General features: G+C 40.7%; 2 protein-coding genes across 14 annotated transcripts; one reads left to right on the forward strand and one right to left on the reverse strand.

Annotated features, from left to right (window-relative positions):
* Positions 1 to 40,430: 40,430 nt before the first annotated feature.
* Positions 40,431 to 956,967, reverse strand: DLG2 (discs large MAGUK scaffold protein 2; the record flags this gene model as incomplete). Of its 8 annotated transcripts, none has more annotated exons than XM_082494340.1 (24): positions 40,431 to 40,537; positions 41,592 to 41,683; positions 47,928 to 48,037; positions 48,750 to 48,922; positions 49,879 to 49,980; positions 50,774 to 50,824; positions 60,396 to 60,437; positions 64,425 to 64,524; positions 83,720 to 83,795; positions 96,528 to 96,704; positions 141,560 to 141,674; positions 262,673 to 262,775; positions 281,049 to 281,205; positions 291,727 to 291,795; positions 321,725 to 321,880; positions 337,127 to 337,268; positions 340,223 to 340,367; positions 351,557 to 351,693; positions 379,484 to 379,653; positions 403,610 to 403,734; positions 456,439 to 456,489; positions 482,278 to 482,331; positions 633,614 to 633,775; positions 956,938 to 956,967. In XM_082494340.1, the coding sequence occupies 24 exons, from the start codon at positions 956,965 to 956,967 to the stop codon at positions 40,431 to 40,433; spliced, it is 2,646 nt and encodes an 881-aa protein (XP_082350466.1). The 8 variants fall into 8 exon arrangements, with proteins under 8 accessions (XP_082350466.1, XP_082350469.1, XP_082350470.1 ...); XM_082494343.1 differs by lacking the exons at positions 64,425 to 64,524; positions 956,938 to 956,967 and adding exons at positions 63,479 to 63,524; positions 845,484 to 845,525; XM_082494344.1 differs by lacking the exons at positions 60,396 to 60,437; positions 64,425 to 64,524; positions 956,938 to 956,967 and adding exons at positions 63,479 to 63,524; positions 845,484 to 845,525.
* A 105,337-nt stretch (positions 956,968 to 1,062,304) lies between these two features.
* Positions 1,062,305 to 1,132,308, forward strand: LOC309680714 (transmembrane protein 126A-like). 6 transcript variants are annotated; one of them, XM_082494412.1, is made up of 6 exons: positions 1,062,305 to 1,062,308; positions 1,125,903 to 1,125,982; positions 1,126,270 to 1,126,394; positions 1,129,498 to 1,129,691; positions 1,130,253 to 1,130,367; positions 1,130,991 to 1,132,308. In XM_082494412.1, the coding sequence occupies exons 3-6, from the start codon at positions 1,126,279 to 1,126,281 to the stop codon at positions 1,131,193 to 1,131,195; spliced, it is 630 nt and encodes a 209-aa protein (XP_082350538.1). In that variant the 5' UTR covers positions 1,062,305 to 1,062,308; positions 1,125,903 to 1,125,982; positions 1,126,270 to 1,126,278; the 3' UTR covers positions 1,131,196 to 1,132,308. The 6 variants fall into 6 exon arrangements, with proteins under 6 accessions (XP_082350538.1, XP_082350533.1, XP_082350537.1 ...); XM_082494407.1 differs by lacking the exons at positions 1,062,305 to 1,062,308; positions 1,125,903 to 1,125,982 and adding exons at positions 1,124,060 to 1,124,173; positions 1,124,450 to 1,124,589; XM_082494411.1 differs by lacking the exons at positions 1,062,305 to 1,062,308; positions 1,125,903 to 1,125,982 and adding exons at positions 1,124,060 to 1,124,173; positions 1,124,450 to 1,124,552.
* The last annotated feature ends 4,692 nt before the right edge of the window (positions 1,132,309 to 1,137,000 follow it).

Genomic DNA, 1,137,000 nt, shown 5'->3' on the forward strand with positions numbered 1-1,137,000 from the left:
GCCAGCAGGTCAAAGGAGGTGATTCTGCCCCTCTGCTCCACTGTTGTGATACCTCAGCTGGAGTACTGCATCCAGCTGTGGAGTCCCCAACATAAGAAGGACATGGACCTGCTGGAGCGTGTCCAGAGGAGAGCCACGAGGATGATCGGAGGGCTGGATCACCTCTCCTGTGAGGAGAGGCTGAGAGAGTTGGGGCTGTTCAGCCTGGAAAAGAGAAGGCTCCGGGGAGATCTTATTGCGGCCTTCCAGTCCCTAAAGGGGGCCTGCAGGAGAGCTGGGGAAGGACTTTTTACTCGGGCATGTAGTGATAGGACGAGGGGGAATGGCTTCAAATTGGAAGAGTTCAGATTGAACATTCGGAAGAAGTTTTTCACTGTGAGGGTGGTGAGGCACTGGCACAGGTTGCCCAGAGAGGTTGTTGAGACCCCATCCCTGGAGGTGTTCAAGGCCAGGCTGGACATGGCCTTGGGCCACCTGGTCTGGTGGGAGGTGTCCCTGCCTATGGCAAGGGTGTTGGAACTCGATTATCTTCAAGGTCCTTTCCAACCTAAACCCATTTATGATTCTATGGTTCTATGATTATAGGAACAGCTATAGGGTGTAAGGAGAACAGTTCGTGGGTTAATGGCTGGTCAGCTGAATGCAGCACCCAGCTCGGGTACGGTGAGGGCTTAGGGCTGCTCTCCAGCTCACTTCCCTGTAGGTAAATTGGAAAGAAAATTGTTCTCTGCTTCCCAGGTGTGTTGTGAGATGCCCGAAGACTGCAGAAATAGTGCTATATAAGATCGGTTGATGTGCTGTTGGGTAACTTAGTGCAGAAAAAACAGCAAATAAAGACAAGCATTGTATTTTCTTTGTGCATCCTAGAGCCCTTTAGAGGCTCTAAGGTCTGATTTATACAAGAAACACCAATGAACCTAATAAAGGCATGTTTTTAATAGGAATGAACTCATTAGACAGAAGAGCAACTCACATTGATTTCAGTAAAATCCTTAGTAACTCAAATTAAAACAATAAATCCCACTGCTTAGGAAAAAATAAGAACACTAAATTCTTTTTAAATGGCTTTAATGTAAACCATTGCACTTCTCATGGGGAGATAAGCCTCAAGACCAGGATTTTCAGAGGAGTTGATCTCTAAGCAAGCTGATTTTGGGGTGGCAGCAGGAGATATTCAGTGCCTCTGAAAATGGGTTCCTAATTAGCCTCGTCTCACAAAATCACAGCAAAACAGGTCTGGAAAAGATCTTCAGGACTGCTCTGGTTCTACCACCAACAAATATGTATATGTAGAGGATGGTCGTATACATAGATATGCGTGCATCCATGTATAAATCATTGCCGTGTCTTTTGAGGACCATTTAACTGTAAAAAAATGCTTCCTCAGAGAGGTAAATGATTCAAGTGGATACACACTCAAGGGGAAATGTTTGCATTAAAGCCAATGAGAGGTTCAGATTTCTAACCAGGAGCTATTTATTTACTCAGTCTTTTACCTTTTTTTATATAATCCCTTTGCTATTACCAGAGTTATTTGTGCATGGACTGTACATAATCTGGGGTTTCAGAAACTACTTATCAACGCTGTGAAAACTGAAAATTGAAGTCATGCCTTGTAAGAATACTGACAACTAGAAAATGGGCATGAAGAAAGTTAAATCTGTTGAAAGGCAAAGCATTGGGATCTGACCTGTCTATCCTGCAAGATGTCTTGGGCTCTATTCAACACTTTTTGTCACATTATTGTGTGGTGGGGGAAGAGACTTACAATATCAAGACTGTTCATCAGCTGTGGGCACTTTCTAGGCTTGGTCTAGAGTAGGGATCAAGATTTGGAGATGCCTGGGGAGATTAAGAGGTGGGGCAATGGCTGAGAAGTGTAAGGTCCCAGAAAGAAAGATGCGCGGCTGAGTATCATTATCAAAGTACCTTGTTTGTCTCCATCTTCATGTTCCTTTCTCAGATCCCACAGTCCTATCTGGTGAAGTTCACCTGTTCATTCTTCTGTTCCGAAGGGGTATGAGCAGTTTTCCCTAAGGGAAAAAAACCCACAACTGACTCCCTTTGAAACACTGTAGCTTTGCTTTGATTATTTATCAGTCTACTATTCCATGTGCCAGTTGGCCAGAGTGTTTCATGTTTGAATGTCGGTGGCAGTCAGGAATGGGTTCTTCATTCAGCTCCTTAAGACGTGTCCCTACTGCTGTGGGGACAGCAGAAGCATTGCAGCAAGTCAGTTGTGTTCAGCCAGCCCTTCTCATATAATTCCCAGGGCAGTCCCTCCAGTTACCCTGACATGAAAAAGGGGTGTGATGGCTTCAGGGATACTGGTCATCACCTGTGGTAATTTTGGCTGAGTAAAAACAACTGGCAGTGCTTTTCTTGTTAGGAAACAAAGGTACCTATAGCAAATCTGTCACTGCTGTGTGCAGCTCTGCATCGCTCAGTTCTGATCCATTGCTGGTTTAAAATAGATTTTCACCTTTTAAAATCAGGGTCTTCATGCAGATATATCCTGCAAATGTATTTTCTTGAGGTGAACAAGACTCTGTAGTCCTCCATGCCAGTGGTTTGCAATTAACATTGCTGTAATCCTCTCTCTGTGCCCACCAATACCAGTCCCAACACATAGGAAGACTGTTGTCCCCTATTGCAAAGGAGTGGGGAAAGGGAAAGGAAGGAGACTCCATGAAAAGGCAAAGTCAGGCCACCAAAGGGGCTTTCACTTTCTCCAAGAGCGCTTTTAGGAGAGGACAGGCCTGTCCCGGAGCAAAGGCTGGAAGTTGGGAAAGCTTCATGAATGCTGTCTCTTGGTGTTTGGATGCAAACAGCTTGTGTTTTGCAGGTAGGAAGGTGGCTCAGCTGTTTCCCTGGGAGAGATTTAAGTAGCGCAGGTGTGGAGGACAGACAAGAAGGTTTGGGAGGTGATTCCAAGCCGCTGATGTAGCAGATAGGTAGGTGTAGCAATGACGGTGAGAGGAGGCAATGAACCACTGGGGAGGATAATGTCACTGCCAGGGCTGAGGGGAAGGGAAGGTGGTAGAAGGCTTAACAAATTAGAGAATTTACTCCTTCCTTGCAGGTCTGGGCAACTTGAAGGCATTTGGTGCAGGAAATCTGCCTGTCACTCAAGAACTGTATTTGTGACACTTAATAAAGGTGGAAGTGAGGCTAGCTGAGATTATTTTGAATTTCCATACTGTTCATAATTCAGGCGGGCATCAGGGATTTCAGAATGATCATGCCTCTGCTCTTGCCTGTCCATGTGGTAATTGCATATGCAAAAATGTGCATTCCCCAGAGAATTCACAAATCAGATAAAAGAGAGAAAAACTGTGATTTTTATTTTTTTTTTTTTTTCACAGTGCTGATCACCATGGTATCCAAGTGCCTATTTGTTAGGCTTGCATAAATCATCATTGCTTTTGTAACAGCCTCCTGGGGGAAGTTGTGTCTAATATTTATTGGGACTCTCATTTATTGGGAGTAACACTGGGCGGGCAGGAGCGGGCTGGCAGGCAGGAGCCATCGGTGCTGTGCTCGGGTAATCCCTGCTGCCCCCAGAAGCCCCCCAGCCCAGGGTAGGGCTGTGGAGGGGGAGCCATGGGTGCGGATGGGGTGGGCGAAGGGTGCGTGCCTCGGCACGTGTTGTCCTCCCCTTTGGTGGGAGAGCTGAGAAACGCTGCCCGCTGTGTCCTCCCTCCTGGGCTGCGGCACTGTGTGGCCCGATGGTTTTAGGGAAATGCGGTGTGACGGGACCAGCGTAGTGCCCGGCTCCTGCACAAAGCTCCCTGGACCTACGCATGGATGAAGAGCAGAAAAGGGAGAGTGGCAGTACGAGAAGGATGCAAAGAGGAGACAGAGCGAGATGGGGAATGGTCCCTGTGAATGCACGGCATGAGCCTTTAATCCTACCTGAATGAAACATGGGGCTGGCTAGCGGCAAGCATAGCTAGAAACAGCATTCCTTATCCTCATATGAAACCAGTAGATTAACTTTCTTTTGCTTTACTTTAGCCAGACTCTTTTGGGTAGCTACGACTTGTTTTTCTTCCTGTGTCTTCGTCTCTATGCCTCTTGTAACCTCTCTGCCAAATGAACTGATATAAATGCCTTGTGCTGTTCATGCCTGCTCTACTTTTAAATGATTTTCTGAAGTCTAGGAGCAAAGTTATGGTATATTCAGAGCTACATACAAAGTGTCCAGGTGTCAAGGGATTTAAGGATTTGAAAATATATGTGCTACCTCAAAGGTAATCCTTTGAATATTAAAAGCCAATACCCTGCCAGGCCACTTTGCATAACACGCTATATAATCTGTGAAGTAATTCCAAGGTGCCTGTTACCATGGCACCTCTTGGAAAAGCTTAGCGATATTAACAGAAAAACCAGTGGTAGTGGGTTAAAGTAAGAATTGCAGCTCCGGGTTCAGGCACACATTTGCTGTACCTCAGCTGACCATGTACTGAAGTGCACATGGCTGTGATTATTACTCCATCACAAATGCATGTTAAACTCATTGTCTTAAACCTCTTGCACTGAGGTTTTAATTTGATTTTGCCTCATAACTAAAACCCAGCCACCAACAGTTGTGCTACTTAACTGGGGCTCACCGTGAGAGGTGGGAATCAACTGACCGAGTGTAGATGTCTGCTTCTGATCTGATCCTCCTTCCATTAATTAAGAATGGAGAGAAATTGGCTCCTTTGGGTATAGTATACTTCAATCTAAAGTAAAACTTTAATATAAACCAACTGAAATGTATCCTAAACCCAGTTTTTCCTCCACCGGCAATAGAGAAACCCTTGAATCATCAGCTCTGTTAGTGTAGGCAACCATATTACAGACATTTGAGGGTGGCAGAGCATTGACACAGGCTGCCCAGAGAGGTTGTGGAGTCTCCCACACTGGAGACATTCAAAACCTGCCTGGATGCCATCCAGCAGCCAACCTGCTGTAGGGGACCCTGCTCTGGCAGGGGGGTTGGACTAGATGATCTCCAAAGGTCCCCTCCAACCCTGACCACTCTGTGATTCTGTGATTTCCACAACTCAGTTAACCAGATGGAGGCTTTTAGTGAAATTTGAGATACTCTAGGGACCTGAGACAGCTGCACGGGGTTGGCAGGGATAACATAAGGCTGGTAGGAGACACATGTCTTTCAGGAGTGGCAGCTGGAGGCCAGGTTGCAGAGAGTCTCAAATGGCACTAAATGCTGATTGCTGGAAACTAAGTAGGGTACTTTGGGTGGGGTACAGCTCTAGACTAAGACATTTAAAGTTAGGTATCTTCAGGTAAGTGTCTGCATGTGAACTCAGTCTCTAAGCACTCAGGATGAATCATAAGAGCTCATCTCAGCTGCTCAGACATAGGTATACAGTACCATTTTGAGACGTCCCACTGTTCCCACCTGGCTTCCAGCTGCTGTTCCAGAAATATGTAAAAGCTGCATCATATCTGTGCATATCTCAGACACCCTAGGGCGTGTCAAGTAGGAGAGTACATACTGATGATCTGAACCCTGGACCTAGCCGATACAGTCAGTGGATCTGAGAGAGTAAATTATTTCACCTCAAAGCAGACACCCAGTAGCTGGCCAGCTGAATCACTCTTCAGGGGCCAATGAGTATGGAATCACCCTCCATCGATGTCAGGGGAATTTAAACATCTAGGGCTCAATTCAATGGCCCACCCATAAACATCTATGTTCTCTGAGGGGGCTGTAAGGTATCTGAGACAACTGCGTGGGGTCAGCAAATGTATTGCATACCCTATGGGAAACCTGTCCCCTTCTGCATGAGTAGCTGAAGGTAACCAGCAGGCAAGGTACCTTAAGGTGTTTCAAATGATTCTAGACATGTATCTTTGAGCAACTGCATAAGTATAGCCACCTAAATGGAGATGTCTGAGTGTCTAATTGAATCCTCTTCTTAAAGATGCAACAAATCTCACTCTACACTTTCCTTTCCTTATATATACTGGGCTTCCTTTATATGATGCTCACCCTGTCCTGGTTCCGGCAAGGATGGGGTTAATTTCCAAGGAGCCGGCAGGGGAGGCACGTATTCCATACCACGTGACCCATGCCCGCTATAAAAGGAGCTAGCCGGGTCGGGGGAGTCAGTCGCCACTCGGGGGCGGGTCACGGCGGTGCGGGTCCGGTCGGTGCGCTTCGCGGCGGTACTGTAATCGCGTTCTTGTATTCCTTTACCGGTGTTATTGTTTTTCTTTCTTTCTTTTTCCCTTTGTCTGTTCTGCTAAATTATAATATTTCAACCCACGAGTTTTGCCCTTTTTTTGCTGATTTTTCCCACGGCTGTGGGAGTCGTGCGAGCGGCTGCGTGGTTCTCTGTTGCTGGCTGAGGCCAAACCACGACACACCCTAATGAGGAACTTTCAGTACTGCAATGATGACAAGAGAAAAATAATAACGTAGTGGAGGCAGTCTGCTCCAATGGATATCCCCCAGAATCTATGCCATATTCCTCAGTGTGGAGAATGCCTTTCTAATAGGGCCTGAGCCTGTTGGGACTCCTCAGCCACCACTAAGAAAGACTCAGTTAATGTGAGATCTCAGTGCAGTTACACTCGGAGATGTGTAGCATTTTTATCTGAGCAATGAGAGAGCACGAATTAATTAGGTATAGGATCTTTCAGACACCCAGTTGTTTGTGCAGCTCTAAAAAGAAAGAAGTACTGTTGCTTGTAAACTCCTTAGATATACGGAGAAACAGTGCCTCAGCCGCTAGAGCCCAAACTTTTTCATGCACTTGTCTTTCATCCCAAGAGAGAGTACATTCTGCATATCCCTGGGGTTGCAGTAAAAGCACTACTGTTTCCGTGGAGTGAGATTTATCTTAGCTAACTTCTGCTGTCTAAAACCCACCCAGAGCTTATCCAAATTCTTTTACAACCACTGTAGCTGGAAAACATTGATCATCCCGCTCTCAGCCCTAGTTACTCCCTTGTGGAATGGAAGCAGAAACATTTACTGTTGTCTCTGTGGTTATTTCTGTGGCATAAACCAATAAAGTTTGTAAAAGTATATATGACCAATATATTGCTATGGTAGTTCGTGAGAGAAGTTGGAAAGATTCAGTTCTTGCCAACTCATTTATACTTTTTTGACATAGCTAGTGACACAAGTTTTGCCAAAATGTACAAAGAACAACATCCTTGGGTCTGTCAGAGGCGGAGGCAATAGATCAAATATCTGCTCAGATGTGGCTACAGCTCACTGTCTGTGCAATTATCTCCTGTGGCCATTTGTGGTTATTGCCCAGTCTTGATTTGCTGCCAACATGCCAATTCTCTCCTTTCTCTCAGACTCATTCTGTTTTTTTTCATCACCTTCCAAAGAAAAGGCTTTGATCACAGTTTGGATACTGAAGAAGAAAGCGGCTGCATCAGTCTCCCCTCTGCCCCATTAGCTTCATAATACTCCCCTCACCCATGGCATCTCGTCCTTCGTCAGTCGCCGAGGGGAGCTGCTCTGGAGCCGGCCTGACCTGTAGTGGAGCAGCAGAGCTCGGCACACAGGGGGTTTTCCAGAGGTGGGGAAACACCGGAGCAGTGGAGAGACCCACCATGAGCCAGCAGCTCTGGCGGTAGATGCTAACGAGGCCTGGGCATTGCTAGAACTACCACAACACCCCACATGCTGATAAAAACCAGCCTGTGGACTGTGAGCAACCAGGAGCGTGGGGACCAGAGTGGGCAAACAGGGTGTGGGGTGACAACCAGGGCCTTGGAGCAGCAGTTTGTGTGGCAGTTGGCATTGAAGGACCTGCAGGAAGGGCATTGTCACCCTACCAGCTTAAGAGGTGAGTTCAATTGGTGGTCATCACCCTCTCAGAAGGACCTTAGCTATGGTATCCACCCAGCGGAAAGCCACGTCCTCTGCACTCAGCAGAATGGAGGTGGCAACCCAGATGGAGCTCCCATGAAAACATACAGCCATCCTGGTCTGGGGCTGCAGGGAGTGCCAGAACCTTTCGCTGGTAATGGATGGCAGGAGTGAGAACCATGGTGTGAGGCATGATCACGTGGATGATCTGATCAGCCTGGTGGCATAGCTACAAGAGGAAGTATAAAGGTTAAGTCTGAGAAAGAGATAGACTGGTGGAACCATGCTCTGACCTCCCTGAGACAGAAACAGCCACCAGAAAAAAAACTAAGATCAAGGCGATCCTGCATCCTCCCCCAGCCAGGCTGAAGGCAGTAGCTTAAAGGAAAAGAGCAAACAGCAGCAAGTCCACACTCGGAGTGGCAGGTGAACCCCCTCCTTGCTGACCTCTCCTTCCCAGATGCGTCTGTACAACAGGGATGAGGCTCTGGATGTGGAAGGCCAGTCAATGGATGTGTATGATGGTCCATCTTCACTGGAGGTGCTGCCAAGGTCAGAAAGGCCTACCCCTTGTATCACAACCACCTCCACGAGGAAGAAAACATGGGTTATAGTTGTAGGCAACTCCCTTCTGAGGGGAACAGAGGGTCCAATATGCCGGACAGACCTTCCTCTTAGGGAAGTCTGCTGCCTCCCTGGGGCCTAGGTTAAGGACATCACTAGGCCACTGGGTATGGCCCTCGGAATAGTACCCATTACTGCTATTCCACACGGGTGGTGATGAAGCTGCAACAAATAGTCCAAGGGTAATCAAAAGAGACTTCAGAGCCTTGGGACAGTTTGTAAGGGAATCTGAAGCACAGGTTATCTTTTCATCTCTCCTTCCAGATGTGGGCAGCAGCACTGGAAGAAACAGATGGGCCCAGTCTATTAATACATGGCTCCGTGGGTGTGAGGCTCAGCAAAGCCAAGTGCCGGGTCCTGCACTTGAGTCACAACAACCTCATGCAGTGCTACAGGTTTGGGGAGGAGTGGATGGAAAGCTGCCTGGCAGAAAAGGACCTGGGGGTGTTGGTGGACAGTTGGATGAATATGAACCAGCAGTGTGCCCAGGTGGCCAAGAAGGCCAGCAGCATCCTGGCCTGTACCAGGAATAGTGTGGTAAGCAGGAGTATGGCAGTGATCGTCCCCACGTACTCAGCACTGGTGAGGCCCCACCTTGAATACTATGTTCAGTTTTGGGCCCCTCACTACAAGAGGGACCACTGAGGTGCTGGTGTCCAGAGAAGAGCAACAAAGCTGGTGAGGGTTTTGGAAAACAAGTCTTCTGAGGAGCAGCTGAGGGAGAACTGGGGTTGTTTAGCCTTGAGAAAAGGAGGCTGAGGGGAGACCTTATCGCTCTCTACATCTCCCTGAAAGGAGGGTGTTAGTGAGGTGGGGGTTGGTCTGTTCTCCCAAGAAACAAGTGATAGGACAAGAGGAAATGGCCTCAAGTTGCACCAGGGAAAGTTTACGTTGGGTATTAGTAAAAATTTCTTCACTGAAAGGGTTATCAAGCATTGGAACAGGCTGCCCAGGGGAGTGGTGGACTCACCATCCCTGGAGGTATTTAAAAGACATGTAGATGTGGTGCTGAGGGACATGGTTTAGTGGTGGACTTGGCAGTGCTAGGTTAATGGTTGGACTCAATAATCTTAAAGGTCTTTTCCAAACTAAATGATTCAGTGATTCTATGGTACAATAACTTTGGGAAAAAAACTACACTTGGTTATAATGCACATTTACCTTCCAAAGCTCACTGTAGTGGAATAGTTTGTTAATGAGTTGTGTTTGAATATTTGTAGCATTTTGCCTTGATTTTGTTTTGTTCCCTCAGAAAATCCCAGTTTTGTTTTTATGGTTTCAGTTGATTGACCTCATTATGAATTCCACTGGAAATGCAAATAATTTGATATTTTTTATTTGAAATTTTATTATTGATATCATTATTTAATTATTTGACATTTGTTTTCACTGATTTTCAACAGATGGACACATTCCAAGGGAAAAAAGCTGATGGTAGAGAGTTTTATTCCTGATAGATCCATGTCCTGGGATGTGCCATCATGCTCCAGCATGAGCTGAGGCATTACTAAATTATGAATGCTATAATCCAGCCTGCCGGGTAAATCAGCTGCACTGCGTCTTTCAAGAGATACTGCAGCAGCTCAGGCAGCCAAAGATCTCAAAACATGTTCAACATCAGCGGTCCCAGTGAGAATGAAAATCTTCTCACCAAAAACTTAGATTATGCAGAAACTTATTTTTTCTTCACCAAAAATATTTTGATAGAAATTTCCTGTTGCTCTCCTGAGAAGGAGAGTTATTGTGGGGCTGGAAGCTGCAAACGATGTTAACATATCCATGATATGATTCAGGGCTAGTGTAGATTTCCTTGTAGGTTTCCTGATTCTTCATGATGATGCATCCAGGTGTGCCAGGGTGGGCAACAGAAGTGGAATGTTATTCTCTGCTGAGGAGCACCATACCATTGCCCTGCTAGAGCATTTTTGCTACAGTCCCTGAGGCATGGAATTTTTTGTGACATTTTGTTGTTTTCTATTAACGAGGAGTCCTAGATTTTGCTCTAAGTAGTCCATTTAAATTTCACCTTTGTTTTTCTGGACATTTTAACACTTCCTGCCTCGCTTGCCCCAACCTCCTTTAGGCAATCGAGGTTCAGCTGAAAGTCTTGTGCAGCCCAGATTGCCTAAAGGCAAAAACGCAATGATAGTGTGTGTGGAAATCTTTGTGTTCCCAGAGGAGGTTAAGGACAGATTCTAACTCTGCTACCCAAGTTGCTGAGACATTAAATTTCAGATTTTGTTCAAGTTCGGTATAAGTGCATTTTAGAACACAGAAAAGCAGAGGGTTTATAAATCATTAGGTATCACTGGGGAATATCTGATGGCTTGAGCGCTCACAACATGTGGAATCTGGAAAGAAATGCTGAATGAAAAGCTATTTTTATACAGAATAGAAAGGCACTGCAATATGCAATAATTCCTCATGAATCATGTAATTGGCAGTTTGTAAGCAAAATACAAGGCACGCTATTTTGTTAACAATGTGTAGGAATTAATTTTTACTTTGATAATAGAGCATCCTACTGCAAATGTCATGGCAGAATGTTTTGCTAGTAGACAAAGGAAACTTCCTTTGCTGCCAGTCAGATTTCTTTGCTTCTGAATGGCACAGGAGATTGCAATACTTTGCTGTGTGCTGCCAGCAAGAATCTGTGCAATCTTGGTTTGCAAGAGATAAGATGAATTTTTGCAATATCAGGGCAAAATGAGGGGCTCTCCCATAGAAGGAGACATCAGGGCTGTCTTTCCTTATAGCACTGTCTTGTTTTCTTATTTTTTCTTAACTACCAGTACAAAAAAATTCTTGCTCCACTTACAGCAGTATAAGTTGATGAATTGGAGAATAGGTTTTGGCATCCTTTAGTAGTTCATCAAACCTAGTAGTACATGATGCCTCTAAATGCTGAAAAATATCCTTAATGTGCCAGCTGTGTAGTGATGAGTGAGAAGAATTTTTTACTGATTCCAGGACAAATAGCCTGAAGGAAGACTTGACTGTCCTTATCTTTACACATAGCAAACGTTACTGCTCAGAAAGTTCCCCAGCCCTTTCAAAAATCTGTTTGCGGGATCAAGCATAAGATAGAGCTGGGAAGTTTCCCAGAATTTATTCCTGACCATTATGAATTGAATCATCTCTTTGTTGGAAGCTGGTAAGCAGTTGGGTTTTCTAGGGTTATCAAGAAGGAGACTTAGCATGTGATAGTATTCTGAACCTGCTGCTGTACCCTGGAAAGGTAGAGGCAAAATTTTTGACTAATTTCAGAAAGAACCACGGTAGGTTGTCTGCATCAATAAATTTGCTGTTGCCCAGCCCGCTCCTATATCCCCAATGTGCTGTTAAAGGTCTTCTAATGATTTAATTTATTAATCAATATGATTTACTTATTAACCAGAAATGTTCTGTAGTAAAATTTTACAGCAGCTAGCTGAGTTATTAGTGCCGTTATCATTAAGTTATATGATTCTGTGCCTCCATGGGGCTGTGTTCTTGCTGGAACAAACACTGGAGCATACCCTGACCTGTCCTAAGGACTCCCTGAAGTAAGCTAAGCTGGCAATAACAGTGTCCTCCTTATCTAGCTGAACTTTTTGTAACAGGACAGTAAAGGAAATAAGTGTTTTCATAAACACCTTTCACAGATAATAGGTACAAATTTCGTTCTCATTCTTTTCATTTAGTATTGTGATTGATAATGAACAAGTGCATTTGTGTTAATAAAAAGACTTCTTCAGAATGTCTTTGATTTGTAGTAGGTTCAAACCCCATCAGCGATTCTTGTCCTTCAACTACTATGTGAGAGGTGACCTCACCTTCTAAAGTACATCGCTTTGGCCAATGCTGTTCAAGTGCACCAAGAGTTCTTTGGATGTACTGAATGGATGGAGGTCCTCAGGGGCTCACTTCTTTCTCTGAGATGTTACAGAGTTTGGGTGGGAGGTTCCCACTTAGCTCATTAGATGAGTTTAGGTGCTTAATGAGTACTGCAGTTAACGCCAGGGTGCCATTAGATTTTTATGTGCTGACAAATTTAGGGGGCCCTGGACAGCCATAGGTCTGACTAGTGCTCTTGGATGTAGGCAGTAAATTCCACCTAAATCTTGGAAACCAGTGTAGATAGTCTGAATACCATTCAGTGCTCCCAATCTTTATTGGGATGCCAAAGGGCCTGCAGTCGAGCTGTTACAGCAAAATAAAAGCAGTATAATGGCTGGGGATCCAGGGCCATCACTGTAGCTAATTCTAGTCTACATTGCTCAGGAATCAGTCTTCCTAAAGTCTCATTCTGGAGCTGCTGGCCTAGTTCTGGGCAACCTGAGGCTTTAAAAGTCACAACAGGCAGCTGTGTGGGCTCCTTGAGGTGGGCTGGATGATTCAGGTTCTTTTCTGCTGCCAGGCAGAGGTGACTGGATCTTGTCTGGCAGACATTGAACATTGAGATAGTAGCCCTGTTCGCACGCTGCATGTTGTGGAGAATTTACTTTGGTTCTTCCTTGTTACCTTCTTTTATATAAAATAGGAGTAATTTGGGGTGGAAATGTATTTCCACAGACTGCACAGCAATACAGACTATATCTATACTACAGTGATGCACATGAAAGAATTAATAGTGCTCCGATACAGATTAAGGAGGGGCTTGCACAGCTCCTTGTAAAAAATAACTACAAAATTTCAATTTTAAGTTGCAAAACAAGAAACTGAACCTCATGTTACATTGCTGTAAGAAAAAAAATGAGAAATTGAAGTAATAGCTTCAAGGTATGCCACTCTTAGAATCATGGGATCATAGAATAATTAGGAAAGGGGCTCTGGAGGTCATGTAGTTTGACTTCCCACTCAGAATATGTCCACGTAGAGCAGGTAGCTCAGTAAAGTCCAGTCTTATTTGCGTCCCAGTTCCAGTGTTTGACCACTTTTGTGGTAAAAAACAATTTCATATATCTAATTGGAGATTCCCATGATGTAACTTGTGTCCATCGCCTTTTGTCATATCATTGTGCATCTCTTACAAGAGTCTGTCTCCATCTTGTCTATGCTCTTCTACTACATAGCTTTAGACAGCAGTAAGACCTATAAGAACAGGAATTACTTCTGCTTGCTAAATTGAAAAATATTGGACTGTGCTGCCCTCAAGGCAGTTTTCCTTACAGTTTTACTGATATTGAAGAGTATCTTTGGACAGAACCTTTCTGCTTTCTGAGGAACCTTTTATTTCTGAAGAGAAATCCTATTTAAAGAAATGTCCTTGTACAAGGGGCTGACAGGCAATTCTGCTTATTGTCACCTACTTTTCACTTCTCATCTGCAAAACGAAGGTCAAGAACTGTAGTTGTCATTCTGAGCTCATGAGAAGCTGATAGGAGCAGGAGATGGCTTTACCGCCCACACGTGAGAAGCATTACAGAGCTGCCTGGGTGAAATCTTTGCCACACTGAAGTTAAAAGGAGACTTCTGCCTGTGCAGGTCTTGTGGAAGAGTAGGAAGCAGATAGCTGCTTTGCCTAACTGTGCCTTGTAGGATCTCATCCATGATGCTGGTGGGAGACCCATACCATGCATGCCTGGAAACAGAGCCCTGGGCTTGCAGATGACACAAAAAGTAAAGAAACCTGATACATTTGCAGAAGTGACAACACTTCATTGACTCCTGCACCAGGATTGCACACTGCTATTCCTTTGGTGAGCCCTCCTCATCTCCAACAACTCATTCCTCCTTGTGCCTCTGTTCCAGCCAGATGTCAGCACTTATGCAACTGGTATGTTATGCTCTTAAACAGAACTTTTTCCTACTTAAAAAAAAAAAAAAAAAAGAAGAAAATATTTGGGAGATTCTGACAGATCTGAGGGACCAAATTAAAACTAGATGTCAGTTATATGTTTCCCAGCAGATCTTGGCGGAACCTTTGAAACAGCGAGCATGGGCCCTATAACTGCAAGAGGACAAACACTAATTTACAGGATTTCTTTTCAGGGAAAAGTAAAAACTTAAGGCCTGCCAAACTGAAAAAAAACAAACCCTTGTAACCTCCCCCTTCTCTGCTATTTAAAGGGAAGCAAGGCTTGCTTTGGATTTGGTGCCTCCTTCACTTCAATTCTCCTTGGCACCAGATGCAATCCCTTTGATTCCATTACTGCAAACCTCCTACACATATGTTTACAGTTGAACACATGCCTCAGCATTAGTTAGGTGCATGAGCTGAGCATCCAACCTGCCCTCTCCTCCCAGAGGGGCACTATAGGATACACTGGGGAACAGAGAGCTTGCTTGGCTCTTGTGCTTCTCTGGAGCTACTAATTTCTCTGGAGTGGGGATGCCACCATACATGCAAAGTCACTAAAGTGACATTGGTCTTCTTCTGGCTGGACGGTCGCACTCAAAGAGTCAACGGCTTGATGTCCAAGTGGAGAGCAGTGACGAAAGGCTGAGAGAGTTGGGGCTGTTCAGCCTGGAGAAGGGAAGGCTCCGGGGAGATCTTATTGCGGCCTTCCAGTCCCTAAAGGGGGCCTGCAGGAGAGCTGGGGAAGGACTTTTTCCTAGGGCATGTAGCGATAGGCCGAGGGGGAATGGCTTTTGGGCAACCTGGTCTAGTGGGAGGTGTCCCTGCCTATGGCAGGGGTGTTGGAACTTGATGATCTTCAAGGTCTTTTCCAACCTAAACCATTCTATGATTCTATGGTTCAGTTTAGGATCAGCGTAGCTCAATTTGCACAGTATTAGGTCTGAGGCCAGATTTCCTTTGGATGAGGCAAGCTTTCTTCTTCCTGCTCATGTTGTACAGCTCATCCTTGAACTCCTGAAAAGTGATTTGATTCATATTACCAAACAAAGATATCGGGGTAGGGATACAACTATTTTTGTTTAAAATAGGATCCAGTCTGTAATCCCCTCGTTGGTTTTATGGATGTTGTGAGGTATGAGCAATGAGATAAAAAAATGTTTTATGGATCCTAAGCAGGTAAAAAAAGTGTTCCAGATATATAACCTTTATTGCTGAGCCTTTTTAATTACACTGGAGATAAATCAGGAATAACTCCATGGCAGCCAGTGGAATCATGACAAAGTAAATGTGCTAGGTGAGGCCAGTGGATACAGTCTTAGCATATTATCGTTCATGTCACTTTCAGAAACCCTCCTTTTTTTCCCAGTTGCTCACTAGGCAGCTTTTTCTTGTTGTAGTAAAAAGAGATTTCAGTGATTCTTACACATTTTTCATTCTTAGTCTTCCTCTGAAGAAGCGTAGCAATAGTGCCCTATTTTCAGATAGGAAGATAAGAAAATGATCGGCAAGAGTCAGAGTTCAAGCAAACCTCATTGTTTCCCTAGTCTATCCTCCAGGAACAGAATTCTTCTCTGATGCATTTTCCATGACTTTATCCAGTCCACTTTTTAGGTAAATCAAACAATTGATGTACATTAATCTGGAAACTGATTGACAGTTCAAAGAAACTCACTGCACAGTTGAAATTCCCTCTTGTGGCTCCCCCACTATCACCAATTTCCCTGCTTCATAGGAGCAGACCAGCATGGATTCAATTGGTGATGGACTGGTAGCAAGTGCTTTGAGGTGAGCAGGTCCCCTGCGAAACCTTGAGGATTGATGAGTGTCAAGGAGAAATGCATAGGTGCAGATCTGAGGTTAACATGTCAGCAGAATTTACCAGTTATTTCTGCCTGGGGATATTACATTGCGACTGCATTTATACAGTGTGGAGAGGTAGTGCCGCAACATGCGACAAAGAAAGCGACAATAATTCAGCCAGTTTTCATAAGTCTTTTCCCTCTTGGTGAGAAATGACACCCCCATAGGCAGTGCATTAACATTATAATTTCTATAACAGTGGTGCCTCCTGGCCCCAGTAAAGATCACGACTGCATCTGCTTGGAGCTCTGGAAACGTGCTTGAGGTCTATCTCTGTTTCACAGTGTTTGTGCACTTAAAGAAAACTAAAGACATAAGGAAGTTAAGTATTGCTGTCATAATTTTATGGGGGAGAGCTGAAAGAAACAAAGCACAGTAAATGTTAACAAGTGTCCTAAACCCCCCTAATGTCCATCTTGGAACTAAAATACAACCAGACTGATGGCCATACATCACTAGGTAGTGATGAAGAACGGGGGTCAAAGGGAGATGGGTGAGTCATTAATAGCTTCAAAAATAAGATCAATGCCATGACATTAATTGAACAAAGTTTTACCTATGTGAGAAAGGCTTTAGAAATCAGAAAGTGCACTATGAAATAGCAGAAATCACATTTAAAAAGAAAAATGTCACATCGCCTTACTCATGGCATTTTGAGTCAAAATGAAAGCTGTTTTTTCAGCTCTCACAAGTGTAATCAACTAGATGTTGAAATGAGAGGTACAAATATTTAAAGGATTTCTGCAAAGGATCAATGTCTCCTGAACGTGGAGCGGAATTACAGATAGAGAAACCAGCTTACAGAACCGCCCTTTTCCAGTTATGGCTCTTTTGCTCATCTCCTGGTTTGCCTTCCACTAATGAGGTAGCAGTCAATAGAAATTACAGCACCTGCTGACATGGAAGATTAATATTGGAAAATAGTTGTAACCTTTCTATTGAATACTTCTGGCAGTATGAAACATGAGCATTGATTGCTACTGGTTATACCCGTGTACCAAAGCAATAGTCCTGGAAGCTTCACGTCAATACCTGAGAAAGCAAATTGTACCATATAGGTGCTCAGCAATATTAATAGATCAGCAGTGAGACTGTCACTGGTATCCCAGGATATTGTGGGATAAAATCTTAACCCCATCCTTCTCCCGTGGCTGTAAATGGCTTCTGGGATAGCAAGGAGATATCCTCCTGCCTTGACATTCCTGACTGTGTCTGCTGGGTTCGAGGTGTTGGTGATGCTTAAGGGGTCCATCTCATTCTCAGAGAGACAGTGGCAGTTTGTGGACACTTCCCAGCCTAGGCCATTAGAACTGGAGCCCAGTTATGACCAGGTAACTCCTGTTCCACCACTCGTTCCAGTTCAGTCTCTGCAGTGCTTTGGACAAGGGAAATGGATTTGATTCCTAATGACAGGGTGGTGGCATTTTGAGAGGGAGTCTGTCCCTCTTCCTTACCCTATTTCATTGTCCCATGACCCATCACTCCAGTGATGCAGCCTGCGGCACACCACACAGGCTGGACACGCTTCTCCAGCACATTTGTTCCATGCATAAATATGTGGTCTTATGGGCTGTCTCCAACGTGATCTGAGAACTGAATGAAAAATAGGCCTTGGCCTCAAAGGGACCCCAGGAGAGGCTACTGGGAAGCTGCAGAAACCTCTGCATTGCTCACCCTGCTCACCAGGCAGCAGGAACAGCAACATCCATTGCTCTCCCAAAGCTGGAAGCATTGGACTTGCGTACATAATGTACTCTTGGCTTCCCTTCATTCAATGCAGTGATTGAGAATGAACATGAGAGCCAACGTGTACAACTGACATGAGCCAGTGTGTCTCTGGGCATCCAACTAGTTAAGTAGAGTAAGTGATCCACATCATCTGTCAATCTAAATGTGCATAGCTCTCATGAAGTTTTCCATAAGGATATTTGCAGATGAAGAAAAAAGTCTCAGCGGCTCTTAAGTGGCAGGGCTATATTACACCCTCCCAACATTTTTTCTATTTTTCCCCTTTGTGTATTTTCCTTGGGGAAAAAAATATTTTTAAGAGAAAGCAGCAGGAAATTTCCAGCTGACTCAGCTCTAGAGAGATTCCCCCAAGATGTCATTTCTTTTTGTTCTGCTCTGCATCCCAAAGTATACAGACTGTGTTTGCTCAGTGCCTGTGTCCCTGCAAGTTCACTGTTATGTGTGTTAATCTGTTTAATAATTCATCCCCCAATGCGGTGACTATTTTTATTTTCTAAAGCTACTCCACATATTTGATGAGGTGATCCCTTCTGCTCATGTTGATCAGAAGAGTTTACCATTGACTGGATCAGCTTGCGTATGCTGTTGCTCAGATTTGTTGATATTTCAAGGGCAGAATATTTCAAGGCCAGAATTTTCTCATCTTTTTGGATGGTGCTGAAATGAAAAAAAAAATGTTACATCTGGTGAGAGTTAATTATATTTCAAATCTGTTGCAACTGATTTGGCTTGGCCTACAGAAAAATAAGTAGAACGTGCCTTGTATTTGAAGACTGAGACTGTGCTTCTGTGGAAGTTGTTTTTGTCAGTTAATGGCTCCATGGAGGGACAGCAAGTGAGCTTTTGACAGCCAGAAACCCCTGCTGTGCTCTGGCTAAAAACCTGGATAGAACTGAGGCTGAAAGCAGCTTAGGTTTAGATGCATTGAAGGGTATAGTGCTGGAATGTGTGGTCCTGCACACAGAGCAAGGGAAGGTAAGAAGTCACTGTCTCTCCTCGTTCAGTATTATCTTACACAGCTGAGAATTTTAAGCTCAGGCTTCCTTCTGAATAAGCCCTGAAATAATTTTGGTTTTGCTTTTGTCTATATCACATATAAATTTAGCATCATCTCTCAAGCACGGATTTCCTGTTACAGGGAGGGTAGTTCCAGTTGAGGAACCTGAGACATAGAAAGAAGCCAGAATGGAATCAAGACTTTCCAAGTTTCAGTCCATCATCTGCCTAAGAAGATCAAAGTTTATGTGTCCTCTAAGCCTTCAGCAGCACAGAGAGGAGGCAGGTGAGTCAGGCAGCAGGCTTGTTCTATAGCAAGAGCACTCCATGGTGGAAACAACATTAGTTCACTGATGTCCAAAGGTAAGAGACAAGAAGTGGTTGACAAAACAGCTAATAAAGAGATAAGACATCATTCTCTGGGTGCCAGGTAAAAAAAAAAAAAAGGAAAAAAAACCCAGCAACCTGAATGTCTTCTGAATGTCTTGTATATTATTCTTCAGCAGAGGAAACATTGTGTTTACTAACATCAAAATTAACTCATTAAACGTAAGAAATCATGTGCTTCCTGACCATGCTGCTCAGCAGTAGACTAATAAAATCTTGACACATTCTCGGCCACAGTCGTGGGTTAGGGTCACCGATAACAGGATCTGTCCCACACGATATCCTGGTCTCTAAAAGAGACATGGATTCCACAAATGGACCACTCGGTGGATAAAGAACTGGCTGGACGGTTGCACTCAAAGAGTTGCGGTCAACGGCTCGATGTCCAAGTGGAGAGCAGTGACGACTTGGCGTTCCTCAGAGGTTGGGACTGGGGCCTGTACTGTTCAACATCTTTGTCGGCGACATGGACAGTGGGGTCGAGTGCACCCTCAGCAAGTTTGCTGATGATACCAAGCTGTTTGGCGAGGTAGACACGGTGGAGAGGAGGAATGCCATCCAGAGGGACCTGGACAGGCTGGAGAAGTGGGCCCAAGCCAACCTCATGCAGTGCAACAAGGCCAAGTGCAAGGTCTTACATCTGGGTCGGGGCAACCCCAAGCACAAATACAGGCTGGGCAGGGAATGGCTGGAGAGCAGCCCTAAGGAGAAGGACCTGGGTGTGCTGATTGACGAGAAGCTCAACATGAGGCAGCAGTGTGCGATCGCAGCCCAGAAGGCCAACCGTATCCTGGGCTGCATCAGACGAAGTGTGGCCAGCAGGTCAAAGGAGGTGATTCTGCCCCTCTGCTCCACTGTTGTGATACCTCAGCTGGAGTACTGCATCCAGCTGTGGAGTCCCCAACATAAGAAGGATATGGACCTGCTGGAGCGTGTCCAGAGGAGAGCCACGAGGATGATTGGAGGGCTGGAGCACCTCCCCTATGACGAAAGGCTGAGAGAGTTGGGGCTGTTCAGCCTGGAGAAGAGAAGGCTCCGGGGAGATCTTATTGCAGCCTTCCAGTCCCTAAAGGGGGCCTGCAGGAGAGCTGGGGAAGGACTTTTTCCTAGGGCATGTAGCGATAGGAGGAGGGGGAATGGCTTTAAAGTGGAAGAGGGCAGGTTCAGATTGAACATTCGGAAGAAGTTTTTCACTGTGAGGGTGGTGAGGCACTGGAACAGGTTGCCCAGAGAGGTTGTTGAGGCCCCATCCCTGGAGGTGTTCAAGGCCAGGCTGGACATGGCCTTGGGCAACGTGGTCTAGTGGGAGGTGTCCCTGCCTATGGCAGGGGGGTTGGAACTTGATGATTTTCAAGGTCCTTTCCAACCTAAACCATTCTATGATTCTATGATTCTATGATCTCTTCCATCCTCAGGCTGCTCATTAGTGCCATGATTTTCATAACAGTGGTGACAGATGAATGCACAGCCAGGGTTGGGCAGGTCAGACCAGTGCTCACCTCCTCCTTGACCTTAGGCATCTCTGTTGATTTAATAATTAAATGTAGTGTGGTCATTGGATGGTCTTTCTGAAGATCAAGTCTGCCTCCAGAGGTGTCAATGACAAGATGCCCATGGGTTTTTAATGCCCAGGCCCTGTGTGAATTAAGAAATAGCAATCACAATGGCTGAGAAAGTTTGTATGTGAATGTCTTTATCCAGTGAAGATATTTCTGAAACAGTGTTACTCATAAAGACTCATAAAGCCCTTTCACAATCCTGTTTGTTTTACTGAATGTCTATGTTTTGCATTTTGGATCATCCCTACCAAGGTGGTACCCGCTATATCTCCTGCAGGACATAATTACATTTTTGCTCCAAACATGGGCTGAAACAGAGTTGGACTGCAAAGACAATTAATCCTTGAGATGCTGTAAGCTGTTGAGGTCACTGGGAAATGAAGCTACTGAACACATGGTATTTATCTTGTGAAAACACCCAGTGAGAGATACCCTGTCACATGAAGAATCCCACTGGTACTAGGAAAACAAGAGACTAGGGATGTTTGTTGGCTTGGATGAATTTAAGAATCTAAAGTTACAAGAGCACTCAGTGTAAAAGCTGCATGAAAATGTCTTTCAGGATCAGGTTATAGACGTATATTGTGACCTATTGTTTAATATTTAATTATTTTTCTTCTTATGGAGATATTAGGTTTCTAGAGACTTTACAAAGCAGGCAGCCTTTGCAAGTATAATGTCATTCAATGAGATTTGCCAAGTTACAAGGAATATTGAAAAGTCACACAAATACAAACCAAGAAGATTCTTTGTGTGAGTTGACTTATGATTGCTGTCTGTTAGCATATAGGTATAATGTTTTTTTCTCCTTCTGACTAGATGTTTCCTCTTCTCCCATAATCCAACTTCCAAAACTTGCAGATGACAGAGATTTCATTTAGCTCTAAAATCTTGCACAGGCAGGAAAACACAGGCCTGATGGGTGCTCTTAATCTTCTGAAGGACGTGGCAGGAAAAGAATATTTGCTAGAGGTCAGTTCCAGTTCCTTCATCATTTAATTTCATAAGGAAGGGTGTCTTTTTTGGCCAAACTACAAGAACAGGCACAGTAGAAGGGAATCAGTTCTGAGCTCAGCCCCAAAGAGGATCTTTTGTTAGTCGTCGAAGATGATCTGGTATTCCCCGGGTTTCAAGCACAGATGGGCATCTAGCGGTATTTTGTGAGTCCTTATACTTTTTGAATGCAACAGATGATTAGGTGCTTTTGGTGAATCACAGAATCACAGAATCACAGAATTATCAGAGTTGGAAGGGACCTCTAGAGATCATCTAGTCCAACTCTCCTGCTAAAGCAGGATCGCCTGGAGCACATTACTCAGGACTGCATCCAGGCGGGTCTTGAAAATCTCCAGGGAAGAGGACTCCACAACCTCCCTGGGCAGCCTGTTCCAGTGCTCTGTCACCCTCACCGTAAAGAAGTGTTTCCGTGTATTTGAACGGAACTTCCTGTGTTCTAACTTGTGCCCATTGCCCCTCGTCCTGTCACTTGGAACCAATGAAAAGAGCCTGGCTCCATCCTCCTTCAACCCACCCTTTAGATACTTGTATGCCATGATAAGGTCTCCCCTCAGCCTTCTCTTCTCCAGGCTAAAGAGTCCCAGCTCTCTCAGCCTTTCCTCATAAGGGAGGTGCTCCAAGCCCTTAATCATCTTAGTTGCCCTTCGCTGGACTCGCTCCAGCAGTTCCCTGTCCTTCTTGAACTGGGGAGCCCAAAACTGGACACAGTATTCCAGTTGTGGCCTCACCAGTGCCGAGTAGAGGGGGAGAATGACCTCCCTCGACCTACTGGCCACACTCTTCCCTATGCAGCCCAGGATTCCATTGGCCTTTTTGGCGACAAGGCACATTGCTGGGCCATGGATAATTTACTGTCTACCACAACCCCCAGATCCTTCTCCTCCAAGCTATCTCCCAGCAGGTCAGCCCCTAACCTGTACTGGTGCCTAGCATTCTTCCTCCCCAGGTGCAGGACCTTGCACTTGGTTTTGTTGAACCTCATTAGGTTCTTCTCTGCCCAGCTCTCCAGCCTGTCCAGGTCACGCTGGATGGCAGCACAGCCCTCTGGGGTGTCAGCCACCCCACCCAGTTTGGTATCATCAGCAAACTTGCTGAGGATACACTCTGTCCCCTCATCCAGGTCATTAATGAATATATTAAACAAAATAGGACCAAGTATTGACCCCTGGGGGACACCACTGGTTACAGGCCTCCAACTAGACTCTGTGCCGCTGATCACAACCCTCTGAGTCCTGTCCCGCAGCCAACTCTCAATCCACCTCACTGTCACCTCATCTAGCCCATACTTCCTCAGCTTCCTAATGAGGATGTCATGGGAGACAGTGTCAAAAGCCTTGCTAAAGTCAAGGTAAATGACATCCACAACTTTCCCCTCATCCAGCCAACCAGTTATAACATCATAGAAAGCTATCAGATTGGTCAAGCACGATTTACCCTTGGTAAATCCATGTTGACCACTTCCAATAACTTCCTGTTCCTCAACGTGTTTGGAGATGACATCCAGAATGAGTCGCTCCATTACCTTCCCAGGGACAGAGGTGAGACTAACCGGTCTGTAGTTCCCTGGGTCCTCCTTCTTGCCTTTTTTGAAGATTGGAGTGATGTCGGCCTTCCTCCAGTCCTCAGGCACCTCTCCTGTTCTCCATGACCGTTCAAAGACGATGGAGAGTGGTCTAGCAATAACATCCGCCAGCTCTCTCAGCACTCGCGGATGCATGCCATCAGGGCCCATGGACTTGTGAATGTCCAGCTTGGCCAAGTGGTCTCTGACCCGGTCCTCCTCAACTGAGGGAAAATCTTCCACTCTCCAGACCTCCCCCTTTGCCTTCAGAGGGTGGGATTCATGAGGGACAGCTTTAGCAGTGAAGACCGAAGAAAAGAAGGCATTCAGTAACTCTGCCTTCTCTGCGTCCTCCACCACTAGGGCACCTGTCTCATTCACCAGTGGGCCTACATTTTCTTTCTAGTCTTCCTTTTTCTATTGATATATTCAAAGAACCTTTTCTTATTGTCTTTAACTGCAGTGGCCAAGCTGAGTTCTGATTGAGCTTTGGCCCTTCTCATTTTCCCCCTACATAGCTTTGTTATATCTTGATAATCCTCATAAGTTGCCAACCCCCTTTTCCAGAGAATGTAAACTTTTCTTTTTTTCCTGAGGTCCAGCTAAAGTTCTCTATTTAGCCAGGCTGGTCGTCTTCCCCGTCTGCTCGTTTTTCGAGACAAGGGGATGGCCTTCTCCTGAGCTTTTAAGAGCACCTGCTTGAAGTATGCCCAGCCTTCCTGGGCACCTTTGCTCTTCAAAACTGCCTCCCAAGGGACACTCTCGACCATGCTCCTAAACAGGCTAAAGTCTGCCCTTCGGAAATCCAAGGTGGCAGTTCTGCTGGCTCCCCGCCTTACGTGATCAAGAATTGAAAATTCTATCATTTCGTGATCACTCTGCCCAAGGCGACCTCCAACCTTTACACCCTCCACAAGACCTTCTCTGTTAACAAACAGTAGGTCCAGTAGGGCACTTCCCCTAGTTGGTTCCTTCACCAGCTGTGTTAGGAAGTTGTCTTCCACACACTCCAGGAACCTCCATGACTGTTCCCTCTCTGCTGCATTGTATTTCCAGCAGACGTCTGGGAAGTTGAAGTCCCCCACAAGAACAAGGGCAGATGATTGTGAGACCTCTGCCAGCTGCTTGTAGAATACTTCATCGGCTTCTACATCCTGATTAGGAGATCCACAAAGTTCTGGGCAGATGTTTTGTTTCTGAAAAGACTTGGTTTGAGTGTGAGGCTGGGCACCAGGGAAGGGAAGAAGTCATAAATATTGGATGCTCAAGTTCACCAGGGTATCCAACTCTAGAGATGGATCTCCTCATCACTTGTAGGTGTTTGAAGAGCGTAAGAAGTCTGCCCCAGCTTCTTCTCACGAGCTGAGCCACTCCAGAGAGCTCATTCATGTTAAAAAAAGCCTTGCAGAAAATGGAGTGGCTGAGAGAGGCAACTGCTTAAGCTGACGCTGTCACTGAAAGAAGTGAAAATGGAAGGACAGCCCCAGGAGTTTGGTCATCTTCATTGTTAGGTATGAGTTTTGGGGAGACAGAGATTGCAACTTGTATTTCTTAGGAACAATCCATTTTGTAGTCAACAGAATCAAGCTGTCATTAGTAAGAGCAGATCGTAAATTCACACAAAGTACTCACCCCTGCGGTTAACAGACACCCTCACGCGTAGTTACGTGGTTGCAGCAGCGGCTGGGAGACCGAGCCCAGCTGTGTACTCAGAAGCGCAGGGTCGAACTGACGTTCGTGACTGCTTGGTGGGCCTCTGGGGAATCCCTCTGAGAATACTCTGGTTTGTCAGGGGTGTGTATGTTCCTGCGTATAGCAGCCATCACGCTCCTGGATGAGGTCTGAACCATGCAGCCCCTCGTTGCTGCTACTGGGTGCTACTGCAGTTGCAGCAGGCTCCGGTACACTAAGTTTATCGATTCGTCTGGACTACACGGCACTGCCAGCGCCTAGAGCAACTAAGTCCCTGGGAGACTTTCAGGCACTGCCTTCTCATCACACACCTTCCCTTTTTTCTTGCTTTCTGGTGATGGCATCAACTGACCAGTGTTTCATGAATTTTCATGAATTCTGGATGTTTTAAAGAACAAGCAAGAGAGAAACATCAACAATGGCGTACAAGTATCTAAAGGGTGGGTTGAAGGAGGATGGAGCCAGGCTCTTTTCAGTGGTTCCCAGTGACAGGATGAGGGGTAATGGGCACAAGTTGGAACACAGGAAGTTCCATTCAAATACACGGAAACACTTCTTTACGGTGAGGGTGACAGAGCACTGGCACAGGCTGCCCAGGGAGGGTGTGGAGTCCCCTTCTCTGGAGATTTTCAAGACCCGCCTGGATGCAGTCCTGAGTAATGTGCTCCAGGCGATCCTGCTTTGGCAGGGGAGTTGGACTAGATGATCTCTAGAGGCCCCTTCCAACTCTGAAAATTCTGTGATTCTGTGAACAAAATTACCTTGAATCACCCAGCCAGGAGCAGTCCACGAGGTAGAGCTAGAAAGGTCCTTTCCTTCTGCCTGCTGGGCTTAGACATCACATATCAGACTGGAGCATTTGGATTTTTTGACTAATAAGTATAAATGGTGTTGCCTTTAAAATAATAAGTTCTTAAAAAAAAAAATATCAATTTCATGAGTTGTTAGCCTGCAACTAGAATTCTAACCACTTTTAGCCTTAAGTTTCACTGGTGAACTTAAATGAACTTGAAATCTGCCCGCAGCTCTGGCACTAATGTGTCACTGACGGGGAGCAGTAACTGACAAAAGAGATAACCTGAATGCAGTCAGGACCTTGTTTCCTCAGCTAAAAATATGATTGACACTTTTTGTTATTAGTTGAAAAACTCAACAGCTTAAAAATGTGTGATAGGTAAACAGCAGTTTTTTACTGCATTCCCAAGCTGAAAAAGCAGCTTGCTGGGCAATTTTTGGCAGACAACGACATAAACTTGCTATTTTACAATTGCAAACCAAGTAAGAAACAGTAAAAGTGTACTGTTGTAAGAAAAACATGTGTAGACTAAGCTTCAGTTGATCTCTGATGAAAAATGGCACTATATATTTCAACAGATCTTTATATTGCTAGATTTTTATGCCTGTCATCTTCAATTTCTTCTTTTTCAAAACGTCTTGCTGACATTTTTTGAGACTTTTTTCAAGCTTCTGAAATCTCATCAGCATCTCTCACACTCTCATAGTCTACGGGGCTTGGCTGACAGTAGTGCTATAATGTTGTCTTTTACATTCTTGTACCAGTCTTAATGTCTGGAAAATGCTGAAGTGAAAATTTATGATATTGTCCTGTGATGACCTCAGATGACAAATTTGAAATAAGATTTTTAGGAAGCCTTCACAATTATTTTTTGTTATTCATTATGAATATAATACAAAGAAAAACCAGCCAAGAAAACACGCCTGGATTCAGTGTGGGAAGGCAGATTTGCTTGCGTTGGAGCTATTATGCAAGTGTGAACCATTTTGCAGTATAGCCTTTAAGTTATGGGATTTTAAGTCAGAGAGGGGGAATCCCATGGGTAATCTTTGCTGAGTAGGGAGAACCATCTCTCATATGTAAGAAGTAATGCTTATTGCTAAATTCAGAGGCAGTGATGGGTGTGGGGGTGTGCGCTGGGTTCCCTTCCTCAACAAAGGGAATTTGGATTAAAGAAAACACTCTTGAGAAGAGAAGTTGTTAGGGCAGAGTCCTTCATAGGACCACCATTGCTCTGTGGTGGCTACCTGGGGTTGTGCCATGGGACAGGCCAGAGACTGGGTTTGTACCACTTGCTTAGACTATGCACAAAATATATCTATATCTATATCTATCTATCTATCTATCTATCTATCTATCTATCTATCTATCTATCTATCTATATCTCCTTTGATTTAGCTATCTGTGATTAATGCTTAGTACTAGTGGCCGTTGTAAATGATTGAATTGGTAGAGATGAGTATTTCAAATACAGGTTGCCATCTACTGCAAAGCTCCTTTACCTGTTTTGGAAGAAACCTTTTAGCTGATGAATGCTTTAGGCTGGTTATGCAAAAAGTGCCTGTTAAATAGAAAGATTAGCAAGAGGCCAGTCTCAGCTGGAGAGAAAAAGAGGCAAAACAGTGAGATTTGGCTGCTATCTCCAAGTGGGTCAGTTTGTGTATTCGTAGTGTGGTATGAGACGTTTTGCCTGTTGAACAAGGGTTGTGGGAAGGTCTGTTGGATTCCTGGATGAAAAAAAAAAAAAAAAAAGGGAAAGTGAAGATTATTAGTTCCAAAACCATTTTGGAGCTGTTTAATAGACAGCAAGGCATTCACGTGTGGTGTCCTCTGAAGGTTTTGTAGGTTAACAGCACATTGTAGATGACGAGGGTTAGTCCTCTCAGCACACCAAGTTTTGTTGAGTCATTTCCTAGGGCTTATACTTAAATAGACCCGTTTCTGGGCAGCCTTATTCTCGACTGCCATCCCTTCCTCTTCTGACCATCCTGGTTTCTACCAAATTGATTTCCAGTCCCATCTTACAGATGTTGTTTTACTGCTAATCTCCCCTTAACCTGGCTGCTGTTTTCCATATCATAATTCATTCTGCACCTCTTGCAGTCTCCCTGGGCCATCACCATGAATAGCTGGTTTCTATCAGTCCCTCTCTTTCATCACCTTAAATCTGATTTTCCTACAACTTGAAACATATCCAAGCATTTTTATTTGAGCTATCTTCTTTTCCTTCATTTCTAGTTCTGCAGCACTTATTGTTTTCTGGTCTAAACACAGATTCTTTGAAAATATACAATTAAAATGACTCTTTCATGGGCATTAATTAGTAGAAAGAGCCTTCAATAAGTGTTTGAGAAGGAGAAAGATTTTGGGATACTTGGTATTTCTCATATATACTTACTTCCAGATCACTTTTCAAATACACATTACCATTTGGGCGGTCAAAGTCTCTAGTCCCTGCTCTATAGCACATTTGTCATTTATCTCCTACTTCCACTGTTGGATGGGAATTGATCTGTGTAAGTGTACGATATGGTCTTTTACTAATGGCTCACAAATCTCTCTCTGTGTCAAGTGAATGCCCATATCACATAATAAAATTCATATTCCACTGCAGAAACTTCTCAAGGGTTTGGGCAAAGCTGGTCATGCTGTCTGGAACAAACATTCCCGCCCCCCGCCCCCTCCATTAGATGCTGGGTTTATCTAAGGCAAACTTAGCTGGACCAAAAAAAAAAAAAAAGAGATATTTTCAGGTGTTTTTATACTAAAAAAAAAGGAACCACCAGCTAATATGGGTTTGCTGTGGTCTGTCAGTCTGAAATGATCTATTCTGAGTCCTGAATGTCAAAATACACGGCATTTTTGAGCTGACATTTTGGGGACATTATTTCTTCATGAAGAGTTCAAGCACATTCAACTTTCCGTCTCTTTTTGACATACAGCCAAAACCCCGAAATTTCAAACTGGGCAGAAAGTCTTTATTTTTGTTGTTATTGTTATTATTATTATTGTTACCCTCCTCATCCTCCTATTTAATTCTGGCTGTGTAATTTAATTCTGACACGTCCCAAGACCAGCAGGGTCAGTAGCCGGTAAAGATACAATGCTGTGAGTGACTGGGAAAGTGTGGATTTGGGATAACTCTCATTGCAGCCCTCACACTGTCATTGTGTCAGCTTGTCATGGCCACAGCAACCCTTCAGCTTTTTGTCCTGCTTTTTCCCTTTTGGTCTCATCCCTACTGATCTTTAGGATGTCTTTAGGGTAGCAAGTTGTTTACTATAACAGTGACCCACGGTGCTGCTGTAACCTGTACACCTACGGAAATAGCACGAAGTGCTGAGAAGTGTGTATTAGTGAAGGAGGTAGGTCTCCTGACACAGTTTGGAAGAGCAGAGGTGCTTGGCACATTGTCTTGGCCAAATTCCAGCATGGCTGTAATTTAGTGTGTTAATGTAGTGCCTGTAAAGCTTTACTCAAGTGAAATGGAGGCTGAATTATTTTCAAAGACCTTGCAGCCTCCCCACTCGATCGTGCTAGGACAGGGCAACATCAGGCAAGATGTGGTGGCCCTCTTTCTCTTCTCCTTTCCTCCAGTTTCCATAACATTGCCCGGTGTCTGGATTCATAACGTATTTTGGACTTGATGCTGTGCAGCTATTTCTTATCACCCCTCCATTCCCGGTGGCGAATGGTGCTGTCACCATGGCTGGGTCACTGCTTGTGGGGCCAGCACGCATCGCTTGCAAGTGCTGTGAACTATATGTCCAGCAGCTTCTGAGAGCAAGTCAAGCCAAAGAGACAAGCAGACCCATTGTGTAGAGAAGCCCACAAGCCAGTCACAAGCATCCCAGCTGCTGTTCAGAAGGAGCCTGGATGCGGTAGGTTCATAAGGGAGGTTTTATTCCTACCTGGAGGGGGTTTCTGGTTGCCATGCCTGCCCACCCTGGGTAATTAGCTAGCTCCACCCTGAGGTTTAAGCAAAATACAGAGGAATATTTATTCTTCTTTGAAAGAGGCTGGAGAAGAAGAGTAGCCAACGTACCTTAATTTATTTTTTATTCTAGTTATCAATGCTTTGCTTTGTTTTTCTTGAAGCAAAAGGAAATACTGTCCTGAGAGACTAATGCTCCTTGTGAGCAGTTTTAGCTCTTCATATCACTTTGGACAATATCCTCAGGCTCTGCGACTGTTGGCTTCACAGCCCCCTTCCTCCCTCTTTGCGTATGGCTGAGCCCTTCCTCTGCCACCGGCTTCTTCTGTTTGCCTCACTTCCACGTTCTCTCTTTACACCTTTTCTACCCTTGCTCAAACAAAGGCATTTATCATGGCCTTTGCAATGAAACATCACTCTCCTATCTTTTTTTTTTTTTTTTGTCCCCTGTCTGCACTTCTTGAACCTCCGGCTAAGAAATAGCAATAAAGGTGCTGTGGTTTAAATTATTGCTCGCCTACACTGTCCTAGTACAGCAGAGAGCGTGCAGATGGTGGGATAGTGCGAGGTACCATTATTACTCCCTCACACCGTGGGCATACATCACACGGAGACGAATTCCCTAATCAAACACCAAATGGGCAGCAAGTGTCACCGAGGGCAAATACAAATCTTTGGCTGTATTTCTACGGGAAGCTTGGGAAGACTTAGCTCTAGCTGCTCTCAAGAGAATTAATTCCTAACCAACCTGTACCTCCAGCATGCCGATGACTCTACTCCAGCCAGGGTGGCAAACCTTCTGTGAGATACTACTGTCTGTGTGTGCATCCTCCCCTTTCCTCCCAAAACCTTTCCAGCCAGGCTGGGCGATCCAGCGGGACACTAGCTCCATTGCACTGAATCTCAAGACAGCTATATAGAAAATGTATTATGTGCATTCCTTGCCTGGGCTGGGCTGTACGTACTGCCTGGGTACCCACGTGAGGGACCTTGAAGAGCTGCCCTGTAAAAGTTTACCTGTTGAGAGTGTGGGTGCCCAAATGTTGCAGAGTTCCTGGGTGCTGCACTGGAGATTTGTAGGTGGGAACGTGGTGCCTGCAGTCCAGGGAGGGACATACGGCACCGCTGCCCTCAGTGTTTGCAGCTGGATATGTGCCACAGCGGCTCCTCTGATGCTGAGACACTTGGGCTGCTCAGGTCGGCGATTTGTGACCCTGGATGCTCTGTATGTGCCTGTGTGTGTGTGCTTGTGTGTGCACGTGGGGAAGAACAAGACTGCGGCTATTCTGCAGAGCCACTGAAGCTGGCTTAGGGTGGTGGCTTGGGACACGGGTATGGATGTGCCCTTCAGGAAGTGTTTGTGAGCAGTGAGATCGTGCCTGGGCTGTGTGGGTCACTCTCAGGCACACGCTGTGGTGCCTCCAGTCCTGCTTAAGGGAAGGCAGTTGCTATATTTAGGGCAGAAATTTGTGGTCACTGGGCATTTGTTTCTGTAAGCAAAGGCTCCGTTAACAACTGCTTCTTCCATAGGACTTTGAATTACCACTTGCCTCGTCCCTAGTGTTTTATTTCAGGTTCTGTAATGCATTGCTGTTGGTATTTGCCCTATCTAAGGTTGTGATCAGAGACCCTTTAGCCTCCGTCTGTAACTCTGCAGGTTAATGGAGTGAAGCAGGCACTGAATAATGTGAGACCTTTCTCCTCCCACACCTCACCATCAACTCTGGGCCTATGGCCTTAATTACCTACCTGCTACAGTTGATGAGATTGCCACCCCTTTCCCACCCCAAATCCAGCCAGCTGCATAAGGCACTGTCCACTTACCTCACCTCCGTACACTGCACCCGTTCCCCAAATCCAGTTGCACTGGGGATTAAGGTCAGGTGAACACCTAAGCTCGTGTAGTTGGAAATGCTGCTTCTGGCAAGTGCCGCGGTCAGGGATCTGCAGGGCTTTTCCCTGTTTAGCACACACAGCCTCAGAATAGCGTTTTTCTTCTCATTTGGTATCTCTAAAATTGGACGATGTGGTGTCTATTGAAAAAAGAGGCTCTGGATACGCTGCCCGTGAGATTATATTATAAGCTGATAAGCATACTTACCCACGGCAAATGCCAGCCCTATTAAAGAAGGATTATATCCAGATGAGGAGTTAAAAGCTCAGAAAATATTTGTCTAATATTTTACTGGAGGTGGATTGCCATTAGTCAGCAAGTGCCTCCCGGCAAATCACATGCAGGCAGGCAGAATACGGTCACTAAATACACCCCCAGAGGAGGAAAAAGGGTGCTTTGGTGGCTCCTGTCCTGCGAAGCCTGTCCAAACCCCCTATTGAGCAGAAACTATGACAGCACCACGGGACGAGCATTTACCCTCAGACCCTTTAGATTCGTTCTGTGAGTCATTGGGTTGACAGCAATTGAAACGTTTTCTGTTAAAAAAGAGAGAAAGAAATGGGTGTTTCACATAGGTTTGACACTTCGTACTTAAACATGGTGATGACTGCGGCAATTTAGCCCCTGCTTTGCCTTTGAAGACAATGAACAGCCCCTTGATCAGCTATTACTGCAGATGGCACAGCGGCAACACCCTTTCTTGGGAAAAAGGGAGAAGGCGGCAAGAAGACCTTAAAGAAAATGTTTCCTTGGAGTCTGGTATGATTTTTGTTCAGAGCACTGTGCCGGGGCAGGTAGGTCAGGCAGAGGTCAGACAGAGTTTGCTGGTGCCACTGGTGAATTTCTGCCTCAGACTGGGACTTCCTGTGAGCTGTTGCTAGGGGTGGATTTAACTCCAGGTTCCCAGCACCTTGGTAATTTTCTGACATGTTTAAAGCCTGTCCCAGAGTTTTGCATCTTAAAAACATCTGCAAATTGCAATTTATAGCTGATGCCGTATTGCATTTCTAGACTACTGCAAGGCAAAGCCTTCGGCAATGTCAGGGAGTCGCTGTGTGGAGGGGAAGTTGTGAGAAGCTTAAGTGAAAGCTTTTTACCTTCCATACATACCAGAGCAATCCCTCAAATTCAGGCGAGCTGTTTAGCCTGAGACATTAGCTAATCAGTTGGTGTAGTGTAGGGGCCAGCTGTGTATTGCTTTTCTACTGATGTTGTAACAGCCCTATTACTATTACACTAATAATATATTAGACCTAATTCATTTTCCCTGGTTGCCACCACCTGCTTCTGCTTAGATCAAGGGCTAATGAGCAGTTGACAGTAGTTAATGAGCTTCTGCAGCAAGCATTTCAATTTCTTCGCTGACTAAAATTGGTTATCTCTTCTGAGCACCACGCTCTGCTTCCCTGGGATATTTGGCACCATCAGCTTCCCGCTGTGTCGGGGAGGAACCATCAGCAGGAGACTGCAGCGGTGGGTGCTAACCAGAACAACCCTCCTCCACTGAGCAAGGGAGCTGTGCTTTTGACCAAAGCTTTCTAAACTGGTCTACAGACCAGTTCAGCTGTGGCTGTTTTACTGGTGACCTGTCCAACCAACCCGCCCAAGCAGCCCTTGCTCTGCAGCTGTGGTGCCACCTTCCTTGCAGCAATGGGCATTGTAATGGTGCTGTTGGTGAGTCCTGCTCTGGTAGGGCTATTATGGTACATATTTCTGTGTCGTCCAAGATTTTTGACAATAAAGATTGCGGTGTGGATTGCTGGTAGGGAAAGGGATCTGGTATGTGCCCATAGGTTTAGGAACTGAAGCTCCATTTTCCTGCTCTGCCACAGGTGACATAAACCCAGGTGTCACTACCTTGCTATGTGCCAGCTGTAAAGTTCTCCAATTATAGTGAAATTAATAACTGCTGATGCCAGATAGGCACCTAAATTCCTTTGAAAATCAGTGTGAAATAACTTTCCTAAGATGGATTAGTCACTTGGTGGGGTCTGTACATAGAAGTACTGCCCACCTATCTTGCAGTGTTGGTCCCAAATAATTTTTCAAACTCGGACACAGTGTCTTTCAAGCCACAGGAGTCTGATTGGACAACTGAGTCCAGATATTTGGCTAGCTGTGTGAAGGGACCATTAAAAGGCAGTGGGACAAATGAGAGAATGTGGCCGTTCAGGGCATACCCCATGCCTGGACGAGGTGACAGGCTGGCAAGGTTTGCCACCACTGCCTGAATCGATAGTCACAGCGTGTCTAGTTTCCTGCAATTTTAAGTATTTCCTGCTTCCCAGGCATTTTATAAAGATTATTTTCCAAGTTTCTCTTGTTTTTGCAGAATATAGTCTGGGGAATTAGCTCAGGTTTGCCTGAAGAAGAAAACACTTTAATAAGAGATGCTGCTCTGTAACGAAGAGCCCACCTACAGCCTGCTTTGTACAGTGCTGCTCAGGAAAGCAACTTCGCTTTGTTGCTAAGATTATTGGAGCAATAACTTACTGCTGTGAAAAATCTTTCAGTAAAGCAGGCTGGCATCTCAAAAATATCTTGCTAACTTCTTTTTCCCCTAAGTTGTGCTCATCTGCATATCAATGTGAACAGTTGTTTGGATTCTCTCCCTCTTTGGAATCTAATAGAGAAGTCTAAAGCTTCACAATGAATGTTTAGATGATTAACCATCCTTGTGATTATGCATGTAAAACTCTGTGGACAGTTTTTCTCCCTATGGTGTCAGTTGCGGCTCCCAGAGCCATATGGAGGCCCAGTGGTCCTCTGCAGACTGAATCTTGCAACGTCTGTGTGTCGAAAGCAGTGTCCCTGTCATGTTTCTGCCTCTGCCGGAGACTGATAATGTTCGCTGGCCTCCCTGGAGCCCACAAGCCATCTGCAAAGACGTTCCTGGGATGGCCAAAACCCAAGGTTCTTGGGCTGTTGGGACTCTATAGCACAACTGAAGTTTATGCTCCACCAAGCTGCTTACAAGCGTGTAATTATTACAGTCCTTATCCCAATGGATGTGCTGTGATGTCAGAAACATGGAACAATAATTAAAAAAAAAAATTCTGATAATTATTCATCAAGATGCTGATGATACCCAATACAGAGCAGAAGGGTGCTAAGGAGAAAGTGGTGGTACTTTGCCAGAGTGAATCTTCTCGGTGGTAACTTCCATGTCAATGTGAAGTCAAAAAGAAAAAAAAGAAGTGCAATAAAGAACACAGTTTCTGTATCCTCAGTCATTTTTCAAAGCACCATCCCATTTCCAGACTTGTGTCTGTCTTGTGTGATAGATGTGATAGTGTCTCAAGACCTATTAAGAGCATATTCATTCTCTTTAACTATTCTACTTTAAGGAAAAAAGACAAATTATGCCTTGTGAAGAAGCCATTTGCTATAAAGTGTAAAAATGCTTTAATATTAATATTTTATAATAAAATTCATGACATATTTATAAACACTCTATCAAGCATTTACAACTGAACCACAGCTGAGAGCTTGGACCGGAATAAATAAGCAAGGACACAGCTAGTATGAAATATACATCTTAATTTTTATAATTGTGTGTGCTTTATTCTTTACACAAATGGAATGGATGCGCAGAGTATTTACACATAACAGGAGTGTAAGCTGGACAGGGTATTTTGTAAACTCCAGTTCAGATTCTGAGTACCCCACACTACAGCTGGACTGAGAAACATCCCGCTGAAGAGACGCGCGCTGGCCAGCGTGCCGGATGGAGCCGCCTGCTGAGTACAGGCTGCTGCACTCGGAAATTCGAACTGGCCGATTCAAATTTAGGAACACAAATTAAAAGGTTGCTATCCCACTAAGAGCCAACAGTGTTGCCTTTTTTTTTATCCCCCCCCCTTTTTTTTTTTGCCTCCCCCCCACCCCCCAGAAGATCTTGCCTAGGATGCTGGCGACCGCCCATCCACAGAAATATTGTTATACACGAAGGCAAATTGCCTGCGCTGTAGCTCAGGGCCAGACGGCGTAAGCTGCTAATGTGGTGTGAGGGATGATGGATGGCATCTCACGCTCCTCACCTTAAAGACAGAGTCTCAAAAGGGCCAAGGGGGTAGTGGTTCCTATTGCTTTTGGTGAGATGTCAGTGGGGCTGAAGCCTTCTGAAAATCTGGCCGCAGCATTTGGCCCATGGGGTGTCTTTTTGTTCAGCAATTTCACAGCATCTACCTCAAAAGGATCTTGGTCCATGACTTGGCCCTCTGGGTGCTACAGTAATATAAACAGTAAATAATGATGGAAAGTGCTGAGCTGCTGTTTAATCATGTGGCCTTGGTGTTTTACAGTAATGCTAAAAAACCAGTGTAATGGGGAGAACAGATGTGTAACTTCAGGTGGTGTAAATGGGACGGACTCCACTGATGTCCCTGCTCATCGCAAGGGGGGGTGGACTGGATGACCATTAAAGGTCCTTTCCAACCCAATCTATGCTATGATTCTGTGAAATCAGTGGAGTGACAGTGATTTACACCAGCTAAGGATTTAGGCCGGCTATACGCTGAATAGATTTTAGATGTTATTTGCTGTTACCTTTGATGCTGATTTGTGCCCTAAAATGGGAACCTTCTTTCTAAACATAGTGACAATCTCATTCTTACTTCTAAACTAATTGACAAGATGTCTGATTTTTAATGGAATAGGAAAATACATTTATTCCACCAAGGCATGAGCTTGAGCACATGAATGCAGTTGAACAGTGAACCGCATGCGTAACATGGCAGACAAAATGTTCAAGAGAAAAAAATGTTGAGATTAAAAGCTGTGAAGGATAAAAGACCACTTTCTGTGAACACAGCAGATATTATGGCTTTAAATCTGCAGCTTAAAAAGATTGAGACTTTTTTCGTTAACACTCTTTTTCCTCCAAATATCCTCATGTGTTGTCACTCACTGAATCCTCCGGTCAGGGATACAATTTAAAAAACACAAACTAAAATATAAGAAGACCGAAACAAAAATACAATTTGTATGAGTGCTGATGAGCAAGTAACAGTGAAGGTGTAACACCAACAATTTCTTCATAGAAAACTACTGTAAATAGGTAGGTGGACGTTGTATAACTAGGACACTGTCGCTGGCTCGTAGTGGTTATTAGCTCAGGTTCCACACTGCTCTCCAGGATGAGGGTTTGAAATTTCAGTGCAACGGAGAGATTTCTTATCCTTGACTTTCACAGGGTGGTTCCTAGGACCCTATCCACACCGGAGCATCAAACCATGCTAGCTACAAACACAATTACATCACAGAATAGTTATCTAGAAACAGCCTTTACTACCAAAGAAATTACAAAGCGCTAGCATGGACAGGGTACCTCTGTAGGAAGGGGGAATTAAGCAAGAAAGAGGCTCTTTCACTGGTTAGTGGTCAGACCGTAAGACCAGTAAAGAGTGCCGTTTCACTGAGCCCTGTTAGCAAGCTCTCAATGAGTCAGTGCATGGAAGATGCTTTGTGGCAAGGAGAAATAAATAGGTTGTAATATTGCACATCTGCACAAAGCTAGCAAGATGTCATTGTGATCATTCATGGGTGGACAAAAAGCTGTGATAATTTTGGTTCTGCTTAGACCCTACGGTGCTACACACTGTGCCAGAACATGAGAAATAGCACCAGGGGTGTGATCTGGCACTTTTCCTAAAGGGTCCAGCGTTTGCATTTGTCTCATGTTTAGACGCTTGAAGGTCTTTTCCATGGACAGAAGAGGAATCTGATTATGCTAAGCTGTGTTAGCACCAATATGGTCTCAGGCGCCAATCGCTGCGGGTTGTGAGTTTGGACTTTTTTTTTTTTTTGCACCAGATGTAATTTTGCATGAATCTTATGTTTCTCTTCCTCCTCCCACTACCACCCAGTATGATCTGAACAGCTGCAACGCAAAAATGAACTGCAGCTCTGAGGATGCTGAAACATGAAACGCAAAACCTCAACGCACAAAACAAATGGGAGTACAAGTCCTAAGGGAAATAAGACCTCTCACTGCTTCTCTTGGTGATTTGTTTTTAAATATGTTTTATTTTAAAAAAAAAAAAAGTGCAATGGCAACTCTAAACTGGAAGCACAAACAACAGACAGGGAAAAATAAATAATGTTACTACAGTAACCAAGGACTGATGGAAAAATTGATTGTACTCAGCCATAGTGTTACTGTTCACCGTAAAGCACAGCACATGACAAAGCAAAACAGTTACTAATAGGATAGTACTGTAAAAGGCTGCATGCTGAACTAAGAAACAAAGAAGCAGATGTGATTGATTGCTTAAAAACGGAGCTGAAAATTAGAATGAAGTTCCTGCTTTAGGATACTTGTTTTTTTTTTTTTTTTTTTTTCAGGTCTGGTGGGCTATTTCCCAACCTGGGGCAATAGTACTTTGCCAGCATGGAAAAATCCATGGCTTCCAAAGATCTGGGGTCACTCTGTGGATTTCTGCAGAAATATCCAAATTCTAAGCTTTCATTCATTTACATTTTGTAAAAAAAAAAAAAAAAGTTTCTAGCCCTTCTGGTTACAAAGCTCTTTTGGAGACTTAACTGACACCCTTGTTTACAAATCTGCGCTGGCCAGGCAAGAAAAAGAGTAGTTAAAGAAGTGTGAACTTCTCAAAGTTACCATAGTAGGGCAGTAAGTGAGAGGCCACCTCAGGGCCACTAAGATGCCCGCCTTTTTAACCCTGTCACTGCTGGTGGCTGTATTGCAAACATCCAGCTCGTCGCGCTGCCCGCGGAGGTTTGGCTGGAGATACCCGTCAGCTTGACGGGGTGCAGAAATGTAAGCTTCAGATAGACGAGTGACTGAGGAGTCTATTTAGCATTTGTCCTTGAAACGTCCTTAAGCATTAGTGTTACTGTAGCCACCAGCTAAGAAGCACTGGGCTCCTGCGGCGCAGCAGGCAGGAGAGCGTGGGTTTTCTAGAAAACTTGGTCCAGCAGCAGCAAAGGCAATTCAGTTTACTATCACAAATATCTCTTGTAGTTGTCCCTTTGTGTGTCAGAGTGAAGAACGGCATCAGTACGCAAAGGAAGGGCAGTGTGAAACGAGAAAAAAATACCTCCCGCTCCCCTTCCATGCACCCCAAACTGCAGGTCCACAGACTTTCCCCAAATCCCTCACAAATGTCCATTGCCTCAGTTTTTGCTTTAAAGACCCTTGTTGACTGTGAAATGAATGAAGATAGAAGTTAGTTGATGACCTGCCTGCCTGCAAAGAGAGGAAAGATCAAATGCTTTTGGTATTTCCTTTAAAGAAACAGGAAGAATCATAAAACATTTGGGGGTGAAGTGTGACTCCCTCCAAGAGAGAAATTATTAACTGCATTTAAGCACTGACATTTTGCTTCTGAGAAGTCGTCCGTTTCAATTTAAAGAGGCATTATCCTTTTGTGTTCAGAAAAGGTCCTACAGGGCAGTCAGTTCAAGAGATCTTTCCACAGGAGTTCATCATGATTAAATAGAGGCAAGGGAGAGGATTAAACCGAGAGAAAAACAAGATGACGGCTACAATTTAAGGAATCGTCTTGCTTGTCGTTAAGAATAGAGAATCTGTTATGGAAAAGGGATAATGCAACTTGATGGTCCTCTTTACATTTTACAGTCGCACAAGGGTGTAAATATTTAATCTTTCAATTAATTAATCTTTACAAAATATCTCACAAAAACATTTTTACCTATAGAAATTAGTTTCTATACATCAATATACCTTTATTTTTATAAATTATTCCATCTTTAAGTGCCTTCTATCAATATAAATGATAAAATAGACAATCAAAAATTTTAAAGCTTTTCCCAGTTGTATCCCTCCTTGTCAACATAGGTGCTGTGAATCCTCATACATGTGTGTGTCCGCATGGGAATGTGTTCGTGTGCACTTATGTGTGATGTGAAATGCGTCCATCCTCTCCCACCCCCAAACTCCAATAAAATAAACTATATTGTTATTAGTTCCTGATGCAATAGTGTTTCCAAAGGGGAAAAAAGAAATGCTTGACTTGGTTTCAGAAATCAAAAGATGTGCATAGTTACCAAAGTCGAGGTGTACCAACTACAAATGTGCAATGACAAGCTTAGAAGAGGACCCACCTCCCAGTCAAGTCAAAGAGCGTCCTACCAGTGACTTCAGTAGGAAGTGGACCAAGTACTCTGAGCTTGATTTTGCAAGGTGCATGTGGCCCTGATCTAGCAAAACGCTTAAGCCTGTGCTTAGCTTTGAGCACATGAATAGTCCTACTGGAATTGACAGGACTGAACGGCATAGGGAAAGATCACAAGTGACTCCAAGTCAACGGGCTACTCATGTGTAGGAATTGGGGTCGAGTGCTGAGCGCCTTGCAGGATCAAGCCCTATATGAGGTTCAAGAGCTGGGAACTTCTCTTTAAAGCAATCAACACACTGAGCTCAGCCATTAAAATCTATCAAAATGTCCGCATGGGCACAGGAGGTGGCTAGCTCCCCTTGACAGAGGGTCTCCATGTCAAAAGTTTATACCTACAACTGGTGCTCTGAGCACACAACAGATTTGCTTTATATGGTAGAAGTCTTTTTGTTCCTACCCTTTGACCCATCAGTGTCCTTCATGGCTTCAAACACTTTGTGTTGTACATTCATCAAAATTCACATTGACTGCAAAGAACATAAATGCAACAAAAACAGGAAAGCCTCCAAATAGTATATTATAGTTTTCTTCTAAATATTCTCCCGTCGTAATCAGAGGTGCAGTGGCTAATTTATAATTTTTCCTTTGAAGGAATCCAGATGAAAGGCCCGGATTGTTCTTCAATTACAAGTTTGCATTGATTATATATATCTTCTAAGCTATCTCCTTGGACAATAGCTGCAGCAAGAAAACATATCAATACTTCTTTTAATGGATATATTCTACAGAATCCAGTGTCAGCAGATTTTCAGTGTACTCATAGATACTGATGGAGTGAGAAGGAATACTAGCAGACTGTGATGCTGGTTATGGAAAAGTCATACCCCTGCAGATGGCAACTAAGTTCAAACCAACGGCACTGTCCCATGACAGACACCCATCCCACTGTTTGTGGTGAGAAGACCGAGCTAGGTTAGGTTAGAGAACTAGCAGTTCTGTCCTAGGGGCGGGCAGCATGGTAGGTTCCCACTGTTGCGAGTCAAGCTTTACATTTCATTTGATTTAGGAGGTACTTCAGCAGTGAGTAGCAGCTGATTTATAGCCTATTCTTTTCCTGACCTACCTGGTTATAATAAACTAAGTCTCAGCTGCAAAAGTTAACAAGATCAGGCCCAAGTTGACAGAAGAAAAAAAATCTGCAACACAAAGCACAGTGTCTATGCTCTTAAATTCCTTGTCCCTCCAGTAGGAATCTGGAACTGCAGTTCAGGTTATGCGCATTGTCAACATGTGGAGGGATAATTAGGGACTTCCGAGTGTTACCCAAAAATACCAGTCCCCTCAGTAAGGAACTGCCTAAACCTGCCCTAAGGAAATGCTGAGACCCAGAGCAGGTCTTAAATCTTGCTCTTTTCCAGGTCAGGAAGAATGATGCCCTTCTCTTTCCCTCCCATGATCCATAGCTTGAGCTCTTGCCTTGAGCTAGTGAGGAATTCTTTGGTCTATAGAAATACAATGATGCAGCGTTTTAACTGACTTCATTAAAAGAAGTTTCGGGTCAGGGAGGGGATCAAATTCATGCATAGCTATTTCTTCAGGGCATCAAACTTTTGAGGAGTCGAATACCTCAACTGCTTGAATTTCAGGGAAACAGCAGTCTCAAGCCAGGGGTCCCCGCTGTGGGCACACTATACTGATATGCGCTGTAGGCCAGAGACAGAGCTGATCCAGTTGTTTTGCAATAAAAGACTATATCTTGGGGGGAAAAAAATTGCTTTTAATAAAATCATACCTGTAAAATATTCTCCAAATTCTTGTTCTAATTTAATTGCTCGATCGTAGGTTTTCTTCGCTTGCTCCTCTGTAAGACGTTTATTCATTTCCCTAGAAACACAGAGGAATTCATCAAAAGGTTTAGATTCTTACTGGAACAGCTTTCTAAAAGATACATTGAACTGAGTCACGGACAGATTGAGATCGGTACGAGAATCAAATGGTGAAATTCTTCCCTCAGTTAATGGACAGTTTCAGTATTTTAAATTTGATTTCATTCTTATGTAGTATAAACCTACATTTCCAGACTATTTCCCATTTCTCCACTAATTGTTTATTTTGTGTTCACTACTCTATACATTCCCAAATGAAATACGAGGCCCAAATCTGGTAACTGCTAACTGAGATGGACTTGTGGCACCAGAGACCCACGGGTAAATCTGGGAGCCAGGAGGTCTCAAGGACTGGGCACTCAGAGCACTCCTGCCTCTAGAGCTGAAGCTCCTTCTCTATCTCCCAGGCCCACAGCTGGCTGTCTCAGCTGAATAAGGGTGTCCAAACTGCTGAAGTGGAAGCCGGGTTTTGTCTGAGGCTGGGGCTATGAAAGTGAAATGAAGATTAAAGGCAGGATTCAGCACACTGAGACTCCTGACCCTGTAGAAGGAATCCCACAGTCATTGTAAACCCCGTAGGGAAGCCCCAGAAGGACCCAGAGTCTTCCAGGGAGACTTCTTGGTTCAGGTGGGGGCATGAGTTCCAGATATCATGAGAAACCAAACTGAATCTTTCCAGCAGGAAAAGTTGAGTTATTTATTTATGTTCTCTGTTCCAGTCCTTTCTGATTAACTAGAGACATTCCCAGTCAAAGGTGTCTTGTAGATTCTAAAACGTACAGGGTACCAATAGATGTAAAAACATGGACAGTGTCAGTTACATTCTGTTATTGCCAATGTTTTGTTATTTGATGGAGCATTTCTGTTTCAACAGAGACATTGTTTAATAACTTTAAGAAATGACTTGTCTTGCCCATGCATGCTCAACTTTTAATACCACCATATACTCGCAAAGAATCAAGCTCATACTCATTCACTGCCTTACACATATATGCCTGCAAATATCCAAATCAATTAGCGATAATAAATAGAGTTTGCTTGTTCTAGCATTTTTTTCACAGCATGGATTCATTTTTCATAAAATATGATGGAGATTTTCTGCAGCAACTAGGAAAGCAAGAGGAGGGAGCATCTTGTGTTCTACATAAATCTGATTTAATGCCATGGGTGATGCATGTAGGAAATTATGTGCATGATGGTGCATAAAAAAATGATCTATGAAGTGCCCAACAGTGTGAACTTGCTCCAGCTAACTCCTACCTGGCTTCTGAAAAACATCCTGTAAGCTGTCCAGGATGCAAAAAAATATTTTTAGAAAAGACTAAAAGCTGTCTATCTATATAACTAACCATATAGCTGCTTAGAAGAATCTCTCTGGAAGTGCCAATGGAATGCAGAAAGCAGGTTTATAAAATGAAGGATAAGAAAGATTTCTTTAAAAATTTATGACAGTTATTTGTGGATTATATAAATAGGTTTAATTTGTGTCACGCTGCTAAGATTATACCACTACTAATTCTATTTATTGGAAAGATTGCTACCTAATTGGGTTCAGGTGGGCTGCTCGTCAGCTACGCTTACTTGAACATATCTTTATGTGTCTGAAACAAAACTCTGTCTTGAAGTGGGGCACACCATTGCAAACTCTTATGCAAACTTAACATTTTCATCTCAAGGACACTCAACAGATATTCTAGTGTTAACAACATCCTCCTCCTTCCAGATCTATTTCTGAGAAGTCCTCCTCAAGATCTTTGAATATCAGAGGAGAAAATACAAATAAAAATACAAAAAACCACTTAAAATAGTAAGTACTTTGAAATAAGTAGAAATTCACATTACATTTTCAGGCTGTAGATATGCCTGGGGTGTAAAAGTATGCTAGTTGTATTCATGCCTCTGCCCATCCTGTGCCTTCAGGAGAGAGGATGGAGAAGCGGGAGGACCATGATGTCCATTTTTCATGGTGAATTAAAACTGCTGCCAAACTGTAGTCCCTTCTACTTTTTTATTTCCTAGCCAGGGACCTGCACAGCTGGTGAATTCAAAATGCTTGCAAAGACCTGTCCCTCAAGGCACATTTTCCAGCATTTTCCTTCTCTCTCAGTGAAGAGATCACCCAGGCCGGCTCTTCATTATGTCCATCTCTCATCCCCATGATCCCACCACGGTCCTCTTTCTTCTAGAGAGAGGGGCAAATTGAGAGGTACCAACAGGGAGGCTTCTGGGATTAAACCTGTGAGGTGGGATCATGTAGAGATGGAGAAGGAAGGAAGGAAGGAAGGAAGGAAGGAAGGAAGGAAGGAAGGAAAGAAGGAAGGAAGGAAGGAAGGAAGGAAGGAAGGAAGGAAGGAAGGAAGGAAGGAAGGAAGGAAGGAAGGAAGGAAGGAAGGAAGGAAGGAAGGAAGGAAGGGAGGAAGGAAGGAAGGAAGGGAGGAAGGAAGGAAGGAAGGAAGGAAGGAAGGAAGGAAGGAAGGAAGGAAGGGATGATGGAGCAGTTTGTTTACAGCAATTTGATTGCCAGGACTGAATTTAATTGAAGAAAGCAAGATCAGGAGAGATCCAGCTCAGGCCACGGGTTCTGGTTGCTTTTACATCCAATAGCACCTTATGGTTTTCCTTTGCTGCGGTCATTAGTGTTAGTAGTGTATTTCCAGAGAACTGGTGATAACCAAGTTTCAAATGCAGGTGCAAGCCAGATTTATGCTCCCTTCCCTCTTCTTACCTTCACTGTCAGATGGGTGCAAAAGAGCAGATGCGTAAATGAGAATCAGACTTCAATTTTAAGTGCTAATTTTGCTGCAAGTTAAATCTTTTGACTTTGTTTCTCTCCATCTTCTGATTAGCAATTTTTAGTCTTTTATGGATTTACTTTGCTATTACACTAACTTTCAACTCATTTGTATAAACAGAAGTAATAGTTATGGCAGATAAACCTGTTTAAGGGCCCTACAGGAGAGCTGGGGAAGGGCTTTTTACTCGGGCATGTAGCGACAGGACAAGGGGGAATGGCTTTAAACTGGAAGAGGGCAGGTTCAGATTGAACATTCGGAAGAAGTTTTTCACTGTGAGGGTGGTGAGGCACTGGCACAGGTTGCCCAGAGAGGTTGTTGAGGCCCCATGCCTGGAGGTGTTCAAGGCCAGGTTGGATGTGGCCTTGGGCAACCTGGTCTAGTGGGAGGTGTCCCCGCTTATGGCAGGGGGGTTGGAACTCAGTGATCTTCAAGGTCCTTTCCAACCTAAACCATTCTATGATTCTATGAATTTTTGTGTTGTAGTAGTTACATACATAAAAAAGACTCAGTGAACACAGTTACACTGTCATAAAAATGTCTTCTTTCTGTTCCCACGGAGCATTGGTTTACCATGTTAAGCTTCTCCATACTAAAATAATAGTATCTATTGGAAAGGTGTTATATCTATTAATCTATGCACACCCTACAACTCAGTACTGCTTGTGTCAGAGTATTTGTTTAGCCAGACTCTTAGTGATTTAGTTTCATTACTAAACAAAATAAATGATTTCCACAAGCAAGGGGCTCAGAATTATGTCATTATTCTCAAGACAATTCTTTAAAAAGAATGATACTTTTTATATTAAGAGAGTTCTAATTTCTGTTAGAAACTAATTTTGGGTACTGTTTGATAAGATAAAGACACATTAGATAGATTAACAGGATAAAAAGATTACTTGTGGAGAGCAGGCTGCGGGGGATAAACTAATTTAGAATGCCTGAATTAATTACATTTTTCTCTTTTTTTGTCAGGAGTTGTATTGTGTTTACATAATTTATTTATATAAGCCATATTACTGCAAAAAGTCCCAGACTAGTACTGATATATAAGGATTTTTGTTGTCTTGCAAAAGTTTGGATTTCTAACTAATGGTGTCTTCCACAGGGTATTTGCAGAACAAGGAATTCAAAGTCATGTGATGGATTTCACTTTGTCACTACCGTTCTGTCAACACGGAGGCAGTTTTAGATTTAGAGAGTGAAGAATAGCTTACTTTAGATTTATATCACTAAGGAAAATTCTGCTAACTCTGCAGAAGTTGGTTTGTCCTAAATGAAATATTAGCATTGCTTTGGTTTAATAACAGGATGATTGCCGTAATATTTTGTATCTTCATAACACTTTTCAGTCAATCTGTTCAAGGATTTGCTGTTCTTACGTCAAATCAATGAAGCCTTTACGTTATTGCCACATTTCTAGTTCTGCCTAATATATTTTTCAGAGTAAGGTCCACTTTTATTTACTTTTTTTTTCATCACTCCAGATGCAATATCAGCATTAAACAAATGATGGAAATATTTTATGGTTAAGATCTACCTTAAAACAATCAATGCAGAAGGGAAGCTGTCAGACTACTCTTCCCCTTCTACAAGAAACTTAATCAGAATATAATTGAATTGTGGGGCTGGAAGAAATGTCAAGAAGTCACCCAACCCACGATGGCTTTGATCAGGATGGGGCTGTGCAGGTACCGCATACTGTGCCTCATTCCCCGTAACGTGGCTGGACGTACGACAACCTTATCACCAAAAGGCAGGGCCAGGGAGGGCGCACATTCATGGGATGGGGCACATTAGAGTTCTCCAGCTCTGTCACCCAATGGTTGTGGGCACACCATCACCGTAACCAGATACGTGACTGTCGCAGGAGGGGGGTGCCTACATTTTAGCTGTGTCACAGATGCCTATGGCATCACCTGGCATTTGCAGAACCTTTGGTGAGGGGAAGGCACAGAGTTCAAAATTTCATCCCTATCACAGCAAATTAAGCTGATAACTCTTGAATTACTGTAAGTGTACATGGCAAACAATTGATCACAATGCATTTTATCCTGAGCTTTAACCAGTATGAAGACCACTTCCATATTTCCTCCTCAGCCTTCTCTCCTTGACACTAGACAACCCCCGCTCCTCCTCCACTTCTAGGGTGGAACCCAGAACCAGGCCAGCCCTCCAGCTGAGTCTTCATCCATACCCGGTAAAACAAAATAACTATCTATTGTGTCCTTACACAAACTGATGTTAATACAGCCCACAGTGGCAGTTTCCTTTTTTGCAACTGCATTATCCACCCATTCATATTCCCATGTGATGCATCCCAACCGCCAGATGCTTTTCTGCAGTGCTATAGCTTAATTATTCCCTGCTTGTACTTGTGCATTTCATTTTCTCTCCTTTGTCTGTGCTGAATTTCATCTTACTGATTTTGCATTGAGTTTTAATCTTATCCTCCAAAGTGCTTGCCACCTCGCTCAGCCTTGAGTTATTCACAAATTTTACAAGAGTATTGCCCAGTTCATCATTCAAATACTTCATGAAAACAACAAGTACTCCCAAATAGGGACACAGCTCAGGAAATATACTTGCAGGATTTCTGTTACTCTCCCAGTTTAACGGTGCCATTTTCAATGACTGAATATGGTTGTGCACATGCTCTCTAGTGATTCCCTCTGGACTGTATTTCCCTCAGCTGCTACTGAGAATGGCCCATGGAGCCAGAATAAAAATTAAGATGCAATGCAATTATTGATATCCATCTCATGAAAGAAAGAAATAAGATTGGTTTGATTTGCTTTTGATGAACATACATTGGCTGCCTCTTAGAACCTCTTTATCCTCTCAGTTATTATTCTTGAGTTGCTTAACTCTTCCCTGGAGCCCAGTGTTTTTCTGAGGATTGAAATTAGGTTGCCTGGTGACAGCATGAAGTTGGTGCCTTCTCTTTCCGTCTTTAAGTGTTGTGTTTGCCCTTCTCCAGTCCCATGAGTCCTTTCCTATTGTCTTACAGACCTTCAAGTAAACAAAGGGCTGACGAAGAGGCACACACTGCATGTCTGACACAGGTTTGCCCTCAGGTTCACTCCTGTGACCAGGCTCTACACCCCAAGAGCACCCAAGGCTGGATGGGACAAGCCATACTGCGTGAGTTTTTGGTGATCTCGCTGCACAGGTTGGAACATGTACACCAAGCACTGGCAGGGAGTCCTTCATGGTCCAGCACATAAGCTCACATGTCCCAGTGTGAAATGTTCAAAGGCAGCTTTGGTTTATTCCTTGAGATGCCGGGATACAGGGGACGGCAGGCAGGGAGAGCAAGTCTCCGCTGTTCCCACTTCCTCTCCTTATTACTGGTTTTAAGAGGACAGGCAAAATGTAGACTCAAGACCCGTGTTGTGTCGCTTGAGACTGTGCCCTGAAAGTAAAATGCTTGAAGGAGTTTATACTCACATCAGAGGCTCCCATGATTTAGGCTTAATGAAGATAGCGATGGGATAGAGTTGTGCAACTTGTAGTCGTTTGATAGCATTTCCTGACACATCGAGTATACAGTGCTTGCCCTGTTGGAAACAGATGAGGATGTGTTTATTTTTGCAGAGTTTGCTGCAGATCAGCCAAAAGAAGGGAAGCAATTCTGTGACGCAGCGCCCTGGAACGGGGCCGTGACTGGCACAGCAGGGAAGGGGGAGCCCAGGGCATGCGCTCCACTCCTCTGTGCTCTTTCCTTTGCTTTGGTGCTAAAATAAAATACACGATGGAGATATGGGAACAAACTTGTTTTTTATTTTTACTGGGATGAACTTTGCAGGAGGGAGAGGATTTTCTTTAGAGATGAGGAAAATTAGTTGATAAAAGTAATAGGATGTCTACGTTCTTACTGGTTAATTCAGTTCTTGTTTGTGTTAAAGACTCCCTGTGTCACCTGAGGCAAGTCATTTAATCTTTCTGTGCTTCGTTCTTTCACCTCTGTGAAAGTGAGATAAGTTTATTTGCCTGTCTTACATAGGGAAGAGAGAAGGCTGTTTTGGGGCACACTTGAGGCGCTGTGGTAGATCCCTCAGTTGATGGCACTACATCCAGGTACAGAAAGCACCACAGATATTGTCATTCAAAGTCAGAGACTCCACTTGTGGAGTCATTATAAAGCCTATAAATATTAGGAAGCCCTTTTGCACGATACTTTATATTTTGGGCGGAAGAATCATGTCTGAGGTACAATGTGGAAACAAACCAGATCATGTTGCATGGTCAATAATACTAGTGTCAACCTACCCTTTCTGCCACGAATCTCACAGACTGGACACTAGTTCCATATAGATTATCATTGTACTGCCCAGCTTCTATAAATTTGTGCTCTTGGATATCTTTTTCCATTTGTTCTCTTGAAATGACAAAATGATAATCTCTCCCATCCACTTCATAGTCACGCTTTGGCCGTGTGGTATCTGCATGAAACAAAAGACGGAAGACCAAGAAGGCTGTAAAAACATTTCATGCAAAAAATGCTGCCGTTAAGGTTTGCTCAGTGGACAATGCTGGGTCTGCTGTAAATGGAGGTGCCTTACATCTGGGAGCAGATCTTTGGCTACTACATATTGTTTTCAATGGAGTTATGATGATAAAGCTGTCTTTTAAAGTACTATTTTCTGATGTTTACCTCCAATCAATACTTATATGCTAATATAAAATTAGAATTTACCAGAATTCCACTTTTTTTCAGCAGGATCGCACACAAACCCCAAATACAAAATGCATTCCAAATTGTAAACCTAATCCTATCACAATGATAAAATGAACCCCAATCTCATCAATTTAGTTTAGCCTTAATTATCAGGCTGATTCTGATCTCATCTCTAGCAGTATTAAGCTGGTGTATTTGCAGAGACAACAGTTTAAAACAAAGTAAGACTGCAATCAGGGTCTGCAATAAACACTCAGCAAGTTCTAACGATCCAAGATATAAACACTCTGCTTAACTCAGGGTCCAATATTGCTTTCTGATTAGACACTCTAGATCTCATACAGATCAGAGATTGCTCCATATTTGTACTGATGGATGCTGTGCAATGGAGTTAAAACATTTTACATTCGGCTAGTATTTCAAACTGTTATCTTATTTAAGAAACCACAGATTAATTGATGAGCAAATTGAGTTAGTGGCTAGAAGGCTCCTTTAAAAAAATGCTACAGCTTTTGAGACAATCCTTTTGAGAAATTCTTTCCAGACCTTCACAATGTTTTTCAGTTTTATTTCCCCTTCTTTGTCCAATGGAAAAAGGGCTTTTGGGAAACTCAGCTACATATAGTTCATGGATGCTGCATTCACAGCAATTCACTTAATGTGCTGCACTAAGGGGTACAGCTCCCTCAGCTGCAGAACAAGGAGTAAAATCATACTTACGTGGTACACACGACCCAAACTTATCGGGGAATTCAGATATCAAATCATCGTTGATCCGATCTTTCATAGGACCCAGGATAATAACCGGCCTGGTGTAATTAACTGAACAACAAAAAGAAAGGCACGTTTCGATGTTCATACTGGCAATAACAGTAAATCTTCCCAAAGATGCACTAAGCAGAGTTGTTGTGAAGTGCAAACTTAGGTGCACGATTCATTGATGAATCATTTATTTATTGACATGGATAAGGTAAAAGGAATGAGCAGCACTCATTTTGCAGAGCTCTGGGGTGGTGCAGGCACGTGTAGTCAAATGACTATGTGGAAGTGTATGCATTTGCTATCGCAAATAAGGTTGCTCCCAAGTGCTTGCAGATGGACTCTCTCATGAGGTGTGGAAAGGATATTGTAGGATTTTTTTCTCCTCAATTATATGAATGCATCCCCCATTAAATCAGTTGGGTTCACTCCCATTTTCAGATGCTTTCCTGTAGGTTCACCTACCCTGGTTAGAGGCACACATCACATGAGAAGGGAAATAATAAAGGCTTCCCATGTGGTCTGGTTTGTCCTGGCCTAAACCACAACACCATGGAACAGTATTGCAGTAAATACAGAAAATCTGCTTTAATATTTTAAATATGTAGACTGATTAACATACTTATTAGTGAAGGACATGAGAGGATACTGGGGAGAGTCCTGAGAACTTTAGGTAGCAGGGGCTAGCGAGGGAGACCCTTACATCGTTTCTTTTGTATGTGATAGACCGAGTGGCCAATAAAAAGGAGCCACAGAGAATCTGGGGCTGGCATAGCAAGGCTTACCGCTCTGCTGGCCCCCAAAACGTGAAACGAAAAATATAAGGAACAGTGACAGAAAAGCAGATGAAACTTACTTTCCTGTCTGGTGACAGGTTCATAAGAAAGGATGCAGTCTTCTTGGCCTCCTGATGAAAGAAGAAAGAGAAGACATTGAAGCTGAAATGCAACACGTCAAGTACGAAAGCTTGATAAAATGCTTCACATAGAGACAGATCGAGTTCAGCACTTCTCTCTGGTAATGCTTTCACCTGAACCATTCCAAAGTCCCTCATAACTTTAAAGTGTGGAGACCACTTCCCCCACCCCCACCCCCCACTACATGTTTCAATTTTCTTTGCTGAAATTGGGCTTTTTCCATGATGAGCTATAGGGCTTCATTTATTGATTTGATAGCAAGGCTGTTTACAAGGAGAGTGCAGAAATTTAAGATGCAATTCTTTTGCTTGTCCTATTGTTAAGACCCTAATACGCTGCTGCAGGCGAAATCCACAGGCTGCCTAAATTGAACAATTTTTATCCTCAGGAAATACACATTTTGGTCGATCGCCCTTCTGGGCATAACCCCCTTAGTTTAGTTTATTCACAGCCTGACATCTAGCTATGAGCGATTTTCTGTCCTTATCCTTTCCCTAAACACAAATGTCACAGCATCGTGTTTTACACACTTATCCTCCCTCCGCTCCTGTTAGGATGGTGCTGTGTCCTCATGGTGACGTTTAAAAGCAGAGAAATTTGCCATGAGAAACAAGTGGCACTATACGGACCACGACTTGGGTGCAGGTGTACAGCCCCAATGCGTCACCCTCCTCTCCTCTACGAGAGTGCAAAAGGAGAGGGGGGAGGATTCTTCAACCTACTGCATGAATAATTCCTGGACATTTCTTTTTCTAGGTCACTGTCACATAGCTGGTACCGCATAAGGGCTCTGGCAGGTTCTAAATATGGCTTAGGCTTAGCAAGGTTTAAAATGACGATTTTATTTTTACTCGGTTCAGAGCTCGTCTGCGAGAAGACCCACAGATGGGATTTTGCAACTAATTTAGATACTACAGAAGAAAGAGTGCCATAAGGGGTACCAGGGCTTTATAAAATAGGCAGGATTGCCTTCATTTCATCTGCTTGCGAGCACATGAGTCTGTGTTACGTTATACTGGTGAGCTCCTGCCAAACCAAAGCGTGCACATACAGGGGAACAGTGCTGCCTGACACCTGATGGCCGATATAGGTAGGATTTAGAGGTTTAGAGGGCTACAACTCACCCTGAAGTAGTCTGACTGCTATCGGAGTCGCCCTTGAGGCTCCATTAACTGTATTAACAAGGTTTGTATGCCTAGCGGCCAAGTAAGTACAAAACTTTTTGTGGTTTAGTCCTAAGATGACTCCCACCTCATGTATCTAATATGTTGATAGATATTTTTTGTGATATATTCTCTAGACAGCTGTGAGAAATGTGTAAGAAATCTTTTCAAGTAAAAAGAAAGTAGTAATTAAGGACAGTGACAGAAAAAGCAAATAAAAAAAAATAGTACTGATGTGGTAGGAGAGAGGGAGAACAGACAGGGCCAACTCCAACCTGGCAACGGTGCTGAAGCAGCAAAGGAGAAAATATAATTTTTATAAAAGGAGGGAATTAGGCAGCTTTTGAGAACGAGGCAACATAACCTATGAGGAGTGTGGATAATGGATTTTCTTCTCTATTTGCAAATGTTTGATACTGTAATCACTTGCTTAACTGTGTCTTTTTGCAAAGTTAAAAACCTGGAATTATTGTTACTCTAGGTTTCATACATCAGATGTACTATTTTCCCTTAAGTTTCTCTGGGAATTTTGGGGGTGATATAAAACCCAGGATGTGCCATTTCCCTGGTGATGAAACGATTCCCTCCCCAGGCCGGATGAGCGTGCTCCTGCACTGCCTGCCCGCCCTCCGGCCCGCCAAGGCCGTGCTTTTCAACAGCCCAAGAAAGTCAATGCTGGGGTGGGCGATGCGGCCATCGTGCACTGAAACTGAGCCTGTTTGTACGAATACAGTCTTAAAATTGAAAATACTTGTTTCAATGGCATACAGATCTGCAGAAGGGGATTCATTTCAGCTAATTTCAGGAACCTGTATCGTGAGCGCTTATGTCTGAGCTAGTCCCCAGGCACCCTTTAGAGTCAGTGGGTGCCTACAAATAGGCAAGCGCTTATTCTAAAAGACATGAGTCATCTGACCTATTTTAGATGTCTACTTCGGGATGAGAGAAAAAGCTGGAAGGGTGCGTTTGTCTCCATTGTCCCATAACGGCATTTAAACAGCAAGGTCAGATGCAGATATCTGCATTTAAACAGTAGAATCCCATGGGAGTGACAGTGACGAGAGCAAGTGAAGGAAAAATAACTGACACAATTGTTTAAAAATTTATCTGTGGGCTAATATTTGGCTTTGGCACAGAATTATAACCAGCACAAATAAGCCAGCGCAGATTTTACCTTCTGTTTTGCCCAGTCTCTGGCAGATGTGTCCACACGCTAAAGCTATGGTTACGTCCACGCCATCAGTAGGGCAGGAGCTATGGGGACAAACAAGCCTGCCATTTCACAGAAGTCTTGTGAAACTGTGGCCTGACTGAAGGCAAAGAAAAAACTCCAGCCCACCCAAATTGTGCTGAAGCTTAAGCCATCGGAAAGGGTTGCAGCAAGTAAGGAGAAGCTTTGAGGCTGACCATGATACACAGGGACTTAAAGATATCTTCCTGAGTGAAGGCTCTCCAGTGCTGAGTTTCAGACTCCGCATGGAGTGTGAGCGTGGGGGAAAGCTTCACCATTTCCGCTACTTTCCTCTTCTGGAGAAAGGGCTCAGGAAGCCTGTTTCTATGTGAATAAAATCCTTCCCAGTACTGTCCAGACGAAATCCTGTAAGCCCGCAGAGGCTAATATGCATGTTAACGGTACCAGATGGTATTCTTTTATGATCTCTGCTCAGTCAGTACTGCACGGTTTTGAAGTAGTCCATAAAGTATTAAGTATAATGAAGAGCTCTAGAGTCAATCAATAATCGGATCGCTACAACCTTGTGATGGCTTTGAGGTGTGAGACATAGTGTGAAATTCAGCAGGACACAGGCTTTTACTTTTACGTTTCACTAAGCCTCATTTACCATCCACATTAACGGCTTAATTAGCACAGGTTAGCTATCTTGATCTGGAAAACCTTTGTGAAATTTAACAGACAAAACAAAAAAGAGAAAAAAGAAAAAGCCCTTTTAGTAGGATTTTGGCATGATCCCTTGTTCTTCAGTAAAATTCCATGAAGTCAAAAAGAGAAGAAAAGAAAATAAGGAAAGAAAAGAAACCAAAAGGAAACTTTCCTGAATGTAATATACTTCTGAGTAAAATTATTGGAGGGCTTTCACTTTCCCAGGATAGCTATGGCTCTGCTGCCTTTTGTTTGGTTTGCCTTTTGGTGGTTTCTTATGTTTGGAAAGAGAAGAATGACCTGGAGTTTGTTATAACTCGTAGCCTCTATAAACTGCGGGTCCTGCGTGGTCAGATGGGTTTCATAAAGACTACTAATTTAATCTTTTTAAAGGATTTTATAGCGTTTCAGAGTGGCAGTCCTCAAATGGATATAAGGTGTTGCCTCTGTTTTGCCTTTCTGATTAGATGGCAGAGAGTCTGTGAAAGACTCAAAACCAGTTTCAGTGTCGAGCTGGCAGATATCAGGCATTTTTCATGTAACCTATAAAAAGGCCCCATTTCCTATTGTCTTGCCAGAGCATCCAGAGCTTCCACAGTGCTGGTGTGACTGCACCCAGCACGTGAGTAACGGGGCAGGAGAGCTGCTGTCAGCTGCCGTGGTGCAGCCACCACGTAACCCAACGCCCACCCTCAGCCAGCACCTTACGTGGTGGGAATCCATGGATTTTGGCATCCCATTAATGGCTGTGAATGAAAAAAATCTGTAAGGGGATCTAAGGAAGTGAATAACAAAAAAGTAGTACTTATGAAGACAGCTAAAAATGTATGATTTTAGAAAAATCAAAGAGAATTTTTCAAAATTTCTGGACTAATGGTGGTTGTTACCATCAATACACATGTGAAATACATGCAGATGAGCCAAAGTAATTTTATTTTTGAGCTCTTGCCTGATTTGTTTTTTGCTCAGCTGTGTCTAAAATCAAAGAAGGCTTATTTTTTCTGTCATCATTGGTTTAGGTTTTGGACTAACGTATGGATTACTTGAGTTGCACTTGCAAGATCTTGGAGAAATCAATTTCTTGTTCTGTTTCATCTGCACAGACTGCACTGGTCAGTCAATATCCTGGCCCCCATATGGCCCAAAATCCCTTTCCTGGATCTCTATTTATGTAAGTAAACGCACAATTTTTTGACATATGTTGATTGCTGTGAAAGGCCAGAAATCCAAAACATAAAATACACAAAATACATCAGTATTCTGAGAATGAACTTATGACTGAAAAGTGGTCTGTTGGCACTATACATTTAAGATCGATATAGCTTGTGAGGGCATGGAATGAGACTTCAATACTTGTGCCAATTTGAGTGTGCCTGAATAATATAGTAATCCTTGGGGACCGTAAGAGCCAACATAAGTGTCCTAATTAATCAGTGGCCTAACATAATAATCAGGAGTCCTTTAACCTTGTTTGAGTCTTCAAATCTCATTACAAGAGTGACTTGCTGACTTGCTGACAGTGGGTAAAAATTTTTGTTTCTACCACTTTTCCTTATTTTTAACTTTTAGTCATGTATTGCCTCTCTAGGTAATTGGTGTAATCACAACCAGTTATGCAATTAGGCTAAATAGATGTGGTAATGTGTGTGTAATTTTGATGACAGCTGTAAAAACCTTTACTGAACTATGTGTAAGAGCGTTACAACACATACACAGTAGAGAGACTTGAGATTCATGGCCATTATGAAAATCATGTCTCGCAAAATAAAAACTGATGAGTCCATGGTAAAAAATATGTTCTTACAAGCTTGGTTTGAAAAAGAAATCAGATCATTTTAAGTTACAGAGCTCAAAATAAACTTTCAATCACGGTTTGATTAGCTGGTTCAGGGTTATCTCAAGGCTGGTTTATGTAACCTCATCACAGAAAGAACAACTTAACGGTAGTCCAGGACTTTATATACCACTCTGCAAACTTGTTTTTACTGCTGAGAACAGGTACAAATAAACTAACATAGTTATAGCCTTCATATTAGTATGGCCAGTGCGATGCCGCAACAGCTGTGTGGCAGCTCAGCCCCTTTCAGATCAGGCCAGCATTTGTTCCTGGCTCAAAGATACTTTTAAATTTTTTTTAGAAAGGGACAGATTCTGCTGTCAAATGTGTTTGTGGTTCCCCCTGATGCTGGGATGAAGAAAATCCCACCTTTGGCTCCAGCTCTTTTGCTCATTACAAACCCGGTGTTGAGAGCACTGGCAGAAGAAATCAGGTTGACTATGTGTAACAGCTTTGTTGCTAAGATGTCGTCAAAGAATTTTCTCTTGAGACCACATAGGAGGACTTTAAATTATATTATTATTTTGAAATAAAAACTATCACACTTCTGTCAAGAAGCTGATTTTTTAACCCCCAAGACGTAAGCAATATTTCAGCCAAATACTTACATTTTTAAGCAATATATTTTTCTAAATAAAGATGAATGCATCAGAATATCTCTCAGAAAAAGCCCAGTCAGTCTGTAACCCCTCTATTAATCACTGTCCAGGGCAGGGCCTGGACAGCTCTCACTTTGTGCAGTTGTACCCCTGGTTTGGAATGGTTCTAGGAATGATCAAGTAGTGCAGGTTTTGACACTAGCTACTTTTCACTAAAAGCTCATCATGAGAAGCAAAAGTTAGAGAATCATGTTAAAACAATTGCCAGAGACCCACTAGAAAAAATTCAGAATTCCACCTTACTCTGGACTCCAACTGGCCTGTTTTTACAGGGACAAATATGAACGTCTGCAGGAGAACACATGGCGCTTGCCTGTTATTTCTTACCCACACACTTTTCTTTGTGCTGGCCAAGGTGTGAATTGCTGATTTCACAGAATCATAGAAGCAGAGAGTTATTTAGTTTGGAAAAGACCCTTAAGATCCTTGAGTCCAACTGTAAACCTAACGCTGCCAAGTCCACCACTAAACCATGTCCCTAAGTGCCACTACGTACCCAGCTTTTAAATACCTCAAGGGATGGCGACAACACCACTCCCCTGGGCAGCCTGTTCCAATGCTTGACAACCCTTTCAGTGAAGAAATATTTCCTAATACCCAATCTAAACCTTCCCTGGTGCAACTTGAGGCCATTTTCTCTTATCCTATCGCTTGTTACTTGGGAGAAGAGACCGACCCCCACCTCGCCACAACCTCCTTTCAGGGAGCTGTAGAGAGCGATAAGGTCTCCCTTCAACCTCCTTTTCTCCGGGCTAAACAACCCCAGTTCCCTCAGCTGCTCCTTGTGACTTGCGCTCCAGACCCCTCACCAGCTTCATTGTCCTTCTCTGGACACGCTCCAACACCTCAATGTCCTTCTTGTAGTGAGGGACCCAAAACTGAACGCAGTATTCGAGGTAGGGTCTCACCAGTGCTGAGTACAGGGGGACGATCACTGCCCTGGTCCTGCTGGCCACACTATTCCTGATACAGGCCAGGATGCTGTTGGCCTTCTTGGCCACCTGGGCACACTGCTGGCTCATATTCAGCTGGCTGTCCACCAACACCCCCAGGTCCTTTTCCACCAGGCAGCTTTCCAGCCATTCTTACCCAATTTCCCACAATTCAGAAAGCAGTGGGGCAGGCAACCCCTTTATTTCTGCTCATTTGCTGGAGAAACAGAAGAGAAAAGAGGCACTGGGAAAGGGTGTCAACCCTGTGCAAAACCCTATTTGCTCCCTGTGAATTTTTCAGCTGCTTTTTTTTTTTTTTTTTTCTCCTCTTATTATGCCCCATTTCACCGGTGCACAGACTGAGGGCTAGATGAGTTTGCAAGTCAGCACACATGGTGTCCTGGTGAAATAACTTGTAGTGCCTCAACTTGAACACACAAATTGTCCTCAAAGTAGCACTGCATCACACTGAAGAACAGCTCCGCAACAGGGCTGGCTCCAAAGGGAGTTAGAACAAACTTGTTTTTGTGGCAGTGACTGACGCTGGGCCCTGTTCACAGCTATCCAGATGCAAACGAGAAGAGCAGAAATAATAACTGCACGCTGTCTTATCCTATCAGGAATACCCCGAGCACCTATTATTTTTTTCCTTTCATTAGGAATAAGTAAATTAGAATGTTGAGGAAGATGTCTTTAGGAAGTGTTCACAGACTGGGTCTGATAATTACTCTTCCCACATGAGGCATATTGATAGGCTTCTACTGTGCAGTGTCCTCTCTCAACAAGCCCACAAGGTCAGAAATGCAGTGAAATAAGACAAGGTCTTCATGACAGGACTCATTTTTATCTCCACGCCCTCACAATTTGTTGACTGCTCTCTCTGACCACCGGCCTCTTGCTCTCCTCTGTCTGATTCTTCTCTGTACCTGAGTTGTAACTTCTCTAGGGGAGATTTGCTGCAAAGAGCTGTGTGGTGGGACATACTGTAGACATAGAGTAGCCTGGAGATCCAGAGAGTAACCAGCTGGACTCAGGAGGGCTTTATGTCCCCACAGGAGATACGCTGATATACCATGGCCATGTAGAGATTGAACATGCAGTCAGGTTACAGTTGATATGCCATTGTGGCTATCCGAAACAGTAACTTCCAGCTGATAACCAAAGTTGCTAGTTTTCCAAGGTCATGCCTTCAAATGTCATGTCTCCATGAGTCCTTAGCAAATGGAATTAGGCCCTTCGGGTACCAGGTCCTGGATTTTAAAGCGACTTTCATTTGGCATAACCTAAGATGGGCTTCCTCTGCTGCTAAATGGCATAGCTCTCCCACAGGCAGAGAAGGAAGCCCTGCCTGCACCTTCTCCACCAGGCAGCAGGTTGGGCACACCAGTAATGTGTGGGGAGCTCCGGCCAACAGGATGTAGGCTAGATGCTGCTGGGGTGAGACAGGAGCTTTGCCTAGATGGAAACCACTCTGGAAGGAGAGTGCCTGCCATGGGAAGTTGATACCCCAACAGTACTTTTCCTTCCAAATATCTACATGCCAACTGACTTCCCCAAACCGTTTCTATCCCCTTTCTTCCACTTCCAAACATACACTTTGTTTCAAGCTATCGCACAGCCAACGAGGAACTGGCTACCTGGCTTGTCTTATGATGAAATTTGAGAACTAGCTTTTGTGGACCTGCCCCAAATGTTTGGCTGCAACTGGGCGCCCCTGTTAAGTCTCCTGGTGGGAGCAGTTCATCAGACGTGGGATGTGCTCAGCCACCAGCCTAGATTCTCCTCTGCGCTTTTACCCTGAGCTCACCCTGAAATAAACACACCTGGAGGAGGTTTGAAAACTTTTGAAAATTTAACCTATTGGCTCATTCCTGATCGCAAAGTCAGTCTGAGGAAAGAGTATCTTACATTTCAAATGTAAAATCCACCTCTCCTCCTCAGTAGAGGACACGTTAAAAATAAAGCACTTCAGAATTGGATCTTGGCAGTTCAAGAGCGCCTACTGTTTTCTTGTGACTCTGGCAATTGCTTTCCAAGGAAACCTTTGCAATACAAGAGAATACAAACTAATTTACCATTTCTGAATTGCATAAGATTAGCTGTTTTACTGAGACAAACCAGTGCTTATTAACAGAGCTCAATTGCTATGCACTATATCAAGACTAGTAAATATGAGGTATGATACCAATGATTACCTGAATGTATGCGGGTGCTTAGCACAAGTGCTGTGACTGGTGGAAAACTTGATTTGCTAAGCAAATGGCTTGAAAAAATTAAACAACTGGGTGATTTAGTAAGCAATCTATCATTTTAATTATCTTTTATTACATTTCCAGTCATTTATTTAATGCTTTTTTTTTTTTTTGCTCTTCAACACTTCCAGAAAAAAAGTTATATTGGTAAAAATTTGGGGTATTACTAACTATTACCCAGAATGTACAATCTGCCTCTTGGCTATATGACCATATGGAGTCTGTAATTCCAGATCAGGCTGCAGGGTTGGGACCTCTGCTTATAGGAAATCAGTGACATTCAGTGGCAGTGCCTAAAGGGTGAAGGTCTATCTTACCTTTTTTTGAAGACTTCAATATGCATTACGAAATCTGTACTGCCAAAATTAAGGGCCCAACAAAATTCTGGGGACGATTTCTTCGTCCTTCATACAGGCATGCAGGAATGCAAGTAAAAATTGTGACCTTGTAAAGAGGATGCCTTTTGCAGATTTGACTACAGCTATGGAGCAATTTTACTCTTAAAACATCATCAAGAAACTGCCCCCTCCCTGCTGAAATAAACTTATTGTCACTAAACTGAATAATCGTGAATTTCACAGGCTACCCAAAGCCAGGTTTGGGTTTATGTCCCAGAATACATCCCAAATAACAACCTTCCTCTCTTGGCTTGTAAAGGTTGCCAGTTTTCTTTTATAGCTTTGTACTCAAGATGTGGTCGTAAATTTGAATTCCAAGCCATTTGCTCCAACCGTCTTTTTAACATTAACAAAAGAGCAGCAAGGAGAGAAACAAAATAAAAGAAACAAACAGAACAAGCAATGCAAATTAAAAGGACTCTAATGAAAGCAGTAACTTACTGTAGCTACTTTCACTATCGCTGGCATTAGAAGAAACATGTTCTGCAAGAACAGTACAGCAAATTAAAGAACATAACCAAGCACCACAGAGCTGCAGAAACTTAAAAGAACTGCCACAGTCATGCAAAGGTAGTTGTGCAGAGAGGAAATAAAAACTGTGCAGTGACATCACCTGAAAACTCCCAGATAATTTACACAGGTAAAATGAAAGCTTTCTCTCTTGTGGCATTTCAGAAAGAGAATACATGTCTTAGCTAGTGACGTGCATCGTGGCAAAGCTGTGTCTTTTCTTGATGACAGATAATGAAATCTCAGACTACTTAATTTCAAAGTATATTATGGTTCGCTTGCATCTCACTGGACGTCTTGAGTAACTTCATGAAACCTGAGTGTCTGCTCATATTATTCTGCACTATCAGTAACGTGCATCATTAATGCATTGGAACTATTCCTGCTAAACTTCTAACCTGTGTCCATCTTTAATCACTGTGCACTTTCCCAAAGGGTTAACCAATTAACATGAAAATGGTTTTGATATTAAATACTGTAACTGTATCTATTTTACCCTGTCTGAAAAAAGAAGACAGAGCCAATGACAAAACTAAGAAAAAAAATGGAAGAATACTTTTTTCCAGACATTGGCTAACCTCAGGATTTGAGCTCTAGTATGAAAACTTTTTCCAGACCAGTATGACTGGGTGAACAGGGACATGAGAACTATCATGATGGGTCAGACTTGTGGTTTGGCAAGTGTGGTGTCCCGTTACTATTAGTTTATTTAAAAGCAGGTGTGATCTATATCATGTGAAGTTGCTGTTCCCAAACTGTAGTCAGCAGACTGTTTATGGTCAGTCAGACCATGCTATGTGATCTCCAGAAGGTCTGCAGAACCACATTAAACAGTGGTTTTAATAGTATCTCTGGTAGAAATGCTGATTACTTTGCACTGGAAAGATGACTTGGCAGCTGAAACTTTTCAGCTGGTCCAGGACATTTAAGAAGCTAATGGGATATGGCTATGCAGTGGGGACCCACCCTGGGTTCATAAGAATGAGACCCAGCGGTTAAATAGACAATGGGTACAAATAAGTCACCTCCTGACAAACGCTAGGAGCCAAAACTGGTCCAATATTTGTCATTAAACCAGTGGGCAGATTAGGCTGTGGGTGACCCACAACTCTCGCCTGCAACTGCCTCTAAAGGTTCCCAGTGAAAGAAGGAACTCATAAAAGCCAAGAACCCCCTGGGATGAACCCAGAGCAGACCGTGCATGGATGTCATGAAGGAGGACTAGGGGAACAGTGCCAAGACTACCTCTTCTCTGCAAGGTGCTGCGTTTCTCCCCAGGTACCAGTCTGAGGGCTTAGGGTTCACAGAGTGGGACTGATGGGGTTACTGGAGCGGGATAAATGAGAGGGGGTGATACCTGATAAAAATAATAATGAAAAACTTTGATCTTAGTAAGCTTAGTAAGAAGCTTAAAAAAAATTAAACTTACATTTTGAAGACAACAGTATATTGACTTTTGGATATTTCATAGCAAGTTAACAAGGGTTGTCTCAAACTAATACGCTATACAGGACCCTGAAGAACTCTATTAAAAAAGAACAAATATCCTTCATAGTAAGAACTGTCATTAAAAAGCATCTCTGAAGTGAAATTTGGATGGGTGGGAGTGTCTAGAGGTATGTCAGTAACTGGAAGCTAGGTGCAATATTAACAGAGAAACTAGAGCCTCTCTAATACCTCTGTGCTACTTTTCCCTTAGCAATTTGCAGAATTCAGTTATCTCCTTGCAAATGGTTGGATGTTATGGAGATTTGTCTTTGTAAGGACACAGATATTCATGAGGGTTATCCGATCAGAAGTATTCTACTTTTCTTTAGCAGGGAAGGAGCTGCATTTGTTGCTAATGAGCTGCCGTGACCCTTTAAGTAAAGTAGTAGAATGGTTAAAATTCAGGTGGCAGCGACATTTGCTGTCTATCACTGACAAAACCAGTTTTGCAGAACTGCTCCTCTTTGTACAAGAGATGAAGCTTTCATCTTTAAATTGCGAGCTACCGTATGGCTTAAAGTCAAACCATTAAAATGTGCCTTCAACAAATCAGTCAGAAACAGAGTAATCTCTAAAATTGTGTGCATGGATGTGCATTCCTGCAATTAAAAAGCACATACAAAACAGTAGGCGATGCAGTGTTAACATTCACACACGTCTTGCTCCAACTACTTGGCACTCAAGAAAAAGAATAAGAACTGAGGAAGAAGCAGCCAAACACATGCAGGTGGCATTTTGTTTAAATTATTTAGCTCTGGGTACAGAATATAATGTAGCTATTTATATAGAAATCAGCTGCAAATATTTCACGCTATACGATTTTTCTGGTCTAACTTTCGAGGAAGCAAAATTGTTTCTGAACAATTATCTGAGACATTAGACATTCTGCAATGCCAACTCTCGAGACAGGATTGCTGCGTCAGAAAAAGAAATTGATTAAGGTTGTACGACAAAGAATAGGTTGCTAATGGTGAAATGGGTCCAAAATTAGCTTTGGAGAAGGCATGGTCTTCTCTAGCCTGCAAATGACTTCTTCCATTCATAACAAACACTAATCTAAAATCCAGCAAAGTAACAAACACTCCCATGCAAAAAGCTGAAAATGCAGAAGCAACGGCATAAAATAATTTGCTATTGATCTCCTCAGGATGTAATCAAGGTAAAATGTTTAACTTTCCCTTTAGATGGAGAGAGGGGGATTGTTGCTGACAAGAACAGTCTGGGCAGCAAAAGGAGTTCTAGGTATGCTACTCTACAGAACTGCCATGATGGGGACAATAACATACTGTCAGAAACAAAAGGTGTTATTACAAAAGGAGTGAAAGTGTCTGCTTGATACACTGTATGTAATTTAATATCGTCATGCAGAACAAAACGATTGAAACATTTTTAATGCATTCACAGCTGGGTAACAAATAAAACTCTGTCTTGTGCATGCTAGGAGTGGAGGGTCCTCAGAGAAGGAACAGAAGCCAAAACAAAACAAAACAAAAAAAGATTTACAGTGACCATTCCTGGGAACTTACTCAGAGTCTTTGTTCCATAACCGTCGTCACCTAATCCGGGGATGTCCTGCACGGAAGTCCCCAGAGAGAGCAATGAGAAAGGAAGAACAGCCGCAGAAGAGGAAGGAAGAAGTCAGTGGAGTTGAAATGGATACTACCATGACTGACCATGTTGATTGAGCAATCTGGATCCCTGCTTTTTCTTTCTGAAACAACTTTAAACCCATATTCTATGGGAATGAAGCCAACGAAAGAGGCAGTGACCACGATACATGGCTTTTGGAGCTGTGAGGAAGAAGGAACAATCAGATAAATAAAGCCCCAGAAGGGATCCTCACCGGATAAATTTTGGAGAGAATTATTAAGAAAAAAAAAACCAGAATATTTGGGCTTGGATCCAGCATATATTTTTAATAATGCTGGTTCTCTACACATTTTAAGCAAGCAGTAAATGCCTGGGGAGGTACGCATTCCAAGATCTGATTTACTTCTTTAAGCTGTTAGCAACAATGCTTCATTTAATTGTTAAAATTTCAGTGAGGTTGCCCACGGCAATCAATTTGGAGAATATCAAAGGCAAAAAAAGAGATTAAAGCAGACCTTTTTAAAAGTAACAATTTAGTTTAATATTGTGAAAATCACGTTTGCTTTATTTTGAGCCAGTTCTGATCTGGCACTATTTAATCAGAGACGAGCTTGGGTTTGCGACAGGTGCCACAACAACTTTGAGGAGCCACATTTGCTCTTCCAAAAGTTAAGGTCACTGTCTTATTCTTCTGAAAATGATGTTTCCAGGGAAGGAAGGACCAGCTGGATCCAAACTGCAGTCACACATTGGTCACAGTAGTAATACCTCTCCTGCCTGCCTACGACAGATATTTGCCTGGATGTGTGGGATACTGGTATCATGCGTGTCACCCATTTTTTGTGCTGCTGCATGTGACATCGTCTCCAAGAGGTTACTTACGTTCTGGATCACTTGTTTCCTGCTCACTCTGCTCCTTGCTCTTGTAGAATGGGAATTTTCGTGAAAAGATGAAGTTCTTTTTACGCTTGTCATTGAATGACTGTGAAGGAGAAAAGGCATGGGGCAAAAACAGGGACGTCTAATTGTTGTCACACTCATGCTGACAAAACAACTAGTTTGTAAAAGTGGAGAGAACTGTAGTGACTCAAATCAGTCCAAACCAAGTGGCTGCAAAGAATCGGAGGTGGTTGCGGTGAGGTCTGCATGTTGAAGGCAAAGCCCCTGGAGACCGGATCGATGTGATTACAGAGGTCTCAAATCACAACCTTCAGCTCCTTATTTGGGAACGATCGTGTTTGGCTCGTTCAGATAAAGGGCTACAGATGGCTCAGCATGCTTTGAGATCAAGCCACTCATCTTTAATCATAGCAGACTGTGCACAGAATTAATTAACTGGCTGAAAAAGTATAGGCTGTAAAGAGGAAAGCGGAAGCCTTTGATTTACTCGTAGGTATGTGAATTCAGCCCTGTGCCAATTAAAATATTTTTTTTTTCTGGTAACTGCTGCTGATTGCGTAGTGTTTTATTTGGCCTCTTAATCAATAAGTTTTTAAGTGTGTTTCAATGCTTTTTTGGGGCATAATTAAAAAAATACTTTGTTTTATTTCATACATGTATATTTAGTCATTAGGTTCCTCTGGATATGCTTTTAGTTTTATGTGAATTAGAAATGGAATTCTGCTGATAGGCAGTATTTCATTGCAAGTTGGGCAACATGTATTGCTTTAATTCTTCAAATGGTGAATTAATATGGTAGAAATTGTTTCTTTTTACATGACAAAACCTTTGACTTTATAGCCAGTCACAAGGGCTCATGGCACTGTACTATGGAAAAGCAGGATATGCCTACTTGGGACATCTATTTCAGATCCTAACTGAGGAATTAGGGTCCCTATACAGCCAGTTGAGGGAAGCTGGCATTTCCAGAGGGCGCCTATGCGGAGCTGCAGATGATAGTGTTTATGTGAAGTGATCTGTGCTGTCCATCAGGCAATGCCCTACACTGTTTCCTATACGGAACGGATGCAATGCCGACACACGACTTTGCAAGTAATCACCTCCAAGAGAGCAGAGACCTTCTTAGCTCATTTAAAGGACCAATCATCTCATGTGTTTGTCATTGCTTGAATGAAATATAACCAGTATTTGGCTCCAATTCTGAAATGGAATAGATTTAGAGTTTCAGAATGTAATTCATTTTCTTGCATTTTGGAAGCACAGCATAAAATGTGGTTTAGAATATGTATTTCTGAAAGATGTGAAGTTAGGTACTGAAAATCTCTACTAAAGTTGTTGTCTACCTGTGTCACGAAAGTTTCATGCCACTTTTACATTTCAAGCATATTTAAAGTTCAGTAACTGAAAACAAAGGAAAAAAAATGCACATGTAGAATAGATGATTCATGAAAATATCTGAGTATGTAAACAGTCAATGTGAAATTAATGTGGAGGTCATGCACAAATAATCCAGACAGCATGCAATTTCAAAACAAAGCAAATATGAAAGAAAGCTAGAGGGAAAAAAAATGCACATGAAGGATTAAAGTAATCTGTGGATGAAAAGAGGACTGACATGCACATTACATCACTTTAATGACCTAAAGGATATAATTAAATTAAAATGTGTTTTCTGTGACCATTTCTTTTATTTTTTTCCAAAGAAAGGAATGTAGCATGTTAACATTTCCCATTGTGAAAATGTTGTTTGTCATGATTCATCTGAATTTGACATAGTAATAGTATAGGCATTACACTTTAAAAGGGAAAAATATATATACACAATAGCACCTCAAAAACCAAAGGGGTTTTAAAATTACAATCACTTCATTACCAAATGCCATTTCACTTTGGAATTAAAAAGAATGCTTTCAAATTCATAAATAAATATGCTGTGTTTCACAGAGGTTATACGATAAATAACACTTATGAGTATTCTTTTCCAATTATTTCCCAAACAGTCTAGAGCAAAAACTTCAGAAAGTCCATTTTCACCAGAGAAACATATATTTTTTTCAAGCTTATGCATGACCTAACAGTATGTTCCAAATTAGACGGATTAACTGTAGTGTTATATAAACTCTTTCTCCTCTTGTGATTTCAAGTACTGGGTTGCCTTTTTAATATTGTTCCACTTCAATTTGGCCAATGAAAATCTGGCAATTCATAGCAGGTGACTATTGTGCCCAACTGTGTCACTGCATTTACACCAGTAAAAAGCCTTGTTCCTAAAATAAAGCTGACTCTTAGTTTATTAATAGCCATAAGCAAATATGTTTATGCACGTGTTAATATTTCTATAGATTAATCAACGTGTATATTCATGTTAATGACCATATATACTATCACAGTATAGTCATAGGGTTTATATTTGAAATAACAAAAAACTGTAAAATATTATAAAACACTGAAATGGGTCTGATCCTGCAAACTTATAGAAATAATTAGTCCTTGGTATTAACTGAAAAGGCTTACAAAGTATTTATTTTCTTGTACACTAAGTGCATGCTGCTTCACAAGAAACCAAAGACAGGAGCCTTGATTTTGGTTTTGTATCCAATATAAATGTGATTAAAATCAGGCTGATGATCTCCACCTTAAGGATATGAAATCCTGCAGACACCCAGCAAAATGCTTCTTAGAGATGCCAAAATATATATCTCTAATACATAGAGATAAGGAGCTTGGCAAAGAGAGGAGAGGGAGACGCATACGGAATAAAATCACAGTTTTATTGGACACACTGTGTTCATTCCATATTTTTTTCTCTTGGTGGTGGAGGAGTAGAGACCAACACGGAATACATATTTTCTTTTTTAAGAAAGGATCATGTCTGTGAAGAATGGCGGTGGGGTTAAACTGCAAAATTCGGATGTGTGTTTTTGAGAGATTTTAGTTCTATACAATGGGAACTTTGAGACCTGTCAAATATTCTGGAGCCAGTTTCCCCAGGGGCTCCCTATGCTGCTAGAGAGCTGTGAAAGAGCCGTGGGATAAATGGAAGAGAGGTATTTGCCTACATCTCTCAGCCCGATGCAAAAGTTGCACACAACTGGAATTGAAATTGTGATAGCAACCTTAGGCTTGATTCAACAGTATTTACGCAGGCAAAGTTTCTGAAAGTCAGTGAAAAAGTGCCTGAAAATGGATTTCGGTACAAGTCGCAACTTCTTTGCCATGATCATTGTAAAGCCCTGTAATGGAAAATAACTGGGGCATCTGTTGCCGTGAAAAACCTGCAAGAGATTACTTTTGTACCTCACTGCCATCAGTTCACAGAGACTACCACTAACCTAGGAACTGGCATTACTAGGCACTTTATATAGCCAAGTGCCTAAGACTAAAAAACAAATAGAATTTTCAAGTACTGTTAGACAACTGAACAGTGAAGTCATTCTTCACAACATTTTACTGGGATGGAAAAATGAGTCCTTTCTCAGAAAATCTTTCACCGATGTCCTGGCTTGAATTCTTGTTTGATACTACTTAGGCACAGATTGTGTTTTGGAGAAGCCAAGAAAAAATTGTGATGTGCACTCTTGCTTGGCCAAATATCCCTTGATGTCCCCAGTTACGCAGGTCTGACTTAAACGTATCAACCTCCCCTGGTTGTGACAGACATTAAGACACCGTGTGTTTCTCGTTCCTAAGAACTCCAGTACTTTTTTTGTGTCAGCATCACTTTTGTATTCTAAATGCTTTTCCCTAGGTGCAGCAGCTCTATGTATGTTACTCATCAGCTAATAGGATAGTGGTTTTTTAAAGGAAATTTTCATGTAACACTGAATAAACAATTCAATTTCAAAATTTGCTTTACAGTGGTAAACATCACAAAGAATAGTAATTTGATAGTTGTACCATACTGCAATAGGCAACTATATCATTGTTTACTTTGAGCTTCTTCCCAAGTTCTTTTTCAGTGTAGCTGATCCAGCTCGTAGTGTTTAGTGCAGATGTGCTCTTGATAGAGGCTGTCCTCTTTATGCTTTGCAGAAGAGCCTAATATGTTGGGGAAAGATTTCTTTTGATGCTCTAAAAGCTCAAAAGCAACTATATCTTCTAAAAGCCATTGAACTCCCAAATCCATTGGGAATCCTTTATTTTGCTATTTCATTCAACCAATGCTAATCCTCAGTCGTGAGGGGATCACCTGTGAAAAAGCTGTTCCAGAGCACTGGCTGTGAAATTCTTTTAGACAGGGTGTAGCTGAATTTCATTTACCACCTATTTTTAGGCAGGTTTGAGCTAAACTTTAGCCTAGTTTTTATGTTACGTGATTATCTGTATCAGTCGTGATTTGAGATTGGTTTAGGAGTGTATATGAGTTCATTCAGTTTGCTGCTTCTCATCTGCCATGTTTGTTTTGATTCTTCTCCTTTAATACCTGGTTTTGGCCTAACTTAAATGAAAGGCCCTCACTTACCCAGCATTATAAAAAAATGTACAAAATTTATCAGCAACGTTACGTCCCTGCAATCCTTTTCTCTAATTTAATTCACACTTTTTGTATTAGGGCTGTTCTTTTACTCTCTTTGGCTACGGACTTTAATAGAGGTTTGGGCACTCAAACGCATTGGATCCCTACGTGTTAATTCTCTCCCACCATACCGAAAAGTCACACTGATACCAGAAATAAAAGTTTGGGACTGTAACAGATACTCAGTGTCACTTCTCCTTTCAAACATATATATCACCTCTCTGCTTTTAGAGTGGGCTTTTTCACTTAGCAATTCAAAACACATGCTGAATATGAAGTCTCCAAAACAAACTTTTGAAGACAATCCTGTTTTAGCATATTTGCTTTTTCTGAAAAGTGGTTTTGCAGTTAGGATGGCAGCATGCTCTGGGGAACGTGGGTCAAACCGCACTTTGGGATCTTCTGCCTCGTTGTTCCATCTGCAGTACTGGAACCATAGCAGTGCCCTCCTTACGGGCACTTTGTGGGGACTAGGTCAACACTATGACCTGGTGGATGCTATCACTGAGGCCATGGGAGTTTCTTTCATTGAGATAATGCAGTTTACTGAGGTTAAGTGACTTGACCAAGTCTAGAAGAAAGCCAATGTTACTGAGCCATTCTTGCTTTCCTGGTGTAACCAACAAACTTGGCCATGGGCTTGGTTCACACACACAGAAAACTCTTAGTAATGTCTGTGCAGACATGCAGCAGATAAACTAAGAATTTGTTATTGGCAGCTGTAAGCCTGGTTGTATAGCGACCACGCAGTATATTCCTTAAGACGTGTATCTTTCATTTGCAGTCTGACCACACAGTTATATGCTGGCAAGCAACACTTGCCAACTGCTCTATGTCTTTTTATGACATGCAGGGGGAAGGATGCCCCTATTCTGTTAAGTTCAACCTTAAATTTTCTTAGATACTGCAAGTATTTGGAAATAACAATGCAAAAAAAGAGCCTGGGCTACAGTGATTCCTTATTAAATTTTTGCACCATGATCTGTTGTGATAAGTGAGAACAAACTTTGGGTGAGAGGAAGCTCAGATGACGATAACTCTGCTTCCTTAGTTTTCCCATGAAGCTGCAGGGAGATTTGGATCTTGGAAATCCAAAATGAAAAAGTACAAACCTGATTAAAAACTCCATGCTGTCTAGCTCCTACAGACAAGGGTAGTGTTCTTTAGTATTCATAAATCTCAAATTTTACTCATTTTTTTCAGACTGACTTAATGCCACTTGTCAGCCAGCAACTCTATTTTAATTCCTAACAAAACAACAGTTAAAACACAACACAAACTACCATGGGAACAGAAAGACTAGTAGGCTTTCAAAAAAACATGTAAAAGCAGTATTTCCAATTCTGCAAACATGTATTTAATGTGGTGCTAGGTACGAATCACATTAAAAAGGGAGTACTCATCTGTGCTAATTTACATCGCATCACTGTCGGCAGGATCGAAACGCCAACGTAAAAACCTTGCATACGTGACAGCCAAGGTCATTTACAAGTACCTGAAGGTTGTACCCAAAGAGGGTGGGAAGGATTTGTTCAAGCAGCAACACTGAAATTAATAGTGTGAAAATAAGAAAGGGCAAAGCTCCTTGACAGTGAAATCAATTTGGATGTAGAATAATCTGCCCCAAGGGAAGTGGAAAAGCCTAGATCATTTTTCACATTCAAAACAAATCTGCTAATCTTAAGTACTACGGGGAATAACACCGCAGTGCTGGGAGAGAAGGGGGCGGTGAAAGGAAAAGAGCTAAACAACAAGCCTCTCCCAGCTGTAACGCCGGTGTTTCTGCGATGAGATGCCCACAGATACAGCATCGCAGGGTTGTGCTGGGGTTCGGCGCGAGCTTTGACCTAGGCGGGCTCGCTCCAGTCATATGGGCAGTGGGAAGGTCTTCCTCTCCTTTCTCAAGGCTGTCTCCGGAGCTAGAAAGTGTATTTGATGTTTGGCAATGTTGTCCCAAATCTTCTTCTACTCTTTTTAAATATTTTTTTTTTTATTCCAAAAAGTAACTTTCCCTATTAGAGCTGATGAGTGCCATCAGCTACTGGTCCCACTAAGAAATCTTTGCACACATGAACCTGTCACAGTGTCCTCTGTGCAACATCGATGATGAAAGACCCTCAGAGATCAACAGTAATGTTGGTGTGTGCTTGGCAAAGTTTTGGGACTGTCTGATCACCGGCCCAAACCCACAGATTTTCCTACAGTGCACACTGCGGGACCTTTACTACCTTATCTTCATTCTTCAGTTTGGATCAGATATTTTCACATATCTTTTTCTTAACTCTGACGCTCAGTTGACTGCTGGTGCTTCTTTAGATTTGGAAATGAAATTGAGGGGTTTGGTCTCCCCTGTGCAACCTTTTGAATTAATCTCACTAATAAATACAGCTGGAGAAGTTGATACTTATATGTGCTGTTAAAAAAAAAAAAAAAAACAACTTGCTCCTTTATCACTATTTTTTTGTGGAATCATTTATTTGTGCAATCAAGTGCTGTGCACTTCAGTTGTGCAAGTGTAAACTACTGCATAAATTGGACTGTTGCACAAAAAGAGTAAGTTGCAGAAAGACCTTTATTACTTTTTATTTTGTGAAGCAGTAGTGGAGAAAGATTTACCATACCTACATGCCTTCAAACTATTCACTGAAAGATAATTGGAGCAGACTTGTCTTTTGAACTGCCCTTTGAGTTAGAGGAAGAGTGTTGTGCTCACAGGTGACCGGTGTAGGAGGCTGAATTACGGCAAAGATCTGGCTCGGGAGACAGTGAATCATGCCAGGCTCATGGTTTTCATTTAAAACATTGATTTATTTAGGCCCTAGAGCTAAAATTATAAAAAATAAAGGCATAGGCAAACAAAACCAAGGTCAATCTCTAAGAGACTGGTGTGAAGTTTGTGCAGGAGGTGAAGTTCCTACATCTTCCAGTGATGCACCTCACACTACCAGTCTCCCAGATGGGGATATCAAATTCAATGGACTTTGGCTTTGACCCAGGTTGGCAGTTCCTGTGTCCCTACAACCTCCCAAACACGGGCTGTGAGTCACTAAGTCAATCAACTGAACTGCTGGAATTTGAGTGAGCCAGAAATCAAGATGTGAAATACAGAGACTGTATCATCTTGATGAATGTTAACGCTTAACTCTACTCGTCTGGAGCTTTGTGTGAAATCTTACTAGAAGAAAACTTTGTTCTGGTCCTCATTCTTTGACACTATCTATTGCCGATACTATACATTTTTCTTTTCAACCACTGTTTTAGAAGAAAAGCCAAGTAACTATGGCATTATCTATACATACATGCAAACTTCCTACCGTTTAATTCAGGGCATTCAACAACAAGCTATAAAAATAGCACACACATGAAGTTAAACTCAGCACAAATTTCTGCTGGAACAGCTTAGAAGAAAAGCAATTAACTATCAGCTGGAAACTTTGGTATTCCACCTGTGCTAGCAAATTTTCACTGTGTTATATTTAATCTGTGACTAATTTAAACATTATACTACATATCTTTATGTCAGTGAATCTCTTAAACATTTCTGTTACCTAAGCAGGGAAGGCACACGCTTGTGGGACAGAAAACACTGATACTTTAGTCCCTAACGTTATGGCCACCTAAGAAAATGACCACCTAAGAAACAATATTATCTTATAAATAAACTCCACACAGACTGAAGAAACTGGAAAATCTATGAAATACATGTATTTAAATTGCTCATTAATTGAAGAAGTGACTCCATCAGTATTTTCTTTGACTGACAAGCTGCTAATAGGCAGAAAGATTTTTCGCCTTCTGGATCAAGTTGACCCCCAAAGCATTTATTTCTCACATTTGCTACTCTATTCCATTATGCTTACAAGTTGCGGATATTTAGAATTTTTACTTATCAATAAAATTCAAAATGGCTTTTCTTTTCAAACTGGAAAACACACCCAAAGATTTTTTTATTTAGTATTTATTTAATTTGAAAACAAAAAAAAACTTCTACTGGATTTTTAAAAGAAGGCTACGAAAACATATTTCTTCGCTTCAGCTGAGTAAAAGCCTCAAATTTGACTTGACAGTATTTTTCACAATTTCTAGAACTGTTTCACCACTTTAAAAGAACAGGTTCCTTAAGGCATGCCAGTTGCCTGCTGAAGTCAACACTGCTACCGTGGCACAAATTAAAACTGAACACTCACTTGTTTTCCTTTACCTTTGAGTGGGACCTGGGCCCAACAGGCATTATTATTAAATTAGTGCCTTTGTGGAGTGCCTCAAGATATCCTGGAGCAACGAGACACTGTACAGTTAAATTTTCCTGGCTAAGTGCTGTTTTACCAACTGAATTTCATTTGATTGCTTCAGCACATGAGTGAACTAGATGATGATGACAGCAGTATTTCTAACATGGACACACCGAGCAAAATGTGTTCAGCCCAAGGGGAACGGTCAGGGCAGCCCCATAATATGGGCTCAGGTCAAAACAGGCGTTCAGCCAGCGTCCACTGCCTGGCACCGGCTCCAGCCACCATGAAATGTGAAGACAGGACTGGGGAGGACGTGAAAATGCATGAAAGAGCAAGGGCAGCCGGACAAATGAAACTCAGCTTTTCCTCTGGCGTGGGGAGAAGACATCCCCTCCAAGATACTGGCTGCACTGGCAGGGGTGATGCAGACACCTGATACTTCCATGACATCCAATGCTACCCCCATTTCTGAGGTCTTGCAGCCTTTGCCAGAACTTGAATCCAACAGAGAATACGAGATACAAGACAGCAACAAATCCAGGTGGAGAAGAGCAGTTTATGCCTCCTCCCTGCATTGGGCAGTTTCACACCAAAGCTCTGGAGAGTACCTTCAGAGCTACTCATGCCCCGTGCCAATAAAAAGTTCTTGTGCAGTAAATACCTCTGCTTAGCAATTTGCTTTTAATAATTATAGAGACCTATCTATAAGAATGAGTTGGTGAGGGATTTGTGCAGGGGGGTTGGAACTCGATGATCTTCAAGGTCCTTTCCAATCCAAACCATTCTATGATTCTATGATTATTTCACATTACTTTTTTATCCTTGTCATTAATTTCCATTTTAGCACAGAGGAGCATCCTTGAATGATTGCTAAAGATGAGTAACAACTAAATTGCAATATTGCAGAAAAAATGGTTTTGTAAAAGATTTAATGTCAATCACTAATGGAGATTTAAAACCAGAAACTTTATGACATGAGAGATTTCCAAATCTTATTTTAAGTTGCACACATGAAAAAATGCTCTTATTCTCTGGTTACAGCAAAGCAAATTTCAATCATTCTGAGACGGGGGAGTATACAGTAAAATACTGATTCACAACTCTTGCAAATAAATGACACGCAGAATGATTTTCTATAAAAAGCTCAGTTCTGAGTAGAAGGGGTTTTTCTTGTCTGTAATTTTCCCACCTGTAGGTATACAAGCAAAGAAGTTCGGGAGCCTGCACTGTCTCCACAGCGACAGCGTAATTCATATTGACACCTCGGGAGCTATATGCTGGGCTGAGCAGAGGGCTTACCCGTATGCATTTCTAGATAGCTTTGCCTAACCTGACCTAACCTGACCTAACCTAACCTATCCAAGCATTTCTGTTTTGCACTTGGCAAGGAGGTAATGCAAGAGTATATTCAGAATACTTGGTTTAATCACTGCAACTACTAGCACAAAGATTAGTCCAAAAGTGGCTGAGATATCTACATTAGGCTTTTAAACTGCACAGTTTGAATAAGGCTTTGTGGTTCTTAACGTATAGATTATCATGTCTGATCAAGATAAAGCAGGTAAGGACCGCAAACCCTTGTCACGCCATAGCCTTGTGAAGCACTGAAGGGCCGTAACCCTGTCTCACCTTGTCTTGAAATGGCTGCTGTGTTTTTTAGAAGGTGGACCCAGTTAAGGCTCACAGAAATGGGATCCACTGCATCTAGCTTTAAACTTTTACCCCGTAGGTGGCTGGGGCAGAGGTAGTGACCCCAGGTTCCCTTTACAGTCAGCGCATGGTTCATCACATCTCTTTTAGACAACGGTGGCAGGTTGGTGCTCTTGACCATGAAGAAAGGAAGAGCAGTTCACTTTGGGGTTTTTGAGGTGAAGAAATATTAATTTAGGAGCCAGAAAATTCATACTAAAAACAATCCGCTAATGTTTTACAACATTTACAGAATTGTCCCACCATCATGCGTAAATAATATTTCTGCAGGAAACCATATTTTGTGCTTTCCCATTGCGCAAGTAAAATATTTTTCTGACAGGTAAAAGCCAACCTAGAACATTACAATTCATCTCTGCATGTGCTCCTTAGGCATTTTCCAGAAGCTTATAAATAAATGACTAATGGAAGCATATTTTAGCTAGGAATTATTATTAATTATTTTTAATCAGCGGGTGTCCAATAATTGTCTGGTGCTGAGACAATAAAACATTTTTGTTTTGGGCAAATTGCAATGTGTTTGTTGGAGTGTTACTGAAGAGTCATTTTGTTTATACAGCCAAGGCCACACTGTGAAACATTCTGGATGCTAAATGTTCTAGGAATGCTAAAATGTTATTAGGAATCAGATCTGAGTGGAAATGCTCTTTTTTTTTTTTTTTTTTAGGGCCTGCCTAAACCAAAATTTCACTTCAACTGTCTCTAAGGTGGGGGATTGAATTCATATTCTAACTTTTTACTCTAGTTCATGTCTACTATTTTTAATGTGGCTAAACCAATATAACGATCCTTAGCAAAAAACACATACTAGATCTCAGGTCAACTTCTACTGCATTTAATAGGCAGGCTATTTGTCTTCAACACATTAGAAACACAGTGAAATGGAAGTAGAAAAGAATACTCAATTCAGTTGATATTGCAAGTGAAAGTAGCACCAAGGAATGGAAAAAGAGTTTTAAACTAAAATTTAATTACACAACAAAGACTGACATTTTATTTCTACTGATCAAAATTGATCAGAATTGGTAGTATAAGCCTTATGTTAAGCTGTATAAACCATTTAGGACGAGAGGAAATAGGTTCAAGTTATGTCAGGGGAGGTTTAGATTAGATATTAGGAAACACTTTTTCACTGAAAGGGTTATTAAACATTGGAATAGGCTGCCCAGGGAGGTGGTGGATTCGCCATCCCTGGAGGTGTTTAAAAAAAGTGTAGATGTGGCACTTGGGGACATGGTTTAGAAGTGGTTTTGTCAGGGGAGGTTAATGGTTGGACTTGATGATCTTAAAGGTCCCTTCCAACCTCAGCAATTCTATGATTCTATGATTAATATAAGCCTAACATTATCTTTTGCAGCCTAATGGTAGTAAATGCTGTTCAAATAGTCATAAGAAAGGCAGGCTTGAAAATTTTGGGCCAAACTAAAGTGCTTTGATAGTCACAGAACAAAGCAAACAGCAACTCGGTCCCGGTTGTTCATGATCTCTTCTGGGATCACATTGATGGGATGTGTGTCTGCAGGACAAGTAGGTCCAATAAACTCCCAGAGCCCGTGGTCCTGGCCAGGGCTATGCCTGTGCCCTGCCTTGAGTCTGGCCTGACCCACCTCACCTTAGTGACGGGAATTCCTGGCTTCATTTTGGACCTGACTCATCACTATGGACTTTCTGGGAGCCACAAGGCTGTGGACCAACCTTGGTTGCTGCCACCAGACTGGCTGTTTGTGCCCTGGGACTGCCCTGGGCTGTGCCTCTCCTTGTGAGGGCGCCATCACCCGTGGGTGCCAGTGGAGCAGCCCTCTCCTGCTGCTCCCTGGCACCATCAGTCTTACATCCAGGTTATTGTCCTCCGGCTGCTGTCCTGGGCAACTGAGAGCTGACTGCGGTTCGCTCTACCCTCTTTGACCCAGCGTCTTCAAAAATAGCAATAAGTATAGAAATAGAACAGCAGCATTGCAGCTGCATTATTCACTGGCTGCTCCTTAAAAAATGCAGCAGTGGCAGGCTAGAAAAAACAGAAAAGGGCTGCATTATGCAGCCAAGTACACACAGGCAGATTGCTTCCAGGCACGTTGCTCCCAGGCATACGTACCTCCAGTTCCCGAAGATTACAGCTACACGAGTTATCATTTTTCTAAGCAATGGTCGGAATCCCAGTTGGAGGCCAATTTATAGCTGAGCTGAGCACTTACTCCAATACGAGTGCTCAGATTTCTTCGGAGAATACCCCACAGGAAGCCATTGCCGTTAAATAGCAATAAGAAATTAAAAAGACTGGGAGGACAGAGAAAAGTCAGGCTAGATCAGTAAGGAGGGATAAATCTGGCTGAGACCAAGAATAAAGAATATTTAATTGTGTGCCAGCACCTACGCCACCTTCACTAACCCTCCTCCATATCATCCTTGCTGGTAGGTGTATGCTGCCTAATTTATGTTCAACCTCTCTTCTCCTTCGTAAATCACTTCACCTGTGATCCCACACATTCTGGTGTTTGACACTTCCATTATCTTTTACTCAGTGTCTGTTGCTATTTTCTAATCACCAAATTTAGAGGCGGGGAAAAAAAAGACAGAGGCCCCTCCTTTCCTCTTTTCATACACGAACACATGGACAAATACACACCAACGTGGACAGAAACGCTATTCCCAGTCCGGTATCTCTCCTTTCACTGCCATTTTGCTACTGACTGGAGGGAATTCAGAAACCCAACACGATTAAGCAATTGAGGGGATTATTTTATAAGGAAAACTTAGGGGTCCGTAAGTGCAATTTTTGGGGTGTGTCAGGGAATCATTTTTTATCTGACGGTGCAATGTAACCCACTGAAGAGCGCGTGTTACCAGGCTCTCCAAATCAGCAGCTAGCTCCCCAACAGAGATGCAGGTTTTTGAACATGCTCAGATTGTGGATTTTCTTCTGTTTCTGTTATTGTCCCAGTACCAGTCACTTTAGGAAATCCATTCATTGTGTCAAATATCTTTAGGTAAGAAGTGCAAAGAAAAGTTGGTCAAAATATCAAAATACACTGAATATGTGGAAAACTTTCTGATTATGGGCTACAGAAAAATTTCTCCCTAAAAGTGGAGAAACCTTATACTTAGGGAACTTAAGCCTAGTGAAACACTGACGTCAGAAACGGTCTTCTATAGGCAGAGAGGGAGGATAGATGGGCTAATACATCTTTATACTTTCTAATTTGTGAGAAGCAGGGATTCAAGTGAGATTGCTGAATATGAAGACAAATAGTCCAGTCTCCATATACACGGATAGAAGAAGAAATAACAACAGGCTTAAACTGCAGCAGTTTAGCCATTCCTAATGATGAGGAGAGTGAAGAATATGGAATTTCTATTGTGGCAGGTCTTTAAGTAGTGATTAGACAAATTTCCCAGACAGGAAGAAGGTACAGAAGACACCCTCAGGGCTGGGGTTGGAATCAGTGACCACCTGAGGTTCCTTACAGATCAGTTTTTCTCTGATTTGATGGCTAGGGCTGAAAATGCCATGCTTTTCTAGAGCATAAATTGTCTGGAAATAGGTGAGGGTTTTTTTTTTGTTTGGTTTTGTTGTGTTTTTTTTTTTGTTTGTTTGTTTTCCAAATACTTAATAAGCTGTCAAAATGTGCCCTATGTATCAAGTCCTGTCACTCACTGGATTTTGACATTTGAAGGAGACATTCATTGAGAATGCAGAGGGTTTTAGTTACACCACAATACAGAATTTGCTATCTCAGTCAAGTTTAGCTTTTTCCTTTCATGCCTCAGTGCAGTGTTGCTAAAATGACAATAAAGCAAGTGGATGACCTTACATTGCAGGCAGGGCTGTGGGGTCCATAAACAGAATCTGCTCATAAGAAATATTATTAAATGCTATCAAGCTTCTGTCTGTCATAATAAATACATTCAGAGGCATTGGAAAGGGCAGGCTGAGTGCAATGTAGGTGATCTGACTGGAATATGAAAAGAACTGTGGATGACAAGCTAACCGAATAGAAAAAGCCCTAATGGAGAGCGATGGAGCAATATGGTGTGGGTCACAGCCCAGGACCTGCACTGCTGATGAGCAGCGGAGCTGCTGGGAGAGATTTTGGAGGGATGGGACAGTCCTCTTTCTCAGCAGGCACCTCGTCTCTGTTTCGCACCCACTGAGCAGCCTCACTAGGGCAGGCACCCATCTGGCAACGCTTCCCAGTAAGCATGGATTGAAGACCCCCCCCTGCACCCTGACACACGCATTACAAATTGGGAGGCATGACATTTATTTCACTGGGGATGGAAATTGGGTATTTGTCCAAGAGAGGATGTTCTGGAGTCACTGGCCAAATAAGGTGGGAAATGAAAAGGCATATGCTGTAAAAAACTATAAAATTAATTTTTACTTAAACATTATGCTTCATGATTGTGCAACACTTCTCCGGCAACAGGCAACACCCATAACTATTAGAAAAAAAGGTGAGATGTTGATAAAGGTGTTTGCAAGAGCTACAGTTTCCACTATAAAAATATTTTCAGGAGACAGTCAAGAAAGAGTATATGATCTGACAGGGAGAAAAGCAAAAGAGATGCTATTTTTGTCTCCCGCAAGACTGGCTGTAATTACAACGGTTGAGAAAAAAGCAGATTACCGGCTTGTCTCTTTTCCCTCTGTAATATTCCCATCATGGTTTGACATTCTTTTTGATTCAGTAAAAAAAACTGGAAAGCCTTCAACCACTGTGGGCTTTAGGACTGGAAAAGTAAAAGGCTACTCTTGTTCAGCCTGAAGCCTACGGTAGGGTGAATTACCAAGGGTTCAATATGCCGCTTTGGGAGATATATCACCCCGCTCACAGACACCAACATGTTCTGCTCTTTTTGGTGCAAAGGTGAGCATCGGAAGATAATCACAGAATCACACAATGGTCGGGTTGGAAGGGACCTCTGGAGATCATCTAGTCCGCCCCCCCTGCCCGAGCAGGGTCACCTACAGCAGGTGAATATAATTGGGATATGATCTTGAGTTCAACATAGCATAAAACATACTTTTTAACTGAGTTTGTGCTCACATAACTCCTGTAGGTTCCTCCCGCATAAATATGAGACATAAAACTTTGGGCTGTTCTATTTTCCATTGATTATCCATAGACCAGTGGGTCCCATAGACTGAGACAGCAAATGCTTAGGAAATAGCAACTGTGTTATCTTATCTTCATTTCTTTTTTATGTTTGAATCTTTAAGGTACCCAATGTCCTGGAAAACCTGCCCTTTGCTGCAGAAGCATAGAGCAGCCGTAAGGAACCAGAGGGCTGGACTGGTTGCTGTGATACTCCAGCCACCTTCAGTAACAATTAGAAAAGCTGGTGAAGATCATTTCTACAATTATATGAATGAACTTGGTCAACTCAAGTGAAGCACAAGCTTTGCTTGGTGAAATTAAGCTGTTTCTACCAGTATTTGTATTCTTTTCCTTACTACACGGGTGTCAGCATCTCTAACTTGTTTGATACATTTAAAAATGTTAATAGCTCCTAGGATCATGATGATGTCTCTGAACCTGAACAAATAAGTTTCTTTTGGTCAAAACAAACAGAACATGAAAGAAAAGTAGCCCTATTGGGTTAAACCAGAGATCCAGTTAGCCCAGTGGATTTTTCTGAAGTGGACCAATAACAGACGTTTAAAAGAAAAAGTAGAAGAAACATCATCCTTCTCCTTTTATAACCGCTCTGCTTCTTGAAATCAAATTAGTATGTCCCGAGCTATGTGATCAGAGTGTTAAAAGGTGTTGTCAGATCCATTGCTTGTTAATTTATCTAATTAATTTTTAACTTATTTATTTTTAATACAATATCCTTTAACTATGGGCATCAGAATTTAATTATACATTGTGCGGAAAGTTACTAGCCGTTGCCTGATTTAAACTTGAGACCAGAAAGAAGATTTCACTGGAGCTCCCTAATTGTCTTTCACATTCCCTGTTTTTGTACCCACCCTGATTTTGTAGACTTTTATTTCACAAGCCATGGACTGGAGGAGTCCAATGAAATGAATTAAAAGTGATTTAAATATTCTAAATCACATTTTAAAAAAGTGCTGAACTCATTTTCTAGGTGAGGTAACGCACCCAAGTTTGGCTTGAAAAAGGGGAACTTCTGGTCCTTTGAAAAGATTATCCTTTAGCTATCCCTGCTAACTGGTTTGTCAACTCTATCGCTGAGTGTTCTCAAACACCTTTTTAGTGAGACACCAGAAGGTGATCAGTTACAAATGTCACACCATCTGTAGCACTTTCTTTGTATTTTATCTCCGGATTTGGGATTAAAAATGAGGCATAAAAAGGTGAAAATGCATAAGACTCTTAAAACTTGTAGAATAACTAGACAGTTCATATTTTAAAATGGCAAAGTTATGGCAAAGTTATGGCAAAGAAATTTTGGCACTATCTCACAAAACATTTACTGTGGCTTATTAGCTCTTAAAATTTGCTTCTACAGGGGATAGGATAAATCTTTTACCTGTGCAACCCCCCCCAAGCCTTCTCTGTATTCAGTTAAATTTTGTTAAAAAATGTTTCCATGCACATCTCCTGGCCAAATTTAGAAGTATCACATGAAAAGACATTACCACTTGCCCCCACAGTCATGAATGTACAAGCACGAAGGTGCAGCAGACACACATAAGCCCATTCCTATCTGAATTTTAGCTTTATTTCCCACAGAAGAGTTCTCCTGGGCTTACTGCAGCCCTCTTTATCTGGACTCAATTTCTTCTAGATAAAAAAAAGTAAAGCCTGCACTGTTAGACAGCTTACACCACTTCTTCTTCGACACTGAAAGACTAAATGGAAATACTGATCCCTAAAATGTATATACATACATGTGTACCCAAACACCTCATTTTACGTGTTGACGCTTAATTTAACAGCGAACCCTTCTTCTCTTTGTGCTCTTTCAAACACAAGCCTACATCAGCTTTTCCCCCAAAGCCTTGAAATTGTGTGATTTTTTTTTTTTTTACAGACAAAAGCAAATTTTAGCAAATACTAACAATAGAAAGTGTGCTCCCAAAAGGGTACAATGGTTTTGGTCTGTAATTATGCAATTTCCTAAACACTGAAACAAACATTGATATGAGTGGCTGGAAGATTAATGTTACACTGATGACAAAAATGGAAAAACAATTTGGGGAATCAAAAGGTAATTAAATTCTTGACAGACTCACTTGAATAAGGACCATTAGTTATACGAATGAATTATTCCTCTGAGGCTTTGCTATATACAGGAAATAGACATTTAACAAGTGATTTCATTGGCAGCGTAAAGCTTATTATCTCCCCAAATAAATGGCAACATTAATTTACAGAGTTGCAGAGACTGGTCATTTCGAACTAAAAAACAGAGTTCAGACTCCTGAAGAAATGCAATGGGATGGAGAAGTCCTTTCACAATGTGGGTTGTTATATGTTTCATACCAAGTTATCTGCTGGTACAAATGATGTGCAGAGGCTGAACTCTGATTCCACGCACCTTATGAATCTGGAAAACCGGTTTCAGTCAGTGCAATTATTCTGCCTTTGCACTGAACTCAGGAACTGTTCTGTAGAGCACTAACAGGGAAGTGTTTGCAAGTCTGAAATATTATTTTGCTGCCATGTAGAGGCTCGGGACCCACTGCGCGAGGGACTGCCTGTTCGTAGCAAGAGGAATTTCTTACCCTGCCAACCTGTCTAAGTGAAAAGACAGAATAAACTGGGATAAAGGTAGAATCATTATTCCCATTACAAAGGGAAATGAAGGAAGAAAAGATTAAGAATGAGAATTTCAAACTAGGCAGATGACCACAGGAACTGCAGGTCCGGAAGGGACCTGCTGAACCACTTGGTTTTGTCCCTTGCTAGCACCTACCTACGACTGTGTCCTCTCATCACCCGGTTTCGGCCCTGCCCCGTGTTTTCTGCAGCCAAACAGGAATTTTTGCTGATGGTTTCTGAAGCTCTGCCTCTCAATTTGCTCACAGAAACCCTCAGTTGTAAATCCCGCGTACGCCAACTGGACTGTTTTCAAAAATACTGTAATGCGAATGTAATGGCAAGCATTTACTACTGCTACAAATGCAAGCTACGCTTCAGCAGAAAAATATACCTCAACAGCCAGGACGGTGGGCATTTCTCATGCTATAACTCTTGCCAGCCAGACGGCAATGTATGGGGTATTAGACATCAGGCCCGTGAGAACTGTTGAGTGTTGGGCACAATAAAGCGACGCTGCAGAGCTGTGTAACAGCAGGAAGGCTGCTGGGTCCAGATCGCGCTGGTGGAGAGGACCTTGCATGTTTTGTGGTGGCTGGCCCGCCGTGCCTGCCATGAAACACGCCTGTGTTCAATGTCTGTCACAACTGTCAAAGCAGAACATCCGAAACCTGAATTTTGCATCCGTGACTCTTTAATATTCAACCTTTTGCTTGAGATTTAACAGCTTTTGAAGCCAGGGAATTTTCACTTCTTGCCCTATTTCATGAAACAATTATTTGTCTGCATTGGTTTCTAACATTTTTTCTTCTCTATCCATCATTTAACTGCAATGGCAGCTATCACAGAATCCGCTTTATATTCTTTGTATCTTCCAATTAGGATGCACTGTCGGTCAGTATTACTATAAAAAGAATATTTCATTATTTAGAAGATTATATCATACTATACTCCAGTCTGTTTTTCACTATACTCCAGGTCTTGGTTGCAACAATCTAAATATTCTTTATGTTGCCAAAATTTTCTCTACTCTGAAACACATAAAACAATCCCAAAGTGCAATTTCAAAAGGTTTCACTATTTACCTACCCCTTTTGCATCGATTACACCAGGTTTCGCGTTGAATTTCACCGTCTTCAAACGTGCACGCTCCTTTCTTTCAACTCTGGGGAAAACACAAAGAATCACAAGTTGATTATAGCAGCGTTTTGTACGATACGTTTGATATCTGATCTCCCAAGACAATTGGCGGCTTACTAAGCATAAAGTGAGCATTTAAAGCAAATTTTATAAATCGGAAAGAGAGAGATGTCAGGTGACTTCCTCAGCCAAGCAGCAGTTTTCTGGCAAACACGGGACTGGATCTGAGGAGCCTTGGCTGTCCTACACCGGCAGAACAGCACTCCCTGTTGCAATATGTCACAATAGTCAAGTGCAGAGAAACTTTCTTGAGGCTTCGATTACTTAAAACTACACAGTTTTGCCAAAAAGAGCATTTCCGAGGAGATGTACAAATGATCAGTGGCAGAAGAGGTATTTTCAGCCACACTAAACCATTGTGAATTGAGTGGGTGGTCTTATTTAAACCATGCCCTCCACAAGCATCTGCAAGCAGATAGAAGGCAAAGAATTTGTTTTTCTGACTCATTTCAATGAAGACCTCATTGCTAGTGGCTGAATTCTGCAAACAAAGATGGGCAGGTTCATATTACCAAATAGCTTGGCCAAATAGAAGACATGAATTATAAATTTCAGGGAGTTTTCTTTGGCTGGTTCTACCCTGGCCCCGTGAACTGACCACCCAAAAGTGGATGGATGCTTTGGGTGAACTTGTCTTCAAGATCAGTTTAATACATTGAATATAGTAAGCATTCATCAAGCCTGCCCCACAAGATGAACAAAAGTGCAGAAAATGAGGCCAGAAAGGACATTTGCTTTGAAAGCTCAATCCTGACCTGATCTGAAAATCCAGAGCACATGGCCCCCATAAGCCCACCTCCTGGGACCTGAGAGCCCAAACTGCAGCGTCGTATGACCCAAACCATGGCTTAGTCTGTACAGTTCTGGTATTCGTATATTTAAATAAAGTTGAAATGCTCCAATGAAAAGCCTCAAAAGTTATTTGCTCCCGATATCCATAGCTTCAACAAACACAGAATGAGAGAGGAGTTGTTATATTGTATATGCGATGCCTTCAGAGTGAGAAAATACTGAGATCCAAAAAAAACAGTTTCAGAGAGAAACGTATGTCAAAATCATTGTCAACTAGCTGATGCCAAGCAAATTAATTTTAAAGAAAACTCAGACAGTTTTACTTTTTAATATTTAATATGTTTAGCCACCAAAATAATGTAGAAGAGGAATGTGTGGCATTTCGATCCATTTGTATCTTAGAATCAAGACCAGACAAACACAAATTACAGTCCTCAGTACAGAGGAAAAAAAGAGATATGCAAGGCATTTACAATGGACATCAGACTAGATAGTTCAGTGTTCCTTTTCGGTCCCTAAGCGTTATAGATCAATATCCTGATTTTCCATTATTCAATGAACAAGCATCATTTTAAAAACAAATTAGTAAAAGTTAAAATCCATTATCACACTGAAATATTTTACCTGTGGGAAAACAATATACCCTTAGTATATTTGAAAAGTTCACCATTGCTACAAGCTTTACATATGCTGCATATTTAAACTTTTAACACAGTATACTTAGATAGTAATGCTGGGAACTCAAGAAAAAAAAAATGCACGAAGGGGTGAGGTCTCCCCTAAACTAAATTGATACCCAAGAAAACAGGTGCGGGGAGAGAAATCTAAAGAAAGGAAGAAGCTACGTCCTTACCTTGACTAATATGGTCATTACTGTAAAAGTGACATTTACTACCTTTGCAAAATCATCTACAGAATCTATCATCTACAAGAAAACCTGTCATCAGCAAAAAAACCCGATCATCTGCCCATAATTGAAACAGTAATTCGATTTGTCTAAGATTAGGTATTGCTCTAGGAAATCTAACTTGAATCCTGCAAAGCTAGCTTATAAGAGATTGATATTGTATTTTTATTAGACAATAAATAGCTGGGAAAAAAGAGAGATTTATTATATCCTTTAAATTGGACCAGGTATGACCCTTTTTCGAACTTTCACAGTTTCCCACTAATGACGTTAGAGTACATTCCCGCAAATCTCTTGGTTTTAAGTCTGGATAGTAAGAATACCTAGTTTCTGATAACTATTTTTTTTAAAATAATAAATCTAGTCTTTTGATAGAATGATAATTAACACAACATGTTTCCTTCTGTCTGAGTGGGCTTACATATTTCCTACTGAAACACAGTGAATGCTGGTTACTATAGTTACAGTTTAAATTTAGAATAAATGCATTTCTCTGTAAGTGTGGAATATTCACATGGAAACAGCTCAAATGCAGCTTTCAAATTAAATCTATGTTATTAAAAACACATGAACAGTCTTAAATTTAAACTAGCAGATGAAGTCCCTTGATAGTACCGGTAAGAAATGAAGACTTGAGGCTGTGTAATTGCCTAAATAGGATGGATGCCTTCTGAGAAAATAATTAGCTCAAATGAACACAGTATTCTACTTATTAATCTGTGTTACCATTTAAACTCATTCCAGTCCTGCCTAACTTCCTAAAGCATCTGCTTTTAACTTCATCTCTTATTCGCTGCGTAAAGAAATTTGGAAATTAACCCTGAGGAGTGGACCTTATTTACGAAATTCATCATAATTGCATTAGCAGCCATGGAGGCATCGCTGCTTTCCGCAGGCATAGCAGACGAGGAGCTGCAGAAACATTTTGCATTGCTTTGAGAAGTATATAAATAATGTCATTAAGTGCCGTTAATCCTCCAGGCAAACATACCAACAAAGTTCATACGTTCTCAGCATGCCTGCTGAATACTACAAACATTTCAAATCTGGGGCTGTTTTAAGGACAGCACGCAGTGTTGCCTCCCATTACAATTTTCCTGACACCTTCCACAATGAAACTGTTCTCGGTTACTTTTAATTTAGCTGAACTGTAAACTTCCAAGCTGAAATTTCATGTGTCTCAGGGTGATTACATTACTCTTGCTGCCCAAAGTGTCAATGGAATGGCTTAGCTGTTGGAGAAAGGCTAGGATAAAATAAATGGTTTTGCCCAATTTATAACATACTTTTGCTCAGGTGCTCTACTGCCTCTGTGTCTTGGGTCTGGGACTTGAAATGTGGCAGTGGGTTGCTCTGGTGTCAGGAATATACCTCTCTTTTTCCTGAAGGAACCGACCCGATAGCTGAATGTCTGGAAAACTTTGGGTTTTACATGCTGTGGAGAAATCTGTTTGAATTTCGCTTGGTTCTCCAAAGATTTAGTCTTTGTTGAGGTGGCCAGGGTGCAGGACCGCCGTGAAATAAGATGTTGCCGTAATTTTTCATTTGAGCTACCAGGACACTTTTGTCATAGGCAGAGCTAAAAAGGGAACTAAAGTGATGAAGATAAAAAGTATTGAATCTCAGATCTTTTAGCATCGTTGATTCAGGTCTTAGAGAATACATTTTTAAAGGAACACTAATTGAAGCACTTTTAGCACATTTTTTGAGTCTTCGGGTTTGTGATTGCTATATTTAAGGAAAAATAAACTTGACTCCTTTTTTTCCCCAAGAAAAAGGGAGTTTAGGCACAAAGGATTTTTTTGCAGCAGCTGACATTGCGGATGCCTAAATAGCACATGAGTGTAAATTCCTTACATGGCTTTAGCTGACAGCAAACCTACCGTCCCTTGGACAATATTTTGATCAATCAGCTGAGGAAATTGCTTATAAAGAAAGAAATATTTCACTTCAAACTGTGTCCATTTTTCATTCACCACTGCTGCACAAAGCAGGATTATGGGGGGCTGTGCAAAAAGAAAATAAAGTGAAGGGGGATGATTCCTCTGCCAAATTTGCAGAGGCCCAAATTTGCCACCCTGGCTTGCCTGATGTACGCATTGCTGTTGTGCCCATTTCTAATGATCTGCTTGACAGAGCTACGCCTAAGGGATGAGGAAAGCACAGATACAATTTCCAAAACTACTTGGTGTCTCAAGTCCCATTTTCAAAAGTGCCTGGGGGTCGCTGAAACTCAATGAGACTTCAGGAAATGTTCAAAGCCACCTACAGCCAGCATTCAAACATGACTTGGGAGCTCAAAAGCTCTGAGCCCCACATGAGACAGCATCACCTACCACAGCTGATGGGGATTTCACTTTCAGCTTTCACAGAATCACAGAATCTGCTAGATGGGAAAAGACCTGTAAGATCATCTAGTCCAATCATTAACCCAACACTGATAAGCCCACCACTAAACCGTGTCTCTAAGCACTATATCTACACGACCTTAAATACCTCCAGGGATGGGGACTCCACCACTGCCCTGGGTAACGCGTTCCAATGCCCGATGACCCTTTCAGTAACAAAATTCTTCCTAATATCCAATCTAAACTTTCCCTGGCACAACTTGAGGCCATTTCCTCTTGTTCTATCTCCTGTTACTTGACAGAACAGGTCAACTCTCACCTCTCTGCAACCTCCTTTCAGATAGTTGTAGAGAGAGATAAGGTCTCCCCTGAGCCTCCTTTCCACCCACTCTCCAAGTGTAGCTGCCTGCAGAAGCGCTGCTATGTACAGGAAAATGGTCTAAGACCATCTGAGATCTGGGAGAGCTGGATTATACCCTGCATACTCGTTGTCTCTTGAAATGATTTTTGGTACTGGCTCTTTTTTTTTTTTTTTTTCAAAAATGGTCAGGATTCGTTCTCTTCTTCCTGTGTAAAGCTAAAGAAGAGGAGAGTTACACTGAAAATATACCTCGGCCTTCAATGTTTCCTCACTAGCAAGTTCAAGACTTCAGTTCTTTGGCTTGCTGTTCTCTTCCTACTCCTCTTCTGAGGAACTTGCTGCTGGGATGCAACACTCACTGCACTACAATGTCTGTCTGCTTTTGTGTTTCTGGGCACACGTAGCTGTTGAAAAGGGGCCCCTGGGGTTTTTCAGAATGAGACTTTCAGTTCTTTGTGTGCACCGCAAACAAGAAGAAATCAAGCATAACTCAACCAGACATGAACTGTGCTCCTCCATTGTTGGGGGTCAATGGACCACTGGGAATTTTGTCAGGGTCTTTCTAAAAGCACTGATAAGTCTTCACAGTGGAGATGTAAAATATCAAGTAAGACATGCTTTAATCTTCAATAACAGTGTTCATCACTGATTTGGAATACAGATGCAAATTGCAATCTGGCATTGAGAATCAAATAAAATGGTTACAGTAGCCTAATTTGCACAGGTTTGGCACTGACATGTTCTGCAGAATGAAGGTTATTTTCAAATCCAGCATGGCAATTGTAGTAGGGAGAGTATATTATCAAATAGAAGAATGCAACGTAAAATGGACACTTGAAAGACCTTGCTATATTTTACATTTTTGTCAATGTGTTTCTTCTTGTCTTGCTTCACCATTTCCAGGTCATCTGCATTATATTTGTTTTGCCTGCCCATCAGGTGAAAGAGAAGTGAAAATATGTATTACTATTTATAGACTAAATATATGGACTCAGTCCATGTTTTTTTATTGCTTCCATCCCCTGCACTGCTTAGGCTTGTTTATGTGAGATCTGAGCTTACCAACAGATTCCCATTCTCAAAATTATTTTTGAGCATTCCCGAAGTGGTATTTTTGCAAAAGAACATGTATTTTTCAGTAGTAGAGAACATGTTCTTGTTCAGGTCTCCACCTTCAGAGCAACTCAGCACCTGGTCTGTATTTTATGGAAAGAGTAGACATAATGCTGTTAGGAAGTGCATTCTCACAGAATTATATTATAGAACAAACTTATTCTTTTTAAAAGCTAAGGGCTTTTATCCTTCAGCATTAAAGTTTCCCATCACTGCAAGAGGGCAGGAAGAGGTTTATACATATGCATACGTATCAATTTAATTCCATATTTATTTTTTCCAATTAGATTAGTAATTATAGTCAGGTAACTTATTTTAGACAAAGTTTACGTGATTATGGCATGTTAAAAAGTTTTATCATCTAAGGATTAAAGTCTTAAGGGATGTTTAGAAAGGCAGACAATTTATAGGCGACCATTAAAAAGAAAACTCACTTGAGTGGATAAACATGCCCTTCTGCCAAGTTGAGCAGAATAACAAATTTAAGTTGGCTTTTCGCCCACAGGGACTTCTGTGCTGGGAAAAAACTCTTGTTCCTTGTCCTTAAATATTTGTGAAACATTGGTTTTTATGTACTTTTCCCCCCATTTTGTTCTGAAAAGACAGCGTGGTTACGTGTGTGTTTGTGGGGAGAATGTTGTCTGTCAGGCTGGTACGCCTTCAGCCGGTAACAACAGAGATACAAGCTGAATAACATTTTGCAGTCAGATGTACTTAAACTCCCTGAAAATGGAAATCTTAGAAGGATGTCCAGTCTGAGACCAGTTTTGTGGCTGCACATCTTGAAGACAACAGAAAGACTGGTGTAAATATTTTAGTGTTTTAGGACCAAATCCTCACTGGCTACAGTGGGAGAGAAATTTACGCTCAGCCCTTCTGGGGTGGTCTGTGCGAAATCGCAAACTAAATTACTTTCAGACCCACAGACCCAAGTCAAGCAGATAGTGAAAACAGAAAATACCAAAACTTGACATTCAGGAGGTGGAGGCTGCTGTTGTGTGGGGTTTGCCATGTAGGAGTGCTTCTGTGTGCAGAGACTCAGCAAAGAAAAAGTGAAAAGAACTGGAAGTGTAAAATAAATGCTACAGCAAATTAAAATCTCTTTACTACTGAATTAGAGCATCTGTCTAGGAATTTCATACTTTCTAACTTATCACAGAATCACAGAATTATCGGAGTTGGAAGGGACCTCTAGAGATCATCTAGTCCAACTCCCCTGCCAAAGCAGGAGTGCCCGGAGCACATTACTCAGGACTGCATCCAGGCGGGTCTTGAAAATCTCCAGAGAAGGGGACTCCACAACCTCCCTGGGCAGCCTGTGCCAGTGCTCTGTCACCTGAACCGTAAAGAAGTGTTTCCGTGTATTTGAACGGAACTTCCTGTGTTCCAACTTGTGCCCGTTACCCCTCGTCCTGTCACTGGGAACCATTGAAAAGAGCCTGGCTCCATCCTCCTTCAACCCACCCTTTAGATACTTGTACGCCATAATAAGGTCTCCCCTCAGCCTTCTCTTCTCCAGGCTAAAGAGTCCCAGCTCTCTCAGCCTTTCCTCATAAGGCAGATGCTCCAAGCCCTTCATCATCTTAGTTGCCCTTCGCTGGACTCGCTCCAGCACTTCCCTGTCCGTCTTGAACTGGGGAGCCCAAAACTGGACACAGTATTCCAGTTGTGGCCTCACCAGTGCAGAGTAGAGGGGGAGAATGACCTCCCTCGACCTACTGGCCACACTCTTCCCTATGCAGCCCAGGATTCCATTGGCCTTTTTGGCAACAAGGGCACATTGCTGGGTCATGGATAATTTACTGTCTACCACAACCCCCAGATCCTTCTCCTCCGAGCTACTTCCCAGCAGGTCCGCCCCTAACCTACACTGGTGCCTAGCATTCTTCCTCCCCAGGTGCAGGACTTTGCCCTTGCCCTTGTTGAACCTCATTAGGTTCTTCTCTGCCCAGCTCTCCAGCCTGTCCAGGTCACGCTGGATGGCAGCACGGCCCTCTGGGGTGTCAGCCACCCCACCCAGTTTGGTATCATCAGGAAACTTGCTGAGGATACACTCCGTCCCCTCATCCAGGTCATTAATGAATATATTAAACAAAATTGGACCGAGTATTGACCCCTGGGGGACACCACTGGTTACAGGCCTCCAACTAGACTCTGTGCCGCTGATCACAACCCTCTGAGTTCTGTCCCGCAGCCAACTCTCAATCCACCTCACTGTCACCTCATCTAGCCCATACTTCCTCAGCTTCCTAATGAGGATGTTATGGGAGACAGTGTCAAAAGCCTTGCTAAAGTCAAGGTAGATGACATCCACGACTTTCCCCTCATCCAGCCAACCAGTTATAACATCATAGAAAGCTATCAGATTGGTCAAGCTTGATTTACCCTTGGTAAATCCATGTTGACCACTTCCAATAACTTCCTGTTCCTCAACGTGTTTGGAGATGACATCCAGAATGAGTCGCTCCATTACCTTCCCAGGGACAGAGGTTAGACTAACTGGTCTGTAGTTCCCTGGGTTCTCCTTCTTGCCTTTTTTGAAGATTGGAGTGATGTCAGCCTTCCTCCAGTCCTCAGGCACCTCTCCTGTTCTCCATGACCGTTCAAAGACGATGGAGAGTGGTCTAGCAATAACATCCGCCAGCTCTCTCAGCACTCGCAGGTGCATGCCATCAGGGCCCATGGACTTGTGAATGTCCAGCTTGGCCAAGTGGTCTCTGACACGGTCCTCCTCAACTGAGGGAAAATCTTCCTCTCTCCAGACCTTCCCCTTTGCCTTCAGAGTATGGGATTCATGAGGGACAGCTTTAGCAGTGAAGACCGAAGAAAAGAAGGCATTCAGTAACTCTGCCTTCTCTGTGTCCTCCACCACTAGGGCACCTGTCTCATTCACCAAATGCACATTGGTTTTATGCTTTTTGTTGAATCGCTTTAACTGATATGATTGTTTCCATGGGGAGGGGACCTTAGACATGGGCTGCTCAGCTTGCTGCTGCCCTTATGGGAAACTGAATTTGTTTTCTTTATCCGGACAGTAGGAAGGACCGTGAGGCAAATAAAAATTCTTGTGATCGGAAGCCCAGCACATGTAGAAATTCTAATCTATACATCTAAATGTAACAAGAATCTATATAAATCTAATTCTGTTGGTCATTCTAGTATAAAATAGTAATTTTTGATGACAGGGGAGCAATTCATATGCATAAACATATTACATAGGTTATACCACCGGCTGCTTGAGATGTTGGTACAGGACTGGTAGTTATATGCCCTCACCTTGGATACCCTTTGCAGCATAATAACTGTGCCCTTCTCTCACCTTAGGCAGAGCTTGGATAAATCTTTTTGGTGCATATGGAACCATATAATACATAATAACAACAGTTTATAATAGCAACTATTTGGTGACTGTTAAACCACAACTGAAGTAGTTTGCAGTCTCTTATGCTGAAGTCCTACTGTTCCCAACATCAATATGATACACTATCACAACACCTTTATAGCATTATATTTGGTTTCTACCCAACTGGCTGCTCAGTGCCACGGTTGAGAACAACAGCGGTAATCAGACAATAAATACATACTGACAAACAGACAAGACGTTTCTTTCAGATGTAGAAAGGATTGCAATGATATTTTAGAGCTGCAGGATGCCGAGCATCCAGTTTTTGTTAATCCCCACTGAGGTCATCGGCTCAACAGTTCTTGAGATTTGGTCCTTGCACGGATCAGTGGACCACCCTCATTTCTTTGTGCTGCCTCTGCCAGTAACCCTCCTCTAGCTGCAGCGCTACCCTCCAAAACTCCCTCTTAAAGCCTGACTTTACAATTTAACAATCAACAAGGCAACAAGTCCACACTTTGGCAGCAGCTCTGATCTAATGACAAATAGCTTTCAAACTCTATTTAATTTCTAAGAGGTAAAGTGTGTCACTGTATCCAATAACCTGGAGTGAATAATGAGTGGCAGCTCCCCTATAATTATAAATTATGATTTCTTCTGGTATATCATATATATTATAGAGGAGAAAAAGAGTATGGAGCCTTGATTTATCATTCAAAATTTCTCTTATCAGCTCATGCAAAAATGTCACTGTGTGAAGGGCTCTCCTGTAAAAAGACATTAAAAAAAAAAAGCAAAACTACTTGGAAAGCAATTACCATTACACAGCTCCTTAAAGAAGTAATATAATGTACTTGTTATGGCTTTTTGTGTATATATACATATATTTGTATACATATATATGTACACCAAAATAAGATTGAAGCAGTCATGGGCTTTCAGAACTATTCCGTAATGATTCCACTTATGAAAAATGCAGGAATTGTATATTAGCTGTTGCTGGACAGGAGCTAAGGTAGTAAAGCAGATAGCTAAAAGACTCACCCTGGCACTAATAATCCCTGGATCTGTAAAGCCTGACCTTGACCCAAAGTGCAAAAAAATATTACGGTCCCACAGGGTGGTGTTCCTGCATTGTATGCATAGGCAGGAGTCCAAGCACAACACCAAAACCAAACCCCACCAAACCAACCCCCTCAAAAACCCCCAAACCCTAAAGAAAAGGAATGAATGCGGGATTGAAAAGTACAGGACAAGTATAAAATCTCTTCAACCTACAACATCAAGGGAAGCTGAGCTTGCAGGACAAGTCACAGTCCAACAAATGGCTACAGATGCTCTTTTCCTCCTGTTCTATCACAGGGCATATTTTACTGCTAGATATTACATATGCCATATTACATACAATGTAACGCCTGTAGAAATAGTCCCATATAAACTATAAGAGATATAGCATCCTGTGTCAAACAGCGTGAATGAAGATTTCCATGCCATAGTTGCCTACATCTGGTCAAATGAATCCCAGGACTACTCTTAGATCAAGCCTCTCCTGGTCAATAACCCACACCTGCAGAGGAAATTCAACTCCGAATTAGTACATTCTATCAAGTATGATGAGCTTTATTCTGTGTAGCTCAGCCCTGTATGCACTGGTTGCTCATCCTCCCCTTGGGTGGTATAAATGACCACAGAAGATGCTCCCAAGAGCACATCAGTCTCACTGACTCTGAGGGATCATCTAGAATCGGCAGAAAGGAAATAATACTCACTTTTCAGTGCACTGGAAAAATAACCCTGTACAAGTGAAACCTTTTGGGAAATAATAGCAACCTCCCTCCACCCCAGCTCAGGTGTGCCACATCAGTACATTAATGCGGAAGGACAACCAGATGCCATTGATTTTTCCAGGCCTCTCAGATTCACTAGTGAAGAATCACGATGACAAGTGGAGAGCGTGGTAACTCTACCTGTATCTTTTCAAATTCAAGACTCTTATTTTTAGACTCTAACCAACCTATTTTAATCTTGCCTGTTTACTTCCCCCCCCCCCCCCCCTTTTTTCTCCCAGTGTTGCCAAAGCCAAATCTTTTTCCTCGGCTGTAGCATATGTCTGACCTTGACTAGAGAGTCTCTTTTTTTTGTCCTTCTTGAAAACATCGCTGTGCGGGTCACCCAATGAGCTTTAGGCGATCAGATACTCCTCAACTTACAGAAGATACAACTCCACATCTTAATCAGTTGCTTTACCCTTCTTTCCCCTATAGATATTTTGTTACGTATGACAGCTTTTTGTAGCTTTTCATAGCAGGTACCGCACCGCGGGTGAGCTTTGCGCACATACTTCCCTCAGTAATGACTGGGTAGACTGTCCTCTTTTCCCACGTGTGATCCAATCATGTCCTTACAACAGTATTTACTGTAGCAATTACTAGGAGGCAATAGTAGGCAGGGGGGTTGGACTAGATGATCTCCAGAGGTCCCTTCCAACCCTGACCATTCTCTGATTTTGTGATTCCTTTTTCAGCATCTAGAGACTAAATCTGTTTAATGGGAACATTTTTCCCATTGTAAAAATTATAATTTAGTTTTTATTTCTATGTATTATACAAATCCAAAATTGTTTTTCTCTGAAAATTCTGGTGTGGTTGCTATTCAAACATGGTCATGATTAGAGAAAATGAGGTCCTTGCAGGGCCCATGTCAACAAGGTATTTGATGGCCTTTCTGTTTACTTTTACATGATTTAGAACAAGGAGTACCATGAGCTCTATTAGCACCTGGGCCAACTCTCTTGAAACAGCAACAGGGGCTCTATAGAGCATCAGACATCCCATTTCCCCACTCTAAAAAATAGGTATGATCATTTTTATATTAATGCTAAAGCTGAAATTGCTGGGAATAGAGAGCTTATATGCAGTATGGGAGCATTGCCGCAAAAGAGAAATGTGATGTGGTTTGACAGATTTCATTTTCCTCCCACCCTTTCAGTTCTTGACCTTTCTACAGCAACTATCAACAGAGGCAGAAAGTAATACTGATTTGGGGGGTAGTTCTGATACTGTCAGAGACTTGTGGCCAATTTTACAGAAGCACCCAGGCAGAGTAAACAATACAAACAATGAGAGAGATTCAGATGTCTGTTCTGTCTCTGTCAGTCAGCATGAATCCACCACAGCTAAACAAAGGCTCAGATTCAGCTTGGAGAGCTGATCAAAGGTCCTTCATTTACATTATATGAAAGATTTACTGTGATATTGATTATCCATCAGTTTCCAGCCAGGCTGGAAAGATTAAATTACCAGATTTTGAAGCCAAAGAGGACCATTATATAATTTAGCATCATTTTTTACATCACACAGGCTGAGAAGTTTAATTCTATTACTCTCGCGAAAGAAAGACATACAGTCTTGATTTGAAAATGTCAAGACATTCATTACATCCCTCAGCAGTATGATGCAATGGCTAATCACCCTGACATTAAAACATGTGCTCTACTTCAAATTCAGAGCTAATTCCCAGACTTGGGTTCTGGTTCTTCCTTTTCCTGCCGAAGCTCTTTAGTACATGGTTCTCATTCCCCCTTCCGCCCTTTCTTTGTGAAGATACTAATCCACTACAATCGAGTCACCTTTTGAGTTTCTTTTCAGTGCAGTTAAACAGCCTGAGCTCTCACAGCAAAAATCGTATCTTCCAACTCTTGAAATAATAACTATGAGACTTTCCTCTGCTTTCCTTGTTTTTTTTTCAGTAGATTGATGCACCCTGTCTTTGGAATAAAATGGAACATTTTAACATCATGGCCAAGGAGGTAGGAAGGAGGAAGCAGCACTCACCTCCTCTTGCTGGGTATAACTCCCATCTCCTCACTGTCTCCCTCCAGGGTGACCCTCCTCGCCTGCCACCACTCATCGTCCGAGGCGTTGATGACGTGTAGGATGTCTCCGTACTTAAAACTGAGTCCTTGGCTTGGGAGGCCACTGTCTTTGCTCTTGTCATAGTCAAACATGGCTCTGTGAAAGGAAGTAAAAATATGAAGAAGCGGTAATTATTTCAGTCTTGGGAACATTTCTTTCTGAACAATTTGTCGTATTTTATGTTACAGCTAACCCTTGCTCCTTTCCAAAGGGAAAGGTCTTGTTCAGAGAAAGACTTTCCACTGGGAAGTTAATCTTTACAGAATCCTCCTTTTTTTTTTTTTTATAATAAGAGAAACTGAACAGTAAAGTATGGTATTTACTGTTTCACTTAATAAAGAACAATCGCCACATCAGAATATGTAGTAAATAAACCTGGTAGCCAGAAGCCCCCCTTGTCACCTGGCCAACAGCAGTTTGTGGCTGTTGAGCTTGTCCTTTTCTCACGCCCCCCTGTGCTCAGACAGGGGCTGTCTGGCAGACGGGGGTGCATTGGGAGGACTAAATGCAAAGCACCAAAACCGTGCTCAGGGTAACGCACTTTTAGGTGAATGGGCGCACCTATCTTAGCACCTAGTTCAGACCAGAAGTGAGCTTTCAAAAGGAATCTCTTGATTATGCCCACTCACAGTGCTTTGGTTCATGTCCCGGAGCTGTGTTAGGTTGCACAGATTGGATTCCTGCAATTTGAAACTAAACTGAAAGATGCCCTGACCAGAGTAGTGCTAGTCTGACACACACCCCTCCAGATGCACTCAGGGTGCACGCGGCACCGTGGCTTTCACTGCCCACGTCCAGTCCCCCTTGGGCTGCAGCACCGGCTCAAGCAGCCCTAGCTATTTCCTTTGATGTTGAAGGTGTTTTCCACCAGTTTGAAGTGGATCTCTACCTTGGGTATACGTATACAAAAATGTCCCATGTATAGGATGTGTATATTAATATAGGACATGTATATAAGTCTAGGGACTCCATAAGCACAAATTGAGAGCTACCTTGAAGGTACCTGGCTATCAAACTGTGGCTGGGCATAGTTCAGCATGAACTTACTGCCGAAGTATTCAGCCCAGATCCTGGGAAAGAACTTCAGCCTGCCCTGAGCTCTGTATTACCAAGCTACAGTGATACCAACTCTCAGCCTCGTCCAGTCCTATGCCTGGCACCCACACCAGCAGTCTTCAGGGTAGACACACTCCAGTTTCTCAGGGGAAGACCCTGCACATGGATCCCAGCAAGGCTGGACATGAGTGCGGGTCACTCATTGAAGTTACCTAGCTAAAAATCCAGATCTTGGTTTCTTACATGAAAAAATACATGGGAATATTTTTCCCATGTAAAATATTGTTTAAAGATCATGCCTGTCAAGAACTGATGTTTATTTCCTATAGGGACAATAATATTGTTATAATCCTGACTACAGAAATGTTAGATCAGTAAAATCCCAAGAGGTGTATAATAATTCCTACTCTTTTATTGTCAGAAATAAAGCCATGGCAATCTCTTCACTGGTAAACACTTCTGTGAGAAGGATTTGATGTAATTAATTGTTGTGCATTGTAGTGTAATTGCAAAGAATGATTATAGCAGCTTTATGAGTAGATTTAAAACACTCAAGGTTACTTCTCCTAATGAGGAGAACTTAAAAAAAAAGTTGTCAGAGTCGTAACTATGCAACAAAAATAATTTAAAAGCTCTCATAAGCACTCATTCTGCATGAAAGGTCTGGTTCAGGAGGAGGAAAAATGCTATTTGGAATATGTCTTCTCTTAAAGAGTTTACAGTCATGTACTAACATCTTTAGAAAAGCCCAGATAATTCCCGTCTTTGAGGATGAAGACAATAATTAATCCTGCTGAATTATACATAATCCGTGATTTTAGATATGCTTGTGCCTTTCTTGGTAAATGTTCTCAGACTGCATGTAACCTTTGGAAAATTTTAATGGATTAGCAGTGGAAATCCTTTAAAAACTTGGCTCTATCTTAGTAAAAATTTACGTTCATAAAGTATTCTTATCAGTAGCAGGTCATCTGCTGCCTGTGCTTTCTGTGAAGACATCTGATGAAGAAGCATATACATCCAAAAGCAGCTAAGTATCATCAGTCACCTCTTCTTAACCAATTAATGACACCCGATCTCTGGAGAAATGGCAACGCACACACAAACAGGCATACAACATACCATCCTGTTGGTATTGCCCTTATCAGCATGCAGTGGTCTGAGTTTTATTGTATTGAGCATCCGTTGTCTTAAAAATTCACCAAATAATTGTGTACCTTGCTCTGGAAGCCTATCAACATCTCGAAACCCTGACCATGCAGTTGGCAACCATGCTAAATACTGGGCAGATGCGATACAATCCTGAATCCACGCATAATTAAATTACTCAAAGCAAATGACAGTATCCCCTGTTGCAGAGAATGTGCAAGACTATCACACCCCAGATGTAAAACACATGCGAAACTGGAAATGCTCCGTATTTGGCAAGTTCTAAGATGAAATGTGCATTTCAAAAGTGAAGTAGTATGAAGAAAGTAGGGCAGTGTTCTTCGTCCTTGAACAGACATTCGTACCTCAGAGCCCATGTATTAACTTAAAATCACTGACTGCCATCGTTCTAGCTGATGTTAACGATGAACGCAGATGGCAGTGTTTGCCACTGACTTTCTTTGATTGGAGTAATCATGTGCAATGCTAATTAAAATGAGATTACAGATCTCAGACAAGAGAATTTTTGAGCACACTTTTCATTGAGTGAAAGATTTTGTGGCTGCATGCTCTACAGCTGTTGATTACTCCATTAGTAAACGAAAATGATACAAGAGCTGACTTCACTGCTCTTTCCTAAACATTTCAAATTAAGAGCCAGGTTTCAATTGAGAACGTAGCTGTATTTAAGCTTACAACTTCTATAACATTGCTGGCTCTTTAACACATACTTGTACAAGTTGTCATTTGGCCCAGCTGGAAGCAAATCTTCACTCTAGGCACCTTTGTAGAAGTTAACATCACTACCTTGGGCAACAGAGACCTAGGCACACTCATCCTCACCGCCTCCTTTCAGTTCTCAGGCTGCAAGTACAATTTGGATCTCTCCGTGTCCAATTGCAAACTCCAGTTTTACTTATTTAAGGGGCTGCTATGTCATTCCTAATTTTCTACCTGATGAACAGTGCTCATTTCTGTTTGTGCTCAGTCTTGCAGATGTATATAAAAATAACACATCTGACCCTGTTGAGCGCCAACCGGAGTGATACAAAATGAATGCAGTCAGACCTCTCATTCGGTAAAGGAACTGGGCAGGGCAGACAGAAAAAGACGCATTTTTTTTTGCTTTGCTCTTTCATGCTTTTGGGCAGTGGCAGCCCAGTCTCACAGGATGCCACACTAAATCCTGCAAGCACTGAAACTTTCATCAGAGAGGAAAGTTCAGCTCTCAGCAAAGTGTATTTGATCTATGCAAGCTTCTTTACCTGGGTAACATACTAAGGTATGTTAGATATGTTAGATAAGTTCTACCATGCCATGCAGAGCATCAGAGGAAAAGCTAAAATGTAGTAGAATCTTTGCAGAATATTATGCAGAATATTGAAAGGCTGAGAGAGCTGGGACTCTTTAGCCTGGAGAAGAGAAGGCAGAGGGGAGACCTTATTATGGCGTACAAGTATCTAAAGGGTGGGTTGAAGGAGGATGGAGCCAGGCTCTTTTCAATGGTTCCAAGTGACAGGACGAGGGGTAACGGGCACAAGTTGGAACACAGGAAGTTCCGTTCAAATACACGGAAACACTTCTTTACGGTTCAGGTGACAGAGCACTGGCACAGGCTGCCCAGGGAGGGTGTGGAGTGCCCTTCTCTGGAGATTTTCAAGACGCGCCTGGATGCAGTCCTGAGTAATGTGCTCCAGGCAATCCTGCTTTGGCAGGGGAGTTAGACTAGATGATCTCTAGAGGTCCCTTCCAACTCTGAAACTCCGTGATTCCATGATTCCATGATTATGTGTTGAGGAGAGGACATAAGCAACCGAGTTCAGCAAGAGACCCATCCTCCCACAGAGCACCCATCACCCCTCTCTGAGAGATGAGCACCATGTTTTCCTTTCCGATAGAGAAGGACCGGCATGATCAGGACCTGACTGCCCCAACTCCCCCAGAGAAATACTCTTCCAAAATGAGATGTCTAAAAGAAACAGCAGAGAAGTGTTATTCAAACCAGCCAGAGGATTTAACCCGTGAAGCCATGCCACAGTGCCTCTCTCTGTGACGAGTTAGAGGTGTCTCCACACAAAACAAGCACACGTAGTGCAGGTACCGGGGAGCCTGCTCAGCAGAGCTAACGAGCTTTCTGAACTTGCTAACATGACTATATGTTTTCATATGGCCGAGTCTGCTTATTCACGGGTTACTCAGGCAGTTCTTCAAGGCACTGAGCCATAACTCATTTTAAGTGTCTTTTACTGAAGTTTTAAAGAATAATAATCTCAATAACCTCACAGCTTTCTAATGGCACTTATCTGACAGGCTTGGATACTAACAGCTTCTCCTTTTTTTCTCTGCAACTGACAAAAGTGCATTTTAAAGAGCAGTTCTTCTTCTTTCAGGTGCTTTATCTCCTCAGTTAGCTGCTTGCATCCACTGTTCAGCCCTTTTTGGATCACTTAGTACAGAACCAAGAGCTCAACAAGGCTTTCTCTATGGCACTGAGGGCTCTTTTTCCAGTCAGATGATTAAGTCTACTTTTGAACTGGGATAGTCAATTTTTAATAACAAAGGAATCAGTTTAAATTATTTAACTTTCATTTTAGAGCTGTCACCAGTGTTGCGATCACACCAGCATCAGAAAAATTCCTGTTCAGTGTCTTCACGACAGTCCATTTCACAAACAGGACCCCGGGTTACACAGGGTAGAGAACACGTTTTGAGGTTACATATATAGTGAGCCCAGTGATTACTCTGACATGTGGATAAAACACTGAAATAGGGAACGGAGCTTGCTACGAACTAATTAAACAGATGTGATGAAATCATGATTTGGCCATCTTAGTTCCCTCATAAGAAAAATAGCAATAGGAGTGGTTGTGATTATCAAAGGCCTAAAGGATACGCAGCAAATTTCCATTAGCACCTTTACATTTTTTTCCTCAATTCCTGGTTTTTCCATGGGTTTGGGAAAAATGTTTAGTATCTGCACAACGTTTTGACTGTGAAAAGTGCTATTCAAGTGTTAAGTATTGCTGCTGTCTTCTCGGTGAAAGCCTGCTGCTTGTAGAAAATTACGAAACACTGTTCTGAGAAGTGAAGCAGAAGGTGCAAACATTTAGAACAAGCTCAATATCAGAAATATTTAAGATGATGTGAGTCTTGTTTCCTTGACGTTATTCCAAACTTCAGGAGTGATCATTACACCAGGCTAATCCCAGCGGTGATTTGGACAGAACCTAACAGATTTTATTTTTGTGCTTGGGTGCTTCTTAATCATTTTTGGGAACCCACATCAGCGTAAAACATGAGACGAGCATTTCACAACAGCATCAAAATTCATTGCTCAAGAATTGTTTGAAATGAAAATACTGCCAAGTCCCAAGCTGTAATATACTGCCAAACATGCAGAGATGTCCGCATGGAAGTGAAGACCACTAAAACAGGGGCATTTTTTTCCCTCCACTTAGTGTAATACTTCAGCACTTGAGGTATATCCAAAAGCTAAGTTGCATTGCGCAGTAAATTGCTATTTCCAATGACACCTCTTCTTGCAGCTGGAGTAAGAAATGTTTGACGTAGGAGAAAATACATTAGCTTTAAGGAAATAGCAAATCAGTTCTTTGTGCAATCCCATATATTGCAGCCTACTGGCACCCACCATGCCTATATTGTTACAAGCATTTTAAGAAGGATAAATAGGGTACAGGAAGACTAAGTCATCTTGCTAAGCCTGTGGCAGAAAAGGGAATTTAACAGAGAAACCCAGCTTCCTCGACTAATGCTGTAAACACCATTTGTAAGTTAGTAGCATTCACGACCTTCCTGGCAAGGCAAGGGATATTGATGCATTTACAGCACAGCAGTATATTTTGCTGAATGCTCCTGGATGTTCAGGGCAAAACCCCGAAATCTTCAACTCCCATATCACTGCACTGTGGCCAGTAATCTCAATTTGATACAGTTCAGGTACGGCGTGGCAGCTTTATTTGCATCTCTGAAATTACTTTCTTCTGGCACAGATGGGATTTTGCACATAAATTTACAGACTGCTCTATGCCATTTACTTGATTATGAGATGACAACAACATTTAGCAAGAGAGATCTTCATCTTCTGTAAACAGTCCTAACTCTTCTGCAATCTGCCAGCATATCTGCATTTACACCACTTAAGAATAGTACTCTTTTCTCTGAAAATTTCCTTAGCAGAAATTCTCCGGCATCAGGCTTTATAGCATCACCATAAGGGAGAGATACTTCATTCTCCTTCTTCTCCACATCTATCCCACCTCCTGCCCTACTTGTTTTTTTTTTTTTGGTTTGTTTTTTTTTTTTTTTTACAGATGGTGAAATCCAGTGCACAGAGGTGTAAACATTAGCTGGGGTTTAGACAGTAATTCAGCATCAGAGTCAGAATAAGACCCCAAGTTTCATAGCTGTCTTTTCTGCACTCTCAGTAATAGATATATTTCCACCCACTTACAGGCTCAGCTTGAAGAAAACATGAGCAGAAAATGAAAGAGACCCCAGCGTAATTCATTGCTATAGCTACAACAGAGAGCACAGCAGCGCTGTGAGAGAAGCAGCCATTGCAAAACAATTAAGATGCTATTAAAAGGGTTAATTTTTTGCATAGTGGCATGTAAATAAACACTTTCACCTTCTCCTCCCAGCTTTGTCTCCATCTGGAGAAGCTGAACACGTAAATCCTATGCGTAGAGCATAGAAAAAAGTTGGTTTTCTTTGCGAGGCATGGGAAGCTCTGAGGTGCTGTTGTAACGACTGGAGGTTGCCAGAATAGCCCCTGTGCTATTGATGGGGATGGTCCAGTCCTACATTGGATGATCCAGTCCTACATTGTCACCTCCTCTGAAAGAGTGGGAGGGGACTGTTTTATTAGCTATTAATAGGAATATACCACAACAATGTGGTTTCAACAAAAAACATCTGAATGTTTGACTTGTTACCTACAACTCAAAGATACTGTGATTCCTTCACTCTCCTCTCCTCTCCTCTCCTCTCCTCTCCTCTCCTCTCCTCTCCTCTCCTCTCCTCTCCTCTCCTCTCCTCTCCTCTCCTCTCCTCTCCTCTCCTCTCCTCTCCTCTCCTCTCCTCTCCTCTCCTCTCCTCTCCTCTCCTCTCCTCTCCTCTCCTCTCCTCTCCTCTCCTCTCCTCTCCTCTCCTCTCCTCTCCTCTCCTCCTTTCCATAGTTTCTGTCTTAATGGTGTTGCACCTCTTTGGGAAGCTGACCCCCTCAACTTTAATTACTGCAGTTGGGCTGAGAGGGACAGTGTTAGCAGCATCTGTGTTATCAAATTCAGCCACGCCAGGTCATGGTTGCCATGTTCCCTTTGGAAGTTATCACAGGTCAGGGACCGTTCCCAGCAACAGTTTGGATGCACCTCCCTTTTATGGTGGAGAGAAGGATGTAAAAGAAGGGGTACGGGCTGTTGCGGTGGGCCATGGAGGATGCTCCCAGGCATGTGTAGTTTAGGGTGTTAGCACAGCTGACAGCACTTGCAGCGACCCCGAGGGAGTGGACCTGCCCCTAAGGCACCTTCACTATACCAAATTCCATCGCACATTTGAATCTGAGCCTTTTCCATTTGCTACCGCATTGCTTCTGTACTTCATTCAGCAATTTCTCCATTCAGTCCAAGTCATTCTTTATCATTTTGCTCCTAGTGGGAATTTGGCAGAGAGTTATGTCATGGGCTTCAATGAAAAAAGGATTGGAGACAGCAGTATTAGTTCCAGAAAAAATTCACTAAGAGGAAGGAGATATTTTCTTTATGATGTTTACATCAGGAAAGAGGACTGCCGTCTGTCCTCGGGGAATATTTTGTTCATTTTGCAGATCCAATCATGATTCTTAATGTCAGCTCCTATGAGCCAATGTTTATGTTGTTGATGGGCTTTTTCGGATCTTCAGCAAGTGCTCATGTTCTCTGCAGGAAATGGGTTCTTCTGTAGTGAAAAGATTTACATCAATATTTTCAGATTTAAGAGGGTAGATTTAGAATAGATATTAGGAAAAATTTTTTCACTCTGAGGGTGGTGAGGCACTGGGAGAAATTGCCCAGGGAAGCTGTGGCTGCCCCGTCCCTGGAGGCGTTCAAGGCCAGGCTGGATGGGGCTTTGAGCAACCTGGGCTGGTGGGAGGTGTCCCTGCCCATGGCAGGGGGTTGGAACTAGATGATCTTCAAGGTCCCTTCCAACCTAAACCATTCTATGATTCTATGATTCTATTGATCAATGAATGTACGTTGCACTTCCGTGGTCCTGCTATGCAGCAGCATACAAGGTCCTATGTTAAAGCCACAGACTCTCACAGCCTACAGTGAGGGAGGACTGACCACTTTAGTCTTTCAGCTGTGGACATGAACAGAACTCATATTACTCCCAGGTTTGCCTGGCTTTAAGCTCTTCCAGTAGGAATGGAAAGGTGGCTTGAGAATGTGAAGCTCTTTCATGTCTTCTCTTGTGTTGGCACATGGGAAATTCATTTCAGGGTACACCCACTTTTTGTTTCTTCGGTATTCTACAGGGCATAAAAGGGCCAAACAGAATTCCCCTTCTGCTTGCAAACAGCTGAAACCAGTATTGAGCTGTGAGCATGTGCTTCCACCCTTTCCATAATTTATTGACTAGGAAAAACTGGCTGCCAGTTTCATCTGTGAAAAACACAGAAGCTTTGAAATACATCTGCGTTGGACTCAACGTATTCCAGATTTGCAGCTTGGAGGTTTGCTTTAAAAAAAACGGGAGACTGCATTGGGTCAGAACACTAATTAGATTTAGCCTTAGGTATTTTCATGAACTCCAGAGAAGATCTGCAGTAGCATCTTGATTCTGCAGTGCTTCTTCAGTGTTCCTGAATTTGTGCGTGAAATTTCACAACAAAACCCTAAAATTGTGAGTGAGATTTGAATTTCACAGCAAACTGGAAAACTCAGACCAGGTTTCTTTTAAGTATTTTTTTTTTTAAAGAAATGGGATAATTTTTGACTGACGTTAAAATCATAGAATCGTTTAGGTTAGAGAAGACCTTTAAGATCATTGAGTCCAACCATCAACCTTGGTCCATCAAGGTCCAACCTTGACCTGGCCTGAGGATTATGCATCAAAATTATGTGAAATTTGCAAGTTCTGGGTTTTTTTTTTTTCTCCCCACACAGATGAAGTGAAGCTGCTGCTTGACAGCATTTCTGGTTTCTCTCTGAGGAATCTGTGCAGTTTCTCAGCACGGGTTCCTGTGTTGTGACATTTAAGATTATCCATATCCAGAAAGGAAAAGAAAAGTGACTGGCTGTCAAATCAGGGATACTTTAAACTACTGGGTAATTCACCTGAAATTGCAACCAGTGGGTTGCACAGTTTGACACAAGAGCCAAAGAGTCATTCTGCGATTCTTAGTTTTAAAGAAATAGTAATTTATTTACTGTCTGAGAATATTTATTTACACAGAATCACAGAATTTTCAGAGTTGGAAGGGACTCTAGAGATCATCTAGTCCAACTCCCCTGCCAAAGCAGGATTGCCTGGAGCACATTACTCAGGACTGCATCCAGGCGGGTCTTGAAAATCTCCAGAGAAGGGGATTCCACACCCTCCCTGGGCAGCCTGTGCCAGTGCTCTGTCACCTGAACCGTAAAGAAGTGTTTCCGTGTATTTGAACGGAACTTCCTGTGTTCTAACTTGTGCCCATTACCCCTCATCCTGTCACTGGGAACCACTGAAAAGAGCCTGGCTCCATCCTCCTTCAACCCACCCTTTAGATACTTGTACGCCATAATAAGGTCTCCCCTCAGCCTTCTCTTCTCCAGGCTAAAGAGTCCCAGCTCTCTCAGCCTTTCCTCATAAGGGAGATGCTCCAAGCCCTTCATCATCTTAGTTGCCCTTCGCTGGACTCGCTCCAGCAGTTCCCTGTCCCTCTTGAACTGGGGAGCCCAAAACTGGACACAGTATTCCAGTTGTGGCCTCACCAGTGCTTCACCAGTGCAGAGTAGAGGGGGAGAATGACCTCCCTCGACCTACTGGCCACACTCTTCCCTATGCAGCCCAGGATTCCATTGGCCTTTTTGGTGACAAGGGCACATTGCTGGGCCATGGATAATTTACTGTCTACTAGGACCCCCAGATCCTTCTCCTCCAAGCTACTTCCCAGCAGGTCCGCCCCTAACCTGTACTGGTGCCTAGCATTCTTCCTCCCCAGGTGCAGGACCTTGCCCTTGCCCTTGTTGAACCTCATTAGGTTCTTCTCTGCCCAGCTCTCCAGCCTGTCCAGGTCACGCTGGATGGCAGCACGGCCCTCTGGGGTGTCAGCCACCCCACCCAGTTTGGTATCATCAGCAATCTTGCTGAGGATACACTCTGTCCCCTCATCCAGGTCATTAATGAATATATTAAACAAAATTGGACCAAATATTGACCCCTGGGGGACACCACTGGTTACAAGCCTCCAACTAGACTCTGTGCCACTGATCACAACCCTCTGAGTTCTGTCCCGCAGCCAACTCTCAATCCACCTCACTGTCACCTCATCTAGCCCATACTTCCTCAGCTTCCTAAAGAGGATGTCATGGGAGACAGTGTCAAAAGCCTTGCTAAAGTCAAGGTAGATGACATCCACGACTTTCCCCTCATCCAGCCAACCAGTTATAACATCATAGAAAGCTATCAGATTGGTCAAGCATGATTTACCCTTGGTAAATCCATGTTGACCACTTCCAATAACTTCCTGTTCCTCAACGTGTTTGGAGATGACATCCAGGATCTTTTTCCCCCAGGGAAAATGAAATAGTAATAATAATAATAATAATAATAATAATAATAATAATAATAATAATAATAATAATAATAATAATAATAACAACAACAACAACAACAACAACAACAACCGCAACAATAATGATAATAAAATAAATCTTTTCTTTCAAAGATAATGAGACTTAAAGGGAATATTGTGACTGTGTAGCACAGCTTGTAACATGTATCTTCCTTCTAATATAGAATACACTGTAAAAAAGCACTGATTTTTTTTTTTTTCTTTAATAATTGGTCTATGATAGTTCTAAATATGACAACAGCTCCCAAGGATCTGCTTTGGGTAATTGGGTTTTTTAGGTCTCAGATACCCTGTAGCTTGCAATTGCTTTCTCTTAGACCTAATTATGACCTGTATCCGTTGGCAGCTTTTAAAATGACATTGTGGCCAGGCTGCCCACAGAATTCATTGTGCTTCCACTGGGTTATAATCAAAAGGAAATTTTCAGCACAGGAAAGAACCCCACTGATAACATAATTATTACTACCAGCCAGTTATATGATGGCTTCTTTGTTTTTTTTGGACAAGGATATTAGACATCTGGAGAACTGAAGTAAGAGAAAGCCTTCCTATGGAAAATGATCCACATTTATGATTTGTATAATTTGCACATAATGGTGACAAAAAGAGCGGTACGAGATGGACTAAACACAATGACTCTGGTACTGAAAAATACCCCACCAGCCAAAATTCAGAGAATTATGGCAGCAAAATGGAATACCACATATTTTTTTTTTTTTTTTCAGAAATCAACATGTAATACCAGAGCATTGTCAGCCAGAATATTCTTACTTCTGTGGAAGAAATGTAAGATGTGGGGAAGCCTACAGACTTTCCTAGCATGGAAGTGCTCTTTTGCTCATGTCATAATAAATCTGTTTATTCATTCCAACCTTTAGAGATTATTTTTGAAAAAGAATTGTTCTCCAGCTACTGAAAAAGTGTAGCTTTCTCCTAGCAAAACTAGGAGAAAGTATTAACGAGACAGAACCTCCGCTGCTCTTCCTTTAATGAGAGAGGGCAATTTGGAGAAGTCAAGATGTTTGTTTGCAACAGGTCTTTTTTAGTAATGGTTTCTGCTTGGTCTCAAATGTTTTTCTTTGACAATGAAAGAGTCAGAATTCGGATTTGCATTGTTATTGCTTCGACTGACTAGGTTCCTCTGATATAATGAGGTGTCACATGAATACAGGAACTACATCACGGAAAACCACGGAAAATTATTATGGAAATCAATTCTTCTGCCTAATGTGGAGAAATGTACTAAATCCATAAACTCTGCTGGATGCAAGTATTTGAGAAATCATAAAATCCTTTTGTCTGTAGGCCAAAATTTGAAGAGCTCATTAAGAGTTTACTCAATCAGTGGGAGGTTGCTGATAGAGTGAGTCCTTTGTGTTTTAGTGCAGACTTCAACAGAAAGCAATGCAATTAATTTTTGGTTTTGACTTTGTCTCTTTTAAAGCAGAAGGGTGATTTTGCAAAGATCCAAATGCTATCAAAGTCTAAAACTGTATTTTTATGGCACAAAGGTCAAGTGACTCTACAGAAGCTTTGGCGCATGAGGCCAAACATGAAATCTCTAAAGGCTTCAGAATTAAAAAGTGTAACTCTGTAGCAATCAATAGATACGGAACAATGCCGAAAGCCTGAGCTGAACTCAGATGAAATCTTCTAAACTGTAATGGAAATAATGCAGAAAGTTGTCTGAAAGAGCAGCATCTATGAGAAGAGATGTACTATTTGGTCAACCAGTTCTGTGGATTCCTTGATCTGTCAACCCTTACCTACCATAAAGAGGTTTATCCCACTAAGTTTTATTCCGTGATTGAGTTGAACCAAACCACCCTGGTAGATGATGTTTTCTATAAACCTCCATCTTCTGGAATCAAATGAATACTTCAACAGCTCAGTTTTCATTTGTGTCCCCTTCTCATGGAGAAAATCTTGAAAATAGGATAATAGAATATGCAAAAGCAGAAACAAATAAACAAAAAATGAAAATAAAAATAATAGTCTTTGATGTCAACTCCTCAAAACACTGTGATTGTTTCTTATTTTTAGTGGTTAACTTTGGTGATTTCACTGTGTCTGTGGTTGTCAATCCTTTTTAGAAATGGCATTTGAAGAAAAAAGTGCTGATCAACCACTATCACCAAAAATATTTAACAGCAGGAATATGTGTTTTAATATTTGTTAAGCAAAGTTGCAAGAGGATGATCCTAAACTTCTTAGCTTCTGTCGTTTAAACGCAAAATTAAGCCCATGCCGCTCTGAGCTCCTTGCGGCTCATCATTCGTTCCATTGCGCTATGCGCACCCTCCTTCCCTGGGGAGCCCCAGCTCTCACGCGCTCAAAAGCAGGATTAAAGGTAACATCAGAAGTTCCTGCATCCCATTTTTAAAGGTAAATTAAGCATATCTGAGCCCAGGTTTTGTTGACTTTCAATGAAGATCAGACTTTGAATTGCTAAGTCACTTTGAAATCGTTATTCTAAGCAGCTTTAAGATTGACAGAATTTGCCTTAAGCTGCTCTGAGGCTGACAAGATGAAGGTCGGGTATAGTAACAGAAGCGCTTTGATTCCTTGCTCTTGGATGGTGCTAGGACTGAGGATAAGCCATTTTTTTCCCTGTACCATGAACGAAGCTCAGAGTTTGGATGGATGGTTTTGTCCACAGTGACACTTCTTCGTTCTGTGTGTAATTCCTGATTTAAGCAAGGACGCTAAGCAACCGAACTGGGACCTTTCCGTTAATATCTTCATTTAAAATGAGTCTTGTGGCAATGAAAGGCCTAAAAATAAATCTTCCAGGAAGACTAGTTACGTACTTCTCTCTCCCCCACCATGAAAATTTTCTACCTATACTAGCTTAAGCTTATCTTGATTTTAAAATATTCCTGTGTCCTGCAGAAAAAAAAATCTGCCATGAACCCTTGCTTCTACTTAGCAATTAATTTTAGGTGGGAAATATTTATCAAAAGCCATGTCCTTAAGGTTAGGCAAAGTAATGATAGCAGTCTCTTGAGTCAGGCTCCTAAAAATAATTTTCTTTAGCATTTGAGTAATCTGACCAATTTCAAGCAGATTACATGTACTTAAAGTTATTCATTAAGACTTATCTGTGCCATAAGATATTGTATGTAGTAGAAAATAATTAATGGATGAAGTTGCTTTTCTAATATTGCTCATAGGTAAATATTTTCTATCAAATTTATTTTAAAAAAATTGACTGCACATTTCAGGATGTAAAACTCAGTTTGAAACCTCACATACTACTACCATTTCCTAAGCCTGAATCAAAAGATTGTGTCATGCTGGAAGCTGGAATGTGATAGACCTTAATGTTAGATTTGTGAGTGCAGGAAATACCAGGCTGAGGCAACAATGATAAAAATCTAGTTTATGTCTTCGGCACCTATAAATGAACAGTAAGTCCCTCCCTGGCTTAGAGGTTACACTGGAATCTTTCCTCTGTTTTTTAAAAACATTGAAGAATGTCCTTTGCAAAAATGTTTTGCAGCTGGGAAAGTTGTAGAAGAGATCAGTTTAACAAGTATGTTTTGTTCATCGTGGGCTGATCCAAAAAATTCCTCATTTTATGTTGGTGCTGACCTTGATGAGGTACTTGATGAGGCTGTCAAGAGAAGTGGTCGGTGCCCCAAGCGTGCCAGTGTTTCAGAGGCGTTTGGACAATGCCCTTAACAACATGCTTTAACTTTTGGTCAGCCCTGAATTGGTCAGGCAGTTGGACTAGGTGATTGTTGTAGGCCCCTTCCAACTGAAATTATTATAGTCTAGTCTAGTCTAGTCTATCCTATCCAGCTAAACTCTACTCTACTTTACTCTACTCTACTCTACTCTGAGGGAGGAAAAGCTTCTATAAGAACAACAAACCTTGTCAATAACAAGGAAGATGCATGAGGTCAACTCTCTTGCTTCCACTGTAGGAAGGAGGAGCAAATCCCACTCCCCCAGTAGAGAAACTCATAGAACATGTGACAAGAACTTTTCTGAAAATCCAGTCCTTGATATAACAGGCCATATAGGACTAAGGAACAGTGTTGGACCACATTCACATTTGAATTACTCAGTGATCACTTCATCATTAGTGGAGCTGCACTGAATGTGTGGGAGAGGGCAGAATCTCCCCAAGAGGATGGTGAGCATTGGGGCAGGTGGTGCAGAGAGGTTCTGCAGTCCTGGGGGATATTAAAAACTCAGCTGGACAAGGCCCGGAGCAACTTAATGTAATTTTGAAGTTGACTCTGCTTTGAGAGGGGTGTTGGACAAACAACCTCAGGATGGTCTCCTCCAAACTAAATTACCTATGATCGTATCTATTCAGAAGGACTGAGGTGTAAAATATGTTGAGACACAGGAGTTTCTCACAGACCGTATTTATCACTTTTGGGCATATTAAGAATTTTTGATATACATTCTGTATAAAATGAGAGTTGGACTTTGGTGTCAAGAGAGACGGCATTTTCTGCAGTGGGTTAAAATAATTCACTTTGCTTAAAAGTTCCTTGATGTGTGCAACTGAGGATGGTACAAAGATGCTCGAGCTACGTACAAGTTCAGATGATGTTCTCCAGAACTGTGCACCTGTACTAACTCAATCCTGAAAGCACTATAGTCAAGTTAAAGCTGTACCTCATCGCGGCTGATACAGCTGTACTGCAGCGATTTGGGAACCACAGTGTGTCTGGTAGCTCAGCCATCTTCAGGCAGTGTAGACACCCCTGCTGTGACTGTGGGCTTAGAGTAGAGAGGGCTTTCTTCTGTTCATATTTTGGGAAAAAAAATTAGGTGCGATGCAGAGATTATTAGAGGAATCTAAACTCCCTAGACAGTAAAGGAGAGTGCTAGGGACCGATGGGAAAGGAAAAATTCAGAGCATTTGCGCTAAATGAGAAAAATAGGCTGATTTAGGTGGTGTGAACGTTTCTGTTTCGATGTCCTGTTTCCCTACTTGTAAAATAAGACTACTTAAGGAAAGCACTGTGAAGTACTCAGAGAGTACGGTAAAGTGGCCATGTCAATGTCTGTGATGGGTAAATTAAACATAAAGGGTGAAATGTCTTTGATTTCAATAGAAGAAAACATCTATTGAAGCTACACATTTTGTCAGAAAAGCCTGCAGTGTAAATTACACTGTCATTTAGCTTCTGCTTATACAAAACCCGTGCCATTAAAATGAATCGAGTCTTACAGAATAGCAGAATAGAGACCCAAAAGCAAGTTCTTTTTTTTCAATTCTGACATCCCAGGGAGTCATGGAAAAACAAACAAGCAAAAAAGCGAACAAACAAATGTCTCTGACTGAAGAGATGTTTTTCTCTCACTTCTGTGGACAAGATTGTTTGAAATATTCATCAATGATATTTTTTTGCCTGGACCAATTCTTAGACTTTTTTAGTATTTCATAGCCTTATTTGCAAGCTGTAGGAACTTCATATTTGTTCACTTCCAACATGGAAACAGCAATGAAATTTGTTGGGTGATTTAAGGGCTGAGCAAGGATGCTCTCTTTGGAGAAGGCTGTGGTGTACAGCGGGGAGAGGATCAGACCATATGTGCCCTGTTCCTATATGTTCCTAAACATCTGCTACTAACCACTGTCACACTTGGCTAGATGCACCTTTCTTCTGAGCCAGTCACTTTTGTAGAGCAAAACAGATACAGAAGGTGAGAAACTCAGCTTGGCTGCACAACTTGCATTAGTGCCGACAGGAAAAAGGACATGGAAAATTTTCACTGTTTAAAAAACCGAACAAAGCAATCCAGATAAAAAAAAAAAAATCAAACACTTGAAATACCTGCAGGTGACAAATTATGAAAACTTGCAGCTTAAAGAAAATCAAATTGAACTCTTCAGTTTGCTGACAGTTTTTCCTGCCTGCATGTAGGTGATGACTCTCACCAGTCAGTCAGTGGGAGAAGAGGAATTCCCAGTGCCTGGGATCCTGCACAGGCAGCCCATGGCCAGCCAGACATCTCCGGGAGCTGATAAAACCCATAGGAGCTAGGGAGGGACAATTACTGTGGAGTTTCTATGTACTTGTCAATCCCAATGTTATATCAGAAAATTTTTGACCAGGGCTACTCTGTGTCTCTTTGATTGAGGGCTGCGTTTGATGATTAGAATTACTTCAGCAACCCGAAAGCTGCTATAGCACATGAAGTGCTGTGTTGCATTAAACAGCAATAAGTAGTGTAAATAGGAGTTTCAAATCACCTTTGCACACATGCCTTAACTTTGTAGATTGACCATACCACAGCACCTGCTTCCCAGATGTGGTGTCTTTAAATCATTTTACTACACCAATATCAAAACATTTCTCTTATGTTCAGCTCTACCATTCCTACCTCTGGTTTTATAAGACCAAACTCATTTAGGTTGTTTAACACAACTTGTGACTAGCAGTGAAAATGCCATCTTTTTAATAGTTTTCCTTCTGTCTCTGTCTCATTAACTTAGCATTTCCCATCAAACATCAGCCAAAGAAATATCTGTTTCTCTAACAAAGTCTGAAATATTTCTTTTCCATAGCTGTGATTTATCACTGCAGTTCTGTCATTAAGCTCTGTAAAGTGAACCAAGTTAATGGAAAGACTCTAAACAGAGCAAGCTTTTATTCCGATGAAAAACTTTCAGCTTTTCTACATAAACAAGCAAGTCAGTACAAGATACTATGTGATGAAATAAATATAAATGAAGAAAAACACCCTTAAAAATAGACTGTATAAAACAATTTATCTTCAAAGATTCCTTGGCCTTATGATCTCAAAATCTCTATGTTAAAATCCTTATCTGAAGTTAAGAGCAAGAGCTTCTCTTCCTTTAAATGACAGATATTTAAAGGAATATCTTCTTTACCAGAAAGCCATTCATTAAGCAAACCCTCATTGCAGCAGCATGCGACTGCCTCTGAGGGATAATTTCATAAAATCTTCCCAAGTATCCCGCATAGCAAGGCCACATTTGAAAGTCTCTGTATCTCCTGCAGCTGTAGCAATAATTTACTGCCACTAATTTATCAGTCCCATTGCATTACTGGTCTTTAGTGAGGTGGGTTGAGATTTTTCATTTTCTTACTTTGTTTTAAAGAGTTTGCATTAATGTTCATCCCTTTACACGACGCTGAGGGATCTGCATGTAACAATGGAGATTTCTATGCTTTCAGATAATTTCCAAGTGAGCCTATGCTCAAGTCCAGACTCATTCACTGTTCAGAGACCAGGAGATGCTTGGGGCAGGCATGGCTCTGCATTCTCAGACTCTACAGGGACACGGAGGAGAAGAGGATGTGCCCCTTCAAATCCCTTCACAACCAAAGTGCAAAACAGGACAAAGAGTCTGTCCTGGCCTTAAGATGTTATTTTCAGCACCTTTGATATACTCTTCTGCCTCCTCAAATCCTTGTTGGCAGCTCATGTAAGACCAGCCCGAAGGAACTGGAATAGCTAACTCCTGTTAGAGCAGGTGGTGGGCACCAAAATAAGGCTGGCAGCAAGGAGTCACTTCCAGCTCTGACTCACAGAGACCAACGGGAGTCAGAGCTTCAGACACATCTCTATCTTCTTAGCTGTTCTGGTTGGCTACTGTAGGTATCCCAACTCTCAATGTACTCGCTGCCATGAATCCGGTCCTTGGCACCCAATTCATCTCCTGCCTCCAAGCTGATACCATTTAGGCACTGAGATCAGTCCTTGGGAGTTTTCTGCTCAAAGCTGGAGACAATTTTTAGGAACTGCAAACCTGAACATTTCACGATGCCCATCACTGGGATCCTGCCTCTGTCTTTATGAAACAGGGATGGATGGCATTTCCCTCCGTGAGGAGGGGATAGTGAGGATAACTACAGTAATGATTGTGCAGCATTCAGACACTGAATACCAATTACACAGGGCATTAGGGTGTAATAAGGAAGCTCAGGAAAGAAAAGGCTATAGCAATAAAGCTAAACGAATTATTTACAATCAACTCCAGGGTGCGTTTAAGGAGGAACCCACAGAAAAGCCTTTCAGACCTGTCAAGTCAATGGAACCATCTGCACTTGATGTGTCAGTAGACAAAGATTAATAAAAAAATCAGTAAAATTAATTGTAATAAAATACCATGATGATATGAATGCCTCAAACATGTGGAAGTGGAAAATATGAAGCCAGTTTTTTCAAGGGAGACCACAAATAAATTCAATCTGACTTGAGTAACAGGTAGATCTGCTTAACCTCTTTAGAGGAACAGGGAACTTGTGGACCAGGAATATCACTTGGATTTCCAGAAAGCTTATGACAGACTTTCTCACAAAAAAAATAATGAAAAATAAAAGATATAGCGGTCTAAGAGTGCAAGATTAGTAAACATTTAAAGGATAGGAAACAAGCGTTAACAAACAAGGTTTCATTTCCACCATGGAGGAATTGCCATAAGTGATCTAGGAAAGGTGGTGAAAAATGAGGCAATAATATTTACTGAAGATACCGAAGTATCAAGGGTAGCAAACCCAAAAACTGACTGAGAAGACTTGCAAAAGGATTTCAAAATGCCAGGTGACTGGATGATAAAATACTTGATGAAATTCAATGTCTATAAATGCAAAGTGAGGCACAGGGAATATCAGTCCTCGGTAAATGTACAGACTGATATAGACTAGCTACGTAATTACTCCCCAGGGAAGAAATTATGGAGATTTTGTGTATTGTTCTGGGAAAATGAATTCAATGCCTGGCAGTAGTGAAAAAGGCAAGTTTGTCCCTATAATTTGAGGAAATGATTAAAGAACCAAACAGAACTCATTGCTATTATACCATGATACAGACAGCTACACACTTCTACTACAGACAGTCCCGATGCTCTTATCCCGAATAGGACCTGGGAAAGGCAGAGAAGGAGAAGAGAGAGCAATAAGGGCAATTTTCTCACAGGCGCAGATTATACAGACTAAGCCTTCTCAGCTTTAAAAAAGATGACCAAGAAAAGAGTAAAATAAAAATTAATGAAATTACAAATTTCAGGGAAGACGGAACAGGGGACACTTGTTCACTGTTCTCACAAGACAAGAAATGGAGGGAATCGTAATGTAATCACTAACAGATAATATACAGCATGCAATTAACCAGTGGATGTTTTAGACTCTGAAAATTTAAATAGGCCTAAAAAATTCTTCCAAAGAAGAGAAAAATCCATCAAGGGCTACTGTTATAGTCTCAGAGGATCTGCTATCAGATTCTATTTGAGACAGAATAATGGGTGGGATTGACATTTGGTCCAACAGAGTTCGGTGGTCGTGTTCACCTTCACACGTTCACCCTACACCACTGGAGATTGGGTTTGACCTGTATAACTTGAAACAGTGGTCATTTGGCTTGTGACGACCTGCTTGAAAGACAACTTTTATGTTTATGTCCGGCCATAAACACATCACAGATTTAAGGGCACTGATTTAAGTCTTCCTGCAACAAAAAATTTTACTGATTCATTGTTTTCATGAAAAACTAGAAAGTTTTTTTTTTACCCAATTTCACTGGTACAAGACTTAGCACATATGATAATTAAAAAAGTGTAGGTTTATAAGATAGTGGATGCATGCTCATCTTCCTAACCTAGCATGGTAATATTAGGTTTTTAAACAAACTGTTGAACATGTATAATGTCTTCACACAGCACCGTATTTCTTTTTGCAGTTAGCCTGATATTGATCATTTTTAGAGAAAATCTCCCACTACAAATCAAGGTCCTTTTGCCTTCGGATAAAGATAGAAGTAGAAGGGTAATTTCCTGGAAACTATTTCTCAAACCTCATTAGTAAAAATGAGAATTTTTTAGGGAAAATAAACTATTAATTTGGATTTTAAATAAATGGTGAAGCAGCACCATCTAAAGAAATGTTTTAAAAATATTTTTATATGCTTACACCTCATAATACACTAAATAATAGAAATATCATCATAATGCTCATGCAAAAAATGCCTTGGAGAAAAAAGATGCCATATATTCCCTAAAGATATCTTTGTTCCTGTGTCTTGCTAAATGATTGACAGGGTAAAAAATGAAGTGATTAACTTGTAGCTGACAGAAAACAGTAACATGGGTCTGTAATGATGGCACCCGCGAGTGGCACAGTGTCCTACTTATCTGCATTTTAAAGCAACAGCTGCTGGGTCTTTTGCAATGTCTGCAGAATTTTAAAGAGAAACAAGATTAGAAACAACAGTACATCTTTGCTACAAATGCCATGAAACTGGCCCTCACAAGACAGAAATTGAACAGAAAGTGTTGGGCATATGTGAAACAATCATATTGGGCGGGGAGGGGAGCAGTCCTTATAACTCTTGACATCTATGTAAAAACACCCTGACGTTTCTGAATCAACACAACCCAGGTGTGTGGTTTCACTCTGTACCAAATTACTTCCATACTGAGACATCTGTCTTGAAGAATTTTTTGAATCTGGACACTTTTCCTAAAAGAAGTTAATTATAAAAGGATGCAGACGATTTATTATTAGGCTCTATTTATGCAGTTAGACATATCTCTGCCCATGCCAGAGGATTTAGAACTAGACAATCTTTAAGGTCCCTTCCAACTCTAACCATTCTATGATTCTGTGATCTACACCAGAGAGTGCTCGGTCCTGCCAACTGGTTTGCAGGCTCACTGGCCAAGGATAATCCCTTTTAGCAGATACGATCCACGCTGCTTAGCACTGGGCTCAGGGCTGCTCTGAGCACGTCACATCCTATGGCCCTGAGAAATATTTTATGAATGGGGTATTCTTCCTCTTCAAAGTGGCTGAAGTAGTGTGAACAGTATGTCGTACCATCACTGACCGTGTTTTATAGCATGACACCACAATAGTGTTGCATGTCTGAAACAAGTAGCATGAGGGTGTATGGGGGTCTCTTAGAGTGAAAGACTGCCAGACTGTGTGATGCAAAGGGAACCAGACCCAGTGGTGAGTGAGCCGCAGTGATTTGTGATCCATGCTGCCCAAAGAAATCTCTGAACTGTCCTAAAAATAACCTATCCGCATTTGCTCTTGAAGGGTACTAGTTAGTTGTCTCCGAAAGGGAGCTTGGAAGTAAACGAGCAGTACAGTGCGAGCAATCAAGACCCTGGGTGCAAACTGGGCTGCTAGATTATCTGGATTACATAGTCATACCCAAACAATTGTGTCACGGCAACATATTTTTAGAAATAATATCATTTTGTTGTTGAGATAAAGTCGTATCTAAGACATCACATTTCAGCAGCTAGAATTCCTATTATGGAGCGAAATGAATTCATTAATGTAAATGCGGCTCACAAATTAACTATGATATTTTCTTTGCTAATCATTGATATTGTCTTTAAAATGGCCTGCTAGTTTAAGGGTTTCTTTGGGAGAAAACGGTAGCTCTGAGGGCTCTACAGCAGCATAAAATTCCAGGTTGGCATGTGATTTGTTTGAGATATAGCTATGACTGTGATTGTAATTACCTTGGACTTTCTTGATGATCACTATTCAGAAAGCTTCAGATGGTCCTGAAAATCAGAACTATTTCTAGTCTTACTTCTTTGATAGTTGCTTGAAGTACAGTAAGGTAAAAGGGTGTTGAATACAGACGAAACTTTCTGGAGACTGATAGGTTACTCAAAGCTGAGAACAAGATTCAGACTGACTATTTTTAATGCCTAAAATGGGCTTAGATGGATTTTAAGCACCAAGGCTTTACTGCAAAATTCAGAGTTCCTACTCCCTTCAGTAGACCAAGTATTTTAGACTACATTTGCTCTCACATATTTATGAGAAGCTGGATCTCTCTCTCTCTCTCATTTAAACATTTATGGAATTCACATTTAAAGCAGCAAAATATCCAGACTGCATTTAAGCCCTATAGGGGTCAATCTTATTATGCTTCGAATATGCCCAACAAACATATACAAAAGTGAATGCAGAAAAACCACAATAGGAAAGGCTATTCCCATTCAAAAATACAGCTAGGATATTTACCTTTTTCTGGTAGTCTGGTGGTTAGAGACTTAGCTGAGTATGGGAAATTCAAGATTTTGCCACACCATTGACTGAGGAAGTGGGAGACCGAAATGCAGTTCCCTCAACAGACTGAAGGGATTCAAAACCAGAACTCTCTCATCTCCATAAAGTGCCCTAACCAGCTGGTTTGCAGAAAGGACATTTTTCACCCCTTTCCTTGAACGGGCAGTGTGACCGAGGGGTCAGGAAGGTTAAAGTTTGGGAGAAAGAAGTTGGTGGGGACCCCTCAGCTGGAGGCTGAGGAATACAGTAGGGAATGATCTGTCCTGACTGTCGTCAGTGATTCCAGGTTGGCTTTGACTGAAACAGCAATAATGCAGGGAAAAGGGATACGCACCTGCCAGGGTGTTTTGGAAAATGTGAGGAACACCATCATCACCGCCATCTCTTCCTCTTACATTTTAAACAGACATTACTGCTCAGTATAGTGCCTACCCTCACTTGTACAGCTTTGGTCTTTAATTCCCAGGAGAGTTGGGACCTAATACAGAGACTGAAGCCAGGCTGAAAGCAAGAGGGAGAATTCAGACATATTCCAGCACTGAATTTTTCCTCTAAGCTAAATCCAGGGCAGAGTGGTTGAACCTAACCCATCCCTAAGGTGTTGCCGTGCTCTGTAAGGGAGCTCCATTAAGGATGCATTTGGCCAAATTCCCTGCTTAGCACAGCAAAACTGAATTCCCTACTCAACACTTCAATTTACTGTACGCGGAATTTATGTAACTAAGTCAGGCACCTTGGGTTACCCTCTATAGACCATGAGATGTTGCGATGCCAAAGCTGGGCTCCTGTAGCTCATACTGTGGCCTGAAAGTTGTGTGTACTTCTACCAGTTCTGCAGGTGATACTTGAGTCAGCTGTGCTCACTGCTGCTGCATCCTCACCCGACTTCCTGAGGATTGCTTACTCCTTCAAGTCACCTTGGAAAAATGCTTTTAACAAAGTCAGTTCTAAGTTTCTGCCCCTGTCAATCAGCAATCACGGTTTTTATACAGGCTGCTAAATCCTCTACTTTGACCAAGAAGCCTATTCTCCTTGAGTGACGCTGAAAACTCTTCAGTATGGAGAGTGGTGGTTCAAGGTCTGACCCATTCTGTATTGACTTGAGGGAGAACAAAAGTGTGCCATGTTGCTGAATGGCAACATCAATTCCTTAAACACTGTGCAGTGAGATCAATGAAAATAAATCAATACATCACTTTCAAAATGGTGTCATGGAAAGAAGTCTCATAGGCTTTCCCCTAAGAAATGAAAGAGGTAAAGAACAGTATTTGCTGCAAACACAATAAACCAAATACTGGGAAAGTCCTACAAAAATGCATTAACCTCCTTCACAAACTGTCACCAAATGGGATTATCTCAAAGCTCACTTACTTTGCTCTTTGTCATTAGGAGGAACAGCTCACCCCTGAGTTTTACTAAACAAAACCTAGAGGTTTACCAAATAAAATGAGATTATCTTCTGCCCAAATAGCATAGGGATGAGAATAGGATTTAAAATAAAGTAGGAGTGATGTGATAGCAATGAAAAGATTTATGTTGTTACAAAGGTCCCAGACAGCCTGAGAAAATCAGAGCATTAAAACATGGGGCCTGGCACATTACCGTGCCTTGCTACAATTTAAGCATTTCTTCGTTTCCAACTGGAAACGTGAATCTGAAAGGAATGCTGTTGAAACAGCATTATTTGTGTGTTTGTATTAGGTGTAGAAACATGTTTTTGAGTAGTTAAAATTCTTCTGTTTCCCTCATCCCACTTCATTAATTACGAGGGGTGATTTGTTTGAGAAGAAGACAGACTGGAAGCAGAAGGCATTTGTGATGTTTTAATTATGGTTTAACTGACACCTTATGAAATTTGAGAAAATGGCCACATTATTGAACAGATGAAAATTTATTGTGATGCTCTTGTTATATGAAAGTAAATTGTGATGTTATTATTCAACTAAGCAGAATTCTTACAACACTAAAATACATCACAGATAAAGGTATAATTTTTCAATTAGCATTTTATTTGCGTGTTGATGCAAGAACCTGAATGGAGGAGTGTAATCCTCCATAGAATAGAGGAGTGTAATCCCATTCTTTCTGAAACCCAGCAAGGACTGAATCCAAATTAAGCTAGAAAAATTCATTTGAAACACACAACTGGACTGCAAGAGTGGAAATGGGATATATCAATGGGTATATCAAGGGGTGGACTGGAATTTCAAAACACTGCCCTGGGGAACAAGTACTGAACACTGGAGTCTCACTAATTTGCTTCTCACTCAACGCCCCAAAATAATAGATGTCTGTGACTATAATCACAGTGAACATCCTCTCGATTTGTGCATTACAGCCTAAATCCTAGACAGCCAAAATCCTGTCCACTTCACTCTGAGCTCCAGACAAACACAAAAGCACGGCTGGGAAAGGTTGAAAGAAGGGAAACATAATGACTGTGGCTGTGCTACTGAAGTAATGAAGACCTGAAAAGTGTGACTCATGAAGTCTTTGATAATGGATTAATGAGCAAGATGCCTGTAGTTCATTAAAGGACTAACAGAAATCTGCACAAGGTACCTGTGGTATACTATGGAGAAGGATGTGGAGACTGGGAACCATCCAAATATAGCATTAAAGAGATGGATAGAGCAAGAACAGAACAGAGTTATGTTAATCACTTCAGCTCCTATGTATATTTCAGGTATTATAACCAATTAGAGCATAAAAAAGGCATGATGGAAAATAACTTGCAGAAGACCATGATTTAATGTATAGAGAACAGATAAAACACGAGTAAAAAAAAGATGCGACTTGAACTCGTGTTAAAATTTGAGCTATTAGGCAGACAATGCTGTGTGATGCTTGCTCATTGGGCACCCGGTATTATATGCAAAAATGCAGTGTACAGGAGTGGAGGCAGCGATAGGCTACAAAGGAGGAACTTAGAAATGTTGCCCAGGCATGTAAGGGATGGTTTCAGGAAAGCCAAAGCTGTGCTTGAGTTGAGGCTTGCCAGGGGTGTCAAGCTCAACAAGAGCTTTTACATCTACATTGGCAGTAAAAAGCTGAACAAAGGAAATGTGAGTCCACTGCAGAACGGAGTGATGACTTAGTGATTGCAGACGCAGATCAGGCTGAGCAACCTGGTTTCCCAGGGTTCTGTGCCTGGAGATGAGGTTCAGCCATACAGATGACTAGCAGTGGCTGAGGACTGAACTTGACCCATGCAAGTCCATGGGACCTGATGAGCTGTGTCCAAGGGGGTAGAGAGAAATCGCCAAGGTCACAGCCAGGCCTCTGTCATCTTTGAAAGATTGTGAAGATCAGGTGAAGTCCCTGATGACTGGAAATGTCAAACCCATCTTCAAAAAAACGCCAAATGATTTGAGGTTGATCAGTCTGAGCAGCTATCCTTTTGTGCCTAAGAAAATCAAGGAGCAAGTCCATTTGGATCACGTTTCTGAGCACGTGAAGGAGAAAAAAGACTGGGAACAGTGAGCATGGACTGACCATGGGCAAATCATGGCTGGGCAACCTGATGGTCATCTAGGATAAAATGACTGTGTTTCTAGATGAGCAGCAGATGTCATTTATCTCAACCTTAACAAGGCTTTTGTTTCTTGTATCCAGAAATATTCTTGTATCCAAGCTATGGCATTATGGTCTGGATGGGTGGACAACTAGTTGGGTAAAAGACTGGGTCGATCGCAGCCCAGAGTTTTGTGGCTAATGAGTTGTGCTCTACCTGGAGAACAGTATGAAGTATGGTATCACAGAGTTCTATCCTGGAATGTCTATCCTGGAGTCTATACCCATCATATATAACATCTTTATCAATAACCTGGAGGAGGTGAGACATGCACTCTCATCATAGAATCATAGAACGGTTTAGGTTGAAAAGGACCTTGAAGATCATCGAGTTCCAACCCCTCTGCCATGGGCAGGGACACCTCCCACTAGACCAGGTTCCCGAGACCACGTCCAGCCTGGCCTTGAACACCTCCAGGGATGGGGCCTCAACAACCTCTCTGTGCAACCTGTTCATGTGCCTTACACACCCTCACAGTGAAAAACTTCTTCCTTATGTTCAATCTGAACCTGCCCTCTTCCAGTTTAAAGCCATTCCCCCTCGGCCTATCGCTACATACCTGAGTAAAAAGTCCTTCCCCAGCTCTCCTGTAGGCCCCCTGGAAGGCCTCAATAAGATCTCCCTGGAGCCTTCTCTTCTCCAGGCTGAACAGCCCCAACTCTTTCAGCCTCTCCTCATAGGAGAGGTGCTTTAGGTCTCGGATCATCCTCGTGGCTCTCCTCTGGACACGCTCCAGCAGGTCCATGTCCTTCTTATGTTGGGGACTCCACAGCTGGATGCAGTGCTCCAGGTGGGATCTCACGAGAGTGGAGTAGAGGGGCAGAATCACCTCCTTTGACCTGCTGGCCACACTTCTGATGCAGCCCAGGATACGGTTGGCCTTCTGGGCTTCAATTGCACACTGCTGGCTCATGTTGAGCTTCTCGTCAATCAGCACACCCAGGTCCTTCTCCTCACTACACTGAGTCCAGCTGATATACTTAAGAGCAGGGCTGACATCCAGAGCGACCATGGCAGGCTGGTGGACGTGGCTAAAAGGAACCTTGTGAAGTTCAAGAAGGACAAGTGCAAAGTCCTACACCTGGAGCACACTAACCTTATTTTCGTGGATCAGGGACTGACACTCTGGGGAACAGCTCTGCCAGACTGGGGAGTCTTGGAGGATGGCAAACCAGGCACAAGCCAGCCACGTGCCCTGGCAGCAAAGTTGCAGGAGGGTTAATGCTTGTGCCTGACCTACTGAAATACCCTAGGGCATCATGGGAACAGTCTGGTAGAGAAGGATAACAAACTCCAGCTTTCTAAATCTATGACTATTGATCTAACCATAAGACTATCCATCATTAGATGTCGATAGTGGTGACACACAGGCGGGTTTAGCAGTTTGTCATCCTTTAATATACAGGGACTATGCACAAGAATGTTCATTCCTCACTGTGGGATGCAACCTCCTTGTTCCATGTGCATTTCAGGGATTGTGCTCCAGAAGGCATTTAACTCTTGTGTAATGGGAATAGGAGCCATTTCCACCCCAGGAGACAAGGTATTCCCATCAGGGGCCTGGAAGGGAATAGAAACAGGAAATCCATCCTTCTAACGTTACTTTCTCTTGCTCATAGAAGAAGCAGGATGACTGAGGTCATCATAATTATTCAGGTACCGTAATTTTAAGCTGCAAAGGCACTGGAGTCAAACTGTAAGTGCTTTTGCTCCATTAAAGTATGAGGTACAATTTCACAGGCCTTCAGGAAATGTAAAGAACAGCTCCCTCTACAAAGCATGGTTGCTCAGCAACCCCAAACTATAAACATCTAATATTTTTATTTTACCAAGCACAATTATCAATTAATCAGCCGTTAGGGAAATCTATGTCAAACAAAATATTGGCAGAGGAAACTTTAGCCTGCCTAGAGATGGCAGCTTTTATCAGTGAAAAATGCTAAGAAATCAGAAAATAAATTCTAAAATTAGTTAATCAGCTCAAACAAAGTTTCAATTATTCTTGTAATTGGGGGTGATTAGAATATTCTGTACACACACAGGGAATAAAATAATTCACAGAAATACAGAATCTTTAAGTCCCAGCCTATCATGATTATTTATAAAGTATTTATATTTTCATACAAACATTTCCCATCAGGTCTAATTAGGCTAAGCTGCTTCTGTTGGTACTTCATTCTTCCAAGAACAGCCTGCATAGCTGATTTTTGAAATGATCTTTACCCCATAAAGTCCTATTATCATGTACATAGCGTAAGCAGAGGTAAAGCACATCAAGAAAAGCATATCCGTTGTTTGACTTCAAGAGATCGTAATGCTTCTGGTATAAATATCACTCAGAGAGAATCTTACTGAAGTGTTTGACCTAAATGTCAGCAAGTCTACTTTCTAGCAATACTCTAAGAGAGCACAAGAGTTGGTTTTGCCCACATCTCAGGGCTCCTGAGCCTCACTTGTAGGTGTAGCCTTTTTGGGATGTAATAAAGACACAATTACAATACATATTCCCTTTTTTTTTTTGCTGACTGAAAAGACAAAGTCCTTAACTTAGCGGGCTATACCTCTAGATTAAGGGTGAAGACAGATCTGATTCCAATAAGCTTGGACTGCTATCAGCTCATTTCCAGAACAGCTCTGCAGAGAAATAACAGTACTGAAGACTCCATAGAGTTTTACTTTTCTTTGTTCTGCCTCTCATAACAGAAATGGATGAAAGGGCAGAGATGTGATACCCTTTCAAAGGAAAGGATATGGTGATGTGCTTTCAGTGGAGTTTATTCGAGTCAACGTAGTTTCTTCATGATTTGCAGTTCCAGTACCTTAATGATATTACAGAAGTAAGGGAGCGAGAGACTGGATTATCCTTTTCTTAAACCTGTTGGGGTTTTCTTGCTTTTGACACATCATAACTACAACCAGAGCCTAGGTCATAGCGACCTGAAGCTTAAGCATTAGAAGTACTTTTCTGATCCCATTAGAAAAACTGTCTCTGGAGAGTCTCCTTTTCCATTTTGGCTGCAATAAAAAAACACCAAACTCTTTTCACACATCTAATTCAGAGATTTCAGATAAAGTTTGACTTCAAACTCTTTGGAGTTCTATGACTTAAAGAGTGTCAGATGTTTTATTCAAAACCTATTTTATCTCCAATAACTGTAAGCAGGTGTCCTACAATGAACAAACAGCTCATCGTAGTGCTTCAGCATCACTCCATACCTCTCTAACAATATAATTGTGTATTTTTAGGTCCTAAATCAATGCAGAATCAGAGCTCCTTAATTCCACAATGATACCACTTATCTTCCTCCAGGCAGAGCTCAGATAGAATGGAAAGTCTTTCTGTTCTTTAAACAGGCATAGCACTTCTAAACAGTAACTTGGAGTAAAATTCTCGTTAGTACTAAGGTTTTTTGTCTGAGTTATGATGGCAAATGACACCTTGATTCCCACCACATTAATCATTAGTTATATTGACTGCAGATGGGGTTTACTGCTGTTTGTAGAAGACATAATTATTATTGAATGTTTAATAAACACATTTAGAATATTTCCTTTATTCCACAGACTTGTCTATCTGCTCTTCTCAAATATATCAAAATCTCATTTCAAATTGGTGTCTCCTGCAGGTCTGGAATATATTTAGAACGCAAGGTAACTGGTAGAAAAAAGAACGCAAGTCTTTCTTGTAATGTGCTGGGGTATGTAGTTCATTTCCATAGATGGAACAGGAAAAGTGCAACTGCAGCGACTTAATACTTTTATAAAATTTCCTAAAAAAGCAGCATTGAGACCTGAATATAATTGAAGTGTCCTTATGTCCTAAAAATTCATACCCCAACAAACCAAGTAGGATTTTCCTTTCACTCACCTTAATGCAAACTAAGAGCGGCTGCACTGAACCAAGGAAACAATAGCAATTAAAAAGTTTAGGGAAAGGAAATTTTGACCCTTATGCACACTGTCCACATTAAAAAGGAATATATTCTTATGTCTGCCCAGTGCCTGATGGCTTTGGGATGGCAATACAGAAAAAATAAAAGTAAAGTAGCTTAAGAAGCACCTACCATACAACTCTTTCACACTCTATTAAGAGGAAAACAACTTCATCTTCTACAGGCTCTAAATTCAGCAATGGTCCTTGCATTCAGCTGGATAATTTTCAAGCCATTAATTCAGTCAAATTCACTATTATTTCATACCTTCAGTGAGAAAAATATCCTGTTTACTGATTGTTATTTCTTTTATGTTTTTTTTTTTCTCCAGATTTCTTGCAGCCAAAGCTGCTGCAATCCTCCCTAACGACAAACTATCTGGGGAATTTTACCCAAACTTTTAAAATTGCTTTGATATTCTTAAAGGGAACTTTTTTCACCTTTCATTTTTTTCACCTTTCATTTTAGTCACCTATAGGTGACTACTGCTAACTGAATCACTGTCTACTCTTGTGCAACAGACAAAGGGAGATAAATTGATTACCGAGGACAAGGAATTGAAAAGAAATCCCTGTATTTCTAATTATGCTCCATTTAACCATTTTCTGAATTTTAGAAGCAAACAATTTCAATGAAAATAAATAAAAAAAAAACTTTGAACATGTGCAATCCTGAAAGCATTGAGGAAATAAAAGATGATTACATTAACACAGTACCTATAATAAAATCATACTTATCGGGCTGTTTATAAAGGCAACATATCATTCAGACATTGAAATAAATTCTCAACCATTTGCTGAACGAGATCAGATTTATGCGAAAGAACAGTCATTTGCCACAAAACCAGCAGAACTCGCCTGGCTGCCAGGCTTCATTTCTGTTGTGCGTGGAAGTTTATAACCTGTGCTGAATGCCTGTGGTTCCTGCACTTGCAACAGGAGATGTTGTGAGCTGTGGACTTCAAACTGATGCATCGTCTTCTCGCAGTAACCGCTAGGTCTGGCTGGATAGTAAGCCCAACACAGAAATTGATATGAAGTGTTCGCATTTTATTTTTCTTACTGATATTCTAATTAATTATTAAAGTATAAGTAGACGATTAGATTTCCAGAGACTTAACAAGAAAATTCAGACCCAGTTCAGCTTTGCTGAAAGATCTGCTGAAGTTCACGAGCCTTTCAAGACGAATCCACATGCAAATATCAGTGACGAAGGAAGATTTCTGATTTTCACTCCTGGAACGTCTCATGATTCTGATTTGAAACCAGGGTAAAGAGTGATGGCTTTAAATTGCTCTTTAGTTGGGGTTAAATTCAGCCGGGATAAAACTGATGTGAATTAAACCTGAAGAGCCGTGCACTGAAATCATGCTGTTCCTTATAACCCAACAGAGGTTTTAGGAACCCAGTTCTGACCATGCTAATGCCAGTGTAGCTCATCCTTTTTTTCTGTAAAGACGGGCAGGTGTGAAATCAGGACGAGACACTAGAGTACTAAACAACAATAATATATAGCATTAAAATCTAAATTATTTAATAATGTGATAAATTTGCTATTAAATTAATAATAAGTGGATGCCATAAAAATCTGCCTATAATGTCATGTCTGGATGAGACACCACAGCAGAATAACCGGGAGAGCAAACGTACTTTCCAGGGTGTCTCACAGGACATTACACTCACAGCTTCTCCCTGCAGTAGAGCCTTCTTGTCGCAATAGCTCTCCATGGATGCGGCAATACTTTGACTGCCGTATAGAAAGGACGACATCTCTTTCAATGCTTATACTGAAAGGGTGATCACATTTTGAACCTGCAAAACATGTTAGAAACATTGCTTCTACCATGTTTCCTGCAGTGCTACTGAAAATGGTTTTGATTCTGTTTAGTCTCAGTTAATCTGCTTTCAAGAGGAATTCACATAGATATCTGTTTCCTTGTACAGAAATACTTAAACACAGACGTTTTTCAAATCTAAACTTTGCTTCTTGTACAAGAATAGATCCTGAAGTATTCTCAGCAACACGGATCTTGACAGACAAACAAAATCTGACTGGGTACAGAGGGGAACAGCCGAAAGGACTGAACTGTGGCTTTGTATCTTGAGCCACCTGCAAGAAAGTGGCAAAATACTGCTTGATGGCCATTAGGCTGTGCTTCCCTTTCGCAATTGATAACCTGTGATCCTTATCTGTATAAATTGTCTTACGGTCTCTGCAGAAAGGAGTAATTACACCAGTCAGTCACTGCAACCTCTACCTGGATTTTAAAATGTCTCAAGGACATCAAGAAGAGAAAGTGTGTCTGCAGAGATAGTGCTTTTTAAAAGGGAAAATTACAGACCTTTTTGGCTCCCAGAAAGAAAGGAATATTGATACTTCTTGGAAATGGAGACGACATGTATCATTAGCAGCATGCCAAGGTAAAAACTCTTCTAACCTGAAATAACTAAAATCTGAGTGGTTAGAATTGTGACCTTACAAAAAAAAAATCCTTGTATTCTGTCAAGCAACTGCTTCTGTCCTAATTTTTCACAAAGCTTTCAGCTGCTGCCCACTATGCCAGGACCCTTTTGAACAGCTAGGAGGAAGATGTGGGAGCAGAAATAGCAACATTCTGTTGCCTTCTCTGTAAGCAGTGGTTTGTATAGCAGTAGGTATTATATGGCGCGAGCAGGTGTGTTGATAATTACAGCAGCACAATATATTGGGTGAAGGAATGGGGTTGCCTGCAAGGTCAATTGAAAAGCATAATAAAAAGAAATAGAATTTGTGGAAAGTGGGTGAAAGTTTCATTATTATAATCTCTATTTAGTGAGGAACATCTGGCAAACCCTCTGCCAGACAGCTCTGTTTGTTAGTCTTCTTTTATTTGCTATGTTTTTAGATAAAGCAATTAGAGTAAGTACTTGTAAGAGAAGCGTGACCCACAATCAGAGTCTTCACAAGAGTTGAAGTTGGAGACGTGGCAGAATGTAGATGTACACGCACACACATATGTAGACACACGCAGATACGCTAATCTTTGAAATCTTTTTTTACTTCATTTGCTCTGACCATGAGGCACATTCAGGGATGATCAAATCCCACCTGCCGAGACTGGTGCGCGAGAGGGACAGAGACTTGCCCAGCAGCCTGCTGGGGTCGGTACCGCTTGCCGAGCTGGGTTCCCTTGGACATCGTCTTCCCCCATCGACCAGCGCTACACAACCACCACTCACAGCTAACTTAGCAAACTAGCTGCACCTAACCCAGGGTGTATTCCACATGATGCCAGCGAGGCCTGGGAGAACCTGGTCTTTCTGTTTCAGGACTTTGCTCCCTGTTACAAGAGTGGGGAGGCAGGAAATGACCAAATGGAGTTGCTGAGAAGCTCCCCATGATCCCCCACTCTGGTAGGCAATTCCCCACATGCTTCCCAGGATCACTGTAGAGTTAGTACAGTCATTTCTATTTCCAATGAGAAATAAAAGGGTCAGCACAGTCATTTCTATTTCCAATGAGAAATAAAAGGGTCAGCAAAGCCTACTGGTCCCACTCAGCCTCATCGATTAGCGTGGTTGGGCTCCCTTCTCAGAGACAGACTTGCAGTGAGACAAAAGATCCTCCTCGTTTATCTTTATTGGAAGGCACTTCAAATGGGAATTCCCACTGCCCTTTTCAGCAGGGTTATGTCCTGTTTCAACACTGTTCTCAGCTTTGTTCCCACACAGCTAATTTGGAGAGTCTGTTCTACAGTGTCTTTATTACTTTTCCATATAAGATTTCAGGTAGAAAACCCTCTAATAGGGGCCCAGCAGTCTTATCTCTTTCTCTCACATTGGCTGCTGTGCTGAGCCTCTGCTAGCTTGCGCTGTGCCAGTGCACATATTTAGATTTCCAACTTTTGACTGTATTCCCACAAGTATTTATTTCAATGGGTTTTCTTCTCTACGTTCATGGTCTAACTTAGTGTCTTGTACTTTTCCAGTTGAGAACTGCACAAACTGACGGTGTCCTATTATAGCTGTTGACATGGAAACATCATAAGAAACTGTTTGTTGGATAAGACTGCTTTTTCACACAGAAAGACACAGCTTAAACGCATGTTTTGCTGACTCACTTTCAGCCATTTTAAGCCACAGACAGATTATCTTCATTGTCACTTTCCCCCGCCCTGTGCCGACGGATCATGTTCTGAGTCTCTGCTTAGACATGATGCTGTCTGAAGCTGCGACTGTCTTGGTTATAGAAATTTCAAACAAATCCTATTCCCACACGTGGCCAAGTTCTTCATCATCCTCTTCTGGCTTGGAAATGATTCTAGCTGACACTTTCCTGCTGGATGAGTCTCCGAACCAGAAAGCAGGCAGTCCCACTAGGGAACTGGAAAGCAGCATATATGTGCAATGAAAAGTTATTAAAACAACCCTTAAGAAAAGAAAAAGGTGCGCTGCTTCTTTAGAGCGGACATCGCATGTCAAGCACATTACCTGTTCTGGGACATCATTTCAATAACTTATGAAACAGAGCAATAAGGAAAATGGCCAGAGGTATGTACCACTTACTCCGAGTGAAGCTGCTAATAGAACAGCTGTTTCAGCAGGCATTAATAATTCAGCACTGAGGACATGATTTCAGGTCTTAGACAGTTATTTCATATCTAACAAGTTTTACTGATAATGCAAAGATCAGATGAATTAGGCAGGAACGGCTTTGATAAGGAGCTGCTTTATATTCTGTTTTATATTCTGAACTTTAGGCAGCGCTTGTTATCTGAGATTACTCTAGGCTGCGGTTTATTCGTGCAGGGCTCAGTCCTTGGAGGTGCTCAGTACCACGTGCATTAGCTCTTAATCTTGAACACAAAGTATTCAGTGATTTGCAAAGCTACAACCAGATAGAAATAAACCTGCTTTTTGTCCCTTTTCGGCACAACCGGAGACACATGCCTTGCTAAAGGGCTTGCCGGGCTGTTGGTTCGCGCTGCAGCTAACGACGCATCAGACCGCGCCTCAGGAAGGAGTCACTTGGGCTCATTTCATACTGGGTACCTAAGACTAGCAGATCTGATAAACATGAAGATGTGAAGGAGAGAGCTGGTGTCAGAAGCAGAGCTGAGACTGTTTTGACTGATGTGTTTACATGTTCAGTTTTCACTCTCCATTAACTACTGCTTCTTTGTCTGTGAAATGTTATTAAAAATTGCAAGCGAACCTCATTTTTCCTTAACTGTTTGTTAGCATCAACACTGCAAAAAATATCAGATGAATAAGAAACGTAGCAAGTCTTAGGAAAAAACTGTAGCAGCCTGTGAGGTGGCTAATAGTTTCAACTGACTATATATCCAACGTATCGATTTTCACAGTCCTAGGGTATAGGTGAGGCATATCGCTATATGTACAGCATCACATTTCCGGGCGGGTTTTTTTAGCATCAAAATGCCATCAAACTATAAGCCTGAAGGCCTTTGAATTGTGAACACCCCAAGATTAATAATTCTTACATCTGTCTTTCAGCTGAGAGCGGGAATACTGTTGTGTGTCTTAGTTAAGGCAATTCAGTTAAGGACCTCTGAAAATTTCACAGGCATAATACAAAGAAGTGCGAAATGTTCACAGATCCCACTGACACCAGCAAAAGGCCACCTCAAAAAAACAAAACCACAACAGCCTCTCTCCAGATATTCCCTGTTCTTCAATTTTTAGTTGATTTTAAAAATTTCTTATTTAGTCTGTACTTAGCAGCAGGATGAGGAACATGGTACTTTTTGTAAATGTCAAAAAATGATCCTTTAAGCAAATAAACAGTCTGAGTTTCATAAGAAAATGTTGTATTTGCATTGCCAAAGACAAGACTTGGTGTCATTTTCCTTCTTCATTTTACAGATAATCACAGGTTCTGTGAGCCAGATACTTTTGCTCTAAATATGAATTTCAAAGAAATAAATAACAACTACTGGATTTATTGCCCATTGTATCAGGTGATTCTTGTATCCCAGTATAACCCTCATCCTTCTTTGTTCCTCAGTGTCTCTGATAATTAATAAAGACCCGAGTGAATAGTTACTCAATTATACCGCTCAGCTCCTGAATGTTCATGCAGGGAAAGGTTCTCTCAGGCACACAGTCGCCCTCCTTGCTTTGAGAGATATAGATTTACACTATTTCCTCGGTTCTGAATCCGAGCAGCTCTCGCTGAAGCCAGTGAGAATACTGGTGCCAGCAGGATGTGGAGAAGACTCTATTCAGAGAAAGAACAGCTAAAAAGTAGTAATGGAATATTCAGAAACTTACACTTAACCAGGACATGTGGAATGAGTAACGTTCCAAGGAGGTTTCAATTTTCCAATCTGAAATGGTATTTCAAGTGCGACAGCCCATTTCACAAGTATAGGTTATGTGTGTGCCTATCTGACCATTTCCAAACATGTCTGCTAAATCCTATCATAAAGCCCAGTTTTCCATATTATGTTATTTAGCAGATATTTTCCGAATGCGTGTTTCCATTCTGTGCTATAATTTGGACCGTTCAATTGCCTAGGAATAATCCAAGGTAAGTGAAAAAATGTACTAAAATTCCACTTTCCTCCACTTACTGTTCAGTAAAGAGAGTTCTAATAGTTTCTATCGTGCCATTAAAGTACAGGCACAGCTATGTAAGCTCTAGCTATTTTCCCATCAAACCAAACAATAATGCTTGGGTGCCAAATGCACTTGCATTCACTCTCCAGAAATCCAGATTGACCTACAGTGCTCTGAAGCATGAAAGAAATGTACAGTGTGATGCCATAGCTGGAATCGTAAACTTGTCCAGTACATGATGACCATGCACTGAACATTTGTGTATCCTTAATAGTGCTAACAAAAGTGGCAAATGAATTTAGAATGAATCCTGGGGAATAAGAATATGGGGAACAATCCAGCCTATTTAAAGAGGACTATCAGTGTTTCAAAGCTGCGTTGTGGTGTCTTACTGAAACACAGAGAACACAGAGCAGAAGCATCCACGGACAACAGCCAGGGAGCCTGATGTTACAGCTTCCTCAAGATATGTATATGCACACTCTGTGTGTGTGCGTGAGAGAGAGAGAGAGAGAGAGAGAGAGAGAGAGAGAGAGAAAGACATCCAGTGTGGGTGGGATTCAGGTCACACAACTTTAAGTGTCTCTAATATAGATGTTTACATCTCAGCTAATCACCTGAGGCTCCTTCCACTCAACTGTGAGAAACAGACACTTTTAGGGCACGATTCGCCTGAGCAATTTTAGATGTCTACTTCTGGATGAGATGAATTGTACTCTGAAAGCGCCAAGTGCACTCCACTGACTCAAGAGAGATACCAGGCAACTAGCTTAAGTGAAGATGTTTGCAATGTATATGTGTATATTGCATATGTTTAACACTAACGTATACCTATTTGGATTTTCTTTATATATATACACACATTTATAAATATATATATATATTCTTTCTCCTTGCAATGAGTATTTAGGTACGACCTTTTCGTACCTCTCTCTGGTTCCCTCAGTACTTCCCTCCAAAAAGCCCTGATGAAATTATATCTTGGGCACATTTCTCCTTCCAGATCTACATAGCAGAGCTTTCCACCACCCAGTCTGATATTATCACGTGCTCAGATTTCACTGCCAGGGTATCTCCAAGAACTACATTTCTCACGTGGATTTCAGACTGCATCACAACCTGCTGTGAAGCTCTCCCAGGAGAGTTTTGCCCATGGAGCCTTGACCTGATGCTCAGTGGCCTATGGAGGTTCGGTGACTGTGACATGAGACCAGCCCCAGATGCCAGAATCTGTCTTCACAAACTGCCTCAGCCAAACTTCAACTGTAACTCGGCAAAGTGCCCAAGTGAGAATTTCTGTGATTTGTTGAAAATCAAAGTCTCTCTGAGTGATATGGCATCATGCTGATTTCTAAGAAGTTCAGGCAGTGGGTATAAAGGTGTCTAACGCCTAACGGAGAATTCATTGTACTGGAAATCAGAGTAAACAACCTAAAGTACCTCAACCTTGACTTCCTCTCAGCTGCTGCTAAATTGCTATGGCAAATCTTCAGATTCTGTTCCTCATGGCTCAATAAAAAAATGAACCAGAACACACTCATTTTTAACACATAATGCTTTGTGTTTGTACAGCACATACCTATCACAGCTATGAAATGCTTAGCACTAAGTAAAGCTAGAAGAAGACAAACATGTAGTGGACTAAGAGGCACCTGTTTGCACTGTGCACAGCTTTTATAATTAGTGCAGCATAGGCCGGAACAAAAAGATTGATCATAAACTTCCTCATCTTATTGGGAAGAGGCTCTGCCCTCGGTTACGCTTCCCACTGTAGTGTTCTCCCCTGGACAGTCGGTGGAGCGGCAGCTGCAGAACCACGTCTTCTTCTGAAATTACAGCTGGATCCAGCCCTGTCCCAGCTCTGATTGCCATACCCACCTTTACAGCCAACTCTACAGGTTGCATTGTGCTGATATACTTGAAAGTAGTGCTGAAGTTGAAATATCTGTGCTTCAGTAAGCTCAACCAGCCCCTTTATATAGGGCAACAAGTATCACAGTATCACAGTATGCTAGGGATTGGAAGGGACCTCAAAAGATCATCTAGTCCAATCCCCCTGTCGGAGCAGGAACACCTAGATGAGGTTGCACAGGAAGGCGTCCAGGCGAGTTTTGAATGTCTCCAGAGAAGGAGACTCCACAACCTCCCTGGGCAGCCTGTTCCAGTGCTCTGTCACCCTCACTGAGAAGAAGTTTCTTCTCAAATTTAAGTGGAACCTCTTGTGTTCCAGCTTGAATCCATTACCCCTTGTCCTATCATTGGTTGCTACTGAGAAGAGCCTGGCTCCATCCTCATGACATTCCCCCTTTATATATTTATAAACGCTAATAAGATCACCCCTCAGTCTCCTCTTCTCCAAACTAAAGAGACCCAGCTCCCTCAGTCTTTCCTCATAAGGGAGATGCTCCACTCCCTTAATCATCTTAGTTGCCCTACGCTGGACTCTCTCCAGCAGCTCTCTGTCCCTCTTGAACTGAGGGGCCCAGAACTGGACACAATATTCCAGATGCGGTCTCACCAGGGCAGAGTAGAGGGGAAGGAGGACCTCTCTCGATCTGCTAACCACCCCCCTTCTAATACAGCCCAGGATGCCATTGGCCTTCTTGGCCACAAGGGCACAGTGCTGGCTCATGGTCATCCTGCTGTCCACCAGGACCCCCAGGTCCCTTTCCTCTACACTGCTCTCTAACAGGTAGCTCCCCATCCTATACTGGAACCTGGGGTTGTTTCTGCCCAGATGTAGGACCCTACACTTTCCCTTGTTGTATTTCATTAAGTTATTCCCTGCCCAAATCTCCAGCCTGTCCAAGTCTCTCTGGATGGCAGCACAGCCCTCTGGCGTGTCAGCCACTCCTCCTAGCTTAGTGTCATCAGCAAACTTGCTGATAGTACACTCAATTCCCTCATCTAAATCATTAATGAATATATTGAATAATATGGGCCCCAGTACCAACCCTTGAGGCACTCCGCTGGTTACCGGCCTCCAACTGGACTCTGCCCCATTGACTACGACTCTCTGGCTTCTCTCCTTCAGCCAGTTGGCAGTCCACCTAATTATCCGGTCATCCAGTCCACACTTCCTCAGTTTAGCCATGAGGATGCTGTGGGAGACCGTGTCAAATGCTTTACTGAAGTCAAGGTAGACCACATCTACCGCTCTGCCATCAGAGTAGCATAATAGATATAAGTACCTATAAGTATAAGCTATAAGTATAGGTATAAGTAGCCATAATTAGGGGGACTTGTGTTTGGTCACTGATGATATTGAACAGATTTTAAACAGTAAAGCAGCAATGAAAAGGCCGGGGGGGTTGTGGAGCTTTTGAGCTGTTTCTACACCTCCACAGTGCCTGTTTGTGGCTTTGGACAACTGTAATTTTTAATTATAGACATTATTTCAGAAGCTGTCTGGTTTGAATAAAGACTAAAACGTGCCATGACTGTATATTCTAGGCTTATCTAATTATTTTTCATCTGCAAATCAATAACAGACTGTAAGAGGGCAGTTCTTGGATGCCTGATGATTCCTGAAAACCTTTTCTTTGTACATCTGGTAGCAAATACTGAAGTATCTTCAGTTTTGAGTGCACCCTCAGCAAGTTTGCTGATGACACCAAGCTGTTTGGTGAGGTGGACACGCTGGAGGGGAGAGATGCCATCCAGAGGGACCTGGACAGGCTGGAGAAGTGGGCCCAAGCCAACCTCATGCAGTTCAACAAGGCAAAGTGCAAAGTCCTACATCTGGGTCATGGCAATCCCAAGCACAAATACAGGCTTGGCGGGGAATGGCTGGAGGGCAGCCCTGAGGAGAAGGACCTGGGGGTGCTGATTGACGAGAAGCTCAACATGAGCCAGCAATGTGCCATTGAAGCCCAGAAGGCCAACCGTATCCTGGGCTGCATCAGACAAAGTGTGGCCAGCAGGTCAAAGGAAGTGATTCTGCCCCTCTACTCCACCTCACCTGGAGTACTGCATCCAGCTCTGGAGTCCCCAACATAAGAAGGACATGGACCTGCTGGAGCGTGTCCAGAGGAGAGCCACAAGGATGATCCGAGGGCTGGAGCACCTCTCCTATGAGGAGAGGCTGAGAGAGTTGGGGCTGTTCAGCCTGGAGAAGAGAAGGCTCTGGGGAGACTTTATTGCGGCCTTCAAGTACCTAAAGGGGGCCTACAGGAGAGCTGGGGAAGGGCTTTTTACTCGGGCATGTAGCGACAGGATGAGGGGGAATGGCTTTAAAGTGGAAGAGGGCAGGTTCAGATTGAACATTCGGAAGAAGTTTTTCACTGTGAGGGTGGTGAGGCACTGGCACAGGTTGCGCAGAGAGGTTGTTGAGGCCCCATCCCTGGAGGTGTTCAAGGCCAGGCTGGACGGGGCCTTGGGCAACCTGGTCTAGTGGGAGGTGTCCCTGCCTATGGCAGGGGTGTTGAAAAACTCAGGGGTGTGAGAAACACTCAAACCCCCATGATGTATGTACATAGCACACCATTTAGCTGGTGATGGGTTTGTTTACTTTCCTCATTAACCTTGAGCTGATGGCTGAATTCCAATGAATTAAAAAGCATAATAGCAGATTTTTTTTTTGCCTCTTATTTCAGTTATTGAATTGAAATTAAGTTTAATCACCTTCACAAACAAATAAATTACAAATAATAAAAATTGCTATGTTTCACATCTGTTCTTTCACTTTCTGCTTTTCTTTCTGTGTTTTCTTTTCCTCAACAGAAAGATTTAGTAACAAAGAGGCTGTGGGCTCCCAAAAGAGTTAACAGCTTTCATACAACTTGGTCCTCTCCTGAAGACATATAATACTTTGCCTTTAGAGTCACGGACTTTCTGATAACATCCCAAAGAGAGATATGGGGTCTGTGATACAAAAGGAACAGGTATAACTGAAAAAAATATTCAGGAAATTCCTGAGGGATATTCCAGGAGGCATCAGAAATTTTTAAGACAGAGTGGGATAAAGAAAGAAAAAAATAACAAAAATCAGAAACACCAGGTTATGCGCAGATAAAAGATCATGTCAAAGAGCTACACAATTTCTTCTTTTGATCACTTTCCTTGGTATATACACTGCTTAACTGTGACTTTTAATTGCTTTCAGCCAACTACTTCTAGTCCTATATTCAAAATATTATCCCCATATTAAATTTTAATTCACTTCATTTAATGTAGCTTCTTTTATACATCTCATTTAAAAATTCTATGCTATTTTAGTAGGGGTTGGATGGGGAAATCACAGGCTGCAAGGTAAAGAAGAAAACCCTGCATCCAATGAACCCCACACCTCCTGGCAAATCTGCTTTTTATCTCATTCTTTTCTGCTGGCATTTCTATGAGCAGATAATGACACTTATTTTTAATTATTACAACCTATATGGTCCTTAATTTTATTTCCTTGCGCTGCCTAGAACACAGTTATTCGCTTTGATTAAGCTCCTTGGCTAAAAAATAACTGCTTGTATTCAGTGGAGAACAGCAAAATCTCTACATTCCAAAGAAAGGAAAACAGCAAACTTGAATCATAAACTTGGCATTACAGCTACAGATTTGCAACATATGGTAATCTCTTGCACATGCTGACCAAAATAATCCATTGAAACAGGAATGCCCCGAGTTGTAAGAATACAAAAAAAAAAAAAAAAAGCTGAATCCCAGACATTTTACATGGGTCCCCAGCTGTAAGGAGTTTATCCATAAAGCGAAAATTTCAGCCTCTGAAAACAAGCACATTTTCAAACCCACATTTATTTTTTCCTTAGTGCCTAATGTAGACATAAGCTACCTTTGTAATTAGCGTATATGATTTGAACTAACAGCGCGTAGCACAATACTGCAGGTGCTGCTGCACTACAAACACATTATAATAATATAAAAACCCTCTCAGATTTCTCAGAGTTGGACACAGCCAATTGTGTGGGCTTGACCGCAAAAAAAGTTATGCTAACAAAAGCGACTGAGGTTTTTGAGGTTTTCTGCTTGAGAGGTTTGAGGCATTTTTGGGAACGACTCCAGAATAAAAGAACAGTTTTTGCAGTCATGGTTTGGGAAGTGATATTTAGATATGCAGCTAATACATCAAAGATTCCTGCAGTGAAGCACCAGGGCATATCAGCTTAGTGAGACGGACCGCATCCAGAATTCATGAACGAGCAGAAACCCAGGCTCATCGGTGCACGCAGAGCGATACCGTATGGAACCAGGCTAGTCCAGATGCAGCACAGATATATTAGCCTGGCGGAGCGTGCAAGCTAATAAGCCTCAGTTCTCAGCAGGGCTTACCAGGTCGATGCTGGTCCGAGGGTAATTGAGCTTTGCTGCAGCTCAAACCGGTAAGTTGTTCAGGACCCTGTGTCAGCCCTTCCCGTGTACACCTGAATTGACTTAGGGTTGCTGGCTTGGACTTCTTGCACCATTGTTCATCTGATTTTGGGTTCCTGGCTTACCTCAAGCCAAATAAGCTTGGACCTGTCCCTTTGTGTCCAATGACTGTAGCTTTTCATAAAATGCAAATTCAGGGAGCTGACCAAAGCTCTTGACAGTAAAGTCACTCTGGTTTTGGTCTGGAAAAAAACCTACTGCGGGTGGAACAGCTCCAGAAGTAAACTCAGAGCTGGAGAGGTCAGAGAAGGTTAGAGATGCATCGAAAACTGTGACAGTTCCAACCTGACCTTGCCCAATAGCAAGGTCACTGGTAAGAGGGGTCCACATCCTTCCAGCCCTTGTTCTTTCTGGCAGCAGTACCAATTAGTGTGTCATGTGGTTGCTGCCCACCAGAATAAGACCATCCGTGCTAACATTTAAGTTTTTCTTTCCTTGTCTCCTACCTTATCCCCTCACGCTGAGGGCATAATGACAAAATGTAGAATTTAGCCTTAATTGGATCTCTGCAATGTTATCACCTGAATTAGCTCCCCCATGAATAATTATCAGTGCCTGGAGGCTGACAAATTGCTTCCCTCTACTTCATGATTGTCAGGAATTTCAAATTATCTGCTGAGCATGGGGGGAAAAATGAAAATGAAAAGTCTAGAGAAGCATAATTATTAAGATTATTAAGATATTTGGCACTGGGTCCCAGGGTCTCCCCGAGTCCCAACAAGGTGAGTGACAGCAAGAACCTTGCTAGGGGCAACTGGGCAACTCCCAGTCTTTCAGCCAGCAGTGGCTACGGCGATAGACTTGCACAGTCAAAGCAAAAGTATAACGACTGCGACCACACGGCTCACAGTCAGGCAGTTCCTGCGTTATTCACGACTCCATTTAAGATATGTACATCAGCTTGTTTAGCATCTCATCTGCATATTTGATCTTGCTAGGTGGACGGTAAATTCTTTGTAGATAGAAGCGTAAACATATGCAAGAGGATAGCAGCAGATTGCCGTGCATTTAGAACAGCATCTAATTTTCCTTGCTTTGTAAGAACAAGGTCTTGGGGAAAAAGTGCTCTTTGTGGGAATAATTATTCCATGTCTGGGCAAGACCTCACACAGGAATGCAATGCGTCACTACACCACCATATCCATCTCAGATATCAAAAGAGCTGACAACTGGTAAGAAATCTTCATCTCATAAAACCAAATCACTATAAAAGTCTAATGCCCTTTGAAAATGGCTTGAAATGATCAGATTAAGCAATAGGGCTTTATCCAATTCTCACATTAGTGATGCTGTGCTTGTAAGATTGATGCATTTCCCAGTTCAGTTCAATTCGGTTCCTCAAACTTCATGCCCACTTTGCCAAACCCACACCGCACAAGTCAGGCATGGACAAGGTAGCTGCTGACATATTCCCAGGAGAAAGCTCTCCCTGCTCACCTGACATACAGTGACCTCTTCTGATTAGTCCTCAGGGAGCCGGACCCAGAACTCATGCTGTGATTCATCATCTGCTCACGCAGGTCATGGATTTTTGCCTCAAACCGAGCGTACTCTAAGGAGATAAAAAAAAAAAACAACAGAGAATAAAGATATTTTAGTTTTCTTGACCTATATAATCATTAGGGCTGCTAAATGCAAATGAATGTTAAATTAGTGAGTGTAAGGCATGTCCTGAAAATTGAGGTCTAACAGAACCTCGCATTAATATATTATCTTAGGTAAATATATGACCTCTTTATTGTGGTACGTGAACATTTCAGCACTGACTGTGTGAAAACGTACATAGCTAGACCCTCTCTCCTGCAGTTTCAGGAAAGGAAAGGAGGTTTAAAAGTGTGTTTTGGCCTGCAAAAAGGATGTTGAAAGCAGTTTTCCACTATATCCTTCCTCCTTCCAAAGAATAAGGTACCTTTTCAGGGGTAGTGGGATGATGCACTGAAGTCACTAATGAGTCAAGCATTTAGTGTAAAATCCCACTGAACGGAAGGAGATACATCAAAGCCTAATTATCCCTGAAGCAGCTGTGAAATTGTTGTATGAGCAATAAGGCACCTTATTTACCCAGCCCACTGAGGACTGGGCTCTCTTTCTTTTAAATCGGTGGAGCCATAGCTGGGTCTTAGGGTGGGTGATCCCAGAAACTCCAGACCTGTTTGAACTGCACAAGAATGGCACAAAACCAGTTTCCAGACCTTGTTCTCCTCCATAGCTCTGCTGGTAGCTTTGTAAAACCCATAGCTCTGCTGGTTTGCAGACCAGCAACATGGGACCAGCACTAGGACAAGGATTCAGCTAGAGGTGCCTCATTTAGTGAGGCTCTTCTCTGAAAGGACGCATCCCTTGTATGGTCTGGTCAATGGTCCCTCCTGCAGGCGTGTTCCCCCCCTCGTTGTGTGACCTAATGGGTTGACTTTTGGGTTTCAAGAGGAAAAGTTGAAGTTTTGGAGACAAGCTCTAATTCCTTGAAACCAACAACCTACAGGCAATGCTCCAGCAACAGAGAGAGTCATAATTCAACCTAAACCTGGGAAATCTACCAATGCGAGCTAGCAGACTAACTTGAGGGGGCGTACAAAATCCATTTCAGTGAGTCAGTGACACTTTGAAGAGTAAGAAGTTGCAGACTGATGCCAGCAAAGAGAAGAAGATGTTCCCTGTGCCTCAATGTTTTATTTCGCTGCCTGCTTCAAAAGGAGGGTCTACATTTCCCCACAGCAAGTCTGGAGCAGAAGTGAAACCAGCACGCAAGGTTTCCTCCCTTAAAGGATGGAGGTGCATCCCACCAGATCACACCACCTCTCAGTTTAAGCAAATAAATCTTTACTATGCATTTATAACCTCCTGGTCTGCTCCCTGTGCGTTACTGTTTGAGCTATGCGAGAATGCCGTAAGGCAGTAATATTCTCGTTTTCTCCTCGCAGAAATCTCAGCATTATTTTCGTTTGATCATTTGCTGTTCACACTGGCTCAGCTCCCAGAATATCTAGATGCTTTGCAACAACAACTATTTCATTTTATTCAGTGCCCTTTAACTTTTCATTGGATAATAACATCTGACCTTTCCAAGATCCCACATTTTGCATAGACACTAGCTACCTTCAAGCTGGCTTAGCAGGGTGGTTTGATTTGGACTTTCGTGTTTGGGCTTTTTCCCTTCTTTGTCTTCTTCCTTGATGCATTTTAGCTCCTTTACCATTGAGCTTCTTTGGCATTACCTACTGAGTTTTTTAAGTGACAGTGGCTACTTTGCCAATCAGCTGGGAACCACTGCTGGAGTATAAGACTCTTCAGTCCTCCTACATACATATGACTTCACTGACTGCAGCTGAAATTCTGCGTATCAGGAGAAGAGACACTCCTACGTGCAGCCTGTATTTCAGATTTATTCTGTAGCTTGTTTCCTTCACCTGGAGTACATCTTCAGACTTCTCAGTGATTTAAAATCCCAAATCCTCAGCAGAACTAAGGCTCCTACAAACCTGTATTGTTTTTAAAAGTGGAGTTTAGTTTTGAAGAGTTTATCCCAGTGTAGGATTTGTTTGCTCTAGGTGAGTCATATTTGTTTTATTCCCCCACTCTAGAATTTATTTAGTAAATAATAATATTCTGAGCAGGGCTTTGTTCAACTTATATTTCATTATAACAGATTTAACATTTCTTCTTGGCAAATAGGAAAGGTGTTCTTAAAAACAAAAACTTGTGTTTCTCTTCACACAATGTCAGTCCTCTGCCTACAGACCAAATACTACAATTTTAAGGGTTGTTACTAGGTTTCTTTCATGTGTGGTGGATACACTGAAGAAGACAGTAAACACAGTGTAATTTAGCTTCTTTGATGTTTTACATCTGGATGAGGCCAAAGATATGAATGATTTACACCAGAGCAGCTGTAATGGCAGCTTTCCCTTTAATAAGCAACCATATCCCAGGCAGACTCTGTATGTGAGGTGTGGGAGTAACTCCCAGATTTAGACACCCATCTGGAAAGTGAGAAGCGAAGACTGAAAATCTGACTCTCTCCAGCACAGCATCCAGCGATTTGCAACTTGAACACCAGCTCAGGAGATACTCGGATGACTACAGCTTGGTCAGATGATGGTATTATAGCTCGTGTTCTGACTTCAAAGAGCACTTGTAACTTAACTGATTTTAATTGACCGTAAATTTATTCTGAATTTGATAATCTCTTTTTTTTTTTTTTCTGGAAGACATTTGAAACCACAACATATCTTAAAAATTGTCTAATAAGTGTGTGATGGAAGTTCAGCGTTCAAGTTACTGCTCCCTGCTTGATATAAAAATGTACTGAAGTACTAATGATAGTTCTGTTACTTTGTGTTCTTGAGATGTTTTTTCCTTTGGACTGAAATACACAGATAATTTGAAAATAACCAATTCTATGGGCCTATATTTCTCTACAGCACCTTCTTTATTTTTATGCATCAAAAAATACTAAAAAGTACACCCGTCCCTTTCTCCAGACGAATGCCCGGAAAAAAAAGGCCATCAATGCAGGTAGTATTTAACCCATCTCAGATGAAGCTTCTTTAATCTCAGCCCTCCTAGTTCTCCTTCTGATGCCTAGATACTACAGCGATGGCTGCGTTTGAAATGCGAGCAGAAAAAGAATGAGTGATGCTCCATTTCTGCCATCCGAACCGCAACGGTAGTCCTGCCCACTGGGAGAAAGTTCTGTTTTCTTAACACTTCTTTATGTATGGGGTCATTCCAGAGGAGCTGTTTCCTAATAGCTTTGCATTTGCTAGGTGCAAATAAGTGTCAGTGCTAAAGTCCAGAAAAAAAAAAAAAAAATCATGCTTCCTTCAAATTCATCACTGAATCTAAATAACACACTTTCAAGGCTCCTACACAATTAAAAGGACACTGAGGTTGTGACATGCCGACAAGAAATACAGTTAAAGCTGATTCACTAATTTCATGACCTTTAAAGAAAGGGAGAACAAAGAACGTATTGCTGCTGGAGTGCATCATTAGCGAAATTTGCCAATTTGACTTACCAAAATCCATCTGCAAAGGTCCTACCCGTTGCCTGATTCACTAATGATCTAACTAACTTTGGTAGCTTAAGAAACTGATAAAGTTATGCGTTAGACTAAAAGGGCAAATGGGTGTCCAAACTGTAACCTATATTATTGCTGGGGTCAGACCAGACGATATAATGGGTTGTGCTGGTCCGTAGCTCTGGAAATGCCGTAAGAAACAGGGCGGAGGAGATGGAGGGAGGTGTTTGTTCATACTCTGCTTTAGAGCTGGCTCAGGGCTCACAGCAGTGTAGGTAGACCTGAAATTTAAGCATCCCAAAGGTACCGATACACCTCGCTACCCTTGGAGATGTGGAGCTAGAGCCATTGGGTGCGAGAGGAGATGGCTGCCATGAGGAAAGGCCCGGCGTCAGGGACAGCAAGGCCGTTTTCAGGGCTCTGGCATTGACGCGTTGGGCTCCGGTGGGCTGCCAGCCCCAGCAGTGCTGTCCCAAGCAAGTGCCCACTTTTCCAGGGATTTTTTTATAAAGTTGGCTCTGCTTAACTCTCTGGGAATCAGGAAAGAGAGTCAGCTTGAACTGCTACAGTGTGAATTGTCCCCTCCCCGAGCCCAATCAAGGCCAAAACTGAGTGCATTCATTAAACAGACACCAGTTTTAATAACTGACATTTGTCTGCTTCACACAGGACTCATTAGGTGTTTTTCCTTCTACCTCATTCCAACCGCTTCCCAAGTGCTGTATCCGGACTCACACATACTCTAACCTTCAAATATCAATGCAATCGTTTGCCTTTCCAAAGCACTTGCCTTTGGGAATAATCTTCAAACACCTTGCACCTTCTTCGTTCACATACTGAGAAATCAAAGCAAGGTAAATCATAGAATCACAGAATGGTTTAGGTTGGAAAGGACCTTGAAGATGATCGAGTTCCAACCCCCCTGCCATGGGCAGGGACACCTCCCACTACACCAGGTTGCCCAAGGCCACGTCCAGCCTGGCCTTGAATACCTCCAGGGATGGGGCTTCAACAACTTCTCTGGGCAACCTGTGCCAGTGCCTCACCACCCTCACAGTGAAAAACTTCTTCCTAATGTTCAATCTGAACCTGCCCTCTTCCAGTTTAAAGCCATTCCCCCTCGTCCTATCACTACATGCCCGAGTAAAAAGTCCTTCCCCAGCTCTCCTGTAGGCCCCCTTTAGGGACTGGAAGGTCCCATTAAAAAACATCTAAACCCCCAAACCCTAACAGTAATGTGCTTCAACTGAAACTTCAACTTTAGCTGGCCAAGATCAAAACTACGATCTACAAAATCCTGCCTAATCCAGTTTGGCATCGAGGGTATGCAGACATCGACATTTTTACTGCTGAAGTGACTTAGATACCTAAAATCCTGCTACCCCTTCTACAGCTGTGCAGGTGGGTACCTACACATGGGGAGGAGTTGTTTTAACACACACACACATATCTCCCTTTTGAATTTCCCATTGTCTAGCTCTGATGACCCACGATCTGACTCAGTATGAGAGCTGTTCTGAGTCTGATTATTCAACACTTAAGTCTCTGACACGTTGTGCAGGAAAATGCTGTGAGTTTGTGAGATCCGTGGTGGGTGCCTAGATTTTAGGGATGGTTGGGATGAGTGTTGTTGTGACTTAAGTCCTTTAATATCTATGGGGCAAGGACTTTTTCCCCATTAAAATAAGCAGTACATTGAAATGTACAAATTCTCCAAGTCCCTTCAGAAGTGGCCTAAAGGCATACAAAAAAGCTTTTGGAAACCTTAGATATATTTGAAAGACCAAAAATAAATGCAAGAAACCAAACCTTGAGAAATATTTAGAAAATCGTAGTGAAAATAAAATACTTTCTAAATCTAAAAATAGCAAAGACAGAGGTTTTATATCTGATGGTTTGATGCTACCTTTTGGTCATATAAATAAAGGATAGCTATGATAAGTGAATAAATATGCTGCAGCTCTTCTATGAGAAAGAGTCGCAGAATTTTATAAAGCTACATTACTGTCATTTTTCACTTTTAAGTTTATTATAAAGACTACAGCTTTGATTGGACTTAGAGAACATCAAAACAAAAAAGCCCTGATCCTACAAGTAAAGTATAGTTAAGCAACTGAAATGCTGACATGTTATACAACAGTGAAAATAATAGTTCAACATCACAGGCCAAGTCTTTGTTAGTTTGAACTCTTTTAATGCTGGCACATTTAGAGAGAGAGCAAGTCTTTGTCAGCAGGTATCAAAATTTGCTTTCCTGTGTAATTCAGGATCATCACTGTTTTCTTCTAGATGATAATAGATTTCCTAATTGCTGCTTTTGTGCTTCTAAAATAATGCATCTCTAACCCACTTCAGCAAATGGTGAAGCAGGGATGGCTCTAACACAAAGGGGAGGTTGGAAAAGGCAGCGTACATCTCTCTGACTCTGTCGGGGGGTGGAAGGACAGTAAGACTCGAACTCCAATTTTAACAGACTACACTGCTTAAAAAAAAAAACCAAACCAAAACACTAGGAAGGCATTAGAGACAGAATTTTGTCATCTCAAAAAGGGTATGTTGAATAACTCTAGATGCTATAATAGAGGAGTAGCTGCCAGACCAGCTTGTCCATCAGTATCAATTTGGCATAATTTCAGTGGATCCGGGCCAGTTTAAACCTTCTGAGATTTTCTTCTGTTCTGTTTATGGGAATACAAATCGTATGCCGCTATTTATGTAAATACTGTTTTCCCCCTCTACCTCCTCTTAGCTGATGTCTTGGCTGAATCGTTTAAGATTTAAAATAATAAAAGAATGCATTTCTTCCCACAGTGAGTGTTTGCCATTTCTGCCTTTTGCCCACAGTGCTGTCCAGTCACCGCTGTTCTACACATGGAGGTGAGGGGAAGGTGAACAGAGCAGCATCAAGACTTGAGAGGACAGGGCCTGATTCTTGCTTTTCCACAGATTTACAGCGTGCACCTTGGTGAATCGCAAAGACTCAGTCCTGGCACCTAAGGCAGAGATGTGGATGCTGGATTAACATTGTGTCTTTGGCTATGCCTGCTGGATGCCTCGCATCCCACAGCTCTGGAAGCCTTTGAAACTACCATAACACACATAAAAAGTGAAAGAGTATGCAAAAAGAAGTGAACTGCTAATAATTTTAGTTAGTATTTTATGTCTTCTGTTTATATTTTTTTTTTGTTTGTTTCTATTTTTGCTTAAAGTAGAATCATAAAATCATAGAATGGTTTAGGTTGGAAGGGACCTTACCCCCGCCATGGGCAGGGACACCTCCCACCAGCCCAGGTTGCTCAAAGCCCCGTCCAGCCTGGCCTTGAACACTTCCAGGGATGGGGTATCCATGACTTCCCTGGGCAACCTGTGCCAGTGCCTCACCACCCTCAGAGTGAAAAATTTCTCCCTGATATCTATTCTGAATCTCCTCTCTTCCAGTTTGAAGCCATTCCCCCTCATCCTATCACTACATGCCTTTGTACCAACTGCTGGTTTGAGATGATTAGGAGGTCAATTCTATACCTGTCTGAAGTTACAAGCAATTACACAGCAGGTTAATGATGGTGAAACATCTTGGTATTTCTGAAGAAATAAAGCATACTATCGTTAGGTACAGTTCACTGTACCTTTGCCATTTCTGGTGTCGGCCACCAACAGGGACAAAGTTCTGGACAAAGCTGGCTTTGGATCTCATATTGTATAGCAAATGCTATGCTTTTAATAAGTCCAAAAGATCTATTAGATTTAACATGAGCTAAATTCATCACTTGACAGGAAAAAATGCACACAATTCTGATGCCAACAACAGGCAATGTAATAGCGTATATTAGTTATTGGAGAAAGTGTTGCTGAAAAGGCATCGCTCCATTCAGGATGCACTGAGCAGCAGAACAAGTTATGCTGCTACTTCTTATCAGTCATATAATGCCCCTGAGCTCACTCAAAGGAAATGAAAAACAGAGTTCAATACTGGGGAAGGGAAGATACATTTACATTTTATTAGTTTTTAGTAGTTTGAATATATCTGCTTTTTTTTAATCGGAATGTTTTCAACACACTTTTTCAGGAACCTTACAAAAATAATGACACAGGCATCCTTACTGATTTTACTCATTGCTTTGGCCTTTAAAACTTCAACACAGTAGGGCCATTAATGTATTTGTTCTTTGATATCGGTTGGCTGTCTTCCTTTACCAATATACAGGTATTTAAACTTCAGCCTGTCTTCTAATTAAAATTTCACCCTGTATATTTGTTCTGTAGTTGGCCTCACTGCCTGAACATCACTACTAACCTTATTTTCATTTGTTTTTTTACTGAAGACAATGCTTCTTCCATCTGTTGCACCATTAGATACAGCCCTCATATTGTGTTAGCTGTGAATATAAATACACCTGAAAAGATATCTTCCTCCTACAAAATGTTCAGGAGACTAATATCGTGCTCTATTCTTAGTCACGGGGAATATAATTCCAATCCAAATTAGTCTCTGGAAGCTTTAGTTTCAGAGACTTCATGCCTCGTAATGAAAGAGATGTACTAAAATAAATCAAGTTATTAGTGAGTGACAAGGACTTTGTATCCCACTGAGGTGTTATTCTGCCTGTTCCCTTAAAGCCTATCCTTGGCTTACGAAGTGTCAGCCTGGGCTTTCTCAGCTGGGAATTTCTTGTAGCTTCTTCCAACCATTGAAGAAAACTGCAAGCACCAAAATAGCCTTTAAAAACAACCTTTCCTTCCCTCCCAAGATTTCAGGAACCTTTTTCCTGCACAGAATTTTAATGTATTCCTAAAAATATATTCCACCACCACCACCCCCCTCCCCCCTTTATTTGAGTTGATGCACCCCTGAACTAATCAAGACTGTTGGTGGCACTTTTTCAAATTCCCAGAGGCTCACACTGAGCTAACATCTTGGACAATGTTGTGTGTCCCCAAGCCCCCCCTTGAAGGAGCAAGGCAAATAAAGAGCAGAGAGTCAGATCTGAAACAACCGTATCACAACACATGGTCTGACTCGGCAGCACAGTGTGAAATTTTGGAAAAATTGGGCACATCACCCCAGGCATCCAACTTGCAGAGCCACGCTTGCCCAGCAGAGCAGCATATGTCTCATTAACCTTGATAGCTTTGTAGGAGTTACTGTTTTGTACAGCGCAGAAACATTTCAAGATATCTGCTGGTTTAGGCACAAAATGACTCTGTCAAGGTAAAAAAAAAAAAAAAAGCTTCCCTGCATTGGAATCCTTTCTCTTCAACAAATATTTATGTGGGACCTCATTGCAAAGAAACAAAACCTACTTTCTATTAATAGCTAAGCTAATTCATTTAGCTATTTTGTCGCTTCAGGCTAGTGGTGGAGGATCTTATTTTCAGACATTTATTCAATTTCCACAATTCCCCATCCAAAATCATTGTCCTAGGGCAACTGTTACTTATTATTTTTGCTTCGTTGCTTTTTCTTGCTTCTGCTTTTTACCAAGTGTAGTTCTAATTCTTGGGAGTTGAGCATATGATACTGATTAGCCATATCTTCTTAATGACAATGCTGGCTTAGCCCGCTTCCAGCTCTTAAGGACATGAAGTGACATGAGGAAACAAAATAGAGCGCTGACCACTTCTAGAGTATCTTAGTGTCATTTGTTTAGTGGCCAGCCCAGCCTAAACCACAACAGATGACAGTACCACCAAGCCGTTTGGGTGGTCTTGACTAACCTGGTATCTACAGACACTCCTCTTTTACAGACTGATGGTAAATGATTCCTACCTGCCTCCAGCTGTTTATAAATTTTCTCCTTCCAAAAGTCTCCTGAGCGCCCCACATGGCTTATATGAGTTTTCCTAAAACTGGTTGAATAAGGATGAACTGGGTTAGCCTGTTTAATGTATTTATGCCAACCTGGCTGAGTCTGATTGATGCAGATTGGAAAGCACTCGGACACAAAACTACCTGCAAATGTGAAGAGGGCAAAATACAGTGATACAGAGATTGGGGCAGGTGGTATCTTCCCCAGCAGTGCTGTATGCAGGAGATGCCACTTTGTATTAATTGTGTTGGGGAAAGAAAAAGGGTACAATCCTACTTCATCATCTCCAGAATCAATAACAACTTAATGTGACTAAGGAGGGACATGACCTGCCTAGGAATTGTGCAAGAATCTTTTTGAAATAAAACTGGAAATGTAGACCAGTCTGACCTGCCTGATTTTCAGATAAAAATGGAAAAAAAAAAAAAAAAAAAAAGACACTGCTAAATCAGGGCTCAAGACTCCCAAGTGAAAGTCAAGACTCCCAAGTGAAAGTGAACTTCTATAAAACTTTACACGAAAACTTTCCCAGCTAAGACATCATATACCAGTTTTGTACTTATACTCCATGAAATTCTGATATACTCAGAGTGGGAAGAGATAAAAAAGGGGTTCCTAAAAGAGACTTGGGAAAAAAAAGTTTCTTTCTGAAAATAGTGGTAGGGAAGCTAATGTGATTTTATTAATACCATAAACCAGCATGCAAGCTGTAGCCTACAGAAAAAAAGCTCTCAAAACCACAACCCACAAATCATTTAAAAATTATAAGCTTAACCAGAAAATTAAATAGTAGCAAGAATACCAATACTACTTCATGTAATTATTCATATAACAGAATAGCCTTACAGACTGGCAAAAGCACGGAGATCAGGAGGACCATCAGCAATACAACCAGGATCTTGGCAAAAGTGTTATGAGAATAAATGTGGATATACCTCACTGGGCTGAACTGTTTTGCTGTTATGATTAATACAATTTGCTATCTTTGAATAATGCCATTAATAAATTATTCACTTCCTGACTTCAAAAGCTGCTAGGTAAATCTACCTCCCCCTGTAATCTTCGCTTTTCTATACCAACTCTACTCTTCTTCCAGATGAGGACATCTTCAGCCATCTCCTAAGGCTGTCTGGGACACTATTGAATCAAAAAGAAGAGCTGAGCAAAGATTGGAAACAAAACTATCAATTTTTACTATTAGCAAAATTAAAAAAAAAAAATCCCCAATGTCCTGAACAAAAAATAAAAGTATGCAGAAAGGAATGATACCCACATGTGTATTGATCTTTTCTAAGAGGCAATATTGAGAGCAGCTGCAGAATTGTAGTAGTTTGCCAGAGCTTCCTGATTAAGGGGGATTACTGTTTCTAATACAAACAAGTAATAAGGAATGGTTGAGCACATTACAAGCCTGAATGAATTTAAACAAGACAAATACATATATTACCTCAGGATAAGTCATGCTCCCTGTGTGCCTCTTACATCTCATTGCACTGTACTCAAAATATTCCTTATAATAAGGTATGTTGTGCAATTGGCCATTAATTAGACACGGAGGCTATATTTGATGGTCTGGGTGCTCTGAAATGTGGATTAACTTGAGCATCAGATCATGTAAAATTGGAATAATGTCTGAAAAAGATCAATGTAATACCAACAAATGCCTTGCAATTACTGCTGATACTCTTGACCTCATCGTTCACAGAACCACAGCAACCCACCTCTATGGCATAAAAGACCTGGCTGGAAAAGGTCTTCTTCATCAAGTCCAATTTCCGCTTTTGCAGAAAATCAAAACCTAAAATCCTGCGCATAAACTGCTCAAAGACTGTCTCAGAATTAGTTCAGTTTGGCATTTCATAACTGTTGGAAGACCACACACAGAATCCAGTCCTCAAATAGTTAGACTCATTCTTCTAACTTAATGCCTCTGAAGCCTATGTATTGGCTTTTGCACCAACACAGTTCCTCTCTCTAAATTGCTCTTTTCCTTTGTGTATTGATTCTCATGGCACATTTACAGAGAGAACACAACTTCACCCACCAATCTCTGTTTTGTTAAATAAACAATCCAATCTTTCTTTCAGTCCTTTTCGGGGTGCTTGCCTCCCCTTTAGTTGGCTTTTTTATCCTAGTTGCAATCTCTTTGCTGGTTTAAATAGCATTGTCCTATATCACGCAATATTGAACGACATCCTAAAAAATCAGACATGTTGCATCAATCACATCCCTCTTTCGAAAAATTAAATGTATTATCAAAGACTGATATTAAGAAAATTTGCCAGACTATAATATATTACTTTATTTATCTCATTTTGGATTTACGTCCCTGTTTTGTTTCTAAATCTGTTTTAAAGTATACTTCTACGTACTACCAAGGAGAGACTTATGTATCTCCAGACCTGTTGAATACATAGCTTTCATTTTTCTCCTTCCCTGATGGACACTGTAGGTATCATTTTCCAGATAAAGGACTATCTGTAGTTGAACAGGCATTTGAGAGGCCCTTCCTACTCCCTCTGCCAACTCTCCAGTATTCTGGGATGGCGTAACCAAGTCTGCTGAACCTCAGCACAGCAACGTCTTCCAGCTTTGCTCTCCTGTCAGTGGTGATAATTCCCATGCTCGTATAATTGTTGCTATTATCTACCCCGTAATTGCTCCTACGTACTACATAAACAATTTTATTGTATTACATCCCTTCCATTGAGTGAAAACTGAAAATGCAAAGTTAATTTGACAATGTGTACCACATGTCAATGAATATTACAAACCACCAAGCCCTTCGAGGTTTCTGTCTAGAGTGTGTTCATCAAATCAATAACTTCAGTGATTTTATTCAGCTCAGCTCTGCCAGACACATAGACTTAGGTAAAAACAAAAAGATCAGGGTCAATCCTCCAGGAAGCAGAAGACCTCTGCTGTCTCCCTGTTGTGCTGATGAGCCACATTACGGACAAGGTTTACAGATTAGTAGAAAATGGAAGTGCTGAAGACTTCCCACCTCATATCCAGGCTTCTTATATTCTTTCATGATTCTGACAATCATCCTAGAATAAGAATGACAACCTTGACAGCTTTCCCAAGGACCAGCTGTTTGTTCTCTGGAGTAAGTGAATGCTTTAGTACCCTAACGTGGTGGCTATTAGTGGTTTATCAGTGTTTTACACTACCTTAGAGAAAGTCAATTCAGTGCATATATATATAATTTATCTTGCATTGAATGCATATAGGATGTATGTGTATATATATATAAAATTCATATATATATATAGAAGGATATATAGAGAAAAAAGGTGCTGTGTCGAATGTTAGCTATTTCCCGGTGCATACTTTCCCGCAGTTGCCGGCCTACAGCTAGTGACAGCAGTTGGAATGCAGTGCCATACACTCCCTTGAAAGGCAAATTCTTAGACCCGTATTCATCGGGAAATGACAATTTTTAATACAGTGAGAGTTTTTCATGACTGCAGTCTATGGCTTTACCCTAAGATTTATTTGATATCCGCAGACTGACTTTCCCTTTCCTGAAGACGTCGTTGACAAAAATGGTGATAGTCTCTAATGTTTTGTTGACACTCTACTTTGACTCAGCCCTGGTAGGCTGGTTTCTCCAAGGCTTTCTGATTTTCTGCTTCGTCACTTGTGACTGTCCAGGGTGATCCAGGTAGGAAAAAGCAGTGGATCAAGATGATCCTTTCACTTATGTGATTAAACAGCATTTAGCACGGATAAACATGACATCCATACAGCTTTCAGAGACAGTTTGGACAGGAATGGTCAAAAGCCATAAACACTTAAGAAATTTCTTGGAGAATAAAAAATAACTTAAGTTTCCTATACACACTTGTCTAAGAAAGAGATATACTCAGATCAAATGAGAGACTCGGGTGAGATCACCTGGGACTGCATTATCGCCTGGGATTTGTGATCAAGTTCCCAAATTTCGTCTGCACTGGGGCAACAGACCGCACTTTCCGAAGCGAATGGAGATGGTTTAGCTTAGACTGCAATAATAAAGGATTGCATCAAATTGCACTGCCTGGCATTTTCCAAGGGCAAAGAGCACACACTTGCGTGGGCACGAGAAACTTGCAACTGGAGCAGGAGCCTGAGCTCTCAGAGCGAAGAGGGGGCAGGGAGGCTGCCAGCCTCGAAGCCATGTGGGAGCAGAGAGGTCTCAGAGGGTGTAAGTCACAACTATAACTTTTTACAGATGTCTAATTTGTTCTTAAAGATCCCCAGAGATGGTGGCACTTCGACCCTTCCAAACAGTCTGCTCTGGTGCTTCCCTCTCCCTTCTGCAGCTGCATTTTTTCCCAATGTCTCATCTGAAGCTTTTTTTTTTTTGCTCCTAGTTCACAATGAACATGAGAAAACAATATGGAAAAAGGAAATATTTCAACACTAACACTACAGTAAGATTACAAAAACTCATGAAGAAGGGGCACACAGCTGAGCAGGCGAGCAGGGGTGGTTTTGCAAGTGAAAACCTTTTCGAAAAAGTCTGCAAGTGTCAGAAATGAGACCTTAAAGAAAATTACTGTACACCAATTGGGACAGATGAAGCTTATTGCTGCCAGTGGCCTACATGCTATAAAATGGGTTAGTATTGCTACAGAAACCTTTCTGGTGTGTCCCTGTAATTAGCACAAAAGTATTATTATTGTAATTAACTGAATCCCCTAGTACCTAGTGCAGCGTTCATGGCTGTAAGCAGGTTAATGTGAAAATTAATTTGTGCTAATTCACACAAGATCAGTGATGCCCAAACCAATCTGGCTGCAGTGGCATTTTGTGGAATAACAGCATTTTCCTGTTGACTTACACAGGGCACTGAAGCGTCAAGAATGTCACGTAAACCCATCTTAACTTTCACTTGTGATAAAACTCTTGTGATAGCTCTCCGTCTTCTTTGGATAAATTTGTTGTGAAACTCACTCCTAAGTGAATCAGCCGCGTATTAGCTCCAGACATAGAAATTAATGGGATAAAAGATTTGGGCAGCTTCTTTGGCCTGTTCAAGGGGCTGGTCGGTCTCAGAACAGACTCTTCTCCCGATGAGTTACCTTTTCATTTTGAGAGGGTTATGTTTGACTTCTAGGGCAAAGCATGGTGCCACATACACACAAGAAAAGATAAAACTCTTTCATGCACAAAACCTTGAGTGCGAGACCGCAGGAAAATTCAGAGACTTGCACTCTCCCCTTCTTAGTCATAGACAAGATTGGAAAATAATAAAAACCCACTACCTGGAGGACAGAGAGAGAACGTGGTTGATGTCAACCCAAATCAGGGGATGGCTCAGCATTAAGGGACAGGAAGAGAGAAGATAACTCGTTTCTGTGCTTGCTGCTTTTTATTCTTCCACTAAAAAATAATGTCTTGCAGTGGACAGACAATTTCTGTTCCCTGTTAACGTTAGGCTGAAGAAACACTGTCATCACCTGCCAGCTTAATAGGGCAATTAAGCTTCGCAGCTTGAACTAAGCTGTCTTGTAGCTGTGACTATTCTTGCACTGTTTGGACAGTGACTAGCTACGCTAGGAATGGCAAATTGAGCTTTTTTTGCTCTCTCTTCTCTAGGCTGTATTAAACTAAACTTTTGCAACTTGCTTATTGCGCCTTCCTTCAAAGGACTACAGTCCCACATGAGTGTTTTTTACGAATGTCTAGAACCGTCACTCCTTAAGTTTAAAGCTGCAGTCTTTAGTCATCCTTAGAATGTAACTTCACAAAACACTGCAATTTACGGTAAAACTAGCCTACGTGTCTCTGTCCCCACTGCCCCGTCAGCTCTCTTCTGGGGCTACACCATCAACTGGGACAAGAGTCAAAGATTAGCCCTGTTTTTAATGAGCATAACAGTGGGCTCTGTGAGCTGTGATAAGGATCTTGGTACAAGTGGGTAGAGGAGAGGTCTTCTTAGCGGCTTTACCAGTGCAGCCCCTGCAGAGCAAGGAAAGCCACAAAGCCTCAGGCTTGCCAGCTCCTCCATCCACTTTGCAGGTCCCTGGGCCCAGCCATAACCCCACCAGAGGCTCGGCGAAAACCAGGTGTCCTCCCCACACCTCCCATAGCCCCCAGTGTGCCATGGGCCGGGGAGCAACAACTCTGTTTCTTCACTTGCAAACTGCCTGGCATGCGTTGATGTGCCATGTGCCCATTCTTTTCCCATCTGGAATGGTTAATCTCTGCATTTCTTTCCTTCTTTCCATTATCTGCCTCACCTCTCCATTATCACTCTTAAATTACCTGTTAAAATAATTTCTAAAGAATACATAAGCATACTTTCTCTTCCCTTTCTTCAGCCTAACTGCTCTTTTGTCTTTTTCCCAAAGCCTTTAGTGTCCTACCTATTCCAGATTTGGCAGGGTCATGACTATTTTTTGAAAAACAGGTAAATGTGATTTTCCTTTCTATATACGCATCTCATTTTTTCCCCCATTTCCCTAATTTCTGCCAGGTATTGAGCTTGTTGTGTTTGACTTGTCTCCATTCTCATGGCAGATATCCATCTGAAGAGTGGCCCATGATGATTTCAGGTGCAATTTGCTATTAAAGCTATTTGCTTCAAGTTTCTTTTTCATAAGGCCATTTAGTTGAAAGACAATCAAGCTGAGAGGGTCTGAGTACGGAGTGGAAAAAATAAAGTGAATAAAGGGCAGTGAAACAAACTTTCTTTTCTATAAAGTGTAACGTGAATCTTGCTGAAAGTAGGCAGGTCACATTGGTTTAGCTACTTGAATTTGTTAATGCCATTAAATATGTATTGTAAATACGCAGGACTGCAAAGGACAATAAATAAAGCTTTGTTATTTTATTAAAGGTAAACAGAAAGCTGAGAATGTCTTTCTAGTCCAGGCTTACAAGATACATAAGAGGATGTCCTAATGACACTACAAAGACTGTTTTAAAATCTTTTATAGTCAAGCTTTCAACAGGGCATAATAGTTCAGTTCACTACCAAAAAAAATATGTCTTTGAAATTACGAGCCTCGTTTGACTTTCATGTGTTATTAGCTCTCAGTGGAACTGAAGCATTTAAATTGATTGTAATGAGACATTAGCAGACACTATTACTGCAGCAAACCGTTGCTGTTTTGAGATGGCTGGCTCAGGAGGCCTCTAAAAGCATCCCAACAGGCAGCGAGCATCGTGCACTGACAAAGGGAAACAAAAAATCAGCTTTGCCGAGGTTTGCCCCGCAGCTGGCGTCGCTGTGCGGAGCATGCCAAGCGGCTGTTCTGGAGGGCACCAGTAAAGGAGGGCAGAACCCCTCCAAAGGCGGGAAAGGATGCCAAGGGGATTGCTGGTTAAATGTCTGTATGGGTGTTTTGAAACATACACAAATGAATTTCTGCCAGATGTTCAAACAAAAAGAATGAAAACTCTAGGGGAAAAAAAAACAACACCAGACCAAATCAAAGCGGACTTCTCAAAGCGATAATAATAATAATAATTACTCACATCTCTCTCTGACACCAGGATGCTGAAGGTGAATCTATTCTGAGAACTATAAAAGTTCTTATCATGTGACTTCCACCTCAGCTCCTTCATTTTCAAAAGCCTCTCTCACCCTTGTCAACCTTTTCTAGTTTCTGCTACAGTTTAAATACAATTCAATGGATGACCTATGTCAGTGACTCTCTCTCTTTTCTCCTCTCATCTTTCTCAATTTCTTTCCTATCTAATTATGCCAAAAGCCTGGAATAGCCTCTCACAATTAGCCTGTTTTCATGAAGCTTGTAAGAATTTCACAGCTTTAGGACCGTCGTGGATGCGTGTGCGTGTATATACACATCGTTTTGTTTATGCATTTATAGTGATTGTGTAAAACCTAAATTTCTAAGGCAAGTACACCGAAAAAAAAGGATTATGAAATACTCTGAAGAGCAACCATTGCAAATGTGACAGCTGCTAAGAATCACTATGACTTTCATATTCCTCCTTCCCCCAGAGGTTGCCATTGTTGCTGGCGGAGGAAACAGCTGTGGCGTGCTCGTGAAGGGCAGAAAAGGCCTGGAGAAGGCAGAACTGCCCTTTGGCAGTTTGATATCTTGCTGGAAAGCTTGTCAACCGTATTTACATTTTAATTTGCATGCCAGCCTCTACAAGACTTTATACTTGGGTTCTGCTTTAAAGTATATCTCCTTCGCTATATTCACAACGACCTTTACATGTCTCCCCCCGTTACCCTCTGGGGGCTGCAGCCCCGGCTCGCTGAGCGATCCGCAGGGCCAGCAGCAAGAAATGCCAGGCTGAGCGTGACATTTATCCAAACGGCTGGCTGCTTGTAAGGTAGCCTTTTCTTAATGTTGGTGTTTTGTTGTTGTTGTTTTTTTTTTTTTTTTTTAATATATTATTTCCTGTGGGAGATTAAAGAGCGGTGTGGGCAATGGTCACATCCCACTAAAGGAGAGCACTTAGGGAAAATCCCTTCTCTATAAGACAGGAGCAAAACTGGCAGGGTGCATCACCTGGCAGTGGCTACCCCTGAGAGCAAAGAAGGCAGGAGGGATGAAAGCGGGCATGACTGATGACTATTGACATTATTTTCACTGACAGACTGACAACAGAACTTGGCAGGTTTATACCCACTGGCTAGTTAAGAGGAGCACTGCCATAAACATGCCCTGCTCCAAATAAATCACAGCCCTTGCACAGAAGTACAACGCACGCCTTAGCCCCCAGCCTGTCAAGCTGCTACAAAAATACGCGGTCTTTCTTACACCCTAAATAATGCCAGTTGAAAACATACACAGATTATTCAAGGTTTTATGAGAATTACCTCTGTTGCACCTTTTGGTCATTACAGAAAAGACTCTAGTGAATATATTTTGGTCAAGTAAAGCTTTCAAAGCCTCTGAAGCATCCCTGGCATACAGAGTGGTGTTTTTATTATTACTGGCTAATCCCAACTTTCTAATGAATTCATCGCCTTGGGATTTCCAAATACAGAAGCATTCTCTTCTCAAAGTTACAGAGAACACCTCTGGGGATATGGATATCCTAAACAATTTCTAACTCATAACTCCTGCGTTTCTGATTAATTTTGATATATAAAAGAAAATCTTTGCACCCTGTGACTATGAACAGCCATTGCACGAATGAGGCCAAGGTAGTCTGTACTGTTTAGAGTTATATAAAGTGCCATATTTGGAGGGAAGGAGGATTTTTTCTTAGGTCAGATTGCAGGGACAGTAAGACCTGAGTTTCTGCACATATCTGTTTTCTGGGACCATCTCAGAGTTTTACAAATACATTCCACAGTATTATAGAGAACCTGATTTTTCCCTTTCCCTTGAGTATCCACTTTAATACATCATCAAAGAATCCCACATTAAATAAAGAGCATCACACCCCAGTCAGTGTTTGCCAGTCTTTCCAAAGAAATAAATGGGAATGTCATGACGACAACATCTGAACTTTTACATTTCAAGAGTTAATTTCAAGTGTTTAGATAGCAGTGGCGTGGCCTTATCAACACAGTGGACAGAGAAGATTAATGCATTACAAGTCTGTGTGGACATAGCAACATTTCTTCACTTTAAGGCACGAGAAAGTCTTGTGTTGGCTTCAGGTTTGAGGAAAACCAAGATGCAGGATAATTATTCTGAATTCTGCATCTCCTCAAACCTGTAGATGCAAAATGACTATATTGGCACCAGTCCTTTCTGTTCCATAAGACAGTATGTGTCCATGATAAGAGAAAGAAACTATTTAGTTTTCATTTGGTTTTGACTGCTTTGAGGTTTTGACTGGTCCATTTACCACAGGTCAGACACCCTTTATCATAGTGATCTGTCATGGCAAGCACCAGGATACACGGATCTGACATGCCACGATTTCTGGTGGATGACACCACGCCGTCAGTCTGTAATGTCAGTGCTGGAGGTTTCTGTCAACCTCTCTTATTCTTGATCTGCCGTGGATTCTCAACTCAGAGTGCTGACCTAAGAGCAGAATCTGGCCTGGCTACACGATGGCTGAGCTGAGGACCTGGGAAAGGAAGGGATGCATGACACACTGGGGTGATGTCCCTATTTTAAGCCTTGTCATTCTTCATCACAATTTCACTACAAAGTTTTGAAGGCATCAACATGGACAGTGACAGAAGAAATAAAAAATTCTGGAAGGGGTATGACATGCTGCCTACAGCTGAAAAGAAACTAAACTTCTGAAGAGATCCAGGATCAAAGGACCTGGGAAATGCCAGTTGGATGGTACTTCTATCGCGTTACAAGGCTCGATGCAGCAAGTATGTGAGAACAAGCTCTGCAACAGATCAGAGCCAATTATCAAAGTAATCCCATTTGGCCATAAAAATATCTAGTCATTTAATACTGCTAAGCCTTGTTTGTAATCACAGGGCTTAATGAGAACAACTTACACTGAAAGGAAAGAAGGGAAATCTCTGGAGTAGAAAGGCTGCTAAAGAGGACGTTAACAAATGCAAGTAAATTTGAGGTTTTAACTTCTTTTATGTAGGCCATCCTCTATTCATAGAGTTGTTTTTTTTTAATCAGCCAACCCAATGCCGAGGCTGGCTTCAAGATTATGAAAGCGCACTTCTGTTTTCACACTCTGTGCCATGTAGGCAAGTCCCTCAATTAAGGAAAGGTTTCTTTTGTTTGAATGAGATTCTGTTTAATTTCTGGCAGGCAGATTTCAGAAATAATTACCATCTATAGAAGGATGAATAGCAGACGAATCTATAATTCTCATTACCCACCAGAATTTCAAAGTGAACTTAAATTCTAAGCAAGCATTTGGCAGATCTGAACAAAGGGGAAAAGATAGTGGAAAAAAGTAGTGTTGTTTAATTCAAATCTTGAACAACAAGATTGATGTTTAGCAATGAGTGGGACCTAACATCTGGGAAGAGCCTGGAATTATTCTCAGAATACTGAGAAGGATTCACATGTTTTTTAGAAGTCTGTCTCCTCCTTGCTATGTTTAACACATATTGGATGTCACATCCCAAACACTGGGGAATGGTTCAGTCAACAGGGGACATTAGTGCTACATATTAAAGACTTCAGCCAGCTCACATCGTAAATTCCTGACGGAGGGCAGTGAAAAAGACAGCTTTCAGTGGTTCCCAGTGAAAGGACAAGAGGCAATGGGCACAAATTGAAATACAGAAAATTCCATTTAAACACTAGAAAAACCTTTTTTATGCTGAGGATGATCGGATACAGGAACAGGTTGCCCAGAGAGGTTGTGGAGATACTCAAAATCTGACTGTACATGACCCTGAGCATCCTGCTTGTGCTGATGCTGCTAGAGCCGGGAGGGTTGGGCTAGAAGATCCAGCTGCCTTCCAGCCCTGACTGTTCTGTGATTTTGTGAAACAACGGGTCTAATTCTCTGTGGTTATATTCAAATGTAATACACAAGCGAACCTCTTTCTCCTCTTCTACTTAGAAATACAGAGCTGGTAAACCCCACTGGCAAAATAACGTATGCTTCACACCGTCAGTCTTTTAGAATGCAAAGATCATTAGAATAAATAAAGTATTACACTTAGATGTACTAGTGTCCCCTGGCTCACATTATCCTCCCTGGTGACAGTGCTGTTGAACAACTGGGTACAGCAATATAAAAGGTTTAATATCCAGCTATATTTAATATCAAACACCCCGGTATTGGCAGCGCCCACGATGGCTACAGGTCTGTCAGCATTTTCAAAGCTTTATAACAGCCATAAAAACTCATGGAGTACAGAAATGAGTCAACCAGTACTTATAATTGCTGGCATTTAGCACCAGAGATGATGACTAAGAATCTATATTTGAAATACCTGGAGTTGGTGGAGCCCAAGTCCAAATCCTGGGGAAGATCAACTAAGCACTTCTTTTTTGTGAATTAAATACACCGAACTGCGTGCAGCTTACTGGTTGTAGAACTTTTAAGGGCGCACTTAAAACCACATTGATTCTGCACGTGCACTACAAAGGTATTCGGTTATCTTGCAAAATGAGTATTGTTTTGACTTGGTTTTCCCCGAATGCGGAATATTGCCATGTTTGGCATCCAGCTTCCTGCCCTTTCATCAGCAAAGGTGGCTGCATTTCACATTTTCAGAAATAATGTTCAGGAAATTCCCCGGGGCATCGTTTTCAATGGCAGACATCATGTGTCTCGTGCTCAAACACAGTTTGACAGCATTTCAAATGCTCTTTCCATTCTGTATTAAACTACTCTACAAAAACTTAAGCTGAAACAAAAATTTAGGGTATTAATACCAAGAGGTCTCAGAGGTTTCTCTGTCAGAGAAAGACCTTCATTAAAAAAGGTGTCTCAAGATTAAAGATTAAATTTATTTATATATGACAGTTTATGCTACGCATCCATATGGCAGTTTATACAATTTATCTAAAAAATGCTGATATTACTAACCACACGCTAACATAATTTACAATTACATTGCTTTTTATCCAAAAGAATCCTGATGTATTCCACAAACTCAATGCAGTACAAACACTATATATCAGTGGTATCCACCTCCACGGTGTCAGTCACAATTACAGAAGCGCTGCAAGTAAATCAAAGAACAGAACAGTGGCTAAATTAAAATTGCGCTTGATCTGCAGATTGAGTAGATTAATTTAACGACAACTCTATCTGAAAGACCTGCGGATTGTTTCAGAGTCACACTCAGCAGGAGGCGTATCCACCAGAAGGTGAAAGGCTGAATCAGCCCTCACAGATGTTAACCAGAGGTTAAGGCAGACGTTGACCACGTTTGTGTTCTCCGGCTGGTTTGCATGTTTTTAGGTGTATGTAAACAGTGCGAGTAAGATCAGAATCGGGTTCTGTATGTTTGCAGAGCAGTGCTTAAGCCTTTACAATTTCCATTACTTAATTGAGTAAGTGCCTTTAATAATGGAATTCAAGATATTTACTTGCATGTTAAACTCAAATGTCTATATTTTCGCAGGAAAACTAGTATATTAAATATGTTTCTTCACTGAAAAATCAAACTTTTAACCTAAATTCAATTTGCTAGTCGGGATAACGTTTTTCAGCACAGATATTTAAACATTACCCCTTCTGCCCCTCTTTTCTCCCTGCCTCAAATGACAGTTTGGGGCAATTGAAAATTGAGGAGGAGAAAAGGGAGGAGCAGCGTTGTAAATAATTTGGCAACCAACAATTAAAAGGTTTTCATCAAATGTTCGCAGGTGTTGTTATTGAAACTTTCACTTTTAAGCTGCTGCCATAAATCCAAAAGCTTTACAGTGATATAGAAGGATACATTTTTTCAGCAGTATCTACTTATGGTTTTATTCTCTGATTTTTATTTTTTATAATGTTCTCTCCCTTCTACAAATGTTTCTATTTATAGTCTAAAAATGACAATGGAATAAAAAAAAAAAAGTTTATATACATAGGCCTGAACAAATTTGACTTATTTCTGGTATTCTGGACCTCCCATTGACATGAAATATCAGGTATATTTTGCCTTCATTGTATACTTTTAAAATAAATCCTAACTCTACCAAAATACAGGAAAGTCTGGGATCTCAGGTAAGACAATGTAACCCTGGGGTTAAAAGAAGAGGTAAAAGAAAGAGAGAAGACAAAAGTGCTATTATTGTATAGATTCAAAAGAAAACATGCAGGTAGCTGATTAATTTTAGGTAAAAGAAGTCTTAATCATTTTTCTTCCCATGTTTCAAATCTTAAAAATACCTCCCATGATAAATACAAATCATTAATTCTTGATCAAACATTTTTGTTAGAGTTAGTTGACAGGCCTGCAGATGACGTCTACAGCCCAAGCTTGTTTCTTCCTCTGTTAACCAAGTGTACCAAAAATAAACCGAAACAAAAAATGTCAGTGTTTCAATCTCGGTAAGTTTAGGTGCTTCTTTGGCCAGCCACCGACTCACAGTTCATATTTAATATCTCAAATAATGGAGGTAAAATGTTGGATTTTAAGGCTTATGAATAGTGCAGGGCAAAAGCCAGACTAATTTAGATGAACCTGAACTAAAATTTACGCATGCGCTTCACAGTAATTCCACTAGAAAATGCATAGAAATATGCAGTCCTACCTACTCTCTGCCCTCCGGCCCTTCTCCTTCTGCTATTTCCTATCACTACCATTCAATACCTACGCACCGAAATGAATTTAATAAAAACAAAGTCGAATTTATTTACATCTCTGAAAAAAACAGGAGAAAGCTGACTATGAGCGTTGTCATTTCAGCAGTCAGGTGAGAGTTGCACGAAATGAAAGAGTAAAAACAAAGGAAGATATCTGCAAAATATTTGCACCACATAAACTTACGAAAGCCAATGTGTAATTGCTACCATAAACATATCCGAGATGCTCCACAAAGTTGTTTCAAGAATCTTGTAAAACTAGATCAGTCTGCCACTATAACTCAAACATGATAAAATTTGAACTGGAGTAGAAGAAACCAAACACGAACAGGAAACATTTAAATTACATTTAGTATTCCTGAACAATTTCTTTAATTCAAACAAGAACGTTTTAGAACATCTACAGAAAATTTTAGGGATTTTAACTGACAAATTGCAAAATATTGTGAAATGAAGGTAATTCCATGCCTGGAAATCCTGTTTTGTATGTAGGAGTGCTATTTTCTTTCTCCGCTGGAACTTGGTTCTGTGTTGGATGGGTACGTTTCACTGAAGTATTTAACTCTTGTGGTTGCACCTCAAAGAGGAGAAACACAGACAGCTGAGGTAACAGCTGACTTGTACCTAATGCCACCTACTAACAATTTTACTTTGCATTTCTGACCTACAGCCCAACCTGAGGGCAGCAGCAGCCATTCCACACTGGCATTTCTCTATGCAACGTGTACAGAAACACCCGCCCGAGAAAGGCAAGGATAGTCCACAGGTCACTAAGCAGATAAGAATTTTGCTCGTTATCAGTTTTCCATCTGGGATAACCGATTCCTTTCTCAAGGAATATTTTGGTAGTGGAAGATAAAGATCTACTATAGACCAACTGAGATTAACAGTACTATAAATTAATGTAGAGAGAGCAAAATGCCATTTACACGAGAAGGTAGTGTATACTGCGGTTGATGGTACTTATGTTTATACTTTCTTAAAACCACTACAAGTAGGTTTTTTGAAAGAATGTAGAGATTTTCTTTAGTGAGTAATACTTTCATTACTTTTCTTAGACACTGCTAGGTAGAAATGTTTGCTCCTTAGTATTACTAGGTGCTCTGAATGTTTTTTCTACTCATTGTACACGTTACTGAACATAGCGAAAATGCTTCTGAGAGTACAATTTACTTAAAATATAGAAATAAATAGCTATAAAAGGCAAAAAAACCCCACAACAAAGTGAACTGATTACAGTCTGCCTGGCTAGTTCACTTGCTCAGTTTCAGCATGTGGCTGCACACAACACAGTTCAATCAGTTCTTTGTTATTTCATAATGTTAAAGGTTATTACCACAACACAAATAGGGATAATAGCGGGTTCTTAAATTAGCATTTGCTTAGCTCAAATGCCAGTGCACTAACCTCTTTCTTGAAAACCTAGCAGAAATACTATCATAAATCATGCTTACAGAGTGGTGGGCTTCTCTTGTCTTCCAAACAAGAAACATCTCATTGGAGTACAGTCATGAATTAGAAGGGACATAACTCTGTCATGTTCAACTCTGTCACTTTGTGAGTTCTTCAAACACAACACACTGACCAGCGTGATGTAAAGATGACATTAACTCTCAGGATTTAAAAACTGTTGTCCATCCAGATTACACTCTCGCCTGGCTAAAATAATGGGAGATTTCTGCTAACACTAAGACAGTATTCTGAGAATGAGAATATGCACTTTTAACAGGCTTTTGAGTGAGTGCATTGGTAATTCCCAAGTAGAAATATAGTGATACCATAAGAATTTCCCTATAGTACAAAATAAAAACTGTATATTAATATTGAGCATTAGGCCACCAACTAATAACTTGAAGCTTGCACAGGACAGAAGATAGTACACCATTGTTTTTCAGACAATGAACGAAACTGCCGCAGATGAGCATCACTCCTGTTTTCATACTGGTAAGTGGAATGACAAATGTTCTCCATCTTTGATGATTCCAGGCAGGACAGAAGACTGAGGACCAGCGGAGCAGCCCGTATTTAGGAGTGCTTTCACCCTGCAGTCTGATGGGATTACAGCCACATTCATGTAGGGCTATATAAGAGGGTCCCCACAGAATATTTTTTTTCTACACATGCTCATAATACGGAAAAGATGAAAAGCGTTCATCTAGAGCAATGCACAGTGACTTCCAGTGCAGCTCATTCTTGGGGCATGTCTTTAATACTTGCCTGGAGAATTCGAAATTGTAGGGCCTTTACTAGAGCTGATCCTAGATATGAGGTGAATCCTACACCTCTCTTTACGGGCAGCTTCTCCATAGGTTGTAACTATTCTGTGGTGGACACACAGCCATAGCAACCAGCACCCTTCTGACCATACATGTCCCCTGAAAACAGGGAAAAACTCCATGGAAAGCTGACATAAGCAGCTTGTCTCTTGAAAAGGACCCTTGACCATTACTGTTCGTGTTGCTGATCATCTAGACTACATCAAACACCACACAGAAAGCAGAACATTTGTATCACTTTATTTCATTGACATCTGGCTCCTACTGATTTCTGGGGCCGAATTCTCCAGAAGCAGCTCTATTACCCCGGAGCACACCTTCCTCACCTGGGAGGTTTCAAGGACAAACAGATCTGCTCGTTGTTTTAACCACCTGGCAGAAAGGAAGGTGCAGTGGTTATGCCCCTTGCTTTTATTTTTATTTTTTTTCCACAGAAAAGGCTACCTACATTAAAAGCTTTTTTATTCTTTTTTTTATCATTAGCGTAATGCATCCAGATGCCAAGACACTGAGAGCCGCATAACAAACCAAGCAATTGCATCCACAAACAAATTAAAACTAGCATTTATGAGATGTATTTTGCTTACAAATGAATCTTTCATTGCTTTTGTAACTGGAATATCCTCTCCTGCTTGTACAATCATACAAGATCTAAAAATATCTCTTCTGTAGGATTAGGCCTTTGCACGTATTTCACTCCCAACACAAAGAGCAGACCAACATCAAAAGCACGTTGTGTTTATGAACATGCTCTCTGTCTGCTCCAGTTGCCAAATTTGTTCCTTTCATGCACTGAGTGTTTGATAATCCTTTAAAATGGTGTTTCTCTGCCTATCTATCTGGACATACAAAACCCCTACTCTTTTTCATTGACAGATTGTCATCTTTTACTATGTTCTGCCTCTTCCCTGCCATAAGTTACGTTGGCTGTTCCCAACACTGAGGATACTACACATCTAACATACCATTCCAACCCATTTTTCCACTGAAGAACTTCTTTCTGAAAGCACATCGCTGTGATTGCTGATGTCTGTACGGCTTTGTTTCGTACCCATCATGACTACTGAATTCAAATCTGAGAATGCTGCAAAACAGCATATAATGTCACTTCATCAGGCTCTTCAATAAAAAGTAAGAAGAGATTTAATATACAGCTAATAGTTTTCAATTCTATGCACTAGAGCTTGCTGTACTCGAGACTCAGTATTATAATATATTCCTTTATTTAAAAGTATGGTTCATTTGCATACGTATGTGCTTGAAAGAAGAAAATAGAGGTGCTGCTGGCTCACAAATGTGAGTTTGCGAACCGCTGCTGCAATATCCAGTCACTTTTGACACAGACAAAAAGCACCTTCGCACAACTACACAGTCACACATTAGCTTTTTTTACTGCAAACTGAAAAATAACTCTCCAAAGGGTAATGCTGGGTTATCCAATACCCTATTCCACTAAAAAAATTTGACCATCAGCTGGTCGCATAGGACTTCACAGCAAACACGAAGATCAGCAGACCTGAGGTATTTCAGACCAAAGAAACAAGAAAAAAAATATTAATTCCAAAGCGAAGGATTTATCCAAGAAGTTTTCCCACAGGGCATCTATATTTTATAGGAAAGATAATCTGAACATAGCTGGTTTCAGCTGTAACCAAAAGGCAAAAGCTGGCAAAAATTCCTCTTGGAGAGCAGATTTCTGCTACTTGAGAGTGCTACGCATCAACCCTAAAGTATTATCTCTACTCAGAAATCAATAGGAAGCCAACATACTTCTTGGAGTTGCGGTGTAGTGCGTTTCCAGCAGGATGTACCACTAACCACACGGACGGCTGTTGCCTGGACCAGCCCTGGCAGCTAAGAGCAATTAAGGCACGGCGCTCCACGGAGAGCACTGCCGCTGCTTACTGCGAGGTGGGAGGCACGGATCACAGCAGCAAACTCATATCCAGATAAAACAACTATGCACTCCAGACCAGAGAGGATTTAAAATACAGTTCTTAAGTCACTTCTGTTTTTCCTTCAGTGACACTCCCGGGCTATGACCACAAAGGAGCAGTCAGCACGCACCCGGGATAAAAAGTGATTTTTGCCACATGCTCTGGCTATTTCCCATTCGGTTGGCCTCGCTCTTATCTGGACCGAACTTCAGGAAGTTGGTCTCATCTGTGCCCAAGCCTCCATCCCACTGCCTGCAGTCTGAACTAGCTGGTAGCTTAATTTATTGTGTTATAACAAATAGTGGGTCTGGAGCTCTGGTGCTCACAAGAGCCATATGCCCGTATAATAACTTTCTCCTTTTAGGGTTGCTTTCCCTGTCCTAATTTATACTTCCTCAGTTACAGTACATACATTTACATGGTTAATGTTCAGCTTGCTGAGATTACACCATAGTGATGCATGCAATATATATGCCTAGACAGATGGATGTGAAATCACAGATTTCTGAAAGGAGGAGAACTTGCAAAGCCAGAAGCTCACACTTCAAGAAATCTCATTTGCTAGCACAGGGGTCACTGAAAATAGATCTGCATGCTTAAAAAGCAGCGAAATACTCTTAAATAAAGCACTGTTGACAAAGGTATACACTCTTTCCTAGAAATAGGCTCCAGTCTGTTAGGCTGCCAGGAAATGATCTTCTTAAGAAATTCTGATTTTTTCGAATTTATGATTTATAAAGAGTAAGTGCAAATCTGTTCTGCAAAGGAAGTCTGTGGCAAAGGCCACTTTGCCAACAGCATTCCTCTTTAAATAAAAAATGATGCTAAACTGAGACACCTTATTAATTAAAACAGTATCTGTCCTGCAGCTTTGATGCTCCACATGTAACGCACGGAATAGGTTATTTCTGAATGAGAAATCACAGTACAAGTTTAAGTCACTACAGAGTAAGCAGTTTGGGCTGATACCAGATGAGAGGTCTCTGGCAGAGAGCGTCTCTCTGCGATTATTAATAATACAGCAATAAGACAACAGGTGCTGTTCTGCCAAGCCCTCTTGATATTTTGATAAAACAAACTTGCCTCTCCAACCCACAGAGGAGAAAAAAAAAAAAGGAACAGGCACAGAGAGACAGGAGCAACGACTGCCTCTGATAAGACTGCTACTGATAAAAGGAAAAGTAAAATTGGCACTCATAACCACCTGCCCCTCCTGAGGAGGGATACGGGTATCGTACGGCAATGCTAACATTTCTGTTTCATAAACTCTGCTTTTCAATTCCTTTCTGATTAAAACAGCAACAACAGATCGCTGGCTTACTGATCTTTAAAGGTTACTGGCAAGATAACACGGACAGATATTAAAGGAGCTTCCTTGAAAAGATACAGAGGTCTTAAAGAAGCAAGTGATAATTAGAGCAAAGAATCTAAAGCCGGAGAAATTTTAAAAGTAATGCATACGTTATAGGAAATATACCTTTACCTGCCTAGCTGTGCTCTATCATGTTCCTTACAGTTTGTTTCAAAGTCTCCCTTTGCCTTTCATCTTACACATATTTCAGCACTGTTGTTATGCAAGATGGGGAATCATTCATTTTAATGTGATACTAAGCATATTACCACAAAAACAGAGAGAGGCTACCATTTTACTGATTATCTAATTAAAAAGCTCTACAATATAAATAATTTGCCGCCCCTCGCTGCACACAAAAGATTTAGTGCTGCGTCTGAAAAGCCACATGTACATAAAGGCAAAGAATTTGTAAATGCTTCTGATTTTAGCTTTTTCTTCTTCTTCCTCCTGTTACAAACACCACAGCTATCACTCTCTTTAACCGCTAATAAAAGCCGTTTAACGACAGGTAGATTTGCTGGTTTGTAGCTTCTTTCAACCCCCAACACACTCACTAAAGGAAAGTAACTTTAGCTAGAAAAGAGATCCTCGCAGCACTATGGTGAATAATTCATCATTGCATTTTTCTTTTCATCTCATTTTGTGCCAGTAACGTACACAACTGAAAATATTGCAAAATCTAAAACCAACCACAGACAAGGATTTCCAGCAGCAAAATACACATAAAACTAGCAGGCAGGTTTCCCCCAGCTTATATAATAACAGCTTTAGCTCAACAGAACCCCCATCACTCACCGAGGACTGAATTCACTTGAACAAAAGCAGAGCCCAGTCACCAAAGGCAGCTTCGCAGGACTCTTAACGCGAGATGCTCCTGTCTGCTGTTCGGTTCACACTTGCCTTTATAACTAAGCCAACCAACAACATTCGGTTGCTGAACCTGATGAATTATAAAACGGTAGCTCCCAGACTCGCATATTTTACATCACAGGGGGTGGTCATCCAGCATACACACTGCCTGTGTACATATATTCTGCTATAACTCATCCTGATAAACACATCAGTGCTGGCAGCAGTGACAGTAATTGGTGCTCAGGATGTACAAGCACAAACCAATAGAGCACACTCCCACCTTCTGCTCTGTGCCACATCTCTACCTGTCAATCACTGCACCTTGTTAAGGTGGAATGATCAACTGCGCTTCAGGGGAGAAGCAAAACTCGGAGGAGAAACCATCTACCGATGTGAATTCTTCACTTAAACATTTCTTAATTCAGTGGCAATCGTAGCTTCAATCTCCTCTAAATACAGTTTTCGTGATTATTTTTTTTTAAATCTTCGTAAAATCTTCCCTTCTTAAAGACACAGTTCTTGTTTAGTGACTAGCACACAGTTCGCAACTTCCACTATCATGAATGGAAATTATTCAGGCAAATACCACGGACGTTAGCAAGAATAACCTCAAAGCATTACTCCAGGCAGAATCACTGTTAAAAGCAGTATACTTGTTAGCTGAAATCACGTATACATTTTAAAAGCCTATTAAAAAATGCTGATAGGTTTTAAGAACGTCCTAAGTTACAAATTTGTATTTGTAATGCTCTTCACTTCTGTAATGCTTTCTTTTTTCTCCATATACTCACATTGTTTTTAAAGTAAAAGTACAGATACAAAATAACAGAACCAAACTGCTAAAACTTAGACCCATTAATGCAATCAATTAAACTCAACATTTGCAAATGGGATTAATTACAGCAACAGCAATCACAATTGTTGCACATGCCACAAATTAACACTCACAATTAGCCCCTAATAAGCAAAACTGGTTATGGTAATGGTGAACCACCGCCTGGGATCAGTCACTGGAAAGGGTTTTGTGGATGGAGCAGAAGTTGCTTGTTCAGAGTTGAGCTCCAGGAATTTTGCATGTGTTTTACACAAACTCAAGGCTATTTGTACGAGCACAGAGTGTGAATGAACGCTTTATTCAGGATGATTTTCTATTTCTACATCGCTGGTAGCATATCTCAGAGGGCTCCATTTGGAGCCTGAACTTGATCCAGCTCCTTTCATTCCCCATGCCTGTAAAACTCTCCCCAACATTTGGTACCACGATGAAAGGTTGTGCTTGGGAAGGTGAGCACAGTTGTGTGAGTGGTTGTGCATCACCCGGATGCTTTTCCACGAACAACTGGGCTGAGGAATGCAAATGAAGCCTGCGCCGGCAGCCCCAGGCAGAAACCCAACCCTTCTCACCATCTGGACCGACTGATGTGCGTCATGATGTGGGAACAGGGTGTTGCATTTCATGCATAGCAAAGGCAAGTCCTATATATATCCCTTTCCTCCCATCCTCAGCTGCTTGTTCCCCCCCCCATTCCTCATTTTTCTCTTTGTGTTCTGCACCTTCACTATGCGAGAAAAAATTCACGGAAGGCCAGAGGCACGAGCAGCGTTTCTGCATGTGCTACTGGCTCCTGCTGCGGTGGCTTGTATGAAAGAAAAGCTGCGTGTAGTTGGGTGGCAGAATGTAGGGGAGACGTATCGGGACTTAATCAGAGTAATGGTTTTGATGTCTCTGTCTTCCTCAGAGGAAAGGGCAGCTGAGATCCAATAATTGGATTCTCCAGCGATGCTGACTGGGAATAATCCAATAAGGGCAGAAAATATTCCAAATGACAGACCCCGGCTCATTCAGAAGCAACAACAAAATCTTTGCTGCTGGATTTTGCCTTATAGAGCCAAATTCTATTCCCACGGGTTTACACATTTCACTTGCAAATTATGGAGGCTCTCTACACTGGCCCAAGCACAAATTTGTTTCCTTCTGCACTAATTAGGGGTTTCTGACCTATTTTTCATAAAAGACAGGTTTCAAACCATATGTGCCAGAATGCCCTAAATGGCGTCTATTTTCCTTTTTGTTTTGCCTTAACCATTCAGGTTTGAAGAGGCTTCCCCATGGTCTATGTAAACATGACGCTGCTTTGTAATAATTTGATGCAGTGTGATTTAAGACGTAAGCAATGCTTGATTGAATCTCCTTGACCAACACGACTTCCACCCTAAAATTCAGCTCATGTGTACTGAAGCGCAGGTTCGTAAAACTGACCGGTATCACAATAATGTAAGACACTGCAATATTTCACAGCGGTGTGTAGGTGGCATGCATAAACCGCAGCCTGCGGTATTACACAAGAGCCACGATTCCGAGAAAAATTGCTACCCCATTTCACACTTACTTGCAATTTTTATTTAGCTAGCTTGGCTTCCATGTTACCTCTCCTTGGGAAATATTTCAGAGCTGATGCTGCCATAATATTCAGCGGCTCAGTGCTCTGTAAAACTGCTGCTTTCTCGGTGAACGGATACGCTCATCGCACAACCCGTGGCCTCGGGGCTCTGTTCGTACGTTCTGGTGCAGAATGTGAGATTTCACATTTGAACTTTCTCACTTCATTGACAGGTATGTGAAAATCCCATATGGCTGCCAAATTTCTGTATACCTACCTATATATATAGTACGTATTTTTAAGGCATTTGTAGCAAACAATTTTGGCTCTGACTTTGAGGTTCTTTGCTTCAAGCTGCAAACTAGAAATGATCTAAAAAATGAAACAAAAGGCAAAAGTGTTCCCATTTGCTGCCAAAACATGACTTCTTTCTTCCATAGTCACGTGGATTATATTGACCACACATCATAGACATCCGATTTGCTATCTAAAGTGAGCACACAGATCACTGGGGAAAAATCAGGGCATTCAGCTGGAATAACAAGAGTAGTTACCTTTTCCGCTCAAGAAGAAGCCAAGGAAACTTCAAATTAAGAGTAACTACAGGCAGATTTGATTCTATCAAGATCAGGAATTAGCTAGTACAGTTAACTCGCATCCCAGTGAAGCAAAACTAGATATCCAGGGTCTCCACAGTGTGGACTGAGTTCCACGTGAATAAGTGTGCACCAAGAGAGACAATTTCCAGGCTACGCCAGATGGTACGGATGATCAACACACTGGCCAGTAATTCTTGCCATGTTGCCTAAGAAGCCATCAACCAAACTGAAGAGGTGTTTATTCAGTACCTTGCATACAGCAATGATGCTGTTCAATTCCTTCAGTGATTTTTTGTCAGATTTACGCTGGCTAAAGGAAATGCTCTTTCATCTGATAGCCTGTTGATGGCCCTGTCAGAGAGTCTCTCTAAAGCAAAGAGCCCAAGCAGGATTTAAAAAAGGACTGGGCATTTATCAGACAATAACACCCAGAAGAACAGTAATAACAAGAAACCTAAGCTTTCCAATGATCAGGGGATCTTAAAAACTTTGTTCCTTATGGATGTTTCTCTTTTGATCTCAGGCTCAAACCATTGCTCTGCCTCAGTCTGCAACACTTCACAACAGCCCAGCTTCTCCTGGGGCCCTTACAAGACAAAACCCAGAACCTCAGGGGTTGCAGGTCACTACCCAGGTCATCGCCCACCTTCTTCCCAGCCAAGGCACTAATTTAGCTCTCCCTCCCTAATCCAGCTAAGAGTAACCGTGAAATTTGTATGAGCTTAGTTAATTCTGAGACCTACCTTTTTTCAAATTAAGATCAGCTGCACATACTTGTAAAGGTCTTTGATGGCATTCACAGAATCACAGAATCACAGATAAAGGTACCTTCGATAAAGGTAACCACCAGTTACAGGGAATTTCAACACCTACGCTCTCTGAAGGGTAGTAGGGTGAGATAGGGTCATTGTTGTACCTTTCGAGTACAGAAATCTATCAAAGTCCACTGAGGATTTATGAATTTCACAAGCTACTCCGCTGTCTGTGGTCTGAATCCAATGAGAATTTGTCCTTTTATAAATATACGGTAAAGCCGTACCACACATTGAGCCAGACAGAAGATTTCATTGCTGTAACCTACATACATCATGCACTGCAAAATAAACAGCAGTGACAATGAAAATGAATTTAATTGCCATAGCAAGGCAATGGAGAAATTAATTTCCTCTCAATGTAGTGCACTTGCAAGTCCATTTTAAAAGTTTTTAAATAGAGTTTCAGTTTCTAAGATTAATCCTCATAAGTACAAATGAATAAAACTGTATATTTAAATTAATTAATAAATTAGCTGGCACAGGGCTTTGAAGATGTAAAGGACCGTACAAGTGCTATTACTATAATAATATTTTTCTGAATTACAATGCTTTTCTTCCTCAAGTGACATCTTTTTTGCTGCAAGTGCAGAGTGCAAGCTCAAGTCCTCTTTCTGAATGAGGACCGTGTTTGAAAAAAAATACAGAAAAGAAGGAATTAAAGAGGATATTCAGCTAGGTCTGAACGAACAGACACCCAAGAGAGCAATTCCAGTTGATCAAGGGCAATGAGAAGAACTGGCTCTGCTGGTTAGGAGGGCTGAACTCTCTTAATGGTGGCTTCATGGTCTCAAGAATATGAATGATCTTATCAGTAATAAAGAAGAGCTGCTAAAAGGAAGGAAGGCCAGATGGCACTTTCCCTAGAGCCTCTGGAGAGGCTGCCCAGATTTGATTTGAAAAGCCTTTTATAGCACCCCATGAACCTGGAATGCTACAGCGGCCCCTTTGAAAGCCAGTGGATATCTCAGGCGCAGTCTGAGGCTTCACACAAATGTTGATTTTCTGTGTGGCTTAGATTGGGTCAGCTGCTTAAAAGAACTGAGAACCTTGGATGATATAGTGCAGCATCCAGAATTGGGGTATTTTTTGTTGCCTGGACTTCAATTTTCCTATTGATTTCTTTCTGCTGTTTCCTTTTAAATGAGTTCAAGTTGTCTGAAGCTCGATATTCAAATCCAAAACAAAGCGTACGAACTCCAAGAGCTGGAAAAGTAGCTCAAGATCCGCTTTCTGTTAGGTAAAAGAATAGATTCGGTAGCGAACCAGACAAGCATCTTTTACACAAACAGAAGGTCCCACAGTCAACTCCTTATAAGCCTGGTGCGGGGAGAAAATGAGTTAACAGCTTTGTATGGCAAAGAATGGCAGAGCGACATGAAGATCCTCCTGCGATTCGCAGCTTAACTCTGCGTGCACTCTGTGGTGGGAGGAGTAGGTGGCTGATTTGGGGAAGAAGTACAGCGCAGGAATGATACACTTGACTCCTCTGAGGATGGTGATGAAAATCTGTCAGCTTGGCATAGTCCTTCCCGTTACCTACAGCAATTACTGACGCATGGAGAAAGCAACAGCTCCACAGACATCACGGTAAGCGGCACGGTAGGTGCGGTGGAGAGGGCAGATCTGCTTCACTGAAGAAGCCCACGGCATTGCTGCAAGGGACTATCCACGGAAAGGGACACAAGAAGACCACACAGAACAGTCTTCATGAGAAAACCGTGAAATTCAGGCCCGCATTTGGGGTAGACAGCAAAAGAATAAGCAGCATTGCCTGAGGATGCCTTCCGCACTGCTTGTGACAATGAGCTAGCACAGGAATCAGTGCGCACACACTTTTAGATTAAGTTTTCCCCTCCTACAGTTTTCTTTCAGGAAAGAAAATTTGAAGCCTGGATGACTAACTACAATGCAGATGGCAGAGCAGTGTAGAGATAGCCATGCTAGCTCCAAACGAACCAGCTTAGACGACACCGTGAGGGAATTTAACCTACTCAAATTGAACTCCACGGTTATGCTGTTCCTGGAGCCTGAACGTTTAAAGCAGTTTGTGGTCCAGACAAGCCAGGGAATGACAGCAGGTGATACTCAAGCTGGGTCTGTGCCAGCCACTCTTGCAAAATTTACTTCTGCAGGTTTTTTTTGCCATTACTTGCGAATGAGCCAAGAAAGTCCCTCCCGGAGAGGAAGAATATTGCGGTTGCAGGAGCGTCAGAGCGAAGTATTGCTCTGAAAAGAAAGGAAGAAATAACTGCTCTGCTGGGATATGGCAAACCCTCCTTTGGCTCAGCAGGAATCATCTGTAGCCTTGCATGGTTCACAAGACTGCTGAAACTGGAGGTTTACTGCCTTGGTGTAATGTCAGACCAATTAATTCAGCTCTCACCAGAAACCCTTTTGGTTAGCTAAGAGTGATGGCACCCTGGTGAACCTGCTTTGAGGGGACCTTCATGGCCAGTCATTCCTGAAATTTCTGGGCACTCTGAAGGCACGAATGGTGATGAGACTCCATCTACAGGTCAGCAGTGACCATGAACACGGAGATATCTGACATCCCATCACATTTGTACCTGGCAACTTACTTCCACAGGGTCTGAGCTGAGTTGGGCACTTAAGGACAAGCCACCATTTTAAAAGGATTGTGTCTGCTGGGACCCAGGAACCAGGACACTGATTAGATGCTCTGTTCTTGAACTACTTATAGCTTGAGGATTAATTAGGATTGGGAAAGTGCTCTAAAACCTTTAACTGAAGAACCGGAGAATTAAAGGAGGTGAAATAGAAATACTTATTCTCACTACAGCATCAGAATCTCTGAGTGAAACCCTACTGAAATAACTCACTATGTAGATAAAACAAGAACATTTGGTAAGTATTTCTTAAATTATATAATGGGATTTATTGGGAAATAACGAAGAACTGAACAGGGACACCGTACACGTTAAAGCTGAGGATGTGCAGCCCTCAGCATTCAAATTTGTAGCTGTCTACTGCTTTGCTCTCACCAGCTTTCTGCTAGATGCCGGAACTGGAAAGAAATCGTATGGAAAACACAGGCCAAAGATGTGGGGAAGACAAAACTGATTGCCTTTTCTCCCTTGTGCTTACAACTCCACGGCTTTTTTAGCAGGGTGCCTTGGAAAAGGAAAGAAGGAGCAAACGGCAGTAGGTGAGAACCTGGGACATTTGCTGCAGGAATTTCATTCCTGGGGCGGACGCTGCTTCTGCAACTCAGTTTCTCAGCTCAGCACTGCTCCATGCAAGTACTGTGAAGGTAAACTAAAAATAACGATGTATTTAAACATTAATGCTGCAGGCCACCTAAGGATCTTCAAAGCAAAGAGTTTTGCAAGAGTTGGAGAGTCCAAGCAGTGATTTTCTCCAGTCTTTTTGTCCAATTTTAGCCACAATTAGGGGAAAAAACGCAAATCCTGTTTGTATGTTTACACTACACTACCTATATCCTAATAAAAAGAAGAGACAAGTAAATAAAGCTCTCCTGAGTATGACCGACCAGCAGAGCTGAGCAAATAATTTGCAGTAAATATATGGTTTCTTTTCTATTTCTTTTTTTTTTTTCCCTGTCTTTTTTTTTTAATGAGGTTTTCTGTTGCTTTCACAAATTAATGATCACATGGGAGTTAGTAGATGCCCTCTGCCTATAGATGATTTATGAACACTATGCTGTTAGTATTTACAATATGAGTTTTGCATAATTATCTACTATTTCTTCATTTCCTGCCTGGTGAGGTGTAAATATTAACACTACATTTCTTGAGCAAATATTAATATGAAATATGTTAACTATAAAAATATTACTAACAATAAGTTCATCCAGACATTGGATGGAAATTAAATGCAAATGATCACAAAAACAGACGAATCATTTCATTATATATGCATGTTTCTTGTGAAGTTTTTGAGGTATGTGTTTGGCTTTTCTCAGAACCCTAAAAAACATAATTTTGAAAGTCAAATCGTAATTAACATTTTCCTTCCTGAAACATAATTCCTATACCAATACTATATAGGATGAAAAACATACTTTTATACCCTGCTCGGTTTGCAGTTAATTGATTTTCAAATAAGCATTTCATTTTAAACTACAAACTCGTTGACTTAAGAAGACTTGGAGAAAGTTAGGAAAAATCAATTGAAAGTATGAAATCAATGTATGTAAAATTTAAAGCCTGTTAATATTCATGGAGTCACTTCAGGGTCTTTCTTTGTATGAAACTAACAGAAATTAAGGCCTCTTTTTTCTGGAAGAATTAAATCCATTTGGGATCTTAATATGCATTAATTTAACACAAATAATTGATTTTCTTTAACTTCCCTTTTACACCTGGTCAACAAAGTTAACAGCTTCCTGTGGGAAAGAGCCTCAACTGGCATTAGATTGGATGCTGTAGCCAGAAATTGCTTCTGGCCTTTCCAGCCAACACAAAATCCTCTTATTTCTTCCCGTGTAGTAGTAATAAAAGAGACACAGCCTATGTTCAGTTCGTTAAAATTTAGGTGTATATGTTATAAAGAAAAATGACAGAGGGACAACTCAGTTTAGTCCTTAATATTGTAGTGAGGAGGAAAAATGCCATCACACAGTATGCAATCACTGATGACAGCATTGACAGACAAGAAAATATCATTTTGAAAAGCTAATCTTTTTCTTTGAAGTCATGTTACTGTGTGAGTGTCCCACATTAATTTAACCTAATGATTCGTTTGATCTATGTGATAAATATTATGACTGCTGAAACCTAAAGAATGTTTCACATTATTTTCTACATTTGAGGACTGTGTAATTACTGTTGAGAGGCAACCTGCTATGCGAAGGCATGTCCTGTATGTATTGAACATTATTCAGACTAGGACAATTTTACAGTCCACTTGGCAAGTCCAGGTGAAACTCGATGAAAGACTCACGGATCTAATCTTGCCAAAAGGTACTTCATCTCCGCAACTTCATGCTAACATATAAGTGGAGAAAAATGACATGATTATCCTGCTTACAGTTTCTCCAGTTCTCTATTTCCAGAGATCTTTCATTCTAACCATAACGTATTAATGCCTATTTTGCATTCTGGTATTTCTTTCTTTCTTTCTTTCTTTCTTTCTTTCTTTCTTTCTTTCTTTCTTTCTTTCTTTCTTTCTTTTAATTTTTCAGGGCGGTTTTCAATGCAGAACTAGGAAATGGAGCCAGACAGAGGAAGCTAATTTCCCACAATTTTGATATTTTGGCAATTTGCTTAAAAAATCAAATATGTAGATTTGAAAAATCCCTGCTAAACACCAGGTGGTACGTGGTGTGGACATCCAGCCTGGGCAAAGTCCCTGAGCACTGCTCAGCGTGGAGGATGAGGCTGCTCAGCAGCCTGGGAGGGAGCTCACTGGGAGAACGGAGCTGCTAGGAACCAGGAACCACCTAGGCTATGCTGGCACTTCGGCAAAATCATAATATCCTACCAAAATGTATCCTACCAAAACACTTTTCCCTTTAGTCATAATATGAAGGACAAGTAAATAGAGCAGACAGTTTACTGGAGGTGCTTTATCTACTGATACAGAGTGGTGTCATCAACTAAATAATGATTATTAGAGAAAATAATTGTTTTCTCAGCACAGGAAGCTACGCCCTCAATGACTACATCAGCAGTTAAATGTCCAGACGCACTAATGTATATGGGCCCAAGGTATTATGTTGTTGGTGGTTCCTAAATCAGTGTTGTATGTAATAAGGTTTTCACTTCTTTGGTCATTTTTTTCCCTGGGCAACACACAAACAGTGCCTGTTGATAACACCCAGATGCAGCATTCTCAGTGAACAGTTTCTCCTATTACATGACATGTATCCTTTCCAAAAACAATAAATATTTTGTTAATGGACTGCGTGACAGACAAAGTCCTATAGTTGATCTTTCATCATTTCCGTTTTGCTCATTTTGTCGTGATTTTACTCGTTAGCATAAAAATGCTACCGTAAGAGAGAAAACCAAAATAAATACCTCATGGATAGCTTCTCAGCCAAGAAGCATTTGGGGCTTTAGAATGGGAAGGGGAAGACTCAGTATGGTTCCTCAGCTATTTCAGTCCAGATACCTATACAAATCCTAACCGTCCTGGCAAACACAAAGCAACCTCAGTTGCATACATATCAGAGAGAAAGAGAATTAATCTCTCAATATATTTTATGAAAGTTTTCTAACTCCCTCTCTCACTTTATGGTCTCCTTTGCCAGCAGCATTAAAAAGGAACTCTTCTTACAGAAAACACGGGGGTTATCTGGATGCTCTGCTGCTCAAAGCAACTCCATAACCAAGACCACCTATCTTCTGCCCCCAGTAATAACCAACTTTTCAGGGATCCTCAGTTCAGAGCAAGAAATATTGTGTATCTGCCTTTAAAAATGTATTTTTAGATGAAAGTCTCATCCTTTTTTTTCTAGGACAACTTTGATTTAAACATTTTCTAGAGAACTTTATTACCGGGCTCTATGTGATAAAAAATATGAACCAATAATTCAACATTGGTTTTGCTAGAGTAGTTTTCTTCCGTAAGAAGATTTCTAAGTACTTATCTAGCTATCCTGAAAGGCAATTTCCATGCAGAGGATTCTTCTACAGCTTACACTTATTTAAGTGTACTTCCTATACACTTAAATAAAGACACACTACCTTATACACATGCAAATCTTATCATTCAGTGAAACAGGACAGAACCTGAGCTCTGCTACACCACAAACATACGAATACACCTCATGCAAAATAAGCCAGCCTTTGAAGGGTAATTTTGTAGTGCCTTCATTAAGATATGACTATTTAACAGGGAACTAAGAGAAAAAAAATCCCGTGTCACCCTTCTGTATATTTGTCCTTGTTTGAGTGACATAGGACTAATTTCTTTTCTAATGCTTGGGAAAACTGCACTTTTAGAAGACTAGTGTCTGAATTCGTGAAAACTTACTTTACAGCCAGCTATGGTGTGTGGGTTTCAAGGTCTCAGTGTTTCTGAGCTCGCCGGGTGCGGGGATGAGGAGGAACGAGACCCGGGCACTTGACCCACTTGGCCAACGGGGTTATTTCATACCACACAGGTCACATTCAATATAAATTAGAAACTTTGCTGTGAAGAGCTCTCTCTCTCCCTCGATGGCTGCTATCCCGAGAACTTCCTGCCCCAGTGCCAGACTCCTGAGCCCTTCCCCCTGAAGCCGTAGAGCTCTCAGTGTCCGTCATTTGCTGTCCCCTCCTGGGAGTGCACAGCTTCCGACGGATAGAATGGGTTTGATGCAATCCTTGTGTATTTTGTACTGGTATCGGGATCAATACTGGTTCTTTAGTGTTATTAATGTAAATTATTTAGTCTTATTCTATTAAATCTGTTTATATTTCAATGCCCGAGTTTCCTTGTTTTTTTTCCTGATTCCCCTTCCCAGGTGGCGAGGGGTCGTCGGGTGATAGAATAACTGTCTAAACGACAATAAATTGTTGTGGTTTTCTCAAACCATAACAATATTATCCACATGAAATGTGCTTCAAAAGGCGGGTAACTGAAGTCTCTCAAACTAATTTCAGCACAGTACTCAAGCATTATTCAAACAGCTACAGACTTTCACTGTGAACTACACTGTGATATGCACTGTTAAATTATCAGTTATATTTATCTAGTTGAAGTAGAAGTGTATCTTGTAAAAGAGCTGTTCTAATTCTCATAGATCTACTTGATTCTCACAGAATCATAAAATAATTCAAGTTGGAAAGACTTTCTAGAGTTCATCTCGTCCAGCCCCATGCTTAAACCAAGTCCACTTGCTCCGAGCCTTGTCCAGTTGAGTTCTGAACATACCCAAGGACTGACATTGCACAACCTCTCTGAGCAACTTCTTCCAACATCTGACTGCTGTCATAGTGAAGATTTTGTTCTTAATAATGAGTTGGAATTTCCTTTGTTGTAATTTGTGTCCATCGCCTCCCAGCCCATCACCGTGCATCCCTGAGAAGACTCTAGCTCTTCTCTATACCCTCCTTTCTGGCGGATGAGCACAAAGTCTCAAGATTTATTTGTTTACTTGAAAAAAGATCTTAGAGACATTTAAAAGAAAAAAAATGTGGGTTTTTTCATATTTTATGGCTATGAAACATTGTGAAGAGGTAAAATATTTGATGGCCAGTTTGTAAGCATCATTTTCCCCGTTAATTTTATCCTTCTGTTTCGTATCTTTTTTTTCTTACTCTTCTCTAGCCCAGCAAAGGGATACTGCAGTTCAGGAGAGGGACCACACACAGCGGTGCTGATCAGAGCGCTCTGTAAGGGGAGAAGAGCAAGTCACAGCAGTTAAATGGACTTGTACCTGTCTGCATGAGCAGCCATAGGGGTATTCATGGAAGGTCTGTGCTAAGTAGCAGCACGGGAACAATTAAAAAATGTGGCTCATTTCCTAAGAACTGCTTTCAAAAGCACAGCAGCACTGGGAAGAAAAGTGGATTTTCATTCAAAAAAGTGCTATTTGTTCCTTTGGCTTTGTTCACCTGGTTTTATCTCCCCATAGTTCATGAAACTGATTGATAGCATATATTAAAAATTGTAAAACGATATGCATTAATTAAAAATTGAAAAGCTATGTAGATTTATGCAAAACAGCACATTGTGAGGCGTTCAATATCAATAATAAATAGGCAAATGAGGGGTGACCCTCAAGTTCCTGGCAGGCTGCCACTTCAAGAGCTGCAAAGGCTGTACGGTGCCAACAGGTTGTGTAGCACGCAGCAGCAGCAGCAGCAGCAGCATCTAGACGCCTGGACATCTCCACCTGAGCATTTGTTCCTGGTGCTCTGACATTCTGACTGCAAGGGCAAAATGGACTTTAAGAAAAAAAAGAAAAAAACAACCAAATAATCTTTATAGCACATGTTCACATTCTGCGCTTCTTGAAGCTCTAACGCTATAATGATGGTCTTTGGCTTCCAGTCAACTCTGCTTTTGCACTCATGTGCTGGTTGGAAGCTGCAGACGCTGCCGGGGATGGCGTAACCCCAGTGCCACAGGACCCTGGGCTGGCTAGAGCTGCGAGATACGTACCAAAGACTTTTGGACTCAAAATATGGAGGTTTTATTAGAATCCTGATTTTTTTAATTAGAGAGATCTCAAAGGCTATGTTTATAATTAGTAACTTCGATGTTTCCAAGATGATTCCCAGGCCCTGAGGCAGCTTGGAGCAGCTCACGGCTGTGCCACCAAACTCTCCTACTGTCCCAAAGTTCAACGTGGCCCCGGGGGCTGGTGCTGCACCCAGGCTGGCTCCCACATCATGGACTACTGGCCCAGGCCAAAACATGCCAGGGACTCTGCTAACAATTTAACAGCACGGGCAACCACATTCCACTTTGGGAATATTGCCAAACATTGTTTACTAGCATATATGCTACCAAAGTGATTATTTTCAATCAAACCAATTATGGAGAGTTTATACACAGTTTTCTGCTGGCCCATCATGGCCCCATGGGAGGAAAGGCACCACACTTTAAGCCATTGCTTCTTCTAACTCAGGGACCCTCTGAGAAGCAGCAGACCCCACACCAGCACTCCTGTTCCCTCCTCCCTGCTCCTCTCTGAAACTCTCTCAGCCTGCACACAAGCTGCAGGATCCCATCTTCCTCCTGTGATCCTTTCGCCTGTCAGGCCTTGAAGTTTCTCCTAGCTTTTAGCACCTTCCATTCTTCCATCATGCAGGAGCTCCCTCCATCTCACCCCAGGGGCTCCATCTGGCCCAGTCTTCTAAAGGAACTGAAGATAATGGTGAACAACTAAGTAAAAACCCAAATACTGTATGTCACACCCAGAACTAATTTTAGATCTTTTTAAATGTCAGAATTAAACCAGAATAAACTGATTTTCTATGATCTTATTTTCAGAAAGCTCTAATTTTGGATCTTTATCAAGGTGACATTTGTTTCTTCAAAATTGTCCTCTCCCTGTACCCAAAATAGGACAGTCATTGACCTCTTAGTCCTCTTGCAAATGTGAAAAACATTTTAGCACTTCCACAAACATATTCTCGTCAAGGATAATAATTGCAACACGCACTTTACACCCACAGATTAAGGAATCAGCCACATGTCAGGCAGGTAGCTAACGGCCCTACAAGCGCTATCCCGAAACAGGACCCACGAACCTGGCTATTTAATTTCTCCCTTGTTAGTCAGTCTTGATCCAGCTCTGCTTTTGTTGATCCACCTACATTTTCTCCTGAGTTGCACGGGCTCAACGTAGGGCACAATCTCCTCGCTGGACCCCTCAGCTTGTCAGGATGAATTTATTACATCATTCCATATAATTGATCAGCATGTCAAGCACTTTGGTGTATGCTGAGAGAGTACTTAGAAGATAAAAAACTATTATTATTGTGTTCCCTCAAAGCGGTGGTGAAAATTCAGTTACCTTCTGCTTTTAAGTAAAAACGACAATTTTTTTTCTCCACACTTGTGGAGCCTCTGTACTTGTGAGCCTCTGGGCAGAATTTGCCACTCAGACATCCCAGGACAGAGAAACAAGAGTCTGTTGTCAAGGTTTGCTGGGTTCAGCTGAGGAGATAATTTTGCCTCTGTCCTTACATATGGTTTGTTATTTTTATTTTTTCATGCAACCATTCAAGTGAAAACTACATCAGAACTTGCCTCCAGAGGAAGGAAACAAACAACCGTCAGGCACCTTCACAGTATGAAAAAACCCTACCAAAAAAAAAAGGTAGTTTCAACGCCATAGATGCAAGCCACTTTCCTCAGGGACTTCCCTTAACACTGGGGCCACAGCCACAGAGTTGGAGCCTGTCATTTGCACCTACAGCTTTTATGCGCGTGGCTGAAAAGTTGGCCAAGCCTTCAGATAGCATCATAGCAGGCTGTGCCAATGGATCCTCCAATGCACTGCTCCGCCATCGCAGATCCTAATGACCAACCTTTAGCAGCCACAGATACGGACCTAGAACGGGCAGAAAAGGCTCAAAAATTCTTCCTGGCTCCATGGTGAAATACAGGCAGCCATCAGAAATAAAAAGAAGAAAGCTTATCACCTGGCGTAAATCAAAAGGTAACAGGTATAGAAAATTATAATAGGTTCTAAAAATATCAAAGCTGGCAGGACTAACAACAACAAAAAGGACTGTTTCAGTCTATTTGGATGAAAAAAGCTCTGAGCAACAGTGTAGATCCATCATTAGGTGAAGATATTGAAATTCTTAATAGTAACGCAGAACATAGGGAACTATTTGCTAAATATTTCTATTTAAGTTTTGGAAAGAAATAGGATGATGCACTTTTTGTATGTGAAAGAGATGAAATACCTGTCTGTAATTAGTAGAATGCTTATTAAAATCAAAGTAAAAACTTAAACATTATTAACTGGGAATAGAAGATTATGGATAAATAGGCATGATTAATTCATGCCTAAGAGCTTGTGAAGCGACAGATGAGGATACATCTGGTTTATAGATTTTCCTCCTTAGTGCACCTTGGACTACTGAGGAAACTCCAGCAGCCTGAAAGAACCGTGATCCAGATGGACAGGAAAGATGCCGGGGTAAGCACAGAGTAATCAGCCGAGTATCAGTGCAATTACAGTAACGACAAAAATTTAAAGATGGGAACATCATACCATTCACACAATTTTCTTGAAAATAGGTGTCCTCAAAAAAAAGCCTCATTCCTGACTTTAAAAAGATGATGGATTTAAAAAACTCTTTAAACATAATACTGTTCCGTGAAGTGTTCGAACGAATACTACAGGCTGTGTGTCATACAGCATCAGTAAAGCCCATATTAAGTTATAACGAATTGGTTTGTGTCTCAAAATGTTATTTAAAAGCACAAAATGATTCCCGAGTGAAGATATTTTCAGTGGGGTCTCAGAGGGATAAATACAGGAACACACATTTTTCAGCATTTTCATCAACGGTTTTGAAAGCTACGTCTCTTTTGGCTAAATTTGAGGCTAGAACAAAAACTGGTAGAAAAGGTAATAACAATTAGAGAACATAAGCCCGGTTTTATGATCTGCTTCATTTGTTAAGCCTGTCCCAGTGGAATGTAGTCTCTCTGAATATAACCAACTAATATGAAAACTAATGGAAAGAAATATAACTGGTATAAAGAAACAAAGAGGAGCCACTGCTATGAATGCTTGAAAAGAGTGACTCTAAAAGGGATGTACAGAAAAAATAGCCGGGCAATTCACATGGGTTAGGTGTGCAGAAAAAGGAGGAAAATGCAGATTAGAAATGTGTGTTTCGTTACCGAGGACACTGGTACTAAAACACTGAAAGAAATTCTGTTGTCCAAAAATGACAGTGAAACACTGGGGCAGAAGCCAAAACGGTCGCAAAGACTCAAGAGCTGAAGAAATTATTATAAAGGTTTTTAGCTGGGCAAGGAGAAAATAGAAAAGTTGTAACATAGAGCCACTTTCATGGGACAAAATATTAGATACTGAATGACTTTCATTTAGAAAGGCGTGAAAAGAAGAGATTAGGAATTGGAAGACAGAAAAATCCACATGGGAAATAATGCACACATTTTAATATCTATTAAGATGAATAACCACTGGAAGAAATTAGCACATGAATTGCTGAATTCTCCATTTCTCTGTGTCATCAAATCAAAACAGGATGAACAAATTTCTCAAAGACAGTTTTCATCTTTGACTTTACCTTCATGGAAAATACAGTTTTGCTCTACCCTATTTTTGTCCTCAGCAGAGCAGTACCTGTTTGAAAATTAAGAGCACATGACAGACAGGTACGACAGAGTAGATGATCCAAGCCCAAATCGTGGCCTTGAAGACTATTAAGTGAATCCTAGGAAAATTACAACACTGCATTCCTTTAAAAAGCACTGAAGGGTGAGTTTTGCCTGCTTTTTCCTTGAATAGTTTCAAAGAAGCTTTAATTCTATAGTAGTAGAATTTTACCGTATAGCAACATCTTATACCGTAATTTCAATACTTTCATAGATTCTCCTTTTTCTTTCTCTCACGATAGAAGCTAGGATATTTTTGCAGCTCCTTTTCATCCTTTTGCATGTGTCTGCTATCCTGTGGGTGCAGGTGAGCACATTTATATGTCCAAACACCTGATCTTGTGGATCCTTGGCCCTGGCGGTTTGCATTACAGCTCCCCAAACTGCGGAACAAAATTTCCTCTGTGAAAAACAGAGGAAATGGGAAGAAACGAAAAGTTAAATAATATTGCCAATTCAGCTATCATGTGTTAAACTCATTCCTAAATGAAAAAAAAAAAACCAAAACACAACCCAAACACATAGGGGGAAAGAAGAGATTAGGAAATTAGCTCCAATTTATGATTCAAAGAATGCCCACAATGGTAAATTTATTAATATAAACCAGTAAAATACAAACATATTCTTAACACAATTTGTACGATTTGAAAAGCTTTGTGGCCTATTCCTGCCCTAGATTTTTACATCTGTGGAAATATAATTGATTCAGGCCTCTTCTGACATTATAAGAGTTCACCAAAGATGGCTTTTATTTAAATGTTTGTTTTTTTTCCCACATTTTAACAGTTCTAGTGTCTCAAAAGCAGTGTTTTGATTAAAAAAACCCAGAGACTCCCTCAAAATTTGCTTAAAATTGCTTGCATTAAATGAAACTAATCTAAATTGAAGGCAATTTTAGGGAAAAATGTACAAAAAAAATAAAAAAAAGGTATATGAGAATCTCTGGGATACATGAAGTATAATTAACCAGCCAGAGTGCTTCCTCCCAGCTTTGCCTCCTTGAAGTCACCAGCACCACCATAAAGGTGCTCTGGGTGAGCTCTTCATCTTCCCCATGCACAAGCTCTGTTCTCTTTTCTGTATCGTTCCGAGTCCCCTTTGCATGTCTGTACCTTAGTGCGTATAACGTAATCCTTAATCCTCCGAAGCACTTTGCGATCATGAAATGGAATGCATTGGAGAGGTGTGGCTACTATTATGAACTAATTAATGACACTTGAAGGAAGAGAAAAGCAGGCAGAAGCAATGTGGTTTGTTCTTTGCTCCAGTAAGGTTTGCAATAAAAGGAGCAGTCACACGGAACAAAGATGTTCTCTTGTAACCAAGCAATGCACATCTCTTCTGTCATCTACAATCGGCAATAATTCATGTCAGAGCTCCACAGGGCTTCAGGATAAAAGTAGACTGGCAGAGTTGCCCCTCTGCTCAAAAAGTGAGTTGGACGCTCAGTGCGGCAGGAGATCTGCCTTCTCATATGTAGTTTGCTTCGAATAAGCCCGTTGTAGGCATTCACGTAGAAGGAGAGGCTGAGACACTTGGGTTTGCTCAGCTTTAAGAGGCAAAGGCAAAGAAGGGATCTTGTTGCTGTCTGCAGCTAGCTAATGGGAAGGTCTGGAGAAGATGGAGAGAGACCATTCTTAGAGGTGCATAGTGAAAGGACGAGAGGCAAAAACTGCAAGTAGCAGCAAGGGCAAATTCTGGAAAAATCTAGGGAAAAAGTGTCACTGTGAGCATGGTGAAACACTGAAATAAGTTACCTGGAGAGGCTGTGGATCTCTATCCTTGGAGATACTCAGAACTTGAGTAAGGAAGGCCCTGAGCAGCCTGGTTGAGTTGGCCCAGCGTTGAGCAGGGTGTTGGAATAGATGATCCACAGAGACAACTTCCATCCTGAATTATTCTGTGATTCCGTGCAATTCCTGGATAGTTTTCATAGCATTCCCTATTGGTCTAACTCCGCTCCTGTTAACATCAGATTATTGAGTGTTTATTGAAAACTTCATTCCCCAGAATTAGTGATATATGGCCGTAAAGGAAGCAACTTCATCACACTCTTTTTTCTTTCTTTGTGCTCCAGAAAAGTATTTATATGTATTTTTCCTTCTGTTTAAGTCATGATTTTCGGCTAGAGACATAATTCTTTCCACAGTATTTTATTGTGATATCAAGTAAAGAGGTTGGCATTGAGCCTTTCAAAAGAGGCCCAACCTCTCACTGACATCCCTTCATTTCACATAGGTCCGCTTCCCTTTCTATGTGTTTTTAACAGATTGTTGTGGGTTTTTTGCTCTTCAACCACAACTTCACTCAGATTCTGGTCACCTGGGACTCTGTCACACAGCTCTGAAGAGCCAGTGTCACATTTGTTGCTTTTAAGAGAAGGCACTCCCTGTTTTCTCTTTCCTTTCCCTTCTGACAGGTCTGATGTTAAACTGACAAGCCACTAACACACCAGAATTTGTTTTTTATTTTGTTTTTTTAGTTTGCTTCATTTTCTGGTCATGCACAAAGCTGAATCAGGCAGTGCAGAGAGAGAAGAACACCAGAGGGCTGAAAGGGAGCGAAGAAGAGCAAGAACCTCTTCAGTATCGGTGAGCCCATTACATTGGCTTGCACTGCTTAGCATAATTTCACCTTTTGGCTGAGATTTGATGATGCAATGACTTCTACAATGTCTGCAATGAAGACACGTATGTCTGGCCAGGTCATTTACACCACCCTAATAGTCAATGGATATGAATTAGTAGATGCTTAATACAGATCACATGGATCTTGGTCTGCAGCTGCTGGTTCTTGACCATAAAGGAATTCTAGGGATAAGTTTTGGTTGCCTAAACATAATCACAGAATCACAGAATGGTTGGGGTTGGAAGGGACCTTCGGAGATCATCTTGTCCAACATCCCCCCGCCAGAGCAGGGTCACCTAGAGCAGGTTGGACAGAAGAGGCTGGTACCACATGTGATGCCCCAGCTATCTCTCTTGGCCTCAGCTGCCATGAGTTCCTCGCCGTATCTGCCAGCCCCGTGCTGGTGCCTCAGACATGGTGGTCCATCACCCACACACGGTGTCACTCCCTGGGAGCTGGATCACTACAGGTGTCCACATGGGGGAACTTAAATTTAAGAATCTTAATCTTAAATTGATGCCCACACCTGACATTGTGAACTGAATTTCATCTTGCGTGTAAACAAAGCATCTCCAGGCAAGGGAAATGGCTCGAAGAATTTCCCTCTCCCCTTCTCTATAATTTTGAGAATCAAAAAAAAATGGTTATTCATGTGTGGTTTGAGCCGTGCAACTAGGGAGATTCCTTTCTATGGGAAGGGAAGGGAAGGGAAGGGAAGGGAAGGGAAGGGAAGGGAAGGGAAGGGAAGGGAAGGGAAGGGAAGGGAAGGGAAGGGAAGGGAAGGGAAGGGAAGGGAAGGGAAGGGAAGGGAAGGGAAGGGAAGGGAAGGGAAGGGAAGGGAAGGGAAGGGAAGGGAAGGGAAGGGAAGGGAAGGGAAGGGAAGGGAAGGGAAGGGAAGGGAAGGGAAGGGAAGGGAAGGGAAGGGAAGGGAAGGGAAGGGAAGGGAAGGGAAGGGAAGGGAAGGGAAGGGAAGGGAAGGGAAGGGAAGGGAAGGGAAGGGAAGGGAAGGGAAGGGAAGGGAAGGGAAGGGAAGGGAAGGGAAGGGAAGGGAAGGGAAGGAAAGGAAAGGAAAGGAAAGGAAAGGAAAGGAAAGGAAAGGAAAGGAAAGGAAAGGAAAGGAAAGGAAAGGAAAGGAAAGGAAAGGAAAGGAAAGGAAAGGAAAGGAAAGGAAAGGAAAGGAAAGGAAAGGAAAGGCAGAGAATTGAGTAAATTACCATGTTTTCATTGCTGTAATCAAATCTTATATTAAAACTGTTCCAGAAACTTTCAGAAAAAAAAAAAAAACAAGATAGAAGTAGAATTCAAATGCTTAAATTTTTTTGCAGGAAGCATTTTCATTAAGCTGGCTTAAGACAACATATGCAAGCTGTAAAAAATAAGTATGTCCCTCATGTAAAAATTAGCTTATAGTTATAGTTACATGTGGGAATATCTCCAGATTTGCACATTTTCTGAACCACCTAATCCTGAAGAAAAGAGATGAAATTTTTCTTCACTTTACACCTCCACATTTTGAAAATCATGATACAAGCTGCTAAGTGTGTACAATCAGTTCTGAAGAGTTTCACACGTGATACCAACCTCTACTTCTCATTTACTGATCACAGCCGCCACCACTAATTTCTGGGGAATCATAGGGTGCCGAACATTGCTTGCTTAAGTCTTTAAACATTCACCGGTCAAGTGTCTCTCCAAAAAAGCTCATTATGCCTCTAAAGTGTAGTAGTCTGGAAAGATTATGACCAGCTCTTTTAAACATGCCCAGTGAGGTAAGAGCTTAAATTACCCACTCTGGGTCTGATTTGCATAAGTATGAACATTTGCAGTTACCGGACCTGCACATACCCACCGAACATTAGTTGAGAATACGAAAGTTAATTGGGCTGGAATTACACCGACATGACTCATGCTGAGCACCCAAGGGCTGAACCACAATTTGGCAGGGCAGCCAGTGGCTAAGGAATGAATTCCCAGCACAAGTGAGGGTACCCACAGACCTCACCAGATTTGCTTCTGAACACAGTTTTTCATCTTGCTTTAAATAATATGAGTATATAGTAATATGCATGTAGAGATAACTTCAAAAACCCAACCGAAACACTTCTCTGCCCACACTGTTTTCCTTCAAAAGGTGAGATGAGAAGAACCGTTGCTGGCATATGTTAGTTACACTAATTAATGCAGACCTGGAAAGCGTTTTGGAATTGCAGCGATGACACAAAAATCACCAGTTTATAGCTATGTAAAATCAATAGCCCCTTTTCAAAAGCTTTCTGCTTTGTCTTCTCTTTGGATACGTGCTATGACACAATCCATGTCTGGTAAAGGAGACTGATGCCAACCACAGACGAGATCTCATGATGGTCTGTAAGTTTTATGCAGCTCTTATTGAGCCTCAACCAGCACGCGCAAGAATGAGTAATTTATTTTCTAAATAGGATGCTAAAAGACAACACTTCCTACAACTATTGTCTTATAAACATCTGACTTCTGGACATAGTGGTTTTATTGCATAGTCTATTGCACACTTCTGCTAAAGCTTGGGAAAAAATATTTTCAGGATTGCTGCTGCCACAATAGCATTTTTGATAGAATAGATCAAACAGATGAAAGTCACGAGTCAGTTCACATCACAGGCAGAGCAATTTCTCATCTGCCTAAACACACCATGCAGACACACTTTAAATTATGACCATTTTGTGTTTTGTTGCTTTTTTTTTATAATTCTCTAGCAAGTCAATTAACCACCACAAAGATGGAGAAATGAGCATTTGATGGGAACTGCAGGGAGAAGACAGCAGCTGCTTCATAAAATAAGAACAGAAAACAGCTTATGAATCCAGATTTGCAAAACAGTTAAGCAGCTCTATGGCCCAGACACAACACGGGACAAGTCCAGCATAAAACCTTAGGTAAAAACTAAAATAAAAACTTGAACGGTCTCCACTCCACAAGTTCGAAAAGTAGTCAGAGTGTCAAAATGCAGATTTGTAAAAGCATTTAGGTAGATGTCTAACCTGAAATCAATAGTTGTTACTCGACACACCTATTTGGTGGATTCTTGAGCATCTTTTTAAGTATCTAAGAAGAAATATTTGTAACCTGGTCCTTAAAATCCTGTATTTTTACTGAAAGCCAAAGACATACGCACTGCTAAAAGCTTCAGTCATTTTTAGAAAGGGAAAGCATTCTCCTATGGATGCTGTGGTCTCATGGATGCTTTTGAAAATTTTAGCCAAAGTCTTCTAATGACATATAATTAAAATTATTTTTCCTGACCTAGGTAGGATTATTAATGCTTAGCAGAGTAAATTCTATTCCACACAACTAAGTCTTCTGCTCAAGCTTTCATATTACATTTCAATTACTGCAATTCCTTTTTCTCTGTCACTGGCAAATAAAATCTTGTTGCACTGAAATCTATGCAAAATTAATTTTGCTAGATATTTGCTTTGATCAGCTTTTCCGTGAGACCTACAAAACTGTAACAGTGTTTAATTTGACAGTATTATTAGGCTGCAGTCCATCTTACTGATCGTTATTGTCTTACTGTTTTCCTTGCACTCTGTCTTCTGCTCGTCTGCAAGTATCTCTAATCACATCTTGTACATAAAATATATCTGGTTTGGGCAGGAATGACATGTAGGTTCTATATTTCTAAAAAAACATGTAGCAAAAAAGGAACATGTGATTAAAAGTCACTGGGATAATACAAATAAATAGTAACACTCAACAGCCTCTGGTCTTTGGAAAGAGTGAGTTCTTTTTGGAAAACTGATTTGATACAGCTTCATGGGTGTGTGCACACATACACCTACATGAATAATGGGATATATTTTATACCATCTTTCTCATGTTCAGCCAAATGGACATAGTCAAATATTATTGTGCAAATATTTAAAGATTGTTTCATGCTAAGAAAAACATCACATTGGAGAGCACCGTGTTGAAACGCTCACAACGCAACCCAGCTCTGCAACGCCTGATGGGTCTGTAACAGACTGTGTCATTACAATCCAAAAGCTGCGAACAGGAACATCTTGTTGATTTTGTTTGTGATAGACTTGTTGATGGTTTGTGAGGGCTGATGAAGGACATGATTGTTATTTCGTGAGCACAATTTGTACCTGTGTGTGGAGTAGCAACGACCATCTTACTCGGCTGAAGCCCAGCGAGTCTGAACTAGGATGTTGCAGCCCCTTGCGTGCTGCAGAGCGATGCCAACCTGGAAGTGCCCGGTGGCCTCTGGAAGATGCTGTTTTCTGCAGCATCCTTTCATAACAGGAATACTAGTTTTGAAGATTAATGATAAATCCCACCAGCCCATCTAGACTGCTGAAGATGACTGCAGAAAGATCGTGCCTGTTAAATATTTCAGTGGTTAGGACATGTGGGAACTGTTCAAAGCTGCGCCAGGGGCGGTTAGACTGGACATTAGGAGCATTTCTTTACCGAGAGGGTGGTCAAACACAGCAACGGTCTCCCTAGAGAGGTGGTTGGTGCCCCAAGCCTGTCAGTGTTTCAGAGGCATTGGGACAATGCCCTTAATAATTTGTTTTAACTTTTGGTCAGCCCTGAATTGGTCAGGCGGTTGGACTAGATGATCCTTGTAGGTCACTTCCGATATTCTGTTCTATTCTATTCTATTCTATTCTATTCTATTCTATTCTATTCTATTCTATTCTATTCTGTTCTACAGGTTTTTAATTGCAAAACACGTCTACATGTCAAAAAATCCACATTCCCCCCCAACAAACAGGTTTGGTCCAAACCCCGGAGTGAGTCAGGCAGTATCAGATGGGGGGTGGGGTGTACCTCAGCCTTCATTAAATAGAAGAGAGACTGATACAATGTTTTTTATGCTGAAACACAACCTAAAGTGTATATGGAAAGTGTGTTGCCATAGGAACTACTTCGCTGAAATGAGTAGGAGAAGTGAAGTGCAGGGAGGGAGAGAAGCGTTTGATGAAAGGGGGAAGTACTGAATACAACTGTGTATGAGAAGCTGTTGAATTTGTAAGATATTAACCAGATGTTAAAAAGGTGATTAAATTCAAAAAAGCAGAGCAGAAAAGGTAAACATAACCCCAGTGGGTTGGAGGAAATTGGGAGGAAAAGAGCTAATTGTAACAGAACAAAACAAAACAACAGCACAGTACAGTCAGCTTTGTGCACGTACCACTACCCGAGTACCAACAAAAAAGTGGAACATCAGCTTCATGAAATGGGAGGTGTCCCTGCCCAGGGCAGGGAGGCTGGAAATCAAAGATCTTCAAGGTCCCTTCCAACCTAAACCATTCTATGATGCTACGAAATTGGCTCCAAACCAAGACGACATGTAAACTTTATAACACAAGAAAAAAAAAAAAATTACTATTAGTTTTGATTTTCTTGCAACAACAATTTCAAAAAGCAATTCAGAAAACATTTATAAATGAGGTAATTTCTAGAATTCAGCCACTTAGTCTGCATAGCGGGTAGTACAGTTGGATAATAAAGAGATGCTGGAGAACGTGAACCCGGGGATATATTCCCTGGCTATATATCCCTTTAGACTCCGAAAGATGAAGAGTGTCGCCCTCTACTTTAGTTGTAGTACTAAGGAAAAAAGCACCTCTAAAACACTGTTATCATCGATAACCACGTTACTGGTGGTAAATAGCTCTAGGCTGCCTAAAAGTAGAGACCTGCTGTGCTACGAATTATATACCTAGAGAACGGCTGCCTCCTCCTTGAAGACAAATAGATGAAAGAGGCACAGGCTGTGGAGAGAGTATAACATGCAGAAACAAATATCAATTATCTTGGCATCTCTTGTGCAGAGAGTTAACTAATGGGGAGAGGAGTACATGGGGCCTTTCAAGGGATAATGGGGGATGAAGTGGGGATTAAAGAGGAAGGTGAACAGTCCTGGAGCAAAGCTGAAGCACAATGACCAGGCGGGGGGAGAGGGTAGGAGATGAGAAGATACACTCAGAACCCCGAGATCTGTAAGGGACTGGAGATGCCCATGTGGTCCTCAGGGACGCCGGTGAGATGGAGTCCCCGCCTCACTCCTCTGGGAGGATAATCCTTTATTCCTTGCTTGCAGTAAAAGGAGCACCCAGAGGCAGAATACTGGGTGACCTGTTTGTAATACTATAAGGGTGGGTTACATAGTTTTTATTTATTCCTTGCATCATAAAGGAAATGATAGAACAATGGCTACAAAATGCACTGCAATAATATAAATTTTAGGTTGGTTTTGTTTTTTTTTTTTTTTTTTTTCTTTGGTGGCAATAGTTATACCAATAAAACTGTTAAGATTAAATCAGATTTTATTAGTTCATTGAAAAATGAACCCTCTCCTTAAATTGTAATCTACAGACTCAATATGGAATTCTTTATCTAATTCTCTGGCAAAACTTTTATTTTAGGTCACAATTTACTAAATAAGTGCTAAATGAAACCTTAAGTTATACTATCTATTTCTACTATAATTTTATGTTCACTGTAGAATATACGTTGTCTGAATCACAGATCTTGAATATACTGATTAAAATAATATCAAATATGTTCATATATTTGAAAATCTAAAAAATGTATAATTATTTAAATATATGTGTAAAGTGAAGAATCTAAATAATTTCTTAAACTGTACATTATCATTAAATTATGTGAGACGTAAAAAAAAAAAAAAAAATCTATAGTTTAAGCCCGTAGAGGAGATTCAATCTTCATTTCATACCGGGAAGTAAGGGAGGAGAAAAGAAAAGGATTGTGCAGGCCTTAAATAGCTATGTTAGCTGCTCAAATTTTCAAGGCAACTAACCATTTGAAGTCACGAGGCTTTGGCAATTTACAAACACTCACCATCTGCTCTTCAGTTTTCAGCAACCAACTGCATTGAAAAGACACCCAAACCCCATATGAAACAGTACGAAACAAAATGCGGGAGTCACAGCGGGGAACACCAGTAAGGAGAGAAGGTCACAGCAAGGACCAATGGCAGTTTCTTACATTTCAAAGGACCCTTTTGGTTTCCTACAGTGACACGAGAAGCTTTATTGTCGTGGAGCATGTGCTCTTTCTCATTAATTTCCACGCTTTTAAAGGTCTGGAACTGAATCTCAGCAGCAAAACTTTGTCAGTGCATCTGCATCTTACAGTGGGGATGTTTCCCCACCTGATTAATTTTTCTTTTTAATTGTACATTTCAAAGTATTGTTAGCATTCCCTTTCCAAAACCTGGGATAGCATTTAAAATAGCAATGAAATAGCCCAGTCTTGGTAAACTATAGTTCCCAGAGCCCTATTGAATTGGCATTATCAGCTGATGTTTCCAAAAAGACCTGAAAGTAGAAAGAAGTATGGTACGAGCCCTTTGTTTCAGAAAGATACTCCATTATGAAGATTTCTTCTGGACAAGTGTCTGAAACTGGTCAGAATAAATTGCCTTAGTGTACCTCCAAACTATACCTATTACAGACTACCCATCCATCCTAACTAGGGATCATTATTTTTACCCTGTAGTTTTATATGAAGAATTTACATTTGCATGTTTGCTGTGATTGCAGTAAAAGCTCACTGACCCGCATGTGAAAGAAACAGCCCCTGCAGGGCAGAAAAAACAGCTGTAGAAAAATGACTGCCACACAGATACCCAAATAATTCGTCATGATTAATGTCATTATCATAAATCCCATGGAAGGGAATAATGCTTTGCCACTTACGAAGTGTTGCCCTCAGCAGAATTTTTAACATTGAGGTTAATACGGGGCACAACACTGTACTCCACGGGTCCCTTATCTAAATCCATTCCCCACTGGAAAATACAAATTACAAACAAGACCCCAGGGGTCTCAGGAAGAAGGAAGTCCCTCAACCAAAATCAACAGCGGGAGGATTTTGCAATAAAATTCAAGTATTAAGTAAGACTACAGCAGTTAATTGAGATTACGGTGTGGTATAAGTGGAACTGGTTTCCTACTGCAACTAAATGTCTGTACTAATAGAAGGCAGTAGCCACAGGTCAAATTTCCCTCCTCATCCCCCGTAAGCAGAGATTGGCGTACCTCCAGTAGAGCAGACCCATGTAACACCCTTGCTGTGCCAGCACTGCCACTAAAATAGCCAAAAGCTTCCCTAACGGAGGTTTAGCACAGCAGCCCATCACATGGAAACATTCCCGGTCAAGAGGAAATCACAGAAATATCATCTCTTGGGCTCCTCTGCCTCCAGTCAGAGAACTCATCCCAGTGGGAAGTTCATATAAAAGTCCTGTCTTTAAACAACCTTTCACATGCAGAAAGTTGCATCACAACCCACAACTGGACAGATAACAAACTGCGCTGACCTTTCCCATCCGCTTCATCTGTCTAGATACGATTTCTGCTCCTTAGGGCAGGGCTTGTCTAGACAGATGCTTTTATTCAATTTATTTTAGTGCATTTTAAAAAACGAAAAGCACAACCTAACAATAGCCATGCTTCTCTATCCCGGCCCTTTTAGTCACTGCCCTTCTTCCCCCTGTATTTCTTAATTGTGGGTTCAGCCATCACCTGTGTTTCATAGGTCCATAAAGCATCATGAATGCTCATGGCACGGCTCGAGCATGCAAAACCAATTCTGCTATTAGTATCTTCTGCCACCATAGCTTGATTTCATTAGCTGCTAACTTGGAAACTGCTAAGAGCCACAAACAAAGCCGAATGCCCTCAGGAAAATCACAGCAGTCACTTTCCAGTGGCACAGAGCATAGCAAACACAGAGCTTTCTACCCTGAGTGCTGCTTGCAAAGTCACTGTGAAAAGGAAAGCCGAAGACAGTATTTGGACTTATTTTTATTAAAGCCAAGGAGAAAGCAGGGAGAAGACTACCAGATAAATCTTTGCGAATCCTAATATCTTCCTCGAGCGTACATGCACAAATCAAGAACTTTGGACGCAGAGAGCAACAAACCATTTCAGGCATATCTCACCAGCCTCTCGGACCACCGAGCTATTTTTCCTTTTGCAGACAGACCCCTATGGCTCTGAAGCTCTGTGAGCCAGCTAGATGGGAACCAGCTCTGGACTAACAGCTACTGGCAGTCCTACTGCACCTGAGCATCTATTAGTGCTTCTAAGAGGAAGGATTATTTGTCTGTCCACAGTGCTCTGTTAATCACGGAATCACGGAGTTTCAGAGTTGGAAGGGACCTCTAGAGATCATCTAGTCCAACTCTCCTGCCAAAGCAGGAGTGCCCGGAGCACATTACTCAGGACTGCATCCAGGCGGGTCTTGAAAATCTCCAGGGAAGGGGACTCCACACCCTCCCTGGGCAGCCTGTGCCAGTGCTCTGTCACCTGAACCGTAAAGAAGTGTTTCCGTGTATTTGAACGGAACTTCCTGTGTTCTAACTTGTGCCCATTGCCCCTCGTCCTGTCACTGGGAACCACTGAAAAGAGCCTGGCTCCATCCTCCTTCAACCCACCCTTTAGATACTTGTACGCCATAATAAGGTCTCCCCTCAGCCTTCTCTTCTCCAGGCTAACGAGTCCCAGCTCTCTCAGCCTTTCCTCATAAGGGAGATGCTCCAAGCCCTTCATCATCTTAGTTGCCCTTTGCTGGACTCGCTCCAGCACTTCCCTGTCCCTCTTGAAATGGGGAGCCCAAAACTGGACACAGTATTCCAGTTGTGGCCTCACCAGTGCAGAGAAGAGGGGGAGAAAATGCTCCTGAGCAGCTTTTGCATCAGAGCTTGCTGCCATTCCCTGGCTTTGGGGTGGCCAGTGCGGCCAGTATGACCTTGGCCTCTCTCCTGGCTTGTTCTCACACCCCAAGATACACTGGAACCGCTCCTCCACTGTACCAGGCCAGCTCCAAGAGATCATCCATGGAAAACAACGAAACAATTCTTTCTTTTCTTTTTTTTTATCTTTTCTTTTTCTGAATAATTTTAGTTTTCTGTTGGATTTGCTCCTTGGGCTGGTTCCACAACGGTATCATTCAGTCCTAAACTAGTTCTGGCATCGTTGGGGCAATTCATCAAATAAGCCTTGGATATTATTCAGAATGCACTATGTAAGTGCTTATCGCTCTTTTGTCTGCAAAAGAAAATTAGATAACTAAGTTACCTATATTTAATACAGCTAACATTAGGTGAGATTAATATTATCGTCTGAGTTCCTTTTTTCCTGCCACTCTTGGTATTCCTTCCTGTAACAGGGAAACTTCTGGAAGTATTCATGTTGAAAGCAGCACATTTGCTCAGAAAGATTCAGTTTCAGTTCATTAGGATAATCTCATTTTTAAAATCCTTAAAAATCCTGATCTGTTTTACTTGGGAATTGTCTGTTATGTTTTTTTCAATATTTTGATCTTCAGTTGTAATTATCAGTGGCTTCTCATTAGCTTTGCTTCCCAGTTTTTTTGATCTCAACAGCACGGAGAGAAAAAAACTTATTTCCCAGAAGGATCTAGTAACCAGCACGGTTGATATAATCAGCAGAGTTTCTAAGGAAAAGGCAATCCTGTTTATGCAATTAATAACAATTTGGCAAATTTGAAAACATTGTTTCTGAGGGCTGGTTTTCCTCCAGGAAAGAAAATTAATGAGAAACGCAGCAATTAGCAGTCATGAAAGGATTAATTTCATGAAATGACAAAATATGAACGTAGGTGAACAATAAGGGACGCCTTGCAGTGCCATATATTGGCACAGCATAAAGTGGGGGGGAGGACTCCCATTGTCTGCCGTTTCTCTTTCATCTTCGTAGGTCCCCATTAAGACTGAACATCCTATAACTCTGATTCATTTAAGGGTTTTGTTGGAAGGTACCAGGCTCATGGTAAGCTTAGTGGAGAGGAAAGAAAGAGGAAAATTACCATCACTGATGAACAAAACAGGGAGTCAGAAATCGATTATAGCGATTATAACAGTGGATTATATCCTCCACCGGCGACGCAGGACCGGCCCTCAGCTGGCCTCTGCCTGCTCCTTCCCTTTGCTTCCCACGGGCTCGTAGGAAGGAGTTTTGAAGCAAAGACTTCAGGTTACTTGCAGGGGTGGGAAGGGCCGGGACCCATTGGGATTTGTGTGTCCGGTAGAGATGCACAGAAGGGTTCAGGATCTGCATCTCTGACATTTGCTTGGAGATGAGCTGCATCCCCCATACGCCTTTTCTCCTCTGCCTTTCGCTCCTCTCTATCTGCTTTGCGGCATCATGACTTAAAATTCAGATTATTTCCTTCTTTCTGCATTTTGTTCCTGCTCGTATTCTTTCCTTAGGACTTAGTATTGCTTCTTTTCCCTTTCCTACAAAGAAGCACACAGAACTTTTCTCACATAATGCTCAACTGCAACAAACTCCCTGATTTCACATGACATCCAAATGTTTTTAATCTCAAATCGTCCCCTAAAATAACTCTTTTCCTCATAGCATGCACAAGTATGTCTGCTTAGCCTGTATCTCACTCAAAACAAGGGCTAACTAAATTTTAAAGGAAAGTATTCAAAGAAAGAAGTAATTAAATCAATTATACCCTCATTAAAGTTTATACCATTTCCTCATTTTCTTAAGGTTAGAGGCAATGTCTTTTTTACATTATTGAGTTGACAAACAATTTTAGTTTGCTAAACCTTCACAGCTAGACTTTCCTGTCATCTGTAAACTAGTTAAAGCTGATACAGAAACACAACAGATGCATGGAAACCAGATCTTGAATCAGAAACTTATACCTTCTTGACTGAATCATACACTAACAGAAAGAACAGTGTGCACTTTCTGATTTACCAAAAATAAATATTTCTATCCTTTCTTTTTTTCCCCTAGACTTTATTCATAACTCATAATCATCGCCTAATTGCAGTAAACAAACAAACCCCAAACTCACTGAGACTAAGAGCACAGAACCAGTAGCAGGGATACTTCAAAAGGACTTGCTAGTGATACAAAAATAAGATTTAGAAATGGAATAGATAGTGATGATTCAGTGCCTTTCAGAGAGTCAGTCTGCAATTACAATCTCTGTGCTTGAAATGAATGGGGGCAAAAAAAAAAATATAAAAAGACTGGCAACAGTCCAGACCGTCAGTCTAATTCTGTGTCAGCCCTGTTCAGTTGGGCTCGATGGCCATGTTAGGTGATGGAAAATACAACACTTTCTCCCACAAGTGCACTTGACAACATCTCCCTGTCTCTTAGAAGATAGTCACTAATGTCTCTGCCAAAAAAATATGACCGAGCCTTAAGTGAAGTTAGGCTCCGAGAATCTCTCCGTTGATAATCATACAGACATCATTTTAATGCTACAATAATATATGATAGGGATTATACAAAATGGGATTCTATGAGTTTGCAAAATCTTCCGTTTTCCCAAGTTTCCTGTGCAACATTATGTTGTCTTTAGCTGATGCTCTGATTAGTCACCCCATTCTCTCAGACCGTAGCTGTGAGTCTCTCTGCTCGTTACTAGAGCCTCTGTAAGATTTGCGAGCAGAATCAACAGGAAACTTTAAATTAGTCATTATAAACAGAATGGCAGCTAATTTGAGATCTTGAGATCAAACAAATTAAATCTTGTTTTCAGAGTCAGTCGAAGTCTGATGTGTAGCAAAATTTTAGCTACAGATTTAGGAGCTGCACTAGCTACATATTTAGGAGAAAATTATTTTAAAGGTGACTGAACAGACTTTCTATAGTAACAGACAAAAAAGCTTAAATCTGTTCTGTTGAAGAGCAGGGAGTCTGCCTTTTCTTAGTTCTCTGCTTCTGAATCTAGCCAGGCAAATCTAGAGGACGGGGAGTAAAAGGAGACAAATAGATGACTTCTCGCCTTGGTTGTCCATGACTTTCTGTGGCAAGCTGCCTTAGCCAAAGAACCCATTGCTGCACACTTTGTCTTTCCTAAGCTGTAGAAGAGGAATCCTGTACCTAGAGCCATGCAGCAGAGGGGAAGCCACGTACTGGCAGATCTCTGCTTGGTTACCATCTCTGCACAGTTTTCAGATTTCGGTTTTCTCTCTCTTTGTAGTCCCTGCCAATTCATTAGGGGACAACAAAACAAAAAACCTGTTTTGAGTGTGAAGTCACTCATACATCAAAGACAGACATCAAATTGCACCAACTATCAATGTATTGACAGTCAATGAGGCAAGGCTTCTAGGAATTTGGACTTTTGGTCACAATAAATGCCATCTTTGTATTCTGGTTCATGGTTGCTTTATGGAGCAGTGTTATTTGCACTTATCAAATGTTGTGATCACCATGGCAACTCCCCACTCACTTTTTCTACTATTTTGCTTGTCAATCTGTTAGAGGTACAGAGTTTTAAGGTACAATCCTGCAAAAGGCTGAGCAATTTTGACATCCCTGTTGTGTTCAGAAAGGAAACGTTCTCAGCACCTCAACAGAGCAGCTCAGCCCCTTACAGCGGAAGTCATCCTGCACTACTTCGTATTCAGAGTCTGCCTCAAGTTCAGCCGGGGTGAGATACAAGAAGTAGTCATTTATACACATAGGTAATTTCATTATCTATGTTACAGCAGCCCCAGATGCTCCAACCAGCATGGCATTGAGGCATCACTTAGAGATGGTAATTAATTAATTTAATGTATTTTTAAAAACGAGGCTGCTAGATTATTTTGCACTTCGGCCATTTGTTCCTATGGCATGAAGGATGTCATCCTTCCTTCTGCCCATCACTGACACAGGAAGAGCAGTGGAGAAGGTGGAGGAATATTTTGCTCTGACTGCATACTACTTTCTCATTTGCAGCTATTCACAGTCTAAACCTCGATTGACCTGTCACAATTTATCTTCTTTGATTTCCTACCTGTGGTAGGAAGAGGGAAAAAGAGAACATAATGAATGAAATGAAACGCGATGAAGCCCTCCGTCCAAACCTGTCCAGCCCAACTATCACTTCTTCCAGGGAGATAAGCTTCACAAAAGGCTGCCCTGAACTCCGCATCTATGCCAACACTCCTCCAGGATCTGTCTACAGGGCAATCAGAGATGTGAGTGCTACCCACACAGCCTCGTGCAAGCTGTTCACACACCGCTAAGAGAGGTAGCCATGTGCTTTAGTGCAGGCTGGGCAAGCTGACCTGAAAAATCACAGGAACACATGAGAAACTCAAGTGAACAGTCAGTAGCAGAGCTTATAGCTAGACTGAATGTCTGCACGCAGGCTTCCGACTACCTCTGGATCAGGTGTTACCTGAGTGGTTATTGTTGATTGTACCCATCCATGTTATATTACTGGGAAGTAAGAAGCAGGAACTTTTACATGGGAGATTTGTCCACCCAACACTAGGTAGGATAGGAACTCCACTATCTAAATGTAAATGTAAATGCAAGTCAACCGGTATGTAATTACTTTCTACCTATTTGTTTCACACAACGGTGATGTTGAACTCTCTTCTACCTTATGGATGGTTCTAAACCTACAGGAGCATCCAAAATGAGGTAATGTGCAAGACTATTTTGTTTTAATGTAACTAACCACAAATAGCTCCAAAATGCTGAGCAAGTCTTCTTCAAAACTCAAGTTTAGATGTTGTCAGATTAAGTCACCCAGCCACGGCTGAAGATTATAACACCGGGAATTTAATGAAATGCAATGTTTGGAGCCCGAACGAATATGAGAGAAAGATGTGGTTTTCAAACTTGAAAAAGTGATGAGAAATTGCTGGATTTAACTTTTTCACCAATCTTTCTGAAAAACATGATCTTATGTATCTAACACAAATATGGTATATTTTGGTCCAGAAGGATTTTGTTTAGGAAAAGTTATACAAGTTAAAACAGATGCTAGAATTCAACAGCAACCAGAACATTCAATGTGTTGACATGGCAGAATAAAGAGTTGATGTATTATAATTGCATGATGAATATCATATAATTATATGATGAATAATTAAGAAGACAGATTTTGTGGTATCCAGCTAGAATACTGATTCAGGTTTAACAGTATAGCTTTGAAAATACCAGGTGGGACATTCATACCATAAACTGTACTTGTCCAGTTCCTAGCAAACAACCATCAAAATGCTGCTTGCAACTCAGTAATGCTATATATCAGGAGAAAAGCTCTGAATACCTTGCCAAGCATCTAAATGTTTGAAACAGGAAATTTCCACTCTGTGTTACAAGCTGATCAGTAACCTTACTGCAAAATCGTACTTGAAACATCTGAAAAGCAGCAATCTGCATTATCCTCTAGAAAACTCAACAATCTCATTGCCATCACCTGTATTTCATCAATCTATTAAAACTGACCAGCATCGTTCTTAGCTTCTGGTAATGGAAAGCACAATAGCCAATTAAAGGGTGCTGTCAGGGCTCAAGTTTGAGCCCTTCCAGTGATGAAGGCTAACTATGTACTGGGATGTACTATTGTGAGCAAAGCAAGTGGGTTAAGGAACGGGAATAGTCCCTGCTGTGAAGTTCCACGAGGCATCTGGAGTATTGTCCAGTGCAGAAGGACATTAATAAACTGGAGAGCAGCTGGCTGAAGGCAGGAGAACATGATATACAAGGAGAGGTTGAGGGAGCTGGGTTAGTTTCTCCTGGAGGAGAGATCTAATTGCTTTCTTCTGCGACCTAATAAGTGGGTACAGAGAAGTCAGTGTCAAACTCCTCTTGGAGGTACTCAGTGATAGGACAAGAGGCAATGGGCACAAGCTGCAGCAAGGACAATTCTAGTTAAGTATAAGGAAAATATGCAGTTAGTGTAGTTAAAAAATGGAACAGTTTGTATAATTGCTGCCCTTGGAGATCTCTGAAACCACCTGGCCAAGGCCCTGAGCAAACTCGTCTAATTTTGAAGGTAAGGGCTTTGAGCAGGAAGATGACTAGATGATTTTCAGAGGTCCTTTCCAATGTAAATTATTCTCTGATCCTACAAAAGCAATGTTTCAACTGAAATGAATTAATCAGCTATTACCAAAATGTCTCTGAACAGAATTATTTTTAAAGTTTAAAAATAACTGAATCACCCATTAGAATAGGACTAGATACAGAATGTGACATATGTACCTCACATACTGAGGTAACAGCTGTGATCCTGTCAAACACAGACCAAAACAGTTAAGGGTCCAGGACAGCGCTGGAGTCCCTCCGAGGCAGCGCACATTCGGTACAAGCGGTACCTGTACTGCAGTAACCGGTCACCGGGAATTCCCGTTCTAGACTTTATGTTTAGCTTTTGAACGTGCCTTTATTGATGACAACTAAGCTCTTATTCTATGTATATAGAGAAGACAGTAAAAAGCGAGGAGAGGCAGAAAAGAAGCTGAAAATGTGAAATCATTTTACCTAGTTAGGGGAATCGGAGACGGAAATAAGAGAGGTACTTCACCCCCCAAAAAAGCAATAACATTTTTTATTTTACAAGAAAGTTATGCTTTTCCTTCTCAGGAACACAGGGAGAGTGAGGATTAATGCAGGAACTGAAAGAAGGATAAGGAATTGGTTACAAGGAAGGTGACAGTGCATTGGGCTGCAAAGAAAATCATCAGGCTGGACTCTCCTAGGGCCAGGCTGGGGCCTGTCTTTGAGCACAGAGAGAGAGGAGCATCTTCATGAAGCTTACTCAGGATGCTTCACTGCAGGAAAGCTGAGCAGTGCAGCACAGAGATGGGTGGGAACATCATACAGGAGAAGCCGGTGCACCCTACTGACTTCACTAATGGACTCCCAGAAGTTCAGAGGATCTTAGAATCATAGAATTGTCTAGTTTGGAAGAGACCCTTGGGATCATCGAGTCCAACCATCTACCCTACTCTACAAAGTTCTCCCCTACACCATATCCCCAACACCACATCTAAACGTCTCTTAAACACATCCAGGGATGGTGACTCAACCACCTCCCTGGGCAGTCTATTCCAAGGTCTATCTTGAAGGAGATATGACATCTCGAGCTGTTGGACGTGATATCACCTGCTTTCAAAATCATGTTCTAAATATTGTCCCCAACTCGGAGAATGTTTCATCCTAAAGGGGCTAGTTTTATGATCAGATGTACAGATTGGTATTTCAGACTTTTAAGTTTTTCTATGCCTAGTAACCTCAGTTTTGAACAACTATGACAGATAACACGAGCTGTTATTCTCGTCTTTCTTGGCAGAAGTCTGGCAAACTCGTACCACAGTTGGCTGCCTACTGCACTCTTCCCCACAACGAGTTTCACCTTTTGTTAACTGAGCTGATTTTTTTACCCCTCTGTTCTGTTGGAGAAAGATAGCCTGTGTGCGTATGACTGGGCAAAGACAGTACCAAGTGTGAGCAACCTTATAAAGAACACAGTCTGACGTGGATGTTTTCCTGGACGATAAATGCAGTGCATGCTGGTTTGATGGGGATCAGGCAGATATTAGAATTTGCGGGTTGCGTTAAGAGAAAAGTGTATTTTTGCCAACAATCAAATGCCAGTTTTGATTATGCCTTCAGTATGGTTCCAGCAGAGGCACAAATTTACAGGATTTTTAAAAATATATATCTATTTGTTCAGGGAATAAGAACAAGAAAAATGATAACGAAAAATGTCAAGATTATTATGTTTAGAAAAACACTACTTTATTATGGCACGCTGCACCTAAGCTAATAAGCAACTACAGTAAGAGTTTCTTGTGAAGATTTTTTTGAAAACAGCATTTACTATGTTTTCTCTTATGAGTGTTATTTGAGGGGCTAAAATAATGTTGTGGAACACGGTGCTTGAATTTTCTTTCTATTGCTTTTGCTGAGTTTGGGCAAATCACAGTCCTTTTGTCCCCTGTCTTGCTAAAATAACAATTCTGCAGGCTTCTTACAGAATTTCCTTGCTCAGTGGTTGTTAGAAGCCTTTGAAATGTTCAGATAAAAATTGTTACTGAAAATTTAAGAATTATGGTTATTATGGCAAACAGCTACCCATTTACTTTCTAGAAATATATTTATCAGATATTGACTGTACTTGCATCATTTTCAAATGCTTATTCCATGTGGAAAAAGGACACAGCCATTACACATGCATATGAATATATTAAGTCTTTGAAGAATTACTGGATGCTTAAGAGGTCTGGGCACTGCAGTTCTTGCTACTTAAATTGGGATCAATTTCTCTCTCAGCTTAAACTGAGAAATATTTTCAACTTAAGAGCAGACTATATTAAATGGCAGAATCCCCACCCCCATAATTCGGAGGAATGAAAACAGTTTCAAACTGAATCAGAATACAATACATTAAATCCAAATTCAAACCTTCTTCCAGCTAATTATATTGCCACAGATGGAGGTATGCAATTTACTGAGCATCTGTGCATAGCAAAATTTTGGGCAACGTGGGTGGTGCAACTTTTAAATCATACACATGCTGTGACTGAAGCAAAGCAAAAAGACTCATTGATGAGAGTTATTTTATGATTTCAAACAAACCCAAAGTATTGAATTTCATAGTGCAATTAAATGCATAAAAGCACAGCGGAAAGTCAAGTGCAAACCTGGTTTCACATTGGGAATTAGAAAAACAAATGTGTCCTTTAGGCATAATTCCGCTCCTGTTGTCTAAGTCAAAGACAGACTAAAAAAGAAACATGTAGATAGAAACCGGGTGAGAAGCAGAGCTGGTCAAAGATCAGAAAATCCTGTTCAGAGACAGCATGCCTTCATTAGGAACTGGACTGTTCTTGGCACCTCTGCTCTCTTGTAGGATTTACTGCTTGCAGATTTCTTACAGCTTCAGCTTTGTCAGCTTAACTCTTCGGCTGGGGAGCTGCTACCAAAAGATTATGATCAGATACGTAGGCAATACGTCCTCCAGTTAACCCCCTCTGTTTGGACCTGCTGTGACTCAGGCATCCCCATAAAACTTGAGAGGCGAGGAAAGAAAGAAATACGTGATCAAATATGCCCAAGCACAGTTATTTGGTATTTAAATCTCTGACTTCTATTAACCGACTACGTGCTGCTAAAGCTAGGTCTATGCACCTGATACAATGTGCTCAGAGGATGTTCTGTATCAGTGGTATTTTGAGTAATATTTAATGCAGGTCTATATATAGCCCCCCCTTTAAATTTACTTCAATGATCTAATATACCTGATAGGGGCATCAAGCATACATTGTGCGATGAAAACTAAATCCAAGAGGGGGAAAAAAAAAAAAAAAAAGCCAGGAAAGATACAATCCCATGATGTCTGCACTACCACCATCAAGTGAATTTGATTATGGAGCAAGAGAGGGTAAACACTTACCCTTCCAACCAACCAGCTAGTGCTTGTGCTACAGACCTGCTGCTGCTGCTACGCGTTGCTGCTGGCTTTATGCCCGCCGTGGGAGGACAGACGATATTTGATCTGGCACCCAGTTAGGACTCGGGCACAGAGGGAGCCATACCAACACAAAACCAGTCAAATTTTCTCAACATGACTGGACCAGCAGCCTGGGCTTATAGGGCATCAGCATTTTACACCATCTTGCAGCAGAGGGGGTTGGTCCAGTACTCAGAGCCCTACGGAGGGATTCCCTGTCACATCACGCCGCAGCCTGTGAGGCTGCACGGTGCCACGAGCACAGCACCCTCTTTGCCCAGGGTAGACCCTGAACCTTTCCAAATCCCCACATGAATTACTACGTTCCTCGAGTACTCGTAGGAAATAAGACTTTTGCAAATATTATGTCTGTGCAGAAAATGAGGACAACTTAGCTGAAAGGGGGAAGGGTTACGTCATTCATTTGCTTGTAACAACAGTAGGAGAGTAACAATATATTTATGCACAATAAGTCATGATGAGCCTGTTTCCCATCTGCTCCCATGACAAACATGCTTCCACATGCCATTTCTGCCCGGCTTCATTTGTGCAGCCCTCACTGAAAGCTTCGGTAAAAGGTTAGTGGGCCCCAGAGCAAGGAGCCTGTACCGACAAGCACATCTCTCGTCCCTAGTACCGAGTGTTTCCTGATTTTCATGGAGAGATGAGTTCTCATTGTCCCTACTCTTGAGGCTCACTTTTGCTACAGTGTCCTGTTTTTGCCTCTTCATCTGCTTCATCCCACACCACAGTTCAGTCTCCATAGCTGTGGATCTCACCCTACGCGGAGCAGAATCAAGATCTGAAGCACAGGAATTACAGATGCAAGGAGTAATACTTAGAATCATAGAATCATAGAATTGCTGAGGTTGGAAGGGACCTTTAAGATCACCAAGTCCAACCATTAACCTACCCTGACAAACCACTTCTAAACTGTGTCCCCAAGTGCCACTTTTTTAAAACACCTCCAGGGATGGCAAATCTACCACCTCCCTGGGCAGCCTGTTCCATAACACTTTCAGTGAAAAAATGTTTCCTAATATCCAATCTAAACCTCCCCTGACATAACTTGAACCCACTTCCTCTCGTCCTATCACTTTTCACCAGGGAGAAGAGGTCAGCCCCCACCTCTCTACAAACTCCTTTCAGGTACTTGTAGAGGGTGATAAGGTCTCCCCTCAGCCTCCTCTTCTCCAGGCTGAACAACCCCAGATCCCTCAGTCGTTCCTCATAAGGTTTGTCCTCCAGACCCTTCACCAGCTTCATTGCCCTTCTCTGAACACACTCCAGCACTTCAATGTCTTTCTTGGAGTGAGGGGCCCAAAACTGAACACAGTACTCGAGGTGGGGCCTCACCAGTGCTGAGTACAGGGGGATGATCACTGCCCTGGTCCTACTAGCCACACTATTCCTGATACTTGTGGTCCTTCTTCCTCGCACAGACACTATTTACCTCCCTTACCAGCAGCCAGAACAGCAAATGCAGTTTTGCAGGGTTTTTCTCACTGGCTTTTTATCCCGGTCCCTTTTGTATCAATAGTCTTTTCCCATCCAACAGCTGGAGCCGCTTGGATGGTGCCCAGTCCCACCCCCTTCTCTGTGGGGCAGCAGAACTGAATCTTGCTGTCCTTCTGGGAAGCCCTTAGATGCCTCTGGAGATGGATGCAAGCTAAACAAAGATTAAGCTAGTTACTTAATGAGCTTAGTGAGGAAAAAGCAACAATACCAGTGTACGCAGCCGACCTGCCATGAAAAACAAACAGTGAATTTCATATAATTGCCTGAACACCTCCTGTCATTAGCTGGCAAACAATACAGAGCTACACAGTGATCACAAAATCTGTTCACCGAACCATATCGAGTATGAACAAATTCATAAACACTGTCATCTGACTGCAAACATTTCAAGAAGAGAAGCAAGCCGTATTTTTTCCCAATAAATTGTTTACACGCAGAAATCTGTGTGCAACAGAATACACAATATCATCTTTTATGTGAAGAAAACGATCTGAGTCCATCCAAGATTATTGTATTAATCCAATGAAATCAATAATTTAAAGGTTTATCCAAGAGTACCAGCCTCAGTGCAAAGATCAATGAAGGTACAAGGCTTCAAGTGCTGTGTGTACATCTATGGTTACAAGCAGAAAAGATGGAACTACTCCATATCTGGCCAGGGCACAGCCTTTGTGAAAGAAAATTTTGCTGTGAATAGCTCTGAATATATATTTTCATGGTAGTTGGTTTTCTCTGTGTAATATTCAATTAACAGCACCTATTTTTTCTCCTTCCTTAGAGTCCACAAATTAAAGCAGCATGATGATAATCCACATGAAATGGAGACTGTGCAGCACCGCAATCATCTTTAAATATTACAATACTTTCAAGAACTTTCGAGTAGTTTTATAAATTCTAAAGAGGAGAAAAGTAGGTTTGCATTTTGGATCATTATACTAGCTAACTGTGATGCCGATACTGAGCATTTTCTTGAAGGGGTATGTAAGCCCCAAATTTCACAGGATCTCAGCACCCAAATTTAGAAGAAAGTATTTTTGAAGACCTCATTCTACTGAGGTAAGATATTGCTAGGTATATCGCTACACATCCTGGCATTTGAAATCTGGCCCTGATATGGGTGCTTCTACAAATGGTGTGTGCCTTTGAAAAATTTAGACTTTCTCATGGTAGTGGCTAATCCATTATATTTAGTTTTCAAAATGCCACTTCTGTTGTTTTAATGTGTTAATTAAAAAAAAAAACAACACAAAAAACCAAACAACAACAAAACAACCCAAGACCTAATGTGTAACGTACAAGCCTTGGAAATGTTCTGTAACCTACCTGGGAAGAAGCCACGAAATGGCTTGAAATAGCCATGATTTTGTTCTACTATACTTACAGATGCTTAGGGGTTTGCAACACCTTGCATTGAGTGGGAACATCTGGGCTATCAAGAGTGTTTAGGACTTCATGGCCCCATATCTTTTATGTGTGACTTTGGTTCCTTTTAGCACCTTGCAGAGGCTAAAGTGGTCTCACCATGTCATGGGATGGTCTGCATGTCATGGGATGGTCTGTAAGCTCCACCTTGCCCAGCTGCTCAGGGCTGTCTCATGGGGCAGAGACAGCCTGGCAGCAGGAAATCTGGAAGACACTGAAGGAGGTGGGAGAGAAAGCAGAAGGGCATGGAAGAGGTTGGAAAGTTGGGAAGGGTGAGCAGAGGTTGATGTTCCCTCCTTGACTGCACTACTCCCAGTCTGACCACTCTGCCCACAAGGGCTTCACTCCAGGGTGGTGTTGAGTCCTGCACTGCAGAGTGGACCCAGAACCAACATGAGAGGACAGGCTACATGAAGGAAGTATAGAGAAGGCTGTAAGGAGAGCTGCGGAAGGACTTTTTACTAAGGTATGTAGTGATAGGACGAGGGGGAATGGCTTCAAACTGGAAGAGGGCAGGTTCAGATTAAACATTAGGAAGAAGTTTTTCACTGTGAGGGTGGTGAGGCACTGGCACAGGTTGCCCTGAGAGGTTGTTGAGGCCCCATCCCTGGAGGTGTTCAAGGCCAGGCTGGACGTGGCCTTGGGCAACCTGGTCTAGTGGGAGGTGTCCCTGCCTATGGCAGAGGGGTTGGAACTGGATGATCTTCAAGGTCCTTTCCAGCCTAAATCATTCTATGATTCTGTGAATTGTGTTGTCCCTCAGGGCACTGTGTATCTAGGAAGAGATCAGATAAATCAGATTAAATGCTAGAACTATTCCTCTTTTCATTCCAAATCATACTCTCCCACTACTTCAGCTTTCTCACTTGTGACACAAGTTATTGCCCATCTTGTGTGCACGGATGAGAAATTGCTTGTTGGGGTTTTGTAAAATGCCTTAAGACCCCTGGCTGAAAGCTTGTGCAGAAATGCAAATGGTTTTTACCTTTCTCTGAAACATTGCCATGTAATCAGTGGACAAATGCAGACAAGCCCCAAAGCCTTGTATCAACCAATAAATCTCATCTTATAAAAACCCTACATCAGCATCTGAAATGTAAGTAAAAAGATAAAAATGTTGGTCAAGGAACACTGGTCGTAGCAAGTGATAAACAACAGGATGAGTGCATCTGAATGACTCTATCAATTACACTGAAAATAAAACCAATGAAACCCAGCCACAGACAAAAATATAGTAGTTCTAGCCATATATCTGCTTTAAAATCAAAGGAAAAACATTCAATCTAATAAATTTTAGCAGGAAACCAGCTTCTAGCATTAGTTTTCTGAAAGACTTGCTTCTGCTGAACTGGTTTGCATCAGTATGCAATAATACCCCCACTACTAGGACAAGAGGTAATGGGCACAAACTCGAATATACGAAGTTCCATCTGAACATGAGGAGGAACTTCTTTACTTTGAGGGCGGCAGAGCACTGGCACAGGCTGCCCAGAGAGGTTGTGGAGTCTCCCACTCTGGAGACATTCCAAACCCATCTGGATGCTGCCCTATGCAACTGCTGTAAGTGATCCTGCTCTGGTGGGGGGGTTGGACTAGATGATCTCCAGAGGTCCCTTCCAACCCTGACCATTCTGTGATGCTGTGATACTCTGCACTTTATAGGCCACACCTGGAATATCGTGTCCAGATATAACCCTGCTTCAAGTCAAAAGAAACATTAAAAAATGGGAGAGAGTCCAGAGGAAGGCCTTGAAAATGATTAGAGGCTGGAGAATCTGATGAAGAAATGTTGAAGGAATCGACTTTGTTCAGCTTAGAGAAAGGAAGGCTTAAGGGCATCCAATTACTGTCTTCCAGTACATGAAATTTTGTTACAAAGAAGATGGAGGTGCTCTCTTCAAGACATGGACTGTGACAGGACAAGAGGTAAGGGACATCACTTGCTTTGGGGGAAACTCCATCTGGATATAAGAAAAAAAATTCGTCACCATGAGAACAATTAAACATTGGAAGAGGTCACCCTGAGAAGTGGTGGAATTGCCCTTGCTGGAAATATTCAAGACTTGACCTGACAGGTCATTGGATAACCTAATCTAAGGCCCTCCTTTGGCCACAGAGTTGGACCGGATGATGTCCCTTCCAGCATGACCTTTTCTGTGATTCTGTGATTTATAGCTATGTAAAGATTGATAAACAGGGGAATCATATGATGGTGTATTAAGGGAAAATCATTCTTTAATGATTTGGGGCACACTTTCTGAAGGCTGTGCTCCGGACATTTCAAAAGCAGTCTGTTAGTTATCAAATATTTGATGATATTTCAATAGAAGACCCAGCCTGAATAATTTAAAAGGGATTTCAGGAAAAAATTGTTAACAAAATGCTCATTCATTTATCACCAAAAACCAACCTTTTTTTTTTTTTCTCATGAGAGCCACTGTAATTCAGACTCTATTCCTCTAACTTTCTCTATGCATTGTACAACTTAAGAGGATCAGCAGTTTTATTGCCATTGTCACTGTAAGTAAAAAGAAATACCCAAGACTGATCTTTGGAGAATACCAAACCAGATGCTAATACATTAAAATAAAGATTTTCAGGGCATAATGACACAACAAACGGCACCAGAAGTCTTCTATACTGTTGGTAATTCTGTGTGCTTTTAATTTTGCAACTAATGATTTTAGACAATCTAGTCAAATACCTTTGAGAGGTATGAAGAAACAACATTAACTTATTTAAATTCATCAAGGGTAAAAGAAAAAAACATGATTCATGGGAGTATTCCCAGACCTAATGTGTAGATAATGAACAAATTACTCTCCTCACTATATGTGAGTTTTTATAGAGGGAAAATATGTTCACAGCGTGTTAAACCACAACTATATCACCAGAATCAGCCTACAGTGATACAATAATCATCTTTATACAGGGTAAATGTTCTCATTTTCTCTGTAAGTCAGTGAAAAAGGTAAAGGGAGACTCAGCATCATCCCCAGCAGAAGTCTGCGGGAAAAGGACAGTTCCTGCAGGTTTCCTTTTCCAAGCCTGAATCAGTGACAATTCCTGTTCCGAGGACGCATATAGGAATCCTCTTTTTACACCTGTCAGCACTGTTGATGCTGTCAAGTTATATCAGACGGCAGAACGTGGGAAAGATATAATGCCACCCCTGGGAGCTGCCAGTTATCAAGCCATTTTCCTCAAGCCCTTCGCTTCGCCGAAAGCTGTGGCCTACGGAAGCAAAACTGAAATCACAAGTCCCAAATTTCACTTCCACTAACATCACTTATACAGCTTTGGCAGTGCAGGGAGGCTTCAAGCTGCTCTCTTGTGAGTGTAAGAATAAACTTCTTTCATATATTTGAGAAGATGGCACAGAAATAATTTAAGATGTTATGAGTTGTGCCCATTTTCTACTTATTATTAATATGCAGGCAGGCTGGTTTTTGTGAATTATTCAATTGTCTTCTATTCAGTAGGCAAATATCCCATTAAATTTAAATGATAAACTGAGTAACAGATCAGAGATTGGGATTTAAATTTAAAATGCTGCAAAGACCCTTTCCACCGTCACCTGTCAAAACACACCATGAAAGAGTGTTACCCATGGCAAGGATCCATCTAAATTAAGTTTTACACATGAAGATTCACATAAATCCTAAACCGACATAAATCTCAAGTCAGCAGTGATGCTGTTTTACTTTCTGGGACTACCCAGCCATATAAACACCTAAACTCATTAAACACTTCCCCATTTGGCCAGAAGGTCCTCTGTGGTCATCTACACCTGCTCCGGCACACCAATTAAACAGGACCCTGAACGGATAAAGTGTTTCACCTGTCCTGTCGATTCCTTGTGTTTTCAATTGCCAAACGCATACTTAACTGGAGCAGACTGGAAAAGACTGTGCTCCCTCTGCACCCAGTGGGGTGTATAAGGCACATAAAGAACATTCCAGATTTATGTACCCAAAGGCTCATGCCTTAATCTGGATTCCACCCTAGTATAGTAGCATTTCCCAGTTGTCATTGTTATCTAAATATTTCACCTTGTCTATTCTATCATGTTCTTACTATAGTTCCAAAGTTTTTAGAGCAAACTGGTTAGTAATAACAAACATTACTGAACAAAAGCTGGTGTGGAAAAACTTAGTAACTTGTTATGCAGTATAACAGAACATAGAAACCTTTTTAAAATTCTTATTTCCAAGTTATTTAATGATGACTAAGTCTCCATTTAGACAATTTCCTTTTGTTTAACCTAAGTATTAAAGAGTCACTAATAGAACCTGGCTATGCATTAAAAATAAAAAGTCTTGTATTTGCCAAAAATTCTGAAATCATCTAACCCCGATGTCAGACACTCTTAGACACTCAGCATTTCCAAATATAAAACTTTTGTATTGTCAGTGATTCACAAACACCCGCATCAAAGCAGCAGATAGTTTCGTATTAAGTAATATGAACGCAGGAACCGCTGTGCTGAATAAGAGACGTAGTCCTTCATGTAATTGCTTTAACATAGCGAGAGACATCCCAAAGGGACCGCAGTTGCTGTCTCTCCCAAATCTCTCCTGAGTTTTGCAGTATTTGAACTGTTCTTTAAGCTTCAGCACCGTATTCTCTGATTACATGAAAATGTCAATTCTAATAAAATCTTTGTACGACTTTAGCCTCATCACAATGAGCTTCCTGGCTGGTTCATAAATGGGAGCTGCATTTCTGTCTCTCCACATATCATCTTTCACTGCTGCTACCTGATGAGCCTGGTACCGCTTTCTCTGCAGATCCACGTGGGGTCTCGCACCACAGAACCTCCCACTTTCTTCTCCCCTTTCAGACACCCACTAAGTCCTCCAACAGCCCCTGGTCCGCCTTCAGACACACACACAATGTGGACAGGCACCAACACCACCCTACGACAGAAATGTAAAAGTTCTTGGTTTTTTAAACAAAACTCTGAATTTTGGCACCTTGGCTAGTGTTTTTATTGCTGTAAATAAGTGAAAAGATGCACAAATACAGCATGAAATTATATTGAAAGGTGCAGCCTAAATTTTCCCACTCTAGGGTGGTACACTTGCTGTACCATTATTGTCAATGTCATGGAGTATCTAATGGAAGCACAGGATACATCTTCCAATACAGTGGATGATATAGGCAATTTAAAATTCAAACTCATCAACTTTAATTCTATTCTATATGGATTAATTTGTGCTAACTGACAATCATGTGTCAGTCTCTGAAGACAAACTCGCAGCATTGGAAAAATCCAAACTAAAATTGCAAATAATTTGGAAGTCATGCAAGCAGCGTGGGAAGCAGATCCAGCCATAAGGGCACGGGTTCTCCAAACGCATCACCATTTGTCCTTGATCCTGAGTCTCTGTCCTCTGACACAACCTCAACTTCAGAGGTCTGAAGCATTCTCAAAACAAGGAGTTAATCTGCATTACAATTACTTTGCACTGCTAAAAGAGAAGTCTGCTAAACTCAGAACATCTAAGACTGAACATTATTTTTTTTTTCTAAACATGGCTCATATTATCTCCTTGGGATATAGGTAGGTCCTGAAAAATTAACTTTCTGGACACATTACTCTTAACAGCATTTACTGGGAACCTTAGCCATGTTGGCTTTACAGCAGTTGGATTTGACTGAATTTAAGGGTATTGCAGGGGAGGAAACGGAGCTGGAAAGACAGCACACAGTCCTTCTACTATGGAGGAACAACTGCCATTTGCAGACTCTTACAGATCTGTAAGCATGCTTGAGTTGGGTTACAGGCATCAAGAGAAAATCTCTCACAGCAGCACTGTATCTCCCCTATAGGTTCTGAGATGGAAGAAAAAAAAAAGAAAAAAGAAAGTGACCATGGAAAACTCTTCCCAACACCACTAAGAAATACCACTGGGCTCCTTGGACTTAACTGCCATGGAGAATCACTTTTGTAGTCCAATAGACCCTTTCTCCTTTACCTTATTTAAGCAATAGAACAGAGAAACAACAAGCAGGATGAATAAATAAAAGTTTTAAGACCAGATGTCTCCTTTAAAGTTTTTCGCTGGCTGAAGGGTTGTTGGCATCCCTAGAGACTGAATCTCATGAAGATGGAGAAAGTCATATCCTACCCTCTGGGGAATAAGCACACGCAAAAGATCACTTAATGGCAGAGCAGACATTGCCCCGTCACTCCCCGACACCGGGACCAAAGGCAGGCGTTGCAGTCACACACCTTAGGAGTTCAACAGAGCTTCTGCAGGACAGCAGAATGCTGCTTTCTGCTTCACAGGGTCCCTATGTATCTACCCTGAGCTTCTACAGAGGGGTAGAATAATGTCAAAAATATTATCAATCCCATGCCTGACTATTCTGTATCCATTTTAGGAATATGCTGACGTTTTGCATTTTCCAAAGAAGCATACCTTCTTCTTCAAAGTTCAGCTCTCATCCTCCATGTGGTTCATGACTGTGTAAAGATGAAGCTTAACAGAGTACAAAGAAGTCAGATTCACTCATCTTTCAAAGCTGTGTTACTGTGGTTAAAAAACAACGCTCCTGAGAGGTACTAACTGCAGTCACCTCCTTATGTGTCACCTCTCGATATTTATGTATGAAACTAGACTCCTTATGTGGATAGATTTCAGTCTCATTTCTCATTATTCTATAAGCTGTAGGGTATAATAAGACATCTCGATAAGGAAAAATATCTAACAGCAAAATCTGTAGTAGAAATACTTCTCATTTTAGTATACTTGTATTTTATTTTCTTCCCTTTTTTTTTATTTTTAGTGTTTCATGGCACAATAAAGCCCACATTTCTGAGTGGAAATAATCAAGAGAGTTGCAACCTGGAAAGTAGGTGTCTGGTACTTAATTCTTAACTTTTTTTTTTAGACTTTGCTACCTGTGTCGTTGTTTCTTTTAGTGGGTTTTCATTTAGCAGCTTAACTTCTATCTGCTTTTTTAACATGAGGCACAGATCCATGCAACATGATGATGATGACAACAGTGAAAACAATTGAATAAAATCCACCATTTGTAATATTGATCAACACTTTCCTGCTTGCTACAAGCAGAATTAGAAACCAGCAATGTATTTCATTGGAATTCAATGCTTGTGAAAACTGAAAAAAAAGAGTTGCTATGGTCAGCATGAAACAGGAAAAAAACACCTATTATCGCTCACTTTGCCCATTCCCCCAAAACTTTTTGGTACTAATACATCAAGACACTAATTCACAGAAAGACTTATTGCCCCTTGTTCGAAATTCACAAGTACGGCTCCTTCCTGACTCACTCTCCTTTTTCTTCATGCTCTTTATGTCCTTTATGTCCTTTCAAACTTGCCTGTTGTTCCACAGGAACAATGCACAGATTTAATCTGCAGCCTAACATTTATAGTAGAAAAGACACCTCTGGGTAAACTTCACTTGAACAAAACCCCAGAAAACAAAGTCCCCAATATCTGATAAGCCAGCCTCATTTCTGCCTTCACTTGATATTTCCTCACCGTGCAAAGAAAAGGAAGACAGAAAAAAAGAGAGAACAAAAGAAATTCTTCCATGTTTTCCCTTTTAAAAACAACTGTCTTTCACACCAAAAAATAACTCGCCTTCTTATCTGTAATTCACCCTTTCTGGCAGGTGTATTACAAGTTAATGAAACAGAGGAAAATTGAAGTTACATTACATTATTTATTACTGTAAAGGTGCTAGAAAAAGTTCTAGTGGCCTTGAATATAGCATATTTTTTTTTTTTCAGAACATAAAAACTAACATATTCTGGTTTCCTTCTTCTCATTTACTCTCCAAGTATATTTATCTACACACACCAATTCACAAATAGGTAATCTGATATAAAGCATACTAGAAGGAACTCCTGCTCCAGGAAAACTCTTACCAATAGACAGAAATCCTCATCATGTTACTTGAAGATCATCTCAGTTATTAATAGATTACACAACCGATGGATAACTCCTGACTGTTGCCACCTCCACTGGAGGTGGAGAAGTAAGTAATTTTACCTAGTGCTTTCTAGAATATGTTACTATATATTTTTTATTTTATGTAGCTCACGGCTAAAATATTTACCATGAAAATTAAGGATCTTTTTAACAATAAGCTATTTCATAGCTAAGCTGCACCAGCAAAACTTTAAGATAACAAAGCATAGTTCATAGTTTTATTACCTACAAATGTATTTCCTTGCTAGGGGTCACAGCATGACCAAGTATTACAATATTTGCCATCTGGTGAAAGTAAGTTCCATTCTCAGTGGATCCTAACTGTTGGCTAAAAGCTGACTTGAGCTTCCAAACATAATCCGAGAATGTAATATTCGATAGTAGCAACTCTGAGGTGAATGGATATTACTGTCCCACCTGCCATGTCTGTGAGACACAAGTTTTAATGCCCTTTAATGCCCAACCATATCCTGGGCTGCATCAGAAGAAGTGCGGCCAGCAGGTCAAAGGAGGTGATTCTACCCCTCTACTCCACTCTCGTGAGACCCCACCTGGAGTACTGCATCCAGCTCTGGAGTCCCCAACAGAAGAAGGACATGGACCTGCTGGAGCGTGTCCAGAGGAGGGCCACGAGGATGATCCGAGGGCTGGAGCACCTCTCCTGTGAGGAGAGGCTGAAAGAGTTTGGGCTGTTCAGCCTGGAGAAGAGAAGACTCTGAGGAGATCTTATTGCAGCCTTCCAGTACCTAAAGGGGGACTACAGGAGAGCTGGGGAAGGACTTTTTACTCGGGCATGTAGCGATAGGCCGAGGGGAAATGGCTTTAAACTGGAAGAGGGCAGGTTCAGATTAAACATTCGGAAGAAGTTTTTCACTGTGAGGGTGGTGAGGCACTGGCACAGGTTGCCCAGAGAGGTTGTTGAGGCCCCATCCCTGGAGGTGTTCAAGGCCAGGCTGGACGTGGCCTTGGGCAACGTGGTCTAGTGGGAGGTGTCCCTGCCTATGGCAGGGGGGTTGGAACTGGATGATCTTCAAGGTCCTTTCCAACCTAAACCATTCTATGATTCTATGATTCTTGTATTTTGCAGCACACAAGTGTGAAAGCTGCCATTTTTACTTATAGCTGTAGGAGCAGGAACTAACTGAAGGTCATATGGCAAATCTGGTAGAGCCAGGAAGAACTTAGAGCTCCTGGTTTTAAGACTTGCCTACAGATCGCACCATCAAACTGAGGGCAGTTAAATATCAGCACAGCAAACATTCACCCATATGGCATCGGCAGTATTTTATAAAATGAGATGTGAACTGCAAATACATTATTGTAGAGAGTACGAAGGCTTGCTTATAATCATTCTTCAGAATGGGATAAAATAATATTGAAGAACAAATGCATAATTTGAAATACCAAAGAACTGCTGGCATTCCTACAGGACTCTTCTTCCTAAAAGTACAAACTCGTGTACTGCCGCCAAGCGAACTTTCAAAACCACTCACAGTTAACCTAATCCTACTATCACGAGTGAGAGCAAGAGTAAGCAATGCAGAAATCTTTAAGAATCCCACCAGGAATGCTGAAAACCACTCTTACTCATTGTGTTTATAAATTGTTCAGAAATGCACAGAAACTATAGCCAGGAGATATATATGGGCACAGGACCGCAGAATACAAAGTGACGCACTCCTGCGAGAAGGGAACACACGGATTAAGAAACCCACTTAACACTGCAGACACAATGTACGAGGCTTTTCTTGAGAAAGCAAATTTTAGATTGCTTCTCTAATGATGAGTGTTACATAAAGACCGTCTTCGGCGGCCTGACGGGCCTTTCTTGGGGAAGGCGCGCTGCGTGTTGACTCACACGGCTGGGACTACCCCAGAGCTTTAGCGAGTCCCGGCGGGATGCATATAGCACAACTGTTTACAGCGAGGGAGGGGATGGATGGGCACATTAGCAAGGAAGGTAGGAGGGAAGATAACTAGAGGCGCAGTATGCTGAGAGATAAACTTCATCCTAAAGCACTTTCTCAGTCAAGCTCATCGTTCCTCTTTAATAGTTGCATTGCGATATTGGGGCAACACAGGAATTTGTTGACAAAATGAAGACTTAAAAGCCTGCCCCAGCATCGGGCTGGGGGTGCACTGCTGCATCCTGGGGCTGGTCCCTAAACATGTCCAGAGGAGGGCAACACAGCTGGTGACAGGGCTGGAAGGCATGTCCTGTGAGGAGTGGCTGAGGACTTTGGGCTTATCCAGTTTGGAGAAAAGAAGGCTGAGGGGCAACCTCATTGCTCTGCAGCTCCCTGAGAAGGTGACGTGGAGAGGGAGGTGCTGAGCTCCCTGGGATCCAGTGCCAGGATGTGTGAGAATGGTTCAAAGCTGTGCCAGGGGAGGTTTAGACTCAACATTAGGAAGCATTTCTTTATGGAGAGGGTGCTCAAACACTGGAAGAGGCTTCCTGGAGAGGTGGTCAATGCCCCAAGCCTGTCAGTGTTTCAGAGCCATTTGGGCAATGCCCTTAATGACATGCTTTAACTTTTGGTGGGCCCTGAATTGGTCAGGCAGTTGGACTAGATCCTTGTAGGGCCCTTCCAACTGAAAATATCCTATGCCATCCCATCCCATCCCATCCCATCCCATCCCTCCTATCCCATCCTATCCTATCCTATCCTATCCTATCCTATCCTATCCTATCCTATCCTATCCTATCCTATCCTATCCTATCCTATCCTTTCCTATCCTATCCTATCCTTTCCTATCCTATCCTATCCTATCCTATCCTATCCTATCCTATCCTATCCTATCCTATCCTATCCTATCCTATCCTAAATAGGCTCTTGCTGCAACAGCGGGGAACAGCGTTGTACGGCGAGTACTTGCGGGTATGGGTGAGACGGCTCAAGGCGAAAAGCACTTTTCAAAACAAGAACAGAATCCAGTCTAGCTGCTGTTTGTAACGAGATGAAGTGGGAGCGAGCTATGTTTTCTAGCTAGCGTGGCTCTTCTCTAAAGCAAATTTTGCAAAGTGTCAATGAATACAAAGCTCTCCCAAAGCACAGGTTTTCAAAGGAAAAATGTACTGAAGATGCTCTGCAAGAATTAAGGGGCAGCAATCTTCCAAGGGGTAGATATGTAGATATCTTTATATTTCATATCATACTGAATAGATGCCATCCCTCTTTGTAATGTAGCTATTTTTGAATCTTAATGAATTATTTGAGCGATAACCAGCAGCTATGTTTGTTGAGAAACGAATGCATTTAAGTGATATGATTCTATTTTAATATTCATGAATTTTAAGCTTCACAGAAACATTGAAATATGATAAATATCAGCAAAAGCTTTTTCCGGTTGCTGAAACTGAGATTAGAATAATGTTTTGGACTGTGGTTTATTCATTACATTTCAAAGGAAAAGACAACAAAAAGTCTAAGCCGCTCTCCCTCCTCTCAGGCCTGCAGCAGTAATGAATGATTTACAAGAAACTTTCCAAAGTTGAGAAGTCTTATTTTTTAAAACATTTGCCCTTTTTCTGTTTTCCTCTAGTCACCTATGCAAGAGAATTAAAAGCAGAATTTAAGGGCTGGGTAAACTCTGGAGGCAACAGGCTGTGATGTACCTATAGCCAAGTTTTCGCAATACTTACTGTCTTATATTAACTGGAACAATAAAATGTTGATATTAATCCATAAGATTTTAAAAAAGATTTTGAGGGGATCCACTGAAAATGGCCATAACCTTCATTATGATACAATTCAAGAAAGCTCAAAAGATACTTTAGCTGCCCTAGCTAGCCTTGTGCCCATACCATGATCCCTCCGGCAGCATATCCAACTGTCTGACTCCCAGGCTCTCCAACCAGGATTAGTAAATGAACTAGTTAAAATAATAATAATAATAAAAAAAAATCCGGTTTTAATTGCATTCTCATTTTGCCTTTTTTTAGAAATGGCTCATGAGCAACAGTGTGCAAATATATCACCGCACACAGGGCTTGTGGGTGTCCCACCTCTCACAGCAGCAGAATACTAATGCTTCCCAAAAGTGGTTATTATATATTTATGGAAAAGACAGATAATGGAATGAATTAATTTATTCGACTGCATTGTCTTCAAAACAGCCAGCTTAAGCCTGAATTTTGCAATTCTTCTGATCAGGCCAGTCTGATCGGTGCCTCCAGAGAGAGGCAGAGGCTGTAAGTTGGAGGGTGTCTCCCCCAGCACGGGCAGTGCTTGAAAACACAAAACCGCCCAACCAGCCTGGCCGTGAACTGCCTGTAGGTGGTCTGGAAGCTGCCGTGGTGTGAATAACCATCTTCCCCTTACAATAAGAACTCCCGCCAGCTTAGATTTACCAACAGAAATTTGAGGTCTATAATATGCAACAAAAGATGACGGTTGCAGTGATGGAAATAATCTTTGACCAAATGAAGCTGTATTTTTTCCACTGCTGCTGAGGACACATTTAGCTGACTCAAGAAAACAGGACCAGACTTAAGGTCTCATGCATTCATTGAAGTAAATGATAAGACCATCTACTCTTGCCTTGCAAGAATTGATTTTTAAACATTTTATAAATATTTGTAGAAATATGCCTTTATAAAAGGAATATTTCATAGACACAACATAGGTTCATGAGGACTTGCCGTAATATTCTGTTTATCAATTTTTATACTGAAGCTAACTGGTGTAACCTTAACCCAAGGAATATGAGGGCAATAATTTATACTTCTATGAGATTTTTTCCCAATTTTTTATTTAAAGTTCAATTTCCTAAATAAATCTACATGTGGTGGTGATGAAATTTTTTAAATCCAACAAGGCAGCGTCAGCATTCTCTTACAAGAATTCACTATACGCAAACTATTAATGCTAATAACAGTGCCTATAGAACTGTCATTGCTGGAAGTATTGTGGTTTTGTTACATCAAGGCTTTTTATTTCTTTAAAAAAAAGCACTTGCCTTTAATACTTTAATATTTTATTTTAGACAGCTTATTATATAGCTCTTATCTTAAACTTCTGGCATCTGAGCAGCCATTATACAGTCCCAGCCCATCCTGCTAAGTAGAGCTGACTAATTTTGACAGCAAAATTAATAAAAATTAATAAAAGTGCTAGGCCTTCTCATTCATTTAAAACCATAATCAGGACCAAACCAACATATCAATTTAACAGCACCCACAAATGACTACGTTTTGAATATTGTCCTTTCCAAATATTCTTTTCTTTATACTAAACATTAAGTCACAAGGAAAAAAATACAGTAGCAAATAAACACAGTGAAAAGCCTTTCAGAACAAAAAAATAGTATTTACCCAATGAATAACCTTTACTTGGGCAAGAGAAGCACAGTATGACTGAGGAAAGGAGGAGAAAAAAGGGGAATGGTTAAATGATTTCGATCACAGTAATCTATAATCTGGTTTCCATTCAGTTCCACTTGCACAGGCTACAATCTTTCTTATAGCCATATCTCAAGAAAGGCTATTCTTTGAAAACTAAATGTAATTATGCTTCTAAAATTTTTTTTTTCATGCAGAAATATACTGGGTTACTCATTGCTGAGTGCATTTTCACAGTTGTTATATGGTACAGTAAGACTGCCAGTTAAAGCCTATTAATTGGTAGGTTATAATACAATTGAATTTATTTTTTTCAGTATTATGGAATGCATAAATACTTCTATTTAACCGCTACATCTAAAAATGAAAACTAGTCCTTCAGCCAATGTATATTACAGTACTGAGTAGCTAGTCCAATTCCGTTTCATTTCCAAAAAAGCTTACTGTTAAGAATAGTAGGTATGTTAGTGCTGTAGCATCCCTACAAATTAGAGGAAATTAGACAAATCTAATATTATGCCATTTTTTCATGTGAACAGAGATAATTTCCCAACACCTCAGAAAATCCTGAAGGAATCTCTCCCAGCTTTCCACACACTTCACTCTCTCCTCCACCTCTCCCAAGCACACAGTTACAGTTTGCTCTGAAGAAGGGAAGGTTTCCCTTGGTAGTAGTGACCTTAGAGCAAATACGCCTGGATAGCTGGTTTGAAAAGACAAATTTTAGCCAAAGGGACATTCTGAAGCAAAGGTCCCAGGTGGAAGAAGAAACTTGGTTGAACTTCAGAAATACATTATTAGAAGAGCAAGTCTGGTGCTTTCAACTGTTGGCCAATGAATCCCCCCCATCTCCTCCCAGTCCCAAATCTGGCTTTCAGATTTGGATTTTTGTCTGGCTCCCAGTGAATAAAAGCCAGTGCATTTGGTTTCTTTAATTCCTGTTTGCTTCCATGGTCAAGCACAAATTTCGCTGTCCCACGAGCTGCTGGAGCATGTAAGTTGAGCTTCAACCAGCTGGAGTCCCCTGCTTCAGCTGATGTTTCAGTGAAGTGCAGCTGAGGCAGGTTTCTCATGCCCATATGGAGGGAAACAACATCTACATATGGGATATAGTATACGGGGAAAATTGTTGATGCAAGATATAATTTATGATGACATTTAACTCTCTTTAGTATCGATTTGTGAAGGCTGGAGGCCGGGCATTTTTAGAAAATGATCCCCAGTCAGGGAATGCATTTCTTCTTTTTGTTTACAAAAGCCAAAATTTGACAATTCTGTGTCACTCCATCAGACTTTACTTGCCCATCTCCGTGATAGGTAGGTGCAGGTGAAGACAGATGTCTCGGTCTTGCAAGTTTAGTTTTCTAAATGGCCTTTTTTTCGCACTTATCGAATGGCTTTTTCTCCAAGAACTCTATTGTCTCCCAGTTTATGGCACTTTGAAAGGTAATACTGAAGCAGCCTGTCAGAGAAGAGACGTGCCGCCATACTACCAGCAGCTTTATTCTTGCCTGGTTTTCTTGCTTTACTGTATGGCTAAAACAGAGCTCTCTAATTCGCTTTCTTCAGGCTGAATTTATTTGGTGATACCCAATTATTCTGAGGATGTCTGGGTGACACCGTACGCCGGCTCGCTCAGTCCCACAAACCCCAATATCTCCACTACAAGGCAGCCATGCAGCTGGCACACCACTGCACCCCTACTCATGACCTCTGAAGGACTGGGCAGCTACAGAGGACGCTTACTGAAACCAGTGGGACTCATTGTGCTAATGTCAATATATTCTGGATCATGCCAATACATTCTGGATCATTTAGACTGAACATCAGGAAAGAATTTTTCACAGAAAGAGTGGTCGGGCATTGGAATAGACTGCCCAGGGAGGTGGTTGAGTCACCATCCCTGGATGTGTTTAAGAGACGTTTGGATGTGGTGTTGGGGGATATGGTGTAGGGGAGAACTTTGTAGAGTAGGGTAGATGGTTGGACTCTGATCCCAAGGGTCTCTCCCAACCAATTCTATGATTCTATGCCATGTTTTTGATCAAAGGACTCCTGTCATAACAAAAGGGCTGTAGAAGTGGGATAGAAAGGTTCCAACTTTTTTTTTTTTTTTTAAAAACCAATTTAAATAACACAAAGTATTCCACATATCATAACACTGGGAAAGAGTTCTTATAATGGATATCTCGCACCGCTTGCAAGCACCTTCCTAATTCCCCAGGAAAGATAGCTTATTAAAGTTAACCAGGGCAAGCTGTGATTTACCACCACGCCTCCAGCCTGGATCAAGGCACCGACGCGTAACCAGCTGAGAAATCACTGCTGAGCAGCTCAGAATTCCCGCTCCCTACCTCAGGATGCACCGCAGGGGAGCAGGATCTTTTCTGCAGTCCTGTTACTGTTATGAGCACAGGGATAGAAACACAGAGAATCAAATACAAGGTGCATTGAACTCACTTGCTCAGTACAAGGACTATAGTGTTTGGTGTTTTAAACTCACCACCAATCTTGGTGAACAGCGTGTTGAACAGCAATATTGAATTTCCAGCTCCGCTCCGGCAGGACAGATGAGAAATATAATGCAGTCTGGGGCACGAAGGTGTTATGACATTGGAGATGGGCAATGCGAGCAACAAGAGTGAATTGGAAGGGTTCACTGCCTTTTTGTGGGAAAATTACAGATGCTGGATATTGTAGATTGTTTACATATGTGAAATCCAAGAACGGTCATAATAACTGTCATTGCAGCCTGATTTGAAAATGGACAACAAGAGAGGATAAAACTGGAATAAGGGAATAATATCCCTGGAATACTATCAAGGGAACACAGGGTAAATCCTCTTGTGGGACCTTTCATACAGTTAAATTTCTAATGGGAACTAGATGGGAACCCTATGTCTGGGACATTGCTATCCTCAGAGTAGAAATACACAGCAAATAAAACATTCTTGACCAGATTTGAGTGGTAGGAGGATGAGTTACATGGGATGCCCTTTCTGTTTTTCAAGTCCCTGAGCTTTTCCAGTTCCTGCCCATGCACCACAGCATCTCAGGAGAGTGTTTCAAGGCTTTACAGAGACAGTGTAACCCTCCTGGCTCCCACAGCTCTTTCCCCCGGCAACGTGACAGAGTACAATTCCACCTCAGAGTTTCCATACAGCATCACAGGAGCCTTCTGCCTTTTCCTTCTCCATCCTCTCACATGTTATTGCTCCTTCAGTGATGCTGACTCAACTGTTTTTGCACTAAACTAATTTTGTGAAATCTTTTGGGTTACATAAACCCTCCCCCACCCACTCCTCCCCCCCTTTTTTTTTTCTTTTTTTTTTTTAAACCATGATCTTTTCACTGGTCTGACAAATTGGTAATGGGACAGGGTAATGAACTGTGGTGTACATTGGGGAAAGAAGGGATAGTAGTGGCTGCTGAGGACAGTAAAGAATGGGAAACTCCAACTTTCTTTACCGTCACGTTGCCCTTGTGAAATCATGTTTTCTTGCTGAAGCGCATCCTCCTCTGAGTAAAACAGATGAGCAGAATGTATTCATTTTGGTTTTGAGCAGCCTCAGCACGCAGATGGCACAGGAGAAGCTGCGGGCACCTGCCAGATGAAACACTGGGTGGGACTGAAACAGCCCCTGAGCTCTTCTACGCTGCAGAGATATTTCTGCCTGCTTTAGCGAACTTGCTCCAGCTACGTCATTAACAAAGAAAAATCATTAAAATAAAGGAGTTTTAAGTACAGTCAGTCCATTAGTTTCAGTTTCAGAACATACAGCTCCTACTCCATCAAAATTTGGCATGGTGAGAAGGTGGAGGCACAGCTGCTATGCTACAGGTGAATCCCAGGAACGATCCTGCTATTTAGAGACATATCTACTCTAGAGAGTGACAGAAGTGAGTAAGGTGGGATAATTAACTGGTAAAGCACAATGCTATAAATGAAATCAGTCAGGTGCAAACCATCTCATGCAATATTTGCATCACCTACAGCGGGCATGTGTATTGTGAGAGACATGGCGTTATGTTAGGAGAGGTGACTGGATAGGGTTATGTGTTGTATGACCGCTGAAAAGAAAACCAGTCCTGAGCTTACGGAAGGAGCATAAAACAATAGCTGGATATAGGTAGCTGTGGGGAACCAAAGGAAACAGGACCTCTACTCAGCTGGACGGGCTGCAGGCTTTGCCCACCTAATACATTTATCTTCTGGTTTGTTCTTTTTACAACAAAAGGGTTTTTTTCAACTTGTGACTTAAGGAAGATTAATACGATATCCCAATAATGGGTACAGCGGAATCAGCAGAACACAACCACATCTAACTCAATTAGGTCAATTGGACCTGCTCTATAAAATGTTGTTTCAAAGTGCAGAAGTTGCTCTGCCTTTTCACTCCTGTATATGTGGTTGATCAACACCAAAGACAGGATTTTAGTCTAGAGAGATCTTTGGTCTTTCCTGTTACGGGCATTCTTTTGCTTGTGTGGTCTCAGAAATGCATGAATAAAGGAAACTAAAACATTCTTTTTTTCATACTGAAGCTAAACTACAGCATTTTTATAACAGTTTTTATCTACTACCTTCAAATTAGCCTGGAAAGAAAAGCATTCGTTTTCTTTGCTCGTAGGGCTTTGCTGTCAGTACAATATTCCCTAAGGAAAGCCCCAAGGCCCTTCCACACCCAGTGCCCAACATCCTTCCTTCATAAAGTCCATTGACCAGGCTGCAAAGTGAGCAGAGAGAGAAGATAAATCTCCACATTTTCTAAATAAGCTGCTGGCAAAAACAATTGTTAGCTTCAGAACCGGTTATCATAAATAATTATCTCAGTGAACTATTACCGGGTTGAGAGGAACTATTTTCAACAGGTAACTTCTGCATCCCATGCTGGTACTCACTGAGATGGGAATACAGGTCCCATCTGAGATGACAATTTCTGTTGCTGTTTTGTGTGTCGCTGAGACTTTAAATTAGAACTCCCCCTCCTTCATTCTGCCACATTTGAAAAGAAATCAAATAAATATACAGAGAAAATGATTAAGCCACTTTCTCTTTCAAAGCGTTTGTCAAATGACTGCCACTCATTCCATATCCCCCTTCTTGCAAATGGCATCTTCCCTGTTTTGAAGTATTCCTCAGTTGTTTTCTGCTCCTGTTCCATATTTGAATGCTTCCCTGTATTTGCTTTTAATCTTTTCACTAACGCACCAAAAGTTTTGCTTGTTGGGGTGAATATTGTATAACTTAAAATCCCCTCACTGTTTACTTGCTTCTATCTCTTCTGTCCAGGCACTTCATCCTTCCCCCTGGATGTGTATATAATGTGTTGATTTTCTACATGATCCAGAGATTATCATATTCCCAATGTGACCGTCCAGTCATACTGCTACAACTTACACAAAATTGTTCCATTCAGCAAAATCTCCATTTTGTGAATAATTCTTTTCAATTAAACAGAATGTAGTCTCTAATTAGCATTTTACTTATGGAGTTACTTTGCTTTTTGTACCAGAGTTTTTTTCTCTTTCCCTTTTTACTTATTATCCAGGTGATTGTAAGCTGAAGATTTTACATGTTTCCCAAAATTTGGTATCCAAGATTTTAGGTGGGGCATTGGGAAATCTCTCCATCTTTCCAAGATGGATGTTTCTGATTAAAAAAAAATGTACCAAATGGGTCTCTTTTCTTAGATTTGTAAGGACAAACTTTGCTTCATTTTCGAGTTGAACAACCTTTTACCACTCTCTTATTTCTTATTGATTCTGCTTGGACGTTAATTTCCTTCTGTCTTTTCACACATGGAAGATGAACATTGGGTTCCACTGTTCACGCTTTTTATTAAGTATTATAGGAAAAAACAGTTTAATGGAGTGTTACTCCCTATTTTTAAACAAATTGTCATTACCATCTCTAGAAGCTTTTCTAGGTTGGTTGTTTTTTTTTTTTTTTATAATACACTATTTTAGTTTTTAACCAACTTAACTTTCATTTTTCAGATTTATTTTTCTCTTCCATGTTGTTAAATTTATTCTGTCACACTTCCAGACTCAGTCTCCATCTACTTTTCTCCAAATTATTTTATCTGCGTTTAGCTCTTTACTCTTTCTACAAAGGCAACATGCTGTATTGCTGCTGTAGATGAGTTGCATAATTCGGGAGTGTTTGTTTAATCATGAAACAACTATTTATACGACTTTTTCCCCCTGCTACTTTCAAATATTCATCAAATAGTACCTTTTTCTAAAACATGCCCTGCTGAACTATATGGAAAGGAACAAAAAAGCTCATTGATTGGTATCTGAGGGTCATGATCTTCTGTCATAACTGTGCATTACATTCCTGAAAATATTTTGGATTTTTTGTTATGAATATTTGTTATGAAATTTCAGCTGCCTTTTGTCTAGTTATGATGAATCTCCCTTTCCTTTCCTAACATAAGTGTTTTTTGTTGACAGATTCCTCTTCTGTTGGTAGTGGAGATGTTGAGGGGGAGTTGTATTATGGCCCAGACCACATACTGAAACACAAACGACAAATATGGGGATAACATCTCCTTTGCTCTTATCTCTGTCTTTGGAGATGTGCCCACTTGATACAGCCACAAACTTGAGAATTTCTATTATGGGTGTAAGTGCACATCGGAGTGAAGGTTTTTCTCTAGTAATGCAGCTGTTATTTACTAATTTATGATGCCATTTGTTTTTACCACGATACATACGATATTAAAGGTATGATAAGAATTACTTCAATAGATTTAGGAGGGTTATTTTTTTTCTTCTGAAAATGTCTACAGAGGATTGCTTACACTCCCAAATATTACTTAGAATAAGAAATTGCCTCTTAAACTCCTCTTTTGAGTTGCCACCCAAAATTCCAAGAGCATACACAACCAATACTAGCATTCACAATAGAGGAGAGGCCAAATATAAACAACATGACTATGACAAAAAATATTTACTTGCTCATCTAAATAAGGATTTCGGCCACACACTTCCCTCATACTGTACAGCATCATTTCCAGTCAGGTTTGACAGAGAGCACAGGAACAATGAGAAAAAACAACTGAAGACAAAGATGTCAAGCACAAGTCAATCAAGTCATAGTTCTCCAAATAAAATAAAAATAAATTAGGAAAATATAGCACAGAAAGTAATTTTATAGATAAGGAACAGTTCATGCTCTATTGAAAGCCCGGGTTTATCAAGATGTTTGAAAGCCAATATGGAAAAATATTTTCTATTATAAAGTGCAATATGGTAAGAAAATAATTTCTGAGTCTACTTATTTTATGTCAGGACATTACTTTAAATTATTGATGGAATTATGCAAGCCCATTTCTGATCTCATGTGTTTCATAATTTTAATTCCTTTAGTTCATCGGCACGTCAAGAAAGGCAAAGAAATGTACAGTGATACAGAAGAAAATCAAGGCTTGTTTTGAGACTCCGATCAGAGTATCATCTAATGCCTTCATTGCCCAGATAATCTTCTGAATTCACATGGACTGGATAAGTGGCATGAAAAAAACTTTCATAATCTAGGAATTGAGGTAAAAATAATATAATGTTGCTAAGATTAGGTCTTGAGATATGTCTTGCAAGCATTGTGTATGATTAGCAAAATAGTAAATAATTAAGTTTAATGGCAACTTCTATTAAAAGACTTAAAAATACCTTCATGAAGCTTAGCAAAAATTTTATCTGGCTGTTTCGTTGCTAAAATAAAGGGAAACACTGCTTGTGTACAGAAAATGGCTGCGAGACCATTATTGCTTCTTCTTTACTGAAATGGAACAACTATAAAAGAATTGACCTCAATGGTCCAATCTTAAAGTTCTCTTTCAACCTTCTTATCTTCTGGACTCTGACTAAACATAATTCATGTGCAATCCTCCACAACGTCTTCAGAATTTCACAACCTTATTGCCTTTGTATCTCACATCCTAACCTTACCTCACACACAGACACTCCCCCACAGACACCCAACAGCCGGCGTTTGCCTTGCAAGGGGCCATGCAAGTTCCAGGAACAATACATGTGTCAGGAGAGGATCGGAAAGAGCGTTCTTGCAGAAAAGCTACTAACAGACCCAGTGGCCACCACCTATTAACCAAAACCCAAACAAAACGCCACCAAACAAGCATGCAGGTATGGACTGGTCTTACACGTATCACAGGTCCCCGTGCTGCTCTCTTTTTGTCTGTCTGCCCCACACTGAAGACAAGGACTACAAACCTACAAATCCCGTACACAGCTGCAGCAGAAGTGGAGAGAGATGGATCCATGTCCCACTCCTGCAATAAAACTCACACATAAGGTGAATGCTACTTGCATTAAGGTGATTTTCTCATGCTCCCTACACTGACAAGTGCTTCCTGGATTTTAAAAACAGCAACGAAAATCTCACAACTTTTCCTCAAAAATCTCTTCCACACTTGTCTCCGATTTTTTGGCTCCTTGTCTTGACTGGTGCATGGTATCAGCACCCTGGGGTCCTTTTCTGTCAAGAAGAGTCTTTATTCCATTCCACTAAATAAAAATTATGTACACATGCACAGAAAATGTATGACATAACATCTGCCAGCCATGACCTTGTGCAACCTACATAAGATGTTTCTTCTGCGTTGTTATCTGTTTGTATTATTTTTAACTTCACTCCTCTTGATAGAAGACACCTATATTATAAACTATATTCATTATTCACAACACAATACTGTTCAAACATTCCATAGGTAGTTATGTATGTTCCTTGCGGGTAAACAAGATTAAAGTGCTGGATTGCAACTAAGTGTTTTTCAGTACGCTGTTGCTGTGCTTTTTTACTCTGTATGGACAACTGTATTGTGTGCAGTTCTGGGCTCCCCAGTTCAGGAAGGACAGGGAACTGCTGGAGAGGGTCCAGCAAAGGGCTACTGAGATGATCACGGAATCACGGAATTTTCAGAGTTGGAAGGGACCTCTAGAGATCATCTAGTCCAACTCCCCTGCCAAAGCAGCAGATGAGGGGATTGGAACATCTCTCTTATGAGGAAAGGCTGAGGCACTTGGGGCTTTTTAGTCTGGAGAAAAGAAGACTGAGGGGGGATCTTATCAATGCTTATAGATACTTAAAGGGTGGGTGCCAGGGAGATGGGAACAGCTGTTTTTCAGTGGTGCCCAGTGATAGGACAAGAGGTAACGGGCACAAACTTGAACATAGGAAGTTCCATCTTAACATGAGAAGGAACCTCTTTACTTTGAGGGTGGCAGAGCACTGGCACAGGCTGCCCAGAGAGGTGGGGGAGTCTCCCACTCTGGAGACATTCCAAACCTGCCTGGACGCCGTTCTGTGCCACTGCTGTAGGTGCCCCTGCTCTGGCAGGGGGGTTGGACTAGATGATCTCCAGAGGTCTCTTCCAACCCCGACCGTTCTGTGATTCTGTGATTCTGTGAACAGTACTTAATGCGGGGTGATTTTGCCTCAGTTTGAAACGTCAGCTATGATTGTGACCAAAAGGCAGTTATATATTCAAGCCATCACACTCTCTCCTTTGGATTTCCTTAGTTCCTAATTCTAACAGAGCTACCACACTATAATATCAACTGACATTAAGTTTCATCTAGACAGAAAGGTATTCTGTAAATCCCTCAACCCACCGATGCAGGTTTCCATAATGCCAGAAGAGAGCTGTGTACGAGCAGCTCTTGCCAGCCCAAGTGCAAAACCACAATGAAAATCTTTTGTATGTCCATGGGAAAACAATAAAACTTCCTGACGGCATCTTGCACTGTTTTCCAGTTATCACTGCTGTTCATACGGCTCTGTAAGTTTTCAGAGGAGACAGCAGGATTGGGAGCTGGACTCCTTGGGGAGTTAGTAATGAGCTCTAATGCCTTCTGCTTCTAAATGGCTTCTGCTGACTTAGTCGAAGTTTTATTATCATCCTGACAGTGGAGTTAAGAGGCCCACCTCCAGCCCACCAGCATCGCTCGACTCTGTTTCTGCAGTGTCACGGAGATGGGTGAGTCAGTGCAACATCCCCGTCTCGAGGCTCCTTTACCTTGAGAATCGCTCTGGCTGCCAAAATAGCGGGTACCTCCATCCCATCCCTACACCTTGCTGCTGCTTGCAGTAGGTGAGCCGTCTTTTGGACTTGGACTAGTCAGCCGCTCCCTGCGGGTTGGGGTGACCCCCCTCTGCTGCTATGAGCTGAGGGCTCATATAGATCAGTTAGACGAACTGCAGGCTGATTGCATAAATCACAGGCAGACTTTTACAAGCAGAATCACGATGTTAACGTTCAGAGTTGGTTAAAGACAAATCACTTGGTGTTGATAAAAACTCCCCATTGCAGAATAAAAAACCCCTCCCTGCTCATACCAATTTCTTTGTTCCTTCCTGATAAACAAACACATCCCAAGACAACAGCCTAACAGAACATCTATGTGGACAGCCAGCGCAGCCCCCCTGAGAATGGCTTATTTCCCCAAAAAGTCACTTCATGAATGATGCGATTTACCACTTTTCTGGGTGTAACTGCTGTGCTGGCTTCCTGGGGCTGGACAACACTTGAAAACCTGATCTCAGGTGAGTAAGGGGGTGAATCGACCCTGTTGCAGAGGGAAGGAGTGGTACCATGCTCCTGGGAGTGTTGAAGGAGAGGGGGGCAGGAGGACAGGCACCTCTGCTCCCTCTGGTCCACAGCCACACCACAGCTGAAAAGATAAATGCTCTCATCATGCAGTTCCTGCTCCAAAATTTGATTTGGTTATAACATCGTGTCTTGCCAGGAGAGGCGACCCACCCAACGTTAATCCACAGAAAGAAAAACTCTGAAGTTCTGAAAAAACACAAGAAAATTCAGAGGTTTTAGGTAGCTGAGCAGAAATGAAGTCTTGGTTGTTGATGATAAAAACCTGGCTCCTGTCAGAAAGAGAATCAAACCATATATCCCCTCTCCAAAATAGTTCCTGCATTTGTGAGAGCCTCAGAAGAATGAAATAAGCATCAGTTGGGGCTGCGAAATGAGATGCAGCTCTGCTGCACGACAGAGCAACAGCCACAGAAAAGAGAGTGACCTGAATGGGGTCCAGAAGAAGCAGGGAGCGCAGTCATTAAAAACTACCATGAAGCCTGATTGGAATCCTGATTCATTTGCTGCCTTCTTCTCCTTATGATCTGTTATGTTCTCCGTGCTGTAAAAGGCAAAAAATAAGCAGCACGGAGTTTCTGTGCTGAAGCCAGACTTGTGGCCCACAGCAGAAGAAAGTCCATGACGGAAAAACAATGACTAATAACACTTGTGAGACATGTTGTGTCAACACGTTCGACAGACGCCAATCAGTAGGACTCCAGCTGAGCCTCAGCTACAAATTTAAGACCAGAAAAGTGCTGGAGGAGGGCTGAAGACAATAACATCTTTTCACAGAGATCAGTTTGCGCTGTTTGCACCTGCTAAGCTCACGGGAGTAAATCCGCTCCCAAGCACGTGCCATGGGGATCATACAATTTGAGCGCAGGGCATACGCTCAGCTGCTACGCAATTTCAACTCAAGTCATCTGTATCTTAATTATTTACTTATTTTTTTAGCAGCTATTCATTTTTTAATGCTTAGCGGGTGCAACAACCTGTGACTCACCAAAGCCAGCCCATGCTGCTGCCTGTTCCCTGTCTCCTCTCCTCCTTCCTTTTGTCACCGGCAGCGTGTGAAGTTGTGAGATCGCAGCGGCTGCGAATGGCCCTACATCATTTGTTTACGCAGCGCTAAGCCAAATTTGGGTTCAACAGGCAATGCAGCGTTTAAACCCTGCCATTAAACAGCTCCAGTGGTCTGCAGGCAAAGCACTCAGGAAATTTGGTCGGTATTGGAGAGGTATTATTTTAAAAAAGGAGCAAGCTCCACACGGAGGAGGTGTCGAGAATATCTGCTACACTGTCTGTTAAGTTCAAACTCCACTTGAATTATATTAGCTTTCAGTAGACCTTTGCGGTGGTACCTTCAGAAACAAAACAAGGGTCATTTTTTTTTGCGTCAGGGAGAAAAGCCAGACACACGCTGGGACCACAGACCTTGGGCACAAAGAGACGAGAGCTGGAACGGAAAGTTCAGCTGGTCCATCCTCCTGCCAGAGCAGCACTGTTCTGAATGACTGGCTCCCGAGTTGATGCGTTCAGAAGAGATTCAGGTTTGCATGGCATTAGGAAGCCCTTCGGTAACAGATGCGGTCTGTTGGGATACATCTTAAGAGAAGAATCAATAGACAGAGCAGGGGAAAGAAGTTAAACTAGAAGACAGCTGGTGAATCACAAACATATGGCAAAGGGCTGCGCCAAGGCAGGAAAAGCGAAAAGAAGCCGAAGCAGAGATTTTTGAACAGGAGGCAGAGAGAACAGAGCAGAAGAGAGGGGAGGGAAGCCTGTGGGTGAGCGGGCACCAAGGCACAGAGACTACATACCCCAGACCCCCTGAGGACCAGGTGTGCAGGGATAACATAGGGTACAAATTACAGTGCCTCGGTCGGAAGGGCTCTCCACCGGTGCAACGCACGCTCTTTCTCAGCGGATTGGAGAGAGCAGGGACGGCTGCGCTCTGCCCCATCCATATTACAGCTGTGTGCAGAGCCAGGATGGAGAGGTTCGCAGAGCCAGAAACGTACTCTCCATCTTAAGAAAAAAATTGAATTTTTGGAGGCAAAATTATATCAAATCAGAACTGAAACTAAACTCTCAAAAAAACCCCCCTTTCTTTTTCCACTGTCAGGCTTGATCCTGAAACCGCTCGTGCCACTTGAATCAGATGGTCTGCAGGAACAGATTACTCTGAGTAGAGAGAGATAATATGGGAATAAAGGGATTGGGAGCCGTAAACTCTGATTCCCACATGTAAAAGCAATATTCCTAATTTCAGCTGCCATATAGAGTTTTCAAAAAGCCAATTCTGCGCAACTGACATTTTCTAATAAAACCTACTCCACTGAAAAATTATCAACCAGTTTCTACTTTCTCATTAGAAGTAATAATAAAAAGGCAAAACAGAACTCTCTTACAGGACTGTGGGGAAAACAAATAAATTAAGAGTAATGGAGAATTTGAACATACGGATAGAGACAATAAACAGGAGCAATACATCAAGATATTTGAAAGCATAGCACAAGACTGCTTATTTGCACAGGAAATTGTATAGGATCGCTAGAGATAAACCAGTTCTTGCTTAGACTATAGCATGGAACAAAGATCGTGATTTGAAATCAAGAAGGAAAATTATGCATGGATAAAGCACCTTGCATAAAAGTTTTGGTCAGGTAGTCACCAATGGGTTTACATGACTAAAATGAGTCCTAACGCAAGACGAAAAGAATACAATATTTCAGAAGTAATGACAGGAAGTGTGAAATGGAACCCGAACACATTTGAAACAAACAAGACGCAGCAGTACAGGCCACAGGACAAGTAAACGAATGTTGAACCCAAGCTTCGAATGCCCGGAGTGCGGTTACACCTCAGCAAGACTCGTAAGGGCCACTGCAGTTCTCTGATGTGTCTCTTATCTGGGCGGCGCTCAGAACCGGACCAAAGATGTTGCAGATCAGTGCTGTCAAATCCTTGGCATTTCTGCCATTTTCTTTGGATTCCACTCTCAATTAAACCGAGGAGAATCAAGGCTAATTTAAAAATACTGAAGTAACAGCAGCTTTATCTCAAGCAGAGAAAAGCTGTAGTATTTCTAGAAGGTCCATTAAAGAACTCAGGTGATTTATTCCTGAGGGCAAAATCCTCCAGATTTAAATAGCAAAAGATAGGCTTAACCCAATACAATAAGCACTATACTACAGACATACTATAAATCCATCCTTTTACAAATCAGTATAAAATCAGGATACAATAGAAAAGAGAAGGAAATGAAAACTGGAGAGGGAAGAGGAAAGAAATAAAGACAAGACCAGCCACACGGCATCTAGAAGCAAAGTTCTTATAACATGTGATCTTGATCTCATCTTGATAAGCAGTAATAAATTCCTTTTCAAAGTAATCTGCAAGCTAATACTGATAGAAAAAAAAAATTGAGTTTATATATAGAATGTCAGTTCAAGTATGCTCTGACATTTAAATTGTTTCATAAAATTATGGCACCAAAGCTGCTAGAAATATTCACTTACAAGCAAGTAAACATCCGCTGTAACATCCACAACCCAAACATTAGCAAATGTTGGTAAAAGCATGAGAAACAGACAGTGAATTAGTCAGCTTCTGGTCAATAAGTAAAGCAATTATTCTGTACCCTTCGCTTACTTCGGCTAAAAGGAATCACACAGGGAAAATTAATTGGAATTTGTAAAGCACCACGGTTTGAAAAAGATCAAAGTGTTCTTTAGAATAAAGTTATTTTTTAGGTCATGATTTTTGATTGCTTCTTAAATGTGAGGCACTCTAAGAAGCAATTGTTTTAAAAGAACAATAGGTCAGCGATTGAACAGAAACTCGAAAATAGCAAAAACGAATTAGTGACAGAGTGGGACATAAAGAAAACAGAGACCAAAAGAAATGGATGTGAGATAAAAATAACCATAGAAGACAGCTTTTTGTCCAAGCCTGGGGTTTTTGTTGATTTTTTTTTTTCCCTCATGAGGTAAATATTGATTTAAAACTCAAGTTCAGAACTGGAACCATAAACAATTCTATTATTCCGTTATTAGGAAGAGATTATAGCCAGAACAGATCATAAAACTCAACTAAAGAGCCCAACTGCCGCCACTAAGATGACTCGTGCAAGTCCGTGTCTATAGGAGAGGGTTCTATGGCTATATACCCTAGATTCTGGGACAGGAACTATTTTCTGGCTTTTAGACCAGCTAATGCATGTCCACAAGGCTAAAATAGTTTGGCAATGCTTAAAATGCTGAACGGCAATGGCATGTGGTTTGAGCTAATGCCTACACCATGGCCAACATTTGTTTGCAAAGGTATCTCCTTGTCCAAGCCAAAAATTGTACCAGGGACCATGATATCAGTTTAAGACTTGATATAGCCCTATGAACTTTATTAGTACAGATGTAGTTAGGACTATAGTCATACGGAACTACATCTATACGGTGTTAATGACAAAAAATATTTAAAATTTATCCAGATATTCTAAAAACTGCCCCAGAGAAAATGTGGTTTTATTGCGTAAGGCATATGAGGACCTGACTTTTTATTACAGGCTTCACTCTCAGATTTACAATTGTGTCTTACTGCAACACGACAAGAAAGCGCTTTGCTTGCCACAACTGCATTGAAGCAATCAAGGTTTTACAGCAACCAAGTGCTGGAGCTCCTGCCCATGGTCATGTAGAGCTCGGTCTTGCAAGGCGCTGGGAGCCGGTTGGCACATGGCCTCACAGCCTGAGCGCTTAAATTCAGGACTTAAACTCATGGCTGATCCTGTCTAGGAAATCGCTCTGGCCACCGATGGGTCAAAGCTTTGCTTAAGAAGTGTAGTTCTGGGTAGGGGTCTAGAAGCAGCCGTTGCCATAATTAAGTGCAGATCTGCAGCTAACAAAAGCCACTCCATTTACACTGTCTTCCCTAGGAGGCAGATTAATTAGAATCAAAAAATACTCTTTTCTGGAGTGCTAAAAACAGTAAGAAAGATCCTCATTTAATGCTAATTATATTAATTGACAAAATTACATACATGTTGTCTTGCTCTGTCTCTACTTTGTCGTAACTAATGCTCATTTCAAAACAACTTGCTTTTTCTTTGATAATGTATGTTGGTTTAAAAAGTCACACAGGCACACACCTATTACGTAGTGATGTGTACCCACACGCAGAGTTATTGGAAGTTCTGCAAGAGCAAAGACCACGACTACAGATTACATTCACTGCCTTAGAAATTCCTTGCAACAAAGAGAGAAAAAATGTACTTTTAAGGTTATCTAACAAATTCCTCTAAGTTCCTCTCTAAAGCCTAACGTGATGTCTGTCAGATTCACCAGGCCATTCGGAGACACAAGCTATGGATGGCTTTGCAAAGGCTGACCATCATCACACTCCTCCTAGGTGGGCTTCTATGCGGTTCGGAGAAACTTATTCAGAAATCTGAGTAATACTAAGAAAACCCATACTTTGGTTGACACGTACGCCCATCATTATGGATGAAGTTACACAATCTCCCAGTGTGTCAGATTGAATTATATCTTTTCAGCAGCATTTTTCAGTTGTCAAAACAACCTGTAGAAAAGGTTTTCCTTTTGCTAAGCTTCTAAATCAATTTCTCTGGAGTCACTGAAAATTTCTGTCCATCTCTTCTGAGTTTCATGTCAGTTAGGTGTCTCGGCTAGTCAAATTAAAATTTTAAAGGAAGAATACAAAAGGCTGTAATCTGAAACATGCTTAAACTGAAAATCTTTGTGCTTTGGAATAGTAAAACCAAGAAGATCCTCAAGGAAATGAGCCTGCTGTTGAAACGGAAGGATTCAGAATAAAATCATTTACTTCATTATTTTCAAACAAAACCTAAACGGAATAATCTTTATCTCTATATTTTTCTTTTTCTTGTTCTTGTATTCATGAACACATCATATTTTTTCATTTGCTTTTCATTACCACCCTATTGTTAGAAGCTGCATTTTAATTATTTGGACAAATTAATTGAAATATAGTACAAATAATAAATAAAGCAGTTTTCTACACAGCTTTTGTATAAATAATTTAAGATATGGGAAGTCATAGTTTGGTATTTTCTTATCTGGCTCCCGTTGGTTGCTAATTCTGTAGGCTTAATATGATAAGGAAAAATACCAGTTTTGAACTTTACTCTGTATTGATTATTGTGCATTAAAAATTCACAGTCAGGAGAGAAATAACTGAGAATGCATTTAACATGCTATAAATAATTTTAGATAATTTAATACGAAAAGCTAGATTTATTTTCACTTATTAAAAGCCTAAACAATAATTGCATATTATGTATTAATACTGTTTATTTATTTATTGAAATTTTATATTCATGTTTTAAAGAACCTTCCTGTGACCAAAAGCATGACAAGCCATCAATCACAACAGCGCCATCAAGAGGTCCTTGCAGTCTCACAGTATATCTCCAAGCTGCGGCTTGCAGAAGTGATCTGTACGTCAGCGCTCTGCAGCGATGAGATGTAAGGTTGGAGTTAATGCCAGCAGTGACACTGGAAGGGGGTTATGTCAGGTTAACGTAACTCATGTTCACATTTGTTGACTCATTTTAAATTTGTTCTTTTCGCTGTTATTATGGAATTCAAATATGAGCCGTGACTGTAAAATGTTTATAGGCTGCAATGAAAACCTTTACAAATTTGATTTGAAAGATCCAACGTTTTCATAGCATAAAACAAAATTGCATCAAAGAGTTTATAGGAAAAAGCCAGTAAAAAGCAGAGAGAGAGAGAGACAGGAGATCAGAACTGGGAAGGAGCTACGTGTGTGTGTGCCCACATTTAGTCACGTAACCCTTCTCGTGAGCCCATGGGCACTGTGAAGGACTGTCATTGACTCGGAGAAGTTTACGTGGCGATATTTTTCATCCACACTTTCACCATGTCACACTTTGTCACATTTGTCACCGTATGACATTCCTGCGGCCTTGAAATCCTCTGCCGCCCTACGGCCTTGACAAAAGCGATTGCATCCCTCTGGAGCACGGCACAAGAACAGCTCCGGCGTGCGGGTGGTCAGCCCGAGCTCCCCTCTGCACCCTTCTCCCGGGAGCACCGCACCTCTACCCCAACACTAATAAGAACTCCAATTTGGGCGCTAGATAGTCCTCTGGATACTTCATGCGGTACCTGGAGGACCTCCCTACCTCGGCCTGGCCCATGACGTTGGGTGTCGGATATTGACCTGTCAGACAGGTCACTCGTACTTTCTTTCGGGGATTCCCTAAAGCTTAGAAGGAACAATTTGGGACTATCCATACACTACTTCCACTGTTCTTCAAATCTTTATCCTTTAACTATTCTACTTGCAGAAAAACCTGATGTAGCTGGGCTCCCACCCTGCCACGTTGGCCAAATTTACCTCACTGCTTCCTTTGGATCCTTGGCTGTCTTTACCTATTTAGTGCTTTTTGTCAGCTGTCAGAGACACACAGACTGTTTATACTCTGCGTTTTTACAATGCTTTACGGCTGTCTTTAAGTGGGCCTTCTAGGGATTGTAGCAGTACAAATACTACCTGCTAAATTCAATAAAATGCTGCCCCATAAATGAATGCTACACAAGCCCCAGCAACCTTTAGCACAGACATGAAGAAGCGAATCTCCCCAGTCAGTAAGAATACAAAGAATACTCTAGAAATTTATCTCACTATTTAATATCTAAATTTCTTACACAAAACGCAATTGAGGACTTCTTGAATAGCATTATATAATAATTCCCAGACAAAAACTGCATTAAGATAGAGTTACAATTGAACATACACATCAATAATTTAAGGTAAAATACATTACAGGGATATATATTTAGCCCCAAGCAAGATTTACAAACCTAGGAAGTTTACAGATCTGGTTATAGTGAAAAGAAAACCGAGGGTGTTTAAGAATCGGAAATGTGAAAACAGCTGCCTCGGAACAGTGAAATACGCTGGCCGCTATGGAAAAGGAGGCAGCATGCCTCTGGCATCGGACCTATCGAAAACATTGCTTCCATTTTCTAAAGAAGAAAATTCTTTGTGGAATTCTTTGAAGGAAAATATTATATGGCAACCTCTATTGAAGAAGGCACTCAAAAAATCTGATTTCAAGTATTGAATAATTTAAGATACCTATTAATAAAACTGTTTTATAAGTACGTTTACTTACGAATTCTCGAAAAAATGTTTATAAAGTAAGTTATGTCACTTTGAATAATACATTGCAGTCTTGATATACAAATGAAGTGAAAGCCCAGCTTTTGGTATTAAAACTCAACTCACTATAGAACCATTAGTTGTGTTTCCAGACTTTGTTCGTTTTTGCCTGGAAAACACATGGACTATACTATCGAGTAAGTGAAGGGACTTAGGACCCCAAGCCACATCAAGTAAAAAGACTTGCTCAGGGGTCCTGTATCTTCCAGAAGTCACAGAGGGATTTTTGAAAATTGCACACAATTAACTGAATGCATGAACATAATTAAAATCCTTAAAATAACGAATTATTTTTACACTTAATGCAGGACTCCCGTCCCAAAAATACATTGCTAATCGTGGTGCTCACAACCATTACTTATGCCCAAACACAAAATCAGCTCACTCATGGCAGTACATACTAAAGCTTGAATAATAGCCTAGTTCTCCAGCAGATCTCAAAGTACTTTACAAATGAAAATGGACTGATATGACAATTGTTGGACATGCACAGCTTCCACCGAAATCACAAAATGCATCTCAGAATTAAGCCACAGTCAAAGAGCCTGTTTTTGCACATTACTCACTAAAACTCCCCCTGGCTCCAAGAGCCAGTGAACTCAGCAGGGATGCTTTGGTGAATGGGAAGTGCTGAACAGGGCTCTCATGAAATTTCACAACGTTCTTATTATCATGCTCCATTACTCCTTGCTATGTCACACCTCATTTTACAAACAACACCATAAAAAGGACCAAAGCGGTCTGCAATACCGTAACAGTAGAAGAACCTAGAGGAAAAAGGCAAAAAAAACCCAAAACCAAAAACCAAAAAAAAACCTTGATAAGCAATGCAAATGTAAGTGGTAGAGTTAAGAAGAACCCACGATGCCTGGTTGTCAATCTTATGCTTTAACCTCGAGGTCAAGAAGCCCTCTTCTGCTGGCATTGCCACAACAGACCATGAACTGAGAGTGAAAATCTGTGGGGAAACAAGGAAAATATGAGAAAGCACTTCTTTGGGCTTGAAAAAAAACCCTCATAGAACTCTTCTTTCTGATAATCACATTGCAAGACCGGGGACGAGTGTCTTACACACAAAGCCAGTCCAAGACTCCTTTGAAGTACAGGAAAAAGTGACCTTTTCTGCCCCAGGAATGAAAGGCTGGGCCACTTCTGCGATGAAAAGGAGGGGGACGGAGAGAAGGGGCAGAGCTGGGATGGAGAGGAAAGGGAGAGCCTCAGAGAGCCAGGCTCGCCCCTCCGACCAACAAGGCCAGGGACGTCCCGATCCCTCCTGCAAAGCCGGAGGCAGCTGCCCGCATGGCTTTCCAGGGCTCTGGCGCAGGCAGAGGGGTTATTTCGCAACCCTTTCCTTCTGCAGCCCGAGCCTACTGCCTGCTCTTCCTGTGCTCTAACCCTGCCTCGTTTACACGGCCTGGAGTGAAATTTGTTATTTGCGTTAGTATTTAGCTGGGGCTAACTTTACAAGTGGTTATGCTATTATTTTCCCTGGAAATAGGAACAGAAAATTGAACACTGCATTCTTTCCTATGCAGAGTCTGAAATCTAGACTATTAAACAGCCTACATCTTATTTTCTTTCTGAATAAATTTACCTGCCTTTTTATTTTTTAACACTATCCACCACTTTCTTGGTGCTAGCCATTAATTATTTGGAAGTTTTATAGCTTCCTTTGAGCTTATATTTGGTTTTCCAGCCATTATATTCTTAATTTCACAGACAGAATTCTAGTACATTGCCTACTGCAGCCATAAATCACTTAATGTGTTAGAAAGCAGATTGCTCAGTAATTGCTATTTTATTTACTATACCGATCCAAGCAATTTAAATATGATTGAGTTTTCAAACTTAGAAACAGCGTAAAGAGATTTAGGAGAGAATGCAGTATAAACGTAAACAGCAATCAGCAGTCATTGTTTTCACTTGCATTAGAATTAATGTTTTAAAAAGAAGGTACTAGGACAACTTTATGAACCACTTGTGACTCAATGGCTGCTGTTAAGGTCTCAGTATGAACTGCTCAGCTCACCTCATTGTTTTCCAGATCTAGAAATGCTACAGCAGAGGATATGCCCTCCCTTGGATGCGGTAAGAGGCGCTGAGAGACATCTTGTACTATTTTTCAGTCGCTCTTGGCTAAGCCAGAAATAATTGAGAGATTTCAAAGGCAAAATCCCTCCTTAGTAGAAGACCAGAGATTCCTGGTAGACCGTCACAGGGAATCTCCCTGAGTGACAATGCAACACTCTTTTAAATTCTTCACAAAAGTTAAAACTCTATTTTAAGAGCCAGAGCAATTACACCAGTGGTAAATATTGACTTATCTGGTAGATGCTTTTTATCAGTTTCTTTCCATAAGACCCATCTTAAAAGACAGCACAGTATCGCATCTGGAAGTTTATTCACCCAGAAGAGAAGTATCAACCATTCTGCTACTGCTATTGGACCCAGATTTGGACAGCCTAAAGCTTCCCTGTGCCTAACCTTTCCTACTGTGTGGCTTGGCATCTTCAAAGAGATTATATGAAACGTAATAATAATATTTGGCGTATTGGTAGGCACATTGGCAGGCACATTGGCTTTAAGCCACCTGAATCTGGGCTTCTGGCACAACATCCCAGTGCAGTGAACGTTATGCGACTCTCAGGGCAGAAAGGCGCTCCCAGCAGTTTTCACTCTGAGAAGGACTTAGTAACATCAGCAAAGCCACTATTATTTCCTCTTGTTCACATATAAGGGAGTATATATATATAAAAACATATTAATCGTTTATTTTATCTATAAGTGACACTTTTTTTTTACCTTAACAAGCCAACACTTCTAATATAGTTTACCTTCTCAGCACCCTCAGATTTTCCCATGCCTCTTTAGACAACTAGACACTTATTTTGAAACACCACAGAAAGATCTCCAGCAGGAGCATGTCAGGAAATGAAATGTAACTTAAATAGCATAAACTCAATTTGTTCCATGATGGCAGTAATCTGTACCCCTTTTTCAGAAGAGCAAATTTACCAGAATTTACTCCTCCTAAATTGTTTACATTTTTGGCCCTCGACCAAAAATATTCTTATTTGGAAAACAGTTCTGTTGCACTCCTACACTTCTATTCTATTCTCAAGGCCAAGAAATGAGGCATCTTATGAGTTCTTGTCTAGGGAATATCCTGGGAGAAGTGACTGCAATCCAAGGAGCAGAAAGTGTGGAGATGAGGTACCCAAACTGTATAAATCATAAGATGCCACAAAAGCACTTTCAAATGGAAATAATTCGGACTTTTTCTGAATTTTTGCGATTTTAAATTTAGATGTTTCATTTGGCAGACGAAAATTTCCATGGAAACCAGCCGGATTTGTTAAAAAGTCCATTTAGTAAAACTCCATAAATTTCCATTATGAAAGGATTTAAACAGAAAACAGATGACAGCACTTCTAATTGCTTTGCAAACAGCTTGGAGGTGAAGCCCAGGTTCCAGCCAGGGCTGCCCCCGTCCACGCGCTGGACTGCAGTTCCTTTAGCCCAGAGCTGATGGTGCAGTCACTTCGCTTCATCCCCAGTACTTTAAACTCACTTCATATAGTCGCTTATCCGACATAATTGATGCAATTTTATCTCTTCTAATTGAAATAAAATTTTTATGGGGAACACACAAACAAGACAGACTAAGGCAGTTGCTGTGCTCAAGAGACAGCATTTTCCTTTGCAGCAGTTATTTTCATCATGCTGCAAATACTTCTGCTCTATTTGGGCTATTATATGACAATGCTAAATGTATAAAGTTTATGAGTAATGACTTCAATTTATGAATTCTTTATTCCAGCACACGTTGACTCCTAATATTGAAACTTACAGTTTCTGTACAATAATTAGCACTTATATTGCCCTCTATACTTTCAAAACACAATTATTGGCTAATCCATAATACATTTTTCTGATCCTTAAGGGTGGCTGTGCTGGTTAACAAAAAAAAATCAGAAGAGAGTTATGCAAAGTCAAGGAGAGAGACAGTATCCACTGACCATCGGAACTCCAGTGTTCTCTTTCCCAACACCATCACCTCTTCGTTACACTTCGGTTTTGAATTTTTGTAACCAGGACTGCACAGTTTTACATTTTTTGCTGAAATCAACCCCAGAGTGATAAAAATGTGAACTCTCTTCTCGTAGTAAATACTGAGATAGGCTTACAAACAGCTGAGAAGCATTACTAGCAACCCATCATAAAGATACTTACCTGACACTGAGTTGTCTTCCCTTATAAAGGGGCTGAATTTCTAAGATAGATGCAAATTTCAGAGCATGTAGCGGAGATGCAGGGCATGTAATTGGAGGGAAAACTAATGGAGCTACATTACTCTTGGGACATGAGCTAGACTATCTGTGTGTCACCCTCCAAGACAGGTAGGCAGATCACCCTTATTCAGACCTAACTTCGATAATTTATACCAGAAGCTGTTCGAATGCTTTAGGTGGTGGAGATCTCCACACAAAATTTTGCACAAACACATGTGGAGCACAACGGAGGTTTAAAAGTACAATGTTGAGAAGTATGGACACGCACACATGCAACCTTACAGCCACCACTGAAGCACACAACTGTACAACAAACTTTCAGCACTCACTTCACAAAAAGAAATCACAGGAAAGCCAAAGTATCAGCTTCTTGCAGCCTCTGTCCCCCCCTCACACTCACGGATTTCACGGATTTCACAGAGTTTTCAGAGTTGGAAGGGACCTCTAGAGATCATCTAGTCCAACTCCCCTGCCAAAGCAGGATTGCCTGGAGCACATTACTCAGGACTGCATCCAGGCGGGTCTTGCAAATCTCCAGGGAAGGGGACTCCACACCCTCCCTGGGCAGCCTGTGCCAGTGCTCTGTCACCTGAACCGTAAAGAAGTGTTTCCGTCTATTTGAACGGAACTTCCTGTGTTCCAACTTGTGCCCATTGCCCCTCGTCCTGTCACTGGGAACCACTGAAAAGAGCCTGGCTCCATCCTCCTTCAACCCACCCTTTAGATATTTGTATGCCATAATAAGGTCTCCCCTCAGCCTTCTCTTCTCCAGGCTAAAGAGTCCCAGCTCTCTCAGCCTTTCCTCATAAGGGAGATGCTCCAAGCCCTTCATCATCTTAGTTGCCCTCAGTTGCCCTGCACTCAGTCCCCATTGCCACGTGCCTCTCTCTGCACGTCAGGGGACAGCCAGAAAAATTCTCACCAAGGGCTGCTTTGCAAACCCATTTTCCCATAATTTTTGTTTGTGTTGGCACCCAGACTGGTGCTAAAGCAAACCAAAAAAATCGGTTCTTGGCAATCAGCCTCAGCCATCCGCTCTGCACACTCCCACATGTGCTGTCCACGCTCGGCACAAGAGGGAAGGAAGACTTGGGCATGGCACCACAAATGCATGAGGATGCGCTTAAATGCTATATACATATACAGGGAAACTTGTTACATGTCACTATTAACACAAAACGACAAAGAAAGATTTTAGCAAAGTTTATAAAGTTCTGGTGGGGGTGAACCCCAGTATCGACAAGGCAAGAGCTGCCCTGACCTGGATTGTGCCGTTGATCACCACATAAAGATACTCTGAAACGCTGAGTAATGAGATTTGCAAAAGCAGCTGATGAGTTTGACATCAGTTTGGGGGGCCCAATGTAGACAAACATAAAGATCCAGATTTACTGGGGGAAAAAACTCAAATGGAAAAACAGCACCCAAAACCCCTACTCTGTCTCTCCAAGGAAAAGAAGAATTCTTGTCTAGGAGGCACGTGCATCACACTGAAGCTAAAGTAAACGGACTGACTCTTAATGGGTTTGTTACATGTTTCTTTGTGTATTTAGGCACCAAACAGCACTGAAGCAACAGTTAAACTCAACATTTGCAAATGTTGTTCAAAGTTTGTAAAATCTGAATTTTCTGCATAATTCTGAGCTATTCTGTGTAAACCATTTAAAAGCAAATATGTTAACTGCTAAAAATGGTAATTATTACTTGGGTTAGTCTCACGGTTTCCTTTGCAAACTGCAAAGGAAATTAGAAAGTCATTGGAAAGTACTTCAAGACTTCAAATAACAAACTTTCCAGAACAGGTGACTAACGCTAGACTTCTAAATCCATGTTTAAGCTACAAAATATGATTGAACTGAATTTTAAGAGAAGTGATCATTCATATAATTCAGCAGTGCGGCAGATCAGGATATTTCTATTTCAGCATTTAACTTTGAGCGCCTGGTTTAGAAAATATTAACTACAATATCTTTGAAACCATCTTCAACCCTGAAACCGGGGGAAAAAATTACTGATGTTCAACAGATACTAAAAGAAGATGGATTCTCAGGTTAAAATATATAGACATTTTTACTTTATAGATAAATGATGTTATATCTTTAAAGGCTTCTTCACACTGAACTATGCTTAATATTTAATTTAAAAAAAATATTCCATTTACTTCAGCTTTCACTTAAGTTTCTAATGTAGCCATTACACAGTAACCCATACAGTTGAGAGAGGCAAAATCAAAGATACTGTGGATGTTCAGCGCATTCACCTATCATGTAAAAGGTTTTCTTACTCTAAATTAGTATTGAGCAGAGGGGTATTTTTGAAGCTGACGTGAAATATGATGTTGTTTCAGTGATTCTGCAGTTAATTAAGTTTTTCAATGAGTCTATAGTTAAGTATTGAGATTGGCAAGGAAGTCTAAATCTGATTCTTATTTCTCTTGTCAACTGCCAGGTTAACGGCCATGAAAAAGAAAGTAATGTAAGAAAGAATGATGTCAATCAAGATCATGGAAAAGGGGGGATTTATTGTAGAAGTAGCTCAGTCGTAAAGATTTTCAGAGGCATTGAATTGACTTGCTGAAAAACAGTCTTATCTCAGGCACAGCTTAGCGTGTGATCTGATACTCTATGGCTTCTTACTTATCCTTCACACGCACTTACAGTCTAAGAATGTGTGGCATATGACAGCTGTGAAGAAATGTATTGCAGGCATCCCATGCAGCTCTTAAAATCTGGCCCTGTGGATCCCAAATTCCAGTTTCCAATGGCTCTGTGTGTGTGTTTGTGAGCATGCATAAAAGTCTACTCAATGGCATTTCTGTTTTTCCTAATAATGACATGATCGCCTATCATTAAGTGCACCCCAAATCAGTATTTATACTTTCACTAAATATTCCTTATGTTGCCACTCTCAGCAAGCAGAGATTAGACTTAGCAAGTCACACAGACTTGGTAACTATTTACTATTGTACACGAAAACCTTTAAAAAGCTGTGCATGCAAGCGCAGTGCTCGGGAACAGCTGAGACTAGGTCTTCTCTTTGCCTCTTTGCCCCCCTCTGTTTGAATAGTGCATGTTTTATTTTTTATTTCTCACGCTCTGCTATCATTCTCACCCACAGGTAATAAATTCAAATCAACCGATCAATTTACCTAAAATTGAAGTCACAAGTAAACAATTATCTTTAAATCTCCTGTCTTACCTTCATAGTATCATAGAGGTTTGGGTTGGAAGGGACCTTAAAGATCATGGGCAGGGACACCTCCCACCAGCCCAGGTTGCTCAAAGCCCCATCCAACCCGGCCTTGAATTTTGTTGTTTTTCTACTGGAATCATAACTTTTAAGTTGTCTGTGATTTTTCCCATTTTTAATCCCTCCATCAAAATAATGATTGTACTAACTTCCTTCAAGACTTATTCCTGAAAGCATTGTCTAGTGACTAAACCAAAGGCAATGGGCTCAAAATTTATTTCTGGCTTCATTAGCAGTTGACCGGGTGAGCTGGGGAAAGCCATGTCATCTGTCTGCGTAGCATTTTACCAGTAGCTACTCCCCAGGGAGACCAGAAGAAGTTAATTCATCCGGCCTTAGCTTTGCTCATCCAGTCTAAGTTAGTCATCGCAGTTCCTTCTATAGGTCATGAGAAGAGATTCATCTCACCCCAAAAGGTTGAACAAGCTCCGAGAGGCTGACATCTCTCCACTGAGAGATCTTGGGCAACCAGCTTAGCAATGGCCTCATTTAATTAAAAAAGAATTACTTTTTAGTTTGTATTTGCCTAGCTCTGTAATATAATTAAAGGAAATCCCTGTATGTGTCAAGAACTATAAACTTGAAAAGTAATAATCACAAACGACTGTCCCTAACACGTGCATTGACCTCACTGTGAATTTTGTGCTGACAGCAGCTGCAGCACTGGGCCAAGAAAATCCACTATATGCCATCGTCTTCTGTGATATTTACCAATGCTACTGTCACTTTATGTCAGATAATCCCTAGCTCCGTTGGGAAACCATCCTTTCATATCATGAATCTCGATTCTCTTTTGCCCTTTCTGATGTTTTGCAAGCACAGAAAACGGCACCAGACATTCTCGCTACAATTTGTCTCCTTCTAATGAAACACTGAAGCAAACGCACCCTGAATTTACAGGACAGATTTGAAAGCCATACATCATTCTTTTTTTTTGCTTTTTAATAGATTCAAGAGGAGTTCTCTAGAAAAACCCCAGGAGAACATTTAATTTCAAACCAAAAATATTTTGCTTGCTCAGCATTTTTTACATAAATTACTGCAGAGAGAACTTAACTTCTTAGTGTTCATATTCTCTGGGGAAATAAGCTGAACACGCAGGGATCGCACAGAAGCCTGCAGGTCAGTACTACTTTAAGCACATGAGCATCAGTAACATTGACTACATCGTGAAATCTCATCCATTTCATGGATTGTTTTGTATTTTCAGTCATGTCTCTACAGGAAGTAATTCACCCGAAGGCCAGGTTTCTACTGAGCTTCTGAACTCTATTAAAATCATACATGGTAAACTCTTTGGATAAAAAAAAAAATAAATAAAATTTGAAGAGTCTTCAGTGTCTTTAATAGCCCAATCCCCCAGGACTGGTTTCAAGTTACCATAATGGCCTCTAAACTTGAAGTTGTATGTTATCATGAAGACTAGAAAAAGCAGTAGCAATTAATTAGGACTGACTTACACTAACTGTAAGTGAAGAAAGAAAGAAATCTGACACCGAAGGTAACGAAAAGGCAACACAACAAAGAAACAAACTATATTTTTGGAAAGTGCAAAAATCAATAAGAAAGAAAAGAGAACACCTTTCAAAGTGAATAGATGGAAATAAAGACGAGCTTCTGAAGTCGTATGATGTATGAACTGATGTCACCGTGAAAGACTTAACACAGCAAAATGTTGGGGGAATTTGCTGCTTGAAAAGTAAAAAAGAAAATAAGTACAAAACACCTTTAGCGTGGAATGTATTTTTTTTCCAGATGAAAAGCACAATTAGAAATTGAAAAAAAAAAGAAAAAGAGAGAGAGAAGAACGAAACACTGAAACAGGTTCAGAAACAATTTCAACATTTTCCTTCAATCTGGTTCTAAAGGAAATTATCCCTGGGCTCCCCTCTGCTATCTCAGCAGCATATTCCCAACTGCAGCTCCCCGTTCCTTCCACTATGGCGAGACTCGAACACACGGTTGTGAATGGTCCTCTATTGCCAGGGATAGAACCCCAGGGTATTAATTAAAAAGAGAAACTATTCCCACAGTATTACTGTAGTTAGAAAATTGTTATTCCTATCACTGCCAAGAAACTACTCAAAGGCCAGTACACAAACCCATCCGCATCTTCTCCGTTGCTAGGAGGTCTTCTTTTCTGAAAAAGCTGTCATGTAAGGGCAAAACCACAGGTGAAATGGGTTTCAGTTTAGTTAACTCTAAAAGAGGGAAGAAAAGCGGGAAGAATCTGTAGCCCATACTTAACAGTTAAATTAGCAGCTGCAAACAACAGCTGTTGCAAAAAGAAAATCAACTCTTGATTTGTATTCCCAGTGAGACTTATTAATGATTACCTTACCAAAACAGTAAAAAGAGGAAAGTACTAAACTTTAATTAATAAATTGCCAAATAAAAGCAATTCATAATCTCCAGCACGAGGATTTAACAGATACACTGTTTTTCTGTATATATATAAATACAATTAAGGAGAGAAGGCTGTATATGAGCAACAAAAAACTAAACAGAACCTTCACTATAACTGAAGCTCGAAGAAAGAATTACAGATAAAAACCCAACATAACTTCACGTTATCACATTTAAAATGAAAACAAGAAAAGACAGGTTTTAAAAGGAAATCTTGTTTTTTTTCTGAACAATTTCCTACAGTTGACATTGACAATTTTACGGAAGAATATACTATTTAAGGAAGTTTAAAGCCTGTTGATAGAAACAAGAGCTAAATATGACTGAATTACAAGATAAGTACTTAAACTGAAATATTTATGAAAATGGGAACTGAGAAAGTTCAGGAGTCTGTAAGCAAATACAGTCTAGCAGACTGGAATGACTACAGTAAACACAAATGAATATGCACAAAAACATTAAGAAAACATATCAAAGCCATAACTTGTTTCATGCACAGTGAGTGCTGGCTATTTTACACAAAGAAAAAAAAAATAGAATTCTGCTTTTTATAAAATATTCAATGTTGGATGAGTTACACTGTGCAACTCTATTGGGAATGTGATCTTTAAATTTATCAGAGGAATTAAAATATAACATTTTGTGTCTTAGGAGCATCCTACAAAGACTTGTCTTTAAAATAACATTTGTAATCCCTGGTGCTTCTTCAGTTGTGGCATCTGAAGAGCCTCAGAAATATCTGTCCGTGCCGGAGCGATGCCCATGTACACACACAGAGTCCCTTAGGGACTAGAGTTAATCTGTGGTAGAGTGGAAGCCGTGGTGAGGACGGCTCAGCAAACAAAAAGGAAATGTTGTGATAAGAGAAAATAATTTGAAAGTGGATCAGGAGATTTTGAAACCGTCCTTTCCATTTTAAACCCAGTTTGTTGTGGGTTTTTTTGTTGTTTTTTTTTTTTTTAACTTGGGGTAAAGATAGCATGAAGCTTGCAATGAAATTATGAAGTTGAAGACTGCACTCCAACAACGTAAAAATAAAAGCAGTATATTCTAAATAGTATGCAGCAACTAGAGGCACAAAAGCCTCTAAGGATAAGGATCTGATCTAAAATGTAAGGACCTTACGTGACCCGACAAGTGGGGTACTATCTTGGCAACTGCTGCATCTGTCCTAAGGGTACCAGAGTCGTATTCACTAGATCAAAAGAAAGAAACCCAGCAAATGCCAATCACAACACGTAGCCATGTACATTATCCACTGACGTAACCTGGGGCACTCAAGGATGAGTTTAAGTGCCAGAGTTTTAGTTTTGAACGCACAAATATTCTTTGGTATGATTTGGTACATTATATGAAGCTGCGTATTGCAGCGACGTAACACTGGTAAACATCTTAATTTATACAGAAATCTCAAAAATGAAGAAGCAATTTGTTCCTTAATGAACTTCTGCACTTCTGTTGAAGTGAAACGTGCTAAAATTATGAGAGGGAGAACTAGTTATGACAGCATCATCTGCAATCTGTCTAACCTCCTTCCGTGGGCACTTCGTGGACAAGCAAGGGAGGCTCAGGCCTGACATTTAATCAGCTTGAGAAAACAGACTGCTGTTCTGTAACTTGGTAAAAAAAAAAAAAGGTGTCAGTAAATAAGGGAACAGCAGAGTTGGAGATGCCACTGTAAACAGAGGGGTAAAAAGGAAAAACCCAACCACAGCCTTTGATATTGCTACGTGAATGAGACCGCAGTCCTTGTCTCTCCTTCATAGGAGAACTTGAGAACTTTGGAGCATCATCAATAATATCTTATGTTACATAATATAATATCAATATGTTATCAATAAATCAGGATCTGAAATAAAAATTCTGGAGCGTGATTAGCATCTTCTCTGACGCTGTTAAGTAAAAAAAAAAAAAGCTCTAAGACAGGAAAAAAAATTGTGTCTGCTACCATAATATCCAGCTTTCTCCTTTGTATTATTCCTTCCTTGCAAATTGTCCTAACTGAAAAAAATGCTCCGAATTTCTCAATGAAATTCATTCACTGAACTTCAGCAGGACAATGTAGGAAACGTACCTCTGAACTGTTTTTTTTTCTTTTTTTAATCTATACAGTGGTGACATTTTCCAGCTGAGGACACTGGAGAAGATTTTCTACCCCCCTCTGGTCAGTAGGACAGTATTTGGTGCAAGGATCGCTTTGCGCTTGCCCTGGTCTTCCTGCTCTCCTGAAGCTGTTGGAAACATCATCCTCAGCAAATGGGCCTTTGGTCAGATCCAGTTTGGCCACTCCAAGATTATGTTATATTCGTTAATACACATGCACGAAACATAACCGTAACATCTTGCATTCTTTGGCAATTGGATGCAGTGGCTTCCAGATGAAAGCCAACTGCTGTAATGTAACTTTATCCAAGTAATTAAGCTGCATTGATTTTCAACAGCTGGGAAAAGGGGCCTTTAACACGAGCATTCATGTTTCAAAGTATAGAAGCGACCTAGACAAAGACGAATAAATAAAATTATTTATTCTTCCCGTATATTTTGTATCTACGTTATTCCCGCAGCATCTGGAAAGGTTAAACATCTGAATCAGGAATATATGTGACCGTTGTACCAAAACAGGAGACAAGTGTTTGTGTTTTGAGGCAGGAACTGGGAATGAAATGGGGGAAAGAGCTAAAAAGTATGCCTGACTGCTCAGGGAGAGACCTGTGAAAGTGATCTCCGGGTTTTTACCCTGATATTATAAAAAAAAAAAAAGAGGCGGATCTCATGCATCAGTGGGTCAGACGAATGTGTAAGATGAGGAGTCTGCTTCCGTACAAGCTGATGCTGCGTGTGAAAGTTGGGTCTGTTACGCCACCGCACCGCGTGAGCCTCCCAGATCCCGCCACAAAAGAACTTCAGAAGTGCATTTAGCACCACGGCCGCCTCGAGGCGCTTATAACTGTAGGTGCAGCTCTCCGATAACTTCCTTAGCTACTGTCTGCAAAGAAAGACACGGCAAAGGAAGACGCTGCCTATCACAGCATCTCTCCGTCTGATACTCCTTCTCTGACCGGAGCTCAGGCACTCCCCGCTCCGCAGGCGCAGAGCACAGCGTCGCCCAGCGAGCAGCTATCAGCTAATCCAAAGGGTGATAAAGCAGAAATCCTCTCGCTCTAACAACTTTTTGACCTCTTCATTGTCGGCTGGTCTCATCAAACTGCAATCAAGGCATGTTTGCCCTGTATGTAAGCTGTTAAGGAAGCCAGTTAAGTGGCTCGCTTGAAAGATTTAAAGCCCGGGAAACTTCGGAGTGGTTTAACAGTTTTCCAGGGAGTGCGGGGAGGGAATAGCTGCAGAGGCACTGCAATGCAGCACAGCGCAGCTCGCACACCACGGACACCGGATGTTTTGCAAAAATCTTAGGGCTAAGTTCTACCCTTTCCCACTGCCGCAGGGGGAAGGAACAGGAGCACTTGAGACTAAAATGCGCAATAAAGCTTTTTACAGCCTCATCAGGAGTCCGGTCCTCTGTCTACCCGCACTCCCAAGCTGTGCCTTTCAGGAAAAATTGTCACTATTTCAACCAAAGTTCACCTTCCTTTGAACATATATTTCAGTTTCACTGACTAAATATTGTTTTCTTAACTCCTTCCGTACTGGGCTGTAATTCACAACTGTTGCCATTAAAATCAAAGCGTGTCCTGCATAAAAAACCTGGAAGGGTAAAAAGTGTTTCCCTATGTGGCATATATTGCCATTTTATTTTCTAATTAATTGTTTAATAAGGATACGCTGTTCCACGTTAAGATTGTTTTCCAGGCTCAGGTTTTTCTTTTGCAGAAGAGAAGGGCCCACTCACCAGCTCCATGTTTGTACAAAGTTTTAAAAGAGATGTGAGAGCGGCTAAGCTGAGAGGAGAGCTAAAATGCTTCCAAGAATATTAAAAATTGGAGAGCAAAGCTAAATATAAGTGATCAGTTCCTCTTCTAATTTTGTTCTGAGGAGCTTTTGGTCCTTAAATCCTCTTTTATTTCATTTTAGCCGTGTGCAGAAGATGTGAGCAGCACGTGAATACAGAAAGTCATCTTTCTAGCCTGCAGGATGGCTACTGTACTTTGAATACATGCATAAACCTCCAGATGAACTACACCCACAATGATTGTTAGAGATCATGATGCTCAACACTACTTGACCTCCATTTACACAATCCATGTGTGCGTAAGATGCATTACACAGGTTATTTTCATTTTTTAAAATAAAAGTAACGAATGACTCAAAAAGCCCAGAATTATGGCCCCTGTTCCTCCAGCTATAACCGTACTCTCACTGTTGAGCTCTAATTTTTTAATCTCCGTGATTTTTTTTCCTCTTGCTCTTAATAATCTTTCCATATTTTTGTTCACAGAATTTGCATTTCTGTTTGGACTTTCACACCTCTTCTTTCCCTTCTGTTTCTAAGGGAGATGAGGGAAATAATAAAGGTGAGTGGACATGAGGAAAACAGGGACTGAGGAGCAGAAAAGCTGAGGAGTTGTTCTCCATTCTTCATACTATCCCTTCTATTTCCATGCAGCTCCTTCTCATGAAATCACTGTTTGTATCTTCCATTCTCCCTTTGTTCACTGTATCTGTGCTCTTTTACAGAATTTACTCTTATTTCCAAGACCACTTTCATCTGAGGGACAGGCAGCGTGGGTCAGATAAGCACCATCGCCAACCACAAGCCTGACAGCGTCCAAAACATTTTGTGATGCTGTTCTATTTTAACCGAGTTGGTCTCTGCATTTGTTTATTCCAGACCAGATGAGAAAACAAAGTGCCATAATATCAAGAGGAAAAGATATCCAAGTTGATGGCAAGCACTAGATTTTTTTGCAGGAGTTGCCATTCTCATGAGATTTGCTGCCAAGGCTACGCACGGAAACGTGAGGGGAGTTCATACGAGGCTTAGGTGAACTTTTGACTGTTTGAAACAAGGAAAGGGAAATTTAAACTTTGAAAGCTGTTTTTTTTCTAGTATTCACCTCATTTTCTTCCCACAGAAAAGTATATTATTTGTTTTTGGAGACTTTGCCGAGGTGAGTGATCTGTAAGCTTTTCTCTATTGCACACATATGCTTTTTCTACTACCAATTTTAATTGCTAACCATCAGATGGCTTATCATGTTGACTGGTACTTATATCATCATCGCTTAATACTTGAAATATCAATAGCTAAAGGTTTCATTGAATGTTTTTGTTCGCAACAACATCTAAAAGCTTAATAAGCTGGAAGGATAAAAAAAGGTGTTGGTTAACATTTGCGGTGGCTATTCTTGGATCTTCCCCCCAAAAATGAAGTTGTATTAACAACTCAGAGCTGCCACTATGAAAATGGAAGAAACAAGCTCCAAGCCTACTTTGCTTTTGTGCTTTACTAGTTTTGGAAGCATTTTAAAGTGAATATGCATCAAGAAAAAAATATGGTAAATAAGAGATCAGGTGTAAATCACATAGGACAAAAAGAGTGGTGCGGGATCTTCAGAATAAAATAAATATTTATGCTGATACAGAGTGTGTTTGTCCTTCTGTGTGACCTGTAAATCCTCAAATAAGTCTCTCTGAAGGTTATTTAAACAACTATTTTAAAACTGCTTCATCTTTCTTTGCTGTTAGGGATTTTTTTAAGAAAGAAATGTTTAATTTCACATCTGTATTTACGCAGTTTGCATTAACCAGCATCTCAGATTAAAATGAAATGCTTCAGCAGTAAGACGACACACACTGGACAACTACTGAGTGCTCTCACAACCTTAAAAGAATTCAATAATTTCCTGCAAAAAGGCTTTTCAATAATTTCCTATAAAAAGAACTTTTGGGCCCTGTTCTTCAGCTCCATTCTCTTCAGCGTGTTTTGAATGATTTGGGTGAAACAGAAAACTGGCTGTGCTTCACTGACAACAATGCAGTCGGGATTAGTCTGCCCTCAACAGGGTTTTTGGTGAATGGAGCAGCCTTACAGAAAAAACGGAATAAATATGCAATGTAATACTTGATGGATTTTATCAGCATCATTCGAATTGCGTGTTCACCAAAACTGAACTTGACGTATTTCAGAGCTGGCGAAATATATGGGAAAAGCATGTCAACTAAGAATTCAAATATGATAGGAAAAATCTGTCAAGTGATGTATTTTTCTGTGCATTAACAATGGCACAGAACAACTCTGACCTGCTACGAGTGCTCAGACACCACGGTGATCATTGCAGTATAAAATCGCGAGACAGCAAACAAGACTGCCGGAACTAACGGGAACGTGGTTTTATCCAGAACCCAGTGTGGATAGCTACTGGTAATAGAATTGCTTTCCAGTACTTTTTCTTTGAAACAACTCTGATTATTGCTTATGCATTTTCATATTAATATGTTCAATTTATTTAGCTGAAAATAGACACTTGGAAATTCATTTGCTCTCAGCTGCCGGTTTCTCAGTATGGCCAAGTTTATTCTGTGTGGTGACTCAAGTGCAGATAAACCAGTAAATGGATGCACGATACCGCATCCGAAGCCCAGTTGTCAGTTTGACTAAAATACCAGCTGTTTTTCCCTTCGTGTGTTATCACCAGGATCCAGAGGAACAAAAGAAAATATCACGCTGGAGAAACTCTGGCAGTACTAATTCATCTCCCCGGTATCTCCAGTGAAAAAACCTGTTATTAGAGCTGTACTGTTTCACCCGAGACCTACGTGTGTCCCAGGCTGGGCACAGTCAGGCAGAATCAACAACTGGGGCTGACAGGTCATAGCAAGACTTGTGAATTGAGCTGGAACTGTTTACTGAAAACTGATAAAACGGTGCCAGCAAGACTTCACAGGCACCTGTCGCTGCTGAATTCACCGGGAAAGATGGAAAATCATCTCTAGTTTCTATCAGAAAGTGATATTCCTTTCACGAATTCCTGGAGATCCTCAGGTAGTCATTTGGGTCATAGCTCGTGGGCAATGAGAAGGAGTTCTGCCACTTAACTCGGGACTTACAAAATCAATCAATGTCTGCTTCTTCCCACTGAAACTCGCTTAAAGTCTAGAAAGCTAAACATTGGACACCAAAAGCTGGATGAGATACATCCCACCCTAAATGTCTTAATATTTTGCTGACGATGCTGTCGATGCTTTTATTCAGAAAGCTGTCATTTTCTCTAGTAAGTACTTGTTATTTGGGGCTAATTGTCCTGGAGGTACAAGGGCGCTGTCATACAAAAGTCATAAGGAGAGGCTCTCTGCATTTGGCAGGAAGCGTTTATCTTTGTTTACTTCTGATCTGACTATCTGAAGCAACTTCAGATCTTCCTGGCACTTCTGTTCATTCTTAACTTGTATTTTGCACTATCTGTCTCCAGAAGCAGAATAGAAAAGAACATAAAATAAGCAATAAAGAAAATAAAATGATTAACTGTTATCACTGTCTTATTATATGCACATTTAAAGACAGTTCTTATAGTTGCATAAAATACTTCTAAAAGCAAAGTCTGTGACAAAATACAGCCACTTCCTTGGGATAGAATTGCCATTTTGAATTTTCATTCCAGATGACTTCTGACGATAGCTGGGAAAAGCGCTATCTGCAGCAGCCTCATCCTATGAAATGGTCGGCTTTAAGGCACTTATCTTTTACCATATGTCTTTTAAGTTTATTATTTCGCTTACCCTCCGGCTGGTATTGTGCTATGATTGTTACCGTCTGCCCTGCTCCTTTCAGCGCAGCTGCAGCCTGCTCGTGGGTAGCACCTCGAAGATCAATACCGTTCACCTACAGAAGGAATGCAAACGACAGATCTGAGTAGTTTAACATTAGACAGAAAGACAGAGGCGTTGGGGTTTTTTGGTTTTTGGTTGTTTCTTTTTGTTTTTTGTTTTTTTTTTTTAAATAGCTGATGGCTGTAAAGGTCAGGTTGCCCAGATGCAAAGTGAAAGTTCAAAATTAAAAAGGCCGAGAGGATGCTACCTATGAGACCAGCCGTGAAGATCTCCACCAGTACTGCACACCACAGTTTATGTACACTTATCCATGCGTGTTCTCCGACCACTGTTTTTCGGGGGGTTTCCTGCTCTACAGAGTTTAAATTTTTGGTAATCTCTTCATCAAACGATTTCATTAAATATATATAAGGCTTAAAAGATAAATCTTCTGTGCTGCTTGAAGGTCACTGCAGAACACTGCAGGCAGGGAAACTGCTCCTTCAGCCAGATTCTGCAAGCCCGGTCGGTAGCATCAGGGGAACCTGGAGATATATAGAGCATCTCTAACAAAAAGCACTGGTTGGAGAACTTCCAGAGGAGAAATCCCATCTACCATTTTCTTTTTGTGCAATCCCTCCTCCTATTGCCTAGAAATATCCCCATATCTTGCACATGACAACAACGGAGTCACTACTAGGTACATTTTTCCCCCCTCTGGCTGTTTGACACCGATAGACCTCTCCATGGGGTTCCTCTGACTCAATGATCTTTTTTCGGTTTTGTTTTTGGTTTTTTTTTTTTTTTTTTCTGTATAAGCACTGGAAGTGGAAGAAAGCAGAACAAAGTAGGAAAACCAGCCCTAAAATTTGTGGGCAGTTTCAGAACTCTTTTGATGTGTAGTTGCCATGTTAAAGGTTTTGTGAGTAGCAGCCCAAGTAAAAAACAGAATTCATATCTAGAATTATTAACTGCTCCAGTAATTTGAATCTTGCTTTTCAGCGGGAGTGTTGCTGTCTGGCTATACTGAAGTGTGTGAGATTTCTTTTATTTATTTATTTACTTGACTTTCCTCCTCTGAAGGTTTCCACTTCATAACGTTTCAGTGAAGAACATGAAGCTTTTGACATGTAAACAACCTCAGCAGGACAGAAACCCATTTTTGATCCCTCAAGAAAAGAAAAGAAAAAAGAAAGGAAAAGAGGAGAGAGAGCGATGCCAGTGATTTCCCAGGCAAACAGCCCAAAACACAAGCCCCAAATTCTCAGCAATTGCAACCTTTTTGTATTTATTTTTATCAAGTACTACCACAAGATGGGTAAGCACATATTGAAAATATGGATTTTATTTTCTTTAAATTTTAACTACTTTTTCAGATTTACAAAAATAAATTTGATTCCATAGAACTTTACAAATAATAGCTATTGAATCTGTTACGAATACATTTATTTTGATCAATTAAGTTTAGAAACTGTCCTGTCTTAACTTGCTGCCTTTCACCACTTAGAGTGATGTTTTGGAACATCTTTAATTATTATCTGCATGAAAAAATCTAGTCTTTAGTAATATATGAACAGCATTTAGACTATTACTCTTAGAAAATCTAATTTGTGATAGCAATAACATAAACCCCAGGAGATCCCGCACTTTCTGATCCAAAAGACTGCATTATGCTGTAGAACTGTTGACTGTACACAGAAACATCATTGTCCAGCTGAGGTTTCAGGTTTCTGAAAATATGATTCTGTAAGAACCAAATTTTCCCAGTTAAACCTGTCTAAAAAAACACCTTTCCTCAATTAGTTCTTTTTTTCTTTATAACAGGGAATGAAAAAACACAGTTTTTCCTAAACAACTCATATTTTCTTCCACCAAAAACTTTTTAAGGTACTCAATGATGATCATTAAAGAATCCTCCCCATCTTATTCACAAAAATCAGCTCTCCCTATTTCTGAAAAAGAAATTAGTCTGAATTCCAACTGTCTGTATAATTTTAATATCATTCAAAACTGTAGAAGATCTAGAATTTTTGAGAACCATGATTTTTTGTGATCTTTCCATGTTACACAAAATTAGTTACACACTGGCTTATCTTCAGATTGAGGAAACCAACAAGTAAATATGGAACCAGCATACCAGAAGAATATAACCTATTCAATTCTTACCTCGCTCATACCCCCATGCACACCTATTATATAATCACAATAATGACGTGAAAGAAGATATTAATTATAAGTTGCCTTACAGAAAAAGAACTGATTTTTTTTTTTTTGAGTTAATCTGTCCATATGTGCATTCTGCAGTGGAGAGTATGAATACCATGACCATGTTGGTAGTACCTGCTTGATACATGCATGTATCTTACACCCTTTGGGGCAGCACACGAAGGGCATAAGAGGCAGCATAGCACCATCCCACCATCACATTGTGCGACTTCTTTGCAAGGAGAGGAATCTCAGCAGACAGGAGGGAGCATTACTGGTAGAGTATACCTGAGTGTACCCGCTCTGGCAGGGGGGTTGGACTAGATGACCTCCAGAGGTACCTTCCTTTCAAATCATAGAATCATAGAATTGTCTAGGTTGGAAGAGACCCTTGGGATCATCGAGTCCAACCATCTACCCTACTCTACAAAGTTCTCCCCTACACCATATGCCCCAACACCACATCTAAACGTCTCTTAAACACATCCAGGGATGGTGACTCAACCACCTCCCTGAGCTGTCTATTCCAATGTCTATTCCAATGCCTGACCACTCTTTCTGTGAAAAATTCTGTCTCTCTGTAGAGCTTCCCTATCCTCCTGGGAATCAACACTCCTGCTTAACTTGGTGTCATCTGCGAACTCGCTGATGATACACCCTATGTTCAATAAAGACGTTAAACAGAAATGGTCCCAACACTGAGCCCTGAGGCACACCACTTGTGACGGGCCGCCAGCTGGATTTAAATCCATTGAGCACCACTCTTTGGGACCTTCCAACCCCTATCATTCTGTGATTCTGTGATTCTGGGGCAAAACATTTTTAGGAGTACTAAAATAGCTTCTACAAGGTACAGACCTCGTAGTAGAATTGCAGGGAGACTACCTTACCTAAAGAAACATTCAAAGCAAGTGCCTGTGCCAGAACATAATGCTTTATGAAAATAGGTGTGTATGGATCCCCATGTTGTCACAGTCATACAGACAATCTGAGGGTAAGCTGTGGCAATAACACAGTGTTCTGTTACCTCCATACATTAGTGTCTTTGGCTCATATATTTCAAAACATTATACGCTGATAGATACGCTCTGATACCTTCTACAACATTTTTGTCATCTGCTGTGCGCAAAATTAATGTTTTTTTTTACAGTTTCTATCGAGATTGTGTAAAGGAAAGTGAATATCTTTATTCACAAGTAATGTTCTAATGCTCCTGAAAAGAAATTCTGAGCATAAGGCAAATGTAAGATAATAAACTTCATCATAACTTCTCTAACACAAGAGCTCTCACTTGTCCCAAATTCCTGTTTAAAGCAATGGCTGTACAAATGGCTGGTGGAAGGTTTCCAAAAAAAAAAAAGAACCAAAGGTTCAAACACTCTCATCAAAATTGTGTACATAATTGTGTTTGATGGATGGCAAGACTAACACAGACCCCAGGAAAAAAATTGCTGATAATCAGTCTGGGAATATAGCATCGCAGAAGGTGATAATTAAGTACATTCTAAAAAAGTAAAGGACAGATTCAGAGTTTTCAGTGCCATAAAACCTCATATATTTTAATGCACGATACTGAAGATAACTGAAGAGAAATATGGTGTCAACTCGGACTTAGTTTGCAACCTGGAAAATACAAACGTCCTGAAAGGAGCTCAATTTAGGCTACTGCTCTGGAAGAAAGAGGTGTTGTGCCCTACTTTTACTCACTGATGGTGTTATGACACTTGATGCTGCATTGCCATGGGCAAGATGGACCCGCACTACAACTACTCCTTAACTGTAACTACTGTTAGTAGTAGTTTGGTACTGTGGAAGCCCGAGCAGAATCTTTACGTTTGGGCAGCACAGTGCCCATATCATGCCATAAAGGAAACTTCAGCCTTGATTCAGTGTCTCTGAAGAAGACAATTTTGAAGTCACCTTTCCTTTAACAGAGAGCTTGGCTTTCATCTAGGTGTTCTTCCCTTTCAATATCTGTAGCCCTTGAGAGAGTCCTGAGAAAGAAGCAACAGGACGAACTGAAGAAAAGCTTAAGTGAACATTCCTGAATTCCTGAGCTCTTGTGTTGGGGAGATGGATATGGATGATGTCACCTGGTCAGTATCAGAAAAAAGAAAAAAAGTAATTTTGTTTAGGCTTAAGGTTGAAGACTTCAGACCTCAGGAGAACACAAGCCTCTTAAGCAATATAGGAAAACATTGTGGTGGTCTGTAAGAGCTATGTTAACAGAACAAGAAGCCTTCAAAATCATTAATAAATCATAGTAATCTCTCTATAGACATAAGGAGAGGATGTATGAAAGAATAAAGAAACCACGTGCTTATTCTCCTTCTCTGAAAAACAGTAGTTTTATCCATACGTGATCTAATAACTAAGATCCTAATAATCCATCAAGAATATAAGACAGGCATTCCACCAAAGTTGTTACACAAACATTTGTCGCTTTTACATAGACCAACAAGAAACCACTGAAATGGCAGTTGACTACTTTCTGCCCTTTGCACGCTCATTCTGGAAGAATCTAAGATGCAAAAAGAACACATTTGCGTGAGTGAATTTATCTGAAATTAAGTTCACTTTTCTGCTGGGATATAGGCTGGGATGGACACTTGAGGAGGACTTAAAGGTCTGAATAGCTGAAATCAAAATAGCAAGGAAAAGAAATGTCAGAGAGAAAATAACACATCAATTCTATCATCTTCTGCATTTTTTATCCAGCTGATAAAAAAGCTAGCCAAAAGAGCTTAAGTAATGCTGAACAGGCAAATGACCTGACTACACTAGGTTGCCAAAATAGTGATCTCCCTCTTGAAGGTGAACAGCTGCAGAATAAAATCAAAAAATCATTGCCAAATAGGTAGGTAGAAGTCTGCTCGCATGCTATTTTGCTCACCAATAGCCAACGGGATCTCACTGCAAAATAATAGCTGTTAAATTTAGAAAGGACTTTTAACTTAGTCTGACTTTCTAAAGAACGAGAAGACTAGATGCTAACTTGACTTCTGGGTATTATCTCCCAACATTTAAAACCAAACACAATCCAGTCCTAAGCCTTCTAGTCAAAAAACAGCATATTCATGTATCGACATTAAATCTTGATGAAAGGCACCGTTAATTTGCACATTTGAGTCAAATTCTTACCCTCAGGCCAAAATGAAGAAGAGTGTCTGAAGGGGTAAACCAAATAATACTCTGTCTTGCCTCTTCCTCCAAAACAATGTCTTAATTGTAACAATTGTGTATGGTGACATTTTTCCCCGATGTGATTATATTGCAAATTGTTAAATCTGATTTCAGTTACTGCTTTCAATTAATTTAATGTTGTTTATGTTGAGAATAATCAGTAAAATAAACAAAAATACCAGAAAAAGTTGCAAGCGTGTGCAGGAAAGTTTAATACATATCAAAGGTGTTTTGTTTTGTTTTGTTTTTCTATTAAATGGGCTGATTTCCTCTCAGAAGCATTATACAATAAGCAAAGTAGCACTGCTGTTCTGAGCTTGACTGCACAATCCTGATGTCCTGGCCCAGAATGAACTTGACTGCACAATTTCTGATGCCTGACTCCAAAAATGGATTTGACATAATGAAAATAAGAAGAGCCTCCAGCTTATACAGATGTCTGTCTCTTCTGCATGCTGTGGTAAAAAGCAGTACGAAAGCTTACAAACAAAGGGAAGTGCGGCAGTAGAAGATTATAGTTTAATACTACAGACTAAACTGAAATGGAGAAAAAGATGCAACTATAGTTCACAGTAATTATAGTAATTGCCTTTGCATTCATTGACTCAAATTAAAGCACGATCTACCTCATTAAATATTGAATCATAATCCAAATGAAAGATAAGATTTATATTTTGCATAGATCGAACTCTTCTAATATTGGAAGAGTTATACTCCCTTTAAAATATTTGAATAGCCCATATTAGCGCAAATCGGTTCAATTCTGAATAGTGCCATTTAAAGACTTACTACAGTCTGGGTGTCTTCTGTTAGAATGGTCGAGCATGACTCATATGTAGGTCATTCAAGTAGAGGCTAGCAGAATAATCTGTTTTATTTAGCAATTTATTATTTAAGCCACCTTATTTTGTGTTCATACCGTGATTAAATCAACACTTTTAATATCTTCTTGAATTGGAAGGGAAAGCAAAAACATATCCCTTCTCTGGGGAGGAAGCATAAAGGATTTATTTTCATTTCTTCTTTGAACCATCACTGACATAGTACAGTTCTTTTATACAGTAAATTGAATGGTGAAGAATGGGCACCTTTTTACCACGGAACAAACAGCACAGCAGATTATTCAAGTTGTGGCTGAGTTCTTTTATTTGTTGTACTCATAAAATAAGAGCTTTTGGTGTCTGAAAAAGCAAACAGAAGTCTGAATACAGACAACTCTTACAGCCAGAATTGCCGTTGTGTGCATTAAGAGAAAAAGAACCCTATTTATCTGCCTTAACTTTGCATGTCGACTTAAGTATTCTCAAGCACAGTAACAAGAGATGAAAGGAAAGCTGAGCCGTGTTCCCCAGCAGTCCTGCTTAGTCATTGGAAACAGAATGCCGAGCATCAACCCTGAGGTGATGGAAGCACAGTCTTCCAGCAAAACGTCGGAAAAACAGACATGAGGGATGATGTGCCCTGAACATATCTGGGGAAAACTTTCCTTACAAGCAAGTGGCATAACCATTCTACACAATGGCCCACACAACTCCGATAACAGATACAGTCCAGCAAAAAAGTACAAGAATTCGAAGAAACTCCTGCATGTCGCCAAAGTACAGCCCTTGAGCAGCGCTCTTTTTTGGCTTAGAGTGGCCACCTTTTTGCGAAGCGAAGCCCACACATCCCGCTGGGCGCTGGGGCTCCGCAGAGCAGTGCAGGAGGGAGCGGGCAGGGAGCAGAGTGCGCTCGGCACCCCGACACCTCCGGGGGCACGGCCACGGGAAGCGGCACCCCAGGGGAAAAAATGCCGATACTGGAGAGTTTTTGCCTTGCAAGCGAAGAAAAAGTTTAGGAATAGAAAGAGAGGAGAAATGCACAGGGGCAAAAGAGTCTTCACTCTCCAGCTCAGCTTCTTTTAAATTTTCAGGCTCACTTTATTGCTTTTCTCTCACTTTTCTCACTTCTCCTAATCTTTTCTGTGCCTACACTTTCTTCTGATCAGTTTAAACTGTAGTTCAGCGCATATAGGCACAGCGGTTGCCTCATCCTGAACTCCACTGAAAACATAATATCGTGTCATGTCTGCTGCTCTCCATGCCCAGCATCCTCCTTCTCTCTCTTTATGGGCCAGCGATTTCAATGACCTTTTCAATTTTCCTTATCTTGCTACCTTAGAGTTATGACTTTTGCCTCTAGTAAGCTGGTCTTTATGGTCTGATGAGCTGGGCATTCTGGAGGCAAATTCTTCCCTCTCGGGAAAACAAGAACCACTGCGGGGTACGAGCTCTATCGTTTAGTACTCCTTTTTCTGCCAGGAAGTTTAAGGAGGCAGCTAAACCAGCTGAAAGAGGTATCAAACGCTACATCTTTGAAGCAGGAGGAAAATTAATGTTATGTTATTGAAGAGGTGTCTTGCACGCACTGCCTTTTACAGTAGGAACCAACAAGCTTTATGACTCACCGGACCACATGAATCATTCCAAATGGTACCTGTTAAGCCTATAACCATAGTCCAACACTCATTTTTTAATCCAAACCGTACAGAAATTCTTCTGATAGAAGACCTCCTTCCCATGTCATTGTAGCTTCTGTGAATGATGCCAGATTGGCAACCTTTGAGATTGAAATAATTTCACTGAAGAGTTCACTGCAGTGACAGCTTAAGGGCCATTTTCCCTCAGTTCCATCAGAATTCCTCAAAACTTGCTTAAACTGGGTTTGAAATAAATGATAGCTTTTGAAAAGGACACATAGTCTCACTGGAGCCTGAATGGACATGAAACTTATTTCACTCAGGTCACTAAATAGCTACCAGTTACCTATTACCAGCCTGGACTGGATGTGACCTAGCAACTATGAGGTGATCAGTGGCATTTTGTCTCATTGCTAAATGGCGAAGTCTAGACAGAGGTGCTAATGTATTTTTTTCATATTAAGACAACTGGTATTACCAATGAAAAATATCAGATATAAGTACAATGCTAACTAATAAAACAAGCCGATATTTATTAACTAATTTTCAAATAAATATATATATAATTTTTCATTAATTCTAGACGTGAAAAATTCATCCATCAAACACAATACTTAGTAAGAATATCCATTTATGTTAAAATCAGCTCTGAAATTGAAATCTAGTCGTTGCTTTTTTACCTCCCCTCCTCCTGCATGGTCACTCAAACACCCTTTTATCTCTGGCACCAACTAATCTCGTGGGTCTCACTACAGTGTCACCTTTTCAGTCCAGGTGTGCCTTCACACATTCCCTCTCCTTTGCCGTTCCTGCTATCTTCCTACTCCAAATTGATAAAATACCAAAAACTGTCCCTCCTCCCTCCCACAGCTTTTACTTTACACATGACTGTCACTCCCATTCACTTTCCTGCCTTTCTGAAATAATTCTCTCTCCCTAACTCTATTTTCAGCATTTGGATTTCCCTGTCTCCTGCCCTCACCCTGGGTCACTTTGGCATTCCCCTATTAGTAGCAGTTATTCCATATTCCTTGGTTTCCGTGCAGTTCTAAAAGGCATTTTCCCGTCCGGTATACAAATGTAGCTAAACTACCATTGATCAGTTTTGCTCATAATGCTGCAGGGTTCTTGTTTCACGTTTGAATTTCAAAGAATGGTATAAGCAGAAATAATTATATTGCAATTCTGCTTCTGAAATGAAGTAAAGGTTTCCATTTTAACAAGTGCCTTATAACTCAAAGATGATAAGAACTTAATTCCAGCTGAAGCCAATAAGCAAGAGGTACTCAGGAACTGAAAGAAAAATGTAAAACAATTTTAGAGTCTGCGTAGAGACAGAAGGATATCGGTGATTTGTCTGACCACAAGCAGTGAGTTAGTCGCAAATTCAAAACCCGAAATCCTTGCCTTGATCTCTACCTGAGAGGTTTCTCCATTTTTCCACATCCACAGAGTATGGCAATGTGGCCCGTGAGAGGCGAGATGGCCGTTGGCTTGTGTCATGGCACAGCTCTGCTGAATTCAAGCCAGTGGCCAGGAGGCAATGTACGGATGGTGGAATGGCAGCTGACTGGAATCTTCAGCTCTAGATGAAGGAAGTGTTCAGTGCTCACATTTTTATATTAAAACTGCCGAAATCACAACATTCATAGTTTATTTGTGGCTCTACAGATTAGGATTATGTGACACACGCACTCCAAATAGATGGTGCTTCATACTCTCAAATAAAGCATGTTTTTTAAAACCAATGGAACGGATACAGCTCTTGCATTCTGCAAGTGGTTTTGCTTTTGTTATTGTTCCAGTAGCTTGCTTGTTCAGATAAAGGGCATGTCTATCTCGTTTTTTCTTTCAAAAGTATCTCCAAAATCTCCTCCAACAAATTATTGCAGATATCCCTCCAATGCCCTATTTAATGGATGGCCAATTTCTATTATTTTGCAGCTTGTGGCATATGATAATTTTTTTAATCACTCAGGAACCCAAAACTTACTGGGCAGTAGAGCAGAACGGTGCCTGCAGTCTAGTCTCTTTAAGCACAAGGCAGAAGTCCAGCCCGGGGCAAATCTCTGACCGAATAAAGCTCAGGGATGTAGCCATTTAGTCGAGCGATAGAAGTTTGGCTTTCAAGTTTGTTTTTTTTTTTTTTTTTTTTTAGTTTTCCTTCACTGTGCGGCTGACAGTAAGGCTACACCAAGGGGTGTAAAGCTCGCTCCCAATCTTCAGTGTATCTGTTGTGAGATAATTGTGTTTGACAGCCTTAAAATAAAATTTGCTAAGTCAGAATGTTTGAACGGAATGTGAGCTCCTCCTTCAAATATTAGGAGCTGAAGAGCAAGCAATCCGGCATCGGATCATTTCTACTCGTTAAGGCAATTGTAAAATGAATGTTTCAGAGGCAACTGATGATTTCGTCACAGCAAAAACCACACAGCCTCTAGCCCAGGGCAAGTTGCTAGCTCTGCCTGACACATAACTGACAGGTCTGGTAGCTAACGCTGCGTGGCAAAGAGACACATACCTTATTCATGAGAATTGTTACTATAACCTATTAGGTTCTGATCATGTGCTTGGAAATGTCAGAGTTAATTTAGGGAACACTAACTGCATCAAGGCAATCGCAATATATGTTATAGATTGCAGAAAGATGAGGGAGGGAGGGGGGGAGAGAGAGAGAAATCCAGCTGGAAGACAGATTCCCAGATCAATAAAAGACAAAAGGGCGCTCTATACTCACCAACGTAGACAGTATTCCACCATACGCAGGTGGTAAATCTGTCCCTAGAAGCTCCATTAAACTTGTATTTTAGAAAGTCATCTGTTTTATTTTGAAGTCCCAAAGTGACAAGCCTACAAGCTTATATGGCAATATAACCCAGTTACCCTGACTACACAACGAGTGCATCACGTTTCGAGGCTGAATATGTCTAAGTTCAACTTCCAGCCATCAGATCATGTATATTTATCAACAACATTGAAAAACATTAGCTACCGGCTCTCTTCTCCAAGGGTATTTCCAGATGGTAGTGTTTACATTGACACAGTTCGTACTTCACGTAAAGTGATTTTTTACAGTCAGGGAGGATGTTAGGGTTTTCCTGACATAGGCTCTAACCTCCAAGACTTCATGGGGGAAAAAAAGAGATTTTTTTTTTTTTTTAAAAATAAGCCATTTCTTTAAATATATAAAAGAGGATTTTCAAAAGCATAAATTTGCATTTGCACCCAGCTGCTGTTCATTGGGTGTCTAGGTGCCTTCTCTGCCTCTAAAAATCTCTTGTTGTACAGGGAAGTTGCATGGATCATTCAGTTTTGTCATGTGAAATATTTTTGGTTCATCATGATGGCAGCAAGTACTGAACATAAGTCTGCATGCATTGTAAAAGGTGAAACTAAATTTACCTGGAAAGGTGGAGCACTGTGCACCCAGACGATCCCATATAAACGTTAATACGTTGACAACTCTTAGACATCTACTGCTGTTTCTAACTCATCCTCAAATCCCAGAACAATGGTTGTCGGCAACATCTGACCTTGCGTTAACCCACTGTTTGCCCCAGATCTTCCCATTAGATCCTGCCATGACAGCATGGCACGCTGTTCTCTGTTTTTCTCTAGTTTTTTGGGGGCTTATGATCTGCCATTGTAACAAGTTGCTTATAGGCAGCATACAGGGGCAGCAAGTTTATGGTAAAATGATCTCTATTGCTTCTTCTCCAGCCCTGTGGCTGTTGTCCTTTCAAGAATAAAATGACACTTGGCAATTTATTATTGAAAACTTCATAGGGACTATTACTCCTCCTTCTGTTGTATTCTAAGTATCTGCAAATATATAACATACAATGCTCTATACATTTCTACAAAGAGAGTTTACATAGCTGTATTTTTCCTTTTGGCTAAGTAGGATTAATGTTAAAAACATGAAGGGAGTCTTTATGGACCAGTGCAGCTAAAGGCCACAGAATCTGATGGACTCTCCTGTGCCAGAGGACAGAGTCATATATCGTCCAGACCACCACAGGGGAGTAAGCATCCAAGGATATGGTCAGTGCCTCTGCAAATTAGTCTTATAAGGCAAAGGGAGTATCTTTTATAATCCTAATACTATCACACAAGAGCGACAAACTGATGCTCCACGGAGAAGAGGCTCCAGGCCCTACAGAGACGATTCAAACATTTTCCAAGCAATTTGGTAAAAAAAAAAAAAAAAAAAAAAAAAAATCTGAGAAGGAAAACCAAATGGTATTTGCCATTTTTCTTAGTTTTGTAACTAGGTAACAAAATGCACTCTTTCCCCTAAGTAGTTTTACTGCTTTTACCATGAGCAAAAACCTCTTTTAAATTAGGAAGCTGAAAGTTTCTCTGCACCAAAGTAAGTGAAGTCAATCTGAAGGGTAATTCTAACTGTAGCAAATATAAAGCATAAATATTTGCTACAAATAAGCACAGAGTCCTTACACTCTATCCTGCTCTACATATCCTACGAACGCATTTTGGAGTTTAAATTGGGGAACATTATATTTTTTCAAATGCGTATCGTATTTTTGCTACAGATGTGAGTGAGAAGGTGGGTAGGAGTTGCGCGGGAGGAACCAAGCAGAAAGAAGTGTTTGAACTATTCATAAGGGAAAGCAAACATCTCACGAAAAACGAGGGCAGGACAGCCCGCAGACACAAGACAAAATCTGCTCACTTTAAGAAGTCACCTTCCCTCTACAAGGGAGAAGCTTGTGTAAAAGACCAGAGACAGTACTGAAGTGAGCTGCTGAAATACCAGTGTTGCAAACTAACCATATATAATGTCATGAACCAGTGACAGAAAAGCCCACAGAATATCTCTGATAGCCCTTTCCCAATGCATAGTTATTTCATTCTCAGAAAGGAGCAGGGGAAAAAAATACTCTCTTTCCCCATATAAGAATACACCCTGGTACTATGCCAGATCAAGAGGAAAACCATAGAGAATTTAGTTGACTCCATGCATCTGATTTGGGTAAGACAGTAGGGAAAATGGAAGCATTACAAGAGTACCACCTGCACCTTCACAGTGCAGTCTGTTCTTTTTCTACTCTTTTTCCTATTGCTGTTGAGCAATTACCCTTCAGGAAACCTGTTTTATTTCCTTAAGGTAACCTGTGGGATGTATTGCTTGAGAGCAGCAATTTTGCTCCAGAGCAAGCAATGTCCTTTTTGTCTTGATTCTGCTTTCAGGCTACCAGCCATGCTTCATCCTGCGGTTGTGAACTCCAAGGTACTAAAGGATTTCTACAGGAGAATGAAATAAAACTGATATGGCTTTTATGGCCCACAGTTTTATTTTACTTTTCTCTGCGATGAAGCAAGCACGATGTTAGGTGAGAAACCAAATATCTATTATAAGGGCAAACACACATGAAATATGTGATTCAGTTTAGAGACATCTAAATATAGACACGCACACATGTGGTGTTTAAGCTTAAAGTCAATGGTTACCCAAGTAATACAGGCAGTAAAGCAATTCAACTTGCTCTACACAACTCGTAGTGGGCCAGCTGAATCATTCTCTAGCCTCCTTTGGCTTTAACAGCAACCAGACACCCCGCAAGTATGTATAGAATCATAGAATCACAGAATCATTTTGGTTGGAAGAGACCTTTGAGGTCGAATCGTTAACCTAGCACTGCCAAGTTACCACTAAAACATGACCCTCAGCGCTACATCTGCACGTAGGGATGGTGACTCCACCACTGCCCTGGGCAGCCGGTTCCAATGTTTAATAACCCTTTCAGTGAAGACATTTTTCCTAATATCCAATCTAAACCTTCCCTGGTACAGCTTGAGGCTATTTCCTCTTGTCCTATCACTTGTTACTTGGGAGAAGAGGTCAGTCCCCATCTCTCTGCAACCTCCTTTCATGGAGCTGTAGAGAGCGATAAGGTCTCCCCCTCAGCCTCCTCTTCTCCAGGCTGAACAACCCCAGTTCCCTCAGCCGCTCCTCAGAAGACTTGTGCTCCAGACCCCTCACCAGCTCCATTGTCCTTCTCTGGACACGCTCCAATGCCTCAATGTCTTTCTTGTAGTGAGGGGCCCAAAACTGAGCACAGTACTCGAGGTGGGGCCTCACCAGTGCCGCGTACAGGGGGACGATCACTGCCCCAGTCCTGCTCACCACACTATTCCTGATACAGGCCAGGATGCCGCTGGCCTTCTTGGCCACCTGGGCACACTGCTGGCTCACGTTCAGGCAGCTATCCACCAACACCCCCAGGTTGTTTTCCGCCAGGCAGTGGGTGTAGATCTCTAAAATTAAGTATCTTAATCTGAGCTTTAGTCTAGACACAAAATTCAATAATGTCAAAAGTTAAGATTCAAAGGCCAGTACTTGCTGTTACATCCTTATGGCTATTAATTCACCTTAAATCTCTGTTTTATATACATTTTTAACTTGATGCAGCCTTATGAAAAATTACGAAACTGTTTCAAAAACAATGTCAGCACAGGAATTCAGGGAGCAATATGCACTAATTTTTGGTGTGTAAATTGTAAATCTGAATTTTGCTGCTGAATTTACATATGTAAACTAACTCTGTGCTTTAGGCACTGTACCTATCAAGTTCCCCTCTTGGCACTGAAAGTGCTTTGAAGCATGTAGGATAAAACACCTAAAATAAGTAGGTATGTTTTGTCATCATTTTGATTTGAGATTGTAAGGCAAAAAATGATGTGGCAATTTTCGTTTGAATAGGGCCATATTCCTCCTCCTGCTTCCCCAGGGATTTCCCCTAAAATAACAATGTATTCACTATGTACCTCTTTCTCAAAATTCTAAGATTTGGGCTGTTTTTTGTCAGCAAAGGGGTATGCACAACGTGTGGCCACTTTATGCAGATGGCTCTTGGAAATCATCTGTTCTCAGGGAGGTGATTTTCACTCAACAACACTGGGTTCCCATTGCTGTTTTAATAGGCGATATACCCTTTAGCATTGGAAGTGGAATTTTAAACTGCAAGGATGGCAGCAAGGAACATTATTACATTTTATTCGTACTAGAGCCTGTATTTTCCTAACAGATGGAGAACTTGGGGTTAGATCAGAGTTCAAGCAGTCTCTAAGTCTAGACTTGGCCCAGACGTCTCACGTGATTTTAAACAAATCAATTAACACAATGACACCTCATTTCACTGCTCTAAAATGGAAATAATACTTCCCTTGATGTTCTGAGCTGTTTCGTCTGGGTTATACACCTCTGAGACGAAAGTTAATCTGTGTGTACACAGTGCTTAGCAAATCAAATCTCGGTGTCAATCAGTATTCAAAATGCTACTTGATAATATTTACATTATACTTAATAAGAGGACAATACTACGGGGAGGGATATATTCTGTTATAGTGATGAACATACACCGGCGATGGATGCATTGCTACATTTTAGAGACATTCAGAAGTGAGAAGGAAAATGTTCAGTTTGGCGACAATTTATAAGAGCATAATGACTTATAGCAAGAAGAAATCAGCATTAAAAAAATCCTACCTTTCAGGGGAAAAAAACAGCTTATCATGAATGTAACACTATAATTCATTTTTTTGCTATTTGAAATGTTTTACCATTTGAAACAGAACATTTTCCATTATTCTTCAATTTGCCTTCAAGGTTCAGCTATGATTCATTTTATGTCTCTGCACAGCAGCTCTGGGAATATCAGCCTGCTTTCTGAGATAAGTTTTAAACATTTCCAGTCGATTAACTGGAAACAGAAAACTACCACGGCTTTTATAAAGGTCTGCCAAAGGCCGATCTACATCATTACTGATCCTGCGATGCCATCTGGTGGTATTTGAGAAAAAGAAAGTGAAATTTCAGTCCATGGGGCCAAAGCTGCAGCACTATCTCTCCCAGAGCCCCTGGAGGGCTGGAGCCTGGGACCCCCTCCTTACCACCCAACAGCCAGCAGGCAGAAGGAGAGGCAGGGAAATGATGGGATTTGTTCAAGCCTTGTCCCACAAGGCTTGGACTAAGTTTAGGGACTGTCTAGGGACTTGGACATAGTCAGGGACTATGTCTACATCCAGTGTGTCATCCAAAGGGGATGCATCTTCTTAGCTTTGTTGGGTCTATCTCATAGATTTGCAGTCTATTTAAGGTATTTTTATAGGTACATTCCCGGAGATGAGTATAGTCATCTCTCAACCGGTCAGCACTTCGCCATATTGACAGCACAGGCACGAATTTGGAAATTGCTGTGCTCCTCCTCTTTCACATGTGAGACCGAGGCTTAGAAAAATAAAGTATCTCACCCAAGGTTACACAGAAGGACAATGGCTAAATCGGAGAATTAAATCCAGATCAGATCTCCAAAGTTTAAATCACTTACTATGCTTTCTGTCTGAAAGAAATTTAACCAAGCTTGAGCTAATTAGAAATACTTCGCTTTGAGGGGTAGAAGTTGTTCTTGCTAAACCAGATTTGTCATGTTTTGAAAAACAAATGGTGAAACTATTTCAGTAGGGAAATAAGGGTTTCTGAGGGATGAGGCAAGAAAGAATAAACAGAGAGAAACAGACCTACTTTGTGCAGCCCTTATAAACCCAAGGTGTCTGGGACCCTTCACCAGACAATGGTCTAAGATTAATCAGGTCTAAAAGTAGCCTGTGCAGGAAATTTGTTTCATTTGAATATGGAAAAATGGATTCATAATAGTTATTTGTACCTAAATAATTCAGCAGTGCCTGACTTGGTGATTGCCTGGGGATATGCATGCAGTCTAATTTAGTAATAATTTCCATCCCTCTCTGCTCAATGAACAAATAAACTACTCTTGCACAACAACTAAAAGCTGCAGCAACACTGGTAACTTTAATTAGAACTTATGGAAAACATTGCTACAAAACAGACAAAAATCAGAGTTAAAAAGTCAACTGTGGCAGTTTCCTACAGTGCTAAATATACCTTTGCTTAAAAATTAAGGAAAATAGAAAATTTGTATCTGAGCTGTTGGATTTCTGAATACTATGTACTGTGAAAGCCTTTGATCTCATAGTTCTCCTTCAGTCAGCCCCATTTTGTTGCATCTAGTCAAAGAAAAAGAAATCGCATGATTGTCCTGAAGATATTTCCATTTCTATTGTTCAGGTTTTTTGTGCGTGTTCTTCTTGGCACAGGCATTTGCCTTCCTTATCTCTTCATGTAGGAGTCTATTTTGGTTTTCTTGCAGTTTCCTGTATACTTTCTTCGCAAGGATCTCTTATGGCACCTAAACATCTTTTACTTGTCCTTTCTTAATTTTTCCTAAAGCATTTTCAAGGAACAGGTCTAGATAGAGGACACTATAACTCCAGGTGACTGCATCCCTTTGGTGTTAAAAAGCCAGATTTTTCCAAAGCAGCCCCAGCCACCCTTTCACACTGAAACTTTGACAGGTGGAAGGTAAATTCCCTTTTCAAGGAATAAGCCAGTGGCCAAGAAACTCCTAAGTAATATAGGAAAACCACTTCCAGCTTCCTCATGAAGGGATTTAAACATTGCCCAGGAAAGTGCCACATAACCGTGCCACAAACCGCAGGATACAGCCCCTGCTGCTCAGCCCAATGCAGCCCGGGATGCAAGAAGGGTCATGGGGATGGACAACACGACAGTGGGAGTGAGTGGGACACTGCAGCCTGGGGGGTGCATCGCTCATCTCATCTGGGATGAACAATTCCTGTGTTTCAGTTCTTTGCCTTAAGGCGATTTATGTACTTTGCAGGAAACAGCCACAACTGTATCAACGCGGGATAGTTTCTTTTTTCTGTAAGGCGGCATAATGGATATTTAACTACGTGTTCAAGGCTTTCATTGTCATTCAAAATCCTTTACGTTCATATTGTTCAACTACTTGACAGAGCCTAAAACATAAATGCCTTGTTTTTAAAACGCGTGCTATCAACATATGCATGAAAGAAAAATTAAAAAGATGTTTTGGAGACTAAGCATGCAAAATATAACCTCAGGCTACAAAGCCTTTTATCCTCTAAAGTTTCAAAATGAATTTCAGAGCCATCATCAAATTCATTAGAGGCACAGAGATAATTAACATAACCTACTTAATCTCCTTCTTGTATCGGGCCATTTGCTAAGCAGTGTCGCGCACACTAGATGGCACCCCAGCCTCGAGTGTGTCGTCCTACCGCTCTTCTCAAAGGAAACCTGAATCTTTGGACTCAGTAGTATATTTTGGGCAAAATGGAGCTGGATAATGGACTAAACTGGGAGATGATGAGGTCTGCATTGTGTTTAGGTCTTCTCTGCCGTGTTACCGTACTGCGGATCGGGTTAAGCAGGGAGAAGTCTCCCTCTGAACTAAGCGCAGGTAACACCGTTAACAAACACAATAAAACCCAAGAGCAAGTAAAATATTCAATGATAAACTGTTTCCAGCTTGGATTTCACAACGTGGAAACAAAAAAGCCTTCCTTCTGTGTCCCTTGCAGTACAGGCAAACACCAAGATGCAGTTGGCCGGCAAAGCCCAACACAAATACTTACAGACAAAATCTGGTCTCCCCGCTGCAGCTCCCCGCTGAGGTCGGCAGGCCCGCCTGCGAGGATGAAAGACACGAAAATGCCTTCCCCATCTTCTCCTCCCACAATGTTAAAACCAAGTCCTGTGGAGCCCTTGTGCAGGATGATTTTTCGAGGCTCTCTGCATAGAAACAAAATGGTAATGTTTATCCATTCAAAACTCTTAGCGTGTACGCCTTTCTCAAGGCATCCTAAGCATACTATATCTTGCTTAACACACAATGGTCTGTTATTGCGTAAAGAAACCATATCACAACTGAGATAAATACATTAATTGGAGAACAGATAAGGTAGGAATTAACCAGCATTATTTATTTTTGTTTCTTCGTGGTTTAATCCAAACATCTCTATTAATTTCATCCCACCGGAGTCATCTTCACTAAGTTAAGTGATGGCTTTATTAAAAGAAAAACCAAAACACTGAGGATACTTTATAATCTAATTTATAGCAACACTATACATACAAGTAGAATCAATCTTTACATGGTACCTTTTTAAGTTCTAGTCTTGCTTTGTAAACAGATGAACAAAGTAAAAAATTAAAACTCTAGGCAAAGCAATGGCGTGTTTCATCCTAACAGCTTTGGAGCAAATAACAGTTGTATGATAAAGCTAATGGAGCAGAATCTCATGAAAAACTCGGGTTTGACATTAGCAGGAGCTTGCAGTTGCAAAGTCACACGGCAGCTTTGTCACTGAACCAGACTGAGGGATATCTGCTTTTGTCGCACTGGTTTAAAGAGTTGTTCGTTATGATGGAAATCAGTAACTAATAACAGCTACACCTCCTACAGCGCTTTCCATCTGTAAATTGATAATACGCCCCAACGGATGTAAACATCATAACGTGCATTTTACTGATGGGAAAACTTATGTCCAGAAAGAGATGATTTTCCTAAGCAATCAAGAGAAATCCTCAGTCCTTGAGAAAGTGTCCCAGATATTCCGATTCCCAACCTCCACTTTAATTATGAGGCCTCAGATCTGTCTCTTCCCTGGATACACGAGCACACACAACTATGTGTACATACACACCCACCATATTTATGGGTACTTACCCCATTTCAAATCCCTCTAACAATGTACTTTTTAGACAAAGTATAAATACTGTTGTATTAGTGTGTGTAAATCTTAAGGCCAGCCCTGCAAATACTCACAAACACATACATTTATGTGTCTGTGACACCTCGCAGAGTAATAGGATGTTCTTCTAATTCTCAGTTTTTACAAATAAAAGTTACCAGCAAAGTGACAATTGTGAACGCACACACCCCCCATCTACAGAAACATGCTCCAGAATGCTTCCCGTAAAAAACATCCAGGATTTCCTGTGTACTATAGAACATTTCTACATCATATGAATGGCTTTTTCCTTTCCATTTTGTTCTTAAAGAAAAGAAAAAAAAAGTGTTGCATTGAGGGATGCCTCATTTGACGCAAGTTAAGTCTTCTGGCTGTGTACGTGGAGACTTAACCTTTACGTGATAATTCCAAAATCAGTAGACGTTTGTTCTCCTTTGCCCACTGCTAATGTTCAAACAGCATCCCCAGCTTCATCATGATCTTTAAATTACATCTCAACTGTCTGAAAGTGAAGCTTAACATTTTTGAAAGAAAAAACTAAAGCAAATTTTTGATAATATTTTAAAGGCAACTGTAACCTTTAGTGAAAGCATTAGTCCTACTCCATATGGTCCTTTTTCTTACAACTTTTTCTTAACATTGTATAGTCAGAAAGCAACCTTTTAAAAATACAGCCGTGACAAAAAGACATATTGTCTTGAGTTTGTATATTCTTGAAGTATTTTTAACGAATCAGAAAACAAAGGGGTTTTTCTTTTCTTTTGGACCATTACTGTTGCTTTGCCGTGTAGCAACACTGTAAGCACCTTCTTAAATATGTGCAGATTAGACATAATGTGGTCCAGGTCGACGAAGTCTAACCAGGTTTTTAATTAGGAAGGGTGGCCTGGGGGCTGGAGCAGAACTAGGACAGTGAGCTGGAAGTGTGGATTCCTTCTCCCCCTTAGCCCCTGCGCCGCTGAGCGATCATGGCGAGTCATTTGTGCTTCCAGCTTCAATTTCCTCATCCACAAAACGCTACGGTGACACGTGTCGTCTTCGAGTCCTACAGATCAAAAATACTTTGCGAGAGCTGAGCTCCTGCCGTTTTTATTTACCTGAGTATGGATGAAAAAGAGGGCAGTGAAGTCAAACAAATACATTTGCGTGCTCTGCTGGTGAGAAATCAGAAGAGCTGTTGTTGAAGATGACACCGAGTATTTCCGCGTATGACAGGCAGCTTGGATCATAAAGTTGAAAGCCAGTGCTATGGGCGAAACTAGGTCGATACAACTGGGTATCCACGGAACAGAAAGCTGCGCAGCTCAACAGAAAGTTGGCCCAGTTATTAATCCCCGTCTCTGATCGAGTCAGCAGATTTATGCCTCAAATGCTGTCAGTGCTGTTTTGTAATTTTGGCCTTTTGACAGCAAAATTCCCATTCTGCTCTTGGATGATTATGTTCAGAGGAAGCTCAAACACTACGGGGCAATGTCAGAAGCTGTGATTGGAACACAATGGGGTTTGGCTCCTGCTCTTTAGCCTAATCAGGTCATTTCGGTCATGACTCAAATTTGGCTGTAGAGAGACTGACCAACCGTAACAAGTCTTCGTATTTCTTTCATACCAGACTATCCTGCAGAATCTGAAAGGTGGATCTAAGAATACACAAGTTTTGTTGTCATCATCATAGAAATAACCTTTAGCCACAACTATACTGCAAAAACTGCAGAAAGCAGAAGGTATATGTCAATTCACCACAGCATAAAAAATGACCAGGATTTTTTAAAGATATCACGGTTCACACTTGCATAGTGTACTTAGTGTGAAAATGAAAAGAATCCTTTATGATGATAATACAGCTTTGTAGCGTGCTATGAAGTCAAAGTAGCAAAAAAGTTTCTCGAGCAAACTGCTATGCCAGCCACTGACGAGGTCCTCTCTTAAGAGCAATGCAGAAATGAGTCAACGCTTTAGCCACACTCAAAGAGAAGGTTAGTTTTGCTAAAGATAAGATGAGGATGTTACATATTTTTTCATCTGGAATGAAAGTTTGTAGTCGACTCTTTTAATATGATCAAGGAGATCTAAGAAAAGGTGCTCCAATTTTTCTTTAATACCTGGGAAGCAACATTAGGAGGAACTCCTTTGCCTCTATTAAAATTCTTTATGAACGTAATTCTCATACACGCAAAGGGACTATGGACAGAATGCAGATAAGCGCTGTAAAGGGAGTAATGGAATCAAAGACTTTTAAAGATGACATGGGGATGGGAGAGTAAGAAGTGAGAGAAAAGTAACTCAAATGTGAATGGTGTTTTCTTGCAGTAAATGCACTCCGTAAAAACGTGTAGTTCTCTATAGGAAACAGCAACTGAGGCAAAGGTAATTTCAGGGTAACTTATTTTAAAAGCTCAGTTGGGTTTGGAGACAATAGGTGGCAGTCTGTAGCTACCTAGTGAAAAGGAACAGTCGTAACAGCCAGTGTTTCCGAAATGCATGTTTCTGCATCCAGCTTCACCCACTTATCCCATTTACAATTTCTTCTGTGATAAATGGGGCTGAAGGTAAGTTTCCCGGTGCTAACAAAGCGCACTAGCACTTTAATTCTGTGTGTGCATGTTTTGTGCCCTCCTGCAGCTTTGTACCAAATACAAACAGAGAGGAGCAGCAGGGGAAATCAAGCAGAAATTAGAAAGGAGTGTGAGATGAAAACATTCCTGGACTGACAGAAGGCAGCAGAAGGGGGAAAAACAAAAAAAAAAACAAAAAAAGAAAAGAAAAGAGCAAAGAAAAGAGAGAACAGGAGGATAAAGGGAGACAGTGCATCTGTAAATGAGAACAAGGAAGGAATTTAAAAGGTAGAGAAAGAAGAAAGGAAGATTCACTATAATAGAGCCAGGAGCAAAGGAGCAAATGAAGTGCCGCAATCCACACAAATTTACAGGCTCAGAAATCAATGGGAGAATCAATTTGGATGGACTTGGTTACTTGCTTCAGGGAATGCATCAGATCAGATTCTGTAAAGCACATTATAAATTGCAGGCCTGATGTAACAGCAAAGTATTATTAAATTAATATTTGAAACCAATAGGTAGGAACAAATCAGAGTGGGTAAAGCTTTGACATTGAAGAAAATGTCTCCTGACATAAAAATGCGATCAACAAAAATAAATCACAAAAGTGAAGCATTTTTCCTCCTGAACAGTTGGGGTTTTTTGTTCATTTGGTTTATTTGTTCATTATCTCGACAATACCTAAGTGTTCCGTATTTGCTACATTTGTACTGAATATTTGTTTTGATCAGTTTACTCTTTTACAATAAGCAAATGAGAAGACAAAAAAAAAAATTGAGTATCCTTATCATGCTTCTATAGATTGTGAATCCATAGTAATTACAGATTTCATTTAAGAGATTAAAAACTGGACTGATAAATGAAGGGGAAGAGCTTTCTGAAAACAAGTAATTTTTATAGTAACTAACTGAAAGAAAATCCATTTTTAATTTGCTTATTTTGTGCTGCTGGCCACGTTAAAGAATATGGTCAGTTTTAGTATTCATCTCACACTGACACAGCTCTCGGTTTCTTTTGCACCATCGATAAAATTGGGGCATTTAAATGATTTTGCGCTTTCTGGAACGTCTACAGAAATATTAAGCACACCGGGTGCTTTCAAATACCAGACCCTAGAGAGTTCTTCAGTTACAGACAACCAATGAGGTATCCAAAATCCGCACGGATATAGAAATATGGCTTTGATCTTGCTTTGACTGCAGGTTTTTCGTTGTTTCGGTTTTTTTTTTTTTTTTTTTCAAAAATGCTGTTTGCTTCACAAAGGGTGTTGCAATCGTACATCCATTCATGCACATGCTGATGTGATGTTACAGTAAAGCACATCATAGAATGCCCCGAAGAATCTTTATTTATATGACTGCGTGGACTGGGGTAGCACCCAGGCTCCGGGTAAGGCCCCGCAGCCTCTGTGCAACACCCCAACGCAACAAAACCCAGCCAAGCTGGGGAGGGACTTTTTACTTGGGCATGTAGCGACAGGACGAGGGGGAATGGCTTCAAACTGGAAGAGGGCAGGTTCAGATTGAACATTCGGAAGAAGTTTTTCACTGTGAGGGTGGTGAGGCACTGGAACAGGCTGCCCAGAGAGGTTGTTGAGGCCCCATCCCTGGAGGTGTTCAAGGCCAGGCTGGACGTGGCCTTGGGCAACCTGGTCCAGTGGGAGATGTCCCTGCCCATGGCAGGGGGGTTGGAACTCGATGATCTTCAAGGTCCTTTCCAACCTAAACCATTCTATGAGTCTGTGATTCTATGAAGCTGCTTAAAGTAGCAAAGAGCAGGAGGGGAAATTGAAGCAGAGATGAATTCTATTAGTTGGTTAAGGTCACACATTAATGTGTGGGGGAAAAAAACCCCAAATCTTAAGGGATCAAAGTACCCTTCCCCTGTGCCGCATTGAGGCTTCTGCTGATTCACTGTGTAAGCACCAAGCCATGCCTGCTTAATCAGTCGGCTAATCAAGCCATTTCTTTTTCAGTACAATACTTCTAGTTTTCATCTTATGCTTCAAAAAATTCTGATAAATAACTGCATGTTTATTGCAGACAGCCAAAGGGCATTCGTACTGGAAGGACCTCAAAAAGGTAATTCAAATAGATTAAGCGTTCTTCTTCGCAGCCTTAAATGCAGAAAGCTAGGGTGGACAGAGAATGTGCCAGTGTGTATGATATTTTAAAATCCAATTAATCACACAAGAGAGAATCTGAAATCATAAGTGGCTGAAGGCCTGGAATACTCATACACACCTTTTTGGAAGACTTCAAAGTTCAGGCAAAACCAAACTTACTAAGCTTATTTAAATTTTCTTTAATACCTTCTACAACTCTGCTTCACAACAATTTAGAGAAAAACATATATCTGCAGTGCTCTCATCTGTTCTTCTATTGCAATATCACTTCTGTGGCATCTTGGCTTTTACTTTTCCCTTTGTCATTCCCCTCTTAGGCTTGCCAGAACCTTTCCACCATGACGGGAAGCAGCGCTGGCCCTCGCCTCCTTCCCCAGCCCCCCTCTCATCTACCTTCCCTGGGCAGGTTCCACCACACCACGTCCGGGCAGCAGCAGGGAGCTGGCAGACCCCCCTTTCTCCATCCCCTCCATCCTTTACCACCTCGGAGCCTGGGAGAGGCTCAACACGTCGGTGTTACCCATCAGTGTTGCACCTGACCCAGCGGGGCCTGATCCCCAATTTGTGACTTTAATTCTTATTAGCCTGATTACAATTATGATTGAAAAGAATAAAAATAAGGAAACCTTCCTCTTATCTGTTGCTCTCACATTGAGCATCACAGTCCGGAGGGGTAACTTTGCCTTCTTAAACTGAGCCAATGTTTTGGTCATGTGCAGAGCATTCATTTTCATTACCTGTAATTGATTAGTGACGACTTATTTTGCTTTCCTAAATGTTGATACACTAGCAACTAAGCATTCAGCCTTTAATTAGAAGTTCATTTATTATATCACATAGCAAAATGCGATTTTGCTCACTACAGTTACCCATTTTGCTTGAAACAAGTATTTTATCTGTTTATTTGACTATGGTTTCCTTGGCATTTCTTGTTGATTGACTGTTGGCATTGACTGAAGAAGCACTACTTTATCCTAACTTTAATACTGACTACGCTTTTTATGCATTTATTCTGCAAACATCACGTCTAACTTGTCACAAACTTTGAAGTATAGTTAATATGAGGGAACCTACTGGGAGCCAGGCTTCAACCTGACTGATGCATGCATGAGTGCACTGCCTTATACATGTGCAACTTTATTGGTTTTGTGGGAACCCCTCTGGACTTTAGCAGTCTTTCATTTTGTCTTTTGTAGAGAAATTAAAGCCTGCACACCGGGCAATGTTTTCTGCTTACAGCTAGCAAGACGGAATTGGCATACAGGAATAATCTCTTATTGGAAAAGTGAAACTGCTCTGTATTTTTACCATGATGCATGACATTTACTTTAAATGCGCAGGAGTACTCCTTCTAGATTTGATAAATCTAGTTCATTTCTAGAGCGACAATGTAGGACAGCTAATATCCTCTTTCACTTTGAAAGGGAGGTGATTAGTCCAGTATGCTTATTCATTTACACTTTGTCTCCCATACGCACTTATCTCTCTTTCCTGATCAAAGTGGTGCATTATTTACATGCTAATAATCAAAATAAATCCTGAAAACTGCATCTCTGTTCCACCTGCTGCACCCAGCACAGGCGACTCCTCACTAGAAAGGTCGCTTTGCAGCCTGCTTTTAAAAACTATTGGTTCCATCTTGGAGCCGCTTTTCTATAAATTATTACTTACAGCATTCGATGGCTCTATTTACCATGAATGCCCCAGCTTTTAAGTTTGTAAATAAAGCTAGATGAGATGGAAACGGTGATAGGAAACCGCATTGCACTGTCAGGGGACAGGAACTATGGGCTATGAGAGGCTATGAGAATACCTAAAAATAGCGGTGCCTCTAAGCCATGTTTTGAAATATCAATACACCGTCCGTTAGTAGTTAGTGGCAAACACTCTGAATTACTGTAGATAAGACTTTTGAAACACAAAGCAGTCTGTTATATCTGTCCTGCTCAGAATAAAAATTCTTACCCTTAGTAATGGTTCAAATGCTGTTTATTTATGTATAAATACTGATATATATTTGAGATACTCAGTCACGTTGATAAATTCATTTAAAATTTCCATCAAAACGCTCTTGATCAAATAAGTTGAAATCCCAGTTTCTAAGCAGTTCAGCAGAAGAGACAACTGGTAGCATATAAAATACAATTTAGTCTGAATGTCAACTGCAGAGAGAATAGCTATCATACACTACTAACATTAGAGCTTCATGCGATAGTACAGCAGGATTCCCAAATCACAGCTTTTAATTTTCATCCAATATTTTTCCTATTTCGAATACTCACAGTTAAAATTGTTCATCAAAACTATTTCAAAAAACTCAGACTAACAATATTTTCAAATCCAAGCATTATAATTTTCTTGGTTTTAAACCATGCAAATAAACCATCAGGGAAGTTACTAATTAGATCGCACTAACAATGACATCAAACACCTGTGAAGTTCATGCTTTTATACACATAATACATCTGTTCACCTCATGTACATTTATTAAACTGTGAAGAATATATGGCTTGAATATAAAGAAAATATAATCTTTAAAGACATCTTTATTTTTTTCACCTTGCTAATCACTTCTTTTGCGGTACATGAAGACCACAAAAAAATAAAACACAAACAAACTGGTTTTAGTTATGAAGCCATCACCTAGATGAAAAAAACTATTAAAGTTTTTTAAAAAAATCTGTTCTCGCCAGCTCAATTATCACATATTCAACAAGGTGGAAAGGAATAAATGCCAGCGAGTGCAATTCTCCCTGTATTTCTTTAACCCTCCCATATTTCATTTCTCCTTCACAGGACCCGGTAATTATATTACCTCAGTGCCTACCCAGTCGGTCACACCGAGCCGGCACGCAGGACGGCAATCTAAGTGTGTGCTGGCGATGCCTTGCAGGTAAAGCGGCTATTCACAAAGCGCATCTCAAAAGCAATAGCGTGAGTCACCTAAATACAGGACTCTACTGAGAAAACCCGGTTCCTAAATGAGAAAAATAACTTTGTTTTCACCTCAAATTGCATTAGCTATAAACATACTTAGCAGCGTGGACTTCACAAAAACATTAGAATAAATTGAGCTTTAGCATAATGAAATATTTAGGGCTGAGCTGATTACTTATTTCTGCTCAGCGGTGTAATAGGCTAACAGCCCCGCTTTCCTATGTGAAATGAAATATGACTCAGTGTAAGTTGATTAGTAATAATTACAAGCCAGATATTCTTCTACCTCCTGAACAGCAGGAGACCTGTAATATCAATTGCAGATTTCCTGCGCTCTAATGATTCATACAAAATATATGCAAGTTGTCTGCATGGCCAGTACAGATGCCACAATTTATCTAAAAATTCATGTAGACTGATTGATTTCCAAATTTCAATAGGAGTTTAAACCTGTAGGATACGTCCTGAATTAGGGAAGCCAGTAGACCAAGTCAGAGACTTCATAACAGAATTTCTTTCCTTAAATCTCAATTTAGCAAATTCTTCCCCTCTCCTTTTTTATTTAATTCAATCACCATTTTAATTGAGAAACTTCTTCTTGAAGCTTAGTTTTATTTCAAACATCAATTTATTCATGGGTTGATTTGAGGAAAAATACAGGGGAATTTATTATGACTCTCTGTTAGAGAGAAAGAGAGCGATAACGAGAAGAAATCCCAAATGAAGGTGTTTAAGCACTGAGACAGGTTGCCCAGAGCTCCTGCAGTCTCCACATTTGGTGATAGTCACAGTTTTACTGGACAAGACCCTGAGCAACCTGTTATATCTTGAAAGTAGCCCTGTTTTGAGCAAGAAGGTTGGATGATGAGGGCTTCATTTATAGAAGTACCTTCCAGATGACAGCCCTTAAGCCATATGCACCTTTCCTGCAGCAATTTCATCATTCAGTCTTGTTTTCAGCGAATAATTACTGTAGCTGTCCTACATATTTTAGATAAAAACCTTAAAATCTTAGAACTGAGATCTAGATAAGAAAGAAAAAAATTGAGACTTAGGAGAAAAACATTTCAGGCTTCACCTAGCAGTGGATTATTTCACATATCTGCCATTGTATTTTCTGACTGCATCACAGTAAGGTTGTAACATAAAGCAAAATACAACAAGATAACGTCTTTCTTCTGTGGAAACTTTGGATTCTCACTTTTACCACAAGAAAGAAAAGCTTTGCAATAGGATCTGAGAGCAGCCAATGACAAGTTACTACCCGTGCCTACAAATGATTTCACACAGTTCCACATTTCTATGGGAGGGGAGAAACTTTTTTTTTTTAACTCCGCCAGTCAATGCAACCGAAAACTGTTTGTTAAATATCAGTTTTTCTAATATCATAAAGACGCAAAAATATTAACTGTCGTGAATTATTCATATCTTACCCAATTATTTCTGTTAAAATGGAGTCAGCTAAGAACTCAGATCTACACCTCTACAATTAACACAGAAATATACATAGATCTACACCAGCACAGGATTATTATTCTCTATCAGTACTTCATCCTTAGTTCAGGACACTGCTTTGTCAAAAAGAACTCATGCATACATTAAGAAAATAGAGTAAGACTTCACTGGGTATTTCCATGAGTAGGAAGCATTTTACAGCTAACACACGTAAGTATCAACACTAGTCAAGTGAGATGAAGAGACTGTAGTTAACATATCTCCACGACAGACAGTCTCATCTCCGTGAAAACCAAACCTTTCAGTGTAAGCGGCTAGAAAGGATCAGCACTAATCTGAAAGTATGTATTTCTTCATCTCACAGACTTAAACACCGTGGTATGCAAACCCACACCTAGTTAACAGCTACGCGTATGTGGGCAGTACAGCGCCTGCCTTAGTGGTATCTGAGAGCTCTACAGGCAGCTTCAACAGAGAATCATCTTACCCTTCCACAGAAATGGTCCGCTGCAAGCTCACTGTGGGTGGACGCGTTGCAGTGCTGTGCTGGGAATGACTGTGTGACCAAGGAAGAATAAAGAAAAGCATTTGTTAAAGAAATACAAATTCCTCTTCTTATTATTGTCTCTAGCAGTTTAGCTAACGCCAAAACAGAAATAACAATCAGATTGTTTTACCCGTGTCTAAAGCATTTTGACTTCAGTGATGCTTATCTTTTCAAAAATGGGCTCAACCCTACAATCTCTCGTGTTTAAAATCAGGTTTCATTCCTCATTAAGAGCAGATAATGAAGAGAGTAACTCCCCTTTATCTTTCTTTTTCTTTTAAAAAAATATACCTGTACACACAGTTCAGTGACTGAAAATAACTTAAATGCTTATTGTTTTGCTAAATATACTAAGCATAAAACACAAAAGTTAATTTCAGAGCATAAGGCAAAACAGTAAATGATAATGTTATCAACCTAATTCTCAGTGTTTCTCAGGCAGAATGCTCAGTAAAAGAAGACATGCACTGCTTATAATTGCACCATAATGTAACTTTGAATTTTACAAATTTCAACCAACATTCACTATTTCTATCAGATTTTAAGTAGCTTGAGTTTTTTCCACATGAAATTATATCAATTTAAGACACAATATTTAGAAAAAAACATTATATTTTCTCAGCAAAACACAGACTGTGAAAGAAAAATATTTTTGATTGAAAATCCTGAGATCTAATGGCTTCTCTCATATGTGTTGTCATGGTTGAGGAACCTAGATACTATATTACATAAACCCAATAAATTACACAGTATGTTTTAACTTCAGTATTGTACTGTTGTATAATATTATTTTACCATTACTATTCATGTAAATATGAATGGATAACAACACGGAATCAGTCAATGGCAGTGCTGTGATAATAAATTGCATTCCTTAACCAAGACGATGTGTTTAAAAAATAAAAATAAAAAGCAGAAGCATCTGCATGTGTCTTCTGATTAGTTTAAATGTCTACATCACATAGCGAGGCTCAGTATTAATAATGGAAAGTACACACTAAAAATAAACCTTATAGTCAGTTTTATATAAGTGATTCTACTAACTGCAGAATTTGTCTTGCTTTCAAGCTTTGTATACAATCCGAGCTGTTTGTTCAGAGGAATCGCACCTTATTTTCATTAAAAGCTGAGACATTCAACATTAGTGAGCAACACAACTATTTTACATGCCTTTATCCTGTAGCATAGCCAATACTCTCTGCCTGACAGAAGAGATACGATTTTTCTGTGTAGCACGTAGAGTTGTGACACACGATCTCCTGCCGCGGGACAAACAAAAGCCCTGCTACCTGGTATTCCCTGTTGCAACCGTTGTGCTCTTGTGTGGTACTCATCCTCTTTCTGAGTATTTCAGAACGTTTGTGGAAAGTATACTCCCCTTATAAGAACTACAAAGGTTTTTCTCTGTTTTATAGCAAAACATAGGATGTACAGGAGTATCATGAGTCTCTGGTGTCATGGTGTGAACAGAATAGCTGAGTTGGACAAACACTGCAGAATAATATTTTATGAATACTGGTTAAAATGCCACATTAAGTTTGTACCTCGCAAATGGCTTAGGATGCGTATTTTTAAACGACCCTTTTTTAGTGTTTATGCATTTTTAAAGAATTTAAGTTTAGGTTGCGGCTTGTCTTCTCTCCCTTTCCCTCTACAGAGCTGGAAGGGAACATACGACCTTACGTTCCTGTGCTGGCTCCCCAAGCAAAACTAATAAGGAAGGGAACAGCCTCTCCCCTGAATTTCCCCCCTGTACACAAGTGGCCAAAACGCCTCCATCTTTTCCTTGTGCAGCTTGACTTGCAGAAATTTTATTCCCTGACGTTGCATCAAAAGATGCAGAAATATGGCTGGTACAAGGAACAAGAACCAAAAAGGCCAATGGAATCCTGGGCTGCATAGAGAAGAGTGTGGCCAGTAGGTCGAAGGAGGTCATTCTCCCCCTCTACTCTGCACTGGTGAGGCCACAACTGGAATACTGTGTCCAGTTTTGGGCTCCCCAGTTCAAGAGGGACAGGGAACTGCTGGAGCGAGTCCAGCGAAGGGCAACTAAGATGATGAAGGGCTTGGAGCATCTGCCTTATGAGGAAAGGCTGAGAGAGCTGGGACTCTTTAGCCTGGAGAAGAGAAGGCTGAGGGGAGACCTTATTATGGCGTACAAGTATCTAAAGGGTGGGTTGAAGGAGGATGGAGCCAGGCTCTTTTCAATGGTTCCCAGTGACAGGACGAGGGGCAATGGGCACAAGTTAGAACACAGGAAGTTCCGTTCAAATACACGGAAAAACTTCTTTACGGTGAGGGTGACAGAGCACTGGCACAGGCTGCCCAGGGAGGGTGTGGAGTCCCCTTCTCTGGAGATTTTCAAGACCCGCCTGGATGCAGTCCTGAGTAATGTGCTCCGGGCAATCCTGCTTTGGCAGGGGAGTTGGACTAGATGATCTCTAGAGGTCCCTTCCAACTCTGAAACTCCGTGATTCCGTGATTCCGTGAACCAAGAAACGGGAGGGATGATGATGTATGTCACAGCCCTCTAAGTTACACTGTATGTCAAAGGCTGTTTCTAAGAGAAGGATGGCAAAGCTGTGCCTGAGCGATACTGCTGGTGCCAGACCCACCATGGAGACGTTAAACAAGCAGCTCATATTTTGGGCGGGGGGGGGTGGGGAATCTATTAACAAGGCACGGCAAGTTAGTAACTGAAGGTTTCGTGCAGGAATCGGGTTTATTTCACTAATGGTGTGTAGCGTTCTGTTTTTCACAGGAATGTTGTCATAGGAAAGGGAAGCTGAGGAATGACAGCTGATATGGCACTTTGCCTTAAAACATTTAAGCCACCTCTCCCTCTTTCAAGGTCTCCTCCTTACTAGAGCCACCGCATACTGTTACAACCAGAGCCCCGATATCTACATCTAACCACAACTAGCCAACTGGCTTGAATTCTGACAGCTTTGTTTCTTTTTCCAAAAAACAAAAAGATTTCAGCATTGCCCTATTTTTACTACAGCAAACTTATTTATTTCACTCTGATCAGCTTCAAAATGAGCAAAATTACGAGAGCATTAAAGGTAGGACTTGCAGCTGCTAAGTGCTAAACCCAAATAATTTCCCATTTATCTACAGAATTAGTAACCGAAGTAACACAAAACCACTGAATAGTAAGCACTTGGGATGTGGCTATGTTTGGATGTTGCAAATAAAAAAACGGGCCATGTTCAAGAAAGTAATTTACAGAACTGTGAAGTATTGCTCCTGCAATGGAAGACTGAAATTGAGGAAAGGGACCTGTCTGATTGCTGTAATAGACTCTCAGTCCCCACAGTGATGCCGCATTTTACTGATGAATTCAATTACCTTTGAGGATTGATACTTAACCCAGGCTACTTCGTGCAAAGGTTACAAACTCTCTGTTTCGAAATATTTTATATAATGGATGAATAAAGACTAAGAATTTTGTCACCATACTATTCACAATGGCCTTTACAGAACGAGCAAAACCTCTTAGTCTTTATAAAAGATCTTTGTTTGGCATCATACACTTTTCTTTAATGTGGAATGAATTACCTTCTGAACACAGAGCTAGCTGGATCTAAAGCAGCTATCAGCTGCACTCTCTTAAATTTATTACTGCATTTCACTGTTCATGTATGTTAAAAAACTTGGACATATTTTTATAAATGCAAATTGCTATTGTTTAAACATATGATTAATATTTAGAAAGGTTGGTGAAAATGTTATTTATGAATTTTTTTAAGAAAAATCATTGTTCAAACACAAAATCGAAATGAGAGTGAACAGCATCTCCAGAAGTCGTTAGGAGCACAAGGTTCCTTGATTTTGGGTGTCTGGTCTAAAACACTTCCAAAACCCTGCTTTGTCAAAAGAGGATATTCATCCCTTTCAGAAAATCAGATGTGTAACGTGTCAGCGGGAGGGCAAGGTACCCAGAACTCACTGATCACTCTCCTCAGCCACTTGAGAATTTGTGCCGTGCAACCACGTCTGCTTGGTAGTTACCCTCACATGGTGATGTTACGGCTCGGGCAAGAAGAAGCAGCAAATCAACCAAAGGATTATCCAGACAGGTTGGCAAAAGAAGAATATTCAGAGGGAAGAGCAGATTCTTGGGAAAACAAAACACATTTCAATGATGGAGTGAAAAAGAAAAAAGACTAGGATGGCAATATAGTTTCTATTATGTCAGATGCTCTATTAAGTAATGTAATCCCATAACAAGTATGAATTAAAGCAATGATTTTAATTCAGTATTCTCCTGAAATTATCAAAACCACTCAAGCACTAGATGTCATCAGTACCCCTCACTGGAATGACTATCTCGTTATGCAAAGCTGTGCAAGAAACCTTATACTTCACTCTTTCCAATCGAGGGGCTCAGCTATCCGCAATATTCCACTCATTAGAAATCCTTTTCCATTTCTACATATTTGTGACATAGAGTTCAAATGAGTCCTTGGCTTCTTTCATGACAATAATTTGTAACCGGTGATACGAAAACTCATTTTTTGTACCTGATTATAAAAATCAAGTTTGGTGCTCAATACAAGCATATGTGTTTTAAGGTATCGTCACGAATACAATGGCACCTAAAAATCAAAAACACAGTTTAGTCACTGCTTGACACAAATGGCTATCCAGCTGGAGACAGAAATAACAGTCTGATATCATTCCTAACTGGCTTATTTAAAAGATAAAGCTCCTGGTGGCTTCTGTCAAATTGGTGGAACCAGCAGAAAGCAGCTGTTTCCATCACATGCTTAATACACTGGTGTATGTGTCATGTCTTTTGTAGCACAAAATAAAATAAAAATTCTGAGTTACTGCCACTAACATTTTCTATGATGAATGCCTAAACACAGACACATCCCTATTGAGATACGTAGGTAAGTAGCATATTTTTACACTTGCAGATCTAACTATTCAAAGTTCGACATTTAGGCTTAGAAAAATGTTACCCCTTCTCTGAAATGATACAGAATGAACAATCTCAATGGTTTTAATAATATAAAGTAACAATATTTCAATATACTACTCAGTACTACAGCCACACAAGATGGATTTTCCCTGAAGAAATGAATCTCATATCCTGTAAAATACAAGTTTTAACTTAATTCTATTTAATTTTAGTTCATTGAGACAAGGGGAATATACTATTCTTGTAAGACAATTGGTGTGAGTGAAGGAACAAAGAATGAGATTATAAATTAATAATAAGGGGCAAATCAGGGAACAAAGAATCCAACCTCTCTTTTTTAATGCGTTTAAGTTGTTTTTTTGTTTTAAACCTACATCTTAGGCAAGGCCTGCCATTTCATGACCTTGTTAAAGACAAAAAATAGAGCAGCCTGGTGTCAACATATTTTTTGAAATGTTTGTTAAGAAAATAATAATATCAACAAGTATTATAGTAACAAGCCCCAGCCTCCTTAGCTTTAATCCTGTTCTAGCCCAAGGCACTTCTGAAGGCACTTCTGCTGTGTGGGTGATGCTGAAACTGGAGGCAGCATCATAAACCCTTCTTTCCCTGGAGGGACCACATGAACTACCACCTTCCCTTCACTTTCACCAATACACAATATCCCGGTGAGTCCCCTACCTGGGACGACACAGTCACGTTAGGAAAATATTTACTGTGTTTTAAACTTCTATAACGCAATTTGGCAACTAAAAATCTGGAAAAACCACCATTAGGGGATCAGACCGCACAGCACTCAAATCAGAGTTCATCCCAAAGCCTGACTGTTGCATTAAGGGTGGAAGAGAGAAGGTTGTTACAATATAAAATTTTTCCTCGTCTCTTTTGCTGGTATAAAACCAATACCCATTCCCTTTACACACGGAGTGCTAGAAAAGTCATCAGCTTTCCTCTCCGAACCCACTTCTTATCAACAAAGAACAGTTGTCCTCTATTTGCTACAGCCCCGATTTAGGAAACCTTTTGTTTTCATGAATCTTTGTTTTCACAAGTCAAAACTGAGAAGGCAGAAGTCATTATTTGCTTCCTAAATCAACAGGCCTGCATCTTCTCGTAAAGAAGCAGTGATGCTGCCAGTGACACAGGCTGGACAGACACCTCCCTGGACACTGGCTTCAGAGCAGCGTTCTTGAGGTCCCAATTCTGAAACTGCCACGCAGAAGAAAAGTACACAAACTCCATTTGTCTATCTATACATTCAGTTCAGAAACAAACAAACCATCAACACCCCCAAAACCACAGCTCCGAGTTATTCTTTATTATTCACAATACTAAAAGGAAAAAGATTGATAAATACAATATTGAAGAAGTTCCACCGGAGAACAGTGACGGGAACCCTAACACTGGGTTTAGGATGTATTCTCAGCATGTTGTTTCTTACGTCAAGGATTGGAGGTAGCAGTGCAGTTGTTCATAAAGCTTCTAAGCCTTTGCTTTGATGGATGCAAGAGTTTAAGAAAGCAACATGCTTTAATTCCATTAATGTGGAGTTTTAATTCAGCTCAGCGAAGTGAAACCAGCTTTTCCTGATGCTGCCGACAGCTAAACTTCTAACTTAAATGAGTTTTTGCTCTCCTGTGGGATTAATTAGAAGACCAGAGAGTGCTTTTTTAGTATTAATTTTATCTCTGCTGCAAACAGCTTGATAATATTCAGTACTGACAGTTGCTGACCCATATTAGAAGTGTCAAACTAACCAGACAGTCTCCCATCAGAGGTAAATGGGAAACTTCAGCAACAAACATTCAACCCTGCTTCTTTCAGATCACCCTTAGGCAACAAAGCCAAACATGAGACGTAACACTGCTTTCATGCACAGGCACGTGCAGCAAGGATTTTTGGAGTGACTTAGCAACCATAACTCATTTTTTAAAATGGCATCTGTACATATATTCTACAAAGAGTATTGCTAGGCTAAATACCCGCCCAGTGGAAAACAGAAAAGAAACAAAGTGAAGCATTAGGCTGTCACTTTGCCTACAAATATGGAGAATAAGGACCACACTACACCTATCTTCAGGTTCTCTGGAGTAATTTCACTTGCACAAGTCAAAAAGCTTCCTGACCTCTTCCTCCCTGCTTTCCTCCCTGCTTTCCTGCCTTCCTCCCTTCTTCCCTTCTCCCTTTCTACCCCTCTCCCTTTCTCCCCCTCTCCCTTCCTTCCCTAAAGAGTATCCACAAAGAAGTGGTTAGCCACGTTCCGCAACCTAAAATATTAGAGTTATTACAGCCCTAAATTAGCATCATATAGCAACAAGGAAGAATGCAAGGTGAAACTGTGACTCAGAGGGATGCTTCAGCTCCTGGAATAAAGCTAATTATCCACCTTTGTTAGCAGTGTGCCTAAGTCAGCGCCTATCTTCAAAGTGGTGAAACATCCACTGACTTCAAATCTGCTTCCTTACAGCTGAAGTAATTGCAGGAGATAATGCTAAGCTTTAAAATACCAAAAGTATGCTTATCTGAGAAGGAATTGTTATTTTAGTTTGAAATGGAATACCTAAAACAACTGAAGAAGTTTGGAATGATGTGGGGAGAACAGAAAACTATTAGGAATGCTGTTTAAAGGAGTAGAGTGGAGAGGATATACTGTTGATGAAGTTTCACATGTGGTCTAACGTTCCCGTGTAGGGTAAATACAGACTTACACAGTCCTGTGAAGAACACAACATTGAGCAAATTAGGCATACGGAGTGAAAACCGTAAGAAAAAAATATTGTGATAAATCAACAGAAAATTAAGTGGAACAAATTTTGGGAAACTTGAGACCTGTTTTAATGAGTCAGACATGATACCTTGCTCTTTTGGGAGGTTATTCTCTTCTAGGTGTCATTGTTAGGTACTGATTTCTGTTATAACACACATTTTTTTATTTTGCTTAAATTCCCCCCTTTCATCCCATCCTTATTCTAATTCACTATGTTCCTTGTTCATACCTTCTCCCCATACTTTGGACGGACTTGGGTTGTTAGAAGTGGGACACCTAAATCTCCATGGCATTCCAAGATATTCTGTTACTGTTAAAAAAATAAATTTCAAGACTTCCTACAAGCGTCTCAGTTGTTTTTATTATTATCATTATTACTGTAATGAATAAGAGGAATGATAAAGCTCCACTTGGGAATTGAAATACTCCCTGATGAAATTAGTTTGAAAATTATACCAGCTGAGGATTGAAATTTACATGTCAAAATATTTGCAACAAGTGAAAAACATATGTAGGTATGTAGAAAAAGAAAAGGGAGTAATGGAAAGCAAATCTCACTTTCTTCGTTGCTTAAGCAATACCAGATGGAAACAGTCCATGAACATAACAACTGACTTTGTCTCTAATTACAGATGTGGAAGAAGATGCAATGCTGCTTTCATGAATTTAAATAGGGAGCGTTTGTTTAGGAATGACAGAAAACTTCCTGACGCACTCTGCGTGGCCGCCCAGTTCCCTGCCTCTCCTGGCACCCTGGTCCCAGTGCCTAATGCAACACTGAGTTTTCGGTTCCTCGCGGAGGAAGCGGCTGTCACCCTCCTCCCTGCTCTTTGACGTGATGCTTTTGTAATTCAGCATCACTAAGGGTTTTTTGCATGCTGCTACACTCGAATGCCATATCTCATTTACTGTTTGCTGTCACTCCTAATTCTCTTCTGGCATTAGTGCTTTCCAAGCACTACCATTCCAACGGATTGCGCCGTGTGTAAGAGAATCGGAGACGGTTTGAATTCTATGTGACAACAACAAGTGTTCTTGCTGGGTGAAAAGAAATCAGCTTCATCAAAGGAAAACACATGCTATAGTACAGAAAAATGTCTTAATCAGTCAGGTCTTCGGTAACGTAACAGAAAAAAAGATGTCCTTTAGAAAAAAACCCTTCTATTAAGGCTGGAGACACTAAATGATTAGAACATGTTGAAACAATTCAAAGGCAGAGTACCAACGCTTGTGGCATTACATGGCCGGAAGGAGTCATTCAGCTTCTCACTTATTTTATGTGTATGTATTGGGTTTTCATGGCAAGGTTTTGGTAGTGGGAGGCTACTGTGAGAAGCCGTGAGAAGCTTCCCTCATGTCCAAGAGAGCCAATGCCAGCCGGCTCCAAGACTGACCCGCAGCTGGCCAAGGCTGAGCCCATCATCGACGGTGGTAGCACCTCTGGGATAACACAGTTAAGAAGGGGAAAAAACTTCTGCAGAACAGCATCCGGAAAGAGGAGTGAGAATATGTGAGAGCAACAGCTCTGCAGACACCAAGGTCAGTGAAGAAAGAGGGGAGGAGGTGCTCCCGGCACTGGAGCAGAGATTCCCCTGCAGCCCATGATGAAGACCATGGTGAGGCAGGCTGTCCCCTGCAGCCCATGGAGGTCCACAGTGGAGCAGAAATCCACCTGCAGCCCATGGACAACCCCATGTGGGAGAAAGTGGATGCCCAAAGGAGGCTGTGAACCTATGGAAACCCTGTGCTGGAGCACGGCCCTGGCAGGACCTGTGGCCCCGTGGAAAGAGGAGCACACGCTGGAGCAGGTTGGGTGGCAGGACTTGTGACCCTGTGGGACACCCACACTGGAGCAGTCCATTCCTGAAGGACTGCACCCCGTGGAAGGGACCCACGCTGGAGCAGTTTGTGAAGAACTGCAGCTTGTGGGGAAGGACCCATGTCAGAGAAGTTTGTGGAGGACTGTCTCCCGTGGGAGGGACCCCATGCTGGAGCAGGGGAAGAGTGTGAGGAGTTCTCCCCCTGAGGAGGAAGGAGTGGCAGAGACAACGTGTGATGAACTGACCACAATCCCCATTCCCTGTCCCCTTGCATCGCTGGGGGAAGGAGGTGGAGAAATCAGGAGAGAAGTTGAGCCCAGGAAAAAGGGAGGGGTGGGGGGAAGGTGTTTTAAGATTTGTTCTTATTTCTTATTATCCTACCCTGATTTGATTGGTAATAAATTAATTTCCCCCAGATGAGTCTGTTTTGCCCATGATGGTAATTGCTGAGTGGTCTCTCCCTGCCCTTATCTTGACTCATGAGCTCTCTTATTTCTCTCCCCAGTCCAGCTGAGGAAGAGAGTCATAGAGCGGCTTTAGTGGGCACCTGACGTCCAGCCAGGGTCAACCCGCCACAGTCTTTATTTGCCATCCTTGATTGCAAATGTCAGTATTTTTCCTGTTAAAAATGGAAAGCAATATTACGTGTGTATATATGTATGGTCTTTCTTTGATATTTATGGTCTTTCTTCGGGTATTGATGCAAGTGATAAGAGTAGGAAACATATATTTTCAAGCAGAAACTGAGATGCCCTGATTTTCAGCCACTCTGCTGGCCCGCCCTCCTTCCCATTGCACACAGCCAGTGGTACTGCATTTACCCCCAGCATCAAGAGATGCCCACGGTGGCCTGGGGCCACCGCAGCCGAGCCATGGCTGCAGGGCACTCGTTGAGTTGAGCGCGCAGGGAGCGCGTGGCAGTTTCCATCAGTAACTGTTCTGTGGCAGCTGCAATACACAGCACTCACCGCTGTCCCATAACACCACTTTTGATGTATTTCTAGAGCTGTGCATTGCTTCCATAATGAAACATATTTATTGCACACAAAGCTTATTAGGCTTCTGTGCAAGCAACAACAAATTATCCGCGCCAAAATCCCTTTCCAGTTTCAGCAGATGTCGAAAGATATTAGCAAGGACTTGAAAAATGGGTCCACTTTTAAGAAACTTTGAATGGCAAAACTTAGACATCGAGGGATATCTCAGAAGTTTTAGGAAAACTCATATAGGCACAATAAAAAGAATTATGTAAGATTTGCAGTCCAAAAATACCAAATTGCACATCATACATATATTTACCAGTTGCATTGTTGGGAGGAAAAAGAAAAGAAATTAATATGTTTTCTAGTAAAGAAATTGCTCCTATTGTCTAAAGAAAAAGGTCCTCTAATTTATAGTCTGTGATTACAGCCTAAATTCTGAAATACTGTAAACTAGTAAATTGTTCTTAACGATGCTAACGGCCAGTAAGACCTTCAATTTCAGAAAGTGGTAAGACCAGAATTTTTAGATGAACTGGTTTATTACTGGCAATAGAACTGGATGAACCGGATTATTTTTGTTGAAATTCAATCTCATAGGACATATGTACTCAATAGGAGGATAAGAAAATAAATGGTTAAGCAGACACCAGAAAATTCTGGAAAGACCTCACATTTTCATGTACATTTCCACCACAGTCCGTAGAAGTTCATTTAAAGTTATGAATACCACTTATAAGACTGTTTAGAGTTCCCTTCAGGAATCAGAGACCTAATTCCAATTCAGGACCCCGAAAAATGAAGCATAACGTGATTTTTAACACAGAACTCTGTCAGAGCAATCTTGCCATTAACAAAATGGGCAGACATTATGTCTTAATGGTCACGCTAATCTTGCAACACTGCATTTAGAGCCTAGAACAGCTTAGCTTTGCTTTCTCTTCTCAAGGGAGGGTTGACTTTCTTTGCACTGAAGATGACACTGCAAAAATAATTTGTAGGACTTTTATACTGCATCTGCTTCTTTTTTAAATAGTAGGGAAATCATAGAGCTCAAATAACTGCAACCCATTAAACTAATTTGCAAAGTTTCTATCCATCTCCATCCAAAGAAAAACAAGCACATGAAATTCTTTTCATGCTAGAGTCATTGCACAGAATTTTACTCGTTCAAGATAAAGCATCTGGATAATAAAAATTAATTAAAGTGATTTAAAACAGCAATGAAAAACTGTCTGAAGCTGAGCCACACCACGCCATTAACCAACATGTCTATAGCCCATGAGATCTGGTATTATTGTATTTGCACAATAAAAACATTCCTACAGAAATTTAAGTTTTAATATTGTTTCTGCATAAGACCAAGTTCATTTCCGCTGTGCTTATTAAGTCTCGTGTGTGCACTGCAATGAATTACAGTAACTGCCAAGGTGAAATAGCCAGAAAAGGAATGTATTCAGCTTCCATCGAAGTGGTTCATTAAAACAAAAAGAACGATCCCAACAGAAAGAACATTAATTTACAATTACAATCAAAAACCTGTCAGAACAGCACACTTTATATTGCAGTTACTCCTGATACAATGTTTACTGCACCTGTGTGATACCTTCTGATAATGTTATCCCTCCTGTTTGGATATACATTATCTCTGGGCGAGCTGGGAACATGGGTTGAATATCTGTCGTCTTTAACAGAGCAGAGGTGAGAATGTAATCCTACGTCAGCTGCTATTTAGTCTCACTTTCTCTGTCATACAAATCAGCCCAGCATGCATGTGTGCATGTGCAGCTATACCGAACGCAAAACCAAAAATCCTGGAGAAATACTCACAGAGAAAAGCAAAAGTAGAAATAACATAATGCACATGAACAAACGACATCCCAACAGAGTACGTACAAACAGCAGTGAATGGTAATTTGAAAATGCAGACGTATAAAGAATGCATTGTCAAAATGAAAGATGAATAGTGAAGAACTTAACAGCTTAAGCTCTTCTGTTTCTAATCTAATCTATACGAACCACGATTCTTGGATCGTTTTAATTTGATAGAAGTTGGAGATACTCGGCATTTCATGGGAAACATTCAGCGTTTTACACTATGAGGTCTAAGAACGAAGTCCACTAGAACTAGATTAAAAAAAAAAATATAATCTATTAATTTTTCTCATTCTGGGGTTACTCACAGTGGGAGTGTCAGGCATAAGCATCTCCCATAGCAGATCACTGTAATATCGTCCAAGCACATTAGTAATTAATTTTGCCTGTCTTTGATTATAGGCCGTGGATTGGATTAGATGAATGATGGGGTAGAGAAGTTATCTATATATTCCATTACGTCAATCCTTATATCCTTAAATCGACATATAAAACACCATTTATTTAAAGATGCTTTTTAAATTCAATCTTTGAAGAGAAATTTAACTATTTAGGAAAGAAATGTGAAGGGAATTTATGAAGAATTTTACTCTAGGCCTGTGACAGTCATTAACATGAATTGTTTAGTTACAAACTTAACAGATAAATCATTTCAGTAAAACGTTGGAAACTGGTTTGAAAAGATTTGCAAAATTAGCAAGCACGCGCACATGACTGAGCTGATAAACAGTCAATTTGTGATCCTTCTGGGAACTGATTTAATGTCATTAAGATACTTAATAGTATAAGTCCTGGACAACAGCCTGAGTTCCCTTCACTAAACTTTTCAAACATTTCTTGTAGGTTAGGGATGATTTCTTATAATTACTGTCTTCAGTCAGGCAGCAAAGCCAAACTTCTTGGCTTATTTCAAGGTTACTTGAGAGTGAGGGGTGAAGGCGTTGCCATGTTTCTTCTACTTTCAGCTTTCATTTATTATCTAGAACTAAATCTCTCTTTGCTGCTTCCAACTAATCATTTCTCTCTGCAAGTACCTTTGTACTTTGGTTCCCAAATGTTTTGGCCAGAACCAATTGCACTGGGTGCCCTGAGAGAAAACACACTGCTGTTTAACAGAAAACATATGAGCAACAGACAGACAGGGAAGCACGAAGGAAGCGTGAATCAATCAAGACGATCACAGTTGGATTTATACCAACAACTCATCTGATCTTAACTAGGACTAAAACCAGAATTCCACTGTCATTTAGCACTGTAAAAAGAAATAGCCACACAAAGAAGCTACTTTTGGCGATGGGCATCTTGTGTCCATATTTATCCTGTGCACATGAACTGAGCTAGCGTCGCAGCATTTGGCTTCAGTTCTCCATGAGTTATTTTTGAGGACAAAGCAGTTCTGCTGAAAACCTATGAATACCCTGCAACCAATGAAACACTTCACATATGAAGTATGGATTACTCGGATGATACAAAAAAAACTGATGGAGGATAAGCCCATGCATTGGATGGTCATCCACATTGTCAAAACTCGCATTTGCAAGATTGGCAGGAAATTCCATGGCAATAGGCTCTTGTGTTCAGAATTCCTTTGATATACTTTTTAATTCCAAGTTATGCCTCTTTTCCAACTTATCGGGGATGTCTGCTATTATAGAAAATATCTCTTTAAATAATCATATATTTAACCAGTGGAATTCTCCAAATACAGTTGGGTAAACATACATCAAGAAACCCAAAGAAGGTTCTTTCACTCATCAGTTACTTCTGGATATAAAGTGCTCTTTTTCGTACTCGAGTAGAACAGTTTGGTTGCTGTTTTTCCTCCTGGCCCAAAGATAGGCCTGGAAACATTCTACACCTTTGAGACATCTAAATTCATTTAAATTTGCATCTTATTATTAAACCTATGATAGCTACAGTAGCTGCAGAATCCTTTTATATACCAATCAGAGACTGCTACACATCACTCCCAAACTCCACCTCTTCCCTTTCAATGCGAATGCAAAATGTATAAATTAGTGTTGGAAAAGATTAATGATTTCAATCTGTGTATTTCACAGATGGCAATCCAGACCCATTGAATGTTCTTACAGTAAATCTCACACTATGCACACCTCTGAGTGAGAACAGAGGGAAAACAGCCAACATTTTGCAGAACAAAATATAATTTCTTCTCACATCACAGCTCATCTTGTTCTCTACTTAGAGACTGGTTTAAGCCTTGAGACATGAAATGCTAATTCCCTTTAAAAATTTTTATTAGGACCTATTTCAATTCACTTTGCTTTTCCTTGTTGGAAATATAAAGTCCCTTTAGTATACTACGAAATTCCTGCAGATTGATTAATCAACCTGTGAATCAACATTTCCAAATCAAATGGTGGCTTCCACTTTTTTCCAACAATGTATTTTACAAGTCAATTGAAGCTATCTCAAATCTTCAAAAAGATAATTACATGGATTTAAATTCATATGTATGCTACTAAAATTTGAATTTGCACAATGTATTCTTGATTCGTGTGCTTTGTTTGTTGCTCCTTTAAGCAACCGAGTCTGAAACTTCCCAGCTTCACTTTGGGTTTCCTTTAGGACCTTAGTAAAGCCATTTAGTCTCTCCATTTATCAGCTCCCTGTCTCTAAAAAAACAAAGATAAATGAGATGTCCAGGCTCTTACAATGATGGGAGCAATATTAATACATTTAGGTAGACAAGACTAAAATTAATTTGTGCTATTCACCATTTCTGTGGGCAAGCTGAAGAAAACCTGTCATTTCCCAAGTTCCATCAATGTTACATTTCTGTTATTTGACACTAACTAACTAAGCTGATTTTTTTCATGGTAAAGTGGTAAGGAAAGAATAGCAGAATTGGAAAATTTAAAAATGAAAACATGAAAGGTTGACATGGACAAAGTTATATAAATCTGATGTGAAAAAAACCCACCATATTCTATTCTACTAAAGAGCTAATTAATGTTAACTTTTACAAAAAATCTCTCTCTTATCATAGTGTTTCTTACTAAGAACTATAATTTTATATGGCAGCATTGTTTTTTAAGGTTTACTTCTCAGCAATGGTCCATGCTGCTTGACGTATTTAAGTCAACAGCAAATAGATTTACCACTCCAATCATTTAAGAATTAATTTTCCATGTGAAGCCATTCTTTATAAAGGATACCCAGTGGTATATTCAAATAGATTATGGGTTTCTGAGAAACAATCTTTGAGATGCTACAAAACATGATGTCATGTGATTTGGAAGTTAGTCTTGATATGAAAGTATAAACCTGCCTACATTATTATGTTGCCACGTTTATTCTTGGATTATCCAAGCTCCAACAAAGTCAATGTAATTCTCCTTCTGACTTCACTGACATATGATTTGGTTTTGGTATTTTACTGATCTATCTTTGTGGACACCTGCTGCCTAATCCCACTATGGTATTGTACAAATTGTATCAGAAAAAAAAAAAAGGAAAGACAAGGAGAAATAGACTGAATGTGTTTCCAGTGTTCTGATCATTGCCAATATAGTTTGGATCTTGAATTTTTGTTTCCAAAGTGCAACCTTGCAGTGCCCTAGCTGAAAGACCCAGTTCTGTAATCCATGGCATACCAACACGGATCCATGGCATACCAACATGGCATAACAACACAATTGTTAAGTGATGACTACAAGAGGTGACTGGGAAACCAGGCAAAATTCACTAGGAAAAATATACTAAAATTTCCATCAGGAGTAAATTTCCCTCTCTGCATAGTTCCCTTTCTAATTGCTGTGCACATACCAACCAGGAGAAGTTTCAGTCATTTAAGCCTCAAGATTCTAGACAGCACCTGTGATTTCAGTGACACTCATGAATTCATTACCTACTTTAGATGTCTGTGTAAATCAGGATTTTTTATACAATTTCACTGAAGCAGTATAATATATAAAATCGTTGTAAAGGCTTGATATGAAAAATTAATAACCTTCGCTCATACTGCTCAATCTGAAATGTCAAAAGCAAATTCTCTTCTGCATGGTGTGATGACAGGATTATGTGAGTTTGTATCCTAACCAAACCTGTATGACTTCTTCTGCCAACCGAGCCTGTATAGCCACACTCTTGCCACACACTCTACATAAGTCCTCCTCCTGCAGCTCTTAGTCACTGTATCCTGAATATGCTGAGAGTTCTGATTACAGCTTATGCAACCTTCACCAGATCAGCAACTGAACTGTCTACGCATATTGCTGATTACATCCAAGTCATCCATTAATCAATGTGAGCATTTATTGGAAACAGGTTAGACTGCTTCATCAGCTAACCTAACTCATCTAGAACCAGCTCAGGAGTATCTGAATGGTCTTGTGTTGGTTGGGCTGTGCCGATGCACCCTACTCCCAGTGAGTAGTAGCAAGTGACCTTTGGTTCCTGTACTGTGTAGTCCCCCCATGTGGGCTTCAGTGCATTTCACAGAATCACAGAATCATAGAATAACAGAACGGTCAGGGTTGGAAGAGACCTCTGCAGATCATATAGTTCAACCCCCCCCGCCAGAGCAGGGTCACCTACAGCAGTTGCACAGGACGGTGTCCAGGCGGGTTTGGAATGTCTCCAGAGTGGGAGACTCCACCACCTCTCTGGGCAGCCTGTGCCAGTGCTCTGCCACCCTCAAAGGGAAGAAGTCCCTCTTTAAGTTTAGATGGAACTTCCTATGTTCAAGTTTGTGCCCGTTACCTCTTGTCCTATCACTGGGCACCACTGAAAAAAGACTGTTCCCATCCCCCTGGCACCCTCCCTTTAAGGATTTATAAGCATTGATAAGATCCCCCCTCAGTCTTCTTTTCTCTAGACTAAAAAGCCCCAAGTCCTTCAACCTTTCCTCATAAGGAAGATGTTCCAATCCCCTCATCATCTTCATAGCCCTTTGCTGGGCCCTCTCCAGCAGTTCCCTGTCTTTCTTGAACTGGGGAGCCCAGAACTGGACACAATACTCCAGATGTGGCCTCACCAGTGCAGAGTAGAGGGGGAGGATGACCTCCCTTGACCTGCTGGCCACACTCTTCTTGATGCACCCTTGGAGACCATTGGCCTTCTTGGCCACCAGGGCACATTGCTGGCTCATGGCCATGCTGTTGTCCACCAGGACTCCCAGGTCCTTTTCCACAGAGCTGCTCTCCAGGAGGTCAGCCCCCAACCTGTACTGGTGTATGGGGTTAGTCTTTCCCAGACGCAGCACCCTACACTTGCCCTTGTTGAATTTCACAAGGTTTCTCTCTGCCCAACTCTCCAGCCTGTCCAGGTCACGCTGTAAGGCGGCACAGCAGGTGTGCATGCTGACATGTTTTCTCTTTACATAGTGTAACACATTACAATGGTGTCAGGCTGCTTTTTAGGAAAGCATGTCTTAAGGATACAGTCATTGCTATTCAGAATTCAGATGTTAGAAATCAGTGTAATCAGACCAAAAGCAACTTGTGATGTGCAGTATATAAGTGTACTCTCACACTGTAGAGTTATAAATTCTTTTCCCTGCTCCCCACTTCATCAGTGTAGTGATTTCAAAAGCATAAAAGCAAGAACTATAATGATCCTCAAAAGACACAGAAAGCAACTCCAAATATCTGTGGAATGATTCATTTTCTGCATAGAGTATGGAAATACTTTGGAAAAAGAAATTGTCTATGCATCTCCCTGGGGAGTGTAATGTTTCTGTTCCAGTATTTCCTTAACAATATTGAAATTTTAATTTTGAAAGTCAAACTAAATCTTCCTCTCCTTCTCTTTGTCAGCTAAAAAAATGTGTTTTAATATCTTGTCACTTCCATTGACCTTGCTTTTCATGCAGTAACAGTAGTGGTTTTATGCACTATAAGCAGTATTTTAAAAAAATCAGATAAGCTAGCTGCTTCTAGTGCTATTCTTTAAAAATGAAATAATAACCTTTCAAAGAATAAATTTTAAGATCCCAAAACATTAACAAATTCTACATGCAAATTTACAATGACAACTTAACTAAATTTAGGTTCAACCCAAAAAGGTCAGTTGCATAACTAGACTTTCATAAGATTCAGGGAAGTTTAGAGCTTGTAACCCTTTATGCACACCTTATGTGTGGTTTCTTTTCTTTCTTTTTTAGCAAAACCAAAAAAACTTTTCCCAGTGACTTCATATTGGTACAGCAGCTTATAATGACTATGGTTTACGATGAACTCCTATGTCAAGTTGTCCTGCTATTGCAAATTGGCACTGAACATCTCTGCATAACTACATATGGTTTATCAATAGCAGTTTTTCCTTGTCCTTTTCAACATTGGCTACCAAAACCTCAGGTTCAGGATTTTGCAATTCCCCTGTGTTTGTGAGTAATAAATAAGCATCCCTCTTTCTGCCTTCCCCCCCGCCCAGGTACTACTTCTCAAATTAATACAGTATAAATACTCTGATGCTTAAGAAACTACGGTGAAGCGCAGTAACTGCATAACTTACATTGTCAACATTTTAACTCTAAATCTTCCCCTTTCACTTTTTCAGTTACAAACCAAAGTTTCAGTATTTTCAGACTCCCAGGGACTTCGGTTCAGTTCCCGAGGTCCTCCATAGGTGGGAGTAGTAGGAAAGGCACTTTCTCATGTGGGGATATTGATAATCAGTACATCCTGAATAGCTGCCATTTTTTGTGTTTTTTTTTTTTTTTTTTTTTTTTAAATTGTATTTTGGGAAAATTTTGGATGCAAATATTGAGACAGTATAGCGATAGGTGAACTCTACAACCTTAAAGCTGCACACCAGAACATGTGTGAACAGCTTCCGGTATGTTGTTAAACCAATGTTGTTAAATAATTCTCTCTTTCTGTATAGTAAGGCTTTATTATTTCCTACACATAACATACATTGTTAAAGCATTGAACAGACATATGAAAAGATTATAGTGCTTATGCAAATTCACCGCAGAAACTATGGAGTTGGAAGAGAAACTGACTGCAAATAGGCACAACACTGTCCACCGGGATAACGTCAATTATCCTTCCAAATCCTAATGTGTATTCTGAACTGAAGTGGAATCTTTAAGAGAAATTTTAAAGATGTGAAGTCACATTTAGATTTCACTGCAGGTTACATCAGTAGCAATTAAGTCTAAAAGGGAAAAAAGCCACCAAACAAAGCATTTTAAGTAATCACCAGATAATTTTGGTGGCCAAACACATAACACCTCCAACCACTCAAGAAATGCAATAATAGCTTTAAAATATTCTCCGTGAAGGACTGAGCTACTATTTCTCACACCAAATAGGGAAGTGAGAAAATACATGGATGAGTATTCCTTTTAGGAATTAAAAGAGGGCTGGTAAAGAGCTCTAGCAAGTGTACACTCAGACTACTCTCTGCTTGAAAGGTGAAGAGATGGAAAATTCAATATCCAAACTGGGATACAGAGCAAAAGAGTCATGGTTTGCAGAGCAACTACGTGCAAAACTATGGAATTTAAGCAGAGATTCTTTCCTATATATCTCTGGCCTATATTTCTTTAATAGCTCACATTTAACTTTCAAATGTAATTTAGGTACTTTCAAAACTGTATTTTATTGGAAATCAGTTGGACTTTGACTCATGAGATTATCTGAAAGCTCATCTTGCATTTTACAACAGCCAATTTTCTCACTAGGCTACTGAATCACTTTTAGTAATTTTTTAAAATGTTATTCAGTATCTTCTGTGTTTCTTAAATATTGCAAACATTTATGGCTATATTTACATGAAAATGAATTTATATCAATAAGAAAAAAAGTTCAGCAGTCCTCCAGCAGTCCTCTCCACACCAAAATGAAAGCTTAACCTAAAATAAGGATGGTATTTATTGAAAGCCCAAATGGTATTTAAAAATGTCTCCCTCACTCTAACACATGTACGTAAATGTACTATGTAGGCAAAGGGGCGTTTAGTTTCCCATAATTTTTTTTCTTTTCTCTGCTATTTTCCCCATTTTCATAAAACACTCTGTAGTATTTGTGTTGCCATACTGAATCATGGAACATTGTACAACAGGGCCATGAAGTTATGTTGAGACTTTCAGTCCAACTCAAATTTTGATAAGCATCTTAAAGTTTTGCGGGTTATCATTACTTGTAACACACTGAAGTCTCTGCAAACAGATGGTTCCAATTACATAGTCAATATTTTCAGAGCAATAAATGTGTTTTTTTTTGAAATAGGAAATGTAATGAGCACTGATCAATAAATATTTCTGCAGTAACATGAGAAATATAAACCCATGTGGTTATGTTTTTCCTAATGATGATTGTATGTCCTTTAAAAAAAAAGAAATAGCAGAAGAATCTGATCTCACTGTTTTAGCCTTTGGCTACTGAAATCAGTTTTCCCTTTACTGTGGGAAATAGTTATTATCGTCATAGACCCATAAAGGTACAGGTACATTCGGACAGTGGGCAAAAAAATCTGAAAAGGAAAACAAAAATATGTAGAAATTTTCGAGTAGACCCAGGAGGCGGATCCCATGAGGTCAGGAAGCATTTTTTAATCTTAGTATTTTTATGTTCCTGACTATTCCATTAATTAGTATTTTATACTTTTTGGACAGAAGTAGTAAAGTGCTGTGAAATGGGTGACTACAACTGATGAAGGCCCGGTTTAAACAGCTCATTAAATCTTGCAACACCTTCCACAACAACGGTGTCCTCGCATAGGCTTGCAGGGACGTCGGCCTGGCACAGCCTCGGCACTGCTGCCTCCCGATTTCTATATCACACGCATATTTTTAGACATATTCTGTTCAAAGTCAGACCTTACTTGACTTTGCAAAACTAACAGAAATGGGCATATTTGCAAGTATCTACATATAGGGCTTATGTCAACACTAATAAATAGCGATAATTAAATACAAAATAATCTGGGGGCCTGAGTCAGCACTCCGTTACTCCAGTGGGATAACTGTAGTGTAAAACAAGACCAGCACAGGGCTGAGGGAAGGTTCATTATTACTGTTATAATTCTCTCGCATTTCCGTGACAAATCACACCGCTATAATTAGAGGTCCCTCCTGCTTTCCATGATGCCTCCTATCACTCCACTTGGTACTAATGAACACTCTTTTTTATGCAGCGCAGAAAAACACGTATATCTGCGCCCCTTGGAAATACCTTTTAACTCCAAGGGCTGCTCGTGGTGTCTCTGGATGCGTGTCACGTATTTCACAATTGGACAAAATTGAAGGAAAGCCTTAATTTGCCAAGGTCATACAAGCTGTCAGTGGTACAGGCAAATTTCTCAGTTCCCCGCTCTTTGCTCTAACTAGTAAGCGTTCTTGCTCCTTTGTGTGCAGCTACAACCCTGGAAATTATTCTTCCCCCAACAGGTAGAGCATGGGTAGTCACAGGGTGGCTTTATTTACCTGGTCTCCACAGTGATAGTTCATTTCGAAGCTCAAAGAATTCTCTCTTGGCGTAAAAAGAGTAATTTGTTCTCCAGGTTAAATCTATTCTTGGTTTTTCTGATGAGCCGAGAGTCTGGCAATTACTGTGACAGATGGAGTGATGATTTTTATGATGTGGAAACTTGTCCACGGGAATGAAACTGAAATCTCCAAACCCATTTCTCATATCAGCCTTTAGACAGTTGTCAGGTAATAATTGTCATTAACTTTAGTCACTGCGGACGAGATTTGAATCATTGAATGGCTCTATTAGCTTGTTACTGTAGCACTCCTGTGCAGAGTGACACTTTCTGTCAATTTTTTGCCATTTATTCTGAATACACTTGAACCAGATATGGAACCAATACTAAAAATGTGGGTTTAAATTTCTTCCAGCACTCTGAAGCATTTGAACATTCTGTCTGGAGTTTTAGTGCTCTGTCATTTTGGAAGAACTGTTTCACAGGGATTTTCAGAGACCAGAACACGATGTTTGAGAGGGTGCTTATGTATACTGAAAATAAGCAATAACATGTCTCACAGAAATGACCACTTCAAACAACAAACTTATTGTGTGGACTTAGTTACAAACTGACTGGATTTTCATGAGGTAATCTGAAGCATCACTCCTGCCTTGGACCTAGCCAGGAACTGCTGTAGCCAACGTTAGGTGGTGAATGGTATCCTCTGAAGCAGGCACCAGGCAAAACTTTGGCTTTTTGAGGGTCGTGGTCCACCTCAGCCACTCCATACTGGATGAGTGATTGTCCTGGCCAAAATCCACAGGCAGGATTTTTCTAGTCTCCTGGTTCCAGTCTTCACCATTAATCCAAAAAAGACATAGGAACGGGTATTTGATACTTTGGGAGCATTTCCTGTGACTTAGAGACTGAATTTCAGAGCTTGCTTATAGGCATGGAAAGGAAGAAGATATCTTTCCTTTGCTCCCAAACGTCTCTCTGTAGCTCTGTTTGTAATCTTAACAGCAGGAAAATTTTAATACTAGTGATTTACTGATGTTTTCTTACCGAGAACTGATATTTTTTCTTCTCTAAAGACATAGTAAAGAAAATACTGCTACTTAGCGAAACTGAGTTAGTATTTCTGTCCATTTTATGAGCTCAGAATATACAGTTTAATTTCCACGGGTGTAGAATGTGAACAAAAGAGGATCTGTACCACAAGAAAGCACAGTATCTCTGAAAATCAAACCATATATTCCAAAAATATGAAGTGTTTCCCAAATGATGGAACAGAACCAACACCTTAATTTTTCTCTTTTAAAAAAATTATTCTATTCTGTTTAATGAGATTAGTTATCCTTCTCAATGTAACTGAGTAAGAAGATTATTTTACAGATAGATAAAGAAAAGCAAATGGAATTAAGTGATTTGCTCAACTAAAGAGAATTAGTCGGCAGCACAACTGGAAATAAAGCCCAGCAGCTCTAACCTGAAGCATCCCATGTTAACCTTTACATAATTAAACACTTGAACTATAGAGATTTTATGCCTTTACGGGTTAACATTCTGCTGCAATCATCCCTCTGAGTTTTTAAAAGGTGCATCTTCCTAATAATTTTAATTAATAGTGTCCAAAATAGAAGACTCCTCATTAAAAACGGAAAGAGGATGAGAGAGTCTGAGAATGTTTGTGCTTATTAGGGTCAGAGATTCATCCACTCAACATGAAAGCTGCAGCTGAAAGGCAGCATCGTTTCTCTTTCATTAACTGTAACAGTTATATGACTCGATCATTTACTTGAAGAGAACACTTGAGTCAGGATTAAAAAGAAATTATAGGAAACTCTTCCAGTTGAGACTTTTTAATTTGTTAATTGAAAGCGATAAGGAAAATCCACAATTAATTTGTATCATTTCCAAAAGATCCTAAATAATGTAAAGGCCTCGGGAATCTGATTCACAAGCAGGGACAATCTACACTGAGACGTTGCATCTGAGTTGTAGACAGTTAATCAACACAGCTTATGCTGATTTTGTTTTGCCTTATAATATATAACCACAAAATATTGCAGTTTCTGGAGCTGCTTTCAGAAGCAGTACGACCCAGTTGAGCATAATGGGTACGTAGTTATATGCACCTGGGCTGCATCTTGTCAGCCACTGCAACGTGTGTTCTTCCGCGTGAGTCAACGTCTCCAAGCTTATTTTTAGAAAGGTCTGGGAGCCAGAGTTAAAGAAGTACTTGAATTTCTAAAGATGTTTAGGGAGTGAAGGCCATAGAACTTTCGTACCTAATTCTCACCGAAATCACCAATAATGAGATGTTTCAATTCCCTTCGATATGAACGTGAGTACCTGAGCCAGATTCTGCGATGAACAGTTTAATCTCCTAAATTGCTTTGGGGTTGCTATATGATCTGTGCCTCTGAATGCCTGAATTTGTGTGTAGATATGCCTTAAAGTCACGTCTCGAAACAAGAAGTCACAGTGTTCATTTTTTAAAATGCCACCTTATGGTTTTAGGGAGTTACTTTATCAAGAGTTATTTTGAACAGGTATCTTTTCTTTTCTAAAGATGTTTTTTCTTTGTGGCTATAGGATTAATTTGTTTCCATTGACACTGAATAAGATGAACCTCAGTGTTGTCTATTTTGCTATTCAAAAATCCATAGAAAGAATTGTGTACTTATTCCCTTTGACCACCTTTAAGCAGTGCTATTTAGCAGTGCTAGTTCACCTTATATAGGCTTGGTCGTGGTTGGATTGTGTAAAGTGCACATCAGTCCAGAAGTTGATTCCAAGGTGTTAAAATAGGAAAAAGTATAAATGTCTTCCAATTCTGATTTTAAATATTTAAGTATTTAAACGCATTTGCCCAAAACAGACAAATTTCCAATTTTGTAAGTATTGTTTGAAATTTTCACCAAAAAAAAAAGAGTAAATGAATACAACTAAACACTAGAAGTTCATTTTAAATTCAAGAAAGGTGGTTGTGTTTATGTGGGGCAAGTTGAAGACTCAATTTCATATCATTGTTTTTTACTGCTTGTTTGATCGGTCCCGTTTTCAGGTTGCCAGGCATTGCAAAATATGGCTAGATGTGTTTTGGGAGGTATAATTCCTATATTAAACACATGGGATTGAAAGGGGATGATGAGTACTCCTGTACAATGTGAATTTCAATAAAGATGACAAGAGCCTCCCTGGAAGGCAGCCACACACAAGTACAGTTATATGCATCATTTTGACAATAAGCTTGCTCCCTGCAGGTTATTGTGAAGAAAAAGGCTGCACAGATATTAACAAATGAGAAAGGGCGCTATAGGAACGAGTACCAGAGAGACCCACCATTCCCATCTTTCTCAAGTGCGGTAACCTTAACTCCCTGCTAGGATGGGTGAAAAGTTATCAGCACCTTCTCAGCTGTGCCCTCGTGGGCCGTGGAGGGATGCCAGGGATCCCTGGCGTTAGTGAGGGGACCACCAGCAGAAGTGCTCAGCGGTGCAGACCTACACTGGTCTGACGGCAGAGACTACCGGGGTGTAGTGACCCTCGTGTGCTTACACAGAGGCTGCGGGAATTCCGCCACGCTTTGGAAGTAGCATCAATCATTAAGATTCTGGACATTATAGTCTCCTTACCCGTATGTTCTGCATACATTTCAGCACACTTTTATTTGTGTAACTCTTTAGAGTTATACAATGTTCAGTTCCCCTTCTATATCTATGCAAATGGCACACTGTTTTCTGCAAAAGACTTTGCTCTCGAGCCTTGTGCCAATAATATTCTCTTCTCTCCCTAATCCCCATCGGTGAGAAAGTAGTGGTGGTCCCAAGAACTGATGTCATTAATCTAATTCATCAAATGTCTTAAAATCATTTTTAAGTTATTAAATAATAACACAAATTGCCATTAGTAATAGGCTGCTATTGCCTCTGACAGAATTAGTTTTCAAAGAAGCTCTGAGATCATTGTTAAACCTCTTTTAGAGACCAGGAAACAAAGCACAAATTCATTAACTACCTTGCCTAAGACTGCAGATGACAGTGTCAGCCAGAACTGGGGCTGGCTTCAAGAAACTAACCTTGATTTTAAAAGCAAGCCAAATACTTTCAATCCAGGCATCCAAGCACCATAAGGAGGATCTGCAAGTTTACAAAAGCTAGACTAAACATGAAGGAAACTTTCACTTATTTTTATTTTCTTGGGAGGAGTCCTGTTCCCAAGCTTTTCTCCCACGACTACAAAGTCTGAAACCCTACCCTTAGTTCCTTCTTCTACATGTATTCAAAAATATTGATGCAATCACATGATCAAAGGCTTAAGAGAGAAGCAAATACCTACGGGGGAAAAAAAAATAAATCACACAAAGCAACAATATCAGGGCTGCCCTTTGGCAAAAACTATGTTGGCAACTAGAGTGCCAAAAAGATTTCAGTGAAGTTAGTTCTGGACAAAACTGAAGCATTTTTAAAGTGTGTCTATGTCGTGGTGAATGTAATGAAGTTTTCAGTGCAAAGGCTGAGAGCACAACGTTCTGTGTTACAGAATGCAGAAACAAAGTCTCGTGTTTGCAGAAAGTGTTACGTCTATGAGCTGTGATTTCCTTTTGCTGCCAATAATCTTCTAATTGTATGCACAATTGTCAATAATGACAGAGGGCAGAACATGAATGCTCTGCATCCGTTCCCACGTGGTGTTCTCAAAGGAAAACTTACTAGTCCAAAATTCTCTCTCTACTCCTGCCTTCAATGGGACAGATTTTCAGTTGTTGCACATTGATATAACCCTGTTAATATCAATTCACATGAACTGATAATTCAATCAAAGAACAAACTACTTTTACCCTAAACTGGGAGTATATTGTTCTAGACCTCCAAATCTCCCAGGAGCTAGGACAGGCCACCAGAAAAGCAAGGGTTATAAACCTGAATTTATTATAGACAAATAAGGCTTTGGCCTCTGAATTCTCTTTGCCTATTACGTTAATGAGCCTTGACAAAACAATCATCTGAGGAGTAGCTGACAAATTATGTGGAGCAGCGACTTGAAAGGCGTTGGCTGGTTTACAAACATTTCAATTGGGAGAACATGGTATCATGTTCCTCTCACTCTGGAAGAGCTATTTGTCAAACCAAATTTCTTGCTGTTCAGCAGCAGATTCTCAATATTGGAGGACTGAGATACTACAATGACTACAGATAGCAAAACGAGTAAATAATCCTTGTCCTTTCCTCCCCAAACCTGAGGCTAACAAATTCTGATGAAAAAATATTTCTAGGAAGCCTGCAGGTAGACAGGGAGATATCTTTTTATCATAGAATCATAGAACGGTTTAGGTTGGAAAAGACCTTGAAGATCATCGAGCTCCAACCCCCCTGCCATATGCAGGGACACCTCCCACCAGACCAGGTTGCCCAAGGCCACGTCCAGCCTGGCCTTGAACACCTCCAGGGATGGGGCCTCAACAACCTCTCTGGGCAACCTGTGCCAGTGCCTCACCACCCTCAAAGTTTGTATTTGACTGGAGACCATGGAAGTGTATAATGTGGAGGAAGAGGGCTTTGAGAAATTCGGGTGAGTAAAGGGAGACCTTTCAAAATACCTGGTCAATATTTGGAAGATTTTTTTTTGTAGTACAACTTCCAATAGAGATGGTGGTATCACGGATACAGATTTAAAACAAGGTCTTTTTATGGATTAATTCTTCCAAATATTCAACACAATACAGGCCTGAGACACATCACCTTTGTGAAATTTAGGGCTGCGTAAAATGAGCACTTCTGCAAAAATAGCCACTTGGATTAGGGTTAAAATGGTATTAATACTTTTCTAAAATCTGTTCTCCAACTGTGACTACTGAGTCCATTTGGAAATTGGATCATGGTATATGTTTCAAAACTGTCACTTTCCTCACTAAAGGCATTTGGTGAAATATTATTTCAAATGTCTTCCTCCACCGTCAACTATTCAAAAGAATCCTGTGGAAAAGATGACAGTAATCGAGAACATCAAAAACTCTCATATTTTCCATCTGAATGTTATTTCACAGTGGGAAGGAAGTATAAATTGTAGCAATCAGCTGCCTCTACCACAGCATGTAGCAGAGCATAGTGCAGAGCATTTAACCGTGAGTTGTGTCTTTTCTCATCTTTTGTGTTCTTTTTGCAGTTTTTGTTGGACCGTTGAAATAAACAATCTAATTAAATATATGTGGATTAGAGCTTAATTTTACATCAAAATAGAATGAAGAGAAATGAAACCTTGTTCTTAAAGAGAATTATTAACTGACGCTCGAGAGAACAAACCCCAGCTTTTGAAGTCCTGATGTCAGGTCATCAAATATCTGATGACTGGGTATTCAATCAATCGCACAATAAAGCAAAAGGCTGTAGAGAATTACATGTTCAGGTGGCAAAATGGCTTAGTTGTATGAGCTCTCCGGGGCTTCGCTGATTATTGGCATCCAATTATCTGGTCTGCGGGAAGTAGCCTTAACAGATTCACCCTTTCCCCCCAGCCTGTCTCCATAGTCCTGACAGTTGTGTCTACAGAGATTGACCATTTAGCAATGAATTGTATCTCTCTATGGTTAGCAAGCCACAATCTAATCCTCAGTGTTCCCAATACGCAACTCTGTGGCCCCAAAATCCCCTAGAACCCACTTGTTCAACGTTCTAGTTCAAGCCAGTCCCTGCTTTTCTAAAAGGACCATTTAAAAAGTTAAGAGTCTTTTTATAATGATCTCTTCTGCTGCCCGGCTCTAAATACACAGAAGCACCGTGATGCTTACAGATACATTACTCATACGTACACTGTACCTAAAAACCTGAAGTCATTTTACTACTTTTTGGCTAGTTATTTCCTTTAAGATAATATTTGCAGAGAAATGAAAATTTTGTCAATAGATCTGTTACAGCCTGGCACCCTTCTGGAGTTATTTATACCTTTATAAAACATTGCCATTATCAGTGTTTTTCACCTCAACTTGCACTGGCCCGAACAGCTTGACTAATGACTTTGGTGATTAAGGATCTTTTTAGAAATTCTAGAAGCCACAGAGTTTTCATTCTAATAAAGTGACAGCTTCTGCACGGTCTTACCACATCTGTTGCATTCTTCACTAGTATTTGTCTTATTGCTTTTTTAATTTAGCTCTCTGTTTCATAGCACTGCAATGCCTTTCACAGCTGTTTCTCTAATCCCTGGGGTTTCTTTCCTGTTATTGTATCTTACATTAATTTACCATTTTACTTTCCACTTACACACTTCTGCTCTTCTTTCTTCACATCACTCTTTTCTTTGAAAAGTGTTTTCTGTAGAAAATGTCTCTGATCAAAGCTCCAAATGCAATTATTTTTCTTCTACTCCAGAATATAAAAGACAAGTTTTTTTCCTAAGGAAGCACTGAACGTCTTCTTGAAAACTTGTGCCTAGCTCTTTCTCTATCATCTCCCAAATCTTGTTTGCAAATAGTTTACTACTATCCTAGTAGACTATAGAAGAATAGCTGATTTATACTAGCATACAGTTTTGGGTAGTACGTTTTTCTTTATTAAATATTTCTCAGGAGGCAATCACTGACAATATTTTATAGAAATGTCTTCCATTACTTCAATTATGGAAATGTTCGTCATTTTAGGTTTCACTAACTGTCCTCTCAGAGCACAGCTACCCTAGGCAATGCTAAAATTTAGATGTATTCTCAACCATGACTTGGTGAAGGAGGTGATTATTTTCTGCTCAATTTCTTCTGAATGGCTTAGGCAGCCACCCTATAAACCCAAAGATGCTCAGTGAACAAAATATGGACAACGCAGAAATAAAATGACTGAATCAAACCACATTGCTACAGCTTTCAGTGAAGTCTTAATCACGTTTCGTACTAACAGAGAAACAAATGCTGAATTCAGTTGTAAAATGTGGCCCATATTACATGACCTATTTTAGAGCACCATTCCAATGGATCAAAACATTGCCTGTTGTTCATCACTGGATTTTGGATGACCAAAATTATATATCGAGGTAGCATATATCTTCCAGTGGTGCAGATGTGAAAGCATGGTTATAAACAAGCACAAGCTGTAGAAAAAGAAGATCTACAGTGCAGATGCAAACTATGAGCTAAATCCAGTGATGCTCATGCACCCTAACGAAGGAGGTGAGGAAGAAGCGCATGCAGTACCTGGTGATCTCAGAGTCAGGGAGCAGGCCTACGTGGTAGTGGGGATAGGGAGCTGTAAGAAGGAAGCTTTTGTCACACTCGACAGGGGAATAGTGCCTAGGAGAAGGTGGTTTATCACACAGTTTGTTCACAGTGCTGTAAACAGGTTCAGGAGGCCTGGTGATACAGAGACAAGAGTAAAAGATCAGGCGCGTATTAGTGGCTGAGGATACAGAGAAAACACAGCAATCATTTTAAAAGCATGCAGAGCAAATCTGTCAACGCCTTTTCAGAAGGGCTTTTCTGACCAGTAAAGTGTGCTGTTAACCGGAAACGTTAGAATTTGCTAACACAGTATTACAGCATACGAGCAACTGCATGTAAAGGTGTTCACAATATAAGTGGGCCATAAAACTGCCTTATGGGAAGTGCGTCACCGAAAGGGAATATCTCATCTCTGAAGTTCAGTGAGGAATTTGCCCACATACTCTGCGTTCTTTTCTTTAAAATTTAACATTACTTCTGCACAGCTTTCTGTGATCTTAATTTTGAGCACTGCATAGGAGAAAATATGATGTTTATTACCTGAAAGGAGTTTTTTTTTAACCCATTAATTTAAGATAAAGATGAAGTACATATTATGTGGTAACACGACATGCTCACTCCTGCCCCGGTGAGCTGGGGCTTTGCAAGTAGAGCTGTGGTCAAAGTGAGCCGTATGCTATAACAACACTGATGGTAACAAACTGGGTAAGCAATTCATCTCATTGGCAGGCACTTCGCTTCGTTTCAAGAGTTCTTTGCTCTCTTTTCAGATTCAACCTTCAAAATCTGATTACGCAGACCACAACTCAAACAGTTAACCTCGTTGACACGGCTACTGCAATTGCGCTTGCACTGCTGCTCCGAATACCAGACAGCAGCCTGCAAAGCTAGATACGGAGAATAAGATCCTAAACCTGACAGTGACAGGTCACCTAGCGTTCCTCTCCTGCTGCCTGAAGGCCAACTGCTTGGGAGAGGCAATACTCACCAGGAACCTCCCAGGGAGCCTCCCGGGCAGAGGGGAGGAGGGGATGAAGCCTTTAGTACCAACCAGCCAGGCATCCACAGGAGACAACCAGCAAACGGTTTTCAAAAAAATATACCACATAGTACATTTCCCGTCATGCAACTTCTCCAGCTCCTGCGTTGGCCCCAGCAGATACCTCTGGGCCTGCTGGCAGAGTGAAACTTGACTCACAATTTCCTGAAGTTTCTGTTCTAAAGAGTGCCAAGACGCAACTGCTGTCATATCCTCGCTTCTGCCAGAAGATGCAGGGTATGCCGCTGTCTTTAATCACAGCAGTACAGTATTAGCTAGATGAAAATCTTATTACAGAAGCCTGAAAATATCAAGAGGCCAAGCAGTTAATGAATGCTTTTTGTTCTTCTGGCTGCGCTGTGCCTCACATGGGTGTGGGTTTTGCTGTGACTTTCAGAGGTACCAGTATTTATTACGGTCGCGGATGCACTGGCAGATACAGAGAACATATTTTCCTTTGTTGTTAGCTTCTGGGTTTGTCCTTTGGGGGAAAAGGAGTAGCTGCTTTACTTAAAATTTGGTCTCATTCAATGCTAATAACATTCTTCATAGCTATCCCACATACGATTTGAGAACTCTCTGTGCCTGACTTTCCCAGGGAAAAATTTACAGTTAAAAAAATGGCAATTTAAGATCACTAAATATCAAAATAGCAAAGCTGTCACTCATTTGGTTATAAAGCATTCTGTCAAGCATTTAGTAAAATCCCTTTAAAAATGTTTAAGGTAGCAATTCTTTTTTATCAGCATATTTCACACATTTCAGAAGGTTGGACTTAATAATTTATTTAGTAAATCAATTGCTGCTTTCAATACAAAAAATCCAGAGAAAAAAAAACCCCTTGTATTATTTTCCTTTAAACAAATACTGCCTTTTATTCCCTCAGAAATCACTTTTCCTTTTAGGCAGTATATTAAAGAACAAATACGAATATCAAATATAAAGGATACCTACTATGAAAATTGAAGAAATATTGCCCCGGTGCAGGAAGATGAATAAAAACTGTAGATTTCTCCATGGCTTAAAATGCTAACCAGTCCATAAACAACTTGCTTGCTTCCTATACTCAAGTTACTTGTCTTCTCTGAGTGGTAGATGAAGTGTGAGTGTCGCTACCCCTTGGATATATTGTGAATGCTCAAACTACACTGAGTCATCAGTGAGTGACCATCCAACCTTGTGCTGAGACACGAATCATGCCACAGAGATGGACAGATATGAGGGATTGCTCTGTTAATTGACAGTTACAAACTGCTTCCGAAAGCAAAATGAAGGTAAACATTCAACATCTACCTAGATATTGAGACCAAATTAGTCCTTCAAAGATAAACACGGAGCCCTAAAAAAATGTCTCAGGAAGCCCAATTTTAAAACAATTAGTACTTTTCACTCTGTTCAGTTTTGCTGCGTGGTAAGATAACAGAAAATTGGAACAAGTCACCGTGCAGATGTGTAAAGTCCTCTACTCATTGGTATTATATAGGTGACATGGTGACCTAACTAACAACATATCCTCTGTAACTGAGCTGAAGAGAGAGGTCTTAACCTTAAGAAAAGGAACTGAAATTTCTTCTTTTAGAGCTTGGACACTGCTTGGAATAGGATTCAGGGTATCAGCTAATTCCAGTGATAAGTGCACTTCTTGTAAGGCCTATTAACAGGTCTGAGATCCAACCCAAACTATTCTATGACTTTATGATCCTATGATTCTATGATTTATGAAAATGTAAGTAGTAGCAGAGCTTGGCTTGAGCATGCCTCAGTAGATAATTCAATCACAAGAGAGAGAATCAAGTCACTCAGTGCCACAAGATAAGCTTTTAAATGGTAGTATGAACAGCAGATAGTCATAAACTACTTTTCCAGTCAAAATAAAAATTGAAAGCTGGAATTTTCAATCAGTATAGACCTAACTGCAATGAGGCACAATTTCCACAGAAAGGTATAACTAATTAGTGGAAAAGCTAACAGTGACAGTGAGGGGTAAAAGATTGATCTGACACTGCTTTTATTTATTTATTTCATAACAGATTGTGTAAAGAAAGCAACTCTTGCTAGTTGTTTGCAGTCCTTATTATTCCTTGTTTGGCTCATCATTGTGTTATTGTTTCAGTCTGGCTTTATTGCACAACAGAAGTTATAAGAAGATGGCATTATTAAAACTGTTCTTGCAGCATCATGCAGGATCCTCAATTTAATTTTAACTTTTTTATTGCAGGATCCTGTTTGGTAGGGTTCAGTTGCCAACACATAGCACATTAAATGTTAACGGTTTCATTTTTTGGATTTTAAAACCTTTTATGATATGGAAAGAAACCAGCTAAGCTCTCACAGCATATTGAGTATGCGGGGCTATGGCCAAGAAACGCTAAATTCAATCTGAGAGAAAATAAATCTCACAATGCTACAAGTTTCCAACATTTTTTTTCAAGTAGTCATTTATAATTGTACTCAAGTTCAGTAAAGACAACTAATACATTAGTATGGTTAATATAACGTTGCTGGGAAGTGTGCAAAGAGGCATCTTTAAAAGTATATCACTATTAAAAGAAAAATCAATGGCAATTTAATACAAATGACCTTTTCCACTTCTAATGGCCAGTGATTTTTATATGTATGTCTTTTGACTTCTTTTAGTTTCTTGTTCATATAACCTTCTAGGAGAACCGCATACCTTATAGTTCCATAGGCTTATTTAGAATTGAAAGGTGATTTTATTTCATAGGTTGTGTCCTGGCAATTCAAATAAGACCCAATCATTCATATGACATGTTTATTTCAACTAAATGAAAGACAGAGAAAGCGTGTGAAGAGCTGAAAGAAAATACCAGAAGTACATTACCTTAGTTCTTTCTGGAAATCATTCTATAATTAATGATTTCTCAGCTTTTCCATTATTACCTGATACTTGCATGAGCCTTAAAGTTTCCCGTAACTGCACAACAACTGCTTAAGATCACGGCCATTTTTTTAGCACAGTAATCAAGAGTAAGGCTTGCCTTGTTCCTCTTAACAATACTATCTAAACATTTTAATCGGGTTTTCAAATGAAGCGGCCTACAAGAAGGCATAAGCATAATTTAGAACTTTTAATATTCTACACCTAATTCTACACTCACTATTTTTAGCCATTAGGAATTAGGAAATGAAACGACCGCTTAATTTGAAAAAAATCGGTAATGATTTTCTGTTGCAGTAATGTAAAAGATGACTGTTGCACACAGGAACGGTGAGACTGGCAGGCCAAAGGCCTCAGTCCCTTGCAGCGACTGTTTAGGAAACATGGCCAGTAAAGAAGGCCTCTTCCCTGCTCAGCTGCTAAAACTCAGCAGGTGAGGGGCCAGGTAGGCCAGAAACCAAATCCAAGTAAATTGTGGTTAGTGGGCCTATCAACCATGAATTTGAGCGCTTATCCTCATCTGTATTTGAACATTTTTATATTCTTGGGCTTCACAACACCCTGTGGCAATGAGTCCCACAAATTAATCATGTGACATACCCCCAAACCTCTACCTTTTTGTATTGTAAGCCTGTTACTTGGTTGCAATTTGATAACATATGGTAACATTTCAAAAACTTCTATTTTTCTGTCTTTCAGAGTCACCTGGCAATGTATTGTAAACTCCCTTTATCTGAGTTGTCAGAAAGTGTTAATAGTCATTGCCTGTTGCCTTCTCTATGTCACAAGTACTTTTGCAGATCTCTGTTCTCTCTCTCTCTGACAACTTTTTTCTACTCCACAATTATTGGTTATTTAGGTCCGCTTGGAAACCATGCTATACCCCTGCTCATCTCTGTCACCCTCTTCTGGGGCTTTTTCCAGTTGCCTCCACCTAGTAGACTTGGATGCATTATAGATTCATACAGAAAAACATTATATTTTGCCCTCTTCTCCTTTCCTATCAGATCTTATTTCCATTCTTAATTACATTTTTGACTGCTCTTGAGTACTGAGCTGACAATGTCACAGAACTAACCACAATCACCTCAAGGTGTCTTTCTTAAGTGGTAATAGCTGCTTTAAGAGTCCATGTCCATGACACATGCAGTATGTACTTAGGGTTATCTTCTTCCTCTGTGCTCTGTTAAATGTTACTTATCATTTCTGTGTGTATTATCACTGCCAATCCTACTATATAATTTCAAAAAATCTCCATGCAAGCTCTAAAGAATATTCTGGAATTTGGTGGGGTTTTTTAAGTGTTATGTAATAAGTAGTTTCCACTGACTGTATTAGAAATCGTCAAATACTATTACTTGGGGATCTCTGACAGACCTGATTAAATATGTGTGGATTACTCAGGACATAACAAATTGTCTGGTGACTTGACAATAACTAAATATTTACTTTAACATGTACCATTCTCTGAAGATAAGACTTACTATTTAAAATAAATTTGGGTTAGCAAAATGAAATCTTATGATAGGCTATGTACTATGTACTATGTAATACTATGTATTTTTAAAGTTCAACAATTAATTTGGCAAAAATTGTGTATTAAATACATGAAATAAAAAATAGTTGCTTTGTAATTTATCATAGAATCATAGAATCATAGGTTTAGGTTGGAAGGGACCTTGAAGATCATCTAGTTCCAACCCCCTGCCATGGGCAGGGACACCTCCCACCAGACCAGGTTGCTCCAAGCCCCATCCAGCCTGGCCTTGAACACCTCCAGGGATGGGGCAGCCACGGCTTCCCTGGGCAACCTGGGCCAGTGCCTCACCACCCTCACAGTAAAGAATTTCTTCCTAATATCTAACCTAAATCTCCCCTGTTACAATTTGAAGCCACAACCCCTCATCCTATCACTACATGCCCTTGTAAAAAGTCCCTCTCCAGCTTTCTTGTAGGCGCCCTTCAGATACTGGGAAGCTGCTGTAAGGTCTCCCTGGATCCTTCTCTTCTCCAGACTGAACAATACCAACTGTCTCAGCCTGTCCTCATAGGAGAGGTGCTCCAGCCCTCTGATCATCTTTGTGGCCCTCCTCTGGACCCGCTCCAGATTTAGCAATCTCATGCTTCATTGAAGGGAACGAATAATAACATAGAGCTAAGAAATACAACTGTGATTTTTGTTTTCTAAAAAGCTGTTGACAGGTGTTCTATAAGTAGACATTTTTAGTTGATAGCATAACTAAATACTGTACCACTGTATTTCACCAAGGATCCAATTTAAGGTTATACAGATAAACAATTTTTTTTTCTTTTCTTAAGTGAACATTTAATGTGTTACTTGAGTAGCATTCTTTTAACTATTTTTTTTTTTTTTTTAAATAAATCCTGAGATTGATCAAAGGCTAAACCAAGCAAGAAATTCTACTATGGGACACCGTATTGAATTCAATATAATCATCAGCAGGGTCAACTTATGAGCTAGAGCATGAGAACTCTACCTCGTGAGAGACGGGCAGGAACCAGTGGCAGCAGCAGGCTGCCATCCTCCAAATGAACAGGCAACGCAGATGAACTATCATGACGGACTGCCTGGTGGGATCACGCACACATCATGCAAACCCCAGTGACCTGGGTTCCTTTCCGTTTTTCTAGAGAGAGATGGCCCTATCCTGATCCTGCCAGCATCTTATCAGTGAATTTTCCTATCTGCTCTCTGTCTCTGTTCCTTACTCCAGTCTTGTTGTACAACTATTGATTATCCCAACCCCACGTCTCACTGTCTGAGGGAGCTGCTGGTTCAGCAGCCCTGAAATTCATTGCTGCTCTTCTCCAGGCTATTTTTCTCCACTGCTACTTCATGCCTCTTCACCCATTTCTCACTTCTCATCTTCTTCATCTTAAATTCCTCTTCCAAATCCAAGTTTTCCTACCCAATATATACCAGTCTTCCTTTCTTGTGATTTCCATTCTCACACAACCAGTGACAAGTTCTCCCTCATTTTCACACCCAATCTCACCATAATTCCTTGCCAAACACACTCCCCCTATTCCTCCATTCTCGTCGATGCTAAAATCTGACAGGACTGGGCATTCAGAACACAGAACAGAATCACTCCTGATTATGTTTCTATTTCAGAAAGGACTGGAAAAAGTAAGTAGAGAGAAAAACTAGCTTTGGCCAGAGAACGCTGTTTTCAATCATGCTGGCTTCTTTTAACAATCTAGTCAGTATTACAGAATTGTGAGAAGCTTTGATACACTGCAGTGTGAGGACGGAATATTAAAGAATTCTACTTCAAAAAATATTAAAGAATTCTACTTCAAAAAAATATTAAATAGATTTTGGAGGATAAATGAATTTCAGTTTTTCCAGACTTATATTTGTTGGCATTTAGATAGATTTTCACAAATGCAGTAAAAATACCATGTGGATTAAGTTTCATCAGCTCCCATATTTCAACACCCTGAAGCTATGTACGGAATATTACAGTATTTAAAATATCACCACAATTTTTAACATAGAATAGAACAGAACAGAACATGACCTACGCCACATAATTCTCCCTCCATCCCTTAAATGACCAAGCTGCTATGGCTAAAAATAAATGCAATTTAATTTGATAGTAATAGTGGTTAATTAAAATTTCTTTAAAAGCAATAGATATAATTTACACTAGATTTTAAAACAAAACAAGCATGCAACCTTTGCTGTCCGTAGATAAACAAATCCAGCCCAAGGCAAAAACTGAGCATGAAAATATTTACTTGAACAATTAATCTGCCAAAGTCATAAGTGATTTAATAGGAAGAATGAATAGAAGGCATTCTCAGTCTCCCCATACTACTATATATAGTTAATTTTCTTCAGGGCATGGATAACATGCTGATTTGGGGTTAGGCATGTTGATGTGATTGTTGAGAGCTCACAATTACCTGTCACATTCACATAATTGCACCAGCTTACTTCTACATATCTTTTACTTATTACTCATACAGTAACATCAGGTCAAAAACATTGTAAAATTCACTATTTGAAAGTTCTCCTTACAGTACCTGATTATCTTCTTCATCTGGGAAACATGAGTTTCAATTCTGTTCCCCCACAAAAAACAACAGGAAATGCAGCTAACTCCTTTCAGCAAATACAGACTTTTAAAACATGCAGAATATTTTGTCGATGGATGATCTAATTCGAGTCATTAAAGATCCCAAAGGAAGAGTTTTCAGGACTCATTACTAAAAACTGTAGTTCTTTTTTCCTATTGTGCTTCATAAAACCATTGTCAGAAAACTGCTATTGAAAGTTTTAAAACACACAAACCGTAACATTAGTTGTAACGGTTTAATACTGAAAAGTCAAATCTGTGTATCAATGCAAATTCAAAGGTGTTCCCATGAAACATCCTCAACTCAACCAGCAAGTTCATGTAAGTAAACAAGAAACAGTTGAGGAATGCTACTTTTAATACAGGGAACAAACCCCCTGAGACTTCAACTTAATGGTTCTCCTTTTTCTCCCTTCCAATCCCCAGCACCTCCTCCTCGTCCAGAAAATGTTATTTTGCAAAGATGCATGTAAAAGAAATCAAACATGCTTTTCACAGCAAAAGAGATAACTCAGACAGCTTTTCCATCCATGAATCTTTAATATCTAGCCAAAGTTAAATGTTAAAGTGAATTTTTTATCAGCTGAAGCACAGAATTTTGATGTTACCATTTTCTGAAGTTAAAAAGGAAGTAAAAACTCAAGATGGTAGGTCTTTATTTTTACAGAACTTTTGCCTATGTTGATCGTTAAAGACAGAAGGGATAAACATCTAAAAGCTACAGGATTTTTAGACTATAAATTCAATATTTCTGGAAATAGGAAGGTAGACATCTGCTAAAAAGTATATTGCAACTTCTCTCTCAGCTGTATTAGTAATGAATATTCCACAAAAACACTAAACCAAAAAATCACTATTTTCTTCCAACTATCATAGCAAATTTGGTTGGAATGCATCTCTGTAGGTCATCTCATCCAATCGCATGCTTGAAGCAGGATTATTGCCAACAGACCACATCAGCCATGATTTTATCTAGCTAAATCTTAACAGTCTCAAAGGGTGGATATTTCACAACCCTTCTAAGCAACGTGCTCCAGCACAACTCCGCCCACCTGCTGTCTTTTTTTCTTCTCAAATTGAAATCAGAACTTCCAAAGCCAATGGTTGCAGCCATCGGTCCTTCTCTTCTGAGAAGAGTTTTGTTTCATCACCTTTGCTACTGAATACTTATAAGGTGCTCTTAGATTACCCCTTAATCTCTTCTTCACAACATCAAACAAGCCTCATTCCCCTCAACATCCCTCTAACTTCCATGTGATTTAGGATTCTGAGAAGCTGATGGAATGTCTCATGTTTTTCCGCATCCCTCTTGAAGTCAAAGATGGGAATTGATCACAGCCTTCTAGAAAATATCTTGTCTTTTTCTGCTGGCTGTGCTTCTCCCAGTATAGTCTAGTATGCTGATTACCTGACTGGCAAAGAGAGTGCCCTCCCGGGTCCATGTTCAGCCTGGCATCCACTGTAACCTCCAGGTCATTTTCTACGAAGCTGCAATTGAGATGTTTGTTTCACGGCCCATACAAGTGCGCGCAGCTGTTCCACCTGAGCTGCAGACTTGTTCTTACTGAACTTTATGAGGTGTCTCCTGCCTGAGTCCTCAAGTATATCAAGATCTGCCTGGAATAAAGCTGTGCCATTTGTCATGTTAACCACTCCCCCTTAATTTATTAGCCTCTGTAAATTTGCTGAGGGTGCACTCTGTGTCATGATCTAGGTCATTGATGAAGATATTCACTGACGCCCAAGGTATCCTGAGCTACCGTGCTCGTCACTGACCACCTGACAGATGTCAAGTGATGATCGTTACCCTTTGAGCCTACTGGTTCGGTCAGTTCCCAACTCTGTCTCTTCTTTTAGTCCACTCTTCCTCAGCTTTCAAACAAAAGTGCTGTAGAAGACTTTGTCAAAAGCCTTACCAAAGTCTGCCGTTGCATGCAAATGAGCACAGCCATGCTGGGAGAAGACTAATGAGTAAGGTGACAGCAGATAATCCAGGAGATACCCAAAAGGCTATCCTGAAGGTTCCCAAAACTTTACCAATCATATCTTCTTTCCAGCTATGGATTATTTGTACGTGTTTATCCAACGTTTCTTCATGTTTGGATGAGAGGCTGCTGGAGGAGTTTTAAAGGCTGCTTCCCGTGTTACAGCTTCTTTTGCCCACAGAAGATGTATGAGAAATACCTTTGCAGCCACTCCCCAGGGCAACAAGTGGAGAAGAGGAATCACCATGTGCCCCACAGCAGATCGCAGACGCATATCTGTGGGAGTTGTGGCATGGGTCAGGTATGCCTTTGGAGTCAGCTATGTTTTCACCCAGCAAAGAGGCATTCCTGCTAAAGGCAGCAGCTGCGCTGCGGCGCTGGTTGGTAACCACTGCTCTCCCCTTACCCACGCAGCCAGTCATTTCAGCAGGAAAGGCGACCGGGCTGCACAAGCACACTGTTTGCTTTTGGTAAATCTATGCTGACTATTCCATTTATCTTCTGGTCCCTGGCAAAGATGATGTTGAGTACTTCAGGTTTTTCTATATTTCAATCATTACATTGTCTCCCCCCCCATTCATCAGTTTTTCCCTTCATCAAATTCTACCTTCATTTTTGAAACTAGTACACCTACAGAATCACGTTTTGTTAACCTTTATGACTCTTGTAAGTCTTAGCTCAGATCAATCAGCTTTCTGATTCTGTCATTAAGCAGTCAAACAATGCTTATCTACACCTTGCGTTTTAGGTCATCAGAAAGCTCTTTGCTCAGCCAAGAAGGCCTTTGACTGAATCTCCCTCCTTCCTGCTCAACAGGATGGTTCTCAATAAGTTTTATTTAGAAATCTTCCATCTTTCACTGCCACTATGTCTCTGTGGGAGCATCCCAAGAGGTTTTGCTTAGCAATTCTCTGAAAAGGCTGAAGTCTGCTCTTCTGAAGTCTACAGTCAAAACTTGCTGACTGTCTTTCCAGACTTCCTTTGAATCATGAACTGAACCAATTCGTGGTCACTCTGATCCCAGCTGTTATTTATCATCATGTTTGCCACTTGTTCTTCCCTTTTCGTAAGCCGCAGGTCAAGCAGAGAATTACTCCTGTTTCTCCCTCTAGCAGCATTAGGAAATTGTCAGCAACACAAACAAGGAATCTCCTGTATCACCTGCACAGCACTTTAATCTTCCTAGAAACTCAAACAGATAAGGACGTGCTTGCAGAATGATTATGTTTCTATTGATAGTTACTTGGCATATAGCTTTTATCCACTCTTGATCCCGCATTCTACTAACCTGAAACTGTATTTTATTTAAATTTTAAAAGGTGACAATCTGTATAACAAAAAAGGCAAAGCTTCAATCCCAAGTGAATTTAAAATGAATCCATCAAAACAAAAAGTAAATTATGCGCATCACTGACAGCATTTTGGATTAATAATATACTCAATGTACAAAACTCGGTAATTTAAAGACAACATCCAGCTTCACTAAAACTTGTGGCTGAAGATGATTTATTACTTTTCTATCCCTTGTGTTCAGATTAAATTATTTTTTCTCCATAGTTTTATTAAGTAAAATTTGTATTGAATTTTTTTCATATTCATATTCAGATTCAGATTGTGGTCATATCAGGCCAAAAAATACAATTTTTTTGTCAACAGAAATACTTATTTTTATTGGGCAAAATACAAGTATTTAGGTAAAAAAATAGAACTGGAGCAAAAATAAGAAAAACAAAAAAGAAAAGCAAGAGAAAGTGGACCAATTGACTGTTCAAGCATTTAAACTTTACTGATAGATTCATTATAGCAAGTAAGTTAAAAGAAAGCTCGTCATCAGCCTCACTCAGAGAACGTGTACAAAGAATTACGAAATTGCAAAAGCCTCTTATAATGGAGATGTTACTCTTCCAAATATTTTTAGCTGGCACGAATTAAAATCTACCAGAAGCGTTGCCACATTATGACTGCATGGGTGATGAATTTCCTTATGTGATCACCATGTAAATTAGCCCTGAAAACCTATTATAGCAAGAACCAGGTATTTTTAATGGCTAGCACTGCAGTAGTTGGCAATCATCTTAATTATAAAAAGTTATGTGAGGAAACCTAATTATAAATGCTGCAATCAAGGGATCTATAGGTTTCACTAAAATTATCACCATGATAATTAACCTCCCAAAAGATTTTAAGTCTTTCTAAACTGGTCAGCAACAAAGACTTTCCAAATGTGTTCTTATTTTAATGGCAGATTCATCAGCAAACCCTATGGCATTGCACAGAAAGAGTGTGTTCCCTCTTATTCAGTCAGTTCATAGGTGTGAAAATCCCTGTGAGAATTAACTGAGGCATTTTCAATAGTCCCACTTGAATCAACAGGCAATTATTAGCTACATGGACATCTTATTAAAAAAAAAGGCTCAGAATTGTTGAAGGGTTAAATGGTTTGGTTTTGAGGATCAGAGGTTCTTAGTCGTTGTAGTCAGAGAAGAAACCTGGTCTCCTGGCTCTTGTTTGGGTGTCTCTTGGATAGCGCTGTATGATGTATGTCCAGTGAGGAAACGCAATGGCAAGAAGTAGCATTTTTCTTATGACTACATTCATTTTACCTTGGTGCTTTTGTACCCTGTGGATCAGTGCCGCATATAAGCTATTATCACTAATATAATTAAGTCCATAATAGCCTTCTCCTTTTCAATAGGACAAAGTAAATACTTGTATAGAACTATGAGATTTTAGTCTAATCTGCTCTGTTGCATTCAGTCTGCTCCTGTTACTTGACACCTTCATTTCTGCCACTGCCACACACCGTCCACAGAAGGTCATGCTTGTGGAGTCAGCCTCTCCTGTCTGTAGTGCCAATGCCCCAGAAGATTTCTGATATCAGACTTTCATTAGACGACACCAGTTTGCCTCACCAGTGCCGAGTACAGGGGGATGATCACTGCCCCAGTCCTGCTGGCCACACTATACCTGATACAGGCCAGGATGCCGTTGGCCTTCTTGGCCACCTGGGGGACTCCCAGGTCCCTCTCTGCTGAGCAGCTTTCCAGCCACTCCTCCCCAATCCTGTAGCATTGGCGGGGGTTCTTGTGGCCAAAGTGTAAGAACCGGCACTTGGCCTTATTGAAACTCCTAGAGTTTGCCTTGGCCCATCGACCTAGTCTGTCTAAATCCCTCTGCAGGGCCTCCCTACCCTCAGGCAGATCAACACTTCCACCCAGAAGCTCTCAGAAGCTAAACCAGCAAAATTAACTTGTTTAAAAACAAATTAAACATATCAGGGTATGAATACATCTTTCTTCCTAAAAAGATCAAAAAGACTATACTAATTAATTACAATATATAACCTGCATGGTTCTTTGAGCAGGTATGCTTTCTACTGGATACCTGCTGAACTAATGGGTTACAACTGTCATTGCCTTCTCTTCTATGACTATTTTTTCTTGTTTCTCTTTTTTCTTCTTTTTTTTTTTTTGTAGAAGTAATTAGAAAGTTAAAATCAGCTGCATGGAACACAAAGAAACACAGGAATATATAAAGATACTTCTTCACTGCCTTACAGGTCTTCTAACTGTTTAAACAGTGTTTTAATTCTCAGCGCAGCTTTTCTCTTTTTTTAGAATTACTCACTTCGCTTTCTGTGACTTCTTGCTCTCCTTTGCTGTTATCTACTTTTAAGGTTGCGTTTTTTTGCTCTTTTTAAACTTTGCCAACTCTTTCTCAGTAACTATGGTGGCGACATCTCAATACAGAAGGAGAGAATTCAGCACTACAAGCTTATTGACAAAGCCTTCATCATTGTAACCCAGATACTGTATTGGTATTCTTCCCATACATAGGTATTTTAGAAATTTTGAGGTCAGTACTAGCCCAGGTGAAGCCTTGATGCACAACTTAATCAAATCAATGTTTTAACTATTAATTAAAAAAAATAATTTATTGGAACCCTTTGGAGAATATTCATCGTAATTGAGTGTCTCGTAAGTTGAAGGAAAGCAATGTCAGCTTTGCATCCTCAATCAAAACAAAGGAGGAACTCTTTTAGCCAAGACAGGGAAGCAAGGTGTAGTTTCCACACATTTATATCCTGATTAACCACTGTATCATGATTTAGTTACTCTCAATCTGTCTGATCCAACAAGTTAAGCAGCTTGAGATCGTAATCATATGCAACAGGAAACACGAAATGCAAATTAGCAAGTTATGAAGCCCATGAATACATAAGTGGATGAGATTCTCTGGCTTGAGATACACAGCAGGTCAGGTTCGATGATTGGAACAGCCCCCTCCGAGCTTTAAACACAAGGAATTTATAAATACTGAAGCACAGAAAAAAAATTAATTACTCATTTTCTGTAGCACTAGACATTATAATGAGGGCTCATTTTACAAACTTAACAACTGTTGTCCTCTAAGTGGATGGTAGTGCTCTTCAAACAAAAAATAAATACACACTGTCTCATCGGTGACATTCAGTGGTGACCTAACACAAGACATAAAAGAACCCTCCCAGCATTTTCCTATGTGCCTTTTCTACCTGAAAATCAACTACATAGATAAAATTCTGCTGCTGTACTTCCATATAGTAGTCTCAATCCTTTTGGGATTATTAAAATAAAAAGGATTAGAAGCAATTTCCAGGGTCATTTTGCTGCTAATCACACCAAAGAAGTCCTTTTATAAAGGTATTAAGTGCCACTGCATAAACAGTTTCCTTTTAACCTCCACGCCTGCACAGAAAGCTGTTTCGTAGTACGATTGCTCTAATGGTTAAGAAACTTTTTTCCAGTTTCCCTCCTATATTTATTCGCAGCCAGTTTATACATTTTTTTTCTTTTCCCATAGCGTTTACTTTCTGTGGCATTTATCTTTCAACGGGTGTACAGAGAGAAATTACAGGCTATTTCAGCCTGAACTAAACAAGCTGGACCTTCCAGAGCATACGGTCATGGACAGGTGCAAATGCACATCCAGTCACTCCACCCACACACGCAGTGAGCCAGGGGAATCACTGACCCTGGGATCTCTTGCCTGTGCTAGTAAGGAGCTATCCTGGCTAATACAACTCTTAAGAAGCAGAAAATTGTGCTTAGTGCCAGCATTGCTCTAATGCAGCCACGTTGTTCAGGAAAGAGGGCAGGATTGCACCCAGACAACACGGACCTCAGGGCAGCGTTCTTTCACGGGGTCTTTCTCGTGGTTGTCTTCACATCTGTAACAGTTTCAATTCATCTTCCCTCGAACATGGGGGAAAAGAACTATATGCTGTATTCTGTTGGAGGTGCACTGAATGCTTTATCTACACCCTCTGCAATCGTCATGAAAGGTAACAACTATAGAGAAGCATCTGACCTGGTGTAGTCGTCCTCCACAAGCATGTGCTTTGGAATGGGTGAGTATCTTCCCGGTGAGATAGGGGCCAGGGATGCCTTGTACTCTAAAGTGCCATTGTTTCCAGAAGAGAGTATATGATTTTCCATCGGTGGAGAATAAGCTGATGGTAAGAATAAGCATTTCTAGTTAGCCACTTTCACCTTTGATTAGATGTCACAAGAGCACCATTTTTTAGTTAAGTACCAAGAACGTGCTCATTGCTGTAAATAACACCAAAACAGACAGTCCTTGCCTAAAAGAGCTTAAAACACAACAAGAAAGAGTGAACAGCTGGAGTTTCCCTGAAATAATAAAAAAATAATAATAATAATGGCTTATTTGCAGGGATGGACTCTTTAGAGGGGATCTGAATAAGAAAGGATAGTTTGGGAAATAGGAAACATTTTCTTCAATTAGAATTGACTTGAAGAAGGACATGTAAATGGGAGAGAATGAGATTAAAAACACACTCTTTTTTGTTCCAATATACAGTAATAGCAGTAATAAAGTGAGAGCTCAATGCAGGATAAGAGCGGGAATTTTATGTGTGGCAAGAATTATGTATGGTGAAGATTTAAAGCTGTGATCTACTAAAGGTGCCAAAATTCCCAATGTAATTGAAATTCCAGTACCAACATAGATGGTATTTAGATCACAGTAAATCTGTATATTTAAAATATGAAGTGGATACAAATCTCTTACATATTAATGATTAATAATGAAAATTACAGGACTATGCTGTCTGATTCTATATTGGGTCTGTGGGTTTTGTTGTTTGCTTGCTTTTTGCTATTCTGAACTTACTGGGGATATTTATAACCGGAGAGACATAATAATAGTTGCATTCAAATCTCTAGTTAATGTAATTAGAAAAGGCAACGATAAATAGGAAAAACAATGAAACTTCTGCAATGACTTATGATTAATTTTCTCATGAGAAGACGACAGCTAAACTTCCCAGTATTAGTTTCAGTCTTTCTTTCAGATGCTGGGGTACAGAGTGTTTCAAAGGAAAATATCTCTACGGGGAAAGGCCATTACCCATTCTGAAATACTCCGAACGTGTAGGCATAATGAGAGGTTCCCTGAGGATAAATGAATCTGTATGCAGCGACAGCCTGGGATGGGCTACTGCAAATCTTTTCAACCTTTATTCTCCCTACGGAATTACTTCTGTCTTCTCATACGCTGCTGATCTATAATCCGGCATAATAAAACACACTGTTTTAGAATTCCCAAATTATTATTTTGGAAAGAATTATAAAGCAGGAGATTGGACAGGGACAGTTAGCATTTTTACTTCTTGGGCTTTGCTAAGATTCAGACCAGACTGCTACTGAACAACGTGATCGCCATCTGTTGTAACATTTGCTGAGTAAATAGGTATCCTCAGCACAGGCGAGTATACCTCCTGACGGGCATGTTACAAACCCTTCCCTTCTGTTTCTGTGGAGCAGTCTGAATAAGGAGGATTATGGATACTGTGATACTGTGATACTGTGATTATGGATATTTAGCTTTTCCCTCAACTTTGTCAGTCCACAGTAGCAAAACTGTGCAAAAGTGCAGAAAAATTTACATCTCAAGCATTTACTGGCAAAATCTGCCTTACGTGCCCCTAGGATTATTGGCGGGAGATCAAGATGGGTATGGATCTGTTGATGAAGCTCTTGTCAAATCTTAAACTACCGTCCAGTTGTTAGATGGTGCAGCTGGTCCTTGTTGGTAGTTGAACCCAAGGCAGACAGTCTTTAACGAACAACCAAACGAAGAAAGGGAGTTTCAGTAATGAACTGTTTAGACCAACAGGCACCGCTGACAGAGAGAGCTGCAACTGAAATGTTAAGATTGCTGCGAATGAAAAGGGAATGGGAGTGCCTGGGTACGGACACCAGGAGGACTGGCAGGAGGGGTAGGAAACTGGCATGTATTGACAGCCCCTAGATTCATCAGTAGGTCATCAATACTCAACATAACCACATGTAACTTGTCAGGACAGCCTTCACCCAAACTAAAACAAAGACTGAAGCCATTAAAAGATGATGGCAGGAGATAAAGACTAGATGTGAGCCAAGGACAATCATATAAGGAGACGAAAGAGAAGTGAGTAAATCCTGAAGACATGCATAGTTGGGACAGATGGGAGAGACAGAAGATCCTAATTGCTGTCATCTCCTTAAGGGTGCAAAAAGCACATCAGCAAGGATTTTTTCAACCTAAGAAGGAGGTATATGTGTATGATAAAGACTCCACAGCCACCCACCCTTGTACTTGATCATCTCAGGGAGTCCTGGTGATGCACCCGGGTGCACGTCTTTCTACGTGAATGCTGGACGTGAACCTAGGTGGTTTTGAGTGTGTGGATGTGACAGCCTTTTTGAAATCAGTTTGGTGATCCTGCACTGAGCTTTACTATACTGTCTTTACTATACTGTCTCATCAAATTTTCCTACAACAGAGTGTACGTTGAACCCAAGAACAAAGAAGGCCTTGGTCCTAAAAGAAAATAGCAGATGAACTTATGTAAAATTAATGGACAGATGGAGAATAAAGCAAAGTGGAACAATAATTTAGGAAATGGACATATACAGAAAATAGTTAAATTCGTGTAAGTAGAGCAGTGATTTTTACATTCCAAGTAGATAGTTTATTCAAATATCATATATATTATTTTCAGGCTTTTCACTAAGTTTGTAAAAGACGTTTTGCTGCTTGTTCAGAGGACTCCAGTCTACAAATGTAATCATATTTCAATATATATTTACATATAGTTATCACTGTAATTGTAACAAGAGTTACAGTTCAGTCTAATCACCTGGACAGTGGCTAATTGGAATCAGCACGACAGTATGTCAGCTACATTGTTACTTTGGCTACAAAATACTTTAGCAGAGTTACATTATTTGTAATACTTCCTGAGTGTAGCATGCTTAAGTGGCACTAAACATTTCATTTCTGTAGCCTTCCAAGCTGTTTCAAAATTTTAATGGGGTACTTTGGACAAGCTATGAAAAAAAGCACAATCATCTGACAAACTGATATCTCCAACAAAATGAGTTGCAAAAAATCACTTACAGTGAGTAATATCTGGTGGGCCATAAGGATCGGTCATGTAAATGGTGGTGGGTTTTCCAACTTTCAGATAGACTACATCTGATGTGTTCTTCAGTATCGCTACTGCCTCTTCGTGGGTAACTTCTTCTAAACTGTAATTATTTACCTTAAAGGAGAAACCAGACAGGTGAATTGGGATGCAGAAATAGAAACAAGAAAATGACACAGTCTTGCAGTTATCACAATGTTGGGAAAAATGCTGTAGAGAAGGAGCACTAAAGATTACAGAAGCAGTATTGCAGTAAGGTAGAAAATATGGTTTTCTTAGCACATGCATATTCAAAGACTGATGTAGCAGTATTGATAATATCACAGAATCATAATGGGACGTGGTGGCACTTGGTCTTGTCAGTAGAAAAGTCCTTTGTGATATTCTGCTACTAGTATCATCATTAACATAAAACTATACTTAATAATAATTTAATAACTTAACACCACATCACTTCCAGAAACTGCCTATGTTATTTGACCTGTCGAGATGAACTGTCCAAGTTCACCTCTCAGCACCTATGGGTGGGACCTCAGAAATACTTAACACCCTTAAATCTTTCCATCCCTGCTATAACATTGACCATTAAAATAAAAAGAGGTACAGAGTGGAATACGGAACAAGGGGCTGCCTATGAGGTGCGGAAAAAGAAAAAGGGCAGTTCTGGATGTGGGGAAAGGGATTTTCAGTGTGAAAGTTTCTCAGTTATCTGGAAGCACAGGAAAGAGACAATGAAAAAGTAAGAGAATGTAGTACTAGTTCTGTGCTTTATCAGAAAAGAAAAATGCTCAACCAGAGCACGAATATGAGGACAGTACTACAGACTAAATAAGGAAGGAAACAGTGGCAATAAACCTCGGCTATTCATGCTTTACTCCCAGAAAAAGAAAATCAAATGAAAAGTGTCAGAAATGGTTTATTGTAGAGGCGTAGAAAGTTTATTCACACGTAAATCCACTATATCGACAGAATGCCAATAATAGGTTGTTCTCCTATAAACACAATACTGAACGGTCCCTGCCCCAAAAAGCATACATGCTGAACAGAGAAATTATAGGACAGAGGAAAGAAGTAAAGAAGGATGTAGATACAGGTTTTAGACATGCGGCATAAGCCAACAGAAATCACAGAATCACGGAATATCTTGAATTGGAAGGGACCCATAAGGATCTCTGAGTCCAACTCCCTGTTCCTTGCAGGACTCCCTAAAACTAAACCACATGATTAAAAGCATTGCCCAGACGCTCCGTGAAGTCTGACAGGCTTGGTGCCATGACTTCTTCCCTGGGGAGCCTGTGCCAGTGACCTACACGTCACAGTGAACATTGTATATGAAATATTTCACTGTGATTTAAAGTGCCGTCCTCTAACTTCCACAGTTATTGCCAGGATTCCCTGTGAAACTTACGCAAGATGGAAGAAAAAGAAGGTCCTCAACTATACTATAACTCAGTACAGCTGTAAATCACTGAAAAAAATACATACTTTCTAGGGAATTTAGTATCAGCAAATTATTAGAAGCTTGACTGGGACAATAAGCTACTGCCAAAGGGTTTGGTAAATGGAAAGAAATCCAGGTATTAGGAATCACTAGAGGACTCTTCATGCCCAGATGATTTCACCAACACCAAGAGAGAGAGAATGATTATTATTGGACGGAATTGTTAAATGTAAGGATTCTCTTTAAACTTCATTCCTTGTATATTTCTCAGACTTGGTTTTAAGGTTAATTGAAAGACGCGATGACAGGCATGTTATGAGAATTTGACATGAAGAGCAATGATACAACCTAACACTCAGAAGAGAGTTGCTGACACTGTATGCTGAATTTTGACAGGTCTTCTATTTAAATAAAAAACCTGATCCCTATCTTCTATAAATCTCCCTTTTTTTTCTTTGTTATGAAAAGCAGTAACATACAAATGCACTTTTAATAAATAAATGTCTTTTAAATTACTAGGCTGAGAGCAAGAAGTGGTGACTGAAATTAAGCCTTTCTTGTTTACATATTTCAAAACTGTCAAATACTGAAGATTCACGCTTTTGGAAATGTGACAGCACAGTTATCCTTTACCTTTTCCCTTCCCACACTGTCTGTACATTGTATCCATCTTGTTGCGTTTCATCCTTACCGCAAACTTTTTGAAGTAAAGAAAATCTCACATAATAACCTCCCACTGCACTGCTGCTGCAAATAAATGTTCTCAGTCAAAAAAAAAAGATACAAAAGAAATATAATAGCACCGTCTGACTTTTGACTTTTGGTCTTTTCAGGAATGTATAAAAACAATTAAGACACAAATTGACTTGTTGAAATTTGTTTGCAAAGCTTTTTTCCCTGGAAATCTAGCTAATAAAAACCACAGTTAGGACTGCTGTACTTCCATCACAACACATTTGGATATCACAGTTGTGCAGTTGGAGGATAAACAGCGATTTTAGAAAAAGAAAATATAGTGTTATACATGTAAAACTTGTATTTGCTATGACAGGTCCTCCTTCTTATCTCTCTGAAAATAACTTTACAGCACAGGTATTTTACCAGCGCTGTGTGCAAGTTGTACAAATCTTAAAGTTAAGAATTAAAGAGCAAGCAAATCTAAACTAAGAATTAATGTCTGAACAGTTATGTATTATGTTTATCTTTATACACTGTAAGATCCTAGAGATCATTGCAAATTTTATGTGCAGAATAATGTGGAAAACTGAAATATGTAGAGCTGGAACATGATAACTTGAATGAAGGTAACGCATGAGTGAAATCAAGATACAAATGAGAACTTTAGAGAAAAGATAGTGAAGGAAAATCGAGGAGAAAAAAGGAAGCTTCAAAGTAAACAAAATTCTGCTATAAAAAGTATAAAAAGTATTCCAGCAACACATACCAAAATTGCTATTCAAGCTCATCCCAAACATGTAGAAAATTAGAGGTTTCTCGTCTCTAGAGAGAACACTCCTAGGAAGGAAGTTTGCTACTAATTAATTTTGTCCTGGACTGCTCAGTTCTCAGTAAACAAAGAAATAGACAGACTCAGTGTACATCAAGAGCAAATAAATAAATAAATAAACATAACACATGGAATATTTCATTAAGACCAAGATTCTCAGTGGTGCCATAAGGTCTTTTTTAAATGGGAGCTTTTTGAGAAGGAGATAAAACCACCTTCCTTTAGTCACTGCCAACTCAATTTAGAATTACAGTATACCAAATATAGTATGCATTTCCCAGTTTCTTTCAGAAGGCATTCCTTTATTTGGACCTGCAATTCCCATTAATGCTTATATGTGCATGTATGACTATCTTTTCTACTTTTTGATCACAAAACAATGACTACAAATAAAGACATCTGTATGTATTCTAATATACAAAAATGAAAACCTAAATACATTGCAGAATTGTATTGTTCAGCTCCCTTGAAATTATTGCAAGATGACTGCAATATGTATTTTTTTTTCATAAAGAAATGTCTGTATATCATTCTTCAAAACATCATACTAGACATGATGCAAATTAGGAAATAAATATGATGTTGTAGTTGTTTTTATCATAAGATTTATGAATTGAGGAGAATTGCTCAGAATCTCCAGGACAGACTATTTCTTGAGCTTTTTCTTTTTTTCCATAAAAGATGCCAATTTTAATGGAATTTTAAGTACTAAATCTGGCTTCTTCAGTGGTTGTGGCACAGTCAATGCATGATACCAAAGCTCCACTTCCTGCTGTTGGGTTGACCTTAGTAGAGCATGTGGCTTGCCAAAAAAAATGTTGAGTTAGAGGTAAAGAAGACAAAGAGTGGGAGATGCGCAGAAAATAAAAAAATCAAAGTGTATGTGGCATACAAGGCTCTGACATGCCAAAACTTCCATACAGAAGGGCTGACGTCAGAGCTGAGTGGGTGGAACAGGTACTGCATGCGAATTTTCTGCCTCCAAGAAGCCAACTTAAGTAGCAATGAATTAAGGGGGAAAAAAACCCTAAGGCAAACGCTAAAAAATAAATTTATTGGAGTGATCAGTTTAGTTACAAGAGTCAGATGTTTGAGCCACAAAATGCTGTGACAGGAGCCAAAGCTGAGGAGTCAGAAGGAAAACAGACATGGGGCGGGACTTTTCTAGTGGGAAAAGTCAGAAATGCAAACAGCACCTGAAGTGAAAAAAAGAAATAAGGAATGCTGTTTCTTTGAATAGAAAGTATGGGATACAAAGACATACTAATATTACAGGAAAAGAATAAGAGGAAGAAATAATATAGCAATAGAGAAGGAAATTAAAGAAACGAGTCCAATCAAAGAAGCTATTTGAGTGATGGGGAAATCAGTAAGAAATGGTGCCAAAGAGATATTAAAAGCCTGGGGTGTTTTTTTCCTAAATAGCATAATCAAAGCAATGAAGTGTAAGCTTAAGCAAGAATTATTTGGAAGTTCTCCTAGATTCATCTTGGAAAGCAAAGGCACTGAGAAGTAGCTAGCGTGAAAAGCTTAGAATCCCCAAAATGACTGTACAAGTGCTCCAAAGAATAACTTCATTCACAACAGCATAAGCTTGTAACAGAATAAGAACTCCAGAGGAATAAGTCTGTCTCATTTAATTTTCTTTGTTTAAAGGGAATTCATTCCTTTCCTCTATTGTTTTAGGGTAAGAAAAATTTGATTCACTCAGTGAATGAGACAAAGAGGTGATCTTTACCTTGCCAGTGGTAATGTTTGATTTTGTGTAATATTCTACTTTTCATTCAGAAAGTGGACTTTCCGGAGTGAATCCTGAGCGAACATTCACCAGTAAACACCTGTGATGTGCCAGCTGTAAATCTAGAATGCCGACGGCTTTTTAAAAAACTCACCATGATTTAAAAGGCTGTGAAAACTGAAAGGTTTTTCAGGTTTGAAGACCAATCATTTGTTTTAAGGATGTAAATCTATTTGGATTAACTACCTATTTATAATCCCATGGACTCCTGAGTTAGTTGTACAAGTTCTGGACTCTGAATAGAAAGAGACTGGCTATCTTCAGATGGCACAGCCTGTTAATCCCTCTGAAATTAGCCTGCTTAGATTATTAATAGTTATGGGCTAAGTGTCCTAAACCAGATCTGCTCGTTGCAGAGAAATGCAGGAGTTTGTGCTTCACAGACAAATATGAGACTGAGCAGTGGGCTTCAGGCGGTACAGTGTGTACACAGTGCAAGTGGCACGGTATGCTATATTGGACCGTCATTTTTCAATCCCAGTTTATGCCAATTTTGGTAAAAAAAAAATGTTTTTAAGGCTAATGAAGTGGCATGAGGATGACGCAATTGTGTAGGAACAACCAGATGAGAGTATCATGAGAAGGAATAAACTGGGAAGCGTATTGCTAGGGTACCGTCCAAGGCCGCTCCTAGCAAATCCATGGTTGAGCGCTAGATAAAGCATTGCGAGGCCAGAGACAACGGCGGGGTAAACCTGGCTCCAAGCCCAGCGCTGCATCGGAAGGGATGCAGCCACCGAACCCTCTGAGTTAGTTCAGTACTAGTTCGATCTCCACCTCTGAGTACTGTATTTTTTCTCGTGTGTTTGCTCTGTGCCAGTCAGCCAGTGCAACCTCCAGATCCGGTACTGCCTCTTCACACTGTCTTCTTCCTTTACGTCTAACTGGGTAACGCCTGTACTCCACCAACCGGCACAGCAGCGTAACTCCGGCTCTGTGGGTGCTCCGACCTGAGCGATGAATGTGGGCACCGGGAGCGGTTCACAGCAACGGAGGGTCTGGATGATACGACATCCATGCTGTCCATGTTTTAAGTGGGTTAGTTTGCATCACACCAAGTCTGCTGACTACAGTGCCTGTTGGCAGCTGCAGTGCAATGCTAATGAGGAATGCTCCTGGACCACATTTCCTGTTACGGTTTCATTGGAAAAAATCCAATTGCTTTTCTAAAAGGCTATCCCACGAGACAGCCAAAATCACTTTAAAAAAGCAATTCTGATCAGAACCAAATGCTAACCTAGATGTATCTCAAATGATATCATAGAATACCAGGTTGGAAGGGACCTCAAGAATCATCTGGTCCAACCTTTCTTGGCAAAAGCACTATCTAGACAAGATGGCCCAGCACCCTGTCCAGCTGAACCTTAACAGTGTCCAAGGTTGGGGAATCCACCCCTTCCTTGAGGGATTACTCCAAGGGCTGATTGTTCTTATTGTGAAAAATTTTCCTCCTGTGTCCAGCTGAATTGGAATCTCCCCTGGAGTACCTTGTACCCATTACCCCTCGTCTTTTCCATGCGACAATCAAGTACAACAGCACACTTAATTCAAGCCTAAGTTAGCTCTTAAATATAGCAAGCAGAGCTTCCCTGACCCTACTGGAAGCGAAGGTAAAGTCTATGTAAGGCAGATACCGTTTGCCTGATTGGGCTCCTGCTAGCCCAGTTTTTCTCAAGCTAATTGCCTCCTGCTTTGAAGCTAGTTTCAGGGAATCCTATTAAGTAGTGGATCAGTACGCATTCACAGCAAGTGAATGAGCAAATGCAATTGTCAGGGAGCGGCAAGGGAAAAAAAACCCCATCAACCCAACTGAGTGAAAAAAAGGAAGAGTGAGAGGTTAGTAACTACAGAGATGAGCTGAGGGTCTGTACAATGCAAGGTACCTAGGAGCAAGCTGGGATTAAAGTGCTGCTTCTGCTCAGGGATCAAGTGGTAGATGATAGCTCAGGTGCTGGGTGGGATGGTGGGGAACATAAACTATCACTAATCTCCCTGCACTGAAAGCAGCAGCAGTGAATGGAAACATCCAGTGAAACTTAAAACTTTGCCCTTTTCTTGCACAGAAAAACGTCCATCCGACCAGCGTCACCGATGGTCCTCTCTCTTCTCCCTCTCCCCCACCTTATGCTTTGATTACTTTAACACAAACATGATCCTGCATCCATATACAATCTGAAAGAAACAGATGCTGGTAGGGGATCCTGTAAGGAACATATCAACAATTGTGCAATCACAACCCCATCTCTGCCCTGTGAAACCATCAACCAAGAATGTGCTTTTTCCAGCATGGAATTGGGTAGAAAGCAAGCCTAAATTTTTGAAAAGAAAGATGACTCCTGTTTCTTCCTTCTGTTTTTAGCAATAAAACAGAATCAAATTAAATCTCTGGGTATGTGAGTAACATCACTTTTCCTATAAACATAAATAATCTCACAAAACTCTGATCTCTCTGACCACGTGGGTGAAGAAGCTAATGGATGTGGCCCAAACATGCAAAATTATTTTGGCATAGGAGACAGAATTTTGAAAAGCTAATACTTATAAGAGATAAATATTAGCTTAAATTTTCTTTTAAAGCCTAATGTTTTTAGAGTTTTCCTCTGAAGAATACCTTGCTTCTAGCTATTAGTATTGTTTTGTACTAATAAAACCACACGGTTTTATGCTGATTTCTCATTTATCCATTCTGTTGAGAAAGTCTTCCAAAGTGAGATGAAGGTATCAGATAAAAGAAAGTAATTGTTATCTGAGAGATAATAACTTCTTAAGCCATTTTTCAGCTCTTCCTCATCATCATTATCAATAAACTGGAGGAGGTGAGGAGTGTGTTCTCCTCACTTTTGCAGATGACACTTCACTGTGGGGGCGAGTCCATATACTCGAGGGCAGGGCCGCCATCGTGGACAGGCTGGAGGAAGGGCCTGACAAGAACGTTGTGATGTTCAACAGGGAGACACAATCAGTCCTGCCTCTGGCACAAAATAACACCCTTCAACAGCACAGGCTGGGGCACTGACAGCCTGGCAGCAGCTCTGGAAAAATTCTTGGGGCTCCTGCTGGACAGCAAGCTGGGCAGGAGCCAGTTGTGTGTCCTGGCAGCAAAGAGGTCAACAGCATCCCGGGCTGCAGGAGCGGGAGCAGAAACAGGAGATCCAGGGAAGGATTACTGCACAAGAGTCGGCACTCATTAGACTGCAGCTACATACTGCGCTCAGTTTTGGTCCCCCACTGTAGCAAAGACAACAAAGTGGAGGAAGTTCAGAGGAGTGCTACCAGGATGGTTGGAGTTGGAGCACTTGGCTAGTAAGAGGAAGGTGGGGGAGCTTGCCTTGTTCAGACTGGAGAAGAGATGCCTCTGGGGACAATGCCCACCCCCCAGGTGCTTACAGGAAGGTCATCAAGACAGAGACAAGCTTTTCAGAGTGGTAATAGGAGTGACAACAGGCATGTGTTGAAACAAGAGAGGATCAAACAGGTTATAAGGAAAAGTATTTTCCTCATGGGGACAGTCAAGCAGTAGAAGAGGTTTCCCAGAGAGGCTGTGCAAGCTCCATCCTTGGATGTTTTCAAGATTCAATTGGATAAATTCCTGAGCAACCTGGTCTGACCCTATAGCTGACCCGGAATTATTGTGTTAGCCTATGATGCTCCGTATGTGATTTCCCTTTGCTGCCTTCCAGTGCAAAGAGAAGCAACCTAGCCGAGACACCCAGTGCGGTCGTATTCTCACCACAGGCATTACCACCAGCAGGAGCAGACGTTATCGTAGGCATTACCACCAGCACACAGTAAGGGAGTATTTTCCTCCTAGCTGTAAGCCTCCAGAGCAGACCTCTGGTCTTTCACATATACCTAGAAAAAACACTGAGTTCAGTTTTCAGCTTGAGCACTCTTGTGCTTCCTCCAGTAATTTTCCTAATGGGCACCTCAGGATTATCCTACAATGGAGCTTTTTCCTGTGGAAGTGCTGAGGATAATAAGCCTTAAGCGCAGGCTCAGTGCCACAGAACGTAACAGCACAGACATGCCCTTGTATTGATTTCACAATAATCACAATGCTCAGTGTTTACATAATATATCCTCTGAATGCTTAACACACTATTAACAATCTGCATTTAATAATGGCAGGGTCATCAAACTGCAAAACACTCAGATAGCATCTAATTGTATTACATTTCAATATTAATTTTGATTTTGCAGCACATCTTTTATTACATCTTAAATTTTAATGCATTTGATTTGTGTGTTCTTTGGCATCTGAAAGCATTTCACACAAACTTATCAGAACGTGGATATAAAAATGAAACAAGCCCCCCAAGCAGCTGCTGAGAATTCCAGAAGGATGACAAATTCTGGTAAATTTTATAGAGAAATGATGGAAAAAACAGAGATCAAGAAAGGATGCACTACTGACAAGAAAAAAACCAAAGTGTTCTAATACATAATCAATAAGGAATCAGTGAAGCAGAAGTAGGACTGTATAGATGACAAGGGTAATATTGTGTTGATACACTGCCAAAAGTAAGTAATGAATTCTTTGACTCACTTTTCACAAAGGAACATGAAGTAAATGCCATGAACTCAAAGATACTTCACAAAGCAGAAGGGAAAAAATATTGAAGGTATGCAAGTTATAAAGAGATCAGGGTGTCTTGTTGGAGAGAACCAGAAAACATGGCTGTAATCTGCACAAATTTTAGTAATAGATTTTGATCTCGTAAACTTATCTCCACTTTAATGGTTAAGGTAGACAAAGAGCCAGTTGATGAGGATTTTCTTATGCAACAGTGAAAAGCCTGGTCTGGAAGTACATGACAAGTGGAGAACAATATTATGATTGATTTTTTTTTCTTATTTTACATGCAGTGATAAAAGGACACGATGTGAAGTACAGAACTGGACCAGACTGAAGGAAAAGCAGAATGTGACATCAAATACACTGAGAATGACCTCTGCTCATTTTCAGAGGTCAGATTCAGGAGTACAAATTTGTCACAATGAAGAAACATCTATATCTGACTGCAGGGAATCGCAAGTTCAAGACTGAGAAGAGATGCTTAATATACAAATCCTATAAAAATCTGCAAAGAATGAATTTATACATAGTGGTGTATAAAATAATTGTTTTTCTGTTCAAATTCATCCTGATTAAATTACACTGGAGATGATGAATGCAGGGGTTTTTCATCTTTTTTTTTTTTATATATATTTATGTATTACTTATTACCTCAAGTGATTTGGAAGAAATTAAGAGTAATGTAACAAAAATTTACAGGTGACACAAAAAACTGTGAGGAATTCTCATCATGAAAAAAATCAACAGCTGAATACAAACAGATTTGCTACAAGATGCAAAATAACAAAACAAGCTGCAACTTTGGCAAATACAAATATACATTTCTATAGTAAAACGAGCCAAACTTGTGACTTGAATTTCACTGTGCTGAGAACCTGAAAAGAAGAAATGCCAAAGAAATTGTAACCTTGTTTTGCTTTGATTTTGAGAAGACCATTTTATCTTTAAGCTGTTTTATCTATCAAGTTGGGTTAATTAAAAAAAGTCAAACAGTCACCAACCCAGCAACCAAGTGGCTCTCCTACTCTCCTATTCTATTTAATACCCTGTACAAAATAGACGGTCATCTTCATACGTGACTGGAACACAGTGTCCCTAGCCAAATAAAGAAAACTTCTAATAGACACAGTTTTGCAGGCAGCAAAAAAAAGGTCATGGCAATTTTTTACTGCTTAGATGTCACGTCACAAAACAGATACCGCAGTACATTTTTTTATGGCACTCATTCAAAACACATTTCTCTACCTGCTGAAATCTATGCAAACGCATTGACACGAATACAACTTGACAAAGATTAACTTCTGCTGATTCACTGGGGTCAGGATTTCCCCCTTAACAAAGAATTAAACAAACTCTGTGAGTGGGAAAGAATTATCTACAGGGAGCAATGCGCTAGCACTGCAGATATCGGGACGAATTTCCTGAAGTGAGGTGCATCAGAAGAATAAGCACACTTCCTCAAGGACAAAGATGCAAATCATATTTTTGGAACATCTATATGGAACATGTACATAAAACATTCCTACATGTACTGAAATGTAGGGAATATTCCACTGACAGTGGCTACACATGAGAGTTTAGTGGCATGTTTTCACAACTTTCCATTTTCTTAAAATGATCAGTAGAATCAGTACTGCTGAAATGAACAATTTGTCTAAAACCCTCCTTTAAAGCCTTGAGGTGCATTTTGACTTGTCACCAATATGCATAATATGTTTATTCTCTACTCAGCTGAAGGATTGTCAAAGTAATACAACCCATTGACTTCTTTTCGTAAAATGTTTGTTTTCTAGTGTATGGCTTTTTTAACTGCAGTCTCAGAAATACATATAAACAATGGGAAAAATTAAGGTGACGGTAATATAACTCCTAATTATTATAGAAGTTGTAATGGTTACCTCCAGTAAAATGTATGGTGAATGAAAGTTTCTGCACGAAACAATTTTCAGCCAAATAAAATGTGATTTAAATTTGTCATACTTACCATAAGAAGTCTATCTCCAACCTGCAACCTCCCATCTTTTTGTGCAGCTCCTCCATCAATAATCTTGGTGACATAAATGCTGTTGTCCCCAGGGATGTGTTGGTTTCCCACCCCTCCTGCAATACTGAAACCCAGACCTGGAGAATATATGGAAAACAAAACATTAGCAATACAATATATAACATTAACGAGGAGTGCAAGAGTAGCATGTATTTAATCTACTGTGCAATTACAGTATTTTTGAATTTTTTTACAGAAATACAAATAACATAAGAGATATTTGTGGGGTCAATGCTCGTTCACTTTTCCTGGAAGGTCAGGGACAGAAATAAATCAAGGAAATTCTTTGCCATGTGCAATTATAGGAAGGTAGAGACTGAAAGAATTGAACCAGTGGTGATTCTATACCCATGGTTTGTCCTCGCCATGGGCCAGTGCAGCCTACATCAAGAGGTTATGGCACATCTTGTCATGACTAGTAACAAAACTCTGAAGCTTGGAGTTTCTTTTGTTAAAAAATGATATAAAATACATCACAGCCTATCAGAAGAAAATTAAAGGTATTCTGATTGTCCACACAATTTGAAAAACACTTGGAGAGGCGTACTGCAGATTTTGCAAGTTGCTGTAGTACCACCGTGAAGGGTCTGTCAAAGTCAAACGGTGTAGATATTTGGATTTTATTCTGCTTCGCATATTTTTCTAGGACGCAAATATCTTTGGCTATGGATGCATAAAATAAGAAAGCAATAGTCCTTTGTACGTATATAACTTCTGCTCAGTGATATGTGAAATTCCTAGATAAACACCCAAAAAGCCAAACTGTGGAACAATGCCAATAATACATGCTCATATGATTCAGGAAAAGGAAGGCAAAACAAATAGATGTTGGGGGAAGAAAAAAAAAAGACGGTTTCACCCTTTTTGTACTTTTCCTGTCCTCTGACACATTACATAAACAGACAATTCATTGCTTTCATTTATAATAACATTTTTATCTCTCAATCAGGCAAATGACAGAAAAGATTATGCTTTATTTCCATAAAAATCTACTTCACACAGCTAATTTTTCGTAGATGATATAGCTAATAGGAGCTTCCAGCTGAACAAATAAGCTGTTACTGACAGTAACATGCTTGCTTCAATTCAATAATTGCTTCAGCTAGGCATTTCTCTTTTAGCTGTACAGAAAACCCAGTTATATCTATTTAGAGAATAATCACTGCTTTTATCTATGAAATCTATGCTGTTCAGTCATTTTTAAAACAAACATGTCAGTAATAGCTTCAGCCTGAGCAGTAAAATGCACAGTAAAAAATGAGGGGAATTTGGTATTTTATCACAACCTTACCAGCCTGACTGCTTGAGGTAGGGTATATTTAATACATGCATTTTAGCAGCTGTATGAGTACAGAGAGAAGCTTTTTTGAGTGAATTAAATATTTATTTTTTTTTTCTCACGTTATTGTCATTTGATCGTTATTTAAGTTAACAAATAGGTGAGGTCAGATAACATAATGGACTACCTATTGGATAGTGCCACAACAGTAAATTACAAAAAGAAACCTGCGAATTTATATCTCAAATTGAAATATTACTTCCTTAATTAAGATGACTATTAACAATACACATGAAGTTAATTTAGAAGTATGGGGTAATTAAAATAAAGCTTTATTTAATTTCCAACTAAAGCTGGTGATCACTGTTACTATTTATGCATTACCGCCAGGACAACTACAAAGATAAAAAGATTATGATTTCTTCAGCATTGAAGAATTTGTTCATTACTCTGGGACTACTAACAAAGAAACAAAAAGATATGCTAAGAAAACATCAACAATGGAATTTTTCCTTAAAACATTGGTTGTGGACAAGGAGCAATGATTGAATAATGTTCCTTGGTGGTATAATTATCATCCTTTTGACCCAAACCACATCTGCATACGCTTCTACTCGTAATGTGAAGATATGAGATCATTACAGAACAACAATGAGAGCAAAAGAGTGGGCTAGACCACAACCTGAGAGCTTCCTTCAGCTCCATTGCTCACCTAGGGCATGACCTTGGGAAGATTAGGTTATGGTATGCTTCGATCCTCTCCTCTCCCCTTTATTAAGGCTTGTAAAGGGCAAGGTCATTTCTGGCCACGTAGCTGTTATGTATTTTGTGCAAAGGGGTTCCTAATGCAGCCTGGCTCTGCTTCAATACGGCAAATAGTAGCCAAGATCATCCCCTCCATGTTCTGCGGTGCTGACTGGGGTGCTGGGGTTTGCTCTTTGCTGGTGTGGTTATATCACAATTGGCATATGAAACCGCAAAATCAGAGGACTAAAACAGGCTACCCCCACTACGCCAGTGAAGTTTACAGTAACGAAAGGAGTTCCTTCTTCTACTTCTCTAGTCTACATAAAATGAAGCTGCATTACAATTCATGGGTCTACGTTGCGTTTGTAAGCAGGCTCTGCCTTTAGGATCCAATCAAGCTGAGTACAGAGTATAAAAAAGTGTAAAAGAGCAAAACAAGACAGGGAGCAATACTGTGGGGAGAAAAGAGGGAGTGGGTGGGAGAGACAACTGAAGAGAAAGTTTCCATGGCTTTCCTATTGCTAATTATTTTGTTCCATTGCCTAATCATACTTGCCTGCTTTAAAAGACTTATTCTTGGGAAGAATGGGGAATGGAACAATGGACCATTTAATTTTACTGAAATGACTTTTTCTAATTGCTAGGGCACTAGCAAAGTACACTAGAATAAAACCTTTCTGTAGTATTCGTATGGCCAAATGACATCAGACAACTATGCCAATCATTTATGCTACCTTTATAATCAATGAAAATTCATTAAGGCCTTTTAAAGCATGATTCATCTCATCTCAAAGAGACATCTGAAAGCGATGAGATGAATCACACTCTTGGTTTCTGAAAGGCTGGGGGCTGGATGTGGGAAGAGGTGGGTGGGAGGATCAGTGCTATAAAAGTTCACAACCTGAGTTAGAGTCTCACCTCCATTTAGACTGAAGGTTTCTGTTTTCTCTTAAGACCTCATCCATGGTGTGGATCCCTTTTGTCACTAGCTACATCAGGTTAGTCTTATATCATATTCTTACTCTATTTTAAAAAAAGACAATCATTCAAACATTTGGGAACACAGGGAGAAAGATACGTTTTCTAAACTTGATCCTTTTTGTTGCTCCATTAAGTTAAAAAAAAAGGAAAATAAAATAACTTTAATCGAAGAACCTTTTTCTTACTGACTCCTGTGGTTAGGAAGGCTTTGCCATCAGAACACAGAACATCAGGAGTCACTTTGAGGAATGCCCTCCACCTCATTTCTTATTTTCCTCATTTGCAATCTTCTTCAAAGCAACACCTCAGCTTGGACAGAGATCCCAATTTCCTCATAACAGGAATTTGATGGAGGGTAGATTTAGAATGGATACAAGGAAAAATTTTTCTGTGATGAGGATGTGAGACACTAGAACAGGTTGCCCAGAGAAGTTGTGGATGCCTCATTATTGGAAGTGTTCAAGGCCAGGTTGGACGGGGCTTTGAACAAGCTGGTCTACTGGAAGATGTCCCTGCCCACGGCAGGGGGGTTGGAACTAGATGATCTTTAAAGGTTCCTTCCAACCCAAACCATTCTATAATTCAGTGGTTGTATGAAGAAGAGAAGACTACTCCAAGAGGAAAAAGGAAAGAGAACTGGGTTTAATACTGGTGTACATCCAAGTCACATTCATCTTACTCAAAACCACTGAAGAGCATAGGCACATATAAGATTGGGTCAATGGTAAACTAGGGGAGATTAATCAAACTCCATTTCCTCCCATTTCCACTGGAGAGGTGTTTGTAAAACTCATCTGTCTTTGGGATCCACAATGCAGGAGCCGGTCCTGTGGATAATAACACGTGTAATAACGGAATGAGACAGGAAAGATTACTGTTATCACAAAGAGGAAAGAGCCAGGGGAAAGAGCTATTTCACTAGAACTGGAAATTGTCGAAGAAGTGCTGATATCAACAATAGTCAAGGATATTTATTCATATATTTTCCCTGCATTATCAGTAAACAAAACATTAAAATATTTGAAAGGGTAATGAAGCCACAAAAATAAAAAGTAGCAGACAAAACAATCCAAAAACCTCCCAAGTCTCAAGCATAGCTCAATCACAGAAAAAAGGTTACCAGTAACTATTTACATCTACTTTGCATTATTTGCTGCACCAGATGTGTGTTTTAAATATTTCAGTATATTAGTAAAAGCATATGATCTAACTACTTTTCTGGTAAAAAGTAGGCCTGAAGGCACTTCCTATGGTTATTCCAGCACCAGGTGCCTCTACGTGATAATAATAAAATCACTGTCTAAGACACAGGGGGTGAATCACACTGTGGGCATATCACTTTCCAGTGAGGGAAACCAAAAGGGAACTTAAAAGATCAACTGCAGGTAGAGGATGTCAGCTTTCTAATAAGAAGAGTGAAGTTAAATGAAACTCTCACTCATAACCCAAGTGGAATGTTGCATTTTGCTACTATCCTACACAGAGAACGAGGTTTATTTTAAGCCAGAATGCAGAATGGGGATTTTAGAGGGTAATTCCAACATGAGTTTCACAGTCCTAACTGGGAACCTCCAAATAATGGGGAAGCCAAAGAAAGTAGCGTTTAAGTCATAACCTTAGAATGTAATTAAGAAGCGTGTGATTTGCAGGTAGTTAACCAAAACAGTGTGCTCTAGAGACATAAAACTTATAACTTCTAATTGCTGGATTCCTGGCTTTGCCACAGTATGCCTTACGCTGACAAAGTTACTGGTCGAATGTAGAGTAACTTGGTGAAGCCACAAAATGCATAGGACTCGTAATAGAATCGTAGAATCATAGAATCAGTGAGGTTGGAAGGGACCTTTAAGATCATCAAGTCCAACCATTAACCTACCCTGATAAAAACACCACCACTCCTAAACCATGTCCCTAAGCACCTCATCTACCCTTTTCTTAAACACCTCCAGGGATGGTGAATCCACCACCTCTCTGGGCAGCCTATTCCAATGTTTAATAACCCTTTCAGTGAAAAAATGCTTCCTAATATCCAATCTAAACCTCCTCTGACATAACTTGAACCCATTTCCTCTTGTCCTATCACTTGTCGCCAGGGAGAAGAGGTCAGCTCCCATCTCTCTAAAACCTCCTTTCAGGTAGTTGTAGAGGGTGATAAGGTCTCCCCTCAGCTTCCTCTTCTCCAGGCTAAACAACCCCAGATCCCTCAGTCGTTCCTCATAAGGTTTGTCCTCCAGACCCTTCACCAGCTTTGTAGCCCTTCTCTGGACACGCTCCAACACCTCAATGTCCCTCTTGTAGTGAGGGGCTCAAAACTGAACACAGTACTCGAGGTGAGGCCTCACCAGTGCCGAGTACAGGGGGATGATTACTTCCCTAGTCCGGCTCACCACACTATTCCTGATGCAGGCCAGGATGGTGTTGGCCTTAGAAACAAATAGAAACAAATGAAATGAATCGAAATGGGCATGTAAGTGCTGGAAGAACAAAGGTTAGAAAAATCATGTGCATTGACAATACAGAATGTTTCTAGCAATAAAACTAAAACTTAGTGATTTCTGTTAAAGCCTGGACAGAATGTCTGGACTGTGTTAAGACAACAGCACAGGTGTCGTGAGCAGAAGACCCTGTATCGTAACAGTGGGACGTTGACAGGAAAGTTACAGCATGTGACATTTGCCATTCTCTGGCCTGTAAGCCCAGCAGGAAAGCAGATCATAAGGAAAAAGATGTGTTTCCTAAAGGAAGAAAAACAGGCAACGAGCAGCTGCCTTGTCTAAGACCTGGAGACTGAAGAAAGAAATATTCAAAGGACAGCCCCATAACAACAGTGGACTCCTAGAGGGTATAAAAGATCTGTCCAAAAAGTTAGCCCGTGGTTGCCAACGAGGAAAATGCCAAGAGATGCGTTAAGGGTTCAACGTCCCATGTCCTTTGTGTCACACGAGTGAGCCAGACCACCTCGACACATGGATCCTGGGGCTTATGAGGATGTGAGTGAAATAAAGAGTGAATGAAATGTATGAGAGAATGACTGTAAGTGGGTAAGTCATTTGTAGATGTCATGAATAAATATCCTGTTCCTTTCCCGTATGATCTCTCATTGCGTTTTGCCGCAATCATTTTCTACAGGTGGGAAACAAACCGATTTGCCCCAGAACAGTGTATGAACTCATATTTTATTAAACTGTTTCAGGCAACAAACAAGATAATACAACCAGAAAGTACCCATGCAACAACTTGACCAACTGAGGACCTTCCCATGCACTGCGAGCCTGGCTATGCTGGGGGACATGACACCTTGACCATGCTCCTAGGAGCAACTGGACAAGGCAATGAGGAACCCAAACTGAGGTAGCTCCTGCGTTTCCACAGACCAGCCACCTCCACAACACCCAATTACAAAGTGTTATTTTACTGTTGAGATTACTTAAGCTTATGGAGTCAGTATTTATAGAGCCAGTTTTTTCCTCTGAAATGGAGAAGAATATCATATTGATGCACCTACCAAGGAAATTGTCAAACCTGCAGCAATGAAGTCCAATCCAGGCTTCTAATTAATGAAATTCCACTTGGAAGGAGGAAAGGAACACGGGTAATATAAAATGCATTGACTAATATAATTTGATTGACTTGTTTTGACAGGTACCACGGTTATATCTAGTGCTATATGAATAAACAAGCTGAAACAAGGTTAATTATAAACAGAGGAGCAGCAGGGAATATCTCCCCCTGCCCCTTTGCTCAAGCCCCTCGTTGCCAATTTTAATTTTTCCTGGAGGAGAGCTATAGCACATATTTAAAAGTAGCACCCCATAACTGTGGAAGTTTAATATACTTATAATTGCTGTGACTTACGATTACTGTTCATTATTGACAGCAGAGTCCTTTATTATTTTTTACACACAAAAATGAAATACATTACAAACCAAAAATTAAAATAGATTTCACAATAATTGTATAATGCTACAAGAAGGAACTGACTTTCCTTTACAGAGCTTTCTCCTTCTGTCTTTTTTTTTTTCACCCCATTGTAGTGGTTTAAGCCCAGCTGGCAAATAGGACCATGCAGCTGCTTGCTCACTTCTCCCTACCCCAGTGGGATGGGGTGAAGAACCGTAAAAATGAGGAAAACTCGTGGGTTGAGATAAAGACAGCTCAGTAAGTAAAGCAGAAGTCATGCATGCAAGCAAAGCAAAACAAGGAATTCATTCACCACTTCGCACCAGCAGGCAGGAGCTGCCAAATGCAGCTGGGTTGGGGCAATCCCTGGTATCAATACAGGCTGGGGGATGAAGGGATTGAGAGCAGACCTGCTGAAAAGGACTTGGGTGTAGTGGTAGATGAAAAGCTGGGTATGAGCTGACAATGTGTGCTCGCAGCCCAGAGGCCAACCGTATCCTGGGCTGCATCAAAAGCATCACGGCCAGCCGGGCGAGGGAGGGGATTCTGCCCCTCTGCTCCACTCTCATGAGACCCCACCTGGAGAACTGTGTCCAGCTCTGGGGCCCTCAGCACAGGAAATACATGGACCTGTTGGAGTGGGTCCAGAGGAGGCCACGGAGATGATCAGAGGGCTGGAGCACCTCTGCTGTGAGGACAGGCTGAGAGAGTTGGGGCTGTTCTGCCTGGAGAAGGGAAGGCTCCAGGGAGACCTAATTGTGGCCTTTCAGTACTTAAAGAGGACTTATAAGAAAGATGGGGACAAACTTTTTAGCAGGGCCTGTTGTGATACGACAAGGGGTAATGGCTTTAAACTAAAAGAGAGTAGATTTAGACTAAATATAAGGAAGAAATTCTTTATTGTGAGGGTAGTGAAACCCTGGCCTAGGTTGCCCAGAGAGGTGGGAGATGCCCCATGCCTGGAAAGATTCAAGTTCAGGTTGGACGGGGCTCTGAGCAACCTGATCTAGTTGAAGATGTCCCTGCTCATTGCAGGTGGGTTGGACTAGATGATTTTTAAAGGTCACTTCCAACCCAAAGTATTCTACAATTCTATGATTCCCTGATTCTGTGATTCTATGATAATAACCTTGACTGGGAAAAAGGCCCAAGCCCCTACAAATCTAAGTGAGCCTATTGTTATGTAGTGTCATGGTCTTGGGTTAAAAACTTCAAGCACTTTCCTTATTGTTTTGACTTTTTTTTTTTTTTTTCAGAAATATCTAGTGTTTTCAGTTATTTCCCAATTGATGTCAGATAGAATAAAAATTATATTCCAGGTAAGAAGAATATTGTCTGAAGCCACCTCGCACAAGGAGAAAATTATTGTCCCCTTTACACCCTGTGTCATTATATACTCGTGCCTTCAGCTATTTATCCAGCAGTTGTTACACAGTTCTGTTGTTCTTGCCCATAGCCATTTTTATTGTTATTATTTTCATTAATCCCTACATTCTGGCTGCCAGTGCATCACTGCCAGATTTCAGGATAGCCTCTACTGAGGATCAAACTGGAGAGCACATACAATACTTCTGCAGAGTATGGCCAGCACGCTCATGAGAGATGCTATGACTGGATACAGTCTGGTAGTTGTGATTATACAGCAGGCAAAGAAAATCCTTTCCTTGCAAATGAGCACTGATTGCACAGCAACACCGACTGAGAGACTGGACTCTTCCATAACCTCAGCAAAGAGAGGACTTAGAACTTTCCCATATGGAGGCAGATGTTGGTCAGAGCTTTGTAGTGGAAAGTAAAAAGTAAAATTTGTCATCTTATACCTTTTATCTGCATAAATTTTAAACAGTGATAATTGAAATTTTCAAAATAAATGTTAATAAATTAGTTACCTCTAATTTTAACTATTCTTAATTTAATATAAGGAAAAATTTAGTTGAAATTTAAATCACTATAGTAACGCAGTCTTGCTGCACAGCCCAGGGCAGGAATCTGCAGAGTTCTGTTCTTGCTGCTCGCTTGCTGAGAGAGCAGGGATAATGATCTCGCAGAGATTAAAATGTCTTTAAAGCACCGGTGCATACGTACGTTCATACTACCCCAAACAGTGCTCTGAAGGACTCAAGGCTTGCAAGAACGGCAGCCAGCTACAACTACAGCAGAGGAGAGACTGCGATGGCAGCTGCTGGCTGGAGATCCAGGAGGCAGTGACGGACGGCTGATTTCTGTACCTTCAATTGAGAATGCCTAAGCAGGTTTGCGGTCTCCATTTCAAATTTTACAAACTGCTATCCACACCATCAGGAAGCATATGAAATTTTAAAATTTGGCTACCACGCTGCTACCTGCAGCTCCTTATACCTGTTCCAAAACAGCTACGTGCTGGGGTGTCCCAGGAAGCTCCCTGCCTAACCTGCTTTCTCTGAGCCTGCTTTTCTGCTGGACATAGGGCAATGCAGCGCCTTACATCTTTGGACACGAGGGGTTCATCAAATCACCTGAGACCTACAAAAGTCAGAAACGCTGAAGAGTCTAGAATATGGAAAAACAGTCTTCTGGATATTTCAGGGATATTTTTTTGCTGAGTTACTCTGTCCTGACCTCAGAAGCAAATTTACACAACTACAACTCTTTTCCGACTGCCTTTTTATTCTTTTGGGTATCAAAATCGAACATTGCAGTTGAATCTGTTGTGTTACAACGAGAAAGAAAGGAATTTGTCTCAGGACATTGGGTTACGTTCCTTGGCTTAAAATAATTGTCTACATTTACAGCCAGAGAGGGGACAATGGGAAAGTGAGATTGTGATGCAAATGTTACTATCCCAGCAAGGCAGCGCGTGCATGTTTCAAACCAATCATGCTGTAGGTACAGTAGATAAAGCATCGGTTTTACATTATCGTAACAGCAAAGCCAATCTTTCTGTAATCTTTAATAAAGTCTTGAAAACACATCTTGTTAAATTACATTGCTATTTGTAGAAATTTGTAAAAAAATCTAACACACAAATGAAAACAATCCCTTCTTTTCCATTCAGTTTTGCCGTTAAATGTTTTTCCCATTACGATTTTTTTGCCTGCATATATTTATCCCTAAAGATACATTCCCTTCAGATGTAGTTGAAAAGAAAGGAAACAGCAAGCTAGGAAAATACACTCAGAGCCTCATTAGAAGTTGTGTTTATTCTATATTTTTATATTTATTCAAATTAACTAGGAGTAAATTTCCCAGAAAGCACAGATAATGAGCAGTGGCCTAATTGCACAACAGGAATTCTCAAGAATACTTCAAAATTTGTCTTGAAAAGAGAAGGCAGTATTCTTAATTATTCACAATAAGCTGATTTTTAAGCATTAATGAGGATTCATCTTCACTGAAAATCATAGTAAATCACACTGTCACAATTTTGCTAGGATAAGTGCAAGGAACAGAAAATTATTTTATTTTTGATGTATACTGCCACTCCAAGAATTATAGCAAGCAGTTCAGCTCTTTTAGGAAAAGACCCATGATACACTGAGTCTAAACATTTCATGTTTAAACCAGTCAAATTGTGATTTTAAAAAAGTGAAAATTAGTGACGTAAACCAGATAAATCCAAGATCTGCCACTTAGGAAAAGTACTAACTGCTTATAATTTGATTTTTTAAAAATGCCTTTTCTCACATTTCCATGCCGGGTTTGCATAAGCTTACACTGAAGCTGTGTATGTGCGTTGACTTCTTGTTCACGCAGGAGGTTTTTTGCATATGTTTGGTGTACCCACAAGGACAAATAGCCCTCAGATCCAGAGTCACTAAAAATCAGAATTTCCAATGAGGAGAGACATCATCTGGCTGTCTGCCTGTGCGATAGGATCATTTACATCTTGCAGGGAGTAATGTTAAACACAGCATAAGTGACTGTATGGCTGAATGTGATATGAATGGACTGTTAAAGACTACCCTTTTTTTCTCATTCTATTTTTTTCTGCATTAGCAGCATTTTTCTTAGCAAGAGATTTTGGGGGCTTTGGGTCTTTTTTATGCCATCCTCACCCCTGCCCTTTCATTCACTTGGGCAAAAATCAACTGGACTATGCATGACTACAGATGAAGAAGACATCCCTGGCAGCGTTCAAGGTCAGGTTGGATGGGGCTTTGAGCAACTTAATCCAGTGAAAGATGTTCCTGCCCATTGCAGGGGGGTAGATGATTTTTAAAGGTCCCTTCCAACTCAAACCATTCCACAATTCCATCATTCTAAGCACCCAGTTGTCCTAATTAGCAGCAAAAAGCCAGGTGGGGGGTTGCAGGGTACGTTTTTAAGACTGTTGCATGCTGATCTAAAGTGTCATTACAGCCAGAAGAGATAACTCTGCTGTCCTCCATGCCTTTGGCCACACTTTCCCACTGCCTGCCTTCTCTTAGCCATGAAGATCTTCTAGCCAAATGGATTGGCAAGCCGAAAATGGCATGAAAACCAAAACAAATTAGTGTGAATCACAGACAAGGTTCATATTCGCTAACATCTACAGAGATGGCAGCAGTAAGAGACGGCAGCTGAGGATGGTGTTGGGTCCACGCGTCCCCTTTGCTGGCAGCACAGTGTTGTCAAGGTGCTTTGTTATAGAGTTGTGACTCCTATGGAGAGCAGTGCAATGTTATCACTGCTGCTCAGCAAACTCAGCTTGGGGGATGCGGCGTGAAGGAAAGCTGCAGAGACAGGAGTAAGTAGCCGGAGTGAGCAGGACAGAAACAGTTATTTAGGCTAGCAATGCACCTGAAAAAAAATCAATAAAAATATGCCTTTAGAGCATGAGTCCTACTAGGAGGAAAGGGAACAATAAAACTGCTCTCCTAAGCTTAAGAGAGAGAAAGAGGAGTTACCAATCATAGGTTTGTCATGCTCCTGAGAGCTAAGACAAATCTGATATTGCTATAGTAGAAGGAAACAGTGGAACAATGATGCCCATTCAATATTTTTTGAGTTTTTGCTGTGGCAAAAAAACCCTTTCCTGATTAGAGAATGAAATATCAAACCTTTAACTCACCGTTTCAAGAGAAGCACTGGGCTTGAGAAAGTTGGCTTTAACCACCTTTGGCAGCCCTGTGAGAATGTTTTATTCAGAGATCAGTTATGCACAAGGGTTGAAAGCAGTGGGAAACCAAACTATCTCTACTGCCTTGGTTTTTTAACCGAAGACAAGTTTTTAAGGCAATTAGCTTCATTACTGTAAATATGCTCTTGTAGCTGTATTTCTTTTAACTGCATCCCCTGTTAAAAATACCATTTTCCCTTAATATGTAGCTGATAATCAACTCCCTACAGTTTTCATTTTGAGAAGTATCTGGAAATGGGATCAACCTGACAGATCTTGATCTCACTGGTGCAAAACCAAGAGACGTCCCCTTTCCTTGACTGTCTCCTCTCTTCACCAGACGATTCAGACAGAATCTTGAAGGTTTTTTTTCTTTTTCACCCACTGCTCATGCTCTTAAATTTCACTCGGCCCTATTTAATTCCTGGTGCATTTCACATCAATTCAGATGCCTAACTTTTGGATGAAAAAACCAAAAATGACATGCCATGGCTCCTCTGCAGTGCCGAGAGACAAACAGGCAGTTACAGAAACCTGGAGTGACTGCACGGAGAAGATCCAAAGAATCTGCTATTGTTTTTACATCATATATCAACTCTGGTTCAAATGCTGAAATATGGTTCACCTTCCATGCACAAAGTACACCAGTTGTTTCAGGCATAGGAACCAAATTTCTGCTGACAGTCAATCATAGTTTGTCTGTCATTAACCAATAGTACCTACATAATTTTCTGCACAAATTACTATAATTACTGACAGCAGCACAAGTTATTCCCCCCCCCCCTAACATAAATGAAAAGCATTTGATCCTGTAGACATGCACACTGAGATCTGTTTTAAAGTAATTATTACTTTTGATGAGTTCTTAATTTTTTTAAGTCCTGGTACTATGTAAAGCTGTGCTATTCCTGCCATTTTTCCAGATCAAGATTAATTCTTGAAACGTATGCGCTTGACACAGGAGATAACTATTCTAATTCACGAACAAATGTTATTTGCTTTGTATAACATTAGGTGATATATCCTTAACCGAGTACAACTGGGTCACTGCTTTCTAAGTCGGATAGATCTTCTAGACAAATATTTAATAATTTATCACCAATAAAATGGAGACAGAAGGAGCAGTCTGTCAGCTTGGGATCTGTTTAACAACTATAAATGTCAGGGAGGGACTCATCAGTTTCTTTTGTTCGTCCTCCATCTGATGAGGGAAATTTAGCATTTATCTTCTTATCACTGTTGCAAAGCTGAACAGAAATACTTTCTCAAAAAGCTCTCTGCCAATTACGTTGAAGCTTGAAAATACAAAATGAAATCAAAGTTCATCTTGTAGCCTCTTATCTATTTGCAATCAACCCATAAATAATCTGTCATCCATTCAGTTACTTCCTTCTTAAAAAATACAGGGAGAAATCAAGACACAAATTTACAAGTAATTTTGTATTTTTATGTAAGGAGATTTACAGAGCCGTGATGTTAAAAGTTTGTAAGTATATAAATGATACAGAGAAAAAAAAAAGAGATGGTGCTTACTGAACTGTAGTAATAAGGTGAAGACACTCTGAAAATGGATTCATGAGTTATTGCACTTTGCTTTGACTCTTTTTATCTCCCTGAAATATTACTTTGGTGCCTTAGTTCAGGTTACTGATGATGCTTTCTTGCAATACTCTAAGAAACAAAAAGTGAAACAAAAATGTTTTATATGCCAGTGAGAAGCACCTTATACTCTCACAGAGTAAAATGAGTAAAATCAGACACTTGTGACTTCTCAGAAATTATGCTAAATATTTGTAAGGGAATTGTACTCCACTGTACGTAACTAGAAAGATAATGTGAACCCGTAATTCAAATCTGCGTTCACAAATACAGACTTTTTCAGACTGGTCCCAAAGCATGAAAGATTTTCCAAGAGCTTGTGCTTAACAGTGTTGAGACCCAGACTATAACACTTAAATGTGATTGTTTCAAGCCAGGTTACGCTACAGATTTTCTCTGAGTAAGGGTTTCCTCAATATTTCATCAGGACTCTTCATGAGACATAGTAGAACACAAGACCCTGCTATCAGTCCCTTGAGGGATTCTATCTGGGAGGGGTATTACCATGGCCTTTCCATCAGCTGTTTCAATTAATAACCACCCCTGAACTTCCCTGCAACACCAGAGGTAGGGTGTAGGTCTCAGTTTTTGGGAACAATGTACACAGCATTCCTAGTGACCAGTGAAACCTTGGGGAAAGAATAAATGTACTAACGTGCTGATTTATTCCCAGACCACTTCCAGGTCACCCCTTGGAAATTTCAGGCAGCAGTTTGGATGAAAAGATTCAACCCAGTGAGACCCACAAATGTAGAACCCAAAGCCTACAAGACTGATTTAAGTGTAGCGATACCCAGCTCCATCTAGAGCTGGACAAAAGTGTTTTATATGAAGTCAAGACTTAGCATTAAAAGCCGTAGTGCAGTCCAAGGCAAAGGAGTCTTCACCAGCCTCCAAATACTGAAACTCTCTCTGACAACAGCCTTTGGTGAAGAACAGTCACCCATCTGACCAAAGTTTTCCTAAGGAATACAAACCTGGCTTGAGCAAAGAAAAGTTGAAAAGCCATTAAATCCTAGCTGGATGTGAATAAACAAATGAAGAGTAGGATTGCAATTTATCTCTTCTACTATTCATTAGTATTTTCACATGTGGAGAAGTTTCTTTTCTAAAAATATTTTATCCTTCCTAGCCACAACTAAAAAAAAAAGATGGAAATCAAAAATACTAAATTACCATTGAGGACAAGCAGAGGAAATGTCTGTGTTTTGTCTGGAGGACACCTTCTTTATTTCTGAAGGTGCAGGATTTCAATAGCCTTATGCCTACTGTTTGTCTTCTGCAGTGAAATGAGAAAATTTTGTTACAATCACTGAATCTTGGGGCTGGAAGAAACTCAGTGGATCATTTATCTTCACAACCTGAGGCAGAACCAACTATAGTTGCATCGTGGCTAACAAATGGGTGTCTGGCACACCTGGATACTTCCTATGCTACAGACCTGGTGACCTGCCTGGTAATCTATCACATCACAATCCTCACTTGTCCTAAATCCAGTCCAAATCTTGTTTACCATAATTTGTCTATTAAATTTTGTTCCACACCCTCCCTAGGGGACACAGAGAGCAAACTCACTCTTCAAAAATGTGCTGCAAGGCAAGAAGATTGTTATCAGGCACCAATAACCCCCCTCTAAGTCTTTGGTATTTCAGATAAATGACTTCAGATCACTCATTCTTTCCTTGTAGGACAGGCTTTCTAAATCTCTGATCGTTTTTACTGCTTTCCCCTGGAGTCCCTCCAACTGGCCTATGCCCTTCTTCCAGTGGAAAACTCAAAGCTTTACCTGTGAAGGATGAAAGGATTGCTCGTATGTCTTATGAACTATACCTCAATGTATAAATCCTAATATAGTATTTGAACGGTTCATCACAGCAAGATGTGTAAAAGACAAGATGCTACAGCTAACAAAGTTCTATATACCCTTCTACGGGATTCTTTTCCCTACGGTTTTCTGTTAAGCACTATCTAGTAGATTATTCGATTATTTCTGCTGAAAGCACCTTTCAGTTGTCCCTGCTGAATTACACCTTCGTTTTTTTCAGACCATTTTCAGTGTAAAACCTTCCCATGGTATCATCTGAGAAAAAGGTGAAAAAGAGTTGCAAAAGAGGAGTATGGCATCCTCTAGTTATCATTACTCTTCGAATTTTTTCTAAGTGCATATAAAGATATTTCTTACTTGTTTCAGTATTTTTCTGGTGTTCTGAAAGTAAACTGATGGCTTTATAGACCCTTGGCTACTCTTGTTCACTTCAGTGAAGATGAGTTTTCTGCTTGCTCTTTCTATTTTTTCGCTTTACCTTCTCCACACAGGCGTTCAAAGCCAACCATTGTCAGCACGCAGATTTCACCAGCTAAGTTTTGGTGGTCTGGGATCAAGAGCATCAGGACCTGCAAGTGTGAAAATATCTAACTTCTTTAAGTGCTGCCAGGCCCGTTCCTTCTTCATTTGAGGTTGAGGTCTTGTCCCTCTGTTGCTGGTTTTAATCACGATAGCAACCTTATCACAGGTGACCTTTCTGTGAAAACTGGTGCCAGCAAAGTGGTAGGCACTTCTTATACCTTGCCTTGAAAGCACCTTTTATCTCAACATCTCTCTATAACTACAAAGTACATCTCTACACTACAATTATTTTCACTGCATTACAGAGGAGATGTGATTTGCTATAACAGAATTTAAAAGTATAACTTAATAATATCTTTCAGAAATTTTGGCTATGGCATTTGATAACATTAGAATTTAGAATTTAGAAATTATATGGATAAGATCTACAGACTATGGATAAGATCTACCTCTGGCCTACCTACACCAAACAACTTTACTAAATTATTTGCTGTAATTTTATGTTTCCTCATTTCAGGTCTCTTTGTTGGAGTCGCTAGTATGTCTTTCTATTAATTTCATAAAACATCCTATACATTGTTTTGCATGAGGAACAAAACAAACAAAAAAAACCAAAACACAGTTCAGGGAAAAAAAGTCTGTTATGTCCTTATTTGCAAATATCACTTTCCAAAATAAAAACGTCAAGCATGCCTTGAGGATATTGTTCTTCCAGCTTATGCAACATATCTTTTATCATATCCTAAAGACTTTTTGTGTCATTGTATCCCTTTTTGCATTTCATTCAGCTCTAAGATCTTGTTTTGCAACTGTTTCTTCCTATCAGAGATAACGATTGGACAAAATTCTTTCTAAAGAATTCAAGAGAAGGCTTCTTATTTGTTCGTATGAATCACTACTCAAAATTCAGAAGCCAACATCCCGGGTAATGAACACAGGGCTTTGTGCTCTTGGAATACTTTGGATATACTAGCTAGTGTTTCTGGTTTCACAGGACGTTCCCTCCACAGCTATAATTTCCTTTTTTAAGCTTTCAGAGTTGCATTTGTCTCAAAAATGAGGCACTAAAGACATAAGCATTAAGCGGTCTCTGCCTTTCTCATAAAAAGTCAGCTAAAATGTACCCTGGAAGAGGTCACAGCAATTTTTTTCATCTGCCAAGCACACCAAATGCTTCATGTTGAGAAAATATATCCCCTTGCCGTTGTCCCAAGTGGCAGAATTTCTGAATGAAAAAATCTAAAATGAGTCTTTGCAAGCAAAGAAAAAGAAGGGATATTCTCACAAATCACATGGCTTTACTGCTCACTCGAAAGAAGAGTTGAAGAGCAGCTGTCTGTGTGTCAGGGACCACAAGTCTGGCACAGCAAGAGTATACTTTGCCTCCGCAAGAAGCTTGATCTCACTGCAGCCGCAGTATAGGAATCTCTGCTGAATGTCGAAATCAGCTGCCCATTGTACATGTCACTGTTGTGACACACGCAGTACCAGAACGTTTGTGCACTGGAGTCTCAGTGCCTGGACTTCTTGGTCTCAGATCTTAAGATGACACAATTGCAAAGTATGGTCATCTGCACAGACCATTTGTTTCCTGGCAAATAGCAAAGGATCTTCTTGATCTAAACTCCAAAAGAAAGGCTGCCATTTATAGGAATGCAAAAATAATATTTAAAGAAAAAAAAAACCAAAACTCAAACAGAAAAAAAGAACCCTCAAAGCAACCTAACTGATGAAGAAACAGCAGTTTTCCAAAGGTGTTGGACAAATTGTCTAAAATAACAAATGGTAATTTAAGGCTACAATACTATAGGGAAATTTCTTTTTGCTGAGTGTTCAGATCCGGTTACCACGTTTTACCTAAGTCACCTAAAAAGAAGCCAAGTTGCATTCTTTTGTTTTCATTAAGGTTAACCACAATTTTAGCTAAACTTCAAAATGCTGAAAACAAAATGAGGATGACAGACCTGCAGAAAGTACTAGGATATAGTATTGGAAAGAGTCAGATGAATGACTATTTGCAATTAATCATTTTGCTGTCTGGCTTCTAACTAAACCAGTTATTCCCTTCAGATGTTCAGAGATGCTTTAATACAATTTTTTTTTACAACTAGTGGAAACAAAAGAATAATATTGACAATCTAGAATATTTTTTTTTAATAGGCTGCAAAGTGATATTTTATTTACCATATCGCTTGAATCTTTAAAGCTTCTCCCAGCTTTGTCACTCCACCATGATCAGAATCTCTAATGCATTTCTCAGAAGCCTTAAAATACTGCCTGTCTGTGCGTAGGATTACAGAAAAAAATGAGACAAGAACACAAGAAAAATGAATAGCTACAGATCCCCAAGCTATAAAAATTTAATTAAATACAATTTATTCTTTTAAAGGTGTTTTTCATGGCACTACAATATTTTGCTGATGCATGTTGTCTTCCAGGCAGCACATTTCTTAAGAAAGATCCGGACACCTAAAAAACTATCAAGAAGGCAGAACTTGCTATGTAGATAATTAACTGAACAATAAAGGATGAAATCATTGCTCTGTAATTTCACCTGGTTAACTTGCATATTTGGCTTTACAAAGCTCTGCAAAGAAGCCAATAGAAGGATTTTTAGACTTCTCAGTTGCAAGTGACAGATGTTGTGTCAGTGAATGTATTCCGCACAGGACACTAAAGCCTTAATATATCTTCTGTTGCACCAGGGTGTCACACGAGGCTCAAAGCAATTGCTGTCATACAATTGTTTGTTTATTAAAGGGGTGAAAGATCAAGCATAATCATTGCCTAAAACTAACCTGAGGAATTTAAACCAAAGAACATGTAGGTAGTGAAAAAAAGCAAGAAAACTGCCACTCCCTAGACAATTCTCACTCCTTCCCTAAGAAAACAGAAGACATTGGCCTCCTGCCTACAGAAGCACTTCTTTCCACACCCAACCCAGTAGTTTAGCAAATGACGCCATTCTCCTTCCTCATCTTTTGATTTATTGTGTATCTGGAAATACTAATGAGCCAATTAACAGTCTTGCTACACTGTCTGCTGCATCTCCTCCCTTTCTTATGCTGGCCTGATGAAAACAGCAATGGCAAACATAATGAAAGGGAACTTCTGTAACTCCCTTTTTAACTCTTACAGGGCTCCCTAGGATGGGGAGGGAAATGATGAAACTATTCCCTGACCCAGAAATTTAGAATCTAAAGGAAAAAAAAGGAGTACAAAGGCATGCTATAATTACAAAATTATGAGACCTACTGCAATTACATTCCATTTGATCAGGAGAAAAATTTAGAATTGGAAAAGAAGTTGGCCAAGATTCACGGGAAATTTGTGCAACACTTGTCATAGACCAAAGGAAAAAAAAAAAAAAAAAAGCACTTAGTAGTGGAGACAAGTCCTTGGGATTTTTAAAAATGACACAGAGAAAAAGGTAGCAGTGTCAAATAGCATCCCAAAGCACAGACACCACAGTTTTCCATACAAGAAACTTTTCAGCAGAGCCCCAGAGATCGGTACGTAGCTGGGAAATCCATTTAGTAAGTCACTTCCTTTGAAGCTTTTCCACAAGGACAGGATAAAGCAAACACAGAATTTTTAAAATGGTCTGCTTTATTCTCACCCAGAAGTAAGCCATATGAGCCAAACCCGGAGAAGAATCTCTTACCCAACAGCTGAGCACGGAAATTAAAAGCCCTTTTCCTCTGTGTGGGTAGGGGAAGTGGACAAAGAAAAGAAAATGCAACATCCTCCTCCCCTCAAATTTCCAGTGTGAGGTTACGGAGCTAAACCTGCCAAGGTGACAAGAACAGTATCAAGGGGAATCCAGTAAGTCACGCTAACGGCTCTTGATTCGCAGCAAAAGCCACAGAAGTAACTTTGACCACAGCAAAAGGGTTGACATCTTATGACAGAGAATGATAAAAAACAAGGTCACACTGGTACAACATCCTACTTGCCGTCTCCAGTCAGAGCTGACGGAACTGTCCAGGCAACTGGATAATAACACAAAATGCCTACCTAATTTAGAAAGGACAAGCACAGAAGATTTCGTCAATTCAAATGTCAATTGTCTACTTAGCTCCAAAGATGGCTGAATTTGGTCTGACGTGCCAACAATTTCATACCGCCATTTTCTGCCACTTAACTGCAATTGTAACAAACAGGATGACAGATTTACTTTCTTTCTCCACCGAAGACAAAAAGAAGGTAGCCAAAGCTTATTTTTTGAGAAGCAAAATGTTAAGCTTTTTGGCATCCAAGCCTACCCGCACATCCTTCTTTCCCTGTGCTGCTGCTTTTGCTCTGTCGCAGCCACAGTTCATTAAGAGGAATCGTGTTCTGCTGAAGCTGCCTCATCAGTAAGTGTTGCTGAAGCAATTTAGTAATGATCTTAATGCGCAGTGCTGGATTTTTATAGCCATCTCAACTGGCTATTAAAATACAGCACTGCGTTTTGAAATTGCGACTGCACCACTTCAGAAATAGTTAGCATGATGGAGTTGCAGAATGTACTGTTCATTTCAGTAGAAACCTCACTCTTTGTGAATGATTTCTGGAAACTGATACTTTAAATCTATTATGAGATTAGATGTTCGTTTTGCATATTAACCCAGGATTCTTAGAGCTGCTTGGAGAGTTCTTAAGAACTGAATGGTTTCGAGGGAAAACCAAACCAAACCAAATAAAATATACGTATATAAAATTGTTGCACAGTCTTCCAAATAATTTTATTTCTTTACTGCTATTGGAAAATGACAGTGAAATACAAAAGGGGGAAGTCAGAATTATCATGAAAATATAAAACTTCAAACAAGCGATATCCTGCAGCTCACAGGACAGCTCTAGTTTTAGGTGAGACAACCAACCAGATGGATGGCTTTTGAATTCCATTTGAAATTATCCTTGTCGATCTGGAAAATCATTACTTTATCGATTGGTTACTTAGATCCAGAGATGGTTGAATCTGCTCTGATGTGACAACAATTTGATACCACCACCTCCTGCCACTGAACAACAATTGTAACAAAAAACATGGCAGATTGATGGACTTTCTCTGCAGAAGACAAAAAGATGGTAGCCAAAGCCTGAAATAAAAGAACTGAAGTGCCACTCTAATAACAATAACTATTATTATGTGTGATTATAATAAATAAGCACTACTTTTCTTCAGGAATGGAAGGAAACACTCTACAGAATGAATGGGTTTTAAATAATATTTCATATGTGGTAATTTATACAAGATGGCAAGTCTGTAGTGACCGAAGGAAGTTTATACATTTAATATTTTATTTGTGCCATGAAGCAGAATATGATAATAGCATCTGTACGTAGATATCATCACTTAAATGAAAGAACGAGACCCTCAGTCTGCGAAATATGAAGGTGCAAATATAACCTACCGCTTTTTCTCCATCAGGCATTGGCAATGCTAATATGTCAAAATAGTTTTGAAAAACAGCAAATGCTTTTATAGCACTATCACAGAGCTTTCTAATTTTATGTGTTTCAAGAGAGTAAAATTTTCATGCGATAGACTGTGCAGATACTCACATATTCTTACATTAGACAATCCTAGCCTGTGGGGAAGTCATGCCTTTTAGTGATGTTAACTTGTAAATGATGGTTTTGAATCACTATCTTAAAATTGGAAAATTATGTATTAGTGCTTGACAGAGCACTTTCTGCTAATTGGATGAAATGCGAGTCCCTTCAAGCAAAGACATTTCACAAAAAACAGTATATTAGCTGTGGTGGTTTTCCATTTATACCTGTAGCACGTGATAGTGTGTTACAGTAATATGAAGTGAAGCAATGAAATTAGAGTTAAGAACCTAAATAGTTCATTACATTTAAGTTTGGGAAAGTTTGCCTGCTTCCTCATTTTCCTACAGCTCTCTTTTTTAAGTTGCCCCATTTTGCTCTGTTTTAGATCAGGATTCACAGAAAAGCTCACAGTACAGAAGGAGGAGAACACTGAAAAACAGAAATAAATTCACAGCTGATGAGATCATAAGACTGAAATTCTTAAAAGACCATAAGAAAAGGTTTAAGGTTCTGTTCAAACTGTGAAAAAACAGTTTTGTTGAAAACACTTTGGAACTATAACAACATTACTTAGCATGAAATAAAAAACGTTTTGAAGGTTTCAAGTGATCATAAATAAACAAAACATCTGCCTGACTTGCCATAAAAGCCCCTCTCCCCAAATGCTGAAGTTTGCTATGCAGTATTTCGTGCCCCTTAAATCAGAGAAAATAGGCTAGCATAGTAGTAGAAGTGATAGCTATATTAATACAAAAATATGTATTTCATCAGTCTGAAGCAAGCATTTGCAATCAGTTCTCAAACAGCTAGATCTGAAAGCCCTCAGTGTTCTCTGAGAGTGGGAAAGAAATAATTGGGGTTCTTTTTTGCAAAAGCTTCTTCTTTCATTTTAACTGCTGTAGGTGTTACCTGAGATAAAAAGGTAACGTCTGGCTTTGCTTTAGTAGATAAAAATGATAAGATTCCTTCTTTCCTTACTGGGAGCAGCAATTGTAAAAGTATAGAAAAAAAAGCCAAACCTCTGTTGTGCTGTTCGGAATTTTTTAGCAGGCATTTTAAAATACACATAATTCTACTGCACTTTTCTGACTATTTCAGTTGACACTTCAGGCTGCGATGCTATCTATGCAACAAAACACAAGATTTTTCCAATACAGCCATCAAACCAAACCAAAATACGTCAACTTCTATGAAACAGAAGTATGAACTTATATGAAATTATACACAGTAATGGAGTAGAGAACATTTCAGTAACCATTCAAGGTAAATCTACAGTGAAATCATACCTTATATTGATGGTAAAAATCTCGGCATCTTCTCAAGAAACCTTCATAACTAATCACTGAGTTAAAAAATATACTACTTAAAACATACTGATTCTTTTCTTAGTATAGTAAGAAAGATTCATTACTACACAGTGACTTTATTCAGTGTCTTCAAGAATAAAACAAATAGTTATGTGAAAATGAAATCTACCACGTGGCTGCATAGTCGCTTCAGGCCAGCAGAGAAAACAATGAAATGGAAACTCTGGAACTGGTTATGACCAATGACTTCATCTAACTTTTAAATGGATATACATAATTCAAAGAATAAATGCGTATTACACCCTTTGTATTCATCCCATCTTATTTTTGAGTATTTTGTTGAGATGCCCAGTTTAGGAGCTTACTCTTTGCTGATTTAGAAGAAAATTAAGGTAAGGAGGACAGCCATCCAGAGAGAGATATAGAATTGGGCTTAACAGTGCTTAACAGATGCATTAATTTCTAATTTAGAGCCCCAAAACATAGTAACACTCCTAATGGATTAAATGAGAAGTCCTGGTATGACCCCAGTTCTGAGAGCAGGAAAGAGCAGAGGAATAACTGCCCTCAACTATCTTTTGTTAAGTGCCCAAAGCTGGGTGAGGTGAACCTGATCAAAATGTATCATTGGCTGAAATCACCAGGAATGAGAAAAAAGCGTGCTTACAGACTACAGAAAAGAGACATAGCTGCTGATCTGTGCAGAGCCTTTCTGTCTAAAATACAGCGAAGAAAAGGGCAGCTCTCACCATCACTGCGAGATTCCGATGCAGTTCAAACACTGTAAGGATAGTTACTACTGAATTGTCATGGAGGGTGTGGGAAATAAATCCTGTTTCTCTATGGTTTTATACTCACGCCACCAGAATATCCAGATGGCAGAATCGGCTATCCTTTACATTGTTCCTTTTTTGGGTGTTTTTTAAGTCTGCTCTTTCTCCTCTCAGGTTTCCTGGTACTCAGCTATTCTGCTTCACATACACTAAACTTCATTCCTGCAGCTGTGTTGTCTTTTAAGATGTCATATTTCCTATAGAATTGAGGTCAGAAGTTTGTTACATGATCTAACACTGCTGTAGTCACTGGAATCATTGTTTTCTGCATTATTTTTTTTTTTTTCTTCTGGTATATAATATCAGAGACTAAATTACCAGTTCGGTATCGGTAGGTAAAACATTACACAACCTCTGTGTTTAACTAAGTTTCTAACTGACAGAAATTTTCTACAATGGTAGAAATCCATTTTTTCTGGCTGAATCTTTAGAAAATTAAATTTAAAAAATCAATTTTAATTTGTATAACTAATCCTACATCAAGCATACTGCTCAATACTTCTGCTTTTAGTAAAAAGTAGATTTGCAGGGTGATAGGAGAGCATGAAAATCCCAGAGGCCGGTGGAATTCCTTTGGTTTAAAAACCTCCAGTCAAATGCAATTGAATGGGTTTGAGCACTGTAATCTCTGAGTAGTGCCTGAAGTTTGTAATTCACTGCTCATACACAACTCTTTGCAGGGTCCTATAGGAAGCTAATACACAAGCTATATTACAAAGCCAAACACCACCATTAAATTGCTTTGTTTTGAATGTCCACATGTTTTTTCCCCGGGAACAAACACGGCAGTGTATGCGATCCATTCTCATTACTGCTCCTCTTGTTATGTTTCAAAACAGAGCCAGAAAAGCATATTACTTAAGGACAGGATTTTCAGAAGTGTCTAACTCCTATTGATTTTCAATATGAAAGCTCCATTGTATATCCTTCCTCTGTTACAGCCCTCAGCTACTGCAAAGGCGCTGCCTGCGACAACCTGCAGTGCCCTGAGAGTGACTGAAAGAAAACACCTACTGTTCACTACTAAATGCTGCGCAAAGCCAAACAGTGAATCACTGAAACCGTACGTCTGACTGGAGAGACATACAAGAGGTGTACAAAAGACAATCTCCCAGGCACGTGAAAGAGAGGAAGATCCTGCAATGGTCACGGTTAGCGATTACCTTCAAGGCACAGACTATAGACATCGGCCAATATTATCAATCAGGCGTGGGGAACTGAGGAACGCACGGCTTTAAGTAGCTACACACCTGCAGTTCTGTTTGAAACCTTGATTTTCTATTATGCAACTCATTTGTGTCTTTGTTTACCTTTTCTCCCCAAAAGTTAAGTTGAAGAGTTATACGGCCTTTTGCATATATGAAGCTAGGACAGCTTTTTTGTGAAGGGGATCTGCATTCAAAAGGGACCACTGCAGCAACTACCATGCCCCTTCCTCTGCCGTATGCCCAAGCCGTTGCTACACGGTGCATATTTAACTTCTTATGTTCAAAATACATTTGCAAAATTAACCTATGTCTTTTATATGGTGGTCGCTACCTAGAAAAATTAACAACCACTCGCAAAAAAATCTAACCTTTATGGACTCACCGCTTATAAAAGCCTTCATCCTGAATACCTCAGATGAAATTAAAAGAATATTATATAAAAAGCCTTGCAAATTTCATTCCTTATCACCTTCAAGTGCTGAAAGATATGATCTACTACACATACAGAGGCAAGCCAGTGATCTCTGAGTTTACGCGGTATTATGGAAGCCAAGAATTGTTTTCATGTGGTAAGTTCTCACCACAGTGAGGAATGAACTGAGTGTACAGTGAGTTATATACTGACAGAGACAGACTGGAAAAGCAGCAACTGAAAAGATATTTGCTACTCCAAGTTTAGTATCAGACAGACTTCTCTTCTAAAAAACAGATTCCCTTTCTTTATTCGCTTTGCTGCTAGGAAGGAAGGAATGGTGTGGGAACTACCACGCTGGCTTTCAGGTCCTGCTCTGGACAGCAAAACTTCCCAATTTCATTCTGAGAAGTAAGAAACACGGTGTACATAAATGCTAAGTTGTTCTTGCGCTGTATAGTAATGGTGTGAAAGAGCAGTTCACAGATAAATCACCTGAAATGTGAGTAGATGAGCATCACATGAGTGACCAGCGCTGAAACCTACAGCCAAGATTCACAGGTTTTATTCTCAGCTTCTGCCATGAGTTTGATACATCTCAACAGATAGTTCGTTTTTCATGGAAGATTTGAAAAAATTCAAAGGAAAACTGCTACGGATATTATAATTAGTATTGACAAGATTTCCAACCAATCTATAACCTATTTTCTTCATTCTGCTTTTTTTCACCTGTGGAATACAGAAGGCATACAAGTGTATGCTTCCTTACTGCCTAAACAGGAAAGATAAAAACTTGGGATTTTGCAAAGCACTAGCCCATCAACTTTTTTTTTCAGCCAAGTTTCCAGTTAACTTATTTCTGTAATATTGAAGTGAAAATTTAAAAAGGACATTCAGCTTAACAATAAATTTCACTATTTATAGCACATATCTGTAGTAAACTTCATATAAGGATATAGCTACAGAATTGATGTTTGTAGCACTAAGCAGCGAAGCTTCTTTAGCTTGTCATAAAAGGCACCTTTTTGGTATCCACTCTCTTTTATGAAAATAAATGTAAAAATAAATAGTTTCAGGCACACAATCAAAACAAACCCGATGCAAAAACGTTATTAGATAATGATTGCCTCTCTTGTCCATTTCCACAATGTAGCAAAAATTTGGTCACGGCAAATAATTTTTACTGTTTCATCACAACCTGAAAGGATATGTTAATTTTAGTTTCTTTAGCCTTAGGTTACTCAAAATGACTAACATACAGCACACTTAGTTTAATTCCAAAGCTTTAAAAACACTGCTGCCTGCACTACTATTCTGAGTTCATACACGTACAAAATCTCATTAGAGATGCTTTTCTATTAGAAAGTCAATTTAGCATTGTAATTGACCACAAGAATCCAGACTTTTGAGGTTTTACCCTTAGATGCATGTTTAAATATATCTTACTGTTAGCCAAGAGTAGAGGATGATGACTACACTGCTGTGACGATATGCACAAAAGAGGTATAGTGCAATATGTAAAACAGTGCACTATCTTTGCTTACTATGAATGGATATTCTCAACAATTTCACATGAACTAGAAACAAATATACTCAATTACTGGTATAAAAAACTCTGTAGAAGCATACTGTAATACATGAGATTAAATGTAAGGGAAATAACTTCAAAAAGATACAGGTTATTCACTGTAGATAAAACAGACAATAATCTCATGTGCATGGCATATATTGAGACATGCAAATGTCTTCATTTCAAGTATGTACCATTAATTAAAGACTTGCTTATGAAATATTTATTATGGATCCAAAAATCTACGGCTGTTCATTCTATTTGCATGTACTGTGAAAATATCCATTTTCCTTGCCCAGAAATTAGCTATGAAGAAAAATATGGTAGTCAAAGGGAAATTTCAGACAGGAAAAACAATATTTTTTTTTTTAAAAACACTTCTGCAAATAAAATTTTTTGCAAAAGGAAAGGTGAAAATGTAATATTCATAATTTATACTAAGGCTTCTAGAAAGGAATTTGGGTTTTGTTTATGTAACCAGAAGGTTCTGCTGGAAGTGATAAAGCTGATTTAGACTAGTGAAGGTTTCATGCTAGACTTCCATGTTACGTTGTTGAAGGACAAAATAAAATTCTCCTACGTATCTGGGCAAGCTAATATTCTTGTCTTCTTGTTCCAAAGATAACTTTAGAAGAAACCATCAAGATCAAAGTAGAAAGGATAAGTTGGATAACCATAAAACCTTCTGAACAAAGGTAGAATTCAGAAACTGTATTCAACAGCATCTTAAATGAAAGTCAAAGGTCTCAGTACAGGAACTTTAGAGGAAGCATATGTGCTGCCAATGTAAAGCATAATATCTCTGCATCTTGAATTTCTTCAGGAGGTAATGAGCCATCTCTGCCATAAACATCAAATGAAACAAACCGCAACTCCTTGAATTCCTTTATATTTCAGAAAAAGACATGCAACCATGAGTTCAAGTTCTACCAGCCTAAATTAACCACATTTCAGTATTTGACAGGTCAACCAGTTAAAAAATCAACAAAGTCAGATACCATTTGAGCTACATGAGAGGTTAAGCATCAAGTTTAAAATGGATGTCTTTTCATTTTCATATTACCTTTAGGTCCTTTGAACAACTTGATCTCTACCACGGTCTCCAGAATAGGTCTCCTGCGACGAACATACAATCGTACTATGGAGCCAGCCTCTTTTAGGGCCTCCACGGCTTTGCTGTGTGAGACTTCTGACACGTCGACCTCATTCACTCGCAAGATGCAATCATTGACCCTACAAGAAAAACAAGGAACCATAGGTACTAAACGCTTCAGCTGTTATCTTGGACCAAACAGAGTTTTGTCAGTAGTGCTGTAAAATGAAGAACACTTCATCAGGAAATCCACCAGATGACAGACTTAATGTGATACGCTTCATCAGCAATGAGACAGAAACAGAACACTTAGTCCCTCCAGAAGACATACCTGATTCAAACTAAAGTCTACCTAATCTCCCACACCTACCATCCTCCTTCGTAAATTGAGGTTGGATCCACTGGAGTGATAGAAATGCATAACAAAAAACTTGTCTTTACAGACTTCATTAAAACACTTTTTATTAAATCAAGTTACAACATGCATGCTGCATGCTGTTACTATTATAGTTGTTCTTAAGGAAATCAGTTGATTTAATTTGATACAGAGAGACCAATAACTGTTCAAATATCTCCTTAAATCACTCATATTTCTTCATAGAATCATAGAATGGTTTAAGTTGGAAGGGACCTTGAAGATCATCGAGTTCCAACCCCCCTCTGCCATAGGCAGAGACATCTCTCACCAGCCCAGGTTGCTCCAAGCCCCATCCAGCCTGGCCTTGAACACCTCCAGGGATGGGGCAGCCACAGCTTCTCTGGGCAACCTGGGCCAGTGCCTCACCACCCTCACAGTAAAGAATTTCTTCCTAATACCTAATCTAAATCTACCCTCTTTGAGTTTGAAGCCATTACCCCTCATCAGAGCCATTCGAAGTTTTCAAAGTAAAAATGCTGTCCTACAAAAAGCAGACAATTCAAAAGAGAATGTTTCACATTAAATAATTTGAGTAAATTTCATTCTTTATGTTTTCACCACTCACTGTAGGCTCCAAGACCTGCTGTGTGGTAATAGCATCTATTTTTCATAGAATACTAATAAAATTCCTTCATATTCTTACTTTGGGCATTTACTACGTTACCTGAGGATGAACTAATATATTCACCCACAATGTCCTGGTTAGATGGAGTAGTAGTCTCCTTATCTGACAGATTTGTCCAAGCTGGAAAGGAAATCTACACCTTAAGAGCACTAAAATCCACCTCCAAAGCAGCAGGTGAGTGACTTAACTACTGGGCAATCCATTCTTTGCAAATGAGGGTAAGTGAAAAGAGTAAATTCCAAAGAATTAGATGAATTGAGACTCTATTGTTCTTGTGAAGTACATTTATTATGAGATGCCTCTAAGTATTTTGGGTACAGAAAAAAAAAGGCATATGTAAATTGATGTGTTCTGCACATCTGAATGGACAATCAGCCAAGAAAATATGGGTTGCTAAAAATATTCCCACTTCCGCTATGTTTCTATACATAAAGATCAATTATCGAGTGTTACTCTCTATAGCAAAAGAATTCTTGACATGGGTATTGCTCAGGACTCTCAGCTCATGAAGGGAGAATGAAGCTTTACCAAAAGTTTATCTGAACTCTGAGAATTTAGGATGGATTTTTGTTATGTTCTTGTGCTGCTGTTTTTGTTTAAAAACAAAATGAGAAAAAGACCGAAACTATTTGAAACCAAAGACTTTCTGTGTTACCAGTCTTTTGGAAGAAGATTTACAGGGGAAAATGTTGATAGCAGCCTTTATCTAACAATTGGTTGAACATGGAAAGGACACAAAATTGATATTTCCCTACTGATAAAAACTGCTGTATTGCAAATTTTCCAGTTTTCATTCAATGGTTGGGTTTGCTGCTTTCCTTCAATGCCAGAAGTATTAATTTTCCAAAGGTTTAATTGTGGGGTTTGGCTGTCAAATTAATAAGTGCTCTAATATAAATCACTTTATTCTTTTAAATAAATCATGAATATATCCTGCTAGTGCTTCCCACTCAGAAAGATAGTAATTATGTCAAAGCTGCTATTCTTTCTATTAATATAACTATATATCTGATTCTTGTCAAATTTATGACTCCTATTGCTGTCGTATCTGAAATACAATTGGCTATACCACGCTTAATGAACGAACTATAGGATCCTAGCCATTGGATGGTTATGAAGATGAAAAGGTAGGAAAAGATTATAAAAACACTAAAAAGAAGGATTACATTTATTTTGTTTTCATATACGCCGTGCCCTGCATTGATAAATATTGATATTACCAGACAAACCTATGTACCTAAACCCTCTCATAACGGCTCTAGTGATGCCTCCTGCTAAGGGAAAAGGCACGTCTTTTGGAAAAAGTCAATAAGCAACATGGAATTAACTTGCCAAAATCAGTAAGCCACACACCACCATTTACTGAAAAAGCAAGACCCTGTGGAAAAGGACACTTACACTCCAACAGAGATCTCAACTTAGCGTCTGAAATCCGGCCTTTTAGAGTTACCTGCTTTAAAACAGTAAGACTATCTTTAATAAAACACGCACAGGTTAACGGTGCTAGTGTAGGGCAAACATAAGAGTGAGAGAACACAAAGCTGATCCGGTGACAGAAATATGTTCATGCAAAGTACAAAGCATTTTGTTTGTATACAAATATAAGTCGTATTTGTATTTGTATGTGAATGCAAATACAATACAGTGCAGAAGTAGCAGGACAACAATTAATCTATCCAGTCTGCTTTGACGAACACATCCAGTGCTAGATATCCAGCTGTACCCTTCCGAACCTTTAGGCCTTTTTTCTCCCTCACAAAGAGATGAGGTTAATATTTTTCATAAATAAAAGAAATACAGTATTGAAGAACATACATGCACATGCACAAAAGCGTGCACACATATGTGTGCCTGTAGAGTTCTGTGGGTTTTAGCACAATTTTTTGGAGGGCATGCTGACCCAGTACTAGATCAACAGAACACAGCAATCGCAGAGGTCTACAAATATTCTTTGAGAATAGTCAGACCTCTACTACAGCAGGTCCGTGGTGCAACGAAATAGACAACAGAAGCCAGTGGGATGGCTCCAACTTTAACCATAATGGCTAAATGATTATTTTATTATTATTAACCTAGAACCTCCAGAATCTTTTTTAAATTTAGAAACATAGAGCCCTTGGAAGATAAAAACAAATCATTATCCATTAAAAAATAAGACCATTACACAGAAGAGAATAAAACCAGAAAGCTGAAGCAACATCTCAACACACAGACTGTGATGTCATATTTTTCTCAAATTTATGCAGAAGGTTTCAGGGCCAGTCCTTGGCATAGTTGTTATCTAAAGACAGAAGCCTGTGGCAATGGGCTTGGGATATTTTTTCATTCTATTTAGACTTTTACAGTACAGTTCCTACTCTGTAAGAACTCTGCTCTTTTAGTGACCCATAAATGCTGCAACAATATAAACCTAAAATAATAATAGCAAAAAAAAAAGCCAGTAAATCCAGTTTAAGAAAATTCTTTCAGATAATTGAGTGTATGGTGTTACCACTCAGGGGCACAATTATTTTGCCCTTGCAAACAACTCTCCAATGTGTTTTCCCAGCTTCATTGAGATTTTCGTGTGACTACTATATGGCAAAAGTTTATTCCAGTTGATACATGGATTCCTTCCCCCATTTATCTCAAAATCTTCCCAAGGCCTGTAGGTGAGTATGCACCATATGTAGAAGTTAGTTTCAGGTACAGTTTCAGACCTGTGCCAATGAGATCTGCCTTATAATCCAAGACAGTAAAACAGAAATACAACAAAAGACATCCTTCTAGTTTCACCAATACCTACAGAAATTCCACAAAAAAATCCAGGCAGGAGGAAAATTGTTCCAAGAAGACTTTCCTTGTTTCCACAACAAGATACCAATATCTTTTTTTTAGTATCAAACCATTTTTTGAAGTCTCAGCACTTTTAAATTATTACCATTCTACTGTAGACCTTAACACCATATGCTTCTTTGAGTAAGGTCTATTCATACAGGTAATTTTTAAGATTGCAAAAAATTGTAAAAATTTCTAATGAATTGTAATGAGTTCTAATGAGAAAGAAAGCAGAAAAGAAAGTTGTACTCTAAGCTATGGCTAATGACTTTTGCAACAATTAAGAAACTAGAGGAAATTCTATTTTCTCTAATTTATACAAAAAGAACTCTTAAAAATTTTTCTTAAGATGTAGAACTTTAATTGCTGAGATTTAATAATATAAACTCAGCATCTGCTGATGATAAAGGTTCACAGACTTCTGTACTAAATTGACGCATATTTCAATGAAAAGCATCATATGATTGGCAATGAAAGTGCCATGCTGAAAAAAAAAAGAATGAAAATATGTTCTAACCCTATTTTAAAAGGACATAAGCCTACAAACAATGTTCATACTAGTATTTCCTTGGAAAAAGAGGGGCTTCATATCTCAGTTCAGCAAAGCATGTAAGTCTGATTAATTTTTGAGGTATAAGTAATCCTATTTCTATTTTAGCCGAAATACTCAAATGGGGACTGAGCATTATGCATATACTTAAATTTATTTAAGTCTGTAGAATCACCCGTGCAGGTAACGACTGAGTTAAAATGAGTTAGGCAGCTCTTCCCATTGCACTCTGGCTCATCTAAATACTTTAACAAAATGGGAACTACAAGACTTTTGTAGTATAATTCAGATATGAAGGTCCCTGGATTGTAAAATATAGAACACATGCTATAATCATGCCAAGACAGTTACAAATGATACAAGAAATGTGAGAGAAATTTTGCTATTGTAGGGGAAGGTCAGAGACACAGATGTTTTCCGATAGTTGTTTCTATTTTCAAAGCAAACAAGGGGTTGGATTAAGGAAAAATACTATTCCTTAAGGGCGTATTCCAAGTTTGTTCTAAACCTGACTACCTTCACCTGAGTTTCATGTTATCGTTTTCAAGAAACTGTGCAGACATCCTTGAAAAGCTGATAATTGCATCAGTCACGTCATAAGTAAACAAGATGAGTACAATCCTTAGGCACTTACTAGAAATACAGTAGGCGACAACTGGTAATGATCATTCTGTTCACTTGTTCTGTGCAATATGGTGCCCTGAAGAGAAACCCAAAGGGGACTAGTGTTGCAGCAAAGAGCCCCAGAAGACCAAATGGTCCTGCCAAGACACATTAACCCACTTGCAGCTCCATAAAGGAGTTCGTTGGAACTCACTATGGACTCAAGAAGAAGGGAACGATCAGTGCTTCGTGGGACAACTTCATGACACTAAAAGCTGCACTAATCCACAGGTCTTAGTTATCATCCAGACATCTCTAGACTAATCAGCAGTATATTAACAGGACAGCCCTGCTTTTCACAAATACAGTTACTATGCCTTCTGTTGCAGAATGGCCGACATTAATAGATTATTTTGAAGCAAATCTAACTTTTTTTAGCTGCCTTCTCAGAAAAGCTTAAATTGATATGGATTTTTTCTTTATTCTTTAGTCAAAGCTTAGAAATCAAGGTAAAAATACTGTTATTAATGGAGAATCAGTGCAAAGCTATGGAATATATCAGGTAGATATATACCTCCATATATCAGTATGGAGGTATCAAGTAGACGACAACAAAAGTAAGAGAGAGAAGCACTAAACTTTCACTTTCTTTCTTTGTTCCTGCTTTGTCTAACCTTTTTAGCCAAAGTTTCCCTATAAAAGGGTTGACACTTTCTTTCTTCCAGAAGTTACAAGAACACAGCACTTCAAGTAGGAACACAAGATTATAGGTGACAAGCTGAAAGGACTGATTATTACCCTTTCTTCAGGAGATCAGCAAATAGTAATATAAATGCATTATCTGACCCTAGGAGAATCAGTTTAGTCCATTAGTTAGGGAAGACTGACTCTCTCTCCCTTACTTTTTTTTTCTTTTAAATTCTATAGGCACCCTTCCTATCCCATAGTAAGTAAAATTTACAGCATATAGGTGTAAACAATGTAATTTTTGGTACTGGCCCATATAATTTCTTTCCAAGAGGCATAAACTATTATTTTTTTAAATTTCAATTAAGATTGCAGAATAAAGGATCTCAAATTTACTACAGCAGTCTTTCGATCTGTCTTTCCAATTACAGAATATAGAGCTAAAACTAAACACCGATGATATGTATGTACCACAGGGCATACTGTTTCCTTAGGTATAATGATCCTTAGACACATGATCCAATTTCTGTAGCAAATTCTCGTATGCCCTCAGCTCCCTTTCTGACATAGTAAAGTAATATAAAACTACTGCTATGTCCAATTTAAAAATAACGGGATAAAACTTAGCAGTAGAAGAAAATTTCTGGCTATTTCTGCAAGCTAGAGAGGTTCTAGTACTTGTGAAAATGTCTGATGAAGGTACCAGCCAATCCTAACTCAAAATTCAACACTTATGTGCTTTATAATGAAATTCCAAATATCTTATAGAACGGTTACTGGCTGAAAATAATACTCAATAAAAGTTATGGGTTTTTTTTGGGGGGGGGAATAATTTATGAATAATGCAGCAGAATTTGAGCTGAACTTTAAAACAATATGAAATCCTAGGAGTGATTTTGATTTAAAGATATGTGCAAATATTGGTGCAATAAAATGTACTGTAATTAACATGAAGGCACTATGTGAAGTATCAAATCTAACCTATGCTTCCAGCAAGAGCAAAATTGTCTTCAGTTCTGAGGAAAGCAAATAAGGGCTACAAACCCAATGTCACATTTCTGAGAGAAAAAAAAGAAAATTCTTCAATCCTCTGAATTCTTTAGCAAGTGGCATTAATCTCTTACAACGCAATAAATTGAAAAAAAAAGATAACCTTCCCCCCCGAAAAGCTGGCCTGGCACCACCCCAACCCTTCCTGTGCAACCTTGAGCAGGTCACTTCTTTTATTCATAATCTTCAAATAGAGGATTAAAACCCCACCTGCGTCCCACTTCCTTTGTCTCCTGTTTACAGTCTAAACAAACTTTCCAGAGGAGAGTCTACACCTTCTTGGCTCATCTCAAACAGGGACTAACCCTCAGTGCAGCCTCTGGGTATACTCAGCATAAATAATGGGTAACCAGCAAAAGCAGCTGCCGTCGAACCTTGTAACTGGTCTTCAGAGATGAGAGATGAAGGCCCGACGCTTCCACCCTGCACAAAGGTTGCACTGTGTGTGTGTGTGTGTGTGTGCGCGAAGATGGCAACTAAAGTCTTGCACAGCATTCCTGTCAGTAAATACACCCAGATGGATGCTTTCTCCGCCTGCGCTGGGAAACCAGTTTCGGTGGGCTGGCTGTGGGGAGCCTGAAGGCTGGAGCAGGGCTGAGCTCGCAAGTCTTGCCGAAAAACGGGGTGTGCTCGTTTAAGCCTAGTGCCGTGCTGCTGCAGCCTCCCAGTTCATACCAGCGACTGGAATGATTTTCAGCCCAAAGACTGAAATAAAAGAAAAATAATCTTACAAATGTTTTTGATTTAAATATATGTGTAGATTTTACCACAACGGAATGGAAATCCAGTCTGCCCTTCAGCACACCGCCAGCCTCCAGCCCACAGCTGCCGGTGTGAGGTTTTGGAGGGTGACCTGAATTGTGTTCATTACTCCCACAGTTCACTGTTCACTCCTTTGAATTTTTGCAGTGTTTTTGGTATAGGAAAGAGCCACCTATCTTTCCAAGGGAAAGTCAATCTCCACTGTGTTCCTGTCTAAATGGCAGAATGCAAAAGAAGAACAGGAGCAGCAGAAAAAGCCTGCGCACGCGGATCCAGCTCACTCCCTCGAGATGGGTGCAGGGCCTCAGTCACTCTGCTGATTCCCACATCCAGGACCCACTAGCACCAAGTCCTGATCTTTGTCCTCCAGAAGATTGCACGAGAAAGCAAAAAGTACAAAGGAAGTTCCTCCTTTGTACACTAGGAGTGCAGCGAGAGTTTAGGAGGTAAAAAGGCCTACTGTAATGCAGTCAAAAATTTTACATCACACCCAGGAGGGCTTAAGGGCGCACCAGCGTGACTTGTCGGTGAGCTACCAGAGGACTTCGAGCTTTATTTCACTTCCAGAATGGAGACTGGAGCCCAACTTGTCAGGGAATAATTCAGATTTCAGAAAGTGCTTCTGCATTTCAGAATGTGTTATTGCTTGAAATGACTGTGTGTTTCCATATCCTGTTAATGACGTGACCTTGCTGAGACCTGAGACACAACCAGCACAGCTACCGGACTGTCATAAGACATTTACAGTCATTGTCCTTCACTTCTGCTTTAGTTACTCATAGATTTTTTTTAAAACAACCACCATCTTATTGCAATGCCCACGTATTAAAGGGTCTGCATAAAGTAATTGAATTTAAAACACAAGTGATTGGTAACGGTACCAGCAAAAATATTAGCGGAGCAGCTCCTTACCATACACAGTGTCTCTTTACCCCCCTCCCTGTTTCATTTATGACTAATTTCTATTTTTGAAGTTTCAAGTCAGAAACAATATACTGCGCTATGTAATTAGGAATGGTAAAGTCCCTGCAGCCTTTAGACTGTTAGAAGAAAATATATTTAGAATCTTATAATGTGTTCCTATTCACACAGTTTCAATAGAGGACACATCAGCATTTGCTTTTTTTCTTTTATTTCCTTTATTATTTTTCTCAGAGGTCTTAAACTCAGCTGCAAGACTTCACTTCAGGCACAAACTTGGCTAAAAAGCAGTTTATCTGTTGTTTAAAATGTTTTGGATCATTTCTGCATTCTAGTCTAGTTCAGAGAACTTACTGGGACAAGGCTGGGGCTCTCCTTCAGCAAACCCTTTCTGCCACGCTGAGCAGATCCTTTTATCCTTTTAGGCACTGTGCCTTTATCACAGAGTGTCTGTTTGTTTGGGAGTGTTTATAGAATCATAGAATGGTTTAGGTTGGAAAGGACCTTGAAGATCATCGAGTTCCAACACCCCTGCCATATGCAGGGACACCTCCCACTAGACCAGGTTGCCCAAGGCCACGTCCAGCCTGGCCTTGAACACCTCCAGGGATGGGGCCTCAACAACCTCTCTGGGCAACCTGTGCCAATGCCTCACCACCCTCACAGTGAAAAACTTCTTCCGAATGTTCAATCTGAACCTGCCCTCTTCCACTTTAAAGCCATTCCCCTTTGTCCTGCCGCTACATGCCCCAGTAAAAAGCCCTTCCCCAGCTCTCCTGTAGGCCCCCTTTAGGTACTGGAAGGCCGCAATAAGATCTCCCCGGAGCCCTCTCTTCTCCAGGCTGAACAGCCCCAACTCTCTCAGCCTCTCCTCATAGCCTCTCCTCAAGAGGTTCATATACACCTCTTGGTTGAAAATACCCACCAACCTAATATCTAGAATCCAAGAGAGTCTGACCCCAAAGATAGCCCATATTACATTAAATTGGGACAGTGAAATCCCATGCAGAGATATCCAAGCCAGCTCGGACCCTAACAGAGTACATCGAGCATGGAACTCCACCTGGATCTGTATTTTCCATATGTCTACAGCCAATTACCACAGGTAAAAGGCCATATTAATGCAGTTCTGCAATGTTGAGCTCACTTAGCACGAGCTTGAGTTCCTGCGCAACCTGCCATGCAGTGATTGATTTCAAGAGAGGGCCCATTAATGGCTACCAAAAGGAACAGAAATAGAAAAGATAATAGAACAGTCACAACCCTGCAGTGCAAAAACCTCTCCCATAGATAAAAATCAGCGACCTTGGCCCCTGGCAGCAGGACTGCTGTGGAGCGACACAACTAGGCAGCAATGCAAGACGGCCATCACCCAGGCTTGCAGCGGAGCCACCCAGCTGAACCTTACGGGCTGCATCCCTACAGCGGGCCAGGGGCCTCCCCCAGAAATCAAGCCCTTTCTTTGCCTAAAGGAAACCCTACTGTCCTATTGTCTGCATGAACACACTGTACGGAAGATCGGAGCTACAATGTGTGGAGTAAGGTGTTCACTCGCAGAAAAGGTAAAAGCTGTATGAAGCCACAATCCAGAGCAAGGGTCTATCTAGCGTGCTGTTCCTTTCCAAGAGACCTGTACCAGATGGGTATCTGAAAGGCACCTACAAGAAAACTGGAGAGGGACTTTTTACAAGGGCATGTAGTGATAGGACGAGGGGGAATGGCTTTAAACTGGAAGAGGGCAGGATCAGATTGAACATTAGGAAGAAGTTTTTCACTGTGAGGGTGGTGAGGCACTGGCCCAGGTTGCCCAGGGAAGTTTTGGCTGCCCCATCCCTGGATGTGTTCAAGGCCAGGCTGGATGGGGCTTTGAGCAACCTGGGCTGGTGGGAGGTGTCCCTGCCCATGGCAGGGGGGTTTGGACTAGATGATCTTCAAGGTCCCTTCCAACCCAAACCATTCTATGATTCTATGAAAAGCATTAACAGGATACTTACCCAGAATACATTTTCAGCTGCTGACCACTCTGGACTTTCCTGAGTCAGAGATACTTTTTTTTTTTTTTTCATTTAATAACCCTCCTAAAAATTTGTTTAACTGCTGTCAAAACCCATGTAAACTTTTAACATCGGCAGAGTTCTCTGTAAATGAATGCCACAGCTTTGCTGCCAGTTAAATAAATATCTCTTTGTGGACATTTCAACCTGCTGCTTATTAGTTTCATTTGATGTCCCCAAATCCTTTCATTAGAAGAGGTAGCAAACTTTGCTCTCTGGACGTTCTGTTTCCTTCCTGTAGTTAGGAATCAGGACATAAACTCTTACCTCTTGTAACTGATTTTTCGTCATGAGAAAAAAGGCCCTGCTAGACAAACTCTTCAGGCCAAAGGCATACAGCTGAATTACCGGTAACACTAATTTAATTTCGGAGTTGGAAACGCCACCACACATCTTTCTGTTTATCTGAATGGCTTTTGGCTGTAACACTTACAGATTTATAACTGAACTCTGGAAAAAAAAATGCAGTTCAGCTTGCAGGTGTTTTTATTATGTTTTTTCTTGGCAAAAATGACATTGTTTTACACGGAATAAATTTTCCAGTCAAGCCAAAAATAAATTTCATTCTAATGCACTTGGAATTAAAGTAAAATTGAATAAAATAAAATAAAAGGTTAGACAGTCGGGGAAACAAAAATCAAAACAACAATCTGCTGTCTTATTATCCAATATCATCTCCTAGAAAAACACTTTAAATACCTCTGCTTCCATCACTGAAGCTGTTGCACTTTGTGTAATGTAATGTTCCTCTTAAATTGCAGTCAAAATCTCCCATTATTCAGGAAAGCATCCTCAATCACAAGCCTAGAAAGAAATTCTGCCTCTTGCTTTGACTTGATGAAATCTTTAAATATTTTACAGAAATTGCAACAATAGGAACCAAGGCCGGTGCATGTAAGATGCCACTGAGCAGCGCTCAGGACATCCATAGAGAGGAGACCCTTGTCCACAACCTCTACCTGACTCTCAAACCAGCACGCCCACTGCAAGGTTGCTCTGACCCAATTAACATTTACTTGCCTTTGAGGAAGTGAAACAACTTTGGAAGGAAAGAATAAAATACAATTATTTCACAGCCTCTCCATTTTAATGGTCTGATTACTCCTCTGGAAGATGTGGACTCATGTTCCCCGGAGAGAGAAGGATGGTAACTGCAGGTTTCCCTTCAGAGATGAGCTGAAAAGGGATTTTTCCAATACCTTTGGGAATGAAGGAAGCCCCAATTTACTCTTTTCCCTTTGCCACTGAAAAGCAATTTGGGCCTCCTTTTGTATCAAAAACTGTTTGCTCAGCTTTATCATAGTATTCTGAAGTCTTTTTAGACCTGGAATTTGTAGATAGCAAATTTTTATGCAGTGATGCAGCCAGCACTCCACTGAGAAATGCTCTCAGGGCAAGGGAGACTTAAAAAAAAGCTTATTTAAATAGTTACAAGTCAAATAAAGAATCCGTATAATGTAAATAAATTGCCCCATATATTGAAAACTTTCAAAAACTTACTACTGCTAAATGCACTAAGCTTTTATATTTTAAATTATTGATTTCCAATAAAAACTTGCTAAGCAGTTAATCCGAGGCAATTCTTAGCTGTGGAAGTGAATTTGTTACTGAAGTTTCAAAACTAATACTAATTTCAAAATCAATAACTTGACCTTATTATTATTATTATTTGAAGCTATATAAAAGCTGAAGTTTCATGAACTATATGAATGCTCACTGCATGGTATTGACTTGGTATTACTTAAAATTTACCCGTGATGACCTCATGCAACATGGTAAATAATATCCAGGAGCTAAAAAAGGTGGATAATTACACATCAACTCCAAATACCATTCTTTACATCCTCAACTTAGGAAAAAAAGCCCCATACAGTTAAAATTTCTCAGGTATCTACTCAAAGGTTGAGCCAACAGCAACACTACAAAAAAGTTCCATTCTTTTTGTGTCTGATAAAATTCAGTGAGGTTAAGGATGCTTCAGGGACAAACCCAATGCAGAGTGAGGAGAGCAGCAAAACCCTACTTGATTTAATGCCTCCCAGAAGAGCCTCACCTCCTTACACGTGCTTTGAGAATGGGAAGTAGTTATTAGCTGACAGTAACTCATCTCATGGGGTGTAGCCGTATGGGGTTGAGGGAGGAGTAGCTAACACCCATTCAATTTGCACACAGACTCAAGCATAAACTTAGAAAAGTCAAGTCTAAGTACATCTATAACAGGAGGACCTCTCCTTTTTTTTTTTCTTCATTACAAACAACCTGAAAGCAGAATGATATCCTGTCGCTGTATAATCATGCAATCATAGAATCATAGAATGGTTTAGGTTGCAAAGGACCTTGAAGATCATCGAGTTCCAACCCCCCTGCCATAGGCAGGGACACCTCCCACTAGACTTTTGGAGGTATAGCTGTTCTAAATAATTTCTAATGAAATGACTTTCTGTGACATCAAGCCTGTAGTTATTGCTTGGCTAGGATAACTCAAGGCAAATTAACTCTCTTTTGCAAGGTAAGCCACACCTATAGTAATTTTGTACAGACTTTATGATCTTTCACTTCACACCCTATTCCTCTTAAAACGCCCCCTGCATAAGATAGACTCCTCTCCCCCCCAGCATAAGTCACAGCATCTTTAAGCAGAGTGGGGGACTGTGATACACAAACCTATGTCAAGGTAAAGCTGCTGGGTCAGGAATGAGCCCTTCCCTTTGCCAGATACACCAGTATAAAATATATCAAAACACTTCTTCACCCATAAAAGACTATTTTGTATCTATCAGACCTGAGATTCCTACCTTAACTTACTGGAAATCAAATATGACTTTACTAAGGACAATAGATTTGAGGTAGCGCAGCACAGACACAAGCGTGAGGCGATTCGGGCCAGCAGCCACATTCAGGCCAGATAAAGTCAGCAGGCACTGGCCAAACGCCCGGCTAGCAATCGATCAGCCAGTAGGCCCGATGAGCCCTGGTTTTTGTTTAAATGTTTGTGTTTGATTGCGATCTGGTGCCAGTGAGGGGACAGCAGAGGAAGCAGAGATTCAGCGTGGGCAGGGGGAGGCAGAGGGTGGGCAGGACGCTGGGGCTGGCAGGCGCGCCAGAAGCCTTCCCTGAAATAGGCTCTCAAACTTGAGTCAAATTTTCTTTATTAACCTCTTTGGCGAGATCTATAGGGAACATTTCCTTTTTCTATACCCCCCTCCCAAAATTAAATTGCTTTTCCCACCCTGCATTTCTTCTCCCTCCACATCTCTCATCCGGCTCAGTCCTCAGCTTTGGTATCCTTTGCTCTTACCACATTTTTCCATTCCTCCGTCCGTTCTCTAACTCCCCAGTTATCCTCAGTCTCTCTGCGTCTCGTCTCCCGCCACTGCCATGTACGATGTGTTCCTTCTGAAACTACTCCCACCAGCCACCGAGCGCTGGAGCTCCCAGTGCATCCAGCCGCCGTCGGCAGCTCGGTGTGGTCGGGGCGGCTCTGGCAGCCGGCGGAGGCGGCAGCCTCTAATGGTGGCCAGAAGGGAAACTTCTGCTGGCGGAACGAGTGTTCGTGTCCGCCCTTCAAAGCCAGAGGGACAGCGGCGAGGTGAAGAACGAGAAGAAGGAGGTGTAGGTAGCTGTGGGGTGTTGTGAGAAGAAGGCGTTGGGATAAAGAAAGGGGAAAGAAAAACAAAACCCTGTAAAGTCTGAGATGAATGAAGGCACCAGGAAACTGCAAAGCTCCTCCCAGCTTCAGGGCTGCTCGGCAGGTAGTGGAGGATGCCCCAGGCCAGGCTCTGTAGGTGTGGTGGAGGGCAGGGATGGCTTCGCAGCCCTGACTTACCCTCCGCGCCCTCCGGTTGAGCTGGCTCCAGCGCCATGCGGGGGCTTCCGGGCCCAGAGCCTGGAGGAGGAGCGGCTGTGAGTCCAGCCCAGGGAAGGACAAGGACCTTCCTTGGGACCGAGGTAGGCTCTGCCTGCTAAGTACACCCAACTACGCGGTTGTTCCTCACCCGTGGTTAAAATCCTCCCAACTGACACTAGCGCTGTCTGAAGCGTATTCAGGTTTGTGCAGGAAAACCAGTTACAACAGATAACCCAGAAGGCAATTCCAGATTCTGTATTTTTACAAGCACTTTTCATCTGGGGCTCTCAAAGTGTTTTGCAAATATGAACTCGTTTAAGCTTCACAACAACCCCCGTGAGGCAAAGATAATGATCACTATACCCATTTTACAAATGGGGAAACTTCAGCACAAAAGGAGAAAAGTGTTGCCACAGATCAGGCGTAGCAAGTTGGGAACAAAACGAAGCGGTCTGGCCTCCCAGGCGCTTGCACTAACAAGTAGCAAACCCTCCCTTCCGCTCTGCTTTGATTGAAAATAGCTATTCCAAACAAAGGTGTAGCGTTAAAAAAAAAAAAAAAAATGAAGGAGGAGAAAACATGTAGTTCAAGTTCAGTAAGAAACTTCAGCGGCTACAGAGCATCAGTACCGTGAGGCTACATAACTAACGTGGGGTTAGCTGCACCTTTGAGTAGAATGCAAATAGGTAAGCAGAAAAAAAAAATCAAGCTTACTTTTTGGAATGATATGATTCAGACTAACATACAGGATGGCATGATGTAAGCAACACGTCCAAACAAAGTACTCACACATCTTGCAAGTTCGATATTAAAACTCACATGCCATGGGGAAACAAATTTAAAACCCAGGCTCTGCTATCTGCAGAAAAAGTGGAGCAAGGAATGTGACAACAGCGATGAGGTACTGTCAGGAAATACGGTTTGGCTAAAGTCTGAAAGGCCAAAGTGTTTATTCAAACCGCAGCCCAGAGTTTTGACAGCGTATGAACAGACTGTCTCACTGCTTATTAGTGGTTTGGGCTGTGAGAATCAAAAAGATGATCTTTTTTTTTTTTTTTTTAAAGTTTTAGAATCAGATATTTGCTAGTGAAGGAACTTTTTTTTTTTTTTTTTATGATAGCTTAAGTCAGTTTCTTTTTAATCCAAAATCTTATTTTCAGGTTCGGCGAGAATTGAAAGAAATGAAGAAATCAGCCGTACCCCAGAGGGTTACACCTGTCGAGTACAGGAACAGATGTGAAATACTTTTTCCTTGACTGACGCTAGAGTCCACAGAGAGCTGATGATGTCTAAGGTATGTAACCACAGAAGGCTTCGTACTCCAGACAAATTATCACTGAGCTATTTAAATTCGTAACTGCAGTAGCAGTACAAACATGTTGATGAAATAATCACTTGGATTTGGCTGCTTGGTGCTGTTCTGCTGCTGCAGCACTCTGGGGCAGTGGTAATTTCAGGCAGGATGGGTACTAAAGGAACTTGTGGGAGAGAGCCCTGTTAACCACTTCAGTACCATCGCATGAAATCCCTAGTGCAATGGGCATTGTATAACTACAGTGTTTCTGAAGTCCTAATAACATGCTGCTTTGCTTAAGTGTTATTCCCAAGCAGTGGCTTCAATTAGGGGAAAGAAACCGATCCTTTGTGTTACAAAAGAAAACTTCTACAAAAATCTCCATCATTGCTGTCTATAAAGAGGCCCCTAAAATTCTCCAGTTTCAAATACCACAAGCCAGAGAAGTACCTTTTTATTCCCATTAAATTCTATTCCATTTCCCTGAGAATTCAGCTGTTAAAACATGATTTCCCTTCCTTTCCTGCACTGCATAAGAGAATTTTTATAGCCGACCAAGTTATTTTCAAAGTAGGAAAAGCAGAAATACAATCAAATTCAGAGACATGCTGGGGCTCTGCGATACCCAATAAGGAATTGAAACTTCACACAGGAAAAAGAGAAAAAGAAAGATTCAGCCAAAGAAAAGTGAAGCGGTGAAGGCTACAGAGAAGAGAATTACATGGTGACATATTACATTGATGAAAAGACATATAAGCTGGTAATTTAAAACTTGAGCCATGGTAAGACATGTTCAACTTTAAGAACAATGTATGAAAATTGGATTTTGATTTTGTGACCTGCCTTTTTTCATGTAGATGCCCTGTGGTAATTCTATCTTTTTTTAAGTAGCTCAAAAAATGATACGCATAGATACACAGACAAACAGAGTTAATAAGATCAAACTTCCTAACACAAACCAGGACAGAGCGAGCAGTCAATAATTCATGATCTAATTTATGACTGTCTGCAAAGCAAGCATGTTTTGCCTAATGGGGTGAATGTCTCTTTATTAACTTACTACTAAATTATGTACTGAACTAATAGCATTGTCAGAGGCCTGTAAACAGTGCAGATATGAATCAGTGTTTTGTGGCAGCGCTGTAATTATAATAACATCCTGAACAAGCTGTATGCCATTGCAACGCACATAGACCTGGTACTGATAGGCTTAATACAAGATCAAAAGTTAACAAACAGGGACTTAGGCAGTGAATCACAAAGCAGACACACTTCTATTTTGGTGTATAATGATGGTGAAATAGAGCCGGTTGCCCAAACTGGATTAGAGACACATGACACACTTGTAAAGAACATGATCTCTCCTGGGAATAGCTCTTCACATTAATCTGAAAAAGCCCCTATTTTTTTTTTTTCCTATTATCACTCCCAATTCACTTCTTAGCAAGCAAACTAGAGCTACAAACGGATACCAACAGGCAACAACTGTGTGCCTGCTGCTGGAGGGATTTAGGTTTCAGACTTTTCATCAAAGTCAAAGCACTGTCAGCACAGCCCATGGGGCAAGGACCGAAGGGGGTCCTTTATCTAGCCGGCTCGCAAGTGGGGACTCGCTTCTGTTTCCTCTCCTCCATTTCTTCTTTCCTTTGAGTTTCTCAGGTAAACTGCACACAACAGAAATACCAGTGTGCTGCTTAATTCCAGTTCTCAAGCTTTGAAAAAATAGCATGAAATTGTGATATTTCCTCTCTCGTTCGTCTTTAGTGAAACACAGAAATATTTTTAAAAATATAGAATGCAATCTTTATCTTTCAATTCATTTTTCTTAGTTTTATTTTTTATTAACAAAATATGCACGAGAAAGAGTCTTATCTTTACAGTTCCTCTCTTGCTACATATGCTTAGCTAAATTTATAATCCTTTGACACATCACAGTGGGTTAGTTGATAACTGAAGGGAACACAAATCTAATTTGTTTAAAACCTTTGCTGGTAGGCATTTAACTGAAGCCTGTAAGGCACAGAAATACGAGAGAAGGAATCACTATTCTATTCCAAGCTTTCTCCCTGATTTACTAGATGACTGAGGGCAAGTTATTTTGGTTCTTGTCTCCTCCCATTAGCATGTGCATTATGTTCCTTTCCCCACACCAAATCACTTTCAGACCTGGAGGAAAAAAATCCAATGGGGCTAACTATTATGATGATGGTAGAACAACACAGCATGCCTTAAAAATGCTGCCGTTTCACAATCCGAAACCTCCTGACAATCAGTACTTAGAGTAATATCAGGAAAGACACATTTACAAAGGAAAAATAAACACTGCACAGACTTAGTAGTTTTTAACCTAAGGTGTTCAGATAGCTGGGGGTATGTGTGCTGTTTCTGATTAGTCTACCAAAAGTAACTTGCAATGGATCTACTTTTCTCAACGTGTTTAAGTTCTTCTTACAAATATCCACACTCCTAAGGAAAAAAAAAAATTATAGGTTCACAAATGGAAAGAGACTGGAAACCAGTTTCCTAGAAGAAAGAATGAATGAAACAGCTACAGGTCTGGGCAGCTTACCAGGGCAGCGTGCCTCCAGGCACAACCACTTTCTTCCCTTTGACTCACCCCTCACATCAGCCCTCTTTCCTCTTGAGCACAGCTCAGGCTCAAATACCAAAAATAACCTTTGGTACAACATTAACCCTTAAAATTCAAGCTCAAGGCCGTCCAAATCTATCTCACAGTCCTGCGAATAAACTCATTCACATTCAGTCATGTGTGTGGTAACTGATTTTCGAATCACAGGTACAGTCAGGTTTCTGTAACCATGAGATTGGTATAAAATATAAGATTTTAATCATTGTTCTGTAGAAGACTTTTTTATTTGTTTTTTAGATCCCAACGCCTTTTAAAATTCACATTTTCAAATTTGCCTTCACAAAAAGGAAAAATGTATTTTCTGAAAGCCATAGATAAAGAACTCATATGACCGACTCATTCCTGTCCAGAGAGCTTTGAGAAAAATACCTCCACTGTAAGATCGGAATTGGACTGTGAGAAACTATAAACAGAAAGAATGATATTTGACTCAAAGCAGCTTTGGTTTATGGTTGCTGAAAATAAATTCATATTCTGGGAGTCTCTGCTCTTTTAAACTTGGTCATAATTGAAAGCTTTCATTATTCTTTTGCTAATTTTTTTTTTCAATCAAGTTATACCACTACACTGTGCTTCTAGTTCCATAAACTGATCACTCTTGGAATTTTTTAGATGTATGTTGTCTTTCAGAAGCCAGAATTTCACTTAGAATTAATAAGTGTCAATAGAAGGAATAGCTGAGATAGTATATTGCAGTTCTTTTCTTTATCTAGGTAATTGAGCCAATCACTGTATTTTTTCTCTGACATAAACTCAAATAAAACAAAAAAAAGGCACTGAGCCATGAATTACTGCAATTGTCTTTCTTCCAGAGAGTAAAAGAAGTCTAAATTCAGAGCTTTTTTATTAAAAAGTAGATTCTTGTCCATGGACAACTGACAATTGCGAGACAGAAGCAGAAGTTTTTATGCATTAAAAAACTTAAAAGATCAAACTGTCTCCTTCAACTCAGTGGGAATGTTTGCTACTTCTGGAGGTTTTATATTCTCTGTCACTGATTTGAAACTCAAAGCTTCAAAGAAAAATGGTATGCAGCATTCAGAAAAAAAAAAAAAAATCCCAAGGTTATTTTCTTCACATTTAGCTAATCACATCCAAAGTTAATTCTTTTGTATTTCATGAAATTATTTATTATATATTACTTACTATAGATGAAATTATTTTCTATATATTATATGGACATCATAAAGGATTCCACAGCTTTCTGTATTTTGCAAGACTTGGAGTTTGTGCCAATGGATCGGGATCAAAGGCAGACGAACAGAGTCCTCCTCGGACACCGGCCATTGAAGAAAGAGGATGACCCTTTGATCCCTCAGCTTTTATACTGAGCATGAGGCAGATGGGATGGAATACCCCATTGGTCAGTTTTGGGTCACCTGTCCTGTCCACTCCTCCCCGCAGGTGGGACCTCCCTATGCTTTTCCACTTCTGGCCCTCCAACGGGGAAAATAACCAAGCTCGCTGCCCTTGGGGGTATAGCAATAAGTATAAGCAGGAGCCTCTCTGCACACCATGCCCGGGCACCAGCTCCAAATGTAGGTCTGATCACTCTGAGAACAAACAGTTTCTGCAAAATATGCTGTTAATTGCAGTAGTTAGAAGAGGCCCAGCTAAAAAGTAAAGCCACTGAACAGAAAATTGGTTCTGTTTCACCTCAAACCAGGACAGAATGTAGTCTAAAGTGGGTGGTAATTTTTTCCTATATTTTAAGTATTGCTGTAGAGATAAGGGCCATGAAGTGATACAAACCCACACTGTGCATTGTATCTACGGTCAATAAAAGTACTGTTCTCCACTAAAGGAAAGAAACCCAGGAACTTAATCACCTTTGTTCCAGTCTCACAGACAAGTTTTATGTAAAAGAATAATCTACAGAATCAAAGAACAATTCTGTTTGGAAGAGACCTCTGGAGGTCATCTGGTGCAACAGGCTGAAAACAGGGCCAACTTAAAAGTTCAATCACATGACTCAGGACTTTGTCCAGATGAACTCTGAATCCCTCTGAAGACAGAGATCCCATAACCTCACTGAACCACCAGTGAATCCAGTGCCTTACTAACCTCATTAAAAAGATTTTTTTTTTTCCCTCAGACCCAATTGCAATTTCCCTTATTGCAACATGTGACTGTTGCCTCCAGCCCTTCCTCTGTGCATCTCTGATGTGCTCCATGCTGGCCTTCATCGCTGCCAGGGCACACTGCTGACTCAAGTGCAAATTACAGAATCACAGTATCATTTAGTTTGGAAAGTACCTCTTGAGATCCCCTCATCAAACCCTCCCTGCTGAAGCAGTTATATCTAGCACAGGTTGTCCAGGAACATGTCTGGCCAGGCTTCGAATCTCTCCAAGGATGGAGACTCCAGAACCTCTGTGGCCAATCTGTGCCCACAGTCAGTCACTCTCAGAGTTAAAAAAAAAAGTGCTTCCTGACATTTAGGTGGCATTTCATGTGTTTTAATTTGTGTGCAATGCTTCTTGCCCTGTCACTGGGCAGTACTGATAAAAGTCTTGCTCCTTTGTCTTGATTTCCTCCCTTCAGGTACTTACACCTGATATTTATGTACTTCTAACTATAAATTGCCCACCAGAATGCTCAGGTCGTTCTCTACAAAGCTATTTTCTAGCCTGCCAAGCGCTCTGCAACAATATAGAGTTACTCCTCCCCAGGTGCAGGAGGTTTTGTTTGCTTTTGTTGGACTGACGTGAAGGTCCAGATGACCTACTCCTCCACTCGTCAATCCATGCATACACGTAAAAGATTTGCAAGAGTCTGGTAGCATTCAGTCCATGTCTTGCGGGTTGCTCTCACAATCTCGCTATTTGAAGAACTTCACTCAGCTAAGTTGGATCAAAGGGACCTCATGTAAAATGCAGTAAAAGTGATTTTACAGGCTTTTGTGATTTAAAAACAGACAGTAGATTTAGAAGGTAGTTCAACACTGCTATATAATATAGAGAATCTGCAGGCAGAGTCTGAGGCAAAAATGGACACCGGGTAGAATATAGTTTTTCTGTCCATAAACACCGATCTTCCACTCTCAGGTTATCACTGTTCTTGGCAGACGCTCCTGCATGTTGTTGAGCTTTTGTTCGTACAGAGTAGCCTTAGCTGATAAATTCTCTGTTATGTAAAATTAATTATCATGTAAGTCAGCGGAGACTGCCCCCAGATAGCTCTTCTATACAGTGGCATATCGATAACAATCACCTATACATAAATTTTCAGGTGTTCCTAAAACATGACAGGATTGTCTTTGCTAGCATTGTAGCAAAGTGAAACCCACTTACCAGATAAAACAAGGAAAAGAGGAATCTTCCCCTAGGAAAAACATTGTGAAATAAAATAAAGTCTCACCACCAAAACCCACAAACCTATTTATATGGAATTCCAGACAGAATTTTTTCTTGGAAATTATGGTGAGATCCTTTGAATTATGTCTGCCATTTCACCATAAATCACTGAAAAAGCAATGTTCTATAACATTAAAGTGTCATGTAAGCATGCAGCTTGTGTTTGACTGTAAGAGTGGGAAAGATGAGTCACTGCAAGTTCTCATGTACCACAAAGTTTTAGAAGAGCATGGGGGAAACTGAGGCAGAAAAAAAAAAACCCTTTGAGAGCTGATGAGCATACAGAACTCCAGATACTCCATATAATAATTCATATCACGTGCTATTCAGCTAAAAAAAAAAGATATTTTCCTATTATGTGTAAAACCCATAAGATTAAGTCAACCCATTTCCCTAATGGCACTTTCAGACACATATTGCAAGGTGCTTGCAGCTTTCTTTGAAGTAAAAAAGTTCTGCAGATCCAATTTGAACTAATTGCATTCGATACTCAGTACTAACAAGAGAGGAGTTTGGTGTAAATTATGTTTACAAATGATAATAGGAAAAACAACAATGCTTAACAATTATAACATTTTATTTCAAAATGTGCTGCTGAATACTATACTCTAAGAATTTTATCTAAGTCTTAGTAATAAGCCAACTTTGCTTGTACTGGTAAACTTTTAGTACAAAACACAAAGTTTGCCAGGTCTAATCTTAATATGGATCAATAAATTGCATTAGTATGCTATCTTTTGTGGGTTTAGAAGGTCTTTCTAAAGGTCTACTTTAAAACACAGTAATTACTAAATAATCAAGAGTTAAATTTACAGTAGTTAATTAGTATAGCAAGGAGTTATGAAAGACTTGATTTCTTACAAAGATTGCATGACAAAATGCTGCAATGGCTTCTGCCTTCTTAAAGCTTAAACTGGAAAAGCTTTAAAAAGTAATTAAAAACTCTACTAAAAAGATATTATTTTTTTGCAGGGGATTCTTTCTTATTTGCAGAAAGGCAGATGTAGGTTTAAGAGCCCCTTACTCCTGCTTATCATGACAAATTTGATAGCATGATTTCCAAATACTGCTATTTCCTCATGCTCTGTGTTGCACGAAGCTCATCTGGCCCAGTACAGACATCTGCGATCTAGATCACTACCGCTGAACTATGTGATGAAACTCCTTTTCATTTGAGTCACCAGCGAAAATATAGGCCCTTTTGGGATGTGATCTTTCTGTTTTAGACATTGACTTTAGGATGAGATGAATCACAACCTAGAAATGCTCAGGTTTTTCTTCACTGACTATTAGGAGACTCTAAGATGAATAGCTTAGGGGTAGATAACTGCATTTTAGTCATAAAGATATGTGAGATTATTCCTACTCCTTTTGCCTACGATCTTATTTAGACCGTAAATTCAAATTAGACCGTTGCCAACCACCATGATTCCACATCGTCATCACAGTAAAAATAAGAATCGTTTCCAAAATCAAATTACTAACCTAGTATAAGAAATATCCAAAACTTGCTCTAAAAACTGGCCAACTCCCCCTACTTTTAACTTTGAATTAAAGGAAAAGGCTTTGGCAAAAAAGTTATTGTTACCATCTGGTCACATTTCATGAATTTTAGACCATCTGTTTTTCACAAAGGCTCCCAGATCTTAGATTGCAGTGCTGAGACCATGAAAGCTGCAGAATTTTATCCCAAGTCTTCCCAGCTAAATTGCCTTTTTGGAGCATCAGCAGGCTTCGCGACTGACAGATGGGTGGCAGTCTCTGTGATAGACCGAAGCCTTTCTCTATTCAGTCCATAAGGAAAGAGAAGCACAAGCACATCCGTGGTTCCTCTTGTTTAAGAGATGGGCTACCATATATTTGAGAACCACAACTTCCAAGTGACCTGTGTGGCCATATCAGGGAGCTACAGCAATAGACTACCCTGGAGGTAACTCAGAATACACAGCACAGACATCACATCCTGACAGAGCAAAAAAATGTTCAGAAACAGAGGTAAGCATCCTTCACCACTGCAGTCAAATAACAGAGAGCATCTACAAATAGCTGCGACTATTTAGCAATATCTCTGTAGTTTGGGAAGTTTTGATAGCCTCAAGGTATAACACCAATGCCTAGTTTTTCAGCCATGAACATACAAAGACCAAGCAGAGAAGACTTTCATGTGGATATGCCTTTTTCCTCCTCCTGTTCCCGTCTTGCCTTTTGTACTAAATGAAATGACTGGTACAAAGATGGAGGTGGCACCAGCAAATGCCCCTTTATACCAGACTTAGCTAACCTTATTCAGTTGCTTTAAGCTACTTAAATCAGTTCTCCTACCTTAGCAGAAAGGAGACTCTGGTCATGTCATTTGCTTCCCCTGACCCCATGAAAGACCCAGTTCACATCTGACTCCTAGAGAATAATTTATAATAATGATACATTTTGTTTCCAAACATACGTAATTAGTTAGTTTTTACCTGAGTCTTCCATCCTCTGCTGCAGCTCCTCCTGGTATAATCTTAGTAATGAATATCCCGGGATCGTCCCCAATGTGTGGGTTATCTGTTCCTCCAGCAATACTGAACCCCAGGCCGGAATTCCCCTGAAAAAATAAAAAAAAAGTAAATGCATCCCCAGATGCTGGGTTTCTACGGAATTTATTTGCAGTGCATGAGCGAACTATCCTTGCTTCTTAAAGACAGCACTTTTTTTGGCAACTCCATACTTGAAAGCAGGTGACTCAGTCAGAAAAAACTAATTGTCAGTTAAAGAACAGAGGCTGCGAACACAAAGATTTCCCAGAGTTACTGGCAGAGTTAATGGATGCTTCTACAGAAACAGGATTTGACCTAAATTTAATTGTTTTCAAAAGCAGTCACATAAATTAGCATCTGAACTCCAATATGAATTTATCCAAGTCAGTGAGAGCTAGAGGCTAAAAACACTTCAGAGCTTTGAAGAAAGACTTTAAAAACTACCGCCATTAATAAACAGAAACAGTGAATAACATTTAGCTCTGAAGTATTTTAGTACACCATTTTCTGTTGAAAAGTGATCATTGCTCAGATTTATATGCTTTAAAAAAAAAAAATCAAATCCACAAAACAAGACCATTTCTTTCATTTTACTAATTTGCTAAAATGAAATATTTGAAAGACATGTTGTGAGAGTCTACTCAATACTACTTCTTGCTTTTACTAATCATGAGAGTATCATGAAAGATAAACAGGCACGTACACACACACAAACACTTGCAACTTAAGTCACTCTTTTTCACATACAATTCAAACCCACAATTCTAACCCTTTTTAGGAAATATATATTAGTTATTATGCTCTTTCTGTATAACCACACATGTATCAGAGCCGTTCTTTTGAATAAATTCAATGCAATACCCGAACCTTTAAGTCTCTCTCATCCCAAAGTATTTTTATAATTAGGTATTAAGGCTGATTACAGCAATGCAACACTATTGATATTGAAGTATATGCACACTGCTGCGGATGAAATATGTTCAAGGTGCTAAAAATACTTTTATTTCATCAGCTTCTCAGATTAGTGGGAGTTTGTTTCCTTCACTCCTGCTTATGGACAGGTATCTGGTTCAGTCCCAGTGAGAAGGGTTGCTTATAAAAATGGCGCCTCTCTACTTTTTTCTTTTTTTAATTTAAATCAAATCTAATTTCTGCGTTTTTTGAACTGTACTTCAATTAGTAGGTCAGGCATGCAATGCATTTTGTGTGCGAAAGCCTGCATGTTGCCTGCCTGCAGCATGTCAAATCCTCAATTTTGTTATCAGTATTCTACATTCACAAGCGATGCAGTTCTCATTACTCAAGAGACGTTCACGCAATCTGCAGCTCTGCTATCAGCATATAATTGTGAATAAATTTTCAGTACTGAACTAATTTATAATCCAAGGAGAGGGATTTAGGACTACACACATCTTAATGCTTCTCAGCTAGCTATAATACGAAAAACATTCTAATAATGAAACACTCTGTATATATTTTCTGTAGAGTTAATAAACATCCCCAGGCCAGCATTATAAATCTTTGATTTAATCTCCCTTTCATCATTAAGATCATCTCAGATTCAGGTTATTTTCCCAATATTTTAACACATGCCTAATTATACAGTGCACTCTACATCAACATGCACTCTAAAAATACATTCAGAATATTTTCCTGTAAGTTTTTCTATAAGTCACATTATTAATGAAGCTAATCTTCCAACACACAAGAATGAAAAAATGTCTATTTATACACCCTTCAGGAAGCCCGGAAAAAAAGCCTTAAAACACTATTAAAACCAAGGGAAAATTTCGATAAATTTTGAGTAAATAATACTTGATTTTTAAGAAAAAAAAAACTCTAAAAACATTAAAATAAAATTGTTGGTTTCATTCTTAACTCCAAAGAGACTTAAAAAACATGTGTTAATCTGCGTTTCTGAATAGAGGTGGATTTCCAAATCCCCCAAACCTACTCGATAGGGAAAGAGAAAGATCAGGGTAGCAAGGACAAATCTGGACATAATTTTTAGTTGGTTAGGGAACACAAACAGCTATATCACAATAAACAAGTGTGCCTGAAGAGTTTTAAAAACTATTAAAGCTTGCCTGTTACGTGGGGTGTGTTTAGCTGTTACAGTTCTTCACATAAAGTTCGTTAGATTTCTTAGTAGGAAATAATTTCTGAAAAGGTTTCACACTTTCCCCGTACTCTTTTCCTCCTACCACGCTTTTTTCCATTAACTTTTTAGAGCTAAAAAATATAGCGCTGCGGACTGTAAGCAGTGATGTGGTAAAACTGCTACAGACTTCTCAAGAGAATCAGTGCTAGCCCGTGACATTTATCCATAAATGTGCATCTGTTATACTGCAAGACCATTCTCATTCGGCCCCTTAGGAATAACCTTTAAAAAGAACAGGGCACCACTCCTCACTGGCACTTTTGTGCCCAGAAAATTTCAAGCGATTATTCTGGCTGCAGTCTTTGACTCGATCAACAGGAGGTACGAGCCGGCACGCACTGGCTGCCTCAGCGGCTCGGCAGAGCCCTGCAAGGCTTTCCTGCACCAGAAACTGCGCTGCAAAAGCCGAGCGTGATTACACTTTTTTTTTTTTTTTTTTTCACTGTGGTTCTTGAAGGGTCTGCATCGGCTACGTGGAAAAACCTTCTGTCTTGGTGCTTCAGCTCATGGCCAACAGGGTTAAAAGCACGGCTACCATCACTCACGGGTAACCGGCCTTTTAAGAGCCAGTTGAAAAATGATGTAATAGGAACATTCTGGTTAAAAGCTACTGTACTTCAGTTCTGAGCAGAAAAACTGATGTACACATCCCTCCTCTCCCTCATGCTTTGTCTCATCTTACTAATGTGCAGGTTCATCAGCATATGGTTGTTACATTAAAAGCTCATCGTAGCTGACAAGCTGTAGCTCCGAGTTCCAATTAAGTACTGTCTACTAGCACAACACTCCCTGAACCTTTCTGCAGGGGTTAGCTCCCCACCCTTTACTTTTTGCATCTCCTTTGCCCCCATCCCAGAAAAAAAAAAGTGTGTAATTATCTTCACAGCTTTTCTTGGCATATATCTGTCTCCCTGTCATTCCGTGTTAAGCAATGAAAACGTCTGCCTTCCCTCAGCCCAAAACAACAGCTGAACCACCACTTAGCCACTGCATTTTCCAAGGTGGAACATTCACGCTTTTTCTCACGCTGACTCTCGTGTTTGGGAGTGGCTCCCCATAAATATCCATCAAGTTAATTCACTGTCCTCTTTCTATTCCAAGCCTTACTTCTCTTGGATGCTTACAAAGCAGGTTAACAATGAGCTCAGAGGCCCGGTGACAATGCGGATAAACGTTTAATAAGAACTAATAACAGCTGATACAGAGGAGAAGAGGTATAAAGCAACAGAAGTCTTCCTCCTTTGGGATATTCTATTGATACTTTTTAATTGAGATTCATATTTAGGCCTAAATATGCTTGCCTGCTTTGTTTCAGGATTCTTCAGTAGAAGAGGTTTAGCCAAAAATACCCCCACATATGTAGGGGACAAAAAACTCTGAACAGATTTCAGACTTAGTAACTTTAATGGCATTGCTCAAACATCATTATTTGCATGTTCAAATATATAAGGGTGCAGAGACAAATAATTTTATCTTCAATTCATATTCGCTGAATTGTCTCTTGACCTAAATATTGCCAGCTCTTTGCCCAAGTTCTCAATTGCTACTACTATAAAACCCTCATATAATTAGTCACTGGCTATATGGGGAAGATTTGCATGAGATTACTCGGCAATAGATGGATGAATGTATTTTTTTAATTGTTAGTTTAGTCTCTTACTTGCTTCCCCGCCTTTGGTTGCAAGGCCTCAGTCATGCACACAGCCTGACAAAAAACTTAGCGTGGTACAACATGCCCAGTTTGGCTTACAAAAACATCGCCTCAGTTTTCTCCTATTCATGCTGGATATCTCATGCTTCTCAGGGATTTACCATCAAGCTCAAATTTCTGTCTTGGCTTAGCTTTACTTTTCAAACAGAGAATCTTAGGTCAAACTACCAAATCAAAATAACTTCTCCCAGCCCAGCTACCAGAGGCCTTCCTCCTATTCTCCTCTGAAGGGAAGGTCAGAACTTCTTCTTAAGGTTTACTACACAACCCTGCCTCCTTTATGCCTTTCTCAGATGGGCTTTGCACCTCCGCAAGGATCACCTGAGTTCTTTGTAGCTCGGCCTGAGAAGGGAAGAGGCCTGGCCATAATTCTTCTGGCCCTGGAGGGGCAGACAACCTCCAACAGAGGCACAGTATCACTTCAGGTGACTGGTGTTACGCCTTCTGCCAACGCTGGAACACAACACTTAGGGTCAGAATAAGATGGTGGATGATTCACATGCCAGGGAAAGAAAATAAAACCACATTCTGGCCAGTTTGAACCTCTTCCCTCAAGACTTGTTATACTGCCAACATAAAGATTACAAAAATAATGTAAGAATCCCCAGCAGGTAATGGTTTTGGGTAACCAGAAGATCATGAGACCCATTCTTCTTCTTACTTAGCTTTCCATCTTGCATTCTTTTCCCTTTACATACCATTATGGGCAGCCATATAACAGGCTGCATCTTCACAGGTTGCATCATTTTAATTTTGTCAGACAGTAACCCTTAGAAGTGCTCCACATTGACTAACACGGAAACAGAGTTAAGTCGACACTGAAGTTATTTTCCCATGACACTACACCTCTCCATGGGTGACAGCCTTTCATACACTTCTACAAATTATTTCCTCCTTTTCGTGCCTCATTTTTTTCTTTTCTCTGCTCAAGAGCTGTGTTTCACTTCAGAGTTGAGTTTGATTACAAATGGTGTAAAGCCATTTGGTCTTTCACAAAATCACAGAAGACTGTAAGCACAAGAAGCAGAAATAAGATCAGAAATGCACATGAAGGGCAGACTGAGTTTTTCCCTATATAAGGGCCAAGTGATTGTACTTTACCACACTAAGTAAGCATACCACAATCACAGAGGTTGTTTTCCTTTTTATTTTTTTTTTTCTTTTCATTCTAATTAATAAGGTGACAGCAGAACTCAGTGTTTGACACCAGCTTCACACAGACACTTTTTGAATTACTTAATTACTTCAGTGCTGCTAAAAGAATTTCTGATAGTCTTCTGAAGGGACACGATTTTGAAGCTCTCTGGCACTTAAGTTAGAAAAATAATAGATGTGAATTGCACGGAATTCACTTAACTGTTGCTGCAACCTCACCCTGTCAGGGCAGCGTCGCAGGGAGCCTGTTTTGCAGAGTCCATCAGTCAGCAAAAAGTCCAAGAAAGAACGAGGAACTATGTAGCAGAACAGTTTCCAGAGGCTGAAAGCTGTTTCAGGTGACAACGCATCCTCCCACAGCCTCTATTACTGAAATGATTTTTGTGTTTGAATTTTTTTTTTTCACTTACAGGTTTAAGGGAGCCATTTTGCTCTGCTGTTAAGGAATCTAAGTTAATGTTACTAAAGCTGTAATGTGCTGAACTATGCAAATAGAAAATAAATAGTAATACGTAAATAACAAACTTGACACAAGTCAAGCTTATACTGCTTTCCACTGTTTTAATAGGGTTTGCCCAAGTAAGGACCTCGTTTGCATCATATAGGATTGTTTTCCTGCTTCACCGAAAACCTAAATCCAAACACAGTATCACAGAAATGTGTGATGACTCTTCCATTAGGCCCTAAGAAATGCTGCTTATCAGTAAACGCAGGGGAAGTTACGAGTGGTCACAGCAAACGTGGTTGTGGATGAAGCTTTCAAGTCCAGTCATAAGATCATGTAAAAGGAAATCACAATTCTGGACCCTCGCTGCCTTTGTGAGCTCAGACTTGTTGCTGTTTCTCTGGGGAAAGTTTTATTGCTTAAGGAAGAGAGGAGAAGGGGGAGGGGCAGTAATAATATACGCCTGCAAAGTGCTGCAAACATTTGAAGAAAAGCGATAGAGAAAAAATGGTTAATGAGATAATAAATAACTTAATCTGTGATTTATAATCTTGTAATAGTTCTTCTTCTTCTGTTCCCCTATAAAATGTTGAGACTCTAAAGAAAAACTTCTCTTGCCAAACCACATGTTGTAAGAAGCAGAATTTTATGTATTAAAGAAAACATAAACAGAAAAGACTGCCTATGTTAATTATTCTTAATAGTGTACCTAAAATACTTATAATTTTATCTCAAGACATTTGGGGTTTTTTCCCTGTAGGCTTCCTACCTCTACTCTGGTGTTCACAGATAAACTTGTGGAATGCTTTTCTCTCTCACATCTTTTACAGATGGCTTTAAAGTATGAATTGCTGCCTGAATTTGCATTTTTTTTGTCAGAGCAAGTTTAGTCAAGAGAAAGCTCACAAAATGAAAGCTGACTCATTCCTAAATACATGCTATTTTTTTTCTGTCTTCCTTTATTACAAATTAGAAGGACCCTATCAACTTTGTTACTTGATACTGCTTAAAAAGTTGCCTGTCGAATTTGACAATGGGAATTATCCTTCAGCTTTCTAAAAGCACTAATGAGCTGTAGGTTCTGTAAATCCTCACCTTTCTTTAATCTAAGCAATGCTGGTTTTCTCCTGTTTATGCAAAATTTCAAAATACTTAAGTACAAAGGTAAGTTATATCCTCTGTCAGTGTAGACTTGATATGCATTTGACAGAATTTCAGAATTTGACATATGTGCATCAAAATCACTGACATCACTCCTATCTTCAAAAACGGCAAGAAGGAGGACCCAGGGAACTACAGGCCAGTTAGTCTCACCTCTGTCCCTGGGAAGGTAATGGAGCGACTCATTCTGGATGTCATCTCCAAACACGTTGAGGAACAGGAAGTTGTTGGAAGTGGTCAACATGGATTTACCAAGGGTAAATCGTGCTTGACCAATCTGATAGCTTTCTATGATGTTATAACTGGTTGGCTGGATGAGGGGAGAGTTGTGGATGTCATCTACCTTGACTTTAGCAAGGCTTTTGACACTGTCTGCCATGACATCCTCATTAGGAAGCTGAGGAAGTATGGGTTAGATGAGGTGACAGTGAGGTGGATTGAGAGTTGGCTGCGGGACAGAACTCAGAGGGTTGTGATCTGCGGCACAGAGTCTAGTTGGAGGCCTGTAACCAGTGGTGTCCCCCAGGGGTCAATACTCAGTCCAATTTTGTTTAATGTATTCATTAATGACCTGGATGAGGGGACAGAGTGTATCCTCAGCAAGTTTCCTGATGATACCAAACTGGGAGGGGTGGCTGACACCCCAGAGGGCTGTGCTGCCATCCAGCGTGACCTGGACAGGCTGGAGAGCTGGGCAGAGAAGAACCTAATGAGGTTCAACAAGGTCAAGGGCAAAGTCCTGCACCTGGGGAGGAAGAATGCTAGGCACCAGTACAGGTTAGGGGCGGACCTGCTGGGAAGTAGCTCTGAGGAGAAGGATCTGGGGGTCCTAGTAGACAGTAGATTATCCATGACCCAGCAATGTGCCCTTGTCACCAAAAAGGCCAATGGAATCCTGGGCTGCATAGGGAAGAGTGTGGCCAGTAGGTCGAGGGAGGTCATTCTCCCCCTCTACTCTGCACTGGTGAGGCCACAACTGGAATACTGTGTCCAATTTTGGGCTCCCCAGTTCAAGAGGGACAGGGAACTGCTGGAGCGAGTCCAGCAAAGGGCAACTAAGATGATGAAGGGCTTGGAGCATCTCCCTTATGAGGAAAGGCTGAGAGAGCTGGGACTCTTTAGCCTGGAGAAGAGAAGGCTGAGGGGAGACCTTATTATGGCGTACAAGTATCTAAAGGGTGGGTTGAAGGAGGATGGAGCCAGGCTCTTTTCAATGGTTCCCAGTGACAGGACGAGGGGCAATGGGCACAAGTTGGAACACAGGAAGTTCCGTTCAAATACACGGAAACACTTCTTTACGGTTCAGGTGACAGAGCACTGGCACAGGCTGCCCAGGGAGGGTGTGGAGTCCCCTTCTCTGGAGATTTTCAAGACCCGCCTGGATGCAGTCCTGAGTAATGTGCTCCGGGCAATCCTGCTTTGGCAGGGGAGTTGGACTAGATGATCTCTAGAGGTCCCTTCCAACTCTGATAATTCTGTGATTCTGTGAAAATCCTAAAGCTTTTCAGCTTTGGCTGCTAGAGGCAGGGCACTTTCTCACTCTGTGTACGTAATGCACACTTGTCTGATGGGGATGTTGGCTTTGGAATTACCCTGTTTTTGTTAAAAAGGAGATTTACTTGTTTTTGCTTTTCAAATCTAATGCAGCACCTTCCTGTAAGTAAATGTTGCTGTGAGGAAATGTTAATTCATAAACTTCCGCTGAGTTTATTTCAGATGGTGGAAAAAAATGTCCCTTACTTGAACTATGAAACATAGGCTGAGACACATAATTTGTAAATTGACTTTTTATTACATTTTAGTAAGTTTTTTTAATCACTGCATACTCATTTTTAATTTTTATGTTTTTGTTTAAGTGAAGTCATACTTCTGAAACCTTATAAAAAGTAAAATATGAAACTAATTCCTGTTTTCTACAGATATTCAAAACAGTTTGGCTGGAACCCTCAGCAAATTTTTGTTATGTCCAATATTAATCTCTCACAGAGTACCTTTTTAATAACAAAACTAGTTTTAGAGAACAGCAGTACCTGAGTCCTGGCTAAGGCTGCTACCAGCTTTGGCTCCCCTTAGGGTTCTTCCCTCAAGATACTTCTGTTTAAGACAAAGAAAACGCAAATCCTTCTCCCACGAGACACAAAAAATAACACTTTCTTCCATAAACCACATTCACCCTTGTTCTGTGATAGTAGGTTTCTCCAAGAACTACTCAACAGCATGACAAAGTGGAAGCTGAGAATGAGTCAAGCTTAGAAAACTGTGGGGAACTAATTTTTTTGGCAAGAGATAGGGAAAAAAAAATCAAATACTAAGAGCTCTGGGGCAAGTAGAGTGAATCAAGTAATATAGTCTACAAATGAGACAAATGGTTGAAAACTCTGACCCTAATTGACAGTCATGGGAGGATTAGACACAGACCAGGATTTGCTGCTGCTCTGAAATAGTCTTTCATAGGCTTTCTTTTTCACTCTGTGCTAAAGCAGATACGGTTACTTAGGTTGGCACCTAAGATGGTTATATGGAGGGAATACCTCTAGATATACCAAGCCCAAGAAGAAGATGAACGTCGAAGATCGCTGGAAAGTTCAGCGGGTACTAAGTACTTCTGCAGACCTTGTTCAATAACATTTTTCTCCACAAAGTACTTCCCACCTAAAAAATACAACTCTCCTTTATTCATCCCCCAGTGAAGTGATACAGAATTTTTCCTACCTTTCACTCAGCCGTGCTTAGTTTACCAGCACATTTATAGTGGGGGTGTTTTACCCATCACTCAACAGTGCCCAGTTCAACAGCACACAGCTACATTGCAAACAACTTAGCAAGTTAACGCTTCGTCCCACTGAAATGAACAGGTGATTTTACAATATGCAAAACACTTCCATCTAATTCAGGGTTTTGATAGAAAATGTTTGTTAAACCCACCTACTCAAGGCTCTACGATCTTTAAGACAAGATAGGATTCTGCTTTGCAATTCTTTCACAATCTGGCATTTAGACTAGCATTGTTTTTCTGTTCTGCAAAAGTAGTGATACATGCTAATTAACCAAACCGTTTCCTGCCGTACAGTATGTGGTTCTTTGGCCATCTCCCACTCCAGACCTTTCTAATCCTGCCACATCTAAACCTGCCTTTAGATTTAAATCATTTCAGCAATGTCTTCAGGTATTTGCACATGCTATACTATACTGTACTTTGCTTCTACTGTATTTTATCCAAAGCTCAAGTTTCCAAAGCCTAAACGTCAAAGCCACATTTCTGTCTCATTCAGAGAACAAGGACATTTGCATATTTATCAGCGTGCTGATGAACTCTTTTGTACTTTCAAATCTACTCAAGAGTAACATAATTCATGAAATTCTGACTTCTCCCACGTACGCTGGCACGCTCCCCAGAGTCAGAGTTTTGAGATTCCATAGTTATATTATACTCCATATGGTACAGATTTTCATCTCTCCTGGTGCCATTTGTTGTTTCCAAGCCCCTTATCAGGTTCAGCACATTCATTACAAAACCACAATACACACGACTACAACTGCTTCGACTGCAACTGCTTCGTATGCTTATTCTGACTTGTTATCTGTAGGGGGATATTGTTCTCTCAGCTCTGCCCAGATGAAGCCCAACATTCAAGAAGGAGAATTTTAAAAAAGATCCACTAGATTTGGGCTTTCATAGTACGTGTGAAATCTACAACACTGTAAATCAGCAAATGTAGACAAGGAATGAAACCACTACTGAAGTGATCCCTTGAAAAAACGTTACCGCGTCCTCTGCCCATATACAGATTGATGCAAAAGGATAGATGCGAACCCTCTTCAGGTTTGGTTTTCACTATTGTGTCTCCGTTGAGTTCACATTAACAGCTTCTGAGCTCTGACAAACATGTATGCCTACTTTTTTCTTCCATGTGTTTCTCGTCCTACTTCAGTATTATCTGTAGGGATAGTCTTTCCCAGCGTCGTGACAGCATCATGACCTTGCCTGTTCTGCCTCATACAGAAAAGTTAGGCAACATACGTCCTCTTTAAGTTAGCAAACAAATGTCACAGAAAACACAGTCTGATGAGTAACTGAAAAGTAGTATGGGAGAAAACTAAATATCCAACATGTTTCATCAAAACACAGATGCATGTTCTTTGGAGGAGGGAAATGCTGCTTCTGGGGAGTGAAAGGTTTCTGAACTCCCAGGACTCCACAATCAAAAGTGAAAAAACTCAGATCAAGGAAAGGACAGTACCCACTAAGTGATAATAGTAACTAGACATAAGGGGGTGGCGAAGAATAGGAGTAAGAATAAAAAACTATCAGGAATTGAAAGAACAGCAAAGTTTATTCTAGAGACGGGCCACTTTTAAAACTTTGACATGATCGTCACTGAAGCTTTCACAATGCAATTATCTGCAAAAACTGCGTAAATTAAGACATGTTTAAATATAACTCTGACAGAAGTAGACAGTCACGTTCTGTACAAGGACTTAGGGAACAGAAACCTGATTTTACTGAAGCTATGGAAACCAACAGGTTTCCACCACATAGTGCGAGCAATTAAAAGGAAAGAAGAAAACTCCTACTGATGACTTCAGTTCCTCTCTAAAGGATGACACTTCTCATCCCTTTCTGCTCATAATTCAGTACTATGAAAACCCCAATGGGTGTCTTGAGACTATGGGGAAAATCCTTGGTTAAAGCAGTTTGTAGCTCTAAGTCTTTGTGTTGAAAAACTGCTCTGTGCCTAAATGGGTTTATTTGGACAGATCACACGATCACTAGAGCATTGCTTTGTAAAGCACTTAGGGGAATTTGAGACTCCTTGAGTATTAAAGGTGCTGGAATAAGCCCAAGTTCTAAGCTATTGTCTAAGCCATTGTTCTTTTCCATTTGACTGTCATATTCAGAGATATGAAATTAGTATATTTAGTTGTTCTCATCTTGTGATTAATTTTTTTAACATATTGTTAACATATAGCCCAACAATTTCTTGGGTTATATTTTTTTACTGAAACACATATATGGTTAATCATTTAGATTAAAACTCTGGCATGTTTATATCCGTTATAAGATTCTGATAATCTTTTCTTTCCAACTCTTATTCAACCCTGCATCAAAGGAAATGCATCAGTAAAACCCTTAATTTGCCTCCTTATTCAAAATCATGATCTTCGGGGCATGTAATCTGGAAGAAAAAGCTAAACTATTAATGAACTAAAAGGCCCTTAAGGGTCTTAAGTTCAAGCACAAATCCTAAAGGCAAATGACTGAGTATTCTTGCTCTTCCATCACTTACCTTGTCATCATTGCACTACTCTTAGTGGCTAAGCACACAGAGCTTAGCATTACCTTCTCCTTTAATACACATTAAAGCAAGCTTTTGAAACACTTTTTTATTCTGAACAACACTTAAGACTTTTCTTTCAGGCTCCATGATGCTCGACTATAGATTTCACTGAGAAGAAATACAAAGAAGGATAAATAACACGAAATGCAATTCATTCTTCTTTGTTTTTCACAGACACAGATCTAAATGTCATAATTTCTTCCAACTTTATGCTGACCCTATTTTATTGTAACATTTAATTTCAGTGCCCATTTTGTTTCTTATTCTTAGTAAACCTGACGGGCTATGACCCTGCACAATCTGACATAGCTTCAAAGCTGTCTGTCTCTGAACAGGAGCTTGGACTAGACGGCCTCCACAAATTCTTTCCAAACTGAATTATCCTCTGCTCCTATGAAATACCAGTGTCACAAATAATAGAAAACAAGTTTTCAACATCTGCTGCCAGCCTAGGAATAGTTCAGTCACTAAAAACTTCCCTTCTAAATGTTATCTTAACAATTACATGATGTTTAAATACTTTGCATGGATATGTCCCTACAAATACTCCTTTTCCAAGATTTGTACCTGTACATTCTTATGTGCAGAGGCTTTCTTGACATAGTATCTGTGACATTCAGGTGAAATTAATGGGTAAAAATGTACCTTGAATAACTTTCACACAATTCTTTCAGACTGAAAAAATTAATTTTGTCACATGAGAAATGCACAGTTTCTTTACATTATAAAAATCAATTTTACAGGTGTCCTGGGAGGAAGAAGGGAAGAGGAATTTTTAACCAGGTATCTGTTTGCCAAACTTGGCTAAAAACATTCCCTGGGGATTATTTTCCTGCCCTTCTAGAAATCTGTTGAGATGAGATTCACTGTTCCTTTACTTACATCAACACTTGTAAGACATTTGGTAAGGTAGCGTGCTGCATACAGTATGCACATATAGAAATAAGTACACAGAACACTGTGCAACAGAACAAGACTTTCATTCCCAATAATATTCATCTAATAACATATAACATTAGATTTTTTTTTCTTGAAAATTCAAAGGAATTCTAAATTCCCATGTGCTACTTCAGATATGTGTCACAGTAATGAATCAGATATTGAATCATACTAAAAATTTCTAGGATAAGTTAATAGCAATTTTCAAGTTTAGTAACGTTATTTTAAAGGTGGCTGTCAGTGATTGATTGGCAGAGAATAATGCACTTGTGATTCATGGATAAAGAAAGTCCACTCCTCCCCAGCCATACACATGCCATTCTGCCTTTTTGGAGGTGGTAGGAAGAGAGGCGAGGGAACAGAGTCTAAACCAAGACTTGTACCAGATGACTGGAAGTTAGACTAGAAGTTGACCAATGTACATGTTTTAAGAAGAAAAGCAAAAGCCAACAAAGATATTTTCACTTGATCTCAGACTCTGTATGGAAAGATCGCAGCCTGAGGTGCCTCTGGGTCACACACAGATGCTGTTCACGCAGATACGGCTGTTTAAGCAGAATAATAACTTTGATGAGAGGAATTTTCAGAAGAATCGAACTATTCCTATTGAAGTTTGACAAAGTTATCACCTATTTCAAAAGAAACAGCCAGGTTACAAGTAACCGCTTTTGAAAATCCAATCTTTTATCTGAATGCCTAACATTTCACATCTGGTTTTCTTAGTATTAGCAGTAGCTTTTCTGTCACTAAAGACCTTTTTTTATTGATTCTTTTTAGGAGTAGCCACTCTCAGAAATAAAATTTAAATTCCTGTTATTGGTAGCATGAAAAAACATGAAGCTACTTCTACTGTATTCCTGAAGTGTATTGTACATTCACACACACCCAGACAGTAAACTAACAATGCAAAATAAAACCTGGAAGAAATAGTGCTTCAGAAAGGGAAAAGGACTCTATACTTCAGCAATGTAAATGGATTTGCAACTTTACTCATAAAATAGTCACAGAAAAAATAAGCAGTATGCTGCTGATACTATGGCCTCATACATAGACTTTTCAGCAGTATTGGATAAATTCAGAGAAGGAAGCAATTTCAGTAGAAAGGAAAATTATTACTAACTAACTCAACATTTGTACGCACCCCTAGCAGTGAAACTTTCTCTGTTTTTGTCATGAACATGCGTATCAGCTATTGCCATTTTGAGACTTTTTAATTCCCATACCCTCCTCCTAAAGGGGAGCGAATTCTCACACACCCTTCAGAGCTAAGGAATTGAAGTAGGTTTTGAACATTACTCCGGTACATCCTAAAATCCTCAAGAATAACACCACTAAAAGCCTGATGCATAACATCAGCAGAATACATTGAGCTCTAAGAATGAGGAAAGATAAACATATCTTTCTTTGATGATTGTATATTCCTGTACAAAATAGGTGGCGCTCATTTTACCTGACTTTTAAAGTATAGTCAGTACAACATCTTCAATTAGGCGATGCGTGCTGCATAACCTCTGTATCTGCTGTACAGAAAGAGACACTTCTGCATCGCAATTCATCAACATGCAAATTGGTGCAAGTCAAAATGTTTCACATACATTCATCAGTTGCAATCAACCTTCATTTACTAGTTTCTTAGCCCTGGCATGCAATTTATGCTCTAAAATGAGAGAGAAAATTGAGGTAAGAAAGGGTGTTAAAAAGCAAGAAAGAGGAAGAATGAGATCAGAATAACCAGCAGGTCCTTGATGAGGAACTCATCTGTGCTGCAAAACCTGAACCAAACTATTGTTCTGGAACAGGCACCACTGGGGTTTACATTTCAAAGGAGGCCTTAATCACCAGGCACACTATCTCTGATCTAATGAATATATAATTGTATATTCAAAGTGGAACAGGTCCAACAGGAGAAAGACACACCTCAGCAACGCTAGGCGTTCATCACGGACAAATCCCTGTTACACATCAGGCAGAGGAGGTGTGTCAATCCCATTTTCCCACACCCTGGATAAGTATTTTTATGATGATTGTGAATCCTTTTCCTTTCACTTTACATATTTCCCCCAAGAAAACTTGTGAAAGACATCAAATTTCTGCCAGTGTGCAGTGGAAGTTAAAAAAAAAAACAGAAAGGATACCTCAAAAAAGTTTGTAACATAACATTTCACATCCAACTTTCACCCTGCCATTAGTGATATACAGCCAAAAGTAAAAACAATTACAAGAAACTATGGCTGGTACCTTGGCTTGCTTTTCTCAAGACTCCTGAAAATTCGCTACGGAGATAGTAGGTATTACTCCAAAATATTTAACACAAGGAACTGGTATTATTTGTACTGATACGTATTAAATACCCCTTTTTAAGTTTGTTTAAAATCCTATTCAAAGCACAAGTATGGTCATTTTAAGCATTAAACATCTCCCCATTCCCATGATATGCATCAACTTCATCTAAAGTCAAACATATATTAACGCGTATATCTCTTCTACAGTATACTGCCCTTAACCTGTGTACAATCCACTGACTCCATTCAGCATCAGAATTTTATTTTGCATGCCTAAGTATACTTTTATAAATCTGCTGCTAATAATGGTAATGTAAAAAGCAAGGGCTGACTGCATTTTCCAGCTGAAATTAGGTTTCTCATTAAAATTGTATAGCTAGAAAATAAATTACACATTGTTGTCGCAATGTAATCTACTCGTTAGCAAATGTATGTGAAAGGTAAAAATGCATCAAAGTAAAATTGTAAGTATCACATGGAATTAATTTTTAACATCTATTAAGGTTTGTCATCGTCTCCCAAGTTAGCCAGGAAAAACAAAAAGATCTGTGCAAAAGTTAAAGACAGACATTTGTAACTGAGAAACTAGATGGACACTTATAAATATAATCAAAAGAATGTCTCCACTGAACGGCACTTTGGACACTGGAAACCTGTGGGATGTACTGTCATATAAGAACGGTCCAAAATATCCAGGGTGTGCGTACTCTTGTTGTATACCAAAACTGACACCCTAGGAAGGATTCAGATTCTGAATAAAAGCGACAATCAGTGAGTTAACAAACAGCTTTTAAACAAATTGAATGACTACTAATGTCTGGTTTTATGGGAAAAGAAGTAAAAGATATTTGTTTTCTCAGTAATCAGGTGTGGTGGGATACATAAAAAGGGAACGAGGGGATGGCTGTTCAGCGTGTATTAATCTATTTCAATGCCTGCCTCAGCTTTCTCTCTAGAGACAAATGTCACTGCTTTAACAACATCTGAAATGATACTTAGTTTTGGTGTACATCAAGAATAAACAAGATTTCAATAAAGTAAAATATTCATTTCTGGCAAAGATTTTTCCTATGATGAGAAATTCGGAAATACAGTGCAGTGGGGGGAGTGGGAGGGGGGAAGTGGAACATATCCTGACCCTTTTTTCCTGATTCTTTTAAAATAAAAATTTAGGTAGGATGTTTGGCAGTACCACTAGTAACAACTTACAGAATCCTGATGCATATGAATCTCCTCCAGATCTTTCCCTCCTGCAATCACTTCCATGTGTAAGGATTTATAAGGTTTACAAGCATTCTCTCCTACAACATGGAGACAGCTCGAGAGGACAAGAGCACATGACGATGGGCAAGTATTAACCTGTCCCCTCCACCTATTCAAGTTTTAGCAACGTCATGGCCTTTGCCTATTCTGAATTATCACAACTATGTGCATCAGTACAAAGAGGATAATAGATGTCAATGCATTTATTGATTTAACTCTTCTAAGCCACAGATATATAAAACCAGAAAAAGAAATTGTTTGATAATTATGTAGTTATACAGAATAAATTTTAATTCTGATTAAGAATTCAGTTCAGTGACACAGAATCATTGTAGTTACTCAATGTTGAATTCATTTACAAACATTCTAATATTCTGCAATGTGCATTACAATTAATTTAACAAGTGGCTACAAGGAAGTTCTCTGTAGAATTCAAAATATACTATCGAAACAACAAATGTAAAAACAATAAGAGGTTTTGGAATAATTTAAGAGAAACTTCTGAAGCTTTTGAAAGTGAATTAAAAGTTTTGCATGTGACTCTACTAGGCAAGATTTCAACTTGAGCCTCAAGCAACTGTTAGATCTGTGCCAAAAGCTGCAACACAATACTGAGATTTTAGAGATATAATTTTACATGTAAATCAACATTACAGTAGACAAATTGAATGCTTGAGCACTCAGGTAAAAATTATTTGGCTTGACCCTTTCTAACAAGCCTGAGTTTACACATGCCCCATCTTTGAGCCTACACCACCATCACATGTGCCAACACCAAAGACAGAATGGGACATGTTTGGCATCACCGCCTGACCTCTCTTCTCCCAAAATGCTCAATATTCACTTTGAAACAAGGTGCTTATAAAGCTTTGTTTCGTTTAGATCCAAATGTTTCTGCAACAGGCATTTTTAATTATTTTTAAAAGGTTATTTTCCAGTCAAATTTAGCAATAATGAACAAAGAGCACTTTGGTAAAACTGAGCAAACAAAGGTAACTAACCCACTTACTCACATCACTAAGAAATGCCTTTGTAAAACTTAACTGATGTACAAGAAGCAATTAATCTTTTCCCGCACTCACCCTGGCTACACACAATGTTTCCTAATTATTAGGAATTGGTTTTTTTAAACTGCCAGTACAAAGATGAAAATCATTATGACTTTTAACAAAACCATCTTCCTGTCAACAAGGTGGCATGGCATACACAGAGTAGCAACTCAGACTGCTTCATTAGAAGCATTTAGACAACACAGCCAGGAAAGAAAGAAAATTTCAAATCTAAACTTTGTGCTGCAATATCTGTGAATGCATATTTGTGTGTGAGTCATCCACAGAGAGTGAACCCACAGCACAGACAGAACAAGTGCTACGAATACCAAATTTCAGTGTACAGTGTTTATCCACCATCTGTTGTTCAAGATTCCCATAACTATATTTCATAAAACTTTTCAAATTTAAACTTACTGTATCAACTTATGAAATAATATAAAAGGGGACACTTGTTTTCATTTAATTTAACTGCAAACTTCTCCAAACAGGGCACTGAATTGAAAGAGGGATTATTTTTTGTTGGGCGAATAAAATTGAAAGGGAAGAATATGAGCATGTGGAAACATGATTAGACTTCTAATTATCTCAAAGAACGATAGCCCAGTAATTTCTTCCAGATTTCATATCAAGCTTAGTCACTACAAATAGATAAAAAGTATAGCCCTCTTTCTCAGCTTTGCCCATCAAAAAAAATAGATTCAGCTCTATTTAAAGTGGTCACAAAATAGACTCCCTAATGAAAAGTAAGAAATTAATTTAAAGTAGTGAGTTGTACTGGTTCAGCCTTAATGTTGTATTTCCAGAAAACCTCTCCCTTGCCCACCCGCTGAAGATCCAGTAAGCCAACATTTCAGAGGAGCCAGTCTGAAATTTATAAGCTCATGAGAATGCTTAAATCATTAACAGACAGTGCTTCCTAGAGGAAATGCGGCCAGGGAATACCGTACTGCAAAAAGCGACAGACCAGGATTTTCAGAGATATAACACCTTCCACAGCCATGGCTGAATCTTCAGTGAAACTGCTTAAAGGTATTCCAATTTCAGTAACGAATCCCGTACTTATTTACTCCACATGTACTACTTCTGTCAAGAATAATCATATTGATTTTCCACAGGTAAAAAGATTACGGATCAGGCTCCTGCACTGAATATCATCTTTCACATACATCCTACTCTACTCTCTCAGCAGGACAAATTCAAGATTGGTTAGCATTGATCGGTAGTACACAGTTAGTCTTCAGCTCTGTTTCCCTTTCCTTAATAAGGTTTTCACAAAATTTTTACCCTCTCCCTAGTGACTGGAAAGACTACTGTGTTGACTTAATCATTCCGTCCTTCCAACTATATTAATTTTTTCTTTGTAGCAGAGTAATTGACTCCTAAATAATAGTTCTAAGACTAAAAATCAGAAGATTAGTTTATCTGAGATTGCTCCTTTCACGTCTATTCTTAGAACACTTTCACAGATTATTTTCTAGCCTTTTTTCCTGTAGTGGCTGCCTTTTTTTCATTTTATTTAGGAGCTAAAATTCAATTTTGCTTTTAATACCTTCAGCTCTTTTTCAATATCTGAAGTCTTATAGAAATCTTATCTTAAAACTTATAGAAGTAATTTAGCGCTTCAGATTTTAGTTTTTTACTTTGTCCTTCGAGTAATACCTAGAAAGAGATACTGTTTTCATAGGGTTCTCTTTGCGTTAGCATTGGTGCAGTTAACTTACAGTTAAAACAGTCTTGAGGAAGAATGAATCAGTCTTCCGACCGACCCAAGAAAATAGAATGATGATTTTCCTCTTAAGGTTTAGAAAGCTCATAGTGTGTGGAAGACAACTTCCTAACACAGCTGGTGAAGGAACCAACTAGGGGAAGTGCCCTACTGGACCTACTGTTTGTTAACAGAGAAGGTTTTGTGGGGGATGTAAAGGTTGGAGGTTGCCTTGGGCAGAGTGATCATGAAATGACAGAATTTTCAATTCTTGATGGAGTAAGGCAGGGATCCAGCAGAACTGCCACCTTGGATTTCCGAAGGGCAGACTTTAGCCTGTTTAGGAGCATGGTCGAGAGTGTCCCTTGGGAGGCAGTTTTGAAGAGCAAAGGTGCCCAGGAAGGCTGGGCATACTTCAAGCAGGTGCTCTTAGAAGCACAGGAAAAGGCCATCCCCATGTCTCGAAAAACGAGCTGATGGGGAAGAAGACCAGCCTGGCTCAATAGAGAGCTTTGGCTGGATCTCAGGAAAAAAAGGAAAGCTTACATTCTCTGGAAAAGGGGGTTGGCAACTTATAAGGATTACCGAGATGTAACGAAGCCATGCAGGGGGAAAGTTAGAAGGGCCAGAGCTCAATCAGAACTCAGCTTGGCCACTGCAGTTAAAGATAATAAGAAGAGATTCTTTCAGTATATCAATAGAAAAAGGAAGACTAGGGAAAATGTAGGCCCACTGATGAATGTGAGGGGTGGCCTAGTGGTGGAAGACACAGAGAAGGCAGAGTTACTGAATGCCTTCTTTTCTTTGGTCTTCACTGCTAAAGCTGTCCCTCATGAATCCCAAACCCTGGAGGCAAGGGGGAAGGTCTGGAGAGAGGAAGATTGTTCCTCAGTTGAGGAGGACTGGGTCACAGACCACTTGGCCAAGCTGAACATTCATAAGTCCATGGGCCCTGACGGGATGCACCCGCGAGTGCTGAGAGAGGTGGCAGATGTTATTGCTTAGACCACTCTCCATCATCTTTGAACGGTCATGAAGAACAGGAGAAGTGTCAGAGGACTGGAGGAAGGCTGACATTACTTCAATCTTCAAAAAAGGCAAGAAGGAGGATGCAGGGAACTACAGACCAGTTAGTCTCACCTCTGTCCCTTGGAAGGTAATGGAGCGACTCATTCTGGATGTCATCTCCAAACACATTGAGGAACAGGAAGTTATTGGAAGCGGTCAACACTGATTTACCAAGGGTAAATCATGCTTGACCAATCTGATAGCCTTCTAAGATGTTATAACTGGTTGGCTGGATGAGGGCAGAGTTGTAGATGCCATCTACCTTGACTTTCGCAAGGCTTTTGACACTGTCTCCCATAACATCCTCATTAGGAAGCTGAGGAAGTATGGGTTAGATGAGGTGACAGCGAGGTGGATTGAGAGTTGGCTGTGGGACCGAACTCAGAGGGTTGTGATCAGCAGCACAGAGTCTAGTTGGAGGCTTGTAACCAGTGGTGTCCCCCAGGGGTCAATACTCGGTCCAATTTTGTTCAATATACTCGTCAATGACCTGGATGAGGGGACAGAGTGTATCCTCAGCAAGTTTGCTGATGATACCAAACTGGGAGGGGTGGCTGACACCCCAGAGGGCTGTGCTGCCATCCAGCGTGACCTGGACAGGCTGGAGAGCTGGGCAGAGAAGAACCTAATGATGTTCAACAAGGGCAAGGGCAAAGTCCTGCACCTGGGGAGGAAGAATGTAAAGCACCAGTGTAGGTTAGGCGGACCTGCTGGGAAGTAGCTCTGAGGAGAAGGATCTGGGGGTCCTAGTAGACAGTAAATTATCCATGACCCAGCAATGTGCCCTTGTTGCCAAAAAGGCCAATGGAATCCTGGGCTGCATTGGGAAGAGTGTGGCCAGTAGGTCGAGGGAGGTCACTCTGCACTGGTGTGGCCACAACTGGAGTACTGTGTCCAGTTCTGGGCTCCCCAGTTCAAGAGGGACAGGGAACTGCTGGAGTGAGTCCAGAGAAGGGCAACTAAGATGATTAAGGGCTTGGAGCATCTGCCTTATGAGGAAAGGCTGAGAGAGCTGGGACTCTTTAGCCTGGAGAAGAGAAGGCTGAGGGGAGACCTTATTATGGCGTACAAGTATCTAAAGGGTGGGTTGAAGGAGGATGGAGCCAGGCTCTTTTCAATGGTTCCCAGTGACAGGACAAAGGGCAATGGGCACAAGTTGGAACATAGGAAGTTCCGTTCAAATACACGGAAACACTTCTTTACGGTGAGGGTGACAGAGCACTGGCACAGGCTGCCCAGGGAGGTTGTGGAGTCCCCTTCTCTGGAGATTTTCAAGACCCGCCTGGATGCAGTCCTGAGTAATGTGCTCCGGGCAATCCTGCTTTGGCAGGGGAGTTGGACTAGATGATCTCTAGAGGTCCCTTCCAACTCTGAAACTCCGTGATTCTGTGATTCCGTGATAGTGACTATAACAAAAGTATAAGACAGTCTTTCTTCCAGATGGTACAACTGACAGCAGAATGCATCATAGGCACTTATGACTGCTCATTGTGAGCTCATCTTTTCAGAAAACTTTCCCTTTTGATCAGCTTCTTTTCAACAGACAGGAGAGCAGTTTTTAGATGCTATCCAATGGACTCTCCCTGGTGGAAGACAGCTGATGAGATACATACCACACATGAGGACATATCACCACATTCTCTGGCTCTCTTCTCCCAGCACTGCCACTTTTACTGTTATAGGATGTTTCCTTTATCCAAAATCCTGGGTCATATTCTGCTTTCACAGCTCAAAAGCAGCTTTTGAGATCTATTGCTACCTTTTATGGGTTTTTCCAGCAGAGGATGGAGAAGCCAACAGGAGTGCTAGAGCAGCAGTAAGGAATAGAGGGAGGTACCTGAGGTAGAAGATGACTGCCTCGACTAAAAGGACACTGGTGTGGGAACAGTGCCCCAGGCACACATTACAGTACTTTAGTGAAAATAGGATGATTAATAACTAATAACAAGTTCCAAATGTTGTTCATGTCCCATTGGTATGCCACCAGCACCAGTGCAGTCCTAATGCAATCTTGCCACTGCTAAAGTAAACCCAGGTATTATCCATTTCTGCAAAGTAAATTAACTTGTTGCATATCTCCTTGTAAGACTTCTCTATTCCCTGTTTAGTCTTACTCCTTGCTTAAGCTCTGTAGTATCGCTATTTCAGTTCTATCACCTCATCACTCTTTCTTTCGTCACATTTCCTTTGAAAAACCAACAAATACTTTTTTGGCTTTCTTGAATATTTTTCAGCTTTCATTACCATATTTTCCTTTTCTCTAACTCTCTAGCAAGTCCTGTGATTACTCTTTTTTGGGTTTCTTATTTTGTCTGATATTGACTTTAATGTATTCAAGCTTTCTTGTTGTGTCAGAATAATAAATTGCATCCACTGCACAATTAAATCTAACAGAAATCAAAGGGTACCTAACACCAGGTCTAGTTAATCAGGACTTGAAGTGCTACTAAGTAAACTAGAATCTAAGAAAAACACTAAGCTTTAGAGTCTTAGGTTTAATAAATATTCAATGAAAATGTCTGTATGTCTTTTTCCTTTGGACATCTACTGGTTACACTGCTTTGTACAAACATTCACCGAAAACCATATCCATAAAACTCCCCTAGAGAGAATTATTATTCTTTCCTGCAAAGGGATTATTTTCCCCAAAGTAGGTCACATGCTGAATATCAGATGCTGCACAAGGCTAAACTGATTAGATGAGGTAAAGAGGGACAAAGAGGACATTTATGAACACACAGGCACACTAGGAGAGGAGAAGTGAACTTGTAAGAAGCCTGAGGAAGTCTTTGGGAAGCTGAAAAACGCAAATAAGAAGGTGAGAGTGGACAGGAGGTAGAGAGGAGATGGTGTCCCTTGACAAGAGGGCAGGAAGCTGAGAGAAAAGGATGATGAATGTAATTCTCAGTGCAAGAAGTGTGTGAAGTGGTTTTTCTCTGGAGGAAAAAGCAAGTCTCAAAGTAGCCAGACCACAAAACCCCACTTGTATTTGAGGCTTCTAGGTGATGCTCTGAGCATTAACATTTATAACATGATAGTCATTAATAAGTGGTAACTTGATGTAACAAGACAAGCCAAGAAATATCCTCCTCTGGAAACCACACTACCGTCACTTATCCAAGCTGATCCTTAAACACCAGGGATGCACTGATGAAGAAAAACTGAAACTATCCTGAAAACTTGCACAGATATTGCCTTTGCTTCTGTGTCTGTCACCAAAGGAGGAACATAGTAACTTGACATCATCATCAGCATTTAAAACACACTAAATAAAACAAATTGGGAAGATAGGGACAGTATAAGAGAGAGAGAAAGAAAGCAGTATTTTGTTTCTGTTTGACACCTAGGGCTAGAGCATCTCTCCTATGAAGACAGACTGAAACAGCTGGTGGTGTTCAGCCTGGAGAAGAGAAGGCTCTGTGGAGACCTTATAATGGTCTTTCAGTACCTAAATGGGGCCTACAAGAAAGATGAGGAGGGACTCTTTATCAGGGAGTGTAGCGATGTGATGAGGGGTAACGGTTTTAAACTGAAAGAAGGTAGATTAAGATTAGATATTAGGAAGAAATTCTTTACTGTCAGGGTGGTGAAGCACTGGCCCAGGTTGCCCAGGGAAGTTGTGGATGCCCCATCCCTGGAGATGTTCAAGGCCAGGTTGGATGGGGCTTTGAGCAACCTGGTCTAGTGGAAGGTGTACTTTCCCATTTTAGGGGGGTTGGAACTGGGTCCCTTCCACCCAAGCCATTCTATGATTCTATAAGATGGGAAGAGATGGAAAAATTCTGTCTACAGGAGTTCAGCAATTCTTAGGAAACAGTTAAAATTTGAAGAAAGAACTGCATAGTATTCTTAGCACTGGTTGGAGTCAAAATCATCTTCTGAGCTATGATAAATACAGAATAGCTGATCACAGAATTGTCAGGGTTGGAAGGGACCTCTGGAGATCATCTAGTCCACCCGCCCCGCCAGAGCAGGGCCACCTACAGCAGTTGCACAGGATGGTGTCCAAGCGGGTTTGTAACGTCTCCAGAGTGGGAGACTCCACCACCTCTCTGGGCAGCCTGTGCCAGTGCTCTGCCACCCTCAAAGTAAAGAAGCCCCTCCTCATGTTTAGATGGAACTTCCTATGTTCAAGTTTGTGCCCTTTACCTCTTGTCCTATCACTGGGCAGCACTGAAAAAAGACTGTTCCCATCTCCCTGACACCCTCCCTTTAAGTATCTATAAGCATTGATAAGATCCCCCCTCACTCTTCTCTTCTCAAGACTAAAAAGACCCAAATGCCTCAGCCTTTCCTCATAAGGAAGATGTTCCAATCCCCTCATCATCTTTGTAACCCTTTGCTGGACCCTCCCCAACAGTTCCCTGTCCTTCTTGAACCAGGGAGCCCAGAACTGGACATGGAATCACAGAATCCCGGAATCATGGATTCTTCAGAGTTCGAAGGGGCCTCTAGAGATCATCTAGTCCAACTCCCCTGCCAAAGCAGGATTGCCTGGAGCATATTACTCAGGACTGCATCCAGGCGGGTCTTGAAAATCTCCAGGGAAGGGGACTCCACACCCTCCCTGGGCAGCCTGTGCCAGTGCTCTGTCACCTGAACCGTAAAGAAGTTTTTCTGTGTATTTGAACGGAACTTCCTGCGTACTAACTTGTGCCCATAGCCCCTCGTCTTGTTGGAACCACTGAAAAGAGCCTGGCTCCATCCTCCTTCAACCCACCCTTTAGATACTTGTACGCCATAATAAGGTCACCCCTCAGCCTTCTCTTCTCCAGGCTAAAGAGTCCCAGCTCTCTCAGCTTTTCCTCATAAGGGAGATGCTCCAAGCCCTTCATCATCTTAGTTGCCCTTCGCTGGACTCACTCCAGCAGTTCCCTGTCCCTCTTGAACTGGGGAGCCCAGAACTGGACACAGTATTCCAGTTGTGGCCACACCAGTGCAGAGTAGAGGGGGAGAATGACCTCCCTCGACCTACTGGCCACACTCTTCCCAATGCAGCCCAGTATTCCATTGGCCTTTTTGGCAACAAGGGCACATTGCTGGGTCATGGATAATTTACTGTCTACCAGGACCCCCAGACCCTTCTCCTCAGAGCTACTTCCCAGCAGGTCCGCCTAACCTACACTGGTGCTTTACATTCTTCCTCCCCAGGTGCAGGACTTTGCCCTTGACCTTGTTGAACCTCATTAGGTTCTTCTCTGCCCAGCTCTCCAGCGTGTCCAGATCACGCTGGATGGCAGCACAGCCCTCTGGGGTGTCAGCCACCCCACCCAGTTTGGTATCATCAGCAAACTTGCTGAGGATACACTCTGTCCCCTCATCCAGGTCATTGACGAGTATATTGAACAAGACTGGACTGAATATTGACCCCTGCGGGACACCACTGGTTACAGGCCTCCAACTAGACTCTGTGCCGCAGATCACAACCCTCTGAGTTCTGTCCCGCAGCCAACTCTCAATCCACCTCGCCATCACCTCATCTAGCCCATACTTCCTCAGCTTCCTAATGAGGATGTCATGGGAGACAGTGTCAAAAGCCTTGCTAAAGTCAAGGTAGATGACATCTACAACTCTGCCCTCATCCAGCCAACCAGTTATAACATCATAGAAGTCTATCAGATTGGTCAAGCATGATTTACCCTTGGTAAATCAGTGTTGACCACTTCCAATAACTTCCTGTTCCTCAACGTGTTTGGAGATGACATCCAGAATGAGTCGCTCCATTACCTTCCCAGGGACAGAGGTGAGACTAACTGGCCTGTAGTTCCCTGGGTCCTCCTTCTTGCCTTTTTTGAAGGTCGGAGTGATGTCAGCCTTCCTCCAGTCCTCTGGCACTTCTCCTGTTCTCCATGACCGTTCAAAGATGATGGAGAGTGGTCTAGCAATAACATCTGCCAGCTCTCTCAGCACTCGCGGGTGCGTCCCATCAGGACTTATGAAAGTTCAGCTTGGCCAAGTGGTCTGTGACCCAGTCCTCCTCAACTGAGGAACAATCTTCCTCTCTCCAGACCTTCCCCCTTGCCTCCAGGGTTTGGGATTCATGAGGGACAGCTTTAGCAGTGAAGACCAAAGAAAAGAAGGCATTCAGTAACTCTGCCTTCTCTGTGTCTTCCACCACTAGGCCACCCCTCACATTCATCAGTGGGCCTACATTTTCCCTAGTCTTCCTTTTTCTATTGATATACTGAAAGAATCTCTTCTTATTGTCTTTAACTGCAGTGGCCAAGCTGAGTTCTGATTGAGCTCTGGCCCTTCTAACTTTCCCCCTGCATGGCTTCGTTACATCTCGGTAATCCTTATAAGTTGCCAACCCCCTTTTCCAGAGAATGTAAGCTTTCCTTTTTTTCCTGAGATCCAGCCAAAGCTCTCTATTGAGCCAGGCTGGTCTTCTTCCCCGTCGGCTCGTTTTTCGAGACATGGGGATGGCCTTTTCCTGTGCTTCTAAGAGTACATGCTTGAAGTACGACCAGCCTTCCTGGGCACCTTCGCCCAAAATACGGCAGATGCAGCCTCACCAGGGCAAAGTAGAAGGGGAGGATGACCTCCCTCGACCTGCTGGCCACACTCTTCTTGTTGCACCCCAAGATGCCATTGGCCTTGTTGGCCACAAGGGTGCATTGCTGTCTCATGGTCATCCTGTTGTCCTTCAGGACTCCTGGGTCCCTTTCCACAGAGCTGCTTTCCACCATGTCAGCCCCCAACCTGTACTGATGCATGGGGTTATTCCCCCCCAGATGCAGTACTCTACACTTGCCTTTGTGGAATTTCATAAGTTTTCTGTTTGCCCAACTCTCCAGCCTGTCCAGGTCACACTATATGGTGGCACAGCCTTCCTGCGTGTCAGCCACCCCTCCCAGTTTAGTGCCATCAGCAAACTTGTTGATGGTACAATCTATCCCTTCATCCAGGTCATTGGTGACTATATTGAACAGGACTGGACCCCGTACTGACCCTTGAGGAACACCTCTTGTTACAGACCGCCAACTAGACTCTGTGCCACTAATTACAACTCTCTGATATCTATCTGTCAGCCAGTTTTCAATCCATCCTACTGTCCATTCATCTAACCCACACTTCCTAAGCTTGCCTATGAGGATGATGTGGGAAATGATGATAATGAGATAATAAACAGAGATGAATACAAAGAATACCTATTTTTTTTAACGTCACTAGGATGGCATTAAATATAATTAGTATTAGAAAAGCCTCCTGACAAGATTCAGCAAAATTTAGAATTGATAAAATTTGAAATTTATGGTCAAGGGAAAATGCTACTACCTAAGGAAATAGCGCTCAGGTCAAATCAGCAGAAAAAAATATTTTGGATCTGAAAAAATGGCAAATATAATTCATTTAAAATATTTTTTGTAGGAGGTATCATAGATACAAAAAAAAATGCCCTTGGAAAACTTTTACAAAAGCATGTTGGGAGATCTCTCCATGATGTCTCTTGAGATCTCTCATGATATGGTTTTGTCTTTCTCTACTTGTTACATCGGGAACTCCTTTTCATTTGAACTATTACTCAACAGAAGCAGGGGTGAACTTCAGGAACACAGCTGGCAAATGAGAAAATGCACACAATCAAACCTATAAAAACTTTTCTTTATAAAAATGACTTGCAATATATTTATATAACAAAATAAACATATAATTAAATGCCAGCCAAACTCATCTGGCCCTAAAGCCATCATTAATTTCATATAATTTAATACAGTTGCTTGCATGCTTACCAATGTTTTCAGAATTCCATAAAATATGCATGATCTGAAGTTGCTAGTTGGCAAGTGAAAGGCTTTTCTTTCATTACTTATTGACTACATTCTTCTCCTGAACTGATTCTAATTAAGGGAGGGCTTAGCATTGTACCTTGAACTGTGCCGTAGCCCTCAGGTAAAACAGTTCTGTATGAGTAATTTTGTTATTGTCTTTTCTGTTTCATAGTGGTCCCCGTTTTGTGGCTGCACATACATTGCTTACTGTTTTATACAGTTTTTATGATACACTGCATCAAGTACTAGAAACCATGAATCATGGACAATATGGATATTCTCAAACTGCCCTCTAAGCATGGAAAGGCACAGAGTCGCCTCACCAATATTGCCTAAATTCAGGTTCTTGAAGCCTTCCACGATGTCAGTCTGTATGTCCTGCTTTCCTTTCCTTTATAACATCACTGCATGGAATGGCTCTTTGGAGAAGGAAAGAGAAAGGGTTATGGAGCTGGGATGCAACCAGGCATACTTGGGAACTTTCCCACTTAACCTAATCTAAATGTAGCTTATTCTGCTAAGTGCTGCACAGACAGAGATCCCAAACAACCTAAAAGTTTCCAATCTAAGTGTAAGAAATTGCACAGAATACTGGCGTACAAACAAACAGATGGGTGAACACAAGGAACCAGTGAGACGTGCTATTCACTAAGTGATTCAAAACAGGAAGGTGGAAGAGCACAATGATATGGTTCTGTTTTGGTAGGTGGTGAAAAGAGCTGTCAGTAATTTCCAGGATAATCAACTTGTTTTTATCAATATTTAACACCATGTTTTAGATAATTTCTTCACAAACATCCTCTCCTGATGAATGTAACATCTTAGAGTCATAGAACTGTCTAGGTTGGAAGGGGCCTTTAAGATCATCTAATCCAACCATTAACCTAACACTGCCAAAACCACCACTAAACCGTGTTTCTAAGCACCACATCTACGCATCTCTTAAGTACCTCCAGGGATGGTGACTCAACCATGTCCCTGGGCAGCCTGTTCCAATGTTTGACAACCCTTTCTGTGAAGAAATTTCTCCTAATATCCATCCTAAATCTCCCCTGGTCCAACTTGAAGCCATTTCCTCTTATCTCTTGTTACCTGGGAGAAGAGACTGACATCCACCTCGCTACAACCTCCTTGCAGGTAGTTGCAGGGAGCCATGAGATGTCCCCTCACCTCCTTTTCTCCAGGCTAAACAACCCCAGTTCCCTCAGCTGCTTGTCATGAGACTTGTGTTCCAGACCCCTCACCAGCTTCGTTGCCCGTCTGTGGACACGCTCCAGCACCTCTATGTCTTTCTTGTAGTGAGGGGCCTTGCATGAAAACATCCAGAATGAAATACTCACCCTGCATAAATCAGCAAATGTGGGCTTTAACTCTGCTCTCTGTCCTCCCTACTATCTTCCAGCCTCTCCCGGTGCTCAGTGAGCATTCTGGGCTCTGACACTAATGTGGCCCCACAGTGGTGCACTGCATGGAGCTGTGTGCTAAAACTGCATAACTTCATATCAATAACAGAGCTATAAGGATCTGTTCAAGCTAGGGAGCTGCAAATCTGACATTTCGCAATATCTGAATTCCGACATGTGATGGTTTATCTGCTTGGAAATAGGGTGAAAAAAAAAAGAAAGAAAATAATCAAATAAGATTGACCAAAAAGCTCTATGCACTACGCAGTGAACTGTAAATTAAATTAAATTAAATTCTAGTCACATGGAGTAGAATTTTAAAATGAACTGAAAAGGATGAGAACTAAGGAAAACTACTCTAATGCCACCGAAATGCAATGTGTTTCCAACTACTTTAATAAAATTCTAGGAATACATAAGATTTCCATTATTTTTAGCATTGGAGATGGTGGTGATAAGTGATACAATGAATAGAAGAAGAATTTTGTTTTGCACTTATGGGCAAAAAGGAAAACAGCAATGGGATACAAACTTCATCTTTGGCAAAAATGTGCCAGGTCAAGAACAAATCATTGGCAGAGTGACAGGTGTGAAATATGCCTCAAAAATAAATAATGTGTAATTACAGAAGCACAATTCAAACTATTAGTTTCTTATTTGCCTTTTCAGAAGAGAATAATGATCAACGTCAAAGATGAATTAGAGCCCTTACCCTCATTCCAGGTGAGGACTGGAGAGAAAGTGAATTCTTTGATTGTAGCTAAACTTACACAAATGAAAGGTAGAAAGAAAAATAAATCATGTTTCTGTCCATCCAGTGAAAAGTGTTTGGATGAAGAAGCATGCCCTCTTGATGATCTTCTCCTCTATACTTGGCAAGGGACATTTGTTTTCATTACTTGATAAAGCTGCTTCAGGGATAAATTTCCCTCTTCTCAAGTCCATTAATAACCATTCAGAAAAATAAAATGAGCTGAAAAGCCCAGATCTAGTACCTGCATGCCTTGAAGAAAACTAGTTAAATCAGAGCTATCAGATATTTTCCAATTTAAGAAACAACAGCAGAACCAAAACAATAGTGAAACAATAGTGAAAAACTGCAAAACTAAAGCTACCTGTAGTTCTGTGAAATACAGTAAACTATATTTAAATGAATCCAGGGTTAAGAGGGTTCCTGGACTTCTTTATTTCAGATGCCTCAAGCCTGTCAGCATTTAACAGGCATTTGGACAATGCCCTTAATAACATTGGTGTAGTGGTTCAGCCTTGAATTGTACAGGCAGTTGGACTAAATGATGGTTGCAGGTCCCTTCCAACTGAAATTATTCTGTTCTTTTCTATTCTGGTCTGTTCTGTTCTATTCAATTCTATTCTATTCTTTATCAGTTGTATTGTGCTAAGTCCAAGAACACTAGTCATGAAGCAGAGCTTGATTACCCTAGCACTTTACAAACACAGAGCAAGATGACAGTTTCAAGGTGGTGAGAGTAGCATAATATAACTTTGGGAAACATGTACAGCTACAGTTTGATACACCTACGCTGCCTTTCAGCACAGTCCTGAGCTGGTGGGGGTGTGTTAACCACAACATTTAGAAATAGTCCTCATACACCACAAGCTCGCTGCTCTCCTGACTTCAACACTAGCGGCAAATTATATTGCCTCAGTGTTCAGTTGTGCTGCATGGGCAAGGGCAGCTGAAGTTATAAATGAGTAATCCAACCACCTGCTCAGGTGACAGAGAGCATGACTGTGGCTCCACACAGCCTGAGGAGGAATGTAGAGGATGCTTTAATACATCTGGAGCAGGTGTAGATTCAAAATCCCAGTCTAGCCCTGGAGCACCAATTTACTATATGACGCATTCTGCATGCAAATGAGGATTTGATCTGTCCTGTTTATCTGTCTACATAGGTTTTAAAATCAGGAATCTTACAGTGTTTTTTATGAGCGCATTCCTCAGAATCACAGGAAAAGAGGTCCTGGGTTTCCGAGTTGAGCCCTGGGGCTGCTGCAGACAGCTGTATAAAGTAAACACTTTCATAAGCTGGTCAAGCTCTACTTCAAAAATTATTCTTAGTGGATGGCTACACCACAAAGTCAATGTTAGGAGGGATGCTTAATGGCTCTGATGGTTAGTAACTTTATTCAGTTTTCAGCCTAAATTTATACATGGCCAATTCAGACTCATTTGTTATTCTATCAACAATCTGCTTTGATCTACCTGATTATTTTCCCTCTCTGGTTTTTACCCTCAAATGTATTTACAGATGGCAATCATGTCTCCTCTCAGTCTTTGCTTTTCTAGCCTTAATGGGACAAGTTTTTAGACTCTTCTCGGAAGCCAGCCTATTACCTACACTATTCTAGTAGCCATTTCCTGAACCTATCTTCATTTAAATTCATTTTGTTTAACACAGGAAACCAGACACAGGTGCAATATTCCAATATACCTAATGATACTTTGGCATATAGCTTTAATATCTCTTCATATCTACAGGAAATACCTCCTTTGATATTGCTAGGCCTGCACATCTTTTTCAGTTTGTCTTTTTTTACAACTACTTAACATAAATTTACTGATAGAAAACTACTTCATGAAAATCTTTTTTACCTCTCTCAGTTAATGAGCTCTAGTCATATAGCATAACTTCTTGTTCTTAGTTACAGGTACTTAACATACCACTTGGTATGATTAAATTTAATTACCTTTATTTCACATCAGTTCTTGAGATTACCCACCGATCTCTTTAGGATACTTCATCCTCCCCATACTGAAAACTCTTCCCAACTCTGTGGCATCAGGTAATTTCACTGACATACAGAGTATGTCAAGTAGACACATTTTGTGCTAAGATCATTCATACACAGACTGCCTCTCAAGAACCATCCTAGAGGACTCATCTAATAATCTTCCAGCCTGCCAGTTACCTCTTCAGAGCAATCCCTGCCGCCTCCCGTGCACACAGGTACTATCCCTTTCACAGCTGGTTTACTAATCCCCACATTCTCCAGCATAACGCTTACTACGTTTAAGTCCAGAAAGGGACCATTGGTCTTCCTTTCCTAGGAAGCCAGTTACAAAAAAACTACAAATTAGACTGGTACAATCCAGCTTTGCTAAACTGTGTTGAATTTTATCAAATTTTCCATTTATTTCCATGACCTAAATATGAAAGAACATTCAAAGCTGTTCTAAGTTTAGCATGCTATTTAGCTGAAACTATGGGTTACAACATATCTTCTCTTCCCCATTACATGAACTTGCTATATTCCACTTCAAATGTGTGACCACTGACTTGATGGATGTGTTAAAAACTTTATTTAGTTTATCTAAAATTCTAGAAAGGAAATCACCTGCCTTCCAACTATGTGAATGCATTTTGGGCTCTTGAAGTTTTCCTTGCTTATACATTCTATTTCTAAACAACTTGCCTTTCATCCATATTCAAAATGATAGTCCTAAAGAAATATGGAGTGAAAGTACTAGTTTGAAGATGGTGCAAAACCAATCCCTATTTTATCTCACTAGGTAGTGCTCCAAAATTTATCCCCTGTTCTTTTTCTATTTGGAAAAGAAACTTGTAACAATTTCCTTTTCAGCTTGACTTTTGCCAGTTCTCACTTCTCTCTAAAATATTGACCTCTCAGATGTACTTTTTTCCACAGACCAATCCCTTTTTCTACTCTTAATATTCTTTCAGAAGTATCTTTCCCTCCATTTAAGGCCCAGGATTTAAGGCCCTACAGATTTTTTCCCCACTAAGATGCAACACTGAGTCTAAGTCTTTCAAAGTCTTCTCCATTTCCATTGTTTACCTCTGCAGTTTTGCTAAAGAGCTGGTTTCTTTGGTTTCCTAGAAAAAAAATGAATGAAAACATTTTCTTTTAATATAAAAAATTGATTTGAAAGGACTTGGTCCTAAATTCTTTGCTAAATTCAGATCTTCTATGAGATCTTTATTAGGAAGATCTAAAATAGTCCCATTTCTTTTTGTTTCAGTCACTATCTGGTAAAAAAATATATTGACTATGAAATCCAAGGATACCCAGCATCTGTTACGAGCACACATCCTCCAGATAGAGAAGTTATGTTTTCTGTAATCATACAACCCCCAGCATTACTTCTTTCAGTAACCAGAAATACTAAAATTGAAAAAAACATCACCAAATTCAGCTAGAATAGGGGGAGATCAATAAGCAAAGTCATGGTGATACTGATGAGAAAATAATTACTATACTAGCATTAGTCTGTGTATTTTTAAAGATCAATAAACACGAGAAATAGGCTGAGTGCATAAAAGCTAAATGACCCCATGGCATTTTCCCCATTGCACGTGTTCAGAATTATTAAATTTAAGATTTATAAAATATTTGCATAGAAACATGAGAAATACACAAATAATGATATTGTTTATTGGAACACAAAATCAACACAGAGCAAAGCCTCTGCCTGCTGTGGTTTCTGGGAGCTCTTCACCCTGTAGATATTATGCTGAAAGATTTTAAAACAACTTTTTTACTTGTTGGCATTTATGAAACTACACCTATCAGCTCTATAGGCAGACTAAGTAAGGCAATTAGCCTATACTACCCTCTTCATTAGGGCCAGATCCAAAATCCATTAGTGACTGTGAAGAGCCTCCTATTGACTTCATGAGGCTTTGGATCAGTTTATGAGTGTGTGCCCAAAGCAAGATGAACAAGCCATCTGTTGTTTTCTCTGATGGTCTGATTTCTATTCTCTATCCATTCCTTTAGAATTTTTGGTGGGTGTCTTTTCTTTTTTTCATTTTTTTTTTTCATTTTTTTTTTTACCATCTACAATAGCATTCTCTTCTTCACTATCTCTGTAAGTTAAAAAAGTGCAGAATTTTGCCCTTTCTCTACTTCTTTTCATAATATTTTCAGGTTACAGCTTGCTTTCTTTTTGTTTATTAAATAGCCACATATTACTGTATGAGATCAAGCAAACAGCAACACACTCTTCTCTCCTACAAATATGAAAGGACACTGGTTTTGGTTGGCATAAAAACAGCAACAAAAAATAATTGGCTAAATTTGGTCAGTTTGCAGGTTTAACAGAAGTGCTATTTAATTCGATTCTAAGCAATACTGCTGCTTCAGTATGCTTTTTTCAAGGAAATTTTATTGCTGAGAGCTTTACTGTTTAACTCATACATTACCAAGATAACAGGAACAAGAGAGAAAATAAAAAAAAAGAAGAAAGGGAAAGAAATTTACAGGCGCTTGTCTATGCCTTGTGACACCACAATAAAATAATTAGAAAGAATGGTTTCTCCGTACATTTAAGTTTGCATACTGCTTTAAATTATTCACCGGGTTAATGTCTACTTTCTCAGTATCCCAGGACAATGGACTGTTTTCTCACACAATTTACTGCTACAACAACAAAATGATTTAGGGGTGACTTACTTTTTCACTCAGCCTTGCCTGTGTCTAATGCCTTCAAACTTGCTTGCCAGCAGCGGTACAAGGAATTTAGACTCCACCTTGCAGCACAGAGATGTTCACTCATAAACCCAAGAAAAAACTAACAAAATCAGCTCCCGTTTTCTGCAGTAGCTTCTTCAAATTGATGTTGACATCATTCTTGCCACCGATCAATTAAATGACAAATGTCTATCGACTGGGTTTACCACAGTATAAATGTTAGAGATGCCAAATGTTGTGTGATGGGGATGTGCTGCCCTTTCTTACATCCAAAGAGAACTCTCACATATGCTTTTCTTGCAGCACTTTTGTTTTGAAGCATACACCATTGTCTATGATGCAAACACTGTGACCTTCAAATCCCTGAAACGCTTTGCAGTGCTCTTTTAAAAGGCCTTGCTGTTGTAGGAGTGGGTTGGATCAGTTGTTCTGATCAATGCAACTACTCATATAATTTCCCAAAAGTGCTTTCCATACTGCCGGAAACTCTGAAAATTAATCTGCACAGAGTCTCCCAGATGTGTTCAGGTTAGAAATGTCAAAAAGAAAGATTTAAATCCATCTGTTAAAAGTTCTAGCTAGATTTGTCCAGGTGGTACTGCTGTATCCTAGCAATGATGCAAATGAGGCTTCTCTTATTTAGAAATGAAAACAAAGCCGTATTCCTTACTCTATATTAGGCCAGGAGTCAGTAAATCAAGTATCATAAATAGCATCCTGAATAATAATTTCAGCAAATCTTTGGAGTACTACAAAAAACAGCACTTCAAGAAGAGACAATCCATTGCAGCTGGAAATAGAACGGAACCTGAGATCCAGTTTTCTACTGAGCTCACACATAATGTTGTCTCTGGGTTTTAGAATGGAACTTTTTAAAATGCAAAATGTCCTAGTAGTCCCTTGAAACAATTGCCAGCCTCCCCCGGGAAAGATTAACATCCTTGGGCTACAGAAACAAGTTCCCTCTAATCTATTGCCTTCCTGGCCCTGATAGCCATGAATTCCTGACTCCACAGTAGCTTTTCTTTCCTCTTGCTCCTTTGAAAGGAAGGCTCAAACTTCCTTGTATCATATGGATGCAAATTGCCTGGAGACTAAAGTGCTTTCTTAGGAAATGGAAACTTTATTCATAGCCCTCCAAGTTAAGGAGATCTTAATCACTCATGCCTCCTCCGGAATGGTGGGGTAGGAACAGATAGGCAGCTACCAAATGTCTTTTCTTCCTTCCCTATTAAATGAGCAGGTTCAGAGTGCCTCTGGGAAATCAGACTTCTTAAGTGACTCAAACCTAGAGACATCATGTTACTGAATCTCGTTCGGTACCAGTTGAAAGACCAGTGGTGATCTCTGAGCAGCAGCACTTCCAGGAAAGCACAAGAGTGGAATTGAGGTCACCAGCGTCAATGGCAGCACATTCTGAAACGCACACAGACCCTGTGGTACATAAATTGCTCTCCACCTTTTTAGAGTTGGAAGCCTGCATTTCATCTGTGTGGCTGTTTCAGCCACCCAATACCACCAGGAAAAAGGGTAGCAGCTCCCTTTCTCCCAAATGTGGAGAAGATAATTATTACGCTATCCAGGTGAATCACTACCTTTATTGGAGGACTTGTTAAATATTCTATCCACGTAAACAGTATCCTCTAAGGCAAAACTTCAAGATGCTTTGTAACCAACTATGACTCTTACCACTACTTTTTGTTAAAAAAAGTAACAGCTTTTCTACTGATATGGCTCTGATAGTTATTTACAAGGCAAACATGTGCAGGATAAACAGATGCTCTGGAATCCTTCATTTTTTTTGAAAATCTAATTTAGAAAACAACTCACACTAATCCTGGGAGCCAATTTACCAGGTATCTTCATGGATATATAACTTTTCTTTTTACTGATTATTAGAATTCTTGTTATTAGTCAATTCGTACACTGTAACTTCTTCATTTTTTTTTTTTTTTCCAAAAGTAAGAAGGAAAGCAATTATCACCAGATTTTAAAGACCTCTGAAAGCTAGGGCATCATTAATATAAAGGTAAAACCAAAACAAAATAAACACAGTCAATGGAACTGGAAAAAATATAAGAAAATATTGAATTTGCTTTTTGAAGGCATTTTCCAGGGTATCCCTGTTTGCACGTTGTCCCTACTTTTTTGTTACTCAAAATTTTCAAGAAGGAGAGAGGATTTGGGGCCAATAAGATTTTGATAAAAGTTATAATAATGTTTACAGTTCTAGTTCCATTTTCAACTTAAGCTTTAAAAATTTTGGTTTGCCATTCAGTTTGTCAACAAAACCTTTCTCTCTCGTAGGCTGCAGATCTCTATGCAGTCTAAAATTCACCTGCAACTAAACCCACCTTGTTTGGAGCTTTCTTCCTCCACCATTTTCAAGCTCCTCTCAGCTTCTTCATGACATAGTTTTTCACTGCACACACGACCGCGAGGGTTTTATGTGGGTTTTTTGGATGTTGTTATACTTTGAATGTATTGCTATGCAAAGAACTGCAAACTAACGTTGACTCTGCGGTGCACAGTGGAGTATATTGACTATTTAGCATCACAGTGCTGTCAGTGTATTGTTGCACGTGGTCCTGTTGAGAAATAGTTAATGCGGTTGTGCTCTCCCTAGTGCAGCTGGCCTCTAGCATCCACTTGGTTGCTGCACTGTGCTTCATTATTCACTTTGACTTGAGCATTTTTTATACATACACTCTGTTTTCCAGTGAACCAAGAGCTTTTGCATTTATAAATCACTTTTGCGAGTTAGCCACGCTATCTAAAGAGTAGATTTACCTAAGAAAATACAATACAAGCAAAATTCTTGTTAAGCATAGCAGAATAATAAAACAGGAATAAAAATCTGACAATTTCCAAAGCATACGTTTGTGTCCCATAACAGCTGTTACTGTTTTTATTTTCACTTCAGGTAGACTGCTTTTGTCTAACATTTATTCCTATTTTAAAATTTTGTTTATTTCAACCGTGTGATATTTCAACCACTTTTTTGGCAATCATTTTCAATGAGCATATATTTTTTACAAATACATTACTTTATTCTTATTGAGGTTTTTCTCTATCCCTCCTCCACTATATTATAGGCAAAATTGAACAAGCTGAAGACTGTTTTTCCCAAAGGTATCAAAAATGCTATAAAAAAATCACTTTGGCCATACAGAGTTCAGTCTCGGTTTATGGCAGACTGGTTTCCAGTGAAGTAACTGATATATCATCCGGTAAACATTAAGCACTTGTGGCGTTGATTTCTGCTGACTCTGGTCACCATTAAAAGGATAGCATTTAAGAACAGTCATTATGCGATAGCACCTGAAATACCTTGTTCCTCAGAACAAGGAGATAAAAATATTTAATTTACAAATACAGTTTTTAGAAAAATGTCACCTTTTTAATTATGTCCAAGTAGGTAATCAATGCCTCAAAGTTAATCTAAGACAGAGGACACAACTGAATCTTTTACCTTGAACTCCTGCCTAATATAGGTTGGAGGACCTACTTAAATAATCTCTGGAGAAAAATATCACTTAATTCCACAATATCTTTTCCTTATGCAAAGCAATGACTGCAAAAAGGAGACAAAAGCGAGGATAGGCCTTGCAGTTTTCCCCCTTCTTATAGAAACTGAGCACAAATCTGTCTCCTTGCATCCCCTGAGAATTTTTTTTACCACACCAAAACCATAGCTTTAATGCCTTCTTAACTTACTGTCTTCTACTATTCATAAAGTAAAGGAAGGATGGCAGTAAAGGATGCTGTTTTTTCTGAGCATTCGGTCTGCCTTGCTGGACTCTCAAAAATATGCTACGTACACAGCTATGTGTCACATGGATACACTAACGTGGCTGAACTTGAACTTCATCTTAACCACCAATGACTTGCTGGTCCCTTGTCCTTCCCAAAATATCCATTTTGCCCTTTATCAGGTTTGCTAGTGTTTGACAACCTTTTTTGCATTCATTAATATTCTCTCCTTTGTTCTATATTATGCTGCTTTTTTTTTTCCTATCAGCTACTGCCTTTCTTGCTGCCTAACACCCTTTTGCCTTTCCTAAAACCTTTATCTAGTTCTTCTCATTTATCATTGCTAACCTATTAACATATTTATGTCCAGTGTCAACTTGTCTAAATTCAACATCACACCATCAGCTCCTGTTATCTCCTTCCAGGTGTGATGAAGAACCCTCTCTTAAAGGTTATTTCTCACGTAAGTGCATGTTTTCTCTGACCAAGTCACCCCGTAAATTCCTCTGCCCAAGAAGCAAAGTTCATGAAAGCTTCCTGTGTCTCTCACTAAGAGGGTGTTTTCCAAAGTCACTATAACCCTCAAGGCCTCCCCTGAAGACACTTCAGTTACCAGTATCTTTTTCAAGTAGAACTAAGCAAGATATTCCATTAGGTCCCATTAGGTCCCCAATCCTGTTGTATTCCGCATCCCAAAACCTGTTCTACTCTACAGCCCTCAGTTATGCACCTAAGGTCTTCACTAGAGCTTTGGCAACAATAACGGACTGAAAATTTGTGTTCGGCTGATGACCAGCCAAGGAGGCCGAGGACTTTTTTGCAGATTCATTGTGTTCCTTGATTTCATGCACAGGCTGTATTCTTTTTCTTGACATATGACTTCAGATGCATCCACTTTATAACACCTGTGTTTTACCCAGCACAGTCTGGCACTCCTTTTACTCTGACCTACACAGATAACATGATGACTCACACCATCCCACTTACTCTTTTTAAGCACCACCACAGCATTAGCTCTTTTTCAATACATTGACATTTCTTCAGCACTCAAAGATCTTTAGAAAACTCAGCATGACCGATGCAGACATTGTTCAACTAACTACTTCAGAAATCAGATCAGAAAATCAAGGCCCTGGCCCATTCTCATAATTAGACATAGTTTGGGGTTTTGCTTATACTGAGTTGCATTAGACTCCAAGTCCTTCCTACATTTTGATTTATCTGATTTCCTTCCACCCAGTTAAACTAGCACTGAAGTTTCAGGAAGATCATGGTTTTCCTCAGCCCGTTTCGATAGATATTTCTCTGCTGCTGGAAGAGATGAGTAATGGTATTGTTTGGAGGTGGAAAATCAGGGTAGACTTTGATTTTTAATGGCTTTTGTTACTTTGGCTCAAAATTTATAGCTTAAAGACGTTACAATTTCATTTTACTGTAGGTCTACACACATGCACACGTACACACACACATACTTGACTCTCTTATTTCTCCCTCAGCCACGTTATAATGAATACACCTAGAAATGTCATATTCCTTTTCTAAGCTTCCTCTCAGAAAGACATTCCCCCCATTTGAATTACAAAAAGAGATCTCTAGATTTCCTACAAGAAAGCTAACTATGAAATCTCTAAGCATATGCATTATTAAGTTAGTTGTATAGGTATAGCATTCCTCCTTGCTTAAAAATCCAATCGTGATTTCAGGATTCAGTGTTTTAATTACCTTATAAGTTTATTGTCAAAAATAAGCACAAGTTCCTCTCTGTGTACTGCAGCCCTACTTCTGCTTTGGAAATAGAATTCAAATATCTATTTGTCAAGTATATATTTTATAACTACATTTGGCAATGTTTTGTATAAACTAATTATTCATATTACATTTCTCATTCCTAAATAAACATTGCATTGACAAGCAGTTAGTGCATGCATTTTTGCATTTTTAAAAATTCAAGGGACATTTTAAGAATATAAAATTGCTATCTTTTTTCCAATTTTTCCTAAACTTCTGTAAATTTCGCAGTACTATTAAGACCCTTGATATCAATGGAGTAGGTACTTTTCCCTGTGTACTCTTCAAAGGGTACTTCAATAAGTAGGCTACTAGACTACAGATTAGGGTACGTGTATTTTCATGCTGCTTTTACAGCTGGCCAGCTTTTCTGTGCTTCTAGTTTCCCCATCATGAAGTATGATAAAAACACCAGGCACATTATCATCATTGTCACAGTTCAGAAAAATCCCCTCTACTCTGCACTGGTGAGGCCACGACTGGAATACTGTGTCCAGTTCTGGGCTCCCCAGTTCAAGAGGGACAGGGAACTGCTGGAGCGAGTCCAGAAAAGGGCAACTAAGATGATTAAGGGATTGGAGCATCTGCCTTATGAGGAAAGGCTGAGAGAGCTGGGACTCTTTAGCCTGGAGAAGAGAAGGCTGAGGGGAGACCTTATTATGGCGTACAAGTATCTAAAGGGTGGGTTGAAGGAGGATGGAGCCAGGCTCTTTTCAATGGTTCCAAGTAACAGGACAAGGTGTAATGGGCACAAGTTGGAACATAGGAAGTTCTGTTCAAATACAGGGAAAAACTTCTTTACGGTTCAGGTGACAGAGCACTGGCACAGGCTGCCCAGGGAGGGTGCGGAGTCCCCTTCTCTGGAGATTTTCAAGACGCGCCTGGATGCAGTCCTGAGTAATGTGCTCCAGGCAATCCTGCTTTGGCAGGGGAGTTGGACTAGATGATCTCTAGAGTCCCTTCCAACTCTGAAACTCCGTGATTCCATGATTCCGTGAAATATTTACACTTTAAATCATTATTTAACATTAATAAAGATTAAAGTTACAAGCTCATAATTTATTTTATTGGGTTTTTTTTCCCTATGTAGTTTAATTCCCGTTAATGGCAATCTACGTGTTAAACTTTCACAGTGAAAATACGCTAACTGGACCTCTCTTGCTTTGCAGGTGAGGCATAGGAAATGTGTATTGTGGTCCAAGTGCAACCAGTTAAACTCTGCAAAATTAAAACCCACTCAAAAAATAAATTATTCATAGAATTCAGTCAAAATTCATACATCACATTAAGCTGCATAAGGTGACTTTCAAGTCATGCCCGAGACTCACCAGCTAGGTCAAACTGTTAGGGTAAAGTACTATCTTGCAATATAAAACATGCATGAGCAGCGTACAATTGCCTTTCAACTACTTACAGCTTTAGCATACCTGAAGTTACCTTACGCATTTGACATTTAGTTGCAGTTTTAAATATAGGGACATAATTTGAGGGGAAATGGTCTATATCATATAATTCCAAAGGACTTCTACATGCTACAAAGTACACCGTTGTTCCTGCAAAACTGCTTTGCAAAAAAGAAAGTGCTTTTCTTCCCTTCACAGAGGCAGAGAGAAGCTGGATAAGCTTCACAAGTGGAAGACAAATGATCTTCTGAGTGCTTCAAATATAACTGCATAAGAACAGAAAATAACTGCAGTGCTGCATCCAAAGAACAAATTAGAAATTTTTATTGTGATACCATATTACTATGTTACGATGCACAGCAATGACAGTTGGGGAATTCGGTCTGAGTAAGCCAGATGATTTCCTCCCTTTTTTTTCTCCCCTGTTTCTCTCTGTCTTTGCAATGCTATTCCCTACCCAAGTGGCATACTGATTCCTCAAGGTTGAGTGGCCCTCGTTTATGCATTACAATTGCTTCCAAATTAATAAGAAAAACGAAAGGCAGTTTTCTGCAATGCAAAGCATTGCTTTTTCTGTAGAGACAAATCCAGTACATCAAAGATGCCTTTTAAAAAGTCCTGCCTCAAAAATGACCGTCTTTGCTGCAAGATGATTACTATCATCTCCAGAATGATTCATTTTCTACCAGGAAATTGAGGTCCTTCATTCTCATTTATTTAAATGTATATATATCATTTTAAATCTACATATTTGCCAATGCCAATTGCAAAGCTAAGTGAAAACTGAGTTGAACCGCTGCTTTGTAGCTCCTTAGTTTATCATATTTTTTTCTGCCTTGCTTTCTCAGTCTTTCTGCAAGAAGATTCCTACCTACTTGCTTGGAAAAATCAGCATCTCAGACACACATATTACTCCTTTTTAGTGTATACATACCCTCCTATTACTGCTCCAGAAGCTGGTATGTCTACTTGGAAGTCACACTTGCAGGTCTGCTCACTAGTGACTAGTACTGATATTGATTTGAACTATTGCAGGGTGGGACACCTCGGGTTTGCTTGGGTGATACACTTAGATTGATTTCTACTGGTAGGCTTTTTATGCCAGTTTGGAAAAGGCGAATGGTGTGGAGCAGAATACCCATTTCTTTGCACTTCCTGAAAACTGGAACGCTCTCCAAGCACTCAGAACACCCCTAAATCTGTGCTAAACTCTCAAATCAACAAAGGATTTCTTCCTGCAAAATTCTTTCCAAGCAAAATTATTGTCCAGTAACAGAAGAAATGCTAAGCTGGAGGGAAAAGGTCTGCTTTCCTGCATCAGCCTAGGGGACTAGATGCTCACTTTCCAAACACCAAACAGGAGTGAGATAAAGCTTGGACTTTGTCAGCTAAAGATAATAGAGTAAATGAGCTGAAAGGCCACATCCTAAAGAGCTACATCTAAAGTAAAGGCAATTTTCATGTAAAGCCGTAAATAACAAGAAAAAAAGCAGCAGAATTACTTACTGCAAACTATCTGGTGAGAGCAAGTGAGTTAGGAAATGAGAGGAAGGCAATAAATGAGTGATATTACCTGAAAAATAAAATGTCAATATAATAATAATTTAAAAGAAACAGCAGCAGAACGCTGCCTCTGGGCAGCTATGACTTGCATGGAATAACTTTTCATGTAATAGGTACCTCAAGGTCTCAGTGATCTTGGCAAAGTTAAGGGGATAACTTTCAAGTAGAGGTGAACATGAATAATTCTTTTTCCTATACTCACATGGGTAGGTTTTGAACTCTTAAATAAATGCTGCTTAACTTTTCAACTTTTCTTCATTTTTGATACTAAATATACATCATTACCACTATTGGGAAATTTTTTTCTGCTGCTGATTTTTAATTCATTTCTATCACTTTCAGAATACTTTCTAGTATTGTGTTAATGCCATCTTTCTAGTTTCTGTATTTCCCTGAACAAATTCCCTGTGAGTTTTCAATGCAGAGAGTTTAAGTAACTTCACACTTGCGATTCAATATATTAAAGAATGAAATTTCTTTTACTCCTTTGGGAACAAAATGTCTCAGTGTGTTGAGTGACTCTTATTAAATTTTAAAAAATATATCAAACAATCTCCAATTTTCTTCTTCTGCTTGAGTATTCTTCAAAGCTCCAAATTATTTTGAAAATGCTAAAGTACCACAGTGAGTTTTCATAACAGAATATTCAGTTATTTAAAATTTCTCACACAACAAGAAAACTCTCATAATCTTCCCTGGACCTGAGGACTCATTGAAACAAATTCTGAACCCCTCGTCTAAAGAAATACCCAGAAACCACTATATGAATCACTAAAACCAGCAAATGCATAGACCTTCAAAAATAAATATACAAGTGAATAAAAGCCTAATTCACAGTAATAAAAATATTCTTTGCCTTGCAAAGCTTGAACAATAAAACTAAAAACTATAAAACTAAACTATTTTTTTTTCTATCTGAAATATAAAGCTAGCAGACATATATGGGAGGGGACACCCTTCACTGAGATAATGCCCTCAGAGGAGTTTAAATGGCATCACAGTGATAAATCCAAGAAATTTGGTTTATTCTGATTTAACTGAGCTAGCATCCATGCAATGTTTTTCAGACACTTAGATTTAAAAGCAAGATTCTAAGATAACAATATGAAAATATGAATTTCTTTGATAGGCACCCAGAGGGAGCTAAATGTATAGCATTGTTTCTGCTTCTTTTGCTAATCACAATGTAGCTATAAACCATAGAAGGTTTTTTTTTTCCCTAGTCACTTATATGATTTTCCCCTTCTTCATCTCCCCTTTCGTGGCTTTGCAGCTTTTCTGTTGTGACTGTTGGGATGAGAAGTGATGCCACTCTGCAGCTGGGAAAGGATGCACCCTCTCCAGATGTAGCAAGGATGAAATATAGGGCAATTCTTCCTTATAAAGAGAGACTCAGTGGAAAGCCACATACTTTTTTAGCATTTGCCCTGGATAACTCTAATTCTTCTGGCAGTGCATATTCTGAAGCAGTCCAGATCATCCCTATCTGGAGAGGGCAACATAGGCTAGTCCTCCTAGTCCTATCACTGCTTTCAGGAAAACTGTGGGCAGCTCACCTGTTCTACTTCACCGCATTCCCAACCTGTACCAATGCAATTGTTAACAGCAATAGCAATAAATAACAATATTTTGTTCACATCTCCAAGACGGATATGATATTAACAGCTGTTCCTTCACTTCCCTAGCCAATACTCTTCAGTAAGACAGTTACGTGGGTTTATTGAGTTTCCAGTCCCAGGCACTGAATGTAGAGAACGACAGCCAACAACAGTGGGCAGAAGCTTCTGTCCCTCAAAAGGTGCAGCCCTCCCTCTCCCGGCTCTTTTGCCCTTCCACATATACTCCAGACCGGCACGTTTTGTACCTCTACCAAGCACAGGTGGAATGGGCCCCCACAAGACATGCACAGTTCTACAACCAGGAATAGTTTCAATATAATGACTCTCTGACAGAATAAGAACAAAGTTTTCCAGTGATTAGTTATATTTTGGGTGCCAAATTAGGGCTGCTCTGAGGTGACAGAAAGTCACATGTTTTGGGTGAATAATGACAGAAAAAAATCAGGCTGTTCCAAGGAATCTTAATTTAGGTCACTGAACTAAAGCAACCAAATTCTGCGGTTGCTTTGGAAAATGTTGACCTGGTATTTCAGCGTCACATTATCAGGACTGCACACCAGGCTCCTTCAGCTCCTTTCATCAGTTCGCTCCTGCACAACCTAAGGTCAAAGCAAAATCTGCTAAGGCATAAGAGACAAAAGGAGAACGCAGACCTTGCTTAAGCTGTTGCGTCCAGAGGCCAGAGAGTCTGCCCTTCCCAAAGCTTGCAAACCTCTCTGAAGGTAAACAACAGCCACGGACACAACTGCCTATCAGTGTCAACTCTAAGACATGATTGGAATTAGAAAGCATAGAGGATTTCCTGTGCAGCGATTGCATGCACTACACCTGTATTTTCAAGGCTCTTTCTTAATTTCTTTTTTCATTTTACAGAACTTTGTGTTACACGTAGACAGAAAAATACACTGCGAAGACTCTACGTGGATACCCAAGAGATCAGCTTTTCAAATCGTCTGCACAGCATTGAAAGTTTGGGATTCACATTTTCTGTTTGCTGGTAACTCAGCTCCATACATAGACACTTCTGCCTCTTCTTGTAGGCAGACTGCGCTGGCTCCTTCCAGGAAAAAATCCCTGTGGATGACCTTTGTTTCAATAAACACCCATAGGTCACTATTCTACTACAAACCTATATAAACTAGCCAATATGAAGGATTCTGCCTTTGAATTAGAATTTATTTCAGTCTGAGGCTGCAAGAATAACTACCCTTTACTCTCACTTAGGAAGCAGGCAGAGCTGAGCAAAGAAGAAATGTAATGAGGGCACCCAGTCAGAAAGCTCTCAACAGTGAAGAAAACATCTACAGTTCTGCAGAAATAAACACTCAGACAGCAACACTGCGTTTGGAGGAGCTTGGCAGGTACCTGAGGGACACTTACTTTAAAAGATTTATTTTCTTCCGTTGGAAGATGTCAGACCGCTCCACTGAAGTCGTTAGATGGTTGGATATTGGTTTGTGCATTCTGGGTTCTCAAAAGGCATGTGTCTACAGTATATGCTTTTAAACTTTGAAAATACATTTTCCTAGTGGCCATTTCTTGACCACTCCCTTCCACTCTATTATTTCTAAACCACATAAAGCCTACCGATGCATGAACAACTGGTGTCTAACACCTTAAAAAAAGGCAGAAAGCAGTTATGCTACCTGACTAATAGTGAAAACCTTATTTCCCAGACATACAATCAAACGGTGGTGTTGGTAGATGAAAAGCTGGACATGAGCTGACATTGTGCACTCGCAGCCCAGAACACAAACCGCATCCTGGGCTGCATCAAACGCAGCACGGCCAGCAGGGCGAGGGAGGGGATTCTGCCCCTCTACTCCACTCTCATGAGACCCCACCTGCAGTGCTGCCTCCAGCTCTGGGGCGCTCAGCGCAAGGAAGACCTGGACCTGTTGAAGTGGGTCCAGAGGAGGGTCACAAAAATGATCAGAAGGCTGGAGAACCTCTCCTATGAGGACAGGCTGAGAGTGTTGGGATTGGAGAAGAGAAGCCTGGAGAAAAGAAGGCTCTGGGGAGACCTTATTGTGGCCTTTCAGTACTTAAAGGGGGCTTATAAGAAAGATGGGGACACAGAGACAGACTTTTTAGCAGGGTCTGTTGCAATAGACAAGAGGTAATGGCTTTAAACTAAAGGAGGGTACATTCAGACCAGATATAAGGAAGACATTTTTTGCGCCAAGGGTGGTGAGACACTGGCCCAGGATGCCCAGAGAGGTGGGAGATGCCCCATCCCTGGAAACATTCCAGGTCAGGTTGGAGGGGGCTCAGAGCAACCTGATCTAGTTGAAGATGTTCCTCATTGCAGGGGGGTTGGACCTGATGACCTTTAAAGGTCCCTTCCAACTCAAATTATTCTGTGATTCTGTGATTCTATGATTATGTGATCTCTGTTAAAACAAGATAGATAGATAGATAGACAGAAAAAATAAGACATTGAGTTAAATTAAAATCCTTGTGTCATCAAATACAATCCAATTCCTGCTGCACTTCAGCATTCAGTGGAATGCACCTCTTTATATTTTTGCAAACTTCTGCTTTTTCACAAAGGAAATTAGTGATGAAAACAGCATAATTAATAGTAGCGTAGTAATTATGTCTCAGGTTTACAAGATACCAAAGTAAACAAAAGCCCAGGCCTGAAATAAATTCCTTACTCTACCAAAATGTACAAAGATTGCTTTTTCCACTGTTTCCTCAGGATTTTTAAATTTTACCTTTTAAATTTACTTATGATCACAGTTTTAGCCTTTCTAGTTGAGATTTGAATAGACCCTTGAATTTGGTGGAAATGTGGAAACCCAACCCTTTAGAGAATAATAATTTCAAACTAGAAAAACTGAAATCTTCTCATGGCACGTGATGTCAGTGAAATATTGAGTCAAATGAAAGAAGAGAGAGCAGATTTTCAGTCTCTCCACCAAACAGAGCATGTCGTGGATACATAAAAAAAAAGATACTTTTATTTTTGTCACAGCACACTACCAGAATTTACGCTCTTGGAATTTCTTTAACCTGATTTTCTAAGGAAATAATTATGCTACATGAGCATGCGTGCCTATCTCTCCCTCAATGGCAGTAAACCCAATAGCCAGTTGCAACCAAATCTGAGAAAGTGAGGAGGAAACAAAACATTAAGTTCATAAAAACTTTGTAAAATGATGTGGTTCATTCAAAACAGGGTCATTCTGCAGTGTAATCTGAATTGTTGTCATAGGCCAGAGAATCCACAGGAGTACAAATGAAAAAGAAATAGAGACGCTTCATGCATGTCTCAGCCTTGGGAAAACTCAGTCAGAGCTTGACCTGATCAGATACAAAGGTCAGTCAATCTCATGATGCAAAAGCACTGGGAAGTAGATGCCTTTAGTTCCAAAGTTGATAGAATTTAATTTTTCTAAACAATCCATTCCACAAAAAGTAATATAATTTTACTTTTTTACAGATACAGAATGAAAATACATGCTGAAGCATCACAAAAGATTCTGTGAAAACAGCTTTACTAATCATAACTGCCCTCTTTTTCTTTAACATCTAAAGAATAGGCAAGGTTAGATGAGCAGAAAAGTACTGAGATCTAAACTCAGATGCTGAACTCAGCATGAATCCAACATGAATCATTAAGTGACCCACTGTCTTTCTTTACTCTTCTTCAAGGTAACTATTGATATTGGCTGATATTACATGAACTTCTATTAAAATCCTCTCTTCAGCATATGTCTCCAAGCACAGCGCTGTACCAAGGAGACAATCAATTAAAACTTTCCTCCAGCTTAGAGAAGTTAGGCTAAGCTTGGTTATAGAGTCTATTCAGCTGTGTCTTACACTGACCACTGATTTACAAGTGCAAATTGGTCTCTTGATAGCGCTGGACACATTTTTCAAGTCCTGCAGTAATGGAAGACTAACATCACTGCACTAACATGAGTCATTTTATGTAGAGTTTCCTTTTTATGGTGTCTTGAATATTCAAGCTAGAGCAAGGTAATGGCTTATTTTAAGGAATTTTGTCTAAGTGTGCATTTGGGCATTGTACTTTATTACAAATCGCCAAATCTCCAAGTCTTAGTCTATAGCTGGATTTTATGCCTGTAAGTTAGCAGAGAAACTCACATTCTCTGAGGTAGTTGAAGGAATTAAACCTGTGTTGGTGTTTTTTTTTTTTTTCTTTTTTTAGAGAATGGAATTTGTTTGATTCCTCTTAACTGTGTAATTGTGTTACTCAAGTAGGTTCTTATGAGAGCTCTAAATGAGGATCACTTATTTAACAGTGATCCCTGTGGGCTCAGGGATTGGTGATGGTACTTGATAAGTGGCTGGCACAGCTGAAGAAGAGTAAAAGGATAAGAGCATGCCACTAAGGAGGGCGCTGGCAGAGGCGTACTTACAACTTCCTTAACTCCTGGAATAGCACTGATCACAGCTTTAAGGTGGATCTGCTTAAAATTCATCATCTTTTAAGCTCAAACCCGCAGGTCTTGTTAAACTGTAAACTAGGACACAACATTTTACATAGAAACAACTGAACGACATTATGGCAAAGAGCAAAAATAAAAAAAGCTTTCTACACAAGCCCACTGTATGCTTGCAGTCATTTCTTGGTATGCCAGCTGGGTCTCAAGCAGCTCGGTGACACTCAGCAAGCTCTGCTCTGTCCCTCCCCCTGGATGTTTAGCAAGTTTCCTTTTGGCATTTTTGAGACCTTGCTGATCTGCTCCCCAGCTCCACAAGGGACACATTCTGCCAACATGCACACATTAGTCGTATGTTATCCCAAGGGATGGAGCCATCTCTTCATCCTGGGGCAAGGATCAAGCCTAAGCCAGTAACTCTCTTCAGGAATCCCAAGCAATCCCAAGCACAAATACAGGCTGGGCGGGGAATGGCTGGAGAGCAGCCCTGAGGAGAAGGACCTGGGGGTGCTGACTGACGAGAAGCTCAACATGAGCCAGCAGTGTGCGATCGCAGCCCAGAAGGCCAACCGGATCCTGGGCTGCATCACAAGAAGTGTGGCCAGCAGGTCAAAGGAGGTGATTCTGCCCCTCTACTCCACTCTCGTGAGACCCCACGTGGAGTACTGCATCCAGCTCTGGAGTCCCCAACAGAAGAAGGACATGGACCTGCCGGAGCGTGTCCAGAGGAGAGCCATGAAGATGATCCAAGGGCTGGAGCACCTCTCCTATGAGGAGAGGCTGAAAGAGTTGGGGCTGTTCAGCCTGGAGAAGAGAAGGCTCCGGGGAGATCTTATTGCGGCCTTCCAGTCCCTAAAGGGGGCCTACAGGAGAGCTGGGGAAGGACTTTTTACTCGGGCATGTAGTGATAGGACGAGGGGGAATGACTTTAAACTGGAAGAGGGCAGGTTAAAATTAAACATTCGGAAGAAGTTTTTCACTGTGAGGTGGTGAGGCACTGGAACAAGTTGCCCAGAGAGGTTGTTGAGGCCCCATCCCTGGAGGTGTTCAAGGCCAGGCTGGACGTGGCCTTGGGCAACCTGGTCTAGTGGGAGGTGTCCTTGCCTATGGCAGGGGTATTGGAACTCGATGATCTTCAAGGTCCTTTCCAACCTACACCATTCTATGATTCTATGATTCTATGAATACATCCCAGAAATTCATGTCACCTATGAATGAAGGTGACCTCCTCCAATTAAATTAATGGGGTCTTTGTCAAGTCGACAGAGACTGGGAGATGCCCTGAAGTATTCAATCCTTTACCACTTTCCCTTTCATTCTGCTATAAAATAAAACCAAGAAAGAGCACAAAAGCCCTAATATACCTTTAACCAATTTATCTTTTGCATCATAAAATCTTTTAAATTATATTGACTACATAAAAGTGTGGATAAATGTCATGAAGAAAATATCTGATTGTTTTGGGGATGCAGAATTCTGTAACTTGGATAACTGGACTAAAATGGAAAGTTTAGTACCAACTGTTTGATATGGGCAAACTAAATTTTTATCTCTCAACAGCAGCAACCTTAATACATTTTTGCAGTTTTGCCATTAAATACAGAGAGATGATTTTCCATCTAATTTCTAAAAAGCAGCTTTGTGGAAGAAAATGGGTAATCAACATGGAGAATGTCTTTCTTCTGAAAATGCTTTTAGTCTAACATAAATGACAGCTATTTAAAGGCAATCACTTGTGTTTTATATCTCACACAAAAACCAGCAGACACAGTACCCTGCCTTTGAGACAAAACACTGATACATGTGACAGAATATTTCAAGCAGTAATAATCAGAAGCCACAGATTCAGCAGCATCCAGAAAACAACTGAAATACTCTCCATTAAAATCTGTAGCAATTTTTGCTATTGTTGATCAACCTTTAACTGACATTATGTGGTATTATATTATGAATAACTAATTAGCTGCATCAGACAGGTACAGGAGATGCAAATCACATGTGTTCTGCAGTATGTACTGATGACTTACACATCTATTAAAAATAAAGTGCTTTTCAAAATATCACCCAGGAGGCATGTGTTCTGTTCAGTGACCTTTGGAAACTCCAGTCCAATGAATAACTAGCGATGCGCAAATAAGTTGAGAGACAGTAGATAAAAAGTGCCTATAACCTTATACGTTATCTGTTATGAGGATGGCTATTGTAAAAAGATATATTGCTCTTTCATAATTTGCCTGAGAGAGCAAATCAATGAGAACATAAACTTGTATCCCTTTAAGTTGAATGGTTATGAAATTCATTATCCTGGCCAATTAAAAATATAACATGCAGAAAAAGTGCAATGAATTGTATAATATAGGTGTCTAATTTAATGGTAGTTTGCTACCTCACTGGCATTTGTTCATATGGCATCAGTCACATCTTGGTAAATCCAGCCTTGCATTCAAACATTTTATGTAGAAAGAAGCCTAACTGTGTTTGCTTCAAGATAACGAAACTTCATATTAGCAGGATGTTGGTAGAATATTGAAGGAATTCAGCAATGACAATCTTGCATCCATTAGAAATCTTTGTAAGCACTATGATACATGACAAAGCTTAGACTTCCTTTCTCACACAGTATGTGGCCCATCTGGCCTTGATCTTGTAGCAAAGAAAGTCCACAGGCTAAAGAAAACGGTTACATAACAAAAAGGCAAGGAAAAAACACCAAATCCAGGAAGATGTGATGCAGCACAAATTTTAAATATCTCTCTTTTTTTGTGCTACTTTTAAACTACACTACCAGAAAAGCCTTCACTGCCAGCCCTGATTATAACTCACATAATTCAGACTTGTGTAAACATATTATTTACACGTAAATATGGTCTAAAGCTTTTATATATACACTTTAACATTAAAACCACTTTTGCCAATTTTGGTATAAGACTACATGTCTTCTATTATCACGCACGCATGCAAGGAAATTGAGGAGGTTAAAAGAGAAAAGATTCCATGATTCCAGCTTGCAAGCTAAAAGGCAGTTACGAAGAGTCACAGGGGCTCTTCCCAATAATCAAATGTCTAGTCGAGCACTGACATAGTTATGGGGAAGAAAAACATTCTGGATACTGGTCTGCCAGTAGCTACACCTGTAACTTCTCAAAAACATCAAAAGCTTATCCTGTTGTATCACTCACATTTTTATGGTTTAGCATAAGAGTGGACATCTTTATTCAAAATATAATTTCATTCTTATTCGCTTTTAATTTCATAAGTAATTGCATTATTTTTATTAGAGATTATATTTTTTCCTACAAGAGAAGAATAAATTATACTTACCCTCTCCAAAGTAATTTCTTCAAATTCATATTCAATTTCTGTTCCATTGACCTAAAGAAAATAAAATCAGAAAATTCCTTAAATGCACTTGGAAGGTAATTTTGTAGGGGTATCGTACAGATATGCCAGTATGACCAGTTTACTGAAGCACATTTTTCAACATATAGGTGAGACTATCTAAATTATAGCCTACTTAGCTCCCCTTTGTCCCGAATGGCATGCAATCGAGCCTGTAAACTTGAAAACAGTAAAAGTTCAGTATGTAAAACACTGAAATAACTAAGTCACTTACATAATATGACTGATATTAGATATAATGTGTTCATGGAGTACGTGCAAATGTTTAAATAGTTTCCAAGGTAATAGTTTCATGTCAAAAATAGAAGACCCGTTTCTAAAAATTATTCTCACAAATGGAAGAAAGATTAATTATTCATTGCCTTACAAGCACCAGTTTACTTTGCCATACAAAAACAGACAGGAAATTCATAGCACTTATGCAAAAATCACTCACTGATACATATACTGAAATACATCTTGTTTACTATATTAACCTAGGGCAAGAACACGACAGAGGACCTCTGCAACAGACAGCTGAATGGCAAAAAGGCACAGAATGTTAATGCAATTCTTACGCTGAGTTTCAGTGTCAAAATAAATTAAGCTACAAAATGTAGAGCACCAAAATGGATTGCACTGGACAAGAAATCTATCAGCTGAAGACATGACACTGACTTAAGCAGTATTCCGAAACCTTGTTCCAGTTTGACATGGATTTTTTCTGTCCCTCTAGGCAACTCACTTAACACCCCTTTCTTAGTTTCCTTATTTCTTAAATGGGCAGAGTACCACATCTGAGAAAGCTGCAAAAGCTGACTATATTGTAAGTAAGCTCCAGAGTAATGAAAATACTTAGAAGAATTTCAAAGTGTCCTTTAGCTACAGCTAGTCAGTTATTTTTTTATTTGGCCAGAAAATATTGATTAATCAAAGATAATAGATATTGCCCGTGAATCATGCTGCTTTATTTTTTGTGATGATAGGATATTTCCTGGAAAATAGTTTTGCTTTAGTGTTTTACTTAATTTATACTTAATGAAAAAAAAAAAATATAGGAGCAGAAGTGAAATGAAGCATTAGGATTGGCCTAATCTTGGAGGAACAAAATTATTTCTCAGAACAAGAACATTTATTACTCCCCCCCACTCCCAGCTGCTAATTTTCTATATTAGCTTTCTAACTGCAATCAGAAAACATGGTACACAAATCATTCTTTATCTAGTCAAGCACCTTTTAAATGTAATTAGGTACTTCTCTTGTGAATATTATAACTAGGTACATGTATCTACCAAACAAAAGCTTCCTATAAAAGCCACCAACTATTTAATTTGTCTGCAATTCAAAATCTGATAAACCATGAAATCAGTAATAGAAATATAATCTCCAGAGTCTGTGTTCAAAAAGAAAAGGGAGAAAAGTCCAAACAAATAACCCTTGCTTAACAATGAAATGAAAACACAGCATCAATGAATAAAATATTTAATACATACATAATATTTCCATTTTTTATATTATTACAATCTGGTAATCACAATACAGTACACTAAAAACAGATAGGGACAAAAATTTTACTATTAGATATTTTCCTGTTCTATGTTATCACTTTAAGGCTTTCTGCATAGACTCTTTTATTAATATAGGCAACTTACTAGTATGAACAGCTTTATAGCTACTCCATTTTTCATCCTTTCTTGTCTAATGATAATGAAATCAAAGCTATCTATATGTCTCTGTTTTCATGCACTTCCCTTTCATCTTAGGTTGGTGGATAGCTCTGATCTATGTCTTCAATTCCTCAGTCTTGCTCTATAAAGCTGTCTTTGCTTCACTGCTTATAATCACTTTTCCTTTGCATTAAAAACTCGTTAGTGCAGCAAAATGGGAAAAAGAGGGACATGAGAAGTGAGCAACCTCTGTACAAAGATGAAAGGAGAAAGCACAAGCTGAATACTCAATTTGTATTTGCACACAAACAGTATCCTGATTATGATCATCTGAGGGGTTTCTTTCATCATCTGCAGTCACGATTCCAAAAAAGTCTTCAGTTCAAATCGCCATTAATCGCAGCAGAGATCCATTACCAGGTTCCATAGCAGCAGGGATGATACGAATTTAAAAGCTGATCTTAAGCCAACTCCTTTTGTTACTTAAGCACATATATCTACGTATGCAGAAGCACATATATCTACATATGCTGTTCATTGCCCTGTTTTTCTTGCTGGTTGCTCAGAAGACCAATGCAGTTATTTCGTAAAGGGTCTAAACAAGATACTGCACCTACCTGAGGCAGGTGGAATGATGATGTATGCAGTACCATTCATTGCTAGCACCATTTTATTTCACATTTAGACTCTCTGGCTGCGCCTACACCACTAAATTAGAGTCAATTTTCAGCCAAGTCTCAGTGCTGAAGGCTGTTTCTGTCTGGAGCCTGCTGGAAACAAACAGCCAAGGAGTGAGCCAACAGTTAAGCAGGAGGAGAATCATGGCTCCAGCATTGGAACTGGCTTGTTGGTCCTCTCATTTAGCAGCATACGGACATACCCTCTGTTTTTGTCCATTTTAACTTGACAGTCTTTGGCCTGACAAAGCATCTAAACAAGCTGTCTGAACCTGCAACTTCCATTTCTTGCAAGTAGTGGGAAACTGTTCCTATGTCTCTCTTTGCAGTTTTCTGAATTCTGCTTTTATATCAGATTGCAGCAAGAACACAGAACAAAGTTTACCATGGCCTGTCTGATTTTAGATAACTATGAAAAATTCCAAACTTTTTCATATGGTTTTCCCCTCCACAGTCAAACAAATCATCAGCATATCCAAGTTAGTTTGGGAATATTCTTTCCCATCTTTCAGCAGTGCAAGGCTGACACAAGAGATATCTTTAATCTCAACTAAATTTTGATATTTATAATGCTGAAATGTGAGGTAGTCATCTAGCTCTCTATACTCAGTGAAACAGGCACTTCTAGGTCTTAATTAATTTCATCCTACACTACATATCTCAGGTAGGTTAGATTAATTGTGCCCCTGAGGTTTTTCACTAGGTACAAACAGAGTCTAAAAACAATGTGTAAAGTTTGGTGAGCACTTGCTTTAAACCTGTTTTCTCTGCATTACTCCTAACTATAGATTGGTAACAAAGTTCTGCTTAAGGGGTGCCATGTGTCTTTCATAATTATACAGCCGTGAAAGGCCAAATCTCTGGTTTAGCAGCTTTCCCGATTGCTTTTTTGGGCTTGTCTGCACCTGTAAGTGGCAGTACATGCGTGCCATGATATCCAGCACCTACTCCCACAAGCCCAGCTGGTTAGGATGTCTTCAAGGAACAATTCAGCCTCTCTCCTTCTCCAAAAGCTCAAAGCCAAGATATATTGGTGTTGGCTTCCCTCTCTGATTCAGGACACTGATGTCCTCTCTTCGGAGAAAGAGTGCTGAACAACACCTGTGACAGTAACAGGCCCAGAGGGCTCTGGCAGAAGTGGGTAAGTGCACAAGATGAGGTCCATGGGAGGATGCAAACAACCACATCCCTTCTTCAAGGCACAGAGCCTGGAATCAAAATATGTTGCCTCCAGGAACTTGCTTTATTTCCAGCAGAACAAAAAAGGTACTGTTGACTAGGACATGATAGGTAAGTGCTACATGAGGAACAGGTCCGCATGGAACCTTTAGATAACTTTGAGGGCCTTTATTGCCCTGTTGTTCAGAAAGAGCATTACCAATATACACTTCTGATGCCAGAAGGCTTCTCAGTCTCCTGAGCCTACATATGTTCGTGATGCGTAGTGTGATGAACTTACAGCCCCTGCAGAATAAGTTATCATTATTCAACTAAGTCCCAATGTTTAAAGCAATTACTTGCAAATTGAGGTAACAGTTGCCTTTCATTTACATCTGCACCTGTTATACTGGAGGACTCTCCCAAACTTTTGACAAGAAAATATCTTAAAAAGAGATGTAATGCATGGTAGCCATCTAGATTCCAGCGCTCAAGAGAGATTTCCTGGTGAAGCTCTAATCACCACTTGAGTTCACTTATCTTTCTAAGAAGACAGCACTCGTCATCTTCAGATGACACTTTCTTTCAGGAGAATGAGATATAAGGGACAGGTAAAAAGAGTTTTTTATATACTATTTTGTGAAAAACCTGAAATAAAGCCCAGCACACAGAACACCAAAACAAGGAGCTGACAAACTCGGATTTGTTTGTTGCTTTATGTGAAGAATTTTACTCTGACTTTCGAGGAAGCTTCTCCCATTTATTGCACTTTAAGGATGACATAAGCAGCTGAAGCAGCTCTTTAATGAAAATCAGCTCTACAGATCATGATAGATTCCCCAAATCCTTGACACTCTGTTGTTTTTTTCATTTTCACATACTGTCACTTTGTTAAGACTTTTATAGATATGTTTTTTCTCATAATAATAATTTGATACTCTTTTTATACTTCTGCAATTATTTGATTTGATAGACCTGTTTACATTCAAACAAGTAAACATTGCCAAATTCTTTCTTGCTATACTTCTGCACATCTACAACTGCATCCACCCACTCAATAAGATAAAGATGTCACCATATGAATTTTACTGAAAAGAACTGTATTATGATAGTGGCAATAGCAGCATCAGAACACTTAAAATTTATACAACTGTAATTTTTCAAAACTAATGCACCTATTCTTTCTAATAAAATTTATGTCATTAGAGCTGTTTGTTATGCTTAGTCTTATTTTCAAGAAGAGATTGTTTTGCCTAAAAATTACAATATCTGTAGACTTTTATTACAAACAAAACCCATTTTAATTATATTTAATTGGATATTGTTTTTCTGCTGTCTTCAAGAAAGAAGACTGCTTCTTCTACTTTTATTATCATATGCAGAGGAAGATAATTACCCTGCCACTGATTTTCACTCAGCATGCAAATTTTATTCTTTTGGCTGTATGATTTCACCAGTTGCCACCCAAAACAGACCAGAATACAATATTGCCAAATTCTTGTTGTACAAGTAACCCTAGGATATATTTGTCCTTTAAAAATTTCCAATTTGCTGCATAATTGAGATGGTCCATTTTACATTTCAGAAACATCAAGGCCTTACATTTGGGTAATTTAACGAGTATAAATAGACCTTCATGATTTCTGTTTTATTAGTGAGACCAAAGAGTGACCCTTATTTAGCTCTTTGCCATCTCCAGATTTAGGGTATTTCTTCATTAATTGTCAGAGGAAACCTGCTGATGTCCTTTTGATATTGTTTTCCAAGAGCATTAAAAGTTTCTCACTGCATATAAATGTACAGAAAACAGTCTCCTGTGTTCTCTGATTTCAAATACGATGATTTTATGTTTTCAAAGTGTCCTAAAGAGGCCGCCAGAAATTTTTTCATGCTACTCTTTATTTAAGTGAGTGAGTACATTTTATGGGCTTTTTATACAAGATGCCCCACATCTATATTTAATCACAGTGCATAACTAAGCCCACTGCCTTCTTTTCACCCGTATTTCCTTTAGGAGACAAGGACAGTATGTTAAGCTATTTGAATGAAATTTTACCAGAACCTAAAACTTTCTTGTCATAATATGACTGTTCTGGTGTGAAGGATGAAGAGTGAAAGACCATATGGCTTTTAAAGAAATTTACCCTTTATCAGGAATAGATCTTACAGTATATGTGCAACTGATTTGTGGATCCTTCCACAGATGCCTACAGACCACTTGACCACCAGTCATTTTACATCCTTTAGGGAAGATATCACCCTCAACAAACATTCAGCAGAGCTCCAAGAAGCCAATTCCAGCCCCTGGTCAACACCTGTAAAGATCTACGGCACAGTCGTGACAAACTTGTACCCCCGCTCAAAGGGGGCTTTCTTTGCTCATTCCTTTCTTCATAGATATCTCCTATATCCTTCTCCAGGTCTTAATTTTTAGTCATCCTTCTTCTTCACTGTTTGTGTACCATATTCATTCTTTCCTCTCTTTCTTCCTCCCTCACTGTTACTCTGGGTTTTCTTGAGTTCATTCTCCTGGAGAAAATACCCATTTAGCAAGGAACCATTATCACTGTTCTCTGATTGATTACCAAATCCCTAATTTTATCTTACTCTACCTCATTTCTCAAATCTTGTTCAGAACAAAATCATGTTTTCTATATCTATTGTGAATCACCATTCCCAAGCTCTAATCCCAGTTTCTCATGTCTCCACCTCAGCTTCCACTGCTTTCTCCGATTTTCATTCTTTTCGTGTTTTTCAGTTTTCTTCCTTATTACCACCAAATCTGTTCTTTTCTTTTTCTCTCACATACAGATGCACGCACATACATACAGAATTAAACATACTTTATCTAATCCCACTTCATCCAAAGGATTATTCCTGATTAGCTTTCCAGCTTCTTAACTTTTCCAACTAAACTATAAAAATAATATTCTCTCATAACTGCTATTGAGTCACTCATACACACCATGTATCTCGATTCCTTTCACTAATATGCTTCACCTGCTTAACCATAGTTTCAAAATCTTGTCCAAATAAAGGATTCTCTTCTGGTTTCCCTTATTTGCTGCTCTCATTCCTCACAATCCTTTCCCCTCTTCAGCAACAATTTAGATTTTTTTTAGCTGTTTTGTCTCCATAAATCTGACACTTCTTACAGTCTGAAAAACATATAGTTTGATACTGTCCTCCTAGGTATTCTTGTTATTTTATGTGGCTTATGCGTTATGTGATGACACTCTGTTCTTTACAATGTGAGCCATCAAATTTTCCTTTGTCTTCTCTTTGTTTTGTCCATATTCTGGTGTTGATATACACCACAGAAAAAAAGTGCCTATATGTTTGCAAGTGTAAGCTAAGCACTCGATCTAAAGCAGGCTAGTCACAAACCTCCCAGTTTCATAAACATAATCCATGGAGCAGATGATCAATGGAGCAGAGATCATGATTTCAAATGGGGTTCACAGTAAATGGAAATGAAATTACATCCGTTCGTGAATTCTGTTTAGGCAAAAGAAGAATGCAAATTCCAGCTTTTGTACTATAACCTTCTCTCTTACACTAAGATAAATTCATATGCCGTCATATTAGCTATCTAACGAGTAGAAATCTAAGTCAAGCAGCCATCTAGGCTTCTTTTTTACAGGCACTGTAGAGAGGAACCAAAAGGGGGTGATTTATGCCGTGTGCCTTAGTCTTCAGACAAAATTGCCATTTAAGGAACTTGTGTCTGCCCACTGACTATATAGAGACACTTCAGACTTTTAGGATTTGCATCCTAAAAAAATAATTTTGTAAAATTCCGTATAATTCTGTATCTTAAATTTATAATATAAATCATTGCAGGAATTTGAAACAGTGCATCCCAGAGGACTGGATACAGTTCTTTCTTTCCACAAAATTGCATTCTTTCTTGTGCAATTCAGGTAATTTACTATATGGCTTCAGTAGTTCGCAGTCACTCTGCCTTTCATTTTCTTCTGTGCTTCCACCATTGCTGGCACCCTAACATATCAGTTATCATAAACTCTCAGTTTGTCAGGTTCCTATATCTCTGGGCCATTTCAGTTTTAGAAGAAAATCCGTCAAACTTTCCAACAGTCTGAACAGTCCATACATTTTTAGAAATTATTTTCCGGTGTAATATTTCATTCCATGCACAAGATGCATAAAAATGGCAAGTTGCTGTTGCTTGATTGACCTTATTTCATCAACAAAGACTATGAAGTACTTGTAACTTGGGACTTACAAGGTTATTTTAATAATGTTTAATACTGACATTTGCATAATTTTATTTAAAGGGTTGGTAACACTAGTTTGAGTGTTTAAAAGGCAGAAATTAATGCATAAACTGTGGGTTAAGTTTGATTCATTTAAACACTTAAGATAAAATATTCTCTCGGTTTTGGGGAGAAATCAATAACACACTAACTGGCAAAATTTTAGGCAAGGAGAGAACAGCAACAATTTACTGCATTCTTTGACATCCATGACATGTTTATGTAGCAATCATATAATGAAATATATATAATATACCTAATGAGCATGCCCCATTTCCTCAATAAATAGACAACCAACATAATCTAATCTCTTGCAATTTCTTAAATGAAAATGTACTGTGACTCATAGTTTTGAGCCTAAAATTGTCTCCCAGTACCTTTGTTTACCTTTGAGAGTTAATACTCCCTTCCCTGCTCTCTCACCCCATTGTTTATGAACAAACCACAGTCAGCGTGGGTTCTTTTCTTCTCGTGGGTAGACTCTAGCACAAGTACCAAAGGCTAAACTGTACTCTCAGTAACACTGGTGCAATCCCATTGGTGTCACTGGGCTTGTACTAGTGTAACTGATGTTACATTTATTCATCTGTGGATGTATTTACACCTGCAGGAGGGAGCAGACCTGAAAAGGTAAAGAAAATACTTGCCCAATTAATAAAAATGAGTAACAAGGAATATTCATATAAATAAAATATACGTACACTTATAAACAAATATTCATGTATCCCACAGGACAAGCTTTTTACTCATGAATCACTTACTTTACAAGTATTTTTATAGCAGCAGAAAGGTTCACTATTTTTCTTAAAATCTTGGAAGACTCTTTAGTGTGTGTATGGGCAGGGAGCCACAGTCCTCTGCACTCTACAACTAAAAGCATAGCAGAATAGCTCCCTCATGCCCAATTAATTTTGCTGCAGGAAAAAAAAAAAAAAAAAAAAAAAAAAGAAGACAATCTGAATGGCTGAGGCAAAATCAAAGTGCTTTTCTGCTCCTCCTTACAAGCTTAGGGAAGGAAATGTAGTTGTTGCTCACAGGGATTAACAGTGCACACCCTGCGAAGTGGCTAATACAGCACAACTGATCATCAGTCACAATCTCAGTCTAGACAAAATTGAGCAAGTTGTTCCAAATATTCCTCAGTTTTCTTGGTTGGAAAAAACTGGTTTGCACCAGTTTGAGAGAAATTTCAGTTTTTCATAAAAATGTCTTCAACTTAAATATGAAGAGATTGGGAAAATTACTTTCATCCACCTTCAGTTTCCTTTCCAATTCAAAGATGGAAACTTGAAAGGTGAACCTGAATGTTACTTTTGAAATAATTCCTATGCTGTGCCTCAGTATTCTAAGAAAAAAAAAAAATATTATGCTTTTAAGATTATCTATTAACTACTGCATACAACAGCAAAGATGCTTTACTTAAGCACCAAGGAAAAAGCCCAAAGAAAGCTTGAGAAAAATGCTGACACATAATGCTCTTTAAAACAAGCACAAAAAGCTTGCAGTGCACAATAAGATCCCTCAGATTAAGAAAGCAGTGTTGGAAAAAAAAAAAAACACGGCAGAAAAAATATTTGAAGAATATTTTTAATACACTAAAATGCGCAACTGCAACACAGAAATACTTTGAAATGTTTAATGTTATACAATACCACTTTAAAGTATTGTGTCATCTCTTTTCAGAAGTAGACCATAATTTACCAATTACACAAAGTATCTTTAGTATGTTCTCCATAGGTTTCCTGACATAATGGAACCTATGATTTAGACATCTTAACTATTTGGCAGTGGAAATTTCGAAAATATTCTGGTTCTTAGCTCACCAATATGTAATAAAGTCAGTGGTCAGTGATGATCATAGGTAGATTTGTGTATAATATGTCTTCTGACATCAAATTCCCAATAATATGCCCAAGGCCACCAAACAGGCATTCCTGGGCTTTACCACACTGTACATGCTCTAACACATCTGCTCCACAAACATTTTAATATTTCAGGATTAAATTTGCTTCTGCCTCATCCCATATTTGGAATCTGTTGTGTCAGGGTATGCGATAAAAGCTCATCAGCCCCCAGAAAGGAACACAGAGAGTCAGTGGCAGGCGAAGGAACACAACTAACCCCCTGCCTGGCTGCTCCCAGGCTCACCACAGGAGCCATCAGCCCATCAAAGGTGCACGCACACCTGCGAGCACAGAGACACAAAGGCAGGTGGAGGAACCCCTGTAACCCTGTCAGAGACCTTTCCCCTCCCAGGGAAGCCTCAGCCCCACGGGCTAAGGGTGACACCCAGCACCACAGAGCAGCTGGAGAGCATCTTACAGTCTGGGGAGCACATCACTGTCTGTGGGGCTGGGACACACTGGGGGATGCAGGGAACGAGCACCTTGGCATTGTAACAAGACTTATGAGATTTTTAGGGGAGGAACAAAAGGTGGGGAAAAAGGAGGGATAAAGGTGGTTTGGAGAGGAAGACGCATGGGAAAACAGAAGGGTAGGGGGATAAAAGGGGCCACTTACAGGTAAACAAGGCTGCTCAGTGCTCTTCCCTGTCCATGCCCTGCGCCTGCTTAGCATCACCTGTCATGTCTTCTATTAAACTCTATTTCTACCTATTTTCTTGGTTGAGGGGTGCTCTGTTCTGTGTACATGTGGGTGGTGTGTGTGTGTATGGAGTCTGTGGTACCAGCAGCTGGAGTGCATGAGGGTGCATAGGGCAGTGGGTGATTGCCAGCAAACAGCAAGCTGGGCTAGCTGACAAGTAAGTGAAGCTGTCAGAAGTCCGGGGGGTGCATGTGACTGGGAGTGAGACAGCTGGAGGAGTCGGGTACTGGAGGGACGAGGGCTCCATGACAACTGCCCAAGAGACTTTAGGATCCAGGGGCGGACTAAGAAACATATTTGTGTGTGTGTGTTACTGTGCAGAGGGAAGAACAAGGATCCAGGGCCAGCTACTGGATGGACTGTGTGTCTAAGCTCAGTTACTGGAGGGATCCACAGTGTGTGTGTGAGCGTATGTGTGTTGCTGCATGCAAAGGGTTCTGTACCAGCATCTGGAGAGGGCTTGCAGCCTCAAGGGCTTGCACACCCAGGTGCCACCATCTGGGACATCAAGGATCTGGGGCCAGCCCTACTCTACTGAGTTGACCAAGTGTCTAAATCCAGCTACTGGCAGTTTTCACACTGTACATATGTATATATACATACATATGTGGGAGGGGGACGCGATGAGTCCATTGGTGGTGCTTTTGTTTGTGGGAGTGCTCATTGCATCTCTGTTGTTCTGTTCAGCCATGTGTATACTTGTATACGTGTCCTGTTCATGCATTCCTGGGAATACAGGTTGGATGTTGTAGCATGGAGTTGCAGCAGCCTCACCTCTATCAGGCTACCAAATTCAGCAACCCCGTAACATTGTTGTGACAAGCTGTGATGACGACTTCCTTCTCCAAGTGGTTGAGGAGCCAATGAGGAGAGGAGCTATGCTGGATCTTGTTCTTACCAACAAGGAGGGGCTGGTAGACAGGGTCTAACTCAAGGGTAGCCTGGGCTGTAGTGACCATGAAATGGTCGAGTTCGAGATCCTCAAGGCAGTGAGGGAGAGCTGAATTTGGCGTCTTGAAGAATCTGCTTGGTATGGTGGTATGGTGCCATGGGATGAAGTGCTGGAGGGAAGGGAGGTCCAAGAAAGTTGGTTAATATTCAAGGACCACCTCCTCCAAGCTCAGGAGCGATGCATCCCTACAAAGAGGAAGGCAGGCAGAAAAGCCAGGAGGCCTGCATGGATGAACGAGGAGCTCCTGGACATGACCAAAAGGAAAAAGGAGGCATATAGGGAGGGGAAACAGGGGTGGGTAGCCTGGGAGGTATACAGAGGAATCATTTGAGCAGCCAGGGATCGGGTTAGACACGCTAAAGCCCAGATAGAAGTAAATCTGGCCAGGGACATCAAGACAAACAAAAAATCCTTCTTTAAGTATGTCAGCGAGAAAAGAAAGACTAGGGAAACTGTGGGCCCTCTCTGGAAGGAAACGCAAGAACTGGTTACCTGGGACAGAGACAGAGCTGAGGTACTCAATGACTTTTTTGCCTCAGTCTTCACTGGCAAGGACTGCAGCCGCACTGCCCATGACGCAGAATGCAAAGGCGAGGATTGGGAAAATGGAGAACTGCCCACTCTAGATGAAGATCAAGTACGAGACCACCTGAGGAATCTGAAGGTGCACAAGTCCATGGGACCTGATGAGATACATCCGCGGGTGCTGAGGGAACTGGCAGATGAGGTCTCTAAGCCACTAGCCATCATATTTGAGAAGTCATGGCTGTCTGGCAAGGTTCCTGCTGACTGGAAAAGGAGAAACATAACCCCTATTTTCAAAAAGGGAAATAAAGAAGACCCAGGGAACTACAGGCCAGTCAGTCTCACCTCTGTGCCTGGCAAGATCATGGAGCAGATCATCCTGGAAACTCTGCTGAGGCATGCAGAAAACAAGGAGGAGATTGGTGACAGCCAGCATGGCTTCACCAAGGGCAAGTCATGCCTGACAAATTTGGTGGCCTTCTACAAAGGGGTTACAGCAGCAATGGACAAGGGAAGACCAACTGATGTCATCTACTTGGATTTGTGCAAAGCGTTTGACACTGCCCCACACGATATCCTGGTCTCTAAATTGAAGAGACATGGATTCGACAAATGGACCACTCAGTGGATAAAGAACTGGCTGGACAGTGGCACTCAAAGAGTTGTGGTCAACGGCTCGATGTCCAATTGGAGAGCAGTGATGAGTGGCGTTCCTCGGGGGTCGGGACTAGGGCCTGTACTGTTCAACATCTTTGTCAGTGAGGACAGTGGGGTCGAACGCACCCTCAGCAAGTTTGCCGATGATACCAAGCTGTTTGGTGAGGTAGACACGCTGGAGGGGAGGGATGCCATCCAGAGGGACCTGGACAGGCTGCAGAGGTGGGCCCAAGCCAACCTCATGCAGTTCAACAAGGCCAAGTGCAAGGTCTTACATCTGGGTCGGGGCAATCCCAAGCACAAATACAGGCTGGGCAGGAAATGGCTGGAGGGCAGCCCTGAGGAGAAGGACCTGCGTGTGCTGATTGACGAGAAGCTCAACATAGACTCATAGAATCATAGAATCGCTGAGGTTGGAAGGGACTTTTAAGATCATCAAGTCCAACCATTAACCTACCCTGACAAAAACCACTTCTAAGCCACGTCCCTAAGTACCACTTCTACCCTTTTTTTAAACACCTTCAGGGGTGGTGAATCCACCACCTCCCTGGGCAGCCTATTCCAATGTTTAATAACCCTTTCAGGGAAAAAGTGTTTCCTAATATTCAATCCAAACCTCCCCTGACATAACTTAAACCCATTTCCTCTCATCCTATTACTTGTCACGAGGGAGAAGAGGTCAGCCCCACCTCTCTACAACCTAGTAGAGGTTGTAGTTGTAGAGGGTGATAAGGTCTCCCCTCAGCCTCCTCTTCTCCAGGCTGAACAACTCCAGTTCCCTCAGTTGTTCCTCATAATATTTGTCCTCCAGACCCCTCACCAGCTTTGTAGCCCTTCTCTGGACACGCTCCAACACCTCAATGTCCTTCTTGTAGTGAGGGGCCCAAAACTGAACACAGTACTCGACGTGGGGCCTCACCAGTGCCAAGTACAGGGAGATGATCACTTCCCTAGTCCTGCTCACCACACTATTCCTGATACAGGCCAGGATGCTGTTGGCCTTGGCCACCTGGGCACACTGATGGCTCATATTCAGCCGGCTGTCTACCAACACCCCCAGGTCCTTTTCTGCCAGGCAGCTTTCCAGCCACTCCTTCCCAAGCCTGTAGTGCTGCATGGGGTTTTTGTGACCCAAGTGCAGGACCCGGCACTTGGCCTTGTTGAACCTCATACCATTGGCCTCAGCCCATCGGTCCAGCCTGTCCAGATCCCTCTGCAGAGCCATCCCACCCTCAAGCAGATCAACACGCCCCCCTAGTTTAGTGTCATCTGCAAACTTACTGAGGGTGCATTCTATCCGCTCATCCAGGTCATTGATAAATATATTAAAGAGAACGGGCCCCAGCACCGAGCCCTGGGGGACACCACTTGTGACTGGACACCAACTGGATTTAACTCCATTCACCACCACTCTCTGGGCATGGCCATCCAGCCAGCTTTTTACCCAGCGAGGAGTACACCTGTCCAGGCCATGAGCAGCCAGTTTCTCCAGGAGAATGCTGTGGGAAACAGTGTCAAAAGCTTTGCAAAAATCCAGGTATATAACATCCACAGCTTTTTCTTCATCCACTAAGTGGGTCACCTTATCATAGAAGGAGATCAGGTTTGTCAGCCATGACCAGCCTTTCACAAACCCATGCTGACTGGGCCTGATCACCCTGTTCTCCTGCATGTGCCATGCAATGGCACTGAGGATGATCTGTTCCATGACCTTCCCAGGTACCGAGGTCAGACTGACTGGCCTGTAGTTCCCCAGATCCTCCTTCCGGTCCTTCTTGTGGATGGGTGTCACATTTCCCAAACTCCAGTCAGATGGGACCTCCCCAGTTATACAGGACTGCTCATAAATGATGCAAAGTGGCCTGGTGAGCACTTCCACTAGCTCCTTCAGTACCCTTGGGTGGATCCCATCTGGCCCCACAGATTTGTGCACCTCCAAATGCTGAAAAAGGTCCCTCACCATTTCCCTTTGGATTAGAGGGGCTTCATTCTGCTCCCACGAGCCAGCAACGTGCGATTGCAGCCCAGAAGGCTAACCATATCCTGGGCTGCATCAGAAGTGTGGCCAGCAGGTCAAAGGAGGTGATTCTGCCCCTCTACTCCACTCTCGTGAGACCCCACCTGCAGTACTGCATCCAGCTCTGGAGTCCCCAACAGAAGGACATGTACCTGCTGGAGCGTGCCCAGAGGAGAGCCACGAGGATGAGCCGAGGTCTGGAGCACCTCTCCTATGAGGAGAGGCTGAAAGAGTTGGGGCTGTTCAGCCTGGAGAAGAGAAGGCTCCGGGGAGATCTTATTGCGGCCTTCCAGTACCTAAAGGGGGCCTACAGGAGAGCTGGGGAGGGACTTTTTACTCGGGCATGTAGCGATAGGATGAGGGGGAATGGCTTTAAAGTGGAAGAGGGCAGGTTCAGATTGAACGTTAGGAAGAAGTTTTTCACTGTGAGGGTGGTGAGGCACTGGCACAGGTTGCCCAGAGAGGTTGTTGAGGCCCCATCCCTGGAGGTGTTCAAGGCCAGGCTGGACGTGGCCTTGGGCAACCTGGTCTAGTGGGAGGTGTCCCTGTATATGGTGGGGGGGTTGGAACTCGATGATCTTCAAGGTCCTTTCCAACCTACACCATTCTATGATTCTATGATCTTGTAATAATTTATGCACATGTATTGCAAATATAGTATTTTTTGCTATCACAGACTACAACACATTGCAAGGCTAAACTGAGGAAAAAGTTGTTTAACTTTGCAGGTGTGTGTTCATTGTTATGTATCTCCTATTTTCATCAAAGCAGAAAGATTAAAAATGTGACAGGGAAAGGTATTCTCATAATCTTTTTGAGTTATTCTTCAGTAAGAATTGGCAGGGAAAGAAAAATGGCTACAAAGAGACCTGGAAATAAGAAACAGCACTCAAAGTGCATATGACTGCAAACTATATGCAATGTTAAAGTTTTTACTTTAGTAAAGCAGAGGGAAGTCTACAAAATACAAATTAAGTACGTTATAGGTACAGACAAAAATAAAAAAGATATGGAATTCAAAAAATGTGTAGAAAGTCAAGTATCATCTATTTCCCTCCAATAGGTGCACATATAGAGATAAGGTTCGCTGAGACATGTCATTGAAAGGGGGGTGCCCAGTCCTGACTAAAGGCCAACCTGACTTATTGATGAGATCAGTCTCCTTAAGTCATGAGAATGGCTCCTGGAGATTGGTCCATATTTTGAAAGAAAGACGGATATCTTTAAAGAATGTCAAGGTATATGAAAAAATGTTCCATAAACTGGCATATATTTGTGTCCTTCTACATGAAAATCAAATTCCTGGAGAACAAAAGAGAAGCACTTCTCTGACTTATTTTAAAAACAAACTTCAAATTAATACACAATGCCTCTAAAAACAAATGAAACGGTTTTGAAAGGACCAGCTGCATATTGCATTTGTCCTCCTCTGGGGCAATAACAAGAGTTCACATGGATAGTTGGAGACTTTTACAGTTTATAGAATAAGAAAGAGCACTACTAAGATAACAGCAATCTGCTTCTACTACAGAGAAAGATGATGGTGAAATCAGAGTGATTAATCAGCCTTGTACACTGAACGTTATTTGAAAAATTATTATAGCTCAATAGTTTCAAGATAAACCCAGTGTGCTATGCTCACCTTTCCATCACCTCTGCAAAGTCTAATTCCTGAATTTGGACATTATACAAGATTAATTTTGTTATGACCACACTACTGCCCAATTAAGCTGTGTAAAGAATGAAACTATCACACTTGCCAAAATCCCATAAAGTGAAGTTTTCTGTCTAGCTAATATAAAACATCACATATGCAGTACAAATAATTTATGACTAAAAAAGAATCCGAAGTTTTAAACTATTGCCATCTTTATGCAGAACAATTTACAGACACAAAACACTAAACAGCTGATTGAATATGTTAATGTAAGATACAAAAAAACGCACTTCTATTGTCATTGCTTTTTATTAATAATCTCCACAACGTGGAATTTTATCTTATGTAGGCATCGTTACTTTCTATCACCCTTAAACTAAATCAATCTTCTGTAGAAAATTGTGAGAGCTGGGATTTTTAAGATCAGGAAAACAGATATTATCTGTGGTATATTTGGGTTTGCTACTATAGGCAGAAAGCTCGGTCACCTAAACACTGATTAAAAATATAATTTACCATTGAGGCTGATTCACCAGATCACTGCATTAAAAGTAGCATAGATTTTTATTACGTAAAATGTGGATTAGAAATGAGTCACATCCCAAAACAGCACTCACAACTTGCAAGAGCAGGGACTTTGCTTCAGAACATTTCCTGAAACTGTGCTGAAGGTGTGTTGGTTTTACAGCATAGATCAGCTAATCCCTGGCTAACAATATGGGAAAATGAGGCAGAATTTAAATGGTTAATTTTGCATTTTTATTAAAGTGAAAAGGTGTGCATTCAGATTTATTTGTATCACTGCAGGAAACGAGTAGGAAAACACTGCAGTTATTCTAAAATTTTTAAAAAGTTAACATAAATAATGTGAAAAACTCCTCCTATAAAAACTGAAATGGATCATGTTAAGAGCAATACATAAAAGATTATATGGGAAGGAAATCTTTTCTATCCAATGTTACTACTAATGTTGCATTATGTACTGCCAGGATAACAACAACCTTGCCTTGGCTGAACTTTAAGAGGTAGTTTGCAAAGCAAAACATCAATCAATTCTAGATTTAAAAAATAAATATCCTTAAAATTACGAAGAGGGGTTCTCATAAAATACATTTCAGATACATTTCATCTTAAAGGACTGAAGTGTCATAGAAATTAAGCCCTTCCATTTCCAAAAGACATGAAACCAATATTTTTCTTTTCCCTTTTTCTTCAAATTTATTTTTCTCTTCAATACTGAGCAGTTACTTTCTCTTTACTTAGGTTATCCAAGGTCAAAGGAATACATCTGTCTCTGACAACAGCACTCTAAATTTCACCTAACTGATGTCTGAAGTCGTCCAAATGAAGTCTTATGGAACAGGGAAGCTCTTTCTTCCTTTTGTATAATTAAAACTATTAAGAGAATGACATCTGTGCTAAGTCTTCTTTCGCTTTTGAATACAGCTTTCAGTTAAGTTCTACACCTTTCTAATACAGTGAAATCTACCTACAAGTGCCATTGTCTCAAATCACAAAGAAATTAAGTCTATAGATAAGTAATTATTCACTTTTACGTTTATGCTATGTTTCCTGATTCAGTTCAGAGCTGCAACTTCATGACAAAGTAATTCAGAATAAAGTTATTGCTGTGGAAAAATAGTCTTGTGTACTTGAAGAGCTTTATCAACATCTTAATTTTATATCCCAATTAAGCCTTTTATGCAAAAGAATAAAACCTGAAATGAACAGAAATATTTATGGAAGACAAGGGTTTGATGGCTTAAGGCCACAGATTGTACTATTAAAGCTTATTTTCAAGAGGTTATGTTAGCCACAGGATCCTTGCAAACCAACAAGCCCTACTGATTTTAGCTTACTGCTAGAAAATCCAGTAATGTTAACTGTGGGTCTGTAGTGTAATATATCAAAAATGACACAAAAGCAAAAGCTAATTCAAGGCTAGGAAGAGCAAGACAAAACCAAATTCAAACGGCATTTAATTTAGGTCAGTTCATGGCATGCAATTCTAGGCTGACTCAAATCTCCAAGTGTTCCAAACAACTCTTAACAGATGTGCTGTGCATTCTGCAGCACGTAACAACCTCTTGGACAAATTTTCTTACACAAATTAAAAATGAAGTATAGCCGGGCATAGAGGAGGGGTATGTATATGCTCTCCCACACCCACAGAAGTATATATGATTTTTCTGAGAGTGATAAAAATAACTGGTAAAGCAGTGCCTTGCTGGCTTCCCCACAGTAAAGGCTACAAGAGAAGAGTGGCCCAACAGAAACAGACTTTGCAAAAGCAAAGCATGGAACCTCTTTCAGGGGCCTTATTTCAGTGTCACCCACAGGACCGACTGCTTGATAGTGGGTAGAGGGTACCCAGAAGCCTGTTGTCGAATTTAGCTTTTGTCAGAAAGTCTGTTTCATAAGCTCCAGTGTGTGAACTAAAGACCGGTAACCACAAGGAATTTGCTTCTGAAGCACACCGATGATCTGTACTAAAATGCTAAAGTACGTACACTCTAAGCAGGCCAAATCCAAAAAGTATGAGGCATGACACATTTTCTCTACTGTGTCTACCTGAAGCAGAGGGACACAGACAAGTGTATGATGTGCTCTCTTTACAGATCAGTAAGCTCCTCTCTCCCATTCTGCTAATGACAATGTTCCAATCAAAAATCCATAGAAAGAACTTCTTGATTGAATCTAAAGGCCAGGGTTATTCACAGGCAATTGGAAATGGAAAGTATTATAATTTTGCAGAATAGAAGTGTGAAGGAGTAATTAGATACGTGACCAAGGGTTGCTTTTACTTCTTGGATTGACAGGATGTTGATATTTTTACCTACATCCAGACACAATGAAGATTTTCTTCTGATTTTTTTATGTAATATGATATGTAGCACTCAAATAGGCAAAGTAGTGCTCATTCCTGAGGAAAAGAAAAGAAATCCCCCCAAATCTTGAAGTTATTTCACTTTAAAGAGTTGCTTTCCCCCCTGGTTAAAAATTATGTCTTCAATGAGGCTTAAATATTCAAAATTGCATCCAGAATCTAAAAGAGAAACCCAGCAAAAACAATCACATTTTTATCCCAAAATCACTTTGGCCACCTTTGTAAAGAGGTTTCTTTCTAAACCACTATATTTTAAAAGACAGGGTTTGAAATATATTGATTTTCCAGTAGAAAAACAATGGATATCAAATAGAGGCAAAATAAATCAGATTCACAAGATCCATTCTGTATTTTTGCTTTGGGTTTCGAACAGCAACAACATATTTTTCTGCTATCCATCATACTAAAATCCATTTAAGTCATCAGATGGCAGGATGAAGATTTTTCTTTCTTTGCATGTTTAAGGGGAGTTCTTTTATGTTAGTTCATTAGTCTTGTGTTATCTAGCACCTTTTTCACTAATGATCTCAAAATATTTCATAAATATGATTTAAATTGACCTTGTCAATACTGCTATTGTAAAAGAAAAATCTCGTATCCCACTGCAGAAACAATGACATGCAGAACACAGCAGTGATTGCCAGGGCAAACAACATTGCTGCCATACAATTTGAGGGCCAAAACAGACAACAGACAAGCCAACGCAGCTTTTAAAAACTAGCACAGAGCTCTACCCGATTTAGCTTTTCCATTGCAATCCACATTAACTGACAGACTGAAAGATGAGTATAAACAACAAACAAACAAAACTGCTGTTTAACAATCTGGAACACCTAAGAGCCATTTGAGATAATAAGATGTGCAATCTGACTTTCAAGACTATGATCAAACTAATGAAGAAAGAAGTAACACATTTATTCCAAAGAGAAGTCAACGGGAAAATAGATAAATATACTTATATGTTGATATTTTTTATGTGTTTTAATACACTCAGTAATAAAAAAATCCCAACTCCAAGATCTCCCTACTTTTGTGAAAATTTAGATCCTACCTTTTTAGACAAAAATTTATTTTTATTCCTTTATTACCACTGTCTTCAAAAATTCTTCAGTCAGTTATATATGACATATAATATTCATTATGTAATGCCACATGACTTATGCTTTATTGTAGAAATTTATAAGGCCCCTTCCCTCCTCCAATTTACTTATTAAGGTCTAGGCTGTGCCTACATTCATATTATCCAATAAAAGCCTTTAGAATACTGGCTGTCTCAGAAATCTGCAAATTTTCCCTATTCTTTTTACCATCAGACTAGGACAGGAAGAATTTATTTTTCTTTGCAGCCTTTTGTTTAAGCTTTTATGTACCTCCTTCTAATGTGCTAAATCCAGGTGCACTGTCTGACTGGGATGAGAGAGAAGAAAGCTGAAAATTTTCCTAACCTCCCCATTTTGGCATCTGCATGGCCCCCGCATTTGCCTGCGCAGGAGTTGTCACAGAGCAACTGCCACGCTCCAGAAAGGGTCTGAGCTCCCAGTGTCCCTAAGTAGGGATGCACCAAAACAGCCGCCCAGCCATCTGTGTGGCTGCGCTCAGGCATGTGTAACACAATCCAAAAATTTGATTACAGCTCAGGAAAACATAACCTGAGTAGTCTGAAAAATCACTTTAGGAAACAACTTGAGCGTATCTGCGCAGAACTCAGCATAGGCGGCACAATTAGCAAAGCGAATCAGTAATAGAATAACAATAGCAATAAATCATCATCATCATAGTAGTAATAATAATACCACCAGCAATAATAATAATAATAATAATAATAATAATAATAATAATAATAATAATAATAATAATAAATTGGAAGAACTGAAGAAATATGAGGAGTTCATTGGCAAAAAAAGGAGACATATTCTTCAGCTCTTATCACTGTGACAAGGTGGGGGGGAAGGGAACAACCATGGTACCTGAGTGAACTTATATTAACATTTAGTCAAGATGAAAGGAAAATGAAATTCCATCATGAAATAAATAGGAAGGTTCCCATCAATTTCTGAAGGCGATACAGCAAAGCCCGCCTTATAGCTACTTTCAACGTAACTATACAGCATTTTGGAAACTAAAAAAGGAAATAAATAAGGCTTATTCTGTGCAACAGAGAAACTGCGATGATTCATATGTTATTAAATTAATGCTTCTCATTATACAAAAAGATCTAAAATTTACAGCCAAAGAATAGAGAACAAACAAACTCCCACAAATGTTTAATTGTGCTTAAAATGCCACAGAATAATTCGTTTTGTAACATCGAAGCTTCCTATCAAATTTAGTCCCACGTCCAAAGCTTGGCAAGCCAGTTTTCAAGCCACTGAACCTAGAAACAAAGCTAATTAACTGTTTCTTCTGTTATTCGCTCTAGGCCCAAATTATAAGGAATAACATATAGTATAATAGAATAAGGCCTTTTCTTTTATCTCATATAAGAAAAGCATACTGATGAAAAACAGTCCCTCACAGGATGATTTTTTTTTTTTCCCCAGACTATTGAGTTGAAAGGTTTGAAGAATGTCAACAGTACCAAAAGGTTTAATTACATGAATTTAAATCATTAGAATGTTAATGAGACAAATCATGCAGTTTACCAGTTGTATACCATCTGTAAAAAGGAAATTTCTCTCTGGTGGACCAGTGGAAACATTACATTTGAAAATGCTTTGTGAATGCTAATCATTGCTGTGAGGCCCCCTCCCTCTGAAAACACTCAGGAATTTTTGGAGAAAGATGGCAGAGAGGATGAGCAGAGGTTTTATTGAAATGGAAATGCATTGAAGGTACATTCCGTAAAATGAAACAATGAGACAGGTTTCCTGCACTGCTAAGCCAACAGCTAAACAAAATCATGAGAAGTCTCCATCTGGTATGTAACAACACTAAAAATTTTATTTAGGGATAATTTCTACATGGTGTGAAATGGATTACTTAACTTTGTTATGGTAAATACAATGAAAATTACAGTTGCTGAAGAAAACAATAGATTTTAATAAAAGAAAAACATATTGGATAATTTTTTTAAAGTAGCAATTTTTTTTTGCAAAAAACATGAGTGGACAGCATTAACCAGTTGTAATGAAAAGCATCTTAAAAAACCCAACAGTCAGAACCCAAAAATTAATATGTCAAAAATTTTCATGAGATGTATCACATGCTTATATAGCCACTTGCCTTTGAATTTTATTTAACAAGTTAATTTCGAAATAGTACTCAGATTTGTGGAGCGCACATTCAAATGAAAGAATTAAAGGATAAGCATCTAAGAGTAGAGAAAAACAGGATGTGAGAAAAAGAATGCGATCATAGGAAACATGGTCCAATTGGTAAGATCTAAAAATTTCTGCCTGTTCCTCCCATAGGAGGCTTCCTGGACTCCACGTGTGCTCTGAGGCTTGAGAACAGAAGCTGAATAGCAGGGATCTAAGAGGACTCTAACCCTGAAGATCAGCACTTCTGGCTGTTTTAGACAGGCGGCAGGTACAAGAGAGGATCAGCCACTCTATGCTCACTTACATCATGGCTGCTTTTAGCTTTGGACACAAAATATCATAATTTAACCTGGCTTCTCTGATCCATAAAATAATTTGACCCTACAGTGTTAGGTGTTTTTTCATGGTAACTGAAAAAGAATGATACCTTTCAGAAGCTTTAATAACTAGGTAGCTAACACTAAAGACGCTTAAACCTTCAGCAGAAATGTCCCTAGGCATTTATGGTCTTCCCCCAGGCATGTCTGGGGGTCCTGAGAGTGCTGAAAAGGCAGGTGCTTGACGCATGTTCAAGTTTCAAAACAATAATTAAACTTAGCTCTTTGTTATCTCTCTGAATGGACCCGTCTGAAAAAAAAAAGCAAACATTTTAGGATATATCTGCTAAATTATATTTCCTCTAAGAGAAGTGATATTACGATGGCTGCTTTATCTTTCACTCAGTGCATCCAGTTCTGGAAGATTTTCCTCTGCCTTTCCAAATATTTGAGGTAAAAAGCCCCAGTGACACCCCATGTTGTTATAGGCCCCACACAGTATTTTAGGCCGTACTAGGTCTGACTGGGATGGAGTTAATCTTCTTCACGGTAGGCTGGGTGACGCTATGCTTCCATTTGTGACTGAAACAACGTTGGTAACACACCAATGTTGTCGCTGTTGCTGAAGACAGCTTGCAGAGTATCAAGGCCTTCTCTCTTTCCCATTTTGCCCTTCCTTTCTGGGTAAAGTGTTGGGAGAAGAGCCAGCCAGAACAGCTGATCCCAAATGACCAATGGGATATTCCATACCATATGATGTCATGCTCAGCAATAAAATCTCGGGCAAAGGAGGAGGAAGGGGGGACATTCATGGTTATGCCGTTTGTTTTCCCAACTAACTGCTACATGTGATGAAGTTTTGCTTTCCAGGAAGTGGCTGAACATCTGCCTGCTGATGGGAAGTAGTAAATGAATTCCTTATTCTGCTTCGTCTGCATGTGCAGCTTTTGCTTTCCCTATTCAACTGTCATTATCTCAATATACAGCTCTTCTTGCCTTCCTTCTGTTTTCTCCCTGAACCACAGGAAAGGGGAGTGAGAAGAGCGTTTGGCTATTGGCCAGAGTCAACCCACCACATGCTGTCCATAAATCTGTTTTTGAAAGGTTCACTGGGCCAAGAGGGGACACACACACAAGCAAACATGTCTCTGGCCCAGTGACTACAGCACCTTCCTAGCAGAGGAAATACCATAAAATGAAACCAAACCAAACTACACTGAACTAGTCCTGGGAGCAGGAAGGAAAACACAGCTTTCCCAGCCCAATACCCCAAATATTAGGTTGGAGGAAGAGGTGGTTTGTCCATATGTTTGTCTATCTGTCTCATTCTGCAGAATGCTCAAGCATATAAAGCAAAGACCGCACGTCCTGTGGGGCACCATTTTGGCCTGGGCTTAGCAGATATGCTTCACCTTGACATCTCTTACTGGCTAGTCTAAATTAGTCCCTTTTTGGTAGTATTGCTGTGTCCCATATCTAAGGGACATAATTCTTCCCATGCTCTGGGTAAAAGCAAGGTGACTAATTCACAATTGTCTATTTTTACAACAGGCACCTTCTGTTTATTTATCTAGTTCACATCATGTGTTGGAGACTGAAACAGCCCACAGGCACTTTTCAGTCTACTGTCAATATTTCTCTTGAATGTGTTTGGTCATTTGTCCTTTCTTTTTAAGAGAAAGGAACACTAGTATAAAAGTTGTTCAAAAGAATATAAGTATTGATAGACTGTGTTATGGGAATAAATCATATTGATTGAACACCTTGTCACTACTGTAACTGCTTCTGTATTTAGGAATTCTAACACCGTAGCTGCAGAGTATCCTAGGCACAGGTCCAGCACTGGAAATGAGAACTGGGGCTCACAATGTCCCTCTTGGTAAAACTAGAGACCACTAAGTGTAAAATGTCTCATTAAAACAGAAGAAAAGCCAAACCTATTGAAAGTGAGAACAGAGCAGATGGTTCTGATGTTAGGAAGCAAAACTAAGACTTAGAAATGATAGAAAACCTTTTAAGAAAGCTGAATGCAAATGAACTGAGAAATTTTATCTAACTTTTCCACCCTTCCCAATAGTTGAAATTCCCAACAAGGGATTTAATTCTCTTCTGCTTTACAGCAGTGTCATTCTTCTAAATTGCTCTTGGCTGTGATCTTTATATGTGTTCTGCACAATAATTTCTAAGTTTTATGAATTGTTAGAAACAAACAAGCTGGCCAGGATAAACCCTATTAAACTTCCTCATCAATAGTCCAGCAATATGATTGGTGTAGGTGGATAAATAATTAGGCTTACGGCTTGGTATCACAAGAAACAGATGTGGACAAAACACAACAGATGAGAGACATTAATTAAGAGCTTTAAAAAGATAACTAAGAGTATGCAAGGAGAAAGATTAGATAGTTGCTGGCTAGCTTTGTACTACTTGCTTTTCTTGCCTCCAATCATTTAAGCCTGTGACTCTTTATTACGTATTCTCTGTGTCCTTTATCTCCAACTATAGTTGCTTTTACAGTCTAAAATGACAATGATATCAAATGCTAGTAGAAAAGCAGATCTTTTAAACTCTAATAAAAACATGCATTTATTTTAGAGTAAAATTGTTTTTTCTAGAAGTCATAAAAATAAAGAGAAATTAATAAGAAAATATTAAGTCATCTCGTTTCTGCTGTTGTTTATCATGAACAGCTTTCATCTACAGAAGGAATATAGACAGAAAAATGAAGAGCTGTTTGCACCATTCTAATATTACAGTGTGCATCTAGATATCTTCTTAATAAGGTAGGAAGATGCATGCTGCTCTGAAAGGCAATATTCATATTTTATGTTACTGGTAAGGAGGAAAGGCTTAATGAAATCAGTTTTTTTCAAAGAAAGCATAGTTTTAGTAAGTTACAGTTTATATGTTGAAGTCTAAACTACAGATTATGTGTATATAATATGCTATAATTCACCTGAGTGCAATTATCATTCCTGATTTCTTCTTCTAGAAAAGATAGACCACGTTAACTGTAAAAGACCTGATTAATTGTAAGATTTGTTAATAACTCCTATGCAATACTGAATAAAATGTCTGTGGGAAAATAAAATAATTCTATGTATTATTAAAAACAAACAATACTTACATAAGGGATTGTATCCAAGGTGTCTGTGTTGACAATTATAGGGGCAGGGCTTGCCTGAAAGAGGAAAAAAAAGAGAAATTAAAAAATATGAAATTCATAAGTATCGAAATGCCTATAATGATACATTAAATTAAAAGTCTAAAAGCCTCACTTCCCACTGAATTCACATCGTACAACTACATAATTTTGGGTACTGGTCAATCAATTAAGGATGAAGGAAATAGATTCTCACCCTCCAAATCAGAGCTCACTGTGGTCTTTTCAATTTCATTAGGCTTTGGATCACATCCTGAATATATAATAACTAGTCATTCATTTTTAGTAGAGCTATAAGAAACATGATGTATTCAACTTACAATTAGGGAACCTTGGGGCTGGGGTTTCAGCTTCCCTTACCTTACAAGTCCCCTTTATGTGTTTGAGTAAAACAAGATGATCAAATAATCTTTACAGAGGATAAACATCAACATTTTATGTTTACACTATTTATCTGTAGGCAGTATATGGATATGCACACATACTATGATATTTATGACAAAGCCATATATTTTGCATGGTTCATATGCACTCAGCTGATGTTCAGTTTGAAATATAGAGCCAGTTTAAAAAGATTTGTGAATCTGTAAGGCTGGCCAACCTGATCTTGTTAAAGATGAAACCCATATTCCGGCTAGTTTCCAGCCATCTGAAATGCCCTAATCTCTTCCTCTTCCGACACCGGGGTACAGCTGTGGTGACCCAAGGCTGAGCTCTGATTCAACCCAGATGCATAATCATAGAATCATAGAATGCTGAGAAGGCCAGGCTGCATGGGGCTTTGAGCAGCCTGGTCTAGTGGGAGGTGTCCCTGCCCATGGCAGGGGGGTTGGAACTAGATGATCTTTAAGGTCCCTTCCAACCTAAACCATTCTATGATTCTATGATTCTCTGGGCAGCCTGTTCCAGTGTCTCACCACTACCACACTCAAGAATTTCTTCCTAATATCTAATCTAAATCTACCTTCTTTCAGTTTAAAAGTGTTACCCCTTCTCCTGTTGCTACTCTACCTGATAAAGTCCCTCCCCATCTTTCCCGTAGGACCCCTTTAGGTACTGGAAGGGGCTATAAGGTCTCCCCAGAGCCTTCTCTTCTCCAGGCTGAACAACCCCAACTCTCTCAGCCTGTATTCATAGGAGGGATGCCCCAGCCCTCTGATCATCTCCATGGCTCAGATGTGGCTCAGACTTTGCAGAAAACCACAGAGCTGTGCGAAAGTGTAGAGTGAAGCCACGCACCGTAAGTAAAATGTCAGAGGTAGGACTGCTGAGATAGGATTGTTAAAAGCTCAAGGACTCAGGAGGAGAAGGACCAACATGTAGTCAGTGTAGTACTAAAAGTGATGGAGGACATGTCTTCTCTGCCTGAATGATGCCTGCTTGGTCAGCAAAGGCTCTTCAGGCATTGTATTGGGCTGATGCACATACCAATGCTTAGCATAGTAGCTCATTTGTTCTATTTATCTACACTGTGTATTAGCCATTGAACGACTGTCTGTACTCTAAAGTTGTAAAGGCTGCAGCACTACTGAAAACGCTGATCATATTTCTGTTGTCAAATATTCACTGCAGGATTTCGATACCTAAGTAACATAACCCGAATTAAGACTGTAACATTAGTGCAGCAATTCAAATGCTTTAAGAATATCACAGTTTCTTTCCAATTTTGGTGTAGTGATTGTAATTGTAATTGTAATTCTGTGTTAAGAGAAATTGTATGTTACTGCACAACAGCAACGGATGATTAATACCATTATTTCTATACAACTGTGTAACCTGTGAATAAAAAAAACAAAAATGAAATGCATGCAATTTAGTGTGTATACATGTCATCGCATGTATCACTTATCATGGTTATCACAGTAAGATACAGTTTATTAAAATGCTTAGTAACTGAAAAGATATTATACACCCATAGCCATCTATTCCCATTGTGTCCCATAATACTGGACACTTTGGAGTGATAGATAAAAGCTGAAGGCCATTTGATTATAAAAATTTCAGCTTTAGGCAAATAGAATTATTTATAACTGTATTACCACTGAAGGTTAAACAAAGGATTTCCTTTTTAGAATCATAGTTTTTACTTACATGAATATTTAGCTCCATACACTTAATGACTGCTACCTTTGTTACAGGAAGAAAAAGATTATTTTTTTACAGTATTCTGTTGTCTCTACCAAATTTTGTGTTTCATTGATTTTATCTTCATTTTATTTTTATATACTGTGAGAAGTTCTAAGTTTGCAGTCTTCAGAATGAAAGCACCTTTCCACTGATTTAAAAAGCAGTATCTACTAAAATAACAAACATCTTTCAGAAGTCATTTCCCAAAGCATTCTCATAGTATCACCAATCATTTCTAACCCATTGAGGAACACAGCCTTATATCCGTATCAGATTTTCCTGAAGTAAAGTTAAAGAGATTTCTCAATCAGAAACTAGTAATTGTGGGAACACTATAAAAAATAATATTTAGGGGACTTGGAATTTCTTGTGAAAACTCAGTTATTCCTTTACTTCCTCAACCGAGCAGAAGCAGAACCTCCACACTGTCAGTTGTAGTTGCTTTCAGAAGGACTTTCCCAGCTTTGCTGGATCTCTTTTACAGTGCTGTAACTATCCTGAAGGAGAAAAGTTTTCTCTTATATCTAGTCAGGTTTTCCCTTAATGCAACTTATTGTCTATTGCTTCATACTTCTCCTGTGCACCTCTGAGAGGAATTTGGCTTTGTCTGCCCTCTAACCATCCTTTAGGTGCTTGAAGACAGCAGTTTGATTCTTCTCACAGGCTCTTCTTCTCCAGGCTGAACAAACTGAGCTCTCCCAGCCTTTTCTTCTATGTTCTGTGCACCAGACCCAGTCATTGTTGTCTGCGCCACCATCTTGGTTACCTTCCACCCAACACACTTTGGCACATTGGGGAACCTACAACTGAACACAGTACTCCCAATGCAGTCTCACAGGTGAGAAGTAGATGTTCCTCAAACTGCTGCCTAGGCTGTTATTAGTGCTGCCCAGTTGTCGATTAGCCTTCACCGTTGCAAGGGCACATGGCTGACTCATGCACAACTTGTTCTCCACTCTGCAAAGATGCTGCCTAGCCGGACTGTACCTGGCTGGGACTGCTGTGGTTTTTATTCTGTCCGGGCAGAGGAACTCCTGCCTGTTGTCATTGAACTTTGTGAGGTTCTTCTCAGCCCATTTCTCCTGCCTGCTGAGATGCCCCTGAATGGCAACTGTGCCATTTATCATCTGCTCTGCCCAGTCTGGTGTTACCTAAAACCTCATTGACAGTGCACTCTATCTAATCATTCTGGTTATTAATGAAGATGTTAAACAGCATTAGCACCAGTATCAACTCTGTAGAAACACCACAAGTAACTTGCCATCAGTACTGGACTTTGAATTGCTGACCACTACCCCTTGGCTCTGGTGGTCGAGCCAGTGTCCCACTCAACTTCCAGTACATCCATCCATTCACTATCTCTGTTATCTGGTTACAAGACTGAGAATTTGTGCTGAAAAACTTGCTAAAATCAAGGCAAGTGACACCTACTGATTTCCCCTCATCCACAGAGCTAGTCATCTCATCACAAAAGCTGTCAGGTTGGCAAGGCAAAATTTACCCTTTGTGATCAGCCTCATTGTAATCACCTCCCTCTGTCCTTCGTGAGCCTTGACAAGGTTTCCTGGAGGCACCCACAAGGATGTTTCCATTTGCTAGCTTCCTACCCAATCCTAACCCCCAGGTTCTCTCTTGGCCCATCACCCCTTCCACAGCAAAAGTCTGAGCATGTAAATTGCTCCTTTGAATAGTGTGATCCTGCCCTGCCCAGCCTTCCTACACAGCCTGTAAAGAATTTGCTTTCAAGCAAGAATATCTTTCAGGGTTCATTTTAACACAGTGCTTACTGTATTCTTTACTGATTGGAAGAGTTGAACTTCAACTATCAAACTGATGATTTTCTGCGACTGAGGTATTTATCCTGATCAGACAGACGAGCACAAGAAAATTCACAGAGCAATAGTTTCAGGTGGATCTAGTGACTATAACCACTCACTCATAACTAATATCATCAATGCATTTTCTTTTTCCAATCCTCCTGTTCCTATCTGTGCATGTGTATGTGTGTGTGCGTGTGTGGGACAGCGAGTCTGTGTTGCGATTTGGGGTTTTCTGGTTTGTGGGTTGTTTTTTTACTGGGAAAACTGATTTAATACAACCATTTTGCTTCAGTGTGTCTAACTTATGGTAATTCCAAGAACACTGGCATCCTGAGCTACAACATTGCATTTAAGTGCAGGAAATGGGGCTGATTTTATTAGTTGTGTCCTGTTTGTAGCTCATGCTTTAAAGGGAAGTAGGAGGCTTTAATCATGCAGAGTCGAGAAGACAGTTTGCAACCACTGGAGAGAGCCCTAAATATAGTACTAGCCATGGAGTACACAATAGCATCAAAATAGTCCTGTAATCACAATGAAGTTACTCAAAGGGTAGATCAAGAGAAGATCAGTAGCAACAGGGAGTCAGAAGGATTTTACCTTCCAGGATGATGTGTCTATATCTGTTCTGACTTAAAAACACGTCACACGCACTGATTCACCAAATCCTCAAAAAAGATGCCCAGATATCTGCGCAATTCTTATACAGAACACTGACAAATCTATCATAGCAGTTCATCAGCTTATCAAGAATACTTCCAATTCTGCATAAATTAACAAATGCACACAAAAAAAGATCTAGATTCTCTCGAGAATCTCCGCCTACTGTACTGTGTCTTTGAGACAGCACTGCCTCTTATTTGTCACCCTCTATATACCCACATAAATATAAACTATCTAAGTTTGGGAACGCAGGAGAAGAAGAACTGGTTTTCTGGAAGACAAAGATAATGACTTTATTTCTAGCTCTGCCCTTTGACCTGCTCTGCAGTCTTAAACAAGACATTTAATTACTCTTTACCAACCTTTTCCCAGCTATAAAACAACTCTAGCAAAACTGGCTTAATTTGGTCATGATGGTTGGCAAGAACTAAATAATATATCTATATGTAGGGAGTTTTGAAATTTTACATGTCTAATTGCCTAACTTGCAGGATGAATTCAAATCAGTAGTAATTAATTAATGAAAGAGACAGCCCTTTCTTAAGCCAGGTAGCATACTGAGGACTCCCAGACATTGCAATCAGATTTTAAAAATGGGAAGAGGCCTTTGTGTACATATTCACAATTCTGCAGCTGCAAAATAAATCCAAAGCAATCACCAAAAGAGGGAATTTTACTGAGTGTAGTGAACTGAGTGATCCTGTTTTCCCCATTCCTCATGCACTTTCCTTTCTGCCCTAATCCTTACCTATACATTAAGTATTATATTATGTGGACAATGTACCATGTGGGCTGTCAGCCTTATAACTACTGTTCCCTGCACAGACCTTTTTCCTGCCCTTGACTAGAAGCAGCGCTTTCAGCTGAGCCATCTCTGTGCTTTGAAGAAAAGGCATCACACTGACAGCTGCAGTGACAGATTGGCATAGCTGGGACAAAACTTGAATAGCTTTGGGGGAAAAAAAAAAAAGGAGGAAGATTTTTTTTCTTCTTCTTTTTAAAGGACTTGAGCACAACAGACTTTGCTTCCACAAATATATATGAGATTGTTTTGCTTGCAGCCACTCAGACAGTTTAGCTGCTTTTCCACCAAAAGCACAACTTAAAAGCAAGATACAGTGAAAGCACTTGAAGCCAGTAGAAAGAGAACAAAAAGGCACACGGTCTAGTTCATGAACATTTACTCTGCTACCAAATTCTCTACAAGTGTATGACATGACTCATACCTCTCAGACAAGATGAACTTTCCCTCTACCATGAGTGCTAGCTTTATCCTTGTTGACTGGTTTTACTTACAGCATTAACAGTTTTTATAGACTGTCCATATTATATTGAGTTTTATTCTTTTTGGAGCATTTATAACTCTTGTTTTATCTCTTCCTGTTCTGCACTGCTGTACTCAACACCAGAGCATGAAACTACTTGCGCAGGTGTATAGTAACTATTTTATAAATAATGAGCACAGCACATATTACTTCTTAACTAAAAACCACTAAAACAAGTATGTCATCGTTTTGAAACTATCCACCTATACTTATTTCAAGCTGTGATTTTAACTCAGAACTCTCAATTGCTTGCTTTCCTGTTAAGGAATCACCATCATTACCTACATTACTACATTTAAGTAAACTCAAAATAAAGAAGTGGTGAAATTTAAAGTAATACAACAGAGTATGTATCACCATTTAAAAAGGAAGTTGAGTTGTCAGTGGCTCATTGCCATCTTTTGCAGACACCTGACTCTGTGGACTGTATGTCAGAGTTAAGGGCTCATTCTTCCAGGTAGCCAGCCCTAAATTCTAAAACACTCTCTGGAATATTCAGTTGCAGTTTTATTTTACTTCAAAATGTTAGCATTTTGTGTCTTAATAATACGAAGTGGAGCAGCCCCTATATTTGTACATGAATAGGGCACACTACATTTCTCAGATATACCATGTCAGACTGTTTGTGACATTAAGAAAGTAACACTGAATTAGTTTAAATTCATTTCATATTTTCAAAAGTTTCCTTTCACAACAGCAAGAAATAGGTTTACATTGACACACAATGGTAGGAAAGATTAAATGATAATTTAGACGTCAAAACAGTAATTTGCTGGCATGCTATGAGGCTTCAAGATCACAAAACACCCAGAACCTTTTGTCGTATTTACCACTGAATTACAAACTGTAAGACTAAGAAGGAGAAAAAAGTCATTTGCTTGTTATTAAACAGAAAATAGAAAAGATAGGGAGCCTCTTTGAACATCTAAAGAATGACTTTTCAGCAAACAATCCTACCTCTACTTAGAGACATAAAACAGAAGTCAAAAGCAGCTTTGCTTGCAGGCTGTAGCTGTCAAGAATAGAAGAAAAATGCCTCAAAAAATCCTTGAGACCTTTCCGCACATATATAACGCAACCTCATATAAAGCCATTTAATTAAAGGTAAACAGAGCCTTTCAAATAAGGTGGCCTTATTTTTGGGCTTGGGTTTTTGCGTTGTTCTTTTTCTTAATCTGTAGGAATAATTTCCTATTGAAATTGTCTTAGCTGTGGCATTATTTACGCAAAAAAGAATTTAGACCTAAGGAGAACCTAACATTTCTATGTGGATCCACAGACTGCCAGAGGGAATGGCAAGAAAGCACCTACCTTACAGCTGTTGAAGTTTCACCTGTACTGATGTTAGCAGTTTGAATTAGCAATGATTAACATAATGGTAACTTTTTGCCCAATATCAGATCCAGTGAAGGACACAGAAATGTCAATGGGAAAAGCTCTGTAGAGAATGAGGGATAATTATGGTACATCTGAATTTCCAGTGAAGATATTATTCAACTAAATGTTATTACTCATTAAATATTGAGGTGATAACCTTCCTATCACTAGGCAGGGTGGATCCATCTGTCTCATTCTAGGATGCCAAATGCCATATTAAGACTCACAAAGAGGTCCCTTTATCACATCTCTACTGACTCACAAAAGAAATTGATGCAAAGTGTCTTACACCAGTGCCTTAGCTTTGAACAGAAATTTAGGCCTAAACCCTATTTTAAGATACACCACTTCAGCACGTGTTCATGGCCTTTTGAAAAGGAATGAGCCATAATGTTGATTTATTACATAGATCTCAGCTCTGATCTCTGATGTGATCTGCACTGTGCTTCAGAACTTTCCCCAAAGTCTGTGTCAAAGCCCATCTCTCAAGAAAATAACAGCTTTAACCAATCCAGGCAATGCCAGTTTCTGGTATGTTCTTAAGTCTGGCTATGGAAACTTTAGAAACGAGAAAAAAAATAGAAATACATTCCATATGGTCTTTTTATAAGTGTATTATCTTCAAAACTCTGACGTCTGATATGTATACATTTTTTCAGATTTTATAACATTCATAACAATTTCATAAAAAAGATGAAATATTTGAAAAAACTTGCCACTACAATAGTGGAAAGATACACTGCCAAAACAAACTGTTATGCATTGATGCTACTGAAAACCTAAGAGCTAAGCTAATTTATTTTATACTATGAAATTACATCTCCCATTTTAAACATTGTGCTACATACATTAGTTCTAAAAATTTCTAGGTGAAAGTCTCTGCATAAGTGAAGTTAATGGTAAAACATTGATCTGCTTCAATAGAGTCAAAATTTAAGCTATGTTTCTACTCAATATTAGTTTTGTTTTTCTCCTGGTAGGATTTATAGAGTGTGCATGCATTTAGCCAGCATGTTCATGAAAATAGTAATAAGCAAAAATAATTTACAACTAATTAAACAAATGAATATTCTGATTTCAGATTGATTTGTATCTTATTTTTAAAGCACATTAGCTAAATATCCAAAAATTAAAAGCCCAGGAAAAAATAAAATTGTAACAGAAAATGCTTGTTATCCATAGACTTGTTAACAATGGCAAACAGTGTTATTGACTTGAGCAGTCCCATTTTTTCTTAAATACTAGCAATTTAAGTTTTCTATAGTTTGCCTAAACATTAGATTTATTAACCATAGATTGGTGCAGATTTTTTATAAAACAGTGTAAACCTCAAGAAGAGCTGCACAATAAAAAGAACGGGAAAGTAATCTCTCTAATAACTGTCAAGTTCTTTTAACTTGAAAATATATTCATTTATTGCATTACTCAGGAGTGTAGACTACTTCATACATTTATATAAAAATACTTTTTCACTGCAACTGGGTTTTAACATTCCACAGAAACAAGACAAGAGTGTAGGTGTGTATATATACACAAAACCCTATACCCGTACTAACATCCATACACACATATATACACATAAACTCAAACACAGACTTGGACAAAAGCATGCAACCAGTTTTTAGGCATCCTATTGGACCTGGCTGCATGCTATGAATGCATGATTCAGCCTTGATGTGCACAAAGATAAAACTTCCAGAGAAAGGAAAACAAAACCAAAGCAAAACCGCAACCATTCTATCCCTCCTTTCTCTACCAAAGCGAAGGCTGTATCACCCAGGGCATGACTTTTTGCTTTGCAAATCATGGTACACCAAGCTCACAAAGCAGCTATCCAGTATCTTATTCTCTAACATTTTTAACACCTGCTTTCAGGAACTAAACAATTACATTGAGCACTATATACAGCAGCCCAGAAATCATGGAATTGGTGCCAAAGAGCACTTACCTCTGCTTGGCAAGAGCAGAAGAGACCAAGACTTACTGGTGCTACAGCTAAAATTCTCCATAGAGAGGAAAGAAGAAGAAACACAGAAGAAAGTGTCTTTCGAGTTTTAGAAAGGTTCCCAGGTACAACAGAAGTAGCAAAATCACCATTGATCCTGTTTCAGCACTGAAGTTGCAGGAGAAATGCTGGGGGTTACTGTGGTCCATAAAGTACAGCAACTTAACTCACCGATTCTGGCTAAGGATGTACAGGATCAAAGCTATTTTGCCAAATACTTTCACTTAATGAGTGTACGTTTAACTATTTAGGAAGATTTTAAAGAATTAAATTTGATTTTTAATATCAGCAACAAACTTAAAGTTAAATCAACTTGTCAGTAGAAGCAAACTTCTAACCTAACATCCTCTGGAAAAGTTTGAATTGGTGTCCCAGAGTGTACCTTCATGTCCCAGAATCACTACATGATGAGTAAAATTAACAAAATAATTCCAAATATATCGCTGGCCGACAGCTTGTTTCAAACCCTAAATCATTACAGGACGACTGCACTCACACTACATCATTACTTCAAAAGATAAGAAACATCAGTGTATAAAGTGAAGCTTTCCAGGGTTCAGGGCAAGTCAGGCGTTTTACAAGGGTTTTTTTGCCTGTTGTGGCATAAAATGCATTTCTCAATGGAGATGCACTGTTACATAAATTACAACTATTTAGGCCCCATCCTTGGAGGTGTTCAAGGCCCGGCTGGATGGGGCTTTGAGCAACCTGGCCTAGTGGGAGGTGTCCCTGCCCATGGCAGGGGGGTTGCAACTGGATGATCTTCAAGGTCCCTTCCAACCCAAACCGTTCTGATTCCATGGTTATACCTGCCTCCCACCTTGTACTGGCCACAAACGGCGAGGTCTGGTAGCCGGGGGCTGCAGGGGCCTCCTCTGTGGGGCTGCCCTGCACCGGCCACAGCCGCTTCCCGCCGGATCCACGAGAGACCCGCCTCAGGGCTCAGCTGAGCCAATCAGCAAAGCCGGTGGCGCCTCTGAACTACCAATCAGAAGTCAGTTGCTCCCCTGGTCCTGTAGGGTGGAGCGGGTAAGGCCCTGAAGGGGCGGCGGCCCACAGAGGGCCCGAGCTGGAGCAGAGGAAACGGGTAAGATGGAAGGAGCAGTGGAAGAAAAGAGTGAGGAACAAAGAGCGTGGAAGAAGAGTAAGGAACAAAGAGCGGCAGAGAGAAACCACCATGCTCGCCCTTGAGCCACCTTCGCCTCGCTGTTGGACTGAGCGTGAGCAGCGATGGTAATGAAGGGCAGGACACGTGTCTGGAGTGAAGCCCGCCCTGGGAAAGAGGTGTTTTCCCAAAGTGTTAGTTCAACTGTTTATCTTCTTCGTTTCTCGATACTTAATTCAATAATAAAATGTTTATGTTAATTGGCCGTAAATTCCCCAAGTCGAGTCTCCTTTGCCTGCAACTCATGTCTTCTTCTGAAATTTCACTGTAGAACAGGTGTTTGTTCAGTATCTTTTATATATTCATCCTATTTACTGATAAATCTACAAATCACGTATTGGAGCTAAAACTGCAACAGCAACAGAAAGTAAAAGAACAAGGTCTTCAGTTATAAAAGGAAATGTTGACTCGATAGCAGAGGCAACAAAGAGAAAGTGGAAGCAGTACTGCAGCCACAAGGAAAGTTAAGTTATCCTGTAAAAATAGAAACACATAAAGTATCAACTGATTATTGTTCATCGAGGAGCTTTCCACAGAGAAGGAAAGCTACATCTTCTGCTAAGGTATAGTCTATTAAGAGGCTATTGCTGTCAACCTCTTAATTCTTAGAAATAGCATTTACCAAAAAATTTCCAAACACAAAATCAATACAACGTGACAGGTTTGTAGAGTAATAAAACCATGTAAAGGGACTGAACTCGAGATGAGTAGTAACAGTGCCATAAAAGCAGCTTTACTATATGTCATCGCTTAAGTAAAGAAAACGCCTGGGGCCACTGTAAGTCTGAGAAACACAAACAACGTGACTGGAGGGTACAGGAAAACTGACAGTCTTTCAAAGAACTTGTACAGGGCTTTAAAAATACACCTCATTTAAATCAAAATTGTAGGCCCAGAAAAAAATTGAAGACAATTCCTGTGAAGAAATAATCAAGGGAACAGCATCCTTGTGAACCTGACAAAATTAGATTAAGGGTGCAAATAGGTGTGTCAGTTCTAAAAAGACAGACTCAAGAAGTTAGACTAAAAACAAAAGGAAAAAATGTAAAAAAAAATTCTTTGCTGTTATGAATGATGCTGAGAAACACTTCAAATCAGGAAAATTATATTTGCCTGGTTTTCAACAATATTTTGCTATTTTTAACATGGGAATATTATTCAATTTCATTGCAAGGGCAGGCAAGCAGATTTTATACACTGATACAACTGTGTGGCAATTTCATCAAACTATAGTATAATCTCCCTAGAGGAGTGATAGAAGCCCTATTGCCTAAAACTCTGCATAAAGTTAGACAAAGCACTAAAATACATACTGTAGGCAGTACTCACATTCTGGCAGATGGGCAACATGACCTATGAGGTCTTTCCTCATCTTTACATTTTAACATTCTGTCATTTCTAAACAGTGTTGTTTTGGCTAGAATTGGATGCAGAAACACTGAGTAAAAAAATATTATTTTAAACGGAATTAAAATAGATGGGGGCAATTTTAACAGTGACTTATCTAGCAGCAAGCAAGATGGCATTTTTACTGAGGAGGCAGTCACAAAACGTAACACAAGGCACAACTTTGAAATATGATCATTCTTAAATTATAGGATATCTTTTAGTTACTGATTGCAAGACATATTTTCTGCCGTGTAAGACACAAAAATCTAGGATGCTACTATTCATTTACATTAATAACAGTGACCTGGACAGGAGAGTTCTGTGCCCTCTGGATTTACTGTGTGAATGTGTATAACTAAAAGCCACTTATCCCACAAAACAAAACAACCTGCGTTGTACACAGAGACAACATTGACCTCTCACTGTCACTGTATTGAACAATGAATGTAACAATCACAGAGACATAAAACCTAACAACAGTCAGAACTGATCTACCAAGATTGAGGAGATTGGTTGCAAATCAATTAGAGGAACTTCAAATGTCACAACAACCTTTCATGCATTTACATGATCCCCCAAAACACTGAAACATTAAATGGTTCATAAAGTCAAGGCAGCCTCTTCCTATAATAATAATAATAATAACATCAATATCAATAACAATAATAATAATAACAATTATAATAATAAGCAGCTCCTGGACATCTGTCTCTGATATGATGGTGTTTTGTTTCTCTGTTTTTAATGGAAAAGCTCCAGGAGAGGACTTTCAGAAACAAGCTCTGATTACTCTTAGGAAAGAAAAAGAAAACATTTCCTGACAAAGAATTAGCAGTGGAAGTTATGCACTATACATCAGGTGATAAGAAAGAACACCTGGAAAAGGACTAAGCATAGCATCCAGAAACACAAAAGAAACTGGCTGCTTAAGGCAGGATGTATGTAGAATACAGGCATCGGAATCCAAGAATGCAGTCCTCAAAATCTTCAGCTTCAGGAACGTAGATTCCCTTTGTGCCTGTACAACAGTGCTTCAGCCTCAAAAAACGGCTCAGCGTCTATGTCATGCAAGTGACATTCAGACATGAGGCAGCCTTTACCAAAGAACCATTTGGACAGATCCAGTCTCCTCCTACCCTGTCTTTTTAGGCACCAGTTCCACCCTCCAAATGAAATGGAAAACTGTCAGCATATCCCCCTCACCCAGTAAATCATGATGCCTGGCAGAAATATAATTTTTACCATTCTCAGCCTGTTGTAAATCCTGACTTTCGCCATAGGACGTCTGGGAAAAATTAACACCTAATCTGATGGTCCTTTCCAAAAGCTAACCAACTTCACAGGCAGGTGCACCAATTCTGAGCACTAACATATAAAATCCCCACTGCAGACCTGACCCTGATACTAAATAAATGTTTGGTTGGGAGGACAAGAAATGGGAACATCGTGTGCTTCAGAGGAACGGGAGAAAAATGACATAGAAAATATTACAGCAAGAAGAACGCAGAATCTGCGGGAGGCACCAGGTTTTTTAGGGCAGCCGTAACAAGGAGAAATCCAGAGACTCCAAAGTTAAAGTCAGCCCATCCTTCACATGCTCCTATATGCTTTGTGACACGTTCTGAAATGTCTTCTTCGATTATAGTATAAGCTCTCTACTCGTACACAAACAGGGGTCCAGGCACCTTTTGCTATCAGCCTGTCTGGTATTGAAAGCACTGAGTTTTGCTCATTTATTAGCTCAATACCGAGCCGGTATAGTTAGCACCTAAATAATTCTTCAGATTGTTGATAACATACTTAACAGTTCAGATATATGTCTCCTCTGCACAATGTTAGGCTATTTTCATTTGAAGATACCCCATCAAATGTATATTTCACATGAAATGAAGATACATGGAAGAAAGCAAGATGCTCTCTTCTTTCCTCCCCAGCACGCTCTGTCTGGCTTACCTAACCCGGTCAACAAAAGCATCATCCTGCATCTGGTACTGCCTATGGGAAAATAAATGTTTCCAGTGCACAGGACACTAATATAAGTAAAATGTTTTTCAAAACATTTGAAAGCAAAATATGATTAAATTTAGTAACACATATTGATGTAAACATAGAAGAGATCAGTCAACTTAATTGTTTTATTTTATATACAATATACAATATCACATTATTGAATGTCATTTGGTGATAAGCAGTAATACCCATATATTCAATTTATATTTATTAAATACAGTTGTCAAATACTCCTTCATTTAAAAGCTATATCAATTATATAATTTTCTGGAAATAAGAATAATTTTCTCCCCAGAAATCACCAGCTTTTATTAAAGGCTGCTTTTTCCCACTCACCCATTCATCAGTAAGAAACACAGAAGACCTGTGGTCAAAGGACTAAGTTCATTCAGCTCAACAGAGAAGTTCAGTTTAAGCAATCCTCCCCCCCCCCCCCCCCCCCCAAAAAAAAAAGGAAAAAAAAAAAAAAGCAGCCTAATCCTCAGAATTTAAATTTTAAAAGCATGCCTTACCGGGACAAAAGAATCAAATGAATCTTGTTCCCGATTTTCAATAGCTGAAATTGTTTTCAACCAGAAGAGATAGCTTGAAATATCAGACATTTCAGAGTGCTTCATACCGAAAGCTGCAAGATTAGTGGGACTGAGGTGAGACAGACTTGCAAAAGGAGGACTTTGGCTGTGTTACATAAAATTCTTAATTAGATCCTTGGTACAAATTGCTGTCCTAAGAATAAAAAGTTAATCAAAAAGCCTCACTGGAAGGATAGGAGGACAAGATTAAAGCCGAGACAGCTGTTTCACTTTGGAATAATCGTGCAACTGCCGAACTAGACAATGTTCCACTATTCAGAAGTGAAAATACATGTGTGAAAATTAAAATTTTCCCTTTGTGTTACTTGGGACTAAGTTGTTCCCAGCTGGTTTTCCTTAGTGGAACTCAGGAGATTTCCAGATATACTCCAATGCAGCGAGCACCTAACTCTCAGACCCCCTTAAAGTAGCAGCCAAAATGTATTCATGAAAAGAGGGAAAATTTGAAAGGTACTGAATACAGAATTGGCGTGAGAAAAAGTGCTGCAAGGACTTTTGGTGACAAACCGTAAGACTCAACCTACAAAGATTTATTTAATGTGATTAAATCCAAGAAAACCGCCCTACCAACCACAGGATAATGATGGATGATTTCCTGTCTCTCCCAAAGGATGCTATTGCAGCCTCCATTGCCAAAGGAATGTTGTGCAACTGAGACCTCTCTTTACCTGTTCGGGTTTATTTTCTGTGCACTTTTGGGTGATGTTATCCTACTGCAGAAAGGACAAGACTTCCATCCATCAGTGGACAGACATGTTTGTTTTACCTATGGTGAAATCCAGAGCCCACAGAAATCTTGAAGATTTCAGTAAGGTCAAGATTTCAGTGACAACGTCTTTTTGGGAGGAGGGTACAGTGTACACTTGGGCGGTCTGCTCAGACAATTCACACAAATACTGACACTACACAGATTTTCTGGAACTAGATGTCACCCTTTGACAATGAAGTTCTAAAGCAAATCTGAATCTAAAGCAATTTTGAAAAGTCAGAACTGATAGGCAGTCATCGCGAAATGGAAATATCAGGTATGAAGGATGAAGGGAGGTGATTCCTCCCCTCTGCTCTGCTCTTGTGAGACCATACCTGCAGTACTGTGTCCAGCTCTGGAGACTCCAACATAAGAAGGACATGGACCTGTGGGAGCGATTCCAGAGGAGGGCCACAAAGATGATCAGAGCGTTGGAGCACCTGTTCTCTGAGGACAGGCTGAGAGAGTTGGGGTTGTTCAGCCTGGAGAAGAGAAGGCTCCGGGGAGACCTTATAGCCCCTTCCAGTATCTGAAAGGGGCCTATAAGAAAGATGGAGAGGGACTTTTTATAAAGGCATGTAGTGATAGGATGAGGGGGAATGGCTTCAAACTGGAAGAGGGCAGGTTTAGATTAAACATTAGGAAGAAATTTTTCACTCTGAGGGTGGTGAGGACCAAAAATATTTGAAAAATCAAGTAAAGTTGAGCAACTAGTACTGATAAAAACAGAAAATAAAGAAGAAACATTTTAAAATCCTAAAGCTTTTCTTGGTTTAGAATAAAATCTTTTATTTCAAAAAACATGAAAGCTTTTCACAATGTAGCATAAGTACATTTTTGATGAGTGGTTTCTTAAAAAAAATGTTATAAATTTTTTCAAAGAAAAAAAATGTAAACAGCCTAAGGTAAAAACTGTTTTTGTTTTTGTTTTTGTTTTTGTTTTTGTTTTTGTTTTTTTTTCCTGAGCAAACCTATGTCTGAAAAGACTCAAAGAAGACTGTGCAACAAAACCTGTGTAATTTTTCCAGAGTGGAGATGAGGAAAGGCAGATTCAGAGCTGCTTCTTCCCTCCACCCATGTACCTACTATTGCTTTGGGTAATGAGGAAATTCTACACTAATTTAAATGTTGCAAAAATATTTCAGTATTAGCTAAAATGCAATATGCCTGCAAAGCATATTTCAGAAAATATCTTATTTGACCAAATGAACATGTTCATTTAGTGGACATTCTGAAATACATGAATTGTGTATACCAAGGAGCAGGTAACTTTTCCTTTCCTTTAAAACTCCTTCTGTAAGCATTCAGTACATAATTTAGTACAATGGCTTGAACAGACCTTTGGTTTCACCCGGTACAGTTGTTTGTATCATCTCACAATACGATTAGTACCATTTCCTTCTCAGAAAAGTGGAAGACTTAAAAGCCTAAATAATTAGCCTTTTCATCAACTGAAATAGCTAATGATTCTAGCTGAACGTTGTTTTTTAGGACATAAAATGGATCTCTCATTGTGAAAATGATTACAGCTAGAACAGCTACATGTGGCTTCCAATTTCACTTATGTGTTAGTGGCAAGGTTTCAGAGGTAGGGAGCTGCAGGGTATATTCTGTGGGAAGAGGTCAGGGGCTCCGTGCTGGACGCAATTGGTTCTATCTGGCTCTGCAATGGCCCCACTATAGGACACAGCTGAGCCCATCAGCCAAGCTGGTGACGTCTCTGTGGAAACACCTTTAATAAAGGACAGAATGTGCCAAGAAGGAGAGAAGGAGAGAATAAGGGAATTAACTGGACCAGAGCAGTAGGAGGTACTGCATGGCAGAGAAGGCACCCCCCACCAAAGAGACCACAGCTGGTGGATAAGCCTGTGCTGAAGCAGGCACTCCCCCAGAGGGACTGCGGCCATGGAAGACCCACGCTGGTGAGAAGGAAACAACTAAGAAAGGACAAGTGGAACAAAAGTGAGAGAAGGAAGGAGCAGCAGAAAGAAACCGCTAAGTCCGGGCCCAACCTCCCGCACCACTTGTCACCTCATCAAAGGGACTGAGTGTAACCTGCAGCGATAACAAGGAGGGAAGAGACGTGTCTGGAGTGAAGCTGAGCCTGGGACTCTGGTTCTCAATACCCAACTCAGTAATTAAATGTTTACATTAATTGGCAATAGATTAATTTACTTTCCCCAAGTTGAGTCTGTTTAGTCTGTGACAGTAATTGGTGAGCAACTTCCCTGTTCTTATTTCAACTCATGAGTTTTCTCTCTCCTGTTCTTCCTATTTTGTCCCCCACCGTGCTGCAGGGGCAGTGAGGGAGTGGTCGTGTTGGTCCTTGGCTGCCAGCTGGGGCCAACCCACCACAACTTGATCTACCGTACCTCCAATTAAAGCATGTTTCAGGAGACTTTCTGTCGTATCTGAAACACAATGTGATAGAATACCAAGAGCTTTTCCATTATCTCTGAAAACCCACTACAGACAGGTAATACCTCCGGTCAAGAGAGTGATGACAAAACATGAATAAAGAACTCATAATGAATTACTGTATCGCAAAAGCTGATGCAACTACATCAAATAAAAGCTCATGCAGTTCATACACAAAAGCACAGCTGTCCTAGGCATCCCTTTAGGTTTTATAGGAAAAATAGTGTTCTGGGTTCCATTATGCCTTATATGTGGAATGCAATTTATAATGCGTATTTATGTCTATGAAAACAAGTACTGCCGTCAATCAAGTAAATGTTAAATAATTCCGCCAGTAAGATTACTTTTTATAATTTGATCTAACAGATCAATTGGGAATACCCCACTATGTCTCCAGCAGAGAATTTTAGAAATTACTTAACTGTACCTCAGCCTTTTACATCTCTCCAACTAGATTACTGCCTTCCTATGTATCATTAAAATGTTTAATTTTAAAGATAAATTTTAGTAGAGAATAGCCATGCACTTCTGTAAAGCTTCATTGGAGTTTTGTCAGTGGGTTGTTTACAAACCTCTAATACATTAAGAACAAAGGACTGAGATGACCGAGTGGTTCATTTTAGAAGTATTTTACATTGGAAGAATAACAACAATATAGCCATGCAATTTTACATTCAGGTGTATTTATTTATGGTTGTAGAAATGTGTGTACTCTTTAAGTCTGAACAGCTTTGGTGGTGTTCTTATTGAATTTTCAGTCAAAGGGAAGTAAGAATACTATTGCAATTGCTAAATTCTAGCCCAAAACTCTTGCATCATGATGGCTGAACTTTTGCAGCCAATAATCAGAGGCAGTAATACTTCTTTACAATACTTTCAGAATTATAAAGTAAATTCAGAATAATAATTTCAGAACCCAGAATAATTTCAGAATATATATTCAGAATATATTCAGAACTAACTGAAATCCTACTTCAATAAGTTTTCCCACAAGTGCTGCAGTAGTTAAAGATCAGTTGTTGCAGCAATTAAAATTGTCTTCTCTGGCCTTTGAAATCCTTTCGTGGATTGAATCTGAGTGCATGATGTCTACAAAAATATAATCTTCTGTTCTCCTCTTGTCTGCCAATTTTGATACTGTAGTTTCAAGATTAACTTAAAAATTATAAATAAATACGGGAGTAGCATTTTCTGTGTGTTTGATATATTAAACGTTGAAAACTCCTTAATTTATTTTTTTTTAAATCCTGATGGTTTACATATCAGATGGATTTTTTAAGGATTTTTCTTCTTTTCCTTTGCTTTTACATAGAAATGGAAAAGACAATAGCATGAACTAAAAAACCCATCTAATCAGTCAACCTAATTGCAGGTTAGACTGCTAGTTTGGTCCCAGTTCAGCAGGATACTTAACTTTTGGCTTGACTTAAGCATTCAAAGTATTGCCAGAAATGCCAAGTCCCACTGACATAGGCTATTTCAGTGTGCTCAGGGAACAGTGTTAAGCACTGTGCTGAACTGCGGTCCACAAAGTTTTCATTTTCCTCTCTACTTATTATTGAACTTCAGTTTTTCAGATGTCCCTGAAGAAAAATATTGTTTAAGAAATTTCAGCTATCTTTAATGACTTTCTGTCATTGTTTTGTTCTTATATTTTCAGTGTTTTCTCCTCATATTCTAACTTTACCGATTTTGTAGTATAAGAACTGTGTCGTCCAGCTCTGCACAACATCCCAGCAATAAGGTCAGTTCAAACTTCTGAAGCAACCATCCGGAATTGACGGAAAGGCTTGAAGTAGTGCTGGTTGAGTAATTGCTTTGTACCTCCAAGCCAGTATGTCCATCACCCCAAGAGTACAGCCCTTCCTTTAGCTGAAGTTTCTCACAGATTGAATGAGCTGATGCAAACTGACCCACTTCGGCAAAGACCTCACTACCCACTGCAAAGCTTTCTTCAGTAATATGAAGAACCACTGTCCTTGAAAAGATGGACATCCTGTCAACATACACGGGCTTGTGGATTCAGGAAGTCGCTGAGATTACCAGCAAGGAGACGGGGCTTGATGCCACACCTCCATGGTGGCCACAAGCAGCAAAGGCCCTTGAAGGTCTGATGGAGAACAGATTCCAGATACCCTTCCACATAGATAGATTAGCCAAAACCCGACATGAACCAGCTAAAAATTAGAGTACTTCAACAAATAGTGTAAGTTGGTCCAGTCTAGCTGTTGCCTCCAGGACTAAGATATGATAACGAGGGTGGTGAGACACTGGAACAAGTTGCCCAGGGAAGTTGTGGCTGCCCCATGCCTGGAAGTGTTCAAGGCCAGGCTGGATGGGTCTTTGAGCAACCTGGGCTGGTAGGAGGTGTCCCTGCCTGTGGGAGGGGGGTTGGGACTAGATGATCTTCAAGGTCCCTTCCAACCTAAACCATTCTATGATTCCACAATAAAGTGGTTGAAGATGCAAAGCTCCCTTTTGTTTTATGTGCAATCCACGCAATGTTTGTTTACCTCCCTGTCTCAGCCTTCCCAGTCTGAAATCGAATGAACATTGACCCAACTCACAAATCTATCAGAGAACAAAAGCATCATATTGCTGTTCCTTCTGAGATGCTTTAAGAAATGCCAAGCCATCAGGCAGTAATGACATCTGGAGAAAATACAAACAGGATCAATTTTGCTTTGATCACCTTTCCTGCCCCTGGTTATTTGTTGAACACCAACTAATACTTCAAATTGCAAAAAGAATTTCCTTCGTCTTTGCAGGTTTATTATCGGTATTATTATTAATAGAAACAAAACCAAGCTCCTTTCCCCCTCATCCCCCTGCCACCAAATGTTTCTGATGTGGCAATTCTGTTTCCTTTTGCATTTTTCTGTTCTGTCAGATTTGCTGAACCCTCAAGTGCAAGAGGTAACATGATGAAATAGAAACTGGCAGAAAGTACATTAAAGTTATTATCACCTGAGGACAAATCCTGGCAAGTGAACCACAAGAAAAAAGACTTCCATCTGGAAGTAAGACAAAGAACATACAGGTAAACCCAGTAATTCCACTACTGTTTTGGCAGCCATTCAAAAAAGTGCAAATACAGATGAGGTATGAAAAAAAAAATGTAGAATTAATAGGGCTCTTCAAAAAGATGACAGAAAGAGGCAAAGGTGAGAAGGAAAAAAAGTCCTTAATTTCCCCAGTACCAAAATGTGTTTTGAAAGGGCAATTACATAAAATGAGCAAAAGGCAACCTTTTGGTTAGAGATGACACGGGCTACCATCAGAAGATACAAGGACCCAAGAATTATGAATCTGAAGAGATTTTATTTTTTGTCCATTCAGCAGAATGTTTCCACAATTCTGCATTTTCATCCACTGCAAAGAGCTGATTCATTCCCTTCTATATTCTCTGTATGATTAATGGAATGTTTTATTTCTTCGTACGTGGACTAGTTTAGCTGATAGACAGCAACCAATGCTTAAAACCAAAACAACTAGGAGTGATAACCTCAATTTTCAGCACAAATTATTTAAAGACTAATGTATGAGTTCCAAGTTTGTGCTGACTACAGAGACTTAAATGCATCTCAGTAAAAACAGAAGATCCACTGAGAATACTGCCATGACAACTCAAAGAAAAAAAAGAATTACAAAAGGTGACTTTTTTTCAGATTTATGCCCGTAGAAATGATCAGATTGCTACTACTTTTATACTTGCAATTGCTGAGCGGGCTAATAACTGCCCCAGAGGCAACTGCAGTATATCATGACTCTGCTTGTTACATATATTACACCTACATGTGGTATGTTGTAGAAAAAGTATGTTATAGTCAAATTGAGCTGCAACAAATTGGTATTGCCTCTTCTCATATTTTTGTAGGATTTCCCTTCTTTAAAATCATTAAAGATTTAAATAATACTGACTAAATAGTAATAACAACAACAGCAGCAACAACAACCTCTAAGTGTTTTCAGAGTTGTTGAAAAACTTACAGGCCAGGATTTTCAGAAATGACCAGTGATTAATGGACATCCACATCCACCCAGTGGCAGAGGAAGCCTAGCTAAGTAAGTGTTTCCAAAAATTAGACTCCTTGAAAGTATGAAGAGGTGGCACCGTCTTCCCCCATCACTTTCTAACCTCCTCCCCAAATTTTCTGCCACTACATCTCTCACCAGTTGTTACTGGTTATTCCTCTGCAGACAAGTTTTACCTGTAATCAGTCCCCTGATACTGTTATTATGCTCTGACTATGCAATGCTAAAAAAGTTCTTGAAAAATTAAATCAATGGGCACTGAGAATATACAGTTGTCAATAACTGAGTTAATATCATTACTGCAAGAGTTTTTGTGTATTTTATATAAAAATGCATACAAATTTCCAGGATGAATAGCCAGAAAAATATCAATAAGCTGCACTGGAACCTGGATTTCATTCACACATTTTAAGGATTCTCAGGTTAAACAGTTCGATTTTACTTCCACGTATTTGTTTTTACTGCATGTTAGGAAGAAGTACAGAGTAACATCCCATAATCCCTCCAAGTCTGAAATCAGGAGCTGTGCTAAATTCTTGTAAGTCAGAGATATACATGTCTAATGAAGAAAATGGATGATGATCAAACTGCTTAGAACTTTTATTTTTAAATAACTTCATATCCTATAAATTTAAAAAAATTCCTTGCTTTACCCATCGCTAGAAGATGTGACCTGAATATATGTCCTGCTTTGGTTTGTGCATAGCTGCATAAAACATTGTCATTTACCTATAAATGTATTAGAACTTACATGTATTAAAACATGAATATATGAAGGTCTTGTGCACTATAAATGTGCATACTCACTGGTACCCTTTTTCCATTTTTACACACACAAATAAAAACTGGAAAAAAATTCATGTCACAGGAGTGAGATATTTTACAGATAGAAAAGGAACACCAGCTAGCAAAGAAAACTGCTGCACAGAGACACAGCCATATTCATGGAAGATATATATTACAGTACTACATAGTGGAAGTTTTAATAACTGTGGTTGGTTGAGGGTTTTTTGATTTGTTTTTTAAACTATGTCTTACTAACATTGCATAAAAAAGTTGCGTTTGAGAAGCAAACTGTTGGAAAATAAAACAATAGAGGAGTGTCTTTTCTACAGGCTTAAAGCATTTGCCTCTAAACCTATGCTCGAGCAAGTCAGTGGTATACAAAGACCAAAGACGGTTCAGAACACGGTAGGAAACGTGACAGCATCAGCCCCACAGAGAATGTGAGACCAGGCCTCTGATTTTTTACTGCCTTCTTATTAAATACCTAGATAAGAACTTTTGGTTCCTCTTGCAAAATGTCATTCGCCTGTTGGAGTCCGGCTGCAGTCTCACACGGCAAAATGCAGTTGAGACAACTGACCCATGACAAGGGACTTCTGTACTCGTGACTGCGAGATGGAGAGATTTCGAGACAACCCAGATGCGTCTGCTGAACAGAAAGTGAGAATAGAAAGGGAAAGAGAAGAAGGTGTCCCCGAAACTCTCCATTTCCTAAGTGAAACATTATTTTTTTCTGAGTTCTTGGAGGTAGCGCAGAGCTTCATACAAGTTTCTGCACTTAGCACCGGGAGGCCCCCAAGCGCTATTGCATTGTCAAAACCAAACCGCACACATCAGCTCTCACATTAAGTGTGACTACCCTTGAAAGAGGCAGCTGCGCGCGATCTTCTGGGACACGTCCCTCGTCACGTGCTTCTGCTCTCAGCCTTGTGCTGCCGCTAGAAGCTGTGCCAGCGGACATCAAGCTGGGCCATGAAGTAGGTCTCTCAAACACCTTTGTTTTTTTCTGGTTTAACTTTCTGGCATGTCAGTTCCCTGAGCTCAGTACACACTCACACAAAGCAGCGCGACAAAGGACACAAAGCGTAGGGCCGGGACTCCACTCCTCTGGCAGCCACACTTAAGTGGAGCACAGATGCATTTCTCCTCCACAAAGCTGTCAAAATCATGTATTTCACAAAACAGACCTTACAGAATGAAGAAAAGTAAAACCAGAGCTTAGACTTGACTCACATTTTCAATAAATAGTTAATGGGCTCAGCTATCAGGTAAGCGATGACTGCAACAGAAAAACTTGGACAAACCAGCACGAGGGTAAATAGCAAAAGTTTCTCTGATTGTGACTGCCCCAAATACCAGTTCAGTATGGAGGAAGTGATTATCAGAATTTAAAAGAAAAAACAAATGTAAACAAGGGGTCTTAAAAGCCTCTGTTTAACTGTTTTTGTATCTGAGTGCGGCATAGCTGCTCTACTCGGAGTTCCTGGAAGCCTATGGCACCACTCCATTCTGCTCTCATTTGAAATGCAGAATGAAAATCATTTGTCTGATGTTCTGTTTGACCAATTATATGAGCAATTTCAGCTGCTGAAGGAACCTGCTTCTCCTTGTACAAATACTTAATCAGAAAGGTAGAACTCCATATTAAAAGTACAATATATCTAAAACAAAAGCAGATGTTATTTTGCTAAATTGGATTTTGTACTGCATTCATAGCCGGCTTCTGTGGCTTAAAAGAAACATTATACCAGAATTGGAATTTACAGAAAGGATTATCTTGTTTGTTTTTCTGATGTTCATTTTAGATATTACAGAACCTGTATTTTGAATGCATAAAGAAGTACTTTTTGATCCTTGTATTTCTAACTCTCAAAACAATGGGAGTTTTTAAAATTAGGTGACCATTGAGCTGATTCATCTGATTAACTGCAACAGTTTATAAAAAAAATACTTATACAAAAAGATAAATGAATATATGTTATCGAATTTATAAACTCTATTGTAGCAATCTATGGCTTATTTCAAAGCAAACACAGTCCTTAAAAGCAAATTTAATTTAATTTAATCCAGAATTATTTTTTTTACTTTTTTGGCTTTATTCTTATTATCCTTCATCCAAAAACCACATGCAGACATGAAGAATCAGAGAGCTAAATTGGCAAACTCCATAAATCCTGTCAATACTGCAACCAGAAATTCCCGTTAGGGTTTTTTGTGGGGAACTCTGACATTTTCACAGTTGATTCAAATACCTCAGAACAGTAGAGAGAGCCATTTCCAAAACAGGAATCAATTTTCAGGTTGTGACTTCAAGTCATGCCAAAACAGCTGAGACAAACTCTGTCTCAATCTTAGCCATTGCTCAGCATCCAGGTATAAAGTGTCATGCATCGTCCTTCGCTTACTTTGTTTTGATTAGACCAAACCCATCTTGTTGAGTTACTGTAAAGGTTTTGCGTCTTTGAACAGCTAATTTAAATGTAGTGGAACATCAGACAGAAAGCACAATGAGAGTTATCGCGTCTTATTCCTGACGTCTTAAGCAAGCTGTAAAGCAATCCCTTTTTTTCCTCCTTTAGCCCAGAGAGCGTCCAGTCTATCAATCCTGTTGACATGCCACAGAACATAACCTCATGAGCCGGTGTAAGAGACGGGAAGACTAAAATCTCATTGTGTCGTGTGCCATCAGAGTAATACAGGACAGATCAAAGACTTTCCTGTGTTGTAAGTTCCTGTGATGGTCGAGGAGCTTGCTAGGTGAAAGTGCCTGGATATGCTGAGGAGTGGCATGATTACATGGCAGACTACAGAAAACATGAAAAAAAAAAAAAAAAGTTTTTGAGATCCTTTGGGCTCTGCCAATCTGGTCCTAGGGAAATGCCCTTCTGCTCTCAAATATGATGAACAGTTTATCCATGGGTGAATACACGTGCCAAGTATTAGAGAAATTTATCAATAGCAGGAAGACTATCAGAGCACTTGTGTAGTTTTGGCCGATTACCAATGCCACAAACAATCCCCTTCCAAATTCTACAATTCCCTTCCCATGCCCCCTCTCATCTCCCCTGAAAATCCCAGAAGCCAAATTATATGTCAAGGGGAGAAAATGTTCTTGGCTTCTTGAGGCATCTAGGAGGAGAAACTTTGAAACATGGGATTAATTAAATGCAAATCTAAATATGGTGCAACAAATCATGCAAATTAAGCATTAACATATTTATGACTGAACAATCAGCAGGAGCCAAAATGTGTGTAGATAAACTATAAATCATTACAAGCATTGGTTAGTACAGTACATAGCATATATTTATCCTTTTCAGTATTTAAATGAAAATATATGGAACATCTTGCACATAAATACTTTCATGAACTGTGTAACTGTGCCTATTTCTTAACTGTCTTTGCTGCCACTTACAATTATGAATTATCAAAAATATTAACACTGGTGAAGGACATTAATAGAAGGAGACGGAATATTATACAACAAAAGACAAGAATATCCACTTTTCTTTTACTCCCAGTGGCCTTTGCAAGCAATGCTACATTACCAATCCGGGCAGAGGTGGCTGAACGACTCCTGGAGATTTGGTGGAAAACCTGGAATGAAAGACACATCCCCAGGTTCCCAAATCTGCAGCGCACAAAGCCTCATGACTAGTGCTGGGGCTTTCGTTTTCTTTTTCCTTTATTGTTTAAACCTGAATGTTATATAGTCCAAATGTGTCTCAGCGTGTTTGGTTTCTGGTCTTTTCATGACATACCATGTCCATCTTTCCAATTGGAATCGCGTGAACAGCCATTACACTAAGGAATCTGTATTTCTGAACAAATATTATGCAACATTTCATGTTACTTTTGACCGGGAAGGTTCCTTACATCGCTAATGAGATTGCTGACCTCAACGCAGGCGACCTTTGACCTCCTTTTTATGCCTAACATAACCGAAATGCTATGAATACAGTATTAAGAATGCTTTCCTGGTTTTAGTAGAAGAAATAGGTTAAACATGAATGCAAAAGCGTAATGTTTTCTAAAGCAGCTGTCCGAGGAGGGTGTCAGATGACTGTCACCCAGAACACTGCAGACTTCGCAAAGTCCTCTGTCAGTCAGTGGCACTGGATCCAGGAATCGTTAGAACAATGTTACTCATCTTGCAGAAGAACACGCTAACAGCTTTTGTATTTCCGCTTCGAAACAATGTCAGCAATCTGTGCAGCTGTCACTTAAAAGATGTACAAACGAGTTTGCTTCTATAAATGCATCACAATGATCCATTGAAGGCAAGATGCTGAATTAAGATACATCTTCCTAAAACTTAGGAGCTCTCGCCTAAATCCACCGATAAGAGCATACCAGCCTGAGAATGGGATACGAACTTCTTTCTCCATTACAAATTTCCCAGCTACTCCTCTCTCTTTTATCCTCCTTCACAGTGTCAGAGTAACATCGAATCTTTAACTCTCAACTTATGGCATCTAGCTCTGAAGATAAAAAAAAAAAAAAAAAGCAGTTTAAAAGCCAAATAAACAACATTTCTTGGCTCTTCTTTAAATTCTATTTTACTGGCACTAGAACATACTAAATTAGAGTGAAAAGATCTCCCTTAGCTAACTAAAACAGCTCTACGTACCCCCATTGCCGGGAGTGACTTGAGAGAAGAATGGCCGGTTGCGTACGGGAATCTGTGAACCTGAAAGGACTGATCTAAGCTTTCAAAAACACAACCAATGACAAACCATTTCTTTATCCCGTTAGGAGAGCCAGTATCTCTTGGAACAGACCTTCTGCTTCAGTACTGCAGCAGAATGCCTCGAAGCCGGCTCTCACCTCACCTCACCGTGCAAAGAGCTCTCAAATCATACGCTGAAACTTCAGCATTACTGCCAAAGGCCTTCAAAGACAAAAGACCATTCTCAGCTGATACTTCGGAATTTGGCAACTCGCTGCCTTTTTTTAAGTCACGTCACATCTATAAGCTCGGGTTTAGCTCACAAGCCTCTCTTCCAGGTAACAAAACAGCTCAGTGGTGATTCTATTTCTTTTAAAAGACACGCACTGCAAAAACCCCCTTTTTTTCTGATATTGTTGTAAAAAAACATCCAACCCCCAAAGTCATCAAAGCTGACATTGACAGGAAACTATTTAAAAATATGTGAAAATTTACACCTCTGTGTAAGTTTCAAAACAAAACACACGCATGCATTTTTGCAGATGACACATCCAGGGTACTACTACCTGATACGAGACATTTTTCTCTGAGAACATTTCAGAATAGAAGGGCCAAAAATTTAATAGGAAATAGAGGTAGTAGAATTAAAGTGGAGTCCAATATTGTCTTCTGAACTGAGAAACAGCCAAAGATGGGAATCCACTTCTACCTCTTCTTTCCCCTTTAACAGAACGATATTGAGCTCTACGATCTGCAAACGCGCAGTTACACATTTTAGAAAGGTGTTTAGAGAAGGCCCTATCTCATATAGACTGCAAAAAGTAAAATTTATACCTTGGACTTCTTAAAACAGCAGCTCAGTGGCTGCAATTTCCTCTTCCACCTCTAATCAGGGTAAGGCAGACTCCTGTCCCTCCGTCCCTTCTGCACAAAGAAGAGCTGCTCATTGCACACCTTTTACACTTGTTAGTATACAGTCCTAATTTGATTAATCGGTAGATTATATGTGCCAGCAGTCTCTGTGTGCCAACAGGGAAAGTACACCCAATGTTACGAACTACACGCTATATGAGAATGGCCCATGGAAAACGTCAGGTCACCTCCTCGCCTTTACACCTGCCCCCCCCCCAAATTTCACTCGGATCTCTCACAATTAGCGTAACACTGACCTTAGATATGAAAGCACTTAGTGAATCACACAAATGACACGACTTCATGATACTGACAGTGATAAAGATAGTTGGTGCACTGCAAAAAAACAAGACATATTTCCAGGCAACGGGGCCATATAAAACTTGCTTATTCACTTACTTTTCTTTTTTTTTTTTTTTTTTTTCCTTCCTTTTTTCTTTTAACTAAAGGAAACAACTTTAAATGAGTTTGCCAAAAAGGACTGGAAGTAAAAAACAGATTAGGTCTGGGAATCAAATTTCCCTCTAAACTTGATTTCAACTCACTTTCAAAATAAAGAGGGTTTTCTTTTTTTCATAATTCCAAATGAATTTCTGTTTGGATATATAGAGAGCATTTTTCTACCCACGACGCGACATGAAACTATGAGCAAACACAAACATGCAAGCTAGCAAAGCAGAATTTCTAAGACAGTTAAAATATTAATAATACCAGAGTGCCATTCTTTGCTCTGACATACTAAGGAAGAAGGAACTGGCAAAGAAAATGGAGCCATGTCCTCAGCAATAAAAATCAGCATTTTTATCAGGATCAGGATGACGAAGTGTACATTAGTAACAGCTGTCTAGTACATACTCTAGGAATTAAGGACCTGTGCATTAAATTTGGTACTATAGTACTAATCAAGAGGCAGTTTTTCCAAGATGTTCTGTCTTTCCTATGCTTGAAGGAGGTAGTCTCTCCCAAAAATGTCAAGCAGAAGAAAAATCTGCTCAGAACTTTACAGAAAAAAAAACCTCCCACTTTGAAGCTGTCACTAGCTTATTTATTATCACATTTACGCATAAGATGGAAATTTCAAAAAAATTTTCTGAGTTTTTTTTAGGCTAGCAAATATAACCATTTCACTACTGCTCCTTATTTTGGCAAGAAAGACAACAGTTTTCCCAGTCAAAATAGCCTTCCAAAAACATCACTGACTTCAACTTGTATCCCCAAAATAGTGGCAATTATTAAGGGAAGCTTTACTATGTTTTCCCATATTTCATCTATGCAATATAATTGATAAAATGATTCCCTAAGTGTATGTACATATAATGATATACACACACAAACACATATATACACACACTTTCCTTTCTTCCCAGAGGTTCCACAATGCTTACTTTGCACAGAGAAAAAAAGATAGATTATTATTTAAAACAAACTATCTCACAACTCTATGACATAAAAACCACTGAGTATTTGCCATAGTAAGCACATCAGTGCATCTCCAGGCACAGAACACCAGTTTGATTGATGGTAGGTTTATTAATTATAGGCAGAAGCCAAGAAAGGGACTTTCCTAAACAGAATAAGATAGTTGGCATTAAGAAAGTAGAGTAAAGAAAGTTTACAGTGCAGACTTGAAAATTAAATATAAGAAGGTACGTACACCTGAACAATTTCACATTACTCAAACACAAGTGGATGCAATTACAAAGGCAGTGAAAATACTGAAATAACTTTACAATGGATCTATAACTTAGATACTGAAGTAATGTTAGAAGTAGCTTTTTATATTTTTTTTTTCTTATTGTTCCTTCATTTTCTCTTTATATACCTTTGAAAAGCAAGGAACTCTTTCCTTTACAGTATTTTTTTCCTCAAAGCTTTTTCCAAAATAAAAACCTTCAGAACCTAAGAAAAGGTTTAGAGCTTTTTACAATTAAAATTAGAACAAAGTCTAGTTCTATGTTTTGTATATTATTTTAACATTGCCTCTGTTGTGCCATAAATAGTTGTATGTGCTTTACATATGACAGAAAATGTGTAACATGCAACATTTTGGTCACTCCAAAATACATCAGAAATCTTATTTTTTCCACTTGGTAATAGATTTGAGGCAAAAAAGGAAGCTTTTTATATATAGCAATCACTTTCAGTCAACAGAGCATCACTTTTTTAGACCCTAAGACAAGATAAAGTACAGCTACACTATCTGACAATCCTTTGCCTTATTGCTTTTCCTTTCAGTGAAAATATATTAAAACCATTTCCATCAAAGAATTGATTTAATCTCTGGAGAGGGTGCACATGTTCAACGTGGGCTAAGGCTGGTTAAGCTCTAGTGTATACTATTTCAGTAAGTAAACATATACCTCAAAATCCTATTTCAACAGTACATTCTGCTTTTTTTAGTGTGAAATTATGACAAAAGGAATTGATGTTGACATAATACAAAGCTTTTGAATGAGCTTAAAGTTTTCTAAGGGAGAAATGAAAACATGCATCAGGGGAGGAAGTGTTAATGCTTTTTAATATTAACTGTCATATGAGTGTCACTGTGATTTCTGTTTCACAGTGCTGGGTTATCTGGTGTGTAACTATTCTCAGTCTAATTGCTTACAGGTATCTGTGCACATCCTAGACCCTGGCCGGTTTATGTTTTAAAATACACTGCCTTGCCATTAAATAAAAATCTATAGGTTTGTGAAAGGTAAAGAGCTATTTCATGTTTATTCAAGATTTCAATTACATTTGAAGTTCAAAAGAGGAAAAATGGGTCACGCTTTCTCTTATTAATAAATCTACACACACACACACACTATGTTATCTATTTAAAATATCCTTATTAACTTCATGCAATATTTGAAAGCACACTGTTTACAGAAGCAGGATAAAATCCATTGGGGGGGGGGTATATATAAACACATCCTTTCTTTACACAACACAATGAAATACAGAGTTTATAGAACCTGGAGGTAGAAACCAAAACATTTTAACAAGAAAACCCTTCCAAGAGGACCCCACAACTTCCACAGGCCACAGAGAATCAATATTGGAACACCAGACATTACCAACCCACAGCTCGCCCTCGCATATAATTTTTTCCAGAAGGCACCACGAAACACAAACCAAGACACAGCACGAAAAGTTGCCGACACCACCAAACCTCACTTTCTTTCCCTGGAGCATCCTCTATGTCGCTTGGAGAGTGAAGAATTGGCTCACCTGCACCGGGGGGGACCAGCCGTGGGCACAGGCGCACTCTGACCACCGCTCCCCCGGGCTGCCCTGTGGCTTGGCCGGGGATTTATGGGGGCTCCTCCGCCCGGCGTCCCACAGAGGGACAGACTTGCTCCTGCTCTGGCTGGCACCCCCAGGTCCCCAGGAGGGAAGCGCCTGAGAGCTATACTGGAGCCCCGGAGGATGCTGGTGCCAACGACAGGCGCAGTGGGCATCCCTGGCTACGGGAGGCACGCTCCTGCCGCCGTCCGACCCCTGGGCCCCCCTGCCGCAGCTGTGCTGCTTGGGAAGGTGTGCCTGCATGGCGCGCCCGGGGCTTCCTTTGGCCAGTTTGCATGGACGTGCTTCTCCTCCCAGACGTGAGGTCCTTTGCCGGGGCCTCTCCAGCCCCCTTGGCAGCAGCTAGCGGCCGGGCATGGCGGGAGCGGGGCGCAGCAGGAGCTGCTGGCCAGCAGCTCTGTGTCAATACCGGACTCCACTCGCGCAGCGACTTGACAGCATCCCCGCTGCAGGCAGAAGCAATCAATGCTCCGCGTGGCTGGGACGCGCGCCTGCATCCCTTTCTGGATGACAAACCACGGGAGAGAGGGGGAAAAAAAAAACAAAACAACCAACAACAACACCAAAAAAAAACCCCACAACAAAACCCAACCCAAGCCAAACCCCACTCTTGCAATTTTCAGGAAGGTTTAGTCTTTTAGTCTTTGACACAAGGTGCAGGCACCCCGCTGAAGCAGATTTGTATGTACAAGCTTTACAGGCAAAGTGCTTTCTTGTGGAAAGAGCATCTAGACAAACTGCTGAAAGAGATACCCCTTTGCCAATGATCCAACGAGACGCGGGAGTGTTGTTTTTTTTTTTTTCCCTGCATGCCTGAAAAGACCTTGTCAACAAAATTGCATCAGAAGACGCAAATGACAAGTTCAGGAAGAATGTTATCTGCCCTAAATGCTAAACCGTAGCGTAAACTTTGGTGTGTATTAATATACCTAAACATAATGGAAAGAGAGCGAGAGGCTGATTTCAAAAATAAAGCCACTTAGAAAGGATCTATGCGACAAATTATGAAATCTCCTGCAGCTTATATACAGAAATGTGAATATATTTATTTGTGCGTAAGTTGTTCAAGATTATGACTGATGTATCATTTTCTCCCCCTTTTTTACCCTTTACAAATTCTTTGGTCCTTGTCAGTAACCTTTCGTACAGAGTTTTCTGTAAATCCCCTTTTAGGTTTTTCTTACTGATGCAATCTCTTTTCCTTAAATTTTCCCGCAATCTTTACTTGCACGTCTTTTCTTTTCTTTCTTCTCATAGAAGTGCCAGGGGTGTAAAGTGTCTAAAATCTGGGCTGGCTGTTTCAAGCCTCTGGAGAGGTCCAGGGATATCCTCCAGCCTCAGGTGACCAAGCCTTTAGCCCCTTAAGACTCAGTGGATCTCGCATCCCTGTATATCTACAGGGTTTTGAGATTTTCTTTTAACGTAAGCCTGTCTCAGGTGCTTTTAATCATAGAAAATAACCAATTGGTTTCTAAAAACAAATGCAGGACTGCGTGACAGAATTCTTTTATGTTTATTGGTGTTCAACTAGGATTTAAGTACACGAAAACTAAACGGAATTCCAAAGTGTTGTGCATAGTTTCACCATTCTAAAGATTAAAGCAAGTAAATTTTTAAAGATTTCAAAGACAAAGAGACAACTATGACCATCTACAAATGTACTTTCAAATGAGATAAACGAATTTTTGCAAATGCTTTGGTGCAATAAAATGATTCAATTATTTAATTCCTCCTAAATTGCTAGCTTAAAATTTCTCAAAGCTTAGAAATTGTTAAAATACATGACGATACAACCTGGTCCTAAATCTTAATGAAAAATTATGGCGATACTCTAACAGCAGAGAAAATATTTAGACAACACTAATTCAAATGGTCGCATGTGAAAGTAACACTGGTTTTAACTGTATTTTTATTCAAGGTGCTAGTCCCAGATTATACTACAACCATGTTATGATGCAAAGTTTATTCTGAACTTTGCTGAAAAGCCAAAATCATACACCTGGCTGTGTCCTCTCCCATAACAAGTGCCCAACTGCAGGAACTCTCACAGCTTTGCATCCAGTTACATCACTTCAGGTTTGAAAAACAAATATTAATTCACTTCTGAATTGCAGGTGCAGATAGGGAAACCAGCACCTAAAAATCTGAGCTGAGGGAGTCTGCAGGGTAGTGCTTGCTACATGTTAAGTAAATGTAAAGATACATAAGACTGAATCCACATTTTTGCCATTTTACTCAAGCATGAGGAGTGAAGGTGTGTGAACTGTCCAGAAAGCTGCTTTCCTCTAGCTCTCAAGGCTAAATCACCCCCGAGCACCTAAAAACTCGTGTACCAGAAAATAATCCAAATCATGACTGCATCATTTCCAGCAGGACTACCTCTGTGTAAAAATATATATATAAAATACAGTTAATTGATGCTACAATTCATATATAAAATAATAACATATTTATCTATATACCATGTATGTATTTAAAGACAAAGCACTAACAAGGCCAAATTCAGATTTCATTTTCATCATCATAGACCTTTATTAGCAGTGTCCATCAGCTTAAGACCGTCAGCTTTTTTGTTACATAGCAAGCGACCCGGTTCACTTCAGAATATACAGATGCTGTTGCAGCTTTCTCAAATGCCCATCAGAATTTAAAAGAAACAGTTTAAATATGACTTTCAAGGATATTTGGAGAAATGTGGGTAATGAAAGGAGTCAAAAAAGCTCACACATAAATTTTAAAAGGACCACTCAAAAAAAAGATATAAAAAAAAGAAATCAGGGCAAGCAACATGGTTGGAGGGTGGAAAGAATCTACGCATTCTGTGATTGGACACACCTCTACAATAATAATATTGGATAAAGCCACCTGCACCACAGCACTCAAATTTATCACAAACCCCCGCAGTCCGATATTTCAAAGCAGTGGGTGACCTTTTAGCAACCTTACTACACCCCAACCAGAACAATGCAGAACAGCAAAGGCATCCTCTTGAGCGTAACATTTATTTATAAGCTGTTAAAACACGATATTTGAAATGGCCTTTTATCAGAATGGGGAAACATTTTTTTTTTTTTATTTTCATAAGAATCTGACACCACTGAACTTGGCCTGAACCCACCCAATGCTTCTAGGCTATTTCATACTTAAAAAATCTGTAAATAAAAATAATTTCTGTTAATAAATGATTTAACTGTTCACTTTTTTTTTTTTTAAGTTTGTCACTGCCTGTGTGAGACAAAAACACTTGAATATGGGATGTATATGTGCAACTAATTGCTAGACAGCGCGGTAAATGGATTCAAAAGATAATGTAATTTCATCAGCTGTAATTGAACCATTGTATCAGAGAGGATGGCACGCACTGCTGGATGAACTTGGGTTAACACATGGCTCAAATCCACATGCCCAACTATCACCCTAATTCGATAATAACTGGTGCACAAAGCAAAACTGAATATTGTACAGTACACTGTGTGAACTGTGTTTGACCTGATACTGTTGTGGAAAAATCTCACTAATTTTCTTTTTAAAATATTAAGTAGGCATGACAAAATGGAGCAAATAGATTTAGCTGATATTCTACCAGCACAAATAACTGTAACTGGATTACTGTAATGTTGGACATACACCAAAAATAAACACTGAGAAGAGTTTGCTTCGGGCAAAAATGTGCATATGGGAAACAAAAAGTGCATATGGGAAACAAAAATTATTAATAGAGTTCTGAAAGGGAAGCTAGAAGCATGGGCGAAAATGATTTAGATGTAGTAACAGATTTTCCCCTCCAACTAAGATTGCAATGTTATGCAACCGTAAAAAACACGGAAAAAAAGAAGAGTAACAAACATGGAGTGGACCAGCTTATTTAGCGGTTGCATTTTTTTCAGTTGCGTTTTCTTTGCAACTGTTTTTTATTGTTGTTTGGCAAAAAGCAATTATGTTTGCATAGAAATAATAGTGGTGACATAGACGAGAAGGAATGGCTGTGATTAGTTGAAGATTAGGCCGGGAGCCAAGCGATCTGGCACAATGCATTGCTGTCACAGGGTACCTAGGAAGTCTTGGGCAAATTGCTTGATTCCTGTGACTACCCTATATGTAAAAAGAAAAATAACGCTTCATTTAATGAAACCGGAACATAATGGGTGGGGAAGGCCACATTTGAAATAAAACAGCTCAGCCTCTATTTCAGGCCTGCCTACTCCCCCCTTCCTCCAGGTGTGCAAGACCAGAGAGGCACACAGGACTGCAACACCAACAATGAAACAGTAAAAGAGGAAAAAATATAATAAAAGGTGGTTATTTAAAAATGTCACCATTAAGGGCATCTCATTGGAAATCTGTCAATGGTCTTTAAAAGTAAGATTCTGTTGACTTTAAAAAGTTGTACGATCCCCATATCCTTTAAACAAAATGATGAATCTCGAGCTTTGACGTTTTATACAAAAATATTAGCACGGCACTATCTGAGACGCAGCTCCCTGCGCAGCATATCTGCCTGTAGGATCAAGGGCATGTTCTTTTGATTTTTATGAGAGGGTAGACAAGCTTAAGGAGTCACAAATGCAAACATATCCATTCTCAGTGTTAGCTGCATGTCCTAGGGTTAACATAAGGACAATAATTTAGAAATCAAGATACAATGAAAAAGAAAAATGACAAGGGTTTGGAAGGGAACTATACCAACAGAAGAAAATAACCCTCAGCTGGGAATATTAAGTCAAAGTCAATCATGTCAAAGCTGGTGGAGAACAGAGCAGCAGGTTTACCAATTTCACATCCAAGTGAATCAAGGAATCACAAAATAGCAGGGGAAAGACTGAAATATGAGAGCATTTCCATGGCAATACAGAAACATCCCTTACAGGACCCGCTCTTTTCAGGTAGAGGTGTGTAACACTTTGTGGGGTTCTGTCCTCTGGAGAATTCTGTGCACTTTAGTGCTTTAGTTCATCTTAAACTAGATTCATATAAAGCCATTAGGCAAAAAAAACCTTAGATGGAACTGCAAAAAGATGTGTTTAGAAAAGACAGATTAAATGCAGAGGGTAGGAAGGACAGGAAGGGTTGTTGCGAACATCATTTTCACTGCGTGGGAAATACCGAGGCCTCTTTTCCACATGCTGTTGAGGACAAAGAGGGCCAACTTCAATACTTCCCCCGAATACTTAAATATAACCTTGAACTTCCACCCGCTATCATGAGAACAAAAGTCCTTTGCTGGAGTACCTTTTGGCCAGGCAGTCTGTGACAAGCACTGCTGAGCCCAAGAACCCCTTTAATAACCCTTTAGTTTACAGAGTCTGATACTGGCTCTAACACTTCGGCAAATTCAAGAGCTTTTTTAAGACCAGATTATGCCTTTCCAGTTTCTTAGGAATTGCATTTCAGAACTTCAGTATCAGCCTAGTACTCCAACACTGTTTTGCATGTAAGAAAAAAGGATATAAAGAAATGTTCGTGGCTAATAGTTACATATCTCCGTGTTCAGTTGCATGAAGATATTCAGTACCTTAAACTATTCGAATTTGTCTCTCTGTTAAATTAGAAATAAAATAGGATGTTATTTACTATGGGTGGGTTTTGATTTTGAGAGAAAAATTCAACTGCATTGGGTCTCCATTCAGTTAGTAACCTAAGCAGTAAACGTATACCATAAATATGGAGGAGATATCCATAGAATAAATTAATCAGGAGTTTTGTTACAGAGTCACATTGCATAAAGATGTATGCACTGCATGCACTGCATAAAGAAAGAGAACAATATAACCAAGCTAGAATTTTTGCAGGAGTATATTTTTATTCCAATTCTGGCAGTCCACATAGCAAATAAAGAATGCCAATTAGCCAACTCAGGCAGTCTTTTTTAGGTGTAGCGCCCATTATAGCATCCTCTTTCCAACCAATTGCTTCCCATTAAAGTTATTTTCAAAGAACTTCACTCAAATTTATTAGCAGACAATGAGAAATTGTTTCTTCTCTATGAAGCTATTTGTGTTATATTCATAATACACAGCATCTTTAAAGAGTTTGGCACAGTTTTGGTACTCTCTTATTATGGGCCAGTTGTAAGCTTTCACTGCAGATGAATGAAAAGCCGAGAGATGCGATCACATAGCGCAGCCAAAAAAGACAAGGTTTATAGCATATATTACTGGGAATTCAAGTTACTAAGCTCCATTTTCAGCCTTTGGAAAATAATGACTAACATAACTTTCCCAACAAAAGCAAAGCCATTTGACTGGAACTCAATTGACTGAATATTAAAAGCATAATGAAAATCTGTGTTGTTTCTCTGCAGATCTGAATCAATCCATACCTGGCCACCCCTGAGATTTCATTTCAGTTTTCAGTTTCATTTCATTCCAGCTGAAAAGAATGTCTAAAAGGATTTCCCAAACAGAAATATCGTAGTGTGTTTTGATAAAGGAATTACACACCTGTCCATGTGCTGTGTATTTATATGACAAGGATGGTATATGAATCAAGAAAGGAAGGTACAGAAGCAAAATGAATCCTTGATGTCTTTATATTGAAAAGAAATTTACCCATGAACACAGTTCCTCTAGACATAAGAGGTTTGTATGTATTTGGATATTTTTTCTTAGTATCTGTCTTCATTACTTCTAAGAGAAAAAACAATCTATTGGCATATTTGGAGGACCAACAGCAGTACACCATTCCTGCACCGAGCGACCTCACGGGCCTGGACCAATTGCTCTTTGCTTTGATACAGCGAGAAGTTACTGAACTCTGTGCAGGACTGACAGGGGATAATTCTACAGTCTGTCATACGGTGGGTCAAACCAGATAATCACAACAGTCTTGCTGGTACTGTACCTATGAATGAAACCAAACTAATGGCTAAGATAAAAAGTAGTTTCTCTGTATTAGTGGATGTAAAGGCGGCCTGCTGTTCATAGCTACTTTAGGATTCCACCTGGTTTCAGGAAGAGAAGATAGAATGAAAAATGTTTCCTGGAATGACACTTTGGAGGAAGGTCTCCGGGATACAGGAGGTGAGGGACCAGCCTTGTCCCTGAGCCGTCTACAGTTGTGTTGGTTAAAGCAAGAGGACACATGGTGATACAGAGGAGCACTTTTCTTCCTTTAAGTTCTGAGGCTGATTTTTATTTTTATAAAAACATCCAGGAAAGTAAACCCTCAGTAACAAAACACATGACTCTCTTGGAACCACTTGCTATCTTAGGAAAACAATCTGGTCCATATAAGAGGACCACATGGAAAGCACATTAGCTTGTGAAGGAAATAGACGTGTTGTATATTGTCAAGGAGCAAATTACATTTATATAATTCAAACAAGCCTGTGCTGTTTCTCCTTTTGGTAGAAATCCCTGATATTTTATCATAGAATCATAGAATGGTTTAGAGTTGGAAAGGACCTTGAAGATCATCGAGTTCCAACCCCCCTGCCATAGGCAGGGACACCTCCCACTAGACCAGGTTGCCCAAGGCCACGTCCAGCCTGGCCTTGAACACCTCCAGGCATGGGGCCTCAACAGCCTCTCTGGGCAACCTTGTGTTTTTTTACTTTTCTTTACTGTGGTCTTTACTTTTCTAATGTGTGATGGGAAAGAGGATTGGAAGAAAAAAGGCCGGAAGAAATGAGCAGCCTGAAACTGAAGCCACAACAACCTATTTTATTTCATAGAACTACAGTCTACATTCCTGAAGGAGACGTCAGAGCAAATCAAAGAACAGTTGAGGAGTCATATACTGAAAAGTAGGTAATGATGTGTATTTGTTTTGCTTTGCATCATTTATTGAAACAAATTCCAACATTTAGCTAGAAAAGCTGCTCTTCAGCCAAATAGCTCTCGCTCTGAGACACGTTTGCCTGAGTTACTTTCAACTTCCATTTCCTTGTTTTCATCAGTTTATTTCTATTTTCTAATTTTACTTTAAATCATTCTTTATCCCTCTTGGTAATCATTACCTTCAAATGAAAAGATCACTATAGCTCCGATGGTTTGTTAGTCTGTTTATCCAGTTTGTTAACTAGTCCCTCACAAGTCTGCTCCATCCTATCAGCATGTTACTGTTTTCTTTAAACTTTATCCAGTCTAAAGAGGATTACACCTTTGCAGCTTTACTTTCATAGCTAGCTGTTAGTGACAGGTTAGCGACCAGAACCCTATGAAAAACAAACAAACAAAAATGAACAGCCCCTGCAATATTGATAAAACAAATTTGTAAAAACAGTCCAGATACTTGGAGAGTCCTTGCAAGACCGTTCTTGGCAAACTGTATTAATTACCTTAATATCCTGGAGTATGTGTACAACTATAGCATAACATCTAGATACTGAAAGAATAATGCATAGAAAAAACAGTCTCAAAGTAATACATGCAATACTGTTACTACAAGGTACATTATTTCAAAACAAATTGAGTTGATTTATTAGGCCAACATGTAAATCAAGACTCTGTTCTCCAACAGCAGATACTTTCTATTCTGAAGGATCTTACACAAAAGTGTTCTCTGAAAACAAACAAGAAAACCACAACCAAATCCCCCCAAAATTGCTGAAAAAACACGACTTCCAACTTTTCTGTACAGTGGAAAGTGAAGCAAATAACTATTTTGATTTTAAAAATAATTGTATCTTTTTAAGTGGCTCTTTCTTTTGTATTTTGCTGAACTATTAACTCCTTTCCTGAATTTCTGTCTCCTTACCTCCAAGCACAGCACATTAGCTTTTATTAAACAGCTAATCTGAAATTATACAAAGAAAACTTCACACAAATGTGAAAGTATATTTTTAACTAGTTCAGAGCAAAACATGATGACATCTTCATCTACCATTTCAATCAAACATAATTTTGTTCCCTCATGACTAATGACTGATTAGTGAATTGCTTTTATGCCAAAATAACTGTTTCTAAATACGTTCTTAAATAGATATAATGATTGCAAAAGATTACAACAGGAAAAAAGGAGCACATATCAATAACAGTCTCCCAGATTTCTTTTAGCACATGTATATATTGAGTCGTGAAGGCAATACAGAAAGTTTTAGAGGAAGAGTTCAATGAGAATTTGTCATTGGGGAGAAAAAGGAAATAATTACTTGAAACCTCTAATATTTAGCGCTTCTCAGAAAATATTTTGGAACAGTGAATCTGAGCAGATAGTGTTATTTGTAAAGATACTTCCCCAGCTCTCTTTTCTTTGTTATTTAATTCTCTAGAAAGAGAGCTACTGGAGTTCAGCTGAAGTTAAAATTGGAGATGGACGTGAAGGGTAACAAGAAAGGTTTCTTTAGGTACACCAGCAACACAAGGAAGATGGAAAATGTGTGGACATAGTGACAAAGGCATGGAAGAGTCTTCGTTATGAAGTGACTTTGCTTTCTCAATGTTTATAGTCAAGGTCTGCTCTCTGGCCTCCCTGATCCCTACTATAAGTAGTAGAGTCCAGGGGTGGAAGTGCTACCTGGAATACAGAAATAGGAAGTTGGAGACTACTTAAATAAATTGGATGCACACAAGTCTGAACACAAGAACTGGATGGCATGCACCCAAAAGTGGTTAGGAAGCTTGCCAACATTGTACTGAGACCTCTCTCATCTTTCAAAGGCTGTGGTGGCCAGAGAAGTCCTGATAACTGAAAAAGACAAACATCACATCCATCTTCAAGAAGTGCAAGAGGAGGATCTGGGGAACCACAGGCTGGTCTTCCTAATATCAGTCCACAGGAAGGTTAAAGAGCAAACAAATAAAGTTCACAGTTCACAAATTGGAGGGAGTTGTTGATCCACAGGTAGGCATAGCTGTCATTCACAGGAATCTTGACAGAATGGAGAAATACACTGACAGAAATTTCATTAAGTTCAAGGAAGGCAATGCAAAGTCTGGCACCTTGGGAGGAATAATCCCAAGCAACAGAACTGGTTGGGGACTGACTGGCTGGAAGCAGGCTTGCAGAGAAGGGAGAAGGAGCTGCGGGTCCTGATGGACAAGTTGAACAGGAGTCAGCAGAGTGCACTTACAGCAATGAAGGTCAACTATACGCTGGTCTGCACTAGTAGGAGTGTGGAAAGGACATCATGCAAAGTGATTCTTCACTTCCACTGAGTATTATGAAAACACATCTGAAGTATTGTGTCTGTTTTGGGCTACCCAGTAAAAGAGACAAATGAACAAACTGAAGTGAGTCCAGTGGAGAGTCATCAAGAAGGGGGCTGAGGGGCAAATCTAGGTGACTCTCTTCTTAAATGGCTGGTTGCAGAGAGGCCAGAGCCAGACTATTTTCAGAGTTGCACAGCAAAAGACAAGGGCCAATTAACACAATCTGCACCAAACGAAATGTGATTAGATGTCAGGAAAAACAAAATTACCATGAAAGTGATCAAGCACAGGAACAGGTTGCCCAGAATATAAAATCCACTAATGCTTATACAAGTGTTGCAAATGCTGCCTTTGCTCAACAAATGTCCCCTAGTGTAGAGAATGTCTTTTGATATCTGACTGGTCAGTCTTTGGTGTTTCTGCTGGAGGCACCCAGCTAGTATAAACCACAATAGAAAGTTACCTTTGTTTAAATTAAGCTAATTGTTTGGCAGAAGTGATGATTGTTTCATATTTCCAAAGACAACTAGTCGGCAAGAGTCAGCTCAGCCTCCTTTACCTCATTCTTTCCCCCCAACTATTTTTTTAAAATACTGATTGTAGATCTTGGCAGGTGAAGACAAACTATTTTGGTCTGGAAAATTCATACTGTGGAACTGCCAACAAGGTGAAAGAATGTGAGAAAACTAAAGGAACTATTAAAAAAATCCAAAATAAATCAGCCTCATATTAATTATCCAAGGACATTCAACATGGCAAAAGAGGACACTAGTGTGCATTAAATACTAATAGTCCGTTCTCTTACAAAAGAAATAGCACATTTTTTGTCAACATATTTTGACAGTTGCTGGTAGATTGTCAGGGGATTAGATTTTCAAAGTTTGTTGACAAAGGATTTCACAGAGTGAAAGGTGTATGAGAGTTTAATTGCATACCTTTTGTCTTCTAAATCCTTTATTCTTTGTGGAGTGGTTTGCAAGACAATGTACCTATAAACAACAACCTGAAGACAGCAGTGTCAGGGCCCTGAGGGCACTATGAGGCCTAATTGTCCCTGCCCACCTCCCCCAGGGCCTCTCCCCATCCTGGCCATGGCCCAGGACACCATTTCAGCCCACCCTGGGGCCATCAGTCCCTGCCCCAGGGACTGCCCTGTAGGACATGGTCTCCAGCTCCACCACAGCTCTGCTCTGCCTAGCCACAGGCCCTGTGGAGCTGGGCCCACCTGTGGGCTGACATCTCAGCCTGGCCTCATCCCAGACCCGTCCCCACAGAGGTGCCCAATGCTGGGGCTGGAGCTGCCCCTGGCTGCTGTGCTCCCTGGTTGGGGGTGGTGGGAATGGGCCAGGCAGCTCCTGTCATCCAGTGAGCCACTGGTGGACACAATGTCCTGAGAAGCAGGTGTATTAATATGGAATTTTTTTTGTGTGTCCATGTTCATGACTCACAAATTTAAGGGGTCGGAATGAAATGCACAAATAGAGATGTTGTTGAGGCCCCATCCCTGGAGGTGTTCAAGGCCAGGCTGGACGTGGCCTTGGGCAACCTGGTCTAGTGAGAGGTGTCCGTGCCTAAGGCAGGGGGGTTGGAACTCGATGATCTTCAAGGTCCTTTCCAACCTAAACCATTCTATAACTATGATGATAAATAGAGTCCCTGGAGGACCTGATCCCATGTGTTCTGTGGTATTGGAGGACCTACGCACATACTTTTGTGTTACAAATTTTGTTTGTCTTACAAATTTTGTGTTACAAGTTGAAAGTAACCCATGCAGATTTAGAAAATATTCAGAGATTTTTATGTCCTCACAGCCAAATAATTTCAAAACTTTTACAGGCATAAAATCATTTATGTATAGCTGGAATTTTGGCAGCAAGATTCAAAAACCAATTATCTACATAAAGCCAAGCAAATAACTTCTCTATTGAATGTCTTATATGACCTTCAATCATCTTCATTATTTTTCTCTTTTAAGACGTTGGACATTCACTTTCCTCTGGACAGAAAGCTTTTGAAAAGATCTGTGTTTTGCCAATATATCTGTATTTACCATCCAAAAGCAATCTACCTGCCCAATTAAAACAGAAGTTTTTATTAAATCAATATTAGAAGTTAATATTTTGCTCTTACTGAAATAAGCAGCCTTCTGCTTCAACTAACACAAAACACACACAATGACTCAGATTTTATTTGAATTACCTGTTCAAAATAGGAAAGCAAAATAAAAGCTATATTTACAAAGCTACTGGAAGTATGGCCTTATTTTTCACAAGATCTCGTGTATTGAGACACTCACCTAAGACAGGGTTGCCATGAAGTTTAACCGAGAGTATTGAACTTTCTCTAGACATGACTCAACAGATTTATCTTGACCTAAACCCACGTCTTTGCACTCTGCAGGGAATCTCATTTTGGGATCCTGCTCAGGTTGTCCAGCAAAAACAGATGATGCCAGCCAACAGCGAGGAGACTCTCTGTGCTGGGATGCCTGTTCCCAAAGAGCAGTGGAGAGAGCACAGCCAAAAAAATATGATCTCACCATTAGTAGGAAAAGCCTGACAGTACAGGGTGTCTTGCCTGAGCTCATCTCAGCCTAAGCTGATTTTAGCTTGTTTAGCAGTGATAGCAATTGCCTAGCAATCAGGTCCTTATTGCCTGAATTTGATCTAGCTTCATTTTGGCTGATAACAAGTGGTTACTCAGTATGGATTGCATTGTCTGATTCTTAAATAAAATGTGGCATGGAAGAGAGCAGATAAAGGATGACACCAGAGCTCTCATACTATAAATGCTAATTCTCAAAAATAAACAAACAAACAAATAAATAAATCCTCAAACCAAGACTTAACGGTCACTTCTAAACCAAACTTACTTGAATACACTTCACATTGATTGTCCCCATTCTCAAACACAAACCTTCCAGAATCTGACTTCTACCCTAATCACTTTGCTGAAAGGTAGACTGAAAGTTGTTTCATGTTCCTCCTTTCTCTAAGCATCAAAACACAGACAAATAAATACAGCAGGATACATTTCAGTTTTGACAGAAACAAAAGAACAAAGCCCCAGTAATCACTATGTTGATTCATCATTACAGACCTTTTTTTTTTTAATGCCATCACCGAACATCTGGAATCTACTATACTACTTTAGGTAAAACATATAACATCAATTAAATAAATTCCATTACACTTTGTTCACCACCAAACTGAAGTTACCTACCTGTATGAGAAATGGTTGGGCACATAGCTTTGTTTACGATGCGCGTATGTGGACAATATATGCAAGGTGTGCTACCATCTTGTTTTCTTGAACCTCTCCCTGTGCAAGGAACTGAGCAACCTCCAGAATCTTTTACAGACTAAAAACCATTCAGCAAAAATCTACTGACATTACTGAATAGTTCAAAGGAAGTCAGAAATATGTTTTGTGGCAGCCTCACTAGTTACCAAACAAATAAAAGGTTCTCAGCTCCAGCTGAGCTGCTATGCTTTTGTGTTTTACTCATGGCAGCAACCCAAGGACAGTGCATACACTTTCATGTAGACCCAGTTCACAGGATCGCTCAATAGTTGAGGTGGGACAGAAGCAGCGCTAAGCAGAGGGGAAGGATCACCTCTCTCAATTCTCTGGCAACGTTCTGCCGAATGCAGCCCAGGAGGCTGTTGGCCTCCTTTGCTGCAAGGGCTTGTCCATGGTCAACTTGGTGCTCACCAGGACCACTAGTTCCTTCTCTGCAAAGCTGCTTTTCCAGTCAATTCATGAAAGGCATTCACCTCCCATGTAATTCCTTGAATAACTTCATGGCAGTGTGGATCCAGAATGAAAACAAGAAATGGCAGTATAGGACTCCGCTAAGTGATTTGGGTATTTATCTGCTGAGGGCAGGCACTGGGTGCCAATGTAGCTTAAAGCAAAGTATTACCTTATAAATCCCATTTGCAACGTTTAAATCTCTTCGCTTTGACTATCATGCATCTGGAAAACTGTGAAAACAATGATACCGCAAGTCTGGAGCACTGCGGAATGGCACCTATCAGGATGTGTGGAAGAGTTTTGATAGTAGGACCTTAAGAGCAGGTTTCAGTTGTCAGGAAAAGAGCTCAGGAAGAGAACCTCACTTCACAAGTGGCTTAGAGGGCTCAACATAAACCAGTGGGCCCAAACACAGCAAGCAGGTGAGTAAATAGCACACGGATTTTGTCTGGGATTGTGATATTTTAACGGAACTACCCTGTAAGAAAAGTGCTTACCACAATGTAGACAACTCTGCCAATGTGGCGCTTATTTTCAGTTACATTTTTTTCTCATAAAAGTTGTCAACTAACCTGTAAAATGTAAACATATCATAGCATTCATAAAGCAACACCTCAGACCCTATTTTGTCTCAATTGTGAAAAGCAATTAATTTAATCTCATTTTTAGATCTGCAAGCTTGGTGAGCCATTAAAGCCCCCTATGCTAATTTACAATAAGCGAAACTCATTCACTGAGGGAAGGCCTCTATTTGCTCGGGCTTGCAACTCTAACCCTGTCTCACAAACAGCTGAATAACACCCTAACAAGAACAAAGCTGGGCTGGGCACTGGACAATGCTCAGGGCATATGCACTGTACTGAGTACAACTAATGAGAAGATACAGCTAATTAAAGGTCTGTCTCCCTCCCCGTGTGCAAATAAACACTGTATTTAAACAGTCAAAAGCAGTTCAGAATCTGGTCCTTAGTATTTCCATCTTCATTACAGTCACATTTCTGCTTCTAGAGCCAGATCTCGTCAGATTCTAAATCATTCTGATTATGGTAATTTCCATATTTTACAAGACCTTTTGCAATTCTGTAGTTATTGATGTTAACTACAAAAAGAATAATCCTCAATTTCTCCAGTAATGAACCACTGAGTTATCCTACGATATTTTCTCCCCAGACCCTGAGGGTGACTTTGAAAAGAATGTTAGTTATCTCTAATGGAGAGATGTAAACAGATGTTATATTTGCCATCTGATTAAGCTTTTCAGAATGATCATTAAAGTCACTTACCCATATGGAACATCATATGTACCTACTGTTTAACTGGGCAAAGCACATTCCTTGGTCTGAAGAAAATATACAAACTGTGATAGCTAAGGAAAGACTAGGAATGTGAACTTTATTTTCTCCACTCTCCTCTAGAAATAAATTAGGGTTATCTGAATGAGACTGTTTTCAAGACCTCTGTCTCATCTGCACCAGAACAGAGAGTGTGTGCAGATAATCAAGAAGATCTTACGGTTAAAATAACTAAATCATTCCCTTGACTGCTGGCTTTGACCCCCTCTTCTGACAAAGTGTTTCGATGTTCCACTGGGAAAGCCATTTAAAACAACATTATCACATGTGGTCATTGCATATGCCTAATTTTCTCGCTATTCAATTTGAAAGCGTTGGGTCTAATTTGCAGCAAGATCAAAAAACCAAAAAACGCAGCTGATGTCAACATGAATTTTCTTATATACTTCGTGTGCTTCATAAGGCCGAGCAAATCCTAAATTATCAAGCCTGGACAAATCAAGCATCCAAGATTACTGTGAAGGTAGGTTTAGATTTGAGGTTTGAGTTTTGTTTGGTTTTCTTTTGTTATTTCTCTGTGCTCTAGGTTGCCCTAGAGTTTCTTATCCGAGAGACCCTGTTTGCCCCCTCCCCTGCTGGTTCCCAGCTGCACTTCCCTTTCCCTTTCCTTCCCAGAACCCATCTAGACAGATGGATTCATATAACCACTAATGCCCAGTTTCTAAGCTACTCAAACTCAAACCATAGCTGTGTTAACACGGTGCTGTTCCCAAGCTAACGCAGTCTGTTTCTCAGTTCGGCCTATTATTCTGACAAAGAAAGGCTCTGCGCTTTCAGTTCCGGTGCACCAACACATCCAAGGATGGAGCAGTTGTTACAGCGAAGGCTGACTTCATCTTGGAGCTAATCATGCTTAATCCTTGGGAAAACACTACCCGTGCACTTTGGTTAGCAGGAGGAGCAGTAAGAGCCTTCAGCACGTGCAAGAAAGATTAGCTCTTTGAAGACTTAATTATTACCTCTGACAAATATGGAGAGAGCCTGTGTGAACTCTGGATTGTAACTCAGCCAAATTTGTTTGCATTTTCAGAAGGACTACCCTTAACAAAAGTCATCTGGCTCTTCTAGAAGTGCTGGAATATGAGAAATACAGACAAGAATTCCAGGCTTAGCTAGTTATTTTTGAAAATAGATAATGTCTTTTCACTCCCTAATACCAGAGTCCATAAATGACTAAATCATTCTTGCTAAAACTGCAATAAAGCAGAAACAAATGATCAGATCAATTAGCCTGAGACACAGAAACGGAGCCACAAAAGTTTTAGTTTAACATGTAAACTTTGTCAAAGTTACAGAGTGACTGCATAGGTAGAATCAAGCAATTCTAATAGTAGTAGGTGTTATCAGTTCTGCATACCACATGCTCAGCTGTGATAGCTATGACAGAATAATTATAATGACTTTCTCTAGTTAAGGAACTTTGTTTTGTACTAAATCTCTCATTTACCCTAATCGAGTTTTTTCCTTGACATACACTTACAATAAATGTTTCCTATATAAAATATACCATTTTTTTTGTTATCGCATCTGTAATAGAAATGTTGACTTTTTTCTGAATCCACTGGATCTGGATCCCCGGAGAGCGCGCTGCAGTGGGTGCAGGTTCCTTCATCCTTGCAGCTGCTCCTACCGATTCTGTTCTCCTCCACCTCCACCTTTCCCTCCTGCACTCTCCACACCAGCTCATTTCAGCCTCCATTCCTCAAATTTCTGATTACACTTCCGTTCCCCTGGCTCAGACATCGTGACATTCACATCTTATCATATTTCTGCTATTATAACTATTTCTGTCACAAGAGAAAGGCATTTCCCAAGCCTCCTTCTTTGCTTACATTTAGGTAATATTACAGATGCTGAGAAATCCATTATCATACCTTCACTAAGAGATTCTCTAATGAAAACGAAGTCAGCGCTTCTGTTACAGGACGCTCCTTCATCTGACTGAGGGTTGATAAAGATACAAAAAGGAAGATCTGCTAGCCAAGACACTTTTAAACACAGCTTGGATGGTGCTGTAAAGGGGAAATCAGCCACCACTCGCCAGTGTAGCTGTAACAGGATCTAGCAAATTCATGTTAATTAATTTTTGTACTTCATTAAAGAAAGTAGGATTTCCAATTTAATAGGCCTTGGATTTTACTTCCCATCCTTGTCCTGTGGCAGTCCAGAGTCTAAGTATCTTAATGACAGTAAGCAACCAATTAGTACAGAATCTCCCTATACTCATGTTGATATTAAAAGTAATGAATTAAAGTGCATAGTAATAAAACCAGCAAATAAGTAAATATGGGCAAGATGAAAACCACATTACGTCTTTTAGAGCCTTTAAAATATTTTATAACTTTTTTTGAAGGATGCCTTCTAATATGGAGGAAGGCTGGTTAGCATTAAATGCACATTATCGGTAACCCTCGATGGTTTTTTTCAGGTGATGATACAACTCGCTCTAAGATAAGCAGACAAGTCTATGCTATTGTAACGGGTACACTTGACTGATGACAATTTTGCCCCCTACTGAACATTCTTAATGACAACATCAGATTCCCTTTTCTTGCTCTGTTAGTAACTAATAAAAACAATAAACAAGGGAATATGAGTTTCCAAACAAAAAGCTGTTACATCTCGTGAGTCTGTACTGGCCAAGTCTCTGCGGCAGTAGGTGTTAAGAGCCAAACGTCAGCACATACGGAACAAAACCAGAGGTGGACGACTGTGCTGTGCCTCTGAGGGATTGTCTACGTAGCGCAGGAGTCATTAAAAGGAGCTTAGTGCTCAAATGCGAAGCAGGATAATTGCCGAGCACTAGCTCCCTTGTCTTATTCTGCCCTGAACGCCTTCGTGCGCCCAGCTGAAACCCACTGCCCAGGGGATACTGGAGAGAGGCACTGGGAAGGTGGCAGGCCGCTGTTGATGTGAGGAGCCAAGCAGCCTGCAGGAGCCACTTGGGGCCATTTCTCTGTTCTGTGAGATGCAACCCGTAACTCTCAGTCTGAGGCATAGCTTCAGTCAAATTTACCTTCTCCCATACCAAAGCCCTCACCACAGGAAAAGCCTGTGCAACGTCCCTGCCGGCCTACGGACAGTGACGCTGCATGTGGTACCTGAAGGCCACAGCTATGCTGTGTGTGGGATGACACACTTTGATGTCTCCGGTCTCTCCCGCAGCCCTGCTTTCAGCAAGATGCCTTGTGCCAGCGTCCGCCAGCATCCCCAGCCCCAGGATCCCACAGACTTCCTAGCTCAATAGAATCCTCTTCCCCCCGGCAGGTGATGTGGAGTTTTGTACAGGGAGAGTCGAACAATTCTAATAGTAGGAGGTGTTATCGGTTCTACATTTTTTATCAGTTCTACTGTGTTTTTTTTAAAAGTTCTGGGGGTTCAACCCAGACTCAAGGGCTATAAAATTCAAATGGAAAATCTCATCTGCTGCACTTGTACTACAAAAATTTAGTTTCCCCTTGATATGAAGCAAGCTTTTCACACAAAAGAAATTCAAGAATACTTTGAAGTCCAGACTTCTGCAATTAAGGGTTTTTTTTCCTTACTAATAGTTAACACCTGATGTGAAAGCCATTTTTAAAATCTTTTGATCCTAGTCAATGAATTATGGCAGATTATTAAGAACAGTTCTATTTACACAAAGTGCATTTACATTTAAATTAACCTTATTTAAATTCAACTTTGATTATTTTTAATGCTAATACACCAATTTTAAAATTCCTTATTAATTTCTTTTCTCACCAAATGCATTTAAGAAAGGCTGCCTTGAAGTAGGTTTCAAAATAATGGATACAACAAATCTGAATAAATTTTGCAAAAGTAGTAATCAAACATAATGATTCATTAAGAGCAGTTTCAAATGATTAAAAATACAAAACCTGACATTTTCCGAGGTGCTCTCAGTAAATACTGTTATCTTTGCTATAAATTTATTTTTAAAGTGATTTTAATGAGTGAACCATCTTTTTCCCCCCTCTTCTAAAGAGTCCTTTAGAGTGTTGCTCCTAAGTGCCAACACAATATGTAAATATTTAAGGTTCATACTAGTCTATCAGCCTCCTGAAACTGTTTCAATGAATACACAGGATATCTTTGTGACAGAAACTTTCCAGGTTTCAAAAATAACATGGAAAATGCCACAATTTTGTCTGTCTAATTTTGCATACAACTGCCTGCGTATGCCAGCTTGTGTCCCCTTAGTTAATGTTCACTGATTGTACACCAGCTCAACCCAGACCGAAACAGATACATTATTAAAATATGTTTTCAAGTGACTGCACACTTGAAAAGGTCACTGTACAGACTACAAAGCACTACAAGAAACACACAAAAAAAAAAAGGATTAAAAATTAAGCAAAAAAACTTGTTTTTTCAACATTGTACACTTGGCCTAGGAATATGCTGCAAAATGGATACACCTGTTATAGTAAGAGAATTATTTTCAAAAAACATTTAAGAAATTTAGGAAACCATATCACGTTCCTAAAAATGTCCTCCAAAATCAACTGGGTAATTACTGATTTGTTCCCTACATTTCCTCACTTGGCTTCAACATTTTCTATACTTTAGGATATCCACTTCCTCTTCCTCCATAAGCTGCAAGAATTATACCAAGAATGGACATTTTTGGAAGTTCACTGTTGAGATCAGGTGTGTGGTTCAAAAATGGAAAGTGTGCAAAAGAGCTAAATATAACTTGTATATTTGAGGAAAAAAGGAAAAATCTGGCACAGAGTAACCTAATATACATTAAGCAAAGCAGTGTGGATTGGGGCAAGAATGGAGGAAATCAGTTCCCCGTTATTAACAACAGAGAAAAAAGTAATGCCAAATAAATTAGAAAAGATAATAATGACAACAAGTGGTCTAAAAATTGCTAGATAAACTCAATAAAATAAATGTGGTATGTTAAATGGAAGAGCAACTATGGCTTTTTGGAGGCAGTTTTTCAACATCAGTCTCACAACAATTTTCTCTTTTTCTGGGCTCAACTAGGGCCAACTGAACCAAACTGGAGAGTCAAATTTGTAAAGAAAGAAATCAGAAGGAGAAACGCACAGCTGACATCCTCACAACCACTGCAAGAACGTAAGCATCGGAATGGGTTGTCCAGAAAGGCTGTGCAGTCTCCCTCCTTGGAGGTTTCCAAGGTTGGGCAAAGCTCTCAACAACAGTCTCCGAAATCAGTATTGACCCAAATTTGAGCAGGAGCTCGGACTAGAGTCCTCCCAAGGAGGGCTCTAAAATCTAAACAGGCTTTATAAACTATGAATCTTAAATATCAATATATGACCTTGAAACCTTCGTATCTTTATTCATACAGAGAATAATATTTAAGATATCAGAGATGTTTTCTGTAGTATACGTACACATATAGTATATTTCTACTAAAACACTCTCCACCCAGCATGCTGCTTTTCTTTTTTTTTTTTTCTTTCCCATTTTTCCCCCAATCTTTTGTACTCACAGAGATATTTATCCCTCTACCTTCTTTCCATTTTATAAGGCTGATCTGGACTACAAATTCTCTAACCAGATCTCGAATACTTTCTAATTCTTCAGAAATTCGTTCCATATGATTTTTTGTGGTTTGTAGTTTTGAGGGTTTTTTTATGAGAAAGTTGCCTTTCTGTTGCGCGGTAGTTATGGGACTCCCTTTTAAAATTTCAAACATGAAATTAGGACCACTGGGAGAGAACATTTTTCCAAGGATTAGGTATCACACTGAAGCATGTGTTGCAAATAATCTCTGTGTTTCAAGAGATTAAAGAGAAATTGCATTTGCTCATAAAGGCCAAATCATGCTGCTGGTTTTCCAAGATGAATATCTGAAAGCTCACAACCTTCTTGTTCAGCAATAATGAACCGATATCTGATTAGAAACATGTGCAAAAATAATCTAGTTGAAGGAATAAGTCACACAAAGTTGTCAAATCATCAGAGTCAAGTAATCTCGGTGCCAAATTCTGGCTGAAACCAAGACTGGTCCAACTGTGCTCTGACTTGACCAGTGGTTGCACAATAGTTCGAATGACGCCTTCTCTTCGAATATGAGACAGAGTTCTGAATTCTGAAAAGTATTTGTGCAGATAGAGAGAAAGCTTTTCTTTATCCTGCTCCTTCATACTTCTGATCTGACATAACAGGATCATTCTCGGAAGTATGAATATATTTAAATCTTCAGTTCTTATTCAACATTTCGTATATTTTTCAAGCAATGAGACACTTAACTTGCTGCAGAGAGTCAAGGAAGTATGAATTCTCCACATCCTGCCACAGTTGTTCCACCATAAACCTATCAGACAACCTCTCCATAAAAAGAAATTCAGAAGTAGGTAAATATTTAGCAAGATAGTGAAAGTCTATGCTCCAATAGGGTTTCCTCAAGAAGGGTGGTTAAACTATCAATTTCAAACTTTCCCAAACACTCAAACAAGAGAGGCTGTAGCTTTAGGTTAATGATTTCATCAGTATAAAACTTAAAGGGATCAAAACCTACCCCCTTTTCACAAAATTTTATCGTAAAGTTAAATCTGGACAAGCAGGGTTTGCTTATTTGATACTTTAATGCAAAGACAAAATTGCCTTTAATGTGTCCTGTAGATGAAGACAGTAAGATGCAAATAAACCTCGACAGAAATTACTGCCAGTTGCAGACATTCAAGGGTTAATAGAGCTGTAGCTTATGCTGGAATTCTGAAGTCTCAGTGTTCATAACGCAGCTATTTCACCTCTCCCTACGTTATCTGTTAATTTTTACACTGAAGAATGGATGCAAGTACTGAATCACCAGATCAAAGCTGGTTTACGTTGCTCGCCTGTGAATCAAGCTAAGCCGTACAGGTGAAACCTAAAGTAAGATTACGTTGACAGGAAATTTGCTGGTGCTGTATAAAAGACATAAAAAATTATTACTAAATCCTTTCAGTTATCAGTGCGGTCTGTGACTTTGGCATTATTAAACCTCAGATACCTGATGCGTACTGTTTTTATTCATCTAAAAAAGGAGAAAATACCAATTTCAGATACACCATTTCTTCTAAAAGTAAGGGAAATGCTTCAAATTAGAAGAGATTATGAACTCCCAGAACTGCAGCGTGATCTCTGTGGTCTGATCTTGGACCCCATAGGTGGATTTCTGGTCATGGGCTCTGTCACTGGCACCCCTGGGGCAGCCGTATGGAACAAAAACCCTGGAAAGGCACATGCTTTGCTCCTTTCCATAGATCTACCATCCTCTTTTGCTTTTTTAAACTGTTACTTCTGTGCCCTCTGCAACGCTCACTCCCACTGCAGATGGTATCGCAGCAAAGGGAGCCCTCTCCTCTCGTTCCTTCTCCTGGAAACAGCAGGTCGCTCTGCAGAGAGCTTATGCAAAAGCGGTCCGGCATGTTTTTTAATACATGAATTGATCTGTCAGTTGACTCCTGCCCAGACAAACGCCTCATTATTTGCTACATTTTCTGCCTCTCCAGCTCAGAGGTATCCTTCCTGACGCCGCAGTAGAGCCTTACTGGCTGTACCTTGATGTTTAAAGACCTTTTTAATTCTTCATGAAAGATTCCATTTCACAGTTTTGCATAGGTAAACTGTCAATATATGCTAGAAAATGAATCAAAAGGAGGAAAAAGCTTTTCTTAAAAATATGACCTGCAAAATAGTCAGATTTGGGTTTGGGGTTTTACTACATTGCCTTTCTCCATAATCCAGGTAAAACCTGGTCGTTGCTACGTTGTTTGCAGTAGTAAAATAACATGCTTGATTGTCTATATTGAAGCTAGTCAAGTAAAACGGTGCACCCAGTTAAGCTGTGACCTTCTGTTTATGCACCACTAAAAGTGTCCATCTAAAAGACACAGCAGCCAGCATGTTAATTGTTTTAATTTGAAGTACAAGTAGAATACGCAGACAGAAGCCGACTTCACCATTGCAAGGAGCATTACATTTAGAAGAGTGAAGAACAATCACAGCAAATTGCTTCGAGGGTGATATTATCCGGTGGAAAAATAGGGGGAAGGGAGAAAAAGAAAAAATAACCCAATTCCTATGCTTCACCTCAATATATTTCCAGTGGCCTACAACGTTCTGCCTCTCCAAAAAGAGTCCCATTTCCCACTTCTTCTCTCACCTAGAGCTCGTATGCAGCTCATCAGTAAAAAAGAAAGGGCATGAAAAATATTTCAACTAACATTTGATCGTTCTCTATTAAACTAACTGCAGTGGCTACAGAAGCCACAAGATGGCACATTGTTTGTTTCCTGTTTCTCACGGTTCTAAACAAAAGATTGTGTTAGGACTCAGAAGGATGAACTACTGCAGCTTTATTAGCCCCGATATCTTTTCAACGACAAACACTTTCCTCTGAGTGCAACGTCTAAGATTTTAATTGCAGCAACTATTGATGTTTCAGGAAAAATGAAATCAGAATTACCATGGTTTTAATTGCCGCAACTATTGAAGTTTCAGGGAAAAAAAAAATTCCGAATTACCATGTTTGCATCCAAGGACATCATTCCTACCTCCATAAATCATACACACAACATCGTAGTGAAATATTACTGCTTTTACCTAAAAGCCCACTGCAATGTGTTCACAGACATATTTTAGTTAGGATAATCTGAGTACTGCAAACAAAACAGACTTGTAAAACCATCTGAATAATGAAATCACTAGTACAACATGCAAATCCTGGTGAATATAGTATAGAATGTGCTTCCAGTTCCTCAAATTCTTTTACTGAATGCATTCACCACTCCGGCAGTAGTTAGGAATCCTACACGCCCGTGTCATTACTACAGTACTGTTGATGTCCACCCTGTTTTGTGAACACACTTTCTTCTCCATGGAAATTAGCTGAAATATGACAAGCGATACAAACAGCTTCATGGAAGCCCTATATGAGGAAAGACAGTCACATTTACTCGCATGACCTGATTCCCAAATCCTACTCAGCATTTGAGATGACCACAAATAACTGTATTTCATCAAAGTTTTCAGGCTTTGATCTAGAGTTTTATCCTATTGGACTGAAAAGGACATCCCGGCACCTGGAGGAGTGGGGAGAAAAAACAGTGACCACTTTCTACTTTAGTACATCTCTGTGATCCTTTTTGCCCTTCTTAGTGTGAGCTCTTCCTTCAGCTTTTCTAGACACAGTTTCTGGCATCATACAGTGGTTTGGTATCACACTTGTCCCAGTTTCACACACAGAAAACTGTGTCCTGAAGAAGACAGATATGAGAAACTCGAAAGCAAATACCAGCTTTGCTGCTGCCATTATTCACACTAGGCCAGGATGTCCGGAAAGACACTCTTTTAGACAAATAAACATTGACTATGAAACTCTAAATGTCTCTTCTGAGTGTTTTTCCGGCTAATTTTACTTTTAACACAAAGAATATAATTATGAAATGTATCTATAAACCCCTTTCAAGTGAGCTAGCAAAGCAATACTCCAGCTCCCTTAATAAAAACTCTTTGAGCTGCAATGTTTCTAGGTTTCAAATATTAAAGCTACATTTTATGTGGTGCTTATCTACCACAGTGACAGGATTCTAAAAGACGGTTTCCAATTCAATCCACAGCAGTCCCATCTACTGCTTATTGATGTTCCTAAGCTTGCGTAAAATTATATTGTGTTTTCTTTCCTGTCCGGGAATATTTCTCTGTTTTGGATTTTATTAAACCTAGTAATGTGAAAAGCTAAATTTGTCGTATACCAGTCAGGCTGCAGTCAAATACCAGAAAAGATCTTCGTGAGATGAAATGCTGTTCTCCAGCCCTACCCCTTCTCATCTGTTCAGAGGAACTTGCACCCTAAAAGGACAGGACACAAGTTCTTACCTTTACTAGAGTGTTTTTAGAATCAATTCTTAAAGTCCACCAGCAACTTTTACGTAACGAAGTGGTACAGGAACATAAGTATGTAGAAAATCATTTGGTGCACACTATTTATCGTTATGAAATGTTTCATATCATTCTCAGTGGTGCTAACCCAGGTCTTTTGTAATATTCACCTATGTGCATTCAGTGCAGAAGTAGCCCAGGAATATCTATATGACTAATCACCTCAATATAGCAGATTAAGACCAGTTATTAAGGGAGTTGCAGTTTCTGCCTCCGGAAGACAACTGCTTTGTATGTGTGAAACAAAAGAAACATGTTTTTATTGTCCCTGGTTCTTTGCTTTTGAAACTCCCTACTTTGGCACTTCAAAAAACAAAACCAGAAGGCAAGATGAAGAAGATGACAGCAGGGAAAGACTCAGGAAGAAGGGGAAGGAAGACTGTATTTCTTCCCACAAGGGTTTGTTGTGGCTATGAAAGATTTATGCAGTAAAACAATTATAGATAGTAGTTTCCTTTCCCTATCTAATTAGAGTAAAATTACATTAAGAAATTGAATACATTTTTTATTCCATTGAGTTCTGTAATAAGGGACGCCAGTGTTCAACAAACTACAACAGCTAGAAGGAAAGACCTACTGTATCAGGCAGCTTTCACATGCAACTCATATGGAGTAGCCTCAAAACAACACAGATTTTTTTGCACACAACTGGTGGCACAGCACTCTGCGTGCAACCAATTGCACTTTACATAAAAAGGAAAATACTTAACTTCCACCCTGCCCCATTAAAATTACACATTTTTACGGCAGGCACTCAGCTTAAGTTGAGGCTAAATACATGGCACTCACCACGATGAATACTGACCCCTCAGGGGAGCTAAAGACTGGAAAAGTAAACATAAAATATGACATGTACACAGCATATATGATCTTTAAGTCAAAATTGCCGTTATCATTGTAGCCTGTGTGAAAGAAAAACATGGGTTCACCAGTAGAAGGATTCAGGGGAGACCTTATTTAGTCAATGAAGGACTTCCCTGAGTTCTCAGGCTTCAATGTACTTTAAACATCAGATTTTGAACATGTGCAGCAATAAAAGCCTATGGAGATAAGGTGAGAAGGGCCCCAAACTCATTAGGAAACTCAAAGGGACCCGAGAGTCCTGGTGGACAACAAGATGACCATGAGGCAACAACGTGCCCTGGTGGCCAAGAAGGCCAATGGCATCCTGGGGTGCATCAAGAAGAGCGTGGCCAGCAGGTTGAGGGAGGTCATCATCCCCCTCTACTCTGCCCTGGTGAGGCCACATCTGGAGTACTGTGTCCAGTTCTGGGCTCCCCAGTTCAGGGATCTGCTGGGGAGGGTCCAGCAAAGGGCTATGAAGATGATTAGGGGATTAGAACATCTCTCTTATGAGGAAAGACTGAGAGACTTGGGGCTTTTTAGTCTAGAGAAAAGAAAACTGAGGGGGGATCTTATAAATGCTTATAAATCCTTAAAGGGAGGGTGTCGGGGGATGGGAACAGTCTTTTTTCAGTGGTGCCCAGTGAGAGGACAAGAGGTAATGAGCACAAACTTGAACATAGGAAGTTCCATCTAAACATGAGGAGGGACTTCTTTACTTTGAGGGCAGCAGAGCACTGGCACAGGCTGCCCAGAGAGGTGGTGGAGTCTCCCACTCTGGAGACATTACAAACCCGCTTGGACACCATCCTGTGCAACTGCTGTAGGTGGCCCTGCTCTGGCAGGGGGGGTGGACTAGATGATCTCCAGAGGTCCCTTCCAACCCTGACCATTCTGTGATTCTGTGATTAAAAGCAGTCTCATTTGACTGCTTTTCTGTCAATAAGATAGTTATTTTTCTTGATCAGGAAAAAAAATCATAGGAAGAGAGCACCTGAAAGGCTGTTTCCAGGCTGAACTTCTGTCCATTAAAGCAGGTGAAACACATACCGGCTGAGGTTAGTGAGGGGTTCAGAAACCACTTGTGCTGTTCCATGAGTCCCCGGTGCTAATAATCCAAGTCTGCAAGGCATGACAAGCTGCAGAAAGTAACTGTACCAACCTTAGTAAAGCAGACTGAACTTCACTGTGAGAAGATAGTTTGATTCAGCGCTCATTAACCAAGGTACCCAAGGCAATAAACCCAATCGTGTACCACCCTCAAACAAATCTTAAGCAGAAATCTTTACAAAGGGCTGGTCTGACTGTGTGCATACAACCTCTAAGGTATGAGCCTGCTTTTGTCTGCCAGTTTCTTTTTTCACCTGACATTTTCACTATCTTTTTCTCCTTCATTTTGCTTCTCGCAGGCTCTTCAAAGCATACTGCAAACCGAATAATATTATGGCTTTTAATAAAAATTTACTTAAGCTGGAATAAGCTTAATTTTCCATTCTTAGGTTTTGTAAATCATGATAAAATCCAAAGTCTGCTAAAAAACTCCTGTGGTTTAACCCCAGTAGGCAGTTAAGCACCACACAGCTGCTCACTCACTCCTCCTCGGTGGGACGGGGGAGAGAATCGGAAGGGTGAAAGTGAGAAAACTCGTGGGTTGAGATAAAGACAGTTTACTAGCTAAAGCTAAAGCTGCTTGTGCAAAAAAAGCAAAATAAGGAATTCATTCACTACTTCCCAGTTTCTGTCGCTGGGTGTGCTGACTCCTGCTCTAGGAACTCATCTCCCACTCTCGTGTATGAGCCCGAAGGAGAGTGAAGGAAAGTCACTACATCAGTTCCTTAACCAAAACCACCACCACCTCAGACACCAAACTTTGGAAATGGGGCCTTCCTCTACCCCAAGTAGCATGGGAATACCCAGAATAGAATAGCACAGCACAGAACAGAAAAATTTTCAGTTGGAAGGGCCCTACAAGGATCACCTAGTCCAACTGCCTGAGCAATTCAGGGCTGACCAAAAGTTAAAGCATGTCATTATGGGCATTGTCCAAATGCCTCTGAAACGCTGACAGGCTTGGGGCACTGACCACCTATCTAGGAAGAATGTTCCCGTGTTTGAGCACCCTCTCAGTAAAGAAATGGTTCCTAATATCCAGTCTAAACCTCCCCTGGCGCAACTTTGGAGCATTCCCACTTGTCCTGTCACTGGATACCAGGGAGAAGAGCTCAGCACCTCCCTCTCCACTTTGGTCCTACCAGCTACCAGCTGGCACCGTAAGCTCATCCAAATTACATAGCTGCTCTATATACGTATTCTTCTCTTTCATCTGACCCTCTCCAACAGCTAACTCAGATGAACTGGAGAATGTAGTGTATGAGTAGTTGTAGACTGGGCAGGACTCTCTCTGCTCTGGCTGTTGCACCAGAGGATGTTCTTGGCTGATTTTACCAAGCTCAGAGACCTTCTGGACTACGGCCCTGGAATATGTGGCCTCCACGCTGTGTGCACTATCCTCGAGGTAGCCCATATACTGCATCTCCCCATCATCTGCTTCAAGAGGTGAAAATCCCCCACAGTCCTATCTCCTCTTGCCTCAAGGTTACCCCATTGAAAGGGTAACTCTGCCCTGTCGCTCCATTTCTGTTCTTTTCATTCCTGGTCATGTCGGCCTTTTTCTGTGCTCTGTTCTTTTCCAAATCATTTCTAGTAAAAGAGAAGGGGTTTGGCATTTGGGCTTGTAGGTTTTTGGGTTGTTTTTTTAGCACTACTGAGGTGATATTATCTAGGAACTGTGATGACTCTAAGATCTCTGTTCTAGGTACGCAGAGCCCACCTTATGAAAAGTGTTCACCCAGTCTCCACCACCACGTGCGCTGCTTTACAATCGTTCATACTACATTTCATCAGCCATTTTATCTCACAGTCTTTTAAGATCCTTTTACAATTCATCATCCAGACTGTCTGTTACCTAAACTTGCAATTTATCATCACCTAATAAATGTAATTCTTGACTAGTCATCCCCCCAAAATTAGGCAATACATGAACCCAACCTATTTTGCTCTTTTCCCCTCCTCCTAAGACTCAGTCACCTACACTAAAAGTCAATACCAAGCGGCTACAGGGATTTTGCAAATCATTTCGTATATGTCATACTATGAAAATTCACATATAGCATCATAAAATTTCTCTTGGTTTTTTTTTTATTGAATGGCAAATCTACCTGTATTCCAGTATATATAGGGGTTTCTATGTTAAGTATGATATTTTCGATCTATTTTAGATTTACACAAAGTTGCCTCCTTCAACAATTTTGCCTCCGCTAGCACACACTAATGATGGAACGATAAAAAACTTACATATTTGTTTTAATCGAAGTAATATGTGTTATGGAACATTTAAACAGAATTCTATTTTATTTCATGACAATGTGACTAAATTTAAAAATATATCATGTCTAAAATTTGAGCATTTTTTTGATAGAGAAAGAGAAGTGCAAAAAAAGGTGGGGAAAAAAGCATTTTCCAGAGTTGTTTTTTTTTTTTTTTTATTTTGCTCCTCAACAGGGTCAAATGAGTACAAAGCAGTTCGTTCTGCAAATGATTATTCTGAATATGAACAGTATAAGAATTCTTTAAAATAATCCTCTATTAGAGCCTGCACTGCATTTAATTTTAAAAAGGGAAGCTTCTGAAGAGAATGGAATTGTGAATGATTGTTATGACCCACTCGCTATTATCACTCAAGCACTGCTACCAGAACTATAATATAATCCATTCCTCATTAAAAAAAGCTTTATACTCTTTTTCACAGTTAAGTTTTGTCTTCTGAAGTTTAAAAGGATTTCCGCTTGAAGGTTAACTTAGAAAAAGATATATTCATGAACTATAACTGTCTATCTACCAGTAACAGCATCAATTAGAATAAACTCATTAAATCATAGGAGAAACTAAATTCACTACACAAATATCTTGAAAACAGATATACATAGCATTATATACAGGCTATTATATTAATCACAAACACTGCTAGTAATAAATATGCCGGTGTTGTATTTAGAGATTATTACTGAAATTCTGCTTGCACTGAAGCCACCAGAAGACTTCAAACTTAACCAAAATCTTACTGACTCATGTTGAGATCCATTTTTATTGTATTTTTACCTTTTCCAAGTATATAGTTATTTCATGCAGTTTAATGCAGGACTCCAAACTCTGAAGTTGAAACATGGTGAGAACTTGCACACTCCTGCAAACGTTACAGTGAATGCCAACATTCTTCTTTCATAATTGCTGTTTACAATAAACATTTTTATTTTCAATTTGGTTTTAATCAAATAAGGACAAGAAAGATCATAATGCAGAGCGAAGAAGACTTCGTTTGTAATCTCTGAAATATAATACCAGATAACACTTATTATATGCACTGCAAAATTAATACAGCCATATTTATATTCTAAATGAATTACCCCTTACTCAGAACTCTCATCTGAGATGTTGCAAAGAAGACTCCATGATTTTCAGCAAAACCTACTAAATTATATTTGCTGATACTTCAGAAAGCATCAGTAAGAACTGACTTAGCTTCTTAAAACATCATGTGCTTGGCTGTGCGCTACTAAAAATTCTGAAGACATATTCACAACAAGTTTACAAACCATTAGTGCAAATTAGGAATGATATATGACATACATACCTAACGTTCTCTTAGACACAACCACATGCAGTTGCCAATTATGTTGAATCACATTACTTACAACAGCCAAGATATTCTGTAACTGACACATTACCTGAAAACAATTCAATCTAGTTTTGTGCTTCTTCAGTAGGCGCTCTTCCAAACTTTGTCTCCATTTAAAAATAGTGAGAAGAGATGGCCACTTCAGCTGGCTTGACTCTTGGGTTTTGCCTTTCTGCCCATCCAAAGAACACCTTTTTTGGTAATGTGGGTGCAAAACCTCATGAGATGCTGCTTTTACACTAGGTACGCTTCCTCTGTGGTTTATCAAGGTTGAGTTATTTACCACTAAATAGCTCATTTTAAACCCCAGTCTTCTGATAACTGTTTTCACACTTTAAAAAAAAAAAAAAAGAAAAAATTGAAAAAAAGTTTCTGTCACATATCTGTTTTCAAAGCCTTATGAAACAGTTTTCATTTTCTATATACAATAGTATTCTGTACCCGAAATTGTAAATCCATAAATTTTGCTGTAGTTTATGGTATTTGATGCTCTTAATTGTGCAATCCCAAACTGAGTTTATGTCATGCACGTGCCACAAAATTGGTTGTCATTTTTATCTGACCTATCTCAAAGCCTCAGAGAGGATCCTAATCCATTATTAACAACCCTTATATGAGACAGGCTATGTGGTATCTCACTTGTGTGTCCTGCGCTGTTCCTCTTCTATTGTACTAAATGTATATTGTATATCTACAGTTGCCAAAAGCAGATCGCAGCATCAGTGCACTCATGCAGCATGAAAAACAACTCCATTGACACATATTCAATGTAGCCAATAAAGATGTAGTAGCCTTATAAAAAGCCTGTGAAAAAAAACAGAAAAAATAAAAAGCTTCCTGAATATAGTTTGCAGAGCCACATAATTAAATGCCAGAGGGCTATGAATTCTGCTGGATGAGCTGCACTGGTTCTTCTTTTTTTCTTTTTTTCTTTTTTTTTTTTTTTTTAAATCAATCATGCCTGAGCCCATGTAAGGACACGCATATCTCTCTGGACCAAAACAATAATAGGAAACTAATGCCTAAAGCAGAAGCTATAGCTAGCAGAGTTGCAATTGTGAAAACACCGTCTGACCTTTCCCTCCCCCTCTGCACCCTTCTCAAACACACTGGAAATAGAATTGTCTTCAAATTTTGCAGCCTCTACCCTAATTTTCTAGAAGCCAAGCTGACATATTTGTCATTAATCAGATGTTCTCGCTATGATAACACGGTACTCTTCATTTCAGGTAACATTTGAGAATTAAGTTTTCTATGGGTATAAACACTAAATAGAAAATCAATATACAGAAAAAATTTTTTGCTGTCCCCACCTTTCTTTTTTTGAGGCATAACTTAAAAGACTCAGCGTCCAAATATTTATCTGCTGGTATTACTGAGCAATGAATTCAATAATTACTGGGATATTTCTGAGCAAATCTGAACAACTCTCAAAGTTCCTGGCAATTTTCATGGGAACAGTAGGAAACTTGAGAGAAAGAGAACATGTTACTGCTTCCAGTGAAAGAAAGGCTGCAGCATTTTTACATTTTTAAACGCCAGATAATCCTCTCAGAAGTAAGAAAACTGGGGGTAAAACAACAACGACAGCGTGCACTCTATCATTTATGAATCAAATGAGGAGACAGAAGTCTATCAGAAATGAAACACTGCCATTCCTTGGACTTATTTTCTATTATTAGAAGTAGAGGACGACAAGGGAAAGAAATTCAGCTGTACCGCTAGGAAATATTTAAGGTACATGAATGAAGCACCAAAAAAGAGATGTGTCTGGATTTTATAATGCAGGATAGGTTTGGGGTTTGGTTTGGGTTGGGGTGGGCTGGGTTGGGTTGGGTTGGGTTTTTTTGAGGGGTAGGGTGGAGGGGTGAGGAGGACACACACCACGTACGGGACTGTCAAGCCTAAGTAGCGTGTCAAGCCTAAGTAGCGTGTCAAGCCTAAGTGCTCTAGAGCGACACCACTAATGTCCTCCCACCAAACTATTAGAAAAGAATCTGCAAGCAAGCCAGAAAGATTCTACTTATCCCTCAAAGCAAAGCATTATTTTCAGCTGGAAGCCCCCTGTGCAAGCAGGCACGTAAAAAGAAATCAGAACTGTCAAGTAGCACAAACTGACTTTATCATTATTATCACAGGGGAAGTGAAACAGTCCAAGGGAAAGTTAATTTTGTTGCTCAGCTAATTTTTGTCATGACTTGCACAGCACTGGGCTTGGTTAAAGTATTTTATCTTTTTCATTATTTTCAACACTTGTATAATCGATTTTTTTTTTTTTGGTTAAAATCACTAAAATAATTTTCTGCTGTTTCAGCAGTAAGTTCACATGCTAGTTGTAAACTAATGTGTCATTCAGAAAACTCTATGATTTCTCCAGCTTTAAGATAAGAAATCATATTTTCACTCTAAAGCACAAAAGGCGGCCATGGATGACATCAGAGGATCATTTCAGTCAGAATCAGACTTGAAGGGTTTGCTTCCCATGTCTTTTTTCCTTTCCCAGCAATATTAGCAAATGCAATGAAAAAAAGTCTTCTTATAAACTTCCTCTAGGCATTTACACAACATACATTGAGATACTTTTGTAGGGCCAGTGGTTGGGGACACCATAAGAGGAAAAAAAAGGGGGGGGTACTTGCCACCTAAGCTGCAAACTGAGTTTTCAGTTGAAAACTGCAAGAAAAATGTGAAGTGGCTACTTAGAGTCCAGAAGAGAGACAAGAGGAAGACCAGAGGTCTTGAAAATGTAATATATGGGGAAAAAATGGATTTATTTAGTCTAGTAAGGGAAGGAGTCATAAAGAGGCATAGTAGTCTTTAAAGAAAAAGGTTGATGCAATGAGAAGGAACTATATATTTATTAATAGAAGAAGGCAAAGTGCTTAAATTTCAATAATTGTAAATACAAAAAAAATACAAAAATTTACTTCTTAAATACAAAGTGTGCTGGAGCAGATTGCCTGAGATGACTGTGGCAAAATGTTGAATTTTCAGAGGGTACTAGAAAGACATATGTCAGGAATAGCTGATCTTATCTTGAACCAAGGGGATGGTTTAAGTGACCTTTCTTGTTGTTCCTGTCTTATTTCCTTTAATTTCTATTTACTAGTGACTTATTTTCTTCAGGGAATATAGGAAATCAAGGATTTTTAGTCTCTTGTTTTAGTGCAGAACAGCTCAGAGAAGGTTTGAAGAACCTCCCTTCATATGGAAATGAAAAAAAAATAAAATTATGCTATTAGTTATGTGGAATGAATCTTTCAAATTTTGCATATGAATTCACTGACATCTAAACACATAACACAAATAAGAAAATACACCACCCAAAGATCAGGAAATTTCTACTTTAAAAAAAAAATAATCAAATATGTATTTTCTTAAAAAAAAAAAATCTCAAAGCTTGTCTCCCCACTCCTCCACCAAGAGATTCAACAACACAGATTTAAGACAGTTTATAAAAGCAATGCAGATACTAAAACCTCACTCCTTTTCCAAGGTGTCACTGTTTAATTTCCTCATTAGCCAGAAAGGCAGAAAGACACTGCTGTTCAATATACCTAACTCTGTATACACAACAGGAATTTGAAAACAGTCAAATTAGTATTAATGGTTTTTTTTTTTCAGAAAGCTTGCAGTATCACGTCTCTTTTCTGGCTGTGGTTGAGACGACGTATAAATACCTCAGAGGCTGCAAAACCCCCACTTAAAGCAAAGAGGACCTTTCAACACAACCTCAGCTCTTAGGTACGTTGGGACACACTGGCAAAACACAGGAGAGTATTTCCCCAAATCGAGGTTTTGGTGCAGAACGCTGCAAACGCTGCAGATAAGTAAGACTGCGCATCAAAGTGTTACAGCACGTTAAGAACATGAAATAAAAGATCGGGGCTGGAATTCAGCCGACTATGGATGTGAGACGAGTAACATTTGAGTTGCCCCAGGGAATCCTGCCAAGCCTGGAGCTGCCACTCCAGAAAAGGTCAGGTTTCTAAAGGTCCCGTGTCATATCTGCCACTTCGTGCAGATGTCTCAGATTCTCTAAGGTACCTCAAACGCATGAGAGACTGATGTTTAGACACCCAGATCGTGCCAATTACGTTCTGAGGGCCCTTAAGCAGTTTATGTCTGCTTGTGTATTACAGCCACAATAATTGTGTTAAACTCATTCATTTGCCCAGAAGCTTTTGCAATGTGCAAAAGGGACTGACGTATTCCTCCGTGAGCTTCCGAGTCCCTGTTAAAGCAGAATACGCTAAAATATTAGTAACAGATATCACTTTTATGCAGGTTAATGTCACCGGCAATTTTGTATGCCGAGTGAAATGAAAAGAAGCGAGGAAAAGAAAAGACAAGAGAGAGGGGGGAAAAGGATAGATAAAAGAGAAACTCCTCTTGAGTCTAATGAGCAAAGTAATAAATTCACCTTCCAACACTAACTGGAAACCAGTTCCCACCAGTTTTTCAAGAAAGGCTGAAGATCAAAGAAATGTAAATAAAATCCAGCTAGGGTAAGTATGCTAATGTCTGCCTAATTTAGAAGAAAAGTAATCAATAAAAAGGAAGCAGAGAGAGGAAAAATAGAGAGGCATAAAGTTATAAATTCCATTGGAGAGCTGAATAAAAAGGGATCTTCTCTGCACCATTCTGCGAAATCTTAATATAGGGATGGTAGTATGTAAAGCATTAAAAAAAGAGGCAAAATTGAAATAAAATTAAATAAATAATGAATCAAATAATTGTTTTTAACCAGAGTAATTCTGTTAGTTGAAAAGCTGGAGACTGGGACAATGCTATCATGTATGTGTTCTCAATTCTGGTACAACTCCCACCTGCTTGGTGGGACACTCAACAAGACGGACCCCTTGAGCAGACCCAGCACAGCTATTTTTAGAAGTAATTAAAATATAAATATTTAATTCTGCTTGTAACTGACATCTTCTTTCCCTCCTTTGCCAAGAGAAAACAGACACACACAAAAAAAAATAAAATAAGGCAGAAGAGCCTCATGTAAGGGGGTGGACGTGACTGCTCTTTGAATTTGCCCGGCTGCTCTCCCTTCCTCAGAGCCCAGACAGGAATTTCTGTCTTCATTCTTCAGACTCTACTCTTGTGCTTCCAGAGGATTAAAGAGAACATTCTCTGATGTCAATAACATTTTTTAGAACGTTGATCTTATTTTTCAGAGTTGTTTCGGAGCTTCTGCATATCCCACATGTAGACTTTCATCACAATGTTGCTCACCGTTTCATCTTGCCGGTGATCACAGCCAAGAGGAAAATAGGTTTTTGTTCCTTTCCTTTCCCCCTGCCTCGAAACACATTTAATGTTGTTGCAATTTAAATGTGATATTTCCACCCTGACCCTGCCAGAATGAACATCCTTTTTCAACTTTATCTATACCTTTAAGAAAAGATATGATAATATCTTAATTATTCCTAAAATATATTCATATCTACTAACTACTTTCCCTTAACACATAAATTATTGATAACCTCTAGGCAAGATCATTACCTGAATATGTGACTGGAGCTGTTATCAGTTTCAATTCATAATTACAGAGTTTCCATTATTCTCTGTCAGTAAAGAATTCTGGTTAATGGAAGGAGGAAAAAAAAAAAAGAGCCAACAGATCAACTCATCTGCTGATTAAATGACTTTTTAATTTTGGGCCACGTTACATGCATACAGTTACACCTGGCAGAAGCAAATATGCTGCTACGCATTAGCAGGTTTCTCCAACATTTAAAGAGTACAAGGTGAATAATTCTTTATATCTCTTAATAACTTCATTGAAGAATTGGATCTACCGAGTTACAAATTGTGCCATGGACGCTATAAACCAGAGTTTATCTCATAAATGCTTTTTAAACAACCCGATATTAAGTATTCAAAGATTATACAGAACGACATAAAATGAGTGGTCTTTACTTTTCTTTTGAAACTGTTATTTCACAGAATGCTATATGAGCAACCTAAAATTAAGACTGTGCTTTTTATAATAGCTACATTTTTCATACTTCAGTGACAGAAAACATTTTTGCTCTTTTTTTTCCTCCTCCCCAGAAGTATATGCATTGTAAACTGCTTGCTGGCTGATAGGCTTACCAGTTTTTATTTCATGTCAGAATTTATGTATCACCATGGTAATGAAGTGAAAACGCTTAGTAGATATGGCACTGTGAAGGCTACTCAAACCTTGAGTCATCCTTATAATTCTCTGGAAAGCAGACAGAAATTATTCTCATATTATCAGTAGCCAAATGGGGGTTTCATGACCCCCTGAATACTTCACTGCAATCTAAAGGAAGACCTCAATAGAGAATGTAGGGTTTCAAATGCACAGATTTTATCTCTAGAACATGACTGATGGCCTCATCCCCACAAGATTCTAATTATGTTATTATTTCAAGTGCATTATATGAGTTTTCAGAAATTATTGTAGTGCTCTTCCTGTCATAATTAAGCATCTGTATTACAATATAACTTAAATAATCCATCTTTATTCAATTCACAAATTATTCACGACCTAAGTGTTTTTATTCTTGACAACCCTTTTGTTTGTAATGGTTTAAAATGTTTAAAAAGGTACTAAAGCAGACAGTTTTATCCTTTGGAATAATTTCCCACAAGTCTTTTCATTGGAATCAGCATAAGCAGCTGTGAAATATAATCAACACCATTTTGATAACTGACATTTTTGTGCTTTGTGAAATCAGAATATTAACACGTTGCTCTTCGTGTCAAATCACGCTTCAAAAGTTCCTTTGAATTACTAAGTACATCAGTCTCCTAACAAAGCAATCTTACACAGAACTTCTAATTTGAACTGAAATGCCAACTCTAAGTATTCAAATCCTCCGTCTTCTGCCTTACCTCCTTCGGCTGTTTACAAGAGATCGTGGTTACACGGTAACATTATTAAAACTGAAAGCCTTTTGCTAAATGTTCTGTATTGAGCTACCTATGTGCAGATAGTCATATGCATATGCTTTTGAGTATGTTCACATGTATAACTCCAGATCAGAAAAGTAAGAATTGGAGAGGAATGCCAGAGTTCCTCTATTTCCCACAGCTGCAAGAGTAGGGGCGAAATGGAAAGTGCCGGAGGTCTGCAGATAACACAGTTGCTTTACAAAACTGAGATGATGCTAATTATCACAACGGGTATCTTCAAACCAAGGTGTTGCACAGAAGACTACGGATTTTAATCACAAACTGCCTTCTGATTTCAAGTTATTCTTAGACATGCAGAATGAGTAGAAAAACAAGAAATATCCATAATCAAACACACTTGCTCTAAAATGCCTAAAAACCTGCGTTAGTTGATTACATAATGATATTTCATTCAAAAAATTTCAGCTTGAAACAGGATCTCGCGGCAAAGAATAAATGGGAGAGCCGAGGGAAGGAAGTAATAATTTCTTTTAAAATTTATTTTCCTGCATTTCCATCATAGAATGGAAATATTATATGGCCATATGCTCTCTGCAGCCTCAGGACTTTGAGACACAGAAATATTTGAAAACTACTTTCTACTTTCATAAAAATATCCTGTAATTTACAGTCTTTTTCTTTTTTTTTTTTTTTTCTTTTTCTTTTCAGTAGCACCTGGCTCTTGTAAAGCTGCCTGGCAGAATTTAGTTGCAATTGCCATACTGGAACATTTTGGGACACATCTTTCCTCTAGGATAAACATCTCAAATGGCAGTGTCAGGCAGAAGCTGTAACCCTACTGCCAAAGGGAAAAACAGTCATGATAGTTCCCTGGTAAATAAAAAGCAGCCTGTATCAGAGAGGTGGTGGGTTACTGAACAAGGTCCATGCAGCCATCTCCCATGGAATGAGCCTTAATAACACTTTGTCCTTTACATTTTTATGAGGCTTGCAGATTGAAATGTTATTAGTAGGATAGCCAGAGTTGTACAGACATTTATACAATGAAACAGCTGCATTTTTATTCAGAACTTCATTTACATCTATCCGGATAAAGGGTAGTTTCAACTTTTATTTTCTCAGGTTGAAAAACATGTGCATATGCGTTTGGTTTTCTATTAGCTTTTGCCCCAACAGCTCTCTGTTCCTTTTCTGCTTGATTATACAAAAATATCAAAGAATTTCTTCAGGCTTTGAATTACTGCACCTCTCTTGTACCATGGGTTGTTTTACCGTGCAAGAATGGGAAGGGTTTGATTCAGAATTTGTTCTGGGAAGCTCCCAAAGTCTAGAGGGACCCTCTCAACCTTGCATGTAGGGCATTAATTAAGCAATTTACACTAGTATCAGCAGGTGTGGCACATCCACAGCTCTCCACATCAACTTCATATTATCACCGTGTCAATAAAGCTAAATTGTTGCTCTGGATGGAGCGGTGACCTGGGCAGAAAGTTCATTACGAATGCAATAAAGCCTGTAATGACAAGATGTAAAATGTGCTATATAAGGTTAAAAAGGAATAATAAAATCAGACTGTCAATGTCAGCTTTTACAAAACGTTAATACTGAAACAGAGGAGTTACTTTACACCATTTACTTGAGGAAAATTTATCTTTGAACCGCAGCTGAGATTTTTATCCAAATTGATGGATTTTATGCATTTGGCTGTTTCGCAAAAGTTTTTCTAATAACCATTAATATAAAATTCAAACAGCTCTTCACACATATGAATCTTCTCCCTTTTGTTCTCATTTGATGCTTTAGAGAGGACAGGAATCCAAACCAAGCCTGGAGACAGTGCACTAAAACAAACAATTCCTGCTTTCGAGAGAGCGTAGAATAAAAATATCCACACACGTATGAAAAAGAGAAATAAAGAAAACTGTGGGATAATTTGCAAAAGCAGGTCAGTGGCAGAATATGGGAATAGTGTTTTAGTCTCTTGGCTTTCATTGCAATTCTCCATTAGGGACGAAGGTGACCTTGCAAAGCTAGAATTAAGACTTTCAATTATAACAATCTTGTATGAATTGATGAATATGCTCAATTATGCTGCAAGAAATAGTTTTGTCTGCCAAGAGGCCAAACTGTGTTTTTTCCTCAGCTGGGAAACATTCAGCTTTGAGATCAGCATTATTTCTTGTCTTCTAAGGAGATACCGGGGTAGGACTAAGGGTAAAATTTGGCCTTGTCTGCCATGAATTCCAGTGGATCATAGAATCATAGAATGGTTTGGGTTGGAAGGGACCTTCAAAGGTCATCTAGTAAAAGCCCCTGCAATGAGCAGGGACATCTTCAACTCGACTGGGTTGCTCAGAGCCCCATCCGACCTGACCTTGAATGTTTCCAGGGATGGGGCATCTACCGCCTCTCTGGGCAACCTGTCCCAGTGTTTCACCACCCTCATTGTAAATAATTCTTCCTTATATCTAGTCAAAATCTCCCCTCTTTTAGTTTAAACCCATTAGCCCTTCTCCTATTGCAACAGGTCCTGCTAAAAAGTCTGTCCCCATCTTTCTTGTAGGCCACCTTTAAGTATTGAACGGCCACAGTAAGGTCTCCCCAGAGCCTTGTCTTCTCCAGGCTGAACAGCCCCAACTCTCTCAGCCTGTCCTCACAGCAGAGGTGCTCCAGCCCTCCGATCATTTTTTGTGGCCTCCTCTGGACCTGCTCCAACAGGTCCATGTCTTTCCTGTACTGGGGACCACAGAGCTGGAGGCAGCACTGCAGGTGGGGTCTCTCGAGAGTAGAGCAGAGGGGCAGAATCCCCTCCCTCGCCCTGCTGGCCTCGCTGTGTTTGATGCAGCCCAGGATGCGGTTGACCTCTGGGCTGTGAGCGCACATTGTCGGCTCATGTCCAGCTTTTCATCCACCAGTAGCCCCAAGTTCTTCTCCTCAGGGCTGCTCTCAATCCCTTCGTCCCCCAGCCTGTATTGATAGGATCAGGTAGCCTCGGGCAGCTGCCCTCGCCTTCCAGGTGCTCAGAGAACTACACAGAAGTGAAAAATGTCTCAGTATACAAAGGTATTTTTTCTGAATTTATGAAAGATGAAAAAGGTGTCCCTTCATGGTTCTTTACTTTAAGGTCCATAAGCATATGGTCGCATCTTCCTTCCTTGACAAAGCAGGAAAATACATCCACCCCACCTGCGATGAGATCAGCAGCAAGCAAGGCGACAAATAAATTCAAAAGTAATTGCGCATTCCCTGTTGCTCAGCATCAACTTGAGGCCATATCACTGTTCACCTTAGTGGGATTGGTACTGACTGACAACGTTAGAAAAGAACATTTTGAATGTAATCTCTGATATAAACAGTACATAGCTATTTAAACTTAAAAAGAGAATTCATTAGCCTGTGGGATGGGGAATTCAAAGCTGAAGGACTAATAAAAATCTAACTAGATCATATTCACAGAAATGACAGGCTTTTTCATGACATTTATATAATGAAATGCTCTTATGCCGGAATGGGCTGTTCTTACAGCTTGTCCTACAGCACTTGCAGACAGCACATCTGTGCTGGTGCAATCACTGCTCCTGCTAGTAGATAGCTGAGGGATTAAGTAACTGTAGTAGATAGCTGAGGGATTAAGTAACTAATATAAAATGTCTTTTTTTCTTTCTTTCTTTTTTTTTTTTTTTGGTAGTAATTTAAGACTAACCATACTAAGAGAAACCTGGTAACTAGAAAAGAGTTTTAAATAAAACCTCCAGGTCTGTATGTACATGCATTTTGCTCTTATGAAAAGTTCTTTATGGATGTGCATTCGAGTGTGAAACGTAAATGAGGAGAATTTCAGAAATAGGTGTACCTATACGTAAAGGTCATTTTAAATAAAACAGGATGGGAACGCTGATCCTGTTAAGCATTCTCTGTGATCTCAGCACTAAATTACCCTAAGGACTGCAAGCGTCAGCATTATTGCAGTGTTCTGTAAAGTTTTTCTGCCAATGTAGGAAGTTTAGCAAACAAATCCATTTTCTAAAGTTTTCTGAACATTTCATATCCTAAAAGGTGGGCAAATAGAAAACACCAGCAACTAAATGCTACCTCTTAGACATAACAAAAACAAAAAAAAAAGGGAGATATTTTCCACAAGTCTGGGCTTTATCCACACAATAAAAATAATCTCACCTCCACAAATGACATCAGCTACACAGAGAAACCAAGGAGAAACATAACTAACAAGGAATACTGAATAATTCAAGACCTTTCATACACCACCGCAAGGTTCACAAACCAGCAAGGGGAACGCCTCAATTACTGATACGTTTTCCCCTTCAGGGAGCAGTGAAAGTTAACTTTCACCATTAGTACGGTAGAATATCACTTTAATAAATTTATATTAGTAGCACTTAAAGAAGTCCTTAGATACAAACAAGAATAGAGTAAAACGGCGAGGTGGGGAAATAGGCTCTTCGCTCAAAAAGACAAGTGTAGGAAGGCAGCCTTCAGATGGAGGTGAGCTTTCTTCACCAGGTTACTTGGAAATTTCCCATGTCTCCTCCCAGTTGCTAGAGACAGTGAATACTGTTAGAATTACAACATAAATCTCAATTTATGACCATTTCTCTCTTTGGACGCAGGTTATTTAATGCAAAGGCAAGTATGTAAGGTGTTATAGAAAGTAACATTTCGAAGGATAAAGGATGTAGGGGAGTTCAATAGGGTGAGAGGGGAAAAAATTAGTACTTTCTGCTTACCAGTCTTCACCATGTTTCATCTCTAACACACACAAGCACTAAACCATAACGAAGTCCACCTTTTCCTTCCCAGCTACGTATTACAGGATGTTAGGGAGAGATCAGAACATGAGGAAAATGAGTAAAAAGGAAAAATTCTTTTAGGCACACCACATATTCCTGGTGCAGACGTGGTCAGTTCATACACTTCCCTGGGTTCAACCTATATCTCCTGTGCTGTATTTGAGGCACTTGGCCCAGTCCTGTAAATTGGTTATCTCCTCGCTTGTTCTCAACAGCAAAACCTGCATTTGGGAATAAGTAATTGTAGAATCAGTCTGAGCAAAGACTGAGCTCTTATAAACACCAAAACCAAGATGATCTGTTCTAGAGTAGATAACGTGTTCTAGATTAGATAATGTTCTATCCCATGCTAGAGAAGAGTAACCCGTTTGTTAAAAAAGAATCCTAAGCTACTTTGAATATTCCCTTTCTTATTAAACCTTAGAATATAAAAACTTCTGAATGAATTAAAGGGGAATAAGAACACCCGAAAAGCACTCCTGTGACTCATTTATATTTTAAACTTAAACTGAGAGCATTTTAAAGTTGAATACTTTTCAACTGTCTCCTATGCTCTCCATTCAATATATTTGTAAAAGAAGCACAGCATTCCTCAGGTAAAACAATGGACCTCGTCAGCTTGTGTTATCTGGTTATGGAAAAAAGGATTTAAAAATGTATTTTGTAATTTAAGGTTAGACTTCTGCTTTCTTTTTCTGGTATTTCACCAAGTGATTTGGACAAGATTCACAATATAAACCACTGGATTACAAATTCAGTGAAATTTTAAATATTGACAAGAAGTCCTGAAAACCAACACTTTCAGAAATCTTAACCACGAGAGAAGTAGACAGCCAAAAAATATAACATTTAAAAATATTGTGTGTCCCTCAGAGGAGAAAGAGGAAGACATCACAGGACGCGGACAAAGAGGTGGTAAGTGTGGTCAGGAAGGTAACCTTCAGCACCACAGAAGCATCATGTTGTGGCAACTTAAGAATCACTCTCCCTGGTTTTGCATCGTGGGCTGGACCCCATATATTGCCAATCCCAACATACGTAGCGAAGCTCAGAGTATGATCTTGTAACGATTTGGGGAGTTCTTATGCAATCAGGTGCCATCAAGAATTAACAGAGCAATATATTAAGCAAATATAAGGCGAAGTTGTTTTCACTCAGGTGATGTACCAGCTATCAAAAAGTCATAATGCTAATAAACTGTCAGGCATATATTTTCTTCCCTAAGTTCTGTTTCAATAGCAAAAACAAAAGAAGAAAACCCACCAATTTTTAGATTCTATTTCCATTCATCAATTCCATTATTAAATTATCTCACCGCCAATTTACCATCTGTAAGTGGGTTCGCATTTAAAAGACAAGTTAAGTTAGACACCAGGGACTGTACCAACAAATTTCAGAACCGCAAAACCTTTCTTCTGAATGGCATTTGGAAAGGAATGTGAAAATGAGGAAAGGCTAAAATGCAGCAATGAAACCGCACAGCTAATTTGAAACTATGCGGTGCTCAACACAGATTTTACAAGACAGGGGTTTGGAAACATCTGGGGCTGGGCGCCAGCACCAGCGACGGGAGCTGACAGGGTAGTAAGACTAGCGGTGGTAGAGACAGGGGGTGGCCATGACCTTCCTCTGTGCCAGGTCAGGAAGGACACTCATATACTGTATAAAGCCCCCCACTCTGTCCTCGGGACACAGTTTCCAGTAGCAGTCAAGGGCTCCCTTCAGGCTTCACGGTTGGGACAAAAATGTCTGGCATCAGGCCAGTGGAGACTACGGAATATCCCAGTCAACAAGCTGACATTTCATTACCTAAACAGTTTACCACAGATTCGTTACCCTGAATATAAGAATAATCAGGAAAACACAGGTTGCTGGTTGACTGAATCTATTTTGAACCGTGCAAAATTAAGTTGTTAGTCTAGATGCCATAATGCAAGTATTTTATTAAAACCTTCACAATGCTTTTTTTTTTTTTTTCTTTTTCTTTCTAGCACTGGGAAGAAAAAGAACATAACAATGTAAACTAAAACAATCCATACATTAAAAAATATTCCAATGTATTCGGTATAGTCTTTTAATGAGTTTTACTTTCAGATTTTACATCTTCCACACAACCATAGTATGGTTTGATTTAGTGATATAATTTCACATCTATGTCCCCTTATTATAGTCTGAATAATTTAGTATGTTTATAATTTAGGGAAAAAAAAAAAACAGTAAAAAATACTTTTCTTCTCATTCAGCATTCATCGTCCATTTGCAATTTCCATATTTATACTATTACCATGCAGAAAAAGTTTTCTTTAACTGTTAAAAAGTCTGGCCTTCTACTAAAAGTTTAACCTCCATTCTCTATGCCCACATAATTCTCAGGAAAGTGTTTGTGATCCTAAAGTCAACAGTGTGTACTCTGAGCTTTCTTGTCAGCTATTACCAATCCAGAGATCTCGAAAGAAGACACTGCCTTCCAGTGGGACTAATTCACAACAGACACAGAGGATTTTCTCTTATAATAGTACAGCTGTCTGCACAACAGAGCGTTTAAGAATTCGGGATCCAATACTGACTTAAACTCTGCATATTTTTAATTAACGATCATGTGATATTTCTTAAAATGTATACAGGTTTTAAATTAATTAATTCAAATTTACATAGTATTTTGAAGTACTTTGTATCTGATACCTTATGGAAGTCATCTATTTGAAAAGTACTCTGTGATCATGGAACACATTCTACTTGATCTTTTTAACAAAGATTAATAGAAAAGCAGTATCTGGATATATCAGGCAAGTCAGTTATTGCTAGAATAGCACCTAAAAAAAAGTAGGTTTGAGCTCACTAATGAACTGCTTGGTCAAATGGTGTGGACTGAGGACCAAATTTTTCAACTCAAAAGTCAGAAGTGTCTTTATTCACATAAGATAAATGCAATTCTTCACAAGCTTAACTTTCTTTTTTTCTTCAAAATAATTTCTAAAAGATACCATTTCATAGAAACAGAACTGTGTCTGAATGATTTCATTGCTGAAAATCCCCTGGACAATGACATTTAAATACAGAAGAACTAGAATAAATCTGAAGGGCACAGCACCTCAAAAGCTAAACTTGATCCTGAATGGATACAAAACTGTTTTAGTAGACATTACAGGAGTTTATAAAAAGTAAATGGAATTCCACATCACGCAATTAACTTAAAAAAAAAATCACTAAATAATAACAGTCATAAATATTTAGAAAAAAAAAAAAAGATCCTCACTGGAACAAATTATAATGTTTCCACTGTTGTTGATTCTGACACCTATACAGAGCTTACAAGATAAGCCACTGAGAAGCTGAAAACTATATATTAACCTTTCTGAGATGGGAGAACATAACTTATTTATTTGTTTGTTTGTTTGTTTGTTTGTTTTTAAAATAACAATGACAATGGATTATTTTAATACTGCATTTGTGCTGCTCAAGAAGTCTTCCAGATGATATTTAGTAAGTATAACCTAAATTTTCACTGGAACATTTAGAGATGTTATTTTTAGTAAAGATCAGCTGCTTTGTTCTAATTAACTATTGACAATCTACAGAAGTACAAATCCTTTCTTATCAAGTACCAAGTGTACATCATCTTTTTTCATGCTGATGGCATTTCCAAATAAGGAAAAAGGAAACAAGACACAAAATAAGAGATGGGGAATGAGGTGGTCTTGGCACATGAATAGTTTTTCTATGAAAGTATGGTCAGGAACATATTTTGTTGATTACCTGTAATATACGTTGTTTAAAAAGTACTGTAATAGCTCTTCTAACTTATGTGTAGGGACTATGTAGTGCCATGTACTTTTTTTTTCTTCTTAAAGAAAAAACGTGGGGAAAAAGTGTTTAGAGTAAAACACGAGTGGGAAATAAACCCTGTCGATGTACCATTTTTATTATGCAAGTAAGTTAAAAAATAGCAACTTCTGACATAAAAGTAGACTGCTCCATAGGCATCCTAGAATTTGTATTCCTATTTTATGCCCTCCCAAGACAAAAAAAAAAAAAAAATGCTGATTCCAAAACCTTTGACAAAAGTGGAGTATAGGAATTAATATTAATCACTTGTTTTGGTATTAGCAAGCCTGCTGTTTGTGCTGGCTTTTGTGATATGCATATAAGGTCTCCAGGGAACTGCAGTATATAATCTACACAGGAAACGAGTCTTAGAGAGGCATGTGCCTGCCTACAAATGATTAAGGTATATCACACGTGCGAATGAGCAGCTAAATTCTGACAGATACAATTAAAATCAATAGTTCAGTCGTATATAACCTTCTAAGATGTGGAATAAATTTTGCATTAAACACAGACACCTCACTCACTAATTATGATTCCTATTTCTGAACTGCTGAAGAAGCAGTGAATGCAGTGGCTGAGGTTTATGACCTTAATCTGAAATTCAAAATATAATTTCTTCTGTATTCATCTATTGTGGACACTATAGGAAATGCAGCATCATATTCAAGATGTACGGGGACCAGTGCGGTTCAACATCTCCGTTGGTGACATCGACAGTGGGATTGAGTGCACCCTCAGCAAGTTTGCTGATGATCCCAAGCTGTTTGGTGAGGTAGACACACTGGAGGGGAGGGATGCCATCCAGAGGGACCTGGACAGGCTGCAGAGGTGGGCCCAAGCCAACCTCATGCAGTTCAACAAGGCCAAGTGCAAGGTCCTGCACATGGGTCGGGGCAATCCCAAGCACAAATCCAGGCTGAGCGGGGAATGGCTGGAGAGCAGCCCTGAGGAGAAGGACCTGGGGGTGCTGATTGACAAGAAGCTCAACATGAGCCAGTAGTGTGCGATCACAGCCCAGAAGGCCAACCATATCCTGGGCTGCATCAAAAGCAGCGAGGCCAGCAGGGCAAGGGAGGTGATTCTGCCCCTCTACTCCACTCTCGTGAGACCCCACCTGCAGTGCTGCCTCCAGCTCTGTGGTCCCCAGTACAGGAAAGACATGGACCTGTCGGAGCAGGTCCAGAGGAGGCCACAAAAAATGATCAGAGGGCTGGAGCACCTGTTCTCTGAGGACAGGCTGAGAGAGTTGGGGTTATTCAGCCTGGAGAAGAGAAGGCTCTGGGGACACCTTATATCAGCTTTCCAGTATCTGAAGGGGGCCTATAAGAAAGATGGAGAGGGACTTTTTATAAGGGCATGAAGTAATAGGACAATGGGGAATGGCTTCAAATTGGAAGAGGGCAGGTTTAGATTAAATATTAGGAAGACATTTTTCACTGTGAGGGTGGTGAGGCACAGGTTGCCCAGAGAAGCTGTGGATGCCCCATCCCCGGAGGTGTTCAAGGCCAGGCTGGACGGGGCTTGGAGCAACCTGGTCTAGTGAGAGGTGTCCCTGCCTACGGCAGGGGGTTTGGAACTCGATGATCTTCAAGGTCCCTTCCAACCTAAACCATTCTATGATTCTATGATTCTATGATTCTATGTTCATATGCACTTTTTATTCATGTTAACACATTTTCTATTGGCATTTTGACTTTCTGCCAGTTGGTTGCTGGGGTTTCCTTGCCTAATTTTAGGAAAAGGCAGTGAGAAAACTACTGACATAAGGTTTGTTCCCCAGGAAATCCAGAGTTTGCAAGATTGTTCCCATTATTCACCACAAAGATCTACTATCACACATATGCTAGGACTCGTCATACAGGTACTTAAAAGTACTCTGTGATTTTATAGAAGGCTTCTGAAAGGAAACCACAGAAGGTGGAAGTTTGCTCAGCAGCTATTATGCCAAATGGTACAGAAGAGCACAGTGTTCTCTATAGCCGTCTCATCTTTGTGAGGGAGGAAGAGAGAAGAGGTGAAAGAGGAGTAGATGTGTATAGTAGGACCTGGACAGATTTCAGCTATTGCCTGTGTTAGGAGGTTAGTCATCTTTGTCTCCCCATATGGTGAATAAAGCATTTCCAGGGAGCAATTCAGCATATGTAAATATGAATCACAGCTGAACGTAACCTTCTCCACTGACTGGAGCAATGTGACTGTGCTCCTACCTAAGGTGGACCCGGACCTAAGAATACGCTGCTGTCCATGGCTAAAAATTAAACTATGCAGATCTTACCAAACCAGTGTGCATGCATGCAATGTTTTTCTCCCATGACCATAGACTAATTAAAACTAACTAGTTAAATAAGCATGGCTGTTTATACCATGAAGGTGTTTTTTCCCTAATACATACTCCACCTGTCCTCAGAACTGCAGGTGTAGAGCCATCCAACAGATCATAAGGACTCGCGATACAAAGAGCACATGCCAAAAGATAACTTCCAGCTGTGAAGAGCTGGCACCCTCCATGGCAACTCAGAAGTGAAAGAGGAAATGGAAGAGGAGAACCTGGAGGCGCGACTGGAACAAACCAAAGATGTCCTCATTCACCAATTGCCTCTCCAGCGTACGTCAAGTTTACAAATACAAATTTTGAGCTTCTTGTGTTCTGTGCCAAAATCACACTCACAGAGAAACATGTATCTTACAAATTTTTTATTATACAGATTACAAAGGGATGCCTATGTACAGAATAATGTGGCGTGACTAATATTGTCAAATATCCTTAGTGCCTTTCTCTCACTCTGTGCAAACAACAGGTTAAGTCTTTTAGCACATACTGGGATTTGTCATTTCATATCTACGAGCACATACGCGTTGCATGTTGACAACTATTTCCCAGATTAATTTCACTGAAGTCTGTTTGTTAAATTCAGCTCATACTAAGTGGATTTTTTTAATGAGATCTTCAGAGGGAAATCGAATTCAACAAGAAACTTCAATGAAAAAAGAACGTGAATGAGATTTGTATATTTTTCTATATATATTCTTTTAAAGTGTGAGTTTCCTTGTTAGCAATCCACATTATAATATTTGCCTAGTAAACAATAATAACTTATCAAATCACTTAGATTTGGAGTTTTTATTAAGATTTATTCTGAGTACCATGTATTTCAGTTCTTGTTATCTAAGAGATAGGAAAACTTATATATCGCACGGTTTCTTTATTTTTTTAAAGAAAAGAAGTCTTAAACATTTACATGAAATTTTGATCATTCAGGGCAGAAGCCATCCTAAATTACTGACTGATTGCCTATTATGTGCTCTGCAAAGAGAAAGCTTAAATGGTAACAGTACGAATAAAATGATGAGTGATGAATGATCCATTCAATCAAAGAAGCCATCCAGTTGTAACTATCTTTAACAGATCTGAGGTATTTTAGTATCAATTAAAGAAACGGGTTTTGCTCACGACTTAACTGTATAAGAATTTTATTCTATATACTTATTTGGTAGTGGTGATAATGCTCCTCTTATTAGCAATTACAGAAAACAGCTTGATGCCAAGTCTTCCTTACTGAACCTTGATTAATCACACTAAGACAGCAGTATTCATCTTACCAGATTTTTAGTCTGTTTCAAGACTCTGCGATAATTCGGTGAAAAAATACTATGCACCATGGTGGATAACAACTATCGGAAACAGAGAAAGATGCATAAAGGTCCGTAGGTTCTCAAAGCGCTACTAGAAAATGATTCTCCAGTGTTTATAACGCAGATTGTTATCGTACAAGAACTCAAAGACAGAGAGTTGCAACTTCTCAGTCCACATCCTTTTCACATCAGAGTAGAGCTCGCAAGTCTGACTTAGCCTGACCCGCTCCAATAGGGATTAAATCTTTTGGCTTTTATTTTTTTTGTAATGCAAAATGTCTTGTAAAAGACACCAAAGGATCTGTGTTTCTGAAAAGTCAATACTTCAGTGTTTCAGGATAATACCCTAAAAAGCAGACACACAAGATTTTTACTCAGTTTTGGAATTACCAGCCAAGCCTATTAAAATAATTTTACAATGTTATTGCCCCTGTCCCATAACATCAGACTGGGTGGGATGATCAAACTATTATTGCCAATGTCTTCTCTCTGGTATCCAGTGACAGGACACGTGGAAATAGTTCAAAACTGTGCCAGGGGAGGTTTAGACTGGATGTTACAAAGCATTTCTTTATCGAGAGGGTGCTCAAACACATGAACAGGCTCCCTGGAGAGGTGGTCGATGCCCCAAGCCTGTCAGTGTTTCAGCGGCATTTGGACAATGCCCTTAATAATGTGCTTTAACTTTTGGTCAGCCCTGAACTGGTCACGCTGTTGGACTAGATGACCCTTGTAGGTCCCATCCAGCTGAAATATTCTCGTCTAGTCTAGTCTGTTCTTGAATGCTGCTAAATTATTCGATAAGAAAATATCAATAAGCAGTCAAAATCCTATATGTTCTGGACAACATTTCAGCAATGTGTTTTATCAGTGCTGGAACACAACTAAAGCGTAATGAAATTCCCCAGGCTTCGTTTTTTAGGATACGGACAGGTCTAAATATTATCTAGCTGTCAAAGCTTTTCATTTAGAAATAACTTCTTACTTCTGTTGCACACAGAAGGGGAAGTCTTGTCAGCACACAGGTACTGTTGGAGCCTGGGCGTCTCAAGCCAGCAGCATACCAGATTTGTCCTCATTAACTGACTCCACTTGCAGACCTGCATAAATGTGCGCTGTTCAGCTACTTACTTGCACGGCGTCCTGCTACTCAATGCAGCTGGCTCCAGAGCAATCCCATCTGTCAAAATACATTTTTTTCAAAAATGTGTTTGTGTTCCAAGGCAAAACGAAACACAAGATCTGTGAATTGCGGAGAGATTCTCGCCGCAGCTACAGCATGATGTCACTTGACAATACTTCCAACAACCGAGCAGTAGCCTGAATAAATAAATTTTGCAATATATATATAAAAAAATCATTACAAAAATTAATCAAAACTACTACCAGTAGGTATTTTCTAATGGAAAGGTGGTTTGCTGAAGATATTTGCAAATCAGAATGTGGAACTAGTTGAAACGCGTGCCAATTTACAGTTTTATAACTTTGCTTACCAAGCGCCTTGCTAACCTGGTCAATGGTCACGTTGAAAGTATGACTGTTTTTTTTATCACAGTCTCTAGGGACAAATAAGCTGTAAAACAAGTAACCATCAAAGATCTCTCCCCGAGCTAGTAATCTCATGTGATTCAGGAAGGCCAGCATCTGTTGCCAGAAGTACTCATGGGCATATCTTGGCAATGGTCTGGTTTGTCCTTTCATAGCCCGGTCTAAACATATAGTTACCCGTCAGTGTTTCAGCAAACCGGGTGCAACTTTTGGCACAGCCTCAGCTCAGGGCTTATATTCTGGATTCATAACAAGTTCGCTCAGCCTCTCTTCCACACTCATTCCATTAAACGATGAGCAAAACTAGACCAAAGCACTTAAATCTACTCAGAAAATCAAGGGGAAAGGGGAACAATCAAGAAAGTCATATAACTGTTGAAAATTATCATTCACTCACTGGGGTTTCTGATTCTGTCATATATGATGAAATCAGGTAATTTTGTTATCCATAACTCATGAAAATTACTTAACATTACTTGTAATTTTACTAAAGTGTACATTTTTCTCCCTAGGACTACAAGTTTTTCTTTAAAGATGTTTTAAATACTTGGGAAAACAAGTATTACCAAGTAATGAAAAACATATAACTAATGTCATAGTCTGAAAAAATGAAGAAATTATTTTAAGACAAGAACTGACAGGTTCTTTATTTGAAATTACATATGGCAGCTCCAAAACCCAGCATCCTCCTGTGCATTCTCAGCATCTCACCTTCCTCTCTGATGCGTCCAACATGACTTTTCCCAGGTTGGGAGTTCCAACCCCTTTATTTTATTGATCTTCCTTTTGCTCAGGTTACTAACAACCTCCTACATTCTAAACATAAGGGCATTTACACAGTATCATTATTCTCAGAAACGTTTTCATGCATTTCAATCCTATCTTACAGATTTGCAGTTCCCCTTAGTGACTGCCTGCCTTTGCCACTTCCGTGGTTTGTTCATGCTCCGATGTTCTTGCTCTTTCTCCCTCTTTTCTGTATAATCTCCCCTGGTTATATTTTGCCCTTTCCTGTCCTTTCAGTTGGCATCTATAGTGAACTTTTTGTGTCTTCTTCTTAGGTCCTAATCTATTTAATTGCACTTCGCTGGCACGATTCCAAAGCCGAACTCAGGATTCCTGTTCCTAACTCCCATCTTTGACTTTACTCATTTTCATTCAGCTCTCACAGGAGCCAGAAATATTATCTGTAAACAAAGCATTTCACCATGCACTGTCTAAACATGCTTCTTCCAAAACAGAGGAGACTATCTGGTGAATTGGCAGTCATACTTTACACCCCTGAACATAATGCCCTCTCGTACTGAGGAAGGAAAATTTAAAAACCAAACTCCACATCCAACTAAGCAATCAAATGAGTTTGATTCTGCGTTCTCATTTTCCCTCTCTTGTCAGCTTCTCATTCAGTTCCAGCTCTTCATCATCTTTAATACACAAGATTTTAAGAAAAAAACAGTTTTGTCAGTGAGTGGATTCTCTCACCCTGATTACTGGTAACATCTCATCTTCCTTCGCATCACCCATTCAGACTCTTCAGACTCAGCAGCCTGTTGGAAACCGCTGCCCACGCTACAGAGCCGAAAGTCATCCAATTCAGCCTGTTACATGAAATGATGTCTTCAAGTTGGAGACAAGCAGAACAGCTGCAACAAGCGGCCTCTAAAATTCCTGGTAAAGTCAGAATCTGACTCAAGAAATTGGGCTCATTGACTGATTGATGGAAAAAGGTTATCAAATCGGGGCCAATGAACAGTCAGAATGGAGAGTTTCATTAGCAGGAATGGAAGGAAGGAGGGATGAACTGGGTGAACAAACTACAGCCAGGCATCTGTAAAGCATCTTCATGGTCTGCCTTCCGAGACATTGAATGGAATGAAAAATTGTTGGGCCTTCAACATCATGACTGAAGCAGAAAAGATAAATAACTATGGAACTATTGCCCTCGTTGACTCTGTTGCAACTCAGAATGAAACCCACTATATTTTCTTTTCAACAACACTGTATTTTCTTGCTTTTAACCTGTCTCAGAAAAATAAAAATAAATTGGCAATTCATTAATTTTTCGGTAATCAAGATAGCATTTTCCTTCATTATAGCATGGGCTTGAAAATCCCCACACTTTTCAACAGAGGAAAAAGCTTATTCACTTTTTTCTCAGTATCAGAGCCTGAAGTTACTCGAGCATGCCATAGTTAAAAGCAAAAATAGGAAACTTTTACTATGTGGTCTAACTGGCCAAATTTATGTGAGGATAATGAAAGGAAGGAAGGTGTCAGGGGAGCAAGAGAAACTTTTAAGAGATGCGTGGGAATGTCACTAGCAAGCACAAGATAATGGAGAACTTGCTGAATGCTGGGATGGAAAATATTAAACAACCCTCCACCTGGGAAAAGGAAGCGGAGTACGATGTTGCCAGTTTTTGCAAATTGCTCTTAAGTTACAAATATACTGACATAAAGGCAAAGCTCTTTGTGAGTGGTCTTGGCAAAGAGACAATACTGAGGCAAACGCAGCTAGGGCAGTCAAAATTGAGTTAAGTGTTTAACCATGTATTCCAGATCTTTTATTCCCTCTTTCTTGATATCCTATAACTTCTCTCATACATAGAAATGACATGAGCTTTTTTTCTTGGAATTCTTCACCTCCTGCTTCCAGGAGATTTTTCCTTGCATGAGAGATAATCAGCCTTAGCAGCAGAGAGGAAAAAAGAAGAAACAAAATCTGCATCTGAGAAGAAGCCAGGTAGAGCTGTGATTAAAGGTTGATATTTTTACCTTGTATGCAAGATTAGATTTTCCATTTTTATACATTCCCTCAAGAACAACTTGTACAGATTTATATGAGTTGGCATCATTCTGTCAGTTCTCGGTGTGGCAAATGATTCTGGAGACTGGACCTGAATTTCCTCTAGCAATAAAATACTTGAAAAAGAGCACCATGCATAAGTCAAAACTATGGCTATCTTTTTCTTGGGATCTGCTTGGAAGAATCCTATGGGATACAGTCCTGCATGGAAAAAGGGTCCAGGATAGCTGGTTATTTTTCAAAGATCATCTCCCCCAAGTTTCAGAATGATCTATCCCAATGAGAGGATGTTAAGCAAGAGCAGCAGGAGGCCTGCGCAGATGAAAAAGGAGCTTTCAACAAAACTCAAATATAAAAAAGAAGTTTACAACAGGTGAAAGCAGGAACAAGGGACCTGGGAGGGATGTGGAGGCACTGTCTGAGTATGCATGGATGTGGTTAGGGAAGCCAAAGGCCGTTTGGAGCTAAATCTGGCAAGGGACATGAAAGGCAACAAGAAAGGTTCCTATGGGTACTTCAGCAGCAAAAGGTAGACAAGGGAAAATGTGGGCCCACTGCTGAATGGGGCAGAGGACCTGGTGATACAGGACATGGTAATGGCTGAGGTACTCCATGCCTTCTTCACCGCCCTCTTTACTGTTAAGACTGGCCTTCAGGAACGCCAGGTCCCTGAGAACAATGGGAAGGTCTGGAGCAAGAAACAGCATTTTTTATATATGTACAGTATGACAGAAGAAACTTTTAATCTAAGACGTATACTCACAATATAGGCAAATCCCAATCCATATATATATCCTTTATCTAAAGATATTCCTTGTGACCCAATGAATAACATGTCCCAGGCACTGCCATAGCAGAACTGCTGGAAGTATCCTAGCACGGTTTGCAACACTTGTTGAAGGCAATTCTTTTTCCGTACAACTTTTGGTTAAGGAAAGTAGCTACACACTTTAATGCAGTGCTTTTCTGAAGACAAATCCTCGAAAGTGATAATGAAAAGAAATAAAAGAGCATCCAGAGGGAGGGTCATATTATATCCAAAGCACCAACATAGCAATCACATTTAAAATGCTTTAAAGAGTTTAAAAATACTTTCTATTTTTATGGAGTTTTTCACAGATGCATATTTAAGGACAAGAAGGACTCCTAGGAGAATTTTATGTGGCTGCCCGCAAAATTTGGGTTACAGCCACCCATCCCATAATTCCTAAAACATCATACTTCTGTAGCTTCAGCAAGAAAATACTCGTTAGAAAAAAATCTAGCCTTTATTTCCACTAAGTATAACCATGAAAAACAGTAGAACCATTGAAAGTTTTCATAAAGATAAATGTTTGAGCGTATTTGACTATGACTTTTCTTTTGATTTGGCCTTGACTAAACTGAAAGCACATAGAAAAATTTACAGTGAAGTGAATGCTAGATGTGAGCTGTACTAATATCTGGCTAACTGCCTCTGCTGTGAAAGCTCTTTCTATTTTGGTAAAATTTTATGCACAAAAGCATTTTCCAGAAACTGATGTAGTGTGTTCGATACATTTTTATACCCAAGCTTAATTACAAAAGCTTTTTCATAATAACAAATATTGTCCCAAGCAGAGACTATATTTAATAAATATGCTTATTATTTTCCTTAATGAAAGCAATGTTTAAAAATTGTAGGTAATCCCATTACACTGTACTTCAATTATACAGCCCAGCTCTCCTACCCTCCTGCTGATAGAAGACTACCTCATCTTAGTTTCCAATTATATACATTAAGTCCTTCCAAACCCACCTTCATTATTACACACAGCATGTTTAGCTCTATCAGAGAAAAAGCTGTAATTGGGAAAGAGCAAAATGCATTTTCAAGCCTAAGATAATCACAAGAAAAGTTAATTATGTCAATTAAAATAATCTTCTCTCCACTCAACAAATATGACCTATTTGTACAGAGAAACACAGCAGGACAGGTTCTGGTCCTTGATAAACCGTGGTGTTCCTACTCAAGTCATTCTTACCAAAGAATTTGTGATAGAGCCAAATTTTGACTTTGTATCATAATAATAGAATGGCCAAAAAGGACTATTGGATGAAGCCAGGGGAATCCTCTAAAACCCAAATCATAACATTTTACATACACATCCAAAATTAAACCTAAATATTTCATTTCTTGGATTAAACTTCTACTTCCTAAATGCAGAAAAGGACTACAGACACAAGAAGACTACGGAGAGAAAATGTCCTGGAAAAGTATGAAATTAAAAACAGTAGATACAAGAAGTAAAATCTGCATGGATACTGCCAATTGTTCTTGGTGAAGAATTTCATCTCAACATCAGAAGGCAACCAGATGAAGCTGTTAAGCGTTGACTTTTATTAGTTACTACCTCAAGTCAGAGCTTTAAGTGTCGAACATACCGCCACATACAGCAAAACCAGAGCTGTTCACCCCAAACAGCATTAGAGAAGGCATCAAACAGGGGACTCTCAGATCCTATAACTGCACAAGCCCAACCCTCAGGCCCTCAGGCTGTAGAAGGAAGAACGAGTTACGAGGCATCTCTCCTTATTAGCTGTTTCTGATAGTTAATTTTCCTCCCCCTGCACGCTGTACCTTACCTTGACATTAAGCTTGACCAGTCCCAGTCACTTTTTAAAGCATGCAAAGTTTTCAATAGCCTGCTCGTTCCCATATTTTTATAATATCTAATTGCAACTGCGCAGTCATTCACAGCCCTAACTTTGCTGTGTTGGGCTTTGTCCGCCCCACCTCACAACAGCTGATTTAGGCCATTCTACTTTTGGACATTTGCTAACATACTCGTTGTTGTTGTTGTTCTATGAGCAACAGAAACAGAAGTAATATTCTAGGGAGTATTACAATATCTCTAGAATGCCACCATAAATTGGCTTTAAAGAGGGCAGTTTAGGTGGTTCTTTGCTTATGCCAAATTCACATTTCTTTATCTTACAAATTCCTGGCAATTTGCTGTATAAAATTTGTATTGACTATTCGCGATATGACAGAAGCCAAGTGCAAGCACACTGCAGTTTAGAAAGCATTTTCAATTTTCCCAGGGAAACGCTTTTTCTCCTGGAAGTTCTAACCTCTTAAGTTCTTTTACCCTGATTTGTTTTTTCTTTATCACTTGATAACTTTGTCAGAGAATTGCGATCGCTGCCAAAGATGTTTACCTCAATTTTATTTCCAGTCCTAAATGAGGTTCCTCCTAAATACTAAATTAGATTATTAATCAGTTAAAATCTAAATCTTCATTATTAATTTACTACAAACAATACAGCAGCTTGTAAAACATTTATGCAGCAGTAAACGGAGAACCACTTTGCAGAGATCATGACATGCTTAATTTACTACACAACTAAATATTTAATTACAAACTGTAGCAAAGCTGAAGGTGCTCTGTTGAAATTAAACAATCTTTTAAACGATAAAAATCTTAACTGTATTGCAGGCAGTAATGGTAAATTTCTAAAAGAGTGGTGGGAAACATGTTCCCTTTTGTGGGGTTTGCCCTTACCAGTTAAGTGAAGAATCATGTACTTAGCCATCCAGTTTGCTATTTACTGATAGGTCTGTTTCCCACAGTACTTCCAACAGAAGTAACTTAAAAATGGCATTTTAAATTAAATGAAAACACAGTGTGCTTCATATGCCAGTTAAAACAAATAGAATTTGGAGGGACAAAAGCATTATATTCTTTACATCAGGTTATTTTTTGCATTTGCAATGTAATTGTCTTGATTCAATGCTTTCCTTGCTAACGATACCATTGCTAATTAGAGTAATGTTATTTTAACTTTCTTGTGCATACCTACATAATTCTTTGTTTCAGATTCAGTTTTCAAAACCTTCCAGGTACATTTTTTTTTTTAAATACATTTGCATTTATACATCCAGAATTATACTAAAAATTTTGGCTCATGAGCAGTTTAGGAAATTGCACACAGACCTTTTGCAAAGCTGTCTCACCGTGGATATATCCTTCCCAGTGTTGAACCTGAACAGCAAATGATGACACACAGCATATCTGTTTAAAGGGAGCTTTCAAAACAGATATTCTTAGGTCAATAAATGTAGCTGAATGTTTCAGAAATTGTTAAATGTATAGCAAGATGGACAATGAGGAGTTCTCTTTTTCTTTTGCCTTTTTTTTTTTTTTTTTTAACTGTTCTTTCCTATTGTCTCACTGACTCAAATAACATGGCACTCGGAAGAGAAAGGCAGGGACTTCTGTTACCCTTATGAAGAAAGATGAACGTGAAGAATGGAGAGAGCGAAGGAAGGTAGGCTGGAGGAAGTTAAGAACAATAATAGCATGTCCCACTTCAAGAGGAAGGCTCATTCAATAGGATATTACACCAAACAAAACACCGATCGGGCTATAAGCGTAGTCCTGAAAACAAAGAGTAGCAACAGGATCGCTTTCACCTAATCTTGAACATCTATTTCAAAGCAGCAAATTGATACTTCTTAGCTGTCAAGCTGTTCTTATTAATAGTATAGAATATCCTGACCTTTTGCTACCTTAGAAAAGTACATGACAGTCTTCTCAAAAATAAAAAGTTGTCAGCCAAGAAAACCACAACTACGTATACATAACTCATCAGCTAACTGGAAAACAGTATCATGGTTAGAAAATGAGTAAAACACATTTTTTTTGCATCTTCCTTATGTCTCAAGGCTAAAGAATATTTCCTAGATTTATAAAATTGCGTGCTACGGCTATTCAACACCCTAAACAGAATAAAGTATACACTTGGTAGCGGGCCTCTTATTACACTTCAGCATCTAATACATTATCCTAATGGTCTGACCTTGCTTCTCAAGGTAACTTGTAAGGTAAGCTTTTTAAAAGGAAGGTGAGTGTTATCACTGGTATGAATCAGTCCATGCTCAGTTTAAACAGCGCCGCATGGAACATGGAAGAAGAACTTAATGGAAGACAGACTGCAGTGAATTGAAAAAAATCCTTGTCTAGGACTGAAATACAAAGTTTTCACCCAAAGTTTGCTGTTCAAATCCAATTCCAGTTTAATAATGACAAATTATTGTACTGCTGAGCTTCATGAAAGGCATGTGATAGCCTCAGACTGGTTAATGCCGGCTAAGATTAATTAATTGATTAACTAACAGGATAGCTGAACATAATGAGTCACTCAGAGTAGTGCTGGTATCATCACTGGTCATGGCAGAAGAGCCAAGAGTTGCACAAGCTATGTAGCTTCACCCACTTTCTCTGTACCTAAAGGTTGTCATTTCTGAACAGGTTTGCGAGGGGGAGGGGGGACGGCGACTGCGGGGCACCCTGGTTTGCTGCGCTCTGAGGTGTAGGCAAGCTGCAGTGAAAAAGAGAGCTTCAGTCTTCAGAACAGTTTGTGAGTGCTTCACGCGACATTTGGGCCTCCTTCCTGGTGGTAAAAACTGTCACACTGCACGTACTGGCTAATCCCTTGATTCTTTCAAATTGCTCATGCGAAGCTGTTAACATATATTAAAGCTGCAACCAAGCTTTCCCTGACATGCATCAACATTTTAAGCACTGCATGGAAGAGAAATTTTTTTTCACCATAAAAAAAAAAAAAACTACAACCAAACATGCCTCCTTTAAAATAAACTGTCTTGAGAATCGTATTACGTGGCAATAATTCTGAATTTTACTAAAGCTGTTTGCACACACACGTCTTTGGCATGGTGCCTTCCACTGGGAGCGTCACATACATACTAGCTGTAATGGCCCATGTAGTAAAATAAAAACATGTAAAGTATAATTTTATAATCTAGAGGGAGAATTCTCCTCTCGGTTTTCTCCAGGGACTCTAATGCCAAAGGACAGATTGTTTCTTGTCAGTGTTTCAAACTGATCTATATTTGCAAACATAGCGAGTGATGCCAAATGCAGTTCAGAACGCAAATCAAACAGCTATTTTATTATGCGCTCTTTTGAATTGCATATGCAGGACAGGGAGAGAAGTAATGCCAAAAAAAAAAAAAAAATCATACTTGCACATCACAGGAGCCATTTTCATAATATGCTTGAACACTGCATAAAAATGCAAAGAAATAAAACAATTGCAATAACATAATGAGCACCTTATGAATTAAATATTATATTCACAGTGCTACACACTGGGATTTAACAGAACATGATATATAACGTAGACCAAGTGTGGAAAATCCAACTAAAATTTCAAATGCAGTAAATATATTACTTTTTTCGCTTTAAAAAAGAAAACAAAACAAGGGGGAAATGATAAATTATTTATTGAATGAAAACAGAAGAGAGAAACTGAGAAAAAAAAATTTCTTTGAAAAAACAGAGTAGCTTGTAGCCTATCATAATAAACCCACTAATTCATTAGAAGCAGGTCTGCACCGATTCCATGTGAGTCACAGCATGAGCACCCAGAGTAGCAATTAATGCAACCATCGGTGTGGTGGTCGTTTTCTGAACGTCCTCCTGTCCGTCTTGGTTTTGGTTTTAGGCAAACAAGATGAAGCTTAACTAGAAAAGTTATTTAACCTGTTTCTAAGATGATCGCCGCACTGGCTAAATCAGCAAAGGAAAAACGGTTTTAAATGACATGCTGTAGACACCTCCGGATTTTGAATTAAAGACCTCGTTGTACCTGAGAGGCAAATCCATACAGCGGTGTGTGTGCTGGAATGACAACGTGTGGGGGCAAGAGAAGAGGCATCATCAACACGTGGCAAACAGCTCAGATTAATTTAGAGTCCTCTTAGATTAAATTGGACTGAAAGAGAGAAGACAGTCTGGGGTTTTTTTTGGCTTTTTTTTTTTTTATTTTTTTACAAAGAGTTCAGCTATAGCTGATTAACAGATATTTCTTTAATGACTAAAAGCTCCCTTATTGCTCATTAATTGCTACAGGTAGGTGCTGGGCCTGTGCAGATGGGACGGGAGAGCAAAATTCCTCACAGATGAAAAAAAGTAAAAAGACTACTTTGAAATAAAGGATTCTGAAGGATTAACTTCAGTAGTTTTCTGTTGATCAGTATCTTGTTTTAAAACATCCCTCTTGCATTTTTTCAAGATTAGTTGAATTTATTTATTATTATTATTATGGTGATCGTGAGGGGGAAGTGAGTTATAAGCATAATAAATCTCTACTTAAGCAGCTTATCCCTACCGTTATATATTAATTATGGTGCATACGGGATTATAACCAACTGCAAATAAGAAAGGGAGGAAAAAATAAAAGAGTTGAGTAGCTATATGTTTCTGGATTAAATCCTAATATAATAAAATGTCTTAGAATTCCAGCTGTGCTAAAGCAAAAAGCAAAACGAGCTCTGGATACAAGAATACTTGCATATTTTTCTCCGCACAGTTATGTGTGAAAAGATAAGATGTCTCCATAAAACTGTAAAATAGAACACTTACAAAGTCCATATGAAAAGATCCCTCCAGGGGTCTGAGACGGCTCCGGTATCTGTACAAACAGGTAATTCTACAAATAAGTGACGCGCTTTCGTCATCCCGTTGAATCTGGTCACTGTGGGCCCTCCTTTGCCCAAATACCAGTAAAACTCTCCACCTGCCCTTACAGCATCTGGCAGCTGCAGGGGACGTCCCTTAGCGAAGTAGTCATGTCACCTATCGCCAAGGCAATAACCAGACCCGCAAGTTTTATCGCTTCATCGCAACCCCAGTGGACTGGAAATAATTTGGTAAGCTCTGGTTTGAGAGAGAGCCCTTGTTGAGAAATCTAAGGTATCCATGCAAATATTGAAGGAAAGAGAGAGTTTATCTTGTCTGGAATTAAATATATATATCTAAAAATAATGTAAGGAAAAACGTGTTTATCTGGTATTATGTTTTATGATTTCTTAATCGCAAATATTCTATTCTATGTTGTGTGTAATTACTGTTTCAAGTGAACTTCTTGTCTCTTTTAGATTAGATTGCTGGGCAGCTACTTGCAAACAAAGTAAAAATGAAACCAGAATACATAGCCTAGAACAGCCTACTCTGCAATTAGCTACATTAAAATACAGACAGGAGAACGATCTAGATAGCAAGCGTCACCTTGACATGAAGAGTTAATTGTTGCTATTGCCAGGACACTGTCAGAAAAATGTTTAAATATGACTGCATTTATCAGCATTATTTTTTGTTTCGCATCCCAATTTTCTTAACCTCTTAAGGCAAACTTTCATGTCTTTTTACAAATATTTCCTTGTAGCCTGCCAGTCTACCAAGGATATTCAATTTACCCAAAATGACTCTAAAACATATAGAATGAAAAACCATCTGCTGGACTATGTTCTACTTCTCTGGTCCGCACTACATTACATTTAGAACTACTCACTTAAATTGATAATGTGCAGTTTGTGAATGTTGCTTATGGGTAATCTTCATTTTTATTTACTGATATTTATTGAAAGTCCAGAAAGTGCATGTTATTTGTATCATTATGTACACACACCTATTTTTCAATGTAAACTGCTTGCGACTTGAATGTAAAAATTAATAAATTAGTTAAACTGGAATGATAATTTAAACTTTCTGGGGTAAAACTTACATATTTTCAAACACCGAACATCTGTTCTTAGAAATGATAACACCACAGGAGCACTTTTGTATCTAAAAGCTAGATTGAGAATTCTAACAATATTATTCTGTAAAATGATGGTGAAAGTCAACTTGTTTAATCACTTTACATGGGTCCTGTCGTTTTCCTCCCCAAAATAGCGCACAAGGAGAAACCTCCTTTTAAAGTGATTGTCATCTTCACATGTGAAAACTCAACAACATGACTAATTCTAGCAGCGTTTAAAATTTGGATCTCAAAGATGAAACATGTTCCACTTCTGAACAAGGAGAAAAAACAGTATTCAACTTCCCCATTGAAATTAAATGATGGGGTGACTTTGGTAAATCTTTCTGCACTTTTGATATTGAACCTTGAAACCCAAATTCTATCAATATAGTGAAGCATTATCAGAAGCTTTTTCACACGGCTTTAACTCACCCTCTCGGATCAACATGATTAATTGCTCAGTTACTTTTCTGTACCTCTTCCAATCATTTAGAGTACTTATTTTTATAGCATAACCACATGCAGTTATCATCTCTTGATTTCTTCTTGATTGTGGTTTAATGAGAAAAATTCAAGACATCAATCTTTGCCTTAAGTTATTCTAGTTCCAATGTTCAAATGATCATGTTGACTCTTATAACAATAATCCTTTCATGTGACAAACTCAAAGCATTTTAATAACTTTAATAAAACAGGTAAGAGCAGAGCTGCCTTGAAAGGAGTTCAGTCGTTTTCAGGCAGTATTAAAGGCAGCGTTCCCTGTGCACTAAACATCTCGCTACTTGAGGGCAAGAGTAACACTAGCAATCAAGGCAAGACAACCAGATTGAGATAGAATTTGGAGATAACAGCTACAATTTATGCTGGAAAGAGTTTATGATCCAGCCCAATAAAAATAATAAAGTATAAGGAACTTTGACATGCTTGTGTTTCCCCTGGCAAGATGAGAACATTAAGAGCAATTAATAGGCATTATCCCATTTTACTTATAGAGATAAGCAGTTTTAGCCAGGACTGGTTGGGAAAAAAGAGTTCAATTTTCCAAAGTTTTAAGGTCTTTCAAAATATTTTGTTCCATTTCTGAATTAAAATAAGTCCTTTCATTGTATCATAAAAATATGACTCAAATAAAAATAGTGGTGGACACTACTTGAAAGAACCATTATCATCATGGTCAGGACACCTAAGGCTGCCGTTCAGCCAGTTCTTCCTGGATGTCTTCTCTGCTCTCCAGATGAAATGTTAACTGTAAGAGCTCATGTCTGGGTTTTAGAAGGCTAATGTCTACCAGGTAGGCCTTAAATTACGTGTGGGAGTCAATGAGACAGTGCCCAACCACAGGGTCTGTGGTCATCTGACCACAGCCTCCAAGGAAATGCCAGGCTGGAGGGGAAGCAAGGACTGGAAATGCAGGCCAGAAGCAGCAGTGGTGGCACTCAGCAGCAGCTACTGGTTAGCGAGATAAGAAAACCAGCCCAGGAGCTACCATAGGTCTTAGTGAAAACAGGTCCACCTCCTTCCTTTGGTTTCCCAACTCTTTGCCACTTCCTAGTATCCTTTACCCTTTCCCTCTCACCAAGCCCCAAAATAGCTTCTCCAGCACAGGCCAAGTTCTGGCTCCTGAGAGCCCCTGGTCCACGGGCTGCAATTCTGCAGGCCTCACAGTGTCAAGAACCATCATGTTCCACTCATTTTGGGGTGATCTGTGTGCCAGCCTTCCCAGACCACGTACTGCCATATTCAGGTATGGGGAGATGGGGAGCTTGGAGGTATGGGGAGCTGGGAGGTACGGGGATGGGAACTCCAGCTTTGGAAAAGATGGGGAGCTCTGGAGACACTGGGGCAAAGCCCACCCACATCACCACAACCAGCCAGCCTCATGCAGGTACAGAGCACATGCAGAGAAGCACCACACTGTCACATTAACGCTGCCTTAGGTCTTCCCACAAAGAACTGCCCCAATCGCCATCCTTTCCCGTGCCCTTGTGTGCACCCCCTGGCACTGCATGCTCCGTTACGCACCTTGGAAACTCTGCTTCCCTAAATAGTCACCCGGGAGATCCAAGTTCAAGTCATCTCTCTGCACAATTCAGGCCCAAATTTCTCACAATTTAAGGAACTGTTCCGTCAGGTTGTGCATATGTGTGTACATGCACAAGTCCATACTATAACCCTCTTCTGCCACGCGCCCCCTCCGCCCCCCCCAAATTTTCTTCCTGGTCCTAAGAAAACAAATAGGCTCATACAAAATTTCTGTTTCTTAGAAGTATTCCTTAAAAAAAATCTTGACTGGTACTCATCTGAAGAAGTTAAGCATAACAGAAAAATCTGTCATGGTGTTATACTCTTCCCATCTCTGCTATCCAGATTTTAACTGCAAGAAACTCTTTTTGCACACATAAGGCTATTAGAAATTACTGCTGTATGTTATTACGTCCAAAAGCACATTAGGAAAACAATGTTTAATTCAAATCATGCACACAGAGAAAAAGCTAATTATTCTTCCAGAAAAAAAAAAGTAACGTAAAACTGCATAATAATTTGATTATTCAACCATTATATGAAAAAAGACAAAACCAAAACAAGCCATCCAGTTAAATGCTATTTATCATTTACTTTTTGATGGACCTTTTTTCATATCTGTGTTCTCCTGTTACTAAAGTATTGTACTGAAGATGTCAGTGTTGATCAGCTTCCAATCATCAATAGCACTTATTGAAATAGCATCCTGCTAGGAATAGCATTTTGTGCCTTTGCTGGAGTACTCCATTGATTTATGGGGAAAAAAAAAAAAAAATTAAAAGTGAACACTGACTGTAGAATAAAGCTACAAGAAATACATTTTATTTTTGATATGACAATAAGTAAACATCTTACAAGATATTTTTCTTGTAAGAAAATTAAAATTCTATTGCAAATATTCTAATAGAATGCTCAAAAAATGTTCAAAAAAGCTTTTCTCTAAAAATTATGAGGTATGGCTTCAAACCTTGAATCCCACTGACCTGAGTTGTCTTGATTATTTTGAAAGTCCTATAGAGCTGAATAAGTAGTATTAAAATAGATTTGCACAGAAATATTTGCAAATACCTTAAGAGGAAAAGAAAAAGAGCTATAAATTTTAAAGCATTCTTTTAGTCTATGTTACGAGACTCTGCAGAGAAGAATATATTTTCTTAGTGAATACTCTGGCACCGTTTTATGAAATTTTGCAAGGTTATTGGAATAATCTACACACATACAGGCTTTAAACAACCCGTACTAAATCTGGTTTTGAAGCTCCTGAGTGAACCCCACAGTGTCAGGAGTGGAATGTGTCCACTCATCCTGCCTCTCTCAGCTTGGAGGAAGTGTGAAAGCAAACGTTCCTCTGGAGGGAGCCCCTCAGGACTAACGAAGATCCAGTCTGCAACTTTTTTTTTCCTCCCACAGCAACACACAAACAGCAGGAGAGTGTATATGATGCCCTCTTTGTTGGAATATGATTGATGACAAAGAAAGTTTGACAGTCCCATGTATAGCTATCTGCATTTCTATTTCCTCTTATGCATAACGATGTGAAATGTATAGATCACTGTTACTTGGACAACTTCCCAATGGCTTGGATGTTTAAATTTCAAAATTACCACACAATACCTTTTTAACCACTGGGAATATTTTGCAGAAAAAGCAAATCTCTGCCCATTCTCCCCTCCCCAGCCATAAATATAATGTATTTTTGCTAAGAATTTTCTCTAGGTGAAGAGCTTTTCCAGCTACAGAGGAATTCAGGTGATGGGTAATTACTTAGTGGGTTGGTGGCTGTATTAGATAGCATAAGATATATCAAAGAAATAATAAAGCAACCCATTTATAAATTCTTTGGCTACATCAAAGAAGGCAAGGAAAAGAGGAAGCCATCATTACCAGACTAATGAGGTAACTTTATAACATTACATTGAAGTTTTTTCCCCCAATCTAATGCTGGGTTCATAAAAGAGGAATTAGTCCTCTTTTGAAAATGGTTTGTATGTTAATTTAAACAAAACCGGAATGCAGGTCTACTAAATAAATGCTTTCTGTATTTAGAACAAAAGGCAATTGCCTTGATATCCCCCAATTATCATTACTGCAAATTCTAAAGCAATTTAAGTTTTGCTTATAGAGAAAGAAGGCAGAAGAATCTTACCTACAAGGACTTCCAGAAAACAGCTGGTTAAACATAGTTAAATGTTACGAGAAGAAAAATACTGAAAAATAGTGCTGACCATTTTTACTCACCTATATATTTGTAAATCAAAGCGATCCATGCTGCAGCACAGTTTCAACAAGTAACGTGAAACAAAATCCCCAAACATTATAAATGCTTAACATGTTATTACATTCTCATTGGTCCCACGCTAGAAAAAATATACAAGCAGCAAACAATCAACCGCTGTTTAAGAGCCTAATATTGCACTAGTCAGAATAATGCAGCACAGCAACAAGTTCACTGGAGTGCTCCCTTAACACACAACATGCCAGATGTACAGCTCTTTATCTTGCAAAAAGAAAATAAATAAAAGAGAGCATAAAGACTTTCGAAAGGATCTTCTCCTCGGTATTTAATAACTAATATGCAAAGTATTCAAGGATTCTTGCGTGAAATCACGAATAGCAATAGGTCGTTTTTCAGGGTATTAAAAAAAGCTAACCAGACACACAACAGGATGCCAGCAGGCAGCTTGCATGAGACATAAGGCTTTATATTCCCACTAGGAACATACCTTCTCTGTTTTTGCTTTCCTGGCGTTATGCACAAACCTGCGTCCCAGCTTCTTGGCATACCAGATAGAGGCAAACATTGTAGTGATGAAGATTTCAGTCTGAATATGCAGCACACACAAAAAAAAAAAAAAAAAAGGCAAAACAAAACCGACCAAAAAACTTCCCCCACAACTGAGATACAAATCTAACGCTGGTTAAGGTCTCTCAACTATGCTGTTGCTTTGTCAGGTCCTCTCATGCTGCCTTCTGGAAAAAAAAAAAAAAAAAAAAAAAAAAAGAAAACCAAAAACCCAACCCAGTGTGGCCAGTCTGCAGGTGTATTTACATACTGCCAGCAGGAAGTCCAGGGTGAGGCATCTTTGCATCCAGCTCACATCCAGTCTGCTAAGTGCCTGTCTGCAGTTCTTTAGCACTGTCACCACAAACTACATGTGTGTCAGTATGAAAGGAAGCTGCAGTAAACTACTGTAGCAGACAGCTCACCTCCTCTTCTCCTGTTCTGAAATTTAACTCCTTGGTTCTCTTCCATTTGCCGGCATGCAACAGAAGCAGCAGCGGTTCAAATATGAGATACACAGCACTGCAGGAAAGGAAAGGGGTACAGAAGTGCCAAAAATAGAAATGTGTATTAACTGTTAAGGTGAAGGAACAGGTGTTTGACGTGTTCCAGTGCAATTAAGATATGAAAGGAAAATGGGGTTTGCTTTCTTCGAGTGGTTTGGGATCTATTCAGAGATATTTTTGTTACCTAGTTTCAGTTCGTAACAGAAAGACATCAGAGCTGCTCAGTTCACTTGCTGATGTCATACATGCTTTGCTTAAGGATTTAAGACTCACTCAAGGACTTCTGTTTTCTTTTGATAATGATTCTAATAGAAAACTGACATTTTTTTCACATTAATCTTTAACTTCTGCCCTACCTAAGCTTGTTTTCTCCTCTTCCTTTAATTGCAAGTTATTTTGCATTAGGAGTTGAGAAGTGCTTATGAATGCCTATTTTTGCAGTGAAGCAGCAATGTACTCTTTTCCTTTTGTCACATACTTCAGCTTTAACCCTTGCACCTCTCTCAGTTATAATTTCTAAACAATAAGCAGAAACATACCCTTTTGGCTCCAGACATATGACTAACCAGATGTTCCTCCCAGCCACAGGCAGCATCAAAGCCGTAAACTTACAGGGTGTATAGCTATTTGATAGTAATCTGCAGTATAAGCCAAATCCTGCCTCTTGGCCTCCCACCCCCAATCGTGGAGATACCAACACGTGGGATAACCACTGCTGTCCTGTGCGCAGGATCGCATTTGGGATGCACACGCGCAAGAGTAGTTTCTGTAGTGTTGTTCTGTGGTAAAGAGCAAATCAAAATTAATAGATGCACAGCAAAGGAAATACAGCCATGGCAATCTAGTATAGGGCCCTTGGGGTGTCATAGCAATCTAATATAGGGCTCTTGGGGCCAAGGGAACACATTTTCCGCCCCAGGATTTTCAGAGAATGGCTCAAACTGTTTTCTCCAGGGTACATGAATTCAAAAGGGAAAATATTCCACTCCCACTCACAACGTACACAGAACATCCAAGTTACTGGAGCTCGATGGCATTGCCCAAGCTTTGAACCTGAAGGCATATACTGCTGAATTCCGTTAAGTTTATAGAGTTCAAAGAATTCCTTCAACCCATTTTAAGATGGTAAGTTTGTTAACTAAATTGAAATTCTTAGGTAGTGACTTCTTTGTTGAGGAAACTCTGAGGGATACGTTTGGTCTTTTGCTTGACATCTAAAACCTCCTGACAAAATATTTGGCAACTGGTAATATTTCTGGGAAGATAATAGTTTCTAATTACTTCAGATTCAGACATTTGGTTAATCCTGGCAGTCAGAAAGTTATAAGACCACAAGAAAGAGTAAAATCTCATCTCTTCTGGAGTATGATTGAAGAGCTGTCTGTCCACAACATCAGTCCAACCCTCTGAACTGTGGGCTGATGGTAAGATGGATTCTCCAAGGGGCAAAAACCTTTGCTATGCCTCGTAGCAGACTCACACCGCTCTCCACATTTGTGGGACAACAGAGTGGCCTATAATGGAGGGAAGGGAGGAGAAGGAAGAAAGATGGCCTGAAAAATTGAGGAAGAAATCAGAGATCTTGTTTCTAGCTGGGATACCACTGTAGTGAAACAGGGATGGGGAAAAAACAAAGTGCAGAAAGGAGAAGCAACATCATTACACAGCTTAACCAACACTATAAATGTTAAAGCGAAAAGAATGGGAAAAAAAATATCTTACGTATTATATGCATAAACGGTAGAACCCGTCTCCCACTCTGCTCTCATGCTTTTATGAAGAGAATAAGTATAATTTGAAATCATTGCACTACAACCAAAAAAGGGTACATTCTCTCAAGCAACTATTTATATAGTCATGTATATTCAGCTGCTGAAAAAATCGAAGGAAACACTCATTAAACAATAAAACATCCTTTTTATGACTTCTATCATCAACATTAGCAGCTTTACTGAACTATTTATTCAGGGAAAATAGGGGGTAATAAAAAGCCACAATTCATCCCACTTAAAGGAAAAAAAAATAGTCTACATTGTTCATTTAAGGAATAATGACAAAGCAATAGGGAGGTAATTTTCTCCACCCACTGAAAATGTTAGATCAGGAAGAATAAATCTCACCAAATACCTAATTCTGACTCTGACCAGAAACGCATTTTAACTGTTTGCATGCATTTGCAGATCTATCCGAACCCTACAATGTAGCACTGGCCTACGAGCCATTTCCTTACAGCTCCATCACGCAGCAGTCTGCCATACATTGTCAATAGCGGGTTTATTAGGTCTGTACTGGTACCTAGGGATTTTATGATTATTAATATTTTACTGTAACCGTAACGAAGCCTGCATTTTACAGGAGTGCTACAAGCCAAGCTGCTTTAGACGAATTGGATCTCCCAGCTGCTGTCTGCTCACAGGAGTAATACGTACTTTAGCTTGCTCACTGAAGTGCTACATTACAAGGGCAGAGAGATGCATGCAATTGAGCACGAATATTATCACAGACAGGAGATAATCAGTTAAGAGCAAGTTTTACAAGGGGCTTCTTGCTGTGAACGAGTGGGCGGATTTCAGTAAACCAAACCACATCTATACTATACATTAAACTGCACTCTCATGCCTCTGTGAGAAGAATTGGTCTTACCACAAGCGGACACATGGGTATACTGCAGCGCTGAGTCCTATTATTTTTATGACGTGGCTCCCCAACATTGCAAGCAACGGCAATTGATGCGCCGTACTGAAACAGATGGTGGTTTCAAACACCTTGCCAACTGTTTGTACGCACCGAGTATCACCAGTGTTTCTGACGGTCAGCCTCCTCTTTCAATTTTAACATCGCTGTTTTACTTAAGCAGCACACGGGAAGAAGCGCGGCTTAGCTTTAGACAGGGCATTAATCTTCTCTCGTTAAGGGATAACTTCTCACAGCGCACACGTGGGGTGTCAACCTCCCCCTCACACACCTGTGGTGAAGATAGATGTTCGCTGTAGATTCTATTTCTCTCCTACCTCTATCTGAATATATACACATGGTAGTCATAAAACGTGATGACAGGGCCATTTAAAATACAAATACAGCTCAGTCATAAATAATGCCTTTCTTGTAAGAATAGGAAGACAGATTAAAAGATTAGTCATTCAGGTTTGCAGAACTCTGTTTCCAGTGAAATGGACAGGAGATGGGACAAGTTAAAAATGAAATACCAAAGATTTAAGACAATCACTTCACTTCAAGGTTTATGTGTTAACACTCGGCACAGCTGTGGATGCAGAAACAGAGCTGATGATGTGAAACGAAGGTAGCTAGCTTTGGGGTTTTTTAGTACAAGGCAACAACAGATATTGATTTGGCTGACTGTACAAGCAAGCATTTCCCATCCTCAACACGACTAATTATCTTACACAGTTATATGATGCCAAGGTACGTTATTTAATGACCAGAATACTAGCAAAGACAGGAACCTTAATTTCTGCTATTCCATCAAGAAGATATAAATTTTAGGCATTGAGACCTTACAGTATTTGTAGTAGATGGAAGTCCCAAGGTTTTGTAGGGACCTTATTTTTCATTCTTTGCTATAAACAGAGGCAAATGGACAAATATTCCCCCTGCTGTTGCAACAGGCAGTTTTCTTATCGGAAACCCACGGCCCCTCTTACAGAAGGGGTTAGTTACCCAAGTCTGCACCACGAAAACCTTTTCTGACTTCTCTTTTGCAACTTCGTTGCAGTTACAATTCAGAGGAAAGATTATCATGGAATAGAATCATGGAATCATTTAGGTTGGAAAAGACCTTTAAGATCATTGAGTTCAGTCGTTAACCCATCACTGCCAAGTTACCACTAAACCATATCCAGAAGCAACATGTCTACACATCTTTTAAATACCTCCAGGGATGGTGACTCCACCCCTTCCCTGGGCAGCCTGTTCCAATGCTTGACAACCCTTTCAGTGAAGGAATTTTTCCTAATATCCAATCTAAACCTCCCCTGGTACAGTTTGAGGCCATTTCCTCTTGTCCTATCACTTGTTACTTGGGAGAAGAGGTCAGTCCCCATCTCTCTGCAACCTCCTTTCATGGAGCTGTAGAGAGCGATAAGGTCTCCCCTCAGCCTCCTCTTCTCCAGGCTGAACAACCCCAGTTCCCTCAGCTGCTCCTCATAAGACTTGTGCTCCAGACCCCTCACCACCTCCATTGCCATTCTCTAGATATGCTCCAGCACCTCAATGTGTTTCTTGTCGTGAGGGGCCCAAAACTGAACACAGTGTTCAAGTTGCGGCCTCACCAGTGCTGAGTATGTAAGTTTCTACTCATGACATTTCTACCAGTTATGATGTTTTATAATAGATTTTTTTACAAGAAAAGTTTTAAAATTCTATCACTTAGGCCTGAATTTTAAAGATGAGGAAACCTGGGTTGCTTAAAAGATAAATGCTTCCTTGGAGCATATAAATCAATGGCTGGAATACAACATAGTGATTCTGAGAACAGTCACGTATCCTGACAAAGAAATGTTGCAGACAAGGAAAAGAAAAAAAAATAAAAAAAGAAGCAGAAAATGAAGGGAGATGGAATAAAAATCTAAAAAAAAAGTGAAAACGAAATGCTGTTTATTAAGGATGGCAGAGGTTCATGCTTTTCTCTTCCAATTTAAATTTTTCTACTCCCTTAATATTTCTTGTGCCAAATCTTTTCTCTTTAGAATGTATGCTTTCAGAAACACAGCTGTGACATTACAAGTTTGTCTCAGGTCTAATTTCCCCTTAAAACACAAGATACTGCATGCGGATATCTCCTCTGTCACCTTTTCTGATGTATGGCAGAACTGTCTTCTAGCAGAGGACATGAAGAATTTCATACACAATGTCACAGGACTTCAGAGCAGTAAATAAATAAAATGCTCACATTTCCTCCTGTGGATTCGCTTTATGTGTGAGGCCCCAAAAATTCTGTACCTGCCCTCTGCCATGCAATTATCACTTCTATTTTTCTACTCTTCTATTATTTGATGCGGTAGATGGCACTCAACCTGCTACGTGTGGCTCAACGGGTCAAGAGAAGAGAGGATAAGGTGTTGTGCTACATAACTTCATGAAATAGAGCTTTAACTGTGGAAGCACAAGAAATGGAAATGAAATAAGTCCTGTGCTAAGCACTGAGACTCAGCACATCCCTGCACGCACAGGGATGTATTCTACCACTTTACAATATAATGGCGTAAGAGACAATGTTTTAAATTTAGGCAGTTCTTTTTCCTCTTTTATTTGTTAAGCCTTGGAGTGGAGACAAACCTAATTATGGTACTTAATTTTGATTTTAGAAATTGATTTTCCACTCTAGCTTCTGCTGGTGCATAGGAAACTCTAGTGGTCACACAAGTAATATAACAAGCATTAGCAGCCTTAAAAATAAATAAAAACCCGAAAAATGCCACTTTATTCTTGTCTTTGTCCCTAGTTCAGCACAAATTTATTCCTGGTTCACCTTTCTGATAGAATTTTTAAGTTTCTCCCTGCTATGTTAAGAAATCACAACCAAAATGCTGTATAAAATCCTCAGATGTGCCATTATGCTGCTCAGATTCTTGTATCAAGTCAAAGCACAGTGTATGCAGTACAGTTATGTATTTGCATGGCAAGTAGTCCCACAGGAAATAATATAAACTACAAAATTTATCCTTGGGGGGGGGGGTGAGAAAGAAGGAACCACACATTGCAAGCAGTGCTTATGTGTGTCATCAGTGAGTTTTGCAAGGGATTTGCCAAATATATTCCTGAACAAAACTGAATCCAGTGTGAAAATGCTTATACTACAGCACTGTGTATATGCCTCCCATCCTGTGGCATTTAAGTACCTTTTTTTTTTTTTTTTTGTACTTAGAAATCACTCTGTGTGATGGTGGAATATTATCTGTTTCTGAAAGGGATGAAGTAAGGCACAAAGTGACTTGGTAACAGCCCTAAAGGAAATCAGAGAATCTGTACGCTCTCTGGGAGCCCAAAATCTCCTCTCTCTCCCAGCACATGGCCACAGGGTTTGCCATGGCCAAAGCCAAGCAGAGGTGGCATGCTCTCTCCATAACCAAGTCCTGTGCCAGTCACAGCTTTCTGTTTGTCCAGAGCAGGCGAGGAGCAGGAGGGCTGGCAACATCCATTTACCTACCCACAAAGACCACTGAGACAGGCTGGAAAGTTGGGCGGGGAGGAACCTAACAAAATTCAGCAAGGGCAAGTGTAGGGTCCTGCATCTGGGGAGGAATAACCCCATACACACCAGTACAGGTTAGGAGTTGACCTGCTGGAGAGCAGCTCTGCAGAGAGGGACCTGGGAGTCCTGGTGGACAACAGGATAACCATGAACCAGCAATGTGCCCTTGCGGCCAAGAAGGCCAATGGTCTCCAAAGGTGCATCAAGAAGAGTGTGGCCAGCAGGTCGAGGGAGGTCATCCTCCCCCTCTACTCTGCCCTGGTGAGTCCGCATCTGGAGTACTGTGTCCAGTTCTGGGCTCCCCAGTTCAAGAAAGATGAGGAACTACCGGAGAGAGTCCAGCAGAGGGCGACAAAGATGATCAAGGGAATGGAGCACCTCTCTTACAAGGAAAGGCTGAGAGAGCTGTGTCTGTTTAGCCTGGAGAAGGCTGAGAGGGGACTTCATCAGTGCTTATCAATATCTAAAGGGTGGGTGTCAAGAGGATGGGGCCAGACTCTTTTCAGTAGTGCCCAGCGACAGGACAAGGGGCATTTTCCTGTGCTGGAACACAGGAAATTCCATCTCAACATGAGGAGGAACTTTTTAACTTTGAGGGTGGCAGAGCACTGGCACAGGCTGCCCAGAGAGGGGGTGGAGTCTCCTTCTCTGGAGATATTTAAAACCGGCCTGGATGCATTCCTGTGCAACCTGCTGTAGGTGACCCTGGTCTGGCAGGGGGGTTGGACTAGTTGGTCCCTTCCAACCCTGACCATTCTGTGATTCTGTGTGATTCTGTGATATATATGTATTCCATATGATATTTTTTTTTAGCAACAGCAAATGAGGCAGCCATTCATCTCACTACTAATCACAAAAGAACCCCAAAAACAGTTGCAGGCACAAGCATGGGACTATATATAATCCTATCATAAACATTATTTTATTCCTGTCTGATTACAAGCTGCCTTCAAAGCCCTCCTTAAATCTCACTTTCACTTTATCAGCCCCAAGAGCAAAATTAAAAAGTCAGCTTAAGCGGAATCACCACAAGTTATAGCCACTGTATCCGTGAAACACATGGACGACTCTGACCCAGCGGCTTTTAAGAGTTTGAGGTGAATGTGCCTAGCCCTTGAATCATAGAATCATAGAATCATAGAATTGTCTAGGTTAGAAGAGACCCTTGGGATCTTCGAGTCCAACCATCTACCCTACTCTACAAAGTTCTCCCCTACACCATATCCCCCAACACCACATCTAAACGTCTCTTAAACACGTCCAGGGATGGTGACTCAACCACCTCCCTGGGCAGTCTATTCCAATGCCTGACCACTTTTTCTGTGAAAAATTCTTTCCTAAAGTTCAGTCTAAATCTACCCTGTTGGAGCTTGAAGCCATTCCCTCTTGTTCTGTCATTAATTACCTGTGAGAAGAGACCAGCACCAACCTCTCTACAGTGTCCTTTCAAATAGTTGTAGAGAGTGATCAGGTCTCCTCTCAGCCTCCTCCTCCTCAAACTAAACAGTCCCAGCTCCTTCAACCGCTCTTCATATGATTTGTCTGCTAGGCCCTTCACCAGCTTCGTTGCCCTCCTCTGCACTCCCTCCAGCACTTCGATATCTCTCTTGTATTGAGGTGCCCAAAACTGGACACAATACTCGAGGTGTGGCCACACCAGTGCTGAGTACAGGGGCACAATCACCTCCCTACTTCTGCTGGCCACGCTATTTCTAATACAAGCCAGGATGCCGTTGGCTTTCTTGGCCACCCGGGCACACTGCCGGCTCATATTCAGCCGCTTGTCAATTAGAACCCCCAGGTCTCTTTCTGCCAGGCAGCTTTCCAGCCACACCTCCCCAAGCCTGTAGCGCTGCATGGGGTTATTGTGGCCCAAGTGCAGGACCTGGCACTTGCCCTTGTTGAAACTCATACCATTGATGTTGGCCCAATGATCCAATCTATCTAAGTCTGTAGAGCTTCCCTATCCTCCTGGGAATCAACATTCCTGCTTAACTTGGTGTCATCTGCGAACTCGCTGATGATACACCCTATGTCCTTATCGAGATCATCAATAAAGACGTTAAACAGAAATGGTCCCAACACTGAGCCCTGAGGCACACCACTTGTGACTGGCCGCCAGCTGGATTTAAATCCATTGAGAACCACTCTTTGGGACCTTCCAGTCAGCTAGTGCTTGATCCAGCGGATCGTATGCTCATCCAGGCCGTGCGAAGCCAGTTTTTCCATGAGAATTGTATAGGGGACAGTATCGAATGCTTTTCGAAAGTCCAGGTATACAATATCAACAGTCTTTCCCTCGTCCAATATTCTGGTAATCTTGTCATAGAAAGAGACCAGATTCGTCTGGCAGGACCTGCCTTCCATAAACCCATGCTGACTAGGCCTGATCCCCTGGTTGCCCATTATGTGGGTTTTGATGGCACTCAAGATGACCTGCTCCATACCTTCCCTGGTATCGAGGTTAGACTGACAGGTCTATAGTTACCTGGATCCTCCTTTTTGCCTTTCTTATAGATGGGTGTTACATTTGCCACCCTCCAGTCCATTGGGACCTCCCCAGTTAGCCATGACTTGCCCTCACCCAAGCTCTCCAGAAAACCCTTGTGCACAAGAAGCCAGGTTTCATTGAACTAGGAAACACTGAAGAATTACAAGTGATGAGATCAACCAGGACATCTATAAATTAACCTCATGCCACCACCTCCTTGCAGGCATGCACATGTTAACTGCATGGGTTGAGCCCACCCAGCACATTTCTGAGCAGTCGCAGAGCCCACACAGCCCATGGGCACTGCTCCCTGTCATCTCAGGGTCTGGGCTGCCTTGGTCACTCTTCCAAGCCTTTGCCAAGCAGCAGTTCCCCAGTCCCAGCAGTGACTCTCTCCAGCCATATTCTGGGCCATCTCCCGCATGAGCAGCCACTGTCACCCTCTCCCCTTCAGGTGCTCCCACCTGACATTTTAATGCGTGTTAAAGAACATAACCCACATATGGAGAATAAAGAAATACAACCGATTATGACTTTGCTGCTTTTCATTTCAGCTCTTGCTTTTTACCTTTGTCCACAGCTTTCCTAGGCTGTGAGCCTCACAGCTCATGGGGAGAGGCCCTACAGTTCAATATCAGTTGGGAAGTAATTTCAGAGGCAAATAATTAAGAACAACATCGCTGAACACTTTAGGTGCTGAAAACGGGTTTAAAAAACAATGCATTCTTGCTAAAGTGCAAAAGAGAATAAATATGGAGGACAAGGTTCTACTTAGTCCCTCCAAATATAAGATGGCCTACTACTAAGTATGATGGGTAAACAAAAAAATAATCTTTATCCAGGACTGGCTGCAATTCTTGCTTCCTATGGGCAGAGACAAGGAAGAGATCTCCTCGCCTCTGGAACTCACTCACCGCATTTCTGTCTCTCAAGCAAAGCAGAGAGAGGACAGCCCAAACCACAGCAGACCAGGCATCAGGCTTCCTCCCTTAATTCTGCTACAATTCTTCTGCATGAGCTTAATTATTCTTTGCAAGCCGGCTGCTCGCTCTTAAAATGAAAAGAGTAATGCTCTACTGCACTGGGACAGTCTAAAGATAAAAGTATTAACAAATGTGAAGTAACGTGATAGAAAGCATTATAGAATGCTTTAGAGAGTATCTACCCCCACACTGGTGGATACAGAACCGTACAAAATTCTGCTGAAAGGTTTGTGCGAGTCCGTAACAAAACTGATTACACAAATGCTTCATTGTAATGTGACACACGAAAAGGTCCATCTTAGCAATAACAGTAATAAAGGGTGCTGTTATATCCATTTTGACCGGAAAGAGAAAAGTACTGTAAAGGAATACGAGGTCAAGGACAAGAAGTTATTCTTCTTACACTTATGAGAAGATCTTCAGGAGCAGAAAAAGATAGAGCGAATATTAAAATATAAAATGTCTGTTTACGTGTTTAAAACATATTTCAGTTAATTTACTGTTTATATGCTAACTAAGGATAAGAGGAAATTTGTGACATCATGTTTTCTGAAGAGCACCATTTGAATGCAATCCCTGTCCATTTTACTCCCTTTCCTTTGCACAAGCCTGAGAAACACAGTCGTGGAGGGAAATTTTTCATTGCAGAGGATTTTGGCACTTTGAAAACCAGAGGAAGAATTGAGGCAGCATATGGCTAGTGGGATATACTTTGATAACAGACGGACTAGAGCTGATAAAAAAAAAATCCAGAAAAATTGTTATAGCTTTTTAGAACAACAATAAAAAATAGCATCTTTTCAAACACTTTGAAGTTTTTAAATTTAATCTGAGTGTTTCAAGAAAACAGAAACTTTTTGAGCTCTCTAACCAGTAGAAAATTGAGAAAGTGTTCCTTGAAATTGTCAAAATATTTATCTTTTCTTTTTCATCAAAAATCAGAACATTTCAGCCTTCTCCAGAGCTGTCAATACTGCTGTCTAAATTACATTTACATTTAACTTTCCCCTGGGATCCCAGTCAACAGATATTTTTAAAATTTCTGTTCTGCACATCTCACTGGAATTACTTGCTTTTGATTCATACATCTAGCAGCCTAAAAAATTCTCCCACACCTTTCTGCAAATTGATATTTGCCAAGCCAGGCACATCGGTTCTCTTCTCACATGTCACCCAGGTGCCGTGAAGATGCTATAGGATGAACTTGTCTGAACTTTTAGAAAAGCATCATAAGGAGAGAAAGTACCATGAAAGCAAGCAATTAACTGCTTCTTATTTTTCATGCGTAGTGGTAAGCACCATATTTCATGCCTAGACCTCCCAGAAGCAGAATGAAAGTTGAACGGACTGTTTCTCTGCCACTCCCCACACATAAACACGGAAAAGATTTAATATAGCCAGTTTTTGACAACTCATTTTTGCCCTCCACATAGTGATGCATCAGAACAAGCATCTGCAAGGACTCCAGTTATTTGTTATATGGCTCTAGGGGAGCCAGCTAGATAGCGAACTCAACCAAAAGCTCTAAAACGCTTCTTGCTTCCAGCCAAGAGAATTAAATAATGAGCAATGTGCCAAAATCCCATTCCCAGCATTGGAGGGGAACTCTGATCTTAAAAGAAACAAGCTGTTCTCTCTACTTCCTTCATCTTCGCCATTCAAAGTCTCAAAAGGTTCAGTGAAGGTAAAAGTGATAAAAGGGCCCAGACTTCTAAGGAGCGCCAGATACCGCTGGTTGTCGGTTAGAGCCTACCAGTCATGTGCTGGATGATGGCAGTTGGCCCGGGTTATGGTGAGCCCCAGCTCTGATGCAGGTCAGACCCATATTACAGCAAGCCCCGTATGCAATGGATGATAAGGGGAGCGCTTCCAGTTGCCTCGCACCAACCTGCCTAACTGACTCCCACAGTCATTACTTTAATCGGTTAAGCACATCCCACTGCCAAAATTGTTCTGTTAAAATGCCCTCCGATATGTCTGTTTCTTGCTTTCAAGCCTCCCCTTTGAAGTACATGATAGACATCCATGTTTTTGTAGTTCCTTAAAAATAACGGATTAAGTAATACTTACCTGAGAAGACACTCTGCCTACAGTCATGCTGTAGGAAGACAACAAAAAGATGGCAGATTGCAAATGCATTACACAAATGTATTGGTAATTTGTTGTGATTTGAAGATGAGATAAGCAGACAGCGTAATCTCCCGGTCTCAGATGGTCTCTGTCTGAAGAGGACTAAAGCAATATACCTTTTGATTATCTCACCTATTATGAACAATAAATCACCAGTAAAGCTCAGGACATAACATGACAACACAAATGTGTTATACGAATGCATTACCTCAGTATACTTCAGGGCGACAACTCAGTAGCAAAATGTGGCTGTTCCGACCTATGGGATTTCCATCAGAACGTGCGTATGAAAGAGCATACTAATGCTCTGGCTTTGATTGAATGCTCAATGCCCATCCCAAGCAATGTATCATGGACAAATGTTATATGTTAAATTTCACATTTCTTTGCCCATGCAAAGACATACGGAATAGCAGACAGTATTTCATAAGTCACAATTTCAGCTGTTTCTAGGTGTCCTGGTTCCGGCAAGGATGGGGTTAATTTCCAAGGAGCCGGCAGGGGCGGCACGTATTCCATACCACGTGACCCATGCCCCGCTATAAAAGGAGCTAGCCGGGGCGGGGGAGTCAGTCGCCACTCGGGGGCGGGTCGCGGCGGTGCGGGTCCGGTCGGTGCGCTTCGCGGTGGTACTGTAATCGCGTTCTTGTATTCCTTTACCGGTGTTATTGTTTTTCTTTCTTTCTTTTTTCCTTTGTCTGTTCTGCTAAATTATAATATTTCAACCCACGAGTTTTGCCCTTTTCTGCTGATTTTTCCCACGGCTGTGGGAGTCGTGCGAGCGGCTGCGTGGTTCTCTGTTGCTGGCTGAGGCCAAACCACGACAGTCCTTTTTGGTGCCCAACGTGGGGCTCGAAGGGTTGTAATAACAACAGATCTGACCAGAGCTTGTTAAAACGGATTTCTTATATGTATTTCTCCTATTAGTTAAATAGTAGCCGGTTACAATGTTGCTTCGTTTGTTTACATGGCTGTGTTATGTAAATTCTTATATGCTGTATGTACTCCCTGTGATGCTGTTTGTTATCTCAGGGAGAGGGATCAGGACTATAATTTTGCTGTCCTGTGCAATATCAGCTTATGATATGGCAACATCACTATTCAAGTGGCTTTGTTGGGGTTTCTATGTAGTATTGCTGTCCTGTCCATACCTTGGTTCCCGTCTCTCAGAAGTTATCAATAATCACACCCAATCTATGGGAGAAACAGGGGGAGATACTTTCCCCAGCTCTTTTGCCTCCTTTTTCTCCTTTGGGCCAGGTGTAACACCTCTTGAGAATTTTGAATATCCTTGGGATGCTCAAACCAGCGTGTTCCTATTGCTATGTCTCCTGAATGTTTTTCAAGTCTTTTTTAGGGTAAAAAAGCTGTTTAAGACTACCACTCAGAAATCTGTCCCAAGGCCAGATAGTCAGGGGTGGCATGGGATGTGGGAGAACATGGGCAGATATCTGGAGAACTTCTCACCTCCAATGGTTTGGGACTTCACCCTTGAACAACTACAGGACCCTGATAAAGTAATAGAATATTTCAAAGGAAAATGCTGTGGCTATTCCAGAGAGGCACAACTTATGGCACTGTGTTGGGCCCTGGCCAGTATCTACCAAACACTGCTCAGTACTATGCAGGACCCTCAGGGGAAAGCCAGACCAGCAGACAAGGAGGCTACTCCAACTCCAGTGGCAGGCACTATGCCTACTCCAACTCCGGTGGCAGACAATGAGGCTACTCTAACTCCAGTGGCAGGCACTGTGGCTACTCAAACCCTGGTGACAGGCAATGCAGCCACTCAAACCCCAGTGGCAGGCACTGCAGCTGAACCGGACAACCAACCTGTGCCAGTATCAGTTGCTCCTATACAGAAGAAGAAATACACCAAGAAATCAGTTCGCATAGTAAAGGATGATGATGAACCAGGGCCATCAAAGGAACAGGAGGAAGAGACAGAACCAGAGGTAATAACCCGATCCCTATCCCTGAGTGAGCTGCGAGATATGCGAAAAGATTTCAGTCGACTTCCTGGTGAGCACATTGTCACCTGGCTGCTCCGATGCTGGGATAACGGGGCCAGTAGCTTGGAATTAGAGGGCAGGGAAGCTAAGCAGCTGGGATCCTTGTCTAGGGAGGCAGGCATTGACAAGGCAATTGGGAAAAAGACACAAGCCCTCAGCCTCTGGAGACGACTCCTGGCAGGTGTAAGGGAAAGGTATCCTTTCAGTGAAGATGTTGTATGTCGTCCAAGCAAGTGGACCACCATGGAAAAAGGTATCCAGTACCTAAGGGAATTAGCCGTACGAGAGATGATTTACTTTGACCCAGATAATGCGCAGTTACCCACAGATCCTGATGAAGTCCAGTGCACAAGGCCCATATGGCGGAAGTTTGTACGGAGCGCACCATCATCATATGCCAACTCCTTGGCAGTGATGGAATGGAGAGGTGAAGAGGGACCAACGGTGGATGAGGTGGCTGGACGACTCCGTCAATATGAAGAAAGCCTATCTTCCCCCCTCGTTTCAGCTGTGGAGAAACTGTCCCAGAAGGTCCAGCAACTTGAAGAGAGTATGTCCTACTCCCCACCTGTACAGGCCAGCATCTCAGCTATTAGGAGCAGGCGTTTCCCTACTCAAGAGGAAGAGTACAGGGGGTACACACAACGAGGCACCCTGTGGTTTTACCTGCGTGACCACGGAGAGGACATGAGGAGGTGGGATGGACAACCTACCTCAGCACTACGGACACGGGTACGTGAGCTGCAAGGAAGAACAAACACAAAAGAGGATCCCTCCAGAAAAAGTGCAGCTCCTGTTTCCAGCAGACAGTTCCCCAGACAGAATGGAAGGCCTGATCTAACCTCCGATCCTCTTGAAGGGACTTCCAAATCATTTTTGCAACAGGTAAGTAACGTATACTATGATCAGGATTAGAGGGGCCCTGCCTCCAGCCAGGTGGGGGAAAGGGACAACCGGGTTTATTGGACTGTGTGGATTCGATGGCCTGGCACATCTGAGCCACAGGAGTATAAGGCTCTGGTGGACACTGGTGCACAATGCACCTTAATACCATCAAATTACAGAGGAGCAGAACCCATTTGTATTTCTGGAGTAACAGGGGGATCACAAGAGTTGACTGTACTGGAAGCTGAAGTAAGCCTAACTGGAAATGAGTGGCAAAAGCATCCCATTGTGACTGGCCCAGAGGCTCCATGCATCCTTGGCATAGACTATCTCAGGAGAGGATACTTTAAGGACCCAAAAGGATACCGGTGGGCTTTTGGCATAGCTGCCTTGGAGACGGAAGAAATTGAACAGTTATCCACCTTGCCTGGTCTCTCAGAGGACCCCTCTGTGGTAGGGTTGTTGAGGGTCAAAGAACAACAGGTGCCGATTGCTACCACAACGGTGCATCGACGGCAATATCGTACTAACCGAGACTCTGTGATTCCCATCCATAAGTTGATTCGTCAACTAGAGACTCAAGGAGTGATTAGCAAGACTCGCTCACCCTTTAATAGTCCCATATGGCCAGTGCGAAAATCTAATGGAGAGTGGAGGCTAACAGTGGATTATCGTGGCCTGAATGAAGTCACACCACCGCTGAGCGCTGCTGTGCCAGACATGCTAGAGCTTCAATACGAACTGGAGTCGAAGGCAGCCAAGTGGTATGCAACGATTGATATCGCCAATGCATTCTTCTCAATCCCTTTGGCAGCAGAGTGCAGGCCACAGTTTGCTTTCACTTGGAAGGGCATCCAGTACACCTGGAATCGACTGCCCCAGGGGTGGAAACACAGCCCCACCATTTGTCATGGACTAATCCAGACCACACTGGAACAGGGTGAAGCTCCAGAACATTTGCAGTACATTGATGACATCATTGTATGGGGCGACACAGCAGAAGAAGTTTTTGAGAAAGGGAATAAAATAGTTCAAATCCTTCTGAAAGCTGGCTTTGCCATAAAACGGAGTAAGGTTAAGGGACCTGCACAGGAGATCCAATTTTTAGGAATAAAGTGGCAAGATGGACGCCGTCAGATCCCAATGGATGTGATCAACAAAATAGCAGCTATGTCCCCACCGACTAGTAAAAAGGAAACACAAGCTTTCTTAGGTGTTGTGGGTTTTTGGAGGATGCATATTCCAAATTACAGTCTGATTGTGAGCCCTCTATATCAAGTGACGCGGAAAAAGAATGATTTTAAGTGGGGTCCTGAGCAACGACAAGCTTTCGAACAAATTAAGCAGGAAATAGTTCATGCAGTAGCGCTGGGGCCAGTCAGGGCAGGACAAGACGTTAAAAATGTGCTCTACACTGCAGCCGGGGAGAATGGCCCTACCTGGAGCCTCTGGCAAAAAGCACCAGGGGAGACTCGAGGTCGACCCCTGGGGTTCTGGAGTCGGGGATACAGAGGATCCGAAGCCCGCTATACCCCAACAGAAAAGGAGATATTGGCAGCATACGAGGGGGTTCGAGCTGCTTCGGAGGTGGTTGGCACTGAAGCACAGCTCCTCTTAGCACCTCGACTGCCAGTGCTGGGCTGGATGTTCAAAGAAAGGGTCCCTGCCACACATCATGCAACTGATGCTACGTGGAGTAAGTGGATTGCACTGATCACCCAGCGAACTCGAATGGGAAACCCCAGTCGTCCAGGCATACTGGAAGTGATCATGGACTGGCCAGAAGGCAAAGATTTCGGAATATCACCAGAGGAAGAGGTGACGCGTGCAGAAGAGGCCCCACCGTATAATGAACTGCCAGAAAATGAGAAGAAACATGCCCTGTTCACTGATGGGTCCTGCCGAATTGTGGGAAAGCATCGAAAGTGGAAGGCTGCTGTGTGGAGTCCGACACGACGAGTTGCAGAAGCCACCGAAGGACAAGGTGAGTCGAGTCAGTTTGCAGAGGTAAAAGCCATCCAGCTGGCTTTGGACATTGCTGAGCGAGAGAAATGGCCGGTACTTTACCTCTATACTGATTCATGGATGGTGGCAAATGCTCTGTGGGGGTGGTTACAGCAGTGGAAGCAGAACAACTGGCAGCGCAGAGGTAAGCCCATCTGGGCTGCTGAACTGTGGCAAGATATAGCTGCCCGGATTGAGAATCTGGTTGTGAAAGTACGTCATGTAGATGCCCACATCCCCAAGAATCGGGCCACTGAGGAACATCAAAACAACCAGCAGGTAGATCAGGCTGCTAAAATTGAAGTGGCTGAGGTGGATCTGGACTGGCAACGTAAGGGTGAACTATTCATAGCTCGGTGGGCCCACGATGCCTCAGGCCATCAAGGAAGAGATGCAACATATAGATGGGCTCGTGACCGAGGGGTGGACTTGACCATGGACACTATTGCACAGGTTATCCACGAATGTGAAACATGTGCTGCCATTAAGCAAGCCAAGCGGTTAAAGCCTCTTTGGTACGGAGGACGATGGCTAAAATATAAATATGGGGAGGCCTGGCAGATTGATTATATCACACTCCCACAAACTCGCCAAGGCAAGCGCCACGTGCTCACAATGGTGGAAGCAACCATTGGATGGCTGGAAACATACCCTGTGCCCCATGCCACCGCCCGTAACACTATCCTGGGCCTTGAAAAGCAAATCCTATGGCGACATGGCACCCCAGAAAGAATTGAGTCGGACAACGGGACTCACTTCCGAAACAGCCTCATAGACACCTGGGCCAAAGAGCATGGCATTGAGTGGGTATATCACATTCCTTATCACGCACCAGCCTCGGGTAAGATAGAACGATATAATGGACTGCTAAAGACTACCCTGAGAGCCATGGGGGGTGGGACCTTCAAACATTGGGATACCCATTTAGCAAAAGCCACCTGGTTAGTTAACACTAGGGGATCTGCCAATCGAGCTGGCCCTGCCCAATCAAAACTTCCACGTACAGTAGAAGGGGATAAAGTCCCTGTAGTGCATATGAAGAATATGTTAGGAAAGACAGTCTGGGTTAGCCCTGCCTCAGGCAAAGGCAAACCCATCCGTGGGATTGCTTTTGCACAAGGACCCGGGTGCACTTGGTGGGTGATGCGAGAGGATGGGGAGGTCCGATGTGTACCTTATGGGGATTTGATTTTGGGTGAGAATAGCCAGTGAATAATTTTATGATGTAATAAAAACTGATCTCAGTATCTGGCGCCTAGCAATTTTCCTTGAGATCGACATCTTCAACCTGTGGACCGTGGGCATGGACTGTATTGCATTCCCCAGTCACGAGCTTCAAATACAGCACCCACCAGTTCAGCACTACACATCATCTTATGTGCCCTGAGAGACTGTTCTCACTGCTGGAGCCTACCGTCATGGACTACGTGAGCTTAATGGACATTTTTAAGGGATGGCTCATAGACTATGGGAACTGAAAGATCTGGGCATGACATAGATGGTATGGAATAAGGGGTGGATAATGTCCTGGTTCCGGCAAGGATGGGGTTAATTTCCAAGGCGCCGGCAGGGGCGGCACGTATTCCATACCACGTGACCCATGCCCCGCTATAAAAGGAGCTAGCCGGGGCGGGGGAGTCAGTCGCCACTCGGGGGCGGGTCGCGGCGGTGCGGGTCCGGTCGGTGCGCTTCGCGGCGGTACTGTAATCGCGTTCTTGTATTCCTTTACCGGTGTTATTGTTTTTCTTTCTTTCTTTTTTCCTTTGTCTGTTCTGCTAAATTATAATATTTCAACCCACGAGTTTTGCCCTTTTCTGCTGACTTTTCCCACGGCTGTGGGAGTCGTGCGAGCGGCTGCGTGGTTCTCTGTTGCTGGCTGAGGCCAAACCACGACACTAGGACAGGGCGCATGGCCTAGGTTTCAGCCTCCACAGCTGTACAGTTAGGAATGTGCAATGTGCCTTGCCGAGAAAGACCTGCATTTTTAGTTACACAAGCGCTGAACGTGGCGTAGTGGCAAGGCAAACTGCATTACAATTGCAAATTCAAGAGACTGGAGAAGAAAAAAAAAAAAAAAGAAAAGAAAAGAAAGCAATTTCAAGCAATGTTTGAAATATATGTAAACAAAGTCACTTAAGCTGAAACTGGTCGAAAATTACAAGAAGGTGTATACCCTTTGAAAGCAAGATAACAAGATGAATTACAAACTACTTGCACAGTTTTGGCCTTCAGAAAGTGAAGCAATTTCCCACAATGCTTTTCTATGCATAGTGTGAGGGAGGCTGTTAAAGCTGATATACTGTAATCTGAGGTACATTTGAACATCTGCTTTATGTGCACCGATAAGCTGTAGTCAGAGCAGCCAATGGAGTCTTAAACTGTTGAATATTGTTTTTAAGAACTGTTTTGCTTATGTGTTCTTTTTTTTCGGGCAGGTTTTAAAATCAGTATTATAAGTAAAATATGACTCTAAACCACCACAATAATATATAACATTCTCTTAAATCCAATACGTGCCCAGTGCGGCTTTTGTTGTTGTAAAAGCTGTAGTTGATTGATATTATGCACCACAATTTTCCCAGTAATAATTTCAAGAAATAGACAGTTATACATAGGATGGATATAGTTCTACCTATAGAACTATAGGTAGAACCTAGGTCTGTAGGATGTTTCACTTCGAACAAACAAACACCAAACAAACGAACCCCTTTATAATTCCTAACAATTAAATTCTCTTCTTCCACTGGTTTATATGGGAGTCTAAAAAATGACATTAAAAAATGGCATTTTTTCTCTCTCATTTGACTCTGGCAGAGCCTCTGTTCTTCTGCTTAAGTGTATTTCAGAGTTTTAGACACTATGTAAGAACTTATAAAAGATTGCATATTCACTTGGAACAGGGAGCCTGACTACTTCCCTGTTCCAGATACTATTGGATACAATGGTAAAAAACTAAAGTTTGCCTAAATGATTTAGCCATTTAAAACATATATTGCTATTGTCATCACCAGCCAAATAATTTACAAATAACTCCTCAGTTGGGAAGAAAGGTCAAACTATATGCTGCAAAATTTGCACACATTTGATTCATGCAACCGCATTGCTTTAAAAAGCAGAAAGCCTTAAATACTTTAGAAAGCTACAAAAAGTAATACCTTCCACTTAATTAGGCTTCTCAATACATGTGAAAGTACTTCAGAAGTGTACCACAGGTCAATGAAAATAAAAATCGACAACCATAAAAGCCTTGAATTAATTTATAAATAAATACTGATTCTGGCACTTAACTCTGATGCAATTTATCCTCACGAAGAGAAGAAGCTATGCAAGAACCAGCGATTTATCCTTTGCTTAGCTGTGAGCATAGCCCATGATATTAAATAATCCGAATGACACCGTTTTTCCTATGAGCAGTCACATATTTGCCGTGATTAAAAAATTCCCCACATCTGCGTTAAGATATACATCAGTATTCTTTATAAAAATCCCAATTTTAATCCTCACATATGATAGAACGTTTCTGGAGGGGCAACACAGATTCTACATCCCATTTTGAATGGGAGCTGAAGCATTACATCTACAAGATTTGAAAAGCAAGAATTCAGTAATGTGCATAACTCTAATTAGACTGCAACTGAGCAGAACCGTTCAGCTGGTTTGCTTAACAGCTGGCCTGAATCTCTTAGGGAGGAGCATATTTTTACAAAACATTTTATGAGGCCACACACTGAGAGCTACGGGAGTTTATTATAGAGGCAGACAGGTTGATTAATAAATATCAATTTTGCTTTGGGAATCAGAAATGTAAGTGGCTTGCCTGTCCAAGCTGCCTAGGCAATTTAGGGGTTTATGCTTACTTACGTGCGTGTGATTTAGTGACTAAAAATGTCGTATTAAATAAATAGCTTCGCGCATAACTAGCCCAGATCTTTTATCAGCTGCTCAAATGCTTATATTTGGCAACACTCAGGAGTGAATATACCCATCCTCAGACAAAAAGATTTGAAGAAAATGAGGCTAAAATAGCTGAGCCAACACGTACCAGCAATCTGTCTCCGAGACACATTTACAGACAGTCTGGCGAGATAACTAGGGCAACAGGAGGGGAAAGCGGGAAGGCCGAAGACTGGGGTGTGTCAGACAGGCAGTTGTAAGTCACTTTATTTTCTAAGTTACTGCACAAGATAGATGTCATGACCTTTCACACAGCATTGCTGAATAAAGCGTTGGCAATACGAGGTGTCAGTCTGGACAATAACTTGAATCATTTTATAAAAGCTCAGAAACATCCGAAGTTTTCCAAGAGGCGCTCCTTTCCGGAGGCCGCTGGTTCTGTACTCTGGACACAGTGGCGCTGCTTTGTAGTCTTAGAGAATGATGCAACAGCCATATTTTTTAATTTTTTTTTTTTTTTAAAAGGAAATCTATATCTAGCAGGCACTTAGAAAAAGCTTAATACTGAAAACCAAAACATTTTCTGTATACCCGCGCCGTGCGTAAGCTCCAGCTGACACCGTCTCAAGGTACTGTTACTTTATTTCCTTCTCCATCTTGCTGTTATTTTCTCAAGCTTTCAATTAATATTACAGACCGTTACTATTTTCTACTATGTTTCACGCCAGAGCATTATTCTGCTAACCAGTCCTAGCTGACAGCTCCCGGCACTGCTGTAATGTGAACAATTGTCCCCAGTCATTGAACTCAATTAATTCAGAGCATCTCTAGGAGGGCACCCACGTTCATTGGCTGTGTTTCTCTCTTCTTTAGTCCTCTGTCATTAGTGTCACAGGTAGCATATTAGCTGTAAGAAACACAATATGCAGCTTTCTACGCAGACAGGTTGAGTTGCATTAATCTATCTGAAATTGTCAGTGTCCCTTCTCCTTTCTCTTTCTTTCTTGGTTTTTTTTTTTTTTTCTTCTTCATTTATAGTGTCTTTCTGCTTGATACTAACTGGACACGGTGTCGTTCCTTTCAGCCTGCTCTCATTACCTTTATTCTCCAACTCACTCAAGCATAGATCCCTCTACAACAGCTGGAAGTTAGTTTCTGGCATTTTTTTCCCCAAACTCCTCTGCCTATACTTCCACCCCATAAGACTTCACCAATAATTTATTCTGTGAAGCAGAAATTAGCCAACTTTCCAAAATGCAACAAAGAATCTACTGAGTTGTTTAAGAAAAAAATATCATCCATAATACATTAAAAATCTGTCACTCTTCAAGCATTTTTTTTATGCATCTCATTCTACCTCAGAGATTTTCAGTTCATGAGAGAAACTTTTATGCCGATGGCACAGGAACCAGAGAGAGTCTTGCTTCAAAATTTCTTCACCATGACATAAAGGATTAATCCAAGAAGAAGAGGGGAGGGGACATTCCTTCGCTTTGATAGTACGTTTTTATTATTGACTGCACAGAGTATATTTTCCTACTTCTCCTCTCAAAAGGAAATACTATGAATAAAGCAGAATATGTGAAAACATAGAAACTCAAACACAACTGACCCATATTTTACCTAAGGCAAAAAAGCTGACAGAAAAAAAACCACAACAGACGCCCAAGAAAACTCCCACCAAACCAGCCAGAAAGAAGTTAAAAACCTAAATAAATTTATACCTACTAAATAACTATTAATGTTTTAAAATGTTTGGATTATAGAGATTCCTCCAGTCATATCCCTGGTCAACTGCTGAATCACACACACACATGCACAGACGTAGATACAGCATTGGGCAGAAAAAGAAATGAGTTTTACCAACAGTTTGGCAGTTTGGCACCACTTCCAAACAAAGCAATGTCAGCTCTGTATGTTATACTGGCCTTGCTATAGGCACATTTCCCGATCTCTCCCTTCCGTAAAAACTCATAATTATTTGGGAAGGTCAGTACCTCCTGCTCTGCAGTGCTGTTCAAGCACTAGGGAAGAGCTGCCACTCACAGATGATACTGGGAAAATTGCCATGACCAGAGAGCTGCTACTTGTTTTCTGTTGTTGTCTGTTGTGTTTTCAAAAGGAGAAGCCAGAATAGCTCTTACTTGGCTCAAATTAGCCTGTGCCTGGGTATCTTTACAGTTGTTCAAATGATCTCAGAATTGCATATTATAGATGGAGACCTTAAGCTGTAGCTGCAAAATAATTTTCAGAAACGTTTGCAAAGCCATTAGCGATCATAAATTGCACAATTTACCCCTAGACCAAGATTCGTTCAGGTCCCGTTACTCCCTGAATAATCAAACCCTGTTTTGCTTCAAAGCACTCAGCTCCTTCCAAATGCTACGCCCTGCAGTAACCCATTCCTAATTGCCAGTTTGGGGCCCGATGTGGGCTGCATTGTCCCTAAAAATCCATCAACACCTATGAGCTCCACTCCAAGCCCTGTCTCCTGCCACTGCAGAGCTCCTGGGATTTCTGAGAGTGATTCATCACTTCTCGCTTAATCTTGGGCTAACCATCGCACCAAACTGGCAGCACAACACGCCAACGTGCCTGCTTTTTGCCACTGACTATCATGGGACCCGGGATGTCAAGCCTGGACCGAGACACCTAACTTTTAGATGTCTAAAAAACAGGTAAATCACGCCTTGACATAGCATTCGTAAACATCCTATACCACGGAACAGAAAATGTTCACTTGTGTTTTTTCATGAGCTGACAGACAGGAATATGTAATTATATCCCTTCTGTATAATTAATTATGGTAGTTAAGAGTAACACTCAGAAGAACATTTGATTTAATAACATTGGTGGCATTCAAAGACATCTTAGTCTCAGTATGCTTTTTTTGACTCTTATTTCCACTGGCTTTCTAAAAGGGTGAAATGAAAATATTTGGGTTTGTCTTCCACAAACAGGTACTCAGTGAAGTCAAAGGAGGCATCGGATCATCCCAGTGTACTTTGAATATATGCAAATATATTTTTAAAAGTCAAAGTATGCATTCATGCTATGGGGCTACACACCCCCTCATGCACGTCCTCTGCCAATAACTGTATTTGGAATTTTTCTGGAATTTTCAGTAGCTTTTTAAGAAAAAGAGCTTTTCTTATACAGGGCCATCAACATAACCCTTCCTAATTGCTAAAGCAACTCATGCCTACAGTTTGTTTCAGATAGTATATTAGATTTCTTAGTCAGAGTGGCTGCAAATGTAATCACATATTTGAAGATAACTAATTGGCAATACCCAGGTATAGACCCATTTACAGTTAGTCCTTGGTCACGATATTTAGGAATTAAAGCTCTACAAAAACTTGGTGGTTTAAACATTCACCATCCTTCCTGTCCGTACAATTCCAGGAGATTTAAAAGGATGGCACCTTATCATGCGTTTTCCACCAGGGGCAGATAACCCTTCTAAAGATTAATGTGCTGCCAGACCACTCTGCCGTCCCCAAATGTATCACTTCAAAATTTCATAAGACCTTTTTTTTCGCACTAAGCCGAATAATGCCTATAGAGCTTTCTCTTATATGCTGCAAGGAGGGAATTGTAAAACATGCCAATAGAAAATGTATTTCCAATATTAACATTCATTTCACATATACACTCTGACTAAGTCGAGTTAGTGCAGCATCAAGACTTCAGACTACATTTTTCTGCCATGTTAGACTTCAAGATGTTATACATTACCTTAAAGGGTATATTAAGGATATCTTAGTGAAGCTTATTAGCATTGATTTATGTTATTTTAATGCCTGACATTTTTCAATAGAGGTACCGACAGAAGGCAATGAAATAGTTAAGTTGGATGCTACTGCACTTTATTAACTCACATCCTGATTGTAGTATTAAAATGCAAACTTGATCTGAAAGATGCAAAAGGCATCTATTATGTGTTGACACAAGAAGTTATTTATTAATTCCAGAAATCAGAGAAAGATTTGACAGGAAAAAAATGTGTCAGTCTAATCCCAAGTCTGTGAACAGAATTGAAAGCAAGAATCCAAACCCAAATATTTCAATAAAAGAATTTCTGAGTCGTTCATTTATATCTAAAAACCTGTAGCTAGACAGGGTATAGAAAATGGAGAAAATTTACTGAGCTAATCTTTTAGGTCAGCCTAGATGAAAACTAAAAGTATTTCCCCATTTACCTCCTTGCTTTAGAGATCAAAATCGTGTTTCTGGCTTGCTGATACAATTACTTGCTTGTAAGCTTGCCAGGCAGTGTGGTACATATCCATCTTCACTACATGCTACATGCCAGCAATTGCTCTGCTTGTGCTAGGCAGTTGGGAAGCAATCTGTTAAAGTCCACAGCATGACTCAAATCCATTCTCCTCTCCTCCTAACACCTTTCTCATTGAGAGCTGTCTTAAAGAGCAATCTCCATCAGCACATTTCCTTACTAGGGACTGGCCAATAGATCATAGAATCATAGAATCGCTGAGGTTGGAAGGGACCTTTAAGATCACCAAATCCAACCATTAACCTACCCTGACAAAACCACTTCTAAAACATGTCCCCAGGTACCACATCTACTCTTTCTTTAAACACCTCCAGGAATGGCGAATCCACCACCTTCCCTGGGCAGCCGGTTCCAATTTTTAATAACCCTTCCAGTGAAAAAAAATTTCCTAATATCCAATCTAAACCTCATAACTTAAACCCATTTTCTCTCGTCCTATCACTTGTCACCAGGGAGAAGAGGTCAGTCTCCTTTCAGGTGCTTGTAGAAGGCGATAAGATCTCCCCTCAGCCTCTTCTTCTCCAGGCTAAACAACTCCAGTTCCCTCAGTTATTCATCATAAGATTTGTGCTCCAGACCCCTCACCAGCTCTGTAGCCCTTCTCTGGACACACTCCAACACCTCAATGTCCTTCTTGTAGTGAGGGGCCCAAAACTGAATACAGTACTCGAGGTGGGGCCTCACCAGTGCCAAGTACAGGGGGATGATCACTGCCCTAGTCCTGCTCACCACACTATTCCTGATAAAGGCCAGGATGCCGTTGGCCTTCTTGGTCACCTGAGCACACTGATGGCTCATATTCATCCGGCTGTCCATCAACACCCCCAGGTCCTTTTCTGCCGGGCAGCTTTCCAGCCACTCCGCCCCAATCCTGTAGCACTGCGTGGGGTTGTTGTGACCCAAGTGCAGGACCCGGCATTTGGCCTTGTTGAACCTTGGTCCAGCCTGTCCAGATCCCTTTGCAAAGCCATCCAACCCTCAAGCAGATCAACACGTCTGCCTAGCTTAGTGTCATCTGCAAACTTACTGAGGGTGCATTCGACCCCCTCATCCAGATCATTGATAAAGATCTCAGTCTGCACACAAGTATTTAAATGATGCTTTCTTGGCTTAGAAGGGTTTTTTTTAATGGGTTGGCAGAATAGCACACAGATGAAAAACTACTTGGTTCTACCTCAGCTAGCTGTATATTCTGTTATAATTTGGATGACCGTTACCCAGCTATTTCTCTAGGCAAGCTGAAGAGCTGGGCAATTCATCAGTCTGCTACATAACCCTCATTTGAATCCTCATGCACAGTGGAAAGTTTTTAATATTACAATCCATCACATATCTCCCTTGCTGGTGTCAGTACACAAGGAGTCCTTTGATTTTTTTCTTTTTGAGATCTACATTTAAAGTTGCATTAGAAGAACGCAAGTGCTTTGTAGGCGATTTCAAAAATGTCTGCCTTGCATATTACTCAAACTTCTAAAGTAGGCACTCTGACATTGTCTAATCCCTACTGCTAGGACAGAAGAGTTTCCATCAACATCTGGTAACATGACCTGTTCAGCACTCATCCATCATATCCGAAGTCCTGCTGTCCTAACAAAGTGTCTCTGACTTGTTGCAGTCAATTTAATTTGGAACAAAAAGGTCTTTTGGTTATGCACAACGCTGAATGTTAGTAATGTGAGAGAATCGCTAGGGCACAGAAAGGGACTTGGGAAACTGGGCTGAGCTGCTGGCTCAGCTATGACATTGTTGTGCAAGTCCTGGCCGTCCCCTTCCCCACTCCATGGCTTTGTTCCACCAAAGGAGAAGGCAGTAGTAATACTGATATCTACAGAGTATTTCAAAGTGTGGAGGTTAAAACTTTACGGGTCAATATAATTAAAGAAAAGTAAGATTCTATACTATTCATTACATCTAAAAGACATAATGCATAAATGCATAGCAATTTGTTTAAATGTCCAAGAATATATACAAAGATATTTGTAAACCTCCTCCACCTTTTCCCTTTAGCATTTTTTATTTTAGGATTAAGGAAACCAAGAAAGAGGTAAGAAGTTTTTCTCTGGCTTACTCCCAGTTGATCCATTTTAAATTAGTAACCAAAATTAAGAAAGGAATGTGGAGCACAGATGAAGCCAGTATGAGTTTTGCACTTGTGATTCCAGAAAGTAGAGTTAAAAATGAAGGAAAGTCATTTGAGAATGGTGTAGAACTGCAGAACAGCTCTGTAAATAATACTGCAACAGAACAGCTTTCTCTCCAACAGCAGCAGCAAAGTTTAGCAAAGCTACATTTCCGTGCAGTTACTGGGGGCACTTCCACACAAGATCTCAGTGCCGGAACTGCAAAACCTATCATAAACATTAAATAAAACAAAAATAATGAGTTTCTCAAATTGCAAGTACATGTCGACTATAAAACTGACGCAAAATCCTGTAAGTACTTTCCAGAAAACGGGGTAGTGCAACTTTTGCTTTCACTAAACTTATCAGCCTTTAATGATCAGAAAGCTCCTCTCACCAAGCCAAAACATATACAAAGGTTTTAGCACACTAAAAAAAAAAAAAAAAAAAAAAAAAGAAAGGACTACTTAGAGCACGTGAAAGAACTATCTTCTAGTCACAGGCTTCTTTTTTATCTTATTACGTTTTAATTCCTATACTTTATTCTATACTTTTTTCTCCCAGAGCTACACTTTTATGTCCTAAACTAGATTCAGAATTTTGAGGCTTCTAGGATTGTGCTTTAGGCTTACTCTGTAATTTAACATAATTTGTTATAACTGCTGGAATTATTAAAAAGGTTTCAAGGGATATTTTTTATAATAAAATATAACTGCAAAGATTTCTTGCTGACAGAGGGCCCAAAAGAGTTCAGATTTGTCTTTATATTCAGCTGACAAGTGATGGTGGTATATCTATACAAGATATTAAATTTTATATCAACTTTCCTTTCTCTGATTGCTATCATTTTTATCTATGAAATCCACCAGTATTCAGCACAATTGAGATATAGTTTCAGAATAGCTGTTCAGTATCTTGTCTGTAGATTTGCTAACATGTGGGATATGCGCCAAAGCCCAAAATGTAATGGAGGAATGAAAGGGGTGCCTTCCTCCATTACCACTGTAAGCGGCAGACACTGGTTTTCTCTCGGTGTCAGGAACATTACAGCAATATTTATCTTTCTCTCACTCTACTTATTTCTGTTTATTTAACTTTATTTTCTTCTTTCAAAAGAAGTACCTCCTTTCCTCTCATCTTCGTTGCTTCATCTTTGTCTGTAAAGAGGGTCAGCACTATGTATTGAGGAAAAGGAGTTGCTAACCCTTTAAGGAGGATCAAAGTAAGAAAACACAAAATGTTGCTTAAAATGGGGTCTGAATTCCCTTGTGTGGGGTGGAGAATGCGTAGTGTCTGAACAGATAGGCTGTCTTTGGTGAGACCTGGGACAAGCAATGAAAGATACATAGAGAAGAAAGCTTTTCATTAGGGCAAGTGAAGATAGAAAGCATTAACCTATGAATCTTTCTCTGCTTTTGTGCAAGGGGGAGGACAAGAGGCAAGAGTTGTGCAAGGTTAGCATCAACATGTTAATGGTTTGGCGTTGATACTTTTTGGCACCATATGGGAATACCTGGAGGTCATTTTGTGAGGCAAAGACATTTCTGAGAAAGGCTGATGGACAATAAACAAGAGTTCCCTCAACAGCATTGTGGGAAAAGTGCATCTACCCAAAGAAACAGTCATCAGGACACTCAAAAAGAACTGGAAGAGCTGAAAGACAACAAAGTTGCAAGAAAATCAGTGGCAGAAGGATCAGTATGGTCAAAAGGAGGTGAACAGGCCAGTATTTAGCCAGGAATTACTGAAAACATCCAAACTGGACCTGGAGGAACAGGACAGAGAATCATGTCTCTGCTCTGCAGCCACAAACTGGACAGTGGATAGTTTCAACACTCAACAAACCTAAGTCCTTTAAGAGCGCATTTCAGAATTAAAGCCCTGCCATAATATAATAAAATTACATTAACAAATATCGCTTCTTAGCTATGTGCAAACAATGCTAGAATAAATTTGGGTCAGTATAAAATACAGGAAAAATAGCCTCCTGAATATGATAAATCAGATTCTTCTTTCAGCAAGATAAAGTTTAGCCTATGCCTTGCTACGTAACAAAAACATAAAGCTTCATTATTCCTAATGCATCAGCAGCAAAGAGGAATTGCAATAGGTAAATATTTCCTGAATTTTATATTATATTCATGTTTCAGTTGTAATAAATGACACTGAAGAAAAAGGAAACAACTCTGAGAATTCCCATGTGCATACTGAATCAGTGGTCATTTCACCCTGAAAAGAATTTGAATTTCAACTCGAATTTTTAATTGAACCCTCTGGATTTTAGTTTATGATTTAATCTACCAAGTTGCTATGGCAACCAACGATTATAGCTGCTGGGCAAAATTCACAGAATTGTTAATCGATCTTAATCTGGATATGCTGCATCAGTATTTCTTTCACAGGGGAAACAGACGACACTAAGAAAAAATTTGGGGTTTAATCCTTAAATTACAACATACAATGACACTAGAATTGCAAATATGTTTTTCATAATAGATGTATATATTAGAGATACCATCTTTTAAAACCAGTTTTTCCAACAGAGAGAAATCCTTCACTGAGGTTGTATATCCCCCAGCAGTGTGTGTCTCAGAGACATCTAATCAATGAGCTTTTTAATGTGCTTGACTCTCCCTCTGCTCTGAAAGAGAGAGAATGGATTTACCCTAATCGAAGGTTGCCGTCATTATTCTAATATGATTGTGTTAGAGGATAACCTTTGTATGGTGCTGTTTTCAAATCTGTGTACTGTTTGCTCGGCCCACTATATGAAGTGCAATGGCCAGCCAAGGGGTGGTCAAGAAGTTACGCAACTCTGTTTATCTTGTTTTAACCATGACTGTTAACCAATCACTTAAGATCTCTGTGCCTGTTCCAGTTCCCCATTTCACCAGTAGAAGGGTGTAATTAGACTTAGTTGCTACACAAGGATGTTGTGAGATAAGTAACGTTTGTATTTTTATAATATTCTTAGCATCAAGTGTTATGATTAGCTGATATATAGCATATTCATTTTAATGACCACCAGTAGTTAGCCAGAAAGTGTATTTTCTGTTTTATGGTTTCATAAAGTGTCCATAAATTTATGCATCCAGATTTAGCTAACTTAGCAGTTATGAGAGTGCTTTCACTCTGGTTTAATCTAATTCACTTTTAAATAGAGAAGCTAAACTCTTCTGAACATCCCAAGCTAGTGTCTGATTCCTGATGTATTTTTTTGAAAACCAGGATTTTGCAAAACAAATCAATGTATTTATTCAATATATTTATTTATTATTTCTTGAACTTATATTTCGTATTTGGTGACTGTTCCTCTCATTCTTTTGCTGTTGTAATCTAGAGTATCTCTTGTCCACTTGGCTTTCTGCAACAAATCTTACCTAGAATACTCAAGAGACTAATACCTATGAACCAGTTACCACAAAATAACATCCTAGGTGAAGGAGTCAAAAGGACCAGCACAAGTTTCAAATGAATGCCTGTGCAAGACCATTTGGACTCCACGAGTTGAACAAGAAGGTTGCACGTATACAACTGAGGAAGAACTCTGGTAGCTGAAACAGAAAACAAATTATACGGTCTTTCACCATGCCCTGGAATTTAGGAAGCTTTTTGTTGTTAAACTAGCCTATCACAACATTCAGAGATATGATAGATCATTAACCTTTCTGGTACTTAATAATCAATTAATATGTGGAAATAAGGATGTGGTTCTCCCCTGTACCACCTGAAAGCAGAAGCCCTATTGCTGCAAAGGCATATGTGTGCGTAACTCACTGATGAACTGAGAGTAGCCCTCATGATTACACTGCATGAAATACGAAATGAGATAATGCCCCAAAAGAAAGGAAAAGAGAATTATAAAGATGTGTTTCAGTTGGAATTGTACAACTAACTTCCTTTTTCTTCATGCTATTTAAGAGGTTGATCCAAAAAAATACACTTCACCCCATTCAGGTCTTGAAATCAAAACTATGTTAGAAAAAGGACAGAGCTAAAACTGGCAACTGAATTGTTACAACACAACTTTTTCATTCCTTCTGGTTTTCTCATTTGACTTCCTCATATCTTACTTTATCTTCTCAACAATTCATTCATCCTCTCCCCACCATTTATTACAAATGCCTCGTTTTTTCCAGTCCTACTCTCTTTTCACTTTATCTACTGTTTGTTCAGCTTTTAAAAGACTTCTACCCCCCTCTGCACCTTTTAGGTGTTGCCCATTACCTTCCTTTCTACCTTACAGTAGTTACTGTGTGTTACTATATTTTCTAAATATCCCTCTGAAGAACCTGGCCTAATTGTTTTAACTAAAGGAAGCACATACTGCACTGTCATGAGGAGAAAACTCTGGATTATCTTCAAACACTGAAGTTAAGAAATGCATATACCCCTTCATTTTTTTTTTTAAAAATAAGATTTTTAGGCTGCTTTGCAAACATATTATATAATACATATACATATACATTCACACATATATAAATATGACTGTCAACTGCTTTTCATCTTCCTATGGAAGTTAAATAAGATAGAAAGCTTTGAGCAAATGAAGGGATCTTTGCCTGAAAGATGGAAATCAAACTGTGCATTCAGTTGAAAATAATTATGATACATTAGGAATTCTTAATAAGTTATATGCAATGTTATATACATAACACAGGATGCTGCTTGAGCAGAACGCTTAAGAAATCACAGCTGAAACAGTAGAAGGTGCTTCATCCCTTTTCCAAATTCATTCATTTCAAATGAATCCTAAAAAAGACCCTTAACTGGAATCTTTTCCAACAGGACAGCCCAGTTTTAAACCTTTTTCATTCTTATCGATACAAAATGAAAAGTAGCTAACCAAAACGTACTACACATACAATTCAGTCTCTTGTGCCATAAATTTTGGGGTTTTTTTTTTGATCTCAAAGACATCACTAAAATGCCCTCTGAAACTCTATTTTACACCAGGTGCCTAATTGAAAAGGTACTTTGTTTATGTAATTTTTTCAGTATTCCAAGTAATGGACAATAACATGTCATTTAGGCTGAACTCCCCATTGACTTTAATCAGGACTTCTGCCAAAAGACAGATATGCCCAATAACAGTTATACATGCACACAGTTACAGCAAAATATAACATTAAAAACTTTGGATTTGATGCTTTCATCACTTGTTATTTGACCAAGTCCAAAAAGACTTGCTCGCATTGTCAAAAGTTATATTTTGCCTGGCTGATTCTCAATTGTTTTCCTTACCGTGGTTAATTCAAAATGTCATGACAGATCAGGGATGTACAATTATTATCACATACAGGGGATTTTTTTTTTTAAACAACAAATTCTTTTGAAAGGTAAAGTGTGTAAAAGGTGACTCAGGCAAATAGTTTCTGAATGACATTTTACAAAGTACTTGTCAGAGTATAACCTCTACATCCTCTGTAATTAATTACAAGGTATGTTAGAAATGTAAAAGGAAACTTTGTCATTTCCTTTGACTCTAAATATAAGAAGTTTTAATTTATCTATTACTGTAAGTAGAATCAAGTATTATTCACAGAAGATTGGATCTTAGGAAGCTTTTCTGAGCTAATTTAAATCCTGTCTTTTCTCATTTGCTGAAGGGCGGGTGGAGGAAGAGAAGGAAGGACTGTAACCAAAGATTGTGGCACAGCAGAGGAGCACAGAACTATGAATTGGTAATTCCAAGATTTGGATTCGAGCTACAGTGGAGTACACCATATGTCATATCCATTAGGGACTTTTTAACACAGCCTTTGCACTGCCTGGACACATATCACCCTGACCTTAGATCTGGCTGTCAGCACACCAGATACCTCAGCTGGAAAACTGAAAGACTGAAAAATTGGGCCATAACAAATTGAAGCTGTATATATTCTATTGCATTCCCCAATGCAGTAGTTAATTATATTGCCCTATTATGTGTGTGGATATGAAGGCAAGAGACTTGTTCCACTTACTCTGGACTTAAAGAAAGTCCAAAGTGGCACCTGTCATCTCTCCCTTGCAAGCCATATTCTCCTTACCCTTTGGACCATGGTGCTGGAAGGACACATGGTGACTTATCCTTAAAAAGCCTCACAGATGTGCAACATTAAACAGCTGAACATTTCCAAAACTGGGTTTAAACCTCAATGACAAGATGATAACTGAGACTTTTTTTTTTGGGGGGGGGGTGGGGGGGTGGGGGGGTGGCGCGGATGTCTCATGAACATTTGGCAAATAACCCAACATATCCTGCCAAGAGCAGAATGGGAATGCAGTATTTATGTGGCAAAACTGCATACGCTGCCAAAGTCAGCCATAGATGGTTCATTGCATACACTGAAAGAGTTTACTATTCCAGAGTTCACAGTACTCGGTGTGGAAACTGGCTGTAGTTAAGGTGTGAAGGTGTGAAGGTAACTTTTATTCTGTATCTTCATAAATCAAAATAAAGATTAAAAACTAAAAGCTTTGCTGCATGTGTTCTCAGATAGTCCATGCCTATTTTGTCACATATTCCCCATAAACCTGTGAAAATAATGGATTATTCATTCAATAACTGAACAAAGATAAAAATCAGGTCAGGTAGATCTGAAATATTTCATTCAGCCCAATACAAAAGTTTTATATGGATGGGGGAACATTATTTCTTTTGCTACTCTTACTTTTGAATATTTTGTACCATTTTGGAATGCCAGTTTAAAAAGACAAGTCCAAGATTATTTTGCAGCTTTGAAATAAAATGTTTTGACTTTTGCAAAACAAACCTTACATTTATAGTGTCAATACAAAACACTTATTTCTGATTCTTTCCTTCTTCTTTTTTCAGATGAAATTATTTGTTGACTTTGATGTGAGAGTTTTAAGGTAAGACTGAAATGGCTTTTTGCGGCAAATTTACTACTAAAAATGTCCCCATCTGTACTCATAATAAACACTCCATGTGGTTAGATTCTTAGGTTTAAACTATCATTTCTGACAATAAATATGCATGTGTGGATTTTTTTTTTTGTACTGAAAAGTATAGTTTTGTTGCAGCCATGTCACTTAAAACCAAGAAAAGGTTAAACATGATGCAACTCCTTAAATATTTCAGAAGGATCAGAAAATGTTTATTAAATTCAGCAGACTGCTTCGAGAACAAACAGTGTCAAATTGTACAGCAAAACCCACAAGAAGGTATCACCATCTTTCAGGATCAGCTTTTTTTGTTGGCTTTCTTGAGTCTAGTAGACTGATAGGAAAAACCTTACAATTGTATTTGCTCTATAGCAGTAACTCTGGAGCGAGTGAAGTTGTGCATTAACTTGTCTGACCCCTAAGCTGACATCAGAAAATCACTCCTTCCACTTATTTCAGGCTTTGAAGTCCATACTGAACTTACCAAGATGATCATCACCAGCTTTTACCAAACAAAATTAGAAGACAACCAGACTTCTTTCATTAAAATACATTTTGTTTCTCTCAATTTCTGTATGATCTCATCAGTCAATGACGCAGAAAGGTAACAGGAACGTTCCAAATGCAATTCCTTCTCAATGATCTATTTCTTCGAAAAATGTTAAAGTTTTGTTAAGAGCAGAATAAATATACATCATAAAATTCACAAGTAAAATTTCAAGTGATACACAGGCATAATGCTTTATTTTGATTATACACACAATTAGCATTTCTGGTACAAAAGCATACCGTAAAATAGCAGTGGAGGTTCTTCTGTATATGTGAATTATAAAGAACTGAAAAGAATACATCACATTTCCCTTCTATAAAGTATTTAAGACCATACTGTCACTGATGCCAATATTCACATTTTTGAGAGTCTGGTAAACGGGAGGTGTATAATTATGGGAAAATCTGTCTTTTTACAGAGCAACATATTCTCATAGTTTCAGTTACCATAAGAACTTTGAGTCCAGGAATGAAAAATAAACAAATAAAAGAAAACTTACTATTTTTAGTCAACTTGCAACTTTTAAGCCCATCTCATAGTTTAGTGTGGCAAATTCACCTCTTAAAAAGTAATTCAAACACTGCGTCTGTTTTTTTTTTTTTTTTCCTTCTGCAGATTCCAGAAATTACCACTAAACTAGCAGATTTTTGGAGTTTCTAATCTGCACAACCTTGAAATGATCATACATGACAAGTTATTGCATCCTATTAAACAGAGACCTGTTTTATCAGAGAAAGACCTATGGGACAGCAACATGCCTTGAACTCTACAGCTTCACTGAAAACCTTACTAAAAGATAATTTCCTATCCATCTGCACAGCTGCATATGATTCATATGCTCCAAATTTTTAATTTGGGAGGTGATTCTGCCCCTCTATTCCACTCTCGTGAGACCCCACCTGGAGGAGTGCATCCAGCTCTGGAGTCCCCAACAGAAGAAGGACATGGACCTGCTGGAGCGTGCCCAGAGGAGAGCCACGAGGATGAGCCGAGGGCTGGAGCACCTCTCCTATGAGGAGAAGCTCAAAGAGTTGGGGCTGTTCAGCCTGGAGAAGAGAAGGCACCGGGGAGAACTTATTGCGGCCTTTCAGTCCCTAAAGGGGGCCTACAGGAGAGCTGGGGAGGGACTTTTTACTCGGGCATGTAGCGACAGGACGAGGGGGAATGGTTTTAAACTGGAAGAGGGCAGGTTCAGATTGAACATTACGAAGAAATTTTTCACTGTGAGGGTGGTGAGGCACTGGAACAAATTTCCCAGGGAAGTTGTTGAGGCCCCATCCCTGGAGGTGTTCAAGGCCAGGTTGGATGGGGCCTTGGGCAGTCTGGTCTAGTAGGAGGTGTCCCTGCCTAAGGCAGGGGGGTTGGGACTAGATGATCTTCAAGGTCCCTTCCAACCTAAAGCATTCTATGATTCTGTGATTTTATCTGCTGTCTGAAAGGTCCTGATTTTTCATGTTCTTTCATGCAATACTCCCAGATTTCAAACAAATGTATCCATGAGCAGCAGAATAACCAAGGCCTCCCTTCCTATGGCTTTGAGTTGTATTGTTAAATTCTGATGTCTAATAAGGTGTTAGCTCCAACAGCAGCTTCTGCTGTGATGGAAATTTCACGTTTTCTCTTTCTCTCTCACTCTGCCACCTCTCATACTTACCTGTATTGATTCACTGGTATCTAATACCAGATGAGTTTGGGCTATATCTTTCCTCTATTTGGTTGCCTTCTTTATGGATGTCATAGGTATTGCTTTTAAACCACTGACCTTTTTCAGATTTCACTGAAAATGACCAAAGGGGAAGAAAATCAGAGAGGGGGCGCAAAAGTCAGCTTCATGGCCTAATACAGTATTTTGTTCAGAAAACATCCAAAAATAGCTTTTTCCTTTTCCCATTGCAATCTGTGTATTTCCTTTTCTTTTTCCATTTCTAAAAGCTTTATGTTATAGAACTTCTTATGGCGTGAGAATGTGTTCAGTATTTCAGTTCTTAATTTTTGCCATTCATTTGTAAACATTTTGCTTAGTGAATTCAGTCACTACTGTACTTAAAGATTTGTCCACAAAGCTATAAGCCATCTCTAAAACATTCAGTTAATTAAGTATGTATGAGTAATTTATATTTCCCTTTCCATTGTAGATATGCATATTTTTCAAAATTACATTTTATCATCTGCCTATTCTTCCAGATCTGTTTAATTCATCTGAAATGCCTTACAGCTTTGTCTTGTTTTCACTATCCGGAATAATTGTGTACCATCTGCAAATTGCCCTGTGCCTGTCTAGCTATTTCCCTCATAAATAATTACGATATTTGTATTTCTATAGCCCATTCCCCAACAGACTCCAAAATGTGTATAGACTTTCCCTCATCCAGGTTGTCTTAGAAGAGTCTTAGCTTCCCTTTTGCCATCCTGCAAATAACCCATTCATTTCTCTCAATTGTTTTGATTACTTAGATTCTAATCTTCCCTAGTATTTTATCTTCAGAAATACTTTTTTTCCTTAGCGCCTTAGAGTGATGGGACTTTGTCAAAGTTATTTAGTAAGTACATATAAATAACTTCAGTCTCTTTTCCACTTATTACTAATAATCTGACTGTATCAGAGATTCCATTAAGTTAAAGGAAACCTGTCTTTTCCTTTACAGAAACTATTCCTATTTGTTCCAAACCCATTACGTTTATCTCATTAAAAGTCTCTGGCACAGATTTTCTGATGTGTAATTCCCAAGATCATCCCTAGCGTTTCTTGAAAGACAGATAAACATTTGCTGCCATCCAGTTCTCCAAATAGAAATGCTGTGGTTCTGCACATTTTTATTAACTACCCATCAGCCTTCTTATCCTACATAATTACTACTACCTGTAAGAGAGAAAGATCTTTGTCTACTTTTTTTCTTTTGCAAATATACAATACCTCTAACTCTTAAAAATCTAGAGTTAGATTACCCCAATTGCAAATTTACTTGTGTCTCTGGAAAACAGATGGTACCAAGCAGATACAGTTCTTTGCTTGTAGGACCAGGTTTTGTCCCTGATGCACATCCCCAGTCCTGGGAGCTCTGCAACCCTCCCAAAGCTGCCAAAGAGCCTCTGACACTGATAGTCCAAGGTTAAGCAAAGACAATTAGGACAAGTGGATGGTAGATTCTTGCTCTATGACCTTAACACTTCAGAAAAATAGATAAGACTGGATGAAATGCAGCACGAATACACTGGGTCAAGATGGTCTGGCACTGCACCTACACTAATTAGTCCTTTAAGAATGTTAGCAATGCAAAACACCACTGTCCAATGCCCCCAGAACTTTCCTCATCCTTATCTGTGGCATAATATTTGTGAAAACAGTGCGAAGTGTGAGCTGCAGGGTAGACAGAAGGCAGAGAAAGGCTAAATTGGGGATGGGGTGGGATTAAAAACATGAATATTATTTCCTGCCTTCTCCATTCAGCCACAAGATGGGGTAGCCTCTACCACCATGTCCCTCAGAGAGTGACTCTTCTCCTTCCCCACAGTCAGACAGATGTCAAAGCAGTCATTCAGCAGAACACATATCTTACAGGGAAAGGGAAGCCGGGAAAGACGCTGCCTGCCCAGGCAAACAGGCAGTTCTGGGGGAAGAGAAAGCATTTCCAGAGTATAAGGACTCCTTGCAAATTCTGCATTTTTGGCATTCCATAAAGTGCCACCCTAATGCTTTTTCATTTCATATTGCAAACTGTTAACTTATTTCTTCTCAGTAAGATCTTATCAAAGGTCCAAATGCCACTGCAGCCCCCAAGACATTGCCAGGGAACAGAATTGCAGTACACCATGATGCCCTCCACCAGTGGTCCCAGAAGGAAGACAGTGTCAGAACACTAAGCCCATTACTAAACAATAACTATAATGCTCCAGTAAAGAATATTATGGAGAATTTGGATTAAACCATGTACCTGTCATAGGTCTTCTATATCACAGCTAGGAGACCAACAAATATCAGCAGAAAGAGTTTGTGAGGAGAGAGATAGAGATGGAGATGGGTGTCCCTGTGAACAAAGGGTCCCCCCCAAGGATGAGCCAAACACTGTTATACTATATCTCAAGCCTCTTAACGAAGCATTCACCCTCCCATAATTAAGAAAACTCATTTATACTAACCATTATGATTAAAAGTATGTTGAAAAACCTATCTAATTGAAAGTATAGTAACACTCATCAACTCAGCTCAACACATGTGGAGAATTTAATCAAGGGCATTAATTAATTACACGTTAAGGAAGTGGTGGTATGTTAGTTAGGGGGTTAATTTCTACAATGGATAATCATGGCAGATTCTTGTTGTTTTGGTTTCTCTAGTTAAAAGGGGACTCTATATTCTCAGAACCATTTTCAATTAACACCAAGGTTGTTTTTTTTTCAAAATGTGTATATTTGTCCTTGTGTTTCTCGCTCAGTGAGATGCAAAGCATCAGCGCAGTGCTAAGGGGAAAAAGCCAATAACTGTAATAAGATAGCACTGGTCTATAATTCAGCCTTGAGATATGAACATCTCTCGCTAAAGAAATTACAAAGGAATTATACACTAGTTAAAAAGGAGATATGATTTGATTATAGTAGATCGATTAGTAGATGAAATTTGAATATACATAGGCATTCCTATTAATTTCTGCTCACTTGTATTGGTTTTAGCCTGGCCAACTCCACAGTATCACAACATTTCAGCTTTTCCTTGTCTGTATAGAGCTGAAGACAATGGAACCCCGCTCTACAATCATAGCCCCTGGGTAATACTATAACCTAAATTATCATCATCATCATTCAGATTGAATGAAGAGGTTTGGAAAGAATATGCATCTAGGGAGGAATCTCCGGACCAGTCTTGCTTAGATCATTACTGATAGCTATAACGAGAAGGGCAGTGGAATATTTGCTTTGATGTATTCAGGGGCCTGGAAGGACTGCACTAATAACCTGGTCAATAATCTTGATGTAGCAAAGATAAGGCGATCTGAGCTGTGCTACAGGAGGGTGACTCCAAGAAAGGATGAATTTCATCTTCTCCCACACCTCTCATTTTATTATCAGATGAGATTCTCAAAAAGAATTTAAAAGAGTTTGTGGCTTACAGTGCTTTGAAAATCAAAGGGAGCTGTATTCCTGCTTAAATTAGGCTGAAACCTACTTTTCCCAACAGCCTGAATATAAAAGAATCCGGCTTTTCAAGATTATATATAAACACAACCGTCATCCCTGGGTTTCGCAGTGTTTGGGAAAATTTTGTACTTATCCACCCACACACAATCTTACTGAAGTGTGCAGAGAGTTCACCCACAGACGGACGTGACCCCCTGCGTTCGTATCCATAATGGTGGAGCAATACTAACAACCCCCAAATTTCAGTCAGGCAAGTCCAGCAAAAATCATTTGGAGGCTGCTATTTTTGTTAAAGTTACTTCCTCTGTAATCCCCAGCGGCAATGCAATGAGCAGCTACTATACGGGCTCGGCCTCCTTTGAATATTAAATTACTGAAGTTCAGAAGAATTTAATTAGTATCTCACCTACTTACCGTCTTCCAATGAGGCCTCTGCTACAATTATGGCACTACATTACAAGCAATTTCAGCTTAATTGAATAACTTGAGTAAAACCCGGGTTCCAATCGCCGGAATTATCTGTAGTAAGATAGCTCTAACTGAGTTAAAACACAGAAAAGGTGGGATGATCTCTCTGCATGCTGTGGTACCAGGTTTATGGCAGATACTTGAGTTTATTCACCCCTAATATCACCATACTGTCAAAAGAAATACATTTAAATAACATTGCAGACATACCAATGGTCTGAGTGCCAGCAATTAAGAATTACAAAGTCCAATCAGGCTGTCAAGTAGCAAAACGTAGGCTCTGGAGTATTTTCAAATGTCCTGCTTGCTTTTTTAACATTTTGTGCCTCTCTCCCTCTGGCTGCGTATACCTGTGTGCACTTCAGCCGCTTACTGCCAACCTCCATTCTCATGGTTCCTCACACTCAACTATTTGTAAAATATACCTTTCTCCAAAAAACTTGTACTGTAAACCCCAATAGCAGAGTGCTGGTCTCGGCCATCTCCTGCCTCTTTCCTTCCAGCGCAGGATAAACACCACACTCTTAAAATGGAAGAAAGAAATGAAAAAACTTTCAGAAACAGTGAGAGCGAGAGAGCAAAAGAGCAAGGGGACAAAGTCCAGACTGCATTTTCCTCACGCTGTTTCTCTACCCCACTGCATTTCATGTAGCTCCAAAGCGGCTCAGATCCCCCATGGTTTGAGATAATGACCTGGCGTAGGAACTCAGCTGCTGAGTCATTCCACCTCAGCAAGAAAGTATGAGAAGAAAAGGTGTGGAGATAAAGTCAGAATACGAAAAGTTATGGAAAGCCATAGAGGTACATTTCCGATGGCTCTATAGTCCCATCGAATATGTAGGGTTTCTAAGTCATTCCGGTCTGAAAGATAAATCTGTACAGGGAAACATATCTACGCTGCTTCTCTGCAGCTACACCGTAAAGAGTTTGACAGTGCAGCTCTTCCACTGAGGAAGATATGGCCTCTAAGCACAGACATGCACAGCCCTCCGAAGGCAAAAATATGGAAACTCCCAGGGCTGAAGTGCTGAAGAAGAGCAGGGGAAGCAGTTTAACTTTTCCAAAGGAATCCCAACACTTCATGTGTTTAACGGCAATAACAGGCAGACACACTGATGCTCTACTGCTTTGCTCAACACTTTTTGTTTACTGTTCAGAAACATAAAGACTGAGGTGATGCTCTGCCTGGTTGGTTGTCACCTTTCTCTACACGTGCAGCTCTGTTTCTTTATAAGTCTTTGAGGTACAAGTGTTTGGTAGTCCTTGTGGCCCAGTTTACACTCCAAAATAGAGACAGGATTAAAATTCACTAATCCCAGTATCTTTAGGAGAGTGCAGGTAAATAGCATTTTCAGAAATGGAAACCTGCCTCGGGTATTTCAACTGAGCTTGCTTGAGCCGGTTGTTCAGACATTCTGACGTTACAGCCATCAGTAAAGTATAAGCAATGCAGAAACACCCTTGTCTGCACTTCGCCGTACTCATTCCCATTTGCCCAAAGTAAATATCAATGTCTCCAGAATACTGACAAAATAATACCTTTTCAAAACAGAAGAAAAATTATGAACATAATAATTAGGAAAATAACCCAGTTTCAGCTGAAACCTCTAATTCAGTTCAGAGTTGCTCAGTTTGCAGATTTGTTGCAAAACAGTAAACTAACTGCCTAATGACTGCTAAAGAGGAAACAGCAGCAATTTGAATGTGAAATCAGATGCAAGTGTGGTCCTCAGAAGTTGGCTGATGACATTAACACTCCTAGAGTGTTAAGTTGTTAACTTTGAGCTATTTTGGCCAATTCCCAGTAATTAATATAAGCCTTTATACTCACATGCTATGTACTATCACTGGAAATTCTATTTCTCTGCTTGGCATTTGCTCATCTACTTGATCAAAGACACAATTTGTGACACTGACTTCAAAGTAGAAATTTCTTTATTTGTTGAAAACACCATTACTCTCTTCAGCCTTTCCAATGTCACGTTATCAATTATAATAATTTTATTAAGTTGATTATCAAGTTTAATGAATTTTTTATGTGGAAGCACAAACTTCAAGCACTGAGCACTGATTAAATCCAATGCAGCAATCCAGGCAGATGTTTATTATAACCGCAGTGGAAGGGAGGCTTTGAAGAAATCAACTATGTACATTTTCTCTGACAACGCGGTCCCTTTTTGCATAACACACTTTAACCTAAAAAGCTAACTTGTAGCTCTTATGTATGTAAAAGACACGTTCTGATCACATTTGGAAGCTAACAGATGCAATTCGGTGTGCTTGAGTCTGTTAGTTGAAAAAATCAATGGTATCTGCTGCAGCTCAGAGTTTCTGTAATTCTTAGTAGAATAAAAGCTGCCCAGAGTGACGCCGTTTCAGTGGACAACTGTGATCCACTGGACTTGACGATGTTCAAGTGTACTTCATATTGCTTCAGTTTGAGGGGAAGAAAACCCATCTTCCCGCAGTAAGAGAAATCACCACAAACTATTCACAAAGATCATGTATGACACAGGGGAGACAGGGAGAACCACATCTCCTATTCTTTCAAAGCAGCCCAAAAGCAAGATGATCAATAAGAGTGCAATTTTTTTGAACAAGAAGGGCATCGATTGTCACCTGATAACAGCTACCTGGTACAAACTTGTACTTTAATGGGTGGCTCGCAGATCCCTGTGTAGGCGTAGGAATGGATATAACAGAAAAGTAAAGAAGAAATAAAGAAGGGATACAGGAACTGATCCTGAAGGCAATTCGGAATTCAGAAAAACTAACAAGACAAAGGTACACTAATTAACTATGGAAAAGAAAAACAATAGCATGGGAATAGAAAAAACAGCCAAAAAAAATCAAGTTAGTAAACAGTGCAGAACTTAAAAAAGTCACCTGAGTCACCAAGCCTGCTGACAGTTTTTTGACATTTCCCCCAATTGCATCAGCTTCAGTAGCAATATTGTCTTTAGAAGATTATTAGAAAGCAAGTAACGTGATCTGTTGAAATAGATATGTTCATGGTAAAAAGCGTTTTCCATTTAAAAATCTTTCTGCGAAGCTGCAATTAGCTATTGATACCAGGATGTTACACAAATAATAATCTCTAAAACTCTTATTTAGACTAGATTCCTGAAAAGACTCGGAAAGTTCAGAAAGATTTTTCTTTTTTTTAAATGCCAAAATTCTGTTTTCTTTTTCACAGCTCCACAGTCCACAAAACTATATTACAGCAAGATTAAATAAGAGCTACGAGAAACAGAATTTTAGAAAGGAATCACTCGGAAAGAGAATGTGTATCAGCTTAAGCACTTCTTAGTCAGGCTGCCAAGACATCCTTCCATAAGGTCTGATTAAACAGATTCTGTCCTCTTCATGCTGGAGGCTGCACCCATCCAGCGCTGCTGGAGCCGCAAACTTCTGCTTTGTACTTTGGTTTACACCTGATACTGACAAAAGCCAGGACATCTCTGATGTGTCACATCATCAGATGTATAAACGCATATATCTTCCACTGAGCGGGCGAATTATCAGGATATTCCTTCGTGAAAGGGTATTAAGGCAGTTAAATGCTTCATTTAAAACGTAGAGTGCATTCCCAAGTGTCAGTAGTAGCTGAAGTCTGACAGAAGGGCATTTCAGCTCCTGAGCTGAGGGAAACAACCGGTGTTAAACCTGTCTGACATCTCCGAGAAAAATCCCTCCTGTTGCAGTCTGACTAATAACGCCAAGATGCTTTATTGCACTTTTCATCAGTAGGTCACAAAACACTTTAGAAAGGCGGCGAACATCAGTACAGATACTTTACAAAAAAACTGATATTCTTGTACTCCTAGACTCGAAGCAAGGAACTGAGAGAACATACAAATCTTATGTCTGTAGCATCTAGTAAGGATTCCCTGGATTTATTGACTATATCTCATTTATTTCAGCTGGAGCACCCCCCACCTTTATAATAGCACATCTCTCTCTGTCTATTTTATATTCTAGGAGTACTTCATATGGCCAGTACACCAAGGAAAAAAACAGCTCGGTGAATTACAGGGAAGCAAGGAGTAACTAGTACTATGCAAAACATTCCAGAAAGACAAGGAGAAAAAAGGATTCCTGGAATCTCTCATTTTCTTGATTACAAGTGAGAGACGTGGCTAGAAATATTTGCAACATATCTGACTTTTTTTTTCAAAAAATAAGACTTAGGAACAAGACTATCCTTAAGGAGAAATTTACCATCTGAAAAGAATGAAAGCTAATTGATACCAATGGACAAAGAAGGTAGTAGATCAAGAACAGAGAAAGTCTCCTGAAACTGCGATTCAGATTAATATTTGAAAAGACCTTCAATACCTAGGAGGCTCTTATAAAGTAAACAGTGTCCATAGCCTGAAAATATTTTCCAATTCCTTTGAAAATTTCTTTCTTTATTCTTCAGGCAAATCTAACAACATATACTGGGCTGGCAGATACTGTCAGGATTTGCTTTGCCTGTGTCCATCAGAGGCCATCATTTATTTTGCCAAAAAATAAAGGATTGCGATGCCTGAGGTTTACCTTAAGTTGCTGAGATTTCTCCAATTAAATCACCCACTGACAGAAGCAATTTTATTTGGTTTCTTTTTAATTCTGTCAGAAGCTAGAAAGATAACAAGATACTGTCTGCAACAACATAAATCATGTGGAAAGCCATCAATCAGAAATCCAAGGAAAAAAAAAACAAGCACAAAATACAAAGGACTTCGCTACGATGACAAAAACCAAAACCTATTCTTCATTACTAACTATTCTTCACTGTAACATTCAAATTTTGCACCATCTTAGGACTTTCTTCGGAGTAAGACAGAGATTGCAAAAAGGGAAGACATTCCTGCCTACATGAAACTGAGATACAAAATATTCTTCAGAACGATAATTTATAAGCTGCTTATTTCACCCTGAAACAACAAAATAAAACAAAAATGCAGAGCTACTTTTGCCCCTTCTCTACAGCAAGAACAAGCATGGGCACATTTGTGTGTTTCCTTTGTCTCTTTTTAATCCGATTGCATTTTTATATTAAAAAACATAGATCACAGATACAGATCTATGATGTATGCTTATCTGCTGTTACAGTGAGAGATAAGAGAAAAGCACTACATGATTAAACATGTAACAAGTGTTGTATCTTAATGAAGCAACCTACTGAATATTCAGTGGAATTCACTAACGGATACAGAGTGCAGTATGGGGCTTTGCCAATAACTGCATATTAAAAAGGAGAGGGGGGAAAAAAAAAGACCAAAAACCCCAAGAAAACCAACCCCAAAACACAAAAGCTAGGAAGCTACCAGGGCAGAGATCAAAAGTATTATTATAAGATCATTGCTACCGGGCTGAGCCACCCTGGGGCTAAAAAATGCTTCATGCAGATTAGCTGTGCTTAGGAAACGCAGTCAGTGTAAGCAAAGAAAAGGATGCGAGATTAAATTTTGGATGGCTTGCTAATATATCCATGCATACATTAATATGTCCTCTATATAACCCCAATTAATTTTGTAACTGCAAGAGAAAACTTCAGACTTCTGGTTCCTGCCACATAACAAAGCATCAGCCTCTCGCAGTCCCCCCGCGGCTCTGAAGAGCCTCTGAAATGCGGCATCTTCGCTCTGGCGGAACAGTCTGTGCTACGGCACAGCCTCATCTCTTCGTCACACCTGAACCACACAAATTAAAACTAATTCAGCCTCATCTTGTTTTCTTCCCTATCTGAACTTCGCCTCTAACACAGGGTTCGATCCCAGTAATAGGAATTAAGAACGTTCAGCAGCTCTGGAAAAATAAATGAGTTTCTTACCACAGTTAGATGAACCCCCAAAAGCAGGAGGAACTGTATTTACACCGGAGTATCGGGCATGGTGACACTGAAAGCTGCAGCTACCAGCTTTTCCTGTGTAAATCTGGTTCCCTGGTAGCTGGAGGTACTTACAATTACACGAACAGAGGACTTTCCTTTAATTGCTTATTTAAAACAGCCACACAGGCCTGTTGAGTGTAATTTCTAATGTCGTTTTGCAGCTCTGTGCAGCAACTTCTCGAGCTGATCGTACCACAGCTCACGCGGTCCACCGTGACATGGTGAGAGTCTCGGAGTTTGCGATTTTCACAGCACCTGTGACCAGTGATTTACTATGTTAGACATTTAGTATGTTTAGAATGTTTTGACCTCATTTATCCAAATTGCCTTTAGAACTCCATTTTTACTGAAGTCGATGTTAATTCACGAAATAAATAGCTCTTCCCTAATCTACATATTTTAGTCACAAAAAATTACTCTTCATGACAGTTTCCAGGAAGCTCAGGCTAAGACATTTTTCACAGAATGTTTAATCATCCAGGCTCATCCTCAGAGCCTCTTTCCCCTTCTTTGTTAATTTGTCAGAGCAGCACGGCAACCACTGTAGGGAGGGCTGAGTCACCCTTGGACAAGGAAGACTTCGGAGGTGACAAAAAAGCTGTTTCATTAAAGACAGCAAAGGGGACATGCCAGATTCCAGGAGCCTTCCCAGGAATGACCTTCCTGCACCCAGATGGATAAAAAGAAGAATGGTAGGAGTGCAAAGGACACTTTTTACACTCATCAGAAGACAGAAGTTGGGAAAGAGAGAGATCTGGCTTGGAGCAGAAGCAGAACATTTTTTCCCCACTAGATACAGAGAATCTCGAATAATGGCTAAGATAGAGGCTTTTGCCATCATCGATGACAAAGAACAAATGGAAGCACTGTGCCATGGTGACAGGAGAAACAAATCTCCTTCTTCTGAAAAGCAACTTGCACAAATGTCAATCCATGTCTAACCTTAACTTTGGAAACCGCTAAGCAAATGAATTGCCCATTTGCTTCATGTGGAGATGGTTTTCCCCTCTCTCCACTGGACAGTCATTCCATCAGTCCTGGCCTTCTGTGAGCTGTCAGCAACCCTGCGGAGCTGCGGGGCAGCACCCTGGGACAGAAAAAAACCCAAACCAACAACCCAACCAAAAAAAAGGAGTAATATCCATAGCAGCTCCTTCCCTCCTACAAAGTGAGGCCATCAAAGAGGAGGCAACTGGGAAGGTTTCTGAACTTCCTTGTTTAAAAATATCCCGGGTTAGGATAATAACAGTGATTTACCCAGCTACTCGGTTTTTTTGCACAGCTGCCATTGATGCTTACACCCAAACCTTGCATTAAATTAGGAAATGGAGACAGTAGTTGGAATGGCCTGACGTTTAAAATGTTCAGGCAACCAAGGAGATGCAAGATCCTCACATGGATTTTTACTTTTAAGCTTATCTAAAGCAAGTGGGATATACTTAAACCAAAATGAAATCTAACATCACAATAATGCTAAAAAGGTTCATTTAGAAGCCAGAGTTATCATTCATTTAGTGAACACTAATTAGCTCTATTCCTAGGAGGAAGGGAAAGAGAGGAGTGTTTAATTTAGAGAGAGAATTTGCGTGTCTGAATTTCAGGTACGGTTGTGTTTTATTCAGATTTCCCAACACACCAGGGATTCAGAAGGCACCTAATTTCTGACAAGGCATTTTTACTGAATTAGCACTTTCTGAGCCGTGTAAGAACAACCTCCTATAGCGCGTCCCCGAAGCGTTGTAGCGGCAGATGAAAGGCTTCCGGGCTTACTGCACCATCTAGTGTCAAACCAGGGGAAGCGCAAGAAAATGATTTTAAACCATCTTTTCATTACATTACATACTTTTTCCTTTAACAGAGTAATAAAACACAATTTCATCACCTCCATAAGTTGAAAAGATCGTTTATCATCTTAATAACAACTCTCTCTTTCACAAAGCTTCTCGAATGTTAGCATTTTCCCAAATGTTAATACAGCCACGTCGCTGAAAACCTCCTTTACACCTTTAGTGTTTGACATTCAAAGTTGCTGAAGCTGTTTTAAATTTTATATCTTCTCCACACTAATAAGTAGATCAACCTTTAACAGAAGTTTTCAGCTTTCTAAAATTAAGCATTGTCCAGAGCTGAGTTGAGTGTACTGGAAATGCTGCAGGAAGAATAGTAGTAGAAAAGCAAAGTTCACGCAGAAACCTGAAGTTATAAAAGTAAAAATGACAGTGAAAAGAGAGCCTAGTTTTCAGCACAACTGTTCTTGCTCATTATTATCTTCTGAAAGGAAGTAATCTGGCTAGTGCACGCTAGATTTTAGGTACTTGAAAGATAACAAGACATGTCAAGATAAGAAAAACTATTCACTTTCCTAAACAGTATTTATCATAATCAGCTTCTGAGTGTCTCAAAGAGATTTTCAGAATGGCTGAGGACCAGATTTCTGATTATTCAGCGCACAAAACCAGTGTAAGGTCGTTAAAAAAGAATTCTCTTTATAAAAGTCTTCTGAAGTAACCAGTAAGCTCCACTAGGATATTTCTGGACTACATCAAATCACATAATCTGGAATATGAAATTCCAGCCAAGTTCTTTAACAATTTGTACACAGCAACTTGACACCAAATTTAAGATGCATCTGTTCTATGCAACATGGTACCTTGTCAGGCATTTTGGATTACACAAGTCTTCAAAAAGACGGGCTAAATCCTTCCACCCTGAGGGTTAGAAAGTCTTTCAAGAATCCATGGAATGTTTTACTTAGGGATGCACACAGGGGTATAGACAAGCCCATGGTTTCTCTGCCTGAACTTCAACCATCCACAAAACTTGTAACTGTAATGATGCGAGTCTGTGCTCAAGCTGTCAAGCTGATTTATAGATGCACCCTGAGATGTTCACTGGAATTTGGAGAGCACCGGCAGCGTGACGGTAGCTAGCAGTTGACCCGTACAGACAAGGTATAACACTTCTGGTGTCCAGAGAAGGCTGTGGTCGGTTGTGGGGGCTGGAACCAGCCTCCCTGCGGGGTAGTTTTCTGATTACACGATCTTTGCAGATTTCTTTCCGCATGAACACAAACGTATGGAAACAAGCAACTCTTTCCTCTGCCAAACTCAAGTCACTTAGGAAAAGTGATGCGATTAAGACGGATATGTGGCTTGGCCTTGGGACACCACTTTGGTTCCAAAGCATCTTAACTAGATTATTTTTACACTCCAACATTTTTCTTTCACGGCACTATTTCAAACATAAAAATAGGGGGCAAATCATCCTGTCATCAAGGGTATTTTGCAGCCACGAAACACGAAAGGCTGCCTCTAAAATTCGTTGGGAGCTGCACCCTGGTGCTGCAGACCCCGCAGCGAAATGCAAAGTCAGGCAGTGACTTAACCCCACTCAGCCACACGCTCCCCCCTGCTCGTGCGATGTCCTTGCTGGCGGGGTGGCTGCTCAGACAGCCCGTCCTAGTGACACAGGAGGTGACGCGATCCCTCTCTTGGTACCAGCAAACTTGTGACTTTCATTTACACACATTTTCCCTTCGCACCAAAGGCTCTGACCTGTATTCAGAAAACTGGGGCAGAACGAGTCAACCTTTCCAGCGCAAAAAGCTCTCGGCGGAGTTTCCTGACAGCTTTATCCCACTGCAATTGCCGGTGTCTTCTCACTCCTCAGACAAGAGTTGACGGGCTGTATTTGGACCGCAGCATCTGTTATATATCCTCAGAGCAGAATTCCACCAGTTCCCCCCCTCACGCAAGGCAACAAAATATTTGAATTGCAAGCAAACTTAGCCAGCAAATCTTTAAAAACCAGCATTTTACGTTTCCCTAGGAAGGCACGCTATGGGTTGAGAGGCAGTGTGCCTCAGGTTTAGCCATTACTCAGTGCAGCCATGTTTACGCAATACTATGGAGAACAGCATGGAATACTTAACGATATCAGACTATAGGATAGAAAAATCTATAATTCAAGACAACAACCAATTCTGATTGGATTTTGGAGAGTTTGGAATGCTCTTTCTCACCTATGTGGAAATCACCATGACAAAAACCTTCAGAACAGGGATTTCAGTCAATTCCCAGAAACAAAAGTGAATCCAAAGCAAGCCTTTCAGATAGGAAGGCTACCACAGGGTCATGAGCTCTAGCAGGAGGTTTACTCCACCCTCCTGAACTAATTCTCTACTGAAGGTTAAAAGACAGGACACAGACTGAAAAGACAGGACACAGACTGGAGGAGAAAGAAAGCAGGAACTTCAAAGCCATCTGAAGAGAGGAATTACTATATTTAGATTAAGGGGCAGGCATGAGACACTGAATCTGAAGGAAAGAAGAGAAAGGGACAGAATCAAAGACAGAAATCCTCAGGCTGAGGGGACAACTTGCAGAAGACATGGATTTCCAAGACGAAATACTACATAGCTCCTCTCCTCCCATCACTTCAGAAAACAGCAGCAGAAAACAACTTTCTCCTGGCACAAGAGCAAGTTAGACTGGGCGCTGTTTTAAGGCAATTGTTGATGTCCAGGGATACCCTTCACCTCACTTCACAATAAGCTTTTTATCACCATTGCTACATTATTAGCTTGGATCATGAAGCCTTACTTGAAAGTCTCCATCTGTGAAGCAAAATACCTATTTTGGACTTTCACGAATGACAAGGACCACTATAATCTTCATACTCGAGGAGCCCCAGAGGACGAGGGATGTTTCCCTTCCAGGCAAGAAATTGCTTTGTCTGTGACTGTCCCCTGAGGTTACACAGAGGCCACATGGAGGTAATCCCTTTCAAATAACTAAGTTGCCCCCCTTCAGCATGAGAAGATATATCACTGCTCGATAACGTTGGCTCCTGCGGTAGAAGTTAGGTAAGCAACCCGGAAAGCTGCTAAAACATGAAAACACAAACACACAAACTACACACAGGAACAACAAGAGCAGAGGACAGAGGTTAATTCACATGGCCATTCCATGAAGGCTCGATGAACACCGGCTGCATTCACATCAATCTTTAATAATAAACATTTCCTTTCACTTGTAACCACCCTGTACACTCTGCTAGGCAAGCGATGCCCATTTCACAGGCTTTGAGCACCAGAAGGACCAAAGCCCATCTGCCTTGGTTGCTGCTTAGTTAATTGTCAGAATAAAACCGCTACCCAGAACACCACCATCACTAGCAAAAATATTCTTATTTTTTTCCCCCTTCCCAGGCCTAGTAGAAGATAAAAATAGAAAAATCATCATGCTCATGACACCATCCACACTTCTTTCATTAGAGAAGTTTTAGGAACATCTTCAAACTATTGCAGTCTTATTAAAAAACAAATGTAATTTTCAGAAATGGATTTCTTTTTGGTTATTATATGGGTTCATCATGAAGATAAGCATTTTTTGCCCAGCAAGATATATCAGAGGACACCAGACACACATACAGAAAAACCTTCTATATTTCATAAATAGTTGCCTTACTTAACAGAGAGATATCTCAACATCACTCTGAATTGCAAAAAAAAACCCACAGAAACCAACAAGTGCTTGAGTAGTAAAGCATCTGAATAGTGGCAAATGAGCTCCCTTTTCAGTTTCTGAGCAAGGACAATCAGGTCTGACATTCCAAAATCACCATGATATTGAGGCTGAGAACCTGCATTATTTCTTTCTCAGCGTACGGAAAAAAAAAGGCTCGTTTGCCAGGAATGATTTTTGCTCAAGCAAAAATCTCACTCAAAGCGAAAAGCTCACATCTCAACACAGAGCTTTGCCAACTAAACCATCACATGTTACACTACAGAGAGCGTTAAAGACTTAACACAGGACAGTCAATCTTCAAGGATACCTTTCAAAAAGCAGCTTGTCTGTTTGTACGACAAAATAAGTTTCCCAAGAGCTTCATGCTGTATATTTTCTCGTATTTGAGGACCAAAGCCACAGTCAATATCAATCCTACCTTCAAAGGAGAAATGTGCGACTGTAAGACATATCCATGGACATTCTCTATTTGAGACAAGTTCTTCTCTGACACATGAACAAGCTCGGGGCCTCTCACTTCGTGGGTTAATCGAGGCAAAGTATGATCATGTGGAGCATCCTCATCTTGATAACGATATTTCTAGAGAAAAAAAAAAAGCAAGGAAGAGCAAATAAGCTTTGAGGAGGCAATGCACCTGTATTGATGTAAATATGGGATAACAGAAAAAGTACCAGACATTATACAATATAACCCTTCAATTTCCTAATCTGTTCTGGAGAAAATACCTCATTATTTTTTTAACTTTTCATCAAAGAGAGAAAAGATGGTATATCACATTGATACACAAAACCTTTACCATCAGAGGACATGGACTTGCTGGAGCGTGTCCAGAGGAGAGCCACGAGGATGATCCAAGGGCTGGAGCACCTCCCCTATGAGGAGAGGCTGAAAGAGTTGGGGCTGTTCAGCCTGGAGAAGAGAAGGCTCCGGGGAGATCTTATTGCGGCCTTCCAGTCCCTAAAAGGGGCCTACAGGAGAGCTGGGGAGGGACTTTTTCCTCGGGCATGTAGTGATAGGACGAGGGGGAATGGCTTCAAACTGGAAGAGGGCAGGATCAGATTAAACATAAGGAAGAAGTTTTTCACTGTGAGGGTGGTGAGGCACTGGCACAGGTTGCCCAGAGAGGTTGTTGAGGCCCCATCCCTGGAGGTGTTCAAGGCCAGGCTGGACGTGGCCTTAGGCAACCTGGTCTAGTGGGAGGTGTCCCTGCCTATGGCAGGGGGGTTGGGACTAGATGATCTTCAAGGTCCTTTCCAACCTAAACTGTTCTATGATTCTATGATCTGAGACGACAAATTGGCAAGGGCTGATAATGAAAAAAATACACATTGATCAGCTGAGCGTCAGCTCACACTTCACATCCCCACATGAACTCTGCAGTTCTATAGCCTTTCTCCACAAAGCATTGAGTCATTTTCTATTTAGCTCCACGTACTCTGATGCAGGAGAGCACACATGCACTTCCACAGACCCATATCAGGTAGAAAATTACCCTCCAGTGAAGTTTTCCCCTCACCCTGAACAGTAATTAATGGTGTGAAGTATTAGAACTCCCCACTCCACAGCGAGGCAATGTAAGAAGCAGCTTGTCCAAGTTCCGAAATGAAGCTTGTGACAACAATGAATATAACCCTAAAAAATTAAATGACCAGATCTGTCCTTTAGCTAGAACCCTTCTTAAAAGGGCATAAGCCACTTGGCTAACAGGCCCAGCTCTGTCTTGTGGTGGGGCCAATGGAGCTGGCTGGAACCAGCTGGAACCAGCTGTGTCTGGCACAGGGCAGCCCCGACCTCCCCTCACGGGGACACCTGCAGCCCCCCCCTGCCAAAACCTTGCGTTTTACACCCGAGAGATGTACACGCCGCCATTTTGAGGAGAAGACTACTGAGTGGGTATGGCAGTGGTGGGGGATGTCGAGAGGGTCTGGCAGGGACCAGGGGGAGGAGGCAGAGGGTAAATCAGAAGAGAAGGTCGTAAGTCTTTGGCAGTAAGAAAGGGGCAGATTGTGCCATTGTAAATGCCGTTTTCAGCTGACAGGTATATGCGAAAATATTGGAATGAGCAAAATCAAAGACTCAGACTTATTCTGGAGAGAGGAAGGTTTTCCCTCAGTTGAGGAGCACTGTGTCAGAGACCACTTGGCCAAGCTGGACATTCATAAGTCCATGGGCCCTGACGGGATGCACCTGCGAGTGCTGAGAGAGCTGGCAGATGTTATTGCTAGACCACTCTCCATCGTCTTTGAAAGGTCATGGAGAACAGGAGAGGTGCCTGAGGACTGGAGGAAGGCTGACATCACTCCGATCTTCAAAAAAGGCAAGAAGGAGGACCCAGGGAACTACAGGCCGGTTAGTCTCACCTCTGTCCCTGGGAAGGTAATGGGGCTACTCATTCTGGATGTCATCTCCAAACACGTTGAGGAACAGGAAGTTATTGGAAGTGGTCAACACTGATTTACCAAGGGTAAATCGTGCTTGACCAATCTGATAGCCTTCTATGATGTTATAACTGGTTGGCTGGATGAGGGCAGAGTTGTAGATGCCATCTACCTTGACTTTAGCAAGGCTTTTGAAACAGTCTCCCATAACATCCTCATTAGGAAGCTGAGGAAGTATGGGCTAGATGAGGTGACAGTGAGGTGGACTGAGAGTTGGCTGCGGGACAGAACTCAGAAGGTTGTGATCAGCGGCACAGAGTCTAGTTGGAGGCCTGTAACCAGTGGTGTCCCCCAGGGGTCAATATTTGGTCCAATTTTGTTTAATATATTCATTAATGACCTGGGTGAGGGGACAGAGTGTATCCTCAGCAAGTTTGCTGATGATACCAAACTGGGTGGGGTGGCTGACACCCCAGAGGGCCGTGCTGCCATCCAGCATGATCTGGACAGGCTGGAGAGCTGGGCAGAGAAGAACCTAATGAGGTTCAACAAAAGCAAGTGCAAGGTCCTGCACCTGGGGAGGAAGAATGCTAGGCACCAGTATAGGTTAGGGACGGACAACTAAGGGCAACTAAGATGATGAAGGGCTTGGAGCATCTGCCTTATGAGGAAAGGCTGAGAGAGCTGGGACTCTTTAGCCTGGAGAAGAGAAGGCTGAGGGGACACCTTATTAATGCTTACAAGTATCTAAAGGGTGGGTTGAAGGAGGATGGAGCCAGGCTCTTTTCAATGGTTCCCAGTAACAGGACGAGGGGTAACGGGCACAAGTTGGAACACAGGAAGTTCCATTCAAATACACAGAAAAACATCTTTACGGTGAGGGTGACAGAGCACTGGCACAGGCTGCCCAGGGGGGTTGTGGAGTCCCCTTCTCTGGAGATTTTCAAGACCCGCCTGGAGGCAGTCCTGAGTAATGTGCTCTGGGCAATCCTGCTTTGGCAGGGGAGTTGGACTAGATGATCTCTAGAGGTCCCTTCCAACTCTGAAACTCCGTGATTCCGTGATTCCGTGATTATTTGGAAGGCCATATAAAAAGTCTTAAGTGCAGGTACGCTCACAAGTAAGTACATTGTGAAGGAGACCTCTCTGCTGCTCCTGCATTTCACGTCGACTGCTTGGCCCTAGTGTGTTACTGCATTTACCCATCCCTCCAAAGGGAATCATCCCAGTTTATTCCTGCCTTCACTCTCTTGTGTGGAAATGGTTCAGCAGTTGCCAATTACTTTCAGGATACGCACGTGATGTGATTTAGTCTCTTCTTTCCTGGGATACGCCTGCAGCCCTTCACATATTCACTTTTTGGATAACGTAATTAATGAATCTATGAAATGACTGGCACCAGACAAGTATTATTTGGGCAAGAAGCCATCAGCCTAATAGATGGTACTCCAACCAATGTCACATTAAAGGCTTGGCACACAGATCATTTAAGCCCCAAGCAATCAATTATTTTTTTTGAATCCAGCGAGTACCCTTTCAAAAAAGATGACTACTCAGAGACACCCTTTTTAAAGTGAGTCATTTGCTAAAACGTGATTAGGAGAAATAACTGCAGAATACCAGACTCATCCCATCTCCCTGGGGAATGGTAAAAGTTACAACGTCCAGTGACGGCTTTCCAAAGAGATAAGACAGCAGTGGCAGAAGCCATAACAAGCTTTGGCCAGACCATTCGTGCAGCTTTACAGCGCAAGAAGCAGTGTAAGGTGGCATTGAAGAGAGAATATCTTTTTACGTCCATCAGTGAGTCCTTTCCTCATCACTGCACTGCAGTGTAGTTGTTGCAGAAATGAGAGCCAAAGCCCAGAGGAGAGTGGCTCACCCCGAGCCCTGCTCTCCCGAAAAGCAAAACACTTCTGTGCAACCCCACTAGTAAATTTTCCCATGAAACTCTATGCTTTATAATTAAAATCGATCTTTTTATATAACTACGCATTCCCGTGACAAATTCAGTAATATGCATGTTCATGTGCCATAAACTGGAAAGTTTACAGAACAGATTCTGTTTGCCTTTATCTCTCTCCCACCCCAAGCCCAGCTTTCTCGTTCTTCACACAGCATGAACCTAGAGCATTTCTTGATCGATCTGGTTATGTGTTTGCCTCATGTTCTTAGCACCAAACTCATTGATTTTCATACATCTTTCCTCCCACAGCATCTCTTCGCTGAAATGCTTTCAGCTGTGAACCAAAACAGCTCGACACAGCAAAAAGCCAGTGGTAAGGCTGAAAATGCCAAACCAGAATTGAGACTCTTCTGCAGAAACGCCTCATTCGTCTCCATCTCTCTGTCCTGATGGGGTCCTGCAAATGTCCTTGAAATTACTGCATTCCTTAGAAACCTGACCTTTCTCTGTGGGTTAATTCAAATTTCTGGAGGGAAAAGCATGATTGCACGGAAATGCTACTCTTCATTCGACAAAAGAACAGGTGGATGTCTTATGATAATTAAATTACAAATCAGTGCCTGCTGCTGACAGGGTATTGTACGCTGCCAACTAGCATCAGATATTTAAAATCCTCTGTAATTACCTATAATGGGGGAGTGGAGTGTGCTGCTGTGAATTTTTAATATGAACGTGCCTTTTTATAAGAGATCATTCTCTCTACAGTGTGAGATTATTACAGCATCGCTGCTCCTCGCATGGTACTGTCTAAAGGAGCATTTCTAAGGCTGTGTTTGCCAAAGAGTTGTCAGCTAAGCAGGACTGAAGATATGAATCCAGCAGAAGGTAATGGTCAAAAGCTGCTTTACGTTTCAACAAAGCCAGCTTTCAACCCCCCCCCAAAAAAATAGTAAAAAAAAAAAGTAAAAAAAAAAAAAACGTAAAAAAAAAAAGTGGGAAGTAACAATACAAGTTACAATAGCCAGACTACTGCACTGGCATGGAAATAGAGATGTTCTTGCAACCTACCGTTGACAGATTGCCAGTGAATTAAGATGTTTGGGAATCTGTTATTCAGTTTTGGGCCAGAGCGAACTGATATTTACAGAAGTCCTTGGTATTTTTTTGCAGTTACCCTCACTTTGCTTTGCAGAAAATGCAAACAGAACATTTCATTTTGGATCAACTCAAATTGACCTGTGTGCTAAGATGCTGACCGTACTCTTGTTGGAGTTGCCGTTCAAAAGCACACGGGCCTGTTCTTCTCTACGTGGCTTTTTGGCTGGACCACACTCCAATACATCACACATTACTTCTGCTTGCAATAGGAGGGCTGCAAAAACGTTTCAAATCTCAAATGCTATTCCTGTTTTACAGACCTCCTCAGGAGGGGCCAGTCTTCTGCACCTTAGAGGCTGTGGGGCTTCATATAAGCCACATAACTGAGGACAGAAATTTCTGCAGAAAATTTCCCGCACGAGACAATGACTTCTTACAGGTCCAGTGGTCCCATTGCATTCTGGGGATAGACAAGGTATGCAATTGGGTCCCAATGCTCTCTTCTCCTTATCCCTCGCTCACTTGCCTTTTCCCTCAACCCAGTATTTGAGCTACTTTTCAACTCCCATGCAGACTGGCCCCACTGCTAGTCATCTGCTGTAACCTTGACATGGGAGCTACCTTTGAACAGGTTGAGCATCACCCCCCTTCTGCATGATATTAGGTCCAGAATTCAATACACTGGATTCATTCACAGTTTTAGAAACAGACAAAAACTAAAACCATAATGGACTTGGTCCACTTAGACAAAAGTTTAATCTGCAAAGTCCCATTAAAAATGTTAGTGTCACCTTGTCTTCCTTTTCTGCTCATTATTTTCAGTGGTCTTCTATGTGTTGAATTTTACTGGCACAGCTCTCCAAAGGCAGCAAATTTCAATGTCATACAGATGAGTATCTTGAGAAAACAAACTTTACAATTTGCACACACAAGTCCTTGGGCATTCATCCAATCATGAGTAGAAATAATGTTACTCATCCAACTGATTGCAAATGAGCAACACAGCTTGAATTCTGAATATTTGCAATCAATCTATAGAGTAAAAAGAGTAAAAAATACTCTTCTCATTATATAAAATGGAAGAAATCACAATCTGCTTGCCAAGACTGTGGAAGTAGATTAAGAAGCTTAAATCATTGAATAATTATACTTATTGTGAATGACTTGCTCTTTTGCTTATCAAGTAGATTTCTAACAAGCTTGTCACTATATCACAGCAATACCTTTCATCCAAGAAGCCCAAAGAGCTTTACAAGTGGTAGTCAAGTCTGATAACATCCTGTTGAAAAAAGTATGTGCATCATCTAAAGGTGGGTAAAATTAGGGACAGAAATACAACTTGCTCAAGGTCATAAAGCGAATCATTTAATTAAGCAGTGGTAGAACTTGGGAGATTTTTCTAGTCTGCTTCTCTAAGCCCAAGACCTAGTGAACTACACTGACTTTAATGAAATAATTACTATTATTGTTATTAAAAAATAAGGTTGTAGGTTAGCTACTGCAGTTGCAATTTATTTTTATATTTGGTTTCGGGGGTTCTGTGAGTTTTTTTTTCCCCACAAAGGTTCCAGGAGACAGAAGACTTTCTAAGGTCAAGAATTAAGATTTTCTATGCATCAACGTAATAGCTATCAGTGCTTTGTGTAATTTATATTGTGCTATCTCTAAGAAACACGTGATTATTAGAGGTTTCCTGTAAGAATCAAATTTTTTCACAGAAGGGACACTACCAACACTGAATACTGCGAACTTGCATAGATTTTCCATTCAATACAACAAAAAGTTCTTTTTCTTCTTTTCAAGAGGGAAAAAAAAACCCAAATATGTGTTTTATTCTAAATATGTGTTTTATTCTCTCAGTTCACTGAATTAAGCAGGTATTTGCCCATTGTAGGGAACACATGTTCAGTTTTTTTCAAAAATGGAAGTAGAGTTTAGTGGACCAAATTTCTCTTCATCTTTTTTTTTGTTTTGTTTTGTTTTGTTTTGTTTTTAAATTCTAGATAATTGTATTTTTCATAATGAAGAAGAATTGAAATGGGCATTAGCCAAAGTACCAGTATTATCTGGACGTAGTTGCACCTTTCGCTCACAAGATGGCACAATAACCAACGAATTAAAGCATATTCTCACATTGAACTACCAAGCGTTGCAGGAAAAAATAAGTAGCTATGAAATGTCATAAAACTTCAAACAATTTTTGCTTTGAACTGACCTGCTACAACATTATTAAAAAAAAAAAAAAGACGGCAATCTTTTATACTAAGTACGTATAAACAGGGTATGATCATACACAAAGCTGGCAGCTGGAGAAAAGTCTCACAGTTCATACAAGCATCAAAAGTTACAGGCGAGTAGGAACCAATTGGTTTTTGAAGGCTTTAGCATGAACAAAAACACTATGTATTGACAAGATTGAGACTAGCCCAGAATGCTGCATTCCTCCAGGAATTCTAAATCCTAATTAAAACCGCCTGCATGCAAATCTGTACCATGAGGTATTCAGCTCCATATGCTGCATCGCATTTTGGACCTGTTAACAGCATCAGTTTAGCCCTCTGGAGGTTGCTACATGCTATCCAATAATTTAAAATAGATTTTTAACTTGAAGTACCAGTGTAAAAAAAAAAAAAGACACTCTAAGAGGGCGGCTTTGCTAGTATTAAACGGTGAATGTGGCTGCAGACTATAAAAATCGGTAACTTCAAAAAAAAAAAAAAAAAAGTCCAGCTAATACTGATTGTTCATCCCAGTGGAGTGAAGGAAAGGCGTGGGTGAAACCATACAATTTATCAGCGTCAGGTTGTAGCCACCTCTCCATCCCTTTGTCCTGCAATAACTTCAGTTGCATACTCCTTTTTATAGTTTTCAGCTTTTCCCCTCGAAGTATTTTTTTCGTTGTCCACGTTCCCACAACCACTGCAAGTCCTCACGCCCCACTGACTCCCTCCTTCGTGCCTTCTTTCCCCCTGCAGCTCCCCACGCAGCCCGAGAAGCGCCGTGTCCCCGCTCCCCTTCCCTGAGCCCTCCGATTCCGCTGCTGCAATCCTCCAGCGCGGGAGCCCCGAGCCTCGCAAATTCTCCTTTCCCACCCCTCGCCAGACCCGAAGAACAGCTTCTGGCACCGGGCGGCTGCGCTGAGGTTACTACTGAGCATTTGGAGAGACGGAGCTGGCAAATGCCACCGGTCGCCGTGTCTTGGTTTCCCTGCCAATATGCCTGCGGTGGGAACGCAGCAGGGCAAAACAAACACCCTGGGTTTATATCAGAAGATTACAAAGCAATCATGTAACGTAATAAATAAATAATGTGTTATTATGGCCTGAAACAAACGATGCAGAGAAGCAAACAAAAATCACGGCACAAATGGCTTGCTTCTCATATGCTTTCTGTACCAAAAATGCAGCTTTCCGTTTAGCCCGGCTTTGCTCAGCACATGACACAGCCGACCATTTGTGTTTTGCAGCTGAAACCCTCTCCCCAGTCTTCACACTTGGGTGCCCTACTTAGTAGAATTTATACGAAAAATAGGACTCCTCTTCCTAGCCCACACTGCTAGTGGCCTCCTCACGCTTATCTAACTATAACAAAAATATACGCTAGGGATTTGTATCTCTTCATTTTGCATGTATCTGTGTAATGATTTCAAATTTTAACTATGTATTTTCATTCTATTATTTCCCGATGCCCTTCTGGGCATGAGTCAATAGGATAGCACCTACTGAGCTACTCCAGAGGATAACCAAGACTGTCCCCTAGCTCTGTTTCTTAGCCCTCATGGCCCTTGAGTAGATGTAGTTGTGGTGGGCTTTTTGGCTCCTCAAGCCTGCTCAGTTTCATAGTTCCAATTTGGGACACCGCCTGGCTGTTAGCACCCTGCTGGTGGTCACTGTGGAGAGCCACAGATTGAAGGGATGCAGTGAGACTGTGCTAATTCCAGTGTTAATTATGCTTCCCTGAAAGGTCCCTCTAAAAGGGGTCTCTAGGGAGGGACAGCCTCTGGGCATAGCCTCTGGCCCTGTAGCCTTTCCCACCGTGCCCATGAGTTTATCTTATGCCCGAGTATCTCATGCAGCCTCGGGGTAGAGTTTTTCCTGATAGCAATGTTAGGTGTAGGTGGTTCTCCACCTCCCGCGTCCGTCTCCCCTGTGCGGCCCTGGTCCTCCATCCTCCTCCTCTACTTGTACAGATCAGTCACTGATCAAAATTAGGTTTTTTTACAGGTGTGTCTGAACCTGAATGATGCCTTATGGAGTTTTCAGCCTCACAACTTAGGTGCATCAGCCCTAGTGGGGGAGGCAACACAGCAACAGGAATGACAAGTCAAGGAGGAGAAGAGTAATTCCTCGAGACAGCACTACCGGTAAGAAAAAGTTACAGGAAAATATTACCCTGAGTCTTCTCCTCCCTTGGATACATACATAATCCAATACCGGGAGCTTTACCCGCCAATGCTAAGAGAAGCCAGGGGATCTATAATGTGTAATGGCAAATCGAAGGAAGATTGAGATTTCGCTAGGAAAGAGAAGGAATAGAAAAATGATCAAAACAGGGATTGGAGCAAACGAGGATAAAAACCAAAGCTCAGGTGGTAAAAACTACAACAAAAAAAAAAAGACGGAGAACTCCAGCATCTGTGCTGCTCTGGTGTTCAAAAATACTTGTGAAACTCCTAGGGAAAGCTTTTGTCTTAACTCCCTCCGGGGCTCGTTTGCATAGCAACAGCTGCTCCCAGCACTTACTCAAGTGGCAGAAGCCTGTGGCTCTGAAGATGGCGGCCTTGCCCTGTGCTGGTTTGTGTAGACTCTCCATCTCCATGGCTGTGGAGAGTCATTTTAAAATTTGACCCTTGCACTGCTCACACATTTCTATTTCCCAGACTTCTCGAATATAAGTGTTCCCGTTCACACCCTTGCTTCTTCTGCAGTAACAGGTCTAAATGACATCTAGGAGGAAAGCTAAACTCTTTTTTCTTAAATTAAGATTCAATTCATAGGTGAAAAGAAAGATAAACCACGGAGTAAAGTGCTCAACAGTCAAGGAAGTACGATTTCCTCATTAACCCTATCACATTCACTGTGCAGAGAGGAGAGTCCGTTGGGAATTAATTGTGTATTGAAAGACACAGGAATTGTGCGTGTGTGGAATTCCAGTATCGTTTCTTACAGAAATTGGAGAATTCTGGACAAAGGCTATATGAGGCAAAAAGATGCTCTCAGGCTAAGACAGGTGAGCGCTATTGTGTAGAACTGAGGTATTCCTCAGGTGTAGAACTGAGATATTCCTCACTTTGAAAAGTCTCAGTAGACACAGATGGTCGGTTTTCACAGAAGTGCTGAGCATCAGCAGCTCCAGCTGAAATCAGGGGGAGTCGGGCTTTGCACAGAAAGAAAGCAATGGAATCCTGTGGCCTCCAAGAAGTCAGTCTAAGGTGGAATTGGTATCAGCTGACATTGGCCACCTAAATCTTAAACTTCTGATGTAAGCAGGTGAGGCAGGTTCCCTTGCTAATAACTGGAACACCACAATATTATACATATATTTATCAGACAACTGCTCACTGAAGGCACTTTTTCTCTCCTTTTTTTCTAACTTGGACTGTGGACAGCTTAGGATTTAAGCGTTTTGAATGAGATTCATTTCACTCTTTATATTGCAAACTGGACACAGAAACATGTGGACTCAATTGTTCTTAATTATTTTGTTAAACGAGTAAAAGTTCTAATCACAAAGGGACATTGTGAAAACAAATTCTTTAATGTTTATGAGAATCTTGGATAGTATGATCAGGCTCGGTATAACAAGAAAATCAATGAAAAAATTAATAATTCTGTAAATGGAGCACAGTTTGAGCCACAGGCATTAAATAATGCATAGAGACATACGTTGAATGTAAAATGCCATATGAAGTACCACTCCACATGACTGAATGGAGCAGAGGGCCTGTGAAAACAAAAATAACTGTGTAATTAAAAATGTGTTTGAGTTATAATACTACACTACAATATGTGGCCACAAAGGGCCTGACATAAAGTTGCTTAGACCATCTTAATTCTTGCATTTGCTAAATCTGAGTGGTTAACTTTATAACCCTGCCGTCCCTTAACTCTTCTCTGAACACAATGTATACAGACATAAAAAAAATCTCATAAACATTAATAGCATTCCTGCTTCTTCTACTGTGAAGAAGGTATAGAGATAAGTACTGAATTTTTCAGTGTTTGTGCAAAACTGGCTCTTCTTAAATAAAAATAAAAATGTTCTGTGTGCATAAACTTGAAAAATAATCTCGCTATTGTCACTCCGATGAACCCTGACTATTAACTCTGAAGATAAGGTTCTTTTTGTACAAAACCATTTTTTGTTGGTGCTGGAAAAGTTATTACAAGTCTCAAATATCTACTGTTTTTATCAGCCCCCTCTTGTAAAGCCTATGCATATTTACTAACAAAAAGATGGATGCAGCACCTTGTAACTAGGTGTTCGATAGGCCAGCAAACACATTTGTGTCAGGTGGATTTGCATGGGCTTGACATCCCTAAGAGTCGAGAGCAACATTTCTAAAGCAGGGCACTTACTGAAAAAGCAGCACTGGACCTTCAGCCTTAATCCTTCTACAGTCTTTCAGTACAGCACAATTGTGGAAAAATAATCTGTGCTTTCTGACACTTTAATAAAGCCCCGGTTAAGGCGCAAGCGGGCAAAGTAGCTGTCGTTATAAACGGAATACAGAGAGACGTGAAGCTAGCGTACGAGGGGAATATTTGCTGTATTGATGCTATCGCCAAAATCAGTATTTCCACGTTTCCACCTCTCCACAGTCAGCCAAGTTCCTGATCTAAGGAGTTTGTGGTTCCGGGGGAAGCTCCTTCAGCTCACTGATCTGATGGCAGCACATGAAGGTAAAACTACTCCCAGGTCAGGAGCTGGGCAGGAAGAGATGATCCCATTAAACTGCGAGAACACGGAGTTTAATGCAATCTTTTGACCTTACACCCTTTGAGCCCACAGAGGGAGTGAAACCACCACGCCTTGGGCCATACCTTACCTGAAATGAATCTGAATCTCTATTTATTCTACTTAAAAATAAGCTAATAAAGGTGTTACAACTACGTTTTCTGAAAGGCCAAGGAAGCCTGTCAGCACAACCTTCCCTAGCTTCTCAGGTCCCGTAGGGCTTACACCAGACCAAGGCAACGAGTTGGTCGTGGTGAACAGAACTGGAGATGGTTAGGAAAATTACGGGAAAGAAAGGCATATATGCAGAGATTTCTCCTGTCTGTAGAACTGCTTTTAGACACACACACCTGAAATTTGCCTTCGTCCTTTTTGGACAGGTAGGCATTTTTCACATTTGAACTTAAATGTGAAAATCAGCCTGTAATTACTCTGCTGGATGGAGACAATGATTCTCTGTTGGGGTCATTGTTATTTTGGGATCTCCTTCCATAGCCATGTTGGAAGAATAGGCATATTCTTTATTTTTAAGTTATCTGGAGCACTTACATTTTAAATAAGCCGACTGGGATTTCAGTCTCTGCAAACATAAGCTAGAGCCCATGCCTAAATGATCAGGCGCTTGCCTTGTGTCATGCTATAGTGCACGTCTGGCACTATATGATCAGGCGCTTGCCTTGTGTCATGCTATAGTGCACGTCTGGCACAGAGAGCAATGTTTGAAACGTCCTTTCGAGCTAAAAAATGTTAAAAAATTCAAATTCATATGGTATGGCATAGGAGAATCTCTGGGCAGCAGACAATGATTTAGATGGAAATTTATTACCAATGCATTGGATTTCCTTGAAAACCAACACTCTTCATGTCTTAACCTGGATACCTCAAACTTCATTGCTTTTGAAAGTTATCACCTGACTCTTCTGTTGGATACAACAGTTGTGTCTCACCATTGTGCCTGTCTTTGTGCTGAATTCTACAGTATTTTGCTCCTTTCTTCTTGATGAGGTTTTGGGTTGTTTTTATAGTTCCAGAAAGCAGGGGAAGACAAAGGGGAAGGTTGAATGCTTTAGAAGTTAGTAAAGTTATCTCCGAAGCAATAACAACTATCTTGTACGCTGACCTTGCAAATATTCAAAGCCATCCTTCTTTGCAATAACGCTACCTTAATTAAAAGGTTAGATCTTTGCTGCATCTTTATTTGAAAAAGTCTAGGTACTGTAACTTTTTTTTTTTTTTTTCAATTTCTTTATGTTTTCACCTTAAGGAAGTAAATATCTCGTATAAAATATCATGAAGAAAATAAGCCCTAAATTCCTTTGGTCTTAACGACTAGCTTTCAGGAAGGCTGCATAAATGACTGTCAGCTGAATAACAATGTCATGGTACATTTTCTGTTGTTCTTAATTATTAGGAAATGAGGACAAAGCAAAACCCATCCTGGATAAAATTAGATGCAGCCCAGATCATAAGGCAATCATGAGGCACTGTTAACTTTGAAATGAAAGACATTATTATAAAATGATACCCAAAACAAAACTCACAGACAATCCCAAGCAAATAGCTTAGTCTAGACACAGCAGTTTTATTATTAGGCAGAGAGGGTTTTTTAAGTCCTGACCCAACAAATGGATTGATTGATTATATAAATAAATATTTTCCAGAGCTTTATCTGTGCAGTGGGCCCAATCCTCAGATCTGCAACACCCATCTGGGAATATGGCCTATTTAGAGCTATTTGATTATCCATTTTCCATCTTTTTTAGTGCTTGACTAAGAGCTACATGAATAGCCAAAGTCCTAAATCTCTGTAAGTTTTCTGATGAAGTAGCAATGTAAACTCCCGCAAATAAAAGTTCTTTTGTGAAAACCACATCTTTTTCTCTGCATAAACCACCTTTAACAAAAGCAGACAAGTCACTCCATTTTTTGTCAATCCTCTGCTACTCAGCTGATAATAACAACAAGGAAAACAATTTATTGAGTCTGGAGCTGTGATTTTCTGCTGAGGAAAAGAAATGCTCCCTGGGAACCAAACTGAGAGCTCATTTTTATCTTGACAATGAGAAAGCGAGCATGACTTTAACTTGTTGTTGACCTTTGTTGCAGTTGGAGCACTGATCTAAAAGTCAGTGGCTATATATATAAAACATTATTCATACCAAACTATCATGTATAGAGTGGGAAAACCACATTTTACTATTTATAAAACTTCTCTGCATGAGCAAAGTTCTGCAAACATTAATCACAACTGTGTGAATGACTATCCGCACCAAGGAAAATGCACCTTTTTGAGTGATTCATTTAATCTCTGCTGCTCAGGAAGGAGTGGACTGCCCTTTAATGGTGCCACGTGCTAGACACCAACTGCCCTAAAGCCGAGATACTGGCACTGGTGGACCTCACCCAGAAGCTCCTTTGGCTCTCAGACCTTTAGATAAACCGTGAACGTGTGCTCCCCCATGGGAGGTGTGTTTATTTTTCGGCACAGTGACTTGGCATTTTGTCCTAATTGCTACGTGACTAAACCAAAGTGAGAACTGCCTGTGTGGGAATTGCCACAACTTGTTGTGAACATACATCTGTATTTTTGAAAGCTGATAATCTCCAGGTGGTGTTAAACTAGCCTGGTTCTTCTGCAGCTCCCTCGGGAAGGGCTGTGCCATCTAATTTCCCTTGCCACCATGCAAACTATTAGACTCAACGTTGAACATAGCATTAGTCAAATCCCAGTTGCCAGTAATATTTTGGCCCTATACGTCCATGTTCTCATAGATACTTTTCAGCTTTATTAGCTTATTAAAACTGTGGCCTTATTAACTTTTTTAACCACCAAAGTGATGATTAAATGGTGCAGCAGGAAATGTTTTGAAGACTTTCTTTTACAGATGATTAACTACTGTTATGAGATGCGCTCTAGTTGTCTGAACAAATGTAGGATATCTCACTTTTTTACTGACTGTCCTCATTTATTATAAAACATATTATTACAACAGTGAAATAGCTAGAAACATAGGATCTTAACACTTCCTCTTCTTGAACTGTCCTACAAATAAAAGTGTCATGGAACCACTGTAAAAATGTTTCCTTCATTTCTTATTTCATTGTATTTACAACAAAATCCAGTACAAATTTATCCCTGAAAAAGCTTGGTGAATCAGAGCCCCCAAATACATAACATTAACAGGACAAAGTCTATTCTCAAAGCATCTGAAGTACTTTGTTGGAGCCAATGTTTTCCAAGTGAAGTTCATCCAGTCGGTGTACCAAAATTTCTGAAGTGTTTCAGTTATTATGCTCGTTGCGTGAAAATTTGCAGTTCTCGAGTTCCTCCCATCTCACTAAGATTCACACATCAGTGCTGCTCGATCGCAAGTGTTCAGCACTCACCTGGAAATAGGTCAGACATCTGCATTTTCCAACACCCTTGCATACCTTCTGACAACGCTCTGCATGCTATCAGAGTTGACCTGCCTGTGAAATAATCTGAACACCTGCACTTTAGATTTATATTGCCAAGCTCCACTAGCTAACATCATACGCATCAGTGGCTAATCAGGTATTCTGCACCCATTCTGTTCTTTGTTCCAGCTTCAGAATGTTTCATATTTCTCAGAAGTCATTTTATGTAAAAAAAACTGACTTGGAAGAGACTATATACAGTGCATATTTACAGTTCTATCTAAAAAATATGGAGCCCCTTTTTTGTATACTAGAGAGCTGAAGTTGCCATTGTCAGGTTTCTTCTTTAAATTTATTTTAAAATAAACCAAAGAAAAAAGGGTAGCCATTGCTTTCAAAACATGAATACTTCAAGTTAGTTTATATCTAAACATTTCTATCCTGTCATGTACTTGTTTATTTGGATATGTTTGCTCTCTTTCTAGGATATATCAGAAATCAGTATTTGGTCCTCATTAGTAGCATGTGGAATCTAGATTACTTGTTATCAGTAAGAAAATGTAGTCAGGAAACTCCCAAAAGACCATGAAAAGGATAAAAAACAAAAGATATCCCAAGTGGAATTAATGTTAATATCTGTATTTATTTATACCACTACCCACAGGGTTTCACATGAAATTCTACTATTTCAAAAACTGCTTTAGCTGCTTTCGTAGTGAATCAAATGAGAAATTTCCTTGGAAAAACAGGCTAAAGAAAATCAACCTATCAGTCAACTGCTTTACTTCAATTAGAGTGCCAGTTTTTAAAATAACATTACAAACTAACACATAATGCAAAACAGTGAATGAAGATGGATACATTCCCATGAAACATTTCCGAAAGGAAAAATGTTTTATCACAACAGTTTCAGCTAACTTAGAGTCACATCAAATCACATAAGCAGCCAACATATATAAATATTCACACAAATTTCACTTTGTTTATTCCTTGCCCCCAAACAAGAGCTCTTTTTATAAATATTTTTAATTAAAATCCCTTTAATATACTTATTTTAGATTTCTGTATATTAAAATTATAGAAAAAGAAGGCTTAGAAGAGAGAATAATGCTATTTGTTAGACCTGAAGGTCTAGAAGGGATAAGAATATAATTTATTAGAGCTTTAATATAGCTAAAAAAAATGGGGAAACTTTTGGGCACAGTCTCTGCTATGAAATTAAGTTTGTTTCTATCTTTAGACATTCCTAATCTGTCTGCCAATTAAGTCCCAGAAACAGATTTATAAATAAAACAAACCAAAATTTTTGAAAAAGGAGTTCAGGGGTAATCTTAAAACTCGCATTTCCCTCAAGGATGAGGGAATTCATAGGTACCCTAAAAGTGCCACTGCCTATGGCAGAGTTTCTTGAGCCTCTGTCTGATCGCTTATGCAATCCCTTGCATGTCCAAGTTTCAAAAGAATTTTAAAGAGGGGCTAAATTATTTCTAAGTTAGCTAAGCCACCTACAACTCATTAAGTGAAGAAATTCAGCACACACATCTGGTCTTAAGAATCACCCTGTTTCTTTAGCCTTATCACGTTCAGCGAAATCCGCTTCACAGAATTTGACAACTCTAAGGTGAGAAGCACAGGCTTAACAGTTAAGGGTTTGCATTCATCCCCTTGTGTGAGATGCTTTGCAAAAGCCATCAGTGACAATTAATTTAAATAACGTGAAATATTCAGTGAACCAATTCCCTCTTCCCGTACAAAAGGCCATTTTAGCTGAGGACTAATAACACAAGTGTTGAGCTGAATATCGATGGCAGATATTTTCCTCCGGATATCCAGAAACCACCGAATGCAGAACTTCCTTCTTCTCCAGAAAATATGTTCTTAATTTCCTGAGGTTCATTAGCAAATCCCCAGATAGTGCTGCGTCCAGCAAGTATACCCATTTGTGATCAACATCATTGGAATGAATGATCGCTGCTAATGGAGGGAGGCTTCCTGTTCTCTCAATCCTCTTAAATTCATGGATGAGTTATGTGCTTTCCGCCCTGCTCCAGCCCTGCAGCACTGCCTGAGATGCCTCCAAGAGGTGCAAAAATCACTGGGAGGAACCAGACCTAGAAAGGGAGGGGAGATGGAAGACTTCCCCCCACCAAATAAAGGAGTTTGAACATTTTTGAGTTCTACATCAGCAGCGCAGACTACCTTAACAGGGAAGAAGAGCATCAGACAGCAAGCAAAAAAAGGCCAGAAATTTCACACCCACACGAACGGCCAAAGGGAGTTCAGAAATGAAAAACCAAATAACATTCAAGTCCCTTTTATTCATGACAATCTTTCACAAACAAGTCGGGATTTGGTGGCTAGATGGAGGATTTTGAAACTCTCGGGAAAGCTGATATATATAATTGCAGTAACAAATTCTGAGGAGGCTGAAGGGTGCAGAAGGAAAGGAAGAGCTTGGAGAATTCAAACATGTCAACGTCGTTTGTAGACATAGGAACAGAAGGAAATGAAACGAGCACTTCTGAAAAGGCGTTTGTCAACTGTAAGAATTGGGGTGATAGATACACCAAGTGATCATTGATGGAAACAGGCACGGTCCGAGAGGTCCATGATCAGCGTAGATAATATTGCCAAAATGGCAAGAGTGAGAGTCTGGCTTTAAGGAAATGTTAAGGCTCCGACTTACAGAACTCTGACACAAGGTTTACAACAGAACTGTTGTCAGAGAGTACTTGCGCCTAAAAATATATGCACAATATCATATAATGTAAGCAAAGTTGTCAGTCTCAACTAGCACCGGAACACCTGTATAGACATCAGTAATAAACAGCATTAAAAAAGGCTTTAAAGGGGTGTTAGTAAATTTATCTTACTGAATTTGAAATGAAAAGCCACTGGGAATGTCAGCTGCAATTTTTCTGTCTTTCTTGGTGATTTATAATTTCTTAGGCAGAAAGAAGACTACATTGTCATAGCAAAAATAGTTTCACTAAGACCTTTATAGTGTTCTCTATAGGGAAGAAGAATGCTGTTATTGCAAAACTTAAAGCACAGGGTATCTGGTTTATTCAAAAGATCCCTACCAGCTGAGTGGGATCATAATGACTAAATGTTCGACTTTATTCATATAGAAATACATTTTTCTTCATGATGAAAAGCTCCCTTATCAGTTTGGTGATGAGGTTGAGAATTAACAACTGTATAAACTCCAATGATTTTGTAAAGAGAGTCCTTTACATGAAATAAGATACTGTAAACATAATTTACTTCTATTTTTCTTTATATCTATTTAAAATCTATTTTACTTTATACTTTTCCTGCATTTCCCATTGCACGTTTCTGTTATTATCAGTGGTATTTATTCAAAATTTTCTCTGGGCCACTGATATACGAATGTGTCTGTCAGGTGTGTAGATATCAGAAGCAGCAGCAGGATAAGCACCCTTCTTACTGTAAGGAAATTATTTGGCAGGAAAAGCAGCTTCACCAGATTGAATGTTTTTTTTTTTTTTTGACATAAATTATTTCTATAAACTGGCATCTTCTGTCTGTAATCTTGGCTCATCTCTTTATGTTTTCCATTATGGAAAGAAGAGATATTATTTAGGGGTCAGTCTGGATTAATCAACACTATTTACACATTTTCCGTCTCGCATCCTCATGCTTACAAGAGCACTGATGGTTGCAGACCTGGCAATAAGCACGGGGCACACATGGGCACTCGCTTTCCGTAACTAAGTTTCACTTACTATTTTGTTTTCTATGTATTAACTTTGTTTCTCTCCAAGCTAAACATATTCCAAAGTATGAAAGACAAGAGAAACAGAACCCTTCGATCCAGAAGTAAAGTTTTTGGAGGCAACAAGTCCCAGAAGAAGATTCCTACGAGATTCCACTGTTCTCTAACATCCTTCAGTTCTCCTCGTTATCTCTGGATAACAAGCTATTTTCCAGCGTCTTCTGAAGGTTGAAAAATCTTGCTCCTGCTCAGCAGATGAAAAGGAAAGGTCCAAAGCTGCCACCCCGAGAAAGTCCCGCTAAGTGCCTCCAGCCGTATGCCACTAGGCCGGCTTTAACACCTCATGTTACTGCAATCGTTCTATCCAAAAATCGACGGCAAGGCAAGGATTTGAAACCAGTCCTCCAAAGCATACACTAATGCTCAATCACAGAAAATTCTCCACTCAGGGTCATGGGAGGAGAGAAATAAAGCCTATAGTAGTTGAAACCCTAACGCCATGCAGGCGATTCAGACTGAGGTTGTTGAGAACACGAATGTAGTCATATTCTTTTTTAAGGAGGTAAAAAAACCCCAAGAATAAAATAGATTGAAGGCACTATGATGAAGAGTTCTTGAAATCTTAGGGCTTTTTTAACAGCAGGCCTGTGTCACCAGTGGATACATCAGAGAAGCACCTTTGCATGCAAAACAGAGTCCATCCACTACACAACTTTGTAGTCGATCCAACAGGGAACTGGCAAGGTAATAAAAAAAAAAAAAAAAAATTTATCACCATCTGCATACCAAGTGAAGCTGACATTTTAAGTTCTGGTCAATGCATTTCCTTTTCTTCAAGGTCTATTTACACTTGAGTTTGACAGGACCCTTACTGGGGATATAAGCACTGGCACTACGCTGCAATTTAGAATGAGAACAAGGACATTATTAGTAAAAGGAACATGGGTGGGTTGCAGTTTACTTAAAATAAAAATGTAAAAAGGGACTTTAAGAAGCTGCATTTAAACCCTAAAGAAATTAATTCAGCTCCACAATGAAATATTTTTAATGCTAATACACAGTATTTTGCTACAGGCAACAGAAAACGTAGTTTCATTATTAAAAATCACCAGGTATAAAAGGACTTTAAGATACAAGCGGCACAGCTCTGTGCACATCACTTTCCTTATTTCAAAGTAAATCTGCGTGCAGAGGGGCCATAAAAATTCACTTCTAGTCATGGGCTGTAACATTTTTGGGTCACAAAGACCTGTGGAATTGGTAAAAACAGAAAAATGAGGAGGGTGAAGGAGCATTTTGCACAGCCAAATGGGATTGCTAAGACATGCTATACTATGGGGAGGAGGAAGTTTTCCTTGGAGGTGGCACATGAAGCAGGCACCTCACTGAGCATTACGAGCAGCCACTTTTGTCCTTGGTGTGATGTTCTTGCTCCTACAGGTCACAAGTTTTGCCATCGTGCCTGCAAGCCCCTGTAAGCACAAAATGACTAGAAAACATCTACCAGTTCTTTCAAGACCTGAAAACCTAACAGTATGAATTTGGCACTCTATCATGCCACTGGGATGTTAGCAGAACTCTTAGATATGTGTAGGTGGGAAACAGAGGTGTTCCACAAGGCAGCCACGGGGCTAATGATGACAAATCGTGTTGCTGGACATTCCCAAGATTGCTTTTTAAAAGCAATGTACAGATAACCAACTGTTTGCTGCCTCCTGTAGGACTGCAATCGGCTTATAATTTCAAAAGCTATTACCAACTTTGAAAACAATGTATTTCACCTGTGTATAAATGTGTTACGTGGAAGGAAGGATTGGCCGAACTAGGTTTCATTCATGATTATTCAAAAAGCTAACTTATTTTCTGGACGTTATTGCCTTCAAATCAATTCTCAGCAGGTGAAACCCAACGGTCTTAACTTATTAAATGCATGTTAAAAGAAAGGAGGAAAAAAGGAAGACGATGATAGCAAAATTTTCATTAACATGAACCCGACTCTCATTTACACAAAGGCTGGTATGCACCACGCTGGCTGCGCAAGGAGACTCTTAACTGGGGGCAAATGCACAGTTTTCACCCAACTAAGCAATGCTTTATGGTGGCAAAGGTGAGTTTAACAGTCTTAACGCAAATAATAATGAGATCAAGTATAAAATAAATAAGGATGGAAACTTTGTTATCTGTGAAGGGTTCCTAACACATTTCCTGCAAAGTAAAGAGCACACAGCAATGTTTTTTATGTTTCTCACAGACTATTCTGCAAGGTACAGGAAGCATGATATGGCTAACGAGCTTTCTTATATTTTACTGAATGTAAGGGCCATTTTTAAAAATATCTGCAAATAACTGAATTTATAACTTGTACAATAGCAGCCTCTTCTCGCTGCTATTTGGAAAACCTCAACAAACCCCGACATTTTCTTTCCCAGATTATCAGCAATAACGTGTGTTTTAACTACTGCAGCATCGTAATGTTTAGAAATGCAATACTGAGACAGTAGTAGACGACAGCCTTTGGTTGTGATTTTGATGAAATTCCTATGAACTATTGTACCTGTAATGATTCAGCCTCAGACTAGCAGTTACTGCAGGGTGGACCCAGTTCTGTCAGCTCCTACGAACTTTGGTGTTGTTACTGAAAAGACGGCTAAGGGTTTCAGGTTGTTACTAATAAAATCTGAATTAATGAATTAAATAATAAAATAGAGATTCAAATATTTTTAAGCATCTTATGTAGTCTTTTCACTAATCTAGCTAAAAGGTCAGTCGTATCAGCTTATTTTGCGGGGGAAAATAAACATATGGTAAACTAAGTGGAGCATGTTCAACTACAAGGCAGAAGCAAGTTAAAACAAAGGACCATTTTCTCAAAGTGACAATTGAAGCTTTACTCACATGCTTGCAGTGGCACTTTAAAAATATAAGTCTTCACAAATAAGAAAAATAAGTTATCCCATTTATTAGCTTCAAAATGTGAATTTAAAATGCTCAGAGGATGAAGTTACTTTTTTCCCCTAAGTCTAATTTTTTTTATTATTTTTTTTTCCTTGGATTTAACAAATGATTCTCAATGCTTAGAGGTAGAAATTCCCTACACATTACTCTGCATTTCAGAATGGAAAAAAAGAAGGAAATTAAAAGATATTCACTGAATAAAGTTTGAGCAAAGTTATCCCGAAGCATTTTTTACAATATTGAAATATTAGAATACAAAATGTTAAATAGAAAATATATCAATATATTTAAAATGTTAGTAGAACTAAGTAAATGACAATAAGAAACTAAAGTAAGAAAATAATGTGATCATGTCCTGAGGGGAAAGCGTAATTAAAACGGGTATGTTCTTACGAAATTTTCTAGTGTCAATGAAATTGCATTTAAAAGGAAAGGGAATAGTCAGATGGCTCTAAGTCAGGCTGTATTTGAATAACAAAGCTTTTGCTCTTCAGCATTGATACAATATTTAGAAACACATCCTTACATTTGCATTGTCATTTGCAAGAGAAAGCTACTTGTTCTTAATATGTTAGTTTTTCTAAACACTTGCAAATCTGATTAATTTTACTTAGCCTAAGATCATTAGTAAACCTTGGACCTAATGTTTAGTACTGACGTGCTGCTGGACGTACTACTCCTCTTTCAAATAAAAAGAATATCAAGCACTTCTAAAATCACAGAATCACGGAATCACGGAGTTTCAGAGTTGGAAGGGACCTCTAGAGATCATCTAGTCCAACTCCCCTGCCAAAGCAGGATTGCCCGGAGCACATTACTCAGGAATGCATCTAGGCGGGTCTTGAAAATCTCCAGGGAAGGGGACTCCACCACCTCCCTGGGCAGCCTGTGCCAGTGCTCTGTCACCCTCACCGTAAAGAAGTGTTTCCGTGTATTTGAACGGAACTTCCTGTGTTCTAACTTGTGCCTATTGCCCCTCGTCCTGTCACTGGGAACCACTGAAAAGAGCCTGGCTCCATCCTCCTTCAACCCACCCTTTAGATACTTCTAAGCCATAATAAGGTCTCCCCTCAGCCTTCTCTTCTCCAGGCTAAAGAGTCCCAGCTCTCTCAGCCTTTCCTTATAAGGCAGATGCTCCAAGCCCTTCATCATCTTAGTTGCCCTTCGCTGGACTCGCTCCAGCAGTTCCCTGTCCCTCTTGAACTGGGGAGCCCCAAACTGGACACAGTATTCCAGTTGTGGCGCCACCAGTGCAGAGTAGAGGGGGAGAATGACCTCCCTTGACCTACTGGCCACACTCTTCCCTATGCAGCCCAGGATTCCATTGGCCTTTTTGGCAACAAGGCCACATTGCTTGCTTATGGATAATTTGCTGTCTACATGACCTCAAATGTATTCAAGTCAGTGGAAGGACTTGTGTTTCTTTGGGCTTCTATCCAGACTTCATGTCTAGTTTGAAAGAGCGGGTCCTTGAATTGTAAGCAAAGAACAAATAGCACGACTGGACTGGCTGTATTGAAGTGCTAAAACGAGGGGCAGAGGTACATAAAGTACTCTTTTGCCTTTTCAGTAATGATACTTGAGAAATGCAGTTGACGGGGGCTTAAAACCCTTAATCTTCAGAAAAGTCTTGGAAAATCTGTGCCCGGATACACCTGGATTCAGATAATGAAAACTTTGGGGAACACATCACAATTATTCAACACAACTGCTTACAGACAAGCATCTCAACAACTCGGTCCTTTTCTTCCAAGCCTTTATTGATCTGAATCTGGTACAATGAGAAAACTGCTTAAAATCCTAACTCAGAGGTGATGGACAAAAAAACCAGTGCACTTATCGCACAATAGGTTTGTCCCTCACAAGAGGAAGGAGACCTTTAAGTCATTCAACTAATGCCTGTAAAATCTAGAATCTTTTTCAAACTAGCTATGGTTCGTTCTTTCCTAATAAAAACACTCAATCCTGCAAACGAAAACAAACATTTTTACACTGTCTAAAAAGCGACATGCATGATTTTCTTTAAAGAGATAAAGGCAAGAACCACATATTCAGTAGCCCCTAAGGAAAAAGGAAAAGCCATAATTTTGAATACAGAATTATAGAATTGTCTAGGTTGGAACGCACCTTTAAGACCATCAAGTCCAACCATCAACTTAACACTGCCAAAACCACCACTAAACCATGTTCCTAAAAAAGTGAGTCAGGGGTATGTGATAGAGACAGTAACGCATTGTGTACTGATTGACTAGTAGTGATTCATAACCTAAAGGACAGGCCTGATAAAAATGGACGAAGCAAGAAGTCATTTCTGCACATCAAAAGTATATATTCAAAAGTTAGGTGAAAGAAAGAAACACCAATGTATTTTTTAATCTTTGGATTTACTGTCTGAGAATGTTCTATAGTTTACCTTTGATTAAAAGAAGGTCCTTTTCTACTTGATTCTACATAAATTATTCACGTGAGTTCTTTGACTGAGTGATAGCGTGTTAACAGCTCTGTTATTTTATATAATTGCTGTACATAGGTAATCAGAGTGCATTATGTTGCAAAGATAATTACGTCGGTGTTTGCTGTTGTGGTGTGAAGCTGGGAGCCTCAGCACCGTGTTTTTTCAACACTGTGGATTTCATATGGATGGGGAGAAAATTGTCAAGAATTTGCCAAGGTCCTGTATTTTTCTACAAATATATTAGTTACACAAAAGAGATCCCACATTAGTGACAATTCTTTCTTTTCCAGTGGCCAAGTCATGTTACAGAAGCCTGTTGTATTTAGGCACAAGTTTCCTTAATCTGGGGGCTTAAGCAACACTGCAAACATATTTTGGACCCACCTTGTTATTACTTTAATGAGTAATTTGCATGAAAAGCCCTTTATCAGTGTATATATGTGTGCACAGTTGTCATGAACATGTAGCAGTACAGGGCAAATTTTGGGACACGAATTTTAACCTCAGTAACGCAGATTTTCATATCCTATGCAGCCAGCGTTGGACTTATATATATGGAGATCATCTGGTATTTTTTTCCCTTTCTAGAGATGAAGATTTGTAACAAATATTTATCTGCCAGAGGATGGAAGAAGTTCTACTAGCTTCAAGTTTTCCCTTCGCTTGAAAAGTTCAGAAGGCAGAAAACTATCAGAAATGTCGCAATACCTGCTGACATCGTGCTAACAGGTACCACATTGGCCCTAATTTATACAGCGTTTCTTCACTCAGTTTTCCTGCAATGCCAACGTGTTTCTGTTAGGTAGTGACTGTTTTCACAGATAAGCAATTAATACGAGATTAATCATGGTATGTGAATTTGACACGAGTTAACAACAGCCAGCAATTAAAGGATGAATTTCACCCCTAATCTATTGTGATATATCGCATTGTTTTAAAGTTATACGGAATATTAACTGGAAATTACTGATGAGGGAAACCTCATAGGCCTTGTATTCTATCCTCTTACCAGTGAAAGCTGTTTTTAATACATCTAGTACTTAAATGTATCCACGATTGTTATTTTCCCGACATCCATGTGTATTAATATGCATATATTAAACACTTTTCGTTTACCAGGTAATGACTCAGAATCTATTAAATGGGTAAATAATAAAGTGCACAGTGCTTAAGAACATAATATTGTACTAAAGTATTTTTTCTACCACTTTTCTAATTATCTGTTTCCACTTACAGCGAGCAAGATACCTTAGAAATACAGTATCCTTGGGGATTGGATTAGCCTCGGAAGTCTATTTGAAGGTTTCTAGAGCTGAAAATATCAAATCTCTACTCAGCAGTTTACAAAATATGTACAGAGCTCACATCTGCATGAGTTTTAGGCACTTCCTCTAGAAAACATGACTGCACTCATATTTTAAGACAAAAACTGACCATCAGTCAAATGGAAACATCCAGTAGATTGCAGCTGGGTCAGGCTAGTCCAAGGTGTGACGATCGTGGGACCTTCTCACGTTTTAGATACATTTTTTAACCATCTGTGCAGCTATGAGCTCCGTGTCTTATAACTTTCACAGTTTGGTCACTGTAAAAGTTTACGCCGGCACAGCAGAGTCCCCAGAACAGGCAATGACCTCAAACCCCATCATAACCTATTTTAATAACTCCCATGGATATCCCAATCTACTGAAGCTATTGTCTCATCCTGAAGTAGTCTTAGTTTTTCAGGTACTTAGACAGAACAAGCTGTATTGTGGAGAATTGCTTACACTGTTTCTCCCAAGGTTCCTATTTATTTCTTGGTGCTGAAATTGGGTTCTCTGTTGTTTACCACCTTTACTCTCATCACAGCTTGACAAATAACTGTTGACAGTGGTGAGCTTGGAGGCATCGAGGAGAGCAGTGCTGGCCTTACTGTGTGCAGGATCAGGAGGATAGCTTTGTCTTAGTCACAATTCTCTTGTGCTCACTACTTCAATTAGCGTAAAAACCATCTTCCACCCTTCTCCTCCGGACATCTGCATGGCCAGATCTCCAGGCCCCAGCTGCTTTATTAAATAAGATATTCCTAGTTCAAAATAATGCTGTCATGCTTCCAAAAAAGTACATATGGTTATATGCTATTCTTTAACCTATGGGTTGATTTTTTTCTCATTGCTCCCCTTTTTATAATCTATGTTACAGGCTAACTTTATGTATTCAGGGTTCTGACTGCAATGTCATACTAAGACAATTTAATACACTATAAAAATATAATATTTCTAATTATTCCTTCTAAATTTATTTTTAAAAGTAGAATTCATGAAATAAAAATAACTAACAGTGGCAGGTAATATTTTTCCTTCTGCCATAAATAGATTGCAGAAGTTGTATCTGTCACGTGCATTGTAGCGGTTGAAAGCTGTACATGCATGGGGATCTTATGAAAAATGAGTCATCGTTCATGTTAGCCATAAGTATTTATTAAATATATAGACTGTTTTCAAGTTCTGTTAAATTTTACGTATAATTGAAATGTAGAAGCTTACCTAAATCTTTTAAATATTTCTTGCTTAGCAAAACCGTGCTTTCATGTTATTATTAAAGAGTAAGAGTTTGTGTAAAACATGTTCATATGTATATAATTATTGCATATATTTATATAATTCTTAAGATTTTTTAAAGTTAAAATATGTTTTTATTAATATTGGCTTATTCTGTGATCCAAGACTTTAAATATTTTCAAATAACGGAAGGCTTTCTACATTGGCATTTTATCCTTAATCTTCATTGTAGCAAAAGCAAAGTGCTATTTGTAGACATTTATCAACTATTTCTAAAAAAGTTATGACTTTAATGCACAGAGACTCCACCCAGGATTGCGTGACAGTTTACTTTGCATTAAATGATCACAAAGATGAATCCACAAAAACCACAAACAAACAAAGAAATAAGCATGCATTTTTCGTTTTATGTATTAAATACTTTCCATGTAATTTGCTTCAAATTTTTTTCATGACCCAACATTATGTAAGCATTTTCTGGTGGTTGTTACAGATTTATCTATACACTGTTGCTTTCATTAAACATCCTGAATTTTCCACTAACTTTCAGGTGCAGGATTAAGTGCAGAAACTGACTCTATTCTAATAGTAACTGGGGTTTATTTCATTTCTTTTCAAGGGTTTGGGAACCTAAAATTAACTTTTATGACTTAAGAAGGAAATGGAAAGTAATAGCGATGATGAGTATAGATTTCTTACCAATTCAGTGACCAAAAATTCAAGAATGTTTTTCATGTTATATATTTGTGACCTTGAAAGTCATAACTTGAAGCCACTACATTTGTTCTGGTTCACCACACGCACTTGATCTGTTGAAGCATTGACTCATGAAATTCAAGTGTAATAAGTATATAAAGACCATTTGCTATGGATTTAGGAAGACTAGAGAGGTTATAAAGGACAAGAATTTATGGGTGACATAATTGGATTAGGACTGGAGGCCTTCCTACATTGTTTACCACTGTATCAAGATTAGACGAGTATATATAAAAATAAAAATTGGTAGTGATAAAAAATTCAGACGAGAATCTATTTTTTTTTTTCATTTCAGCAAAAAGAGGTCTTTGGAAAACAAAAAAGTCTACAAGCAAATAGTGTTTTACTCAGTGCTTTCACCTCTGTTCACACCACGTGCCATGGTCACCATGTGAGTGCATTTTTGCTTTAATTGCTCTTGTTTTCTTTCCTAAGAAAAAGCCATCAGCTCAAACACGAGATAGCTTTTATTAAGTAATAAAAGTACCCATTTTAATGTAAATTTTAAAATGGCCAAGTGGGACTAGAACATTGTCCCAATGTTCTGATATCTACAAATTAATGAAATATATAATGACTTAATGTTATTAATCTGCATCGAAGTCTTGCCATGGTAAATACAATGAACCAACTTTTTTATTTTAGCAATGTATTCCAAACTCAGTTTCATTTGTTTTTTTTAGACTTAATCACAACTGTTTGCTACAAAACTTTTTGCATATTAAATATTGGGATTATTCAAGAATGTACATGTTAAACAATGGATTATTTTTGTGTACCCTAACTTATAAAAAAATAGAGAAGCTGTTTTTTTAAAATGAAGTTTATTGGTTTTACACTTATACTGCTTTTACATCTCTGTACCAATGATGCTACACTTCTGTATTTTGAGATAAAAAGCTATTATTTAAGATGAGTAAGTAACAATATTCAAAGGACCACTTGTTTCTGTAGCTTAGAATATTCTGTTTGTCAATTATTTTTTATACATATGTACATATACCTTTTTAATACTAGAAATCTATATTTAAAAATGTTTTCAATGCTGAATCATACATATTTTGTACAGAGATATCTCCAAAGAATGATTCAAAATGGTGTTTTTATTTACATAGTTTTATCACGACAGACTGTATGGTGATGAGGTCTTCAATTTGTGCCGAACTGCGGCTAGACTGGTCATGAGTCAAAGGACCTTCAGTGAATTAGTCACACGAGTTTCATAACATAATTATTGTAACAAATCCTTGCACATTTTGTGCTAAGGAGTCATCATGGTAGTCCACAACATGGCTATATCTATCTTCATGGCAACTGCAGGGGCACAACTCAATGTGTTGTTACAACACTGTGCTTTTACACATCTGAGTAATAATTGCATCATCACAGGGTTATTACCACATTGTGATAACAGCACTGCAGGGCCACAACATGAGCTAGAAAGAATTATCAGCATACAATTTTACCAGACATTTGCAATACTGGAGTTTCTTTAATAGAGGAAAACAAGACAGCATAATATATAAGGCTCAAACACCTAAATCTATCAGATCTCTCCGCCTCCATGGAAGAGCACTGCAGATGCATTCTGAAGGCCAGACTCTAACTCTTGACTTTGTGATGAGATTTATGGCCTGCTTGAAGTGATCTGGAAAAACTTCAGGCCCTCTGGATTACCAGCTGGCACCTTGGGGGTGCCCCCACCTGAATGTTTAACTGTTCTCTTGTCCATTTCCCAGAAGCAGAGTGGAGGAGCTCCATATCATGCTCCCCTGGCCCTCCCTCCCATGCCGCCCCTCTTTAGAGCAGAGGTGTTACACAAGCACTCAGAGAATCACAGAATCATAGAATCATTTAGGTTGGAAAAGACCCTTAAGATCAACCTGTCTAACAGTAAACTGCCAAGTCCACCACTAAACCACATCTACCCATATTTAAATACATCCAGGGATAGTGATTCAACCACTGCCCTGGGCAGCCTGTTCCAGTGTTTGACAATCCTTTCAGAGAAGAAATTTTTCCTAATATCCAGTCTAAACCTCCTTGGTGCAGCTTGAGGCTATTTCCTCTTGTCCTTATCATAGAGTGTTGTGAAGCATTTTGAGATGCATTCAAGGACAATCCATGTGCTCTAAAGTGTGGGATGCTGTAGACCTGGAGATAGAACAGCAGCATATGTGCTATCCCCCGAGCACAGTTACTATTGGAGTGGTGGAGTATTTTCAGGTGGAAAAGCTATAACACAGAGCTATGGTGTCTGGGCCAGGTTTGGTCCCTAGTCAACAGCAGAGTCACAGACTGAATGCACATCTCTGCACGTAGCTTGGAGTCTGGCATAATTCAGGATATAGACCAGCGTAAATAACAAATGACAATTAATGCAGATAAATTGCCAACTAGAATTTGAAAATGCACAGGTTTACAGCAAAACAATTTGTGATTGTTCAAACGATTAGTAAGTTGATTAGCTTAACTAGGCTACTCATCTACTAGATGTGAAGCTTTTCAAGGTTATTTGGGGCTGCCTGCGTTCATCTATCTCACTTTTCCTGTAAATGTGACATGACTATACTCAGTGGCTTGCTCATCTCTATCTCTGGAAGACTACTTGGGTTCACTCCTCTAGTAAACTGAAACCTATAAGGACAGATCCTCATATGATACAAGCAGGGAGAGTGGCAAAAAGACCTCAGCAAAGTTGTATAACAATAAACTGCCTACCAACTGTTTCCATGAAAGCTAAAGAAGTAACAAAAAAGTTAGAAGATCCAAAGTTACCCAAGGTTAAACTATTTCTTTAAGCTTGATTCAGACTGTTGTGTTTGGGTTCTGTTCGGATCTGTGTGAAATTATGTACCAATGAGCCACAATTCCTTGGCAGTAAAATGAAATTAAGCGTCCATCTGCCTTAGCTTGGGCTCTTATTTCTTGCTAATAAAACTCCTCTCAGCAGAGAGCTGATAAACAATTTTCTTTTGCCTACAGTTGCTTCTCGACAGACACACACGTTCTTTTGAGCTCTGCCAATCGCCCTCTGATTCTTCCCAAATCGAACTAACAGTAATTGGAGCTGTAAGTGTATGTACAGATGTGTAAGATAAAGAATAAACGTGCTACTTCTGAAGAGGAATACAATGATTGTCAATGAATGTCTTAGAATTAAAAAAAGCCTTTTTCCTGAGATTATAAGTGATTGTTACAACACATTCACCCAACATCACGAGCATTCACCCCAAGTTCATGAGCACAATGGACACGTTGTGCAAGAGAAGTAAAAGACAAAGAGTGCAAACGAGAAGAGAAAGTGGTTTGGCATGAAAAGCCTATTCTCATTACATCACGACGCCATATTGGAATCGGAAACTATGAAAGAGGCCGTGCCTGTTGGAACTAACTTTCAAAATCCTTTTCCACTCCCTCATGAGCTCAGGCCTGTCCTGGGTGCTGTATCACACTCCTTCGCAGAGAATCGGGTGTGAGATAGTGTATGCATCTCCCGCAGGCAGCACCCTGCCCTGGGATCCTTCAATCCTCTGTCTCCCCCATGGCAGCAAACCGATAAAAAATTCTGCCTATAAAACAGGCAGCAACGCACGCACTGAATGCTATTTTAAAAACCATCCCGATTAAAGGCCTAAAATAGAAAACATGGTGATTGATTTTAAAAACCAACAAAACGAATCAAGCACATCGTAAATTACAGACATGAAAATACATAAATTGCAGGGGGAGGTATCTACACTCCTGTCTGTTAAGAAGTCAGGATGCATAGTCTATAAAGTGAATAAAATATTCTCAACCATTTTATTCATACAGGATACAAGATTGCCACAGGGCAAAAGTTTTGGGTATCTAAGCAAATAAAATCTTGCTAAATGTTATTTTTTTATAAAGCTTGCTCCAGAGAAGACCATATTTTAATATACTAAAGCAGACAACCAGTACGACGTTTCTTTCAAGGTTATACGAGGCAAGTCAGCTACAGTGGAAATTTGATGTGAGCATACTGTTTATACAACAGAAATTTTAAGGGATAGAATGCAAAACATAAAATTTGTTTCTAATTGCTCTTTACTTGCCAATCTATAAAGCTCAGTGAAAAGGCTGAATGGTTATGTCGTAGTAGATTAAATTTTAAATCAAGTGCATAGACAGCCACTGATATAACTAATGCATAAAACATAATGAGCATAAGAATCACTGAGACTGAACTCTAAACTGCATTCTGATGTATGGATTCATAGATTCAGCACACACACACACACACACAAAATGGAATTCCAAACTAGCTGTCAGATTCAAATATTGCCCCAAAATTGTTACAATACACAATTTCATCAGTGGTTCTTTGGTTTTTCTTATACTTATGTCTGGTTTTGAATTTTGATTCGAACTTTAAAGCTGAATGTAGTTGCATAATACAGTAAAAGATTCACTTGTAGCATTGTGAGCAATTTAGTTCCTACAAAGAAAAATTTAGGCTACCAGTTTGCTAGCCTAAGGATAATTTTATTTCGATGGAGAAGCTCCACAGTAACTTACATACTACTTCTATATTACTTAAGTACAGTCAGGATTTAACTATTTAACAGGCATTTTTTACTCTCCTTTCGGGAGGGTATGTCACCACTATGTAAGAAGACATTGTATATCTGTTATCCCTTCTTCAATTATAGTAACAAGGTAAGGAAAAAAATAAAATGCAAATTTGGTCGAAGTTGGAGGACAATGAAAATGTGACCATATTTAAGTTTTGCTTTTGGAAACAGGTACCACCTTCCAAAATCATGTTTAAATTAGTCTTAAAAGGAACACATACACTGACAGAGTTAAGGGCAAGAGCAAAGTTTTGCAGGTCCCAGAGAAGAGTCCAAAATCTGATATGTTAGCATTAGTTTACTCTGAAATCCCAACAGAATTGCGTTAGAAGAATTGCGTTAGAAAAATCTCAGGCAAATGGCTTTATGGACCAACCGAAACCACACATCTTCTGGTAAGAACATTTCTATTTTATGTCCCAAAGAATATCAGAAAACAAATTAAGATGAAGCTTTGCCAGATAATGTATGTGTTAAAAAATTCAGTTACTAGACAGATAAAATTAGCTCAAGCTTTTTCCATTGTTAATGGAATATAACAAGACACATATTTAGGGCAAATATATGTAACTTTGTTGACACAGAAATATTTAAATCAGGTCCACCGTATTTCCCTTTATTTTTTCTCTTTGAGGAATGCAATATATAATTCTTACATAAATGGATCTTTGAAAATCCTTTGCAGCAAGTTGCTCTCTAAAATTCATAGAAACATAGAATAATTTGGGTTGGAAGGAACCTTAAAGATTACCTCGTTCCAGCCCCGCCATCTCATGGTCACTGCAGCCAAGGCTGCCCTTGAGCATGACGTTCCCCACCAACCGCTGCTTGTTGGTGAGAACAAGGTCAAGCATGGCCTCTCCTGGTCGGTTCCTATATCACTTGGAGAAGGGTGTTATCGTCGACGCAGGGTATTCCTTTGTGGTCTATTTGTACAAGTTATGAATTTTATAGGAGCACTGTAGTGGCTTTTCTTAACAGTGCAAAACTGTTAAGAGGGGTGGTGACAGGCTGCCAGTTCCTAACGCACCATGAGATTCCTGGAGTTTCCGAATCAAATTCTGATTTCAACTGTACTAACTTTATCCTGTATGAGTCAGTTTTGTTGAGGGTAGTCACTCTTAAGAGTCCTAAGGATTAATTTAACGAGGGCAAAAAATGCTGTTGATTTGCTGTTGCAACATTTCAGCTTTCCCATGAATGTAGTTAAGTACTGTAAAGGCTTATTGCAATCTATGCTCTGAATTGGACATGAAGTGACAGTACCATTAGTTTGCTCAGTTCTTTCACTACTGTCAATCTAAAAGATTGAACAGACAGGTCTAATTGTCATGTCTAAAAGTCAATACATGATTCTGCCTCTATATCTTATCCACTCAGTATTGAAAAGTCATAAGCTAAAGTACTTTTACAAAAGTTCTACAGGAGAGGCATAATTTTATATTTTTAAAAATGACACTGTTGAGTGTTCAAAAGAACAAAAAGATTGGGGGAAAAAAAAAATGCTGTCAGAGGCATTTATCCAACACCGTGAGGCAAAGGCCATCATTTACTGTGTACAGCTTGACCTCAAAAAAAAACAGTTTTTATAGAACATAGTGATTTAACAATCAAAGCCTCCATTGTAAACATTCTGAGATAGGAAAGAGTAACTGCACCTTCTACCACATTGATCTTCAATCTATGGAGACGTGTGATATTTTACTGAAATTATTCTGCAGCATATGGCAAGGGGTTGTTGCAATTTTTCTTTCAATTGTTACACAGATTTTGACATTTTTCTTTTTTTAACAGGGAAAGCTATGGTACATTATTTAGACTTTATCGAATAGAATGAATAGTATTTGATTGCACTGTTGTAAAGAACTAAGAAAGAAGGTCACACGGGAAAAAGAAAGTAACAGTAAGTCAAGAAGAATAATAAGGAAATTTCAGTGAAGAGATCAACTGTTTATCCTAAGCCATACATTAAAAAAAAAGAAGCAACTAATTTCCTGTCTGAAACATGCTTTAAGATGCTGTAAGACTCCTAACTAATATGATTGCTAACACTGGAATTAGTTATGTCCTGATCAGACTTCCTAGAAAGAATGGACTGCCGTGAATTATTTTAATAAGTATATATGAAGTCTGAAAAGATAAAGATGACTTGTCTAGAATTCTTTTTTATCTGTCTAGTCATCACAGCATCCTATGAAAATAGCATTACGTGGGATGAAGAAAGACTTGAAGAAACTACAGCATTACTAGAAGTTGTAGGCGAGAAAAATTGGAGGAGATAATTAAGTTTCTGGGGAATGTGAAAGTTCTGACATGTATATGTGTGTATATCTACACACACAGAAGCACAGAGATACATACGGGAAGACCAGTCTTCCAGGTCCATCCCCATCCCCAGGTCATTATGGGGGTGAAAAGAAATTTTTGTTAAATCAAATTGTTGCGGGCATGGGAGTATGGACATTAAGACTCTTCTCGTTCTACAGTTATGGACAATTGTGGCCACAGTTTAAACCTGAGGACAGGTTGTTGCCTAAGGTGCAATGGTTTTTGGATCATCTGCTTTGCAAATGTGGTGAGGCTGTGTCACAATCAGCGAAGAAACTGTGCTGATACAGGACTGATTGCCAACCTTATCCCGTTTTTGTAGTAGGAGGTGGCACCAGGGTTTTTTCCTGTCGTCCTCCATCCACCCAACCCAGACTTACCCTACAGGTGCCACCCTCTGTCTTGTAACTTCTTGCAGAGTCCTTGTGCCCACTGGCTGCCCATGGACAGGGTAGATGCCGTGACTCTCAACCATGTAACATTTTGATATGCAGTGCATGGCCATGCAGACTGGTCAGAAATACGATAGCTTCCAAAACACCAGTGATGGAAAAAAGTCCTGGTAAAAACTTAGCTCTGTTGATCATTACACAAATCATGACTCTACAGATATTGCAGGTTCACTACTGTCCAGAGAATGGTACATTGACTTGGACCTGTTTAAATATCCATTTTGAAATTACTTTCCCAACTTTTTTCTATTCACATTTGGTCAAATACAATCTGTCCTTTAAATGTCTTACACAGGAGATTTTCCTTTTAAAAAACAATATTTAAAGTTTACGTAGTCTAACTACGTTTTCACATTGCAGTAGGAGAATGGAAGTACCTCCATAAGGTTGTAATGCCATCCACCTTCTTAAAATGTTCTGTATTAAATCAACTATTCAATCAAAATATCATCCTTTGCCAATAAGTTATTAAATGTCTGAACAAGTCTGATATTTTAAGGAGGCTGTCTCATATTTCAAAGATCCTTTAAAAAAGAAGACCAATTATTCTGTCAGCTTCATTATGGAAATCCAGAGCCACTCTGCCTATTTCATTCAGACTAATTCCGGGCCCCTCATTGGGGCTGACTGAGTTGATCATAGTCTACAGGAGCTGCCTTACTGTATGCAACAAGGACTGAATTTCAGCTATAGCATACAAAATTAATAGGCGATGGGTCAGCCAGGCAATGACCAAGGCTCTGTCCACACAGGAGCACAGAATTAGCCAGTAATACCTGATCCTCATTCATGCATGTTCATTTTTGCTATGCTAATACTATGCTCTGATAGCTCCATTGCAATGGTCACTGTTTCTCTCCCCTCTCCGCAGGCTGAAATTCGCTTCCCCATCTCCCTCCCACTGCTCATAGACACTTTTTCTGTTGCTTCTCGTCTTGCGTTGCCTTTTGTCTGAGACATCGCATTCCTGCCAAATGACCTAACATCATAGCTGGGTGCCCAGCGAGGTGCTGGTTCTGTTGGAGACGATACATTATAACTTGAGCAAAAATTCTGAAATTTGCTTATCTTTGCTAAAATCCTAGGAAATGTCACTGACGCTCCACGTCCGACCTACTGTACTTAAACATCTGTAAATTTGATTAAATTTTCCTTCTTCATACTGAAAATCAGTGTGTGACTGCTTGGAGCTGTTAACAATACACTGAGGGTTTTTTCCTCCTTCTGTCTCTAAGGCTTTGCAGCTTTGGTAGTTGTAAACCCCAAAATGTACAAGGAAGAGCAAGGATATGAGAAGATAAATCAATGGAGTTTATGTCCACTTTTAATCACTATCTCCAAAAAGGGAGAGACGAAGCAAAACAAACGTAAAGGCAAGCAAGACAGTCTCTCTTGTGTATGTATACTCTAATTCCATAGGGAGATGTCACTAATAGTCAGTAATAACTCTCATTCTGTGATGTTCATTCAGTTTCTCTGAACTCACTGCAGCACTCTATGAAATGTCCTAGAATACATCTTATTAGTCTTATGTAAGAAAAACAGGTGTTTTTCTTCCAGAAAAATTAGTGACACAGACAGGAAAAAGGAGTATGCTGAAGAACCATCATTTTTCAACTGACTGTAATAAACAGAAATACAAAATATTAAAAAAAAATATTCTAGAATTAGAAAAGTGAGGATTTTGCTTGGCAAGCCTTTATGTGACTATATTTCACAATACAAAAATATAGAAAAGAAAAAAGAGCTATCACTTTATTTTAAAAATCCACATTTTAAATTCTTTTTTTCGGAGCACTGGGAACTTTTAGACTTCTTGAATTAATAGAAGAGCTGATAGAATTAGTAGATTCTTATTCTTTAGATGAATCAGCACTACTGTGGCATGAGACCGCCATTAAGCTTAGACATATTTAATGAGTCAAAAAGTGTGGTAAGATTCAGAAATCTTGGGTTCCTTTTCAGATTTTAAAATGTATTGATTCTTGTTATTCTTTGATCATTTTAATATTTTTAGGTAAGAGCTTTAAAATTAAATGAAAACTAGGAAAGCAGACACTGCCCCAGAGTCGGGTTCCTTTGGCACTTTACTACGCACTACTACTTCGTGAAAGATTTTATTGAAAAAATGTGTAAACTGTCACGCTTCCTCTAGGTTCTTTCTTTTTTTCTTAGTGGTTTTTCTGCTGGGTCACTATCAGGTTTCATTGCTGTTGAGCATTCTAAAGTAATTTTAAAATGGTCCAAACCAAGCTACTCTGAATGAGTTTTAATACCAAAACATTTTTTAAAAAAACCTTTTCCACAGTCACGGGTGAACAGCCACAATCTTCTCTTTCTCATCTTTGAGCTATCACCTATATCATCTTAATTAGTCTACAAAAACCTTCACACACCCTACACGCCTGTTAAGCACAAGTCAAGAAGAACTTGACAATTACACAAAGAGTACGGTCAGGCAAGGATGACCAACGAATTCAAGGATGACCAACCTATGACCCATGGACCAAATCGAGGCCGTCAGACACTCATACAGCTCACAACCCACTCACTGTTGTCCTCTTCTGTCAGCAGCATTGGAGAAAGGCAGACTATGTCATATGAGAAAGAAATCTGCACATGATAGTTGGTCTGCCAAGGCATGTAACACCACAAACTGGCTGGGCTACTTCTGAAGTAACTAAAATTTTTCACTATTTTAATTTCTTAATAAAATCTTCCCCCAGGTCTGCTTAGATCGCAGGTCTGTCTGGTTCAGAATATTATTTTTGGTAAATATCCTTCTTGATTTTGATCTCCAATTTAGTTGGAATAGGTTGAATAAAACATTTCTCATTTTCAGTAAAAAACAAACAACAGCCTTTAGTTTCTAAAATTTGTATCAAAGTTTGTAGACAAGCACTTTCCTTACAATTCTTCTCATGGCAATAGTTGGAACCCAAGTATTTAAAACAATATAAAGCTAGAGATAAGCCCAAACTTCAATGACTGTCATTGTCTAAGTGAGAAAAACAGAAAAAGTAAATACCATCATTAGCTACTCTTATTGAGTTCCAATGTAATATGTAGTATAAAATCAGAAGTTCAACCCCCATTATCGGTTTATATAAAAAATACCATGGGCATGGTTACTGGTCACTTTACTCATTACATTTACACCATCTTAACAAAATCAAATATCGTACATCCTTTTTATTATTAATTTTATTAGTAATTAGTATTAATTTTATTAGTAATTAATGGTGCATGATTTCATTTTATGATCAGTTAAGGTTTTGTTGAGTTTAGTAAGAACACTACTCATTGCTGGCAACTAGCGTAGATAGCAGAAGAATTAGGCTGAAGTTAAGAAAGAGTTCAACTCAAACTTCTCTACGTGCAGCCCATAAACTATCTCAGCAAGTTGTAGCAATGTTAGATGGTTTTCCACTGGGTAGAAGTATTGCTTTTTTTTCTCAGTGAGGGAAAGTTGATGCTTTTTTTTTGTAAATATTAATTGTTATATACAAGATACAATAAAGAAAAATAGAAGGCTTCTAACAATAAAATATTGAGAAATGAAAGCATTCTTGTGTTATGGAAGAAGGAAGATGGCCAGAGCTGTGTAACTGAGAAAGGTTGATGCATCTGGGGCAGCTGAATTTTTTTAATTATGGAAAAAGAGACTTTTGAGATTATCTTATTCTTAATGGATAATATGATACTCAAATTCATCTTAATGCAATTTTCCTCAAGTGCTTTCCAACAGACATTGTCATTCCCAGAAATTATAGTCAAGAAAATATCATAGTATTGCTGCTTTAACAAATTAGATGATTTAGGAAGTTTTCTAGCAATTGAGTTACTTGCATATTGACTGCTGATTGCTCCAACTTTCATAGTGACCATAATGACCTTACATATATATTGCTCCAGGACCTCCAGCAGCCTCCATCTCAGCATTGAGACAGAGGTGACCCAGCAGCCAAGTCAAGAGGCACGATTCACTGGCTTCCTGACTTATATTTTGCCTTTTATGGAATCTAGTCCTATGCTTGAGACGAAGCTGTCACTGTGCTCTTGAGATATTTAAGGGAAAGTCACCTATACTCAACCTATTGGAGTATTCACCCAAAGGCTTAAAAAAACATGGTGTGAGAGAGACTTAGGGGAGACAGCATGTAAATATATCTGGTATTCATATACTTGTTAAGGTGGCAAAACCATCTTGCACAGGTCACCTTAGGAGATACTTGGGAAGAGTTAGATAGGCTTCAGCAGCAAGAAAACATGCTGAAAAATATCCTTGAAGGCTACGGAGCATAAATCTTGATTTAAGGAGGTGGCAGCTATGTAGCAAAATAGGCTGCAGTTTCCTTGGCCCCTCTTCACCTCATCCACAAGAAATCTCCTAGTCCCCTCCAGAAAGTTCTGATAAGAATGCAGATAAAAATAAAATACCCATTCCTTGAGTCTTTCACCTACAGTTTGCAGAAGCGGTGAAGAAATAAAGGAATTAGTTTTTACTTATATTTAGCAACTTTTAACAGCTGTACAATGAATCATCAGCTGTATTTCAGGACAGTCTATCTGGAGTGCAAATACCAGCGTGCAACTTCAAACACTTCAAATTTCAGTCAGTGCAGGAGGTGTTTTATTTGTTTGTTTGTTTTTTATTTTATTTTAGGCTATGTTGAGATTACAAGAATGCTGCGTGGTATGATTACTTCTGAGCTCTGCCCCAAAGCCCTGGCTCTCAGGTTGAAGTCTTTTCAAGTCTCCTTTGCTATTCACAGGAACTCTACATCCAGTATTAATGGGATGACAAATTCACTAAAATATTTCTAGAGGAAAAGAATACTTCACTAGGAATGTACGATCATATTTTTGTGTGAGGCAGCTTTCTGCAAAGTGTGAAAGAATGAAAATTCTCATTACAATCACTATTTGCACAACGTCAGTCCCGTTAGCTCAGTAGTTAGGAATAACGCTCATTGCTTTCATACAGAGCTGACATCTACGCCCAGTGTAATTTCAGTCTAACATACAAGTTGCAACATAGATCCTCCTTTTCTAGAAGTACTTGTTTGTTGCAATGCTGATTCAGCTCCTCTAATTCTATAGATTGAGTACGTGCAGTCAGAGCTTTTTTGGGATAATTTCCGTTAAAAGAGTTACAAGGGGTAAGCAAAACCTATAAGATGTCTACTAGGAATAACTGAGTTCTTTGCGCAGAACTCTTAGGATGCAAATTAACACTCAGCTGCAGTTTCTGTAAACTAGCGCCCAACTGTCAATATGTTATAAGCATGTCAATATGTTATATTATTTCCTCAAATCTGTACTCGCTGTGATACGTCCTAGGTAAATTCAGAGTAGAATTTGTAGATCTCATTTGTTTTCAGCTAATCGCACTAATTAACTGATGATAATATAGTATCATACAGTAGTAAGGATGTTACATAAATAGTGGTTCAAGGACATTTATGGTTTTTTCCAAGGACTTAGCAAGACAAACTAGACTAAACACCACAGCTAGAATAGGACTGATTTTTTGGGAAAATTCCTTTTTGGAAAAAGCCTATAAACTAATTTGTACCCACTCTTTGTAAACTCTTTGAGATAAGGAAATCCTGTATGCCAAACAAATATTTTTTGGTCTGTAAACAACAGCGAAGAACCTATATAGCCCTATATGATAATTAAAGAAAAGCAACTATGCGAGATTCAGGTGTAACAACTGACATCAACATTTTCTGTTGTCATCAGACAAATAACCAAAAGTCTCTCACAGTTCTAGGATTTCCTATATCTATTTAACTAATGGAGAATTACAATATACAAAGGTGGCTTTATTTTTAATAATGTAATTAAACATCTCTCAAGTTAAACAGTACCTAGAGGTATTCATGTTCATTTATGCAGATTTTATACCAATCTTTTGACCATTTCCTTCATCCCATAACTATAAGACTCACCTGGCTACTGTGTCTCAGTTTTGTGTGCCCTACAACAAGAAAGATACTGGAACAAGTCCAGTGGAAGGCCAAAAACATGATTAGGGGCTTGGAGAACATGATACAGAGAGGTTGAGAGAGGGGCTTGTACAGCCTGGAGAAAAGAAGAGTAAGGAAGGAAACAGCCTTCAATTACCTGATGGGAAGTGATACAGAAGAAAGATTAAGGCTCCTCTCAGAAATGCAGAGCAAAAATACAGAATTCAACAGACAAAAAGTACAAGGGTGGTCAAACACTGGAACAGTTCACCCAGGGAGGCTGTGAGCTCTCCATCCTTGGAGATATTCAATACTTGACTAGACAAGGCTCTGGACAACCTGACCTAACTTTGAAGGTGGATGCAACTTTAAACTCCAGAGTTGTTTTGACTTTGACTGAGGCATTGGACTGGATGACCTCCTGAGATTCCTTTCAACCTAAATTACTGTATGATGCTATGATTTTCAGAAAAGAAGAATTTTAATTTCTCTTTTTAACCTGAAAGATTAGGCTTTGTAATTTTTTATTTTTTTTTAACAGGGAAATGTTATAAATCACCTCATCAGCCTAGAAAAAAGTCTTTGTCAGTGGAATTTAAAATCTGAAATTATCTCCAACTTTCATTCTTTGAGCCTATGTCCTTTAAAAATACTTTTCTCCAATATTATCACTGGTAGTGATATCTTCATAGCATAGCAAAATATTCATTTATAATAAAAGAAAATTACAGAGGGAAAAATATTAAAATCTCATTCCTTCAGGCATTTTTCTGCATCAATGGAAATTGTGGCATTGAAATTTTCCAACAGTCCTGCCAAAATGAGGAAACAATGAAAGATTATTTGCATAAATCCTATCCTGCTAGGTATAACATAAAATGCAAACCCAAGAAACATGCTCTTGCAGAAAGAATTGCTTTTATTCATAAAGTTTTGCAGACTGTTCTAACAGTCAGTGAATTCCATTTCTGAACACAAGAGAAAATAAATAAGCACTCAGGTTTTGCACCACTGCTTTTCAAGCAAGCCAAAAACTCCTCAGAGAAACAGTGACAAGTCAAATATTTGTGAAGGAGATGCAGCACTTCCCTGAATTCCCAGAAGGCTGGAATCTAGATTTCCATACATGAATTGGAGTAGAAAGAGTGTTACCATGACCTACAGAAGCTTATTTCATCTCTTGACCAATGCACATTACACGTTCCTTTCTACGTTCAAGGCTGTTCAAGGCAGCCTGTAGGTGTTTCTCTATAGACAAAGGCTCCTCTGCACCAGCTCTGATGTACAGCGCAGAGCCCAGCATGGCAGAAAGCACTCATTAACTTATGGAAAAAAACTAAGTTGCAAATAGAAATCATCACCAGGGAAAATAAAAGTACTAACAGAAATGAAGAATAGACATGCCTTAATATATATCCACGGAGTTGCAATCTAACGTAAGTCAGACCTGTGGTCTCTTTTGTCCTGGAGCTGGAGAGCCTAGCTAAGCTACAGAAATCTCATTAGTGACCAATGGTACAAATAATCAATGTTTCCTTCACTACAGCCAAATCTTTCCAGATTACAAAGGCTCTTTTCCCTGGTGCAGACATGTAATTGCCAACCACTACCAGACCTGCGCGGATACAGCCTCGGTTGTTGGCAGAGACGGTTTAAGGAATTTGTAGATTTGTCTCTTCGTTATCCCAGTCTGCCTGATGGTGGAAGAAAACCAAAAGCTATCTGAACCCCTGGACACTGGTCTTGGCATGACATTGATGCTGGACAGTTTTATGGAGCACCTCCAGAAGAGCCGTGCATCATGTGATGCAGGAATGACCTCTGCTAAAGCTCAGGCTGTGGGGGAGGAAGAGGGAGATGGTCGTCGTGAAATCCCAGGGCTCCCTTCATCCTTGCCCAGCACTGGGCAAATCCATGCCTGAGGTGATGACATTCAGCTCCATCTGCCACAAAGCTCTTAGCTTGAGTTCCCATGCACTCAGCCTGCTGCCAGTGCAAAGCCTGGAGCTCTGCCATGTGGGAAGAAGAAGTCCATTACACTGTGAAAATCGTTTTCATATCTCCAGAAGCCAGCATTTCCCATGCCACAGGGAAGAACATTAGCTGTATCTGTTCCATTCATTATTGCAAAACCCAAGTAAAAATGAAAGAAGCTTAATACCCAGAATCCCTTTTTTTTACAACTACTGCCATTTTAATTACGCAATATAATCCATTCTATCTAGGTTAAGGGTTAAATGCTGCAGTAAAAAAAAACGAAAAAAAATTGTGCATAAAATAGATTTTTAATTAAAATGTTAACATTAGAAAAAATACCCTCATCCAAAAATAGTGTAAAAAGTCAGAAATGTCAAAAAACAGCGATGAAGAGGAAACAGCATTTATTGATGTTTTGTTTCTTGCCTGTATTGTCTTGTCTTGCAGTCAAGATGAGTAGAATTTCTCCTTTAAAAGGAAAACAAAGATTCTTCAGACATTGTACATTTCCACTAGCTGGGGCAACGAGAAAAAAACGCAGAAAATAATTTAGGGTCTGCACAAAAGATACGAAAGTTGTCATTGCTATGGGATGAGAGGGGAAGGGTCCAGATTCAAAGCAGAATATTAAGGAACATGGCAAAAGGAACCTCTTTCAGTTTTGTGTTTTAATATATTCATTGTAATGGAACAAAAAGAGGGACTTGTATTTTGAATATTGGAACTCAAATGAGCCCAAGTCAAACATCTGCTTTATTAGCTCAAAACACACAAAAGAGAGACAGAAGGTGTAGAGTTGGTGTCAAATGCTGCTGGCATTCTGTCACATTTATAAGTCTTAATTTACATATATGCACCTACGTGCACTTTATAGGTGCGAAGGTCAATTATTGCAAGCATAATTAACATTTTACTGCCAAAAGTTGTTAAGCTATTTAGGCAAAATGAAGATTTGAATAACAGAGCATTATAACTAGATACTATATTAAAGGATGAGTAATAAAATTTAGGATCTGAAAAACTTGGCTCATTTAGAATATTGTTGGTTCCAAGGGAACATAATTTGACTTAATAAAATCTAAAGTAATAGAAATGACTGCATTCTGTAGCATAACTGGGGAAAAATGTGTGAAACTCATTCAAATTAGCATGAAAGAAACTTGAAGAAAATGTTCCACAAAGTAGAGAAATAGATGTATGTCTGCCTCTGAACAGCAAGAGGAGGAGTGGGGGGAATTTTAGGGGCAGATTTTCAATACCTGCAAGGAGGTAACCAAGAAGGCAGAGCCAAGCTCTTTACTGAGATGCTTGGTGGGAGAATAGACAACAGTCATAAATTGAATCGGAGGAGGTTCCATCTGGAAATAAGGGGAAAAAAAATTACTATGAAGATAATGAACTGGAACGGGGGTCCAGAGAGGTTGTGGGATCTCAGTCCTTGGAGGTTTTCCGGATGTAACTGGATAACCCTAAGCAACCTGCTCTGATTTCAGTGTTGACCCTGCTTTGAAGAGCAGGTTGGAACAGAAACCTCACAAGGTTCCTTCGAGTTCAGCAGTTCTGTGACTCATGCGGCCATGATGAAAAATAAAAAACACGCTAAAATTTCAGTATTCAGAATAGTGCCTTCGATGGCGTTTCCCACAGCATTCTTCTGGAGAAACTGGCTGCTTATGGCTTGAATGCATGTACTCTTCGCTGGGTAAAGAACTGGCTGCAGGCCCAGGCCCAAAGAGTGGTAGTAAATGGAGTTAAACCCAGTTGGTGGCTGGTCACAAGTAGTGTTCGCCAGGGCTCAGTATTGGGGCCAGTTCTTTAATATCTTTATCAATGACCTTGACGAGGGCGTCAAGTGCACCCTCAGTAAGTTTGCAGATGACACCAATTTGGGTGGGAGTGTTGATGTGCCTGAGGGAAGGATGGCCTTACAGTGGGATCTGGACAGGCTGGATCAATGGGCCGGGGTCAATGGTATGAGGTTCAACACGGCCAAGTGCTGGGTCCTGCTCTTGGGTCACAACAACCCCATGCAGCGCAACAGGCTTGGGGCAGAGTGGCTGGAAAGCTGCCCAGCAGAAAAGGACCTGGGGGTGTTGGTGGACAGCCGGCTGAATATGAGCCGGCAGTGTGCGCAGGTGGCCAAGAAGGCCAAGAGTGTCCTGGCCTGTATCAGGAATAGTGCGGCCAGCAGGGCTAGAGCAGTGATCGTCCCCCTGTACTTGGCACTGCTGAGGCCTCACCTCGAATACTGTGGTCAGTGTGAGACCCCTCACTACAAGAAAGACATTGAGGTGCTGTAGCGTGTCCAGAGAAGGGCAATGAAGCTGGTGAGGGGTCTGGAGAACAAGTCTTATGAGGAGCAGCTGAGGGAACTGGGGTTGTTTATCCTGGAGAAAAGGAGGCTGAGGGGAGACCTTATCACTCTCTACAGCTCCCTGAAAGGAGATTGTAGTGAGGGGAGAGATTGGTCTATTCTCCCAAGTAACAAGCAATAGGACAAGAGGAAATGGCCTCAAGTTGCACCAGGGGAGGTTTAGGACGGATATTAGGAAAAATTTCTTCACAGAAAAAGTTGTCGAGCATTGGAACAGGCTGCCCAGGGAAGTGGTGGAATCACCATCCCTGGAGGTGTTTAAAAGACGGGTAGACATGATGCTTAGGGACACAGTTTAGTGGTGGTGTTGGGAGTGTTAGGTTGACAGTTGGATTAGATGATCTTAAAGGTCCCTTCCAACCTATTCTATGATTTTGTTGAAAGAAAGTAGATGTATATTACATGCCTGTCTTGAAAATGGAAGCGCTAGCAGTATTTATAGTCACAGCCTCTAAAGCACTTCTCAGAAATGGTAAATAAACTCTGTGCCTGAAAGAAGGAATAAAACCCAAAGGCCTGTATCTGAGAGGCTGATCAAGGAGTGGGTCTTTAGCCAATTTAATTCCTGTATATTCATAACATAACCGTATCATTTTTAGTGACTTTAAAAAATCCATAATAGCCACTAAAATCTTACAGAGCGAGAGAAAACAAGAAGCTAATGAATAGTAAGTGATTAAATATGCGTTTTATTTTTTAAAGAAATAAAGTAAAGCTGGATTTAGATCTGGATTGCTTTCCAACTCAAAGCTTATTCACAACTTCAAAATTAAATTAGCTATGAAATTTTGTTTTTGCAACTTTGGAAGAATATTTAAACATCTTTCACATATTAAGTAATGTCTCTCTGGCACATGGCTCATCTATTTTAGGCAAGAGGATGTACCTGTAAGGAAGACCAGTTTTGTCATAAGCATGAAATTATCATATGAGGATGTCAGAAGTACAAAGACTGGTGTCACGAAAAATAAAGGGTATTGCTCACAAGCCATGGAAACCAATGAATCGCTACAGTTCGGTGTTTTCAGAACACAAAACATAATGGAGTAAATCGGAAGTCTGGATGAATCAAGTGGGGATTTGGCTATTCTGGACAGCTTCCTTCAGTTATTAGCAGAGGTTGCTTTGATTTCAATGTCACCTGGCCTATTAGAACAGATAAAGTGAAGATGCCTCATTGCCCCTGGCAGATCTGAGAAAAAGGAAAAAATATATTTGTATATACCAGGCATCCAAAACCTTTTGTAGAGACCTCTGAGAGTAAGAACACTATTAATTACAACAACAGTTGTACATCTTAATGTAGTTCACACACAACGTTTTGAGCACTATAATCCATTCTACTGGAAGACCTGATAGTCACGACTAAGATATATATTTTCTTTTCAAATACCACTTTTTCGAGTGAGCAAAATAAACTTTACACGCCTTCTGGTCAAAAAGGTGATCTGAACAGCTGAACTGGTCCATGATTGTAATAGAGAAGTATGATTGATGATGATTATGTGTCAGCCTTTCAAATGGGGGGGAAAAAAATCAGATTGACCTCTAAACCTACATTAATGCTGTTAAACTTCTATGGATAGTTATATCCATTAAAAGATCCATATATACACACTTTCCAGCTAAAGTTTCTTATATATTCTTATATTAATCAACCAATAAAATATATTCATATTGATTTAAAATTCTATGGTATTATGGCTGCAGCTGATATTCAGGTTAATCTATGAGGAATTTCATCGTGCAATATAAAAAACTACAGCGCAACAATGTAAAAGATAATAAGAAATATATGTTATATGTGGTCTTTCTTTGGAAATTTAGAAAGGACACATCATCAGAAACCAGAGATTTTCAGTTCAACAGAAATTAATGAAAAATATTGCTAAGTTCTTGCCCTAGATTTTATGGAAAACAGGTCTTGCTAAACCTGATTTCATCCTCTGTTGAGTGTACCACTTTGGCTGACAAAGATAACTGTCAAGTGTAAAATATTCAGACTTCTGAAAGGCCTTTACATGAGAACCACGTAGAAAATTTGCACTATTAAATAGCATTAAAGCGTAGATTTAACAGACAAAGAACTGGCTAGACAATAAACATAAAAAGTAGTCAACAGTGGAGTAACATGATTTGAATGAAAATGTCTCTAATGTAGATTTCTAGCTATAGCAGCAAGTCCTGCACTACTGAACCATTCCATTAAATGGTTTGAAATACATAAAAGTGCTTCTGATATTAAAATTTTGGATGACATAAGGATTGGTGCGGTTGAGAATACTGAAGGCAGAGCTGTAGACGTCCATTTCCCCAGAAGGGATGGGATTCTCCTGACCAAATAAAAGTGCCTACTTAGTAGACATCTGAGCTAGTCACCTCACTGTAAGAGCCACCTACTTTTTATAGTCAAAGGAGAGAAATAGGCACTTTTAAATGCTTATGATAGTTCAGATTAGTAACACCCTAAAAATGCCTATTTCTGTCCACGGATGCTAAAGAAAATATAGGCTGACTCATGGTTTTGTAAGTATCTGAAATTAGTTGAAATTACTCCTATTCAGTATCTTTTGCAGTACAAATATGTTATATATTTAAGAATAAAGAAAATAGGTAAAGTCTACAGACAAAGAGGTTGAATATTGCAAAACAAGGACTCTGGAAAGAATTGAGCGTTTGTGGTGGACATGCAAAGAAACTCCTACCAGGTTTATGAAACATGAAACCATGAAAAGCAAGACATGAGCTGGCAATGTGTGCGTGCATCCCAGAAGGCCAACCGTATCCTGGGCTGCATCAAAAGCAGCGAGGCCAGCAGGCCGAGGGAGGGGATTCTGCCCCTCTGATCCGCTCTGGTGAGACCCCACCTGCAGTACTGTGTCCAGCTTTGTGGTCCCCAGTACAGGAAAGACATGGAACTGTTGGAGCAGGTCCAGAGGAGGCCACAAAAAATGATCAGAGGGCTGGAGCACCTCTGCTGTGAGGACAGGCTGAGAGAGCTGGGGTTGTTTGGCCTGGAGAAGAGAAGGCTCTGGGGGAGACCTTATTGTGGCCTTTCAGTACTTAAAGGGGGCTTATAAGAAAGATGGAGAGAAACTTTTTACCAGGGCCTGTAATGACAGGACAAAGGCCAATAGTTTTAACAGAAAAAGGTTGGGTTTATATTGGATATCAGGAAGAAATTCTTTACTCTGAGGGTGGTGAGCCACATGAACAGGTTTCCCAGAGAGGTTGTGGCTGCCCCATACTTGGAAGTGTTCAAGGTCAGGTTGAATGGGGCTTTGAGCAACCTGATCTAGTGAAAGATGTCCCTATCCAAGGGAGGGAGGTTGGACTAGATGATCTTTAAAGGTCCCTTCCAACTGAAACCATCTATGATTCTATGATTATAAGTTTATTTTGGAAAATTTGAATTTAACCCCCAGATATACATTTGAAGAGCAATTGATCCAGTTATTAGCAAAGGGCGGTACAGAAGCAATTTTACTTCAGTATAGTGCACTATAATGCTGATGAAGGGATACTGCATAAAATTAGAGTTTCTACATTTTAATAAGGACATTGTAAAACAAGATCTAAAGAACGAGAAGAAATAAATGATTCAAAGGATGGAGAAAGTTTTTCTTTCAGTAGAAGGCTAAAAAGCTCAACCTGTTTAACTTTCCATCTGATGACTGAGAAGTGATTTGAATGCAGTGTTTAATATAGCAGAAAAAGCCATAACAAGAACCACTGACTGTAAACTGTTGCCAGACAGCTTTACACTGCAAAAGTAGCACACGCTAATAGCGGAGAAAGCAGCCATCAGACCAAACTGCCCAGGGAAGTGGTGGCTTCTCTGTTACCTGATACCTTTCAAGACTGAAGGCCTTGCAGGGAAAGGCCTTCAAATACAAATGTTCTTTAGTCCAGTGCAAGTTTATGGCTTAAGGAAACGTGACTAAATTGAACGGCTCTTCAGGCAGCCTGCTCTTATAGCTCCTCCTGGCCTTAGGCTCCCCAAGTCTTGCTTCCTCTGGCTTGATGAGTGGACAATAAAGATCAGGCGAGTATGTGTGTACTGCCCCTGTTTCACTTCTGCCACAAGATCTACTGACACCAAATCCCCAAATTCACTCGTGAACACATTTATTTCCAAAATCATTTAACGAGGCTCTCTGATGAATCGGTGCTTTAGCAGCATGTGCCAAAGCATGAAGAGAACAAAAGCACAGCTAAAACCTGCAATGAAGAATATAGATGGGTGGACGAGAAGTGTTATGTCATCATCTACACAAACACAAAGGAGCACCTAGAACAGTGACAAGTGGGGAAACCCCCAAGTTTGCATCTGAGAAGACCTGCTAGATTGTCAGACCAGGAAGATTTGCAAGAACTGCTGTGGAGAAGAAGGTGGTGATCACAATTCAGTAGGAAGAAGTCTCCCCCCACCCCCTGCCATCAGAACTACACTGGTACTTGATGTGATGTTAAGGACAGCATCATAATTCTGGACACTAGCATTGCTGAAAAAAAAAAAATAAATAGTATTTTCTGAAAGGTTTGGACTTTTAATCTCAGTGTCCTGGGTAATACTGATTTAAAATTTAAATTTCATCAGTTGATTTTCCTGGCAGTTTCACTTATTTTTACTTCTTGTTATGAGTTACATGGGCTGTTGAAATAGCTGATTGATTCTTTCTCAGATAGCTGTCAGATGCATTTCACTGCCTGGAAAAGTTTTCTATATATACTTATGTCTCTCTAAGTTCTTATACTGATGACATCACCTGTTAGTATGCATTAACTCACAGAGACAGGCATTCAGGTTATATTGTTGTGCGCTAGGAGATAGGCAGGCAAAAAAAAAAGGTGTGATTCAAATTCCACATGGATATTGAAATTGTTCATTTTAATGGAAATCACAACAAAAGTTAATGCATAAGATTAATCACGTGCCTGTGTGTCTTTCTATGTTAATTCTTTTCTATTGTGCATTTATTACAGAGATTGGCTAATGGGAATCTTGAAACTTTCATACAAAGTTTCTTTATTTTGTGGATTCTGAAAAGGAAAGTCTGCAAAGACAGGAGACTGAGAATAAACACCGAGTTCACGGCTCTCCAGTCTGTGCTTCCAAAGATAAGCCACTTCAGTGAAAAAATCAACACCTTTTCCCCTGGCTGATGCCACCACCCACTCTGTTACCCTAGACACATATTCCTCTGCACTGACTGCTTAAGACACTCACTAAGAGGAGAAGAACCAGTTTCTTCCTCTATAGCTTATTAGGTCCCATTAAGAAGAGTTTTTTATTTCCACTGATTCTCAAAAAATAACTCCTTCACACAGCATGTAGATAATTTTGTGCTTCTTAGGCTGGTATAAAAAATGTGTTGGTTCATAGCATCAAACCTCAGAATTCATATATGTGAAATATAGATAGGTTATGCATTCAGTCTGTACTGTTGCAGGATCTGAAAAAGATACCAATAACAGGCAATATTTTTTGCAAGTAACATTTGCTTCTAAAGCACTCAGGCCATTAAATCTGAAATCAGCAAACAGAGATAAAAAGCATGTTTAAAAAGCACGTTTTGGGGGTCCTAGTAGACAGTAAATTATCCATGGCCCAGCAATGTGCCCTTGTTGCCAAAAAGGCCAATGGAATCCTGGGCTGCATAGGGAAGAGTGTGGCCAGTAGGTCAAAGGAGGTCATTCTCCCCCTCTACTCTGCACTGGTGAGGCCACAACTGGAGTACTGTGTCCAGTTCTGGGCTCCACAGTTCAAGAGGGACAGAGAACTGCTGGAGCGAGTCCAGCGAAGGGCAACTAAGATGATGAAGGGCTTGGAGCATCTGCCTTATGAGGAAAGGCTGAGAGAGCTGGGACTCTTTAGCCTGGAGAAGAGAAGGCTGAGGGGAGACCTTATTATGGCGTACAAGTATCTGAAGGGTGGGTTGAAGGAGGATGGAGCCAGGCTCTTTTCAATGGTTCCCAGTAACAGGACGAGGGGCAATGGGCACAAGTTGGAACACAGGAAGTTCCGTTCAAATACACGGAAAAACTTCTTTACGGTGAGGGTGACAGAGCACTGGCACAGGCTGCCCAGGGAGGGGGTGGAGTGCCCTTCTCTGGAGATTTTCAAGACCCGCCTGGATGCAGTCCTGAGTAATGTGCTCCGGGCACTCCTGCTTTGGCAGGGGAGTTGGACTAGATGATCTCTAGAGTCCCTTCCAACTCTGAAAACTCCATGATTCCGTGATTCCGTGAATAACGGACAAATTTAGTTTATGAACTAAGAAATGGTTCCAATGGAGAGAAAAGTATAGCAATAAGTCTAAGAACAAAGGACATTATAATATCTTTTCTAAGGAAAAAAAAAGACAAAAAAAGCACTTTGAGGAATACAGATCAGGAAAAACATGAGATAAAAAGGAGGTGATTACAGAAAATGCACTATACCATCTGGATAATGTTTTACATCAGCAAAAGCAAACAAGAATCTGAAGGAATACATGTTCCCAATTATAATTGCACATAATATATCACAGCTAGTATAATGAGGACTTCTGTACTTAAGGTTGGTTCCTGATTTCCATGTTATTCCCCACTTTTTCAATTACTTGTAACATTTTATTTCCTTTTGGCAGCATCACGTCCTTTCTCTCTGAGTAGTACGTTAAGAAAGTTCCTCTCACTAATATCTCAGGAAAAATCATTTCAGAAATATCACTGGAATAAAGAGGTCATACCAAACAAGAAGAAATTTTGTCCAATTCCACTGCTGTGGAATTGTCCTCCAACCAGGACATCCATAAATATTGTCAGAGTATCAGATTCAATATTGTGATTTCTTTTTGGCCCACAGAATAATTATATATAAATTAGGCTAAAATATCAGAGAGTTTGGTTTTATTAATTACCACAACTGTTTCTGGTCGGGCATTGGAATAGACTGCCCAGGGAGGTGGTTGAGTCACCATCCCTGGATGTGTTTAAGAGACGTTTAGATGCGGTGTTGGGAGATATGGTGTAGGGGAGAACTTTGTAGAGTAGAGTAGATGGTTGGACTCGATGATCCCAAGGGTCTCTTCCAATCTAGACAATTCTATGATTCTATGATTCTCGGCATTATGTGCCTGAGATACCCATGCTAACAGGGCAGTCCCAGTCTTTCTGGCAGCAGCACTGAAAGGAGGATCCAGTATTGCATCCTGAGGTGTCCGATGGCCTAGACAGGCTGAAGGCTGGATGGAGGTTGCTGTTAGAAAATCCCATGTTTATGAAAATGATCTGAAAAGTGTAAACACTTTATTCCCATGTCTTGGAATAGGGAGCCATATGGAGTTTTGGATATATTATATAAATTGGTCCAGCCACTAGACTGAGAAGCTGTATCACTAATTTAATCTTGAGTCCTCACTAAGATGAATATTAAATTATTTCTCTTCATCAGTTCACCCAGTATGTACAACAGCAGTAAATTAGATATATTTTAATTGACTTATGCTTTGGGGAACAGCTAGCGTGTGGTTTTTATGAACTTCCTCACCGTGAGCAGACGGCATTCACAAAATAAAGTGATGCATTCTGAGCTCCTCCATAAGATTAAAAAGAAATAGTAAGTCTGGGTGAGATTTTGTAGTTGATCAAAATCTCACTCAAAGGACAGAATGACAGAAACAGCAAGCAGCAATGTCCAATTAGCTGCTCATAAAACACTGCTGAACTGCTTTGATATCTTGTCAACGTAGAGGCTAAGATGAATATTGCTCTTTGAACATTTTAATGGATATTAACACGTGTACTCTGTGACAAATTTGGACACCATCACCCCCCCGCACCCTCCCCTCCCTGTATTTTATGGTATATGCAGAGGTGTCAAAGAATATACAAATATGAGAATATGCTGCTAAAAGACGACTTAATCTGCTGGGTATCTGTACAGCTATAACCAATGTAAAACTTAAGTGTTATTTAGCTGACAACAGACTTGTAAATATCAGGATTTAGGCAGAATGTCATCAATTGCCTGAGTAAGCAGAAAAAGGGTTAGTAAGATTTTGTCACAAGTTTTAGTCGTAAGTCTGTCATAATCAATGTCCGTTGTTTTTTAATTATTGTATTTGAAACCAAGCAAATGCAGCAATACCCAAATGCAATTAAATGAGAAACAGTTTTCTCTCATGACAAATGATGAGATGGGCAATGACATACTTAATTTGGGAAGATACTTTTATCAAAATCTAAAGTTTAATTTATGAGGAAGATGAAAAACTCAAATGTTGTCCACCAGTGGAACAGAATAAATAGTATGCATCTGACTGAAAATGTAACATGTTTAATAAGGCATCGATTAGAATTTCCAACAGAAGCTCCATTTACTCAAAATATTTTAGTGCATAGGATATGTGTATTTGATATGCACGCATTTCAAATTATTAGACCAATTTTCATTAGCAGTCTCCATATCGGCATGCTTTTGAGTGCCAGAAATGGTTTACTCTGATTCATTTTCTGCGTCAGTATATAATTTGAGGTCAGAATTAGCACTGATTTTTTTTAACCTCTTCTCTTTCACAATCCGCTTTCACTCAGGTTTGCTTGATCAGCTCACCAGAGTGAAGTTGGCAGTGCTAAAATAACTCGGGAATCCTGTTGCGCTCCAGCTAACGGAATGAGAGACATGAGCGGGCAAGAAAAAGCTGTGGAGAGTCAATTTGTCCTGGTTAGCGGTGGGAGAGGGGAACTGGTTCCCTTAGTTCAGTGGCAGTGCAAACCTATGACAGAGCTGTGCATTGCCCTCCTCGTTGGCTCTGGTACAGGCACACGGTTCCCTCCAGGAGAATGCTGAGAATGGCATATTTAACACTACACTGTTTTCTGAATATTCTTCTTAAATAAAATGTTCTTTCTAAAGTCTAATAAGGCAATATGTACAGAAAGAGAGGTGCAGCATTCGCTAAGTAAATACTAAGTCAGTGCAATTCTCTGCTGCCTTTTTGGAACAACCAATGTCAGCGTATTAATACAAGATGAAAACAAATGACCAGACTAGAATTAGCCATCAATTGGAAGACCTTAATCTCTCTCTACATAGTACAGTATGAAAATCTTAAGCTTTGTGACAGCAACGACTAATTTTAAGTGAACAGTTTCCAGCTAAAGTAGCAAAGCTGCAGTATTCAGCAACACTCCACTGAACCTAGTTTAATGCACCTTGTAAAATTTGTGCTTACTCCACAAAGCTATTTATACTTCCTTCACATTAAATACCCATAAAAGTATTGCTTTTAATCTTTGGGACCCTCCTACATCTAAAAGTAAATTTGTCACCTGATAAATCTGGATTAAAAGCCAAAGGTTCATAATATTAAATTGGATTAAAACTGAATTCCATTTTAAAAGAATGAGCTACCACTTGTCCAAAGCCTTAGTCTACTTTTCATCACGATGAATTGTAAGAGAACTGAGACACAGTGTCCACAATATGTCTCCTACAAACAGGTTTTCATATTTAATCAGTCATTCCCCGGAGACAGATGATTTGACATTCCTGGTACTCCAGCATCCACAGAGGCTGTAGGCACTTAAAATCTTAAATTACAGCACAATAGGTAACTCCCTCTTAATTTCATCTCTTCACATTTCTCACTATGGTAAGAAAACCGTACAGGTTCCCTTCCTTAAAAAAAAAATCTAAGAAATACAAAAGCACAAAGAAGCACAAATAGAAAATCCCTTTCTTCGTTATGGCGCTGACCCTTTTTTTTCCCCAAGTTACTTCTGAATCTCCCTCCTCTGAATGATGTATTGTGTTACGCCATTAGATCTACAGAGAGCCTAGGCATGTTAGGTATATACAGTACCACGCATTTTTATGGTACTCAGCCACAATAAACAGATGGTCTCTGTACACGCAATGTCATTTTGTGCTCAGCAATTCACCAAAAGCCCGGAAAGATGAGGTTTCACTATGCTTAGGACTGTTGGTCAACAGCTAAGCATTTTTCAAGCATCTTTCTTCAGCTAAGCATCTTTCAAGAAAGCAAATGATCATTTTCTCTTCCACCCAGAAGAGGAATGTGAGCTTTGTTTAGCCTAAGACCGACAGCTCAAGTAATATGGACTGTCACATCTTTACTCATCATCTCTATCTCCATTTAACTCTTCATTTGATTTCAAATTTTTAGATCTGAAGAGCTTACAGTAGTAGTAGAAAATTTCTGTAATATAAACTTGTAATAAGAATGTATGACAAGCTCAAGACAAATGTTTCGGTCATCAGATTAGATGATTTACATTAGTTGGGTTCTAATAAGATCAGGTCTTTAATCACTTATTTTGCCAGTTTCAAATGCACAAAACTGGTTATTCAATAAAGTCCAGGTCACAGTGTCACAGTTTTCAAAACAGATATTTTTGCATATTTTTTTTTTTTTTTTGAGCAATGAAAGTTCATCAATAAAAGGCTCTGGGTTATTCTGCACTATTTCTCCTGTCATCAGATGACTGTCTCAAGTAAAGACAATACAGGACTGAACCCCAAATTTTCCCTCTCTCAGCAGAGTAAATATGCTGAACTAAGCAACTTCTTTTCCAGTATAAGGTTATATACTGATTTGTCTTGTAGAAACAGCCAGTCTCTACATACTCAACAGAAAGAGGCAGCTTATGTCTCAGAACTGTGCTCTGCAAGCTTGTGAGGATACGTATTTCTCTCCGATCCTAAGAACTTTGGCCTGACTTGCACTTAGAATGTCACATGCACCCATATATAAAATTATTTTTAAAAAAGGAAAAAAAAAAGTAGGTTATCAAATTACTTAGCTGGTTTGTGAATATATTATACAGCCATAAACCCATTGTTTTTAATAAGTAATATTCCAGCCCATTCAATCACATCAAAGGCAAGAATTTCTGGCATTATTTATGTGACACCTCTTAACTTCCTGCAAGTGTCTGCAGGACATTGTAATATGGGGCACTCCTCCAAAGCTGCGTTTTAAATATTTCCTTCACAAACGAAATGCTAAATGATAGGGCTTCGTGCTATTCTGTCTAGAATTAGCTTTAAAAATTAAAACATATTTATTTGTAGCCATTTAAGAATATATTGCAATAACCTTTCCATTACATTGCTGATGACACTAAGCTAGGAGGAGTGGCTGACACGCCAGAGGGCTGTGCTGCCATCCAGAGAGACTTGGACAGGCTGGAGATTTGGGCAGGGAATAACTTAATGAAATACAACAAGGGAAAGTGTAGGGTCCTACATCTGGGCAGAAACAACCCCAGGTTCCAGTATAGGATGGGGAGCTACCTGTTAGAGAGCAGTGTAGAGGAAAGGGACCTGGGGGTCCTGGTGGACAGCAGGATGACCATGAGCCAGCACTGTGCCCTTGTGGCCAAGAAGGCCAATGGCATCCTGGGCTGTATTAGAAGGGGGGTGGTTAGCAGATCGAGAGAGGTCCTCCTTCCCCTCTACTCTGCCCTGGTGAGACCGCATCTGGAATATTGTGTCCAGTTCTGGGCCCCTCAGTTCAAGAAGGACAGAGAGCTGCTGGAGAGAGTCCAGCGTAGGGCAACTAAGATGATTAAGGGAGTGGAGCATCTCCCTTATGAGGAAAGACTGAGGGAGCTGGGTCTCTTTAGTTTGGAGAAGAGGAGACTGAGGGGTGATCTTATTAGCGTTTATAAATATATAAAGGGGGAATGTCATGAGGATGGAGCCAGGCTCTTCTCAGTAGCGACCAATGATAGGACAAGGGGTAATGGATTCAAGCTGGAACACAAGAGGTTCCACTTAAATTTGAGAAGAAACTTCTTCTCAGTGTGGGTGACAGAGCACTGGAACAGGCTGCCCAGGGAGGTTGTGGAGTCTCCTTCTCTGGAGACATTCAAAACTCGCCTGGACGCCTTCCTGTGCAACCTCATCTAGGTGTTCCTGCTCCGACAGGGGGATTGGACTAGATGATCTTTTGAGGTCCCTTCCAATCCCTAGCATACTGTGATACTGTGTGATACTGTGATACTGTGACACAGCCTGTGCACTAAAACCAGTACCACTGAAAAAAAAAAAGCTTGTTGTCAAGGGCATGAGTTCTCCTGTACTCTTAAAAATAGGAATTAGATCAGTTTTGTGTGCTTCAAAACACTGTCACCAAAGAACCACAAACAGTTGCTTTGATAATGAATTCTTTGGGTTATTTAACCAGACTACGAGATGCCTGTTCATGTTTATACTTAAAAGGTATGTTTTATGAGATTTGAAAATTCATAGAACAGCAGAAACAGTAAAAATGTCTCTTATATCGATTTTCCAGAAACAATCCCTTTGCATGAACCTGTTGAGCCTACCTGTTATCCTCAGTAATTCATTATTTGAAAAAAAAAATAATAATCAAACAAAGAATATTAAAAGAGGGCAACAAAATTAGTTACAACATATGAAGACAGATCTATATGAAGGACAAATTACACAACACACAACTCTAGGGTATAGACAATTTCTGATTGCCTGTTAACCTAAACATTAAGCCAGGTTAAAAAATATATGTTTTGCTGCAGTTTATGCGGCTTTTTTGTGCCAGTTAATTTCTAGGACTAAAATAGCAGCGTGTTTATGTACGATAGCTCAATGTAACTTAAGTTTTATTTTCACAGTCTTTTTAACATTAACTAATTCTGAAGTCATCATTCTCAAATACCAGCACAACTGCACAGATACTCTAAGATTTTATACACAGTTGCTATGAAAAGTTCTGTTTCTTCAGATAACCTGATGAACAATGTAGATAGATAATATAGTAATATAGTTTATCGCTTGACTAGGTAATATAATATTTGACGTTCCAAACCTGCATCTTATGTGAATTTGCTGGTGTCATCTGCTCTAAGACATTAACAAAACTCAGTCCGCCTCTTTCTGTAGAGGTTTCCCCATGTTAAAGAATAAAAGCTACTGTTTGGATTTAGATGTGGTTCAATTTTAGCCTTGCTGCAGATTATTGTTGCATTTCTATGAAATACAGTCAACACAAAACTAAGAAAGCAAGAGGAAATGAACTTCAACCAGTTAACATTATATATCCTCTACTCAGCAAAGAGCAGGCTCCCATTCCACAGCATTTTCTTCTTTCTTTCCCTCCATTCCCATATATTTCTTTTTCACAGTGTTCCGATTCACTCTTCCCCATACAGTGCCTCTCTATAAGGCCTTTTAACTTATGTGTCTGCAATCCTTCATTAATTGTCCTTCTTGTCTTCTGCCCCAGTTTACCTACGGTGGCTTTCTGTCTCATCCCAAGTCATCCTTTTTACCAACAGACATACAGATCAGGGAAAAAAAAATTAGCAGTGCTATTAGAAAGCTAAACTAAGAAGAGAGGTTTTACTCTTTAAGATCAACTATTTATTCAAAAGTACCTCTCTCCCAGCAGCTACAGAAGGCAAATGCTGACATTCATAGAACAACTTTGGAATTTGCTCAGAATTACCTAATTTAAACTGCTGAATTACTAGGAAGAAGGGCAGCAAATAGTAAATCCTCAAAAGATTAAAAAAAAAATCTCAATTCAGAACTCAAGAAGTCATCCAGTTGTTTCAAAAGTCATTGGAAGGGTTTTATACTCTGTAAACATAGGTAAAATTTCTACCTGCTGAAACCAGACTCCAACCATCTCCAAATTACAGTTCTCCTTTCCTTCCATTACACTGGGGAAGAGTAAGATTTAGCCATTTAGCCATAGATCTAGCTTTTTTTTTTTTCCTCACTACTTGCTGAAATGGCCCTGTGAAAGCTCTTTTAATTCATCTGCAGAAGAAATGAAAAATAGTTATTGCCGGAAGTATGAGAACCTAGAAAATGTGTGGTCAGCATTTAACCCCTGACTTTCTGGCTGGTGCACCACCTCTTGGCCTAGGGAACCCAACCTACATCCATCACGAGAAAGAACTTTTTTCCCCATAAGATTGTGTTGCTGAAGTACAAATAGCGTTAAATTTTACCAAATGGACGGGGAAGAAGGTTTATCTCTTTTGTCCTGAAGCATCTGCTACACTAAGATCATGTGAAAATGCCCTTGTGGACACTTCCAGTGTGTACTTTCGGACCCCTTCTACAAGTGAACACCAACTCTTTTCACACGTTACAAGGGTTTTGAGCTTTCCCAAAAAGGAAAGTAAAACTGGATGTTGTGCAAGTTCAGTTTCTCACTGGGTTTGCTGGAATGACACTTGAAATCTGACAGTGCAACACGGCACAAAGCTACCTCTTTATCTACTTTCTTTGGAGTAATAATTAATTAAAAGCCATCAGTAGTTGCTGTTCTCTTAATATGGGTTTGTACCTCCTCTATCCTACTTCTCCTGTTTCTATTTTTTCCTACTTAACTGGAAACTATTTGGGAGAGGGTCTGTCCTGTCATTCTGTGTTCCTATGGCACTATCGCCTTACCCGCTAGTTCCCAGTTTTCACAGCAGCTATAAAGACAGCTGGGAAAAAAAAAAAAATCTGAAAGAAGCAGTTGATTTGGCACACTTTGTTAGCACTGATTAATGAAAAGCTCTTTAACTGCATGAAAAATAAACCTTTTTTTAACAAGTTCTGTCTTACATTTTAAGATTTCACCAAAAGATTCATTTACCTGAATTGTAAATGCAGATTATCAAAAGAAGTGTGGCCAGCTGGTCAAAGGAGGTGATTCTGATTGGTTGGAACTCGATGATCTTCAAGGTCCTTTCCAACCTAAACCATTCTATGATTCTATGATTATATGAGAACAGATACTTCAATATTCAGATATTACCAAAGTCTACTCCAATTCTGCCAATGTGTTTGGTCGCATAAATAATATCTGAAAATTACACTATCATCAGTGACATCACTATGATACAAAAAGTTTGTAGTGTGGTTTTCCCAAGAGACAGGATCAGGGGAAGAGAAGGCAAAACCAAAGTGAAATGGCCAAGTGTTTCAAAGTTACCAGAAAAATGTAGCTTAGCACTGTAGGAGTGAAAATGAAACAGAGGAAAGGAAAAGCTGAACTAAAATTAAGAGTGACAGAGGTGTGGCTAGGACACAGGGGTTGGATTTTAAAATTTAACATTTTGTTCTTAGTCTATGATTTCACTCTTCAAAATCAATGCCTAATTAATTTCAATGAAAGTCACAGAATCATAGACTTATAGAATAACAATTTGGGCTTGAAGTGACCTGTGTTGTGCAGTCCAACCCCACCTCTAATTCAAAGTTAGGGCAGGTGGCTCAGGGCCTATATTATTTTAGAAATAATTTCAGGCAGTTATTATTTTAGAAACCTTCAAAGAGAGCTTTGAAAATTTAGGATCCAGAAATTCTGTGGACTTTAAGCTGAAGAAGGATTTAAGCTAAGAAACGGGCAATTCTTTTGACAGAATTTCTAAGCAAAATGGAAGAATCTGGTAATTGGAAATTTCATTCAGTGAGCTGAATTGCATATTTCTAAAGGGACAGAGGCCTTCAGAGGTCACTAAAAGGGGCAGAAACCCTTTGAATATGGGACAGAAATGAAGAATGAGCTGTATATTGCTTGCATCTGTGAGGTTATAAATAAGTAACTGTTAGAAGTTTTATCTGTCAAAACAAAACCTGCAATTTTCAAATACCTATGGCCAAAGTGAGCTCTAACTGTTTTTAGATAAGTAGAATACATTACAATTTTATGTGTGTGGCGAAGATCTAAGTGAAGTCATTCAACGATAATTAAAACTTGCAGCAGTACTAAAGGCTTACGTAGTAAAGAAGCTATAAGTATTACAGAATCACAGAATGATCAGGGTTGGAAGGGACCTCTGGAGATCATCTAGTCCAACCCCCCCGCCAGAGCAGGGGCACCTACAGCAGTTGCACAGGACAGCATCCAGGCGGGTTTGGGATGTCTCCAGAGTGGGAGACTCCACAGCCTCTCTGGGCAGCCTGTGCCAGTCCTCTGCCGCCCTCAAAGGAAAGAAGTTCCTCCTCATGTTAAGATGGAACTTCCTATGTTCAAGTTTGTGCCCATTACCTCTTGTCCTGTCACTGGGCACCACTGAGAAAAGACTGTTCCCATCCCTCTGGCACCCTCCCTTTAAATATCTATAAGCATCGATAAGATTCCCCCTCAGTCTTCTTTTCTGTAGACTAAAAAGACCCAAGTCCCTCAGTCTTTCTATCTCTCAATATTGTATCTCTCAAAGATATATCCTGCCTTGTAGGTAACCAAACTATAGTAGAAGTATAATTTTCTTAATTCTCTGGGTTTTCTCTGCTTGAATAGACAATTGAATATTTTTTATTTTTATTTTTATTTTTATTAAATAAAGTTGGAATAAAGAGAATGTTTGGCTCACATTCAGGATGCTGAACATGAAAAGGTATCCTAATTGTCTGTGTTGATGGGATTCAAATGCTTCTGCATGTCTAAAATTTCTACAGGCTTTAGCTACAGCTTAAACTAAACTCAATTATACCTCATTTGTAATGCAATCAGTAACAATGTTTTTTTTTAAGGAAGAACAAAATAAAAGTGTTGTTTTTCTGTTATTGAAGGTTGGGTGCAAAAGGCATTGAGGAAAAAAATCTCCCATGGTAGAAGCTGAGGCCAGGCAGGTTAATCAGTTTGCTCTTTATTTCAACCTGGGGGTTTTTTTTTGATCTTTAAAATTCCCCAAATTGCCTAATAATTCCCACATGTCTTTTAAGAAGGCATGTTTCATTCTAATTCCCTGATAAAGGGTCTGAATAAAAGTGTTTTTTTTTTTTATTTAGAGTCCAAAATCAAGAAAAAAATTAAACCAAATATTTTCTTTTCTGGGACATACCCACTTGTTGTTATGGAAAGTTCTACATTGCTCTATTGTACCAAGAAAGAAAAAAGTACAATTTGATGTGAGTTTCCACGAATCATAGAATCATAGAATGATTTAGGTTGGAAAGGACCTTGAAGATCATCGAGTTCCAACCCCTCTGCCATGGGCAGGGACACCTCCCACCAGACCAGGTTGCCCAAGGCCACATCCAGCCTGGCCTTGAACACCTCCAGGGATGGGGCCTCAACAACCTCTCTGGGCAACCTGTGCCAGTGCCTCACCACCCTCAAAGTGAAAACCTTCTTCCTAATGTTCAATCTGAACCTGCCCTCTTCCAGTTTGAAGCCATTCCCCCTCGGCCTATTGCTACATGCCCGAGTAAAAAGTCCTTCCCCAGCTCTCCTGTAGGCCCCCTTTAGGGACTGGAAGGCCACAATGAGGTCTCCCTGGAGCCTTCTCTTCTCCAGGCTGAATAGCCCCACCTCTTTCAGCTTGAAACACAACTCTGTAGTGTAAGGACATAATTTTATCATGATCACTTTTACTCTGGGAAATACTTTTTAAATAACATATGAAAAAATTCCACTTGTAGCTCTAAACCTCCTATAAACAGTTTACATAAACAATCAACAGGCTTTGGGCTATCTACAGAAAAAGCATGTATTACCAATAAAACTAAAGACACTGTTTATGTAGTTCATATTGCACAATTTCTTTGTGCTTTTCTGACTTGGTGAAGATTTGTAAGTATGAAGAAAAGAGAAAAATTATTTCAACCCCTTAGCTGGAGACTGAATAAATTAAAAAATTAAGTAGGGCAGGTTACTGAGGCACCAGGCGTCAATGTAAAGTAAAGGCACATAGGAGTACACTTTAAGATATAACATACTTCTTTTTCAGAAAGATTTTTCCATTCCAAGAACTATTTTCCTTAAGCTACAAGTTGAAATATGACTAATTTTTGAATTTATGCTCAGAGCCAAAAGAATTACATCAATCATTCCCAATAGTCAGGGATTTCCCAACTTTCTAACTTTTACAAATAACAATATTTTAAAGTTTTAAATGGGGATGTTGTCTCCAGAAGCAATGAAAACACTTGTGTTTCCTAAGGAAAATTACCCTTAGCTGCAAAATTTTGGAAAGATCTGAAAAGGCAGAGAATTCATTTTATGACTTCAGCCTCCTGAAATTTTCAGAAACGGAGCTTCTCAGCTCCTTACTGCTGTGCAATAATGATTTCACGCAAAAAAATTAAAGATTGTCTAATAACTTGCAAGATTACAAAGATTGCTGCTTTTTTGATTCTTTAGCCTCAGAAGCTCTGCGTCAGTCTTTCAGAGTTGGGAAGCTCTTGTACCTCTCATGATAACTATCTGCTTATCCAACTGAAGTTGATTTTAAACCTAAGTAATCAAGAAAACCTAGATGTTTCAAGTAAGCAGGGTATAATGGACCTACATGTGCTTTAGCCCCATCCAGAGCACACTGATATTAAAAAAATTAAATTAAAATAAAAAATATTATGTCTTCTATGAGGGAAAAAGAAACCTCTCAAGGAAGTTAAGAAGAGTCTGATACTATAACTTGACCACATAAACTTCTCTGTGTAAGAAGGGAATGCAGAGAATTAAATTTATGTCTGAAAGTTTTACTGGCTAAGGATGAGAAATTTCCTCTGGCTGGCTTCTTTATACTGATGTAAACTGTCTTTCATCCAAGTTATCAATACACATCTCACTGTTTCCATGTGGTAGATGATACAGGGACCACAGGACACAGGAATGGACATGGTGTCCTCCAGGAGGAATTAGGGAGTATATTCAGCAGTGCAGTGAGGTTAAGGTTTACTCCAGAAAACAGGGTTAGCGGATGGTCAGGACCACATATTTGGTCTACAGGAGGCTATGGGAATTTAAGCTGACACAAATAGTCATCACTTTTGGCTTCATTTCTCAAGAATGCAGGAAGTGCCTTCAGCAACTGCACAGCTCCGCAGGTACCTCTGGGGCCCCTCAAAACTTACAGTGTTTCGTACAGAAGGGGCTGTGAGACTGAAGCCACCACTGTCTCGGAAAACTGTTATATCTGAGCTACCAGCCTCAATGGCAAATCTTTACCTAACGTCATTTAAAATAACTGAACTAACCCCCCCTAGTTTTTTTAAAGTTTATGTAATGGAAATGACAACTGACCCAGCACCGCAGAGTAAAATTATAATTAACAGGAGACTTTTCTGAAAAATGTCTGTGGTGCCTTGGGGAACAATGTAGGTCACAGCATCAATTAAAAGCAGAACAACCTCTTCATTGCCTCCGTAACATTTAACCCCAAATCATTTTGTTGCTGTAAATTAAACAACCCACGCGGCATTACATCACAGGAGTGGAAAAAAAATCAAGAATAACTAGTTTAAAAACTCATGTCAAGCTCCAGCACTCACTTTACCCCATATAACATGGACAAGCAATACAGAAAACTGATGTTACCACTATTTTCCCCAGTTTTGTTGAGCAAAACTGCTGTCTGTATATTCACAGTGTTCTTTTACATTATCTGGATATTAATATTAGATCTCTGATGGAACATAAGCAAGAATGACTTAAGTAAGGATTAAAAACAGCAGTTACCTTTGCTGCTGATTGCAAAGGAGATGCAAGATTCTTTAAGAAACTGGAAGCTCTAGTGAACACTCTTGTATGCAGGAAAGTGGAATATAGAAATAAATCATTTCAGATAAAGTGTACCTGCAGGGGTCATGATAGACAGTGTACCTGATTATTTTTCTAATATTATATGAAATATCAAAGATGACTGTTAACAGAAGCCACCCAACAATTTTAAGACTCTCACTTTGAAAGAATTGCCCACAAATAGTGTCCCTTTTTAATATCAATAAATTCCTGTTTCTAAAAAAACAAAGACAATTTTCAGTAGCATTCAGGACAGAAGAAGGATATTTGGTAATAAAGCCTCTCAAACGTTGTCTACCTTTGTAAGTGCTTGTTCATCTAGAAATGGTGGGCAATGTCTTGGATTAATTTAAGTCTTTTGAAGTTTTACCATTTGCTTCAGTGGGAGAGGAACCAAGTGATTCTGCACAGCTTGTGAGTTTGGAAGGTCAAGTACATCGTGGTGGTAAGCTGGACTGCCTGAGCGGTATCTGACAAAGTCCATGGAGAGACCACAAAATAACATTAACTGACACCATAAGGAAAGAGAAGATAAATGTATAAAGTGCACCTCCTACTCTTTTACTACTCATGAGTAATCATAAATAATGAGAAGATATTGCAGGCAAAATTAAACCTCCTGATACCCATGCAATATTTTCAGCACAAAAATTCTGCACAGAGAAATGAGTAAGTTGGTAATTCTATTGGTGCATAGGCAAGAGTAAAGACTCTTTTCTGAAAACTTAGCAGGGGAAAAAGCTAAATAGCTACGTTAGTTAATAAATATGTCTGTGAGTACACAAAGGAAGCGGATGTGTACATCAGAGAAATTCTACTTTAACACAATCCGGTTTTGAGACTCAGTCTCTGCCTATGTTCTCTACTGCATTGTTCACATTACAATAAGGAGTACAGGAGCTCAGACCCCTTTTCCCAGTTGAAAAGTTAAGATTATGCAAAGAATGTTAACTTCTGATTAGCTCTATATCCATTGCTGTAACATCTCAGTGTCAGTGTTAAGGACTGGAATTCCACTGGCAAAGGCTTTCAGCAAATCCAGAAGTTAAAAATGGAGCAGCCAAGCCTCAGAGAGTTTACAGAGCGTAAATCAAGAGACAACAGACATAAAACATTGCTCAACAGTTCTCTGCAGGATCTGACCAAAGTCTTAAACCCCTCATTACCTAGCCATTGAATTTTGTTTAGACATTAAGACAGATTTTACTGGTGAATGGAACAAAAAGCATGAAGATGTTTTTTTTTGGAAAACTTTGCAATTGAGCAATGGACCCTTCCGTCCTTGCCTAACTGGAGAGGAGAATCACTTTCTCCCAGTGAATCATAGAGTAAGTGAATGATATAGAGTAAGTAGGATGGGAATAAGCGAAGGGTGTGAGTCAAAGCATGGAGCTAGAAAAGAATTGCTATCACGGGGTGTAATGGGGGGACATAAAAAAGCTAATCTTAATTATACTTTCTTTAGGCGTTTATCAGTGCACCTATAGACTTGTAGACCAGGGGGTCTCAGGTTCGACTTACCTCTAAATGTTCTACAACATTATTGTATGAGAACATATAATTCCCTGCTCTGAGAATATATGTAATGGTTGTACAGTAATGAATTAGTTAAATGTAAAACAGATAGAAAAACTCTAAAGAATCTTTGGTCAGTATGCTTCTTCTCAAAGCACTTTTCAAAAGAAAGGAAAATTTTATCTCCCTTTTAGAAATAGGAAATCAAAGGCAAAGAGAATGAAGCAAGAAAATGACTTGAGACTAGTTGCAAAGCCGGGAATTGAAACTATATATCTTAAGTCCAGAATCTCACTTTAAAGATCTTCAACCAGTTATATAGAACATCACTGAGATGTAGATGGCAGACAGTCACACAGCAATGAAACATCAAATCCTCTCAACCAAACTTGGCTGTTTTAATAAAAATTTAGCTACTCCACGTTACAAATCAATGAAGGAAAATTAATTCAGAAATCGGTGATTTGGGGAGCACTCAAACTTCATCCTCCACACCGGTAGGCCAAGAGATGGCTGTACTGACCTCTTTATATGATGTGGTGTAGTATGGAGTTAAAAAAAAAAAAAGGAAAAAGAAGACATATCTCCAACAAAGGCACAATAAAGTGAACCTAAGGACCTCATAACATATTGCGACTTTTTTTCCCTGGGACATTAATAGCAGAAGCGTGGATGACAAAGAATACAAGTGTCACAATTTTTGTGAGAAACCTCCTCAGACAAGCGGCCAACGGCAATTATTCCTCCTGAAATGTCAAAAGGTCGCTCTATGTAGCAAGCCTTCTAGCTTCCAAATACAATCTGATTGATTCCCACTTGCATTAAAATGCAAGCTGCAAATCTCAGGCCAAACAAAATGTAAGATGAGAAAAGCAGTGCTGGCCCCCATTCATCCACAGGACGGAGGTAAAAAGGAAGTAAATGCTCTCGTTAGACCAAGGAATACAGCTCCACATTTCTTCATTTGAACTAGTGGCTGGGAAAGAAGGTGATAAACTGCATCAGTTATATGGGTTAAATCTCCCTCAAGTATATCATCTAATCCGACATTCTTGTGGTGAAGAAGTTCTTGCTGACTCTGCTGGAGCAGGGAACAGCCACCTACAAGATTCAGGGTTTTGGGCAGAAAGTATCATTCGATCATTGAGGTTAGCCTAATGTACTGCAGCTCATTACACTGACAACAATGACTTGTCTCAATCTAAAGTGTCCATATCTATTTCAGAAAAGCATCTAATCTGGAAAACATAAGTAGATTGAGATCTACCACTTTGCCCAATAGTTTCTCCTATATATTCTCACTGCTGAAAACACCAGCCCAGCGTTTGTTTGCTTTCACCCTGGTACCTATGCTGCTTTTCTCTGCTACCCTGAATAATCTTATTCTCAGTCTCCCCACAACAATCCACTGTTGTTAAGTCATGTCTCTCTCTGGAAGAATTTTTATTCACTCTAGTGTCTTTTCTCTCTCATTATATATATTTAATATCTTTTAAAATTATAGAGTCCAAAACTTGGCACGATATTTCCATAACTTCACTGTTCTTGAACATACAAATAAAACCACCTCCTTGTTCTTAAATTTTAGTCTTTTTTTTTTTTTTAACATTGCAAGTTCATGATGCAAGCCCTGCTGAGTTGTCTAGTCTTTCCTCTGGAACCTACTTAGTGTCACTTATTTCCACTGTAGGGGTCCCCTCTGTGTATGTATGGCTGGCATTGCTTCCTTCCAGCTCTGTAATACTTCTCTTCTAGGGAATAATAATTTTGTTTGAGCGGCCTCTGTTTACCAGGCTAGACTGTAACTGGATTGTTCTGTCTGATTGTTGTGTCCTCTTTTTTTTTTCCTACTTTTTCAATCATTGCATCATCTGAAAATTTTACCATCCAAGAATTCATGCCACCTTCCACACGATTTATGAAAATATTGAAATAAGTTGTTCACATCCAGTTCTAAATTGTGGAAGATTATCCTTCAAATTTCCCATGTAAGGGATATTTGTTGTTGATTATTACCGTGAGATCTCAGCTGACTGGTCTTTAAGGAATATTATTTTGATAAAGTACACTGTTATTTATTTATACCAGACACAATGTAAAATTAAATCAAATGCCTTACAAAAGCCTAAACAACACCTCGGACCATTCATCAAGCAAACTCACATTCCGAAATGAATTTTATCTAACATAATTGCTTTGCTTTAAAACTATGTTGACTGTCATTAATTTATTCCTTCCATTAATTTATTCGTATGCTTGCTTTCTCAGCTAAAACCTCATTAATCTTTCCAATATTTTTTTCCAGGGTTGACATATAGCTAACCTGCTCTGCAGAATTATCTTGAAAAAAATAAAAAAAATAAAATCGTGATACTCATAATCTATCTCTAGAATTTAAAAAATATTCCAACGGATCTCTTTATCCTTCTTTTTTAAGACTCTTAGGTGAAAATTATCAAGTAATGAGCCTTCTGTTTTACTTATTTTGTCACTGGCAGATGTTGTTTTACATGCTTTTAAAGCTTCAGTGCTGTTTGCATAGTAGGGACACTGGATCTCCTACCACCATATGGGCTTGTTGAGGAGCAAACAGCACTTCCCTCCTACTGTGTGCCACTCAGTATTGAAGAGGTATCAGAGTTTTTGTTCGCCTTTGCATGAATAAATGACACAATTAATTAAACAGTGATTGACTAGCTTCACTTTTCTTCTTTTTGTTGCTACTAAAAAGCAGAAAAAAATAGTTATGTGCATCCAAAATAGACCAAGAAATCAGCTTCATTAAACCGTTCTCTAAATCCTAAGAGACAGAAATTGAGTGTCCAGATATATACTGTAAGAGTTATTATCCATTATACTTGCCACCGAATTCACCCTGGGTTGCCACCTTAAGCACCACGTATTTTTTGTGCTTATATTTAGGAAAATCACCTAGACATTCTAAGCCATTATAAAATGATGTCCAGCTGGCAGAGAGCTGTGCTAGGGTCACTCAGAATTGTCATCTGCCCTATTTATCACAGTGTCTCGTTAACTCCGGAATCAAAGGATAGCAATTTGGACATCAACAATGTATCACTTTAGACTACTTTTACCAGAAATATCCCATTAGTGTACATTATCCCGATCTCTTAAACTGCCTTCTTTTCCTCCTGAGATTGCAAAGGACCCAGCTGGCAAACAACCAAAATATCAAGTTTCTCATGCATCTATTATCATAATGGCAGGAGGTCATACACTGAAAACTGAGAACACAAATGCAACATAAACTCAACTGAATATTTTGATAACAGAAATTTATGGAGTTTAGTACCCTGGTACAATAGAGTCACTGACCTTTTTGTTCGATTTGCAGTTTTTTGTACTAGTATTTTCAATGACAACTCCCCTATAAAAAAATCTCTTTGATACAAAAAGAAAAAAAAAAAACAACAAACAATTTCAGCAATGCTCTTGTCTGTCAGGCTCTTCAGGTCCACAATAGCAGCACTATTCAACATAAATATACTTAGTCTTCCTGTCCTATATCCCAGGTTGGTCTTGCCTGTTATACCTGGGAGATTGATTGTATCTCTGCAAGGCCAACAGGCAATAAAAAGAAATTTCAAAAAGATAAAGGTGAAATTTTCCTGACCATCTGAGATATCTAAAGTCTAGACATTTATATCTAAGTTATTTGACCATAAAGAATGTCTAGACAATAGACAGGGACAATCAATTTCGGGGCATGATCCACCTTTGTCTAAAGGAGACATCCAAAATAGGTTAGAAGAACTGCATTCAGGAAGAGTCTCTCCATTGACGCCCATGGCAATATCATTGACTTCTTCAGATGTCAAAAGTCAGGTGAGGCCAAATTGTTTTCCTAATAGCCCAATTTGTTTTCAGTTTCATTAATACGTAGCTGAGGCTTCATATATGCCACAGCATCTTAGCAATCATTGAGGCATTCACACAAATATTGTTTTTAACTTGAAACGGGTGGGTTTGAGTCTAAGGGAGCATAGGTGATAAAAAGTGGCAGAACTATGAAGCAGCAATCCAGAAACTATTTCCTTTCCTCACTTATTTCTCATAGCTAAATTCACTACTCTCACCTGTGCATTAGTCCATTCCATTTCAGGAAAAGGTCCCAGCTGAAGGCCTCTACCTGTGGGATTTTCTTCCTCTTGGCCTTTCTGGAAGTACATAGAGACATCTACTCAGGACACGTTCCAAACTTTGATTTTTCATTCTGTTTGCATACGGTGCTTAGTTGTATGTTTTTGCTTCCCAGGTTGGTTTTTTGGGGGCTGGGGGCTCATTTTTGCTGTTACTGCTTGGGGAAATTATCTGGCATACCATCTATTCCCTTCAAGCTGTAAATTGGTGTTAATACATGCTGAATTGCCCAGAGGCTTTTTAACAAAAATGAAATGGCATTATATTATATAATATTCAAAATGTGGGTGCATATTGTTGATTATAAATATCTATGGAATAGCTATTTATCTTTCAAGGGAGAACAAGCAAGGGTTATATATTTTAGAGGAATTATCACTGTACTACTATATTTCAGTTTATTTTTAGTTTGCAACATCTACCAATTTCGACTAATTATTAGCAAATCAAGAAAAAAGTCTATATGGAATAAATAAAAGTTCTCTTGACAGTCCACCTCTTTCTAGCTAAAATTAGAAATAATCCTGTTGCTTCTAAATATTAAAACCCACTCTAATTATCACTATGAGTTTGTGATGTTTTAACAGTAGGAGACTATACATTTGTTTTTAGTGGACATCAGGCTTCATTTTTTGTGAAAGAGAAAATTTGCAATGAATTCAGGCTCCTGCCTAGGCATGTGTCAATGCTGTTGTAGAAAACACATGAGTTCTTAACAAACAATACGGAATAGCCCTGTCAGTAAAAAGGGAAATTTATGTTGTGAGGATCACAGTTTTTGTTAACAGCAAAACCACCATGTCTGTAGCTATGCATCTAGTAGCTATTTTTACAGAATGTTTAATACCTAAGGTACTGAAAAGCATTTTTATGAAGTCCATGTTCATTACAATGCTTATGTAACGCTGACCCTCACCTTGCAGTAGATTACTTTAGAGACTGTTTGTTTCTATATTACTAAAGAACAGAACTTTTTAGAAACAAAAAGAAAAAGAAAATAACACTCTTTCATTCTCATCTGCAAGATTAAGCCTTTTTTACCAGCAAGTATGAAACCACTAGGCTAACAAGTCATCCAGGGAAGTCTTGAGATGCTGTTGGTGTAAAGAATGGCTACTAATTGCAAAACCTTCAGAGAATAATATTTTTTAATGTTAAATATAGTCTAAGGAAAAGGAAATTTTAGCTCTGCTTAAAAGGATTACTGCTGTCATACAACAGTATTCTTAAGAACTAAGGCTTATACTGATGCTATTAAACTTCAGGCATTTCGATGTGTCATCTAGGAGCAGAGCACTTTGAGCCATGGAAAACTCTTGTGTGGGGTTCAGAGCTTAAATGCACTGAGTCACTCTTTGGAGGGTGCGTTGCCACCTCAGTGAAGTGGGATGAATTGAGGTCTGAATGAGTCGAGCTCATACAGCCAGGATTTTTTTAACATGACAAAATCTGGAGTAACTTCTTTTACAGTGTAACGAGCGGCCACAGATTCCCACACATCAGGAACAAGTCTACTGGGAGCAACTGGGAGACATTAAATGGACAAGTCCACCAGGACTGATGCATTTTGACCACAAGAAGTGTATACGTAATTTAGTATGCGGATTTGGTTCTGGAGACTTTTGAAAAGAAATGTGTAGTTTCATAAACACAGATAGAAGAAATGCTCACAGAGTGGTAAGCACTGCTCTGAGGGAGGAAACATCAAATGCAAAAATACAGACTAAGGAACATCTCTGTGGAGACCATTAACCAAAGAGGAACCAAGAGTGTAGCTCCGCTGCAAAATGGCTTTCCTTCAAAATATGGATGATTGCTGTGTTTAAGAACATGGGTTATAAATATTGTGCTGTAATTGATGATGAGACACCAGCAGAACTGTATCATTTTGGGGGCACTGCTTTTTCAGAAAGGTATTGAAAAAGCCAAAGGAAATCTACAGTAGAGGAAAAAGAGTGATGAGAGATTCAGAAATCACAACCTAGGAAAGACTGAAAACAAGATACTGCATGGGGTAAGTGATCAGTTGTCTCCACTGAGGACACAGTCCAGATAAATCATCTGAAATTTGCTGCTGTGAAAAAACCCTGTAAGTTCTCAGGTGCTGAAACTTTGAAACAAAATCTTTCCAGTCCTACATGCTATGACTCCATAGCTTTCATCCATGGGAAGGTTATTCCCGAGTAATTTCAGCAATTTTAATTGGGAACCACATGATTAATAGCCAGCTAACAGCAAAAGGCACTTTCCCCTGTGCTAATTAAAAAAATTATATATATAATCTTTCCTTCAAATCAAGATTGTATGAGTGGCACTAAGTGGATATACAATGTAAAAGTGTAATCATCTCTGTAAAAATAGGCTCTTGAATAAATTCTACTCAAATGGAAGTGAGATAGCGTGTATAAACAGCATTCTTCAGAGGCATCATATTGTACGTTACAAATGCAAACACCCTAAAGATGAGATTGAGTTTCCCGGATAAAGTTGTCTTGTGTCATTATATGCACTAAGGAATCAGTTTTTCTCCAGCTGCTGCTTCAGAAGAGTTTCCCTCTGTCATTTCTGACAGCCACATGCACATCTCAGATCTTGCAGGACATCTAAAATAGCACTAGATGCCTATCCTAGAGGACTGAATCTCAGCTCAAGACAAAGACTTTTTTTTTAAAGAGGTTTTCTATTTGCTAATAGAATCATAGAATCACAGAATGGTTTAGGTTGGAAAGGACCTTGAAGATCATCGAGTTCCAACCCCCCACCATATACAGGGACACCTCCCACTAGACCACGTTGCCCAAGGCCACGTCCAGCCTGGCCTTGAACACCTCCAGGGATGGGGCCTCAACAACCTCTCTGCGCAACCTGTGCCAGTGCCTCACCACCCTCACAGTGAAAACCTTCTTCCTAATGTTCAATCTGATCCTCTTCCAGTTTAAAGCCATTCCCCCTCGTCCTATCACTACATGCCCGAGTAAAAAGTCCTTCCCCAGCTCTCTTGTGGGCCCCCTTTAGGGACTGGAAGGCCGCAATAAGATCTCCATGGAGCCTTCTCTTCCCCAGGCTGAACAGCCCCAACTCTTTCAGCCTCTCCTCATAGCAGAGGGGCTCCAGCCCTCGCATCATCCTCGTGGCTCTCCTCTGGACATGCTCCAGCAGGTCCATGTCCTTCTTCTGTTGGGGACTCCAGAGCTGGATGCAGTACTCCAGGTGGGGTCTCATGAGAGTGCAGTAGAGGGGCAGAATCCCCTCCTTTGACCTGCTGGCCACACCACTTCTGATGCAGCCCAGGATACAGTTGGCCTTCCGGGCTGCGACTGCACACTGCTGGCTCATGTTGAGCTTCTTGTCAATCAGCACCCCCAGGTCCTTCTCCTCAGGGCTGCTCTCCAGCCATTCCCCGCCGAGCCTGTATTTGTGCTTGGGATTGCCCTGACCCAGATGTAGAACCTTGCACTTGGCCTTGTTGAACGGCATGAGGTTGGCTTGGGCCCACCTCTCCAGCCTGTCCAGGTCCCTCTGGATGGCATCCCTCCCCCCTAATAGATGTTGCCATTGATACTAGTTACTACATACTTAAAATATAACATTTTGTGGTTTATTGCATAGAAAATCTAAACCTCCTACTCTTTAATTAAAAAAAAAATATAAATCAAGTGTCAAGCTACCTTAGATGTTATGAGCCACCATGACAGTTGTGATCCCTTGGGAGAATTCACTTTTAAAAACCCAAAGTTTTGCACAAGAGCTAGAAAAACTGGTTTCAGTGTTTAAGTATTCCACTTTTAGAAGTGTTTATATATACCTGTATAGTAGGATCACTGTCTGGAAAGCCTTGTTAATCTGTGGATTAAGGAAGGATCTATTTAGCATGATGGAAAAAAAATGGCAAATACTACATACTAGGAAGTCCCTTGGTCCAACAAAAATTACCTTTGTACAAGAACATGATACAGTATGATACAACGAGTCAGCCACACAAAGAAAACTGAGGAAAATAAAGTTTTTTGTTTAAAAAATGTCTTCATAAGGCAAAGAAGTTCTCATGAAAATTTCAAGGAACTACAAAGTTCCTGTTAATCTTATGTAGAGGGCACTGAAGTATTGCTACGGCAAGTAACAGGAATAAACATCAACATAGGGAGAAGAAATGTGTAAAGAAAATTTTGATAGTGTTTTTAAATAAAGCAATAAAAATAGTTGCACTTACAGGAACTTCAATATCCTGAACAGTGTCTGTGATCACATTGCTAAGTTCAAGCCTGATCCTTATGCCAGTGATGCAATTCCTATAGGAATTCTGCAGAATTTACACATATGCAATTACAAGTCACTAAAATCTACATTTAGCATGAGGCGTTTAACTTTTGTGGCAAGTAATTGCTTTTAAACCAAAAATTTCAACTATGCCAGACAATGAGAGGAAGGCAAGTTTCAAGGAAAAGCTCAAAAATATACAGGAGGCTACAATTTCCTTTTAAAGTTTGAGTTATTCTCCTTATCAACTTACCACAGAATAATAAACGGTTGATAGCACATTTGCGCTAAGTCCAAAAATACTTTTAAAACAGGCTTGTGAATGAAATGGAACTCCAGGAGCAGCAGATGGGTTTAACTGCTGTTAAATGTGGAGTGGTTTCCAAGAACATGGTGTATGTAATAATAAATAGCCAGAGACATAAAGTTTCCCCAGCAGTTTAAATCCTGAGCATACAAGCTAAGCGAGGGCTTTCAAGCTTTGGCTCACTGCGACATCCTTACATTCTCACCCTTGTCTACAGCAGCAACAATGCTTGTTCTTGACAATGTGTGTCAGCAACGGGTGCAATTAAAGCAGCGCTGAACACAGTTTTACAATCAGGCAGGTTTAACATGGGCTTTCTGAAACAAGAATAGTTCTTGGCTGCGCTTGCAGGTTAATCACATTCAGCACCAGCATATTCATTGTCAGCAGTGGATAATTATGCTGGTGTACACAATGCCTCCGTTTGTGCATATGTTTTACATAATAACCATGTAATGAATCGCCTCCCTTTCTAATTCTTGATCTGGATGTGGGAATTGGGATGGCGTGCGGCATCTAGGATGTCTGCAGGCAGGATCTGACCGCCTCCGTGTCTCACGCCCTATTGGTTCGAAGCAAAGGTAAAGTCCCAAAGGCCCGGGAAAACAGGCAACAACTTTTCCGTTTGTACTTAAGACAGTTCTGGCTTCATCTCCTAATCCACCAAAAAAATGGCTTTGTCGAGTGGCAGTTATGAATAAGTGAGAGCTTCTGCACTTCTTACCATGTATCATTATATTTGACTGACACAAATATATGTGACATGAAATAAAACTGGAACTTATAAAGCCATACAGTAATGCACGGAGGCACAGACAAAGAAGGGTTCAAAAGTACGAGCGCAACAGACAGAGAAAAGAAATCTACATCGGCATTGAAGCCCAGAAAAAATCATTGCTTTTATCTTCCGTTAAGCCAATTGCTTCCGTAAAAACGAAGTGGTTTTGAGGAACCACGGAAAAGAGCATCGCTGGGTCCAAAGAAGCCTCTGGAGTTCAATGCAGACCTGAAGTTTAACACATGTATCTGCCTGCGTAGATGCACCAAGGATGATTCTGGTTAGTTAGTATATAAGATCAGTACCTGCTTAATACTATCTTGGATGAGCTGGAGGGAAAGGGAGTAGTAAGGGAATGAGCGACAGAAGAGAAAGGTGAGGAACCAAGTGAAAGATCCAGGCAAGACCAGAGATGTCAGGTCTTCATACGGGTTACCAAGTACATGCTTGCTCTGTTAGTAACCTACTACTTTTCACTGCTATTCTAGAAAATCACGTTTTTTAAACTGCCATCCCATAAAGCACCTTTTCCAATTAATTCTATCCATAAACCCAAACATTGATATAGCTATTGCAAAAACACATCTCTCTAGTCCTAGTAGTGTACTCCATTCGTGAAATCAATAAAATTAATTCAATCTACTGATGCTGGTGTGGCATTTAGTGATCACTTGGTGCCCAGGGGTCTTCTAAGAGATCTTTCTCATTGCTTGTCTGGTACTTACCGCGAGGCTTAGAAACAAGAGATTACTCTATTGTCTGGGAAATTCAGCCATTAAAGCAACAGTCTCGAAAGCACACCTTGCATTCCCAACCCAAAATTAATGGTTAAAAAGCACCAGCTGTACAAGCTAACATACGCTTGGTCAGTCTAATAAGTAACCTTACCAAAGGAGTATAATTAGTTTGGAGGTTTCCAGAGCTGTTGCTTCTGCCCAACGTATCTCAATTGAAATATCCTTACTACTGCTGTCTAATGGATGTAAAACCACTTGTTTTGGTCGCTCCCTGTTCAAGCTGCTGCCTGTGCTGGGTAGTTCAGCCTGCCGCAATACTGTGACACCCCTGTTCCTGAAAATAGACGTTACTTGAAGCCCTGGCTGGTTTGGGTCACTCCAGCTGGTTCCTTCCAGGCAAAAACTGCTCTAGAAGAAGCCAGACCTGAGCAGTGTGGACATGAGCCAGATTGTGCAAACAGACATTCCGTTCAGCAGTGTAGACACAACCACTTTCTACTATAAGAGGTGCACAATACCATTACCTGAGGAACGAGTACCCAAGACTTCAAATTATCTCAATTATTTTGCCATGTCTTTTTCCTTTCCCATTTGCAAGTCTCCAACGACTTTAGGGGTGGTTTCTCACAAGGCAAATACACTTGTTTTCAGATTTCTATTAATCAGACTTATCAATGATGACAACTTCATTTCACTGGAGAGAGACATCCTGGAATTTGAAACTGCTGAAGATGGACCACAGTCTGACTGATGTTCCAATAGTAGGTTTGGGTTTTCTTTTTACATTGTTTTCACCAGCCATTTAGACAGGGAATTATGAGGATAAGAGATTACAAAACTAACCTTTATTGAAAAGTACTTGAACACATGCTCAGTAAATTGTGGTCTGTTCTCAGATATTACTCAGCCAGTTGTAGTATCTACAGCAAAAATGGACTTCATATGCATGAGCTTCTCTTTCACAGAAGCACCTTCTGATAAACGCTAATAGTCAAGCACAAATACATAGTTTTGTGGGATTTTTTTCCCCTGAAAATGTAAACAAATAAAGGCTTTTTTTTCTAGGGAGCTATTTTTTTCTAACAACCAACATGAACCTCTTTTGCATAATGTAGGCTTGCATGTACTGCAAGGCTTCAGATCCACAATACTGCTCTTCAGCTGAAGCCAATTTAATATATTTCACAGCTTCTCTTGTGGGTTGTTCACTCTAAATGACCTTCATTTTAATACATTTTTTTCTGTAACATTTTGGAGATCATCTTTCTGATGACCAGCTCCTATCTGCTCCAGGAGTTCTTCCCAAAATTGGTAGTAAGGTTTAAATACACGCCACTGCCAAATGTAGTCATTTTCCAGTGTCTTACCTTGAATCTGCTCTGGCATCCTCTGTGCTCATCTCCTCTGAGACCAGACTGGTTATTAAAATCCAATTATTAGGAAAGAAATTTAGGCTTGGGACAATTTTTTCTACTAAACCTTTATCAAATGCATGAGAGATTTTGTCTACAACCAGCAGCTCTCTTACAATTTTATATTCAGTTCACGAATTCATTTTAACCAAAAAAAAAAAAATATTTCTCTGTGGAAAAGTGGGGATTTCCCAAGTCCTTTTGGCAATTGGTTTGTAGTCAATATTAACTTAGATTGGTTTCCCATGAGATATTTTCACCCACAATCTAAAGTCTTCTGTGTTACAGCAAACTGTTCCACCTTTATCACCTGTAATGCCAAATCTATTTCCAGGCTTCACAGAGTGGAATAAGAGGATTGGAAGGAACTTAGTATTTCAATTATGAAGATAATAAATGAAATAAGATCCTCACATTCTTTCAGCTTCCCAAACTCTGTAGTAAAACTAAAACATTCATGTCCCTGTGTTGCTCTCCCCTCAAAGAAACCATGTGTGTTGAGGACACAGGTGCCAATGTGGATCACTGTTATGATCTACCAGTACTCCCAAAAAGCAAATAACATAACGTATAACAGGACTTAGTTCAGCTTTGACTGAGCAGCCCACTTTTTTTCCAGAGAGCTTCTGGTCATGACTTTCTAACCTTTCTAGGTCCTGCTGCTTGTGAAGATATCACAGATTTGCTTCCTGGTGAAACATTTTTGTTGTCCAGTATAACTCCAATGGCATTATAAGGAAAGAGTATCTTCCAGGAATGGAAAAAGCATGCTTTTCTAAGGCATCTGCCGATGCATCAAGTTCATACAAACATCTGGCATAAATTTTCTTGAAATTGTCATTTTCTTCTTTTTTTTTCTTACCGAAGCTAATAAACGTACTTCCTCTGTCGATCCTCAGGGTACGGGATATTTACCCGAATGCATGAATTGTAGATTGGTTGGTCTCCATCATCTCTTCTGATGCCTCTGGAGACTGTAATCATAATTATCTGCTGAAATGAGGGTGTTTATGCCATTTTAGTGACAAAGACCTGTCTGGTCTTCAGCTGTCACTGGAGAAAGGCACAGGTTTCCTAGGTGTGGTGCATATCTACCCCAGACACGTTGGGGGACGTCTCAGATATCCAATGACATTTAAAATGCTGCTAAATGACTGTGTTTTGGTGGGTTTATTACTCCTAGAGAATATTTTTCCAGTCTCCCTTCTGCTTACTTCATTTCTAGGAATGCACTTTCCTGATAAGGAAAGGAGCTCTCATATTTTCTGTTAGTAAAATAAGTATGTCTTCCTTAGAACCATTACAAGATGACCGTCTTCCAGTGTGCTAATCATCCATCCAGTTAGTTCAATACTTCTTTAATGTGGAGTCTCCGAGGTAAACTCTGCTCTTCAGAGTCCTGTGTCCCTGTTCAGCTTTTGCACACTCCTGTGGCTCTGCTTCTTTAATGGCAGTAGGTGCAGCACTTAACTCTTTTACTATATCAACAGTAAATTTACTATCCAGTATCCAAGCCTGTGCTTTTCTAACAACGGAAACAACTGTTTCTGGCAACATAACGGTGCGTGTGCCATGCCCAACTTTGTAAATGTCCCATTTACTTCCAGTTCAATAGTGTATTTATCTCCTAATGAACTGCTGCTCATTGCTCCTATGAGGATTCATCTGAGCGAAACACATCCTTGGCTCTTGCCAACTTTTGCAAAGGAAAATAATCCATCCTCCTTCTCATATCTTTCCCTTTGTGACACCCAGTGGGTTGGCTTCTGTTAACTAACTCTGTTTCTGCAACTCCACATGCTTTTTGCTGCAGTCAGAGTTGTGATGCCGTGTACTTAGCTATTTTCTCTGACAGTGTTGAGGTTCTCAATCAGGATTTAATTATCCACCCATTACCCTGAGTCTGGACTTGGTCCCTTCTTTTGTTTCTCAAATTCTTACATCTTTCCTTTTGGGATTCTTAGTGACGTTCCTGAGTTTTGTTTACCCTCCCAATCGCAAGAGCTGTCTTGGGATGTGACTTGGGCACGCTCAATCCCTCCTCCACTATTTTCTGCTACAGGACAGCTAAGCAGGCTTGGCATGCTCTTGGAAGAGCTCCAGCTGAATGACTGGGAGACAACAAACAGGGAGTAATACAGAATATAGAGTCAGCACGTGTTCATGGCGCACACCGAGGATCGGTGGTGTGGGGTGCACAGGAGACTACGCTTACGTCTTAACACATGTGTAACCAACATGACTTCTCATCAGAGACTCAACCTCTGAGCAATGCCAAACGGCTCTTCACTCACAGAGTTACCTCAACCTTTCGTATCTCTAATTAAAAACACTACTGATATTTCATGCTTATGGGGTATAGAGCGTTCCGCATTCTTCTTTACTTCAGTTATAGTCTTTTTGCCTTAGGCAACGAAAACTATCAAACACATGAAGGATTTCAAACCAGCAATTGTAAGAGAAGAAGCTGCCCTTTGCTGGCACTCACTGCTTGCAAAACGAGAGTGGTGTTGCTTTCATTGTCCTCCACCTTCCTGGAGAATTTCAGCCCTGCTGAGGCTGGCTTTGAAGTGTTTCACTCTCCTCCTCTGTGTATTTTCTCTGTTCCTTTTAACTCCTTCTACGACTCATGCTCAGCAATCCCTTCGTTCTGACAGCGTTCGCAAGAGGACTCCTTCAGATTACGTTTGGTTTCAGCTAGCCGGGGAATAACCAAAGAAATCTGATGTCACCTCCCATGACCCAGAGACTGACATGAACACAGAGGCGTTCATTGGTTATCTGAGAGGACTAAGCTAAAAGAAGTCTGTCATGAAGCTTGTTTCAAATAAATCCCACCCGGGTTTAATGTTCAATTTCAAATCTTTCTTTCTAACAAGATACAGCAAATGTTATTACAAACTAAAGAAAAGTAATTATGATGAAAGATATTTGGGTAGTATAACTGTGCTGTATTTTTGAACACCCTCAAGGGCATAAATATACACTCTAGCTTTTGTGTTATATATAAATAAATGAAATATACCAATTCAGAAATACATTGGCAGGAAATCTTTATGCTGTGCAATTTTAGCAGGATGCTAAGTATTAGACATTGACCTCATGACTCACAGGAAAAAAATGTGTATTTAAGGAACACAAATAATTACTCTACCTCAGTAGGTCCAGCTTTCCTATATTTAAGGGACAGTCACTGCTTAAAGACATTCCCAAATTTAATTGTTCTAACATTTAATCCCCCCAGTGACATCAGAACAGAATTTTTATGAAGTTCCTATCTTAATATTTCTCAATTCTCATTAGATGAATTCTTGCTGAGTTAATACTTATATCTTCTTTATATACTCACAGCGCTTAAATATACTTCTTCTGTCTTTAAATTTATATCATTGGGATTTTAGAAGCCTGCAAGTCTTCATATTATTCTGTGAGTCTACTCAGAATATATTTATACATACATTATGCTTATGTTATGTATATATAATGTTATCTCTGTTGATTTTATGGAACAGCTCAGCAAGAATATGGTCGTGTTTAGTAGATGCAGGGATGTGTATTTATTTTTATAGGAAAAAAGATACACTCTCAGTTCTTCCTCTAAAGTATTAATCCTCTTTCTGAGCCACTACCCTGAAGAATTATGTCACTTAAAAGAGAGTTACAGGGCAACCACAGGGAAAAAAAAAAAAAAAAAAAAAAGAAGCTGTACTTTGGAAAAGTACTTTACATAATACTTCTAAAGCTCACAACCACGAATATGCCATTCACTGATTCTTATGACAGTAATAAAAAGGTATAGTACCATTTAATGCCTTCAGCATCTAGACACATTTCACAAGAGTATAATATGTGGGGGTTTTTTTCACAAAACTTTCCTTTATTCAGTCTGCCTGCATAAAATAACTCAAATTACTTACAGCTGTCAGTCTCTCCCCGTATCAGCACTAAACACCTCCCTCACCCTGACCATCAGCCCCCTTGCCCTGCTAAGACCTTCATTTATGAGAGTGATGGCTGATGTGTACATTTTGGAAAAACTGAACGTGGACGAGGTGGGGGATGGAGATGAAGGGATTAAGGAGTGTCTCATGGGAACGCCTGTGGGAAACGCCGTTCCCTCAGGTGATATGGGAGTACTGGAGACAATTCTGCTACATCACCAGACCACTGTCTCCTCCATAATCCTTGATGGATAGGGAAATGATGACTAGCCCTTTTAAAAAAAAAAAAACACAACTTTATGGGTGAAATTAGCTCTGCAGTATTAAGTGGAAGCATCAAAGTGCAATGTGTAATCAAATGTTTCATACTAGTGAGTTCATCTGAAAAAAATGGGTGCCAATTTCATTTTGCTAGTTCATAGGATTCACGACTACAGGGTGTCTGTCACAATTGTAGCTAAATTTGAAAAAATGATAAATCAGATTTGAGACAAGATATGGATTGTTCAGGCATTATGCTTTAACATAAATACTTATCAGACTGGACAGAAACTCAAAATCTTCTCTACATTACAACACTTGGCTAGAGAAACAGCAAAAATAAATTACTTTTAAAGATGAGATTTCTGGTCTGATTAAAATCTTCCTGATCAGCAAGTCCTAAATCACTCTGACCATCATAATGAATGATCTTATTTTACAAAAACATACACACACATCCACTGCACACAGGAGACAGAGCTAAGGTTGCCATGGGAACTTTACCTCCAGATTTTTTGGTTTTGTATAATTAAAATAACACGAGTCTAATGTTTTAATAATTTAGTTTTACCTTGTAATTAATTGTGTTCACGTTTTCTTCAGGCAGGAATTCAGTTTATCTGATGGGTACAGCCCAACGCGACAACTTTATTCAACATTTCCAAAACTTGGTTTTCTAAGCAGGGGATATTTTAAACTGAAGTCACTGTGCAGGAATGACTACAGTATAGTACAGAAATAGCTGCATCAATGCTAAAACAGGTGGTTCAGCTGCTGATAAGGTAACCTCCACAGCAGCAATGAACTTAGCATAAGCTGTGTCATTGCACTGTAGGCTATGCCACCTTTTGGCATAGGCTGATGCTGAGGGATGGGAAGAAGCAGAGCACTCCCAATTCCTCTCCTCCACCAGTAACCATTGCCCCACAAACAATTAATCCACAGCAGTCCCCAGCCTTACTTGCCAGGGTTTCCCTCCGCTCACTGTTTCTTTGTTCATCCCTTTTCTTCTCCTGTGCTTTTTCAGGCCAAGTCACAACATTGGCTGGATGTTCAGAAAACTTGAGTTAGCTGTGAGTGCAGGAATACGCTCAGGCTCCCCACTCTAAACTTAGGCTCTGGGTTTTCAGAACGGGTGACCTCCAAACCTCATTGATGTTAACAATTGAATGTATGCAGCAAATAGCCTTCCTCAACAAGTCTTCCCTCCAGGTGAAGGCTTCTGTGTCTTACAGAAGTTGCATGAAGATACCAGAAAAGAAGAATGGTCATTGGAGTCATCTGTCTTTTCAGTAAAGGGGAGCTCAATCATCTTTTGTGCTAACAATCTCCAGAGCAAGACATAATATTGGAAAAAAGCAGCAGCCTTTCCTCCATGTTTGAACATGTTGATTCCTCTAGAGACTTGGACCTTGCCCTGGGTCGTACGCAAAACAGAGAATATTGGCACTGTGCAAGGATTATTGATCTAATTGCAGTAACAGTGCCGCTACTGACCCCTAGAACATTAACTTCATAGCCTGCAGTTGATATACATGTACAGATACGGCTGTCAGTGCTGCAGACGTGGAAAATGTGCTTTCTGAAGAGCCAGTTGGAGTATTTAAGGGGAAAGGAACTGAGAAAAAAACAAGTCTTTGGCACTGTAATGAAACGAGACCCTACCGTATAGATCTGTGTTGAGGAAGGAGTTTAGTTAAATTATTCAGTATAAGTCTCCTCCCTAAAGGAATGGCACTTAATACATGTTAAAATATAATTGTATAATTGGAACTCAAGTGTTTGGGTTATGTAAAAGGTGCTGTAGGCGGATCAGCTTAGACAGAAGTAATTAGATCTTGTATATTAACATTTTTCCCTTAAAGGGATAATCAGAAATATTTTTAGTGGTGGGGATGCTTAAGCCTAGAAATTTGGGGGAAAAAAAGGTGCTGTTTGGACCTCCTCATTTAGCTTTGTGTTTGCTTTGTTCTTACCTCTGCCACTGACGGAACTGTAAGACTATTACTGCAGTAGACTGCCTGCTTAATGCAACCCCAGCTGGGTGCCCACACAACGGCAACACTGCTACTGCTTTTGGCGCAATCAGCATAAAACTGAATCGCCTGCAAGCATCAGTCATGGTGCTGAAAATAGGACTAGATTGTAGCATTAAATAATACAACACTTGGCATGTATATATAGTAACAGGTCATACGCTGAAGCCACAAGTCTGTGGCAGGGCCAGGAATAGAAGAAATCAGAGCTGTAATCTCTCCTTGAGGCAAGGGTTAAGATTTTATACAGAAAAGAATGAACAGCCACACATCACTGCTTACCTCAGTCAGTTTGAAGGATGCAATAAAAACAAATATGATTTTACTCATAGTAAGTCAAATGACAATCAATGGCTACAGCTTTTGAGTATCCAATTGAAGCCCTTGAAAAATCAAGTGGATGTACGGGAGGATAGGTTGCAATTTTATCATAGGATGAAGACAGAATGTCACTGACTTCTTGGATTTTCAAATACGTTGCAAAGCTTTCTAGAGAAGATGACGTTTATTTTGAAAACAGTACACCGCACCTCTAGAAAGTGGAACAGCAGAGCACAAATTAAAGCTTTTGTCAATTTTTTTTCTTTTTTTTTTTTTTTTTAAGATAAAAGAAGAGATGTACAGTTCCTCAAGCCAGGAAAATAAAATAAAGCCAAACAAAACACCCACGGACAAGGGCTACACCAGGTATTTTCTAAATTCATTACTGTTATCCGTGCTTGTCTTTTCAAATACAAGAAAAACATCCCATAGAAGAAATTCCAGGAGGAAAAACCAGACCTTAAGCTCCTCATTGAGAAGTTTGTATGTAACTTTGGAATACAACAAATATTTCAACTGAAATCAAGATAAGGTAAATCTAAACTAGAAATATTTCCCCAATTTCATATTTCTCCCTCCATGCAATGCCCACTGAAGACTCCTTTACCTCTACTGTACTCATACGAGGCTTTTTGAGGAGTTTGAGAGCAGTACAGATATCTTGGTTTTAGTTAATTCAAAGCCCCTCTGGATAAGTGGGGGGAAAAAAACTACTTTTTGGCTTTGTCCCTAAAGTCTCAAAAGATCAGGACTTGTGGATTGAAAGATTTGGGTAGCCTAAACAGAGGTCTCTCTTCACTGCTCACCTGCACTAACATAAGAGGCAAGAAGCAAGGAACGGTCACCAAGCCCAACAGGACAAGCTTTCCTGCCTTCCCTTGGTTAGACCCACATGATGTCTGTGACAAAGAGATGGACAGCTCTTTTCCAGAGGCATTCCCAGCCCAAAGGTCAAGCAGCTCTATCAATTTTGCCCTAAGACTAGTGACTGGAAGTTCTCAGTACACTTAATAAAGGAATTTTTTAAAAGACAGACGTTCAGACAAAAAAAAAAAAAAATACAGCAGCAATTACAGAGCTCCTTTAAAAATTCAGAGCCTTTTGCATTTGTCAGTATTTCATGGTGCATTTGTTCTGAAACGTGTTTCCTGTTGTGGGATTGCACCTGAAAACGATCTTTGCAGACAGCAGCCGAGCACAGCAGTGCATTTGGGAGCGGGGAATAGCAGCAAGTTGACGTGTCTCTAAGCAGTCTGCACTCTTCTTAGGGATCAAGCGGGAGCTCAGCGGCAAGCTGCTAAACGGTTGGTTGTATCAACTCTGCAGGCAAGGCCAATGGGTTATCTACAGCCAAAGAAGCGATGAAAACAGCTGTAGTTGGTAGCAAACACAGCCAGAAGGCCACCACCACGTGAAGGCAAGTTGTTTCCAACCACAAAGCAGGTGTCTCTGCTCATATTTATGGCGTTTAATGTTTAGTGATAACACATTGGAAAAAAAATAAAAATCAAGTGCTTTGCTCTTCTTTTGGGATCTCACCTGCTAACCCATACATATGATAGATGTCTACAACGTCTTTCTCCTTTGGAAATGGCACTATAACTTTAAACATCATTATATAAGCGTGTGTCCGATGAAGAATTGTTTTCCTCACACACTGTAGGCTCAAGAACGTTATTATAAGGGGGAGAAATTAACTTCTTTTTCAAAGCTTCACGCACAGGAAAAGCAATTTGCAGAGTAACAAGTTCAAAAACTATTCAGCTCTTTCTGGTTTTCAGCACCTTCTCTTTTGTCCTGCTACAGCTTCATTATTTTCTTATTCTTTGCACTACACGGCAGTCTTTTTGGATGAAAGAAACCATTCCATATTAGTCACACCAGGAAAATGAATTTTGCCTTGCAGTTGGTGAATGAAGATTATCAGAACTTTAATTCACATGCAGAAAATAACAATATAATAGCTAAGGAACACCAAAAAAATGCTGTGTTTAGTCTAATATATCACTTTTGCATACCTTGTCTCGTACTCAAAAAAGCCATTTAATTCATGGATACATTAGGCCCCTTTGGTAAATTTTGTGCCAAAAGTCGTTGGCCCTAAGTCCAACTAAAATCCAACAGATACCAGTAGATCACATGTAGTGTTGTACTTTGTAATCATTTGATGCTCGTGGAGCTTTTGCCAAGCTAATCTAAGCATGGTAGGAAAAGCAAAAGAAGCCAATCTTCTGGAGCCTTGCACCCTTTAAAAACGCACCAATATTTTCAGACCAAATAAGCAAATTTCTTTACGTACTAACCCTGACTGAGGTCTGAGAAAATTTTGCACTCAAGCCTCTCAATAAAAAGCCCTCACCCTGGTTTCTGAAGCTAAACCACACCAAAGGATAGACGTCTTAGTAAGTGACATGCTTTGGTCTTTACATCAGTCATTTACATGGTTTAGCCAAATCCGGAATTACTAATATGGAGGTATTTTCCTACAATATGATTTATCAGTCCAACTTTGGTCTCTGCATTGGCTTCTCACTATCTAACTAGGGGAATAAATTATGTAGGAAATTCAAAGCGGAAATCGCTCCCTTTCCCTTTCTTGGCTTATTTTAATTTTAGTTGCTCTTAATTCTAGGTGTTAAAACCTTCTTAAGAAAGAAATACTTTAAATACGTTGGCAGGATTTAACTTATTAGAGTTTTTGACAACAAATCATGTTATTATTTACTGCACCATTCAAAGTCCTGTTTGACTTCTCCCTCTTGCATAAGAAATTTCAGGGACGTGTCAATGTGCATTTTCTATATAAAGCAAATAGACCTCTGTATCACAAACATTTTTAACACTTTCAAATGCAGTTTTACAGCCTTAAACAGACATTCCACTTCTCCCACCCACCCACCACCTCATCCAAGGCCTACAGTCACCAAATTTTCAGAATTTGAGAGTGGGAGTATTGCTAATGTACCAGGTAAGTGCAGTCTTTAGTGACCCGTTTGTGCATATGTACATATACGTGAGAGGGTATGGACACGTTTCCCTGTTCCTGTCTGCCATTTACTCCAGAAATGCCCCGTTAACTTCATGCTCCTTCTCAACCACATCCACCAACCTGGGGTCTAACAGTGAATTTTGAGTGAGAGCCAGCAACAGCAAAGAAAGCACTTATGCATAATTGGGAAGTAAAGCAAAGCAAAGCAGGAGATAAGGCATAGGGCTGAATAAAGGAAGCACTGGAGGAGCAGTACTGTGTGGTCACATACTTAGAAGGTGCTTAGCTGCCATCAAAAGCCAAGGGTACCTAAGTATCTCAAGGATCTCGACCTTAGAGTCTCACAAACTCTACATGAACTTTTTTACTAACAGAGTTATGGAAGTACAAACGGTGAAATCCCAGCCCGGTACCAGCAGCCCCCACAATCCGAGCCCCTGGTAACACTCCCAATTTTACGGAAGGGGCTAAATTGCCCCTCTCCACATCTTCTGTTGGATCAATGGAAAAACAGGGAGTAACACTCAGAACATTTAACCTCTTTTCCCTTGTTTTAAACACTGGATTTTGCTTCCCAAATTTCCTTCTCTTTTAGCTGAAGAGACATTTCACCTGCCACTGCTGAAAAACCAACCCGTTTCCTCTGCAAAGTGAGGTGTACGGCTGCGCGCTAAATCACCTCTCATTTCTCCTGCTTTCTGTGAAATTTGGATGAGGTGATTTATAGAGGTCCTTTCCAATCAACATTTCTGCGATTCTGTGATTACTTCGTACACATTCTGGTAATGTGAGCTGACCCTTTTCTATCTAAGCTCTCTTCTTTTATGAATAAACTGAAGGCAGTAGAAGAAAAATCATCAGACTACAGAACAACTAATTCTCATTTAATAACAGAAACTTTATTCACTCGTGTGGCCCTACGCTGCCTCTCCTGTTGAATGCAAATAGTCAAGAAGTAGCTGGTGTTTGCACGCAGAATGCGGATTAGTTTGAGAGTAGCTCTGTTTCTCTGGCTCAGCACACTGAGCATTTTTATTCCAATTAAATGGGAAAGCAGGAGTTGCTAATGCTCTGTGAAAAGGTGCCGCACTCCATCACCAGTAAGAGATTTACACGTTGGATGCGTATAGATTAAACAATTGTAGACAGCAAATTAATTCCGAGGAGGAACTTTTTTTACTTGGAGGGTGGCAGAGCACTGGCACAGGCTGCCCAGAGAGGCGGGGGAGTCTCCCACTCTGGAGACATTCCAAACCCACTTGGACACCGTCATGTGCAACTGCTGTAGGTGCCCCTGCTCTGGCGGGGGGGTTGCACTGGGTGAGCTCCAGAGGTCCCTTCCAACCCTGACCATTCTGTGATGCTGTAATTAAACCTCTTTTTTAGGAAGGCAGCTCCATCACAAGATGTAACAGCCTGAGGTTCAGCTCTCAGCTATGTGGGGGAGACGATGGTCCTCTGTCCCTTTAGCTGTACCTGACCGGAGGAAGCAAGTGTGAAGCTCAGGGGCCCTACAACAATAGCACTTCTAACACAAAAGCTCCTTCTTCATAACCATATCTTGAAATCCTCCAAAGATTCATCTCACAAGTCTCACTTCCCTCTGCCTCTGTTAGCTTCTGACGTCTTTAAAGTCTATTGAACTTCAAAACACTGGAAAGACATGTCCTTAATGCTGTAAAATTAAAGAGCTGCACACTTGGAACTCACGTGGGGGTTGATGCATATAGTAAAGAGTGCAAAACACCAGGGCTTTATGGGAGGAGGTGCAACAGGCTTGTCTGTAATGCGTACATACACACAAAATTAGATCCGCAAGCGCATTTTCTAGGTCATCTTCTTCTCCCTCCTCTGCTCTCGCCCTCCTCTCCTGAGTTTTCTTAATTGTTCTGGGAAGGAATGCATGTTTCAAAATGTATCACCAGACTTTGTCTTCTGAAAACATATTGCCCTGGTTATTTTATATTGTGTATGGAATATTAGTTTTTAGTTAACTTTGCCGGTGCAAAAATGTACTATGTTTTCTTATGCCGTCAAATGTTTAGTCCCTACCCAGCTAATTTATTGTCTTACTTAAGCCAAGGACCAGAAATCCAAGTGCAAGCACTAACACAGGCAAGGGGATGTAATGAGTAGGAAGGGTATAAATTTTATCTATTTTATAGGTACAGTGCAAAACACTGTTACTAACCGTACTGACAAGACCTTCAGTCACAGCTCTGCAGATTGCGGTGTCCTGGATTTGATAGGACTCTATAGCGCTTCACTTAATTTATTGTAGATTGCAGAATCTGGGATTTAATGTGTAGTTTAAGAGAGCCATACGGCCCTTGGAACTGGGCTGTATGTCCCTCCTAGCGATCAGCTTAACCGCAATTCCTGAATGGTCACAAAATTTGTGCGATGCAGTTACTAATTTGCCTCCTTGCAACAGGTTTATGTTCATCTGCTTGTCACCTTCCTGCCTCATGTATCATCCTATGACTATTCTTAAACAATCTTTGCAAAATAAAAACTCAAATAAGCAGAGCTCTGGGGAGTGCTTCTCCCCTACAGCAACTTTATATAATAAGTTAGATGATATGAGCACTACTTGGACGGGTGGAGATAAGATCCTGTCAGCGCTTTCATTTCAAACTCCGTTTTTCAGGGACTTGCAATTCAACCATAACAATTAGGATGTGAAAACTCAGACCTGGAGGGAGAACTTTAAAAAAAGATGCACGATAGTATTTCAATGTATACCTGAAATAAATACTGTGGGGAGAGGGCTGGGCAGCAAAAAAAAGGAGAAAATGCGTTGGTTTTCACTAATATATTTCCATTTTCACTTGTAACCTCCCCTACCTTAGCCTCGCCATGGCTTTATGTTGGTCCTTAAAACCAATGGCGCATTGTACTTACACAGTACATTTCATTTCAGTGTTGCGTACATGCAATAATTATTAATTCTCAATACTCCCCTGAGGCAGGTATTACAAGGTTGATTTTCTAGAAAGAGACGTAAGGCACAATTTGCCCCAGGTCACAACAAGAACGCTTTGTGAGAGCCAGAAATAGAAACCAGGAGTTCCTGTTCCCTGTCCTAAATCGTGGCCACAAACCCCTCTCTGGCAGCGACTGTTTTCTCACTGTTTTATGGAGGTGATTATCCTCTTATTGAACTGTGTTTAATACAGACTGGCATATCCCTGGGATATATAGGAATTTCAAAGCACTGCCAGCTGATGACACCTCTCAGAAACAGTGTAAGATCCAGGACTAACATACTTTAGCAACATACTTTAACAGGTGGTTGTTATAAGCTATATACCAGTCTTACAAGGTGGTAGACAAGCATGCATTACTGATTTAAATGCCTTTAGAGGTATGCAATCTTTTAATTCACTGAATGTAAACTTCTCTCTTACTTGCAGGATCTGTAGTTAATAAAGTGTGGGCGGATACAGCTAAGCTGGTGGGAAGTATTCCAGGGTGGAGTGCCCCTATGTGCTGGACACAGGGTCTCTTGCCTTTTGCTGAGTCCAAGGCAGGTTTCTTACAGATTTGGAAGACTCGGGGAACTACAGGCTGGTCAGTCTCACCCCTGGGCCTGGCAAGATCATGGAGCAGACCCTTCTGGAAACTCTAAGGCACATGGAAAATAAGGAGGTGATGGGTGACAGACAACATGGCTTCACCAAGGGCAAGTCATGCCTGACAAATTTGGTGGCCTTCTACAAAGGTGTTACAGTGGCAGTGGACAAAGGAAGAGCAACCGATGTCATCTACCTGGACTTCCGCAAAGGGTTTGACACCATCCCACATGATATCCTGGTCTCTAAATTGGAGAGAAATGGATTTGACAAATGGACCACTTGGTGGATAAAGAATTGGCTGGACGGTCCCACTCAAAGAGTTGCGGTCAACGGCTTGATGTCCAAGTGGAGACCAGTGACAAGTGGCGTTCCTCAGGGGTTGGTACTGGGACCAGTGCTGTTTGACATCTTTGTCAGCAACATGGATGTTGGGACTGGGTGCACCCTAAGCAAGTTTGCCAAAGACACCAAGCTGTGTGGCACAGTTGACACGCAGGAGGGAAGCAATGTCATTCAGAGGGACCTGGACAGGCTTGAGAGGTAGGCTAGTGCAACCCTCATGAGGTTCAACCAGGCCAAGTGCAAGGTCCTGCATATGGATCAGGGCAATCTCAAGCACAAACACAGGCTAAGTGGAGAATGGATTGAGAACAGCTCTGAGGAGAAGGACTTTGGGGTGTTAGTGGATGAGAAGCTCAACATGAGCCAGCAATGTGCACTTGCAGCCTAGAAAATCAACCTCATCCTAGGCTGCATCAGAAGCAGCGTGGCCAGCAGGTGGAGGGAGGGGATTCTGCCCCTCTGCTCTGCTCTCATGACAACCCACCTGGAGTACTCAGTACAGCTTTGCAGTCCTCAGCACAAGAAGGACATGGACCTGTTAGAGAGGGTCCAGAGGAGGGCACAAAGATGACCAGAGGGCTGGAGCATCTCTCCTATGAGGACAGGCTGAGAGAGCTGGGGTTGTCCAGCCTGGAGAAGAGAAGGCTCTGGGGAGAGTTTATAGCAGCCTTCCAGTTCCTAAAGAAAGCTGGAGAGGGACTTTTTGCAAGGGTGTGTACTGATAGGAAAAGGGGTAATAGTTTCAAATTAGAAGATGGTAGATTTAGATTAGATATCAGGGAGAAATTTTTCACTTTGAGGGTGGTGAGGCACTGGAACAGGTTGCCCAGAGAGGTTGTTGAGGCCCCATCCCTGGAGGTGTTCAAGGCCAGACTGGACGTGGCCTTGGGCAACCTGGTCTAGTGGGAGGTGTCCCTGCCTATGGCAGGGGGATTGGAACTCGATGATCTTCAAGGTCCTTTCCAACCTAAATCACAGAATCACAGAATCACAGAATCACAGAATTATCAGAGTTGGAAGGGACCTCTAGAGATCATCTAGTCCAACTCTCCTGCTAAAGCAGGATTGCCCGGAGCACATTACTCAGGACTGCATCCAGGTGGGTCTTGAAAATCTCCAGGGAAGGGGACTCCACAACCTCCCTGGGCAGCCTGTTCCAGTGCTCTGTCACCCTCACCGTAAAGAACTGTTTCCGTGTATTTGAACGGAACTTCCTGTGTTCTAACTTGTGCCCATTGCCCCTCGTCCTGTCACTTGGAACCAATGAAAAGAGCCTGGCTCCATCCTTCTTCAACCCACCCTTTAGATACTTGTATGCCATAATAAGGTCTCCCCTCAGCCTTCTCTTCTCCAGGCTAAAGAGTCCCAGCTCTCTCAGCCTTTCCTCATAAGGGAGGTGCTCCAAGCCCTTAATCATCTTAGTTGCCCTTCGCTGGACTCGCTCCAGCAGTTCCCTGTCCCTCTTGAACTGGGGAGCCCAAAACTGGACACAGCATTCCAGTTGTGGCCTCACCAGTGCCGAGTAGAGGGGGAGAATGACCTCCCTCCACCTACTGGCCACACTCTTCCCTATGCAGCCCAGGATTCCATTGGCCTTTTTGGCGACAAGGGCACATTGCTGGGCCATGGATAATTTACTGTCTACAATCATTCTATGATTCTATGATTGGGCTTGGTGCTTTAATACAATATACCTGGGTATATTCCAGGTGGACTGTCACAGTTGTGGCGGTGGTAGGTCCAGAAGAACCAAGCCTGACAGAGATATTGTGGTGTCTTCCCCATTTGTTAGATTTTTAAAGCTCCGAGTCGTGTGACCATGCGCAACGCCCTTGTACTACATCTACTCTGCTAAATAAAGCCACTTTTTAGCATGCTTCTTGGTTCCCAGGCCATGAGGTTGAGAGAGGGTCATGTCCATCTTAATACTGAAGTAGCATTTTTACTAAATGAAACCGAGCAGCTGTGTTGCAGGCTTTCAAATATCATGTAAAGGCAAGGGGCAGGGGTGGAAGGTGTTTGAAGACATAGCCAAGAGGATTGGCTGTAGGCTGCAAGTAAGCTTCCCTGATCCAGTCTCATCCATGCTCCCTCCCTCCAGTCCCTTGAGTGAACAATCCTTCAAGCTATGCCTACAAATTGTCTTGAAAAAGCTTGCGAGCACCCCAAAATACAGCCATGGACCAAAACTAACAATTTTGCAATATGCAGTCAGGAGCTGAGTACTTGAGTATACTCATTAGCCCTCTTTTACTTAGCAATATAGGTATATCTTAAAAATTTTGCAGCTGGCCCAAGGTCTGTAGTTACAGGTCCATTTCCATAGGGGATGAGCTCACATCTTGCAAAGAAAGTGACCTTGTACATGTCTATACTGTCTCCTGCAGGCAGCTACTTGTTGACATAGGCTCGGTACCACACTTGCCATAGCTACGGAGCCTCCAGGTGATTCATTGTGCGGACTTCAGTGCTGAGACCAGCTTACGTCTTCCTGAAAATTCATATTTGGCATATTCCACCGTAATTACACTGAACAGCTGTGAGCATCTGCTGAAGGAAATCTCCCCAAAACGATGTGTCAGGATTCTCAGAATCCAGGTCTCTGAAATGTCAGTTTGAAGAAAAATTGAAACAGAAAAATTTTCAGTTTCACCGAGAGTCAGACATTTTCCCGGAAAACCTCCTTTCTGGCCACGTACAACTTGGTGGGGATCATTTGAGTAGCTAACGGGTGAAATTCCTCATTGAAGGCTGGGTGAAAAGGGCCATTTTTACCTTGCGGATTCATAATGATACTCTCAATACACTCAATAGCTAAGTGACTCGACAGAATAGCCCAAACTGCCATAATACTTCATCAGATCATTCTCCTGGGATCATAGATCGTTAACTTCTACAGGGAGTCACAGGACACCCCATCAGTAATCTCGCTTCCCATTCAGGTTTCCAGTGCATTTAGCACAACCCCCATCTAATCTCTCTTGAAAACTCCCATCCCCGAGGATTATTAATAATGCATCAAATGTTTAAAGATGAAGGAAATACAATCAGAAAAGTGAAAGTAATAAATACCTATATTTTAATAATGAGACTATTTCTGACAGCTACACTGGAAACATAAAAGCTACTTTTCAAAGATCAGAAAAACTGTTCAGTGACAGTTTTCAGTTTTATTGCTATGATCACTTAAATATATTTATATAACACCTCTTTGTCACCATTCTCTTCTATGACATATTTTACAGTTAAGATGAGCGTCTATATATAGCCTTCTCTTAGTCAATAATTAGTTTGTAAAATCAAGCAGCTCATGTAACCTTGCATCAAGTCATTCCAGTATTTATATATTTCTATTTGAAAGTACCTAATTTTATCCCATTATTACGGATAATTTAAAGCAAAAATATATTTCAAAAATTAAGTGTCTGAGCAAAGCCTGAACTTCTCCTTCAAAATATTCAATAACCCTTAGCTATGTGCCTCCTGCCCCACTTTTTCCATAGGTATAATTTATTGTCTTATTTCTAACCCAGTGCTTGTGAACCACGACAATCAACTCTGCTTTATTACTCGCGTAAAGAAGAAACCCATTTCCCACCATGGCTATACGCTCAAAGGTACAATACAGAGGGGATTCAGAGCGTCCTTTAGCTTCAGGTGAATTTCAAGTAATCCAGAGTGATGAAAATCAGACTCCTTTGCTGTGCTACCAGTAAATATTCTCGTTGTGATGACAGGAGCATGCACAGCAGCACCGTGGGCCATCCAGTCCAGTGTCCAGCTCCTGAAGGCAGCCAGAAGCAGATATTCTGGCAAAATGTGGAAAAAAGGCCAGTGATTCAAAGGATGTAGGGATTGAAGATCCCACCTCCAACAGAAGTTTCTTTCAGTGTATACACTTTAAAAAAATACAAACAAACCGCTTTATTAAAAAAGCCACTTTCAGTGTTGTTTTCTTAATTTAAACTATCTGCGCATTTGTTATGGAGTGGTTTCTCAGGGAATCTCCTACCAGCCACCCGTCTCCTTCACAGTGCACAGGGAGCTCGTGGGCAGGACAGTGGCAAAAAATGAGGCATGATATTCTCACACAAGCAGAAATATTTTTAACATCTGATCTTGATGCTTTTAGAAGAACGCCTGGGCATTGCCCGCCCAGACGTTGGCCAGTGCCAGTGGGTGACAGCTAGTGAGTGAGCTCACTCCAAAATAAGACTGAAATGGTAACGCTTGTTTGCCTTCCCTAACTACTGACTTAACTCCTACATGATTGAGGGGATAGGCCCATCGTTTCAGAGGACTCATGGTCTAACAATTTTTTTTTTTCCATTTTCTATCTAGCCAGACCCCACCAGTGTTGCTTTCTCTTCCGCGTGCCTCCCCAGGACCCTTGCCCAGGCCACTGCCTTCTCATCCTGCCCCTGAGCTGCTGTCTCTGCATCGTCCTTCCCCATGCCTTTCCTCCGCTTGCCCCACCTGGATCTTCCTGCTGCTGCCTCCTACCTCTCCTTAGGCTTCTGCCATCCTTGTGCCTCCTGTAATACTGATTTCTGCTGTACCCACGCTGAGTTCAAGATAACAAACTCAAGATCACTTATGAAGTCACAGCCTACTCACCTCTGATACCAGAGTACTTCACCAGTGCAATGCCCCTCATCAGCTGGGAACAAGAAGTTCTGAAGAGTAGGATGCACTTTATAAATTTTTCAATACTGGGAGGAGTTCCTGGTCCCACAGCCCTATAACTTGCTACTTTGGCCTCAGAAAGCTTCACTCTGGTGGCCTGTGAGTATACAACGTATAGTTCATCTTTTTCCCACACAAGTTGATGATGGGTGGGAACTGCTGGGGAGGGCTTGTACTTGTCCTTAAGCCAAGGGTGTTAAAGTGTAGGGGGTTAGGCAATGCCTAACAGAAAAAAAGTTATGGCCAGCTGAAATTGCTTGGGCTTACACGCCATGTCTAGCTTGCATAGATGCTACGCCAGAGAAGAAACCTCTCCCTGCCTTGAGCGCTGCGCACTAATGCACAAATCCTCTGTGACACAACTGATCATACTCAGAGACTTTTGCCAGTGGCAATCCCACATCCCTTCTGCAGCTCCTCCTATTGCTGAGCATTTTTATTTTAACACCAGAGTGGCCTAACAAGAATAATATGTGGAAATAGGTTTCTCAGTGCCGCTGTCAAATGTTATGCAGAGCGAGTGGCAGTAACGTTCCAGCTGACTTACTCTGCTGATTGTCTATGGATAGGCAGAAAACTCTTTCAGAGAGTTCTGGAACCCTATACGAGATATCAGTCTCTATAGATGGATCACAGAAGTCAGAATGACCATGAATACATTGTATTTTTACATCCATCCAGTTCTGGCCCTCAAAAAAATCAGAGCTGAAATACCTCAGTAGAGGCAGTGGTTATGTCCACATCAGCAAGCAGCAGGAATGGATCCACAGAATGAAGAGCCGGTAAGAAGGACTCAACCACAACATTACACATATGATTTGTGTTTTACTTTGAAATAGCGATCATCTGGTTTTATAAACTGAATACCCGTAAGATTTTGCAGACTATTTGGTGTGTTCCTGGAGTCCGTATTTCTGCTTAGTTTCATCAAAAAGGCATCCCATTTGTGTACTCCAAGCCTAATGGAAAACAAAGCATGACACATATGGGAAAATCTATTTCAAAAGCTTATTTATAATTCGAATGAATATTCTATCTGAGTTCATCCAGAAACCCCCCTCAGACTGTCCCATGAAATGTAAAATCCCACTTGAGTTCATGGAGGTGCATCAAGAAGCTAAAGCATGCAAGGCTTTGAGCATGGTCTACTCGTATCCTACCTACTTGGAGAAGAATTCTCCTGTCATCTCAGATTACTGTTTCTTACAATAACCAGGTCCAGACTATGACAATATAGAGACTATTCACAACTAAGAACTAAGTGAGATACCAGAGTCTTTTCAAGAGACTACTAATGCCCATTCAGAAAACTAGTAGTTTTCTGGTAGTTTGAACATGATAAAAATAATAAATATGAATTTCAAGACATTCAGTAATATCCCTTACTATTTGTTTTAAAAATAAAACCTTCTGTATTGCAACAGTTCTGCAAAACGTAGAAGTTTGGGCAGCTGAAGAAACAAGTGGTTTCACTTTCATGCTCACCTTGGATAGTGGAATAGGTCACTATTTGGCTATTTCAGCTAAAACAGAGAAATAGTAGGAAAAAAAAGCCAAAATCAGCTATTGTGCCGGAATACTGGTTGTGATAAATGTGCTACAAGGAAAGAAAAGAGACAGGGAAGAGAAGAAGGTATATCTTATCCATTTTAGAAAAAAAAACAAAAACAAAAACAAAAACAAAAAACTTTTAAATTATGCTAGGACTGATATAAGAATAAACCTAAATCAAAAGGAAAATAAGATTTCTCGAAATAACTGGTCAAGGTAAACAAACAAGGAAGTCACTCATCTTTCAGTGGAATGTCCTCAATATCTATTTTCGATATACAGAGGTAAAGGACATAAGGCAGAAAAACATTTCCATGTGCGTGTCAGAATTGTGGCTGAAATGTAATTTAAGAAACATCTCAGTCAATCTGAAATCCCTTCCTGGCACTCCTAATAAGAGCAAAATGAACAGGATATTAAGAGTCAGGAGATAACTCTTCTGCAATACTGAACGGACTATTACAGGGCCCAATTCAGCAAAGTGAGTACTGACATTGAAGCGTGCATTTCAGCCTCATCATCTTCAGTGAAATCTGATATAGGCTTTGGTGCTCCTCTCGATGGAGGTCTGTGAACGCGGGTCTATGTCACACACAAGCCGTACTTTCATCCACAGGGACCAATCTGTCCAGTAGCTGTGGAGCAGCTCCAGGACTCGGGGGATATACAGTCATGTCCCAACCCCCGTGAGGTTCTGAACAAAGCAGTTCTGCAAAACACCTCCTGGCACCTGAGGGACATATTTAAAACTGGCTTATCCCCTCTCTGCTTCAGCTCTGTACCCCTGTGATGGGAACGCGCTGGTACTTCCCTACTGGAAATGGGAGAATTGTTTAAACATGTTGAAGTAGGTTGTAATAGTGGCATTTCAGGTAGACATTACCACCCTGCCTTTCGAATTAAACTGCTCTCTGAATTCTTTGCAATGTCAAGGTCAAGGAGCATAAAACTGGGCGTCATTGAAAGTACAGGTCCAGGACTATCGAAGTGCAGGAAATCAAGCTGTAAAGGCAAGCTTCCCGCAGGCGCAGTTAAGACTCCTCCACTGCCTTCTTTGCAACATATGGTGTAGTAAGACATGCACACCCTCTTCCTGCCCCCCCAAATTAACTCCCTGGCACCACCTGTTAGGAGTGAGCAGACTGTAAAATATTGCATTGGGAACAGATAAAAATGGGTGTGATGGTTCTGATGTGGTGCATTTCACTCGCTCGCTTCCGTGCCCATAAGGAAAAGAAGACTGTGTTTGGCACAAAATTAAAAGTGAAACCTGTAAATCAAGAGTGTGAGCAATATTGCATTCCTGTAACTTGCACTGTCCTTTCGAAAGGAGCTAGTTAATAACTTGACCTGGTTATTTTATCACTTGGAGATGCTTGCCTGAACTTTGAATACCTTTGTTGTCTATTCCACTATCTGTATTTTAAAACTCTACTTCTATTCTGAGGACCTATTTTCTCCTCTGCCACTCAGAATATAAACTGTCATTCCAGTATATTACTCTCCTTCCCGAGTTCAAGAACCACGTGACTGTAGAAGTCATAATATTATGAGCACGCTTAGATCCGTGATTTCATGCCACGTAACTAAAAGATTTCCTGAAAAGAAACATGCTTACTTCTTGTTCAAACTTCTTTGCTTGTGAACAATGGGTCTGCACCCATAAATCTAAAAATATAACCCAAAGCGTCCAAAGCAAAAAGTCAGGTATTTGGATATGGGCTGAAGAACAAATGGAAATGAGAAAAAGGTATTTGAAGTGATGTGATACACTGGTACGTATACAGAATATCTCCTGTATGCTTGGTGGTGGTATCAAAGGGTACTAATCTGACATGTATTGAACCAACGCAAGAGAGCTCAGTTCGCTCGTGCTCCTTCTCATCTTTCTGAAAATGATCACTATCCCACACATCCACTTTTCATTTGAGAAGTAGTTCATACACTACCACCAGAAGATAAAACATTGACTGTGACTAACTTAATGAGCCTGAAGTGCTAAAGAAAGAGAAGGAAAAAAGAAGTTTCAAATTTATGATTTTTATTCTCTTGCTTCTTCCTAACAGGATCTGAAAATCATGAAAGAACTTAAGTGCATCAAAGAATATCCTTTGAAAATCGTGCTTACAGGCAGGAATACAAATGGGATACTAGTCCCTAAGCCACTGGCCTACCTTTGTTGAAGGGTGGCTTGCATTTAATTTCCCTTGGCTAATAATTGACCTTTATTAATTAGAACCTAACACTTGAAAACAAGAGGGTTGAAGTTTTTAAAGTTAAAATTGAAAGGAAATATGAATTGTTCTTATGAAAAAGCTGCAAATTAGAAAAGCTTTCAAACCGTTAAACTCTTGATGCTATTTATATCACTAGTGGCATCATGACACAGCAATTAAATTATAACCTTTTCGCTAATAGAACACGTTTTTGTCTATTTAAAATGGAAGTGAAAAAACAAGAAACTAGTTCGGGAAAGTGTCAGGTAACCAGAGATGTAGGCAGGAAGTAGTTTGAGGAAAAGGGGAGGTAGAAAAATAATTTGTAAATGTTTGACCGTAACCTAGTTTGAGTTCAAGTATATCATATGAAGCAGTAGACAATCTGTCATTAACCTCTAGCTGAACTACGTTTAGGGAGCATTGGGTCATCTCTAACCTCTTTCATAAAGTTACTTCATTTTATTTTGTCTAGTCTGTCATATAGGAACTCCAAATATTATACTGCGTTCCCTAGTTTGTGGACTGTACAACTAAAATTTGGGTTTTGTAGCTTAGCCATTTTTGAGGATTAAAAAAGTTACATAGGTGATTTAAAAATAATTACTATCACTACCATTTTTATGGAACTGCTTATTTCCTACTCTATTTAAACACAGAGGACCAGTTTTAACATCATCCAGTATTTAAGGATAGCAAGGAAAAGGAACGGGACAAAGTCTGTAACCCCCATGTATAATCATCACGATTGACCCAGTGATCCAAGAACCAAACTTGTTTACCCAAAGATAATAAGTTTTAAAAACATGCCATCACTTTTGAATTATTTCAGTAAAAGAACAAACAACATCAGTTATACTCTAATGTCAAGTCAGGATGTATATGGGAAAAAATATAGTCCAATCCAACACCTTTGTTAAAAATTAGGGTGGGATTGCATTACACGGCCAGAAAAGAAACTTCTCTGGCTAACTGCGCCACCTTTTGATTTAAATTTAAAAGAGAAATTAAATGATTGTCCAGTCCCTAGAAGAAAACACTTATTTAAATATATTCCTGTAGACTTAAAAATGGGCTCAGGAGCTTCCTTTATTTATTTCTTACAGAGAAGTACAGGGCTGTATACTTTAGTATTGCTCTTATGGTTAAAAACCATGTCAGCAATATAAATGGAAAAAAAAATATATTCAATCTTGCTGGTTTGTGTTTTTGTAATAACAGTATACACGTCAAAATCAATAAAGCCGGGCAAATGGCAGAGTAGTGGTTTAGTAATCTTAGCACTGTTAGCTAAGTATACAATCAACTCTAGAGCAAATGCTTCATAATCCGTTAGATTCCCCCCTGTAAATCTATACTCGTACAACCCTGGGAAATAGGAAAGCTTTCCTTCTGATTTTTTTTCCTAACATTTAAAACGTACCGGCTGCAAGCCCTAATTTATAGCCAACGTATCGCAATTTGCACTGAAATCTCTAGTCAGACACGAAATTAAATAGCACAGATATTCAAAGGAGTTACAGCATGCATTTAAATACATTAACCACATCCTACCTTGCATCCAAACATCAACGATAAAGTGTTGTTGGTGCATGCAACTTTGCAGTGGCAAATCATTGGTGTAAAGCAGTCAGGATTTTTAACAATAGGGCACATTCCTTTAGTGCTGCAGTAGTGGCAGCCTACTGAAGGCTAAAAACAAGTAGCTAATACAGCACATGGAGTGGCAACATACGCTGCTCAACAGCTAGCTTTTCTCTTGCTGGTCAGAAGCAGCCTGCTTGAATCTCTACCTGTGTCCCATTCAGCCATCCCCTTCTTCGTTGATGAATCAACGATGCAGCATTGATCACGAATCTCAGGATTTCCTTTCCTCTGGGAAATTAGTTTTTACATCGGGGGGAAGAAGAAAAAAAAAAAAAAAAAAAAGAAGAAAAAAGGAAAAAAAGGAGAAGAAGAAAAAAGAGAGAAATGGAAATGAGGGGGACTAGCAGGTGTGGCAGTATTAGCATGTAAAAGGATGTAAACGCCTACTCATAACAATCACATAAGATTGTCATGCTAGCTGAAGTGGGCTGAAATTATTCCATCGGAAGAAAAATACTGCAGCTCCTGATTTGGTAAAAAGCCAGTGAGTTGCTGCAATACATAGTCATTGTGGGGAGAGAAGAGAGAAAAAAATTACTTATCTAAGAAGCCAGAATCCTCAGCCTTTATCAATATGCATTCCAGTAAGGATTCCCTTTCCAGCGCCTCCCCGAGCAAAAGAATCAAATCGGTTGCAACTCCGGAGAAGCGATGACCTTTGCTTTCCCCAAAAAGATGAATCTCAGCACGAAACAAACTGTACTCAAAGCTGAAAATCCCCGATGCTGGGAGTTTGCAATCAGAGAAATACAAGTAACATTTATCCAATCCTGGCTTGCCACATGGGAGCTTTCTCCAGGCACAAATTTACAAATAGACAGGTTGAAGGATTGCAGGAGACACTGAATAAAGATGTGAAGTTGCACGGAAAATGCACCAGCACGAAGCTTAAAACGCAACCCTCCTTAAACTCTGCTTTTGAGGCAATGTAACTACTGACTCCAGCTAATACTGATATCCTATAACCTGCAAAGGGCTTGCTGTATTTCAGAAATGCAATAATTAAAGAAGTTTGGGAGCAGAACGCTGGTTTGGATTCGGTTACAGCTGTCGCTGCTCCTTCAGTTAAAGCAACACCAGCTGAAAATGCATAATAAAGCATTTGGATGAGCGAAGCGCTAGCTGTGCTTTTTAAGAGGATTATTTATATCAGAAGTTGGATGAATATATCCTCCAGTTTTAGGTTCGGTCATGGCAGACACACAAATATAAAAGGAAAAGGCTACGATACAGAAAATAAAGCGGTATCTTCGCCGATTTCGCAGCTGATAGCAAGGTAAACCCAGCAGTTGTTTCACAGCGACTTGACCCTGCTTTTTTTGCGACTCACCGAGCTCTGCCCATCAAATTAGCAACTCTTTCTAAAGAAATGAGAGCAGCTTGTCTCCCTGGCAATCGCCAGTGAGTTCTTAAGGCACAACTGAAACAATTTTCTGTAATAAACCCCAACTAGAATTTTGTTATACAACAAAAGGGAGAAAATGGCAAACGGAGGTCTCTGTGTGCAGCCAGGTCGAGCAATAGAGAGGGTGAATGGTACAGAATTTAAAAAAATATCTGCCTGAGGCTGCAGACCCTAATGTAGGAGACCTCCTTTATTAAGATTTCATGTTTATGCAAATGTATATAAGCGTCTGCGCAGCGCATGCCTGTATAGATCTAAATTTTGAGTAGAGTTTCTTCAGTACAGCTTACCATCACTTTGTAAAGTTCAAAACCATACAAGAAGCGTTCTCTTAAACAGCTTTGGTCCCACTCCTTCTTTTGCACCGTACAATAACTGTACTTCTATTCAGTTTTTCTGCGCAGCTAAATTTCAACTTGGCATAATATTTTCTGATTGTCGTTTCTCACTCTATAGTTTTGAACTTAGAGCTTGCAGGAGCCCCAGCTCGGTAAAATGACAGTACTTTCTAGACTGAAGTGACAGATAGAACTGCTGCACAGTCAGACTTACAACCCAGTTCCATTTCTGAAGATTTATTTCTCGCAAATAACAGGCTCTTACAACCCATTGTCCTCAATTCGCTCAGCTCATATTTTTTTTTCCTCACAGCCTGGACACCAGCGTTACATGTCATGGGAGTTCCCCACGCGGAGGCCAATCAAACAGCTACCAATAATCTAAGTTTGTCTGACCCGTTAGTCCAGCGCTTTTTTCTGACTTGCTGTGCCAGTTATCATCTGAAACCGTGACTGAGCCTGTTTAGAAACATACTATGGTGACAAACAGCAGCCGTAGCATTGCTGGATCTTTGATCTGTTTATTCCTAGCTTGCCTGTCTCATTATTAAGCTATACGTTATACAGATTTTCTTTCAAGTACTGTCTCTCGCATAACCAGCACTGGTGTAAATATAGAAAAGTGTAGTTTCCATGACAATACATTCCATAGTTACAGCCAGCAGCCACTATCATTAAAACATGAATCACTGTGCTACCTTAAGGTGTGAGCACACTCCATCACTGGCCTTAGAAGCGTTAATTTGGGATGGGGGTGGCATGACAATATTTTTAGGAGACACTACTACAAAATGCCAGAAAACTGTGCTGTTTAACTGGTTTAGCTGTTCTAATATCCACCCATCTTAGACATTTAAGCGATCAGTAACACTCTCAATCTGTCCTAATCATTAGCATTTCTAATGTAAGAATACATCGCATCTGCACTTTTCAATGTTTTAAACACAATGTCCTGATTTGAAACTGGACTCATAATCACACAAATGTGGTTTCCCATTAATGTTCACAGGGGCTAATTAAAATCACCTGCATTTAATTCCAAATTCTGATTTCAAAGAAGGGAAAGAAAACCAGCCAGTTAGCCTCTTGGATCCTTTGGATCTGACTGCATTCAGCTGGCTCGTGCTCTCAAAAGGGAGGACATATCTGTTCATTAACATTCCCATTTCTTCCCCAGTCCCTGATTTTCAAAACGAGACTAGTGCAGACTTTCAACCAGAACAGGTTTCGCTTCTGACTTCATGTCAGTGTTAGGATGCATCAAACACCAATCACCTGAGTATTGCACAAGGCATGAAATGCATCCCTTCACACTTAAACTAATTGTTGCTTTCAAGTGAAAAACAGTTACCTGAAGAGCAGTCATTTGGTAAAATATCAGAAAAGGAAGAGTCATTCCCATGACAGATTGGAATAAAAACTCATATAGCAATTGGCCAAGACATTTATTTCAATTAAGTGACAACCACATATAGAAAAATGCCATAAGAAAACATTTGCTCAGCGTTCCTCCTCTATCTTTTTTTTTTTTTTTTTTTTTTTTTCCCCAATAGCACTCCTCGCAGGCACAGAAGTAAATTGCTAATTTCCAGGAAAGGCATTGAAATCACCGCCACATTGCAGGAGCAAGGGTTCTTGGAAAATCTATGTCCACGTTTTCGCTCTGTCTGATGGGATACACAGAAGAACATACATTGTGGGTGTTACTGTATGACAAAGAGAGTCCGCAGATCTGCTGAGTTTTGTGAGCCCTCTACACCTTTCCTTGGACTTGAGCACACGGATCCAGCCCACTTGCTCACCAACGCTGTGCTGCCACAATGAAGTGCACCCCTTATGGCTGTTAGCGAAACAGGACGCTCCCAGCAAACTGTGGTGGTGTTATTGTCAAAAGCTTTGAGTACAATGACCCCACCGATGAATAAAAGTCACTCGCTATTGTCCAAGCTTGGTCTTTGCAAAAGTTACTCTCTCCCTCACCTCCTGGATTTGGGAGGAACAAGACCTCTTGCTCCACTTATCATTTCCATTTGGTCTGTTCAGCTGGTAAAATTGCTTGGGGTTTGGTACTATAGTATATATTTGTGTATTTCCCCTTCCCTATTTTCACCACTACGCTTTTTGTTCAGTTGCTCCACCATGAGACACTCCTCTGACCCCTTAACACATCCATTAGATACCAGAAGATCAAGATGATCTATAGACCCTTGGCCAAGCTATGTGCATTGTTACTTTCTTCTAATCTTTTCTTAGAACTCAAAATCACCTTCTCTGTTGCTCTTCTCTGAATTCCCTGTACACTAATCAAGCCTTCTAAAAACTAAACCTGTCTCTAACAGTGATTAAAGAGAAGTTGTCTTCTCAAAAAATCATATTAGATGAAAGAAAAAAGGGAAAAGGCTTGTTACACCACAGGCAGCACATACAAAAGGAACCAGAGGATATAAATATAAAACAAACTTGAAAGATCCCCCATCAAAATGGAAATGACTGCACACAACCCTGTCATATGTTCCTTAAGAACAAAACAGTCTCAAACCTCTAGTCAAAACCAAAGTTTTAACAGCTGTCCTGTCATTTGGAGGGACTCTACTTAGGGCATTTCAAGGACCTCAGCTATGTCTATGCTTTATGTGAGCTAGTCATTTTGGGGAAAAGAATGAAGACGACAAGCTTTTATTTTGCTGGTGTTTGTTTGCTGGTGAGTATCAGAAGCCTGGGCTTAATTTGCCTGAAAATCCACCCGACTTTGGAACAATCACCATTGAAGCCCACCCAGGAAAGACCCTACAGTCACTGGATGTTAGCTCAAGAGCAGCTAAAATCGATGGAGGAGCTGCTATTTTGTGATCTGTCCACACCTCATACAAAGCTATGCTTGAACCTGTATTAAGGCACAATATGAGATTGAATTTCAAACCTGCTCTTAGAAATGGGGATAAGGGGACTTTTTTTTTTGTGCCTAAAGGCTCAAGGACTTGACTAAATCTGGCCCTGTCCTGCCATAAGAACAAGACGAAGGACCCACCTCTTCCACTGTCATGAGCAGCAGCTGCTACATCTCACACAGTGGCTTATGGCAGCTGGCTTGGCTTTCCCAAATCTCTGCCTATAGACAGGGATGAGTTGCCAGTTGGTTCCTGCCAACAGCAGATCCTGCTGGTGGAGAGCTGCTTTGCTTCACCTAGAGCTTACAAGGGCATGGACAACTTGTAGAAAGTTCTCAAGTGCCTTAAGAACACAACACAGAGGCAGAGGACAGCTCGGATGCTCTGAAAAACACCTATGCATCAAGGATTCAGATGCAGTAGGAAGCTTGGAAAGCATTATATGACTCAGATCTCTCCACCTGAAGATGGAGATAATGCCTTCCAATTAAATGCCCATATCTCTACATACACAGTCACGTAAACAGTGATTTTAAGTAAATGGGAACACTCTTACAAAAAGTATTCATGTTCATAAGTGTTTACACATTTTAAAGTGCCACATTACCAGCATAGTTTTACATGCTGCTGGAAAGCAGCTCTGCAGAGACGGACCTGGGAGTTCTGGTGGACAAAAAGTTCACCATTAGCCAGCAATGGGACCTTGTGGCCAAGAAGGCCAATGGCCTCCTGGGGCGCATCAAGAAGAGTGCGGCCAGCAGGTCAAGGGAGGTCACCCTCCCTCTCTACTCTGCCCTGGTGAGGCCACATCTGGAGTATTGTGTTCAGTTCTGGGCTCCCCAGTTCAAGAAAGATGAGGAACTACCGGAGAGAGTACAGTGGAGGGCTACAAAGATGATCAAGGGAATGGAGCACCTCTCTTACAAGGAAAGGCTGAGAGACCTGGGTCTGTTTAGCCTGGAGAAGAGAAGGCTGAGAGGGGATCTAAACAATGCTTATCAATATCTAAAGAGTGGGTCCCAAGAAGATGGGGCCAGACTCTTTTCAGTGGTGCCCAGCGACAGGACAAGGGACAACGGGCACAAGCTGGAACACAGGAAATTCCATCTCAACATGAGGAAAAACTCCTTTGCCTTGAGGGTGGCAGAGCACTGGCACAGGCTGCCCAGAGAGGTGGGGGAGTCTCCCACGTTGGAGACATCCCAAACCCGCCTGGACGCCATCCTGTGCCACTGCTGTAGGTGACCCTGCTCTGGGGGGGGGTTGGACTGGGTGAGCTCCAGAGGTCCCTTCCAACCACGACCATTCTGTGATTCTGTGATTTTGAACTAGTGGAAAACTGAATTATTTCTGAAAATAATTTTGATCTGTTAAATCATTTACGAAGCACCAACTGTATATAAAGTTTTAAAATATCTTCTTTAGCCAGGTATAAATTTAAAAGAAAAATGAGAGAAGGGAGAAAAAATTACTCAAACTAAATATCGTCTTGAAGGAGAAAATCCAAGGATATTACTGCCAGTCCTCAACAGTTACAAAACAGCTATGATTTTCTGAAGATTCCTATTTATATCTTGTGTTAGAATTTTTAAGATTTTAAGTGACAAATTAAACAGAAATAAAGCCCTTGTCCTGCAGATACAGAGTGAAAATACGTGCACAGCACATTAGAATATATATGCCCCACTTTAATGTCATTATGTAGACCTACTGATTTCTGCAAGTGATTATAGTGTAATAAATGAGCTTGAAATTAGCAGTTCAGCCACCACACGCTAGAGCTCACCGAGGACTAAGAGCTTCAGTATTTACCCAGGCTGCTGGGGCAGAAGAGGGGGTTAGTCTACATTGAATTTTGTGTTACTACACTGTTGTGAGAACTAAACTAGCTAGCTCAGTTACGTCAATATAATCTGAAGTTATTGCACCATACACATATTTACTATATGCATTAAATAGAGGCGTGAGCCCGGCCACAGTCCTACACACGGTCACCAGCTCTGCGCACGCATCCTTTCTGCTGTGCGCAAGTGGGACTCCCCCAGTAGGAAGCACAACACTTAGTAATTTTCCAGTAATTTTCCAGTCTCCCCTTGAATCCGTGTAAACTTCTACTTCCATAACGTCCTCTGGTGAGGAGTTCCTCAGGCCTTCCACTTCTCCTGTGATGATCTGTAAGTGTTGATCTTTAATCTTCTTCCTGATGTCTTTATCAGCTGTCCCAAAATGTTGCAATGGAAGAAACAAGGAACCGTTAACTCCTATTCATCCTCTCCATGTAACTCAGGATTTTGTAATCCAGTGCTGTAGCCTCTCTAACTGGTCTTTTTTCCATAATGAATAGTTGGAGACTAATAGATCTCAGTCTTTGTTATAACAACAGATTTTATATATTTGAAGATGGTTATTGTTTATCCCAACTTGTTCTACTTAATTCTTTCAAACTTCACCATAACCCATACACTATAAAATTCCCTTGGTCTTTTTGTCTAAAATCTCTCCATCCTTCTCAAAGTGTGCATCCAAACCGTGACATTGCCCAGCGGAATAATTCATCCATCTCTGGCTTACAGTAATTCTCTAAATATAGCTCAAGTTTTTTAGATTAGCTTTGCAATAGCCTCACATTCTTCACTGCGACTCGCTCTGGGATGCATTTCTACCCAACCCCACTCCATCCTTCTCCGCTGCCTGGCTAATCAATATGCATTTGGTATTTGCGCAATTGGATATCCCTTCCTACATGCAATACTTTACATTTGCATTTCATGCTATTTCTTTCAGGCCATTTATGTATGTTCAACTTTACACGTGCCATTCCTCCAGCAAATTCCAGGGTGTTCAGGGTATGGGCTTTAATAAAAAATACTTGGAAGCAATTTTTCCGTCATTTAGACTAGCTGGAGCACAGTGTTATCTCCCCAAAAAGAGGTTCAAAGGGGAAGTTCACTTTCAAGAAATGTGTCTCTGGTTACTGAGAAGCTACATACACTGCTTAAACCTCTTTGCTTTTCGATCATATGAAATTCAAATTTTGGTGATCATTAGTGGCCCATATAGGTGGGAAGTCTATAGGGACTACATCTGGCTGAAGGAAAACAAGGAGTCTATCTCTTTTAAGAGTCCTGTGTGAAATATTTTTATGATCTAAATAAAAGTTAGGAGACAGAAGAAATCACAAAATCAAAAACAAATAAAAAAGCAAGTAAAAAATCATTATCATTACCTTGGCCATTTCCTGAAGGTGTTTCATAAGGGCCTGGCATTAATTTTCAAATGCAGTTCCCATATTTTGCTTTTATTGGAACGCCAGTGCCTATACCACCATCTCTATCCCTGAGCCATTCAGACTGTTGCTGGCAGCTCCGGAGAGGAACCACCGGAAACCAGACTTCATTTCTTGTGTCATATGGTACTACTATTTAGAGAGGAATGATAAGCCTAAAGGAAAAGTACTTGATGAAAGCAGAAGTAAAAATAAAACTGATGACGCATCACAATTCATGAGAAGGTCGGGCTTTTTGGCACTTTGGAGAAATGAATTTTTCACAACATTACTAGCTTTTTTACAAGAATGTCTGATATCTTGATTGCAAAATGTCGTTAAACAAAGCTATAATTTCAGACAGACGGAAATAAATAAAGAAACAAATGGACCGAGCCTGCAACTAAATCCTGTTTTGTAAAGTCTTAAATGACTCCCTCCATACTATTACGGCTAAAACTTACGATGGGTGAGGGTGCAGGCACCCTGGCTGGGTGCTAACCAGACGCACGTTTCATGTCAGAGGTGAACCCAGGCTGTTGCCACGTGTGCTGGAAGCAGGAGAACACCTTTGGTTGCCTCTGTGAGGATTTTCTTTTGCTTAGAAATTCTCCCTGATATGCAGAGAAGGAAGTCCTGATAAACTAGGTGTTTGGTTATTTTTTTAAAAACAATTTTTCTTTATATAAATGCATGCATTTTTCCCAGTTCCCATTAAAAGTGAATGTTTTCCAGCAGTTCCCAGCAGTCAGGAAGATTGTCACTGATTTTCCCTAGATTTTCTTAACAGGAAATTCTGTGCTCATTTCTGGCAAATGCCACTATTCTCACAGCTTTTAGCATTTAATGGCTTTCCAGCTATGAAATTCTCATTCCACGAAAAAAAAATAAGAACCCAAGAAAAACCCAAACCTGAAACTTCATTCACTGCAATATCAGTGGAAAGCAAATAAGAGATGCAAATACAGTCACAGCTAAATTCTACAACGAGTTTTCCAATAAAACTAAAAAAAAAAAACCCTACAGCTGATACCGATGATGACAACACCTGCTTAGGCTCTCTGTTTGCAGCTCTTCTAACTCCACCGTGCTCAGGCCGGGCCATGGACCTTGGCCCCGGACACAGTAGGCACACAGGATCCCCTTATGTGACCCTGACACAGTGTAATTTGGGGAACAGAGATTGCAGATGCAAATGCATCCATCCCACATCTGGGAGACAACCATTTTCAACAGTAGAAAACCATCAATGCCCATCTTTTTCTTTTCGGAAAAGGGGCCGTCCTTGACTCCAAACCCCACAGAGGTGCCAACCAGCTGAGCCGCTAATAACAGCAAGGGACTACTTGAGAAAAATGCCTCTGAAAGACTTCCCCCCCCCCCGCGCCCTCCCCGAAATGTTCCTGTGTGTCTTGCTCTGTAGCCTGATCAGTTTTTCACAGCGGGAAAAGAAAAGCTTACCCAGTGAATGTCGGGAGAGTGTTGATTTTGTGTTTTTAATATTGCGGAGCAGACAACAGCTTCCCTCTGCCCGCATGGGCTGATGCCACCATCGTGACTTTCAAAACAAGACTGCAAAGGCTTGTGGGTCACACAAACCAGCTGGAGGAGGAGAGAGCTTAATCCTGGGTTGCCTGGGAATCCTATCAATCCTCTCATTCATGGGAGCTTCCGGACTGGGCACTCTCACGGCACAGGCGCTCCCTCCATGCTCGCAGTCCTCGCTCCATCCTCCGCTGCAGCACGTTCGGGGGGAAGCACAGGGCTGATCACAACAGTCCTATTCTGCTCCTTCCCGGTGAGCGCTGACCACTGGCCCTTTACTCCGCCTTTCTATTTCTAAAACGGCATTAAAAGTCAGGGCAAGGATTTTCCGCCCTGCTGGCACCGCACAAGCGCCCGCTGTCCCCGGGGTTGTGGCAATACTAGCAGGGTCTGTTACTGTTGGCTGAGGTGAAACAGTCCTGTAAATTGAAGTCATTAAGGAAAAGCACGTTGCCTCCAGCTCTGTGTGGGTCGGGAATATCTCCTACCTCCAACGCTCCACCACCCGGGGGGAAAGGAAAGACCTTCGTCAAATGAACATTATACAGAGGGAGTGACTCCTCCAAAGCGTCCATGGGAATAATAAGATGAAATAAAGCTAAACTTTGGGGATTGGAGCGCCCAGTTTTCAGTACTTTAAAGATGACATTTTTAATGCCTCAAAGAAGAGGAGCTTAGTGGAAAATCAATGCATTTCTGAGGGAAAGGAGCCAATGCAGCTTAAACGGCTCCTGGTGGCAGCAGGCCTATGAGAGCCTGCAGAACCCTTCTGAGCTAATCCCTTGGCTCTCTCTGGTGACTGAAGACCACCTCCTCACCACGGGGTGAAAACTCTGCTGCCAGGCTCCAGCATAGCCTCAGGACCGTCATGCTGCAGGCATCTCCTATGTCATTCAGGAGCACCTCCACAGAGGTGATGCTAATGCAAGGGAACGTGCACAAGACCGGCTTTGGGTATGGGAACAGGAGTTTCCCTCTCCTCCTAGTAACGAAATTAATGCCAGCCAGCCAGGAAAGAAGTAGAAGAGAGCAGAGGCCCAGGGCTGTTTAACTCTTGCCTGGCTGAGAGCTGTTGTGAGTCAGCTAGAGGCAGGGACGGAGAGGACCATAATTCTCAGGATGGCAGCATCCTTGGTGCTGCTCCGTCCAGGTGTGGGAAGGAGCAGCTTTGTGGCAGTGGTAGCTTACCTGGGGAGAGCTGCCCTCCTGCTTCTGCTCAGTCTGCAGTGCAGCTGACTTGTCTGGAGCAAGCTTCCAGGAAAAACAAAAAAAGCAGGCTGGGCAAAGTCTGCTCACAGGCTGTGCTGCAGCAGGAGCATCCATCTTAGATCCAGTGGAGGAGGAGAGCTTGGACAAGCTCCCTTTTTAAAGCAACAGTGCTCCTACTGAGCATGGCGAGGAAGGGTAGTGCTACGCCTCGACAGCGTTTGCGCCGGATGCGTGCAGAGCACTTTATAGGCATTAGCTAATTGATCTTCGCAAAACCCCTTTGAGCTAGGCAGCTAAACGTCACCCGCCCAGTTTTACAGGTGCGGAAACTGAGCGGGGCTAAAGTAACCTTGTGCAGAAGTAGCCCATGATTTTAGGGTGCCTGAGCCAAAAGACGTTCAGTCTGATTTTGTGGGTGCAGGGCGACTTTGACAGCACAGAGCACCTGTAACTCTACTCGTAACGAAGAGTGCGCAGCTGCTTTTAAAAGCCAACCCCAGGGGTATTTCAAGTTGGAAATCCTAAAAAGAAGGCACCCCAAATCACTAAGCCTTTAGGATAACGTTGGCTTTTCTGTCTAAAGATATCTAAGGAGAAAATTGTAGAGTCAGGTTCCATTAGATTGTGTCTCCCTGCTCTCTCTTTATGCTGTCCCCGGACAGGCCCCTTCCCTGTGGGCTCCCCAGGGACTCCTGGGGACCTGTGAGCAGAGAGTTGGGGTTTGAGAAGGAAAATAAAACTTTTCTTGTCCAGGGACCACTTAGACTGCATGGCCTGAAGAAATACAAGATGGGACACCTTGGATGGATCCACCGCCACGCTACAAAAACTGCCATCGGGGAAATAGAGCAGTAGTTCTGAGAGCGGCATTTACTCTTTCGTGGCCACTGGGCACTCCAACTTTGCATTGGCCTCACAAAGTGGAGAAAATAGGCAATACCGGTAGGAAGCAGAGACATGCGTCACCCATGGGACACGTGCTGGCTGCGTGACTGGGAGCTGACGTTAACAGAGTGGTATACGAGGTTTGTTTCATTTACTCGTTATTACCCTCAGGGCATATTTTTGTTACATGGCAGACCCTTAATAAACATAACACTTTTACCTCTAAATGTGCTTGACCAAATAGCTGTAAAAGAGCCCTCAGAGGCTGTCTCTCTCCCGACTTGCTAATGCTGTAGCAGTAGTCTACCAAGGCCCAGATTTTTAAAGCGAGATAGATGCAGCCTGGTACCTCGTGGGATTTTCACTTATAGGCTGAACAAGTTCAGAATTGAAATTAAAAAACAGGGCAAGTAAGAACACCCACTAGTGCCTACTTGTGATTGTAGGTACATAAATAGCTTTAAAAATCTCGGGTTTATCTCATGTAGGGCTCCAAACTGAAGAATTCACTTCCCTTACAGCTATAAGATAACAGCTGAGGCTCTTGTCCTTCAAATCGTGCTTCAAGGTACAACCACATATTCATGCAGCCTTTTTCTTCTCCAAACCTTCCAGATGTGTGAGAGTTGCAAGCTGAGTATTCTCCAAAGGGACAGGCCTGAAGTAATTCAAAGTCCTTCGTTAGGCACTCTGTCAATGCTGTAAACATCGCTATTTAATTGATGTACTGTTTTTATTATATGTGCCCTAAGGGACTGTGCTGACCAGAGCCTCTTGTAAATTGAATAAATAAACAAATAAATAAGCAGGCATCGTCGCCTCGACCAACTCGCTGTGTGACAGAAAAGTCTGTGTGGTTTAATGTGGTTTCTACACAACAATCTTGCTGGCTGGAATGGCTTGTTTGATCTTCATTAACCCTGGCAGGTTCTTCCAGCTCCTTCCTCCACCTCAGCAAAGACAGACACTCTTCCTTTCCGGATTTCTCAGGTCACTTTTATTATTAAATATGTCATTTTAAAAGCCTCCTATAAAGTGAAAACTGGCTATTCCCTTCCTTCATCTGGAAAATGGGTGAAGAACTTTGTCATTTTCTCTTAGAAGGGGTGAAGGTGTAGCCTCCTTCTTTTCCCTTGCCTTCCCTTTCCTCCCTTCTCCATCTACCCCACTTCACGGCTCTGCAAAGCCATGATCCCTCATTTGCTTCTTACTTGCATATTGTCTGGACCAAAATACTTCTCAAACGTGTCTTTCAACAAAACCTGAGAAAGCACAGCTCTACCAGTCAGGTTCAGAATGACAGTGCAACCAAAACTGTGCCATTTGGGGAGATGAGCTAGCTAAGCCCAAGCACAGAAAGCGATGTAGACATGGGAACCACCACTCAGTGAAGGCTGCTCACCCAAATCCTTGCACCGTGGCTTGAGTGCATTTTGCTGCCTACATTCATCTCTATGTTTTGCAGTTCGGCAAAAGCACTACCGGTGCCCCGGCTGGCCGGTTGGCGTGTACATGTCTACGAGAACTGTAGCCACATACCGACTGCAGTCAGACCTTCATGAACGTTATGCGTGTGAGCAGTTTTACAGCTGTGAGTCATCGTCTTGCCTACATTCATATGTTCCTTTCCACTCTGGAAGGAAAGCGCTTTCATTCACGAGAGGAAAAAATAGGTTTCAAGCAGTATCATGATACAATCACATCCTTTTATAGTGTTCAGCTTCTTGTTATGAAATTTGATTCCTCTGAGGCATGACTACAGCGTAGAGTGTGGAAAAGCGAGTTAAGATGGAAAACAGGTTGTGCCAGCTATGCCTCCATCAGTGCCCAAATCAATTCACTTAACTGTAGGCTTCACTCACGGAGCTGCTTAAAATTTGCAGGACAGTTACCCTAGATTGTCTTCACGCTTGAGTGCAATAGGTAAGTACCGTCAGATGAACTTTAATATAGAGCTTAAGGACACTGAAGAAATGAAGACAGACTGAACTAGAGACTGAACAGGGTCCACTTGTGTGCCCTGGTGTCCCAAAGCTCCATACCCTTTCCCCCTTAACCATATTGCAAAATTGTTTTGGGGCAGTGGAAGTGCTTTTCCCATAGCCAGGCTTTCCTGTGAGTCAAAGAAAAAGAAAACAGTATACTCCATTTCTGCCAAGTATGTGAGGCCTCTCTTGCCCTTGGGCTAGCTTTTGGCCAAACCAAAGCGAGATAAATTCAAAATCAGGAAAAGTGTCATAAAAGGGGTGTTTCTCAGGGGACATTCGCAGAATCCTTGAATCTGGACATATTCCTAAAATTGTTTCACAATAGGAAAATCAGATGGGATGTCTACTTCTTTCCCATGAGAAACTGGTAATGTTTGACCTTAACATATGATTAGCTGCTAAGTGACTTTCAAGGAGACTTTCTGAGGATAATCTACTTAGCCTTTAACACCCATTTATCACTTCATGGTGGAGATGAGGGTCGATTCTAAATTGCTTAAACTCTCAACTATATTTTTTTTCAGTTAAGTAAATTATTCCTTTATGGGAATATCGAGAGAATTTTATGTTCTCCTTTCTTCTTTCTAATGTATTGTTATGGCATAAGTAACTATGAAAGTCATTTAATGAATGATTGCATATGAAACACTCTACAATTTCAAAAGGATTCGCCAACAGAACTGATGGACTTGTGGTCACCCAGAAGGTTCTTAAGATATTTGTGAATTGTAGGTGTGATGATCACCACATTGCTGCTACTAGGTATTGGCCTAGACACTGGTCTTTGGAGGAAATTATAGGATCCAGATTAAATCTTAAGTAATTAAATCAAGGTGAGTCTTGGTGTCTGCACAATGGAAAAAGGTTGTTGTTAAGTTTATGATTCTTAGACATACTCTAGACCCTCGCTAAAAAATGTATTTCCAACTGCATCCACCTCAGGCTAAGAAATGCAGCATACCTAAGAATGCAGCATCTCCTCTCCTCTCCTCTCCTCTCCTCTCCTCTCCTCTCCTCTCCTCTCCTCTCCTCTCCTCTCCTCTCCTCTCCTCTCCTCTCCTCTCCTCTCCTCTCCTCTCCTCTCCTCTCCTCTCCTCAGGCTAAGAAATGCAGCATACCTCATACTGGAACTGTTCACAGCTCTTCCCCTACAACTCAGAGAGGCCACATCGACACTACACAGCACTCGATCTTGGTTTTTTCATGACACTGGAAATCTGTGTTGCATTCCTGTGACATCTGTGTCTGAGGGCACAAAACATTCTGGGATTATTCCGGAGAGCTGTGTAGTCTCCAGACTGCACACTTTCTTCTCTAGCACTTCTAGGATGGTGTCCCATCAGGTAACCTGTCCCAGCATGCTTGGTTTGCCTCAAAAGCCAGTCAAAGAGTGAATTAACATTTATGCAATATGTACGGCCAGAGCACCAAGATCCTGGAATGAGCTGGGAGGATAAGATGTGCACGGCGAGAGTCACAGTGGATTTTTATCAAAATGGGTCTTCATACTTAGCAGGACTCATATTAAAGTCCTAGGGAGCCAGCTGAGAGGTGGCACCAGGATCTCCAGATTTGGAAAATGGTGCTTCTCACCAATCCTTTGCTCAAAAGGACATTCCTCCAGTCTTGATCTGGGACACTCAAAATCTACCCAAACACCGTCTTCGGCACTGTTGATGACCATTTGCCTGTAGATTGCCAAGGAACATTCTGTTGTGACTTCTTTAACCTTTTAAGTCTGCAAACACTCAATGTTCAGATCGATTGCCAAATTACCTTAATTTAACAATTGATTTTTGCCTCAAATGAATTGTGGTAATAGTCCATATGTTTACTTTTAATCTATGGCAAATTCCTCTTTTACTGGAAATGAAGTTAAATTGCATTACCTCATATTTACTGTAGGGAAAGAGCACAGGCACAGTCAATCACATACTCAACAGACATGTGACACCATGTTAATCTGTAGTAACCTGGCCATGAGTTCAAATCCTTACATATATGTAGATGAATGTGCAGGACTGTGGTCTTTAGCTATTGTTATTATTACCTCTGCTTCTGTTTCAACATTATTGTTTTCAAGATCTTTGTCCTCTGATAAATAACTCTGTTAGGTTATTTCTGCCACTTCCTAGCATATGAATTTTCCTACGTTTCTCAAAGGTGAATATCAGTGTTCATTCAGTCTAAGTTTCTACTGTCAATCACGTTATCTGTGCTACTAATTACTAATTGCTACTAATGTGCTTTGTACTGTATAGTATAAGAGATGACAATACCTCCCCACCTGTCTGGTAATCAAAGTTAGACCGATGAAAATTGTTACGAAAATTGTTCTGGAGAGTTGAAAATATTTTTTTTTATCTATATCTATCTCCCTAAAACTTAAAAATTAAATAACGCATCTCTAGGTATTATTGAAAATTACAGTGTTTGAAGAAACAGATTAATTCAGCTGTGAAAATATATACCAGTTTGTTTTACTCTGGATGGTTAACAGAAATGCTGGAATTCTGTTCTTTTAACATGAAACCATTTTTCTGAATAAGATAAACTGCCAACCACAACCAATAATTACACCTCTTTTACTAAGGATATGTAACGGTGGTGTCTGCTTTAAACTATTGCATTTTCAACCATAGGAAGGAGCTAAAGTAACATAAATTTCCTGGAAGAGTACTTAGACAGCTGTTTACCTGGAAATGATGCTCGTTGCTTGTGTCAATGTGACATACAAGTTATTTTATAGTTGTGGCAGAGAATTAATAAAGAAATTGTTGAACTATTAGTACACAATTTAGATGCTCACATATGTACCTCACAAGAAGATGCTTATATATTCTTTGCAGAATATTGCTAGTGATAAAAACAATATATGCCTTCAGCTATACTCCCCTCACTGCATCTTTATGTGTAGCAACAGATTTAAACAATTTAGCACATAAGAATAAATGTCAATAAAAAGCATGTATGCAGCCCCTCAGAGTTTAAGGATGCTCACGCGGTCAAATCCTCCATCAACGTACCAGGGACAAGCATAGCTACTCTTGCCTTTAAGGGGAATTACCTGTGTTAATATTCCATGTATCGATGCCAGATTGAAATCCAGCTTTAAAGGGTGCTATTCTGTAAATTGGAGTAGTCAGGCTGAGCCAGGCACGTGCTGGAAAGCAGGCAAGAGTCGGAAGGTGGGAAACTGCCTTACAACCAACGGCAGAATCGCAAAGCCACAGCTGAGCCTCCCTCTAACATCCACACGGGATTTCTGGCTACTGGTAAAAGAGACTTTCCTAAGATGAACTGATTACCCCTAAGGTTCCCCACCACTTCGTGTCCCATATTTGGGTAACAATGTGGGAGGTCTTTGTGCCTGTAAACCTGAGCTGCCTTTAAATTAAGAGAACTATTTGCAGGGCTGCTGTAACTGCAGGTGACGTTGCAGCCACGTGAAGGTAGGCTGACATCCCGAGGCTCCGTCAACTGTTCCGTCCCGCCACCTGTACCCTTCCCTCTACATCCCAAGCAGCCTGCTCTTCCCTCCCCGCTGGCACACGCCATCTCTGCCAGAATATCATGAAGCTTGTGTCACATCTTGGCACCAGAACACAAAGAGGAGAAGCTGAACAGGATTCGGTAGCTGTGGGAGAATTGTATCTACTACTGTGGTTGCTGAACCATTATGAATATCACAGCCAGAAACGCCCATCTGGAGTCTCCTACCAACTGCTCTTGAGCAGACTTTGATTCAGCGATATCAACCAGTTGAAACTTGACCCTATGGAGGAGTTTAAGCAGAAATGGAAACTCTACCCGTAATATGTTCTTCTTATTTGAGACATCAGGGTGCATGCGGGTCGTATTTTAAAGTATTTCTCTGCAATTATGTGGGTTAGAAACATCCTACAACCAAAGGAGGGTTAATTTTGACTTCCACTACTCTGTTCTAAAGAAAAATAAACTGAAAAATATCTCAAGATGAAGAAACATAGTTCTTATGAACTGAACCTTCCTGATATTAGATGTTTCTGTAGAGGTTTCTCACAGCTCTCTTGCTCAAAAGAATATATCACCAGTTTTCAGTGCACATACATTTCTCATACCACAAGAAAATCTGGCAGTTCTAAAAAAATTTTTTTTTTTTTTTTTTTTACAGGGAGGAAGATGGAAAACTGGGGTGTTTTCACTAGGAACAAGGAATGTTCTTTGCCGTGCATTATTTAATGTGAAGGAATTTAGACGTCAGAATCATAGGATAATTCATGTTGGAAGGGATCTCAGGCAGTCTCTGGTTCAAATTCCAGCTCAAAGCAGGACCAGCTACGAAGTCAGTCAAGGTTACTCAGGGGTTTATTCAGCTGAGTCTTGAAAACTCTCAAGGATGAAGACTGCACAGCCTTTTTGGGTAACCTGGCCCACTGCTCGGCTCCTCCAGTGGTGGAAGTTTTTCCTTATACCCATTCTGAACCTCTCTCATTTCAACATATGCCAATTGCCTCTCGCCCTTCCACGTGCCATTGTGAAAAGCCTGGTTCTGTCTTCTTGAGGACCACCTTGTAATCACCGGGGTCAGTGGTTAGGTTTCCCTTGAAGCCACCCCTTCAAAGGCTGAAGAAGCCTGGGTCTTTCAGTGTCTTCTAAAAGGGAAAGTGCTTCAGCTCTGACCATCTTGGGGGATGTCTGCTAAACTTACTTGAACTTATCAACAGCTTCCTTGTGCTGGAAGGTGCATGGGGTCTAATGTGCTTTAAGAGGGAGATAATGTCTTCCCTGATAGCCTCGCTCTATTCCTGTTCATACATGCTGAATTTCATGAGGTTTCTGTTGACCTCATCCTCTAGACTGTCCAGGTCTCTGTGGATGGCATCCCTGCCCTTGAGCATGTCACCTTTTCCCCGAACTGTGGTGTCTGCTGACTTGGCAAGCATGTGCTCCTCATCTCCATGTCATTGATAAAGATCAATTGATAAAGAAGACAGGCCCCAGGATGTGTGGGGTACTTCACTTGTCACCAGTCCTGAGGTAGAGAGTGACCTACTAATCACTGTCCTCTAAGTCTGATCATTCAACCAGTTAGTTACTCGTCTAGTTGTCCATCCATCCGAACAATAACATCCCAGCCTGGATACAAAAGGAGGCACGTCTAAAGTCTTGCCAGAGTCAAAGTAAATGATGTCCATAGGTACCCCTCACTCACATGTCTATTCATTTTATCATAGATCGATGGCAATCATGGCCATGTCTGATGTAACAATCCTATGGGCACCAACTGCATTTTAACAATCGTTTTAATGACCTAGAAGAAGCTGGATTAAGAAGAGAATGGAATCCAGAATGAATTTGAAAAGATCAGAAAGATGGTAGAAAGCAGCCATGGTCACATGCTTTTCTGAAACCAACTCTCCTACTGTTGCTGTACTATAAAGCCCTCCCAGAGAGAGAAAGGATGAAAGGAGAAGAGGAAAATGAGAAAACCAACTGATTGGGCATGGTGAAGGCACAAGTGAGAAAAAAAGAATGTTACAAGTGCCACAGAAACAAAAATATGTTGGTAGGGAACCAGAGGGGCAACTTGAGCAGAGCACTCTCCAGCTCCCTGGATGTACCCAATGAGCCAGTGGACATCACTCCCTGGTGCTCTGCCCACAGGTGAGGATGAGGAAAAGAAAACAGACCTCACCCTCCATACAGTCTCCATGCATTAAGTTGCTTCTTCCAGCCAATGTGAATGCCCAAAGATGTGGGAATTTGGTGAGGACGTCGCATGGGTGCTTGGGGCCCTGATAAGGAAAGACCTCACATCCAGAGACAAGATATGAGACAAAAAAGGCTTTGGTCCATAATGGCCCAGTGATCGGTAGGGCCGTTAAACATTTTAAAAATACTAAAAAACTTAAGAAAACTAAACCCCACTTTTAAAAATCAGATTTGTTAAGATTTTAAATTGAATATATATTTCTATTTAAAAATGAAAGCATTAAAATTCAGACTTGTGACAAGTTATGCTAAGTCTGGACTCATTAAAATTACTACAACCAGATAAAGAAATAACAGTGTATTGTACCAGTGATTCATCTGCAGATTTTAAAGAGTTAAGGAGTGCTACCTTTTTCCATAGCGACAGAGCTGAAACTGAGAAACTGCTATTTTTTATGACAGCTCAAACTTCATAAATATGTAACATTATCATGTATTGTAGTTTATACAAAGGACTGAATGTAAATATTTACATATTTTCCAAAGGCCAGTACTTTGTGCTTTTGTTGTGTAAATAAGTGTTTGCCTTCACTTCTTTTAGTTTCTATTTATTATCAGATGCAGCAGGAATATTTTCCTTCTGTGAATTAATCCATTGAAATCTGAGAAAATGATTCAGAAATGAATTAGCAGGCATGCTGTTCTCCTCTTCCAATTTATAACTAAAAGCTAGATAGGAAAATATGAGACCTACGATAACTAAAATTCAAAGCACACATGGCCAGTTTTTTCAAATACCTAAAAATGTGAACCTTTGAAAAGTATCCACTATGACTAGGCACCTAATTCTGATTTATTTCAGATGTATTTATATGATTGAGAATCAAGTGCCTGGCTGCTTATTGGTTTTGAAAATCCCACTGATTACCTATTTGCTCGGTTAGACACCAACACACCAGATTTTCAATCCACCATCTCTCTAATTAACTTAGCAACCAGTTAAACTCAAATGCAATGTAAAAATTATATATAAAAAAAAAAAAACGAGAAAATGTAGTATAAACAATATAATTTACTCAATGAATGTGTCGGTATTGTGCACCCTTCTCAATGCATCTTTCCCACTAGGAAAAAGGGAGAATCAAGTTTTGTGTAAAAACCACATCTGTCTGCACATCACCACATTTAAGTCATTGGACCAGTCAATGAGAAAGATTCCTTAGGACACAAAATGAAAATGAAATTAAAAAATCGCAGTTTAGCCCAAGATTTCCTGCCTCTGATTTAATTCATGGTTATAACCAGTGATTTAATTCACTTTGATTTAAATCAATCTATGTTCAGGTTCCCTATTTATCTATTTCACATGTATAAAATCGATGATATTAGGACGAATTTCTTCTATTCGCCAGTGTGCTTCACTAGGAAGAGTGATGCCTCTTACAACTAAAGTGGATTTTGCTCTTCTCCACAGTCCCTTGGTCCTTTGCTGATTCTTCCTGCAATAGTCAGTCAGAAACACTACTTTCTTTTTTTTTTTTTTGTGATGTGGACATTTGTCCACTAGATGCTGCACTAAGCCCACCTACTTATTTCATACTGCCACCCTGCCTTAGACAGAGACCTGTACTCCGGGTAATTCCTTCAGGTATCCAAGCTACCTCGGCAAGACATTGGGGTGCATGAGCCTGTGGAGATACGGTGCCTCCATTCAATATCTTAGCTTGGTGTCATATATGGTCTTGGACTAAATGATGGTAAAAAAGGGTAAAAAACTTTGCTGTGACTTGCCAAAGTAACACGCAGGTTAGTGATTATGAGTTCAACTCCCATATGCACCTATATATGCAGAAATATTCACTTTGTGATACTGAATGAGGCTTAATGACTCTTCCTCCAGCTTTTCCCCCTCTTGATAGAAGGAATGCACATCTCCTGGCGTCTGGAGCATGCTCTAGTAACACGGATGCGAAATAAAGAGGAGCTGCAGACTTTGTTGTCTGCTCCGGGTGTCCAGGACTGCCAGGGTGAAGCCCAGCCCCAGCAGAGCAGCTGAGGCTGTGGCTCACTACCAGAGATGAGAACTTATGCTTTGCAAGAATGGGAAACTTTAGATATGTTTCTCTCCTCAGAATTTTCTATTACCCAACCCAAAGAGCAAAAGACAGCCTGGTGTGACACCCTACCATCTAACTCTGAATAATTCTTCCCACTCCAAAAAAACCAGCCAGCCCAAACAGCTATTCCAGGAGGGAAGAGGACACTGGGATGGAAGAGATGGCAAAGCAACACCAAGATCCTGTCACCAAAACCACCCGTGTTACCGGCAAAACCAGGGGCATCTGCAGCTTTTCAGTGTGTCCAGTGTCAGGAACGCATGGAGGTGTTTTTGACAATCCAGTTTTACACTCAGTTGCTTAAAATCCTCAGAGGGTGATTTATTAATTCAGACAAACATTTCCACAGTGACATAAAATAGTTCTTTCCCCAAAATTTTATTCTATATAACTTATTTTCTTTATACGATCTGTACGAGTCCATGCACTACGGCACCTCCCATATTGCTTTCTCAATCCCTTGAAGAAGATCTTAGTTCCCTCCTCACCCAGATTTCAGCCCACTTGTCTTTATTGGGACAGATCAAGCTACCACAAGAAGCTTAAATTTCAGTAACTTTCACTATACCTTTTGGATATCTCTTACGTGTGTGCTGTGGTGATAGAACTCAAAATCTTGGTAATACTGAAAAAATGGATCTTATTCTCCTTTAGCTTAAATGATGTCTATCAAGAACAAATACTGTGATTTGTGTTTATCATCCTGCAACTGTGCTATACAACTTGCTTCAGTCCATCCAAAAAATGGAACTGGCTTTGCTAAATGTTTTGCAAAACCATTGCCATTTCCTAATAAAACAACACACCAGGGCTTCCCCTTCCAAAACAGGTTATCCTTTATTTTGGAGCCAGTTGTTTCATTCAAATTCACAACCAAGTGAGGGATAAAGAATGGGCTGACTTCCCAAGCTGGGCTTGCCTTCTTGATGGACAATTGAAGCAAAGGAGGGTGAAGGCCTTGACACAGGATCAAGACAATATTCACCATCTGAAAAATAGCCACTGCCCTTTGTGAGGGCCAAATCTCCTGCACACCACCGAGATACTCTCATGACATTTATCTTCTTATCTGGGAAAGAAAAATAAAAGCCAGGACACTACTTGAGAAACCTGTGAACACTGCTCCTTTCCCAGCTACGTGTACCCTGCATCTGAGTGGGGGAACAATCAACACTGGCTGCTTCTCTACTGTTAAATAACTCCTCTGCCCATTTGATCATCTTAGGCTGTGATTTTATAATGTTCTAAGTACGTTTTCACATGGCTTTTTTTTTTTTTTTTTAATAAAGATTTGTTCTCCTGGAGCTGAAATTTGAGTTCTAGCTGGCAACAGCTTAGACCAGGGCCCCAGCTTTATGCCTGCAAGGTGTGTCTTCAAGCTCATCCCACGTGCTGGAGCACACCACATACCGACTCAGCTTTCTGCTGAAGTATCAAACTGCTGGACTCTAACACTGCGTGCTCTGGTATTTTGTACTGAAAAACCTATAGAAAAAGATGAAGTTGTTCTAGGTCTCCAGGGAAGATACATTATGTCCAGAAGATACCTGGGTGTGCAGTGTGGGTATGATGTACCTGCTCTTGAGGAGTCAGGCACTATGTATCACCAGGTCTGGGAACCAAGGAACCCCTCTGGGAAGGTTTTCTTTATGGGGTAGACATAGTCAGCATGTTTAATATCATGCTATCCAAGGACTTCCCTACCAAAATAAAGAGAACTATATAGTGTCATGGCAGAGAAATACAGCAATGAGGAAACTTCGTCCCACTACATGCAGGGGTCAAATTGGCGCTAACTGTCCCAGGATTAGGTAGGTAATTCTCTTTCAATCATTGTTATCAGGGCGGGCCCCAAATTGTCCCTATAATGAACTCCAAATTCTAACTTCACAGTTGTTATTATTGCATTGTATATTCTGAACCTACAGCTTCAAGTACATTTAACTACATGGAAAAAGTGAAAGAAAATTATACAGGAAACATTAGACAAAAGTTTTGATTTCAAACTGAGTTACACAGACTACAGAAACAAACAAAAAAATGACACTCTGTTTTCAAAGTTTGCAGGAAAACTCCCCACAACCTTTCTGAAGTTCCTTCCACTTTTGACTTTTCAGGCCAAATTAATTTGCCAAGGCACAGCTTTATGTTTAATACCAGAAGGAATGATTAGACGACTCAGACTGAGCTCTGTAACACAAGACATTAATTTTTCTCCATTTACCTTGTACTGAGCCAGTAATTTGAGCTAAACTACATCATTTCAGCCCATGAAAAACTAAATTATTAAGTGCCATAGGCAGGGAATAGAAAAGAACAAGGTGTTACCTTGGGCTTCAACAATAACAGGGAATTGATTAGGTGAGAAATGATCCATGCTCCAAGCTATAACAAATACTGAAAAAAAATCCCAAGGTTCCTTCTAATCTGACTTGTGGAAAATTCATCCCTGTCCCCAAGTAAATTTAATCCTCGCCAGCTGGGTAAAATGTACCAGCCAAGCATTTAAAGCAGAGGATTCTCAATACCCCCTCAAAGCACTGGCCTACTCCGTCTGGCATGTCTTCTCCAGTTGCATCCAACATTGATGTTTTAAGGGAAGGGGAAAAAGATATTCATTTCTGAGCATACATATTCAACTTGGATCATGGAGGGAAATAATCCTTCTTTAACCTCGTGGCCAACCAGATATTCTTAAAATATGAGAGCTGCATCCAGAAAATATCAGAGCTGCATCCAGCTCTGGAGTCCCCAACAGAAGAAGGACATGGACCTGCTGGAGCATGTCCAGAGGAGAGCCACGAGGATGATCCGAGGGCTGGAGCACCTCTCCTATGAGGAGAGGCTGAGAGAGTTGGGGCTGTTCAGCCTGGAGAAGAGAAGGCGCCGGGGAGATCTTATTGTGGCCTTCCAGTACCTAAAGGGGGCCTACAGGAGAGGTGGGGAAGGACTTATTACTGGGGCATGTAGTGATAGGATGAGGGGGAATGGGTTTAAACTGGAAGAGGGCAGGTTCAGATTAAACATTAGGAAGAAATTTTTCACTGTGAGGGTGGTGAGGCACTGGCACAGGTTGCCCAGAGAGGTTGTTGAGGCCCCGTCCCTGGAGGTGTTCAAGGCCAGGCTGGACGTGGCCTTGGGCAACCTGGTCTAGTGGGAGGTGTCCCTGCCCATGGCAGGGGGGTGAAACTGGACGATCTTCAGGTCCTTTCCAACCTAAACTATTCTATGATTCTATGATTCTATGATTCTATAAGGTTTAAGGACAAAACGAGTGCTGTCCTGGATCACAGAACCACCTAATCCACTCTTCTGGTTCTGACAATAGCTATTAATGAATATTTGGCAAGGATTTTGAAAACAATATATATATATGATCTTTCTTTTTGGAAAACTGTCCCAGTTCTCAACAATTAATGTTTTCTTGAATTAGATACAGTATTCACACCATTGTGTTTAATATCCATTGATAGATTTATCCCCCAGAAATGCATAATATTTATAATTATACATTTATGCGGTATAATTATGCAGTCTGTCAGAAAGCAGAGATTCTTAGTTTTAAATCTGGTACTTAATGTTTTCATAAGGTACACACTGAACTTTGTAATGTGAAAAAAAACCAAAGACCTGATCCCATTCCATCTTCTCTAGACCATTCAATATTATATACTCCCATATATATCTGTGATGATTTAATTATAGTTATTGACTATATGTCATTAAAACAATGATGAGAATCATTATCTTCATATTGACTGGAACGCATTAGGAGCGTGTTGAAAGCAGCGCTGATCTTACCATGTTCTGGCTACAACCCATAAAATGGGTAAATGGGACATGTATTTTCATTGACAGGAAGGTGGGAAGGAACGAGGCAGCCAGACCCCTGCAAGTGCAGGGCACAAGATGTCTCCCAGAAGCCAGATTTAAGGCAGATCTTTAAAGATGGTTATCTAATCTCATTTTAACAACTGGTAAGGTGCTCTAATGTTTACCCTCACTGCTAAGCGGTGCTGTTTTATCTGATTTCTACTTTCAGCTCAATAGGTAATTTTAAACCTTTCTCAGTGCACTGGAAAACCCCTTCATATTTTCTCTTGATGCAGGAACCCAAGCCCAGTAATCAAATCACTTCCACCCTTTCAGCGAGTGGAACAGATTGAGGTCCTTTAGCCTGTTATGTGAAGGATTATTTTTCCATCTTCTTTTTAATTCTCTCTGCCACTTCCACACCTGTCTTAAAATAGCGACTTAAACAAAATTCTAGCAAGTGTCTTATTAGTGCTACATAAAATGTTAGACTATATTTCTATTTCTTGCTTTTATTTTTTTATTCACCTAAGGGTCACACCACGTTTTTGAGTCCCAGTATTGCACTCAGAACAGCATTTTGGAAAAATTGCCTACAGCGTTATTTGATTCCTTCTCTGAGGCTCATAGATGAATATTCAAACTAGGATTTTTCCTTGGTGCAGTTCCCAGTGTGAAAAATGGACACCCATCTATACACGTTTAGTCTCTCATTGCTCCTAATTTCAGCAGTCATAGGCATTGTATTGCTGTCTTTAGCTTCCTTTAACAGCCATAGTTTTGTATCTTCTACATGTTTCTTGTCTTTTATTCCACACTTTCTGTATTAGTTCTGTTTTACCGCTGCTTTGCATTCCCCTTTAGTCTGTTTCATCTTTTTGGTTGGTTGTTTTGGATTTTTATTCATTAAGGAACCCTTTTTCACCATGTTTTCTGAGGCATGACTTTGAGGACACTCAACACTTCCAAGTTATGCTAAAACTTCCTATTTCAAGGATATCACCTTTTCACAGACATGCCAGGAGTTATTTTAATCTTTGAAAAATAATGCATTAAAAATAATTATTGGTTGATGTTACATTCTGTTTGTACAAATATAGCCAGACCATGATTATTGCTACCAAGGCAACTACTAATTTTTGCTTCAGCAATTAACCGTTTGTCGGTCGCAAAAGCATCCCTTGTTGAGTTACTGGAAAGCTAACTGAACATATTTGGAAGCTGTGGGGTCCATCACTTTCTGCAATATAGCCAGAAATGATGCATCTAGAATTTATACACAGGCTTCCAGGCATCGTGCTGGACTAAAATGCCATTTAGCAATGTCTCCTAATTTCCACAAACCACTAATGCCAAATTCTGCAGTTTATTCTAATTTTGGGGAAGTACGAGCTGATTGCACTGTCATTCCAAAACACAGGAAAATCATGAAAAATAAAAATAATATCTAAACATACTAAAAACACTAGCCACGGTAGAAAATCCAATATGTTTTCCCACGCAATGTTTGTGATTGTGAACAAAGCAATACCATCAGTATCTATTCTGTGAGCGTTTGTGGACTTGCTATGCCGGAGCTGTAGAGGAGCAGCGCGTGGCGTGTGGTGCCGGCAGAGACCTGCCATTGTCCCTTCATAATCAAGGTGTCAGAGGCATAGAGGCTCCCTTTGTCTGCTCACTTCTGCAGGAGGAGATGTCACTGACAACCATTTTTGCAGCCTATTCATTGGTTTAAGGGCAGGCAATAGATAATGGGAAAAGCCAGCCTACCCCAAGAAAAGAAAAGAAAAGAAAAGCAAGAAAAACAGATTGCCACCAGGAAAATGAAGATACTTAAGAATCGGAAAGGTTAACATTTAAATTAAAATAGAGAAATGGGACAAAAGAAGTTACAAAAGCACTCTTGCAGGCAGAAGTTCCTAGAAACACCTCAATAAATAAAATCTAAACAAGCAAAAGGAGGCAAGGACACCTTTGTCACCAAAGTCACAGAGGCAGAGGTTTGTGGCCCAGAAGTGGGTGTTTGTTCTACTTTCTTTTCTTTTGACATAGCAGCAGCAAAGATGGGTAATTCGAAGCCTATAAATCTCGCTCCCAGCTGCAAGTCGTGCTTCCAGGGAAGTCGGTGGCAATACTCCAATGGGTCAGCTCCTTCACTGACATTTTGACAATACCTGATGAACGGGGCAAATGGCAACTTGCTTCAAACAAGGATTTCTGAACGAAAATGGAGAACGCCATGTTTTGAAGTCAAATTCAGAAGTCTATTCTTCAGTCTCGGAATGATGCTAAATATTGAGGTTTGCACTGCTTCACAATTTCCATAAGCACTTGTCGCGATGAGACTGTGTCGCAGCTGAAAATGCCACTCAGCTCAGTAGGTATCGCCAGCCAAAGGACACCCAGCCCCTCCCTGTGTCTGCTTTTTACCAGTTTTCACAGAATGTATACCTTTGTAGGGCTCCAAACATGATCACTGCTATATATGCCGCTATATCCTATGCTCTGACATTAAATAACTGTATAAAGAAGGACATACGTTTTGTTTAGTTACAAACAAATCCTTGCAAATGTGCCGACTGAGCTATAGGCTGAGCTGGATTTGACCCCAGAAGGAAAACGTATAGGGCAAATTGACTTTCTAAGTGACAGAGGGAACTCACTAATTTTGTTTAATACGATGACGGTAGCAACTCACTCACACTCATCTGGGTCATCATGTTAAATGGCACTTTAACTAAATCACGGCTGAAACGCATGAGATGATGTCTCTCAACACGCACAGATCTCACTGCTGGGGTGGCAAAGCACTGAAGCTGATTGCTGGATTGCTAAGGCCTTCCTGAGGCACAGCGATCTCTCAATATAGCCTACGAGCTAAGTGAAAATCGAAAATTCTGAACATGACTAATTTAGAGCTTATAAAGCACTTACTAACACCGATTGCTATAATTACAATGCCAAAAACATCAATAACTTGGAAATAATTATAAAACAATTGGGATACTAGCTGCCAAGCCCTACAATAAAAAACTTGTATAGCTTATAACCTGTAAATTCATGAAGTACTCTCTCTGAATTCCCTTCCATCTGAGCGCACAGGTTGAAAACCCAACACTCACCCTGGCTCTTGCAAGACTTTTTTTTCCTGAACAAAAGCTGTCTGTATATTTTTCAAGCCCAAATTTAGAGAGCCCTTTGTTTGTGCAGCTTTAATTTCTTTCTCAAGATTCTCCAACATTTTGAATAAGCTTTGTCCAAAATGTACCATATCCCTTTCACACATGCGTCTTAGTACTTCTTACCTTTTTAGACGCATTTTTGCTTGCTAAATTCCCTATAGGAAAGGGTCAGTTTTGGAGCTCATCCAGGCATTCTCAACATGTAACAGGCGAGAGTAGGCAGAAAAAAATCAAGCATCGTAGACACTGTTGCTAACAGGACAAATGTTTTTGAGCTATGCTTTCTCCTTCCTTGAGTAATCTACTGCTCGTAACCATTACATTCCCCCCTCGCAAACCTTTCTTCCCGGAGAGTGCTGACCCTTACCCTGCTCTCCCACCTATCCCTCTTCCACTCCTCTTTCCATCTGCTCCGGTAAACCCGTTAAATCTGCATTAAGAGCTGTGAAAAGAAGAACGTTTGACAAACTGACTTGACTGCTGCTGACTGCGGTATCATCTCCTGTCATTTGCCTCCGTTGCTGTCAACTTTAAGGTCGAAGAAAAGAGTAAGCGTAGCTCCTGAGGGGCAGTGGTTCTGGGGCAGCAGGGTGGCATCTTCCACCACCTAATAGCAGCTGAGTTTGTTATAACGGCTTTACAGCATTCAAAGGCTTTCTTTTCCCGTGCCACTCAAGTTGTAAAACTGGACTCAGCCTTTCACACAGTTTGGGTGAATTTTTCTGCATTATCAGTTTTCATGTACTGACACACAGGTAGAAGTTCTCTGAGGCCTTAATTACAAATGAGTTTTGAAACCCAAATCACCCGTCCCCAGGAGAATGAAAGACATAAGACACATGTACCAGGCACTGCTACTTAAACACAGAAATAGACTCGTCACTTTTACAAGATCTTGACAGAAAGGAAAATTCTTGCAATTCAGAACTTGAGTCCATTAATTAAAATGGCAAATAAAGGCCCACATTTTAAACCTGGCTATCTGATGTAGGTAATTAACATTAGTTTATCTGCTGAGGTGAGTGACAAGAGATGAGTACTAAATGTATTCATGTTAAAAGACTTAGTCACATAATCTTATGCACAGACATTTGAAATTACTCTCTATTTTATTATTATCCCTGTGCACTCATGCAGACAATGAATGGAGACAGAAAGCTTAATATCATACAACCAAATTTCCATATGAAACAATTTCCGTAAGGACTACCTTTTCTATACCTTTCCACTTCCTGGACTCCAATACTGTAAAAAATACAATATACACAATGACAGGAATTTTTCATCTAAGAGCTCAGTGACACCAGTTTTGCAGTGGACAAAGTTTACGAATAATAAAAGTTTGTCTTCCTATTTCTGATTCTTATTTTGCATTTAATTTATAATCCTTCCCTTCAATTTTCTATGAAAACAGCAGTAAAATATATTTTTCCATTTTTCTGACATTTCCAGAATGTGCTGCTTCTTAGATCATTATTCTGGCTATCTCTTTCGTACAGTCTTCTCTTTTGCTGTGCTTGCCAAATTTTTTTTTTTTTTTTTTTTTTTTTTAAATCTAGATCCTGTCAATCTATTACAAACTTTCTCAGGAGCTGCATTTGGCACAGGATATTTTTTTTTTTTACTATAATCTTAAACTTTCATATCTTTCCCATCTGTTTTATATGACAGTAATGAGAGTCTTAAAATGGGACTCTATTTCTGCAGTGTTCCAATAATGCCTTCTGTGCGGTATACTGTTTAGTAATACTCTTTGCATAGTGCCATTAATCTCCAAGGGCCAGATGCTGATAGTGGGGTTTGGTGCCCTCAACTTCCATTAGAGTCAGAAAGAGGTGAGGATGCTTCTCTTTTCACAATAAGTGATCAGTGCTTGGCAGAAGCAGATGCTAATTGTCCCATTGGGAGAAAAATAAGTGCACATGTGTAAGTGTGCTTGTTTTTGCTCACGACTAACCACAGATTAACCTCATGGTTTGTCTGAAGGAAATAGCAGTTGCTATTTTTTGCTGAACTCTTACAGCCCTATACTCATAAGCTGCAGTAAAAAAGCCCCAAAGCTTATCTCATTTCAGTTTCCTTCTCTGAATGCTGTTTTTTCAGTAATAAAAATGTATTCACTGAAAGAATGAAATGAGAAAACGTATCTCTCAACTTGAAAGTGTGAATGGTAAAAACAGCACAAAGCAACATTACCAAATTCTCAGTGCCTAAGCTATAATCTAGACATTTATCAGCTTGACTAGTTTCTGTTAGGCCAAATGGAGAATATCTGTAAACGTTCCTAACCTATTTTTTCTCATAACAAGGAAACCTAAAGTCCATATGCTCCAGAGCCGGGAACCACCCCTAGATGCTGGTAATCCGAACAACATGAAAAAAGAACAGACTCCATTTATGTGCCACTTTATTTCGTAATAATAACAAACCAACCCACTCATTGGAAAACATAAAGACAGACTTACTCTACTCTTTCTGAACAAAATAAACTGTTTCAACTGAACTCTCTTTCGTAAGGTAGGAGTTTGGGTAAAAGAGGTATTGCAAGAAGAGGTATAACTCTTAGAGCTTTGTGAGTCCCAGTTATTTATTTCCTTCCTTGCTGGTCCACCGCAATGTCTCTGGCAATCCATTATGTGCACTATCACGCTTTTAATAAGGGACAATCAAGTTGAGATTGTACAATTCAGTTTTATTAGATACTACACATGAACAGGAATGAAGAGGTTTTAAAGGCTGATAGAGATGAGACACGGGAGTGGGGGTACTGAATTACTGGGCAACTCCATCTTCCAAGCTACTCCGTGCCTCCAGGCATGACATGGGAACATTTGTCTGGACCTTTCAGTTATATGAAGTCAAAAAATGAGTATTAGTGATTCCTTCCTTGCATGGTGATTAGGTAAAATTCACCATTGATCTCTAGAAAAAAAATGAAATGAATCCATTTCCAGAAATACCAAGAGCCAACCGGAGCTAGGTTTATTCCTACCAGAGATAGTGGACTATTCATTATTTCATGGGATTACTGGCATGATCCCTGTCATCCCTACTATAACGCAGTCCTCCTTGTACAGCGTCAGCAAATTCCCAACAAATTCTTTTGTAAAACCTTGCTGGAAGCAATGAGAAAACAGGTATGCCCTTGAAAGAAATCTTCGCACTGAGCAGCTTCTGCGACTGCTGATTATTTCAGAAAAAAAGGCCAGTTTGGCTCCAAAGACATATGCTGAATAGTTTTACATTTATATTCACCGAGTCACCCAGAGAAGTTGAAGTTGTAGATGCTCCATTCCTGGAGGTGTTCAAGGCCAGGCTGGACAGGGCTTTGAGCAGCCTGGTCTAGTGGGAGGTGTCCCTGCCCATGGCAGGGGGGTTGGGACTAGACGATCTTTAAGGTCGCTTCCAACCTAAACTATTCTGTGATTCTATGGTTCCTACTTACGCCTGAGAATACTGTGTATGACAATTGCTAATAGTAAAATTAACCTTATTTGAATGGAGTTCCTTAGACTATTGGTGTTTAAGTCATGTTGGATACACTTACATGAGCAAATTTAACAACAGTACCAAATTTTGCTGGGTGCTAGAAGTCAGTTGACTTCACTGTTACATTATGAAAATTTCTAGCGAGGTTTTGACCCATGTCAATGAACGTTGGCCTGGACAATCCCTGAGAATGGTTCAGTAAATAGCACAGGCCAAGCCCCATTCCAGATGAGGAGCAGGAAGCCACATCCTCAGCATTTTGGAGAACAGTAGAGTTTAACAGCGTGGCTATAAGCTCTTCCACGCCTGTAAGGCTCTGGGCCAAAGAACAACCTTGGGCTGCTTCTTTACTTATGTCTACCTTCAGCTCTTCTAAAACCAATGAAGAGAGAAATGCACCTCCAGAGGGCATTTTCTCCACTTAACTTGGGTACCTGATTGAAGTATATAAGTATCCTTCTGAGATGCCCTTTCTTCTCTCTCTGTATCTCCACTGACTACAAAGAGATTTAGACATTTATCATTTAGGCAGCTAACACGAAGACATCTCCCACCTTAAACCACAGTGATAACGAAGATGCACAGGGAATGCCATCTGGGCACTCTTCTCTGTAGATCCATGGTCTAATGGGAGCAACTGGGGAAGGCTCGGAAGAGAAACGGTCTTGATGTTATTGTTGTTCACATTATATCTGCTATATAACTGTTATTTCTTATTTCTTCCACATCACCTCCAGACTCCAGATGAAGTTGGAGCTCCACTGCACCACGCAGTGTGTGAGATCACAGGATAGGGACTTAAAGTCTAAATAGAACTACAGATGGAAAAGTGAAGCCTCAGTCTAAAGCTACACATTAGCCAGTGTAGGCTGAGAGCTTGACACTCAAACACAAAGAAGAGCCAGGAGAAGATGGCTCTTTCAAACTTCAAGATGTTTGATGCTCACTGAAACATTTGATGCTCACTACAAACTGGTGCTTACCTTCTGCCACCCCAGAAAAGGTTTTGCACTGAGTTTAATTAAACTGGTCCTTGTAGGCAGGGAAAAATAAACCTCATTTTCACTTTTTCCTCTATATTTTTCTTCCATCGGAGCTTCCTTTCCCCCTCCTCCCTCCAGTAAGAAGAGGACTGGACATCTGGAGGAGAATTGAATTGGGGTTCACCAAGGCAGAAAGCGGAACAAAAGACATCCCTGTGAAACTGGGCTGTGCCACTCCATTTCTATATCAGGCGTTGATCATACTAAAAAAGAGTAATGTGGGTTTACTAACTCACCAAGATCCATCACCTCTCTGGACATAAGGGAATTTGCGGACAGTCGGCTGGCAGCCGTCCGCAGGGAGGAAATCGAGGAACGGCCAAGCCCAGAGGGGATCCTGCTTCTCTGCTAGCTCAGGGTTTGACTTCTTTGTTAATGAAGCCAAAACCCTTGAAAGGGGAGAACTAGGCATTTGTTAAGTGGGAATTATATTCTTAGAGCGAGCATTGGCACTGTTAGTGATGTATCAGATCAGGTGGCGTCCTGCAGAGATGAAGTGGGACAGGGCAGTCGGAAAAAGGAGTCAGCCGAAAAATGCAGTATACCACAACTGCATAGCTTTTAAAGGGACTAAACTTCCTCTACTTTATAGTGGTTCTGAAAGAAATCTAAAACAAAGCATTTTTTTTTTTTTATGTTGAACTCTTGCGATGTGTGAAAATAGTAGAGATTAAGCCAAAGTGGGAAATACTGGATACAGATGAAATGTAATATAGTTTAGGTCTCTATGCAGCTTGTGGATGAAGCCTGATCTGTTCACGTATCATATTCTGATCCAGTTGCTCACTTAAAATAGCATTATTTTGTTTTTTGCTATTCCACATCACCAGCTTCCCCATGCTAGAGACAAAGCAGCAGCTGCTGACTAGTTCAGCGTCTTGAATTCATTTGCCACTAGATGGCAACTGCTTAACTTTCTCACAGCATTGCAGAAAACCTGTAAAGCATCAACCAAGCGTCTTCTCCAGACAGACTGCTCAGGCACAGTTTCATAATACTCTTTCTTTGCAGTTTACTAGTTCAACTCATTACAGTATTTGCAGAAGATGCACATGATAAAACAGAAATGCAGTTTAAAGCTAGAAAGGTAGGAAATCATTCATTAGAGCCATGGCTTCTTTAAAAGTCACCTAGTCCAACCCCCCTGCCATGAGCAGGGACATCTTCAACTCAGTCAGGTTGCTCAGAGCCCCGTCCAACCCGACTTTAAATGTTTCCAGGAATGGGGCATCTCCCACCTCTCTGGGCAACCTGGGCCAGTGTCTCACCACCCTTATTGCAAAAAAATTATTCCTTGTATCTATACTAAATGTACCCTCTTTTAGATTAAAACCATTTCCTCCTGTCCTGCTGCTAGAGGCCCTACTAAAATGTCTGTCCCTGTCTTTCTTATAAGTCCCCTTTTAAGTATTAGAAGGCCGCAATAAGGGTCCCTTCCAACCCACACTATTCTATGATTCTGTGATTCTAAACGTTTCAGCCTTAGATCCTAGCACTGTGCTAGGGACTGTAATCAATAACCGCCAGCAGTCTCTTATTTTATTTCCTTTAGTTTGTTTTGTAACAGAGCAGTTATTCAGTTTCTCATGATACAAAGACCAGCGTCTCACAATAAAATTGACAGCCTCAAACCAAAATGTTTCCATTCTCAATGATTTCCCTTTTTGCTGGAAATTATTCACTGAATTTAAGTGGGATTTGTGTGCAGGTCGCATTCAGAGCCCTTCTGAAATTTATTTTGGTGAAATAATGTTCTTTGTAAAAATAAATATATCCATACAGCCATGAAATACTCATAAAAAAAAGAAAAGCATTTCCCAGTTGGAAAGGCACATCCTGACTGAGACCTCTTCCCACATGCTCTCTCTCTCTCTCAAAAATGTCTGCTAGACAACGGAACCTGCTTCTACTTTTTGTCACACTAGTATTATCTGGAATTACTCTGCTGGTATTATTTGACTCAAACTGATATAAATTGTATTGGAATCAAGTACAGTATTTTCAGACAAATGATAACACTCAAAGTGATCTATAATCTTTCCTTTTTGTGGAGTTTTAAGTTACAAGCAAGAACTGGAAGAGATATCTGTATTTTTTTACCGATGAATTGGCAGAGTTTAACAGGGTTTTTTTCTCTTCTTATAAAAAAATCCTAGCACTTGCCTTGCTGATATGGATTGTATGCTGAAAAGCTTTCCCAGAACTAGATTTTGTACCAAAGTTGGTGACATATTTCTAAAAGATGTAAAGCCCGTACTAGATAATTTACTTTTGATAATGGCCTCAATTATTTACTGTCAATCTGTCCTCAAAAAGTCCTCAGGATGGGCTGGAGTAAGAAGCAGCAAACTTCTTTAGCTACTCTTTGAGATTTCTTTCTTGATGCTAAGGAAGACTCTCACCCTCCCACTGAACAAGGAAAAAATATTTCTTCTTTACATATCTTCTTTTCATGAGACAGGAAAAAAATACGAAGCCTCATTTTCCTACCTGCCTGTAGTCTCTGTGCCTCTCTGTCAGCCAACTGGGCCACCCATGATTGCTCTCCACCCCTCTCCACATCCCTTCTCAACCTCTGCCTCACTGTGGTGTTTTATCTGTGTCTCCTTAGAGGGTGTGGGTAGGTGACTCTCAGGAGCCTCTTCAAGAGCAGTGAGAAAGCTACAGTGGTGGGGAGTCCATCCTGCCATATGTAAGAGGATATTTTTGATGGTATACTTGTTAAGGAGTGATCTCTCTGAGAGGGTACGGTTTTCTTGCATCACACGATGACTTGGCCATTCAATGCTGTAGAGATTAAAGGCAATGGTGCAACTAAATTTTTCAAGTTTTAAAATCTCAATTCTGCCATGGAACTCTTCTCCCTACACCCTGCGGTACTTTCTGTTTGCAAAAAGCTAGTTTTTGCAAACAGTATTAGAAGCCTAAATTTTTGCTAGATGTGTCGTTCCCACTTAAACTGTAGCTAAACTGGGTTCTTAAGAACTATTTTTCTTATAAAGGAATTAAAAGAACCTATCAAAGAAGCAGCTGCTGGCAACAATGGTGTCTCAACTCCAAGATATAAGGATCTCTCCTGTGCAGACAAGGAGCTTAGTTAAATTTACGCCTAGGGTTACACAGAATGGTTGCCTGCGACAGCGGGGCATTGAACTCACTGGACTTTCATCAGCAAAGGCCAGTGAAATTGTCACCCTCGAGAAGAACATCAGTTAGAAGTGGCAGCATGCAGTTCTATCTGTCCTGAGTTTCCATGTTGGATGAACTCATCCATGAAGTTCAAGTGACCGGCGCACACTTTTTGACTGCTTTAGGAAGCGAGGTGCATTGTGATTTTGTAATGATCACACATGGATGTTGCATTCTTTCTTTATACTTAGAAGTGACATAGACCACTCGGATGGAAAGAAATAAAACCCAAAACACCTGCTCAACACCTAAGCAGAACAAGCAGAAACTGGGACAAACTATAAATCATAGGACTGGAGGAAAGGGCACCAAACCTCAGACTGCCTTCAAACGCAACCAAAACTTGCCAAAGCCATATTAACACCACAAAGAGCTCATAGCCGAGACAAGCAACCTGCCTCAAGCAATAGTGACTGGAAAACACGAAAAGAGCAATGAAGTCTTACAGCGTCATCGCAATAGCAATTCCTGAGGTTTAATGAATAAAAAGGCACTGGCGGCCGAGGTAACTGCCAGTGCAAATTCATTTAAATATTTTTGGACTATGAGTTGATGCACTCTTGGCTGGATTTTGAAAAGTTTCCTAATTTGGACTGACATTTCTTGCACCTCCAATAGCATTTACATGACTAATAACTTGGCCAAAGCGACAAGTTTTCTGCCTGTGAGTCATAAAACGAACATAGTCGAAAAGGGAAGATAAACAGCCAAATTGAGACAACTTTGGAAACATAAGCTTCTTTCACCAAATAGACGTACGATGGTGTATCATGTACAAGTAATGTTCAGTAATAAAAAGGAATTATATGCATTTGTCTTCACTGGCTTCATCTGTGGTTCTCCAGTTTAGTATAACCCAGCTAGTACTACCACAATCTGTTTGGGGTTTTTTCCTGCTTGTCTTTAGACTTTTTGGCAACACTTTCAAAAACACTGAAGTAGCTTAGAGACTCAGGACCAATTTTCAAAAATTAAGGTCACGTCTAAAGGGCAGATAGGATTTTAGACACGGTAGCCTGGAAACCGAAAGCAAGCTGACAGCGTGAAGCTCTGTCTGGGTGCATTTGCCTTGCCAGGAGAGAGGCAGACAGGGGCTGAATCCCTCTGATTTGGCTATTTCTAGGATTGCTGGTTACTTTTTTTTTTTTTTTTTTCCTTTCATCTCCACCTCCCCTCGCTGTGACTGTCAAAGAAACAACACAAAACAGAGAATTTATGAAGAGCATCGGTAACTCTGCCAAGTGGGAAATGAGTAGCAAAAATTGAATCTGCGTACCCTATATTCTACTGAGGAATTGCTACCAAGGAATACCGTACCTCAGTCACACACTGCAGTGGGTAACTTGACTGCCACTTCCAGACACCCTGCGGCTGGGTTTCTCTATCTCACATTTGTACGCAGAGATAGATGAGAGGTTAATGTCTAATTTCAGGTCAAACTTTGTCCAAAGAATATCTAAAGAAATCCAGAAAAATGAAAAGTTTTTGTTTTAAAAGACTGCAGAATAAAGGTTGTTGGGTTTTGTTTTGAAAAGTATATATTTTAGTTGCCAAACTAAAATGTAAAATAACGCTAAAGAGGTTTGATATGTTTCAGTTCACTTGAACGATTTTATTCCTCTTAAATCGTCATTTATTTTGTTTTCATTGGCCAGCAAAATTGAAAAGTTGGTTATTCACACTGACATACGTGAAAACTTGGGATCTCAAGTGGAATGAAAGAATGTGGTTAATAAGTAGTCAACACATTGAAATAAGACCTTTTAATAGCCCTGACAAATGTGTCAAATAAGCCACCACCCGAGTTTTCATTTCAACCACTGCAATATTCACTGTGTTTGTTTTCTAACACATTAATCTTATGTTACATGTTTTATTTGAGTATGTTCTGAAATATTTCTCTTTCCTTTGGTGACGCTTCCAAGATTAAAGGAAAAAAAAAGAATATTCTATGCTTCTGTAATAATTACCCAACAAGTTTATTTCTATGAAAATTAAATAAATATTAATAGGAAGTCAGTTAACATCTAAGGAATAAAGGGCTAGGATAAATAAATGGCAGTGGTTTATAAGAAGGAATTGCTCCATAGTGGTCTGCTATTGCCGAGGCATCACATCCAGTCATTTGTTCTCTGGAAACGGGTCAGCAGCAAGAGACTTTGATTTCTCCAAGATCACTTGCAGTTGCTGAGCCAAGTCCCTTCTGCATTTGGAACAGCCACCAAGCTTTTAAAGACATGCAGGTGATTTTGGTCTGAAAAGAAAAATGCACTACAGATTCATTAAGTATTTATCCTGCACTAATGGGAACCCAGGGACATTTTTAAAAAATGGCACTCAAAGACCTGAATTCTTACTTATAGAATAATAGAATAGTTTGGGTTAAAGATCATCTAGTCCAAACTACCTTCAGCTACTATCTAGTCCAACTACTTCAGCTAGGTACCTAGCTGTCTCTCGTCTTCATTTTTTCCTCTTTTTTCACCTAGACAAAACACTGTGTGTCACACGAAAGAGTTTTGTGCTTAACATCTTCAGTGGCAATGAGTTCATCCTCCTAATGCTGCACTCCAGACCCTGGCCTCCTGCAGAATATCACATCAAATTCAAGCTATGGAGGCTAATTTTCAATGTCCTCTCTAGGGCTGGCCTTAAAAAGAGTGAGAACCTCCTCTGCACAGACCTCTGACACTTGAAGCATCAAAGAGGACACCGAGCATCAGGACAGGAGCTTATGGACTCGTAGAAGAGACACAAGTGGTGAGAGGTTCCCCTTGCTTCAGTGAGCTTTCCCGCTGCTCCCATCACATGCAGCGAGAAAAGCCCAAGGAAGAACAAGTTAGACAAGAAGGAAGTGATACAAGAAGAAAAAAATGTAAACAGAAATATTAAATAATACCTTGGAGTGCCTTAGGGAAAGTAGGAAACCCGCTTTAGACACCTAACTCTGAGACATGGGTGTCAGCTTTTAGGGGGAGAGACACCACAAGAAATGCATGGTGTGACAGTGTATGCAAAGCACCATCACTCCGGCTCACGGCGTAGACTCCCCCACTGCTGCCCATTGATAAACCGCCAGATTACGCTGCTGAAACAAACTGTGTGGGGCTTTTCTGTGCAGCTTCTGGTGGGAGCACATGACATTTTTAAAGGAGTGGCAAATTCCAGTTTATTGTAGATCCAGGAAGCTGATACAGGGGGTTTTATGAGGAGGCACCATTTTGCTCCTTGCTACATTTATTACATCTACTATGTGCGTTTTAAGTGTCCTTCCTATTTGTTCCTCTCTTCTGCTCCCACATTCCATCTTCCGAAGCTCTCTTATCCACTTCTTTATACTTTCAGCACTTTATGAGCACTGGCATATTGACAGGATCTCCTGTGGTTGGGTTCTCTCCAGCACATTCCCATTGCCTCGTTTTAGTATTTCCATAATGAACCAGAATATTATTTTTTTCAGTGGACTAAACCCATGTTTTCACGTAGCCCTGTTGTGCCAGAGTTAGGCTGAGGGTAGCTCTAACACTTGGGTTTAGTAAAGTCACATGGAGTTTCATGTCGACTTACCTCCGACGTGAGCACTACAGTGCATAGTCTAAATAAATCATTTCAGTTCATACCGAATGCAAAGATAAGGGGCAATGATGTGCCAGGGCTTGGGAGAAGGTTAGTGAAGTAAAGCTGGATTGGTGTTGAGTTCAGTCTTACTAAGTCCCTTTGTTAATTATACCTGGAAGTGGCATTTAAGGCACATAAATAAAATGAATCTTCAGGAGCTGCTATAAATATTCATAGTCAAAGATATAGTAAAAAGTGGCCTGAAGAAATTAGAAATAATATTATATCGGCTTGGAAAAAGGAATAAATACACCCAACAGAGGGAAAACTCTGAAAGCTCAGCTTAATTTTTAATAAACAATTCAATAAGCTTGTGATAATGAAACAAACTAGATCGGAGTATTTTGTGTGCAACAATGACAGTTCAAACTAAATAATTTTGCATATTTTAGCCTATGTGCCACCAGATGCACTAAAGGGCAACAGGATGTTCTTCCGCCTAGTTGCAGACAATCCCTTAAGAAGCCTCTGCTAAAGCACACACTCAGTTTAAGCTGATTGGAAAAATCAAAAAGCAGATGAAAGCAAAACCAGATTTCATTAAGTTTTCTCCAGCCTGTTTGTTAATTGCCGAGTGGTTCAGCTGTAGCCTGATTGTTCCCATCCTGCTGTACCGCACCTCCTCCTCCCACTCGCTCCAGCAGAATAGCTCTCGTTCCGCACCTTTTGGCACCAGCAGCACTCCGATGCCAGACCGATCCCCCCCTCTGCTGCACACCCCCACTTTCATTTCTTGCCGTTACACACGTATACAATATGTCTACAAAGCGCAACGCAGCACTATACACGGACGAATGCTGCGCTCCACCTGGGCTAATAAATATTGTTTCTCAGCAAGTGCAGTTCTCTGCTGCATATCTAAAGCACTCTGCTTTCACCGCAGCCCGCGGCACCGGTCCATAAGCTGATGCCGTAAAATGCAGCAGAAGGCGAGACACTGGACTGAAGTAGAGGTAACCCCGTTGACATCTGCGTTTCCTCACTCAGAAAAGGAAAAAAATACCTGCCACAATAGTTCAAATTTCCATAAGTAAATTTTCCTTTGTGGGTGTTTTTGGTTTTTTTTTTTTTGTACTTGGAAACAGAGAATCTAGTTCACGAGCCAGCGGAGGAACCTATAAGCAGTTAATTTACATACATCTAAGACAAAATACCTCCCAATACTCTAATAGGAACAAAAGAATGTCTCCTCTAACTGATTTAGGTCCATTTGCTATAATTTTTATATTGCTGCCATCAAACAAAATAGTGTCTGCATGTGAGCCCTGCTGCATAAATTTCTCATGTTCTTCACTAAATTAACTTCAAAATTCGACAGTGCTCAAACAAATGTCTAAGAATTGATCTCATGTATATCAAAGCCCCTCTTCTCACATGAGCAGCACTGATAGGACCGGAGTACGATGCCATCTGAACGCCTCACTTCTTGGTGCAGACTCTGAAAAGGGACTTCCCAGCTAAAATCTGCCAACAAAGTTTGGCAAAATTCTGTATGGCATTTTTTTGCAAGTTGGAATTCCACGTCTGTGTTTCAATTCCACATTCTCAGACGGTATTTCTAGTTTGTATTTCAATTTCAGGTCTGTCATAAATTTAAAATACAGGTTAATGCATTTGACACAGTCTGAGGAATATGACACAGCAGTATAAAATTTTGCAAATTCATAGTAACGCTTCCACCTGCTGTTTTTAACAATCACATAGGGAGCAAATCTCAACGCATTAAAGCAAGAGAACTCAAATTTAATATTGGTCAAAATTTTCCTGATTATTCTCTGTGAACTCTGACCATTCATTTGTTTCCTAATTTGCTCCTACGATAATATTTTTTTGGACCGCTATTATAGCACGTGCGATTTATTAGCATGCACAATGAATAGTGGGGAAGGCTGTTTTACAAAAATCCTTTGGCGATAGGTTGAAGACCTTTCCAGCCATGCCTTTTTCATCAAAACTGGTGTCTTTATTGTCACTCGGGAAACGTGTGCTGCGGTAGCAGCTGCCTTAGGCTCCTGCAACACTTGATCAACCCATCAGCCACAGCTCCTGACCTGGGCAGCGAGAAAACCTCAGCTACTCTTGAAGAACCTGCACAACATGTGGCAGCTCATGTATGGTTGGACTTAATGATCTTAAGGGTCTTTTCTGACCCAAATGATGCTACGATTCTACCCTTAGTCAGGGCTACAGCCATCTAGCCACAAACCCCGAGCTGATCTCTTGAAACCCCTCTCTGTTTTCAGCAGGGTAAGAATTTCCATTTTTTACTCTGTTATAGTTTGAGTTGGAGTCTCTCCTCCTACTTGGCCTGTCACCATGTAGTCAATTCTGTGCAAACACAGGGTTACATGGGGGGAGCCCTTTTTAGACACCCCCAGTTCAAAGGCAAAAAAAAAAAAATCACCGTAACTTAGTGTCTTCGAGTTGTGTGTTGCGCTGTCATGATCAGAGCTACAGGATGTCTAGAAATGACTTTCTGTACTTTAAAGCACCATATGTTTTCTAGTGCTTTTGGTTCTCCCAGACCTAATGCTACTTTTATTGAAAAAAGGAAGGTTTCTAAGAGAGGATTGTGTTTCTGGCATGTTTCTAACATGGGAACGAGCCACATGTCTCATACCCACAATATGGATAAAATTTCCACAGTGAACTTTTATGACACGTTTTACACTGTTTCTGAAATTACTATGCAGAATTACTGCTGGTGACATTTTTAGAAACTAATGTGATTTTAATTGTACTAAGAGTTTCACACAGGGCAGAGTTTCCCAACCATTGCTGCCATGGGGTCCTTTGTAACTAAAGCCATAGTTTTAATTATATATGGTATCGTTGTTCAATACTTGCCCTTCTGTAGCTTTTCCAGAAAAAGTGCATTAATTTATTTTTTTCTCAGTTGCAGTGTGCTAATTCAAAAAGACAACGATTTATTAGCTCCCTCTTGGAAGGTATGCTTTACAACTGAACCATAATTCTATTTTTTTAATTTGTTTACTTATTTCACTGTTGTTTAAATCTGGAAGAAATACATTCTTTTAAAAAAATTGATGCACATACACTGCTTATGGGAAAGGTTATTCAAGTAAGGCAATGTTTAAGCACCCATTCTTTAGGAAAAATCAGGTCTGGCATATTTTAATCCAGTTTACGCCCATCAGACTGTTGTACAGAAAAAAAGAAAACACACAAGAAACATAAATGAGTGATGTCCGCAGAAATGGCATACATATGTTCTGTGAATATCTTGCTGTTCTTTCTGAACCCTGTAGTTTCTTTGCCAAACCATTAATTTTTACACGGCTCCAAAAATAAAGATGCCTACAGTGACTTTCTTTCGTATCACCTTGTAAAATATATATGCTGTGTTACGATACCTCCACGCCACCACAAGACCTCCATTTGCTTTTGCACAGATCATTTGTCATTCAGCTTTGCCCTCCGTTACCGACACTAGGAGCAGGAGCCAGTGCTACAGGGTTAAATTTTTAATGAACTAAGTGGGAATTTACCCCGGGATAAAGGCAATTCATAGAATCATAGAATGGTTTAGGTTGGAAGAGACCTTAAAGATCATCTAGTGATATTTCAGTCCAAGCACTTGTATATTCAGTTCCTGGTGCAGCCAGGCTATATTCTCTTGAATTTGTAATTTAATATGCAATTCTTGTGCACAGCTATGCGAGAATACCATATGCGACTAGTTACCACAGCCTTCACCCAAAGCGTATACTAACCATAGCAACATGGGCATCAGATGTTGCATAAGCAACCTGACAAGGGCTGTATTTTTAAATTTGCACACACAACAGTTTCAAAGCCAAATGTCTGCACATTTGGAGTTCCGGAAAAAAAAAAAAAAAAAAAAAAATGTTTTAAAAACACAGTTAGCAGCTGGGTTTGGACATTTTGGACAAAATGTTCGAGATCGAGTTCCTAAAATTAAATGCTTCAATTCGAATTTAAGGAATGAAATAAGTGGCCCAGTTATAAGCATCGAGCACTGAAAAGCATCTCTCCTGTTTACTCCAAGGGGTGAGACTCCCTGCAAAGCCGTGAGGACGTAAATCGGACACCCCCTAGCTCAGCCTGCAGCAGCCAGGCATGGAGCGCTGGGTGTCCCCTTCCAAACCTGCATTTTGCGTTACATTTCGCAGGTATCTGTGACACCGAAACTGAATGCAAATAGGCACTGTCCATAAACGACACCCTCCAAGGCAAAGCCAGGAGGATTCCTCACTCTCCCGGGGCACCTCTTGTGTTTGCTCAGTTGTGTGGATCCTGCAGCGCTTTAGAAGGCCTCCGGCACCGGGAGTTGCCGGTGGTTTGGTGTAGCTGTGAGATGCTGCTGGTGCCCAGCTGGCAGCTTGCTGCTTCTCTTGTCTCAGGCACCATCCTGGTGGAACCAGAGATGACAGTTTATCACAATGCACATCGGTGCGCCAGGGTTGTCTCGGGGTGGTGGGGAGGTGAACCGTGTCATCGCTTGCCCTAGGGCACGATTCCTCCCCGAAAGGGCTGTGCACCTCTGCGCGTCTTCTCCTGCTCCTGCTAAGCTATTCCTACACAGGGCGAGGGAGATGAGAGAGTCAAATTCAATCTCTCTTCCTCTGCTCAGCGCTTGGTCCAAGCCAAAACCCTCTGCCCCCCAGGCAGCCATGGGAGCCATTCTGGTATTTTTATAAGCTAATTGAGCTTAGAATTAAACTAGTGTGGCACATCTCTCCTAACCAAAAGGCTCAGCTGTTTAGAGATACTCAGCTGTGAGTAATGCCTTCAGCATTCACAAAGGATGAAACGCTGGGCTGCCCATCCTCTTAATGTGCCACGGTGAGTGCTCTCAAGTTGGCCAGATCCAGGCCTTGAGGGAGTAACTCCAAAAAAGCATAATGCTGTAAAAGATGACATTTCTCTAGAAAGTCTCCCACTTTTGATTGCCAGCAAGAGCTGTGTGTTGACCTGGAAACCCACTTCTCGCAGGAGGCTGCCTAAAGCTAGCAAAGGGGTCAGCATGGTGCAGGCTGGAAAATGAACCAAGCAAGATCCGAAAATTCAGAGAAACTGAATCAATGCATTTCTGCTGCAGAAAACAAGAGAGAGGCTAGAGGGAGTCCACGCTCCACTGCTTAGGAAATGGAGCAAGACTTGGCTGGCTTTGAAACAATCTCTGTTGTCCTAGAAGGTACATGGAGATAATAAAGTGTGACCATGGGGAAGACCTGGCAGACACTTCAGCAGGCCACCATGTGTTAACACAGATGACGAAGAAAGGTCTCTTCAGACTTAGGCATGCCTTTCTAAAAGAGATGGAGCCACAGTAAATTATCCATGGCCCAGCAATGTGCCCTTGTCGCCAAAAAGGCCAATGGAATCCTGGGCTGCATAGGGAAGAGTGTGGCCAGTAGGTCGAGGGAGGTCATTCTCCCCCTCTACTCGGCACTGGTGAGGCCACAACTGGAATACTGTGTCCAGTTTTGGGCTCCCCAGTTCAAGAGGGACAGGGAACTGCTGGAGCGAGTCCAGCGAAGGGCAACTAAGATGATTAAGGGCTTGGAGCACCTCCCTTATGAGGAAAGGCTGAGAGAGCTGGGACTCTTTAGCCTGGAGAAGAGAAGGCTGAGGGGAGACCTTATTATGGCGTACAAGTATCTAAAGGGTGGGTTGAAGAAGGATGGAGCCAGGCTCTTTTCATTGGTTCCAAGTGACAGGACGAGGGGCAATGGGCACAAGTTAGAACACAGGAAGTTCCGTTCAAATACACGGAAACAGTTCTTTACGGTGAGGGTGACAGAGCACTGGAACAGGCTGCCCAGGGAGGTTGTGGAGTCCCCTTCCCTGGAGATTTTCAAGACCCGCCTGGATGCAGTCCTGAGTAATGTGCTCTAGGCAATCCTGCTTTAGCAGGAGAGTTGGACTAGATGATCTCTAGAGGTCCCTTCCAACTCTGATAATTCTGTGAATTCTGTGAGTTTGGAAAAAAGACCTCCTGTGAATCCAAGCACAGAGCAGAACAAGAGGAGAGGTAAACAGGGTTGAAAGTAGGAGGGGGAGCAATGGACATGAGTTGTCCTTTCTGAGAATTTAGTTTGGCATTATAACCCTAGCAGTAATTTCTGCGTATCCATTAAAGATTACCACCGCTTGCCTTAACCATAATGACCTGTCTTATGTTTTATATTGCTACCCATCAAGTCATATCAGAGCTCCTGTCACATAACGCTGATGATGGTTTTAATATCCGCGGTGAGTTTTATGGAATGGCTGGCACATCTCCATTTCAGTGATAAGAAATTTGCTCTGGGCATGTTTTCATATTTGGGGATATTTTACAGTTTATTATTTTCCTACTTTTTGCTGTTGGCTAAAACATAGAACCAGTGTCACACTGCTCTTGTAGTGGAGGGTTTCTTACAAAGAGGAAGGGTCCGGAGGATTTTCCTTGGTCAGACTCTTGGTTTTCCTGCATGCCCCCGTTATGCTGCCCATAACTGGATCACATAACCAAGGACCTTCTGTGCATAGCTCACATGCACTGTGGTCTCTTGTTTGCAGTCTTCATGCTACACAAAGTGTAGCTGTCATGGTGGTTCATCTATCAGCATCTCCTCTTTGGTACACCTGAAGATTACTTCATTCGTTATTTTAAAAATCAGGACGGAAACTGGCATCAGAGACAAACTGAGAGGAATATTTTACATTCCTTACCAATCTAGAGGTTAAAGAAAGTGGTTATAAAATCTGACTGTACCAGAACACCTCCCTTTAGGGGGAGCTGGAAAGTATAGGAGACCTCTCATTAGCTCTAGCAGAAGAAACAGTAATGTTTGCTATTGGAATAAATCTCCTAACACGACATTATTTGATCCGGAAGAGTCTTTTAGCATGATATCTTGTTTGCACCTTGGTGGACACTGGGTATTTTTTTCAGTTAGCAGAGTGTTTAAGGAGCTGTGCAACAGATAATAATAATCAACTTGTTTTGTAAACACAAGAGATGTGATGGGGTTTGTGGCAAAATGTTAAAAGTTTGTAAATGAACTGTTGAAAGATGACAGTTATTTGGGGGTTTTATTTCTTTTTTTTTCTTGAAAAAAATACCCACACAACTGGGCTTGTTCATAATAGGCTGACTGGAGCCATCTCCAGACACAGACCATCTAAGCAGCTGTGAAAGACAGCGGAGTGCCAAGAGACAGCAAAATAATCCTAGAACCAGAGAACCATAGAATTGTTTGGGTTGGAAGGGACCTTTAAAGGTCATCTAGTCCAATCTCCCCTGCAATAAGCAGGGACATCTTCAACTAGATCAGGTTGCTCAGAGCCGTGTCAGTCATGACTCCACTACTTAATTTGACCATGCCAATGCTCTAGAAAGCCAGGATGGCAAATATTGCTACTGTAAAACAAAAGATACAGAAAAATTGGGCCCTCCATGTTTGCCACTTACCCTGGCTAACAGGGAGCAGGAGCAGAAATTCCAGATCTTGGACCTTTTTTCCCTTGCTGCCTTAGTCCTGCTGGCTTCCCTGAGGCAGGAGGACAAGATTTCAGCTTCTCATTCTTAAGTCAGGAGGAGATAAAGTTTAATTTTGCCCACAACACTGAGATGCTTTTAGTGGCACTTACAGTGATCAGACATGAGAGATGGGTGGTTTGCGTTTTTATTCTACCAGAGGATATGTTTCCATAGACAAGGGCGGACAGATCGGACCTCCCTCTCACGTGCCTGATCCAAGAGAGCTCTGGTCCAGGAGCTCTGCAGCTGCAAGCGGCTGTGGCATTCTGCTTCTTGGCAAACACAGCCACCCCCCAGTGGGAGGGGAGCTGATCCACGACCACCTACCCAGCAGCATGCCGGGGAATATATAACCTGAGCAAGTCCCAGTTAGCAGTGAAGAAACCTTATTTTCTTTGGAAAACTTTCTGCCTTGCACCTCTTGGTTACGTTGCTCAATTTGTCCACTGCTTTTGGCCATATCGTTAACATTAAAACTTTTGGAACAGGGACCTCCTTTTTCTTGCACCTCTGCACAGCTTGTAGTGGATTGGGAACCTTGGGATCTACTGCACTACAGTGGAAGCCAAAGAACAGCTTAGCTGATTAATGGGACTACTATAGGTTATTTCTCATGAGCTATTCCATGTGATTATTTGCAAAGCCCTGTTTACTGCTTGATATACTTGACCTAAATTCTGCAACACTCCAGTGCAAGAGACAGGAGATTGTGTTGGCTTCAGACAAATTAAGGAAATGTGTTCTCTTTCATTAAATATAAACAATACAGGCAGTAAAGTACCTCTGTCTTATTTAATTTAAGTTTGGTTTAGGTTACTAGCCTGTAAAAATTTTATATTTCTAGAGGGTACAGATTTTTTTCAATTAAAAATGCATAAGATAATTATAGAACTTTAGTGGGGGATGCCAGAGGCACCAACAATTAGGCAGGAAACTGGGGTTGCAGCACGGAGAAATTTATGGGATACATAAGCTTACGTTTCAGGTAATTTCATGAGCTGGGCAGTAAAATGATTAATGGCGGAACAAACAGCCACGTGGTAGACTGAGAGGACACAGTACAGAGGTCAAGTGACAGTAAAAAAGACTGGTATGGAGACTTACACAAGCAGAAGCTGCAGTTCAAACTCTCTGTCATTTGGTCCTTCAAATCCATCTCCTGGTGATCAGGCAGAGATGGAGTACAGGAGGCAGATCCCGACTCTCCTTGGAGTGGCATTTTTCCTATGATTTTTGTGGCCAGGGGATATTTCTATCTATTTACTTTGCTGAGTGACTCAGCGCGCAGCTGAGAGGAATTGGATGGATCCCTTCTCTGAGCTTCTGTTTCAAAGGATTTTGGTTTGTGTAAGTGAGGCTCCTAGCAGCCCTTACTTGGTTTTTGTATGGCAGACGTCCTCTGGAGTACACTGGACCAGAATGGGGTGGGAGGAGTGGTCCCTTGGACTATGGGTTACGAACCTGGAGGTACCAGGGGAGACATCCCAGGGCCCGGTGGACTGAAGAGTCACAGGAGCCCAATTCCTCCAGTTTGGGGTAATCGTTCAGGAAGAAATTTCTTTCTGCAAACATTTCTGTTAGCCAAGGACGTGCTAGCTATCTTCAGCTGCTAGCAGCCACTTACTACCTTCCAAACCAAAGAAGTGAAGGCAAACATTTTCTGTCCCCCAAATTTTGGAGGTGACATGAAGACATAGGAAGCAAGAAGTCTTGCAGAAAGACAGAAAAGCCAACTGTTTGAGAAACTAAAAGATTTTGTCGTGCTCTGTGTTACATCACCTAATATTACATGTCCTGTCATACTGTTTCTCACCACTGGTGACACATGTGAAATCAATAACTAACAATATGCTTCAAGTACAAAATATTCATTGAGTCAGGCAGGCAGTTTTTGGAGAAGCAAACCGTGTCAGAAGTACCCAGTGGTTGTTGTATATTCATGAAAACAAAAGCATAGGGCCTGGAAAAAATTAGCGTGCCACACTCAGACTTAACATTCACTAAAATATTTTTGAATCAGTTGCATTACTTTACCTCCTTTATGAATAAATAGCTTCCGCTAATTCTTCTTAAATTGGACAATTGGTATAGAAATGAGTGAGTGAGTGCCACTCAAATGGAAAAATGAATGACTGAGATCAAGCTTTAGATCATACACATTAGAAACTTATTCATAGTCTTAGAAAATGGTGTAGCATTTGCAAATTCAGACATAGAAAAAATTCAACACTGGAATGTAACTAAAAAGAGACCCACCCCACTCACAATCGGCAAAGTGGAGGTATTCATGTTTTTAAGACCACTCCCTAATGCTCTACCTTCAAGTTAATAAGAATTCTTCTCATAAATATGTTCCTCTTTGTGCATATTCACAATAATCTGTCGAAAACTCAGGTGGTCAGTCCACTCCAGCAGCTGGAAAACTAAGAGCGTTCCCTTCAGTTTTGTTACAATACTGACTCCAGAGTTTTGCACTTCTTCTGGAAGTCCCAACTAACCTCTGCATGCAGAAGAAATGACCCAGGAACCAAAAGAATTCAGTGTGAACCTTACTGAAATTCTTTATCAATAAAGCACTCTATCTATATTAGGTCTGAGAGGGATTTGCCTGCTTTCATTTGGATTTTTCCTCAAACGGCAGTCATGCCCCAGGTGTCATTAATGAAGTGCAGATATTTTCATTTGAATCTTTTCTTCTGTGTGTAGTGTACAGAATGCACAAGGGAATCTATAATATCCATCCCACACCCTTTCACACACCTTTCAGCAAGATATCAAACACTGAAATGCATCAATAATGCACTAACTATAAAACATATTTTTTTAAACATAAGACAAAACCTAGGAAGAAATAAATGCCTTCGAAAGGCTCTGTGTGATATGGACAAGCTTGGTAATAAGTTCATCGCATAACATTGACTTTTTTTGGTGGATTTTATCATACATGTAATTTTCTTGTCATTCACTATGATCCTCTGGACAGGAATTGCTTTGATGCTGATGAGGATACTATAACACTCCAGCATTTTTAGGTTACTCTGAAACTTAGATTCTCTCACATTCCCATGATAGGAAAAATAGCTTTTTCTGTAGAAGTGTAAATGTTGTTGCTTAATTATACTTTTTTTTTTTTTTTCTCTCTCTTGAATCTCTCTATAAGAAGAAAAGAAGGTAGGTAGAATAGAAACAGTTTCTATGTAAATGTAAACTTTTACTTTTTGTAAATGTAGACTTTCTATGTAAAGTCTAAATATCTAAGTAATAGACATTTTTCCTTGTGAATGACACTATCATTTTATCTTTATGGCTCAAACACCTTTTTACTCAGTCTTGTATTCGAATCTTTGAAATCTGTTCCACTTACTGTCCAACACAGATCAGAGCACTGCCGTAGTCCATCTGTTCTGAGACTACTCTTCCACTGGGATAAGACCTTCTGTTACGATTTTGAGGCTTCAGACATAGCAATAAGCCCTCCTTCCTTCTCTAAATATAACACTGTTTTTCTGTAATCACTTCATTATTCTGTGAGTCAAAGATAAGAACCACGAGCCAAATTTTGGTCGTCCTGCTGCCAACTAGCACTTAAAATTTCATAGATGGCCTATGCCATGCTAATCGTGAGCTTAGCATGGATGTTAGACACAGAGAGGTAATGTGCAAAAGTTGCCAAGTCTCATTCTGAGTGCTAAAAGAGTGAGGCTGTGACGGCCTAATGCGGATTCAAAAGTAATCAAAGTAGGTGAGTCTTGGGAAAAGGGAAACGGGGCTGCTCATTAGATGAAAATCCAAATAATGCAATCTGAAACCAGTCTGGAGGGCGGATGGGAGGTGATTGCCTTCACCTTCATTTCCTTTTCATTTCCTGGAGAAAAAAATAATCATAAATTCTCCAAATAATGGTAGGACTGGTGGAATGTACAAATACAGATTTCACATACTTGCAACGCCGAAACAAAACACTATCAAGCATCTAACTTTGCAACTTTTGCTTTCCTAATTATTCCTCTAATGAAGACCTGGGGGTAGCTTTGTTTCTGTAGAACACACTTCCAGTCCAGCTGTGAGCAGTACATCTGCCTGCTACTACAACACAGTGGGGTAAGTATTAAAACAGCTGAGTGATAATTTAATAGGGAAGACCAAAGTGAAGATTTCAAGGATTATTCATGCAATTCTTAATCATATCAAGAGCATCTGTAAAATATAATCACAAGTGATTCCTTTAGAAGCAATGTTCAATTACTAATTGCAGTCTTTCTAACCAGGACCATGTTTTCAACAAAGAGCTTTAAACAATTGCTGCAGGATGACATAATGGAATAGTTCTCAGAGTGATCAGTAAAAAAGAGTCTGGATGAGTAAAAAACTTTACAGATAAGCTCAGTACTCACATTTCCCAAATATCCAATATACAAATGAAAACACCAAACGTTAGCTTCAGAAAAGAAAAGATTTGAGGCATAACAGTACTGCAAGGACAGTTTTCAAAAGATCCTGGCAATACTAAAGGGTCTGTCAACCACAAAAAATTTAAAAGCTTTTTAAAATAATTAGGTATTAAACTGAAACTATGGAAATTTTCCCTGTGAGTTATTACCAACTTAATAACCTGTTTTATCACCATATCCTAAAATTGGAGCATGGCTTCAATAAAATCCTAGTTCAATACAATTAGTGAATGTGTGTTCAGTCATATTGTATATGCTCCATAACTGGTAATCCTATTTTACCTAATATACAGGGTCCCTACACTTAGTGATAAGCAACTTATGAATAATGAATTTAATCTTATAGAAATAATTAATCTTTGAAAAAATCTATTAAAATATTGTTACTAATTGCTCTGCCATGTGTCTTCAGCAACAAACAGGACCAAAGAAAGTTAAAAAAAAAATGTGCTGGAGCCAGCTTATGGGTAATGATGTCCATAAGAAAGTGTTTTCTCATTCTGTGTAAAAGACAGAGATCAGCCGACACTCTAAGGTGTGCAGGTTTGCATTCCTTTGCAATCTCATGATGTCTATTATTTGAATTTTGGGAAAAGGGACACATAGATATTGTTCAAAGAAAGCAGTCTTTCAAAAAGGAGACTTGCTATATGATGATGGCAGAAGGCAGAACTAAAATCGAAGCTGATTCTAAAGTATTGGACATTATAGCATTCTTACATTATTGCATAATGCCACAAAGCATGAGAACCTGGAGACAGCGAGGTCATCACGTTGGACAAGCCACACACCTGGCACTTCATGCACCTTGGCCTCCGTTGTGAAATACGGATTACAAAAGAGAACAACAGCAACATTCTCAACTAAATGGTATTTCTATTTTTATACCACTTTCATGATCTTATTACTGGATAACTAGAAAAGTATTTTCTAATTATGTAAATCCTATAGCACAGTTTGGATATGCTTTGCTTGTTTGTTTATCTTGGGCAGGATATATAATCTATAATGTAGATTAAAGTTTTAAGAGTTTAAAAGGAGCTAATAAGCTCCCCGTATGTTTATTTATACTAGTCTTAAAGGCTAAATAAAATAAAATTTAGAAGAAGAAGAGAGAGCTTTTTACAAGCAAAGAAAAGAATGTTTTACAATCAAATTATTGCAGATCTTGAAATTTGGAGGCTACCATCCCTGTTGTATTATTTACATTGGTATTAGATGTTTTTTTGGCCAATGCTGAGATGTCAATATAAGAACAGTGTCTATGAAAGAGAAAAAAAAAACAGGGCATAAATTAAAATTTTCAGTGAAACCCCACCTCTTCCTTCAGTGACAACTAGAAAAATCAATGCATTTCTGGTTTTGCTGATCCATTGCTGAGTCACAGTCCTAAAATAAAAATAATTTCCTTCCTGTTTGTTCTAGAAACTTCAAAATTGCCTCTTAGCCACCAATCAGAAATGATAGAGTCACCTCGGCCATTCAAGAGATCTTCAGAGTGATTGCAATAATCAGGCAAACTTTATAATGAAGTACAGCTGTAGTGAACATTCACACAGTTGCACTGCAGAATTTTCCATTGGGACACAATATTCTCCCTCACTGTAAATTTTGCAGTAGCCAAGCGGCATCAGCGTTGGTCATGTTTTGCTCTTTGCCTACAGTTCTCCACTTCACTAATCCTCATGGATCAGAGTGTCTAAAGATGTATGGAGCCGCGGGCAGGATGCGAGACCGAAGCTCAGGAGATGAGGGGCTCTACCGTTGACTCCACAAAGTGGCCTTCAACAACTTGTTTACTTACTTTGTTTGTGCCTTTGCTCTTCCCTTAACTTTTGTGGCCTAATCAGATCATTGCTTCCATGTATGGGTGTACACCAAGCCTCATGTGAGGAGGCCTTTCTATCCTGTTATATATTAGAAAGATCCGTTATGCTGTGGTTCTAGGATTATTTATATCTCCATCCTCTGTCTTTGAGTATGGCCCCCTGAGGTCTTGGCCTTTTAAACTCTAACTTGGGGTTAATCACCTCTCTATCAGTTTATTTCACTCTCTTGATCCAACTGGTCTGTCTCACTTTATGTTTTCCCCTTCAGAAGATTGAAGCCAATGGAATTTATAGTTGCCAGACTCCTTTGTGTGTGTGTGTATGTATATATACATAAATATTTATAATGTGTAATGATAATAAAATACTTAATTTATAATAATAGTTTACATGTATACATACATTTTTAGCTGGATGAATAAGCTTTAAAAGGAAAAAAAAAAAGGATTTTTGAGTAAGTTGACACAAAGGTTTCTCTTTCTGAGTTTCCTGCCTCCCTGTCAGATCACCATGTGTCACCCACATGGTGGATGTGTGGGTGCTCATAAACAGTCTGTGAAAAAGGAGCACCCAAAACCTCAGCGGGTGTTTGCCTGACAGTGATCATGTGAAAGAGGAAGACAACCACCAGCTGGATTAAAGAGTAACCAGGGAATTACAAAGCCTTTTGAAACAATGGAGTTATCCTGAAAAAAAGTTTAAAAGAAGCATGGAAATTCATAACAGTGAGAAGACACTTTGTCATGGGGACAGGGCAGAAAACAAACTCGGTTTGATGCTGCTAGAAGTTGTCCCGTCAACATCACAACCTCCCTCTGAGGCCTAACAGAGCATCCTCCCTGGACACCTTGAAGAGCCTGCACCCAACCTCACAGTGCAGGTGCAACAAGTACCCAGACGTGGGGTGTGGGGTGTCAGTGTGCGTGCTTTTCTCATTTATATTAGCAGATTGTCCAGGCAGTACAGTTGGCCAAGAACCTGGAGCACCCGTGAGTTAGCTTAACCATGAGTTAAGTGTGCGTGTGTGTATATGTTTAGGACTTTATAGAAATAGTTGTAGAAAGGTGTGTAGAAATTCCTAGGTGTACATTAACATCTCCTAAGTCTCCAGTATTGTGGCTTATCCATATACTGCTGATAGAGATCCTAAAAATATAGAATCATAGAATCATAGAATTGTCTAGGTTGGGAGAGACCCTTGGGATCATCGAGTCCAACCATCTGCCCTACTCTACAAAGTTCTCCCCTACACCATATACCCCAACACCACATCTAAATGTCTCTTAAACACATCCAGGGATGGTGACTCAACCACCTCCCTGGGCAGTCTATTCCAATGCCCGACCATTCTTTCTGTGAAAAATTCTTTCCTAATATTCAGTCTAAATATTATTTACTGCTTGCTGGATAATTAAAAAGCATTAATAGATCAATACACCACTTCAATCCTGATTTGATTTATTTTATGTGAATTGAGCAGTTATGCTTTGTGACATTGGTGACCTAGGCAAAACTATCTTCTTCAGGCACCTACCAAGCCTAGCCCTTGTGTTCATCTGTGGTGTTTCCTTCACCAGAAAGCAATCTTTTAAAATCCCACATCACTTCTTTCTCCTTTGTCTGCTAAATCAACTATTTCTAAACGTCTTAGTTTTGAAGGCTCCCTGGAGACCGGACAAACCCAACCAGCAGCCTCCCAAGGACACTAGATTGCTCTGGAGGGGGTAGATGAGAGCCATCTCAACCCATTCTTTTCCCATTTGTATGTGGAGAATACCTTGTTGGGTAACCCAACATATTTATACTGTAAACATGATAACCAAAGTAACCAGGCCAACATACGGTACTCATAAATTATTACTGGAATGTCCTATTTCTGTCAGATCCTGTCGGGGAGCAAGTTCCAGGAAAAGGCAACTGTCCCCTGAGTTACTGGATTCTCACAGAGAAGGTGTTTTGGCTTATTTATTGAGCACACGGGTTGAAATCTTTCCTTTCAAAATGACAAAGCAAAAGAACTGATCGCATACCCCTCAGACCTTTTTAGCGTGTGTCACTACCCACTTCCCTTCCTCCCTTCTCCTCGTCCATCCATATCCTCTCAGGCTGACAGCCTTTAAACCATGTGTATGGGGGAGATGTTCAGTCCAAAGCCTAGTCCCAAGTAAAATCCTCGAGATGCTTATTGTGTGGATTTAGGGACTTCTGTACCAGCTGCTTTGATCTTCCAATCTGTTTGTAGTCCTCTGAATTGCTAAACACAGACCCAGGACTGACTCTCAGTTTTGCAGTGATGCCCCCACACTCTCTAACGATCTAATGTTGTATAGTAGTTTCTGACACCTGTAGTATTACACAGCTTTAGTAGCATCTGACGCTTTTGTTAAAACTCTGGTTCCTGGAAACGCCTGATTCTTGGAGGTATTTAGGCTTTCACCCTACAAAGTACGACTTTTCTAGAGCTTCTGATTAAAGAGAAAAGCTTGAAAATGTGACATGAAAGCATCCTACCAACTCTCAGCTAGCATGCAAATGTAATAATCTAAAAGTCTAATGTTTCGAAAGTCTCTTGTTTTGATTCTGAGGGTAAATGTATGATTTTGACTGCTTGTGATCAGGACTGCAAACTAAGTACAGTGAAAGCAACAATAAATAAAGAGCTCCCAATGGGCAAAGTAAACACACTTAATTATAGAAAACATTTTTTTGCTTGTTTTCCCCTTAGCTTTTAATAACCACAGGTAAACAAAGTAGTAGGTACATCTTTGTATCTACACATTGAGTTTTTCAGGCTGTTTTCTTCATTTTACAATGAACTTCTGAATAAATAAATAAATAAATAAATGAGTACTAGCTCTCCTCCTGGAACTGGCTGAATGAGGAAAGAAATCCTCAAATATCCTGAGGCACAAACTCACCGCCAAGTGCTGCTGGTGCATTGGCAGATAGGCACAAAGACACACTCTTGTAAATCTTCACAAGTAACAAATCAAAATATTGTGCTTCTGAAGGATAGCGGAATACAAAAGGCAAAATATTGTCAGTGCCACACCTGGTGAATATGACTCCTTTTGTGCAAAGACCGGGCTTACGTACGGCACAAGAACTGGCTCTGCAGAACCCCTTGGCATGGTCTCCACTCCCCGTAGCTGCTATTTCCCAGGGAGCAGATTGAGGGGTTTCATCGCCGGCGTACACCATTGGCTGCACGGTCTTGCAGCAGCCAAGACAGAGCCCCAAGAAGGGCAATAGCCTGGTGAGCCACGAGCTCCCTTCTTGCCCTTCCAAGACCGAGATGCAACGAGGTCAACCTGCTCTACCATGGAATGCACGCTTCAGAGCTGGACGTGAGTACTGAGAGAAGAGCGGGCTCCCTACAACATTGCTGCCGTGTATACCGCACGCCCACACAAGGACCAAGGACAATCTGGCTCTGTGCGCTAGCTTGGAGCACTGCTAATATTCCCCTATCGTATCAGCATCTTCTTAAGCCTGTGCCTATTAGTTTTTTGGCTTAATCATCTCTTCAGCATTGTTTAATCTTCTTGAAGACTTGATCTCCAGAAATAAACAGCTTGCAATGCAAAAATGTCTATCATGGCTTTATATTCATATATTCATATCCTTCTTGCCACATTTTATTAATGTGTTTATTTTAATAGATAAGATCCAGCTTATGAAACCAAATTATAACACACAGTAGCACGTTAAAAATTCAAATATTGACGTGTCCTGATCTTATCGTGCAGAGATTTGATTGAATATCCTTGGTTAAATGCTTTCTCTCATTTAAAGAAACAACTGAATTTGAGAAACACTGAAAACTCAAAATAATTTGAAGTAGTCGGTGAACTGTAATAAATATTAGTTTACAGTCAATCTGGCATCTATTCTCTGATGTCTTTTATGTCTACCACCTTTTGTCTCAACGTGGTAAAATTACTAACAGCAAATAACTATTTTACATTTTAGTTCCACTGGTAAATAAATATATGGTAATATCTTGTACTGCATTTTATACCAGCGTTGTAATGTAATATTAAAATGTAGCTGTAGTCTGAAACAGAGTCTGCCTTTGGAGGATCCTAATTTTCCCATCTCTTAGTAATTTTCATCCTAGACTTTCACAGTTTAAAGCCAAAGAAAAAAGTGCTGTTTTCCCCCAACTGTCAGTTTTGAAGACTAAACCAGGAAATATAAATTCACAGTGAATTTCGCGAGCTTAAAGCTGGAGAATTACTTTAACTCAGCAATAAAAGGTCTACAACTGGATCCAATAACTATCAAATGGTTAATTATGAAGAAAACAATGAAGAATCTGGCGAACTTTTATTGGCTGTTCAGCAATAACAGCAAATCCAAGCTGTCACTGGGATCACACCTATGTAACAGACCTATTTTCCTCTCACTACTATATTGCATGAACTCATGTTCCTTATGATGCTGTGGGAGGTTGGGAGCTACTGATGTCTCTGTTTTGCAGGTGGCCAAATACCGAGAAGCAAAGTAACCTGCCCAAGGTCAAACTACAAGCAGGTAGAATCATAGAACGGTTTGGGTTGGAAGAGACCTTCAGGATCAACTAGTTCCACCCCTCCTGCCATGGGCAGGGACACCTCCCACTAGACTAGCAGGTAGCACCTGCCAAACCCAGCATTCTTGTCCTAGGCCCGTACTCTATGCATTGGACTGCTGGTCATCTTCTGTGTCCTTTAGTGTATCTATGTACCAAGAACTGGACAAAATAATCAGGTACTGCAGGAACATGAACAAGGTGATGGCAATTACTGTTATAAACTAAGGTTATGGCTACCTCTCCCTTGATGTGTGTTTCTTATGACAACTTGATGGTATAGAGAAGGAACCATAGTATGTATTTTTTGTGAACAGCGTGGTTAACATCAGACAAATACAACTGTCAAGAGATCTTGAGCTATTCTTACAATATTTCTGATGAAAAGCAAACTGTTTAGTACCTGCAATTTTGCTTATTCACTCTCCTGCGCTATGTAGAATCATAGAATATCTCAAGTTGGAAGGGATCCATAAGGATCATTGAGTCCAACTCCCTGCCCTTCACAGGACTACCTAAAACTAAATCATATGACTAAAAGCACCATCCAGCTGTTCCTTGAACTCTTTCAGGATTAGTGCCATGACCACTTCCTTGGAGAGCCTGTTCCAGTGACCGACCACCCTTCTAGTGAAGAACCTTTTCCTAATGTCCAGTCTGAACTTCCCCTAACACAGCTTCATCCCATTTCCTCATGTCCTATTGCTGGTCACCAGGGAGAGGAGATCAGCACCTCCCCCTCCGCTGCCCCCCTTGAGGAAAGTGTAGACCGTGATGGGGTCACCCCTCAGCCTTCTCTTCTCCAAGCTGAACAAGCCAAGTGACCTCAGCCACTCCTTGTAAGTCTTGCCCTGGAGGCCTTTCATCATCCTGGTTGCCCTCCTATGGACATGCTCAAATAGTTTAATGTATTTGTTATATTGAGGCACTCAAAACTGCACACAGTACTTGAGGTAGGGCCACACCAATGAAATGCAGAGTGGGACAATCCCCTCCATTGACCGGCTAGCTATGCTGTGCTCCATGTACCCCAGGACATGGTTGGCCCTTTTGGCTGCCAGGTAACACGGTTGACTAATACAACTTGCCATCAACCCAAACCCCCAGATCTTGTTCTGCAGGGCTGTTCTCCAGCCTCTCGTACCCCAATTTGTGTGTATAACCAGGATTACCCTGTCCCAGGTGGAGAATCTGGAACCTGCTCTTGTTGAATTTCATACAATTGGTGATTTCCCAGCTCTCTAGTCTATCCAGATGTCTCTGTAAGTCCTCTCTACCCTTAAGGGAGTCCACAGCTCTTCTTAATTTAGTACCATCAGTAAACTAATTTAATGTACATTCAATTTCTGCATCCGGATCATTTGTTAAAACATTAAAGATCACTGGCTCTAAAATTGATCTCTGGGGAACCCCATGGGTGACTGGCCACTAGCCTGATGTGAGTCCATTTACAATAACTCTTTGAGCCCAACCAGTCAGCCAATTGCTCACCCATATAGCTTCTTGCTTTTTCTTGGTCCTATATGTTGCTTCCTACTGTTTGCTGCTGAGCAGATATTTAGTGTGCATTCCCTTGCTTTTCAAAAATCTCTGAAAATAAAATCACTCTTGAGAGAAAAAGAAATCTCTGAAAATAAAATCACTGTCTGCCCCTCTACTCCACTCTCGTGAGACCCCACCTGAGGTACTGCATCCAGCTCTGGAGTCCCCAACAGAAGAAGGACATGGACCTGCTGGAGCGTGTCCAGAGGAGAGCCACGAGGATGATGCGAGGGCTGGAGCACCTCTCCTATGAGGAGAGGCTGAAAGAGTTGGGGCTGTTCAGCCTGGAGAAGAGAAGGCTCCGGGGAGATCTTATTGCGGCCTTCCAGTCCCTAAAGGGGGCCTACAGGAGAGCTGGGGAAGGACTTTTTACTGGGGCATTGTAAGAGACGACTTGTAAATTCCCTGAAACAAATGATGAGAGACAAAAGATGGGAGAGGCCCTCTGAGCCTCCCTGAAGAATGTCTCAAACACTCCCAAGGATTTTGAGATATGGCTGTAGCCAAGGGGTGGATACTGTGGAGTCTGGACAATGTAGGCCTTGTGCTCAAAGAACTGACAAGACTATCACCTTCTTATCTCTTGTGTGATCCAGGAGAGAAAACTCATCTGGACAGCACAGGATGCGTCTGTGTTGGGGGGAAGTCTTGTGAAGACAAGTTTTTCTGCTCAACTTGTGAAGCTTGTTAGTTTCTTTGTTTTCAGAGCCACTGTGTCTGATAATGACCTCTGCCTCATTATCCACGAAATGCATATTAAAGTTCACACCCCTGCATATGCTAATGAAGATTATCAAGATCATGCTAAACATACATTACTACAGGACTCGTCTCTCCACCCAAATCACGCTACACGTCACCTGGGGGGGAGAGAAACCTGAGCATCGTAACAGCGGGGCGAGTCGTACTGATATTGCGAACATAAAAGGGGAAAATAAGTGCTGCTGGAGACCTCTTTTTTCCCTGGAGAGAGACTTTTTTCCCTGGAGATCTACAGAGGAGTGCTCCTACGAACCAGAAACCCCCTTGGCTGGACCAACGCTGGAACGAAGACCGGTTATCTCTCTCTCTCTCTCTTTCTTTATCCCTCTATTTCTCTTTCTTCTCTCCTTTTCTTTTAAAGTTAAGTACGTAACGCAAGGCATACCTTACCACTTGCTATAATGCATGGTATAATTTGTTGTGTATCTGTTGCGAAGTAACAAGTTATCACTTGCCATACTTTGTTTTACCTTTTGCCATAATTTGTTATATACCTAACCAATTATCGTGGACGTAGTTAAGACATATATTAATCACTGTGGGAATCTAATAAATGTTTTTGTACGGACCTTGAGAGTTGTCTCACCTTAGTCTACACTGTTGGGGATTTGCGAATCTGAGTCACTTCCCCCCCCATCTTGTGAGTGGGGTGTGACAGGCATGTAGCAATAGGATGAGGGGGAATCGCTGTAAACTGGAAGAGGGCAGGATCAGATTAAACATTAGGAAGAAGTTTTTCACTTTGAGGGTGACGAGGCACTGGAACAGGTTGCCCAGAGAGGTTGTTGAGGCCCCATCCCTGGAGGTGTTCAAGGCCAGGCTGGACATGGCCTTGGGCAACCTGGTGTAGTGGGAGGTGTCCCTCCTGCAGGGGGGTTGGAACTCGATGATCTTCAGGGTCCTTTCCAACCTAAACCATTCTATGATTCTATGAGAAACTTGGATGAAGACAGACAGCTACCATTGCAAATAGCCTTTTTGTTAACTTCATGTTCTTCCTAATATATTTATGTCCACCAATGCTCCCTCCACTGGAAGAACTACTTTTCCTGCTCTGTTACTCCACTGATCTTCTGCCTTTCCAGGTTTGTTCAGCACTTAATCCTCCAAGACCTGCCCATGGGAATTAATAACATTCAACCTGCCCCAAAGTTATCCTGATGCTCTTTATGCCCCTGGGATATGTCACACAAAAGATGCAAAGCTACATAAACCCTCAGCAATCCTTTGCTGGCAGAAGGATAGAGCAGATAACCTAATACAACCATAGGACACAGTGAGAGGGCATCACAACGCAAGTAACATTTTCTGAGAAGTGACTTCAGCCATCTGAGGAACATGCTGATAGTCGACATATGTACTGCTCCTGAAAAGGCAAAGTGCTGTTGGGCATTCGCAGAAGATTCCTGAAAGACGTTTAAATTACTTTATTCCATTGTTTTGGCAACATGTTCCTTCTTTCTTAATAATAGCTCAGGAAAGTATAAACTAGCAATGAAATCAACTGGGTTTCACTTTTTTTTTTTTTCTCCACTTATTTATTCCTCTGATTTTTTTCCCTTAATTTATTGTTTTACAAATCAGTGACCCTCCCAGGTTTTTTCTTGCCCTCCGCAGATCAGATTGCTGTTTCAGCAATGCTACTTGATCCATATACTGCTTTCAACACTAACATACTTTAAAATGTGAATCAGACTTCTGATTGAATTAACTATAAAAATACAAATTAAGAAAAAGTCTATTTGAAAGAAAAACAAGACTTTAGCGACTAATAAAAATAATGGTTTCTGTAAGTCACTGGGTGATTGATCAAAATGAAGGAGGAGGGGAAATGGAGTATTAGTCAATTATATACTGACTGTGAGCCTCCAACATGAAGTCTTGTGAGAAGGCAATCACAGTCCTACAAACCACTGAGCAGTTCTAGAGAAGAGACCAATACTAATGCCACTGGCAAGACCTCATTAAAAAGATACACATATACAATGGTTTTCATCTCTTTTCAAACAAGAGAGTTTCAAACTGGAAAGTTGCAGAGAAAGCAAAAGTTGAAAGAAAGACACAGAATATGATCTGACTATGAATCATTTGGTCTGGAAATTAGATTTCTAACTGTAAAAGCAGAATGAACCGTTCACCTGGAGGACTGGGAGCAAGAAAGCAAACAGATAACAGGATGGAGTTATCTAAAGAATGAGATGGATATTGTGTTTATGTCCATACTGATAAATTAAAGCAAGGCAGGCACTGATCCTGAAAGCCAAGTGGCACAAAGTGGCCACTGCTCATGCTTAGGCTTAGTCCCTTCCTGACCAGCTTCATGTTGGAAAAAAATAGTTGGAATGGTCAAACAGAGACAGAGAGAAAGCTAACAGTTTCCCTTTAGAGATGTAGATGCATTTTACTCAAGTCCATCATTCAGTGCTCCTCCTTGGCCTCTGTTCTTGCTTAAAATATCTCTCTAACCACAATTTCCCATACCCCAAAAGGGAAATGCTACTTTGTTTTTCCTCTTCTAAACTTGAATTTGCAGCACTGAAGATTTTTCATACACTTTAACAGAAGCATCAGATCCTTTGTAAAGATGCTGAGCATAGTGACTGGTCTTCTGATGGTGACAGATCTGTTCTGGTTGGTACTTCAAACCACGTGTGTCAGTGGGAAGATGTGGGCAGTGAGTGATGTGGAGGGTAAAAGCTGACCAGACATAAAGGATGGAGTGAAATTGCACACAGAACCACCAGCCCTGCTCTTGAGCCTGACCTCCCCCTGCTCACGCAAAGGCACACTTACTTTTCAAAGCTGAATTCCTCGGAAAATTCCCGCTTCTCTTTAAAAGGAGAATGCTGTAGGGAGGCAATGGGAACAGATGAAAGGAATGCACCAGCATGAATCGCTGTGCTGTACTGCAGCTTAAAGGGGCTCTTAAATATGTCATCCTCTCCTATTACTTTTCAAAATATCAGTCAAAATAATGAGTGTAGAAGAATTTTGCTTGAAGATTAGGGCCTCCTGGTGCCTGGTGCTGCGCAAACACATTTAGAGACGCAGCCTGTGTCTGCATGGGCATATGGCTAAAGCAAACTGGAAAGGTTTCTCACTGCAGTGCAGTAAGTTATACTGAACACATAATACAAATTATATTTGTCACTTGAAAGGGAAAAAGAGAGTAACAGTTTCGGTTCTGTCTTTGTCACTCAAAAATATTGACAGCTTTAATGCTTTGTATTATCTTTAAGCAGTCATGCTGAAATTAAATGCCAAAATAAGCGATGTATTTGCCAGTTGATGTGGAGTTCTGAAACGTGCTGGTTGCTTTGTGGGAGGAGAGAGGATTTCGTCCTCAGGGAAAGGAGATTTTCTGTGCTACAGAAGTGGCTCTGTAGCACATCCTTCTCTGCCTAAACAATGTGACTCATCTGCTCTCAGTCTGGAGCTCTGCAAATTGTGGTATTGTAAAAACATGCAAAGTTCACACCAAGTTCACAGAGCTACAAAAATAAGCTGTTTCCCGAGCAGTGGATGATCCAGCAAGCAGAGCTCTGTGCTGGAATCCAGCAGTCCTGAATCCGGCTCTTGAACACGCTACTGAATTTTTGAGTGACTTAGGAGAAATGCATTCCCTCTGAAATCTCTTTTCCTTCCCTGCCCTTGTCTTGTTAAACTCCCCGTGTCTCAAAGGTGAAGTCTGTCCTAGCTATCAATACCAATAATCATGTTTCCAAACTCATCATCTCTTTAAATGCCGTCTTCTCTTTGGCTGTGACAGATCCTAACTTGGCCAGTACAGATCCATTCTAGATGCTGTCATAAGATCATTTTTCCAGCTCACCAATTTGACCGTATCATCCTTCTCTCCATGCTCCCAGCATGGGCTTTCACTTCCCTGCTGCATCTAATAGAGGTTTGTCCTCACTGTCAAGGCTCTCTGCATGCTGTCCTCGGTCATTATCTCCAATTCAGTGACAGAGGGAGATTCTCCTTCTGAGTGGCCAACGCTAAACACTCAGATAACCCTTTCGTGCCTTTTCTCACGCTGCGTCTAATGCTGGGGAGAAAGCTTCCTTGATACCTGCAAACTAGCTCACTTTTCAATGTTAAACTCTCTAAAACTATTTGCTTCCCCCACTATGTATCAAAAATAATAATAAAAAAATTAAAAAAAAAAAAATCCCAACTTTGCCTGCTTGTATGCTGGGTTTACCGCCTCGCCAACATCAGCTCCTTGTTTCCATTTGTTCCCCATCTACCCGCTTATCTCCCTTTGTTTTCCCAGGCTTTTCACCTCGACTGTAAGGGGTTTGGAAGCGAGACAGCCTTCTTGATCTGTGCTTGTACTGTGCTCTTCCGATTCACGTGTCAGGCTCTCTGGGTGCTATGGCAATATGAGCGGTAAAGCACTGAATGACAACTTGGTTTAAGCATCACAGGAGAAGAACAAGGGGAGAATGAGAGCTGAGAAATGCAGCAATGCTCTCCAGGTGTGTTTTCCTTTTTTAAGCCCGTTCAATATGGAGCTGAATTAACCAAAGAACAAAGCAACGGCAGGTCACGAGAGTTTAGAGTAAGAGCTTGAACCTTTCTCCGGACTCTGACACCTCCTGACAGCCAGTTTCTGAGGAAGTCCAGCTTTTTCCAAGGCTTCCAGATGTGCTTGCACAGCTGGCGCAATGCAGTGGGGAATTAGGCCCGTACTGTGACATATTACCAATCACTTCACTATGCTGAAGGTTTTAAAGCACATTACACTTGATTTCAGGATATGGTCCAAAGCTTGATATTTACAAAGTACCAAGAACTGCTGCCAAATAAACAGAAAACTCATGTAAATCTTGCTTAGTGGAAACAAGAAGAATGATTATGTGGTGAAGGCACTGGACCGGGTTCAGGAATTAATCCAAATAATGCTGAGGCATTGGGTTCTTTCTCTCCTTTTCCACAGACCTTCTGCGACCACGAGCAAATTACTCACTATCTGGCTGCGAGAATGTCAGAAATGTTCTTGCACATCTTCAGGGAGCCTGACTCGTTGTTCCAGTGGTCACTGTCTGCTCTGCGTGCTGTGAATTACCCTGGTTGTATAGGGACAGTCACTTTTGCCTATCTGCCCGGCTCAACAACTGACCACACACAGAAATAACAGTGAAATAACAACGCTGTTCTAGCACCTAGTAGAAAAGATTCACTGAACAAGCGTAGAAGTGGATTCTGAATGAAGATTTTAGCCTACTTTTTTTTGTGACTTCTGCCTGGCAGTATTCCTTATTCATGCACTGCTCTTACTGACAGAGTATCTCTACCTTTAGGTAAGGTTTTCTCTCCCACAAAACTTCTAGGACTAACCCCTGATTTTTCAACAGAGCAAAGATTTTCTAAAAATGTACTAGAAAGGAGTCATAGGGAAAAAAGTACTTGGACTAATACTAGTGCAACAGTGTCACTGAAAGTTTTGCAAGTTACTAAGTGTTGAAACATGCGCGCGTGCAACTGATTCCCTCCAACTGCTTTGATAAGCTTCGTGTAGCCCAAAAGAAGTGTGCTATAAACCTGTTCGGTATTTCCTGGCGACACCAATACTCTTTTGAATCAAAATTAAATTATTCACTTATTGGAAGTTAATATCCCTGAAATTAATTTCGAAAGTCAATTTAGGGTACACGATATTTCAAACAGCTATAGTAGTGTCATTGCTAAAAAAAAACCACCCACAAATCTGTGACTGCAATGCTTTTTTCAGCTGTTGGTTAATAAAACCTTGATTAGGAGGATTCAGCCGGTGTGTCCAGAATGGTAAATTCAAAGGAGGTATAATCAGTTTATTAAAGCTTGTATTCCCTTGCAATTGTCTGATAAATTGGCAACGTGGAAACCCGTAACATACTTCTGCTCTTTTTCCAAAATAAAACTAAGAGCTGCCATAGACAGAGACTGTCTATTATCTGTAGTGTATCATTTAAGCATAACCACCTTCATTTTTTACAATAATTAAATTTCTTAAATCTATGGTTTTCTCCAGGGTTACTGTACGGCTGCCCTAATGCAGAGTTCTCTGCCTTTGATCAGTAAGAGAAGAGGAGTGATAGAGATACTGCCAGGGAACAGTAACTGCCTACACGTCACTTTTTAGATTTATTCTCTCCAAATCTTGTTTGAAACTGTTTTCAAAGTGGAGTCAGAAAGACTGCAAAGCCCTAGACCTCATTGCTGTTATAAAACCAACAGCACAAACAAGAAGAAGATGTCTTTTACTAGCATCAGTAAATGAGAAATCAACACCTACCTACCAGTTGCACCTTTGAAAATCTCTCCAAAACTCTCTGCTTCATTGATTCAACGAGTTCTGGGGCAGGGTGGAAGAGGCGAGTTTCACATTACGTTTATTTGCCAAAGCTGGAAGGGTCCGCAACAATCAGCCTCTAGTTGTAGAAACTAGTAACAGGCAGAGTCCTCGGAAAGGGTAAGGACTGGTGCCTCAGCCAGACACAGTATTTGCTAAAGTAATTGAAATCCTCTGTATGAGGCTCACATTCCCATTCCCGTGCCTGATGTTTTCCCGTGACACTGGTGGGTGCGTTCCTGCCCAGGAATTCAGGCTTGGACAAGCATTGAAGAGTGAGGAGGGCTTATCGTGGTCCTCACTACTGGTGTTTTACAACATACTAGAGGAGGAAAAAGAGAAGCGGACCTTGCTCTAACATACAGTGTTTGTCTCACGCCTCGTAACAGACCTGCTGCAACCGGGTGCAGCTACTTCTACCAGCTTTCCATCCATCAGGAACTCTATGAGGACGGGTGTCCTCCAGACACCTTTGGGCATTGCAAACCCGCTCAGCCGCACGCAGAACCTGCCCATAGGCCCTACAGTCCCATATTAGATGCAAACGAAGGATTGTCCATGCTCTCCACGTTAAAAAGCATGTGTGCTACTGTTCTTCCAAGGATGCACTGTTGCTCTGTGCCACATATCACTTATATAAGCATTATGAAGGGATTCTAAATTTCCATTGTATTTACTGGAATGAATGGAAATTGTTCATGAAGTATAAGTCTATAATTATCTCATTTCCTTTTTCTTTGTATGACCTTATAAACCAAACTTTTCAAGGCAAGGGTAACAAATTGTTGTTGAAGACTATTTGGACTATATGAAGAGAGTTTCAATACTTCTCAGCAGCATTTTTTCACTACCTAAACAAAACAGATTTTTAAAACATGTTCCTTCAGTGATCTTCACAGGAGAAAAAACTAATGGATTTATACTTGAATATAGAGTTAAAGTTACGCTTAACCTAGTAACAGTTTAAAAAGGACCGGCCAGTTCAACCTGTGATTAAATTGGAAAATCTTACTTTTTTTCCCTTTCCTTTTTTGTCCCCTTTAGACATGATTGCTACTATCAGGCACATGAGTGAAGAGTGCTCCTCAACTGCTCAGTCTATCATTGGTGAGCTGTGCATTTACAAACGTAATTACACTTCCCTGTACCGCTATTCCTCACATTAAATCAAGCCTCAAAGCTTCTCCTTCAAGAGACTGCTAATTCCCTTCTCTTCTCAAGTCCTCTCAACTGCTCCCTCATGCTATGTGCTCTTTCACAGTTTCTTCCTCTACACACAGCTGGCTTCCCTTCCTTTTGCCTCTCTGTACCATGGCGCCTTTCATTCATGCTTACCTTAGCTCTCCTGCTATGCAACTTTCCCACAGTCCCTCCTAAACCTGATTCCCGAGAAGTATTTCTTTCTCGAGAAAAAGTGCTGTCCTGTCCAAGCCTCTGTCCAATTTGCATAAGACACGATTCTCTATTCACTCTCACTTTGTCCAAGCGCTCCATTTTCCCTTCTTGTAAATCTTTTATCAGGGTCTCCTCATCAAATCTTCCAGCCCAAGACCTGGGTGAAATGGCAAGTGTCACGAGCAGAGCCAGGATTTCATCCTTCATGTGATAGCCTGCTAGAAAGAGATTCCTCCTATGTCTACATAATCTACTGAAGAGCAAACACCGTCTGGGTTCTGCTCAGCGCTGTGACTGCGCACAGCCCTCGATAAATCATCAGCACTCATACATACAGCTATCCAACAGCTTTCGGGGAAGCGCACTGCTTTTTCCCTCCGATAAAATATCATGGAAACTCAGTGATCAAATTGAATATTAAGTGGACAATTCATTCAAAAAATTCAACTTTAAACTCTTATTAAGATGTGGGCACAAAAGGATAACGGAGGGGAACAGAGCTCGAATATTGGGAATTTTTTCACACTACTAAACCTAGGGGGAATTTCTTTCTAAAGAAAAGAAGAATTCTGTTTCCATAGTAACTCAGTGCTAGGGCCCCCTTACAGTCCAAATTTAGCAGAATTATATGTGCGGGTTTATTCAGCATACTACTGTGCACTTGAGGCTATGATGAAACCACTAACCTCATTGCATTTGGGATGTCAGGTTGAATTTGAACCAGGACTGACAATATTTCGAGCGAGTCCAAGTATAACCCTGAAAAGTAACATCATGCCCTACAGACAAGGGGGAAATTATAGGTGATAACAGGGCATAAACTACCAGCTTGATAATGACTTGAAATATCAAAAAATGCGATGGAAGGGCTTAGTGTTTAAAGTGAATTATTTTTTATCCCAGTCCTGACATTAATTTACTTACTCCTGTGAAACAAAGTACATCAGTGATGGTTCTTTCCCCTGTACTGTATAAATTGGCAGTACGGAGGAGCTGTTCTGCTTTTATATGGAAGAGAGGTCATGTAACCTGTCCACAGTGAGATACTTTGCTGCAACTTTTTGAGCAGTTATAAGTGATACGTGAGGACGACACATGTGAGTCTGTACAGAAATCTCTGCACCTTACCTGGCAGTGCTTTACCTGTGGTTTTGAAATGGTTAAAAAACAAACAGCCCAACAAATATAAGCACCACCTGTTTAACCAATGCACTTACTGTCCTTAAAAACAAATGGAGGAGAGTATGGTAGCTCTGAAATGTGTCACTTCTGTAATCAGTTGATAGGTGCGCAAAGGGAAGTTTAGGTGGCAAGAAAATGAAGGTAAGATCAGAGATACCTTAATGAGGACGAGGCTGATGAGAAAGGTGGAAAGTTTTAACATCAAGTCCTCAAAGCACTGCTTGAGTTTGGTAATGTCTATACGAGCTGTAAGCTCAACACATTTGGCTGGAACAGAGAAGTGGGGTCTTTCGCTGCTCTCAGCAGTACTCAACAGTGTTCTAATCACATTACATACAGACTATGGCCAGCTCTGTGGTGTTAACGGCAATGAAATATTGATAAAAAGTGGTGCCAATTTTCCCACTGGGTCAGATATTTGAAAAAACAGCAGCAAACTGAGACATCTAAGTGCAGTGTGTGCCGAATACCTCTTTACACCAGAGGGAAAGAAGTGCTTTAAAACAGACATCTTCCTTGGGTTGTTGGATTTTTACATCATCCATCCAATTTCAGGATCAAATCTGTAAACTTTTCGCTTTATTTGATCACAGTATCATTTTGCTACACACTTTGTCCTATGCTATCATGCTTTGTCTCTGCTCCAAAGCTGATGAGGGAGAAAATGATCATCATAACCTTCAGCATCAAATGAGCAAAAGCCTGACTTTTGAGCTAACGCAAAAAATTACATTAGTTATTAGTAAGTAGCTGACTTCTGGATCCATATAGGTAGTAGGCATTTACATACGTTAAGCCAATGTATTAATACAGACTGCAGCTAATTCAAAGCTATAGGAAGAGCAAAATGTCTTTGTGTGTGTGTAGTATGCCAATAAAGCTACTAGCAAGCTTTGTCTTTGCTTCTGTATCAACATTTAAATTGCCTTTTGCGGGGAATAAAAGAAAAGTAAACGCATTTCATCTGATCATCTTTCAAGTGATTCCTAAAAAACCTGAAAAGACAACTAAACAACAAATTAAATCTCCTTTTAACACTTTCGCCTTCGTCAGAAAGACAAATTAAGGTACTTAAGCATCAGCCTCTCGGGAAACTGCTGAAGTTGCAGAGGAAACTAATTGGCTGGCTATAATTTGCATAGAACTATTAAATATTAATAAGGTTAATGTCTTGTGAGGTTTAACCAGGAGTGACTATATAGCAACTATCTACATGCTTTGCCCAGAAACAAGTTGCAATGTAGAATGCTGTGTCCAGCCAAGCACTGTTGCAACTTCTTGTCATTCTAGTCCATAAGATCCAGCAAAGGCCATAGGGAAGAACAGGAAAAAAGGATATAAACTCCCTCTTTATCTGTGTCCTTTCCCCTTCCCCCCCCCCCAGCAGCTCTGGCTCTGTTCACTGAACCACTCAGGGCAATGGGAGCAGTGTTGGCGCTGTAGCCTGGTGGTGATGTCAGTAATTTCTCCATGCCCAAACCAGCCCAGGGTGGCCTTTCTGCCTAATTCCCATGACAGCTGGGAAGACGACAGCAGGGGATGCAGCGCAGACCCTGGGTGCCAGCTGCCTGGGGGCCTGGGACCTTGTCCTGCTCTTGGCACAGCACTTACAGAGAGAGGCTCCAAACCCACTTACTGCCCTTCATGTGGACGCTTTGCATCTCCTTATAGAGCATAATGAAGAAGATGCATGTCGGCATTTGCTGAGGATTTTTAAGGGTCAACAATCCAGTCTCATGTTCAAAGTGTTTTGCTGGTTACATGCCATTTGTATCTTGACCACTCAATTAGTCCAAAAGTAGCATTGCCACAGCAAAGCCACGCTGTTTTACCTGCCCATATACATTCAATAAAGCTTTTTGTGCCAGGAGGGAAGACATTTCTACAGAAGCACATCAGACTTAGTGCATCAGCACCATCAGCAGATGACCACGGACTAGAGACTGCTTCTGTACTCTGGCCTGCATGCTTGTGACAAACGTGTGCTTTCCAGCTAACTCGGGCTTAAAAATGTCTTTACATCTAAAGTCCAGGCTAATTGTGCCATGAAAAGCATCCCTTAAAGGCAATCAATAAAAGGATTGAGTCTGATAACATAGGCTAATCTTTTCCGCTTCTCCCCTCCCCGCCCAGGGTAGCCAGGCAGCAGATACAGGGATGTGCCATCAACCTCTCAGTGCTCCGGAGCCCGCTTCCTCCCAGAGGGTCATTCCCATGAAAGCGATGACTTCCAAGCCCCACACGTCGAGGCAGATGCCACCACGCTATCAGGCCGCCGCCCTGCACCCCTCCAAGACCACCAGGATCCGCGTGGGAAAAGGGGCTGTGCATCGGGAGCAGCAGCAGGCAGCCGAGCGTGAGATAACCTGTCACTGACGAGCAGTTTGTGCAAAACAAAACAAGTATTACTTAACAATAAGAACTGTGTTTCCAAAGGTGTTCAACGGAAGCTTTTAACTGCACATGCCTTTCCTTTTCCATGTAGTTCCGCCACCTGAATTGATGATATGGTAGCAAGCAAGTGACCCAATAAAACGGACGGCCACCTGCACAGCCAATTTAAGGAAAAACTTGTATTATTGCCAGGGTGAAAACAGCAATGCAGGGTTTTCTTCATCCTTTCTTCAACTACGGGAAAACCTAGGGCGGTTGCAGTGTTAAAGCCATTGGCATTTTGGTTGAGGGGTGAAAATCTCTTCCTGACAGTGTCCTTGCACCTAAAAATTGGCATAAATGAACATGTAATTTTAAAAGGCTGGTTTTTTTAATGTAAAAGAAAACAAAAACATAAAGACAAGTCGGCCACTTGAAGAGCAAGGTCAGAAAATACTTGCTAAATTACATATTCCTTTCCATTCAATCTTGCCCCAGAGCATACACACAAGTCCTATTGCTCCCTACAGCTCCCTGAGGAGGTGGCATGGAGAGGGAGGTGCTGAGCTCTTCTCCCTGGGGTCCAGTGACAGGACACGTGGGAATGGTTCAAAGCTGCGCCAGGGGAGGTTTAGATGGGACCTGAGGAAGCATTTCTTTACTGAGAGGGTGCTCAAACACATGAACAGGCTTCTTGGAGAGGTGGTCAATGTCCCAAGCCTGTCAGCGTTTCAGAGGCATTTGGACAATGCCCATAATGACATGCTTTAACTTTTGGTCAGCCCTGAATTGGTCAGGCAGTTGGACTGGGTGATCCTTGTAGGGCCCTTCCAACTGAAATATTCTATTCTATTCTATTCTATTCTATTCTATTCTATTCTATTCTATTCTATTCTATTCTATTCTATTCTATTCTGTTCCGTTCCGTTCCGTTCTATTTTCTGTTCTGTTCTATTCTATTCTATTCTATTCTATTCTATTCTATTCTATTCTATTCTACTCTTATTGGCCATTTATCTTGGACATCCACCTTGGGTATTTGGATATTCCCCCAATAGTCCCCTCTTCTCTGGAGCAGATGTTTACGTTTTCAAACTCAGCTGTTACTGAAGCACTTACAAAAGAGATAATATTCACAGAACTCTTTCAGAAAAGGAGTTCTTTCCCTGGTGGCCAAGAAAGCCAATGGCATCATGGGGTGCATCAAGAAGAGTGTGGCCACCAGGTCGAGGGAGGTCATCCCCCCCTCTACTCTGCCCTGGTGAGGCCGCATCTAGAGTACTGTGTCCAATTCTGGGCTCCCCAGTTCAAGAAGGACAGGGAACTGCTGGAGAGGGTCCAGCAAAGGGCTACCGAGATGATGAAGGGATTGGAACATCTTTCTTATGAAGAAGGGGTCTTTTTAAAGACTTTTAAAAGACTTGGGTCTTTTTAGTCTGGAGAAGAGAAGACTGAGGGGAGATCTTATCAATGCTTATAGATATTTAAAGGGAGGGTGCCGGGGGGATGGGAACGGTCTTTTTTCAGTGGTGCCCAGTGATAGGACAAGAGGGAACGGGCACAAGCTTGAACATAGGAAGTTCCATCTTAACATGAGGAGAAACTTCTTTCCTGTGAGGGTGGCAGAGCACTGGCACAGGCTGCCCAGAGAGGTGGTGGAGTCTCCCACTCTGGAGACATTCCAAACCCGCCTGGACGTGTCCTGTGCAACTGCTGTAGGTGACCCTGTTCTGGTGGGGGGGTTGGACTAGATAATCTCCAGAGGTCCCTTCCAACCCTGACCATTCTGTGATTCTGTGAGTTACTGAGAATTTGTTCTACCCTTCTCATCTGCACTAAGTATTTGCTTCCTTTCTCTCTCTCTTTCACCATGGCCACGTTTACCCATCATGCTGTTAGAAACCAGAAGCTGGCATGTGCACAAGCCCAGTTGGGCACCTCGTTGCAAAGTGTATTGCAAAACCAAATTGCAACCTGCACGTAAAACTCCTGACAGATATGTATGCATTCGGTATGCCACGGGCAACTGTGCGTGAGCAGCTGCATCCAATGAGAGTGGTGTATTTCTGTTTGGGAGTCTCTCGACAGAGCAGATATATGCATGCATTGAGCATCAAGTGTGCACAGTGACTCTGATGCTTCTAGGAAGGATCAGACCTACCACTCCTGTGTAGACCATCTGTGTATCTGTGAACCCATGCTGACAAAAGATAGACTAATGTGTGTTTCAAATGATTTGCCTTTCTAGGATTTTCATGAGTGGCTGCATATATTTAATTGTCCAGATTTTTCTTTTAGAGAGTAATTAATGAGTGTATATTCATCTGTAACGTAGAGAAAATCAGCTATTAATAGAGTCTCTGAAAAAGTAGATTTTAACAGATGAACCACATTTAACATTGTGCAGATTTACTTTTTGCTTTGTCATACTTGTGAGAGGCCAGAGAAGTCCAAAGAATGTGGTCAAAGGTTACTGGTATTACTGGGAGATTAGTTTACCTGCAGATTTTTAATAATGCTGGGGGCAATCTTATCCATAAGATATCACAGCTTCTGTAATGGAGAAAAATCAAGAATTTTCTTTGTAAATGAGCTAGACAGAGTACCAGAACTTCTCTGTGAAAATGAACACAGTAAAGTAGCTAAACATGCCAGGAAGAAGCTTATATTCAAAGTATTCTCCCTAACTTATGAACAAAGATCTAGGAATCTGCAAAATTTGTTATCCAGGCTTAATTTACTCCACAGTGCCTGCTCTGTTTTAAACTTTGCTTCATAATGGCCCTTTAAGGCCAGGTAGTTTGTAAGGCCATTTACTCCTTGCATGCGTTGAAGGAAGGCAGATAAGAAGGGAAAAAAAAATCAAGCAGTTCTAAAAAGAAATGAAAATTACTCAAGGGGACAGTTGATATTTCCAATAAGAAAGGCATCAGAAACCACAAATGACCCTGTCTCAAGAGCTTTGCTCTGATGGGGCAAAGCGTTCCCACATCATGGCTGGCTTAAAGGTGTTGGGGTTTTATACTCGCTTGAGACTGAATGACTGAATATGAGCTGGGAAGACTCAGCCCGCATGGAGGGAAATCACTTGTGCAAAGATGTAGCTCTGAGAAGTGAGGAAAGATGTGCCGCTGAGAAGGATGGATAAAGACGCCTTCCCTGTTGAGCCATCTCTTTCTCTGAAAATCCCCTCCATATGTATAACCACCACATGCCTCACAGCTACAGGATCTGGAGACCTCTTCCACCATGGGTAAAAGAAGGACAAGGATGGACAGGTAAGAAGGCAGCCACCACCCCGTAGTTGGCATGTAGATGTAGCACAGCAAATGAAGAACACTACTCCAGCACCTGGGGTGTCTGGAAATCCGTGACAACGCATTGGATGCATCTAGAAAGGAAATTTAGAAAGCTACAAGTGAGAACTGTAGGCAAAGAGGAGTGTCAGATGCATTGGCACTTTTGAACTATGACTACAAGGTTTGCCTTGTATCATGGGATACCATGAAAGCTAAAGCAGATCAGGTTCATAGAGACATTGTACGGCAAGATAAAGGAAACCCAGTGACAAAAGGACTATAGATACCTTATTAGGCAAAAGAGAAGGGGGATGTGGTTTAGTTTTGCAAAAATGAGGCCCAGTTATGCACGTATTTGGTCAGAGAAAACTCAAAAAGCTTGTAGCTATTGATGTTATTAATAATAAAAGAATCTGGGTCCAGTCCAAGTCCTGGGGCTAAAGAGCAGTATATGCTGTGAATTGTGATGGCCTAGTTAAGGAATTACGTATATGATGCTTAGCCCAGAGATGTTATGATGTATATATTGCTTCACAAGAGTATTGAAGAACATTGGTCACATTGCCTGTCAGTTGCTAGGCCAAAGCTATTCACATAAGGTTGAATAAGTCCTCTGATAATGCCAGTACTACCACCTCTACTGAAGGATTTGTTCAGCAGATGACCGTGACAGAATACAAACCATCATGGAATGGTTGTATGTGCAAAGGGATACTGGGCCATTAAAACAGAGGAAAGAATTTGCTTGGGAATTGGTTTCATTGGAATGGGGAAGAGAGAACAGAGAAATAGATGGAAGGAAGAAGAACAGTCCCCAAATGACTGACAGATAATGACTAGCTGTGGAGACCAGGGACTCCAGGTCTTTTGGGGAATGAGACCAGGGTTCTCCTGGGACAAGCAAGGCAAAGGGCAAGCAAAAGAAAATCCTAGATCAGAAAGAGAACTTAAGTGTAGTCTCCCTAGCTATGGAGAAGGAAGAACTCAGTTAGGATGCAACACGTAGACCCCCAAGCCTGAGAGAAAAAAAAAAAAGTCTGGTCAATGGAGGTCATGGCAAGAAATAGAGAGGCTCAAGAACGGCTATGAAACCCAGAATCTAGAAAAGGACCTAATGAATCTGACCATAGGATACATGCTTAAGCAGAACGGGATCTATATCTTTCCAGTCCTCTGCTAACATTAGCTGTGTTATACTCCTGAGAAATTAGCAAGTACAGCTTTCCACTGTAAGCAGAGAAATTAAATTACTTCCCAAGGCAAGTGTCTGACAATAGAGCAGGGATTCAGGACACTCCTGGCTCTGTGTCCTGTGAGCAGTTCAACTAATTATTCACTTTCTTATGCAATTACTGCAGAGGGGAAAAAGAAAAAGTCTCAGCATTCAGTTAATTTTTTATTTCAAAAACTACATCTGCTTAAAAAACTAAGTGCAATAGAAGAGGACTCGAATGTCTTGGGAATACAGGAGGAAAAGAGATCAATATTTGGCATCACCAATTCTGTAGCTATTACATCAAGCAAAATGATTTTGAAATGGAACTGAGAGCAACATTTTTTTCTTGTCTGGTCAGCACCCAAGTCGCCATTCTTTGTACACTTGAGTAATAAAGTGATGAACATGGCATACTATATAAAGACAGCCAGAGCATCTTTCAATAGACTTGAATGCCAATCTTTTACTCCAGAGGAGCATGCTCTTACATTTAAAACTACTACTCTTCTAGTTCATTTGGAAACTGAGGTGCCTTTGTGGCTCCTAAATTACTGTGGGACGGACTTACTCAGACAACCTGATGAGAACTTAATGGCTGAATAGAAAAAGTTGAGCAAAGAGCTAGGAATGGAAAATACTCCTTGGTCTTCTATAGTTTTAAGCCATTACAGTGGGGAATCTAATTTTATTCTATACCAGGATAAAACTCTTATAGATTAAGTCATTATTTCTTCTCTGTTCCTGATTATCACACTGCAACGGGGGGAGCTGTTGTTGTTGTGATTTATTTGATTATCTCCTAAGCAGAACTAGAGAGCGGGAATGTTTAGCACAGCCTTACTCCATGAACCAAAAGTTCATGTTGCTGATTGGTCTTCTCTTCCAATTTCCATACCTTAAAGCCACATTTACATTTAAAGTCAAATCAAATAGTGTTATTCTTACAAAATCTGATAACTAATATGACAAAGGCAAACCAACAAAATCCACATGGTTACTAATAACAGATGGAAAAATCCGGCCTTAAAATATTCAGAAGACTAAGATCGGTCAGGTTGTAAAGGAGAGGAAAAAAAATTCAGTCAGTCTTGTAAACACTCAGTGTACATCACTGTCATTAACCTTTCTAGACTCTTTTAACCGATAGCTATGAAGCAAAAATAATCCTAAAAAAGAGATGACACGTGACTATATGTAAGTGTTAATTTTGCAGGCAATGACTCTTTCTTAACCCTCAAAAATATTGACGCTTAAAAATAATGTTAAAAAAAATCTCTTTTTTACAAATTTAGTAAATTTTTACAAATTTTGTTCTTTTTGAGAAAAAAATTACTGTAGCTCCTTTAAGGTATCTAAAAGAGAAATCATTATATACAGTGTATTTATGGCACAGTAAAAATTCCAGTTGTAACTAAAGCTCAAAATAACAGAAGCACAAGTAGAAGTAACTTCTATTTTGTATACCAGAGAAATCGAATGTGCCCAAAGGAAGGCTGGAGCTGAACGTACGTGCCCCCTCCTGTTACACTCCCTGCAGCGCTGGCACGCTCTCCCCACCACCCCCGCAATAGTCCTGTGCCCTGGACATTGTACAAAGCCTGGGGAGTAAATACACTGGACTAATTCATCTCCAAATGGTCATTGATTAAGTGTCTACACAAAACACTGACTGATTTAAAAGTGATCAACAGTCCCAGATAGGAACATTCTATCGCCTTGTTTTATCGGTTTTAAGAAATACTCCTGTAATATATTTTTGTGCGCAGCTGCTCTTGGAAAGACAAATTGAAGTAGAACTGGTTTTCCCCAAAAGCTACCTGTACCCACCAGTGGTATATCACATAACAAACAAAGCAGGTGCTGGGATACAGCTGCAGAAAAAGGTGCTTACACGTGAACAGCGAGCACGCAAGGACAGAAACTGCACAAGGGTACCCTGAGAACACAAACCAGGCAGCGTCAGAAATTTTCTTTCCTCAAGATATCAAATTGTAGAGATCAGTCAAGTAAAGTTGGAACTGTGTTTCTGTACCTACACTTGCAATATTCCCAGGGAGACACAAAACAAGTGTCTTCAAGCAACCTGTATTTGCCCATATAAGCGTCATTTTACAGTCCTGAGACCTCTAAGAAGATGACAGAAAAAAATCAGAGAGAACACCTAAAAGAACAAGAAAAAATATTATTTTGGAGAACATGAAGAAACACTGAAAAACCTTAGGGTGATGTGTTTATTTCTGGTTTAACTCCAAAAACCTTACTATAGAATACATTTTGCCCCACTAAACGCAACAGTGTTGTACCAAAGTATAGATGTTTAGTCATCATGTTCAGGTCTGTAAAATGAGAATCTAAACCCTGTCTGTGGTTTATGTGTCTTAACACCACTGTGTGCACACAGAGATGGAGAAACTTCCAGAGGCTGCAACCAGACACTGGAATTAGTTTCATTACCGATTGGAGAGCAATTGGAGGTATGAGGCACAGAGCCTCTTTTGTGTTTTCAGTACAACCAGGCTGAGCGAGACACAACTTCGTGGAAGCTCTTTCAGTACTGCTCGCCTAATTCCCCCTACACAAAAGATTAATTCTTGAAATTGGAAGAATGGCTGGGCTCCTGCTTTTGGGGAGTGACGTGAGTGACAAGGAAAGTGGCTGCTGAAGGTGACATTCCCTTGAAAAGTGAATGAGTGTCACCCTCTAATAGCAGAGAAAAACACATGGTATGCTGCTTATTTTGCTTTCCCAACATCAGGGAGTATTTGATCTTATCAGCTTCCTAGAGACAATGCCAGGGATCTTATTGGCCTCAGCTCTCAAAAGAGATGAAAACATATCCCACTTCTGCACGGTGTCCCATATCACCAAAAAAGCTCAGCATCTTTGAGTGGCTCCGTCTCTCCGCAACAGGAAATATGCTAAGAAGCATTATCAACAGGAAAGAGGATCACAAGCTTTAAAGCATGATTAAACAGGATAACAATTCCTCAAAGATACTAGATTACATGAATATTCATCAGTGATTACGCCCAGTGTAAACTCAGATTCACATAAATTATAATGAATGAAAAGAAGCCTCGCCGGTGACTGCTTTTTCTGCAGACAGAAAAACAACCACCCTCACAAAAAGGAAACTCAAAGATGAGCAAGAGGGTAAAGAAAAGTTAGGAGAAAGTGCAGGAGACCCTTGTGAGTTAAAAGCGGGATGCGCATAGCAACCCCGGCAGATCTACTGGGCATGATCTGGGGTCACACTAAGTTTTCAAAATTGAACTCAAACATGACAACCGTGATGAGCAACACAACAAGGTCATTACTCACAAAAATAACTTCAGCAATAGTTTTCGCCAAGGTGCTTTACAGAGTTCACTTTCCTACATGCTTTCTTTACTACTGTGCCCCAAGAAAGACTGTGTCTCCTTTCAGATCCCTGTCTGTACTTCCCCGATCTTTCACAGTTCATTAAATGTTGTTGCAATGTAAAATCTTATTTGCTGTTCTTTAATTGCTACGCCATCCCAATATAATTCATTACCCTGCTGAATATCATTTTTATTTTATTTTCAAAATATTCCAGGGTTCTAAAGTGGGGGGAATGAAAAGCAAGTGATTAATGACTCCCATGAGCTCATGTTACTTAGGCATAATTTAAACTCAGAATTGGAGTCATGAACCCCAGGCTTCTATTCTTGGTTCAAGCAGTTGCTTGCTCTGTGACTTTAGGGAAGTGAAAGCTATCATTTTGCTTTCTCTGTCTGTGAAACAGATATTTCCTTTATCCCTTTATTTTATCCCTTGAGGTTTGACAGGACTCACCATTCAGCGCCAAAATTCGCTACAATTACTCATGCTCTACTTTGACTTCCAAAGCAGTCAACAAATTAGCAACGAAGACATCTGGTTGAGATGCAGAATTTGAAGGTATATCGGGCAGGAGTTTGGAGCTACAGCAGATGTTTGTGTGTGATTGTTGACCCACACACATTTAACATTCACAGTTTGGCGCAGATACAGTCTTAGCATAGACTTCGAGGCAGGACAAGAAAGTGGAGACAGAGTCACTGAGTTCATCCTAAGCCTTTATTGAATAGACTGTATAGACTGCAAAGAACATTCATCATCTTGGTTACTTTTTATGTTTCGCTGTTCGGTGCTTGAATTTTATTCTTCATATAGATTTTCACTACAATACGCTTTTGGTGTCATAGAAACAGCTCTACATTTGCTGATACATTTTAAGAAATGGCATCAAAGCGCACAGACAGATTCAAGGGAAAAGGGCACTACAGTTCTGACTTGTAAATTTTTATGTTCTAATGGTCAGGAGAAATGAATTGTCTCCAATCATACTTGAAGTGCAATCCACTAAGCTGTTGTTATTGCAGATACTGCGGATTTTACTTTGACAAAATAATGTGTAGAAACAGTTCCACTCGGAGACAAAGAGAACTTGTGTAGAAATTAAAGTCTATATAGGAATGAATGTTGTAACGGCAACATTACTCATTTGCATTGCTCCGCTGAGCTCCATTGGCAAATTCCTGCAATAAACTTACTGTAGCTGAAGTCAATAGGTTTTGAGTATATCGAGACTGTTACATGTGTAGTTTTCTGCTTATAAGTAAAGCTAGTTCACATTTATAGTAAATGTAGAGCTATAATACATACCTTGATTGATTTTGTTTACCTCTCCAAAGGCAAATGTACTGCATTATTTTTTAAGCTCGCCATAACTGCTGGGAGAGTGCCCGTTTTGATGGGCAGAGATGCTATTACTGCATGATTACATCAAAACGTCCTTTTATTGCATCACAAGGCTTGTTGATGACTCTGTGTCTCTGCTGCTCAGAGGTATCGTGCAGAGATGTTGCACTGTGATAGGTAAAACTGCAAAGCAACTCCAGGCCATCATTATCACTGCCTCATCGTTTCACTAATTTAATTTCATTCAGTAGTGCCTCTATTTCTTCTTACCAGATAACAGAAAGGAGGAATAGCATTTCTTTGTCCCTCTCCTGCCTGCAGGAGGGAGTGCCTTCAGATATCTGCTCTAGTCTCTAATCATTCCCCCTAACAATTGCAATTTATCACAGAGGCATAAATTCGCAAGCACCACAGGGGGTAGGATGCTATGCCTGTCCACTCTCTCTTCCCAAATTCAGATGCAAAGGGAGCAGCAAGCAGATCCAGGTAGGCTGAGAAAGCTACAGATGAGAGGGTAAAACCCCTCTACATGAGATGTCACAGGGAACCCCGAGGTCCTACTGAATCCTGTAGGACTTCTATGTACAACCACAAATGCCTTCACAGCCTCAGGCACATCCATTAGAGCGCGGTGAAATCACTCCAGACGAAGTTGAACTATGAGATTTACTAAGAGGAAGAGGACAAGAAGCCAGTAGCTGCTCTGGAGTGTCCATGCAGTCGAGCAGCCGTTCCCCTCTCTTCCCCCCCTACATCAGGGCTGAACTCGTCTATCAGAGACTAATAAATTCAAAGCAGTGACAGTAATTCAGCACAGTGAGTACAGCTTTGCTTTCATTTAAACCCATGGTACCTCTGTAATTCTGATGAGCTTCCAAGGACTTAACTGAGAGCAAAATCACATCCAGTACACCTCTTCTAATGGTCTCCTTACACCTCTATTTTCTGCACTTTTGTGTGAGCAGTGCACTGTTATTTGCGTGTGAATAACAGCAACAATCAGGAATGGTTTGCAGTGTCAGTAAGTGCATACAAAATGAATATGGACCTTTAATCTCTACCAGATCCTGCCCCTTAAGTGTAAAATTAGGAGGTCTAAGAAGCTGAATTCATTGCTGGAATAGCCTTATGAATATTTGTCTCATGATGAGTGTTATTTAGACCAAAAAGCACTACTGAAGATATTTGGAGAACAAGGTGCAATCTGAACTCCTGATAGCTCCCATTGCTACAAAGAGGTAGTGACAGATAAAAAGCATAAGGCAGACGTAATTGTAAGATGACTTTCAAGCCAAGTATGCTTTGAAAGAAGGAGGCCTGCCCTGAACCAAAAATTCAGCAGAAGCTTAGAGCAACCAGATTTTCAGTCCACTGACTTAAAAGCTACCCTTGCAAACCCCCTCAGAGAGATTCAGTCAAGAACAAGAAGTCTAATGGCATTAACTAAGGAAAGCGGCAAAACTGTTACTGTCAGCCTTCGCTGACATTGAAAGAACAAAGATCTAACTGAGCAGACACACTGGGACTTCGACTTCCCCAGATATCACTGTTCTGGAGTTAAAGATCCCCAAATCCTGCCAAGATGGAATACTTGCAGCTTGCATCCTAGTGAAGAAAATAGCAGGTGTAAGCTATATTTTTTTTCAAAGTGGTACAATCTCAAAAACCAGTGATGAACACAAACAACCAGTCCCATAAGTTATGACCACAGAAGTAGAAAACAAGACGACAACATCCACTGTCATGCCCCTCTCCTCCCCATTGAAACATTGCAGATATGAATGGTTTGGAACAAAGTGGTGACCTATAGACAGTAGCAGATGAGGATGCATGAAGAAGCAACTAATTGGAGTACAAATACTTACATTAAGAAGACATCACAATGAGACTGCACAAGAGGAACACCAGTATCCTGATCAAGAGATATAATGGGAGACAATAAGCAGGAATATGTCAATAGAGGGCAGAATTAGAGGATCGCTACAAGAGAGAATGCAAAGAGATTTTTTTTTTCACTCTCAGTATTTACAAGAACTCACCCAAAAAATATCAACACGCCAAACCGTGATACCACCAATGCAGTAGATTGCAAAATATTGATGAGACATGAAGGCACCAGAATTCCAGATCTTCTAAATAAATTCTTTCCGAACCTGAACATCAGTCAACACGCAGCAATGTGAGCTACAAATTAAATGATACGGTTGTTTAGGCTGGAAACGGAATCTAGACAGATTTCTCTCTCTTGCAATAGGTTTTATTTCAACAGGTCTGCTAAAATGGGAATGGAAAAAAGATCATGATGATACAGGTGTAGATGTAGGTGATGCTAATACAACAGAAACTGGCAGTAAGAGATACACAGCTGTTACACAGTATGTAGCAATGTGGGAACGAGCAATATTGCATCAGTCTGAATTTAAGTCCTAAGGGTTAAAAACCAGGTCTACAATAATAACTGACTTCTCTATCTCTTCTATGATAAGTTTCAGAGCTGCATTTGATGACATTGATTGACATGTGATGAAGAATGCCATTAGCACTCACTCAGAAAGCTCTACTTGCTAAAACTGATAAAACCTGATATTACCAAGGCATCTTTAATAAAAACACTCAAAACCAAAACCTGGGGTGTCCCTGAACCTCAGGCTGAATTGCCTTTAGCAAAGGCAATTACTTTTAATAAAGGTGAGAGCTTTTGTTAAAAGCCCTACACATTTTGGTAGAATGAAAGACTGAATATAGTTAAATGTTATTAAATGTGGCACTCTCAGCAATAGCAACATATATTTATAAAATGGAAAACACAGTCCTTCAGACAGGGCAGACAAAAAGACATCCTAAAATGGAAGTTTGCCTCCTTCAAAGATCGGTGGTGCAAAACACAATGATATATTGGAAAGTTAAACAGAACCTATGGAGATGAGCTTCGTATTGGTTGTTGTGAAGAGGTTGTCTATATGTCCTGCTAAAGAAACAAATGAAAGGCTGACATCAATGTTCTGGTCTGGGAAACTATGCAAGCTGTTCTTTAATGCTAAACCAAGTCCAGTCTGTCTTCTTATTGTTTCCAAAGGAGCAAGCCAAAACCAAGGGCAACAGAAGATGACGAAGGCTTACGATAAGGTTTTTATTGTGCCTTTTGATTCCACTTAATCACTGGCAATTTTACCATATTTCCTTAAGTGCAGGTGTAAAATCAAATTTAGCTCCAAATTACTAGGTAGCCAGCACCAGTGATTTCACTGAGCGTGAGTCATAGCATGCCTTGAACAGGTTATTATTCTCGTATTAAAAAAAGAATCAGCAGTCTTAATTCTTTGTTGCCTTACATCAGGCATAATTATTTGTACCAGGGTAGAGTGAGGGCCAAGTGGCTTTACATCCAGCGTTAAGGCTTAACATCCATTCGTTGCTGGGTAAACATCTATGCAAGGTTCAACGCAACAGAAAATTAGCTCCAATGACTTCATAGCTGCCAAAGTCAATGATTTGACTCTTGCCAGAAAAAGAAAATATTTCACCCGACAACAGACCGCACCAGTACCTAATTCCCCACAGCCCCACCCTGTTTGCTTGGCAGTGCAGGGCTCAGCACTCTGCCGGAGGGTCTCCCACCCGCGCCTGCCGTTAGCGCTTCCCTGCCATGCCGACACTCAATAAGTTGATGTCGGCCGCTGCCATGCTATATTACTCTATAAAAGTTTGGTAGGGATTGAGAAGCCAATAGGTTTGAGAAGTCACCCCCCCTGGCTCGTGCATTCTTGAAGCAGAAAGCTGGGAGATGCTGGAAGCAGAGGGATGTTGAAGAGGCAGCCAGACCTTTGTGTGCGTTTTGTGCACTGGCTGTCTGTTCCCTGTGGCAAGAGAGGGAATGAAATACACCTGTAAATTTAAGCCCAAATAAAAGGATGAAGGTGTTTCTGTTTGCTTACTTTAATAGCTGAGATTAAGAGTCTGACTAGCTGGTGGCACAGATGCAATACTGACAGATATTTCACTTAATTTCATCCTTACGCTTCTCAACACCTAATAGACGCACACACATCCAGGGCCTGACCTTCCTTGTGAAGTCCTGACACAGTACCACGGCCATTTAACCAAGCCTTTGCCATACCATGGGTAGAAAGTCTGAAATGCATTTCCCAAATGCAGTTGGTCTGACTATTTCATTGGCTTTGGGATAAGCAATTTCTCTCTTGTCATGGTTTAGACGTCTCTCCAGGTAAGGTTGATACAGTATCTCATGAGCAGGGTTTCTGTTTAATGTTCCCACACACCAGCAGCCCCTTGGTGGCCTGACTTTAAATTAAGAAGAAGCAGGAACAGGACTGAAAAGTTGTCCAGTCTGCAGTCAACATCCAGCATCTAAGACTGGAAGGAGCCAACTCCTATAAGTGCTCGTGCAGCCAGGACACAACTAGTAGAGCCTTGGGGAGGGGAAAAAGAGAAATATGGAACTGCACAGGCAGAAAAACTGCATGGACATCCTCATCCTGTTCACGGAGTGGGATAGGAAACTGAGGAACAGGTTCAAACAAATTGCCAGAGAGCTGGGCTTTTCTTACAACCATGTTAAAGGTAAAAGGTAACATATTTGCAAAATTCCGTTTTAAAAATCCATCTCTCTGTCTGAGTTTCATTTTCTGCATCTCCTCATTAAGTAATGAGGCAGACGGACAACAAATCCTCTGAGAAAATTGTCACTGCTAACACTGGCCCAAGCTGGGGATCCGGCTTAAATGCTGATGCCCTTCCCAGCTTCTTCTACAGTAACGTGACATCTTCCGCACTGCACATCCAAGTTCCCAATACACTAAGCAGTAACCTTAAGCAATATTACGCTATAAAGATTGCATTCCACCATCTCTAATGTCATCTCCAGGCTGCCAAGCAACTCATCTCTAGAAATAAATTCATATTCCTCCAACCTGTCTCTGTTCGTGTTTATGAAAGACATTAATTTCAGCCATTCACCTCCCCTTATTTTATAAAAAGCAGTACAATCCAGGCAAAGGGGAAATTTGGTTAGATCCCAAAAGAAAAAGAGACAGCACAAAAGACCAGGAAACAATATGCATTTGCAAATAGAGAATTGTCCTGTGAACTGATGACGCAAAACGCTGCAGTCAGGCTGATTCCTCTTTTAACTCAATATGTAAGGCCTTGGGACTCTCATTGTTATCAACATACAATCGCATTGGACAATTCACAGTACTTGTTAGCTATTCAGACTTTTCTATTTTAATTTCACAAACTTCAAAACCTTCTTTACAGTTTATTCAACCAAAAGGGTTTTCTTAACTTTTTCTAAATTAAAAAAAAAAAAGAAAGTCCATTAAACTCAGTTTTGCTTTCTGATAGCTGTGGGTACACAGGCTCGAGCATCTGGTAATCCTAGTGTGAAAAGCAATCCAAATCCTTCTCTGTCTTCTCCAAGGCTCAGACATGCCCTACCAGTCAGATGAAGGCTTTCCAGATACGCACTGCTCAGTAACACAGTCACAGTTCATACAGCAGCGAGCCCCAAATCCTGCCCCAGAGGTAAGCAGGCACTTGGTTCAAGATGCTTTGTTCTGGCTGTCAAGCAGAGAAAATCTCTTCAGCTGACAGATAATTGTTCGTGTGCTGGCAGGGAAGGATCCACAGCAGATATTTTTGAAAAAAAATTATTGTAGGACAGAAAAAAATTGAGATAATTGTGTGTTGTACACCACCCCCAGCCCCCATTTTTAAAAGGAAAATAAGTCTCTAGACAGTGTTTCACCTTCCTGTAAAGACCTGGAATACAGATATTCCTGTGAAAAGGCACGTATTCCGAACACCTCGCTCACCGCTTCACATGTGGAGAGGCCAATGCACACTGGTTACTCTAGATAAAGCTCAGAGCAATTCTCTCACCTCCTCTTCATTGAATGGTAACGTCTGCCTTCATCCTCTGTTTTCTGGATAAACCACCAGTACCTTCCACAATTTTTAAGTCTCCTGTGGTCTGTTGATATATCCTTTTACCTCAGGCCTTGCGTTTGCTCCCGAACATGACTACTTGGCTATCGGTTGGGTGATCGTGTCCCGAGGCTGCAGAAAGCTTGCTTGCAAGGCAGAGAAATCAGCGACTTCCCTGAAGTTAAATCCCACACCCAGAGTCACTGTGGGTGCCATCGCTCTGAGCTCTGTGCAGCACACGAGCCCGAGTTTAGACAAGATGAGCAAAGACAGTACAAACATTGATAGATCGTCTAATCTGTGACCTTCGGGGACAGCAGTGTTAATAATAAAATGCCTGCAACCACACTTCTGTAACTTAAAAAAAATTAATGGTTTGAATTAACCGATCATTACTGGGGGAGGAAAGTAGCTTTCTCTGCGTGAGTGCAGAGTACTATCCCTCTTTTCCCGACTGTTGCTTGCAGGGGTAGGTACAAAGGGAAACAAAACAAAGCAGAAAAGCTGTGCCCAGGTTTTGGCTGCAGTTATTTGAATTACTGGAGGCAAATCACTGAAAAGGTTTAATCCTGTGGCACCGGCCTCAGTGTAGGTGGAAGCAAGGAGAACTTTGGCAGGTATGCAGTTTAAAGGGTGGGAGCCCACTGTGGATCCCCACTTGATGACTTCAAGGAGAGAAAAATAGCCTTTCAGTTCACCGGCTTTCTGAAATCCATGCTGTGAACCCAGCAGCAAAAGCTAACTTTCATTACACGTAAAAAATTTAAAAGCAAATGTCTTCTATGAAAAAAAAAAAAAATCATACACAGGACCAGCATAACTGGGTGATGTCATTTATAAGGCTGATATCACTCTACATGTTTTGTTTTATTTCATTCAACAGATGTTGTCTCCATGGAAGGAAAACAACCAAGCTATTTTTACCATGGAGATAATATCTGACAAAGATGACTTTTTCAATCATTTGTGCGAGGGTGGGGTTTCAGAAAGGATGACAAAATTCCAATCTCTGGAATATAGTCTTCTCTACCTTTCCCTAAAACAAACATAATCTTGTGACCCACAACGACTATGCTAAAATCACATAGAAAAATATTTTCTTTCTAGGATGCTTTTCCCTGAAAAAACCCAAACCACCAATGCAAAAGCAGACAAACTCGCTGCTTTGATTTATAAGCAGGAAGCTGTCTCTCCCAAATCCGCTACATAGGTTGTGTGGCTTCTTCTCCAGTAACTCCAAGCCCGCGGTAGCTCAGACCCCAAAAATGTAAACTGAAACTAATTTTCCTTAAACATTTGGATGAAAGTTGTAGCAATTTAAGAATTGCTTCAAGAAGAGCCCATTTGTATGTGCAGCCAGAGGCAGGGCACTGGGGTAGCAACGTAAGCTGGACTGTCCCTCCATGTACATCAGCCTCAGAGGCAGAGCTGTGGAGTGCTCAGTCCAGCAGGTAGATGGTGCCACCTTCCCTTCTCCTCTAGTACCTTGTTGATATGTCTATCTTATTTCTTTGTTTCCTCAGTACACTACAGGACTGACCTCCAAAGCCATGACAGGTCCTTAATGTACGTAGCTGTACTTCTAGTCAGGAAGAAATTACCCTGGTGGCTTGGTACACACACCTATGCACAGACTCCAATAAAAAACATAGCCACTATGGAGTCCAAATGTCTTCCGCCTTTTTCTACTGAAGAGCCGTACTGGGTTTGTGTGGCAAGGTTTTGGTAGTGGGGGGGCTACAGGGGTGGCTTCTGTGAGAAGCTTCTAGAAACTTCCCCTATGTCCAGCTGCAAGATGGACCCACCACTGGCCAAGACCAAGCCCATCAGCGATGGTGGTAGGGATAACATAGTTAAGAAGGGAAAAAAAAACTGCAACAGAAAACTGCAGCTGAAGAGGGGAGTGAGAATATGTGAGAGCAACAGCTCTGCAGACACCAAAGTCAGTGAAGAAGGAGGGGAGGAGGTGTTCCAGGTGCTGGAGCAGCAATTCTGCCACTGCCTATGGTGAAGACCATGGTGAGGCAGGCTGTCCCCCTGCAGCCCATGGAGGTCCACAGTCAAGCAGATATCCACCTGCAGCCTGTGGAGGACCCCATGCCGGAGCACGTGGATGCCCGAAGGAGGCTGTGACCCTGTGGGAAGCCCTTGCTGGAGGAGGTCTGCTGGCACGACTTGTGAACCCGTGAGGGACTCACGCTGGAGTAGTCCATTCCTGAAGGTCTGCACCCCGTGGAAGGGACCCATGCTGGAGCAGTTTGTGAAGAACTGCAGCCCATGGGAAGGACTCACATTCGAGAAGTCTGTGGAGAACTGCCTCCCACAGGAGGGACCCCACGCTGGAGAAGGAGTGTGAGGAATCCTCCCCCTGAGGAGGAAGGAGCAGCAGAGACAACGTGAGATGAACTGACTACAACCCCCATTCCCCGTCCCCCTGCGCGGCTCAGGGGGAGGAGGGAGAGAAATGGGGAGTGAAGTTGAGCCCAGAAAGAAGGGAGAGGTGGGGGGAAGGTGTTTTAAGATTTGGGTTTATTTCTCATTAGCCTACTGTGATTTGATTTGTAATAAATTAAATTAATTTCCCCCAGTCGAGTCTGTTTTGCCCGTGACGGTAATTGCTGAGTGATGTCCCTGTCCTTATCTCAACCCATGAGCCTTTCATTATATTTTCTCTCCCCGGTCCAGCTGAGGAGGGGAGCGATAGAGCGGCTTTGGTGGGCACCTGGTGTCCAGCCAGGGTCAACCCACCACAAGAACTTGTGCAGTAAGTCTTCCTCTGTTGATTAGCATCCATGTGCATCGGTTCTTAGGTTGTTCAAAGCTGCCGAAGTACATGATTTGTATTTGCACGTATCCTAATACATGCAGATTCCAGGAAGAATCCTAAAACCTTATAATGGCCATATTAATGACAAGCAATTAGGAGCTACATTATTTAAGATAACCAAAGTGCTGATTCTCATTAAAGCTAGAATGACCTTAGCTGAAAGATCAAGGTGATTAGGGAGTATGTTTGCTTTTTCTTTCCAGAAAGTTCAGTATTGAAAAGTACTAAAGCATAATATTGCAGCAATATTAATAAAATAGTGATTAGAATATTGAAAAGAACAGTAACAATTGTAGTAGAACAGGAACCAAGTCTATTTAAGGTGTTAAAATCTCACATCCAACTACGGCACAAATGGGGAAAAAAGACTAACCCTTAGTTGGGAATTCAATTGCCAGTTATTCCATTTCACAATCTCATTTAGGAGGACAAAGTGCCTGAAAAAGCATTAGTTACCTTTACAAAAGTTACTTTGTAGAAAAGTACCATCTCCTGTTCCTTTTTGAAGGATGTAATACGTTAAATCACTTGCAAAATGAAAAGGCACGGGGATAACCATCTATTTCTTGCAAAAGACACAGAGAATCATTTGTACAAAATGAACCTGGACTTTTTTCATCATCTTGTCGTAATAAGCAAAGTACATTCCAGATTTCATCCATAGTATCAGCAAAACATCACAGGCAGAGGGAAAAAAGTTATATATCCTGTAACTCCTCTTCCCCAGAGATATCGTTTTACAAGATTCTTATTCAGCCACTATTTATGAGTTTCCTTTTTGCCACATGGTACATAGTGTAGACTGATGCTCCATCTTTCCACAAGAACGGAAACAAACAAATAAAAAAAAAGTAAACAGCTGCTGCAGGCAGCAATACACCATCTCACTGAAGAGCGATGCCTGAATCCAGTTGAAGCGCCTCAGCTGTGGGAGTTCACAAACTCCTCCTACTGATAGGCAGAGAGCCAGAACCTTCCCATGACAGATCTCGGTTCAGAGAGGGAAACATTTTGTTTACCCTGAGATTTGATAAGAAATCTAATGAATTCAACCTACCTTTAGAGGCTTAATTAAGGAGTCAAAGTTAAAAAACCCCTGCTCTTACCCGGTCTCTGCTCTACTGTAAACTGTCCTCTAGAGCTGAGAGTCTCCTTCCAAAGGGACCTTACAGCAGCTATGGTCCTCACTTAGGCTTCGTCACTTACTTGAAGGTGGTCAGAAGAATCCAGGAAAGTCTAAACCCCTCCTGAATCATGTAATGGAAACCTTTTACCAAGTTTACAAACAATCAGCAATTCAATTTGCAGTTCTGTGCTTGTACAGGAAGCGTCGCAAGGGTAACATGAGCTCACAATGTGATGAAAATAATATTTTTCTTCAATATATTTGATCCTAGCAGTCAGACTGAGCTGCTGGGTAAAAAAATGTTGCCATTGCTAGCATTGCTGAACCCAACCAGGCTGGGACAGTGAGCTGCCTTTTGTCCTCAAAAGCCTGAAAAATTAAGTTCCAACTCATCAAATCTCTTTCATTGGTAATGCAGAAGGGATTGGAAGTTCAAACTGAATTTCAGAATTGACGTTGAATTTGCAGAATCAAAAGTTAATATGCCTTAAATTGTGAACCCGAGGGAAGAAAAAAGAGAAAAAGAATAAAGATAATGGAGGTGCTCTGAGCACCGTTTTAGGCTGAATAGTAAGATTTGTTACAAGTCTGGGGCAGGGGAAGCAAAATCTTGATGGGTTTAGGGTTTGTTTTTTTTTTAATAAAATGTTAAAGGTTTAAACAACTCTGGGAGATAGGGAAGAAGAGCAGCAGAGGGTTAAGATAGTAAGCTACAGATTGGATCAGCTTTAAGAAATACAGATAACTACGTCTTACTGCTGAGTAGTCTAAAATTCCTTAACATAGTCATTTCAATGCATGTATAAACTTCTCACTTAAAACAGCAGTATTATATGTACAAGTTTTCCTTCTCTTAGGGTCCCTACGCTCTGGATGGTACTGTTCAGGCAAAAAGCATTCTTTCCCCTTCTTTACACTCTCTTATGAAGAAAATCAGAGCTGGAAAGGGGTTTGAAAGAAAACCAAACCTAATTGCATATCTGTTACGAGGTCTGAGTCACGGCAACAATTAGTTGAACGGAGTTGCCTTTCAGCCTAGCCTACAGCTACCAGTTTAAACAATAGGCTATTTAAAATGTTGCTTACCTTATAAAAGTAGCGTAATTACTTATTCTAAGGAAGATTCAATCTGGCATAAATACTAGGTACATAAGCGAAATCATGTATGAATCTTGCTACTAATATTCATCATCCCTAATTCTGTTATGTGCTATTGATGGTTATCACCATCGATTTACTTATCTAGCTAAAACATCTTGTATTAATTATGATGTAAACCTTAAAAGTAAGCTTCACGATATAATACAAACTATAAAGTGGAGCCAATCACAGAGATATTTGTATTTTAAAAAAGGAAGAAACTGTGGTCTTCAAAAGGTAGAACAAAGTATTATGAAAAGTGGCTGCACAAAGTGGTGTCGTGGGGTACCACCATTATTATTCAGTGACCCCAGAGCAGATGTGCTCCTGCAAAGAGGGAAAATTTCTTTCTATGCACCGCTGTCCCCAACTCTGGCCTCTGAGGCTCAACCGCACCAATAAATGTTCTTCTGGCTGCCTCAGGTCTTCAGTGAAACACCAGAGCAATCCCACAAACTTCAATTTATGCCTCTGTGATGCCTCCAGGTCCCCCGTTGTTTTCAGGGGGAACTTACCACAGGAAACAATTCTGTTGATGATGTGCGAAATGGGACAGAGGTGTCTCCTCGCTTTCTTTTAGCGGTGGTGGCTCAGCAGGTCTAACAGGAGCAAAAAGCAGTGAAAAATGGATTTTCACCACTGAAGTGAGCAGCTGTGACTCAGAACATATCAAAGCCACAGCTTTCTTGAGTTAGAAGGCATCATTCCTGCTGAGTCAACTTTGCTTATAAATCCTCGCTGCTCCTGTTTTCTGGATTAGGAACGTGGAATTACACACACTCTCCATAACAACTAGGCACGCTTGCATGAATAACCATCATGAACAAACCTTGAAATCACACACATTCGCAACAGAAAGAACTTGAGCAAATCCCCTCTGCTGAGAAGACACAGTCAGTTCCGAATAAAGCATGTAGCTGCGTTCATTTCTCTTCTGTTTGTATTATGGTCACATGTGAAATTAATTATGTGAAGCAGTATATATCTATAACTGGTGATGTAATAATTACAATCCGAATAACAAAAAAAAAAAACAGAAAGCATGTTACAGTAATATTCATGGCTTAAATCAGCAATTTGTTCTATCTAATAGAGCAGGCAAAATAGTATGAAACAGAATTAATGAAAAGTACTGCAAATTACATCTTACAGGGACTTCTGGCAATTTTGTAGCGGGTATAGGCTAGGAACTGAAACCCAAGAGCAGCAGGGCAGTAAAGCAGATTTCATTTATATTTCTGTCTCCTTGGTCCTGGGCTACTCAAAGAGCTGGAAAGAGCCTGGTGTAACTAATAGCCTTGGGCTCTGTAGCATACAACGGCCACCCAGTGCTATTGGAAATCTTTGCAGGGCTGCGGGTTGTTTTCCCACAGAGTTTACAGTTGTCTTCTACAAAAGCTTTTGCAAGGGAATCTTCTTAAAGCTGGAAAAAAAAGCCTCGAGGGCTCTGCAACATCTGTGGCATTTTTATGTGCCGCAAAGTAGATACAGAGAGGATGAGGATTTCACCCAAGTAGTCACTAAAAGATGTTCTAATTCTACATTAAATTATTGTTAATGTTTGTAGAGCATTTCTTTCCTTACCTATAGGAACAGTGCATCTTGAATTCTCTGTGAAGAACTTATTTTAATTTCATGAACGTTTCTTCATAAAATTATAATGACCTAGGATTCAGACTCGAGGAATAATTGGCATTTTTCCCACTGAGTAAAAACTAAGCTCTTATTGCTAGAGGTTCCCAACCTTATTTCTACCAGAGCTTATCTACCAAATGGGTTAGCAGAGAGTGATCTTTATCTCTCTCCACAGACAATTACTATCAACATTTTCTGGAGTTGATCGGTACAGTTCATTATTCACCATAACAGTTTAAGGCTTTGCATTCCATCCAGGTTGTTTCTTCTTCTTCCAGACAAATAATAAGCATTTTCTAATACCGTCATTTCTTGCAGTAAGTACATTAATGCATTTTCATAGCCCATCTCAACCATCTGCGTGGATGAATACTGCCTCCAAATAAAACTCTCCAACTGAAAAGGCTCACAGCTGTTGTCTGTATTCACCACTTGGGTTTCATTTTTACATGGCATATTTTTTTCTGGTTAGCTACCATTTGAAAGGTGTTTTTGCTGATAAAAGGTGATAGAAGGTGTCCTGGGATTAGATCACTACAGAAAAAAAGAAATAATTACTGCTGGGCTATGTAGGGATACAGACCTTGCTGACAGAACAAGGTCCAGGAAAGGTAATGTAAAACCTACAGAAATATCTAATTCCTTCATGAAAGATTTGTCTTTAATTCTCAGCATTGTTTGACTGATCCTAACATTCGTTTCTGTTGATAGAAAGATTACATAAATTGCAGCTACCACCATCTATATTAATTTAAGAACAGAGGCAATTCATTTGAAGACTACAAAGATCAGTACAGGTTTACTTCTCTTCCTTGCAAAGACAGTTTCTGAATGGAGAAGGTGAAGTCAAAGTAACCCCAGCGATTTCGTGAGAGAGCAGCAAAGGAGTTGAAACACAAGCAAAGGTACTATGGCTCCCAGTTCAACATTTCGGCCTCTTCTGATGTGCGTGTGGATGAGTGTGCACAACCGATGCCACGCACAAGGGTTTTAAAAGCTTCCACCGACGTGCAACTTTTCGGAACACCTTTGGAAGATTTGGGAGGGCGTAGAAAAAGTGCTTTTTACAAGTATTATTTTCTTACATGGAATGTAAAGCCATGTAATCCCTGAACCTGTTCCCACTTTTGTGTAGCAGGTTTTTTGCATTTTTGTGTTTTAAACCTTTTCAGTTTCCCGTTTCCACCATGAATGTTTTTCTAGACACTTTTAAAAAAATGTTTTGAGGAGAGCATTTTTGCCTTAAGTCCTTACATGGAACCATATGATGAAAGAAAGTGGGTTTAGGGTTTTTTTTTCTCCTCCACATTCCTAAGTTTTTTGATGTTGATTTTTAATGCCTTCTGCATAATTTGTTTATTTATTTTATCATATTCTAAAATGCAGTGTGAAATTTAAACCAGTGGTGAAACCAGTACTGGACAGAGTAACTGAGAAAAATCAACCACTGTAAAAAAGAAAGATCAAAAAGAAAAAATGAGGTGAGTAACAAAGCTGGTGAACACAGAGGGACAAAATTACCAAGGATGCACTGATCAAGGGGGTCTTGCAATGAGCTCTAGACAGTCATAAAAGTATTTTAACAGCTATGTCCTCCACTGCCTGCTCCAGATGGGTGCTCCAGATGGAAAGGAAGGACAAACCAAGCCTTGGGGAAAGCAGGAAAAACCAAGTTTAATCAAGTAACTGAAGTTCAACTGCTAAGCCAGAACCTCTTTTACTATTGCTTTCACAGACAGTGTGAGAGAAGCAGAGTTCCCTGAAACCTCAGCAAGAAAAAGTTCCACGTGGAAAGTCAGTAATGCAGATCTCCCTCTCTTCCCTACATTTAAGTTTCCAGAATACCTCACAATAGCAAATCAAGTGTGGAATTGTATACTAAAATCATGTGCAAAGTACCGGTCTACCTTCAGACCATATCTGCTGCTTTCTCACAATGTAACTGTGCTTGAAAACGCTTAAGAAAACAAGTATTGCACAATAGCCCGAGCAAAAGCTGACTGTCAGCAACAGCAAGGAACCATAAAATGTTTTCTAAACAAAGCGCTCAGATTGTAACCATTCAGAGGACCGTCACATGAAGGACTATTTCTCCTAAGGCAAATTCCACTTCTTTTCCAGCTAGAAACGTACCTTTCTCAGGCTGTCTTTGTTCTAATGCACTTGCAGTTAGTTCTTCAGAGGCATCCAGTTAATATTCGACGTGACTTCAGCCTGCCTGTGCTCTGAAGTCGTGTACACTACCACTTACATTTCATTTGAACTGCTGGAGAGGGTGCGGCATAGGGCTACCAAGATGATTAGGGCACTGGAACACCTCTCTTATGAAGAAAGACTGAGGGAATTGGGTCTCTTTAGTCTGGAAAAAAGACGGTTGAGGGGGGACCTGATCAATGCTTATAAATACTTCAAGGGTGGGTGCCAGGAGGATGGGAACAGTCTCTTTTCGGTGGTGCCCAGTGACAGGACAAGAGGGAACGGGCACAAACTTGAGTATAGGAAGTTCCACCTAAACATGAGGAGGAACTTCTTTACCTTGAGGGTGGCAGAGCACTGGAACAGGCTGCCCAGGGAGGTGGTGGAGTCTCCATCTCTGGAGACATTCAAAACCCGCCTGGACGCGTTCCTGTGCAACCTGCTCTAAGGTGGCCCTGCTCTGGCAGGGGGGTTGGACTAGATGATCTCCAGAGGTCCCTTCCAACCCTATGATTCTATGATTCTATGATTCTATGATTCTATGATTCTATGATTCTATGATTTGTGTCCTTTTGTATTCCTGCCGATACCACATTTTTCTTACATAGTTGGGAACGTATTTCCAACCAGTTGTGGTTACGGTAGATAAGTAAATCTCAGAAGCCCTCTGCCAGAAACTTAAACAGGAGGAATAGAAAGATAAACTTATGCCAAATGTACCAGAGGTTATAAATTCCCTCAGAGAAATGGAGGCCAGAGGGACTGTATTCCTTCAGTCCAAACCTTAATTTCATAAGGCCTTTCTTGAGGGATTAAATTTCAGCGCTGCATTTATAATTTTTATTTTCTAATTACTATTGTAACACGAAACACAAAACTGTCATGAACCGTCTTATTTGTTGAGTTGTGTCTGGCAGAGAGGAGTACCAGCCGTTTCAGAAGCAGGGGCAAGAGATCTGAACAACAATAGAATAGCTTATCGAGTTTGTACTTTTGAGCCCATATTTTGAAATCACATGTCACTTTTCCAATTTTTTTCTTTTCTAAGTCCTTCCAATCTCTCAGCATCCGTGGTATTTTGTCACTGGGTTCCAGCGATGCACTATTGCTTTGAATAACTTCTCCTTTCATCAGGCTTAGGAGTGCTGCCTTTCAGCCTCACTGAATGCCCCTTTGGTGCAATGTGTAGGAAAACTTTGAGACAGGAATAAAATCTATCTATCTACTTTACAATGTTTAGCACTATGGCCTCTTAATTCATGTATTTTCTAAAGGAAACAGCCTCAATCTTTAAAATCTCTCATCCTGCAAGCCTTTTTGCCTCTACTCACTAGTGACCTTCAGATAAATAAAAGCTGATGAATTTTCAGAAAGGTACTGTAGTTTTGTTCTTGCTCTAGGCTGATAACATTTCAGACCCAACAAGTAATTACAGAAAGGGGAAAAAAAAACAACAAACAACTTCTGTTTTTTTTTTTTTTGGTTTGTTTGTTTGTTTTTTTCACTTTAACCAGGAATTGGTATTACCTGGTAAAAAAAATGAGAACAAAGTAACTTTTTTTTTTTCCCCTGGAAGAAGGAACTAAACAGGGCAAAACAAAGCCTTCCCTGATGAACAAGAAGAATTGATCAGCAAGGCAGCTTAGTTGTTTGAGGGGAAATGTTGCTGAACGTAGGAAAAATTCAATGAAAAACACATGACGCCTCCATCTGGTGAGGTATTTTATTAAAAAATTGGGAAATGCAAAGGGAAAGAGCAGACAGTGGCAAAACTTCCTGAAATAATGAGGAAGGAGCAACAGTGACCCTGGAGCCAGACTGGAAGGGAAGGATGGGAACAAGATACAGTGAGGACACCACTATAGTGGTGGGAAATCACCCTGCAATGCATGTAGGTCCAAAATCAGGCCCCGTCTTGGCCTTTCTGCTAACATTTTCTTCAACACAAAATGCGTTGATGTAGCATTGATACAGCATTGTTTTGATACTGCATCACCTTTAACTCACTATGTAAAGGCAAACTCTCAGAGGGTACAGCAGTCAGCTTCTGAGAGCCACAGAAAGGAAAAGGAGGAAAAAAAAAACCTTGGAAGAAGATCTGGAAGATTTGAAACAGTAAGGCTAGCAATTTTTTTGAGCTGTGTCCCAAGGTACCTGCTGAAAGATGTGCACTGCGAGAGAAACAGACAGTATTTCAACGAGAAAATATCACTGGAGGGATCAGAGACGCGGGAACTGTGTTGAAAAGTAGTGCTCCGTAGATAAGTTTGATGCAAAGCCAGGAACTAGCATCAAATGTCAGCAGCGGAGAGATTGTACATGTGTGAAGAAGAGACAGAGCCGTGGCAGATGCAATTTAGGCATAATGAAACTGAAATGAGTAAAACCAGAATAAACCAGGGAAACCCAGAAGTGACTCATTGCTGTTTACAGTTAGCAAGGAGAGACGAGAGGTACGTCTGCTGGGGGGTTTGGGGCTGTGGGGGAGCTTGAGGGGGTATTTTGTCCAGTCAGTTTCAAGATTGGTTCCCAGGGGCTTCTTCCACTGGGGCTTAGTCATTCACTTGGAAAAATTATTACAGTTACTTTATCTTTTTTTCTCTTCCCAACATATTTTTTGGTGGTGGTGGTGGTGGTTGCACTTTGCTTTAATCGATGTAATGCTCAGGGCTTTCCCTCTGCAGCCCTTCATCTGCAATGTTGGAGTCGGCTCCTCCCGCTGACACATCCCACCCACGTACCCCCGGTTGCTGCGCCACTACCCCCAGCCCTTGTTTTCCCCCATTTGAATTACTTTCCCTTCCACTCACCCTTTGCCACTCCTTAGATTTTGGTTTATAACCCTGTGCTAGGGATGAAACAGAGCTTAGCAGCTAACACCAGTAAAAGGTACTCTTTGAGACAGCCACTAAGTGTTTCCCCACAAGCACAAAGCTCAACAGCTCTGCAACGTCTCTGACGGATTGGTGAGCGCTCCAGTCATCTCTGTTGCCGTAACAGGGAAGAAAATCGAGTAGGAGAGACTCAGAAGGTCCCAAGTAAACTATAAAATGACTTTGGAAAAGGGAACACCTGATGCATTGGAGAAGACACCCAGAGGGAATGCTCATCTAGGGACACCCTCACCACTCCTCTTCCAGGCTGACCATTGTGGAAACTTTTCCCTTTCTCTTTTCTCTCCTTTTTTTTTTTTTTTTCTTTTCTATTAAAGCTGATGTCTGGCACCAGCTATGGACCACACAAAAAAATCCTTTTGCATCTTTGTTTCATCATCCCGTGTGAAACTACATCTGACAGGGGGCAATCCATCCATTCACGATTTATTAGCCTGTCAGGAAATCTTTAGAACATTTTTCTGTATTACACGTATGAATTCCCCTTAAAGCAGAAGACAGCAAACATTCTCTCTTAGCTTAATACTGTTACAAACAATTACACCATAACAAGCTAAAGGCTAGAATTACATTTTAGCTCTTTGGGTTGAAAGCATTGCATTTTCCACGTGAAAAAGAGTGAAATAAATATTTACTTAACTGTCAAAACTTTTGTGAAATTTGTTCTGTTTAAAAGATCATGTCAACATTTAAATCTAACTGGGAGAAAAATCTCAGGATCAGGTCACCTGTTTCGGTCAGATGCATAGTGTTAATTAGATCTTCACAAATCCCCTGGTAACCAGCTCTTAACAACTTTTGAAAAGTTGGTAATTATGTTAAACAGTCTTTGACACTTAAATTGCTTGCTCATTTTACCCTGTATTATAGAAACATGGCAAATTTACAGTGCAGGTACTGAACAAATATTTGTTAATTAATCCTCACAAAATATCCCCCTAAGATGCATTAGTGACTCTATTACTTCTATTGACATTTTCTGGTGGATGTGTGGCAGCAGTTCAGGTCTTCCAGAGTCACACCTACACTTGTAGGCCCACGTTCAGTCTTCCTTCTTGTATTTCTAGCCAAGTTTACCCCTAAGATGATCCCACAGTTTTGGGCTCCTTTTAGGGTTGATGATACATATAGCTGTTCAGCTGGACAACTGTGACTGTCTAATTTAGGACAAGCCGAACTGGTTTCTCAGTTACTGAGATTTACTGCCTGATAGGGCCCAAGCTCAGATGAACACCCCCTGCCTCAAAGACACCTAAAATACTCAACGTATGTGCTTTATCTCTTTTTTTTTTTTTTTTTTTTTATGGCTTTGCAGCACCTGCCTACACTGCGGAAGTTCTCAACTCTCAGAAAAGAACCAGACTCAAGTGTGCGGTCCTTAATTTGTCATCTCATAATTTTAAAGCAACTAAAATAAAATATAACAATTGAACATCATTGAAATAATGGGCTGATCTACCAGCTGGGCAAGAGGCAAACACGCTGCAAATAAGCTCAGTTCACTTACTCACTGCTTATTTTTTGTATATTAATTAAGTAATTTAGAAGCAAGAACCAAGACAAAAACAAAGGAAAACAAATCAGATTATCTCATAGTCCCGCAAGCTCTTGCTCTTGCCTCATCTCCAGGGCATCTTGGCTGACCCTTCACAACAGCTTGCTCCTCCTCCCCACATTCTTATGTCTTCCTTCTGTTACATACAACAGGAAAGGAGAGAAAAAGCTGCCTGATCAGCGTTAAAAATCCCATCTTTGCTGCCTTGAAGGATAGGATTAATTTGACCAGATGGAAACGTCTATAAGAGAGAGACCTACATCTCAGCTGGTCACCTAAGCTCTCTCTGGTAAATGGAGAGAAACTGGCACTTTCAGGACAGAATTAATCTCATCCCCATGTAGATATTTAAACTAGGTCATATGAATCATGCCTTAGAAGAGACAATTCCTCTCTACTGACACTAAAGGGAGCCTGAAATCACTAGATATAGATGTTTACATCAGTTATGTCTGAAGTTAAGTGAGCTCAATGCCACCTGAGTTTTTTAGATTGCTTTCTTGCTTTAGAAGCAAAATGCCTTATATTCACTTTCCGCTTACATACATGGCTAGAAACCGGACACATCTTCATGTCCCTATTTTTAAGAACTCAAGCACTACAAGAGATGTTTGAATGCGTCATGTGATTCACTACAAAAGCAGGTTTTCATAAGAAATTAATAACATCTCAGAAGCACACAGGAAGAAGAGCGTATGAAAGTACTGATCAGCACTCCAACACCTTCTCAGCGAGAATTCAGGTTCTTGACTTCACGGGTCATCTAGTAGAAATGAAGTCATCTTTCAATGTCTTAACATTTCCCTTTTCTAAAAGAACTATGGTTTAATTTCCTAATAAGAGGACATTTCATATAATGTCTAGTCACTGAGTTGCTAGCTGTTACCGCAGCCATGGTAATCTAAGGATATAAGTGAGACCAAAGGGCATTGTGTACCCAGAAGTACATCCACTGGTTTTCAACCACTGGAGATGGTCCAATAAATGAAATCATCTTCTCCACACCAGCTTTGTTTCACTCACAGTTTATTCACTTTTCCATTTTAACTGGGCGACTCCTATTTGGCAAGAAGATCGGCCCTTCAAAGGTTCCTGACTTCAGCTCAGTGATCAGTTAGAGACAGATACGGACTTAAACAAGGACTGGGTTTAAGGAGATTCATTCGTAGCAATTGCTATTGTGCTAGTTATGGCTAATTTTTCAAAAGCACTTAGCATGGAGTTGCTGATAAAATATATGTTAATTTCTGAAGGAAAGACATACACGTAATGCCAGGTTAATGGAAAACAGATCCCGTCAAGCTAACGAACGTGTTATCTTTTTTCAGACGGGATTACAAATTTGGCTGACAATGGTAACAACGTTGATATAATATACTTAGACTTCTGTAAATCCTTTGACACAGCGTTGCATGACATTTTATCAAAAACAAAATCAAAATGGCACACATTAAATGGGTTAAAAAGTGACTAACTGACAGGATTCAGAATGTAATTACAAACGGGACAGCCGATCAGCTGTGTTCGGTGGGATCCTCAGGGGCTGGTCCTGGCCTTACGCTTTTCAAACATTGATCAATCTGGGAGAAAACTCAGTCACTTACTACTGACCAGATATAACAATGACAGAAAAAAAAAGTAGTGTGGTAAATGGTGCAGAAGACAGGTCATTGATTACAGATCAATGTATTTTTTAACTCAGACAGCAATAAAGTCCTATCTCCGGGAATAAAGAAAGCAACTCTTTCTTATGGGCGCTTTCCAGAGAGGTCTGCAGTTAAGCAGGTGGCAATTCTGCTAGTTACAGGGCAGAACAGGAACTCCCAGAGCAGTGATGTGGCTAAAGGAGCCCTGGACACACACACACGGTGTCTTTAGTAGGAGCCAGGACATCCATTTCTTCTTCACGGGGCTACAACTGCTCTGAGGCTGCGCGCAGCTGCGGCATGCACAGACCAGGAGCCCCACTGTGAGACTGGAGAGAGCTCAAAGACAAGTCATGAGAGGGATAAGAGCTCTGGCAATCATGCTTTGCAGTAAAAGATGCCAGGAGCTCGGTTTATTTATTCAGTCGAAGAGATGATTAGGTGATGCCTTCGCCACAGCCTACAGCTACTCAAGGGGGGAACAGCCCTTTGCAAGAGGACTCCTCAGTCCAGCGGATTAAGATGTAGCAAAAAACGGAAAGTGACCCAAAAGCTGGAAGATGAAACTAGATTAATTCAGACTAGAATATGGCACACACCTCCAACAGACTAATTAACCCCTGGAATAATACATTTGTAAAGGTTATGAGAGGTTCTCCCTCATCAGAAATTATTCAACAGAAACAGAATGTTTTTCTAAAAGGTACAGCGAGTGTCAAGAGACGTATCCTTCCCCCAACAACTCATGGTAGTTTTACAGTCTGCGCTGGCAGACTAGATTAATGACGATTGTTCTGTCTAACTTGAAAACTTGGCCATCTATTTTTGTTTGCAAATGAAAATGGAAGTTTTGAAAACAAATCTGGAGCAGGCTGAAAATCCTGTCCAAAATATCTGCAAATATGTGTGCAGTATCTACGATATTTTCTTCATCTGTCCTGCAACTTGGAGGAAAATGCTATTCTGAGTTTTACTTCTCCAGGCAATCCTCCTTTTCTGAGGTTTTAGTGATCCTCTGCGCTATCAAAGGCACGCACGCCTTTCCAATTACTTCTCTGCAGAGATTCCTATTTGAAACCTGAGAGGTTTACCTCTTTGGTGAAAGTGAGACTAAAACAAAAAATGCTTGTGCCCAAGTTTCTTTGATTTGTTTTTAGGACATTCGGATTTTGGGTTACTTGTCTTTCCAGAAGAAGTCTGGAAGCTACTCAGTTATCAGGAGAATTTATACTACTTCAAACACTCCTCTGTCTGGAGTTACAAAGGGAGAAATCAGCCACCTCCTCCTCCTCTGAGAAAACAGTGACGGCTCTGCTTTTAATAATAGTTTTTTTCATTCTGTTACTCCTGTGTTAGTCATTAATCTGTAGCTATCACTCATTACTTTGGCATGGGGACACAGGTGGAATGCAGACTGCCTGAATGTGTTCCAGAGTTCATTTCTTTGGTGTGTGTCCACAACTGAAAAAATATCAATTCTTCGTTTGGAATCTTCTTTTGCATTTTTACTTCCAAAAGACACTTTCCTTGTCTCCCACTGTCTGCAAGGATATCATGGAAGGAAAGGGGTGGCAGTTTCCCCCTCCAAAAACAGGTAGAAGCGTTTCATACGTTCATACATACATGGGAGCCTGCCTGGGAACAGAACATCTCAGCGTGTCCAAAATAGATATACAACCAGTAGCAGCAGCATTAAGAGAGGACACACCTGTGAAGGCCAGCCCTGGAAAATGCAAGACTCCACTCAACTACAGACACAGAATATCCTTATCCAGCTTTGCGTGAATGAATGGGACAGGAGAAACAGATGAAGTTAGAAGTGGATGTAGATAGAAGCTAACCATGAGAAATTGTTGGGCAGCCTTTAATTGTGGCAAGCTATTATCAACTCCATCCATCACTGATTAATGGTCTTCTGCGCTTCTCCCCACCCGGGTAATAGGAGTCAGCGAGTTTCCCAAGAAAAAAGAAATACTTTTGCCTGGCTCCATTGCACGTTCCTCAATATTTTGTCGGCAGCATTGCTGTCAGGATTGTTGATCTAATTTCTCTGCCATCTCATAAAAATCACACAAACAGTGGTATCTCAAGTGCATAGGGCAAGCCTGTCAGCAGTGATTTAACATTAGAGGTTTAACTTTTCATCATTTTTACGTAAACATAAAATTGTCCCATATAGACATGATATTATATTCCAGTTACTTGCACATATTAAAAACTCAACAAATTTAAATACTTTTACAGTTCTGGATCTTTTCAATTCTCCTGTAACAAAAAGGCCAATTATATATCTCTGATAAGAATAGCTCATCAGATAAGCTTTAATGAGCCCACATTAAAATGGAAGACACAAAATAGGATTGAAATATTTTTCTTGGTACTAGTATCTATCCAGAAATTTCTGAATGAAGAAAATAGTGCCTAGCTTCTGTATCTTCCAACCACTATTTTTGTGACTAACTCTTCTAACTTTAGATAAGTGCCCCTTATCCTCATAGCATGATATTCATATTTGCTTAGTGTTCATAAAGAATTCTTAGTAGTGGATTTAATTTCTTTTACTGTGCTTGTCATTTTAGCATCTCTGTACCTATTCACACATTTATCACGGCCTTTAGGGGAATATTATTCTGGTCTGTGGGTTAAATATAGTCCCAATCTTATTATATCTAGAAAACCAGAGCTGCCGCTGTGTTATTAATCTATTCTAATTACTGCTTTCATTCATAACTCCTTATGGTCATATATTGTAAATCAACACTTGTAGCCGGGTGGAGTAGTGAAGTACATACTTAGGTATTTTAAATGCTTGCAAATACCGCTAAGTTTGATTTCAGAAGTGGAAAACTCAACCTTTAGGATTCAAATAATGTACTTCTTATTCAGACAGAACTACTATTTGAACAATACGAGACTGGATTCAGATCTCCCATTCACCAGAACTCCTATTAATGTCATTGGCGTGATTGCAAAAACTGGGCCATAAATCATAGAATCATAGAATTGCTGAGGTTGGAAGGGACCTTTAAGATCATCAAGTCCAACCATTAAGGTTGGAGAACTTTAACTTCCTGCGAGCATGAGAGTGGGCAGTAGCAGTCTGTTTTAGTAACAGGTACAGCAAAATACCAAAAGAAAGAAATGCTGTGGTATTACTATCGTCGTAATTTTGAGAGAGCTTTCTATGTAGAAGCTGGTGCAAGAGATCACTAACCCCTTTTTGCAATGAGTTATCTCTTCCCTAAAATTCCGTCTTTGTTTAACGAAAGGATGACAGCAATACATACAGCTCAGCTGTTTTTAGCTCTCAAGGCTAGATCCCGCAGCTGTTAAACAAATCCCTTATAAAGTTCAAGGTCTTCCTTATTTTATAGCCTGGGCAAATATTTTATAAACAGATGACAAGATCTATTACAGAAATGCAACTAGATATTCACAACCTACATAATGTTATCCTTTTCTTTGTCCTCAAAACTCCCAGGGTGGAAATTCCACACCAACTTGGTTTGCTTTCTAGTACTAACCTACATTTTGCCTTGGTGTCCTACAGTAGTAGAGAAACCGTACTTCGACTTGTATTGCAGTTATGACTATGCGGTTATGAGTGAAGCGAGTCAGACTGTCAGACATAATCGGAACTACAAAAAGGAGTAAACTCAAATAAAAACTACCCCTGAGTTTATTCTTAATTACACCAGAAAAAGTGAGAAACAAGTTTTCCCACTTACTCCTTTTAAAATGCTGTATCAAAGCCATTCATGTGACTTCTGAAGTGTTCCTCACTTAATAGAGAGGTGCTAGAGCATGGTGCATGATAGAAAATTTAAATGAGGAAAATATGCAGAAACCAAGCACCATGTCTGGAAGTCTGCAAGAGCTGGGAGTCCAAATCCTTTTGACTTCATCCCCCATTTGCAAAGAATACCGTAAGACTGCAGCAGAACATATTTCGGCGATACAGGCCCAAGTCTGAAAGATTCATAAACTCTTTTCCTTTGGAAGACCAGAACGATTCTTGGTACAGGTGGTGAAATAAGTGATATACACAACTTCATTATGTAGCTCTACCATTAATATATACTGTGAGAGGAGCACAGTTACAGCCGTGTGTAAAACTGTAGCCAGAAGTCAGCGTCTCGGTTGGCATTTGAGACTTTTTGCAGCTTTTGGCAATTAAATATTTTGCTATTTGTTACTATGATTCTTTTGCCTTTATTGCTTAATCCTCAACTTCCGTTGGAAACTGCTGGGTTAAAATAATTACTTATGTTTCTGAAATGCAGGACGAACAGAGAAAGCTAAAGTGATTAAATGATGCTAGCCTACAGGGTCCTCCACAGGCCCTGGCCATACTCCATTCCTACCCCAACAGGTCTTCTGCATCATCCGAGATCCTCAAAAAGTGACAATTCATAGGTCAAAATTTCAGCCACAAATCACTTCACGGTTACCATATGACACAGGCCAGCACAATCTTTTAATTGCAGCACAGGAGATACAAACGTTCACATGTAGAAAACTTCAGTCACCACCATGGTGACCCAAAGTTAGCAGTCAGAACAACAACAAAAAAAAAGGTACTTATTTAACCCAGTGTTCATGTAGGAGCTCAGTTTTGTGAGGTGCCAAGTGTACCCATTAACATGAAGACAGCCTGAAACTCCTGCTGAAGTAACTCTGAAGCTCCTGGGAAGCCTTTTGCACTTCAGAGGGTATGGATCCAAATTCATAACGAAAAAAAAAAAAACAAACAAACAAAAACAAAAACCTGATCTTTACCTGAAGCTCTGACGATCCCAAAGCCAACACTGCTGCTGAGAATGAGGTGTTTCAAGGTGAGAGAGCCCAGCGCTCACATCAAGTCCCACGCTAAAGTACAAATGAGAGACCTCAGCTCTGCTACCCAAATTCCCAGAAGCACCAGCGGTGCCTTCAGTGAGACCCTCGAACTGTCAGCCCGGAATAGCAGCCAGGTTCCCAGTAAAGTCTGTCAGAACTACACACGGAGTTCATTGAGGGAAGGGCAAAACTCCTGCAAACTTTTAAGAAAAGCGAGACCCCAGTCCATAAAGGCTTTTCAAGCTTAGCTCAGACTATGAAACCTAAATATTTGCAATGTTTCCCATAGTTTTACAAGAAATACTGCTAATACTGAGGGGATTTAAAATACTTGCCTAAGCCAAGAGCAGAAAGTTTTTAACGGCAACCTCTAAAAATCTCTTGCATAGAAATAGAGAGAATATTTTCAATACACAGTGGACACAATTAAAACTACAAACATGTGGGACTGGGCAGCCTGCTGCCATAGTTAGCCCGTGCTCCTGAGACTTACCCCTGCTGAAAATACAGCAACGTATTTAACTACTGCCTATAGTAGGAGTTCACTTTTTCAGGCACACTGCACATTTTCACAAGAGCACTGCTGATCTCGGAGGCACCGCTTTTAGATCTTAATTCCCTGACTTCGGTGCTCATTTATTATAACTTCCACTGAGGTACAAAATTGTGCATATATGAGAAAGCAAGAAAGACATGAGTGAAAAATGCAGAATTTTAATAAAGCTGTGTCCAGTAAACAGGCAAGAGTAAGCAATAGTTATATTTTCTTTTTATTTTTTTAATTCAAGTTGATTTTAATTTTAAAAATGTAGGTCCAGAGGAACTTTGACAGAGAAAGATATTTTGCTGATAACTTCTCAGACATCTTTCTCCTTTTTTTTAACCACTGGCTTTGTTTCTGCTCAGGCAGGAAGAAACGCGTATTCACACAGGCAGGTACGTGTTCATGGCCAGCACTGTTCTTTAGTCAGCTGTAAAAATAGGCTTTGATTAAGAACGCATGGAGTAGACCTCTTTTTATAAGTCTGCATATGCCAACTAAGTTCACACGGGCAGTTTCAGAGAGACTGGCAATCAAGAAGCGAGAGTCCTACCTTGAACTTGAAAAATCTGCTTTCTTTAAAGCCATAAACTGCAGCTGCCATCAGAAACAGACCCAATTGCTTTTCTTTTTCACTTTCCAGGGCAAGCAAATCTATTTCCTGCTACAGCCTGTACTTATAGTTTAATTCTATCTTATGACTGAAATATTTGAGAACCACTAAGATTTTTCCACCCATTTTAAAGGGGGAAAATACAAAACACGAAACAGATGTTTTATAATGTATTTCATTTATTTTGGCCACCCAAAAAGCTGTGGCTTATGTTAGTGCCAACCAAGTTAAAAGCAACAGAGTTTCTGCAGAAACACTATGTAATACATTTTAGAACGGCCAGGCATGGGGAGCACCTTTCAATAAACTCCTATTTGCTAAGTAATTTTCAATGTCAGAAAAAGAAAATAGGAATTGCCGAACATGCAAGTGACACTGCCATACTTGGGCCATTCCTGGGGGAATTTGCAAACTTTATGCAGCTTTTTTATGTTATTGTACCCCAATGTATGTCTTGGAACACAGATGATCAATGTATACTTTAACAGTGGATGAGTTTGATGAAATTAGAACAACTGAAGATAACATCCCTAAAACAATATAATGTAAACAACAGATACTGTATATCAAAGAATTACTCCAGAGACAGAAAAGCTGAAGAAGTTCCAACGAATTAAAACTATCTTATCCAAACAACCGTCAGACTTGGGCTAGTACAAACTTTTCACTTTTTTCTGTGTTTATGAATGGAAATAAAGACATTTCAAAAGTTAGACCCAAGAGACTCCTAACAGTTGCTGTGGTGCTTACTGATAAGGTATCTTGTGGAAATTACAGTAAAAATAGTTACATCGAAATTTCCCCTGTACCTATTCTGATTTTGACTGAGAAATCATTTCTCAACAACAGACCCACTGTAACAGAACACCTTCAGCCCAGTACTGCAGGCTGGGGGGCAAAATGAGCAATAAAGAATGGTTGGTCTCAAAACATTTCTTTATTGACAATTTACTGTGTAGAACACAGGGCATATAACGTGGCTATAATTGACTAACCTGCCAAAAACATTCTAGGGAAAGCATAAGGAAAGGACAACGGATGTGATTTCGGAAAACAGAGCAGTATTAAAAGCCTTAACCTGTATTTTTGGGCTTGTTACCCACATATTTGAAGCATATCTATTTTTCACCTTCCTCCTCAACAGTGGCAGAGAAAGTGAATTGCAAAAGTTAATTAGAAAGTAATAAAATGTGAACGCTTAGCAATCCAGTACAGCAATCAGCAGTACAGACTTTGACCACATACACAGGAGCAGACTCTTAGAATGTGAGCTTTTAATACAAAATACTTTTTTAATCAAATGGCCAAAAATCATTTTGACCTCATAAACAAATAGAAAGTTCATTATTATCAAATCAAGTGCAAATACAGAAAACTCACTTTAATTCAGAGGCATGCTTAAAGCAGTTTGAAAGCAAAATATCCTTTGGAATTATTTCTCCAGGTAAAACAGTTCTGTGATTATCCAGCCTTTGCCAGTGCTTTTCTTCCCAGACAGACACACTCATCTGAACTTGAAAAAGCCAGAATGCCGAAAGTACCTCCCCAATATGTTGACTAAGGACCGTAATTCATTTAAATTATGCAACTGGATTCCCACAGCTGGCCCACAGCTTGGCTTAGAGCTCAGTTCAGTGCTAATGATCCTGTCTGCTAATATTGTCCTACTTGCAGAGAAGGTAATATATCCAGCAACTTACATTGAAGTTCTGACACTAATTAACAGAGCAAGCAAACGTTGACACGAGTGACAAACGCCGGTTCATAGTTACTGTGAGACCAGTGCTGCCAGCTGGCGTTTTCCTCTGGCGTTTTGCAGTAATAATGCCCTGTTTATTTCTTAGGGCATTGCTTATAATTCGGTTGTATGCACCTTCTTTCAAGTTAGAAACAAACCAGCCCGAAAAGCAACCCAGAAACCAGCGGCGAGACCCCCGCTTCTCAGCCAAGTAATCCACAAGAAAGCATGCAAGCAGCATCGCCGGGAGGATGCACGGGGGGCTAGAGTATAGGAATTCTTATCCTATATAAAGCTATGCAGACTCGTACAAACAGCCTTTGGCATCTTGTTTCCGGCCTACCTGGACAGCAGCAAAACATGTTTATCAGATCATGCGAGCCCAGAACCTGAACTGCAAGCGGTTAAAAAGCTGAAGGTCGCTAAGCTGCAAAATTAAAACACGCTTCTACGCTTTAGCTACACAGACACCGATAAAACAAAGCCTCCACAACCACCTGTAATAATATGCCTGTTCAGCTAGCAATTCCAAAGTACTCAGCAACACAAGGTAGACATTTTCTGCAGCTGGTCGTACATGTACATTCCTGCCAAATTGTTGTCTCGTCTCCTCTTACCTTCACATTAGTCCGGAGTGCACAGTAACATGCAAAAAACATTGCAGTAAACAAGGAGCATATGGACCAGTATTCAGCGTCTCTGCTCTGCACAAACGGTACACACACGATCCCGAGCATGTGCTACTAAGGAGCATCCGTTCCCTCTGTCAGTTTGAAAATGCATTGATCTCTGTTTTTCTGACTACAAAAAGACATGTCTTGAAGGCACTGAGTGAAAGCTACATATCTCTTCAGCGACTATATATAGAAATATGCCCAGTAATCTCAATTAGCAGAGAATTCAGCGTCTGAAACTTGGACCTCAGTTGCTTTTCCTTCCAGCATTTTAAATTCGGGGGGGGGGGGGGAGAAGGAGGGGGAACTCACCCAGAGGGGAAAGGTGAGGAATTAAAATGTAAGCAGCGAGTTACTTATATTTCCCCCTGGCTTTGATGTTTTTCTTTTCAATATTTTACAAACGTTATACTCGGAAAAATGAAGAAAGGTTTCTCTTCCAATTCTCAAATTTACTGTAGATTCTGCACTGTTTCTGTCTGCTCCTGTTAAAGATGCAGCATCCCTTTTAACAAAGCCAACGTCATCAATCATGACAGATTCAACATGTTCTACTTACAAATACAGTCTCTGATTAAGGACAATGGCTGGCTGCCTTATTAACGTTTCCTCAAATGCAAGTTCAGTCCCCTGTGCTAATCTATTTTTAAATAAAAAGTCCCACCTACTCCTTCACTTTCATTTAATAAAAATGCAGCGGACTACTAGTTCTAAAGATCCTGAATTGCATTGTGCTCCTAGCTCAGACACTGGACATCGTTTTCAAACTGGTTTCTTGCTTGCTGGGATTAGAAACACAGAGAAAAATTAAAATGAAAGCAGAAAAATCCTGGAGAAGGCTGTGCCCTCACATTTGTAACTACATATTCTGAATTTAAAATGCTCAAATATCTTCCAGAAGGAGGGAACTCAGAACCTAGCCAGAAGGCAAAGCTTTAATTCACAAGCGCAAAAATAAGATCAAATCATTTCTTTCACTCCTGTCAACCGCTGGGATGCTACAAATTAACTGATTGTTTACTAGGCTGCAGGGACACGAAGTCAAAGGCTCAACTCTTTGTTTACAGCACCGGGAACCACCGATATTCATACTGAATTATGAAGCAGTCTTCAGGAATAAAATCAGAAGAGAGCCTCTTTTTTCTTTTTTTTTTTCACTGCAGCAGATACTGTGGGAGGCAAAGAGTGGAAAAGGCTTTCCTACCTTCCTCTCTATCAGCACAGAGCAATTTGTGTAGGATAAGCATAACTTAATAGACATATCTGCAGTGACTTTTAGGATTTCTTTAAATAATGCTTTACGTAAACCCTCTTGGAAATCTGCAGAAATACTGAAGTCCTATCAAAGTCAGTGGGTATCTTTCTGTGGGCAATGAGGTGAAGAAGCTTAAACAGAAGGACGTGCAGTTAAAGAAGAAGAAAGAGGGGGAGGGGAAAAGACGGCAGGGTTTTTTCCAACATCTTCCTAAAGACAAGCTCTCAGAAACTGTCGTCAACTCCAAGTGAACAGCTATTTTTAGCCCGTCATTGTTTGTGCCTTTTTTTAGGAATGAAAAAGGCAGTCGTGTTTAAAGCTAGATATTGCTCTACAATGTATCCTAAGACAGCTACTTAATTTGATCCCCAGCTCCATCTGTCATACAAATTAAGTAATTAGTAATCACAACCTTCTTTGGCACAGGCAATGACTTCCAGAACAAAAGAGATGAACCCTGTTCTTAAATCTAATTCCCCAATTTTTATTAGCAATTAAACGGAGGTCCAGATGCCATAGTTCATAAAGATGGGGTATCCCAAAGTTATGATAGTTCAGACTTTGGCTGCAGCAATATCCATCAAATAAGCTAAAACATAGTAACGTGTTGCTCAGCAAAAGCATGGGAGAATTAATTGATGTATTTTTTCTGACACTCTTCAAGTGAACAGCAAGGGAAAGGAATCATGGTTTATTTTGCAGTACAGTACATACATTAACAATTAAAATTAAGCATCTTAGTCATTGAAAAATTATCACAGATCTTGGGGAATTCTGATCCACCAGAGAACTGCAATTCAAAAAGCAAAGATGAATAGATGCACAGTCCTGAACAGCGAGGCGAGGCTCAGGCAAGCATGTAGCTGCATATGAAAATCAAATCCAAGCCTCCTTTCTGCCAAAGGAATTACACAAGGTTTCAGTCAGCAAAGTCTTTGAAACAACTTTCTTCTTCACAGTCCAAAAAAGCTAATGTTTTTGGTTTTAGGCAAACAGACCCAACATGGGGAAAATAGGAATCTCACTAAAAGAAGGCAGGGCTGCGTAACTACATGGTTCCCAAGCGATCGCTTGCATAAAAGACTTTGAATTCCGTTAGGAAACCAAGAAGCGATGCACTCCCAAAGTCTTCGCTCAGAAAAACTTCCCGAGACTCCTGAGTGTCTGGGAGGAAAAGTTATCTGGGAAATTACAGACCCTGACCCTCATAACACCGTGAGAGTGAAAAGAGAAGACTCCCGTCCGTGTGGCGGATGCCTCCTATAATAACTGTGGGGCATTTGAGAATTTGCTGGAAAATTGAAACCTCTGTACCAGCCAACAAGGTATTACTTTGATAGCAGACCAACAGAACACATTTAGCCGGGGCTGCTTCAGGTAACCTACACGAGCAGATGCCTGCGGGGCTTGCTCACCTCTTCCAAAAACATTTCTCATTGCAGCCGTCTGATTTTTAAAGGCGGCATTCTCATCAAGGACATACAATATTTTATCACGACTAACGGCTACCCCAAATCGTATTGGTGATAGTTACGGTCTTTGACACAGAGTTGATAACAAAGACTGAGGAAAAACTTTGCCCGAATCTGCCAGACGCACCAAAAATAGCAGAACATTTCAAGTGCTCAGGGCCTCTTTAAACAGGAGACCACAGGGAAGAACCCTGCAGATGAAAGTTACCACACTAAAAAAAAAAAAAAAAAGGTTAAGTATAAATACAGTAGAGAGACAATAGTCCAAAAAGCTGCATTTCAGACCCTCTTTAGAAAGACGCACCACTTGTAACCTCAATATTCTTAGATGGGGGAAACCACCGGTGCCACTGTCTTAAGCTGTGAAATTTCATCGTTACTTTATCCTCCTGTGCCTTCAGAAGGGGAAAAGGGAGCGCTCGGAAGGAAACCCCGGTTGTCTGCAGAGGTTCAAAGAGAGCAGAGGGAACGTGCTGCCCTGGAAGACCTTGATCTCAGGAGGCCCCGAGGGCAGTCTGCTTCAGAGAAGCGAGGGGGGAACAGCGCTTCGCAGCATCTCACACTGCCCAGTAGAAGACCAATAGAAGCTCGAAGTAGTAATAGTAGTAGTGATAGTAGTAGTGTTAGAAATGATGTATTGCCATTGTATCCTGAAGCTGTGGTCAAGGACCTCCACCGCGCTACAGCACTATGCAAGCACAAAGCTGACAGTACTTGAAAAACTTTATAGGGAAACAATGAAACCATACTGGAGAGTAATATTTTCATCTTTGTCAGCCTAACTATTTTCAAGGTGTTTGGTTTTTTTTTCCTCAGGTATCATCAAAATGGTGGTATTTTACAGGAGAGTAACGCTAAAAGCATTAGGCTAAAAATGCAGTGAAGAAAGCAACGCTCTCCAGTGTTTGCTCCCCAACAGTGCAATGTGCCCCACTCCATTTAAACACCATGTTTGTGGGTAAATATTAAAAATTGCTTTTAAAAGGCTTGCTGCGATGAGACAGATTTTGTGATCACCCTCTGATGATCACGAGAAAACCAGAGATTATCTAGAAAGAAGAAAACCAGAAAATAGAGGGGGAAAGGACTGAAGAAGAAGGTGCGTTGCTCTCTCGGTGGACAGAGGGACAAATGACACTCCTGTCCTCCAAAAGAGGGGAGAGTGGACGTCTGCAGGGGGTTGGACATAGTGGTGGCCACGCACCTCTTATTAGTATCAACACTGATAATCCGCACCACCGACTTTCAGCAGCCTGGGGTGTAATTCTCCCTCTTTTTGCAGCGGTGCTGGAGGTACAGGCTTGTGTGGTCATGGCGCTATGGCTACAGTCATGCTCCATCACACCCTGTCTTTGCACACTGCGGTGATACAATCTATATAGCACCCTAGTCCTGCATTGGTTAAAAGCCTCTGATTTCAGCACACGAGCTTTAAACTAGAATGATTCTACTCATTTGCCCATTCCTGAGACTTTCATTTGTCCTGAAAATGTTATTTTCCACAGCTACAGAAAGTTTGTTGCACTGAAAATACCCATGTCGGGGAGTGGGATATCGCAGGAACCACTGATGGGGACCGCAGGTCTTGGGTGCTGTGGGGTCTACAGTTCCTAGATGGAAAACGTTGACCCCTGAAGAGTGGATTGAGCCTATGGGTCATCTGGAAAGAACTGCAGAAGGAAGAACACGGAACAAAAGCCACAACTGGCAAGAAGGCTCGCTTGGGCTTTCCACTACAGCAAAGTCTAGCAAAGCGTAACAGACAGAGGAACTAAATCAGCAGCTTGAGCTCAGCAAATCTTAACATTTAAAGAAAGAGAAAGAAAAAGGCTGAATAGATTATTTACAAACTCTCGTCTCCAGTATTGTAAACATCTCTCTGGCACCCTGGCATTCGGATGCAAAAGTCGCTGTGTCAGATATTCTTCCTCACTTCCAGGCCAGTAAACAGCAAAGACCTTTCCTTGGGCTGATTTAACTTAAGCCACAGTTTTTCCTGAAAATTTTGTTTCCTTTGTCCTGCACAATTGTGTTAATATAATTGTCTGACTTTTGAGCATTTAATACTTTTTTCCTAATGTCTCAGCTCTCTGCTTTCCGTCTTCTGTGCTTGTATTGAGGAAGGTTTTGATCAGATATGCGAGAAAAGCATATAATTTACTTCGAAATCTTTCCTTCTCAACATTGAATTTATACATATTTTATGAACCAAGCTGTTGTTACTATTTCAAAACAGCCACAAAACCCTTTATAATAAGCAAACTTAAAGAAACTATAGGGCCAGACAATAAACAAAAAATAAGTGAACAATGGCCTGATCCTGTGAGTCTTCTCTATGACTGGATTTCTCAGGAAAGACCTCCTCTTTGCTCCCCATGACCCTACAACAGAATACACAAAACGAGGAACAGAGGCCTGGAAAGAAAGAATTAGGTTAAGCTTCACAAAGAATCTTGAGTTACTCAAAGCCCCCATTTAATTCCGCTGTACCTGTAACCTGTGGATGAAGTTTATTTTATACCTCAGTCTATCTCGCTGATTGAGAAGACGTGACTCCATTATAGCCTTCATTAAGAGAACCAAGCTTGTAGTTTAAACTGTGAAGACTTTTTCAGCTCTGAAGAACCCTAGTTGAATTTCCTGAATTTCACTGAAATTCATAACTAACGTGTCTCCACAACATGCATTTCATTTTGTGCCTATGAGAAGATGGCTGCCTTTCTTCTTGACCTGCAGCTTCATGATGTCATAGCAACTACAAAAAGGTATTTCCATCCAGAGTTAAAGGCCATGACCACCTGGAATCCTAGCGGGTTATCTAGTCTGTCTTCCTTACTGAGGGAAGACTAACCACACATTGACTGTTCTTGGCAACTGTTTTTCTAACATGTCCTTCAAAATCTCTCATGAAGGGAATACAATCTTTGCTTTAGATGGTCCTTTATTCTTATTATGGGAATATTTCTGTGAAGATGAAGATGACGATCAATAGGAAGATACCGTCCTTTATCCAAATGAGATTAATTTAGCAAAACTGCTCTTTCTGGATTTTTTTTTTTTTAATTTTTCAATGGTGCATAAATTAGCAGAAAAGATGTAAAGACCTAAAATCTATAGTTTTGAAGTGCTGTATGCTGAAGGTTGCCATCTGTGCGTGCTTTTTATACTTTCACCTTTGTAGGGTGAGATCGTCACCTTGATAGCAGTGTGTGTAGATAGATTCCCATTTATTCTGCATTGTTTATATGTACACACACACATCCCCACGTATAGAGGGACATGCTTGTATGCAAAGTGCATGTTTGTGAGACACAATACCAAGAGCAAAATACGAAACAGAATGAAAATACTGTTGTTCCCTACAGAAGCTAATACCCGAGGTGGTTGGGCCTTTCTGATATACACTGCCTGTGATTCAGCCCAGATGACAGATGTAGCGCTCATGACAAGGTAAAAAGCCTAGACCATTAGAAGCCTGTGCTTGTTTTCCCCCCCAAAAAAGATCATTTCCCATGATTGAAAAACTTGGGGAAAACGAAACTTGGGAAAAATGATGTCTATCTTTTCATGATTTGCCATCACTCCCCAATTATGAATTAACATTTTACTTTTATAATTTATGAACTATAATTTATGAACTAAGCTAATTCATTTAAGCATAAAATCCACATTTCCATGGTAACAGCATGAATGAAGAACGAATGAACTTCCAAAGTTCAACTGCATTTATTACAGTACTTAAAAATAAACCTCCAGCAATTTTCATCCAGGAAATTACTGTAGCCTTTTTGTATGAAAAAAAAATAAAAATTAAAGCTCTTATTGTAAATTTGTATAACAACAACTCAGTTTTGTATGGTACTTGCTAAAGACCTGTATGTGTCAAAACACCTAGGATTTTGGTTTTTGTACTGTGGTTTTAGTCGAGGAAACTATTTAAAGGGAAGTTATTGTTAGATTGAGCAATATGACATGAAACTGTAACTGTGGAAGTAACCTATGCTTTCATGAAAACATAGGTTTAGGCTTTTTTTTGATGTTGCCAGCATTTTCAGGAAACAAGCAAAGAGTTAGGTTTTACAATAGAGAGTAAAATGATGGATATTCATTAGCCATTCTCTAACGCTTCCTCTTCGTTCAATTGATAACAGTTATTAGCTTAATATGTTAACAAACCTCAGCTAGAAACGTGGCCAATGAGGTAAATACCTTGTTTTGAAAACATGTTTAAATTTAGTCAGTTCTTGAAAAGTTATTTCAAACCTGCATAGTGTTTGAAAACAAAGGGTAATTAACGAGTGAGAGCATTTAGAAGGGAATTGGTATATTTTCTATGTTTTAATGATTTCAAATCAAGAGTCAAGATATTTCTAGAAGCCTTATGAGTCAAAAGCAAGTTATTTGGCTCAGCAAAGAATTAATAGGTAATCTAATTATTCTAATAATGTAATAAATCTTTTTTCTTTCTTTAAAAAAGAAAAGAATCAAAAGAAGTATGTTACTAAATGAAGGAGGAAAAAATCTCTTAATGGAGAGAATTCTCTTCGAAATACAGCCAAATTAACCAAAATAATGTACCTCTACAGATATAAATACACGGTCCCCTTGTAATCAGAGGTTTTACAAATACAATTTGCTAAGTTGTCTACGGAATCTAAGAAAAGTGTGCTCAAATCAGCATATAACTATACACCCAGGGTTACAAAAATCCTTGTCAGCAACCTGTCTCTGTGAAAGTTGGTGATGCATGATATATCTGTATCTCCTCTGGGATCTGTGGCTCCCAGCATTTGAAGACACCTGGCCAACCTAGATACTTTTTCCTTGAGTACTATCCAAATCATAAAAATAATCCCCAGACTAAGATTTTAAAAATTTATCCTAGTAGGAATAATAAAGTCAGCAAAAAAATCCCACGACTGATTGAGACTTTTCCTGTATAGTTTTAACAATGATTTCATTCCTTTCTTCAGCTCCTCTTTTAGCCATCAAGTCAACATATTTTCAGCTGTACATAGACAAGTCCATGGGAATAGATGAGATGAATCCCATGGTCCTGAGGGAACTGACAGATGTAGCTGATAAGACACTCTCCATCATATTTGAAAAGTCATGGCAGCCAGGTAAAGCCCCCAGTGACTGGGAAAAGGGAAATATCACATTCAGTTTTTAAAAGAGTAAAAAGGAGGAGCATGGAAACTACCAACTAGTCAGCCTCAACTCTGTGCCTGGTAAGATCATGGAAAAGATCCTCCTGGAAGATATGCCAAGGCATATAGATGGCAGGGAGCTGATTAGAGACAGCCAACGTGGCTTCACAACAGGCAAATCATCCCTAAATAATCTGTGGGCCTTCTACTATGAAGTGATGGACTGACTGCGTTGCTGAATAAGGAAAGAGCAAGGGATGTCATCTACTTGGACTTCTGTAGGGCCTTTGACACGGTCCTACACGGAATCACCGAATCACAGAGTTTTCAGAGTTGGAAGGGACCTCTAGAGATCATCTAGTCCAACTCCCCTGCCAAAGCAGGATTGCCTGGAGCACATTACTCAGGACTGCATCCAGGCGGGTCTTGAAAATCTCCAGAGAAGGGGACTCCACCACCACCCTGGGCAGCCTGTGCCAGTGCTCTGTCACCCTCACCGTAAAGAACTGTTTCCGTGTATTTGAACGGAACTTCCTATGTTCCAACTTGTGCCTATTGCCCCTCGTCCTGTCACTGGGAACCATTGAAAAGAGCCTGGCTCCATCCTCCTTCAACCCACCCTTTAGATACTTGTACGCCATAATAAGGTCTCCCCTCAGCCTTCTCTTCTCCAGGCTAAAGAGTCCCAGCTCTCTCAGCCTTTCCTCATAAGGCAGATGCTCCAAGCCCTTCATCATCTTAGTTGCCCTTTGCTGGACTCGCTCCAGCAGTTCCCTGTCCCTCTTGAACTGGGGAGCCCAAAACTGGACACAGTATTCCAGTTGTGGCCTCACCAGTGCAGGTAGAGGGGGAGAATGACCTCCTTTGACCTACTGGCCACACTCTTCCCTATGCAGCCCAGGATTCCATTGGCCTTTTTGGCAACAAGAGCACATTGCTTGCTCGTGGATAATTTGCTGTCTACTAGGACCCCCAGATCCTTCTCCTCAGAACTACTTCCCAGCAGGTCCGCCCCTAACCTATACTGGTGCTTTGACACACAACACCTTTGTTTCTAAAGTGGAGAGATATGGATTTGATGGATGGGCTATTCAATGGATAAGGAATTGGCCGGGCGGCCACATATAAAGAGTTGCAGTCAATGGCTCAGTGTCCAAATGGAGATCAGTATCAAGTGATGTCCCTCAGGGGTCCGTACTGGGACCAGTACCATTCAGTATCTTTATTAACAACATAGACAGTGGGATTGAATGCACCCTCAGAAAGTCTGAAGAGTAGTGCAAGCTGAGTGGTGCAGCTGATGATAGACTAGAAGGAAGGGATGGCATGCAGAGTGACCTTGATAGGCCTGAGGAGTGGGCCAGTGTGAATCTCATGAATTCAGCAACACCGAGTGCTGTGATCCTGCACCTGGGTAGGGGCAACCACCAGTATCAACACACCCTAGGGGATGAATAGATTGAGAGAAACCCTGCAGAGAAGGACTTAGGGATACTGGTGGATAAAAAATTGGACGTGAGCCACAAATGTGCACCTGCAGACTGGGAACCCAACCACATCCTGGGCTGCATCAAAAGAAGCATGTCCAGCAGGTCAAGGGAGGCCATTCTGCCCCTCTACTCCGCTCTGGTGAGACCCCACCTGCAGTACTGCATCCAGCATTGGAGTCCCCAACAGAAGAAGGACATGGACCTGCTGGAGCGTGTCCAGAGGAGGACAACAAAAATGGTCAGATGACTGGAGCACCTCTCCTGTGAAGACAGGTTGAGAGTGTTGGGGTTTGGTAACCTGGAGAAGAGAAGGGTCTGGAGGAGACCTTATTGTGGCCTTTCAATACTTAAAGGGGGCTCATAAGAAAGACAGAGAAAGACTTGTTACTAGGGCCTGTAGTGATAGGACAAGGGGCTCTGGTTTGAAATTGAAAGAGGGTAGGTGTAGATTGGACATAAGGAAGAAATTTTTTACAATGAGGTGGTGAGACACTGGAACAGGTTGCCCAGAGAAGTTGTGGATACCCCATCATTCGATGTGTTCAAGGTCAGGTTGTACAGAGCTTTGAGCAACCTCATGTAGTGGAAGTCGTCCCTGTCCACGGCGGAAAGGGTTGGACTAGATGATCTTTAAAGGTCTTTTCCAATCTAAACCACTCTATGATTGCCCTTCCACTAGCACCTCTAGAGCTTTTTCCTATTCTTAAAATACAAATTAATTGCAGAAAAATATCAGGGTGTATGTCTTTTTCAGAAACAGCACTATTACTTATGTCTTTCACTTACCCTTTCTGTATGTTACCCTACAACCTCATTGATGGCTCTTAATTGCATTGATTGCCCTGTTGAAGTGGGGCATCCAGGAAACCAAGTGACTTGAGAAACAGGTTTTATCCTTGATGACCTTCTGTCACTTACAAACCGATACCACTCTGCTGTTGCTGATGTCTTACAACAGGCGTGATGCAATTTTACTCGTCTCCACTAGGCACTCAGAATGAGTTGTAAAACTTAGGAACCACCAAAAATGAGGATGTATACACACACATATATATGCATACACATATACATACGTGTAAAATGCACATACCAATCAACTTTGTGGAACCATTAAGAGGTTAATTTTCATATACTTATTACTGTAATGAGAAGAGCACTGCTCGCATTTGTTCCCTCCCCGCTTTCTGCTACATCGCTCTATGCTTCCTACGCACCAATTGAAATATTATTTCTAAATTGCTAAAATAAGGCGAATGATATCTTCTTTCAAACAGGATTCCTAAAACGAAAGCAATCCTGAGCAGCAAGTGGAAAAATCTACATCCTCTAAATCATGCCCAGCTAATCAGACAGCACGGCTTTGAATCCACTGTTGCTTTTGAGAATTTCACCTGGTGTTCCTGAAAACTGCTGTTGAGAAGGCCTACCTCAGCACTTAGACCTCATCTCTTTAGGGCCTGTAATTATTGGGATCGTGCAAAAAAAGATAATTTTTTAATCTTCCACTGTGTAGCGATGCCCAAAACGTACTGACTGAACCACTATTGTCACCGTTTTGCTGTTCTAAGTTCAAGGAAATACCTCAAATTTTGAGGACAAAGCTTGATTCTTTCTTTCTGGACATCAGACTCTTTTCAGTGACTTCAGCTGTGTAAAATTTGGCACACAAAGATGAAATTTGAAGATGTCTTTAAGAACTTTTTCACTTTAACCCATTGGGAAGTTTTGTTTCCACAAAGAAAAAATATCTGACTATATGAACAATAAAATATAGAATATTAACATGTAATACTGGTTTAATATTATAAAGGAAATGTAAATGACAGCAGCAAAATAGAGGATTTCAATATAAGCAAAATTAGTTTGTAAAGTTCTATTCACTTCAAACTTTTATTACTGAAAATTTTATCTAAAATTCCAATTATTTTCAACCAGTTACGTCTGAATAGAAACTTTTTACACTGACAGTATCTAAGCAATTCTATTATTTCCCAGCAGTTAAAGAACATTTTTTCACTCATATTATTTAACCAATTCTATTATTTCCAAGCAGTTAGAGGTTTCCTTTTAATATACCATCCCTTGCACATTTCTTCTACAGATGTCCTCTTGTCACTTCAATATTCCCTTGAGTCAAATGCAGTGAGGATCAGATAAATTCAGAGAATGACTTCAGTTGAAATATCTTATAAAATGCAAATTACTGCTATAATCTGATGATATTTCACAAGCTAGCTGACTTTAGCACCGCTTTGTCTCTAACCGTTTATAAAAGCTAAAATCTCTGGCAATCTCTCTGGCTGTGGAGCCGTCTATAAACATTTTGTTATTACATCTATATGCAAAATTATTCTTAGTGTAGTACACAGGGTCAATATCTCTTTTGCATGGAGGACAAGACTGAATGAGACATGCATGCTGACAGCAGAATATCAATTGACTAGAGCCGTATTTATCTGAGAGGAAAATTTTCTGTTCCCTTAATACTTTATTTAAATAGTTTTAGAAATAGCACTCCCCTTGACCCCAAGAAGTTATAGCATGCCCCATTTCACACATTAACCAAAAATAACATCGAATCTCTTAGAAAAACAAAGCCAGAGTCTACTGTCAATCATAATACAAGTAACCTTTTAATTCCAACAGAGTCATAAAGATCTAGAGACCTATAAAATATGAGAATCTGGCTCAAAGAATATATAAAATCAGAGTAAAATCTTATATACACTGAGTGAAAATCTACCTCTACTGAAACCAGTACTAAAAAGCCACCTTATTACAGAATCACAGAATGGTCAGGGTTGGAAGGGACCTCTGGAGATCATCTAGTCCAACCCCCCGCCAGAGCAGGGGCACCTACAGCAGTTGCACAGGACACATCCAGGCGAGTTTGGGATGTCTCCAGAGTGGGAGACTCCCCAACCTCTCTGGGCAGCCTGTGCCAGTGCTCTGCCGCCCTCAAAGGAAAGAGGTTCCTCCTCATGTTAAGATGGAACTTCCTATGTTCAAGTTTGTGCCCGTTCCCTCTTGTCCTATCAATGGGCACCACTGAAAAAAGACTGTTCCCATCCCCCTGGCACCCTCCCTTTAAGGATTTATAAGCATTGATAAGATCCCCCCTCAGTCTTCTTTTCTCCAGACTAAAAAGCCCCAAGTCCCTCGGCCTTTGCTTGTAAGAGAGATGCTCCAGTCCCCTCATCATCTGTGTAGCCCTTTGCTGGACCCTCTCCAGCAGTTCCCTGTCCTTCTTGAACTGGGGAGCCCAGAACTGGACATAGTACTGCAGATGCGGCCTCACCAGGGCAGAGTAGAGGGGGAGAATGACCTCCCTCGACCTGCTGGCCACACTCTTCTTGATGCACCCCAGGATGCCATTGGCCTTCTTGGCCACCAGGGCACATTGCTGCCTCATGGTCATCCTGTTGTCATGAGATGTTATTAATTTCAAAGAATTTAACTGATGTTTTTTAAGGTGTACAATAAATGTTAATGCACACACCACGATAGTAAGTTTGTATGTAAACCTCAGTTATAAAGACTTGGTGCTCCCTGGTATTCTTTTGGCAGATTATCAACTCTACTTTGTCTATTCTACAAAACCAGAACGATACAGTCCGAGAGCATCATTTTCTATCCCCTGCTCATCACCGCATTCGAAGTGGAATCCACACATTGAAATACCCTTTAAGAGTTGTTTGTGAATATTTGTCCAGTCACAAAGACTGGGACATTGGTTACAGTGTAAGGGCATGCATTTGTTGTGCAATTATCAGATAGTACTCTGAACACAAGAATACCATCATGTGAACAATTTCATACACGCTCACAGTTCTTAGGTACCTTTAATCCAAGCGTGGTTTCCTGATTTTGTTCTTACAGGGAGCTTACTCCCATAAAACACTGCAAAAATGATGGGAAGTGTATAAATTAGTAGTAATTGCTCATTTTGGTCCTGATCTAGATGATAGAAATATTGTGTCGGTCTCTAGTGAAAATACATTTGAAGGGCGGGTGGGCCAGAGATATTCCAGCTTGTGTTTATCAATCAGAATTGAGGAAAGGCCACTAAGAGTTGTTTGTTAGTGACTCAGCAAGACAAGTCAAACTCGACTATAAAAAGATTTTTCTCTTATCACAAGGGAGGAGGATAGGAGGATCTGTTGTGAGAGGTGACTCACGTCTAGAAAATAGAAGAATGGGTTTGGGTTAGTCTTTTGTGAGCTGGAGAAATGCAATACAGCTGTTGATTTTTTTAAAAACTGAGTCTGGAGAGAGAAAAATAAGTGAAATAGATACATAAACCAAACATACACCATAGGAAGGGCTTTTTTCCATCCTCCACCAAACCAACACAGGAACGTAGCTCATCTCCCCACCTTAGATGACTCTTGGTCCTTCACAAAACCTGTGATGTAATAAGGTAATGAGAATTAAATGTAACGGTTGACAGAGAGTGTGTTTACCCTTTGTAATGATAAGAATGTATCGCTCTAAATATTTGTTGAGAAATCTGCTTATTATTGGATGCTGCTGCTGTATAGAACGCTCTCGAAAAACAAGCCAAACCACAAAATACACTAAATGGGCAGATGATTGCTGCCTGCTGATTTCGGTGGAGTTCTGTCCAGGAAGTCAGGCTAGATGATAGCCCAGGCCTTCTGGCCCGAATCCAGATGTATCTCTTTGCTAATCCACACAAAAAAAAAAAAAATGCACAAGACTGGAACAATCTGGAAAAGCTTGCAACTCCTCAGCTGTTACTGTCTGTAACAGAAAGCTGTCATTTCATACTTTGGCTTTGCATTGTTCTCTGCTTCTTGCCCTATGTTTTCTATAAATAGCGGAATTTCATGCCAATTTATGAGATGGATTTTTGTGGGAGATGCAGAAATTCCGAAGCAATAACTGAAGCTGTTAAAATTCAAAATTAAGCTATGCAATGCTCAGAAACGTTGGCCACCTGCTATAATTAAAACTTTTAAACATTCCTCAGTACTTCTGATACATTAGTTTTTTCTGTCATTTGACAGCCCTCTGCCCTGAAATAGCCTGGTGAATATTTTAGAATCAACATTACAGTGCCACCACTTCAGTGAAAGAATTATAATTAATTTTTAACAACTGCATCATTTCAGGGCATTGTGAAATATGACTTCAGTGGGTTTCTTCAAGCAGCAGTGTCCCAGTGCCATGTTGAACAGTTGTGTCTATGGCAACATGTTCCAATTATCATGGATATCATCTATCTACCACCATCTCTGAATGGGTTTTTTTGATAATTAACACAGAATTCAATGCTAATTGTTAAAATCGGAACGAAAATTGAAGTTTATGCATAAAGCACCTTCTGCCTATTGCCCTGCACAGCTTGTATGGGTATAAACTTTTTTGCATTAATAGAACTGGGAAACATTTGAGACCAAAACAGATCACAATTTACTTTTCATTTCCTGGCTTCTGCTACTACAAGGAAGATCTGTTTATTCATTATTTCATTATTGCATAGCAAATAGTGTAAAATGGAATGTTGTTTCTCTGTACTAGAAGACAAACTGGCAGCAGACAGAGCTGGGATTGAGAGCCAGGGCGCTCAGGTCCTCTCTTTCAGCTTACCAGGTGCGGTAGAGAGAGCTATCCCTCAGTTTACTCATCTGCAAACTGGTATTTATGGTATCATTCCCAGCAATCACTCTCAAAATGTCAATGTTCTTGTTACAACTCCCAGTTCTTGCTGCTCTGCAACTGCACTGCAACTGCATCTTCCCTTTCAGTAAGAACACGCTTCAGTCTGCGAAGCTTTGGATGACAAATATAAGTAATAGCGGTTAATATTTTCAAGTCATTTTTAGAGACTGATTTGAAATATTTGATTTCCTTAATCTGAGCAAACACATCTCCATGCTCATTGAATCTTTGTGCTCTACCACCTACAGTGTGCAGCTTTGTGCTCTACCACCTACAGCATTTCCCAAACTATTTTTCCCTATGTGAATGTATTTATTTGTAACTTCCTCTACAGAAGCAGCATGCTTGATTTCAAGAATGGAAATTGATCTTTCTCACAACCCTCCCAGCATATATTGAAGACATCTCCGGGTTGGCACCCCATATTTCTAGAAAAAAATATATATATATAATTGATCAGGCTATTAGCACTGCTATATTCTTAGTAAAATACCAAAATCAATGAGATGTCATTTATTAATATTTCTTTGGACTTTCCACTAGAATACACCATCAACATACCCATATCTCTGTTCAAATAACATCTAAATTATTGTGTTAATATTTTCCTGGTATGTGGTTTTACATTCCACCAAGCCATAGTTGTCAAAGGTAGCCATGCAACACCCAGAGCAGCCTACAATGTCTTCATCTTGCCTATAAGAAGAATCTTTCACTGCCCTACTCCTTCTTATTTTACTATATTGTTTCCAGTTACTCTACAATCTTCACACAAAACAAGTTCAAGGTGAGGGCATGAGAGGGGAAGGGAATTTATGCCCCCTCGTCAAATTTTCTGAAGAAGCCTCTGAAAGTTTTATGCCTGAAACAGAATTCAGAGCCATGTAGGTAACATGTCAGAAGGTCCACCTGCAGAAACAGGATACAGAAAGAAACCAGTAAAGGAATATTCTTTAATTCCAAGAAAAAGAGAACCTGCATATGAAAAATCATAGTGGAGCAGCAGTTGCTCAGTGTCCTTTGCAGGTCACAAGTTCACTGGTTTGGGCAACAGCCTGTGGCTCTTGACTTAGTTTAGCTCCCTGCTTTGCCACAGGCACACCAGTGTGATAAAGAGCAAGTTGTTTAACCTACAAGATCTCAGGTTCTTACATATGAAGATTACATGTAGGATTATCAGATGCTACCAAAACAACCACAATAAAAGCAATGTTAAATCAAGTCCACCTAATCCCAACTAATCTGGGACATAGCTTGACATCTAAAATCCATCTAAAGCCTCAAAGAGCCACCCAGTCTGCTAGTTCTGCATGTTCTCCAGAGCTGCTAAAGCCTTTAGACTCCTAAATTAATTTGCATCTCTTGATTTAGCCTGGAAGTTGTCTTCATCTTTAAATTAACACATACTTGAAGTATATATTCTGACAAATTGGCAATGTCCAACCTAAACCCTATTGCAACTCACCTTTGGGGAGCCAGAAACTTAAAGCATGACCAAATCCTTTCTTGGCCTCTGCCTAATTACCTTGAAGAAACATAGAATCTAGATGAAGTCAAGACCACCATTAACATCACAGTAGTGGTGCAGCAGCAAAAATGATGCCATCTTTTCACCTGAGATCCTCATGTTTGGCTCACTCACTCGGGACCACCTAGATCACTCACCGTCAATTTCAGAGGAGGCTATATGGTGAGATGCTGAGTGGACAGACTTTTCCTCTTGGGTCCCCGTTACTCACAATGGAAAACATAGAGACCTAAGGTAAGCAGATCATAAAGGTCTTTGAAGTCTCCCAAGTTCCCTCTCCCTATGGAGAGTGACAAGTGCCTTAGCCAGGTAGGTTGTCCTCTGCATTTCCTGAGACCTGTCTCACACCTTGCTCTTGTCAGATATTTAGCTGTGGTAGGCAGATTTATCATCCCCTCTGCTTTCAGGCAGGTGCCTAAAATTTTACTGAGAGTGCCCAAGTTAAGCACTGGAATTAGGCTTAATGGGACTGATGGAACCATGCTAGGAAGCGCTGCTTTATTGCTGTATTCATTGGTAAGGCACAAGTCACACACAACTGTATTACTAAGTCCACAGACTGCAATCCAAATAATGTTTTTAGTTAATATAATAAAAGTTCAATAAACTAAAGCCCCCCTCCCATAGAAACTACTTCACATATAAAGCAATCATAGATCAAGAAGGTGAAAAGAAAAGACCAGAAAAGAAATGAATCTGTGTAGGGGAATGCCTGAAACCTGCTAACCAACCCTGTGATGAAGTGCCAGCGCACAGAACTCGGCAGCGGGCTAACAGAGCAGATAGCCATGAGGAATGCAGTCCTGAAAGGCAGGAATGTTAATGGGCACTCCTGCATCAGGCTTGAGTAGAGGGATGTTAAACACTAAATTAAAACCTAAGCGTTGACCAGAGACCATATGCAAGGATAGTCATTTGGGAGAATTTTCAGCCCGTCACTCTGTCTTCAAAAGCCAAGACAAAAAAGACTCTCCATGAATCAGAAAAGGCTGAAATAGTCACCACTTCAATTCAGGAACCCAACGGCTGGTAGGTGAAAAAAGTCATTTTCAAAACGGAAATTCAAACTTGTCCTCTCCAACAGCTGCAGGCATCTCTTATCTCCTGGAAGCCAGAAATGTTCAAATCCCGTTAGTAAAACAACATTCCAAGGATCCAAGTGAATGTCTGGGGACTGGTCGTTATGTAGATGCTACCCACCTGGGACCTATACTAATTTGGGATACGTACATATCTTTCCAATGCTAGGTGACTTTGTGCTTCATCCCATCTACTTTTTATAGCACGTCAAAAGCAGAAAAAGCATCATCGTTCGTCTTAGTGCTGAATAATCTTTCATGTAATCTTCTTTTCTGGAACTGGGAGTTTTTTAAGATAATGTGCATATTGTCTGAAATTAATGTATGCACGGCAGTTTTTCAATGCTGTTTAACAGCATTACGCTGGCTCATGCCAGCTAAATATGTTTCAGTAGATTTTAGACCAGATTTCTGCAATGTAATCTACTTAGTATTGCTCACGGCAAGTATCTGGAAACTTCTGTAGATGTGCAATAGAACAACCCAGTGTCTTCCAATGCTTAAACAACACAACAGGAACAAATGCAAGGAATAAAATCATTTTCTTGGGTCACACAACTAGCCCCAAGCTCTAAATTTTCAGTTCTGACTTCAAAGTACTTAATGGTATTGCCTGGGAGCTAGTTATTAGTGAAATCATATATGCCGGTGGTAGCTAAGAACACCAATTGTCTGTAAATGCCCTGTTTCAGTGAGCTCCTCAAAGTCCCCCTGCTTTCAAGGACGTTGCTTCTCGGGGTCTCTGAGACTGTGCCCAGCATAATAGGGAAGGAAAGGGAAAAGGGGCCTTTACAACATCTTTGTGACTTGCTGAATTGACCAACGCAGAATTGATGTGGATATTACGAGAACATCCTGGGTACTGTGACATGGTAGCCAATGGTCTCGATACGTTAGGGTGGACGTTAGGGTGGACAAGGCTGGGCTCAACAAACAGCAACGCAGCAAAGTCAGGGTACAGTGTCACTCCAGGCACTGGGACCCCAGTGCCAAGTACCCTTGGGATGCCATTCAGTGTAACTACTCTGCCAGTTCCCTGTGGAGCAAGGGAACATGTAGGTGCCGTGCCCGCCACCTTGTAATGCTCGAGAAACTTCACCCTGGACTGCTCTTCTCATAAACTGTCTCCTGTGGACACATTACCAACAGTTCCCAGAGGCTTGATCGTTCCCAGAAAAGCCATATACCAAACAATAGCTCCCAGCTACAGTTGCAACAGATGTCGTATAAATTAATGAATAAATAAGAAATATTAAATAATAAAAATAAATAAAATGTAAAATCAAATCACCACGCTGGAAAGAGACAGCAAATGGTAATGTGCAGATTATAAATAGATCGCTGCAATTTCACAAGCTAACCTGACGGTAACTCCAATGATTCTAGTTTTGATTTAAGCACACACAGAAGTACCAGGTCAGCTTCCAGAATCTACTGACCTCGCTCAAACGTTAAGCTAGATATGTACCAAAGTATGTTTTGGTGACATGAACAATAAAAAGAACAGGTTTGACCCAGGTGACCAATATAACACCCTTTTTGGAAACAGTATCCACCAGTCTGCTCTAAGATAACTGTGGTGGCTCTTAAACTGCCTGGGAAAGGAAATCTACGTGGTGAATTTATCCATAATGAAAGTACAAGGCAAATCTTGCCTCGGACCGGGAAGAAATAAAGCAACCCATTTCTGTGGTTCAATGTCAAATCACTGCAGCAAGATATAAATATCACAGTGGATTGGTTTTTCTCCGACCCTTAACATACCTTCCTCTGTTTATCCTTTTGTCTTTCTGTGGCTCCTCATTCCCAGAGGCAAGGCAGACTAATGGCTTGCTTACACCCCAGTTTGAGAGGACCGATGTTTTCTTCTCACATTCCCAGAAAGGATATAGTGAGACAGCCACCCTCCACCACGCCGCCCTGCGCCCCATTCCCCACTTGTCCGTGCGAGATGGGGGGATGCGGTCCACAGCAACCAGTCCCCGGGAGACCAGCATGTTCTGCATCCATCCCGCTCCACGGGACCCAGCTCTTCCTATTTCCCACTCCTTCATGTGGCAGAGGCTCACAGGGCTGGGGAGCAGGTTCCCACCCACCCCACTGCCCCCCGTCCCGGGCAGGACTAAGTGGAGACGGGCAGGTGGGTCCCTATTCTCTCCTTTGAAGGACCCAGTCTTACTCCCAGTCTCACATTCCCCTGTACATTTGCTGTGGCCCAACAGCCTGATTTCACAGAAATATTAAGAAGTGAAGCATGCTTCAGCCAAAATGATCCTCAGGCTTCCCACTCCAGCGTGCATCGATATTGCAGCCTGCAGGGTAGTGCATTGGTATCTGTTCTAGCTCTAAATAAGCTAGCTGAGATACCGGAATTAGTTAGAACGGCATGGTGTTGTCCAGAGGTTAACTTCTTTTCCCCAGGTGGATAGATCAGCCTAGAGCAAACATATCCTTGACTGCAATCTACATGCGGGACTGTGCCTCCCTGCTGTCCGGCACGCTGTCGGAAAACATCCACTCAGAAACTGAGATGGAACAGTTCTGATGTTCTTGCTGGGCAGAGAAGAACCTAATGAGGTTCAACAAAACCAAGTGCAAGGTCCTGCACCTGGGGAGGAAGAATGCTAGGCACCAGTACAGGTTAGGGGCTTACCTGCTGGGAGATAGCTTGGAGGAGAAGGATCTGGGGGTTGTGGTAGACAGTAAATTATCCATGGCCCAGCAATGTGCCCTTGTCGCCAAAAAGGCCAATGGAATCCTGGGCTGCATAGGGAAGAGTGTGGCCAGTAGGTCGAGGGAGGTCATTCTCCCCCTCTACTCGGCACTGGTGAGGCCACAACTGGAATACTGTGTCCAGTTTTGGGCTCCCCAGTTCAAGAGGGACAGGGAACTGCTGGAGCGAGTCCAGCGAAGGGCAACTAAGATGATTAAGGGCTTGGAGCACCTCCCTTATGAGGAAAGGCTGAGAGAGCTGGGACTCTTTAGCCTGGAGAAGAGAAGGCTGAGGGGAGACCTGATTATGGCATACAAGTATCTAAAGGGTGGGTTGAAGAAGGATGGAGCCAGGCTCTTTTCATTGGTTCCAAGTGACAGGACGAGGGGCAATGGGCACAAGTTAGAACACAGGAAGTTCCGTTCAAATACACGGAAACAGTTCTTTACGGTGAGGGTGACAGAGCACTGGAACAGGCTGCCCAGGGAGGTTGTGGAGTCCCCTTCCCTGGAGATTTTCAAGACCCGCCTGGATGCAGTCCTGAGAAATGTGCTCTAGGCAATCCTGCTTTAGCAGGAGAGTTGGACTAGATGATCTCTAGAGGTCCCTTCCAACTCTGATAATTCTGTGATTCTGTGTGATTCTGTGATGTCTGCAGCTCATTTCAGCCCTAACGTGTCCCATACCAGGGGCAGAAAGCGGCACCAGGAAAATTCCGTGTTGGTTGAGTTTCCCCCTACCCTGCAGTGACATTCTCCCCGGGGGTCCCCAACCAGCCAAGGCAACTCGCAGCACAGAAAGGCATTAGAGTGAAGAAACCGTTCTGCTGTGTAATCAGGTGTTTAAATAGACATTGTAAGTAGGCTACGGTGCACATGTGCACAACCCTACCAATATTAACCTGCCTGAAAAATGATTAGGCAAAATTCAGTCATGAAAAGAATACCATCGTTAGGACCAGGTCTTCCCCATCATTTTTGTAACGGAGCAGGAGAGAACCACAGAATAGGCCAGGTGGGACAAATAGTATAACACAATATAAACAGCTCACTCGTTAATCTTGTCTCCCTGGTGTTACACGGTAGATGGAATTAGAGATCATTTACAAGAACACCATATTTGAAACTCTGACCTAACTCAAGTCCTGTTAAAACTTTACCAAGGCCTACAGTCGCATACCACCTCTTCCAAGCAGTGGCACGTATTCATGAGAGTTTCTGATGAAAAGAGCAGCAGCAAATTTGAACCTGTCATGGATAGGCGGCAATTTGGTAGCAAATAAGTTATTTGATTAATTAGTCTCTTTTATTGAAACTGCCCACACGGCTTACATGCTTCGCCAAATTATGTATTCAACATCAATTATGCAACAAATATTTCGTGCTGATATTTGTTTACCCTGTGAAGAGTTAGCAGTTCATTGTGAATCTTTTACATTCCAATTTTCAGTTATAGCGGTTAATTCTGAGTGCATCATATCAGTTTCTGTTTATAGGCAGGGTAAGTTTAACTCCTATGATCAACTCCCTAATGTGGAACCTAACAATCTTCAAAAAACTGCTGGATTTCTTCTGGATTCCTGCTAGTAAACGTGTTTGCTAGAATAGCTGGAAAACAAACATGAAAGTGAAAAGTAAACAGCCAGAGTCCATGTGGTTATTTGCCCAGTGAATATTCAAAGGTTCGTAATACTCCAGCTCTTACAAATGCACAGTAAAATACTGAACACAAATCTAGCATTATAATCTACACATTTGAATTTCTTTTCCTGCTTGTTCAACTATATTAATTCAAAAAACCTTTTATCCCTCTGAAGAAAGGTGGGTGAGACACCACAGGAGAGAAGGTAGGAGTAAGTCTGTAAAGAAGAGGAAAAATACCAAACTTTAGTCACTGGGAAGAGGAGCAGAGAAGATGGGCTGCGAAGCAATTAAAAGTGGATGAAACTACCTGTAGCAATGAACTCCATGTCTATTGAGTTTGCATCGTAAGGGGGCAAAATGGGAGGGTCGGAATGGCAGTGGCGCCTCTTGCTCTCATCCCAAATGTAGATCCCTGTTTGGGGAGCCTTTTCTGTCTCCAGCCCTTCAGGAACTGTTATTTGTGTGGGAGAGCAGAATGCCGTTCTTTATTACTCACCCCTTTCAATTTGCACAGCACAACCCGGCCCAAATGTTCCGCTTGCCCAGGGGAGCGCAGGGAATCCAAGAAGCTCCACGCAAAATCCCCCAGCAACGAACCGGTTTGGATTCTTAAGTTTTGCCACATAGCCGTAGACACTCCGCAGCCCCCAGCTCCCAGCGACACCTCTGCTTAAAATGGAAGGGCTTTGCAAAATCGTTCATGTTACGTTTCAGTGCCTGCACGATGCAATTCTCAGTTTGTACCGGTGAGGTGGGAATTGCAGCTGGAGAGAGCAGTATGTATCAACTCTGGATGAAGTTTTTGCATCCCTAAAGAGCACTGGCTGGCTTGGCAGTTCTTCTCTCTGCCTTGTCCCCTGTCAAAGCCCACCAGCACGCTTCCTTGGGTGCCTCCTTTTCCCCTGCTGCCCTGATGTTCACCGGTCTGTACATTACACTCATTTTCACTTACAATGTTTGAATTGGTTTTTTTCGAGCTTCTAGACCAGCTGTTTGCATTTGCTCCTTCACTTTCTTCAATTGTCAGGGATTATTTTTAAACAGCGTTCACAGAATCACAGAATCACAGAATGGTCAGGGTTGGAAGGGACCTCTGGAGATCATCTAGTCCAACCCCCCTGCCAGAGCACGGCCACCCAAGTAACCCCATTAAGCCCATAGCTTAATCTTAAGCTTAGTCCCAAGTCCAACAATAAAGTTGTCTCAGTCATCTGTGTTTAAATGGTGAAACAAAAGAGCAGTAAGAACACAACCAAATCTCACATAGTAAAAGAAAAATGTTTATCATTAAAATGTATGATCAAGTTATTCAAAACATAAGAAAAACATACCCATGGGTGGGAGCACAATTCTCCCACCTAAAATATTCATAAATTAATCTATGCCAATATGCATAGGAGAAAAAGCAGGCCCACTGGCATTGGAGTCTTATATATATTAGAAAAAAAACCCAACTTTTAAAAACAAGAAAAGAGCCCTGAGTCCTCCAAGAGGGAATACAAGACGTCTTTGATCACGTCCCTCATGACTATCACTAGGGACGTGATGTCTCCCTGGTTGCTGACAGAATGTTAAATTCCTTTCGCCCCTGTATCTCAGGCCGCAGTGAGGCGCTCTCAGCTATTGTATGTCATACGCTTACAGTTCAAAGCAGATGCCGCTCAATGCCATCTACTTTCTTCTAAAAAGGTGGATACTCACCTCTTTGCCTCTTATTGATACACCCAATTGTCCTGCCACTGCTCCTTGGTGATAAACGGTTATTTTCTAGCAGTAAACCCGTGTGTCATTTAGCTTCAAAAGGTTAACAAAACAGTTAATATGCAGACACAGCAAGAAATTAATAGTGCTCCCAATTTCATCCAATCAGCCTACATACTTGCATTAACTAGTCTTACTAGTGAGCAGTGGTTGTCAGGGGTAGTTAAGTTTCCTGTTGGCAATGACCACATGCTTTTAAGTGGTTTGAGAAATTTCTGTGTTAATGCGCTGCTGCCAAATCCCCAGGTTGCCCATCAACATTTGATGTCCTGAAAGTGTCCAAAGGCCATAAAGTGTGCACAGAACTCATCTATTGCAAGTCCAGAAATCGCAATGTAAGACATCCATATGTATCAGGTTTCAATGTATAAATGCATGGTAAAAAAAAAAATCCTCCAGATGGAGCTGGCCAATGCGTCACATACCACTGGGTACTTGTGAAGTCCCGGCAATTTTTGAAATCAATGCCAAGGAGGTGGATTAGGTGGGTATGAAATGGAAATCACGAAAGGAATTTGGGGCTCAGCTCCCAGAAAGTAAGATTTTCCATTTGCAATCCCTAATGCACTACCCAGGAGAAACTAAAATGCATAAACTCAATGCTATGATGAACGAGAAAGGAAGATGCAATCACAAAGCTGTGATTGCATCTTCCTTGCATTCAAGGCAAGACACGTTTATGCCAGAGATAAGTCCTTCTTCGGAACCATTCCTAATTCTGAACTCTTTCATAAAGACTCCCACAAACTTCACCCAAGTTCATTAATTTAGCTCTGGAAACTGTGGAGACATCTACCTTTAACCACTTTGAGGAACGGACTTTCTATTCCACACACCCCTGCAAGTTCCTGAATTGGGTATGGCTGGAGGGACGCTGCTGTTTCACCTGAATTTCTGCCATTTTCTTTCCATAATGCCCTACTGGAAACACTACTGAGCTCAACCTCAGTTAGCCAAGATAAGTGATGGTGTTCATACCCAGTACCTTCTGACTGCCTGTGTTACATTAATAATAACATATTCATTTACTCACTGCCAGTTGACAAAGCTGAAACTTTTAAAGAACTCGTAAACCAAAACAGTAAAAAATTTTTCAAAGCCAATTAACAAATATATTAAACTAAGAAAAAAAGCTCATACACGCACACTAATGATGTCACCAATTTCAACTTTCAATTTCTGAACAAATATAAATACCAATTAATAATGCATGCCACTTACAGAGCTCTTTTCATCTTGAAAGAGCTTTATAAACACTAACTAATTAATTTGCCTGATATTTTTCATTGTAATTTTATATATATATATATGTATAAAATTGGGGGCCAGGGAGGGGAAGGCCATTGGCTGCCTAGGGACTTCATTACCACAAAGGCAAGAGCAGAAAACTGTTTTTCATATATGTACAAGCTGCTGCTTCTTCCTCATGAATGTTTTTCTTCTTCAAAGAAGCTCCCAGCCAGGCCGGATGACCAGAAGAGGACATTCCTGTTACAAATGCATCAAAATTTTCCCAAGGTTGTTCCAGCACATAAAACCAAAATTAACTAGCTGGAACTATTTTTATGCCATTTAAGAAATAGCAACCATCTTTGCCCTGTGACCTCTCTGTTTTGTTTTTTTTTTTTTTTCTGTGTTTTTTGTTGTTGTTGTTTATTTCTTTGTTTAACGGGGAAGATCTCCTAATTTGCCTGAGACATCTTAGCAGCTGGACAAATATCCTGTATGGCTGTAACAATCCAAAAAAATCTCCCTTTTCTAGTGGTCCACACTGAAGTGTTTTAACTCAACATGCACTCACTCTTGTCTCTTTTTCATCTATAGAGTCTAACCTTGCAACCCAACTCTTATGGGGCTGATAGGAAACCTCAGAATGCACAAATCCCTGAGGGGATACAGCATTTATCAGCTAAAATTGTGTATTTCCCAGTCTTGAGAAAACAGCTTGTAATTCCTATATCAGCTAAATACTTTATATAATTGAGCAGTTTTACATATATTTAGGCTAGAAAGTAGTTGAAATTGTTATACAACCTCTTAAAGGATCTTTTTCCACTGCCAGATAAAGGATTTTCAGCTGAATTATATATAACAATGATGACACTGTTGGACAGGTTTTATCAAAGATCATTGCAGTCACTAAAAATACCACAAAAATTCACATGCTCCATCCTTGTGTAAAGTTGTTAATCAAAACTAGAGACACTAAGATGCATCAGTTTAATGACTATAAAATCTCAAGTGCTTTTACACCCTCAGGAATGATTTCTCTTGATAACAGACTCCAGGTAGGAATGATTTTCCTAATGACATTACCTGAGATGCAAATTCTATGAATTCTGAAAAAACACCCATGTGACCTATTTATGGCTATGGTGAGATATACCTTAGCACTGAAATAGAAAAGTTCAACGTATGGGAATGACATGCTCTGGCATATTTTTCAGGATCATTTATTATTTATTTTAATGCACTTTCAATAATTTTATTAGAAACGGTAATACACCTGTGGTTGGTGATAATGTAGACATCGTATCACAGTTTCATGGAATCGGGGCCTTAGCAAATGACAGGCCTAAATTTCACAAGTCATAATGCTCTTGATGGTTTATTGGTTTCTGCATATTTTTCATATAAACAGATTTATGAACACGTTACATTTTAGTACTGCCATTAAGGACAGTATGATTTTTATAGGGCTAGACACGCTTGGAGTAACCCAACTTGCTTTACATATTTATGAGGGATTTTTAGTTACAATGTACTCATCAATAGCTAACACCCAAGTCTAGACATTAACAGGTGTTTTAATTAAGATGGGATTATTATCCAGGATAACAAATATATTACCTGTTTTTCTCCATGAACTCTAGAAGAATTACCATTATTATGATAACCAGTAGTGCTGCTTATTTGTATTCTTGCAGCAACTACAGTTCCCAATGACAGAACATGCCCCTTTGTGTCAGGTGCTGTACAAATAAGTACCGATAAAGACCCAGTACTTGTTGTGGGAAATTTCCAGTAATACACAGAGGACAAATCCAACAAAAGCAAGTAGCATATTGCCTTCTTCAACTGCTACAGGAGCAGACTGAGCAAGAGGTTTCAGCTGAGCATCTCCTTGGAAAAATGGCATCCTACAACATCATTATCATCCCACAAGATGGAGTGTCCCACTGCATCATCATCATCCAGAACTGCATTAGGGATGCAGACAAAATCAAACCTTGATGCAATACATTACCTGGTATCACTGGGTGTCCTGACCTAGAGGAATGAACACATATTACCATAGTAATGACTAAAAGTTGGCTACTGTGGTTCATAATAAAAAGGCATCATTTTGAGCAATAATTTTTATTAAAGATACAACTGAAATGAATTGCGAATGGGAGGGAGCAATGTGGTTGAGTGGCACTGTCAAAGAGTGGGTTACAAAGGAGCTGCAGGGAAAGAAAAGGAAACTGCTACCACACAAAGGCAGAAAGCCACTTTTGGATAATGAGAGATTTCAGCATCCTCTTGCTTTTTCTGTCCATATCCTGGCATTGGTTTCAGAGCTTTCCTTCTTCTATATCCCCTATATGTTCACATCAGCCTGCGAATGCCATGGCAACGTTTCCTCTGAATGCCACTGCATCACTGCCACCCCCAGAAACATTCTCATTCACCATCCTTGACTGTTCAGCCTCCAGATTTCAACATATACTGAATCTGACTGCCTACTTCCAACACGTAAAGAAAAGCAATCTCATACCCAAATGTCTGCAACCACCCACCAGCAGTTCCCTTAATTTCTGTGTTTAAGGATTCAGTTCTCCATTACTGTCTTCCAAACATCACTGTTATTGATGTTATTTGTTAGTGTGTTTGTTGTGGATAATACTGAATAGCATTTATTATGGGGTAGCTTCAGTAGATGCCAGAAGATTTCAGATAGTAGCGCCTGCACATAAAAAATATATTTTTTGTTGCTTACAATCCAACAACTTAAACAGGGACACAACTGCCCCGAGAGGTTTGCAAAATCAGGCATTTAATGGCCATCACATTACCTTCAGTGGCCGATGAGTCCCTGAAAAGAGTACATTCCATGGTCATATCCACTTTAAGAGGAACTTTCCCATTTTCCTCAGATGGGTTATGTCCCTTTACCTCTGTGACATAAACAGGGAGAATGAAGATTCCCAACAAGCAGGAGGAAGATATTGCGTAGGAGAGAACCTGCTTACTGATGTGAAATGAAGCTATTCCATCGATTTCGGTGACACTTCTGCCTTTTACAGAAGCGGGGAATTTGGCCAAGTGAGACTTCAGCCATTTGAAAGCAACTGAACAACTTACAGTTGTCCTCTGGGATGAAGAAGATCCCCTCTCCTTCATGTCAGCCACTGATTACTGAGTCAAACAAGCTTTCTGCCACTCTTAACATTCAAAACATCAGAGGCAAACTGTCTTCTCCGTGCACGCTAAGTGGCTGGTTGACAAAGTCTGCAATATTGATTTTTCTTACCAGAAATTGAAAACCTGTCACTTTGAAGACTGACACACCTCTTGACTCCCAAGGGAGCTCCCAGTAAGCTCAGGTAAAACCCATGCAACCGCCCAAGGTGGTAGCGGGACAAACACTCGCTTTCCATCTGACTGAAAGACTTCTTCAGGCAAAATTCCCAGCCTCTCTGCTGAGACAAGAGAGGATTTTCTTCTTAAACCTTTGTGGATTTCAGCTTGAAAGACATTTAGATTTCATGTTTAGGTAATTATACAGAGTTGTTTACTATTATAAAGCACAAAAGGTTCTTTCAGCATTTTAGGTTCTCCATTTAAAAATTACAGGGAATCTTAATTTTATTTATTAAAGGAAAATAAAAATTCAAATCAAGTCAAATAGACATAGTCCTCAAAAGGACTTTCTTTCTATAAGGAGAGTAATAATTATACCTCATTCTGCTTTGCTTTTTTTTTTTTTTTATAGATCTGGATTTCCTTTTTTTTTTTTGCATCTGGAACTCTTCTCATTTATATAGCATAAGCTGGGCTTTTGCTGCTCTGGCAAAAATTTCAACATCTGCATATTTGTACTGGTTTTGGCGTAGAGTTAATTTCTTCATAATAGCTTGTATGGTTCCTATGACACAGTGTCAAGGCCTTTTCTGCTCCACACATCGCCCCACCAGCGAGCAGGCTGGGGGTGCACAAAAAGCTGGGAGGGGACACAGCCGGAACAGCTGACCCCAACTGACCAAAAGGATATTCCATACCATATGACATCATGTTCAGCAATAAAAGCTCAAGGAAGAAGGAGGAAGGGGGGATATTTGCCATTATGGTGTATGTCTTCCCAAGGAACCGTTACTCATGATGGAGCCCTTCTTTCCTAGAGATGGCTACACTCCTGCCTGTTGATGGGAAGTAATGAATGAATTCCTTGTTTTGCTTTGCTTGCACAAGCAGCTTTTGCTTTGCTTCTTAAACTGTCTTTATCTCAACCCACGAGTTTTCTCACTTTTACCCTTTTGATTCTCTCCCCCATCCCACTGCGGGAGAGCAAACAAATGGCTGTGTGGGGCTCAGCTGCCCACCACGGTTAAACCATGACAATATTAAATATGATCCAGAGAAATATAACCTTGCTTGGATCTGAGAATTAATCTATATGGAAATGGGGACGTCTCTTTGAGACTCACTTTCTCATTTCAACTTTGTTCCTATCCTTTATTCTGCATCAGTTCAGTGGAAATAACAACACAGAAAGGAAAAACATATATAAACCACCAAAGAATGGACTCCAGAGAATTAGTGACTGATATTCCTGCAGTAAATTTGAAAGCTTTAGTGGTTTACTTACACTGGAAGAATCAGAACAAGTGGTTTCAGACCACTTGTGTCACTATCAGTGGATCACAAATAGTATCAATAATAGCAGACCTATAAGTAGGTTCTGTGGCATGGGTGCAGTGTAACATTTCCTGCTTGGGGGCTGGGTAGGATTGTCTAGAACTTGTGAAATAGGAAAGACATGAAGGGAATGTTTGTAAGGGGATGGCTCCACAATTGCCAGATATAAGCTATTTTATTCAGGCTATGCTTGTATCAAGAATTTAAATGGGGCTTATGCCCTCACAGGCACATGCAAACTGTCCAGTTATTAAATGATCAAACGGTTTTGGTTCTGGCAAACCAGTGTTCTCCCAAGCCCAGTCTGGGTGCAATCTGGGAGTCAGTACGGGTCACAGACCGCTTCCAACACAGGCTGTCTGGACACAGCCGTCCTGCCTCAGGAAGGTGAGATCTTAGCTGTATGGATGCAAGCCATGTTGCGCAGAGTAGGCCCGGGCCAGAAAATGGCTTCTGGCCTTTTTTATTTGTTTATTAGTACACTAACCTCTTAGCATCTGCTCAGGTCATAAGTATAGTAAGAAAGAAAATATGCCCTGCTGTATATTCCAGCATACATGAAACCATTCTTCTTGGTCCCTAGTTGGATGGCAAAGCACACAAAGACTCCGGCTGGGATCACAAAGCCTCACACTGGTGATGAAACAGGGTCCTCTCATTCCACGAAAGAGCATGGAAATTCATGTTTATACTTCCTAAGGAGAACAGTAAGCTTTTAAATCACATCCCTGTGACAACAATGTCCTGAAACCCTATTTATTCTCCATCCTGTTACGGGCCCTTGAGAGCCCCCTGTCCTCACCTCTCCAGAAAAATCCTTGCAAAACATCCCTACCTACATGGCTGGCATCAAGAAGGTTTGGGGTGTAATGGGGGACCCACCAGGATCAAGGACAGCGCCACTCTGCCAGGAACGGAAAGGCAGAGGAGACTGCTAGACCTGTCAAGAAATTGCACTGTATATTACAAAACTGTGCTGCAGACAGACATAACTGAAAAGAAAAAGCGAAAGCTGTATGGCAGCAGCAACAGAGAAAATTCAGAGCAAATGCTCATGGGGATGAAGGCCAAACAAACAAACTCCAGACACGGGATGGACTATGGCTTTCTCTGCTTCTCCTGGTACAAGGTGGAGAGACACAGGACACAATTTAAACACAGGTCTGCATTTTCCTAAATTCCAGCTGGGAAGTTCGGGATTAAGATTGTTATCCTGATCCAGAACCACCTTAAGTATTAAAAAAAAAAAAAAAATCCTCAGGAGTAAATGTGTGAAAAAAAGAACCACTCATAGGTATAAGATTTTGACAGTAAACAGATAGAAAGGTCTAAGATTCTCCTCCACCTCAATCTACCAGTGAGAACTACCTCAGTGCCAAGTCATTGCACCAACGCCAAGTTGTTCAGAGAAATTCAGCAGAGGCAAATACTTCTGTTCCAGTTGCTGTAAGTTCCAAAGTTTAAGCATTCAGATGATAAATTGTCAAAATCAAGTTTGTTTGCTCAGCACTATTTCGGCACTTTTATCTAAATGTATAATACTGATCTCACCGGCATGGTTCCTCTCCACTTATTCACAGTACCACCTTTTAAAAAAACTTGGAAACTTTAAATAGGAAAAATGACATCATATGGTAATGTACTGAGCTTCCTCCCCTCCCCAGTTCATCATCATGGTTAGAGTTGTTAGAGCTCTACCACCATCCCCTACCGCTTGTACAATGTGTATCAGCTGTGAGAGTGATGAAGGCAAATACTTTTCTACTAGTGCTGACAGCTACTTGCTGTATCAATAAATAATGGGATCAGGACTTTGCAAAGGAGTTTTTTCTGGAGACTTTCATCCTCTGGGTTCTTGTCTTTCTCTGTCACAGCTGTCAATCTACTATCCCTGTCCAGTTCACCACCTTGTGCTCTTCTCAGGTCCTGGTCTTGTTGCCCTTTCTCACTCTCCTGAAGGCTTGAATCTTTCTCCTATTGTTTTCTTGTTGTCACCAAACCTCATTAATTTATTCTCCTCCAACGTCATCCTCTTTTTCCCACTCCCAAGGTACGCCTAGCCCAAGTACGGATGAACAGCACTGACACTAAGAGCAGATTATGGACACCTGTTCTTTTCCTTGTGAAAGTCCTGGCCAGCCTTGGGTGGGCACCACAATGCATTCCTTTACAGACACCTGATGTTTCTGTTAAACCAGCATTAAGATACTCATTAAGGTACACTCAAAGCTGATGGAGTTTCAGTGACTGCAGGGCCACGTTCCAATAGACTCTACCTGTAGTTTATTTTTGCTGCAGGGGAGCACAGTCAAAATCCAGCTTAACTCAGGTTCTGAATTCTCAGAGACTTATGACAGAGGTAGAATATCAGCTATAATAGTAATCTGAGAGGTTTTTGACCCACAGAGTCATGAAAAACTCTTTGGACATGTGAACTTTGGACAACAAAGGCAGCAGACAACTTCTCACGTATGGAGATGGCCTCCTGAAAAGAGCAGAAAAGAGCTCCCACTGGAATTTGGGAAGGAGCTACTTGACCTAGAGAACAATGTCAGATAATTCATTCCATCCTGACTTTTGTCAGAGGGAAAAGACCAACCACTATTAGTTTATTACAGCTGAAGTGGCAACAAACGAGTTCATCTGCACGGTTTGTCTTTGGTTCCACTGAACTCATTGCTTATTATAAATCATAGAGCTTCCACAGTCTCTTCTTTCATAGTTCCATTCCTTTGACCCCGCTTCTCATAGGCAAGTTTTTGACATACACATCGAAGCATGACTTAATGATGGAACAGAGTTATCAATTAACAAAAAGTTCTTGTCTTTGAAGTCTTGTCAGCCTCTGAAGGACACGCTTTTACTTAGTGCTAAATGAACCTGTGGAAGCACTTTATGGACCGCAAACAAAATAGAAACTCTTTCAGAAAGCTGCAACCTTGCAGTTCCAGATAAATAAATCATGTGGACTCTATGAACATTCAGAGACTGAAGAAAATACTCTGATTTATTGTGAGGGTTTGGGTACTGACTAGACATTCACTTGAAATTCTTTCCTTTGAAATCAAACTTGAAGTTATTCTGAGAAGTACTCTTTCATGAATAAAAAAAAAAAAACAGTGGAAGAGTATAAAATATAGTCAACTAGTTAGCTATACACTTCCATGAATCCCATCATCACAGCAGTTATTTGTCTCTAGGTTCCTTGATAAGGAAAATCACACTGATGGGTAAAAGGTAAAATTGAGGAGACAATAAAGGTCTCGGAAAACATGTCTTCAAGACTACTGTGCCCAGTGTGCTCAGCAAAGATTCTAGTAGCCAAAGCAATTGGCAAAATGGGGTCCTCAAACCTCAGCGCTGGAAGTATATAGAGGGTCACACGGGTGCAGTTGGGCTGGCATGTCTAACTGGAGGGGTGAAGAGAAGATGAACCAATTCGATGGTTTTGATACTGTCTGGAGCACAGGCTGGGCTCAGGAAGTTGGAGGCAGTGCCATTCTCAGTGGGGTTTACTTATGCCCAGAGCCAGCCCGGGTCCTGAGCTCCCAACGTCCCAGACAGACCTTCTGAAAGGTGACTTGGCCAACCGCCCTGCATAACAGAGCCACTAGGAGACTAGTCCTCCTCCAATAAATTCAGCACTAGCATGGATACAGTGAGTCCATCTGTTGTTTCTAAGGTCATTTAAAATACTCTTTCCATACTCATTCTGAATCAAACTTAAATCAGAGCCTTCTCTGCCCAGCCTTCTACTGGCAGTCACAACGATGCTGTTACTTTAGCCTGTGTTCTGGGAAACCGGAATATCACCTTCAAATGTTGCCATGGCATTCAGGAAAAAGTTGCTACGTGCTTTTGCGGCATTGTGATTTCACAAGGACTTGTCCCACTAAGTTACTATGCTTTCTAATATTAACACAGCTTTAGGAGAGTAAGAAAAAGCAATTATGAGCACAATATACTAGACAGACTAAAAGGGAGGTATGTTTTCCTTTCTCCTCTCCAATTATAGAAGTTTCTTAATCTCTCTCTCAATTGTCCTTTATTAACATAACTATCTTCTTTCCGTCTGTTTTACTCCTTACCTCCAAGTTTATTTCTCTTATCAGAAGACATTCCTCCCAGATTAGTAGCTTTTTATCCCTGCTGGCTCAAATTGTGTTTTTCTTTATCAAGGTATGCATTCTCTGTCTCTTCGATGTTATTCTTCAACCTGTCAACCTCAATACTTTTTCATGTTCCACATCCACCTCCTTCCAGGACAGCTGGACTACCTGACTCCCAGGTTCAGGAAAGGAGTTCATCTGGTTACTTGTGTTATGCTGATTCTGATTTATTACTGTTTTATTCTGTGTTATTTTGACTAATCTGTCTTCAGAACATAGTTGGTCACAGAGCAGGAGTGGTTTAAAAGTTTAGAGAGAACAGTAATTTTATTGTAAGCAATAAGGTTGTTCAATATTCTGGCTCTTTTGGCAAGTGATGGAAAAGAAATATTTCTAATTACATTGTAAATTTGACGACCAGTCATTCCCCAAGGCATTACAATCTTCTTCGATTATTGTGTGAGGACCATAAGATGTAAAAATATTGACCAGGCCAAGGCTATACTCAAATATATTGTTTGCTGTATGTGCACATTCTCCCAGTAGCATCTGGAAGAATTACTTTTTCCAGTAGTAATAAAGTAGAGAAGATATTAGTAAATAATTAGAGCTCTTAACTGCGATGTACTAGCTTTCTAGTCCACAGCACATGATGGCTAATTATACCCCTGGCTGAAGCTGCAAACTGAAAGCACTTTTACTGTATCCAAGCACCGATGATATTCCCGAGAAAGGAATGCAAAGGTTTGCTTTTAGCTCAGACCTGTTACAATGACCTCCACATTTCCGAGAGTCACTGGAGGGAGCTACTAACAATCCAAATACAGTACATTTTGGAGAAATATTGCTTTGGGCATTTATCTACCCTCAGCTCTTGGTTTGATACCAAGAGCACAAAAAAGAGAACTGACGTTAAATAATGGAAGCAACATAACCAAAAGGCAGCATGGGAGGCCTTATGTTTCCATGCACCATGAGTGGTTTTCAGTGCACTTTTGTACTTTGCCAGGGGATGGATGATGAAAAAAAAAACGCTGATGAATAAAGGAAGTGTGTTATTCTTGTAAAGCACAGACCGTACCTCTAGACTTCCAAAAAACTACTTTAAATCTTTCCTGACAATTCATTAAAAGCAAGATAAAAATGCCAGCTAGATTGTAAGGAGTTAACCCGAAGATCCTAACTACTGAAAATATTGCTTTATGCTTTAAAAAAAAAATAAATAAAATTGTTTCCTAATAGGAACAGGGGAAAGGCCCATTGCTTACCTGTATTTCCACCCCCTACAAAAACTTCTGTGCTGTGGAAGCTACAAAAAAGGCGAACCAGTGGTATAGGCTTTCTGAGAATTTAATTTAAATTTAACTTAAAAGGTCAGCCCTTAACAAGAAATGTACTGTAAAAATACCTATCTGTTCATAATAAAGATCTACCTACCTACATAATTATAATCTCAGTGATATCTAAGCACCTATTAAACTACGTAAATACAGAAAGATTGAAAAAAAGTCTTTTCTATTTTTCCTTACTATTATAATGTTTGTCTAAGCTTCCATTAAGAGGGAAAGAAACCCTTCAATCCCCTCTTCTTGTTACCTGAGGATAAAATCAATTGAAGAAACAATATCTACCCTAATTCTACTCTTTTCTTTGTGAAAGAGGAAAAAAAGAAAGGAGGTCATAAGTGAAGGGCTATCTCATTGTAGTGATGCTTACTCAGCTCTCTGTAAGTCAAATCATATACAAATATGAACAGAACTTTAAAATCACGCTGGATACACATTAGTTAACTCTCTTCTATAAGGTGATTTTAAGTAAAACTTATCTTGATTTTCTTCCTTTCCAAGAGCAAAGCCCTTCCAAATGGGACAAATTTCCTTATGTCTTTGCTTCCCGTATAATGTTTAGAGACCGAGTAACTGTATTTAATAATTTTTGTAAATGTTGGGAAAATGTAGGTGGGAACCGTGACAAGGGATGAATTCATAGAACCAGAGGAAGCAGATAACACATTAAATAATATTTTTCATTCTTATGATTTTAAATTATAAGAAGAGGCTAAATAACGGTCTGCAGAAAGATAATGGAGAAGCAATTGGAATGTTCTGTACAAGTGAATTGTTTCCCTTTCTCTGGATCCAACACTGAGCAACAGCAGCAACCCCCTTCCACTATTTCATATCCATAAAAACAAAGTAAGTCCTTCCTAGAGTACAAAGTAAGCAGAAAAAGTTCACCGTGTTTGGAAAACTCAAAGGGTGTCTACTTGTGTCTTTTGGTAATTAGGTATGGATTATTCGCTTAGTTATAATTCAGACAAATCCCAAAGTATATAATTTGGAAAAGTCCTCCAGGTGACTAGCAACACATATGTCATTTATTTGCTTCTTTCTCAACTCCTGTTAATTCACCGGTCCTGCAGTTCCCTTCCCACCTACATCGTACCTTCATTTAAATGCAATTCATTTACAAAACCTATTAAGAAAAGGAATGTTCTCATAGTTTCCAATAATTATTTTATTCCACTGCTAATAATTGTTCTACATCACAGCCAAAGGCTTTTTCATCCTCTGATCTGCCTGCTCTGTCCAGATATTAACCTTTCCTCCTTGGGTACAATATGTAACAAAATGGAGTAGCTACTGGTTAGAAATTACCAAACGGTCTTCATTTATAATGTAAATAACAAAGTAACGTGTACTGTTGGAAAGAAAACAAGATGGGCCTTTGAAAGAAAGGGACACTATTATTCCTTTTATATCATTCATAACAGATGCATTTTTTCTTCAGCCTTCTTGGTCTAAATGATATGCAGCTTTTCTTCTTTTTGGCAAAGAAAGCAGGAGCTACAACTAAACATAAAACTAATTCCATAGTTATAGAAATGCCTAAAGTATAATTAAAAGGTATAGATGAAAAGACGCTAATGAAAGCACGATAAGAAAAAAGTGGGTAACTGAACCCTTACAGTGATGCTGTTTTGCTGATTTAACCTGTTTTTGTCTGTGTGTGGAACTTGACATGCAATTTTAAAGCCAGACTTGGGGGTTTTACTGTTTTGATTTTTTCTTTTTTTTTTTTGTAATTAGTGTAAATTAAAAAGACTGGTAATCTCATAAATCACTGACTGTGATTTTCTTTTACTGCAGTACAACTATGACAATCTGGCAGAGATAGTGTATTATGCCATCAACTCATCAGCTTTTCTCTTACTCTTTCCATGGAGCAGAACTAATAGAGTTTGGAGAATCCTACGGAAAAGCTATTCTGGCACATTAGAAGTCACATTTTTGTGTTATGATAATTCTAAAACTGGTTATTAGAAAAACAGATTCGCAGTTCTTATGGGAAAGCAAATATCCCTATCCTTCCACATTTTAGGAATGCGACAGCAATACAGAGTTTCAGTTCAGATTATTTATCCAAATCCCCATTTGAATCTCCATATTTACTAAAATGATCCTTGAATATTAGATCTTCATTAGTCTCTGTAAGATCCCTAGATCTTCCTTAGTCTCTGTAAACATCATTAAGTGCATTATTTCTTCCAAGTCCACCTTAACCTACTTGATCTCAGTAGAGGTGTGCGATTATGATAATCAGAATTCCAGACTCTAAATAACAGTGCAATATATGGATCCACAAAAAAAAATATTTTTAAGTAAAAAATTTTGGTCCATATTATTCCTTTGTTTCAAGGAGAACTTGTAACTGATCTTTCTTCCGGAGTCATTTTGCCTGACTTCCCAAAATTCACATTCTTTACCTATTTTCAGAGTTAAATTTCTATGTGAGCTCCCGACTGCTGCAGCATCCTCTTCTCTGACCTTCCATTTTATCCTCCAGGTCTGAAAAATGCATCCGCTGGTATCGCTTTCTTTGCTTATTGCTTTAATTACGCCCCTCATTCCCTCCGGTTTCTCCCTTAACTTGTCACATTCAAGCCTCTTTCAAAGCCCTGTGGAGCTCTGTTCTTATCTCCCCCTCAGCTGTCTCTGCTTTTCTTTCCATGCCAGTCTTGACCAGCCCGTTTGCCAGCAGAGCGTGTAAAGACCTTTCGGTTGCCTCACTTACTGTTTTGGCCACAAATTCAGTCACAAGATTTGCGCCGCCTCTTTGATTAAGATCTCCCTGAAGGCTCATTTCTGCTGCGCAGCTCTGTGGGTAATCTCTGCCTAATACTGACATAAACGTTTAACTGTAACCTTATTCCAAAAAGCCATTGTCCACACTGTTTGTATGCTCTCCATACCTAATCTATTTAAATACGTCTATTGTGAACTCCCCGGGAAACGGCATGCCAGCAGTCTTATCGGGGAGGAGCACACAACACAGGAGGCGTTTCATCCATCATCATACCCCTAAAGGTAACCACTTCTACCCTGGCTTAATAGAATTGTGAGGATGTGAAGTGGAAAATGCCCACTGGACAACTTATCCTGCCTTTTAGAAGCGAGTAGGTCATTCTCCTCAGGGTACACCAAAATAGGATGTCCAGTCTCTTGTTAAAAATATCCAGGGAAGGACCTTCCCTATTTCTAGCTCCTTTATAATTTTTTTTTTTTTTTTTTTTAGCCTGGGGATTGTCTTTCCCCAAGCTTCCTTTATTCATTGGTGCTTTATGCATACTTACAGAGCACATTTTTTACTGTAAATAATGGAACTGCAATCTTTTCATTCATAATTGATAGGTTCTGTACTCCTGCAGCCTGAGTACATTTTGTGAAGAACCAGTGATACATAGCTCCTTTTGGAATATAGTCCACGTTCTGTATTTTTTTCTCATTAGTCATTTCTGGACTCCCAAAAAGACATAATCAGAAAAGAGTTGCACTGCCTTAAACTGAATGTCCATCCAGCTCCAGTCCCGCTGGCCCATGGGCGTCAGACCTACGGCAGATGTCTAAGGTAGAAGAACATGAGAAGCAGGTGAGGGGTGGTACTATAACACCACCACATTTTTCTGTTTAGCCATGGAACCCTGTCCATTTCAGTCCTAAACAGATGATTTTTATGTTACTTGTTAATACACCTTATTTCTCTAACATGATTTTATGTCTTTTTGATGCTTTTAGCGCCAAGGTTTGTAACATGCCTGTTAGGGCTCTCTTCCACAGTCCAGTTCTCCCTTCAATTTTTAGATCTCCTTTAGGAACATGTATACTTTTGGTCTGGTCGTCTACTTTTATGCATCCTTGGATTTTATCTAAATTTCTCTCTGTTTCCTACTTGTCGTCAACGTCCTATCTTTTTAGGGTATGCCTACTCCCAAAGAGCCATCCCTCCTGCAAATGTATGATGAGGAGGTCTCACACGTGGGCCATGTCATGCAGAACCTTCCTACATTTATTTCTCTTCACCTCTTCTCTTCTCTAAGGCCATTGGGATACGGCAGTCCAATCACCAGGTGACCTATAAAAGTCTCATGGATGAACTTTTCTGCTCGGCTGGGTCGCTGGAGGGAGCCAGGGAAGCCACGGGAGATAAGAAGCTCCTCTGGTGCAGCCCTAGGTACCAGCTGCCCCTACACGCCAGCAGCCCACAGGATCATCAGGCACGTGACTCCCCGTGCACTAAACTGGGAATTTCCACCTCATCCCTCAGTCCTGCTGGATTCCTCTCTGCATCATGTTTGATTTCCAGATGTTTTGAGCAGTAACTCAGTGTTTCATTTTGTTGGTTCCCCTTTCACTTAATAAGCTTTGCTTCTCTTTTTGTCTGTTGTTACCAGAGTTTGGAAAAGAGCTGAAGGTTTTCTGCATCTTGCCCACCACCCCCCTCCACCCTGGGATTCTGCTCACCTGGGATTCCCAGCCAAGGAAGGCATTACGCTAAGTGCTGCACTATCAGCAACAGTCATAGAGTCATAGCTACCTTTTTTTTTTTTTTTAATTTTTTTCCCCTAGTGCAACTGCAAAAAAAAAAAATTTCCAAGACTTTGTGAGGAGGGCAGCTCTGTAATGCGTCTGCACAGAGATGCTGAGTTAGCAGGCATTGAGCTAATTGGGAACGAGAAGTAATATAATTATTTGAGCTCAGAGATCTCCATAATACAGCTGTGCTGCTGCTGTGCTGCACCCTCTGATGAACTCTTCTGCCAGGCTATACCTCACTCAGCTACACGGCTCCGGGAACCAAACCTCCCTTCTCTGCATGGCGGTTTGCACCAGCAAACTCAGAGATCGCTGTACCTTACTCCATTCTGCAGTGTTTATTACATTAATATGTTATTAAGCGTTACACATACGTGTACGCATGTATGTATGCAGCACGTATATAGCATATGTGGCATGTTTTATATCTGATGTCGAGATGTAATTATGCTAATAAATGTAATTTATTAGTGAAGGCTCCTGTTCAGAAAAAAAACAGCACTGCAACAGTGTTAAAATACGTTACAAATCGGCTGAAGAAAAGCAATATTTAAAACAAAATTAGTCTGGGAGACTGACAGCTGATCCAGCCCTGTGGGATGGAAAGGGAAAGACTTCAGCGAGTCAAATGACCTTCACCCACGAGTCTGCGCTCACCAGTTTAAATGTTAGGTGCTCCCTCTCCACAGAGCTTGATATATTGACCCCCAGCGCCAGACTTCGTCTATACTTAATGAAGACTCAAGCTAACAAATATCATGGCTGATTTATATTAATTTCTGGGCTGGTTGCATTTCAGCTGAGTTACTTTTTGTCTGCCTTAGCTTAGACATCTGCAGCACATAGCTAATGTAGCTAATATGTTACCTTGTACCCTGAATACCAATGCCACAGATATAGATTCCTCTCTGAGGAGAGGCTGAGAGAGTTGGGGCTCTTCAGCCGGGAGAAGAGAAGGCTCCGGGGAGATCTTATTGCGGCCTTCCAGTCCCTAAAGGGGGCCTACAGGAGAGCTGGGGAGGGACTTTTTACTGGGGCATGTAGCGATAGGATGAGGGGGAATGGCTTTAAACTGGAAGAGGGCAGGTTCAGATTGAACATTAGGAAGAAGTTTTTCACTGTGAGGGTGGTGAGGCACTGGAACAGGTTGCCCAGAGAAGTTGTTGAGGCCCCATCCCTGGAGGTGTTCAAGGCCAGGCTGGACGTGGCCTTGGGCAACCTGGTCTAGTGGGAGGTGTCCCTGTATATGGTGGGGGGGTTGGAACTCGATGATCTTCAAGGTCCTTTCCAACCTAAACCATTCTATGATTCTATGATTCTGTGATAGATTGACTACTGTGAGCACCCCAGAATTATGACATTTTTTTTCCATGGTAAGACGAATACCTTTAGCCTTCAGTTGATTATTTTTTGAAGTAACTTTTCTCCAGCTGTACTGTATTTATCTGTGAGGTTATTCGGGAAGCTGGACATTATCTCTAGGAGGCTTTTTGTTAAAGAAATGATACATTTGGCAGATTATGATACTGTTCTAGAAATGCCAATTATCGAAAAAAATCACAGAAGGAGAAGGCCAAAGGTTTGATCTGCTCTAGCTGTAGCACGCTGTTATCTATTGATGTCAGGTGATTATTACAAATCACTTCTCAACACTAAAGACCAAACTGCAAATGGAAACCAGATCGCCTGATATTTCAAAAATGCGTGCAAAGCTCAGAGAAAGGATAAAACAGAAACAAATGTTAAAAAGCAGCATAAAGCTTTTATTTTTTTTTTTTAATAATGCATAAGGGTGGGACAGCTTGGCATATTCAGAGGAGATTTTGGCTTTAAAAAACCTACGCGTTCTCTCTGATCGCAAGAGGATCTGCCACGCTATCATTTCTTTTCCGGCTAATGGGCCAGGATCACTCGGAACACGGTTCACATTCAGCGACAGCGCAGCTGAGAGCAGGTTAAACTGCCTGGTCCGTCCACCCACCCACCCGGCCGGGCTTCTTGTTCCTGAGCAGCGAGCTGGGCCGAGCGCCGATCTGGTTGGAAAGAAAAACAAAACAAAAAAAAAAAACCCAAAAAACAAAAAACAACAAACAACAACAAAAAAAAAAAAACACAAAAAGAAGATTTTCCGCCCAAATCAGTTTGCAAGGCGTAGCTGCACAAACAGCAGGGCCGGGGCAAGGGCTGGCGCAACAGGGAGGAAGGGGGAGTCCTCCGGCGCGCCCGGCCGCCCGGCCGCAGCTCATTTCAGCCTCGGCTCAAGCTGATTTAGGGCACTGGGAATGACACCTTCTAGGATTAGCTGATCTGAGTGCATCGGCCAGTACCGCTGCTGCTCCTGAGCCGCTTGAACATTTTCAGTATTTTCTGGCAGCAGATGGAGTGAGTGGAGGGTACTGCCTCCCCCTGATCACAGCCAACCTTCTCCAGACACGGCCGACACGGCCGACACTCCCAATTGCTGCTGTGGGTTTCCCCCGCCGTATCTTCCCTGCTTCTTCGCAGGAGGGCTGGGCTGACTGCAAGATGGTTTATTTTTGGCTGAAAAAGTGTCATTCTCTGCATCCACTGTTTCTGAGCGGAGGCTATGCGATGCCCTCCCTTACCTAGAATTTCATCGATGGTTTGGGTGAAGGTAGACAAGAAGAAATGAAGGAGGGGCTCACACTGGCCTTTAATCCTGTCCATAATGACTATTATCAGCACTACTGCTAGTTCGTGACCCAAGATGTAACGGGAATTCCCTCTGAGGCTGTGAACAGATCAAGGTTAACTGCTTTGTGAAATCTGGGAAAAATACACCTCTCTGAATGATGTCAACAGCAAGGTTCCCCCTACAAACACTGAGTGGCCGCACCGTGGCTGCCTATGAGCAGCTGAATGGTCACCAGTACCACCACACTGGCCGTGATGGGGCAGGGCCGTGCTGACAGCGCAGCCCCCAGCAGTGGGAGGAACGAGGCAGCATCTGCTGCTGGCACTGGCATCCCCCTGGAAATAACCGCACACCCAACCCAGCTCCTTTGCACAGCGGAATGACAGGACCCATGGGTGCTTCCGTCATGTCATGCCTGTTAAGCATCCCTGCACCTTTCATCCTTCCTTCCTCCCTCCCTCCTCCCTTTCCTCTCTCCCTCCCTCCCTCCTTCTCCCTAGATCATGCCACGTGTGTCCTATGACTCTTGGCCCCGTGAAAATTTGGCAGCCATCCTGATTTAGACCAGTCGTCAGTGATTTGAGCGTACAGTTGGTCTCAACAGAAGGCAGATCAAAATGAATTTAAAATTAGAAGGGTGTTGTTTCTCTTGGATAATAGCTAGATTTTCTAATGCAATTGGCCTTTTCCCCCAGATGAAGTGTCTTTGATCTTAACATTGAAAAACCATAATTTCTAGGGGTTTGCTGCATGAATATCTGGAAAATTCAACAATGTAGCTACTCATAAAAAATACTCTAACACTGCATAAAGATTAGAAGGTTAACTATTTCTTGGTGTTAGTAATAAAGTTACACTGGAAAACTTTTAGACAAGATAAAATCTAACATGAAATATTCTGAAGAATAATGCCCCCAATCTAGCTGTTCAGCTGGAATGCAAACTAGAAGGTGATGTGTCTGAATCTAGTTTTTTGAGTTTTTATTCACACAAAGGACTATGTTTAAAAAATGCAGGAGATACCATCAGTTACCTGGCACTGGGAGAGTAGCACTGTAGCTTAGTGTGGGAGCCAGCTCACTCCACTTTTGGTTTAACTGTTACTATTCACAAAACATGAACCTAATTTTTAAGGCTCTTAGTATTAGCTACCGCTAACAAGCAGCAAGTTCTGCATGCTCTGTCAAGGGCCCAACTTCTAAGAATAATAAGTTTCACCTTGGTACAAAATTTGAAATTGTAAGTTTGCCAGAGAGATATGGAATGCCATAGGTAATTTAGTAAAAATTAGGTTTAGTGGCAAAATCTAAAGCAATTAAAGTTATACTCAGTCTCCAGGAACCATAGTCTCATGGATTTGGAGAACATGAATAGTCATAATTTTTCTCTCAAAAAGATTTCATCTCTTTTAGAAATTAAAGCATGAAACCTAGTAATGTTATTGTATGTCACTAACAGAAATTTCAAAATCCTTGAGAAAAGGAAGCCAGTACTATAAAGTGATGGTGATTGTTTTGAAGACTGGCGGTCCATCCAGGTTTCAGCTGGGAAAGAGTTAATTTTCTTTCCAGTGATTGTAACAGGAATGTCAACAATGCATATTGTTTTAGTTGTTGCTAAGCAATGTTTATACTTTTCAAGGACTCTTTTCAGCTTCCTGTAGAAGCTGAGAAGGAGCCTCGGCAGAACAACAAAATGGTCAATGGAGTATTCCATACTATAGATGTCATGATTGGTATAGAAATGGGGATTGGCCGGGGCTCGGGAGGGTGCCAATTCACCGGGCAGCGAGAGTGACTTGTATCATTATTATTATTGTTATCATTATTATTATTGCTATTTCCCTTTTCTGTTATTGTTCTATTAAACTGTCTTTATCTCAACCCATGAGTTTTTTTTTCCCTTTCCCCTCCTTTTGTCCCTCTTCCCACTGCCCTTATTGGGGAAGGGGGAGAACCATGTGCTCAGCTACCTGGTCCTAGCTGCTGGCTGGGGTTACACCACAACAAGGTCAAAGAAGAGCATCTTCTTGTTCTGCTAGCATGAAGGTGAATCAAAAGAAATGCAAAGATAGCATGCCTGCAAAGCCAGAGACTTAAAAGGATGCAAATGATCTCTTAAACACATAAACCAGTAAATTACTAAACTATAACACGACTGAAATAACATATAAGAAAAATGTATAGATATGCAATAAAATATTCATGAAGCTAATGGCTATGAATGCAACAAGAAGAAGTCCTAATCCTGCTTGTCAGTAACCAAAGTTACGGAGAATCACACATCACTATTAAGGATGTGTCTGACCAACTTTTCAGAGACATAGTTCAAAGGAGGTCTCGTTGCATCCTCAGATGGAAAACTCAGTGTGAACAAAAGCTTCTGGGCAAAATGCTCCTTTTATTACCTTAACACTATTATAACACAATCTTAAGCTATTTGCAGTAAATGAGTGATTCTAACGGTTAAGTTGGGAGGAAGCACTCCTTTAAAACCGTGCTAAGTCCTAGTATAGCTTAAGACTCTTCCATAAGAACAGAAAATCTACAGTACAGCAGAAATTTCCATCAGGAAGTTGGTGCAGGAGAAAGGGCAGGACCACATCAGGCTCTTCTTTCTCTTTTTTTTATCTGAGTTTTCACTTGATCTTCCAAGACAAAATTTTAGAAGTTCCAAGAAAAGAATAACTTCATAGTAAAGATGATCGCAAAGTGTGATCTGTGTCCTGTGCACCTGCTCAACAGCTTGGTTTGCGTTATTTGGTATGTTTGGTTACGTATTTGGTTCTTGGTCCCTGACCACAGACCCACACTACACCCGTGCTGCTGTACTCACCGGCTCCGTTTCAGATGAGCTCATTTGGTATCTTCAAAAGGATATTGCTGAGAACTGCTTATTGCACTAAGAGATCACACGGACTTCAGTTCAGAAAATGCTAGCAGAAGGTGGAGAGAGACCACAGAGCTTGGCAAAAATGCTTAGCTCTCCCAAAAATGTCTGACCGAAGCAAGAAAAGAAGTTTGCACAGTCAAATGACTCAAAGAGTGAAAGAATCAACATCTAGCCCTATATTTACTTTATTTGTGATTTTTTCCCTGACGCAAGAAGTTCCCAGGCTTATAAGTTAATTTTGAGAAATGGAACAAATGGACAAATAAATAAATATGTGTTGCTAGATGCTCTAGGCTTGATACTGCGAGCTGCTTTGCACCTTCAGAGCTTACTAAAGTCTTGAGGAACTGGGGCTCTCACACTGAAGGGGAGTGAAGATCAAGATCAGACTGTTGGTACTGCCTCCAGGGAGCACACGTTTCTAGAGCAAGAAGTAAACCCTCATTATCTCTCGTTTTATTCCCAGCCCCCATTTTGTTTAAGGGACTACACAGGTCCAAAAAAAAACCCACGTTACTCATTTTTGTAGTACTACATAAAAATAAGGCCAATGAATAATGGAACTGCTCCCCCAGCTCTGTAAGACTGTGATGGATAGCACATACCCATTTAGGAGATGTGAGTCGTCGAAGAAACAGACACAAGGAAAAACATAATAAAAAGATAGATCAGCTTTGAAATACACCTACTAGCTTTGCCTGCAGATAAAGTAGAAAAATAAGGACTGTTTCCCCTTGTCTGTAAAAGTGATGAGCCATCAGGCATATTTTGTTTCACTTGTAAAACTTTTCAGGTGGTTCTCCCAGCTGCCATTGCTGGCAGAGACAGAGATGGGCTTTCAGCTGTAACGTTCACACTAACCTAATGAGCATGCAGTTGAAGAAGCTCCTCCACCCTTGGTCTAGATCTCTTGCCCTGCAGAGGAGCAATTCTCATGGACTTCAATGGAGATTGCTCATCCTCTTGTATTTCTCTTCTACAAACAGATCTTTTTCCAAAGGCTCACTCAATTAAGATCAGGTTTTCAAAAGTCTGCAGCACCCAGCAGCTCTCACTGTACAGTAGGTGGCTGGGTAGAAAGCCACGTTAGAGAAGCCAAAGCTGCTTTTACAGGCTCCAGTTGCAAGTCTTGAGGTCATCTCAACATCAGGTCCTGCTTATACATATTTCCAATTGCAAAATAAACCATGCATCCCATGAAGAGGCCAGTATAAAGTCTGGATATCAGGTCAATCCCATTAAAATCCCATTAGTTCTTGGGCGGCTCGTTACATAGCCACGTTTTTATCCTCCATGATCCTGACTATTTATTACTCCTTTAAAGCAGACTTCACAATGGGACTTCTAGCATTGTTTTCAGCGTGTTCAGGATGCAACTCAGTGTCTCTAAGACAAGGTGAATAAAATCTTAAAGCCTGTTGTGCTGTTTAAAGTAAGTCTGTGTCAATGAAGAATGCAGCATTCCGTTTGTGGGTAAAAGAATGCAGCTCGAAACATTTTTTTTCTTTTACCTCGGCTAAAGATTTTTCAAGATACAATAATCTGTCTCCTCACTGCAGCAAGATGCTATTTTGATAGAATTAATTTTAAATAAGCTCCCAGCCTTTCATAGTTCAGTGCACTAATTACTTCCACACAACACAAACGCAAGATGACGTTTCTCATGCACGGGGTTGTAGGGATGCTGGAGCCAGGGAAACAAGGAAAGCCGAGTTAAGACACAGTGTATCATTTCTTCATCTTCTTATACACACAAAGGTACAAAAGCACATTCCGGCTAAATGCTGAAAAACTAGATAAGCATATAAACCTGGAGGAAAGAGATAGAGATAACTAAGGATCTTTTGTTCTTTTCATGTCAGAGCACAGAAGAAATACATAGCTGCTTCGTATCGTTAGCCAAGAATGTCCTTAAAAGCTAGCAGTGGGCCAACACAGCTAGAATCATATCAGATGTATTTGAGTCATCTATTATATGATTACCGACAAAAAGAATCAAGACGATATTTAAAGTTGGAAGTTTGGGGTTTTTTTTAAATATTAGTTCAGCAAAAAAATTTTCTAAGGTAAAACTATTTTGGAAATACATCATTTGTTCATTAGGTAAGATAAATTATCCAAGATTTCTTCACAATTTAACTTGCTACAATTCAATATATGCTTCTTAAAAATTATTATTTAAATCCATTTCAACTCTGTGCAAGCCATAGGCTGGAAATGAGGGCAAAATAATTTTGAAATATTTTAAAAATAATTTTCTGTGCAAAAAGCAGGATTGGACTCTGTATACATCCATGGCTCTCTTCAACTTTACTTCCCCGTTAGCCTTAGGGAAGAGAACAGCTGAGAAGGAGGGCTGCATCCCAGTCAGAAAGCTCTCAAATCATAGTGCTGAGATTTAAACGCTGCAGTGCTCTGTATGTTAACTACGCTGGAAATGTTAGTTGGCAGATCCTCTACAAGCCCTTATTAACTCCTTATGTTAATTTCAACATTTTGCCTGTTAAGCATCTATAAATCAATTCCCCAAACCCTTCCTGCGCTCATGTAATAAGGCTATTTAATAGATTGCTATGCTTAGTATACATACCAACTCCTCAGAAGGAGTATTAAATCAGCTAGCTCGACCGCCAGTCCGAATTTAGATTAATCTGCTAGCGCTTTCCCTGCAATGCCCTTCTTGGCCAGTTTGAAGGGGTTTTCCTCTCTCGGGAAATCCTGGTTTGGGAGAGACCTCATCTAGATTTAGACGTCTAAAAGTTAGGACTCCAATGTAACCTAAAGTCTTAGTCTTTTTCTATAGTCAGTAGAAAGACGGGTTTCCTCAGTAGTAACTGGTTTTGGATAGGCTTAATCATCCTCTGGAAACAGTTTTCCCTCTGCACCGGCTTTTGAGGGAATCGTTAATTGTGGACTATATGCTCCCAATGTTGACGGCAAAAGCCAGGTCGGCTGAATCTGGGTCATTGGCTCCATAATCGAGTACAAACTCACTGTAATTACTTAACAGCCTTTAGAAAGAGAACCAGTAGGACCAAGATTTATAGTGATGGTTAGTCAGCAGGCAGCTTAGCAGCCAGGTGGGAGAGAAGATCAAATGCCTTCAGGTGGTGGTGGGAGTGAAGGCGGGGGCTGTTCTCTGCTTGTATGAATTTTGCAAAACTGAAACTTTTATTGAAAGAAAGAGAAATAGAAAGAAGGAAGAACCCCAAAACAGCTGGTGAATAGGATGCTCGGTCTGAGTGTTGCAGACCAGTGTTTACAGCCTGCTCTGCTTGACCCGCACCACCTACAGGGGAATCTCTACCTTAATGGCATATGCTTTTCTCTTCGTCTTCGACTAGAAACTTCATCATGGACTTGCAAAACTTTTTCTTTTCTAATAGGTACATTGTATTTCATAGAAAACTTTTCAAAATCGCTACAGCCCTGACAAGTTCTCGTGAGGATACTCCTATACCCTCTATATACGAGTTAATGCAAACCACAGCCTCACACTGAGCTCCTGCTGAGCTGTTTCACACCGAAAACCTTAGCTGGTCAACCAAATAGCGGGATGTGCACTTCATCTCTTTAAAGTGGGAAGACAGGGAAGTTCCTCAGCAGAGCAACACACAACCGTACAGATTCCCTACGGGCTTTCCCCCTCCCTGCTTGTTCTGAGCTCAGTGCTATTAACACCGTCTCCCGCTAAATAAATAAAAGCTTTGGCACTTTTCGCATAAGGATGTCCTGGCCTGAAGTATCTTTCACAATTTCGGTATTAGGCTCTAAGCAAGTAACCATACACCAAGGCATGCTCTGAAAGATGAGCCAGAGGAATATTTCACACGGACTACTGCAAAGCCTGAATATGCCGCTGTCTCACATCAGAAAATTGCCCAGCAATGCACGTGCACATCTGACTGGTGGGAAGATTATCACACAAACAATCCCAAATCCATGGATGATGGAAATGCTTTTAATATTCCTGAAAGATACGCACATTGATTTTCATACAGTCACTTTTAGTTGGTGTGTTTGAGTAGTTACCTATATAAGTATGTGGGAAGAAAAACATTAGCGGCTGCGAGGAAAGTAACCTCACAAATTAACAGGTAAAAGCAAAAAGTTGCCTTTATTTTTCTTTGTTAACCAGTATCTACACCACAGATCCATTTAAACAAAGCTTTTCAGCTTTATCCTTTTCAGGATGTAGTCCTTAAGCTTTAGGTGGTTCAACAAAATAAAAATGGTTTATGCAAATGTCTTGACTTCTTCCATGCTTTCAACTATAAATGAACAAACGCTATGACTTTTAAAAGGGTAAAGGCATCATTTCAAATTCTTTTGATCTTTGGAGAAATATCAAAGCCTTCCTTATTATATTAATCTAGATAATTATATTACAAATGGCAAAAAAAAAAAAAAAGGTGCCTGGATGAAGTTTTCTTATTATTTCTAGAATTGTATACATTGCAAAAATATTTTTGTGGGAAACTGCAAAAAATTCACATCTTCATTCAGTTCACATGTAAGTGTCAGAGTTCCCCAGGGGCAAGAATTCTGGATGCCACTAAACTGAACTGAACAGTGTCACCTCTCCACTGGGGCAAAGAGTCAGCGCTCTATAGACTCTAGTATAGACTTTAGCGTATGTACGCTATATACATAGAGTGTATATACACGAAACCTTTTTGACCCACAGTCTAGCCCAGGGGCCCTGCCAACTCCAGATTTAATACGTCGCTACTACTAGCTCTGGGAACTGTGGGAAGTACTTTTAAATTGCTGTTAACAATTGCGCAGCACACACTATGCTATGGAATAACGAGGAAAAAATTAAGGTTTTCTATGAACTGGTGTTGATGCCTCCGCTTTCCCTTGCCATCTCAAAAGAGGACTGAAAATCACAACATCCATTTCAAAGCACACATAACTGGAACTTCTGAGTTCCTCCCCACGTTCCAATATAAAAGCCCGCAGAGGTCTCACCTAAGAACCCAGGTAGGAACCATATATATTAAAGAGAACATATATAAGAAAATAACCAGGTTGTCAGAATGCTTTCAAAGCAGAAAAATCAGTAGTTTAAAAACCCACAAATAACTGAAATTCTCACTCCATAAATCTTGAATTAGGTTCAACCGTGGTGAATTGCATTGCCTTCTGGCACTAAGCCCTGCTAATTACTTCAATCCTCACTCAGGGAGTGGTGAGACTTAATATTACCATCAAAGTACATCCAGTCAGTCCTGCCTCAGCCATACAGAAGCCACAACTAAATTAGACCTTGAAACCAGGCTCTTTGTTCCCTTTTATACTGCTGGAGTCCTTGTCAACTTAAATTACATGTGAATCAACACAAAGTCTTAAAGACATAGCCGCCAGTAAAAAATTTTCAGGATGAGAGGGATTAATCACAGATAGTAATTAACATTCTAAGAATTAAACGCAACTATAAAATTACATAAATGCTGATAAACAAACTCATTAATACTTATTTTCTTTCTTTTATAAAGATTAAGCAAGGGTCATAACACCGGAGGTGACAGGATTCCTGTGATTACAACTCCACTATGCAGTTAACTTACCATAACATTTACTTCCCTTTTCCTATAGACTGCCCTTAAGGAAGAATAGGCGATGCCTAATGATTTTCTTTAACGTCAGAGTGATATTCAAGACTCAGCAAAATCTACATGAAATGAAACTCAGCATTACAGTGAAATCCCAAATTCTCAACTAGTTTTAAAACTTTGGGGAAAAAAAAAAAAAAGAAAACAAACAGCAAAACATCTCGTCTGTCCTCTTTAAAATACTTAATGCAATCAACACTTGATTACGCCTGGGTATATTATCTGTACTAGGAGTGGAGATGCACCCAGTGCAGTTCCAATCCTCTGCCTGCATGACCTGTGAAGTGCGATGTGAAAATACCTAAGCTGTTTCCAAGGAAGTTAGCTCAGTCCTGGATCTACACAGGTGGCCTGGGTACGGTGCTACATAAAAAAAAAAAAAAAAAAAAGGAAAAACAGCTTCCAGAGCCAACCCGGTTATATCTATGCAGCACTGACCTGCACCTTCGCACCATCTGGACTGCCTGCTCAGGTCAGCGCTAGCTCAGAGCTCTCTGTGCCCAACACTCAGCAAGGTCACAGACCTTTCTTTGCTCCATTACCTCCTCCTGGCTGGTTCTGATAGCCTAGTTTGTCCATGTTTTGCATGAGCTATGATTTTGCTTTCTTTCAGATGATTCTGTCCTCCCAGTTGGGCAGGAGGTACTACTTTCTTCCATTAATCTTAAATAAGGTGTTAAGTGGGATACATTCTCCCTGTGAAATATTCCTACTGTGGTGGCTCCTGGAGCCCACCAGAAAGAAAGGAAGGCAGTAGAGAAGCATTTCCTGGTGGAGGGAGCCCACGCTGTGATATCAGACAAATGATACGGAATTTACTCCTGGCTGAGGGCTAAATAGCATTTCAAATCTTTTTCAGAGACCACATTTAAAGCTTCTGGGCACGACGCTGTCCTCGTACAGCCAAACACTCATTCACTCACCAGCAGCTTAAACAAGTGTACAGCAGCATATACATAAGCATACAGACATGCCCTAACACCCATATTAACATTCCTTCCCTGCAATCTGGTGACAGAGTGAATGAGATAAGTGACCAGTGAGGGGAAAAAAATGTCTCCATTTGAATGACAGAGAGGCATGGTCTTTTCTTCCTGAAACCACTGGCGATACTGAAAGCCTAGTTTGACATGGTCTTGCCATTTCTCCGTACTTGTAATGCCTGAAGCAAGATGTGGATTGAAACCTCTATTTTTATCTTTCAGAGTATCTGAGAACCCCTTTCTTTTTGCTAAGCTGACCAGACTTGAGCCCTTTTTCTGTCCTTCTGAGGATCCCTCTTACCAAGGAATATCCCACAACTACTTCCCTGGTTGATAATAAATGGGAAGAGAGCTGCAGGTGGCTATAGGGCTAGCAGAGATGGAGGGAAATTGCCTTCTTTAAGAAGAAAAAAGAAGGTGACTCCTGGGGCTGTGGCCAAGTAAACTAAAGTCCTGAGCCACCAGTGCTGTGGTTTATCAAATATTTGGATAATGGACAGAAGAAATGCAAACAATCAGAGAGAGAAGTAGGAGAAGAAAGAGAAGGTAGAAACACCTAACAACAGTCAGCTTTGAAGCCTTGACCTCTTTCGTAAGGCTGTTCTTTCAATCTGTTTCTCTCCATCCCCTGCTGTCTTCCCTGGCAGCGGCAGAAACAGGGAACCAGGCTTCTGGATTTCCATCCTAGTTCTTCCTCTTCCCCACCATGACAGGAGCACCTCTAATCTCGTCAAGCTTCACCTTCCATCCCTAGGGCTGCAGAGTTCAGTTTTCTAAAACTGTAGAAAGTGTAATTCCATATTATGCTTAATTTCATTGAACTACTAGCTGCTGAAAGGAATAATTAAACTTTTCCTTACTTCTCCAGATCCCTGCCCCTGCCCGTCCAGGCCTTGTTTCGAATATAGTGGTCATGCAGCTTCAGGGTGAGGCAGGTTAATTCAGGGAGCTGACTGAAAACAAACCCACCAGACTAAACAGATATCTGTTTTCCATGGATCAGTATCATAGTCTCAGGCTTCCTATGGAGCTGAGAGTTCAATGTTTTAAGACCCTGTCACAGTCAGCCACAGACCAAAAAGCAGTTCAAATGACCACCCACTGGGGTTCTTGCTCTGTTCCCCCCAAGTAGATATCTAGTGCCATTTGAGATGACTTAGGGTAATCTGGCTGACTCATAGGTGCCACACAGGTCTCTCATAAGACTTACAAGAGATCTACCAGCTTTGTGCAGGTCAAGAACATGGTAGAGCACCTCAGATTACACTGAGCAGTCACGTATGTGCAACCGAATCAAGCCTTAGGTGTTTTCTTCAGAGATGGACAGCATTGTCAGTCCTGACAAGTTCTCCATCAACAACGGGAGTTTAGACACCTACACCGTATGAGGACTCCTAATTGTCCACAAGCCTGTGGACCCCATTCGTGAATCCAGGCATTCATTTGGAACTGAAAGCCATCATGATGCTTTTTAATGGCTGCAGGCCAAGAACAAATCTCAACAGCATAGAGGCACATGTAGACTGCCATGTTTCCCAGGCTGGATTTCTATGTCCATGCATGTTAACTTTTTCATAACACAGAGTTGGTCATTTTCGTCTGACACCAACCGTCTATCCAAGCAAACTTACCGTCTAATAAGCAGCTCTCAGCCATTGATTCGTGGTCTCTGGAATCAGCAACAGATGAATATGCACAAATCTGAACACATACATATTTCCACGCTGCTTCAGCAGTGCTGTTGTAGCTAGAAACTTCTTTCGCCTGCCTCTGGGAAAATAGACCTGAAGGTTTTTGTCTGAACTTCTCCTCATTTTAAAATACAGTCTGTGCAAAAAAGTTTAGGAGATTTACTCTGGAATGAAACTACCAAAAGGCATTTCTTATATATCAGCAAGGTGAAGCAATAATAGACCTAACTGTCTTTTGGAGCTAGGAGAATTGAGAGTTCTTACAATACATGAAAAAAAAATACAAATATTTACAATTCAAATACTGTACAAGTACAAATATGGTACAATTCAAATATTATTAATATTTTCAATTTACCAACTTGATGAATTAATAAAAGAACTTATTGAAGCCCCCCAAAATACAGTCTAACTCAATGTTAATGAAGTAAGGGGCGAATGAACAGAATAAATTTAACGCTTCGCCGTACCCAAAAAAACCTCTTTGTTTGTCAGCACACTAGGATTCTTTTTCGCAGGGTCTTTTAACCAAGGATGTTATGTTGCTAGCCCTGGAAGGCTCTACTTCAGAGCATGAATACCCGATCAGCACAGCCAAATGCCTCTCGGTTGAACAGGATGCAAAGGCAAGCTGTAATTATGTTTCGAAGCATGCAAAAAAAGAAAAAATGCACCATGGAGATTGACATACACAAATGTATATGGTATGTTTGATTTAAGTGTATGCCTTGAGGACGTAAAGCCAACAATACGCATGGAGGCAGAGTGTTGCCTTGGCTAGGAGAAGTAAGGCTTTGTGGGTACGCTTCAGGTAGGAATTAGAGCCCTTTGGCCTCAACTCAGGAAAGATTCGGGCTCCCAACTGAACCTAAAGCAGAATTACGAATAATTATGAAAAACTAGGCCATTGACTCTTAGTATCTTCTCGTATCCAGGTGGATGAAAAGGGTCTCACCAACATGAAGATATGGGGCAAGAAAAAAGCCATGAAACATATGAGAACGGAGTCCTGGGAAGCACCCTCCATGCAGGAAGCCTTCATCCCACCCACAAATTACCTGGGAACCCCCAAGTATAGGAGGTACTCCAGCAGAGGGAAAAAGACACAGGGTTTGAATGAACTTTGATGGATCAGAAGTCAGAAGGTACCTACATAAACGCAGAACTCTGCCCTATGCAGCAACCTATAAGGGTGCTGCTGCTGTAATTCTGAAGCCCCTGAAGCTCGTTCTACGCACATATATTCGCATACATTCTTTATAAACCCCAAACAAGAAAGGGCACAGCTAACACAGTAGAGTGTACTTAATCTGAAGAGAACTCATTTTTATTCATATGTAAGTTAGAAGGTTGTTATCTGTGCATAGAGTTTATTAATCACAAACATACATGGTAAATTGTATTTGGAGTCTCAAGGCTAAGTCTAGATAGCCTGTTCCCTGGTAGAACATCTAATTTTTTCAAGCAGCTCCTCGAAGCAGCTGTGAAGCACGCAAACAGGCACTTAATAAGGACCTAAGTTATTACTACAGCTCTAAGTACTCCATTTATATGTCCTAGTTGGAAAATTGTTCTTCCAGCATACTTCTGCTAGTTAAAAGAGGATTTATCCCTAAACAAGCCATACTGTAACATCTCCTAGTATGAGCACTGGGGCTCAACTCACCTTTCTTTAGACACTTAACGGGGGCACCTTAATTAGGAGTCTGCTCTGCTGTTCTGGTAACTGGTGGAAAGAGAGAGGAACTTCCTCAGGTTGTGCCTCCATCCCTTTTTCATATCTAAGGGGTCTGTGCTCTTAACTTGACTACTTCAGTTGAGTGACCAAAGTCACTCAGGAGAAATCCAGATCTACATCTTCTGGGAACAAGCTATATTTGGATAAATATCATTGCTTCAGGAAGGCCTTTTAATCATAATGAAAATCAAGCCAGCTTCAATTTGTCATCAGATGTGTTTGATATTCAGTGTTAGTATTTTGCAGTAGAAATGCCTCAGGCACATACCTGTCTGCACAACACTGGCCAAGTGCCACAGAGATTCCTGCATTCACCCAAACGGGGAGAATTTTCTACCATATACCCCTCACTCTATTCTACTTTCTTATATCCTCCAGTTTTAGATACAACAATGAGTCACAAAAGAAAAAAGAAGCTAGAAAGATGTGTTATCAAACTGATGGCACGTCACTTAATTTACTGTTCTCATGTTTTCAGCATAGAAGTGGTTTAAAAAATCTTCTGCATAGACAATGATGGGTTTGGGCTTCAAAAATGCTGCCCTACTGACGGCAAAATAAGTAGCTGCATGAGGTTCGCAAAAGTATGTGTGTAATGTGGGTACGAGGAGACTTGTTATTTACTTATTTTTAATTTGCAAGTATTGTTCCACCTAACGTCTTGTATAGCAATGAAAGGCGGTGCGCTCATCTCAGAATGCTTGTGTCCTCTTGAGCAGTAGGCTAATGTACTGTAAGGAAGCGACTTTTCAGTCTTGTACTAGCTAAACCAGCAATATAAACTAGAAATAAATCTTTTGTTCTCATGGTCATTTTCTTCCAGTGCTGCTGACAGTGTGCTGGTGTGCTTAATAAGAAATCATGATTTTGTACAAAGATAACATGGGCTGCACTCCCTCAGAGATGGAAAGATGTGGGAGAAAGAATGAAATTGGGTTCCTGGTGAAACAGGTAGTACATGCATCTGAAATCATTCCTCCTGCTGATAGTCCTAATGATACTATTTGAGAGGACTGAAGTGCTTCTATCTTTTCATACTCAGCTGCTGCCAAGGGGAGATTGGGCTAGATAATGTTCTAAACCATATCTGAGAACAATCACTCTTGCTCTCAAAGAAGGTGAAAAAGAGGATAAGAGGAGAAAGGAAGAGAGAAAATATCTCCCAGAAAAGGAGATTAGGGAAACAATAACCAGGTTTATACTTTTTTTTCCTAGAAAAAAAAAAAAAAAACTCATACAGTGCTTCTCCAAGAAGCACTTGGAGATAGATCATGTTTAGGTATTGACTGCAACTTTCCTAGGATAGTCATGAATATGCTTAAATTGAGCATAAAAATTAAGATCGCCGAGTGTTTTCTTCTTTTCCCTTCATCACCTCTGAAGAACCTGAATGTAAATTAAATTAATTTAATAATGGCTTAAAATAAACCTGCTTAACTTTGAATGGGAATAGAGTGGAGGAGCAGGCATCAATGCCACGTCGGGGCACTGGCAGCCTCAGAGCTCAGACTGTGCATCGATGTATGAGCCTTTTTCCACTCGTAAGGTAAGCTGCCGGTTTGCCCTTGCACTGGGAAGGAGGAAGAACATGTAGGAATAGTCAGGAGAAACTGAGAGATGGTTTAAGGAATTGCTCCTTGGCTCCCATCAGCCTGAGTTTCTTTATGACTCACCATCGTTCCACCCCCTCGGCAGCAGATGGGAAGAAACTTGAGTTGATCCAAGAGAATTAAGTATTCTTTAAGCTTCGGCTCCAAAAGATTTCAAGACCTGATAGATGGACTTGGCTTCAAGTTTACAAGTAACAGACACCAACTGATTTTCAAATGAAGACAGAACAGATGATAGAGCAGGAGGTTGGTCAGGCAAGGTTATGCTAAGGTGTATGACTGAGACAGTAGCAAAGAAGTCCATGCAATGTCTATGATGAAAACATGCTTTGGAGGTCTGAGATACTCTATACCAGCGGATGTTTTGGATAAAGGGTGTCAAGACTTTGTTGGACCAGTCGTACTGCTTCATTTATGCATACACAACACAAATATATACTCAACACAGAGCCGACATCAGAAAGGCAATCAAATCCTTATGTAACTTCAGAAAAAAAATGACATATACAGGGGCACATTCAATTCACACGTTTGCTTTGTGAAGCCACGTGATGTAATTCTGTTCTCAGTTATGAAAGTTCAGCAAAATGGCACCATCCGAGAACAGGGAGACCAGAGCTTCTTGTACACTTTGCAAGTGGCACTAATGGAAAGAGAAATGGTGAATCCAAATGTGAAAAACTGTTGGAATATTAGTGGCATACGGCAGGCACGCATGAGACTTGCCATGCGTTTGCTTTTCAGCTGTGATGTGTCACCAGCCAGCCTGGCACAGCTGCAGTACAGATGTGCTGTATGCCATTCTTCACTGATGATACATTTCCCACACTCTCTAAGATACTGTATTCGCTGTCACTCAGCCGAGATTCCAGTGAGATAAATGGCTGGGTAGAGGGGGACAGATGCTATTATTGCCCTGGTCGATGGAAAAATAGAGAGCTCCAAAACTGTCCATCTTCTCTGGTGGCAGCAGCTGACCTCTCCACCAGCGCATGCACACGAGCTGATCATCAGCCCGTGAACACCTCCTGGATTAATTGCTGCAGAAATGCTTTAATGCCTGGCCATAAAATCCAAACAACTCTTTCTCTGCTGCCACCTCTCAAAAAGAAACACCCCAGGCTTTATTAGATCTGATGCTGATAGAACAACCTATTTACTAAATAATTTGTTAATCATTTTGCATGCAGTTTACATAGAGAAATTTCACCTTGCGGGTTGTTTACATACTGTTCAATTTAACTGCTCGTTGGGCACTTGCTATGCACAGCATGTAGCTGCTCGCGCGAGGCACATGGTGTTCTTCCCATTGCCTCACAGGATTTCTGAAGCATTTCGGACAGATTTTGTAGATTTTTTTTTTTTTTTTCCCAGGCTAGAAGGGGGGCTTTATTTAGCATGACCTTATGCATGACACAGGCCACAAATATTCCATAGCTGACAGAAGGCCTTGTCCCCATGCAAATATGGGTATTCATACGAATCCCAAAACACAGTGCGAACAAAAGCCTTCTTGCTTTACAAATAGAAATGCAATGAGTAAGATTACATCGAGAAGCTGCTCATAGTCTGAATGAACAGTGTTTGACACATGCATTATTCAAGCCATCCTCTCTTAGACAGGATAGTTCACCCTTTTCAGTGCTCTGTTTCCAGATGCTAAATTTGTCAGGTCATGGGTAAGTTGGTTGTAAAGCAAACTGAACCCTCCAACACCACCACCAATAATCCACTTCTTCCATGGCATGTGGAGATGCATGGGTGCATTAGAAGACATTCAACGTATGTCTGCATCTTCCTACACAGCAGAAAAATATTTCAAAGAATCAGAGAATCATCGCATGGGCTGGTTTTGGCTGCAGGGGGAATATCTGTCATTTTGGGTAACTTATCATCAAAATAATACTTTGGGATTAACAACTGCAAAATGATTCTTCCAGCACAAAATCTGGAACAAGGTAGAAGTGCCCTACCATTAATTGACTTGAAAATTTAAATACCCTGGTCATCTTTTAACATGAAACCCAGGGACCAAAGTCTCCTTGAAATTCATGCTTCTACATGCTTATAGCTACCGCTTCAGAAAATTCTGCTTATAGATTAGAAAAGGGGGAGAGGAGGAGATATTCACAAACGTTAAGTTGAGCCCAGGGACACGAGTCATTGAAGGCCTGACTACAGAAACATGCATTCTCCTGCTGATGATACAGGGAGCCTGGGGAGATGAGGTTTAATTGATACCCATCCTGCACTGTGCCATTCAAGATATTGGCTCAAGTTGACTCTTGCCATTCAGATGTAATTTTATAATTAGACAATGATAACCAAAAAGGGTCTGTAACACTCTTTTGCAATGGCAAAATGAAACAGATGCACATCCTCTGCCAGGTGCTTGTTGGACCCTCTTGGAAGGGGTCCAAATAATTAGCTACTCACCAGATGGGTAGCAAAGCACAAACAACAACCTAATGTGTCTTCTGGGTACAGACAACTCTGACTTTCAGTGATGTAATAACATTAACATGTGACAGCATTTAAGTTGTCAGCATTTTGAGAACTTAATTTGGTAGTCTGCAATCTGTAATGGTTTGATTCTCATAAACCAAACACCTACAGAAAAAAAAAAAAAAAAAAAAACAACCAGAAAACATCACCAGCAGGTATGAAAGTTATTTTAAGCATTTTTAGTAATTTCTAAGGTTTTCAATGTCCGTGACTAATTAAAAAAAAAAAAAAAAAAAAAAGAAGTCTGGAGAATTTTATTCTCCGGCCCAGAAAATATATGTGAAATATGCAGCACACCAGACAGGGTGATTGGTTTATAGTGTTTGCAAGCAATCATTGGAATAACCTTCACAACTCACCTCTGAGCTTCGCTGCTACACAAAGCATGACCTGACAGAGACAAGTGAAGCTTTCCAGAGAAGAACATTACTTCTGGGGGCTTATTTTTCAGCTTTAGGCCTCTCAGGTTTGCAAGGATGAGGAATTATGAAGGTTTTTGGTCCAGTGTAAAGAAACTGTTGAGGTGAACCAGAGCAGGCTGCTTAGCTGCTTTTTTCTTAAATAAATAATGTGAACATTTCTGCCAGCTGTCTGTACATCCAAGTGGAAGTGGCATATATTTTACTTAGAGCAAAAGTTGTTAAGTCTCAAGATTTATGATTCATCTGAGCAAAGTTGCCAAGGCTCACAATTTCCTCACGGTATTAGGTGTTTTTCTTAGAGCCCCAGACCTTTGAGTCACGGTTATATGAGAATTTCAACTTCCATCTCAGTGAATAAATAAAAGCCACTTTCCAGCTCTCCTGGTTATGCAAAAACAGTTGGAAAAAATGAATGGCGGCCCAAAAGGCTTCAAAACCAGAAGACGAACACGAGGAATGTGCCATCTCATAAAAGGCATGATGAATGTTAAGTCATGATTCCTGGGACATAATGCTTAGTCTCTGAGGACCTGATGATAGCAACACTCTCTGTGTAAAACCAAAACCCCAAACAGATTAACCCCGTTCCTTGTCCTCCCCAACCCGCTCTGCAGTTTTGGGTCTCAGGAATTTGCTGGCCCAACTGAATTCCCTATTTGTAACTATCTGGTTTATTAGCATGGAGATAGTTGTCATTGCACAAAAGACTGTGATTGCAGATGAAGACTCAGCAAAGATCTTGATTCATTTTATTTCACTAAGATTTCCTTTGCAATAAACCAGTAAAACATTTACATGGGTGAGACCAGTACTAAGCAGAACCAGATTTGTTCATTAGTTTCTAAGCTCTGCTCAAATTCGGGGGGGACGTTCTCATCTCTTTCTATGAGTTTTGAATCAGACCCTTTAAAGACTCACGTTCATAAACATCTGTCTATTAAAATAGAAAGTCTGTAATATTTACTAAACAGATTTTTCTAATTAATTCTTATTTTTGTCCAATAAGACCATAACATTTGAATCTCTCCAAAGAGATATAAGAAAATATTTCCATTCTTTTGAAAGAAAAACAAAACCAAACACACACACACAAAAAAAAGAACAAGCACTAGTAAATTTAAGATATGTCTAAAGCTTCTGTCAATAAAGCAATCAAATCAGTAACAAAACAACATGTGAATCACTATGTTGGGATAAATAATTTTGGTTAATAGTTTTTTGAGATTTTTTTTTTTTTGTAGAAGATAAATTTCTTTTAAAAATAGTTATTGATCTCTACTCATCCAAGAATTTCACTTTAGTATCACCCATGAAAAAGGATGACAGGGGTTTGGATGAAATGAAAGCACTTATAACAAATTTCCCCTGAAGCTCTGAATGTGCCATACTAGATATTTTCTATCTACTACTTTCCAGATCTTGGCTTAAACTCTAATTTCACTCCTGTTGTTTATCGCATGACTATGGATTAATATTAAACAGACATATCTGTGTATGCACTATGCAGACACTAGGTATAAATATTAATACGCAATTGTGTGTACGTGTGTATAAAATATATATTCAAATCATCAGTCTTGCATTGAAAATTGCAGAAGAATTGGAAACTTATGCAATTAAAGAATCTACTGAAATGGATTTCAAATGGTGGAAAAATAATTCTGAAGAACATCTGCTGGAACATATGGCACGACAGGATGTGCAGTATTATGCCATAATAACACACCTTGGGTGCAGTAGGAGGCTTGAAGCCAAAAGGCATATTTTAGGCCAAAAAATCTGGACCAAAACAAACTACATATGCAGAATTTTATTTAATATATATAATAATAGCTTCCTGTTCAATTCATCCTCTACGTAAAATTAAAGAGCCTCACTGACAACTGCAGTACGCAGTTTGTCTATTAGAGCCCGCTGAGTATTTCAAGAAATCCAGTGTCTTGCAGAAAGGTTCCTTTCTTAATGAAAATACTTCCATACATTTTTTAACAGTGCCTATGCAGCTGAGGACCCTAATGTCCATTGTCTTTAAATCACCTGGAAATCAAAGAAAATGTTTGTCCGTGGCTCAAAGTTAGACTGAGACGTCACAGGAAGCCATGAACCATGGAGAGATCAATGGCAAAGTGGAAGGGCTTCTCTCTACCTTGACTTTGTGGTGTTAAGAACCTGTGGAAGGACTGTATGTATAAAAGGGAGGAGCAAACTGCATATCAGATGTCTCACTCAGCAAGATAAGACATTTCCCAGGGAGTGAGAACAATACAATTAAGCTTCTAGTCAAAAAAAGGAGAAAACATTTTGTCATCATTCTAGCAGACTTCTACCTTTCCTACTTTTTTAAATGAGGGGGGTTTTGCCTCGTAATTCTGTAACCTATAACAAAATACTCATTTAAAGCAGTGATTCAAGAATATTGTCCTTTGAGAAGTCTCAGGAATCACAGTTTTCTTTTTTCCATATTCCTCAGAGAGAGGGAAGATAATTGGCACCGTTGTTTCAAACTATGTGACTGCTCCAATGTTTTGTAAAACTCGAAACTTGCGTGGTTATGTGGGGGCCTGAAGACAGCTTCTGAACAATGGAAAACATTTTGGCAAATACCAAATTACTCAGTTTAAAATGATATTTTTAATACCAACTTCCAGACTGATCTTGTTACATTTAATTTGCGACTCTTCCCCCACCTACTTATTAATTGACTGTTCTCTGACACATGGTCAGTAGGCTGGTAACTCCATTCACCTAATTGGGGATTAAAAGTAGTGACAGAGCAGTCATCGCCGACTCCTGTATCTAATGTTAGAATGTCAAAGGCTGCCAGAGGGAAGAAGGGAATAATAAATCGCTATCTGTGTTGATTGAATACACACATAGGGGTAACAAGGCAGCAAGGGAGATCCAGGATTAACTTTAGCTAATTATTCTGATAAGGACACAGTGTCTTGAGGTCTCAATCTTGTTATGCCAAGAAGCTTACCAATAATGTCTGTTTAAAAGAAGAAAGACTATTTCATGGAACCTGATTTTCTTCAGCGGGGAGGTCCAAATGCGAGAAGGAGAGTTTGATTCCGAGTCTATGCTACAGAAAGTAATTTTGTATTAGCAATACATTCATGCATTTGTGAGTGTGTGTTGGTGTGGGGGTGTGTGTGTGTGTGTGTGTAACATGAAGAGGTGCGAACTTGATGAGAAAGCGGGTGAACCGATGAAGAGCGGCCTAATAATAATATACCTATGAGGAGCATGAAATGTCTACTGAAATGAATAAATGCAAGGTAAAATATCTGGAATCTGTTTTCACATTCAAATTAACTGAAGATGAGGACTGCCCTCCATGTGTGAATTGCTACGAATAGCTTCCTGAGGACAGTTTGAAGCCAAGCAATCATGAGAGGCACTCAGAGCACAAACACACTGAATAACTAAGCAAGCATCTCCAAGTGCTTTGAACAAAAACTATTTAGAATAAAAGGCCAAGTAAAACGAATGAAAAGGCAAATGACTGATCCAACAAAATGTTTTCATGATTCATTTGTAATTTCATCTTTCCTTGCCAAAACCTAGAAAACTATACCATTAGAGAGGTACTTGTTTCCAGCTGCAATAAAAGCGTTTTGGAATATGCACAGAGAACGAAGTGGTCATGCCCTGAAATTCCTACCTTAATAAGTCATCAGGGATTACCGGAAGGGGGAGAAAAAGCATGTTAGGAGATATCCTTCCCTACCAGCACCCTGTGGCAGCCCTGCTCCTGGTTACGTGCACATCTTGTTCTCAGCCACGTGCTGGATCCATTCAATCCCGGACATGAATGGGATGAACGCAACAGTGCAACACAAAATACGTGACACTAGAAGGCACTCAACTGCTAAAGCGAAATCAGAGATTAGAGGATGTCAAGGCTAAACAACTGAACTACATATTTTAACATGAAAGAAGAATACATATAAATAACTGAATCTTTTCTGTCTTGTCTTCCATTTTCATAGATAAAAACTGATTTCTAAGGTAAAAAGAAATATTTCTGAAAAAAAAAATAGATTGACATTAGTATTGATGAAAGCCAGAAGGCATGATAGATGGTGGAAAATGTTTCAAAACAAAAATAAATTTCCTGCTTTTGTGTTTTCCTTTCAGTGTAATTGGGTCAGACAGTCCTTCCCTTTACAGGAACATGTGTAAATATAGGTTCAAAAGTGGTCAGTACAAGGGATTTGGCCACAGTACAATCATTGAGCCATCTTGTTCTCAGTTTTCTGGAAAAAAAAAGGATGCTAGACAACCACAGCTCTCTTGTTTGCTTGGTGGGAGAATGTGCTCCCATTTTATTTTTTTTTTTAAATTTCTTCATTGCATTAATCGATAATCTCAGGATCTGTAAATACACAGTGGCTGGGTATTTCTGTCAAACTTGCCAGATGCATTTGATAAAGTACAGAATTTATTTTGCCCCCATTAAAATACAATAAAGACATGCTGCAACTTCAAGATAAATCTGTGATTAGATGCTATGATTGTGGGTGGCAGCATAAAGCTCATAAGAAAGCAAGTGGTATAAATGTCTAAACATCAGCAGATTCCCAAGGAAAAATGAGCTCGAATTTAGAGTTCTAAAACCACTGGTCTTGACTCATGTCACCAATGTTTTCCAGATGCAAACTATTTAGTTTCTAAATGAATACATGGTCCTTAAAAGAAAATAAAATAGAATCATAGAATAATTTAGGCTGGAAAAGACCTTCAAGATCATCAAGTCAACTGTTAACCTAGCACTGCCAAGTCTACCACTAAACCATGTCCCTCAGCACTACATCTATGCATCTTTTAAATGACTCCGGGGATGGTAACTCAAACAATTCTCTAAGCAGCCTTTTCCAGTGCTTGATAATGCTTTTGGTGAAGAAATTTTTCCTAATATCCAATCTAAACCTCCCCTTGCACAACTTGAGGCCATTTACTAGTTGTATGTCTTCCATGCTCAACTGCAGACTAGCTCAATACATAGGTTCTTCTTTGCACAGCTCCACTCAGATCCTGATGTCAGATGAAAACCTGGAAAAATTGAGTACCTTGGAACTAGCTATGAAACTTTCACCACATGTTTACCTACAGGTGGAGGTCTGCTGCAATACCAGGTCCAGCCTTCTGCTCTGGTTCTCATCGTGACTAGTGAAAACTTATAACAAGTCACGTTTTCTGCTGCAGTGACGAGATGATGTGTCAAAGGTTTGAATTACAGTGAGTTGGGTCAAATACCAGATCTGGTTACTTGTCTTGAGAAGTGGGAAGGCACAAGCAAAGACACGATTTTACCCTTCTATTGAAATGTCTTGTCCTTCATTTTCAGATATGTAAACTGTAGACATCCTCCAATATGTCTGTGGGAGGCCTGGTTGGAGAGTCTAGCCTGGTTGAGACTTCAAAAGACACTATGAACGCTTTTCTTTTCCCAATGCAGCAAGTACCCAAAGGAAGCTTTAAAACAAAGACACACACACGTGTGCATGCAGAAAGCCACCAAGAACTTGCTCCAGCCCAAGTGTAAAATTTTAAGCAAATCCCAAAGCAGCTTGATTCAACCACGCACATCAGCAAGTGCCAAATCACTGATCCAGAATCTCTCTCCCTTGGCAGGAGGTACAACTGAAATCCCCAGTCTCTGTTTCGGGCTTGATCTACTTCACCCTGGCTTACCAAGACTTCTGTGTCTGCAATTAGAACTCAACCAGTCCCTTTTCACTTTCCTGCAAGTTTTCAACAGCTACGGATAAAACATTGTATGATGTCTATTACGCCTTTCCCAAACCCATTTATTTCTTGTGTGTCTGAAGTACATAAATTCCATCATGATTTTCCAAAGGGAATGGGCATGGCTGAATTACCGTTTATAAGAAGCTCCAGTGCTTCTCTCTGAAGGATCTGCAGAAGCATTCATTAGAAAGAAACAGTTTGTGAAAATACTTTTTTATTCAAGCCACTCAGTGAAAGTCACTAGCTTTTTTTATCTTAGAAAATAAGATACTTTCTCTTCAAGCTCTAAGCTTCTTGTTACATGTTAAGACTGTGATTATGTTTCACCCTGTGAAAGACTCAATTATTCCATGTCAGGAGCTCATATTTTCTCACAGTTGTTTTCTTGTCATTTTTTCTCAATGGCTTTTTACCAGCTGGGTTCTATTTCTTCTTTTCGTATGTATTGTATTCTAATCCGCTGTCTATCTAAGGTATTGTAAAGTAATTTTGCAATTCCCTTTGCTAAAGTGAAACTAAGTTGAGTCCTCTGTGTACTGTGTATCTACCAGATATCAGACTCCAGAGAATTTTGTCGTGGTTGTGTTTTCTTCAATTTGTTCAAAACAAACTTGTGAGACATGACCGCTGAAATAATCATTACAAGAGTTTGTGAAAACTCAGACTAGTCAGTATGACCGCTTAGAGCTGTGACTGAACAGCCAAGTGATGTCTTCATAAAAGCACTAAAGCAAGATTCACTCTTGCATTTATTGAGAAATTTTTACCAAAGGCAAAACAGACACCAATCAGAGACTGTATTGGGTATCAGTAGGTGCCAGACCAAAAGTGTCTGCAGCATTTAAACAAAAGTGAATGCGAAATGCACCTCCGAAAACTGTGGCATAGGATTTACTAACTTGTAACAGTCACTTCAAACTGACTTGTAGTATAGGCGTATCATGCTCTAAGGAGTTCTGTGAAACAAAAATATTCTTAATAAAAAGACCACATAATATAAATTTACCCTGTACTTCTAAGATAAGATGGGTCCCACTCCTCGCAGCATGCCCTTTCACAGAGGGACACTTAACAGTTTGGCACAGTGGGTCTCTTCTTTCTCTTGCTGTTGACAGTCCCAGTTCTTGAATTGATTTTCACAGGTCAGCAGGGGGCAGGTAACAGAAGTCCTGCTCTGCTTTTCTGGGCTTATCACTTCAAATGCAGTCAGATGAGACAATTAATTTCTCAGTCACAAGATCCAATGTAATTATGAGAATTCTAACTTTAGAGCAAATAATATGAGGCTTTGGGGTTTGGTAGCCAAAGGTTTGGTACTCAGCCCTCATTTATTTGAGTGTTGCCTTCAAGAAGATAGGGTGCCCTCTGCCTGCCAGATTTAATTCAGACTGCTTTAAACATTAGACGAGCATAAAATGAAGCAGCATCTATTTTCTAAACCAAATAATTAACTTCCTGATTATAGTACTATAAACAAGGGCTCGGATATGTCTCACCTAAGTGGGAGAGCTGATCATCATCAGCTCCATTCATGGTCATTAAAGAAACGAGCGTTTCTAGAACACGTTTCATTTGATCTGTTTTAGAGGTCTGTGTAGGCACAAAAAATGTTTCCCTATGTGGAATGTAAAGAATTCTAGATCACTAATTCAAAAACAAATGTCCACACTACTAAAAAAAAAGCAAAACAAAGTGAGACACAATCCTGGAGCGTGCTTAAACATGTGTGTTAAGAATGGATGTCTTAAAATTTTGTTCCTTCTCAGATGCTCTGCTATCTATTTAGCTTTACCCCCAATTCAGCTTCTCCTGGGGATTTCTTTGTGCATATACTTGAGACCTTTGTTGTTTTCCTCTGTCTTGATTTGTTTATCCCATACGACTCCAGGATGAGCATTTAATCAAGGCATGCATCTGATAGCTTAGGGTCATCCCCTTCTTTGCACCCTGTGACGAGGCTTTGAGATATGAAATGCAAGTAGCTCACTGCCTGTACACTGTAGCCAGTGATTTCTTTGAATTTCCAATCCTATTTCTAGCCTATAATTAACACATTCCTTCTGGTCCCATTGGCTTCCTTAGAAGTTATAACATTTTCATGACTACTGCAACACTTCAAAATGATAGATCATTGAAGTATCAACCGTACATCCCTCTTCTTACATTTGTTAGTTCCAAGACACTGTCAACCTTCCATAAAGGCTACATATGAATGTTAATAATATAATTGACAGATCTGGCATTTAGAAAGCTTTTCCTGTAGTACCTTCCTTAACTCCCACTTTTTATCAGTTTCACCATCACAGCCTCCTTCCTCACAATGGTTTTACTAACCAAATTTTAAAAATAAAGCAAAAGCTAAGCCTGGTGTTCTCCCCTATTCGATGACTGCTCACAGTTCACAACTGCTCTTCAAAGCCTCTCCCACCTCCCTTATGTCTGAGTTTGGTATTAAGCCGCCTGCTAAAGCAGGTTGGGATGTTGCAGGAAAACACCACCAGCCTGTTACATACACATGGCAGCCAGAGACAAACAAGCATCGCTTGGCACCGTTTTTTGGATGCATGGTAAGAAAGATGGAGGAGGAGCACACATGGCCAAACCTACCTCGCCTCTGTTCCCAAGGTGATGACCATTCTCAAACGTCATGCCAGTGTGCACACTGTAGAACTTCTCCTTTTTCCCCAGTCTTACTCGTACTTGCACCACGCAACCCCACGGTATGATATTTTGCAGCTCTCCCTACTGCAGACCATGTCTCTCTGGGCATCCAGCTTGTCCCTACCTCATCTGTTTCTTGCTTACCCTATGAATTGCCTGACTCCCACCATTATCAATGTGTTTCATAGCCATAAAAATAAGTAAAATTTATTTTCAACGGTAATAAATAAATTTTGTTTTATTTTCAGAAGGGAGGAAACCTGAATCTAAACCAGCCTTAAATCCAGACTTCAGAGCTCTTAGACTTTTCCATTTGTCTGCCATAGTTTATAAGTTGGGAATAGATGTAGGAGGCATATCAAAAGGGCATTAAGTGAAAGTGTGTTACATATTTTCCCACCTTCCTACATATACTTGCACCACAAAATGAAGGTTTGACAGGATGGGCTAAAGCCAAACCATTGATACTCGTGATTCTTTCCACTGACTTTAATGATTTTTATATGTCTTTAAGATGTGATTATCCATTTTGTAGCTACACATGAAATCTAACAGATCTACAAAGTGCTAATTACGGAAAGTAAAGTATATTCACATAATCATATACATTAGAGATCAATATGACGGGTTGTTTTCCCCATCTCTAGTAAACACTTCAGAATGAAACAAAATAGCTATTTGAAAGAGAAATACATGCAACAAGAGATTTAGCACTGTCAATTAGCTTTTAAATCCAGTAGAAAATACTCTACAACATTCTGATATATGTTCATGGCGGTAGGAGGCTGCAGGACTATAATATCACATAACCCAATAAAAAGGAACAAGATTTCTTTCCACTCTAAGTGCATTGCAGAAGCACAGTTAAGTTTATATTAGCATATCACAAATGTGAAACTGGGACAGGGACTCAATGTGAAATTAGAACAGCAGCTGGTATCCTGTTAGCAAGTAAAGTGTGTTTGCTTGGGGGAAAAAAAAAAAAAAAGACCAATGTAAAATCAAGCCATGAAAATGAACAGGGAACAATCAGTCAGTAAAGGATCTGTGAAGTGCACTGCATATCTCGGGTTGTCCCCGTACTGTGCTGTAAGTCATTCCACAAAAATATATATTTAGTGGGGTCAGATCATGTTCCCTAATCTGAATTACCAAGAATGTCTTTTTCTTTATAGACAATCTGAAAATCATTGCAATTTAGATTCTCATAGGTTTGGCCATGTTTTTAATTCTATTTTTTTTTCCTGCATTGTGGAGTTCAATTAAATATGAAGCAAAATTTCATATCCTCCTATAGAACACAGAGTAATGTAATAAGCGGGAAGAATGCACAAAAAAATTTAAATTATATTTCCCACAAAAATTTTCAATAATTGTTTATAGAAAGATAGTACGCCTTTTAACAGCCAACCAGAGAACAACAAACTTTTAAAACCGTGCTTTCTTCTTTGACTTCCTTTCACACCATCCAGATTGCACACAGGGAATCGGCCACTTTATTCCCCCATTCTTCGGCCCCTCTTTCTCCATCTCTTCCTCTCTCCCAGTGAGACAACAGTTACGTCTTTCACTCCACCTCCTATCCAGCAAGATGCATTACCAAGAGGGTGTTGGGGCAGCCCTTGAGGACAAACACAATACTTTTCCCTGACCCTGGGGGTTGGTGTTGAAGACAGAAGGCAAGTGCAAATGCTCTTCCAGACCAGCTGGATGGCTGAGACAGTTATGGAAGAATTCCTGTTATGTCCTCTCTTTTCAGCTCTTTCCCCTAATTGCCATGGGTTTACGAATATTTAATGCTTACCAAAGTAATGAATATTTAAGATATCTATTGTCTACCAGTCTAACCTGCCTTGCCTACACTTCAATATTTATAAAATATAAAATATTCTGAGCTTAATTATTTAAGAAAGAATCCAAAATAATCTGAGGTCCTTCAGAATACATGGGCAGACGCTTAATTCTAAATATCATCCATAACTTTTAGATTTAACTTGCACAGGAAAAGCAGCTCCAAAATTACAAGGAAATGGAGGAATGGGTACAAAATCCTTACATGTTCTAAGGCAAGGACCTTAAAACCCTTCTCACATTCCTGGCACTGGATGGAAATGCAGCATTTACTCTCTTACGCCTTCCTTGCAGCATTATTTATCCTTTTGATAAATATCCACTTAAAAGGCCCTTGTTATTTTGCTGTACCACTGTGTCACACAATGTGAACCCAGAAATCAGATTGTATAGAAATGAGATTTCTGTGTAGGGTCTCAGCAGCTCTGAGTGACTATCGAGCAGCAGATCCCTCAACCAGAGGGACGGCTCAGCTCTCCTCCCAGCATGCCACCACACAACATGTCACACATGTTGAGGGAGGGGTACATTTTTCCACGTGAAAGACTGTAATCCCCTGCTGGTTTTTCACAAGAGGAAGATGGGCTGGACTAGGCTGGAATATGGTCTTCAATAGCCATATTCAGATTGCTTACTTAGGTGCTGTTGTGACATCTAAGACTAAGAGATGTGCTTTCAAGGCCACCAAACTTGGCTTCTTACATACTTGGTAAGCAGAAGCTGGTAGGCGGGGATGACATTTGAGGTAAGTTTCTACAGGAGAATCTCTCAGAAGCAATTACTTTCCTCCACTGACTCCAGTGACCCTGCATGGCCAGTGTCCTCAAGCACTCTATTAAAGTTAAATATTATAATAGTTACATCCCAGACTGCTACCCATTGCCACCTGAATACAGATCTGAGTGACTTTGCTTCTCTGGATTTGCTACAGAGCACTAAAGTGGTGTGTTGCCATTTTATAAAAATTAAAACTATGAAATCTTAATTGCACCGTGATTTGGTGATTTAATGACATGATGTTTTTAACGCATCTGTTCTAGGTTTGTATAAGGCTTTAAAATACCATTACGCATTGATAGACTAGTGTAGTGAAGCCAAAACACCAGTAAAAAGCCTTTAGTCTCAACAGCCTCATTAACATTAGAATGATTAAGCAATACTGGCCAAGCACCACTGCACCACCTAGAATAGTGGGAGTTTTCAATGTCATAAAGACTAAAGAAATACCATACTTTACACGAGTTGAAAATATATCCGGTTTTTATCATCCTTTCCGAATTTTTGCAGCCAAACAGTACCACTTCCATCCTGCCGATGCTAACTAAATTGCATGCAAAAAGAGTATATTGACTTCAACTCCACCTACACGTTCTTTTCATGCTTTTCGTACATGGTTAACTATTGCATTCCTGGAATATATTTTGATTCCATGTAGGTCGCATGGGGAATGGCTGGTTTAACTATCACAGAATACTCATGCCAGTAGATCCTTGTAAGTTTCTCCAGATGAGAAGTTTTAGCTGATGAGTTGCCAAAATGTCAAACTGAAGAATTGCTGTCTAGTTTGAAAGTCAGGAAGGGTGACTGCGGGTAAGGGCTTAAGGACAGAGGTGAGAATATTTAAAATCACAGCAGGACATCAAATCTCATCTGAGGACAAAATGATCTACAAGTAAGAACGAGGAAGAATGGTCTGCACAACTGACACATTGTGTTAACTCAAGAAGAACAAATTGGGCATGCTTACTGAATGATTGAAGATCAATATGCCTGAAAATGGTAAAAAGGCTCTGGACTCAGAAAAGACCAAGATAAAGGCTGAGGGTGCATAACTAGCCCAGGTAACAATCATATATCTTTAGACTTAATGGTCAGCATCACAGGATCATCTTATAATGCCTACAGTTCATTTAGAAGAAACGTTTGTGTGAAAATCCTCAGGGATACATAACAGACATTATACTATCACGAAGCAGAATTTGCCTGAAAATATTTGACTTAAAGTGCCTTGGATTGTTGTTGCAGTGACTTAGAATGGAGTCATAGAATCGTTTGGAAAAGGCCTTTAAAATCAAGTCCAACCATTAACCTAGCACTGCCAAAACCACCAGTAAACCATGTCCCTAAGTGCCACATTTACATGTCTTTTAAATAAATACCTCAAGGGATGGTGATTCCACCACTTCCCTGGGCAGCCTATTCCAATGGTTGACACCCCTTTTGGTGAAGAAACTTTTCCTAATATCCAGTCTAAACCTCCCCTTCTGCAACTTGAGGCCATTTGCTCTTGTCCTATTTCTTGTTGCTTGGGAGAACAGACTGACACCCACTACACTACAACCTCCTTTCAGGTAGTTGTAGAGAGTGATAAAGTCTCCTTTTCTCCACGATGAACAACCCCAGTTCCCTCAGCTGCTCCTTAGAAGACTTGTGCTCCAGACCCCTCACCAGCTTTGTTGCCCTTCTCTGGACATGCTCCAACACCTCAATGTCCTTCTTGTACTGAGGGGCCCAAAACTGAACACAGTACTCGAGGTGGGGCCTCACCAGTGCCGAGTACAGGGGGATGCTCACTGCCCTAGTCCTGCTCACCACACCATTCCTGACACAGGCCAGGATGCCATTGGCCTTCTTGGCCACCTGGGCACACTGATGGCTCATATTCAGCCAGCTGTCCACCAACACCCCCAGGTCCATTTCTGCCGGGCAGCTTTTCAGCCACTCTTCCCCAAGCCTGTAAGGCTGCATGGGGTTGTGACCCAAGTGCAGGACCCGGCGCTTGGACTTGTTGAACCTCATACCATTGGCTTCGGCCCATCGGTCCAGCCTGTCCAGATCCCTCTGCGGAGCCGTCCTACCCCCAAGGAGATCAACACTCCCACCCAACTTGGTGTCATCTGCAAACTTACTGAGGGTGCACTCAATCCCCTTGTCCAGATCATTGATAAAGATATTAAAGAGAGTTGGTCCCAGCACTGAGCCCTGGGGAACACCACTTGTGATAGGCCGCCAAATGGATTTAACTCCATTCACCACAAAACTTTGGGCCCAGACATCCAGCTAGCTTTTTACCCAGTGAAGAGTACTCCCACCCAGGCCATGAGCAGCCAGTTTCTCCAGGAGAATGCTGTGGGAAACAGTGTCGAAGGCTTTACTCAAGTCTAGGTAGACAACATCCACAGCCTTTCTCTCATCCACTAAGTGGGTCACCTTGTCATAGAAGGAGATCAGGCTTGTGAAGCAGGACCTGCCTTTCATAAACCCATGCTGACTGGGCCTGATCACCTGTTTGTCCCATACATGCCATGTGATGGCACTCAGGATGATCTGCTCCATGACATTCCCCAGCCCTGAGGTCAGACTGACAGGCCTGTAGTTCCCCTGATTCTTCCTCTGGCCCTTCCTGTAGTTGGGTGTCACAGTCATCAACCAAGACAGCCTCCAACCATCACGTCACCCCCAAGTCCTTCTCTGTTCACAAACAACAGGTCCAGCAGGGTGCCATCCCTAGTTGGCTCACTCACCAGCTGTGTCAGGAAGTTATCCCCAACACGCTCCAGGAACCACCTAGGTTGTTTCCTCCCTGCTGTATTGTGTTTCCAGCAGATATACCTTATAAGTTGAAGCCCCTCACAAGAACAAGTGGTAGCAATTGTGAGTCTTCTCCCAGCTGTTTATGGAATATTTTGTCTGCCTCGTCATCCTGGTTGGGTGGTCTGCAACACACTCGCACCATGATACCTGCCTTGTTGGCCTTCTCCCTGATTCTTACCCATAAACACTTGACCCTATCACCACCATCATTAAGCTCTAGACAATTAAAACACTCCCTAACAAACAGGGCCACCCCACTGCCTCTCCTTCCTTGCCTATCCCTTCTGAAGGGTTTATGACCATCCATTGCAGCTTTCCAGCTGTGCATATGATCCCACCACGTTTCCATGATGGTGACTATATGATAGTTTTCCAGCTGTACAATGGCTTCCAGCTCCTCCTGTTTGTTGCCCATGCTGTATGCAATGGTGTAGAAGCATTTCAGTTGCACTATTGATCCCGCCACCTTTTTGGGGGGAGAAGCTCTGATTCCTACATGACCATTCCAAGGTGCTTCTGTGATTTCTAACACATCAATAACCCTTGCACCTTTGTTGCCCCATGGATGTCCATCCCCTACCTCCACTGGAAGGGCAAACCAAAGGACCACACTAGCACACTGTCCCTCAAACATTTGCATGCCTCCCCCAAGCTTATCTCTAGCGAGCCTGGCTTTACCCCTTTCCCCCTTCAAATCCAGTTTAAAGGCCTTTTGATGAGCCCTGCCAACTCCTGTGCAAGGATCGGTTTTGGCCTTTGAGACAGGTGTATCCCATCTGTCGCCTAGAGGCCTGGTGTTGTGTAAACTGACCGATAATCAAGAAACCTGCTGGTGACACCAGGCTTGGAGCCAGGTATTGATCTGCTGGCTCTTCCAGTTTCTTCACTCATCATTCCCTGTAACTGGAAGGTTAGAAGAGAGCACTGCTTGTGCTCCTTATCCCTTAACCAGTCGTCCCAAGGCCCTGAAGTCTCTCTTGATTGCCCTCTTGCTGCAACTTCATCATTGCCTGCCTGAAAAATCAATAATGTATAACAACCTGAGAAGCAAGCTTTCTCTTCATATCTTTAACCCGGACCCCAGAGAGGCAGAAGACTTCCCTAAGGAGTGGGTCCAGCCTGCGTATTGGGTCTTTTGCTCCCTTCAGAAGGGAGTCTCCTATGACAATGACCCATCATTTTTTCTTTATGGAAGCAGTTTTGAAACAGTTTCTTCATAGCATGTAGGATCAGTGCATAGCCCAGAATGTAAAATAACTTGTCTTCTATACCATTAAGTTTCCTAAGAGCTTTACTATTTTAGTGCCATTTGGATTCTGTCCCTCTGGCAATCCTTTCTCAACGTAAAGGCTCCAAACTGTTCTCGCTCTAATATGCTGCACTACAGAAATTCACTGTAGATAGACTCCAGGATATTCAAAAGGATAATTTATCCATAGAATTTAAGCTCACTTCAAGTAAACAAAAGGAAAGGTCAGCATAACCCTATAACAGTGCTTATTTTCTATGATTTAGCAGAAATTTAAACCTCGCTGATAATAACTGAATGTGGGGTTTTTCTTCCATTTTGTCCCATCTGAAACAGAACACTTTTCCTACTTCATATGCTGTCAATTCTTGTTTTGCGTCTTCAAAGATACCGCAATAAGAACACATAATGGCAACTGACACAACCTATGTATATGCACTATCTATGCATACTTAATTAGTTGAACTTAATTGCCTTAAGCATGTTGTCCTTTTTGTAACAATTAATAAAAATCCAGTGTTTCTGAAAGCCTGTCAGAAGGCAGCAGCATTAAAAAACAATTGCTTATGTATCTATTTCATCTTGAAACTGGACTACATGCAATCATGCAAATAATTGAGGAAGGGATGGTTGACATATTTTAAAGTGTAGAGGTGAAAGTGATATAGCTCCAGAAAAAACTCTTGCTTGAAAATCTGAGCAATGGAATTTAAGACAATGTTTGACTTGAGAACAGTCAGTGAGGAAATGAGCTGATGATGTGAATCATGAAATAGCCACACCGAAATGCATTGTCTCATTTGCTTTCCTTAATGGAAATATGAACCTACACGATCAGAGAGGCAGATACAAAAGTATTCACTATTCAGGTGTATTTTAATATACCTAATATGGAGATAACTTTTAGGCCATTTTAATGTGTAATCATATAGCAAATGGAAATTCTTCAATAAGTTTTCTGACGTCACTGCACACACAGTTTCTCCCAAATCATGGCAGTAGGTCTTATCTTTATTTAGGTAAGACTGCATTGGGTAGCAAAACTGCTTTTGGAACAGCCAAAGTTTTTCATATTTGATCCACTAATACCATGTAAAAAAGAAACTGCTGCTTTCTGAATTCCATAGAAGAAGAGGTTTTGGCTAATAAAGTTATAAATATTACACTAAGAAGTGGGTTAAGAATACAGCAAGGCTGCACAGTCAAATACTCAGAAATTAGATGATTAACAAATCCACGTTTCCATGCAAGCATCTGTTCCCATGCAGAACATGCGCTCACTTGCAAACTGCCTCTAAGGAGGTACACCACCATCCTCACCAGCACGTTAGCTAACACTGAAATTTTATTTGAGGCATTCAGCATGGGAAGTATTGCAGTTAAAGACAACTGGAAACACAGTCTTATAATTGTAAGACCTTGGGTGTGCTTAAGGTTAGGATACATTCCTGCAGATACTTTGATAATTTAGGGCTTCAAAATTGACCCCAAAGTAATAAATATTAGGGCTGTAACTTACGGAGAACTACCAAGACTTGGGATTTGTAAGCAGTTAGGGGTTGAACCTTGGTATCCTCACTTGCACTTAAAAGATGACATTTTCATCACTTTGTCTTTAACATTTTTTGCAGTGGAGCATTTGCAGAACATCAGTGACAGTAACTGTGATAGAAGTGTCAATTTGTAGGGATATAACAAGATGACAGATATTTCTTCCCAAGAGATATCTACTATTTATAGTAACTCCTTGTTCCCTGCCCCTCCAGCCTCTTTCTACCATTTCTTTTCTCATTTCTAGCCTTCTGCTGCCTACTACCACCTTTTCCGCCCTTTCTGTTCCCTTTCTTCACCAATTTCATGATGCTTTTTGCGATGTCTTGCCCTTTTCTACCAATCTCTATTTTAACTTTTTCATAACTCCAGCATAGCCTAGGGTAGGAATGACTCATCCCTTCACTCTTACTCTAGACCAACCTTTTACACTTTTATGTTACATCATTTGCAATAGTTACCTTTTTAATTGTATTTTTAGGGGGTACCTCAATGAAATATGGTAACAAGCGGCTTTAAAACTGCTCAGGTCTAATAACAGGTTTCCAAGAACAAAGTATATTTCCTCAATTAGCTGAACATCCTAGACACAAACCTACCTTAAATTTCAATTTCAGAAGCAAATTAAGCTTTGTAGGTTGCAGTGATTGGAGCGGGTTTACAAGTAGCAAGGTCGCTTCTCTATTGCTTTGTCTAATAAATACTTTTTTACTTAAATATGTATATAAAAAATAATGACTGCCACTCAGTCATTCACAGCCATTTTGCTGGTGCAGAGCAAACTGGCTCAGACGCCCTAAGGGAACTATACTCTGAATGACCCTAACAAGAAAGGAAACCAGAAGGTAATATTCTGATCTAAATGAAGACAAAGAAGATATAGCCATTTATTTCAGCCGGGACAAGATTATTCATGGCCATCTGCAATGCACTTATATAAATGTTCATCATTATGCTCTCAGGGTACTGAAAAAGAAGCTGCCTGAATCTTTCCTACTCCCCAAAAAACACAGTAAGGTAAGGGTCTGTCAGCCTACAGTATTGTCTTCAAACTTGAGCCCTCCTGTAGCACCCTGGCTGGCCAGTTAGACCGCAGAAACTTTTAACATCACATTGCACTGTGTTGCAACTCATTTCACTATATCACGGAGTGGGGCTATGAATAAGAACCTTCTATCTGGATCACAGTCAACCCTTACAGTAACTGCTGATCTGCACTACTTACTGGTACAGTAACAAAAAATAATGCCTGTCAAACACTGACATTTAATATCTTCTGTCTGGGAAATGGAAGAAAAATGTAGTATCTGGAACAGAAGACAGCCCAGAGTCAATATGTAAGTGGTGGGTATTTTTGGCTTCTAAACTAATGAGTAAATGGTATTCCTCTTCATTAAAATTCAAGCATGGGTAAATAATGTATAGATCTACTGATACACAGAACTATTTTGAGTTGCTATGGGTTTTACTTTTGCCAGTCTTCTGTTATGTCTACTTATATAGTGGGAGAGGCACCAAAGTTCCTGGTGACACTCAGCATTGCCACAACCGTGGCCTCAGACCACTGATTTCTCAAAATGAGAATTGGATGCCTGATCCTAACAGTGACTTCCTATGGAAAAAAAAATAGGGCACACGCATTTCCTGCCTCCTACTGATAGGAACAGCATTGTGCCTTTTTGTCAAACACTTCTTCGTCTTCAGGTATCTGGGAGAACATTCAGTCCTCTTCTCTGCTACGCTAGACCAGACCAGAGAGCATTTCCCAGACCAATAAGAGAGGCAAAACTTTTACAGAGAGCAGCGATGACTATGCAGGAAATTCAAATTAATATGGTCAGCCACATATGGTTTACTATTTTAAAAGACCATTTGGATAGTCTTTGGGAGAAAAGGTAAAGAGGGTGAGAAACGTTTTATTTTACTTCCAGTCCCAAACACACTTCTACCTTTTCATTTCCGATTTCCTGGCTAGTGATAAGCGAGCTCTCATCTTTCAATCCCTTCAAACTCCCCACTTTGTTTTCCCTGGCAGAAGCTACTGTTCCGCAGTCCCTGGAGAGGCTCTGAAACACAAGATGGCTCTCTAATAAGTTATGGAAGAGCGGGACAGAATGTGTACTTGGCTTGCTCTTCAAGGGTCATGGTACATTAAATGGCTAATCTAAAGTTTGGAAAACTTCAATTAGTTTACTTTCATGAGAATGAGCAGAACTCCTGAAACTACTTCACCCACGGAGAGGTTAGGCAAGCTTGGAAAGGACTCAGTAAGGGTTCAACGGCCTGATATCCTTAAGGAAGAGTGGTTTCCAGTATTTAAGCATGGAAATGAGACCCGGGAGCCAATAGGTCTAATCCTTCCTCTACCAACGTGTATGGGTTTCAGAGAAATTAGTTTGTCTCATACGCGTGTGTTAAATTTAGTTTACAAGACGTATTTACAATGTCTCCTGAGTGCTCTGCATGGAAGAAATAAATGGTATTATAGATATTCCAGGAAATGTTGATTAAAAAATTCTGTTAATAATGAAAAGACCCCTTCTGCCTGTCAAATGAGTTTTACTACATTTACATATATCCTAGACTTCTCCTTGCAACCCCTTCAAGAACTACAGATTAGTGTTGGCTATGTGTCCACGACAGCATACTCCCCTCTATGCCAGGGCTTGGCATTTCTTAGGGCATTGAGGAAACCAGTTAAAAAGAATTTCTAGTACATTTCCATATGCAGCCTACACAAAGGATTACCTACTTGGTGGTTTATTTGTGCTGACCACCACGAGAGTGCCATGTCTTTCTCTACAAAATGGACAGAATCTGACCATTAAGACTCAAATGTGCTGCAATAATCTTTTTTCTCAACGTTGTATAAGTAATGATCTCATCTTTCTGAGAAAACCTTCAGATTCTTTCACAACACTGTTTACATATAGATATAAGTGTGAAGCATTGATATAAAATGGATAACACAATTTGGACTGAGTACTCACAGTACACACAGTATACGTGTTTTGGACTGTCACCAAAGAGTGACAGCCTTCTTCCCACAGCCAGTAGGTTAGATCCAAGCATCCAACATTCCAAAAAGACATTATCAATTTTACAAGAATCCTAACAAATGAAGTACAAATAAACTAAATGGTCAATGTAAATTAATTTCTGGAGAAATACCATGAGAAAAAAAATAAGTAGATAAATAAAATAATATTTATTTCTAAAGCACTGTCCTTCATGCACAAGCATGAGGTGACCCACAGATATGGCCCATTGTCATTAATAAAAGCACCCTCTATCTAAATTCATTACCCAGCAGCAACAACAAAAAAAAAAAGCCAAGAACTCTCTCTCATATGAATGCTGGAAGTCAATCATTTTTGGTCACATCTTATTTTTGCGATTTTATGTAACAAACTTTTGAGTGGTAAGCAAATTGATTGTGGGACTATTCTCAATGACTTCAGCAATGATGCTTCCATTTCTTGCTCTTTTATTTGCCATCAAGAATGTGTTCTCTGCAAATAAATGGGCCAGACACAGAGTTTTCTCGTTAATAAAAGCACACTTTCCCCCAGTCTCACCCTAGGACAGATCCAGGATGTGATCCCTGCTTCACTCTAGTCAAATATGAACAATATTTCTATGAAATTTGATCATGAATAAATCCATGGAGAGAGATTTATTTCCATATAATGAATCATAGAATACCAGGTTGGAAGGGACCTCAAGAATCAGCTGGTCCAACCTTTTTTGGCAAAGCACAGTCTAGACAAGATGACCCAGCACCCTGTCCAGCTGAATATTAAAAGTGTCCAATGATAAAAAAACGATGATGAAAGTGTCCAATAATGAGTCTTCACATGCAAAGAGCTCCACACCTTCACTACTGCACCAATACTTCACATCTGTAAATAGCCACATTTCCTGTTGACATTCAGCAGCTCTGTTGTCCATGTACAAGAGACCCGGCAGAATGTCCTGCGATGGGCACATTAACATTGCTGGGCATGTTAACAGGGACATCCTTTTCATGAGAGGATTAAAAACTCTCTCAAATAGGGCCACAACTATTTTTAATTACCTTTTGCAGGTCAGGTTCTGAAGCAATACATTCTCAAATGGAAATATCAGTGAGAGGCTAGCACAATAAAATCCAAGGTATAATATAGTCTTTACGTAGTTATCAAACTGTCTAATATTCGTTAAAGTGCAGATGTGGTCAGCATCAAGTAACAGGAACAGGCTTATATTTAATACCCTCATGATCTTTCTGTTTTCTTCCTATTATCGTTTCTCTTTCTTATTATCTTGCTGTCTTTCCTCCTTTCTTGCTTCTGCATCTTTTTCACCTTAGGAATCTGGTGAATTCCTCCTTTACTGAAGGAAAATATCTTTGAAAATATCTTTATCGGAGGCCTTCAAAGTATCCTCACTTCCCTTTTCATTAGGTCAACCAGGGTACAGGATAACACTGCAGTTCACACCTACTAAACTTAAAGCATGGGACCACCTAGGAAACCAGAAACAAATTCATTTTTCTGTTAAAAATTTGTATATAACCTGCACGAACATAACAGTTGGAGAGATGCCTTTGCACAGGGCCTGGACCAAATCTGCATGCGTTAGGAGCAATGGGAGCAATAACCGGTATCACAGCTTCACATGGGCTCAGGCCTCATTGAACACTGCTGTACCACTTCGAGACAAACAGGCACAGTTTAAAATTAATGACTGATAAAACATCGGAGCAAAACGAGCCTCTCCTCCCACCAAAACACCAATCAGTGTGAGAGCACTGGGCTAACGGCCAGAAAACCATGTGTTATCATAAAACCTTCCCTACTGATATCCTTCCTCTACACCTACAGGCAGAACTGGGCTTTATGCATTTACCTTAACCCTCTGTGTAGAATTAACAAAGAGGCTGATTTCAATAACGATAACTTCAACATATATTGGTATAACATGTGTGCATTTTGCATCAAGCACTCAGCATATGAATAGACCCCCCAAAATATACTCTTTTACGATGTGGGTATAATTTGTATACATCAGAGCGGAGAGGTTCAAGGAGGTTTCAGGACCCCAACTGTGTACGACTAACTCAGCGAATGTCTGGGTGTGCAAACTGTATGTGTAGCTCTCATGCTTCAGGAAGCTGTTTTTCAATAAAAGGAATGGAAAATCAAAGTTTTTCTAGCATAACAGAGCACTCATAAAAAAAACAACACCAATTTAATTGGGATATGGATATGTGAAATTAACCCTGGTGGACTTGAACACACACATTCACACCAAATAGCAGAATCTGGACATTAACATATATACTACAAGTGTTATTTTCTTTCATAACTTTACAATCTTTTCTTTGATCTTCTACAGCCTTTAATTCCATGTGTTGGCTGTTCACTACTTCTTTTTATTTATCCTCCTGTATGTGCTCCAAGGATTACTCTGACTTCAGTTATGTGCCCTGTTTGTGGGTTTTTTTTTCACATTGGCCTTTATTCATTTCAGTAAGACAATTAAAAAGCTGTTCAATCTTTCATTATTACAAAAAAAAAAAATATTTTTTTCTTTGAATCATAGAATGGTTTAGGTTGGAAGGGACCTTGAAGATCATCGAGTTCCAACCCCCCTGCCATGAGCAGGGACACCTCCCACTAGACCAGGTTGCCCAAGACTACGTCCAGCCTGGCCTTGAACATCTCCAGGGATGGGGCCTCAACAACCTCTCTGGGCAACCTCTCTGGGCATTTTTTGTAATCTCTTATTTTATAAGTGTCTAATAATGATTTTCTGTGATGAGGATTAATGCTTTTTCCAAAACTCTTCAGTCCCTGTTGCGTATTTCTTTACATGTCACAGTTAAGAAGAACTACGCTAAGTTGAAGTGCTGGTAGTAAAGATTTTAGGACAGATCCATAAAATGGGTAGCAGCAAGTCATGCAAGCCATCATATCCACCCAGAGTTTTGAAGAAATTCAAATATGACGCCATGAAGTATTAACTATGGAGGATCAACCCATCACTTAACTCATCCTTTGTGTTAGGGGATTGCAAGCTGGTGGGTTGATGCTGTGGCATCAACTTTAGAAAGGGCTGAGGAGGGATTTAAGCAAATACAGAGTAGACAATCCATGTCTGTTCTGGAAAAAAATGGTAGAAACTTTACAAAAGAATAAATTAGTAGATGGAGTGAAAATATGTGGCAAAACAGAGACAACTCCAGCTGGGTTTCATGTATGGAAGGCATTGTGTGCAGACTTCTTTCAGAGGAGACAACAATCATACAGATGAGGTTGGTTATTCTGCTTGGATTTCCAAAATATTTAATATCATCCTTTACCACAGTCTTTTAAAGAAATTACGCTCTCAGGAGGTAAGAGAACAGATCCTCCAATGAATTAACAGCTTGACAGGAATTGAAAATGAAGGCTAGGAATAAAAGACACTTTTTCACTGTAGAAGGAAGCTTTCAGTGAAGTCTGTTAAGAATCTCTACTGGCGCCTATGTAATTCAAAATACTCATAAATCATCTGAAAAAGAGGATAACAGAGAGCTGACAATGTTTGATGGGGATATTGAGTTATCCTCAGCAGCAAAAACAAAAGTCAACTCTGTAAAGCTACACAAGGATCTTGTGATGCTGAGTAATTCTGTACTAATTGCTGCCAATAAAGGGTGGGATTCACCTGCTTAATATTGTGTGTCTTGTGTCATTTTCCATGCTTTTGGGTACCATTCCTAATCCCAAACTGCCTCTCTAGAAGAGAGCTACATATCACGTCCCCTGAGCCCTCCTGCACGGATGTCTCAGACACACTAGGGCAACTAAAAAAGCACTCAATTCTATCCATGGTGAAATTAAATGTTGATCAATACAAAGGAACAGAAACATAGTAATACCATCCTGACCATACAACAAGGGGCTATAAATGAACAATGACTGTCCAGGAAATAGTTCCACACAAGTTTATTTTTTAATTTATAAGAAACCCTGTTTTATGTCCTGTGTTTTTCTTCTTTTTCTTTTTTTTTGTTACACAGACATACACACACGGGCTGAAAATATTTACTTGCAATTTATCTTCCCAGGCCACTTTTCCAGCTGATACAGCTTTTGCTGGATAACTGAGTTTTACATCTATTATCTCGATGACTGGCAACTGATAACATCAGTTATCGGTAATCTTCAAACTTCAGCTCAGTAAAAAGATTATACTGATAAAGACGATTAATTCATTTTGACTCAAATGATCCTTTAACACAAAAATTTATGTTGCTTTCCCTGTCCATAGGCTCTATTTAACTTTCCCTTGACTAGAAGCATTAAATCATTTTATGTTGTGGTATCGTTCCTGTCCCTACTGATCTCAGCTCACAAGTTCATGATTTCATCCATTTTAATTCTACCAAAAGTAAAACCCTATAGGAGCCACAGCATAAATATTTTCTCTCTCTCTTTTTTTTTTTTTAAATTAGCTCCCAGAGAGCTGCTGATTTTGCCATGGTTCTTACAAAGACCTCCCTTCTTTCCTTTAATGCCTGAATGGTTGTCAAGCAGTAAACTCAACTCTTGATGCACTTACATACAAGTTGCGTCACTAGGCACTCACTCAGTAGCCATTTGCCTTTTACGCTCATCATTCAAGGGTTTCCTACTTTCTCCACCCCATTCCCTATGTTACCGCTGTAAGTACATCTGATAGATTGGTCCCGATTCAATCCTATGGCCCTCTTCCATACATTTCCTGCTCCCCCATAGAACATCCCAGAACCACCTCCTGTCATCTCTTCCTCAGTCTCGACCACTGGCTGTCTGAAGACATCTGTTTTGAATCAGATATTGTTAGCTTCAGCCAAATTCACTTCCTGCCATTTCCTTTATCCGCCCTATCTCCTTTCCTTTTAGATTCCTCTTAAAAACATCCACTATGATTCAGCTGTTCTCCAGTGGAATAGATTCAATGTATGCTACCTTTGGAGAGCTTCCAATTATACAGCGGCAGAGAAAGTGTCCATATTTAGTTCCAAGGAGTTCTGACAGGTGAAATAAGCTAACGGATTTGCATTTATTTGTCCAAAATACTGGCTTCTCTTCAATCTCCCAGTAGAAAAGTTCTGTATTATTAGATGTGAGTGCTACTGTATTCTTTCTTTGATCTATCTGCATTAGCGATCCCTAAATTTGCTTCAGTCCACAGAATAACCAGATGATTTGAAAGAATTCAGAAAAATACTCAGCATAATGTAACATTTTCAGAGCACCACTGTTTGTCAGAAGAGTCATCAAAGCACTCGTTCTTTTCCAGGTGGTATCTGGAATTTCCCATCAAATTCTTTAAGATCCATTATTCTAGTGAAAAGTTCAACTTTGTTTTTTGTTTTTTTTTTTTTATTATTATTATTATTTTGCAGGGGGATTGATGAGGTATTTTGGAGGGAGTCTTTGTTCTACAGCATCATATTAAAGAATCATAGACCCATAGAATGGTTTGGGTTGGAAGGGACCTCAAATATCATCTAGTTTCAATTCCCCTGCCATGGGCAGGGACACCTTCCACAAGACCAGGTTACTCAAATGCTCATGGCTTACTGAATTTTTGGCCCTTACATTTCATTGGCATGCTCCTTTGAGCCTACCTTCACAATCTTTAATGAAAATATAAAGCAAGTCTGCATATAATATTGGTTCTGGAAGCAGTGCCAACTTCCCTCTGCAACTGAGTATATATCCGTCTGGCCACAGTCACTCCTGGGGGCCTAAAAAGTCATGTAGCAAGACTAAACTCCAAGCCAATTAACATGAACTTTTCTTTAAAACTTCAGGAGATAATGTAGCAAGCTCTTAAAATCAGCAGGAGTTGGGCGCCTAACTGCTCTTGATGTTTTTGAAAGTCTATCTCTAAAAAATGCAAGCAGCAGCTAATAATTTAGTAATTCTATCAAAACAAGCAATTAAGTGTGTCTTGCATGATTTGTTCTCTATAAAAATCATGCTGCTTGTTTACTCAAACTTCTATTACCCTCTAGATTCTACCAATTTCATGTCCCGGTATTTATTCTATTATTTTATAAGGAATTGAAATCTAATTCATGAGCTACTCACAGTGACACCTAAATCTTTTCTCACAGCCAATCTGTCAAATGAAGAGATGATCAGTCAGCATAAGACAGACTATTTTTGCCAATGTATATTACTATGCTCAGAAAGTAGAAAGTAACTGAGCTACAGTTCAGTTAAATTCCATGTTAAGTTTGCTGAGTCTCCCAAATTATTTCAGGTTACCTCCCTTTTCTAGCTATTCTGCATTCATTTGACTAAGCAATGCAATTGAACTAATGTAGTTCCCGACTCTTTCCTTCCACAAATTAGCATAGAAATGTCCATCTGCAAAGAATTAGGCAAAGGTCCTGCAGCTTTGCACTGGACTGATAGCTGTTAGGCTCTGTCACAGCTCAGCTTCTTGCTGCTCAACCGGTTTGTAGTTGCAGGTGCAGTTTTCTCCTTATTTTTGTGTGTAATGTATCTCAAAAGAATGCCTAGCAAAAACATTCAGGAAAAAAAAAAAAAGGCAACTAAAGTCCATAAGCGTTACCTTTACCTACCATTTTATTACATTCTTCCAAAAACAAAATTAAAAAAATCCCACAACACTTCTCCAGCTATCAAGATACACTGTTTGCTTACAGATGCTCTGCCATGTCGGTGTGATACACTGCTCTGGACTTAATTAAAAATCTAAGCGATTTTCTGTGGAATCACTGATATACTTTCCAGAATCTCCCTCAGCTGCATTCTGAAGAAAATCACTACTTTAGGGGATTTCCGGTGCCTGTAAGGTGACACTCCATATTTTCATCAACATTTCTGCCACACTTTGAGAAGAGCACAATGGAATGAGTTGCAATCCATAAAGCATGGAGACACTAAGAGCTGCCTGATCTGGCCTTTAGGTTCCTCCAATGCAGTTCATGAAAATGACTAATAATAAAATTCAGAATAAGTAGCATGTTGGCTAGAAGCAGGGGGGAGTGCCAGTAAGAAAGGAGATAAAAGGCTATTTCTGAAATTCCCTGTCTCCTACTGCAGGTGCCTGCCTGACCTGTGCACCTAAAAGAGATTACGATACATCGCCTAAAGCCCTCAAGCCTACTTACATGCCTAAATTGCCCCTTTGGGTAGAGAAGATTGCTTCATTCTTTCCCCTCAAAAGACGGATGGAGGATGAGATGCTCTTAGTATAATTGCATTTTTGTGAATGGAAGTTCAGCACAAGCTTCACTCTGGAGGTCAAATCCATATTTCCACCTCCCAGGAGTGTGCTACGACCAGCAGCAGTAAATAAGGCTCAGACAGAGGAAGTCCCCTTCCTACCTACGAAAGGTGGCCAGTTGTACGCGGAGAAATGACAGAAGCTTCAGCACAAAGGATGGGAAATTTACTTCCGAAAACTCTGGTGCCTGAAATCTTGGAGACATGTAAGGAGGGAGGAGGGGAGGGATGGGAATGGGCATGGGTTTTGTGAATTGCCCGCTTGGACTTGGAAACTTAAATTTTGTCAAAGCCACATTTCAGCCACTAAATTGCTTATGTGGATCCAGGGCTTCGTAGTCCTGTGATGCATCCCTGGCAGTTAGAGAGGGTGTTTCACGGTAGCTCGTCCTGCTTAGAGGATAGCAGCAAGAAGAAGTAGCTATTTGTTATTAGCCAGCCTTTTCAGCCTTGTGACAGTTGGGGTCTTCTGGCTCCTGTTCAGAAAGGCAGATAAATTCGAGGCTTCTACAGGTGTGACAGCATCTTTAGATGAATTAACAAAAAAAAAATATGTTAAGAACAAAGATACAAAGATTGCAGTAGTAAGCAACTGAATAAAAGACTAAATAAAAGGCTATGGAACATCTGTTAAAAAAAAAACCAACACATTTAATTTTCTGTGCTTTTGAGACAGTTTATTTTAAAACAAAGTTTAAACCACCTTGAATATTGACAGCTTCAACCTGTATTTATGATGCACAGATTCCTGAAACATTCTCTTATTTTTTTTAAATTAGATTACAAAATATGTTCTTATGCCAATGTTTTGGGTTTGCACCTAAAAACTGAACCCCCAAAATAACAAGCTGTTTTCCCACCTCCTGTCTTGCCCAAAAGGAAAAAAAAAAAAAAAACACAAACCAAAACTGGAATGTCAGGTGCTCTGTAATACAATAAAATACATGTTTTTCAATATGTTTTCTTTTCATCCTCAGTTTCAAGAGAAAACGGTTCTAATGCTGACCCACGAATACTAAATGTGGAATCTGAAATCATATCACGCTGTTACGCAGCACTGTATATATTAATAGATCTCAAAGAAATTTAGGAAAGCAGCAAGTAATTGAATATCTAGCTTGGTGAAACCAAGGGACAGACGAGGTGATTTTTCTCAGGGTGCATTGGGGCCGAGCCAGAACTCGGAAATTATTTTGGAGGAGCTCATAGATCCTTCATCCCAGTCCCCTTCTGCTTCGCATCAGCCATGATGCTGTGCATTTTATATAAATTCACCAGTAATAAGGACTCAGAAATTAGCTGACAATTCTGTAAACTACCTGTGAACCACAATGCAGAACAAAACAACCCACTCTCCCACGAAGCTGTCATGTTTCTGAAGATTATCACTAATAAAGTCAAAATAAAAAATAGTATCCAACCTCCATGTCCAAAATACCATTTGGAGGTAGTAAAATAATCAGATGTGAATGAATAAAGATGTCAAGCTTGGTTTAGTAAATAGACCATTTAATAAGCTCCCTTTTCTGGGAGTTTACTGCTGAACAGCAGTTAAGCACATCTAAAAACCTAATAAACATGCAATACGCTAAACTACTACTGTGAACACTATGAATCCATAAACCTAATTCAAATTTTTTCATTTTCAGAGGTGATAAACTGAGGACACCCTTCTACTTTCATTTCAAAATCAATTTTGTCATTGATTTCACTGAAACAAAAGAAGGTCTTATACAAGGACCTACTGTTAATTGGAAAAGAAATACTGTGAATAACTTTACAAAAGGAGCTCCACAACTTCGTATCAGCCACAATGCAACAAATAATATGCAAAAAGCAAGAGAAAATAAATGAGAATAATGGAAAGATTGGCTCAAAGACATTTTCTATTGTAGAGGATGCTGAGTTTCTATAGAACTGATGTTGCAGAAAGTTAGTGGAAATTTAAATTTCATGAAAGATAGCCAAAACCGTAATTGCTTAAATCACCCTTTAAATCTCTAAAAGCACTCTTCATGCACATACCTAACATGGGAGAAAATGCATAGCTGATCAGATTATATTCAAATAATATATACCACACTGGAAAACTGATAATCATATACCTGATAAGTAAAACCTTCGTTACTACAGTTAAGAACTGATAAAGTAAAAACCAAGATTTTATTATCAAACCAGTCCCTTATTAAAAAAAAAAAAAAAAGAAATCAGGAGAGGATTCAAACTTTCAAGGTTTAATCGCCTTTACCAGCAAGAGAAAGAATGATCAACCAAACCCTGCTGTCTTACGTTGGTGCAAATTTAGATTTACTTTACCATATCTGACAGCAGAATTTCCTTCCACTTATCTAATAGATTTCTTATTTTAATGAGTTCCGGTCTATCAAAAGTATCTGCCCGTCCGTAACCTCAAACTTAAGAAGCCTCCAAACTCCTGATAGCTGGAAGCAGGAAAGATCTTCCGAGGGAAATACCACTCTGTACTTGACATCTTACCACACTTTGTCTCTAAGCATCAACCGTGGACTTCTATAAGCTGCAGAGCTACTAAGGTCCTTTGGGACTTTTGTTCTAGCTGCTCTGGCCAGTCTAAAGTTTAATGAACCATCTAAAGAGACCCAGTCTGCTAATGCCAAATGTGACATAAATCGGCTTGTTAGGAGGCGGGCCTGGGCTGAGCTTAGAATCAAAGGCTTCACCGTGCAGAGATGCAACAGATCAGGACACGCAATTCTGTTTTACAATAAAGGGGCAAATCCAGGTAGACCGCAAATTCTCAAGTGAGTGATTCACCTGGCTTTTTTACTGACAATAATCTTTAAATAGTGGCTTTTTGTGTTTCATGCTTTATCTTATATTTATGCAGCAACATAATGATCCAACACTGGATCACAGTGGACGTTAGAAGTGTGTGACAGTGAATCATCTCCAAATTCTTAAGTAGGGTTTTACACGGTAGCGTTTCCTGTAACGACAGGTGACTGGATTCAATCTCCCCAGGTTTATTCCCTGTCCTTCAATCCAGTATTGTCATTCTGCTGCTGTCATGACATTTAAATACTTCTAGGTGGCTATCCAGTGTTAGAAATCACAGCTCTTCACTCATGACTGTTGGTTGGGGTTTTTTTCCGATTATCTATTCTAAAAATAGCAAATGTTTATCCAAATACGATAGGAATATCCCTCTTTAAGTACCTCAGAAGTAAGGACACAGCAGGGAAGAAGAAAATGCGAGAGCTATTCTGTGGGTGAAAAGACAGCACCAAAATAAGGAAGAGTTACCCCTCCTTCCATCCCCAGGATAATTCCAGACCCAGCCTTCGCTCAGAAAATCCCAGCCTGGTGACAGCAAAGGCAGTAGCACCTCAGTCAGACCGAGCGGCAGGTGGCATAGCAAGAAAGGACAGGAGCTGAACACCAACAGGTTTAGATGAGCTGGAGACAGGGCCAGAGTTATTTATGCAGCAGAGATCAGTACAACCGGGGTAAGCTCAGGAGTTGGCACCAGAGGCACATGAAGAAGGAGGTACTGAAGTGTCTGTGTAAAAATACGTATACACAGTATGGATTTGTGGGAGGAAAAGCTTCAGCGTTTCTGTGTTTTTCCTTTTTCTTTAATTATACAGCGTCCTATTTTAGATGTATCCGCCATACGTTATAAACGATTGAGAGGAATACAGGATGCACAGCCTCTAAATGTAGCTGCCCCTGAAACTCAGCTCTCAGCAAAGACAGTGATGGCAGAGCAGATTGTGCATCTGACGGCTCCTACACACTTTGGTTGTCCCACTGCTCTACAGCTAGAGCACAGCTCACAAACTGAAGGTAAATAACCGAGCAAAGGGGTGGCCCAGGTTGCCAAAATAACGTGTCAGAACCCTCTCCTGAAGTTACTCCATTAGCTATGATGGTGAATATTTGTAAAAATGCCCTTTCCCTTTCCACAAAAGAATAACGTCCTGTTCTGTCATCCACTGCTTTGTTACAAAGCCCCAAGGTTGTTTCAAGAGCTGACCGGTCACATGGCACAGCAAAATACAAAGATGAGGTATCATGCTTGGCCTATTAGCTTTATCGTGGATTAATTGGGTTCATTACCCTGGGGGCAGCGCTCGCTCCAGAACTGACACGCTCGGTGTACCTCTACACAATGCAGCCGTGTTCTCTACCTCTCTGCTTCTCCCCCTTGTTTGTAAAATGGGGATGATAGCATTTCCCAACTTCTTCACAAGGGTCTTGTGACAACAAATTAACACCCCGAGATGCTCAGACATGAAGGAAATACATTAAAGGTTGGAGAGAAGAGATGGGCTTACTGTGGGTTAGATGAATAGATGCCGTTGGAATGACTGGTAGGAAGAGGAATTAATGCTAAACATTTCAAACAAATATTTATCCCTGTGACTTCACATAAGATGGTGACACTTAATGTAAAAAAGGCAGACGACCACCCAGAAATATTCACGCAGGGACACTGAGCCGTCGAGATGTACACACCAGCTTCATTCAGACGGTAAGAGTCACCAACAACAGGGCTGAGCTAGCACCTTCGGGTTTGGGCAAGGCCCAGGAAGGGATGGTACAACTCAGGTCTGCTTGCACGGACGGCAGAAGCCCTAGTTTTCAAACCCCTGAAAACACAGGATATTTAGACCTACAGTTCATAGTCTTCCTGTGACACAAAGCAGTTATTAATTATATGGTTTACAGGCACTGTCCCATTTACGTTTCTTGCTTCCTTAGAGCACCCAAAACAAAGAAAACAAATCCTAATTTGCATGAATGCTCCCACTGTAAAAAAAAAAAAAAAAAAAAAAAGAAAAAAAAGAAAGAAAAGCCCCAAACAACAGAGACATCAGTATTCTGCAGGGAAGAGTAATTTCCATAGCCTTTAAAGAAGCTTTTTATATTCATTTCTTCATAAATGCCTGTGCGACACCTCCCCAACACATAGGCTGTCCCAGTCCAAGGGCAGGATTCCCATCTTCATTTATAGCAGCATATGAGTGATACCAACAGGGTTGAAGCGAGGTCCCCATAGCACTTCACAGGACACATTCAGAACTTTTCAGGAATACATCTTTGGAGAACACATTTGCTAAGACGGCTATTCACAGCCGTTTATGTGATAAAGAGAGACCTTTAGGTTTCTATAGCCCTGTAAGTGTAAATGACATAATACAGTGTGTATGTACTGAATGAATAACAGGACTTGCAATCTAAAAGTACAAATGAAAATGCCGCTAAAACATACGGTCTATTATGGCTAAATAGATATTTTTTTCCAAGGTATTAAGGGAAAAGATGGTTGGTATAATACGAGGTTATGTGAAATGCTTTAACACCTCTACGCCTTGGGCTGTGCTCGGATCCAGTCCTGTATTCATTTGCATTTTGCCTGGAAGTCAGTGGCCGCTCCACTTATCTATAAAAGGATATCTATAACAAACGGCTTGTTTGGGGTAGCCTAGAAGGAAAGTCTCGTCGCTGAGTCTCTGATGTAGGTCACCACTTTGCCACAGACTTGTGCAACACTGCGAAAATCCCCTGGCGTGGGAGGACATCCTTGGTTCAGACATCTGTGTCAGAGCTGGTCGTCTAAGTCTCCTGTACCATTAATCGAGAGAAACACACCCTTCAGTAGCCCAATTCATACTTTAAAGACCAGTCTAAAGGTGAACTGCGGCTCAAAAGTGTTTATACCTCTTCAATGACATAAACCTGGACAGATGAATTTCACTTTCAGCGTCTCTGTCAAATACTGCTGAACAAGGCACAGTTCCTACCCGTTGTCTTCCACAACTGCTTCAGCCACAGGTTTCTTCTACAGATGTTTACAGTGGCAGGCACAACGCGGCGCCTTGCTAACGTGCAGTTTCCCGATATCATCGTGACATGAGTTACTGCACCATGAGTCACAGTCTTACACTTCCGCTTGAGCCCCACGCAACCCGTTGGTTATATACACACATCAATTTTTAATCTATATGATGAACACGTTTGATTTCCTAAAATAATTAATTTTATTATTGCTCTCTTATGCTGCAGCACATCTAAGAGAGCACATCTAAGAGAGCAATAATGAAAACAATTTAGCTCACATTACTGGGGACTAGAAATACTTCTAAGTAGTCATTAATCGTATTTTTGGGTTATTGCAGGGTGTAAATAAAGAGTGGAGCTAACTTTGTTCTTGTGTATATCACCATAAACTCAGAAGGTTTGAATTGCTCATGTTTGACCTTAGCATGGAATTGCCCATGGCAGGAAAGCATGTCTTTTGTGTAGCAACACCCCTGCGATATAACCCTCGAGCTACATATATGTTATCAAAAAGACTATACTCCAATAGTGCTATTACTCTGGGAGTAATAAATAATAACTACTGTAGAATTTGGATGTGGACACTGTTTTTAAACTTCAGTGACAATGTCAAAACGTTGCCTGGATAAATCGGGACTTAAAACAGAATTTTTAAATAGTGTCCAGAAGAATATTGTTTTGTTTACACTTTTTTTCTCATAAACCTCATGAGTTGCAATGATTTTAAGTAGTTAAAGCACTACTTGTTTTTCTGTAAAAGTTTATCTTTAAGTAATTGCTGTCATAAAGATCAATACCGAGTTTCAGCTTAAAGGAAATTTCTATAACCGAGTTATAAATATTTTGTTCTGGTTATGCACTGCTGCACTTCTGTGACTGGGACTGCTGTAGAAACATCCTGGTGCTTTCCACAAAATGAGTAAAGCAATAAAGACAGCAAGTATCCTATATAATGTGTGCTTAATGAGATTACTCATTGTAAATAACTCATGCAAAATGTTTCCTGATGATGATGTCAAGCAGCTATGTGGGTCAGTCTGCAGATAATGGTTTTGTACAGCTTAATGTTTATCATACTATTTTTTTTTAACGAGTTATCACCTTACCTTAAGGGTTTCTGAGCTTTTTTTGCAATTGTGAAACCCCTCCCTTGTTTCACTGGGATCACATAAACTGAAATGGAAGGACCACATATGTCATAAATTATTTCATTTTCAAGGGGTTATTACAATTTAAAAAAAAAAAAATCTTATCTCTCCTTTCTTCCCTACTCTTTGATGTAATACTGGAGTAAACGGCTTTTTTTGCCCTGTTTCTCTCAAAATTTGCTCCTGAGCCCTTCTGTTAACACATACTCTGCTAGCGTCTGCCTCTACCTACCCAAGCATGAAGCGTTTGCTGCCCTGCTGGGATGCGCTGGGGTTTGCTGCTAATTCAACGCTACCTTGGTCTAGCTGGAACTTTCCCCACTGAATCCGTAAATCAGATTACAGGGGAGATGGCACAGCTCTTCAGCACCTCGAGCTACGGCCAACAACAACAGGAACAGCAGTTTTTTCCCCAGGGGAGGCTGGGGAGGGGCGGTGCAAATAAGAAGGAGGCATCAGGGAGCCATCCGAGGGGAAGCAGGATTTAAGTGGCTATTTTAAAAAGTAGCTTTGTAGCTGGCAATTGGTGACAGACTCAGCAGTGCAGGGTACAGACAGCCTTTTTAAGAGCTGGATGGCAAACTGCCTTGAGCACTGGGCAAGGAGGGGTACAGGAGACTTCGGAATGAAGAAGATCTGCAGGAATATAGTGACCCGGCAGAAACATGCGTGGCATTACTTTAGTACCTCCTTTAAAAATAAACCTGAGCTTTAGCACTCGAAATTTTCCATTACCATCAGCGCCGAGGTGAAAGATAAAAGAACAGCGCATTTTATTAATAGCTCAGTTTTCAAATATTTCACGTTAGCCACAAAAACACATTCCCCACCTCCCGGATTGTCTGTGGAATTTATTAGCCAACAGGGTTTTAATACAAAAAGACTTAAAGCTTAGAGAGAGGGAGAGTGCCCCTGCAAAAAGCACTTTCTGGAGTGCAGAGCTATTTATTTATTTTATAGAGCACATCCACACAGGAGAGGAAGGGACATCGTTACAAGGCACAACGCGAAGTCCCGGGAGAGCCGAATCTAGCCAAACAGAGCCATCTATTTGTTTTGTGTTTAAAGAGAGCGGGATTGATTTCAGAAACTGCTCTTCCAGATTCATAGCCTTAAAACAAAGCAGAATTTGCACGTTTCAGTATGCTTCTGCTTGGCTCCATTGTACAATATTGTGTCAGAACACTCACTACAAAGAGCGCAGCCACCAGAACTAACATAAAGGCATCTTCCAAAACGATGAATTTCTTTAAAACGACTCCTGTGAAGTGAGTCTCTATACAAAAACATTGTTTAATTTGAACCGGGAATGCTTACAGGCTAACTCCCAGAGCGGGCTGAATTCAGATACTGTGCAGGGCATTAGTGTGTTCCTGTCCCTCCAGTGTTCCCATCCCTCCAGTGTTCCCATTAAACTGGGAAAAGAGAAAGCCAGAGTAACGTTACCCTCCATGCACTGACCTATCCCGTGTAAATCACGCAATAACAGCCTGCACATGTATGCAGGGTTCAAAAAGGAGCGACCGTTGCTCTCCTTGTCTTGTGGATAAAGGGAAAAGGAGGGGCAGAAAGACTGAGGCTGCCGAGCAGGCTGGCATCCAAAACTCGGGCTAAATTTCCCCAGACTGGAGCACCTCTGTAACGCTGCAGGCCGTGAGCTATCGCAGCATGCACGGCTGCTGCACTTCCCCCGTGAGGACCCTCGGTCAGGTTCCCCGACCCTCAAACTCACCGTCCCCTTCTTCACGCGGAGGGGACAGCCGATGCCGAATGAGGCTCTGCTCAGGGCACGCACCAAAACCACTGCTTTTTGTGCCCGCGGACCCTTTACCGCTCTCTCCTGACGCTTCTCAGTGGCAGATGACTCCCCAAAAGGGAATCTTTTGGTGGAAAGGGACTGGGAGAGTGGGCCAGGGAGCTCTGCCGAGAGTGCCGCAGGGAAAAGCAGAGAGATCCTATTCATGCAGCAGGGTGAGATAAGGTGAACGTTTGCGCTGAATGCTGAACTCAAGAAAAGCTGTTAACGGGGGCAGAAGAAAAGACAAGCCCAAATGTTTTTGCAACACGGGTGCAGCCTGTGATACTTCATTATCTTTGCATAATGGATCTAGCTAGCAAGCAACCCCGGCGACGGGAAGGTTCAGTACGCTAAAGAGCAGTGCAGTGAACTCCTTTTGCAGTATTTTATAATCAAACACTACAAATCCTTCGGAAGACATGACTAAAAGTGCAAGCGCAGACAAAGCCACCCTTAGGTAATTCCCTTGATTAAAACTCTCAGACTTAAAATGAATCTAATTAAGGACATTGTGAAGGCACAGAAAGGCAGTGTTCACTTATGCCCTCTTTTGCAGATGGTGAGTTGCCAAACAGAACTGAGAATCTTAATTGCAAGAATCATCAGTAAATTCAAAAAGGATGGTAAATTAGGGACTGCAAAAGGCAGGCTGTTGCATAACAGCAGGGCTGCCAGATCTCCTGGTTTTTGCCTTGGATGGGAAAGGCTCTCCCAAGAGAGGACACAGCGCTTTTTATAAAAACGGCTGAAAAAAAAGAGAGAAAAACCTAGCCCAGACTCATGCCATCCTGAGTGACACAGCCAGCAAAACTGATGAAAGAGGATACCCTTTCTACCAGTTTGTTTTTCCCTCATTATTTGACACTGTTCCTTATACCGCTCTTGAGAGGCATCCAAACACACACTATGGACACCTAATGGAGCTGTCACAACTGGCCAGATCTCTTCTTTCTTCTTTTTTTTTTTTTTTTTTTTAATCTTTCAAGCCTTCCATAGCGGGTAATATGCTTTGATGCGTCACTGGAAATTTTCATTTCATTAATCAGCTTTCTATTATCAAAATGCTGACATTTCATAGATATTCTTCCCAGATAAAAGCAAGACAGGTAAAAAATACTTTCTAAATCAGATGGTGAAAAACACTGACCACCTAGAAGTTCATTTCTGTTGGATTTAATTTTCCCCAACTGTCTGTATTAGTCTCCCAAGAAAATAAATCTACTGAAGTATGGTAAAAAATGCTTATAAATATCTGACACGGATAAGGTAGACAGAAAGATCTGTTCAGCTGCATAGAAAATGGATTGATAAAAAAAAAAGCAGCAGGTACTTGGGAATTACAACTTATTTGTGGGGTAGTGCTGAGCTCTTTCACTCCCTTTGACTCTTATAATCAAGCAAAATATAGATGGAAGCAAACTCCAAGTAGGCAATTACCTCAAGGACCACATGTTGTACTCTGCATTCAAAAAAAAAAAAAAAAGCAACTAAATGAATGGTTGAACTGTATTCTAATAGTAAGTTGGGGTTTTTCTGGTAGACTCATAGAATGATTTGGGTCAGAAGGGACCTTTAAAGATCATCTAGTCCAACCTCCCTCTGAAATGGACAGGGACATCTTTCATTAGATCAGGTTTCTCCAAGTCCTATCCAACCAGGCCTTGAACACTTCAAGGGATGGGGCATTCACTTCCCTAGGAAACCTGTTTCAGTGTCTCACCGTGCTCATCATAAAAAATTTCTTCCTTGTGTCCAATCTAAACCTACACTCCTGCAGTTTAAAAAAGTTGCTCCTTGTCCTGTTGCCACAGGTCTTGGTAAAAATTCTCTCTCCACCTTTCATATAAGCCTTCTTTATATATTGTAAAGCCTCAATAAGGTCTCCCCGGAGCCTTCTCTTCTCCTGGCTGGACAACCCCAACTCTCTCAGCCTGTCTTCATAGGAGAGGTGTTCCAGCCCTCTGACCATTTTTGTGTCCTCCTCTGGACACTCTCCAACAGGTCCATGTCTTTCTTGTGCTGAGGGCCCCAGAGCTGGACACATAACTGCAGGTGGGGACTCACCAGAGCAGAGTAGAGGGACAGAATCACCTCCCTCAACCTGCTGGCCACACTGCTTTTGATGTAGCCCAGGATACAGTTGGCCTTCTGGGCTGCGAGTGCACATTGTGGCCTCATGTCCAGCTTTTCATCCACCAGTACCCTCAAGTCCTTCTCAGCAGAGCTGTTTGCAACCCCTTTGTCCCCCAGCCTGTACTGATACCAGGCTTGCCCTGATGCAGGTGCAGGACCCTATACTTGGCCTTATTGACCCTCATGACACTCACACGGGCCCACTCCTCAGGCCTGTTAAGGTCTCTCTGGATGGCATCACTTCCCTCTAGCGTATCAACTACATCACTCAGCTCTGTGTCATCTGCAAATTTGCTGAGGTTTGTAGTTGATTAAGATATTAGCGTTGGTCCCACTACCAGTTTCCACTCTAACAGTTCAAAATAACACTTTTTGGAGTTACTCTGATCTTAAACCACTTCTAGTGCTAACAAAGACAACGAAGTTCAATCCTCAGTTTACTGTTTTTTGTAACAGTATAGAAATTTGCAAGAGAACAGGTCTATAGATATTACCTATGCATGCACACATATCTGGTGTAACAAGAGAGAAGAACAGAATATTCGAGTGAAATGTTTTTATTTTTGATAGTTTAAGAAACAAATATCCCAAAAATACCCAAAGTGCTAGTGGAAATCATCGAGTGCAACAGCTCCTGAGTTACTACAAATGCCCCGTACACTTCCACTTCTCAAAGCACCACACTGCCATACTTATGCTTTATGCTGCAACCCTCTTAATATGAACAAAAACCAACAAGACCACATAACAAAGTCAATCCAAAGCCATTGAGTATGGAAACTAATAATTAAGAAGAGTTATTAATTAGGCACTGGTCTAGATTCTCAGTTGGTGAAAAATTGTTTAACTCAACTGTTCAAACACTGTTCAATTGATACTTTTAAGTGGGTCTATTTTAATGCATATCAACAACGATATCATTAATTTTAACATATGATAAGGACAACCAAAACCACAGGGTTTACAATCACTTGCAAGATTAGCAAGAGACTAAGGGAGAGTGAAAACTTGAATTTGTTTCTCATTCATCTGCTCATAAAAGGTGACAAGTTGATAGCTGTGGACCAACATCATGCGGTGGTCCACAGCCAAAGAAAATGTCAACTAAATCCTGCCAAGTCCTCAACTGAGATAAATCATCATAGCTCTATTAGTCAGCCCTCTACTCTAACTTCCAGCATCCAACGATTTGGCTCTGTCTACAATGTATGTTCAGACAAGATATAAATCAATGCAGTGTCAACTTGACCGCAGTTCCTTTTTTCTCTTCAAATATTATGGTGTCTTTGATAGTTAAAAGCAAATCTCACTGAAGACATCTAATTGGCAGGAGGAGGAAAGCATTTACAAAGGTCATTTCCAATAAATCCAGCAGACTAAAGTTCACTCATTGCCCATCATCCCAAAAGTTGTTGTTACCTACACTGGGCAAATTTTCCCACTTAGTCCGTAAAGCACTTGGCATCATCAGTCTGTCTTTCTTCCATGAGAATGCAGAGAAGATGCATCTCCCCTTCCTTGTGTCACCACCTGGGTCAGGGGACAGCCTGGTGATTTACACGTCAGCTGTTTCTGGCAGACCCTGCAGGAGCTTATGAATGAATTCCCACAAACTCTGTCCATGAGCAGGCAAAACTAGCAGGCTCCCAGTCATCACGCTCAGCTGGAGCACAGACTTATAGCAATTGACAGTAACTTCACACTCCTCCAAGCTGGACACCACCAACAACCATACCATGCTTGCCACCGATCCCCATTGCTCCGTGTGGAATTAGTTAAATTCCCGAAGAGGCTGAACTTCTGGAGAAGCTCTGCTAAGCCACAACTCAACTTTTCAACAGCTCAGGCTTCCCAAGGAGCTTGGGTTGGCCTTAGGACTCACTTCTGTTCTTTCACAAATGCAACGAGTATGGAAATTTTACCCGATGGGGCTGTTCCAAACACAGAGACTTACTCTCAAATCTTTGTATTAAAAGGCGCAAACTTACGGTAGAGTGCTGAATGGGTATCCAGGCAGGTGTTTCGACTGAGCTTTTGTGGGATGGGCATCTGCCATGGCTTTGCTGCAAATAAGTGAAAATGGCATTACACACAACACAGTATGTGCTGCAATCACTAGGCACAATGGACTCCATTCCAGATGGAGCATCTAGGAGATTGCTAGCATGCATTTTACACCTCACAAAGTCATTTTCCACTATCACGTAGGGAAAATAACCTACAGCTCACGGGACCAAAAAGGCCTCAACAGTTACCCATTAATTTTGCTTTGAAGTTCTCAGTTTTGTGGGTGAACATATCCTTCATCCACTCTGAACCCCAAGCTTGTGCCATCTGGCTTTCCTCCACACTGGAGCATTCAGAGGACAACAGCGGAGCTTTAGGTAGTAGGTAGAGATTGGCTTTTTTCTCCCCATTTTATGTCAAGCCATTTCCATTACGTTCTCTTTGATAGCTGCAGCTTGAACAACCCCAGGGCTATCTTCCAGGAGGAGTAAGTCTGTCCCAAATTTTTAGGGTGCATTTCTTTGCTGAGCAGAACGCTCTGCTTGCTCCCCGCATTGGCCCCTGGAGGACATGGAGCAAATACCCAAGACTCCTGCAGTTCCCTGAAACTTTGCAGAACCAAAAGAGTGAGGGATTAATGTAAAGTCTAATGTTCCACATGGCAGTGCAAGATGCAACCATCAGGCCTTCGGGCTGATCTTCCTGTAATTTCCCTTGCATTTGCAGTGATTCAATTACATTTTAGCAAAGCTTTGGAGCCCATCAGAACGAATTGCACAGCAGATTGGGTCAGAGTCCCTGAAGAAAAGTTCAGAATAAATTCTGGTGTCTGCCACCATTACTCTCAGCATTTCACATAAGAGTCAAACTATTATTTAGATTCTTGAATTGGAGGACTTTCATAATCTTGTGTGTTCCTGAAGCTGGAAATAACACAGGGGGGAAAAAAAAAAAAAACAAAAAACAAAAAACCAAACTTACTTCATTTTGTTTTCATTTAAGCCAGACGTATCGCAAGCAACTACATTACACCTTTCTTTTCCCCATGCTGAGAGCAAAGGAGAGCAACCTCTGCAAACACTAATGATTTGGCTTCACACAATTTTCAATTTTGAGTCTGATTTGAGAACATTAACCAACGGCGCACTATCGGTGCTTTGTTCTTTATCTCCAAAAAGTAAACATTTGTAAAGCATTGCAATACTAAATACTTTTATAAGTTAAAAAAAAAAAAAAAAAATCAGTTTCAGGTTTATATTCCCCAGACCTTAAAAACTGATTAACTTTTATGTTTTCACTTAGAAAACTTCAAGAAATATTTAAAAAAAAAAAAAAAAACAAAACCCAGCTAGAGCTAGCAAACAAGAAGCATTGTACCTTTAGGTGAAAGTTTAAAAAGTCTTGTTTAAAAGGATTTTAAAAAGTCACCGCTGTCATGCCAGCAATATCCTGTGGGTGTGTGTTATTTCCTATAAGGAAGGAACGAATGCAACAGAAAACTATGTAATTCTATCAAAATAATAAAACTATAAATGAATTTTGATCAAAAGACTTCATGAAATATTGGTAATTATTTTTCCTTTCTTAAACTATTGTAGGTCCTCCACCTTTAGTCCAAGCCCAGATAAAGGCAAGAAAATTAATAATTTGCTTTGGACAGGAAACATTTTTCTGATTAAAAAGCCTGATCTTACAACTTCAGGTAGCCATGTATATACCATGTTTGTCAGACTCCGCAAAAAGCCTCCTCACCTTCTTAAAGAGGATACATCTGCAAAATACAAGCTCCAGATCTCATAGCAGGAGGTGGTAATACTCTGCAAATATTCTTGATTTTGAGATTCATACCAAAATTGCCCCAGGGCCCAGAATCACATGACTCCAGGTGCACGTGCCAGAAAGACAGAGGCAACTGGGAATTCCTCGTAGGCAGCAGTTCTCCGGAGATCCCAGTTTTTCAGCACAAGGGCTGGGCTGACTGTGCATCTGGGCTGTAGGGTGACTTGCAGAGTTTGGCCTTCCACAGCTGGATATTTGAATTACTGTGCTGATAACGTGACATTGCACGGGAATCGTCTGAGCAACGCATGTAGCTTAAGGGCTAGGACTGAATGCTTTTCTCCTACAGATTTTTGGGGTTTGGCTTTTTTTTTTTTTAAATTACAGCTGATTTCTTATTTGAATGATGACTACTTTTTGTATTGTGTAAAAAAATGCTTTTCATACCTTTCATATCTTACACCCTCACCTAGATGACATAGCTCTAAGAATAAGGTAGAAATATCAGCTGCTGGTAAAGCTTTTCTCTATAAAAGTGCTCTTTTTTTTTTTTTTTTGAATCAGCCAGAAGCTCCAACACGTCACACCCAGAGACACCAACTAAAATATATTAACCAAAGGTCAACACTACATAAAGTATTCTGCAAGCATAGGAAACACAAGTAAGCGTAGTAATAAATACGTTGGGAATTATTTGCAGACTGTAGGAGGAATTAATTCCATTTAATTATTACTGCTAATATTTTCATCAACTTAGGAATTTGGGGAGCATAAGGACTAAAGATCCCAGTCCATCACTACACTGGAAAGTTAAAAAATCTGAAAAGTGATGTAAATCCATCATTTGAAATATTTTTTCTTTAGACAGCCTTCAAGGGAGGACAGAATTACCCGCAGTTTGCTTTTCGTGTTTACTAGTGTTTTTATTCAAAAATAATATGTCTTGCCTTGCTGTTTGGGAGAATTCATTCCCATAAAAGCTTTCTGCATCTGAAATGGAAACAGAGGCTGTTTCTCCGTAGCTTAAGAATGACTGATTTCTACAGTCTTGTTTTACTCCCTTCTTTGAGGATACCCGGCCTCCTGCACTAAGCTTCACCCTTGAGACAGCTCCAATGTAGTGATAGACACAGTTATCCAGGCGTAGGCTTTATCACCGCTTCGTGCAATCAGAGCCTTCAAAATATGCAATAAGATCTTCAGCTTGCGTAATTTTTGTATAAAGAGACCTTGGGACACAAAAGAAGAAATCCATTGTCGTTGCTGAATTCAGCATCAATCACGGCTTCTTTTCTGGGTTGCTGCTTTAAATCCTTGATAAATCGCATAGCAATAATGCAGTCAGGAAGCAATGAAGCGATGACCAAAGTCAGATAGGGATGCTAACCTCTAGTCAGTTAGAGACAGTGCAATTCCTTCTCCAGAGGCACTGCTACATGTAATTCCCAAACCAACAGGTTTATCAAGCATCCAGAAATGCAGACCCCATTGGGTAACCAGGAGACAGAAGGCGGAAGACAAAACCAAGCCTGCAAGCCCTTCAGGGTCTCTGTGCCCAACATCTACCTAGCTAGCACGAACCTTTAAGCAAGCTTCTGTCCTACCGCCTTTTCTCAGTCAGGACTGACTGCCACTAGCCCTGGTTAGAAACATCCGTATAATGCATCTGCAGACACATTAATTCAACGCAGGGTGGTAGCACGCAGTGCCCACTGCAATATTGCAGTGGGAAATATTGCGTATTGAGTAGTGAATCAGAAGGTGAGAGCTTTATGGCACTGCAGAAGTGATGTTTCAGGTGACAGAGATGCAGTCGCACATCAGCAAGCTCTGGGTGAGATTTCAAGAAAGAATTCCTCTTTTGTGTTGCGTGATCACCCAGAGTGACTGCTAAGGGTGTTTGGAGGACTTTAAGAGCAGGTACATATAGCTTATTGCCACTTTCTCATAGACAGAGAGAGATTATATATATATATAATCAACACCAAATTTTGATGGCCAAATATTGTCTGTGGGCAGAGCCACATTTGGAGGCAGATCTCAGCTCTGCAGGAAGATGTGATAAAATACAGAGAGGATATCTAGGAATATTTCATCTGTTAAAGGTTCAGGGATCACTGAACTGCAACATTCCTTAAGATCTGACTTAATATTCTTTCTCAGAGAAGATATTGGTCATTGGAATCAAAAGCAGCCACAGGTGAGATTCTGTGTGTATCCACTAGAATATGACTTGTAAATTATATGCAAGTCCTTAAATGAGGTCTCCAGCAGCAAAAGAGTTGGCTGAAGTCAAACCCGGTGGAACATCCTTATCTACTCCTACATATCCTTCCAAGTTGTCTTCTCTGATGAAGGTGATTCTCTGGAGAAACGAAAATTGTAGATCTCAACTAGAGGACTCAGACTGTGTAAAATCTGATGATATAGTAGGCCATACCCCTGACCTAATGATTCACTCATAAATAACCATTCCCTTCTCCTTGACTGCACCCCTCCTCTCATTTTTCAGAAGCCTTGCATCAGGTGAAGGGAGACAGAAGGAAATTTGCATGGTAGGAGCAAACAGATTAGAACACGAAAGAAATGCATATTTATGTTGCAGATGCATGCCAGGAGACTCATCTTTTCTGCTTTTAGCGGCCTCTTGGACATTGCAAAGTATCCCCTCGGTCAGCTCCAGCTCTGCGGAATGCATAAAAGAGCAGCTCACCTCGGCACTGGGAAATTATCTTCCCGCCTCCACCCAGGCCCTCCAAATATTAAAGGAGGGAGCTGCCACACAGTATAGCTCTGCTATCATTAAGCAGCGCTATCATTAATTGAGCCAGGATCAGGCTCGCTTGTTTTCTTTTTCTTGCTCAGTATCTTCCACCTTTCCTTACATCTGCAGCTCTCCACCGCTGTGCAGTAGTATTAAGCCCCAACCGTATCTGCCCGAGCAGTTAATTGAACATTTTCTTTTCTCAGTTTATAGAGCTGTTCATAGATTTATGAAACAAATCACCCTTCTCCTTTCATAGTTAAAACTAATCTCAATAAAGACATCTCCCTAAGATCAGCACATTATAATCTAATGAAATCTATTGAAAATTTCAGTTGCGCTAAACAAGGTCAATGCTCGGAAGAAACGAAATGTCACTCAGAAATGGAGATCAAAGTAATTCCCTTCTATTCCTGCTGCTGCCATAGAGACCAAGGGAGGGGGAAGAGGGGGAAGAAGAGATTTAACAGACTTAATTCTTCCTGAAATTTATAATTAACTACAAGGGAAAAGGGACAATTACCATATTTCTAAAGAATAAAGGAGAAAAAAGTTGAGCTTTTGACAAGATATAATTACAAGACATTACATATGCAATGCACATTGGTTTGTTCTATGTAATTTTCTTGAGACTCCCCCCAAAAATGATTTTTTTTTTTCTAGAAAAGACAACACGTGTCTCATCAGTTTACATTCATAATGTTTGAAATCCAAAAGCTAGAGGCTTACAATAATTGTTCCAAAATTTAACATCGGTAAATAAAGATTTGGAATAAATACTGAGATACACTCCCCATCTGCCAGACATCTACGAGTATATTCTCCAGCTAAGATGAATGGTAATCAATGAAAAGGATCTTCCTGCTCTTCTAAGACTGTGCAGTTTAGCCAGCAGCCAACCCATAGTCATCAAAGCTGTCCTCAAGTATCACTTCAGAATAGAGTTTACCAAATTACATGTAAATTGCATGGATTCAGCACTATTACACTTTTAGGGTCTGGCAGGAAAACACCGCAGTGTGAAGTGCTCATCAGCACCTAATAATGACTATATCAAAAGATTTTGATTTTAGCTAAATGTGAATCTCGGGGGGGGAAATCATTATGTTTCCTTTGTTTCGGGGTTGTTAGAGCCGGGAAATTCAGCACAAAAAACTTAGCTACCCAGCTTATGATTTCAAACTGTAATGATTCAAAGCCTGAAGTCTTGCAAAGAAAAAACAACAAATGTTGCCCAGATCTATTTAGCACTATTAATAATATGCAGGCACATAGAAATGTGGTTATTTTTTTGTTTCATATCCAGCTAAATTTAAATCAGATCCTCATGTAGCGTAGCTTTCTACAGCTCTGCCGGTTTTGGTAAGATTATACCAGTCTACAACACCTGAGGCGCTGGTTCAACCTCACTATTTATCATTTCCTAATTTGGGGACAGACTCTACAGCCTCTCAGAAACATACAGCTAATCTTGTAGGAAGTCCCACAAAATAAATTGAACCTCGTTCTCTAAGTATATACCTTTTCGGGACTCCTATATTGAGTTTTTTCAGATTAACACAATGTAATTGGGAGGGAGGAGGGTAAACACGCCTATCTTCCTCAGCAAGACTTATTACAAAAGCACTTGGGTGTAAATAAATATTTTAAGTATTAGCTATTTGCATCGGCATTAGGTCACTATAATCAATAGTCCAACTTAACCTCATAGTGGATTCACCTCTGCACCGTGAGACCAACAGCTGGCACTCAGTGTGTGAATCTGCTCTCCACCTCGAGCAGATGACCTGATCTGATTTACCATTCTGCCCTTCTCAGCATCTTGGGACTGGTTTTGCCGCTGCTCTAAATTAGAGAGACTGGAACAGTGAGGTCACTCCAGTGGTGCCACCTCCACATTTCTCCATTCTTCAGCCAAGTTCTAAAAACACCCTCTAAATCAACTGGGTTGGCACTGGGAGTCTGCTAAACATTAAATGAGGGTCATCCCCCTCACTTGGGGAGTCCACAGTACCCTACGGGGACACAAGACCTGTCCCTACCTTTCCCAAGCATGGCACTCCATCAACAGGGATTTATAATGATACACTTAATGCAGACTAGTAGTTTCAAAATCAGCTACCCCGGCCACCGCATCTCCTCACTCAGAGTTACAATGATGCTACTGAGGAGGATGAGCCCTGAATTTTGACTTGTCTTCCATGTTGGGACTATGGGAAAAGGAAAGCTAATGCTGACCAAAAGACAAAGTGTATATTTCATAGCTCTTCTCTGCTTCACTCTTAACTTCACGCTGCAAAGTGGGGTGATGACTGTGTGAACTGGGAGACACCTACAGAAGAGTCATATCATACTCAGTGTCTAAGCCAGATGTTGGTCCGGTACTTGGCCACAGCGGCTTCTTATTTTCCACAGCCATTGCACATATGGAGACTTCTGCTCACACATCTGTCAGAGTTTTGCCTTAAGCGCATATATTGGTGCCCCCTGGTCCAAATATATTATCAGATGAGCAGAAGAAAATAGGATAGACTGATATTGCTGGCTCCTGGCAACCCGGCCAGTCAGCACTGCGCACGTTCAATCTTGGTATGGGTTAACGACATAAACAAGAGTATCGCCCCGCTTCCCAGCACCATTACAAAACAGTTTTTTTAAACACTTGAACTAAATCCTTAGAAAATGTGCTGGACAGACACCCACGAAAAGAGAGATATTGTTAATTTACTAAACTAACACAGAGTTTAAAAAAAACCTAAAAAACTAAAACCAAAAGCCCGAACATCTCCAGTAGTGGAATGAACTGAGTTTTTCATTAACTCTTAAAAAAAAAAAAAAAAACAACCCAATTTTTTTTTTTCTACTCACATGAATTATCACATTTTCATTTAATTGTCTGTTCCCACAGAGGCCAGTAACAATCGAAATAAACACAGAACCTGTGTAGTGAGTGATCTGGCTCAAACCCCTATAGAGTTAAGTGGAAGCTGGCAACAAGAATCTCTAAGGAGGAGCAATTGCTGCAGAATTTTCAACATTTTGCTGATGGAAATTTATTTTTGTAGCTAACAAAACCAGCAAGTTCAAGCTGGACGTTCTCGCGGGGTCCAAAGGTGACCAGTTCTCTGATTTACAATCTGGAGGACACAGCTCTGGGTCACAGGAACCCTACTGCTGCCAGCGCTCAGTGCTGCGAACTGGGGAGTCAGGCAACAAACAGCGAGTGGTTTAGGTTTTCTGAACAAATTGGGATTATTTTATTTGGTGCCTGGTCTTTGTGCACATCTTTGCAAGCTCTTCTCAAAACACATAAGCTTTCAGGTGATAAAATCTGGGATTTTAAGCAAACCTCAAAATACAGCTCCCAAACAAAACAAGAGGTGACACCGGTGGCAACCAGCACTGACAGTTCTTAGGGCCATTACCAATGCTAAGGATAATAAATGACTAAACTGGATTGCCCAGGAAGTTTTAAAATCTCTGTCCTAAGTGAAGCTCTTTAGCTAGCCCTGCTTGTGACAGAGGACTGGATGGCCACTTGTGGTATTATTCAATTCTCTCTTTTTTTTTTTTTTTTTTTTTGATGCTGTGACTGACAGCTGCAAGTTTCAAAAAAGCCTCAATCTGACACCTTGAAATCATGAGATTTAAAAAAGAAAAATGCATTTTTATCTCCCTTCATTGGCCTTCTGGCTTTTAAACCTTTAGAGTTTCCATCTCTATGGTCTCCTTTGAAACAACAAGGACCAAAACGCTTTTGTGGTTTTTTTTCCAGTGAAAGTTGATCATCTTAGCTAACCCACCTGACACCAAGAACCGGGGGTTTCAGCCAAGCAGCCCCTGTATGGTGAATCTTGCTGGGCAACACAGAGATATCTATTTTCTTTTTCCCCAGCAGCAGCTACTGATGCATTCATAATTCTGTAAAAGGCAGAAGGATGGAAGGAGAGCTGATAGCTAGGGGAGAGGGACAGCATGTTGCCTTCCGAGTGTTGGGAGGCACAGTGGGAATGTTCTTCCTTTTCAAAAACTCCTGGTGCTCCCGTTGGGATGGAGTCTTGACCTAAGCTTTTATTTATACTGAATTCTTCCCAATGATAAAATAATGCCACAAATTAATGTGCTTTATGCGACAGTAAAAGAAATAAGCTATGCTGGGAACGTGATCAATTAAAATAAACTAGGAGACCATGAGAAGCCCTTCTTGACTGATTCAGCATTCCCTAAGTCCTAGGTTCAGAAATGTGTGGAAACATGGAGGAAATAAAAAAGGAGACAAAGAATTTATACAAATTAATATCTTTAATCTATCTTAAACATATCTTGTATTTTGGCTGAAAAATAATGTCAGTAGGATTTAAGATTTGGAAGGTACATCAGAAATTAATTTTATTAGATGGCGTCTCTCACCGTTCAGAGTTCAAAGCAGGGTCTTTAGAACCCTTGTACATAATCTGCAAGGGCGTATTCACTCCACCACAATATTTATGACTTTTTCTATAGATTGGAAATACTGCAAATTCCAGACTAACTTTAATGACCGTGTGTTAAAAATGTCAACTTTTTAATCACCATTCATCTTATGCAGTCTAAATAGCGTTCCTCTTTTACTCCCTTTTTATTATTTATAAGACCTGAAGAATAAAACTGATATATTTACTCCTTCTTGACACTAAGATCCACTTTTCCAAGAATAAGAATGGCAATTATTTGCACAAATCAGACAAATGGACATTCAAATAAGGATAATTACCAGATCTGAGGCCAATAATGACCGTACAGTTGCTCTGTAGAATTCATACTTACTGAAATTAATTTTTTTAAAAATCTCAGATGTTCTGAAAAAGGTCTGCTCTTATTATATTGGTGATAATTGGCATAAACATATGCCATAAAAATTTTGAAATTTCGTAGGTTTGAAGGAAGTGGAATTACTCCAAAGCACAATAAAGCAAGTAAGAGCAGATTATGGATCAATACCATTTAACGTCACTGGTGCAGCTATTTAAATATGGCACCAAAACAAGATGAGATCAACTGTAATTTATCTGGCTTCAAGCCTTTGCAATATGAAAGCGTTCTGAAACTAGATTTTTGCCATTATTCAGCTCAATTACATATGTTAATATGGTGTTCTCACATGCATCCAAATAGCAGGTCACCTAAAATTCACAATCCTATCTCATTCCAACATCAAAGTTGGCAGTGGAGACTGAATATCTGGAGTTGAATATTTGAGGCTCATATGCTTGACTTTCAGATAATTCCAGCCATTTAGCGGCGGATCCAAGAAACAGAAGTGATGGGAGGAAAAATATTGTGTGTAGATGGTGGTGGGAGCCCTGCTCAGAGCAGCAGCAGTAGGGAGATGACGGTGAGTCTACATTTGTTATTGCCCAGAAGGCCCTGGGAAAATGTTCAGTGGAAACATTCATCACCAATTCATAAAATAAATAAAGCGGTGTCTCCTGATATATATAAAAAAAAAGGCACTGAGACCCGTTCTTTTCCCAATTGTGCTATCTTAAAAGTAGACTCACTTCCCTCTTCCAAATCCAGTTACTACAGACCTCCTCGCCAAACTCTCAAGGCTGAGGGTGGTTGCGATTGCAGGTCCCCACCGCACCACTGGACACCCAGAAGTGGAGCTAACCACAGCTGTCTTTTCAACCTTCCTGCTAATTTTCTATTGGAAAGCAATGTCGAGGAGTAGAAATTAAATGTTTAGCATGATTCTACATCCAGGCTTTGTTCAGCGGTGCTGCACCATCGCTGCTGAGCGCTTTTCACCAGTATTGCGTCAATGGGCACCCACGGGCACCTCCACTCTGCTCCAGGGCAGGTTGAGGACGTCGTCTCAGATCCAGCACGGCTTGTGGGAACCAGAAGGACCTGGAGAGAACAGGAGGTGAATGAGGCCACAGAAGGAGCTGTAGCTCCTGTGGCCTCATTCACCTCCTGTTCTTTCCCCATATGGGTTTCTCCACTGGCAAGATGGGAATGACAGCTCGCATCTGTTTCCTCATCTCCGCTGTGCTCCCTCCTCTCTACGGCGGCCACCCACCACTCCTCTCTGCCGCCTATGGGTGCCCAGGGTGTCTCCTCCTGCCCTTCTCCATGTCACAGATGGGGGTCCGGTCCTCCTCTCGCGTGGCCACCACGCAAAAAATGACAGCAATGAGGACAGCAGTGCAAACCGTTGATTTGCCTTATCATTTACGCAGCCTTCAGGTGTTCTGGCTACCCCAGGCATTTTGCAAGTCCCACGGGAATGAGGAAATTCATCAAAAATAAGCCAGAACAGGGAGCAGCTGTGCTGAACCCCAGCGTCTGGACTTCCCCCCGTAACCGCTCCTTCTAAATACTATCACCATGTGCAAACGCAGTTACAAACATGCGGTGAGCTGCCTGCCCTGTAGCAACAGAAAGGGAGTGCACTGATTATCTCCCTGTCATTTAATATTAAGTTAGTTTGCTAAGTTTGAGGACATCTCAAAGAATCGTTCAGCTTATCTCTACCCCAGATCTTGAAGCCGGGAAGTGTCCTTAACCCCAAAGTCCTTAGCCTGCGGCCGCTGTTGTGGATGAAAGATTGTTTACATGCATGTTTGGAAGGAATTATTTAGAAGGACCATTCCCAAACAGTCAGGTTAGATCTAACATCGGTATAGGAGCACTGAATTGGGACCAAAGAAATTTTACTTTTCAGGCCTAGAGATGCAAAGCAAGCTATGTTCCCCCCCCCCCCCCCAAAAAAAAAGCCACAATAAGCCACAAGAAACTTGCATCTCTCCAATCAGAAACATCATGACTATCGAAACTACATCTGATTGGCCTCCTTAAAATCCTAGGACCCATATAATGCCCCTTTTTTTTTTTAATTCTTTAGTTTACAGAATAAACTGATAAGCTGAGAAAATGTGTGCATTACACCGTTATTCTGAGAGTGCTCTAGTAGCTAGAGATATTAATAGACACAAGCATAGGCTAAGATAAAATATGAAATCATTTTGCTTTTTCTAGTAAAAATAAGTAAATTACATATCATTTAGGAAGTGATAGAGAAACAAACTGCATAAGATACAGAAAAAGAGAACAAAATGCTCATTGAAGCAAAGCTTATTTATCACTTTATCTTGCAACCTGACACAGTACATGCTCCATCTATTTAATTACAGGAACGGAAAAATAGCAGAGAAATATGTACACATAACAGCAATGTTTCCAGTCCTACCTTGGTCGTGACAATGCACAGACAATCCATTCTGTAAATCTCCACGGGAGTGTATGTAAATCATAAAAACAAATCAGCAAGGGTGAGGAAAGGCTTTTGAACAGCATGAACAGAACCGGAGGCTTGAATCTGCACAGCCTGCTTTTCCAAGTGGGGCCCTCATAAGAAACTCGAGTCCTCCTCCACAATGCTAAAGGCAGTCATGATGCTCACAGGGATCAGAAAACCCACTAGAAATCGTCTCAAGCAAAACTTCCAGGTGGCTTATCAGGCTTGATTGCTGCATTGTTCAATCTGTGATCAAAATATTCTGGTGAATGGTATGCAGCCTTCTAAATGGGAAGATGAGAACCACAACAAGCACAAAAGAGCAAAAGCATCACATTTCAGCCCTGGCTCTGGTTTCACAATTCTGATCTGCTGTTTCAGTATACCCATAAGATTTCCTTTGCCAAGTCTCTCTCTCTCTCTCTCTCTCTCTCTCTCAATCTCTCTCCCTCTCGCTCTCTCCTTCCCTGTCTTTTTTTTTTTTTTTTTCTCCCCCCTCTCGCTCGCTCTCTCCCTCCTCTTTTCTACTAACTCCGAGCAAGCACAACACACACAACTATCGGGCCCATCTATCACGGCGCTGTCACTTCTCTGCCAAAACCACCGCTTTGGGTTGTAAGGGTTTTTATTAAGAGCACGATTCCTACAAACGCATACTGCTCCAAGTGCATGATTGAAACATTAAGGTGTGTGCGAGAGCTCGTGCGTCACATCCACAATCACTCAGAATTACTAGGTCAGATTCGGATTCAGGAAGTGAATATAAATAACAGCTGGATGAGGCGAACTTTCAGAAAGTATAACAGAAAATAATCAGCCCGGGGGAAAAAAAAAAAGGGAATTGCATATGTACACATGCACGCAAGTCTGTGAAGCTCAAGAGTGATATAATTATAGTTCACCATCCACGGGAAAAAAAAGCACATTGTATACATTATTCAAAGCTAGACGGGGGCACCTTTTTTTCCCCCACTTATGCAAAACACGTCAAAGTTTTAATTAAAAGAAAGCACCCCAAACAACTGAGCTTAAAAGCTCCTTAAGTTCTCTCCCAAACTTTTTTTCCGCGCCTCTGACAGATCCGCAGACTTAATCGATTTATCGCATGCTCTGTATGCTTTGCTCGGAGCTTTACAGAGTGTTTAGCCCCCAAAGCCCTACCTTTCGTGCGGTGATGCTGGTGCAGAGCTTGCCTTTCAGGTGTCTTACATGAATCATTCTGAGTTAGAAAGCTCGCTGTCAGCTCTTAAAATCTTCCCTCTCTTACAGATAGAGGAAGAGAGAGAGAGAGAGAAGAAAGAGGGAGGGAGACAGAAAGAGACACAGAAGGGGAAAGATATGTAAAATGAAAGCTCTGGCCAAAGAGAGAGGAAAATCAATGCTCCTATTCACTGGAAAAAAAAATACAGCCAACTGGACTGTTGACAGCAACAAGAGGAAACGTCTAGACACCCATACATTACAATTCACCTTTTCAACACACTGGACAGCACGATTCCCCCTGGGTGCTTTGCTGAGGATCTCTCATTCTCACTCAGAGCTCAAATATGTTTTCAATAAAATAAGCCTTTCCAAGAAAATAAAAGGATATTTAAGAGTCATCTCTCTTCCATAAATTACTCAGGTTATACCCCTAATATTCCTGTGATTGCTAAAGCAGCAAGAGGCTCAGCAAATGACACACATTATTTTGCCAAAATGAGGTCACTGCTACCAAAGTTACAAAATCCATAGTGAATCAGATATGTGGTCAGAGAGCAACCAACCCTCCCCCAACTATTAAAGCTGTGGTGGATGTAACATCTTAAAGAGAAAGTCTCCGGAGCCCTTACGACTGTGTCTAAAACTTTAACTCACTCTGAGCAACCACACGTGCACAAAACAAACTCGATTTGAGTTTACAGACTGCGCTGGAACCTGCGTGTTTTCTCCCTACTGAGGTTTAGTCCAGTAGCCAAACAGTCAGACAACTTTGTTAAACTACAGATTATATGAAACAGGGAATTCTTCAAACATCCTCGAAGTAAGAACCAATTAACCATCTACTTAAGAACAAATTAACCCATTAACACGGTCTAACCTAAGCCACTCTTGCGCTCTGAGTGTGACAGGGTAAAAGGGAATTCAGTCAACTCCAAAATCAGGAGATATTTTAACACTTAGATGTAAAGCATCCAACAGTGTGTTCTCTTCCAATTGGTAGATTCAAGCTGATCTAACAAGGTGTGAAATATTTCCATACATATCATTACCTAATGACTTGGCTGTAAAATTTCATATCATACTTGAAACTGGCATATGGGGATATATTTTGAAATCGGTCTCCGAGTGCACGATCTGTAAATGCTTCTACTTGCAAGTAACTCTACTCCTGTGAGCTGGTCCCAGTGAATTCATGAGCCTATTTACGGTTTATTTGAAAAACAGAGGTTGTTTACGTGAACAACGTGACTCGTGTGTGTGTCTGGGAAAATCAGGCTCCGTCAGTGTACCTAAAAGCTTCCTCCTGCACTCCTCCAATTTTGGAGTGTCACCTCCTTCTGCAAAATGCACCATTTGACAGCACAGCATTTGCCCCTGTGCCGCCCCAGCTCAGTGCACCGTTGAGCGGCACGCTCTCTGAAATACTGCCACCTACTTTTTACCCTCAGAATCTCCTGTAGCCCCAGACAGAAGAGACCCACGCTTTTGGGGACGCAGACCCCGGCTCCATCCTTTCACGGGCTCATTTTAGTTGCCAGGGTCCTGGTCATAGTTCCTAACACACATCTATCGATGACTGGACAAAGTCAGGGCTGCAGTATGGGAACAGATGACTGTCAATGGGTCTCCAGTGTTTCTCCCAATGATACAGTTCCTCATTTTCATTAACTACCCATCCCGAACCCAGAAAAAAGAGGCCGAGCTGCTCCATTTCCTTCCTCCGGCTAGACACTTTTCCCATTCATTTTTTCTCCCCAAGCATAAGATTTTCAAATCCTTGGCACTGCTTTACCCTTCATTAGCAACATCTCCTTCTGCTCTAATTTCTGCAGGTCATATTGCTGCTTAGTTCTATTTTTTCCTCTGCTCTTCCAGCCTTCGTGTTATCTGTACATATGATCATGATTGAAATCTACTATAGAAAGACTTGACCCAAAAACCAAACAAATTGAGAAGCAGCCATCTGGGGTGAAAAGAAATGGCTTATAGTTGCTTGTGGTTGATTTAGACGGTCAAAAACGATCTCTGTGATGAGCTCTGACTCTCGGGAAGCCTTAATACGGGAAGAACAGCAACTATTTCCCACGGTGACACCAGTGGCTCTATGGACCACCATGTGAAAACCACTTACCCAGGTAACTGCTTCCTTCTCCTTTAATTTTCCCAAGGTGTCTATTTTTAAGTCATACAAAAACAAACAATATGAGGTGAGTGGGTGAAATGTGATGGGCTGTATAATGCAGTAGTTTAGACTGGACAATTTAATGCTCCTTTCTGGCATTAAAATCTTCATTGTATCCAGGTACTTCCACTTGGGTAACCAAAGCATAGGGTTTAATTAGGCAGTTATATTTAGAACCGGAGCCTGTAACATCCAGCTGAACTGAATATTTGTAAAAGCAAGCTTCTTTAAAACCTAAATGCAATAGGAAGGATTCTATGGGGGTTTTTTAATCTTTCATGACACAACTTTTTAAACATTTCTTAAATTCTTTTGGAACCCAAATATTATAGAGCAAAAACTGTAAAAAGAAAATGATTCTTTAAAAAAAAAAAGCAAAACCGGCTTCATTATTATCTCTAATTCAAAGAGTAGAAATGAAGAAAAAAAAAAAAAAGAATACTAGGTCTCCAAGTTTTGGAGTAGACACTAAGAAAGGCGACATCTACCAGACTGCTAGCACAGCGTTAGTAATGTCAGCATCTTGCAAAATCCAGCCAGGGACTATTTAGAGCTCTATGCACCTACACAGTGAACACATAAACACACACATCCTCTTACAAATGTGGAGAAAGATTTATTTACTCCTAATGTATCTTAAATTGTGTACTCTGGAGTACTTGTTGATGACATTAAATTGCCAATCGTTCACATGGGGTTATATTCGCTTTCTTCTTTTCAGGTCCTATATTGCACCCAAACAAGCTTTCCTGATTATGTCTCTTCCAACAGGGCAGTTGATGTAGTCATGAACTTATGTCTTTAGGGTCAGAGCTCGTTTATACCACTTGACCCCAGTTCCAGCTAGGCTGGTGTGCATCACAATTGGTTAGTTAGTAGGTTAACAACAGGATACATTTTATCTGAGTAATTATGTGCTAAAAGGGAAAATCTCATGAGGCGGCCTCTTTATGAGGACTGGTTTGTAAAAAAAAAAAAAAACTACTAATCTTGCAGATTCTGGGTGTGTAGTTAGGAGCTATATTACAGATGAAATGTCAGAATAAATCCCACTTCAGCCAGGAAGACAAGTTAATACAAATTTCAGAAGGTGTGAAGTTCTGTATACCTTAGTTGCTAAGAATTTTAATGCAGTTCCCAGATTGAACCAGAAGCCCATGAGTGGTGGTGTTAATTTAAAGATCAACAAATTAGCAATTCTGCCCCTCCTGGCTGCAGCAGCCCCAACAGCAACTGTCCTCAGGCCCTTGAGAGTCTCAGGCAAAAGCTGTAAGAATAATCGCTCCTCTCTCCCGTGCGTGGCAAATTTCATTGCTATTTAGCACAATCAGTGTTGGAGCCCTGAACAATTTCCCTGGCTGGTCACTTCCTGAAATAAAAGCAAAAGACAATTTTCTGTTCCATAGGGCAGCACAGACCTCGCCGCTCTGAGCCCTGCAGGTAGATATGGGCACGGAGAGAAGCGAAGGCTGGACAGGCAGCTCTACCACCACAAGGACTCCGCAGCCAAGTGGCCACGGTGGCCACAGGCTCAGTAGCCATGGAAATAGTTTATTTTCTGCTTCACAGGGGTGGAGGGGATCCCCTCCTTTCCTCCCCCAAGCACGTGCCCATTTTACTGCCCTTTTATTCAGTACATGGGAGCTCACACCACTTGACCCAAACACCACCCCAGCACTCAAAAGTAAGAAAAAAAGCTATTTTTATTATTCTAATGGACAACGTGCACTTCGCAGGCTGTTTGCTGAGCACCTTATAGTAATACCTGGCCCTTGGCTGCTGCACCTGGTGCTGTGTAAAGTCATTTGCCTCCAAGAGCGCCCAGTGGGACAGCAGGGTAGTTGCCTCCTTGTCAATGTAATCAAAGGATCACAGGATAAGTGACACAGGAAAGGACCTGAGGAGGTTTTCATTCCAACCTCCTGCTCAAAGTCGGTTCAGCAGTGAGGTCTCCGCTCAGGTCATTCAGGCCGTTAGCCAATCTGGTCTTGAAAATCACCAAAGACAGAGACTGTGCAACCTCTCTAGCAGTCTAATTCCCACAGACTGACCAGCTTAGAGGCCTATGAGAAGATGGGGAGACAAGCTGGGAACAGATTATGACTTACAAGGTTGTAGCAAACACACATTCATAGTCACAGGGTGTGGAGCAGAGGATGGAGAAAGGTCCTTGAGCCATCCTACAGCTCTGAAGGACCATAGATAAGCGAGCCTTTCGAAAGCTCTGCAACCTTCATTAATTTAAAATTTACACCTAATGTTTTATGTACCTTTTATTTCCTATGCAAAGCCATAATTGTTTTCTCTTGCTTCCCACAAATTCCTTATTCAGAATGAAACAGAAGAGCTTCAGTTACAAATACTCCACTGGCTTTGTGTGGGCTGGGATGCTCTGCAATAGAAACACACGGTACTCAAGGGCAATATGTCCTGAAGTGGCTCTCAGCTCTCAAGATCCACAGTGAATGAAGAGTTCATTTTAATTCTTGAGCGTTCCGCCTGGGGAAGTAAATCTAACAACCAATTGATCATCAGCAACTGAAAAGCTCTGGTGCATACGTTTAAACATGTAGCCAGGCCTAAATAGCTATGTGTCACGGTGACAGCAGCGTGCCACTGACACTCAAGTACAGTCCCTTGAAAAAGAAATCAGTCAAAATGACTCTTTCAAATGAACTGACACACTAAACCACAAGTTCCAGGAAATGAAACCAAAACATCCGCTATCTGCTACCCCATTGTACTGGGAACTAGAGAAAATACCACTCACAGCTCTGAATGTCTCAGAGTTTGGCAACAGAATTGCCAATTTTTGGAGTTTACTCTCATGCACAGTTTGTGCTGGAGAGATACAAACAGGAGGAATATGTAGTGTGTAGAATTGCTGATGGAGAAACACCGAGTCCGGGAGTTTGCAGTATGGTGACTCTAAGCTGGGAAGATGGTGCATTGTTCAATTGGGCATTCATACTGGAATGACGTTGTGACATTGGGCTGAGAACCACTACATCCCGTCATTTCTACAACATCCTCACGGACACAATGTATTTAGGGTATATATCAAGATTTTGATAATTCCTTGCTTTGGGGAAATAATCTCTTCCATAAATATAGAGACAAATTTCAATGAGTATACATGTTCTTGTATTTCACCTCTCAAGCAGCACCACCATCTTATATGGTAAAAAAGTTTTTCTGATCAACTGGGAACACAGCAACACAAGAAACTCAGAAAGTCATGCTAGACAATTAGTTCTTTGGATCCTCAAAAGTTAACGAACAGAGAAATCAATCTAGAAATGTAAACGAGGCCCACAGAAAAGCCTTAGACAAGAGGAATAATCTGCAAGTTTCCACTGTTAGGAACAACTTTCGCTGAAGTCTACAAGGTATCACATAAGCATGCCAACTCAGTTAATGTCTGTTTTCTTTTCATCATGTTTCCAGCTTGCTAACTTTAAAAGAAAACTTAATATTTTTCTTTCACTTAAAAAGAAAAAATACACAATGACTTCAAGGCTGAAAGTCTACATCGTAATAACTAAGCCCAAGAGAATTGTTCCAGCCAAGCTGTGAACCTATGAAAATAATGCAGATATTATAATGAAACACTTATAACTTCACCACTGAAGCAGCAAGACTGTTACAAAGAGAAGTGTAACATACCCCCTTACCACAGCCATGAAGTCACATCGCTTCGCGTATTACTCAGCCTCGTTTTATGGTAGGTATCATTAGACTGCCCATACAAAAATCACCACTTCACCGACATTCATATTCTTCCATACTGACTCCAGACCAAAAATCAACTACAACGCACACTGAGAGACTGGAAACACCTTGATTAAAATTTACTAACTGTGCGACACCTTGGACTTCAAAAATAAACTGAAATGAAAACGTCTTGAGAACAGCGATCCTGCAGAGCCTTCACCGATACTAACAACATTTTAACATAAAAATAAAAAGTAACTCCTGCCTAGGACAGCATAAAATGCACAGGGCCAGTAACATACAGCAATAAATTGCAGACATAAGCCTCATTCGAATCTGGTAATGTACATGCAGTCATTAAGCAGCAAAAAAACTGACTGCAGGAGCCCAAATTCAACATATTCTACACATTTCTCCTCCAGCAAAATTTGACTAAATAAGGATTTCTTTCTCCATCACAAAAGAGTGGACCATACCTTTGTCTTCAAGTCTACCACATAATTTTCAAAACTCTGGTTCTCCTTATTGCGTTCACCACATTGTCCAGATCCTTCTGATCCATTGGAAGCTGCAGACTAAAGAGGGGGAAAAAATTAAATAAAGTAGCTGAGATGTGCGCCGTAATTCTATTACACTTAAATGTAAACATTAGCATGCACATACAAAAGGGTCGCTTGAATTCTGATAAATATCAGGTGGCTCATACATAAGATTTTCACCTCAGTGTTTTGTCATGCAAAAATTTCTGGGTTTAATCTTATAGCCACTCTCATGGAAGTCTGTGAAAGTCTTAATAGGCTAAATCTACAAGAGGATGCTTATCATAATCTCTAGTTGACTTCAGAAGGCATTCAAGGTGCTCTGCAGCTCTCAGCATCAGAACACAGAGATAAGGAAGGAAATCAGTGCCTTGACAAAAAGGCCCGTAGGTGGTAATGGGGTTTTCATCTGGAGTAGCTGCAGGAATGGATCTCCTTACAGCACCAACTGGATTACCTGGTTTGTTTTCTCATTTCTAATTCACGACATTCTCCTAAGTGACATATTTTCGAAAGGGTTTCACACTTGTGTAGTAGCCATATTTGTAAATCTTTTAAATTCAAATGCTTTTTTTGTTACCTTTCCTTCATTGACACAGATTTCAATCTTATATTGCTTACAGAAAATTCTCGTAAAACACATAGTACTTTTTCAAATATCTTTCCTAGAAGATATAGTAAAAGGCTATATTTATTTTTTCAATTTCCAGATGAAAATCTAATACATTATTGTAGAGTTTGCATTAAGTCAATAAATAGTACAAATGACATCTCTGTTTACAACACTCTTTCCTGCAAAACTGTGCTTGAAGAGTTAGCCTTTGAATGAAACATGATGACTGCCGCTAACTCGGATCTCAGAAAATTTCTGGGCGCTTTGCAAGAGCACGAACAGGAAAGCAGAGTGAATTCAAACAGGGTACAGTGTCTTGTAGCTGTCGGCGCTGAGCATCACAGACACGGCGAGTGATTTAGACCCATCCTTTTTTAGCCTGTGCACCAGGAGTGCAGTCAATTTTAACACAACAGGCAAGAAATTGTTAGCATTTTGAATAGACCGACCATTGCCAGCACAACTTAGAAAACAACAAGCCAGTGCCACAGAAAGAGCCAAATCACATCCACATGTGCAAATGTTTTCTCCTCTGATACTAGATTGTTTATTTAGGGCTCCGTCCAACAAAAGACTGAAGGCTGGCCCCAGTCCAGGCAACTACTTAGACACGTGCTTTTAACTTCACTGGAACCAATGGCATTAGACTTGTGCTCCAGTAAAGAATGTGTTTAAATGTTGGATCAGGGCCGGCAGCTCAGCACCGCATGGGGCTGAGCAGACTGGGCTCCATGCGTGTCCTCTCTAAAGTTTTAGCCTCTCTGACACGCTCGCAGTCATGGAGAACCATGCATTCCTTCAGCTTGTTTCTTATCGCCGAAGGGTGTTGCGTATCTCCCGTTTGTAATCTGGAAGGGAGGAAGGGGTAGCAGGGCAACCCGGCCAAAATTATGCAGGACAGCCAGGAACTGACCCCAAGTCTGGCATGTCCTCTCAGAGCCTACAGAAAATCCAAGCAGCTCCCAAAGCGTTTATTTCAGGAAGGGAAAATTGGTTCTGCGAGGGCACATAAAAATTTTCATTTCATCTTTGCTTCCTTTGAATACCTGACAGAAGTGTTTTCCACTGTTATTATTTACAGGCAACGATATAACCTATGCAAATCAATGCATTATTTATTTGCTCTAATCATCAAGACCAAACTCTGTCTGATCCTATAGGAACTAAGCTTCTGCAACTTCTCAAAAAGGCTTTGACAATTTTCAGCAGAAACTACAGACTGTATGGTAGCATTTATCAAATGAGTGCAGCTGCTAAATTGGATAAGGAACTTCAGTTTGTTTATACTTTACATATTTTTTCTTCAAATTTTTCACCATTAGCTGACTCCAATATTTTGAAAGAACATAAAACAGTGTCATAAGATGCTATGAAATGTTTCAATTGTTTTCCTTAGGGAAATGGGTCACAGATTAATTGCGAAGAGCAGCAAAACTAAGGACATTAGGAGGGTACAAACAGCTCGAGTAAGAGTAATTGTAACAAATCTGGAACATCTCTCTGTTCCAGTGTATTAAGGTTCAATACGCATTAGCAGAATAATATATGGTTCCCAAACTTGAACAAAGTACACGTTAGCAATCCATCTGAAAACCAACAGTCATTTAACTTCATATTATGAAATAAATGGGACTGTATAATGCAAGAGGCAAAAAGGATACTTGCTGTGTGTTGTGATAGATTTATTAAAAACTAGCATTCTTGGATCTGAGATTTTCGTATTCCTGATTACATACAATCCTCCCTTTAGAGGCTAACTAAAAGCCTAAGCTGTCTAAAATTATTTGTATGCTTTATATCCAAAAGCCGCCTTCTCATGCAAAATAAGTATTTTAGCAACACCTCATTATTCCTGAGCCGTGCGGGTCACCACGAGAAGCAGAACTGGCAGCCCCAGGGTGACACAGTACAAATGCAGCGGAGCACGTTCACCATGCTCGTACCTCCTCGTAGGAGGTTCTGGAAATAATGGCTTCAAGCTTGACTTAAAACCACTGACCAAAGTCTAAACTTTTTATCAGACCCCTGTATCTAGGAGGCTGGTAGCTGGAACAACCCTGTCTTCCTCTTCACAAAAGAACATATTATCTTATTCTCTTCAAGTTGGTTAGAAAACGAGATTTTACAAGCAAACGTTGCAAAAGCAGATTGAAACTTCACTTGGTAACTTTGTTCACATAGGTAGTAACCATGAGAATCGTAGATCACACCAAAAGCAATCTTCCAAATTTGTGTATAATTAATGCTAATCTATTTAGATTATAATTAACAGGGACTATTTAGACTGTAATCTCTTCAGGGCAATGTCTCTCTCATTGTGCAAACTTACAGCGTTATTTAAATGTTTATTAATAAAACAGTAATCACATTAGCTACCTTGTTAATTTTATCTAATTTTAACAGTGCTCAGCACAGCTTTTCTGTGCCTATAACACATCTTGCTGGTAGCTTATTAGGACATGCACAATTGTCACAGTCAACCGTCAACAAAATTCTGGATGAGTATTTCTTGCCAAAATACATAGTTACGAATTATGAAAGACTTGTCACTGGTTCCACTTTCAGCAGGCAGCATGTTCCCAGTTCATGTCTGAGCCAGCAACCAGCCAGAAGGAGCATCTGCCCTCACAGGCAATTATGGCATATGGGGTTTCCAAGAGATCCTACAGGAGGTCTTCCTATAGCAGCCAAACTCTGTAACAGTGGATAAATTCTCCAGTCTATTTTATGGCTCCAGAATTTATACTTAATGCATCAATATGAGGTACTTGTAACCACCCACAATAGTTACCACATGTTTACCTCTCAGAATGAGGCCCAACATCGGGAACATAAAAAATATTAAAAAATAATAAACATACATGCCAACATCATTCTGCTCTTCCATGCTCTTGGCTGTTGCTGCCAGGACTTTGAATTTCTTAACGCACACACCTGTACGGGATATTTTCTAGGGCACAGATACCACTTTGTGTCAAGAAAACGCTGATCAGCTTTGCAAAGGGACCGGGAGCGCCGGTGGGAGTGTGGGGGAGCTGCAGCCCACGAGCCAACATAAATCTGCAACTGCCTTAGGGTTCGGAGAGCTAATGCACCTTCTCCTACAGCCGGCAGCTTAGGGAATGCTCTCCTGTGTGCTTTTAGAGAGAGAAATTCAAAACAGAAGCTGATCTGAGACCTTTTTTTGGCATTTTGTATCAAGAATTGGTAGCTCTGCTCCAGATCCGTGAGAGCCTGTAGATAAATGCCAGCTCGCCCCACATGATTTGCATTAAGAGAGGAAAGGTATAAAGAAAAACAGCGATCTCTAACTTTTGGATGCCAATATCCGTCAGGAAATCTATCATCTTGGTAATCAAATGCTCCCAGGAATACATAGTGCTGAGAGATACTGCTTTTATTTAATTAACTTTTTTTTGAAAGTAAGCATTTAAAAAAAAAAAAAAAATCATTAGGACACTTAAAAAGCTACAGGGGGAAAGTAAAATGCAAGGTAACATATGCTGGAATTATCCATTTTACAGGACAACGACGCAAATGAATTCATTTAGCAGCTCTGCTGGAGTAGGAGGCAGCCTGAGCTGACCTGAGATGCGCAGCAGGATGCCGCTGCCAGCAAAGGCGGCAGCACACCTCTGCGCCAGGGTACAGCCAACCCCGCGCCTGCCCTGCTCGAGCCATGCGCGAACTAAAACTGGACGCAAGTCACGTTCATCCTCTGCAACGTGCCAGCGACAGCAAGAACGCCTTCTGTGTCTGCGACCCGTCCGCCAAGGGCTGCGCCTTTCGGCTGCACCTAGGCAGAGCTGGCAGCTCTCCTAAACGTACGGTGACCATCTCAGTTACGGCTCCTGCTCCTGACAATCTTGGGCCACCAAAAAGATCAGGAAGTTGCACATCTTGGACAGTTTGTGGGAGAAAAAGCACCGGGGGGGACTTGAAGAGTTTTTCTTGCAAGGCCATGCAGAGAAAAAATCCTAGAGGCTGTCAGATGTGCTATCCTTTTTCTGTACCCTGCTAGTCCTATTTCTATCTTTCTTCTCGTCCTTATTACAGGTAGAAATGTCATTTGGCAATTTTTTTTGGCAGGAATTAACTTCCACTGATATTACAGATGACTGAAAACTCAGACAGTCCCAGAGCAGGCCATGAGCAGGACCTAAAATCAGAAATATAATCCCGCAGAAGCCAGGCAGAGCTTCCTTTGCTTCAGTTGGGCCTAAATTTCAGTCGAGAAATAATATAGCAGAGCTCTCTTCCTGTCCACAAAATCCTTTAAAAAAGAAGGTGCCTAATTAAGGGTTTCTGAAGGCCTTTACAAAAGCATGGTTCAGTGTTGCCAGTCATTGAATCATAGAATTGTCTAGGTTGGAAGGGAACTTTAAGATCATGGGGTCGAACCATCAACCTAACACTGCCAAAACCACCACTAAACCACGTACCTAAATGCCACAGCTACTCGTCTTTTAAATACCTCCAGGGATGGTGATTCCACCACTCCCCTGGGCAGCCTGGTCCAGTGTTAGACAAGCCTTTCAGTGAAGGCATTTTTCCTAATATCCAATCTAAACCTTCCCTGCTGCAACTTGAGGTCATTTCCTCTTGTCCTATCACTTGTTACTTGGGAGAAGAGACCGACCCCCCCTCGCTACACCCTCCTTTCAGGGAGCCATAGAGAGCGATAAGGTCTCCCCTCAGCCTCCTCTTCTCCAGGCTGAACACCCCCAGTTCCCTCAGCCGCTCCTCATGAGACATGTGCTCCAGACCCCTCACCAGCTTCGTTGCCCTTCTCTGGACACGCTCCAGCGCCTCAATGTCCTTCTTGTAGTGAGGGGCCCAAAACTGAACACAGTGAGGCAGGGCCTCACCAGTGCCAAGTACAGTGGGACAAACACTTATTTAGTCATCAGAAAGGATTTTGTTTCCACGTTAGGGTTTCTGGTTGGTTGTTTGAAGACGTCAAGGTTTGTTCCACATCACATCGCATTAGCTCAGTCTTTGCAGCTGTCTCAAGTCAGGGTGATGTTGCAGATTGCTATGAGGTCTCGTGGCCGAACCGTGTAAGAATAGCACCACAGTCCTTTCCACACCACTCTTCCCAATATCACCAATAAATGCGAATGGAGAAAAGAAAAGTCCACATTTGGGCATGGATTTTACTGTACAAATTGAACCACGAGTGTTTGATTTTGTTTTTAAGTTATTGTATTTGGAAGTGAGCATAAATACCACAATAATATTTATTTTACCCTGGGATTTTTATGATTCCACTTTAACTAATATGGATTCAACCTTTCAGAAGATTTTGTGACAGACTTAAAGAGTGTTAGAGCTCGGGAACAATTATGTGTGTGCAGGCTTGTGTTTCAGAAAGGTCAGGATCGGATTTAATGCTTCCCCACCATCCTGACAGCAAGTCTTGCTCTCGGAGTGTGTCTGGGTGTCAGAACGTCACCAGCGAACTTTGCATTTGCTCGTCCCCAGTACGGATTCAACCTCCCGTCTAAAAGCAGTCATCCAAGCTGCCAGTCGCTCAGCGGCTGCTTTGGCTGGGCCAACGCAAAGCCCGAACTCAAACCCCAACTCCCTGATTATCCATGTCACAACTGCCCGGTCACACTGGTACTCTGGTCTGGGACAAGACAACTGGCGCTCCAGGCAGGAAATTCAGGCAGGGAGGAGACACTAGTTCAGGCTTCAGCTTTTCCCCTCCCAAACAAAGGGTTCAGATGAAGATGGATAGAGTCAGCTGGCTCCACAAACTCAAGGCCTTGCAACCAACCAGAAGACACAGCCAGGAGCTTCATCTTGCTGATCCAGGCTCCATCTCCAGCGTCACTCATGCCGAGCTGCTTATTTCCAAGCTGGGGTACAAACCAAGGCACTCGTGCGTCTCCTTTTCCAGAGAGCAGAGTGTCACTAAGGTCACGCCGTGGTGGACTCTGCCAAGGGTCAGGGGAGGGACCGTGGCACCGCGCAGTGACCAGAGTCCTTGCAAACACAAGCCTCGCACGGGCTGCGGGGCAGGTGCAGCCTCTCCCCTGCTGAGACCTGCCACACCAAAGGCAGGTGGTTGGAAGCATCTGCTGACCTGCTGCACGTGGCAAAGAGGGAAACTGAGCAAAAAGAGCATTGCAAAGATGAACCCTGCTGCAAGGATGAAGAGAGAAGCGATGGACAGTTCAACTGTATGAGAACAAGACTCAAAGCATGAGACTGGACAGATTGGTTACAGTTTTCAGGCAAAGACCCACCCTTGCTGTAGCTCCATGCCAAGCAGCTATCCACATAAGAAACGGAGACAATTAACTTATGTATGGCTGAGTTCTTATCCTGATAGACTATTTTCTAAAACATTCTCAGCAACAGTGTCACCAAATGCCGTAAGGCAAAATTCAGACACTTCTGAACATGAGAACGAATGAGATGAAAACTTTAAACAAATAAATGCTTTTCCCTCAGCTCACTGGGATTCGGTCAGACCCTGATGCTCATTCTCCCCGTTCCTCACCTTTCAGCCATCAGTCTGCATTTTGCTGGGCACATAGAAGATGAAAAATGAAGAGTAATTTGGGATATTAAAGATCTATTTCCTTCAAATAAAGCAGAAGCTATTACTGAATTCTCCTGAAGGCTGGAGGGAAAGGACTAGAAAAATTAAAAGGCTGAACATAATTAATGAATGCTCATTTAGAACTGGCTATCATATAACATCTTGGAAGCTAAATTTACAGCTGAAGAGGGCAGGCTGTATGCAGAAACTGGCTCTGGAAGGAGCTCCATGTGCACTGTGTCAAGCTGGGGGGAGAGATAGGGAGCTGTGGTTGCAGGAAGGTCCCTTCAAGCATGGAGCGATGACACCTGCCGAAAACCCCTCCGAGCAGGAAGGTCAGCTGCAGTAAGAATAACATGTTAAAGCACACGGTTTGATTCCAGTTGCGCCCATCTGCATACATTTTATTCATTAGCTTCAGCGGAGTCCCTCCACGTTTAAGCTCGTATTAGTGAAATCACTATCTTGCCCTGAAAATACAAGCAGACCACAGCTGGAAGCAAATGCAACTACTTGGAACAGAAAACAGAAAGTAAGTCATTAATTGTAAGAGAAAACGTGACTAATGATTTTAAATTAAATAATATTTGCATGATATTTTAATTAGCAAGGATAATGTTTATTTTACTTACATAGAAGTTCTGGATACATAAATTCCAACCTACATATTTCAGTTGCCATAACAACTTGATACATTTATTCTCTTGTGTCATTTTTTACTGCATCAGTGCTGCTTTTTTTTTTGTTTAAAAAAAAAGCAACCAGAAAAAAAACCAAGTGCTTTGGTTGCTACAATAACACAATATTTCTAATTGTTCTTTTCACATTGAGTCCTTCTTGAAACGAATATACTTTGCCTCCAAAGGTGTTTACAGCACAGTGTGGGAATTTCACTACCAGTTCCAGGGCTCAGCGCTGGGTTTTCCAGAAATCCCAAGGATATGTACAGCCCTTTGGCTCAAACTGCTACTTCAGCAGTCCCCCTTAGGACACTAGTCATATGGCATGAAGTCAAGGTCTTAACAGGAGACCTACACACTCACAGCCACCAGTTGGTGCATTTTCCCCTTAAAACCAGCAATAAATTAAATGAGCAGTAGACTCTTGAGAAAGGCGCCTGGCTATAGTAGATTTGAGGCAGCAGAGGCAGCAAACATAGCTGCAGAGATGCAAAACATTTAAGTGCACCTCTGCAGTGCTCTCCAAACCAGGAGGATCTCACAGAGCAGTTTCCACCCTTCATACACACTGCTGTAGCACGCGGTGAGCTAGACTTCGCTCTTCTCCAGGAGGCCCCCCTAAACTCTTGGGGCCTCCAAGGAGCTGGTCCAAGTCTTTTTACAAAACAAGACAATCAAATGGTATCATGATGAGAGGAAAGAGGGGATGAGGGTGGCCTTTCTCCTCCCCACCCCCATCTATCTGTGCAGCCCAGCAGAGCCTGCTGTTGCCCATTCACCTTTCCCAGCTCTGCACCCCCGCAAACGGACCCGTTTCAATTAAATTGCAATTACCTAACTGCTGATGTTGCATTTCTATCCGGTTCCCTGTAATAACCATAATGAGAGACACTGTATTAATTAATAACAATTATATTATGGTGCAAGGTGAGGAAGTGCTTGGCAACCATTCTTCCATACAGCTGGCGTGGAGTGACCTCAGATTAGAGATAATAGAGCATTTATGAATGTAAGGTTAGAGTTTTTGATGGAAAAGAACTAGTGCAGTGGGTCTTGTGGACTGCCCTGGCCTTTGGGGGCAGCTCTTCATTTACTGCTGAGTATAACAGCCTCTACTGCAGACAGGAGAGCTTTGACAATTGCTTTCAGAGGACTGTATCCCTCTTAGCTCTCAGGAGAACAAGAGTGTGCACGTGTGTTACCACACACAGTTGAGGACAAGCTCTAGCACCATATTTTACTAGGACAAGCATCATATCTTTTTGTTTCTGATCATACTATTCCTCACTATAAAAATTATATGTAATATGTTTGAGGAAAAAAAACAATTGAATTATAGCAACTGCAAGTAGGATAAAAATCCAACAGCGCTTGGAACTGCATGATAACCTTGTAGGAAATACATTTAAATAAGAAGTCATGGCAATAATATGATTAAATTCTTAATGTGATTGATTTGTCTCATGATGCACTGCAGGTCCATAGCAAATCCAAGAATAGAATCCAGTCTCCTGTCTCCACCACTGGCCCACACAGTCTCTTCCTATTTACACACACCTCCAGAGAAATTACAAAGGAGGAAATTACCCACATTTCACTTGAGATGAAATTTTGTGCCCGTTCTTGCCAGAAATTTAAGTCAGTCTACTCAATAGCAGTAATAAAACCAGTCCCACTTTGAGAACAGGACTGATACGTCATAAAGTGATACTTAGGAAGACCAAAGGTGTATGACACTAACAGAAGGATATAAAGCCAGTATTAAAGACAAGAAAAGAGAAAAAAAAACACGCACAATCAAAACCCCAGAGAATATTGTAATGACTTTCACTTCTCGAGATAGCTTTGCTTGAAGCATCCTAAACCTTGCTATAGGAGAACACTTGTTTCAGCCAGAGCCACAGGGAGGAGAAGTAAGCAGTGGCTGTCATCGCAGTGGCAGGCTGCCTTGCTAAGTCATGGCTGCTGAGCTACGCGATTGGGTATACTCATGCTGACATGCAAAAATACTGCAGCTAAACAAAACCTTCGGCAAAACACACTGCCATCCCTCTTCATTCAGCTTCCCTCCCACAAAGCATTACAAAATGCTTCGCACCGATATATATAAAAGGAAAAGGACTCAAAAAGGTAAGTTAAGTGGAATGACTCAGGTCATTAAGCAGCAGAATACGTCATCATGCTCCCTAAATGTTGATAAACAGACGACAATGTGAAGTGAAAGGGAAAACAAACATTCCCGTAATACTTTGCAGAAGGTTGGAGCTCCATGGATCTGCCAGACAATTTCCTTTGTGCCTACAGTCACCAGCTAAATGCTGGATAAGAATCTGTCACTGCCTAATGGAGAGGTGGCAAAAACCTGTGCTTTCATATGAGGACTGCAAGAACTATTAACGCTAGCCGGTGATCGAGGTTATTAAAAAATTAGGGACCATACAGGGATTTCATCTTCTGTGAGCTTGAGGTTGTAGAAGCACAGAAGTGTAAGGGCAGCTGGAGCTGCATTAAATAAGCATCACTGCCAACTGCACCGTGAGAAAAAGAGCAAATGCCTCATGTAGCAGGCAATGCCAGGGGTGGTAGGGAGGAATTCTCCTAGTCCATCAAATGTTCCTGCCATGCACGCTACCTTTCGTAGCCCGTATGGTTCATGAGTTCCTACAGGGACCAGGAATCCTCCAGAGCTGTCAGCTGAAGCTGATATTTCTGCAGTTGAGGAACAGTGCCCTCGTCACAGCTCACTGACACCGAGGTCCAGCTGACACTATCAGAAGGGGAGCCTGGACGAGGCAATAAACTCAGTCTCATGAAAACTGTCTCTGACTCCGCAGCACCTCACACTAAAGCTGTCTGCTACTTTATGGACTTGAAATGTGCCTAAGCAGCTTAGATATGCCTTTCTCCTTTTTGTCGGGATGTATTGAGTTGTCTGGCTCAGATAGAGATGTACATATAGATTTGGAGGAATGACAGATGAAAAATTTATTTGAGAATATATTCACCATTTGTGAATATTTGCTTGAAACACCTCCAATCACCTTTATGTACTACTTTACACCCTCACTTCTCATTAGCAGGGCCTCAAATTCCAATTCTGGTTGTGTTCAGAAGCTTCATAAAAACATTGTTTTCTGTTTATGTCAAGAGCACACAGCTTTGTGTGCTAGTCTATGTATGTAGCCCATTCTTTATGACATATTGCATTATTACTACCAGGTCAATCGACTTTGCATTTCCCTAGCTTATAAACAAAGCTGAAGTCAAGCAAGATCATCTTCTCGACACTTCTTTGCACAGTACTTAGTAAAACAGGGTTCATAAGAGGCGCCCCTAAAAGAGATGGAAAATTCTAATACTGCGCTTTTAAAGGCTACCGGCAAAACTGCAGTTCCTACTATTAAGATAAATATCTGCAAGCAATGATGTCATTTCATAGTTTGAGAACATCACACCGCCTGTTTTCTTAGCTACGGTTAACTAGGAATCTTCTTCCATATATTTGTGACCAACAAACTGGTCATGATTCACAAAGACAGTCCAAGCTTTTGCCGTCTTTTGGCTGGGCTGCAATGAATCACTGTGAAGCTGGGCACGAGGTCTCTTGTTTTCCCAAGTCCACTATAATTTAGACAGAAAGCTGCAGCACCTCCCTCTGCTCAGCATTGAGCATGGACGTCAGATCAGTCCTCCCCTCTCTGTGATGGCTCTCCATAGGATAGAACATCAATACAAGGAGGTTTTTGGTCCTTGTCCAAGGAAGGGTAAGACGACCATCCCAAATTGCAAGTGAAGAGCAATATATGACAATTCTAATCCTCAAGAGTAAAAGAAGGGTCCACTGCAAGTGCAAAGATATGTTTATGTGTCAGGCACGTTCCCTAGGTGGGAACAAAAGCAAGGAAGCCAACTAAGAAACAAAGTGCTATTAAATTAAGAAACAGCATTAAGAAATACATCCATAACAGTAGAAGACGGACTGTTTCAGGCAACAACACAGTCAGCATCCTGAATACTGAAAGCTCTAGTTACAGGCTTGCTGCTGACCTAGCAAAGATACCATTGGGTACCCTGGGAGCATTTACTGTCAAAAAGGCACAAGATATCTCAAAAAAAAAGAATACTGATTACATAAGTGGAGGCATATGTCTGACATGAATCTTCCTACTCCTTAGGAAGAGGCGAAGTTGTCTGCTTTGTTACCTCTGTTTTTCTACAAACTACCACAACAGCAAAAAATGTGCGAGAGAAGACACCCGTCTGACGTAATGAATGACCTGAAATTCATCAGCAGATCCTTTCAATCCTTCTCGTTGTAATTAACAAGTTCAAAACCACACAGATCAAACTTGATTTAGTGGTTCATTAAAATAACAATTTAAAAGTTACTCTTGCTGTTTCGCCCAGTGTTCCAAAAGCCGCCTTCTGAGAAAGTGGACTTCAGATCCACTATGTCTGTTACTCCTAATTTAATTTTTTTCCAGCTTGTACAGCAGCTGTTTGCCCTGTTTTGTCTCAGAAAGAGACACCTTGACTACCTGAAAGTACTGAGCTAAAAATATATATATATATATATATATATATACAGTGACAGGGCACAGCATTTCAGAAAACCAGGTAGGCTCCCCTACGCTTCTGCAAAGAAGCGGGGGGCCTAGGAAACCTTCATCGCTTTGCTTTGTCCTTTCAGAGAAGAAACTTGATGCAGCTGCAAGAATGAACTGAACACCACTACCGGGGTTATGACTATGTGGTAACGAGGCTGACCTCCTGTCAGGAAAGCAGAAGCAGTCACACATAGCGGCTTAGCAGAGGCCTGAGTGCTGAGATCATTCGCAGGCACAGAGAACCATCGGTGGGTTCAACCATCTTTCCCCACCAGCATTGTGTAGGTCTACGCAGGCTGATGAAATGGTGAGATTCGGCTAGCCCGACATTTTTTAAACATGAGATGTTTGAAGGTGTATTAAAAAATCAGTTTCAGAACTCATCTGTAAAACTAATTTTCTGGGGCTGGAGGGGAAGAGACGTGAGGCTGCAGACACCCAGCCACAGATTCCATCTCCTTTGCACCACTACATGGGGGTTCTGCTCCAACAAACTGTCTGGTTCAGTTTAAGATGACAGAAGTTGAAGAAACATGAGCAAACAGTGGGACAATATCGAACAGCAGGAGGAGAATGTCATATCAGGAATGATTGCTATGGCTGCAACCACTTCTCCTTTGGGACAAAACACAATTTTAAAGATGAAATGAGATAGTCTCACAGATCTTTCTGAAGAGCTCCTGCACACTGGAGGAGGCAATACCAGAAAAGTTCCTCATTGAATATGTCATGAAGAGCTGAAGAAGCGCGCATGGAGGTCAATCACTAGAGAAGTACAAGAGAAGACATGCAGAGAGGCAATAGGCCCTGACAAGCCTTAAAAGTAAGACAAAAAGAGTGGTGTTGATACGGTGGAAAGCTGAAAGTCAAGGGAGGCTTCCAATAGCGAGGAAAATAGGGTTAGAGAAATAAGTCCAGAAAGCGATCTCTATACAAGGCCGTTTGGGTGGGTAAAAGGATCAAGATTACATAGGAAAAAGAAACATGTTAGAATTGTAGAATCATAGAATCATTTTGGTTGGAAGAGACTTTTAAGATCATCAAGTCCAACCGTTAACCTAGCACTGCCAAGTTACCACTAAACCACGTCCCTCAGCACTACATCTACACGTCTTTTAAATACCTCCAGGGATGGCGACTCCACCACTTCCCTGGGCAGCCTGTTCCAGTGCTTGACAACCCTTTTGGTGAAGAAAAGGTTATCAGTGTTCAAGAGTTATGTTCCTGAAGGCTTTTTTCAGGTAGGAGAATGGCTAAGAGTGACATTCACTCCTTCACAGAACACAGAGGTCTAGACAAATGCTTTATTCATGATCCACCTCAGTATTATAATGGCAAATAAGCAGTAAATTGTCTGGTCTCTAAACCAGGGGCAGTTTTTATTATAACCTGTTACAGATTAAAGTGGTACAGGTGATAGTTAAGCACGGTAAGACGTGTAAAATGTACAAGCTGAAAATGCATAAAGTCCTGTTATTCTATTCATGTCACCCGTAACTATATTATGCACGTAAAATGTGGAGAGAAATTATATTTTCAGGTTGGCAGCTTCCCTTTTATTCCCAGGCTGTTGCATTTGGGATTGTATTTACTATTGGTTAAAACCGGCAAGCACCTGTCCCAGTTTATAAAAAACTGAACAAAACAGGAAGTATATTTTCTCTTACATATATATTTATCTTACTGAGCGAAGATATACGCACCTATCCAAGAAATCACTCCCAGGGTGATCTTTATATGATCCAGAAGTCTTGGGGTGATATCTTTCCTTACTCTTGGGAACTATTTAAGAAGCATTTTAATAAAGAAATATTGGTAGGCTGCAGAAATATATAATGGGCTCTTAAACCTCTCTGTGGAGACCTGTGTCCTTTGCACGTGGAGGGCAGTGAATTCTCTTGCTTAGTGCTCAGATTGGTGAATGATCAGAGTTAATAAACGTGTAAGCGAGACAAATTGCTCTGAAATATTTTCAGAGTGAAACTTAACTAGAGTACATTCGTCCCTGAATATCAATTTTGCAGAACCCTTATAGTTTTACAGGGCAAAGAACCATATTTTTAAGAGTTGATGTATTTGTTTTTGCAGGTGGTTAAAATATAACTTCTCAGAATCGTATTAGAAACAATGAATTATATCTCATGCTCTTCAGAGGAACTGCTAGCTTGTGCTAGAAGCCCGTTGGGACATTCTGATATTTTTATGTAGGGATTTTTTTTTCAGATTACTCCGGTAGGACTATAGCCCTTATTTAAACATATCACGTTTTAGAAAAAATTATTTTAGAAAAAAATATGTTACAATTGCAAGAGCTTTTTGTTAAGTAATATTTTCATAATATCTTTAAGTACTAGATCTACCATTTTTGACCTTGATACACAGAAGCGGAATTTACACTATAGTCTGACCTCAATGCTTATCACAATAGAGGCTCATTGCTTAATTAAAATTTTGGGTAATTCTGTATGCTGGTTAATATTCAGTCACATTTTCATTGGGGAAAATTATTGTTTCTGGTCCCTGGCAGCTGTTCTGGCCTGCTCCCAATCCTTTGCAGATGTAATAACAAATCCCAGATCAGAAAACTGCGTAGAGGTTGTTTGATAGGCATATTATATAAATGTAAAAAAAAAAAAAAAAAAAAAAAATAAACCTGCTGTGGTGGATGTGACTCTTCCATCATTGCTGATATGGTTTTAGTTTGTTTAACGCCGAGATCCCAGTTCTGTTCCCCCTCCCACCGATGTCAGTAGAAAACAATTATTAAACTAAATAAACAATTATTAAACTAAATAAACAATTATTAAACTAATTCAAATCTCCCTGTCAGAAAGGACCTCTCAGACTCCTCTAAACTCTCATGCAAAGCACACCAACATGATGGGGATATTAAAATAAAAGTGAAAGGCAACAAAGGAAAAGGCTTTTCATGTGAGCATGTCCAACTCTATGCAAACACGCGGACATGGCAAAAGCAGAACGATGTCTTGTTCCAGGACTTGCCCAGCAGGACAGAAATCGTCTGTTTAGAGAGTGGCATGACATGCGTGATGTCCTACTCTCAGCATCACGACTTCATCAGGAAACTCTCCTGTAGGGATTTGGGATATGGAGGCCGGAATACTGGGTTTTTCTGTCCACGGGATGACACTGTTCTGCATACACACAACTCCTTGGTTTAAAATGGAAACATTGGCCTGACCACGTTAAAACACGCTCAGAAGCAACTCGAAAGTGACATTTAACAGACGCGCTGGCACTCTAGTTATTGACAAGCTACAGAACAAATAACAAATTTATAAATAGAGACCCAGCATGGATACCCAGTGTGGGTAAGACATTTAGCTGCAGCTAGTCATAAATAAGGTTTTTAATAACACACTGACTTTGCAGTTACCCATTTCTAAACATTAGTCAAACCATTTGAGAAGGCAAGTGTATAAAATATACTCTGCACGTAAGGCATACCTTATTAATGCACAGAAAATAAAACTGCAAATTGATTGTGTATTTTAAGAAAAGCATGAAGCCAAGCTTCAGCATTGTTGATAAACAATTATCTAGTTACGGTTGTTACGCATCCTTGGGTGCAAAAGGAACACCACTAGCAAAACACAACCCAAGATGTCACTTATGCTGTACCCCTAAAAAAGACTGCTGCCTTCTTGAAGGAGAAATTAGTGCCAAATAGAACTACATGGGAATTGGCTCTGGTACAAAATCAACCCACAGACACAAACTGCATTTGATCAGATAAATGTATACTGTAGGAGCTAAATCCGGTGAAGAAACAGACACATAAAACTGAATGTTTTGAACCCTTCTGATGAAACATTATGGTTGATCATACCTAATGACTCTTGCATATTAAGTATAATCGCTTAAACAGACTCAGATTTGGCTCCTGGGAGTAAACCGAGCCATACAAATCGCGCCGTACCCAGTTACAAACAAAGAAAACAAACAAAAACCCGGAGAAGAGACGGAATTTTTATAGGCACATATAGAAGGGTCTTGGAGGTCCGTGTTTTTTAGACAACCCGTTAGTCTGAAACAGATTAATGGTTTGATAATTGCTCCAGGCAGAAGATTTTTAAGCAAGGGAACTTTTAACAAGCCGGCACTTAAAGGACGGAGAAGTAATTACAATGTTTATAATAGCTGGGTAGGAGGATAGCAGACACTCCTGCAGCAAGCAGAAATAGGAGGATTCATTTTGCACACTGCAATTGACTGTCTTTGCAAAACCAACCTCTAAACGTAAGAAATGCCTGGAACGACAGGAATTAAATGAAGAACTGGAATCTTCGGGGACCGCCTCAAAGCAACGATACCACACTGCGCTGAATGCAGATTGTGCACGTGAGATTGGTGTGCGGTGGCCAAACTTGCACCGTAATTGCAAATGATTCTCGTTCAATCTGCTAGAAGTATCTGCACCATATGCCCTATAAGTAAATAGCCTCTTCGTGCTTTGACACAGGGACAAAGCAGACCTTCAGCTACCAGATTTATACGTAGGCGCCACGACAGAGTGTTCTTTTCCTTCACCTCAATTTTCCAACTGAATAAAGGTCAAATCACTGCTGACCAGAAATAAGTAGCACTGGAGACCAAACTAATGAAAACAGAGGTTAAAACAAGGGTAAATTTATGTCTTTTAATGAGCATCTGCAGCTGAGCGCAAGCCTGCAGCTTCGAACAGTGTTACTATTGTCATAGCTAAAGAGCAGTTCAATTTTTGTTTTACCAGATGGGTACCTCCATCTAGGTACTTTTATGTTCTCCGTTATTGTATTTTCTGAGCATCTCACAGTTTTAATTGTATCTATTTACACAACGTTTAAGCGAGAGGCACCCTTTATCTCGTGACTGTTTAACGCATTGCAGAGAGTCCTGGGAGGGAAGAATACTTTTTTCCCAGGCAAGTGGCCATCGGCTAAGCGGAGGAGCCGGGCTCGGACCTGCGCTCCCATGCTCAGGCTCCCCTAACCCGCTGACTCAGCTGCACCACTGCAAAGCTTTGACCGCAGAGATGGAGACCACCTTTCCCCAGCCTTACCTGGAACTGGGTAGGGCGAGAGCACTCTTCTGAGCAGTGCAAGACCTGAATTTAAACCACTTCCAGCTGAATCCCTATCTCACATTTCCTAGGGGTGAAAAGAAATCAGTCTTCTCTCTCCGACAGGGACAATTTAAGTGCCCTAATTTCAAGAAAACGCTTTCAAGCTGTGAATGCTGGTCTTATAAAGCTTGGTCCAGAGAAGTAATGAAGCTCTTTGGCAGAGGCGAAATTACAAACAAACCTTGTCTTCACGGTTTTCAGCAGCAGATTGGGCACGTCCCCAGTCTGCATGCTCGCTGCGGTGAATACCACGCTGAATGTTTATAAAATAAGGTAATGCCGAGCTTCGAAGCACTGAGCACTTTCTGTGCTTCTTGTCCAAACAAATTAAGATTAGACTTGCAAAACAGCTAAAGCACCCATTATACAGGCCTTCTTACTCTTCCCTGAGCATCTGCTCCTGGCCCCCGCTGGAAGCCAGGTACCAGTCCACGTGGGCAAGGTAATTGCTGCTCGGTTTGAGCCAACGCGGGTGCTTTATTACTGCGACTTGAAATGACTCAGCTTAAAAGTAGTTTAGATTCTCAGACCTCCAGAGGTACATTATCTTTGTAGTGTCAGCTCTCCGCAGTCATGTTATCAAGGTAGCTACCATTTGTTTGTTCCCAAAATGAGCTTGTCTGGGACGTATCAATCAGCTCGATGCCAAAGCACTGTCAGCATTCACAAACTACATGTTCTTGACATACCCTCACAACCTGCTCAGTTAGGTGATCTCCAAACACATTTTCTCCCCTATGTGCCACCAACCCTCCTACTGAATGCAGCATCCTGCTAGCTATAATCATAGGATAGTTTGGGTTGGAAGGGACCTTTAAAGGCCATCAGGTCCATACCCCCCTGCATTGAGCAGGAACATCTTTGACTCGATCAGGTTGCTCAGAGCCCCGTCCAACTCGACCTGGAATGTTTCCAGGAATGGGGCATCTCCCACCTCTCTGGGCAACCTGGGCCAGTGTCTCACCACCCTCAGCATAAAAAATTTCTTCCTTATATCTAATCTGAATCTACCCGCTCTTAGTTTAAAACCATTACCCCTTGTCCCGTCGCAACAAGCCCTGCTGTCTGTCCTCATGTTCTTGCATTCCCCTAAATGCAGTTTGAGAGGAATGAATGCATGGCTCCTGTGATAGTGCCCTACATACTAGGTATTTGGAGTGGAGTTCTTAATATTTTAAATTATCCCGCTTCTAGGTTTGAATATACGTGGTGGTGACACTGGGGAGGTGGAGAAGGGTTCAGAGAGAACAGGGAGAAGGGCTTTATATCTACGTCTCTTCAACACTGATTGAAGCCTGCTATAGACAGATAGGGGCAGCATCACGTTCACAGACCCTTGTTCTCATGGGTGACTTCAACCTCTCTGACATCCGTTGGAAGGGTAACACAGCCAGGCATAGGCAATCCAGGAGGTTCTTGGATTGCATTGACAACAACTTCCTTCTCCAAGTGGTTGAGGAGCCAACGAGGAGAAGAGCTATGCTGGACCTTGTTCTTACCGACAAGAAGGGGCTGGTAGACAGGGTAGCCTCAAGGGTAGCCTGGGCTGTAATGACCATGAAATGGTCGAGTTCGAGATCCTCGAGGCAGCAAGGAAGGTGCACAGCAGGCTGACCACCCTGGACTTTGGGAGAGCTGACTTTGGCCTCTTGAAGAAACTGCTTGGTATGGTGCCATGGGATGAATCGCTGGAGGGAAGAGGGGCCCAAGAAAGTTGGTTAATATTCAAGGACCACCTCCTCCAAGCTCAGGAGCGATGCATCCCTACAAAGAGGAAGGCAGGCAGAAAAGCCAGGAGGCCTGCATGGATGAACAAGGAGCTCCTGGACATGGCTGAAAGGAAAAAGGAGGCCTATAGGGAGTGGAAACAGGGGTGGGTAGCCTGGGAGGAATACAGAGGAATCGTTTGAGCAGCCAGGGATCGGGTTAGACAAGCTAAAGCCCAGATAGAACTAAATCTGGCCAGGGACATCAAGACAAACAAAAAATCCTTCTTTAACTATGTCCGCAAGAAAAGAAAGATTAGAGTAAATGTGGGCCCTCTCTGGAAGGAAATGCAAGAACTGGTTACCCGGGACAGAGACAGAGCTGAGGTACTCAATGACTTTTTTGCCTCAGTCTTCACTGGCAAGGACTGCAGCCGCACTGCCCATGATGCAGAATGCAAAGGCGAGGATTGGGAAAATGGAGAACTGCCCACTCTAGATGAAGATCAAGTGCGAGACCACCCAAGGAATCTGAAGGTGCACAAATCCATGGGACCTGATGAGATACATCCTCGGGTCCTGAGGGAACTGGCAGATGAGGTCACTAAGCCAGTAGCCATCATATTTGAGAAGTCGTGGCTGTCTGGCAAGGTTCCTGCCAACTGGAAAAGGAGAAATATAACCCCTATTTTCAAAAAGGGAAACAAGGAAGACCCAGGGAACTACAGGCCAGTCACCTCTGTGCCTGGCAAGATCATGGAACAGATCCTCCTGGAAACTTTGCTGAGGCACATAGAAAACAAGGAGGTGACTGGTGACAGCCAGCATGGCTTCACCAAGGGCAAGTCATGCCTGAAAAATTTGGTGGCCTTCTACGAAGGGGTTACAGTGGCAGTGGATAAGGGAAGATCAACTGATGTCATCTACCTGGACTTGTGCAAAGTGTTTGACACTGTCCCACACGATATCCTGGTCTCTAAATTGAAGAGACATGGATTCGACAAATGGACCACTCAGTGGATAAAGAGCTGGCTGGACGGTCACACTCAAAGAGTTGTGGTCAACGGCTCGATGTCCAAGTGGAGAGCAGCGACGAGTGGTGTTCCTCAGGGGTCGGTACTGGGACCTGTACTGTTCAACATCTTTGTTGGCGACATGGACAGTGGGGTCGAGTGCACCCTCAGCAAGTTTGCTGATGACACCAAGCTGTTTGGCGAGGTCAACACGCTGGAGGGGAGGGATGCCATCCAGAGGGACCTGGGCAGGTTGGAGAGGTGGGCCCAAGCCAACCTCATGCCGTTCAACAAGGCCAAGTGCAAGGTCCTACATCTGGGTTGGTGCAATCCCAAGCACAAATATAGGCTGGGAGGGGAATGGCTGGAGGGCAGCCCTGAGGAGAAGGACCTGGGGGTGCTGATTGACGAGAAGCTCAACATGAGCCAGCAGTGTGTGATCGCAGCCCAGAAGGCCAACCATATCCTGGGCTGCATCAGAAGTGTGGCCAGCAGGTCAAAGGAGGTGATTCTGCCCCTCTGCTCCACTGTTGTGAGACCCCACCTGGAGTACTGCATCCAGCTCTGGAGTCCCCAACAGAAGAAGGACATGGACCTGCTGGAGCATGTCCAGAGGAGGGCCACGAGGATGAGCCGAGGGCTGGAGCACCTCTCCTATGAGGAGAGGCTGAGAGAGTTGGGGCTGTTCAGCCTGGAGAAGAGAAGGCTCCAGGGAGATCTTATTGCGGCCTTCCAGTCCCTAAAGGGGGCCTACAGGAGAGCTGGGGAAGGACTTTTTACTAGGGCATGTAGCGATAGGACGAGGGGGAATGGCTTTAAACTGGAAGAGGGCAGGTTCAGATTGAATATTAGGAAGAAGGTTTTCACTGTGAGGGTGGTGAGGCACTGGAACAGGTTGCCCAGAGAGGCTGTTGAGGCCCCATCCCTGGAGGTGTTCAAGGCCAGGCTGGATGCGGCCTTGGGCAACCTGGTCTAGTGGGAGGTGTCCCTGCCTACGGCAGGGGGTTTGGAACTCGATGATCTTCAAGGTCCTTTCCAACCTAAACCATTCTATGATTCTATGATTCTATGTTTGGACCCTTGCTAGGGGTGGAGGATTCCTTGTATACACCAAAGAAGACAAAATGTGCTATACTTTAATAGTCATCAGAGCAGTAATAATTATAAACTGTAGACTATAGACTCATGTGTAAGCACTCTGGCACAATAAATATTTAATTATTCCATATAAATTGGAAACACCCCAACAAGAAAAAGCAAAATAATACCTGCCGGAATAATGCATACTGCACTCTCACGGGTGAGAAGAGAAGCAGTATCAGCTCCTCTCTGGTCAAGAAGGGAGCTGAATATAGATTTCCACATCCTTGGAAAACATCCTGACCAAATAGCTTCTTCATAAGGAAAATTGTATATCAGCAGTGCCTGTACACACGTTGTAAGAGAAGTCTAGCTATGTCCTTACAGAAAAGAGATCATGATTCTGAACCTTAATTGGAATAAGGTATCAGTGTCTTAATGAGGGAGATTTTAAGGGAATGACATCTTGCTCCAATTTTGGAATGTATTAATTGGTAGTTTATAGGTGTGTTCTGTTTTCTGTGGACCTTAATTGTGGACAACAAGTTCTTCCCATGCAGTGCACCACAAGATATGGTCCTTAAGTGATATCTGGACATGGTGAGATACCTCAGACACTATTGTATGGGAGCACCCAGCCAAACCGGTTTCTGAGCACAATAGGTGAGATGCAGGGAGTTGTCCTCCCACTCAGCTTCATCTCCGCCTTGCCTTGTCTATGCAGAGATAACTTGGGGGGAGCTGCAAAACAGCTCAGCCCGGGGTTATCTCAAGATTTCATATGAGAACCGAAACCAAATGGCCCTGGACAAACAAAATGCCCTGAGTCCCATCCCACCACTATTCCCGTGACTTCGAGCGCCAGACACCACAAATTGGCAAGAGAGACTTAGTTATCACACCACCAGAGGTAAATATAATCCACTTAGGCACAATCCTGCACCCTCACAGAGTCAGGAAATATAAACCGCAGGGTTTGGGGAGAAAAATGGGGAATCCTCCAATGATACAGCTGGCCTGTAGGAGATCCGTCCCCCCCCCTGTCCAGGACGCTGTACAGGGTAACTTCCCAGGGATTGAGCGACCTTACCTGAGAGAAGGTAAGTGACTAAGAAACATCCATACGGTATATAGCATGCTTTTAAGTTTGTAGTTGGTGCACTCGTTTAAGGTATTAATATCTAGCGCGCTTGTGGTTTGTGTTGTTACTTGGGCCCACTAATTTCTTTTAAAGAGTGTAATCGTCATTGTACACCTAGAACTTGCAATAGTGACGCATTGGACCTGTGAGTGAAGTCCAAATAAATTGTTAATTTGAACCTCACAGTGAAGTCCTTTTTCCCATTTCATCACAACTATCATTCCCAGTTCCCTTTTGTGACTTGGTTCCTACGTCCTCCTCTCAAACCTTACATACAGTCCTTCAGGAAGTACCCAGAAGAGCGAGGAATTAAATCCCGCAGTTCCCAAATCCTGAGCTAGTATTTTCACTAATAAACAAATCTTGCAGAGTAGTTTCCAGGAAATTTTGTATATACACAGAGATATAGAGATATATAGTGCCTGTGCTGTCAAGACTAATTGCCTTCCATGGTGCTGCAAGGCTTTATGTTTTGGAAACTAAAATATTTCATACCTCTAAGTATAGCACCTTTGAGAATAGTCTAAGCCAACTAAACATTTTCCTTCCCAAAAGACCAGATTTTTCATTAGGAGCTAGTATTTGTTGTTACATGGGCATATTACCTAAAATGACAAGGCTGCTTGACAACGAAGAGCAGGTCACAAAGGTCATTTTAAAAGAGTGAGAGAAAGAAAGGCAGAGAAGCTGGAAGCTCCTGTTATTATATATGATTAGTTAAACATATGTTTAAGTGCTTTTTGAACAGGGGTGAATAAACCGTTCTCCACGTCTACCGTGAATTGAGCAAAAACCAATGGGTTCTAATTGCTGTTAGAGAAACTCCAGTTTATCATCAGGAAAGACTTTCTGTCACTGAGGGAATAAGTTACCTGGAGAAGTTGTTGACTCTCCACCATGGGAGGTTTTAAAGCACAGATTAGACAAACATATGTCAGGAACAGTTCAAACACAGTTGATCTGCCCTAGGGCAAGAGAATGGGTAACATGAATTTTTTAGGTCTTCTTCAGAGCTATATTCTAGAGCTCCTACATCATGACTAACATGTTGGACTTTTCCATTTATTACCTGGTATGTTACATTCCTTGCTTGCTGTATGAATATATGAAACAAATAAGAGCCTTCACAAGTAGAACTTAGGAAACATTTTTAGTGAATACTGAACTTGCCCCAAACACTGTCTCATTGATTCTGAAACTATCCGCCAATTTAAGTTGATTTTGTCACGTTGAATTTACAGGAGGGAAAACAATAGGGACAGATTCACACACACACAAAAAAAAACATTTATATATGTCCTTCATTCTTCCTTATTCACTAACACCCACACACTGAAATTATTTTGGTCTATGATATTTACAGCTCTGCCAGATACATTGCCATATATATTTAATCTCTTTACAGGGAGAAATACAACAATAATTTGATGGTAGGTAATATAGCACTTTGCATACAGAAACATTAATATCACTTATCATTCTAACGACCACCAAAGCTGTTAACGGTGGAGTAAAAATCAGGAGGTGGTGTTTAGATGCATAGGCCATACCAAAACATTTATCGATTTCATGAGGACCAGGAGCTTCTTCAGGGTCAATACCTGAACAGCACAGAGTTTAATGAGAAGCATCCAATAAAGAAAGTGGGGAGAAAAAAAAAAACCACAGCAGTAATTATCACTGAACCCCAACACATGTTTTATTAATTCCATTGTTTATAGTCATGGGGTGCTCTGTGGGGTCATTCACACTAAAAATTTGTATGCAACTAGTTCTGGCACATGCAGTGAGCTAATGTATTCCCTTGATTTTTCACTTGCTTCTGCAAAAGCCATTCAAAATTACAAACTCTCTGAGTTTGGGAGATGTCTCTATTCTGAGGCACTCCCTGAGAATGGTGGGAGGTTATAGGACGGGTCGTGACGCTTTCCTCTCTTGATGAAGATCCAGTCCCGGTACACTGTAAGAACTAGCATCAGTTTATTACAAACCAGTATGGGGATCACAGATGCCAGGTGAGGGAATTTAGAGGCCAGCCATCTCTGTAAAACCAAGGGAAATTTGTACAGTATTGCAAACAACAATCTAAATACTTTTCTGTTATCTAAAAGCCTGCACTTTTGGAAAAGCAAATACACCAATACAAAGGAGGGGTCATAGGATACCTGACCTGAACAGTGAAAGCTGCTTTCCTTTTTCATCAACAATTAAGACTGGAAAAAAGATACAGAAAAATAACCAATTTATATAGAAAGCTATCATATAGACACCCAAGGAAGGTTTCAAGTGAAAGGCATGAAAGGGAGATGGCCTCTGGACTGAATGATCATACTTGAGTTTGTATTGCAGAGGAACACTGCATTAAAGAGGGGAGGCTTTTTCTTTCCACATTTGGGACATCTAATTGAGGATGGAAAAGGAAAGTACAAAACCATCATTTCCCATAAGGAACAGACCATGAATAAGAATTTATGTGATATATTAGATTATCCGGTTACATTTTCATAAGGCAATTTCTCATAGAAAGCAAAGTACTTGTATTGGATTTGTACAGCAGCTGGTACATTCAGCATGTGCTAATCAGTTCTGACTCGGAACTGCCAATAGTATGTTGTGCTGTCGAAAAGCAAGAAAAAAAAACAAAAGCCTACACTTGTAGTCTGTTCTGCCTGCAGTTGGACCCTTAAAACATATATAGGTAATGATTTTTAAAGGGACTTAATATTTTGTGCTCCCATTACACTGATGTAATCTATGGATAGACAGCAAATTTTAAAATGAGGGTAGCCTGGACCCTAACTGACAGCACCCTGGCTTGAAATGGTTATTCCTGTTTCTAAGCAATAGTTTTATATTGTTTTGCTTTGAATTAGAACGTAATTTTCATAAGATGAGCAAAGTTTGGCTTTATCCCTATATATTCCATTATTCTCAGCATAGAATTTGGAGTTTAAATTCCCCTGGGCAAGACCAGCAGCACAACTCTTAGACAGCCGTGAGGTCAGGGATGATGGGGTTGAGGTTCAAATACATTGATGAGGCTGGAATGAAAAGAGAGTCTGTGATCCACTGTCTTTCTCAGACGCTTCAAGAGATAACATGCCGCAATACACTTTCACCATTTTAAAGCATACAGCTTTGTGAAAAAAAAAAAAAAAAAAAAAAAAAAGACAGAGATTGGCTAGCTGTGTCTTCAAGCTGGGACTCAAATGTTAAATCATTCATGGGATATATCCTACATTAATGTTAAGACTCATTTGTTCTGATTTCACTCAAAATCAGAATGCTTGTTCTCATTAATTCTGCAAGCTTCTTTCGCTAATTAATTTTTACAATAAATTTCTTCATTTCTTCAGAGAGTTTTGTTCTAGCTGCCTGCAATTCTGATTTATCTTTTTAAAGAATCACATATAACATGTCGTGTAGAACTACTGTTTGGTTTTTTTTTCCCTGGGTTTTACGTATTTTTAAAAGAGGAAAGCTCTTAAAAATAGTCATCCCTGTGGAAAGCGCTTTGGAACATCTTTTAAAACTTGAAATTCCTTTTGAACCATAACAACAATGGAAATTTTTATACGTTTCCCTCATCTTTGATTTTCGTTTGAAGATTTGCAGTTTGCAGTCCATGCCCACTCTATGTCACTGTTTAAGAACAGAGCGATTCATTGCTTGCTTCTGTGGGTATTGTTTTTGTCTGAAGTACAAATGTGGTGGGAGGCAATTAGTTTAGATTGCTAATTTAGTTAATAATAATCTGGAGGGAGATTAGAGCCAGTGGTGACAGAGAAAGGTTTTGAATCCTTCCACTGGCTAGAGAAGAAAAGCAAAAGTCTATAACCTTCTTCTATATATCTATTCCTCATACAGAGACTATTTTGGTTGATAAATCTGCACTTGGGCTATGGAAAAGTTCAGCCCAATGTCAGTCCCAGAAATATGAAGAGTCCTATTAAAATTTTTACACAGGAGTATTAATAACCTCGGTGGTTATTAGCAAGTAGAGGAGATATATTCTCCTTTGGGGGTAACCACAGACACCAAGTAACAGGTAAGGTACACCAAGGATGAGGAAAAAAAGTTTTTTACTTCCCCTTTGACAGATGGCCATTGAAAGGATGAAGAAGTTAGCGACATATCCAAGGTCAGAGAGATAACACTATACATCTTCCATATCCTAATCTAATTCCTTAACTAAGGCCATTCTTTCAATCTTATAAATCATTGCTTGGCCTTTCTCAGGCTTGAGACATCTCGCTCACTATATATATTTTAATTCTTAATCTGTTAAATTACCTCCTGGTTTTTCTGGAGATTTTCATGGTCTGTAGCAGATGTTGTCTTCTCCCATTTCTCTGCAACTTGATTTGCTTCTTCTATTTTTTGCTCATAGCTTTTCTGGGAATTTAGCAGTGTCACTTCATAAAACTCTTGAATATCTGTTTGTAAAGAGGAACAAGTGAAAGACATTATTTGACATGTTGGCTTTTGAATCTCTGCTGTTTCTCTTTGGCCAGTATATACTTACACATTATCATCATAATGATAAACACGTATTACATTTCTAGCAGAAAGCACCAATATGCAAATTTGTTTGCTAAAATGTCAATGAGATTCTTGAGGTATATTCTCATTTTAAAGAGATTCTTACAAATAATTTCAAAGTAGTAAAGGAATAATATTTATAAGAATTCAAAGATCATGTTACATGTACACCTGAACAATATAATTAGAACAGACACTTATACGCGGAGAAGTAAGTCACAGATCATTTTGACCGGTAAACTAGAAATTTGCAGATGTGAAATACCCTAAGAGAAGCTTGCTGACAGACACCTGCCCCAGGCACCTGAGCCAGCCCGATCTGCAGATGGTTTGGGGAATTTTTTAAGTGCGATGCACAACTCAAAGGAAGACTTTGTGGATTCATCACTTCAACCTGTTGTCATTCCGAAGCGGCTAGTTCAACCAAGAGTAAGCAACGAGCCAGGCCTTAATATCCTGCTCAAATGTTTCTATCAATCACGCTTATTTCCATGGGATATGAACAGATATACAAGATCCAGCAGTGAAAACACTTTCACTGAAACCTCTGCATGTAATGACCTAAGGAGGGGGAAAAAAAAAAGCGTTTCCTTTCCTTGGGGCAAGAAGTTTTTAGTCAGATAGTCACATATAGGACACATGGTCTAACAGATATATTTCAGTCACCAAAGAAGAAAAAAACATCACATTATTTTAATTAAGAACAATGGACAGACTTTCTCCTGGATAAGAAAGAAAGAAAACCATTTCAGGGAGAAAGATTGCATCGGCCTGGATAACCCCTGGAACTTCAAAGGAGGGACTGGTTATAAAAACTACCATGCTTTCAAAGAGTGGCTCTCTCTAATGAGTGCTACCTAAGGCGTAAAGAAGGTGGGAAGGTATGACCTTCAACATGTAGGTGTCAGGAAAGGCAGAGAAGGGGACGGAGAAACCTTTCTGGTATTAGATGAAGAAATTATAGGGAAAAATCAACCTTATTGTACTTACACAATGACTTTCACAGATATTTGTGACTGTGTTTTTTGTTTTCTGTTTTGTGAATAAATGTTCTGTTTGCATGTTATCTTAAATTGGATTGAATTAATAGTAGCCCCAAGGTAACCAGACAATCAGAAAACATTTCTTAAGGGAAGCTGTGATAATCTATACCTGACAATATCAGGAGCCCAAACACCCCAGGATGCTCCAGCATGTCTAAAAGTAAAGAGCATGTTCCCCAGGAAAGCTTCTTCCACCAGAAGAGAAAATTCTTCCAGCATTAGGCATAGAGCCTGTCTGGCAAAGAGGAAAATATTGGGGTTGTGTCTGAACTTCAGAGGCACATGAGGATTTTGTCATAGAGGGTCAGAGCGCACATTTGGCCCAGGAAAACATCGTTTCTAACTATAATAAAATAACCTGCCATGGAGGTACATCTGCATTTTTGGTTGTACGCTGTCTCACGCAATGGGAGACTGAACTGGATTGCATGTGACAAGCACAACCGAAAGAGCAGGAGGAGGCACAGAGAGGCACACAGCAGAGGCACCCTGATTTTCTGCATCTGTCAATGGTCGGTCAAAAGTATTCAACTGGTTCTGTGCTCATCCTCACATTAAGTCTCTGGTCAGATCTCTAGGAGGCGCTCTTCTTTCATCAGTAACTGCTGAAATCGAATTTTTCTTCTAACTCCTTTTACAACTTTACAACTCACTATGTTTTCTGTTTCTTGTGTACAATAGAAAAGATTCATCAGAAGTTTTAATTTAACCATTAATAATTGTGACCCATCAGAAGTAGATGCTAACTTCTGTTTCACAGATATATTTGTAAGAATTTCTCTTTCATATTGCTATGTAAATTTAATTCCACCATTAAAACTAGGACCTAATTTTAAAATTAAAAGCTATAGGACAGCTGGAGTAAGAACGGAAGTTTCTCCATTCTTGTTGGGGGGATTTTTTACCGTCATTTTGAACGCTCATAGTACAATTGCAAACAGTTGTAATATATGGTTCGATGCCAGGTCAATTTGTATTGCAACTGCAAGTAAAACATATCAGGCTAATATGTAATTATCTCTAGATAAATACTTTGCAGAAATAAACTAGAAATTGCCCTGTGGCAGTGGCATTCAGCTGGCATAGCTGTCGTTATCAGACTATTAATTGGGTTGACAGTAGTCAGTCAAGGAACAGCAGAACAGTGCTTTCGCTCTAACTTTAAAGACTGCCTCGCTCTACTGTTTTCACTAAAAATAATATGTAAGCCACATTTGCATGTGTATGCACGTGAGCAAAATAAATATTAAAACCTCAGTCTCTTTGTAAAGGTCCTTATCTATTCCGAGGAGGCCGTGGGTTGCTTTCTCTGGAATAATGATCGCTGGTGCGCGGAGAAGAGCATTTCGGTGTACTTATGCAGTTACAGAAGAAAGCACAGAAGATTCACTTAGTGGGTTGCTTTGTTATTCCGTAAGCTAAAATTGCCATTTCTATGGAACAAGGGCAGGCAGCAACTTGCAGTCGATCAGGGTTAGCAGAAAATGGGATCTGTAATTTGCTCTGAGTAAAACCTGCTCTCCATTATGTGAGAGGTGCAACCATACTAGGAGGGGAAAACTACTTAGGGTGGGAAAAGAGGTGTAAAGGAGGTGATGGGATCAAGAAGCTATAGAATCAAGGTCATAAAATGTCATTGTGAGAGCGTGGTAAATTTTATGTAAAATGACCAAAATACAGTCAGTCTCCGATTGGGGGATTACAGGAAGATAATTCAACAAAGACACTAAAATCTTACACGGATGAAGTCTGTACCAAGTAGTTCTTGGTACTATATTCCCTCCCTTCCATGAAAACAAGTTCAGATTTCACGTAGAAATGGCAATATTACTACCGATCAACTCCATGAGCACAAAACACCTCACCACAGGAACTGTTCAGACCTCTGGACCACTCCAAACTTTTTGGCAAGCAATGAATTCATGTTTGGTTAAAGCATCTATGAATCTCACTGGATTTTCAGTCCAACTGAATTTGTTCATTTACTTCTTAAGAGATTATGTACTTTATTTAATAAACTCCACTCGCTCTTCCTTTCGCCCAACTCATATGTTTTGTCAGTTTTGCTGTATAAAGATAAATTGCATACAAGAAATTATATATATTCTAATATGAAGTAATCCTAAAGATACCATGATGTATTTTATTCTGGCTAATTCCCTCACTGGGGAAGTGGGAAAACAAATTTTCTCTACATCAGCATGGCAGAGAGCATATCAGTATCACTTTACAAACGCCGATGGACAAGTGTACCATAAATCACTGCATCTCTGCTCTGCAGGCAAATTGCAAGGACCCCCTCTCCTGTCTTACAGACCCATGCAAGAGTGAGCAGGGTTTGACCTTTATAGGTTTGCCAGGGAGCACTTTCTCTTGCTACAGCCGGATCCACTTCTCAGGGTGAAGTCTTGTTTACTTTACTACTGTTTAAAAAGTCTATATTAATTATTTAGACTCAAATTTGAGTTGTGCTCACTCTTACCTGATTTTTGTTTTCAAAGAAAATTTAAACAAAAAATAATTTGGACAAAGAATAAGAACTGGAGACAACAAAATGTCGTATTCACATAGAAGAGCAACCTTTCTTTCAGACAGCAGCTACATAGAAAGAAAAACGTGTGATCAGCCAAAGCTGAACAGGCTGCCTAAACTCTGCCATTACCTGACTTTTGAGTGATTGGTGCTGCAGCCCTACGGCCCTTATTCCAGTGCAATTTCTGTTCCAATTTATATGCACCACAATATCCATTTGTTATAGGAACGCTGTACAACTCTCATAGCGAAGGGGTTAAATAATATGAAAAGGCAAAAAATTTGAATAGCCTAAACTGCTTTCTGTCTTCTGTGACCATGGGCTTTCGCCAGCATTCTAATGAGGAAAAAATAAGATAAAGCAGTGCAATTCCTCATTCATCTGTACACACTTCAGCACCAGAAAGATAGAAGTAAATTGAAGGGAATTCAGACAAAGACAGATGATTAAAGGTCTGAGAGGACTAACTTTTGAGCAAAGATTAAAGGAAGAGAATAATAATAACATACACTTTCATACTTCTTTCATATCAAAGCAAAACAAACATTAAGAACCATACAGTGTTGGCTGAGAAAATTGCACAAGGCTTTAAAGAGAAACAAACGAGCAGTGCTGAACTGTGGAAGCCCACAAATGAGCACACCAGGTGTGTCCAGCCCTTTGCGACCAATAACCCCCTTACAGGGGCTTCAGAATCTCCAGTGGATTTGGGACAACGTTATTCCATTTTAAAAAGTCCTCTTGGCAGGGAAGGGTGGATGCCGCTGCACGAGCAAATCTGGAAGGATTGCCGGGTGTGCTAGGAATGAGGCAGGAGCCACTCACTCCTACGAGCTTTCTCCTTTATTCAAGATACTCATTAGTGTGATTTAAAGTCAGAAGGGAAAGGTGGTCAGGATTTGCTCCTACTTATGCCATCTCGGTGCCCTCCTTACTACTGACCCATCTTCAGCTGTGTAAATCAGCATAACCCAGCTGGTAGCCCCAAGGCTGGATGAAGTATCTGAGATAGCTTTGGCATCTGTATGATTTTCACCTACACAGAGAAGCACTGGCAGGTATCTCACTACTTTTACACACCTTCAGAAATTTAGCCATAAAGACACACGCACCCCAGCGCTCCGAGCAGCTGGGATTACCCCAATATATCTCTTTAACACCAGCCGACCTGTAGCTGCACTTTACCCGCACCTAATGGATGCAAAGGGTTAGGAAGCGAGAATATGGGTTTTCCAAGTAAAGGGATGCAAAATGCAGAGAGGCTCAACTTGAGCTGGTACAGGTTTACAACGCAGCTCTACAGCGAGGATAGATTTGCAGGGTATCAAACTCAGGATTCAGAAGACAGAGGGCATAAAGAAAACCGGAGCAGGAGCGGAGAGAAAAATCTCTTGTACTTCTTTTGCATTTAAAAAAATGAGGGGAGGAAGAGGAAAGTCTGTATTCCAGTAACGAACAAGGCGATGCCAGGCTTTCTGATACCATCTATATTTTATAGAACGCAAACAATTAAGCTTAAAAGGATAATCTTGTACATCATTTAGCCTGAAGTTGTACCACATGTGTCAGCAAATGCTGCCTCCCCAGTGACTTGACGGTACATGTGGCCACTCGTAAGAGAGCCGTGTGAACTATTCCACAGGCCAAACCTTATCCAAAGTCCACTGAACTTGCAGACACCTACCCACCACAGCATGCTTTGACCTCCAGGAAGAGAGTATGCTGTGCTGATGGCTGCTCCAAAAGCTGTCACCTTCATCTGTGCTTAGCAATGAGAGAGGATTTCCTTGTGAGACATATCTTGCTACCGCTCCTCTTCACTCTGTGTCTTGAGACGATTTAGAAATGGCACCAACATTCTGGTATCCACAGCAATTGTCTGCTGCTACTGCAGATAGCCGTACATTTTCACAATTAACTGTAATGTCATTAACAACGTGGAATCCCATTACCCAAGAAATGAGCTCTCTGTGCCTCATATTTCCACAGACCCAAGCTGGGAACTGGAACAAATATTCTGTAAGATATAGAAAAAAGAGGATTTTTTTCTTCTCCTTCTAGAGGTCTTCAGCCATGGAATTCATTTTTCCCTATGCTGTGCCAGTGCCCTGACTTGCGTTGCGGTATAGCTCCCATCTGTTTTTCCAGGGCATTCAGGGACAAGGTGGAATGAGGGTCTAAGGCAACACGCAAACACAAGCTGTTTCCTTTCTGGAAAATTTAGGGCAGTCTTTTTGTCTATGTGTAGGATAGTGTCTGATATGTACCTTTTAATGTTGTGTAACCCAGCACAAATGGCTACTGTCTGGCAGAACACCGCGAATCAAAATAAAGTCAATTGTTACAGGCTCTTGCTGCAAGTCCTCTTTTTTAACTGAGGGAACATTACAGCGTATGTCTAAATAGCATCATTTATATCCTGGGGAGCAGATTATGCTGGGTCAGCTTCAGCCATCTGGTCTGAGTTATTAGGCAGGAGTAAGGAGGATCGCGCAGGATGGTGTTCAAGAAGGAAAACTGATTCACACCGTAGAAGTAGCAAGAAGTGATCAGAGATCGTACCAGCCTGCCAGCAAAGGGCTTTAAGGGCCTTGCCTATGGAAGCAGTCCAAAGAGAGGTTAAACATACTTCACCAAAAGCAACTACGTTCAGTGGGTTTTTTTCAGGCAAAGTGTTTCCATATTGAGTAAAATAGCCATTATAAGAGAGCGAAAACAAAAAGTAAGAGAAGAAAAAAACTTAACTTGAAATTGGATGAGCGTTCAACTAAAGCAGGATTATGGCTCAGCCCCCGTGTGAGAGATGGCAGATCTCCAGTTATCAAGCTGCTGCATAGCTTTATGGTCATGGTGAGCTCAAACCTGCCCCCATTAGCATCCCTTGGTGCAGCAGCAGTCAAAAATGCCTTTCCCACTTCGGCTGTATCTCATCCCCAGGGCTCCACGCATATTTGCCCTGGGTTTGCACGAATAAAGGTGGTGTGAGATTCCAAGGAAAAGCTCAAGGCTTAAGTTTTGCAATTGGCGGGGGTAACACCAAGATATGTCAAGTCAAAATCAAATTTAGGAGGCCTTTGGCAAGGTTTTCAAAGACAAGCTTTTGGTGCACGAGAAACATAGATGCCAACCCAACAGCAAGAGTTACCGCAGAATGGGAGAAGGGGTTCTCTGTTCCATGCAGGCAGTGAAACAGTGCAGTGCAAGCCGGGGAAGCTGTCTTCTGCCAAATGCCTACAGCTGATAAATGTTTCTAAATTATTAAAAGCAGCATACTCCGGTAGAACATGTACCAAAGTAGGCAGCAAGAAATACAGTTTCTTTTATTAACCTGTCTTGATTCTTGAGCTCAGGCAAATCCCTTCTCTCTGGCCCAGATAACCTTCTGAGGTCCCTTCCAACCTGAATTATCCAATGACCCTTTGCGCAACTAAGTTGTAAACTCTTTGGGGCAGGAACCATTACAAAGCAGGTACATACCTGAGCAAAATCATATCCTTTTATCAAAAAATGCTCTGAAACACTCTACATGCTATAATAAATCAATAAACCGTTAGCATTTAATGACCTTTGCAATTTTTACTTAGATGTATGAAAAAAATATGTTTTTGCGTACTTCTGTCTTTGCTGTACAATAGTATCATGATTGTTTTTTGTAACATACCCAAAATACAATCAGAGCACTCCCAAACTTCACAGCTAGGAATATCTGCCTCAACGGCAGCTGTCCAAAATCCAGGGAGAATAAAATATTCAACACAGATTCCTGTGCACAGAGAAGACAAAATAATTGCTGCAGCCCGCTCCATGTGAGCGATGTTTATGTTAACAAGTGAAAACTAGAAAGCAATTAAGTCAGACAGTAAAGTCAGTATTTAAGCCTGTTTGGTGATGATACTGAGTGTATTACTACCATTTTGCCTATAGATTTTAACTTCCTGTTCATAAATAAGCATCGCAGTCCGGATTTGAGCATTCTCCACTGACGATATGTTACGATTAACATCTATGGTCGCCCATTGTGTTTCCAATGGATCGTGAAAAGAAACCGCGAGACAGGTTGAATAATGCACAGGAACACAGCTGAAAAGGGGCACAGCAGATCAAATCAGTAAATGCCGCCCTCGGTTCTGCTCGCTCTATTTTTGCAGCTTAAGGTGCGGAAGAGCAGAGCAGCGAACCCCAAATCCTACGGCGAGGTTTCCTTGTGAACGCGCTAGCCAGGGCCCGCACATCAATGCCCAACCTGCGAGAGGCAGAGCAGGACCAGGAGCACACGCTGGCTGCTTCGCACCTCCAGACGGCCACTGAACCTGTCCCAGGATTTTTTTCCCCCCGATAGAAAACTATCTAAACAGCTGTTAATTTTACAATGTGTTCAGAAGCGACAGCTAAGGAAGCGCTAAGAGGCCAAGGGAAGGCTTCCTGTGCTTCAGAACAGACCTTTCAGAATAGACCTTTCATACAATGACAATTCCCTTTGAAAAACGATGGTTTGTATCAAATTCTTTCCCTATAAGCTTAAATACAAACCTTCAGCTTTTTTCAGCACTGTGCATCGCTCTGCGTGTAGCAGTCGGAGACGATGAAAGTTATTTACGGACAACAATAACGTATACCTTCGGGAAGATGCTTTATTCATTGTGCGGAGAGTTGGATGCAAAGCCATTACTGGAGAGATTTTCCCTTGTTTCTGTGCAGCAGTTAACAGTTATTACTGTGCATTTCTGATCCTGTCGGAGGATCATGCAGCCCCACTGCGGGTCACAGAAGTTATGAACAGACTTTCATCTGAATGGCTTCAACATGCACTTAAACAACTGTAATAGAGTTCAACACTGGAAAACCGTTCAGTTATATTATTTGTTTATTGTGTGATTTTGTTTGTTGCTCAAGTGCTCAAGATATGATTTCTTTAAATAGGGATAATTAGGAAAAATTGTCAACATTTGACTGTAAAATACGATATCAAAACTGCAGGTATATTTTCATATCTGAGGCAGCAGTAATGGAAAAAAATAGCTTATAGATTTCCTCACCTTTTTTTTTTTTTTAATTCTTGGAAAGGAACCAGCTGCAAAGCCAATTTCCCACAGAACATGGAGGGGAAACACTGTATACCAGACCAGAACCAGAAAAGGATGCATCACTCTATAACCCTTTCTAGGTCAGATTAATTTTCTATAGGCTTTTCCACTGCAGCTGCGCATAAATGGGTTGGGAGCAGGTAGGGTAAATGGAAGAGCTAGTGCTTAGAGCACACGTCTTGGGAACTGCAGGTTTTGGGGCAGCTGCTGATGCTCAGCAGCCCAGCCAGGGGCCACCCCATCAGACATCTCCCAGCAGCACCCAGTTTGTGAAAACTCTAAAAACCAGGAAGATGTGGCTCCCCATTTTGCCCCCTCGGGTGTTTGGCTCCAACGTGCAAGGCAGCACAAGCAGCTGGGGCTGTGCAGAAGGCAAAGGGGTCAAGTTACGGCATTTGACCAGATCTGCAGCCCCCAGGGTGCCAGCCCGGGTTGATAGCACTCACACATCACCTGTGCCAGCCGTTCCTCCAGGGAATGCTGAAGCAGCCTTAGGGCAAACACTGAAATCCTGGGGGGAGCTAGGAGCAGAGCAATTAAGTCATAGAATCATAGAATTGCTGAGATTGGAAGGGACCTTTAAGATCATCAAGTCCAACCATTAACCTACCCTGACAAAACCCACTTCTAAACCATGTCCTTAAGTACCACATCTACCCTCTTTTTAAACACCTCCAAGGATGGCGAATCCACCACCTCCCTGGGCAGCCCATTCCAATGTTTAATAATAACCCTTTCAATGAAAAAATGTTTCCTAATATCCAATCTAAACCTCCCCTGACATGACTTGAATCCATTTCCTCTCATGCTATCACTTGTCACCAGGGAGAAGAGGTCAGCCCCCACCTCTCTACACCCTCCTTTCAGGGAGCTGTAGAGAGCAAGAAGGTCTCCCCTCAGCCTCCTTTTCTCCAGGCTGAACGACTCCAGTTCCCTCAGCCGCTCCTCAGAAGACCTGTGCTCCAGACCCCTCACCAGCTCTGTAGCCCTTCCCTGGACATGCTCCAACACCTCAATGTACTTCTTGTAGTGAGGGGCCCAAAACTGAACACAGTACTCGAGGTGGGGCCTCACCAGTGCCAAGTACAGGGGGATGATCACTTCCCTAGTCCTCCTCACCACACTATTCCTGATACAGGCCAGGATGCCGTTGGCCTTCTTGGCCACCTGGGCACACTGTTGGCTCATATTCAGCCAGCTGTCCACCAACACCCCCAGGTCCTTTTCTGCCGGGCAGCTTTCCAGCCACTCCGCCCCAATCCTGTGGGTTGTTGTGACCCAAGTGCAGGACCCAGCACTTGGCCTTGTTGAACCTCATATCATTGGCCTCGGCCCATCGGTCCAGCCTGTCCAGATCCCTCTGCAGAGCCATCCTACCCTCAAGCAGATCAACACGCCCGCCTAGCTTAGTGTCATCTGCAAACCTACTGAGGGTGCGTTCGGGTGCATAGTCCCTCCTATGCGTTCCGTAAATTCTTAATGTTTTCTGGTGAAAGCAATTTGTTTTTAAAAAGAACTGAAGCATCATCTTCTGAACAGGACAAGAGAAAGGGATTGTGGAGTATATATATATATATATGTATTTGTCTCTTCTCATCAGACATGTCCATTTCCAGAACAAAGGGATGAGTTTGCCATTGCAGGAGAGCGTTCAGACACACAGCAATGCAGCACCAGCATGTCCTTCTCTCTATCATGGAGAAAGACCACCATAGTTCCAATGCAGGAATGAGGTACCAATAGCCTGGTGGGAACCTGAGAGGGTTTTTCACATCAAACAGTTTAAAACTGTTGCAAAGGCCCTCAAAACTCCACAGTGAGGACATGCCTCCAGCCTACCTGACACAGTGTCCTAGCCTCCATCCAAGGAGAAGAGAAGACCAGTAAGGGAGTAGCTTGTCTAATGCACATCATTCACCATTTCAATCCTGAGGATCTGATCTTTTGAAAGGTGTTTGCATATGTTACTTTCCAACGCTTGCAGTCTCATGGCAAATTACAACTTTGCTGTTTTAGTACAGCCCAATAACAAACTCGGCACAGACATGTCTGCTTCGCCTCTTTACGCTGTGAATTTCTGCTTTCCCATTTACCCTTCCCATTGGGTTGGAAGGGACCTTTAAAGGCCAGATAGCCCAACCCCCCTGTAATGAGGAGGGACATCTTCAACTAGATTGGGTTGCTCAGAGCCCCGTCCAACCTGACCTTGATCCAGGGATGGGGCATCTCCCACCTCTCTGGGCAACCTGGGCCAATGTCTCACCACCCTTGGCACAAAAAATGTCTTCCTTATATCTGGTCTGAATGTACCCTCCTTTAGTTTAAAGCCATTACCCCCTGTCCTATCACAACAGGCCCTGCTAAAATGTTTGTCTCCATCTTTCTTATAAGCCCCCTTTAAGTACTGAAAGGCCACAATAAGGTCTCCCTGGAGCCTTCTCTTCTCCAGGCTAAACAACCTCAATACTCTCAGCCTGTCCTCATAGGCTCATATTTTTGTGGCCCTATAAAGGGGAATTGAGTGTCCCTTCATCCCCTGCTGCAGGGGAAGAGATTGAGATTGGGCACAGCATAACAAAGTATTGCACTGCTGTGATGGGTTCAAGGCATAACATCATTCCTCCTTTCCCCAAACTAATTTGAAACCCTGTACCATGCAGAACTTGTCATCCCAAAGCAGACACCTGCACAGGGTTTGTACTTTAGGGTATGTTACATTTTTTGCAACTGCTTCCAAAGAAAAGACACTGGTGTAACTGATGCTGTCTCTGCTGAGAATAGGCTGGACACGTAGTATGTCATGATGAACTGGCGTGACCTCCAAGCACAAGAAATGTCACACGTTAGTCTCATGCTTTTCTCAGCATTTTCCCTCTTTCACCCCACTGAGTCCATCACGGAGTGATGAGGGGATGTCAGACACCCAGATTACCTTAAGGAAATGCTGATGAGCCATACCTGAAAAATGCAGCAATGGTAAATTGGTTTATTCTCACGTGAGGCTTCGGGGTGTGGTCCATTAGGAACCACAAGAGCAAGAAATCCAAATCAGACATGCTTTCCTAAGGCAATGTAAGAGCATTTTTAGGAACACCCCATGGTGATCTATAAGCAATTAGTAATAATTGCTATAAGGAATTAGTAATTACTGCTTTTTCTTCAACCTACAAAGAAGCATATTCATACCCAACCCCTTTTGAACATCTCTTTAAATATAAAGCTAAGACGGAGCATTAAAATACAACCTTCCTTCCCAATTCTTTCACCTTTCAGAGTGACTATTTACCTTCTTCGATCCCTCCACTTCAAGGTCTCACCTAGGAACATCTTCCCTTCTGCACCTCTCTTACCCTTTCACTGCAAACACCTCACAGTGTCCTTTTAGTGGAAACCAGTACATATTTGCTCAGCCCAAGGCATCACCCTCTGTACTCAATAACCAACTTTATTCTGATACCGAAGCGCACAACCCCAGTTTCTCTAGTGGGCAGTATCATATGCACATCAGGTAAGCTGGGAGGCACTGAGCCACAGCTCAGTCCTCGTTTTTTTGGGAGGTGCTTTGTAAAGTCAAACACAGGTGACTACGGGGCTGCAGTCTCCATCTTCATCTCCCACCAGCGCTCCTGGTGGAGTTGGCTGCCTGCCCATAGGCCAGGCTATGCACGAGCAATGAGCACATCGAAGGGCCATGTCCACGCAGTGGGCAAAGACAGAGCAACACATGAGCGGCAGGGGACAGAGGTTGACTGTGTGAAGTTACATGCCTGAAACTCAAGAGCATCGCCTCTTACTGCCCAGCTATATCTGATTCTGAAGCTATCAAGAATTTCAATATTTGCATTGAAAAGAAAGCCTGCAAAGGATAGATGGAGAAGAAATAAAGTTCCAAATAATTTAAAACCTACCTATCACTTTGATATGTGCCTAAGCTGCAGAAAAGGCAAGAACACGTGTAAAAAACTGGGTTAACTATATGCCAAGTCTCACTTCAGCTGCCTCTTTCTTCCCCTTCATTTTACTAGTGGGAAGTGTAATGTAAGTGGTAAAAACAGGGAAATAAGAACTTCAGGCTGCGGATTCTATTTGCAGTTTTTCCACCGACTTGCTGTGTGACCTCAGGCAAATCAATCTCTCTGCACTTCAGCTTAACCTTCTGTAAAATTGAGATACGAATGCTTTGACTTACCCATAGGCTCACAGTGGGGTGTTACACAGCTTAATTAATTAATGTTTGTTAAACACTTTGAATGAATGTTTCTATACAAGTTTAAATTATTACGGGTTGTACTTTTATAAACTCTGGCTTATGACCCTTGAACATATTTGCCACAATGTCTAGCGCAATCCTTAAGACTGCTGCTCTGTTGTAATAAATTATACTTTAAATGAATCCCTTCACTGGAGTGACTGTGACTTTAGTTGTCTACACTTAACATTTACAGTCATTGCACTAATTGGTCTAACCTTGTATTGCAGGTTTCCATGAACATCAAAAGACTTCATTGGTCATGCTTGAATTCGTTTCACTTTATGTTCTCAAGGGTTTAGTAACAGTTAAGAGACTTCATGTAAACTCATTGACATTTGCTGGACTCCATCAGGAGAAGAAAATCTTGTATCTCTTACACAAGTCCTTGCAGGTCTAGAATCTCTTTACTGCTCTTATTATCTTCATTCTCATGTAATTGACTGCTTTACGGACTTGGTACAAGTTCTTTTTAACTTCACTAATTTAGGTTTTCACACAGTATGAACTTATGTATTTATTCATGAATCACAGAACCGTAGAATGGTTTGGGTTGGAAGGGACCCTTAAAGATTATCTAGTCCTACCCCCTGCCATGGGGACAGACAAAATAATTTTGCAAATTTTTTCCACTGAATCTTCCAGGGAAGAAATTCTGTGATGTGTCCTGAAGAGGGCCTCTCACCCCCTAAAACTTACAGTAAGCATCAGGATAACAGGAAGAAATGTTTTACAAAAAATTGTGTTCCCAAATTCACCATTTTTTATACCAAGTTTGATCTTTAGCATGAGGAGATTAATGTTATGGGCATAGCACTGTGCTTATTAACAAAATATAATTTTTGAAGAGAAATCTTTCGTAAAGTTTTACTGCAGCATCTTTAGAAACTTCTGACAGCAAAACCCAAGGAAGCAGAAAGGGATACGCTAATTAAAAGGCATTACAGAAATGCTAATGAAGGAAGTGACCCACAGCCCATGAATTAGCACGTCATACCCCACTGTCTTATCACAGAAAACAAAGAAAAAAATTGAGTACAGCTCCGTATAATGGTGGGCTGCTGACAGAGGAAGATCCCATTTTAACTTAGGGCATAGCAGGAGCTCAGAGCAACCTTATTAGACACAGAAATGCTAAATCAAGCTGGCTGCAGAGAGGACAGACAAGGCTAACATGGTCAACCTCCTGACATTAAAACAGCTGGCAAGTTAAATATAGGTTGCAAACTTTAGGGATTTCTATCAAGCCTTTCTATGAATTGAGACGTGTTCTGGAGACAAACTAAGTTTGTCATATCCGCTGCAAAGGCCAGGCTGGATATCATGGATGCTGACAGCTGGAGCAGCAGAGATGGGTTTGCACTCATATGTGCTAAAGCCCTTTGTGAGAAGCCACAAGAACGTGGAGCAACTCAGGACTTGCAGAGTGATGGGAGCTTACCACAGTTTCCCAGGAGTAATGGCACATTGCGCACACGGACTCACTCTCCTTTCAAGTTTTGTAAATGCCTCCTGATCCTGTTCCATCTCAGGGATGGATTCAGTTTAAGATGCAGTAACCTAAGCACAGCTACTTGCATACGTCTATGTGAGTCAAAAGCCTGAGCTCCCATAGGCAGCATCAGTGCCCGAAACGAAATGTCCGCTGCTATTAGAGGACGCCACACAACTCCAGATATGGCACAGGACTTACAGAGATCTGGTCTTTCTGGAGATGTAAATGAAGGCTGGGCAGGCATCTGCGATGGCACCAGACTCTTAACTTACGTGGAGGGTAGAGAGTGAACCAGCTGTCTCTGAGAACACCACCACTTCAGTTGCTTCACCAACTATGTTGACTCAAACTCTATTCATGACGGTGGGATCTGAGACAGTGCATGTGTCAACACCTGAAGGCAGGTGTCCTAACCTGGAACTACACCTCAGTCTGAGCATCCTTCATGTGAGAAGGCAATACTAAAAGCCTTAGCAGACTCCAGGCATTGTGATGGTACTTCTTTCCTTGCACTCAGAACTTGTTCTTGGGCAAAGGCTTAGTGGTTGTATTTGCATTATTTTTCATATTGTTTTCTCTGTTAATAGATATAGACCTAGGACCAAATTCAGTGTTGTAGGTTTTCGTTTTCCATATTTCTTCAGTAATACAGGATTAGCTTTTAAAGAACATACATTGTTAATGAGCCTTCTGAAAACATCAACATCTCAGTAAAGATGGTTGAACAAAACTAATTTTGCCAGTTTTATTTCAAAACAATTTTTGCAGACAGATTCTGAATGAATGATCTGAAGTCAAAGTTGGAGCCTGAGGACCGTCCAGAAAGACAGTGTATGCACACCTACAGAAGCCTGCTGCTACTTCTTTTTGCTGTTAAAACAATCTTAAATTATGAAGTAGTACATGTAAAACACTCATAGAATCTGGAAGACAGTGCACTTTCCTTGAGTGTTGTTTCTAGCACAATGCAAATGTTAATACAAAACACACTTTTTGTCCCTAAAAAACAAAGCACACAGATATCAGGGAAACAGAGCCTTGACAATGATTCTGCTACTAACTCACTATATTGCCCTTGGTAATTCACTCAACGCGTTACAAGCACTTATTTAGTGCAAGTTAAGGTTGTGAAGATCAAATTGTTAGTATATCTATCATGCTTTGATGAAATCAAACATGATAGGCTAAGTTGTCTTATTATATTCCTTATGCTGTGCTTCCTGTAAGAAAAAGCCAGGCATTGTTCTAACGAGATAATGATATTCTATCAATTCTTGGACTGATAAATCATGTCAGAAAGTACAATTCAATTCATTATTTAAAATATGTCAGGAAGTGAACATCATTTTTTAAAATTAAGAGGAAATATTTCAAATTATATCTTGGATGTAAGAAGAGAATTAATAAATACTAATTATCTGAACTAAATTTTTGAAAAGTTCTCTGAAGTCAGACAAACATAACGAGGACTTGCAAAGCTGCCTCCAGATAGCAGCTTCAAATTCTCTGTGTAGGTTACAAATTTTAAAAGTAACACCAGGCTTTTGTCTCCTTAGTTGACATGGGCAGAGGTAGATCTTCTACACCTACAGCACCAAACATTTCTGAGAAGTACAGAGAGAGGGTTGGGAAGGGGGTATAAAATGCACACAAAAGCCTATGGAGAATCATAGAGATACTCCCTGCTGCTAAGAGAGTCTTAGCTCCTTGCAGTCAAGTTGAATGTTCAGTGGTCACCTCTGCAGTGTTGAGTGCCCTTTGTGCCTTGAAAGACCATTGAGAGGGGTGGAGGACAGAGTTACTGTCCTCTACTGCTGTACTAACACTAAGTATATCTTTTGGGAGCTAGAGCAGGGTGTAGATGTTCCTGCAAGGCACAAGCCCTCATTAACAAGACTTTGACTGATTCCAGATGCATTGGTGAAGTCTTTCCAGCAGTTCCCTGCAAGATTGCCTCCTTCTGAAACTGTCTGTAGCTTGGGAACCAAGAGCTTCTCCCCAGTGACAGGAATTCATTTCTAAACCTGCTTAAGCTTTAACTTAAAGATCTCAACTTTGCAAGATCTGATTGGGCCAATATGTGAGCCCTGCCAAGGTGGAGGCAGTTCTTTGCACGCTGGACTCTGCAAAAAAAAAAAAAAGCCCAGAGTAGAACTTAACTCCTTTTCTGTGCTGCAGTGTCTCAAAAAGGTCATGTCTCAAAGGTATACAGTGCAGATAAATGCATAGAAGATTATTATTAAATGTGTGGAAGACTTTTTACTCGGGCACGTAGCGACAGGACAAGGGGGAATGGCTTTAAACTGGAAGAGGGCAGGTTCAGATTGAACGTTAGGAAGAAGGTTTTCACTGTGAGGGTGGTGAGGCACTGGCACAGGTTGCCCAGAGAGGTTGTTGAGGCCCCATCCCTGGAGGTGTTCAAGGCCAGGCTGGATGCGGCCTTGGGCAACCTGGTCTAGTGGGAGGTGTCCCTGCCTATGGCAGGGGGGTTGGAACTCGATGATCTTCGAGGTCCTTTCCAACCTAAACCATTCTATGATTCTATGATTATGAGGGCAAGCTCTAGTGATGGGACCTCGTTTGGATTAAATTCACCTGTTTATGATGTGATGGCTTGTGCTTCTAACTTATCATAACTAATAAAAATGGGGCTTGCCATGTGAACCAGCCTTTAAAGGTGAGCTAGAGGCTAGAAGAGTGCAGATATGGTGTTGCCTGGAGGTCTGCAGGCGCTAGTCAACGCTGTAATGGCAAAGGCCAAGTGATCACAAAAATGAGGAGGGGAGAAAAGGAGACCGAGATTATACCTATTACCACGCACCCACGCACAGAAAAACCTGTCCTCAGAGTTGAAAGAAGCTGACTTCTCCCTGTGAGACTCCGTCAAATTGCAGGGTAATGATTCAGGCAGCAAATAATCCATAGCCATATTTACAAACCTAGGGCAGAACAAGTTAGACAACTGGAGGAAACTTAGTGCTCTGACAAGGGATCCAGCAGTGGCTTTGTCTGGAAACAACAAAGCTGAAAGATGGCAGTATGCCTGTATATTTAATTTACTTATAATTTCTCTTACTGTTCTGCATTGCAAACAGAGTCGCTGCACAGTGGTAGGAAAAAACATGCCAGGTGGTTATGGACCCAGAATTACCATTTTGTATATATTATCTACTTACAAATGCAACGTTAATTAAGGTTCAGACGCGGCAACTGACAAATAGTGGTCTGCAAGTGTACAAGTTCTTCCGAGTAATGAGAATTTCTTGCACAAAGTAAAAGCGCTCCAGTGTTGTGTTCAATATGGAAATCTGGGACTCCATTCAATGAAGGCATGCAGAGCGCACCGCTGGTAATTGAGAAGATGTAATTAAAGTACCCACAAGCTGCCAGCATGTGGGGACACCTAATGGACATTACGGAAAGCAGTGCGTTACGTTGGACTACTATTCTCGGCGGTTTGTTTCCCAAAAAAAGCTGCAGCTGAAAGATGATGCTGGTGAGTCAAACGCCGAGTGACATAATCCTAGTCATTAAGTCCTAGGAACAAGCTTGACTGATCAATCAGCAAAACCCATATGGCTGCTCAGGAGCCTTGACTGACGTGACAGAAAAGCAAAGTAGCTGCCAAGCAAGTTTCCGAGCCTGAAGACCACAGAACCATAGAATCATAGAATCATTTTGGTTGGAAGAGACTTTTAAGATCATCAAGTCCAACTGTTACCCTAGCATGGCCAAGTTACCGCTAAACCATGTCCCTCAGCACTACATCTAAACCTCTTAAATACGTCCAGGGATGGCGATTCCACCACTTCCCTGGGCAGCCTGTTCCAATGCTTGACAACCCTTTCAGAGAAGAAATTTTTTCCCTAATATCCAATCTAAACCTTCCCTGCTGCAACTCCAGTTCATTCCCTCTTGTCCTATCGCCTGTTACTTGGGAGAAGAGACCGATCCCCACCTCTCTACACCTTCCAGGTAGCTGTAGAGAGAGATAAGGTCTCCCCTCAGCCTCCTCTTCTCCAGGCTGAACAACCCCAGTTCCCTCAGCCGCTCCTCTTAAGACTTATGCTCCAGACCCCTCATCAGCTTTGTTGCCCTTCTCTGGACATGCTCCAGCACTTCAATGTCCCTCCTGTAGTGAGGGGCCCAAAACTGACCACAATACTTGAGGTGTGGCCCCTACAAACTCCAGAAGAAAATCCCACACCTTCCTGGTATGACCCAGGGAAGATCTACACAGAGAGACTGCAGGGGCTGCCAACTCTATTTGCTGGCCCACGAGGAACGGATCCTGCTCTGCTGCCCCATCGATGTTCATCAGAAGGTACAAACCTCTGGGCAAGAGCTAGAGGGACATCCCTGCAGGCTGTAACCTGTAACCATCTACACCAGCTGTCCCTGCCTGCACAGGTCAGAGCCATGTCATATTTTGACAGAGAGGCCAAACTGGAGAAATTGCTCTATTATGACCGAGAATGGGACTTTGGATGCTCATAAGGAGCTTCTTCAGCCCCCTGCAAATATTAGCAGGGTTATATTGCTGGTGAAACCGTCAAGGGCAGCGGGAGAGCGGTCTGGCACGGAGCAGCCTGCCAGCAGCCACCGCCGAGCTCAGGTTGCTGAATGATTAACGACGTGATGGATTTACCCTGCTAAGAGAAGGGAACAGCTCGCGGTCCTCCATGGCGAGAAATTTAAAACTGATAAAAGGAGGGGGGTGGGTTTTTGGTTGAAGCAAATCATAACTCAGCCTGGGCCCCTCGCTTCCATAGCCTGTCTGTGAACTACACCGCAGAAGACAGACATAATAAATACTGTGAATAACAGAAACTTTCACATTTGATTAACGTGATATTATCTTAGGGTTCAGTTATAATAGATATTTGTGCACGTGAGCAATATTATCAGCCTGAACTCATTTTTATGAGACAAAATCCATAAAAAGTTTTCTACTAGCTGAAGTAAACTAACCTATGGCTTTAGACATAAATTTTAAGATTATGGGAGATCCTTTGAACTATATTCAGTATTTACGCAAAGGGCTCATGATGCTTAAACTTATAAAAATAGATTAGTAAATCTTGATTTGTTCTCTGAACAGAATCTTGTTTCACTCTGAGGAAACCCATTGTGTTGTAGATCTTTATTGACAGGACAGTGGTGTCCGGGTAAAACCACGGAGAATCTTTATATTATGCCCTTAGGCTAACGCAAACAGAACTGCATTTGTATGCAGAAGGGATGCAGCTAGCCCTGCCACTTGTGAAAGGGCGACAAAGCTGTTCCACTTAGATTAAAAATGAAAGTAAATAGTCTTCTTATTGCTATATACATTCAGCATGGAAGAACTCATCTCTAGAGGAGCCAGGGTGAAAAAATTAAGCATTCACAATGGGTTGAAGGAAATTGGACGGGAAGGGGTTGTAGCTGAGTGTGGGAATGGCAATTATTTAATTAACACTGGAATCTGCAGGGTTTTTCAAACTGAACTTGAAGTGTCACCGCTACAGCAGCAGCCACGTAAAACCAAGAATCTCTGGAACGGAGCTAAGACAGAATTAAGCAAAGCACTGACAAAAGCCGCATAGAGTCAACCCAGGGGATGAACGGTCACTTCTCTCCCCTTGGTGTTCATACTGCAGATCGGCATTTATTTCATGCGTGCCTTGAATCTGCATAGAACAGGAAAAGAACATGGCCCTTTAATGACCTGTCCGGGACTAGGAAAAATTGTTTATTTTATTAAAAAAAAGCAGCATACCATAACACTTCATTTCCTTCCTTAGTCATTATTTAAGACTTGATTCAAAATCTCCAAAACTCTTGGTGTTATCACTCCTTTAATATTTCACATCATGCTCATTATAAACAACCTTCTTCTTGAATAATGTGATCTAAAAGACAAGCTGTCAAAAATCTTTGTTAAATATAAACTGACAGCATTGGAAACATGCTCAGCTGAATAATAGCAAAGTTTATGTACAAGCTATTATTAACAGTTCATGATCTTTCACTCACGCTGTTCATTTATTAGAACCTATGGCCTGAAAGTTGCCATTAGTTCATGTTTAAAAAGAATTTTTTCTTTAGCAGCTTCCTCTAAATGCCCTGTCGGTGACTGTCCATAACTCAGATAGGACTCTGCTATGGAATGGAAGCATTCAACAAGATGGTTCAACCTCACGTGATATTGTTTTGTTAAGAAATACCTGGAAAAAGCTGCCATTCTCCCCAAAACCACATTAATCTTTTTTGGGAACCAATAGAGGCAAATCTTTTTTTGCTTTTTTGCAAACACATCTCCTAATTACGAGTCCTAAGCTGTTTGAGGTTTTTTTCAGTTTAGTTTGGCGAATGCATTCATCTTTAATGAGCCAAAAACCAGACATTTGAAATTGATTTTTACAGATGTTTCCAAAATATTTTCGCAAAAACCAACCACAAATATAGCCTCCACGAGCCAATCACAGACTTAGCTGTCTGGAAAATGGAAATCCATCAGCTCCTGTAATGTTTTCTCACCACAAATGGCACCAAAAATCTGACTGCCAGACTAACACTGGGAGTGGGAGAAACCCCAAGTGTAAAGAATGAAAATGCAATTTTTCCCTTCTCGGCTGTCCTGCAGGTGGGATGCGCAATTCCTGAAGTTCCCCAATGCCTCTTGGGCGGGGTGGTAGGAACCATATAGCAGATGAGCTACTTGCCAATTAACCAGGCCAGTGACACAGGGAAACCAGAAGCCTGCCGGGTGCCAGCTGTTGCCCAGCACACCATGAAATGGAAGACAAGGGAGGGGATAAGTGCGTTGGTAGGTGCTGCTTGAGCTGCAAAGAGTTAAGGCCAGATCCCATGCAAGCACCTGGCTCACCTGGATCCTATCTAATTTGTATTTTCTACAAGAAAAACCTTTGCTTCCTGAAAATTCCCAGGAATTCTGCACTGTGCTATTTGCCTCTCCTGGAAATTTTTCCCTCTGTAAGAATAAAAGCTTCAATCTCGGTGTTATGAACACATTTGCATAAAACCATGCATAAAAATTTAAATTAAAAAAGTATGAGTAAATACCCTTTTTGTTGTTCTATAGTTTCTTAGTGATAATTGGACCTTTTAGTTTCTCAGTGTTAGAAATTAGATCCCTGAAACACTCTGATACAGACTGATTAGTGTATGGTATAAACCCATATGTAATCCTTTTCTCTTCTCCAGAAGCTAGTTCCTCTAGCATCTATTAACTTCCTTGCTTTATTTATTTAAGATGCAGTACTTAAGAGCCTAATGCAGATTTTAAAATTTATGACACGTACGCACCCCCGCCCCCCCTCAACAGTCTGACACTGGGGGTACAGCTACAGAAATTGCAGATTACATCTGAGACAAGTGGTGAATAAGAAAAGGAGCAGTAAAAACTCCTGAGCAACTGGAGCTCTCCAAAAACGCAGGAGGAAACAGAAAAGTTAAAGTAAGGGTATGGCAAGCCCAGATAAGAACAGGCAGATTTTCTCTGGATTACTTCAATCACAGATGTATCAGATTTGTACATTAGCCTGTGACTGAGGCAGAGAAAATCATTTACCAGGATGTGCAGCGCAAACATGAATATTGAGCTCCTAGACACAAATGAAGCTATTGAGAGAGATACATTTCATAAGAGAACTCAAAGGAAAGAGGAAATATTTGAATAATTTATAACAGATTTGATACTGTTGAGGCAAATGTGCAATTTTGGAGGGCTTGTGAAATTCCTAATACTGGAGATCATATTGTATTGGGAATAAGAGCCCCAAATCTGAGGCAGGAGGAAAAAAAAATAAAATATGTGAGGAATTCCTTATCCAAACTCCAGAAAAAAGAGAGAACATTTCCAAGATTTCAGACCACAAATAAACCCAAGTGTGGGTTTTGGAAGGAAAAAAAGATGAAGTGGACAAGATGAGAAAAATCTCTCTGGAGGAACCTGCAGAGTGCAAATGGAAAGAATTTGCAAAACCAGTGCGGAGGGCTGAACCAGAACAGACCAAAACCAGTTCTAAGCTCTATCTGTCACCTATGGAAAGACCTTCTATATTTGCAAGAAACAGAAGGCAGAATGTAATAAAAAGAAGCAAATTTTTACCATAGCATTTTTGAAGAGGCATTTGCACCCAATGCCCGCAGTGAGTTTTTACTGATTAGTTGGTTTTGGTGATTAGTTGACTACGGCTTCTCTGCTCAATGTGATGGTTGAAATTACAGGAAACCATCCAAAAAGCAAACATACTTGCACTCAATACAGATGAGTAACCACACATGATGCTGTGGAGAAATGATTCTAGTTGCAGGTTTAAACAAGTTTGACATAAGGATAAAGGAAAATCTTGAAAGGATAAGGTTCGTAATTGTTTCAGGGAAAGAGCCTATCGATTCAAGGTCTGCAAACACGGCACATGCTCAGGCTCATTATGAGAGCTTATGCTGTAGGACAGAAGCCTACGAAGGTAGAAAATCAATTCTATGATGTCTTTAATGGCATCGGAAAGCTGTCAACAGAATATAAGATAAGGATGACGAAATTCACTTGTCCTGTCATAAGTGTTCCTAGAAATGTCCGTGCAGTGCTTAGACACAAATGTCAACGAGTGGAACAAACACCCGAGTCTGATGTATGAAGGTATTCGCGGCCAAGAAAACTTCTCTATTGCAGGTGATTTTGTCTGCCAGTGCTACAGTAAGAGCTGAGACTTTCCAAAAATAATACCAGATAGTGACACCTTATTTGAGAAATTACAACCACAATCCCTTTAATAATAACGAAAGAACTTCATGCTATAGGTAGTATTTTCTTCAGTAATATTAGATTGATGTGAAACTTGAAAAAAACCAAAATCAATCTGATAATACACCTCATGATGATAATTCATGAAATTGCAGATCTATGTAGAAATTAAGATGTTTGTCCCTGCCAGGAATATTCATGTTCTGATTTGGAATGACTATTCCCACTATATAGAAATAGCATTATTAGAAAATACGAAAATGAAATCTCTAGCTTTACATATGTACATATTACATGTAAAATCCTGGACCTGGCATACCGGATACGCTAATAATAAATAAATAATGGGTCACAATTTGATTGTTCTGAGTTAAAATGCTTTGCAAAAATTTAAGCACATTGCCCTGAATCCAGATCATCCCCAATCTAATCGTTTTGTGGAAAAAGCTATCAAATTGTTTAAAGGATGCTTTACAAAAAAAAAAAAAAGCACCTGTGGATTTAAATTTAGATTTCCACCTGGCATGCCTAAATTAAAAAGCAGCGTCCTTGACCCGGGGCCTCAGAAGTACAAGCCTTGTGGAGACAGGCCCAAAGACTAACCAAATTGCTCAGAAAAAGATTCATAAAAAAGGCAGAGGTGGAACTGAAGTTCAGGAGTTCTTTGGTTAAGTTCTTGTCTTCGTATCTCACTTCTCAGAGACAGAAAATATAGATCAAATGAGTTTGTTATTTATTTTAGAGTCTTTTTTTCTGAGTTTAATATTTGGCGAAACAGAGTAGTAAGTGAATTCATCGGACTTTTATCAAAGTTGAAGATCATTGTTTGTTTCTGTTTATCTTCAGAAGAGGGCTATCCTGACACCCAGCCAAAATTAATAAATAATTTACATGCACTTCAAGCGTGCTTTATTAATTTATGCCACAGGAAAATAAATTTCAGCACTCAATTAAAGCAGCTTCACATCACGTTAAGGACTTCTTGTTTAACGGTTCACAGGGGGCTACAATACAGTACCAGACCACCAACCATCAAGCCCAGTCCCGACTCTGCAGGATCTGACCGTGACCAGTCAGAGACTCGTTAGGGAAAAGCACAAGAACTTCTTGGTGGGCAGATGGGGCATAGTCTGTACTCATCCTTGTTCCTGCTGGTGGCAGCCTCAAGCCATGAAGCATGAAATTTCAGACCTTTTCCCTCAATAATAACTCCGAGTATTTTTGATGCATACATAAAATATGCAATCTCTTTTTTTGTTGTTTTTTTTTTTTTGTTTACTTCACGTGGCTTGGATTTCTTACTGTGGCCACTTTCCATAATAGAAAAATTGCTTCCGTAGTTACACAATTTTCAGTTCTTGATTATGTAAAATTGCCCTTTTCATGCCCAAAGCAAAAAAGAATCCACCTTCTTTCTTGCACTTCTGGATCCTTTTATCCATTTCACTCTTATTTGCCTCTTTCCTAAACGAAAAATCTCAATTCATTCAATCCCTTTTCATACCACAATGTTTCACCTCACTCAGCTCTATCATACTCCTTGAGCTTTGATATCTCTTTTTTGCAATAAAATGGCCAGTCCTGAACAGTATTAAAATGGACTTCACCAGCTGAATTATGTAAAAGGCTTTATAAAAACCTTTGTGTTGTTTATGATCCCATTCTTTTCGAATTCTCACATCCTGTCAACTTTTCTTATTACAATTGTGCACGGAGCAGAATTCTTCATTGTACCTTCTACAATGATGCCATGTTCCTGCCTGTTAAATATATACCAGTCATGACATTTATTTTGTTTTTATTGTGACATAGATTATATTATTCATATACATTACGTGCGTTCATAATACCAAGGTTCAGCTGAAATACTCCCCAGAGAAGGGAAAATTAGCTATCAGCAAGGGACCTTCTAAAGACTGGAGGCAAATAAAATTACAAAGGGGAGCAGGGAATACATGTGAGGAAACAAAGAAGAAAGCAAGACAACAAATTAACAAAGTGAAGCTCGAAGCATTTCTTAAAATCTGTCTTTACTTTTCCAATATAGAACTCAACAGATTGTGAATTTGGATTCTCTCTCAACATATATGCAGGTATATTTCATTTTTAGATCCCTGTTTCATGTCTATTCCAGTCTAATAATGGGGATATCTAGTCATCATCACCTCTTAGCTAATGGAAATCTCCATAACACAGCTGGAGGAATCTACATCCAAAACACTATGAGAAAAAAGATATATGTGCCAAGGACACTTCTGTTTCTGGTCACTGCCTCTGCTGGCAATCCCATTGGAGGAACCAAGCATTGATAAAATCAAAATTAATCTTACGGCATGTGATATCCAAAAATTAAGAAATTATGCTGAATTTATTTAAACAATGGTTAGGTAAATTTGAATCTGTATTAATTTTTTATGTTCAGCTGCTGAGTCTAATTAAAACAGTAACAAATTTCTAACTGAGCCTGTTTCTGAGATGTTTGTAAAGTTAATATGACAAAAACTCTGTGGCTTTGGGCAAACACGCACGAGTTTAACTTTATGCATGTGAAGAGTCATGTTAAAGACAAATAGATCACTCAAAATTGTAAGTTAAGCACAATGGTACATCCCTGCAGAATTCAGTCAAAATGTGAAACTCCCATTGAGTTTAAAAACCACACTTTGACAATCCTGAATAACAGTGTTAGCCTGACAATTTGTACTGAAAACAAACAAAAACCCCTAGCAAATGCACTAAAGAGAGCTCATAAATATTAATTTGACATTTCTACCAACACAAATAAATAAAAGCCATGAAGTCAAGTATTTATAATAATGAGAGATGTTTGTGTGTTCTGTATCGTATACATTATGGGGTTTGGGTAGTGGTTTTCCGTTGTTTATATTTCCAGTCCAATTTGCTCTCCAAAATATGCTGCATCTTACTGGGAACCTAAGCATGAATTTCCATTTTTTTTTTCACTTCAAAAAGGTAGATGAGAGAAGTGGATAGGGGACCTGTCTGTTTACTTGCCATTTGAAATGCAGATAGAAGTCATGCAGATAAAAAGAGTCCCTTCTTGTCATACCAAGTAGCAGTGGTTAATTGTGATGCATCATGAAGCATATGCATTGTCAAGAAACAGACACATTAATCTTGGGAAATGTCATCAGGCAGATCAAGACACACTGGTCAATAAAACCCAAATGGCTTTGTCACTCTGGAGATTAAAAAAAAAAAAAAAAAAAAAAAAAAAAAAAAGAAGAGATGACTTAACTTTAAAACAGCAAGAGGACTCATAGTTCAGCTCTAATAGCATTTCTTTTTAATTTCAAAATTTAGATTCTTCCCCACTGACTTCAGTCACAATTCATGTGCTGTGTTCCTGTATCCATTTCAGAGATTTTTCCCTCTAATTCCTTTGGTCAAACAACCTAATCAAGGCCTCCCTCTTTCTTTCACACCCTCTATGAAACCTCCTCCCTCTAAAAGTCTGTTTTGCTTAGAAATATGACATATTGACATTCAGCCTCAGACTTGCTGTGATTGGCACCTTTATGAGACACCCTCAGCTACAGCACCCACCAGAGCACGGGGTTGGACAAACACTCTGAGTACACCATGAAGCTGAGGGCAACTGCCATGAAATGGGACTCTGCCGCAAGATTCCCATGGGCAGATTTGTCACTGGCTAGAGCTACCTAAGGGGAAAAAAATTAGTTGAATTGTAGCTAAGACAAAATGCATGGGGTTTATATTGATTATGTTCTATGAAGAATATAAAGGGATTCTGGTCCTGCAACAAAGCTTTCAAGGTGCATGCCATCTATCTGCCTCGCACTCGAGCCCTTCTGCTTGCTTGGGACAACTACAGACATTCTGAAAATAATCTCATTTTTCAAGCTGCACAGAATATCCCCAGTGCTCAGGTGCCGTTCTCCCGTATCTGGAGGTCAAGTAGATGAAGGTACTTGTGAAAACCACCTGTGCAGGAACCAGTCCCTCATAAGTCATTAGCTGTAACCAATTAAGCCACAAAGATTGCTTCACTGCTGTACAAATCCCATTTTTTACTTCTACCTGGCTCGAGTCCAGCAGAAACCATGGCAAACAGTAACCAAACAAATGACACTGTTTACCATTTAGTAATGCCCAACTTGGTAGTTTCTAGGAGACGTGGCCTCGTCTTGGTTGTATCACCAATATTATGAAGCTGAGACGAACAAAGTTATCGTGTGGGTTGGGGTGGAGGAGGAAAGGAGAAAGACAGAGTGGCACAGGCTTGAGACGGTTCCTCGTCTGAGCCTAGAGTGAAGCAAAGCTTATTTCGGTCTCTCTCAGATCATGGACCAGGGCCCTGTTCAGATAGGTGACTCAAAAAGAAGATCCTTGTTTGAAACAGAAAACATCTGAGGCTCCCAGACAGCCAGGGAATACAGGAATATCAGTCAGCATGAAAAGGATGTGCCTTGGCACACTATCAACTTGTCAAGGCTTCTGTAAGGCATCACAGGAAAAAAAAGACTTCTAAAATGACTTGAAAGTTGCTTTGTTGCTGTTTCAGAGAGCTCCTTCCAAACATGAGGGTAAGCACGGGAAAGGTGATGATTTGAAGATGTAAAAACAAGAGGAAGGGAGCCGGCATCATCGGCCCATCAAAGATGGAGGCTGACATTTAAAAAAGAACAAGAGATGACAAGCCACGTGGGGATGAAACAAGAAGGTTGTTCAAAATGAAAACAAGATTATGTTGTATAAACAGAGATAGAGGAACTAACAGAAGAATGCAGGAAGGAGGTGGTATTGTCAATGTACCACGGCAGGAAAATGTCTCTGCATGTGAATTTTGAATTAATTTAAATGGGAGAAAGCTGGAGAGAAGAATCTTGCAGCAAGTGAGATGCCAGGTGATAAGCGGCTGGATAAGACCTTTAGCTAGGTTACAGTTACAAAAAGACCACATCCTTAAAGAAGGTATGCAGAAGCATTTGCAAGATACAACCAAACCGGACACAATAAAGCTCACTTTCATGACTTTCCCCTCAAAAAGAAACCAGAAGAGACATTAGCAATAGCCATGTGTTGGTGGTGCCTTCAATTGATGTCTATATGTCAGACAGACCTGTCAGAAAAGTACTCGGACCACTGTTTGAAGACAATAAAAATGGCCTGGAGTAGGCAGGCAAGTCTGTGACCCATCAGCATAAACAGGATAAGAAAAATTTGTATTTGTGGATAGCAACGCCAAGAAACAAGGAGAAAAAGAGTATAAGAAGATCAAGGGTGGGTCTTTGTGGGATCCTCACAGAAAGCTGGAGAAGGGTCAGAAGATGACAAAATGTGATTCAAAATGTGAAAAAATGTGACAAATGTGATTCAAAATGTGACAAAAATGCGACAGGATCACAAGATGTGGTTCAAAAGAAATTAGAGTCACTAAAGGGGGAGAAAATCCTGGGAAAAGAGTAAGGCCAACGGCATTAAGAGCAGCTGAAGGTCAATGAGGGCAGAGGCTCATACAGGGACTTGGCTTGGTAAGAGCCACTGCAGACTCTGTTGAAGGCAGGTAAGGAACGCCAGTTGGACTGAAGAAAGTCTAAATTGGAATCAGAAAAGAAAATTTTATTTTAAGACAAAATCTCTCACTTCATCTGTTCTGTATTCTTTCATATTTTTGGCTTCATGCACTTACAATTTCCTACTTATATAACTCCTAGGAAGGGTACGGATGGAGAAGAGTTATTGGGATTGTGGTCCTATGGCTGGATAAATACTACCGGACCTGTTGCCACTTGCCCACTGCCACATGTCGGCATTCCTCATGGAAACGCTGCAGCCGAAGCAGCCATCCAGCACCACTGCCCTTCCTCTCCAGGGAAGCGTATGACCAGGGCAAGGTTTCTCTTCATAGAGGGGAGGGTTGAGAGCTTGAGCAATTCACTGGTTCTGCATTACGAAGTCAGGCAAAGCGAGCTGGCAAGGTCTTCTGCTCATGCGACAGCAACCTTTGCTTTCAATTCTGGAGGGTTCTCCCTGGTTCCATCTGCAAGGTGTCATTCCAAAACAGAGGCTGTCACGGCTGCAGTGCTGCTTTTCTGTGCTGCATTGCCTCAGTGGATACAGACTTTATTTTCTAGAGCTGCGGAAATGGCACCTTTCAGAAGAAACCAGCTTTTGAGAATTTGTAATAAAACCAAAGATTGGCTTTAATAGCTAAATATTTGTGCTCTTACCCAAATTAATGTGTAAGATTATTCTTCTATTTCTCTATTACTCCCACTTTCTTAATGGATTCCTCTAGTGTTGATGGGCTTTCTTTTAATTAAATATACTCAGGATCACAGTTTCAGCAAATTATTTAGTGAGAAAGGAGAGAAACGTTTACCTCTTTCAACAGATGAACAGAGCTTCAGTTACAGTGAAATAGCCAACGCACCCTCATTAAACTGGCATTTAACCCAATGTCTCAATGGGTGTAGTTCCCATTAACAATCATTTAAATGAACAGAGCTGCGAGCTCTGGACCAGTTAATGATGGATGCTAATTAGCAGCAGTTGAACAGAAGAAGCCATCTTAACTAAACAGACAAATCTCTGCACTAAAAAAGCCATCAAGCTCCCACTTATAATGAGGTTAATTTAAACCCACTGTTGAACGAAACCAGGCCTCCAGGTTGAAGGGGACACTCATCTTCCTTCTCCTAACTGCAAAAGGGAAAATAAGCTTCAGGTTGAAAACCTCCGGTTCTGAACTTGTTGTAGAGTGGCCGTACAGGATTCATTCTTCTCTCCCAGGAATCAGTGGCAAAAGTCCCCCTGGCTCGGTTGCTCCAGGGATCGCCCCCATTACTAAGGATAAGCCCACCACAGAACAGTGGATGCAGACCCCATGTCACAGAAACCCAAATACTTGGTAAATATTGCAGCTCTAGTCTTGGTGTTTCACCCAGAGCATCTACTCTTTTTCTGTAGCTTTCAGCTACACTGCAACATCACTTTTCTCCAAAGTCTCAGTTCAAGAAATCTCAAGTGCTATATTGAACATAATATTACAAAATTAGGTACGTGTTCCCTATCTGAGTTTTCATTTCTCCCCGAAAACATGATCATCTTCTTTAACCCTTTGGGATTTCTCCTTGCTCATTTTATTCCATTTTTTCACTCCATCTCAGCCTCACCCAGGAAGTTTCTGCAAAACTTCATGGGTAGAAGTCAGTGCCTGGTGTGGGATCACTTCACACATATCTTCAGCTCCTTCGTCTTTGTCCTCCTCCTTTTTGCTTTTCACAGCTCTGTATCACTGGACTTGAAGTCAGCCCTGACACTCTGTACACAGTCCGAATGAGGCTGCACCCTTCCATAAAAACTCCTCTGACCAGGTGTAAAAGCTCTTAGAGTAACAACGACAGTGATGCCATCAAGGTCCATTTCCAGGTGCGATGCTTGGCCCTGCACCTGAGACAGTAAAATCATAGAATCATAGAATGGTTTTGGTTGGAAGGGACCTTAAAGATCATCGAGTTCCACCCCCCTGCCATGGGCAGGGACACCTCCCACCAGCCCAGGTTGCTCCAAGCCCCATCCAGACTGGCCTTGAACGCCTCCAGGGATGGGGCAGCCACAGCTTCTCTGGGCAACCTGGGCCAGTGTCTCACCACCCTCAGAGTGAAAAATTTCTTCCTAATATCTAATCTAAATCTCTCCTCTTCCAGTTTAAAGCCATTACCCCTCATCCTATCACTACTAAAATATTCCACTAACAGCACATGGAAAAGACTAGAACTCGGTTCCCTCTCTCAGTGTTTCCAGCTCAGCAGGACCACTAAGACAGAAAGATACTGGCATTACAATTGGCAGATATGATTCAACATACAAAAATTGGAACTGTGAAGAAGAAGGTTGCTGGCTGATTTTTTTTTCCCCCAAGACAATTTTTCTCAATATAGTATTGCCTTTTAAAGGGATACTGATCCATTCCCACCAGCAGAGACCGTTAGGGTTAATGCTTAATACAGAGAGACCTCCAGCGAGAAGATTTTCCATATTTGTCAGATTCTTATTAGTTCATTGTTTCTTGGCATTAGTCTGTTTTTTTCAGAGGAAGGAAGGACGGGCTGTTCGGCTTTATAGGATTTGCAAACACAAGCGCGGAAGGTAGGAGCTGCTTAGTACTGTCTGAAAAGACCACAGCTGTGAAGGAATACAGAGCATCACCTCATTAACGTTAAACCTAAATCATTTTTTGGACTCTCCGCTGACAGTTTGCCATGTTAAAAGCAAATGTAGCTCAACTGAAGTGAACAATATTGTGCTTGTTCACAGCTGCATTCAGAACTAGCAATTGCCTGTCACAGCAAGATGAAGTTAATGCCAGATGTTACTAATAGAACCGAAAATAAAGTTCTAGAATGAAAACAATAACATCTCATTTGGGAAAATCTATAGAAGATATAAGGAGCCAGACTCTCAGATACTGGGAACGAACACAAGTCAGTTTGCATCAGCTGAGAGTCTGGCCTCGCATCTCTATTTCAGAGGTTCAAATTGAAAAACTAAATTAGAAACTGATAACTTAGAAGAGGAATGCAAAACAAATGAGGAATGTAAATCAAAGGTTAATAAGTTTTGCCAGAGGTTACTCTTGTATTAAAGAAGCTCTCAAAACGTTTAAACAAATTTGAAAGAAGTCTTTGAAGTACCTGAACATGACTTTCAGCTTTTGTTACAGCTTACTTTGTACCTATTCAGGGACCTGTACAATTGAGCGCGTTTGATACTGGGAGCAGGGAAGAGCTGTGTTTCCATTTGATGACAGCAAATAGGGGCCTACAACAAAAAGCCTTTTTATATGGGGGAAAAAAAAAAAAAAGCAAATAAAGCACTGGGATCCCTGCTTGTGAAATTCATGCTTAAGATCAGTTAGAATTAAATGATGCATTTTGATAGAAAATGAAATACATGGTTCTATATAAGCATAAATTGTTATTATTCCCCAGACATTCCTAGATAGATTACAGAAGCAGTTTTTAAGCTAATAAATAGGAAATCTTCTCAATACCAGTGAGTTTAGCTTCCCTGTGCTCCTGAGAATATACAGTCACAGAACTGCCTGATTGATATTTTCTAAGTGGAAGATAAAGATAATTATTTTTAAGTGGAACAATAATTGCCACCAGAAATTAATTCCAGTAGTAGACAAAATCCCAGACACCAATTTATAAAAGAGAGATGTTTCAGTCTTCTATTTATTTGCAGATAATCTAGTGATTTGATCAACAATGAGGACTAACCCGCAGTTTGCTTGGTTACAAATGCCTACTAACTCTGGTAGACAGTTTTCCTACAGGGAAAAACCTTCAAGCCCTTCCAGGAAGGCTAAATAGAAAAGAAGTCATGAGGAAAAAGAATAACTAATACTGGTGGAAACAACTGGGAAAAAAAAAAAAAAAAAAAAGGAATGGTTCAGAGGTTAAGAGGTTACAGACTCAAAAATGGACTGGTGGGAGACCAGAGTGGATAAAGCACTGGGTAAAGCACCTCCTGTTCATGGAAGGTGTTGGAGGAGCCGGTAGATGGTGCCCCATTGTGCACTGCCCAGAGCCATGAGAGGACAAGGCGGAGAAGCAGACCTCACAGTCACTCAGGTCTCCGCATCCAGCTTCTCCTGGTGGCACTGGACCCTACAAAGCCCTCTGAAGACTGCACATGCTTAGAGGGTCATGAGGGAAGGAGGTCACAAACCAGTACCCAACTGCTCTTTGTGCACCTCCACTGCAGTCTTGGCTCTTTTTTCGCCATTCCTCCCACCAGGTTTGCGTATTCACCTGTGTCCAAGTCCAAATTTTCATAAGCTCCACATCTTCACTGAGTGGACTGCAACCTCGCCCGGTGCCCATATGGAAAAACCCTTAGGTCTAATGCTGCTGTTGTCACCTTATGGCCTGTGCTAAGAGGAAGAAATCCCTCTTTGCAGCAACTTGTGTGACAGTATGATTTTCTTTGGAGCTCGACATACTTCAGATTTCTGTATAATAGTTTCACAGTCAGCCTCTGCCTGACATATCTGGATATTATTATAGCCACAAGAGCCTCCAAAATCCATTGTCAAGAACAAAGCTACCTTCTGACTGACTTGCAATTTGCTCCCACCTGTTGTTGACACTGAAAAAAACCCACACATTTTAAACCTTCCCCAGTTGCTCTCTCTATTTCCAAACCATTTGAGGACCGTTACATTTTTTTAGTGCTCCGTTGTTCCACTCAGAGTATTTCCTTAGCTTGCTTTGCTCCTGATCCAATTTAATAATGAAAGTTTAGGGTTTGACTCTCTCCTTTACCTCAGCAGCCCTACTCAAACGACTGCAGTACACAGAAAATAATGTTCATTCTGTCCCCAGCCCAAACCCACACACTTATCAGGGGAGGTTTGGGACCTCAGTTTGTAAGGACATAAAGAAGATTTAACAAAGAAACATGTCACTATAGCAACACATGTTAAAAAGGAGAATTTCTAGTTTGCGGTGAGAATGCAGGGGGAATTATTTAAAAGATATGGGTCTCAGCCTGTAAGTTTGTGCATTTTAAACATACGAATGGCCCCATCTGGGAATACTCATAATACACATTTCTGGTTTCTGAGCTTTTTTCTACATTGCATTCCTGTTTGCAAACCTTTTCTCTGCGCTCACGGGAACAAGCATCCCACCTCTTATTTTGGGCAAAACTGAAAGCCCTTTTGCCACGTTGTCTGACTCCAGCAGCGGGAGCAGAGTTTGCACAGAAACTCAAAACATTTTAAAGCGTTTATACTCCATGCTCGCGTTTCAGCATATGTCAGCAGGATGAGAGTCCAGGTATTTCGGTCACTTTGTCTTTGCATTTCTCTGCCCGCTTCTGCTGTCGATTAAAGCCACTTGCAGAGCTGCCGGCGTGTCAGACGGGGTTCTCCAAGCGCACACACAGCTGCCTGCGGTCAGCTGCGCGCATTCCTGTCCGGGGAGGTATGGAAGGCAGCCGGACACCCAGCCACCTGTTGCAACACGTTTTAATAACTACGGTTGACCGTATTTTCTATAGAAACAGAAATTCTTGAGTATGGCTTATTATCCGAATGCCCCAGAGTTTTGTAGATGACACTTTGTCATTTCTCTAGGTAGAGCAGCTAGACGGAGCTCATCTGTCGTCGATGAAAGTGATGAGCAATGAGAAAGGCGTGGAAAGTTAAGTTTGGGATCAAGCTTTCAGGTAACAGGAACTTAATTCTCTCAACTGCAAAAAGCCTTTGTGACATTGAACAAACCACAGAGTATTTCTTTCTCTCAGTTTCCCATATGTAGAAGGGTGGCTTTACCACTTTGTAGCTGCACAAGTGCACTGTGCGGACTCCAGTATTAATACGGACAGCACTGTGAGCTCCACACCTCAGGGGAAAGGAAAGTCTCCTCCCTGATGTTAAACATGCAGGGCTATGCTCATTTCCCATGCTCAGATAAACATCAAGGCCAATTTCCCTGCTGCCTCTGCTCGCTCTTAGAATCTAACAAGATAAAAACTCAGAGTTATTGAAATTCAGAGACTAATGTTAAATTTTGAGTGTGAGTCAGCCAAATTGATTTCCAGCCTGATCGGCATACATGCATAATTAAAGCTGGTTTCGTTCAAGCAGTTCCTACGTTTACCGATTATCAGCATTACAGGAGTAAGAGTCACTTCTACTGGAAAACACCTCCTGAGTCACACGAACAATTTGTCTTTGGGTGAACACATCCTGAGAGCCAGACAGGCACTTTGAGCAAGAACCTCACCCGCGTGACTCAGCTCACACTTCCTTTCACTTTGCTGCTTTACAACAAGCATCCCTACTTGGATGGAAGTGGCAACTTCCTAGAAATCCAGGAAAAAAAGTCTACTTGCAACGAGTTGTTTACAATGTGACTTGAAAGATGCCAATGCAAAATGAAAACACATTTCTAGTACTTTTCTGTATGAGTACATCAATATGCCTTTTATCTCTGACTGGACAAATGACTATTCCATCATATCAAAATTTACACATGACATTTCAGTAAAATAGTAGATATATAAGAAGTTTCCAGGCTGTAAGCATGTTCCAATTGCTCAAGTTTCATGGCTTGTAAAGAAAAAAAGAAAAAAAAAAAAACAAACAGAAAAGCTCACAAAGACATTGAATTGTTTTCTACCAAATATAAAGATTTAAGACCCTCAAATATTCCACAGTTCTTTTCCTGAGTTGTTTTGTTCATGTTGTTGCAGATTCAAGGAGCGACTGCTCAATGAAAGCTTCACCCATAACTGCAGGCAGGAGGTATGGAAAAGCAATCACCGAATGCCATGACTGATTAAAATCATATTATCAAAAATATGTTTCAGAGTTAGTTTTGTCTCTGTTTAGTATTCTATTTTTAATACAGTTAAAAAGTAAATTAAGCCACTTACAGTGAACCAAAACTTCCCTTGTTTCCATGGAAATGTTTAGAAGGCTGATCTGAAGTTAACCAGACTGGTACATACAAATGCTCGTTACCGGCCAGCTTAATCCCCACGGCTGCCTCTCGTGCGCACCATCACACCCGGGAACCTTTTACGCTGCGAAATGCTCCTTAATGACAGCTGATTTCTAATCCAGCGCACAGGCTGAGCAAGATCCTCTCAAATATGTGTCACACTGGTGGGGGCAGGGAGAGCCACCCAGCCCGCGCACTCATTATCTAAAAATTTCATGTCAACCATAGACCCTTTATATATTTTAAAATTCAAGGGATAACCTGGTGTCTTTTAATTATACAGTTACTCTCCGCCATTCCCAGTTTTCATCTAACTCCAGCCGGTTTACACTGGTGGAACGCTTGCACCCAGTGAAATCACTCCTGCTTTATCCCAGGGTAAGCGAGATCAGAATGAAATCATTTGTGCTTGATTCGATGGAGAGACGTGATGGATCGCTACTCAAATATTAATACTGATGTTTGCTACAGAAAGGCCAGATGTAATAAATCAGTAATGCAGAGCCGGAGTCTTGCCTGTAGGTCTGGTTTGCGGGGGAAGGGTGAAGGTGTCTTCAGAGATTTTGTAAGGAAAAGAAAGTCGTATAAATATTGCTACAAAACAACTAATAAAACTCAGTCATTTGTGCCTACACAAAACTGCGAACTTCATGTCTGTATCAATTTTTGGCCCATTCAAGGCAGAAAGGTGGCAAAGCAGAAAATGAGAGGCGAGTTCTGCTTGGCCACAGTTTGAGTGCAAACCGACCTGACAGCTTGCTGCTACCCACAGGAGCGGACCCGCTCCTCCATCCCGCCTTTCTCTACGCGTCCTTGCGCCCACACCAGACACCTCTTCCAGCTTCGTACCTTGCACCGGCTCTCATGCTTGTCGGGCATTTTTTCTGAGGTAATTCAACTAATGAATTTGGCAGAATATTACACACTTGGGGGGGGGGGAGCTACTTTTCTTGTAGCTCAGCAAGTCAAATTACCCCAGAAAAGGGTCAATGAATGCCAAAGCCCAACACGCGTGGCCAGAAATGAGTGACTGCCTCAACAGCAGAGAGCCTCAGCTGTATATCTGAAATGTACCTTAACTCTGCCGCACACGTCCACATTCAGCCTCAGTTTGTGCCTAAAAATACCTGCAAAGCTAACTTCTGCGGCAAGCAAAGAGACTGAAAAACAAAAATTGCAGCTCTACCCAGCACTGGAGCCACTCCAATTTTTTTCAACTACTTTTAACACGTGGGAAACTTCTTCTCCGTTGCAACTGCCTTCAGTCTTTGAGTTAGGTCTGGAAGTAACTTCATTAAATGGTCTGTGTGTGACGTTCAGTGTGTCTTGTGCTCCCAAGTCCCTTATGCGCTGTGGGAAACACATTTCAGCTTAGAAAAATACAAGATGGAGATGTGTTATTTCTACCAACGCATTGCTCGGCACTATGATTTTTTATTCATTATAGCAGATCTTTCTCTCTGTCTTAGAAGACCATCATGAGTAATATAGAATATATGATTATTCATTTATTTACCTAAATTCCTACCTTTCTGTACATACAGATAAATATATCCTTCCATAGAGAAGGCTGAAAAACCCAAAGCATCATGGACAGTGACTGTTTTTGAAGGTACCTTGTGCCCAGCTCAAACAGAACGAGCATCCACAATATTTGCTTCACCGAACAACAGGGGAAAGTAGTGGCAAAAAATCTCAGTTAAGCTGTGGATGAGGCGTTGAGCCATCGCCCTGCTGCAGCTCCCAAGAAAGATAAGGTAAACAATAGACAACTCGGGGAGAAAAAACAGAGAATCAAGAGAATAAATGTTTGTGTGTACAAGCTCTGGAAGCAGGTAAAAATCTTAAGCTCTTAGCCAGAGGGATTCAAGCCAATGTGAACATATCTGGAGAGAACGGCTTATCAAATGTTTTCAGGAGGAAAAAAATGCTGTATCTGAAAGCGAATCACAGCAGCAATTCAGATATTTCTGCTGTGTCACATGAGGGCAAGCCTTTTACCATTTGTCAAGCCAGAAAACAACAGCAAAACTTGAACTATCTTTTATCGTGACTTGAGTCAGAGCAGAGCCCAGCCCTGACAGCAGCTGCACAAGAAACAGCTGGCAAAGACCTAACGTGCCTGAGCGGTCTCATCTCCTCACATTAGCAGTGTCTCAAGTCTTCCGTTGGAAATAAAAAAAAGTAACAGAAACCAAAAGTAATTTCTTTTCTGATCAAAGTCTTCTGAACAGCATAAACGGGAGAAATGCTTCTATTCCTAGCATAATGCATCTGCTACTCTATGCAGAATAGTTTCTTTTAAAACACTTGCCAAAAAAAAAATCCCCAAACAAAACAAAAAAAAAAAAAAAACACCCAAACCTAAAAGCTAGGGAAGGGCATCTGATCTAAAATTTTAAATTCTAAGTATTTTTTTTTTTTAAATATAAATCTGTATCGCTGATGTTAATTCTGGGAAAACAGAGGTACTGACTGAATCAGAAACCTTCGGTAAAACTGAAGGTTTTCCTTGAAGCACCTTGGACAGTCTGGAGTGTGGCTTACTATTTTCTGAAGATCTTTAAAGCAAGTTTCCCTATGAGGACAGACTGAAAGAATCAGGTTTGTTCATCCTTGAAAAGAAAAGGCTAAGTGGGGCTCTCGTTGCTGCCTTCCACAACTTAATTGGCGGGTAGAAAGAAGAGGGATCAAAACGCTTCTCAGACCGCACAGCAAAAGCACAACAGGCAACAGGGGAAATGCCTATCTAATGTAAGGGTGGCGAAAATTGCCATGACGTTGGTCAAATATTCAAAAAAGGGGACCGGAGAGGCTAATGAAGTCCTGAGCAACCTGATCTAACCTGGCCCTGCTTTGAGAAAAAGGTTGGACCAGAGCCCCTCAAAGGTCTCTTCCAACCTAAACTATTGTGTGGTTCCATCTCATCAAAGTGGGTTGAGAAAATCATGTCCTCTTCTTCCCACCAGTTTCCAGGATAGTACGCATTTGGAAACCACCTGTGTTTTACAACAGCTTTCTAAGAAGATATACCTGATAAAATGTTGCTAGTTTGTCGCAGCACCTTCTCCAGAAGAGAAGGGAGATATTGCACCACAGTAGTCTGAAGCTAATCATACAAAGCCAAAATTTTGTCTTCAGAGTCTATCTGAGAGATGTCTGGACTGGCACCATTAACACGAGAGCTTCCAGTGGAGAAAAATACTCAAGTCAATAACAAGCCTACCTCCTTCCCTATCCATTTATGAATAAACTCTGAGAAGCTCATTAGAAGTTAGGAAACCAGGTGACACAAGTAAGCTGAATGCAGCCTGGGGCTCTGCTTTTACCATGAGTATTGCTGCACAGAATTTCACCACTAGCTTGGCTCCCTGAAAAAGCAGTTTGGTGTCACAATTAGCCTAATCAATGGCACTTTTGCAAAAGGGACAGTCCTGTTCCTATTTCTCAGTGACAGTCATATATTCCGGCTGTTTTCCTTGTGCCAGCCTTGGCACGGGTCTAATCCTAAGGTGAGCTGACACAGGACCTGTATTGTTGGAGCAAAAGTGAATACTTTTCTGACTATAACTAACTTTTCTCACTGTGGATCCAGATGAGCAGCAGCTCTGGTGCAAGAGCAGGGGGGCAGGAGAAGACAACCATAGGGCTACTAAGATGATTAGGGAATTGGAGCATCTTTCTTACAAGGAAAGGCTGAGGGACTTGGGGCTTTTTAGTCTAGAGAAAAGAACACTGAGGGGGGATCTTATCAATGTTTACAAATCCTTAAAGGGAGGGTGCCAGGGGGATGGGAACAGTCTTTTTTCAGTGGTGCCCAGTGATAGGACAAGAGGTAACAGGCACAAAATGAATATAGGGAGTTCCATCTAAACGTGAGGAGGAACTTCTTTCCTTTGAGGGTGGCAGAGCATTGGCACAGGCTGCCCAGAGAGGTGGGGGAGTCTCCCACTCTGGAGACATTCCAAACCCGCCTGGACGCCGTCCTGTGCAACTGCTATAGGTGCCCCTGCTCTGGCGGGGGGTGGGACTAGATGATCTCCAGAGGTCCCTTTCAACCCTGACCTCTGTGATTCTGTGATACTGCCAAGGATGCAGGGATCAGCTGAGTTACAATTCGAAACTGCCGATCGTGATGCAAATGCTGTTCAGTGCCAAACAGCAATGTCAAGAGAGCCCCCTCCAAGCAGTGCAGAGGGGCCCTGCTCAGCAGCGAGCCTCAGGCACTGCAGAGTATGAGATGTAGTTGGCAGTCTGGTGCCAGAGAGCTGCCAGGAATCAGCACTTGTGAAGTAAAAACCAAAGGTACCAATCCCACGGAGCCAAAGTCCTTTAGAGTGAACTTTCTAGTTGAGCAGGATTTGTTTAGCCTTAGCTGTGTCTCCATTATCCAGCGCTTCAGAGGTTCCCAACAAACTGTCATACTTTTCATCTTAGCATTAACTACCCGCATCAATATCCCGCTCTAAATGATGCGAGTGGGAGTTTCACCACTGAGTTCAGGAGGGTAAGGGGAGATGAATACAGTGACTTGTGGGAACACCAGGAGCCTGCCTGGCTTCTGGCACACAGCCCGGCAATTCATGTATTCAGAAGAGACCATTAGATCATTTAGCCTGACCTGCTGTATATCACGGGCTATTATATTTCACCATCTCATCCTTGCACTCGGTCCAACAAATATGTATCAGGTACAATAAACCATTATTCCCTGTATATTTGCCAGCCTGAACGAATGAGAGGGTTTTTTTCCTGAAAAGGCACCAAGTCATTTCCAGTATCCCGCAGCCCGCGGTAGGAGACTGCTTTGAACAACCCATGAAAGGGAGGGGAATTCTGCTGACCGGTGAAGGCTGGTAAAAGCTGCTGTTTACAGGACCAATATATTTGATTAAATCGGCATCTTACTGCAAGAAAACATTCAGTTGCCAGTAGGAATGTTGAGATAAGCGTTTTTAGGAATCCAGGGTATGGCTCATGATTCAGTGCATGGCGCCTGCTTAGATTAATTACAATTAAATTCCAAATGCCTGATTAGCACTGCAGTTTTATGCAAGCAGTAGCGATGTATGGTGATGTATGGTGGACTGACAGATGCCTTATAGCAGAGATGTCAGGATTACCATTCTCCTTCTCCAGCCACCCCCCAGACCCACAGGTCTCATCTTCACTCAAGATCCAGCTACCTGCCCTCTGCCATCCCATGGATCAGCTCTCTAACACTGACATGAGGGACAGTGCTCGAGTGCTCCCAGTGCTCAAAGCATAGCTAATATAAAGTTTGCAGAATTCCTAGCTAAATGAGAATGTCTTCATTTAAACAAAAGACACGAGCGTTTTTAGGATATGAACATTGCAACTGTTCATTGAAAGCCCAACTTAATCCTTCACTATTTATCTTACTGTGCCTGCAAAGTGACAGAAATCAGTAAACCCCAAGGACAACATTCGTGCAGTCAAAAATGACTACAAGTTCATGCATTTTGCTCACATACAAGAATATGACCATTAACTGTACTATTATAACTTAGACTAGTTGCCCTCTCTTCCCCACACTCAGGCTGGGAATTCTCTCACCTAACTTTAGAGAAATGCAGTGTAGATATAAACAGTTGAATTTGTTGCTTTCATAATCAATGTAGAGAAATGGTCCCTTCTGGGACACAAAGCATCTCATCCTAAGGTAGACAGCTGAAAGAGAAAGGCAAATAGCAGTCTGGAAGGACCTATTTCTCCCCTCTGGCTATAAAAACAATGGCGTGACCCATTCAGGTGTGGATGAGAGTCCTGACATTCAAAAAGAAGAATCCCAGCCAGTATGATTGGAAATTGGGTCTAGTTCAGCTCTAGGCTTTCACCTGGATTAGTGTATCCTGTTCAGGGTCCCCAGCACAGAAGACATTGATATACTGGAGGGAATGCAGGGAAAGCCATGAAGGCAATCAGGGGGTCGAAGGATATGGGATACAAGAAGAGGCTCAGGTAACTGGGTTTACTTGGTCTTAAGAAGGAAAGATGAAAGGAAGGAAGAAAACTTACTGCTACCTTCAGCTACTTAACGTAGTTAAGGGTGTAAAAAAGATGGAGCCAGACCCTTCTCAGAGGTGTAAAGGAATAGGATGAGAGGCAACAGCTGCAGCAAGGGAAATTTCAGCTTGGTATAAGGAAAGAAAGAGCACCATGAGGGTTGTCAAAATACTGCAACAAGGCAGCAGAGTGTTTGTGAAATCTCCTGTCTTGTAGATACTCAAAACTCAGTGGACAAGTCCCTGGGCAACCTGATCCAGCTGATCCTGCTTTGAGCAGGAGGTTGGACTTGATCACCTTCACGTGTCTCCTCCAGCCAAAATTATTCTGTGATTTGTGAAGACAACTAGAGATTTTACATCAGGTCTCAAAGCATTAGTCTGAAAGGCATGACATTTTAAAAAGAATAAAAAGGTCCTGTTTATTCACCTGCTTGTGGTGATTACTACAACTCATAGTTTCAATCTTTTCTCCATCGATGAGAGTTTTTTGTTTTGGCTGAAAACTGAAACACCCTTGGAATCCCACAGCTCCGGGATACAGTCCTTAAGAATCCAAAACATGCTCCATAAATACGGTTACAATAGTTGGCAACACTGGGGATTGCCGTTAACGCTTGGTATTTGCAGTGCAGTAGTAACAGCGCTGAGCTGCCTTACAGAGAGGTCACCCTGGTCCTGACCGTATTTTAGCTCTTTTTGACAGAGTGAATTAGTGCATGCCAAGCACCGTACCTCAACACCTGAGTAATGCATTTCCGTGCTAGTTTGTAAGCCACAGCACTGGTATACCCCCCACATGGTTTTTTTCCATGGATAAGATAAAAAGTGTATTAACTTCATAGGTTCCTTCCAGTGACGTCCATTAAATAACTCCCACTCTCAACAGAACTGTCTTCTCTCACTGCCAGTTGTTTGACAGCTGGCATATGCTGCATTGGAAGTGTGCCTAAAAAATTGAGTTTATTTAAAATAAAATCCCTTTTTTAGGACATGGAGGTTCTGTTAATAAAGAAGAACAACTTTTGCAATGCCGATGTGCAAAAGAACTGCAGTCAGTTAGCAGATCTTAGATGTACATTTGAGAGCACAACAACCTTTATAGGTCTTGTGTATTAATTTTTTGCAGCAAGGTCTAGAGGCAGAATGAGAATGGGAATTTCAATTTACATAGAATAAAAAAACAACAACAACAAAACAACAAATTACAGGCATTACATTTTGTTGAACATTCGGTATTCCCACTCAGAAAACAAGACTATATTCTACTTTCATAATAACTTGAAGCTAATGAAGCACAGCTGCTTTATATGCTTCAGAAATAGATGAAGACACAACAGGATGTTCAGTAATTATGTTAAAAAAGCAAATTCCTTAATGTAACTATATCAGTTAGTCTAAAGAATAAAAAACCCGCATGTCAAAACTGGCTCTGTACTGTCGTTATCCTTGCAGTTCCTTTGGATTAATACATTCTCTTACACTGGATTCAAAAAAGTAAATGCAAGGGTGATGACAATTAAATATTGATCCAAACTCTGTCCTGAGCTGTCTGTATGAATCTGTGCTGGGTCTGAATTTGAATCCTTTCTTATGTAAAACTCACATCAAAAAAGCTATGAGAAAATTTACTTCCACAGCAGCTACACATTTATGTAAAGTACTGATACCTATTTAGAATATGCATTTAAGTCAATAGTAGCTGTAGTTGTTAAAAAAAAAGGAAAAAATACGAATATTTTGCCAAAGGTTTCCAAACAGCTTTATTTTACATCTTATATTTCATACATTAGTGTGGTGTCCAGTATTTCCCAAAATGAATAAATTTGTAAGTTAAGGGGGGAAAAAGTAATAGAAAGTTACACAACTTTTTGTAAATATTAAGAGGAAAGTATTTGTAGCTTCATATTATCATATAAACCAGTCCTGGATTGTAGACATAATATTTCTGACATTTGAGTTTTCCTTTGACCTTTGCAGCTCAGAAACTTCTTTTCAAAATACTTCATCTTATTTTCCAGTCACTTTTTAAATTGCCTTTATGCCAACACCTTTGATGTGCATCACCCCTTACTCAGATTAGGTCAGATCCTGCTCTAGCTCTGGCAGCGTAAATCTGGTACAGCTGACCTCATTTAAAGTTACTACAGACTCGCACGGGTGTAATTTCACACAGAGCTTGGATCCCTCGCTATATTCAGTACGCCTTTTAAACACCACTCCTTTAAGGTCTCGACAATCTGGAGATTTAAATGCTGAGAATTATCTCCCAGTCCAACATCAACAGACCTTCATTTTAGTTCTTAGCTGGTTTTCCATTAATAATTGATACAGTTTGCAACAGTACACATGCTGTTGGCAGTGATGTAAACCTAGAGAAGATCCAGTGAAGTCACTGAAGAAACGTATACGTAAAAAGGACAAGAGAGAGCAGAAAGAGTCCCAGTGCAACACACGTCCCACACTCATACCTACACAGGCTCACCTATTACTATCATTTATGCATATTTAATGCAAGGATAAGCTGCTTACTTTACTTTTTTTTTTTCATTGTCAGGGAGAATGAATCAGGAGCCTTAGATCCTAAGGAGGTGCAAAGGTAACAAGTGTTTGGCATGCAGATACACAGAATAGAGAGCACTGTGATGATTTTAAAAAAAGCTCAGGATGAAAACTGTAAAGGTTCTTGCTCATGATCACAGGTAGATAGAGATGGGTTGGTGAAAAAAGACAATAGGTCCCGTCCTTCTCCCATCGGTTAGAATCATAGAATCATTTAGGTTGGAAAAGACCTTTAAGATCATTGAGTCCAACCATCAACCTAACACTGCCAAGTCCACCACTAAACCATGTCCCTCAGCACCACATCTACAGGTTTTTTAAATACTTCCAGGGGTGGCAACTCAACCCATTCCCTGGGCAGCCTGTTCCACTGCTTGACACCCCTTTCAGTGAAGAAATTTTTCCTAATATCCAATCTAAACCTCCCCTGGTGAAACTTGAGTTCATTTCCTCTTGTCCTATCACCTGTTACTTGGGAGAAGAGACCGACCTCCCCTCGCTACACCCTCCTTTCAGGTAGTTGTAGAGAGTTAAAGTCCCTTTAGCAGAGATAGCCGAAACAGTATGGATATCTTCTGCTCAGGCCCCTCACTTTATGGTTGAGCATTAATGCAAACTCTATGCAGGGACAGAGTGTCTGTGGTTTACATACTCCATTCCTATGTCCCATTCAGCCATTGCTCCGGCAGCTGCAGCCTGGAGGTAGGAATCATGTCAGCATCCTACCTGCACCTGAGGAGATCATGAATCAGAGCCCCTGGGACTGCTTTGATCCAGCAGGGAACGCAATGCAATCCTACAATCACATTCTCGTCATGACAGTTTAATGGTTCATAGAAATAAGTGTTCACTTCACTACACTCTTAAAGCAGCGTGGGTGCTCACAGCAGACGGAAACAAATCTATTTCTGAGGTAGAAAGGTTGCAATATTAAAAGAAAAAATATTGCAAGAAAAAATAGGCAATTAAAAGTTATTTCTTAAATCTGACAAGCCTTTAACTTAGACAGCCTTGCCATAATAAAACCATAAAAGACTCATAAAGTGTCTATGGAAACTTTTATCAGATAGATATGAGATTTCATTGACAAGAGAACAAGAGCCAACAGATGAATGAAGCTTAGTTCCACAACATTTGTAAACTCTTTGAAAGTTTAATTTTCTTTATAAAAGCCAAATATTATTACCAAAGTCAAGGGAGAGAAATCCCATGTGTATCTCCATTTATAGGAGTGATCACAGGGGTAACCAGGAAATTAATTTCTCAGATGCTAGTAATGGAGAAATGGAAAATTTTCATGAGGAACACAATAATGTTTGCAAATGCTCTGATTTAATCTCAGTACCCGTCCCGATATCTCTTGCATCCCCTTCCATTGCTTTCTGTCCTTTTCTTTCCAAAGTAGGACGACAGGCCTGGAAGTTCGATGGCTTGGAGGGATATATGGATGAAACCATCAGTGTAGGCTTCCTGGAAGCACTAACGTGAGCTGAATTCTCCAATTCCTTCTTCTCTAGACCATCGCAGAGCTCTCTGTAGCCAGTTCTGTGATGGCCATGTCACCCTCAGATATTCCCCACATAGCAGATTTGACACTAAATCACTTCCACATTGCAGTCCTATTGGTGAAAATCTTCCCACTTTGTTCAGAGTAAATTTGGGATAACAGATGCCTTATGGTTCCAGCGCTGACAGAAATTGATTGATTCATCGATTGGCTGATTTATATAATATCTACATACACTGGTACATTATTGTGGAAAAAAAAATCAGAATAATTAGACTTTAATATCTAGGTTATATATCTAAGTTAATACATATCTAGTATACATATATGTATGTGCAATACATCTAATTTATATAGATTAGGAAATGACACAGCAATTCCTTAAACAGGCAAACAAAAAGACCTGCCCTTGCTTCAGAGAAATAAAAAGAACTAACTTACTTATCAACCAGGCGAAGCAGCAACAGTTGCAATGGGAAGTTAGAGAGAGTCAGGAGGACACGTAAAAGCATCTGCTAAAACGTAATACGTTTGTTCTGCTTAAAATCCCATTTCTCAAGCCTTTTAAAACAAAAGGAAGCATTAAGTTTGTTCATTGCTCCAGATATTGCGTATTTCTGTGATTTTCTTACCTGTCTCACCACAGACATCAGTTGTTCCTCACTCAAAAAGACCACCATTTCTTTTTATAATTAAAACAGCTAAAGCCAGAAAGGGAGCTGCCTTTCTCTACGGTGCACCAGGAGGGCGATTGGGGGAAAGCACTGCCTCTCACATCGAACCAAGGCCACAGGCAGAAGAGATGGACACAGGAAATTAAGCAAGCCAGGGTTAGGAGATAGGGAGAAAAGAATAAAAAGGAGAAAAGAATAAAAAAGATGAGAAAATGGTGAACAACAGCAAGCAGTGGTGATGAGGCTGCTCATCAGAGGAGCTCAGAGAATAACCTCTTAACCCTGGAAGGAGAAGGCAAAAGGAGTCCCCATGAGTGGCCAAGAGGAAGGAGGAATGCGGCTGTATCCCTTCTCCAGGCTGGATGTGACCCTTAAAATTTCACACCTTATTGGGACAGGCAGTTTCCCCTCTAAGGGCTTAGACACCAGAACTGAAAGTAAAACAGTACAGACATTTACGATATTAGAACATCAAGGAGTGCTGGGGATCTGACTCATATTTTGAACATGTAATGATGGCAATATTGTGACACTAACAGCTCCAATTTACTATAATGGAATCATCACGGTGCGCGTGGTGGAAGAACACAGCTGCAAACACTTTCATGGGGAGCGTTATGGGTTTCTTTATTATTTAGGTTGTGTTTCTTTATTATTTAGGTTGGTTTAATGGCTCGGTCCTCTTTCAGATGAAGATAATGGGAAGTAAAACTCTATTTACTTGATGATTGTGTACCCAGGCATTATTGGAACCCACAATAAAAGTTATTATTAGTCACTTTTCTTACTGATCAACATTTTCAAATCAGAGCCTGGAGTAAGATCCAAATCCATATTAAGGGTTTTTAAGCACCTTTGGTCCAATTTGATACCGTTGCCATTGATTTTTACACAAGCAGCCATTAAACATTTAAATGGCTTCTCCAAAATTTCATCAAAACCACAGAAGAGATCCAGTGTTGGATGTAGAACTCTTTGTGCAATCAGATATTAGAAATTAGGCAGGATGACCTTCATCTGCAAAGTTTGGTTCCAATACAGTTCCCAGCTTCCCCAAAAGTTACACAATTTTGGGTCATTTGGAGGTTCAGGGGAAGGGCCGTATGGCGTGAAGCTGTGGACGGAATTTAAATTGAAATGATTTCCACCCTGTTTTATTTTATGCCAACCTTTAGTGTTACTCCATAAAGCCAATCCTAACATAAATGTAAACGTGTCAGCATTTCACGAGCAGTGTCAATGCATTTGTCCTTACATCGATGCAGTTGCTGAAGGACGTCTACCAGCGTCGTTCTTCCCATGCAAATCTGCGTACCTTGGACATAACATAATATCCTGTTTCTGTCCAGAACTTCTCTACCAGTAACAGACAAAGCAAAATATCTTGAAAATACTATGCAGCTCTGATGGAGCCCAAAAGATGGTGAAGAGAAGGTGAGAAGCAGCTGAGAACTAACAACCCTGAATATAAAGCCTGTAGGAAATCTAGTCCATCCTTCCCATTGCTTTGACAACCGTAATCTTTGCTGAACCCTTTTGCCACTTTGGACACAGGGATGCCACTAACAACACCTTTTAAGTAATTCCTTCTGTTAGCTCTGCTTTACAGTTCCTATTTATTAAATTACTGCCTATCCTTTTTGATATCTGTTTTCAAAACAGAGGAACACGGGGATAGGATTTATCAAAGCAAAAAATAGGTCACGGTTCAGCTGCCCTGGGCTACACTGCAAACCGAGCAAAAAGACTGCTAAACTGCCTGTCACCAAAATCATCCTAATGTAGAAGTACCACAAGTACCCTTCATGTTACAAGAATTCATGTTACTGAGAAAATATTTACTTGCTATTCCAATGCAAAGGACGCTATTGACACAACCAAATTTTATCTTCTGTCATTACAGACCCAAGCTTTTAAACCTATTTTTTCGGACAACATCATGATTTTTACGATCAAGAAGCCTGGTTAGCGTTTTCCAGAGCATATGCAACTCCAACCACTCTTCCTTACCTTCCTCTTCATGAATCAAATGTTATCTACTGCGCTTACAACATGAAGCAAGGCTGCATGCATTTTCCCTGGAGGAGATGGTTGCTATTGGTAGCCTGAGCACAGGGAACCCGTATCAGCATCTCCTTGGCCTCCAGGCTGCTGTTGAGGGTCTCTGCTTCCACTGAGGGCAGCATTTGGTCTGTAGCAGGTCCTCCTCTTCCACTACTTCCCGAACACCACTGCTCTCCCCTTGCAGTATCACTAGTGATGCTGTGGGGCTGCATATTCTGATACCACAGACCTAAGCAACACCCGGTTCAACGATTTAGATGAAGGAGGTTTTCCCGTCCTTCTGAAATGTTATACAAGCTGCTCTTTAATGACCACTGGCTGTTGTTTTTTTTTGCAAAGTATTGGCCACAATTGCAAGTACAGGATTTTACTTGTCTTAAAGAATTACTTTTTATCTCTAGTTTTATGATTTCCACCCTTTGTAACACACCCCTCAAATTTCAGCCAGTCTCTGATATGTACTAATATTAAAAATTAAAAAAAAAAATAATAATAATAAATAAAAATAAAAATAAAAATAAAATAAATAAAAATAAAAATAAAAATAAAAATAAAAATAAAAATAAAAATAAAAATAAAAATAAAAATAAAAATAAAAATAAAAACCAAAGTCAAAACAATCTGCAAATGAATCCCACAAGGTTGACTGAAGAAGGCATACCATGTCATCACAATTTAGGACCTGCCCACTGCTGATTTGCCAAAAACACTTAAGATGATATCTCCCAAAACACATCTGCTCCCCACAGCCTGTTGCAGAAAGCAGCAGAAAAATGGTGCATTTCTTGTCAAGCTCTGAACCACAGATTAAAGACAGCAGCGAACAAGCATGACCTACTCGAGGTTTCGTGAATCCAGTGGTATATAGGGCTTCTGGTGGCTGAGGGGCTGCCGAAGATGCTGCAGCACAGAGCGGGGTCTCCTGCGTGTGGCGCTCGTGCCACACAGGGCAAAGCCAGGCACTGCCGGCAGTGATGCCCCAACCCCATCCTTGTGGGATGGACGCTGTAGCCCACCAGCAGCAGGTGCTGCCTCTGTGATAGGATAACGTGGATATAACTTCCACATTTTCCCAGGAAGAATTGGAGTTTAAGTGTTCAAAAATAGAAGAAGGGGAAGATGGGTCAGATTTTTTTGACTCTCTGGTCTTCAGCACTTAATGCTTTGAAATAATTGTGTTGCTCATTTGTGCCTTACAGGATGTGTCACACGGCTAAAATTTAACAGACAAATAGCACCCTGCGGATTTTGTGAGAGGAATGATCTGTTTGGTAGTGGCTAGGCAACGCTTTCTGAAACAAACATTACATGTACCCCAGAGGTATTTTTTTTTTTCTATGGAGAAGTATCTTCTGACCATTTCCTAGCTCATACTTTTCCGCAGTCAGGAGCAGCTTCATCGCTGCTGCTAGTGAACACATGGGGCTTTGCGGTGCTGCATTCAGGTTTGGGGTGCAGTTTCTTTCAAAATGGGGCTAAGATCTATTTGCTCGTGCTGAGTCCCCACCCCAGCCCCTGCTTCTGAGAAACCAGGCACATCTCCACGAACAGCTTTAGCTCAGAGCCCCTACAAGTTCATTGCCAAAGTCAAATCCTTGTTTGGGTGGAGCATTGGGGCATTTTTTTTTTTTTGTTTATAAAATAAAACTGAAAGGAGAGGGGGAGGAACAGATCCAAGTAGTTGTGTCCTCATAAACATGGGTGGGTTGCCATTCAATGATAAACAGTATCCTAAAGTATGTGTGACGTTAATCTGCTCATCCCCCTAGTGATACTCAACTGTTCTTTGTATTTTTGGTATCAGTGAAGAATACTAATTGCTGAATAATACAAAGGTCCCTACACAGCCATCAGATGTTAATGACCTCCACTTACTACTCTGCGCTGGAGCTGAACCACTGAGCTGCAGTGAAAGGCCACGTGCTCTTAATAATCCCCCCTATAAAAGTTACAGTCAAAGAAGGCATCATAGTCTCCATAGAAACAACGGAAAAAAAATCTCCATAGATATCACAAATAACCGAAAGGGCTCTGGTTGGAAATCTTGAACTGCGGGTGCAACCCAGGGCCTTCTCCCACCCTCCCCATGGCCCAAGACCCCCTTTCAGCCCATCCTGGGTCCACCAGTCCCTGCCCCAGCGATGCGGTGGGATGCCGGTCTCCAGCTCCGCCCCAGCAGTAAAGGTGGGGCCAAGGAGATGCAAATTTGTGCAGCGCTGCTAAATACACACTGAGCCTTGCGGCGCTTCTGAGGAAAACAGAAATATCACAGATGAACAGCATCAGTGCAGGGCAAACAGAGCCCTGAATGGCGTAATCAGGTTCTCGTGCTCACACTTGGATTTGAGGAGGCAGGAGGGGAAGAGGCACAGCTCTCATCAGGGCAGACTGCAGCGACCACGTCTGCTATTCTGCTTGTTTCTTCTGGAAAGAGAAAACCAGCCACGTGATAGGAAAACCAGGGGACGTCTGTGGGCTTTAGTATCACCAGGAGAGAGAGAACCAGGAGAAGAGGGAAAGGATTGCTCTCTGTAGCAGCAGAAGAGGGTCACATCAGGCGCAACTCAGGAAGGGATCTGAATCTGAACAAGGAGCAAGGAGAAGAGAACTGAGGAGCAGCTTTGTCATGAGGACACCCTTGTTCTCTATGTCCTCTCACTAACCAGGCTTCCTCTGGAAGACACTGAAGAAGACAAGTAGAGCTCTACGTGTCTAAGGAACCATGAATGGGTAAGTAAGTCAGACCTGGAAGATGTTTAAGGGCAATGGCCATTACGGGCCAAAGCACATGTCTGTTGCCCACCAACAGAGAAGTCTTGCTTGGAGATATCTGCTTGGAGTTCTGTGCTGCTGAGCCAGATTTGCTCTGGCATCTGAGTCACTCGGGGCACCTCTGCATACTCCTGATGATACTGAAATGTGCCCATCCTGGGCATCTACCTCTTCCACGTCAGGGCCATTTCACAATCATGTATACCAGTCTTGTCCTCAAAGATTTTTTTCTTCTGTATATTCTCCTTGATCCTTTTTACCATTTATACCCTTTATGTCACCTTGAAGGTGACACAGTCAGTAGCCCAGCTGAAGTGCCTCTACACCAATGGGCACCAAACAGAAGGAGTTGGAAGCACCCATCCTGCTAGAAAGCTACAACCTAGTTGCCATTACTGAAACTTGGTGGGATGAATCCCATGACTGGAGTGCAGCTATCGATGGCTACAGGCTCTTCAGAAGGGTCAGGCGAGGAAGGAGGGGCGGAGGCGTTGCTCTCTGCATTGAGAAATGGATAGAGTGTGAAGAGCTGTCTCTGAAGAATAGCCATGAGCAGGTTGAAAGTTTATGGGTCAGAATTAGAGACTGAGGCAACAAAGGGAACCTTGTGGTTGGTGTCTACTACAGGCTGCCCAATCTAGGGAAGCCTGTTGACAAAGCCTTCTTACTCTAGCTACAGGAGGCTCTCGTCCTGCTGGGGGACTTCAACCACCCCAACATCTGCTGGAAAAGTAGCACGGTGAGCTGTAGGCAATCCAGGAGACTCCTGGAGTGGACTGAGGGTAACTTCTTAATACAGGTAATAGACAGCCCTACCAGGGGGGATGCGATACTGGACCTGTGGGTCATCAAAGCAAGTGAGCTAATTGGTGACATCAAGATTGGAAGCAGCCTGGGCTGCAGTGATCATGCACTGGTGAAGTTTGCAGTCCTGAGGGGTATGGATCAGGAGAAGGGTAAAGTTGGGACCCTGAATTTTAGGAAAGCAAAATTCCACCTCTTCAAAGAGTTAGTCAACAGGCCCCCTTGGGAAACTGCCCTCAGGGACAAGGGAGCACAACAGGGCTGGAAGATTTTAAGGACACTTTCCACACAGTGCAAGAGCTCTCGATCCCCAAGTGTAAGAAATCAGGAAAGGAGGGCAAGAGACCAGCATGGCCGAGTTGAGACCTTCTGGTTGAACTAAAGGGCAAGAAGGAAATGCACTGGCAGTGGAAGCAGGGACAGGTACGCTGGGAAGAGTATAGGGATGCTGCCCCGTTGTATAGGGATGGGGTCAGGAAGGCCAAGGCACAGCTAGAGCTGAACGTGGCAAGGGACACAAAGAATAGTAAGAAGGGCTTCTAAGGTATGTCAGCCAGAAAAGGGAGGTCAAAGAAAATGTACCCTGCATGACGAGCAAGACTGGCAAACTGGTAACAACAGACAAGGAGAAGGCTAAGGTACTCAACAACTTTTTTGCCTCAGTCTTCACTGGCAACCTCTCTTCCCACACCTCTGAAGTGGATGAACTGCAAGGCAATGACACTACTCTGAGTGGTGCGGTTGACATGCCTGAGGGACAGGATGCCATCCAGAGGGCCCTGGACAGGCTCGAGAAGTGCGAACCTCATGAGGCTCAATAAGGCCTAATGCAGGGTCTTGCACCTGGGTCAGGGCAGTGCCAGTATCAATACAGGCTGGGGCACGAGCAGACTGAGAGCAGCCCTGAGGAGAAGGACTTGGGTCTGTTGGTGGATGAGAAGCTCAATGTGAGACACCAATGTGCGCTCATGGACCAGAAAGCCAGCCATTTCCTGGGCTGCATCAAAAGCAGCACGGCCAGCAGGTTGAGGGAGATGGTTCTGCACCTCTACTGTGCTCATGAGACCCCACCTGCAGTGCTGCCTCCAGCTCTGGAGTCCTCAGCACAGGAAAGACATGGACCTATTGGAGCAGGTCCGGAGAAGGGCTACAAAAATGACCCAAGGGCTGGAGCACCTCTCCTATGAGGACAGGCTGAGAGAGTCAGGGTTGTTCAGCCTGGGGAAGAGAAGGCTCTAGGGAGACCTTATTGTGGCCTTCCAGTACCTAAAGGGGGCTTATAAAAAAGATGGGGACAGACTTTCTAGTAGTGCCTGTAGTGATAGGACAAAGGGTAATAGTTTTAAACTAAAAGAGGGTAGATGCAGACTAGATAGAAGGAAGAAATTATTTATTCTGAGGGTGGTGAGACACTGGCCCAGATTGCCCAGAGAGGTGGGAGATGCCCCATCCCTGGAAACATTCAAGGCCTGGTTGGACGGGGCTCTGAGCAACCCAATCTAGTTGAAGATGTCCCTGCTCATTGCAGAGGGGTTGGACTAGATGGCCTTTAAAGGTGCCTTCCAACCCAAAATATTCTATGATTCTATACCAATACTCTGCTCCCCCAAATGTATTTTTCCTCCTTGCTATTTACTGCCTTCAGGTTTCTTTAGAATGTTATCATTTCCAACTCAGATCACCACCAAGCCATATAAAGTACATTTTTAATTTTTCTTGTATAAAAAATTCTCTCCAGACCTTTCGTTTCCAATGACGCTTTTGTCTGAATTCCCTCCAATTCGTCCATGTCAGTCTGGCATCAATATGCCAGAGCCAGAGGTACTGTTCTACCTGTGCCGTATACAGCTGGATCATCGCCTCCCTGGAAGATAATGTTTTTGCCTCTGTGTGTAGCCCCAAAATCATACTCTTTAGTGCCAATACAAGCCCACGTCTAATTGGTTTCCCACCGCTATCTCTAAGGGGGGGGGTTCATTTCTAGTGCTCTCTAAGTATCTCTCCCCTGCAGAACAGCTGAGTCCCTGATTATTTTTCCCCAGATGTACAAGGCTGCATTTTCCAAGCTGGATATTTTCTGTTAGTATTACTCCCTATTTCTAACCTTTACCTTGCCTTCCGCCACTTCCACTCTTGTTAATCTTCCCGGCTCCTTGCAAGGCAGCATCCTCTGCTCATTTAGGGATACGGTATGTCCTGAGCAGAAAACAAACCTAGAAACACACTGTGCCTTGAAGTTGACAGTTTGTTCCCTCATGAGAGGCATCTGTTAGCATCTATAGATAAATGGCAAATTATTTTTCTCTCCACGCTTGCTCCTTGCTTCTGCTTGGCATGCTGGAAAGAAACAGAGGGCTAAAGCTGAGGGGGCCTCTCCCACCCCTTACTCCCCACGGCTGCTAACCTATCTGTGTGCAGGGAACAGAGCTGCCCCAGGGAAGCTAATTCTCCTCCTCCCAGCTAAAGATGCTCACTCGTGTCATCTGCATGGGGGAAGAGAAGATCTTGCCCCCTTTCTGCTGCTTACGGTTCCTTACAGCTCACCAGGGAAGCAACTCCACAAAAATAAAACACAAAACCCAGCAGCCTATCTCCAGGACTCCTTCCCATTTACCATTTCTCCCTCTGTTTATCACCTTCCTTGCCAGTCTCAGGCAGTGTAAAAGTACTCACAGCCAAGAATAACTCCTAAAGTTGATTTTGTGATTCAGTGAATCAAAAGCTCTCCTTTGTAAGACAGGGTTTTTTTTCTAGAAATACTCACTATTTCTATACAACCTCCCACCAGAGCCAAAGAGGGTGGAGGTGTTTTCTAATCTTCCTCTTGCCATCTACCTCCCTTCAGTGCCGATGGTCAGTGCTTGCGTAGACAAGCTGGATGTACCGATTTCAAATGCTATTCCTATGTTTTCATTCTCTTGCTTTCTATGTTTGCTAACCAGGGAACAGGGATTTTTCTTAACAGCTACTCTCAGGATGGATCAGACAGCATTGTATTCAGAAGAATATAAATAACAATGCAGACAAGAAAAGTTATAAAGTTGAAATCCTTGAAGTACAACATTGATTTCAAGTAACATGTACTAAACCTTTACCTATTTTTTTCAAAATCTCACACAACCTAGAGGGGAAGCAGATGACCATCCCCATGCTACGGCTGAGGAGAACAATATACAGAAGCACACAGCATGTCAAAGCTCCCCTTTGAGTTCTGCTGCCCCCAGAAGTTGTCAGGGGTATTTCTGGATTCTGCCCAGAAAGATTAATAACAACATTTTCTAGAAACTGTTTACTTATTGTTGGTACCAAATGTGAGAGTCCTTCAAATCTGATTTGAAAGGCTACAGAGGTCTACTAACCTATGGTTCCTATAGGAGCGGTGGCAGACCTCAGCTTCCAAAATTAGCTCCAAGGCATTTGATCAGGTCGTATGAGAGGGGATGTCACTGGAGGCAAATGTATTTTTGTGGGTGCTGCTGCCACTGTCCTCGATGAGTAAGAAGAGAGGAGATGAGAGTGCACTGCAATGCTGGGAACAACCTCTGTAAGCGAAGGGGTGAGGAGGACTCAGGGCAAAGCGTGGAGAAGTTGGGGGAAGGAAGGAAAAAGGTGAAAATCAAGAAATGTGTTTGGGCAGCAAAATACCTCACTCTGGCACTTCAGGCTCAGACCATGTACCTCTATATGTTTCTTCCTCTGAATTTCAGATATTCCTGGCTCCTTTTTCCAGGCACAATGCTGCTCTGAAATGAGAGCTAACGGCATAAGATTCCTCCAAGGGCTGCAGCTCTGAAGAGAAATAGCCAGCTACTTCTGCAGCCAAAGGTGATGGACGAATGCATCTAGCATCAGGTCTTTGGAACTGCCTTTCCTACCCCTGGGGAAAAAGAATGTAAATTGCCAGTGAAACCCTCAGGTGTCAGGCATACGAGGATAATAACTATGCTATTAATGCCCTAAGAAAGCAACACAACATAAAATAACTCCTTTTTCATGACAGTAATGTGAAGCAAAATATAAATGCATATGTTGTGTATATATCTTTATCTATATAAAATATCAGACACTACTTTAATTGCTTGCTTTTATAATAACAAAAAGTGAGACGTAATATTCAAAAAGGGAAGGTTAATGAAATCTGCAAGCACTGCTTTGAAAGTGGATGCAAAGAGAGCAAAATGTGGCCATTTATCTCTTTTTCCTGATGTCATGAAGGAAAAGATTAAGAGAAGACAGAAGCGAAATCTGTGAGGTCAGCTTTGATTGCTTATTTGTTACTGTGTTACGTCTGATATGCCCAATGAAAATCAATATACCTTAACACTGGAGCTGGGCAGAAATGAAAGATTTGCACTCCAAAAGGAGGAGAGAGAGCATGGTAGTAATTCCGATGGAGATTGTGAGTCAGGGCAGGATTCATCTTACCAGATGTAGGCATCTACAGTGTGGATGTGTCCAAGGAGACACTTCAAAGGAACAACTCCTCTTATTCTGAAGCCTGCACCTGAAACAGTGGATGGCTCTTACCTTGAAAATACCTCTTTCTCCATAATGACAATAAATAGGGTTCCCGTTGTTGGTTCCCATGTTGGTCTATACTGCAGGTGTCTAAAGTTACTCAGAATGAATATAGACCCCATATAATTCAATGATGGCACACGTACTGACCAGCACAGCAGGGAATTTGTCCCTGGATCATTCAGGGCTGGTCAGAGTTGTACCATCTTGTGATTAGCAGCCAGTTATGGGGCAGGGCTACGGGAGCACAGGCATGAGGTTGGGAGCTGGCAGCGATGGGAACTTGAGAATCAAGCAGGAGACTCTTTCCAACCCCGTGTCCATATTAGTCACAAGAAAGTAGAAGGGAGGGAAGGGAGAATACTCATACAAATGCTGTCTTTCAGCTGTGGGCTACAGCACTTTTAAGCAGGCAGTGTATCAACTGCATCATTAAACCCTGAGAACTTCTTAGGGACTCTAAGATAGGAGGGACGGTCCTTTGGTTGCAGATGTTACACACTCTGAATACTACCAAAGGTGCTCTTATATAAATCGCTGTTTCCCTCTCCTCTAGAACACTGTGTGCAACTCTGATCACTCGCTCTCCAGAGGAACATAGAACTAGAGAAGGGACTATTCAAAGAAGGGCAGCAAGGCTGGTGAGGATGAAAATATCTGGTCTGTGCATCCCTGGGGGGAAAGAAACAGTAAGAGACATGAAGAAATACATAACACCTGAGCTGGAGAAGAAGGATTGGGTCACTCTATCCACTTTGGTTCATATAATAATGCCTGAGATAGACGATTGTCGGTGAGTCAGCTTGTGGAATTGAGGACTACAGAGGTGGATCTCATAGACATCCCTTCCCTCTTCCCCTTGCCCTTTCCCTGCCCCGTCCTTCCTGCCTTCCTTGGTCAGCTTTCTGCTGGACTGGGGACCAGACCACTTGCCTGCACAGCTACCCGGGCTCAACTGCCAACAGCAGAGAGGGAACAGGAATGCAGGTTGGGTTTGTGCAGCCCCCCAGCCCAGCAACAGCATACGTTAAGGTTGGCTGAGTCAGTCATGACATCCCATCTCAGCTTCTCCAGAACGGAGCCGATATCTTTAACCAATGTAAAATCCCTAAACTGGTTGTTTCTCAAAAACAGAATCAGACTTGAGAACATCTATGTCTTTCTGCTAGCAGACTGCGAATAGCCAGAACCCTCTGTTTGACTCCAAAAAGGGAATATCCCAGAGCGGAGCCAATACTCCAACTTCACAGTTTAAGAACCCTCTACCACTAATGCAGTTCTACAAGGCAAAGCTGTAAGCTCCGAGCGCAGAAAACTCCAGTAGTCATACCAGTGTTGTTGACTCATGTCTTTGCAAATTCACAAGTTCCTCTGGAAACGTAACAGAAATGAAAACAATATTCCTTTGGCTGTGGACAAAGCCGTTGGCAAATACTCATGACTCATGTCAACCTACCGCAGGTGCACTCAATGCAACTGGAAGGGGGTGCTTACCGCCCTACGACGGAGGGGAGAAAAAATCTAAACGGAGCAGAATTGGACTGTGAAACTCATTGCTACAGGACACTGCCGAGATCTAGATCTTGGCTCAGTAAAACAAAGCAGAAGAATTTTGTCTAAAACAAATCCTTCTGGAATGTTATTTGTTTGATTTTTATGTACAGGACTGAACTGCATAGGACATTGCACCGATCCAGCATGGCAGCTCCGGTATTCGTGCATGAGCTAACATTGCCAATAAGACAAATACAATTCTTGTACAGACATACATCATTGTTAGATCAGCAGGATAAATTTTGGGTTCCCAGAATAATACTCAGCAACCTGTGTTCATATTGAAGAATACATAATCATCCCGCTATCTCATAAATGACATCACTATTGCATCCAAGTTATTAATATAGGATAAAGCAAAATAATATGAAAGGTATTTGAAATTAAATAGGAAATGACAAATTAGGCAACTTTTTAAAAAAGTTCTTGTTCATTCATTTGATGCTGAAAGAAATATGTCTAAATAGTTCAGTTCATCTCTCATAGATAGTAAGTAATGCTTCCCATCATTCCTGCTTTCCTATTTGCTTTGCTTTCCTCTGCAATTCTGTCTTACTCTTTTAAATCTGTGCAAATGGTTTTATTTTCCACATTTATTTTTGCTCATTTCACTTATTTCAAGAATTGTTGCTATGTTAACCATTACGTTTCCTCCCATCTGTGATTTCTCTTTTGGGGGAGATAAATCATTGTTCTTTGTTTGTAATTGCTTATGATTAGTAATTCAGTTCCTCTTAGGAAAGTCTAAGTTACTTTATAGATGAAAGCCATTTATTTTATGAACAGCAGAACCGAGGACTAAAAAGGCTAAAATGATGTTGCTCGAAATACCTGAATTGCTCAGTCCTACATTGAGTTGCACTAATTTTAATTTATCTCCACCTGGGAAGAAAATGATGTGATAATTTCATGCTACATCCCACATATGTTAACAAAGATTTCCTAAACAAGCATGTCCAGAGGCCAGTGCCATAGGCTCAAGAGAACTAAAGAGAGCGGAAATTGAAGAACTGGAATGGTGACATTTAAGCAGGATGGCAAAGAGAAGCAGAAGGCAACTCAGTCTCCATGGACATGCTAAATCATTCTCCAGTTCTCAGCAAGTCCATTGCCTTGTCTTCAGCTGAGTAAAACAGGAACCTGTCTAAAACTTAAGTGTGTAGAGTTCAGGAATCTCAGAAGGGGAAAACTGAGATTATCTTCTCTGAGATAATTCCAGTCCCATAAGTAAGACAGATAGTAGAAGATTCGGACTTTTTCTTCTGCAAATGAACTTCTAGCTGTGCAACTGACAGCACCCGAAAGTCTTACATCATGTTGGGTATTCCACTGGCAAAGGAGCAACCATGGGTGGATTAACCTAACCCTCACAGGTAGGGTAGGTTACCCAGGTTTGCTAGAGCAACCACTGACTGTAGAAAAACTTGAGTCAAAGAAATGCCTTACTGAGAGGTGCTCGAAGAGTTTGTTCCATTTTAATAGTAATTCCTCTAACCCTTGTCTTTTATTTGGCAAGGAATATGATGACAATAAGCTAGGTATTAACAAATTCTAATTTACCAAAGGCGTAACAAGAAGCAACATCTGGATGGCATAAATGGGCAACTTCAAATCAGAAATAAGCCATAACTTTTAACCTGGAAATTAATTAACCAAGAAATTAATGATACAGACTACTGTGGACGTTGCTGATTCCTCCTACCTTGATGTATTGAAGTCAAGATTGAATGCCTTCTTGGCAAAAATGGTTTATCCAAACATAAACACTGCTGGGCTTGTTAAAGGGTGCTGCATAAAGTGCAATTGCTTGTGATATATAGGCCAGCAGGCCAGATGAGCTAATGGCCCCTTGTGGCCCTCTGCTTTATAAATCTATTAACTAGAATTTGGGATTTATAGAGTAGTGGGCCAGAAGGAGCAACTGTGATTGAGGTCGTACAATCAGTTCCCATGGACTCTCATCATGTTCCTTTTGGAATTGTTGGCAAAAATCCCATTGTACAGGCAGTACTTGCCACAAATCACAAGAGGAAAAGGTTCTTATAAATGAGAGTGAGGAGGCTGAGAGGGGAGAAACAGCATTTGTTAGTTGTAAAATCCATAAATATTTAGGAACTTGTTTCTTTGTTAGAATTTACAGAATTTAGACTCAATAGCAGTTGCCCTGATGGAAACAGAGATCTTTGCAACTACCTGCTGAGAAATAACAAGAGATATGCTAATCAGTGCGTTAAGCTTGAACTTTGACAAATTTAAACTCACTTCCCATTTTCCATTCTATTTCTACCAAAATAAAACAACATGAAATTTGACACGTCTCATGTTATCTTGCAGAACATTTTATTTGGAAAGCTTAACCTAATCGAAGAGAAATCACTCTCAGGTAGAGGAACTGCATCGCTGACCCGTCAATTACCCTCACTGTAAAATATATATTTTTAAAATGTCCTAACATTTCCTTTAATGCCAGGTCTCAGAATGAATTTACCTATAAACTTCAATTTTCCTGTGGTGATTAAAATGCAGCAGACATAAAGAAACCGCCCACTGGCCTGGGCACCTGCACAAAACCCTGACCAAAAATGGGCTTTAATACAGACAGAGACATTAATGAACTGACAGCAGTGTCCAGGTCCCAGACATTCAGAGCTCCCATGTGAATATCATCATATGTGTGTCGTGTAATATTACTGTTTAACAGGCTTCAAAATGCTGACTGCATGTTCTGCGTGCTCACCCACCCCTATCAACGCCAAGAATAACAGTGGCACTACCACCGATCTCCTGTTATGTTCCCAAAGTCTGCGTTGTGCCCTGGACACTTGGAAAATAGGTGTATATCCCTCTTCTAGATGGCCAAGAAAAGTAGATTACAAGTTTCAGCAGGGTGGACAATAGGTCCAGCCTGGAAATAAAAGGAATGAAGACAGATGGGGAACATGGGCAAGAAAACCAGCATGCAGAGGTGGGAGAGCATCCAGGGATGAATGAAAAGCATCCCCAGCTTGGTTCAAAGATGGGTGTTAATACTGAGGGATACTACTCATTGCAGCAGTTGAACAGAGCTGTTCCCTCAGGGGTTCCCAGCATCACGACCCATGCGCTTCCAGTGCTGTGGGCACAGAGCTGTCGAAACCTGGTTTCCTACAGAGGTGTCCAGCAGTCAACAGCTCCAGCTGTCATCCCGTATCTTTACCACCTTTTCCCCTCCAGCAGTGCTTGCTCTCTGGCATACCCCGATCTGCTGGCAGGGAAAGAAGCTGCAGCTATGAATGTGCCGTGGTAACTGGATAGCAGTAGGATAAACAGTATGGAGAAGTGTAGAGCTCCTACTTTCCTGGGTCAGGGAGGTGGTTGGGTGGAGGAGAATTAATTTCGGTCTTCCGCCTCTACCGAGCCACCAAATTTCACAGTTTGTGATCTTTGGCAGGTCAACACTTATGGAAGATCTGGAAAAAATACTCAATGGGAGGGAAAAGGGGGGAGGGGGGGTGGGGGGGAAGGAGAGGGAATGATTGACAAATGCAGACATTTGACAGAGAAGGTCCTTCAGCCCAAAAGAACAACCTGTTCTTCCTGAAAATATCTCTCTGTGGCATGGCCTTTGCTACAAAACGCCTGGCTTCTGTTCTCTAATGAAAGAACAGGACAGATTTATCCCAAGCTCTCAGGGCTTAAATTCACCCGTAACTACCTAACCCTGTAATAATATGGTATTATTATCATTAGCAACAGGTCTTTAGCTTTGTACTGAGTTTTCAAGTTCTCAGGACTGAGCCTTGTTATGTGCTCTGGCGGAACTTTTCTTGACTTGCTGCAGCTTTGTTTTAACTTGGTTTAGCTGTCAGAGCAATTTCTTTAATTGGCCAGGTGTCCATGGCTAATTCATTTTACTTACGTTTATCCTTGTATGGTACAACTATAGTTTTATAAAGATAGAAATAACAAGCAATTAGTCCATGTAGAGTGAGATATTTATGACTCTAACACAATGATGAGGTACAGAGAAATACAATCCTGGTACAATAGCAGAGGCTTTGAGAAAGGGAGACAGAGGACATGGCATAGAGGAGTACCGGCAGAGGATGATGAGATGGGGCAGAGGCTGGCACTGAAGGACTCATCACTGCAAATAACTCACCCATGGTCAATTAAAGGAAATGCTGACCTGAAGCTGGACAAACCTGGTTTCAGAAGTAACAAAGAGAACAAAGCAATAATATCTAACATACAAAAAAGGCACCAAATATAGAATATTTGGATGCAACTTGGAGCTGCAGACCAATTAAGAATGGTGCAAAGGTGTAAAAGCGTGTGAGAAAATATAAAAAAAGCCCCAGGTAGATCCTAAAGGGAGGAAGAAGAAACCATCAACACAATCATATTCCTCACAGCAAACAATTCCAGATCCCACACTCCTCAGCACCACTACCAGGCTGAGACTACCAACCCTGGGACCCAGAGAAGCAGTGGAAGGGTGAACACAACACCAGGAAAAGGGGTAGAAACTAAAAAGTGTGAGCATAACTACTGTAACTGATCTTGGGTTTTTTTCTGAAACAGTTAAATCTAGGCTAATAATTATTAGACTCTTAAGATTTCAGTTATACTAACAATGACTTTACTTATATATAATGTGTGCTTACTCTTCACCCATAAACAAGATTTTGAGTGAAATAACCCAAACAACAGTGATTGCTGCCCTCCAGTCCTTTCGTTTGGGAGGAAAGAGTAGGAATCTGCATCCTCTATTGCACAGGCCCACTGAGGCTAAAGGACTGAGCCTTCATAATAGGTGAAGAGGGTTGTTTGACATGTCCTACTGTTCTAAGAAGATTTAAGACAGGCTAGATTAGTCACATCAATTATTTCAACATTAATACGCAGTAACAAATGGCTTTTGCCTAGAGATTATGATTTATCAGCTTAGGGATTTTGTACCTAAAGGCAAGGTCCTTAGGGCTTGGGAAGGACTAATGGAATATCCCTGTAAGAGGCAAAGCAATTTATCATCTCAGGTTCCCATCTCTGATACTTGCTGTTTTTCCAACAGTCCACAGGGTTTCAAACCTGCTCACCAGCCCCAAGGACCACAACCACAGGGAGAGAAGTCTCACATCATTGTCTCTACTCTAAAACTATCTGGATTTCCATATATCCAGCCTGCCACTATAATAAAGACAGAAACCATCTTTATTAGGAGTACTGACTGTCTTCGACTAATTGCCTTGCTACAAATTCAAAATAGTCCATTTTAGGGTTTATATGAAAGTTACTACATAAGTTAATACATTGATAATTACCTTTTCCACATTGTCATGATGTATACCTTCATTTTGGGGGGCAGACAGGAAGGTTAAAACCAGATATCATTAAAAAAAATAGTCTCTTCTTCTAGTGAACCAGACCTGAGGCCTAGCTCTTAGACAGATATTACAGCACTGCTCCCCCCCCGTTGCTAAAATGGATAGAAAATTGTCATCCCCTCTTTTTCCCAATGCTTTTTACATGGGGTAGTTTCTAAATTCTGTCCCTCCTTCATTGCGGTGAAGAAAACAGCTGCTATGGCACAAGGTAAAACCAAACAGCTCCCTTTCTCTAGGGACAGGACAACAGCCTACCTCACCAAATGCAGCAGCTCGTGACAGGCCTTCCTCTCAGATCTGAGTGAAAATAAAGCAAGTTTCATTTCTAAGCCTTGAATTCCCCTCTGAAAATCCGACTAGAAACACGTGGAATACATATAGTCTACCACTGGCTGGCAAATAAGCAAAACCGATTCTTCTAGGCCTGTAGGTTATTAAGACAACCCCCTCGCAAAAACCTCAGGCTATCAGCAGATGAGTCACTAAACCTCAATCAGGAGATAAATAGCCATTTTAGGGAAGTACTCACAATCTCAAGAAGCTCCTACTTACTCTGCAGCGCAGCTGAATTGGGAATTGGAAGGAATAGTACTACCACCTTCAGCAGAAAAACCTCAAAGCAGCGCACAAACATGACTGGATGAAATCCCACTGTGTGGTAATAAGATGGATGCTATGCACCGCCTACGGCAGGCTGGAAGACAGCACGCAGCAGTTACATGCCCCACTGAGGTCTCAAAATAAGTCAGCAGAGGCTCTGAGAACTGAACCCAGGGCTTACGGGCTCCTGCTCCCGCCGCTGCAACACCAGGAACAATGAAGGATGAAAGTTTCAGAGTTATCCTGTGGACACAAAGATAAGAGCAGGTCCATCTTCCTGCTAGTGTGAGCACATAGGCGTGTGCGTAATAGTTATATACAGAATCCCCGACACTTCAGACAGAAATTTTCCCTTGGAAGATGTTAGATATGCACAACCAAACTCAAAGCATCCATCCATCTACAGCGCAAGTCACTTCCTCCAGCTTGTGATTAAAGGAATTCCTCTTTCAAGAGAAACACCATAGCAGTTCCCTCTGCAGCACCCGTCAAAAAAGAATTGATTCACAAAACTGATACTTTTCTTTTGTAAAAACATAAATTTTAATAATAAATGTTCAACATTTTAAAATTACATTTTAACTCAAAAATAATTTTTTTTTCACAAACTCTTGGAGATCAGGATATTAGCAATATATATTATTTCTTCATTTAAGACAGAACAGTCAATAGATAAAATGATTTGTGACTTGTAGTACTGTGCTTCAAGACTGCAAGTTCATAAACCTACAAACAAACAGAATTATTTCTTCAGAAAAGTGGAAAATCATAAATTGCATGGAACATTAGATTCCTGCATGGCACCACACCAGTCCCCTAAAAGTGAGGAATGTTGCTTCGATGCCTTCACAGCAACTCATGGGCTACACTGTCTCCAATTTTCACTCCAGAAAAAATATGCAGCTTAGAAGAATTTAGGACTGGGAAAGCTCATAGACATGCTGAGCAATTCCCCCAAAAATATGGCCTACTAAGAGAACAGTGATGTCTGAGGGAAGATGGAGCTGACTTCAAGAATGTCCATTTGGTACTCTGTCACACATCAACTGCATCATATCAATATCTGCTTCTGTATAGCTCCAGGATTCAAATGAATAATGTTCACGAAGCATGTCTTTCCCCCACTTCAGGATGTTTTTTTCTGCTCCTGATGCTTTTAAATTATGTTTCAGGACCTTATCCAATAGTACACAGCTTTTTCCTCAAGTAGAAGTAATTCAGAGGCACAAATAGGCTGGCTGGTCTTTACGTCCACATTCTTTACAGCAGAAGTATTGAGTTCTCCCAGATCTTGAGAAGTGTCATGGCACAAGTGATGCAGCAAACTGGAGCGGTCAATAACGGTCCTACAGGGCAGGCTGGTGACTGAAGCTGAACTGTGAAAAATACCAGAGTAGAAGAACCTGTCAAAGAATGAATAAGATAAGTACATTCAAAATTAAGCATAATATTTTATTCTCTTATGTAAACACAAACCATTCATTAGGAATTCAAAATATGAAAAAATGCTAAATAGGAGACCTTGTGAAACCCATGCACGCTCTGTACTTACCAGTGGCAACTAAACCTCACAAGGTACTGAGATGGTCTTGCCCGGCGCCGTTGTGGCCCTCTATATCCTACTAGCTCCGATAGCATTTAAGAGTCCCAGGAGTAATCATTCCCTTTTTAAACAGATGCCTTGACTTATGCAGCCAAAGAATATTTGCTTCCTAATTTAACTTCCTCTGCTACTTTCTTTGAGCTGGGTTGGAAACACCACGGCCAGATTTAATCATCCCACGTCCCCAGGTAGTCACAATAGGTGAAGTTTTCCTCTACAGGAACTTGGAAGACAGTGGGGGGGTGGCGGGAAATCAATAAATTCATGTGATACTGTGACACCTCCCTGTTTGGAACAAAACTATGGCAGTGCAGCCCATAAGAATGAGAAAGAGAATTGGTAACATAATAATACTTTCTGAAAACTGACTGGATAAAGTCTGAGTTTGCTTCAAAGATGACTTCAGAGACTATTGAAACAGATGTCCACCCCTCCGTACTGATCACATCCTAAACTATGCAATTAAAATAGACTGAGGGAAACACTTTCATATTTAAATAGATGACTAATGCTCATAAGTTAGTGAAGGAAGACTTTTGTCATTTTAAAACAGCTCTAATGAGAAGCAGATCCTTCTCCCTCCTTCTTAGATCTCAATCATTCGGAAAGCAATATACATTTTTCTTCATATTCTCCTCTAACCACTGAAATAATGGCACCAGCAGAACAGAGAAAACACCCTTATTGTTTGTTGTTGCTAGTGAAAGTTCTGCCCATTTAGATAATTCATCTCTCATTCTGAAGGAAAGACCGAAGTTCCGACAGGAACTGCTAAGCCCATTGCCGTGCTAAAGCTCCAGATCCTTCGCAAGCGTGCGACCTCAGGAACGGGGCTGGGAAGCTCCCGCAGGCTGTGAGAGGAGGACTGCAGCAGGGGTGTTGCTTTTGCCCATTCTGCCTGCACCCCCTTTAATGATGGAGAAGGATTACAACCTCCTCTTTTCTTTGCCTCCTAAAGCAGAGTTTGGCTTTACAAGTCATGGGATAGAGGTATCTGCACAGCACCCACGTGTGCTATGGGAAAGAGATGCTTCTGCTCTAAGGAAGGCGAGTACATTGATGGAGGAGGGAACGTGTTCTGTCTCTGAGCTTGTAAGAGTTTAAGCAGCCTGCTCTGAGAGTGAGTGTATTCGACCAAAGATGAATGAAAGCTCCTGTGCAATGTTGTTTCACATGCCTGTAGCCATCCCATCTCGCAAACTCAACACCCGCTTTGAGAACTGGATCAGTCTTAGAAAGAAGGAGAAGACTGGATGACACCAGTATGGCTGCCTTTGGGAAAAACTGTCCAACCAACCTCTCCGATAACACTTTCTGTCTAGGACTACAGTCACACACAACACACACACCCATCTTCCTCCAGAACAACCCTTCTGAGCAGAGCTTCCCACAATACCGTAACAACAGCCAGAGACCTCTGCTGTTCCTGTGGGATTTGTGAAGAAACCTTGGCCAAGTTAACATCAAAAGGAGTTTTACAATAACATCATTAACTCTCTGTTACCAACAAATTAGTTAGCATCAAGCATGCTCAGATACCATATTGACGCACTCCAGCCAAATAACCTAAGACAGCACCAAAAGTAAAATGTCTAAAGTGCCAAATTAAGGCCACAGTGCAATACAAAGGAAAATTTAACAATTATAAGACCGTGTGTTAAAAGGAAGCTTTTCCCTCCAAGAGTTTATCATTCTCCTAAGAATGGTAAGACATTGATTCAAGGTTTAAAAGCTAATCAAACCAGTGAGACAAAGCAAGATGTTTTCCTATCACGTTATACCGAACAGCAAGTCTTCCCTGAGCAACGGCTCCACCTAAAATCAAGCACCGGCAGTTAACAGAAGGGTGGATTTTTTTTTCAAGAGTCCTTTTCTGCTGTTCTTTGCCACAGTAGTAGGGTGCCTAAAACATTCCACCTCGTTTGCTCCCATCTCTGTGTTTCTCATTACCCCACTGTTCTCGTCCCGTGATACAAATGTACTTTCTCAGTACTTTAAGGATCCAGAGCAAATTGTGCTCTTAATCTTCTTTTTCCACAGAATATATCAGACAGTAAGTCGTTAAGTTTCCATATCCTGCCTTATTGATGTCTGTTTGCGTTGATTAAGAGAAAAAGAATGAGACCAGTAGATCAGTTTATAAGACAATTTCACCTTTGGTTTCTCTGCCTGCATTTGCCCGATCATTGCCAGTTTTGATGCAGTGGTGTGCCCATCAAACCATTAGAAATAACGCATCAGTCACTGGAAAGCCACATGTGGCAGTGTCTTTGATTAGTGTTCATGAGATCATGACTTTTTTAGAGATGCCTATGAAAGTTTTCACAGTATCACAGTATCACAGTATGCTAGGGATTGGAAGGGACCTCAAAAGATCATCTAGTCCAATCCCCCTGTCGGAGCAGGAACACCTAGATGAGGTTGCACAGGAAGGCGTCCAGGCGAGTTTTGAATGTCTCCAGAGAAGGAGACATGTTTTGCTGAACATCCCTGAAGGAGCATATCTTAACTTTTCTTTTCTCTTCAGTGCAATAGGTATACTTAAATTTGGCATACTTGTAAACTCTATCACAGTTCCAGTAAGTCTTCAAGAACTGTAGCAAGATGTGAGACCAGTAAGCAAATAATAAGTGACAAAATGAAAAAACAATGTTTCCTGGGGCAGGTTCTTCTAATTCTATGAAGATTAAAATGTCACAAGTAGTCTTTTCTAAGAAGTGATAGGATGTCATCTAAATGGGATGTACCACTGCCTCTTATAGAATTGTATTTGAACTCCTAAAAAATGTTCTGATTTTGTACGGAGAGGGAAAGAAGACTCAAGAGTCAACAGCTTTGATTGAACACCTAGAAGGTGGACTTTAAAACAAAGACCTAAGGGAAGAGTATAGTGTGCAATTTCTATCAGAAAACATAAAAAGAAAGAAAAAGCAAATGACGCTATAGGAAAGAAATAACCACAAGGGTTTATGTGTGCTTTACCTGGATGATGAGAAACACTGAAAGAGTTATGCTTAGATACGTGGTACAAACAATCACAGGATAATCTCAGAGCTGAACTGTTCGTACTGAACTGTTAATGCAACTTGTTTAGAAGGGCCAAGAAAAAGCGGCACTGCAGGGCGCGCATTAATAAGTTGGTCTGAGAGACCAGGGCAAAAAACCTGCACGTTTCCAGTCTGCTTTGAGACAGGAAGAAAGAAAAGATTAAAAGTTGCGAGAGTGAGACAGAAAAGTAAAAAATGTAAGGCTTGGGATTTCTGGCTTGTGAAGAGACTGCAACTGCAAATATCCCTCTGGACACCACGCCAACACCATCTGACCCACGCACGTATTGATAGGCAGTGCTCTAGAAAGTTCAGTTAAACAATTCAGCTTAACCAAGAAGCAATAGCAAAGAATAATGCAGAGCTCAAGGGAGTGAAAAAATACATTTATAGCAATATATTATTCACTAAAGTAAAATATCTTTTATTAATCACTGCCAAATTGGTAACTGTAATAAACAGGAGCTAACAGAGGTATTTAACGTCAATTAGTCTTCATAGGTCATAAATAATAGAAGGAAAACAGGAAAAACTAGTAGTGCATTATCTCTAAAATACAGTGGGAGCAGTAAAGGTGGCTTTGTAAGGAGGTAACACACAACTACTTTGAATTTCTGCTTCCTATTTGCATTAAGAAAAATATTTAATCTGTACTTACTGAACATCATTACAGATGCTTTCAAAGATCTTTAAATATTTAATTGCTCAATCTTCACCATATCGCTATTAAATGGATGTTTCTTTGTACCTCCAATTTACATAAGAGAAACATCTTTTAAAGCTTATTTTTAAAAGTGCTTTTGTTTCTTTCCTGTGGTGCTGGAAACTCCAAGAAATACTGTATAGATGCCTCTGCAGGTGCAGCTTTGTAGATGCCGACACAAACGAGAGGTTTTCAGCTCTGCTGCCAGTCAAGCCAATATTCACCACAAGCTTCAAAACGTGGATGTAATTAAGTAAAAGGACAAAAAGCACATCTGCAAATTTCCAGTCCAGCCTGAGGCTCCGTCAAAGTTCAGGGTGGAGAAGATGGGCCCCGCTCGTGACTGCACACCGAGAGCGCTTGGCTGCGCCAAGAGCAGACTTTGCAAGTTCTTGGCGCTTCACCTCCAGCTCAATCTATTGATGGATGCCGCTTTTCTGAGCCAAATTCCCAAGCAGAGGAAAGAAAAGGAAGGCAGCGGGCTTATTTTAAACTTGACATTTCAGCAGAGAAAATGTATAGAGTAATTGAAAAGACTTGCAGCAAGCATATAAAATTTACCCACAGATTTTGACCAAAGAATCACTGGTTGATCTAACACTAGATTCAGAAGCTCTATACAAAAGAATATAAAAATAATATAGCTGGATGAATGAACCTGCATGTTCCTAGGGCATACCATTTTTTCATGGATGATCTGAAAGATAAGTCACCTGTACCTTAATTAAATATTTAGAAGTTACCAAATGAAGACCGACTGCCAGACAGCAAGAGAGAACAGAAGGAGAAAATGGGGCTTCTCCCAACGTCCACGCACACAACTCTGCTCAGTCTTATTGGGTGTTCTGCTTGAGCATCTGATGGCAGAAGCTAAATATTAAATGAGATAACATTTAATTGTTTATTTTAATTAAAAAAAAAAAATAAAACCAATCCAGAAAAAAAAACGACACTACCTAGCAATAGGATGGGACTGTTGAGTGACACGGAAACACAGAGCGCACACACACACACAAATGCACGCGTGCACAAGAGCCCTCCATCCTGCTGAAATAATAACTCCAAACGTGCAGTGTGGCGCAGGTCTCATGGCAATGGGGACAGTCATATTGGCTTACTGAGTTGTGGACAGGGCAGGCTCAACACGACTTGGAAACTTAGCATAAGACTTAGTCAACCGGAGAAAAGCAAATAACAGGCAACGATACTCATGTAACAGCAACACTCAGAATAAAGTGCAACACAGCGATCGAGAATATGGGAATGAGACTTTACATAATGATATGTAATGCTGCATAAACACTAGTGAAAGCAATTTAATACATGCAAAACTGTAATTCTGCAAGTATTTGACAACAAAGAAAATCCAGGAGAGGAAACGTTTGCCATAGTTGCTAACAGGACTGCAGTTACAGAGGAAAAGATTAACCAGAGCCTGGCTGAATGTTTCCTTCACAAAACTCATCCTCCACAGCCAGGAAATTTAGAAAAAGGGGAAAGTGGATGAAACCATGGGATAAGTTTGCCCAGGACCATTGCTTCAACAGCTCCACTAGAAGGCTTTAAAGGAGTGCTTACTTTGCTTAGGAAACTCTTTTGACCCGTGACATCACTTCTAGTCAAAGAGAAGTATTATGCCCTCAGTGTCTGCTCCCCACCTGGACCGCTGGCTGGTTGTCCGGTGCTGCAGTACCTGTGCAGTGAGTGACAGACACTATTATATCAAAATTCTCAGCTGCTTGACCCAGAAGTAGCATTTTCACCTACTTTGTACTCACATGATTAGAGCAGATAACGCTCCAGGTCTTTTGCATTTCCAAAAACTTGAAGCCACCATGAAAGCATGTTGATTTGCTGACTAAATTGAATTTAGAGCTGATTTTCTTTCTTAGTCTTTAGTAGCTCAATCTTAGTCTTTAAGTAGCCAAATCATAGCTAAGAATGACAGGCTGGAGAGTTGGGCAGAGAGAAACCTTATGAAATTCAACAAGGGCAAGTGTAGGGTACTGCATCTGGGGAGGAATAACCCCATGCACCAGTACAGGTTGGGGGCTGACCTCCTGGAGAGCAGCTCTGTGGAAAGGGACCTGGGAGTCCTGGTGGACAACAGGATGACATGAGCCAGCAATGTGCCCTGGTGGCCAAGAAGGCCAATGGCATCCTGGGGTGCATCAAGAAGAGTGTGGCCAGCAGGTCATCCTCCCCCTCTACTCTGCCCTGGTGAGGCCGCATCTGGAGCACTATGTCCAGTTCTGCGCTCCCGGTTCAAGAAGGACAGGGAACTGCTGGAGAGGGTCCAGCAAAGGGCTACAGAGATTATTAGGGAATTGGAGTACCTTTCTTACGAGGAAAGGCTGAGGGACTTGGGGCTTTTTAGTCTAGAGAAAAGAACACTGAGGGGGGATCTTATCAATGCTTATAAATCCTTAAAGGGAGGGTGCCAGGGGGATGGGAACAGTCTTTTTTCAATGGTGCCCAGTGATAGGACAAGAGGTAATGGGCACAAACTTGAACATAGGAAGTTCCATCTTAACATGAGGAGGAACTTCTTTCCTGTGAGGGTGGCAGAGGACTGGCACAGGCTGCCCAGGGAGGTGGGGGAGTCTCCCACTCTGGAGACATCCCAAACCCGCCTGGACGTGTCCTGTGCAACTGCTGTAGGTGCCCCTGCTCTGGCGGGGGGTGGGACTAGATGATCTCCAGAGGTCCCTTCCAACCCTGACTGTTCTGTGATTCTGTGATTCTGTGAATAAAACCTGTCCTCCTTTGTACTGATGTAAATGATGACCTGAGTCACGAGGCTGAACGGAGTCTGATATCTGCTTGGAACGAAGTGGAGGACTCAGTGGAATTTACTATTATATATACATGTGTGGAAATATCTGTATGTAGAGACTTATGACCCTTGCTACACCCACAATCCATGGGCCAGATTTTTGAAGGCACATAAACAAGCAAGTGATATGGCTAGTGGGATTTACCAAAGCACATGTAAACCTTAAGAATCCAAATTCTACCAAAAGTCAGTGCGTGCAAAGATATTTTATAGATCCTAGTAGGTGCTCTCCTGCAGATACAAGTGCCTAAACACCTTTGTCATTCTGCACTTGAGGCCCTATGCAGTTGCTACGAGACAATATATACCATACCATGATTTCTTATAAGGCAAAAACATCTGGAAGCTGTAATTATGTAAGATGTCAAATCTTTGGTCCACAAATCCACTTGAGTTAAGCTGAAATTAGTGGCACCGAGGGACCTATGTATTTTTGTGAATCTGGCCTAAAACTCCTATTTCATGCCAAAGTTCTTTGTCATAAAAAAAAAAAAAAAAATGGAAGAACAAAGTATCAACAGACACACAGAACTGTCCCTAGTTTGTTTCTTAGATGTGTGTGAAGTATCAGGTAGGTTAGTTAATAACAGACCAAGTTTGTAGATGCCCTGTCTTGTTTAAGGATCCTTTCTGGAATCCTGTCTGAATTAGGTTGAGCAGAGTCACACCATCATTGCTTTCCGATGCTCCTGGAGTGGTGAGATGGTTTCTATACGATTAAGTAGCGAACAGCTGCCTGAGGGAGCACATTGCAATCAGAGATGACACTTTTCGGATGAGATGTAGAACAGAAAAGCTGATCCATTTGTTTGGCCGAGAGCGAGCTTCATAAAGGATTCAGCTCTGTGCCTCGCCCAAGTAACTGAAGCTCTTCCAGAATATTTAATCTGAGATTTTTATCCTCTGCTTTCTAAGGTCTTCCAGAAGGGCAAACTAGTGGTCTTATGCCAATTTCTGAACTTCATTAAGCCTCGTCGTTGCTGTTAGCTCATTTCAAAGTGGAGTTTCATAAGCAGACAGTCTTCCCTGTTGTGCAGCCATCTTCGCTGAACCTTTCTAGGGGCATTCAACACGCCGGGGCTACAAAAGGACAGATTACTTCTAATGTAAATCTGATGTAAAAGCAGGGTCTTTCAGCAGACATAGAAATAACATATGATTACGGAAAGCTTCAAGAAACAATGGGATGTGCCTGCTACTACCAACGTGTCCAGTACTAGCTAGAGAATCATCAGCATTCAGGAAAGACTGATTCAGAGAGAATAAAGCATCATCCCAGATGTAAATGACACTGCTAGAAATCTTTGTCACCGAACTTGTGTTTGGTTAACCTGATTACAACTTTGGAAACTGTTGACTCAACATAGCGTCTCCAGTTTAACAGGTTCAGGGTCAAAGCCATATGCTCTGAGAAGGGTGTGATATGAAAAACCCTCCCCACGGCATGGTACAGAAGCACAATTCTGTCTAACGCAATCTGCAGACGGGCGCTCGTAGGCAGCGATGATCAGCTGGCAAACAGCTTTGTCTCAGGGCAGATAAGGTAGGAAGTGTTCAAAAGTCAACATATGCCAAACAGCACCATCTTTCTTCAACTCACATGCTGCAATTATTGAACACAAAGGCCAACTGCGGCAATGCAAGACACTATTGCGTGGCAGTTATGGGAAATGCTGACATTTTAAATAGTGGCTAATAGTGTTCTCAGTTGCTTTTAGGAGAAACTAAACAGATAAATTAAATCTTCCCACATGCAAATTTTATCACTGAGTTTCAAGATCTCTCGAGGAAGATGCTGGCACAGGCTTTGTTGTCTTTCGTTTCAGTCTGTTGTGAATGCACCGAGCGGCGCAGGGAGAACACAAGCACAATGTACTACTGAAGGACATTTGAAGAGTGAGAGCATAGCCACTTTGCTACTCGTACAGCTTTGGCTTACAACGTACAGAAGGATACATTCAGAATCGTAAGTATAAGGATAATAGGCTCACTGAAGATAGGGGATAGCTGAAGGGAAGAAAAAGCGATCACAGAAAGCAAAATTCAATAGCAGAGCAGAAGTATAGTAACTGGTTTGAAAAGAGCTTTGCGTCTCTGTGGGGCACGCATATGTGAGTGGAATATCTCAAACCAGAAAGTGTTTTTAAGATAATTAAAGCATTTTCAGATTTCAAATGCCCTCTAAATGACCAAAAATGACAAGCTCTCGTCCATTTGGAGCACTCGGCTACACACACACACAAACAAAATAAAAAGAAGTTAGCAAAGCCCTGATGCTGCGAGATGTTGAGTATTTGGTGAGAAGAGTGCAGTGCGTACCACAGGAGCGGGTCACACCGATACGGACTCATACAAATGCAGTGTTACCTACAATGATTAATTCTGTAGTCAGGGAAGTTGCTCCACATTTATAGAATCATAGAATTGTCTCAGTTGGAAGGGACCTTTAAGATCATCAAGTCCAACCATCAACCTCACACTGCCAAAACCACCACTAAACCACGTCCCTAACAGAATCATAGAATCATCTAAGTTGGAAGGGACCTTTTAAGATCATCAAGTCCAACCATCAACCTAATACTGCCAACACCGCCATTAAACCATATATCAACATAAGAGAAGAAAAAAATCTGTTCCACTATTTCCAGCTACAACCAGAGAGTGAAAATAGCAGCTCAAAGACACTTGCACCGAAAAAAAATCCATAGTCTACATATGCACAGAAAAGCATATGCACAGAGGTAAAAACTGACAGCTATATTTATATCGACATGAATATGAAATTAGTCTCACCAATCCTAAGACAGATGAGCCATCTCACTCATCTCAAGTGATGGCTCCAAAATCACCGAGGTGACGCTTAACCAAAGTTCAGGGTGGCCCCTTACAGAGACCAGGGACACGCAGCTGGGGGACAGTAGCTGGCTCATTTTCCCCAGTCGTAAGTAGATGACTTATCTCCAGGACTGAAGGGCAAAGAGGTGAATAGGGTCGAACATGGTCTTGGCCATGAGAAGTCAGCAGAGATCCAAGGTGTAAGTTCAGTGGGAGCTCATGGTGAAACCAAGTTATCAGTATAGTCACAAAAATATGGGAGGAAGGGAAGGATCTGGGGCGGGGGCAGCCAGCCTGAGAAGTACTGCTTGGTTCACCAGCAATACTGAGGAAATCCTCTGCAATTCTTCCACACATGGCACCTCTCTGTAAGCCCAAACAGCACATTTAACTGTGACCTATCTCCGAGAAAAAGCACAGTCAAACCAACCCCCCCCCCCCCAAACCTGGCTATCAATGCTAACAATTAGTTTGAAAACTGCAAGGAAATGCAGTTTTTTACCAGGATTGATCAAACTGGCAAAATTCAAACAAGAAAAAAGAAAGAATTGTGAAAATATCCCTATTTTACTGAAAAAAAGTAATTGAGATTTTGCCATATGATTGAAGCCAGAACTGGATAGCTCTGATTTTTGTTCTCTGATTTTTCAAATCGTTTCATTTTCTGTTTCATTTCCAGTTATATGAAACCAGACAAACTTGACAAGATTCAGGACTGCTTCCTCTTCCCTTACCTCCCCTGAATGATGTAATGACTGCTACAGATGAAACAGTTCAATCCATTCTTTTACATAAAACATCTCTAATAAAAAAAAAAAAAAGTTTTCACACTTTTTACACAAAGCATTTTATTTTGACCTTATGAATATGAACAAAAGTTCATGTTAGCACTTCTGAAATTAGATGGGTTTGACTGTTCATGGGTTTTTCTATCACCTCAGGCTGAGATACAATTCTGAATTCCCAGTTCAGAGCCCCGCTATCATAACACTTTTCCCATACCCCCTCCTCACAGCTCCTGCAGCACAGCCTGTCACTGACTCTCCTCAGACAGGAGTTTCTCCAAAAAGTAACTTTCTTACAGCTGCAAAAATAGCTCAAAAATGTCTCTAGGATAAAAAGTTCCTTAATTACGGGCAACCACCACAACACCTGTGGTAGGCAGGTATTGTGGTCTCTATTTTGCAATTAAGGAGATTGAGGCACACATTTCAATGATTTAGAATCATAGAATTGTCTAGGTTGGAAGAGACCCTTGGGATCATCGAGTCCAACCATCTACCCTACTCTACAAAGATCTCCCCTATACAATATCCCCCGACAGGGAGGATTTGCCAGTCTGAAGGTTTGTGGCAGAGCCCAATAAGACTCTCAGGGAGAGGTATAAGCAAGAATCTCCAAACCTAGTGCAGCTATCCAATTCTGTATCCGAAGAATTAATATTAACGTCGGAGACGGGGACAGCTTGGTTCATTCTCATGACTGTGAACGTTCCGGCTACTCAGAATGGATTATGATAAATGATAACACCGACTTCAAGGAGTCTTCTGAGGAAGCAATATTCAATTTCTTTCTGCAGTTGCAAATAACCTGTGTTACGCTGGGGGAAAATCCAGTGTATCTTCAAATGCATTTTACCTACCGCAAAAAGTAACAACTCTGAAGTGAGGCATTAAAAGCACGCAGGAGTGGAAGCCAGAATGATTTACACACAGAACTCTGTCACAAGCAAATGCAGAGCTTTGGCTTTCACTTATCATGTGCCTAAATAAGATGCGTTTGTCTCTGAAGGGCTGGATGTAAGGATCTGTAGGAGACATAATAAGGTATAAAATATAGTCTTTTTCACATCCTTGTCTATCCTACTGTTTGCAGGGGGCAACCTATGCCACTGCTCCTTTTTTATTTTGTCACTGACCTTCATTATTTGTTTAAAGCTCCCAGACATCCAGCAGCCCAGTCAAGTAGGAGCTGCAATGGAGGCCCCAAAGACCTTCGCAGGAGGTCAGATGGCATTCCCAGGAGACAGTTCCCATTCAGATTCTTTGGGGAAGGAAACAGGCATTTCTGAAGCTCAGCCAGTTTCTGGCAATATCCAAAGCAGGTTATCAGTCAAACATGCCAAGCTATAGAGATCCCCAAGATAACTTTAGCCATCATAGCATTTGTGTATTTTTCAATAAATGTTTTCACTGAGAAAGAAGCAGTCCCCCTGAATCCAGGGGCTTATGGGGCTCGCATCGCTGGTTTGGGCAGCAGCTGCAGTCAGACAAACGGGTATATGCAATATCTCCTGGAATGCTATTAAATGCCAAGGGAATCATATAGTACTATCCTAGGTGTCGTCAGTAGTTTTCCTGTACATTGAGCTGAGCGGCAAGAACGGAATCCCTAATGTGTCTCCCACGCTAAAAGAAAGGCAGGAGGGAAGACAAGAAGAGTGTCACAGGGGAGAATACAGTATTTCCTTTTTTACATGGTCAACATGGAACAATTATAATGAAAAATGTGAATATTCTTGTATACATGGTAAAGCCGAGTCTGTATTAATGGTACACCTTTCAAATATGACTCATTTCACTGCAAGGAATGACTTATGTAGTGTAGTGGTCCATATTTGAGTCAGTGGTCTGGATAAGATTTTTACTCAATAGAGAGAAATAGACTCCTCTCTAACAAGATTCACCTCATCCTGAGAGGACGGAGGAGACTGGATGACTTGCGCCTTAAAAGAGGTTATTTCTTTCCATCGATAATAAAAGGACACTTAGACAACCAGCTCAGAGGTCACTGCAGACCTCCAAAATCTGGAATGATGAAGCTCATCCTGCCGTTATGACTTCAAAATCCATTGGTCACCAGTAAATTTCATATTGGGGCAGGACAATACTCTTCTTCACTATCCATCATTATTCCACCCTATGCAAAGGCTGTTAGACCATTTACACATACAAATACACACACACATACATGGAGTCTCTCCTCACTCTCAATCTTTACTTTGCAAAGTTCTGCTTTCTTTCAGGTAAAAACAAGAAAAAACTGAAAAAGATAAATCATCTAAACTTATAGGCTGCATATAATCATTGTCATGCCCTCCTTTCACTATACATTTCCTTTTCTTCTCTTGGACATTCCTCTTCAAAGTTTTAATCTTATGATTTTTTTCTCCTTCACTTTCTATGTTTTTCTACTTTTCTCCTTTCCATCTATTTTCTTTTTTTTTTTTTTGGCCATCTTTTCTTCTCTTCCTCAGTGGGCTGATTTGGAATTCAGTTTCCCCAGGCCATCTCCTTTACCTTTTTGCCCTGCCTTCTTCTTCAAGTTCTCCCTCTGCCCTTTTTTTCTCTGCTCTCCCAGTACCCTTCAACAAAAGGAATCTCTCCCAGTCTTATTCCTGCTTGTTACTGTAGATTGAAGAAAGTAAGGCTTAGTTATCCCAAATCTATGATTCTACATAACTGCTTAATTACTATCCTAACTGGTCCCAGTGACCTGCATACCTCTGCACCATTTGCATGTTGATACTAAGTATATTTTATGTCATGATGCACAGCTATAAAATACAACATCATCAAATATAAAATATAAACTACCATGGATGGAGACAGAGAGAAGGCGATCTTCATTAAGTCAAAGAGCTATTGAATAGCCAGTATACTGCAGGAGATGATACTTGATCTGAGATGTTAAGACCACTCATTTTAGCTAAACGACTGAAAATATATCGAATAAGTATGAGGGGAAAAGAAGTACATATGTTGAGGGTAAAGATTAAACCCCATTCAGATCCTTTGAGGGACTTGCTAGAGATCAGCTCAGATAAGCTAATGCTTTCTGCCAGAATAGGTTCCCTTTGATGCATATAAACCTGAAATGTAAGACATGCATAGATAAAAGAATTCCTTAGAAGGTGTGCATCAGGAAAGCATTTAGAGCAAGTCTGCAAGATAAAGGGATACAGAGACCTTTCTGATTTAATCTGGGTGTAAGAAGAGTAAATCTGCTTTATATTTCTTCGCTTATGTTTGTAGAAATATTCACTTCTATATAGTCCCTTTGGTCTTAAGTAACCAGTTATATTTTCACTTTATTTGAGAGCATTCTTCTCCCAAGGATGTAACCTGTGGCACTGGGACATCTTAAGTGCTGTAGGAAAGAAAAAAGTATCTTAAAATGACATGGTAAGCAGGAAAGCTCTCTAACATGTAAAAAGACAATACAGAGCACAGCTAAACGAGGAGAGCCTCTATGAGTTTTGTGAGATTCTCCCTATAGCCTCTTTGCACCGCAAACCTTCTCCATCGCTGTGCATCCCAATCCTACTTTCAGACTCTTCTCAAGCTCCCGTGACTTTCTAGCAATGCCCCCACATGAGCCCCTGAAGTCTTCATGTCGCTCTTCCCACTGTACAAAGATGCATCTTTTTTGTTACTAAGAATTTGACCCTTTTCCTGCAGAGGCTTAATTCCTCTGCAAAGAGAAATGCAATCCCTTTGCAATGCCAGACTGCAACATCTACAGGTAAAGAAGAGTATGAGGAGTGCTCTAAAGTGTGCAAAGTGCTGCAGTCAGTGCCTCAATGTCCAAGTAGTGAACAGTGACACGTGGTGTTCCTCGGGGGTCAGTACTGGGACTGGTACTGTTTAACATCTTTATTGATGATATGGACAACGGGATTGAGTGCACCCTCAGCAAGTTTGCCGATGACACCAAGCTGTGTGAAGAGGTCAACACGCTGGAGAGAAAGGATGAGATCCAGAGGGACCTGGACAGGCTCAAGAGATGAGCCCGTGCAAACCTCATGAAGTTCAACGAGGCCAAGTGGAACTTGGGTCAGGGAAATCTCAAGCACAAATACAGGCTGGGCAGAGAATGGATTGAGAGCAGCCTTGAGAACAACTTGGGGGTGTTGGTTGATGAGAAGCTCAACATGAGCCGACAATGTGAACTCACAGCCCAGAAGGCCAACCGCATCCTGGGCTGTATCAAAAGCAGTGTGGCCAGCAGGGCGAGGGAGGGGATTCTGCCCCTCTGCTCTCGTGAGACCCCACCTGCAGTGCTGCCTCCAGCTCTGAGGCCCGCACAAGACGGACACGGACCAGTTGGAGGGGGTCCAGAGGAGGGCCATGAAGATGATCCAAGGGCTGGAGGACCTCTCCTATGAGGACAGGTTGAGAGAGTTGGGGTTGTTCAGCCTGGAGAAGAGAAGGCTCCGGGGAGACCTTATAGCTCCTTCCAGTACCTAAAGGGGGCTACAGGAAAGCTGGGGAGGGACTTTTTACAAGGGCATGTAGTGATAGGAGGAGGGGGAAGGGTTTTAAACTGAAAGAGAGGAGATTTAGATTAGATATGAGGGAGAAATTCTTTACTGTGAGGGTGGTGAGGCACTGGCCCAGGTTGCCCAGCTGTGGTTGCCCCATCCCTGGTGGTGTTCAAGGCCAGGCTGGATGGGGCTTTGAGCAGCCTGGTCTGGTGGGAGGTGTCCCTGCCCATGCAAGGGGAGTTGGAACTAGATGATCTTTAAGGTCCCTTCCAACTCTAACCATTCTGTGATTCTATGATCCAGAAAATGCCAGCCTTGCACTTCAGAAAGGACATAGAAGAACTAAACAAACAGTTGCTGTACCCTACTAACAGCCTGTAGATAAGTGCTGGCACAGACATCTTATGGACCACTATTTCCTGGCCGGAAAGACTAGAGATCTTGTGAGAGGTCAGCAAAAAAAGCCCAGTAAAGACTGCTCCACCTTCTTTAGTGTTGAATACATTCAGTAATTCAGAAGCCAAATGTGATCAAACTGAAACTTCAGTGTTGATGACAATGTGTTTAGGATGACAGAATTATTGATTTGTCAAGAATACACGCTTTCCATTAGATTAAAAGAGGTTGTTCCTTCTTAAGGGAAAGATAAGGCTTGCTAGTTATTAAGCTTGCATTGAGAAAATTACAAAAAAGACATAGCACCAAGAGAGGAAAATACTTTCTTCAGGTATAATGAGCGTTAAATTAGAAGTTTAATGATCCAGTGTAATAATCCTCTGAATTCAGGAAAGGCATGTGGTATCCAGCTGGCCAAGAGCGATCTTGACTATGTGCCACCACAAATGTAGACTCTCATTTAATGTCTGTGGAACCAGACCAAAATATGAACACAAATTTCACACCAATCAAGTGCAAAATACTCGTGTGGTTTCAGGTCTTCGAGTTGATCTTTCACATGTTGCAGCTGACAATCAGATGCCTTTCCAGCTGTCAAAATGTGACCTTATTCTCTGCCCAATCTGGTCCTGACTGAAGGGCCATTGAGATGCAGAAACTTCATCTAATTCCTGACTTTCTGCTATAAATGAACTGTAACTGAGAGTTAGTAACTGGGAGTAGAGGTGCTTTTACCTCAAGAGAGAAGGAAAATGTGCTTGCCATACAAAGACTATCATTTGATTAAATGAATAAAAATACCACAGAAGAAACTTTCAGATTGGTGAATATATCGAGACCATCAAGTCACAGATTAAATCTGGGGTTTTTTGCTTTTGGTAGTTTGTTTAACAGAGTTCCAATTTATGAAAATAATAACTGGATGTCAAGTTCTCACCGCCACGTGTTCTGTCTGTTCATACTGACAGCATGAAGTAATGTTAAATGATACCTTTTTTGTTGCTCATAATGCACTGCCACATGAGAGGACTGGTCCACAGTTTTGCCCCCTCAAGAGCCAGATGTGCCTATTGATTTTCTCAGACTATAACTTTTAATTTGTCCTCTTCATTTTCAGAGAGCTGCAAAAGAAAAGAAAGCAATATCAACTCTTGCACTTCATGATACATAGTCTTCACGAATATATCGTTCTTACACTGTGTTACAGCCTTTCCTTCATTTACCAAATTCATAACAACTGGCAGACGCAAACAACTTTGTGCTGCAGTGTAATTACCAAAAAAAAAAAAGGCTCTAACACTGTTTATTATGAAAATATTGTGCAACTTAGTAAAAGGATGCACTTACCGTGAGCTTAAGTTTGTAGATGTCTTTGATCCCTGTTACATGGGCCAGGTGGATCAGACTGCCTAATCTTTTGGGCATCCAAGGACACCATACGCAACAGCCGCTGGCAGTGAAGGGTGGGTCCGTGTCTGGTCGCTTTCTTTGTGAAGCTATCTTGAAAATGAAGAGATTTCTTTTGCTTTTTTATCACCATCTTGCAAAAAGCACAGATGCAACTATTGGCAGGATTTCCCTTTCAGGGTATTGTTCCGTTAATGTAAGAGTGAATTTTGGATGTATTTTATTTTCTTTCTCATCTCCTGTCTTTTGGCTTACATAAATCCTAATCTAACCAACTTCCAGATGCAGACAACAGGAATGAAAAGAAGAGCACTACTGACTCTTATTTCCCAGGATTTTTCTATTCTGCTTATTTCCTCTAAGTTTCTTCACGAAGAATCACCAGGGCTTCAGCTAAAGACAGGTTGTTTAAAAACAGAGATGCTTGAGTGACGCATTTCCTTGGGATATGACATGTTTGAATGTTGGAACCACCTAATCACATAGAAAAATCTTCCCCTTGTTATTTCATAGGTCTGCGTTGACCAAATAAAATGTCTTGAGTACAAATGTACTGGGGGAAGGGAAGTGTGAGAAAAAAAGCAATCAAATAAACACTACGCACAGAAAACATCCACAGCTGTACAGATTTGATCGTTGTTACCAAGTTTCTACAGAATTTTCCACTTGCTACCTATACGGCAAGCACAGCATCACAGTTAGGGTTACACTAGCGCCCAATATGAAGAAGAACTTGTTCCATTGAACACGCTTACCCGCCCCTGGTTCCTCCCCAGGCAGCACATCAGCCGCCCTCACCAGAGACACCCGCGCCCATGCAGAGTCAGATACACAGATTGGGCACCTATGCCCAATTAATTTATTTTCAGTTACAGTGTTGACCTTCCCTGCGAACTACAGCCGGAAAGGTTTGTGTATTCAAGTGATTCAGAGCTGAACTCATAGCAATTTTAATTTGTAGCAGGGCTACAAGTGAAACCGAACAAATAGGGTAGAGACCAGATGAGAAGCAGTCATCCCGACTGGGAGGTAAGCAAACAGCCTCCGGCTGCAAAGAAGCAGACTTATGCAAACACAGCCAGTTGGCTATTCCATCTCGCACGCTAATAGTTTAAGGATGGCAGAACATTTTTCTTGGTCGAAAGGATATCTGCTGGCACAGGTCGGAATCAAATTCAGAGGAGTTTTCTGAAGAACAAGCTCCAGGCGTTGCCCAACGTGGGCAGGAGGAACGGGACGCAGTGTTCAGGGGTACCAGGAACACCACCAGCAAAAAGGGAGACTGACTTTGCGTTGTCCCTCTTATCTCAACGCACAGTCAGTGCTCTGTAACCGCACTGAAAATAGTTGTGCACAACTGTATCTGAGCTGGAATTTCATTTCTCAGCACTCAGAAACAATGGTTAACTCCCACGAGGAAGATACAGCTATTTGGCATGTTTATAAGCCTAGATTTATTCGGATTTTGTGAAAACGTGGCCAAACACCACTATGCCCCCCTCTCTGTGCATCTTCTTTAGACCCTGCCTCCGCTGGACTGTCTTTCCTTGCATTATACTGTAAGATACTTTAGCTATAACAATGGAAAAACACTTTCACAATCATTTGGGTGATCAATATCCTTTTCAAATTTGATTTAGCCTCTTCATTGATTAAAAATCAGAGCAAGCCAATGATACAAGGGGTCTAGAGTCACAGCGCCTGCGAAAATTTAAGGAGTTTGCTCCTCCAGAAAGTTCTTGGTTATCTCTGATGTTCAGCCAGCAAAACGAAGCAGAGAAAGGTGCAAATTTATAATTTACCCCTATATAAAAAATCTTGTAAACAAGCATAAGTTAGACATTGTTGCACTTTTTCTTGCTTGGAGAAAGTGTAGAGCAGTTGACTGAATTCAGTTAAGTTGGATTAATTAACCCAAAGTGAAGGAGATGACTGAAAATTCAAATTTCAGAACGCAGACAGAACGGAAAACCTGTGGTAGGCACTTGGTAGCTCCATCAGTAACACGTATTGAAAGCAAGTGGGTACATATATCTCCATTCCCCCAAACAGGAAACTATTTGTCAGCTACTGCCTAGTTCAGTGATATATAAAATGCCTTTATATTTTCCCACAGGAATTTGGAAAAGAAACCAAAATCTTTTCAGGGCCCGCTTTCCTTCAGCATTAAAACAACCCTCTAACGTGCTGCTCTCTAGTGCACAACGCAAAATAAAAGTGCACACAAAAGCTCCCCCTGGAGAAGGGACACTTCTTGGGAGGGAGGAGACAAATTCCCAAGGGATTTCCCAGAAGCAGGACTGAAATACCCACTGAACAGTACTCCCGGGGGAGTTAATGTCCAACGTAGGATGGACACACTGGCATTGATATCTGGGCTGGGAATGACTCTGGGATGACGCATTAGGGAGAGGGGGAAAAACCTGATAACGTGAACCAGAATGGCCTCGTGGTTCTTCCATTTTCCACCAGTATGGCAGGGAGCAGGTCCAGCACGGAGGTATGACCAAAGAAGTGCCGGATGGAAAATTTAAAAGGTCGGATAATCCAATGGCTATGGTTTTCTTCCTTTAGACTCCATTAATAATATCGGGTCTAGTACTCTCAGGATAGACTTCAAAATATATGTAGAAGTAGTAGAAGCCTTTAAATATCCTGTCGGATGACCTAGGTGTGTGTGCCGATGGCTGAGTGCCTGAACAAATTTGACATCTGCTTTTCCTGAACTTCAGTTCTTCATTTATAAAATCCAGCCAACGGCAGCACCCTTTCAGGAGACCTCTCAGGGTGCTAATTTTTAGTCTAAATTGGTTAAAATTTATCAAATGTTAAGAACGGCATGGGAATGAGAGGCAGAAACAGATCAGCACATACCCTACCTGTATAGATACATAAGCTCTGCTTTCCTGGGAAAGTAGGCTAAAATTTATTTTTTGCTTAATTCACTGCTTCATCTGACCTTAAAATGGAAAAACACTTTTGCCTTCAGAATTGATGTTTCTATTATTTCGGGGCTGGTGGGGTGTAAATTTTTTAAAACATATTTAGCTACATTCTATCGGGATGCAAAATGCCAAATTTAGAAAACATTAACTTTAAAAATCTTTGTAACGTTTCCCTCTTATAGTGGTCGCGGCATCAAACCTGTCCGAGTTCAAGGGGCACCTGGATGATGCTCTTAGTCATTTGATTTAATTTCAGGTAGTCCTGTGAGGAGCAGGGGGTTGGACTCGATGATCCTTATGGGTCCCTTCCAAATCGAGATATTCTAGTATTCTATGATTCTTTTTCAGCCAGCAGCCCTTGGCAAATATGAATGTAATTTATAAATAATTATGGTTATTTCAGTTTTATTAAAAAACTAAACAAAACAAAACCACATTAAAAAACATGACTTACGGAAAAATTTCATCCAGATCAGGATTCCTGAAAACCCCCTATTTAAATTTATGGTTGGTTTAAATCAGATTTACTCCATTTCAGTTAAAGCAATCACCTGTCAGTTCTGCCACATTTTAGATGAGTAGCATATAAATAATAACCTATATGCAAACTCCTATCAGAAGAAGAGATATAAACTATTCACGGGTTGTCTGTACACGTGGAGCTATACCTGTGGAAAGCATATAGGAGGTCTTCAGGTCATATAGACACTTTGACCTGAAATCATATCTAATGAAACTGCCGCTGCCACAGTTCACCGCTGACCAGCCATTGAAAGATTGTCATGCACTGGTAGACTGTCAGTGATGGATAAATTGCTTTCTTCATATGCTTTGCCCACAGTTTTCTTGACATATCAGGGTTCGTGCAAGAATTTCAGTTCCAGTGAAGGCTCGCAGGCAAGCAAACAGCAATAATTTAAAGCTGTCAGCATCAGAATCAGTTATAAGAACAGGCAGCTGCCGGCAGCATCACGCCCAAAAAAACATTTGGGTCCTTGCGGTACTTGCTGGAAATCCAGACAATACCCCTGTACAAAATCAATGACCTGCTACTGACCACAGGAAATTAAGAAAAAAAAGGTCAAACTAAATTAAACCAAACAAAAACACACAGAGAGATGTGAAAAAATAACAGAGAAATAAATAAAGAGGAAACACAAAAATAAAATTAAAAAAAAAAAAGAAACAGGAAAATAGTGAAAAGAAATGAGTATTATGAGCGTTTTATGATGCCAAGGAGTTTAGGATTTATGTTATTACGGAATTTAGGTTTTATGGTGCTAAGGATTCTACTGAATGCATCATCCAAAAGAGTTTTATCTACACAACAGATTCATTTCCCTTTTGCCACCATGTCCATGTCTCCATTTACAAGTGAGAGAAACTGGAAAAACATAGACAAGTACAATATCATGGCTCAAGAGCAATATTTCTGTTACCTGATACACCATTTGGATCCTTCAAACAGTGAAAAATATAACTTTTTTTTTGACCCCAGATGCATTTAATAAGTTACTGTTTCTGATTGCCTTTTTTACATAAATCAATACGACCAGAATAAAGAGTCGGTCTTCCAGGCAATCTCCTCCTCAGTCCAAAAAAAAACTACTTGCTTGATCTTGTTGTCTCTCAAACCTGCCTCGCTTTCTTCCTTAGACCATCATTGCAATAACAGTATGAGCGCTGCTATTTAAAATGTCCAGAGTCAGCACACTGAAACTTGGAAAAGTTTGTAGGTACGTACAGGATCTTTTATAACGACGATATTTTGCGAGATGCTTAATGACACTTCTTTCTTTAAGATATCGTGTGGCTGAAGGTTTCTACTTTCTATTTGCTTGTAACCATGCACATCTTCTGCTTTGTTAGGGGATGAAGACAAATAGGCATTTACATTATCTATTGTGTTGTAATTGGCAAACATCAGTAAAAAACTGCATGGTAATGCAAATCTCGAGAGAATCATTCTTCCCAAATGCTCTGTGTATTGCCCTTATCTTTATGAGCAAGGACTCTACCTGAGAACAATTCTGCAGTTTCCACACGGGGCATTTTGCAGGCTTAATGAGAGAAATTCAGAAGTTCTGTTTGCCAAGACCTTTCTTCTGATGAACCAAGGAGTAGCTGATGCTGGAAGGCATCTCTGGAGACAACCTACTCCAAGCTCCCTGCTCAAGCAGGGTTTACTAGGTCAAGTTTCTCAGAGCCACAGCCAGTCCGTTTCTTAATATCTCCAAGGATGGAGACTCCACTGCCTCTGTTCAGCCACGCACACGGAATCATGGAATCACGGAGTTTTCCAAGTTGGAAGGGACCTCTAGAGATCATCTAGTCCAACTCCCCTGCCAAAGCAGGATTGCCTGGAGCACATTACTCAGGACTGCATCCAGGCGGGTCTTGAAAATCTCCAGAGAAGGGGACTCCACACCCTCCCTGGGCAGCCTGTGCCAGTGCTCTGTCACCCTCACCGTAAAGAACTGTTTCCGTGTATTTGAACGGAACTTCCTGTGTTCTAACTTGTGCCCATTACCCCTCGTCCTGTCACTGGGAACCATTGAAAAGAGCCTGGCTCCATCCTCCTTCAACCCACCCTTTAGATACTTGTACGCCATAATAAGGTCTCCCCTCAGCCTTCTCTTCTCCAGGCTAAAGAGTCCCAGCTCTCTCAGCCTTTCCTCATAAGGCAGATGCTCCAATCCCTTCATCATCTTAGTTGCCCTTCGCTGGACTCGCTCCAGCAGTTCCCTGTCCCTCTTGAACTGGGGAGCCCAGAACTGGACACAGTATTCCAGTTGTGGCCTCACCAGTGCAGAGTAGAGGGGGAGAATGACCTCCCTCGACCTACTGGCCACACTCTTCCCTATGCAGCCCAGGATTCCATTGGCCTTTTTGGCAACAAGGGCACATTGCTGGGTCATGGATAACTTACTGTCTACAAGTCCACACAAGGACTGGACACTGACACAAAGACTGCATAATCATTGACTTTCAGAGCTGACCAGCGAAGCAAGCAAAGGCAAGAAAACACATAAAATATGTATGACTTAAATTACAGCATGACTTGCAATTCAGTACAACACAATCCTACCCAGGAACGCTCCAGAAACCACCGAGACCAGAGCACAGTTGTAGTATAATCAACCTATCGCTTTAATCTGACCTTACGATTCACAGTTTACATGAACAATACCCATGTCATGGTTTCGCTATAATAAAAATGTAATGAAAGAATCTTTTAAAGTATCAATTATGTTTTCCTGCTTACTTGTATGAACTAAGTAGGAACTAGAAGCTGCATCCTAGAACCATACTTTTAAGAATCCCAAAGGTTGCTAGCTAAAGCACCGCTCGTTTTCAATATTCCAGCATATTCACAAAGAACCAGTGATGGTTTGTGTTTCTTTAATACCTGATCAAAAGAAGAACAAGAATTTGTTGCTTCCCAACAGTCACCTTAGTCTCCTATCATGAGGTTAATATCATTATTTAGAAAAAAAAAAATCGCACTAACATTTACTATCTCAAGCTGATAAAATTCACCCAAAGCCATTTAGAAAGGAAACTAACCCTATCAAAAGAAACTCTAACGCTTTGACTCAAGCTATTTAAATGTCCGCTATGGGAAAAGGTTTGTTCTTTGCTTCAGAGGACAACTACACCATCCTGCGAGTGCTGAGAAGCAACACAAGCAGGCACAGGCTGCGGCACTGCTGACACGGGGGGCGGCCACCGCCACCACCGCTTCTGAATAGCAAGCAGCGATGGGACTCAGCATCTCCTCGGCCACGTGTATGGGGCCACTCGCGAGTAAGTCAGGAAAACTGATTTCTTATTGTTTGGGTTCACAGAACACAGGCTGAAAATGTTCAAACAATGTTTAGACACAAACATTTCCCTATGAGAACTCCCCGGTCCTGTTCTGGGATTTCACTAGGGAAAACGTAGGTTTGTGATGCGGCGGCTGCGCAGTATATTGCAAAATACAGAAGTGGGAAAGTGTTTTATGGAGAAATATAGGCACGCCTTTTACTTACCATACACAAAGCGTGGAATATTCTTCACCAGATTCTAACATTGCAAATGCATGAAATAATTAGAAATGTGCCAGTGAACAGAAGAAGAATGTGGCCTATTCGCTGTTTACTTAGGCTCTGAAGAAAGGTGAGAAGAGCAATCTTCCTGCTAAATTCCTTTTGAACATAAACTTCATTGCAGTCCCCTAGCTGAAATATAACTTAGGTTAATGGTGCCACCTGGTGACAAGTCTTACTCGCTGTTCCCATACCCTGTCAAGCAAGAAAAAAGAAATTCGTATGCTATAAATGTTCCCCTCAAGACTAACCCCCAAAAACCCTGTCATAATTACTTGTCCTAAGGAGCATAGTGTATTGTACCCATAGAAAGAACAATAAACAATAGGAAAGAAAATATTGCTGAACAGACTTCCATTTTAGACACCACCACGCGCTTTGAGTTATCAGCTTGTGAACAGAATGCACTTAATAGTGCACAAAGGAAAAACGGGGAAATGACACTGATTTATCTGAATCTGCTGCTGATGGGGGAGCCGGGCACTTTGTCTAGCTCAAAACCTTCTTCTTCACTGTGGTGGTGTGTAAGACTCTAGCACCACCTGGTAGGATATTACTACCCCCATGGCTGCAGTCCCTAAACAAAAAAAACCCTAGTGTTTGAACCAGGTGTTCTTTGCACCTTACCTTTCAGTGATAATCATCGAATCATAGAATCATAGGGTTGGAAGGGACCTCTGGAGATCATCTAGTCCAACCCCCTTGCCAGAGCAGGGACACCTTAGAGCAGGTTGCACTGGAACGCGTCCAGGTGGGTTTTGAATGTCTCCAGAGATGGAGACTCCACCACCTCCCTGGGCAGCCTGTGCCAGTGCTCTGCCACCCTCAAGGTAAAGAAGCTCCTCCTCATGTTTAGGTGAAACTTTCTATACTCAAGTTTGTGCCCGTTACCTCTTGTCCTGTCACTGGGCACCACCGAAAAGAGCCTGGCCCCATCCTCCTGGGACCCACCCTTGAAGTATTCATAAGCATGGATCAGGTCCCCCCTCAACCGTCTTTTTTCCAGACTAAAGAGACCCAATTCCCTCAGTCTTTCTTCATAAGAGAGGTGTTCCAGTCCCCTAATCATTTTGGTAGCTCTATGCTGCACCCTCTCCAGCAGTTCCCTGTCCTTCTTGAGCTGGGGAGCCCAGAACTGGACACAGTACTCCAGGTGCGGCCTCACCAAGGCAGGGTAGAGGGGGAGGATGACCTCCCTCGACCTGCTGGCCACACTCTTCTTGATGCACCCCAGGATGCCATTGGCCTTCTTGGCCTCCAGGGCACATTGCTGCCTCATGGTCATCCTGTTGTCCACCAGGACTTCACATGAGATATTCATTCCGAAGCCATAAATTGCTCTGTGGATCTCTCTCACTGCTGAAGACGATCACAAAAAATTTAAGGGGAGACTCCTTTTGTGGGGTCAGACTCTCATCCTGTTTCCTCGAGGTAAACGGGGATTTACACCACAGGTAACAGTACGCGGTGGGGGAAGCAAGGATGGGGCGAGCATGGCCATGCCAAGCAGGGCTGGAGACCTTACTCGGACAGAGGCAAGGTCAGGGGATGGAGCACAGCAAAGACCTGTTTTGTACCTGCCAAGGTGTATAACCAACTTATTATGTTACTTTTTGTCATATGTATAAAACAGCAAAGATTTTGCATATAGAGAGTTTTAAAATGCTAATATTTAAAGGGATGGGCAGAGGAGAGTCATAGAAATGGAGATGGGAGCTTGTATTTTGCAGGAGATGCCTTGGCATAGAATGGAGAAAGACGAATTTAACATCATGCCATCCAACTTATCGTTGTTACAATAGCTGTACAATAAAATAGTCAGGATTTGGGTTATGGATTTGGGTTATGATTTCTCTACAGCTTTGCTCATATGGAAAATACAAGTTCCCAACAATCACTGCGCAACCACCAGCTTAATTACATTACAGTAACGGTTACAGGTGAAACCACTCATTTAGGAGTCTCACTGCAGCTTTACTCCCACCCAGCTGCCACACTATCTTATTTAAGGCTTACAGTTGCAAACCTGCACAACAACTTCAGCAGCGCGAAGGCTGACCTGTCCTTCACATTTGTAAAAAAGAGGACATTTAACAGCAAAAAGCTGATTTAAATGTAGTGTAATTGCTTTATGGTTCTCCTTGTTTACCCCAAATTTACTGGGTTTTTTTGCTAAACTCAGCATTTTGGAAGGGCACATGAAAATACTGGACAACTTTAAGTGTATTAATGGTATTCTGTGCTCTTGAATAGGGGAAAACTGCATCCCTTTACCCCCAGGACCTTTTGCAGACTGGGATTTCCCTTCTATGGAACCTAACCAGGGACCTCCTTAATTTAACAAAATAGGAATATCTCAGCTGAATTATGGACATTCTTCTCCTAGAAGCCTAATTCACATAATACAGTCACATGCTGCATATGCAAATTACACAAGTATCCATATGCTTAATTTATACGACTATTTAACCAAACTGGCATAATAAATATGTCTAGTTAGATACTTGCAGTAAGTGTGCAGCTGTCTGGAAGGAGGTACAAAATCACCATCAGTGAAATCCAAACTGCAGCTGTCATTAATCAAAGCTTTGCCCTTGAACATTCATCATTGTGATATTGCTGTGACAAAGTGGACTTTTACTGCCGTTTGGGACGGGAAGATTTTACTTCCCTAAAATAATTCAAGTTCTCTAGTGCTGCAGATGTTGTCAAAAAGCCAGTTTTCATGTTTGTTCTCGACACAGCAAATAAGCAGAGGAAAGATCATCAAAATGTTATAGAACACTAAAATTATCTGTTAAATGCTGCATATTTAAATGCTGAACTTTTGTATGGTATGTAGCAAATCCCTATTGAAATTATTTGTGTTTAATAGAAATACTTGATGTTTCTTGGATCAATGAACTTGAGAAAATGCAGTCAGGAAAGACCTGATTAAGAGGTCAAATGATGATTTTTACAATATTGAAAAGGTGGTGAAGAAGGACCTTTGGTCAAGATGAGGTTTCAATTCTAGAGATATGCCACCCACCACATCTTTTGATCAGAAAAGAGCAGTGGCTGTCAAAATTACTCACCCATTGGGTTGACAGTGAAGGAGAGGTTTTTCAAGCTCAGGGCAATCCCGAGAGCTTTCTCATGGTGAATACAGACAATATTCACATCACAGAATCATAGAACAGTCTGGGTTGGAAGGGATCTTTAAAGGTCACCTAGTCCAACCTCCCTGCAATGAGCGGGGACATCTTCAACTAGATTGGGTTGCTCAGAGCCCCGTCCAACCTGACCTTGAGTGTTTCCAGGGATGGGGCATCTCCCACCTCTCTGGGCAATCTGGGCCAGCATCTCACCACCCTCAGTGTAAAAAATTTCTTCCTTCAATCTAGTCTGCATCTACCCTCTTTTAGTTTAAAACCATCACCCCTTGATCTGTCACTACAGGCACTACTAGAAAGTCTGTCCCCATCTTTTTTATAAGCCCCCTTTAGGTACTGGAAGGCTGCAATGAAGTCTCCCTGGAGCCTTCTTTTCCCCAGGCTCAACAACCCCGACCCTCTCAGCCTGTCTTCATATGAGAGGTTCTCCAGCCCTCGGATCATTTTTTCGGCCCTCCTCTGGACCCGCTCCAACAGGTCCACGTCTTTCCTGTGCTGAGGGCCCCAGAGCTGGAGGCAGCACTGCAGGTGGGGTCTCACGAGCGCAGTAGAGGGGCAGAATCCTCTCCCTCACCCTGTTGGCCACGCTGCTTTTGATGCAGCCCAGGATGCAGTTGGCTTTCTGGGCTGTGTCAAGGCTTCATTCTACTTAGACTATAAACTACTATTTCTTTTCAAAGATTAATAATATCTTTCCAAATATTTTGGTTTTCATGTAGTTGTTAAGAATATACGAGACTTATTTTGTACACATTGACTAGCAGTTAACCAGGGTTCTTCACAGACAGCATGATATTAGTCTATAGAGGCCAACAGGCCAGTGGATCTACTTGGATCCACTGAAAACAAATTTAGTCACAAGAACAAGGTTTTGGGTGACTGCTGTCACACACATTATTTAGAGTAGACAAAAGATGATACACTTGAATTAAATCAATGGGGACAATCTGCAACATCTGAAGAAGTGTCCGAAGGTATATTCTGACAATGCTTGTGAGGTGTCTCCCAATACGCTCAATACACGAGCTGCTCCATGGAAATGACACGTGCCTGGGACCATCTTCTAGTACTAAGCTTGGATTCATACTTTAAAACTCTCTCCATCTCCAGAACCAAGCAGCTACGTCCACCAATTTATAGGGCTGATCCCTGGGCTGTGAATTGTTTGGGAGAAGGCTGGTCGGCTGGGCCAAAAACTTGTAAGAAACCATTCAAGCAGCTTTACAGTCGAGATGATGGAGTCCCCCTATGTAGAAAAATGCCTGTTCCCAGGTTAAATCACTAATAAAGACATTTCCAAATAGATTTCAGCTGTCAGTATGTTCTCAGAGAGTGCTTTATTGGACGGTGAGAGCGTGCACGTGGGCAGTTAGTTACCTTGCTGGAAATCCATACTCCAGCTTGCCTCGCAGCGACTTTGTCATGTAACCACACTTGAAGCGAACTACTGAGAATTTGCTGAGTGCAGCTTCTTCTGCATTTGTGAGCCATCTGCTCAGTCCCAGCACTTGTGTATATCGCTTGCACATGAGGTCTGCACCACTTTATTTCATGCTGTTTTATGAGAACGTTATCCGGTTCAGAAGGAGCAGAGATTCCCCGTCACCCTCAGCTGTGCAGTCACCCACCAGAGGTTTCGAATTTACTGACGGTGCCACTGAGAGCCTTTAAGGATATAACAGCAAATTCTTGAAGTCTTTTCACTGTAGTATGGAAATTGTATTTCAAAGCAAAATGCTGTGGTTTAGCTAAGAATTATTGTAAATTTATTGTTTAGTGAAGGCCTCCCCAAAACCTTTTTCTTTGACCAACACTTGTCAAATAGCTTTTGGTTTGGAAAAAAGCATCACAGTTTGTGAATCGGTTCTAGTATACAGCAATATGTGACGAGCAATGGGCCCGAGATAGGTGACTACCATGTCTCTCATGTCCAGTGATTTTCAGGGAGGGCAATGAAGAGGAATTGTAATATTTGCAGAAAAAAAAGCAGAGGTCTGGCAGAGCACCTACCTCAAGCTATAACATTTTCCTTTTCATCATGACTATTTTTGCACTGCCGTTTTTCAAACAGATGACAAGGACCGGCATTGAAGAAGCTGGAGGAAGTTGACAATTCGAATGAATGTCAATCCTAAAAAACACGTTTGAGAATTGTGAAGAGAAGAATTTTATAGAGGAACATCCATATCTCTTATCCTTTGGCAGGGCTTAGCATGTGTTTGCCTTCCATGATGATACAAGTCCTGTTTCAAAGGAAGGTTCTTCCAGAAACTTTCACATCAAATTTATTTGAGTGCAAAGCCTGCAGAATATGAATTCTGACTGTTCTTGTGTTTATCCTTAAAAGTGGTGCTGGATGACAGGACTTTGCCAGCACGGGTTATATCAAACACATATGACACAACTCTTATCGCGAGTCATTGAGAGGTCTATACAAATTTGAAATCCACTTTGAAAATAGGTTTATTCCACGGAGAATTGAGTATACACATCCTAGTGTTCCTGTGTCTTAATTTCTAATCCTCTACTTGTCACTTACACTTCTTAGCAAAAGTTCAGGAGTGGCCCTTGTGTTTACCCAGATGTCCTCCACTACTTTAGGGTTGTCTTAATTTAATGCCAAGACCCCATTTAAATGCGAAAGATACCTGACATAACATACCTCATCATTACACCACTATTACTGTATCATGCCTCACAGCCCCATCCCTATTTCTCCAGAGATCCACCTCCTCACCACCTGAAAATCAATACACAAAGGTACAAGCACAAATACAAGCCTGGTGCTCAACAAAAGGCCATTGGAGTTCACTGCTTGGACCTCTCTTTAGTGAAAGCAAAGCCAAACTGCAAGGAAACGGGGTACAAGGAGAGAAAGCCAGCAGTTCTCCGGCTGCACGGCCTTAGTACAGGGACCTTCACAATATATCCTAACGCTACGCCAGGAAAGCCCAAATTCTGTAGGCAAATGCTGAAGGAAACCCCACAGCAGTCTGGTACTTCAGGAGACTGTTGACATCAGGGGCTGAGCAGCAATATGTCAAAGAAGAGACGATTCCCCACAGAAAGGCACAGATCCCACCCTTCCACCTCAACTGCAGAGGCCAAAGGTGAAAATGTAGTGAGGCAAAGAAGATATTTAATTCACCATCTCTTTTTTTTAAATTTACTAACTCGTTCTATTGATTTTCTCCTTCAGCTGAAATCTTAAAAGAAAGAAATGATCTTGAAAGAAAAGGTCACGAGTGACACAAGAGATAACAGTAAAGCACTCCAACGGGGAACTGGTGCTTGGCAGTAAGTCCCAAGCCAAAAAGTCTTACAATGATAAACAAAACACTTGGCAAAGCTAAACAAATAGTGCTTGTCCCTTACCTTCCCCAGAGCCCTGGCAGTGACTTTCTCTCATTAAAGTACTGGATGCGCTTATCCAATATTTACAGTCCTGTTTTTATGTTACTCTAACAGTTGTTATAGTCCCAGACAAGTAGTCAATGAAAGATGCGTATATTTTAACTCGCGTGGAATATCAACTGGGATTCTCATGTTGCCACCAAAACACCTCCCTCAGTCCCCAGGAATCACCAACAAAGCTTCTGGGAGATCTTGTCCTTCTCACTCACATGCAACCTTGGCACCACGCACAGCACAGATTGCCTTGGCTTGGTGCTTCGTATGTCTCCAGCTCAGACTCTTTAAGTAAAGAATATTTAAATTTTTGCAAAAAAAATCAATTGCACAACTAGGTATAACCTCCCAACTAAAGATGATTCCTTCTCCTTCAGGAGCACCTCCTCAGAAAAATAATGCTATTTCAGAAACAATGCCAGCTCCACCCAGAAAAAAAGATATTTTTTAAAGCATGTTTTATAGCAGTAGTTGTTTTCACTGTTGTTGTACATTTGTTGTTGTTATTGTTTTGCTTTGCCTGAATTCTTAGTACACAATTCAGCCAATATAACCGGGTCACCTCAGCTCAGGCAAACGGGACGTCCTGCTTTCAAAGGCGCTCCCTCTTTCCATTGCCTACAGAGTTCTACCCTCACATTTAGGTGTATAACCTTAATTCCAAAGGCCAATCCAATTAAGGTGCAAATTATGTGGACTGAATCTCACCCTGCAGTTTCTTTTGGCCTGTGGCTAATGCACAACTGCAGGTTACAGTCATCTGGGCTGAGCTCTGCTCCCAGATCAGCTCACAGGAGACTGGGAACGAAACAAAATCAGTGGACCCTCACTCGCAGGTGGTTGGGGTAACAGCACGTTTAGTAGAATATTAACAAAATATCTGGTTTTAATTTTGTATTCCCATTTTTAACATTGATCCTTACTGCATTAGAGTCCATGACGCTGGTTTATTCAATCATAATCACTCAGATTTCACATTACGAGCAAGTACGAGCCCAAGCAAGACTGGCAGTAAAAAGCCTCATAGACGGCAGCTCCATCCACAGACAGACATACTCTTGCCCACACTGTAAGACAAATAATTTCCAGCAATTAACAGAGCTGTAAAAATAAAAAATTATCATGAACGATACAAAAAATACAGAGCTACGTATTTACTAGTAATTTTTACACCAATAAAATCTCACTGTCCCCTTCTATTTCCATATGTTCCACTTTCTAATTACTGCTTGCCATTTTCTGAGCCCCTCTTGCCCTAGGTGGATATCCTCCCCCATCTTCCACAGAAAAGATAACAAAGTTGGACAAGAATAGGGCCTTGACTGGATCTAAATTCTCTCCAAGAGAAGAAGCGAGACAATGCTTTCCATTGTAACTTGAGCCGGACAGCATAAATCCGGATGACCTCATGGTACGACGTAAGCTTTGCCTTCCTCGTTTAAGCCCTGTGTTCAGTCACAAGTGTCCTACAAGGTCTTGGGTCAGTCACTAACGCCTTTGTTCAGACCAGCTGGGTTTTGCAATCTGTAAACAAAGTGCCAGCAGTGCCAGGGATAGCTGGGCACCGCGCCACGAGGATGGGACTCCTCGGGGGGCTTCTGTCTTATATCTAGACATGGACATCGGGTGTCTCATTCTCACCAAACACGCGTACTGGGATGTCAAACGGAGACACTGAACTGTAGCCAGATGCAGGGTTAGGGAGCACCGTACACACAGACACCTAAAACTTCTTTTTGATGAAAAAAGAACGTGGTCTAGTGGGAGGTTGTCCCTGCCCATGGCAGGGGCATCGGAACTGAATGATCTTTAAGGTCTCTTCCAACCTAAACCATTCTATGATTCTATGAAATGGGGACTACTAGTTATCTCCCTATTCCAGAGGAGAGCTCTGAAGGTGTGGTCTTCAAAATAAAGAGGCGCTCCTTTGAAGAGCATCTAAATCTGAGATTGTTGTCCTTATTGCAAACTCAGGTATCAACTCACAAAATATAATGTTGACCCCACATAACACAGCCATTTTAGAATCCTTTACACACTCTGTGTTATGAGCAAAAATTAACAGTCTAAAAGGGCTTTCTAATTCCTCATCTAATGAGACTCTGTACAGAAAAGCAGCTGGAGCTCCTGTTCGTAAACACCTCGCTATAGTTACAAGAGAAGCAAAAGAATTAGGCTTTCTAATCATAATAAATTACCAAGCAGAAAATATAATAAAATCTTAACAAGGTCTCTCTATACTGCCTTGTGTTAATACAACCTTTGTATATTACCATCTATCGCAAAATGCCACGCATGCAACTAATTAAGTGAAGACTATTTTCCTCAGGTTAAGTGGAGCACCCACATTTCTGCAATTATTATAACTTTGGAAAGTCTGTCCTGATTCTGTTCCCGTTCAAAGATGGGAAGAGAAATCAAGTCAGCGTTGTAGCAAGTTTTGTGTGATTGCTTTCAAGTGCGTTTTGCGAATGGTCAAAACGGCCAGGTAAAAGAGCTCTAAATAAACCATCGGTGCTTTGCACAACCATAGTGCCTCTCATCCAAGGACTTTAGTGCATTTGATAAATATTAATTAACTCCCATACTGCTGCTTTGAAGTAGGCAAGGGATATATTTAAGTATCACTTTGTTTGCCACTCAAATGCATTCCTCCTTTCCGCTCTCGAGCAGGATGCAGCAGCTGTTTAACAACACACATGAATATTAAACAAGAGTTTTAGAGAAGAAGTAAGGAATACTTAATCCAAAAGAAACCCCAGAGGGATTTACAAGGGTAGAAAGCAATTACCTAAAGCAACAGCCCCCAAACTCCGTGGGTGATTTGGTTGTCCTTCAGCCACCCCCATTTTAAATTTAAATTTGCTTTGGCTGTTAATAATACTGCAGGATCTTACAGGCAGCCTGTCGCCTCTGAGCCGCAGAGAGGGGAACACGAGCACAAAATCTGGGCCAGAATTGGTAGAATCTTGCTTTTATTCTGGCAAAATGAGCCAGGGGACTTAAGCGATCACAGCACAGTACGGTTTTGGCTTTATACTGCTCAAAGAGGATATGAATAGCTGGTTGGAGTTCAGAGGATTCAATAATTAAGCCCTCAAACAGCTTTTCCTCCCGCCCAAACACTTTCTAACTGATGAGACCTTGTTTTCAACACATCCCACGCAGTATGGAGCATCATACTCAGGAGCAATGGTCGTCGGCTGGCTCAGGGTTTCTGCCCCACTTCTCCTGGTGGTTGCATCGATGGGTTGTACGTGGCACGGTACGTCTCCTGCCCGTGCAGAGAATTCACCACCTGGAAGTCACAGCTTTGGGGAAAAGTGTGGTTTGCACAATATCATCTCAGCCCCATGTCCGGCATTATGGGGAAACCTCTTTACAGTCTCACAGTGCATCATCTCCTTAACGTCTAGCTGTCTCAGCACGAAGACTAAGTTCTTGCTCGGGCAGATGAAAAATATTAAAGAAGATTCAGATTCGTAACAGGACAAAATTTGCCAAGCAGCCATTCAAAAAAATGCAACAGGGACATTGTTGCCTGTGCAGCTGAAACCAAATTGAAAGAGCAAACACCTTTCCTCTACTCTGAAACATCATCATCAGTCGTTTCTTGTTACGAAAAAAAAAAAAGACATTTAAACAAGATTGGCATTAGTTTGGCACCTAACTGCCTACAAATTTCTTTACTATTTCAATAGTCTCTGTTGGAATGGGTTGAGGCATTTTGCCAAGGAAATCTCCAGCTTTATCCCTGTAAATATGTAATTTATACACGCTTTGCGTACTTCAGATACAATTTTTACAGGCTTTTCCTAAACTATATTGGATAAATTCAACCAGCAGGCCCATTCTGACAGCCTATCCAAATTATCTCCTTGGCTTTACACCAACTCTACATCAGCGTTTCCAGTTTCAGTATCAGGATTATATTAACAGCTTAACTTGTACATCGTTATTAACTAGAAACAACTCAAACCAAACGTTCATATTAATTGAAAACATCACATCTTTATTTTTCCATCAAATTAAGAAACGAGGTCACCAGATGGCCCTTTTAGGATCATCGAGTTGGGCTTCTTGGGTCTTACGTTCCTTGCGTGCTTTACCGCAAAGCTAAAAATCCTTACCACTGCCAGCACATCCCATGAATCATTTGCCCAGCACTGCCACTCTCACAGGACCAAAATACCTCCAACAAAAGCCTGAATTACACAAACACAGCATCCTTCCCTGAATCGGGTCTCCCATATTCCCAACACACGACAGCAGAGCTGGGACCACACGTTACGAGTGACGCACCATGGAGCAGGGGTAGGCGGACTTTCCGTTTGGCATACGTTAATGAAACCATTCCCCAAAAAAGAATTTCTTTCTTAGAAAGGCCAAGTGTCTTTTATTGAACGGGTAATTTTGCAACCAGGTATTCAACCTGCCAGACGGGCGCTATGGTAACGTTAATCACCATTTTATATAGTTAAAACTTGACCTAGCAGAATATTAGCATCTTTCTTTCTCCTCTTCAGTGGTGAGGAATGGGAACAGACCTTCGTATGGTTGATTTGAGAGACCGCACCAAGCAGTACTTTGCTTGACCTGACAATAACACTCTCTAGGGCCAGGACTCCCGCATTTCTGCAGAGGGCTTCCCAAAAGAGAGGACAAATCTTACACGTTTTCCCAATTCCTTTAAGCCTCTGAGCACAAAACCGTTCTGCACCCCACCTTGCATTGAAGAGATTTGTATTTCTTGTAGACATCCTGCACAAAACTGTAGTCTGGGCACGCGTTAGGCATCTGGATGAGGTTTGGTAGTGGTACATTGACACCACTTAGCACCTGGGAGGCTGATCCATAGGTAGAGAGCGTAGACACTACTGCAATATGGATCTTAAATGGGCTTACTCATTTCTACGTTAACAGATCCTCCATAGCAGCTTCCTGGATAGATTCCTTTTTACCTAAATCTAAGCAAATCTTTGGACAGCTAGCGAATTAGTACAAACAGATGTTGCTGCTTGCTTTGGCATCGTGGCCAGCAGGAACTTTTTGAGCAATTCCAAAAAGATAGTCAGGGGCTGGAAGAGCATTAAAACATCTTGAACTGGAGTTTAAAACACTGGGAACTCACAGGTATTTGTGGGATAAACTTCATGGAGAAAAAGCGTAGGGCCCTTACAGCACACAGCAATGTTTTCTCCAGTCTCACAAAAGCCCTGGTGATACTAAGAAAGCATTATACCCTTCTGCTAAGCAATCCATAACATTTTGAAACGGAAAACATTATGTTTAATGTGGACAAAATAAAATAATACTGACAAAAAAGTGCATTTGAAATCAATGTTACCACAAGATGTCACTCTAAACTTTATTTAGAGAAAGGGTTTGACTACTTTAACTTTCAAGAGATCAAAGTTACTTTTTTCCAAGTGTATTTATTTAGTTCCAAATTGTATTTACAAAACTTCAATGAATTGCTTATAAGGAAAAAATAACTAAACAAACATGAGAAATACAGTCTACCACACCAAAACTCACTGGTAAATCCTCAGAAGGTAGGCTGGGTATGAAACGATGAAGAGAATAAAAACAGAGCAGTCATTTGGTTTTAGACAGAGGTCAAAGAAGAAAAAGAATGAAGTTACAGTTTCATACTGCAGTTCAACACTGGAGATTAAAATGACCCAGCAAAAAGCAAGACTTGGGAGAAAATACCCAGTACACAACGCAACTCTGTACCTATCCCTCAGTCTCCCTGTAATTAGGTCAGATTTCTCCTGCTATCTATTTACTATCTGTTTTGAAAGATACACCCCCATGACAATTCCTTCTGCTACCTGCAGGTATTTGGGTCCTGGGAAGACAGTGAATCGCCTAACAAATTCCCTGCTGAAAATGAGCATTCATATATACGAATATATATATGTAAAAATATGCAATTATATCATCTATGTGTGCATATATACACATGTATATACATACATAATATTGTGAATATAAGTAATTAGTATATAAAATATATATATACATAAAGCCAGAATTTTGCAGAAGAAGGCAACAAGGGCACTCTTGAGCCACATCCCCACCTGCGTGCGGTGGAGGCAGCGGACCGGCCCAGGGCACGCAGCAAGGCAGCGGCAGAGCCAGGATCTGGAAGCGAGTTCTCCGAGCAAAGCCGCTCTGACAGCATCTGCTCTGACATTTCCATTATCAGTAGCACATTGGAAATGATGGTGATCCCAATTCCAGCACCTCCAAGAAATATGCCATCAAAACACTTGTTTTGTAGAAGAAAACCATCTAATTCATCTAAACAAACTAACCACTTGGACAAAAATCGGATCTATGAGAAAGGAAACGTTATCTTTGGCAGTGTCAGCATCCCCATTACCTCAAGCAGTGAAGTCTGAAGTGTCCGACAGTTTTGACCTCGCTTTAAAACCTGTGTGTTTTCAATGTCATCACACAATGGAATTTGTGATGAGAAGCTCTTTTTACTATCCTGCAAATCTCGGAAATCACCATGCAAAATTAACTTCAAAACACTGATAAGGTTGTACAGGTAAGTCCCAAAGTTAGAAAGTGTCACAATTTAAGTATATGGTCCCATACCATTTTTCTCTTTGCTCTGAGACTTTATTCAGTATCCCAAATGGGTCTGCCCTAGGGATGCTCTCTGAGCAACCTTTGCACCATTCATTTCAGGAGCCGAAAGGCTAAGAGCCATAAGAAGATTTCTTGAAGGTTCTTTAGCTTAAGAGCATTAAATGCCACCCTGGGAATTAGATCCTACCTCTGACTCCTACAGATATGGTCAGGAAGTCACGTACGCTGTATTTTTCCAAAATGATCACCCCTCACATAATCACAGAATGGTCAGGGTTGGAAGGGACCTCTGGACATCATCCAGTCCAGATGATCTAGTCCAACCCTCAGATGATCCTTATGTTTTAAGTGCCCAAAATGAGACTCTGGGACAATCTTGCTGGAATAGCGATACTCTCTGTTGCAGCCGGAGCTGTGGTCAGACATTAAAGGTGGCGTATGTGGTCATGTATCAGGTCAGAAGTGTCTCCAATCAGGCCTCTAAAATAAGTAGATATTTTTACCTTTATTTCTCAGGGCTTCAGTACCACCTTCATAGCACAGAAGTACAATCCCCTCATTACATGGTAAATAACGATGGGAAAGCAATGGATTAAATACTTGCCCATCAGCTGAGTCTTGTTCCTTCTTCACACTGAAAGGAGCAGGATTTTCGAAGGAAAACAATATGAGATCAAATAGATAAGAAGTATCAGACTGTATGTATGTACAGGAATCGAAATCAGTTCGCAGAAGCTACCTTAGTTATAGCACTGCCCTACCTCTGACCACAGACCTAATTCTCTTCTTTTCACAGTGTTTTGAAATACCACATCATTTTTGTGCAACATAACATAATGATAATTATTATAATAGCTATTTTCTATTTCTAATGCCTGGGATTTTACGCAATAGTGCCTCAATCAACTACATCAGCAGAAATGCAAAACCACACAACTGAGGACAAAATGGAAACAGAAAAGAACAAATGAAAGACAAATTCGGTCTTCTTTGAAAAGGGCTCACAATTATCTCAGTGGCAGATCAGGGTGACAGAGCCCAAACACAGTCGCAGAAAATGGACCACACGACAGAATAAACACACGATGGGAATGAACAACAGAGTCTGCAGTATTTCTTGCCAAGACATATTTTAATACCCAACAGAGCTCCAAAGTACAGAATCACACCTGAGCAAACTACAGTAGAAGTTTGAGATAAATATGATTACCATGGTTACCTGTCACTATAGATATTCATTTCTGTATTATATATGTGTGTATATATGTACCCAAATATATACATATATGTAAAATTACGTGGTTTACTTTCATGCATTTTACTATTCAGTGCTCAATCCCAATTTCACTTAAATCCCTTAAATTAGTGTTTTTCACTGACTCCCATGACACTGGAAGCACAGTGTTAAGAGAGAGAGTCCTAGAATTCCAGAAGAGCCACAGAGGTGGTACCAGGCAACAGATTTGGCTCATTTATAGCAGCTTTGAAAACTGTAAGGAATAACACTCTTCAAGGCTAAAATGTTTCTGTGATTTTAAAATTACCATGCAGCTTCTTAAAAAGTTATATTCACTAACTTCACTATTTCACAGTCTAGCCTAAAATGACTCTGCAGACCAAAACATTAAAGAGGGAGAACAGCTCTGCTATTTTAGAGACAAAAATAAACATTGGGATTACTGATGGAACAGCTTGCTCCAGATTATTTTCTTCCATTTTATTAGATGATGTACAAACTACATTAGCAAGATATAAATCCAGTCTTTCTTTATTTAACGCCAAAAAAAAAAAATTCTATCCCGTTGTCCTTTTATATCCCCTCAACTTGAAAAAGGAGAACACATTATTCAAAATAAAACCAGATTATCGAAATGCATCTCTTAATAATTTGTCTCTATTTCTCATCACAAACCAATAATAAAGGGCTATCCCTATTTAATGCAAAGAGAAAGAAAAGCTTCGTACTGGGACAGCAGCCACCAGCAACAGCTGCTGCAACTGCATTTTATTAATTCTAATTATACACGGAATCCATATGGCCAAGACACACTTTGGAGGAAAAAAAAAAAAAAAACACTACAGGAATAAAAATGGGGTTCTATTCTTTGTTGAATATTGAAAATTAACAAGCTCAACAAATTACCACATTGCTCATATTAAAAACTTATCTTAAAAATGGTTTATTTGCAATGCATAGCTTTTTGCATTTCAAATGAGAAAAGTCCACAACGCTGCTGAACTCCTTGTCTGAGACGTAAATGCTATCATTCATTGGTTAAACGGCAGCGAAACATGAGCAGAGGGTTGTATTAGGATTACAAGTGATTATGTATTCCCTAGGTTGTATCAGTGCTGTAATCGGTTTCTTCTTGTACGCAGATAGGCTGAGAATCCAAACACAGACCTGGGCTGGGATTCTGAATTTTTCAGAGTCCATCAGCATTCGTATCCAGGGGGGTTGTGCAATTCTTGAAGGAAAAGGTCAACAGCAAGGATGAGATTCCAATCAAAATTCCCACAAATGTATGAGGTATCAGAGCTTTGTTCTTGGGTTCAGGCCTTTTCTGGCAATTCACAAGTTTTTGATATTTAAATTCATATAATCATAGAATGGTTTGGGTCGGAAGGGACCTTGAAGATCATCGAGTTCCAACCCCCCTGCCACGGCCAGGGACATCTCCCACCAGCCCAGGTTGCTCAAAGCCCCGTCCAGCCTGGCCTTGAACACCTCCAGGGATGGGGCAGCCACAACTTCCCTGGCTTCTTTCAAACAAAAACCAATTTGGGGTACCCACACAAGACTCCCACATCTTCGCACGCAAACCTTCTCTCAAGGTGGAAAATAAGCGAATTACTTTAATACTACAAAGTTGTTGTGGGAGGGCTACTCACATCTGCAGGTTGGCCAGGAAGAACAGGGAGCACCATGCCCTGGCTCTGTCTGCTCCTCATCTCTAACTGGTAAGGCATCACTGCAACACCCAAAAAGTCCCAAAGGCAAAAGCAATTCTGAGATTTTCAGAGATACAGAAATATTTCGGCTCCTGCATCACAGACACAACTAAGAAAGACTGGGGAACATGTCAGACCTCAGCGAAGCTCACCTCTTGGAGTAACTTCAGGCTGATTCCCCTACAGTAACGTGATGTCTGTCTGTCCTTTTCCCGCATGTGCATCTGTCTGCCTGCTCTCCCTGACTAACCTTGAACCCTCTGCCCAAAGTCAATGCAACTCGACAGAAGTGGAGAAGCCTCAGCTCCTCCAAAGGATCTGCAGGTACCGTGGGGTGGGGAGAGTTAGAAGAGCTGGAGAGACATGAGGATACTGCAGGGGAAATTGCGCTGCCACGGGAGTAAAAATAGCGGTGGGTCAAAATCCATAGGAAACCAGTCACATTAGATCTGCCGGTTTTGGGAGCAAATGGTTCACTCTGTGCAACCAGACTTTCACTGGAGAACCGTGAGTGTTAGTTCCTCGAGCTGGCTGCGGTCCAGCCCTCAGCTCCCAAAAAAAAAGAGATCACACGGCTTCAAACCGTCCCGAAGATGTAGTACGGCTACCTTTAGTTCTTTTGAGAGAAAGCTCAAATTTGCTTACTAAGAGAATTGGATTTCAAGAATAAAAGCAGCTGCAGCTGTCTTCAGGCAAAACAAAAGCTGCCCTTGAATTTAAATTTCAGTTCTGCTGTAATTTATGCCGCAACAAAGAAAGATGCCAGTTTGGGAAAGTAGGACTCTGTGCGGAGTAATAACAGGCTTCCCCATTGTCAGAGATGTCATTTGAGCGCTTCTCAAATGTGACAGAGCACTGAAGGGGTTTTGCACATTTCTTTTGCTCCTCGACATTTGTAATAGTCAGGGAGGGTTTCAATATTTTCAGATACGGCTATAGAAGAATCTTTATTTCTCGATCCGGGAAGGTCTGAATATGAATCTCTGGAAGAACCGCTCCAACACACGATCCAGGGCAGGCAAAGTCAATGGGAGGGTTTTCTATTGCCTTTGTGAATGCCGGACTCAGGCCCTCGGCCAGAGGATTGCCTAACGTCCCTGGGCCGGACACGGGCTTGGCTGCACAGGATTAACTCCCGAAGAATTCAGTGTCGTTACAGGAGGTGAAATAGCCTGACATGATCAGAAACCGGCTCGCTGAGATTAAGTCCAGAGAACAATGACATATGAGATCGGTGACCTTACATTCAGGAGCGCCCTAAGTAGCTAAGTGCACCGAACATGTAAGCGAGCTAAAAACATCCACCGAGAGCGAGCTTGGCAAGTAGGAATAGATAACAGCCGGTTGTGCTTTCCTATCGAAAAGTTTCCCAGTGCAGCAATTCATTTAATATCTTGTTGGTCCCTGAAACAGTGACACAGCACTGAGCGCTGAAACACGCTTCCTCGTGTGGACCGAGAAAGATTAGCGAGGGCCACCATCGCCTTAGACAGCTTATTGCCAATCACGTCCCCCATTTCGATATCCTCAACTCCAGCGGCTTTATCAGGAGCCGCTTGTGAAATTCGGCAGTGCCTTGTTTTCTGTGGTCCCATGAATGTCAAATCTCACATTCGCTCGAAGGAAGAAGTAAAAGAGAGGTCCTGGTGCTTGTGGAGAACAGCCCGAAAATATCACTGCAGTGTTTCTTAAAGACAGACCATAGAAGCAGCCAATAACAACCTGCGGTATTTTATAGATTATTTGGATGCTTTTTGCGCAAATACCATAAGCTTTTTAACTCTGAAGGCCAGCGCTACCACGTATGACTAGCACTGGATTTTTGAGGTGTTGCACGATCCTGACTTTTCCTCTGACGTCTATAATCGTTCTTCAACACCTACTGCGGCGCAGGCTCCATCTCCAGCCCAGGTCTGCGTTGCAGCTCTACTGCTTTTCTCACCGTTCACCCTGCTGTTCACACATCTATCCCCCAGTCCTGACACACCTCCTTCCCTCTAGTCTCAAATTTCCTGCTGTCACTATTTAAAGGATTTCTCCTTAAACACAACATGCCTAAAGAAATCACAGAATCGTGGAACCATCGAATCCCTTGTCTTTCCATTAATTGACTCTACATTCTTCTTCTCTACATATGGTCAACAGCATAATTATTCTTCTCAGCATTAAACCCTACAAATGGGCCGATTTTTTATCATTATTCTTAGTTGCCGTGCATGGGGCTGCATCTATCAAAATCCTTCCCGTTTTTCATTCTTAGCATTTTCCTTTTGCGACAGGGGCACGTTTCAACATCCCATCGTTACTCCTATGATACGTTCCTCCCCGGGTTCTTTCATATCTAAACTCTCCTGAAATTTAACCACTGCCCTAAGTGCAAGGGGAGTTTCAGTCCCCCCTCGCAGCCTTGTAGGCACCAAAGTCAATCAAACAAAGACAGATCCGTAGGAAACCAAGCTCTCCACTTGCTTCATGCTTACTGTACTAAATGCTTGCATTTATCTATGGCCAGTCTATTTTTTAATAGATATGTACACCCTAAAATAATTAAAGCAAAGGGGGGCTCGCTTTGGCTCTCTTAAATGGCTCTATTTTACATCCTCCTTATATACCCTATCCATCCTACTGCACTCTGCAGTAACACGGAGGATCACAAGATATACCCAGATTCCTGGAAGTTTGCATACTACTATAATACTATTGAGTTACACTGCCACTTCATTTATACAAACTTTTAATGGAAAAATAATATGCAATTGCAGAAGAATAATCCGGCTTCCTTTTTGACTTGGTTTAAAAGACGTTATCGTTCTTTTAAAATGGATTGTTTTAACAGGGCTTATTTAAAATTGAGCTGAATGAGGTATAGACCCTAAAAAACCCCTCTTAACTAACACAAAATTATATCCTAAGTCTCTAAATACAAGGCTGTGTCACAGATGACCAGTAAATTCTGTAATCCTTGCAGTAATGTTTACTAAAGCAATTTTTAAGACAGGCATTTTTATAACATTATTTTGCAGAAATGTTACAATACCATTAAAAGAAAAAGAAAAAAAAAAAAAAGAAGGTGATGCAGATTTTAGTTGAAAATATGTCATTTTAAAAGTCAAGCAAAGTTATGCAAACATGAGAAAAAAACATAAGACGTGGTTTCAAAGTCCTCAGGAAATACGTCATCCACTACAGATGGGTTTATCCGAATTTTAGAAAAACCTATTTGGATTAGTTTTTACTTAATACTGCATAAGATGATTACAGCTATTTGCAGCACTTTAATTCCTGCTAGAAACAAAATGATGTTTTATAGAGATGTCTCTACAAAAAAAAAAAAAAAAAACAACAAAAAAACCAACCCTGACATAAACCTCTTTCATCCATTCTCATTCTGCAGAATGGCCTTTTAAGCTGTAAAATCATGCACTTTTCTTAATGAAATGAAGGCTAGACAAATATATAGCAGAGGTTTTAGAAATAAATTGTGCTAAACTATGTATTGCATTATAAAAACTGATTAAGTTTTATAAAGAACAGAACTGCAAAAAAAAAAGTGTTGGGTAGTTTTGACATGTCTCTATGACTATTATTACCCTCCTTTATGGTTTTCCTTTCTTATCTCTCCACAATGCCTCCAAGATGCTCCATTATGAGACAATCCCAACAAATGAGGCCTTTGGATTTCCGCAGGTTTCATTTCCTCTTCCTTGTTCACATCAGAACGACATGTGCTACAGTTTGAGAGGACCCTGTGATTTTAATATCGTCTAGCTACGGGTGACCCTAGAGAAAGCAAAAATCCTTACGAGCTCATAATGACAATCATACCACAACTCCTCACCGCACATAGACCGATTGGCACAATCCTTTTGGTGAAAATAATTTGGAATTGACTTAAGAGTAATGCTAATATCTAAACACGAGTTCTTCCCCTTGCACGCTCCTTCTGAAGAGCTTCTCCTCCTCCCTCCTCTTCGGGCTGGATTTTCAAAGCATTGTGTTTGGGCCACTGGAGTGTAAGTGGGACCCCAGAGACAGCAGCTCCACACGTCGCTTTGAAAATGTGCCTCTTAGCAACTAACTCAGCTGTAACCAAACACAGCGGCTCTAGCAAGAAGTCCAGCAACAAGAACAGCCCGAAGGGAGAAGATGCTTTTGAACCCGAATTAAAATGTAAAAGGACAATCCTTCAATAATCCTTCTGGAAATCACTTACAGAACTTTTACTTCCTTATCTGTAGTCACTTCTGGCATAGAATATATGTAGAACGTGTAGAATATATGTATGAAAAATATTGAACCCTCATTTTTCTCATGTTACTCCCCCATTCAAGTAGTCAACAGTTAATATTTATGAAACACATTGAAGATAAAAAGAGTCACACACACATTGAGAGCCCAAGTTCAAAGATGGTTGGTTGAATCAAATCACACAAGCATAAATTTGAGAACAAAAGGAATTAGACAACACTAGATTTGAAAAGTGCCTCTAATTATAATACTTTTTCTTTATCTGCTCTCGTTATATTCAATTTAAGACATCCTACATATTTTCAAAGCATTTTGGAAGTTAACGAGACTTGAACACAGATTAAAGGACAGGGATGGTTACAACAGCTGAATTTATTTGTAAAGGAACCAAATTCTACTGAAGCTGTAGGACCTAACTGAATTTGGCACGTAAAATTCTGTTAACTTTACTCCTGGTAGGAATGTGCACTTCTGCATCGAGGTTAATGACTCGGTATACAAATCACATTTTTCGTTAGTAATTATAGCCTAAATACTCAAATGGTCAATCCATTCTGGATAAAACCAATGTTTGACAGCTGTAAATGAGATCAAGTTTTGGAAAACGATGAACATTCGGACTCTGAAAATTAAGTCTAATTAAGATTAAGCACTCAAAAATGGACGCTTTCGAGACCATTAAATATTCTGTAAATATAAAAGACAAAGGAACATTAGCAGTACAGAACTTAAAAAGAGACCAGAGGCTCTGTGTTAGGTATTTTTTTGGGTGGTGGTCTGATTTATAGGCGAATGGAAGAAACTATGACGGGAAGCTAAAACAGATGTCATGGAAGTGGGTTCTTTTGAAATACCATTTATGCAAGAACCTCATTAATGATTGTGTAATAACATCATCTCCCACGCTTAAAATACTGATGAGAGGTCACTCTTTTGTATTATTCCAGAATCTTGACCAACCAAATAGCAAACCAAATGTAATAATGAGAGATTTTGAACATGTCTTGCGATTCCCAAATCTCTTTCACAAAAAGAAGCATTTAAGAACAAGGAAAAGACATCCAAAGGCCCGCAACAAAATGCTGTCTAACTTCCGTAACACAACACTCCTCAATCTGTTATCGTGGCAATCAAAAGATTTCATTTATTCTTTGGATTCAACCTTAAAGTAGCTATAATAACTTTTTCGTTTCTGGCGTATGTAACTCGTCAACAAACATTGCAGTGTAGACACACACAAAGCACGTGTTGTTGGAACACTTGGGAGGACTACTTCAAAGGACTGCAGAAGTAAATGTACAGCTAATGTCACTTCTGCGACTTGTGTATTTCCTCACCACGTACTTCTATATCCATAGTTACCTTCATAAAAATAACACAAAAACATCCCACCTTTTTTCATTCTTTAGTTCAAATCCATTTATAACTCTTTGGTAAAGACCATTTAATTATGAATCTATTTCCTTTTTGAAAGAATACATAGCAATTAAAAATTACGTAGGGTTTATAAAATTAAGCTAATGACTTTAAAGAAGCTTAGAGAAATTACAAGTAAAATAGCATTGACATTAATTACTTCCATTTGCAGGAAATGTTAGAGATGGTTTTCATAAACACTACAGAAATTACTGAAACTCTTCCCAGACCTCCATCATCTTCACAGTGATAGTGCACTATTGATACGCTTCTACTTTTATGATATATAATCAATTTTTTTCCCTAACTGCTACTGATTGTAGCTCTGCAATGAACACGGTACTCTGGCTTCAAACAACCGTAACTTGAAGGTACGCGTGCTTCCGCAAACATCATTTGTGTCAGGAAATGCGCCCTTCAGACTAGTTCTGCACAAAGCGTGCAGAAGTTTGTGAAGGAATAAACCACCCAGGGGCCAATGCGGTGCGAGCAAGAGGGCAGAGGGAGGTAAAGCGAAGGTGATGCACAGTTACTATCACCACTTCCCCAAGCACCGCATGGCACGAGGGACAAGAGGGATGCTACAGCACACAGGTACGCTCATGAGCTTGAAAACATTATATTTAATAATTTACGGGGGTTATTTTATACAAAGCTCCAAAACACCGAGTGCTTGATTTTGACAAATAAAATACCATCATTTACAAGGTGAAATGGGGACCTTCAAGTAAATGCAAGAAAGACTGAGTGATGTACCAGCACGTCTACTTGAACACTGTGATATCACATGGAAGGGAACATTCTGCCAAAGCTTCACTGTGTCCTTGAGCATTTTTCTTGACTAATTTCTGAGTTTCTTTGCCTGACACTTTTCACAAAAACATAATGCAAAAGACACAAAGGTTTCAGATGCTACTTGGTGCCGGTGAAATCAATGAAACTTTGGCCATTTACCTGTGCGGAGGCGGCTTCATCTTCAACTTTGCAAAAACATTTATATCCTACTCTGGTTCAGTAATTTCCATTAAACAAAGGAAAGCAGCAAGGTTTAGAAATAACCATTTTATGCCTTATCTTGAATGAGTTTTTCGTTACTCTTTCCTTCACTATAAATAAGCAAATACCTTTGAAATATTAGGACAACAAATTTCCCTTTAGAGACCCTGGAAGGATCATCTCAACTGTTCTGTTGTAAATACAAGTTAAATAGTGATCAATAAGAAAGTTACTAGGTCTGACCTAGCTCTGGCCTTCAAGAGCATACATCTAACATTAAATATTAGTACCTACCTAGAAGCGCCTGAAACAAGCTGCTCTTAAAGATGCCCATCACCTTTCTGATGGCTTTTTTCAGTTGTTGCTCTTCTGGCTTCTTTAGTTTTTTACAATATTCTTCCAGCAGCACTAAAGCTCGGTCAGTATCTAAAAAGTACAAATAAAAAAAAAAAGTATATTATTGGCTCCAGAAAGTATTTAAATGCTCAGATATTAACTCCATATTCCTACAGGCATTGTTCACACATGTAAGGAACATTTACAGCAAATGTCATTTGCTTTATGCCATGAGCAACATAGGCAAAACAGAGAGATTAACTCAGCACCACAACAGAAAGATTACTGCATATCTGAGATCTCCCTGCAAAGGGAAAACGAACTTCTGAATGACATCTACAACAAGTGTTTAACTTTCATTTATCTAAAACCAGCTGGAAGGTATGGGTTTGGGACCAAACTACAGTTTGCAGAAGCTACAAAATTATAGACAATACCCATTATGGATACCCATGCAGGATAATTGGCCTTAAAACATACCCGAGAAAAACATGAAAGTGTTTGTTTGGCATCGGCAGCACTCAATTCTCTGTTCTCTGAATAGCAAACGAGTATCTGAAAGGCAGGTGTCCAAGTGGGTGGTTGTTTGGTTTTTTTTCTGTTCCCTCACTACATAAAATTGCTGTCTACCTCTTTGGTAAAAATGAGACTTTGATAGCAGACTTTTATTCGTGAGTTGGCTCAAATGTAGCAATCCAGCCTTTCAGCAAGAGTCCAGAGAAACAGAGCTCTGTTTCTCCTGCTGTTATTATATCTGTGTAGTCATTTGCCAAAAGTTTGAGTGACATATAACATTGTATGAACATCACCATCTTACATAGAAGAAAACAGAGGAAAATGGAGAATCAGACTTCACCCTTCCTTCTCCCCATCCTAACTAGCTCACAGAAATGTCCACACACACACATATATATGACACTGAGATATCCGCACACACGGTTGTAATTACATTGCCACCAAGTTTGCAATAAGATTACCAAACAGTAACAAAAATACAAATTAATAATTACAGTGAAACAAATGCTTCAATCTAAATATCTTACAGTAGCATTCAATTCAAGCTTCATTACCAGGAGATGTTCAGACTCCTTAGTTAGATTAAGCTCAATAAAGTATCGTAAAAAGAATTAGAAAGGCAAAACAGACTGCTTTTATCATTATTTTTTCTAAATAACTGAATGAAAACTTCTTTTTCACCATATAAAAATTGATCATCTTTGTTCATCCAAGGATCTTGAACATGATCCCTGTAGCGCGGGCCTTGTGGTGTGACAAATGTGTGAGTTCACAGTAGGGGCAGAGACATGTGTATTCTGTAAGTTGATAAGGTTCTCAAATTAAAAAGGGCAAATATTGAATCAATGATTAATGTTTAAGAAGATGCAATTTCTTTTCTTTCTCCTTACAGAAATTCTGGCTGGTCACAAGCATTTTACCAGAGAAATTAAAAACTTAATGAATTAAAAAGAATGGTATTTAAATATGTGTGTGTATATATATGCACCCACATATAAAAAAATATGTCATACAATCATAGAATCATAGAATCATCTAGTTTGGAAGGGACCTTTAAGATCATCGAGTCCAACCATCAACCTAACACTGCCAACACCACCACTAAACCGTGTCCCTCAGCACAACATCTACCCATACCTCCAGGGATGGCAATTCCACCACTTCCCTGGGCAGCCTGTTCCAATGCTTGACAACCCTTTCGGTGAAGAAATTTTTCCTAATAATCATCCTAAACCTCCCCTGCCACAACTTGAGGCCGTTTCCTCTTGTTCTATCGCTTGGTACGTGGGAGAAGACACCAACCCCAACCTCTCTACAACCTCCTTTCAGGGAGCTGTAGAGAGCAATAAGGTCTCCCCTCAGCCTCCTCTTCTCCAGGCTAAACAACCCCAGTTCCCTCAGCTGCTCCTCAGAAGACCTGTGCTCCAGACCCCTCACCAGCTCTGTTGCCCTTCTCTGGACACTCTCCAACACCTCAATATCCTTCTCGTAGTGAGGGGCCCAAAACTGAACACAGTACTCGAGGTGGGGCCTCACCAGTGCCAAGTACAGAAGGATGATTGCTGCCCTAGTCCTGCTCACCACAGTGTTCCTGATACAGGCCAGGATGCTATTGGCCTTCTTGGCCACCTGGGCACACTGCCGGCTCATATGCAGCCGGCTGTCCACCAACACCCCCAGGTCCTTTTCTGCCGGGCAGCTTTCCAGCCACTCCGCCCCAATCCTGTAGCACTGCATGGGGTTGTTGTGACCCAAGTGCACTTGGCCTTGTTGAACCTCATACCATTGGCCTTGGCCCATCAATCCAGCCTATCCAGATCCCTCTGTAGAGCCATCCCACCCTCAAGCAGGTTGACACTCCCACCTAACTTGGTGTCATCTGCAAAATTACTGAGGATGCACTCGATCCCCTTGTCCAGATCATTGATAAAGATATTAAAGAGAAGTAGTCCCAGTACCACTTATGACCGGCTGCCAATTGGATTTAACTCCATTCACCATCGCTCTCTTGGCCTGGCCAGCCAGCCAGTTTTTTACCCAGCGAAGAGTACTCCCACCCAAGCCATGAGCCGCCACAGGAGAATGCTGCGGGAAACAGTGTCAAAGTCTTTACTCAAGTCTAGGAGACAACATCCACAGCCTTTCTCTCATCCACTAAGCGGGTCACCTTGTCATAGAAGGACATCAGATTTGTGAAGCAGGACCTTCTTTTCATGAGCCCATGCTGACTGGGCCTGATCATCTGGTTGTCCTGAACGTGCCATGTAATGGCACTCAGGATGATCTACTCCATAACCTTCCCCAGCAGTGAGGTCAGACTGACAGGCCTGTAGTTCCTCAGATCCTCCTTCCATCCCTTCTTGTGGACGGGTTTTTTTGTTAATCATGGAGTCATAGAATCATAGAACGGTTAGAGTTGGAAGGGACCTTAAAGATCATCTAGTTCCAACCGCCCCCTGCCATGGGGAGGGACACCGTCCACGAGACCAGGTTGCTCAAAGCCCCATCCAACCTGGCCTTGAACACCTCCAGGGATGGGGCAGCCTCAGCTTCTCTGGGCAGCCTCTGCCAGTGTCTCACCACCCCCAGAGTAAAGAATTTCTTCCTAATATCTCATCTAAATCTACCCTGTGCTTTCATCTATATACTGAGAGTTCTGATTCCACAAAATAACTAGTTAATAGCTTAAAGCATGGGTTGGAATCAGGCATTCACCTTCCCCCCAATACAGATAGGCATATGCAATGAACATACGATTATTTATAATCATATAAAATGGAGAGTGGTGGAAAACCACTGCAAAGTATCCAGTATTGAGGACTCTTTCCAGAAGTGGACTATCTGAGAAATCAGGAAAATGGGATTTGAACACCCGCCTCCCTTTGGGCTCTACACAAGAGACACCCTACCCCTCCTTCTTTCTTAGTCACTTGGTGAAGCATGCTGACACCCCCTCCTTCATTAATCATTCCTTCCCTAAAGTGTACGGTTCTTATTTTAAAAAACAGCTACAGAAAAGTAGCAGAATTTTATTTTCACCTTAGATTATTATTTTTCAATTCATCAAGATGAAAAAAGCCTGCTCTTGGTTGACCCCAAACGAAGTCTTAAACTCTACAAACTGAACAACCAGCGACAGAGCACAGTTCTGGTGTTAACTCTAAATCCTGACTAAATCCCAGATCAAGTAATTATCTTCCTGCCTAATTTTCCTCTCTAGCTTTAATAGGATACATTAATTTTCATGCCCTCCCTAAGCTCCTGCATGGAGTTGCAGCTTTTCCCCGCACAATCGCACTTGGCAGCAGTGTATCTAGTTTTCCAAATAACCTGTGATGGGTTGCATGTGCTGGGAGATCTAGTCACCCCCAGGCTGTCCCTGCTTTTGCCGAAAGCCCACACTGATGTTCTGGTATCAACTGGAAACGTATCTTGACCAAGAGTAGTTTAGCATGTCGGGGCCCGCCTGTGTAACCACTGCTGCTGAAGCGCTCCTGAAAAGCCACGGGGCTTATGGAGACTATTCCAATCTCCAGTCATTTTGGCACTAGATTAGGCTTTCAAAAAAGCAACTTTCAGCCTTTTTGACAAACTTTACTGGTTGTAAATTCCTTGGGACCATATCTTCATATGGATTTGTACAGTACTTAGCACGATGGGGCGTAATCCTGTTCAGCACCACCAGACAATATTCATACCTCTGCACAACAATCAAACAGAAATATGAAAGGATACAATAATATGGCATGTATGAAGAATACCAAATGCTGTCTGCAAGATAATAACCATCTTCAGCTCCCAGTAATACCCAAAGCAGATGAGGACATCCAGTACTTTGCCTGTTTGGGCTGTCTGACAGCTACAAAGTTTAAATAATATTCGGCTGTGAGAACCGACTGCCTGGACTGCAGCACAATAGTCAAATAAGAACCATATTCCCTGCCACCCAAATTAAACAAAAGATTCTGAAGCTGAGTTCCCACACATTCTTCTCATCAAGAAGAACAGCAGACTGGTGGTTTTCATGAAGGACTGGATCACTGTATATATGGGATTACAATATCCAGTGGAGAACACGGTTAGTTTTTAGCATCCAAAGTAAGTCCTGTACCTTACAGTCAGAGTGTATCATAAATACAACCAGAAAATCTTTGTTCTGTGGTACCCCTATTTTTCAGTGCTGATACCAAAACCAAATTCAAGTAAGACCACAAATCCACTGAACACACAATTTAACATCCCGAGTTGTGGACCTCCGTGTTGATCCTGAGTAGGTCTTTTGTCTGCTAACAAAAGACTACTGAAAAGTAAATATCAGCTGAGCCTCATGAAGTCTGCTGGACATATAGTTCTAGTTTTTCTTACTGTTTCTTGGTATCTTATGACACTATTTTTAAAATTAACACATAATGTTAAATTATACCAAGCAGAATATTGCATGGAGTCTTATGATACAAACTTTGACTACTACGACTGATTCTATTGGCTTTGAAAGATACCTTTGACAAGAACCATTCAGAATATACAGTCCTACAAAAACTCACATATATTCTAGACAATGTATGCATTCCTGTTTTGTTTACATAAATCACACTCAAACATCTCAATACAATAATAAGCACAATTTCTCTAAGGATAAAACAGTTTATGGTACTACAGTATGTTATTCAAGAGGTTACCAATTAACCCAAGCTAACTAACAATTCTGTATCGCTTTATCACTCCATAATTTTTTAAACAGTTCATAAACGTTTGTGGTTTATGCTACTTATCAGGAAAATTGCTACAATACAACAAATCAGAGATATGTGATACAGAAAGAGAACTGCAGATCAGTAACTTTGCTTATTGAATTTCTTTGGAAAACTGTTTCCTCCCTGAAATAGCCTAAAGTTTTATCGCACAAGATATTATTTATTTTTCTTCTACAGAATGAGTCTCTGCTTAATTTAATGTACTGATTTATATAAGAATCCAAAAAAAAAAAAAAAAAAGGCAAATCCTTTCCTCGGAGTTATTATTCTGGATGGGATCATTAGAGAATAATCCACACTTTCTAGTCGCAACACTTTATAGACACACTTTTATGTAATGTAGGTTTTTAAAGCTCCATAAATAGACAGTTACACTACAGAGCCAGAACATCTGTTGGGTCAACGCTTATACATCTGATGAAATAGAAAATAAAATTATATAGAAAATGCATTGCTAATACAACCCAAGTTATATTTGAATGAAACACAGCTTCAGCGTAGCTCACAGAGAAAAGGTTTTTCAGGGATACGGTCAAGAAGAAATAAAGCCATACATACAGCAGGCACAAATTGATGTATATTGCGTACCAAGAGACATGGACTTCTCGCCAACAGACAATTTTTTCTTAAAACATTGCTCTTAAAATGTAAACTAAACATATGAAAGACTAAATGTCATAATTACACACATTTAAAAGCAAGAAGGGAAATTCTGCAATTAATTTATCATCTACTGATGTCAATACCAACTCCACCTTAGCCATTTCTCAGGGTCCATAGCCAAGATCTGGATGCCACTTGCAATACTAACCAGTACCTTACAGGAAAAGGATTCCCTTCCTCTTCTGGTTTATTTCTGGGTCTTTGCCATGCTCTCGTTTTTTGTGAGAACATTTTAGAATCACTGAAACTCCATACAGGCAAGGAAACACGGGAAAAAATGAACTTGAGTATTTTCAGTAAGAGTGTAACAGGGCGGGCACTCTGCTTTTGATTACATGAATGTGTTTAGGTGGCTGGAAATCTTACGGAGTTATGTATACAAAAACTGAGTTACGTGCTGCCATGGCGCAGCTGCATGGTGCCTGGGAGGACATGCGTACAACTGCCGAGGGAGTAAAAAAAAAAGGGCAGGTAAATGCTGTGAAATCAGACTGTCGTTATTTTAAGTACACTTTACACTGGTCTAAACAACTACGCAGCTGCAGCGCTACAGAGGAACAAGCACCATGGTGTAATTTGAAATACCTGTACGTTACTTTGACCCTCCAGACCCAATGCTCAACTGTTTACTTAAGCAAAGTATAAACACCGCTGGGAGTCGCGCTCGCTTGAAGGCAGCAGGATGGGACTTCACTCGCACGCCATTCGAGTTCATCTAACTGTACTGACTGCAGCACTGAAAGTATAGTACTGGTGGGGTTGGGGCACGGCAGCTCTGGTGGTATGGAGACAGCTCTGTTGTTGATTAAAAAGTCTTTGATATGTACTGTGCCTTCATATGGGACAGAGGGTGACACAGCCGTGCCTGCACGTGGCAGTTCACATAACATGACACCTATGGGAACAGCTATAGGACACAGGAAACAGTTTTCCTAAATATCTCCCAGATGCCATCCAAACCATTTATCCTTTAGATGAACTAAATGTATTAGATCTGAAGATAATTTAGGAATATCTATGAATTTCAATAATTAAATTGGGAAAGATTTGACTAACAGGATTAATTGAAACTGTAGGAGAAAAATAAGACTGGGCCAAAACCAGAAGCTCCAAGAAGCTCCATTCTCAAAACTCCTCAAACCGGGGTGTGTTGAACGATGATGACTCAAAACAAACAGACAGATGATGGAAGCACCGCATAATTCAGGCAGATGCTGTCACATACCTACGTTCAAGCCCTTAGAGCTCCTTCCGGCCACAATAAAGCCATATAGGCTGAACTCTATATGGACCCGTACACAATACGGGGTCCATATAGACCGTACACAATAAAGGGTCAAACACTGCTTTGGCAGACAAGTTGCTATGCTTTGAACACCCGCAAGTCTGCTGAGAGCTGCTGCTGCCTCCCGTAGGGGTGTGACCCTGTCACCCAACTCTTGCTATGAAGCAAGGCAGCTCAGAAGATGGAGAGAAGAAAAAAAAAAAAAAAAAAAAAAAGCCATTATGGTTCCAAACTCGTTGGGAGCTGGAAAGTTCTGCCTTGCACATGGAAGAAATGAGAGTCAGCCCGTTAACCGTGCCCTGCGCCAGCACAAGGTGGTAGCAGGCAGCCACCACCTCTCAGGGAACATCAGGCCTACAGCAGCCTGTCGGTAAGTTTAGGATCAGATTTGCATTTCCTTCCTCCCATTGGCACCAGAGTTTGTGAATGAAAAGACTTTGGGGGTTTAATAGTATAGAAAAAAGTTGATATAAAAGAAATTAAAAATATTATTGTTTCATCCGCGACAGATGTTTAACGTAAGTTGAGCTCCAACCCTAACTGAGTTGATAAGATTAAGGGGGTTTTAACTTCAATTTATCTTTTTTTTTTTTTTTTCTCCTAATTGCATCTGCTCCCTTTCCTAAGAGGGATTTTGATTATTTTGTGACTTGCAAAGTCTATGGCATTAGGTGTCTTTTTAAAGAAAAACACACCAACACATTTCAGGAGACCCTTTTCAGCTTCTGGAGAACCAGAAATGGAAAAATGTAGGGCACTGAAGCTGGAAAAGGCATGAAGAACGGGGGAGGAAAAATACAGCAGCCAAAATAGAAGTGAGAAATGCAATCAGAACACCGGGAAAGAGGGCAAGGAAGTTTTCTCAGTGAACTTTGCTAACCTGCTCTGGCAGGGGGATTGGACTAGATGATCTCCAGAGGTCCCTTCCAACCTTGACCATTCTGTGATTCTGTGAACTTTAAAAAAGTATCTCAAAAACTACTTTTACCTTTGGAGAGTTCACACCTTTGTTTAGATGACCCCTGACAAAAGAGCCAAAGGTGTGAGCCAACACTATTCCCTGCCTCAATTATTTTAGGAGCTTTTGATTTGATCCTCTGCTCTGGAAAGTTCAAAAAATACAAATGAGTCGTTGCAGATCAACGGGAGGGGATGGAGTAGTTTATAGAAATTTCCAGGCAACCTGCCTTGGGACTCATCCAAGCCGAAGCCATCAGTAAGTCATTTACCTTTCTTAATCTCACAGACAACAGCAAACACAAAGGAATAAATCCTGTTAACACGCAATGCTCTGTGCACACAGAGGAGGTGTAAGGCAGTTACAGTTTAGAAAGAAACACAAAAAACGGTACGCTAAGGTGGTTAAGAAAAAAACAAGCTGTAGGCTCCCGTCCTTCAAAAGGCTTGAGAGCTGTTGGACAAATGACGATCATAAAATATTTACATATAAACATCAATACAAGACGCAAATTAGTCGAGCAGATTGCAGAGAGGGAGAGCAGACAGGGAATACGGGGCCCTGTACAAACCGGAAAGCTCTCAGCATCTCGGGCCCCTCATACCCACAACAGGACTCTAATGAACTATCAAGGAAAGGCAACGTATGGGTTATGCAACCTCGAGGAAACATACGGCATTACGTAGGCGACAAATACTATCACCCCGTGCGATGAGCACTCCCAACAAACAAGCAAATGGGTTAAAAATAACAGCTCCTGAGAGTACGCACGACACGTTAACCCATCTTCATCTCCTGGGGAAAAGAAGTGGACAGAAAAAGGAAGGGGGGGGGGGGATGTTAATAATTTAAGGGATCACCAGGCAGGCTTGTTTCTGGTGTTTCAGCTTTTAGGAATAAGATCAGGATACAGAGGAGACGGACACATGGTCTGTGAAGATTAATCTTGGGCCAGCGGAGAGACTCTTTCAAGGAATTATATTTAAAGTTGAGGTCGCGTTCTGAGTTGCCCTCACCCTCCCTTAAATGTAAAAAGAAGTGTAACATCCCTAAATTAACCGTGGTGAGTTTTCTGCACAGACTGCTTTCCTGCAAAACACAAATTTCGGAACAGTTTAGTTGTGAAGGGATGTTATTCTAGACCTCGATGCTGTCAGCAGACAAGAAATGGGCCAGACAGTCCGTGAGAAGAACCGCTACACAAATACGACAGCAAAATTGCACAGAACAAGGCAATATTATATGCTCAGGTATATTAAGGGGAAACCAGGCATCCAAACGCCAAGGGAAACTGGACTAGAGTGAGGAGGACGGGCAGCTCTGCACCGAGCGGTGAGAACGTGCAGTCGCACAAGTAGGCAGTGCCAAAGGCAGCAATCACAGCCGAAGCTGCAGAGCAGACTCCTGTTACAGAATATTGATTTGTGCAGATGATGCAACGAGGAGGGCTGAATGCTCTGCAAGTCAGACTGCTTTGAAGGGCACGCGTTACGCTATGAGCTGTCAGCTGAATTCTCTGAGAAACAGAAATTACAGCTAGATAGCGCCCAGAGGAGCCCTGTTAGGTTTTCAGTTTGTCCCCCTGCTGCGCAGAAGGAACCAGACTTCCATCCACCCTACAGATGCCTGTCTGACTGCACTGGGAACCTCCTACAAAAGCCACAAGATCCCTCACCGTCTGAATCGGTGCTTGAAGGTCCTAGTGATTTTTTCTACTATATAATTTCCACCTTTTTTGTTATAAATCAGGACCACTACTTCTTGTCCTCCAGATGTTGACGTGGAAAGCCAACCACCATTATTCCCTTTATAGCCTCTTCTAAATTGTGGGACTTGTCATGTCCCTCCCCTGCTCAGTCTCCGTTTTCCCAGGCTAAACAGTTCCAGCCCCTGCAACTTTTGTCCACAGTTTACATTTCCAAAACCTCTTATTCTCTTTTCTGGAATTAAATTTATCTTAAAGCATAATCTCTAAACTCCAGCTGAAGACCTAGTAACACCACAGAACACAGACTGGTGGATGAAGCCGGACAGAAGCAGCGTCAGCGTTATGGAACACGACACGGACACACAAATGACCGGGGAAGCGATGATAATAAAGGAGCGCTTGGGTTCTTTTTTAGCTTGTTTGTTCTGAATCAGATTTTTTCTCTCATTTACTATAAGGAAAAATGGCTCCTTAAGAAAAATTTCAGTTATCAATGGTGATTAACTGCAATGTAAGGTTGTTGTCTGATTATCTTTACACTTCATTTTACAACACGTAACCATACATCCGTCCCGTTAAACTGCTGCCTTTACATCGTTTTAGTTTTAAATACTTTGAACTTGATGAACTGTACTTACCCGAGCAATAGGATAACTATATAAAGATCAGTTAAGTGACTGGCTCAGCTAAAAATCACCAAGTTTTCCCCAGCATTTCTGCTTATCAGAAAGCATCTTGAAAACCAAGCTGCATTCCTGCTTCGGTGCCCCAGATGGGAATATCTGACCCCTGCAATCCCACAGATATCCCTCCTCTACTCACCCTTTCCTGTAAACCACAATTAAATCTTGAAAAAAAAAAAAAAACCACCTGGTATTTAGTGTATAATCTGTTCATCTTATGTGTCACGCTTTACCATGATAAGGAAGACTCCACTTATTTCTTCATTTTCAATGGCTCGCTCTGGGACCTGGATTCTTCCTACCACATCACTTCTCTTCAGGGACCACAGAAGGGCTTTAGCAACTGCTGATATCAGCTGCTAATCCCACCGGGAGCATTCTTTTTTCTCAGTGAGCTTTTTTTTTTCCCCAGCCGCATTGAAGGTAGCGTGGAGCCTGCTCGTTAGTGATCCTTTCTCAAATTTCTTGACCTGACGACACAGATCTGTTGGTGTCTCAGACGCCAGAGCGAGCAGATCCTGGGGCCCTGAGGCTCCCTCTAAAACTACAGAAACCCTGCAAATGTAAGTAGCTTCACCTGAACTTCTTGTTCGTGCCTTTCAAGTGTCACAATGTTAAAATCAAGGTGTTAAAACACTAAATCGACAATGCAAATATGAAGACCGAATGAAAAATGAAGCTACAAACGGCCAAAATGATGTAGCACCAAATGAAAACCTCTTGTTTATGCAGCAGAATAAATGCAAATTAACATCTTAACAGTGTAAAATTATTAAGAAGCCCTGCTTTGAAGAGCTTACAATCTAATTGCATGTAATACACAAAACTAGTGGAACTTCCTGCATAGTTACAAGAGTAAAAGCCAGAAGATATACACTTAATTGCAGTTGCTGTGTATTTGTTGGCTGGTTGGTTTTTTTGCTTTAAGAGAACTTTCAACATCAAAATTATCCTACACTTGAAAATTGGAATGAGACAGAAAGCTAACAATAAGATGTCTGTTCTGGAATAAATAACTTTCAAACTCATACAAAAGAACTATAATTTCACATGAAAAAAAAAATCTGGAATGAAGAAAATTCAGATCTAATTCAGTACTACTGAATTCTGTCTAGAGATGAAAAAAAAAATAATAAAATGGAATGAGATTAAATCATCTTTATTTATTACCAAAATATGCATTGTGGCCTTACATTTTCTCACATTCACTTTGGAACTTCATTTAAGATCCTTTGTATTAGACCAGTCTCTGAGTTGATAAACAAAACACACTCTTCCAGGCAATAACTGAAAATGAATCCTACCTTTTGGACATTAAACAATAGAATCTGTAGACCTGCAAAGTTTGGTTTGGGGTTTGTTTGTGGTGTTTTGGGGTGGTTTGTGTTTTTGTGTTAAAAGCACAGCTCAGCAGGCATCCATCCGCCAGGCAGCGTTACTGTAGTGCACAACACCTAGGACTGAACTGGAAGGTGACTTGAATTATTCCACGACAGCATAATGCGATATATGCCCTACGGCCAGGGGAGAGAAGAGCACTGCAAAACATAAAATATTGGTTTCTGTTTGTAACCCCATTAATTGTTTCCCTCTTTCCAAGAAATTCTACAGGATTCAATTCCCTGACAAATGTGTTTTGAAGGAAGCATTGACCTCTTCATCTCAAAAAAGCAGACAGACTTAAGGACATTTGCTCTAACTTGTCCTGGCGAAGAGAGTTTAATGCCACGAAAAACTCCTCTATACCACAGCCATTAAAAAGCAAATGGTTTCTTCACATATTTTGTATGTTGGTTACTACTGTCATCAGCCATCAGGTCAAGGCAGCTACACTGGCTCCTGCTGGGACAAATACGGCAAGAGAAAACTTGGCCTTTACTTTTATAAAGCTGTTGTTTGGCACAGTTTTAATCTACAGTTAATCCAAGAAGATATCATAGTGAAACAGACCTTAAATTCTTGTAAAAAGCAAGAACCTGGCACGACCTGACCAAAAGAAGCAAACCTGAGTAAGGCAGATTTTTCCCCTTTTGCTGAAGCAGGGACTGCAAAATCATCTTTTATCACATTGGGCCACTAGTTAACAAATTCAGCTTTTTTCTCCGTGGTCACCCTCTAATATCTAACTTGGCCATCTGGAACAAATTCAGAAGGAAAGAAGAGAGGATGAGAAGGAAAAAAAACATGCTTATAATGCAAGACACCATTCCTTCTACTGAGTGCAACAGGCATTTCACAGGAATGGAGGAGAGGATGCACAGCTGCCTCTTGTGTCTGTGTCAACACTATGGTTGCCTGCAGTTCCAGTGACTAACAGCACAATAATTTGTAACACGTTTTTCCCCACAAAAAATAATGAATAGTGGTAATTTATAGCATTCATGGAACACACAACGTCAGCTCTCATAAATATCTCAGATAAGATGTTTTTTCCACTAAAATTTATATGAGTCTGAGACATCATCTACCTGAGGCAAGTGAGTTAGTGTGGGTACCCTAGGCTCCCTCTGCGGTCTATGGAGAGAGAGAAGATGACAACTATCAAGAAGACAATTCAGATTTTAAGTGGGTTAAAATACCCTTTGAAGGTGGATCTTTATCTCCTGACCAAAGCAGCCCTCCAGGAAAAGAAGCCGGGCACCCTACGTAGGTGAGGGAACTACAAGGGGATGGATCTGCATTAAACATCTGGCAAATACCAGAACAATGGTAGAGACGGAAAAAGAATATAAATTTCACTATTCCCAATCCAGAGTCCCCTGAGCTTTGCAGCCTGCATTTATACAACAAAGACTTGTTCTGTATAATGCCTGCTCCTATAGTCCTTTTGTGCGCAAAATATCTCACTGTTTCTCACAGAGGAAACAATGTGTGGCTGGAAAAAGATTACTGCCACAAAAGCAGTTACATCTTTAAATCAAAGCTTTATGGTGAAAGTTGGTAAAATTTAGACAGCAATTTTCTGCCAGTTAAAGAAACAATTTTAACTCTCGGAAAACTAAAATTGTTCTTTCCACTGTCTTTAAACATAATCTACAACTTTGCACTGCTCCCATTCAATCCACTGTAAAAACTGAGAGGTAGTTGAACTTGGAGCGAAAAAATTTGGCCGTTTAGCCGTGTATTTATTTGAGAATACTTATTCAGCAATTGAAAAGACAAAAACCCTTTAACACCGATGAATTATTAGACGGGAAAAGAAAAATCTCCAATACATGCTGGATTGCCTGCTGTAAGGAGCCTACAACTACATTGATTATGAATTTTGAGTTATGATCCTAAATTTAAATTTTGTTATCTAAAAAGAAGTCACTAGTTTTAAAGAGATTTAGGGCATGAAGGACTCCGATGCATTAATGGGAGCTAGCTTTGTCTGGTCCTTTATGAACTCTCCTCTAAAAGTTCCTGCTGAGCTGTTCTTAGACCTCTTCCTTGCAACAGACCAGCCACATAAATTAGCATTACCACTACAAAATCTACCATTCCATAAAGCTTGTCTGTCAGAGTCTTCTAAATGGCACAGAAGAAGTCCACATGGGATGAGATTGAGACTTTTTAATTCTTGACGTTGATGTGCTTAATAAAACATGTTCTTGAAAGCATTTCTTTACATAAAAGGTATGATGAAAAAAGTTACTTGGCGACAAACAGAACCAGCATGCCTTTATCAAGGCATGGCTACAAGGTGGAGTGAGTCGAGAGGGTATTAATAACAGCCTACAGGTTTCACCTGGCTAAAAATAGAATTCTTCTCACTCTCAGAGATGGAAAGGGAGACGAGGGCAGTACGAATCCCAACGTTCAAGTATCTCTTACTGCCTAGACATAGCTAGATGTGTAAAGACGGTGACGGGGTTAGTCTAGAGGCACACGTGCAGCCGGGCATCTAGGTGTGGGGGTTCCTGCCATCCCCGTGTGAATCACAAGCAGGGTTCCAAAACTGGAATCTGGTCTCCATCACAGAGGAGTATGGATCTAATTAGTTCTTTCCGTCACTGTGAAAGACATGAATGAATTACAGTAACATTTTATGCACTTAACTACTCCGTAGATGAATCCAAAATATATGCAATTACAGATCTAAATATACACAGTTAACAGGAATCAACTCAGCTAAGTAACTCAGGGAGGAAAGGAGAGAAGACATCTAAAAACACACAAAAACCTGACTTCACTTCTTCTGTATGGTAGTACTATTTTATTTTGAAGCGAAGCTTTCCTCCAGAAGTTCCATAAATTTATTACGAATAGTTGTATTCAAACACATCCTCATTTGTTTGTGAAAATAAAGTAAAAATTAAGTGAAAATAATGAATTTATTTATTTCCCAAATGCATTCATCCCGTATCATCTCTAAATGGCACTGCCCAACAAATAATTTTGTAACTAAAATCAAATGTCTGATTTGTTTTAAAATTATAAGTGTACTTAAGTGAAAGATGAGCAACCAAAAGCCACAGAGAATAGCCATTTGTTTAGCCACACAGCAATAGTGCAACAATCCAGACAACATCTCGGCCCTTATCTAAAAGGAGTACATTCAACGCCTGCAGGGCACTCCCTTCTCCCTTTCCAGCCTTGCTTTTATTTTTTTAATTATTTTTTTTTTTTTTTGCTGAGACTGACAGCAAGCATGCCAATTCTGTGAATATTCTTGGGAATGCGGAGCCTTATTTCCCTCCAGAACAAAGCGAGAAAACACAATCCGTTCACTCTAGCACATCAGGCAAGGGCAACCACATACTGACACCAACACGATCAGAACCAGGAGCAAGCCTTTTTCTCCACATCCATAAGAAATCAATGCTTCCTCTAAGTTACGTGGGTTTTACAATTAAGTAAACTATTTTTTTTTTCCTGAGTAAACAGGCCTAGACTTTTAAAAGCAAGATGGCAGACATCATATCAAGCCATAAGGTAAAGTGGACATTAGGTCAAAGCTACATGAAATTTGAAGACCGGTACGAGATCTGAGAGCTCCTTTAAAGGCAAATTCTCAAAATGCATTCACTGTTTTTTACAAAGATCCAGAACTGGTCAATGTCAAAGAAAGCAGCGTTTGGTAACAACTTCCAGTGATAAATATCAGGATATTTTAAAACTTGTATTTACAGGTTTCTCTATCTCGATACTGATTCTAGGCGAATATTTTGATCAAATCCAAAATAGCAACACGTAAAGAAATGCTGATAAGGGAGAGGGATAATCCTGTCCTTAGTGCTGCTATTGAAATACACACTTTTGCACAGCCTAAAAGAGAGTATCCCACCAAGATTTCTATAGATGGCATGAATGGGAAAGACAGTAGATATGAACTCCCAAATACACAACTGAAAGGGAAAATAAATCATCAACAGCAATATGAAACTAGTTACACATAAGAGTGCTGTCAAAAACTTAAAGCAAATAAATGAAAAAAAAAAAAAAAAAAACCAAGAGGGAAAAATCCCCTCAATCTCCCAAATATTCACAGGACTATTAGGGATTACTTGTAACAATAGCAGATTTGGTGGTGGTTTTTTTTAATGGAGCATGTTTCAAGTTGCCAGCATGCTTTTAATTACATTTAGAACGTTAAAGTCTTTTGCATGAACTAGACAAACTAAGTCATTCAAAATGATAATAAAGTTGCTGAATCACTACCATTTTTAATCCTACAATTTACATGCTTAAATACATTTTTTAAAATATCCTTTTAATACTCAAATACATTCACACTGGCAACTTCAGTACACTGATTGATGTGACGGTTTACAGTATTTCAAGGAGGATATTTGGGATTTTATATTTTAAAATTGACAAAATACATATCCTCATAAAACAGAAGAAGAAATTAAAGCCTTGAGGTACATTAAGACTGACCCAGACTGTCTTGAAACAAACAGGAAATCCACAGATTTTTAAGGCCAGAAGGGACCGCTATGATTGACAATTTAACTTCCTGCACAAAGGAGCCCGTAAGATTTCAGCCAAAAAATCCTGCAGCAAGTATTCTGAAACTGAATTACAGCTAAACATCTGGCACAGAAACATCCTTCGTGTAAATCATCTAATTCAGGAATCAGACGTAAAATATGAAAAGAGAGTCTTAATTTTCCTTCTGTAAACAGGTAGAGTATGGAAGCCTCACCAGTACATCAGGGTGACACGTTTACAGCACAGCAGGATGAATTATTAAGGGATGGTACTCCTCCATACACATTCCCCTCTTTACTACACGTAATTGTAATTACATGAATGACCATACGATTCATTAAAATATTTCAGTTTCGAAAATTCATTTCTACACTGTCATCTGTTAAAACACCATCCAAAAATCCCATTTATTGTTTTTTGTACAAAAATAATTCTAGCAATCTGCATGCTTTTATCATTATTTACACAGTAAATGTTAACTCATAACTACATTGAAGGGTTATTCCTACAAGCAAAAGAATCCATAGTCACACCGACTATATCCCCATTTCTGTTGTGTAACATTCACTTTTTGCTTCTTCCCCCACATTTTGGTGTCATCAGATCCAGGGATATATTAGATCCAGGGACATCTGGACAGATGAGCTGAATAGAAAAGGTTCACGTGCCATTTATTCTATTAGCATATTCTGAAATTTTAAATCAGTGTCATATTTGCAAAGAACCAGAAATAACCTAAGGTCTACAAGTGTTTTCAGAGTAAAAATTTCCCCTTATATATTCCCCAGCTCTTGTTTGAACACTGGAAACCACATTTTTCAAAGCTGCTTCTATACTTGCTGTAATCACAAACTTTAGGAGAAGGGGCAAAATCTAAGACTGGTCATCTTTTCTTAAATGTTGCCATACTGTAGTCATAAATATAGTACTTTTGTGTTGTATTAAAGCATGAAAATCAAAGTTAGTTAAAATCACATTTAAAAAAAACACGTTCAAATCGCCTTCAAAACACAACTCGCATAACTTTTATTTAAAATTAGCCTTGAAACTTTGTTATTTATTTATGCTGCTACTGATGGCTGATGTTTATTTGCCAAACGTGTAAAGAATAGATAACTAACTAAACCTGTGATTTTAAAATTCATTAGCGTTTGTAAGACAGGCTTCTCAAAAAATTAAATGCCAAGCTTTTCTCTTGGTGTCTGTTCAAGATCTCTGATGGCTGATCTTTACAAAATAACTATTTGAGGCCAAATTTGACATGACAAGTCTTAAAACATGGCATAAAAATACTTTTAAAAAATATTATTGTAAGTGCACAGATTTTCTCCCATTTTCAGCGCAAAAGAAAAACAATTTCAATCCCCCATTAAAACACTTTTAATTTGAAATTGTAAGTACTAGAAATCAACAATCTAACAAAATGAGGACACAATATGAGATATGAAGCTTCATAGCCCACCTTTCTTCTTGACTGGCATTCTTCTTCCTATTTCTGAATCTGGTTGCAAGCACTTTTTTACGAGTATTAACGGTGTACTACTGGAACGCTTTGCGAGGTCAGGAACTGGCTATCTATTGCAAAACACTTTTACAGTTCAGTTAGGAAATGCAGCTTCAATCTTCATTTCTATCAATACTTGCAGTTTTCTTGTATTGGACTTCTGATGCTTCCCAGAAATAAGGAAAAAAAAAAAAAAAAAGGAAAAAAGAAGCTTTTTGATTTTTTTAAGAGATGTTTTCAATTTCTTTAAAATATATTTGAATCTATAAAAATACAAGAATGTTCCTTGGCAATATAAAACCTTATTATAACTCCTCTTCTGGCAGAAAAGTTTGAAAATTAAAAGATTTTATGTAATACAATTAAGGCACAGTCCATCTCTAGGCAGCTGTCTTAATACTCCACCTATACATGCTCAAAAATATATTATTGGCAGGACAAAAACTCCCAAATAATCCAAACCAGGAGGAAGACAAAAACAATCCAAAGTGACTCTTTAAACTTCTTTCACTTCTTGAACGAATTTTGCTAGCTATGTATTAGGTGACTACACAGCAGACTGAAAAGGTCCCTTTATCCTGACCAGACAACAGCCTTCAAACATCACCCTCTTACCCAACAGAAGTCACTGGCCAGTCACTTTCATTTTTATTATCTGCGAGCCACCCAGCCTTACGGTCTTTAATGTCCCTCTGATCCTCCCGTGTATTAAAAGAGAGGATTGAAAACGAGGAAAGCAATCCCTTGACCTGGAATTATTAAAGTGACAGTGCTGCTCCCTGGGCACTTTGGCAAAGCAGATTGCTTTATATGGGAGTCATTTACTTCGTGCTATTTCTTCCCTTGCACAGCAGCCACCTCGTGAAAGAGGAGGAAGGAGAGTTAGGAGAAGAGCTTCAAAAAAGGTTCATTTTCAGAGATAATGAAGTATTAATGAAATAAAGAGCAAGCCATGAGATCAGTCCAGAGTTTCCCACTCAGAAGCGCAGCTGGTTGGCTTCAGTACGAGCCTCTCTCTCTCCCCCTTTTTTCTGGAAAAAGAAAAAAAAAAAAAAAAAAAAAAAAGAGAGAAACAGAAACGGGATAGATTTTTCCTCGTCTACCTCGTTAGGAACAAATATGAAAAAGGTGGACAAGCTCCAAACGCTTCCCTTGCCCGCACGAGGAGCTGCGATGCACACATGACAGGGCTTTGCTTTGCATCGTCTTCTTTAGGAGATGGAAACTGCATTTGTGAAGGGGGCGGCTCTTGTTTTGCTCTTTTAATGTTCACAATCGGGATCTGTCTGTCCCCGCTCCCCTCCGAGCGGAGACTCTCCCCTCCCTCCTCGCCTCCCCCGATCCAACAGGGACCGTCTGTTGCTTTTCTGAAGCGGGACACGGCAGAGGGGGCTGGGACGGGGCGCAGGTGAACTGGAGGAGCCGGGCTCGGCTTGAGGAAGAGGCCGATTTCCCCCGGGCTGCTGAGGCAGGAGCTGAGGGGATGAGGGAGGGGATGGAGGTGGGACGAAGCGAGACGCAACCGGGGCGGGGGAAGGGGGTGGGGGGGGCTGGATGGGGACGGGACGGGGAGCACAAAGCTGCTGGTGGAGAGGGAAGGGGGCGGCGAGGCGGGAGGGGAGCGGGCGATGGAGAGGCTGAGAGGAGAGAGCGGGAAAGGGGCGCGGGGCTGAGGGGAGGCGGCCGCAGGCGGGGTGCTGAGGCCTGGGCGAGGGGAGGGGGGTCAGCGGGTTACCCCGAGGACTGGGCCTCCCCCCATCGAAGGCTCCTCAGGGGAGTCCCCGCGTCCCGGCCGCCGGCTGCAGGATCCCCGCTCAGCCCCGTCTCCATGGAGGAGCCGCCGCCGCCGCCATCCGCCGCCCCCTAGCAACGAGCACCGGGCCGAGCGCCGACCCCCCGCCCGCCAGCTTACAGCCAATCGGAAGCCGCCATGCTGAGCCGGCGGGGAACGCCCAATCATAGGTGTCCTCTGAAGCCCTGGGGTCATGTGAGGGGGTAAGATGGCGGCGCCCACGGGGAGGGGCGTGAGGTGGGAGGAGCCATGTTGTAGGTGGCGGGGCCTTCTCGGCGGGAGCGGCTCGGTAAGGGCGGGAGAGGGGTGGTCACCGCCGCTGCTGCCGGTGAGGACAGCTCAAGGTCGTGCAGGTCGGGACCCGGTCGCTGAGGGTGAATGGGGTGTGAGGGCGTTTAACGGCGGTGGGTAAGGGTCGCTCATGGCGTGCGGTGGGGTTTAAAACCCGGAGAGGGGGGGGAGGTGAGCCGCAGCCTCCCGGTGTGTGAGGGCTTCAGCCCGGAGCCGGGTCCCGCGGGCCTTGGGGACCTCCGGCTGCCTTACAGCGGTGTGTGAGGGGACAGGGAGGGTGGTGTGTACCTCCCGGCTGCTGACAGCCCCCTGACGTAATGTCTGTGGTCTCCCTAAAGAACAGGCCTCAAGGCTGGCGGCGGCCCCCTCCCGGTCCCCGGCGAGGCCCTGCTGCTTGTCCTGCATCCCGCGTTGAGGCAAGCGCGGTTCCACGGATAGGAGGTAGGACACAGGCGTCAAATTTTAACGGAAACTTAAGGTGAGTATAGTCAGCAAAATCAGTCTGGGAAACTTTCCTCTGGGGACAAACATCTCAAAAAAAGCATTTGAATTGCTAAATAACCAGGTTTAATCAGAAGGTGTCGTGGTGGGTTGACCTTGGTGCCCACCAACCCGCCCTCTCGCTCCCCCTCCATCAACAGGAAAAGGGGAGACGATATGATGAAAAGCTGGTGGGTCAAGGTAAAGACAGGGAGAGAACGCTCACCAGTTACCACTATGGACAAAACAGACTAGCCTTTGGGGAAATTCATTTAATTTATTGCCAATTAAACAAAATAGGATAATGAGAAATAAGAACAAACTTTAAAACACCTTCCCGCACCTCCCTCTTCTGCCCAGGCTCAACTTCGCTCCCAATTTCTCCACCTCCTCCCCCTGAGTGGCACAGGGGGACCGGGAATGGGGGTTGTGGTCAGTTCAACACACATCTCTGCTGCTCCTTCCTCCTCAGGGGGAGAACTCCTCTCACTCTGTTCCTGTATGGGTCACAAGTCCTGCCATCAAACCTGCTCCAGCATGGGCTCCTCTCTCCAGGAGTCCACAGGTCCTGCCAGGAGCAGGGTCACAGCCTCCTTCAGGCATTCTCCTGCTCTGGTGTGGGGCCCTCCATGGTGGATATCTGCTCCAGTGTGGACCACCATGGGCTGCAGGGGACAGCCTGCCTCACCATGGTTTTCATCATGGGCTGCATCTCTGCTCCAGCAGCTGGAGCACCTCCTTCCCTGCTTCTTCACTCATCTTGGTGTCCGCAGAGCTGTTGCTTTCACGTATTCTCACTCCTCTGCCTCAGCTGCTGTTATGCAGCAATTTTCCCCCGTCTTAACTATGTTAACCCAGAGCTGTTACCACTGTTGCTGATGGGCTCAGTGGGTGGGTCTGTTTTGGAGCTGGCTGGCATTGGCTCTGTCAGACATGGGCGCAGCTTCTGGCGTCTTCTCACAGCAGCCACTGCTGTAGACCCCTGGCTACCAAAACCTTGCCATGTAAATAACTACGCTTTCTGACTTGATACATGGCTCTGGCTAAGAGTACCAATAAAGAGCTTCCTTAGGTGTGGAATATAAAAGCAGAGTAGATATCTTCATGATTTCTTTAAATCTTTACAAAGTATGGATTTATTGTTTTTTTTTTCCTTACCAATTTGACAGTTAAGTCAATTTTAAACTTGGAGTAATGCCAAAATCATTGTCCCATTAGTGTCTTCCTTTGTGCTGTTGGCATTAGGGATCATTCTGTTAGAAGGTGATCCAGCTGGAAAAAACAACTATATATCCCGTTGTTCCTCTGAGCAGTTTTCATCTGTGTGTTTCCCGATCCAAGCTGCTGTATGGCCCCAGGATTGGAGGTGCTCGGGCAGGAGTTTGTGGAGGGTGAGACCATCAGTTTTCATCACAGCGAGTACTTAAGTTGGCTTAGAGCGATTGTCAAACCACTGCCACAACATCACTAAAGAAAGCAGTTCGGTAGCATTCCTGTAGTCATAAACATCGTAGACTTCTGTCGCTGGATGGTGCCCTTTGCAACTGAAAACTCTGCTGTGAAAAATAGGAAATGCATTTGTGATTGCATAGTGCCAAAAGAGTCTAAAAGTTTATTTGATGGATACTGGGGCTGTGTAACTTTGATTACATTAGTTTGTTTGTTCCTTGTGATCCAGGACTTCAAGATGACAGGAAGAGAGTTTCTTGAACTAGATTCTCTGCAGCACAGACTATATTTGGAAAGACTTAAGCGGATGGAAGTCATACAAAAGACACTCAATGAGCTTCCTAAAGCAGATCAGTAAGTGCTGGTAAAATAAATGAAGATAAGTGCATCAAATATTTCAAGTTTTTTGGAGGCTTTTCTTTTCCCTTACTCTTGTATTGCAAATCTTCCTTGCCGTTACAAAAATATTTAATTGTGAAGATGCTTATTACTGTCTGGAACAGAAAACTTGTTTTGCATTTTTTAAATGTGGTTAGTTCACTGTACTCTCTGGTCCTGCTCAGCTGGTTTCTGGCCTGTGCTCCCCGATGCCGAAGGGTCTGGGATGGCTCATCAGCCCCGACTGGCTCTGAGCATTCACACAGTCCTGTGCTAGAGCTAATAAATTTTCTAGGAAACTGAGATATTGGCAAACGTAAGGTGGACACCTGTGGTTCTGCAGGAGTCATCTTGTGTCCAGCAGGGCTGGCCTGGGGCCAGAACTGAGTGAGCACCAACCTGCTAGTTTCTGCATTTCAGGAAGGCGAGACTGAGGTATCCAGGTGGTGGTGGACGAGTCAGCCAGAGTCATGCAGGCTCACCGGCGGGGTTCTGTGCAGCACAAAAACAGCTAAATGCCTTCTGGGCCTCACAAACAACCTTTTTGGCTTTTGTGATACTGCATTTCACCGCAAAACCTTACTGAACCTGAACTGGTTCTGTAAGGTGCTGTTTACACATGTGTATCATTTTGGATAAATTCTGTATAAATAACAGCAATTGGAATCTTCTTTGATTTTATTTTATTTTTAATAGAACTTAATTTCTGGTTAAAAAAACTGCCAGTAGTAACACAGGGCCTCCCCACACAGGTGAGAAAGAATAAAGCCAGGGCTTTATCCCTCCTGTTACAGGCAGTGGTGCAGCTTTGTGTAGGATCTGCTGTGCTCACGTTCATCTTAGAAGAGCTGGGGAGCTGAGGGGGAGGCAGAAACCTCAGCGGTGAGGTGGTAACGTCTTGATAAAAACTGTGGTACCTAGGGACTGCTGGGCCTTAGAAAGAAGTGGGTTTCAGGGTGTGCACCTTTATCTGAAACTGCCCTGGCAGATCTTGAAGTTTGTGTATGCAGAAGGGAGGTCACTAATGGCTGGAAGGGAAGAGGAAACATCCTACAATCAGACTGAGAGAGTTCTGGCTCACCCAAGTTCTTGTTTTTAACACTAGGGAGCTAGTATAAAAACAAAAGAAACAAACAAAAAAAAAACCCAAACAACCCTCCTTCCCAAAACCAACAAATCTCCCCCCCAAAAAACAAACAAAAACCCAAACCCCAACCCCTCCATCCTCCCTTTCTTTCCTTTCATGCAGCGTAGCAGTTCTGTACAGCAGTAAGCCTGAGTAGATTCTGCTGGTCCTGGGTACATTAACGAGCTATATTTTGGATTCTCTAATACACCACTAAATTTTAATTTTGGTCCTCTGCACGTATGTATACACACACAGGCATTTCACTGCCTGTGGTTTTAAATGTACCAAGAGAATAAAATAGCTGGTTTGCAGAGTCTGTACTCTAAGGATGTTCTGTGAATGACATCCTATATCGGGAGAGTGGTGATCTGAAAAGCAAATAGTTTCCTTCCTTTTTAAAACCCCCAAAAAGAAACATGCCTCCTAAATAAGGGCAAGAGAGATCTGACCAGTCCAGTTCTTTTGCTAAATAGTATCAGAATTGAATTGTTGGTAGCTTGTTTTCATGTTTGAAAATCTGCTAAGTACCAAGAATGAAAGTATTTTCCTATCCAAACTGAGAAGTAGTTGGTGTTGTTGATGTCAGATGTTTTTAATGGTTTAGGTTTTGCAGAATTAGCACCTACATCTCTGAAGCCTTTGTTGTGTGGTTTGTCAGTGCTTAATGTTACTCTAAGCATTAAAATGTGGAAGAGTTTTAAATAGGTGGATTTAAAAAAAAAAATCACGTATTTTAATTGCTAAATGGTTTAGAGATTGTCACATTTGATAATTTTGCAAATAAATATGACATTTGGCCTAGCATAAATTTTGTGACCAGTTAAGCATTTTATTTTCTTTGGGGCTTTAGCAGTAAATCCAACTTCTGATGCATTTAAAAAAATATACTTTTAACGTAATAATATTGGCACGGCCTCAGAATTGGAGTGCCTTCCAGTTAATTGCTTTGCCTGGCAATAGTTGTCATTTGAGATTCGTGGAAACCTAAAGCAAAGAGTTGTTTCCACTCATCAACTCTCTATGCCAGGTATAATGCTAAAGATAACACACGATTTCCTTCTGCGATTCAAATGAAATCAATCGCAACCCGCTCCTCAGGCTTGTAAACCTGGCACGCGTTCCCATCCCCTTTCTTGCGTTACCTGCTGTGATGGAAGGTACGCAAGTGGAAACTGTCAAGATAATAAATGCCGACTATCTCTGAGCAGACTTTCTTCTATTCTGCCTTCGCCGTATTACGGATTGTGGCAGGAGTAGCTGCTCTAAACCCCGTTAAAAAAAGGGTACATAACAGAATCCAGTCCCTCTGTTATCACGGCAAAAGTAGAAGCTCCAGTTCTGTAAACCAGTATGTAACCTTTGACTGTCATAACCTCCTAGCAAGGTAGGACCTTACATTCCTGTGTTCCATGCACTCCAGGAAGGCTGACAGCCCTTCAGCCTACGGAATCGCTGCAAATGATCTGCCACCAGCTGCTGAGGTCGTTATTGGGAGATCTCAGTTGCCATAGTTGTCTCACCTGATTTGTTCTGCAAGCTCTTATATTGAAATTAAATCCATACTTTGGGCAGGCTAGAAACAAGGATGATTACAGGAGCTAGCTGTGATTATAATTTTTTTTTTTTTTTTTTTTAATTTCCTTTGAGAAAATATTCTCCTTAGAAACATGCTGATTAGGAAAGCAAATTTCATGACGTTTCCCTTAGTCATAATAAAAAATATTGTAGAAAAGTCTTCTCAGCCTTTCTGTTTACTTCATTCTCAAGGTGTGTGTAAATGCAGGCGTATAGTGAAGGATGCTGTATTGGTTGCTTTTCAAAGTAGTGACTCTCTGTTTTGTACCAGCGAGAGATTTACCTCTTATTGTAGGATATTCGGATTTGAAGCGCTGAGTAAACCAAACTTTTTTACAGTTCTCAATTGCTGAAGCAACTTTCCTTCTTTCGCAGAAACCTTTGTAATCGTGGATCATGCTTCCTTGCAGCAAATTCAAGCTTATGCGGCTTAGCGGCAAATAACTTCTTCAGGAACATCCTACACGTCAGAAAGGCTTCCTTGGTGTCTGCTTTGCCAATGGCTGTCATTCCGTTTCTTTCAACAGCTGCAATTTATGAAGCTTTTGTGCGTGAGCCTTTATTTTCAGGTAAAATCCTCATTATTCCTTCTTTTCAAAAATGCTTTTCTTTCTGTAGACAGTGTAATGCTAGAGAGCTTTTCCTTGCTGCAGAACAGTGTCCTTGAACTGTGGTGGTCTTGAAACCTCAGTTTGTAAAGTGGGGTTTGAAAAACAGATCATTTCATGCATTGGGCAGCAGTGAGTTCTTGGAAGTTGAGTGGGAAAGGAGATACATATGTATATTTATATATGTTTATAAAAAAATTTCTGTTACGCATCACTGATTTTTAGCATTTTTCACCCAAAAATCATGAAAAAGTGACTGCAACAAAGCAGTTCAGTTTCCCCCATCTGTGTGATTTCATTTGAAGGTCAACTGTAGAGCCATAAATTCTTCAGGAGTTGGAACGAAAGTGATTTTTTTTTTTTTTTATCTTTTTTTCACAAAAGGAAAAGTCTTTTCAAAATTTCTTGCATACCTGCACAGCTTGGCTGTTTCTGCCAGGCGCCTGTTTCCGTGTTGCAGCACGCAGCCTGTCACTGGAGCTATGGGAATACTGACAGTGAAACATTTTGTTTGTCGTGCAGGCGAGCTGAACTGTGAGGTGTGTGCTGTGATCAGAGGAGGATTGATCGGGGCTGTTGTGGGTGGTTTCTATCCTGTTTTCCTGGCTCTCCCTGTGAACGCGAGCCTTGCAGCCAGGTACGTCTTGTTAACCTGCAACGAGTCAAATGTTTTTGTTGGTCAGATCTTCAGTTCTCAGTTTGAATTCTGTGGATTTTTAGTCTATGCACACCTATCTTCCTGGAGGCTTTTAGGACGTGGAAGGGGATTTATGTTAAGGTCATCTAATTACAAGGCAAATTTAGTAAGAGCTACAGCAAGCTCCGAAAGTGAAACAAGATCTGCAAACTGGTAACTGGAAAGCACCTGGCTTGAGCTGGAGCCTTATAAGCTACTCATGATGCGTCTGGGTATGTGAAGTTGTGGCTGCCATCCTGCCACGTGGTGCAGATTGCTGCTTGGTGCTGTTTGGCCGGACGGCCGAGGGACCTTACTGATCCCAGGTAGCACCCAGCAGCCAAACTGGCCGGCGGGTGGGATTCTGTGGACTTGATCAGAGCACAGGTAGGGAATGGCGAGACGTCAGGATGGTTTATAGCATTTATCCAGAGAGCTCAGTACCACCGAGTGAATTTAACTTAGGACAGGAAGGAAAGAAGAATAGCTACCTAAATATTTTTTATTACTTTAATGTTAAATCTTGACAAATTGGATGGAAAAAAAAAAAAAAGTAAGTTTCTACCACTGTTTATGTTGTTTAGGTATTCTTCATCTCCCTTGCCAGGGAAAGAAAATCTATTACGCTTCTGGCTCACAACTGCTCAGCCTGTCTTTAGAAAGATGAGTTTGGGTGTAGTTATCCAGGCTCTAACTGGATTATATCTTGCCACTAAACATCACGGAATATATGTCAAAATACTGGAGCGGATGAACACTAGGAGGGATCCTGAAGAGTTACAAGACTGAAGTTAAGCAGTTTTTCAGTTGCCTTGGATAAGTAACCAGAATAAACGAAGAAAGAAGTTGTTGCTTGCTGTCTGTATTAATAGAAAAACAAAAGTTAAGACTCTGCACTCGTATTCTTTTCAGTTCTGAACTGAAATGCAGGTTAAGTTTTTCATTATGTCCAGCTTAGGGTATACACCTGAACAACAGCTTTACAAGGAGAGGTGTTTTTCTTTGGAAATGGGGGGAAGCATTTATATTGCCTGCATAGGGTTTGCCTCTAAGATGATGCAACTTCTTTTAGAAGCTGTATAAATGAATTGAAAAAGGGGGTTTTCTTCATAATGCAAACCATGGTGTTTGGGTTTTGGGTTTTGTTTTTTGTTTTTTTAAGAAAAGGGGGGAGGATTGTCAAGGCAAGGTTTTTCTAGAGATTCCTCAAAATCTGCGTATTTTTCTCCCTGAACTTTCCTCCATTCTGCTAGCACAGAACTTGTGTCACAAGATTACCCCCTTTGGGCTGTTACAAGGGTCATGCTATACACTGTAGAGCAACCAGGAGTGATACTCGTGTCAGACTTCCCAGCATATATACGTATCAAGTGACCAAAAAAAAAGCCCAGTCAGAACAAAATTTGTCCTTGTAACCACTTTGCCTTGAAATTAGTCTTTTCCTGAAGCGAGGAACCGTGGTGAGAGGCCTTAAACGACTGGTGCTGTTACCGTGGTATCTCACCTACCTCTAGTTTTAAGATTAGTGGTCCACAATAATTCATTTATGAGTCAGGCTTGTCTTCACATCAGCAACTGTATGTTCTAGAGCAATATAAATTGCTAATTTTCCTATTGCATGAGATATCTTCAGTGTATTCTGTGGTTTGAGAACTAAACCGGGAAGTTTTTTACAGAAGCAATCATCTCAATCTGATGTACGGTCCTGACTGTAAAACCTGTACGATTACTGGTCAACAGTCATGTGCACTTCAGTAAAATTCTAGTACCTCCAGAAATGCACATGGAAATATTTATATATTTATTAATAAGATTTATATATATAGCTATAGATTTATATATATTTATAGATTTATTAATGTTTATATATTTATTAATGAGAATAAAGCCTTCAGCACTGAGACCCTTAATTAGCTTGGTTTAAAACTTGTGCTCTGGCTCTGCTGAAAAATATATTAAAGGAGTTTCATCATGTTTATCTGCTTTTTCTGAACAGATTTGTTGCTACAGCAGGAAAGTCATGCACCCTGCTTCTCTGTAACCTGGAGTAACAGCCTGATTTGTACAGGGAAGCAGCAAAGACAGGCTACATCTGCAGTGATTGTTATGTAAAGTTAGTTTAGTTCTTATTAATTCAACATATTGCTGTGGCATATGGTGTCGCAATACTGGTCTGCACCTAAACAGCCGTCTTGGCCTTACCTTCATCACCCCCACTTTAGACATTTTCACAGACCAAGTATTTTATAAGACAGGAGATCATGGTATCTCTAGAAGTCATTAACCAACAGAACCACTTATCTATGATAATGAAAACATAACATAAAGCTGCTATTTTGCAATAGCATCTTTAAGAATGAAAATGAATGGCTCGGTGATTATTGCAAGCGTTTAACAAGATACAGTTAAGATAGTGTAAATAGATCCTAGCGCGAGATTCAAAACCATCTTCCATTCCATGCACTATTTTCATTCTGGTATCATAGAATCATAGAATCGCTGAGGTTGGAAGGGACCTTTAAGATCATCAAGTCCAACCATTAACCCACCCTGACAAAAAACACTTCTAAACCGTGTCCCCAAGTACCACATCTACACTTTTCTTAAACACCTCCAGAGACGGTGAATCCACCATCTCCCTGGGCAGCCTATTCCAATGTTTAATAACCCTTTCAGTGAAAAAGTGTTTCCTAATATTCAATCTAAACCTCCCCTGACATAACTTGGACCCATTTCCTCTCGTTCTATCACTTGTCACCAGGGAGAAGAAGTCAGCCCCCACCTCTCTACAACCTCCCTTCAGGTAGTTGTAGAGGGTGATAAGGTCAAGTGATAATTTTTCTCAGAGTAAGCAAAATGCACGCTCTGATTATGTCATGATCTGACTTGGGACAACCCCCATTTTTACTAGATATTAATTTCTTAGGGTGAAAGGTGAAAATTGTATGTAAGAAGAAAAAAAATCACATTCCTCAATGTTTTTTATTAAGTTGCAAAGACCAATACTTGTTTCCAACATAACTGATGAATGCAGAAATTGCAAATATGTATTTTAAGTGTTCAGCATGGGTCATGTCACAGGTCAGCTATATGCTCCTTGGGCCATAAAGGTGGTGTGCTTATAAAAAAGGTCAGTTGTACCCTGTGTACTTCTTAAACAACTGGGGGGATGGGGGGAAGAGTTCTCAAAAGGAAGTTAAGGAATAATGACTGAAACTGCTTCAGAACTCAGCAGGATACCAAGATGCTCTCAGTGAATTCTACTGTGTGTGCCTGTGAAGGAGTGCCCTCGCGGAAATCTGGAAACACTCCTTCCATTCTCCATTGCATACGCGGGTACAACGTACCTCCTACAGCTCTCAAGAAGGCAAAGGATGAGCTTTTACCAGTTCTGGGCCAGTGTTTGCAAGGGGTTCATAATTTAACTCCTTGCGCACACTGCCTCCCTGTTGGAAAATCTGCGTTAGAACAGGTTTTAGTTGTATCCTTTCTTCTACTATTTGAGTAGAAAAAAAGCCAGTATCGCAGCAGTAGCTTTTATTGCATTCCTAGAATAATGCGTGAGTCTAATATATAACCTATAGTAGTGGATTTTTAACTACTCCAAGTCTGAACTACTGCCAAATGAACCCCAAGAGACTGGCTATAGATAAAATTAATGCTTTTTTAGTATATCTGTTAATCCTTATCTTCTCTATGTAGCATTTTTTTGTCAGTGAATCTCAACATTACAATTTATTCCACACCCTCATCTCCCCTGTACCTGCCCTAGTCCAGCTCCTGCCATCTTCCTGTGAATGAGCAAAGGCAGAATTATTTCTCCAAATCTGCATGTCCCACTTAAAATGGGTGAAAAACTGTAGAATTGGCTACTGCCTATGTGCAGTTTTACACAGGGTTTTCTTTAAACACAGAGCCCGTTTGAACAACCCCCGTACCTAACATATCCTTCAGACATTTACAGCCTAACTAACAGCAAATACAACCCTATGAACAGTATTGTTGATTCTAGCAGAAAACCTCTTTAACTCCAAGCACTAGAGAATATAAGGTTTTAAAAATCAGTAAATTTACAAAAGGCCTTTGCATTTTGCAACTGGTATCTGTGTTTCACAGGGAAAACGGATTACTGTTTTGACAAGTGGCATGAGAAATCTGGTGATCTGGAAGTACCAAGAGATGCCAAGTTTTGGATTATGGTTCCCTACGTTTACTTTAGTACCATCTCTCCAGGCAGCCAGAGATGGCAGAAGCACCCATTTGTTTTTTCCTCTCAGACACTGCTAAGCTCTTCAGAGGAAGAAGTTAATTTAGAATGCCACTAAGACTCGAAGCACCAGAATCAAACTGTAAAGGACTAACAGAGAACTGAGCATGAAATTGTTTCTTATTTAAATGCTAAGTAGTCTTCAAGCGGCTGTGGGGTGGAGAAATACTAGAAAATTAAGGTAGCATAGCTATGGGGCTTAACACTGATGGTGCTTGGTTCTGTGGTACGTACAGTTTAACAAACAGAAATTTCAACGCTGAACAAGGTATTTTCTACAACTGGAGGCCAAAATGGCAGAGCATGCCAGTATTCTTTTAAATTTTACGCAATGTTTTCTGTGACACGTTGCTTTTTATCAAGCTGCAGGCTACCTGCACTAGAATGCCTGGATGCTAGAAAGCCAGCACGCTATTTGAAACTGCTCTCTACAGATAAAAGCGTTTAAGATTTACAGAAATCAAGGAGTACAGCGCATGGCTCAGTCCGGAGCTTTAAAAATGTTCTGTCCTTTCAGCACTCTCAAACCTTTTGTTACGCTCACTCCAGTGCTTAGCGTGGAAATAACAATTTGATGAAAGATTATGGTTTAACAGCATACTATTAACCAGTCATCAAACTTTAGAACCTAAAAATGGGACAGAAAGGAGGAAGATGCCAATAGACCACGGAAGCGTTTATGGAAGTATCCTGCTCCTCCATGGTTTATTCATCAAACATAGCCACATTAATAAAATATTAAGAAAGAAAAACAACTGAAAAATACAAGGAGTGGTGATTCTCAGAAGTACAAGTTCTCTCCGTTTCAAGGAATAACGCCTTTGTTTTGTCCTCACCACAAACTTAACCTGAAAGACAGATGAGTAAGAACCTTTCTCCTGCGTACCCTCAACCACTTTATCTTCCTGTCCAATAGATGGCCCACACAGATAGAGCAACAGCATTTCCCCTGTTTTCCCATTTTGTGTAATGAACCACTCAATTAAAGCAAGTAGAAAAAGATGAAAAAAGATTTGAGCCCATAAATTGAAAGATCAACAAGTCTGATTTTATTATGATATTGTAATCTTATCTGGATGGCACATAATTACAAAGAAACATTTACAATATATTTTCAAGTATTAAGTTATGTCATTTCAAGGCTTCCACTTCAAAAAAGCTACATTAATAATACACCATACAGATAGTACAGTCGGTTAGAATTTCAAATAACTTCCTCCCCTCTATTTGGTTTAAATATGATTCAGTAGGCACTAGAAATGCCTGCAGCCACTTACTCTCTTGGGACTTGACCTTGTTCTCGTACCGGTATACATCATTTTGCATGTCAGAAAATCAGCTACTCTCAGACACAGCTCACAGGTAGTTTCATAACTAGAGCGATGTGCAGGTTCACAACAGAGACCAGAACTACGTCCCTGACCTCTACCGTTTAGCAGTGATGCAGAAAGAAAGAATGCATATTTAAGTTAACTTAAAAAACACTTCTACGCTGAAGTCACTGTTAAAATGCCATTGTAACATCCCATACTTGCTACATTAGTGTTTCTCTTTTTATCAAGCACGTTAAACTTCAAAGTGAAGCGTGTTCATGAAGTCTGAGCTAGGCAGGTTGAGCCTAGGTTGAATCTAACTCAATTATTTCCATTTTGCGTATCAGTCAGTACGGGTCTTGACAGTTAACTCTGATTCCTGTGGCACTGGCGTAACCCATCCGTTACAGCAGGGTTACACAACTTAAGACTGAAACTTTGAGCAGTCTTGTTGATGGCACCACAGAGGTGTAAGGTAACACGTATCCCCCTAAGTCTCTTTTGTGCTGGCAGTATACCCTGAACAGATGGAATTCTGCATACAGTGGAGTAAAACCTGTTTGATAGGATATTGTCTTTTAAAAAAAAAAAACATCTTGGATGACAGTAAATGATCCCAGCATTCAACCTTTTGGTTTTGTTTTTAACCAAAGATAGCAAAAGCCCTGTTACCTCTTTATTCTCATTTCTTATACTACCTTTTAAAATAAAGCAGGAAATGTGGCCAGCAGCTGGTCCCGTCTCTTCTGCCCCAACACAGCTGAATCCACTTTAGCATAAAGAAAAACAAGGATGCTAAATACACATATACTTTATCACACAGTGATGTTTCACAAAGAAGAATCAAACTCTTTTTGTACTGATGAACACTTGATAGAGTCTAGCACCAATAAAGCAAATGACTGGGAGAAAACGCTTTCACTTTCTACTTAGCCTTAAACACAAAATTTAAGGCTTTAAGAAACAAGACGTCAGAAACACTAAATAGAATGTTGGGTTTTTTTTAAGAAAATG

The sequence above is a fragment of the Vanellus vanellus genome (genome assembly GCF_965231255.1).
Source record: "Vanellus vanellus genome assembly, chromosome: 1".
Taxonomy (NCBI): Eukaryota; Metazoa; Chordata; class Aves; order Charadriiformes; family Charadriidae; genus Vanellus; species Vanellus vanellus.

Excerpts from the sequence above, each read along its gene's own strand:
- LOC309680714 (XM_082494412.1), top strand. The coding sequence starts at position 1,126,279 with ATGACAGGAAGAGAGTTTCTTGAACTAGATTCTCTGCAGCACAGACTA. Across the intron at positions 1,129,692-1,130,252 it reads GCGTGAGCCTTTATTTTCAG|GCGAGCTGAACTGTGAGGTG; the intron begins GTAAAATCCTCA and ends TTTGTCGTGCAG. Across the intron at positions 1,130,368-1,130,990 it reads AACGCGAGCCTTGCAGCCAG|GTATTCTTCATCTCCCTTGC; the intron begins GTACGTCTTGTT and ends TATGTTGTTTAG.